This window comes from Lissotriton vulgaris, chromosome 3_1 (genome assembly GCF_964263255.1).
Source record: "Lissotriton vulgaris chromosome 3_1, aLisVul1.2, whole genome shotgun sequence".
NCBI lineage: Eukaryota > Metazoa > Chordata > Amphibia > Caudata > Salamandridae > Lissotriton > Lissotriton vulgaris.
The window spans coordinates 1,784,023,496-1,785,176,928 of NC_141689.1; the positions used below are offsets into that span (position 1 = coordinate 1,784,023,496).

The 1,153,433-nt window shown below is 44.2% G+C and overlaps 1 protein-coding gene and 1 pseudogene across 1 annotated transcript; one reads left to right on the top strand and one right to left on the bottom strand.

Annotated features, from left to right (window-relative positions):
* Positions 1-274,201: 274,201 nt before the first annotated feature.
* On the bottom strand, positions 274,202-837,405 carry QRFPR (pyroglutamylated RFamide peptide receptor). The gene is made up of 6 exons (XM_086963288.1): positions 836,660-837,405; positions 626,344-626,502; positions 561,280-561,341; positions 501,262-501,497; positions 331,579-331,676; positions 274,202-276,027 (listed from the first exon to the last, which is right to left on the bottom strand). The coding sequence occupies exons 1-6, from the start codon at positions 836,997-836,999 to the stop codon at positions 275,624-275,626; spliced, it is 1,299 nt and encodes a 432-aa protein (XP_086819414.1). The 5' UTR covers positions 837,000-837,405; the 3' UTR covers positions 274,202-275,623.
* Positions 326,714-326,882, top strand: LOC147728446 (cytochrome b-c1 complex subunit 10 pseudogene; annotated as a pseudogene).
* Positions 837,406-1,153,433: the final 316,028 nt, after the last annotated feature.

Consider the following 1,153,433-nt stretch of genomic DNA (forward strand, 5'->3'; position numbering starts at 1 on the left):
ACTATTTCAACACTTGGCCCTGTTCATAGTTCACTGGCAAAATCCATTTCAATTCCGACATTAGGCCATACAAAGACCCATGCACAACTCTACACATGTTCCTCAATCCCAAAGCGCAGAGGACCCCGGAGTCCTAGCACTGAGGAAACACAGCTCTATCAATGCATCTTTATCTAACCCGCAATGCTCCATGCTGTTTCACGGCTGACCCCATGCACAGTTATACTAATGGTCTGCTGCTCCAGTCCCACAGATGGGCACCTGCAATGTGATTTGTAAAACCTCTGCCAATCCATCTTTCTCACATGTTCCGCCTTTCTGTCTCTCTTTACCTCTGGTACAAATTCTGAGGGAGAAAAGTACGTCCCTGCATAAAAAATGACTGACTCACTCTCTCTCTTTCTATCTCACTAACTCACTTTCACTACCTCACTCTCTCTCTATCTCACTATATCACAACCTCACTCTCTGTTTCTATCTCACTACCTCAGAACATCCCTCTCCCTCACTACCTCACTCTTTCACTACCTCACTCTCTCGGTCTCTCACTACCTCACTCTATCTACCTCACTCTCTCTCTCACTACCTCACTCTCTCTCTATTTCACTACCTCACTCTCTCTCTCTATCTCACTACCTCACTATCTCACTACCTCACTCTCTCTCTGCTAATGCAATAGGTCTCGCATATGCAAGCAATTAAGCTATTGCCAATATAAATAACAATGCCATTTATTTAGCGATACAAAAAAAAAGAATGAGCAATGCCAATAGCTCTACTTATAATATTGCCGAGACCATTGCATTGTAAATGCTTGTTCTTGGTTTCCTGCTCCTGTTTGCTGAAGAATCTCTTTTCACTTGCAGAGCATTCTTGTTCTGAGCTTAGCTTTGCTCCAACACTGTTTCTATAAACAGGGCAGTAAATCATGCTGTTATCTCGGTCACATTTGCTAAGCAGTCAAAGACTGAGCTCAAATGCCAGAGGATGACATTCATGCACCAAATACCCTCATATAAGGTTGAATGCTCTACATTTTATGTCCTCAAAGCTTATTATCACCCAGGTAGCGAAGCGGGAAAATAAAATCCTTCCCAGGTCCACGCTCTATTGCTCCTCCTCAGGCAGCGTCTTGTTCGCACAGTAGTCACAGTTGTGCACCACCCTCCGCTCCTCCTTTGTCATATTGTGTCTTCTGTCCAGTGATGATTTTTCTGATATGTATTGTTGTCTGTTTATTCCTGCATCACTGGAATCCCTCATTTTCTTTTAAAAGATTATGCAGCGGGATTGCTCAGCTATTGTGCGACTGGAATTTACTTTTCTTTTTTGTTAGATTTTCGCTTAATTAGGTTTTTTATTTCCTTTACTATGTTAATTGTCTCTGCGGTTCCCTGTTGTTCCCTTACTGTGGTTCACAGCATAAGCATTACTATTTTATTTTGTTCCTGCGTCACAACATGCAACCCCCTCAAGCGGAGATCTGTCAGCCTGCAGAAAAACGGAGCAACTCACGCAGCCTGTCATCTTGTGAATTTTGGCTTCATGGGCTATGAAGCTAGACTAACAGTCCCACTTGAGGAGTTGACTGGGAACATCACAGCCGGCAAGTAACAACTCTTCACCAGTGAACCCTTCACAAACAGGATTTCCTCTAAGGAGTAGGAATATGAGGTTAATTTTTACTTGAATTTATACTCTGTGCATTAAGTTAACTACTGTACAGGGTAAAAACTATTTGTTTCCGTTAAATTGAATAGATTTTGCCTACACTTGGGGTGTATTAAATTCTGCATCACTTATTTTCCAAACTGAATGGTCTCTTGGCTCCAGCTCCAGTGCAAGAATGTCACAGGGAAAAAGTGGATTTTGCAGATTGGGTGCTCCATTTCCTACTTCAACAAAGACATTTTGTGACCATTTGTTGTTATCTGGCACCTTGTGCCCTTTTGTGGTGGTACTATTAAGCAGTTGCCTACCAAACTGTTTAATAACGCCCCAATGCTGCTTATCAATATAAACACTAACCAACAGGGCAAATAGCGTCTGTGGTTGTTGACAGTTTTAGGCAGTTTTATCTTTCTGTAAATTGCTTAGATTTTAAGTTGACCCATGTCTGATGTTGTGATGCTTCTTGAGTGCACATTCTTTGAAGCCCCCTATTGCCTGTTTGACCTTGTCTACATTCTTTATTATTTGTTCTGCTCGACACTCACAAACCGGATCTTTTGTTCCTCACAGAGACCTGGTTTGGCCCGTATTCTCTGCCCACTATTTTAGCGGCCCTTCCCTTGTCCTATTATGCTCTCCGCACTGATTGACCCATGGGGAAATTTGGTGGTGGCGTTGCACTGATTGCTCGATCTGAATTTCATTTCCAGCTGCTGTCGACCCCTCCCATCTCATCGGTCGACTACTTAGTCGTCCACTCTACCTCCTTCCAAACGCCTTTGACCTGTTTGCTCATGTACCGCCCCCCTCACCCAATGCCTCATTTCCTTCCTGCTGTAAAGGATTTACTGGCCACTCTAGCTGTGAACCATTCCTCTGTTCTCCTGCTAGGCGATTTAAACTTTTAGCCTTCAGACCCTGCTGAGGATCACATGTCCAGAGAATTTTCGGAATCTCTCTCCAGTCTTAACTTCTTATCTCATGTCCATACCCCCACCCACATTCACGGCCACACTTTGGATCAGGTTTGGTCGCTAAATTGTCCCGTCTCTCCCCCTTCAGTCACCCCATGTGCCTGGTCTGATCACTTTTCAGTTTCTTTCTTCCTTCACCCCACTTTTGCTAAAAGACCCCCGCTTTTAAGGAACACCTGGGCGCAAAACTGGAACCATGTCGATATGGCTTCCCTTTGCTCCTCCCTCTCGGCCTCATGTCCTCATATTAAAGACCTTTCCTCTTCTGCTCAAGCAGACACTATCAATAAATGGCTTGCCAGTGGGTGCGATCAAGTAGCCCCCCTGAGACGCGTCGCAGCCAGGCGTGCCCATGACGCGAACAGGTGGTTCAATGCCGAACTTAAAGAGAGGAAGCTTGCGGATCGGCAGGCAGAGCATGCCTGGCGATGCGCCTACTGCCCTATACTCAAACCGCAATACACCTCACTCCTCAGTCAATACAAAAAAGCCACCCTCACTGCTAAAACCAACTATTTTTCCTCAAAAATTTTGTCCGCCGAAAATCAATCTAGAGAAATCTTTTCAATTGTTCAGGACCTAGCTTTCTCTGATAGAGCCACCCTCAAACCTTCCCCCTCCCAGGCCCTTTGCGACTCGCTCAATAATCAAGTCTAACATCTCACCCCCCTCCTTACTTTTCCGACCCTCAGCCTCCGCTCAATCAGTCATTTATTGACTGGATCCCTCCTCTGACCAGGGAATTGTTCTTGTCCCTACTCCTGAGGGTCAAGTCCGGATCTCCCTCTGACATTTGCCCTGCACGAATCCTCAGACAAATTTACCTGGCATGTCCTTTGCCCCCTCTTGTCTTTCTTAACGGTTCCCTTGCTTGGGGCATCGTTCCACAAACTCACAAATCTGCCACTATAATTCCCATCCTAAAGAAACCTGGTGCAGATCCTACTTCCATGACCAACCATCGCCCCATCTCTCTCCTTCCCTTTCTAGGCAAAATACTGGAGCGACATGTCACCCAAGTGCTTAGTGCCTTTGTGGAGGAAACTGGCAGGTTAGCCCCGTGCCAGGCAGGCTTTCACCCTAGGCACTCTATAGAGTCGGTAGTCCTTTCTGTCATGGACAACCTCAGAGAGGGAATGGACACCAAGCTACCCCAGGCTCTGGTCCTTCTTGATTTATCCGCCGCCTTTGACACAGTAGACCATTCCATCTTGCTCACCTGTGTCAAGGCGGCTGGCATCAGGGGATCAGCGTTGGTCTGGCTTTCCTCCTTCCTGAGGGACCGTACCCAGGCCGTCCATCTGGCCGACTTTTCTGCACCTTCCCGTAAGGTTCATTGCGGGGTACCGCAAGGCTCCTCCCTGTCCCCCCTGTTGTTTAATTTGTACATCTTCCCTCTTGTTTTTGCACTACAGCAAATGGAGGTCACGGTGTACAACTACGCCGATGACCTCCAGCTTATTTTTAATTTGTCCTCTTCCCCAGACCCCACTCACAATTTCCAATCCATTATGATTTTCATCAGGGACTGGATGAGTCACAACCACCTGAAGTTAAACCCAGATAAAACAGAACTGGTCCTTACAGGTGGTTGATCCAGTCCCTGGAACCCCTCATTCTGGCCTTCTTCCCTGGGTTCTCCTCCTGTCCCCTCCTCCTCAGTAAAGACTTTAGGGATAAAATTGAACAATCATCTCAACTTGTACTCCCAGATTAGTTCTGTTGTTTCCTCCTGCTTTATGACTCTCCACACCATCCAAAAGATTTCTCGCTTTTTCTCCCTTCCTGCCCTCAAAATCATTCTCTTAGCCACGGTCATCTCCAGTATTGACTACGGCAACGCTCTATACTCTGGTATCCCTGCCTGTGAGTTACGGCAACTTCAGTTGGTCCAGACCCAGGCAGCCCGACTTGTATATAACCTTCCTAAGTTCCATCACGTCACCCCGTTACTCAAAGCCTTACATTGGCTTTCCATTCGGGAACGTTCCCTCTTTAAGATGGGCTGTATCACCTTCCAAGCCCGGGCAGGGACGGCCCCTGCATTTATTAATTCTGAACTTAAGGCCTATCTCCCATTTATTTATTTATTTATTTATTTAGTATATTCATAGAGCGCAAACCTGTCACTCAAAGGGCATCCTGGCCCATGTAGAGAGCTGCGTTCTTCCTCCCAATTCCTTCTTTCGGTTCCTCGATTTAGGAGGAAGAAACTGGGAGGCATGAAATTCTCCACCCTTGCCCCTGTATTCTGGAACACTCTTCCTCTTTCCCTTAGGTCTTCCCCTCATTATCTAGAGTTCCGAAAAGCCTTTAAAACCTTCCTCTTCTCTCAAGCCTTCCCCCATTAGCGGCCCACTTCCTGCTCTGGTCACGGGTCTGCATCCCTAGCGCCAAGAAACCGCTTGGTAGTCGTGCGCTTTACAAATATTTTAAAATTCAAAATTCAAATTCTTGACTTCTAAGGATGGATTTAGAGGCCCGGACCAAGCCATGGGATATATGATGTTAGCACGCATACTTTTAGCACGCATACCATTACCACGCATTTTTTACAACGCAGGACCTTTTACAACGAATACCTTTACAACGCATTACACTACAACGCGGATACTATTACAACGCATACCATTACAACGTAAGTATAGGTAAGTATATAATATTAGTATCTAATGTAAATAATAATTAAATATTTCAATTAATTATTAAATATTTTATTATTAAATATTTTAATTAATAATATTAATTTTTATTTTATAATTTGTAAATATATATGTTAAAAATACCCCTGTACCCCAAAACCCAAACCAGGCCCTGAACCCTAAAAATACCCCTGTACCCCAAAACCCAATCCCAACCCTGAAACCTAAAAATACCCCTGTACCCCAAAACCCAAACCCAGCCCTGAACCCTAAAAATACCCCTGTACCCCAAAACCCAAACCCAGCCCTGAAACCTAAAAATATCCCTGTACCCCAAAACCCAAACCCAGCCCTGAAACCTAAAAATACCCCTGTACCCCAAAACCCAAACCCAGCCCTGAAACCTAAAAATACCCCTGTACCCCAAAACCCAAACCGAGCCCTGAAACCTAAAAATACCCCTGTACCCCAAAACTCAAACCCAGCCCTGAAACCTAAAAATACCCCTGTACCCCAAAACCCAATCCCAACCCTGAAACCTAAAAATACCCCTGCACCCCATAACCCAATACCCCTAATAAATGTTTTTAAAAAAGATAAACTTACCTATACTTATACTTACGTTGTAATGGTATGCGTTGTAATAGTATCTGCATTGTAGTGTAATGCGTTGTAAAGATATGCGTGGTAAACGATCCTGCGTTGTAAAAGTATGCGTGGTAATGGTATGCGTGGTAAAAGATGCGTGGTAACAGTTACATACCAAGCCATGTAATCTTTATGGCCATTGCCAAGGGAAATCTAAATAGTGGTGGTTTATGTTTGCTCCTTCTGTGCCTCCCTACTGTTGCATTAAGGAGTCTGTGTGTGTGAAAAAGAATATTCTTGCTTTAAACAGTTTGCATTTCAGGATAAACTTAAACTTCATAAATTTAACAGGGGAGCTAGTTTAATTTATTTTTTACTCCGCTCACCTGGGTACCATATGGCATACTTGGATGTTTGGTTTAAAACGCAATGCCACACAATACAATAGCGCACAATTCACCGACACACAAATCAACATCACCCTGCATATTTACACTACACATCATACGACTTAGCACTAGATAATTCAACTCCACATATCACCAATTAACTCACTACCACATAATTAAACATCACATGAAAGCAAACTATACCTCATAGTAACAACTGGCATAAAAACACCCCTCATCATGCAACATAATTTTAATCAGCATATTTTCACTCCACCCAACACAGTTTGAAGCCGCACAATTGAACTCAACACATTTTTATTCTGCTCCACATAATTCAACAAACCACCTAATTCTAATAAACAACAACACAGTTACACAGCAGACCACATAAATCCAATACACACCACATAATCACATATCATACCACAATTCTACAAAGCACCTCTTATTTAAACTCCCCTACATAATACTCCACAACACAAAATAACATTCCACATAATTACACCCCATGACACACAATCCCACTAAACATACCTGCAACACACTTGAAAACAGCATAATTACTATCCACATAATTCAGCTGCACACCATGTCACTAATACACTACACAAATCCACTGCACCCTACTCAATTCCACGACTAACAATTCCATAAAAAGCAACATAATTCAACTATGCACCACATACATCCACCACACTCAATAACACATAGGTAAAACACATTTGGATTTACAACTCCAATAGCTCTAACACTCATTTCTCTCCTTTTCCTTACTTTAAAACCTACCAGCACACCTCACTCCATAATATAATTCTTGGCAGCAGCTGCTCTTACTTTGATGTCTAACACATATGCTGTCTTAACTATATTTGTGGCAACTACGTGTATGGCATAGTTTCATGACTTTTGCATAAACTGTTGTGGAATGTGAATGTTTTTTACACCATAAGTGTGCCAGATAAATAGACCAATCTATGCTACATGCAATAGTGTTGAGTTATTAAATTTGTATGTTTTCTCTGGTTTTTCACATTAATACCACATAAATCCACCCAACATAAATCCACTTACTGCCACATAACAAAAATGTACATAAATACACTCTTCCCCATGCCACATAATTCCACTCATCACCACACTGTTCCATGCCACACTATTCAACTCCACACAAATCCATTCTATTCCACATATTTCAACACCGAACCACATTATTCCACTGCACAACACAATTCCACTACACACCACATACAGCCATTATACAATATATAATTCAATATCGTTATACCATGAAATTCAGCAGCTCACCTCATAATTAAACTTTACTCCATAACACTCCAGAACACAAATACTATTTCACATAATTACATTCCATTGCACACACTCCATTACACACAGTCTCATTCCAGATAATTAAAATACTCTAAAAAACACCTAGTTACGATCCACATAATACAACTGAACACCATAACACATAATTCCACCTCACAAATCCACTCCACACAGTTTCACACCAGAGAATGCCTCAACGTGCAATTCCAATCCAACTCACAATATTCTACTACACATCCACCCTCTCCAATCCATAACACTTAGGTAAGTTACTTTTACCTTTATAAAAGCAATTGCTCTAAATCTCCTTTTTTCAAACACCTCAACACACAGATCTGGAGCTTAGCTCCTACCTATACGTTCATTTTTGTCACAAAAACACAAAGCTACCCACACAATTCCAAGCCACACCATTCAAAACCACACGTTTTCAATCCACACCACAGAATTTAACACCAAACCGCATAGTATAACTTAACAACACAATTACACAACAGCCCAGATACATCCAATCCACACAACCCAATTCCACATCATGCCACAAAATTCAACAGCACGACACATACTTAAACTCCACAACATACCACTCCACAAGGCAAAATACCATTGCAGATTACTACACTCCATAAACACAATCCCACTCCACATAATTCTACTACACAGAATACCACATCATTACTATCCAAAGCACACCATGGCACCCAATTCCACTACACAAATCAACTCCATGCCACACAATTACATAACTAACTAATCCAATCCAATCCACATAATTCAACTACACGCCGCATTCATACACTTCATAACACATAGGCAAAATACAATACCATTTTCAATGCAAATAGCTCTAACTCAAAACAACGTGAGACTGATTGCATTTCCAATGCTTGCTATGTTTTCGAGGTCTAGATTGAGGCATTTTAGGTGTTTTGCAGGAGCTTACACTAGCAATACAGAGAAAGGGGGATCACCTAGTCTCCCCATCCATTGTTGGTTGCAATTGTCACTCACATACAGATTGCCCAACATTCATCAGCCATTGGTTGCAATTGTCTTTCATATCATGTGACGTTTTTCCTCCTCAGTAGCATACAGCCATTTCAAAGGAACAGCAATGGCATGAGACTATGAGAATCCTCTTTTTTCCCATTAGTGGATGCATGGCAAACCTGGGTACTTCTGCAGAGGCGAGAGCATGGTAAACTGCAACACTGCATATGCAGGTAATTGCTATCACTAGTCATCTCCTGCATGCAACTAGAGCAGAGGCAGTTTCTGACAAACTATGACACCTCTCAACAGTGAGCATAGGTCGGCATCGTTCATTTCCAGAGACAGAGGCATGATATGATTTGCCTAAATCAAAAACTGCAAAACTTAAGATAGATGTAAATGTAGCACTATAGGTACTCAGCTATCAAAGACACAGACGAATTACAATCACGGCACATGCCATCAAGGCACTACAAAGCACAACATAGGCGACAGGCTGGATACAGCAATAGCTATTGTTTGAGTGGTGGTTACTTACATTACTTACTTATAGCATATTTTCACATGATTGGAGGTCATGTTCATGCATTCCTAAATGTAACGTTCCCTTCTAGATCGAATAGTTTTTTATTCATATTATACAGGCAGGGCGAATAAATAGCGATTATTCCAGCCATCTATTTATGCACTTATCAATGTATTCACTTAAATACTCCCTCATCCAGCACCCATCCATGCACTCACTCAGTTGTTCTTCGATTTTTGCACTTGGTTGCACATTAAATCGCCACATCATACATTCACTCATCCCTTCATTCAATAACTTAGTCCCTCACTCATTCATGCCTTCCCTCATCCAACCTTGAGTAAATCTTACATAGTGGGCTCCCTGAATAGCAAAATCACAATATCGATGGAACACAATAACGAGGTCAGAATTTCGAAAATAAAATGTCAACAGGTAAGTAAATCTGGAATTTGTATACCTAACTCCACAAATATGCATTCATGCACTACATATATCTTCAAGGTACTTAGATGTGGACTTAAGAATAGGAACTCTTTAATTCCCTATATCCACTTACGTTATGATATTCTGTCCCACGATATTCGGTCCTCGGTTATTTTCTTGTACCACAATATTGCTGGTGTCCATATTCAATAGTGCAACCGTCTCAATTCACTAACTCACCTAACCCCTTACCATTCACATCAACTCAACAATAAATGAAGAGCCACTTTCATTTATAAAAAAGCACAGACATCTTGACTATCAATGCCTATTTTATGTGCACGGTTGTAAGCAATTTGTACTCCACTCAGAGTACACTATTCCTCTGTAAAGTTAATCAACGAAACTAGGTTAGATAATTAGGGCATCAAGTTTAACATGTGCCTTGTGGAATATTTTGCTTTGCAAGTTTATAGCCCAGTTTAAACCCATGCCACAATCAAGAATTAAGGTACAATTCCATAAAATGTGACTACAGGACTTGTGCTGATCTCAAACAAAATGAATCAATAACCTAGAATCCTCTTAACCCTTTGAAGAGAAGGCCACTTTGAAGTGTGTTTCGATTAGCTTCTGGTGGTACAATTTCAAGAGGACGTGGTCGGCAGATGACTGATGCCTTTGTGAATGTGAGAACACTATCTGATAGGAGCACATTTCAAAAATGCGGATGGAGGTAGCGATGGTTTGTTCTCTTGATGTTGAATAACACATGAAATAAGGTACAGCATTAGAGTGTAGGAAGACAGCAGTGATAACTAAGGCGAGCAAATACAATATGGGGACTCGAGCATCAGTGTCTCCTTGTGAATCAAAGACGCAAATTCAGTCATTTCTGTGATTGCGCAGGTGCACAAGTTAACAATAACAACAGAGATCAATGTCAGATAGCTAGTAAATAGACCTCAATAAGAATAAACTCCTCTGAGCAAAGGAACAACTACACAAAGAGAGCTTGGTAATATGCATGAATATCGCTGAAAAGTCAGCGATATTCATGCATTACTGAGCTAATGCTCTTAGCCATGTTATCCACCTCCCATTGGATAACATGGCTAAGAACTGCTCAGGGCAGGTGTTAGCTTTTGGAGATATTCGTGCTTAGCGCGAATATCTCCAAAAGTTGGTAATAGGAGATAGCGATGTTAGCGACTGTTTTCAGTCACTAACATCTTGGCACGCCCACTTTGCATGTCATTAGTGATAAATATCACTGACATGCAAAGTGGAGCCCAAGATGGTCGCTATCTCCTACTAGCTGTCGCTAACTGGTGTTAGCGACAGCTAGGTAATAGGGAGATAATTTTATCTCCGCTTTCTTGGCTTTTAAAGCCAAAAAAGCGGAGATAAACCCCCTTGATAATATGCCCCTAAGTTCCTAAAGTTATTGTAAGAAGGAATTCATGTTTGTCATGACCCCCTTACTTTTTCCTATCTGGTTTTGCTTGCTTTAGGACTTTGAGCACTATATGCCAATCAATAGTATAGCACCTCTGCTTTCCTCTGAAAACACATAGTGTGCTTTGGATTCACCGAATTAGGGGGCATATTACCAAGCAATAGCGATAATTATCGCTATTGCTTGGTTAGAGACAAAAATTTACCGCTGAGCTGCGGCGATTTTTACCGCAAATAAACCTTGGTATTACCAAGGTTTATCGCAAATGCGATAAAAATCGCCGCAATGCATGAATATCGCTGAAAAGTCCGCGATATTCATGCATTACCGAGCTAATGCTCTTAGCCATGTTATCCACCTGACATTGGATAACATGGCTAAGAACTGCTCAGGGCAGGTGTTAGCTTTTGGAGATATAATATCTCCAAAAGTTGGTAATAGGAGATAGCGATGTTAGCGACTGTTTCCAGTCGCTAACATCTTGGCACGCCCACTTTGCATGTCATTAGTGATAAATATCACTGACATGCAAAGTGGGTCCCAAGATGGTCGCTATCTCCTACTAGCTGTCGCTAACTGGTGTTAGCGACAGCTAGGTAATAGGGAGATAATTTTATCTCCGCTTTCTTGGCTTTTAAAGCCAAAAAAGCGGAGATAAACCCCCTTGATAATATGCCCCATGAATTTTTATAGTAGCATTAATTATTGATGCAACATAGGACTATTGTGCTTGTACTTTGTACTAGGTGAGTGATCAGTCCCTGGTGACATCAGGTGTCGCAACGTCATTGGTATGAACCACTGCAGTGTAAACCTACCATTCAGTGTTCTGAGGCTAATACATTGTGTGACACTGAATTGACGTGCTTTTCCCCACAGAGTTCATATTATGTGGCTACTCAGTGAGCAGTGCCTACTAGCATGTTATGTGAAGAAGGCAAGATGATGCTGTGGAAGTGAAGGCCTAGCTTGTCTTCCTAATAAACTGTGACGCATTATTTGTAGTGACCTCTCCCTGTGAGTTGAGATATTTCTGTACTGCACTGAATTTGCAGGTACAATATGAAGGTGTCTTTTGGTAAATTCATTCACTTTTGAAACAGTTGATTTTACAGACTACAGGACTGTTGTTGCATGTCATTTTAGTGACTTTTTTCTTTGGCACACCGTGGTACTTACTACATGACCTAGAATGCAGCATAACCTTCACTGTGCGATATGTGGCCTTCTATGTGACCTCGCTGTCTGATTATGTGTACTCATGAGTAATGCAGTTTGTTTTACTGTTATTTATGAAAATATACATTTTCATTGGCTGCTGTGTTTATTGCAGCAAAGATTGAAAAGCATAATCCTCGCCTCCGTGTCCTTAATAGAATTGAAAATTCGTGGCGCGAATGCTAGCAAATTTTTGATTATACTTGCACGTATGTATGTTTATGCACATTTGTCATACAGATGATTTTTCATTTAAATGAACCAACTTCAGACATATTCCTGTTTAGCTAGTGTCAATTACCCTGCTTTCGAAACCTAGAATGGCTCCAAATGTGTTACATAAATCTGCTTAAAGTGATATATGCACTAGAAGTTGGCCAAGTGGATATCGCCTAACTAGAAAAACCTACCTCTATAAATGTTTATTTACTAAATACCTCATAACAATTGCCTTTAAAAAAAAGTAGCCTTTGAGTCAGTGTATTTGGTAAATTGTTGCATAAAACACACCAATTTTCATGCCCACCCTCCAACCTCCCCCCAGTTCCGGCCTTTGTGGAGTTGGGCTTTGTTCGGTTTAGTTTCAGGCAATGGTTTATGCCGCTCCACTTTGGCATTTCACCAGCCACCACTGGTCAAGATCCCCCTTTTATTACCTATTTCCAGACACAAATATGATTTAGTGTCTCTGTCTTTAAAGTTCGTGCTCTGAGGATTCCCACTTTTGAAGGGAATCTAACCTGCAACAAGTTATTTGCATCCTGTCCATTACTACAGCTTGGTCCAAAGGAAGAACAGCATCTGGGGTCCCTGCCTGCCCGCCTCCCGCCGCCTAACTCCCTCTGACATCGCGGAGTCGGGCCGCCGAGTGGAGCGTGGGCGGGGCACAAAAACTACAACCCCCAGCAGCCCTAGCGGAACCTAGCGACACCGTTTCGCGCCAGGAGGCGCTTAAATTTAACATCACCCCGGTCGAGTGGGGGAATCTAACCTGCAACAAGTTATTTGCGTCCTGTCCGTTACTACAGATTGGTCCAAAGGAAGAACAGCGTCTGGGGTCCCTGCCTGCCCGCCTCCTGCCGCCTAACTCCTTCTGACATCGCAGAGTCGGGCCGCCGAGTGGAGCGTGGGCGGGGCACAAAAACTACAACCCGCAGCAGCCCTAGCGGCACCTAGTGACAGCGTTTCGCGCTAGGAGGCGCTTAAATTCAACGTCACCCCGGTCGAGTGGGGGAATCTAACCTGCAACAAGTTATTTGCGTCCTGTCCGTTACTACAGCTTGGTCCAACGGAAGAACAGCGTCTGGGGTCCCTGCCTGCCCGCCTCCCGCCGCCTAACTCCTTCTGACATCGTGGAGTCGGGCCGCCGAGTGGAGCGTGGGCAGGGCACAAAAACTACAACCCCCAGCAGCCCTAGCGGCACCTAGTGACAGCGTTTCGCACCAGGAGGCGCTTAAATTCAACGTCACCACGGTCGAGTGGGGGAATCTAACCTGCAACAAGTTATTTGCGTCCTGTCCGTTACTACAGCTTGGTCCAAAGGAAGAACAGCGTCTGGGGTCCCTGCCTGCCCGCCTCCCGCCGCCTAACTCCTTCTGACACTGCGGAGTCGGGCCGCCGAGTGGAGCGTGGGCGGAGCACAAAAACTACAACCCCCAGCAGCCCTAGCGGCACGTAGTGACAGCGTTTCGCGCCAGGAGGTGCTTAAATTCAACGTCACCCCCGTCTCGCGGGACGCCGGGCGAAGCCCGGGCCAAGGGCGGGCCCGTTTAAGCCCATTAAAGACCGGGTAAAACTGGACTGGGCCACCCTATTAACATTTTACCATCGAGACACTGCATTTTTATATATAACTTGCAAACGCTTACTTGTTTAAACGTTTTCCCTACATACTGCTGGTCCGAGGGCTTGTACCAACACTAAGGTATTAGCCATCATTACCTTTTTCACTGTATTATTGTACATACTGATTCTAATCGTTATTTAGCATGTGTACGAGGGGAAGTAGGAGCAAAACGGCTCAGGGTGTAGGTCAGATCACAGGCCCGATCGATCAATTCATCACAAGGGCTAATGAGGCGATAGATCAGGGCATCATTCTGCTCGAAAGAAGGGTATCACAAGACTTACTCATAGCAAGAAGGTCCTCTATGGGCCCCTTGGCGTCTGTTAGAACCCCAACTCAGTCAGGAGTGACTGCCCCACTACTGCTGGAAATATCTGCAGACATCCATAGTATCCCTAATAATGTAAACCTATCCGCATCCCAACTCTCTTTGGACTTAGAGATAAGGGAAGATTTAGAGAAAACCCCAGTCTTGGGTATGAGTCCATCCCAAATAGAACTTCCAACCCAAATAGAACTCCCAATTCAAATAGAATCCCCAAATAAGTTGGAAATAGGGAAGAGGGAGGGAGCCATCCCAAAACAAAGAAATAACAAGAAGAAGAAAGATCCTAAATATTTACCTACTAAAGCCCCTTTAAAGAACCAAAGACACAGTAACTTCCCCCCTAAACAAAATGATCTAAATTCCACAAATACATCTATAGTCAACCTCTCTCCTACGCCGGCTAATGTAGGCGCCATAGGTGGGGGAGGGGGAGCGTGCAATTCTTGTCAACCAAACAAACAGCTACTATCTAGCCTTGGGGAGTTGATTAAGACCCATTTACTACCTATCGAGCGAACCCTAATGAAAATCGAAAAACAACTAGCTAAGCTGACTATTCATCCAAACAACCCGACCAATGTAAAAGCTCAAGGAGTCACTAACGTGGGGGGTACCAAAGGTAATGCTACACAGAAACATTCGGGGCCTTCAACAAAACCAAAAAAACCTGTAGACATTCCCATCGTACAAGAAAAATCAAAAGTAGCACAAGTTAATACACAGGCAGCACCTGATGAACCCAATGCACCCACCCAGGTAGAAAAGCAGAAGCCAACACTACCTAAAACACCAGCACCTCAAACTGAGGGAGATAAAAAAAAGGGAGGGAGGTTTAGACGTCCCATTGACTTACCACCAGAGGCAAGCCCATTTACAGTGGTCCTCACAGGGGCCCCAGAGCTCCCCGAAAACGTGAGAGAATCAACCTGGTCTCTAAAAAATAAAGTACAACAATGGTTGAGCATAAATAGACAGCTTCCCCCCTATCGAAGTAGTAGAATCTCTATGGTGCGTAGGGTCCCCTGGATCGGAGAGACAAAGAAAAGAATCCAGGGGGATTGTATTATTATAAACTTTGACGATCCAGGCACTGTTGAATATATCTGCTCTCGGCCAGCACTGGCAAAAAAAGAGGGAATTGACGCGAATCGTCTATCCTTCTTCTACCCACCAGTTTATGACTATGAACAAGATCCCTTGTATAATTGGAACCAATCCTCTGAATGGAATTGGAGTCAAGTAGATCATCGGAATAGAAGGAGGGACTGGGAGGCTTGGCCTTGGAACCCAAGAAGAGAACAATCCTATCTGGAGGGCTGGAGGGGTTTACAAACTAGCAATCGGTTTACAAACTAGCAATCGGTTTACTTGCTTGGAAATGGTAGACTGACCATTACCATTACCAAGCGCAATAACTATCGAAACTGATGCTATAACCCCAAGGGTATCCACAACCCAAATGGGATTTCATACTCAATCAAATGAGAGGATTTATCACTCATTTACATATAAACAGGGGAAAAATAATATCGATCTGCCCAACAAACAAGTATCCCCTAGTTTGCACCCATTTGTACTAAGCAGCGTACCAGAGGGGACTAACAATCAAACCAAGAACTGGGCCGATGTTCAAGTTCCACAGGATGGAAATAGAAACAATCTCATAACTCAATAAGCTAGCGTAGGAAAAAAGGGAGCTTGTCTGAGTTAAAAGAGGGGTCAAATCAAACAGGGCCAAGTAGTAAAAACACCACGGACAATTTGTCCATTGTTACATGGAATATTGCGGGACTTTCTAAAAAGGCCACAGACCCAACCTTCTTGAACTTTGTCAATAATTTTGACTTGATATGCCTACAATAATGTTGGGATCTGGAGCCCACCGATATAGAAGGTTTTAGTACCAATTTCACCCTGGCCATTCAGACTGGCAAAGGTAGGAGCTCAGGCCGCTTCTGCATGCACGCTTCAAATATGGCTAACATGACAGTAGAAAGCCTGACTTATGAGCGGGACAAGAGTAAGAACAAAAACAAAAAAATCGGACATTCACTCCAGGCTTATATATTGAATGGGAAAGGGGCCCATAGTTTCCTGTTGATTAATCTGTACAACAACATAGCGAGGGATGACCAAGTAGAATTCATGGATGAACTATATAATGCTCTGAACTGGGGAGTGGGAGGGGAAAAAACGGAAAGATGCGCCATAGTGGTGGGCGATTTTAACTGTCATTTATGCCCCCACAGTGGTACGAACGCCTGTGATATAAGGAGTTTAAACGGCGAATTAAGTACCCACTTTGAACATACCCACTTTGGAAATCTAATGAATAAATTAATGCATGACTGGGATTTAGGTTTTGTAAATGAGCTCACCGAGCCAATGGTCAAATTCCAACCCACTTTTTACGGGAGGGGGACATATTCAATAATAGATTTTATGCTGATGTCCAATAGTCACGATCGTAGTGCTATGGCCTTTAAAAATGAGGACATTGCCATGAGTGATCATTATCCGATTAGTGCAACACTAGATGTAGGCCCTAGAACCAGCCAGACATCGGATCTGACGGAAACTCTATACTGTCACTCGATTTCCTTGGCACGCACAAATGGCTACTAAATAAAATGGTCCAAGGTTAACCCAAAAATCTTCTTGGAAGATCTGATCACAGAGGAACTTGATCAATTTATGATCTGCCTCGAAGAATCCTTTAGCCCATGTACCGTGAAAGAGGCTTTTGGAAAAATAGCAGCCACAATTAAAAAAAATCTGACAAGGAAGCAAAGAAAAGTTGACAAGGATAAGCTTGTGGGCTGGTTTAACTCCGAATGCTCTAAAGCACATAAAACACTTAAAGACTCATTAAAAAGAGCACCTTAAGATCTGTTAGAAATTAGAACAGCCCGATTGGCATACAAACAGTCGATAAAGAAGCGAAAAAGGGAACTGAAAGACGCAGCTTGGGAGGTGTTACTAAAAGCTAGCACCCTGAAGGATAGCAAGGCCTTCTGGAGGGAAGTAAATGCACCTTTTTTTCAGGGAGAGGAGGACAGACCTCCTAGAAATTGCAATAACAGAGGACGTCTGGATCAACCACTTTACAGACCTATATAAAATTGATGATCTGGTTGAACCACACAACCCCGATCACTGGTTGACAAATAATAGTGACTCCCAGAGATTCAAAACAGACACATTCCCTCTTCAGATACATTTCTCAATGTCAGAAATAGAACAGGCCATTCAGGAAAGCGCAAATTCTAAAGCCCCCGCACTGGATGGCATCCCAATCGATATATTTAAAGATAACTTGCCTCTTTGGGCCACCCTTGTTACAAACGTTCTCAACTGTTATAGTCAAGAGGGCTTTCCAACAACATGGCAGGAAGCCATAGTAATACCCATTTTCAAAAAAGGAGACAGAATGGATCCAAAATGTTACAGTACAATCTCCTTACTTGACTCTATGATGAAGTTAGCCGGTAGAGTTATTTTAAACAAATTACAAACCTGGGCCACAGAAAACGGAGTCCGCTCGAAATTTCAATATGGATTTGTATCGGGGCTAGGCACCATAGAGCAATGTCTTAACCTGGCCTTGATCACAAATAAATATACGGCAGCAAAAAAGAGCAATCTGTACATGACTTTTCTTGACTTAAGCTCAGCATTTGATTGCTTAAATCATAGCTTACTTTGGAGTACCCTCATAGACCTAGGAATTGATTTGAACATACTAGATTTTATAAAGGAATTATACCGAGGGGCGGGGGCAATGGTCCGATTTGGTAAAAACGGAAAATGCACCAAGAAATTTCTAATAAAAGAAGGTGTTCGATAGGGATGCATCCTTGCCCCCTTTCTCTTCAACCTATATATAAACGGAGTGGCAGATCATTTGACAAAGTTGAAAGTAGATTACCCTAAAATTAATGACATGGCAGTCTCAATATTACTTTATGCAAACGACGCTGTCATAATTTCAAGAACACAACTAGGTCTGCAAAAAGCCCTGACTGGTTTTTCCACATATATGGGCTCTAGAGGTCTTAGGATTAATGTGGGCAAAACTTTTACTATGTGTTGCACGTCAAAAAACAAAGTAAACTGCAACACTTTCTTAAACAATACAAAGATAAGCTTGACAAAAACTTTTACCTATTTGGGTATAGTTTTTAATAATAAGGGATCATGGAATACAGCCATCAACACCCGTAATCTGGCCTTTTGCCAAGAAATAGGCGCCTTGAAGAAATTCGCTAGAAAATTGGGCGGAAAGCCGGTCCAGATCCTGCTCAATATTTACGCAGGGAAATGTGTTTCTACTGCGACTTATGGTGCAGGAATTTGGGGCATGGCAGACTGCCGTGAGATCCAAATTAGCGAAAATATTTTCTTGAGATATTTACTGGCAGTACCTAGATCTATCTCGACTACAATCTGCCACAAAGAACTTGCTCGGGTCCATATCACTGACATAATTAAGATAAGTCCTATAATGCTTTGGCACAAAATATGGACCTCTAGTGAAACAGATTTTAGTAAGGATGTAATCAGAGACTGTATGGATCCAGCTGCCTCAAAAAACATACTGTGGCTTTCCTACGTAAGCAAATTTCTAAATTCAATAGGCCATTCAGAAATGTTTGAGAATCCTACCTCATGTTCTTTAATTACGAAGAAGGCGTTAAAAGAATGTTGTCTTGGTTTACTGGATGATAGGCGCTCCTACACAGAGGGAAATAAGCCAAGTATTTCCCACCATCACCTTCTGTTGTTTGGAGTAGGTTTATAATTATACCTATCAACAGCATATTCCACCTATACAAGAATGCTATTAACAAGGATGAGGACTGAATGTTTCTTTAGGTTGATAACTTTCCCTACTGTAAATGATTGGTCTGCCAAACTGATAAACTGCCCGTGTGACGATGTTTCAAACCAATCAAATATCCATTGTATTCTATTTTGTAAATATTACGAGTGGGGAAGAAAGAGACATCTGGTCCCGCTGTTAAAAGCATGGGGCCTCAGGCAATGCAGACCAGCCTTGATGAAACTATATATGTTACAGGATGAAGTCACTGTGGCAGTAGTAGCCAAGTTTCTGAAGTATGTTGCAAAGTGTAGAGCGTCGATGGACTGAACCCTTTTTATATAAATACATTTTATCTGTATTGCTTTTCTGATAACACCTCTTAGCAGGTTTTTTATCAAATGTATACATTTTTTTTAACTATTTGTATAATGTATTTAATGTGTTGTAATGTCTTTTTAAAATTGCATTTGAATGTGCTTTTATGGTTTTTTTACCCTAAAAATCGAATAAAACTATCTTTGAATTTGAATTTGAAGTGCCCACTCCTCTACTCTGCTCTTCTTCCAGAGACCAGCCTATCACAGCAGGAGATTCTCCATCCTTGATAGCCCCAGACACCAGCCATGCAAGTAACTCACACCTAGAGGTCAGCCTCAATGATATATGTTTCATAAAGGTCGCAGCCTGACTCCTTATGATTCCTTTATCAGCACCCTCTCCCTCCTGAGATGCTTTTAGAATTAAAAAAAGCTCCTTTGATGAGTACTGAATAGCCTGGCTCTTTCTCAGGAATGCACCAGTCCACAATTCTGTTTTGAGGGCTCCTCTACGACCACATGTTCCTCCAGCAGATCCTGGGTTTTCCAATATAGGACCTCCAGGCCCTCATGACCTGTACCACTTAGAGGCATTTATGCACCCATAGAGCTGCATGCAAAGTCATGTGTAGTCCTTCATGTGCTGTACCACTTCGTGGGTACACATACACATCAGTGCAAAGCACTTACATGCATGCACTGCATCCACATACTGTAGCACAGGCAACCTCATTTATATACCATAAAGGAGTGCTCCATCATGTGTGTGCTGTCTCCATGTACTGTAGCACACACTAGCCCATGTACACATCAGATGCAGAACACTCAAACATGCACACACTGTCTCTATGTACTGTAGCACACACTGGCTCATGTACATATCAGGGAGGAGAACTTAAACATCCAAGTGCTGTCTTCCAACATCTATCCTGACGTGGGCCAAGGATGTGGTGAGCACACAGTGGCAGAACTTTTTATGAAAGGGTCAGTAGGCACCACTCCCATGACACAAGTCAGAAGATCTAGCAATATTACTTGATTACTTACTATAACAAGCATTAGCATAGCCAATAGGTCTCGTCTTTGGGACCTTATAAGTGGTTAGTAAAGGATGTTGAGCTGATGCTGGGACTCAAACCCGGTTCCTCAGCTCTAAAGTAGGCAGCTCTGGCTATTATGCTACATCCTCCAACCACTTTCATGGTTAGTAGTTGGATCTGGTTTAAGCACAGCTATCAGGAGAAATGGCCTGATGCAAGCTGCCTCCTGACGAGAGCCCCAGCACTTATTTTTTTTACAAATTAACTCGTGAGCTAGCCAGACCTGTTGGCTTTACCTTTGTCTTTAAGCTATGTTGTAGAGCTGTGTGAATGCTGTGTAGCATGTTGAAAAGTTAGAATAAACAAGACTGGCCACATTATTTTGTAGACATGTGCATGCATCACCACGTGAACTGATGCAGGAATGCAAAAGCTCTTTCATTTGCTTGAGTTAGAGCTATTGGCATTGTAAATGGCAATATCTTTTACCCATGTGTACGTATACGGTGCATAGTGGAATTATATGAGTTGGATTGGAATTGTTAGTTGTGGAATTGTGTGGCGTGAAATTGTGTGGTATGGAGTGGATTTGTGTAGTGGAATTATGTGGCATGGTATGCAGTTGAAATATGCGGATAGTAGTATGTGGTATTGAGCGTATTGGAATTATGTGTAGTGGGGTTGGGTGTTTTGGAGTGTAATTATGTGGAATGGTATTTTGTGTTATGGAGTGGTATGTAGTGAAGTTTAATTATGTGCTGTCCTGCTGAATTTTGTGGCATGATGTGGAATTATGCGGTGTGGATTGGATGTATGTGCTGTTATGTAATTGAGTTTTTGAGTTGAATCATGTGGTTTGTTGGAGAATAATGTAGTGTGGAATGGAAATGTGTTGAGAAGAATTATGTGGCGTTGAGTGAAGGAGCAATGAGATAGAGAGATAAGGAAAAAGGGGGGAAGGAATTATGAGAAGGGAGGGAGGAAAGGTGAGACTATGTGAGAGAGGAAGGAAAGGGGGGAGGAAGGGAGAGAGAGAGGAAAACAGGATAGGAGAGAAAGCAGAGGGGGAGAGAAACGAAGAAGAAAAAAGAAGGACTTAGTGAAAGGCGTAAGGGCAAGATTTGAGTGACTGGAGTGAGTGAAGAAATAAGGAGGTGAGGTAGTGGGAGAATAAATAAGGCTGGGTATAGAATTAAGGAGTGGAGAGAGGCATTAAGAAGGGGAAGAAGGAGAACGGGAGGTAATGAAGAAAGATAATGAGGCAGAGAGGAAATTAGGCAGAAGGGGTAGTGGAAGTAAATAGGAAGGATGGGTTTGAGGGAAGGAGGAATCGAGAAAGGGGGGAAGTGATGGTTGAAGGAAGGTATGAAGGAAAGAAGTAAGAGGGATTAAGGAGGTCAAAAAGGAAGGGAGGAACAAGGGAATGAGGAGAAAGGGAGAAAAAGGAAGGAAGGGTGGGTCTGAAGAAATTATATAGGGAGGGTGGATGGAAGAGATGTTTGAAGAGAGAGTAAATGAAGGTAGGAGATTAGGGTGGGTTTGAGGGAAGGAGGTCAAGAAATGTATGCCAGTCACATGATCGGTACTTAGTTACTCGGGTTAGGCTGCCAACTTTAAAAAGGAGAATGCTACATCATGTGACATAACTCAGTAAATTGTATAGGAGTACTGACCATGCCTACGGTTTACAGATGATGGTCTTTATTTCACTGAAGAAACTTTTTCTTGAAATTCGTGTAGAGAAGAGGATTTTTTTTCTGCTACATGGAAACTGCTTATCAAACTGTAGAAATACCACGCACAGTGAGCTAGGCCCTGCATATACTTTTTCTTCCTGCGAATAAGACACTCATGACCTCTGTTCCCTGAAACAAAGCCTACTCGTATGCTAAAATAATCTGCCACCTCTTCTTTGTGTAACCCTCTCAGGAAACTGCTAATGAATAAAGTCACCCGTGGAACCTCCCAGTGATAGCTTAGTGTCAAATTCATTTTCGCAAATTGTTATCAAATATACGGAGGCACAGATCACATGCACTAATGAGTTTCATGAACACAGTTAAGAAAACATTAACATATTCATTATATGTAAAACTCTCCTTTGCATTAATCTCATTTTTAGATCGCCTTTCTAGCTTTACCTGAAGCAGGTGTGCACCTAGCAACTGAGAAACGTGGCAGGGACCTTTCACTAATAGAAACACCTTCTAGAATACAGACATCGTCTGTTTTTAAACAGTGCTACGTTTGTCTCAACCAACTGCTTGTAGTGTTATGGTTTTCCAGGAAAAAAAGGCAGCCATGATAATAATAGAACAGTTTTTAGTTTCCATTTAAGTTTTTTTTACACAACACCTTTTGCGATCAAGGCACTGGGTTGGAACAGAGCATGCATGACCATTTAATATACACCAGCCACCACAACAGCAAAAAGACACAGAGATATACGCCCGGCGTAAAACAGCAGCCAACTTGCACAAAGTGCTCATTTCATTCAGACTCCTGAAGCATGAAATAAGTTTTCAAAAGAAATCAAAGCTCCATCAACTTCATCACCCTTTCAGACGAAATAGAGGAATTAGGTTGAAGAGAACTGTGCTTTCCCAGAACCCCCTTCGGAAATCAGACATTAATCCCAGCTGCGAGTTCCGACAAAATATGGCAGGCAAAGTTAATAAACCACTGTATTATTCTAGACGAAGCCAGCACTTGGCTAATGAAATTGGATGAAGGTAGGCAGTACACAAAAACCCACTCACTGCAAAGCGGCAGATAGCGAAGAGGGACCCTTACCCTATGCTCAATTAATCTGCTCACTCTTAGTCTCCTAACAAGCACCAATGTGCTTTTTTTTCTCATATTGTGTTGTGTTCATGTAGGTCAATAACCAAATTGATTCTGCAGGAGCTCCAGGCGCTGCAAACAGTTTCTCTTCAGGTTCTCGGGATTTGAGTTTTGTACAACTGTGCCTTTAAGAATTAAAAATAGAACGTAAATACTTGTCATTCAATGTCACTGAAACAACGGCAGGAATGCCGATAAACTAAAAAAAAACAAAAAAACATCCACGTGCTATGGGCTGACTAGGAGGAGCCCTAAACCTGTTAGATGTCCAACCAGAAGGAACAATGAGTGGTGAGCGAGAGAGTGAGGGAGGGATGGAAGGAGGTAGACCAGACTGGAGGATGGCAATTGTGCGCTGTCCCAGGAGGAAGCGTGGCGATGGCCAACCAAATGGATCACTTAACGAAATTGCCTTGGAGGAAACCAAGCCCCATAGGAGGGTCAATGCACCAACAAAAAGGCAGCATTTGCGATTGCCACAACAAAGGACCAATAGCAATCGATGGGCTTGGTTAAAGCCCATATTGTACATGCATCATGGTATGCTGCCACCACCACACTCAGGCTACTTAACTCCTGGTAAGATCGGTAGCCCTCCACCACTATGAGGGCAGACTGTGGTGCACCCCTTCTGGTCTACACAACCCACAATCAATGATTTGGCGATGACCAAAAATTATTTCCCTAGCACCAATGTCACCGCTGATGGGGAACTTAGTACAGGGAATCACATCGCCTATAATGCAAGCGACTTTTCAGTCCGAAGAGTTAGTTTATTAGATTATTTGTATTTATTTCGTATTTAAAATAGATGTACATTTATTTTAGTTGTTTAGTGAGTAAATATGGTTTTTAATATAATTTAGAATAATTTACTTTGTGCAATATTGTAAGTGAAATATTTTAAAATGTTTTGTTTGTGTTTGGATAAATTATGGGGAGTTAACAGTAAATATAAGTTCAAAATTCATCGGATTCCTATTTTTTTTAATTTACTTAAACAATATTTTTGTATTCAATATTTTAGTTTTCTATATGTTTTTTACTTTGTGTATATATAAGGTGTTAATGAGATTTTATTTGACTATATTTTTGTATTCGTTATTATGGAATTTTAACAGTGATATTTTTGTTAGCTATATTTTTGTATTTCTTATTTGTGTTTAGGGTGACGATATTTGGTGAATAATATTTTTTGGGCAAAATTGTTGTAATTCAATATTTCTGTTGTCAATATTATGTCATATAACCAACCCCAGGCAGTGAGTTGCCTCCCCCTCCCTTAGTCCCCTTTGACCTTTAAAGACATCATGGACAACTTGCTTGGTGCCAAAAAAGGTCACAGTTTATTTAACACTTAAACATTTGATACATTTTATAAATTTGTTTCTCATGGTTATACATAACAGTTTATTGCTGGCTTAACGATTTGCCATAGTGGCTCCTTCAGTCCATTTTTGATTGTTCTCTGCTCTCAGACATTGGGGCCAATACCACACCACTGTTGCCAAGTGGTTAGGCTTCAACTTGCTACCGACTTGGGTGTCCTTCCAGACTTGCCTGGGCCGCAAGTGCCGTCGCACTTGCCTTTCAGTGCCATCTTGGCCCCTCCCTGCTCTTTAGGGTCCCTGTCATGTGGCATCCCAAGGACCCCATTAAAGCACCTCATCTATCCAGCCTCCGGCTGAGTTCTACCTTTTGCTCCTTTGGTACACTTGCCGTGAGGCATCCCAAGGGCCCTGCAGGAGCCTTCCATCTACTCTCTTGGTGGCTACTGGTCACTGCGTGCTCCCTCAGTGTCCCTGCAGTGAGGCATCCCAAAGACACTGCATGATTCTTACATCTACTTCTATCAATTTCTCTTCCTTTCCTATCCTTCTAGATTGTTATCCGTCATCCTACCTATGGTCTCTTCAATCTGAGGGAGCTCCCCCCTTGCTGCCCTATGCTCTCCCATCACTTATGAGAAACCCATTTTCTCTAACACCCCCACAATGTTTAGCAGGAACATATCCATCCCCACCCCTGTAATGTGTACACCATCCTCCAGATGGTAGCCTGGCAACCTAACATTTATGAAGACATGCCTTACGAATCCCCAGCCGTTGGCCCTACATATCTTTGTCATAGTAATGTTCAGCTTGCGTCTGGAACTCTCCACCACCCCCAGATCTATCGCCCTCCCTCCAGGACTTCCGCACCATTATGTTGAAGAAGATTATTTTGGCGGGGTGTTCCAGTTTTGCCAAAGCAGCTAAGTCCACCTGCATTGTCATTAGCAGGGCCCTCCTGCCCAGTGAGGCCAGGTTGTTACCTCCCAGGTGGACTATTACCACGTCCAGTTTACCAGCTCTCTCTAGCGCTTCTTGCACTACGGGTAGCATTTGGTCCCATTTCATCCCGGACCAACGCATCCAGGCCACCTCAGTGTCCCACAGCCAGATCCCACCAAATTCACGTCCGGCTGCTGCCCACTGTTGTGTCCGTGTGACATAGGAGTGTCCCACGAACCAAACTGTTCTGCAATGCGTGATCAGACCTATACAGGGGGGGAAACCGGGCTCAGTATGAGGTGGGTCGTATGTGCCATTTAAACGCGCCAGATGCCCAACGCCCAGTCCCCTTGACTTGCTCGCTAGTCGCTACCCATGCCCAGCCCAGCTGCCATGGTTGCGGCCCGATCCTAAATGAATAGGACCTGAATGCCCTGGGTTAGAGCCCTGCCGCTCCAAGGGCTTTCTTCATCACTGCTATAAATTGGAAACAGCTAATGAATGTCCCCTCCTTATGTCTGAATAGCAGCCCTTCCCTGGTTTCTACGGTTGCCATGTATCTACGCACCAGGCATTCCAGGCAGCATGACTTCTCTCTTATGCAGTGTAGTCTGGTCCACCTTCCTTTGGCCACTTGGTCCATCTTCGACCTCTGCAACAGGATGTCCATGTGGCACTCCCCAAACTTAATGTCGGATTGGGATAAGCCAGCTCTACCCATGCCCACACTTCCTCCAACACCGGGGTTATCCCTTGGTCACCATTTGGAGCGAGGTCTTGGAATCTTGCCCACTGAAAACGAGAAATGGCATCCGCAACTGAGTTGTCTATACCTGGAACGTGTTGTGCCCTGAGAGCTATATTAGCCCTCAGTTGGCATTGGACCAACCATCGTAACAGGCCAACCACAGACTCGCATTTCGCCATCCCTGTGTTGATTGATGGCACTTCTACGTGGTTATCAGGCCACAGTGTTATCTGCCTGTTTGCTAGCTGCTCTGCCCAAATGTGAAAAGCCACTACTATGGGTAAAAGCTCCAGCAGTGAAATGTTTGCTGTGGCCCCTGCTGTCCATGCTGTCTCTAGGATGGCCCTGAAACAGAGGCCCCCTACTGCATCGTGTACAGCTCAAGCTGATTCGCTGGTACCCATGGCCCGTGCTACATGAAGGTGCCATTGAAATCAGACAGGAATGATTCCCACTGTTCTATATCTGATTTTACCCCTTGCATTAAGCGGACCATGTGGTGTTTTTTGCATCATGCCCCTGATCAGCCATGCCAGCCTCCTTGCAAATTCCCACCCTGCCGGGATCATCCTTGTTGCGAAGTTCAGTTTCCCCAGGAATTGTTGCACATCGCCTAGTGTGGCCTTCCTTTGTAGCCTCAGCCTACCCCTGATCTCCTTGAGCTCAGCTACCTTGTCCGGTGATATTCTGCATGTCCCTGCAATAGTGTCTAGCTCTATCCCTAAAAGCAAATTTTTGTGGTCGGGCCCTCTGTCTTGTCTTGTGCTTGCGATATTCCTAGTTCCTGTACCAGTGCTCTGAAGCTCTGCAGGAGGAGGGTGAAATCGCCTGTGCTTGCCTTGCCGAAAAAAGGAAATCGTCTAAGTAATGGACCCGACCCCCTTGCAGGGTCCATCCCCCTACTTCCCCCCTCTAGGAAACTGCTGAAAGCCTCGAAATATGCACATGTTATTGAGCATCCCATTGGCAAGCATTTGTTGTAGTCATATTTCCCGTCTGGGTGGAGCCTAGCAAGTGGTAGATGTCTGGGTGGACCGCAGGAGTCGGAAAGCAGACTCAATGTTTGTTTTGGCTAATAGGGCTCCCCTTCCTTCCTGCCATATCAGGTCTACTGCGTTGTCTACTGATGCATAGGCTACTGCACAATCATCCTGCTCCAGCCAGTCATTGATGGACTGCCCTTGCAGGTGGGACAGATGGTGTATCAGTCTGAATTTCCCTTACTCCTTCTTGGGTACCACTCCTAATGGGAAGACCAGCAAGTTCTCCAGTGGGGGGGAATTTAAAGGGCCAGCCACCCGCCCGAGAGGGATTTCCTTGACTACCTTGTCTCTTGCTATGCTTGTGTTTTCCCTTTCCAATTTCAAGTTCTGGCTCTCTTGTGCCCTTTAGGTACCTTTGTATGGTATTATGAAACCTTGTGTAAACCGTCTGCAAACTTATGTCTGTCTGTTGCCTTAGGATACTGGCCTAATAGATAATCCACCCTGCTGTTTTTGATTGGGGTTGGTAGCAGCTGTTCCCTGCCATTGGCCCCTGACCCCCTGACCGTGGGGGCCCGCTAGCTACTTCTTTTTGCTGGTTCTTTCTTTGTCCGCTCCTACCCCTTGGGCTTGCTTGTAGTGGACTGTGGGGCGGTTTCTCCTGCAAGACCCACACACGTGTTTGAACCTGCATCGTGCCCCCCATTTACAGACATCTTTGTTGAATTTCCAGCATGGTTTCCCAGATTTGGTGGTTCCGTGGCTCTTACTCTAGAAACCTTGGTCTTCATATTTGCCCTAACTCCCATAGGGGCGAACATTGCTGTCCCTAGAGCTGACACCTTCCCTGGCAGCCACCATGTGTGTTGAGAAACCCTCCATGTCCTGCCAGTCCCATTTAATCACTGACCATGTTTGCATCTTCTCCTGAAACCCTTGTCGTATTTCAGCCATGCCTCTCCCTAATACTTCAACTGTGCCTCATGCACCTTCTGCTTGTACTAAATGAGTGCTGCCGCGCTCTAGGAAATTTCTCCACAAAAACGCAAGCTAGGGTCCTGAATGCTTTCAGCCAATTCTCAATTGTTTGCGCCTCTCCCTCCTATGATAATTTTCTTGTCCTGTGCTGTCAGGTCTAAACCTGCCTGGCGTATCTCTAGCTGGGAGAAGATGTCTATAAACTCCTTTCACCATATCTTTTTTCATGGCTAGCGGGATGAGATTGGCTAACCCCAAGAGCTTTGTGGCTGTTGGAGGATCGCTCGGGGAAAGGCGCAGTTATGCACTGGCAGGCTTCCCTTTCGGGCTGTGCCCTGGACTGTCTCACCACCTTTACCTGACTTGCTGGCCCCCCTTGTGCGGCCTCCTCTGGTGATCCACCTCGCTCTGTTGTGCCCATTGGGAGTTCTGTTTTCTTTTGCCTGCTGCCCTTTTCGTGCTTCCCCTTATGTCCGGCTCTTGCCCTGGCTCCTTGCTGCCTCCCTGGCTTCCTGAGGGCCATGGTGGACCCACCCCAAAAGAGGATCCTGCCCCGGCCACTGCCACCATGGCATCTAAGCTGGTGGACCCCACGCCTCCCCTTGGAAACCCTGCTGGTCCCTCTCTTGCCCCTGATTGGGCCAGGGCCCTTGCATTTCCAGATTACCCACACCCTGTGCGTTCCCAGGTTTACTATTTGCCTGGGCCCCTTCCTGCTAGGCTATCACTCTGTGCCTGTCCATGCGCCCCCGCTGCTTCTTTTGCGGTGCTTAGCCTTGTCCACGCTCATCCGGCTGCTCCCTCCCTCCCATCGGTCTCCTTCTCAGGCCTCCTGATCTATAGGCCCCCGCTTTCGATACCCTATCTCCCGCCATCTTAACATCGCGTCTTAGGGAGATGGGGGTAGAGGGCGTGGCACTCAGCTTACTGTCTTCTTTCCTTAATCAGAGAGAGCAGAGGGTCAAGCTAGGAGATTTTGTATCCCCTCCCAAACCTGTGCATTGTGAGGTACCGCAGGGGTCGGCTCTAAGCCCCACCCTTTTCAACATATATGTGGCCCCACTCGCCAGGCTGGTAAGATCTTTTGGGATGGAGGTGGTATCATACGCCGATGACACCCAAATCCTGGTCTCCCTCTCCCACTCGGTGAGTACCTCCGTTCTCAGTTTTAGGAACTGCATGGAGGCAGTTTACAAGTGGATGATTTGTAATTCGATAAAACTGAACGGAGAGAAAAACGAAGTCTTGATCTTTGGAGGTGACCAGGATGCCTGGTCAACTGACTGGTGCCCCCCTTCCCTTGGAGAGTGTCCGCGTCCCACTAAATCCGCTCGGAATTTGGGCGTGTTGATCGACACCTCTCTTGCTATGGACCACCAGGTAAATAGAACAGTCTCTACCTGCTGGGGTGTAATCAAGACCCTGAGGAAAATCACTCACTACCTCTCTCTGAAAGCCCGGAAACAGACTGTAGTGGCCCTTGTCACGTCCTGCTTAGATTACTGTAATGCACTCTACTCGGGTATCAACCTAGGCCTCATACAACACCTGCAGACTGTACAGAATGCGGCAGCTAGGTTCGTTCTTGACGTCCCTGGCCACTCATCTGCCACCCTAGCCAGGAAGAGTCTGCATTTGCTCCCAATTCAGGCTAGCATCTCCTTTAAGATCCTATGCTTTGTCTATGGGGCGTTATGTGGTGACGGATCGGAATACATACGGTCTCTCCTAGTCCCCTACACTCCCCGTAGAGACCTACGCTCCTCTAGTAAAAATCTTCTAACTATACCCCGGGTGCGGAAAGTCAGGTGGGGCGGAAGGGCCTTTTCTGTTTTGGCCCCGAGGCTGTGGAACACTCTTCCTCTGGAATTAAAATCACAACCCTCTATCGGTTCTTTCAGGAAGGCATTAAAAACATGGCTTTTCACAGAGGCTTACCTGTAAGTTGGTTTCCGGTACATATGTTTTCTTTATTTCTGTTAGGGGCCTTGATGCCCACGGGCTAAGTTTGCGCAATACAAGATGGCCTTTATTCATTCATTCATTCAATCCCTATTAATGCCCTAATAGCAATCAATAGTTGGACTTAGATCTGACTTAGAACTGAAACCCTCCACCGCCGTCAATAACGTGCTGAGTTAATTCAGTGTCTGGGAATGCACCTTGTATTCAGACAACTTAAACCGCATTCTTGCCCTTCACTTTTACGCCCACCCTGTACTCACAGCGATCACAATGCACTCACAATGATCACCATTCACCCGCCCACCCTGCACTCACAGTGATCACTCTGCACTCACAATGCACTTGCGCTGTTCACCCCATACCTCACCCTACAGACACATGAGCACACTACTCACCCTTCACTCACCTGTCCCCCTCACAGCTCAATCTGCAATCTCACTCAAACAAGCACATCACTGACCATGCATTAGTTTGTCCCACTCTGCACTTACATCCGAACCCAAATTCATATGGTCATCGCAGTCACTCATCTTACCCTACTCTAACACTGTCGTTTCTGCCACTGTGCATTCACATGGGCACTCCTGCCACCCACAAAGTGCAGAGGGTTAATGTGCCTGCTATACAGAACGTGTACCATGCAGATCACAGAACTGAGTGTGAGTAAACTATGAGTAGCGCTATAAAAAAAAAAAAATGTTTGTCAGAAAGGTGCAATAGAGAGATGATGTGCATGGTTGGTGAGTGGTAGAGAGGTGAGCGATAGTGAGGGAATTCATGGAGAAGGAGGAAATGGGGAGGGGGACCAGAAAGACTGTTGCACCGTGTGAGACCAGTGGCAGTGCCAGCCCTGGCTTGGAGTGGTAGCCCTCACCCCCCTGAACTTCAGGCCTTGTTGCGCCCCTGGTTTAAATGCCCCAGTCAACTCGGGACTTTCGTTCTCGCTTCTCTGATTTGTTATCTGAGGCTTAGGTCGGTGATGGCCACTGGGGAAGCAAGGGGCAAAGCCAATCCATGAATGGACACAGGTGTGCCACCCCCAGTGCCACACCCAGTTGATCTCCATAGTATAGATATGTGTCCATATCTGGCCATTACATGGTACTTCTCGCGTTTTGACCCATGAGTAATATAACTCATGGAGTTGAATATGGACTTTGATTTTTTTAAGCATACTGCTATGCTAATACAGCATTGTCAACCATGTTCAAAATAACGAGTTGCTCCAAAATGTATTTTTTTTCTAGACAAGTGTGTATAATGTGAGGGCACATAAGTCTCTTACTCCTCCCAGTATTGCTGTTAATTGTTCACCGAATGTGCAATATTCATCTACATTTTTGAACATCAGGGATTCATCTTCACATTAACCTCTCTGTGGAAAAAAGGATGTGTCCATCACTCTGCATAAGCAACTTCTTAATATAGTGTGCTTTATTCCCTTCTAAAATTCTATTGCATTCATCGGCAAAAGCGAAAGGAAGGTGGTCGGAATCTTACTTTTCCCTTTAACAACTAACCAGGTTATCATCTCCCAACTTTAGTCTGAACATCCTAAAAGACTTCAATATAGACTTGCTCAGACGGAGATCTGTTATATAGGAATGGAGAATATTTGAAAAAATGTGTGCACATATTTTAAAAACAGGCTTACAACTAGCTACTATTTGTTTGAAATCATGTGCTGCTTGAGCAGATTTTGATTCTTCTTACTAAAATGTACATGCCTTGGCTTTCCCAAGTTGCGAACCAACATGAGGGGCTGCAAGACATCTTTTCAAATTAGGTGCGTGGGTTTTGGTGCCCCTTTGCCTGCAGGACTGTCTATGGCCACTCTGTTACTTCCATTTACATTCCCACCATTTTGAGATGGGCTGCTATCTTCCCTCACATGTCGTTTCATGCAGAGTAAATTCTCAGCTCCTGTTCCATGCCAAGGCCCAGGCCTGATTCTAAGTACTCTGCCATGTATCATGTTTATTGAGGCATATCCTTGGGATTGCCTCTTGCCAAGACCTCCTTTACTTTCCCCAGGTCACATTTGCTGCCTCTTAAGCTGCCATTATTGGATGGGAGATTATTGCATCCATTAAAGGCATCCTGAGACTTTTTAAGGCATGGGCAAAGTGGGCTCTGGCACCTTTATGCACAAATAAAAGGGGCAGAGCATTGTTTGACTGGATGTGTTTGATGTCTATGCTGCTAAATTGTTATTGCTTTACCAGGCAATTTGAAATATTTCTGCCTTCATGCACAAACAGAAGGGTAATTAGTTTGACTAAATTGGTTTGATTAATGTATGCTGCTTGCAGATCTTGTTATTGTTTTACCAGACACTTTGAAATATTTGCACCTTCGTGCACAAACCAAAAGGGCATTAGTTGACTAAAGTGGTTTGATTTTTGTATCCTGCTGCCTGCTGTACTTGTTACTGTTTTGCCAGTCACTTAGAAATATTTGATCCTTCAAAAAGGGAATTGGTAGTTGTTATTTTTTACCAGTTGCTTTGAAATATATATGCCTTTATGCACACACCAAACGGGAAATAGTTTGACTAACCTGGCTTCATTTTTGCATACGGCTGGACTAGTTTTCATCATGTATTTTGAAAGTATTTTCACCATGATTTAAGAAACTTGGATTGTTTTACAAAACATGATTGATTTTTGTATATTGCTGGACTGGTGATTGCTTTATTATACACTTAGAAGTATTTGCACATTTGTTTTGCTTTACCAACTACAGTTTGTATATATTCTGTTATTGGGTACTTGCTGATATTTTTTTTAATTCTACATGCGGTGTTATTTATGGTGTTGCTTGCACTTGTCTGTAATATGTGTGTCTTCAATCTTGTATTAAGCATTGTTTACACCACAGAAATGATACATTCAGACAAACATCTGCATCAATGTTCTGAAGCATCCAAACAGTTTTCATCCTTTGCCTTGTTTGCCTGCCTGTTTTGTAATGCTTACTAATAAAGACTTACAGCCCGATTCATCAAGCAAAATTGCGCTCGGAAAGGGCCAGATTCTGAGAATCTGGCCCTTTGCTAGTGCAATTTTTGCATTTGGGATTCATCATCCCAAATGCCAAAATCGCTATTAGCGAAATCGCATATTTGTGAGGAATTGGATTTAAGGAATCTCTAATAGATATTGCTTAAATGCAATTCATCAACCAATTTGAAATTGCGAATTCGCAATATTTGGTCGCAATTTACCACAAAGTCTGACTTCGTGGTAAATGGCGAAAAAAGAGTGAAAAGCACTTTAGTGCACTTTTTTCTTTTGCATGTTACACACACACATGTCCTTTGGACATGTGTGTGCCCAACACCTGTTTAAATTTGCATTTGCATTTAAGGGGTGCTACAGGGTGTCCTTTGGACACCTCTGGCACCCTTTAAATCGCTATCTTATTTGCGATTAGCAAATTGCTAATCGCAAATAAGGAATACTCCCCATTCATTCCTATGGGCCTTTTGGCCCATAGGAATGAATGGGGAGTTATTCCTTATTTGCGATTAGCAATTTGCTAATCGCAAATAAGGAATGTGTAGGAATCGCATTTTATTTTGCGATTCCTACATGAATCCCGTTTTGCGAGTCTGTAATAGCGATTCCTTATGAATCGCTATTAAAGACTCGCAAAACGGGTCTTTGATGTATCTGGCTGTTAATGGTAGAATGTAAAACTGCTTCCTCAGGTCATGTTATCATGCACAACCTTTGACAGTCGCTAGTGTTTTGCCTGCAGATGATTCACCAGTCTATTTCCCTTGAATTTCACAGGATACTGAGTTATATATTGTGTACTTCTCATGTATATAGTCAGTAGAGTTTTTATCAGACTGCAGATTTGGGTTTGTCTTTCATAGTTTCAAGTTATTGTCAATTAATGTAAATTCGAATTCAGACCCTCATATTTGTTCTTCGTTCTTCAGCCATAGGCAGTTCCTGAGACAATAGGATCGCTCCTTGGCATTGTTCTGATTGCTGCCTTAGTTAAATAACTTTGCTTTTGACAGCTTATATGTTGAGTGCTTCCCACTTTCTCATTAGAACTTTGAGCAAGACAATATAGAGGCATTTCATTACATTTTGGAGGTTTTAGATCAAAATATATCAGATTTTTGGGTAGTGGGGCAAAGTGATAGGTGGTGGGCCCGGGCGCAGGGCAGGGGGCCCATCCATGTGCTTTGCAGGGGGGGCCCCTCAAGTTTTGTTACAACACTGATTGCCATAGTGGCTCCTTCAGTCCATTTGTGGTTGTTCTCTGCTCTCAGACAGATTACCTCCCAGTTCCACAATACCACAGATGAGATTGAATGCTCTAGGGTGCTGCTTCCCCCCTTCTTAATCCCCTCTGCAGCTTGCCGGCTGCTCCCCTGTTTGGGGAGGCTGATTTACACTTGAGGCGACCAATCACAGTTGCCCCCTTTTTCTGGGGGTAACCGTGACTGGCCGGGCTCCATGCTGCTGTTAAACAGATTGTTTCTTTCATTTACTTATTTGAAATTTTCAGTGACAGAGGTGGCTTATTTTTACCAGATTGCAAGTAACCTGGCATATCATGGCATGGGATGCTCCTGTTTTTGTTGTATTTGACATATTGCTGCTATGGTGTCATTCAGTTGCCTGTTGGCTTGTTCTTTCGACAGTCTGATTGTGATAACTGCACCTCTGAATTGAAACCGAGGTGTAATCACTCTTGGCTTATTATAGTGTTTAGCGTTCAATCACATTCCCTCCCTTTGTTTGCCATTTGATGTCAGTACTTATCATGTCAGCTAACTGCTAGGATACATTTTTCTCCGTGCTCCATGTGTTCCTAGTCACAGTAAAACCTTCCCTGCATCTTCATGTTCAGTTGATATGACTGATGTCACGTCGATCTTTCTTGCTCACAACAAGCTCCTCAAATGAAAAGAGTACAGCCATCGTATTTCACTGATTGCTTGTCACATATCTTTATTGATTTTAATGTTTATAATGTGGGCCATGTACCGGTACTAATATGAGAACAGATCAACTTAGTGCGTATTAGCAAAATTGTAACATATCGATTTTTTCCATCAGCTGGAACTCACTGATTGCTCTGCATCTGTACTAGTAGTTTTGGATTGTAAAATACATGCACACCCTCAAAAACATAGTGCCCATATATGACAAAATAGCATAATATAGTCGACGAGAGAAAAAAGATTGTCCAGAAAATGACCTGACCGTGGGTTAATACAGTTTCTGGCACATCATCCTTAAATATATTTTCTATGTTATATGTTATTTGTCCTTTACAGAAATTATATTACTACACAATGTAAGGCGCCTGACGAAACTAGTGACAATGTTGAGAGGGAGGGGAACTGGTGTGTGGCTGGAACAAAATCGATGCTCCTTTTGTATGTACATTACGCAATTACACATAATTACATCTTCAATTTCATGCACCCATTGAAAATGACCAGAAGGCCATATTTATTGCCTGGGGGTGCAGGAGCACAGGCGTGCAACTCGGTGCAACACTATGCACTACAGCCAAAACAAAGACAACGAGTTACACCAGCATCCATGGCAGAAAAACAGTAGAAGGACCATTTTCCTGATAATAAACTTGAGTTCCATAAAAAAAAGAGAGGTGGTATTACGACTGCCTCCGTGAGAATCTAGTGGCCACCATAAGTACGTCTGTGTCGCAGAACAAATGATTTACCTGGAGCTCCTAAGGGCGAAATATAAAGGGAGTCAAAAAATGATGACAACCAGAAGTGGAAAGTGAAACTCGCATCAACACACCCCCATGATTCTAGTCCTACCAATCAAAAGGCTGCATCGTTACGTGGAGCATTACATCGCTCTCATTTGTTGTTAGGGTGGAAGGTGTGTAGACAACAAGAGAAGGCGAGAGTGAAGGTTTAGGGGCTCCAGGGCTGGCCTTTGCTCAGATGGCGCCCTGGGCAAAACACAATTTGGCGCCCTGGCCCCTCTCGTCATCTTAAATTGTCAGAAATTGAAGAGGTGCAGGGAAGGTGAAGGGGACAAGAGAAAGGAGAGAAGAAGACTTTAGAACAATGGTTAACATGCTTTTTCTTAGAGCAAGTTTGGTGGGAGACTGCTGCAGGCTGCTCCTGCGCCCCTCCTAAGGACGGTAGGTGCCCTGGGCATGGGTCCAGCTTTCCCACGCTAAGGAGCCATGAGGGGCCCTATATACACAAGCCTGTGAACATTTAACTATTATCTCCAATCAATATTGTTCGCATAATCTTTCAAATAAATCATGTCAAAATTACATCACAATGTAGGCTAAACAATTGAAACATTTAAAAGGTGTTTTACAGCTGCAATTCGTATTTAGCACTGAAAAACTGGCAAGGCACTTTAAAAGCGTAGTACAGGTAACACCATTGGAGAAGACCATTGCCAGCTATATATAAAGCGCAGTAGCAGAACCCTCCCATTCTCCTCAGCTTTGCTCTTTACATCCAAGTTTTACCTAAAACTTCTCTCTTACACTGGTTTGCCGTATTCAGGGTATAGTGCTGTACGATATATCATTTTTAACATATCTAGGTGTCTTGATCTGTGAAGGTAAACACTGACACTTTTTAATAGAAGCTTGATTAGGCAGACACAAAAGTGATCATGTATTGTCTCATAGAGATCCCATATAACCCTATTTTTGGCAAAGCGAAAAGAGCCCAGTATAAGAACAAAAGACAATCTGCCAGATTCATGAAAACTATATTCTGTGAATTCTAAATTGCGATTAATACCAAATCACAATTTAGAATTCGCATAATGGGATTCATGTAAATCTGCGATAAAATTTAGCGATTCGCATTGGGCCGCAAAAGCCGATAGCGATTAATCTGAAATCGAATAAAAATTGCAAAATCGGTCAAATTCCGTGTTGAAATTGCGATCTCGCTAACGGGAAGTCGTATTTCGAGCACTGTGATGACATCACAACCAGAAAGCAGGCAGTTCCCTCCCTCATTCTGAATACTGAGGCAGAATTGGAAGCAGCACTGCTCAGAGCTCCACTCCAACCACCTCCAGATTTTGCATTTGGATACTGCAGACTGCAGCTATGTCACAGGAAGCAGCAGGGCCCAGTGACGCAGGGAGAAAGCGCAAAATTAAATTCTCCAAACAGGAGCTGGAACATCTCATTGATGGAGTCTGTAAAGACCATGATAGACTTTTTGGCAAGGACTCCAGGAGGGTGCCAGAGGCAGAGAAACGGCGACTGTGGTTGCGCATCCGCGCAAAAGTGAACTCTGTTGGAGTCACACAGACATCAATTGACGATCTCAAAAAGAGCTGGTACGACCTTCGAGGTCGTGCCAAGGAGAGGGTGGCTGAGAGGCTGGGTGAGCGCCTTGCAACAGGAGGGGGAGAGCCTACAGTCCCTCCCAACACCCCATTGGAGGATCGTGTTGAGGACACATTTCAACCTGAGGCATGCGTGGGGGTAACCCGGCTGGACTCATCCCGACCCACCCAAGACTGCCAAGGTAAGTGCCATGCGACAGCGACCCTGTCCCATAAAAATGGCCATGACCCTATAGCTTCCTATAATAAACCCCAGTCATGCAGCCCATGCACACCAGAATATCCCTATAGCATTGTGGGACATGTAGTCTGACCACAATGTACAAAAAGTCCCATGCAGCCAGACATGTCCTAATGTAGTCAATGCAACAGCCAGTCAGGGAATGGTAGCCAGCATGCATGTAGCAACCTTACATGTGAAAGATACATGTAATTAATCAACGTTCACTTTCCATCACAGGTGGCGCTGATAACACCAGCAGCGACAGTGAGGGGCTGCAAATTGATGAAACACATGAGGATCCTGAGGGGGAGGAAGATACATCCACACAACCAGCTCCATCTGGTCAAGCACCAGTGCCAGCAGGCGTACCACCACCTGCAATGCCAGCTACAACAGGTGCACCACCATCGTCGCTGTGAGACCCATGCCAGTGGCATCATCAAAACCAGCAGCTGCAATACCAGCGACACAACGCACACCTACTGTGCCCACCCAGCCCAGCAGGCAGGTCAGGGAGCGGCGCCAAAGTACACCACGCACCGGCAGGAGGGGGATGACTGTGCATGTGCCAGGGCTCTCAATAGAGTGCCCCATGCTGCGCGTGCACCAATTACAGGCACGACACCTTACACCTGCAGCTGCACAATACATGCAGGAATGTTGCCCATCTGTCCGACCGGATGGAACAGATGACCACAGCTATGGAGGCAAACACTGCGGCCATGGTTAGCCAGCGAAGCCTCACCCGCCGCCACCACCGCCAGCTCCTCACACGCCTCTCGGCGTACACGCGCTCCAATTATGAAATTGGCAACGCCACTTCCCAGCTGTCCCGTAGGTCTTTGGCCATGCAACTCCAGATGGTCCAATGCTGTCAGGACGTGGCACGGGCACTCGAGCAGGTAACCACTGCTGTTCAGGCTCTGCAGCTAACTGGCCATGGCCATGCAGGAGGGGATGACACAAGTGAGGGGACATCTAGTCACAGCAGCCTGTCTTCGTCACAGGTTAGTGTTCCACGCTGCAGCAGCAGGCCCACTGCGGCATCACGTGCTCAGCCGGAGGAAGAGGTTGAGAGGCGACAGGGAGCTTCGCGCCGGAGGCGCCAATGACATTAATGTTCATAAGGCAGGGACATGCTGCTGACATAAGCATGCCCACTACAAAATCTTGAGTAGTATGACGCAATACTCCTCAAATGTTACTGTTTGAAATAATGCCATATTATTGTGCAACCACCAATAATATTTATTCAATAATAGTACATCAGACTCATGTCATAAGTGTTGGGTGAGGGGAGTGGGTGCACTAGAAACAGTTCATCGTGATTTGGTTGCACCGTCTGTGTCCTTCAGCAGGATTTTCCCCGCGTGCATGACGCGCCTGTGCAGGTGGGCGGTGGTCCCCTTCTGACTCACTGCCAGATATCTCTACAGGTATCCGGCGCTTGGTAGCAATGTTGTGTAGTATTGCACACACGGCCACAATGCGGCAGCAGACCTCAGGCTCGTATTTGATGGCCCCACCAGTCTTGTTAAGTATGCAGAATCTGCTCTTCAGAAGGCCAAATGTCCTCGCAATGCAATTTGTTGTGCGTATGTGTGCTGCATTGTAACGGCGTTGCTGTGGTGTTGCAGGGTTGAGGTATGGGGTGAGGAGGTACTCACGGGGAGCTTAGCCACTGTCACCTGAATGAGAGGAGCAGAGGGTGAGTGCCTGTGCTGCACAGCTACATCATCACAGTGTAACATTGTGGGGCAAGTGTACTTACCGAGTAGGTGTCCTTCACCAAAGTCTCCTCTGGCCAGTCATGTGTGGAGGCCGCTGTGCCGGAATATGAAGGAGTCATGTGTGCTCCCCAGGTACTGTGCCACTATGTCCGTGATGTATGTCTTAGCATTGCACACCATCTGGATGTTGAGGGAGTGGTAGGACTTGCGGTTGCGGTACATGTATTCCATTTGTGGTGGTGGGCATATGTGGATGTGGGTACAGTCAATGCATCCTATTACATGTGGAAATTGTGCAACGTTGTAAAATTGATGCTTCGTCTCATCCAAGTCCTGTTGGCTGGTGGGGAATGAGATGTGGTGGTGTAGCCGGGTCAGCATTGCATCCAGGAAACTCCTTAGGCAGCGGGACATGGTGGGCTGGGATATCCCCCCTGCAACTGCAACTATCCTCTGGAAGCTTCCGGAGGCCAGAAGGTGCAGGCTGCACAATACCTGGACATGTGTGGGCACGGCATTGGTCCTCCTTGTTGGGTGCTGCATCAGGGGGTCTAGGTCCTGGATTAGCTTGATGATCATTGGCCCATTCAGGCAGTACTTAGCGTATATTTGCTCCCTGGTTTGGCCCAGAAGGGTGACCCGCTGGCGGAATATCTGCTCCTGGATCCTACGTCTGTTCCGTGCTGCTCGCTGTAGCCTTCGCTGCCTGATCACCATGTAGAGTCCTGGCATTGTGAGAGTCCTGATGCTGCAGCTGCATCTCCTTAAGTGTGTTTGGTCAGGCCTGCACCTGTTGCTAATTAGGAAACGTTTTTTTCATATAGTTTTTTTTTCCTTACTGGTTACCACCTGGTTTGGGTTCTCCTTAAATTGCGCGTCACAAAATGCGATTTTTGGGTTTTTCGCAATTTGCGATTTTTCATGAATTGCGATTGCGATTTATTTGCAATTTCGCAGTTTTATTCACAGAATCCATGGTTTCTCGCAATTTCAGAATCACTAATGGGCTTCTTCCAGGATCCTGCGAATTTAATTGCGATATCGCAAAAAAAATTTGCGAATTCGCAATTTTTGGATTTCCACTGTCTTGAATTACTTTTCATCAAATTGCGATCCCAATTGCTTTTTCGCAGCTATTGCGATCGCAATTTGGCTTCATGAATCTAGCTAAATGTGTCCCCAATCCCTTCGCCTACAAATGTTAAGTTGTAGATTTCATGCTGCATTTAAATGTGGTCTGAGGCTTCAAAAAAATACATCATTTACAATTCCAAGGCCCCACGAACACAGAATCTCTTTATTTTCCTAGATATAGCTTAGGTCCAAACCTAAAATTCCGAGTTAATGTATGTAATCCACAGCATATCTTGTAAGTCAAAGAACGATCAATTTAGCCCAAGATATACCTGCAAGACTGGGAATTTGGTCCATAATAGTTTCTAGTAGAAAAGGGTTTAAACTGCAGCCTCCTTTACTAGGGCAATAGCTAGCCTGGTTCTCAAAGCATTCATATGCCTATCTGTACCCCAATCTCACAGTCTTCATAGCAAATTATTGTTGGCAACTTGTAGTGCCATACGCTAGGCATGGCCACACAATTCTACCCTATAGGTGACAGTCTACACAGAAATAGTATCAAACAGAATAGATAATCTAGTAATTGGCCCTGTTATTTTTGGCAGTGCCCTGATGCCATAAGCTAACTAGGGGTGGTGAAAACCTTTTAGATGCAGTATGTGGCGTTGTGTGGGTTGCCAGCACCCAGAGCAAGGCAAGTTTGCGCCTCCTAAACCGTGGCCCGCTATCACTTCCTGGCACAAAATTTTAAAAGAAAAATAATTAGTAGTAAAAAAGTAAAAATTGAAAAATGTTGACTCCTAAGAATTTCGCAACCAGGGCAACCACCCCTGTGACCCCCCATGCTACGCCACTGCATGTAGTCTGATACCAAGGTAAACAAAGGTTTATATACTCTAAAGAGGCGGTCTATAAAATGTAAACTTCTTACAAGAATAATTTTGCCTGCCAATGATCAAAATCTTAATCTAGTTTGAAACGATAGCCAACTGTCTCAAGAGGCAATAGTCAAAGAATGCCTTTAGGACGAGATACAGATCATTCTCAGCAAGTGCAAGCACCAGCGGATCATCGGCAAAGAGTAGAATTGGGACTGGTAACTGTTTTAGCAGCTGAGCTCCCCACCTCCCTCCCCCCACTGCTGGCCATGTCTGTAAGCAAGCCATTGGAAATAAATGAAACATTGGCGGTTAAAGCGCATCCCTTTCCATACAGCGGTGGTAACAGGGAAATCCTCAGTTAATTTTCCTTTTGAAGTACAATAAAGACGTACATTCATATAATTGCAATAGAGATGCTGAATCTGCCTAGCAATCATTTATTTACATTTATATCTTTCAGCTCAGACTACAAAAGATTACGGATGGCAGAACTGAAAACCATTTTCAAGTCAATGACCCAGTTGAGGCAGAACATGAAATGAAATGAAATTAAATGAATGAGACTTATATAGCGCACGACTTACCCTGGGGCATCTCAGCGCTTGCTTAGGGAACCCGTCCTGGTATTCCCCTGTGAGATAACCCTGGCAGGGTATCCACAAGGTGAAAGCCAGGCATCCCACCGCGAGGGGCCGTTGTGGAGATTAAGCAAGCTATTGCCCAGAGTCGCAGAGTGTAAACCCGTGAGTTGAGAAGGCACCGGAGCGAGAATTAACAAGTCCGTGGAATTTTGAGCCCAAGACCCGCCGAGGCGGGGAATTGAACCCTGGTCCCGGGCCGAACTCAAGCTCCAGGTCTGCCGCCTCTAACCCCTGAGCCACACTTCTCCACGCCCCCGACCCCCCTCTCTCCTTAAGAAACAAAATGCAGACGTGAAATCCTCAGGCTTTTAAGATTATTGAGAAGATTGTAAATAACCAACTGTCAGTTTACCCGAATCCTTCAATCTCCTCCACCCCTCACAGTTTGGCTTCAGGTCTCTCCACAGCATGGAGACATCACTAATGGAAATAACATACTCCATTAAGTTTGCCCTGGATGCCAGCCAAAACGCAGCCCTAATTGTATTTGTCCTCTCCACAGCGTTTGATATGATCTCCCATGAGATCATGGTGTATCGCCTGGCAGCTATTTGTTGTGGAGGGGTCTGCTCTAGCCTGGTTGAATTCCTATTTGGTGCACAGAGAACAGTCCGAGTGTCTGAAACGTTTCTAGTCTGAGGCAAAGACCCTTAAATGTGGAGTGCCTCAGGGCTCAGCCTTGAGCCCACGTTTTTTTAATATCTACATGACGCCACTGGCATACCTCATTGAATCATTCAGTATCCAAGTGGTTTCACACACAGAAGACACTCAGCTTCTGATAACCTATGATGATAATACGACGGAGTCTAGGTCATAATTTGCCACCTGCATGGTAGCTGCAATGGGATGGCTTAAGTCCAACTTGCTCCAATGCAGCCGGGAGAAAACAGAGGTTCTGTTGTTTGGTGCCATCTCCCTGCCCGGTTGGTTACGGGTTTGGTCAGAGAGTTGCACCTCACCGCCACACCCACGGGGGAAGCCAAGAACCTAGGGGTGCTCATTGACATGCACTTATCCTTCAAATTCCAGATCTCATCAGTGGTTAAAACCTACTGTTGGATACTCAGGATGCTGAGAAAAAACTCCTGCCATGGAAAGCACAGAAAACAGTAGTCCAGGCCTTAAACCTTTCTAGATTGGACTATGTGAACACACTGTACCTAGGTACCCTGGACTGTTTAAATCATAAACTGAAAATGGCGCGGAATAGGGCAATTCACCTATTGTTTAAGCTTCCCATGTGTGCCGTCATCTACCTCTACTGTACCAATTGCACTGGCTACCAACCATCAAGAGGATCACTTTCAAAGCAGTGACATTGGCACATCCCGCCTCTTATAAGATTGGGCCCAAATACCTGTCCAAGAGGATGGTTGAATACTGTCTCAAAAATTTTTTGCTAATTATCCCCCTTCACTAAACGGAAGAAATGGGTTGGTCAGTGTTAGAAATGGTGGTCTATAGTTGGCAGAGGTAGGTATCTTTATCCAAATAGGGACCCTTGCTTCTAGTTAGGGAAAGGAGGATATACACCTTAGATAACCCCTGCTCATTCCCTAGGTAGCTTCCCAAAGTCAATGCGTATAGTATTGGTATTCAAAACACACAGTAATACAGTGATACCACCACAAATGGACACCACACCAGTTTAGGAAAAATAAAGTATCTTTATCAAAACTCAACAAGACCAAAACAACAAATATCCAACATACATGTAATAGGAATATGAATTTAAAAAGGTTTCAAGCAACTGGTTCCATAGAAAACTATGGATGTGTTATTTCTCACAAAGTACCTGTAGATGTATAAAAGTTCTCAGGGCCAAACAGCCGCATAGATGGGATGCGTCTAAAAACAAAGAGATGCATCAGTTCCTGTGACCATGGGGAGGCAATGCAACAGTTCTGCTGCACGCAGGAGAAGTGATGTGTTGAATCCGGGCTATAGGGGGAAGTGATGCGTTGATTGGGAGACGGTTCTGGTCCACGGGTAATGCGTCGGGAAAACTTTCCGCACTGGTGTGATGCGTGGAAATCCGGGATGCGTTGGTGATTGACGCAGCAGCGTTGAGTGGCGCTGCATTGGTTTCTTCAGCCATGATCCCTCGATGCATCAGTTCTAACAGTGGTTTTGGTAGCGGTGCGGGGATGTGTGGAGATTCTTCTCCCACAGCGATGCTGTGTCAGGAAAACAGCCGCAAGAAGAGCGATGTGTAAATTTCTTACTTTTTCAGGTTTCTCCACGCTCCCAGGAGCAAGCACAACCTCCAGAGGCCCAGAACTGGAACAGGCACCTCCTGGCAGATCGGAACTCTCAGCAGCAGAGTTCAAGGGAGCTGAGGGTGAAGTCTATGTCTCTGAGACTGTAGAACAGGAGGCCGGCACATACAGGCCATCAGGATCTTCTTCAAGCAAGTTCAAAGGAAATTTGGAGTCTTTTTCCTTTCCTTGGCAGAAACAGCAACTGCAGGCCAACCCCATACAGCATGCAGCAAAGGGACAGTGCACTTACTCACAGCTCTTCAGCTCTTCTCCTTGGCAAAGGTTTCTCTTGAGTCCAGAAGTTAACTAAACTTCCTGGGTTTTAGGTCTAATATTTATACCCCAAAATGGTTTGTTCTCTTTGTGCAACAGTCTCTGAGCCCAGTCCAAACCAGTTGTTGGACTTTGGCCCTTAGGGCAGGTTCACCCCTAGACTTTTTGCGTGAAATGGTGACCTGGCAATGGTGATTTTAGGGATTCTGCGCACTTTCACTGTGTCCCAGTGGAAAGTGCGTGCGCACTCTGAGTGCATGTGATGAGATAGGCCTGCCCTCCCATAGGAATGCATGGGGAATGTATGTGTCCCTGGTAGTTCCTGATGCGTGGGGTGTACAGGTTCGAATCTGATATGTGCGAACTCGTGGGAGTGAATGCTTCGCAATGGTGTGTGTTGCATGAGTGTGTCATATGTAGAAGTGCCACTTCTAGGAGTTGGCATATTAATATAAAATGTGTCTGGTGTGTGATTGGCTGGAGCAGGCTGGTGAGCCTGGCTCCAGGAAGGCTGGATGGGTCTGCCCGGTGGTGAGTGGGAGATTAGCATGCTGATGGCTGGGGAGGAGTGTACCTGTGGCCTGAATGAGGCTGGGTTTTCCCCAGACAATGCTGGCTCCGCCCCCCTGTGGTGTGACTGATGTCCCTAGCCCTGCCAGTGAAAGAAAGGGGTGGTTGGGCCATCAAGGGTACTCAAGAACCAGCTGCGACTGGTTCCGCCCCCACCCTGCACCTTCAGACAAAGGAATGTACTGTATAAAAATGGGGCTGTGTACCCACAGAGGTTGTTTTTTCCTGATCCTACTTGAGGGGGCTGCTGCTGCTGGGGCCAGGAGGAACCGCCACTTGGACTGCCTCCCTGCCTGGAGGGCCAGTGAGCTGGCCCCTGGCCCAGCCTTGCCCCCCCCTGCCTTCCTGCACTCCTGGAGGACTTTTGCTGTACTTGTGGGCCTCTAAGCGCCTGGAAGCGCTTTATTTGCTCTTGTAGCGCTTGGGAGCGCTGTGCCTTCACCTCAGCGCTGGGAGCGCTTTACTTTTCCTTTTGCGGCTGCCCACGCCGATTTTAACGTCCCCTGGCAGGTGCCCCCCCCGCCAGGGACCTTGCGCTGTTTTTAGCTATTATCGAGTGCCCACCTCGATTTATTGTCACTTTAAAGACGCCGGTGCCAACCCGGCATTGCCCGCTAGATTGTACCCGCTGTTGCCGCCCGGCCGCGACCAGGAAGTCAGGCAGGCCGGGGGCGGGACTGCGGGACATCACGTGATCTTCCCCGGGCCGCGCTCTGATTGGCTGCCGGCCCGGGACAGGAAGGAGGAAGCCGGAAGCTACCGGGAGCCGACCCCGGGATCCGGGGCACTCTGCCAGGAGAAAGAACCCTTCTGTCCAGCAGCGGGCCCCCGTAGCTGCCGAGTGAAAGAAGGAGCCGGGAGACCCTAGGAGCGGCCGCCAGAAACCGGTGAGTGGGGCTCCGGTGCAGCTTGGAGGAGAGGGGGCGTCGGAGCACATTGCCGGTGCTCGCCCCTCCCCTCCAGCGCGAGGATATTGTTTTAGAGCCGCAGAGGCTCTTGTTGGGCATTCTTCTTGAATCTCGAGTCCCCCCAAAGGAAGGGGGGGGACTCCACTGACGGGGGCAGTTGGTCCTTCAGAGTTCCCCGAGCGGGACTCCAACGTCTGCCACATCGACCTAGAGCCTGAGAGGCTCAAGGGGGCAAAGTGCGTGGCAGAGCCCCGAGAGGCTCAAGAGCAGTCTTCTTCCTCCCCCACGCGGCCCCATGCGTTGATAAGCCCCGGGAGGCTCAGGGCATTGTCTATTTTAGAGCCACGGAGGCTCGAGGGGGCATTTGGTTGGCCAGAGCCTGCGAGGCTCCAGCGTGTGGCCCCATCCTTACACAGTTGCCCAGCACTTTGTGGGCAACTGCCACGTTTAGGCCCTGACTTTGGGACACAGGGACTGCCACAGGTGGTGGCTAATGTGGATTTTGAGCTATTGTGGTTGCTGTTCTTGCACCTCTGAATGTGTTGGTAATACGTCATGTGCTTTGCTTTTAACACCTCTGAATGTTTTGTTAGGCATCATGTGTTTCCTCCCTTACACCTCTGAATGTAGGCATTGCATCATGTGTTATGTTCTTACACCCCTACAGGTATAGTGATACTTAGGTGGTTGTTTTCTCCCTAGTACAGGTGGTGCTAGTGAGGTCCTGGTTACCAGTGATTACTGGTTGTATGTTATTTTTGTGCTACAGTGATTTTACATTCTAAAAGTGCTATTTTTAAAAGTGTTACTTCTGAAAGTGCTGATTCCTGACAGTGGTCCAGGTGGCCCTGTCTTGTAAATATCCCCTGTAAATTCTGACCGTGCCCCTGGCACATTGTAAAGTGTGTGTTTTTATCTAATGTGTTTATTGTAATACAAAGGCTATTTTTTATATAACCTTGTGTGGAGTTTCCTTTGTGGTGGGCCTTGGGTGTTGTTGCTGGGGTGCGTGCGCAAATACTTAACTCATATCGCCTCCAAGTTTAGCCTTGACTGCTCGCGCCACGTTACCTAGAGGGCGAGTGAGGGGTTATCTTGGCGTGTAACTCCCTTGCCCTGACACTTAGAAATGGTGATCCCTGACTGACCTCGACGCGAGTCTTGGCCGGCCAGGGTCCCGGTTCCAACATTGGTGGCAGCGGTGGGATAAGAATTTGTGTTTGCGTTGTACCACAGTGGCAACTGGCCACTACAAAGCTCCTCATTTTAGATGACCACATTTTAGGGGATTATTGTTTTTGAAGTTCCATTATTTTCTCCTCCTGAAGGTATCATTGTGCAATTGTGTCCAGTACATTTGTTCCCCTGCCCCGCGCCCAGAGTTTGGTACCTGTGTCACGTGTGGTCAGGTTGAGGAATCAGGGGTGGTAGAAACTGCCTTACCAGTCCGAGGGGGGGGTTGTGTGTGAATGAATGGTGTGTGGCACTAGGCAAGTGAGTGTGAGTTCTCTGGGAGAGAGAGCTTGCTGAACCTTTGTGAATTGTGTACTCCTGTGTTAGCTCAGGCCCCTAGGTTCCCTGTGTAATCTTTTCACCAGAACGTCCGCCAAAATGGAACCAGTTTTTGATTTCTGTGATCTGTTTGGGTACAGTATGTGTGATCTGGTAAGGTTCTGTGGAGAGAGAGGCATAGGAGTGGATGAGTCAGATACTCAGTCTGAACTTAGGAGCAGCCTGATCCTATGGCAAAAGGGTCAGTGGGATCTTGCGCGCAGTGAGGAAAGGGCCCGGGATTCACACCAGGAGGGTGGTGGGTCTGTGGGGAGCCCTGAAGATTCAGAAGAGGAGGAAGAAGAAGACAGCACCTGGACGCCAGTAGAGAGTAGAGACCCCATAGATAGGGAGTCCCTTGCTGGGTCCAGCGTAGGAGGCAGCGCCTCATCCCTTTCCCTGTCCCCAGAGGAGTGGGTGGATAGGAGAGAAGAGAGGGAGCACCAGCTGGCCATGGAGAAGCTCAGGTTAGAGTATGCCAGAGAGATGGCGCAGCTGGGTGTGAATGAGCGGACTGCAGAGGCTGAGAGGGCCTTGACCAGGGAGAAGATAGCCCTAGAGTGTAGGGTAACCCCTGACCGCAGTCATAATTTTCTGGATCCCCCAGGGAGGGTTGAGTCCAGTGGTGGCAGCTATCTAGACTTCAGTGCAGGAAGTCCCAGTCCACGTCCCCAACGTAAGACACCTTGTTCCCAAGAGGAGGAGTATAGGTTGAAATTCAGGGGCAGTAGGAGACTGCCTCACCAGTCTTGGGCAGATTTTTCAGATGTATGTGATGAGGCACTGGCTGAGTGGCTGATGAGTATCAAGGAAGAGGACTATGATGAACTATTCAGGCTGCTTGTCAGAGAGCAGATGCTCAGTAGTTGTTGTCCTGAGTTGCGCCAACACCTGTTGGCGGGTGAATTTTCTGATCTAAGACTATTTATAGAGGAAGCAGACCGCTGGGAGAGGGCCAAAGGTTCTGTAGAGTCATTGGAGAGTGAGTCCAACAGTAGTGGTTCAGGGGTCTTCCAGCCCAGCGTGGTGGAAGAGGCTCAGTGTAGCCCAGCTAGGTCCCAGTATAGGGAGAAGGGTGGAGGGGCTGACTACCTGGCTCAGTGGAGCAGGAGTCAGTGGGTGGCTGAGAGCCCCCAGAGGCCCGAATCCCTGTCTCAGAAACTGGGTGGTTTCTTGAGGGAACACCAGGTTAGGGACCTAAGCTGTCCTGTTAGTACACTTGAGGAGGATCTCCTAGTGGCTAGGGAACCTGGAGCATCTGTAACTAGAGCTCCAGTGGTTCCAGTGTCCGGCAGTGCTACTCCAGGAGGGAGTGCACAGAAGTCCGAAGTGAGGAGTGATTGGGGGATGAGTTTCCCAGTGGATGCACCAGTGGACCAGAGACTAGCCAGTTGGGCTAGATCTTCTTGGGGGGACCCGGGTGGCGCCACTTCTGGTCTGGGGGATCTTTGCGCACTGTCAGGTGGACAGGAGGCGGGAGATCTGCGCCAGACAGACAGTCACACAACAGATGTGTCATTTGTTAGCCTCAGGGGGTTTGTGTGTGCATCCCCAGAAGTCCTGGAGTGCCAGGCAATTGTTCCACCAAAGGTTTTAGACCGGCGGGTGGATGGCCAGGTTCAGGATCAGCCTGACCTGAAGGGTAGGACGACTGTAACCAGTGTCCTGACCGGTTCTTCTTCCAGAGGAACTTCTCCAGTTGGGAGAGGGCAGACCTCTGGAAGGGGGTGCAGAGGGTGGGAAAGCCCACTTCTGACCCCGGTGCAACCTGAGGGGTTAAACCCTGGGTTGGAGTGGCGTTGTAAGGGTACCCCTCGAAGGAGGAGGAGGAACCCTAGAAGAAGAGGTAGGGGGAGGAGAGCCTTCCCTGAGACTCCTGGTCCGCCTGAGGTTGTAGACCAAAGGCTGGTGAACCAGTGGCAGTCTAGTCCTGTCTTGCAGACAGGAAGAGTGGAGAATGGCTACTACGTACCAGGGGTTACTACCCCCCACTCTGTGAATAGGCAAGGACCGGTGGCTCCTGGGTGGCCCAGGGCCTGGTCCTGGCCGCGGACAGCTTGGGAGTACCAGTGGGGTAGCCCAGTTGGTCCAGACAGTGTGTTGAGAAGGAATCCCATGGGTTCACCGTGGCATAGAACAGGAGGGTGTCCCTGCAGTTGCGGGCCCGCGTCCGTGTTCTATCGCCCCAAGCAGGGAAGTCCATCACGGTGGTGATTGTTCTACCCTGCGTTTTGGCTGGAAGGGGGTTGTGTTGGACTTTGGCCCTTAGGGCAGGTTCACCCCTAGACTTTTTGCGTGAAATGGTGACCTGGCAATGATGATTTTAGGGATTCTGCGCACTTTCACTGTGTCCCAGTGGAAAGTGCGTGCGCACTCTGAGTGCATGTGATGAGATAGGCCTGCCCTCCCATAGGAATGCATGGGGAATGTATGTGTCCCTGGTAGTTCCTGATGCGTGGGGTGTACAGGTTCGAATCTGATATGTGCGAACTCGTGGGAGTGAATGCTTCGCAATGGTGTGTGTTGCATGAGTGTGTCATATGTAGAAGTGCCACTTCTAGGAGTTGGCATATTAATATAAAATGTGTCTGATGTGTGATTGGCTGGAGCAGGCTGGTGAGCCTGGCTCCAGGAAGGCTGGATGGGTCTGCCCGGTGGTGAGTGGGAGATTAGCATGCTGATGGCTGGGGAGGAGTGTACCTGTGGCCTGAATGAGGCTGGGTTTTCCCCAGACAATGCTGGCTCCGCCCCCCTGTGGTGTGACTGATGTCCCTAGCCCTGCCAGTGAAAGAAAGGGGTGGTTGGGCCATCAAGGGTACTCAAGAACCAGCTGCGACTGGTTCCGCCCCCACCCTGCACCTTCAGACAAAGGAATGTACTGTATAAAAATGGGGCTGTGTCCCCACAGAGGTTGTTTTTTCCTGATCCTACTTGAGGGGGCTGCTGCTGCTGGGGCCAGGAGGAACCGCCACTTGGACTGCCTCCCTGCCTGGAGGGCCAGTGAGCTGGCCCCTGGCCCAGCCTTGCCCCCCCCTGCCTTCCTGCACTCCTGGAGGACTTTTGCTGTACTTGTGGGCCTCTAAGCGCCTGGAAGCGCTTTATTTGCTCTTGTAGCGCTTGGGAGCGCTGTGCCTTCACCTCAGCGCTGGGAGCGCTTTACTTTTCCTTTTGCGGCTGCCCACGCCGATTTTAACGTCCCCTGGCAGGTGCCCCCCCCGCCAGGGACCTTGCGCTGTTTTTAGCTATTATCGAGTGCCCACCTCGATTTATTGTCACTTTAAAGACGCCGGTGCCCACCCGGCATTGCCCGCTAGATTGTACCCGCTGTTGCCGCCCGGGAAGTCAGGCAGGCCGGGGGCGGGACTGCGGGACATCACGTGATCTTCCCCGGGCCGCGCTCTGATTGGCTGCCGGCCCGGGACAGGAAGGAGGAAGCCGGAAGCTACCGGGAGCCGACCCCGGGATCCGGGGCACTCTGCCAGGAGAAAGAACCCTTCTGTCCAGCAGCGGGCCCCCGTAGCTGCCGAGTGAAAGAAGGAGCCGGGAGACCCGAGGAGCGGCCGCCAGAAACCGGTGAGTGGGGCTCCGGTGCAGCTTGGAGGAGAGGGGGCGTCGGAGCACATTGCCGGTGCTCGCCCCTCCCCTCCAGCGCGAGGATATTGTTTTAGAGCCGCAGAGGCTCTTGTTGGGCATTCTTCTTGAATCTCGAGTCCCCCCAAAGGAAGGGGGGGACTCCACTGACGGGGGCAGTTGGTCCTTCAGAGTTCCCCGAGCGGGACTCCAACGTCTGCCACATCGACCTAGAGCCTGAGAGGCTCAAGGGGGCAAAGTGCGTGGCAGAGCCCCGAGAGGCTCAAGAGCAGTCTTCTTCCTCCCCCACGCGGCCCCATGCGTTGATAAGCCCCGGGAGGCTCAGGGCATTGTCTATTTCAGAGCCACGGAGGCTCGAGGGGGCATTTGGTTGGCCAGAGCCTGCGAGGCTCCAGTGTGTGGCCCCATCCTTACACAGTTGCCCAGCACTTTGTGGGCAACTGCCACGTTTAGGCCCTGACTTTGGGACACAGGGACTGCCACAGGTGGTGGCTAATGTGGATTTTGAGCTATTGTGGTTGCTGTTCTTGCACCTCTGAATGTGTTGGTAATACGTCATGTGCCTTGCTTTTAACACCTCTGAATGTTTTGTTAGGCATCATGTGTTTCCTCCCTTACACCTCTGAATGTAGGCATTGCATCATGTGTTATGTTCTTACACCCCTACAGGTATAGTGATACTTAGGTGGTTGTTATCTCCCTAGTACAGGTGGTGCTAGTGAGGTCCTGGTTACCAGTGATTACTGGTTGTATGTTATTTTTGTGCTACAGTGATTTTACATTCTAAAAGTGCTATTTTTAAAAGTGTTACTTCTGAAAGTGCTGATTCCTGACAGTGGTCCAGGTGGCCCTGTCTTGTAAATATCCCCTGTAAAATCTGCCCGTCCCCCTGGCACATTGTAAAGTGTGTGTTTTTATCTAATGTGTTTATTGTAATACAAAGGCTATTTTTTATATAACCTTGTGTGGAGTTTCCTTTGTGGTGGGCCTTGGGTGTTGTTGCTGGGGTGCGTGCGCAAATACTTAACTCATATCGCCTCCAAGTTTAGCCTTGACTGCTCGCGCCACGTTACCTAGAGGGCGAGTGAGGGGTTATCTTGGCGTGTAACTCCCTTGCCCTGACACTTAGAAATGGTGATCCCTGACTGACCTCGATGCGAGTCTTGGCCGGCCAGGGTCCCGGTTCTAACACCAGTTATGTCCTCACTGGTGTAGTATGACCACAGGGGTTGGAGACAGCATTGTACAAGGAAGACAGGCCCTATTCACATGCAAGGAAATCTCCTCCCACTACTCTAAATTCAGCCAAGGCCAATTCAGCTCAACCCCGAGTCATCCAGGAAGGGCCAGGCAAACCTCAACCCCCCCCCCCCTCGCTAGTGGCTGTCTACAGTGAATGCACATTACCAGCCCCTGTCACTCCAAAACCAGACAATCAATACACAAACAGGCAGAGGCACACAGAATAGTTAAACAAGAAAATGACTACTTAATAAAAGTGGCATTTTCAAACACACAATTTAAAAACCATCTTCACTAAAAAATGTGTCATTAAATTCTGAGTTCAGAGAGCCTAAAAGTTATTTCAGTATCTTTTCCCAATGGGAAGTTATACTTGCAAGAAATTACAAACCATTTCCCATTCTATCCAATAGGGCAAGATAGCCCTTCAAAAGTGAAAAATAAAATTGGCAGTATTTCACTATCAGGACATATTACACACACCAGTATATTTCCTACCTTTCACAGACACTGCACCCTGCCCATGGGGGTACCTATTTATCAACATGTCTTCAAAAACATTAACTAAAGCACAGGAAGCTGTTTTAAACAAAGGGATGTCTTTCATTCCAACTTATCACAGCACCCCTCTGGAAAATGAAGTGGCACTCTTTAAATTCATGAGAATACCAAGACTTGGGAATTTTTTCACTAAAGTTGTGCCTACAACTACAGAATTGGAAACAAAACCATTTAAATCAAAGAGTACATTCATGGCCCCCGAATCTCACAAAACCCTGGATACCTTTGAAATGTTAGTGATAAAGGATTTTGGGAAGTTGGATTATGTGAAAGCAAAAAAGAGACGTGGTAATTTCAGCGGAGCTGTATACAGCATAATACATAATTTATGTTTCAAAAAGCTGATAAAGGAGGTGGACTAGTAATGATGGACAAAATCATGTATGAAAATAAGGTCAATGAACATATTAACAACACAGAGATATATGGAAGGCTGCAGAAGAGTCCAACATTGAAAATATCTAATCATTTGGAGAAAATACTGAAAAAGGCATTGGAATTTAGTTGGATAGATGAAACAACCAAACAATATCTCACTACGCGGTTTCCTAGAAGACCGAAAATATACATGCTACCCAAAATGCACAAAAATGTGTCTGATCCTCCTTGTAGGCCCATAGTATCGGGATGTGGGTCAATCTTTTAAAATCCAGGTCGGTACATAGATGCAGAACTCCAACCAATTGTCAAAAATAGTGATTCTTATATAGAAGACACAACCAACTTTTTAAGGAAAATTTCAATGCTGCCAGAGGCAGGGAGGGAAGAATGGATATTCTGTATAATTGATGTGCTATCATTTTATACTTCGATTCCACATGCGCAAGGCATAGAAGCAGTAGAATGGGCACTATTGTAAGAAACTGAGTCTAACATCCCTAAACTGTTTGTGATTGACCTATTAGAGTTCTGATTACAACACAGTTATTTTGAATGGAACAAAGAATATTTCCCACAGCTCAATGGAACATCCATGGGGTTTCCAGGAGCCCCAGTATATGCCAATACTTTCATTGCAAAATTTGAACACGAGTATATATTAACGAATCCGAAATGGAAAGAGGAATTTATTTTTTCTGTTGTTTCATAGACAACATTTTCTTGATCTGGAAAAATACTGAAGATGCTTTGGCAGAGAATATCAGACTTCTAAATGAACGAGATCCAAGGATCCAGTTTACCCACACATTCAAAAAAAGTGGATTGGCTTTTCTAGATGTCTGGGTTGAAATTATTCAAAACAAGATTAGCACACGATTATATAAAATACCGACTGATCGTAACAATTCATTACTCTTTCAAAGCTTCCATCCACCCACTTTGGCTAAAAATTTACCATACTCGCAAATTCTTCGTACTAAACGCATCACTTCAGAAGTCAACATTTGCAGAGATACGATTCTAATACAAAAAAAAACTACATGGAATGAGGGTACCCTGTACCTTTTCTTAATGAGCATAAGACAAGAGCAATGTCCCAGCAAAGAGAAAATTGTTGGATAAACAAACCAAGAGAGTATCAAAAACAATAGCTTTTGTGTCTAAATATTCGACAATATCAAGCCAAATAAAGAGTATCATCACTAAACAATGGGAATTGCTCGTACAAGAGACTGATTTTCAAGGCCTATTTCAAGACAAACCACTGCTTGCCTTCACACGTGGGAAGAATCTTAAAGAAATTCTATCTAAAGAGAAGTACAGAAGACAAACGAAACAAGGAGGTACAGTGACCTACTATATGTAGGAAAAACAGAAAGGAAAATGAAAATCCGGTTAACAGAGCATCAAAGCACCATCAGGAATAAAAACCAAAATTCCAGCATGGCAACACATTGGGAAACATAATGCCACACCATTGCTCAACTCAAATTTCAAATTATAGAACAGATATCTAAAGAGGAGGGCATTGATAATTCAAAAGAATTCTGCAAAGAGAAGCGAAATTAAATACACTTTTGCCAACAGGTCTGAATGACAAGTTTGAGATGGCATGTTTTTTATAGTGTTCCACACACATACACTTAACTAGTTACTAGTTAAGGGACATGACATAAACATGTAGAACAGAGGTATTTTTAAGCACAGGTATTTTTAACATTAACATGGATGTAATATGCCTTAATCTGTGCAAATTTCAAATTATATACGTTATTTCTAACCTGAAGACGGTACTTGTATTGAAAGATCTAATGTTGTATAGACATAGTACAAAGACATGTTGAACTGACTGACTGACGTGGACAGACCATTAATATAGAGGGGACACTCAGTGCAGACGATCACAAGAATACTTTGCTTATTTGAATAAAATAAAGAGTATGCATTGAGTATTCAGGACGAGGTCCTTTTGGTGAGATTGATTTTATCACATTGCGAAAGTTAGTAGAAAACACACTTTAAGATGGTGCCCGTAGTTGAGATGGGGAGGTAGTCTCGCGGGATTTAATATTCAGACTACATATTGCAAACGTTTGAATTGAGCAACTGAAACTTCCGCAATTTTGAATAGACACTATTGCATCGCGTTACGGTAAGATGAGCGTTTACAAGCCATAGCGCCTCTCAGATAATGTTTGACAAAGCAGAGGACGATGTTAGTAATGGTGATTTACATTACATTATTACAGATCTCATCTTGTGAGACTACACGCTCGAGGTCATTTAAGTCAGGAATACTCAAGAGGCAGGTATGTTCTCGGTTTGGTTGAATCGGTCAGGCAAAATTTTTCACATTATCGAGTGTTAACAAATGTGTATATATTTTATTAATTGCATAGCTAAAGAGGTATTCAGCTGCATCGTCATGATGGAAATATAGCAAAGGCATATTGTGAGTTTGTTCTCTTGTTAAAATTACACACTACACTATGGGTGTGGTGGAGGTTTATTAGAGTAACAGTTTTGGAATTGACACTACTTGATTGACTTGACTGTGATAAAGCGTTTTTTTTTTTAAATGACTATGCTTCTGGTGGAGATTACATCTGGTGTAAAGTGAAAAAGCATATAAAATGGACACGAAAGGCTGGAGTGAGGGGTCTACTCTGAACTAACTTCAATGTAACTAATACATATGGTGGTAGTGAAATTTTTCAAGTTGCTGTACATAATGCCTGATTTGAACACGGAAAGCTTATATTGTGTTTTATCAACAGGTTTTTGCCCCTGACAAAGGGACTGCCCGTCCCAAAATGCATTGGATGAAGGGCAAAGAATTATAAAATTTCATTTAATGAATGTTAAAAACAGTGATTGTTTTGCAACTGTTTTTTTAATGTAATTGTGATATGTAATGATGATGATAAGATTACGATGCACAGAATGCGTATGAAAATAAAAATTGCTGAATTGTAACTGCAAACATATTAAGCTATTTTTCAATGAAGTATATCAAAACAGCAGTGCATGCTTGAGTCCAGGTGATATAAACCTGGCCAAAATAAAACGTATCAGCACATTATAGGCAGGCATATGGCAAGCATAGCACTCAAATAGGATTCATTTTGTCACTCAGTAAAAAGCAAATAGAAAATCAGGTTGCATAATCTCCCCCATTCTACTAAGTACCTTGGGCCTACCAGAGGGGTGCCTTACATGTAGGAAAAGGGAAGGTTAGGACATGGCAAGTAGGTGTATTTGCCAAGTCGACATGGCAGTTAACAAACTGCGCACAGACACTGCAGTGGCAGTTCTGAGAAACCTTTTCATGGCTACTCATGTGGGTGGTACAATCAGTGATGCAGGTATCTGATTTACAGGCCCTGGCACACTTAGTGCACTTTATTAGGGGCTTATCAGTAAAACAAATATGTCAAACATGGAAAAACCAATCCTATAATTTACACAGAGAGCATATGCACTTTAGCACGGATTAGCAGTGGTAAAATGTCCAGAGTTCTAAATCCAACAACACCAGGTCAGGAAAATTGGAGGAAGAAGCAAAATATTTGGGAATAACCTGCAAAAGGGGCCAAGTCCAACAGTCAGCCTGATCGCTTCTTGTGGTCAAGTACTAGAACGAGCTCCCGCTTTCCCTCAGATGCAGAACTGAGAAGAAATCATTCTGCAAGCATATGAAAACTAATCTATTTAGGCTGTAGGGTGTGGAATACCTTCTAGTAGCCATCTACCTTAAGGCCAGGACACTCTTTCTGTAACTGTTGCGCTTTAGAAGTCTCCTCCTTCATTCATTCATTCATTCATTGTGCTACCTTCGTATGCAGATGTGTAACTGAGAGTGAGTGATTAATTTTTTGTGTTCTGTTTTTTGGCTATTTTGAAGCAGAATATTTCCAGTGAATTGGCCTCTTGTTGCTATACTACACAGACACATCATTGGGATGGAAATCTTCTCTGTATGGTAAATAGGCTTGTACACTAGCCCAGAGTGAAAGTTCATTCATGTTGCTCTGTAACTAGTGAAATGGGAAGGATTTTTAAAAATATGTATTTATTTTGGAAAGTTATTTTGCTTACAATATACAAAGATAACAGGGATGGATCTCTCGGTCGTGACGGTCCCCGACTGCTCATCTACACGAAATCTGAGTATCAAGAAGGCTTTCTGTTTCAGATCCAGTACTGAGCACCTTAGTTAGAGGGGAACACCGACCCTCTGAGTTTTTGTAGTTCATGGTTATCCCTGCGATAGCAGAGATCCCCCAAAAACAGTGGCATTCTTATCCACTGAGCAAAACAACTGATTTAAGCTTCTCATCACTGCAAAATAAGGATGCAAGTTGCTGCTAGTTCATGCAAGTGACATAATTAGATTGATCCTCAGGTCTTCATGACTTAAGATAAATGGTTGTGCTTTTCTCTCTTATCCATTAATAGGGGCACTGTTAACGGTTTGGCTATGTTTATCTGGTCAAGTACTTGTACCCCATGTAAATGTAAGTTTTGCCAACCCGATGTTTTGTGAATTTAGCCTGAAATTGTTCAGTTATCTCTTTGCTTCCTTATCTGTGGGTACATTTGGCTGCTCCACTTTTCTTATCTCTTATTTACCTATTGCCAAGTGGGACTTGCCTAGCGAAAGACTGTCAATGCAACCCAAGTTCATAAACAGTGTTTTTCCACTTCCCACCGTACCACACAAGTCTTCTTTCATGTTATTTGCTGACTGTCCATGTCACTTCTCGGCGCAGCTTGATGCCACTATGCAATGTCTCTGTATGTTGTCTCTCTTAAACCTCCTCAAACTGAATATGTCTTTATACTTTCACTTTCACGCCTCTGCTTGACTTAATTGCTGCTTGACAAGGCTTGCACCCTGCTGTTATATTAACTGCACATTTCCCCCCCGAGGCTGTCAGATACTACATATTTTATTTCAACAATTCTTCAAGCATTTTCTGGAGCACTGACAGGCTTCTCTCCTCCTCCAGATGCTGCTTCATGGGAGACTTTGATCTATTACATACGTTTGAATTTAGTAGAACGTTTTACTAGAAAGTAAAGAGAAATCAAAATCTTGAACGCTTATCTCTTTGCCAGAAACTATTGAGAGTTTGACCACTTAACATAATTAACTGCTCTGAAGAGGTACAAAAAATAACCCACCTTGTCACCAAATATTATTGTACCATAAAAAGTATAAAAGACAACTATTACATCACTGATATCGGGCATAAGTTGACTAACAAACAATTGTATTCCATTTCAAATAAAGGGGCTATTTAAATACCTATAATGGGATTTAAATGTATTGCCCTATTACTTAATGGTAATCTTCATTACTATGGGTTCCGTTGTACTCGTCCGATTCCTAACTTATGGAGATAACCATCTCCCAGACAGAAAAAAAACTGTGGAATGCTGGCACCCTAAACCCACTCTCTCCCACTGGGAGAAAATAACCAGTACTCACCCGGCATTCAGCCTGAACTACCAAGCCACCAACAGGAAGACCAGCTATTTGGGAGGGAGGGACATAAAGAGTAGCACGAGGACAACGTGACCTGAACTAATGAAGATTACCAGTACGTAATAGGGCATTACCCCCAGGTCCCTCAAGTCCTCGTCCCATTCCTAACTTATGGAGCATACCAAAGCCAGAATCCCTGGCCTTCTGAACTCACAAAGAGCACCCAGGACACCACACCGAAATGAAGTTTCCCAAGTGAATCAAACTGGAGAACCACAGGATACAAAGGCAGGAGTACACAGCCCGCAACACTCACAACCAAACAACAAGGTGGCAGCCCACCAGAACAAGCAGGAGATGACTGAGACAAATAAAAATGCAATCAACCCATGGCGTTACAATCCAGAAGGCAGCCAACCCATACCGGAAATACTCCTGATCTGCTGCATCGTAGAAGCATGCAGAGGTGTTCTGAAAAAAACAGAAACTGTGAAAAACATAAATAAAGAGAGAAAAAAAGTTATTTGCTTATGTAATGTAAACATGCGTTTATCAAACATGGTTAACTCAGACAATGTGCTGCTAATTACTTAACATGACAAATGAAAAGAATGCTTCCATAATGAGACATTTGAAAACTATTGAAATGTTTAGTTTAAAGATGCTTGACAGTATAAGATTAACTGTTTTATTCTAGTAATATGTGAAAATAAATATGAATAACGCACCGGCCCTACAATTCTGCACCCCATATCTACGCCTTATGCACCCTCCAGAGCCTTGCGCTCTAGTTCCTTACAGCTTGCAACAACTACTAAAATCAACAAAGCTCGCTGGGGCGGTCGCTCCTTTTCCCATACTGCGGCCATGCTTTGGAACTCTCTCCCCCTCTCCCTCCGAGAGAACAATAACCATACGTCCTTCAGAAAGACCTTAAAAACGCACTTGTTTGCAAAAGCGTGTTGATCCACCCGGAGTTTGCCACAAGTAATCAGTCACAAGCGCTGCGAGGCCTCCGGGTAGTTACGCGCTATATAAGTGCAATTTTTCATTTCATTTAATTTCATTTCATTTCATAACAAAAGTGACGCAAAGCAATCTGTCTGAAAAATAAAAATGAGAGAAATGTTCTTTTTAACAGTACCTAATATTGACATGTAACTTCTGGAGGAAAGTATACTCAGTGAATTTACCAAGTACGCCGAATCATTGATATTTATGTGTGATTTATAGTAATCATAACAAGGTAATGATTTTATAAGTTTTCATGTAGGTTTCAAAATGCTTCTTTTTCCTCGTTTAGAAAAGCAGAATCTAGCTGAAGTAGTCATTTCAGACACTATGAGAACTTTTCAGAGAGTTTCTTTTTATGTTTATGAACAATAGATCCTTTTCTGATTCAGCAACACTTTTGACATAAATGCATCAATACAATTGGAAATCCAAAGAGAGCTTCTGGGAATGGACAGACAGTAAACAAATGAATGTTCTTACTTCCGAGGAGGGGATGGAAATTATAAAGTTGTAGAAATTGATAATTTAGAAAAAGGATTACTTAATGCTTCCCGATTTCTTTGTGAGGTATTGATCACACCATGAGCAGACCACTGTGGACAACCAATGGAAACCAAAATGTACGATGGAAAGGAAACTTTGTGGCTGTAAACGGAGAACTTTTGGAAGTATAATTACCCCCTTGGAGGAGGAGTAGGAGCTGGCTATCATTTTCAATTTCCTTGCCTGCATGCTGTCAGACTGAACTTTGATTCTTGTTCCCATGTCAAACCTATTCGAACTGAACTTTCTGAACTGACTCAACCTGTACTTTGCCGGCTCGTAAAGTGAGCAGGTATAGCTCTGGCTGGAGAGTTATGGACTCATTCCTGTGACTCCTTACGCTTCAACTCTGCATATTTAGTTTGTATAAGAAAAATGCTGAACTTGACTTATTCCATTTGTCTCTCTCTTATTCCCTGGTTGATCAGCATATGTCTGTTTTCAGAATCTGTATGACATTGTGTGACTAATTGTACTAAATGATTTTTATAAAGCTTGAATATGATTTTTTTATCTTGACCATTCAAATAGAGGCTTAGATAAACAATTTACATGAGAAGTTCCTATCACATTTGAGTCCTTCTTGGTTTGAACATTTCTTTTTGAAAGTTTTATAGTTTAATGTCTACAGAAAGTTGTTTGTTGTCAGCATGAATTAGGCATCTTCTCTGTATATCCAAGTCCCTGTTACCTCACATAAAAGATCCATTGGAGGATCTATGGTTGTTTAGTGTTTTGATATGGGCTCAGACAAGAAGAAACAGTCAGAAAATCTATGAAATGATGTAAGATATGAAAATATTTTTGGCTAGCTTCCGCTAGATCACCACCAAGCGGAAGGTCGCCAGCCACGAAGGCGACAAAGCAAAGACAAACAAAACCAAAGCCGAAAAGGAGGCAAACGCAGAGACCCAAATCCCAAAGGTTAAGCCCCAGAGGGGCCGGAGCAGGCGCCCCACCAGAAACAACCACCACAAGATGTACCAGAACACCCGCAGCACCCCACAGGGGAGGGCACAAAAAGCCCATAATAGCATCCATCAGCCCAGAAGGCTGCCAAGTCCAGCACCACCAAGCAGCCCCACAGATCTGGCATCAGACCAACAGAGAGCACTCCCAAGCAGAAAATGAAAACAACGCCCCAAAAAGCAGAAAAGGCCCACAACGAACCCCAAAAGAGAGACCAAGGGAAGCTAGGAAAGATAAAAAAAGGCCCACCCCAACCAGGAAACAAACGGAAACCGGGCCAACAACAGGACCAACCCCAATACCACCAGGGAAGCCCACAGCAGACCAGCCTAGAAAAAAGAAGACAGGGCCAGCCAACAGGGCCAAGGCACCAAGAGGACCAACCAAGGGCAGGGCCACACACACCATCCCAAGAAGGGAGCAAGCACTGACCCAGAGCCTGCACCAGCAACCAGACTAACCTGGGCCCCAGAGAGCCCAGAGGACACAGCCAAGGAAAACCTCAGGCGGAGGACCAGGTCCCTGGCAGAAATGTCCAGCACCTACCACCAGAATCGACACCGAACAACCACGAAAGCACCCATTCTGGGAGAAGAAGCCAGGGCACAAGACAGGGTAACTGGCCAAGACCAAACTCAGAACACACCCAACGAAGGCACAGCAGTGCAACCAGAAGGATGCATGTCCAACGAGCCAACCAGAAGGACCAGGTAGCCAAAATGACAGACCTCAACTGGACAGGAAACAGCGGGGGAGATCCAGAGGCCAGAATATTGTGAAGCACAACCCCTCACCAAGAACGAGGCTAACAACAGGACCCTGCCCAAGGAAACCCAAGGGGCAAACACCAGAGGACCCTAAATCAAACAAGGGCACAGCAGCAAAAGTGGGGTGTGGCAAACCCCCAAGGCTCCTGAGACCAGGGGAACCAAAAGGCCAAACAGGGCCAACAGGGAAGACCCTGCCCCAAAGAATGCACACCAACGACAACACCCACAACCACAAACCCAGGGGACAACCGAAGGTGAAAAAGACAGGGCCGGAGAAGACCAAGCCAAGCCAACGGTCACCGAAGAGGAACCCAAGAAGCCAGGATGGAGAAAACCCCCAACCAAACTGTAGTGTAGTTCCTATATCCCTAATAGGCTCTGCTCATTGGAATAATATACACTATAGTCTTGACATAGGACTGAAGTCGCTATGTCTCTATTGAGTGCATTAAACTTAATTACTTGTTTCCCTTAGAGTCAAACAATATCTTCAGAGTCTTGGAAACAATAGATAACCGTTTCACTCAGTCAATCGTGCATGCTTTAATTCTACAGAGTGTTGCACAGAAATAGAGAGACAGGCGTTTCAATAAAAAGGGTTTATTGAACAGTCTTCTTTCTCATGCAAGATATATGAACTGCTACAATCGTAAGACAGAATGCGAAGTATAATGCGTACTGCGTAAACAGTAATATAAAATAATACTGTAATAGCATGGTCTGTAGCTATGACTTATATAAAAATACATGCATAAAGAACACAGGCTAAAATACCCAACTGGTGCTTCTAAAAAACTCCCACCCCAATGTACCTAACCTAAGTCTAGCACGATGGAAGAAGTAGGTGCTGTTTTAGCTATTTTTTTGTTTAGTATAGTTGTGCCAAGAATTGCCAACGGTTTCTCTAGGTTCTAATCAGGTCCATACCTTAGAATGAGAGAGGTTGGTATCTCTTTCCCGGGGCTCAATCCTCTAACACCCTGCAAGGGGAGTCAGAAACACTGGAGCTGGATTCTCGGCAGGGAGGATGAGTGTCTGATCAGTACGTCAGTTGGGGAGATGACTTCCTTCGGGACTTGCTGTGGCGAGCCGCGTAGTGCAAGTAGGTAGCCGAACCGCACAGTGCCTTGCCATAGCAAGTGAAGGTATATTTATACCTTGAAGGTGTTTAGGAATGCCAGTATTGACATAGAAGTCGGGCATATGAACATCATGAATGAACCCCTAAGGAATAGATGTTCATGCATAATAAATTAGTTCTTGGAGAAATCAATATCAAAGCAAGGGGAAGTCCTAAAGGCTTAAGAGTCTGGTTTTCCAGGAACTCGTTGTGACGTATATGAACGGATGTAAGTAAGTTGTATTTGGTTAGCATGGACAATGCCTAAATAAGGACTGGATTTCTAGGCCTATATAAGGGCAATGTGAAATGTACCTATGTAAGGGCATGAATCGGGAAATTCAAACGGTGTGTAAATTGATACACAAAAAAACAACCAGGTGCCAAGTGGACCAGAGGACAAAGGACAACACCAAGGAACCACCCCAAATGAGTCCCAGAACCAGCTGCAGAAGGACCAAGAACCCCCCACCACAGCCCCAGTGCCAACGGAGATGCAGACAGCCACCAGCTCCTGAGAAAAATTGGCAGGAAAAGAGAACCACAGCAGGAGATCCCACAGGGTGTCCCACAGCCCCTTCCCGCAGACGTCCCCCAAGGCATCTGTGTAGCTAGCCGTCTGAACCACAGAGGATCCAGCAAAGACAGGAGGCCACCAACACAGCACCCCCACAGGCCCGGATGGATCAGCACAGGGCCAAACTGCCACAACCCCGAAACCCCCACTGAGGGCTGCGAGAAAGCCGCTGGAACAAGTCACAACCAGGCCACAGAGAGACCAAAAAGCAGAAAGAAGCCTGGGCAGAATCCAAGCAACCCACACTGGCATGTCAACACCACTACCCAGCCACACCTGGGGAAGGCAGGCACATAGGAGAGGCCAAATGAAAGGGCAGGTTGGCCGGCTGGACCCCAGCAATGCCAACCTCACCAGGGGGCCCGAAAGTCCCAAACTCAATCAAGGTGCAAAACAAATGGAGAAAGGGAAGCTAGAAAAGGCCCACAGTCAGACACCATAAGGTGACCCCTAAGGCACCAACAGCACAAGCGGGACACCTCCCGGAGGCAAGCCCCCTCACAACAAGGAAGCCCCCAACCAGGAGACAAGGGCAGATAATGCACTGCCAGCCCAACAGGCACAGCCTAATGAGAGACCACACAAATGCACAGTGTGGCCAGGACAAACTGAGGCAGAGCAAAGGTGCCACAACCAGGCCGGTAGACCTGTGGTGACACCACAATCCAAGGAAGAACTAGCCCATAGGGCCCACAGGCTCACAACCCACAGAGGGAGTAGAGACCGAAAGAGGGAGAGGGTAGAAACCGTACCCATGCAGACACAACAACAGCAGGGAAGTCCAGAAGGAGCACAGACCAGAGACACCCTCAGCCCAAATGGCAAGAATATGCCCCAAGCAGAAACTGCAGAAATCTGCCATCAATGCAGGGACCCAAACCAGCCCACAGAGGCATCAGAGACACAGCAGGCAGAGACCCAGTCACAAAAGGCAACACCACCAGGAAAACAGAGACCGGAGGACACACAGCCATACAACCCCCTTAGGGAGCAAAGACTGAAGGCCAGAAGAATGGACATACACCACCCCTAAGCACCCCCAAGCTTCAACACCAACAACAGACAGGATCACCAGCACCCAACAGGGCAAAACCCTACCCAGCCAGAAGCCTGCAGGGCAGGAAACAGGCTACTAGACAAAACCAGGCATCAAAGAACATGCAGCAGATAACCCCAGTGACCCAAGGCTAGAATGACACAGAGCCACTGGTGTGGAACACAACCACATAATGAGGAGGGACAGGCGACCCCGGAGGCACAACACCCAACCACCATGCCACAACACCAAGCAACCAAGCAGGAGGGTGAAGCTAAAGAGCCCCAAAAGTAGCCACTAACCGTATCCCAGCCAATAAAGGAAATAAAGCAGCGGACCGTCCAAGCAGCAGACTTGAGACCGAACACAAATCAGCCTAAAAAAAAATGGCCAGAGGGAACCAAAAAGAGAGATGAGGCAGTGAACAGAATTATGAAACCAGGACACATGGCAAACCGCACTAAAAGGAAGGCAGAGAGGATAAAAAACAACAACGTGGCACTGACCCCGAGGGCTGGCAAACACCTGCACCCACATCCAGCCCCAACAAAGCCACCATCAGCTAGCCCATATCTGCACCACCAACCCACAGCACCCGGGCAGCAGCCAGACATATAAGAAAAAGGAAAAAAACACTATGTGGTACTCACCATGGGGCATGAGTCTTGAGCCAGAAAAGTAAAAATGCCCCCAGGACCGCACAAGCACACAAAGACCTGTGCACCAGGCCCCAGTTCGGCAGGGCCGCCACAAGACTGGAAGCCAGACACAAGTGGTGCACTCCAAAGTCAACTCTAATGTGCCAAGCAGCCACCTCATTCGACTGCCAACTGGGAAATAGCTGGAACACGGGCACTTGCAGCAGTTTGCAAGGGAGAGGCGGGCCACAGGAGAGGTCCACGAATGTTTACGTTCATGCAGTGCAAAACAAGCCATGGCAATGCGCCTTCCACTCAGCTCAATCCCAGGAAAACACAGCTGGAAAAGGGGACTACTCCACAGGCCAGGCGCACCAGCTGCTAAGAGCCAGCAGCACAACAGACGAGCCCCTCGGAAAACCTGACAGGCCAGATGGCATAACTAAGCACCATAAAGGAAAGTCCAGCAGACCAACTGCATGCCATAGTAGACGTCACTCCGGCACCAACAGGAGCAGCAACCAGCACACCACATCTCATTCTGTCGACAGACAGAAAAAACTACAGGTGTGCTGGGTGAGTACTGGTTATGTACTGCCAGTGGGAGGGGGTGGGGTTAAGGTCCAAGCATTCCACTATTCTTTTTTCTGTCAGGGCTATGATTATCTCCATAAGTTAGGAGGGGGACGAGGACTTGAGGGACGTGAGGGTAATGAAGAGAATACTGAATACACTTAACACAACTTGTATATTGGAGAAAAATTGTCTAGCTCGATTGTCAGGAACTGTTTGTGGCTTTCATGATAAGAATATATCCAAATAAATTGTTAATTTAATATCCCCTAAATATGATGTGTCAAATCGTCTTTAAAAAATTTCACTATATGAACCCTATTGTGCATTTTTTCTGACTCTTGTGCATATGACTTTTGTGACAACATTTTTATTTTTGTAATCTGCTATAAAAAAAACTACAATGCGAGTCTGCTTTGGTGACAACCCTTTTGGACTACGATTACCTCTTGTTGGATCCAATTTAGCAGACAAGGGTGCATAATGTTGTAATGTACCTTTTACTTATTGCTCTCTCCCTACAGAAGTTCTCTGCCTTGCTGCTCAGCTTGTGATGAGGTCATATAGAATGTTGAGTGGGTTTGTATGTGGAGAGAATCAGTTGGTGTGGAAGGGCTGAGCAGCAAGCAGGCTGCTCCTGAGGGGGCACTTTTATGGATCAGAACATCTTCCTGTAACTAAGAGCCTGTGATGTAACTAGAAGAATAAATATACTACCTGTAACTACAAGACATGACTGCACATCATTATTCGTTTTAACACATAACTTATCAATACATTGCGGAAAGACAAAGCTTTATTGCCATCCCACTAGGTGATAAATGGCATTATTCATCCTTCTCAATGGTGCTAACAATGATTTCTCCCTTTTTTCGTTCGGTGAAAATAGTTCGGGCATTGGTCTTTCTCATTCACATGATGCAGCATTTAACAAGTGTCTGATAAACATCCAGGGGTAGATTTACAAGCCCCTTGCGATACTTTTGCTCAGCTGTTGTGTTACATTTGTGACGCAGTGGCAGCGTAAAAAAATGCAGACAATTTACAACGTCTAGGGAGACGCGTCATGTTGTAAAGCCCTGCATCACATTATACCTACATCAGGTATAATTTATGCACGGTGGGCGGGCCCATGCAGGAAAGCCTCGTAAAAGTGATGCAGTGAAATCTACAAGATTTCACTGCGTCACTTCTAGGACACCACTGTGTCTAAACATTACGCCTGCTTGAAGCAGGCATAAGGAGTGATGCAGTGTAGTGGGAATAAGCCTCAAAATGCATTGCTGGAGTTGCATTGTGCTTTTAACAGGACTCCAGCAATGCATGACTTTTGCCCCAACAGATGTGTCAGAATTTCTGACGCATCTGTCAATCCTTGTGCCACAGTCCACATCCATGGTGGTGCAACAGTTTCCCAGGGTAGCGCAGAGAAATTGACGCAGCGCTACTGGTGCATCACTTTCATGTAAATCTGCCCCCCAGAATTTGGTTGTGTGTGAGATTTTGTCACCATAGATACATTTATTATTATCTTGGTTACATCTGTGCACTAATGATCAATTTGATCAACTTCCACACATTTTAACTCCCCATTTCATTGCTCTCTCTGCAGGTGTATGCAGAAATGCTCTATTACTTACCGGTAATCTTCATTACTCCGGGTCCCGTTGTCCTCGTCCCATTCATTAACAATGTGGAGACAATCATCTCCCGACAGAAAAAAAGACAAGAGGAATGCTGGGACCATAATACTGCCCCAACCACCGGGAGTACATAAGCAGTACTTACCCAGCATTCCACCTGTACAACCAAGCCCAAACAGGAAGGCCGGCTGCCCGGGCAGGAGGGAGGGGCGTATGAATGGGACGAGGACAACGGGACCCGGAGTAATGAAGATTACCGGTAAGTAATAGAGCATTTCTGCATACACCTGCAGAGAGAGCAATGAAATGGGGGGTAAGTAATAGAGCATTACCCCCAGGTACCTTATGTCCTTGTCCCATTCATTAACAATGTGGAGCATACCAAAGCAGAAAACCGTGTTTCCGAACCCACAAACGCATTCAGGAAACCACAACAAACGCAGCAACCCAAAGGAGCATGAGAAGGAGGGAAGGGGGGTCCACAGGAAGCAAACAGACTGTAACCCAGAACAGGACAGCAGGGACCAAACATGGACCGGAAACCGAAGGCCAGAGCCATAACAAGGAGGCCCAAAACCAGACAAACCGAAGGCAGGGCTACTAGGGAAAAAGACCCAAAGGACACAGCCAAGGGACCCACCCGAAAAGGCAGCCCAGCCCTGAACCAGCAGGAAGGCACACAGGACCCGGCAGCTGCAGAGACACCGAGCAGACACGACCACCCTGAAGAAGGGCAAAGAAAGAAGCCAAGACTGGTCAACAGGGCGCAGGCACAAACACCCAGACCAACAAGGAAGGAGGGAAGCACAGACCAGAAATGGACCCAACCCACCAAACCAAACGACCCGGCCCCCAGAGATGACAGAGGAGGAAGCCAACCCAACACTGCAGAGGAGGCCCAGGGACCCAGAAAGAAACACCAGCACTACCAGGGCCAGCCAACGACAGCCACCACACACCCAACCCAGAGGGAGGAGCAGCCGCAAAAGGCCATGCCGGAGAGAGAGAGAGAAGAAGGCAGAAACCAGAAAACCCCAGGAGGCCAAAAAACCCCACAGTGAAGGGGGCCGCAAGCCGAACCATGACAGCCCCCAAACCCAGACCAGCAGGGGCAGAGGACGCCAAACCAAAAGACCACAGGCCAGCAGCAACAACAGAGAGGCCAGTAAACACAGGGAAACCAACAAGCTGGAACCGAGTACGCCCAGCAAGGGAGGGGACACGGCCACCGGCCACAACCCCAAGAACCCACAACCCAAGAGGGAGAGAAAACAAGACAGGGCACAAGCCATGGGCAACGGGAACCCCCGGCAGCCCCCAAACCAGAAAACAACCAGGCAAGAAACCAACGAACCAAAGAGGGCCGAAAACAACACGCACTAGCACAGCGGAGGACCGCACAGGCACCAAACACACCGACCAAGCATGCAGCAAGACCAGGAGCAGTGGCAAAGGCCCCAAGGTACACAGCCCACAGGCCAGAAACCCACCAGACCCCACACCAGCCAACTCCTGAGAGGAGCCAAGAAAACATGCCAAGAAACAGCGCAAAGGAACCAGGAAGTCAGGTCCGGAGCCAAGCAACCGGCCCACGCAGGCACCAGCCCTCGAAAGGAGCCCAGGTAGCCCACAGGTCAAAGCCATGACAGGAGGGCAAAAAGAGACCCCCAGCACACCACCGCTGGCCCACCCAGAAGGGCAGAAGTAACAAACAGAGAAAACTGAGGAGCGGAAACGAGAGGAAGCAGAGAAGCCAGAGGCCAACCAGCAGCAGACCCCGACAACCTGCAGCCCCAGGGGAGAATGCCCCAGAGGACACAGACCCGCACCCCAACAAGAGAAGGGGGGGTAAACACCCACACTCTGAGCAGAGTAGGCAGAGGCAAAGGTAGACTGGAGTGAGCCAGGACACTGGCACAAGGAACAACAGGGAACGCCCGGCAAACACACCCCACAGCCGGCAGAGAAGAGACCGCACAGCCAGCAAACCAAAGAGTCATTGCCAGAGCCACGCAAAATCAGCAAGAAAAAAGCAGACCAGGAGCAACAGGAGGCAATCCCGGAAAAGCCAACCCAAAAGCACCGAACATCAGGACCACACACAGGCCAGGACATGGCAACCAGAAAAAAAGGGCCAACGAAGAAGGAGACCCTGGGCAACCCCAACAGCCCAGAACGGAGCACCCGGACCAGGGAGAGAAACGGACACCCATCCACAGGAGAAACAAGCCGGGCAAGAGAACAGACACCAGGAGAAGGCCCAGAAGGACACACCAGGACAGGGCCCGACACCAGCAGAGCGACCCGCCAGGCTGGACAGATAGAGCACAGGCAAGGACGCAGGGCTGAAGAAAGAGGCCAACAGGCTCCAGAAACACACAGGAACCAGAAAGCCAGAGGACCCCAGCAAGGTACCCAGGAAAGGAACCAGAACACAACAGTACCCCCAGTCCCCCAGGGAGCAACTGCCCCGGATCCCGGACGGAACTCCAACCGCAGCACGGACGAGGGGAAAACAGGGGCCAGAGCCCAGGACAGGGTAACAGCGAAAGACTGCCAGCACCAAACAGAAGGGACACAAACCCCCAAGGACCAAACAGGTGAACCACCACAGGGAACACACCCTGAGGAGGGGAGTGCAAAGGAAAGGAAGAGCAGGAGCCCAAACCAGACCGAGCAGCACCAACGGTCGAACCAGGAGGAGCGGCCAGGACCCACCGAAGGAAGTCAAAGACACAGTAAACAGAGCAGGAGTGCACCAAAAACAGGGAAAACAAGGACAAAGCAAAGGAAACCCCAGAAGCCATCAACAGGGCAAAGGGAGCGCCGGAGCCAGGAGCCACCAGGAGAACAGCATCCAGCAAGGAAGAGGCAGGCAGAAGGAGACAACACCAGCCAGCCAGCCCCCACAAATCACACCCCAGCAGAAAGAAGGCCCAGGACAAACCCCGGCCGCCGGAAAAAGATGGCAGCAGTGGACCCAGCACCCCAAGGAGCAGGACCGGGCAGCACATCAGAAAGAGAGGGCAGACCCCAGCAGGACCAACAGCCCAAAAGAGGGCAAGCACCAGCGAGGGGGGACAGCCGAAGAACAACCGCCCATACCCGAACAAGGGCGAGGAGCACAGTGGCCACGCAGGCCCAGGAGGACCAGGGGCCCAACTGTAATACCCAGGGAAGCCAGATACCATCCAGGGCAGGGAACGCCAGGAAGACAACAGAACTGTAGCCACCTCGCCGAAAAGTAAGGCAGAAACGCAGCACCACCCTGGACGACTGCCCAATATCCCAGAACACCAGACAAAACACGAAAGAAATGCCAGACATGCAAGCATGGCAGGGATGACACCAGCGAACACCGCACAGGAAAGGGGAGACACGCAGCCAGGAACAAAGGCCGGACAAAACACCCCACCAGGCCGTGAAACAAGTGAGACGGACCTGGGGACCAAGAGAAAACCAACCGAGGCCCCAATACTGCATCGCCCACACCAGTCCAAAACTAGCAAAGGCAGAACCATGCAGGGACGGAACGCCACCAGGCAGGAAATAGCCAGCGCACAGCAAGCGCAGGGGGGAGGGGTGAGAGCCCGACCCCACGAGCCACAGCAGCAAGGCCCACAACATCCAAAAGGACAGCAGGCAGGCCAGAGACTGCCCAGGCCCAAAAATGAAGAGCCCAGGCCCCTTAAGAGGCAGTCGGCGAAAGGGGAAGAGAAATGCAAGGCAAAGGGCCCAGCACCACCCGCCGGGACCATAACCAGCCCACGCAGACAGCACAGCATAGCAGCAGTGTAGCCAGCAAGACCAGGGACCGAACCCGCAGCTTAAAAACGGTGCAGCACGGCAACAGGGAAGAGACGGCATTCAGCCCAACCACCCAGACCGAAACAAAAGAACGGCAGGCAGAGCAAGAGCCGCGAAGAAATCAGGTGCAGTGAATGACCGCATCATACATAAGACGCACCCAGCGTAAGAGTAACGCACCACGCGTCGAACACGGCCCATTCCAAAGAAAGAAAGCCCACGAACCCCAACAATGAGCCAGCACCCCACCAACACAATGCAGGGACCGAAACCGCCCTACAGCCAAAAAGACACAGGCGGCGGGAGCACACAATAGGGGTGGGCGGAATTTGCGTAATTGCGTTACACAAATCTCAGCGAAACAGTAAAAAATCTCAGCGAACACGCAGAAATTCCGCGAACACGCGGAATTGCTTGTTCGCAATGCTATTTTACTGTCCGCAATCGCTGTTTGCGTGCTCGGGGGAAAATATCTTGCGAACATGCATTTTGAGAACGCAAACAAGCAAAACATTTCGCGGAACGCAGAATTCTGGCCAATTTAGCGTTCTCCGCGGAACGCAAAATTACCCAAATTCCGCAAATTCCACGAGCGGAACGGAATTTACCGCCCAGGCCTAGCACACAACAGGAGAGACAGAGCACCCCGCAATACCAGGTATCTATCGAGCCATCCGTGCAACACGAAGGACACTCCAATCACACGGGGGATCGGAAGCAACATTGCCGCCATGCCTCGCATACATGAAGGAGGCCTGCCCTGCAGAGCAAAGGGCGAGCAAGCGAAATTGTGCAAGCCATCGTCACCTTAACATTGAACTGATACTGACGCCGCCGTGGCACAGTACTCCAGCAACGACCCAGTCCAACCGGAGGGCAACAGCATCCCACTCTCGGCCACAGGATGTCCACTGAGCCACCACAACTGCAAAACAGTGGAAAGTAGAGAACACCCAGGAAACAGTACAAAGCATGTCACGAAGGGTATGAAGAGAGGAAATAAAACCGCCTAGCAGGACTAACCCGGGGCGGGGGCCAACACCTCCGCCAAGGCCCCCCCCCTCAACTGCCATCAGGAATCCTGGAGAAACAGGGAACCTTTGCAAGCGAGGCACGTCCCACCGGGCCAGGTTCAGGAAGACGCACCCGTGAACCGGAAGGCAACAGGAACACATGCCCCAGTCGCAAAGGGCCGGGCGGCCAAGCAGGATTCCGACAGGAACAGAGACTGACTCCCAGCAATCCCCGCAGGCCGAGAGACAGCCCAGGAGACCCCGCGCCCGCACAGCCACGCAGCCGGGCGGGGGGTGAAGAGAAGCACCGCCACTCCAGCCCAGCAGGAGCAGCACCAGCATCAGCACATCTAAAGTCCATTCTGTCGACAGACAGAAAAAAATAAAAGGCGGGATCCTGGGTAAGTACTACTTATGTACTCCTGGTGGGAGGGGCAGTATTAGGGTCCCAGCATTCCTCTTGTCTTGCAAACTAAATTGGCAGCAGATGTTTTTATTTGTTTGCAGCAAAAGGTAAACGTCTTTTTAAAATGTCACTGCAAATATTGCAATCTTTCTTTTAAGGGTAATTGCAAAAACTCTCAGGTTGAATAAACATAATGACACCCTCCTTCCAAAACTGGTTTTAATGGGGAGGAGAGGCATGGCCTGGATGGGGATGGGGATGGAGTAGGACTTATTTTGCCTGCTCTTCTGTTCCCCTCGGCCTAGCGCCATCGACCGCACCAAAGCATCTGAGGGGACAATCTTCAGTGGTGAGATGGTGACTGCTCCTCCATCCACACAGTGAGGGAGCTGCCTCACCCTCCTGCATAGACTCTGGCCATTGTGCAGTGGAAGCCCTCCGCTTAAGCTGGCTGGCTCTGCCGCCATTTTGCCTGACAGCCCTCAGATAGCCCTCCCTGTCACAGATGTGGCAGACGCACTATGCCGTTTGCCCCCAGACTGTGCCTTACGGGGAGGGCGGCCTCTCTGTTGCTGGCGGTGGGGGCCACTTTGCTGCTGCATTGTGGAGTTGGATCATTTCCTTTTGGCCTCAGTGATCCTCAGGGCACTGGATAGACCTTGCCGAAAGCTGCTCCTGCACCCTTGACTAACTGGCAAATATCTGGACCCCACGTTCTGGTACGGCATATAGTATCTGCAGATGGATACCCCAGCTCGGCCGGGTGGAAGGGTGGAGCAGGTGTCTGGCACATAGGCTCCCTCTTGCACAGAGATCACATTATAGCTCCACTCTCCTTCTCAATCATGGGTTTCAATGTCATATGTTGCTACCTCCAGACCTGATAAGAGCCTCCCAGACATTGTGTACACCTATCAGCTTCCACCCGCCCGGTTTATGTTATATGATTTTGCTAGATCTCCCTTCAGCTTGAGTCAGGAGAGTCAGGGTGGACGTCTGAAAACTTGCTTACCTCCTACAGGTCTTGGCACATTCTGTCAGCATGCCATGCCCCAAATCCGTGAAAGTTAACCCAGTGATGTCACTGAGGACTAAACTCTCGCTGATGGTTCTGGATGCACTGCCCCCACCCTCGACCCCGGACCCAGGGACCACGGGGCATATTATCAAGAAAGACGATAAAATTATCACCGTTTTAGTGGCAGAAAAGTGCAGCTAAAACGGTGATAATGGGCTTGATAATATGCTCTATGGAATTCCAACAGAAGCCCATGTTAAATGTGAAGAACATCTAACATGGGCTTCAATTAGAACTCCATAGAGCATGTAGGAGAGTAGGGTCTGCAATCCTATGATCACCCGGACTTTTTGCTTTTGCTTCACTGGTTTACGACTTTCTCGGGCTGTGGGCCTGCCAATCAGACCCACAGCCTAGCTGTTCTCTCGCTAAATTGATATGTGTACCTTAGGTGCATTACCCAATTGGAACAGGGCCACCCTGTCAGACCCTGTAACTCAGGGCATCGGTGTACCCAGGGCCTACCAGGGGCTGAAGCATGTATTATGCCACCCCTGGATGGCCATCTAAATCTAACACAACTGGCTGCACGACAGCTGGGGCCACGTGGCGTACTCGCCCGTTGCTGTAGGTGTAGTATCCCTATACCTAACCTTAAAATGGACACCCGAGTTCCTCTCAGTCACTCCTATGGCAGGCCTTGACAATCCTGAAGGCAGAGTGCATGGAACCGTGTGAATTGGGCTCTGGCACGAGCCGAGCCCGGTTGCAGCTTGCAGAACCAAGACCCAATGGCTGTTCCATGATAACGCGTATCATATCGGTAACTTCGGTATCGCGTTATCAAGACATGTCGAGTAAGGTGTCATATAAGCATGGGCGAATTTTGCGAATCTCGCGTTCGCGAATTTTGCGGATTTGCGAACTCGCAATCCTCAAAATCCGCGAATTCCCGCGAATTTGCGGATTTTTTTTTTTTGTGTTCGCCCGTGTTTCTGCCAGTTCGCGAGGGTTTTTACAATTTCGCAATTTGCGAACTTACCTGTCGGGTCGCAAGTTTTGCGAACTTGTTGTTTCTACGTGTCCAGCCTGTTTGGGACACTCTTCTTCATCACTGCCACTCTCTGTCACCACTGCCACTCTCTGACTACTCATGCCACCCTCTGGCCCACCCATGCCACCCTCTGTTTCATCACCACACCCTCTGGTTGTCCAGTGTACATTATTTTCGGCAAAGCAAAGCACACCTTCCCTGCCTCAAGTGACCTGAATTAATTTGGGGCTGATTAATGTGTCACAGAATATTTTTTTAGCTGGCACCTGCTTCCTTAGTGCGCCCTGATTAGTGATCTTTTGCACTTGCTAAGTGCTTTCATTGTTGCAAAATTAGTTACAACACCTGCCCTGCCCCAACTGACAATAATGAATTAGGGGCTGATTAATGGATTTTAACTTCCAGCCTGGCTCCTGCTTGTCTCCCTTAGCTGTAATTCAGGACCTTTGTGGCATATGTGTAACTATTCTGAGGTTCAGAGCAGGGTCACATAATAGTTGCAACTGGCAACTGAACTCTGGAGGGGCCCCTCAGGAAGCACTACAGGAAATGGCTACTAATGATGAGCCTGAACTTTTGAACCTGGTAAGTAGTTTCAGTTTTGCTAAGATCGTATTTCTGCAATTTAGCACTTATTCGCGGGGCGCGAAGTTGTACTGGGAAGCCGCGAACTCACGCGAACAGTGCGAGCAGTGCGAGCAAAATCCGCTGCTCGCGGATTTGCGGATTTTGCGGGAGATTCACGAATCTCGCGGATTGCGAATTTCCCGAAAATCCGCAAAATCCGCGAGCGAAACGGATTTTCCGCCCATGCTTAGTGTCATACGAATCGGGCTGCTGCCCCCTCACCAATTCTGGCGACGAGGTTAGCATTCCGCCCTTCTAGAGGGACATGACATGTACGTAACTGTGAACCCCGGTTAAAGTTAACTGAAGCCTCAGCTCCACAAAATGGACGCTGCCACCACAGACACAAGTCTGACCTCCTGCTGCTGGGAGTCCTTCCAGCGAGGAGAGCTTGGAAAAAGGGTTTCCTGTCAAGGGCGGTGTTCGCACCGTCCCAGACAGGGTTTGTGTATTCTGGGTAGGTAGGGCTTTGCAAGAAGGTGACTGCGAAGTGGCACCCCGGTGCTCACTACGCATCTGCCTGCTAGAACCAGTTCCAGGGGCGTGCAGCCCCTGACCTGGGGAAAGTCCAGCAGGGGGAGAGGGGTGTAACTACCCCCCTTCCTGGTCCCACCCTTAGAGCAGGACCTAGTCATGCACCCACCCCTTTCTTTAGGATAAAGGCCGGAGCGGGGACCCTTCCAAATCAGATCATCTTTGAATCAAGAATACTTTCTACGAAAGGACTTCGAGACTCTTATCAAGATTTCTCCCTTGTGGCTAAGGAGTAGTCACTCTGCATCCGCAGGCACCATCTAAGATCTCTGCGGTTTGCTGCAAGTCCTTCCTCAAGGATCCGACGGCCCAGCTCGACGAGAACCGGCTTCCCTGGCACCTCTGACCTCTACCCACGTCGTCAGCTCAGCTGAGATCTGTGGGTGCGACGAGACCCCGAGGGACCGGCCATCATCAAAACCTGCACGCTTTCTTAATCAGCAGGACCATCGAAGCAATTCTCTGGTGAGTGCTCTGGGGTCCGAGAAGCCCCGACCCTGAGCAGCTCCAGCACCAAAGTGCAGTCTCCCAGCATCTCCACGATCTGCGTGGGGCCCTTCTGCTCGCTGCTCAGCACGTTGTCTTGTCACTAGCCGCTGGCTTGTGCCCTTCTTTGACGACATCCGACAACCAACGCTGCTGGTCTGGTTGCTCCAGACCGGCCCTTGCTCCCTTTTCCGAGAGGAGCACCCCGGACCCTCCTGGTCCACTCAAGACGCCATTTTAGGCCCACCACGTGGCCCTGAAATCTGCCAAGGCTTGTTGCCCCAATCCTGGGCACAGCGACGCCGACAGCATCAACCTTCGTGGGACAGCTCGCACCTCCATCCTGGTCGCCGACAACGCCTCCTGGTCCGTGAGACTGCAGAGCCTAGCGTCGCCCACTCACCTAGTCGAGGTGACGGCCATCCGGTGCCTTCCTGGTACCCTCTGACTACTGGCTAGTAGTACGAACTTGGTCCCCTCTGCTTTCAGGTATCAACGATCACTGATCCAGGCTTGGATCTCTACGAACTATTCATCACTGGTCGCCGGGGAGCAACTCCTTTTCTTCCGGCTCCTGGCTCATCAGCGAAGACCCCCGACGCCTGTAAGACTTGTGCAGCCGCAGCCCTCGTGGCTAGGTAACTTCGGCATTTCGGTGCCTGCATAGCCTCCTTACTCTAGGGTCCCGAGTCCCTCGCTTCCGACTTGCCTTATCGGGTCCGCCCGAGACCACTAAACTTTCCGTGCCCTCGGGCACTTGTTTTAATTGTGCACTTGAAGTATTTTCTAAGAGCTTTGGTTCTGTGCTTAGTACCCTGTCGTGGGGTGTAGATATAGAACTAAAGAAGAGGCTTAGGCGCACAGCAAATGTAGAATAAGCACAAATTGTAAGGGGCGGTTAATGGGATGAAAAAAGGTAAAGGTGCTCCAACAGGTGACGTAACTAGCCAGAATACGTCCAGTAATTATAGCGAAACAGTGTGTTACGTGGTACGTAAGCACATCCCTGTATGCGGGCACACTTATATAGTTCAGCGTGGCTGATTCAAGAAAAAGTTCAAATACGTAGGTTTTCAAAATTTGTATGTATTTAGTACATGTTCAAAAAGTCCATTATACAGTGGCGTTACATCACGCCATGTGATCGATTGAAAGTAATCCAATAATATGTATTTCAAGGTATGCTCCAATGCATTTCGGACTCTTGTAGTCCTTTGTCAAGGAGCACTGTGGGAAGGATACAACAACAGCATTTTAGATCAACGGAAAACGAACAGTTGTAAAGTTGTGCACATGCGGTGAGGGGAGCGTAAGTGAAATATGACAAAAAAGTGAGTGCATGCGGTTTAAGGGAAAATATGGCATTAAACATGCGGTCGTGGAACGACGGTTTGTGAGCGGTGTGGGTCCGTGTCAGTAAAAACGGGTAATACGGTGAACATGCGTGCATAGTGATAACCAGAGTGCACTTCAATCATGCGGTGCGTTAGATGAATTGCTTAAAGCAGCAATGGTTTGTAATGTGATCGTGAACAGGAATAGAGATAACAGTAAAACGGGACTAATTGTGCAATATGAAAGTGTCTTACGCTTCCACATTGACGTGCGGCTCACATCGGTGCTGCAAGGAACAATAAAATAATTAATAAACGGTTGTCGACAAGCGAAAGCGCTTGTGAAAAAGGTTAAACTAACCGCCATGCGGTCGCGGTAACTTACTGTGAAAGGTTCAAAGGAGTGGACTGCGTGTCTCGAGCTTCGCGAAGGTACTGCGGAGTTCGAGGAGAAGGTGTTGAATGTTAGAAATAGAGGAAAGACACCCAGATAGAGGTGAAATCGGAGCAGCCATCTTGTAGCGGTGAAAGTGAAGGGCAATAAAATGTGTCACAACAGAATTATAACAACTGGTAAAAAGTAACAATGGAAATGCAGAATGATGGTTCAACATATCAAACAACCTGATTACAGGTAACAACTCAATTCAGTCCGATCGTTAAGCCTGATGGTTCGGATGTTTGATTTGTGCTCATTGAGTCTGATTTTTATTTTTCTGCTGGTTTTACCTACGTAGATCTTTTACGTAGGTAAAACCAGCAGAAAAATAAAAATCAGACTCAATGAGCACAAATCAAACATCCGAACCAAGAACACCAAGTCCATTCTGGCAACACATTTTAATGAGGCGCACCACAGTATAGCCCAGTTGAAGTACTTGGTATTGGAAATGGTCACTCACTGCGAGGGCAGAGACAACAACAAAACCCTCTTACAACGTGAGACATCGTGGATTTACAAACTCCAATCTCTGAAGCCCTTCGGGCTTAACGATCGGACTGAATTGAGTTGTTACCTGTAATCAGGTTGTTTGATATGTTGAACCATCATTCTGCATTTCCATTGTTACTTTTTACCAGTTGTTATAATTCTGTTGTGACACATTTTATTGCCCTTCACTTTCACCGCTACAAGATGGCTGCTCCGATTTCACCTCTATCTGGGTGTCTTTCCTCTATTTCTAACATTCAACACCTTCTCCTCGAACTCCGCAGTACCTTCGCGAAGCTCGAGACACGCAGTCCACTCCTTTGAACCTTTCACAGTAAGTTACCGCGACCGCATGGCGGTTAGTTTAACCTTTTTCACAAGCGCTTTCGCTTGTCGACAACCGTTTATTGATTATTTTATTGTTCCTTGCAGCACCGATGTGAGCCGCACGTCAATGTGGAAGCGTAAGACACTTTCATATTGCACAATTAGTCCAGTTTTACTGTTATCTCTATTCCTGTTCACGATCACATTACAAACCATTGCTGCTTTAAGCAATTCATCTAACGCACCGCATGATTGAAGTGCACTCTGGTTATCACTATGCACGCATGTTCACAGTATTACCCGTTTTTACTGACACGGACCCACACCGCTCACAAACCGTCGTTCCACGACCGCATGTTTAATGCCATATTTTCCCTTAAACCGCATGCACTCACTTTTTTGTCATATTTCACTTACGCTCCCCTCACCGCATGTGCACAACTTTACAACTGTTCGTTTTCCGTTGATCTAAAATGCTGTTGTTGTATCCTTCCCACAGTGCTCCTTGACAAAGGACTACACGAGTCCGAAATGCATTGGAGCATACCTTGAAATACATATTATTGGATTACTTTCAATCGATCACATGGCGTGATGTAACGCCACTGTATAATGGACTTTTTGAACATGTACTAAATACATACAAATTTTGAAAACCTACGTATTTGAACTTTTTCTTGAATCAGCCACGCTGAACTATATAAGTGTGCCCGCATACAGGGATGTGCTTACGTACCACGTAACACACTGTTTCGCTTAGTACCCTGTCCCCATAAAGAGTACAGGGCTGTTGTGATTCTAATAAATATACTGTTTATTTTCATAACACTTGTGTGGTGTCCTTTCACTGGGTGTTCAAGGGGTATGTGATGGTATAACAGCTGGCTTAACACGCCCTCTAGAGTTTAGCCCGAAGACTGCTCGTATCCACGCTACTAGGATAGCTGGTCTAAGGTTGACTTACAACCAATCACCATAAGGGTCGTTTGGAACGATACATAGTGGTCGCTAGAATAGCGAACGCTGCATATCGGGCCAACTTCTCACATTGGTGGCAGCGGTGGGATTTGAGCTTGCTGTTGTTTTACCACGCGTATCCTAAGAATATCTTGTGAAAGATCACATAAGTACTCCAGGTACATATAACTTAGCTTAGAATACTCTGAGTTCTACTGAACCAGCTGTTGTAGCTCCTCAAGGCTTAGCAGCACACCTTGGCTACAACTCTTAGCAAGGGATCAGTAGGTAAACCCATAGTGTAGGTAGGTGCATCACTTACACCACACTAGAAGCAGCATGTCGGACAAAGGAGGAAACTCTGAGTCTCCCCTTGTGTCAGTCGACCTTCCACAGGTCACCTCCAGATATGCTGCACTTAGCTTCCACGAGATGCGACAGATCTGTACATCTCGGAAGTTAAAACAGGGTGCAAACCCTACCATTCCGTTTCTGATTGGTCTCTTGGAGACTTATGATGCTAGGAGGGCGGGTAACACCGACCCTTCTCATCCAGAAATGGAGATGCCTCCCCTCGAGGTAACCCGAGGTGACCCTGACCTTATCCATCTCTCCGCCGAGGGCGAAGAGGAGGACGAGGAACCAGAGACATCTGGGGACGAGGCAGACAAAGGTCCAGTCATAGTTAGTCAGCTAACTCAGGACAACTTAAGCCGGCACAAGATTGGTACTAGGGGACCCCTGGGCCCTCTCTCGGGCCAGCTTAACATTGGGAACGGACGAGTTAGGTCTCTGTCGAGAGGCTCTAACAGATCCGCTCGAACCAATGGCTCTCGAGGTTCTGCTCGAAGAGGGATGACATCACCTCAGAGGAGAATGTACGAAGCAAAGGAGAGGGAAGTCAATCTGCGGATCGAGAGGGAAGAACTTGCCCTAGCCAAAGAGAGACTCGCCTTTGCTCGAGAGCAAGAGTTGAGTGGGACAACTCCCACTGGTGGCAGCATTCCCCCACGGGAACCCAGGAGTTTAGACACTAAGCACCTGAATAAGATAGTGCCCCCCTTTAAGCAAGGGGACGACATCCACAAATGGATTACTGCTTTGGAGCGGGCCTGCACTGTACAGTGCATCCCCCAGAGTCAGTGGGCAGCTATCTTGTGGCTCTCCTTTGACGGTAAAGGTAGAGATAAGCTCCTCACTACTAGAGTCGAGGACGCTAACAATTACCAGATCCTGAAGAACACACTGATTGATGGTTTCGGCCTAACCACTGAGCAGTACAGGTTGCTGTTCAGGGATACCCAGAAAACTCAGTCTCAGGACTGGTCTGATTTCGTTGATTGTGCCACTAAGGCTTTGGAGGGCTGGTTGCTGGGCAGTAAGGTTACTGATTACACGGGATTGTATAATTTGATCATGCGAGAACAGATTTTAAACAATTGTCAGAACCAGTTGTTGCATCAGCACCTTGTCGACTCGGATCTGACCTCTCCCCAAGAATTGGGAAAGAAGGCAGACAGATGGGTCAGAACAAGGGTTAAGCAAAACCAGGGCCAGAACCCGGGTGGTCATAAGAAAGCAGACCAGAAGGGTAAAGATTCGAAAGGGGAACAAACTGACCAGAAGTCTTCGACAGGTCCCCAACAACCCAAAGAGGGGGGGGGGTCAGGCTTCCCAGAAAAAGAAGAATCAAGAAGGCCATTTGAAAAGGTGGTGCCAATACTGTAAAAGTAAAACTCACTGGTTTAGTGAGTGCACCAAGAAAGGAGGGCAGACTCCTGCTACTGCAGCCCCTAAGGCACCTGTGCCCCCTAGTACAGCCAGCAGTAGTAGTGCGCCTCCCAAGGGACTAGTTGGGTTAACCTTGGGTTCTGAGGGGTGTGACAGCTTAGCTGGTACGCTCACTCAGGCTGTCCTTGTCTGTACAGGGGATGTGGATATATCCCCTGATGTCAGTCCCAATACTTTGGGCAAATACCGACAGACGCCTTTAATAAATGGAAGAATGGCTCAGGCCTATAGGGACACTTGTGCCAGCGTCACCATGGTGACGCCTAACTTTGTGGACCCTGGACAGATCATGCCAGGTACAGATTTCCTGGTGACCAATGCCAGCAACGTCACTACCAGTCATAGTATGGCGATTGTTGCTTTCTCTTGGGGAGGGGTAAATGGCCAGAAAAAGGTTGTTGTTAGTTCAGACCTCCCAGTGGATTGTTTGTTGGGCAATGATTTGGAGTCATCACAATGGTCAGAAGTGGAGCAACGGACTCACATGGAGATGTTAGGCTTGCCAGCACACGTGTTTGCTGTGACCAGGTCACAGGTCAGACGATGCCCCACTGAACCGGTGCTGGATCCTGGAACAACGGACCAGACACCACCCAAGAAGAAGAGCAGTTGGGTTAAGGCTTCGCCTTCCCCCTTGCCCCAGGTCGAGGATCAGGTCTCAGAGGAGGCTGACCTCCAGGAATTGCGGGAAACTGAACCTAAAGAACTCAAACTTGATCAAGTTGAGTTTCTGGGCTCAGGGGGACCCACACGAGAGGACCTGGGGAAGGACCAGTTAGACTGCCCTTCTCTTGAACCCCTCAGACAGCAGGCTGCTGCTGAGGCTGCTGGGAACGCCACAGGTACCCTCAAGGTATACTGGGAAGATGGACTCCTGTACACTGAGGCAAGAGACCCCAAGCCTGGCATGACCAGGAGGCTGGTCGTCCCCTTGTCTCAGCGTGGTTTCCTCCTTACCTTGGCCCACGAGATTCCCTTAGCAGGACACTTAGGCCAGACGAAGACGTGGGACAGGCTTGTCTCGCACTTTCACTGGCCTCACATGAACGAAGATACCAAGGAGTTTTGCCGCTCCTGTGTCACTTGCCAAGCCAGTGGTAAGTCAGGTGGCACGACAAAGGCCCCCCTTATACCAATGCCTGTGGTGGGGGTGCCCTTTGAACGGGTGGGGATTGACATTGTCGGTCCCATGGAACCACCAACAGCATCAGGGCACAAGTTTATACTGGTGGTAGTGGATCATGCCACCAGGTATCCTGAAGCTATTACACTTAGGACCACTACAGCGCTTGTTGTGGCAAGAGCCCTAGTTGGAGTATTCTCCAGAGTGGGCTTCCCTAAGGATGTCGTCTCCGACAGAGGTGCAAACTTTATGTCGAGCTACTTAACTGCTATGTGGAAGGAATGTGGTGTCAACTACAAGTTCACTACACCCTATCATCCACAATGCAATAGGCTTGTTGAGAGATTCAACAGGACCCTGAAAGGGATGATTCATGGACTACCTGAAAAGCTTCGGCGTAGATGGGACGTCCTGATCCCCTGCCTTTTATTCGCTTACAGAGAAGTCCCACAGAAGGGGGTTGGCTACAGCCCTTTTGAACTTTTGTACGGGCATCCTGTAAGAGGACCCCTGTGTTTGGTGAAGGAAGGATGGGAGAGACCTCTCAAAAAGCCTGCAACCAACATAGTGGACTATGTGCTTGGTCTCCGCTCGCGGATGGCTGAATACATGGAGAAGGCATCCGAAAACCTTAAGGCCAGCCAAGAACTCCAAAAAGCTTGGCATGACCAAAAGGCTGTCTTGACTGTTTATCAGCCCGGACAGAAGGTGTGGGTGTTGGAGCCAGTGGCCCCAGCAGCACTCAAGGACAAATGGCCTGGGCCCTACACCATCCTGGAGAAAAAGGGAGAGGTCACCTACCTGGTAGACCTTGGAACTCCCCGGAGCCCCCACAGGGTGCTCCATGTCAACAGGCTCAAGGCATATGTCGACAGGAAGGACATGAGTTTGCTCATGGCCATAGATGAGGGACAGGAGGAGGAGAGTGACCCTCTCCCCGACCTGCTCACTCAGAATCCTGACAATGGGTCGGTAGATGGTGTTGTCTTTTGTGGCAGCCTCTCCGAACATCAACAGGAGGATTGTAAACAGGTTCTTCAATCCTTCCGGCATATGTTCTCTCTAACACCCAGTCAGACCAATTGGTGCACCCATGAGGTTGACACTGGTGACAGCTTGCCCGTCAAGAGTAAAATCTACCGGCAGCCTGATCACGTTAGAGACTGCATCAAGAGTGAAGTGCAGAAAATGTTGGAGCTGGGAGTCATTGAACCATCGGATAGCCCTTGGGCTAGTCCCGTAGTTCTAGTGCTGAAACCTCACACCCCGGGCGGTAAGAAAGAGATGAGGTTCTGCGTAGACTACAGGTGTCTCAATGCAGTCACTAAGACTGACGCCCACCCAATACCAAGGGCACACGAGCTTATCGATAGATTGGCTTCGGCCAACTACTTAAGTACGTTTGACCTGACAGCTGGGTATTGGTAAATCAGGTTAGCTGAGGACGCCAAGCCTAAGACCCCATTTTCTACCCCTGGTGGGCATTATCAGTTCGTGGTGATGCCCTTTGGTTTGAAAAATGCACCTGCCACCTTCCAACGGTTGGTGAATCACGTTCTCACCGGGCTGGATGACTTCTGTGCGGCGTACCTTGACGATATTGCTGTCTTTAGCTCCACCTGGGAGGATCACCTGGTCCACCTGCGGAAAGTGTTAGAGGCTCTGCAAGCAGCAGGTCTCACTATCAAGGCTACCAAGTGCCAGATAGGGCAGACACAGGTTGTATACTTGGGCCACCTCGTCGGTGGAGGCCAAGTTCAACCACTGGAGAGCAAGATACAGTCAATCAGGGACTGGGCTCCTCCAACCACCCAGACTCAGGTTCGAGCTTTCTTGGGCCTAACTGGTTACTACCGGAAGTTCGTCAGGAATTACGGATCGATTGTGACTCCGCTCAATGAACTGACGAGTAAGAAAATGCCAAAAAAGGTTCAGTGGACAGCGAGCTGTCAAAAAGCATTCGATGACCTAAAACAGGCCATGTGCACGGCACCTATCCTCAAGAGTCCAGACTACTCCAAACCATTCATTGTCCAAACAGATGCTTCTGATTTGGGTGTGGGAGCTGTTCTATCTCAACTGAATTTTGATGGTAATGACCAGCCCATTGCTTTCATAAGCAGACGGCTGACCCCCAGAGAGAAAAATTGGTCAGCTATAGAGAGGGAGGCCTTTGCTGTGGTGTGGGCCCTGAAGAAACTGAGGCCATATTTGTTTGGCACTCATTTCAAGATTCAGACCGACCATAAGCCCCTCCTATGGCTAAATCAGATGAAGGGTGAAAACCCCAAACTGCTTAGGTGGTCCATTTCCCTACAGGGGATGGACTTCACAGTGGAGCATAGACCTGGCACTGATCATGGCAATGCAGATGGGCTCTCCAGGTATTTCCACTTAGAACAAGAAGACTCACCTGGTCAAGGTTAGCTTATTGTCCCAACGTTTGGGGGGGGGGGGTCATGTAGGAGAGTAGGGTCTGCAATCCTATGATCACCCGGACTTTTTGCTTTTGTTTCACTGGTTTACGACTTTTTCGGGCTGTGGGCCTGCCAATCAGACCCACAGCCTAGCTGTTCTCTCGCTAAATTGATATGTGTACCTTAGGTGCATTACCCAATTGGAACTGGGCCACCCTGTCAGACCCTGTAACTCAGGGCATCGGTGTACCCAGGGCCTACCAGGGGCTGAAGCATGTATTATGCCACCCCTGGATGGCCATCTAAATCTGACACAACTGGCTGCACGACAGCTGGGGCCACGTGGCGTACTCGCCCGTTGCTGTAGGTGTAGTATCCCTATACCTAACCTTAAAATGGACACCCGAGTTCCTCTCAGTCACTCCTATGGCAGGCCTTGACAATCCTGAAGGCAGAGTGCATGGAACCGTGTGAATTGGGCTCTGGCACGAGCCGAGCCCGGTTGCAGCTTGCGGAACCAAGACCCAATGGCTGTTCCATGATAACGCGTATCATATCGGTAACTTCGGTATCGCGTTATCAAGACATGTCGAGTAAGGTGTCATACGAATCGGGCTGCTGCCCCCTCACCAATTCTGGCGACGAGGTTAGCATTCCGCCCTTCTAGAGGGACACGACATGTACGTAACTGTGAACCCCGGTTAAAGTTAACTGAAGCCTCAGCTCCACAAAATGGACGCTGCCACCACAGACACAAGTCTGACCTCCTGCTGCTGGGAGTCATTCCAGCGAGGAGAGCTTGGACAAAGGGGTTCCTGTCAAGGGCGGTGTTCGCACCGTCCCAGACAGGGTTTGTGTATTCTGGGTAGGTAGGGCTTTGCAAGAAGGTGACTGCGGAGTGGCACCCCAGTGCTCACTACGCATCTGCCGGCTAGAACCAGTTCCAGGGGCGCGCAGCCCCTGACCTGGGGAAAGTCCAGCAGGGGGAGAGGGGTGTAACTACCCCCGTTCCTGGTCCCACCCTTAGGGCAGGACCTAGTCATGTACCCACCCCTTTCTTTAGGATAAAGGCCGGAGCGGGGACCCTTCCAAAACAGATCATCTTTGAATCAAGAATACTTTCTACGAAAGGACTTCGAGACTCTTCTCAAGATTTCTCCCTTGTGGCTAAGGAGTAGTCACCCTGCATCCGCAGGCACCATCTAAGAACTCTGCGGTTTTCTGCAAGTCCTTCCTCAAGGATCCGACGGCCCAGCTCGACGAGAACCGGCTTCCCTGGCACCTCTGACCTCTACCTACGTTGTCAGCTCAGCTGAGATCTGTGGGTGCGACAAGACCTCGAGGGACCGGCCATCATCAAAACCTGCACGCTTTCTTAATCAGCACGACCATCGAAGCAATTCTCTGGTGAGTGCTCTAGGGTCCGAGAAGCCCCGACCCTGAGCAGCTCCAGCACCGAAGTGTAGTCTCCCAGCATCTCCACGATCTGCGTGGGGCCCTTCTGCTCGCTGCTCAGCACGTTGTCTGGTCACTAGCCGCTGGCTTGTGCCCTTCTTTGACGACATCCGACAACCAACGCTGCTGGTCTGGTTGCTCCAGACCGGCCCTTGCTCCCTTTTCCGAGAGGAGCACCCCGGACCCTCCTGGTCCACTCAAGACGCCATTTTAGGCCCACCACGTGGCCCTGAAATCTGCCAAGGCTTGTTGCCCCAATCCTGGGCCCAGCGACGCCGACAGCATCAACCTTCGTGGGACAGCTCGCACCTCCATCCTGGTCGCCGACAACGCCTCCTGGTCCGTGAGACTGCAGAGCCTAGCGTCGCCCACTCACCTAGTCGAGGTGACGGCCATCCGGTGCCTTCCTGGTACCCTCTGACTACTGGCTAGTAGTACGAACTTGGTCCCCTCTGCTTTCAAGTATCAACGATCACTGATCCAGGCTTGGATCTCTACGAACTATTCATCACTGGTCGCCGGCCAGCAACTCCTTTTCTTCCGGCTCGTCAGCGAAGACCCCCGACGCCTGTAAGACTTGTGCAGCCGCAGCCCTCGTGGCTAGGTAACTTCAGCATTTCGGTGCCTGCATAGCCTCCTTACTCTAGGGTCCCGAGTCCCTCGCTTCCGACTTGCCTTATCGGGTCCGCCCGAGACCACTAAACTTTCCGTGCCCTCGGGCACTTGTTTTAATTGTGCACTTGAAGTATTTTCTAAGAGCTTTGGTTCTGTGCTTAGTACCCTGTCCCCATAAAGAGTACAGGGCTGTTGTGATTCTAATAAATATACTGTTTATTTTCATAACACTTGTGTGGTGTCCTTTCACTGGGTGTTCAAGGGGTATGTGATGGTATAACAGCTGGCTTAACACGCCCTCTAGAGTTTAGCCCGAAGACTGCTCATATCCACGCTACTAGGATAGCTGGTCTAAGGTTGACTTACAACCAATCACCATAAGGGTCGTTTGGAACGATACATAGTGGTCGCTAGAATAGCGAACGCTGCATATCAGGCCAACTTCTCACAGAGCATATTATCAAGCCCATTATCGCCGTAAACTGCCGCTAAAACGGCAATAATTTTATCGCCTGTCTTGATAATATGCCCCCACATCCTCAGCTCCTGTCATACATACAAGGACCTCTTTTTGCAGGAAATTCCATCTGACATTAGCTCCCTCAAAGAAGGCTTTAATTCCTCCGGATGCGACATCTGGAAAGATGTCTCAGAACGCACAGTGGACGCCAGATTGGAGGACCAGGAGATATAACGGCAATGCGTCACTGCTCTGGAAGAACAAAACATCGACTTGCAGACCAAACAGGAAGATTTGGAAAATAGAAGCTGTAGTGATAATATCTGTATTTGGGGTGGTGTCTTGGGGTGGAAGGCAGCGTTACCATGTTCTTTATGGAAAATCTTCTTCAGGCGATCTGAGGAGATGACAATGCTTTACTGCTGACCCTTGACAGGGCCCTCTAAGTGGTCTCAGCCACCGGACGCACTGATGTTGCACCAGACATTTTGAACAGAGTACATTTCTTTAACGAAAAGGAAGCAATTCTTGGAGCAGCTGGGGCAAGACTGAATGAATCTTTCAGGGCCATGCGGTGCAACTCTATCAAGATCTGTCTCTGATCACCGTGTGGCAGCACATCATTTCAAGCATGTTACTGACTAACTCTGTGACATGGGAGTCCGTTAAATATTGGGGCCACCTTTTGCGCTCTTGGGAGGGCAAATGCTGCTCGCTAAGATCGCTCACTGATGCCAAACAATTATTGGGGCTCGCAGATGACTCTCAAAAGGGCAGTGCCGCACCTAAAAGGGGGCCCTTGGAAGGTACTTCCGCTCCAACTGGACCACGGTGAAACCTCAGTGCCCGGGCTGGTGAAAGACTGAAGTGTCATCTAAGGAAACCAAACAGGATATCACTCTCTGCCTCCATAGCCTTGGGGAGGAACCTCCCCTCCTCCCTCTGAGGCGGGCTCCCTCTGAGCTCAGATGCTTCCGCATGCTCAAATGCACTAATATGTGCACAACATCCTGCAGAACATCCTTGACCTGTCCACTTTTTGTCCTACTACTGGCAGTGCTGGGCTGTGGGGCCTAGTAGGGGGCCCTGAATTTTTACTTTGCCACTAACCCTGTTCTCTGTCCAATGGCCATCCCCGGGTGACTCATCCCTCAGGGGTGTGACTCCGCCAGCGGGTCTGGTGCACTTCAGTGTCAGTCTACGCAAGAAGAAGACTTCGCTGCTGGACCCTGTTGGTCTTTTGTACTTGATTGTTGTATTTTGTTTCCTTTTTCAGGTCGTTTTGCACAGCATGAGAGTCCTGTCACATGTATCAATGAATATTTCATACATCAGGGGTGGCGGTGGGGCATCAAATCTTACTAGATATCCTTCTCGCTTGTGACTCATCCTTAGCAGTATGGCCCTGGTTGGAGTCTCCCTCTGGTGACCCCCTTCTGGAGTTAGATTGGCTAATGGAGACTCCCCCCTAACCGCACGCAGCCCCTTCTCAGGCCTTCTTCACCCCATTGGTAGAGCAGCTCCCACATACCACCTTGCGACATGTCTACATTGGGAAGCACTAAATATTGTTGAATGTACGTGGCTTAAACCCCCTGAACAAACGCTGGCAAATTAGGCACTATATACTACAACATGGTCCCAATGTCATCTTCTTACAGGAGAGCTATCTCATGAGGGTCAACTACCACTGCATGGCACACCGGAGGTACCCCAGGTGCCCCTGGGCATACATAAATACTAAAACCCTTGGGGTGGGATTCCTTGTAAAGCAGGTTTCTATACCTCCATTACCAAGGTGGTTCGAGATGGACCGGGTCTGTATCTGACCTTGCATCTCCTGCGAGGGCAACAAATCTTACTCTACTCAACATATATGCATCTAATACCTCACAAGATGCTTAGATGCATTTTATGGGAACAATAAGGTGGGATGGTGGGCAACATCATTGTATGTGGGGATTTCAACTTGCTGTGGGATCCTAAACTAGACCGCAGTGGAGCTCAATCAGTCAGTCAACAGCACTTTATTTGATTACTTAAAATCAGAAAAGACAATATAAACAATTCATAACAAATATATACATTCAATCATAATTACAATTGTCGTACAATATACAAAGTGTAATAAAATTCCATGAAAAACAATTTGTATAAAGTCTTAATAATGAATAAAAGTCAGACAGGGAAATTATGAACAACTGATCTTTTGGCGTTATTCCGTACAGCAGCCACCAAAAAACTAGCAACACCAAAAATGTCACGAGTACTACTTAGCAACTGCAGATAAGTAAGAGCGGGCCTGACTTGTAAAAAACCCGCCTCGCTCAATATCGGAACGAAGAACTTTTTTCTTATATCAGTGTACTACTCACAAAACATAATAAAGTGCATCGTGTCTTGAGTAGAAAAGTTGTCACAACTACAAGGGTTAGAAGTTTCAGGTTTGCCCCAGACTGGAAAAAAACAAGAGACAAATGAATTTTATTGAATCGGAATCTAATTGAAAGGGGACGATGAAAAGGGATTGTAACAATTTTTAGGTACGGCTCGAGTGAGGGTGAAGTTAATAGAACATAATTAGCTCTTACACAAAGTTTCTTCAACTCCCAATTCCTCACGATCCAATGATAGCATACCCAAAAAGTTTTTTCTTTGTCCAACTTAAATCCTCTTTTTTAATAAAATCAGGTGATGTGTAAATCTCAGGGTGCCAGAGTTTTGTAAACATTTCTTTAATATAAGCTAACCAGGGCACCCTATCAGCCTTCTCCATAGAGGTACAATCACTTAAAATAAGATGGTTTAATCTAATTTCTCGGTTCAGCCAGTTCTTCATCCAACAAATCAATGGGGCAACTTTCAATTGATCGGTAACATACCCAGCCCTAATTCTGTGTGCAATGAAAATATGGGGGTAGATTGAGGTACCGCCAAAAGGGATTTTAAAAATGTGTTTTCTGCGACATGTATCATCTCTGGTGGTTTAAAGCCCCATATAGATGCACCATACGTGGCGATGGCCTGGCATTTGGATTTATAAACATTCAGTAGTGCCTCCATGGGCCTTGCCCCCAACCGCTTCGCAAAGCCCAGTAGTGCCGCCTTAGACCTAGCTACAGCGTTACTTTTGATCTTCTGTTGAGGACCCCATATACCTCTTTCATCAAAGAGGACCCCAAAGTATGTGAAGACAGGTACCCTTGTTACCTCCGCACCTTTGCATAAAAAGGGTTTTAGTTTTAGACCCCAGGGGTGTTTACCAACAACCATAACATGTGACTTTTTGTTGTTAATCTGCAGGTACAAAGACCCCATAAAGTCCCCAAAGGAATCCAACAACCTCTGGAGACCAAGGCCAGTACGGGCCAATAATACTGCGTCATCCGCGTACAAGGAGAACAGGAATTAAAGAATCTCCTATACGCGGTACATCCAGAGAGGCCCCCTCTAAAGACTTATCAAGAGCATTAATATATAAAGTAAAAAGAAGGGGCGCCAGGATGCAACCCTGCCTAACACCCCGCTTAGAACTAAAGTGACTGGTGCATCTACCTTCCCTTGTAACCCTGACTGATGCGAAAAATACCCTGATGAAGAGCAGCTAAGAAGTTTACCAAAGATGAGTCAATCCCTATACTCAAGAAAATTGACCAAAGCTTTGCCGAGGAAAGGTTCATAAAGCCCATATAGAGCAACCCTTCCTTGGCCAGAGTGTATTTGCTTATCAAAAGATACAAGTTCAAACATTGGTCTAGGGTTCTTCTCTTCTCCCTAAAGCCATATTGAAGGTTGAAGAGGACCCCTCTATCCTCCAGCCAGTCCCTAAGTTTTTGCAGGATGACTCTGCCTAGGATTTTAACCGCTGAGTCTATCAGAGAGATAGGTCTGTAGCAGGAGGGGTCACCCCTCAGACCCTTTTTAAAAACTGGGATTAATATTGAAGTAGCCCATGATGCAGGGAACCTATTTATACTGGAAGCATTAAAAACATTAGTTAAAATCTTTGCCCAAAATTTGGGTAAAGTACCATATAGGTCAGCTGGGACGCCATCCGGACCTGGGGCTTTTTTTGGACATCTCAAGGATTGCTCTTTGTACCTCATCCTCTTTGAATATTAAAGATAGTAATGACTGTGTGAACACATTATCATTCTCTAGGCAGACAAGGCCCTCACTACCATAGATTTCACTAAAATGTGAGAGCCATTTCTCATCTGGAATGACACAGTCCAGAACTGAGTTCTCTTGCCCTGAAAAAAAAGGATGGTTGATGGTTGCCCAACATTTACTACTGTCCCTTCGAATGTCTGATGACATAAGATTGTTCCATGCCTCTGTTTTAATATCTTGCTTACGGTTAGCACTAGCCAACTTGTATGTCTTCTTTAATCTAGAGACTAACACCCTGTCTCTGGGTTTTTGCTTTAATGCTTGGACAAGAGCACCATGAGCTTTGCCACAACTACCATCAAACCATCTGTGTAGCTGATTTGGTCTTACTTTCTTTTAACCTTCAAGCCCGTTGAGATCTGGGTACAAATGAGACGTAAGCTCCAATGATCTCCCTACTAGGGGCAGAACGAGACATATGGCCAGATTTGCATCAGCCTTATTGAGAAAATCCTCCATAAAGGCTTCAGGGACCAATCTAGCCCAATTGAGCCTCCTACCTTGATCTTTTGGAGTTCATTGGTTAATCTCAGTGGTTACCCTGTTCCTTAGGTCACTAACCTCCGCCAGATCCAACTCCAGAGTTACTGGGTTATGATCACTATAAACAGATGGAACTACTTTATAAAGAATGGCCCTAGCAAACACATCAGAGGATAAGAAAATATAATCAATGACAGTATCAGAATCTTTACCCTTAAATGTGGGAACCCTCTCCTCCCCCAGACCAGAAGCTACCTCAAAAAGGTTCAAATTGGCTACAAGGTCCTCTATGGCCTCTCCCTGCCTGCTATGTTCAAAGTGCGGGACTACTGAGCCTGGATGCCCTTGATGGCTATCTAAAGAACAATCCCAGCTACATGGATGAATATTAAAATCGCCAAAAATAATAATATCGAATAAAGTGTCATGTGCTAATTTATAATCTGACAGAATACCAGCCAGGGAACCTAAATGTTGGTTATTCGAATCCTTCTCACTGGCATTGTAGAAATTAATAAATAAAAAATTAGGGAGATCTGGAACAGCCCACTCGAGAATCAATATGTTATTAAAGCCAGACTCCAGCATTTTCAGCGACCTCTCAGTTTTAACGAAAAGAGGAGGATTAAACCTCCTTTCGGTCTGCCCCCTAACCCGGGGATTGCTGGAACAACAAAGCTTGTATACCCATCCAGGCTAAACGTTTTAGATGTATCCCAAATTTCCTGGAGGGCGATAACATCATATTGCTTTACAAAATCAACCCAGATATCATCATGTCTTTTATGTCTAGTTCCTGCCACATTCCAACTAAGTATTTTACATGTAGGCACGTGGCTTGACACCCTGGGTTGTTCCATTAGATGTTGGGATGGATCATATAGTCATTCATTATCCTCCATATTTGATAATGGGGAAAAATGATTTAAAAGAGCAATATCTGTATCCCATTGGATTATTGGATTACAGGTTGGGGGAGAGAATTGGTTCCAATCTCTCCTCTCTCTGGTGGGACCCTCTTACTGGATTACCTTGGGGTGCATCATAAAGCTGATTCAAGCCGGAAGATATATTCTTCTGGAAAAACAATGAGGGTTGTGTGGCATGCGTCTTTATATGTGCAGCTTCTGGTGGATAAAAATAGCCCAATGGTAGTGGCCTGTTACCAGAATAACCAATGTCTGAGGCATCTCAAAACAATCTGTTTGCCACATTGCACTTGTTAATATTAACCACCACTCAGTCCCCCTTTATATTCTTGATGTGCCTCCCAACCTATCCAACCCGTCTAACCATGATGATGTGTGATGAAATATCTAGACCACCACTACTAAGCTGGGTACACCAGATTTTAGTCTTCCCCAGAAGATCTTGGGTAGAATCTACCATGTCGTTATTTAGGGATGGGACCCCAGTTAGGAAATCCACCAGAGGAGCAGCATCTGGTGGAAGATCTAGGATAAAGCCACTAGGGGTGATAGGCCTGTTACTACTAAGGGGTGTCCTACAAGATTTCACACTACTAACATCAGTAATTCTTGTAAATGTAAATGTAAATGTAAATGTATTGGCATTTATATAGCGCACTACTTACCTGTAGGGTCCCAAGGCGCTTCGACCGCTGCGAAACCCTTCCTGGCTTCCCTGAGAGATGGTCCCTTAATGGGTATCTCCAGGGTGAGACCAGGCATCCCCGGCGGTCTGGTGGGGCCGTTAGTGAAGATGAGGCAAGCTAATGCCCAGAGTTGCCGAGTGTGATCGCTGATCAGAGTGGGCACCGAGGCGAGAGAATTATCGAGTCCGCTGACCCTGGTCCAGAAACCTGCCGCGCCGGGAATCGAACCCTGGTCCCGGGCCGTCCTCTGCTCTCGGGTCTGCCGCCTCTAACCAGTGAGCCACACTACTTCACTTGGTAATTATTTAGGGGCAGGCTTCCCTTTATTTGCTGAGGAGTATTTCTAGTAGCTCCTGATCTCTCCAGGTTAGGTGCACTAATAAGACATACTTGGGGTAAAGTAATGTTAGTGCTGTCCTAATGGCTCTTCTCAGCCCTGGTATGGTTGTGATCTTCCTGTGGTTGTTTGGCCAGACATTGCCGACCTCTATACTCTTTTATAAATTCATCAATATGTTCACATTTCTTTAATAAGCCAGCAACACAAGTGTTAAGAGTGTCCACAATATCCTTGGCTATACCTACGACAACAGGCTCCAGCCGGGAATCAAACAATTCCTCCACTAGTACTGCCAATTGTTCAGAGAGACTTGCGTCCGTACCTTGTTGAACTATTCCTGATTTTGGCCGTTTGATGGATTTCTTTGGCGGCCTTCGTTTTCCCACATTGCAAGGTACAACTTGGGCTGGGGGATTCTCCCCATTGTCAAAGGCCAAACCCTCACTTGCAGCTAAGCTACTTTTGTTCACATGTGCTGACGTGGGGTTCTTAATCCCAACTACTGGGTCCAAGGGAATAATAGACACCGGCACAGGCATACTAGTTGACTCATTACGTACTATGGTGGGGATGTCCAGGCCCAGTTCCTTCTCAGCATTGGCAATTTCAACACTTAAAAACCCCACAGCTGACGTTAGATATGAAATGATCGACTCAGATTTCCTCGGGACCTTTGCTTTTTTGCCCTCCTTTTCCCCATTACTATCCTGCTCTCGCTTACCCATCGGTGGGACCTAGAGAGGTGGCCCGGCCCATCCTCCTTCGGCCTCTGACGGCCACAGACTGCCCGCTCTTTGCCCGGGTTTAGCCCGGCGCTGCCCGCGTGCATCCGTGGGGCGGAAGTGAAGTATTGACTATATCCTCCCCGATATCCTGGGGGTGGGGCTGCCGGTCCGCTACTCGCAGCCTCCTGGAACAGGTAGTCCTGCGGCATCCCCCGCTCTCCCCTTGGAATCGATGCGTGTCCCGCAGTGGAGCAACCTTTTACAACACCGTGGCCATGTCCTCCCAGCTTAAGTGGGACATAGAGAACCTAGGCTTACTAGATGCATAGCGTTATGAGCACCTCAAAACCTGAGATTACGCTTTCTACTCCCACATACACACTTCCTATTCTTGGATAGATTACACACTGGTCATTCACTCTCTCATTCGGCACCTGGAGACAGTAAAGCTTTCAGAAATATCTATCTCAATCATGTGCACCTAAAGCTGTCATGGGAGACTCATGACCTTTCACCTAGGAGCGCTGGCGTTTACCCCCTCATCTACTTCGGGGTCCAGTGGATGTCGCTGAGATTCGCTGCAAAAGTATCACCTATTACTTCGCTTTTAATGCCCTTCCCAAAATACCTCTTCATACTCTCTGGGTGGGTTCAAGTCACCATTTGGGGTATGATTACATCTATTGCCATTGTGCTGAGATGGAGGCCAGACTTGTAGAATCTAATTAGACGGTCAGACTCAAACAGTGGTATCAACTAGTTAAAAACACCCCCTCCCACTAGACTAAACGACATCTTGCTGTGCTGTTAGACCAACTTTGTACTCACAGGATTGGAAAGGCTGAGCGTGCACTTTTGGGGCAATAAGGTGGCCAGGCTTCTGGTCTGCAGATTACGTCAGCCCTGGACCAAGGTACATATTGCAAAGCTGCATCATGATGATGGGGGATGGGTGATTGAAGAACGAGACAAACTCTAGGCCTTTCCCGATTATTATCAAATATTAAACACTCAGGATGACCCGCATCCCTGCACTAATCAAAGCCTACTTAGACGCTTGTGAATTGGAACCTCTACATCCATGGCCTGCAGATCTCCTTGATGAACCGATCACTCTGGAAGAACTGAATTCAGCAATATGGGCTGTAACCCTAAGGAAGATCTTGGGACCTGATGGTCTCCCGGATCACTTTTATCAGCACTTACTGCCCCAATGGCAGGATCACCTATTGTGGCTATTTCATTCTGTCACACATGAAACAGACCTAACACCTATGTCATCTGTCCTTAATTTAAGTATCCCTCCTCACGACTTGCTGTCACTACAATGACTTGTGCCCTTTCAGTGGTCACAGGACAACATTAGATATCTGGGTCTAAACATCCCACTTATGCTTTTCTCCTGGTCCCAAGCTAATTGACTTCATCTTCACCACTCTATTTAAGCCACCTTCCAGAGGTGGAAATCCCAAAACATCTCCTGGATGGGGCACGTAAACGCCATAAAGATGAACGTGCTCTCGCGGGTCCTTTATCTTTTTCAGACCTTGCCCACGCCGATTCTGCAGGATGTTATTCTGCATTTACAACGCAACATCCGAGCCTTCATTTAGAATGGAAAATGGCTCCGGATAGCCAATGCCTTTTTATGCTCCTGTGGGACAGGGGAGGCCAATCTTCTTGAGTATTACTGGGTAGCCCAATGGCATTAAGTTTCCGAGTGGGTGGTCCGAGAAAGTGAGAATCACTGGTTCCACATGGACCGAGCAGTGGTGTGTCAGCCCTTGTGGAATTTGGTCTGGCTCCCCAGGCACACCCTGCCGCGTAGTGCCTACATTGCTACCCCTACCAGGACAGTCCTTGATATTTGGGACAAGGTGGCCCTCAAGAAAGACTTGACTACCTTCCCTTTTCCGAACACACCTATCATGCAAAACCCTGACTTTCTCCAAGCGCTTTCTTTCACCCCCTTTCTTTCAGCACATGGTGCATTCTGGACTGTCAGACGCTCCGTGATCTCTTCACCGGGTGGGCTATGAAGTCTTTTAACTAATGCAAAGCGTCAAACCAACTTACAGACACTTCACAGCTCCAGTATTGCCAGCTACGGCACTGGGTGATAACTCCTAAACAATGGGAGACATTATGGCAGAATATATTCAGAACCTACCGTTGCCCTTCACTCAGAGATACGGCATACAAATTAATGTTCCAATGGTATTATACAATGGCACGTCTCTCCACTATCAATATCAACCCGGGTACCTCCTCCCTCGGTTGGCATTGTCAAGAAGAAACAGGAGACTTCCGACATGTGTCGTGGTCGTGAAAAGTGATCACCACAGTTTGGAAGGAGATTTTGGGTTGCATTAAAGATGTCCTAGGCTACTCACTTCCTTTCTCCTTTCTCTCAGTAATATTGTGAATCCGCCCCCCCCAGCCTTAACTGTAATGACACACATAGGCTGGAGGCTCATTGGTTTCTTGCTTTTAGCAGCACAACAACTTGTATCGCGCATGTGGAAACAGGCGACCCCTCCCTTGATGGTGCAATGGTTCACTCGTGTGTGGCATATTCTAGAAATGGAACAGATATCATACAACTTAGCCTACACAAAGAAGAGATTCCAGCACCTGTGGAAACCCTTAATACAATACCTCATGCGCATAGAATTCCCTTGCTTCTGCCCAGTGAAACTACGAATGCTCCAGCTCCTTGAGTCGAAACCGCCCCTAATGCAGCGTCTTCCTCTAATAGCCCTTATGGCATTAACGGGAGAGCTATACTTCTCTCATATATGCACGTCACTGACCCTGCTGTCGCTGCAGCGTACACTGACCTGCGTTCTCTTCTTTTTCTTCACTGTTCTAATCAGGATCTTAAGACATGAGCTAACGCCTGGCAATGTATTTTGCATGTGCCGAATGCTGCTCGTGTGTTGCTTACTGCATCTCACATGTATCTGATATTGCCTCTATCTATATTGTTATTTCACATGCGTAGCTATGTCCTGTGTTACATTGTCAGCCTGCTAAGGCTGCCTGTTGTTTCTATGCATTATGAATGACCCCGCAAGGTGCATGTATTACTATCTTCTATTCAATAAACAGTACATGAGTGAAAACTGGTTTCAATAAATTCAAACAACTGACAAACCATCTACTATATCTTTCACATGCTCGAACCTTCTGAGAGAGCGCAAACTGAACGAATTGTATCAGTGCATCACACTTACACGTAGTACGCACAATCATGAAGAGAAATGCCATGAGTGCCAAGAATATATTCATCTATATTTAGAAAATGTGTAGTTAATCTAGAGATTTTAAATAGAAGTGGAACTAATGCAGAAATGTGTGAAAATGTATAACCTTATTAGACGTGATTAATCCTGATCCATGTCGTGTAGCTGCTAAAATGTAAGGATGACATGCTGCAAACATAGAATGAAGTAGGCCTCAGGGCCAGAGCTGAAAGGGTTGGGAAAGGTATTCATTTGCACGACGTGGATTGCACTAAATGATATTTAGTAATTCTGTTTTCAATAGGTTTATATTTTATAGATGTGTTTACATAATCCTAAAGTAGAGTATTAACATGATGTATCGATTAATGAAAGGATTTGAAGAATATAATCACTATGAGAAATGTTGTAGGCCTGAAATGTTTAACCATGCTTGATTTACACGTATTAGTATTAGCCAAGTGCGCCGAGACATAATGTTGCAAACTTCTGTTAGAAGTTTATGAGAAATGGGATCCTAGCTGCGGATGTCTGTCTGCGGGTGCGAGGAGGGATCCAATTAAATATTGGATGAATAGGATTCTGTTCAGGGGAATGAAACAGACATGGAGGAGGGTTTAGGAATGTTTGAGGGGTATCGGCGGGCCGGAGAAGAGTCTGAGAAGCAAGGTCAACTCTAACGCACGAGGCCCCAACGAGGATCATCATGGAAAAAGCCAGAAGCAACACCACGTGAGGGGCGTCTCACGAGGGGCGTCTCAAATGAGATTGTGTTTTTGTATTAGGGACAGCACCCCTGGGTGGAGTTAGAACAGATGCCTGAGGACCCTTTAGAGAGCGGATGGGTAGGCAGAGAGGGGTCATGACTGGAGATCATAGGTTTTCACCTAGAGACTAAGAGTGGGTGATCTTCCTTGGAAGTCATTCACAACTGACACCTTTTGTTAGGTTGGGATTTTGTTAAGTAGGGATACCATCCAGAGCAGGGTAGGGTCAGCCTAACCTGCCCCTTTTATTCCGGCTGTAAATGACTGAGAGATCACAATATGTGTCTATGCTGGCAGCTCTTTTAATTTTGGAACTAGTCCTGGTGGTTTTCTTTGCTCGTCTGAGGGCATTCAGAGAGCACATGTATGTAGTTGTACCCGTATATCTTTTGAATCTCATCTTGAGATGCCTGTACTTGCAACTGACTTTAACCTTATAATAAATCTTTAAAAGCTAGAAGTAGTTTGTGGTTCTTCCGAGCGGAGTCCATTATTGATTGAACTAACCTGGTAAGAGATGCACTTTCTTCCCTCAATGACAGGCAATAAAGGTTCAGACGACCAGAACGGGGTTTAGATCAAGGGTGATAAGATAGCGATCAAAATCCTGCCCCCGCAGTTGGTAGCTATAGAGGATGGTTGCCTTCTTGAGGAAGGTGATCTAGGCCAGGTTAGATTACCCCAGGGCCCCTAGAGATCGACGATCGGAAGACCCGCCCGCCGAAGAAGGTCCGGATGACGTGAGACAGAAAAGCAGCAGTATCGGTCGAGAGTGAGTATAAAGGGTCATGCGTGTTAGATTGCGGTGTTTTTGTATTGTATCTATGTTGTAATGTCTGGCGGAGTTGAATGCCTGTAGAGCAGAGGTCTTCAATCTGTGGGGCGCGACCCCCAGGGGGGTCGTGGAGTCCTGGGAAGGGGGTCGCAGATTCTGCCAGAGTGCAGTTCCTGGCGCCGGGCTGATCGAGGGTGCTCAAGGCGGAGGCCGCCTAATTCACACCGAGGTGTGAAAAACATCAAAGCCTCGTTAACAAGTAAAGGTCTTTTAAAGACCTGTGATAGTACTCTGATGTGCCTTTGTGTGTGTCCAAGCTGTTTCAGCCAGGCTGACATACACGAGCTGTGGGGGGGGGAAGGGGGGTAGAGGGTGTAGCCCTTTGAGTTCAAATGGACGTAGCTGTGGGTTTATTTTTACTTTTAACGTTTTATATAGCGCTAGTTTAACCCGTAGGTATCAGAGCGCTTTACAAATACACAGTAAACAGCAGAAGGACAGCAGAAGGACATTACAATCATATCATTGGTTCAAGTCCCACGAGCCCTCATACCTAGCGCCTGCGCAGGAGAAATGTGGCTGAGAGTCTGTTCTTCATGGTGACATGTTTTCACAGCCGGCTGCCCCCCCCCCCCTCAAGCAGGGAGGCACAGAGATGCCCTCCCATGAGAGAGGAAGACGAAGCAGAGAGATACTGACCCCCCCATGAGAGAGGCACAGACAAGGTGGGTGAATGAATGATGGGTGGATGGATGGATGAAAGGGTGGACGGATGAAGGATGTATGGATGGATGGATGAAAGGGTGGATGGCTGTATGGATGGATGGATGGAAGGATGAATGGATGGAAGGATGAAAGGGTGGACGGATGTGTGAAAAGGTGGGTGGATGAATGATGAGTGGATGGATGTAAAGATGAAAGGGTGGATGGAAGGATGAAAGGGTAGATGGAAGGATGAAAGGGTAGATGGATGAGGGATGGATATATGGATTGATAAAAGGTTGCATGGATGAATGATGGATGGATTTGTGAAAATGTGGGTGGATGAGTGATGGGTGAATGGATGGATGTAAGGGTGGATGGATGAAGGATGGATGGAAGGATGGAAGGATGAAAGTGTGGATGGATGGATGAAGGATGGATGTATGGATGGATAAAAGGTTGCATGGATGAATGATGGATGCATGGATGGATGTCCGAAAAGGTGGGGGATGAATGATGGATGGGTGGGTGGATGGATGGATGAAAGGGTGGGTGGATGAAGGATGGATGTATAGATGAAAGGGTGGATGGATATATGGATGGAATAATGAAAGGGTGAATGGATTAATGAAAGGTTGGATGGATGAAGGATGGATGTATGGATGGAAGGATGAAAGGGTGGATGGATGAAGGATGGATGTATGGATGGATGGATAAAAGGTTGCATGGATGAATGATGGATGGATGTGTGAAAAGGTGGGTGGAAGAATGATGGGTGGATGGATGGACGGGTGGATAGGTAAAGGATGGATGTATGGATGGATGGAAGGATGAAAAGGTGGATGGATGATGGATGTATGGATGGATAAAAGGTTGCATGGATGAATTATGGATGGATGTGTGAAAAGGTGGGGGACGAATGATGGATGGGTGGACGGATGGATGAAAGGGTGGGTGGATGAAGGATGGATGTATGGATGAAAGGGTGGATGGATGAAGGATGGATGTTTGGATGAAAGGGTGGATGGATATATGGATGGATGGATGGATGGATAAAAGGTTGCATGGATGAATGATGGATGGATGTGTGAAAAGGTGGGTGGAAGAATGATGGGTGGATGGATGGACGGGTGGATAGGTAAAGGATGGATGTATGGATAGAAGGATGAAAGGGTGGATGGATGATGGATGTATGGATGGATAAAAGGTTGCATGGATAAATGATGGATGGATGGATGTGTGAAAAGGTGGGGGATGAATGATGGATGGGTGGGTGGATGGATGGATGAAAGGGTGGGTGGATGAAGGATGGATGTATGGATGAAAGGGTGGATGGATATATGGATGGAATAATGAAAGGGTGGATGGATGAAGGATGGATGTATGGATGGAAGGATGAAAGGGTGGATGGATGAAGGATGGGTGGATGGATAAAAGGTTGCATGGATGAATGATGGATGGATGTATGAAAAGGTGGGTGGAAGAATGATGGATGGATGGACGGATAGGTAAAGGATGGATGTATGGATGGAAGGATGAAAGGGTGGATGGATGATGGATGTATGGATGGATAAAAGGTTGCATGGATGAATGATGGATGGATGGATGGATGTGTGAAAAGGTGGGTGTGTGGATAGACGGGTGGATAGGTAAAGGATGGATGTATGGATGGAAGGATGAAAGGGTGGATGGATGAAGGATGGATGGATGTGTGGAAGTGTGGGTGGATGAATGATGGATGGATGGATGTGATGAGGTCTAAAATGCGCATTTATGGTTGTCGATAGTTGTTTATGATGAGGAGTACTAGTTTCTAGAATCTTTTGTCGGAAGGGGGTCCTTACGCCTAAAAAGGTTTTACAAGGGGGTCTCGGCATCAAAAAGTTTGAAGACCTCTGCTGTAGAGTGATTGTGGAACAGGTTGTGAGCGCGCGCAACTGGTGGAAATCTTAAGTTCAAGGAGAGCTTAAGTGGTTCGGGTGTATCGGACATCCAGAGTAATTGTCAACCAGTGTGAAGGGGGTCATGAGGTACCTTTGATCGCCCGCAGGACCGAGATAGGGGGAATGTAAGAGTGAGTGTGTGAGTAACGGACGCTGGTCGGAAGTTACTGTGTGCAAGCAACCTATCAGAGAGACGGAGGACGTTTCGTCAATTGTGGTGACAATTACAGATAGACTGTGGACGTACAGTCAAGAGAAGTGACGGCTTGGTCGGAAGTAGTCATTTTTCGGTGTATGAATGGGACGCATGCATGACCGGGAGACGAGCTGAGAAAGGAGGGGTGCTGCTGCAAAGCGGAGACGAGTGACGTCAGAAAGTGCCGCGCTGGGATTGGCCGGCCGGAGCAAGACCGCGCTGTGATTGGCCAGCTAGCAAAGCCGCGCTAGGATTGGTGGATTGTCATCAGGAAGTAAACAGAATAGTGAGGCTGGAAATTGTGCGTATAATCATGAAGTGTTTTAAATGGTTAAGAGCGGCGTTTAAAAGAGAGAGGCGGAGATCTTATGAAGGGGAAGAAGCCCCGCCGGAGGGTACGCCGGCTTATTATATGGCGGCAAATGTTGGGCTCCATACAATAATGTGGATATCAGAGTGGAGTAAGATTACAGAGGGAAATGAGGAACTGACGTTTCCAAAGTATGGGACGTTCAGATTAGAGGTGCTACACAGATTGAAAGCAGTCATGACCTCAATGAGACCTATGCCTAGACCGACCCAATTTGAAGCTCTCAATGCCTGGATTAGGGCAGCGCATGAGAAGAACCTGAATAGACGACAAGAAAGGGTGAAACGATCGGTAAGAGCAGTGCAGGATGCCAAATGGGATGCGGATGCTAAAAGATGGAGAGTGCATAACATTGAAGTAAACAAATTGTACCCAGTATTAGAAGTGCCAGGAAACAAAAGCCCATTAGAATAAGATGATGAGAGTGAGACAGAGGACAGCCTGATAAATAGGTTACTGACAGATAGGCCACCCCCGTATAACAAGGAGACAGGAAATGGTGAGACTAGTGGAGAAGGGGGGCCCAGCATAGGGGAGAAAAGACCGCTTCCCATTACCGATTGGGATCCCACTGCAAAGAAGGAACTGTCCCAACCTAGTCCGGTGCAACAGGTGGTCGGAAGGTTTGTGGTACAACGGGTGCAGGAAACGGAGTGTGCCACATCTTACGCACTACCAGACGCCCTGCAAGTACCTGTTACTATAGGCCCTATAGTATCGATTTATGACCCGGAAAGAGGTAGAGGGGAGGAACAGGTACGGAGGGACAGAGAAAGAGCAGAGATGGCAAGGAGGAATGACATGATCAATTCTCCAAGTCAGCTGCCAAGGCCAAGGGATTGGAGCACCCCGGTACATACAGCAGAAGATCAAACGGGAGGTCCGGGGGGCCCTAGATGGCCGGAGGATATGAGGGGATCAGGACGGAAATCCTTTCAGGAGCTAAGCGAGTACATGAAGAAATGGGACGAGGCAGTAGAGGCTCACAAGAGCATCATAGCAGCAGAAGCTGGAAGGGAAAGCCAAGATAGCAGGACCCGGACTCACTGCGGGGCTGATGAAAGCAGTCCGGAGTGGGACGGGAGGGGTCAGGACGGTAGGGGAGACACCCATCATTCCAGGGGTGGAGGTAGACCAGACCTGGAAAATAGGAGCCCTGAGTGTGGGGGGGTGTCCCGCCCAATACGCAGTGAAGGAGACAGGAGAACTCAAGAGTATAGAAACAGTTTCAAGTGCACCCACTATGTGTCTGGGAATAGTGGACAGAACGGGAGTTGCGAGAGCCCTCGTCATGGCCCCTGCGATTACGGACAAGAACGCAGTCCAGGGGATATGGGGAACCGAGAGGGATCTTACCAAATACTGAGTGACACTAGACAGAGAGAGAATGACGACCGGAGGGAGAATAGCAGGAAAACCGGCTGTGGAGAGAGAGAAGAAAGAGAGAATGGACAAAATGGGATAGGGGGAAACAGGCCCGTGTTTCATCACCTCCCCAGGCAGGATGGCCGAGCATGGGATTTAGAGAGATGGGAGGAAGGGAGGACTCTCCTTAACTCTTCTGAGCCCAAGCGTAGGGCTCGGAGTTGGGATGGTAGAGAGGCCAGTGAACCCCCTTCGAAAGACATACTGCGAGCTGAGATAAAAGCCAAGAGACTTGATGTCGCCAGCTTAAAGTCAGATCTGGATGACATGGTAGATGGTACCTTGCCTCTAGAAAGAATGGAGATGTATGAGCAGGATGAAATACTGTTCATGGCAAAGGACATCACTCGAAAGGCGAGAACAATCCATGAGAAATTAGTTGAACTAGCAGGCAAATATATGGTGGACCTGTCAAGGACCAAAGCATTACAGGGTAACCACAGGCTACATTATTCAGATCGAGACCTAGATGAGAGAAGAACAATAGGATTGAAAACACACATAAGGGAACTGATCACTGGAATAAGGACGTGGAGGGCACTAGATAAATGGGAAGAAAGGTGGTCCAAGAAGGGGACCGTCAGGAGAAGCATGCTTGGTATGACACCAGGAGGATTACAGAGAATAGAGGCATACCCTTTGCGTGAGGTTGCAAATGGGAACTATGTACATGTGCCATGGAGCAGGGGGGACTTGGCAGCTTTTACCAACTCCTTCCCTAAATTGAGGGAGAACCCAGTAGAGTGGTATAAGCAAGTGGAGAGGTTTGTAAAAATCTCAAAAGTCCTATGGATAGATCTGAACACCCTGTTTGACATTGTTGTACCAGGAGACTTGTGGACAGCATGTAAGGTTAGCGCTGAGTGGCCCACAAATGAGGCAGAGAGAGATGCAAGGACTAATGGGCCGTCCGAGACAGTAATGGTAAAATACGAGAGAGTGATGACTTGGCTGAAAGACAAGGTGCCAATGCAGGACATAGATTGGGTCAAAATAGATTGAACTAGACAGGAACCCAAGGAGACTGTTCATGAATATTACGAGAGATTGCTGAAAGCGTTTAAACAATATAGCGGGTTGGATGTAAGGGACCCGAAAGACATAGGGCAATTCGTGTCTAAGTTTGTCTTGGGTTTAAGACCGGATATTAGTTTAATGATTCAGCAACACTTGATTTGTTGGCAAAATAAACCTTTAGATGAAATTCTGAGATATGCCAGGTACTGCTGTTATGAGATAGACTCCAAGGCAAAGAAGCTAAAAGAGAAACTGATGGTGGTGCAGATGCAGTCAGCTGGTAAGGGTGGACAGCAGCAACAGGGAACAGGAACTGGGGGTAAGAAACAGTATAGCCAGAACAAGGGCAATGAGGAGAACTCCACCTTTAGACCAAGGGTGGATATAGCCGCATTGAAGAAAACGACTCGATGCCACCAGTGTAACGAGGTGGGGCATTGGAAACGCGAGTGTCCCTACAACGTTGAAATTGGAGAACAGGAGGTAGAGGAGGAAGAGGTTCAGAGTACTCCGGCGAGAGGGGTAACACCCTACCAAGGAAAGGTGCTCAAAGGGGGGACCCCACCCCCACGAGCCCAGTTCCCCCAGCCACCCCGAGTAGGGACCATGGGTAAGACATATAGACAGATGCCTCTGTTTGTAGGAGGAGAAGAATGCTATTACGTTGATCCATTAACAGGACAGAGAGTGGAAAGAGAAGACTGTACCCTCGGGGCAGCCTTAGATGTGGACCAAAGGGGACCCTACGTTGAGGCCAAAGTGGCAGGGTGCCCCACGACATTCCTAGTGGACACAGGAGCCACTCGATCCACGATAAGATCAGCCGCAGTTCCAGGCCTGCCCATGTCTGGAGAGACCATACAAGTGGTGGGGGTCGCAAACAGGAGAATGACTAGCCCATTGACAGAACCAGTGCAGGTGAAAATAGGGAAATACAGCGATGAGCATCAGTTTGTGGTTTGTGATTCTAGTCCTGTATGTCTGTTAGGAAGAGACCTTTTGTGCAAATTAAATTGTACAATATATTGCACACCACAAGGAGTGGAGGTATTGACCAATGATGACGATGCTGACTTCAAAGTCGCAAATTCAAGAATATGTGTGGAGCTGTATCCCACTTTGACCGTGGATGAGCTCCCATGGGATCTGAGAGAGACTGTGGCACCGGAAGTGTGGGATTTCACTGGGGAAGAAATTGGACTGGTCAAGGGAGTGGACCCAGTGAAAATTGTAGTGAAACCGCATGCCGAGTTTCCAAGAACACCCCAATATAAATTGACTCCAGAAACGATTGCAGGCATAAAGCCCGTGATCGAGTCCATGATTAAGCAGGGAATATTGAAGGAAATCGTGGGTAGTCCGTGCAACTCCCCGATTATGGGTTTGCAGAAACCAAATGGGAAATTCAGGATAGTGCAAGACCTCCGAAAGATTAATAACATAGTTGTCTCATGCTGTCCAGTGGTACCGAATCCATCAGTGATACTGTTTCAGATACCGTTTCAAGCCGAATGGTTCACTGTGATAGATCTTTGCCAGGCTTTCTTTTCGATCCCATTGGACGAGGATAGCCATTTCCTTTTCGCTTTTAAGCTGGAAAATCGCGTATTAACATGGTGTCGTATCCCCCAGGGGTATACAGAGAGCCCATCGATCTTTAACCAGCTATTGAAGAAAAATCTTGAAAGTCTAGTGCTGCCCCAGAAGTCAGTTCTGGTCCAGTACATAGACGACCTACTTGTGACGTCAGAAACTGAAGAAGCTTGCAGGGAGGACTCCATTGCTTTGCTAAATCACCTAGCTGTAAATGGGCACAAGGTGTCCCCGGAAAATTGCAGTACTGCCTGACAGAAGTGCAGTACTTGGGGCACAGAATTGAGAAAGGCAAATGAAAAGTGTCACCAGACAGAATAGAGGCGATCATGAAGATGAATGCGCCTAAGACGCAGAGAGAAGTCAGGATGTTCCTAGGGATGGTGGGGTATTGCCGACAGTGGATAGCCAACTTTTCACTGAAAGCAAAACCCTTGCAAAAACTGACGCACAAGGAGGTGAGTGATCCGGTACCATGGGACAAAGACTGTTTGATGGCGTTCCTGCAGCTGAGAGAGGACCTGTGTCGTGCTCCTGCTCTGGGAATGCCTGATTACGATAAACCATTCTTGCTTTACTGTTGTGAGAGAGAGGGTTGTGCGTTGTCTGTGTTGGTCCAAATTCATGGGAATGCCCGTAGACCAGTTGCCTATTTCTCGGCTACTTTAGATCCAGTAGCCGCAGCGTTGCCCGGATGTCTCAAATCCGGTGCTGCAACAGGTGTCAGTATCGAGCGTTGTGAGAACATTGTGATGGGGCACCCGTTAGAGGTGTACGTGCCCCACTCTGTTGAACTGTTGATGACCAGGACCAAAACACAGCATCTGACCAACAGCAGGCTCACGCGCTATGAGCAAGTCATCCTTGCTGCAGAGAACGTGACCCTCAAGAGATGCTCTGTTTTGAACCCTGCTACTTTGATGCCACTCCCAAGTGATATAGATGATGATGAATGTACAGACCATGATTGCCTCGATGTGACTGAACTATGCACCAAACCGAGACCTGACATCGTGGATGAGCCACTGACTGACCCCGATGAAATTTTCTTTGTCGATGGCTCATGCGTAAGAGACGAAGTTGGGCAGTTGAGAGCAGCTTACGCTGTTTATACAATTTCTGGAGTTGTGGAAGCCGGATGCCTGGAAGGAGTACACTCCGCTCAGGTAGCCGAGATTATTGCATTGACGCGTGCCTGCCTGGCAAGCAACCAAATTCGAGTCACCATATACACCGACAGCCAATACGGTTACGGGGTAGTTCATGATTACGGGCAGTTATGGTCTCAAAGAGGTTACATGACCTCTTCAGGCTCTCCTATTCGCAATGGAGAGTTTGTGCATTTGCTGTTAGAGGCTTTGCAATGTCCAGCAGGTATCGCAGTTGTAAAATGTACCGCACATACTAGGAACATGGACTTCGTGTCACAAGGCAATAGATATGCCGACGAAGTTGCGAGGTACTTTGCGGAACAAGGGTACTCTTTCACAGAGGTGGAAGTGGGCGGAATAAATGTAAGAACTGAATTAGCCATGATATTGGAAACTGTCGACACTTGGGATGAGCTGAAATGCATACAAGAAAATGCACCGGATTTTGAAAAGCAAACATGGGAAAAGGCAGGATGTGTGATGGGTGAGGCTCATTTCTGGGTCTCGGCAGATGGAAGGGCAGTGTTACCCAATGAGCTGGTGAGCCCAATGGCTAGACAAATCCATGGTCCAGTACACCTAGGGAGAGACGCTATGCTGAGGGTATTCAGACAGACCTGGTATAACCCTAAGTTCAGAGTAGCAGCCGAAGCAGTGTGCCAACGTTGTGTGACCTGTCAGCAGCTGAATGTAGGAAAAAGAACACCAGTTGCACTGAGCCACATAGGGAGGTCTGGAGGTCCATTCAATCGGATGCAGTTGGACTTTATTGAAATGCCAAGGTGCAACCGCCTCCGTTATGTTTTGGTGGTTGTTTGCGTATTTTCCAGATGGGTCGAGGCATACCCTACACGCAGGTGTGACACCCTCACAGTAGCCAAGTTACTGCTTAGGGAACTCATCCCTAGATTCGGGGTACCGGCCTCTTTGGAATCAGATAGGGGAACGCATTTCAACAGCGAGCTTATGAAGATGATTTGTGCGGCCCTGAACATAGATCAGAAATTGCATTGTAGTTACAGACCAGAAGCATCAGGAATAGTGGAGCAGATAAATAGCACCATTAAGGCCCGAATCGCAAAGATGTGTTCATCTACGTCCCTGAGTTGGCCTGACGCTCTGCCATTGGTCCTTATGAGCCTCCGTAGTACCCCAGACAGAAGAACGGGACTGTCACCGCACGAGGTGTTAATGGGGAGAGCAATGAGATTGCCGTCTGTACCAACTGCTGCATTGATAAACATCACAGATGATATGATCCTGGACTATTGTAAGGGGCTGTCTGACGCCATTCATTCTGTGTCTCTTCAGGTGCAGGCTGCCGAGGTTCCGTCGTGCCAGGACCCGTGCCATGACCTGTGCCCTGGTGACTGGGTGCTTGTACGAAAGCACGTAAGAAGAAGCTGCCTGGATGTTCGTTGGCGTGGGCCCTACCAGATCATCCTGATCACGAACACTGCAGTGAAGGTGGGAGGCCTGCCCAATTGGATCCACGCGTCACATACGCGGAGGGTTCCAGCACCTTTGGAAGAAACAGCTCCTCTCTCGGATAAGAGTCCAGCTGCGGACCGAGAAGCCATAGAGGGGGCTAGCCAAGCTGTAGAGGTGCCAGAAGAAGCAGGGAACGAGTCTGATCAGCCTGAGGACGGTCAGTACAACAGCGAAACAGACGACGCTACTGAAGGAGAAAGTAGCTGGGAGTACGAATCAGATACTGACCAGGCTGAAAGAGAGCGAGAACAAAGCAGAAGGATGAGGAGCAGGAGGGTAAGACGTGGAGAAGCCAGCTGGCCTCAAAGAAGGAGTTCAAGCCTGAGGTCGACTCCAGAGAGAACCCTCCCTCCAATATCCGAAGATTCAGACCAGGAAGAAGGTGCTCAGGGCGCTGAAGCACCAGACCCAAGAAGATCAAGAAGAGTACGTGTGCCTAGCAGAAGATACGCCACCCCTGAGTGGACATATCTGGCGACAAATGTCTTTGGAGAGGGAGACAGGGAGGATACGAGCGGTGGTGGTGTCCAGCTCTGAGCCCATCATCACAGTGGAAGTACAGCTGTTAGTACCCGGAGTCGAAGCAGAAGGGTCACTAACTTTCACACTCCCCAGCCCTCCCCGCCTAAGCAAGTTAAAGCACATGTTTTTCACCGAATTGCAATTCCCCGACTTTGGGACAAAGATAACCAGCCATGAAGAGCACGTTCTTCGTTTGGAAATATTGAACTATGCTATTCAAGCCGCAGGTCCGAAATTAATTGTAGATGCTTAAAGACTTTTGTAAATAAGCAAGAAGAAGAAGATTACCTAGCGCCTAGGAAGCAGAGAATCTCAGGGACCTTCCTATAAGTTGACGGAGAAGGGCTAGGGTTGTCTGTGTTAAAAGCTTTTAAAAGACTTTTGCAAAGGAGTTGCCAGCTTCCAGTTGTGGGGTTCTAAAAGACTGAAGGAACAAAAAGAGACTGTAAAGGGACGAGAAGAAAAGAACTTTGCGTTGGAATAAGGAAGAGAATCCTACTGTCTGACGAAATGGAAGCCGGCACCCCGAATCGTAGAGCCAAATGTATAATAGGCACACTAATAGTAGGAGTGATAATTCTAATAGCTTTAGTAGTCACAGTTTCATATGTAGTGGGACATGAGAGGGAGGCAAGGGTATCAGACGAGAAGTCTGTAGTGACACCAAAACCCACTGTTGCTGGTGAGAAAGGGGAAAACATACAGGAGAAGGCGTTATTAGCAGCAGAAGCCCGTAGGTTACATATGGATGAGTCCCAAGGCGACTTTAGGTCAAATGCTTATGCTAAACTTTTGTATGAATACGTGGATGCCATGGAGGTTAAGGACTGTTATGTCTGCATGCAGTTGCCGGCGTCTGTAGATGAAGGCATTAGATACCATCACCTCCCGCTGACATATGGCATTACATGTAGCTTATTGCTTAGCATATTTTATGGGAGAGATAGTTTTGAATACTATTTCTCCAATTATGATTCAGTGTTACCAGAAGTCCCAAATTATAAACAGATGAATAAGTGGGACTACTGGAAGAGTGAAGACAGATTGGCCAAGTTCTTCATTCCTTGGATTACCTTGGATACTTCACATGCCCGCAGAAATAACTTGACATGCAAGGTGTCAGAAGTCGAGAAGAAGTTTATAGGGCTGGTGGATGATCGATACAGAAGGCAAAAGATTTTGAAAAAATCAGGACAATGGAAAACAGATTGGACCGAGGAAGAGAAGGCACACAAGAGAAAGGGTAGTAGTGGTCCAATAGCTTTGGATAAAACGCAGAGAGGAAAGTTATGTCTTCACAGAGCCAAAACGTATTATGAAAATGTATACGTAGGAGAAGTCAGTTGTGAACATGCTTTCAATTTAGAATATTATACAAAAGATTTCCTGAAACGAATGCAAGTGATTCCAAATGTATATTTTGTGTGTGGAAGAAATGCCTATGTGAGACTGCCTGACAACTGGTATGGATCATGTTACTTGGCAATTATCTTCCCCAAAATATACCATGCCCAAGACTTAGAGATCATCGAGGGCAAGGCGTCAGCGAGGGGGAGAAGAGACCTAGGAGATGCAGAAATGGTTGGAGATGTATTTGGAGCTGTATTTCCTCTGTTAGGACTGATCCTCAATGATGTCAAAATTAGACGACTGGCAACAGTCGTAGACAGATTGTCTGCCAGCACCGCTAGGTCCTTAATGCTGGTGGAAGGAGAGATGCAATCGATAAGGGCCATGGTGCTTCAGAACCGTCTTGCATTAGACGTCCTGCTAGCAAAAGAGGGCGGAGTCTGTAAGGCTTTGAAGGTCCAGGAGAGTTGCACTTACATTCCAGACAATTCAAAGCCCCTGGAGAAGGTTATCATGAACATTACTAATATTCACAAAGAGATCGAAGACATGAGTAGAGAAAATGTTTGGGAAAAAGTGGGCCATGGAATGGGTGAAGTTGGAGGTTGGTTCGCCAACTTGGGAAAGAGCTTCGTATGGTATGTGCTGAAACCTATCATCATAATATTGATCTGTGTGATCATGTTGTGGGGATTGGTGAGGGCATACAAATGGTATAGATCAAAGAGATTGGAGAGAGCCCGGGGAGAACAGCTACAGAGACTAGCTGCAATACAAGACAATCAGTATAGGAGCCTGAGGGCTCTAGAAACACAGAAGCGAGGAACACTAGCAATTAGTTCAGTTTAAATGTTGGTGATGACCCCTAGAGGTCATCAAAGGGGGGAACTGAGAGAGCGCAAACTGAACGAATTGTATCAGTGCATCACACTTACACGTAGTACGCACAATCATGAAGAGAAATGCCATGAGTGCCAAGAATATATTCATCTATATTTAGAAAATGTGTAGTTAATCTAGAGATTTTAAATAGAAGTGGAACTAATGCAGAAATGTGTGAAAATGTATAACCTTATTAGACGTGATTAATCCTGATCCATGTCGTGTAGCTGCTAAAATGTAAGGATGACATGCTGCAAACATAGAACGAAGTAGGCCTCAGGGCCAGAGCTGAAAGGGTTGGGAAAGGTATTCATTTGTACGACGTGGATTGCACTAAATGATATTTAGTAATTCTGTTTTCAATAGGTTTATATTTTATAGATGTGTTTACATAATCCTAAAGTAGAGTATTAACATGATGTATCGATTAATGAAAGGATTTGAAGAATATAATCACTATGAGAAATGTTGTAGGCCTGAAATGTTTAACCATGCTTGATTTACACGTATTAGTATGAGCCAAGTGCGCCGAGACATAATGTTGCAAACTTCTGTTAGAAGTTTATGAGAAATGGGATCCTAGCTGCGGATGTCTGTCTGCGGGTGCGAGGAGGGATCCAATTAAATATTGGATGAATAGGATTCTGTTCAGGGGAATGAAACAGACATGGAGGAGGGTTTAGGAATGTTTGAGGGGTATCAGCGGGCCGGAGAAGAGTCTGAGAAGCAAGGTCAACTCTAACGCACAAGGCCACAACGAGGATCATCATGGAAAAAGCCAGAAGCAACACCACGTGAGGGGCGTCTCACGAGGGGCGTCTCAAATGAGATTGTGTTTTTGTATTAGGGACAGCACCCCTGGGTGGAGTTAGAACAGATGCCTGAGGACCCTTTAGAGAGCAGATGGGTAGGCAGAGAGGGGTCATGACTGGAGATCATAGGTTTTCACCTAGAGACTAAGAGTGGGTGATCTTCCTTGGAAGTCATTCACAACTGACACCTTTTGTTAGGTTGGGATTTTGTTACGTAAGGATACCATCCAGAGCAGGGTAGGGACAGCCTAACCTGACCCTTTTATTCCGGCTGTAAATGACTGAGAGATCACAATACGTGTCTATGCTGGCAGCTCTTTTAATTTTGGAACTAGTCCAGGTGGTTTTCTTTGCTCGTCTGAGGGCATTCAGAGAGCACATGTATGTAGTTGTACCCGTATATCTTTTGAATCTCATCTTGAGATGCCTGTACTTGCAACTGACTTTAACCTTATAATAAATCTTTAAAAGCTAGAAGTAGTTTGTGGTTCTTCCGAGCGGAGTCCATTATTGATTGAACTAACCTGGTAAGAGATGCACTTTCTTCCCTCAATGACAGGCAATAAAGGTTCAGACGACCAGAACGGGGTTTAGATCAAGGGTGATAAGATAGCGATCAAAATCCCGCCCCCGCACTTCCAATAAAATGAGTCCAGGTGCTTTGTAACATCCACTGATTACTGAAGGAACTGCCATATCGTTGGTAAATGTTCTTGCAGATTCTCTTTCACCATACAATCACCATAGCGCAGGAAACTCCGACAATGGTTGATGATTTGTCTAACTTCCAGTTTACTACCCTATTCTAAGTCACGATTCATGTATGTAAGGCTCGAGTTTCATATTCCTCTTTCACTTCACAGCCACATTTTCCTCTCTTCTCTTTTTACACTCACAGACTTCCGAGAAATTCATCTGCCTGTCCTTATGTATGTAGTAAACGAACTTAGAAGTATAAATATGGAAATGTGGATTAAATCGAAGTAATGAGGTATTAAATGAAGGTAAACCTCCACAAGAGTTCCCTCAAAAAAAGAGGTAAAACATTTCACCCATTTCTAGCTGTGCTAACAAATAAATGGGGTTATCCATTGCTCAAAAGAACTAGGTTTCATGACACTTAACATGGCTCCAATTTAGGGCTGCCTTACAAGTAGGCAGATTAGGACATGCACGCCATGTTCCCCTAGGTGCTCCATATTGGATTCTGTTTGTGGATTGATGCAACAAACTTCATGCAGGGCCTGCTTCACATTGTAATTGCTGAGGATTTATGAATGTTATTGTTCAGGACATGGAGGTCATGTCTACAACACTAGAGAGTTTGTAGCTAAAGTAGCTCTTTGCCTCTTCCTGTTGTAATTATTATTTTACCTTATATAGTGGGGCAGATATTGGATCTGACTCAACTTCAAGTTCAACAGTGTTTTTAAGGGTAGCTTACAGGTGGTCATAACTAGAACATAGAAGTCTTGAAAAGTCCTGTGTACATAGGGTTTGCAGAAATATGTGCAATGCCAGACTTTCAAATTGGTGAGGAGCTTAATTTTTCTGACATGATTCATAATAATGTGGCAAATATATCAAATGCTCTCACTGCTTTTGCTGTAAATTTGGACTGTCGAGGTTCTGCCACTTGAGCTTCCGGTCCTGTTAATGATGAATACTACTTTATACAATTAAGTATTTAAATGACGGGGGGCGTGGCTTGGCGCCCGGCGAGGACGGCAGCGCAGATGTAATCGCTCCCGGTCGATAGGGGTTTTCGCCGCTTCCACCATCAAACCTGCACTTGCAAGGCCGACTTTCCGCGACCGGAGACTGCAGCGGACAAAGGGCCCTTAGCTACGGTCCCTTTCGAGCGACGGAATGGCCGTTTTTGCTGATTTTGCAGCGGACGCGGCTGAGTGAAAGTCGCGCCCGCCATCTTGTGTTCTCTCAGCGCGGACTGCGGCACTCCCGCTCTACAATAATGCGACTTTGCCACGAAGCCCTACGCAACGCCAACTCTTCATGGTGAGGTGTTTTTTACATATATGCTTCACTGCTGCCTGCGTGTGCCATAAGCTGCCTCTCAACGGATTTTGGCAAGTTTAACTCGCGTTTTTTTTCTATCTGGCGGCCATTTTCAGCAAATGGACTTCTATCTCCTCAGGTACCCTGCAGGTGCATTCAGACTGATTTCATTCTATGCCAAATGCGCTGCTTTTTCTCATGTTCACATGTTTAACGCTATTTACAATTTGGGGCACTTTTGAGCACGGTTTTTTATACGTTCTCCTTTACTTGCTCCCCTTGCATTCATGATGTCTTCTTCTTGATGGTCCTCCTTTGCTCCACAAGGTACCATTTCTCTATATTTCATCACCAGGATGGCTCTCTGCTTTCGTCATCAATGTCTTAACTCCTCCAATTAGAGACTTGGTGCTGTTCCACCCATTTCTCCTCACTCCATGGCATACTTGCATCCTACGCAGTTCTTCAGTTAGAAGCTCCAAAGCATACTCTTTACTGCCTCTGGACTAGAAGTGGATAATATTGTTCTTCATCTTTATGGAAAAGAAGGCATTCTCGCGCACCTCCAAACCTCCACGTCGTGTCTTCATTAAAAATTCCAAAGTCTTTTCTGCACTGGCGCACCTCGAGGCCTCTCAAGGACTTATCACTCAAATGTCGCAGTCTAACACGGAGCGGCCCATCCAGCCTCCAGGGAAGGTCACGACGAAACGCCCCAAAAAAGATCCTCCATCGCCAACGGGGTCCACATCGGCTGTTTCCATGGAGCTGTTATTGGAAGAAATACGCGCCCTCAGACCCTTCATGGAAGAAACTAATTCTAAATTGCAGGTTCTTACTGACAACTGGTCTCAGATGGATGCCAGAGTGACTACAGTAGAACATTCCCTAACTGCTCTACAGGAGTCATCCTCCAAAGTAACACAAATGCAGTCTCAAATTTCTTCTCTTCAAAAGCAGGTTGAAGAATTGGAGAACCGTAACAGGCGCAACAATCTCCGTCTCTACGACCTGGCGGAGAATTGAGAGGGGACTGATCCTATTGCCTTCTTCAAATCATTTCTGCCCAAGCTTCTTCATCTACCTGAGGATACTACGCTTAACATCCAGCGTGCACACCGGTTGGGCCGCCTCCCTTCTACTTCATCTCCTTCTTCACGACCAAGAGGTGTCATCATGTACTTCTTAGAATATACTGACCTCCTCAAAGTTATCTCAGCGGCTCGTGCCTCACCTCGTTTGCAATGGTCAGGCTCCAATCTTTTCTTTGCACAGGATTATGCAAGAGCCACAGCTGCTCGCCACAAGGCCTTTTTGGACATGCGACCAGAACTTCGTGCCATTGGAGCCAGATACGGTCTTTTCCACCCTTGTCTATTCAGAGTGACCTACAACAACAAAACTACGACATATGAAGATCCTGTTCGCCTTCGAAGCTTTTTGAATGCAACTCAGGCCTCTGATATGGACTTTTCCAGCTCCTCGTCAGCTTTCCCGCCATGATTTCTGCGGGATAAAGCATTGAAGTTTCAATCAATCTGCATGCTTGTCGTGCATTGTTGAATGTATTTTTGTCTGTTTTTTGCCACGTTTTCCGGCGGCTTCTGTTCTCCTGTTCTCCTGCTCTTCCCCTCCCTCCCCATCGTTTTTCTTCTATCTTTGTTCGTTAATTAGTATTGTTCACTGCCGCCTATTTACATACCCTTTTGCTACTCAATATTGTCTTGTTCTCACCTTCTCTCATTCGTCTCATTCATTACTGTTTTCCCTCCCTTTTCCTTGCAGGTTTTACACTATGTATGGCGTCCTTCCCCCGACCTGTTGGTTCGTTTGCATTGGACGCTTGCTTCCTTTGCCTGGCGCCCCCCCCTCATCCATCTCCTCGCGTATCCTTCCCCTGGTGATCAACCCTCCCCATCTCTACCCTTCGTAAGTATGTTTTCCCTTTCCTCCCGGATGTTCACTTTCCTCCTTGTATCTTTTTCATTTTTAAATCCCCCAATTTTCTCTGTTTCACAGGTGTCTCTCTTTCTTGGTTTTCGAATACTCTTCTATCTCTTTCTTCTACCTATCATTCTGACTACTTCTTGGACTACTTTATCCTCTTCTCTACGCAACTCGCTTCTACTTTCCTTTTCCTCATCCTATTTCTTCTTTACTCATCCTTTTACTCTTTATTATACTACGCTGATTTTCACCGACTCTCTTATTCTTCTTGGCTTTTCAATCTTCTGGGTCTCCTTTGCACCCCCTTTTCTTTCCTCTGTTTTCTTCTTCTTCTTTGATATGATATGTCTCTGGACTACCTTCTCATTTTTGCCGCATCGATTGCTCCTATTCTCCTTTTCCTTCTCCTCTTTTCTCTTTCCTTATTCTTTCATTCATTATTATATTGCTCTGTCTTTCATCGACTTTTTTATTCTCCATGGTTTCTTCATTCTTCTGGGTCTCCTTTGCACCTCTTTCTCTTTCTCTGTTCTCTCCCTCTTCTTTGAGATGATATGTCTCTAAAGGTAATCACATGGAATGTTAAGGGCGTCAACTCCCCTATCAAACGTCAAAGAATCTTATCTCATCTTTCGCGTTTGAATGTGGACATTGTTTATTTACAAGAAACTCATTTATCTGCTGATGAATCTGTTAAACTAAAGAGAAGTTGGGTGGGCAATGTTTATTATTCTCCTGGGGATGGTAAACGTAATGGCGTTGCAATTTTATGTCACAAAACTCTTGCTCACTCCCTCCTTGCCCAGGAATCCGATGCTGAAGGCCGATGGATCTACACCAAACTTGCTATCAAGAATGTTCCAATTTCTCTCCTAAATGTTTATGCCCCTACCACTGGGGATCCCACTTTCTGGCACTCATTCTCCCAACACATCACCAGATTCATTGATGATAATTTTATTCTTGCAGGAGATTGCAATCAGCCACTAGATCCCTTTCTCGATAGGAACTCCAAAGCACACTTCATCCCTAACAAATCTCACAAATCCTTTTCTCAGGCTATTTCCCAACACAAACTCACCGATGCTTGGCGTCTATGCAACCCAGAACTCCAGGAATTTACCTTCTATTCTCCATGTCACCAATCCCAATCTCGGATTGATTACATTTTTGTTACTCATCATATTGCCCAAACTCTCACTCACGCAGAAATTGGTCCGATTTTACTCTCTGACCATGCCCCCACATTAGTTCAATTGGATATCTTACCCAAATCAATAGGCCCTAAACGCTGGCGTTTCAACAATTCTCTCCTCCTAGACCCTAAATTCACTGCCTCCTTCACTTCCTTCTCCCACAAATTTTTCTCCCTGAATGATAACTCCCCTGTCCCCAAACACACCATTTGGGATGCCTTTAAAGCGGCGGCAAGAGATTTTATCATTGGCTTTGTTGCTAAAAAACGCAGAGCTGCTCGCGATTTTACCAAGGCTATCCTTCTGGATATTAAGAAATTGGAGCATTCTTATTTCACTTCTCGCTCACAGCAAACTCTAACTGCCCTGGTTAACGCTAAGATGAAATTTAATAAAAAATCTACAGACCCTGTACTTGTTAAAATCTAGTGCCAAGTTCTACAGAGGCAAAAATAAGGCTGGCAAGATCTTAGCCAATTATCTCAAGGTGAAACACAATAAATTAAACATTGAATCAATCTATGACGCCGATTTAAATCTCAAACACACAGACGCAGACATTCTCACTGAATTCTCTAGCTTTTATAAGACCTTATATTCTTCTGAAACCCAGCCCTCCTCCCACTCTCTAGACACGTTTTTCTCCTCCATTCAAAAACCATCTCACTTTCCACTTGACCTCTCTCAATTAGAACTTGATATATCCCAACAAGAACTATTCAAAGCACTTCAAACCCTTCAAAAAGACAAGGCCCCTGGACCTGACGGCTTCACAGTAGAATTTTTCTGCACTTTTCAAAGCTCCTCCTCCCCCGACTCCATTCCCTTATCGATACCTTCCTTTCCTTGGGTTCCTCCTCAGGTTCTTCTTCAGACGCCCATATCTGCCTCATACCCAAGGAGGGGAAGGATCCTCAACATTGCAAAAACTACAGGCCAATCTCTTTGGTCAATATTGATTATAAAATGTTTGCAAAGTCTCTTGCGGCACGTCTTGACCTTCTTCTCCCAGACCTTTTGGGTGAGGAACAGTCGGGCTTTGTCAAGGGCCGTTTTATAACTTATAACACCAGACTCCTCTTCAACATCCTTTCTAAGTCTCGCCTTTTACCCCATCCCCTTGCGGCCATTGCCTTGGATGCCGAAAAGGCGTTTGATAGGGTCGAATGGACTTATCTATTTCACACCCTCCGTTGGTTTGGTTTCGGTCCTGTTTTTATATCCTTAATTTCACTTCTTTATTCTAACCCACGCGCAGCAGTTTGTGCCAACGGTCAAATATCTTCCTTTTTTGATTTAAAAAGAGGAGTTCGCCAAGGCTGTCCCTTATCTCCCTTTCTCTTTAACCTAGCATTAGAACCCTTCCTATCCAAGCTCCGTCAAAATCCTTCCATCCATGGGTTCCAACTCTTAGACTCCCACATCAAACTAGCCGCCTATGCGGATGACATTCTGCTATTTGTCTCCGACCCCTCCGTTTCCATTCCTGCTTTTCTCACCGAAGTCCATGCTTATTCCCAAATATCTGGCTATAAACTTAATAATGATAAATGTGAGATCCTCCCCTTAACTAAATTTACGTTCAAACCCGATTTTGCCGCCTCTAATTTCACATGGAAACCCTCCAATATCAAGTACCTTGGAATGCATGTCACCCCTACCATCCCAAATACCGTTTCCCTGTGCATGTCCAAATGTATTCAAAAATTAACGGATCTCACATCCAAGTGGCATCTCCTTTACCTATCCTGGTGGGGTCGCCTTGACACTATTAAAATGATGTTATCTCCTATTGTTCTCTACACCCTTTCCAATATTCCGGTCCCTATCCCCTCCAAATTTTTCAAAAAGATCAACTCTATTCTAATGTCCTTTCTTTGGAATAAAAAGAAGTCGCGAATGTCTCTAGAACGTCTGATTCGTCCTAAATCAGAAGGTGGGGCCAACTTTCCTGACTTCCCAGCCTACCACAAGGCGTTTCAGTTGAGACAAGCTTCTTTTTGGCTACAAGATTCTGACACCCCATGTCCTCTATGGACCAAATTTGAACGCCTTCTTCTTTCTCCCTTCTCCTTTGCTGAGTACCTTTCCTTCTCCCGCAAACCCACCTCTATCTCTACTCCGATTCATAAGTTTACCACTAAATTACTCTCTCCTCTACGCACCCTCCTCCCACTACCATTGCTGATTTCCTTTCCTCTCCCATATGGCATAACACTTCCTTACTCATCCGTAACAGACCCTTTTTCTGGAAAACTTGGCATGCTCGAGGCCTACAGTGGATCTCCCAACTTTTTTCTCACTCCTCCTTCTTATCTTTTGACACCCTTCGCTCCTTATATGACTTCCCTACTTCCTTTGCACGCAAATACCAATTGCTTAAAAATATAGTCCTAACGAAACACAACGACCTCTCTCAACCCTGCCCTCCTCCTGCTCCATCCACCACCACTACCGCACTTCATTCCTTCTTACGCACTACACCAAAAGCTACTGCTATTTACAAATACCTTCACGCTGGTGAGACTCCGAGACCCAAATCTAAAGTAGAAGAATCTTGGGAGCATGATTTGTCTGTCTCTTGGTCGGTTTCCTTCTGGGACAAAATCTGGACCAAACTTCGCAAATCTTCCAGAGCAGCAACCCTTACTCAGACTTTGTTCTTTATTTACAATAGACTCCTCTTCACACCCTCTGACCTTCACAAACGCTTTCCTACTACTCCCCACACATGCTGGTCTTGCTCGTCACCACAAGCCAATTTATTTCATATGTTATTTTTATGCACTCATGTTCGTAATTTTTGGATACAGGTTTGGGCTCAAATTAATTTAATTTTTCACACTTCTATCCCTTTTTCTCACTCACATGTTTTTATGGGTAGTCTCTCTCCTTGTTGGGATGGCATTGATCTAAAACCTCAGATTGCTGATCTATTACTTGCCGCTGCCTTCCAACAAATAACAGTCAACTGGAAAGACTTCTCCAAAATTTCCTTCAAAGCATGGTAGTTTAATGTATGCCATAACCATAGACTGGATACTGCCCATGTTTTCCCGGCATGTATGGCTACAAAACGCATGGACTTATGGACTCCCGTCACACTTTATCTGGACTCATGTAGTAAACGCTTGTTTCACCCTCCGCCTCCACAACAGGAAGTTCCTAAACCTCCTTAACTGCCTGATACATTCCACTTATACTTCATTGTACCGACTTTACTTATTACTTTCCAAAATTCTCATGTTTTTCATATTTTATGCTTACCGTATTTTTTCTTTGCCTTTTCCCTTTCTCTCATCTTGTACCCAGATCTATTTTATTATAATGCTTGCATTTGTATGATTGTATTATTCTGCTTAGATTCTTACTTTGATATCATGCTGTACTTTGTTTTGACACCTGGTTTTCTTTTTTATTACTATTAATAAAAAATTTCTTGAACTTAAAGTATTTAAATGACCAGTTTTCCAGGTTAGAAGTGCAAGTCACATTTTGCTGATCCTGGCAAACCACATGACATCTGTAAATTCAAAAACAGTACTTTGGGCAGGGCAGTGTAGCTTTTACAAGACAGCGCTAATTAAATGTATGATACTTTCACTGAGGCTCCAATTTGAGATAAGATATAGACTCAAACATTTTACAAACTATGGTTAATGAGTAAGGAAGAGTTTTCTAAATGGAGGAGGACGTCCAGGGCATGAAGTATAACCAAACTGTGTCTCTGTTTCTCTTGTCTCCCTTGGCTTTAGACTCCAAAATGTTGCCCTTGGATGCCTTATTGGAGTTTTTATGGCTGGTGTGAAGCTGGTTGTATCTGCTGACGGGCTGCCATCAGATACAGATTTTGAATCTGTCATGAACAGGAAAAAATATGAAAAGCTCCATAAAGTGATCAATAAACAGAAATGAACACCAATACTTCATTACAACCAGGAACCCAAGAATACTACATATAATGAAAAGCCTTTACCAATGTTTGTGGTGTTTGAGCCCCCACTATCTTTACTAAAATCTTTAACAGATTTGAATGAGCAAACTAACGCCTAAATATTGGGGTTCAGGAAAGTAATAGCACGGAAGTGCTAAATATGCAAATCATCACTCTATTGCTGCCCGCCCATGAAGATGACAGCAAAACTGTAATGTTTAATATTAGTGAAAGGCCTTCTCGCAAAAGAAGGCTTTTTGTCAAACATCCACTTAGAAAGGTCAGAACACTAACAACAACACACAACTCATGCTAGCGAGTTTGTCGGCTAATTAGGGTAACCATTAGACAAGAACGGGGAAAGGGTATTATTCCTAAATGAACTAAATTGTCTAGGACCTTATTTTGAGTGTTCTGTAGTTTAGGCCTGTGACATGTGTACTAGGGTCTATTTGATCTGTGCTACATGTTATTTAAATTGCGTGGTGATGCTTTGTTATGTTGTGAAAGAGGCAGCCATCTCGTGGCACCTACGTTTTGTAGGATGTTGCAAATCATAAAGATGCTGTAGAAATTGGAACTTGCTTCCAGGATATATCAATATGATGCTTAAATTGTATTTTATGTTTTGTGTTATTTGCTCTTTTTAAAGGTGAAGAAAAACGAAGTTGACTTCCCGAATGATAAAAATATGCATTTGTGATACAACCTCTCCAAAAATGGAAAAACAGGTGTATGGGAACTCTTCAATTTGGACTCGGTGGTTATCAAGCCAGCCGACAAAGGGGTAGAAAAGGTGATCATGCCTATGAAAATGTATATGGGAGAATGCTTACAGCTACTTAATGAGAGTAAGAACTATAAAAGCCTCAAAAAAGACATCACATTAAATAATGTAGAAGATATTGCAGACATGATGGGTCTTGCCAGTAGTGGCTCCTCCGCTATGGCAGAGCCACGCCACCCCCCACAGGGAGCCAACTGAGGGAGATGGGAAACATAAAATAATAATAAAACCATTTTATTATCATTTTATTTTTCTTTCCTCGCTAGAACCAGCTAAGTCTGGGTGGGGTGGGGCCAGGATGACAACAGGGGAGGATTAGTGCAGACTGTAAGAGTGCATGATGGTTTGGCCGGCTGTCTAAGGCCAGCTAAACCATCATATGCACTTAGATCTCTCTCCACCCAAGCTGTCCTGCACAGAGGAGAAGAACAGACTCCTAGGACCTGAGCAAGTGTCAAACCAGCTCATTCAGGCGAATTATGGCTCTGCTCCCATGCTGTATTACCAGTATGAGAGCAGCATCTTGAATGTTCCCTAGGAGCCTATGCAGTGTGCACTAACCCTGGGCAAAGTACTACGATACGATCGTGTAGTTTGCGAAGTTTGTGCTGCTTCACACTATGCAAACTGCACGTAGCACAGTGCAAACATGGTCAGCAGTCATTTTTTGCTTGCTCGCGGTCCTCAACGTCAAGTTGGCGACCGCGAGTGAGCAAAATGACATCCCGGTGAGACTTTTTCCTCGTTTATGATCAGCAACATCAAGTTGCTGATCGCAAACGAGGAAAATAAACCTCCTGGCGAGATTCTCAACGCAGACAGGTCAGGTTTCTGATTGTGAGTAGTCGCGTATCCTCGCGACCGTTTGTGATGAAAAACTACCAGTCTGCGTTGAGAAAGCTGCCTCTCAAGTAGAAATCTACTAGAGCTGCAGAAAACAACCGCTTTCACTGTGCAAGATGTGGTTTGCACTGATTGCACAGAGCGGCAAGCATCCGGCACTGTGCAATCAGTGCGAACAGCATTTTGCACTACGCAGTTTGCGTAGCTCGCGTAGTGCCAAGTGCATTTTGCGTAGCTATGGGTAGCGCTACTACGCAAACTACGCCCAGGGTTAGTTTGCACCAGACTGTGGGGAGTCAAAGTCGGGACAAGAGCAGGAGAGCCCTGAGACGGCGGTCGGCAGTAGCAGGTAAGTTCTCTTGTTTTTTTTTTGTTATTTACCCCCACACCTCCCTACCCTCACCCCACCACGTATTATCCCTACTGGGTCACCACGAATGAAGCAGAATTTTTGACTGAAATGGAACCATGTATAACATACTTCTGTATACTACCCAATTTAATAGAACAACAAGGACAAGACCTCAGGCAGGTACTGGACAAGGTAAATGCCCTGTGGGATAAACAACACGTTCTTGTTGTTTAAAAACCCCACACCCACTCACCTAGTAGGTGGCATGCTTCATCATCGGGGCCCAGCTGGATCACCGAGTGTGAACCAGCTGTGCTACAACGCCTGTCTACAGCGGAGCGGGATTTGGTGTGTACAAGTGAACAGTGCTATGTGAAGTGAGTTATGTGTTAAAAATGCCTAATGGAAATACCCTTTTAAAAGTTTTAATTGAAGTGTCCTATGGCATAGGTAAAAACTAATCGGATATACTTGAGGAGATGATGCCCCTCTATATCCTAGAAAAGGTGTAGGTCAACTAGTTTCAGCCTTCGTCGATAATCGTGAGGCTTTCTTCAGGACCAAAAGTGAGCCTGGCCAAAAAAGGGTAGATTGGCCACGGCGATGTGTCTTATATATCAACGCGCACCCTAAAGCGCATTGTGTATGTAGTGGGTCGGTATACTTACTGATCCCATTTGTAAAGTACCTGAAAAGGAAGCGATGCAAAGCATATCTTACCAACATTGAGAATGTAGACAGTATCGTGCTTATGGTGAGTAACAAATGACCAAGTGGAGGTACTTGCTATATACAAACTGGAACGAGTGCTGCATGCACGGGCACACTAGAAAAGAATGACCTTGCATGGCTACGATGTGCCAACGTGGGCTTCTATCTGTTACTGACGTGAAGTTATTACGGTGCTTAGAGATAATACTATGGCACATCCTGTGACGTTGTATCTCTAAATGATTAAAATGATAAAATAACAAGCGCGTGATATTAGAAGTCTGAGAATCAGTGACACATGTTCAAAGACACTACAAGACAGACCAACAGATAACATAAAATAGAATGCTCACGTTGTCTTTATGTGTGAATAGCTACATGGATCCTGACTCAAGTGTGGAGTTTTGGGGGACCTTGTGAATTAAATTGCAAAGCCTTAAGGAAAAGGACGCCCACATATACTGTGCGGCGATGGCCGATCGGCAGGGGTGCCTTGCAAAAAGCGAACAAAACTGGATGCGATCTTTACTCACGTTTGTCTCCTCAAATAAAGCCACCAAACCTAGTGCGGAGCACAGGACCTGGCAACTCAGCGGTTCCGGGAGCTCGTACTAACAGGAAATGTACGAAGTCATGTGATCGTGGTAGCGGGTCATGTGGTCTGGAAAGGCTAGAGTGCTAACCTTGAACAGCGTGATGGCTGCAGGGGAATGTTGTTGCGCAACGTGAGAAGCGCTGCCAGTTAATGTGAGTTACAGAACTAATAGTGTAACCCCTGGGTGAGATGGACAGCGCCTCGATGCTGGTGCTCAGTATAGCGTTGTAAACTTACTGTAAAGCATTTTAGATATAGCACGTTGATGAAATGTCATCAGCACAGGGAAGGAAAATTGTGCGTGATGAGGCGCTCTATAGGGGTGCTATGGCTTAAAATGGCAGTCTACTCGGTATGAGAGACAAGGTAAACCCAGTGAAGATAGTTGGCAGTCTGCTTGGTATGAGAGGCATGGCAGATGCTGTAAGTGCAATACCGGAGTCCCACAGAATGTAAAGACTGGTGTGATTAAAAACTGGAGTGGTGCATTAGGGACCCCATTATGTCTCTAAGGGACCCCATAAGGATTAACAATTGAGAATACACATTTAAGGATAAGGTAGAGGACTGGACTATGGAAGCAAGGGGATTCCTGGACCTGATAACAGGTCAGTTGGCTGAATTAAGAGGCACAACCAACAAAATGCCATATTTGAGAAAGAACAACATTGGGTTTATAGACTCCGGACCCACGTTTCAGGGCTCAATGATGACGTTCCGTGGAACTCACTACAAAGACACTGAACCTGAACCAGTATCAAGGTGGACTCTGTCCCCTTGACCAAGCAGGCCCTCTTAATTCAGCCTACTGACCTGTTATCAGGTCTTCTACAGAGTGCATCTGGGACCAGAAGGGTCCCACTATACTTTTTTAAAATACACTCCATCTGTCCCCCTGTTAAATAAAAATAAGAATTAAAAAAGTGCAAACATCATAGTTCCCCAATGATTCATTTAGATGCTTTAACCAGTCTTCCAGACCTAGTCATGTGAGGTTGATGGAGTGTAGGAGCAGGGCTTGCCTCAGGCACCAAGGATGCGGAGGTAGGCACAGGAGGTGGGCGCTCCGGACCTTCAGGTGGACAGGTCTCACTTCTGACATCAGGGGCCAATGAACATCGATGTAGGTGCTTGAAGTGTGACAAATCTTGTGTGATGGCCTTTCTGGGACTTCGAGGGGTCACCATATGTCCTTTTACCTGTCACAACCCTCAGGGGTCAGCATCAAATGGAGCATTAAACTTGCATTTCTGTTTTTGCTTGACCACGGACCGGTTTCCCTCCTTAAAAACCATTTCCAGAGCACATCAGCGTTTATCAGCATGTGTCTTCCTACTGGACTTGTGCAAGGAATCTGTCATACAGATCTATTCTGCATTTATCGACCGATGGGGCATGTTTACTAACAAGTGATGGAGTGAGGCGTTAGTCTTCCTGACTTAACGCCACATTCCACCACTTTTGAAATGCAGGGCTGCACCATATTTACAACAATATTGTGTAGCCCTGCATTTCCCCCTGCACTGGTGCTAAATTCAGCAGCCTAGTGCCAACACAGACACCCTTGCACTACAGTGCAAGGGTGTCGGCGTTGAGGGGAAGATTGTTTATGGGCAGGAAGGTATCCTTTCCTGCACATAAACAATCTTTAAATGGCGTTTTGTAACTTCTAATTGCAAAACATCATTCTTTTCAAATGATTATTTATGTGCAGGAAGGGACACCTAACTGCACATAAGCCATTAATGGCGTTTTGCTGTTTCTAACAGTGCTGCACAACATAGCACACAAGGAATCAGCAAAAACTAGGAGAAATTAAACATTTCTCCTCATTTCACCAGGTTAAGACAAGGCTTTCCCTGGTCCTAATTTTGTCTCTGACTCCTATTAAGGACACCCTTGAAAATAGGAGGCAGCATCAAAATCAATGGGTGTTGCAGTGGAAAGCCCACGCAACACTCACTGCCCTCCCCTTTCACGCTAAGTTTAGCATGAAAGTGTACCTTATTTACTAGGCAGCGTAAATCCATGTTAAGCTGCTTAACACACCCTTGTAAATAAGGCAAAGCCTCTATCACCACTACCAAGTCCTGAAAAGTGACGTTGTGGAGGCGATAGGGGCTTGTACATATGCCCCACAGAGTTGTCCATTAAAACAATTTGGTTCCCATGATTCTTCCAAACATCAAAGTGGCAGGGATTTCACCTGTAGTGGAAAAGGGAGTTGATCTAGAGACATGAAGGGCTGAACATGGAGCCAATTTGAGATCACTTCCTTCTAGTGCAGTGCACTGAACTACTCTCTTTAACCACATCGCTGCTAAGGCTTTTCCCCTCCTGTGCTGGGACCTCATCAGGTCCATTGCTCGTCATCAGCACAGCTCAACCGTGCTGCATGACGAGCTGAGCTTGTCATGAGCATGGAAGGGGTTAAGGTTCCCAGGAAGTGTTTGACAAAGTTGTTGGCCTGTGGCCAGAGAGGGGTATTTTTCTGATGTTTGGCATTTATGTCAGGGAGAAACTCTTTACACTGTCTGCTGTTGAACGGTGGGCCATTGTTGAACTCAAAAACAGAGAGGACACCCCATGTTGCAAAAATGTAATTCAGTGCCCCAACTACCATTCAATGATGTCCATTATTAAGGGGTCTAAAGAAATCAATTGCAATCCTCTCCCACACCTGCATCAGGAGATCAGACATAACTAATAGATGTTGCGTTGTTTTGAAAGACAAGGAGTTGCACAAATGACAGACCTTTAATTCTCTTTCAACTCTTTCATCAAGGTGAGAAAACCACACACTGTCTCAAAAGGTCTCTTGATAGCGACAATGACACGATGACCATCAAGGGCTAGTTTAAAGACTTGTTGTCACAGATTCTCTGGAAGGACAATTCTAGAACCTCTTAACATAATGCCTTCCTGCGTGAGTGTTCCTCGCTCCCATCTATGAACTTTTGGTATTCAAAGTCATCAATCAGAAGTCAGATGTGATTTTCCAGGATTACAGGGCAAGAATTCTTTGAAAACACACCCCTCACAATAAGAGGGGGGCATCTTGGCTTTAAGATTCCCAAAAATAGTGAGTAATGTTTGGTGGGCAGTGACAAGGATGAAGGGTTTTCTGTTTAGTAACACATGGAAGTGTTCACAAGCCTACACCACACTAGACTTTCTTTCTCAGGTTGGGAAAAAGCATGTACGGTCTGCGACAGACTCCAGCTTGCATAAACCACAATGTGCCTTTGTGCATTAGAGTGTCTAATATGCGGGGCAAGGATTGCACCCAACTGCATTGGGCTGGTGTGTACTACAACCTCAGTATGAAGTTTTGGATCTAAATAATCCATTTCAGTAGCATTCTCAATTTCATGTTTGATTTTCTTAAAGCTTTGGTTGCATTTAGATGACTACAGGAACACAGCATTCTTGTTGTCAAGTCTGTCAATAGGGCACTAGCTGTGGCAAAATCATGAATATATCTGGAACAGTGACTTGCCATCCCAAAGAAGGATCGCAGCATGGTCACATCTTGTGGAGGAGGAGTGGATGATAACGCTTGTACTTTAGCTGGATCTGGCATCATCCCCTTTTCAAAGAAAATATGCCCAAAAAATGTGTTTTGTGTTGTGAAACTCACACTTTTCTGCATTCACAGTGGTACTGGCATCAGCCAGCAAGCAGTATTCTTGTGAAAGGGCTTTGTCATGTTCTTTTCGAGTGCCCAAAATACCAGTATACCATTGCTATAATTAAATGCATGTGTGACAGGCTGTTATGTGCAGTGAATGACATCCAGAAAATGTTCTGCAACTAACATCACCCCAAATCTCAGGCTTTTATATCTGAACAAACCAATATAGGTAAAAAAGCTGGTTATGTACCTGTAGTTTGCTCTATTTCAAATTGATGATACCCTTTGTTCAGCTCGAGCCGAGAAAATACTTTTCACCATTCAGCTGCGTAATCATATCTACAATGTGCGGACCAGGATTACGTTCTCTCTCAGTTGCCTTGTTAGCTTGGTGCATGTCAACACAGATGTGCAAAGCACCTCCACTACCACTATGGGTGAAACCCATGGCGTCGGACTAACAGAGCGATCAATGGTATCATGTTTAAGTTTAAGCTTAGTCTTGTGGGCATGTCTGGTGGGTTTCTGGAACATTCTGAAGGTTTATTGGCTCTTCTCGATGTGATGTAGTTACTTTCTCTTTCCCTTTACTGTACGAAATGAATTTCTTTCATGCAACTTTTGCATGGTTGTTCAATGGCGGGACATTTACCTTTATGCAGAAAGGAGATTCCACGTCAGAAACAGAACTTCTTTTTTCTTCAGACACATCACTTTATGGCCCTCGACCTTTGTGCTGCTTCTTACTTTTTATGTTCAATACTGATTTGCTCTGGACTACTCCAGCTTACATATCAGCAGCTTGTCAATCCACACAATCTTTATCTCTCGCAGCCATGAGAACTCTCTCCAGACTCAGTGTCTTGCACAGCATACACCATCTGAATAAGTCATAAAGGCAACTATCCATGACTGTGAGATGGATAGCTTCTTTATCATTGAATTCATTGAATTTGCAATGCTTGATGAGGGACCCAAGACGTTCAGCCAACTCATCGATCATTTCTCCAGCTTGCTGTCTGGCTTGGTTGAAGATGTACCTTTCCTAATGCCAGCTTAATTTGATGGTAAGATGTTTCATAAGCTTGAGGTCTTTTGTTTATCACTTTTTCCACACAGTCACCTTCAAGGTTCTTTAAGTATTTAATGATCTTTTTGCAATTCGTTTCTCGTTGCGCGTCTGTGAAATCGTTTAATTTTTTCATAACAGGCAGTCCATTTAGCATCCATATTCTGCTTTTTTGGCGGTATCAAATGGAAGCAGTGGCTTCAAAAACATATAACCATCTGTGAACCACCTGTGGAAATTCCTGCTGTCGTGAGCAGGAATTGCTCTGGCATAGTCGGCTGCCCTCTAGGACCTGTTCCAGTCATGCCATCTCTAAGCCCCGGCTGCAGGCTTGCATCAGAGTAATTGCAGACAATCTGATGTCGTATGGTCTCTTTTCCATCTTTGACGCTGAGTGAAACCACTCTCAACTTTCTCCACCATACCTGGTTTTCACTGTCTTTAGTGGTTCTTGGTGCCTGGATGATTCTGCTTTTGGTGCACTTTGTGGCACCTGACTGTTGCAGCCTTCTGTGCTTATCTGTACCTGTTTGTCACTGCCTTTAGCGCTAACATACTCTATGTATGCTGGCTCTGTTTTATGTTGCAGCATAGTACATCTACTGTTGGCCTTACCAGCAGGTTCCCTGCCAACTGTGACTGAACTTTCTGTACGGCCGTCGCCTTCTTTGCAAGCCGTGTACTGACTGGAGTGGTGACTTGACTCCATAAATGCCAACCGTTGAGTGCTCCACTTTGACTGAACTGCATGTGGCATGCACAAGCAGTTTGCTGGACCTCCCCAAACTATCAAGAAAAGCACTCTCTTTACTTCTGGTTGCAGATCCCCTAACTTGTTGCCAGTTGTAGAGTCCAGCCCAGCCCAGCAGCATGCAAATAACTATGCCACACACAGAGCTCCATAGTGCACATCTTTATTCTTCAGCGTGAAATTATTAACTGACTGTACACCTTGCGTCATGAACTTTATTAATCACACCCAAACAATTACGTCATTCTTCTACGGAGTCCATCATGGACCGGATGGGTTTTGCTATACATATTTACAAGACACTACCCTTGGGTGGTAGCATTTGGGTTTAGTGTGAAAAAGAATCCCAAAATATATTTTACTGTTCTGTAATATTGCCCTAATCGTTGCTAAAAGGAACTCCATTAAACTAAGTTCACTGCTACACAGCCCTCTGTAACGGATTTGTCCCGGAATATGAACTGATGTATGTGTGCTGAAGAAGCAGTCTACAAGGCCCGAGATTTCGTATTAAAGTATGGCAAGGTCTGAGGCCCATGGAAAATGATTTAGGGTGCTACTTACGTTTGGACCAAAGTCAGAAATATGCTTGCCCCCATTACTGGGAGGGTTGGATTGAAGAAGCCGCACCTACTCATCTGTGTAAAGATCTCTTGCCCCATTGTCATTTCTAGATACTGATACTGAATATACTATATTTAAAACTGTGCCCTGTGCTAATGTTATACTATGATGCAATGTCAAGCTTTCTTGTTACTGTTACAGAAAACCTAATTATAACAGTAAAAAAAAAAAAGAAAATGCATGTCGTCTTGCAAGAAAGTATTTACAACAAGGGGTGGTGAAGGACAGAGTCTCTGAATTAAGCAGAAAGCTCTCACCCAGTCAAGAGATCAGGGCTAGATCCAACACCGTTTTTTGGCTCACTGCACCATCCCAGTTTCAGAACCTGGCTGTATGCAAATTAGTCTGTTCCTGTCCCAGTGCATGATGGGAACAGGGCAAACCAAACTACAAAAGCCAATTCTTACACTGGGAAGGAAACAAGCTCCCGGGGACCGGTTTCTGGCATTACAGCCGTCTTCGGCCCGGTTTGCTTGAATCCTGATGGTGCAGTGAGAAAGGGACTCATGTCTGAGTATACCCTGCCACACCTAAAGTGGCCAAAAACGATTCAGAAAAGGGGGTGGTGATGAACAGAGTGTCTGAATTAAGCAGACCACTCTTACCCAGTCCAAAGATCAGGGCAGAAGGAGTTAGGCGGCGGGAGGCGGGCAGGCAGGGACCCCAGACGCTGTTCTTCCTTTGGACCAAGCTGTAGTAACGGACAGGACGCAAATAACTTGTTGCAGGTTAGATTCCCCCACTCAACCGGGGTGACCTTGAATTTAAGCGCCTCCTGGCGCGAAACGCTGTCGCTAGGTTCCGCTAGGGCTGCTGGGGGTTGTAGTTTTTGTGCCCCGCCCACGCTCCACTCGGCGGCCCGACTCCGCGATGTCAGAGGGAGTTAGGCGGCGGGAGGCGGGCAGGCAGGGACCCCAGATGCTGTTCTTCCTTTGGACCAAGCTGTAGTAACGGACAGGATGCAAATAACTTGTTGTCTGAATCGTTTTTGGCCACTTTAGGTGTGGCAGGGTATACTCAGACATGAGTCCCTTTCTCACTGCACCATCAGGATTCAAGCAAGCCGGGCCGAAGACGGCTGAAATGCCAGAAACCGGTCCCCGGTAGCTTCGCTCCTTTCTGGTGAAGAATTGGCTTGGTAGTTTAGTCTGCCCTGTTCCCATGATGCACTGGGCCAGGGACAGACTGATTTGCATATAGCCAGGTTCTGAGCTGGGATGGGGCAGTGAGATAAATAACGGTGATGGATCAAGCCCTGATCTTTGGACTGGGTAAGAGTGGTCTGTTTAACTCAGACACTCTGTTCATCACCACCCCCTTTTCTAAATCGTTTTTGGCCACTATAGGTGTGGCAGGGTATACTCAGACATGAGTCCCTTTCTCACTGCTCCATCAGGATTCAAGCAAGCCGGGCCGAAGAAGGCTGAAATGCCAGAAACCGGTCCCCGGTAGCTTGTCTCCTTTCTGGTGAAGAATTGGCTTGGTAGTTTAGTCTGCCCTGTTCCCATGATGCACTGGGCCAGGGACAGACTGATTTGCATATAGCCAGGTTCTGAGCTGGGATGGGGCAGTGAGATAAATAACGGTGATGGATCAAGCCCTGATCTTTGGACTGGGTAAGAGTGGTCTGTTTAACTCAGACACTCTGTTCATCACCACCCCCTTTTCTAAATCGTTTTTGGCCACTATAGGTGTGGCAGGGTATACTCAGACATGAGTCCCTTTCTCACTGCTCCATCAGGATTCAAGCAAGCCGGGCCGAAGAAGGCTGAAATGCCAGAAACCGGTCCCCGGCAGCTTGTCTCCTTTCTGGTGAAGAATTGGCTTGGTAGTTTAGTCTGCCCTGTTCCCATGATGCACTGGGCCAGGGACAGACTGATTTGCATATAGCCAGGTTCTGAGCTGGGATGGGGCAGTGAGATAAATAACGGTGATGGATCAAGCCCTGATCTTTGGACTGGGTAAGAGTGGTCTGTTTAACTCAGACACTCTGTTCATCACCACCCCCTTTTCTAAATCGTTTTTGGCCACTATAGGTGTGGCAGGGTTTACTCAGACATGAGTCCCTTTCTCACTGCTCCATCAGGATTCAAGCAAGCCGGGCCGAAGAAGGCTGAAATGCCAGAAACCGGTCCCCGGTAGCTTGTCTCCTTTCTGGTGAAGAATTGGCTTGGTAGTTTAGTCTGCCCTGTTCCCATGATGCACTGGGCCAGGGACAGACTGATTTGCATATAGCCAGGTTCTGAGCTGGGATGGGGCAGTGAGATAAATAACGGTGATGGATCAAGCCCTGATCTTTGGACTGGGTAAGAGTGGTCTGTTTAACTCAGACACTCTGTTCATCACCACCCCCTTTTCTAAATCGTTTTTGGCCACTATAGGTGTGGCAGGGTATACTCAGACATGAGTCCCTTTCTCACTGCTCCATCAGGATTCAAGCAAGCCGGGCCGAAGAAGGCTGAAATGCCAGAAACCGGTCCCCGGCAGCTTGTCTCCTTTCTGGTGAAGAATTGGCTTGGTAGTTTAGTCTGCCCTGTTCCCATGATGCACTGGGCCAGGGACAGACTGATTTGCATATAGCCAGGTTCTGAGCTGGGATGGGGCAGTGAGATAAATATCGGTGATGGATCAAGCCCTGATCTTTGGACTGGGTAAGAGTGGTCTGTTTAACTCAGACACTCTGTTCATCACCACCCCCTTTTCTAAATCGTTTTTGGCCACTATAGGTGTGGCAGGGTTTACTCAGACATGAGTCCCTTTCTCACTGCTCCATCAGGATTCAAGCAAGCCGGGCCGAAGAAGGCTGAAATGCCAGAAACCGGTCCCCGGTAGCTTGTCTCCTTTTTGGTGAAGAATTGGCTTGGTAGTTTAGTCTGCCCTGTTCCCATGATGCACTGGGCCAGGGACAGACTGATTTGCATATAGCCAGGTTCTGAGCTGGGATGGGGCAGTGAGATAAATAACGGTGATGGATCAAGCCCTGATCTTTGGACTGGGTAAGAGTGGTCTGTTTAACTCAGACACTCTGTTCATCACCACCCCCTTTTCTAAATCGTTTTTGGCCACTATAGGTGTGGCAGGGTATACTCAGACATGAGTCCCTTTCTCACTGCTCCATCAGGATTCAAGCAAGCCGGGCCGAAGAAGGCTGAAATGCCAGAAACCGGTCCCCGGCAGCTTGTCTCTTTTCTGGTGAAGAATTGGCTTGGTAGTTTAGTCTGCCCTGTTCCCATGATGCACTGGGCCAGGGACAGACTGATTTGCATATAGCCAGGTTCTGAGCTGGGATGGGGCAGTGAGATAAATAACGGTGATGGATCAAGCCCTGATCTTTGGACTGGGTAAGAGTGGTCTGTTTAACTCAGACACTCTGTTCATCACCACCCCCTTTTCTAAATTGTTATAACGATGGTGCTCCCATCGTAGCGGGATGGAGACTGCCAGACATGTTGTTCGTGGCTCCACCTGCCTTATTACGATGTGACAGCCGCGAAGGCGGTTAGAAACCTACAGTTTTCAATTGCAGCTTGTGCTGTGGCTTGGAAAATGGCCGCAGCACAATCCACAGTTGAAAAAGGCATGTTTTTGAACATCCATGCACTGTGTGCCAGGCACCATGTGGGTGCCTGTCACATGGTGCTTGGATGTTTGGGGGGGCACCACATGTGCTCCAATGTCCCATAGAGGAGGCCCATGGAATAAGGCTCCGACCATTTTCCGACGGGCTCCTTGAGCATCTCGGAGGCATCAGAAGGTCCGAAATCAATATGCATTAGTCGGACTGCAGCCTTCACTGTTGGATGATATGCCACTGACAGCATGTTGGTGGTGATCGCCCAACATTATAATCAGGCCCTATGTATTTTTTGACAGCCAACAACACTAACAAAATAATTCATATCATGTAACTGGCCTGGAGTCTAGCCTGTCTGAGATGGACAATTTTCCAGCACATGTGGTTTAACTGTGGTGCTTTGATGGATTTTTTTGAGATTGTGTCCTTTTTCCTGACTGCATTCTGAATCTTGAGATTGGTAACAAATGCAAAACTGCAATGGAAAAAAAGTCTCTGACAGCTCAGATTCCTAGCAGTGGGATTTCTATTTATTCAACATTGCATAGCTATGTGCTTCAAAAAACTCTTGCTAGGGATACCTGAAAATGGGTTACAATTGACAGATTGGAAGTCCCAGATGGACATACACCACAAGATTGGGATTTCGAGATAAAAGTAGAGCCCAGAGAGAAAAAGTCTGAACCGAGACCACACTGAAATGCAAGATTGACTGGTGATTTTCTTACAAGATCACAGGCCCTATTATGCAGTCTTCCCATGCTGCTTTATTTATTAGAAGCCATTGTTTCAAAGCAAAACTGCTTTAACCATACTTACTGACTGAAACAAAAGAAAGACAACCACACAATCCATAAATAGAGGCTCTTTCACGCTTCCTGCCTCTCTGCATGCTACTGTAAAATATGTGCTGAACCCTTGCTGTTGCTTTATCCACCTGGTAATTTGTTTTTGTGAAATTGTTACATTAAACCCCTGTCCTGGTGTTGTACTCGACATCATGCACAAAGAATAATTGATGGATGGAATGCTGAACAATGTAAAATAGTAACTCCCACAACATTGGATTTTACCCAGATTTGTGACTGAGGGTGAATATTTGAGAATGTTCAGCATTCCGTTCATCATCTTTTTGTGATGATGTCCTCGACATTTTGACGCCAGCCTTATAATACAACAACACTGTATCCAGTTAGTCACTCATCTCTATTAGGTTCAAACAAACCATAAAAGTAGAGAAGATAAACATTTTAAAACACAATAAAATACAGATCAAAGTGCAATGTGTATAAGGTAAATTAAGTTCATTTTGATGTGTTTATTAATAATAAAAATCCATATGATTAAGACAAAGCCATTGAAACTAAAAACCTCCAAACAGTCCATAAAAAGGACACATAAAGGGTCTGCCAAGTTATCAAGGATGTCTTGGAGACTTATTATCAAGCAAAATGTTGATCAATTTTATTTAGGTCTGCATGAGTTCATAATGATAAAAACATGTCACCTGAGCGACAGCCTATTAAAAAGAAACGGCAGCAAATAAGAACACTTAAGAAAAAGAATCAAACATAAAACATGCATAATAAAGTAACAAATGGTCAATACTTAAAATGCAAATACCGTATTCATAATATTAAAATTTAACAGTTAATATTAATTTCTTTCTTTCTTTTTATTTATTTTATTATTTCCAAGGTTTTATATAGCGCTACTGGACCCGGGGGTATCAGAGCGCTTTACAAGATAGGTAAACAATTACAATAAAGTAAAGGTGTTTAGGGGCGATGGAGGGGCGATGGAGATCAATAGGGGGTGGGGGTGTTGAAGTTCAGAGGGAGAAGGGAGTGAAGAAAAGGGGACATGCAGAATGAGAGGCAGGGAGTGGGCTTGAGGAGGAGGCGTGAATCAGGGAGCAAGGAGTGTAGAGAGTCAGACATCAGTGAGGTTAGGTTCCCCAATATTTGTTGTGAAGGAGTATTTTCAGTTTTTGTTTGAAGAGAGGGTAGGAGGGGTTGCATCGAAGATCTTTGGGGAGAGAGTTCCAGATAGTGGGGGGTTCCCAGAAAAAGCACAAGATTGGGTTATTTTGTGCTTGAGTCTGGGAGGGATTAGGACAAGGGAGTTGGTGCTCCTCAGGGACCTGGAGCATCCAGCTTTTTGCAGTTTCTCAGCCAGGTAGGAGGGGGTGTTTAGGGGAAGGGCTTTGTGCGTGATACATGCAATTTTGTAGGTGGATCTACCTTCTATTGGGAGCCAATTGAGGTTTTTTAGGACCGGAGAGATGTGGTCGAATTTTTTACAATCGGAGATAAGTCTGGCGGCAAGGTTGAGGACAGATTTGAGCGGTGCTAGGTGGGCTATAGGGGTGCCAGCGAGTGTGGCGTTACCATAGTCAATACGGGAAAGGACAAGCGATTGGACAACGGATTTAAAGTTGTCTGCTGGTATGAAAGGTTTGAGTTTTTTTAGGTGGTGGAGGGTGAAGAGAGCATCCTTGGCACCATTTTTGATGTGGGGGATGAGATTCATGTCATGGTCAATGCTGATGCCTAGGGATTTGACAGTATTCGGAGGGAAAGGGGGCAATTGAGAGCTGTAATATCCTTGATCCAGAGGTGAATGGGGAGGGAGTTGTTTTTAGGAGTGAAAAGGATGATTTCAGTTTTTTTTGGGTTTAGTTTGAGATGATTAAGATGGACCAGGCTTGGATTCTAATCAGGATCTCGTTGAGGTGAAGGATGTCATTGTGAGATTTAATCCTGTAGTATAGCTTGGTGTCATCCGCATAGAGGTGGTAGCATATTATAGCTTGTTTAAGGATGAGGGTGAGAGGTTCCATGAATAGGTTAAATAAGGATAGGGAGAGGATGGAGCTTTGCGGAGCACCAAGTGAGACATGTTGGGGCTTGGAGAGGCAGTGGATGAGCTTAATTTGTTGGGATCTATTTTGAAGGAATGAGGAGAACCATTTGAGCAGGCCTGGGCGAAGCACTACGCTACGCTCGCGGAGTTTGCGTTGCGCGTAGTGCAGCGTAGCTTAGTGCAGAGCTCATTTTTTGCTTGTTCGCGGTCCTGAACATCATGTTCGCGACCGCGAGCAAGCAAAACGACATCCCAGCGAGATTCTCAACGCGGGGAGGTAGGTTTCTCATTGTGAGTGGTTGGGCATGCTCGCGACCGCTCTCAATGAGAAACTACCAGTTCGCGTTGAGAAAGCTGCAGCTCGAGTAATAATCTACTCGAGCAGCAGAAAACTACAGCTCGCACTGTGCAAGATGCCGTTTTCAATGATTGCACAGTGCCGGATGCTTGTCCGCACTGTGCAATCATTGAAAACACTTCTTGCACAGTGCGAACATGCTACTACGCAGCTCGCGTAGTGCTACGTGAAGTTCGCGTAGTGCGAAGTGCACTTCGCGTAGAGCTACTTCGCGAACTACGCCCACCCTTACATTTGAGTACGGTGCCCTTGATACCGAAGCGAACTTCGAGGGTGTTAAGAAGGGTGGGATGATGGACAGTATCAAAGGCAGCAGAGAGGTCAAGGAGGATTAGAAGAGAGGATTCACCTTTGTCTAAGGAGCGATGGATGTCATCTGTAATATTGAGTATGGCAGTTTCAGTACTGCATCCTTTTCTGAAACCAGATTGGAATATGTCTTGGAGATTGAATGAGGTGATATGGTTATCAAGTTGGGTCAGGACACATTTTTCCAGGGCTTTTGAGAGGAAAGGTAGGTTAGAGATGGGGCGTAGGTTGTTAGGGTCGTTAGGGTCAGCGGAGGTGTTTTTAACAATGGGTGAGATTTGGCCTAGCTGAAGGGAAGCGGGAACACAGCCTGTGCAAAGAGAGGAATTGATGATGTTGGTCTAGACTGGAGCAATGACATGTTTAAGTTCTTGGACCAGATGTGCAGGGAGAGGATCTTTAGTGTGAGAGGAGGGTTTGAGCTTAGAGATGATATTGGTGACTGCAGATTCGGAAACAGGGGTGAATTCGCTCCAGGAGGCAAGGTTTTTAGCCTGGTTGTGCGTGATAGTGGAGACAAGGTAGGGGCGACCATTTAGGAAATTAGGGGGGCTTTGTGGCGGGGAGGAAGAGGATGAACTAGTGTAGGTGATGTTGTGGGGGGGAGTTGATTGTGTGGAGATTGAGGAGGAAGTTGGGTGGAGGTGAAGGAGAGTTCAATCGAGTTGACTTTATTCAGGGCCGGACTGGGAACCAAAACCGGCCCTGGCAGAGTGCTCTACCGGCCCCCCCTCCCCACTCGGGGGGGGGGGAGGTGCCGCCTAGCAGTTTGCTAGGGCCGGTTTTCGGACGATTTTGTAGCAGGGCCGATTTTGCAGCTATGCTGCAAAAATGGCCCTCTTACAAAATCGGCCCCCAGGGGCTCAAAACCGGACCCCACCCTTGCGGATTGCCCGGTGCCCGCTATGGCCAGTCCGGGCCTGACTTTATTAGAGAAGAAGCTGGTGATTTCTTCGCATCGTTCAACCGACGCTAGCATTTTGGGGGGGCCAGAGGATGTTTGTTTTTTAACAATGTTAAATACTTCTCTGGGACGGTTCCTGGCCTGGTCCAGTTGGGACCGGAGATAGGAGGCTTTTTCATTGAAGATGTATTTTTTGTATAGGGTTCTGGCCTTTCTGAGGAGGGCCAGATTGTCACAGGAGGGATGGTTCCTCCAGGTCCGTTCAGATTGTCTTAGGGCCCGTCTTTCGTTATTGAGGTCAGAATTGAACCATGATTTGGGTGGAAGGTGTTATCTTTGTTTGATTTTGATTGGGGCAATTTGGTTCAGGGCTTCAGTCATAGAATTATTATAATGGACAGTTAGGTCATTAGTGCTAAGGGAGAGAGGGGTAAGAAGTAAGTGAGTATTAATAGTGGATTCCAATTTGCTCGGCGGAATAAGGTGAAGTTTACGAGTAGGTTTCAGAGGTAGATTGCCGATGGGAGTGGGGCGTGTAATGGAGCAATTCAGGTGGTGGTCGGACCAGTCAACGGGAAGGATGTTTGAGAGGGATGCCAAAGCCCTGCAGGTCAGAATCGCATCAAGGGTGGCACCTTTGGTGTGTGTTGGGGATTTGCAGAGTTGAGTCAGATCAGTGATGTCCATGATGCCGTTGGATAAGGAGACTGCGGGGTCGTCAGTTTTATTCCAGTGGATGTTGTAGTCCCCAAGAAAGAGATTTTTAGAGTGGGAGAGCGATGCTTGGGTAATCAAATCAGACATCTCTTCAGTAAAGGCGATACAATTTCCAGGAGGGTGGTAGATAGTGTGAAACCTAATGACGAGGGGGCCAGGAAAGTTGATCTCAGCGCATAGGTATTCGAATGTGGAAGGGTCTTGACATGGACTGTTGAGAGATTAAGATCTTTTTTAAAGATTAGGGCAAGGCCACCTCCTATTTGTTCGCTTCTATCTTTCTTAATGATGGAATATCCAGGTGGGATCAGCAGGTCAAGGATAGGTGTAGAGTGACGGTTGAGACAGGTTTCGGTAAGGAATGCTATGTCAATGTTATCGTGGAGAATGGTTTCCGGAATCTCAGTCGCTTGGCAGGACGCGGATCGGCAGTTAATCAGCAAGCTCGAGAGGGGGGAGGTGCTGGGCATTTGGGAGGGGGACAGGGGGGGACGGGTCTGAGTAGTCGGGGAGGGTCTAGGAGACGCTGGAAGTAGGGGAAGTCTGCTTGTGCCAACGAGAACTGGGATAGTGGACTGAAGGTTAAGGGGAGTGGAGGGAAAGGATGAAGATGGGCAGATGAGAGAGCTTGTAAGAGAGTTAACTTCTAGGGCTGTCGGTCAGGTGTCAAGTTGTGAAGGTGGGGTCGTGATGGCATAGAAGGGGGGATGATTATGGTAATTTCAGCGGGTTCAGATACGGTAAAGCCGTTCAAGGGGGGGTGGGCAGGGGGGAATGTCGGTATTGGTAACAGTGCCAGGAGGAGTGTTAGTGTTGGCAACAGTGTCGGTGTTGGCAACAATGCCATGTGGGCAATTAATAGGGGGGTTGAGGGGAGGGATGTTGGAGTGTATAGAAGAGTGTATAGAAAAGGCGATGGTGTATTGTGAGGGTATAGATGTGTTGGCATGAACCAAGGAGTGTGCTTTGGTGAGGAGAGAGACATCAGTTCTAAGGGAGGTGAGTTCAATGGCAAGGGATGATAGGAGAAGTTCAACATTAAGGAGTGATTGGGTAAGAAGTGAGGAGTGAAGTGGTTCTATAGGGTTATGTTATGTTACACCATTCTTTTAGAGAGCACGGCTACCCCAAGGGGTGTCCCGGCGCTTTGACAAAGAGGCCTGAAAACCAAAGAAGCACAAGGCAGCAAATCGCTACGATCCCAGAGTTTAAACAGAAAAAAACATAGTCTTTAGCTCCTTCCTAAAGGCTAGGAGACTATAGGCTTTACGGAGGGTGAAAGGGAGCTCATTCCAACGGCATGCCGCCACATATTGGAAGGACCGTCTTCCCATCCGGACACGTCTAATAGACGATACAACCACTTTAGCCAGCTCAGCTGACCGCTACATCCTCCGCGGCGCATAAAAAGCCATGCGCTTCCTAATGTAATTCGGACCCACTGAGTGAAGGGCTTTGAAAGCCAACGTGAGGATTTTAAACAAAATTCTTTTAGAAATAGGTAGCCAATGCAACCTATTTAGCAGCTCCGAGGCTCTTGCTCTCCGTGGCAGGCCAAATATGGCTCTTGCCGCTGAGTTTTGCACTATTTGCAGTCTAGCCAGGAAATATTTGGGCAGTCCTGAATATAACGCATTGGCGTAGTGTAGTCGAGACCCTACTAACGCCTGGACGACAATTTTTCTATATTGCAGGGAGAGCAGTGGGAGAAATTTTCTGAGCATCTTCAGGATGCTGAAACATTTCCCTGATAACCCCATAATATGGGGTCGAAAAGAGAGGTTGTCGTCACACACTACCCCAAGATTCTTGACTTGGGAGGACGCCTTCTCCGGAGGGAACATGTCCTGAGGCTACCACGATTTCCAACCGGGGTCAGGGGCACAACCAAAGAAAAGCAGCTCAGACTTATCCGAGTTGCATTTCAGGCTGTGCCGCTGAAACCACGCAAAGACCGCACTCAGACAGCCTTTGATCCTGTCGCCGTCAAAAACCTCTCCCTTCCTGCAAGTAAACAGGAGCTGGGTGTCATCAGCGTAAGATATGATCTGGGCACCAAAAGCCTCCGCTACCTCCGCCAGAGGGGCCATATAGATATTAAAAAGGGTGGGGCTCAGAATGGACCCTTGAGGAACCCCCACCTCTAGCGGTGGCATTTCGGTGGAGAACGGTGGTGCCCAGATCCCCTGTCGATGGCCCGATAGTAAGGATTGAAACCAATCCAGCACCGTCCCACGCAGCCCGATCTCCCAGAGTCTTAAAAGGAGACCGTCATGTGGGACGGTGTCGAAAGCCGCCGATAGGTCGAGCATGACTAGCATAGCCTTCCCCCCGAGATCGAGAGTCTCTCTGATGGCTTCGGTCACCTCCAAGAGGGCTGTCTCCGTGCTATAGTTTGCACGGAAACCAGATTGAGAATCATGGAGGATGTTGTTACTCTCAATAAAGTTGGTAAGTGTGTGCTGTACATGTTTCTCAACCACCTTAGCCAGAGCAGGAATCAGGGAGATAGGTCTATAGTTAGCCTGCATCAGGGGATCTAATAGAGGTTTTTTGAGCAGCGGCAGAATCAATGCGTGTTTCCATTCCTGTGGCACCACTCCGGAACTCAGGGAGAGATTGAGCAGGGGGTTCAGCAAGATGTTTACTGCCGAAGCCACTCTACCCAAACATTTTGCTGGACATACATCCAGGGGTGAGCCAGATTGAAGCCGGGACATCAACTCGTGAGATGTGGCACAGGACATCAGTGGAAAGACCGATAGTATAGGCCCTGTCTCTGCCCCTGATGATGGTACAGACCTCCGCTTACATGCCAACGCATCAGCATCAGTGGAGGAGAAGGATTCCTGAATAGCTTTAATTGTTGATACAAAAAAGTCAGCAAGCTGCCTAATCCACCCTTCAGTGTGGGAGTGAGAAAGGGCGCATGCGGCAGGATCAGCAAACTCCTTTACTATTCTAAAAAGTTCCCTACTCATATTATCCGCTTGATCTATTCTGCGCTCAATATATTCTTTTTTGCCTTCGGAGATATATTTATGGTACAGTTTTATGGCATCACGATATTTTACTTTCTCCTCTGGGTCGTATTTGCGCCGCCACAGTCTTTCCGCCTTTTTACAATCTTGGCGCATTTTTTGTAATGCAGGAGTAAACCAAGGAGCGGACTCGTGGCTGGGGACTGATCTAGCTGACTTAGCTGGTGCTAGCTCCTCAAATCTTGTTTGCAGCCATTTCTGAACCAAAACCAGGTCAGCGTCTAGATCACCTGTAAGTTTGCAAGGATGCCGACAGAGGGCATCCGACAGCATTTCTGCCGTAACTAGGTGAAAAGATCTTGACTGTCGAGTCACACCCTTCTGTGCTCTCTGGCCGGTCCTCATCTCATATGGGATACCAGAATTTATTAAAAAATGATCCGACCATAGTACAGGAAGCGGCGGGGACACATCAATCTGCGTCGTAAAAAAAATTAGGTCAAGAGTATGGCCTTTAACATGGGTGGGTCTATCAATGAACGGGACAAGCCCGAGCAGTGCAGTAATATCCCGCAACTTAGACGCATCAGAATCCGCTATCATATCCATATGCAGATTCAGATCTCCTAACAGAACACAGTGCGCTGATCACATGCAGGGTATGGAGAGTGCAGCCTGCAGATCATCAAAGAACGAGCCAATAGGCCCGGGTAGTCTGTAAACGAGGATCCCCGTGCATGTCTGAGAAGCTGAAAGGCCAAGTGTAAAGCCTAAGGCTTCACAGCCTGCGATATTCTCCACAGGAAAAGAAGAACACACGAGGGCCTTGTCCACTATAAGGGCCACTCCGCCTCCTCTGCCCCCGACTCTGTCCCTTCTTAAGATAGTAAAGTTCGACGGTAGGGCACAGGCCACATCCGGTTCAGAGCCTTCCCCTAACCAAGTCTCTGTTAAAAACAGACAAGATATGTTGGAATCAGCAAGAAGATTCCTGATGTCCGTGGAGTGACGGACAAGGGACCTGGAGTTCAAAAGAGCACATTGACTGTGCTGAATAGGAGGTGGCAGAACTGGTGTCGGCGATACCACTGGGCGCCAGCCACACGCAGGACAGCCTTTCCTCAGGAGGCGGCCTCCGGGAAAGACACATTAACATCCTGGAGAATGAAAGCGCAGGGCGTGCAACACAGCAGCACTGTGCATAATCATCACAGGGTTAATGAAGTTAGAGGGGTGGGAGTGGTCTAAGGGTTTGATATAGAAGGGAGGATGGGGGGATAGCCTGGGGGAGGGTTGTGATGAGGGTGATGGTCGTCGTTGGGAAGAGCGGGGTCACCAGAGATAGACGGGGATGAGGCGTTCAGGTTGGGTAGAGCGGGGGCACAGGAGATAGACGGGGATGAGGCGTTCAGGTTGGGTGGTGGGTTTGGAGAACAGGACAGGGGGAACGGGGGTGGCGTTTCTGGTGTCTTTTGTGTTGCATGGGAGAACAGGGGAGTGTGGGAGGGAGGAATCGGAGGGGGGACGTGGGAAATAGAAGGGGCTGAGGGGGGATGTTAAGTGGGGAGTGTGAGGGAGAAATGAATCAAAGGGTGGGGTGAGGAGGAATTCAGAGGGAGATGGGGGTGTAGAAGAAACTGCATTATTAGAATGGGGAGGGGAGAGGCGGGTGGTAGGAGAGGAGGTTGGGTTTAAGATTGGGTGGGTTTGTGAGGGGGAAAGTGGGGCTGGGGGGGTTTGGGTGTTAGGGGTAGTGGGGGAGTTAGTGGCACTAGTGGACTGAAGAGGTTGGGAATCAAGAATACAGATGGGGTGCGGACTCTGAGATCGGGGGAAGGGGAGGGGGGGGTGGGAGAGACCATGGATAGAGATGGTCCCCGGGGTTGGGGTGAGTTAGAGAGAGGAGACATGGGGGCAGGGGAAGAGGAGAGAGGTGAAGGGTCGCGGGGTGGATGGGGTAAAAGGAGTTGAGAAAGTGCATGAAAGTGGAGTTCAAAGGTGTATAGGTGGAGATCGGAGGCTTGGATGAGAATGTTTCCAGACTTGAAGATGGAAATGTCTACTTCACCTGTGAAGGCGGCAGATGGGGTGGTGGAGAGTTTCAGACCGTATGGGATCTTGCGGGATGTGGTGATAGGGAGGTGTTGTAGAAATAGGCTTTTCCATTTAGAAGGGCGCTTGGAGAAGAAGATATAGTTGGTGGTGATGGAGGAGTTGAGGCTGTTGTGGTGGTCGGCAAATAGGGTTTGGAGATGCTAAGAGAAGTTTGTGTTTAAAATTTTTCTTCCCGTGTTTGGAGAGGTGGGGAGGGTAGAGGTTGGACCAAGAGTTGGAGCCGAGCTTCAGGATGGGTGGAGATGTGATAGTGGGGGGGTAGGTGAGGGGAGGCATTACTGGGAGAGAATGGAGCGGGGGTGTAAGCCAGGATCAGTTGGTTTATATTAAAGAGAGATTAGGTAAGGAGTAGAGGACTGTAAAGGCAAGTGCGGTTTAGTTGCAGGAGGGCTAAGCAAAGGGAAATGAGATAGGTAGGGGTAGATTGATGCGACCAAGTAAACAGTGTAATGCAGCTTATATGGTGGATATAGGGCACACCTAGTCACATGGAGCAAACTGCACAACACAAGCAATAGACAACGCGATACCTGCAAGGCGAAGGGCACATCGCACTGCATTGTAAAAAGAGACGCCCACTGTAAAAAGAGACGCCCACACTCACTGATTTGCTGTTTGTTATGGCCCCATAAATTAAACTAATAATAGCGCAACAGCAGTTCTATTTCTAGGCGTCAGAGGGGAGACTTACAAGTGCTATGACTTTTGGCCTAAAAGACAACAGGTTAGGTCATAAAAAAGACCTCCTAGTTTGGATATAGAAATCATCAAAAAGGAAAAGTGGGCAAGTATTTGTTTTGTGATACCATCACAGGGGCAAGGGGGTAAACTATGAAACCATGAACCCTGTTCCATGTGTGCTAACAGAAAGTGAACCAAGCCTAGTCTAAAGCAGGTAAGATAGAACCTATGTTCTTTGTTGGTAACCTCGAGAAGATAGCATTGAAACCCCATATCTTGTTTGAGACCTAAGTAACACAATACTGTAACCAAAGAATGTATCAATTTCTTTCAGCTTTTCATGTGTGGCAGAACATTCTGGTAAACTTGCTACATATCCGAGGGCTTGTTGCTCTTGTTTAAACAGCCCAGTACATTGTCCTTTCGTGTTGCTCTTGTTATAATTTGCTGATGGTTAGGTCAATGCAAACTGATTTTTGTTAAATAAATAGTTGTATACAGGTATTTATATGTTGTGTAAACATGTTTCAGTATTGTTCTGATTTGTGAAAATATTTCAAGCTTTAACCCGAATTATCCTGTATGAGAAATGTAATACTTTCATGGGAATATAATCAGATAGTGGCAGAAACTGGGATGCTGAGTTAGATGAAGATAAAATTATTAGGCTAAATCTTCATGATTTCTGAAGGCTGTGTCTTCTTTCAGTGCAGTACATATGTAATTCAGTAGTGCTAGTGGAAGCAGGCTAACTATGCCAGAGTCCACCCCAGTAACTCCTGTGTTGGCACTGTCAAAAGGTTCCCTACAGAGCTTTGGCAGTAAAAAGACAAGTAAGGCAAAATGTTTGCTAGCAGGTGGCGTGATTGTGGCCAATGCTTTGGATGGTTTGATGGGTATTTCCACAACCTCAAATTGATGACCAAAGGTATTTTTGCTCTGAAATGGAATGTAGGGCACTAGCACGTAGGATTCAGCAAACGTTTCATTTTTGTCTGACGATGATGATTTCTTCTTTTATGATGAAACAGACTCTGATACTGATTGCAATGATATTATTTACATTTCTTATATTGCACAAGTAGCAACATTTGAATCTCTCTTCTTAGAGTACAGCTAATACCTAATAAAAAGACCCCATAGGGATTCTGGATGCCCTATATTTGATTCTGGTGTAATTTAGCACCTTAATTTACATATGCGAGAATGTTTAAAGGCTAGACTTAAATCGCCTTTAGATTGTGTGTCAAGGGATAAAGTGAAAACTGCTTGTGTTAGATCAGTGATTACAGATAAAATGCCTGTTAATCCTATATTTGATTCTAAAACTGCTATTGTCCTGGCTGGAGGAGGGTGTGAGTCTAGAAGAAGTGTCAAAATTGTTTTATCCTCCTGCCAGGATGAGATTGTTGTTGCCTTGGGTCCTCCTGCAAAGATCATGTCTATGGCTGAGAATGCAAAGAAATCAGAGGAATCACTAGACCCGGGGCATCTTTCCCACTGTGCATAGAATTCTCCTTGTTTTCTGGATAACACCAATGCTGCTATTTTTCTGGAAAGGAGAAAGGGGCTATTGATTAAAATTGACTTAAAATTGACTATAAACCTGAAGCGTTGGCTGGATCAGAGTTTGGCCCAGAGGTGCAAGGGTTGCTTTTTAGTGAACCATTTCTAAAGGAAATAGGAAAGTAGGTGTGGGCCTTTGTCTTCCTGGATGAGGTTCATCCCTCATTTGCACAATTTTTAGGGCAATTGATTTTTCCAGATCAATCTGCTGGCTCCTTTTCATTCAGTAACACACTGCAGTGCAGGTACACCTTTCATCCCTTCAGGCTGCTGGGCTTTCCTTAACAAAGAAAATAAGGAAATGTGAATTCAATCAGAGGTCAAGGGAGAGGAGGAATGATGAAAGGTAAGTGACGGTATATGGTTTAGTTCCAATAGATGGAGGCAGGTTAGCTCTCCTATGTCAAAATTGGTTAAAAATATCAAGAGACTCCTACATTCTCAATTCTTTCAGGGTTTTCAAACAGACTCCATTGCTCTCCCAGTTAAGACCTGTATTCCAAATTGTATTCAGTTTTGCAGACCAAGGTAGCTCCAGTTTCTACTGAGATAGAGGATTTATTACCAAAATGTGTGATCGCACATATCAGCTGGGTTCTTGGGGTATTATAAGCAAATAGTCTTGGTAAAAAAAAAACAACAACAATTTTCATCCTGTTTTAAACTTGAAAGATCTCACTCAGTTTGTGGTATTCTGTCATTTAAAAATGGAAACTATACTACATCTCAGGGATCTCCTTCTCCAAAGGATTGCATGGTCTGCCTACATTTAAGGGATGCTTATCTAATGGTTGCTATCTTTAGTTCTTACACAAAATCCATACCGTTTATTTGGGGAGATAATTTTTCCAGATTCAATTCACTGCCTTTTGATTTATTGTTTGCTCCAAGGAGCTTCTTCAAGCTTCTACAGCCTCTTGCAGTGACACTAAGAGCTTGAGGTCTGTGGAGAGGAATTCATATGGATGATATCAATTTCGCTCAACAAGACTTAGAAGTTCTAATGATTCAGGTACAGCTAATATATAGAATTAGTCTAGGATCAAAGGTTTATACTAAATCGAGGGACATCAAATTTGGAACCCTCTCAGCAGATTTAATTTCTACGGTATTTAGTGGATTCTAGGAAGGAAGTGCTACAGCTTCCACTGTCAAAGCTTGTCTTGATCAAAAAGGAGCTGAATTGGTTCAGGGTCTTTGAAAGTTCTCTCATCAACAGCTATCAAGGCTAGAGTGCCGGTTATCTGACTCAATTCAAGCAAAATTTCAGGGACCTCTGGATTATTGGGTCATATAGTGAATACAAATAATTTGTTTACAAATGGGATTATCCTATGTAGATCTTATCAGAAACACTCAAGAAGAAATAGGTTGGTGAGTGGGGTACATACAGGTTTGGAACAGGAAAACCACTTTACCTACTTCTACAGATCCAGCATGAGATTCGGATGCAAATTTATGGGGATGGTGTGCTCGATGGGCTTGACGTTCGACCAGCTGAAAATGGTGAGTGTACTATACTTGTAAATAATTGTTCAGAGCTTCTTGCAGGCTCCTTTGCAATCTGAAGCATTGCAAGCAAGATGCACAACCCTCTTTGTATGATCAGTTAGGAGAAAGCAGATCAGACCCTCTAATGGATCTAGCAAAGTTAGTTTGGGATTTTTGTCTAGATAGTGAGATATTGCTGAAGGCAACATCCCATTTTTGGTTAATAGCTAGGAAGCCAAGAGTACAAACTGGCCTAGGAGACCATAATACAGGCACACAAACAGCTAACAAAACCGCCCACACTCACCTGTCAGACCTGCGCATCAGTCCCTGCCTGATTGCCCTATAGGCCAGTCTGATCCTGAAGGAAACACCTGATTTTATTAAAAACACAGAGGCAAATATTATCCCTTCACTCTTTTTTCATGCACCCACATATGGATATCTCATATCATTAATGTAATTTTCTTTCTTAATTTTGGTTTGATGTAGGACAATAACCTCTTAACCGAGCCTTGCAATTCATGCTGATTTCTAGCATCAGGTATTTATCCCACGCTGGAGAATCAATGCGAATGTCAACATGTGCAGTGTAAGAGGGTGCTGCTTCTTTCTGACTCTTGAGTAGATGTTCTATTCGAGCAGCAGCTTCCTCAACACAAGCGTAAGGTTTTCAATGCGAGCTGTAGCGGCCATCCCCAACCGCCCACATTGAGAAATCTTGCCAGAAGATGTTCTGGAGTAAGATTTTTCACACTCGCCAATATGATGTTGGTGAGCGTGAGCGAGGAAAATACTCTGCTCCACAATGGGGAGTAGAGTATTTGTGAACTCTGCGCACTACGTTAGGAGTGGAGTTGTAAACCTTCCACAAACTCCTCAAGCAGAGCGGAATTTCATGCCCAGGCCTAATTTACACATGAATTAACCAGGTGTAAGTGGTGCATACCTGTGGCAAAATACATGTAGTATTTTCTACTGTTTGGGAGTGTAAAACTGAAGGGGAACTCGTCTCCTGAAAATATATTTTGATCTGAAGAAAAAAGGTTAAGTATGGTATGTTGAATTCCATTTTACTTTAAGCCCAATCCTATACCTGCAGGTTTTCCGCAATGAAGATAATTTACAGGTGTATGGTATGTGAAAAGTATCATATACGCTAGGAAACCTTTTGAAAAATATAAATCCCTTTGATATACACCTTGGGCTTTGTGAATTATTTTGAAGTTCAACATCTGTCCAAGACAAAGCTGTACCTCTGTGGGATTTCTAGGCACCTGCTGGGAGTGGTTAGTTTGAAGTTATATATATAGGCATGAATTATTCTTGAGGCAACACAAAAGATGCAGTTGTTCTGCATCTGCTGGGATTTCTCCTGCTGTTCGTATTCTTTCATTTCATTCATAAACTATGTCCTGGGCAGCATAAGATAAGAGGCAGAATGTGTGGAGAAGTCTCTATTTATAAACTTTGTGTTTGGCTTTATTTTGGTTATTTTTCCTGCCCAGACAGACTAGTTGATATTGTTTTGCTTTGAAATTAAATGATCTGCATTGTTAGGTGAATGGGTATACCTTACTGGAATTAGCTGCTATTTTGTCTCTCTGAAAATGATGTGCACATCTCTTTCATGGATGTGTCTAGCACGCAATTGTTTTTGAGTTTCCATGTTGACTAAGTGGGAAACCCTTCAGCCGTCAGTGTTCCTTGCCCTTCATCTGTTTTGTGATCTTGATATTTTCAAAATATGCTTGCAATATTTGTTTATTGTACTTAGCAGAAAATATTAATAAAGCGTTTTGAAAAAGGATAATTTTGTGCATTTGTGTATAGTTTTAAATGTACCACTGGCATAGGTGTTCACAAACATTACTGTGATGCTTTGTGAGTCCTATAAAACTTTTAGGGGCATATTATCAAGAAATGGCGTTACATTATCGCCACTTTTATCGGCAGGAAACTGCCGATAAAGCCGCGATAATGGGCTTGATAATAAGCTCTATGAATTCCAATCAAGCCCATGTTAGCTGTGAAGACATTTAACATGAGCTTCGATTGGAATTCAATAGAGCATATTATCAAGCCCATTATCGCCGCTTTATCGGCAGTTTCCTGTCGATAAAAGCGGCGATAATGTAACGCCCTTTCTTGATAATATGCCCCTAATTCTATCCCAGACCTATGAACACATGCACGGGGTTGTTATTTTCCTTTTCTAAACAATACCCTATCCTCTCATTAGTGTACGTCCGTTCTCAGATTTACATTGACCAGTATCAAGATCCAACAGGAATCATTTGGAATTGTTTTCATAATTTCTCCAATTGGAATATTCACCAGGGTTACCTTGAGCTTTTAACTGTTGTGCTGGTTTTGCTATCCTAACAACAATGCTAATAATCCTCAACATGAAATGTATCTTCTATCTAAGCAAACAAATCAAATAAAAGTGTTCTCCATAATTATTGCTAGCTGGAGACTGCAAAGTTCAGACATCCTAAAATATTTCATATTTCTTCTTTTTCAAGGCATTTTTGTTCTAACTTCTTACAGTGTTGTCTCTCCAGTTTCAAGCAACCAGAAACCCAGGGCTCCTTTATGCTGGAAGGAGGGATCCATCTCTTCAGCAGCTTTATTAATCCACGTATAACAGCTTGATGCGGCATCCTCGATTTCGCCAGAAAGCCTGGGGTGTAAAAGGCCAGATCCTTTTTTAATTCAAGGTTGTCTATCTTAATAAAGGCTTTCCCAATCTGTATCTTTACATTGGTGATCTATTATGGTTTATTCAGCGTCTGCCGGGCAAACTAAATCAGAAAGTGATCCAACCAGATCACGGAAGAGGGTCATTCATAAGTATCTACTCATTGAAGCATACTTGATCTAGGATGTGTCCCCCTCGATGAGTAGGTTTCACCACAAATTGATTGAGATTTAGCTGGTTCATGATTTCAATAAACTTGGACGCTCCTCTTCCTCCGATTTGTCTAAGTGTAGATTAAAATCACCTAGGATCATGAAGTGTGAGTATCTCAATCCCCTTACAGGCAGGCTGGGCCCCGTGGGCTATATATCAGAACTCAAGAAAACTGTTGATGGAGAACCACCAGTATGCCAGGTGCACAGCTGTAAGTACTGTATTGTAAATTGTAACAATATTTCACAACGTTTGTACTATGCTGTATTCAAAAAACTCAATAGCACGTTTGCAATTTGTTCCAACCTTAACTTTTATGTAGGTTGTTCAAACAGAATTAATACATCATGAATTATAATACATTGAAGATCGGTGCAAAAACAAACATAAACTTTCTACACAGTAGTGAAATTACACAATAAAGTTGTTCGAACAAACATCAATACTTGATAATGCCCTCATGCCCAATGCATTTCGGGAAAAGTTCCCTTCTTCGGGGGCGCTGTAGGAAACTACAGAAGAAATATATAATGTAAAAGATACTTGAGTTCCATGAAAACAATGATACACGAACATTCTGTAGTGAAGCATCGCCAAGTGGATCCAAAGGAGAGACAACGATAAAATACATATATGTGTTTTTGCTCTTAGCCAAGTCCGAAAAATAGTATAATAGCGCTTAGATAGTAAAGTAACCAAATGACCCAAATGCTGTCAGCTGTCAAGTTGGTGAGCACATAAAAAAAAAGTTAGATGAGTGATCCTGACATGTAGACACCGATCCCAGAGATAAAGCATGCTGAAAGAAAAAAGATTAAGAAACGATAGAAAAAGCACTTACACGTGATCAGAAATCGAAGAGAGACTGACCTCCTATATGTTTTACGCAGAACTAAAGACTCTGTGAAACAAAGTAGTGAACCACAATTAACTGTGTGATTACGTGCTCCAAAAATATATCGGAAGTGTGTAGCAGACACTAATGCACTTACTGTGGGGAAAATGACAGCAAGGACGTGCGTCTGAAGAATTAGTAGTGTAGATACCAGCTGTCAATGAAAAGAACGAAAGAAAGAGTTCAATTACCAGCGCAAGCAGATAACTGTTCACAAATGCTAATAGTTGAAAAAATTAGTACCTCAGGAATGACGTCGCACTCCTCTGAGTCAGTTCAATGATAAATGACAGCAACCAAATGAAAATATTTCGAAGCACACCATTGTAATAACACCGTGCTTCAGGCAAACTGCAACCATAACCTAAAAAACAAGGAACGGGACAAATGAAATATGTTCTGCTGCCTCAAACAACTATGTAAAGCTACTGACGACCGAGCCATTCAAGCTTACTTGCTGCGTGAACCTCGTGGCATGAGTCAGTGTAGTTAACTCTCTAGGTGGCCATTATCAAGATACCTCTCCTGCTGTCAACACACTACTGTGCGCGCTACACAAATGCTGGGAATGGGGTCCCCAGGGGGAGCAGAGCGATGAGCGTTTCTCGCCCCGGGGATTTTCGCCCGAGTGAGACAGGCCGGGGACACAGATTGGCGGGTTGGGTAGCGGCGCGAGGCGGGTGGTGACGTCATAATAGGAAATGGCAGGAACGCCATTTTACCGTGACGGTGAGGAGAGCTGAGAGGTTTTTGTGAGGTGCCCGTACTCTCTGGGTTTTGACAACTTTGGAGAGCCATGGTTTCTCAAGAAGCACTTAGAGAAGGTCTACGCATAATTGCAGCAGCGGGAAGGAGTGATTTGCTCGCTGACGGTGCGGGTGACACGCTGCTAATTCCTGTCAGGCCGCCCATGAGAAGTGCATCAAGAGGGGTTCGGTGCGCAGTTGAAGCCTGCAGGTCATCGTCCACAATTTATTTATTTATTTATTTATTTATTTAATTTGTATTATTTATTTATTTAATTTGTATGGCGCGTTATAACCACAGGGGTCTCAATGCGGAGGTGTGTTCGGAGCGCGCGCTCAGCTGGAACCCGTCGAGTGTCATCAATGAGAGGCGGTCACTTGTTGCAAAGACAAAAGAAAACACTTTTCCTTTCACCAGCGAGGTTAAGAGGCTCCGGAAGACATGCAGGACAATGGGTGAGTCAGCTGAGCACCTCGATAAGGAGGTGGTCCAAGCAAGGGGTGGAGTCAATAATGACCTGGGAGATGTGAGAGGAAAGGGGGGGCGAGGAGCTGGAGCATTAATTTTGAAGACAACCAGGCCTAAACCAGTTGCTGTATTTAGTGTTCCACGGAAAGTAGTGGGCGTGCAAGAACATGACCAAGACGAACGAGAAGGGGCAGTTCGTTCAGAGGCACTTGATAGTCCGGCCACGGTTCTAGTTAATTACTCAAGTGCCAGCGACGAAGAGACTTTTGAGGGAGAGACACAAACTGAGGTAGTGGAGGGGAGGCAGGGAATTTTACGGTCTATTTTCCATCGAAAAGACCCAAATAACTCAGGGAACATGGCAACAGCTGGCCAATTTGACAATGTACAGAATTTTACATTTTCTTCACAGGACAGACAAGTGCCTGAACAAGGGTCGGCAGGCGGCTGGGAGGTGGACATTAGCCAGCAAGGGGATTCAAATTTGCAGCAGGAAGGAGATCAGGAGGGTTTTTTGAAATGTATGTATGACAATGGTTTAGAAAATACACGTTTCAACAGGGAATATTTATTTCCAGTAGCTCAACAGGCTCCTGTGGGTTTTGGAGTGGAGGAAGAAGAGCTGGGAGAGCTGTTGGCTGGGCAATGGGTTTGGGTGGGACATGGCAGGGCGGCAGACAGCCCCCGAGGCACAGTCACCAAGGCCTACAATAAAGACAGTGCTTTTGTTAAGGGGAGACGGGAAGAAGTCCTTCGGAGTAATGTATCTAGCGTTGGTACGGATAAGAAGAAGACCAGCAGGGAAGGTTCGTCTCATGGAGCAGAGGATTTACGTCTGGCGGCCGCTGATCGTGGTGGTTTTAAGGTTGGATTTTCAGCGGATTTATCGAGGGCGGGCAGGCTTTTAGAGCCACGGTCTGCTTTGGATTGGAATACTTAAGATGGTGGGGTCGGGGATGGGGAACGTCCAGGAGGCAGTCAGCAAGTTTTTTATCACCAGAGGGATCAGAGAAGAGAATTACCAGGGTTAAGGGATCGGGAGAAGAATGGTGGGCAGCATGTTTGTGATGTCAGAGGATTTGTCACACAAAAAATGAAATAAGGGGCGGGGAGTGGGGCAACAACATCTGCTAAATCATTTCAGGTCTCAAGTGAAGATGCTGCACCCTTGCTACAGGAGAATCACGAGCGGATTTCTCAGACTGATTTCCAGAGGAGAGAGGAGCAGTTAACAAGGGGTAGGCAGTTCTGGTGGGGGACATGGGATGTAGTACCACCCAAAGGGACAGACACCTTAACTGGGGACAATGTACAACAGTCGGTGGGGCAACACAAGGTGGTAGGTCCCAAAACAGGTGAGAAGATTCGGGGTGAGGGTCAAAATACACCACAGGCAGTAGGTAAAGAAGTGTTAAGTGTACCAAAGAGACTGCCTTATATGGGGTTGGCTATGCCGTTGGGCTCCCATTTGAGTTTAAACACAAGCAGAAAATCTGGCAGCATGAGTATGTAGATGTTTTTCGATTGTTACACCGTGACCTTCGGGTAAAAGAAGGTACTAAAGAGGAGGAACTGGAACTGGCAAGGCGTCCTAGAGTCCCTCGTAGTATAGATAACTGGACATCGGCCTTTCTGATATTTGCCAGTATATACTGTGAGAAGTACCCTGAAAGAGCGGTATCCATATTTAAATATATGGACGTTGTGAGAAAGGCCCACATGCATTTTGGCGGTTTTTCCTGGTTAAATTATGATGAGGAGTTCAGGGCCAGGATGAGTATTTCTGTAGATAGGCCATGGGGGGACATTGATGCAGAACTAAGGCTTCAGTGGATTTCCTCCTTCCACCCTCCAGCCACTACCCACACAACTAGTGGCCTACCAGCAACCTACCTGCCCTTTCTTGGGCGCGCCGCCCAGGGAGGGGCGGGGACAGTGGCTAGAGGACAGACAAGCGGAACTGGGGCATGTTGGAATTATAAGCGGGGATACTGTAACAGACCAAACTGCCGTTTCAAACACGAATGCTCTCAATGCGGGGGTAGGCATGCGCTCCCCCAATGTTTTACAGCTGCGCCGGGGGGGGTGGGGGTGGTAACACATATTTCCAGAGCAAGGTCAACCAGCGAGGGGAAGAGGGGCTCCACTCCCTCCTTTACCAAAAAGCTTTAAGCCTAATTAAATGGGAATTGTTGGTTCCATTGGTGAATAGCTGTTCAGACAGATCAGTGGCAACAAAATTATATTGGGGGTTTAAAGAAGGCTTTCAAATTAGTTATCAGGGCCCGAGAGTCAAACGTTGGGCAGATAATTTACGGTCTGCGAAAGATTTTCCAGAAGTGGTGCAGCAAAAGTTATGGGAGGAGGTAGGGCTAGGCAGGGTGGCAGGCCCCTTTTGCCAAATTCCTTTTCAAAACTTGATCATTTCACCATTAGGAGTCATTCCCAAGAAAAAACCAGTGGAATATTGAATTATTGAATGATACAACATCTTTCATGGCCAGAGGGCATGTTCATTAATGATTACATTGCTGAAGAGGACACGTCTGTGTCATATACCACAGTAGATGAGGCGTTGAAAATGGTCAAGGGGCTGGGAAACCTAACAGAACTTGTAAAATGCGACATACAATCTGCATTCAGATGGATTCCAATCCACCCGGCATATTTTGAGCTGATGGGGATGCAATTTGATGGTTATTTCTTTTTTGATTAAGTGCTCCAAATGGGCTGTGCAATTTCGTGTGCCCTTTTTGAGTTATTCAGTTAATTTTTGCAATAGGTGTTTCAGCAGGTTCATGCATCAGGACAGGTCTGTCATTAATTGGACGATTTTTTGTTCATGGGCCGGGCACAGTCTGGAGATTGTAAAGCAGCATTGACGTAATTTCAGAATATGGCAGCGGATTTTGGAGTACCTTTAGCGGCAGAAAAAAACGAGGGCCCAGATACTAAGATCACTTTTTTGGGCATAGAAATTGATACGACAGTTATGTTGGCTAGACTTCAACAGGACAAGCTAGAAGAAATTAAGAGGTGTGTACTGGAGGCTCTACAGGTAGACAAATTACAGTTGAGGCAGGTTCAGCGCTTGTTGGGGTATTTAAACTTTGCGTGCAGAGTGGTTAGAGCAGGCAGAACATTCTGTAGACAGCTAGGAATGGCAATGTCAGGAGCTACCATGCCGCATCACAGGATTAGGTTGACAAAGAGCGTCAAGGAAGATTTGAGGATTTGGCTGCTTTTTCTTGAAGATTTTAATAGCGTGTCATTATATTTCATTGAAGAAGGCATGATGTGGCAAGTACAGCTTTACTCAGATGCTTCAGGTGCGCATGGTTTTGGAATATTTTGGGGTGGGCGCTGGTGCGCGGAAGACTGGCTAGAGTCTTGGAAGAAGCAAGGGCGCAGCATTGCGTTCCTCAAATTGTTCCCCTTGTTGGTGGCCTTGATGGAGTGGGGTCCTGAGCTGAGCAATAGAACCATTAACCATTTTGCTTCATGTGCACAATATGGCAGTAGTCAACCTGGTCAATAGACAAAAAGCCAAAGATTTGAGGGTATTGCGCTTATTGAGGGCTTTTATGTTGTTGATTCTCAGATTGAACATTGTTTTCAAGGCAAAGCATATTCTGGGAGTGAATAACATGATTGCTGATGCGCTTTCTCGTTCCCAGTGGGGAAGATTTTGGTCACTGGCCCCCGGAGCGGCAAGCTCGAAAACTCCAATTCCTCACAGCGTCTGGGCTCTAGGGGACTGAGAATTGTGCAGCTTGTGGAACAGTCTATTGCGCCGGCTACTCAACAGACTTACAGGCTGGCGTGGCAAAACATTTCTAAGTTATGGGAAAGATGTTCATAATGTACCGTGTGATGAGGAGTCCGTCCCTTTTGTGCTGGATTTTGTGCCGACGTTAATTTCAAAAGGTCTTTGCCATTCCACGATTGCAGGCAAATTGGCTGGGGTCTCATTTTATGGACAGCTGTACTGGGGTTTTGACCCCATTGACAATATATTGGTCAAGAAAATGTTAAAAGGCTTGCAAAAGGAACAGCTCACGAGACCGAAAGGGAGAGATCCCATTTCATTTGAGTTATTGCAGCGTTTGTTGTTGAAGCTGCCAGAGGCCTGTTACGATGCACATGAAGTTAGAATGTTTTGTTTATGTATGATCTAGATATTTTTCGGGGCATTTCGAGTTTCAGAATTGTTTGGTATAAGGGAAGAAATGGGTCTAGACAGCAGGAGGTCATTTTTAGAAGGGGACAGGTTACGCATTTGGTTAAAAAAGTCTAAAACTGATCAGATGGGGCGTGGAGTGTGGATTCACCTGATTGCCATTACTATACAAGGATCTTGTCCAGTGGGTGAATGGAGGGTTTTCAGGTTTGCAAAAGATTTTTTAGCATGCCCAATTTTTGTTCATAAATCGAAGGTCAAGATAACTAGTCATCAACTTTTGGTGGTAATGAGAAAAGCGTTATTATTGCTGGGAGAGGATCCGTTAAGTTTTGCAACACATTCTTTTAGAATAGGAGCAGCGTCAGAAGCAGCAAGATTAGGTCTAGGTTGGGGGACGATCAGGAGAATAGGTAGATGGCGATCTGCTTGTTGTGAGAGATATGTAAAGAAATAAAAAACATTTTTTTTTACAAAAACATACAATACAAACCTGACAGAAGTCTTTTTCATGTTTTTGCTTTTGTTGTGCTGATATACGTTTTTCTTTTACCTAGGTGATATTCGTGGTTTATGTTTTCACAAAAAGCAAATATGGATCTTAGGCCATTCATTCGTCAAGTGGGCTGCGATCTTTGCAGACAAACAGATTTATGGACGGAACCTGGGCATAACCAACGATCGATACAAACTTAACTGTTGCGGTAAAGGAGGGATGAAATAGGACTATTTGTTTTCATTGCTCACTCGAATTCGTTATGACAGAGGTGGGCCAGAAATGTTGATTCTGCATCTAGGAGAAAACGACTTAGTTTCTTTGTCTGGTTTAAGTTTAATTAAGAAAATGCAATTCGATTTAGCGGTAATTAAAGGTAATTGGCTAGGTACCAGATTGGTATGGACGGAATTTCTTTTCAGGAAACAGTGAGAGAATGCTCGGAACCACAGAGCCATGGAAAAAGCACAGAAAAAACTGAATAGGGCCATGAAATTATTTTGCGTAAGTATGGGAATTTTGACAGTTGCGCATGATAACATCACTGGCAAAGAAGGCCACTTTTTCATAGATGATGGAGTTCACCTAACTCAATTAGGATTGGCTTACTACATACTTGAGATACGTGATATGTTGTCTAATGAATTGAACGTTGATTTGTGGGTTTCCCCGGGAGTTGGTCATGATTAAAAGGTATTTTTGAATAACCATGATGTTGCGGTTGGGTGGGGTCAGGAAAAATCTGGCGTTTTTCCTGAGTGGCGAAAAAGGGGGAGGTCAATGTCTAGAGTGGACATTGATCATCCTTCATGAGAGAGGGTGGGAAAGATCAGAATGGGGGAAAAATAAAACGGAAAAGAAAGAAAGTGAAATGTTTGGAAATTTTGGGTGAATTAGTAAAATGAAATATATGAAAGGTTTTGATATAAACAGTTATAAAGAAATATGTTCAAAATGAAATGTATGGTTTTGGCATAAGTTCAAAATTCTATGGTTTCGGAAATGTATACATGTCTTATGAGTTATGGAAATTGAGATATAATTGCCTGATCTTATATAATAAAGGTGGCCTTTTTTGCTACAGTGGTGTTGTTTCTTTCTCTTGGCCTGGGTTAGTTTGGGCGATGGAGTCCCCGGGGGGAGCAGAGCGATGAGCTTTTCTCCCCCCGGGGATTTTCGCCCGAGTGAGACAGGCCGGGGGCACAGATTGGCCGTGTTGGGTAGCGGTGCGAGGCGGGTGGTGACGTCATAATAGGAAAAGGTAGGAATGCCATATTAGCCTGACGGTGGGGAGAGCTGAGAGGTTTTTGTGAGGCCCACCCACCCACCCTAATAAAAAAAACAGTAATAATGTAAATATATATATATACTACAGATAGAGCAATAGTTTTCAGTTAGATTGCCACTATAAGACAGGCAATTGCGATTACTCCATGACTTTGAGGCGAAAAAGGGGGAGGTCAATGTCTAGAGCGGACATTGATCGTCCTTCATGAGAGAGGGTGGGGAAGATCAGAATGGGGGAAAAAGAAAACGAAAAAGAAAGAAAGCGAAATGTTTGGAAATTTTGGGTGAATTAATAAAATGAAATATATGAAAGGTTTTGATATAAACAGTTATAAATAAATATGTTCAAAATGAAATTCATGGTTTTGGCATAAGTTCAAAATTCTATGGTTTCGGAAATTTATACATGTGATATGAGTTATGGAAATTGAGATATAATTGCCTGATCTTATTTAATAAAGGTGGCCTTTTTTGCTACAGTGGTGTTGTTTCTTTCTCTTGGCCTGGGTTATTTTGGGCGATGTAAAGATAGAAATGGGACTCCAAACCACTTGCTGTCACAGTAAGTGCATTAGTGTCTGCTACACTCTTCCGATATATTTTTGGAGCACGTAATCACACAGTTAATTGTGGTTCACTACTTTGTTTCAGAGTCTTTAGTTCTGCGTAAAACATATAGGAGGTCAGTCTCTCTTCGATTTCTGGTTATGTGTAAGTGCTTTCTATCGTTTCTTAATCTTTTTTCTTTCAGCATGCTTTGTCTCTGGGATCAGTGTCTACATGTCAGGATCACTTATCTAATTTCTTTTTATGTGCTCACCAACTTGACAGCTGACAGCATTGGGTCATTTGGTTACTTTACTATCTGGGCACTATTATACTATTTTTCGGACTTGGCTAAGAGCAAAAACACATATATGTATTTTATCGTTGTCTCTCCTTTGGATCCACTTGGCGATGCTTCACTACAGAATGTTCGTGTATCATTGTTTTCATGGAACTCAAGTATCTTTTACATTATATGTTTTCTTCTGTATTTTCCTACAGCGCCCCCGAAGAAGGGAACTTTTTCCGAAATGCATTGGGCATGAGGGCATGATCAAGTATTGATGTTTGTTTGAACAACCTTATTGTGTAGTTTTACTACTGTGTAGAAAGTTTATGTTTGTTTTTGCACCGATCGTCAACGTATTATAATTCATGATGTATTAATTCTGTTTGAATAACCTACATAAAAGTTAAGGTTGGAACAAATTGCAAACGTGCTTTGAGTTGTTTGGATACAGCATAGTACAAACATTGTTGTGAAATATTGTTACAATTTACAATACAGTACTTACAGCTGTGCACCTGGCATACTGGTGGTTCTCCATCAGCAGTTTTCTTGAGCTTTTGGCTTCCAGCCTTTGTACCAGGGAGCACGCATTCTTTGTTTAGCTTTTTCATAGAGCAGTATCTTTTGAATAAATAGGGAGTGCGCAGACCTTTTACATTCTATATATCAGAACTCCAGCTAGTGCATACTGGGGAGAGAGGTGGATACAGATGCCCAATGCTTCAGCTCCTTTCCACTGGCAGCCCCATTGTTCCCTTAGCACAATAGCTAAACTGCCTCCCCTCCCCATTTTCCGATCCACCCTGATAACCTTGAAACCCTTGGGGATAGCCATCGCAATGACTGAATTGGAGTTTTCAGTCAGTCAAGCTTCAGATGATGACCAGGTCAAGGAGCTCCTTATCTAACAGGTCAAAGATATTATGAGCATGTCTCTGAATAGAGCGAGCTTTAATTAAGGCTGCCTTAACCATGCGCTTGACCTGCTTGGCCTGTGCGCGCACTACTAGTTGCAATTATGACAGTGTGCCTTGAGAAAACCTAAAGTTACATTCCACACAACATGTGACATGTTCCCCAGCCGGATCCCAGCCTTCTTTTACACAGTTACTAGCATGGACAAGGTGCAGTATCTTTGTTCTGCTGTATTTTAACGTGATAGTCTCACCTTTTGTAGCCAAACTGGCAGCATGGCTGGTCGCTTTCAGTATGCTGACAGGCGCAGACGGGCTTGCCTTAGTTGTTCCCGCTGAGAGAGTCGGCACAGCGTGTGTCTTTTTATACATACGACCTTCAACGAATAAAGCACACGCCAGCTAAAAATGGCATCTCTGGTTGTCAATGCAGGAAGCCTTTCACAACCCCATAATGCAGCTACGCCCACTACCCCGAACACGGACCAATTGCAGTTCAAATTCAAGATTACAATTGGAGTCAAGTGAAAGTACAGCAGTGAAACAGGGCACAATGAAAACATTTGAGACTTGCTCATTCAACAGCCTAAAAATGGTATTTAAAATCAGAGACTAAAGTACAGTGTGTCTTAATCGACCTTGGAACATACACTAATGAACTTTTTTTCTTCAGATCGATGTACATATTCAGTTGACGACTTCCCTTCAGTTACACCCTCGCAAACAGTAGAAAATACTTTGTGCACTTTGCCACAGGTATGTACTACTTACACCTGGTCAATATATTTGTAAATTAGGCCTGGGCATGACATTCTGCTCCACTTATAGAGTTTGTGGAGCTTTTCCCACTCCAGGTAGTGCGCGGAGATCAGCAGAATTTTCTTTGCTCACGTTGGCGAGCATAGAAAATTTTACTCCAGACCAACTAAATGTGAGATTTCTCAAAGTGGGCGATCATGGATGGCTGCAAACACACGTTGAGAAACCTTCCGTTTGCATTGAGGAAGCTGCCACTTGAGAGGCAGAAAGAAACAGCGCCATCTTGTGCTTTGCATGGTGCCATTTGAGCTGATTTCCCAACGTGGGACAAACACTTGGCTCCAAAAATTAGCACGAACAGCACTCCACTGGTTGCAGGACTCCATGTGGCGGGTGGAGTTTTTTGGTAACTTCGCAAACTCTGTCTAGGCCTAGTGTAAATTCTGAAGTGTAGTTAATAGCGCGAATGGCATTGGAGATAATTGTGAGCATCCACGATTATGGATTGGTGGGTGATCACACCCTTTGCATTTCCCAATCTGCTTTAATTAATCTCCACTGGAGCTACCAAACCTTCCCCAAAAGCTCTAATTTTGAGTGGCATGGACCAGTATTACAGTATGTGCCTTAGTGATAGCATTGTTACGTTAATTAAGATAAATTATTAATATGATGAAACCATACCGACAGGATGAAGCTGGAATTTCTGAATACTGTAATTTTGCCTGAGAAAATACTGCATAAGGCAAAACTGCAGCTGAGATTTACAAAGGTTTTGCATCATGTTTGCATTAATTTGTTAACGCAAACTCAACGCAAAACCTTTTTGGAGATTTACAAACTAGCGCAAATTGGTATTTTTGTTGGTTTGTAAGGAAAAGTAACAAATGGCTGTGAGAAGCTCTGCTTTGTGCTACTTAGGGGCATATTTACAAAAAGTGGAGAAGTGTTTTTTAAGCCAAGAAGGCTAACAACATGCTTCTTCACTTTAGAAACGCAGGGCTCCATCATATTTACTAGAATATGTTGCTACCCTACGTTTCCCTCTGTGCTGGCACTACCATTAGCTGCCTAACGCCAAAGCAGGCACCCTTGCACCATTGTGCAAAGGTGCCTGTGTTAAGGGAAATATTGTTTATAGGCATCAAAGTCCCCCTTCCTGCACATAAACAACTTTAAATTCCATTTTGTAACTTCTATATTTTTTTTTAAATGATTGTTTATGTGCAGGAAGGGTGACCTTCATGCACATAAACAATCATTGGCAATTTGCTGTTTCTATGTGTGCTGCACAAGGCAATACACATGGAAACAGCAGAAATAAGGAGAAATAAAGCATTTTTCCTTGTTTCACCTGTTTAAGACCATGTTTTCCTTGGTCTTAATTTCGGCGGTGCCTCATATTTACGCTGCCCTTGTAAATAGGGGGCAGCGTCAAAATCAATGGGTGTTGCGGTGGAACGCCCACCGCAACGACCATTGCCCTGTACTTTCATGCTAAACATAGGGTAAAAATGGTGCCTTATTTACATGGCAGCCCAAAGCCATGTTAAGTGGTTTAACGCTGCCTTGTAAATAAGGCGAGGCCTCTATTCCCATCACAAAATCCTTGAAAGTGACGTCGTGGTGGAGATAGGGGCTTGTAAATGTGCCCCTTAGTGTCAAGGGGGCGTTACATGGGTTGTACATGGGTGTTCTCATGCTACCACCCATGATTTTTCACACAAAACCCTATCTACTAACCTTAGTAGACAGGGGTGTGTGCCCCAAAATAATGCAGCTGAAAGCAGGCGGCAAAAGGAGAAATGTTTCTCTCCTGCCTTCTCCCTATCACACAATGCAGCACAGTACCTTTGGGTGCTGCATTGCGTGACACCATTGCAAATCTGGGCCTGCATGAAGAGAAATTGCTTAACAGCTTTTCGATTTATCTGGTAATAGGAAGCACATTGAGAAATATCTACAAAGTCGATCTTACAGCTGCTGATAAGTAGTGGCGCATGTTTAATAAATAAACAGTGGTAATATACCATCATAAACCATAATGCAAATACCAAAGGCAAAATGAATGACTTGTAAGACAAACCTTGAAGTGTTATGAATTAAAGTCATGTTTAAACACACCATAGCCTAATATAGCACAACAGGTAATACCTGAACTCACAGGTGCTTCCAATCACCCTTATGGCCGACTAATACGGTCCACACCTACCATTACCTCCTCACTAGTCATCCTCACCACAGTAGTTACAGGATAAGCCACGGTCCTCCCCCAACATTAGGAAAAAAATTCAGAATGATTGTTCCCATCCCTCTCCCAAGAGGACTGACTTTCTCTTCCCTTCTAGTAATGTACAAAGCAAAGCCCTCCTTCTGTTTTTTTCGCTCTACATTGTGTTAAGGGGGTGAGGTTTTACTCCAGCAAGCCTGACTAACCCTTATTAAAAGCTAATTATAGAGTCATGAATTGAGGTCTTGTTAAAGCAGATTCCTGTGTGCAGACAGTTTTTAGATCCTGCAATAGTGGACTAGCTGTTGTGGGCATATGTTTCAAGGGGGATTACCTAGAGTGGCGAAGGTCCTCTGGTAGATGGCTTCATTCCATGTCACCATGCAGGGAAAAGGAGCCTCAGACTCTTAGGGCAGTTTCTAGGACAGCACATGCACTTGGGTGCTTTTTGTAGTTTCTAGGCAAAGAGGCCTGGTGCAAGCTCTCATCAATCTCATTGCCTGGAAATTACATTGGTGAGCATATGAGCCTTCTCGGGCTTTCCCAGTGAGTATGGAGCCTGGTAAAGCTAGCGAGAAGACTCATAATGGTGAGCCTAGATGCCAGTATTGCAGCAGATGATTCAAGCTAAAGATGTTGCTGTCTTTCAAGAGAGGGAATCACCTTCTTCCCCCAAGAAGTTTCACTTGGATCGATCCCCAAGTGAGGATTTGGAAGGGTAATTGGAAGATGTGAAAGGCAGATTTGTGCATGGACAACATTGGAAAGAAGTCCTTCATCACATCAAAATTAATCTGACATTCACTGATAGCAGCCAAGATGGAAGAACATTAAGATTTTTCCCCACAATATCAGTGTAAGGGGCCTAAGGCCTACTTCCATACAGAAAGTCAAGGATAATGAGTGGAAAGATATTGAAAAAACATCCTTTCCCAGATATCTTGCAAGAAGATACACCATGCATAACGTTGCCACTGACTTTCCCATTTTAGCATAACTGGATTCCTTGGTGTCAATATTAATGTTGCAAGGCACCATTATTTCTGAAGATGGTTCTTCTTCAGACCCGACTGATAGAAGAGAAGACAGGGTGGGGAAGCGCTCGTATGCTACAGCAAATTTGTAAATCAGGACAACTGCCTATTCTTCTTATACTATCAAATCCCTCCTTAAGAATTTTTAAAGTTTGTGGGTAGTTGTTGGAACAAGGGACAGGTATTACTTCCACTCTAGCTATCATGGAACAGCAAACTGGAATGCTGGAAGATATTTGTTACAACACTTTGAATGCTACAGCTTACTCAGCAGGTTCCGGTATCCAGACCAAAAGGCAACTCTGGTTAAGACACTTGCAGGTGGATTCAGCACAAAAAAACTCCTTGAAAGAGGGCAAGATGGCGGCCACTAAGGAGGGCGACAGCAGCACAAGCAAGCCACGGTGGGTCGTCTTCGTGATATGAAACCCTTGTAAGGACATTTGAACCTAAAAGAACCACTCAATCGCTAAGGAAAATACTCCTCCTCCCCCCTATCCTGAAATCACGCACCCCTGCAACAGAATCTGAGTGGCCTGGTAGAAAGTCGGACTTCGGATACTCAGGCGCGCCGTGGATAAATACCTGGACCAGCTGGTGTCTCAGAACCCAGGAAGTGGTGTAAAAATGGACCGAAGACAGCAGCAAACCCCGCCGCCTCAAAATTAGTTGGAAGCCGAAAACTGTGAGGAGAGACTCCAGCGGACCACAATGTGCCGGAGCAGTCATTGGGATGCCTGCAGCAGAATCTCACACCCGACCCGCCGGCAGCCAAGAGAGGAAGAGATTGTGCAGCCTGCCGTCGGTGGCTGAGCTACTGGTGCGGGCGAAGGAGACACAGACTGGAGCAGTAGCAGCAAGCGGTGAGAAGGGCAGCGAGAAGGGCAGACAGAACAAGGAGCTAAGTTGGGTAGAGACTTGGGAAGAGTCTCAGGACAGTCCAGATCCAAGGGACGCAGGGGGCATTCTTCCGAGGAGGAGCCTAGTAATTGTTTTTTTCCGGTCTTAGAGGGGGCAGAGTGGTCAGATGACGGTCTGAGTTCTTCACCGGGGGCCAGTAATTTGAACTCGGATCCCAAGGATAGCGACCCAGACCCTCATACAACAGCTAAAAAATCTAATTTCCGCTCTGCTACTCAAGGTCGGGGGAGAAAGGACTTAAAATGGGACTATTCATCTGCAACCCCGCTATTGAGCCCCCTATTGGGTAAATCCCCTGCGGACACTGGCTTGACTCCCCCCTACTCTGGAGGTAATTCACCAGGCTATCCTTTCTCACAGGGAAGAAACATGCCAAGATAGCCATAAAGCTAAGGCCGCAATGAGGAAAATGCAAAGGGTCATCAGAAAGCTCTCTAAGGCATGCATAAATAAAGGGGAGTGGGTCACAAAACTTGAGGAGAGAATTGTTACAAGTGAAGCAGAAGCAGCAAATGCATCAACCCAGATGGAGGCTCAAGGGTCACAAATCAAAGATATCCAGAGGAAGCTGGAGGAAGTTGAGAACAGACAAAGGAGGAATAACCTCAGGGTGCTGGGGGTTCCTGGGGGGGGTGGAAGGGTCTGACACCAGGGCATATATAATCGATCTCTTTAAGTCTGCATTTCCCAAGCTGTCAGAGTGGAATTGGGCAGCAAAAGTACAAAGAATACATCAAACCCCCTTCAAGCCACAGGTGCAAGCAAGAGAGGGTAATAAACCGCGGGCGAATTTTGTGTTCTTTGGCAACTTCCTCCTGAGAAAGGCAATCTCAGACAAGTCTAGACCAGAAGCAAAGAGATCAAATGGGTCAATATCGTTCTTTGTGCGGCTCAACTTCTGCCACTCAATGTGAGAAAGATGCTGGAGGTTGAGGCCGCTTATAAAACCATGCCAGGAGAGAAATATCCACATATCTCTCATCAGCCCGGCACAACTTAAGGTGATCCATGAGGGGCACACTCTGTATTTCTCATCAGAGATAAAAGAAAGAGAATACCTGGAAGCTTTGGACAAATAAATGTAATCTGTAGTAATTTAGAGAGAAAAGGGAAAGAATGTATTTACTACTGGACACAAAGGGATTAAGGGATGATAGGGGGGATTCCGAGAGAGTGCATTGTTGTATAAAAGAGTGGCCTGAGGTCTATGATTTAATAGGAGTAAGGGGGTAATGTAATATATTTTGGATTTGGATTAGAAGGACCCAGGCCGCTAATGCGGCTTACATCACATGCACAGACCAAGGTCTCAGCGCTTCAATAGAGTGGCGGGAGAGCACGAGGTAGGGGAGGGAGCAGGGGGTAGGGAGGGGATCAGAGGGGGTGGTGGGGGGATGGGTTGGTGGGAGGGTGCACAGTGTATGGAAGAAAATGAATACCTGGTATTATTTCGTATCTAGGCTTCAGGCTCTCTACACAAAACAGCTGAATAGGCTATGTCATAAGGGACGTGGCAATTCTTTAGAGAAAAATGAGGAAGCTTAGGATTTGAACAGTTAATTTTTGGGGTCTAAACGACTGGAGGAAGAGGCAACGGCTGGGGCAATTTGTGAGGTCAAACCGGTTAGATCTGGTATGTTTACAAGAGACCCATTTACAGTGGGCTAAAAAACATTTATTACATATCATAGGATTTGACCTGTTGGCCTGTTCCTCCCAGACATCTACCATCAGAGGGGTTGCAATATTGGCTAAATCTGCCCTGGGAGGGGCAAAATTCCAAATGGCAGATGCCCTTGGGAGGTGGGCGCTGATGGAACTTGGATTAGGATTTACACTTTCACAATCTATGGTTCTAAACAGGATGTTCCTGATTAATTTGACCAGCTGGAAGTAGAGCTGATGAACTGGCCGAGACCTATGATAGTGTGCGGAGATTTTAATATCTCTGCTGACTTTGTTAATAATACCTCTTATGTAGGCCGTAAGCCAAAGGTATATCGAGCATTGAATTCATTAATTAATTTGCATGGGCTGGTAGATGTCTGGGGGAACAAAGAACCTAATAAACCGGGATTTACATATTTTTCTTGCCCCTTTAAGAAGTATACTAAGCTGGATTATTTTAGGATCTCTACGACAGAAATCAAGAAAGTTATAATTGAGAAATTACCAAAAGTAATATCGGACCATAGTCCATTAGTTCTGCAGCTTGATAAAGATGCCCTAAATAGGAGCCACTCAAGATGGAGCTTTGGGATAAAGATATTAGCTAATCCCAAATGTGTAGAATATATAAGGAAGTGGGCTAAATCTACTTCGAAATAAACCGGTATAGTGCAACCCGGAATACTTTCTGGGACACATTCAAAATAGCCCTTAGAGGGGAAATGATTTGCTTCTCCACTAGGTTAAATAAAGAGGCTCGGGAAGAAAATGAGAGTTTACTGGGTCATTTAGTAGCTGCAGAAGAACAACATATGATAGATATTGGTCAGAGGAAAGAGGTCTCCAGGAACCAGCAGAAGATTTTGACCATTAAAGAAGAGATGCATAAATGGATAGCCCAGAAGTCTGCTGATGAATACCAGACACATAGGGGCAAGGTTTATGAGACAGGAAGGCAGGCAAACATTTAGCATTCCGGATCAGGCAGGAAAGCAATAAGAATGCAATAACAAATAGACGAGAGGGGGAGAAGAACTATACTGGGCCGGACGATATACTTAAGGTTTTTAAGAACTTTTATCAAAATGATATAAAGAAGAGATCGGGACAGATGCCGTTAGTTTGGACTTTGATGATACAGGTCCTCAGCTGGGTAGTCAGGACAGAGTAGTACTTGAGAAAGATTTTGTAATGGGGAAGTTGTTGAAGCAATGCAGGATTTATCAGCAGGGAAGTCTGCTGGGCCCAACAGTATCGGGCTCGAAGTGTATAAATGTATTCAGAGTAAAATCGCCCCAATACTGTTGGATTTTTTTAATGGCATAATTTATTTTTATTATGTTTTGGAACTCCGAGGAGATCCACATAAAAGCCATAAAAAATACAGGACCCATTGAAAGCATGAGAGACATCTACAATGTTTACAAAAAATACAGAGTAATCGGATTCACATACTACAAAAAGACATTAATAAATAGCTAAAAAACATTTAAAAAAGTTAAAAATATTAAAACAGAAAATTTCATTTGGGGGATTATACAATGCAAATAAGAAAGAGTTAGCATTTAAAATACCCAATTGCAAACATACATATCTTAACCACTTACGCCTAAATGGGCGCAATAAAGGGCATATGAAGATGACATGCAAGCGATCTTGGGTGGACAAGTTGCAAAAATTACAAATTGCAGGAGCATCATACCATTTTGCCAATAGGTTGTTTAATGGCAGCAAATCCTGTCTTAGAAGAAACCAAAATCGCCGAATGTCATGTGGTAGATTCCAGGCGACATAAGGTTGCATAACTTTCCTAACATATGAGTCAGTAAGAAAGTTATCTCCCTTCTTAGAATGAATAGCCTCCTTGTCCATTTTAAAACTAAGATCCCAAGATGTCTCTTTCAAAAGTAATTTTAACTGTGCAGCTGAAAGAGTAAAACGAGTGCTCTCTTCTAATTGGAGAAGGGCGACCGCCTTTCTGAAATTCTTAACAATTTGGGAGTACTCCTTTAAGCTGCCCAACAGTTCAACCTTCATAAGATTTCTTAATGAGCCCATTTCTCCTCTAGCCAAGCTGGCAACCCACCATACTTTAATGGCATAATGTTCTCTGGTGAAATTCCAGAATCCTGGAAGGAAACCAACATCGTAGTGTTTCAAAAAAAAGGAAAACTTAAAGGGAACCCTGGATCTTATCGTCTAATATCCCTCATCAATACAAACACTAAAATCTATGCGATGGTTCTGTCAAAAAGGTTGGGAAGGATCATAGGCGGTCTGGTTTCCCTGTGGCAGCATGGATTTATCCCAGGCCGAGGGACAACTGACCATATTAGGTGGGCCATCATGCTTTTTGATGTCTAGGTTGCCACGGGGGGCGGATGGCCATGATCCTTCTCGACGCAGAAAAGGCCTTTGATCGTGTTACGTGGAAGTATTTGTGGGGGATACTGGAACGTAGAGGCTTTGGCCTCAAAATAATGAGAGCTATTGGGGTCATGTACTTTGAGCCGAAGGCTAGAATCCAGCTAATGGGAGGCAGATCAGAAAGAATTTTGTCTCTAGGGGGCACAACAGGGTTGTCCTGGTTCACCAATTCTTTTTGCTCTGTACATAGATCCGCTTATCCAGGGAATATTAAGATGTTATGATATTAAGCCAATAGTTAGTAATGGGTTTGAGACCAAGCTTCTGGCCTACGCGGAAGACCTGGCCATAATCACCCCAGAACCAGACAGGGCTATGAGAGCTATTACGGAGATTGCAAGCTAATTTGGACGGTGCTCTGGCTATTTGCTGAACGAAAGCAAGACCCAGATAGTCTGCACCAATAGTATTATAAGGAATGATGTAAGATGTACTGAAGCATCAGTCTATCTAGGGGTCAAGATAAACTCCGTAATGGATACAATTATAAAAGATAATTTTGCCCCATTGATAACATCAATTGCAGTGGATTTAAAAAGAATAGATGCTCTGCATGTGTCTATAATAGGGAGAGCCAATGTACTTAAAATGACTATGCTTCCCAAAATATTGTATCTCCTCTGTTCTATCCCATTCATGATTGATGAAGGTTTAATGAAATCAATAGAGGCTTTATTTATGAATTTTTTGTGGCAGTATGGTAAAATCAGACGTTCCATGAAATATCTGTCCCTACCACAGGAAACTGGAGGGTTGGCAATTCCTAATATCAGATTGTATCAATGGGCGTGTCGGATGAGCCAGATGGCAATATTATTTGATTCTACTAAAAGCCCGACCGTTACTTCACCTGGCAACCAGAATCTTCCATCCATTTTTGAATTGATGTTGGGCAGCGAAGCCTTAGGGCTTTTGCCGCGGAAAACCAATAGGCAGTACTATAAAAAAATGCATTATAAGATAATGGATAGTGTCTGGGAGGTATGGAAGTCGACACAAAGAACACTGGCAGTTCCAAGAATAAACTTAGCTATGATAGGATGGGAGATTGTGGGAGCAGCAGGGAGTTAGAAGAGTAGGGGTATCTTTGAAGGGGACCAATTGATGGACTTCAATACCATCCAGCAGAAATTTGGTATCCAGGCAAACCAAGGCTTCAAATTTTTACAAATATATAATACTCTTATGGGTATTAGACCACAGAGGGGTAGAATTAATATGACCAAGAATTTATTAGGTGGTGGAACTAAAAGTAAAATGGTGTACAGTTCTTTAATATCGAGTGTACAAGACGATCTAGAAAAATTTGAAGCCTCTTGAATGATGAAATTAAGAGACCCGGATGTTGATCTGGATAAAGCGCTACAACTAGCATGGAAACTGTTCGCTCTACAAATTTAAGAGCCCAACACTATAAAACCCTCTTCAACCTTTATTTTATGGTAGCCAAATTATATGATTGGGAGAAGAGGGAGTATGATATATGTCCAAGGTGTTTGGAAGGGCCCGCTAATCTGTTACATATGTTCCATCAGTGCGATAAATTTAGTATAATCCATAGAGAAATCGAGAAGTTCTGGGAGGGGCTGCTAGGTTCCAAGATCAACCTATCCCCTACCCTAATGGTAATAGGAATTGATAGCAATCTGGGCCTCAAAAAGGGTGGCTGTCTTGAGGATATTGTTAGCGGTGGGCTAGAAACACACTGCAGCACCCACCTTTCAGATGTGGCTGGCCAGACTCCTGGGGATCCATAATATCGAATCCTCTTTATATACCTAAAGAGGCCGGAAGATGAGGGCGTTGGGGTTGAACATTTGGGCCCCCATTAAGGGGTGGAGGGATTCCCGTTTATAAACAGGATCTAGTGTTGATTATTATATATGGAAGTGACTGGAGGAAGCCCTCCTTCAGGTAACCAGAGGTCATTATTTTTAATGGCCCTGAAAGTGTACTTGATGTCTTTTTGATGGTCTCTCATCCTGATTTTAATACATATTAATGAATTGCCTTTTAACTAATCTTAGAATGCCACATTGTATTTTGTATTTTGATTGATTTTACATTTTATAAGATCTGTGTATTTTGGGTTTTAACGGATTGAAGTATAAAATGTATTTATTGTTGTTGTACCAGGTATTTAATAACAATGTAAACAAAATAAAAATAAAAAAAAGTCCTTGAAGAATTTTTATTTTTCCGGCCAAAAATAGTTTGGTATACCTTTGGAGGAGTTGGCTAGGAGATGAGGAGGACAGAAAACTCCTAACTCCTGTAAAGCCACAGCGGGAGAGGTCTTTTTGTTTTAAAATGGGTTTTTGTCCAGCTTTTAGGGGCAAGCCAGTTATCTCTTTTAGACATGGGGAGGAGGCCGACGGGGTCCTTTCCTCAGATAAATTCCGGTCCCAGCTTTTTGATGGTGGTTCCCAGTCACAATCTAAGCACTGGCTATCTAATTCCAGTGAAGGAACTTGAAATGGGCGGGTCAAATTTCTTGTTTTCAGGAAGACTGGAAAGCACCAGTATCAGACCAGTCGGTTCTGAATGTGATAGAGATGGGATACAATATTTTGGTTGACTCTCCTCACCTAGAGGATTTTCAATGTACTGCTCTGCCTGAAAATCCAGGACAGAGAAAGGTGCTTCTGCAAGGTAAATAGTATCTCTTGTCAAAGGCAGCCATCATCCCAGTTCCCCAGGTCCAGAGAGGCCAGGAGGTGTGTTTAGTTCTCCTCTGTTTCAAGAATGCTTCAGGGGACTACAGATCTGTACTGGATCTGAAACAAATAAATTCATTCATCCCTCATGTCCATTTCAAGATGGTGTCCGTATAGGAGATCCTACAATGTTTGAACAGGAGGATGTCCTTGCTTCACTACACTTATTCAATTCTTACCTTCATGTGTCTGTCCACCAGCCTTCTCAAAGATTGCTCAGGTTCTGGTACAAGACAAACATTTTCAGTTCCTGGTATTTGCCATTTAACCTTTCTTCACCACCAAGAGTCTTTATGAAGGTGTTAGAACCATTGGTGGGTTTCATTCATAGAAAGGGGATTCAGGTCTTTCCCTACTTAGATAATTGGCTTATTTCTGCTTCTTCTTTTACCAAGGTGTAATACATTGGGTTGCTGGTTTACTGGGGCGTGAGCCATGGTCAAGCAGCAACCTCAATCCTTGTCAGAGTGAGGCACAAGTCAACCCTAAATTAACCTGTGGTCGATCTTCTGGTAGCTAGGCACAGAACAGTCAGGATTATCTTAGAGCAAAAGACAAACAGATGATGGACGGAACGTAGAGCAAATCAAGTATTCACCCCCATTCAATAGAGCTGGGTTAAATCCATTGTTCTTTTGCTCACAATGCCATCCCAATTTAGACCCAGCCATTCGCAAATTAGTCTTGACCCTGTGCCTCATGGGAACAGTCCAGGTCAAGCTGCCATGCCACATCTACCCGGCACACTTACGGTGAGAAAGCAAACGACACACAGATGATGTACGACATGCAGAACAAATCAAACATTCACCCTCAGTCAATAGATCTGGGTTGAATCCATTATTCTTTTGCTCACCATGCCAGCTCAATTTAGAGCGAGCCATATACAAATCAGTCTTGAACCTCTGCCTCATAGGAACAGTCCCACCAGAACTGCCAAGCCATGTTCTCCTTGGACCGGAGACAAGCATTCTGGGACCGGTTTCTGGGCATAACCCCATATCAGCCAGGTGAGCTTGAATCCAGTGACACAGTGAGCCCGTAATCATGTCAGGGCATATCGGGCGCACTTAGGGCGAGAAAGCAAAAGACACAAAAATGATGGACAGAATTCAGAGCAAATCAAACATTCACCCCAGTCAATAGATCTCGGTTAAATACATTGTTCCTTTGCTCACCAAGCCACCCTAGTTTAGACCCAGCCATATGCAAATCAATCTTTACCCTGTGCCTCATGGGAACAGACCAGCCGAACTGCCAAGCCAGAACAGAAACAAACATCCTGGGACCTGTTTCGGGGCATCACCCCTCATTTGCCAGGCTAGCTTGAATCCAGTGACACAGTCAGCCCGAGACCCAGGTCTGGGTATAACCGGTGCACTTAGAGCGAGAAAGCAGAAGACACGTAGATGATGGACAGGATGTAGAGCAAATCAAACATTCACCCCCAGTCAATAGATCTGGGTCATATCGATCATTCATTTGCATCATGCCACCCCAGTTTAGACCCTGCCATGTGCAAATCAGTCTTGACCCTGTGCCTCATGGGAACAGTCCAGCCCGAACTGCCAAGTCAGGTCCTCCCTGGACCAGAAGCAAGCCTCCTGGGACCAGTTTCAGGCATCACCCCTCATATGCTAGGCTAGCTTTACTCCAGTGGCATGGGGAGCACAGGACAACAACTGGGCGTAAAGTTGAATTATTGGACACAATGTTGTTCAATCTCAAACATTCACCGCAGTACAGAGATCTGGACCTAAGTCCATCACTTTTTTGCTCCCTATGCCATTCCAGTTTATACCCAGATATATGCTGGTCAAGACTGATTTGCATATGGCTGGGTCTAAACTTGGGTGGCATAGTGAGCAAAAGAATGATGGATTTAAACCAGATCTATTTATATATATATATATATATATATATATATATATATATATATATATATATATATATATATATATATATATATATATATATATATATATATATATATATATATATATATATATATATATATATATTACATAGGAAGGTTTGGGCCTGGCAAAAGGTTTATTTTGCAAGGTCAAAATGGCAGTTTAAAACTGCACATGCAAAGCCTGCAATGGAAGGCCTGAAGCATGTTTAAAGTGATACTTGGGTGTGTGACACAACCAGTGCTTCAGGCCCACTTGGAGCATTTAATTTGCAGGCCCTAGGTACAGGTAGTCCTACTTTACTAGGGACTTGCAAGTAAATTAATATGCCACTTGTTTAATGAGACAGAACAAGCACTTTAGCACTGGTTAGCAGTGGCACGGAGTGCAGAGTCCTAAAGCAATCAAAAATGAAGTCAGCAAAAAGGCGAGTTGAAGGCAAGAAGTTAGGGGTTAAACTATACCAAGGATGCCATGGCTAACATGTGCCTCCCAGCTAAAAGTGGGGAGAACTACCAAACCCCTAGGAAGTTATTTTCACTAAGGTGGAAAAACCTGGCGAGCCCATCAGCATTGGTGCGGCCTGTTCCAGGGCACTTTTCCACAGTAAAGTCCATTCCCTGTAGAGAGATGGGCCACCTCAACAGTTTGGGATTCTCACCTCTCATCTACATTATTATCCGAAGGGTCTGTGGTCTGTCTCAACTCAGAAGTGAGCACCAACCAGGTGTGGTCTCTGCTTCATCAGTGCCCAGACCACTGCAAAGGCTTCCCTCTCTATTGCAATCTAACCTCTATACCTGGGGAAGTTCTCTCCTATTGATGAAGGCTACAGGTTGAACCAGGCGATCATCATTTAGTGGTGAGATCACAGCCCATATGCCATACCCAGAGGTGTCTCATAATGTTCCCAGTATCAATCAATCAATCAATCAAACATTTGTATAGCGCGCTACTCACCCGAAGGGTCTCAAGGCGCTTGTTGGGAGGGGGGGGGGGGGGGTACTCTACTGTTCGAACAGCCAGGTCAGGCGGAGGTGGATGGGGAGGGTGTTCCATGTCTTGGCAGCCAGGTAGGAGAAGGATCTTCCTCCCGTTTAGGCTCTTCGGATGCAGGGAACGACGGCGAGGGCTTGGCTGGTCGATCGTAGTTGTCGGGTGGGGGTGTAGAAGGTCAGGGGTTCGTTGAGGTATCTGGGTCCTTGGTTGTGGAGAGATTTGTGTGCGTGGGTGAGGAGTCGGAACGTGATTCTCTTGTTGACGGGGAGCCAGTGCTGGTCTCTCAGGTGTCCGGTGATGTGGCTGCGTCGGGGGATGTCCATGATGAGTCGTGCTGAGGCGTTCTGGATGCGCTGGAGCCTGTTCTGGAGTTTGGCTGTGGTTACGGCGTAGAGGGAGTTGCCGTAGTCCAGACGGCTGGTGACGAGGGCCTGGGTGACCGTCTTCCTGGTTTCGGTGGGGATCCACCGGAAGATCTTGCGTAGCAGGTGTAGGGTGTTGAAGCATGACAAGGACACGGCGTTGACTTGTCTGGTCATCGAGAGGGAGGAGTCTAGGATGATGCCAGGCTGCGTACGTGGTCCGTTGGTTTGGGTGCGCTTTCCAGGGCGGTGGGCCACCATGAGTCGCCCCAGAAGGAGGGTGATGATCCCAGGATGAGGACTTCCGTCTTATCTGAGTTCAGTTTCAGGCGGCTGTTCTACATCCACTCGGCTATGTCTTTCATCCCTTCGTGAAGGTTGGTTCTGGCAGTTGCGGGGTCGTTGGTGAGGGAGAGGATCAGCTGGGTGTCGTCGGCGTAGGAGAGGATGTTGAGGTTGTGTTGTCGTGCGATGGCCGCGAGGGGGCTCATGTAGACGTTGAACAGCGTGGGGCTCAGTGATGAGCCTTGCGGTACGCCGCAGATGACTTCGGTGGCCTCGGATCTGAATGGTGGGAGGCGGACTCTCTGTGTTCTTCCGGTGAGGAAGGAGGTGATCCACTCCAGTGCTTTCTCCTGGATTCCGATGTTGTTCAGGCGCTGCACTAGGGAGCGGTGGCAGACGGTGTCGAACGCTGCGGAGAGGTCCAGGAGGATGAGGGCTGCTGTTTCCCCGTTGTCTAGCAGGGCTCGGATGAGGGCGGTCTCGGTCCTGTGGTTGGCCCGGTAGCCGGATTGTGAGTGGTCGAGGGATCCATTCGTCTCGAGGAAGTCGGCCAGCTGTCTGTTGACGGTCTTCTCGATGACTTTGGTGGGAAAAGGAAGGAGCGAGATGGGGCGGTAGTTTTTGAGGTCGGTGGGGTCTGCTGATGGTTTCTTCAGTAGGGCGCTGAGCTCGGCGTGCTTCCAGCTCTCTGGGTAGGTGGCGGTGTCGAAGGAGGCGTTGATGATGTCCCGGAGATGTGGTGCGATGACTGAGTCGGCTTTGTTGAAGACGTGGTGAGGGCAGGGGTCGGTTGGTGATCCGGAGTGGATGGAGTTCATTGTGTGGATGGTGTCTTCCGTGTTGACCGGGGTCCAGGTGCGGAGGGTGCTGGTGGGTGGCGTTGGTGCGGTCGTAGGGTGCGTTGGCTGTGTGCTGAAACTGTTGTGTATGTCTGCGATCTTGCGGTGGAAGAACGAGGCGAGCGAGTTGCAAAGGTCTTGCGAGGGAGTGATATCGTTGTTTCCGGCGCTTGGGTTTGAGAGCTCTTTGACGATGTTGAAGAGTTCCTTGCTGTTGTGTGCGTTGTTGTCCAGTCGTTCCTTGAATGAGGTTTTCTTGGTGGTGCGGATCAGTTGGTGGTGTTTTCGGGTGGCGTGCTTGAGGGTGGTCATGTTGTCTGTAGTCGGGTCCCTGCGCTAGGCTTACTCAAGGGCTCAGCAGTTCTTATTGGAGCTCTTGAGTTCGTCGGTGAACCAGGATGCTTTCTTACAGCCGGGTCTGACGGAGGGGGTTTTCAGTGGGGCGAGGTCGTCTGCTCAGCTGGTGATCCATCTTGTTAAGTTGTCGGCGGCTTGCTTGGGGTTCGTTGAGCTGGCGGGAGGGTTCTGGCTCAGGGATGAGGTGAGTTGGTTGGTGGTGATCTTGTTCCAGCTTCTGCGGGGAACCTGTTGCGGGTGGTGGTGAGTGGTGGTCCTACTGAAGCTGAAGTGGACGCAGCTGTGGTCTGTCCAGTGGAGTCCAGTGGCGTGGCTGAAGGAGATGTCGTTGCTGAGGAGAAAACGGGGTCAAGCGTGTGGCCGGCGTAGTGGGTGGGGTTGGTCACCCGCTGTTTGAGTCCGAGGCTGGCGAGGTTGTCCAGCAGGGTGGTGGTGTTGCGGTCGTTGTTGTTCTCCAGGTGGAAGTTGAGGTCTCCTAGGAGGATGAAGTCAGCGGAGGGGAGGGCGTGCGGGCTGATGAAGTCGGCGATGTCCTCGCTGAATTGTGCGAGGGGTCCTGGAGGTCTGTAGATTAGGGTGCCTTTGAGAGTGGTCTTAGGGTCGGTGTGTATCTGGAAGTGAAGGTGTTCGGCTATAGTGAGGGAGTCGTCGGAGTTGGTTGAGATGCGGATGGTGTTCTTGTGGACGATGGCGATGCCTCCTCCGGTCTGGTTGACGTGGTCCTTCCGGATGATCTTGTATCCGTCCGGGATGGCGATGGCGATGTCGGGCGCTGAGGAGGCGTTCATCCATGTTTCTGTGAGGAAGGCGACGTCTGGAGATGTGGAGTCGAGGAGGTTCCAGAGTTCGACGGTGTGTCTGTGGATGGAGCGGGTGTTGAGCAGGATGCATTTCAGGTGGTTGCTGCTTGTGCTCGGCTTGGCAGGTGCGGTGCTGGTCTGGATGCATGAGAACTTGCAGGAATCGCAGGTGAAGGGTCCGTGGGTGCGTCCTGGGGTGGCTCGGTGGCAGCCGGAGATGCGGCCAATGTTGAGTGCGTTGAGGGTGGTGGTGTCATAGGTCCGGCGGGTAGGATGGCATCTGCGGGGGCCAGGGGGTCTGGTACTGGGCGCGGTCCAGGCACGGACGGGCGCAGACGGGCTTGCCTTTGGCGTGCCTTCGGCGCACCATTGGCGCACCCGCTGCGCGTGGATGCTGCGCGTCCGCATGCACTCTGCCATAAATGGAGAGTGGGAGGGGTGGGGCGAGGGAGGAGCAGCTGGGAGGCGGGAGCGGGGTGACGAGTGGGGGGAGCGGTGTGGTGATGCTGGAGGGAGCATGAGTGGGGCCGCGAGGGAGCAGCGGCAGGGAGCGGGGTGGGTCAGGGAACAAACAGGGACAAATAATCAGTTACAATGTCATGGTTGCACCATGTAGCCATATAATGAGTCCTGGGGTAAGGGAGACGAGGAAGGCAAACTGCCCCAACAACTGGTGGCATTCTCACTGTTGTGCTAGGGTCAGTGTAAGGGACAGGCTGGCACCCTCCATTGGTACATTTTGCTCATTAAAACTGAGGAGGTTGTGGAAAAGTTCACTCTCCTTCCCTACTCCATCCTCCAAGACCAGAAGTATTAAAACTAGGGCCTATCTAAGTGGGGCTGTAGGTGACTGAAAGGATTCCTAAGAGTCTTAGGGGTGGGCAAAAGATTCTGCTCTGCAGGAGGAGTTTGTTGAGTTTTACCTACACCACGTTCTGCTTGGAAAGAGGATTTCGAATAAAAGCCCTCCTACTACTGAAGGTGGATTTCTTCTCACACATGGCTCACCAACATCAAGTTGGTGAGCGCAAGTCAGAATTTGCATTCTACTGTGAATTTTAGGTGCCTCCCCGTGAGATTTTTCAATGCTGGCGGTCACAGAAGGTCTCAGCCGTTCGCAATGAGAAATCTGCCCCTACAGTGTAAAATCTAGAATTGCGGGAGAAAGAAGCAGTTCCTTGTTGCATGCCACATTGTGCCATTTGCGTTTATTTTACAGTGAGGAACAAGCTCCAGGTGCTAACAATCAGCCCAAGCAGGCAACATGCTGAATTGCTCCCACTTATGGAACTCCGCAGAATCTTGCAGAGCTTTTATTGGGCCTGGGCCAAACTTGCAGAGTTTTGCTCTGTAGAATTCCACAGAGTTCCCCCAAAAATTGTGGCAAGATTCTACAGAACTCCACAAATGGGCAGAAGAATGCTTATCTGCATGTTTGCACTTTTTCAGGCCAGTAGCGCGTGCCATTCTGAAAAATCAGCTTGAGCAGCACCACGCAGTCTGCTTCGGCACGGCTATTTTGTTTAACCTTCTTTCTGTTCTCTGCATGGTGCTTGGCCTGATTTTTAAATCTATTTAATATTCATTTAATCCTCCCCCTCCCCCTCGTCCACCCCTCATTTACCTTACTTTTATCAGTGTGTGCCTGTGTGTTTGTGCATTTTATGTTTTTTGTCTTTTGTTTTATTTTTGCACTTTTACTGTTTTCCCTTTCTACTTCCTTAGTTCTTCCTTTCTGCTTCTCTGTTCTCTTCCTTCCTTCCTACTTCATATTCCTACCCAGTTCCGTGTCAAAGGAGCAACGACAGACAGGAAGCGGTGATGCCAGTGTAGCTGCTACAAAGTGGACAATTTGAGGTCTCCGGCGCCACCAAGGGGTGCACCACACCCATTTTTTCCAAGATGGAGGTGGTCACACTTGTTTTTTATGTGCATTGCTACCTCCCCTCCATGCTGGCAGCAGGTGGCAGGCCTGGGAGAGGGTTCACCCTGCATCACATTGGCTGCTCTGGAGGAAAGTGCGCCAGTGCATGGGCTGGAGCACAGGGGTCCAGCGCAACATGCTGCAGCTGACACTGCTGAGATAACATGATTTTTCAAGAAGTCATGCAGATTCCTCTGTCCTGCCAGTAAGATAGTGGAAGTAGTAATATTGTAGTAATATTGTGAATTAGCATTCTTTATGTAGCTCATGCAGTCCCAATCTCCCAGTTATGTGTTGTATGATCTATGCATTGAATTGGTAGACTGAGTTGGCCCATCTAAGGGTGTTGATAAGCAGAGATCATCTGTTGCAATGCATTAGTAGTTCCAAATGTCGTTTTGGTTTAGGTAATTAGGAATAGGGCTTAGGTTTAGGAAATTAGAGATAGGTCAACTAAATACTAGCACTGTAGGCAATCTGACTTAGAAAAGTATAATGCTATTGCGTTTGCCAACATATTTTTGAGGAGACTAGCTGTACCACTAACCTAATGTTTTATCTTCTTCATTTCTTACATCAGCACCCAAGGGCAAGAGAGCATCGTCTAAGGCAGGTCAAGGTGAAGGGGCTGCTACCACCAGTGCCACGGCTATGGTTCTGCTGGCCCCAGTAAATTCTGTTATTATTATCATTTCCCTAAATTTTATCGCTCCCCACTATTAGAACAATGTGCCTTGTTTCTTTTGCTCTGTTAGTGAGCCTTCCCCTCCTAATATTGTGGACTGGTACTGTAAGACTATGAAAAGAGATTTTCGGCGCTCTACGGTGAATACTTTAGGCCCAAGTAAGCAATTATTCACATTGCAGGTTTATTGAGAAGGCTTTCTTTTTCTTGCATATGCTCAATAGTTAAAAACAAGAGAGTAGCCAAGGTCAAGGTGGACCACCCCAATGATGTGTTTTCATTGATTTATATAGTATACCAACAGGTTCCATGACATTGCAGCAAGGCAGGAAAGTGTGAGGTCCCATTGCATTTTCCAACTAAGACCATATGTCCTTCATGGACCAATTTATTAAACCCCTTCATTGCGCTTCAATGTCTCGGAGACATCATAGCTCTGCCCCTCCATTAGTTAAACGTTTTGGTTGGCTTGACTACCTAGTTTTTCTAACATTGCCAACCAACAAAATGTTTTGATAGAAATACTGAGACCCAAACTGTAGTGAGGTTTTGCTGTTGTATATTGTTAAATAAAATAATAAGTGGAGCCATATCTGGCATCTAACATGTGCAGTGTTGTTTCTAGCTGCATAGACCACCAGTGCCTGGGCCAGCAGCAATGCCAGTGCTCCAGATGCGTCAAAGCATGTGGTTGGAGCGGGAGTTCCAGTGGAGTCTGGGGCGGATGGTGGTATGTCACATTATGTATATTCACTGTATTTGTTCAGCAAGGCAAATATTACAGTCATCATCATTCATCACCTCCCTGCCCATGGCATTTCACCACCTGTGACCTAACTAAAGCATGGTTCAATTGAGCACTCTATTGTTGGCTGTGCAATCTGTGTCTGCTTCATTTAATGCAACATTTACAAAGTTTTCAATGCACTGCAAACCAAAAACAAGGTGTGCTTCATAGTGCCTACTCAGTCACCTCAGAGAACTTTACTCCTTTATCCTTTCCTAAGTTCTTTACCAGCATTCCAAAAAGATCGAAAAATACAGTCATTCAGCACATGTCACATTTTTATGTTCATATATTTCATGGCTTCTATAACGGATTTCCACTTGTTCAAATTTTTCCCTATTGACGTTCGTCAACTACAGTGACTGACTAAGCCAAAGCCTAGCACATGATGATCAGTGACACCTACATAATCTTTATTTTTGAACCATCTTTATCACATCTTAACCAAGAATGCTAATTACCCTTCCCCTCCCCATCCAAACAAACTCAACACAAGGAGCATAAAAACCTTTTGCTCACAGTAGGGGGGGGGGTGAGGGGGTGGTTTGGTCACGGTAGGGGGGTAGAGGGGGTGGTTTTGCTCGGGTGGGGTGGGGGATGACAGGGGGTTGGGCAGGGAATATGAGTAAAGGAGGAGGTTGTATTCAGGGTTGCTCTGTCAGGTATTTTTTCAGGTTATTCTATAAAACAATAACTAGCATAAGAATAGCCTCTATTAATATATGTGGCCGTAATATTTTTCAGACGAGACAGAGGGGCAATATTGATCTACAGGATCAATATTGCCCCTGTAGGAAATGTATTTAGAGGGATCCCAGAAACTACTACTGGATTTCACTGGCTACCAAGGTATTTCTAGGACGCTACCAGGTACTCACACTGCTGGGGTGGCAATTTTGACACATAAAGGTAAGATTAGATACACTAGATCCAGGGCGGACAAAATTGGAAGATGGGTCATTGTAGAATGTACTTATTAGGGCGGGGTGTTCACACTTAGTTCTATGTACGGGCCCGTCACTGACGATTCAGCTTTATTAGACTTGATTTCTGCCGAACTAGATCATTGGCCCCTTCCTTTAGTGGTGTGTGGGGATTTTAACATTAATATTAAAGAGGGTGCCCTGATGACAGGTGTAGCATCTTATCAAGGGTGCCAGCCCAAAATCTTCAGATCCTTGGTTCAGTTTGTTGAAACGCATGGTCTCTGGCTATTTATATTTTTCGACCCAGAATAAGGTACATGTCCGTTTGAATTATTTTTTCCGCATCCCATATATTTAAATTTCCGTAAGTGATGGTCCTTGAACTAGATATGCAAAAGGCGTGAGAGAAAGAGAATGGGTTTGAGTTAAGGGACAGGAAGATCTGGCGCTCTAGCGAGTACGATTGTAAATTAGACTTGTAATTCAGAATACACGGTGCTGACAAGTCAGGAGTAATAAACCCAGACAGAAAACATTCCCTGTAAAGGTGATGGACAGATCCCACACCGTACAAATAAGTTCAAGTCATGTGCACACGTATCAAAATGTTAGGTTCTAGTGTCAGAACCCCATGAGTGGGACAAGGTTCATGCAGACAAATGTAATGAAGATCGAGATCCAGAGTTTCGGAAAGACCAGATTTATAATTCAATCTTGATCAGTACATATGAAAATAAACCAGACGACACGTGTTTTGTCACACCGTGTAGAGGATGTGACTCTTCAGGGCTGTTGGTTAAGTACAGTTGAGTGGTAAGACGCAAGACAGGTGATAATTCCAAACCGGCTGCGCCATGTGGTTGCTGCGGACAAAGGTCCGTGGAGTGAAGTGATTCCCCACTGGCCGGTGTGTGCCGGCAACGGGAAGACTAAGGATGGATACATCCGAAATCACGACCAATCTCAAGTGTAAATGAACTGCACGGGTCGGTGCGGTCCTGGTTGCGGCAAATCCAGGTAGTCTGCCCCTTGCCTTGTAAATAAAAAAAAATACTTAGTTTTAATCTGGTGGTATTCTGGCTTAATTCTCTGCAGCTAGTCAGTGCAAATTTTATGTGAGGCAGGTGAGGGTGAAACTTGGCCCTGTGACTAATCACATCAAAAATTGGAGTGGCCCTCGTGGACCAGCAATGTACTGCTCCAGTGCCACTGTATAAACAAGTGTTTGCACAGAGCACAGGTTCCATATTTCTTTTTTTACTTTCTTGATATAGTTACTCCTGCTGGTCCACCGCTGCCACCATCTCAGAAGGAGATAACAGCCCAGCAGCAGTGGCACCGGATGGAAGCCATCCAGATTAAATATCATCGGCTGTTCGCTCTGGAGGAAGAGGAGGCAGAAGCATATGGCAATGCCCCAGACCCCATTTCCTCCATCCAGCTACCAGCTCCTCCATCCTTACCACAACAATGCGAGCATCACCTGCAGTTGGGTTGTGCCCAAACCACCAATTCTGCCACCCCCAGACCGCTTCCAACGCTGCATGCTTCGAGAGCTGGTGCTGCTTCGTCAGGCAGTGGCAGACATTCTCCGGGAGTTGGAACGTCTTCAGACTCGCATAGATGATGCCCTCGGAACCCTTTTTTATTGTTTGCTTTGGTGGGAGGGGCTTTTGTTGTGTTTGGAGAGGGTGGGAATCGGGAAAGGAAAGGGGCGTTGCATTGGACTTTTCTTTGTACATTTTGCACATTTGTGGGGCATGGGGTGATTTGTTTGTGGAGAGGAGTCAGCGTGTTGTGGGTAAAGAAGGTGGGTTGTATTTGTATTGTTAAGAAAGATGAGAGGGAAAATTATTCCATTACTTCATGCCTTTATTGCCTTTTAGCACTGCCTGTTTTTAACCCACTTATCCAAGTGCATACCAGTTAGTTACACACTTGTCCTACTAATCTCTGGAACTATATTGATGACGAGGGTGTATGCTGCCATGGCCTATGCCTATATTACCTACAAAAACCTAGATAAACATCATCTTATTCTTAATCTTCAGTAGAAGTTAGTTACTAACAAAACCTCCATCTCTTCACTCCATAGTTCTCTTACCTGAATAGATGAAGTGATGGCTGCTAGTTCTCTAAATCGCCCCACATCTTACTGCAGGGTTTCCAGAGGTACCTTCTGATTGATGGTGATAGTAGTAGCAGGTTCGCACGCTAACAGGGAAGGCATCACTCCAGTCCCACCTCGGTAAACTCCAACTGTAGAATTTATCAAAAGGATTATCCATCACCGGCATCTTGTAAGAAAGCACAGAGTTAGTGGGTTATACTTATTTCATAACTTTACAAAACTGAGACCAGATTACCGCCAAGAGACAAAGGCCTGATATCATAAAAAAAATTAGCAATAGTAAATCAGAGTTAGGAGTGGACAAGGTTAAGCGTTTCTGCAACACAAGCCTGAATGATGATTTTGATGAAACTTGTGATATATCTAAGGGAAACAACCTTGGCAACGCGGTCATTACATCACATTACCTTTACAACGCGGTCAATTCAACGACCGCGTTGTTGCATCGCAGTACATTACAACGTAAGTCGTTATAACGACTTTCTCTAGATGGCGTTCTAAACTAAGGAATAGTATAATTTACTATTCCAACACCTTCCCTACTGTTGCACACACTGGAGTTGGAATAGTAAATTATACTATTCCTAAGTCCAGCGAGCCATCTAGAGCAAGTCGTTGTAATGACTTGCGTTGTACTGCGATGTAACAACGGGGTCGTTGTAACAACTGTGTTGTAATTGCATGCGTTGTAAATGCATGCGATATAATGGTATATATTCTATATCTAATTTAGGGTACCCATTTATGCATGGGTCGGTAAATGGGACTGGTGTAGGCTATTGCTCAGTTAATAGGAGATTCCACAGTGAGTCGGTATCGCTTTCACAACATATGCCCCATTATATGTGATCCATTTATGATGTAAATCACACACCTCAAAAAATCACACACCCTAATGGAAGAGGGTTAGGGGTTTGATGCGGGGATGGTAATGGAGAGTTGAGGAAAGGTGTGACAAAGACAAACACTACACAACAGCAATATTCATCAGGGCGATGAGCAGCACATCATCATCATCAACTCTGCTGTGGAAGGAAATTGAGGACTGACAGTTCAATTAAATCGATTGCAAACAGTCCGTCAGCCCCTGAGACTCAGGTTATTGCATATCTAAATGTTCTGTCATCTAGGTTGAAAAATACAAGTGTATGAAGGCATGAACCCACACAGTTCTAGAAATGATGATTGTTACAATAAAAATTATACTGTTAATGCCAAACTGAGAGGTGCATCTTCATTCTTCAAGTATTGTTCGTCTTGGGTGCCTGGCTGAGCAGGAGTGTTTTGGAGCTTTCGCCTTTTGTGTGAAAACCAGGGAGCGACACCACTGGCCAAGAGACAGGGTACCTCAAGTAAGTATCAAAAAGAGATTCTCTTGGGTATACATAAAAACTCCCTTACATAAAATATGTACTGTTATATCATACAAACTTCTATCAGCATTTATACTGATCAAATAAAAAGGGCACTGCGCCACCAATCCAAACTCATACTCCAATTCGATCCCCAAAACCAAAATCAACCATATGTAACAAAATGATAAGAAACTTCAATTTATATAATGCATAGAGTTTATTAAAAATATATAATCACATTGAAAATTATTGACAGTCATGCAATCTCAATAATAAAATTCATAAAGGAATGTGTATATTTTATAAAAGGAAAAACCTGAGAGAGAAGACACCACGTGAAATCATTACATTAATTGGAGAGCGGTTATTTCCCATAAGAATCAATTAATACAGAACCATCAGTCTATTGTTTCATCATTAAATTCGACATGAGGTAGTTCCTGGATCAAACCAATTCTGAAAACACAGGCGTCGACGCGTTTCGGTGGTAAATGCTTATTGAGATTCCACCTTCATCAGGGCAAAAACAACAATATATTCTCTCCGTGTTTGACTAAAATTCATAAACCTAATTAAAACAAAATATTCGATTAACCACAAATTCATACACCTCATAATGTTGATACGTATACACATGATATGATTCTTGGCACCCCCCAATTACAATGTCCAGTGAGTAATGTAGCCCCCTTAACTTAGGACCTCCCACGGGAGTAAATCACAACAGGCAATTGAGCAAAAAAGAACTTATCAAGATTTCCATACAGTTGTTTAAGGGGTTCAAGCAAACAATCCATTCATTCATACAGGGCCCTATATAACACTCAAATTATTGACCGCAGTCAATGAATCATATAAATAAAAAGTGTACACAACCCAATCAATCACTCAAATTCCAAAACATGGGTGCTCTACACATGTCCTTCATTTTGAATGCATAAAAAAGCAAGAGCGGTCCTTAGCAAAAAGAAGATACACATTTAAAGAACTATAGGCCACAATCTGTGCTATAATAAACAGGAAGCCAGCCGACAGTTGATGTAGTCTAAACACTAGTTCACTACTATGTGCTAAAATTATGTTTTTTCTACATGAGTAAAGCAAATTGATTTTACCCCAATCTTAGTTGCTTCCTCCAATTTCAATTGCCTGATAAATTCCTTACCTGTATGTATTGTATATTGTTTGTCTAGCCTTGTGGATACAGGACTGTGTCCCACTGTTTATTCGTTGTTCTGTCATTTTTACTTATCAGATTATTGATTAAATTTTGAGGTCCGGCTGGACTTCCTGTTTATTATAGCGCAGATTTTGGCCTATAATTATTTGAATCTGTATCTTCTTTTTGCCAAGGACCGCTGTTGCTTATATATACTAATACCCTTGGTCCTTGCTTACCAAGTGGGTTCCCTTGTTCCTTTAAATACTTCATTTTGAATGTGACATCTCATGGCATTCACTAACATCCTTATATCATTTAGGGAGAAATGCTCTTCAATGACAATACGTACCACTTATATGGTTTTAGTGGAAACGAGGAGGGTGGCCTTATAGCTAACCCTTATCCAAAGTTTTTTACTAGATTAACATGGTCCGTAAGATCCACTCTTAAAGGAGTAAGGTTTGTACGTCAAATCCTAATCGGGGAACACAGACAATTCATCAGTACTGGACCTAGTTCATTGAGTAGTAACAATATAGAAATTAGAACATTAAGAGTTCCCTGCTTACCTTACCCAGTTCATATGTATGTTCTATATTGGTCCATCAGGATATATCAAAGGAGACTCAGGGCGATATTTAATGTATATTGTTATATCGTGGAAGGCACGTGGTAGGATCCGCCTATAATGTCAACAGTTTACATGTATTATTTTCAGTATATGGATGTTAAGGTTGTAAACATATTTCAATTAATTTAGTTGTAGCTACAAGTATTACTGTCCATACTTCATCGGTACTATAATCATACCGGATTAGACAAAAACCTTATTCATGTTTGTTTTCTAAATTTTAATAACTCACTCGCATCTGAGTCTATGTGAATCATAAGTAAGGAGAAGTGGTGCGAGTCACAGAGGTTGAAGCGCACCGTAGATTCACGTTGTTCGTATGATACCTAAAGCGTTATACTACATATCTTTAACAAACCGGGAGTCTCAGATTTAATCTAATGGATCCTTTAACCCCTCCCCTGCTGGTGACGGAACCACTCCGTCATCAGCTGCGGTCGCGCTGTGCTGATGACGGAGCGGTTCCGTCACGGCCCGCTTGGCACGCCTGCGCTGAGCGGTCTATTGAGCGGGCGGGCCGTGACGGAACTGAGCACAGCGCAACCGAGGCTGGTGACGGAGCAGTTCCGTCACCAGCATGGGCGCGCCGCGGGCCCCCTGCCCCCTTAGCACTGTGGCGGAATAGCCGCCGCAGTGAAGGGGTTAAAACAACAAGTCCGTCCTATATTGTCTGGATAGATATGGTTTTAAAAGCATTTCCCGCGCTTTTCTAAAAAGACCAACTGTCTCGAAACACCACTGTTCCTCTATTTAAATAAACATAAACTATTTAGGCATGATATCCCTCTTATATTATATAAATACGGTACACCTCAACCCCGAAAAGCATTTAAATTGTACCTGGCGAGTGCTCACCTTCATATAGGGATAAAGTCAATAACCACGCATTCCACTCAGTATTCCTCGTCTGCCTCGTCTCCGGCTAAAAATCTGATAAACGGTCTGTCATTATATTTCGGATTAATACCTACAGAAAACTACCCAAATCAATCTCACCTGCGGAGGGGCGTCATCATAGTGAGACTCTCTTCCCCCGTCCTGCTTGAAAGCGGCCCTCTTCAATAGAGAACTTTAGTGGGGCCCACCTTAAAATCATAATGATTATATAGGGGGATGGAACGGGCAAATGCCAATGAATAATGATATTCTGTGAATCTCGATTGGCCAAACAATGGCAATACAAATAAGTCTGATTTCATCCGACCTTCTAAAAATGTTAATAAAAGCCCTATATCGCTGTTCCCTAAGTCTTGTACTGTGTACCAAAAGAGATTTGACCTCAATGGAACTTTCCATAAGAAATATATCAACAAACTTCAGAGGATATTCATGCAGTCAAATTGTATATATAATGGTCAAAGGACCTATCATTATTAAGCCTGCTCCATGTCTAATTAAAGAACAAGATGACGATAATGGACATAAGGTGTGGGGGGAACCAGCGTGGTCACCAAAGCAACACGGTTGGCTGCCGGTACACCAACCCTGCTTGCAAAATGGGATCCACACTTTGCCCCAAAGACACCAAATTTAAAATCTGAATTACAGTCCTACAGGCGATTCTAATCTATCAGTCTCATCCAATCCTCCTTAGTATTTGAGCCCGTTCGAATGGTATCAAGAATTGAAATATATCATTGTTCACGGTTCTTGCATTTTAAACATAAATCTACTGATCTTTTATTGCCTTCTATTTATTCAATAATGAACCACCAGAAGTACATGAAGGTATGTCCTTCCTTTATAAAGTGACTAACAAATGGAGCACTTTCCTTCCTATTTTTCATTGCGGACTTATGTTCCCTGAGTCTAATACAGAGTTCTCGGGACGTCTCACCGACATACCCCAGATTGCAGGGACATAAATATACTAAGTTTTTGCTCCTACAGTTATTTAAACTTTTGAAGACTAACATTCGTTTGTTATAGACCACCTCTTTACCCAGTATGCACTGACCACACATATTGCAGTGGCTACATTTATAGTTGCCAATTGCTTGAGTACCCATCAACGTCCTTTGATGTGTAGTGGAAACTTCTCCATATGTGTGAACTAATTCTCTCCTCAGAATGTTATTCTGTTTAAAAGCAAATAGTTTTTTTTTCAGTTTGGTGGATGCAGTATCATTAAAGATACTCCAATTCGAATTAATAATATTCATTATTTTGTTACATAAACAGGAATATTGGCTCACAAATAAAAAAATGTGTGTTCCATCCTACTGTTGTTTCCTCAGCTCTCTATCTTTCAACATACTGTCTCGATTGTAAAATCGGGCCAGTTTGAAAGAGTGTGAAATTAATTTCTGAGGATAACCTCTATTCTTACGTTTTTTTTTAAACCTCAGAATGTTTATAAAAGTCATTTAGGGACGAACAGTTCCTCCGTAAGCAGAGGAATTGTCCAAAGGGGATGTTATCTTTTTGTGCCTTGGGGTGAAAGCTTGAGTAATGCAAGAAAGTATTCTTATCTGTAGGTTTAGAAAATAACAACTTCCAATCTCCCTCTAATATGCTTAATCTTCAGATCCAAAAAGTTCACGCTCTGATTGCTATATTCTGACGTGAACCTAAGGTTAACATCCCCCAGGTTCAACCATGCCAGAAATTCCCCCAACATGTCAACCGTGCCTTCCCACATGAAAAGAATATCATCTATGAATCTGCTCCACTTCACCACACTTTCGTAAAATGGAGCAGACTCATTGAAGATATGAGTCTCCTCAAATTGACCCACGTATAGGCAGGCCATGCTGGGGGCACAGGTGGCCCCCATGCTGGCCCCCTTACGCTGAAGATAGAGATCCTCCTTAAACAAGAATACATTATGTTTCAAAACCAACTCTGTGCAAGCCAGGATAAAATTGGCTTGGGCCCCTCTACACCAGGCATGAGCGAATTTTGCGGATCTCGCGTTCGCGAATTTTGCGGATTTGCGGATTCGCAATCCGCAAAATCCGCGAATTCCCGCGAATTTGCGGATTTTTTTTTTTTGTGTTCGCCCGTGTTTCTGCCAGTTCGCGAGGGTTTTGTACACTTTCGCAAATTGCGAACTTACCTGTCGGGTCGCAAGTTTCGCGAACTTGTTGTTTCTACGTGTCCAGCCTGTTTGGGACACTCTTCTTCATCACTGCCACTCTCTGTCACCACTGCCACTCTCTGACTACTCATGCCACCCTCTGGCCCACCCATGCCACCCTCTGTTTCATCACCACACCCTCTGGTTGTCCAGTGTACATTATTTTCGGCAAAGCAAAGCACACCTTCCCTGCCTCAAGTGACCTGAATTAATTTGGGGCTGATTAATGTGTCACAGAATATTTTTTTAGCTGGCACCTGCTTCCTTAGTGCGCCCTGATTAGTGATCTTTTGCACTTGCTAAGTGCTTTCATTGTTGCAAAATTAGTTACAACACCTGCCCTGCCCCAACTGACAATAATGAATTAGGGGCTGATTAATGGATTTTAACTTCCAGCCTGGCTCCTGCTTGTCTCCCTTAGCTGTAATTCAGGACCTTTGTGGCATATGTGTAACTATTCTGAGGTTCAGAGCAGGGTCACATAATAGTTTCAACTGGCAACTGAACTCTGGAGGGGCCCCTCAGGAAGCACTACAGGAAATGGCTACTAATGATGAGCCTGAACTTTTGAACCTGGTAAGTAGTTACTTTCAGTTTTGCTAAGATCGTATTTCTGCAATTTTGCACTTATTCGCGGGGCGCGAACTCACGCGAACAGTGCGAGCAGTGCGAGCAAAATCCGCTGCTCGTGGATTTGCGGATTTTGCGGGAGATTCGCAAATCTCGCGGATTGCGGATTTCCCGAAAATCCGCAAAATCCGCGAGCGGAACGGATTTTCCGCCCACCCCTACTCTACACTCAACAGGACCAAGGATGCCACTGATGACTCTAAGGGTGGCATCCTGGGGTATGTTCGTGTAGAGGGCCTCTATATTAAGAGAGACCAAAAGTTGATTTTGGTTGTTAAACTCATGTCCTTCAATGGTTGTAATCATGTGAGCAGAGTCCTTGATATAGGATTTTTGTTTTTGAACTAGTTGTTTTAAAAAGCTGTTTATGTACTTGCTTAGTGGTTCCAGCGGGGAGTTAATGCAGCCTACAATTGGTCTGAGTGGTGAGTCTCTAGTGTCCTTATGGATTTTAGGCAGGCCGTATATCGCAGGGATAATGGGTCTGTCAATACATAGAAATCTGTACTCTTTGTCAGAGATCCACTCATTCTCTTTGTCTACTGAACGAAGCATGGCGATCTCCTTATTAAGTTCATACCACTTGTTCATTGATACTTTGGTATAGTGAGCCTGTACATTGTTTGATCAGTATAAATGCTGGTAGAGGTGTGTATGATATAACAGAACATATTGTACATGAGGGTTTTTTTATGTATACCCAAGAGAATCTCTTTTTGATGCTTTCACCTTTTGTGCAGGAGAAGAGACGGCCTGATATTGAAGAGTCTAGGAGAAGAACAGAAGGAAACTTTATGAGGAGTGTACCAAGACTCAGAGGCAGAGCAAGAGCATAGGCTTCTGCAATCATTAATTTTTGACTCATGTGTGATTAACTGAGAAGTGAGATTATGTGAGAGTAATGTACAACCAATCACAGACAAGTAGCTGCATGTACCGGGCTGATCAATCTCACAACTGTCATCATAACATTTAGGCAAGTGTGTGCATCATGTGATAATGTTATGACATCACATGTCTGTCTCCAGTTACAACAGGCTCCCCGACCGCAAACACTTAATAGATGAGTTTTACATTTAAGCCAGCACACACTCATCAGCATTTCCAAAATCAATGCACCTCTCTCCAGTCCACAGAGCTGACTAGGCCTCTTTGAGTCATCATCATAATGTTCTCCCTTTGAAGTTGATAACCTCTTGTTCAGGCTGATGAGGTAGTCCCGCCCTGAGCCCTTCCATCTTCCTGACTCCCAGTAACGAATCAATCCAACTGTCTCCTGATAGACCTGCAGTGCAGTGCTGTTGTTGAACAAGAAGAAAACAGAATTTGAGTATTTTGTGTGGACTAAACTGACTGGTGTACTCTCTAAAGTACCAGAATAAATAAGTGGACCCTGCAAGTAAATCTCACAAACTGTGAAAGGGCCAATCACATTCAGGAAAAATGATCACCCATCAGGCCCTAAATGTTACAAATCATCGAAATCAAGTTTACAAATTAGTTGAACACCCTCCCTCACGGCCTGCCACAACATGAATCATCAATAATCACTCACAATCACTCAATAATTTATCACTGTTGGTGCAATAGTACCTGTTCTAATCAAAGCAAGACATTGACAGTCTTGTAAATCGAATGAGCTTTGCTGGAGCAGCACCGCTGGGGGAATGAACAAAATAAGGATAGGCATGGGATGGAGGTAGGCACTGTTTCCAATGTCTTTTAAGGGAATGGGGAGGCTTCTTCATTGCACACTGATCAAACTCCAATCCGATCATACATGTGCATAAAAATGGTGTGGCTGCATAAGTCAAAAACAGAAAAAATACATAATGTTCCTCCAGATCTATCTATTTTTTGGCAAAGCAGTTTGACGATAAATACTTGAAAGGTTCTATGGTGGAATACTCAGTTGGTTTGCCCAGAATATGGTCAGCTAACACACTTGAGACTGACCAATCACCCTCCTCCTCCTCCTCCTCTGGTATTTCTGGAACTTTAAAAGTGTGGTAATGTTAAATATTTATTTGTATGGTCTTAAGTGTTGCTTAATTTTGATCATGGTTGATCTCTCAAAGTTTTGAGGTGACAGACTGGTCCTTCTCACTGTAACAACTGCACCAGCTTCACTTGCAGAACAGATGCTCAGCAGACACACTGGCTACAGGACAAGCCTGATATTTTATTGCCAGCCTACTGAGCTCATTGGAGCATCTTCGCATACCAATAAACCAATGGGTTTCGATCAATGTAGATCTCTTTATGGTCATCCAAATAGTGCTGGAATATCCTCCTAATGGCCATTGGTGCTGCAATCTGCTCTTTTGCCTTCACCTCTGCACTTGACTTAAGCCCTGCCACTTGAAGCTAAGCCAATGCAGAGGTTGAGTCTGATTCTTCTGTTCCTGTAGTTGTTGTTGCCAGTGTTCTTGTTGTTGGTTTTAGCTCTTCTGAGACATCAGCCCCCTCGATGGAAGATGAAGATTACACCTCAGAACTTCCACTAGCGACTCTAATTTCCAGCGGTTCTTCTTCAATATCTCTTCCTTGATCAACAATCCATATCTTGTATAGTGAAATATCTATTTCAGAAACAGGAATTAAAGTAGCCTGTTTTTTTTTTGTTCCATAGAGCAAGTATTGCGGCACAGATGTACACTTTGGATGACACAATGTCTCTTTGCAGCCTTGTATTAATAAAAAACACAAGAGGCAGTATCCCCAGGACACAGCGTCCTAGTGACTTATAGAGGTGGAGAGAGATATACAGCAAAGAAAGAATTATTTCTTTATTTAAGAAACCCCTGACTCACCAACCTGGTTGGTGACATGCTTCATCATCGGGACACCGTGAGGACTGACCGTAGGTGTTCCAGCGGGCTGCAGTGTTACCGGACAATGCTTCTGTAACCAGTTCCCTCACGGTTTCCATGGGGCGAAACTCCACTTAGTTTCCCAAAATGTTATCCTTACACAAAAGGCTGTGAGTGTTCTGAACTTTAAGTACACTGTCTGGCAATTTTGTTGAATCAGGGTAGTGTGCGCCTTAGCGTGCGTAGACCGCCCGTTTCACGCATTTGGTCCTGACGAAAACCTTACAATGTTATTCTAAGGTTGAAACATGTTGACCACAATTCTTTTCACAAATACACTGATACTTTTTGGCCAGTAAATCCAACATAAGTATCTCACTTGTTTTTTAATCTTTGTCTTGTGACTCCAGAATAAATACTAGGGTTTACTACAAAGACAATTTTTAAACTCATTAATTCACTACACTTTCACACTTTAAAAAAAAAAATGCTCCGCTGTAGTTACAGGCGTTGAAGCACACCTAAGTGGCACTCGGCCACTGTGGTAGACCCCGATGATGATGCATGTCACCAATCAGGTTGGTTAGTGAGGGGTTTCTTAAACAAAGAAAGAATTCTTTGTTTACTATTCATCTCTCTCCACTTCTATAAGTCACTAGGGGACGCTGTGTCCTGGGGATACTCCCTCTTGTGTTTTTGATACATAACCCTAGGGGAATGGGAGTCTGATCCTGACAATCCCGTACTCTCTTCCTGTTTATACGCCTTGTATTAATAGCCAAGTGAAGGATTACACTCTCAACTATGCCATGCGCTTCTCCATTGCCTTTCACACCTATGAACATTTGCAAGAAATCTTTTAACTGGCCCTGCAGCAGATGAAAGAAAGGGAAAGCTTGGCTCATCGCACTGTCGTCATTGCTGACTTCCCAATTGAAAACCTAAAAAGGAAGTATCATCTTTCTCAGCATTTGACTGGGACTCCATTTTTCCATTTCCATGGCCATGCTTTTCCCAGTTGCATCCCTTGCTCTTTGAATGATATAGCTATTGATCGGTTTGTACTGCTTAAATAGACATTGCAACATGTAATAGGTTGAGCTCCAATGTGTTTGGCACCTTCTTTATGAGGGCTTTAACTGGTACTCTATTAGTAAGCTGAATGATCCTCAACTGCTTCCAGGCTTTGAAAGTATGGCTGAAATGAGTGCTGATTCTTTTGCAGTTGGTCAGTATGGTGCTGACTAGGTCTTCTATTTTTAGAAAGTCCTGTACAATCAGGTTGATGTATTGCGCCAAACACAGAACCCTGAAATAGCCACCATCCACAATGGCCTTAACTATATGACTGCCATTGTCTGTAAAAACAAACCCAATTCTGAAACCTCTGGGTCACAGCCATTCAAATACCTTGCTCTTAAAGTCTTGCAAGATGTTTGCAGCTGTATGGGGTTTCTCCATGGAAACCATGGCTACTGTAGCATGCCACTAAATGCCCTTAAATGTTTTTTCAGTGCTAGGACCTGCAGACAGCTGTTGCCTAACCCCCACAAAATAGATCCAGTGTGCAGTGATACACATGCAATCAGTGGCTTGACAACCGGTCCACATGTTTGCTATCAGGTGGATCTTGTGAATAGCACTCTGATTGAGCTCTGGAACAGCAACTTTGGTAAAATAGGCCACCTGGGAACCTTCCATTTTGGGCAGATGTCTGCCTCAAATTCTAAACATCCCACTCATTCCACAAAAGAAAAAGGGAGGAGTTCCAGCTGTAACATTTTGGCCAGCTTCCCATTGTTTTTGGTGGTTGCGTTCCTAGGGCCCCTCCTGCCTAAACATGCCTGTAATAGTAGATTAGATTTTTTATTTTGTGGTGTCACTGACACAGGCAACTTCTAGAGAGAACCAGGAGGTAATACACTCAGGGGTCGATTAGGATCGCGGACGGACTTGAGTCCGTCCGCGACCCCAGAGTATGAGGGAACGTCCGCAGGGGCTGCGGCGTTCCCTCATGTGCGATTAGGATGTGACCGCCACCCTGGCGGTCACATCCTGGATATTTAACATAGCGGCGGGTGCTGCTTCAAGCAGCACCCGCCGCAATGTTAAAAGTGCATGTTTTACATTTACATGCACAAAGCGGCAGGCACCGCGCGGTGCCTGCCGCATTGTGCATGTAAATGCTGGGGGGTACCATAGGTACCCCCCATGTGCACCCCCCCACCCGCCAACACCCTGGGGGCCCGCAACGGGCCCCCAAAATCAAAAGTACACATGCTTTTCCACGGCGGAAAAACCGCCGCGGAAAAGCATGTTTACTAATGCTTCCTAATTTGGCTGGCGGTGTCTGATAGACACTGCCAGCCAAATGAGAGCTTTTCCGCCGCGGTTGTAATCCGACCGCGGCGGAAAAGCAGCGGACAGAAACCAAGACCCACCAGCCATCGTAATGCGGCGGTGGGTCTTTGGTGAGTCCGCAGAGGATTTTCCGCCTCCTCCGGGCCGGAGGTGGCTTCCGCCGGCCCGGAGGAGGCGGAAAATCCTCCATCCTAATCGGCCCCTCATTGTGTATCTTGGGACAGTCACTGTATGTGGTGGGGTTCCATCTGACTCTTGTGCCATTTTAAGGTTGCTAAGGGGCATGATACTTGAGCACTGCTGGGGACAGAACTGGTTTGCGTTAAAGTGTCACCCTCTTCTACCTCCTCATCTTCACCTCCCACTGTGATCAGAGCTTATTCTCTTCTCTCATCACCACCACCACCAGCAATCTTTTAAAGGTGTGCCTCCCACTGGATTGCATGATGATTTTTCATATGGGTCATTTGGCCTCCAGTACCATAGTATGGGCCAGCTTACCTCAACAAACACTCTTCCTGCTTGATAATCATGAAGAAGTCCCAAAATGGGGAGGTGAACTTTTTTAATGGGCCACTGGTGCCACTGTTAATACCCGAAGAACTAGAGGCAGGTGGGTGTGTCGACCATTGCCTCTCTGCAGTGTGTACTTCTACTGAGGTAGTGGTAGATGCAGGTCTCATTGGGGGCCCTACAAATATGGAAGCTGGTGGTGGTGGTGGTGCCAATGCCGCATCCCTCTGAGCAGGTTGAATAGGAAGGACAACTTTGAGTTCCTCTGAGTTAGATTCCATGACAATGACTGACTCATCATTCTCACCCCCTTCCATAATTGTAAGACTTTCACGAACTTTCCTTTTCCCTTGTCTGTCCTTGAGAGTCTCACACTCAGCTCGAGTCCAATTCATGTCCAGATCATCAGAAAGGATGCTTAGAGAAGATGGTGGAGTACTCTTCCTTTATCTCACTGGAGATCTCAAAGTCAATGTTTCAACAACAGGTACATTTTGCTCAGCAGATAGCTTAACCTTCTCTTCTGGTCCAACTTCATGGAGATCTACTATTGCTGGCTGCGGTTCCTGTTGTCCACTTTGCTCAGTTTCCTGCGATGATTGGGTACTAGATTGCCGCTGAGACCAACCCAATTCAGACTCGCTGCTCATCACAATGATTGCAGTGGCTGCCTCACTGAGAAACATGGCCCTGGACTAAGGGTGGAGCGGCGCAGTTAATGCAGGAGTGCTGCTCTCAGCTTGCTGGTTTGGGGTGGAATGCCGATGGTGAAAATTTGTTTCTTTTTCTCCACCTCACTGAGCAATTTCTTGGAAAACAAGCAAAACACAATAAGATGATGGACGTAGTGCCGAAAACATTTCAGACACTCACCCCCAGTTACTTTTAGATCTGAGGTGAATCCATCATCATTCTTTAGCTCACTTCGCCACCCCAGTTCGGCAAGAAAAACATTTAGTGAAATGCACTGGCAGTTTCTCTATGATGATGTTGGGGCACCCCGTTACATTGCTGGATATGCTCAGCTGTCATTTGATTACAAAATGCTTTGCACATGGGCACTGTATGTCCCACACTCACTCACCGATATCACCACTGTTGTGTTAATTCTTAATTGACCTCATGTCACGTGACTCACCCTGCCTGCCCTGTTGTTTGCTCAAGCAGCCTAGCCTAAGGCTACGTGTTTGCCGGCTGAGAACCTCACAGCCCTGAAGGCTGTGATATCATCAGCTTGGCAAAGACCTAGCTGCAAGCAGTAGGGTCCACCCCTGATGGGGTGGAGGTAAAGTTAGCCCCGGGTGTTTTGAATACAAGCCCGGGATCGCTAACCCTCCACGTCAATCAGAGAGAGTGGAACAGTCACCAAACAATTTCCTAACTCATTTCAGGATATGGGTGGGACCCCTCCCTGTGACAAGTTGGGAAAGGGTGTGGCAGGTGGGAAGCAGGAATCGAGTCTGCCCAGACTTGACCACCTCAGGCGTCCCATGCATGAGTCTGCACTCTGCAGTGACTGTGGCAGTTGCCGGTTGGAGTGCATTTTTGGCAGCACCTTCATCATAATTTTTTACTGCAGTGCCAGGCCAGCATTGATTACTACACAGTATTGCTGCCTTGCTTGCCGCTTCAGACAGCACCGTTTTTTTAACTGGTTGGAGCCGCCTGCCAGAGAGTACTAGGCCAAACTGCCTGCTGAATCGGGTCAGTTCACAAGCCCAGGTAAGCCCCAGGCGGGCATTTTTAACTTCCAGTAGGACGCTCATGCTGTCGACACACAGCGCATCGTGATACACAGCGCTATCACTGTCATGTAGGATTCTGGGGGCTGCAAATGTGTCACTGTCTCCTGTGACACATGGTATGGGCCGTTTTCATGTTGGCCAGACTGGAGTGATAGCGGTGTCTGGGTAATTGTGCAGGGGTGCTTCCCCGAACCCTTTGCAGCACTTTTTGCATCCATCACTGCTTCTTAACCAATGTTTTCGAGGGCATGGTGATGCGAATACATTTTGACGACATAGCTTTCTAGCCCTCTAAGGTCTATTCTGTGGACGTCACAGACAAGTTAGCTGAAGCAGCATGCACAGCTTGCTCGTTTGAACTTACTAGATGTATTACAAGGCTGTGTGTGGAATACATGAACGCAGCGCATGGAAAAAGTTGTAATGACAGATCTGACCCTTACTGAAACAAAGAATGTATTGTGAAAAGGAACCTGTGTGATTTATTTTCTAACTAGCTGTATTTCACCTGTTTAGTATGTGTTGGGCAGACAAAAGGTAAAATATTAATACTTTACACCTACGTATTTATATATGGAACTGGAATTCCTCCTTTTTATTTTTTGACAAGGGCTTGCAAATAGCTCATGCAACCAGTTAGTGCTGTGGACGGCCGGTCTCATGTTGAGTCCTTAAGATCTATATTGTATGTTGATAGATAATTCACATCCGCCAATTATTAATCTTTTAATAGCGTACTACGGGGCATATTATCAAGGGCGTTTATCTCCGCTTTTTTGGCTTTAAAAGCCAAGAAAGCGGAGATAAAATTATCTCCCTATTACCTAGCTATCGCTAACACCAGTTAGCGACAGCTAGTAGGAGATAGCGACCATCTTGGGCCCCGCTTTGCATGTCAGTGATATTTATCACTAATGACATGCAAAGTGGGCGTGCCAAGATGTTAGCGACTGGAAACAGTCGCTAACATCGCTATCTCCTATTACCAACTTTTGGAGATATTCGTGCTAAGCGCGAATATCTCCAAAAGCTAACACCTGCCCCTGAGCAGTTCTTAGCCATGTTATCCAATGGTAGGTGGATAACATAGCTAAGAGCATTAGCTTGGAAATGCATGAATATCGCTGACTTTTCAGCGATATTTATGCATTGCGGCTGTTTTTTATCTCATTTGCGATAAACCTTGGTAATGCCAAGGTTTGTTTGCGATAGAAATCGCCGCAGGTCAGCGATAATTTTTTGTCTCTAACCAAGCAATAGCGATAATTATCGCTATTGCTTGGTAATATGCCCCTACATTTTGTAAACTGGGTTACGCTGAAGTGAGAAGAAAAAATTGAAAAGAGCATGTTTCAGTTCTTTGATGTGCTTCACGCTTGAGAAATTCAGGCTTTCTGCTGTGTAATTTAATGTATTTGATCTATTTGATTTATTCTTACAATACAGTATGTATGTATTCTGAATAGGACTTTAGAGTGTACACACCGCACACTACGTTTTATTTGAAATGAATCCCAGTTCTTCAGTTGATGGTCATATTTCATATTTCCACGACTTGTTACACTTTAGGACAGAGTAATTGTGGTTACAGAGAGCAGTGCTTGGGCTGTGATTCAACTCCACAAACTTTCTCCTCCGTGCCTCCTATACAGTAAAGCTGCTCTGTTTCAAAAGCACATATTGTGAGCTACTATGTGATAACATTGCTTGATTGACAACATTCTGTGCTGGAGGAACACCATTGTCCTTAGTATAATTGTATTGTATGCTTTAACACTTGAAAAATACAACTATTGATCTGCTTGCTGGGAATAGAAATCGCTATCTGTGGGTGTCTGGATATTTTAGGGGTGTGAGGGACAGTTTCTCATCTGATTAAACATTGAAACAAACTCAGGGGCATATCATCAAGGCCCCGCAATAAAATTATTGCCGCTTTAGTGTCCGTTTCAGACAAAAAGCGGCGATAATTTTATCGCACTATCAGCAAGGACACGCTAACAAGTGTTTCCATGCCTCAACGCCTTAACTTAACGCCCAGCTTTGCATCTCTAATGAGATGCAAAGTGGGCTTTCCTGACCAAAATAACGTGAGAAATGTCGCTAACCGACATTTCTCCAATAATCAAGCTCCCCACTAACCTGCATAGCGATAAAAAAATAGCGCTAATCGCGCCTATCGCTAATTTCCTTACGCTTCTTTCAATCTGACTTAGCCATTATATTCTATGGAAGGTGAATATTTGGGCTAAGTCTGCCCAGCCCTATCAACAAGCTATCGATTATGTTTATGCGATTATCGCTGGATTTCCAGCGATAATCGCACATTTTGCAGCTAGCGCTTGGATTTTTATTGCATTGGAGATAAGCGTTGCTGATAGCACGCTAGCTCTGCGATAAAATTAAGCAATAGCCGGCGATAATTATCCTCGCGCTAAGCGTGCTTAGCGATAATTATCGCAGGCTGTTGCTGATATGCCCCTTCACGATTTACCATTCCGCTTACTGTTCCCCTTCCAGTAATTGCCTAATTAGTAAATGTGATTGTAAGAATCACGGTGAACCTTCACTTTCTCTTTATTAGAAACAACCGAAATGCGTTTAACCCCTTCGCTGCTAGGCCTTTTCTCCGCCTGTGCTAAGCCTTTTTTTGACTATTTGGGGTAGTTTGTGCTTAGGCCCCTGTAACGTTTTGACCACATCCACACCAAATTTGCGTCATTTTTTTTCAACATCCTGAGGATTCTAAAAGGGGTTTGTGGATTCCCCTGGAGGGGACCCAGAAATTAGCCAAAATACAGCTACATTTTTTTTGGGGGGGGAAAGTGGGAAAAAAGGGCTACAGATGAAAGAATCTGGTTTTTCCCCTGAAAATGGTATCGAAAAAGGGGTTGTGGTGCTCAAATCAACATCTTCCCAGCTTTCAGGAACAAGCAGACTTTTTTTGCTGGGACTTTTTTTGCTGGGACATAGCCTATTTTTGCTATTTTTTGTGCTTTCAACCTACTTCTAGTTAATGGGAGAAATGAGTATGAAATCAATAATGGATCCTGGAAAGCTAAACATTTTAGAAAAGTAGACACAATTCTAAAGCCAGCAAGGGGTCATTGGTGTAGATCCTTTAAGGTTTCTCTATAGAAACTAACAATTAAATAGAGGACAAATTGAAAATTAGTTGGAAAAAAACAGCCATTTGGTGTCAACGTTTTCACCTGTAACTTCTTCTAATTAAGACAGCTGTTTAAAATCAATATACCATTACATTTGCTGGACCTTTCTGGTTGTGGGGATATATAGGATTGCAGGTTCACCAAGAACCCGATGAACCCAGAGGCAATAACTGAGCAGCGTCTTGCAATGGTTTTTATTATGTACTGGGTATATAGCAATCATTTTGAGAAAATGTATACATGGAAAAATGTGTATGAACGATACCTATGTATTTCTGAAATGGGAGCAAAATATAGAGGTTAGAAACAGTAGATATTTGCACATTTCCAAAATTGGGATTTCCCATACTAGCATGAGAATTATAGGTCCTTTTTCAAAATGACTTCTATTTTACACGTCTTTTATTTGGAAGGCAGAAATGCATCGAAAGTCAATAGGTAATAACAGTTGCTCTACAATTCTCTGTTACCCTCAGTGTCCTGATAAAAATAGTACTTCACTTGTGTGGGTAGGCATTGTGCCCACCACAGGAAACGGCTCAAAATCAAGCAAAAATCCATACGATACGGACTCAAAGAGTGAACCGTACAATTCGTAAACATGCTGTACAACCCGACAAGTATGATCCCCACCGGGGACCCAAAACGCGATTCATACGGGAAAACGTCGTCGCGTATGAACTGCGATTTGTACGGAAAACATCGCGTATAAGCGAGCCACACAATCAAATACTAAACAAACCCCCCTGAACGAAGCACACGCGAACCCCTGAAATACGTCGCGTATGACCGAGCCACTAAATCAAATACGAAACAAACCCCACTGAACGGAGCGCACGCAAACCCCGTAAAAACGACACGTATGAGGGAGCTTCTAAATCAAATACGAAATGAACCCCTCCTGAACGAAGCGCACGCGAACCCTGTAAAAACGTCGAGTATGAGCGAGCTAATAAATCAAATATGAAACTACCCCCCCCTGAACGAAGTGCATACAAATCCCTAAAAACAGCACAAGGAGGGTGCAAACGACTCGCACAACACCACAAAACATGTTTCCTGTGTACAAAACATTGGAAATGAATGTCCTGGCCAGATCCAAACAGGCAAACAGAGGGCCTAACTCATACCCACCCCTTATAACACACCCACCAAAAATTCAAACTAAGCCCTACCCACAAATGGACCAATAAAAAGGGCCTACACACACACAAACCATCATCCTTTGCAACATACCCATTTAGCTACAGAGACTGACAACACACCAACAACTGCACACATCCACCTTCACACATCCCCCAATCACATTCAGACCCACACACCCACATCCATACACACCATCACCCCCAATCACATTCACCCCACACCATGTCCGTACAGAAGAATCCAAAGTTCACAAAGGAGGAGATGGAGATCCTTGTAGATCAAGCCATCAGAGTCGAGCGACAGCTGTTTGGCGCATTGGTCAGATGGACCAGCATAGCTGAGAAAACACGCATGTGGGAGAGGATCGTCAATAGGGTCAATACTGTTGCACCCATCAGGTGCACCAGGAGGGATTGCCAGGGCAGGTGGTACGATCTGCAGAGGATGGTGAAGTGGAAGATGGACGAGGACTACGCCCAGAGCCAGCATGCTGGAGGTGGTGGTCCCCGCAGACCAGTACAGTACCATCCCTGGGAGGAGAAGGTCATGGCCCTGCTACACCGGTGGGAGTACATGGAATTGAAGGAGTCGTGGAGCCTGGTGAGTATACAAACAACTCATGTAACAGGGGTGTAATGGCATCCACACCCCAAGTACAAAAAATGGCCACAACAACCCCCAAGCGTCCGTCGCCCACGACGAACAACGCTAATGCCACTAACATGTGTATGCCCCATTGACAAACCAAGACCATGCTATGTCCCATGCTACAGGGAGCACAGACCCAAGAATGGATGTTTGGTATGCTGGGAGGGTGGGTGTCACAAAATGCATTGTGGGACTCCAAATCAGACCCAATTGCATGGGAGTCCACAGGAGGGGGCAAGGGTGGCTCTTGGCCCCCCCTGGATCGCCAGTGTGTCTGATGTGGGCCCAGTCAGGGCTGGCCCTTGTTCATCATGATTTTGAAATGGTGCTATTGTTCCAGGTGGCAGCACCTTCCATTGGTTGGGGAGGGTGCAAGGGCAGAGGGCGAGAAGGGTGCAAGGCGGAGGGTGAGAAGGGTGCAAGGCAGAGGGTGAGAAGGGTGCAAGGCGGAGGGGATGAGGGTGCAAGGGGCGGGCCAGAAGGCTGCAAGGGGGAGGGTGAGAAGGCTGCAAGGGGGAGGGCCAGAAGGGTGCAAGGGGGAGGGCCAGAAGGCTGCAAGGGGGAGGGCGAGAAGGGTGCAAGGCGGAGGGGAGGAGGGTGCAAGGCAGAGGGTGAGAAGGGTGCAAGGCAGAGGGGTAGAAGGGTGCAAGGCAGAGGGTGTGAAGGGTGCAAGGCAGAGGGGATGAGGGTGCAAGGGGGAGGGCCAGAAGGCTGCAAGGGGGAGGGTGAGAAGGTTACAAGGAGGAGGGCCAGAAGGGTGCAAGGAAGAGGGGAGGAGGGTGCAAGGGAGACAGTGAGAAGGGTGCAAAAGGGGGATGGTGATGAAGCTAAAAATGTTTCAACCCCTATCAACATTTCTGTGTACGCCCATGCCAATTGCACTCCTCCCATATGTGCCAGGTACACACCCATGCACCATGCTCAATGCACAGGGAGTGGCAAAGTACTGACAAGATAGCTGACACTGGGCCCTGGTGTAGGCAGCACAAGACCCTCCTGCGACCAGTGCAAACACTAACACCAGGAAAACAAGGTCAGATACCTTGGACAGAAACTCACAACCACTGTCCTGGCAGCAAACTCCATGGGTGGACAGCCACACCACGAGGGACGCCCAGTTCCAAATCAGACTCCAACTACCAGCACGGCCTGTCACACACACCCCTTACATAAATATAGCCTCCTGGGACAAGCAATGGAGTGCCCCACTGTCACAATCGTCATGTAACACAACAAAACAAATACAGATCTGATGAAGCATCCAAGCAAAAAATGCACGGTGCTGAATCACAAGTCCCTTGCGCTTCTTTCACGACACCGTTGCTTCACCTTTGTGACACAGCGGACGCACAAAAGTTGCGCCATGGTGCTGGGTATTTACAAGGTGATGTATCTGGGAGATGTGCTACATTCTAAAGCCCTGTGCCAGAAGTAGGTGTACTGGTCCGGGGAAGGTTGGGTGGCCGTCACGGAGCAGCAACACCCCCCAAAAGTGGCTGAGTGAAATCTTAAAGATTTCACTTAGTCACTTTTATCCACATGCTGCCGCAAAACCCAGTGCATGCTTGAAGCAGACGTAAGGATTGATGCAGCATTGTGCAGATAGGGCCACACAGAGCATTGCTGGATCTGCGTTGCACCGGCGACACAACTCCAGCAATGTGCCACTTCCATGGCACAGATGTGTGACGTAGCTGTGCCATTTTTCCACCATGGTGATCCGCAATGTAAATGTGTTGCATCCATGCTGGCATAGGTGTGTTGCACAATGACTGGCAAATCCCTGCTTTCATGCATGGCTGTGCCAGTCATTGTAAATAGTCACTCACGTCAATGACTCCTGAGCACAGATCAATCTGACCCACAACATACTCATCCACAAGTGAACATTGAGAACAATGCAAAGCATAGATAACTACCAGGTGGCACAGTGCCAACGACAATGTATATGAAAATTGGATGTTGCATTAAATGACATTTACATTGTCTGTCTCTCACACCCACAGGGCAACATGCTGAATCTACCCCTAACTAGGGGGAGATGAATCACAGTCCCAGGCTATGCAGGACCCTGATCCCACCAACAGCGACACCTCTCACCACTCCATGGATGACCCCAATCAACCTGGCACCTCTGGAGCCCAAACCCGTGCAGCAGCTGGATCAGGGACATCTGCACCAACCACCACACCCATTCCTGCCACATCCCAGTAGACATCTCGGAGACCTGCCCACTTTCCACAACAAAGCCAGTCTGACAATGAGGGACAAGGTTCACCGGGCACCCAGGAGGTGGCAGACAACACCACCACTGCCATCCCTCAGGGAACCTGTCGACCTGATGTGCCCACAACCAGAGGCCAGGCTCGTGTGGGCAGGGGTGGTGGGAGTGGCACCAGGCGGAGACGAGAACCTGACCAGCCAGCTGCAGTGCCCGGTATGTCTGAACTACGAACCATCATGGAGGCATACCAAGGGACACCAGGGAGTTCGGCCAGGTAGTGGGGGCCCTCACAGAAATCAACAAAAACCAGCAGGCCGAGCAACACGACAGTCAACGAGAACACCAAGGGCGGATGGAGGCAAGACTGAATGAGCTCTTGGCGATGCACAGGGTCATAAGCCATTCACTCCGTCGGATCGCTGACAACATGCAGCACCCTCCCTGTGTCACCAGGCAAGAAACATCAAGGCGAAGACTGCAAACAGGCACGGGGAGGGAGGAGGAGGAGGAATCATCCGACGGAGCGTGCCATGCATCGTTAAGGCCTGCATGTGAGGGTCCCCCAAGGAAGGTGGGTCGTCCACGGAAAAGACAGTGAGAGGCAGTGGGCCATGTGCATCTCCCAGGTCACCTGGTCTGGCATCTTGCCTTTGTGTGCAACAAAAAACCAAAGGAAATGATGGACGGAGCATTGACAATACAAGCACTCAACCCCAATCAACAGGAAACAAGCTACCGATGACCGGTTTCTGGCATTCCAGCCTTCTTCAGCCCGGCTTGCTTGAAACCAGTGGCAAAGTGAGCAAGGGACTCACGTCTGAGCATACCCTGCCAACTTATGGTGAACAAAGAAAAACCAAAGGAAATGATGGACGGAGCGTTGACAATACAAGCGCTCACCCTCAATCAACTGATCTGGGTTTAATCCATTACCGTTCTTTAGCCCACTCTGCCACCCCAGTTCAGACATGGCCATATGCAAATCAGTCTGACCCTGTGCCTCATGGGAACCGTTCAGCCCGAACTGCCAAGCCATGCCTTCCCTGGACCGGAAACAAGCTACTGAGGACCGGTTTCTGGCATTCCAGTCTTCTTCAGCCCGGCTTGCTTGAATCCAGTGGCAAAGTGAGCAAGGGACTCACGTCTGAGCATACCCTGCCAACTTATGGCAAACAAAGAAAAACCAAAGGAAATGATAGACGGAGTGTTGACAATACAAGCACTCACCCCCAATCAACTCATCTGGGTTTAATCCATCACCGTTCTTTAGCCCACTCTACCACCCCAGTTCAGACATGGCCATATGCAAATCAGTCTGACCCTGTGCCTCATGGGAACAGTCCAGCCGAAGTGCCAAGCCATGCCTTCCCCGGACCGGAAACAAGCTACCGGGGACCGGTTTCAGGCATTCCAGCCTTCCTCAGCCCGGCTTGCTTGAATCCAGTGGCAAAGTGAGCAAGGGACTCACGTCTGAGCATACCCTGCCAACTTATGGCGAACAAAGAAAAACCAAAGGAAATGATGGACGGAGCGTTGACAATACAAGCACTCACCCCCAATCAACTGATCTGGCTTTAAACCATCACCGTTCTTTAGCCCACTCTGCCACCCCAGTTCAGACATGGCCATATGTAAATCAGTCTGACCCTGTGCCTCATGGGAACAGTCCAGCCCGAACTGCCAAGCCATGCCTTCCCTGGACCGGAAACAAGCTACCGAGGACCGGTTTCTGGTATTCCCGCCTTCTTCAGCCCGGCTTGCTTGAATCCAGTGGCAAAGTGAGCAAGGGACTCACGTCTGAGCATACCCTGCCAACTTATGGCGAACATCATCCCCTTTTGTTTCACTTTGTGTGCAACAGCATCACCTTATTAACTGTCCTACTCTCCCACATGGACTTGCTGGTTGCAGTCTGAACAATGATGACAGGCACTGTGGTCTGGACTCTGTTGACTCAAACTGCAAGGCATCACATCTCCCTCTGTGAACTTTGGATTCCCATCATTTTTGTACAGCACCTAGCACTTACTCATGTTTCCCGCACAAGATCGATAAATAAACAAAACAAACACAATAGATTTTGATGTTGCAGTCTTTTTACATGAGTCAACAACAGACGTGTGGGAATATGTCAAAGTATGCCAGAGTGTGGAACAAACTCAAGCCATCAATACACTGGGATCTGAATCCGGTTGAGGACACACATAGGTCACAATGTATCATCAAATACAAACATGGAGCGCAATAGTCACCTCTGATGGTTTCAATCTGCTGAGGGAGGGGGGCTTGCCATACTGCTCTGACATACAGTTTAGGAAGAGTTTCATGAAGGTGTAGAGGCCATGGGTCATGTGGAGGTGCCTAGGGAGGGAGTACCAGGTCTGTTTGGTGATGTGGGAGAACTATCTCCCGCATGCAGTTGTACTGTGGATGTGATGAATGGTGCCCAGGGCAAGGGTGGCTGGACAGAGTTGGGGCAACGGGGTGTTGGATGGGAGACGTCCATGTTCGTCTTTGGGGCTGGGGTTGTGGAGTGCCTACTGAGTTTGGCTGAGGAGTATGAAGGTGATCCTGCAGTTGACAGTGAGACTATTGTAGGTATCTCAGGTGGGTGGTCAGGTGGCTGTGGCAGGGGATGTTGAGGATAAGGTGTGCGCATGCACCCTGGAAGTGCACAAGTCCTACTGGAGTCTGGCTCTTGTTCCTGCGTAGAGGATGTTGCTGTAGTTTAGCCCGCTGGTGTCGTGGACATGGGTCACTGTCTGTCTTGACTAGGAGTGGATCTATCTGAAGATCATTTGCAGCAGGCAGAAGGACTTGCAGCATGAAGTAGTGATGGTGTTGACTTGCATGGTTATTGTGAGCGAGGAGTGTACGATGAGCACCCGCTTGCGTGCGTGGCCACTGTGTGCTTGTGTGCTGCCCAGGCCTGTGTGACACAAGTAGCTGTCCCAGCCGTAAGGTGACATTCCTCAGATGATGAGCTCAGTCTTGTCCAAGTACAGCCTCATGTGGCGGATGTTCATCCATTTGTCAATGCACCTCATGCCTTCTTGAATGTTGGATCTGGGAGTGGCTGGGACTTTGGTGAGGTTGAGGAGCAGTTAAGTGTCAATGGCATAGGACATGATGATGAGGTCGTGTGCGCATGTGATGTTGGAGAGGGGGGTCATGGACACATTGTAGATTGTCACGCTGAGAGATGAGGTCTGGGCCATGGGCCCGATGACCCCAGTGTACTTCCGTGATGAAGGGGGGATCCGGACTCCCTGGGCCTTGCTGGGGAGGTACTTGGCGATTTCATCCTGGGTCTATCAGTGGATCCCAGTGTTGGAGATGTGTGATCTGACAGTGTGATAGCACATGTTGTTGAATGCCATTGAGCAGTCGATGGGGTGAGGGTGGTGGTCCCACCATTGTTGAGCAGGGTCCAAGATGTTGTTGGTGGTGGCAATGAGGGCTGTTGCAGTGGGGTGATTACTGTGAAAGATGGTCTGGGGCGGGTTGCCTGGTGATGTTAGCTTGGAGGGAGATGGTCAGTTGCCCCTTGACTGTCTTCTTGATGACATTTTCCGGGTAGGCAAGCAGGGTGATGTTCCAGGACATCCTGCGGTACTAACACACGTTGTCAAAGAAGGGCCCGGGTTTCTGCATGCCTCCAGCTCCCATAGAAAGTGGCATACTCAAAGGAGACATTCATGGCGTGCCGGATGTGGGCTTCAAGGATGGTGTATGCGTGATTGAGATGTCGTGTGGGAAGGATCCTGATAGAGAGCTGGATTAGATGGTGTACATGAGCCGGGTGGTGTCTTTGGTGCTGACGGGAGTCCAGGACCTGAGGGGGGTATGTCCTATTGAAAATAGCACTGTCTGCCTCTGTGTGGCGAGGCTTCCGTGTACGTCCATGAGCTTGGAGCGGTAGTAAGTTGCAAGTGATCCCCTTCGCCTTGCAATGGTGGGATGTCTTTTGGATAGAGATCTGGGGCTAGATAGTTCACTCACAATGCCAATGAGGTCATTCATATTTTGTGTGTTGTTGCCTAGGCCATACCTGAAGGTTGTCCTCTTGTCCGTGTTGATGATATGGTGATGTTTGTGTGTAGAGGATTTCAGGGCTGAAAGGTAACTGATGTTTTTTTGTTTTACAAGGTTTGCACATGAGTCCGGCTACCCTTGTCCCTGGTTTCAGGCCAGGTCGCTCCCCCACCGCATTAGCAGGCCGTGCTAGTGCTGTGTCTCTGTGCCTCTGTGCCTCGCTGCTGCCGCCGGTTCGATCCCTGGTGGTCCAGTGGGCATAAGCTTTGCTCCGTTTCTGCATCCACTGACGATTGTACTGTTTTTTTTTCCACTGTGCTCCCCTTTTCGCGTTCTGTGCCCTATTTACTGTACTGTGTCGGCTGTGTCTTCTGTACTTCCTTAGCGCCCTGTGACTTGTTGCGTTTTGTTTCATTTTGTTTTCCCTTCCACGTTCTGTGCCACTGTAGCTTCCCCTCGCTTCCGCCGCTGCATCCCCCACAGCCCCGCCCCGACCCCCGATTGGTCCCTACTCCCCCTCCCAGCTGCTCCTCGCTCCCACTTGGCCATTTATGGCGGAGTCCACATGTACGTGCAGCAATCACGCGAAGCGGGCGCGCCGATTGTGCGCCGAAGGCGTGCCAAAGGCAAGCCCGTCTACGCCCGTCCGCGCCTGGACCGTGCCCAGCATCAGGACCCCTTGCCCTCGACGATGCCAGCCCACCTGACTGAACTACGACCCCGCCATCCTCCACACACTCATCACCGGCCAAAACCCCCCCCCTCCCTGCCACCGAGCCACCTCGAAACGCACCCACGGACCCTTCACCTGCCAAGCCTGTAAATTCACCTGCCTCCGAACCTGCACCGCACCGGCCAGGCCAGATACCAGCAACAATCTCCTCAAGTGCATCCTGCTCAACACCCGCTCAGTCCAGAGGCACACCGTCGAACTCTGCAACCTCCTCGACACAACATCACCAGACGTCGCCCTCCTCACAGAAACCTGGATTAACGCCTCCTCAGCCCCCGACATCGCCATAGCCATCCTGGATGGCTACAAGATCTCCCGTAGGGACCGCATCAACCAAACCGGAAGAGGCATCGCCATCGTCCACAGAAACACCATCCGCATCACGACCAACTCCGACGACAAACTCACCGCCGCCGAGCACCTTCACTTCCAGATACACACCGATCCCAAACCACCCTCAGAGGCACCCTCATCTACAGACCCCCGGGACCACGCACACAATTCAGCAAATTCATCGCAGACTTCATCAGCCCGCGCGCCCTCACCTCCTCGGACTACATCCTCCTAGGGGACCTCAACTTCCACCTGGAAAACAACAACAACAACAACACCACCACCCTGCTGGACAACCTCGCAATCCTTGGACTCAAGCAACTGGTGAACACCCCCACCCACTACGCCGGCCACATGCTTGACCCCGTCTTCTCCTCCAGCAACCACATCTCCTTCAGCCACGCCACCAGACTACACTGGACAGATCACAGCTGTGTCCATTTCAACTTCAGGAGAACCACGACCCACCACCACCCGCAACAGGTTCCCTGAAGAAGCTGGAGCAAGATCACCACCGACCAGCTCACCACCTCCCTCAGCCAGAACCCTCCCACCAACACGGCAGACCCCAACGAAGCAGCCCGCAACCTCACACAGTGGCTCACCAACTGCGCCAATGACCTTGCACCACTGAAGAATCCTCCCAGCAGACCCGGTAGCAAGAAAGCCTCATGGTTCACCAACGACCTCAAAAACTCCAAGAAATCCTGCCGTACCCTCGAGAAAACCTGGCGCCGACATACACAACAGTTTCGGTGCACAGACCACGCACCCAACCACCAAACCAGCACCCCCCACCGCCACCCTTTGCACCTGTACCTCGGTCAGCACCGAAGACACCAGCCGCATGATGAACACCATCCACTCCGGCTCCCCAACCGACCCCTGTCCACACCATATCTTTAACAAAGCCGACTCCATCATCGCACCCCAACTCCGGGACATCATTAACAGCTCCTTCGCATCCAGCACCTTCCGGGAGAGCTGGAAACATGCTGAGCTCAGCGCCCTCCTGAAGAAACCCACTGCAGACCCCGCGGGCCTCAAGAACTTCCGCCCCATCTCGCTCCTCCCTTTTCCTGCCAAAGTCATCGAGAAGACCCTCAACAAACAGCTCTCCGCCTTCCTCAAGACAAATGGATCACTCGACCCCTTGCAGTCCGGTTTCCGAGCTAACCACAGCACCGAGACCGCCCTCATCGCAGCTACCCACGACATCAGGTCCCTGCTCGACAACGAGGAAACAGCTGCCCTCATCCTCCTGGACCTCTCGGCTGCCTTCGACACCGTATGCCACCGTACACTAATACAGCGCCTCAGCAACACTGGAATCCAAGGGAAGGCCCTGGAGTGGATCATCTCGTTCCTCTCCGGAAGAACCCAGAGAGTCCGCCTCCCCCCTTCCTATCCGCAGCCACCGAAATCATCTGCGGCGTTCCTCAAGGATCCTCGCTCAGCCCCACCCTTTTCAACGTCTACTTGAGCCCCCTCGCAGCCATCGCATGCCAACACAACCTAAACATCATCTCATACGCTGACAACAACCAGCTGATCCTCACCCTCACCAACCACCCCATCACCGCCAGAGCTAGCCTCCAGGAAAGAAAGAAAGACGTTGCGGAATGTATGAAGCTCAGCCGTCTGAAACTGAACTCAGACAAGACGGAAGTCCTCATCCTGGGAGCATCTTCCTCTGCCTAGGACGACTCCTGGTGCCCCCTGCACTGGGCACCACCACCAAGCCCACGGACCATGCACGCAACCTGGGCTTCACCCTGGACTCCTCTCTCACGATGACCAAACAAGTCAACACCGTCTCGTCATCTTGTTTCAACACCCTACGCATGCTCCGAAAGATCTTCCGGTGGATCCCCATCGAAACCAGGAAGATGGTGACCCAGGCCCTCGTCACCAGCCGACTGGACTACGGGAATACCCTCTACACTGGTAACCACAGCCAAACTACAGAAAAGACTCCAGCGCATACAGAACGCTTCTGCACTACTCATCCTGGACATCCCCCGTCACAGCCACATCTCTGCCCATCTGAGAGGCCTGCACTGGCTCCCAATCAGCAAGAGGATCATGTTCAGACTCCTCACCTATGGACACAAGGCTCTCCACGACATGGGCCCCAAATACCTCAACACCAGCCCCAATCCGCCAGCCTTACCATCGCCACTGTCCAACGCTTTCGCAGAGCCACCGCCGGAGGAAGATCCTTCTCCTACCTGGTGGCCAAGACATGGAACACCCTCCCCACCCACCTACGGCTGACCCAGGACCACCTCTCCTTCAGGAAACAACTCAAGACCTGGCTGTTCGAGCAGTAGCGGCTCCCCCCAGCGCCTTGAGACCCTAGCGGGTGAGTAGTGCGCGCTACAAATGTTGTTGATTGATTGATTGCTAGACCTGTATAAATCCAGTAGGTCTGCCTTCTCCCTGATGGCTTACCTGTTGCTGTGCTTCACAGGAAAGGCTGCCAATGTGGCAAGAGTGTCGGATCAGTCGCTGATCCAGTGTGTGCGTTTGCAGGGTGTGGCGGTGTTGTTGGTTGAAGTGTCCTGTGTGAGGGTACCAAACAGCTTGTTTGTGTTGACTCAGGTGAGGCTTTTTTGGTAGATCTGTAGTGGAGTGTGGTGCAGTGAGTTGTTTTTTGAACAACTAGATGTAAATGTTGATGTACCAATGCAGGATGTTGGTGTGGTTGTCCACCAGCCAGGAGTTGCTATCCCCCTGACCCATGTAGTCTGTGTAGGTGAGGGCCTGCGTGCTGATGTAGTTGTCCAATGTCTGAGGACCAATCAGTGAAGCCGTTTCCCAGCTCTGTGGTCTCAGATTTTGACAACATTTTATAGGAAGCCTCTCTGCTTGAATTGCAGATGTGTAAATCCGGTTACCCTACTGACCCCTGCCGGCCAAGCAATACAATCACCATTTAAACGCCATCTCGAACCTTTCCCTCAGATTGTGCTCTAATCCGGATGCGTGGAAACACACGTTCCTCCTGCACATCTTAAGGAAAGCCAACACAGATCCTGAATCTCCTTGCAATCAAAGACCTAACTCTCTTTCACCAGCTCCGGCCAAGATTTCAGTGAATGTATTCTGGCAGCAACTGATGGCCTTTGTTGAAGATAATAGCCTCCTTCACGACTCACAATCCAGCTTCCATCTCGGCTATAGTACGGAGTTGGCCCTCATTGAAATGGCAGACTCAATACAGGGGGCGGTCGACGGAGGTTCCAAGGCGGTGTTGGTGCTGTTAGACTCGTCTACAGCATTTGACAGCGTCGACCATCCCATTCTTCAGAACTGCCTTAAGACCATAGGCGTGGGGGGCTCAGTGCTGAACTGCACACAGCAGGTCCGGACCTATGCATTCATCTCCCCAGTCAAACCACTGAAGTGGGGCGTGCCGCAGGGCTCTGCTCTGAGCCCTCTGACTTTTAATATTTACTTAACAACGCTGGCTGAATCGATTGCCATGTCTGAAGTCAAAATCCTATTACATGCTGATGATCTAGGCTCATGAAGGCTGATAGCCAGAAACCGGTCCTTGGATGCTTGATTCCGGTCTGGGAAAGACATGGCTTGGTAGTTCGGACTGGACTGTTCCCATGAGGCACAGGGTCAGAGCTGATTTGCATATAGCCAGTGTCTAACCCAGGGTGGTGTGGAGTGCAAAAAAACGATGGATTTAAGCCCAGATCCTTGTACTGGGGTGAATGTATGACATTGTTCTACATTCTGTCCATCAACTGTGTTTTTTGCAAGTTAGACTTGTCTACAGCATTTGACAGCGTCGACCATCCCATTCTTCAGAACTGCCTTAAGACCATAGGTGTTGGGGGGCTCAGTGCTGAACTGGATATCAACCTTACTATCTGACCGCACACAGCAGGTCCGGACCTATCCATTCATCTCCCCAGTCAAACCACTGAAGTGGGGCGTGCCGCAGGGCTCTGCTCTGAGCCCTCTGACTTTTAATATTTACTTAACCACGCTGGCTGAATGGATTGCCATGTCTGAAGTCAAAATCCTATTACATGCTGATGATCTTCTGCTTCTATTCACCGTAAATGCTATGTGTGCGTCAAATTTTGACCTCTCAAAAATTGTCTATACATTTTTGCGGCCTGGATGGACCACAATTTCTTGAAACTTAATCCAGATAACACCAAGGTCCTATTTTATTAACTAGCCTTCTCCCCTCTCTTCCAATCAGTGGTGGCCAGAGCAACTGGCCATTGCTCCGGCACAAAAGGACCCGGTGAGAAATCATGGAGTTAGATGGGACAATCAGCTATCCCTTGCCACACAAGTACAAGACGCGTGTGCCGCTTGTTTTGGCAAGATCTAAACCATCAAGATATTTAATAACTATCTGCACAATGTAACACGGGAAATGGTGGTTCACGCACTGATCATCTCCCATTGAGACTAGGCGAAAGGCTCATATGTGGGCTTGCTCCAAAAACTGCAGACGGTCCAAAACGCTGCTGCTGACCTGGTATGTGGAGTCACACTTTGACAACATATATCCCTGTATCTTAGACTACTCCATTAGCGGCTCATGACTACACAAATAGATTTCAATGCGCTGACACTCGCCTTCAGGGCAGGACAAGGCTGTGGGCCGGTCTACCTTAGGAGGAGCCTCCGTCCCTATTGTCAATCATGATCTCTACGTTCCAATTACAAGCACTTGCTCATCGGTCCTTGGTTTGCAAAACCTAGATCAGGAGGTGAAACCTTTCAGGTAGGAACCACCAAATGTTGGACTACGCTACCTCTTCCGCTGGGTATGATTCTGTCTGAATGTGAGTCTTGCAAAGCCCTTAACACCTGGCTATTTAGCGTGCTAGATTAGTTGCTCCTCCGTATGCTGCCTCATTTTCTGCCCACTACAGCGCTGGGACACCCCGTTGGGTTAGATGTGCGCTCAATAAATGACTATTAATATAATTGTCGATGGTTTAGCAGAATTGTGGGTGTAGGCCTGGAGATCTGTAGATGATAGTTAGACTGAGGGTGGTCAGGGGGTTGGTGTGAAACCTGAAGTGCAGATGTTAGACAATGCTGAGTGTGTCCTTGGTGTTGTATGTGACTCTGAGGGTGTACTTCAGAAAGAATTGCAATTCATCCTCCTGGATTGTTGGTGCGATCACTGTGCGTGATCTCATTTCCGTCTGTGACGGCAATGTTGAAGTAGTGTGCTGAGGATGCGTTCAACCAGGTTACTGTAATGAAGACGATGTGTGGGGCTCTTGTGTTGGGAGTTAGAGGGAAGGCATGAATTAAGGATGAAGTGAGAGAGAGCTTTCATCCTGGGAACACAGCAAGAAAAAAGAACAGCCTTGCATGCGCACGAGGAGAGTAGCAATGAATACATCCGCTACTCCCCCTATTGGTGCAGAATAGACAAACTGACCCCAAGGGAGATAGTTACTAGAGATGAAGAAGAGACATTTACGCAACAATTTTGCCGCTTGCTAGCCCACTGGACTGAAATAGAGGGCGAGTAAAGACCTAGCTGAAGGAGGGGTCCTTCCAACCAGAAGACATGGCTGTTGTGGAAAACTGTATATAGCACGGAGGGAGAGAGCCCAAGTGGAACTTCACCTACATTAAGGATTGCCTGAGAAGATGGGAGAGCTGCATTAGAGAGAAACCAGCGGTGCTACCCCAAGCCAAAATGTGCCTGCTTCTAGAGAAGGACACGTCATGGACCATCTATGTGCAATCGGACCATATGGATAAAAAAGGGCTCAGAACCAAACTGCTACCATTGTTGGATGGGGCAGGGAAATGGATCTTATGTTTTAGGAAGAAAACTGTGGGATTAAAACTTGCTATAGGCAATGTCAAAAGTCTGTTAAGCAGTCTCATGGTAGAGCAGACTAACATGGTGTTCGCCTGAGACTGCATCCCTGCTATCACGCTGACAAACATTGAGCATGATGGGCCACATTCAATTCATAGAGGCACCCAATGTGGCCCTAAGAGAAATGTTTCCTGACTACCCGGATGTAGGATGATGGATGGCAGAAAGTATGAAGCCTGGAGAGACCATAAGTGACTTTCTACACAGAATGAGGGAATGATGGCGACAAGAGACAGAACAGCCATGGACTGATTTATGTCCTTAGGTGTGATTCTCCGATAACATCCGCAAACAAAGGCTGCCCACTGAAATAAAAAGTGGATTGGACAGCGTAGTAAGGTTAGACATCAACTGCCGGCAGAAGATACACTCCATATGTGGAGAAGTGTGGCTCACTGGTTAGAGCGGCAGACTCTGAAGCAGAGATCAGGCCCGGGACCAGGGTTCAAGTCCCGACGCGGCAGGCTCTTGGGCTCAATGTCAGCGGACTCGATAATTCTCGCCTCAGCGCCTACTCTAATTATGGGTCCCACGCTGCAACTCTGAGAAATAGCTTGCTTAATCTCCACAACGGCCCCAACAACACTGGTATGCCTTGCTTCACCTTGGGGGTGCCCAGGAGGGGCATTTCACAGGGTGAGCCAGGAAGGGTTCCACAGTGTTATACAGCGCCGGGACGCCCCGTTGCTGGGGCAGCTGTGCGCTTTACAAGTATACTACATTTACATTTACATATATTATGTATTACAGAAAGAAACAGGAAAAAGACGTGGGAAAAAGGAGCGAGCCAAGAGAGACACCACCAAGCTGGCCCAACATTAATTGAAAAAGACCGCCCTCGAGGGAGCTGTTTTGGCTTCAAATGTACAAATGGCACCAGTCTAGAAGGGGGCTCTACCGAGGGGTTTAATCCAGTTATAACATCAATGATCAGGGAGGTTGGCAGCTGCCGGACCTCAGAGAATGCAATTATTGCCACTGAATGGCTAACCGATGCAGCTTAAAAGTATATCACGATCAGAGATTAATAATTTTGGCCCAGTCCTTGCAAAATCCCCAACCTCAAAACCAAGTCCAAGGCAACCCGAATGTACCTTAAGCTCACCTGCAGGGAGGTAAGACAGCCACTGCAGCAGGAATTAGATATTAACCAGAGTGGAATGATTTTTCTTAAAACCTGCTTGTTCTATTGGGAGGGCCTTCTTCTCTATCACCCATTTCGTGAGGTGATCGAGAATACTAGATGCAAATATTTTTCCTGCTGCATCTAATAAGGCAATTTGCTGGTAGTTACCCGGAAGGTTTCTAGGGCCCTTTGTGCAGAGGGATTACAATGCTTCCGGAACAAGATGGTGGGGTCTTCCCCTGTGAGTAACAAAAATTAAACAATGGAGCTAGGTACATAGCCCACAAAAGGGGCTCCTTTTTAATTACCGTCATGGAAATTTCATCCAGACCCATTGCTCCTGAAGATCTCATTTTAATAAATCCAACCACGTCATTCATTGAATGTGCATTGTTGAATAAAGGAGTTTCAGGGGAGTCAGGTGCAGTAATACAAATATAATTAGATTTAGCAAAGTAGAGATCTACCAGGTGGAGTTTCCATTCCGCTTCTTTAATAGGAATGGGGAGAGATTTCACTCTTTTGCCGCAGCAGTGAGCGATAATTTCCCAAAACATTTTAGAGTTATTTTTTGAGGCCGCCTCTTTTAACTGAATCCATGCGCCGCATTCTTTTATTTTTTTTAAGGAGCGCTTTTTTCCTCTGTCTTTCCTCTTTAATAAATGTATTAGATTACTTCGATCAATAGAATAATTCAGGAACTGGGCCCTCACCAATGTATTTATTTCCCTATTTACAGCAAGCATTGGATTAAAATATGATCTCCGTTTAGTTAGAGCATGCAATGATTTACATAATGTAGCCAAAGAGCCTACATTATGGGAAAAGGCTTCAATTACATCAAATTGAGGAGAGTCACACTTGGCTATTACTAAGTGCTGCTGATCTTTTATCCAAGCTGTCAAGTTCGCTTTTAATTTAGCATTCGCTTGAGTGTTCCAGTGAATTCTACCATTGGTCGCATTGAACCCTACTGAACAGCTTTTAAAATTCCAGGGACCTACCTAATCACCAACAAAATTTAATTTGGAGCAGATCAATGAATGGTCGCTAAAATCAGTTCCCAAAACTTCCATACTTATGAGATTACAAAAGAAATCTGCTGAAACAACTAGATAATATATAATGGATCTCCCAGTTGGGACCTTATGCATATAATTTGCTGGAATATCATTTTCTAAACTCCCATTTGCAATTATAAGGTCTAAGCTTCTCAGACCTTGGAGTAGAGTAGCTCCTCTTTGATCTCTCCTACTTTTGTTCAGAAATTGGGCAGTTGGGAAACTTAAAGTTTCATTTTTTTCATTGTTTGAAAATACCCTTATACTGTGAAAGAGACTTTAGAATTCAAATCTCCAACTAACATTAAAAACCTGCAATCTTCCCTTTCTAAGGTAGAGGATATGAAAATGAATAGGTCTTTTAATGAATGAGAGTATGATGCATAAGGGGAAAAATAAACTTTACGATTAACAGGGAATTTGGATGATCATGGACATCCTTGAGATACAGCTTAATCGCCTGAATTAAGTTGGAGGCATGAGAGATCTCTTTGTATGACCAACTAAGATTTGTACTTAGCATAAGAGCAATACCTCCTTTAGCATGTCCTCTATTCACAGGGAGCGCATGTTGACCCAGCAAGCACTATATAATCTTCAGTGGACCAATCCTTTGTGATCCAAGACTCTTGTAGACAGATTTTATCTGCACTAGGGTCTTTCAAAAATAAGAGTTTATTAGTATTGGTGCTTAGGCCAGCTGCGTTCCAAGATATCACAGTAATATCCTTGCTACGAAGAAATCCTACATTTTAAGCCTAGAGATCTATTTTTATTAATAATGCCTGCTACCCAACTCTATTTCTTATCTTCCTCATCTGTGGCAGATTCATACTGAGACTTTTTCTCTGTGAGCATCGAGACCCTCCTACCTTTTTTTAAAAGGGAGACCTGCAGTAAATTCTCTCTCTCTGAGTGAGTTATGCCTCTTATGGTGAATTCTGAATAAGTGTTAGACTGCTGATTTTGGGCCACTTTTTTTAAGGCTAACTCCTCTGAAGGTATGAAAACGTCGATACCACAACAGCGTAATTTATCACTGTGTAACATTATCAGATGGGAGATAGCTTTTGATGCAAACGTTACCCTTGCTCCCCTAGGAATATTATATTCTTGAACTTGAACCAGAGCAAGGTCATTGCTTCGGACCATTTCAAGGCGAGGGATTTCAGCAAAACAACCTAACAAGAAAGACCTATTCCTGAATGGTTCATGGTAAAAAATAAATGAAAAATCCAAGGTGTAAGGGGAAAAAGGAGGATAATTAATTTGGCAGGTTACCTCAGGAATATTCTCGATAGGATTATAAATAATATTCTTGCCTAGGGAGGAAGCAAATAGTGAGGCATTAGAGATCGCTTTACTCTGAACAGTAGGGGGGACGCTTATACGAAATACAGATGCCTCTTGGAAGGATTGAATTGGAGTGGAGCACTTGTGTTCAACACAGGAAAATAAGGTTCCGATAAATTGGATTCTGCTTGACCATCCTCCTTATTCAGAACATTTAGGTCAGGAACTTATGATAAACTGTGGATTACTTTAGGGTTGAAGCTTAGTCGTTTTGCTATTTTTTAATTTATTCTTCACCTTTTTTCCTTTTTTTCCTTCTTCTTCTTCTTCTTCTTCTTCTTACCAATGCTGTTACTGCTATTCTTGGTATCTTTTTCTTCAGTAGGTGGGCAGCCAGCTTTTAAACCCTCCGCTATAGAATGCTCAAAAGATTTTTCACCTGTTTTTAGAAAAATGGGGAAAACTTTTCAAATTGTACATACATTTTTCTTCTTTGCTTGTGGGCAAGGCGTGGATATCACCCCTGGAGCTAGAGTCACAGGATCGAAAAGCTGTTGAAAAGCGTAAGATTGTAGTTTATCAAACTATCTTCACTGTCTTTCAATTTGAGTTTATTTTTCCAACTAGCAAAAGGCTTGCAAGCCTGAACTCCAAAGTCCCACCCTTTGTCTTGAGGAAAAGAGACTATTTGAGTGGGGTGGGGCTGATTGGTGTTATTCTCCAAGAATGAAGGGGCAGAGGACCCCTTCCCTAGATTAGACCTACGGGGAGGAAGTAGGCTAGCTTTACCAGGCAGTAATCTTTACTCAAAGGCTATAAACTTAGTCAGATCCAAATGAGACTCGAAAATAGAGTTGGAGTTATTTACAGATTTTTCCATTAAGGCTAAATTAGAAGACAGCACTCTTTCCAAGCAGAGTAAAGATTACGACATCAACATTTTTGACTCTGGATTATAATTTGAAGGGTGAAAGTTCGGGGAAAGATCAGGTGGAGTCGAGCCTGTGAATCTTATAAGCTTGTTCCGCTGGGTGTACTACTGAACAGCTGCATTTTAACGGGGCGATCCTGATAATCCTGAGAAGGAACACAAGGATTGAAGGAAAGTGAGGTAGCAGGAATATGGTTCCTGGACGACTCTAGATTTGGTGCGTAGAGCATCTTAGAAGACTGATTTAAGTTAGTATTGAGGGAAGGGAGGTCAGGGAGGTCAGGGAGCGTAAAATCTTCTAATATGGGTTCTCCAATTATTGAAGCTTGATGGGATACCCCTTCAGGTTGGAAAACTCCATTAGCAAGGGAGTGGAAGGTTAGGTTGGCCAACAAAGATTCATCCTCCCCAGATTTCAAGAAATGGGGATCCATGGACCAAGTGCCTCCAGTTTTGGGAGATAATTTAGTAGAAACTACTGGTGAAGATTTTCCAGAGACTACTTTAGCTTCTCCATTGGCTTCGCTAGGAGACTTCAACATCTCTGCTGAATTTAAGCTTATTTCTTTATTTGGAAATAAGGAAGGGGTGGTATTGAAGCTTTTCAAAATGTTTATTTGTAGTGAGTTATTTCTTAAAGGATTAGCTTTCGTTTTCTTACACTCTCTTGTAAACAGCAATCTACCAGAGCTTAATTTCTTTGCGGTCATATCTTTGTCCAAATGCAGAAGAACCCTTTGTGGGAACTTTGCAGAGATTACTGTTAGCATGAGCTGAAGCCATTTTGTTTTTAGCATCCATTTTAGTTAAGCCATGTGTTTGCCATGTGCTTTCCCGTCTTTGCTGTTGCCTGCTTCTCTATTACGCCTGAGTCACCATCTATAGTTAGCTCCTGCGGCACTGAGCCTGAGTGCTGTGCATGCTCAGAGAGGCCTTAGCTGTTAGGATGCACCTGTCATGTATTTAACAGTTAGGCTATTTTAACTGATGTCAGCAACATTGTAACTCCTCCCATTCTGTTGACTAAGCGATTCTCATATATCCTTTTAAGTAAAAGTCTATTTGTGTGTACACTTGTACTGCCTCTTTTTGAAACTCCATGCTTACACTGCACTTATTACAATATATAAGGCCCATGGTTTCTGTACTCCATGTGCTGCCTCATACATTGCCTGAGGGGTCTGTATCGATGTAGTTCCACTTATGAGTCCTAATAAACTACTTTCTTGATATTACAGCTTCCGTGTCAATCTCTACTTTGTCAGTCTAAAGGACCAGTGCACACAAGGGCGAACACCTGCACCAGGTGAGCCCCTGAAAAGGCTCACCCCCACATCTTAGCAGATTGACCAACACAACCAAAAGGTAAAACTCTTATTCGCCAATGCTCGGATGCGCCGCTCATGCAACACAGAACATGGATTCACAGGCTCGGAACGCTAAAGAAAAATTTGGTGATGGTAATCGTGACTGTGGGTTATGCAATAGCAAGTAAAACTACATTAGGTCCATATCATTAACAATATATAAATACCAATGTAGAATAACGATGATGTTTGTTAGAATAGTGAAGTAATGAAGCTGGAACAAGGATTGTCAGCACCCTCTATCTCCAGCCTCTATCTTCCATGAACCTCTGCAGAGCACAGCAGAGCCATGCCAAACCACAGAGAGAGGGGGGGAGAGGAATGGGGAGGCCAAGAGCAGCAAGCTCTGCAGGTCTCCACAGTTCTTCCTCACTTGTCCCCGCCCAGGCACATCAGCCCCCCTCCACCAGTCTCTCCACCTCTCACCTCTCAGCTTTTCTCCTCTGCTCGACACTGCTCTCTTATTCATCTTAATAAAGACCCTCCTCGCTCAACATGTCTCAGCAGATCTCAGCAGGTCTCACAGCTCTGTGGTTGCCATTTGGTTGCTCTGTGGTTGCTATGGTATCTGCTGTTACCACTCGGTCTGTACCCTCATACCCAGAGTGGCCCTGAGTCTTCAAGGCTCTATTGAAGTCTGGTGATGCAGCACCAGTAGCACCAGTAGTGTGGGGGCAGTTCTTGCTCCGTGGGGGGCTTGTGGGAGAGGAGAACAGGGCAGGAGAAAATGCAAAAATAAGCGAGTCCAGGCAGGCGAGTATTGGCTAATCAAGAAATTCGCTAACCAACTAATTAGAGAGTCCGGGCGGGCAGTAGTTAGGCAAGCACCATCTGTACACGAGCTTCACCATCACATCTCACCGCCGCCTCCGCCGCTCCAAATGCTGATGGCAATGCTGAAGCCGACACCGATGCCTTTCTCATGCTAGTCAAGCTGGTCACGGCTCAAACAGGCCCCCCTGGCTCCCACCTTGCAGCTTCTAAAGGGATACACTGCGGGTCTCCCGGCACACACTGCGAGTCTCCCAGCTCCCTGGTCGCAGCCTCCAACAGCGCAGCAAAACGCAGCAGCACACACAGTTCTTCTCTCTGTCTTGATCCAGAACCGGAAGCAGTAATGCGATGTCACACGTGTAGCAGGAAGAAGTCAATGGACATACAACAAATTTATTTTGATCATTTTTGTATATTTCCAAGCAAGAAGATACCAAGGAAAATGTTTATCAATTTCAAAACATATCCACTTAAAGAGAAAATATTGGCTGAAGCCATCAAAGCAGGTAGTTACACAAAGGTAGAGAGGTCTTTCCAAATTAAGTCAGATATCTCGAGAGTCACTATAGACAGGCGGTGGGAGTTGGGTAAATATATTCAAGAATTAAGATCATTAGGGGCAACAGCCCAGATGCACTTTCCTGCTACGTTTAGAATAATGTGCAACAAGAAAATGCAACATTTTAGGGACCCTAAGGAAGCGGGGGTTCTGATTCAGCAAATTAAAGCACACCAGAAATAATTGTTTAAATAATATTGGAGAGAAAGGAGAGCTTAATTGGGTAGTTTCTCAGCAGAACACCCAATGTCATGTGGGAGGTTTTCTGAGGGTGGGAGGGTTCCTGAGGGTGGAGTGGGAGGCTTATGACCGCAAAGGATGTTTTACTTAATTTTTAGCACTGGGCGAGGAAGAATGTGGGAGAAAAATGAAAAAATTAAAGTCCTCATTGATCAAGAGATTATTTTTAAGATTTGTAGGTACGTAGTTAGGGTAATCTTACCCCTCCCTCCATAACCTATTGTAGTGCCAGGAAAGAATCATCTAAACTTAGGCACCTTAGGATTGTAACATGGAATGTCAACTGCCTTAAAGACAATTGTAGAGGAAGGAAAATCTTGGAATATTGGAGACTTTTAAGCACTGAAATTATAATAATACAGGAGATGCATTTGATATCGAGGAACATGGGCGAGCATTTTAAAGAAGCAAAAATAGCCTGAATATTATATATGTACAAATCAGGAGATTTGTGTAAAAGGGGTGGCAATTCTTTTTAAAAAGTCTAATGGAGTTACTTTGGGAGAATGTATTGTACATAAAAAGAAGAGGTGGGTCACAGCCAAAGCTAAGGTTTACGGCGATTGGTATGTTTTGGCCGGGTATTACGTCCTTAATATCGATGATCCGCCCCTCTTCAGGAATTCTTTAATCTCCTCCTGGACGTTACATTCCCCATAGTACTGGCTGGTGACTTTCATGCTTTGATTTAGCCGGTCTTAGAATCTTTGATTATCCTTCCTCTAGAAATACAGTTAGCACTCCCAACATGAGAACTCTATTAAACAAATGATGGAGGATATGGGATTGGTTGATGTCTGGAGGGAAAAAGTAAGTAAGAATAATAGACTTACTTTTCACAATAAACAAATATGGGTACTCCTCCAGAATAGATTTTTTTCTTGTACATTGTAGAATTGGATGAAATGTCCAAAAAGTTGAGGATGTTGCTGAACATTTATCAGATCCCTCGGCTGTGATCTTAGAGATTAGTAGACCCCAAACACCAATACAAAGAAGATGGACTTTAAATTGAGTATTATTATTGGATATGAAAAAACTTGACATATTGAGAAAAGACAAAAATTATTTTTTTCAGATCAATAAGTCCTCTGCTCTGTTACATATTGTTTGGGATACTTATAAAGTGGCTCCATAACTAATCTCACTATTAGACAGAATAGGGAGTTAAAAGACAAGATGGGGGAAATTGAATCTAATATAATGAGGTTTTCAAGAGAATTAGAGAATATCCAAAACTCACAAGATCAAGATTTGATCCACAGAAATTTGCAGAAAGAAAAGTATTAATTTTGCATATTTTCTGGAAGATGGATTAAAAAAAATCGGAGGCCAGTAAGTTATCAATATATGAGTATGGAGAGGCATGCGGCAAATTGTTGGCCGGAAAGACTAAAGCAGAATCCACCAGTCATTATATAGTGGAAATTCAAAACCCAGAAAATGGTTTATTGTGTAAGGAGGATATAGAAATGGAACAGGCCTTTGTGTGTTTCTTTAAAAATCTGTACACTGATGACACTGTAGCGACTGCAGAATAGATTCAAAGTTACTTTGGTGAAATAACTACTCCAAGCATAATACTAGCTTTAAAAAGATGTCTCTGCTCTGAGATTAGTAAAAAAGAAGTGGGAAAGATAATTAGGAATTTGAAGTAGGGAATAGCTGCTAGCCCTGATAAATTCCCAAATGAATTATACAGGGTTTTTAAAGAAGATCTGGGCACATGTTTAAGTGAAGTGATAAATCTGTCCTTTTTAGAAGGCAAAGAACCGCAATCCTGGGAGGAGGCCATGAAGAAACTTAAGTTATGTGAATCACATAGACCGATCTCCCTTTTAAATTGTGATTATAAGATCTATGCGCAGATTTTTGCAAAGCTTTTGGAGGGTGTTTTTGGGCCACTAATACAAAATGATAATAAGGGTTTTATAGACACAGACAACTACATAACCTTACACATAAGTTGATTGGAGCAATAGATATGGCCATTGATGAAACAATTCCCTTGGCGTTTCACACATTTAATGCGTCCAAGGCATTTGAAGGAGTAAGTTGGCCTTTTCTACAATGGCTATAAAGCAACATGATTTTGGGGAGGTATTTTCCTCGAGTAATGACAGCTATCTATAAAAATCCTATTGTAGAGATTCTATAAATGGCAACCTCACAAACCATATAACAATTGGAAGAGGGACGCATCAGGTTTCCCTTTTTCACCTTTGCTTTTTAATATGTATATAGAACCTTTGAGAAACACAATAAGAAAAAACTTCAATATCATCCCATTTGAATGTATGGGTTGGGAGAAAAAAGTGGCCTTCTATGCCGATGATCTAATGATTTATACCAGTGAAATGGAGAGATCCCTTCCAGAAATCTTGAGTACCTTAGAGGACTTTGGGAAGGTCTGAAGGTATTCTGTTAGTCAACAAAAAACTGAAATCATGGAGTGGAACACACAGTGTTTTAGTCCATTAGTGAAAGATGAGATGAGATATTTAGGGATTCAGGTGGTGCAAAACCTTGATAAACTGGTTTAAAAAAATGGCAGTGGTAGAAACTAAGAAGTTACTAAAGGCATGGACCTGTCTCCAGTTTTCTTTTTTAGGAAGAAGGAATTTTCTTAAAATCTCCATACACCCATAATTTAAATTTATTGTCAACACAATACTATTTGGATTTAAACGGGAAGCTTTTTTAAAAACTGCAAGTTGAACTCAGTAGTTTTATTTGGTCTGCTGAAGGGGTCAAAATTGACTGGAGAAGGCTGCGCCAGAGGAAAATACATGAAGTGAGTGCTAGTCCGGATTTTCACCTGTGTTGTCGGGCGTTCCAGTTGTAAGACTTTTAAATCTCTCCTTTTGGATAGCTCTGCTTACACACCACTTTTTAAAGGCATGACAAGGACCTCTCTGCAAAGGCTGATATTTTCGTGTTCAAATTTGGTGACCCCAAATACTTTTAAAAATTCAGGCTAGAGACTCTGGGGTCTACGTGTGAAATATGGTATCAGGTTAGGAAGACCCTTGGAAGAGCATATTATTGTGCTTCCGCTCCAATGTGGAATTCCCAGAAACTCCTGTATGTCTCTTAGATAAGTTGCCAATGTCCCTGGCTGAAACAGGAATACATCAAGGGGAAAAAATTCTGCAGGAAAATTCATTGACTTTGTGAGAAACCTTAGTGAGTACAATGGCGAGGCACCTCTCAAAGTTCTAGTCCTACCAATTACAAGCTGGGCACTAGATCTGGGGAAAGGTGGGGAAGGAAATGTGACTGTGAAGAGAAACTACAAATAGATTGCCCAAGTAGAAGAAAGTAGCCAAGTGGTATTGGATGTTGGTACATGTATGGAGAGAACCTTCTTCCTTGCTGGCGGAGATCTGGAAAAAGGACCTGCCAAACCCGGAGGTGGAAAACATATGGCAAGTATTGATGACTTTTTTTTGGTCAATCATAATATCAGCACCATTCAGGAAGAATCATCTCTTTACAGCACACAGGGTGTATTGGACACAAAAGAAGCTGTCAAAGCTGGGTGCACAGTAGGTGAGAAAGTGCCCTAAATGAGGGGAGGAAAAGGCAGACAACAGCCACATGTTTCGGCAGTGCCCTCTGATAGAGATCTTCTGGCAATATGTGGGTATGGAGTTCACTGAAATATTAGATCAATAAATTAAGGTAAGCTTGGCAATGGTGATATTCAGAGTAGTAAATGGGGACTCTCAACCTGCAAAATTACATAAGAAACACAAGTCTCTATTTTTGGTATTGATATTGTTGGCAAGAAGGGAAACATGCCTAAAATTGATACTTCCCATACCTCCAGTAAGGAGTCAATGGATAATATCTGTTCAGAGGGTTAACCTTTTAGATCTCAGAGGTTTACCAGACAAAAGGGACATTTCAGAGGAGATTTGGGAAAATTGGCAACATTCTTATGATATTAGAGTGAATTAATGTTCAGAAAAAAGAGAAATAGGTCCTATTATTAATACATCAATAGCAAAGAGCCTGTGAAGAGAGTTGGGATACAATGGCCTAAAGAGATGACTCCTAAAACTCACCTCAGATAAATTGCTAAAGAGGTAATAGAGAGGGTTCAGAGGTAAATATGACCTGCCATTCATTTTTCTGATGAGTAGGGAGAGGGTAACTTGGCTGCCGGTTTTGACCTTTTTTCATGGAGCTCCTATATGCCTTCTTGATGGGAGATGAGGACTAAATAAAAAATAAAAATTAAAGGACAAATATAAAATACATTACATTCATTAAAAACGAAAATATATGAGAAGATCACCAAGCAGAAGAATTATGGCCATATATAATCAGAATACATAATCACAAGGGTTTTAAAACAAAAAACACATGATACGATCAATTAGATAAATTTAAAATATTAAACTTGTTCTGAAACCTTAGGATACCTTGCTATTCATAAAGTGACTAAGGGCCCGATGTAGGTAAAAGGGATTTTCCGATTTCAAAATACCGAGGCTAGCCGAATCGGTATTCTGAAATCGGAAAACGAGATGTAGCAAACAAACCGCGAAATAATAGCGAATCGGTCGGCATCGGTAATGTGAATTGCTACGTACCGAATCGGCACGGACCGAATCGGAAAGTACCGAATCGGCTACCACCGAATCGGAAATAGCCGAATCGGCTACCACCGATTCGGAAATAGCCGAGTCGGTAAAATCCGAATCGGCAATTACCGAATCGGAGGTATGAAAACACACCCATGGCCAAAAAGCCCATAGGAATGCATTGAAGAAACCGATTCGGTAAAATCCGAATCGGATTTTACCGAATCGGATTTTACCGAATCGGTATTATCCGATTCGGTAAAAGCCGATTCGGTAAAAGCCGATTCAGCCAATGAGGTGGCTCCCCCTCCCCCACCCAAACAGGGAGTGGCAACCCTGGCAGGTGCAGCTAATTAAGAACTTTCTGGAGAGCCAGCCTGAGCTGAACACTCACAGTTAGCAGCAGTGGGAGTAGGAGGTAGTGAACTGTTCAGATCAAGATGGCAAACCCTAGTGAGAGCCAGAAGTCCAGCCAGAAGAGGAAGCCAAAGTTCAGCAGCATTAAGCTGCAGGTGTTGGTTGAGGAGGTGGTGAGGGTGCACCGGCAGCTATTCGGGAAGCTGTCCCTCAATGTGCCAGACAGCACCAAGAGGAGGCTCTGGGGCGAAATCGCCCAAAAGGTCAATGCTGTGGGTGTCACCCCCAGGTCCCTTGATGAGCTGAAGAAGCGCTTCTATGATATCCGCAGCCTCACCAAACGTAAGATGGCAGAGATCCAGAGTCAAGCTGGAGTCACAGGTGGAGGCAGGAACCCGGCGCCACCCCTCACCGAGCTGGAGGAACTGGTCTCCAGCACCATTGAGAGGGAGAGCGTGACTGGAATTGGGACCCTGGACAGCTCAGCCAGAGCTACAGCTACAGGTAAGAAGCATGCGCATCATGACACACCCTACCAGACACCTCCCCATTAGACACAATGCACAGCCAAACCCCAGCACAGTACTGTAACCTACATACAAGAGACAAGCATCATGGTACATGTAGTCAGCAGAAGTTAGCAAAATATGGCAGTGCAGAATCACAAGACAGGAAACAGTGGAACACATTCTAAGGAGATGCAAGGACATGTGGAATGCTTTAATTGTACTGACTGTAATACATCGGCACTCAATTTACAAATGCTTCTTTGTACCTAGGGGCACCATCAGGCGGAGAACCACTGACAACAGAGGCAGCAGCACCATCTACCACTGCACTCGCAGGGCCGAGCACGAGTCAGGCTGCCGAGGAGGAGGAGGAGGAAAACACCATAGGGCTGGGTATTGAGGGAGACCTGGCAATTGACTTTGATTCACTTCACTCCCCACAAATGCCGAGCACACCCCCCTTGCTGTTCTCCCCAGAGAACTCCCCGACAAGGGACCTCCTTCCACCTACACCAGCTCCTGCCACGATCATGGCTGTGGCTCCAGTACACCCTGTCCTGGGAGCAGGGGCTCAGGTCCCGGCCAGCACCACACCCCCACCAGTGGCACCCCAGCCCACTCAGCAGGCCGGCAGCAGCAGTACCCGGCGCCGTGCCATTCCCACCACTGCAGCGCCAGCACCGGAGGGCAGTGTCTTCCTGGGCCTTGAAGGGAATATGGTGAAGGTCCAAAGGCAGCAGGCGAAGTCAATCATGGCCTGCCAACGCCAGCTCCTGCAGCACAACCTGCAGATGGGGGAAATGGTGAAAGGTTTTCAGGCCTTTGTGGATACCAACAAGGAGGTAGCAGCAAGTTTAGGCAGGCTAACCACTGCCATTACCCAGTCATGTGGCAGACTAGAGGAGCATGAGCTGTCGCGCAGGCGGGATGCCCGGGTGCAGAACCGCTCCATAAGCCGCCTTGCTGCTGCAACGGCACAACTCTGTCAGCGCGGTGCCAACATGGAGTCTAGTCTCACCCAAAATACCGCCGAGATAACAAGGGGAATGGCCCGCATCACGACAGCAATGGAGGCCATGATTATCTCTAACACTGCCGCAAATCCTGCCCTGGACCTGGGGGATGCTGGGGACAGCAGCAGCCGCAGCAGCCCAGCCAGCGCTGCGTCAGAGCCGCGCAGGAGCACCAGGTGCTCCGCAGAAGCCGCTGGTCATTCTGAAGGGGGTGAGGGACACCCCAGTGGGGCTGCCAAGCGCTCAAAGAAATAGCCTTGCAAGGGCGGGTGAGGCAACCTGGACCTTAGACTTTTGTTTTCTTTGCTATTACACCTTTTTTTTGTTGCACATCAGTGCAGTAACTGTGTTGCAACAGTATTAAAAATTGCTTTTTCACCACAACCATTTACCTGTCTGTGCATCTGTACTCACTCAGAAATAGTTTTCTGTAATCTCCTCACGTCTGTATCTGCCATCACTTGGCGTACACACCCCAGCTGGCTGTGTCAGTGGCACAGCTTCGTCGTCGTCATGGTCCTCGTAGTCAGACAACTCCACCTCAGTGCCCTTCTTCACCGCAAGGTTGTGTAACATTGCACATACAGCTATGATCTTGCAGCAGGTGATGGGGGTATACTGCCTTGCACCTCCACTCTTGTGCAGGCATCTGAATCTACTTTTCCAGATGCCAAAGGTCCGTTCGACGACATTCCTTGTGCGTATGTGGGCCCAGTTATACCTCCTTTGGCTGGGTGTGGAGGGGTTGAGGTAGGGGGTGAGTATGAATGAGCGGAGGGCATATGCACTGTCGCCTGGAAGGGAAAGGGGTAACATTACACACATGCATACATGTATTCCACCTAGCTACTTTGTGTTATGGGGGTCTTATGATGTGTCTCACCTAGGAGGTATCCTTCACCAAATTAGCCAGCCATCAGCCGTGCATAGATGCCGCTCTGTTGGAAAATATAGGAGTCGTGGGTACTCCCTGGAAATTTTGCTACCAGGTCTGTGATGGTGCACTTCGCATTGCAGATCACCTGCACGTTGATGGTGTGTGTAGACTTCCGATTGCGGTATATGTATTCTGTGTCCGCTGGTGGGCAAATCGGAATGTGCGTGCCATCTATGCAGCCAATGATTTGGGGAAATTGTGCCATCTGGTAGAAGTCAGCTTTAGTTTGTAGCAGTTCTGCGTGGGTTGCAGGGAAAGAGATGTATTGGTCCATCCTGTATATCATGGCTTAAAGGAATGTGTGGAAGAACCTTGACAGGCTGCTCTGGGTCACCCCTCCTGCCGCTGCAACTCCACTTTGATAGCTGCCAGACGCAAGCAGGTGTAGGCTGCATAGCACCTGGACGTGTGCTGGGATGGCGTGTGCCCTTGGGGTGTGGTGGTCCAACAATGGTTTGAGGTCCCTGATGAGCTCAAGAATGGTGTCAGAGTCCAGCCTGTATCTCTGTAGGATCTCTGCCTCTGTGAGCATGAACAGGGTTATCCTCTGTCTGTAGACCTGTTCATTTCTTTGCCATTCCCTCTGTCCTTCCTGCTGTAGCCGTAGCCGCCTCGCAATGACATAAAAAGCTGCCATCCTGCAAGTTGCAATGCATTTTGGGGCTGTTTTTATGGGTTGGAGTTGGTTACCACCTGATTGTAATCCATGGTAAATACCGAGTGAATTCTACCGATTTTGAGCCGAATTCGGTGTTTCAGTGCCTCCCTACATCTCCCCATCTGTCGGAATCGGGGAATTTCCCGATCGGTGATTCATACGAATCGGTAGGTTCTCCGATTCGGCTCATGTCCGAATCGGTGTATCTACCGATTCCGTACATGGACCGAATCGGCTTTATTCCTATTCGGTGTGTCTACCGATTCGGTACATGGACCGAATCGGATAATTTCCGATTCGGTGTCAGTACCGAATCGGTACATGGACCGATTCGGATAATTTCCGAATCGGTGTCACTACCGATTCGGTACATGGACCGAATCGGTTATTTTCCGATTCGGTGTGTCTACCGATTTGGTACATTGACCGAATCGGTGTTTGCATCCGATTCGGTGTGTTACCGATTCGTTACATATCCGATTTTCGGTATGTACGTATCGGATTCTTTTCCATTCGGTACTCATTCCGAATCGGTTTTCGCTCCGATTTTGACTTTTTTTTGTTCCCTACATCTCGATGGCTGTATACCGATCGGTAAGGGCCCAAAATCGGTATTTTCGGCCGTTACCGATCGGTAACGGCCTACCTACATCTGGCCCAAAGTGCATAAGCTGTTAAAAGCATTTCAGTGCAATAGTTGAACAGGCAGTATATAAAAATGGTCTAGAAAAAATAATAAGGAGTAAGCCACCAGTCAGTTCTCCTTCCAGCAGCCATATATGTGTGGTGCTAGAGACCTGTTCCAATTCTTTCTTTCTTATGGAACTTAGTTCAGTATTCAGAACAATCATAAACATGTACAAACATTTAAAATCAATTACAATATATGTGCCTTTTCTCCCCAAATTAAAAAGATGCCCATAGAGACAGTTTCTATTCTTGCTCACATTATGCAGGTTTTTATCCAGAGCATGGATCCAGGCATTAAGGTCATCTGTTCTCAAGCAATCATATACATGCCTCATGCAGTCTATTCGAGCTACATAATGATACAATAGATTTCTGAAGAATAATTATGAGTAAATGAATCATCGGACATAAGACTTCAGACAGCACACGACTCCTATTTCCCCACAATTCCGCTACATTTGATAGCAGAGGAAATTAATCTGTATATTGTTATACATACTAGGTCCATCTGTAGTAGTTGCAAATGGGCCAAGGCATTTTTACACCTCCTGATGTTCAATATTGCTCTGTAAAAATCATAGAAGAAAAATGTGTAGCTGGGATTGATTGGTGTTTGAGTTACATGGGCAGGGTATCACATTCTTTGCAACAGAAACTTTAAAAGGGTAAGACAGCATAAAATGGGCCAAGCAGAGTCTGAATCTTGTTAAATAGAATCCCTGATGATGTGGAGCCTTTATTAAAAAAGACTCAATTTTTAGGGTTGTGCAAAGGGGAAGGTAGGCCACCACCAGCCCCTTCTTTGAATCGCCCTCGCACCTCATTCAACTCATCCATTGGAGCAATTCTTCCTTTATCTCAGATAGATTCTAAGCTTCCGCAATCTTCCAATTAAGGAACATATCAAATCTACCAATGGCATCCAGCTCTTCTTGAACAAATGTGAGCCATCTGATCTTGTGTCCCTGATAAATTTAGGAAGTGAAAGATGACAGTTTGTATCATTACTGCTTCTGGCCTACACTAGACTGAAAAAACATAAAAGGATCAGTGCCATCCTTACTAAATCCCCTATGAAGTTTAGAACTAACTCCACATTCACTATTGTGGCAGTAGTATTGGAAGGCATTGACATAAGCTTTTGCAGGAACTTATTTTTGCTGAAATGAAGGGGTAATGGTCTGTATATCCCCACACCCTAGCCCCATTGGGTGGCAATTGGCAAAGGTTTAGCTTTAAAAATGGTTAACACTTCTTTTAGGGGCATTGATCCACTCTGAGGCAAATTTACATAGGGATGCAGTTATATGTTTGAATTGTGTGACCCTAACCTCTTTGAGATGCAGCCAACTATTTTTGTTATCAGATGGTACAACTAGGTACAAAAACGTGGAAACACATTTAAGCGCTGTTCTATCAATAAAAATGGGAGTTAACCACAGACCATAGTGTATGATTTGGCTTTATTTGTGGAGAGGCTTAAATCAGACATAAAGGACACAAAACAATTGAGAAGTTTCTGCTGTCACCTCCCTGTTCTTGCCATAAGGACACAATCATCCGCGTACATAGGTACAGGAAGATGTTGTGTCCCCATCGTGGGTGCGTCAGCAAACCAAAAATAAAGGTTCCAGCACACAGGCCTGCCTTACACCCTTCCCGATCTTAATATAAGGGGTACACTCACCGCTTGGTCCATACCTGATCCTGTCTTCTACATCAGTGTGCAATTTTTGGATTGGCGCCCTGTTTTAGCAGCATAGTCCACAGCTTCCCCCTTAAAATATTCCCAAATGCTTCACTTAGGTCCATTAGCGCTGAATATAAACATCCCCCTTTGGTTACCACATACTCACTCATTATTAGATGTAGTATAGGCATTGATCTGCTGTACCTAGACCCTGCTGAAAACCATATTGGACTGCTGATAGAATAGCTTTTTCATTGGCCCACATTTCTAATTTATCAAGTAGAACTCTCCCTAAAATCTTGGTGATGGCATCTATGAAAGAAATTGGCTGATAGCATTGTAAGTCACTTATATCTCCCTTTTTAAAAATTGAGACAATCACTGCCCATGACCACGACTTAGGAATCAATCATTTTTATTAGTGAAAGACAAAGGCATCATACACAGCTTCTCCTTAAAACATTCACCAGGGGGCCTGAAGAGATACGTTTTCTTTAAAAGGTCAGCTGGGACCCCATCCAGTGTAGGAGCATTGTGGCTAGGGCATCTTTTAACAGCTGAGATAAAATCCCAAGTGTTATTGTCAATTCCGTTGCACCTGCTGGGTCACACAGCTCTAATATTGTGCTTGAGTCATTAACTGTATGTTCCTTATGATCATAGAGCTTGATGAAATGGCCGACCTGCTCATGATGTACGCCCTCCTTTCCCTCAAAGTTTGTTATACATCCAAAACCTACTCATCAGGTAATGTACCTCCAAACCAAAAAAAAGTAGCATATCACCAGCTATAAGTTCTTGTCTACAGCCGGGTACAGCAGACCCACATTTCCTGGATAGGATGTAGTTGGAGGGATAGGGGTTTTCAGGAAGGAGAGAGTCTGCAAAATGCCATCACAGCTTTGTGCAAGGTACTCAGAAATATGTTTACCACTGTATCAGGCCTAGTGATCAACTGACACATACAAGGTCTAACACACACAGTTTAGGGGAGTAAATAGCACAATCTCGGACACTGGCACATCAGAAACACATGGGGGCTAGGGGACAGCTCCCTGAACCCCTCTGCTACATAACAATAGAATCCAGCAAATCACACGGAACCTAGGGAAACGCCCAGAAAGCCAGTACAAAGAGGACCAAAAATTGGTGAAAAAGAACTCTCTAGAAAAAGTGTGTACTCAAGACTCCTGGTGTTGTTAGCGAGGACCTCAATCCCCTGTAAACTCACTGTCAGAAGTCCTGAGTTACACTAGGCTGCAATGGGGCCTATTTATTTATAATTCCTACATTCTCGCCAAAACTACTTCGAGGATCACCAGTAGTAACAATATGTAATAATATAACTACCAGATAAGAGATTAAAACCACAATTCCACCAATCGCTAATCGCCACTGCTTCTATATAAAGCGTAATGACTGATAAGAGTGATATTAGGGCATGAAACGGGAACACGTCAGAGACGACAAGCTGGCAATACATCATGCCAGAGTAAGTTGGGGGGGGGTTTCCAGGGGTGGGAAAGGGAAGGCAAAATATAAAAGTCCTCATAAACCGAAGACTATAATCATGAAGAAAATGGATCCAATGCTGTCTCAAAGTTGCTGTTTGGCCAAAATAGAAACAGATATAGCTAACGACTGGCAGTCTTGCAAAAAAAGTATCAGAGCTGAGGGTTGGAAAACTATGTTAAAGAGCCTAAAAACCAATGTCAGATATTAAATTCTTATCCTGGAACGTAAATGGTCTGCGAGTTAGGGCGAGGAGGAATAGAATCTTACAGTATTTACGAGACTCACCCGCGCAGATCATTGCGATTCAGGAAACACATCTAAACAAACAAGAGATCACAGATATATTTAAAAAACTTAAATGGGTTGATAAATTTGTAAGCACGGATCATAACGCCAGTATTCGTGGTACTGCCATCATTTTTAAAAAAGCAGCAAGGGCCCAGATCACGGACTGGAAAACAGATGCGAGCGGCAGATGGCTGATAGTTAATGCCCAATTACACTCGAAGGGTTTTACCATTACTAGCTATTATGGACCTAACCAGGACGATCCTTCTTATCTGAATATTCTGCAGAATCATCTGATTACCCGTCCTGACCCCATAATATGGGTGGGTGATTTTAATCTTGTCCTAGATCCAAAATTAGATAAATCTCCCACTTCTAGGGCCGTAGTGCACAGTAACATGAGGAATACACTTCTGAGATGTATGTCGAATCTTGGCTTAAACGACCTATGGAGACAAAGAGCTGGTAAAGCCATGGGAGTCTCTTTTCACAATTACAAATATAGACATAAATCACGAATCGATTATGCCCTATTCAGCCTCTCTCTCAAAGATCAGGTTAAAAACATAACATATCTGCCACTGCATCTCTCAGATCACTCTGCTATTCTTTTCTCGGTAAAACTAGAGCAGAAATCCACTCATCCATCTTGGTCCTTTGACCGAACAATTTTATTGGAGGAAGAGGAGAAAGATTATCTGATACATGAAACTGTCTCCTTCTTGGAGCAAAATTTAGGCTCTGCCCCTTAGGTTATGGTATGGGAAGCCTGGAAAGCTTTTATAAGGGGCTGCATTACTGGTAGGGCCTCTTACAGGAGAAAGAAATATGGGGAGGCAATTCTACATATAGAGCAAGAACTGACCCGCTTGGAGTCAACAGATCAGGTCCCCTCAGATAATCAAGAGGAGAAAACAGAATTAAAAGCTAAGTTAGATACATTACTGCAAGAGAGGCTAAATAAAAGATGGCAGGCAAGTAAACTTGCGTATTTCGAATATGGCGAATCTGCTGGAAAATTGTTGGCCTGGAAAATAAAAGCTGACCAGTCCAGAAACTTTATTAAAGAAGTGAGGGTCGCTGGGGAAGCCACTAGTAGGTTAACAGATACGGACATCGGGGAAGCCTTTAGTGAGTTCTTCCGGAATATCTATACAGAGGAACTCAATGCTAACTTAGACGAAAGGAACGAATGGCTGGACAATATAACTCTTCCAGAATTGAATAGCTCCCAAATTGAAAATATAGATAAAGAAATAACGGAAATTAGAAGTTGCTAACACTATCAAACAATTAACACAGGGTAAGGCCGCAGGACCGGATGGTCTCCCAGGAGAATTATATAGGGTACTCAATCCCACTCTCATTCCAGTCCTTACAAATCTTTTCAACGACATACTGATTAGAGGGGAGCCACCACCAAGCTCCTGGGGGGAAGCGAATATAGCCTTAATATTAAAAACAGGCAAGGACCCAGCCGAATGTGGATCATATCGTCCAATCTCGCTTCTCAATAACGATTATAAAATTTTCACGTCAATTTTGGCAGCGAGATTGGGAAGCGAGATTGGATCAATTATCCACCCTGACCAAAAGGGGTTTATTAGAGGCCGGCAATTGGCCGACCTAACTTACGATCTGGTGGGAGCCGCGGACATCGCCTCAACTTTCGGCCTACCCCTGGCTATCATGACCCTCGACGCCACAAAAGCGTTCGATAGGGTAAATTGGGCATATTTAAGTATAATAATGAAAAAATTCCATCTTGGTCCCAAATTTTGTAGGGCTATAGGCTTATAATACAACAACCCCAGAGCATCCCTACTAATAAATGGTTTGCGAACAACTCCTTTTAAAATTAGCCGAGGAACAAGGCGTGGGGTGTCCCCTATCCCCCCTCCTTTTTAATTTATATGTAGAACCGTTTGCACAGTCTATCAGGGAGGATACTAATATTCCACACTTCACTTTTTCAGGCTGGGATAAGAAGATCGGACTTTATGCCGATGATATACTCATTTATACAACCGATCCCGCGTTGGCATTCGCTATAATTATAAAGAAAGCGGAGGATTTTGGAAAATTTTCGGGATATGAAATAAATGCAGGAAAAACGGATATTATGGTTTGGAACATTTATAATTTTCAACTCCCGGTAAAATCCTCAATGAGGTACCTGGGAGTTACAATACCTAAAGACTTAGAACATCTGGCTCAAAACAACTTAGCCCGGATCTCCCGAGAATCCCAACTCTTGATGAAAGCTTGGTCCTTTCTCCCGCTTACCATCTACGGGAGAACCAGCCTGATAAAAATGAGTATTCTCCCGAAATTTACATTCATTTTCAACTCCATCAATCAATCAATCAATCAGGCATTTATAGAGCGCGCTACTTACCCAGGGGGTCTCAAGGCGCTTGGGGAGGGGGTGGGGTGCCGCTACTGCTCGAACAGCCAGGTCTTGAGCTTCTTCCTGAAGGAGAGGTGGTCTTGGGTCAGGCAGAGGTCGGTAGGGAGGGTGTTCCAGGTCTTGGCGGCCAGGTAGGAGAAGGACCTTCCTCCTGTTGTCGCTCTTCGGATGCGAGGGACAGCGGCGAGGGCGTGGTTGGTCGATCGGAGGTGGCGTTTGGGAGCGTAGAAGTTGAGGCGGTTGTTGAGGTAGCTCGGGCCTTGGTCGTGTAGGGCTTTGTGTGCGTGGGTGAGGAAACGGAAGGTGATTCTCTTGTTGACGGGGAGCCAGTGCAGGTCTCTCAGGTGTCCGGAGATGTGGCTGCGTCAGGGGATGTCGAGGATGAGTCTGGCTGAGGCGTTCTGGATCCGCTGGAGTCTCTTCTGGAGCTTGGCTGTGGTTCCGGCGTAGAGGGCGTTGCCGTAGTCTAGTCGGCTGGTGACGAGGGCCTGGGTGACCGTCTTCCTGGTCTCGGTGGGGATCCACCGGAAGATCTTCCGTAGCATGCGCAGGATGTTGAAACAGGACGCGGAGATGGCGTTGCCTTGTCTGGTCATGGAGAGGGAGGAGTCCAGGATGAAGCCCAGGTTGCGTGCGTGGTCTGTTGGTTTGGGTGCGGTGCCCAGGGCGGGGGGCCACCAGGAGTCGTCCCAGGCGGAGGGCGAGGAGCCAAGGATGAGGACTTCCGTCTTGTCTGAGTTCAGTTTCAGGCGGCTGGTCGTCATCCACTCTGCTACGTCTTTCATCCCTTCGTGGAGGTTGGTTCTGGCGGCGGCGGGGTCGTTGGTCAGGGAGAGGATCAGCTGGGTGTCGTTGGCATAGGAGATGATGTTGAGGTTGTGCTGGTGTGCGATGGCCGCAAGGGGGCTCATGTAGACGTTGAAGAGGGTGGGGCTGAGCGAGGAGCCCTGAGGAACGCCGCAGATGACTTCCGTGGCTGCAGATCTGAACGGTGGTAGGCGGACTCTCTGTGTCCTTCCAGCGAGTAAGGAGATGATCCACTCCAGTGCCTTCTCCTGGATTCCGATGTTGCTCAGGCGCTGCACTAGGGTGCGGTGGCAGACAGTGTCGAACGCCGCGGAAAGGTCTAGGAGGATGAGGGCCGCTGTTTCACCGTTGTCCAGCAGGGCTCGGATGTCATCGGTGGCAGCGATGAGGGCGGTCTCGGTGCTGTGGTTGGCTCGGAAGCCAGACTGTGAGGGGTCGAGGGATCCATTCGTCTCGAGGAAGGCGGCCAGCTGCTTGTTGACGGTCTTCTCGATGACTTTGGCTGGGAACGGGAGGAGCGAGATGGGGCGGTAATTCTTGAGTTCGGTGGGGTCCGCTGTTGGTTTCTTTAGTAGAGCGCTGAGTTCGGCGTGCTTCCAGCTCTCAGGGAAGGTGGCGGTGTCGAAGGAGGTGTTGATGATGTCCCGCAGGTGGGGTGCGATGACAGCGTCGGCCTTGTTGAAGACGTGGTGGGGGCAGGGGTCGGTCGGAGATCCGGAGTGGATAGAGTTCATCCTGCAGATGGTGTCTTCTGTGTTGATCTGGGTCCAGGCGCTGAGGGTGGTGGTGGGGGGCGTTGGTGCGGTCGTTGGGAGCGTTGTTTGTGGGCTGAAGCTGTTGTGTATGTCAGCGATCTTGTTGTGGAAGTAGGAGGCGAGGGAGTTGCAGAGGTCTTGCGACGGGGTGATGTCGTTGTTTCTGGCGTTGGGGTTGGAGAGCTCTTTCACGATGTTGAAGAGTTCCTTGCAGTTGTGTGCGTTGTTGTCCAGCCGGTCCTTGAATGCTGTTTTCTTGGTGGCGCGGATCAGTTGATGGTGCTTCCGGGTGGCGAGCTTGAGGGTGGTCATGTTGTCCGGTGTTGGCTCCCTTCTCCAGGCTTTCTCGAGGGCTCGGCAGTTCTTCTTGGAGCTCTTGAGTTCGTCGGTGAACCATGGGGCCTTCTTGCTGCCGGGTCTGCTAGGCGGGGTCCTCAGTGGGGCGAGGTCGTCTGCGCAGTTGCTGATCCACTTCGTGAGGTTGTCGGCAGCCTGGCTGGGGTTCGCTGAGCTGGCGGGAGGGTGCTGGCTCAGGGAAGCGGCAAGCTGGTCTGCTGTGATCTTGTTCCAGTTTCTTCGAGCAACCTGTTGCTGGTGGTGGTGGATCGTGGATCTTCTGAAGGTGAAGTGCACGCAGCTGTGGTCCGTCCAGTGGAGTCTGGTGGCGTGGCTGAAGATGATGTCCTTGCTGGATGAGAAGACAGCGTCGAGTGTGTGTCCGGCGAGGTGGGTGGGGGTGGTCACTAGCTGCTTGAGTCCGAGATTGGCGAGGTTGTCAAGCAGGGTGGTGGTGTTGCGGTCGTTGTTGTTCTCCAGGTGGAAGTTGATGTCCCCCAAGAGGATGTAGTCAGCGGAGGGGAGGGCGTGCGGGCAGATGAAGTCGGCGATGTCTACGCTGAATTGTGTGCGTGGTCCCGGGGGCCGCTAACTTATGATACCAAACAGCTTGCAAAATGTCAGCAAAACATTAACTCATTTATTTGGGGATATAAATCCAGCAGACTGGCCTGGAAAACATTGAGAAGGAGAAGAGAAAAAGGGGGCTCGCATTGCCAGACCTGGAATACTACGCCTGGGCATTGCATTTGTCCCATTCCAGGATGCTACTCAAGATCCCCTGGGAAAATGCAAATGTGCTTATGTATAAAGCAATGTTATTGGGTTCGGACCTTCCAGTGAATGGTTTTCTCTTCAAGTTTGGCCACCAGAAGTTCTTTAAAAAAATTAGACTAAAGTCACTACTGGGCACTATAAAAGAATGGTATCAAATTAAATCTAAGGCTGGGATAGGATATCTATCTAAACATGCTCCGATTTGGGACCTACCTGGGTTATCATCACAAGAAGCCAACGCAGTTAAAAGAGTCCGACTAGATGCAGGTATAACGCAGTGGGGGGAACTGCTGGTAGAAGGATCAATTATGGAATGGGATACTTTTAAGCTTAGGGTAACATCATCACTCTCTTGGATAGTATACTTACAATTGGCCAGCTGGCTTCGGACTCAAATAAAGAAGAAAGCAATGATGGGAGAATATAGGGGCATATTACCAACAACTAGCGATAATTTTTGTCTCTAACTTGTTTAGAGACAAAAATTATCGCCGCACATCGGCGATTTTTATCGCAGATAAACCTTGCTATTAACAAGGTTTATCGCAAATGCGATAAAAAACGGCCGAAATGCATGAATATCGCTGAAGAGTCAGCGATATTCATGCATTATCGAGCAAATGCTCTTAGCCATGTTATCCACCTCCCATTGGATAACATGGCTAAGAACTGCTCAGGGCAGGTGTTAGCTTTTGGAGATATTCCCGCTTAGCGCGAATATCTCCAAAAGTTGGTAATAGGAGATAGCGATGTTAGCGACTGTTTTCAGTCTCTAACATCTTGGCACGCCCACTTTGCATCTCATTAGTGATAAATATCACTGACATGCAAAGTGGGGCCCAAGATGGTCGCTATCTCCTACTAGCTGTCGCTAACTGGTGTTAGCGACAGCTTGGTAATAGGGAGATAATTTTATCTCCGCTTTCTTGGCTTTTAAAGCCAAAAAAGCGGAGATAAACCCCCTTGATAATATGCCCCATAGTCCTCTAGAGAACACCCTAGTGGAGAGACCTGCGGGAAGAAAGGAAGTCGCACTCTTCTACTGGCACATCATAGAGGATGGAGAGCGTGGCCTCAACCTCCCGGAAAAACTCTGGGGTGCAGAGGGAGAACTACACATGGAGGACATATGGGAGGAATCTTTTACCCTCCTCTACAAAATCATCAAACCAGCATGGTTGAGGCGTAACCACTTTTTCACGCTCCACCGAGCGTATTACTCTCCCAAACGGCTTTCGAAATTCCAACCCGGGAAGTGTTGTAGCAAATGCTCCTTTCCAGCAGCCTCAGATCTTCATATGTTTTGTGAGTGCCCGAACATCACCACCTTTTGGCAAGAAGTCAGGACAACACTCGAATCTATCCTCAGATCATCTATCACGTGCTCATGGTCTTTAATCATCTTTGGCCTAAATAATACCATCAAGGGAGTAGAGAGAGAGTTCTTATTCTACGCCATCTTACTAGCAAGAAGAGAAATCTGCAAAAACTGGGTTAACACAAATCCTCCAACGCACGTAGAGTGGCTGTCTTCACTATATGCAGCATCGAAGGTCGACCTATCTAGAACATGTAGCCCCCGATCTTTGAGATTTTGGGACCTTTTGATTAATTGGAGAAGAGACAGTTAGTCAACCCGGGGTTTTTTTTTTTTTTCCCCGGGTCCGATGATTAGGCCTAAAATCTCCTTGTCCAAAGGGAGGCACCCCAGGCCGCACAGTCACTGGACAACTGGCCGAACCGGCCTGAAGGGAGAGTGTCCGTCCAAGCTTTGCTGGAGACATAGGGTCTGACTCTCTGGGTACTGGGAGCTTAGTACTAGGCCTCTCGGTGCTACAGGGGGGGTCGGGTCTCGTGTTTTGCGGCTAGGAGCACATTTGGATCGACTATATGGCTAATGAGGACAACAAAAAAAAACAATAGAATCCAGCAAATCACACGGAACCTAGGGAAACGCCCAGAAAGCCATTAAAAAGAGGACCAAAAATTGGTGAAAAAGAACTCTCTAGAAAAAGTGAGTACTCAAGACTCCTGGTGTTGTTAGCGAGGATCCCGTTGTACTCCGTGTTCAAGGACTGGAGGGGTATGCATGTGACCTCAGAGCACATTGCAATCACCAACAACACTTAATTGTGGTACGCCCCTTCTTTACATATTGCTCCACGCATGTGTAAGTCAAAAGGCACCCCGCGCACTCACTAGGGAAGGTAGGATATAAAAAGTCTAACGACACTCATAAATTATTAGTTAACTAGCTGAGATCATCAACACGCTCATAAAGACCACACGCAAACTAGCATCCTTTTCTGCCATTTAGACACAATTGGCTTTGCACTCAACTAAACAGATTAATACTTGTAAATGGATATTAGTGTCCATAGTGCATCACACATAAAGATAAAGTGGAATCTCCCAAATGAAACACTTTGTTAGGGGCCTAATATCCGTTTACTAGTATTAATCTGTTTAGTTGAGTGTGGAGCCAATTGTGTCTAAATTTGTTGTGGGGAAGGTTCTTTCACTGTTATTGGGGGCGTATGATGGTCACATCTCCACCACGCCTGAATTCACCTTCATACCCACCAATTGTTATCGACTAGTGCAGGGATCTGTAGCCCTGACCTCTCTCTGTGCTTGTGTGTCCTTTTCTATCATGGTGAGGGGAAGAACTGATGACCTATAAGAAGGAGTTAAGGCGACCCATGAATAAAAACCCATTTTATTTTAAAGTAGAAAAAGTAAACACCCTGATTGGCACCACTTCCGGTGCCCCATTAAAATAGCACGTATGATTGAAAAAGCTCACTCCAAAAAAGAAAGGCACAGGAATCCCCCAGAGTGATTTATGATGATCTACTTAAGGAGGCCAATGTGTTCCAATCTTAACCAATGAATAACAGATGTTATCCAACAGGTCTGCAATCGAGCCACCAAAGTGCATCACCCTTACAGAGGCCCAGCATCTCTCTGGCGACCAATTCCATATTCCTGACAAGGCCCTTGTGTGCAAGTAAAAGACCACAAACTTCTTTCACAAACTTTCTCGACAAACTTTTTTAACTCTTCTAAAAGTAAAGAAACCCCTGATCACCAGAAGAATACAGACATCTTTCGTGCATCCATCCCCAAGACCTGCAATATTCAATAAGCTATGTAATGTTGCATAATTGTATATCCTCTGTTTACTGTGGGTGTGGCTGCATCCTTATGTTGACAAAAATCTTTCTAGTCAAATGAAGTCCACCCTGACATTTGCACAGCACTTGCGGGGGGACCTCTCCTATGTCACTTATAATTACAGTGAACCAAACACTAGCATCCCAGCGCACTCTTACACAACACATGGTATCACCACATTACCACTGTGGGTGCCCACACATCAGCCAGGTCATGTTACGTCTGCTCACTGATACCACATGCAGTAGGCACAGACAGGCTTTGCATGTCCCAAGAGATAGCCCCCGAAAATGCTAAATACCTTCTCCACCTGTACCTTTGCAGGATTAGGGCCAAGATACAACCCAACCGAGTAGAACCCCATAGAGTTGTCATAAATTTGAACAGTTTAAAGGCCAATCCCACAGCACTATATCCTTTCACAGAGCCTAGTGATATTCAAACAGAGCTAGATTGGAGGCACAGGAAGGGCACCATAGGGGAGGATACTTTTTGGCACCCAGACTTTCCAGAAAATAGCTCAAACATGTTGGCTTCCGCTTCTGTCTGTGGTCTAAGGGTGGCCCTTAGCATGTCTGGGGTAGACTTTTTCAATAACAGATGGACACTAGACATGAAGTTCCAGTGTAGGTCCATTGACCTTGATGATGCAAAGTGAAATGAGTATTGCAGGAGAGGGTTAAAAACCAGCATATATAACTCCTGTCATGAAGTATGGTATACTGAGATAGATCGCTACACATGATTGAGAGTGAAAGGGGAACCTCTAATTGTACGGAAACATACATTTTATTCCTTGTGTTCCAGAGGTAAAGGAATGATTCCACTTGGCACAAATGAGAACTGTGGTATAATACCACACATACCTTACATGCAACGGGGCACCTCCACGCTGATGGATACCTACTGGCAGTACAGTGAATTTGCCTACACCTAGATTGTCCCCAGATGGTAAGGTCTATGCTCGCTCCTCACAATAGGCACCGACCATGGCCACTCCTGGAGTAGATCCGTAAGAGTTGTACTTACATGCACTACAGAAGAAAATAACTCTGTTGCATCAGGCTTGCCATGAACTGCTGATTATTTTGACTGTGCTCAGTACAAGGACATTTCGGAACAATTCAGATAGTTTTCTGACACACAAGTAAATGCGAGATGATCCATACCCTTCTTCACCATGCACGCGAAACCAGAACCAGAACGGCTGCAAATAACCAGATGGGAAACGTTGAAAAGTATGAACAGTACTGAGCTCGACCTTAATACAATCAGGGAAGAACTAAGAGCCATCTGCATCACGGTGATGCAACTCTGATATGTGCTGGACCTAATGATTGCAATGGAGGAAAGGGTGTGTGACAAGATTTGTGCATCCTGTTGCATGTTTATGCCAGGCAATGACATAAACAACAGAACTTTTGACTCTTGCCATCAAGCACTGCACGGTTTACACAGAGATATGCTTGAGGAGGGAGGAGCCCCTGAGCAGGAATGATTTAACAATTGGTTTTCCTGGCTCCCCCGGTGGTTGACTGGGTTGTATTTGTCATTGCTGACTTTTTTCATCTTCATATTGTTTTTGTGTGGTTTTCTAGATGTGGGTGTTTCATGTTGTTAAAACACAGTCCTCAAATTGGGTAGAATGCAAATAACTGGGGAAGTAGTATTAGTTAAAACTGAAGCAGGACTAGCCCCAAATAATGTGACATGAAGCATGGGGTAAATGATGTAGTTGAAAATTCAACTAGAGGGGGAATGCTCATATTGATGCCGATGTACGCAATGTTACAAGTGTGCATGAAAATGAAATTGAGTCACTGTTGTCGACATCACCTAATATGACCTCTACATCAACCTCGAGTCAGATATACTTGGTCAGGCAGGTCCTGCAACCTAGGAATGAGGCAAATTATTGAAAGATCACAGGTGGGGTGACATATAAGCAGCAGAACAAATGCACAAACAAGAAAAAAACTGATTAATCGTACAGATAGGTAGCGCCACCACAATAGTTCGGTGAAATTGACCCCAATAAATCGCATATGGTCGGAGGGGAAATAAAAAACCATAAAGGTAGAAGCCACATAAAGTTAGGAACACTCGGCCACTCAGGACACAGCACACACAGTGATCACACACTCCTCAGGTCGATACCCGCCTCCATTTGCTATCAGGTGGGAGTAATTAATGATTTCATGACTCGGCCAAATTCATCACCATAAAAGGACCTATGAATTGTTTTATGATGCTCAAGAAATGTATATAATGGAGCTATAATTGATTGTACTTTGAAACAGTCCTCAGACCCACTTCTGTAACTGTGCTCCCGGCAGTGGTGTTTAAATAAACCAATCATTCCTGTTTTGCCAAATGCCATTTGTCTTTGTTTTTTCAAGGAAAATTCACATTTGTGCAGAAATAGTGGTTACGGAACCACATCTCTCTGAGAAGGTTCAATCGGAGGTGTCATCTCAGTGTCCTCTGAATCACCCTCTATACTGACAATACTGGCTCATCATCATCATTGTCATTTTCCATAATTCTAACACTTTCTGTAGCTTTTCTTTGGCTCCCGGGGTGGGTCTCGGACTCAGCCAGGTTTCAATCCATGTCCAGATCATCAGAAGGAGGGCTTGGAAAAGATGGTGAAGTACCCTTTCTTTTTCTTGCTGGATAATGTGAAGTCAGTGGTTAAAGAACAAGCCAAGTCAAGTCAAAAGCACTTAATTTTGGTCAAAGACACAATTAATTCAAGTTAAAAATATATATATATATTTATATATACACACACAGACGTCATGGGTAAGTTGAGACAGAGTGATGGTGGATCCCACAAGTATGAACGAACCTCAGACAAACTTTTCCTGATCCGTCATGTCAGTCAGAAACATTATTACCCATTGGTAAACAGAGGCCCAACCCTTTCCCTGACGACATCCAAATATAAAACAAAAACCCAGAGTTTCCCAATTGGGGAGTTCCTGTGCTTGTCTTAGAAAAGTTTAAAAGGCCCGTTGCAATATCCCCTTAAAGAAGTCCCAGGGCAGCAAAGTTGAAACACACTACAATGGGCAATTAAAAACTGTACAGCCATTATACATAAACCAATTTAAAACAAGCAGTGTACTACGCAATGGTTACGGAGCCTAAATCACTCCACCAGCTTTGGAGCATTAGGTGATTAAATAACTAAATGACCTAGGACATGGGATGTAAAGTTAGAGTATAAATTTGAATTTGCAGTCATCTAAACACATATATGGACTTAAAGTGCGAGTGCTTGGTTAAATGCTAGGACCAGAATCCTATTACAGTTCTAGGTTAGGCATACAAGGCTAAAACTTGTGTAGCAGCTCAACTCCAAATGAGTAACTTTGGGTGTCTGTCTCTACACTTAAAATGCATTTTTCAATTTAATTCTGTTAGCCCAGGTACTTACCGAAATTTAGCAACCGAGAAAATAACACGGCGGTTACTGTCCACCATCTAAATTCTCCGTGCCATTCTCTGCTGTCTGACCCCCAGGTGTCTGCAAAGAGGTAGGATCCAGCGCTTCCTTTGTTTGTCTTTTTTTCGTAAATCATGCAGATAAATAGGAAGCAGGCCTTCGTTTCAGAAGCAACAGCACATACGTAGCAAGTGGCTTGGCCAGAGGAGTAGGGTTTCTAATTATCTGTGACGATGGTAAGTGGCCATGCACACAGACTGAACCGGACAAAAAGTGACCTTACAACTGGATGATTATTGTAATAAAAACAACTCCAGTGCTGGGGCTAGTTAAAATTCACCGACATGCAGTTAGTCTCCTTAGATTAGGACAAGGATGCAATTTTCTCTAGCCCCACTCCCAGAAGAATGACTTCACAAGCTTTTTATTGACACTCCCTCATTCTGACCACAGTTCACTCTGCCCCCGGTCTTCAAAAGATATTTTAACAAACCGGAGCTAAGGTAATTTCTACGCTCCTGGTGAGTGCAAGATATGGATCAGAAAGTCCATGTACAGTTTAAGATCTGGGAAAACCCAGATCTAGATCCAAAATAGCAATGGTTCAAGTTTAACAAAAGCTTTTATTAATTTTAAGTTTAGATCTGCTCGCAAACGGATAATAGGGCAGCTTTGGGACATTTTCTAGAAAGACCTCATAAATTTGTTCTCAGGCCACTTCCAGAAGGTCAACAATGCTAAAGCCTCACAATTCTACACCATATGACCAACCAGACACTGCTTGTGCTAGCCATATTTCTAGGGTGGGTGAAAGTTGGCAAAAGTATTGTATATGGGCCAACCTACCAAGTGTTACAGACCTATGATTCAGCAACATGGTGCTCTTTGACATTTGGCTACTCCAGGATGAGGAAGAGGAGAGTCAAGACCCTAGGTAATCAAAATGTACTGTTCATTCAAACGATTTCCCTGAAGAGTTTATGGGGATAATGCTCATGAACTTGGTTTTGGCTGAGGTAACATCTAAGCCATGGGACAAACAAAACCCATTTAATTTTTCCAAAAGGGTCTTCAGCCCCTTGGGTGTCTTAGACACAAATAGCGCATTGTCTGCATACAGACATGGGTTTAGGCTCAGCCTGGAGTTGGGGTTAAGCTTCTGATGGTGCGGGAGTGCCTCTCCCAGCCTTTTGCCGCTCAGAGGAGGGTGCAGCAGGTACACCATGTTTGTTATAATAGGTAGAGGGTGGCACACCAGTGGTGGCAATATTTTTCTTCTTTTCCTCCTCACTGGTCTCTTTTTTTAGCTGGAACATCTTTCTTTGGTGACCTCCTCAAGTTCTTTCTTAGCTCTAGCAGTTGCCACTTAGCTTCACAAGTGGAAACAAAGGAAAACTCAGGTGGTGTCAATCCTGGCCGTCTGTCTGTCAGTGCTGTGGGTGATGTCTCTTCTACAAGCATACGAACAAAAACAGAGTGCAGTGAAATGTCGCATTTGCAGTTGGATCTACAGACAATATAATTCAATTACCAAATGTGGGCAATCCCAGATATAAAATGCCAGTACCAACGGAAGGATAACCAAAGGACAAAAGTGGCCACAAGTTTAAAACAACTAGGGCCCCGTATCCTAAATGGTAGATTGGAGTCAGACTCGCCCGCTGCTTATACCCATGTATCTCCCTTTAGAATGGCTACCTTGGACTATAGATGGATCTCGGTCGCCCACTTCCAGAAATTTGTGGTAACCCCCTGATTGGAAAGTGATCATGCCTACTTAACATGTAAAGTTCTATCAAATCAGAGTTTCCGACCAACAATCTTCCTGATTGGGAAAGATTTAACATTGGAGCCAAGTAGAAAATTACACTGGACCAACAAGAGACAATTGAAGAGAAGGTGGTCAACTTTTTGGGAAACTTCAATCAAGAGCCTAGCAGCCAACTGACGCCACCACTATGAGAACAGGTAGTGGAGGACCTTAAAAAATATATATCTGTAAAGAGTGTTAAGTACTCAAACAATTATCCTTCATCTATACCCCACCTCAGGGACCTCAAGCACACCATGCTGAGTATTAAACATAAATTAAATACCTTATTGCATAAAAGCACACATACCAGCTTTTATTACAAATCCTTATGAAAGAAGATTTTGACCACCCGCAAAGAGTATAGGAAATTAAGGTTCAAAGATAAAAGGATAAAAGAAGAACAGGGTTGGACACTTGCCCATGAAATCAAAAAATCAAAAGATCAAAAGAGATTTTAGAACTGGGTAAACAAGGCTGCTAGACCTGGCCAACCATCCACTGTAATGAATGTCTCCCTCACTGAATGGGATGCCCACGTTGAAACTTTCTACGTTGAACTCGACAAATATAATTGGTGTAACTATCATAACTCCATCCCTCTCAATCTCCTCCCTAGAATGTCACCAATTACTAAGATTACTTCAAGTCAAGTTGCCCTCAATATAAAACGAATGCGTCCAGGAGGGGCCCCCGGCCCAAATGGGTTACCAACAAAGATGTATAAAGCCTCAACTCACAAGTGGGCAGCGCTCTTGGCCACCCTATTCGAGACATGTAGAATGGGTGGTCCCATTCCTGATCCTTGGCGAGGTTCTCTCCTCGTCCCTATCCACAAAAAAGGTCAGCAATCTAATCCTGATAACTACCGGTGATTGAACTCCTCGATGTTGATGGAAATGCCTACGCAAGCTTCTTATTACAAGAACTGACCAGCTGGGTGGAAGACCATATATTAATACCTTTCACGCAAACTGGCTTTCAAAAGGGCTGCCACATTGAGGACAATTTGATTTTCTTAGCCCATATGATCGAGGTTACACTTGCAACAAAAGGAAAATAGCTGTTCCTGGGATTTATCAATTTCCAAAAGGCATCTGACAACCTTGCCCGCCCCAGGCTCTGGGAGGAATTGCCTAAATATGGCATTCCGCCGACTCTATTGAACGCCCTCATCGCCCTGTACTCTGAGACTTGGCTCAAAATAAAAGTCTCTTCTGGTTGGTCTACAACCAACAAAATCATGACTAACAAAGGCCTAAAGCAGGGATGTATTTTGTCCCCTTTACTTTTAAATTTGTAACTCGCAGATTTACAAGAGTGGCTGGCCCGCTCTCATGCTTTCCCACCAAGAATCGCATCTGTTAAAATCCAGTCAATGCAATAAGCAGATGATACGATTCTACTTAAACAAACACAGGTGGGCCTTCAATGACTTTTTGATTCCTTGGCAACATATTGTGAAACCAATGCGCTGAAGATTGATATCTCTAAAACCAAAGTGATGATAGTCTCGAGAAGCCGAGCGAAACAGCGCCCCTGGTACATTGCTGGGAAATCTATTGAGGTAGTCACCACTTACATATCTTGGAGTCCGGATAGACCACAGAGGTAGCTCGGGGTCCACAAATCGTGGCAATGCAAAGTGTGGCCACAGCCTGGAGGGGGCCTTCCTACGAACTAAGAAAGTTCTCCATTCTCCTAACTTCACCCCATTAATTAGAGTGATAGATGCCAAATTACTATCTGCAATAGCCTTTGGCGTCACTACTTTTAAAGATAAAATGTTCACTTGGCTGGACAGAATGCAATCAGCCTGTTTTCGTTTTCATTTCACCTACCCAATTCGACCTCTCATGCCCAAATCCTCTAGGAGTTCTGCTTGTTCTCCCAACATTAGACCATGAAAGCAAGATTCATTGCCTACCGTGCAAAAACAAAAATGGCCCAAGCCTCCACACTAAAGAGTTGCATCTGGTGACTGTTAAATAACCCCAGCACTTCTTGGAATACATTTTAAAAATTCTGCTTGGATGCTTTAGAAGCACACAATCTATGGGTGAGCTTACTACCCATAGGGGTTGCCACCAAAGCCCTGACCAAACAAGCAAAAATACTACCAATGGAAGATGATGCAATATCCATGAAAAAGCTATCACATGGCAGCTGGGCGTCAAAACTCTATGATCTAAAAACCCTACCACACTACCTCTCATCCACCATGAATCCATTAGTGAAACACCAGTTAATGAGACTATGTTTTGGGCTAACCCCCCTGGTGGAGTGCAATTATGGAAGGAGGTACAAAACAGACATGTCCTCCCAGTGCTGCTACTGCAACAATGTGGAAGAACATTTTACACACGTCTTGTGCATCAGCAGCACTTTACTCCCCCTTCGAACTTATTGGTTGTGCCCCATCTGGAGAATTCTTAATGTGCGGACTTGCCATGAAGTCTTAGAGGAGTGTATGAAGGGGGAATCAGCGCAAATGGCCGTCCGTTTTGTAAAATTTATGACCAAGATTAATTTAATTCTACCGGCAGATACCACCCATGAACCTTTGCTGTGCCAGATATGAACTTGCGTTTCTCTTTTTTTTAAAATTGAGAGCTGAAAGTGTTTTTTATCTTTCTTTTTGGATGAATTTCAATGATTTTAATTAATTGTGCAAATAAATATATCTATCTATCAATCTATATAACTTAATGAGGTCACTTCACAAATAATTACCAATAGTGTACCTATTGCAAACCATAACATAATATTTCAATAACATACAGATTTAAAAGTTTACTTTATGTGCTTCTGAAGCCTATGAGATGTTTGTGAAAAGCAGGATGTGCAAGGAAAGATTGAAGAATCCGTACACAAATTATTGCTGGTGTGCGCCTATGAGACACCTATGGCAAGCAGGAGAAGCAGGGGAAAATTGAATAATCCTTAATAAAAAAATATTTTTGATGTGTGCCTTAGAGAATCCCATGGCAGGGAGGGGGTACTGGGGAAAACTGTATAATCATTAAAAAATGGTTGCTGGTGTCCGCCTATGGCAGGCAGGAAGTGCAGGGGGAAGTGGAATATTACCTAAATAAATATTGCTGGTGTTTGCCTGTGGCAGGCAGGGGGTGCAGGGGAAAATCAAATAATTGAAAAAAAATATTTCTGGTGTCCTTGAGACAATGAAAAAACCTATGAAAGACAAGGAAATACAGGGGGAAATGGAAAAATGCATAAAAAAATACTGTACATACACACTACAACCATCCTCGAGCACATTAAACTCATATCAGGGCAAAAAGAAAAACTGAACAAAAAACAAAAATGCATGTGCCTCTTCTATCAACGTCCCTGGAAAATCACTTTGAAAAGTGGAAGAAACGGAACCCACTGGCAACACAAAATGGCCACCCTAGGACATGGCCACCAAGGGTAAAACCATAGACAACAAAGAACATATGCATGCCTATGGCTAAAGCACACTGACTGCAAAATGCCCACCAACCACATGGCCACCAAGGGCAAAGGCATGGACAACAAAGAACACATGCAGGCCACCAACCACAACCTCCCAAAGCATCAAAAATTACCCCACCAAAATAATTTAACTATTTTGAAAAAAATACAAAATACAAAAAAATGTGCTTTCAATCCAAGGCCATCCCTAAATAAATAGCTGTTTTAAAAAGAGATATACCACAGAAACAATTGTTTAAAATATACCCACTGCCAACAAATGGCTGACTAGCTGTGGCCCATGGGCAGACTAGTCCCCACAGTAAAATTAGCAAAATACTGTAATATTCACTAACAACATACACAGAAATGGAATAAAAGTATTTAAACATTTTAAAACCAGGCCCCCAACCCTCCCAAAATTGTGCAAACCTATTCCCTTCGAAAAATCTAAAACGGTTGATGCAAAATCGGCTCCTTACTGCAACTCCAGGCAACCCACAATCACATTTAAAAATTGAAGAAAAAACAAAAAAAATGGTAAAAACATACTAGTGTATTCCTGCAATTAAACAACAAACTTATCCAAAAGTTCTTTAACTTGCTTGATTTCTCACAAATAATCTTTAAAATCCATTGGTATATACAGCAGGGATTGCAGACAAAGAAGAGAGTGCTCATTTCCCCTTAAAATGCAAATGAAAAGTGACCAAAGAATGACAAAGCTCTCGGATGAGCCTTTTTGTCCTGGAAGACGAAGTTCAAGTCGATGTGGCACTGTCTTCCTGCTGGAAAAAAAAGTAAAATAAAAATAATTTTTATTTGGTTAGAATGGTTTAATTTTACTGCTTCTTGCATAGAAAATCTATAAGAGAATCAGTCCTGTGAATGCCACCCATAGCAACCGATGTGTTAGAAAATGAGGAGTGACCAAATTCTGACAGTTCTGTGTGTGGAATTACAGGAAAGCTGTGTCCGTCAAGGTCACAGAAAAACTTTACAAAGCAAAGTGTTGTACTTTTTTGTATTATCATCTGAATAAAGTAATCATTACCAATGTGAATAATGTCACAAATAATTTAAAGATTGTTCACTTTAAGGGAGAAAACCAAATATCTCATACAGCATCGATACTGGCAGACATCTCAAGAATCCACTCTGAGGAAAAATTAATTATTAGGCCAGGCATCACTTTTGGTAACTTGTAATGGCCAAGTAGGTTGAGTGCCAGTAGGAGTAAGCACACACATGCATTGCACATTTCAACATGTCATTGTGGGGGCACAGTATACCATGAAATCATTGAGACTTAGCTTAATGGTAGAAATGGGCAAGATATTGCTACAAATAAGGCATGATCCCCAATGTATGGACAAATATTTTATGGTCTTCATTATGTCAGGCAGAAGCTTAAATTTAGCATGCTTCCTTCCTATGTGCACACATTAGGGTAGTGCTACAAACAACTACAAATGCAGACACTGGATTCACTGTAAATGTCCAGTTATTTATGTAAGAGCCCCAAATAATTGTAGATGCAGGATAGGAAGATCAGGATTGATTGTGAGTTGGCGCATTTGAAATTTAAATTTATGCTGGCACAATTCATGTAATTGCAAGAATTGTGCAATACACTTGTTACCTAAAATCCCTCAAATTATACCATTACACCACATTGTGTAATTTCATTGCTGTTTGTAGCAAAATTACAGCGTAGGAACAACACTAACAACCATAGTACTTGTAGTAAATACTCAGAAACACTCTTGAAGTGAAATAGCTGTTTATTGGTAACCTCTTCCAGCAAACAGGTAAAGCTGTGAACACGTCCTCTGCTGCACCTCATCTGATTCTAACATTCTCTACTTCTAATGAATACAGAATAAAAGAACATTCTACATTCTGCAATCTTCATTTAATGCTATACACAATACTACATTACTACGCTATGCACAATACTACATTACTACACATCCCTTTTCTTCAATAAAACATACCTATATCCCCCTTTAAAAGAAATAAAAAAATATATATAAGTAGATAGAATGAAATTAAGTGAAATAACAAACATAATAAGCAAGTTTCTTAGGTTTGACAATGTTTCTCCCAAAACTACTGATTTTACCTTCACTAGTGTCACATTAAACATCAGGATGATTGATAGTACTGATATTATCAACATTATTATGCTCAAGATCTTGAGTGGAGACACTGGGAAGAGAAACTTGATCACAAGTATTATCGGAAGTGATCCACCAATACCTATGTGAATTGGTTTCAAAATTGTCACCAGATACAGATTCACAACTATCAACATTTTTAGTTAACGCCAGTTTGCTCACATAATAAACAGAACCATCTGCTAACTGCACAGTGTTTTTTATTTACTTTAACAATTTTCTTAGATGAACTAAATCTGTTTCTTCCTTTAGGAATTATTTTACTAGATTTAACTCGTACCGATTGACCTTCATGTATAGTATCACCTTTCACATCATGTTTTTATTATTGTTTTTCCGCGGAGAATCCATAATGCGTTCTTTAATATCATCAGCTTGCCAAATTACATTGATTCCTTTGTTCATCCAACCTGGGTTGACTTTTGAGAGAGGAACCCTGCCTCTCATGATACCAAAAGGACTAAAGCCAGTTGTATCATGGACACTGACTCTGTAACTCCACACCATTTTCAATAATTCAATATCCAAATTCTTTTTATTTTGCAAAGCTTGTTGTAAAGTGCCTTTGATAACTCAATTGACCCTTTCAACAACAGCATTACCCCTGCGATGAGAAAGTGCTGTGAATTTATGTTCAATACTAGCATAGCTTAAACAATGTTTCATTTGTAAGGACTTAAACTGAACACCATTGTCGGTGAGTAAAGATTTTGGTAATTCTTCTCTAATAAAAATGCTTTCATGAAATTTTATTACAGAACGTGTGTCAACTTTTGTCACAACCTTCAATTTCAACCATTTAGAAAACATATCCATTAGGAAAATATGATTTTTTGAGAACCATCACTCCAAGAAACAGGGTCCATAATATCCAAAGCAACATCCTCCCATGGTAGTTTAGAACAAGCAAGAGAACTTAAAGGAGGGTTCAAAGTTTTTTGTGATTTATCTGCTGTTTTACACTCCAAACATGATCTGACAAAACATTCCGTTTCAATATCAATTTTGGTCCACCAATATAAAGATTTAATATTGCGCTTGTTCGGGAAATACCAGGATGTCCTTCATGACATAAAACTATGATTTTATTTCTCAACTTAGAAGGTGGAACAATTTTTTTCTCCTCTAACTACAAATATCCCTTCAATACCCAACTCATTTTTACCTCCCAAAACGCTTCCAACTCACCTAGAAGTTCATTTTTTATACAATCTATCCAACCATTCTCAATTTTATGTTTTTTTTAATGTAAAATTTCATTGTTTGACTGCGCATCTATCCAATCTTTTTCTTGCAACCCATCACAGTTCTCATTGACAAAAACTCTTGCAATACACACATCATTTCAAGGACTTGGGTCAATTTCTGTCAAAGGCAAAGACATTCTGCTCTGAAAATCTGCAGTTGTGTTCATTTTCCCTGGTACATACTGCACTTTATATATGAGATCTTGTAGTCTCATGGATAACCTGGCAATCCTAGCAGATGCCTTTGACAAACCTTCAGTGGTAAGTACCTTCATTAAAGGTTTATGGTCTGTTCTTTCCACAAACTCCCTTCCCCAAACAACCTTTGAAAATGCTCAAGAGCCCCTACACACACAAGTGTTTCCCTTTCTATAACCTAATATTTTTCTTCAGTGGGAGAAAGTGATCTGGAGGCAAAAGCAACAACACTTTCACCACCTCCAACATTAGCTTGGGTAAGGACTGCACCTAACCCTTTTCCACTCGCATCAATGGTGATGTAAGTTTTTGCAGAAAGATTAAACCCTTTTAAGGTAGGTGATTTTGCAATCACAGATTTGATATCAAGAAAAGACTTTTGACATAGGTCAGACCATTCAAACTTGTTCTTTAGCAATAAATGCATTTCATGTGTTTTTTCAGAGAATTTGTCTACAAATTTGGAATAGTACTCTGCAATGGATGGAGCTTTAAGAATAGCTTTAATCAATTTTTTGGGGGGTTGACACCATCGTGACCAATTTCATGTCCTAGATAAGTAACTTTTGATTCAGAAAATTTACACTTGTTGATTTCACCAGTTAAACCCTTCTTCTCAAGTACTTGCAGAACCCTACGTAAGGTGTCATTGTGATGTTTTTCGTTTTTTCCATGATAAGAATATCATCTAGGAAAAATATTACATCACGGATGTCTCCAAACAGCTGTGTCATGAGTCTTTGAAAGACAGCAGCTGCCGATGCTAATCCGAATGGCATACAGCGGAATTGGTAGCATCCGAATGGTGTGCAGAAGGCAGTTTATTCTTTGCACTCAGGGTCAAGCATTATTTGATGATATGCTGCGGATAAATAGAGTGTGGAAAACCACTTAGCATCTCTTGTCAAAGACAGCATGTCATCAATGCGAGGCAATGGAAACTGATCCACTACAATGTTATTGTCCAATCCTCAAATCAACACATAAACGGACCTTGCCGTGGAACATCTAGCGACGACCAACGGAGAGATCCATTCAGAGGATTCAACAGGTTCAATTATGTGAGCTTTATTTAATTTTTCTAATTCAGGCTTAACTTCATCTCTGGAAATTAGTGGAATATTCCTTGCTTTATGAATGTTGGAAACAACATTACTTTTCAATCTGATGGAATGCAAGAAACCTTTAAATTTTCCAATGTTCCCACTGAAAACATTGGGAAATTCATTTAATAGTCATTTCTTGGTGTCTTCTGCGTCACAAGCCATAAAAACTTGTTCCGGACTATTTGGGTCTAAAATTATATTTAATTTACGTAGGTCTTTCCACCCCAGTACAGATGCACTTCCTTTGCAACATATACCTTACATAGAGCATGTCTATTTTTAAACCTGAAAACCAATTCTTTAAATCCAATGATGTCAATCTTTTCATCAGTATAGCTTTCAGGATTGATGTCAGATTCTTCTAAATGATATCCAATGATGGAATTAAAATGTTGCAACAAAACATTTTCTGCAATAATTGTGTAAGGAGAAACTGAGTCTGTAGCGACCTGTAAATTAACGCCGCCAAAGGAAATCCAACATAAAGGTTTGTTTTCTGCCTCACCAAAAATGTTTAAAACAATCTTTTTCTTAGAGTCATACTTACTTTTATCCTCACAATCATAGTCATTAGATGAGTACTCATCGATATCACTTTCTTTCACGCAAGCTACATTACCCTTTTTTTATAATTGTTGGGCCTGCACGCTCGTGGGACATGCCCAATTAACCCGCATTCTAAGCACTTAGCTGATCTAGCAGGGCATTTATCATACCAGGCAGCATGAGAACTACTACCACAGCAATAGCAAATATACATAGGTTGTCTATTTTTTACAAAACAATCACTTTTCTTTACATCTTTCTTTTCATACTTTGAATCCGCATTATGAGAAGTGTTGCTTTTAGGATCTGAAATTTTGTTGACTGACTCACTACCATCTTTCTGTTCAGTAGATATAGTAGCTTTAGCGCAAAGCTCTGTCAACTCTGCTTTTTGTACAATAGCAATAATGTCTTTTAGACTTGACTCTCCTTCCACCCATAATCTATCTTGAATAGCTTTGTTGTTAGCATACAGAACTATTTGGTGGCATATTATCAAGCAGGGCGTTAAAAATTATTGCTGTTTCAGTGGCAGAAAACTGCCGCTAAAGCGGCGATAATGAGCTTGATAATATGGCCTTGTGAATTCCAATAGAAACTCATGTTCTGGTGTGAACATGGGCTTCTTTGGGAATTCTCCAGGGCATATTATCAAGCCCATTATCGCCGCTTTAGTGGCAGTTTTCTGCAGCTAAAATGGCGATAATTTTAGCACCCTGCTTGATAATATGCCCCTGAGTCTCTAATTAGCTCTTCATATAAATTACCAAATTTGCAAGCTATAGATAATTTCCTCAAGGCTGAAACGTAGTCTTCAATGGACTCATGTTTCTCTTGCTTTCGCTGAAAGAAAGCATGACGCATTACACCAACCCAAACTGCAGGAGAAAAATGATCATCTAGGTCTAATAATGTGGCTTTAAATACATCCATATCGCTGGATCTGTCATGTTTTTGTAATTGACAATAATCGGGACCAAGACAATACAACAACATTTTTTTTTCTCAGGAGTGTATAATCCACTGATATCATTTAAAGAAATACTCCTTCCATTCATTCCATTGGATGATTGGCTGTCCAGGACAAGTCAGAAATTCTTTAGGAGTATTAAGATGCAGAACAGAATCACCACATGGGGGTGCTTCGCTTCGAGTATTGGCTTCCGTAGACAGCGTTGCAGCAAATTCAAAAATAAACTGTAGAAAAAGTACTTACTTCCTCTTTTTTCTCGAAAGAATTAATCTGGTAAATTAATTTTGTGAAGATCCAAACAGGAAATTGTGTTTTTGCTCTATCTTTTAGCGTGAAATGAGTCCTTGTGTTGAAAGCTGATATGAAGAAGATTTTGTGACAAAATATAGTGCTAAATGATTAATTTGTATTTGTATGCAAATTTTGCAAAGTTTTCCCAATATTTCGCTAATTTAAGCTTAAGCCAATTACAAGATTTTTACACACGCCTGATCTTGGGCTTGACGGTTCAAGTAGCTCTACAGCTAAAATATGGGCCGGGCTAGTGGGTCATATTTCGGTTTTAAACAGTTTTCTGGTCAGAAATAATCTAGAAACTATGCTTAATTTGAAAGTGAACTGGGGTGAACAGGCAGCTGGATTCTTGCCAAAGCTAAATGGTGGTCCAAATTGGGCACCCCAATGATGACCCTAGCAAAGCAATCAGCAGTGACGGATCTTAAAAGAACAGGGTCCAGACTGGACAGAGCACAGAACAGAAAGATGTTTGAGCATTACAGGGAAATGTTATGCTAAATTATGTTAAATATTTGTGAAGCACTCAAATCACCCTGGGGCATCTCGGTGCTAACTTGGTAAGTGTACTGAGGGTTGATAAACCAGGATAAGTTCAAGTTTTTTTGTTAAAACAGAAAAGCTTTCAGCTGTTTCCTGAAGATGCTGTAGCTTGGGATTTTGCGTAGAGCCCGAGGGAGCTCATTCCAATGTCTTGAAGCAAGATATGAGAACACTCTACCCCCCGTGCGGACAAGGCGAATTCGGGGAACCTGCAGGAGATCCTGAGTACTAGATCTGAGATTCCTGCAAGGAGAATATTTTACTAGTTTTTTCTGCAAGTATAAGGGACCTCTTTCATTCAGTGTATTATATGTCAGGCAGCAAATCTTGAAAAAGGATCTCTTCTTCACTGACGGCCAGTGCAGTTCCCTTAACAAAGGAGAGGAAGATGAACCTGTGGGTCGATTTAAAATCATTCTTGCTGCAGTATTTTGTACTACTTGGAGTTTGGCCAAAAGGGTCTCTCCCACTTCAGCCAACAAATCCTACTCGATGGTCAGCTATTTTTTGTGTTCAACCTGGAGGGGCAAAAGGTTGGAGATATAAATCAATGAGCTGAGTGATTTTTAAATCACTTGTTTCCTTGAACTGATCACTTTTAAATTCCTGTACAATGCTCTATATTGTTAAGGTTTCATTTAATCATACAATAAATGTATTACTACTGTCACTCCCAGGTAATTACCATAATAAAAAGCATTTTGTTGGTGAACTCAGTGCCTGCTAAGAGATATCCCTGTCTTGGCTTGCAGGCACTGGGGTATATTTACAGGGGGATATCTCCACCAGAACCTCACTTTTAGCGACATCCTGGTGGCAATATGTCCTTCATCATATTTACAAAGCAGCATTAAGCCACATATTGTGATTTAACGCTGACTTGTAAATAAGGGTCTTTACACACCTCATTTGGGGGCCTATAAAGGATGGCGGGCGGACCTGAGTCCGCCCGCCATCCTAGTAGGAACAGGACTGCTCGCCTCGCATGCGGCGGTCCCACCCCCCTGCTCGGGATGCGAACACCACCGCAGCAGTCGCATCTGGCATTTTTAATATTTCAGTGGATGCTGCTGGCTGCAGCACCTGCCGCAATGGTAAAATGCCATGTTGAGCATTTCAATGCACAACATGGCAGGCACCGGGCGTTGCCTGCCACCTTGTGCATGGACATGTAGGGGAGTACCATAGGTACGCCCCAAGTGCTCTCCCAACCCCCACCCACCGGGGGTCCGCAACAGGTCCTCAAAAGAGTCCCCGCCTGCATTTCTTTGGCGTCATAGCCCCCATGGAAAGGCCTTAGTTATGATCCAAACATCATAATGTGGATGGCAGTGCCTGCTAGACACCACCACCATATATGAGCCCCAGCTCCAACCGGCCGGCAATCGTAAGATTGCCGGCCGGTGGAAAGCAGCGGACAGACTTTCTGTCGGCCACGATACTCATCGCCATTGTGATATGGCGGTGGGTAATTCACGTTACGATGGCGTGACGGTTGTAGGAAGGTGGATGAATGACTATGGTTACCCCAGATTTTTTGCCTAGTGTTTAGCTGTTTTTTTACTTAGTTGGCCTGGGATCCTGCTAATCAGGGCCCCAGGCTAGCTGCTCTCACTGTAAAATGGACTCCATGTACTTTAGGTACATCTCCAATTGGATATTGGGTCACCTTATGAGCCCCAGTATAGTGTACCTTAGGTACCCAGGGCATAGGTGCATCCAAGGCCTACCAGGGGCTGCAGCATGTATTATGCCACCCCTGGCTGGCCATCCAAATTGACACAACTGGCTGATCATTCAGCTGGGGCAAGGTGGTGTAATCACCCTTTATCTAGATATAGTATACCTATATCTAACCTTATATATAGACACATATACACCTATAAGTCACTCCTATGGCAGGCCTTAACAATCCTGGTGGCAGAGTGTTTGGTTTTATGTGAGATGAGGCTCTACATGAGCTGAGCCTGTCTGCAGCTTTCGGAACCATGTCCTTATAGCTGTTCTATGATATAGCCATACTATATAATCTTAAGTGCATTATCATCCTCGCGGTTGAATGCTAACGTTGGTTTGGCTTTATCAAAACATGTTGTGTAAGGTGTCATACGCTCATACGCTTTGGAATACTAACCCCTCGCCAGTTTTGGCGACGGGGGTAGCATTCCACCCTTCTAGAGGGAGAAGACATGTTGTACCTAGTAAACCCAGTTAAAGTTAACTAGAGCCTCAGTATCACAAAATGGATGCTGCTCCCACAGACACAAGTCTGACCTCCTGCTGCTGGGAGTCCTTCTAGCGAGGGAGGCTTGGACAATAGGTTTCCTGCCTTGGGAGGGGCTAGCACCACCCCAGACAGGCCATAATGTATTGGGGCAGGGAAGGCTGAATGAAATGAGACACTGCCTGGGGCACACAAGGTGTCCCATGCATAGTCTGGTTGAAACCAGTTGCTGGGGCACTCCAGCCCCAGCTCTGGCACGAAACTGGACAAAGGGAAAGGGGTGTAACCAGCCCCTTCCCTGGTCCCACCCATAGGAGGGACCTAGCAGGTAATCCTGCCCCTCAGATTGGTATATAGGTAGGAGCTGAGTCAAGAGACTTTAGATTTATCCTGAACTGAAACTTGAAATGAAACTCTGGACCTTCGACATTCTACTGAACCTAGAAGACTGAAGAATCTCCTGTGCGGTCAAGGAGTGACCACCCTGTGCAAACAGGCACCATCCAGTGATCTGCGGTTTGCTTTATCGACGCTCCCACCAGAGCCCGATCACAGAGCCTGACAAGAATCAGACTTCCAGACTTCCCTGAGCCTGATCCACAGCCACAGCAAAGTGAGACCCATGGAGGCGACGAGAGGCGTGGAACTGGACATCTTAGAAAACCTGCACTTTGCTACCTGTGCAGCTCCCGAGGCACCCTCAAAGCTGTGCATTGGGGATTGAGAAGCCCTAGCCCTGAGCAACTTCTACACTGACGCACAGCCCTCCACACTCCACGAGTGCCCCATGGGGCCTGCTAGTATTTTTGTGCTTGACGCGTCTGTCCGGTCACTTGCTAGTTGGCTACTGGCCTCTGTGCCGACAAATCTACAAATTTACACCACTAGCCTGGTTGCTCCAGGCTGGCCCCTGCTTCCCTGAAAAGGAGAAGCCCTGTAGACCTTGCTGGTCTGCACCAGAAGCCATCTTTGATTCCTGCATGGGTTGCCATTGCCAAGGCTTGTTGACTCCAATCCGGAAGCCGATACCGCCGACAGCGAGATCCTTTATGGGACAGTCTGTGCCCAGCTCCTGGTCACCGTCGATACCTCCTGGTCCACGTGGCTGCAGAGATAAGCTTCATAACATCACCTGATTGCTTCACGACATCGCCTGGTTCCTTCCTGGTTCCTTCCTGGTCACTGGCTAGTGACCCAGACTCTGTCCCCTCTGCTTTCAGGTACTCTTCATCCTCAATCCACCGTTGGATCCAACCGGACACTTCTATCCTGGTTGCCTGCAGCATCTTTCTCCAAGGCTCCATAGGATTCAGCGACGAAACCCGACACAGTTTGACACCGATGCACCCGTTTCCTGTGGGTAAGGTAACGCAAGTACTTCGGTGCTCCTGTGGGTATTGACTATCCTAGTGTCCTAGTTTTCAGTAGCTTTCTCCTAGTCCATCCGGAAGTGTCCTAAAAGAACTAGTTTCCATTTCTTTCGTTCCCATTATAACTCTATGGTAACTCGCATGTGTGTTAAGACACTGCATACGCCTCCCGTGGACCCCCTGCTTCCTATCCTTTGGTAGTACAGCATAGCCCCAGCGATTTCCTAGGCCCTAGGCCTATTCCTTGTTCGTGACGTGGTTCTTATAAAACTATTTTAGTATATGGTTATACGTGCCCCTAGGGCTCTACTGTATATTGTGCAACTTATTGTATGATAATTGAGTATCTTGTTATGTGCTTGTGCCTCTGACCTCATAAAGAGTTCATAGGGGTTGTGTTAGTAATAAATACATATATATTTTATAAATAACCTGTGTGGTGTCCTTTCATTTGGTATTAAAGGGGTTACATATGGTAAAACAGCTGGCTTCACATGCCCTCTTGAGTTTAGCCTTAGACTGCTTTGTCCATGCTACCACTAGGATGGCTGGTCTATAAGGTTGACTTTACAACCATCACCATAAGGGTTGTTTAGACTGATACAGGGTGCCCACTAGAATAGTGGACGTCACATATCAGGCCAACTTCTCACAACGATCGCCACGGCCGGCACATCGGTGGCGATTGTTACGCCATCGTAATTACCCCCTTAGCGTGAAAAAGGCATGTAATGGATGTTGCTGTGGGCGTTCCACCGCAATAGCCACAGTTTTTAACGCTGCCCCAGAATTACAAGCAGGTTTCACGTCTAAGGCACCGACAAAAAACTAATGCCAAGCAAGAACAAGTGTTAAAATGGCAAAACGAGGCAAACTACTCGTTTTTGCTTTTTGTATGTGTGACCCATTCTGCAGCACACATAGAAAGAGAAAAATTACATTAATGCACAAGTTACTACTTGTGTAACGATATATCTGTAAGAGACATTAGTTAGTGATAGATTCCTTAACTTAGTGATAGATTCCTTACCTAAGAATATCCCCAGGCGTCAGACTGGATCCGGAAAGGTTTTGCTTAGCAGTACCTCTGCACATTAGTAGGTGGCGTCCTGCGGCTCCGCGTCCGTGACTAGCATCGCAAGCACCAAGATGACATCACTGAGAGTACTTAGGCGCCACCCTTGTGCGCTAATGTCAGTTCTGTACACGACTTTCCACCCCAGGAAAGCAGAACCATGCAAGATACTGACCATTGGTGCATAAAACTAGGGCCCTAAAAGGGATGACCTTAACCCTAGTAGTCAGTTCACAGAATGGGGGGATGGGTGCGGAGGGTAAGGAATCTATCACTAACTAATGTCTCTTACCGATATATTGCTACACAAGTAATAACTTGTGAATCTGAAAGAGACACATTAATGATAGATTCCTTACCTTAGAATAGATACCCCAGCAATACCAACCCCAGTGGTGGGTCTGCTAACAAGATTACACCAGAAAGTCAAGGAGAAAAGAACGGCCAAAGAAGCTGCCTCTCCGGACCTGACCATCAAGGCAGTAATGCTTGGTAAATGTGTGCAGCGAGGCCCATGTAGCTGCCTGACAAATGTCCTGCAAGGAAACGTCACGACCCAAGGCAGTAGTGGCTGCAGTTGCCCTGGTCGAATGGGCACGCAGCCCCACAGGAGGCTCCTTCTTAGCCAAGGAGTAACATGCTTTGATGCACAGAACAACCCACTGGGAGATGGTCCGCTTGTGCGCGGACCGACCTTTTTTTGGTGACCAAGTATCCAACAAAGAACTGGTCATCCACCCGGAACTGTTGTGTCCGCTGCAGACAGAATCAAGCGCCCATTTTGGGTCCAGACGGTAGAGCCTCTACTCTTCCCTAGAGGGATGTGGAGGCGGAAAGAAGGTGGGCAAAGTGATGGTCTGCCCGATGTGGAAGGGCGTGACTACCTTTGGCAGGGAAGAAGGACAGGTCTTTAAAACCACCTTATCCGGATGAATAGAAAGGAAAGGCAGTTTAGAAGAAAGAGCCTGGAGCTCACTCACTCTTCTGGCAGAGGTAATAGCTACCAGCAAAGCAGTCTTAAGAGTGAGAAGACATAAAGGACAGTTATGAAGGGGCTCAAAGGGAGCGCACATCAGAAACGTCAAGACAAGATTTAAGTCCAACAGGCATTGTGAAAGGCACAGAAGGAAACGTATGCCTAATACCTTTAAGGAAACGGTTGACAAGCAGGGACTTAAAAAGAGAAGGCTGGTCTGGAAACCGTAGAAAGGCGGAAATGGCTGAAAGATAACCTTTGATAGTGCCCAGAGGCGAGCCCTGCTTGGCCAAAGTTAGAAGGAACAGAAGGACCTCAGAAAGAGGGGCAGGAAGGGGATCCACAGCTTTTGCTGTGCACCATGCCACAAACGTGTTCGTCCTGCAGGCAAATACCGTTTTTGTAGAGGGATGCCTGGCTGCCTAAATTACATCACAGACTTCGGGAGGAAGATCAATAGGGTGTCAACTGTCGCCGCTCAATCTCCATACATGGAGGTAGAGGCTGGACAAGTTTGTGTGGAAGTCCGTCCCCTGCTGCTGCGACAGAAGATCCTCCCAAAGAGGCAGTCAGATCGGGGGATCGATCGCCATGCTGAGTAGCTCGGGATACCAGTATCTTCATGCCCAATCCGTAGTCACAAGGATGACTTGGGCCCGGTCGCGCCTGATCTTCTTCTGCACTCTGGGTATAAGTGGTGTAGGCAGAAAGGCCAGACCACAGCTCCACTCGTTTCGAAAAGCGTCACCAAGCGAGTGCCGCCTTGGAAATTCCAACGTGCAGAATTGATGACATTGCACGTTCTCTTCGGTGGAAAATAGATCTAACCAAGGCTCTCCCCACTGCAGAAAGAGACCTTGTGCCACATCCGAGTTCAGATGCCATTCATGATCCATCAAGCACCAGCGGCTGAGTTCGTCCGCCTTGGCATTCAGAGAACCTGCCAGGTGTTGAACCACCAAGGAATTGCCTTGATGTTCCAGCCATGTCCAGAGATGCAGAGCCTCCTGACATAGGGTCCAGGACCCCACCGCGCCCTGTTTGTTACAATACCACATGGCTGCGGTGTTGCCTGTAAACACCTGCACTACATTTCGCCGGACAGAGGGAAGGAATGCCTTGAATGCAAGTCAGATCACCCGCAGCTCCAAAAGGTTGATATGGAGCCGGAACTCCGCCGGAGACCAGAGGCCTCTCCCAAATGGCCACCACATCCCAGGAGGGACGCATCTGTCACTACTGTGTGCTCCGTTTGGGGAAGGGAGAGGGATCTGCCACTGACCCAATCTCGATTCATGAGCAACCACTGCAATTGCAAAAAAATAAGCGTCCTGCAAGTCCAACGCTACCATCCAGTCTCCGGGGTCGAGGGCAGCCAGGACCTGAGCCAGAGTCAGCATTTTGAATTTCTCCTTCCGGAGACAGCGATTGACGTCACGAAGGTCCAAGATGGGGCGCAGGCCCCCTTGTCCTTCTTGGGGACCAGAAAGTAATGGGAATAACAACCACTTCCTGCTTCCTGCCCAGGAACGCACTCGATGGCCCCCTTGGTCAAGAGAGATGTGACTTCCTGTTGGAGAAGAACCAAATGATCTCCCAACATGCAGTGGCACTGAGGCGGCATGGCTGGAGGAGAGGACTGAAAGGGAAGGGAATAACCCTTGTGGATTATTTTCAACACCCACTTGTCCGACGTAATGTCACGCCAGTGGGGGAGGTGGTGGCGGATCCTGCCACCCACTGTTGTGTGGTGCTCCACAAAGCTCAGATTAGGAAGGTTTAGAGGTAGGAGCAGTGGGGTGGAGGTGGAGTGACACGCCCACTAAGTCCCTGACCCGACCTTGCAGAAGCCACGACTACGGCCGCGCTGAGGCTAGGTCTGCACAGGCTTGTTGAAGGAACGTGCCTGGGTGCCTCTGCCCTGGCCTCGAAAGGTACGAAAACCAGGAGTGGACGGGTTCTTTGCAGAAAGACCCAAGGACTTGGTCGTGGCCCCTGAGTCCTTGAAACGCTCCAAAGCACTGTCAGCCTTGTCACCAAACAGGTGGGTGCCAACGAAGGGCATATCCATCAGCGAGCTCTGGACATCGGGCAAGAACCCAGTTGAACGCAACCAGGCTTGACATCGCAACACCACCGTTGTAGAAATCGCCCTGCCCAGCAGATCTGGGGTGTCCAAACCACACTGAATGGTGAACTTAGACGCATCCTTACCTTCAGCAATCGCCTGAGAAAGGACAGCCTGGACCTCCCCAAAACACTGAGGCAACACTTGAGTAACAGTATCCCACACTGTGTGGGAGTAGCGGCCAAACAAGCAAGCAGTGTTCACCAACCGCAGCCCTAGACTGGCCGAAGAGAACAATCACTTGCCAAACTGTTCCAGTTTCTTAGAAGTCCTTGTCCAGCGGAACTGAAGGAAAGGCACTCTGTGATGTCGAGGCCTGGATGACCAGACTCTCAGGCATGGGATGGGTGGTCAAAAAGGCTGTGTCGCCAGGTGCCGGGCGGTGGCGTCTGGCAACGTTTTTATCCACAGGGGCCCTCATGGCTGGCCGCGACCAAGTGCCCAAGAGGACATCGGTAAGGGCGTCATTGAAGGGAAGCAACGGCTCCGACGACGTTGACGCCGTCTGGAGCACCTCAGTAAGGAGGTTGGTTTTGAGGGCCACTGTGGGAAGGTCGAGATTGAGGGCCTCCGCAGCCCGATGGAGCACCATTGTGTAGGAAGCACCCTCCTCCATTGTAGGCAGAGGAGAGGCATACTCCGGATCAGAAGAGACATCGAGCTCACCTGCGACCTCCAGGTCATTCACCCAAACTTGCTCGGAGTCACATTGCTGGGCAATAGGGTCCTCGGCCCTTCCCAGTCACCGTCCACCTCTGGCTTGGAGGGGGCCGGTCACAGCAGCAGAGCAGAGAAGGAACGAACAGCGTCGGGAACGACGCCGAGAACGGCACCAGCCGGGCCGACCGGCGACACCTCCCAATGCGGATCCCAGGCTGAAACAAAAATGTCCTGGGACCGGGGCAGGGGTGGGATAAATGCCACCCAGTGTGGCACCGGGGTGGAGCCGAGGGTGGCACCGAGGCTGGAACCGGCAGCGCCGCACCTCGTGGCGCAGAGGCCGGAGCCAACAGTGCAGGATCCTGTGGCACAGAGCCAGTGACGGAGCCACTGGGTCAACAGGATCTGGACACAGAATCACAGGGCCTGAAGGCATGCCAGCAGGAGCCCGAGGCCTGAAAAGGCAGTCTAATTGAGCAAGAAACTCTTGCACCTGTTCGGGAGTCACCGATGGACCTAGGTATGGCAGGTAGGCCTCTGGACTCCCCGGCTCCAGAGGAGCAGCAGAGGCAGTGCCCCTGCCCCCCTCGTCCGCCTCCTGGGAGCGACGGGGGATCTCAGAGAGCAAACACACTGTTTTGACTTCTTTTTATGGTCGCTTACCGGAATCCGAAGGCAAAGACTTGGAGCCCGAGGTGCGACGGCTCCGGTCCCGCGTGTGGTCTCGGGAACGGCCCCTAGACCCAGAGCGGCGACATGATGAATGCCAAACCTCCAGAAATGTATGGCGCCGCTCCCGCTACGACTTGGGGGCCATGGCTCGACAGTCCCTGGAGTCGTGGTCTGTCACCAGGCAGTAGAGGTACACATCATGGGGGTCCGCCACCGATATATTACGGCAGCATGCCCCACAAGACGGGCATCTCTACATGCACCAAGAGAAAAAAGGGGAGACAAAAAGTCTCAAAAGAGTAGTCAAAAAGTGACTAAGGTAAGTGCTCAATTCGGAGTTTTGTTAGGAACGGGGAGATGAAGTGATTTGCCAAGAATCACAGGATTCTGCGCGTCCTTGCCGAGAATTGAACCCAGTTCCTCTCCCCATATACCCTGCAACGCAAGGTGCAAGGGTGAATGCATTGACGCTGGGCAGCTAAATTTAGCACCAGTGCTAGGAAAAACTCAGGGGTGCGCAGTATTCTTGTGAATGTGGTGCATCCCTATGTTTTGTAACTGTCAGAGTGCAGCACAGCCAAATTTAGCACAGCTCTGCACACCGACATTTTCTCATAAATGCGTGTGTATGCGCCTGAGGTACAGTGGCTTTAACAGACATGGAGTTTGTGAAAGTTTTTAACTTTCCACTCACAAGAGAAAAGTAACCAGGGGCACAGAATTGTCTGTTCTCACATCTAAGTTTTGCAACCCTTGTTAGCACACTGAGAATGATAGGCTCCCTCCACGCCTAGGGGAGGGGGAACTCTTAGTTGCGCCACAGAGGCGAGACTCCTCCAAGGGTGGGATGACAGAAGAGGACGGATCCCTGCTGATGCTATAACACGTAAAGGAAACCGAAACTTATCACATTATTTAAGGCGGTGTCCCAGGGGTCTCATCCTCTTTGTCTTCTTGGAACCTTGGAAAGCCGCAGGAGCGTCACAAACCACCCACCCACCCGGCAGCAAAGTAAGGCGGAGCCCTGACATATAACGGTAAAGCGGCATCCACAGCGATGGAGGTTCAACCACTAGATGGACCCCAGGACGGGTTAGGATGGAAGTGTGCAGAGGTTAGGCATGGAGGGAACTGACCTGCCGGTGGTCCTGGACTCTACTGCCCTAACCCGCAACGTATGGACTGAGTAGAATTTTGGGGAGGCTGCCTGTGTACAGGTACCCTGGTGGACAGGTGCGCTATGCAGTTTCCAGGTTTTCAGGTAATGCAACTGTTTGCTGTAGCGCGTTGGGGCCTGCCGGCACAATGTAGGCAGCACTGAGTGGGACGGCAGAGTTGGACAAATTCAAGTTAAAATGTACTGTACGGACATTGGGGACATTGGGGCCTGCCGGCACAATGTGCACACTGATTAGGATGGCCGAGTTTGCCAAATTCAAGTTAAAAATGTACTGTACTGACAAGCTGAAGTTCAAGTGTAATGTATGGCCTAATTTCCTTACTGCCTTGACATGTCGGCTGAGTGGGCCAAATGCCAGTTAAAGTGAAAGGTCAAGCTGAAGATCAAGTGTAATGTCTAGCCTAATTTTCATTATAGTTTTGACATGTGGATGATGCCAAAGGGTGTTGCTGTGAATAATGTTATATATACAAGTGGAATACTTTTACTCTCGTAATGGTTTGTGGTGATTATATGATTTGACAAGAATTAAAAATCTACGCCTTGGACAAGATATCCGGCTTCTGTGAGTTCTAGGGCCCTCGCAGGGGCCAAAAGGTGTCAGAAGTTGGGGAGGAGTGAGTGATACGTTGTGTGCATACTATGAGACCTTCTCTGAAGAGTCAAACTCTCTCTTGCCCCAGATGCCTCTTTTCATTTCTGATCCAGAGGACCACAGTCTTTAAGATGCACTTACCTGTTTGGATTTCAGCTGAAGTCCAGTCTTTCTTTTGGAAATATTGGTATGCTGTACATTTATTAAACTAACACCTTATGTTGGATTTATTTTGTCACTTGAAATCAAACTTTGAAAAGACGGGTTTTATAGAACACGGCCGATAGTTCCATCCTGATGAGGCATTCAAATATAGATTTTTTTTACTCATTTGTTCTGTTAAACTGAGTCATGAGTTTTTACTAAGAGTATATGGAGTCAAAGTGAACCCTACTTGCTTCAGAACAGTCTGAGTAAATACAGCTAGGGCATTGAGATACGGTAGATTTTAGAACAAAGGTTTTAACCTCTAGTTGGCCATTCAGATACACGATCAGCCATTGCATAAATGCCATGAGAACTATAAACTGTGGATAATTTGAGTCTCACCTCATTTTGAGTGAATATGGTTTTATTATTTTTAAACCATCACAATTTAACGACGAAAACCTTTTAATTCTGTTCTTATAACGAAATATATCAAAATATTTCATGTCATCTTGAAATATTAAGTAGCAGTAGCACACATTATATAAAATCATTCACAAAACAGTGCCTGTCAGAGCAAATGAGTTCTTGCTACTTAGTGTAGCACCATCACAAGTTTTTCTTGTACTGGAAGGTGATGTAAAAAAGTATGAATGAGTATGAACTCTGCCCATACAATCCCACAAAATACGAATGGCATTACTTAGGTATTGTTGTGAAGGAAGGATTTCATATTGTCCTTAAATTTGCTATTGCAGTCTCTTAGGTCATGTAACAATGAATTTTGTTGTGCATTTCTGCGCATCAATTACAATACCTCTCTTAGTGAATCACTGACCCTGACGCCATCTCTCCCCAATACATTCACTGGTGTGTAGATTAATTTCAGTCTGCACTTTTTTTCACATTTTAGAATTAAGGACTCATAAGACGACAAACTGCAAAACGATAAACTGCTCACCCACAACAATTATTCAGCGCGAATATAAACACATGCAACTTGTTACGTTCCACAGAAAGAAAATCCAATCTAAACAAGTGGTAGTTACAGATTTTAACTGGAGCTGCGTGTCCTATCGTTTTAACGTGTTTTAAATTGATCTTTTAGCCTGCATTTAACATAAAATGTAGACTACCTTTTGGCACAAATGACAACACATTGGCGAATAAATGTACTTGTTTTATGCATCAAACAAAACGAAGATTAATTATGTTACGAATTACACTAAATTGGCGAGTAAATGCACTTGTTTTAGCCTGCATTAACCGAAACGTAGATTATTTTTTGGTACTAATGACATCAAATTGGCAAATGGGTGCCATTGTTTTAGCCTGCCTCACACAACTTGTTTAAAAGAGCACATTTAACCCGGCAGTACTTCGGGGTACTAGCTTATAGAATGCAGACATTCAAGAATTGTAGGCCTACGCCGTTAAAAACAGCCCTGAGTTGAAATCTTCCTTTAAATCTGAAGGGAAGTAGGTCCCAGGCGAATTGCGATTATGATGACAATAATTCACTTTATCATTTCTGTGTCACTTTAAACAAACAGCGTCCTTAAAAGAAGACTCTCTCTTTCGAGAGAGGGTTGCTGACAATTTCTCTTTGCCGTGTGAGACTGCAAAGTTAGGGCCCCACAGCAACGCTGACAAACGGCAAGGCGCTTAATGTGTCCGCGTCTGCAGTTTCTAGAACAATTTTTATTAACAATTTGTTGATGAGACACTAAAAGGTTCAGGAGATTGTCACTGGTCACAATACGCAGCTCCCTGTCAAAAATAATAACCATGTCAGACACTGGAACACATTTCAATGCTGTTTTTTGTGATCTCCGCCGGAAAGTCTCAGGCGGGCACACGAGGGCGCTTTGATCTCCTGTAGTCCCCAACACAAAGAGGGACAGCGCTTTTCCCTATAATCACCTTGAATCTCCAGGAGGCGTCTAGCAGCCGTCCGCTTTGTAAGGACAGAAGGAGGCACAATGTCCTAAAACCCATTTAAAGTAGCCTTATCAAAGCCCAGCTTCGATGGTTTCTAATGGCCGCTTCCAAGTGCAGAGTGAACAGTAAGTTCTGAAGAGAAAAGATGAAGGTGTCTTTTTGCGTTCCGCTTGGGCACTGGCTGTTCGCAAAACTTGACTTCGATGTTGCCATCACTGAAAGCCTCTCTCCTCGACTCTTCTGTGGTACTGTGATCTCTGCGGGAGAAACTTGCTTTTTGCTGTATCAGGGTAATGCCCGAGTTCCCAAGTCGCCGTGATGGAGATGGGGTTTCCTTTACTATACAAAAGCATATGGCAGACAGGAAATTCTTCTTGAAGTTTTCATTCATAAAGGCGTATACGATCGGGTTGCAGATAGAATTGAAAAATCCAATGATTTGCACAATGGCGAAAGTCATTTTGATCGTGACATCATCATATTCCTTTTCGAAATTACCTGAAAAAAAAGAAGGCATTTTTTACCAGAAGAAGGCAGGATCCTGAACAACAAAATACTTTAAAGATGTTCTAAAGGGTTATGAGCACTATATTCAAAAGGCGGTTTCCTTAAACCTTGTGCTAATTGATATTCTTTTGTGTTCAAAGGGATATGAATTATCGTGAGCAAACTTTGCAACCTACGAAGAAAAATCAAGGGTGCACGCCGACATCACTACAGGGTTGTGAGCATATAATTAGGAAATTTAAAATACTGGCCTTGAGTTAATACATCTAAAGATAATTTGCCTAGAATAAAAATAGCTTTACAAAAAATAACTGCAATCTCTGATTGCTGCTGCAGTTAGATACTGTATCTATAAATTCAATACAATGAAGAAGAATAAAGAGCAAACATTCAAAAAGAAGCAATTCCTAAAATCATGGAGGCTAGTGCATGAGTGAATAATGAATGTGATAAATGATGTTTAGGATGGATCCTATACTTAACTACTGAACTAAGATGATTGAGGATGAAACAGGTTTAATATGATTTATATGTAAGGCTATTAATATAATTTTGTTGCGCCACATTTTCACAAAAACTCCATATTGGTAAACATGAATGCTGTCTGATGGTTTCACATTCTACTTGACAAACCCACTAGAGCTTTTCATATTGCACTTGGGTACACTTCAAAGAGTCCTGTCACAGGGAAATGTTAGCTGATGCCTTGACCAGGTCCTTCTGTTGTCTTCCGAGCCAGTCAGGCCCCAATACCAGTGTGCCTCTTCTGAACATATAAACAGATGTCATAAGTGATGTCATGAATGAGGTCATTGAACATGCCATGAATTATGTAATATCTGAGGTCATAAGAAGTTCATCGTGGGGGTGCAAGTTATAGTTCACTCAATAAACCATAACTAGTAAATTTCAGTGTTTATTTTGTTTAAAATATTATTTTTAACTGACATTTTGATCTAAATATAACTTCACTATTGCCTTTGATTTTTTTGTGAATTTCTCAGTTTTTTTTAATATAAGCAAAATGCTACTAACATACCTAACTGTATGTAGTAGTCTCTTCGTCATGTAAGGTGGCTTGAGTATGTAGAGGGAGTAGGTCTCCATAAAAAGAAGTGCAGAGAGGGTAGGCTGTGCATAGTAAGGACATACCCACTTAAGGGGTTTAGGTCGCTCAAGGAATTAGGCTCTATGTACAATCTGCGCACTTAGCATAGACTGTGCAAAGTGGGGACTTGCCCCACATAATGAAGCTTCTTGGGGGGGCTTTCCAAGTCCTGCGTCCAGTCCCTGCTTCCAACCGACTGCAGTCGAAAAAGAAGGACAAGGGGACCCTACTCACAACGGAACCAGGGTAATTTGAGTATTTAAGAAAAGACAGTGGTTCCTGTGGAACAATACTTATTATTTACTAATAGTGCAAATAGCAAAAATTGCATATATGCACAGGGAATGAGTGGGATGTCAGGTAGAAAGAGACTCAATTATACTGGGTAGAGTTACTTAATGATTTGTATTGTATCAAACAAAAATAAGAAATAGAAAATAATTTCAGAAAAAGTTCAACAATAATTATTTACAGTCGTGAATTGTGTCCCAAGTGAAATTGTGAACCAAAGCATATGGAAACATTTGTGAAACAGTATGTGCAAGGTTTCAGATAAATTATGTTATATACAGAGAGCGACCAATTCCTCTTTACAAATACATAACATCTATAGAATGACAGAATGCCAGTTCTATTGGTTCGCTTTTCTCAATGTCAACGGCGTTTCAACCCTAACATGGATATCGGGTCTCTTCAGGACTTAGGATGTGCGGGACATCTAGGGAAATAGAATTGTATATTTTTAGATTTTAGGAATCTAAAACCAAACAGTAGTTTAAGACAAAAGTCTTAGAGAATGGTGGGCTGGAATTTACCTCTTGTCAGGGTTGCTCAATATAGGTGGCGTGCGTAAGAGCCATGTGCAGGTGAAGGTAAGAATAAAGGTACTCACTAAGAAACCCAGCCGGGTTCTGTGGAAAAAAGCACATATAAATAGTCCATGTTATAGAGAGGATACATAGAGAAGTATATAGAGAGAGTTCTAGGCTGGTATTCCCATTTAGAGTGCAGATCCAGTCCTGTCTATGTATAGAAAAGGCGGGCGCTCCAAGTGGTCTATTATCTAGAGTCAGTTGTGCCGGAGCTGCTTTGGTATCCAGCCATAAATTGTCAGTTAATGAGATTCAGGGCCTTTCCAATTTATAGTTCAATCAACCATTCTTGTAGACATGACTGTGGCCCATTTAAGAGATTTACATTATGGGCTCGATTGTGTCCTCACTACAAAATATCTTCCTTTTCTTGTGCTGTGTCTATTTGTTGTGAAGAGTAAACTATGCCTTAGTTAATGTCATATACATACTCTATGTCGTGTCCCTTATATCAACCTTAATTAAGGGACATGTGTTGACAGATATATTACATGAATTCTGTCATCCTTACGTGCAGCATGTTAATTTAAAGCAAGAATCCACACTGTCTGGAATCCCCAGGGCTATTACATTAATGGTCTATCTATTCTTGCAAAATGTCGTAGGATATCCTTAACTATTGTCTGCCAGTTTGGCCGGTGTTACTAAGGGGCCCTAGTGTGTACATACCTTGGTATGATATTCAAGGGGCTTCTCGGAGGAGCTGCGTGTGTCTGTCCTCTGTGGTTATGGTAACGCTGACAGAATGATCTCACAAGCTATTTGAGCTTAAGCTTCTGAGCCAGAAAAATCCGCCTTCAGTCACGGCGTGCACGGCAGCCGCCGCGCATCGCCGTTCACAGAGTGGCACGTATGACGTGTTACGTGTTTCAGTCTGTCGCAGGATATGGGGAGGGCGGGGGGCGCCCTCTATCTTTTGTTAATTGCCAATGTGAATGCCAGCCGCGTAGAAAGGGAGTTATGAAGGGAAAAAAATGTGTTTTGGAATTGGAAGTAAAGAGTAAAGATTTAAAAACAGAAGTATACTCAAGTAGTCATTATGTTGATTGTATATGTGTCAGGTAATTCCGCACATGTGTGTTCCTGTGTGTGTCATGTCTTCATTATCATTGCATGCATGGGGGTTCATTGTTACACATGATAATCGTGTAGGAAGGCACCCCCGCACTCCCCATCTCCTGCAACAGACTGAGACACATAACACATCATACGTGCCACTCTGTAAACGTCGATAGCGGCGGCCGACCTGCACGCCGTAACTGAAGGAGGATTTTCCTGTCTCAGAGGCTTAAGCTCAAAAAGCTAGTGAGATCATCCTGTTGGCGTTACCACGACCACAGAGGACGGACACACGCAGCTCCTCCGAGAAGCCCCTTGAATATCATACCAAGGTACGTACACACTACGGCCCCTTAGTAACACCGGCCAAACCGGCAGACAATAGTTAAGGATATCCTACGACCTTTTGGCAAGAATAGATAGACCATTATTGTAATAGCCCTGGGGATTCCAAACAGTGTGGATTCTTGCTTTAAATTAACATGCCACACGTAAGGATGACAGAATTCATGTAATATATCTGTCAACACATGTCCCTTAATTAAGGTTCATATAAGGGACACGACATGGAGTATGTATATGACATTAACTAAGGCATAGTTTACTCTTCACAACAAATAGACACAGCACAAGAAAAGGAAGATATTTTGCAGTGAGGACACAATCGGGCTATACCAGCCCATAATGTAAATCTCTTGAATGGGCCACAGTCATGCCTACAGGAATGGTTGATTGAACTATAAATTGGAAAGGCCCTCAATCTCATTAACTGACAATTTATGGCTGGATACCAAAGCAGCTCCGGCACAACTGACTCTAGATAATAGACCACTTGGAGCGCCCGCCTTTTCTATACATAGACAGGACTGGATCCACACTCTAAATGTAACCTCATTCAATCGGGTAACTTACAACTTGACATTGGGAAGGAGAATACAACTTTTGCCTAAACTATTCAATCCTTACACACAGAACTCTACCCAGACTGCGGTGATTGCTACACAGCGCCCGCAGATACAAGGAAACGACTTCAATGGAAGCAACACCGTGAAGCAAAAAGGACAGCCAATGAGCATCACATTGGACTTGTTCAAGCCACATATTCACTAGGGGTAAGTTAATGCCAACCACCCACCCATAGGGAATACCAGCCTAGAACTCTCTCTATATCCTTCTCTATGCATCCTCTCCATAACATGGACTATTTATATGTGCTTTTTGCCACAGAACCCGGCTGGGTTTCTTAGTGAGTACCTTTATTCCTACCTCCCCTGCACATGGCTCTCACGCACCCCACCCATATTAAGCAACCTTGACAAGAGGTAAATGACAGCCCACCATTCTTTAAGCCTTTTGTCTTAAACTACAGTTTGGTGTTAGATTCCTAAAATCTAAAAATATACAATTCTATTTCCCTAGATGTCCCACACATCCTAAGTCTTGAAGAGACCCGATATCCATGTTAGCGTCGAAACGCCGTTGACATTGAGAAAAGCTAACCAATAGAACTGGCATTCTATCATTCTATAGATGTTATGAATTTGTAAAGAGGAATTGGTCGCTTTCTGTATATAACACAATTTATCTGAAACCTTGCACATATTGTTTCACAAATGTTTCCACATGCTTTGCTTCACAATTTCACTTGGGACACAATTCACGACTGTAAATAATTATTGTTGAACTTTTTTTGAAATTATTTTCTATTTCTTATTTTTGTTTGATACAATACAAATCATTGAATAACTCTACCCAGTGTAATTGAGTCTCTTTCTACCTGACATCCCACTCATTCCCTGTGCATATATGCAATTTTTGCTCTTTGCACTATTAGTAAATAATAAGTATTGTTCCACAGGAACCACTAACTTTTCTTAAATACTCCAACCGACTGCAGGCAGTAAAGCCTATGCTACGCATGGCAGTGAGAGGTTGACTGACCCCCCAGCAGGCAGACAACACTGCTATGTGGACGGCCACGCCACAGGACCTAGCCTCTGGCCAGGCCCTGTGGCCAACAACCCCAAAGGCACCCAACCCCGCAGGCTGCAAACCCTTCACCGCACACAGCCTTTAGGTTGTGTGGAGTAGGTTTGGTTTTCAGGCCCTGGGGACTCCATTTACTGGGGCCAAAATTATATATTAAGGGGAAGGGTTGTACAGCCCCTCTACCCGAGCCTTAACTAGCCCTGGCAAAATGGTCCCACATGGCCTAAGTCCAATAAAAAGAGAAGTGGGTTACATGGTCTAATTTCCCGAGCCTTAATAGGCCCCAGGGACCCCATCCCCGGGGCTGAGTTCCATTAACAAGAGGGAGGCATGGCCCTTTCTAAAGCCTTTTGTGGCCCTGGGGACCGGATCCCCATGACCTCTCTAAATCAAATCTTGGTGCCTCAGTGCCCATCCAGGGCACCCACCAAGCAACACAAATTAAGGGATGGGGCACATGGCATTCCTCCCCACGTCTCAATAAGCCTCATTGCTGGGGCCAAATTCATTTAATAAAATGGGGAGCCCCAATCCCTGAGACTTCTTGGACCCTGGTTCCCATCATCAGCGTCTCAATACCCTCATGGCAGACAAGCAGTGCTCTATAAATCCACATTACATAACATTGCACTGCATCCCCTGGGGCCACAGATGGGTGCCCGGGTGTCCACCTGGGGCATCCACCAACTATTTGTCAGGGGCTGTGGGGGGACCCACAGGGTCACCCCAGTCGACTCACCGCATACTGCGGGAGCCCATACTGTTCCTTCCCAGAGGGAACAGCTGTTTTTTGCATCCTCCCTCCTGGCAGGCAGGGGAATAAAACATAATTCCTGCTACCTTGGAGACTTTTACATTACTTGATTCTCAAAGTTTTGAGCCTCTGATGAACTCAATTAAATCGGGGCCACCTTTCGACCCTGCACCTAGTTGGGTTCTTAAACTCAGTCACAAATTGCTCTCTCCTATTTGGATGGGTCTTCCTAACATGTCCATCTCACAAGCTATGGTTCCTGCCTCTGGGAAACAAAACCTATACTTGACTTCTCCAGTTCAGAAATGTTCATCCCATCTAATTTCTTCTGGCTCTAACAAAACTGCAGGTAAACATATCAATTCTCAGGTTGCGTCTCACCTGGAACTGCACAATTTCCTCCATGGTTCACAATTTGGTTTTAGATGCAGCCACAGCACTGAATCAGCATTGCTGGGTGTCATGGAACATCTTATAGCTACTCTTGATACCTGAGGCACTGTTGAATTGATTCTTTTGGATCTCAGCGAAGCTTTTAACCATGTGTCCCAATCCATTCTCCTCCATCAGTTAGCTGATAGTGGTATTAGAGGTCTTGCCCTAAAATGGTTCTGCTCCTTTTTACAGGATCATACATTTCAGGAATCCTCTAGCTCTTTCTTCTCCTCAATTTGAAATATGCCATTTGGGGTTCCTCAGTGTTATTTTATGAGGCACACAGTTTTTAATGACTAGGCCCGATCTTTAGTTGAAATTGTAGAAGCATTTGACACTACCTTGTTTTCCGATGCTGATGACACCCAAATTATTTTTTCGCTGTCCTCTACTCTACTGCGGCACTGAGTTGAGGCCCTGCCTAAAAGCAGTGGCCCTTCCATGAAAGGAAACTGTTTAAAGATGAACGTCAGTGAAACTGATGTTTTGGTGGTAGGCAACCAACCTCAGCTCGGGGATCTGTTGGTATTGCCTGAAGTATCAGGCCCTCTCCTTATTCCTAAACAGGTGGTAAAAGACCTATGCTTTTTCTTGGGCAGTAAACTCAGGATGGACTCCCATATTAATAAAGTGTAAAGTACTGTGGCTTCTTCCTGTTCCCACTCAAAGAACTGCACGGACTAACAAAATCACAACTGGACTATGGAATGGTTCTATACCTGGAAGCCTCAAAGTCTCTTTTGAGCAGACTGCAGCTTGTGGAAATTATGTTGCCTGGCTTCTATGCCATGTCATTTGGTAAGTTGCAGTTTTAACCTATTGTGTGAGCTTCACTGGCTGCCCATCGAGAAAGAGGTCAAGTTCAAAACTGTGTGCTTTAAGTATAGGGCTATGGCTCAGAAGGCTCCTAATTATATAAACAGCCTGCCCCCATATGTCCCGAACCACTCACTACGTTCATGCAGTCTGGGTCTTATAGTCCCTTCTCAGGTGCATTTACACAAATTATTAGGCCCTAAATTATGGAATGTGCTTCCAGTCAGAGTTAAAACTGCCACCTCTTAGAGCTTTTTGAAAGAAGATGAAGACCTGACTTTAAAATTATCTGATGGTGTTCTTTCTAATTTGTCTCTACTAGCATTTAGGGCAACCATTAGCTTTTATAAACTCAAATAATAATAATCTTTATTACCTATAACTTCTGCCTTAAAGTAACTATAGCTTCTTTGAGATGTCATGAGTGATGTCATCAGTGATGTTACTGACCATGTCATGAGTGATGTGATATGTGAAGCCATAAGCTGTGCATTGTCAGGGCGTTATAGTAAGCTTAGGTAACTATATCTGCCGAATTTCACTAATTTTGTAAGAGTGAAATCTGACCCTAACTATAACGTCCCTATAACCTTTGTTTTTTTCAGTGAATTTCTAAGGATTTATTTATTCCATTTCCTAAATATAACATCACTGTAACCTTTTTTTTTCAGTGAGTTTCTAAGGTTTTTTTGTTTGCAGAGTGGTGGGAAAAGGGGGCCTGGACTTCGACCAGCTCTCAGGAATCCTACTGTGTAGGACTGACAGGAGGTACCAGGAGGGTATCTTGGCCCCTAAGGGCTCTCAGGAATAAAGTGGACTTCATCCCACAACTAGTAGTGCACCATGAGCCGAGTTTGCAGAGTGGTAGAGAAAGGGAGCGGGTCTTTGGAGACATCTTAGCAATCCAGCTGTGTGGGGCTTACTGAAGGTAACAGAAAGGGCAGCTGGCCCCAAAGGACGTATTCGGGGGTCAATTACCCCTCCTTTTACCTCCAATAAGCCCCACACAACAGGATTGCTGTGAGGTTTTTGGAGGCCACGTCCCCTTTCTCCACCACTGTGCAAACATGCCTCCTGGCACACTACTAGTTGGAGGATGAAGTCCCCTTGACTACAGAGGTTTATTGGGGAACAGCTACCCTCCCTGGTAACTCTACTATATCCCACACAGTGGGTTTGCTGAGAGAGGTTCAGTGGCCATTCCCCCTCACTCAATCACTGTGCAAATGCGCCTCCTGACTCACTACTAGTTGGGGTATGAAGTTCCCTTGGCTCTTGAGGGTCCTTGGAGGGCCAACTCCCTTCCTGTCACCTCCAGTTAGACCCACACAGCTGGATTGCAGAGATTTTGTCAGAGGCCTTGCCCCCCATGAACACACGTTTGCAGTGTGGTAGCAAAAAGGGTGTGGCCTCCAGGAACTTGCTGGAAGTTTATAAAAAACATTTAAGAAAGAGGGGCTACCTTGCTCCCTTTCCATGGGACCCGTTCGCCAGGGCCAGTCTTCTAAAAAAATGGGGAGGGGGGCTGCGTGGACTCCCTCCCTGTGCTGATTAAGGCCCTAAGTACCCCATCCTCAGGGGCCCGGCATTTCTTTTTTTTTAAATGTTCTTTTTTTATTAAAGGAAGGGGGCTGCATGCCCCCTATTCCATCTGACAATTTTGGCCCGGGGACCTCATCCCCAAGGGCTTGCCCTTTATTTTATTTGTATTTTTTTTCAATGGGACGGAGGCCACTTGGCCCCCCAATGGTCAATTCTTGCCCCGGGGACCCCATCCTCTGGGGCCAGGCCTTCATAATTTTTTTCAAATTAGGAGGGAGGCCCACGCGGCCGCACTCCCTAGGCCAATATTTACCCGGGGACCCCATCCCCTGGGTCCAGGCATTTTATGTTTTATTCAAAGGTAGGGGGGTAGAGCGGCCCCCTTCTGGACCATATTCTGCCCCGGAGACCCCATCCCTTGGGGCCAAACCTCTCTGTTGGGGACTGGGAAAGCCCGAAGGCCAAACAAGAAAAATTAGAAATTCCACTTTTGGCGGAGTTGTGCACAACTCCGCCAAAAGTGGAATTTCTACTTTTTCTTGTTTGGATTATATACATAGTGTTTTTAGACAAAACACTTAGAGACTGTAGCACAAAAAACTACACAAAGAAAAGGATTACTTGTGAAAATAGAGTGCACCAACGGACATTAATTAAGAAGCCCGCAGGCCTCCACGGACCCAGCCAGCTCCCCGCATTGTAAAAAGCTAAGTGTGCTCCGCTTTGAGCAAGCGAGAGCAAGCGAACACATAGTTTACTATGACATGGCAAGAGCAGTGCTCCTGCCATTTGGTAGCAAACTGCAATGTGCTGGGTAAAGCTGAGCCTGTGGGATGTCATCCCCAGGTCCCCCTCCCATATTCCGTTCTGCCCCGGGGAGGTGGTGGTCCATGGGACCAGGGATCCGCAACGGACCATCTTCATTATAATATTTGTGCCCCAGGGAGGTGGTGGTCCTTGGGGGTGCACAGGGGGCTGGAGCCCCCAACATAGTCATTTATTTTAGCCCCGGGGAGGTGGCAGTCCCCTTGGCTGTTGGGTTGGTGTAGGGCCTCCCCTGCATTTTAAAAAATAATAATAAATGTATGCGCCCCAGGGCAGTGGGTGGCCATGTGAGCCCCCACATTTGTATGGCACAGTGCCTTGGGGAGGTGGCATTCCCCGGGGCAGTGGGGGAGCAGCGAGGCTAGACTGCATATAGGTAAATCACTGACCTGGGGGGTAGCAGTCCCAGGGGCTTTGAGGGAGGCCACAGGGCCTCCCTCACAATATTTTATTACTACATTTGTGCCCTGGGGAGGTGGGGGTCCCTGAGGCTCCCCTGCACATAACAAAATCACTGCCCTGGGGAGGTGGCGATCCCTGAGGCTTTCAAAAGCCCAAGGAGGGGGCCCAGTGTGCCCTCCTCCTTTATATTTATCATATGCCCCAAGATTTTGCCCTCCCGGGGGCTTTAGGAAAAAGATACGTGGGAGCCCATACATCTTTTATAAAATAAATTGCAGTGGATTTGCAGATCTACCCATGAGTCTGTGGCAAAAGGAAAAATGAAATTAACTTTTTTTTAGTCCAAGCGGGGTCACCGTGCGACCCCACCATGATATCTGGGGGGAGGGGGGGGGTTAGGGTATTGCTACCCTGCCCACTTTTCTTTTTTTAAAACTTTTTTTATGGTACTCTGCTTCAAGCAGAGTCCCAAGATGGCTGTCAATACTTTCCAGTTGAAGTGCTGGTAGCCAATCAAATTTTAGTAGGATCCATGAGATACTGCAAGACCTTGTATCCCCAGATATCTATACTTTTTAAAGATAGATATCTCAAAACCTACTGAATGGATTTAAACCTAATTATAAAAAGCACACTTTCAGAACCAACATCTAGCTTTCTGCCAAATTTGGTTTCTTTCCGTTCAGCAGTTCGGGCTGTAGTTGAGTTCAAAAAAGGAAAAATACTTTTGGAACCACCTTGTTTTTTTGGCCTCCGCTTGATGAATCACCCCAAAACTTTCAACACAGCAGCTGATCCAAAAAGGGGAAGTTTTGACACTTTTGTGGAGATTCATTAAGGTGTGCTAACTATAACTACCTACTGGCTATCGCCAGTATATATATATATATATATATATATATATATATATATATATATATATTACCTACTGGCTATCGCCAGTAGGTATATATAGTTAGGATTAATTCCCTATGGGATTTCTGAAAATTCTATGTCTAATAACTTTGGCGTTTGTGGACGGAATCGGCTGAAATTTTCAGGAAAATGGCACATTTTGTTTCTGAGCAGCCCCTGAAAATTTGGTGGGGTTTCGTCAAGGGGGGGTTGAGAAAAAAGGGGGGTCCCAAAACGCGTTTTTTACATTGAGTTTTCCATAGGGCGGTTGGACTCACTTTTAGCTCGAACGGCTGAATGGATTTGCACGAAACTTGGCAAAATTGTAGGGACTGTTAGCCCGATGTGCCTTTGCTAGGTCTCAATATATGTGCTTCAGTGGATTTTGAGAAATTAACGTTTAAATCAAGATATATATCTGTAACAGCGCTCCGGGCAGCGATCCGGTCCGCTTACTTTTCGCGTTTCGGAACTTTGCGCGCAGAAAGCTGATTGGCTCTCCGGTGTCTGTCAACATTCTAAACAGTCCGGAGCGGCCGCCATCTTGTCTCTCGGTAGGATCGAGAGAGAAGAAGAGGTGAAAAACGAAAGGGGAATTTAATGAAAGGGGGCAAGGTATCCCCCTCTTGACCCCCTAGGAATGTTGTTGGGGTTATTAAAGGGTCCCGTGGGGAAAATTAAAAAAAAAAAGATTTTTCACGATAGAAGCGCTTCCCGGGCCGCGAACTGGGCTGCAAACTGGTAGCGAAACGGGAATTCGCCATTTTGTGCTTCGTTAATTAAATTACTAGGTATAAGGGGGTGCGGGAGACGTATCCTAATCCCCTATATTTCCTGAGGGTGGCTGAGGAGGCTCATATATGTTGATACATCTCTTCCAGCGGCTGTGCGTGAGCTTTTTTTTTTTTTGCTGCGTGACAGTCTGGAGCGGCCGCCATCTTATCTCTCGGTAGGATCGAGAGAGAAGAAGAGGTGAAAAACGAAGGGGGAATTTAATGAAAGGGGGCAAGGTATCCCCCTCTTGACCCCCTAGGATTGTTGTTGGGGTTATTAAAGGGTCCCGTGGGGAAAATAAAAAAATATATATTTTTCACGGTAGAAGCGTTTCCCGGGCCGCGAACTGGGCCGCAAACTGGTAGCGAAACGGGAATTCGCCATTTTGTGCTTCGTTTTAATTGTTTAGAGACAAAAATTATCGCCGCACATCGGCCACAATGCATGAATATCGTTGAAAAGTCAGCGATATTCATGCATTATCCAGCAAATGCTCTTAGCCGTGTTATCCACCTTCCATTGGATAACATGGCTAAAAACTGCTCTGTGCGTGTTTTTTTTTTTTTTTTTTTTGCTGCGTGACGTTTGTTAACGTTCGATTCGATGGAAATCAGGAAGTGTTGACCACCATTTTGTCACTGCGAGTAAATATTTTGTTATAAATGAATCCTTATTGATAAACATTGTCTGCGCCATCTTGCGTTTTGTCCAATGCCACAATTTTGTCGTGCACGGCAGCCATTTTAGATGCCTTGACCAGGGCCACTCTCTGCACGCCGCCGATTCTCAGCATGGCTCCCCACCCTCGCACGCATCTCCCCCACGCAATGGTCACCCCCGCTCTCTCTCTCATGCATGGGCCATATACTTCCCCCCATCTGCGCTGCTCTTCTCTGAGAATCACACCCTGTGCCTGCCCGACACCTCCCTTTCACCCTATTCACTACCGCACCCTCTGACACTCCTCTTCCTCTGTGTCCGATTGTCCAGGCCGGACCTAGGCTATCACCTAGCCCTGCGAATGTAGTTTATGACCCCAGCTGTAGAGTATCCAGACATGCCAACCCTCCCGATTCAGGCGTGAGACTACTGATTTCAGTGCTAGTCTTTCGCTTCCCGATTCCTGCAAGGAAAAACCCGGGGGCATATTACCAACAACTAGCGGTAATTTTGTCTCTAACTTGTTTAGAGACAAAAATTATCGCCGCACATCGGCGAATTTTATCGCACATAAACCTTGCTATTAGCAAGGTTTATCGCAAATGCGATAAAAAACGGCCGCAATGCATGAATATCGTTGAAAAGTCAGCGATATTCATGCATTATCCAGCAAATGCTATTAGCCATGTTATCCACTTCACATTGAACAAGCGCATGGTCTTTTAAAGATTTGTGAAGTACTCGGGGCGGCGGTGTGTGTGTGCCCTCTTTCAGGAGCGGGCGGGGGGGCACTGCCAGCAATTTGCAGGCCAGGCAGTGTTCAACACGTGCATCACCCTTTCTCTGCCTGCTATTGCGCTCCATGCTTCGGAAAGGTAAGAAAAAGAACGTGCATTTGAGTTTGAAATGTCCGATCTTGTAGCAGTACACTTGCAAAGCCCACACATGACAATAACCCGATTCAAGGCCCCATTCACCCGATTTTTAAAAAAAATATAGTACTCCAAGACAGTTACATTTTAAAACTTTATTAACATTTAAATATAACGAACGCAACAAAAACTGTAAATATATTTAACCATTTTTTGAAATTAACCAGAACTATAACGATAACAACAACAATAATATAACTTTTATGCCTAAATTACGCAAACATTTAGCTAATCTGCTAAAGGGGGGAGTCGCAATTTCTTTACAATAATCAATAATGAAAAATCCACATCAATAGGGTTGCCCGTTTTCTCGATGCAGCACTATAGTGCAATTTACACAGCACCTGGGGTGTCAAGAGTGAACAGGTCTTTCTTTGTTCCTTAAGATGTTATCTCCGAGAATGCTGATGCATTGGTGTCTGTACACTTCTTTGTCAATTCTGTCAAGATGATAACTGCTTTATAAACAGACGATATCTTTGTTTAGTCATTAGTGTTAAGTGTGTCTGAAACTACAGTGCCCTTCTGTTTTTTTTTCTTCAGGCTCTACAGAGTTTTGTGTGTTGTTCTTTTGAGCGACAATTATTCCAGAGGTTTCAGGTTCACTTGTTTTGTCCTGCAGTGAGTTAACAGCTTTAGAGAGTTCATGTTTATTTGCTATGTCCTGCTGTTCGTCAACTGCTTCAGAGACGTCAGCCTCATTTTTTATGTTTCAGTAGATCCTGGACCTGCCCGGCCGCGCCCAAAATGGCGCCGGTGTAAATGGGACTCGTAACTGCTTGTTCTGTACTGGTTGCCCAACCTTGATATCACGAGATACATATGCAGTTTTGAAGCACATGGCGGAGGCTTGTCTGCTGTAGTGGGGCGCCCCTTTATCGTTTCAGTCGCCATTCCGCCCGCTTTTGCTACACTGTGCCTTTTCCGCCATTCAGCTGTTTAGCGCCCGCTCTTACGGCTACAGCGTCTCGCTCACCATGTAGTTGAGTTGCTCCCACTCTTGCGGTGCAGCGATAGGCGGCTGCCACAGGACTCTTAAAATGGCGGCCGGCTCTTCGGATTTGGGCCTGGTCCAGTAAAATGGCCCTGGGACACCTTGGAACTCGGACGCTTGTCTGCCAGGGCTTGGGTTCCATTCTCGAAAGCGTCCCCTCAGCCTTGAAGATTGTACAAAAGTCTTGGGGGCCCTCGACTCCCGCAGGCTTCCGGTGGGGAGCGGCTGCCATGATTGCTTGCGGAATGGCCACGACGGAGCTACGAGATGGTGGTGCTCTCATGGTGACGGCAGCTTCAGTCTGAAACATCCAGAAACAAGGTGGGGCTTTCATCGTTTGGGGAAAAAAAATGTTTTAATCCAATGAAAAGTGTTATTTTTAGGTCACATGACCTAGTCTTACATAATTAGGAAAAGAAAAGTAAAATGAACCAATGAAAAGTTTTATTAACAAGTCACATGACCTGTTATGCTTACGTTACGCGCTGCGCGGCGCGCTCTGGATCGTTTCCGGGAAGCTGCGCCTTGCGCACCGGAGCACTTCCGGGTGCGCTAACGCGTCGCGTCATATGACGCATTACGCGACAATGCAGGTGCAGAATATAGTCAAAATGTCTCCACCAACCAGTGGTCGGAATACAACCGCTTTCAGCAGTCCAAAAAGTTCGGTCAAATCTTAAGAGCGGGAGCAACTCAACTACATGGTGAGCGAGACGTTGTAGTCGCAAGAGCGAGCGGTAAACAGCTGAATGGCGGAAGAGGCACAGAGTACCAAAAGCGGGCGGAATGGCAACTAAAACGGTAAAGGGGCGCCCTACGACAGCGTGTCTTCAGGTGAAATGGATTGTGGGACAAGGTCCAGAATGAAAGATTCTTCAAAAGGGAAAAAATTCCGCCGGACCCCGGGAGCCGGCCGCCTATGCCGGGGGCGATCTCAGGCCTCACCAGGGCAACACGACTTGGGGAGGGGGCAGGAGCCAAGCGCCCCCTCTCAGTCCGCGCCATCTCACCGCCCCTCGGGGGCCTCCGTCAAGCGGTTTAGGGAGGCACCGTATCACATTGTTTTCCAATGCAGTCAGGTCCACAAATGGACCCCACTTACTTTGAATAGTGAAGCTGCAGCAGGTGCAAATAAGGTTTAAACAGTGTTACAAGAGCTGCTTAGAACTCTGAAGTATGGCACTCTACAACCAGGACTTATGCCATGTATGTAAGGCAGTGACATGGAAGCAAGTCAGGGACAAAAAGCATGAACGAACATTCACGTATGAAAATCTTATTTGGAGAAGGGGTAGAATCCAAACGCCCCCTGCCAGTTCGCGCCAGTACACCATATGTGGAAAATCTGAAGCCATCATTCTACAAACTCTCAACGCTTGTTATCAGTGCATGAGTTTCATGCTCGATCGATTGAGCTAGCCGGATTGGGCAATAAAAAGTATAAAATAGTTATGTAAATAGTTATTTAATAAAATGTTTTACTCTGTTTCTTTGCTGGTGTGTTGTGTATATTTATAATATTTGCATAGGGTTTGCTGTTATTTTGGGCGGTATGGGTGGCGGAGTCGAGCTGTTTTGCAGCCCTCATGGTGTGGAGCTCAGTTCATTTCACTATTTTCGTATTTCTCATGAAGGGTTATTCCTAATGTTTGTATTTTACCGAGGTCAAAAAGAGATCGAATTAGTGGTCTACTGATTTTGCTCGATTACTTTTATTTTTTTACACGATTTTTCACTATCTGCAAAGACTAAACAGAGTATTGCGACTTTGTGCTTGTTTGTAAATAGAGAATGATCCAAAGAGAACCAATTGTAAAACAGTAAATGCTTGGATAATAATCAATCAAATGGAGAGACAAGCAGGTACGACGGATTACAACAGGGGTAAAGGTCTGAGTTAACTACCGTTCACTATCTGCAAAGAGAGAGTACTACTAAGAGAAAAGAGGGGAGTGGGGGGGGGCAGCGTTCAAAGCACATCAGCGTGCTTAAACACGAAAACGTTTTTACCTATCACGTACTTGACATTTGACAGCTTTTGATATTTGCTATTAAAAAACCATTGAAATTCACAGAAAAAACCATAGGTTATACTCCATATATAGTTAGGAATTTGCATTTACAAAACCTTGAAAATTCAATGAAAAAACCATTGGTTGTAGGCCATATATAGTTAGGGATTTGCATTTAGGAAACCTTATTTTACTCGCATAAAACCATTGAAATTCCATATATAGTTATAAGCGCTAACTATATATCGCGCACCCGCAATCCACTGCTGATGATGTCACATATTACATCATTCATGACATGGTTAGTGACATCACTGATGACATCACTGATGACATCTCAAATGACATCACTGATGACATCACTGATAACATCTCATTTGACATGACTGATCACATCACTGATGATATCATTCATGTGATAATACCATGAACCTCTTCAGACTCTAATATAACCTTAGATACAATCAGTGTAAACAGACAGTCACTCATCCATGGAGTTACTCACACACCTAGTCAGTTATGCCAAAAATTAATCACACCTCCATTTTCTCAACTATACAGTTATACACACCTTACTTATTCAAACATATACTAACACATATTTACTTTACTCTCTTATACAATCTCTGATACATGTTCACAATGATCCATACAGCCACTCACACATTCACTAGCTCTTATGCACAGTTATTTATAGATGTCAACTCTCACATGTACTGTGTTTTACATATGTACTTAATTTGACATGTAGCACTGAGATATCCATTCACTCACTAATACACTCATGCACAGTCAACCGCCCATACAGCTGTTTTATACATGCAGTTTTGAATCTATACATATAGTGAATCAACTACTCACACATCTATGTACAGAGTCACACACCTCCCAGCCACCCATACACACACACTCAGTTTCCCATACAAATACTTGGACAACCAATCAATAACCCATACAGTTACTCATATAGCTACTGATCAACATATGCAGCAGTTTGTAGAACAACAGATATAATGATGCACAAATTAAAACAGTTCAGTCAATAACCCATGCACTCAGTGAGACACATTTAATCACTCACTCAATCAGTCAGTCATGCACCTAGTAAATCCTTCATCCAGACACTTATACATGTACTCATTCTTCAATATGTAAAACATGTTTTAACTTTACAGAAACATACAGTCACTGGATGTTGTCATCAGTGATGTCATCAGTGATGTCATTTGTGATGTCATCAGTGATGTCACTAACCATGTCATGAATGATGTAATATGTGACATCATCAGCAGTGGATTGCGGGTGCGCGATATATAGTTAGCGCTTATAACTATATATGGAATTTCAATGGTTTTATGCGAGTAAAATAAGGTTTTCTAAATGCAAATCCCTAACTATATATGGCCTACAACCAATGGTTTTTTCATTGAATTTTCAAGGTTTTGTAAATGCAAATTCCTAACTATATATGGAGTATAACCTATGGTTTTTTCTGTGAATATATATATATATATATATATATATATATATATATATTCATATGATCTGTGAACAAGGGCGGACGCCCGAAACGCGTAAGATCTGGTGGCCTTGAACGCAATAAAATCGTTTTAGCCCACAAACGGACGTTGGAGTGGCGTGGCTTTCTTTCTTGGCTGTTTGGCGGCGGCTGCTGCGAGGCTTTGAGGAGAGAGCTGCATCTACGCATATATATATATATATATATAACCTACTGTCGGTCATCAGTAGGTAGATTATGCATAGGAAATCGGCAACATTCTATTGCCGATAACTTTGGCGATGCTTGATGGATCTTTGCAAAATTTTCCAAACAGCTCCTATCCTGAAAGTTTTGGGGTGATTTGTCAAGGGGGGCAGAGAAAAAAGGGGGGTCCCAAAACGTGTTTTCCCCATGCAATTTCCCATAAGACCTTTAGCCACAGCAACACCCTAAGGGCTGAACGGAATTACACCAAATTTGGCAAAGAGGTAGCCCTCAGTTCAGACTGGTGCTTTTGCTTATATGGTGTCAATCTGTTTAGTAGTTCCTGAGAAAATTACACTTAAAGTAATTTCTATATCTATGGGCACGGTGGATCCGCCGAGTGTGCGAGGATTGTCATCGTACCATAAGCGCACCCTTCCGATCACGCACTAAATGCTAATTGGCAGTCAAGTAGTTGTCAACATTCGAAATCAAGAACTGATGGCAGCCATTTTGTGTCTCAGTAGAAGCGAGGAGGAGGAAGTCAGTGAAATATGTGTGCAAAATGTACAAAGGGGGTAGGGTTGAAATAATATTACCCTCTAGATCTGCTTAGGGGGTCCCAGAAGGACCCCCAGGGCCCACATTTCTTTTTTTTTTTTTAAACCTGGCAGGTGCGTGCAGGATGTGTGGAATCTGCCGTAAAAAAAATCTAAATAAAATGGAGCTTCTTTTATAATTAGCCCCCAGGGGGGCTGAATCCTGGGGGCTACAAAAGAAATTGTTGGGAGGCGGTCAAAATTTACTCCCAGTATAATTTGTTGGGGGAGGCTTTAACGGCCCTTCAAGCCCTGGGGACCACCACCCCCCAGGGCTGTCTGTATTGTGGGAGGGGGGCTGCATGGCCCCCTCCTGGAGTCTTCAGGTGTTGTAGGGACCGCCACCCCCCAGGGCGGCTCCTGCAATGTCCTGTGGTGCCCACCCCCAGGACACTGTTGTTTGCTATGAGAGGGCGGGAGTGTTTGGTGCACAACCTCTACATGTTGAGTGCATGGCTCTAAGCAAAAAAATAATATTTTTTTCAGATATACTTCAAGTTTATGTGTTTAGTTCTTAGATGGCTCTGAAAAGAGCCCTTGTTTATTGAGAGACTTTAGTACCTATAAGTAAGTACCTATGCAGAGTCTAAAGTTCATGAGGAAGCCTCTGTTCCCCTCATCTGTAAAATGTACAATATCTGTCCTATAGATGCCAACAATATTGAAATGGAGATTGTTGTGGTAAATGGACCCCATTCTATAGTCTCGGAGAAAAGCAGAAACAGATTTATTCACATGTTTCCTAGCTTTCTCAATTTGAGGACAAAATTGATTGGACGAGTTCCAATTCTGCCTTTGGCATATGTTAGAATACACAAAGGCAGTTTTGGGGAAAAGTGACATCAATACTCCAAAGGTGTCCTTCACAAACATTTCCAGACCTACTCCAGTCAAAGTGCCTAGGTCATTGCCACCACAGTGCACAATTATGAGGTCAGGGTGTTGGAGATGCAAAAAGGATTTCACCAATGGAATCAATTGGTGCCACTTTAACCCTCTCTGTCCAATCCATTTAATGTCTACATTTGGTAAACCTAGGTCTTTGTGAATTCATTTGTTTTCTGTTTACCTTTGGCTCCAGAAAATATAGCTGTGTCCCACAATCCACGCTCTAAGCATCTTGAAGGGAGGTCTGGATACACTCAGATGGTATCTGTAAATGAAATGTCAGTTTGAAAAGCAACATTTTTCTAAAATGGTGGATAAGATGCACTTTTGAAAAAAGAAAAGAAATCATTGGTTGTTTGACAACTTTCTACACTGAGAAGTAGGGTGCATGTTTCAGTTTTTTAAAAGCATGATTTTTATTGGTTAACAAAATCTGATTGAAAGGATCATTACATAGGATAAGCTGATATGTTGAAAAGTCAAGCACACTTGCTGTTTTGATTAGCTACATTGTGTGATGAACTTTTGACCTGTGTGCTCAGTAAAGTGTTCCATGAACTGTTTCTATGGTAACAGGTAGAAGGCAGATTAGGGGTAGTGTTCAAATTTAGGTCAATTGGAAAGCGCTGAAATGTGTAACCAAAAGCAATGTGTGTTTGCTTTTGAATTAATGTGGGACGCAATATGATTTGATGTTCAGGTGTATATGGGTTCAAAATGAGAGGGAAACTTTGCCATTCTTTGGTTCTGGTGAAAGGTGTACAGAAGAGATATTCTGTATAGGAAAATCTGGTGTGTGACTGACATACTTCTTATTCTACAAAACATTTTGAACTGTGAGTTATTAATTTGTGAGGGGATGTATGTGGTGCATTTTGATTTTAATCAGACTAATGTGTTTCTCCTGCTAAAGTGCAGGAAGTACTTTTTTTCTGTAGAATTTTATTGTGAGTGTGTGTGCATTTAGAAACCATTCTGAGATAAGCATTTGTGTATTTCATGTGTTTTTTAGACAGATAACAATGCTGTTTTCATGTTTTGATAGAATTAGAAGCCAGTATTTTTTTTATGTATTTGCAAAATAGGTAAATTTTCTACACTAAAACGCAGTACTCATTCTAGACTATGACATGTGTTTTAGTAAAATGCAAGGGATAGTGATGTTTGTCTAGAATCACACAGTGAATCTTGTGTGCATTTAGGAATCATTCTGATAGAAGCACTCTATGCTAATGTGTAGTAGAACATTTGGTGTAATGTGTATAATCACCTTAAGTGTTGTAGACTAGTAAATGTGTTTTGGTAAAAATGTAAGGGATAGTGTTGCTTGTCTAGAATCACACAGTGAGTCTGTGTGCATTTAGGAATCACTCTGAGAGAAACATTTTGGTACGTCATGTGTTTCCTGACATGCAATTGATTAAACAGGTATTATGCTCTCACATGTTTGTAGAATTAGAAAATAGTCATTGGGTATGAGTTTCCAAAATGAGTTTAGCTTTAATAGTAAAATGCAGATATGAAATATGTGAAAAGGATGCTTGATGTGTTTACTGTTATTTGTCTAGAATCACATTGTGGGTCAGCGTCCATTTGGGAAAATTGAGAGAGAAATATTTGGCTGGTTGATGTGTTTGCAGACAAATAAGTACATGTACTGTTGCAGTGAGAAAGGCTTTAGGGTACGCAATTTTTGAAACTCCTATGCACTATGCATGTAGTAGTCTAACCAACACCCAGCCAGCTCTCGTCTGCTCCTATCCTGAAAGTTTCACAGTGATTCGTCAAGTGGGGGCCGAGAAAAAAGGGGGGTCCCAAAATGTGTTTTCCCCATGCAATTTCCCATAGGACCTTTAGCTACAGCTACAGCCTGAACTGCTGAACAGAATGACACCAAATTTAGCAAAGAGGTAACCCTTAGTTCAGACTTGTGCCGTTTTCTTAACCGCATTGCTGCGGCTGCTTTTCCCGCTGTGTGCGGCAATTTTTAAAAAGCCGCGTTACATGACGAGCTCAGCTCGTCATGCGCACACGACCACCGTGGCTGATGACGAGCTGAGCTCGTCATCAGCAGCGAAGGGGTTCAATGGTGTCAATCTGTTTCGTAGTTTCTGAGAAAATTACTGTTAAAGTCATTTATATATCTTTGGGTGCGGTGGATCCGCGGAGTGTGCGAGGATCATGATCGTACCATAAGCGCACCCTTCCGATCACGCTCTGAATGCTAATTGGATGCCAAGTGGTTGTCAACATTTGAAATCAGGAACTGTTGGCAGCCATTTTGTGCCTCGGTAAAAGCGAGGCTGAGGAAGTCAGTGGAATATGTGTGCAAAATGTAGAAAGGGGGTAGGGTAGAAATACTTTAACCCTCTAGACCTGCTTAGGGGGTCCCAGAAGGACCCCCAGGGCACACAAATTCTTTTTCTTTCTTTTCAAATACCCGGCAGGTGCGTGTAGGGTGCGCGGACTGAGCCATAAAATAAATAAAATAAAACAGAGTTTTTTTATAATTAGTCCCCGGGGGTTAAATACCGGGGGCAACATTAATACATTTTATGTGGGGCATAGAGGGGCCCCGTAGCCTCGAGGGATCGCCCCCCCTGGGGCTAAAAAGAAAAAAATGTTGGGGGAAAGGGTTGAATGTCCCCAAAGGAGCGGGGACCACCACCCCCGGGGCATTATGTACTGTGGGAGGGGGACTGCGTGGCTCCCCTCCTGGAGTACTTGAGGGCCCGTCATCCCCCGGGGCTATAAAAAAATACCACCCCCTTCACATTTGTGATTCAGGCCTACATTTCCCCAGTCACTATCCATGCACTCTACACTACACAAGTACCACTGCACTACCCTAAACCCTAAAATCTTACCCAACACAACTCCCTACACTACCCAAATACCATTACACTACCCTAAACCTTAAACTTACCCCAGCACGACCCCTTACACTATCCAAACACCACTGTACTACCCTAAAAGAGTACTTCAGCACAATCCCCTACACTACATAAACACCACTGCACCTCTCTAAATTTACCCCCAGCATGACACCCTACACTACCCATTCACCACTGCACTACCTAAACCCTAAAACACTGCCCTAGATCAACCCCTACACTACCCAAACACTATTGCACTACCCTAAACCTTAAAGCTACCCTAGCACGACCCCTTGCAGTACCCAAAAACACCTGTAATACCCTAAAATAGTACCTAATTACGACCCCCTACACTACACAATCACCAGTAGACTACTCTAAATCTACTCCCAGTATGACCCCCTACACTCCATAAACACCACTGCACTACTCTAAACCCTAAGACAGTACCCGAGTACGACCCTCTACACTTTTCAAACACCTTATATCTATCCCATCATGACACCCTACCCTACTCAAACTCTACTGCACTACCCTAAAACACTATAAGAGCATGAACCCCTACAATACACAAACACCACTGCAGTACCCTTAACTGTTAAATACTACCCCAGCACGACCTCCTACACTACCCAAATACCATTGCTTTATCGTAAACCTTAAACGTACCCCAGCATGACCCCTTACACTACCCAAACACCACTGTACTACCCTAAAAGAGTTCTTTAGCATGATTCCCTACACCAACACCACTGCACTACCCTAAACCTTAAATCTACCCCAGCACGACTCCCTACACTACCCATTCATCACTGCACTACCCTAAACCCTAAAACACTACCTCAGCACGACTCCTAACACTACCCAAACACAACTGCACTGCCCTAAACTCTAAATCTACTCCTAGTATGACCCCCTACACTACATAAAGACTACTGTACTCACCTAAACACTAAAACACTAGTATTGTGATCATTCAGTTAATATGCATGCACTCCTACAGTGCTTAAGGTTTTAGTGGTATGAACTGCTTCAAACTGCTATGTACTATTTATGTACTGCTCTTACCACTTTCACAGTTGTGCTTCAGGCCTACAATTTCTTAGTCAGAATTTATATGGAATGTGTTTGTATAGTATTAAAAAAGTATAATTTTAAAGTTATTAATACATATGTATTTATGATTATTTTTTACAGATACTGTTTATCATCATAAAAAAAGTTATCATGCCGGAGAAAGAAAGAAGAAGAAAATGTCAGAAGAAGGATACTTACTTGAAAAAACAAGTATTGGAAGACCAACATAATGTGGCTAAAAAGAGAAACATTTCTGGTAAGACCACAAATGACTTCATAAAAAATATTACTAGATTCAGAAAAAAAATGGAAATGTGCAAAGCAGTGAAAATGTTCCAAGCACAAAAAAAGTGCAAAGAATAGGAAAGGAAAAAAAGGCAATGTACATACAAAGGATACAACTTATAGTAAAAGAAGAGAAAATCAATATAAAGAAATCCGCAAAAAAATATTTTACAACAGAGTAGTCAATAATTTGATGAAACATACAAAGAAATATAGAAAGAGAACAGTATTTTATGAAAAGAAAAAGAATATTGAATCCATTTGTGAAAAGGCTTTTGAAGTAAAGAGGAAACTATTTATTTTAGTATTAAAGAGAAATTGATCACTAGATAAACCAATACATTTAACAAAGGCCAAAAGTAAGAAGAAAAGAGTACTTGACAAAAGTAATTTTTGTGATATTTTCTTAGGGCAATGGGAACACAGTTCAAGTTCTGAGCTTTTTTTTAATGAAGAGAGTTTTTTACAGACCAATGATTTGTTGCATGCAGTTGACACCAGTGGTCCAATTGACAAAGAGCAAATAGTTCCTAGAAATGCAAAAGAAGTGATAGCTGATGAAGTTCTAGGAAGACGTCCTAAAGCCCCAGTGTATACTTGGGATTGTCGTAGTATTTGTAGTGCACAACAAGAATCTATTGACAGGGCCGGACTGACTACCGGGCAGTTTGGAATGCTGCTGAGCTGGGGGCTGCTTTCACTGTGGTGGGGGCTGATTTTGTTCATGGAGACCTGCGTGTGCTTCGAAATAATTAATACAAAACTAATTTTGTTTAGCACACGCAGGTCTCCATGAACAAAGTCACCCCCCAGCTCAGCAGCATTCCAACCATACTAGGTAGCCAGTCCGGCCCTGTCTATTGATAAATGATGTAATTTCTTACAAGCATATTGTAAAAAAAGATGTTAAACAAATGATTAAGGTGTTGCAAGGACTAGACCGGTGCAGAGTGTGAAAACATACTGGTTTGCAAGGTCATTCTCTGGCTTGTCTTTCTAGGAAAGTATGTCAAAGTGTTTTTCACCATTTCAGGATGTTGGCAGTACATGATACTCAAATGCGGAAGTAAGTGAAAAGATTGTATTATGCAAAAAGTCCAGCACTAAAGTTCAATGAGTTGAACAATGCTCTTTTGCGTGGGTCAGTATCAGATGTGAAAAAGGTTTGTGATGATATTGAGTTTTGCTACTTTGGTCCTGAAGAAGAGAGTGAATAAACTCAGACATTATTAGATGAAAATGTTGTAGAGAATGTTGAACATAGTTGTAGAACAAATTTTGAGAATGAAATTACAAAGTTTAAGGTGTTTTAAGGTGAAAGGCCAAATTCATCTAGTATTTGTTGTTGGTGAACTCACTATAAAAATCAGACTAGGAGTGTTGATCTGTATTTAAAAAGTGAAAAAGAAAATAATGATAAGTGGAAGGTATTTGCAACCTATTTGTTGGTAGAGAATTGTTTTGATTTGGGTTCTGATCAGTGTATTTCTAAATATTGTTAAAATAAATTAGATTAGAATAAAATGCCCGCTAGAGCTGTGTATAATAATTTAGAGTTAGTTGCTATTCGTCCAGAATTGATAGATTTAAACACCTATGAGTCTATTCTCATTCAATGTGTGCACCCGTTTCAGGCTATTGTTCATATGGAGCCTAAAACAGGTAAATTGCCTCCTTCAGATTTACAAAGAGGATTAAAAGGAAGATTTGTGTATTTACTGTTAGATTTAAAGAAAAACATTGAAACTATTGGTGTAGAGAGTGTACAAAGTGAACCACTAGTTATTCTTGTTAATGGTGTGCCGACTAAAAATAAGAAAATCTGGCAGGAGTTAGTGGATGTTAGGACGGTGCAAAAGGCAACATTGTATTTGATAAAAACAACACATACTATAAAAATGTTTAAATGGGAGAAGAAGAAATAGTTTTAACTGAAGATACTGAAACGTCAAGCGGACAAATTGAAAAAGTGGACATGTTAAGATGTGAAGAAATTTATAAACATTACAGTGTGTATCCACTTCATTCAAAAGAAGTGATGGGGAACACTATAGAGTTGTTCCAAATGAAAAAAGCAAAGGGAAGTCCCATGAGTGTATGGGAAGAGAGCTTGGAAACTGGTTGTTTTCCGCAGTTGTTTCCAACTGGAAAAGGAGGGCGATATGATGAACGTACTGTGCAGATTCCTGCATCTGAATATCGGACAACAAGATTATATGCAGAAGATCCAAGATGTCGAAAATGTATCCCTTATATATTTCATCTCTTGTTTGAAAGTGACTTGTCTGGACTTTGATATGCAGTCAGTCACATTTAAAAAACTGGAATACATCTGCAAAATGTATCTGCAAAAGATTTTATGGATAAAGTGCACCAGAGAGATGATCATCTAGAATCTCAGCTCATTAATCTGATGGCATGTCAGCATGGGACTAATGAATATTGGTACCGTCGTCATGGAGAACTGAAATGTATGCTGTGGAACTTAGGAGACTTTCAGAGCTATGAAGATTCCTTCAACGCTTGTAAAGATAGCATACAATGTAGTGCTTTTGCAAATTATGTTAAAATGTTGAACGATGAAATTGATCAAGAAGCTACAATTTCAGCTGAAATTGCTAGAGACTGTTCTCAAGACAGTCAAAGTACTGCTGCGCTGCGTCAAGATCCACTAGGACAACCAATTGTTGAAAATGAAGCAGCAATCACCATGAATGAGGTGGAAACAGCAATGCATCAAGCTCAAGAAGATATTATTGTCTTAGGAAACTTGGAAAAACAAGTAAATGTTGAACAGAAACAAATATATGAGCAAGTGAAACAGCAGATTGACCATGGATTACTTCATGAAAAGAAAGAGTGCTCAAGCACGTCATTTAAACCTATCCGTATGTACGTGAGTGGAGAAGCTGGAACAAGAAAACGTTTTTTTAATTGAATTAATTACAAGTTATCTACAGAAAACAACTGAGTCGCATTTGTCTTGTGTTGTCACTGCTCCAACTGGGTTGGCAGCACACAACATCAAAGGAATTACATTACATCGTTTACTAATGCTACCTGTGGAGCATGAAAATAAATTGGAATACCACAAGGTATCTGGTGAAGCTTGTTGTGAAGTTTCAAGAGTCCTGAAGAAAATGAAACTTCTCATTATTGATGGGCTCAAACTTAATGCTTGCCTTTTTTCATTTAAGAATGCAGCAAATTCTTAAAACAGAGTACAACGTGTTATTTGGAGGGAAACATGTCATAGATTTTGGAGATCTACTGCAACTGACTCCTTTAAAAGGACAACCAGCATTTAAAACACTTGCGCATGAAGACACCAAAAAGTCTCTGGGTAGTGTTGGAACATTTGGTCATATTTTGAATACAGAGAACTCATTACAAATATGCGACAGACAAATGATGTTGATTATGGAATTATTCTCCAAGATATAAGAATTGGACAACTGACTGAACATGGCAAACAAGCTTTGCAGAGTCGATTACTTTCCAATTTTTTCCAAATGAAAACGTAGGTCCTGAGAAAATATACATGAAAATTGCAGAAAACAAATCTGTAATCTGCTCAATGCCAACACTGCGTGAGTGTTGTATATTCAACGAAGAACTTTTGAAACTGGAAATTGAAGAAATAAGCCATTGATAAAATCGAGCATGAAAGAATCACTATTATTTTGATAGAAAAATTGAAGACAAAATTGGATTCTTTGAATACATCAATATCTAAAACTGCTGGTTTAGAAAACAATCTATATGCATGTAGAAACTGTCGAGTCATTTTAAGGTGTAATTTGGACGTAGAAAAAGGTTTAGTTAATGGAGCAATGGGTAAAGTTGTGGATTTTGTTAATTATCAGAAAAAAGATGGTATTGAGTTCTGAAAAATTCAATTTGATCAGATTGAAGAAGTTAAACAAATTTGTTGTTGTTCAGTTAATTTTTTGCTTGTTAAAGATTTATAAGTCCGTAGAAAACAGTTTCCACTTTTTTTGGCATATGCAGTGACTATTCATAAATCTCAAGGTTGAAGTGTTGACAGTGCTTTGGTAAACATTGGAAATACTGTGTTTAAAGAGGGTATGGCATATGTTGCTTTTTAAGTGAGTCAGAACATTACCTGGTTTATCTTTGATTGATTTTGATGATACAAAGATTACTGCAGATGCAAACTGTGTCAAAGAGTATAATAGGTTACGAAGAACATATGCTCCCAATTTAGGTCAATATCCTGTATTTGAAAAGCTTGTGATTGGTCAAAAAATAAGATATGAGAATATCTGTACTGAGGGTGTAGAGGAGGGAAAAAACAAGATGATGTAATTGCAAGCAAAAAGAAAAAGGACACTGTAGAAGATAATATTGGTTATCAGTTTGGAAATAGTACTGGTGTCAACTGCTATGCTAATGTAGTGGTTAATGTTGTTTTTTTCTTGAATATTGCAACTCCAAATTATGGAGAATCGGGAAAAGAATTGTTGTTGCTTGTTGCATTCTGTGTATGAAAAATGAAGAACTGATACAAGTAAAATGCAAACCGTTTCTGATGTTCGTAATCTTTTGGATGTATGTTCTGGTTCTACACAATGTACACAAAATATTCAACAAGATGCTCAGGAATTTCTAATGTATATGCTTACTGTATTGGAAAATGAAGGTGTAGACATGGAGAATATTTTTGGCCTTTGTTATAAATGGGTCCATCAATGTGAAAATTGTATGTATACATGTAGCACTAATGTTGATACTGAAAGATTTCTATATTTGACATTACCAGATTGTAAATCAGTGTCTTTCAGTAAATTAGTTAAAGCTGCAAATCAAAACATGGAGTGTAGCCAATGCAAATCAGAAATGTTATCAACATTATTGATAGAGAGATATGGACAATATTTTATTTTAATGATGCAACGTTGTACAGCTGACGGGAGAAAATTGAACACTTTAATAAAACATTTTGTAGCTACTCAACTATCAATATCAGGTAGGACATTTTTTGTAGCAGTAGCAATAATTTTCCACGATGGTCCTTCAACAATGTCTGGACATTACACTGCCTATCTAAAAAGTAACAAAGGCTGGACTCTTTGTAATGATGCTGAGTTGGTTTTTAAATAACGGTTGCCTTTCGAATTACCAAATTCCTATCTAATATTTTTAAAGCCAAAGTTTTAGGAAGATAATTTAGCCTCTGAGGAATTTATTATTATAATTTAATAGGATTACCATTGGACAATTTACATAAAAAAGACTGCAAAAATACAATTTGGCCTCAAGGAAAGGCACTTCCTTGAATTATGGACTTTTTGTTGCACATTGTCTCGGTGTATAATTTTAACCAACAACATTTACATTGTTTATAAATTTAAGATATAACATTTTCTTAGCAGTAACTATTTTTTCTTTTCTTTTACAGATCCTAATTCTAAAATATAGAATTTACTATATTTTACATTATAAAAAAAGAACTGAATAAAATGTGTAGCGTTTTTTAATAGTATTACTGCTGAGGTAAGTTTAGGTAGGTCTTAAAATGCACAATGAAATGTGTTTGCACACAGTTGAAAACATGGGAGATTGATGGACTACATTTGTGCCAGAGAATTCCATTGCAGACAGGTATCAAATAGGAGACAGCTTCAGAACACCTGTCTACAAGATCCATGGTATAGTACACAATAGAGACATATAGTGGTCTTGTAGGTCCTGGTACTTTCAGAATAATAAGAAATAAAACTATTTAACGTAAAGCACATCACTAACTGTTTATTTACATGTAACTGTAAACCCCATCTCTTCTCTTCAGTCATATATAAATATGTGCTATAAGTTTCGTAAAACATAAGTACTTATAAATGTATCTTGTTCTCTGTTAGAAGTACCAAAATGTACTCCTAGAATAAGAATTGACCTAGCTTTTAACTCTCTTCGGTAATTGCAAGGTGAGAAAAAGACATTCTATATACTTTTTGTTTTCCATGTAAAGATAATCTCATCATACACAGCAGTTTCCATTGAAAAGGTGTTCTATAGGTTTTTCTGTGCGTGTTTGCACAGAACAGTCATAGAACAAGGCATATATCCCGTTTTATAAAAGAATTATAAATCTGGCCATATTTGGGAATGCTGCACCATCCTACAATTGGTGTTTGCTGTTTACCCTATGTGGGAAGGGCATGCCCAGACGTGGGTATGCTTGATTCCGGTCCAGGAAAGACATGGCTTGGCAGTGAGGGCTGGACTGTTCCCATGAGGCACAGGGTCAAGATTGATTTGCTTATGGCCATGTCTGAACTGGGGTGGCTTGATGAGCAAAATAACGATGGATTAAACCCAGATCTCTGACTTGGGGTGAATGTTTTGCCATTGTGCAACATTCCGTACATCATCTTGTGTGTTTCGCTGTTCACCCTATGTGGGAAGGGTATGCCCAGACGTGGGTCTCGTGCTCACCACGCCACTGGAGTCAAGCTATCCTGGCTGATGAAGGCTGATAACTAGAAAACGGTCCTAGGATGCTTGATTCCGGTCCAGGGAAGACATGGCTTGGCAGTTCGGGCTGGACTGTTCCCATGAGGCAAAGGGTCAAGGCTGATTTGCATATGGCCTTGTCTGAACTGGGGTGGGTTTGTGAGCAAAATAACGATGGATTAAACCCAGATTTATGATTGGGGGTGAATGCTTTGCCATTGTGCAACATTCCATCCATCATTTTAAGTGTTTTACGATTGGTGTAGCAAAGCACAACAAGAAGAATTGTTTTCACTTCTAATTTTCTCACTTTGAATATATGCTACAATGCACAGCATATATTGAAGGTGAAAATGCCTTTTCTGATTGTTTTTGTGCAGAAAGGTGTCCCTTGCTGCACAAAAACACTCTCTGCAAGACACGGACATCCTTGCACCATGGTGCAAGGGTGCATGTGTTACCACATGGCTGCAGTTTAAGCAGCTGTGCAGAGGGAAGAACAGACTTGCAACATATTTATATACAAATGTTGCATCCCTGTGCTTTGGAAATACAGCAGCATGCTGTAGCTAAATAGTTTACAGTGACATGCTGCAACATTTTCTTATAGTTCTGCACTTATGTATTATCACACATTAAAAATGCAGTCTTTCAGTCAATTATGCACTACACATTAATACATCTTAACTTTTACAAGCCTACAAGTTTAGCTCTTTTTTTTACCAGAGTAGGTAGTTCTGACAATAACGTTTTTGGGGGTTTGTAGTTTTGTATTTTTTTTTCAATTGTTTTTAAACAGGGAAACAGGATGAACAGAACTAAAAAGTATGAGGAGAAAAAAAAACCTAACAATGATGGTTGTCGAAAGCCCGACAAACAAGGTCCACTGATTGCTCACCATAAGCAATAAGACGTCTGCATTTTACACAATTTATACTGACTCATGCAAATTGGGGACGTAGATCTGGTGCTGAACTAGAAGCTGATGGTGCTGTCCCAGATGTGATTGGTACAGCTGGTGGTGCAGGAGCATTTTGATGTAGTCTTCTCATCTCTTCACGTGCTATGTTGACTGGACGGCGTGTCTGCAAATGGTTCTTAATACTCGCAGTCCCACACAAGTATTTTCTGTTTGGATTTAATCTAGAGAGGACCGCTTTGCAGATTTTGCATGTTACTTTGGTCGCATTGACCTTTTTTAGTCCAGTTGGGAATGTGAAAAACTTCCATACAATAGATGAATACCTCTCTGAAGGGAGAGGTTCTGGAACAAATTCCTGAGTGGTGGACTCTTCAGAATCAGATGAAGAAGGTGGATTTGTTGCCATTTTGAAAATTATGAGGTGAATCAGGTCTGTAATGAGCAAAAAAAAGGAGTTCTTCTTAGCAGATCTTTGCCTAAGAAAAGGTCAATACTTTGAATAGGAAGTCTAATGAATGAATGAAATCTCTTTATTAGTGGTCACATGGGGTTTGCGTAGGGTGTGCGCACCCAGCACACACCCAGCTCGCATCCAGCGTGACTTCGCAAAATTACATTTAAAAGTAATGTGCTTTTTTTAAAGTTAAAGAATATTATTGTTATAATTACCTCACACAAAGTCTTGTGTTAATATTTATATTATATATATATATATATATATATATTTTTTAACACTGAAACATTTCCCGGGAGTCGCGCACCCACAGCGTCCGATATGCATACGATGTCATGCGCTACCACGCTTTGGACAGGTCCCGCAATACGTACATGTTACATATGTGCCAGAACTCGCGTACAAGTCGCATATCGATTGCGTTTAAAAAGTTGTACTCGTCCCGTACCCTACACTGTTCCTATATAACAATTTTAAAATGGCGGACACATGACGCGCAGTGAATGAGCAGGGTAAGCTTTGGGTGCGCGACTCCAAAAAAAAAAAGAAAAAAGAAAAATAATAATAATTTAAGTATATTTTAAACAATATAAAATAATTAAAAATATATGTTTTTATTTCAAAAAAACAAAAAAAGTATAATGTATTTTAAACAATAACATACCTAAAAAAAGATTAAAATAATTTAGTTGAAAAATATAACAATAAATATAACATAAATATATTTAAAACTTATCATTTAAAAAACCTTTGAAATTCCTTGAAAAAACTATAGGTTTCAGACGTGTTATAGTTAGGAATTAGCATTTAAAAAAACTTAGGAATTCAGTAAAAAAAACATAGGTTTCAGGGGTGTTATAGTTAGCGGGACATTTAACTTGTACAAAACCATTGAAATTCCTCCGTTATAGTTAGTTGTACTAACTGTAACTCTCACGCCCACAATCCACTGGTGATGATGTCACATATTACATCATTCATGACATGGTCAGTGACATCACAGATGACATCACTGATGACATCTCAAATTACATCACTGATTACATCATCAATGTGAAAATCAGATACACCTCATCATACACTACTATAACCTTTCATCATTCACTGTAAAATACAGAGTACCATATTTGAATCCATTGACACAGCAATACAAGTATCTAAAAACCCACTCAGTGATTCCTAGATCGACACACATATCTAAGCAATTACCTATAGATTCACTCATACATGCTGTAAATGATCAATAGAACACTATCAAATATACTTATACACCTATATCGACATTACACACCAGCACACATCCTATTCAGTTATACAGTCATCCTACTCACTTTTGCAAACAATGTATCATATTTATATTTACTCAGCTACACACTTATACAAATAGCACTTCATGCATTCATATTGATAGTAACTCATACTTAGTATGTAATGAAATTACTATTACAAGTATACAGTTATCTATACAGTCACTCATGCAATTAATGAGACTTATGTATACTTATTTGTATACAACTGTCACATTCACTGCCTTTTATTTTTTCTACTTTGTTGGACATGTACCATTGAGAAATACATTTGCTCATCACCACACCCATAAAGATAGTCACTCACCCAAACAACTATTATAACACGTAGTGTTAACGCCATATACCTACTGAATCAAGTAATCACATATCTTTGGGCAGTCACAGATCCCCCACCGAACCACACACACATTCATTCTCCCATACAAATAATCAGTTAACTAATCAATAACTAATATAGACTTTCACATAGCTAGTAACTAACTGGTGTAGCAGTTTACACAACAACTGACAAAGTAATACAAATATTCACACAGTTTAGTCACTATCCAATATATTTAGCGAGGCACTATAAATTAGTCAAGTAAACAGTTAATAACACTGCTACTATATCCTCCCTCAAGATAGGTATATATCCACTGATTCTTAAATGTAGATTGCTATATATATATAATACATATTTAAATAACAAACCAAACCACATTCACTGGATGATGTCATTGGTGATGTCATCAGTGATGTAATTTGAGATGTCATCAGTGATGTCATCAGTGATGTCACTGACCATGTCATGAATGATGTAATATGTGACATCATCACCAGTGGATTGCGGGTGTGAGAGTTACAGTTAGTACAGCTAATTATAACAGAGGAATTTCAATGGTTTTGTAGGAGTGAAATGTCCAGCTAACTATAACACCCCTAGAACCTATGTTTTTTCAGTGAATTTCTAAGGTTTTTTAAATTCTAATTCCTAACTATAACAAGTCTGAAACCTATGGTTTTTTCAGTGAATTTCTAAGGTTTTTTAAATGCTAATTCCCAACTGTAACAGGCCTCAATCCTATGTTATTTTCAGTGAATTTTAAAGTTTTTTTTTTAATGTTTAAAACCTTTATTTAAACAGTACACACAGCTATTTAGCCTAACATCCCGGAGGCAAGGCAGCACGGTGGATCAGGAGAGCAATAGTGCAGGAACAGTTGTCGCAGTACAATGACGGTTGTTTTTGTAATTTTATGTAATGAAGAAAACATAGAACAAGGAAAAGAGAAGAACGCCAAAAGGCGCTAAGGAGTGGCAATGGAGTAGTTGAAGTCTTCGAGGTGTTGGCAGCGGGGCAGGGGGTACAGCGAGCACAGGAGCACGGATACAGGAGAACAGTTCAGGAGATAAGGGGGGAAGAAGAGGAAACAGGATTCAGCAACACAGCGTATCACAGTTGGTGCAACAGGCTACGGTGACAGATGTTCCTCCAAAGAGACACGTTCTGGGGGCAAGCAAATATCTCCCCTGTAGGCATTCCAGGCCCCCCACACTTTCGTCCACTTTTTAGGCTTACCCCTGGCAACATAGACCGTCTTTTCCCTAAACATGCACCAATCCATGTTGGCCTTCCATTGCACCACCAGGGGAGCCGTCGAAGCCCCCCATTTCTGCGCGATATCTCGTTTGGCCACCATGTTGCCAAGGGTCACCCACTGCGTCTGAGCCACATTGTGATCGGATGGTTCCCAGATGTTGAGGAGACATCGTCTAGCTTCCGCAGTCACCACCACCCCTATCACCTCATCCATAATCCGGTGCACACGTCTCCAGAAGGAGGCTATGACGGGGCATTCCCAAAGAATGTGCATAAAAGTAGCAGAGGCGCCGCAGCCGCGGCGACAAAGCCCATCGGTCGAGTAACCCATATGCACAAGCCGGGGGCCAGCCACGTACACCCTGTGCAGGATTTTGAACTGCACCAGCCGAAGACGAGAGGAGATGGCGACTTCCTTAGGGGAAGACACAGCGCTCTGCCAATCCTCGTCATCAATCTCAAGGCCATCACGCACCCACTGATCCCGCACACCGAGGAGAAGTTTAAAGGTTTTTTAAATGCTAATTCTTAACTATAACATGTCTGAAAACTGTTTTTTCAGTGAATTTCAAAGGTTTTTATATGACCATTTTTAAATGTATTTATTGTTACATTTATTTTTTTAATACTGATTTTCTACATTTTTTTAAACAGTTTATTTTTAGATATTTTATTTTTTAAAATACATTAAAATTACTTTATACATTACATTACAAAATATACTTTCTCAAAATGAATTACTTCAGTTTAAATACTTTGCAAATAGGCAATAGACTTTTAGGTACAGTAGTTACAGTTGTTGCAATGAGAAACTCAATTTCAAACACAATGCAACATTAAGGTTAATGTGAATTTCTAGTTAAATACAATTAATTACTTTTTGGATTACTTTTCTAACCACAGGACTGGATCCTAAATCCAGTCCTGAGACATCACCTGTAAACAGTTGAGTAAAAGCGTTTTGGTTAGAGTAGTGATTTTTAAGGAATTTTTTAAGGAATTTTACCCATCCCACTCGGGTGACAAATGCAAAAATAACAGTTGATGGACAGAATGCAAAACAATGTCATACATTCACCCCAGTACAAAGATCTGGGATGGGATGGGTTTGCTCAGGCGGGAGTCCCATGCTCTCCACACCACTGGAGTCAAGCTATCCTGGCTGAAGATGGCTGATAGCCAGAAACCGGTCCTAGGATGCTTGATTCCGGTCCAGGGAAGACATGGCTTGGCAGTTCGGGCTGGACTGTTCCCATGAGGCCCAGGGTCAGACTCATTTGCATATGGCCATGTCTAAACTGGGGTGGCAGAGTGGGCTCAAGAATGGTGATGGATTAAACCCAGATCAGTTGACTGGGGGTGAGTGTTTGATTTGCTCAAACGCTCCGTCCATCATCCCCTTTTGTATCGCTTTGTTCGCCCTAAGTTGGCAGGGTATGCTCAGACGTGAGTCCCTTGCTCACTTTGCCACTGGATTCAAGATAGTCTGGCTAATGAGGATTATGAATCCGAAACCGGTCCCAGGATGCTTGTTTCCGGTCCAGGGAAGACATGGCTTGGCAGTTCGGGCTGGACTGTTCCCAGGAGGCACAGGGTCAGACTGATTTGCATACGGCCATGTCTGAACTAGGCTGGAAGAGTGGGCTAAAGAATGGTGATGGATTAATCCCAGATCAGTTGACTGGGGGTGAGTGTTTGATTAGCTCAAACGCTCCGTCCATCATCCCCTTTTGTATCGCTTTGTTCTCCCTAAGTTGGCAGGGTATGCTCAGACGTGAGTCCCTTGCTCACTTTGCCACTGGATTCAAGATGGTCTGGCTGATGAGGATTATGAATCCGAAACCGGTCCCAGGATGCTTGTTACCGGTCCAGGGAAGACATGGCTTGGCAGTTCGGGCTGGACTGTTCCCATGAGGCACAGGGTCAGACTGATTTGCATATGGCCATGTCTGAACAGGGGTGGCAGAGTGGGCTAAAGAATGGTGATGGATTAAACCCAGATCAGTTGACTGGGGGTGAGTGTTTGATTTGCTCAAACGCTCCGTCCATCATCTTTTTTGTATCGCTTTGGGCTAAAATATGCAGCACTAAGTTATTTCCTGATAACAGGTGAGTAAATCGAAATTCATAGTTCGGCTGATTTTAGAGGAATATTTTTACGTTTTAAAAATCAACACTTAGACACTTTTCTGCTGAATACCACACAATGGATTCCTGTGGAAGGAAATACAAGTTACTGTAAGTACGCTTATAATTACTTTTCAAGGTCAATGCTGGGCTAAAAGATGTGGCCCTGGGTTCTCTCCTGAAGACAGGTGAGTAAATCGGAATTCGTAGTTAGGCTGATTTTAGAGGAATATTTGTAGAATGGTGAAGGAAGGGGGCGGGACCTGAGGTGATATGTGTGCAAACACGCCCTGTGGCATGTTTTAAGTTGCGTATTAAGTGCCCTTGAATACTAAGGTCCCCTGGTGGCCAACTAGCCCACCAGGTACCCCTGGTATGCGCCAGGGGGCTGCGTTGCAGAGGGGTGTTCAGAGGCCACGCCTCTTTTTACAACACTCTGCAACGCAGCTCTGTGGCGCTTACAAGAGGTACCTGGTGGGCTTGTTGGCCCCCAGGGGACCTAAGGATTTTAATCCTGAGGAAGGTGCTGGCTTTTAATGAAGTTGCCAAAACCGAAACGCGTCAATGCTATTCTAGAATTGTGACACATAAAGTCATTGGACCTAATAACATCTCCATCTAAGATATTTGTACAATTTGGAGTTTGATTTATTTATGTATGATTATTGTGTCCTCTTCTCTTCTAATTAGAATTATTTTCTATGTTTTCATTCCCACTGTGTTAGAATTTTTTATGTAATTATTTTATAGTGTTGGTAGATATACACAATCATTGTACTGTAATTTCTTCTTTTTTATGTATGTTGTAATACATTATACAAGTTTTTAATTTTAACTACCTGCATCACCTTTGCTCTTGCTGGGCTGTATGGATTGAATCAATTATGTATGCAATGTTGAGTTTGTAAATGTAGTATTTGATGTGTATTTTTACCCAAAGGGGACACTTTATTTGACTTACCGTCTTTTGGAACCCTACCCCTTTGGTTGTTGGGGTCCCTCTCTTTTATTAGAGATATGTAAAAGGCAGTACAGGTTAGTGATGGTTACATGAGTGACTGCATGAGTGAGTGAGTGAATGTGAGACTTTCTGTATGTGTGAGTGGGTGTTTGTGTAAGTGACTGCATTGGTGAGTGAGTATGTATTAGTATCTGTGTGAGTAAGTAAGTAGGTGAGCGTTTATATATATGGGTGAGTAAGTGGCTGTGGGATAGGCTGTTTAGGTGGGTGATGAGATGTGTGAATCGTTCTATGGGCGACTGACTCAGTGTGTCAACGTCTCTATGGTTGTGTGAGTGCATATGAGAATGGCTCTATTAGTGACTGTTGATGTATGAGTTACTATATGGGTGAGTGAGTGGATGTGTGCAAATGTATATAAATCAGTGAGTGGTTGTGTAAGTACTGGTAGGGGTCTGTGAATGGGTTGTTAAATGAAGGTGTGGGAGTGGGAGTGGGCGTATGAAAGGTCCGATGGGATGTGAGTGGGTGCATCAGTAATTCTGTAGATAATGTCATTAGTGATGTCATTTGAGATGTCATCAGTGATGTCACTGACCATGTCATAATATGTGAGGTCATAAGCAGCTCTTGTGGGGGATGCGAGTTAAAGTTAGCTAACAATAAATGCTACATTTCACTGGTTTTGCATGAGTGAAAACGGTGCCTAACTATAACATCCCTGTAACCTGTGGTTTTTCAGGGAATTTCTAGATTTTTTAAATGCTAATTCCTAACTATAACATCCCCGTAACCTTGTTTTTTTCAGTGAATTTCAATGGTTTTTTAAGTAGTATAATTTGCCGAGTGGTGGAGAAAGGGGATTGGGCCTCCAACCAGCTCTTAGGAATCCTGTTGCATAGGACTACAGGAGGTACCAGAGACTTCTTGGCTCCCAAAGTCCCTCAGGAGTAAAATGGACTTCATTGCCCAACCAAGCTAGATACTAGTGCTACTCATTATCTGAAGGGAAATACTGCTGCTGGAAGCGCCGACCGGCATTCAATGTTTTTAAAAACGACCCGATTTTAAATCTTTAATTGTCTGGGAATACTGCTCAGCATTTATGTAAATAAATCTTCGCATTGCCTGCACATTAATTGTGATTACACTCACCACTTTGGTGAGCTTCATGCTCTGCTTTTCCCCCAGTCCGCCATCCTAGGTGTGGGACCAGGGCTCGTGATGCTCCCAAGACGCCATCTTGGGGAGCGTGCTAGTGTTTGGGTGGGACATTTAACAAACGCTATTTAATGAGCCCAGAAGCCTTGCGCATCACTTATACTAGCGCTACTCCTTATCTGAAGGGAAATACTGCTGCTGGAAGCGCCGAACGGCATTCAATGTTTTTAAAAACGACACGATTTTAAATCTTTAATTGTTTGGGAATACTGCTCAGCATTTATGTAAATAAATCTTCGCGTTGCCTGCACATTAATTGTGATTACACTCACCACTTTGGTGAGCTTCGTGCTCTGTTTTTCCCCCAGTCCGCCATCCTAGGTGTGGGACAAGACGCCATCTTGGGGAGCGTGCTAGTGTTTGGGTGGGACATTCACCACACACTATTTAAGAGCTGATATGCAGGCGCGCAGCGTCAGCGCACAGTGTGCGCGCCCATGGCGCGCCGGAGTTGCGCCAGAGGTAAGCCCGTCTATGCCCATCCATGCCAGGACGGGCCTAGGGGCTACCTACTCTGCTCCATTTACATCTGCCAGCGCTTCTACCGGCTCTACTATCATCTATACAAGTGAGGAGTTGAAAGCGCTCAGACATACTACACAGAAACGCTGCTCTACATGCATTCTGCCTATGAATAACTTTAGTTGTACATACTGTGGTTTTACTACTGGCAAGATGTTATTATGTAACTCCATGAAACTTTTACATAAACGCGGAAAATCTAGAGTATGATCTGATGTTCTTAAGCCTACCATCTTCTGTCAGAAACTCAATTTTTGGAGTATCAATTGTAGGTCACTCCCTAAACACAAAGCGAATATCTACGATTTTATAGCTGAAGAGAAATCTGACGCCTTGTTTCTTACTGAAACTTGGCTTCATAAAAGCTCCGGCCCGGATATTGCTGTGGCCATTCCTGACGGATATGCTATAGTCAGCAAGGACAGAGATACTGGCAAAGGGGGTGGCATTGCTATAATATTTAAATCCAATTATACATGCAAATTTGAGGCCCTTCTTCTACCAGATTGTGAAGCTGGACTCTTTAAACTAGCTATCAGTCCCCAGTTCACTCTGTCAGGCCTCCTGATATATCGCCCCCCGGGCAATTCCAACACCTGGGCTTCATATTTTGCAGAAACCATCGTTCCTATACTTCTGAAAGCCGCCAATTTTACTATTCTTGGCGACTTAAACCTTCATTTTGAAGATGGTCAATGCAATGTTAGCAAACAGTGCCTGTCGGAGCTGGAAGCTCTCAATATTCACTTGTGTAACACGGGGCCTACTCATGTTGCTGGGCATCTATTAGATCCCGTCCTTTCCAACCTTCCATATGAATGTCCTTCTTCTGCTCGCCCTCTAGAATGGTCAGATCATTTTGCTGTTTATTTTTCCCTTTTTCAGACTAATTTACGGTCCTGTCATAACAGCAATAAGAAGGAGTATATTCGCCGATGGAGTAAGCTTGACATACCTAGTTTTAACCGGCGTCTGATGAGTACCTTCCCCGACATTGAGTTACCTGTATCTGTGTCTAACAACGCAGTCTCCTCCTGGTTAAACTCAGCTATTGAGGAGTCTCTCCCTCTGACCCTTAAGACTTCCTCTTCTCATCGTTCTCCAGCACCCTGGTTCTCTGACGATTTAAAACGTATGAAATCTAGTTGTAAAACTTTTGAAAGGAAGTGGAGACGTTTTTACTCCCCTTCCCGTAAAGTAGCCTATAAGGAAGCTCTTAAAAACTACCATCATCATTGTGAATTGGCTAGAGCCGCACATGTTGTTAATACTGTCACCATTGCCCAGAATTGTCCCCGTACCCTTTTTACGGTGGTGAAAAAACTAACTGGTGCGGATCAGGCGCCTGCTCCTCCTGTTCTAGACAAGGCTCAATGCAATTCTATTGCAGAGTTTTTTATAGAGAAAGTAGAACGCATTTATGAATCACTTAACCGTTTGGATTCTGATGATACATTGTCATCTGGACCCGCATTGACTTCTGTGATTCTGCCTACTTCTTCTTCGATCAAACTCACTAACTGGCTGTTGTTTGATGACATCTCCTTCTCTTCCTGCCTTAATAGCATTAAATCTGGCTCCCCACGTGACCCATTACCGGCTAAACTCCTAAAACAATTGGACCTCGGCCGACGCCTGTAATAATGCAACTTCTTAACCTGTCTTTACTGGAATCCACTGTTCCGCAGTAATGGAAGCATGCCATGATTGTCCCTTTGTTGAAGAAGGCTGGAGCAGATGTAGCCAACTTTTCCAACTTCAGGCCTATCTCATTGCTCCCTATTCTTTCTAAGATTCTGGAGAGGCATATTAACACTCAACTAACCCATTTGTTGGAGAGCTCGGGATTTCTAGATCCATCCCAGTCAGGTTTTAGAGCACATCCTTCTACTGAAACCACTCTACTGGGGGTGACCGAGAGTTTGCGACAAAGTGTCGATCATGGTGAAACATCTGCCCTTATTATACTTGATCTAAGTGCAGCGTTTGACACTGTGTCGCATTCCATCCTCATTGAAACTCTACGGTCCCTGGGAGTGGAGGGTTCTGCTCTTGCCTGGCTAGCCTCCTTCCTAAGTCTCCTTCCTAAGTGGTCGCACTTTCCAGGTCTTTTCTGTCTCTGCCTCCTCTAAAATGTATTCATCGGTGTATGGAGTTCCTCAGGGGTCAATACTCAGTCCCCTATTATTTAATATCTATGTCAGACCTTTAGCAACCATCATTGAAGAAGCTGGTCTCACTTTATATTCCTACGCCGATGATACCCAAATTATTTTCTCCCTTTCCAACAAGGAGGGCAATGACATCTCAGCACTGAAAGTGGGTCCGACTCGAGTCTCTGAATGGATTAAGAGAAATTTTTTGAAGCTTAACGGTGACAAGACCGAGGTTGTGAAATTGGGCAAGGGTAAGGACCTATGGGGCCCCCATCATTGGCCTACTGATATGGGTTCCATCCCTTTGCCCGTGGCTGTAGTACACAACGTCGGGTTTATCATTGATGAGGATCTTACTATGAGACAGTAGGCCGTGAAGGCGGCCTCTATGTGTTTTGTCATCTTGAAATGGCTTCAGAAGATTTTGTGGATGCTACCTTCTTTGACACAGAGAACCGTAGTCCAGGCACTTGTGATCTCACGCCTGGACTACGGTAACGCTCTTTATCTTGGAGCCCACAAGAAAACAACTAAAAAACTCCAAGTTGTTCAGAACGCGGCTGCTCGGCTTCTCCGAAATGTTCCAAGGAGAGTTTCTGCTCTACCAGCACTCCACGACCTTCACTGGCTTAAAATCCCTAGCCGAATTAAATTTAAAGCCCTGTGTCATCTTTTTAAAATTAAACATGGCTTAGCTCCCAAATATCTACAAGGCTTAGTTCAGGCTTATAAGCCTAGCCGAGAATTGCGATCCTCTGGAAATTGAGATTTTGCCATTCCCAGATTCAGGCTGGCTAAAATGGGAGGTTGTTCTTTTTCACATTTGGGTCCTAAGATGTGGAATGCCCTACCCGTGACCCTGAAAACGGAATGTAATCTTCTAAGTTTTCGTAAGGGTCTTAAAACCTGGCTCTTTCAGCAGTAATGTCGGAGGTTCCTCTTATTGAAATGTCACTCTTCTAGTTCTTCTTCAGTCTGTCCCTAGTGCCGGGAAACCCATTGTGGGTAGCTGTGCGCATTATAAGTTTAATAAAATAAAATAAATAATACCAGTAGTATGTCAGGAAGCGCGTTTGCAGAGTGGTGGAGCAGGGGGCGTGGCCTTTGAAGACCTCTTAGTCATCCTCCTGTGAGGGCCTAACTGAAGATAACAGGAGGGGTAGATGACCCTCAAGACCGTCCACTGAAAAAAACAAAGGTTACAGGGAACCTATAGTTAGGAAGAGATTTCACTTGCACAAAACCATGCAAATTCAGCATTATATTTGCCTGAGCTAACTATAACTTATGCCCTGTTATGCACTGCTTATGAATTCACATTTCACATCACTCATGACATGGACAGTGACGTCATTGATGACATCACTGATGACATCTCAAATGACATGTACTGTTCCTTGTAATGACTATTTTAAAGTTTTTTTACAGAACTTTTAATTTACCATGCTTTCTTGTTTCTTGTATGTAAGTAATGGGTATATATTTTCTTATTCAGGCATTTTAATAGCACAACATTATCCTTAAAACCAGGGTAGACTGATCCACGGAAAAATATGAAACAACAAAAAAGAAGTACATTAATGAAACAATGAAAGAGAGTGACTTGGATGTAGGGCGGACTATTGGCAAGGGCAAGCTAAGCCCAGGCCCAGGGTGCTTTCATTTAGAGGGCACACACAAAGCTGACCTTGTAAGTTGCAGTAGTGGTTTCTCTATGGGGTCTTAAAGTGTAGCCCCCATGTATTTGTTTCTCCCTTGGCCTTCATATTTAAAATGTTAAATTATCACATTAAAATTAATGAAAAAGCTATTTTTTCAGCCGTGGTGCTTTGGTTTAAGATTTGGGCTGGCTCAGGTGTACAGTGCACATGTATGTCTTGGAATTCACTCATGAGTGACGTGATGGAGCTTAGTTATAGACAGCAGGCAGAATTGCTAGGTCTGCACTTAAGTGAAGTATTAGTACACATGTTGGGATGGATGGATGGATATTTTTCTATGACCAACCAGACATGTGCACTTGTGGCCTTTCCTCCCTGTGCGACTTTAGTGAGCCGGGATCATAGCCACAGTCTCCCCAGACTGCTATGCAGAACTGGTTTGCTCTGCTTTAGCCAATCCGGGTGCTGATCCTATGCTGTGTGCAGATATAAACAGCAAGGGAGCAGTGTCTTGATTGGCTCAAGAATCACATGTAGGCCTACTCTAGGAGGCAGCGTTGGGCCAGCGTTGGGGTGGGAGGTTTGGGTTTTGCAGAAGAACATATGGCCAATCAATGTATGGCTTTATTATGAAGCCATGCAGTGATTGGACATTTTCTGCCTCTTTCTGCCTTTTTGTCTCTACTATTCTCTCATCATAATACTCAGGGCACAGTGCATGAGCAAAGGGAGTGGAAAAGACGAAGGTAGGACTACCACCTGACAGAGTCATTTATAGTCATATTTCTCCACTTCATGTTGTCTGATCCTGATCCTGGTCCCAAGAAACCAGGACCAACTCTCTAGTTGGTGTACCATGTGCCTCTTTCATGTTAACAAAAATGTATCAATGAGAAACCTGGCTCTGTTGGATCAGAGGGAACTTTAATATAAAGCAGAGAGAGACCCTAGCAAGATATATTTTACTAGTGTAGTGAATTGATCCTATCGACCAAGCTGGTGCCCTTGAGCCGAACCATTGAACTTAAAGGGGTCAGCCATGAAGATGCTGATAGAGGCTAGTCTTCTTCTATGAAACACGTTAGGGCTTGTAGTGAAAGAAAATATAAACCTGCCTTATTTTACCAGTGTGATAACATGCATGTCTATATTTTTCCTATCTATTTACCATGAAGACAAATTATTGGATAAAGAAATCATTGTCAACTGGCTGGACAAGGTGTCTCTTCCTTCGTTATCTGAGGAGCAACAGGCTTCTCTGAACGTCGTCATTACGGAGGGGGAAGTTAGAGCTGCCATTCTTAATAGTGGGAAGGGGAAGGCTGCCGGTCCAGATGGACTACCAGCTGAGATATATAGGGCCCTGGAGCAAGCAGTTGTTTCTTTTCTAACTAGGTTATTTAACCAAATCTTGCAGGATGGAACATCTCCCCCAGTTTACTGGGATAGCGCATCAATAACTTTAATTTTAAAAGCAGGGAAGTCAACGTTGGCCTGTGGGTCATACAGGCCTATATCCATCTTAAACGGGGATTACAAGATTTTTGCCTCGGTTCTTGCGAAGAGGCTAAGTATAGTAGCTCAGGACGTCCTACATCTGGACCAGAAGGGGTTCGTGAAGGGCCGTCAACTGTATGAGCTAACTTACGACTTGATAGGGGTGATAGATATAGCAACAAGGCACGCACTCCCTTTGGCAGTCCTGACTCTTGATGCTACCAAGGCCTTCAACAGGGTGAATTGGGCTTACCTGTCGGGGGTCTTGGATAAATTTAACATTGGAGAGAATTTCAGTCGGGCCGTAAGACTCTTATATTCAAGACCTATGGCCAGTGTGTTGGTGAATGGTGAATTGTCGGATCCCTTTCCTATCACTAGGGGTACCCGTCAGGGTTGCCCTCTCTCCCCGTTATTGTTTGATCTATACATAGAGCCCTTCGCGCAGCTGTTGAGGGATGAGGAGGCTATTAACCCATTCGCTTTTGAAGGGTGGGAAAGGAAAGTGGCATTATATGCTGACGATATTTCGTTATTTTCTTCAGATATAAGCTCAGCCTTTCTAGCAGCTATCAAACTCGCTTAAGAATTTGGCAAAATATCTGCCAACAAGGTTAATGCCTCCAAGACTGAGGTAATGGTGTGGAACGGCATAGATAGTGTTTATGAGGTACATTCTACTTCTAGTCTTCGATACTTGGGTCTGAATATTATTAATGACATTAATAAAATTGCCATAGTTAACTTCACTAACGTGGCAAGGGAATGCCGTAAACTCATGCAAACCTGGTCACATCTCCCTCTAACTTTGTTGGGTCGAGTTAATTTAGTCAAGATGACTTTCTTGTTAAAGGTGTCATTTCTTTTTAATACCATTCCCCTTTTTTTGATTCAACATCTATTTCTAAGTTGCAGGGTGATATAACATCTTTCATTTGGGATAACCATATCCCAAGGATTGCATGGAAGAAGCTCAGGCGGCGCAGTGAAAAGGGAGGCCTGGCAGCTCCGGATTTACAGTTATATGCTTGGGCATTCCAACTTAGCCATGCCCGCATGCTGTTAAAGATGCCTGCAGATCATGGGGTTGGTAGCTTGTTCTCAGCTATGCTTAGGGGTGAAGCGGTTGCACAATCAGGTTTTTTATTTAAATTTGGAGACCCCAAATACTTTAAGAAAATTAAGTTGAAGGTTTTACAGAGGCTGGCGAAAATGTGGTTTAAAGTAAGGTCTACAGTAAAGCTTGGATATTTTTCTAGTAGGGCCCCGCTTTGGGAATCTCCTGGAAGTCCAGTGTGGTTGAAAGATAGTCTGGCTGCTCCTTTGCGTGATGGTGGTCTGGAAGTACAGGGAGACATCTTTGTGGGAGGAACCCTGCTTCCATGGGAAGTTTTGAATGGGAAGGTAGAATCAAACCTGTCTAAATTTAAGTATATACAGATTACCGGCTGGTCGCAGTATTACACTTCACAAATATCAGTTCGAAGTGGAACTCCTGTTGGGGGCGGCAACCAGCTTGAGATTCTTCTTTTGGACAAACCATCAGGCAAAAAAGAGGTATCTGTGTGGTATAACCTGATACTAGAGGAGTCAGACGGGGAATTCCAACTACAAGAACTGCTGTGGGACTCCTCCCTCGCCTGCTCTAACTTAAAGTATCTTTGGTCTGTATCGTTTAAGGTCCTATGGGATATCGTGAAGCCCGCATGGTTGCGTAGGAACCACCTCTACACGCTTCACAGAGCATACTACTCACCACAAAGGCTGTCTAAATTTGCTCAAGGTTCCTCGGTGGCCTGTGCCAGATGTGGCTTGTTGGAGGCCACAGATGTCCACATGTTCTTTGAATGCCCCTTTATTTCAGCCTTCTGGGTCTCCATCAGCAAATTGCTTTCAGAATCTTTGGGTTCACAAATTCTAATCGACTTACCTCTTGTCATTATGGGAGTGAGTGACAGAGCGCGGAGCCCCACGAAAAATCTTCTTTTCTACTCCATTTTGTTGGCAAGAAGGGAGATTTGTAAAAAGTGGACGGACCAGCATCCACCTTCTCTATCCGAGTGGCGAGCCTCGGTTCTTCAAGCATCTAAACTTGAGCTGGCAAGAGCTGGGAAACGCAACAAAAGATCCTTGAAACTAGCTGTCCGGGTTTTTTTTTCTTTTTTTTCCCCCCTGTCCTATGATTGTGCTGCTATGGTTTACCTCCCTTTGTTTGCCTGGGCTATGACGGTATCTCCCTGGCTTGATGGCAGTATCATCCACGAATACATGGTTCCTTAACGCAGGGGCTTTCTTGATTATACCTTGTCTGCTGAAGGGCTACGGAGTAGGAACAGTTTAAAATCCCTTGCCAGTGATGCACTGACACAGCACATGGTACTCGAATAACCTGTAATACACAAATTAAACCTGGTGGAATATGAGGACAAAAAAAACATGCTTCTCTATAAATACTTTCTTATGAATTTAGAAAGTGTGCAGACTTTGTGAAGTTGAGCAACAATATATATTAACATGAAGGAAAGAGGTTGGGAAATGGATGTAGTGTCCCTATCACTCCTCTGGGTCCTAGGCCACTCACATAAAGGAGGAGCCAAGTGCTTCCTCTCTGTAAAGTTGAGGGCATCAGCAGTGCTTAGTTTTGTGGCAGGCAAAGGTGATTGGGTAGGTGACATTCAGCCTACAGTTCACTGATCATGAATCAACAGACAAGAGAAGCACAACAAGACTGTAAAGAATGTGCACAACATTTTGTCTGCATACAGGCAGAAAAGAGTGGATGAGCAGTGAAAATTAAATCTTTATTACACACTACACTTACTGATGACCATATTTAATGCAGTAAGACATGGGCCATTTTTTAATGTGTTTAAATAGTTCAAGACGCATTGCTCACAATTACTTTAGACACATTATTGCTTTCCCAAATTGCCCTTGAAATGCACCATTTGCTTCTCCTTTTTCAATTCTTTCTTGGGGAAGAAACCCCATGGAACCCCCTTTTGTCCAGCGGGCTCGCTCACTTGCGACATAACACTCATGCACAACTTTTATGCTCCACCATTTTCAATTCGCACCACCTTGAATACTGCTTAAATCCCAGGCCACCAGTTCAGCTCATTACCTCCAAACTGCCTAAAAAAATTAGTTTCTCTAACATCCCTTAATCGGACTCTCCTTTCCTTTTACCGTCCACTCTTGACCCCACACATGGACTCTCAAGTCTTGTTAAGCAACTCAAGAGGTAATTCAGATGAGGGGACATGGGGCAAGTGTGCATTCACCAGCCGGTCACTGCTCTTTGATATTTAGCCAAAATGTGACCTGTGAGCACTACAGGCCAGCCATTCGGATCTCCAAAGAGAAAGGGGGTGGGAAAGAGTTGAAGGAGGATGATTGGGGTGCCTGTGGGTGGGGAGTTATCGTTCCAGCGCAAAATTGTCCAGGAAGTATATGGATCATAGAAAAAGTTGCAGGTTAGTGAGCATTCATAAACAATTTTCTGATCTTTTCCACACATAAAATATTAGGCGGTTTACAACTGGGCAGGGCAAAAGGAAATCCATTTTTTCAGATATGTGTTGTAATATTAAAAATATTTTTATTTAATTTCTTTTATTTTTTATTTAGAGAAAGTGCAAACATATATCAAAGTGTTGTATAAACAAACACCATTGCCATTACAAACATAAGGAAAAGTGGAAAATAGCGATATTATTAGAGAACACTGCTAAAATGCAGGACTCTGTGTGTTAAGCATGCTGTTTTCAGGGGGATCCTTACTTTGACTGGGAGCCATTGAATTAAGTTGAGTGAGTGTGTGATGTGGTCAAAACTTATCGATCCAGTTATAAATCTTGCTGAGGTATGGAGAGTTGCCTTTAGTGGTTCAAGTAACGTTTTGTTAACTCGTGTTAGAGTCACATTTCCATAGTCAACCCTGAATATGACTAGGGATTGTGCTGCTGTTTGTGATTGGTATCCTGAATGATTGGTTTAAATTTCCTTAGGAGACTTAGTTGAACTAGTGCACCATGTGTGGCTGCACTAATGCAAGCATGCATGTTCAGATTTCTGTTAAGTGTTATCTGAAGGAAGTTTGTTGATTCAGCAATTGTGGATTTGCAGTTAAGAGAATCTAAGTGAATGAGTCATTTTTGTAGAGGAGGGGAGCTGTGGAGGCAGAGATGAGTAGAAATTCAGTTTTAGAGAATTAAGTTTGAGGTAACTTTGTGCTAGCCAAGTTTGGGTTTGCTGCAGTGCCTCATTAAGAGGGATAATAACTTCTAATGAGGATCATTTTAGATAAATCTAAGTATTGCCTGCATACATGTTGTAGATAAGTTTAGCTTTATTCAGAATCTCTGCCACAATTCCATATAAAGGATTAAACGTGTTGTGGAGATTGAGGACCCTTGGCCCTTGGGGGACTCCCAGTTAGAAGAAAGATGGGTTAGAGAGCAAGCTACCCAAGTTGAAAAGTTGTGATCAGTTTTATGGATAACAGTTAAACCATTTTAGAACATTTCCTCACAGCTCTATTCTTCACAAATCTCAGAAGGAGGGGAGTTGACAGAGTTGAATGCCGAGGAAAGATTAAGGAGGATGAGCAGGATTAAATTTTTTTGATCCAGGATATTGAGTGCATCATCCATGATATGTGTGATCAATGCTGCTATGCTGTGTCCTGGTCTGAAACCCAAATGGAACTTGCCAAGTAAGTCGAAGATTCTTTTTTTTTTTTTTTTTTTAATATCTTTGTTAAATTTTGAAATATTTTCCCCAGGTAGCAGCACAAATACCACAAAAGAAAAACACAATAAGAAAACAGAAATACGAGGTTTTAGGAAGGAGCAAACAAAATATTACATAAACTTTTTACACAGTATCTTAAAGAAATAGGAAAAGCTAATTTGTTTCGCAGAAGGAAACCAATTTTGTAGCACAAAGCATTGATATGGGTTCACAAAAACATACTTAAACTGAGCCAGTGCAGTTAACTACACCATAATACTTACCTTATTTGCCTAATTCATATCCATTTCTAACAATTTCTATGAATCCTTCCATCTAAGGGAGCCCAGACAGATCATCCTAGCAACTTCAATTTCTTCCCCTTCCTTTCAAAGATCGCTCGTTCCAGTGTATATATGGAGAGTAATTGCGCAAGCCATTCATGAAAGGTAGGGGCTGATAGGTCAAGCTAGGCAGAGGCAATATTCATCCGTAGTACGGCCATAGCCACAAAAATAAATTGATAAGCCATCTCGTTTTGTTCTGTCCTGCTAACTCCCAATAAAACTAAATCAAAAGTTAGTGTAATTTTTAGCCCTAACGACCGATCAAAAAATTCCGTGATAGATTCTAGTAAGCCCTGCAGGTGCGGGCAGGGTGTAAACATATGCACGAGGTCTGCTGTCATTGCCCCACACTCTGAGAACAAGTAATCCTTGATAGCCCCCCCATTGTGCAAGTCTCGCCGGAGTATAATATAAAGCAAAAACGGTTTTATAATGTTTGGAGCCCGTCAGAGCACAAAACCGTCCAGGTTAGCTCTAAAGATTCTACAAGCGCCTCTCGTGCGGCCCCCACACGTTCCACCCATTTATTCTTATGGTTAGCTAAATCGTCTTGATTTAAGCCTAACAGTTCTGCGTACAGTTGCCTGATGATACCCTTTGTACTGCCTCTCATGATCTCTATAATTTTGTTGCTTCTTAACCCACTAACCCCCCGATTCTTTTTACCAAAAAGCTGTGCAATTGCAGGTATTTAAAAAAACTACCCCTTGCCAACCCAAACTCAATCTGAATATCCCTGAATTGGCGAAATCCTTCATTCAATTTTAGGTCCCCGGCCACCCAAACTCTCATTATTGCCCATTCAGCCATGACCTCATCTGAAAAGATTTCCGGAAAGGTGGGGTTTCTATAAATCAAAGTATAATGGTTGAGTCTCCCCAAACCAATCTTTTTTTTAAAGACCCACAGACCTTAAAAGCAGTTGAAGATTCTAATGTGCTAGAACTGTTGGTTATCTACACATTTCTCTAGTAGCTTTGCTGGAAACTGGATGTCTGTGATTGGTTGAAAGTTATTCAGATCAGTTTGGTCAGCATCAATTTTTTCCAGCAGGGGTGTAGTTTGATCAAACTTTGTGAATTTTGACTGTATGAAATCACTGAAATAAGGAGCCAGTAGATCGGAGGTCCCCGGCAGCCATCTTTATCCCCTGGTCGGGGCTGATTCACCGTCAATCACTTTGAGCCGCGGGGTCACTGTGTACAGGGACGATGTTCAGCAAACTGCTGGGACCGCTACCTACAGCTGGCCAAGAACTGGGCTCCCATACTAGGAACATGGAGTGCTATTGGTGCAGTGGGTCTTGTGTGGTCCGCAGACTGGAGGCTTATTTTGGATTATGTCCCTTACATCAATGGCAAATTTAAGACAGATGATTAGTACTCACCTATTTTGATGACTCCTTTTGCGCCAACTTTGTCATCAAGGTTCACTGCACAGCAGAAGAGGAAGGGCAAGCTCTATGATGCTAAGACCCGTTTGATTTATTACTGCTTGGCATAAGCCAAATATTTGTTTCCCTGTTAAATAATTTCATGGATACCTGTTTACTAATTTCATTTGTAGCTTTATTTAAATAAATGCTGCTTTATTTTTTTTACATTTTTTTATGAGATTGGTGAAATGTGAAGTCAATTTAATCACAACTATAATCTGTAGATTAATGTAAAAAAATGTTTTATCTTTGCTTTAAATGTAGGCAAAATAGGATAATGCGACAGTACTATTAAATAAAAAAGGTTTTGAATTAAAAATGCAATTAATACATCTATATTAAAATACACTGGATTATGTTTCTGAAGTTTAAATAAAAATTCCCACCTGAAGAAAAAATATGCTTTTATTGAGCATTAATAATTATTAGAAGTAATGTACAGAATTAATTAAAATGTAAGTGCTCATTTATAATTAAAATGTGATGTTACATGATGTTTTACATAAAAACACAGGTTATTTATTAATTTTTACATAAATAATAAATATGTACTCATTTTATATATTTGTACATTAATTATATATTCAACTATTTTAAATAATCTAATTTAATTTAATATTATAGGGTTTTATTGTAATTACCTGTCCCAATTATTTAGAAGGATGTTGCAGCACAGTGGGTGGTCATGTGTAGTGTTGGACTAAAGTTACCATAAAAGTGTATGTTTCTACAAAAGTGTAGTTTGTGACTAGCCCTATGTCACAAGTTTTGTAGTACTACAAAATGTTCTTCAAACTGCAGTTTGTGAATCAGGCCAAAGTGTCTTTATGAAGCTACCATGCTTTTGTTTCAAAGGTTTGCATGCTTTAGGTTGCTCCTGGATTCAGCATTTCATTTGTAGTATTCCTTTCTTTGTTTATTGAAACTTTCCCCTAATTTTCTAATATAGGCTTTTGGTTGGGCAATGCATTATTTGAGTATCTAAAGGTCATCATGACTTAAACTAACACATTTTCCTGCTGGAAACAGGCTGCAAATTTAAGCCACTTCCGGCTTCACAAATTGACAACAAATTTCACCTGGAAAAGGCTAAATTTGACTCAGGAGTTATTCATGTCATTGATTCTTGTGCACCAAATAGAACCAAAGTTGCATTCTTTAGGACATACAGAACATTACAGACTACCGAAAAGAATGTCTCCGTTTACTTGCAGACGAGAGGAACTACATTTGCATTAATGAGGACCCCACGGAACGGTTACGGATTGACATTGCAACTCTCATTGAGAAATCACTGACCAACGACTGACTGAGCAATGGAAGAGGTGTGGCGCCATGGCCAGGGCGACTGACTCCAGAATCTGGGGCTCAAGGTTCGATCCCCGGTGCCAGCAGCAGATTAGCCCAGCACCATGTGACTCTGGGCAATAGCTTGCTTAATATTCCCAACGGCCCCCAGCGCCTAAAGACCCTTAAGGGTGATTGTTCGCGCTTTACAAATGTGAATTATTATTATTAGCAAACAAGAAGCCAATTTTTTGGTGAACACCAACCCCACTACCCCCTATTTGATACTATTTCCAAATCCATAAATGCATGGAGAAACCGCAGGGAAGACCCATAATGTCAGGAATAGGTTCCATCTTAGAAACGCTGTCTAAATTTGCAGACGCATTCTTACGTCCCATAATACAAAAAAGTGACACCTATTTACAGGACACAAAGGCATGACTCTGCCTATTGAAGGATCTCGAATTTGACCCCACATCCAGCATACTCATTGGCTTGGATGTGGAGAGTCTCTATACCTGCCTCCCTCACAAGGAAACATTAGAGATTCTAGAAGAGGTCCTTTTTGAGAATGACTGGACCTATCACAACCCCAGGCATATAGTACTAGAGTGCTGCAGACTAGCACTTAGTGAAAATTTCTTCAGATTTGAAGACAATCTCTACTGCCAGCAACTCGGCACCAGCATAGGGAGCACCTTTGCGCTGAGCGTGGCCGGCCTCTACGTGCACCATCTGGAGCAGCACAAAATTCTAAACAACACCAACCCCACCTACGTCATGTTCAATTGTGGAAAAGGTACATAGACGACGTTCTAATAATTTGGGAGGGCACTGAGACAGAAGCTAATGAATTCCTAAGATGGCTCAACTTACAGGACCCCTATCTAAAATTTACCCGCACCATAAGTAGATCACATATAGTTTTTCTTGATCTAAACATACTGGCACGTCAAAGTATTTGGGCCACCACTACACATTTCAAGCCCACTGCCAGAAACTGCCTTCTGATTTACGATAGTTTCCGTCCCCGACATCTGAAACAAAATCTCCCTTTCGGGCAATTCCTATGCCTGAGAAGGAACTGCACAGACAAACAAGACTACAATTCACAGGAGAATGATCTCAGTGAAAAACTCATGAGGCGCAACTACCCCAAACACCTGGTATCGAAAGCAAGGAAGAGGGCCGCTAACAACAACAGGGAAGCTTGGCTTGAACCCAAAATCAACACTAGCATTGAATCTAAAAGACCCATCTGCATCACCACATTTAACGTGGCTTCTGGCAAAGTCACAAAAATAGTCAAGAAACATTGGCACACACTGAATAGTGGAGGTCTGAACATACCAACACCTATGGGTATGAACATGAAGAACCACTTAGTGCACACATGACCCAAAACGACGACTACAGAAGAAGGCAGTGTCCGGAGGTTACATCCATTACCTACAGGACACTACCCCTGCAGTAACTGTAGTGTCTGTCAACTCACTTCAGCTACCAAAATAGTGACTCTGAACAATAATACCCCATGGGAATTAAGACAATTTTCTAACTGCACAACAGCAGGAGTTGTGTACCTAATCGCGTGTAATCTTCACTATGTGGGCATGACCACTAGGAAAGTCAGCACCCGCATAGTTGAACACAGAAGTAATATACGCTGCAGGCCTACCACTACGAGAAAGACTACCCACTTCATTGAAAAACATCATACACTGAACGACTTGAGCTGGGTAGTACTAGAACACATCAGTAACAAAGAGACTCTAGAAAGGATTCTAAAAATGGATTATTAAAAGAGCCTTGAACTTTTGCAATCACGATTCAGCGTCTTTATAACAGGGCAGTTCAACGACTTATTTATCTCCCATGTTTGGTGGAGATTTATTTCTGAAGCGGTGCTTTTTCAATTTTGACAAAAAAAGACTCTAGAAAGGAAATTACATATGAGAGCAACCACACATCACCTCTTATTTTGTCTCTTTTGTTTGTAGCTACCTTCCATGCCAAGCAGTGCCACTGAAGACTTCCTTAATGCAAAGTTGATGACATTTAAAGGGCCCACAGCGGCACCACCGCATTAGCACTGATTAAGTTGAACCCACTTATTCATTTCCAATCTTTGAATGATCAAAAACTATCTGACATCCAGAACATTGATTACATATCCAGAAAATGGATATTCGGGCTCCCTTACTGATGACCAAGAGCTCAGCATTATGATTATACAAGGTAAATGGGTTTGCTACTATCATAATTGGTGAGTGAAGCGTGTCATCAGTTTGCTTGTGATGGAGAAGAAATACAGTACAGACAGTCTCATTGCCAAACTGTGCCCTTTGTAAATTCTTGGTTTTGGATCTTTAATGTAGTCACATGGTGTTTGCTATTGTCCATTGTCTAAATGGTTAGTGTCAATCAAGTCATACTTTGGTGCAATCCGATCCTTTCCTCCCATAAAACATTTATGGACAAATTTTTGTTTCTCACTACTTATAGTAGATCTATGAAACAAATAAGATCCCGTTGAAGTTTTTAAGTATCCCTAATTGAATGTAAATGACCATACTGGCACAAAGAATGGTACTTTTTTAATTTAATTTTCCACATTTAAAATATTCCCTTAACAACAATGAAGTATTGAATAAGAGTGATTTATTTAGTTCCCATGGTTGTTACTAAAAACCTGCTTGTCTTGTCTTCTTAGTGGTGTCCTATATCCTTAGCCCACCTAAAGGTGGCTTTATTGGAGTTAGTATTGAAAATTTACTTGATGCATTCACAACCTATCCTTCTGGCTTTTTTTTTTACCTCAATCCGATTCTTATCTGTGGAACTCTTGTCGGCATTCAGGATATCCAAATTTAACATTGTTTCAAATGCCCGGGCAGTCTGATATCATGTCTGATTTCAGCAGCTTTATATTGTTTTAATTGAGGGGTTCAAAAAAACAAAAGTTTATTCCAAAGGTTTCCTCTCTTACAAGGTTGAATTTTAACAAATAGGCCAGCCTACAATGAAGTAAATTATGATCTGAAATGATGGGAAAGCAAAGTCCAAAAAACAAATATCCTATATTTAGTCTAAAGCTCCTAGAAAATCAGATTAAAAAGGAAAAGAAAAATGTATCCTCAAAGAAATTAAGACAGATTTAGTATCAAGCAGCATCGTCTTGGCTTGGTGATAATACATTTTACTTGCTAGTAACATTATCAATGTTGATGTGTATATTAGCACAAGATAAATGGCAATATTAGCAAATTATAAATGGCCATATAGTTCTGGCAATTCTGTTTATGCAACAGACATACAGGAAAAAAGACAAAAAGATTGTCAAATACTTACTATATTCATTCATCATATGTACTACATGGAATGGAGCCCAGCATACTGTGAAGAGGACCACCACTGTTACCATCATGATGATTGCTCGCTTCTTTTTCCTAAATTAACAATTATGAAATCAGTATTGACACTGAACACCATACAGTTAAACACAGGAAAGCAGAATTTGGAAACTTAAATGCACTAATTGCTATGCACAAAAATTTTCTGACATGCAAGAGTTGGTCTCTCTAGAAGCCTGATAATGATTCAAAAATGACAAGTTATTTATCCACATTTTTTAAATAAATAAGTCAATTACTAATTGTGCTTACCCTGCTTATTAAACTTTATGACAACTATTCAATTGTATAAAGTGTATATATATTTTGAAAATGTAGGATGATTATTTTCCAATACAGCATTCTTGAGTGCATTAAATGTTCAGATGTGTCACTATAATGTTGCATAAAGTGAGTCTCCGGCTTAAGTTTACAAGGTTGGTTTCCACACTCACACATGAATGAACTTAGTTCAATGCACCAATGCTTGAATGAGAAAGACAGGTTTCTGTAGCCCCGCAGAGGCCCCCCCCCCCCCAATACATAGTTGAAGTGACGTCAATGCTTTTGGGTTACTAACAGTCTCAAAACCGGGATCCATTGGAAAAAAACCTATTTTGTTCTTTTCAATACCACACAAACAAATTGCAGTAAGATAAATACACTTTAATTAAAAAGGGTATTTATTTCCAAAGGTGTACCCTGTTACTAAGCACTTCAAAAATCAACCAAACAGAATATAATAAACACAGCACAAATGCGTGTTGCAAACAACAAAGATAAAATTAACATTTATACCATGGTTAAAATTACATTTAAAAGCTGACCACCCTAAAAACCTAATTTGATGTGCAATGCTAGGATAACATGGAGTAGGTTTTCATGTATCTAGAGTTTCTGTGGGAGAATCAGCACACTGCATACCTGTTTACAGGCAAAATCTGTAATTATCAGTAGTCAGGGAGACTGTGTACCCTGCAAAAGGCAAACACATGTTGAATCAGTATCAACTTCTCCTGAACTCAGGCTTAAATCAGCATTCAGTAGAAAGTGTGACACTGCAAAACCTTGTGCAATAATCTGGCGGGAAGGACCTCTCCTAACGAGTGGCCAAGTTCCATTTTATGCTAAGATGAAATTTCCAGAACCACATTGGGAATGTCTGGTATAACGAATGAGCATCAAGATGCTAGTGCAGGATGAGTTATTTTAAACAATGAGGTAAAAATATGACAAATCAGACTACACTGTATTGGCCATTGTTCTTGTTTGACCTTGAAATTGAGATAACACAGCATTTGTTCCAGGATGATGTTGAATCAAGTGCCATGTTGCTGACTATGTCTGAGGGCCTTGGCACTTTCACAGGTTTTTCAAAAAGATAAGGAAAGGCGACATCTGCATCAAAGGCAGACATGTTGATGATGTGGAAAAAATATAGAAAATAGAGCATAGGAACACTTAAAATGGAGTCTGGTCCTATAGTCTTCACATTATCCCTTGGGAAGTCATATTAGTGCAAAGATACATAGGAATTTGTTTAATTTATTAGGAAATCCATGCTCTGGGAATATTGAGATATAAGACTCTATATTTAAATTAATTGCACATCATATATATCTGAATAAAAATAAATATTCATACATGTAAACCCATTAAAGCATGATAATGTAACATAGCAAGAACAAATGCAATAAGCTGTCCATGAATTAATTTCTTGAATCCTTGCATGTTTCAAGCAATGAAATATTAAACATTACAATATATGAAATGCATTTTAAAAAGATATCATAAAAGCATTATGCCTGTTAAGACGGATACATGTTGGTGATTAAACAGATCAGGCATGATACTGAATATATCAATTTAAATGATGCTGCTTAAAAAAGAAAGAAAAGCAAAAATAAACACAGTCCATTGAAAAATCTTCAGCTTCAAGAATCCTTAGAATTCTGTTTATGTTTCCAATCAAATCATATGTCTCTTAATAATCCTCGTTCGAAGACATGTTGCAGGTTTACATGTAGCATTGGTGTTGTCATGGAGAAAAACAATCAATGCATGCTTCGTCTTGTTAGTTCGCACATTAGATGGAGCAGCAAATGGTTGCAATTCCAATACACTAAACGCCCGATTCATCAATGAAAATAGCGCTCGCAAAGGGCCAGATTCTGAGAATCTGGCCCTTTGCGAGAGCGATTTTTGCATTTGGGATTCAACATCCCAAATGCAAAAATCGCTATTTGCTAATTCGCATATTTGCAAGGATTTACATTTAAGGAATCTCTATTTGAGATTCCTTAAATGTAATTCATCATCCCTTTTACAATTGCGAAATCGCAATTTCGGGCCGCAATTTACCGCGAGGTCAAACCTCGTGGTAAATTGCGAAAACTCAGAAAAATGCATTTAAATGCATTTTTCTGAGTTGCACGTTACACACACACACATGTCCTTTGGACATGTGTGTGTGCAACACCTGTGTTAATTTCCATTGCAGGGGTGCTACAGGGTGTCCTTTGGACACCCATGGCACCCCTGTACTCGCAATCTCATTTGCGATTAGCTAATTGCTAATCGCAAATGAGGAATGACTCCCCATGCATTCCTATGGGCCTTTTGGCCCATAGGAATGCATGGGGAGTTATTCCTTATTTGCGATTAGCAATTAGCTAATCGCAAATAAGGAATCAGTGGGAATCGCAATTAATATTGCGATTCCTACATGAATACCGTTTTGCGAGTCTCAAATAGCGATTCCTTATGATTCGCTATTTGAGCCTCGCAAAACGGCCCGTTCATGAATCAGGCTGTGAGTGATGGTGAGAGTGCTGCATTTGGAGGTTCACACATTAACAGCAAGTCAAGCCAGTCATCGCCCAACTCTTCCAAGAGTGTCACTGATGGAGTTGATCCATCATAGTTAGCTTTTGTACTACGGACAGATGCGTTGCTCTGCATTGATTCTGGTGTGATTGCAATGGTTGCAGCAACAATTTCACATCAAGGAAAGCTACTGACGGTTGTTTTAGATGTAGATACAATTTAATTTCAGCCGGGCAGTTTATGCACCAGAACACAGGTTTTACTTCTGAATTAAAAATTGTATGCACTATATTAGCAAAGTGAGTAGGGTATTATGTCTGTAACAGCCGCTGAGTCACAAAGCAGTTCTAGCTGTCTGCAGTTTGTATGTTTCTGCTGCAGAAGGCAAAGGGATCTCTTTTTGAAGTAGCACAGTGATTAATTTGCTCATTTTGGAGAAAAACATGCTTCTCATATAAAACTAGGCTAAGGGACATTTTGGATTACATTTTGAGGTGGTGGGTACAAGTTCCTCCCACAATACTGTATTGTTTTAGTAACCATAATCAAATATAGTTAGTCTGTTTTCATGCCATAAAAAGTAACATCTGTTAGCATCAAATAGGAACTGGTGCGTGGGGACGGAAGTAGTAGAAGTAAAATGAAATTTACCCTTGGCATCATACCGCTAAACATTCCTTGCAAGGAAATGGTATCACACAGAAGAGTATGACCTAACAGACTTCTAAATCTGGCTGTGCTAAAAAACACATGGTCATCTTCATTGAAGAACTTGTAAGCTATGAGAAACTTCCACAAATGGAACAGATGTGAATTGTATGTTGTTTCATACCTGCCTAATGATTTGTACTTCTGGCAGTAATAAAAGTTAAATGGTGTGATTGTTAGAGAAAGAATACCGTGAGAAAGTTATCCTTTTAGCATTGATTACCCCCATTGTTTGATACTGGTGGCACCCGACTCTGATTGTGCACTTGGGTCTTCTAACCAGACCCGCGGCAGTACTGTGTGTGAAAGGTATATGGTAATTAAGTGTAAATATAATTGGTATGACAACTTACATGTTAGCTCCTAGTATATCATAGGGCATATAGGTTTGGAGGGCCTGCGGATTTAATTCATTTAAGTAAGCACTGCTATGTAGCCTGCTATCATTTTAAAGGCAATCCTGCTTTGCAGGCTGCTTTTAAAAGGAAATGATATGCAATTAAAGGTAGTTCCAAAGTCTTAAACTACCTTATTTTTAGATATATCGTTCCTAAGGTCTCCCCTGGATACCTCAAAGTTAAGGTTCCTTGAAACGATAAACAGGGACATTATAAACTATATTTTATGCGCTCTGCTGAGGGGAAAACTGCCAATTTCATTTTCCCCATTGTAGCACATTGGTTCCATAGGCTAATATAGGAATATTTTTTATAAAGTATAACTATTGATAGGGGTGAGCTGAATATGTACTTCAAAGTATCAAAATGATAGTTAGAATAAATCCAAGAAATTGCCATGGTTAAATTTACTATAACTATTGCAGAAAAGAATTTATAGAACTTGCTTTTCTGATGTACTAAAATCCAGCCTTTCAGCAGCCTCTCCTGGTTGGCCAGCATTTGATAGGCTGAGCCAAACTGCTCTGATGAGGTGTAAGGTGGCCTGCATCGAGACAAAGGACATCTGGTGGGAGGAGATCTGCAGCTTCAGAACAAAATGTAAGATGGGGTGGATTAGCCAAACTCATCTTCAAAGAGAGAATGACAAATAGGAGAGACACAGGCTCAACCGCATATGCTGCCCCCATCCAGACAGGAGCTCCAGTACTTGAATTAGCAGAGGGGCTGGAAGGTGAGTGTTAGGTAAAAGTAGTCAACCTCCAGGAGAGAGTTTCTCCATTTTGGATTTTAAGGGAATGGTGCTTTCTGGGACAAATATATGCCACACTTTGGAGTAAATTACATACATTATGGTGGTACCCTACACCCTATTGGTCAAGGGTGTCCCCCCTGCTTGTCACCCAAGAACACTGGATACATATGGGAGAGCTGCCTGGCAACTCAGATACCTGCCTGCAACTACAAGAAGATGAAGGATTGCCCTGCTGGAACCCTGGCCGGCACCAAAATGATTGTACTCTGAATGATTGCACCTGCTGCATACTTTGGAGCTACAGCCCTAAGGATTACACCTTGCTGCAAAAAGTGAAGGAGTGGACTCCCTGAAAGCAACAGGTTAAAAGAGGTCCACCTGCATCAAGAGCTCCACCTGCTTCATCTCCAGCGAAAAGAAACCAGCAGACCACCTTCAGCTGGACTTTAAGGGATTAGGACAGGTGCATTATGGTAGACATAGTCCCGATATCCCAAGGAGCAACTCAATGCTTATGGAAGCTTGGATTGTTGTTTTGGACACTTTGGCACCACAAAAGGACCTTCTGGAAGAAGATCCAGAAGTATGAGAAGATTTGGAGGAATTTTGTCAAAAAGCGCCATTAGCTGACCAAGCCATCGACGAGAGTCAAACTGGTGATTTTGAACTGCGAACCGGCCTGAGATTTAGATTTGCCCCGCTGAAGCTTCAGAGCTTCTTATCATCAACTTGACTTCCAGGAGTTCACAGGGGCATCCCGCTGACCCAAGCAACCGTTGTCGACCCCAAAGCCGGCTTACAAGGATCCTCACACAGAGTTTAGAGAAAAAGCTCCAAAAAAGTGACTAAGTCAGAAGACAGAAAGTTTACTGGGCCCTACTGCTAAGTGTATCTGACCAGCTCCATCGCTGTCATCCTGAAACTTTGACTTTGTCCTGGTCAAGCATGGCTAGATGTCCCAAAGTGGCAGTTTCTGCTTTTAGGCACTAGAAGGTGTTTATTCTTTCAAAAATATACCTTTGATTGTCAACATTGGATTTTTGTCATTTTTGTGTCATTTAATCATATTTCCTAAGTTTATACATTCGTGTTACATTTTTATTGTGTCTTATGTCTTACTTATTTAATGTATTGGTGTTTTTAAATGGTTCACACACCTGTCTCCTAATTTAAGCTTGCCTGCTTGCAGCCAGCTACCAAGGAAATAATTAATTTGACCTTGACTAGATGGTATATTGTGATTGTGGTCTTATTACTAGTGGTAGGTACCTACCTACTCCTACTAATAAACCACTTTCGAACAAATACCATGTATTAGCCAGGTAGTTGAATGGTTGCTAACTGAAAATAATGCTTTTTCCACTTTTCGATAATCAGCAAAGTATAGGTGGATACATTTTTAGCCATTTTCTTATGTGGCAAGGTCAAATTATAAGGCTCAAAAATAGCAGTTTGAATTAGAAGGGCAAGGTCACAGAATTTGACTAAAGTGTTTATAAAGCCCAATTTAATTGTACAATAGCTCCTTTGTAACTAACTCAAGTCTCCTTTAAGGAGGTCTAAGGCTGAGGACAGGATATGGTTTGATGAGTATACTCCCTTTGAGAGTGTATGTATGCCATTGTCAATAAAAACAGTTTGCAGGATTCCCTGATACATTTGCACAATTCTCTTTGCAGCTTCTTATTGTATTTGTTTAATTAATTATAAATGGCATATATTCCTGTCACTATGAATCATTTATTTCTAGGTAGATCTGGTCCAAGAAGGACTTGAGGGAAATCCATGTTTTCTTTGATTGAGGATAAGTGTCCTTTCACAGCTGAAGTACTTGAATATGCTAACCTGCGTTAGCACAGACTGCCCACACTGGATATGATTATTATTACAGGCGTATGTGTGCTGTATCAAGGATCAGGGCAATTAGCTTTAGGACCAGAGTTGTTGGAAACAAATGGTGCATGTCCACCCGCCACCGTAACGCCAAAATATTCTGCCCGCCGGCGGGCCCGTGATTCAGATTAGGATGCGCCTGCCACCCTGGCAGGCGCATCCCGCATTTTTTACATTGCGTGTGTGGTGCTTTCAGAAGCACCCGCCACAATGTAAAAAAGGCATGTTGTACATGCAAATGCAGAGGGGTATCATAGGTACCCCCATGTGCACCCCCTGACATCCTGGGGGCCCACAAAGGCCCCTGAAGGTGTTCTCTGCCTGGCATTCCATGGCAGTGTCTCTGCCATGGAAAGCCGTGCCCGCCGCACATCATGATATGGATCGCGATGTCTTGCAGACACCGCCATCATATCTGAACCATTTTCCGCCCGGTCACCTGTCTGATGGCGGAAAACCAGCAGACGGTCTTTCCGTCCGCCGGGGTCCCCCCCACCATCTTAATATGGCAGGGGGGAAAATGGTAGGCGGGGGTGGGAATTGATGGGCAGATCACCACAGCCATACAGGTGGTGGTGATGCGCCCGTTATGATAATGACCCCCCCAAGTTGGAAGCTGAGGGGAATTAAATGTTCCATTCTGGAATATTTTTATGCATATCAAACTCAGGAATGTTCATATGTGATTGCCAATTATTAAGCAGAGTAAAGGTACTTTTGCTCTGGACAGATTCAACATCTTTCACTACACCTTGCACTGCTGTGGAGAACTTATATTTTATTCAAGCCACTGGGTGAGCTGAGCCATCTGTGTAGAATATGCTTTGATACATTTCAATGGGCAAGGCTTTTGGAGCTGGAGTGACATTTTATTCCAGATGCAGAAATGCCTGTGCAGGAAGAGTAGGATCATACTGAAATTTCACAGCCAATGCACCTAAAGAAGAGGCTCACTGCACCCACCTTGTATGTAGGAATATAAATGCTTACGTTTGTGGCTGCCTCTAGTGCTGGTACAGAAGAAACCCTAAGCATGGGTATTCTCTGCATCAAAATAGCCATTTGCACAGCTGCAAGAACTTTTCAATTGAAGCATAATGTGCTTCAGCTGGAGAATACAAGTGAGATGTGCTTGTTATTGGAATAATCAGTCCCTCCTTTTAGGTCACCTAGGAATAACTGTAATAGCTAAGAATGCAATGAAGAACTAGGTTGCACTTACTGTCCCTAGTTTGCAAATATTGTATATATGAGTTGTACCCTTTCTGAGCAAGCAAGATATCACTGTGTCTGTTCTTCCACTGTTTTGCTGAAAATGTGTGCGAAGTCAAGTCAAACACGGTCTTCACTCACTAAGTATAGTAAAACTGATCTAATATTGATTTGCTTCTGTTTTTAGAAGGTACTGAGCTTGTGCTTGAGGTTTAATACTTAAGGGAATAACATGTGAAATAGAATATCTATCCCACACTGCTTGGTTTCCGTTTAAGGTTGGAGTCTGTCTCACAGTGTATTCAATGGTGTAAATGTCTCTGATGTCTTCAGGTAGTATGGTACAAAAAGCTAAGCTTATTGATTTCTATCCTGTATGATTCACTAATACAGACTGAAAGCCTGTCTTCCTTAACAAATATGATGTCATAATCTTCAGATAAATTCAACCAGAAGACTGCTTTAATAGTGAGTGATCTATTCACATCAATTTATATTTTTTAATCATAAACCCAGTTGGGAAGATTGAAAGGCTTATCTCGAGCCTCAACTCACATGAACGCATCGTTGGATTTACCAACAGAAACCTTTGAAGTGCCTGCTGCAGTATTTGTGATTTCTACTGCGCTGTCTAGAAGCACTATCCCTCAAATCTCATTTTGTAGCAGGAACCATAGATGTATGAACATGTTTCTTAGAAGGTTGTGCTGCTTCCTTTTTAGGTTGAGCCTAGAGTAAACGCACAAGCGAATCTCTGGTGAAGATCTGCTGTAGTTCAGTACATGAGGGAATCTCTGTCCACTCCCCTGCGCATATTTTTCATTGGCTTGTGTCTTTGTCCTTCGTAAATGCTGCCTTCGTATTCATTTAAAGTCGTGTCAGTCCCTCCATATTACAGCTGTATCATCATTTGTATCCTCCAATGGCTACTGGCCCATTTACTTACACAGTACGTGTTATTTAGACTGTGAGCACCAGTTTCTTTAATGAGGTTCTCCTACTGCCTTCTCTACTCCCCCTCCCTCCTCTTGTACATGCCTTTTAATCCCCACCCACACTCCAGTTGTCTGTGCAGTCTTCTCCCCTCTCCCCACCCTCCCACCCATTGTCCATGTTTTAGGAATGTGGGGCCTCATTTATGAGGATGTGCGTCATTTTTACGCCGCTCGTGCGTCACTATTTGTGACGCACCAGTGGCGTAATAAATGCGCCTTGTTGCGCCATATTTACAAAGTGACGCATCTAGGTAGATGCGTCACTTTGTAAACCCCTGCGCCACATTATACCTGCGCCAAGTATAATGTATGCAAGGGGGCGTATCGACGCAAGGAAGGGTCGTAGAAGTGACGCAGTGAAATCTATGAGATTTCACTGCGTCACTTTTAGGACGCTGTTGCGTCAAAATCTTGTGCCTGCCTCACAGCAGGAGTAAGACTGACGCAGGTCCTTTCACATGGGGCTTGCCCCATGTGAAAGGACACATTGATGGAGTTGCGTCACTTTTGTGACACACTCCAGCAATGCGTCACTTTTGCGCTTACAGATACGTCAGAAATACTGACGTATCTGTAACTCCTTGCGACATAATGCGTCATACATTAAATATTATGCATCAGGAATGTCGCAAGGAGTGCGCACTGAGAAGTGACGCATCGCTGCTTTCACGCAGCGATGCATCATTTCTCATAAATGAGGCCTGTGGTGTTTTGCCAAGCAACACTGGGACTAAGTGAGCTGGGACAAGTTTCAACATTTAAATGCTGTCGTGGCACTCATGGCTTTTCCTGCTTTGGCACGTGCGGTTCAGATTATTTGTTATAATCTGCATTTATTTTTAGAGAAAAGCATACGCCGAGACTGGAACCCGGTTGCCCAGTACCAAAGTCGGTTTCTGCATATTACGCCACATTACTGAAGCTTGTTAATTCTACACCCTCTGTGTCGCAAAATACTAGGCATAATCGTCATCATAATACAAATCGTGAAAATAAATAAATTAAACCAACTCTAATGCAGATGTAAGAAATACAGACATCTATCAAAAATGCCATTAGTCCACGTTTGTTTCTTTTAGGGGATAGACTTCGCTTAGACTTGAACACGGTTCCAGAGCACCAAAGCAGCTCTGTACGCCACATTACTAAAGCTTGTTTGTCTTGTTTTGTCCATTTCTCATTGCCTTTAGTGTCTGAATATGGTTGTTTTGGGGATGAGCTCATTGTAGGCTTGTTTTTACAAGCTCTTGTGCTTGTCCTGCATTTACTGGCATCCCTCTGTTTCGGATCCTCCTGGCAGCCCCTACTGCTAATCCTTGGTTGACTGCTTCTTCTTGCTAGATATACTAGCTGCTCACATGTTTTTTATGAATTGCTTACAATTTACGTTTTGACATTGTTACCAAAAGATTGTGTGTGTGCATTTGAAAACTTCCAGCTGGTGCTATCATGAGGAACTACATTTCCCATCAGCCGGTTATCATGCGTTCCCATGCTTGTCATTCACAGCCACCTTCTTTTCCTGTTTATTTAAAAAAAAATGGGTGTGCCTGCCAAGCATGCCGGTAAGTAGTGATCTCCATCTTATGGGTCTCTTTTACATGCACAACCTGATCAATGGTGAGTAGTACTCAGTACACCGGTCGTCCTGAAAATGAATGAGTGCCTTTTAACCAGATAACTGCATACCTAGAAAAGTGTTCCTTGGGGTGTATGCATTGTTCAATTATGTTCCGTATTCATTTCCATTTTTGGACTACGATCAAGTAGATAACTTGCTTTGGTAGATAACTTGCTTTGGTAAAGTTGTCGTCCACTGCCCACATATCAGAGTATAGCAATAGGACTGTCCTGTGCTGCCTGGCTGTCCTGCACACTTGTGGTGAGGCAACGACACCAACAACACCAACTGCACTCGGTGCATAGCATGCTCGGACACCTTACCATAACTGGTGTTTCCAAGATTGAGTGACAGCTACACCACTCTGTACACACAGAGGAGGGTGCTGCTCTTACCGGTACATTTTTGCAGGCCCAGCTAAGTGCAGGCCCAGCTAAGATTTCATAAATGCATGCACTCCACTCTACACCCTAAAGTAGCATTGGTCTCACCATGAACGTAAACAGTAAGCCCATAATCTTAAATGGAGAAACTCTGACACATATACTTTGGGGCTTGCACTTCTCTCACCAGAACATCTAATTAATGGTCATTGGCTACACCACTGCCATGCAGACTTTGAAGGCACAACTTTTGAACAGAAAACTACCATGAGTTAGGAACCTATGCAACCACTTGTTAAGTGCCTGCCATTAAATGCCTGCCACATCTCAGCACCGTAGCACTGCTCCTCTATGCACAAAGATTTCATGTTAAAGAACAGAAAATGTTGTAGCACCTAGTATAATATGCTGCATCGCTGAATACTTAGAAGGTCCCAAAGGTGAGACCTATTTGCTATGCCAATGCTTGTTCTTAACTGGAGTCCAATCTGGTCTTTCCCTCTTCATGCTGACTTTAATCTCTTGTTGTCCTGTTCACCTTTCCTACTGTTCCCCTCCTTTCTATGGTACTTGGATCAGCTCCCTCTCTCTGTTTGTTTGCCCGTCAGTGTCCTGAAAAGAACCGGGTGAGCAGATATCAGAATACTGATACTGTTCAGGTTTTTTTTAAATATTTTGCAATCTATTATATTATAACCACCCTACCAGATTCCAGAGATCCAGGGGAAATAGTCTGTCTTTGCTGTCTACCCCTCTCTTTCTTCCTGCCTTCTATTGCAGATTTCTCAATGACACTTTTAGGTTTTAAATGTGGCTTAACAGGTCGTGTACCAAAGGTAGCACGGAACAAAGAGGTGTGCATTTTCAAGATTATTTTTGGTAGTTGCCGTTCATGATCTCGAACTGGAACCCAGATACAGTCTCTGGGGGTATGGTCAGAACCAAAGTTTCTTCCTTAATGTTGCTCAGGATGATCGAAGAAACTGTAGTAACATTTCCCACTAGCTTCATTCCTACGTCAGGAGCTGGTTCAGCTCCATGCTCATTCTGTACTTTTTTTCAGTACCTCATGGAGAACTGTGAATGAAGGTGTGCCATGAGTGCTGGTGTAAATGAATGCAAATATGCTTCTTGGTGATACATTCCTCTTTGGGGGATAGCAGCCCAAAAGAAAGACACATAGTCAGTATTCCATATTTGTCTTGATAAGTATGTTCGTCTGGTAGAACTCTTCTAACTGGTTGGTCTTGCAAGCAGCAAAGAAAGGAATCTCTACCAGAGTTGCAGGCACTTTTCCTATAATAGTTTTTATAGTATGTGGATTAATGGATGGCACCTGTCCTTTAACTGCTGGTCCTACCACAAGAAAAGGTCCAAAGTTTATGCTATGTAGAACAAACTGGAGAACTCTCCTATGTAAGGTGACCGTGTAATTCAAGATCCCTACAACATCAGTGAGTGCTAATGTATCAGAACGTGGAACAGCTGTGTAGCCCCTTCATCGCACAGGGGTTCAAAATGGGCATTCCTGTGCATTTGTAGCAACTGACCAGCAAACCAGTGCTGGTGTTCCTGCTAAGGTAAAGGTACTTCCAAATCCTGGCAAGCCATATCATGTACAGCCAGTGATACCGCCTCAAACTACCAGGAGGTTGCTCCTATAGCCAAAAACTCCACCGATGAGTAGTATGTCTCAAAGGCATACACCATGTGGGCAGCTATTATAAAAGTAACTGCCCTCACATTGGGGACACCTTGAAGTTGAGAGATGATGAGTAATTGATTCTCTGCAACTGGCCTCTTTCACAATTGGAACTGCCATGAAGATAAACCGATTCAAGTGTAATGGATTCAAAGAATGAAAAAAAACACAATATAGGGAGTAACCATTTTAAGAGTCAAATTTAAAAATAAAATTGGAATTAGCACCCATCAAAAAATAACATAGCTTTCTTTTTGCATTAGGTGAGTCCAAGAAAGTGATAAAAAAAGCAGGTCCAGGATCCACTGATAGTTGAGATACATTCTTTATTGGTTAATCCAAACAATTAAAATCCAGATAGTACAAAAGCGATTCTCTTTTAGCCAATTTGACAAACCAATGGCAATAGATGTTCCCTTACTTTCTATGAGAAGTAACAATGATTAACATTGATTACTAGAGACGTCTCCGTGAACATGTAATAATGGTTCACGTGTGTGTCAATCAAAAAGAAATTACTCAAGGGTTCCAAAAACATCTAGGTTTCACATTGTGCACCAATGCTGCAGGCATGGCACTAAAAAGTTTCTTTTTATACCATTTGAAAGACTGTTTTTGTAGCCCTGCATACTCTACCACAATGCATAATTTAAGTCAATGCTGTAGGGTTACTAACTGTTCCAAAATAGAGATCCATCCAGAGACTCCGTGGTGATTGAAAACAAACCGATTTCATTCTATGCTGGGAGAGAGCAGAGTAGTGTAACCTGCATCTAGAGTTTATTAGGGAGAATCAGTGCGCTGCATATCTGTTTACAGCTAAGTACAGTAATTAATAGTAGGCATGGGCGGTGAACTTTGCTCCGTTTGTGGAGTTTGCGGAGTTTTCTACACTCCACACTCTGCGGGTCTCGCGGAGTGCAGAGAACTCTGCTTCACGATGTGCAGTGGAGTTTTTTCCCCCCTTGCGATTGTGAACGGTAAGTTCGCGAGCGCGAGCTGCCGCTCGGGTAGAATTTCTACCCAAGCGGAAGGGATTCCAACACAAACTACAGTTCACACTGCACTACGCCACTTGTGGAACTTTGCTGACTTTTTTTGTCACTTATTGGAGTTCCGTGTAGCAAACCTCTGCGAAAAAACACCAAGGCCTGAATAATAGTAGTCAGGGACTCCATGTTCCCTGAGAAAGGAAAGCTACCACCGCACCAGTGTCAAGTTTTCGATTTTTCATGATAGTCTGGGGCTCATTGCCTTTTTTAAAAAGTGGTCAAGTCAGAATCTTTTTATACTATATCTTATCTAAGGTGGAATTTCCAGTATCAGCTTAGAAATGTCTGGTATAACCAATAAGTATGAAGATGCGAGTCTAAGGCACGTACACCATTTTGGCTATTGTTATTGTCTGACTGTGGAATTGAGATAGCAAAGCGCTTGTTCCAGATTGAGTTTAAATCAGACGTCTTGATGTCTATGCCTGAGTGACTTGGCACTTTCACAGGTTCTTGGAAAGATAAGGACAGATGTCATCTGTGTAAAAGGCAGACATGTTGATGATTCTGCAAAAATATAGAAAATAGACCCTCAGCCTACTTAAAATGAGTCAAACATTATCATTGTTATGTCAATATCTTATAGATCAAACATTTATTAATTATCTTTATTTTATTGTTGATAAAGTTTCCTACAGGAAAAGTAGTTTCTAGGGCTGCTTCTGCCGCTACCTCGATCAACACTCTGGAGGGACACTCAGTCCCAGAGTACAAGGAGGCCCGCAAATTCTTCGCAACTGTCAGGGGAGAGGAGTGGACTTCTCTCACTTTTAGCACTGCCTTCTCCCCCGCAGGGCGGGACATGCCAGGGCGCAGGCCAATAGTGGGCCCGTCCCATGCCCGTCAGCAACAGGAAGAGGCAGGGAAAGGCCCACCCCCCTTGGCCCCAACTTTGCAGAACTACTTCGCTGGTAAGCTAGCCTTGCTACCCTCTGGGCGCCACCCTTTGCTGCTTGAGTCTGAACTGGCCACTTGTTAAAGTACTTTGGCAATAGCAAAGGGCCTCCCGCCAAACTCTAGTTGAAAACCCATTTTATGGACTCAAACTGTTAAACAAGGGAGCCCCAGCTATGGGAACAGACAGACCTTACCCGTTATTACATTTATCACTGTTGATGTGCTATCATTTGTAATTTTATTTCCTTGTAATAAGAAGGGTTAAAGGCCACAATGCTATGGTTAGCCAGAAATCAGCTCAAACTAACCACAAAAAAAACAGATTTCCTCCTTATATCCCCCACTAAAAATGTGACTGCAGTAGACCAGCTCTATCACCGCACTTCACTGCACCCCGATTATGGTGGATTCAACCAAATTACTAGGAATTACTATTGATCAGAGCATGAACATGCAAGACCACATTAACTCGTTAGCTAAAAATGCCTATTTTCATTTAAATTACATTAGAAAATTGAGCCCATTCATAGAAACAATAGGCCTCAAAATGGCATCCCAGGCAATAGTAATCTTAAGAATCGAATACGGATGCACTACACTTTCAGGGCTTCCTAAGATTAGAACGGCTCCTCTAAAAGACTGCCTAAACTCAGCAACAAGGCTTATAACAGGATCAAAAACATTTGACCACATACTTACCTGAAAGCCCTGAACTGGCTACCATACGAAGCCAGAATTATTTTCAAAATAGCAAGTATCACACACAAAGCGTTACACCTCTATACACAAAGGTATCTAGCTCAGAAACTGGTGATTTCCGGGGGTAACAGATCCACCAGGAACGCCAGAGATCTACTACTGAAGCCACCGATGTTCCAGAAGAAAAAAACAACACAGAGCATTCTCTGGAGGGGCTCCGAGAATCTGGAACTCGTTACCTCCAAGCATCAGAAGAATAACAAATGCTGCAAGTTTCAAGAAAGAAACCAAGATATTTCTAATGAGAAAATTCCTCCTTTAACCTTTCCGCTCAATCTCGCATCCTCACCTTTAAACTCCTGCTTAATCCACGTAAGTACATCTCGTACCAAGGTCCCATCCCACCTGATATTTTTTGAGGTTTATATTCAATGATGTCAACAAACTAATTGGCATAATTGGGACCAGCCAGACTTACATTCTGAGATTGTGCACAAGTCTTTGATGCTGAATGAAGTCAATGTTACTCTTCGGTATTGGTAAATGCTTTTATGGGAAATGTACATGAGAAATTAAGTATATATGGTTTTAATGTGAAGTGCTCTGATACCCCACGACGTCAACTTCATGCTATATAAAACTAGGCCTAGGCGCAAAATTTCGTTCCTCTCACGGAAGTTGCGAAGTTTGGGCATTTCAGCGTTCCACGGAGTATGCGGAGATGTCAAAACTTCTGTGATCCGCTGCGTAGTAAAAGTTTTTTATTGTTTGCGTTTTGAAAATGCGTTCTCACGTGCAGGGTAGCAACTTACTGGATCCCAGTGTTCGCCAACAAGTTTTCCTATCCGTTCGCGTGCGCCACAATATGTTGGATTGTTGGTAGCCGCTCGCGCTATCCCACGAGAGTTTGCGGTCGCAAACATGTCATTCGACCCGGCACAGGAAATATGCACTGCAAAACTACTCCAAAACCAGGCAAAACACTTGTAACTATTGAGATTCCATCTTACGAAACAGCAACTCTCCCTGATATTAAAAACAGCCCAGTCTGTAAGAGAAATGAATACAGAAAGATCGTATATGGATAACCTTACAGATCCAAAATCCTCAGAAGATCATACTGGTCTTGATGGAGATAGGGAGGTTATACTAACTAGGGGTGGGCGGAATTTGTGAAGTTGCCTTTCGCAAAATTCTGCGAAACGGCAAGAAATCTCTTAAAAAACGCAAAATTTTGCGTGCTCGTGGAGATTTTGCTGCACCTGTCGAAAGTATCACCTATAAGTGCCGCTACTGTGTTTGCGTGAGAATAAAAGAAAACCAACGTGGTCACCGACTGAATTACACCTACGGAGGGTTCCATATTTTGAACATTACTACTTAATGGCCCAGCTATAGTGGCCTGCCGGCTGACTTGCTGGGGATACCCTGAACAACATGTTGGCTACGTTTGAGGTGCACAAAATGAGAGAGCATTATCCGCACAAACCAGTGTCATTGTGTACGTGGGACATTGTATACATCCATAGGTACGTGTAAGTGTGAGAGAGAACTGAGTGCACTGATTACCAAGGGTCATGTATGAGTGGCCATTCTAGCCCAGCTTGTTTCCCTTTTCATTGGGGTACCTGCAGCCATGTTTGTTTAATGGGACTACATTTCCAAAATGCTACATCTGGATTGTAGGAGCATCTCAAGTGCGGACCTGAAGAACTTGGCTGCTCTGCTGCTGTTAGCATAAGTATATCTGCGAAGATACACCCTTGACAAGCCGAACACAAGAGGGACTTTCAGTGCATGCATGTCAATGCGGGTGTGCTGTGAGCGCACCCATGTGGTGTTAGTACTTGGGCGCACCCCTATCAAGGTGAACACGAGAGAGCTAATGACATCACCTTCATCAGTGTGAGTGTGCAGTGAGTGAGCCCAGGTCACAATGAGTGCTAGCGGGCATTCACTGCACTTACATCTGTGTGAGTGGATGTTTGAAAGGACACTCAATGTGGGTGTATGTGGATGGATGGGTGTGGATGGATGTGGATGGGATGGATGTGGATGGCTATGGCTGGATGGAAGTGGATGGCTGTGGCTGGATGGATGGTGTGTCGGATGGATGGATGGCTTTTTTAAGACCTACTTCTCTCCATGTATGGCCTGTCCCGGTTTCTGCTATTCATAACAAGGACGCCTTAGACTGGAGAATAAATATGGTGTAGGGGGATAACGCCATTGCTAGCGGGGTCAGTTTTGATTCTCTGTGCGAAGGTGAGGCTCCGGTGATCCAAAAGCAGAGAAATGAAACAGATATTGGCAGAGTATTAGGGGGTGTGTGGGGGCTGCAGACAGCCCCCAGCCTGCAGTGCCAGGGGCTGGGCTCGGAAGAGAGCCCTGCTGCGGTGAAGGAGCCACCCTCATGCCCCCCGAATTCCATTCCACAATGGATCGCGGAAGTTTCAACATTTTCAAAAATGCTGAAATTTCGCAATTTCCGCGAGAGGAATGGAATTTTACGCCCACCCCTAATACTAATAATTGCATGTACCAACATATATTTAACATCAGCCTCACAACCAACATCAGCTAGCGGGAGTGTACCCTCTCCTACTCACAATCTGACTCTAATAATACCTTAAAATTTCAATAACCTATAGACCAAAATACACCCTTCCCCTCACCCCATGAGGGACCCAAAAACAGTGGCACAACGCGCCCAAATTAATGTCTCTGCTCATATGATAACCAAATTAGTTCAGAAGCTCGGACAGAGGAAGTGGTCTTCCTAAAAATACAAATTTGAAATCTTACTCCTAGCGGTTTGGAGGAGAGTCAGGCTAATTTAGAGGAGGTGTAGGGCCTAAGATTTTACCAGCATGAGAAGCCCAAAGCTGCCAATAAATCCAAACCTTGATGTGACCCTAACGCCATGCAATAAAACCAGCCAGCAGTATGATCATCGGCACTCAAGAACCCACCTATGTTGAGGAGCAAGGCTATGTGGGGAGGTCTTCTGGTTCCATAGTGGCAAGGTTGGAGAGTGGGGATGTATGCATGAACAAGGGTGATGTTGGATGGACAGTACCACTCCTATAACAAAAAACTGCAACACAACCACAACATGGGAGGGCACTTCAACTATCCCATAGGGCCTACAAAAATCAGAAGGGAACATGACCAACAGAGTGAGCAGGCAAGATACAGCCTAGGTAATAGAAACCTAGATCCTAAGAAGAATCGAAAACGTAACGTAGCCAATGATAGAAAAAACCTAGGCAGATCGGATGCTGTTTATGATAAACGTCCCTAAATTGACTCTCTTCTCCTATAGGGAGGTTGAAGAGTCATTAAAAAACAAGGTAATTCATTGGATTAGATCTAAGCACGAGTGCCTATCAGTAATACGTTCTGATATTATAAAAGCGGATCATTTCGTGAATAGGAAGGATCCATATAACACCATACATCTTGTCCTTAAATCCAAAAGCATAGTCGACGGCTTGATAGCATTGTACCTTAGGGCACCTTTAAACACTAACTCTGCAGTGAGGTTCAAGCTGAACAGCCCTGGAATTGAGTCACCACACAAAAAAGTACCTGTAAACATTGGCCAACTATCAAAAACAAACAGCACCCAAAATGATTTAAAGGCAGTTTACTGACTAGGAATTCAGGGAACTGGAATCATGCCTCACATCAGGTCTCCCTGCATGGCCCAGCTGGACCAAAAGAATAGCCCATGGGAATACTTGACCTGACCATAGCCATAAAACACATCAGGGAACTGTCAAAGAGAAGGGAGAGAAAATGGAAGTAGTTGCGGCTCGCTCTTGCACCCATAATGGTAGTTAGTAACCCCACAAAGCTTGAAACACCTGGTATCATGGAACATGAGGAGCAAACTAATAGACCCAGCTTGGCAAGATTATATGAATCAATTTGATCTTTGCCTACTACAGGAAACATGGGCCTTGGCTTCCCTCCACAAGGAGGGCTACAGGACCTATAGTATTATTACTGTTCCCTCCCGATCATCAGATCATCAGATCATCAGGAGGCCAAGCCATATTGGCCAACATTTCCTTAAAGATAGATATTAGCCAACTTGATCTACCATCACCAGATATTCTAATGGTAAATATAAAAACACAAAATAATGGAGAATTCTTCCTAGTAAATGTTTATAGCAGACCAAGAGCAGCTAGTTCTGCATTTGAGATACTGGATAATTTTGGTAATACTATTGATCCTAGGGTACCAATAACTACAGGAGGGGATCTTAATTGTATGTTTGAGCCAGTGGTATGCCTTGAGACTGTCCTAGAACAAGAGAATATGGCAAGAGATATTCCACCTTTGAAAGCCAGACCTGTGTTCCTTGCACTAGGACTGTAATGCAACTGGCTCATTTGGTCTCAGGGCACGGACTTAGAGCCTGCAATGGTAGGCTGCCATCAGAGAGCCCAAGTGCTTATACATTCAAAAGAGGTACCAGTAGGAGTAAAGTTGATTATATACTAGTAGGTACCAGTCTATGGGGTAACGTAGCTGACTTAACTGTAGAACAACGAGATGACAGTGATCATGTTCCCTAATGCTTGTCATTGGAGGGACCACTTTTTAAAACATGGGCCTTGGGAAAACGTTGTACAAAGGAAACCCCCCTTTAATTCCTTTTTATTAGTAATATTCGTAGAGCATTAACATAACCTTTGATTGTTGACAATCACCAATCTTTGGCAAAGATTTATAATGCCTTGCGAGAGGTATTAACTCACTAAATAAACATCTCCCCAAGTGATATCCGGATTATGCAAATACATCACACTCTGGTTGAGAAGTTAAAAACTCTTCTGAGTAAAATCCCTTGCAAACAAAAGTCACTACACACCACCAATTATCCATTCCATAATCCGCGCTTTACCAACAATTGGCATGTGGCGAAACCTCAATTGGCACAGGCAGTTCAGTCTAATAACATAACAAATTTAGCAGTACACAATATAGAAAGTTACTAGTGGAAAAAACACATGGGATTCTGCAAACAGTTAGCCCAGGGTACTATAGTGGGGAATTCTAGTCTTGATATTTTGTTGGATCCAGGCACTTGGTATAATCATTTCTTAACTCTATACTCGGATCCTGTTGACCCGGTAGCAATTGACAATTTCGTTGAGGGAAAAAGCATCGGGGTAGCCGATGCTTATGGATAAAAAAGCATCCCTTACTTTACCTCAAAAGATACAGAGTGAACAATAAAAGTGGTCAAACTAGGGAATATGAAACTGTTATCGGATGGATGCACAGCAGTTTTTAGTGGTTGAATAATCTTTTACTAGAGTTTGTGGGAGTTTAATGGTGCTCAGCAAGGTGGCGTCAAGGGCCCAACAACGTCTGAAATAATGAAAACGTGAGGCTAGAGGGTCTCTAGTCTCATCCCTTCGTTGGCACACATATGGTCGTCATTCGTTAAACCAAACAATGACTTTCATTCAATGTTCTTCATTTGTGTATATTGTTTTATTTCAAGATCAAGTTCATAATTGCGTAATTGTTATATCTTCAGAATCATTGTCAATCATATATAAATCAGGCACTGTATTTCAAACGTGTCCAATGCATTTCGGGCATTAGATGACATGCCCTTCATCAGGGAAATCACACTGTATCGAGGTTGTGGGCGAGTAATAGGCAATGTGGAGACGAGCTGTAGCATCTGCTCCTCTTCTCTCTCTGTCGGGAAACGCCACGAATAATAGAGAAATTTCAGCGCTAAGATTTTACGCATCAGAGGTCCATTCCCGTAACTGAGACCCACAGACTCAATAGGGCTGTGCCTCCGACGGTGAACTGTCAAAGAGAAGGGAGAGAAAATGGAAGTAGTTGCGGCTCGCTCTTGCACCCATAATGGTAGTTAGTAACCCCACAAAGCTTGAAACACCTGGTATCATGGAACATGAGGAGCAAACTAATAGACCCAGCTTGGCAAGATTATATGAATCAATTTGATATTTGCCTACTACAGGAAACATGGGCCTTGGCTTCCCTCCACAAGGAGGGCTACAGGACCTATAGTATTATTACTGTTCCCTCCCGATCATCAGATCATCAGATCATCAGGAGGCCAAGCCATATTGGCCAACATTTCCTTAAAGATAGATATTAGCCAACTTGATCTACCATCACCAGATATTCTAATGGTAAATATAAAAACACAAAATAATGGAGAATTCTTCCTAGTAAATGTTTATAGCAGACCAAGAGCAGCTAGTTCTGCATTTGAGATACTGGATAATTTTGGTAATACTATTGATCCTAGGGTACCAATAACTACAGGAGGGGATCTTAATTGTATGTTTGAGCCAGTGGTATGCCTTGAGACTGTCCTAGAACAAGAGAATATGGCAAGAGATATTCCACCTTTGAAAGCCAGACCTGTGTTCCTTGCACTAGGACTGTAATGCAACTGGCTCATTTGGTCTCAGGGCACGGACTTAGAGCCTGCAATGGTAGGCTGCCATCAGAGAGCCCAAGTGCTTATACATTCAAAAGAGGTACCAGTAGGAGTAAAGTTGATTATATGCTAGTAGGTACCAGTCTATGGGGTAACGTAGCTGACTTAACTGTAGAACAACGAGATGACAGTGATCATGTTCCCCAATGCTTGTCATTGGAGGGACCACTTTTTAAAACATGGGCCTTGGGAAAAAGTTGTACAAAGGAAACCCCCCTTTAATTCCTTTTTATTAGTAATATTCGTAGAGCATTAACATAACCTTTGATTGTTGACAATCACCAATCTTTGGCAAAGATTTATAATGCCTTGCGAGAGGTATTAACTCACTAAATAAACATCTCCCCAAGTGATATCCGGATTATGCAAATACATCACACTCTGGTTGAGAAGTTAAAAACTCTTCTGAGTAAAATCCCTTGCAAACAAAAGTCACTACACACCACCAATTATCCATTCCATAATCCGCGCTTTACCAACAATTGGCATGTGGCGAAACCTCAATTGGCACAGGCAGTTCAGTCTAATAACTTAACAAATTTAGCAGTATACAATACAGAAAGTTACTAGTGGAAAAAACACATGGGATTCTGCAAACAGTTAGCCCAGGGTACTATAGTGGGGAATTCTAGTCTTGATATTTAGTTGGATCCAGGCACTTGGTATAATCATTTCTTAACTCTATACTCGGACCCTGTTGACCCGGTAGCAATTGACAATTTCGTTGAGGGGAAAAAGCATTGGGGTAGCCGATGCTTGTGGATAAAAAAGCATCCCTTACTTTACCTCAAAAGATACAGAGTGAACAATAAAAGTGGTCAAACTAGGGAATATGAAACTGTTATCGGATGGATGCACAGCAGTTTTTAGTGGTTGAATAATCTTTTACTAGAGTTTGTGGGAGTTTAATGGTGCTCAGCAAGGTGGCGTCGAGGGCCCAACGACGTCTGAAATAATGAAAACGTGAGGCTAGAGGGTCTCTAGTCTCATCCCTTCGTTGGCACACATATGGTCGTCATTCGTTAAACCAAACAATGACTTTCATTCAATGTTCTTCATTTGTGTATATTGTTTTATTTCAAGATCAAGTTCATAATTGCGTAATTGTTATATCTTCAGAATCATTGTCAATCATATATAAATCAGGCACTGTATTTCAAACGTGTCCAATGCATTTCGGGCATTAGATGACATGCCCTTCATCAGGGAAATCACACTGTATCGAGGTTGTGGGCGAGTAATAGGCAATGTGGAGACGAGCTGTAGCATCTGCTCCTCTTCTCTCTCTGTCGGGAAACGCCACGAATAATAGAGAAATTTCAGCGCTAAGATTTTACGCATCAGAGGTCCATTCCCGTAACTGAGACCCACAGACTCAATAGGGCTGTGCCTCCGACGGTGGTTAAGAGGAGCAGATGCTACAGCTCGTCTCCACATTGCCTATTACTCGCCCACAACCTCGATACAGTGTGATTTCCCTGATGAAGGGCATGTCATCTAATGCCCGAAATGCATTGGACACGTTTGAAATACAGTGCCTGATTTATATATGATTGACAATGATTCTGAAGATATAACAATTACGCAATTATGAACTTGATCTTGAAATAAAACAATATACACAAATGAAGAACATTTAATGAAAGTCATTGTTTGGTTTAACGAATGACGACCATATGTGTGCCAACGAAGGGATGAGACTAGAGACCCTCTAGCCTCACGTTTTCATCAAACTAGGGAATAAGCATGGGCGGAAAATCCATTCCTCTCGCGGATTTTGCGGATTTTTGGTAAATTCGCAATCCGCGAACGCTCGCGAATTTACTGAAAATCCGCAAATTCGCAAGCAGCAGATTTTTTTTTCTTGGTGATACAATTTTGCGACGTGCGGCGTTCACTTACCGTGATTCAGCGTTTGCCGAGTAGTTTTTCTCGATATTTTGCAAGTGATGCTCCATTTTGGATCTTGCTGCGGGATCCCGCGGGAGTTTGGCGACCGCGATTATGTAATCGCGGCTTGCCACCTTGCACAGCACGCATCGCGAGAGTTCGCAATTGCGAACACGTAGATGCGGCGAGCAGCAACAATCTGGCACTCGCGGAATTACAAAATTTGAAATTCTGCACAAGAAATCCACCAGCAAGCAGAATAAACCTTATGAAAATGATGATTTTTATCAGAATAACTCCTCAGGTTGACATTTGCCTGCACTTTTTTTTGCAAGGAGTCCAGTTTTGGGGGGGGGGGGTTGGGAGGAAGGAAGTGCCCCACAGTCTCCAACTCCCTGTTCCTGTATAGCAGGCTCCTCCCAGTGCTTTCTTCATGTGCTGGTCACTTTCATTCGGATTCTTGACCTGGAAGGATTACTTTTTGTGGATGGTGCTGGATATTTGGATTTGAGGCCTTTTTGACTTTCTTTGGATCACTTTTGAATTAGAAATTTCACAAGTAAGTTTGTTTGGGGCATTACAGTTGCTGCAACTACAATTTTGGAATTTTCGATTTTTGGGCTGTTGTTGGGGCCTTTTGCCCAGGGGTACTCAGTGGTGAATGGACGGAGTCTTTCTGTGGGGTCTCTTTAATAAAAACATCATGGAGGGCCTGGATGGCATGGGATTGTGCTGATTTTTCTGTGTTTTTCGTTTTTTTGGGGTGTTCATGGGGACAGGCCATGTGGGTGGGGGCCATTTTGAGTGCTGGCAGTGTTCTTAGGTCTACAACCATTTTGCCTAGCTTTCAACCATTACGCCCAGGGGTAGTGCGTTGTGGATGGGCCTAGTCTTTCTGTGGGGTGTCTTGAATTTAAACATCATGGAGGGCTTGGGATTGTGCTGATTTTTCTGTGATTTTCGTTTTTTTGGGCTGTTGTTGTGGCCTTTTGACCAGGGGTAGTGAGTGGTGCATGGGCCTAGTCTTTCTGTGGGGTGTCTTGAATTTAAACATCATGGAGGGCCTGGATGGCATGGGATTGTGCTGATTTTTCTGTGTTTTTCGAGTTTTTGGGCTGTTGTTGTGGCTTTTTGACCAGGGGTAGTGAGTGGTGCATGGCCCTAGTCTTTCTGTGGGGTGTCTTGAATTTAAACATCATGGAGGGCATGGATGGCATGGGATTGTGCTGATTTTTCTGTGTTTTTCATTTTTTTGGGCTGTTGTTGTGGCCTTTTGACCAGGGGTAGTGAGTGGTGCATGGGCCTAGTCTTTCTGTGGGGTGTCTTGAATTTAAACATCATGGAGGGCCTGGATGGCATGGGATTGTGCTAATCTTTCTGTGTTTTTCGATTTTTTGGGCTGTTGTTATGGCCTTTTGACCAGGGGTAGTGAGTGGTGCATGGGCCTAGTCTTTCTGTGGGGTGTCTTGAATTTAAACATCATGGAGGGCATGGATGGCATGGGATTGTGATGATTTTTCTGTGTTTTTCGACTTTTTTGGGGTGTTCATGGGGACAGGCCATGTGAGTGGGGGCCATTTTGAGTGCTGGTACAGGCAGGCCCTGGCCATGTGCTGGGAGGCAGGGGGGCCATTTTGAATGCAGGCAGTGTTCTTAGGTCTACAACCATTTTGCCTAGCTTTCAACCATTATGTCCAGGGGTAGTGAGTGGTGCATGGGCCTAGTCTTTCTGTGGGGTGTCTTGAATTTAAACATCATGGAGGGCCTGGATGGCATGGAATTGTGCTGATTTTTCTGTGATTTTCGTTTTTTTGGGCTGTTGTTGTGGCCTTTTGACCAGGGGTAGTGAGTGGTGCATGGGCCTAGTCTTTCTGTTGGGTGTCTTGAATTTAAACATCATGGAGGGCATGGATGGCATGGGATTGTGCTGATTTTTCTGTGTTTTTCGATTTTTTGGGGTGTTCATGGGGACAGGCCATGTGGGTGGGGGCCATTTTGAGTGCTGGCAGTGTTCTTAGGTCTACAACCATTTTGCCTAGCTTTCAACCATTACGCCCAGGGGTAGTGCGTTGTGGATGGGCCTAGTCTTTCTGTGGGGTGTCTTGAATTTAAACATCATGGAGGGCTTGGGATTGTGCTGATTTTTCTGTGATTTTAGTTTTTTTGGGCTGTTGTTGGGGCCTTTTGACCAGGGGTAGTGAGTGGTGCATGGGCCTAGTCTTTCTGTGGGGTGTCTTGAATTTAAACATCATGGAGGGCCTGGATGGCATGGGATTGTGCTGATTCTTCTGTGTTTGTCGAGTTTTTGGGCTGTTGTTGTGGCTTTTTGACCAGGGGTAGTGAGTGGTGCATGGCCCTAGTCTTTCTGTGGGGTGTCTTGAATTTAAACATCATGGAGGGCATGGATGGCATGGGATTGTGCTGATTTTTCTGTGTTTTTCGTTTTTTTGGGCTGTTGTTGTGGCCTTTTGACCAGGGGTAGTGAGTTGTGCATGGGCCTAGTCTTTCTGTGGGGTGTCTTGAATTTAAACATCATGGAGGGCCTGGATGGCATGGGATTGTGCTAATCTTTCTGTGTTTTTCGATTTTTTGGGCTGTTGTTATGGCCTTTTGACCAGGGGTAGTGAGTGGTCTATGGGCCTAGTCTTTCTGTGGGGTGTCTTGAATTTAAACATCATGGAGGGCATGGATGGCATGGGATTGTGATGATTTTTCTGTGTTTTTCGACTTTTTTGGGGTGTTCATGGGGACAGGCCATGTGAGTGGGGGCCATTTTGAGTGCTGGTACAGGCAGGCCCTGGCCATGTGCTGGGAGGCAGGGGGGCCATTTTGAATGCAGGCAGTGTTCTTAGGTCTACAACCGTTTTGCCTAGCTTTCAACCATTATGCCCAGGGGTAGTGAGTGGTGCATGGGCCTAGTCTTTCTGTGGGGTGTCTTGAATTTAAACATCATGGAGGGCCTGGATGGCATGGAATTGTGCTGATTTTTCTGTGATTTTCGTTTTTTTGGGCTGTTGTTGTGGCCTTTTGACCAGGGGTAGTGAGTGGTGCATGGGCCTAGTCTTTCTGTTGGGTGTCTTGAATTTAAACATCATGGAGGGCATGGATGGCATGGGATTGTGCAGATTTTTCTGTGTTTTTCGATTTTTTGGGGTGTTCATGGGGACAGGCCATGTGGGTGGGGGCCATTTTGAGTGCTGGTACAGGCAGGCCCTGGCCATGTGCTCGGAGGCAGGGGGACATTTTGAATGCAGGCAGTGTTCTTAGGTCTGCAACCATTTTACCTAGCTTTCAATCATTATGTCCAGGGGTAGTGAGTGGTGCATGGGCCTAGTCTTTCTGTGGGGTGTCTTGAATTTAAACATCATGGAGGGCTTGGATGGCATGGGATTGTGTTCTCATTTTTATGTGGTTTTCGAGTTTTTGGGGTGTATAACTAAACTGATGTTCCTCTGTCTGCCATTGCTTTTAGGTGCACAAGACTCAAGCGAACCAACAGTGCCTGGAAGAAGTCCTGCAGCGGTGTGTGTGTGCAGCATAACGTCACGCGACGTCACGTCTTGCCACAGACAACCCTGCAACTCGTGCAACTGCGGCCTGCTGTTCTGACCTCTGAAGAAGATGGCCCCAAAAAAAGTTCTCCGAAGCTCCTCTAGCAAGAAAGTTGCCAGTAAGGAGCAGAAGAAGCAAGTTACCAAGGAGACTGGTGTGCCGCCCGCCACATTTTTTGGGAGTAAAAAAAAAAGTACGCCTGCAGCAGCAGCGGGATCTGCTGGGGACCAAGCTGGGAGCAGCACCCCCGCACCATTGGGCTCAGTGCCACCACCACCACGCCAACTTAAGTCCAAGCCCTTGAGTGCTGCAGAGGCACTTAGTCTAGTTGTTCAATCACCATCGACCAGTGATGTTGGCTCATCGCAAGAAAGTAGCAACAATGTCCCTCAATCAACACAGGTTGTTGTAACTCATCTGACGAGTGTTAAACAACCACAGCCTCAACAACAACCACATGTGCAAGTACAAGCCCAAGTACTTGTGGAAGGAGAGGCAGCGCAAGGAGATGCGCAAGCAGAGGTGCATGGAGTGTCACAAGTGCCCACAATTGTTGTTCCTCCAGAAGTAGGGGCACATCAGGAAATCGACAATCAAGCCTAGGTATCATTTGAGGAAGCCACTCCTCCTGATGATCATTCATTGTCTTCCTCATCCCTATCAAGGGTGGTGTCTACATCTTCTTCAAGCCCACCTCCTTCTGATGATATGGATCAAACTTTGGAACCACCACTGCGGTCTGAGAGTGAGGCACACCATGATCTGACAAAGGTAGTTAAGCGTAAAAGGAAGGTCGTCGAAAGTCTCATAGTTATGGAGTGTGATGAGGCTCAACAAGAAGTGGCGGATATTCCTGCTGATGAAGACTCTCAAGGCGACGACCCAGTCATCATAAAGGTCACTGGAGCCCCAGCGGGCATGCAGCAAACAGACATTTTGACCCTAACCCGAGAAGCTGCTGAGCGTGATGATGATGTTGTCGACGAGGAGGCAATGGAAACACCACAATCATTGGAGTTAACTAGTACACCAACACCTACTGCTTCCATATTTCTTCCTCGCCAGAAGGGACCTCCATCCACCTCGACCTCAATTAGTGGTGGTGAAAGTGCACAACGTAGTAAAGTTTGGCAATCCACATCCTCCACTTCATCTAGCATTAGCAGCATGACCACCACCACCAGTATCGCCGCCTCCTCCGGCCCCCACAGACATTTCAAGTCCGCAGTTTGGGACTTCTTTAGTGTTTGCCCAAAAAAGGAAAACTTCGCCATTTGTAGCATTTGTAAGCATGCAGTTATTTGTGGTAAGTTTGGTACCAACTATGGTACCGGAGGCCAGAGAGGTCATCTTAGGAGACCGCACGCTGCCCAATGATTTGCGCACCTAAAGGAGATCAAGGAAGCCAGAATTGTAAGTCAAGAAAACGTTGATGTTTCATCTGATGATGACGAGGAGGAAGAAGTGTCAAACACTTCACTTACACCCAGTACCCCTGTCAGCAGCACACCCCCTGTGAGCCACACTAAGAGTGTGGGAGAGAGTGAGACACCAATGCGAAAAAGTTCATCAGCGAGCGTAGCTGGGTCGAAGAAGTCATCAACATCATCATCATCCCGTAAAAGCATGGTCCAGGGCAACATTAGAACCATGTTGTTTTTAGCAGCGCCATATGATCGCAACCACCCACTGACGCGTCTGTATAACAGTAAGCTGGCTAAAATGCTAGGTCTGGACCTTCTCCCTTTTTCTTTTGTAGAAGGGGTTGGTTTTCTAGAATTAGTGGCAGCGCTCTGCCCAAAAATGGAAGGTTCCTAGCCGGTTCTATTTTGCCAGAGTTGCGGTTCCAGCACTACATGAAGATGTGCTGGAGGTGATTGGGGCAGCTTTGCAGAAGAGTGCTGTTCACACTATACATCTGACAACAGACATGTGGACCAGTGGCGCAGGCGCTGATTACATGTGCATCACTGCACACTGGGTCTCTTTTTCAGGGGTTAAAGCAAAGCTAAATGCAGGTGTTGACCCGGACCAAGTTTTTAAACCTGCTCGGAAACATGCAACACTAGCCATGTTTGGCTTGGAGAAATGTCATACAGCAGAAAACATTTTGAATGAGTTTAACACAAAGGTCTTTCACTGGCTGTCCCCAAAAAAATGCCAGATTGGTTATGTTTCCACGGATAATGGCGCCAATGTAGTTAATATTACAACAATTGGTTCCTTCAGGTGTAACACATTTCTTTTAGTCACTCATAATTATATGTAGTATATAAGGTAAAATCAGAATCCAACACCAATCATGTATTTATGTACTACTTTATGAATTATAGTCATTCATAAATACTCTTTGTAATTATCGAAAAAGCTGTACAATAAGTGAAAAAGTGCAATTTTGTGACAATTAGTGCTCAGTGCTGGCGGCGCAAAAGTGAACAGAAATTATACAATACTTATATACAAGGAAATATACAATAGTTTAACTTAGGTCTGTGCAATTTCACATATACCACTGTATACTACATAAGTCAGTTTTCAGCACAGGGTATTGGAACAACAGATCCAACTATTCGTCGACGTTTCGACCCTTTAAATGCGCACATGTGGTGTCAAACACGGGTCTTCTTCAGGACTGGGCGGGAACGGTACAGCCTTCAGATGAACTGTTTAGGTGGTGTAGCTTGAATAGTTTGAACTGCGTGTGTCTGTCAGTAGTGCGTGGAATGCTCCCACTGTGGTTATTTTTATTTTAGCGTTGTGCCCACTTTATTCCTAACTGGGTATTGGGATTATTCGTGTACATTGAATGCAAGGACGCTGTTGCATTCAATGTTGTTTGGACCACGCTAGGAAGGAAGAAATTCTCCTCCAGCATTGGCAATTGATTAAGAGTGTCAAGCCATATGGTGAAGCACAACTGGGTACACAAATAATCCCAATACCCAGTTAGGAATAAAGTGGGTTTCCTTTATGTCACTTAAAAGATTAATGGTTAGCTTTGTACCCAAAGATTTCTTTATCTTCAGTTATTGTTTGTCCATGCTGTGCTTTTTTTTCTTCTCCCAACAAAACCTACCCAAAAAGAAACCCCCATTCCCATCCATTTTCCAAACCCTAACCCTCTTACCCCGGGCTGTGTGGTTTTGATTGATGTGTGACTAAATGACAGCAATAATTCCACACACTTGCTGGGGAGGATAAGGTCATAACAACAGGCTGGTGAAGGAATCTGAGGATATATTCTAGACTTACTCAGCTTCAGTACTATTTCTTGTAGTAGTAGCCAACGTCAAAGAAATTCAACGCAAGTACTAGTTATACTTTCAATACTTTACCATTTGTTAGGCTACATTGTGGCACTGTTCTAGTGTACTGTCACCTGCTATATTCTCCATCATACCGTTGTAATGCTCCAGTAAGGACAAAGCAGGTTTCATTTTCTTTTTTTCCATAGGCATGCAACTGCCACTGTGTCACACCACTAGTACCACCGCAATGAGGACATTTCATCCGCCCAGGATTGCCAACCTTAATCGCCATTTCCCGTGGAGCCAGCCCTGGGCCTAGCCCTACTTTCAAACACAAATTACAGGTAAAATAAGCGTTTGGTGGGAGGTAGTATAATGGAGTATTAAGAGAGACGAGAGATTGACGGTAGTACTACTAAAGTCCTAGGACTCTTGAATTCACTTACTCTGTGAGAGGCACTTACTGTTGAAAACATTTAGCCATTTACACTTAAAGGAAGAAAATGACACAGACTTAAGTTTCAGGAAAACAAACTTTCTGTTAAACCCCCACCCACCAGACTGAAAAGCAGTAAAAAACAGGTATGCTCAGATAAAGTTTCAAAAAGTATATTTGTGTAGCCCTAACAAAATAATCTCCCACAAGAACCTCCCTAACCTTGTCCTTCAAAAGTCCCAAAAACAACCCAACTCCCAATTCCCACCCCCCAAAAGTCTCTAAAAAAGGGGCAAGGGACACTAGGATGCTGTTCACTTTAGCGGCCAGGGCATCATACTCCTTGCGGAGGGTGGCATGGTCGGAGCGGAGGCGCTCCACCAAGGTCTTATAGGTTAGGACCTCCTGCTCCAGGGAGGACACTCTGAGGCATAAGCGGTGCTGGCGTGCCTTGCAACTCCTGTGGGGGGCAGCTGCTCGGCGATGGCGGTTGGCTTTGGTAGCACGGCTCTGTACCGCTGGAGCACTGCGCTGGCTGGCAGCCCGTGGGGGCACGGAGGAGGATGCAGCTGTCCCAGTGGATGTTGTACCAGTAGACTGTGTGTCCTCCTCCTCCAGGGCCACCAGCCGCCGATATTCAGTGACCGTGGCATCCAGCCTCCGTTGCCGGGCCATTCCAGCCCGCTCCTTCCTTGTTGGTTTTGTTGATTTGGAAGGAGCAACTATATGAAGAAAGAAAGACATAGTCTGTAACCAATGCTACTTAAGATTAACACAAAATGATTGAGCAGAAAGTTGTGTCACAGTACAACTAGCAACTTGAAAGAACAGTACATAACTATTGAGGCCAGTATCTATCTAACCTCCCACTTCTTCATCCTTGCTCTAACATTAGTGGGAGTTTAAGGAACAAATTCTATGAGCACTATGGACTTCCATTACAGTCGACTATGACAGTACACCAGTCTTATTCTTCTTCTTCTCTCTTGTTTAGGAAAATTGGTACGTTATCTTATGCAAGGCGGCATAATGCCAGCGCAGTGAACTTGCACCCGAGAAAAACAGACGCACACCATGATGAGTGAGACAGACTTGCGTTACTGTACCGGTCCAGTACATGCAGGTGGTGAAGCTCTTACTTTTCTATTACGGGTGGCACTGAGAATACTCTGTTAAAAGGGCTACTGCTTAATTAATTTAACTTTCACCCTACAGTGCAAATGAGTACTAGAAAAGGTAAATGAAGAAGCTAAAAAATCTGATTATCTATCACTTCACATGGGATGTATTTGATTACATATGGGATGACTTCAGGTGCTTTGCTTTTTATTGAGTGAACAGTGATACACCCACACATGAATGACGTACTACTACTAAACTAAACGTATTAAAAGAGGTAGGGAGTGTCCACTGTAATAACCGGATATATGCTGCGTTTGCAGTTGCAATACAAACTACTGCTACTATTCATGGTAGTATTTGGACAAAATGACAACTTTTCTTCCTTGCCTTTCCTACACTGGAACGGACGTGCGGGTGCGGTGTTACATGCTCTTCAAAGTAACACTTAGTTCATCCAGTGACCGTCTACTCTCTCTAGATACACATATGCTATCTAAGAGTCAGATAGTACCATGAATGATCCAGGCATCCATCCATTCGAAGTATATGCACACATACAGTTTCTGTTTCACCCACCCAGGCTGTTCTCCTTCCACCCATCCTTGCTTCATCATTCACCCAGCCATGCACCATACCATATTCTTTCCTTCCCAGCCACCTCGGGGACCAAGCAAACACATATCATTCTTCTTTGCCAGTCATCATTACATTTCTCGTCCTTCCACACTTAATTACACCCTTCTTTCACTTTTCGTTCATCCCATCCATCAAGTTCATCTCAGATCTGATTGGGATTCTTCTCGCCAAAAACTTCACAGCGAAGTCGAAGTACATTTAGAGGAGGCTACTACCTGGTTGATTTATAATACACCCATGCAGAAAGCACACTCTGCAGTCTTCAATCTCAATAAGTAAGGAATATATAGCTTACCTCTGCCCGCCACCACCGTGTGAACCCTAACAGGCACATTGGTGTCGTCTGGCACTTGCATCGCTGCCTCCTCCCCAGAAGTGTTCTCCTCATCCAGCACCACCACCTCCGCGCTTGCCCCGCCACACCTCCGCGCTGGCCCCGCCACCAGATGTTCCACCTACAAAATACATTTAAGAACGTTAGAATACACCACTCACCTCTATATAATATTTGGTCTAGGAATAAAGAAATGTGAAAAAAACAGAAAACAATGTAATAATTTGTGACTGTCTACTCTAAAGTAAAAATGTCCCGTTTTCCTGGGAAGGCTGTTGTCTTGCTGCACTTTTTGGCACAACTGATGAATGCTTGCTTTTTATTTTTAACACGCACCACTTTTTCTCCTAACAGACAAAAGCTTGACTTCTAAGAACACGAGCAAGATCAAGTTCAAACCAGGTGAGAGCTCGGCTCAACCACAAGAAATGTGTTCAATTAATCCTTAGCACTAAGCACTTTTCCATTTTCAGTTAAACGTTTAGTTTTATGACAAACTTGATTTTAATAAATGTGTTTACTTTTAATAAAGCTTTTAAACTTAAATAGACTCTGTGGTTTTTTGGTCCTCCAGACTAGAGTGGCTGAGCTAAAGGTTTTGCAATTTTTGTAAGCATGAGTCCGTGCCTCTGACACTTCTTGACTCTGACTCTGTACTCTTGTCCTGCGTTGGATAATCATCATTGGGGATCAGTCATCGGTGACTTTGGGAGCTAAATGACTCTGCCACTCTATCTAGTCAGTAAGGAGATTGGGGGTTCAACTACAAAGTCTGTTATCACTGAGGTATGTGGAAAGTCTAACAGCCCCTATTATAATTGATAAGCTAAGCAATGCATTATTTAGTGTCCATAGTTCTGTTTGTGCAGATTTGTCCCTGCAATAGTAGTAGAATGGATTGTCCTCCTATCCAAACCAAAAGTAAAATAGTATCCTATTCTTTCTTGGTGGTCATGACATTCACCTTTTTATTGTTGGCAATTGTCAAAGCATAAACATTTAGAAGACTTGAAAATACATTATGGACAATCCCAGAGGACTGCACTCAGTGCACAGAGCTATTGCTGACTAGAATGGGAGTCCAATGGAATTGCCAAATGTGCAATCTTAGTTAGCTACACAGACAGACTAATAAGAATAATCTAGTAATACCACAGGGAGTCATAGTCGAGGCAGGATAAGAATTTAAATACAGTCTACAAGAAGATCAAAGACGATTTAGAAAAAATCAAATGAGGAACGCTAGGAAAAAATAAGTACTCGATTAAAACTTACCGGGGCCAGCAAAGGAGCCCTCGCCTGCCCGATCGTGGCCTGCATCCTGTTGAACAGCAGCCTCCTCCTCCTGTGTCCTCTTGCCCCTGGGGGTAGCTGATGTACAACATGAAAGAAAGAAAGACCAGAAAACATGGATGATATTTGTCAACCAAATCAAACATTTCAAAAGAACAATAACAAAATATTTTTGCGAAATAGCAAATAGACAACTATTCCACGGGCTATATTGACCGATCTCATGTGGTCTAGTACGTTATTAGTATTGCTTGATTTGCACGCGAAGTGACAGAAAAAGTCCATCGTGATTGCAGATCAGCGACAACACTAAAAACTTTCCTACTACATTAACCAGTCATTAAAATACTCAAACTATCAATCCATCACCACTATTTCTTCTTATCTCCATGTGTACAAAGGAAGGACTGGACTGGAGTCTGTAGGGGCTGATTTAGAAGCCCCTTGCGGCTCTTTTGCTCCATTGTTGCGTGACTTTTGTAACTCAGCGGCAGAACAAAAGAGACGCCATGGTGCAGCGTATATTAACAACGTGACGCATATGGGAGATGCATCACGTTGTAAAGCCCTGCGCCATCAGGGGGCGTTCCGGCGCAAGGGACGCATCCTAAAAGTGGCTGAGGGTAATCTACACGATTTCAATCAGTCACTTTAAGGACAATGATGCTTGACTCAAACCCTGCGCCTGCTTGAAGCATACGTACGGCTTGGCGCTTGGGAGATAGGGAACCCCAGAGCATTGCTGGAGCTGCGCCATCGTTGCAACGCAACTCCAGCAATGCGCCGCCTTTACGGCACAGATGCGTAACGCTTTGGTGACGTTTTGGGCCCATGGTGCGCCGCATTGTAAATACGGCGCACCATGGGTGGTGGTGGCGTGGCGCACAATTACTGGCGCATCCCTGCTACTTTGCAGGGATGCGCCGGTAATTAAAAATCTGACCCTTGGTGTCTAGCATTAGGCAGTTCTTTAAACTACACTCATGCATAATTTCACAGGCCAATGAAATGAACACAAAATCAAAAACAAATAAGCATAGTAGCAGCGCTACTGAGAAGGAGAGCAGTGCACCTGAAATGCACAGAACATTTTGAAATATAATTTACCTACAATGTAATCAGCAGCATTAATGCTCTTGGTAAAAAACAAAAATGTGCAATATAATAACACACAGAGCAGGAGAAAACAGAGTAGTAAAGAAATAGCTACTACTACTCACCAAGCCTGGGGATCTCAAGGCCGAGCAGGTCGAGCAGATCGCGTTCCCGGTCCAGGAGATCCTTCCAGCGGTGGGTGGCCTGGTTGTAGGTGCGCCGGACCCGAGTGTGTTGGTACATGGCCCGGCACACCTTCTCCCACCGCTTCCGGCGCTCCTGGATTCAATACCCGCAAGCAATCTTGCCGCCTGCCATGATGGTCTTGGGGAGGCGGCGCTGAACATAAAAAATTAGTGCGCCCACCTCCTCCGGGCTGAAGATCTCCTGGGGTGCGGCCTGCTCCCCCCTCAAACGCCCGCACGGGAGCCGGGCACGGGGTGCGGGACCCTTCCCCTTCTCGGGATGCTTCCCGGCTCCCTTTACCATGGTCTTGGCAGAAAGGAAGCTAAATAATAAAGAAAATAGAATAGGGAAGAAGAAAAGAAAAGAGTTAAAAAAAGTAGTTTAAAATTAACCAAAAGTAGCAGAAAACACAAAAATATAGAGCTAGAAAAATAGAGGGATAGATAATAAGTAAAATAGATCAAAAAAAACTTCAAACAAGCAAAGGATGGCAGAGATTCAGAGAGGATAGAAAAAGCATGCCCAGAACCATAGCAATGAATGAGAAACAAGATGGCCGCGCCCGTTCACGACCGCGTGGGTAAGTTAGCACGAGATTTTCCTCGCGAACACACGCGAAATTGTATTAGCGAGCCGCACACTTTGCGAGATTACACATCGCGCCCGGAAACGGAAATGCGTCATGCAAACAAGATGGCCGCGCCCGTGAACGACCGTGAGGGTAACTTCGCGCCGTTGCGCTACAAGCGGCTCGCCAAAACGCACAAAACCTTGCGAACTAACACGCCGCAAAAAAACAAATGGCATATTTGCACGAATTTGCGGCTTCCGAATTCGATCTAGCGCAAGTTCACGCCCCGTGAATCCCGCAAAATTGCAGAAAAACGAGTTTTGCAAAACTGAAAGCACTCAGCAGGTGCAAAAGTTCAAACTCATCATTAGTAACCATTCCCTGTAGTGCTTCCTGACTGGGGCCCCTCCAGAGTTCAGTTGCTAGTTGCAACAATTGTATGACCCTGCTCTGACCCTCACAGCAGGCTCATAGAATAGCTACAAGTAGGCCACAAAGGTCCTGGAAAAAAAATTTGCACTGCAACAGAAAGCAAATTACAGATAAGGAAGCAGTTGCCAGACTGGAATTTTAAAACAGTGACACATTAAGAAATCAACCCCAAATTAATTCATGTCAGTTGAAGCAGGGCAGGTGTGCTTGCTTTTCCCCTCCATAATCTACAGTGATGATGAACCAGAGGGTGGCATTGATGTACCAGAGGGTGGCATTGGTGAAACGGAGGGTGGCAGTGGTGAAACAGAGGGTGCTGGGAACCTGTGATGATGAACCAGACGTAGAAACAACATAGTCGCGACCGTTGCGAGCTGACAAGTAAGTTCGCAATTGCGAACTGGTGCAAAACCCTTGCGAACTGGCAGAAACCCTTGTGAACACAAAAAAAAATCCGCAAATTTGCGAGAATTCGCGGATTTTGCGGATTGCGAGTTCGCAAATACGCAAATTCGGGAACGGCAGAATTGCAAAATTCGCCCATGCTTACTAGGGAAAGCACGAGGCCCGGATAAGATCCCAGGCGATTTGTTGAGGCATGAAAGTAAGGTTTTGGCACCTTATGTAAACCTACTTTGTAACAATGTTGCTGCAGGTGCACCAATACCCGAATCATGGAAGGGGGCTGAAATAATCCCCATTTTTAAAAAGGGAAATCGCCAAGACCCTGCCAAATATAGGCCAATAAGCTTAATAGATACCTTAAGGAGGATCTACGTCAAACAGATAATATTCAAGCTTAACACCTGGTTAGAAGAAAATGATATCATCTCCCAATATCAAGCGGGGTTTAGAACAAGAATAAGCACAATAGACCAGGTCTATAGATTGCTTTGTATAATATTGAAGTATACCAAACTTAAGGGAGGTCACATGTATATAGCCTTCATAGATTTGAAGGGTGCCTTTAATCTTATCCCTAGGGGCTCATTGTGTAAATCATTAAAAATCCAGGGAGTGCCAGACGAGCTTTTAGCCCAGTTAGTATGTCTTCATACACATAATTAAGCAAAATTAAGTTCAGGACTTAAGATTTGTACTGGCACCCTCCCCCTTTTCACTATATGTCAACAATGTTGTGCAATATCGTCAAAGATGTAAGTACAACTCTCTAAAGCTAGGGGAGTACCAGTAACGGCCTTACTCTTTGCAGACGATACAATCTTATTATCTCAAATGTCTTAGGCTATGCAAAACCTTTTAGACTGCTTCAGTGAATTTTGTATGAAAAAAGGGTTAGGCATAAACACAAATTAAACCGAATATATGGAAATAAGTCTGCATAAATATTTCAGGAAAGACATCATTGTTGGAAAGCAAAATTTGGAATATGTGCTGAGTTTCAACTATCTGGGTATCACTCTAGATACTAAACTGACATGGAAGTCACATATACTCAAATGCAAGTCTATTTTGATCCGAAACTCCATGCAATTTCGAAAACACACCAAAAAAGTACATCTAAAGCAGTGTCACCTGCCCTAGAAGTTTATAAGTGTAGGCCGCAAACAGCAACCCTTTATGGCGCAGATCTCTGGGGTGCCAAAAATCACTGTGGAAGAGAATACATTTATAAGGATGTTATTGCAGCTTCCAGTATGTACTCCTATGATCCCCATAATCCAAGACCTAAAACTTAGGCGAAATGGGCATCAAGCTATATTAAGACCTATGTTACTGTGGGTTTGTATGTGGACTATACATGAACCCAAACAATATAAAGATGGGATAAGGGAGATGTTGGGGCTCGATCATAATGTAACGCTTCCATGGCTCCAACATTTGTGCAGCTGCTTTTTATAATTTAGATCTAAGTAGCTTTTGGGACAACCCTCAATCATTAACCACTGTTTGAGGTTTACATGGACAAAGTCCAACCCCAAATAGCAAAGTCCCTATACATGAACATCCGCTTCGATGTCTTACAGACCAAATCTAATACATTAAAGTGGTTGTTTAACAACAGTAATGATAAGGAGGCCATCTGCACTTTAGGCACACTAAACGCTGTAGAAAACGACCCCCACATACTACACATCTTTCCAGCATTCACTATTGCCCGGAAAAAGTGGGTTAACCCTATTTGTATTAATATAGGTCTTAGGTTGCACTAAGGAGTATTACGTATTTTAAAAACAGATAAATCCCAGAAAATGGTTCTTAGCCTTAGCAGATACCTATTTGTTGTTAATTTAATAGGCAAAAGAAATTTTAAAACACTACAATTTTATTACTGTAGATCTTAGCATTGCATACTTAGGAGCTGATAAGGATGGCGGACGGATTGCCTCTGCCAGGCCGGCGGTAGCCTCCGCCGGCCCGGCGGAGGCAATCTATCCGCCATCCTCACAGAAAAGACTCCCCGCCACATTAGGATGGCTGGGGGGTCCGCGGCGGATGGCAAGAGAGTCCGCCGCTTTTCCGCCGGTCGCGAAGGCGACCGGTGGAAAAAGTGCATACATATGGTGGCGCTGTCTGCGAGACACCGCCAGCCATATTATGATGCCAGCGGTCCTATGCCTTTCCACGGCGGCATTGCCGCCATGAAAAGGCATACGGGCTTTGCTTTGGGGGCCAGTTGCGGGCCCCCAGGGTGAAGGGGGGTGGGTGGTACACATGGCGGGTACCTATGGTGCCCCCCTGCATTTACATGCACAAAGAGGCAGGCACCGCGCGGTGCCTGCCGCTTTGTGCATGTAAATGTAAAACATGCTTTTTTAACCTTGCGGCGGGTGCTGCTTCAAGCAGCACCTGTCGCAAGGCTAAAGATCCAGGATGTGACCGTCAGGGTGGCGGTCACATCCTAATTGCACCAGAGGGACGCAGGTCCGTCCGCCATCCTAATGAGGTCCTTAGTTTGTAAACCCTGCATATGTATTCTATGTATTTGAGATCTATGAGCGATCGATGCATTTGCTCTTTATCAATTTGTGAGTGATCCTGCACCTTATTGTTTTCAGACAAAATGGGCGCTTGGTTCATTCTGCCTCGAAGGAATATCTCCCAATTAGTCTGTAATAAACCTACACCAAGTTACTCAAACAAGCATCCTCTAAAGGTAACAAAGAGTCCGTTTTGGATACCCATGTGAATCACACACCTTCCAGGACACCAGTGCAAGACAGCACAGTCGGAACCAACTGAAACCTTTATCTTGCCGCAAACAGCTAACAGAAAACAGATTACATTTATTTTAATTTTACTGATTGTATCTAATGCTTTCATAAAGGTGTCTATTTCTAATAATTAATAACACTTTTGGTCACAGGGGTTTCGTACCATTCATAGATTAAAACAACATATCACAAAAATAGAAAAATAGTCTCACATAAAAAACAAGTACCATTTAAACCAGTCAGGCTATATACCACAAAGTGCCAAAAAGACTGTACACATGTGGTCTTCTTCCCTGTAAATCTTACATATGAAGAAAATGAGGAGATTTCGCTCCTTGTTTTGTATTTTCTACGCCTCAAGAATTTGGAAGTCACCTTTGCAGTTATTACAGGTGTGAAGGCATTTTAATAATAGTGGAAACGTATCACAGTATAATAATGTGCAGAAATGTATCACAGTTTATAATAAAGTGCAGAATTAACGTGTACACTTTAATGCATTTAAAAAATACAAGAAACGTAGGAGGCAACAATTTTTACTTGTATTAGACCTCAAATGACTAAAGTAACATTGCTCAATAGGCTGACTTGACTAGAAAACACTGTGTGCATAAAATGTTTAATTCTTGACCTTTCCATGAACGTTAATCATAAAAGTTGCAAACATGGTTTCATATATTTTCACAGTATGCTTCTACTTACATAAAGATGATTGTGAACAAATGATTAGAAATTAGTCTTTTAGTGTGGTAGTGAGGAGTTCATATATGGAGATGCAGAATACTGAAAGAAATTAAATATTTGTTCTGCTAAATGTTTTTCTTTTTGTTATAGTGATGTTTCAGCTTCTACATGGACCATTGGGATCTTGATATATAGGAAGGTTAAAAATATAGTTAAACATTTGAAAGCAGACCTGAATGGGAGAAATACCAACATGAACATAGACTTGATACTATTTAGGGCCTAATTAACATGTTAGGGGACTTAAGTCCTCCTGACATGTCTCGGTACGGGATGGACAAACCTCCTGTCAGAGGTCTTGACCGACCAATAAAGATGCAACACTGTTCGATCGCACTCCTATTCTGTACAATGGGAGCATGCATTCTGAACTGAATGCATTCTTTGATTGTAAAATGGCGAGGCATAGTTCATCCCTGCACCCTGTGGTGAATTCCACAGGGTGCAGGGATCAACAGTGGGTCCCTTTGGCCTCCATCCAGAGGTCTGCACCCAAGGTGGCCCTGCTGCGGGCCCCCAAAGTCGACAGCCAACCTGTGTCGGGAAGGTCAGCACCGAAAGGCTGTTGGAATCTGACAACCCAATCCCTTGTGCAGAAAGAGACACCCTTGGGATTACTGAACTCGTTACGACTGGCTAAAGTGCTCTTTGAGCCCATCGGAAGCCAGTCAGAATAACCGGTTGGATTCCTTTCCGACCAACACCATTCTAATAGGTTGGTCGGAAAGGAATCCACCCAGTTGATTACGATTCGGTAGGGATGGCTCTGACTGATGGTCGAAGCAGTTTCCTAACGCATCGTAATCTGCTCCTTAGTTGCAAACCGAATATTACTGTCTGTGGACTATTGCATTCCAGTGAGAAGACGAGGAGTGATCCTATTCCTGTGATAGAGTTGAAGATGATTTTTTGGCTGAAGAATGAAAACCGCAGCAATTAATGAAAGGTGTTGTCTATATCACCATGACCTGGAGTAGGCGTCACACACTTTTACCTACTCTTAACCACTTCAAGTTGCTCTGGGACTCTACTGAGTTTCTTGAACATCTCTTTATCACAAGTTCTGCTTTATTGCTATTTTCATTTATATTTCTGACTTCTGATGCTAAAGATTTCTGCTTTTTTCCCACTCTTTCTCAAATTAGAGTCCTTTATGGGTTCTGACTAACATGATTTCTCTCCCCATTTCTAGGATAAGGACTCCTTCCTTTAAGGAATGCGCTTTAATGCATTTTTTATAATTACCGAGATTTATTTAATATATATCTGTCAGAAATTGATGATCTAGATTAATATAAAATAACTTGTGATTTTCAATAAAGATTAACTACTAAAAGATCTGATTAATAATACCATTTAACTCTTGCCAAACTCTCATTATTGACTGAAAATAGATTAAAGATTCTGATTATAATGTATGTGATGCATAGGACCTGGACTTCTCTAAAACAACAGCAAAGATAGATTGGACCAGGAGAGACCCAAATGCGGGGATTCGCCCAGATGATGGTAAAATGAAATACTTTAATTTAAAGCAAACCCTGCTCCTGCACTGGATTCTGGCATCTTGAAAGAAAAAATTATAATGTTGTCAACCATGAGCATGCCAAAATCACTGTGCTCTTTAAGCATTTCCTGCATACCTTGTCCTACTGTTGACAGATTAAGATAGGGTAAGCACCTGTCCGTTATTTACACTGACTGGTTGTGATTTCGGGTGTATCACTAAAAGCAAAACTGCTGAGCTGAGAGGAACTTTTTGGCAGCTAATCGCGTCATGAAATGAACAGATTCTAGTGGACCCCACTGAAGTATGTGGAATAGATTCAGCCATTAAAGCAGCAGCCTGCAGGGGCTGGGGAGGTTCCTATTTGAGCTTCTGCTGTGGCCAACACATGGGTCTTATTTAAAGGGTCATCATCCCTTTGCTAGTTGGAGTCTCAATTTGACTGGGAGCTATGAGGAGCCTAACACAAAGATGACGGTGCGCTTGTTGTATATGTCACAGGTGCTTAACAGACACTGATGTGGAAGCAGGGTTCTGACTTTGGTCAGCCTCTATATGTTAAAGATATCCATGCATAATATTTAAATGTCCCTTACTTTTTTTATTGTCGAAAAGAAAAAGGGGAATATACATACAATTTGAAGAATATGCAAGTGAAAAATTAACTTTCATCAATAATGCAGGTAGAAGAACATAAGCAACACAAATCATAAAGGGCAACTAATACATTCTCTTCTGAGCCTTTTCCGGAGTTATTTATAGGGCCCAGCAGTTATTACAATTAACCAGCAGTAAGAAGTTTCAGGCCACTTCTAGTGCCTCCCATATAGATCTATATTTCTGTATTGCTCTAACCACTCTAACTTAAAAAAAACTAAAGAATTGGGTGTCTAAAGAGATTCGGGCGCTCATGTAAATTTTACACACAATTTATGATGGACTCACAATATCCTAATGTATCCTGCGTTATCGCCGTGCTTTCAGAAATGGAGAGTGTACACCCAATCCCTCCTATTAAATCAATCAAGGATTGAATACAATTTTAACAATTTTCTGAAGCACAGGCCAACAAAGAAACTGATGATAGAAAAAAAATATACAATTTGATCCCAAAAATTATTGTGCTTGTCTTGTGTCTTTATTTCTTTTTGCTTGATCACAATCTTCCACTCCCTTGTGCCAACGCGTTTCGTCGTCTTTGTGTGTGTACCCATGACTTCCTCAGGGCTGGAAGTAACACATAAAATCACTAAATCATATTTGTCTATTATAATGACAACAACTATCAAAAAAACAGACAAAGCACCCTCTGAGTGTGTAAGGGGAGTACTCGAACATGTGCAGCATTATAGAACTACAACAGTTTTATCACAATTTAGTTATGTTGATAGAACTAATGAAACTGATAAAACACCTTGTGAGTGAGTAATTGTGGAAATCAATACGTCTGTGCACAGTTAATAATGATGAACTTCCCGTGAATATGTTCTAAGGGATGAATCATAAAAAGAGACAGCACTGATACCTTATGTATCCTGTAAACACCAGATTACTGTGAAAAGTAAATCAATAACAGTGCTGTTTTAAAACTTGGAACCACGGAGGCATGAGACCACACTTATGACCTTACATCTACATTCTGTAATGACCTAATGCAAGAGACAGTGTCTTACCTGTCCTTGCAGTTGCCAAAAGACGGTTGTTTGTCCCAGGGTAAGTTTCTTATCCTATTTTATATTTAGTTTATTACTCCAATCTTTCAACCTATAAAACAACCTATGCATTAATTGCCTAATAATCCACATCACTTTCAAGTATGGGCACTATGCACCTATACCTACTTACTTGTCAATCCGCCGTTCAAATCAACCACTACGTAAACAAGAAAATCAACTTCTCCAGAATATCTCCCTAAATTCAGTCACTCAGCTCGTGTCTGAAAGAAATATATATATAATGTCGCTAAGCTATATTTGCTTCCACCCGATACAGTCTCCAAAAGTTAACTCTCGGCAATCCAAACTTCGGATCAACTTACATTATCAATGATCCGATTCTATCCGTCTTTTTCAAATTGACGAAAATGTGGAACCAATCCTTCTGCCTCGGTTTGCGGGTCCCTGCAGTAAGGGGAGATCTGCAAACGCGGAACCAATCCTTCCGCCTCGGTTCGTGGGTCCCTACAGTATGGGGAAACCTGCAAAGAGTATGAAAGGATCTTACTCCTTTAGCGAGCATTCACGTTAAATAAAGACCATGCTTAACTCGCAGAGCTACACACGCCCCACATACCTGTAGCTCTCCTCAATCGTAGTTTTCCAATATCCAAAGATGCTGCGTTCTCATGAGTGGGCAAGGATATGGATAATTTCATGGAGATAGAAAGGGTAACTACTCGATCTCCTCGGTCGGCACCATCTTGGAATGACTATCTACTCAATCGGCTGTAACAAACACGATACAACCTATAGAGCGCAACCGCATAGTGCCCTAATGCTCATATAATATATCATTTGTGTAAGAATTGAATTATAATTATCTACAGTATCTCAATCATGATAATTATTGCTGTTTTTCCATGACGAAGTCATCCTGCATATATATCTCAAGGCAGGTTAGTCATATAATGACTTCAATTATTTTACCAAGTATCACTTTTATACTTGAGGATTTAGGATTCCTGTATTATTAGTATTTGTCATAATGACAGTACCATAAAATAAAACTTATTGGAAAATCGACAACCTCCGGTAGGTCTCATGCTCCACACCTCGAACATTCAGGTTTAAATTCAGCATTCATGCGCCTGAGTCTCAATAGCACCACATGCCAAAGCTCCCTCAATCACCTAAAAAATATTGCAATTCCTGATCGAAATTAGGTCCCTCCTCTACTACTTGCAAGCGCATGATCCAACGGGCCTCATGCCTCCGCAATTTCAGCTCCCCGTCACCCCCTCGTGGATCAGGCTTGATGTGTTCTATACCATAAAATGTCAATGTTTTTATTGGTCCTTGATCCTTGCATGTACGTACATGTTCAGCAATAGGGTGTCTACAATCATTATGATTGATTGCACGCATATGTTCTCCTACTCGAACTTTCAATGACCTAATAGTGCTTCCCACATATTTTCTTGAACATTTGCATTCAATAATGTATATCACATATTTAGTTCCACAATTAATATTGGACAAAATAGTGAACACTTTTCCTTTGTTATCATTAAATGTCCTGGTCTTATGTGCTGCAAACCTACACATCCCACAATTACCACATTTAAAAAAACCTTTAGATATATCAGATAACCAGGATGGTGCCATTGGCAATGTAGGATTGTGGAAATTTGAGAAATTGATGTACATAAACAGCGTTCATTATTCCATTTTCCCGCTCCTCTCCCTGTAAGCACCATGAATACCGTAAACTATTGACCGCATCACTCTGCCAGTAAAAGCCCGCACCCATATGTACATGACAGCCATTTTAGGCACCCTGGCCTTTTTCCTGCTCATTAGAATCACCGGCTTCCCTTCTGCGCGTATCTGAACCCCCCTCCCTCTCTCACATGCATAGACTATGAAACCCTCTCCCTCTGCGCGACCCTGCCCTGAAAGGCAACCCTCCTGCTTGACCCACGCAAACCCCCCATTCCCTCTTGGAGAGGCATCCTTTGCCTTAGCTGACATAGCCCTCCCCAGCTGCACCTGACTGTCCCCGCTCTCTCACGCATAAGTCATAAGATCTCTCTCTCTGTGTGCGACTCTGTCCCTGTACACACCCTGGCTCCCCCTCCCTTCTCCCTCACACGGGCAAGTCATAAACCTTCTTCTTCTGCAAGACCCTGTCCTTGGGAGTCACGGCCGCGCCTGACCAGCACCTCCTCTCCTTTCATGAATAACCCCTCTGTTAGTAAACCCTCCCTCCGCGATTGACTGTCCACACATGTCTGAGGTCATCTCCTAAGCCAGGAGATACTGTTTACTGCTTATTGTATGGAATCACTCCTCTTCAAAGGACCCACTATTGATCCTGGGCACCCCACCCCCTGGGCTATGATCAGGCGCACACATCCTAAAAGTTGGCGGAACACTCAGCTGCGTGATTACCCTCCCCTCTTATCAGCAGGTCAAGGGTCCCTATTGTGAACATATGTGGGGTAGGATTGACACGAGGATCATGGGGATGTCCTTTCCGTGTTTCACAACGTCGTGATTGTAATGCTAAGTGTTCTGTAAAGTATAAAAGACGACGTTGCAGCTCACTTGTTAGAGCACCTCGAGACGATACCTTGTTGTCTGATCTGATGTGTTCTGCTCCGTCGGAATAAAACTTCTGTTTCCTGCCTTCTGGTCTCCGGCGCCCGCCTCATTGCTTGGTAATTTGAATGGTACAAAGGCGGTTAGCGCCGGGCAAATCTTGAAAAAGGTCATAGCCCTACCCTTTTTCCACAGGATAACTCGGACTGTGTAAAGTTCCTAAGGTTCTCCCCCTCCTGAACGTAATCTGTGGTTTTTCTGTTAAGAACTCCTTCAGAGTTCTATTAGCCTGCAAGATATGCCAATGCTTAGTAAGGCTTTTACGCTGTGTAGTACTCATTCCTGTATACTCTGTGATCATTCTTATCTGACCAGTTTCTTCTTTATTTCTCTGTTTAGGTTTTAGTGTTGAACTTCTCTTAATTCTCATGGCCAAGCGCCCTGATATTATTAGATCTTTCAGCGGCGTTTGATACTGTCAGCCATGCACTGCTCCTGGACAGACTGGCTAGGTTTGGGATAGGAGAGCAAGCCCTCAAATGGCTAACAGCTTTCTTAACAGGAAGGACGCAGAAGATCCAGTTGGCAGACCAGATCTCAGACGTGGGCATGTTAGCCTGCGGAGTCCCGCAGGGATCAGCGCTCTCTCCGCTTTTATTTAATCTTTACCTACAACCATTGATAGAGTCCCTGGCAAACATGAATTGTAAAGTTTTTAACTATGCCGACGATACTCAGCTGTTGCTGAGTATCGACAATACACCATCGGCTCAGTCCAAGGCCCAAGACATACTACGATTTACAGTGAACTGGATGTCGTCCAATTTGCTGAAAATCAATCCAGATAAAACGGAAGTCCTCGTAGTCTCAACCTCTACTTCCCCCTGGAATGATTTGTTTTGGCCACAAGAACTAGGACCTACTCCAAAACTGTGTCCTAGTGTCAAGAGTCTTGGGATGAAAATCGATCAGGAACTCTCGATGGCCAACCAAGTATCCGCGGTAGTTGGATCCTGCACCAACCTGATCAGGCAACTACGCAAACTCGCCCCCCTGCTCTCTAGGAATATGCTGCGAACCATTGTCTCAGCCACAATAGTGTCTAGAATAGACTATGGCAATGCGTTGTACCTCATCCTTCCAAAAAACTCCATCAACCGTCTTCAGGTTGTCCTGAATGACGCAGCACGTCTGATTTTTGGAATGCCGAGGAGGACTCATGCCTCCCCTCTGCTCTATAGGCTACATTGGCTGCCTATGGTGCAGAGAGTCGAATTCAAGAGTATGTGTATCTGCCACAAAGCAATCCATGGACAGGCGCCAGCCTACATAAAAGAAAGGCTCGAAATATAAGAACCTAAGCGCGCCCTGCGATCGTCCGGATCTTTTCTGCTATCCTGTCCACGTTTCAAGTTAACAACAAAAGGAGGCAGATCTTTTTCAGTTCAGGCTCCTACCATCTGGAACAAGCTACCGGAGGCACTTCGCAGAGAACCCAATCTTCTCCATTTTAGGAAGTCCTTGAAAACCTTACTCTTTAAAGACGCATTCCCATCTCAATAGTCGGCTACTAGATCAGACACCTCTATACTCTTATTTCATCTTTGTTGCTGTACTTGGTCAGTAGCGCTTTGAGACCTGTCGGTGAGTTGGCGCGATACAAAACCCAGTTACAAATTACAAATTACAAATTACTCGATCCGTGGCTGACATAATATCTCTATAGTTATAACCCCTTTGGATAAAACGTTTCTCCATATCGAAAATGCATGTCCGAAAGTGTATTTCATCCCTCCCTACAATTACATCTAGCCCTCAGCATCTCTCCATATGGGATAGCTCCGATTTGATGTTTAAGATGTGCACTTTGTGCATGTAGCAAGGAATTACATGCAGTAGGTTTGCGAAACATGTTACTCAGTATCTGACCCTCTTTAGTATACAATTCTACATCCAAGAATGCTACTTTCTTAGTGCTAGCGTGCATGGTAAACCTTATATTCATATCGTTATGATTTAGGTACTCTATGAACTCATTAAGCAATTGTGTGGGTCCCTTTCATATCATCAGACAATCGTCAATAAAGCGCCCCAATACAGGATATGTTCATTCCATTTCTTTTCTGCAGTTCCCCAAATCATAATTTCTTCTACGCTGCCCATAAAAATATTAGCAAAGGCAGGAGAAAATTTCAAACCCATTGCGACGCCCTCTAACTTTAGCCAGAGCCCTTTCCCTTTTGCCAGTTTCTTTAGGAATTATCCATCATTCTATTGTGGTAGGAGGTTTTGGGTAAATCCAGGCTCTAGCTATTGCTAAGCGAGCAGCAACTAGCATAATTGTCAATATTGGGCCATTCCCATCCCCTTCTTCTTTGTATCCCAGCATCTTTTCAGTCACCGTAGTTGTAATATCCTTATTTAGTCTATTTTGAATTATCCCTTGGACTCCTTCCCAAAATTTCTCGATTTAAGGGCATACATGCCACATATCGCCCGCACTTAGGGCATTTCTGCCGTGTCCCACCCTGAGTCCCTCCACATGTGCCTCTACCATTAGACCACCGAGCAATCCTTTCAGGGGTATAATATAGTAAGCAAAGTGTACAAAATTGTTGCAGCCGTAAACTAACCGAGTGCACTGCTCGAGTAACAGCATCAAAGGATGCTCGCATTTATCAATTGTAATATTTTTGCCCAACGTCTCACTCCTTCTAAGTGCTAATTTATCACACCCTTCTGTTCGTTGTTGACAGAATATTCTATATGCCTTACTGATAGTACCATCTTGTTTTGTAGTATAAATGAAATCCCACATGTCAGAATCAGCTACCTTGCGGAGCTCCAAAGTTCTAAACAAATGATCTTGAATCTGCAAATATTTAAAAAACATGCTGGGGGGAATATCATAAGTTACCCGGAGGTTCTCAAAAGACTTAAAACCATTGCAATCATAAAGTTATCCAATGAATGCATCCCATATCTGACCCATTGCAAAGCAGTACTATCTTGAAAGACTCCAGGGTGAATTGGATTTCCCCAGAGCCGGAATCTTGCATGCAGTGAAGACAGGGAAAGTCTGGTCTCAATGCCTTTCCAAATATATATACAGTCACGAGATGTCTTGAAATGCACCCGTTTAAAATAGTTGAGGTCATTAATTCAATAAAGGAACATCTGGTTATCTGCCCCCAAGGCCAACCACTGCCAAAAGTTAGTTAGCTTTGGTATAAGAAGGCTCCTTAGCCGTCCAACAAAAGTAGACAAAAAGTAAAGTTTAAAATCAGGAAAATCTTGGCCACCTTGATTATATGGGAGTTTAATTGCTGCTATTGCTTGTCTAGCTTTTTTATATACCCATATGAAACTTCTAATGGCTCCATCTAGTTTCATTAAAAAAACATTCGAAATGCGTAGCGGTGTTTACCTAAAAAGGTATAAAAATTTACGAAGTATCTTCATTTTGATGACATTGCATCTTCCTGAAAAACTAAGTGGGAGTTTCTGCCATATTTATAGCTGCTATCAATCAAAAGGGGGGGGGGGGAGAAGGAAATCTTGTGATCCTACCAAGTTCCTTGGCTTCAAGTATTTTCAATCAAAAGGGGGAAGGGAGGATCACTTGTCCTGTATAACCTGGGTACAGTTCTAACTGGGATGTCCCTTGGTAAAAGACCCTCATTTACGTGTAACGATGGTAGTATGGGCGGTATATGTTGATTCTCCGCCTTTGTTTACACGTCTGTGCAAAATCATAGGATCAGTTGGTATGCACCCTCCACCAGGAGGAGAACACCCTAGGTTAAAAACAGTAGTGATTAGTGATAGTGGGTGGTATGCGAGTGATTTGTTAAAAATAATTCAATCGTTCCAGGGAGCTGCACTTTATTTTCCGGGATTGAATTATAGGTTGAGAATATCCAAGAATATGTTGTTGGAATTTATTAGGATTCGTACATATTCAATTCTCTAGTGTATAAAATGGTCGACATGTTTCAGCCACGTTACGCCTCTGTAGGTCGGTTGGGCTTTCTTCAGGACCAGGTGAATGTGGTATATAGAGTGACGATTCGTCTACTCTCTTAGGGAGGTCAATTTTGGCCCAAGAGAAGTAGAGACAGCACAAGCTGCAGCTAGGAGAAGAGAGCGACGAGAAGCGCCCCTTCTAAAAACTCCTTGGAGCCTGTTTGAGGCGTAATCTCAAGACGCGTTAGAGGTTCAAAATTGAGCTTCTCTGAGACAAAATCCTAACTTTTGGTATTCATAAAGGGCATTTAGGAGTAGTAAAGATAGGGCCCTATGTGTCTGGACATTGCAGGTTAGAGTGAGTTAATTCAGTTGAGGGTTAGCTTCAGGAAAGGATGTGTCAGAGAATGTAAAGGCTGTAGAGTGCCACTGAAGACATCTGGGAATCATGTGTGGATTAGAGGTCTGAAATTACAGCACAAGATTGAGTGCAGGGGTCTAAGTGGTTGGAGGGTGGTTGTGTTTAACTTTGCTTCCAATGACTGTCTGGAAAATCCCTGCCAAGCAGGGGACGGTGTCAGTAATGTGGATTTCCTCACCATGTAATTGGTTTTGTTTGCTTGTGAACTTGCAGAATTGGACATAATCAGCAATGGAGTGGGTGAGAACATTCAGTGGGTATAAGAAATTGGGAGGGAGGAGGAAGCCCAATCAGGCAACAACCATATTCTTTGTCAAGGTCAACTACAAAAGTGATTAAAATAACCTGTGCTTAGCCCTCTTGTAGCTTGGCACAGACCAGTGAGGCTTAACTTAAGGGACAATGTGTAAAGTATTTATGTGGCACCCAAAGAGTAATTACAACAAAATAAAATCAAACCATATCAGAAAAATAGAGTACATTTTATTAAATAAAATGATACCAAAACAACAAAAATCCAGTCAGCTGAGCCTGATATATGTAATTCTAGTTCTGAAGTGAAAATAGCACCTAAAAGCACAAAGTGACACTTGTGGGCATTTTATTGTGCTCAACCTAGGGAAAATGTACAAATTCAGGTTGGCTACATTGGAGTGCATACAAGATATAGGTGTATAGGTGCCAAGTTAGTCCTGCTGAAGAGTTAAATTCTGAGTTCACTGAGTAGGAGGCTGTGAGGAGCAGGGAGATCGTCATGGATGATCATTGCTGTAGCACAAAAAGAAGACTGGGCAGGATGTCTTTGGTGCAGCATCAAGAGCAGGTCAGGCATCATGGACAGTCACTGCTCTAGCTTTGCTTTGGCATTCACCACAGGCTGTCATTACTGTAGCATGAAAGTGTGGCTCTTGGGTTGCTGGTCATCACTAGTGGTCACTGCAGCTTGAACAGTGGGTCTCACAGCAGCTATATGTTGGCAGCAGAGTCTTAGCGCAAACTGTCTCATTCTGGGTCACAAAGAGTACAGCCCTTAGGATTTTTACCTATGCTTGAAGAGGAGCAGACTCCGATGCCATCTAGGAGTCCAGGATCTTGAAAGGCACCTCTAGGGGATTAGGGACACATCCAATAGTCTCAAGTAAGGCTCAGACACGTCACAGTTGCAGGTCCAGTGCAGCAGGTCATCTGGGGTAGTTGCAGGGATGCCTATGAAGCCTGTTGTGTTCCAGTGGCTCAGAGAGGAGGTCAGTTGACTGATCCTCTGAGTCACTCTGGGTAGTCAGGAATGGAAGTAGGTAGGTCCAGTCTTCTTTTTCATACAGCAAGGCAGTTCATCAAGTTGCATGCCTATCTCCTTGCAGCAGGGAAGTCCTTCTTCTGTAACATTCATATGCCTAGGAGTGTTCTGAAGAGTGAATTAGAAGCTCAAATATTTATACATGTTACCAGCCTTTGTGTGGAGGGACCTCCCTCTAATACCCCTACATCTGGTTCTGGAAGATTCCTTGCCTTACTCTGTCAAAGCTCTAAACTATCTGGGTGATGACACAAGGCAGATATTCATTTGTCTGTGTGTGGGGCAAAGCCCTTTGAAGTGAAAGTGGAGAGGTGTACAGCTCCTCCTCAATCATTCTGTGAGTATGGCCATTTCTGTCCACGCCTAAGCCTCTTTGTGTCATTGTCTGGAGGGAATACACAAACCCTAACGACAGGGAGATTTACAGTCATGTGACCAAAGACACTTGCAGAAGGAACAATGGTCGGTACAAGAGAATGGCAGGTTTCGAAATGTGGCATTTTCAGAATTATTATTTAAAATCTGACTTTACCAATAGAAATGATTTAAAATTACAATTCAATTTAATATAAACAACATATCTCTATCTGCTCCCAATATAAAGCTGTGCAAAGGAAACAATTTTTGGATGTAATGCTGCACAATGCAAACATTCACCCCCCCAGTCACAAGGATCAGGATTAATCCATCATTCTTTTGCTCACCATACCACCCCAATTTGACCCCAGCCATACTCAAATTAATCTTGATCCTGTTCCTCATGGGATCAGTCCATCTTGAACTGCTTAGCCAGGTCTTCGCTGGATCGGAAGGAAACAAGCATCCTGGGACCTGTTTCAGGGAATCTCCCTGCATCAGCCAGGCTAGCTTGAATCCAGTGGTCTAGTGAGCAAAGGACCCATGCCTGAGCATACCCTTCAAACTTAAGGCAACATATGGGAAATAAACAATTGATGGACGGAATTCTGGACAATGCAAACATTCACCCGTCACAAGGATCTAGGTTTCATCCATCATTCTTTTGCTCACCGCACCACCCCAGTTTGGACCCAGTCATATGTCAATCAGTCTTGATCCTCTTCCTTATGGTAACAGTCCAGTCCGAACTGCCTAGCCAGGTCATCCCTGGACCGGAAATAAGCATCCTGTGACCGTTTTCAGGGAATCACTCTTCATCCGCCAGGCTTGCTTGTATAAGTGGTCTAGTGAGCAATGGACCCTGGGCATACCCTTCCCACTTAGGGCAACATATGCAAAAGAAACAATTGATGGACGGAATGCTGGACAATGCAAACATTCACCCCCAGTCACAAGGGTCTGGGTTTAATCCATCATACGTCTGCTCAGCACACCACCTGAGTTTGGACCCAGCCATATGCATATCCGTCTTGACCCTGTTCCATATGGGAACAGTCCAGCCCAAGATGCCAAGCTAGGTCACCCCTGGACTGGAAAGAAGCATCCTGGGACCAGTTTCAGGGCATCACCCTTCATCAGCCAGGCTAGTTGAATCCAGTGGCCTAGTGAGCAAGTGACCCATGTCTGGGCATTCCCTTCTCACTTAGGGCAACATATTTAAAAGGCACAATTGATGGGCGGAATGCCGGACAATGCAAACATTCACCCCCGGTCACAAGGATCTGGATTTAATCAATCATACTTTTACTCAAAACACCACCCCAGTTTAGACCCAGCCATATGCAAATCAGTCTTGGCCCTGATCCTTATGGGAACAGTCCAGCCTGAACTGCTAAGCCAGGTCCACCCTGGACTGGAAACTAGCATCCTTGGACTGGTTTCAGGGAATCACCCTACATCAGCCAGGCTAGCTTGAATACAGTGGTCTAATGAGCAAGGGACCCACATCTGGGCATACCCTTACGACTTAAGGCAACATTTGCAAAAGAAACAATTGATGGCAGAATGCTGGACAATGCAAACATTAACCCCCAGTCACCTGGATCTGGGATTAATCTATCATTATTTTGTTCACCATATCACCCCAGTTTGGACCCAGCCATTTGCAATCAGTCTTGACCCTGTTCCTTATGGGAACAGTTCAGCCCGAACTGCCGAGCCAGGTCCTCCCTGGACCAGAAACAAGCATCTTGGGACCGGTTTCAGGGAATCACCCTTCATCAGCCAGGCTCCATCAATTGTTGTTTTTGCATTTGTCACCCAGAGTGGGACTGGTATGCCCAGATGAGAGTCCTGTGCTCTCCATGCCAATGGAGTCAACCTATCCTGGCTGATGAGGGGTCAAACCCCGAAACCAGTCCTAGGATGCTTGTTTCCAGTCCAGGGAGGACCTGGCCTGGCAGTTCTCGCTGGACTGTTCCCATTAGGCACAGGGTCAAGGCTGATTTCCATATGGTGGGTTCAAACTAGAATGGCATGGTAAGCAAAAAAATGTATAAATTTAGGCCCAGATCTCTGGACTGCGGTGAATGTATGACATTGTTCTGCCTTCTGTCCAACAATTGCTGTTTTTGCATTTGTCACCCAGAGTGGGACGTGTATGCCCAGACTTGGGTCCTGTGTTCTCCATCCCAATCAAATCAAGCTATCCTTCCTGATGAGGGGTGAAACCCCGAACCCGGTCCTAGAATAAGTTTTTCTGTTTCAGGGAGTACCTGGACTGGCAGTTCGGGCTGGACTGTTACCATACGGCACAGGGTCAAGACTGATTTGCATATGGCTGGGTTCAAACTGGAATGGCATGGTGAGCAAAAAAACAATGGATTTTGGCCCTGATCTCTGTACTGGGTTGAATGTATGACATTGTTCTTCATTCTGTCCATCAATTGTTGTTTTTGTCCGATCTAAAGCTAGCACTTTCTTAAACGTAATAAGGTAACGTAGTGTAATCAATGGGAGAGTTAGGCTTTGCAACATTGAAAACCAACTTTAAGGGTTTTACAATGCTAGTACATCTAAAACGTAAGTACATGTGTCCTTAGGGCCTACCTTAGGGGAGACCTAAAAGTAATAAAAAGGAAGGCTTAAGCCTGGCAAAAGGTTAATTTTATTTGAAATGGCAGTTTACAACTGCATACAGACTACAGTGGTAGTCTAAGACATATTAGAAAGTACTACTACTTCAGTGGTTGAGCAATGATTGCTGCAGGCCCATAGTAATATGTATATATATATATATATATTACCTACTAACGGTCGCCAGTAGGTAGCTATAGTTAGGACCTACTAATCCATAGGAAATCTGCAACATTCTATTTGAAATAACTTTGCCGACGATTAACAAATCTGCGCAACATTTTCCAAACTTTTGGCCAGCTCCGGTCCGTTCCTATACTGAAAGTTTCACGATCATTCATCAAGCAGGGGCCCAGAAAAAAGGGGGGTCCCAAAACGCATTTTCAGCATGCAATTTCACATATGATCTTTAGCCGCAGCTACAGCCCGAACGGCTGAATGGATTAACACCAAATTTGGCAAAGAGGTAGTCCTCGGTTCTGACTCGTGCCTTTTGCTTATTTGGTGTAAATCCATTCAGTAGTTTCTGAGAAAATAACAGTTAAAGTAATTTATATATCTATAGGCGCGGTGGATCCGCGTATCAATCCGTGTAACCTAAGCGCAGCCTACGGGCACCCTGCCATGCACGAGCTGTATTTTAATTCAACACTCCAAATCAGGAAGTGTTGGCAGCCATCTTGTGCCTCAGTAGAACCAAGGCACAAGAAACCCAAAAGAAACGCCGCAAAATGTGAAAAGAGGCAGGGTAGACACACCCTGATCCCCTAGGTCTGCTCAGGGGGTCCCACAAGGACTCCCAGGGCCAAAAGATTATTTACATTTTTTTTTTAATCACAGGATGCGCGTAGGAGCCGCGCACTCTACCGTAAAAAAAATAAATAATGAAACGCGGTCTCCTGCGATAAATATGGCAATTTGCCCTGGGGGCCAAATTCCGGGGGCATTATGAAAAAAATTGTGTGGGGGGTCCCCACACTGCCCTGGGGACCACCACCCCTTGGGGCTCTTACTTAATATATGCGGGGGGCTCATGGGGGCCCCCACAGCCCCAGGGACTGCAACCACCGGGGTTTTAAAGCATTAATTGGTGGGCTCTGAGGGCCCCCCAGCCCCGGGACCACAACCCCCGGGGCTCTAATATAATATATGCAGGAGGGCTCACAGGGCCCACCCGCATCCCCGGGGACCGCCACCCCCAAGGGCTTGTTTCAAATGTGTGGGGGGGCTCTCAGGCCCTCCCAGCCCCAGGGACCGCCACCCCCAGGGCTACTAAATTAGGTGTGGGGGGCTCTGAAGCACCCTCAGCCCCGGGGACCGCCAACCCCGGGAACCCTGCTCTCTCTTCCAAATAGGAAATCGGATTGCTTTTCCTCAGGGGGAGCAACATGTTAGCTGCTCCCCGTGTTGAAAAGCAATTCCGGCTCCCGCAGGATGCGGGGAGCTGGCTGGGACCGTGGGGGCATTGGGGCTCCCCCCACAGTCGCCAACATTTGATATAAGCCCCAGGGGATGGGGTCCCTGGGATAATACAAATTAGTGATAGGGGCTATTTTTTTTGTACGGTAAAATTAGGAGTCACTCACCCAGCACGGTGCTCAGTGCAGCCCCTGGTGTGCAGGGGTTGGATGCACGGCTTCTAATTCATAGGGTGCGCGTCTCCTGTGAGTGTGGTGCACAACTTGTATGTGTTGGCTGCACGACTTTGGCGTGTTATGTGCACACCTCCAAGCCAAAAAACAAATAATATTTTTCAGATATACATCAAGCTTATATGTTTAGTTCTTAGGTGGCTCTAAAAAGAGCCCTTGTGTTTTTTGAGAGATTTTAGTACCTACAGGTAAGTACCGACTCTGTTCCCCTCATCTGTAAAATGTACATCATCTCTCCTATAGATGCCTTGCATATTGAAAAGCAGATTGTTGTGGTACATGGAGGCCATTCTATAGTCTCGGAGAAAAGTAGAAACAGATTTATTTACAAGTTTCGTAGCTTTCACAATCTGTGAACAAAATTGATTGGACCAGTTCCATATGAGAATAGACAAAGGAAGTTTGAGGGAAGTGACATCAATTCTCCAAAGGTGTCCTTCATGAGCATTTTCAGACCTACTCCAGTCAAAGTGCCTAGGTCATTGCCACGTCAGTGCACAATTATGAGGTCAGGGTGTTGGAGATGTAAAAAGGATTTAAGCAATGGCATCAATTGGTGCCACTTTAACCCTCTCTGTCCAATCCATTTAATGTCTACATTTGGTAAACTTAGGTATTTGTGAATTCCTTTGTGTTCTGCATACCTTTGGCTCCCGAAAACATAGCTGTGTCCCACAATCCACACTCTAAGCACCTTGAAGGGAGGTCTGGATGCACTCAGATGATCTCTGTAAATGAAATGGCAGTTTGAAAACTAAGATTTTTCTAAAATGGTGGATAAGATGCAGTTTTGGAAAAAGAAAGGAAATGATTGGTTGTTTGACAACATTCTACACTGAAAACTAGGGTGCAAGTTTCGTTTTTTTAAAAGCCCGATTTATATTGGTTAACAAAAACCGATTGAAAGGAATGTTACATAAGATAAGCTGATATGTTGAAAAGTCAAGCACACTTGCTGTTTTGATTAGTAACATTGTGTGAGGAACGTTTGACCTGTGTGCTCAGTTAAGTGTTCCATGAACTGTTTCTATGGTAACAGGGAGAAGGCAGATTGGAGATAGAGTTGAAATGTATGTCACTTGGAAAGGGTTGAAATGTGTAACCAATAGAACTGTGTGTTTGCTTTTGAATTAATGTGAGAAGCAATGTGATTTCATGTTCAGGTGTATATGTGCTCAAAATGAGAGGGAAACTGTGCCATTCTTTGGTTCTGGTGAGAGGTGTACGAAACACAGATTATGTAGAAGAAAATCTGGTGTGTGACTGACATACTTCTCATTCTACAAAACAATTGGAAAGGTGAGTTATTAATTTGTGAGGGGATGCATGTGGTACATTTTTATTTTAATCAGACTAATGAGTTTCTCTTGCTACAGTGCAGGGAATACTTTTTTTTATAGAGAATTTTATTGTAAGTGTGTGTGCATTTAGAAACCATTCTGAGATAAACATGTGTGTATTTCATGTGTTTGCAGACAGATAAGAGTGCTGTTCTCATGTTTTGGTAGAATTAGAAACCAGTCACTTTTTTATGTATTTGCAAAAAGATTCAAGTTTCTACAATAAAATGCTATACTCTATCTAGACTATGAAATGTGTTTTGGTAACATGCAAGGGATAGTGTGTTTGTCTAAAATGACACAGTGAGTCTTGTGTGCATTTAGGAATCATTCTGATAGAAGCACTCTATACTAATGTGTAATAGAAAATGTTGTGGAATGTGTAGAGTCACCTAAAGTCTTGTAGACTGGTAAATGTGTTTTGGTAAAATGCAAGGGATAGAGTTGCTTGTGTAGAATCACACAGTGAGTCTGTGTACATTTAGGAATCACTGTGAGAGAAGCATTATGGTACTTCATAAAAACATATTGTGTTCTCATATTTTGGTAAAATTAGAAAATAGTCATTGGTTATGTGGTTCAAAAATGAGTTTAGCTTTAATAGAAAAATACAGTTATGAAATACATGGAATGGATGCTTGATGTGTTTGCAGAGAAATAAGTGCATGTACTCTTGCAGTGACACTACCCCCAGCACATTCCCTACACTACACAAACACCACTGCATTACCCTTAACCCTTAATCTACATCCAGCATGACCACCTACACTACCCATTCACTACTGCACTACCCTAAATCCTAAAACACTACCCAAGCATGACCCCCTACACTAACCAAACACCATTGAACTACCTTAAACCTTAAATCTACCCTAGCACAACCTCCTACACTATCCAAGCACCACTGTTTTTTCCTGCACTTCCTTAAACTCTAAAACACTATCCCTAGCGTGACTGCGTATACACATAAACACCAATGCACTATCCTAGAACACTACCCCAGCCCAACCCCGTACACTACCCAAACACCATTGCACTATTCACAACCTTAAATCTACCACAGCATCACCGCTTACACTACCCAAACAGCACTGTAGTACCTTAGAGCACTATCCCAGCACGACCTCCTACACTACCCAAATACTATTGTACTATCCTAAACATTAAATCTACCCTAGTCTGATCTATTACACTACCCAAACACCAATGTACTACCATACTACTCAACTAATAAGAAATATTGTTATTTGTCTAGAATCACGCTGTGAGTGAGTGTCCATTTGGGAATATTGATAGAGAATGTTTTGGTTGGTTGATGTGTTTGCACACATATAAGTAGATGGGATGTATGACGTTAAAACGTATACTTTTACATCGCATACCATTACAACGCGATTTTTACAACGCAGGATCCTTTACAACGAATGCCTTTACAACGCATGTCATTACATAGCAGATGCTATTACAACGCATTCCATTACAACGTAAGTATAGGTAAGTATATCTTTAAAAAAATAAATAAATACATGTATTAATTTATTAATTTTTTTATTAAAAATTGTAAATAATAAATATTTAATTAATTTAATTTATTTAAAGCAGTTTTTAAAAAAACGGAACCCTTAAAATACCCCTGTACCCCTGTACCCAAAACCTATTCCAAATCCCTAAACCTACCCCTGTACCCCAAAACCCAAAAAATAGCCCTGGACCCTAAAAATACCCCTGTATTCGATAACCCAAACCTAGCCCTGAACCCTAAAAATACCCATGTACCCCATAACCCAAACCTAGCCATGAACCCTAAAAATACCCCTGTACCCCATAACCCAAACCTAGCCCTGAACCCTAAAAATACCCCTGTACCCCATAACCCAAACCTAGCCCTGAATCCTAAAAATACCCCTGTACCCCATAACCCAAACCTAGCCCTGAACCCTAAAAATACCCCTGTACCCCAAAACCCAAACCTAGCCCTGAACCCTAAAAATAGCCCTGTACCCCATAACCCAAACCTAGCCCTGAACCCTAAAAATACCCCTCTACCCCATAACCCAAACCTAGCCCTGAACCCTAAAAATACCCCTGTACCCCATAACCCAAACCTAGCCCTGTACCCTAAAAATACCCCTGTACCCCATAACCCAAACCTAGCCCTGAACCCTAAAAATACCCCTGTACCCTTTAACACAAACCTAGCCCTGAACCCTTAAAATACCCCTGTACCCCAAAACCCAAATTAAATAAATGATTTAAAAAAGATAAACTTACCTATACTTACATTGTAATGGCATGCGTTGTAATATCATCTGCTATATAATATCATGCGTTGTAAAGGCATGCGTTGTAAAGGATCCTGCGTTGTAGTAGTTGCGTTGTAAAAGTAGTCCGTTGTAACAGTTGCGTTGTAACTGTTGTTTCCCAAGCAGATGTACTCTTGCAGTGACACTACTCCCAGCATGATTTCCTACACTACACAAACACCACTGCACTATTCTAAACCCTTATTCTACCTCTAGCACGAGCACCTATACTACCCATTCACCACTGCACTACCCTAAACCCTAAAACACTACCCCAGCACAACCACCTACACTACTCAAACACCATTGCACTACTCTAAACCTTAAATGTACCTCAGCACGACCTCTGACACTACACAAACACCACTGAACTCCCCTAAACCCTTACTCTACTTCCAGCACGACACCCACACTACCCACTCACCACTACACTATTGTAAACTCTAAAACACTACCCCAGCACGACCCTCTACACTACTCAAACACCTTTAAACTACCCTAAATCTTAAATCTACCCCAGCACAAACTCCTACACAACCCAAACACCACTGTACTTTCCTAGAACACTACACCAGCACGACCTTCTACATTACATGAACACCTCTGCACTAACCTAAACCCTAAGACAGTATCCCTAGCATGACTAAATACACTGCATCAGGGGTCTCCAACCTTTTCTGTAGTGAGAGCTAATTCTGCTCAAGTAAAGTCCTGCTGAACTACTAGCCTTTTTTATCACTGTAAAATGCTGATGATATGTATTAACATTACTCTATGACCACCCTAAGAACGATTTATCAGTAGTCACCACCCACACATTCCAGATGAAGTTATCAGCATAATGCTAGGAACACTTTTTTCAATATTAAATGCTTGCAATCAAGTAAAATTCAAATCATCACATGCTGTGTGCCACAAAGAGTACTACCACAGCAGTAAGTTTCCCCAATGCAAATTGGCCAAAATAGTCAAGGATGAAAATATTAAGGCAATGGCACAATTATACAATGAACTGGCACAATTGCGTCAGGGATAGTACTTTTATGATGGGGACCAGCATACATATTTGGCAGCCCTTGACACTAGAAGTAGCTTTAAGGAACCAATATTATTTATTAGGGAAGGACTCAATGTCATACACCCACGCAAACATAAATGTGATGCTTCAAATGTTCTCTGCCCTAGATGCGTATTCTCTTCCCTCAGCTCTTTGGTTGATCATGATCTCAACCAACACATTGTCACTCTAGTTCTTGCAGTCACTCACTTTGGTGGGTCAGCCCTGGTTACTGCTGCCACTATTTTTTGATGTCACACACAGTGTGAATGAGAGAACAGGGCATATACCATGGCCAATCTCCTTCTTTGGTAGATTTAAAGTGGATAAAGATGGTTCATGTGACAGACCCATAGGCCAACACCATAGCTTCCACATGCTTCAACACCCTTTGCATACTTCGCAAGACCTTTAAATGGATCCCCCTCAAGTCCATTCACCCACGCACTAACTACCGGAATGCCCTCTATGCTGGAATCAACAAATCTCTGCTCCACAATCTCCAGACCATCCAGAACGCTGCAGCCAGACTCGTCCTCAGCATCCCACGACAAGACCACATCACCCAGAACCAACAAGACCTCCACTGGCTCCCCTTCAAAAAAAGAGTGACCTTCAAGCTGCTCACACACACCTACAAAGCCCTCCACAACATCAAACCCCAATACCTCAATGAAAGAATCTCCTTCTACGCCTCCAAGAGAAACCTCTGCTCTGCTGACCAGGCCTTGGCCGAAATCATCCGCATCCACATAGCCAGAACAGGAGGCAGATCCTTATCCTACATCGCAGCCAAGACCTGGAACAATCTCCCTCTCAGCAACAGACAATGCCCCACACCGAAAGCATTCAGCAAGAGCCTCAAGACCTGGCTTTTCGAATGACCGGAGCTGCCCAAATGCCCCCCCATGCTTTGAGACCCTCATGATGAGTAGTGGTCTCTATAAATCCCTGATTGATTGATTGATAGGCCAACAGAGTGTTATCAAGAGGACCTCCATTGGTTTGGCTGTCTGTAACTCTTACGGGTAATGAAATGAGCAGTGCTGCCTTCTTTAATATACACAGATTCCCTGAGATCAGATTGGTTTGTCTTCACCTCTGAGAGCTACTTTGAGGGTGCTGGTGAGCTACCAGTAGCTCCCGAGCTACTGGTTGGAAACGCCTGCACTACATAAACACCACTGCACCATGCTAGAACACTATCCCAGCACGACCCCCTACAGTACTGAAACACCATTGCACCACCCTAAACCTTAAATCTACCACAGCATGACTCTTACACTACCCAAACAGCACTGTACTATCTTAGAACAGTATCGCAGCATGACCTCCTACAATGCCCAAACACCATTGCACTACTGTAAACCTTAAACCTACCTCAGCAAAACCCCTTACTCTACTTAATCAGCACTGTACTATCCTACTACTCCATTTATAATAAATATTGTTATTTGTCTAGAATCACACAGTGAGTCAGTGTCCATTTGGAAAAATAGATAGATAATGTTTTGTTTAGTTGATGTGTTTGCACACATATAAGTAGATGTAGTCTTGCAGTGACACTACTCCCAGCATGATTCCTTACACTACACAAACACCACTGTACTACCCCAAACCCTTAATCTACCTCCAGCACGACCATCTACACTCCTTAAACACCATTGCACCACCCTAAACCTTAAATCTACCCGAGCATGACCTCCTACACTACCGAAACACCACTGTACTTTCCTAGAACACTACCCCAGCATGACCCCCTACAGTACACAAACACCATCACACTACCTTATATCTTAAAACACTATCCCTACCATGACCCCATACACAACATAAACACCACTGCACTACCCTAGAACACTACCCTAGCATGACTCCCTACACTACGCAAACATCATTGCACTACCGTAAAACTTAAATCTAACACAGCACGACCTCCTAAACTACCCAAACACTACTATACTACCTTAGAACACTATCCCAGCACAACCTCTTACACTACCCAAACACCATTGCACTACCCTAAACCTTAAACCTACCCAGCATGACCCCTTGAACTACCCAAACATCACTGTACTACCCTACTACTACTGTTAAGATGTGAAGAAATCTATGAACATTACAGTGTGCATCCACTTCATTCAAAAGAAGTGATGGGGAACACTACTGATTTGTTCCAAATGAAAAAAGCGAAGGGAAGTCCCATGAGTGTATGGGAAGAGATCTTGGAAGCTCAATGTTTTCTACAGTTGTTCACAACTGGAAAGGAGGACGATATGATGAACGTCCTATGCAGATTCCTGCATCTGAATATTGGACAACAAGATTATATGCAGAAGATCCAAGATTTCGACAATGTATTCCTTGTATATTTCATCTTTTGTTTGAGAGTGACTTGTCTGGACTTTCATATCCAGTCATTCACATTTTAAAAACTGGAATACATCTGCAAAATGTATCTGCAAAAGATTTTATGGATAAAGTGCACCAGAGGGATGATCATCTAGAATCTCAGCTCATTAATTTGATGGCATGTCAGCATGGGACTAATACATATTGGTACCGTCGTCATGGAGAACTGAAATGTATGCCTCAGAACTTAGGAACTCCAACATGGTTCCTTACCCTAAGCCAGAGGTCTTCAAACTTTTGGATGCCGAGACCCCCCTGTCAACATTTTGAGGAATGAAGACCCCCTCCCGACAAAAAAGTTTAAACCTGTAGGCAGGGCTACTAGAATTATGAGGCAAGTGAGGACCAAATTACGTGACAGGTTTGACTAATTTGTGTGGGAAGAAAATGTAAGTGATGTTACGTGATGCTGCGTATTTTGGGATAGCATTGCTTCATTATTTTGACATTTTTTACACACAGTAACACTGAGGAAAGATTTCACCCCCTCAGTACCCGTTTATAACCAAAATACAGCAATTAACATCAGAAAGATTTCTAGTCAACCTTTGAGAAGGGCCTTCCACTCCGCAGGAATACGTGCTGCCACATTAGAAGCTCACCTGGCCATGGCCAGGACAGGCAGGGGTCCCTTAAAAACCTGGCAGTTTTGTACAGAGTTAAGCAATTTACCCATGCAGCTTTCCTCTCACCCCTTCCCTTCCACCCCTCTCTCCTCTCCTAACCCCGGATCCTTCTCTCACTTTGCAGGCCATTTTCTTTCACTCCTTTTTACAACATCTGAGCTCTCCCCATTCAACCTCTCACTTTAACAATGCACGTCATCTCTCTATAGCACCTTTCTGACAAACATTTCATTTTTTTATAGCACTACTCATAGTTTACTCAAACTCAGTTCTGTGATCCACATGGTACACGTTCTTTGTAGCGGGCACATTAACCCTCTGCCCACTGTGTGGGTGACACGAGTGTCCATGTGAGTGCACGGTGAGCGATGCAACAGTGCAAGAGTAGGGTAAGAGAAGTGACTGCAGGGTGAGTGAGGTGGCATATGAATTTGGGTATGGATGCAAGTTCAAAATGGGATGAACTAATGTATGATTACTGATGGGCTTGTTTGAGTGAGGTGCGTATTGAGAAGTTAGGGGGTCGGGTGAGTGAAATGTCACATGAGTGCAGGATGAGTAGTGAACTGGTGTGACTGCAGGGTGAGGAATAGGGTGAACAGCTCAAGTGCATTGTGAGTGCAGAGTGATCACTGTCAGTGCAGGTGAATGGTGTGTGTGCATGGGGATCAGTGTGAGTGCACGGTGAGCTTGAAAGTGAAGGGCGATAATGAGGAGCGAGTTGTCTGAATGCATTTCCATACACTTTAAGTAACTCAGCATGTTCTTGACGGCGGCGTAGGGTTTAGGATCTAAGTTAAACTACTGCAGCATTAATCAGGGATCGAGGGTGGAAGGAATACATAATGTGCTGATCCTTCAACAAACTAAAAGTCCTATGGTTAGGGTTGCCAGCAGAATATTTTGATGGCCCAGTCGGTACAAATATAGGAAGACACCTAAAGCTGTATTTTAAGCACTTTTCTGTGCATACTTCGAACAACAAATATAAATGGAAAGCACAGTCCTATGGTTAGGGTTGCCAGCAGAATATTTTGATGGCCCAGTCGGTACAAAAATAGGAAGACACCTAAAGCTATATTTTAAGCACTTATCTGTGCATACTTCGAACAACAAATATAAATGGAAAGCACTTTTAATTGTGTTCTAGGGCTGCCTCAATGATCCCTGACTGACAAAGAGAAAAAAGACAGAAAAGTCACATAACTAATGCATAGATACTTTTGTATTTAAAAGGAAAAACTAAGCCTCTGTAACCAGTTTACAAAGGCATGTAAATATGCAAATGGTCTTTAAAGACCTGTGAAAAACTTGGGCGGCTGGAGATGACTCCAGACACTGCCCTGCCGAGCCCCCAGCAGCTCGAGTTACACTGCAGCAGCAGCCAGGCTGAGAGACACACGAGGGAGGAGGGGGCTGAAGCCCTTGGGCTTGGGAAGAAGTATGACTGTGAAGGTGTGACCCCCTTTGCATCGCTCCACGGCTCCCCTGGGGGTCACGCCACACAGTTTGAAGACCCCTGCCCTAAGCTGTGCTGAGTACGCTTGGGATGATTTACTAGAACTTCTTTGAGAGGCAAATTCCAATATAAAAAAATTTGAATACAAGACACCTGGAGAATTGTGCTCTTTGGATCCTGTTAATGTATGCAGGTATTTCAATCATAGATTTAAAGCTATGATGTCATTTCTCTGCAACAAAAAAATCCTCCTCTTGGATAAGTTGTGGATTTCTTTTGGAGAAAGGAGTATCAAGCAAGAGGTGCTCCTCATATACATATGCTGTTATGGATTAAGGACACTCCCAAATTTGGAACAGATGCGGATGAGACCTTTTTGAGTTTTATTGAACAATATGCAAAACAACTTAAGAGCACAAGTGTTACGATTCCAAAGCCACCGATGTGGAAAATCCTTTTGAGGAAAGTACAAATATAAGGACAAGTTCTACACCAAATGTCGTTTTGCATTTCCACGTCCTGTAATATCCAAAGGAAGAGTGAATAGTTTTATGTCATATTTAAGACCTACTATTATAAGAAAGTCTCCAAAAAATACGTACAACTTAAGCAGAAATGAAGAGTCAAAATGACTACAACCCAGTTTTTTTGTCCATGTGGAATGCTAACATGGATATTTAACATGTTGCGGACAATTCCATTGCTGTTGCTCGATATGTAACGTCCTATGTTACAAAATCAGAAAAGACAGACTTGAAAGAAATGTGGGAAGAGATTTCTCACGAGAAGACTATAAGTAAGAAATTAAACAGTTTCAGTTTGAAGATGTTATCCCATTGAGAAATTGGAGCATATGAATGTTCAGATCGGTTATCATCTACAAGTCTATACTCCAAATTTAGAAGAATCCTTTATGTGTGTCTAGGTCTTGCAGCAATGCGAAATCGAGTTTTGAAATCTGTACAAGAAATTGAATATTTAGCAGAAAAAAGATCCACAAAGTACTGATATTTTGAAAATGAATATGTTGGACACATATTACCCAAACAGAAGTCATCATCTTGCGAACATGTGTCTCTATGAAGTGCTGCAAAACTACACTTTTAAACAGAATACTACAGAGAACATCAATGATGAAAAATATGGAGTCATTGGTTCCGAAGGATGTTTGGTGAAACAAACGAATGGAAATTTGATTAATCACAAAAAGCTGAGTTGCGACACTGCTGATAAAAAGGAATTTTACTATTTAGCCCTTTTACAACTATTCAAACCATGGCATACAGGACTGGAATTACTTGGAGATTTCCAGAGCTATGAAGATTCCTTTAATGCTTGTAAAGATAACATACAATGCAGTGCTTTTGCAAATTATGTGAAAATGTTGAACAATGAAATTGATCAAGCTACAATGGCAGCTGAAATTGCTAGAGACAGTTCTCAAGACAGTCAAAGTTCTGCTGCGCTGAGGCAAGATCCACTAGGACAACCAATTGTTGACAATGAAGCAGCAATCACCATGAATGAGGTGAAAACAACAATGCATGAAGCTCAAGAAGATGTAACAAACTTAGCAAACTTGGAACACCAACTAAAAGTTGAGAAAAAACGAATGTATGAGCAAGTGAGACAACAGATTGAGCATGGATTACTTAATGGAAACAAAGAGTGCTCATGCACGTCATTTCAACCGATCCGAATTCACCTGAGTCGACAAGTTGGAACAGGAAAAAGTTTTTTTATTAAAGTAATTACAAGTTATCTACAGAAAACAACTGACTCGCATTTGTCTTGTCTTGTCACTGCTCCAACTGGGTTGGCAGCACACAACATCAAAGGAATTTTTTTACATCATTTACTATTGCTTCAGTAGAGCATGAAAACAAATTGGAATACCACACGCTATCTGGAAAAGCTTGTTGTGAAGTTTCAAGAGTCTTGAAACAAATGAAACTTTTTATTATTGATGAGGTAAGAACTGTATCAAATTTAATGCTTGCCTTAGTGCATTTAAGAATGCAGCAAATTCTTAAAACAGAATCTGATGTGTTATTTGGAGGAAAACATGTCATAGTTTTTGGAGATCTACTGCAACTGACTCCTGTAAAAAGACAACCAGTATTTAAAACACTTGCACATGAAGACACCAGAAAGTCTTTGGGTAGTGTTGGAAACGTGAACATATGGTCATATTTTGAATACAAATAACTCATTACAAATATGCGACAAGCCAACGATGTTAATTATGGATCTATTCTCCAAGATATAAGAATTGGACTACTGACTGAACATGGCAAACAAGCTTTGCAGACTCGATTACTTTCCAATTTGTTTCCAAATGAAAACAAACTTTCTGAGAAAATATACATGAAAATTGAAGAAAACAAATCTGTAATCTGCTAAATGCCAACACTGCGTGAATATTCTACATTAAACAAACAACTTTTGAAACTGGAAAATGAAGAAATAATAAAAATGGAAGCCATCGATAAAATATAGCATGAAGGAATCATTATTATTTTGACAGAAAAATTTAAGAAAAAAATGGATTCTTTAGAAAAATCAATATCTAAAACTGCTGGTTTATAAAAGAATCTATATGAATGTAGAAACTGTTGGATCATTTTAAGGTGTAATCTGGACGTAGAAAAAGGTTTAGGTAATGGAGCAATGGGCAAAGTTGTGGATTTTGTTAATTATCAGAATAAGGATGGTATTGAATTCTTAAAAATTATATTTGATCAGATTGAAAAAGTTAAACAAATTGGTCGTTGTTCAGTTCGTTTTTTTATAGTTAAAGATTTATATGTCCTTAGAACACATTTTCGAGTTTCTCTGGCATATGCAGTGACTATTCATAAATGTCAAGATTTAAGTGTTGACAGTGCTTTGGTGAACATTGGAAATACTGTGTTTAAAGAGGGTATGGCATATGTTGCTTTGTTGTGAGTCAGAACATTATCTGGTTTGTTTTTAATTGATTCTAATGATACTAAGATTACTACAGATATCAACTGCGTCAATGAGTACAATAGTTTAAGAAGAACATATGTTCCTGATAAAGGTCAATATCCTGTATTTGAAAAGCGTGTGGTTGGTCAAAAAGGAAGGTATGAGAATATCTGTACTGAAGGTGTAGAAAAGGGAAAAAAACAAGATAATGTTGTGATTGCAAGGAAAAAGAAAAAGGACACTGTTGAAGAGATTGTTGGTTATCAGTTTGAAAATAGTGCTGGTGTCAACTGCTATGCTAATGTAGTGGTCAATGTTGTTTTTTTCTTGAAGGTTTGCAACAGCAAATTATGGAGAATCAGGAAAAAATATATTGTTCCTTGTTGCATTCTGTTTATGAAAAATTAAGAACTGATACAAGTAAAATACAAACTGTTTCTGATGTTCGTAATCTTTTAGAAGTATGTTCTGGTTCTACACAATTTACACAAAATAAACAACAAGATGCTCAGAATTTTCTAATGTATATGCTTACTGTATTGGAAAATGAAGGTGTAGACATAGAGAATATGGGACCTATTACGATTGCAGTTTTTCCGCATCCTCCGGGCCGGCGGAAGCCACCGCCGGCCCGGAGGATGCGGAAAAACCGCAGCGGACCCACCAAAGACCCACCGCCACATTAGGATGGCTGGTGGGTTCTGGTTTCCGTCCGCAGCTTTTCTGCCACGGTTGGCTTACAACCGCGGCGGAAAAGCTCTAATATGGTGACGGTGTCTCTCAGACACCGTCAGCCATATTAGGATGGGCTGTTTAAAATGCTTTTTCACGGTGGGTTTTCCGCCGTGGAAAAGCATGTGTAACTTCACTGCAGGGGCCCGTTGCAGGCACCCTGGGTGAAGGGGGGGTGCACATGGGGGGTACCGCAAGGTGCCTGACGCTTTCTGCATACAAATGCAATGTATGCATTTTTACCATTGCGGCGGATGCAGCTTGAAGCCGTACCCACCGCAATGGTAAAAATAGAGGATGTGACCGCCAGGGTGGTGATCACATCCTAATTGCACAGGAGGGAACTCCGCTGGCCATGCGGAGGTTCCCTCCTACTCTTTGGTGGCGGACGGACTCAGGTCCGTCCGCCATCATAATTGGCCCCTATGTTTGGTCTTTGCTATAAATGGGATCATTATTGTGAAAATAGTGTGCATACAAGTAGTACTAATGTAGACACTGAAAGATTTCTATGATTGACATTACCAGACTGTACATCAGTGTATTTCAATAAATTAATTAAAGGTGCAAATCAAAACATGGATGGTAGCCAATGCAAATCAGAAATTTTATCAACATTATTTATACAAAGATATGGACAAAATATAATTTTAATGATGCAACGTTGTACAGCTGACGGAAGCAAATTGGACACTTTAATAACACATTTTGTAGCTACACAACTATCAATATCGGGAAGGAGTTTTCTAGCAGTAGCAATAGTTTTTTTATGATGGTCCTTCCACAACATCTGGTCATTACACTGCCTATCTAAAAAGTGAGAAAGGCTGGACTCTTTTTAATGATGCTGAGTTGGTTTTCAAACAATGTTTGCCTTTCGAATTACCAAATTCCTACCTAATATTTTTAAAGGCAACATTCTAGCAAGTTAAATCAGCCTCTGAGGAATTTATTATTATGACTTAACAGGATTACCATTGGACAATTTACATAAAAATACCTGCAAAAATTCAATTTGGCCTCAAGGAAAGGTATTTCTTTGCATTATGGACTATTTGTTGCACATTGTCTCGGTGTATAATTTTAACTGACATCATTTACAGTGTTTATAAATTTATGTTATAACATTTTCTTAGCAGTATTCATTTTATATATGTGTGATTTGTATTATCCAGTATTTTACTATAGATTGTTGATTTTTTTAAACAATCTAATTGCCTGCTGTTATGTGATGAGTAAGATTGAAATTACTATTTCTAGTGAAATTCAATATATTCTGAGAACAGCAAAAAAGGTAAAGAAATTACTATGGAAAATGGTAAAATTAGGCTGTGCTGTTAAAAATATATCATTACATGTTATCACTATTTTTTCTTTTCTTTTACAGATCCTAATTTTAAAATATAGAATTTACCACAGTTTGGAATATAAAAAGCAAGTTATTAAATGTGTAGCTTTTTTAGGTGTATTACTGTTGAGGTAAGTTTCAAGTAAGTCTCAAAATGTACAAAGGACTGTGTTTCCCCACAGTTGAAAAAAAGGATGATGGATGGAATAGATTTGTGCCAGAGAAATCGACTGCAGACAGGTATGATATAGGGGACAGCGTCAGAACACCTGTCTGCAAGATACATGGTATAGTACACAATAGACACATATGGTGGTCTTGTAGGTCTTGGTAACTTTAGGATTATATGAAATAAAACTATTTAACTTAAAGCACATTACTAAGTGTTTTTCCACATGTGACAGTAGGCTTCATCCCATCTTTTAAGTCATATATAAATATGTGGTATAAGTTTTCTAAAACATAAATTCTTATGAATGTATCTTGTTTTCTGTAAGCAGTACAGAAATGTACTCCTGTAATAAGAATTGGACCAGCCATTAACTCTCTTTCTAATTTACAAGGTGAGGGAAAGGCATTCTGTATACCTTTTGTTTTCCATGAAAATATAATCTCATTATACAAACCACTTTGCATTGAAAAGGCGTTCTATAGGTTTAGCTGTGCATGTTTGCACAGAACACTCACAGAAGAAGACACATCTCCAGATTTATCAGAAATCATAAATCTGGACATGTTTGTGAATGCTGCACCATTCTGCAATTGGTGCAGTAAAGCACAACAAGGAGAATTGTTTTCACTTCTCATTTTTTCACTTTCAATATATGCTACAATGCATAGCATATATTGAAGGAGGAAAATGTCTTTACTGATTGTTTTTGTGCAGGAAGGTGTCCCTTCCAGCACAAAAACAGTCTCCGCATGACACGGACATCCTTGCACCATGGTGCAAGGGTGCATGTGTCACCACATGGCTGCAGTTCAAGCAGCTGTGCAGAGGGAAGCACAGACCTGCAACATAATTAGATACATATGTTGCATCTCTGTGCTTCGGAAGTACTACAGCATGCTGTAATTAAACCGTTTAAAGTGTCATGCTGCAGCACTTCCTTATAATTCTGCACTTATGCATTCACCACACATCACAAATGAATTGTTTCACTCAATTATGCACTACACATACATTCATCTAAACGTTCACAGAGTAGCATACTAGTTTAGCTCTTTCTTTAACCAGAGTAGTTAATTCTGAAAAAAACATTTTTTTTCTTTTTGTTGTTTTGTATTTTTTTTATGATTTTGTATTTTTTTTTGAAGAGGGAAAAAAATGTGAACTGGAGAAACAGAACTAAAAACTAGGAGCGGAGAAAAAAATAAACTAACAGTGGTGATTGTCAACAGCTCGACATATCAGATCCACTTACTGCTCCCCATATGCAATGAGACGATTGCATTTATTACAAGTCATCCATAGTTTTCCAAATTGGGGACGGGTGTCTGGGGGCAATGATTAGGTTGAAGGGGTTGCTGCACTTGTACCTGGAACAGCCGATGGATCAGGAGAATTCTCCCTCCGTCTTCTTAATTCCTCCCTTGCAAAGTTCACAGGGTGTTTAGTTTGCAAGTGCTGATGCATACTCGCAGTACCACACGAGTATTTCTTCATAAGGTCTCCCCTAGACAGCACTGCCTTACAAATCTGGCAAGTAACTTTTGTGGCATTTACCTTCTTCAGCCCTGGTGGAAAGGTAAAACATTTCCACACTATAGAAGTGTATCTTTCTTTAGGGGGAGGTTCAGCAACAAATTCCTCTGCTGAAGAATGGTCTGATTCAGAGGAAGGTGGTTGGTTTGCAGCCATTGTAGAATGCGCACAATCTGGTCTCCAATCAGGAAGAAAGAGCAGTTCTCCTTAGCAGGTCTTTCCATAAGAAAAGGTCTAAGAAGAGTGATTGAAATGGGTGGGGTCCTTCAATAGTTTCAATAGGAAGTTTAATGAACCAATCAAATCTCTTTTTTTAGGGTCACATGGGGTACACGTAGGGTGTGCACGAACCCTGCTCGCACCCAGCGCGACTTCGCGAAATTGCATTTAAAAGTGATGTACTTTTTAAGAAAGTTAAAGAATATTATTTTTATAATAACCTCCGATAATGTCTTGTCTTAATATTTATATTAAATATATATCTATATATATATAACTTTTTCAACATTAAAAAAATCGTGGGAGTCGTGCACCCACTACGTCCGATATGCATATGTCGTCACGCGCTACCGCTCGCCCGTCATGTTCCGTAATACGTACATCTTCCGTATGCGCCAGAAGTCGCGTACCAGTCACTTAGCGACTGCGTTGGAAAAGTCGTACTCGGTGCACACCCTACAAGGATCCTGTACAGCAATCCTAAAATGGCGGGCACGTCTCACGTAGTGAACGAGCAGGGCACGCTTAGTGTGCGCGACTCCAAACAAAAAGGAAAAAAAATGTATTTAAGTATATTATAAACAATATAAAATATTAACAAACATTTTTTATTTAAATGTTTTTAATAAAAAAAATGTGTAATGTAATTTTAAAAATAACATATCTAAAAATGAAAAGATAAAAAAAATGTAGTTAAAAAATATTTTCAAAAACAACAATAAATATATGTGAAAAATATCATTTAAAAAACCTTGGAAATTCACAAAAAATACATAGGTTTTAGATATGTCATAGTTAGGAATTAGCATTTAAAAAACTTTTGAAATTCACTGAAAAACCAACCATAGGTTTGAGACATGTTATAGTTAGGAATTAGCATTTAAAAAACCTTAGAAATTCAATGAAAAAAACATAGGTTTTAGGGGTGTTATAGTTAGCTAGACATTTCACTTGTACAAAACCATTGAAATTCACCCGTTATAGTTAGTAGTACTAACTATAACTTGCGCGCCCGCAATCCACTGCTGATGATGTCACATATTACATCATTCATGACATGGTCAGTGACATCACTGATGGGATCATTGATGACATCTCAAATGACCACTGATGACATCACTGATGACAACATCCATGTGACAATCTGATACACCTCATCATACGCTAGCATAATCTTTCAACACTCATTATAAAATATGGATTACCATATCTGAATGCATTGACACACCAATACAAGTTTCTAAAAACCCACTCAGTGATTTCTACATCTACACACACATCTAAACACTTACCTATAGATTCACTCATACATGCTAACAAAGATCATTAGAATACTATCAAATATACTTATACATCTACATCAACATTACACACCAGTACACATCTTATTCACTTATGCAGTCATCCTACTCACTTATGTAAACAATTAATCATACTTACATGTACTAAGCTAAACACTTATACAAACATCACTTTATTCATTCATATAGATAGTAACTCATACTTAGTGTGTTATAAAATCACTATTACAACTATACAGTTTTCGATACAGTCACTAATACAATCACTGAGCTTTATGTATACTTATTTATATAAGACAAGTGTCACATACACTGCCTTTTCTATTTCTAGTTTGCTGGACATGTATCATTGAGAAATATATTTACTTATCTCAACACCCATAAAGAGATTCACTCACTCAAACAACTGTTTTCAAATCTAGTCTTAACCTCATATACCTACTTAATAAAGTATTTACACACCTTTGGACAGTTACACACCTCCCACCCAACCACAGGCACATTCACTATCCCACACAAATACTCATTTAACTAATTAATAACTAATATAGACTTTCACATAGCTAGTAACCAACTTATGTACTAGTTTACACACCAAGAGATAAAGTGAAACAGATATTCACACAGTTTAATCACTATCCCATATATTTAGTGAGACACTTTAAAAAAGTCAAGTAGACAGTCAATCGTAGTGCTACTAAATCCTCCATCCAGACACTTATACATACACTCAGTCTTCAAGGCAGATTGCTATATATAATACTTACTTAAATATCGAACCAAACCATATTCACTGGGTGATGTAATCAGTGATGTCATCAGTGATGTCATTTGAGATGTCATCAGTGATGTCATCAGTGATGTCACTGACCATGTCATGAATGATGTAATATGTGACATCATCAGCAGTGGATTGCGGGCGACTAACTGTAAGGGGGGAATTTCAATGGTTTTGTATGAGTGAAATGTCTAGCTAACTATAACACCCCTATAACCTATGTTTTTTTCCAGTGAAAAAAAAAAATATATATATATTAATCTGTTACAAAAAGGAGCTGGAGATAGTTTGAAGGAGCTGGAGATAGTTTGTATAAACCCAAATCAACGTTCCCACCATTAAGGTCTAAGGATGCAGTTGACACTTTTCACAAATGCGTCATAGAGGAAATCAAGAAATTAAAACGTAGAGTAAATTACAAAAAACACAAGCTGGAACATAACCAAGTCCAATTGCAAAATTTGAGGAATAGACTTAGTAAAGATATGGAAGTTGTCATTAAAAAGTCAGATAAAGGTGGGAATGTAGTCCTGTGGCCAAGAAAGGACTATGCACAAGAAGAAATGAGACAGCTTAATAATGAACATTGTTATGTCAGAATAACTATGAAGGAATACAGCAAAGCGACAGACTCTATAAAAAAGGAGCTGCAATATTGGAAACGTGAGGGCTTGTTAACCACTGGTGAATTTGAGTACATGTTAAAGGAACATCCAGTCCATAAAAATGTTACTCCAATTCCAGGTCGCCAGATTATTTCAGCTATGGGGAGTATGTACGAACATGTGGGCATATATGTGGATTATTTTCTACAAGATCTAGTTGAGTCCTTACCCTCCTATGTAAAAGATAAGGGGGAAATTATCAACAAACTTGGGGACATACAATGGACTGACAATCTAATACTAATAACATTAGATATAGAGTTGCTGAATACCAGCATAGAGCATAAGCTGGGTTTAACTGCTGTCAAATATTTACTGGAATCAAGGTCATGTGACTATTATCAACACAACAAAATGTTAGTGGCCTTGATAGAATGGTGTCTCATTAACAATTTCTTTTCATTTGGCAAGAATGTTTAACATCAGATATAGGGTGTGGCCATGGGGGGCCTGCTTATCTCCTAGCTATGCATGTTTACACGTGGGCTATTGGGTGAAGCGGGTCCTCATGGTTCAACACCAGGAAACTTTGTCACAAAAAAATGTACACTGGTTACGCTACATCGATGATGTTTTTATTGTTTGGAATGATGGGATTGAAAGTGCTAAAAAAATTGTGAAAAGCATTAATAACAATTGTATGAACTTGCACTTCACATCTCATTTTAGTCAGACCAGAATAGAGTTCTTATATGTTAGCGTTTTTACACATAATGGTAAACTTGCCACTACAGCCTACAGAAAACCAACAGCAGGTAATGCAACTTTGCATGCTACCAGTTCTCATCCTAAGCATTTAAATGCTAGTATTCCGTTCGGTGAAATTTTAAGGTTGAAACGGATATGTAGCACAGAAGAAGAATTTGAGAAATGCAAATAGGATACTATAAACAGACTTAGGAAGAGGGAGTATACTAACACAATGCTACTTAATGCTGTCAAGAAATCTGATGAGAGATCAAGGGAGTCATTGTTGAAACATTATGAGAACCGTGAAGTCGATACTCACGACTTATCACAACCTATAGTCGACAGGAAAGGAAAATACGGTCTATAATTAATAAAAACTGGCCAATAGTGCTAACAGACAATGTTTTGTGCAATAGACTCCCATCTAAACCTACTCTAACGTTTAGAAAAACACACAGTATGGGGTCAATGTTAACGAAAATTAATCCCGAGACAGCTGTAAAGGAAACTTGGCTCAAACCTAGATAAGGTTTTTTTCAAATGTGCCTCATGTCGTGCTTGTAAATTTGGAGTCAACACATCCCAATATAAGACTTCATTTAGAGAGAATGAGATTAAGATCAAAGGGAACTACAATTGTAGAACTGATCTGGCAGTGTATGTTCTAACATGCAATTGTGGGCTCAGGTACGTGGGTAGCACAAAGCTACAGGTGCATGTGATAATACTACAACATCTTCAGGCTATCGTGAATAGTGATCCATCCTACCCTGTCGCTCGACATTTTAAGGATGCACAAAAAAATGATATCACCTGTCTTACATACTTTGTGATTGACTCTGTACCGGTGCCACAAAGCGGAGGCAATCAGGAAAAATTACTAAGACAGAGAGAGACAAGGTTAATTCTAGAACTTGATAGTAAATTCCCGAATGGTTTAAACAACACAGAGGATGTGCATGCTTTTTTATAACCTTACTGGAACTGTGTCATAGTTGCACATTTCTATGTTTCATCAGTCTGTTTTTTATGCTCCTTATAATGAGTGTTTTTGTATGTGTTATTTTAGGATGTTTTAGCTATTTATAGTTATGATACACAGGATATATTTTAACACATAATACTGTCGAACACACTGTTTTCTGTATACTCTGAGTTCCTCAAATTAGATTCCAATATCTGTAGCTAATATTTCCGGCAGGCTTGCTGGGTGAAAACTGAGATTTCTTCGTGGGGGTATTCAGGCTCATCAGTTGTCCACAAGATGGATATTATGTGTAGACAACATGCTTTTCGTTTTTTAGACACTTTTTAATCACTTTTTTTAAATATCACCATTTGTTTATACATTAATACATACAGAATTTTTACGGTTGTATACATTCATTGCATTATGAACTTTAATTAAAAATAGACATAAAAATGTAGGCACAGTTCACTCAATGAAACACACAGTTACATACAAATGTACATTAAGACACTATGCACTTTACATTTTAAGAGCAAAACTGTATTTTGCAGGTAATACATCCATCAATTCTGATTAAATTAATAAGCATTCATGCTGGAATAAGAGAAATCACAGTATTTTGCACATTGTTTCATGTATTTTCATATTATACATTATTGTGTGGTAATATGTATATTTTATATTATTTATACATATTTATTGTAATTTTAAATATTGAATATTTATATATATATATATATATTATTTATTTAAATCACACAAGTTTGATTGATGCGATCATTACATGTATTCTTGTTATATTATGAAGCATGAATATTGAGGTTGCGTTATTACAATGTGCTCCCCAACACCGTAACATGGTGTAAACAACAAGGGCCAGATGTAGGTAAATCCGATTTACCGACTCTTAAATACCGACTCATACTGATTCGGTATTTAAGAGTCGGTAAATTGGAAGGAGGCAGATGTAGGTAAAAAATTACCGATTCTGTAAGAGTCGGTATTTACCGAATCAGTAAATACCGATTCTGTATTTCCCATTGATTCCTATGGGCCTTGAAGCCCATAGGAATCAATGGGAAATACAGATTCGGTATTTACCGATTCGGTAAACACCGAATTCTGCAAGGGTGCAGGGGGTGTCACTTTGACACCCTCTAGCACCCCAATTCCGGACTTGTGTGCCATGTGGCACACAGATGCCCTAAGGGCATGTCTGTGTGTCACATTGCACAGGTGTGCATGCACAGATGTGCATGCACACCAAAATTCGGTATTTTACCACCCAATAGGATTGGGTGGTAAAATACCGATTCTTAAGGGCCTGTGGCACTCTTAGGAGTGCCAACTACATGTGGATATTCCGAATCGGTAACGGTATTTTACTGATTCTGTAAATTTACAGATTCGGTATATTTACAGAATCTGTAAAATATAGGCCCCCTACATCTGGAAACCCTATTACCGGTCGGTACCGGCCGAATTCGGCTGTTACCTACCGGTATTAGGGCTCCTACATCTGGCCCCAAGTCTTTTGTTTGCATGGTGAACTTCTCATTTGTAATATCGAAGTGTTTCTTCACTGCTCATAGATCACGTGGTGTGAAATTTGAAAAAAGAAAAAATGTAAAAAGGTCATGGCGTACTGTTTAATCTGAATGTGATCAAGGGCACTTGATGCCCGAAATGCGGCATGGAATGAGGAAGTGAATACAATAAAAGAAATCTGCCATCTGCCATCCGAAGGTCCTGGTGGTCCGTTTCTCTTCAGTTTACCGATAGGAAGTGCTGGAGTTTGGGGTGCATATATATATATATATGTATGCATATATGTTACCTACTGGCGGTAGCCAGTAGGTAGTTATAGTTAGGACCTAGTTTCCATAGGAAATCTGCAACATTCTATTGGGAATAACTTTGGCGCCGGTTGATGAATCTCCGGGAATGTCTCAAAGAAGATGGCTCGCTACGCTCCGCTCCTTCCCTGAAAATCTCGGGAAGATTCGTCAAGCGGGGGCCGAGAAAAAAGGGGGGTCCCAAAACGTGTTTTCGCCATGTTAATTTTCATAGGACGTTTAGACACGGCTACAGCCCGAACCGCTGAACGGAATTACACCAAATTTAGGAAAATTGTAGGGTCTGGTACGCAGATCACGCTTTTGTTAAAATGGTGTAAATCCCTCCAGTAGTTGCTGAGAAAATTAAAGTTGAAATCAATTATATATCTATAAGCGCGCACGGGTGCGCGCACCGTGCACGCACCGTGCGCGCACCTTGCCGTGCACGAGCTTCATGCTGATTGGCTGCCACTGTCTGTCAACACTCTAAAACAGAAATTGTTGGCAGCCATCTTGTGCCTCGGTAGACTGAGGCACAGGAAAGCAGAAAAACCAAGGTGTAGAACTCAAAAAGGGGGCAGGGTAGAAGCACCCTGACCCCCTAGGCCTGTTCAGGGGGTCCCACAGGGACCCCCAAGGCAAAAAAAAAATTCTTTTTTTTTTGAAAAATTGCGGGGTGCTCTATGGTTGAGTGTCGGAAGAATGATGTCACTGACCATGTCATGAGTGATGTAATATGTGAAGTCATCAGCAGTGCATTTCGGGCGCGCGAGTTATAGTTAGCTGAAGTAACAGTAACGGGGAAATTTCATTGGTTTTATATGAGTAAAATATCCAGCTAACTATAACATGTGTCAAAACTATGGTTTTTTCAGTGAATTTCATAGGTTTTGTAAATGCTACTTCCTAACTATAACGTGTGTAAAACCTATGGTTTTCTCAGTGAATTTCATAGGTTTTTTAAATGCAACTGCCTAACTATAACGTGTCTAAAACCTATGGTTTTTTCAGTGAATATATATATATATCCATCACACCTCCTTTGTTAAGGAAATTAGTACGCACTCACACAGTCCTTTGTTTCCCAAGATTTTATTCACAGTGATTTCTAGCTTGCATATATGTGTATACATATATTAGACAAATATATGTATGTATGTATATATATGTGTGTGTGTGTATATATATATATAATGGCAAAAGACTTTTCTGTCCTTTTCTATCTCGGCGTGGATGGCACTTTGCTAATCCTATGCTTAAAAACTTTGATAGAAAAACAGACATTTAAGGTGAGCAGATCTAGAGTGTCGCTGGTGTTGAGAGTGCTCTAACAGGAGCTGCTTTCCACCTAAACTGAGAACTACCCAGAGTTGTCTCCTTCTTTTTTGCATAATTTATGTGTCACTCTATGCCTGAAAGGGTTTTGTTTTGACTTATACTGGGTGCTCCCTTGTGTCTGGACAAAGCTATACCTCTCTGAAGAGCTCTAATTAGAGCAAAACACTGTGTCAGGGGTTGCTTTCACTCAGTTCAGGTTGGCTTGAGTTGGTATTTTACCAATTCAGAGCTGTAATACTGTGCCTGGAGTGAAAATGGCTTTTGTCATTTTACAAGGACAACATGGTGCTAGTCCTATGCTTAAAGACTTTGCTGTAGAAATGGCAAAAGACTTTGTCCTTTTCTATCTCGGCGTGGATGGCACTTTGCTAATCCTATGCTTAAAAACTTTATTAGAAATACAGACATTTGAGGTGAGCAGATCTAGAGTGTTGCTGGTGTTGAGAGTGCTCTAACAGGAGCTGCTTTCCACCTAAACTGAGAACTACCCAGAGTTCTCTCCTTCATATATATATATATATATATATATATATATATATATATATATATATATATATATATATATATATATATATATATATAAACAACTCCTCCCAAAGAAAGAGCAGAGGCCTAATCGGGGAACAGAGGAAGCTTCTTTATTGAAATAGTTTGGCGGATGCATTTCAGCCTATGTCCGGCCTTCATCAGCGCCATGATGTGACAGGAGGCTTCTAGTGCTGTGCATTTAAATGTATCTTGCCGCACTGCGATTGGTGCATAGTCCGCTCCACCCCTCTAGTGTTGTGCTCACCTATCGCAGTACCTGAATGGCTTAAGGACTACGATTCCCTGCTTATTAAAACTTAAGATGCTGCCTCGGGTCCCCTTTGACCGATTCAGCCTTCATTTGCAGGTTTCCAATAGGTGCAGGCAGGTCTGACAGTGCATCCCGCCCAGGTCGAGGTTAATAACCTCACTGTACTGCTGCAGTTTCACCCATACTCGATGGCGGGTCTGGATCCTTCAATATCTTGAAGAGAAAAAAGTGCTGAGGCAAAAACCAGTGAGATCCAGGCCTACTTGTGAAGCGGGGGCCTCTGTGTATATATATATATATATATATATATATATATTACCTACTGGCGGTCGCCAGTAGGTAGTTATAGTTAGGATTGGCTACCATAGGAAATTCCGAACATTCTATTGGGAATAACTTTGTCGCCGATTGAGGGATCTACCTGTAATTTTCCTTAAAATGGTCTCGCTGCGCTCCACTCCTTCCCTGCAAGTTTCGGGGGGATTCGAGTAGTGGGGGCTTAGAAAAAAGGGGGGTCCCAAAACGTGTTTTCTCCATGTTAATTTCCATAGGACGGTCTGACAAGTCTACAGCCCGAACCGCTGAATGGAATTACACCAAACTTGGCAAAATTGTAGGGACTGGTACGCAGATGTGCCTTTGCTATGTTTGGTGAAAATTGCCCCAGTGGTTTTTCATGAAAATTAAGTTAAAAAACACATATATATCTATAGGCGCGCTGCTGGTGCTCCCCGGTGCGCGTAACGGGGAGCGCACCCGGCGCGCAACAGGAGTGTGCGAGCGAAAGCTGATTGGCTGTCGGGTGTCTGTCAACATTCTAAACAGTCCGGAGAGTCCGCCATCTTGTGTCTCGGTAGAATCGAGACACAAGAGGTGAAAAAAGAAAGGGGGATATAAATAAAAGGGGGCAGAGTAGACACCCCCTGACCCCCTAGGTTTTCGGAGGGGGGCCTAGAAGGACCATGAAGGGCTAAAAAACTTTTATTTTTTTTTAAATTTCGCGGGGTGAGCGCTGGGGGCGCTCCCCAGTACGCTCTCCGGTACGCGCACCCTGAGTGCACCACGGGGAAAAAGAGTGTAAAAAAAATTGAGAAAAAAAAATGTTGAGTGTTGCATTGCTGGAGTGTGTCAAAAATTATGCAACTCCAGCAATGCATCCTTTCACATGGGGCCAGGTCCATGTGAAAGGGCCTGCATCAGTCTTACGCCTGCTGTGATACAGGTGCAAGATTTGGACGCAACAGTGTCATAAAAGTGACGCAGTGATATCTCTTAGATTTCACTGCGTCACCTCTACGAACCTTTCTTGCGTCAATACACCCCTTTTGTATACAATACACCTGACGTAGGTATAATATGGCGCAGGGGTTTACAAAGCGACGCATCTACCTATAGGTTTCAGGTCATATATAGTTAGGAATTAGCATTTAAAAAACCTTGCAAATTCACTGAAAAAACCATATGTTTCAGGTCATATATAGTTAGGTATTAGCATTTAAAAAAACGTGCAAATTCACTGAAAAAACCATAGGTTTCAGGTCATATATAGTCATGAATTAGCATTTAAAAAACCATTGAAATTGCTCCTATATAGTTAGTTGGACTAACTATATTTCCAGCACCCGCAATCCACTGCTGATGATGTCACATATTACATCATTCATGACATGGTCAGTGACATCACTGATGACATCACTGATGACATCGCAAATGACATCACTGATCAGTGATGTCACTGACCATGTCATGAATGATGTAATATGTGACATCATCAGCAGTGGATTGCGGGTGCGTGAAATATAGTTAGTACAACTAACTATATAGGAGCAATTTCAATGGTTTTTTAAATGCTAATTCATAACTATATATGACCTGAAACCTATGGTTTTTTCAGTGAATATATACCATTCATTGTATGCCCTGACGAAATTCCCAAAGGCACGAAAGGGAATGAAACGCGTTGGCTGTGCCTGTGTATTTTAAGAAAAATAAAGAATACATTAAAGAAAGTACAGAAGACTCATATAATCAATGAACTTTTCGCGTTGCTGACTTTATCGAGTGCACCTCTCTATTCTTTTGTAGTATTGCTCTGACGGACATCCCTGGCAGCGGATGGTGAGAGTGGTTGCACCACTAACCAATTGGAAACAGAAAAAGTTGATGTGCTGAACCTTGGTCTGCTGCTGTGTGCTTTGGTTTATTGTAAAATATATATATATATATATATATACTGTGGTAAATTCAAAACAGCGCCAGCATGGTTGATGACACCGCCCATTGGAGGGTTTTTTCAAAAAGACACGCTATGGAAGCACTACATGCCCCACAATGCAACAGCATATAAAGTCCATCTGGGGACGGAAAAAAGTTGATTGAGGCAGTTTGGCAGTGGTTGCTGGCGGCGTGTCGTGGTGTCGGCTCCTCTGAGGAAGTTCAAGTTAATGAACGAAATGCATTAGGAAAAGGCCACATGCTGACCGTCAATGAAATTAAATTGCAAAAAGAAAAGTCAAGTGTGCGACTCGTGTTTCCCAGGTGTGGGGAAGGTTTGGAGGACATATGACGGCTTGGTTCTGCCGTGGAATCACGCACCACCCAAAGAACACCATAACGCTGCACCAAGGAACCGGCTTTTGCAGACATGGAAACACATAGCAGCGACGGTGTCACCAAGGACTGTCTTTGGTAAAGGCTTTGAATCCGTTCTTGAAAATGGGGCGGAATCAAATTGACTTATTGCGCAAATAACATTTAAGAACTGTGGTAAATTCAAAACAGCGCCAGCATGGTTGATGACACCGCCCATTGGAGGGTTTTTTCAAAAAGACACGCTATGGAAGCACTACATGCCCCACAATGCAACAGCATATAAAGTCCATCTGGGGACGGAAAAAAGTTGATTGAGGCAGTTTGGCAGTGGTTGCTGGCGGCGTGTCGTGGTGTCGGCTCCTCTGAGGAAGTTCAAGTTAATGAACGAAATGCATTAGGAAAAGGCCACATGCTGACCGTCAATGAAATTAAATTGCAAAAAGAAAAGTCAAGTGTGCGACTCGTGTTTCCCAGGTGTGGGGAAGGTTTGGAGGATATATATATATATATATATATATATATATATATATATATATATATATATATATCCGAGCTCCAGTTTGTACCAAAATGACGGGGCACTGGCGGTGGGTGCCGCAAACACGGTTGGTACGCCGTGTAACAATACTACTCCAAGTCTCCTCCCCCAGCCGGGAAAGAAGAAGCAGCACTCGTGGGGTGTTTTATCAGAAATTTCCTTTATTCGCTCCTCACAGACGCGTTTCGGGTCAAGCCCTTTCTCAATGTGTCAACAAAAGTGTTGCACAGAACCATTTTTAAATGCGATGCATGATTTCAAGAGGAAAGTGACATAGGACTACCCGTGCACAATATATGGGCGCCATGTTGGAATGTGCAAAACAAGCAAGATTTCGTACTTGTTCGGCGATCTGGATTACTTACAGTTCATGATTTTAAACGTGTTACAAATTACACATTTTGCTGTGAATCGGCTAGCCAAATACATAACATATTATGATGCCATAAATTGAACCTTCAAAGAGCAATTACATGTGTTAAATAATTGACATTCATTTTAAAAACTTTGCCAATGCCATTTCTCACATTCAAGACACATGTGATTTACTCAGTGCTGTGGCATTCAGAAGTAATGTACAATCGCCTGGTATACAGAACATTCCCTTGGATCTTGCCGTGGATCGGCTCAGGCGGCTCCTATCGCTAGAAACCGCCAAATTACACCTAAGGCACGCCTCAGGGCAATGCAAATTCCTCAAGATTCATTTGGGTGGCCATGGTAAGATTACAGTTAATTTACTTTCCTAGGTGGATAGCCAGTTCTTCCCCACTGTTTAAAACCGTTGGGATTTTGGTTTGCAGGTCAATTATGTAGCGGTATTCCAGGCGTCTTAATTTAAGCAATCGATTTCCACCCCTTTCCTGCTCCGGTACCTGATCCACCCCAAAGTATTGTAAGAGATCCCTGTTGCTGCGGTCTTGGCGTACTATTAGTGTCACGCTCTTATTAATACAAGCCACAGGGACCAGATAAATATATATCCTCTCGGGGTCACCAAACTGGAAAATGAGCAAAGTGAAAACTCAAAGTCTATCGAGCTTGTGCTCCCAACCTCACTTGGGACTCCAACTTCAATAATGCCACTGAATGAGCAGCTGATTAACCGGCAAAAGTCAAAAAATAAAAGTTACTGCAGGGTCAGTATCGAGAATGTCTCTCATCGGCAAACATTCAGAAAATAGTAGCGGACAGCTATATATATATATATATATATATATATATATATATATATATATATATATATATATATATGGCAATAATACCCAGCAGGCAGCACCGAGCATGTGTCGGACCCGTTTTCAAGGAGGAAAAAGGGATTGGAGTGAGTTGCAATTTTGCTTTTGTGCTAAAAGCTAATGTTGCACGATTCTTGCAAGAGTCACGGTTTATTCAGGCAAATGCCAGAATTCCAGGTGGATGGTAGGTGTATGGGGTGGAACTCCCCCCTACTAAATTATAAATAAAAAAATTTGAATTTCTTTAACACCCAGAAGCATTTCAAGTTGGTACTTCAGATTATATCACGTCATTGTGGCATTTAGTACAGTGATAGTTTTAAAACATCAACAATAACAGACATATTCAGGCCTTCCCCTTCTCTATGACAATGCCACTTGTGAAATAAAAGGAAAGTCAGTTATCATGTGTGACCAGTATGTGGCCTAGATTCTTATTATAAATAGAGCAATATTGCAGTTGTTTAATTTAAACAGAAGATTATTGTAAATCACACTTCCACGGATTTTAAAATAATCTTACATGTGATTTTGAAGATAAAGGAGGGTTCCCAGTGGCATATCTCTTTTCCCAACTGTACCACGACTGGCACAGCTTCAGCAACCCCTGTAAGTCCCTAGTAAATGATACCCCTGGTACCTAGGGCACTGGGACTGAATAGGATCCTCTGTGGTTGCAGCACCCATTGAGCCACCCTTGAGACCCATCACCAAGACTATGCAATTTGCCATTGCAGACTGCGTGTCTTGGGGCAAACAAAACTGAAGAGTCAACATAGCACACAGCCCTCTGTGCCATCCCCTCACACACTGCATGAAATGTAGGTAAGTCATCCCTACTGGAGGCCTTACAGCCCAAAAGGAGGGTGCATTAGATCCTATGTGTGGACATATCTGCATCTGCATGAGCATATATGACCCTGCATCCTCGTGCACTATATAAAGAGCATCTTCCTAAACTGGTTAATACTGCCTTTAACCTTTACATGCTGTATCAATGATGGGTCTGTGTTAAGTTGAGTCATTGCTCTTCTTGTCTCTATCGTGTTAGCAATTTTCTGACTGAGATAAAGACATTTTTCTGTGGGGCCTTCACTTCGAAGGTCTCCTAGTGGCTGGTGGGTAGTGGAGTGGTGTTGCTCACTGGTTAGAGGCTGCAGACCCGGAAGCAGAGAATGGCCCGGGACCAGGGTTCAATTCCCAACGCGGCAGGGTCGTGGACCAGGGTCAGCAGACTTGATAATTCTCGCCTCGGTGCCTACTCTAACCAGGGATCACACTCGGTAACTCTGGGCATTAGCTTGCCTCATCTCTACAACAGCCCCCCACATTCGCCGGGGATGCCTGGTTTCACCTTGGAGATATGCAGTAGGGACCATCTCACAGGGATAGCCAGGACGGGTTCCCCAGCGGTCTACAGCACCACGACGCCTCAGGGCAGCAGTGCGCTTTACAAGACTACATCACATTACATTACATTACATTACAGTTGCACTTTGACTCCACATACACCAGCTATCAATTGTTCATTTCGACTGAGTCACGCATTGCCCACACAGGCAGTTTGTTGGACCTCAGCAGACTCTCTGGGAGAGCCCTCTTGACTCTTTGGTTTACAGGGTTTACATATCCCCTATCTCGTCATCTGTTGTAGCGCCCTCCTCAGCACGCTACCTTGTAAATGAACTATGCCGAATATGTAGCTCGATATTACACTGCTTTATTTCTGAGTGTAACTGGTAACTGACACGCACTGCATCATGAATTTTCTTAACCACACCCAATCACTTACGTCACTTCGCTAAGGAGTCTGTTAGGGACCATATGGGTCCTGTGCTCTAGCATAAACAAGACACTGCATTCTCCTACAGTTATTACTTATGGAAATGTAGAGGTCTTGACGACGTTGATAAAGTTGATAAAAAACTGGTGGATATCTAGTTTTGGAATAATTCAACACATCCCATGGCAGGGGTCGGAGCTGTTTGCATCAGTACCAAGTCTTTAGGTGGGCTGGGTTTGGCTGGGTCTCAGGTCCAGTAGTAATTAAAAATGGACATTGAAATTGGTCCTTATCAGACCCTGAATTCGCATCCTGAACTTTACTGGCAAAACATTGAGAACCTGTTTCAATCAATCAAAGCAATCAATCAAAGACATATATGGAGCGCACTACCTACCCGTAGGGTCTCAAGGCGCTGGGGGGAGGGGGGTGCCGTTACTGCTCGAACAGCCAGGTCTTCAGCTTCTTCCTGAAGGAGAGGTGGTCTTGGGTCAGGCGCAGATCGGTCGGGAGGGAGTTCCAGGTCTTGGCGGCCAGGTAGGAGAAGGACCTTCCTCCTGTTGTCGCTCTTCGGATGCGGGGGACGGCGGCGAGGGCGTGGTTGGCTGAGCGGAGGTGGCGTTTGGGAGCGTAGAAGTTGACTCGGTTGTTGAGGTAGCTCGGGCCTTGGTCGTGTAGGGCTTTGTGTGCGTGGGTGAGGAGGCGGAAGGTGATTCTTTTGTTGACGGGGAGCCAATGCAGGTCTCTGAGATGTCCGGAGATGTGGCTGGTTCGTGGGATGTCGAGGATGAGTCTGGCTGAGGCGTTCTGGATCCGCTGGAGTCTTTTCTGGAGCTTGGCGGTGGTGCCGGCGTAGAGGGCGATGCCGTAGTCCAGTCGACTGGTGACGAGGGCCTGGGTGACGGTCTTCCTGGTCTCGGTGGGGATTCACCAGAAGATCTTCCGTAGCATGCGTAGGATGTTGAAGCACGCCGAGGAGACGGTGTTGACTTGCCTGGTCATGGAGAGGGAGGAGTCCAGGATGAAGCCCAGGTTGCGTGCGTGGTCTGTTGGTTTGGGTGCGGTGCCCAGGGTGGGAGGCCACCAGGAGTCGTCCCAGGCGGAGGGCGAAGAGCCTAGGATGAGGACCTCCGTCTTGTCTGAGTTCAGTTTCAGGCGGCTGGTCGTCATCCACTCGGCTACCTCTTTCATCCCTTCGTGCAGGTTGGCTCTGGCGGCGGCGGGGTCATTGGTCAGGGAGAGGATCAGCTGGGTGTCGTCGGCGTAGGAGATTATGTTGATGTTGTGTTGGCGTGCGATGGCCGCGAGGGGGCTCATGTAGACGTTGAAGAGGGTGGGGCTCAGTGAGGATCCTTGAGGGACGCCGCAGATGACTTCGGTGGCCTCTGACATGTACGGTGGAAGGCGGACTCTCTGTGTTCTTCCGTCGAGGAAGGAGATGATCCATTCCAGAGCCTTCTCCTGGATTCCGACGTTGCTGAGGCGCTGTATTATGGTGCGGTGGCAGACAGTGTCGAATGCCGCGGAGAGGTCTAGGAGGATGAGGGCCGCTGTTTCTCCGTTGTCCATCAGGGCTCGGATGTCATCGGTGGCAGCGATGAGGGCGGTCTCGGTGCTGTGGTTGGCTCGGAAGCCAGACTGTGAGGGGTCGAGGGATCCATTCGTCTCAAGGAAGGCGGCCAGCTGTTTGTTGACGGTCTTCTCGATGACTTTGGCTGGAAACGGGAGGAGCGAGATGGGGCGGTAATTCTTGAGTTCGGTGGGATCCGCTGTGGGTTTCTTGAGTAGAGCGCTGAGTTCGGCGTGTTTCCAGCTCTCAGGGAAGATGGCGGTGTCGAAGGATGTGTTGATGATGTCTCGCAGGTGGGGTGCGATGACAGCGTCGGCCTTGTTGAAGACGTGGTGGGGGCAGGGGTCGGTCGGAGATCCTGAGTGGATGGAGTTCATTGTGCGGACGGTGTCTTCGGTGCTGATCGGAGTCCAGGCGCGGAGGGTGGTGGTGGGGGGCGGTGGTTCGGTCTTGGCGTTCGTTGGTTGAGTGCTGAAGCTGTTGTGTATGTCCGCGATCTTGTTGTGGAAGTATGAGGCGAGGGAGTTGCAGAGGTCTTGCGATGGGGTGATGTCGTTGTTTCCTGCGCTGGGGTTGGAGAGCTCTTTCACGATGTTGAAGAGTTCCTTGCAGTTGTGTGCGTTGTTGTCCAGCCGGTCCTTGAATGCAGTTTTCTTGGCGGCGCGGATCAGCTGGTGGTGCTTCCGGGTGGCAAGCTTGAGGGTGGTCCTGTTGTCCGGTGTTGGTTCCCTTCTCCAGACTTTCTCGAGGGCTCGGCAGTTCTTCTTGGAGCTCTTGAGTTCGTCGGAGAACCATGGGGCTTTCTTGCTGCCGGGTCTGCTGGGCGGAGTCCTCAGTGGGGCGAGCTCGTCCGCGCAGTTGCTGATCCACTTCGTGAGGTTGTCTGCGGCCTGGCTGGGGTTCGCTGAGCTGGCAGGAGGGTGCTGGCTCAAGGAGGTGGCGAGTTGGTCGGCTGTGATCTTGTTCCAGCTTCTGCGGGCAGCCTGTTGCTGGTGGTGGTGGGTCGTCGTTCTTTTGGTGGTGAAGTGGACACAGCTGTGGTCCGTCCATTGAAGCTCTGTGGCGTGGCTGAAGGCGATGTCTGTGCTGGATGAGAAGACTGCGTCGAGTGTGTGTCCGGCGAGGTGGGTGGGGGTGGACACCAGCTGCTTGAGTCCAAGATTGGCGAGGTTGTCGAGCAGGGTGCTGGTGTTGCGGTCGTTGTTGTTCTCCAGGTGGAAGTTGAGGTCCCCCAGGAGGATGTAGTCAGCGGAGGGGAGGGCATGTGGGCTGACGAAGTCGGCGATGTCCTCGCTGAATTGGGTGCGTGGTCCCGGAGGTCGGTAGATCAGGGTGCCTCTGAGGGTGGTCTTCGGGTCGGTGTGGATCTGGAAATGCAGGTGTTCGGCGGTGGTAAGGGTGTTGTCGGTGCTGGTCGTGATGCGGATGGTGTTCCTGTGGATGATGGCGATGCCTCCTCCCATCTGGTTGGCGGTGCGGTCCCTCCGGGTGATCTTGTAGCCCTCTGGGATGGCGATGGCGATGTCGGGCGCTGAAGAGGCGTTCATCCAGGTCTCCGTGAGGAAGGCAACGTCAGGGGCAGTGGTGTCGAGGAGGTTCCAGAGTTCGATGGCGTGTCTGTGGACGGAGCGGGTGTTGAGCAGGATGCACTTGAGGTGGGTGCTGCTGGTTCGACTTGGCGGGTGCTGGTGCGAGGCAGGTCCGGATGCAGGTGAACTTGCAGGCGTGGCAGCTGAAGGGTCCGTGGGTGTGCCTCGGGGTGGCTCGGTAACATCCAGGGATGCCGCCGGTGTTGAGTGCGATGAGTTCGGTAGCGTTGTAGGTCAGTCGGGTCGTCTTCAGTCGGTGGGGGCCAGGGGTCCTGGCACTGGGCGCGGTCCAGGCGCGGACGGGCGTAGACGGGCTTACCTTTGGCGCGCCTTCGGCGCACAATCGGCGCGCCCGCTGCGCGTGACCGCTGCGCGTTCGCACGGTCGCCATATATGGCGAAGTGCTCGGGGGGGCGGAGCAGCTGGGAGGCGGGAGCGGGGAGGGTCCAGAAGGCAAAAAGGGGCGGGGCTTAGCGGCGGTGGTGGGAAGCGGGGAGGGAGGACGCAGGGGGCAAAACAGGCAAAAACAACAGGCAATACAGAAGGCAAATACAAGTTACAAAATACAGGGAAACACTAAAAACAGTTGTAAACACCAATGACGACGGGGGCAGGTCACGGACCACGCTGCCAGGAGGCAGGGGGCGTGGCCACGCGTCGGAGCTCGGCTAGCGAGGCAGCAGGCAGGGAACACGCACATAGCAGCTGGTGGCCGTGCGGCGCGGGGGTGTCCTAGAACTAGGTCACACTCACCCGCGCCGCACGGTCGCCATATATGGGCAAGTGCTCGGGGGGGCGGAGCAGCTGGGAGGCGGGAGCGGGGAGGGTCCAGAAGGCAAAAAGGGGCGGGGCTTAGCGGCGGTGGCGGGAAGCTTAGCGGCGGTGGCGGGAAGCTTAGCGGCGGTGGCGGGAAGCGGGGAGCGGGGAGGGAGGACGCAGGGGGCAAAGGTGAAACTCTGCCTTTGTGTATGTCTACCATTGTTTGCTATTTACAAAGGTGTTTTACTTATAGTATCTTAACAAATGTCGAGTTTCTGCAAATAAAAATATAGTACTGTTCTATCTTTTTATGCGCAGTGACTCTGCAGCCATAAAGATAATTCTAGTAAAATACCTTTGTGACCAGCAGGCAATCATAAACGTACACAAATGTGTACTTTTATCTTTGTGAATAAGGCCTTGTTCAGTTTCTGCATAATTATTGTAAACAATGTTAAGGTCATGAGTTTGAGCAATTTAGTTCCTGTTTAGGTTTCACATGTTTCACTTAATCTTGCATTCTCCAAACAATTTAACTATTTCTTGGATGATGTGTTTCTGTATTTTTCCATGTAGTTTATTACTCATGTATCATGCATATATTGCACCACGTTGCCTCAAGTTGTTTACAAAAAGCTACGATTGAGAGCTCTGGCATTGAGAAGAAAGACAGAGCAGGTTTCTTGCTGTGCCTGTCAGTGGGTCTGAAAACTATTCAAAATAGATCAGGGGTCTCCAACCTTTTCTGTAATAAGAGCTACTTATGTTTCATGGAAATCATCCATAGCTACCAATATATTTAGTAGTGTAATAATGACCATATAAGACAACATTATATTAGTATGGGTCCCATATGCAAGATTATGAGCAGTGATCACTTCAGTCTCAACATGGTTGTCAGCAGTAATGAACAAAAGACTTTGGGCCAGATGCATCAAGCGAAATGCGCTCGCAAAAGGGCCAGATTCTCAGAATCTGGCCCTTTGCGAGTGCAATTTTTGCATTTGGGATACATCATCCCAAATGCAAAAATCGCAAATAGAGAATTCGCTAAATTGCGATTGTTTGCATTTAAGGAATCTCAAATTGAAATTCCTTAAATGCAATGCATGGAAGTATCAAAAATAGCGAATTCGCTAATAGGGCACGCAAATTACCACTAAGTACAACTTCATGGTAATTTGCAAAAACTATGAAAAATGCACTTTTGTGCATTTTTCAAAGTTTCATGTTGCGCACACGCATGCCCTAAGGGCATGTGTGTGCGCAACATATGTGCACAGATCACATTCAGGGGTGTAACAGGGTGTCCTTTGGACACCCCTGCACCCTTGAACTCGCAATCTCAATTTGCGAATCGCTAATTGCGACTCGCAAATTGAGATTGTCTTCTCATTCATTCCTATGGGCCTCTAGGCCCATAGGAATGAATGGGGAGGTATTCATTAATTGCGACTCGCAATTTGCGAGTCGCAATTAAGGAATTCTAAGGAATCGCTATTTTTATAGTGATTGCTTGATGCATTCCATTTTGCTATTCCTTATTAGCGATTCCTTATTTTTCGCTAATAAGGAATCGCAAAATGGATGCTTGATGCATCTGGCCCTTTGTCATTGTGGAATGCCTCGTCGTGGATAAAAGATAACAACCAATGCTGCAACGCCACTGAAACCAAGATAGGAGAAATAATTATCCCCAACACAGTATAATTTATTGATCAAATATCAGCTTTAACTATATTTTGTATAGTCAAACTTTTTTCTCTAAACAACAGGATATGATTTCCAAAATACACACATTGCCTTGTCTCAAATACATACGTTTCAATTTTGGCACACATATATTAGTTCAACAAAGCAAAGGCTTCTGATTTAGTTGGATGGGCTACCCATAGGAGAGCCACCTAGAGGTTGCAGCAGAGCTTCCAGTGCTCTCTTTGTAGAGCATGCAGCGCAATGATCACTTATTCTAGCTGCAATTCAGATTCTGTGCAAATGTGTGTAAAGGAAATACACAGTTGAGCAAAAGAAAATGTAGTACTTAGGGGTCGTTGGGTGTGTTGTGTGTTTAGGGGAGGTGAATTGAGGAGATGAGAGGAAGTGCATTCAGGAGGGAGTGAAAAGTGGGTGTCTAGTATTGAGTGAACATAATGGGTGGGAATGAGACCCTTTGAAAACCTCTTCCACATGCCCCAGTACTGTTTAATTTCCAGTCTCATATTTCAAACATTTCCAGTATGAATTGTTTACAACAAAGCCAATAGGTGTGGTTGGTTTCAGATATGCATCAGTTGTGTTACATTTGGATGCCATAACAGAAAGCTCAGAGAGGCACCAAAATGCTGTTGGGTGGTGCACAATGGAATCCACAGTAATGTAATTTGCATGTTTAAGCCATGCCCTTAATTACACAGGCCATGCACTTAATTACACAGGCCATGTCCCATTTAGAGACACCACAAAACACACATTTCGATCCAAATGAATGCCCTAGTCTGTAAAGTGATTATTGAAATTAAAAAGTTTTAAAGTTTAGTGTCATAATTAATAAGTAACTTAAAATACCTAGTCCAATTACTCCTGATGTTACATTATCTAAACGTTATCTTATGTGGAATTTCAAGTATTTTGTGATGATATAATAACTAACCACTTGCCCCAAAGTAAATGTTTTAGGTTCTATAGCTATTCGGTGCCACTGATCTAAGCAGTTGTAAGTACATTCAGCAATATAAGTTACAGAAAATCTGTTAAAGTATTATAATTGACATGTTTACGTACAAAAAGGTAATATATTGTGCTGATACTAGTGGTATAGCGTGGGTAAGTAATAGCAACATTTTCAAACAGGAAATGAAAGAGGGATTTTTATTTTAATATTTTTATTATCATTTACCAACAATGAATGCATAGTACAGAAAAAAGCAAGCAGGATAAAACCACCATTTGTACTCCCAGTAAAACACCTAAGCGCTACACAGTGAGATTCCAGAACATTTGATCACAGCTGCCATACCCTAAATAAAACAGTGCTAAAAGACCCGCAGGAGAAAAGAAAGAGGAAAAGACAAATCAGATATACCCTGCTCTATAAAGCTGTCAGCTGCCAATAAAGTGCCAAACTGCTTGCGTATGCACAAACTTAAAGTGCATCATGGCTACCCTCAGCAACTCCTGAGATCGACCCATTCTAATAACGGACCCCAACTCCTCAGTCCCTTTCTTTTAGGAAAATTGCCTTTTCTAAATTACAAATAGCTAGCACCCTAGCTAGCCAGTGTTGAAACAAAGGTGGGTTGCTATCTAGCCAGGCAGAAGCAATATATAAGCAAAAAACAGTCATAAGACAAAAAAACAGCACTCTGCCTCTTGTTGGTCTCACAATTTCAGACTCTCCTAAAAGGATCACAGCAGGGGATACATTTACCTGAATGTTTAGTTTATTTGACAGGAAATGAGTAATCTGAGATTTGATAGATGATAAGAATGGGCAGGTGGCAAAAATATGCACAATATCAGCACCCCTAAAATGACATCTAGGGCACTGGGTGCCTTTACCATCCCCCGATTCAATAATCCTACTCATAGTCTAATATAGATTGAAACATGTTTTGTAATATTAGCTTAGCTGAGATAAATGATGTCTGAGCAAGAGTCAAGAATTTCTGAAAAAGGAGTTTGGGATGTTCAGTAGTTCTTGCCATCTCTGCAAGTGCTTATCTAAATCCTATTGATGGATTATGCTCAGCTACAAAAGCATCAACCAATTTACACTGTTGAAACCCTATAGCCCCACCAGTTTTACGGAAGAGAAAATCCCTTGTAAAAATGTTTTAATATCCTGGTGTGTAAGCCCACGTTTTTCTGTGATTGCTTGAAATGATTTTAACCCACTATTGGTGAGCATGTGTAAACCCCACCTTACTGTATATGTAACTAAAATATTTCCTGGAAAATTTAGATTATCCTTCAGGGGGGTGTAAAAGTTAAGTCGACCTATACCCAGCAGTTTGTGCGCTGAGGGCCAGATCTCAAATGCATTCGCAAGGTCTTAAAGAAAAAGTGTTTGAAATAGTTCATATTGATTTCCCTCCATAAATTCCCCAACGCCTCTTCACCTATTAGTAACTCAAATATGGAAGGGAAATAAACAGTAACTGCATGTGATGGACTTTTCTCTAGTAATAAAGTGCCAAAATTTTGTAGCACCATGGCCCAGTAATACAGTTTTAGGTTAGAGAGCCCCCACCCTCCCCGTTCCTTAGGGAGCGTCGAGAATTTCATGGTACGCCGGGGTTTAGAATAAGCTCATTAAATCATGAAATGATATCATCATTCAGCTTCTTAAACTGTAAATTACTTATTTCTAATGGGATAGCAAAAAAAAAAAAGAACCTTCTGAAAAAAAAATCATTAGATAAAACCGCCTAGGATATGAAGGCTACTATTTTTTTTGCTTTGCTGACTAAGGGCAAAGTACATAATATGAGATATGCAAGGAGGGCCCTAGGAAACAGGATTAACAAAATAAGTTATGAAACGCTACAATGAACATCTGTGGCCCTAATGATAAAAAAGAAAAGAGCCAGGGTAACCTTAGAATTGCAAGCTTAAAAGGCAGATATACTTTGACTCCAAGAGACCCACATTGAGGGAGCGCAGCTATCTTTATCGGACATGCTAGGTTTTAAACTAATTCCAGGCACACGGCAAAGCACACTAACATGTGGGGTAGCAGTTCTTGCCAAAAGTTAGCCCAGCTTTTCTCACATATTATCACAGATAGAAGGGGGAGATGGGTGATCTTGGAATATCAGTCTAATAGGTGCACCTTTACACTATGCTCTTTATATGGGCCAATTGTTGATGATGCTGGGCTTTATGAAATGGTGTCTTGGTCAGCTCCTATTATTTTATGTGGAAATCTCTACCTCAATCTGGCCAACAACTGGTCATGTGAGGAACTCTAAAAGTAATATGGTAAGATACCTAGGGTATTTCAGGCCCTTAGAAATATGTGTAAAGACTATACCCTGATGGATGTTTGGCAGTGTAGGTAGCAAACTGGACATGGTTTTACCTTTTTTTCTTCGCCCTATCAATCACATACATGTCTTGATTTCTTTTTTGTTTCGCAAGCCATGATTCAGGATTGTGATATAGAATTCTTTCCCCCGGTCATGTGTGACCACAACTCGTTAGTCTTAGTAGTTAGGGAGGAGGTGTCCCACAAAAGTGGTAGTAAATGGAGTTTTTAGCGGGCACTACTGGTTGATGATTAAGATGTGACTCATAAAAAAATTGGATTCCGAGGTTCCTTAGTGAAAATCTGGGTAGCACTTCCCTGGAAATCGCGTGGAATATATTAGTAGAAGTCAATACGTGTCCACACCTCCCTAGCCAAAGTCAGACACAGCCTCACCCAGCCCAAGCAAGACAAAATCTTGATATGTCTTAATATGAGATTCCAATATTCGTCCACTATATATGGTGGCATTACATCAGCATTAGGCAGAACAGTGAGTCGCACCATCGCTAGAATCACTAGACTCTTGCACAATCATTAATGCAGCAGTGCATTGTGCATTGCGCTAGGAAAGGTAGCGTGTACACATTTGCTATCTCCTGCAGGCTCAAAGCCATGCTAATTAGGCATTTATGTTTCAATATGTAAACATATCTCCATGATACTGTGATTTTGACCTTCTGTACTCACATCAGACTTGACTTTCATGACATAAGGGGCTTCACACACCACTGCTGCAGTGCGACAAAATTGACTATGCTGATATTCACCCTCAGTTAACATTCCTCAATACCTACAACGCCATCAGTAATTTCCTACATGATCTATAAGATGATTTGCATCAAAATTTTCTATTAAGGCAAATGTTCAAAAATTGTTATAAAGTTTTAACAGGGAACTTATGAATGTTCCATAACCATTGTGCAACTGCCTAGCTTTGCATATTATGTCATCCCTGAGGCAGCCTACCGGCAATGTTTGGATCTTACGCAAAAACGTCTCATGGCTTAATCAGCTATCCACGGAAACTCCAACCAGCAAATATATTCAAATAGTTGCAAATATATGCCTCAATGTGTATTCCTACAAAGTTAATAATCTTGGTTGATGCGTGTGCAGAGCATACGGGGACATTAACTCATGCCAGTAGCAGGCTTAACATGGTCCTGCAATTTTAAAGGACGACATACTCAAGCCGGTCAGACAATACTTCCTAAACTCAGAGGGATGACTGCCCCCTTGGATACCCACATTAGGCCGATAAAGAACTGGGAGAATATTGGACACCTTAATTGACAAACACAGAGGATAATAAACTTGTTGGAGTCACAACTTTTAGCCTTGAAAAAGTCAGGGTGGATGAAACACCTGTTGGCTTCTTTCTGTTGGAATACAACTTATACGGAAATGAGTCTATGAATTTCACAACCACAGTGGACTATCATATCAGGGATTGGAGTAAAGAAACTGTATAGTGTGTGCTTCGGTGGCATTGCATGCATTTAAGGTTATTCATTTTTGTTTGTACAAACATTTAAAATGTTTCAAATATTTACCTAACCACCAGTTATGTATTGACAGCTGTCCCGGTGACCACTCAAGCCACCTAAATTGCCAAATTCATTGTTAAATAAACAACTGCCGACCCCTAAATCATATTCCTGACCTTGACTCCATCCCCAATAGTGACACCCCCTTTACTCATACCCCTTTTCTGTAGCTCCCACACAGTGGCTCTGTGGCGGATTCCATCTTCCATCTTGGGATGGAATTTGGGCATTTTTATTTATTTAGTTTTCTCTCTCTCCTTTCTCACTTTCCTATGTTTTTTCCTGTCTCTACTCCCCCCCCACACTCCCCTCCTCACCTGGGGATATTCCAAGAAAAAGAGACCAGGCCAATCCATTCTTTATTTTGAAATACATACCTGCGATAAAACACTTTCCCTTTGCTCAATAGACACTCCCAAGCTTGACCAACTTCTACACAACAAACACCATGACCAATAACACTCTTATGATCTTACTGCTTAACATAATGGGGCTCAATCATCCAGCCAGAAAAAGGAAAATGATAGAATACTGTCATAAAATAAGAGGATAAATCCTCTTGCTGCAAGAGACCCAAAAAGATAAGGACATTGCTCAAAATTTCTCAAGCAATTGGTACTCAGAACTGGCTTGCTGCACCGACTCTGGTAAGAAGAAAGGAGTCATCACTGTTGTTGCCAGATCCGCTGGTATTAAAGTAAATAAGAATATGAAGGATAAAGAGGGTTGACGGGTCATCTCATGAATTTCAAACAACAACCAGAAGCCCTTTATCATCATCATATTTGCTCCAACTGCTGACTACCCAACAGATTTGGTTGACCTAAATAAAAGGTTACATGAACTTCCAAAATGGTTCATACATTCTACTGGGTAATGACTTTAACTTTCCAGTGGATCTAGTACTAGTTAAACATATCTCCATGTAAACGTAGGAAAGGGAAATCACACACACAAATGAAAAACGTAAATACTGCATACAAACTAACTGATATATAGAGACTTTTTAATTTAACCAGTAGAAATTTTACTTTGTACTCAAACCCACATAACTCTCACTCAAGGATCGATTATATATTGATCAATCAGAAAGTAACTCCCTCTTCGGATTGAACCCATTATTATCTTCGTCCACACCTGCATTTCAGTAGATATTATGATATCCAACGTTCAAAACCATATGGCTGAGATACCCGCCACCCCCTCTCAACACAATCCCCAAGAATTGGGAAACCGGAAACAGTTCTGAACTTTTGGAAGGCGGGAGGGAGTTACCCTCCCGGCCGTATTTATTAAAATATGAAACCAAATCAAAACATTAAAATAACAGTTTCATATCATGTACAATTTCATATCCACATTACGATGTTTGGCTAACCTTAACACATATCTAATACAAAGGTTCTCCTAGCCGATACTAACATCCTTACAAAATGCATTTCAAATTGAAATTGTACATCCTAACGTTAAGGGCCAACGGCAAGGTCGTAACTGGTGTCAGATCCCTAAACCAGAACTCCCCCCTCACTTGTGAGGGGCGGCCGCACAGAGGACTGCACCTCATGTGCCATACCAATTTCCCTTGTCTTGACGGGGGCCCCTGTTAACTCAACGCCATGTACGTGGTCGTCCGAGGACTCGTGTGAGGTGTCTAGAAGGTAGCGTAGACCCCCCTCCCCACCCCACACAACTTACCACATCTGCCGTCGCAGATGTCCTGGCCCCGGGAAATTCCCAGGAGGGGCCCGTAGCCCCTCCTATCCAGGGAGGGGCCCGTAGCCCCTCCTATCCAGGGAGGGGCCTTGACCGCCTTCCCTTTCCTTTAGGCGTCCCGTCCTTTAGAAGGGACCGCCTCCCCGTTGAGGGGCCAATGGCCACCTCCCCCCGGGCGCTCCCATCCGTAATGGGTGACGCCCCCCCCTAGGTATCTTCCAATGACTGCTCACCGATCATGACCTTACCGCCCGACCAAACAATAAATACGACAAGACTAACTAAAGAGAAAGAGACATTCCTACTTCAAACAGATCAAGTGTCAACCCTCTAAAACATTACTGATCACTCTGATGCAAGTCTTTAATAAAGCATACTGCAAAGAATTATCCACTTTATTGAAACCGAATCACAAACTTTATTCAGAAACAACCTGCAAGAAAAACAACTACTACGTAAAATGACTTTATACCACAACAACTTGCTGTCTTCAGGGGATGGTGGGTGGGTTCAAAATTGGCTCTTCGTTCCGTCTCGAGCTCACGTGCAGCGAGGAGGTGCAGCTTCAGAGCACAGGAACAAGAGGATGCTTCCTTGGATTGTTGCTCCTTTTATTCTTCTCTGGGCGGGCGTAAACCCGCCTCCTCCCGCCTCCAGGGGCGTGGCTGACGGCTTCAGTGTCTAGGACAACCCACTCTTGGGCGGGAAAAAGCGCGCCCCGGCTACGCCGCTTCGGGCATACCAGCCGAGACGCGCCTCCCGCCCAAAATGGCTTCCCGGGGGGATCGGGGTACTCCACCATACGTTCGGGGGGACCGAGTGGTCGCCCCTTTCCATATGGCTGAGATACCCGCCACCCCCTCTCAACGCAATCCCCAAGAATTGGGAAACCGGAAACAGTTCTGAACTTTTGGAAGGCGGGAGGGAGTTACCCTCCCGGCCGTATTTATTAAAATATGAAACAAAATCAAAACATTAAAATAACAGTTTCATATCATGTACAATTTCATATCCACATTACGATGTTTGGCTAACCTTAACACATATCTAATACAAAGGTTCTCCTAGCCGATACTAACATCCTTACAAAATGCATTTCAAATTGAAATTGTACATCCTAACGTTAAGGGCCAACGGCAAGGTCGTAACCGGTGTCAGATCCCTAAACCAGAACTCCCCCCTCACTTGTGAGGGGCGGCCGCACAGAGGACTGCACCTCATGTGCCATACCAATTTCCCTTGTCTTGACGGGGGCCCCTGTTAACTCGACGCCATGTACGTGGTCGTCCGAGGACTCGTGTGAGGTGTCTAGAAGGTAGCGTAGACCCCCCTCCCCACCCCACACAACTTACCACATCTGCCGTCGCAGATGTCCTGGCCCCGGGAAATTCCCAGGAGGGGCCCGTAGCCCCTCCTATCCAGGGAGGGGCCTTGACCGCCTTCCCTTTCCTTTAGGCGTCCCGTCCTTTAGAAGGGACCGCCTCCCCGTTGAGGGGCCAATGGCCACCTCCCCCCGGGCGCTCCCATCCGTAATGGGTGACGCCCCCCCCTAGGGATCTTCCAATGACTGCTCACCGATCATGACCTTACCGCCACAGGCCGGATAGTTGACCGGCTATCCGGACCCCCCACAAAACTCCTACCTAAAGGTCATGCTGTAAACTCCTCAACCAGGCTACGAAGTCTCCTATGAGTAAAGAATTCCCCACCCGGGACAAATGGACCCCATCCTCTAGATACATATTGTCCCCCCTGATACAACCATGAGGAATCGAATGCAATGTACTGGTACGGAACAGTCTACTCAGCTTGTTATTCACCTTATTCACAGAATGATTTATAGCAGACACTGAATTAGCCCCGCGCCATACCTTTCGTGGAATCATATGGGACCATGCAATCGTGCACCCTGGAACTCTTCTCGCCAACCAACTTACTGTGGATAGTATCGCCTCGAGAAGTAGTCGTCTACCAGTGGTCACCAAATCATTGCCCCCAAGATGTACTATGAGTATAGATGGCGGTGACCTTGTCCGCCCTAACAAACCCTCGAGAAAATGTTGAAACTGGTCAATACAGAGCCCGCCCCTTCCGTAGAAGGTCACCCTGTACCCATATTCCCCAGCTGTGTGAATCATGTCACCTGCTTTGAATACGTCCGCGGCACGCCTCACGTATGAGTGGCCCACGACCCACACCACTCTTTCCTCAGCCGGTGATCTCTGCCCGCTGGTTCCCAGGTGTCGGTTCGACTGCACAGTCCGCCCCGCCTCGTAGGTTTGCGAAACTGTAACCAAACAAAGACAAGAAGCGTGAGTACATGATATCAGCTTCACAACATGTGCAACCGCACATACCTTTTGTAACAATTCGAGGACCAACGCCCCAACTGTTTCACTTTTTCCGCACTCAGACCCCTGGCTGTAGCCTCTGTAGCAGCCCCTATCCGGAAGGAATGAGTCCCAAATTCGCCCGGGTTCAAGCCCGCGGCCGAAATTGCCATTGCAAACACCCGCTGGAACTGAAACCTTGTCAGCGGGGTGGCATCTGCGTGCCTCAGCAATGTCCCCACCCCCATGATGCCGCCCTCTGCGCTAAATACTCCTCAACGCATGCCACCGGGCACATGGGAGATCCGGGAATCCGCTGGACTACTACACTGTCCCCGATCGCCCCCTGATCGGTCTTGGACCTGACAAACGAGACAATCATCATCTCCCCTTTTACTTGAATGTGCTCTTGGCACAAACCACCCCCCGTATCCTGCTTGTTTCTTGCCACCAGTTCGCTTACCCGCATAGCCCCATGGAATGCTAATGCAAAAGCGGCCCGGAATGACACTGTTTCCGACTGGGATGAACACGTTGCAGGGAGTACAGACAGTAACAGGGCCAACCTATCCAGACCTATCGGGTGCCTTTCATCTACTCTGCGACCCTCAAGGCGTTGCCACCCACGCAGCGCTTTCTGTACTACGAATGACGCTGTAGGATCCTGGATACCATGGGCCCGCGCCATGAAGGAAATGGCGGCCCGATGCCTCTGGGCCGTAGCCACCGATTTGCCTGCCCTGCGTAATGACAGTAAAAACTCTATGACAAATTCCTCCTGGCCCCAAAGCCCCCTCCTAGCAGAACCCAAAAAGGACCAATAGGTACGGAACGCCCCTTCATATGCCTTCCTTGTCCTGGGTGCTAAACTCTCTCCCACGAGGTTTTGTAGTTCGGGGCACCGAGAGACCAGAGAGCTTCGGGGAATGGTGCCGCCACCGGGTCCGCTGTGGGCAGAAAACCCCAGAAGGCCTGCATACGGAAACGAGAAAGCGCATCAGCAGCCTGATTCAGCACCCCTGGCACATGCCTTGCTCTAAAGAGCACGTTCAATTGCATACATAGTAAAACAATTTCTTTGAGCAACCTCAGAATCCATTTACATCGTGCTGCCTGACTATTGATACACTCAACCACGGTCATGTTATCAGACCAGAACACCACAGAGTTATCCCTAAACCCCTCAGGCCATGTTTTCAAGGCCACCAGAATAGGGAACAGTTCGAGAAAAGCAATGTTACTTGTAAGTCCACACTCGTGCCACCATGACGGCCATGTTTGCGCCGACCAGTGATTGCCAAATATGGCGCCAAAACCTATACTCCCCGCCGAATCTGTCCACAGCCCCAACTCTTCGGAGGACACTGCTGGCTTGGTCCAGACAACCCGACCATTGAAATCCGCCAGGAATGCCAACCAAATGCGCATGTCCTGGCGAATCTCAGCCGAGAGCCTCGTGCAGTGGTGCCCCTCTTTAAGACCGACCATGGCTTGTGCAATCGAGCGGGAAAAGGGGCGGGCCATTGGCATTACCCTAAGGGCAAAATTCAACTGACCCACAGTCTGCTGCAATTGATGCAAGTTCACCTTAGTTTCTCTAATGCATGCCTCAAGCGAAGCCCTGAATTTCCGTACCTTTTCTTCTGGCAACCGGAAACAACCTTCTTCGGAATCGAGTTCTATTCCAAGAAACTCGAGCGAAGTTGATGGCCCCACAGTTTTGCCTGGCGCCAATGGCACACCAAACTGACTCATCAGATCACAAAATTCTTTTAAAGCCTGTGCACATTCTTTGTCCCCGGCAGCCCCCAGAAACAGAAAATCGTCTAGATAATGCATAACATGCTGAAAACCCGTCATTCTTGTGAATGCCCACTGCAGGAAACAACTGAATTTTTCAAAATAAGCACAAGATATGGAACAGCCCATTGGCATACATTTATCCATGTAATAGCGCCCCTGAAACATGAAGCCCAGGAGACGCTGATCGTCCGGGTGTACCGGGAGCAACCGGAACGCGGACTCGATGTCAGATTTGGCCATCAGCGCTCCGGGCCCCAGGCGATTCAACATGGCGACTGCATCGTCGAAGGATGCGTACCGCACCGAACAAAGCTCTGGGTCTATCGCATCATTAACTGACAAATCTCTCGGTGCTGACAAATTATGTATCAATCTAAACTCACCCGGGTCCTTCCTGGGGACCACTCCCAAGGGTGAACAAACAAAATTAGGAACTGGTGGCATGTTGAATGGTCCCGCAACCCGACCCCGGGCCACCTCTTTCCCAATCTTCGCTTGCACCACTGCCGTATTATGTAGGACCGATAGTTGGTTCTTACACTGTGCTTTACCCTGAAAATTCCCTACCGGGATGCGGAAACCATAGGAAAAACCGTCTCGCAACACCCCAGCGGAGACATGATCAGGGTATTCACTGAGCCAAGGAATCATTGCCATGGTATCAACTGGTGTAGGTAAAGCCGCCCCTCGGACTATGTCAGACCTGTTTGGCGCTTCCCCTACTTCCGTTATCACCCGTTTTGGCTCTGCACATGGTCTCGGGGTGCGAGGACTGTCCACACCCCCCACAGTCATGCCTAAACTTACATGACCCCTGGGGCCTCGTACACTTTCCCCTGTTAAAGTTCCAGCATACCCCTTTTTTACCTGTATTGCCGTTCGGCCTTGGGTGATGCTCATTACTCGCCCCTGTCCGAAAGGGCGCCCCGGATGGTTGGCGGGAAAACTCCCCCCCCCCCCCCCCCCCCAACAATGGCGCCTTTAACATGCCTGAATTCTCCATTTTTTGCCAAGAAATGGAGTCGTAACAATCCCACGTCAGGCACGTGTCGAACTCTTTAGTCTTACGAAAAATATTATCATAGCAAAACCACTCATTGCCCGTATATGTCTGAGAAAATTCTATAATACGTGACTGGTACACAGGTAACTCGGTCAACAAGTCAGGTCTCCGTTCCCCCATAATCGAAGTGAATATGCCGAATGCTCTACCCTAATTACCTATCGTCTCATCGACTCTAAAGGCGGCCATTTTTGCGCGCCAAACACTCGGGTGCATAAGTTCTTTCTGGACTTTCACATACTCAATCTCGTAATGATCATTTAGAAAGGAGAACATGTTTACATATTTCTCAGCCCATATCCGCTCTTTGATTTCCATCGGGATATGCTGAGCCAATTTCTCCCTTCTCGAGGGTACTGACCCCTTCCCCGCAATCGGCATTAACTGCTTACCTGAGCTAGAAGCTGTAACCGCCGTTGCTGCCGAACTCGTGCCAGCCTCGGGTTGCTCTACTGGAGCCTGCGGGGAAATAAACGGACAAGATGGTTTCGCGGCCTCCCGTGACTGCAGCAACTGCCTCATTAATTGCTTGGCCTCCTCGGCCGTGTCCCCCGGAGCCACAGGACCCCCGCTGCTCTTACCCAACCATGCCGCCAGTTGGGCAGCCAACTCCGGGGGCATGTCCCCCTCGTTCACTGGGGTAACCACAACGGGGATCCACTGACCCTCGGCAGGAGCCGGCGCGGGAATCTCCGCTGGTCTAGGAGGGCTCGCCGGGGGAGCCTCCGGACTTGGGACTTCGTCCTCATTTGACCCATTCCTGGCCCTCTTCCTTCTTCCGGCCGGGGCCTCCACCGGGTTGGATCTTTTCGGCCTTCCCGCCCCGTCCCTGGCCGCCATTTTTCTCTTCATCTCTGCCATGTCTTTCACCAACATCCGGAGCATCTGGTCGGTGCTGACCTTCTTTGCGACTCTCTTGCCCGGCATTTTCCCCACGTAGGTGAAAGGTCCTGACGCGATTTGTAGTGCTGAAAGAGAAAAGAGAGAAATTACAAATTTCAAAATTGGCTCTTCGTTCCGTCTCGAGCTCACGTGCAGCGAGGAGGTGCAGCTTCAGAGCACAGGAACAAGAGGATGCTTCCTTGGATTGTTGCTCCTTTTATTCTTCTCTGGGCGGGCGTAAACCCGCCTCCTCCCGCCTCCAGGGGCGTGGCTGACGGCTTCAGTGTCTAGGACAACCCACTCTTGGGCGGGAAAAAGCGCGCCCGGCTACGCCGCTTCGGGCATACCAGCTGAGACGCGCCTCCCGCCCAAAATGGCTTCCCGGGGGGATCGGGGTACTCCACCATACGTTCGGGGGGACCGAGTGGTCGCCCCTTTCCATGATAGACTCTGGCACCTCAGTGACACTCTACTTAATGGTCCCAGAGAAGAAATAAGTTCTGCTTACGTTGACCACTTCAAAGAGAATGCCACTCTTGATGTATCTCAAGAAACCATCTGGGAAGCAATACAAGCAACAGTCGGGGCAGAATGATTATTATATGACCAACAGAAATAAAACTACCAGTAAAACTTTGGAGGAACTTAATTCTTAGGTTAAACAGCTATAGCACCCCCTAGTCTAAAAACATTCAATTGAAACAATCATCAAACTGAAATGCCAAAATAATGAACTAATAAGCAAGAGAGCCCACTTATGGCTAAATACAAAGCAAAAAAACTAAACAAATTCAACAAGGCCAGGAAAATCCCTGCCAATAACTGAAAGTGAAAAAAGCCAGTTCGCTTCGAACTTTGCAATGAAAAGCAAATCTGGTCAAACTGAATCTGAAACTAAGAAAAGAGCTGGCTGTTTCACACAAATTTACAATGACCTATACAATCCAGTCTGGCACCCAAACGTCACAGTTAGCGAAAAATTTCTTATAAACAATAATCTACCTTCACTTAAAGAAGTAGACCAATTTGCCCTGAACAAACCGTTCAGAATAGAAGAAATAGATAAGGCGATGAAAACACTTGAACAAAGAAACCTCCTGAGCCAGATGTGTTCATACGCCACTTATACAAAACGTTTCTACCGCTACTCACGCCACACCTAAAATCCCTATTTTACTTTTATGCATTCAATGGCAAAACGGGCCCAAACTTCACAGAGGCAATAATAACAGTCATCCACAAAGACAACAAAGACCCATGAAACACCAAAAACTACAGACCGATATTCCTACTCAAAGTAGTTTGTAAAATTTGTAGCCACTAGATTTGAAAAACTGCTCCCATCAATAATAAGTTCCTCCCAAACGAGCTTCATAAAATAAAGACTGCCCGTGATAACATCAGACTATCTGTCCATGTACTAGAAAAAGCTCATCTTCTCCACTCGCCAACAATAGCCATGGTTCGAGATCCTGAAAAGGCATTGATGAGGTTTGTTGACCTTTACTATGATCCGTAATCTGCAAATTCAACCTTGGCCCCTCCACAGATGGTATTTATATTATATGACAAACCCTCGGCCTGAGTCAAGGTAAATGGTTTCCTCTCTGAAAAATGTAAAATTAACTTAAGGCACGAGGTAAGGCTATCCTCTCTTACCATTACTCTTTCTCCTAGCCATAGAGCCTCTCCTTTCTGAACTACAGCATAACTTCATCATCAAAGGCATCCCTTTTGGCTCTACAACTCATAAGGAAGTGGCATATGCGGACGATGTCCTCTTCTTCTCTGAGAATGCAGAAATAGCCATCCCAGAAATCTTTAACCTGATTAATGACTAGTCTAAAGTCTCCAATTACACACTAAACAAGAACCAAACAGAGGTCTTCCCTCGCAACCCTATAAGTACCCCCATAACCCTTGGCAATAGCAACCTCAAATGGCAAAATCACCATCTTAAATACCAAGGCCTACGCATAGGAAAGTCATTTTCCGATTCTCGCACACAAATTGAAAACATGCTGTTAAATAGAATACAGGACCTCATTGATACATAGTCTCCCAAGCACATGACCTGGTGGGGAAGATTAGAATGCAACAAAATGCTAATACCACCACAGATGAACTTCATAATTGTAATTGTAATTTATATTTATATAGCGCATTATCACCAACGGTCTCTAAGCGCTTGTTTTGGGAACCCGTCCTGGTTTTTCCCTGTGAGATAACCCGTACTGGGCACACCCAAGATGAAAGCCAGGCATCCCGCCGCTGTGGGGGCATAGTGGAGATTAAGCAAGCTATGGCCCAGAGTTGTAGAGTGTGAACCCGTGATTCGAGCAAGCACCAAAGCGAGAATTATTGAGTCCGTGGACATTTTGGGCTCCAGACCCTGCCGTGTCGGGAATTGGACCCTGGTCCCGGGTCTGACCCCTGCTTCATGGTCTGCCTCTTCTAACCATTGAGCCACACTTCTCCACAATCAGTATGTTTACTCTACAACTTTCCAGGTCATTCTTTAAACTCCTCAACTTGGCCATTGCCCAATTTATTTGGTGAAGTAAAAAACACAGAATCACTACTAAGGTCTTAAAATAGATAAAGTGAGGGGCGGAGTAGGCCTTCCCACCCTCAGCAAACGTCCAATGGCATTTATACTCAAACAGTTCATACATTGGTTCCATCTCAACCCCATGCTTCCCCTACCCATGTGGACAGACCTCACCCCCATTGCTGCTATTTTAGTGAATCATTTCAAGCACAGTCACTCAGCAAATATACTCAGGGATATTGTTCTAGCAGAGAAACATCTGGACTGTAAAAGTACTATCAAAGTCAAACACTCATCCTATGCATCACTCTTGCACAATCCATTAATAAAATTGGATGGTAAAACCCTCCCCTCGCTCTCCTGGTAAACTCACAATGTCCTTTACACTAGGAATATATTTGACAGATCTCTTCTACATACTGCCTTTCATATTCCTAACTAGAAATTTTATAACTTCTTCAAACTCAAAGTTGTGATCATTCATAAACAATCCTTCGGGAACCCACAGTACCCAAACCTGCTAAAGAAACTTGCCTTACTTGCATCCTAAAACCACCAAGGCCCTAAAATCTACTAAATTCTCCAGCAATACACACCCAGGACTATACATAAAAACAATAACAGATGGTCTGACTCTTGCCTTTTCGGGAAGGCCACACTCATCTAACCAAAGTAAATTGGTCTTTAGTTTGAAAGCATGCAACCAAGCTCAAGATTTCCCTTGTCACCCTACAATGTAAATACTGGTGCCTACACAGATCTTTCTGGACCCCAGAAAAACTATGCAAATTTGGCCTATTAAACCCAAACAAATGCTGGAACTGCTCTTCGTAGGCTGGTGACATCAAACACATGTTTTTTTCACTGCCCCTTGCTCCGCTCCAACTGGGAGGACATTAACAAAACCATAAACAATATCTTCCACTGTAAAGTGATTCTGGACCCAGTGTTAATCTGCATAGGACCATGGACTCTCTCTAATCCTACACCACTCAACAAAACAGAACTGCTACTATTTGATTTACCCCATACACTGAGTGTCAAAACGATCCTTTACGATTGGAAAGACTTCAAATCTAGTTTTTACCAAACTTGGTGGGCCTGGGTATGCTTCCGCAGAAGCGTGGACAACACTATCCTCAATAAAAAAAATGTAAATAACATATTGCGAATGCTTTGGTTACCACTAGATGCGCACATGCAGACCTTCACTTCCTCCATTAAAGGTATTGAGCTACAAAACCCTGAGGAATTGCTCTCTTCGCTTAACTAAAAACTTGTCATACCCCTTCCCCCTCCTCCCCTTGCCCCTCCTGCATACTATTATCCATCAATCTCTCTTATCTCTTCTTCTCTCTCGTCTCTTGTTTCCATGAAAAGTAAACACTCAGCTGAACACGGAAAATATTCTGGCAGTTGTGGCAACCAATATATTTGACATCTGGTCTCATTCAATAAATGGTACTTTTCTGATGTATGTTGACACCATCCAGAATAAAGTATACAAATGTTTTTTTCTTTGATTGGTCTCGCAGGTGTTATACATAATTACTGTCCTGCCTCAGGAACACTTTCAATAATGGGAAGTTGAGTGTTCCACAAGGTACAGAGGCCAGATGTATATTTAAGAACAGGGTTTTACTGAGCACACCTAAAGCGAGTGAACGGCAGTTTATTTATTTTTTTAAATAGAAATGGTCCTTCCTCTAAATCTGGGGCCTTATTTATGAAGGACTTGCGCCGCCGGTGCGTCACTTTTTCCCATGTTAAAAGTGACGCACCGGCGGCGCAAGTCCTTCATAAATAAGGCCCCTGGTCCTCAAATAATATCTGAGTAATCACTACCGACATTCAAAAGCACCATCATTTTTTTGTATAATGATAAATCTATACGCGATGAACTTTCAAATATAAACTGTACGCTCGCACCACCTTATCATTGTCTTATTTAAAAAAAAACACACAAAATAAAAAGCATTTAAAAAAACAAAAACTTCAGAGTTTCGCAATAATTTGATATCACAGTAGGAGCTTTTAGTCCAATGAACTGTCCCGCACCCATTTCTGACGCATTTGGCATTCCTCTCATTGCCAATTACTAAATTTATATTCGCAATAGTACTGTCGTGTTCTTTAATAAAGTTATTGTGTGCCCATTTAAAAGTCCAATACTTAAGCTCATGATAATATAAGCTCACACATAAAAACATTTGCTTACAGACATCTTGTAGTCCTCTCAGTTCAGTGTCAATTCCCCGTTGGAATCCATATGTGATTGAAAACTGAAGCCTGCATTTCAGATCAACTAAACATTTAATAATAGGGAAGTTTTCTGTTTTGGCACAAGTGAATATTTCAAGTACCCAACCATCTTATGAAAAGATGCAATTACATAAAATATTGCCTTTGTCGCAGCCATTGCTGCGTGCTGTTTCGATTTGATGTACTGCAGCATTTCTTTTATTATGGCATTCGTCATCTGTTGTAAAACATGGCTGATGACCTATTGTGACAAGGCTCCTGTGGCTTACTGTAGCACAATAAAGCAGCACAGACAGACTTTTCACCAGAGGGGGATTATTGTCTTTATATTGCTTCATGGCTCCCATTTTGCCACTGCAAATTTCAGCACACCATGGATGCAGTAATCATCCAAATGAAAGGAAGACACGATTTATTCTAAATTCCTTTCAAATAAGCTAACACAATTTGTGTGGGTGGAGGGGGGGGGAGGGGTTGAGGGTTGGTTGTTACTATGTTGCACATTTTGCAATGTCGATAAGCTCTCATTCGCTTCCGAATCCGGATGGCATGGCACTGGAATGCGGACAGAGCAGTGCGACTGGTGCGGCCGCGCTGGGTGCTGACTTGGAGAGAGTGCACTGACCTCAAGGGGTGCGCAGGGTTTAGTAATAACTTACATTTAAAAGCACCTTCTGCAGAGTTCCTTGCACGCAGCTTTCAGACAGAATTAAAATGTCAAGATAACTCTTCTGATTAATGTTCCTGCTGGAAGGAGAGATAGGCGTTTTGTATAGTGGCAGTTTTGAATCACCACAAAGTAGCGCAGCGGGTTAATGTGCTTGCTGCAAAGAACAGATCTGTATTTTATGTGGCTAGCTGAGTGTAATATTATAGCCAGCCTTTACTAGTGCTTTAAAACAAAGGAAATGCATGTGAGAGAGGAGCTGTGGAAAGGTGAGGGGCACTTTTGCAAGGTGATATAGACGAAATCCAAGGAGAAAATCATGGGGAGGGGGGGTTTGCTGAAAAAAAGTGTTGCACCAGGCACCACCAGCACTAAAGCCAGCCCTGGTGGACTATAATGTTTGTTTCTTGGTTACATGCAAAAAAACATGAAAAGGTCTTAGAACTTCATGGAAATGTAATAAAATGCTGACATATCTTTCTTTATTTACCAAACAGTCTGCACGTGGGAGGCATCTGGAATAAACAACTCACAAAGGAGGGGTAATGAAAAAGGTAAAGCTGATCTCATATGATGAAGATAGTCAGGGTGCGAGCAGAAAAAGCATATGTAGATGACTCTACATACTTATGTTTAGAAAGTCCCATCGAAGTATGTGGGGCACGATTCACAAAGGGAAGCTTACACTTTTGTGTAAGTTTTCTACTGTTCGGTATTCACAAAGTTAAACTCAAACCAAAAGCTTAACATTGTAATTCCATAGTCGCCCTAATCTTTCTATTTTGCCACTAGGTGCGCTGCTAGTGTGCATATGTCAGCACCCAACTTCATTTACAGCTCAAACTGAGCAGCAAGCAACTTCAAAATGCTAAATTTTTATATAGAACGGTGAGGAGGTTAGAAATTAGCATTTTCTCAATGGAAAACCCTTGAGATGTCTAAATGTTGCCAACAACATCTGCCTTTCCTGGAGGCTTTTGAATGAACTGTTTATCAGTACACACATACTGCACTTCAGAAATTATCAGACTACTGAAAATGGAAGTAATTAATTATTTTTCATTAGTAGTTTCAGGTCGTTTGCATATTGGATTTACGTAAATAACACTTGGTTGCGCGAAGCACATTTGCATGATAGCACGTCCTAATTTAATTCTGAAATGCATACATACATATTAAACCTAAGCAGCTCGATACTACATATGGTCTTTTGGAAGTTTCGCACCGCATTAACATACAAAGCAGCAGCCATCAGCACACGAAAACAGGAGAATCCACCAAGATACTAACAGTTTTTAAATTTTAGATGGCCCTCAAACAGACTCATACTATACCATAAAGCGACCAGTTTCCGGTTGTATAAAAGGGCCGAGGAGGCACATGAGCAACTTAGGCATTCATTACGATCACGGTGAATCCGCCACCGGCAGCCTGTTGGTGGTGGATTCACCGCCAAATTGCGGTCATTCTCCACCTGCCAAATTATCATGTCATGCGGTTTTCTGGCTGACGGAATTCCCAATTATTCAGATTGCCTGGCAGGCTCACTAAACATACCTAGAATGGTGGCAGTGTCTAACAGGCACTGTCCACCATATTAGGATGCTTAATCTCCGCAATCCTAGAATGGCAGTTCATTCGCCATTCAAAGGCTGGCGAAGATTGAATTTGGGGCCCGTTGCGGACCCCCCTTCAGCAAGGGCACTTTTCTACTGCACTTGGGGGCACCTATGGTGCCCCCTACATTTGCCTGCACTATGTGGCTGGCACCGCATGGAGCCTGCCACATAGTTCAGGGAAATGAAAATTTGTATTTTTACCATTGCGGCGGGTGCTGCAATGGTAAACATGCCCAATGCCACTGCCACTGTAGTTGTTGCATTGTGATTCCATGGGCGGGACTGCCGTTATATAGGTGGTTAGTCCCAATTGCTGTAACAATGGCAGACATACTCAGGTCTGTCCATCATCGTAATGAGACCCTAAGTTCCCAAATCACTTGCCCCTCCTGAATATGGTGGGCCAACAGAGGTCACCCCTGACCACGATCACCCTGACCAGGAGGCAATGGCGTAGCATGCTCCCTCAGCCCCTGCAGTGCTGCCCCCCCACCCCCAGTGCTGCAGGGGGCCCCCTTAGCACAGTACTCTGGCCTGAGAGCTCCTGGTAAAATCCGAGGTGGGGGCCCCTCCGTGTACCTTGCAGAGGGGCCCCCTCAAGTTTCGGTATGTCATTGCCAGGAGGTGAAAATAAGTTTGAATACATTGTGTGACCTCTGGCACTCAATGCTTATTACTGGATCAACCAAGGAAGCTGAGGATAATATAATGGAACAGTTGTGGTTGGTGACTTTTGAAAATAGTGGGGCATAACATTCGGGAATCAGTGTTTCTTGTGGCAAAGCGAGCGAGCCTGAGAAACATAGGAGGTGTGGGAAACAGGGAATGGGCTTTTTGAAACAGAATGGCAACTGGAGCTTTCTAAAGCAAAAAGCTTGATAAAGAACTGGTGAACATGTAGTCTTGAAATATTTCAACACAGTAAAACCTGTCCCATGGCAGGGGTGGGAGTTGTTTGCATCATTACCAGGGCTTTAGGTGGACTGAGTTTGTCTGGGTCTCAGACCCATTAGTAATTACAAATTGACATTGAAATTAGTCTTATGAGACCCTAAATTCACATCCTGAACTTTACTGGCAAAATCATTTAGAATCTGATTCACAAAGGTAAACTTCTACTTTTGTGTATGTCTAAAATTGTTTACTATTTACAAAGGTGTTTTACTTCTAGTATCTTTACGACTGCGGACTTTCTGCAAATAAAAATATAGTACTGTTCTGTCTTTTTATTCGCAGAGTCTCTGCAGCCGTAAAGATACTTCTAGTAAAATACCTTTGTGACAACCAGACAATCATAAATGTACACAAATGTGTACTTTTACCTTTGTGAATAAGGCCTTGTTTGGTTTCTGCATAATCATTGTAAACAATGTTATGGTCATGAACATCAGCAATTTAATTCCTGTTTAGGTTTCATGTTTTACTTAATCTTAAACTTAATCTTGCATTCTCCAAGAATTGTTGCTATTTCTAGGATGATGTGTTTCTGTACTTTTCGATGTAGCCTATTACTCATGTATCATGCATACATAGAACCATGTTGACTCCAGGTGTTTACAAAAGGCTAATATTTAGAGCTCTGGCATTGAGGAGTAAGACAGTGCAAGTGTATTGCTGTGCCTGTCAGTGGTTCAGAAAACTATTCAAAATAGATCAGGGATCTCCAATCTTTTCTCTAATAAGAGCTACTCACTTTCATGGAAATCATCCATAGCTACTAATACTTTTATTAGTGTAATAATGACCACATAAGACAAGATTATATTAGTGTGGTTGCTATATGCAAGATTATGAGCACTTCAGTCTCAGCATGGTTGTCAGCAGTAATGTACAAAATACTTTTGTAATGTACATGGGACTCCTGGACCCAGAGCCTTGTTTCCCCAGAATGTTAGTAACCGAATTGAGCCTTATTTAGCTCATTCAAAGGTTACATTTTTGGGGGATTTTAACTTTCATTTAGAGAAGATGGTTTACCCTGAAACACAGGCCTTTCTGGAAGTCATGGAATCTTGTGGTTTCCCTCAGTTAGTGAAGAGTGCCACACATACGGCAGGACACATCCTTGATGGGATTTTTTCCAATGACCCCAGGGTCTTGGTTCTGGATCCTTTTCCCCACTCCTGGTCTGACCATTTTGCTATTAATTATACCCTTGTAATGGCAGCACCTGCTCTGAACACCTGTGGCAGGAAAAGGGTCGAATGGAGGAGAAATCTCAGACGGGTTAGTAAAGAGGCTCTTCTTGATAAACTTGGTGAATATTGCCCCTCTTCTTATGTTGATGCTAATGTCTTGTACAATGAGTACAAGACATTAGCCTCTCTTGCCCCCTTTGGACTCTCTTGCCCACTTTAAAAAGCATTATGAGGCAAAAAAATGTCCTTATGCCCCTTGGTTGTTTGAGAGATTGAGGAAACTAAGGCAGGGTTGCCGACAGCAGGAAAGAGAATGGGGACAGGCTTTTCGAGAGTAGAAAGGTAACTCCATAAAAGCCGGCTAAGGGAATATAAGGATGCTATTAGAGACAAAAAGGTTTCTTACTTTTTACCCATGACAGAAGCTACTAGATCCTCTAGGGAACTTTTCTCTAATCTCAACTCCCTCTTAGTCCCTGTGACTAGTGGCAGCACAGAGTCTTCCCAGGACTTCTGCGATAAAATGGCAGACTTTTTTCATACCAAGATTAAGGACATTTATACCTCTCTAGAGAATCCAAATCTGGGGAAGGTTAAAAAAACATCTCTTCTTCTTGATTCAGTGAAAGTTCCTACGGGGAACTGTCACCTACAATCTTTTCCACCTATTCTTCAAGAAGAAACTGAATCGCTGTTAAGAGGGATTAGGTCTGGGTCCCCAATTGAACGGTGTCCTCTTAATATCCGGAAACTGGGAAAAGAGGTAGTTATATCTCCTCTAACAACTATCATCAATCCCGCCATCTCTGTCTGCCAATTTCCCACCGCATGGAAAACTACAGTGGTAAAACCCCTGCTCAAGAAGGCCTCCCTTGATCCAACTGAATCCAAAAACTATAGGCCTATCTCTTTGTTGCCTGTCCCTGCCAAAATCCTGGAAAGACATCTTAACCGCCATCTCAGTTACTACTTGGAGGAATACCAACTGCTCGATGTTTCACAGCATGGGTTCAGGAGGGAGCACAGCACAGACTCTGCACTAACCATTGTCTTTAACAACATTCAGCAACAGGTTGATGCTGGTCACACCGCCTTGCTGATCCTCCCTGACCTGACTGCAGCCGTCGATACGATCTCCCCAAGTAGGCTGGTTGGTAGGCTCCAGGACATTGGGATAGAGGAATCTGCACTTAACTTGTTGTCATCTTTCCCCAAGTAGGCTGGTTGGTAGGCTCCAGGACATTGGGATAGAGGAATCTGCACTTAACTTGTTGTCATCTTTCCTTATGGATCGGTCACAGATAGTTAAGATGGGTCAATTCTTGTCTGCCCCCAAAGAATTGTTTTGTGGAGTACCTCAGGGATCCTCATTGAGTCCTACTCTCTTCAATATCTATGTAGCCCCGCTCGCTGCTGGGGTTAGGTCTTTTGGTTTAGAGGTCCTATCCTAGGCTGATGACACTCAGATTCTGATTTCCATCACAGAGAGTGTCTCAGCCTCAGCAGCAAATTTTAAAAATTGCATGCAATTAGTGGCTGCATGGATGGTGGAGAATTATCTAAGACTCAATGGGGATAACATTGAGGTTATCATTTTTGGAGACAAGCTGGATATTTGGTCCAAGGCCTGGTGGCCTGTTTCTCTAGGAGCCTGCCCTGTCCCCTGTCTAAGTGCCAAGAATCTAGGCATTATTGTAGACTCCTCTTTGTCATTAAAGTCACAAATAAATAAAACCGTTGCAACATGCTTTGGGATGCTAAGGACTCTTTGGAAGATCTTTAGTTTTCTCTCCCTCTCAGCTCGGAAATAGGCAGTGGTTGCCCTTGTGGTATCTAGGTTGGATTATTGCAATGCCATTTATTTAGGAATAAAAAGGGGACTTCTGCATCGACTCCAACTGATGCAGAATGCAGCGGCTAGGCTGGTGATGGGTCTTCCTAAATTTCATGCTATCTCATCCACCATTGGGAGCCTTTACTGGCTCCCACTTGGGAGGAGAATTGTGTTTACAGCACTTTGTATGGTACACAAGGCCTTGCACAACAAGGGTGCTGAAGGCATTAATAAACTGTTTCACAGATATATTCCGAGCAAGAACCTCAGATCTGCTAGTATGAATTGGGTAACAGTTTCTAGGTTTAGGAAAGCCAGATGGGGGGGGGGGGGGTTTCTCGCTGTTGGGAACCAACTTGTGGAATCTGCTTCCTCTCTCAATCTCCAATTTGGAATTCAATTCTGCCTTTAGGAAATCTTTGAAGACCTGGCTTTTACCTTGCTCCAGCCCTCATCTCCCTTAATTCTTGAGTTTTAGTAATCTGTGAACTTTGATATACTGACCCTGTCTGCAGCGCCTTGATGCCTTCGGGCTAAGTTCGCGCTTTAAAAGTTTTATATTCATTCATTCATTCATTTGTCAAAGTGGAATGCCTCTTCGTGGATAATCCATAACAACCAAGGCTGCAACGCCACGGAAACGAAGATAGTTGTAAAAATTCTCCCCAACATTGTCTCATTTATCACTCAATTGTCAGCTTTAACTATATTTTGTATTTTCAAACATTTTTCTCTAAACAACAGGTTAAGATTTCCAAAAAAACACACATTTCTTTGACTCAATTATACATTTCAATTTTGGCACACATATATTTGTTCAACGAACCAAAGGCTTCTGATTTAGTAGGATGGGCTACCCAAAGACCAGCCACCTAGAGGTTGCAGGAGATCTACCAGTGCTCACAAACTACGAGTTGAAAAAACCTGGTATAGATGGCCACTCAATCCTTGGCCTTTCCGCAGAGCACACAGCGCAATGATCACATATTCTAGCTGCAATTCAGATTCTGTGCAAATGTGTGTGAAGGAAATCGACAGTTGTCTAAATATTGACAAAGCGAAAGCAAAAAATAATTTTGTACTTAGGGTTTGGTGGTGTGTTGTATGTTTGGGGGAGCTAAAGTGAGGAGATGAGAGGAAGCACATTCAGGAGGGAGTGAAGAGCGGGGGTCTAGTAGTGAGTGAACATAATGGGTAGGATTGAGACCTTTTGAAAACCTCTTTCAATTGCCTCAGTAATGTTTAATTCACAGTCTCATATTTAAAACCTTTCCAGTCTGAATTGTTTACAAAAAAGCCAATAGGTGTCGCTGGTTTTAGATGTGCATCAGTTGTATTACATCTGGATTCCATACAGAAAGCTCAGAGAGGCACCAAAATCCTGTTTGGGTGGAGCACAGTGGAATTCACAGAAAATAAGTTTGCAGGTTTAAGCCATGCCCTTAATTACACAGGCCACACATTTCACTACACAGGCCGTGTCCCATTTAAAGACACCCCAAAGCACACCTCTCCATCCAAATTGATGCCCTAGTCAGTAAAGTAATTATTTAAATTAAATTGTTTTAAAGTTTATTGTCATAAATAAAATGTAACTTAGCATAACTTGTCCAATTACTCCTGATGCTACATTATCTAAACCTTATCTTATGTGGAATTTCAAGTATTTTGTGATGATATACTAACTACTTGCCCCAAAGTAAATGTGTTAGGTTCTATAGCTATTCAATGCCACTGATCAAAGCAGTTGTAAGTACAGTCAGCAACATAAGTTACAGAAAGTCTGTTAAAGTATTATGACTTATTTACTTACAAAAAGGCAATATATTGGGCTGACACTAGTGGTAAAGCGTGGGTTAGTAACAGCAAAATTTCAAAAAGGACATGAAAGAGGGAATTAATAGAATTCATTGATGTAATACCAATATTTAGGAGCTGATTCCGATGTTGGACGGACCTGGTTCCATCCGACATTGGTCAGGAACCATGAATGACCGACCTGCAAGTACTATGTGACAGCTCGTACGTTTCACAATGGGAGCTTGCATTCTGAGCGGAATGCCTGCCCGCCTTCTGAAATAAAGGGGTGCAGTTCATCCCTGCACCCTGTGGCTGGCACCCAAAGGTGCCTTCCCCTGGGTGCAGGGATCAACAGAGAGGCACCATAGGTGCCCCCAGGCTGCCAGATGGAAGGGCTTCGACATCGGAAGGACCCCTTCCGTCCGCATATGAAGGTATTGTTCAGATTCCTTTCCAACTAAGCCATTCCGATGGGCTCGGTCGGAAAGGAATCTGCCTCAGATTTCCAGACGGCTTCCGACGGGCTCCCAGAGCCCGTCTGCCATCCAGAAATCCTTCAGTACTCCCCCGGCTGCCTCTTTACAACCAAGGAAGTACGATGACAGTTTTCCACTGACTTTTCGTGCTGGTGTTTCCGGAATGAATAAGCAGTCAGAAACTGTCTTTGGGGGGGCTCCCAGTAGGGCCCCCATTGATGTGAGGCCATAAAATGGCAGCCCTTCCCTGCACCCGGTGGGAGGCACCTTGGGTTGCCGGCCATAGGGTGCAGGGATGAACTGCACCCCTCTATTTCACAATGCGGGCATGCATTCCTGTCAGAATGCATGCTCCCATTGTGAAACATACAAGTGTTCAGTCACATTGTACTTGCAGGGCCCTAACCAATGGCAGTAGGTCTGTCGGCCATGGTTGCAGTGTACCTGATGCACTATTCAAATCATGACCATATTGCCTGTAAGGTAACTAACTACACTTGTGACTGTTTATTCAGTATTTAAATATAGCAATATTTGGTGTTGAGAGGAATTCGGACTACTTTTGCACCGGTGCTACTTCAGCTACAGCACATTAAAATCATGGCCTTACTGCATGCTAGATAACTACACTTGTGACTGTCTGTTTAGTAGTAAGGTTTAGCAATATTCTGCGTTTAGTGAGGTCCCTAGAGCTTTTGGCTACTGCACCTGCTACCCCACTCAATTCAAGCTGCTTTTAAGCACAAGATAACTGCAATTGTGTCTGCCTGTTTAGAAGTGAAATATAGCAATCTTCTGTATTTCGAGGCGGTCATGAGAAATTTTGGGCCCGGTGCCACTGGGATCTCTGATACAACATTGAGTCAATATTATCATATACAAAAATATCGACACCCAATACACAAAACTGAAATGACACAAACATCAATAAAAAAAATTGTTAAAAAAAAATTCAATAAAAATATCGACAACAAAAAACCCACAAAAATATAGATAACATTAAAATCACATATAACACAACAAAAACATCAATATAAATAATATTGACAACACAAACATCGAGAAGATGCATATAAACAATACCAAACACTAACATTTAAAAATAAACAATTTTCAATAATATAATAAAAGGACATACACCAAACATTAAAAACAAACACAAAAAAATAAAAAAATCATGAAACTAAAACACAAACAAATACACTGAAAAACCAAAAACAAATAAATAAACCAAAAATACAACATACAAAATATCAAAACTATCAAAATAAAAAAATATATATATATAATATAAAAAAATAACATTTATTTACGCTTACACTTTAATTAGACTAATAAACAAAATAAAAACAAACCTTAAATAAACATAATTAATATTAAACAAATTCAATTATAACTGCTAAAAAATTAATAAAAGCTATCTCGACCAATAAATGTAAACTACACCAACAAAAACCAATAGAAAACTCTAACTAATTAAATAAACACTATAATATCAATCGATTAATTAACACAAAATTTACCATGAAACTTTGCAAGACAGAAAACAGAATGAAAAATAACTAAACAATCAGCTTTACAGAAAAACTCTCATTAAAGGTAAGAACAAAACTTTTTAACTAAATAAATAAAATTAGCTTAAAAAATTATAAACAAATTTACTAAACCTATAACATATTTTCCTTTATATACAGCAAATTGTACTTCACTAAAACTGCACCTAGAAAATTCAAAACAATGATTTACTTCCAAAACAAGTACAAAATCAACATTTACGAAAAATACAAAGTAAGTATATGCCTTAACCAACAAATCGAGTAAACTAATAAAAAAATAATTTTGTGAAAGCAATATATGACTAACAAATACTTTTCTCTTAAAAGCTTCTACAGACTTCCACAGAACAACATCAATAAAATAAACTTCATAAACTAAAAATAGTAAGTATTTATTTTACAACCGAAGGGCGAATTCCAATTTCGTCCGGAAGGGCTCCGTACTTAGGGGTCGATTAGGATGGCGGACGGAAGGACGACCGCCAGCCTGGGGTAGGCGGAAAATGCCTTTTTCCTGTTGGCCAGCCGCGGCCAGTCCGTCCGCCATATTAGGATGGGAAGCACTGTCAAATGTCCGTACACCACGGAAGAACAAGCACCGCCGCGTAAATACATCCGACCTCGCTGCGGACGTAACCAATCCAGAGACACTACCGTACGGAATGACGTCCCCGACCGTCCAAGTAATCACGATGGCGTAAAAGACACAGCAAATCGTAGCGGAAAAACCACCAGCCTGAACACAGCGGATTCACCACAGCGGAGATGCAAAACATTGCAGGGAGATTCCCACAACAGGCAGATCGCCGTCATGGACCCTGCTCTGCACGCATTTCTGCTCCTCTTCGTGCTCCACCACCAGCAAGTCATGGACCGTCGCCGACGACGATGCAGGTACGCAAACACACGGAAGGGGAGTACCTGCCGGGGCTGTGACGTAGGGGAGGGGCATGTTGGGGACACAGCATTTACGATAGCCCCAATATATCAACACTGCAAGGAGAACCCCAGGAATGACCCAGCGAAACCAGTACACAGGAATAACTTGCTTTATTGCACATAATAGGGGTTCACTCCCAGAGTAGCCAGGAGCATGGACACTGGATAGAACAGAACAGGTACATCTGAAGCAGCACATGAGAGGGGAACGAGCATCAACAGGCCATGGTACAGAACAGAGCAGGTATATCTGAGGCAGCACATGAGAGGGGATAAGTGCATCAACAGTCCATGGCAAAGAACAGGTACATCTGAGGCAGCACATGAGAGGGGCACAGAGCATCGACAGTCCATGGCAAAGAACAGGTACATCTGAGGCAGCACATGAGAGGGGCAACAAGCATCAATAGGCCCTGGTAAAGAACAGAGCAGGTCCATCTGAGGCAGCAAATGAGAGTGACAACGAGCATCAACAGGCCAAGGTACAGAACAGAGCAGGTACATCTGAGGCAGCACATGAGAGGGGATAAGTGCATCAACAGTCCATGGCAAAGAACAGTTACATCTGATGCAGCACATGAGAGGGCACAATGCACCATCCTAACAGCAACAGGGCAGTGTTCACAACAGAGCAGGCACATCTGAGGCAGCAAATGAGAGGGGATAAGTGCATCAACAGTCCATGGCAAAGAACAGGTACATCTGAGGCAGCACATGAGAGGGCACAGAGCATCAACAGTCCATGGCAAAGAACAGGTCCATCTGATGCAGCACATGAGAGGGGCACAGAGCATCAACAGTCCATGGCAAGGAACCAGTACATCTGATGCAGTACATGAGAGAGTCACAGAGCATCAACAGTCCATGGCAAAGAACAGGTCCATCTGATGCAGCACATGAGAGGGGCACAGAGCATCAACAGTCCATGGCAAAGAACAGGTACATCTGAGGCAGCACATGAGAGGGGATAAGTGCATCAACAGTCCATGGCAAAGAACAGGTACAACTGATGCAGCACATGAGAGGGGCACAGAGCATCAACAGTCCATGGCAAAGAACAGGTACATCTGAGGCAGCACATGAGAGGGGCACAGAGCATCAACAGTCCATGGCAAAGAACAGGTACATCTAAGGCAGCACATGAGAGGGGATAAGTACATCGACAGTCCATGGCAAAGAACAGGTACATCTGATGCAGCACATGAGAGGGGCACAGAGCATCAACAGTCCATGGCAAAGAACAGGTACATCTGAGGCAGCACATGAGAGGGGCACAGAGCATCAACAGTCCATGGCAAAGAACAGGTACATCTGAGGCAGCACATGAGAGGGGATAAGTGCATCAACAGTCCATGGCAAAGAAAAGGTACATCTGAGGCAGCACATGAGAGGGGATAAGTGCATCAACAGTCCATGGCAAAGAACAGGTACATCTGAGGCAGCACATGAGAGGGCACAACGCACCATCCTAACAGCAACAGGGCAGTGTTCACAACAGAGCAGGTACATCTGAAGCAGCACATGAGAGGGGCTCAGAGCATCAACAGTCCATGGCAAAGAACAGGTACATCTGAGGCAGCACATGAGAGGGGCACAGAGCATCAACAGTCCATGGCAAAGAACAGGTACATCTGAGGCAGAACATGAGAGGGGATAAGTGCATCAACAGTCCATGGCAAATAACAGGTACATCTGAGGCAGCACATGAGAGGGCAAAATGCACCATCCTAACAGCAACAGTGCAGTGTTCACAACAGAGCAGGTACATCTGATGCAGCACATGAGAGGGCACAATGCAGCATCCTAACAGCAACAGGGCAGTGTTCACAACAGAGCAGGTACATCTGAGGCAGCACATGAGAGGGGCACAGAGCATCAACAGTCCATGGCAAAGGACAGGAACATCTGAGGCAGCACAAAGACGTGTGTCATGCGCCCCGTCCCATGGATATTAATAATGCAAGGGTTGTCACAATGGACAATCCAGACACCAAGTACAATGACATGTGAGTGATGGAAACTGGACCTCACAGCACAGAACCAGGTGGACTGATTGACCTAGTAGCTTCGGACACAGTGGCAGGATCTGATACAGGATTGGGAGATACAGCCACAGTATCAGTGACTGACACATGAGCCAGAGACCGAGACAATCTGCCAGCACCAGAAACAGGAGTGTGAGACACAGCCACAGCTCTAGTGACTGACACATGAGCCATAGACCCAGACCCACTGGCAGCACCAGAAACAGGAGTGTGAGACACAGCCACAGCTCTAGTGACTGATGCATGAGCCAGAGACCCAGACCCACTGGCAGCACCAGAAACAGGAGTGTGAGACACAGCCACAGCTCTAGTGACTGACACATGAGCCATAGGCCCAGACCCACTGGCAGCACCAGAACCAGGAGTGTGAGACACAGCCACAGCTCTAGTGACTGACACATGTGCCAGAGACCCAGACCCACTGGCAGCACCAGAAACAGGAATGTGAGACACAGCCACAGATGTAGTGACTGACACATGAGCCATAGACCCAGACACACTGCCAGCACCAGATACAGGACTGTGAGACACAGCCACAGATCTACTGACTGACACATGAGCCATAGACCTAGACACACTGCCAGGACATGTCCCTGTACAGTGACCAACAATTACCATGCCAGCATCTGAGACATGAGAGTGGCAGACACACACAGTAGCAGTACCTGAAACAGGAGAGGGCACAACTGACACAGTGCTACTACATAAGGCATGACAGCGAACAACAGACACAGTGCCTCTATCTGACACATGTGAGTGAACTGCAGCTGACCCACTAGGACCACTGAAATGATGAGCCACAGGGCCTTATGGGCCAGGAGGCAGGGTGGCTCTGGGAGCTGGGGACAGCTGTACTGGAGCGACACTGGGGTGGTCATGTGTCACTGGTGTTTGTCTCTTTTTCTTTGGGATATGTAAGGGCACCCTGGTAAGTGGTGCGGGCTCATCTGAAACATCACCCATTAAAGGTGGTTCATGTGCTGGTGGTGGTCTGCTCTCTGGGGACGTGCTGGACCCTGCTTGACGCTTGCTATGGCCCTGCCTTCTGCCCTCTGTATCATGTGTAATGGGGGATGCAACAACAGTGTACTCCTTCCTCTGCTTCACCCTGGTGTGGATGGGAGTAGAGGTATGGGGGGACTCCACCTCTGACACATGTGGTATACATTTCTTCAACAACACATGCTTCAGGGGACGCAGGGGTAATGGATGCCTGTCCTTGGTGGATTTCCTGTGAATGGGAGAAGCCTTGGCCCTGGGAGGTGTCCTGTCTTTGGAATTTGCCTTATCTGTGGGCGGTGCTCTGGCCCTGGGAGTTGCCCTGTCCTTTGTAGTGTCCTTGTGAGTGTCCCTGGCCTTAGGAGTTGCCCTGTCCTTTGTAGTGTCCTTGTCCTTGGGAGTGTCCCTGGCCTAGGGAGTTGCCCTGTCCTTTGTAGTGTCCTTGTCCTTGGGAGTGTCCCTGGCCTTGGGAGATTCCCTGTCTTTTGTAGTGTCCTTGTCCTTGGGAGTGTCCCTGCCTTGGGAGGTACCCTGTCCTTTGTGGTGTACTTGGGAGTGTCCCTGGCCTTAGGAGTTGCCCTGTCCTTTGTAGTGTCCTTGTCCTTGGGAGCATCCCTGGCCTTGGGAGTTGCCGTGTCCTTTGTAGTGTCCTTGTCCTTGGGAGTGTCCCTGGCCTTAGGAGTTGCCCTGTCTTTTGTAGTGTCCTTGTCCTTGGGAGTGTCCCTGGCCTTGGGAGTTTCCCTGTCTTTTGTAGTGTCCTTGTCCTTGGAAGTGTCCCTGGCCTTGGGAGGTGCCCTGCCCTTTGTAGTGTCCTTGTCCTTGGGAGTGTCCCTGGCCTTGGGAGGTGCCCTGTCCTTTGTAGTGTCCTTGTGAGTGTCTCTGGCCTTGGGAGGTGCCCTGTCCTTTGTAGTGTCCTTGTCCTTGGGAGTGTCCCTGGCCTTGGGAGGTGCCCTTGCCTTGGGAGTACCTTTTGAGGGGGATGCCTGTGTCACATGTGAATCCCTGTCCCCTAACTCCCCATGAGGACCCAGTGTGTCAACTCCAGGGTAGCTGATGTTGTATTCTGTGAAAGATTCCCTGTCCTAGGGGATGGTGTCTGTGGACTCTGTGCCCTGCCTTTCTGCCTGTGGCTGCTTCTAGTGCAATACCCAGAAAATGAGGCCTGGTCTGAAATGTCACTCTCCCCTGAGACCTCAAGTGCTGTGGATGGGGGAACTGAAGTGGAACCTTGTCCATGTGACTGTTGAATGGCTGCAGACACTGTGTTGGATAATGACTGAACTGTTCTGTGGAGACCAGCAGCATCGCCATGCATCCCCTCCATGAATGCTACCACCTGCCCCAACTTCCTATCGTGGTCTTGGAATGCATTGATCATGTTGGTCTGCCCTACACACAGCTGTCGTAGCAGATCAACTGCCTCAGCACAAAGGGCAGTTTGTGTCACAGGGGCAGGGGCAGCGGTGCCTGCACCGAAGGCCACTCTGCTCCCCCTACGCTGGCAAGCACGAGCAGTACTTTTTGCCGTGGGTGGCAGTGTGGGCACAGTGTGCTGTGTACCGACTGAAGCTGAAGATTGCCCACTCCCTGTGTCTACCAACAGTGCTGACTCACCAACACTGTCTGAAGATGAAGACGATGGTGTCTCCACATGTGAGTCCTCAGGGACAGTTCTGTCCCCCTCTCCAGGGCTGCTCTCTTCAGTCTCATTCTGCGTGTGTGTGATCTCTGATCCGGATGCATTTCCACCAGTAAGCGCCGTCGTTCGTGGGTCAGTGCCCTCGGACAACGCTGAAAGAGAGTGAAAAGAGGTACACCTAAGTGCCACACTCACGTACTGCAAATTGCAAAATCAAAACTTCCTTGACTGCTGACCAAAATTTAGCACCCATCCTGCACACGAACCACCCCTACCAGAACATAGAACCGGGGGTGCCTGTGAAACATGTACATCAAACAAACAGGGCAAGTGCATGCTGACCACCACACATGTGATGCCATGGGACCAAAGACCTCAACGGCATGTCCTGGGACCCTGCACTACAATGCAACTGGTATGTCCACCTGGCTGACATGGATGCTAACGCTCACTCCGCTAATGGCACCAACATGCAATTGCAGCACAACATACACACCACGGACGTCTCTACTCTGTCTGAGCAGCAATACATGCATGCACTCACAAGTCACAAACCCATTCAGTCTGCTTACCGCTAGTTTGCTGCTGCTCCCCTCTCAACCGGGCAGACAGGTCAGGATGTGCCACAGCTATGATACGTAGCATTAGAGGGGTGATGGTACATCGTGCAAGCCGGCCTGATCTTGGAATCATCCCCAGTGTCATCTCTGCCACATTCTTGCTGAGCCTGGAGATGTCGTTCCACCGCTTGTGGCAGTGTGTGTGTCGCCTATTGCACACCCCCACTGCCCGTACGTCACGTTCTTTGGTCCTTCACACGGCCTTGCGAAGGTGCAGCTTGATCTACCATGATGAGAGACAAGAGGGGGCAAGTCAGTGGACAGTTGGCCATTCACACAGATAGGAGCAACACGTATCTTTCAGCAGCCATGCACAGTACAACACATGGGAAGGTCACACAGCACACCGCCAAGATTGCAGGAGCCAGGAGTCAGTGACCACCTTATGCACACCAACATGTCCCCCACTGCACTTACCACCTGTCCGGGGGCACCGTAGATCCATTCATAGTGGTGGAGCAAACCGTCCACAAGGACATCCAGCTCCGCTGCGGTGAAGAGACGAGACCGGATCTCTCGAACTCTTGGCATGGCAAGGTCCAGGACTGTGGCACACAAGCAGCAGTTGGTGGATTGCTCAGCAGCAGCAGGTAGAGGTGATGGGCGCAGGCAGCAGTTGGTGGATTTCTAAGCAGCAGCAGGTAGAGGTGATGGGTGCAGGCAGCAGTGGCTGGAAGCAGTGGATGTGTGCTGCTGAAATTCACACATTTATAGGGCCCTGAGCTCATATCAGTGGCACACATGTGCAGCAATTGGTTTTCCCTGGCTGCCTCATTCAAAATGAGCCTATGACTGGCCCTGCTGCGGCGGTGCACGGCTTCCGCTATTTTCAAAATCGCTTACACGTCCCGCGTTACCTGTTTCCATTGGCTACATGTGCAAGGACCATCACGGTCACATTCCGCCAACCGCATGTGCGCGCTACCGCGGTGGTGCATCTCTTGAACATCATCACTCACTGGCATTGCAATGGCGGAGCAAGGCATTCCGCAGCGGCGGGGCAGGCAACACATACACTTGAATGTGTAAGTGGAAATGGCAGTTGGTATCCCCCCTTTCAGTCACATAGCAGTAGGCAACGCAGACCGCCGGGTGCGGGCGGTGGGTGACCGCCATGTGTATTGATGTCACCCTGGCATGGATGGCCGCGGCCGGTCGCCCACCGCCGGGTGCAGGCGGTGGGTGACCGCCCTGTGTATTGATGTCACCCTGGCATGGATGGCCGTGGCCGGTCGCCCACCGCCGGGTGCGGGCGGTGGGTGACCACCCTGTGTATTGATGTCACCCTGGCATGGATGGCCGCGGCCGGTCGCCCACCGCTGGGTGCGGGTGGTGGGTAACCACCCTGTGTATTGATGTCACCCTGGCATGGATGGCCATGGCTGGTCGCCTACCGCCGGGTGCGGGCGGTGGGTGACCGCCCTGTGTATTGCTCTCACCCTGGCATGGATGGCCATGGCCGGTCGCCCACCGCCGAGTGCGGGCGGTGGGTGACCGCCATTTGTTTAATGTCACCCTGGCATGGATGGCCAAGGCCGGTCACCCACCACCAGGTGCCTACTGCACCCGGCGGTAGGCGACCGCCTGCACCCGGTGGTCTGCGGTGGGTGCTGCTATGTGGCTGAAAGGGGGGATACCAACTGCCATTTCCACTTGCACATTCAAGTGTATGTGTTAGCCTGCCCCGCCCCGCAGAATGTGTGCTCCGCCATTGCCAGTGAGTGATGATTTTCAAAAAGATGCACCACCGCGGTAGCACGCACATGCGATTGGCGGGGTGTGACCGTGATGGTCCTTGATCATGGAGCAATTGTTACGCACAATTGCAGTATCAAGGATCATCTTCTGTGTTGGCAGAAGGCGTACCAGGATGCTGTGTGTACACACACTGCATGTGTCCACACACATGTAATGTTTGTAGGTGTACATGTGTGTCAGGCCATGTCTGGAATGCGCCAAGAATCATTATGTCATGGCAATGGCCCGTGTCCAGGTGTCTCATTGATGTACATTAGTTGCATGTGTGGTCATACTATTGACCTTGCCAGTGGTTAACAAAGGCCACTGATGTGAGCCCAAGTTGCGTTATATGTGCATGGTTATGTGGTGACGTCTTGGTTTTGAGGTCACACGTTTCTAATTGTACACATCTACACAGTCCATTAAGGCTGTGTACCCACATTTTGAAGCAGTCGTGAGTGTGTGGTTTGTGTGTGCAAGTAGCAATGACGGGGGTATACATGCATCCCGTGTATGCGTCTGTGTGTCGCCTGTTGTATGTCCATGCCGGTCATGTGAGGATGCACAGCATTGTAGGTAGGGTCATGGGTGCATGAAGACAAGGAGGGTGTGTTCCATGTTCGTGTTGTGTGTGCACATACATGTGTGTCTGTGGGGATGCTTGTTCACACATGGTCCCTCAGTCATGTGATGTTGGCTGTTCTATCAACATGTGTGCACATACCATTGGACATGTTTGCACATAGGATGTTGTTTGTGGGTGAACATTGTGTGTGTAGTTAGCTGTAGTGCCTTATATTTCTGTCACGTCACACATACAATCAGTGTCTGCAACATGTATTATTTGTATTCTGTTGGTCAAGATGTGATAGTGTGTCACAGCTGTGCGGTGTTGGTCTATTGACATCTGCTCCCATCTACTCCCACACAGGAGGGCTTCAAATGTGCATCGACCATACACTGTGCTGGAGGACATGGTTGAAGAGGAGGTCATCCACAAATTCCGGCTTGATCGAACGACATTGCAGGACCTTGCAGCCCAATTGTCACCTCATCTGCAGCCACGCAGGCCATATCCAGGAGCAATTATACCCACAGCAAAGGTGATGGCGGCACTTCATTTCTTCGCGACTGTCACTTTCCAGTACACAATTAGTCATGCCAGGGGGATGTCACAATCCATGTTCAGCATGGTACTGCAGGATGTGCTGCAAGCCATGATGCATTACAAGGATGATTACATCCATTTCCCACGTCTGGCGAAGTTGGCTGCAGTGAAAGGTGACTTCTATGCCCTGGGCAGATTCCACACGTAGTGGGTTCCATTGATGGCACACATATTGGTCTGGTTCCACCCCAAGCACGCAAACCTGTCTATCGCAATCAGAAGCACTACCATTTTATCAATGTGCAAGTGGTGTGCCTGGCTGACAACATCATCTCCCATGTGTGTGCCAGATTTCCCGGGTCCGCACATGACTCCTACATCCTGCGGAGCAGCATTGTCCCCCAACCGATGGCTAATCTGCGCCAAGAACGTGCGTGGCTTGTAGGTGAGTGTGCTGTGATGACTACTGTGTTGTATGTGTGCCATGCTGTTCACACCAATCCTGTCAATGATGTATGTGTCTGTCATCCCCCCACCTAGGCGACTCTGCGTACCCAAACTACCTGTGGCTGCTAAGCTCCCTACGGAATCCAACTACCGCAGGTGAAATGCGCTATAATGAGGCACATGGGAAGACACGTCGGGTGGTGGAACGTACATTTGGACTGCTGAAGTCTAGGTTTCGCTGCTTGGATTAAACTGGAGGGGCCCTACAATACTCACCCGGCAAAGTATGCAAAATAGTGATTGCCTGCTGAATGCTCCACAACCTGGCCTTACGCAAGAACATTGAACTGATCTTGGACCCTGCAGACCAACAGGTTGCTCAGCCTCCCATACCACCCATGTCCAGTGATGAGGATAGTGGGGAGGAAGAAGGTGTGGACCAGAGGCTTCAGCTCATTGATCGCTACTTTCCTTGACTGTGAGTAACTACCTCTTGTGCTGCTGTTTAATGCGTAACGTATGTCTGCTGGTGATGGGTGGATGTGGTGTGTGAATGCTGCCTGTTATGTTCTGTTTGCACATGTGTGTGGGACATGGTGTACGAGCAATGCTCCCTGATGTGTGTCCTGTGATCCGCTTACTTTGAGATGATTGTGAGATGTGGGATGTTGCAGTACGTTGATGTGTGATGGGTGTGATTCAGTTTCATGACCTGTGCTTGTTGTTCTCTGATTGTCCATAGGTCACTCACACAGAGCCATGATTCCAAACAACATTAATCCCTGCACCTGGTGATGACAACAACTGTGACAAACCTGTGTTTCAACATGGAGATCACACAGCCTTCAGTGTTTCCGTGATTTTTATTTACAGGGTGTGAATTACTGTTAGTGCATATTTACAAATAGGTGTTGTGGGGGCAGTGTGAGTTGAAGGTCATGTCAGATGACAACACCGTGGGGACACCACATTGTGTGATGTACACCTAGTCCAACAGACTTAATGACAACATTCCTTGGGGCTCAGTAATGAAACACTGATACCCCTTGATCTCTATTGTGCCTCTCTGAACAGTCAACTCTGGACCCCGTGAGAGTTGGCAAATACACCATTCCGCTTACAAATCCCCCAGTTTCAATTTCATTAGTTGAGAATAACCGCCAACTAGCATTAATTCTGAGCCCCCTAAAAATGATCTCCGCTCAGCTACCCTGTCTACCATCAAATCATGGGGCTATAACCTTCACAAATAGTAATATAACTTGGGTGAGACACGTCTGTGCACATGTTGTGATAGCATAAGGTTTCTTTGGATAATACATTTTTAACACATGACAGCAGCCACACACTGCTATTTAAGTATTAATTACAGTGAGTACACAATATTGCCAGAAGCGGTTATTCTACCTTTTAATTCTTGACCATCAATAGGTTTAACATTGGGGACAGTAGCTAAAAACAGAGACCAATAAAGTGTTCTCCCCAGCATTGACCTCAATGGTCTAGTGTTCCGAGTCACGTGCCCAGAGCGTGCCGTGTCATGCGGTTCTCACCCAAATCACGTGATCGGGAGCTGGCATTTCACTCCCGGGCTGCAAAGTTCAGGTCCACGGACAAATGCAGGCAGGTCTGTAGCAAGAGAGTGCTGCTTTGGAAGTAAGTGGACTGGGAGATTTGCTTGGGCGTTGACCGGCTACTTTTGGGAGGGGGTTTCGCGCTGATCCCACTTATTATTTTCTAGATCCCACCGGCATGGCTAACCCCCCTCCCGTACCCATGACGAGAAGTCAGTCACTATTTCACGTAAGCCCTGAGTTTTCCATGCTTCGACATTTAAAAAAAGAATTGCTTACCTCAAATTGCATTCACCAACTAATCGCGCTTTGGATCGGGTCCGTCATTGAGCACCTTTAACTCCGATGCATAACTGGCAATGCATGAATCACGCAAAAATTTCTATTGAAAGTGCCAAATGTTACTCTTAGTTACCCGTACCAATTACCCCGATGATAGAAAATAAATACGGAGTGGCAGTATGTTTGACATGAGTGCCTGAGTCAGGGGTATGCATGGTTTTACCTGCATAAGAATCTCGGTAATTCATAGCAAAAGGTCGCCAAGCACATTAGAACTCTTGGATGTCTGACAAAAGATAACACTGAATTCACTTAAAGGTCATAGTATGTTTTTATGTGTGTTTTTTTTCTTACAGAGTCCTTTGGCTTTTTGAAATTCCAGAAGGCCGCCACCATTTTACAGATGCTGACCGCTCCGCCAGGCAATCAGAACGATTGACTGTGGAGGATCCGAGGGAGGCGGTCTTTGCGCCCGCCTCAGTCGTGGTCTGATTCCCCCATCCTAATTTGGCAGAGGGAAAATTGCCATCCAAAGGCAAAGGGACTGCCACTGCATGGCTGGCGGTGGCAGACCTTCCGCTATCATAATTGATTTTTTTTGTGCTGTGATTCAGGGTAATTAAAAAAAATCTATCCATCATTTACACTTTCATGCTACACGTTTGGGTGCTTTTAACTTCGGTCCTTATGGTTTATTTGTTCCTGTCTTAATTTGTTTTGGAATTCAGAGCTACCTCTCACAGTACCAAACAAATGGCATGGATTATTAAAGCAGTTTGTGACTTTGTTTAACAGTTTGGTGCTTCCTTTTATAGCACCAAACAAATTACATTGAATAGGTGCTTTTTAAAGTGCCTCAATTATCAGCAGTGTTGCAGTTAATCCATTTTTCCTTAAAACCTGTGCCCTCAGTCATATTCCACCTCTTCTCTGTGCATAAAAATGATGTGCTTCTTTAAGGTGCTTCAGCGTTGTGCAGCACAGCAACTTATCTATTTCTCCTTAAAACCTGTGCCTTGGGGGTGAATAGGAGTGCGTAGGGACTGCCACCGCTGGCCCGACGGTGGCGGTCCCACCACCATCTTCATGCCCATTTCTCCCACCAGATCAGGATGGAGGGGGAATCGTTCCGCAAGTGTGGCGGGTGTAAATCCTGCCTGCCACTCTTCCGCCAGAGGCAATTGTAACGATTGCCTGGCGGAGCAGAAAAAACTGTGGATATGGTGGCAGTGCCTCAAAGGCACCGTCCTCTCGATTACGATGCTGGCGACAGCAAGCCTTTCCATGGCAGGGGAACCGCCATGGAAAGGCTGGTGGAGGCGGCTTCAGTGGCCCGTCACTGCCCCCCTCTGGGATGGGGGAGGGCAATGGTGCACATGGGGAGTACCCATGGTACCCCCTACATTTCCATGCACAAGGTGGCAGGTACTGCGCAGTGCCTGCCATGTTGTGCAGGGACATGCACAACATGTCAATTCAACAGTCTGCCCACCACCCTAATGGCCCCCTTAGTCATCAATCTCATATGTATACCAATGAAAGGGTTTTCAGGTGTCCTATATTCATGTGCACTTAGATGCATAAGATGTAGTCTAATGGCCCCAACTCCACTCCACTCCACTCCACTCCACTCCAATCCAATATAACCCACTCCACTCCAATTTACCCTCCTCACTCTAATCTTCCCCAATCTAATTCACTCAACTCTAATCTACCCCAATCGTTCCTGCCCCACTCCAGTCTACCACACCCCACCCCAATATACCCCACTCCAATCAACTCCACTCTACTCTGTTCCCATCTATTCCAATCTACCTCACTACACTCCAATCTTGTCCACTCCAATCTAGTCAATCTACCCCAATTTACTCTAATCTACCGCAATACCCCAATACCCCAATCCACTCCAGTCTACCCCACTGCAATCTACTCTGCCCCACTGCAATCTAGCTGTATCTACCACATTCCACTCCATCCTACGCCACCCCACTCCAATGTAACATATTCTACTATCCTTCAAGACAATTTACCCCACTCCACTCCAATCTAGCCCACTCCAATCTACCCCAATCCATTCCATTCCACTCTACCACAATCCAATCTACCCCATGCTAAGCAAGTCTACCACACACCACTATAATCTACCCCACTCCACACCAATCTATCCCACTCCACTCCAATCTAACTCAATTCACCCCACTCAGCTCTACCCCACTCCACTGCGACATACCCCCACTTTGCTCCAATCTACCCCAATCCAACCTGCTCTACCCCACACCACTCCAATCTAATCTATTCCACTTCAAACTACCTCACACTACCCCACTTCATTCCAATATACCCCACTCCTACCCATCACTTACCTACTCCATTCAACCCCCACTCTACTCCAATCTACCCAATCTACCCTACTCTTCTCCAATCTACCCGACTCCACCCCAATCTCCATTCCACTCCACCCTACTCTACCACATTCCAATCCACACCTCCCCACTCTGCTAGAATCTACCCCAATCTATCACACCCTAATCCATCATAATCTATCCAACTCCACTCCATTCCAATCTACCCCACTCCACCCCAATCTAGCCAGTCAAATGTACCTCACTCCACTCCAATCTACCTCAATCTACCCTACTCTTCTCTAATCTAGTCCATGACATTTCAATCTAGTCCATGACATTTTAATCTACTCCACTCCACCCCAATCTAACATAGTCCACCCAAATGCACCCCACTCTACTCTGCCGCACCAAACTCCAACGTAGCTACCCCACTCTAACTCACTACAATCTAACCATTTCCAAACTGCCCATCCACCCTACCGCACTCCAGTCTTTCCCACTCCATCCCAATCTACCCGAACCTAACCTACCCCACTCCACTCCAGTCTACCTCACACCACACTACCCCAATCTACCCAACCCCACTCAAATCTTCCCCCACTCCTGCCTATCTACCCCACTCCACCACAATATACCCCAATCCACCACAATAAATCCCAATCCACAGCTCTCCAATGTACCCCATCCACTCTTCCCAATCTGCCCTACTCCTTTCTACCCCAATCCATTCTACCCACACCAATCTATCCCACTCCAATCTACCCTAATCTAGTCCAGTCCAGTCTACCCCCTTCACTCCAATATACCCCTCTCCACTGCAATCTACCCTCCCCACTTACAGTTTAGAAAAAATTTGAAGACGTGGTTATTCAACCAATAATATAGTACACCCACCGGATCCTCACCTCTAAGGAATGACATTACTGCAGTCTAGTGCCGAGACACCCAAGGGTAATTGTTTGCGCTCTATAAGTGTCAGAAAATAAATAAATAAATCAATCAATCAATCCCAATCTACCCTACTCCACTGCAACCTACCCCACTCCCATATATTCTACCTCACTGCACTACAATCTACTCCACTCCAATCTACCCCGCTCTAATCTACCCAACTCCACTCCTCCCCAATCTACCTCACTATAACCAATCTACCCTCATCTACCCCACTCTAGACCCTATCTACCCTAATCTACCCCAACCTACTCCAATCTACCGCACTCCACTCCAATATACCCTAATGTACCCCATTCCAATCTACCCCACTATACCCTACTCCACATCAATCTACCACAATCTACCCCTCTCCATTCACATCAATACAATCTACCCCACTCCATTCCAATGTATCCTACTGCACCGCAAATTACCCCAGTCTACCTCACTTCAATCTACCCCATCCCACTCCAATCTACCCCACCCCATTCCACCCCACCCCACTAACATTTAACCTTGCTGAACAGCAGCCATCCTGGTGTACAACATGGCTTAACCCCCCCGCCCAAACCAATAGCTTTTACATTGGTGAGACCTATTGGTTTTGCCAATGCTTGCTGGCAATTCTGCATTGTTGCAAACGGTTTGGTTTCTTAGGATATATTGTTTTAAAAAAAACCTCTGTGCAGCTCTTTCTAATGTTTTTAAGGCAAGAAATATTAATTTTATAAAGCAAACTACCACTAGTGGTGAATTTGTACAGGAACATGTCAATTACTGGCTTCTTCTCCAACAGGAGAGAAGTTGAAAAAACTCTACTCAGCCGGACAGACAGCTTGATCTTGTAAAGAATACTGTACCGGGACCAATCATGGTGGTTTTGTTTCCTGCATGAGCATGATCTTTCTTTAGAGCGTTCTTTTCTTAAATGAGTTGTTACGGATCTAGTGACCCAATGGCATTGTTAGATACATTTCAAATTTAATGTGAAAATACACAAATTAGTGTTTTCTATTAAAGTGATTCATTATGTGATATATTCAACAATGAAAGTATTTTGAAAAGACAAATAGCCTCATTTGGAGATTTTGTGGATGCCGGGCATCCGCCAAAAAGCAGTGAATGCCCCATTTGTCAAAATTGTAATTTCCCTGCTCTATGCAAAGTCAGGAAAGCACCAGGTTTCTCATGGCAGAGCATCAATTATTTCTGCAGGCGGTAACCTCTGCTTGATGTCCCATCCATTGAGGAGCAGTCAGTCAATGTTTATCAGAAAGTCGGTCCAAATAAGTGTAGTTCTTCCTGACATACATTCCACCTGTCCAGGACCACAGGAAAAAGAAAATGCGGCCGTACAGAAGAGGAAACACGAGAAATTAGCCCTACCCCCTCATGCTAGGAGACAACTCCCATTGTGTGAGAGCAATTTTATTTTGTGTTTCACTGGCAAACTCTAGGGGCCTCATTTATGAGAAATGACGCATCGCTGCGTGAAAGCAGCGATGCTTCACTTCTCAGTGCACTCCTTGCCTCATGATTGATGCGTCATATTTATAATATGATGCATCATGTCGCAAGGAGTTACAGATACTTCAGTATTTGACGTATCTGTAGGCGCTAAAGTGACGCATTGCTGGAGTGTGTCACAAAAGTGACGCAACTCCAGCAATGTGTACTTTCAAATGGGCAAGTCCCATGTTGTTAGTGCCTGCAGGCGTAAGATTTTGACGAATTAGCAGTCAAGAAATGGCGCAGTGAAATCTTATAGATTTCACAGCGTCACTTACATGACCCTTTCTTGCGTCGAACCCCCCCCCTTGCATACATTATACCTGGCGCAGGTATAATGTGGCACAGGGGTTTATAAAGTGACGCATCTAGGTAGATGCGTCACTTTGTAAATATGGCGCAACAAGGCGCATTTCTTACGCCACTGGTGCGTCACAAAAAGTGATGCACAGCCTCATAAATTAGGCCCCTAGGTTTGGAAGTTAGCTTTTGAAAAGCAGTGAACGTTTGCCAAGCGGGTTCATCAACACGAAGACCTCTTGACAAAGCTTTAATGTCAAACTGCTATGACTGCTGAAGACACAGAGATTCCCCTGCCCACTTTCTTGCAGGGTTGTATAGGTATCTGATCATAAGCCATGGAAGAGGAGGACATCCTTCTGATTACCGGAGAATTTACCAGAGAACTTTACGTGAAGACCAAAAGTGTGCAGCTTTAAGCTGTAAACTACTACAATCCATGAGATTCTTATTAACATTCCTTGCAACCCCCCTTCTTCACTATACACTGTCATGCCCGTCTGTTCCCTACACTATATAGTCTGGCTTAGCTCCCTCGCTCACCCATGTGCATCTTTGTTGGAAATACCCACAGTTCGATCTCCCCTCTTCCAGTTAAAGTTCTTACTCTCTGATTGCTCGCAGCCTCGCATGGTCCTCTATAAGTTTGCTGAATGCCACTTTCTCCTTTCTTCATTCAGAACTATCTGCTGACATAAATTTCATGTGCTCAAGTTCGAAATGTTAAAAATTATCCACGTCTTTGGTTTCTTATTTTGGAACAAAATGTAATGTTGAATTTGAAGTAATAAAGAAAGGCAACAGAAGCCGAAAACTATTTGAGATGCACACTGTGAAATGGTAGAGGATTTAAAGAACAATATTCTGATTTGCCACTCAAGCATTATGATTTAATTCAGCATTAAACCATGCAACTTCTCTCCCCTTTCCCCTTGCATTTCTTTCAAATGCATGCTTCCTTTTACCCTTTTCCCCCACCTTCATTTCCCACATCCACACATCAAGTGCTTTGGCACCTCAGTAGATCACCAGTCTATAATATTCACTAGTAAATACACCATTGTTTCTGTTTCGGCAAAAAGTTTAATCTAAATGGCACAGCCTACAGCAACTTAGCTGTCTGTGCTCTACCAAGCTCCCTAATAAACTATCCTTATAGTTAACAACATTTACCCATTTAACCGCATCGCTGCGGCGGTTATTTTCGCGCTACGCTGCTTTTTTCTAAAAGCCGCGTTAGATGACGAGCTCAGCTCGTCATCTGCACACGCCCCCCGTGGCTGATGACGAGCTGAGCTCGTCATCAGCATCGAAGGGGTTAATAAATAAGTTCTGGTAGAAAATGTCCTCCGTTTTTCCTGGACCCTTACAACACATACGCTAACACCTTTGTAGACCTTCTCTTTTTAATAACCCACACACAATGCAAGCAATTTCGATTTTATAAAACAAGCTGCCACTGATTTTCATTTTGTGCATTAACATGTCAGTTACTGACTTTTGCACCATTAGGAGTAAGGCTGTAAACTACTAAAGGCCTGTCTGGATCTTGGCAGATGGCTACTCCATCACAAACAAGACGGATATTCCGTCCGCTGTATTGCAAGTTCCATATGAGATCATGAAATTGTCATTAGGCAGACAGTATATCTGTCAAGTTTGTGATAGAGTAACCATGTACGCCAAACTTGTACGCAGGCCATAAGTGACATAGACAGTGTGGCCGTTTTAGACCTGGAATCTTTTGATGTAGTGCACCTTGACTTTTTTGTCTTCCTACTTCAGGTTTGGACCTTTTTCTTGGCATAGGTCTTTGAGCGCTTTGACTCTGCTAAGCAGTGGCAAAGTGCTGTGCTTGTCATATACATACTGACGATTGATGTATACATGATTGGCTGATTTGAGTTAGTTGTAAGTCTCTTGCCTAGGGCTAAGACCTATACCTAGGGCATGTAAATCAAACATGGACCTGCAGCACTGGTTGTGCCACCCAGGGAGGCAGCTATTCAAATGTGCCACAGGTTTGCCCGTGTTAGGCCTATGTGTGCTGGTTACTGGGTTTGGCATTCAAAAAAGCTACATGCCAAAGTTCTGCATGTCTCTTGCTACATTGGAGTACTCCCTGGGGGTGGTGTCGGGAAGAGGCATGGCATGTGCGCTAGTATGCTACGTGCACTAGTAGTGAATGGCTCCAGATGGTGTATTCGGTACTGGGGACTTGCTTCTTGCATTGATTAAAATTGGGCATTGGGCTATTGAGACAGGTTTCCTACTTGCAGAAGATGAGCTGTATAATGCTTGATATCACTGTGGCATATATAATTAAAATTCAAACTACATACAAGAGGTAACATTTCTCCCTTTTTATCATAGCAGGCTAAAGGTACTTTTAACAAACAGTGGTCAGATGCAACTAGAGGGTTGGGGATTCATTCATGTGGAGCGGCAGATCAAGATATTTTTTATAAAAAAGCTACGCACATTTTCGGAGTACTTTTATGTATCACCTTCATAAAAGTACTCCGAAAATGTGCATAGCTTTTGAAAAAAAAATAAAAAAATGTCACAGTGTTGAGAACAATATGCTAGTTGTATGTTTTTTCTATTGAATAGAAAACTGTCCTGATGAAGGTGTAAAATATTCACCGAAACGCTGCATCGACAACTTGTGTTTTCTGTTTTAATCTTTTCATGAATTGACACTGTTTTAATCTTGCTTTATGGTACTTCTGTACAGAATTTGTATTGTTATGGAATAAATCATGTATTTGTAATATTTCCATTTTTTGATCACTTTATTGTTTTAATTAGTCACTACGAATATGTAAAGTTGCACTTTTGGGTTGTGTGAGGTCAGTGGATGCTATATATACATACGAAAAAGGAATATATTTCTTTCTCGTGCTAAAGAGCCGTATCTAATTGATAAGACTGCAGGGACTGCTCCTGTTTTACTTATCTTTTTCTCCTTGTCCCCTACCGGATTTTTTAGGAGACCTCCCTTCTTTTTATTTCTACCCATAGGTATTGTCATGCCTAAAAAGATAGGGAGGGTTCCCCAGGGTAGGTGGGTGGGGGGGGGGAGCACAGGTGGGGAGCAGAGGGAAAAAACAAAAAAAAGTCCTCAGAACCTTTTATGCAGAAGCATTCTAATAATGTAGTAAAGAAGCAAGGAACAGAATATCTTGGGAAGCAGTATGGTTATGGTTAACATTCCGAGTATTGATATTCTTACATGGAATGTGAATAGTCTTAGGTCCAAACCCAGACAGAGGAAAGTGATGGAATATTTAAAAAATAGACAAGCACAAATTGTGATTCTACAGGAAACATACCTAGTACCAAATGAAAGTAAGGAGCTTTTTGCAAGGTGTGGATGGGTCCAAAATTGTATTGTCTCAGATCAACCATAATGCTGTAAGGGAGTTGCAATTTTAGTTAGGAGTGGATGTGGGATAGAACTTAAGGAGTCGAGTTTGGACAGCTCAGGCAGATGGGCTTTAGCTCGCTTAAAGTGGGTAGACACGGATTTCTTATGTGTAGGGTGCTACAGGCCTAATGAGCATAATCTACAACACATTGTAGATTTAGAACTGAGCCTGGTGGGAATTTCAGCTCCTGTAATTGTGGGTGGGGATTTTAATGTGCTGATGGATCCTGTGTTTGACCGTTCAACAAGAAGGGAGAGTGTATATGTTTCTAGAATGAGGAATGCCCTGAAAAGTATGATACAGGATCTTGATTTAGTGGATGGCTGGAGACATTTGAAAGGAGAGACAAGGGGGTAAACGTATCACAGTAAAAAACACCATTACTTTTCTAGATTAGATTATTTTTTAGCTGATAGATCTTTTGCAATGAATATTAAAAAGAACAAACATTTCCCAGCTCACATCTCAGACCACTCACCCTTAATGGTAACCTTACAAGCATCAGGACCACAACCACCTAAGAGATGGACGCTAAAGCTTGCCTTGCTTTTGGAAGAGGGGGTGGAGCTATCTCTGAAGGAAGCAGCAACCGAGTATTATGTCAACAACAAAGATACTGCCTCCCCTGGAGTTGCATGGGACGACTTGAAGGCATATTTGTGGGGATCCTAAAAAGTCTCACTTATGCAAAAAATCAAGAAGAACGGGTAAAACTAGAGAATTTGGAAAAGTGGTCAGGATTTTAGAGGAGGTTTTGCACACTATCAGTGAGGGGGAGGAAAAGGAAAAGACCGAAAGGAGGTTAGAAGAGGTCCAATTAGAATTAAAACCAGGATAGAACAAAAGTGTAAGGCAAGATTTCAAGCAGAAAACATGAAGCAATATGAATATGGTGAGAAAGCAGGAGCCTCGCTAGCTTTGAAAGCCAGGGTTGAGAGATCAAGAAACGATACAAGGAGCTAAGAAGTGATTCAGGGGAGAAGCTGGATAGCTGGGAAACTGCAGGAACATATAGTAGCTAAGCATGGGCGAATTTTGCGAATCTGGCGTTCGCGAATTTTGCGAATTTGCGAACTCGCAATCCGCAAAATCCGCGAATTCTCGCAAATTTGCGAATTTTTTTTTTGTGTTCACAAGGATTTCTGCCAGTTCGCAAGGATTTCTGACAGTTCGCGAGGGTTTTGTAACAGTTCGCAATTGCGAACTTACATGTCGGCTCGCAACGGTCACGATTATGTTGTTTCTACGTCTGGTTCATCATCATAGGTTCCCAAGCACCCTCTGTTTCACCCCTGCCACCCTCTGTTTTACCCATGCCACCCTCTGGTACATCAATGCCTTATGCTACCCTCTGGTTCATCATCACTGTAGATTATGGGGGGAAAAAGCAAGCACACCTGCCTGCTTCAACTGACATGAATTAATTTGGGGTTGATTTATTAGTGTGTCACTGTTTTAAAATTCCAGTCTGGCACCTGCTTCCTTATCTGTAATTTGCTTTCTGTTGCAGTGCAATTTTTTAATCCAGGACCTTTGTGGCCTACTTGTAGCTATTCTATGAGCCTGCTGTGAGGGTCAGAGCAGGGTCATACAATTGTTGCAACTAGCAACTGAACTGGGAATTTGCGGATTTTTTTTTTTGGGGTGTTTGCAAGGATTTCTGCCAGTTCGCAAGGATTTCTGACAGTTCGCGAGGGTTTTGTAACAGTTCGCAATTGCGAACTTACATGTCGGCTCGAAACGGTCACGATTATGTTGTTTCTACGTCTGGTTCATCATCACAGGTTCCCAGCACCCTCTGTTTCACCCTGCCTCCTCTGTTTCACCCATGCCACCCTCTGGTACATCAATGCCTGATGCCACCCTCTGGTTCATCATCACTGTAGATTATGGGGGGAAAAAGCAAGCACACCTGCCTGCTTCAACTGACATGAATTAATTTGGGGTTGATTTATTAATGTGTCACTGTTTTAAAATTCCAGTCTGGCACCTGCTTCCTTATCTGTAATTTGCTTTCTGTTGCAGTGCAATTTTTTTTCCAGGACCTTTGTGGCCTACTTGTAGCTATTCTATGAGCCTGCTGTGAGGGTCAGAGCAGGGTCATACAATTGTTGCAACTAGCAACTGAATTCTTGAGGGGCCCCAGTCAGGAAGCACTACAGGGAATTGTTACTAATGATGAGTTTGAACTTTTGAACCTGCTTTCACTTTTGCAAAACTCGTTTTTCTGCAGAGCAGCATTACAGCAACTTTAATGCCCCACCAAGCTTATATGAGAAAGTTGATTTCTAATCCAAAAGTTATCCAAAGACAATCAAAAGGCCTCAAATCTAAAAAAGTGCAGGCAAATGTCAACCTGAGGAGTTATTCTGATAAAAATAATCATTTTCAGAAGGTCTATGCTGCTTGCTAGTAGATTTCTTGTGCAGAATTGCAATTTTTGTAATTTCGCGAGTGCGAGATTGTTGCTGCCCGCCGCACCTACATGCTCGCATTTTGCGAACTTACACCGCAAAGCAAAAAAATCCACTGCGTGCGAATTTGCGGATTTTGCGGGAAATTCGCGAATCTCGCGGATTGCGAATTTACCGAAAATCCGCAAAATCCGCGAGCGTAACGGATTCTCCGCCCATGCTTAATAGTAGCACTGTTTTCCCAGTTTTATATGGAGAATATCATTCCCGATTCCCCAAAGTTAAGAAGCTGGCTTAGCTCGCTTGATCTTCCGGTAATGAATGAGGAAGGAAAAGAAATGATGGAAGCCACAATTACAAAGGATGAGATCAGGGGAGCAAATAAAAGATCTAAAAATGGGAAGGCAGCAGGGCTCAATGCTGTTCCATCAGAAGTATACAAAATGGTAATAGAAGAAATATTACCTGTCTGGGTAAGTCGGTTTAACATGATTTATAGAGGGGACGCACAGGTCCGAGAATCATGGAGGGAGGCCTCTATAGTCCTGATATTAAAACCCACTATGGACCCGGCTAAGGCAGAATCGTATCGGCTGATATGCCTGCTAAATGCAGTTTACAAGATCTTTGTCAGTATTTTAGCAGGGAGGCTATCTAGAGTTGCATCCCAGCTGATACATGAAGATCAAAAGGGGTTTATCTCTGGGAATTAAATGCATGAACTGACCCAGCAATTAATAGGGTGTATTAATATAGCTACATAGAGGTCTGCCCCTATGGCAGTGGCCATATTGGACCGAGTTCGACCAAGTTTGCTGGGAGAATTTATGGGTAGTTTTGGAGATTATGAGGTTTGGGCCCTTTTTTAACTACACTAAAAGCCCTATATTATCGTTCCACTGCAAGAATTTTCCTAAATGGAGTTCTTACCAATAGTTTTATGATTGCTAGAGGGATGAGACCGTGCTGCCCCAACTCTCCCCTGCTGTTCAATATATATATTGAGCCATTTGCTAAGGCGCTTCGCCAAGATGACCAGGTTAAGCCTTTCCGTGTGGGAGCATTCGACAAAAAAAAACACTTTGAATGCGGACAACTTAATTGTTTATACAGCACACCCTGCTATCACCATCATTAGAGTAGAAAGACTTGCAGAAGATTATGGGGCCTAATCAGGATACCTAGTAATTAAGGAAAACATGGGATTATGTGCTGGAATAGCCCCGATTGGCGTGGAGTGTTCAGTGTTCTCAATACATTGGAGGATATACCACAACATAATCTAGACAGAATTGCTAAGGAAATTGAGAAAGTAAGAACTAGGTGGAAAAATCTCCCTATAACGGTATATGGAAGAGTTGATTTGGTAAAAATTGTGTTATTGCCTAAGCTTACATTTCTTAATAAGTGTATACCTCTTACCTTCCTGAGCAGCTTAATAAATAAAATACGGGGGCAAATTGGGCAGTTTTGTCTGGGCAAATACAGGAGCACATATGTCCTGGAAAAGACTGCAGTGCAAATGCAAATGGAGGGCAAACATTACCAGATATAAAGCTATATTGCATGGCATTTCAGTTTAAGAACTGTAGAGTTCTATTATGTACACCGGGGAACAGGGTGTGGAGTGGGTTGCTTGAGGAGATGGTTAAAGAGTGGGGCGCAAAAGGGTTTTTGTTTAAATTCGGGACAAAGACATTTTAAAAAAAGAAAAATTAAAGACTTTGAAGGCAGCACAAATTTTGTGGGTCAGAATTAGGAACACACTAGGAATTGGATACTACTCAAGATGGGCACCAATATGGGATTCACTAGGCACGCCGGAATGTTTGCAAGATCAATTAATTATTCCACTTAGGAGGGCAGGACTAGAGCTTTGTGGAATCTTATGATGATGAAAGAGGTAGTGTCATGGGGAATACCCCCTTTCAAGGTTTGAGTACCTACCGTTGCTGTCCTGGGGGGAGGTGAACAAGAACAAGACTGAAGGGTTTTGGGAGCTCGATAAAAATCTATAGAACGAAAATACAATGAAGAAGGAAGTAAGTGGATGGTATCAAACATTGTTGGCTTTCGAGAAAAAAAGAAATTAAAGCACCTTATGAGATTTGGGATGCAGCGATGCAGATGTCTGGGCCACAGAAATTGTGGCATCTTTCCTTTAAGCTGCTTAATCAAAACCAACCAATCCATTGTAATAAAAACGGCGGACAAGGGGGGAGCAGTAGTGATACAAAACAGAGAGAATTACATAACAGAAATCCTAAGACAACTGAACTGTGAAGACAGCTACACCAAAATACGAGGTGATCCCACAAAAGAGATCGGCAAACTCATAAAGAACCTAACCACACAAGGCCTGGAAGATGGCTTTCTCTCTGAACCAGAATCACGTTTTCTGAACAAACCACACCCGAGGATTCCGACAATCTACACAATTCCAAAAATTCATAAAGACTTGTCCAACCCACCAGGAAGACCCATCGTATCTGGATGTGGCTCAGTACTTGAACCTATAAATCAATACCTAGACAATTTTCTCCAACCGTTTGTTCTGAAAACCAAGTCATACCTCAGAGACACTATGCACACAATCCAAATATTCGAAAATCATCCTTTCAACAAACAGGAACAACTATTTGTCACACTAGACGTTTGTTCACTATATACAAGCATTCCACAAAATGAAGCAATTGAAATAGTGAATAAAATACTGAACACAAGAGAAGCTCCACATTGGATACCTACAGAATTTCTGATACAGCTATTACAAATAGCCATGACCAAGAACTACTTTATGTTCCAAAATCAATTTTATATCCAATGCAAGGGGGTAGCTATGAGCGCAGGCTTTGCCCCTAGCCTAGCGAACCTTTACATGGACGACTTCGAATGGAAACATATCTATACTGAGGACAATCCATACTCGAATTGTATCACTAAATGGAACAGATACATAGATGACATCATCATGATCTGGAACGGCTCTGAAGAACATCTAAACACCTTTCTGGTTTGGCTTAATAACCGATCCACAGACATCAAATTCACAATGGCATATAACAGAGACGCGCTACCTTTCTTGGATCTTACATTTGAGGTGGAAGATGACAAAATTGTGATGAATCTCTATAAAAAACCAACGGATCGCAACACTCTGCTACAATACAATTCCCACCACCCAAGAAACCTTCGGGACAACCTACCATACGGACAATTTTTACGTATACGTAGAAACTGCACCAAAAGATCCGATTATTTCAAAGAAACAGACATTTTGCTCATGAAACTAAGAGACAGAGGATATCCCAAAGGCCTCCTTAACAGAGCACGCAAGAGGGCTTGGTATCGACCCAGAGAAACCCTATTAGAAGTGGTAGAAAAACCAGACACGACTGAAAGATTGATCTGTGTAACAACTTTCAATACCAGAAGCCACGAGATCAACAAAATCATCAAGAAATACTGGAATCTAGTAGGGCCAGAAATTGGAATAGAGGAAACTCCTATGTGCACTTTCAAAAGGGCCAAAAACATTAAGGACCATGTAGTTTCCTCTTTCTTGGATACGCCTAGCGACACAAACATCAGAAGCCAATTAGGAATGCCACCAATAACAGGACACCGTAGATGTGGAGCATGCAAAGCTTGCAAATACACCAAGACAGTTAACTCCTTCACCAACAGTAACAAGACATATACAATGTCCACCTTCACAAACTGCAATAGCCAAAACCTTATCTATGTCATCAAATGCCCCTGCAAACTGTTATACGTGGGCCAAACCACTCAACGAGTAAAAAACAGGATCCTCCAACACCAAAGCAGAATTTGGTGCAAAGTCCAAGGTGCCCCACTGGTGGAACATTACAACATGTCCAATCACTCACATGAACAACTGGAATGGTGGGTGCTGGAAAAAATTGAACTACATCAGAGAGGAGGAGACATGTCCTCCATCTTGAACTACAAAGAGTGTCTTTGGATTCATAACCTGGACTCTGTAACACAGGGGTTAAATAGCCAAGAAGAAACTTGTTTACAAATGAGCAGACTCTAAAATAACAATCGCTTTACAGTTTTGCTTGATAATTTAACAAATGTGTGAACAGTATACTTTGTGAATTTTTGTTGACAATGCCGCGATTAGTTATTATGTACATGGTTATCGCTACAATCTTGTTCCCTAATGACTGTATCCCAGTAGAAATCCTTAAAAATGAGCAACATCACCCGTACGATTGTTTTTCTACCTCGGCAATGCAGGCTTTCCAAAATAGCCCTGGCGTATGAACATGCTCTCCGGGCTCTGTATAAACCCCTACACGTCACATTTGACGTGTTCCACACACGTAAACGCCACGTTGACGTTTATTGTTCCAACAAGCAACACGTCACAATTTGCACTTACGTAATTATCATGTTGACGCAAATCGTCCCAACAGGTAAACAACTCCCTACACGTCACGAATGACGTGCTTCCGAAGCGTGCACGCCACGCTTGCGTAAGCAGCTTTTAACAGGCAACCAGACGCGACCTCAATCCACTGACTGGAGAGCAGGAGAGAGATACAGACGCTTGCTGTCATACTCTTCAAGTAAGTCCCACGTTAAAACAACCTAAATGGTTGGAACAGTGCGGTCACCATAAGTGACATGGCTACCAGTAGGGTACCTAGCGCACTCTGCCCTTTTTTAAACTGTTCATTCCTACAGAATCTGTTAGGAAGTTGACTAATTAAGGCATGTCCACTGTTTAGGTGATCGCGGCTGCGGCACTTCAAACCCGAATTCGTCACCGGACGGTGATAAATTCATTTCCAGAGGTATGTGATCTGACAACCTTAATGTCAACCCTTCCCGGGTTTTTTTCTTTTTAAAAAATATATGTGTAGAGTTTGGTATTGATTGATAATAATAATCTACAGATACCAAGATCCAATAGAAGAATAATCATCGTATAAGAGGTTAAGAATAAGACACCTTCTTCCTACAGGTGAGCGAGCTCCACCGGGCTTCTCCAATTTTTGGATTAGTCATGCACACACCCACCACTAAAACAGGCACCTTTTATCTAATTTTAGGTTGTCCCCCTCCCTGTCCTGATGAAGACCCGATACGGTTGCAAATAAACTGGCACCATACCGCTGGGTCGAAACGTCGACGCTAATCCACCAATTGGTCCTCACTACGTCTCAACAGAAAAAATATGATTTGCAATACTGTTTGAGTGAATTAAAGTTATTTTTGGACCAGTGTATCTAAATTCCATCTGTCACGAAACTGTATCACCATAATAGTCACCACAAGTCACAGATCACAATTATTCACTGCTGCACTTATTTATTTCAAGCTCTCATTGTATATGGACAACCGTCTTTTTACTAAAAGAAAACAAGTGTTTTACAAAGTGATTGAATAATTACAACTTTGTGAACCAGAAAATTATCGTTTGGTGTGTGCTTTTTACGTTTTTCTTTCAATGATTTTTCATGAAAACATGCATATGAGTAAACCTATGCCATAAGTAATTGTTGAATCATAAGAAATTGTATATAATCCGACAGAACCACTTTTTGCATATTGCTTAATAAAGTAGTCAAACCATCTAACTTAAAACAAAACTGCTGCCATTGCGCATGCTTCGCAGAGGTAACCAGATCTAACCAAGGCTTTCCCCACTGCTGAAAGAGAGCTTGCACCCCCGCCATTCATGAACTGCTAGGCATCGATAGCTGAGCTTGTCCACCCAAGCGTTCAGGGAACCTGCCACGTGGTGAACCACCTGGGATATGCCATGCTGTTCCAGCCATGTCCATAGCACATGCCTCTTGACACAGGGTCAATGACCCCACACTGCCCTGATTTTGGAAGTACTAAATGGCGATGGTGTTGTACGCGAACACCTGCACTTGTGTGTCGACTTAGATACCGTACATAGAGTTCCTGATTCATGCCCTATATCGATATAATTCACATTGCCCTTATTTAGGCATAGAAACCCAGCCCTTATTTAGGCATTTCACATGCTAACCAAATACAGGCATGGTCAACTACATTCGATCCTCTTCATCACAACGAGTTCTTGGAAAACCAGACTCTTAAGCCTTTAGGACTTCCCCTTGCCTGGATATTGATTTCTCCAAGAACTCATTTAATATGCATGAACATCTATTCCTTAGCGGTTCATTCATGACGTTCTTATGCCCGACTTGTACATCAATACTGGCATTCCTAAACACCTTCAAGGTATAAATATGCTTCACTTGCTATGGCAAGGCACGGGGCATTTCAGCTACCTACTTGCATGATGCTGCTCGCCACAGCAAGTCCCGAAGGAAGTCAAGTCCCCAACTGATGCACTGCCCAGACAATGCCATCCTCCTCGCAGAGAATCCTGCTCCAGTGTTTCTGACTTCCCTTGCAGGGTGTTAGAGATCGAGTCCCGGGAACGAGATACCAACTTATCTCATTCTAAGGTATTGCTGATTAGAATCTAGAGAATTCTTGGCACAACTAAACTATAGCTAAAACAGTACCTATGTCTTCCCTCGTAGTACTACACTTAGGTGAGGTACATTGGGGTAGGATTATTTTAGAAGCACCAGTTGAGTATTTTAGCCAGTGTTATTTATGTATATGTTTTTATATATGCCATAGCTACAGACCATGCTTTTGCAGTATTATTTTATCTTTCTGCTCACGCTGTACGTAGTATACTTTGCATTCTGTCTCACGGTTGTAGCAGTTCATATCTCTTGCATGAGAAAGAAGACTGCTCAATAAACCCTTTTTATTGAAACGCCCGTCTCTCCATTTCTGTGCAACTTTGTAAAAACAAAGCATGTATGATTGACTGAGTGAAACTCTAATCTATTGCTTTCACGACTCTGAAGATATTGTTCCGACTCTAAGGGGAACTAAGTTGTCATGTTTATGCGGTTGTCAGAAACAAATCCCTTCTTGTTCATTCGAGAAGTTTCTAGTGACCTCTGAGTTAGCTGGCACACACAAGTTATTATGTTTAATGTACTTGATAGAGACATACTGACCTCAGTCTTATGTCAAAACTATAATGCGCAGAGCCTATCAGGGATATAGGAACTACACTACATGGCGCCCAACGGTTTGGTAAGGAACTCACTTTATGCTAGATACTGAAGTAACTCAGTCATGCTTTTTTCAGAGTCCCTCTACTCATAATACTCATAAGACGTCTGAGTGGGTAGGGATAATGTCCGCCATAGCTGAGCAGAAAAAAAATCCTATGTATTAGCTTTTTTGGTTTGTTCAACGTTGAAGGATACAGTGTTCCAAAATATTGTGCACCTTATCTTTGTTCCCTTGAAACTTGCTCTGCAATTTTCATTTCACAATGACCAAAAACGGCAACAACACCGAAACCGGTGGAGCTGAAGGCGGCAACGCCTTACCAGCTTTTAATTTAACAGGTTGTACTTAAACCAATGAGAATACTATAATCATTCCTCCAAATTTATTGAGAGCCATCACTCTAAAACTTATAAAACATGGACTAACATTGAGAGGTGGTAGAGCAATTTCTGTTATAGAGGCACTCGAATATCACCAGACAGAGGTATTCTATTCATGGATAGTATTCCCAGAATCAAATCCAGTAACACATTTGTTTCACTTCTACAAAGATGATGATCCACCAGACGAATGTATTCGTTTCGAGGATATTAAAATTCCACTCACATACCAGGAGCATGAGCTCTGGTTTAAAGGTGCCCTAAAACATTTAAATCATATTACCAGGCTCGGTCAACTAGGTAGACCAAGAGCAACAAAGCCATTTTTAGCCGGCTATACACCTAACCTCAATGTCGGATGATGAATTACTTAGTAATATATGAATATTAATAGAATTATAGAGTCAAACCACAACGGTCTGAAAGTCCTGAAAATGTCTTTACTAAACACAATCCTACCTCTTCTAAAAAGAAATGGGAAAATAATAAACAACATTCAAAAGAAAAAAGATTCTCAAACCTGAGGTAAGTCTCCTCAAAAGGAGCCCTCTGAAAGGAGGTATAACCTCAGGATAGGGATCATTTGAGAAAACCTGACAGGTATCAAGATACTAATACACGTTCCTCTCATACCTTTCAGATATCGTCACAAACATCCGGAAGAAGAGGACGGTCAGAGAACAAGGATGAACGCCTGTCCAAAGACAATCAACATGTTCAGAAACGCAAACCAAAACCTCAATATACCAAAAAGAAGGTAGCAGGTCTAAAAATCAGACATGCCGATAATCTTGAGGACACAACTCAAGAACGGAGAATGGGCTCAGACAATTTTGGCCAGTGCAGCAGAAGTATCAGTAGTTTACCAGAACCTGAAGGGACTCTGGAGACAGTGGACTTGAATGAAGACATTGAAGTTGAAACTGCAGACACCAGGGTTAGTTCTCCACTTAGGTTATAAGAAATAACACTCCGGATAAAGGGAGACATACCTGGAAAAGTTAAAGCAATATTTTGGGAGCAACTTTCTAAGGGTTATGATATACTTCTAGCAGAACAAGACTGGCCACCAGAATTTGTCAGAGAGTGCCCACATGGTGAAGACATCATTATGCCAGCCTTCTCTAACCATATTCCAGTACATTTAAAATATACTTATGCCAGTAAATGGGCACTTGCCCAAGCCCCAGCATTATAAACAAATCATCGAGGATGGGATGAGGACTCACCTCACCACAAAATCCAGTTAAAAAATCAACCAACTGCACAAAGGCAGTATCCAATTAAGCAAGAAGCTAAAAAACAGGTCAGGGAGATTTTAGACCAACTTGAATACCAAGGGGTGATTGAAACATGCACCTCATCCATGAACAATCCTTTGTTTCCTGTTTCCAAAACAAATAATACATATTGTCTAGTTTTGGATTACAGACACTTATACTCTTGTTGCAACACATTTGCAGTGCAAACTGCACACAGTACAGCATTAATGAATAAAATTGTGCATAAAAAATATAAAACCACATTAGACATATCGAATGGTTTCTTTGGTCAAAACATTGCACCTGAAAGTAGGTATTTGACCGCTTTCTCAATAATGGGGAAACAGCATCAATTCTATCATCTCCCTCAGGATTCAAGACTATTCCGGGGTTATTCTCAGCAAGGCTAACAGAGTTACCACAAACTTATGATGATGTGGCATTGTCATATGTTGATGATATCTATCTGACAGACGATGATCTTAATAGGCACTTGTACAGGGTGAACACCATTATACTGTGCTTTGCCTCTGAGGGTTATGAATTCAATTTAAAAAAATCAAGAATTACCCATCTCAACGTCCTTTTTCCAGGATATGAACTATCAAGTGAAGGCAAAAGCCTGGCAGCCAACTTTTTAGAAAATTGTGCGCTGCTCCAACCTCCAAAATCGCTGAGAAACTTACGAGTCTAGGTTTCCTGAATTTTGGAAGAACTTAAATTCTAAACTACGCAGAAAGGGTTAAACCTCTCTACGAATTAATCAAACCTGATTTTAAAACAATAAATTCAACTAAAGAACACACAGAAATTGTGCGTTCACTTCAAACAGACATGTTAGCAACAAAACATTTAAAAACATGCATAAACATACGCAACTTAGTGATCCGAATAATTCTGGGTCAATACAGATTCACCTACTTAACTTTTAACGGAGGTGAGAAGGTACCAATTGCATACAAATCACATTTGTACACACAAGCAGAAATGAAATTCACTTCTACAGAAAAAATTCTGACAGCTGTTCAAACTGCTGTAGCAAAAGAAAGAGCCGTAGCACAGGGGAAATGTGTAATGGTGGTAACTCCTGTATCAGCCTTAGAAGCAGTGAGTAAAGTGAGCATTCCGAATGCTAAAGCTTTACATCCAAGATGGATACAATGGGTTAATTCTCTTGCTGCAACTGATGTTGAAAACGTTTTTGATCTTTACTTCAAAAACACAAGCAATATGAACAAGAATGTCCTCTGCCTACTGAAATTCTACCTTTAGAAGAGTATGAATGTATGTATAATGTATAATTTATACTGATGGATATGCACAACCCACTACTGGGGGTAAGCAAGCTTATAATGCATCATGCGCGATCATTAAAGGTTGTATGTGTGATGGAAAACTCAGACCTATGGTCACAAAAGTGCAATCTCTAAGGAGATTGTACAGCTAAGCGAGCTGAACTACAAGCATTCATCATGGCACTTGAAAATACGGATCGCAAAGTCCCCACACTTAATAGTGTGTGATTCCTTTTACTGTGTTCAATCTTGCAATGAATATTTACTGGATTGGCTTCAAAATGGTTTCAAAGATGCAAAAGGAGGCACAATCAAGCATAAAACACTTTGGGAACAAGTAGTTCAGTTGTGAAACGGACTACAAAACACTCACGTGATACATACGCTGAGTCATCAACGTGATGGCGTTCACGTTGAAGGGAATTCACTGGCTGATGATTCAAAAACTAAAATAGACAGTGAAATAATACTGGCTGTTAATACTACAAGCAAAGGCAGTGGTGCAGCGTTACCTAAAAAGTTTCCACTCAAATACTCGTATATAATTGCTGCGAATAGCATTCCTTTTGCTCGAATTCCTGGAGTGGGGGATAGAGTAATTCCAAACATGGAACGAAGAGCAGCTTTGATTTATGAAGCACCTCTGGGAGAGGGTCTGATACATCAGGGGATCTCTAAAACAATATTAACTTTAAAAGAGATGTACTGGTGGCCAGGGATGAATGTAAATATTCATATCTTCGTCATTAACTGCATAGACTGCAATAGAGATCGCAGCACAGAATGCCACCAGATACCTGACAATGGTATAGCCAGCTCAGTGCAGACACCATTGTTAGACAGCATTACACTATCTACATATAGGCATCCTTATGGATGACTGCAGTCCCACAAACACTAAATCAAGGTTCCTTTGGATGTGACCTTAGCACTCGGCTGATGCTGTAACTGTTATAAAAGATTTGCGAGTCTTTATCGGCACATACGCAATAGGCACGCTACACTCTGACCAGGGCCCTGCATTTACCTCTCGAGATTACAAAGAAGCCATTGCCAGTTTGGGGGTTGAATTGTGGTATTCTTCTCCATTCCATCCTGAGGGAAATTCTGTTGTGGAAAGAAAAGACTGGCACATAAAGCAGTCTATAACAGCTAGGGTATTAGGTTCGGGTGATGGGCGGGTCAAACATCTTTATGGGGTCCAAAGTAGTCTAAACAATTTGCCAAGAAGTTCTTTAGGGGGTGTCAGTCCATATGAGGTCCTATTTGGGACAAGAATGTTGGTTCCGGACCTTGATTGTCATGGAATAGTAGTGGAAAATACGAAATTTGATATAAAAGACCGTTTGGCTGTTTTACAGGACTTAAATGAACTAAGATCGAAACAAAGCAACGTGTTCCTGAAGCCAACCACCACTGGGGAAAAACCCACCATCCAAGGAAGGCCTGTCTGGATCTCAAAGTATGGTGATCTAGTCAGAGAAAAGATAGCGGACAAGAAGGAATTTGGGCCATCTTACGAACAACCAGTACCTGTCCCAGCAAATGACGGAACAAGAACAGTGATACTGCCGCCCCTTGCAGGTAAAAGGGGGGAATAGATTTGTGTCCATCGACCTGATCCGACCACACTATGTGGTCGATACTAAGCAGTAGGCCAAGTGGACTCCGTCAATGTAGCAGACGCACTCCTCTAGCTACAATCCAAGTTCAAACTGAGAGACTCGTCACAAGATTCTACAGTGAGAAAAGAAGGACTAAGCAACAAAGCTATGGATTTTGTTCCTCTTGAGACCCAAATAACAGTTTGTCCTGATGCACCTGTCTACAATCAAGTAACAAGTGAGCAAGTGGTTCCAGCGATTTCAACAAAATCGTGATGCAATTCCAACCATAGACAGAACTGCCTCTGGCTATTTCATTTACTTTGATACATTTTCTGAGGATCCCAGTGAACCTGAAACAAAACGCCAGCAAAAAGAACATTCAAAGAACAAGCAACAGACCTTTTTCATCACCTGGAAAAGGCTTTTCTGGTTACACCATGGATTGAACTTTGGATTGTGTTGGGAAAATGTTTCTTTCTACTATGGTTAACACTGGTAATAACTCTGGGTATGCTGATAAATGGAAGATATATTCAAATGGACACAGCAAGTAAAAGAGTGAACTTACTTCTCCAACTACACAAATCATCCCATCGTGAACAAAGAGACTTGTCAGCAGTGAACATCACAGCCGTTCCTATACTGGATGGTATAGTTTAGGACAGAACTGAATATGACATTTTTGGCCCGTTGGAGCTTTTGAAGATTCCACACTTATTCAAGATTTCATTAAGTGACTTTATTACCTCTAGTACCTTTTCTGATGATTGGGACTTCGAGACGTTTAATAACATGATGTCGGATCTAGAAATGTCTGCAATATTCACAAATCATTAATATTTAGAGGGTTCATCGGACTATGAACAAATGTATTGTTATAACCATTATGGTCATCATTTCTTGCACAAATCTGCAATGCCTAGAGATGTATATATGTATAACCAATGGGAACACTGTCCTACACCTCCAAAGAGTAGCTCAAAAACCTTTACAATGAAGTTTCCATATTTTTCAGGGTTCAATTTATCAAATGGGGAATCATTTTACTTTAAAAATAAGAACAAAACAGGATAAAAAAATATGTTAACAAATACGAAACAGGTTTATTCTGCAGCCTTTATTGCCCAACTGTCTAGACAGGGTTTCAACTCTTGGAAAGACAACATTGAGACAAAAACTGTCTTGGGTACAAAAGATTGGCAAGTGCAGGGGGTGGAAGCTATGTTTAGAGCCTGCATCATCCCTGAGCAAATTATGCTTTCAAATGACACTGTCCAACAAACGTCTTGCCTTGAGTTAGCCAAGATCAAAGACATGAACACACCGACCATACCTGTACCTACAAGTAATAGCACTACACCGGGGGAGGTCGGCCTATATAATATTTTGCATCACAACAGATCAGATCCAGATTGGAACAAATTGTTGCTCTGGCCAACAGACACAAACAACTGTCAAGATCGATTCCTGAACAAAACACATGGTTTCACTATGAATAGGCCAGACCCAAGATATGTTCAACGACAGCATTCTGGGGTAGTAACAACATACAGTGTAGGAAAACCATGCCTTGATTGGCTACAGACATCTATACTTGAGCATGTAAAACAACATTTATCTTTACTTAAAGATTGGTGCAGATCTTAGAAAATTCTTGCTAGGACCAAGAAAACCGTATCAAAAACGTTTAATATATGCCGATATATATATATATATGCTGCATATAACGAATTATTGAAGATTACCCAAGCAAAGACTGCAGAACGAATATGAGAAATTGATCGTATTCATTTAGAGGAATCTCTCTCTGTAGTAGATAATGGGTTGACGACTCTGTCGTCCAGGATATATTCTTTGGACAGCATTGTGTCTTCTGCCATAGACATTATGGAACAAGACTTGGTCATGTTGCAACATGGTCAGGCTCAACTACGTTCTATCATGCTATTAGGCTGGATGCTGTAAAACTTGCATGCAGGCTATGTGCCTTGGCCTTTAATCAAAACTACGTCACTGTTTTCAGAATTCAATCTCACTGATAAACAGACAGACTGGCACAAAGGGGAGCAGACTATACAGTGTTTAGCATTGAAAAACTGGAGAGATTACCATTCACAGTGGCAGAAAAAAACAGCTACTGAGTGGATCATACATGGTAAAATCACTCTGCCATTTTCAGTATTGCCTAAAACACATACCAGCAGGCAAATATGAAAGGTTGGGTAAAGAATACATCAAGACATCCTGGAACTAACAATACACACAGATGTTGGAGTGGAGGACATAAAGTGTTTCTTAGTGGTTCTAACTGTGAAAACGTACTAAGCGGGTCTCCCCTTTGTCAGGGTATTAATTTACACAGGTCCTGTGATGGTTCCACTACGAGCCTATCCTGTCACCTGCACGTATGCAAGTATTGTTTCCACAAACCAAGACAGCTAGGGAATCGCTTTTATGGCCTTTACTGAACATCTCTTCTATACGAATTGATACACTAAGCAAAATGAAAGCCATTCTTTTGACCGTGGCAAAAGAAACCTATGGTCTACAAGTCGCAAGGACTTCTGCCGGGATACATGCCCTTTTGAATACAAACTGCCCTATACATTTCTCAGAAATGCTGGGAAGTATCTGAAATATGTCCGATTGTCCGATACGAACTGTATTGCAGATGTATTTAAGAACGTGTGTGCAGGACTGTTAGCACCTTTTCAAGCAGTCCTCAGAATAATTCCCAAAACTTGTGCACTCTGTGTTTGGCGTCCTGCCACTACTTTTTGGATTTGTTGCAGGGATCCTATTTTTGCTCCTAGTGCTTCGATATGGCAAACCAAATCACCAGCGACATCCAATTCACCGTGGAGAGAGCTCTGCTGGAGATTAAGTGTTCTTGAGCGCATTGTCCAAATTTTGGGTTTACCTCATCTACGAGAATTAACTACCACATTGTTTCTGTCATTCAGACCAATCTGGCAAGATTGCATCTTACTTGTTCTACGCTGCCTGCTATGCAGTGAAGAATGCGTGCTAGACATCTGTCTAACACTCCCATCAGTCATGCCTACAGATTTCGATACTCTGCTGGACCCTGTAACGGCCCATGCTCTGTGTTTTCCCCAGCGGCGACCAATTGTGATGACGGCATTCATTGATATCTCACAGACGCGAATTGCAACAACTGAGGTACGAGAGGAAACCACAGGCACGCAGGTAACATCCGATATGAACATTGCTGATACGACCAATGCTAAAGGTGATGTTTCTCATCTATATGCGATTAGTCTTCTAAACGAGGTAATTCAGCTTTCACCTACAACAGCAGTCAACCTTTTGTCTTCAGGGTTAGAAGATTTCATGTTTTCTCCAAGCCCTAACACTGACTTTTGATTTTGGCACACAGTGTACTGAGAGACTATGAATTTGATCTTCATTTTGCAAAACAAGGTACTAACTTTGGAACTTTTTTCCTATGATTTTTTTTTCTAAATTTGTATTGTTCATTTTTGCACAATTAATCTGCTTATAGAAGAACTATTCATAGAGAACAGAATTCTTTGAATACTTTCAGAGACAATAAATGACCTTGTCCACAAACAAACAGTTTTATATCCGTTGGCCATCCCGAGGTCAACTTCTAGTACCATTTGTCATAGGGAGCTTCATAGGGTCCATAAATCTGATCTAATCAAAATTAGCCCAATTATGTTGTGGCATAAGATATGGACCTCAGAAGACACAGTTTTAACAGACTTTTTATTGATGATTGCATGAAATTAGAGGGGGTCAATAATATTACATGGTTGTCCTATGTCAGAAATTTTTTTACCATTTTAGGTCATCCAGAACTATTTGATTCCCCTACCGCATGTGATTCAATCTCTAAGAAGTCTCTTAAGAGAAGCTGCTTGGCCCTACTGGAAGACAGACGTGATCTGTCCGAGAGAGGTAAACCTAGTATTACACAACATCATCTGGTATTACATGGACAGGGCCTACACTAATATTTATCCCCAGATCACTCAAGCTATACTAGATCGCTGTTATCTAGGATGAGAACAGACAGCTTTTTCAGATTGATAACTTTTCCAAACACAAATGAATGGACTCGCAATTTAATTAATTGCCCCAGTGATGATGTTTCAGTACAGTCCAATATACATTTTATCCTTTTTTGTAAATAGTTTCCTGGGGAAGGAAAAGATATCTATTACTCCTTTTAAAATCATGGGGCTTGAGGCAGTGTAGACCTGCTCTGATTAAGTTGTATATGCTACAAGATGACTATTTTAGTAGCGGCAACGTTTTTAAAATATTTAATTAGATGCAGGCTGTCGATGCAATAGGGGGTGGCAGCTGTATACCGTATTTAACTGTACATGATGTATTTTTAACTTACCGATCGAATTGTTTTGCAATTTAGGCCTGTGTTGGCTTTTTTACATTTGCTTATCTTGTACAGTTTTTATCCTTTAGTATATATTACAGTGCGGTTTCCTATGCTAATACATTCTGTTTTTATTGTCCTTTATGAAATGAATTGATTTTATATTTGTTTGTAAATGAAATGTTTAATATGCTTCTATGACTTGCCTTGTAAAGTCGAATAAAGCTACCTTTGACTTTGACTTTGACTTGACTTTTGATTTTGGCACACAGTGTACTGAGAGACTATGAATTTGATCTTCATTTTGCAAAACAAGGTACTAACTTTGGAACTTTTTTCCTATGATTTTTTTTTCTAAATTTGTATGTTTCATTTTTGGCACAATTAATCTGCTTATAGAAGATCTATTCATAGAGAAGAGAATTATTTGAATACTTTCAGAGACAATATATGACCTTGTCCACAAACGAACAGTTTTATGTAATCCGACATGAAATGGTTTTAGCCCTTTTTTTTCTGTATTTACGAGCTATTTCTAAATGTACATTTTAATTATTCATTCAGTTCGCATTTAAATGTCTTCATATGCTTAGAATGAGACATTTCTTTAATATGTACAGCACCAATGCATCCTTTAGGCTTACAACCAGCACAAATGCATTTCACAATGTATTTTGGACATGTTTTTAGCAATTTGTGTGTATATATATTTAAGATATGTTTAACATGTTTAGGATTTAGTAATATTGTTCATACGAAAGTGGATTGGGTGTTGTGTGTCGATTTAGATACCGTATATAGATTTCCAGATTCATGCCCTTATATAGGTATAATTCACATATATTGACCAAGAGAGCCCTGACTTCTCCCAGGAAGCAGGGACAAGGGACCCTTCATCATCAGGTCCTAAGATAGTGGCATGGAGGGAGGGTTAGTCTTAAAGGGGAGGGATTAGCCCCTTCCAACAATGTCCAAAGCCCACCTGCCCAATGTAATGGACTGCAGGGGATGTAGGTAATGGTGGATCCTGCCACCAACTGGTCACCATGATCTTGAAAGGCAAGATTAGAAGGTTATGAGGCTCTAGCTGCTAGGAGGGCAATGTATGGACCAGACCTCTGGATACCTGACCCATGGGGCCTGTGGGTACCACACCTTTGTCCACCCAGAAGCTGGGAGGCATGCATGGCTCGGTGGCAGGGAGGGTATTGATGCAGTTGGAAGCCTGTTCTGCAGCTAGGAAAAGATCAAAAAGCAGACTGAGGGTTATGAGGGGCAGCTATAAGGCCCAAGGACTTGGCCATAGCCTGTGAGTCCTTAAAGCGCTCCTTTACAGAGTTTGTCTTGTGTCAGAAGAGATGGGTGCCATTGATAGGGCATGTCCATGAGGGAAACTCAGACATCCCCTGAAAAGTCAGACATTCTTAGCCAGGTGTGGCATCGGAGGACCACTGTCTATGAAACCAATCTGCCCAGCGAGTGGGTTGTGTCTGATCCACAGCGTATAGTGAACATGGCTGTGTCTCTCCCATCTGTCGCCGCTTGGAAGAGAGTGGCCTGGGCCACTTACAGGCCCTGTGGCACGACTTGAGCAACTGTGTCCAAGAGCTTGAGGAAGTAGCATAGCAATAAGGATTCAGTGTTCAGTGGCCACAATGCAAGGATGGAAGGAGGAAAACATTTTCTTTCCCAAGCTGTCTAGCCTCCTGGATTTCCTATATGGGGGAGCAGGAGGGAACGTGTCGTGTGAAGTGAATGCTTGAACCACCAATCTTTCTGGGGTAGGGTTATGGATGAGGACATTTGGGTACCCTGGAGTAGAGTGGAGGCTGCGGGCAATCGTCCTAGTCATCAGAGCCCCAGTGCGGGGTTTGGACCAGGTCCCCAGAAGGACGAGAGTGAGGGCTTCATTAAACAGGATTAGGGGTTCTGAGTAGGAGACTGCTGTATGCCCAACTCTTTCAAAATGTTGGTCTTAACTGCCACTAAAGGCAACTGAAGGTTGAGGACCTCAACCACCCTCTGCTCCACCATTGCATATGTAGCTTCCTCCTCTTTAGCCAGTGGAGGGGGATGAAGCATGCCGGTATCTGGAGATTTATTCAGTCCACTGATATCACCCAGTGCCTCACACCAGTCTATAGCCTGATCATAAGACTGCCATTCTAAAGGGTCTACTGACCTATCCCATTCCTCCCAAAGGGCTAGCCCTTCGGAATAGGGCTCAGGCTCCAACCTGAGACACAGGGGTCCTGTTTGGGCCAGAATCAGAGTCAGTTGACCCTGCTCCAGGTCAGTGCCAGATTTGGGATTACAATGGGGATGGCACAGCAGATGGGCATCAGTGGCACCAGGAGCATCGGCATCGGGACCTGAGGAACCAGGGAAGGTTGGCATTGCATGACTGGTGTTGGTCAGGACCCAAGACCCGGGGCCAAAGCCTCCGGCACAGAACCAGACCCTATGGGTCCTGAAGGCACGCCTGAGGAGGCAGGCTGCTCAAATATGAGACTCATGGCCTCATAAAACTCTTTCATTTCTGTGGGGATCACTCCGGCTCGCAGGAAACTGGGGAGGCACAGAGTTGGCCCAGGTGCAGGTTCCAGGGAATCAGGCCTCGAAAGCTGATGCTCCTTTGTTTTATGGACCGACGAGCAAGGAGAAGTCGAAGTGCTCCTAGAATTGTTTTGTATTTGTGCCTCTTACTTGAATAGCCCAATGAATTCCAATTAGACGAAGTAGAATTCGAACTCCTGGAACAGTCCCAGGACTTCCTCTTGACTGGGACCATGACTTCAGCAGAGTTGCATGCCAGGCCACTAGCAGCTTTAGGTACTGCTCCCTCACAGCATTCGGCGCCGTGGCCCGGCAAACGGACTACTGCTTGGAGTCATTGTTGTGCCTCACACATCACAAACAAATGGGGTGCAGGTCCTTCACAGACATGGTGCAGTAAGAGGCGCCACATGGTTACAAACCTGTTTTCCTCAATGACATCCCCGACACGAGGAAAAAAACTCAAAAAGGTAGACAAAATATCCCAAAATTTCAGTATAAAAACTGAAATGGGGGTAGCTCTTTTTGATGTCAGCGTGCCAAGGTGGCACCTATATAAGTGATGTGGACGTCACTTCAAACTTGGACAATGCCATGTGGAGCTGACTGATGTCATCTACTGGCATGCAGGGGTACTGTTCATGAAAAATCTTCTGGATCCAGCCTGACACTTTTACTACAATTTATAGGTAAGGAATCTGCAGCTAGAAGCCTCTATCAGATAGGCTGCCCACATTAAGCAAAATGATAAGTAAATATAAAGTGGATTTGGGTAGTAAAAAGAATATACATTCTCCATACACTTTTATCAATGTTTTAACCTCAAAATTTAGAACACTAGATCAAAGGTAGCACTTGAAATATTTCAAGAAATCAGATTAAAATGTAATATAGTTTATTTTAAACTATTTATAAGGTAGGGTTTGGAAATATTTAGTTCAGTCAATGAACATTGAAAGGATGGAGATGCTTACACCGCTTGAAGAGGTTTGGGGCATCACTTGAGACTAGTGTTTACTACGTGTCTCAATTTGTATAGTTGCATTGTTAGCAGAGATTTTAACTTCAAAGTAGCTATCTAACTTGAGGAAATAAACAATCGGGAGAGGAAATAGCTGCTGGAAATGTTCCTAAAAATAGGATGGTGGAATTCTCATCCTCTGATGTGCACATTGGAAATGCATCTCCCAAGTTTTAGTCGATTATCAATGTCCACCAAACTTGCTCCCCTTATTTTCTAGTGATGTTTTCCTTCCATGTTAGGGCTATACCTCATACCTGTTAACTGTTTGTGAAACTTTGTCATTTTTATGGTGGCTTGTATGGTGCTATCTCCATAAAATATTATGATAGAGCTGCTAGGTAAAATGTCTGCCACTTACAGAGCTCTAAATGAAGAGATTAAGGAGCTAGAGGCTTGAGTGGAGGGTGTTGTTTTTGGCAGCTTCTCCATTACAGCACTTCTTTAATTCAGGTACTTTGTATGTCCTAGTTACAAAATATTTTATGGAAGGAAAGTATGTGTCAGAAGAAACACCACTGCACTAGTGGGCCAATGGAGTAGTCCTAAATGTAAAATACAAAGGATTGGCTATAGGAAGTAAATGTTTATATTATATATAGGAAACTGTATTGGACACTCATTGTTATATTAAGAACAACCTATATTCTATTAACATCTTAGTATTGTCCAAAGTTAATTTAAATACATTTTAAAACCAGAAGTGGGAACATTGATTCATATATTTGTAGAATATAAAAAAGTAATCATGCAATGATTTACCAATATATTTAAGGAATTCTTACTAACTGAAAATACGGTTGTTGTATGGAATGAAGTAAACCACAAGATGCCGGTAAGTTTCCAAGTACTTTATTGTAGAATTACAAATCCGATAGGAGGGACCTCTATCTCCGTGATTCCATTACTGAATGGAGTTAGGAGTGGCCAGGTCAATAACAAGAATGACAGAACATGAAATGCCATTTGAAAGATGTACTGAACATTCAACGGATGCAATAAGAAACCAAGCACCCGTTAGGCATGCATCTAACAGAGCATGTGTCTAGTGCAGCAAGAGCATGCTCTTTAACAATGCAGAATGCAACACATCTCCTATTTAAAATAATAAAAGGAATATGAACAGTCAATTATTGCAAAGAGAAAGGTTTTTATTTTTTAATTCTACCACATTTAGTTATGGCATTTTTATTGAAAATCAATGACCTCTCATCACCATTAGTATCATTGACAATCCCCTAATTTCCTTGAATGTTGATGGAGTCCTCTGCTCTGGTTTGCTGATTACTCAATTTATCAGGTTGGAAGTACTGGAAGTCTGAGTAATTACCATTGTTAATAATCATAATAGGATCTAAAGATGGCAAAAATAAATCACATTTTGTGATGTTGTAAATTATTTCTTACAACGTATTTGAAACTGGCTGAACAAAACTAGATTCTTAATAGCCCACTATCGCCCATCTTCCAGAAAAACTGAGCAAAAATCAACTTTTGGTAACTTTGACAGGTCTATGAAAGTTAAACTCCACTTTGGATTTCCTAGGTCTCATATTCTTCAACATACACCATGACCCGATCTTAACAGCATCAGTATCAATGTTTTTTTTGTTATCATGATATGCCTTTGTTTTCATTTGTGATTTTTGGACTTTAGCTTTAATACCTCTAAGATCCACAACCTCCCCAAAAATACTTGGTGATCTATCTTTCAACCACGCATGGCACAAACTGGTATGAGCTTGTCTACTGTGCAATAAGTAAAATGGCGAGACACCAGTAATGCTATGAGGAGTATTATGGTAAGCCCAAACTTTGTCTTGGACAAACTAAGCAACATCCTTGCTGCATGTGAGAGCAGTTTGAATGCCCTCCTTGATGAGTCTATTATCTTTTATGTCTATTATGAATACAGTGGGACATTGTGGTGCTTAAAACCTTTATCTTTAAAAAAAACAACTCCATAGTTTCTGACACAAGTTAAAAAATTATAATATACCCACTACAAAAACAAACCAATTATGGCAACTACCTACGTGCTATTAAAAGGTAGTGTCATGATGGGGTCAGCTAAGTCAAGAGCAACTTTAGGACAGGGGCCTTGAGGTAACGGCATTGTAACTAAAGGGGTATCTTGTGTCTTCCAATGTTTGTTATATAAGATACATTCATGAAAATTATTTATAAATGTATCTACATCAGAATCCATTTAAGGCCACCAACTATAGCATCTTATGGTTTTCTAGTTGGAGTTAGCTCCTAAATTACCATTATGGGCTTACTCTAAAATCTTAGGTCTTAAATAAGTGGGTAACAATATTTTTCCAGCTCTCATGAGAATAGTATTTTCCACAATAAGCTGATCAGCTAACTGACAGAATGCAAATAAGTCCCCATTTGATTTTTTTTAATGGGAGGTCAACCCTGTTGAACAAGGCTTTTGACCACCTTTAAAATTGAATCAGTCTTACAAGTTGTGTCCCATTCTGTTTCAGTGATAGTACCCTCACACAGCTGTACAATGTCCATGCTCGCCACAAAACATTCAGCTTCAAACATGTCAACTTTCAAGTTTCCTTCCTGTGGAACAGGTAACCTGGATAGACAATCAGCCCTGCAGTTGGCGTTTCCTGGTATATACATGACATCAAAGGTATACTCTTGTAATTTAAAACAGATTCTGATGAGTCTTGAAGAAGCACATGAAGATCCTTTATTACCAAAGAAATACATAAGAGGTTTATGGTCTGTGCAAAATGTGAAAGATGTGCCACAAGTATAAATTTTAAATTTAGTTATATTACATGCACAGGCAAGTGATGTCCTCTCTATGGTGCTGTATTTTCTTTCAGTTGAAGATAAGACTCTGGAAGCGAAAGCAACAGTAGCTTCAGAAGAACCTATTTTCTGACATATGAGAGCGACCAAACCTACAGCACCGGCATTCACTGTCATAATACACTTGTGACCACTCACATATGATTTCAATGGAGGCACCTTAGATACAATGTCTTTCATCTCCCGAAAAACATTCTGTTCAACAGTACCCCAACAAAATATTTCTTTTTTCCTCAATATTTTTTTAAGTGGTTCCATGAGAGTAGCATAACCACAAACAAATCTGGCATAATAGTCACCCCAAAAAGGATAGCAGTTCATCCTTATTACAAGGTACAGGTGGTTCTTCTAAAGCTCTGACAAGATCTTCATTTGTTTTGATGCCTTGAGCAGTAATGCGGTGACCTACATAATCTACATTATCTGTCAAAAATTGTACTTGTCTTTTTGTAACGGCCATACCATTCTTAGATAGAATACTCAAAACTTGGTCCAGAATGCGGTTGTGTTAAAAAATATCTTTAGCAAAAATAATTATGTCATCCAGAAAATCTATAATGCCATGTACATTCTTGAATAGCATAAACATTATTTTTTAAACACACTTGCCGCTGATGCAAGACCAAACGACAAGCATAACTTTTTTTAGCTCGTCCAAAGGGGAAATTAATGAATTTATCTTTGGAAGTGGATTGCAATCCACTAAAATGTTCTTGTTTAAGGAGCATAAATCTGCACACCAACAGGTTTTACCATTTTTTTTTACGGTTCACCACAGTACTGTCCCACTCTGCAGCATTTATTTATTATTTATTTATTTATTAATAAAAATTTTAGAGCGCGAACAATGGCCCATGGGCGTCTCAGCATTGACAGGTTTAAATATTTTTTCTACACCTAACTGATCTAAATTCATTTCTAATAGATAGGGGAACATCTCTGACTTTATGTTTGACGACCAAGGCACCAGGTTTCAAAATTATTTCATGCTCAAAATCTTTAAGAGTACCAATAGAGTCAAAGAATACGGTAAGATATTTCAGCAAGATGTTATCTATTTCACTTGTATGATTTTGTACAAGCATGACCAGAATGGTAGTGCCTGGTCTCAAAACTATACCTAGTCTCCCTTGATCTATGCAACCCACAATGTCACAACTGTTAACTGCTACATATATGTTGGTAGAGATACACCTCCCAGAGACCTCTAAAACATCAACAAAATAGGCCCTGGTTAAAATTTCAGACTCCCCATATGCTATGGCCTTGATGTCAGGAGTTTCAAGTAATTTATTACTCCAGTATGTGTCAAATGTTTCTTCAGATAACATGGTTGTGGGTGAACACGAGTCCACCATGTTCTGTAAGCTTACTTTGCAAAAAGTAAAATTTTCCTTTGCAATACTACAAGTATCACAATCAACCAAGGGAGATGTAAGAACATGAGAAGATTTTGCCTTCAACGTCAAAATAGTAACTGTATTGACACACTCCTCATCATCAGGTGTATAGTGTTGAGTGACTTCAGGTACACAATTTACTCAGCACTAGGACTTTAACTTTTACAAGCTTTCATGAAATTGCTTATTTTCCGTCATTTGTTGCATCTTTTACCCATGGCAAGATGTTTTGAATGCGCCTGTCAGATAATAATCTTCCACACAGTAGCGCAACAACCGATGCAGTCAAAACACTTTAACACATCACCTTTAGAAAAAAGTTTTATTTTACAAAATGAAAGGACTCTCTCTCTTTTGAATAAGGCTTTGGGTTTATTTTAACAGAGGCTTTCCCAGATGTCAAATGCAAAAGATTCAAATAAACAAAAAGATATATATGTTGATATGCAAGCAATAATAACCTAAATGCATGAGTAATACTGATTAATAAACAAGCAGAAAATAATGTGATAAGTCTCAAGCAAATATACTGGACATCCTGCAAAAAATCAGAAAGATATATACACTGAATGGATCAAATGAGATCTTTAAAGGTGCACCATGATTCACTCCCACATCACAAAATAAAGCACACTCACACATCACAAAGACAACACATTAAATGATCACAGCTACTGGCTCAAACCACAATGGAAATAATCAAAACTCAATACATCACCCGGTGCAAACCCCACATCTCACCAACTCCTGACTGGGGAAGTAAACAGCTGGGGTTGAGAGCTTTAGAAAAAAGGGTCCAAGCTCCGAGATAGACGCGTCCGTCCTCGCTTGGATTCCAAACTCCCGGTGTCCAAGTCCACAACCCTCAGCTTTAAACACACTAGAAGATTCGAGAAAGATCTCCCCCTGGGCCAGAGGAATCTTACCAGAACTGGCCAAGTTCCAAGCCAGCATTCCCACAGCAGGAAGGAGCTCTCATGTCCTCTTCTTCAAATCTCACATGTTCCAGCCTCTATCTTGACGAAGCTCACAGCTCACAAAGACTTTCAGAATACATCAACAATCCCTCACGAACACAGAAAGACATTGAACGTGAATAACCCAAACAATTTGCAAGTGCTGATATGCACGCAGAAAAGCTAAAGCAAGGCAAAGCCAGGAAAAAAGGATGACATGGGGCCATGTCAAAGCAAATAGTAAGCACTTCATAGGTCTCATAACCCAAACAACTTGCAAGCGCTGCTGTGTATGCAGAAAAGCTGAAGCAAGGGAAAAAGGATGACATGAGGCTATGTCAAAGCCAATAGTAAGCACTTCATAATTCATAAAAATATACAACTCCGAGCACATGTATGCATCACTGCCCACAACACTGCTCTTCGAAACCAAAGAGTACATTCCACACCTCTCTCTCCTTTTCATGCTTTCAAATGCATATACCACATGCTCTGCTTTTGGCAGGCTGTCTTGCTCCGAGACAACTTCCACTGAAAGACAGCAAGATTAAAAGTAAGAAGAGAAGCAAGGCATATGCAGGACAATCGTACATCCAGACTAGGATGAAATATCACACTAAAGTCAGTTAAATAATGGTAGTCAAAGATCATCACAGGGTCTCAAAACACAAGAGTACCTCTAGCACTACACAGGGCAATGTGGATTATTATCTAAATGATTGAATGAGCCTCATCTGTAATAAACCTTAGATTTACTGAAATTAATATTCGAAACATTCCTTACTGCATTCACACTGGTACTATTGAGAATATTAGGCACGATGGATGCATTGGCTAGTGCTTTGACAGAAAGAACAGAACGTTCTACGCCTTGAGCTATTTTGACAGATTGCTCTGGAGTAGGATTAGTACAATACAGTAAATATTCCTGTACTTTATTTAGAATGGCAAATAAGCACAATTGGATTTCTTAGGCATTGATCAGCAGCATTCTCAAAACAACAGTAACTAGCCAAAATGTGAAGACTATTTTCATCACAACTTTGATTCCAGAAATAAAACAATATTCAACTCAGGAGTAAATTGTTTCTTTAGTCTTTTCTCAGCCTCAATAAATACATTTCATGCATCCCCAGCTTCTCCTCCAGGAACATGAATTTCAGGTAAGTTGTCAAAAACCTTTTCCCATTCAGTACCCAAACAACAATATAAAATAGCTTGTTCCCTGGCAGAACTGTACTCAACTCCATCTATTGCCACTGAATAGTTTTTGAATATGTTAAACCAGTGCTTCCATTTTAAATTGGGTTTACCATGACCATCTAAAAATCGTGGAGGTTGTTGGTATGAATTACCTCCTCCAGACATATTGTAAAATTAAAGGACCAATGAAGTAGTCAATTAGAGAAATTAAAACAAAAAAAACAATAATAAAGTTTTAGTGAGGCAACACATACAAACTGTACCAGAACATAGTATGTGGCGTTGTGAGAGAAATATCCAAGTAGGTTGTGAACACAGTTGTTACAGATGCTCTCTTGAAATGAATAAGTAACATCACTTACAACTCACATCGGTGAATTGATGCTGGTGGAATTGCAAATAGCAAAATTCTCAAAAAATTGAATAATTCTGCAAACCATTGCAGTAATGACATCTACAAATTTTCTCCAAGTTAAGGCTTAAATTATGCACTACTCACTCACTGGGAAATCAGTAAACTATACCTATGGTATGAGGGATAATGCTTGGAAAGAATTATTCAATATAAGTAGAGCTAAAGAGAAGATGTGCAAAACCAGATTTGAAATACTGTTTTACTTTTCAGTGGTCACCTATCTAGCTTACCATGATGTACTTGTCTTGTTTCACCCTCGGTGTTGCTGCTGTTACCAAGCAAATTTACCTTTATATTCTATTTGTGAATATGCATTATTGCATGAAACTACCACATGAATAGTGTATTATAGGAATACGAATTTGACACTAAATATAGTAAAGAGAACCAACACATAAATATTCTCACATCAATACAAAATATTTTCTCCAGTCATGGCAAAACAGGGTTAAGTAGATCGCATGATTATCTGAAGGTAAGTTACAGATAAAGAACATCTTAAGAAGTACTTAGCAACAGGTCAAACATACACCGACGTTTGCGAAAAATTTACTAACCTTGATATTTTTGACATTTCCTTCCCATGAATTGTCTGAAGCACAGAAGCATCGCCTACTCGTTTTTTAATCCAAAGTTCAAAACCAATTTTACTGTAGAGCAGAAGCATCAGAGTGAGAGGAAGGAGGAACAGTATAACGAGAATGAAGGTAGAATATATTCGTTGATGAACAGGACTGGTCCATTCTTCTAAACAGCACACATAATGCGTTTCATACAAAAAGTCATATTTAACCTAGAAAAACAAGCAGTAATAATGTTGTTAGTACGTTTAACTTAACGGAAGGGAATCACAATATTAATCAAACATTTCATATAAAATGGATCAGACATCAAGTTTTGTAACTAAGCCTGCTGCAGGACTGTGACTAAAAAGAATAAGTGTCAATCCAGTGTGTGTGTACATCCATTAATGTTATATTTGGTTCAAAGCTACAGCTAATAATTTCACACAAAAAAAATATGTATGTGGGGGATAGTTGCATGATCAAATGCAACTTCTCAGTCAGGACTAGAGGGGGTTTAGAACCCTTAATAAGACACTAATATCTTTAACAGTTTCAAATTCTGAACCAAGTTCAGAATGTACTCCACAGTGAATGTATAACTTAGGCTAGAAATAGAATGTGGAAAAAACAATGAAAAATGTAGACCGTAAAAAAAGGCTAAAGAATAACCAGTACCAAAATGTATACCATACATAACTTTCTCATTATTACAATTCAGCACCAAAAGTAATATCATTCACTTATATGCTATGTCTGAATTTGAAGCAATTGTTTAGAGTTTGAGCTGTTGCACTCCTTCCCTTGGTAATTTACATTTTTGTGCCAGCTTAGACGGTAAAGTGCGTGCGAACAGAAACCGTGTCAAGCCTCTTCACGGTTAAGTTGCAAAACAAGTCTGGTGGGGCACTTTACTCATGTGCCCGTCTGTCGCACTGCCAGTGAGGAAATTATTCCTGTGAGTAACTTTGCTCAAATAATCAATTTCTTCTGGTTATCTTATTTGATCCAAAACATTTTTTTCTCCTTACTTAATCACATCACAGCGGAGACATGATGTTGTAGCATTGAATTGTTTATTTATCATTTTCAAATACCGGACGTTGCCATAAGCCTCTACGAGGGTATGTGTAGACAAACATATTTCAACACTGCTTAAATGACGTCAACATTCTCCCAATGCATTTCGAATTTAACAATTCTTCGTCAGGGGTTTTGACTGAAAATAAAATGAAAGAAACAGATAAGCTGGCTGCTCGAAATTCTAAGTAATTCAAACCAATACCTTTAAATCAACCCTTGCCCTGCTCAAATCAACCCTTCAAATAATTAACATCCCATTTCCTCTCCCTCCGTGCTCAAAGCCCTTCTCTCTCCCGAGTTATCAATCGGTGTTTAGCTCAATGCGTGCATTGTGGCATAGCTCACTCCCTGCTGTGCAATTCCCACTAGACTCTAATCCACCCTTCTCCCATTTACCTTTTTAGCGCCGCGCCCGGCGGCATAACCTCATTTCACTCCCTCCGTGACAGGCTTTCTAGAAGTGTTACCCTTCTACTCGCTCCGTTTTAAACAAGAAAAGACACACACCTGTGAGCAATGTGACTACAAGTCTCCACCCCTACTTGCAGTTATTGCGTGCCGTGTAGAGATAAACTCAATCTCCCATAGTGCCCTGCATCGTTCTAAGAAGGTAAACTCACAGCAAATAAATAAAACAATGCCTTCGCATGAAATCATCCTAAACAATAAAAACATATGAAAAATGTATTAACATAAACATCACTTGCGAGCATAAGAAACATTTCAAAGGAAAACAAACTATACGAGTAGCAAAGTTCAACTGTCCTCGCATTCATGTGTCAGTATTATTCATGATCGTATTTATGTCATTTTTCAGTCTCCGCGATGACGTCTCCTTTTGAGAGTTTTGAATTTAAGTCTTTGGGGTGCAGGCTCATTGAGGCGATAATGTTGCGAAGCAATTGTTTAGAGTTTGAGCTGTTGCACTCCTTCCCTTGGTAATTTACATTTTTGTGCCAGCTTAGACGGTAAAGTGCGTGCGAACAGAAACCGTGTCAAGCCTCTTCACGGTTAAGTTGCAAAACAAGTCTGGTGGGGCACTTTACTCATGTGCCCGTCTGTCGCACTGCCAGTGAGGAAATTATTCCTGTGAGTAACTTTGCTCAAATAATCAATTTCTTCTGGTTATCTTATTTGATCCAAAACATTTTTTTCTCCTTACTTAATCACATCACAGCGGAGACATGATGTTGTAGCATTGAATTGTTTATTTATCATTTTCAAATACCGGACGTTGCCATAAGCTTCTACGAGGGTATGTGTAGACAAACATATTTCAACACTGCTTAAATGACGTCAACATTCTCCCAATGCATTTCGAATTTAACAATTCTTCGTCAGGGGTTTTGACTGAAAATAAAATGAAAGAAACAGATAAGCTGGCTGCTCGAAATTCTAAGTAATTCAAACCAATACCTTTAAATCAACCCTTGCCCTGCTCAAATCAACCCTTCAAATAATTAACATCCCATTTCCTCTCCCTCCGTGCTCAAAGCCCTTCTCTCTCCCGAGTTATCAATCGGTGTTTAGCTCAATGCGTGCATTGTGGCATAGCTCACTCCCTGCTGTGCAATTCCCACTAGACTCTAATCCACCCTTCTCCCATTTACCTTTTTAGCGCCGCGCCCGGCGGCATAACCTCATTTCACTCCCTCCGTGACAGGCTTTCTAGAAGTGTTACCCTTCTACTCGCTCCGTTTTAAACAAGAAAAGACACACACCTGTGAGCAATGTGACTACAAGTCTCCACCCCTACTTGCAGTTATTGCGTGCCGTGTAGAGATAAACTCAATCTCCCATAGTGCCCTGCATCGTTCTAAGAAGGTAAACTCACAGCAAATAAATAAAACAATGCCTTCGCATGATATCATCCTAAACAATAAAAACATATGAAAACTGTATTAACATAAACATCACTTGCGAGCATAAGAAACATTTCAAAGGAAAACAAACTATACGAGTAGCAAAGTTCAACTGTCCTCGCATTCATGTGTCAGTATTATTCATGATCGTATTTATGTCATTTTTCAGTCTCCGCGATGACGTCTCCTTTTGAGAGTTTTGAATTTAAGTCTTTGGGGTGCAGGCTCATTGAGGCGATAATGTTGCGAAGCAATTGTTTAGAGTTTGAGCTGTTGCACTCCTTACCTTGGTAATTTACATTTTTGTGCCAGCTTAGACGGTAAAGTGCGTGCGAACAGAAACCGTGTCAAGCCTCTTCACGGTTAAGTTGCAAAACAAGTCTGGTGGGGCTACAACATCATGTCTCCGCTGTGATGTGATTAAGTAAGGAGAAAAAAATGTTTTGGATCAAATAAGATAACCAGAAGAAATTGATTATTTGAGCAAAGTTACTCACAGGAATAATTTCCTCACTGGCAGTGCGACAGACGGGCACATGAGTAAAGTGCCCCACCAGACATGTCTGAATTTGAAACAGGACTCAAATCCAGGCCTACAGGAGGTCGAACTGGGTATGGCTTAATTTAGTAACCAGTCTGTTATTGTTAAGGAAATAATTATGGATTGTAGATATTTTAGTAGTCGAAGCCACCAATGAGTATTTTTTCCATTTATATTTCCACATGAAATTACTCGACGGTAATTAATTATTATTTTACTGGTTTGAAAACTCATATTTCAGTTTTCCCCTTAACTCAACATTTCAACTGCATTATTTCCAAAGACCCTACAGTGGAAATAATTAACCAAATTACTTTATGCTTCTCGTTATGTCACATACTTGTCCACTGAGGGGAAAAGGCATGACCGGACACTCAATTTGGAGAGGTTCAATAGAGGATGAGTTCAGATGAGTTGAAGGGGAAAATAAGTATATTATACAACAAAGATATAATATTAGCTCTGTTTTAGTACTACAAACGTACGTGGATTTCAGGCATCATGATCCTGTGGATCACTAACATCAGCCTCTCCTCTGATGCATGGTAAGCCACTATAACTACTAGTTTAATTTTATTGACCGGTGGAATTTCTCGTTAGTAAATCATTGCTGGCTGATGTGCATGAGACTTGGGCTAGTCTAAAAATAACAGACCCAAAAAAGGTTTTAGGTGTGTGTTTCGAAAATTATTTTCCCAACTGGTCAGAACTCAATAGTGTTTCAGAGATTCTTCTCTGGAATGGAACCATGCTTGGAACCACAGAACATCAGTGTGTAGGGGACTGAGTCACCATACTGTCTCAGTATTGATGACCCAGAGCTCGACTAGCTATAGGGCCTCATTAGCCCTCCTAAGCTTCCTGAGGTACACATGAATTGTCACCCCCAGAACATAACACTGCTGGTCCTCTCAGGGATTGTGGTAACAGGACACACCTTTTCGCTCTCTCATTAGTACTTGTCCCCAATGAGATGACCAAGAGACATAACAGAGTTTTAGAATATTTATTTAAACTATTGTGCTCTGAAATACAGTATATGCGCATCAATAAGAAAACAAATGCATAATAAAAATTCCGTCAGCATGATTAATAATCCACATACCATGAAAAGTGCTATCATTTAATAGGACAGAGTGACTTATCCCCCTCCTGGGCTACTAAAGCTAAATCATTATATGAAAAGTTATCTGGGATTACTAGCAGACCCCTTACCTCAACATACACAGATGGATGATATACATCTCAGCGAAACAGTGCTTTTGTCTCAGAATTCTTGTTCCATGTGTGTCTTTGTGGTAATGTACTCATCTATATAATTGGACATATGTGTGCACAAACAACAGCTGCCTTCTTGTGTTAAGTCTAGGTGCTAGAGCCTGGCCAGAGAGAATAACTAGGAAAATGTTTGTTTGACCTTGTCAATGGTGTCCAGACTAAATCCCTGGAAAAGAACAACACAAAACATATTCAGGTTCCCTGTGAAAGTACTATGTGGCACAAAAGCAAAACAAATTTATAGTAACATGGGCAAAGGAAAATGAGGCCTACAATGAGAGTCTGACTACCCCTGTGTCAGTAGTACGCTGGCGGATCTGGAAGCCTATCAATTGTTCCAACAAATCACCTACCCCACCCACGTGGGAGGGCATACTTTGGACCCTTTTTTCACCAACCTCACGGAGGCTAGAGTTCTATCTGCTACCCCCCTCGCCTGGACTGACCATTTTTTGGTTAGGATCCAGTGCCCACTGTATGAGCTCCCCCCTAAACCCATGGCCAGAGTGGTCCCTAGACGACACTGGAACAAACTTAGATTAGAGGACCTGTACCGCACTCTGTCTGAGGATCCACTTGGCCCGTTTGATAACGTGGATATGGGCTATAACATTTTTTGCGAGTGGATCACCCGGGCCTTGGATTCCATCATCCCGGTTACCCTGAGCAAATGTATCGTAAGGGACCCTAGCCCCTGGTACGATGACTCTTTACGTACATTGAAGAGTGCGTGCAGACGCGCTGAAAGAGAGTGGTAGAAAGCTTATGACACTAGTAAAAAAGTGTCATATCTCGCCTCTATTAAAGCCTATCATCGCGCGGTCTGCAGAGCGCGTGCGGCTTTTTATTCTTTGGAGTTCCGCAATAGCTCTAACCCCTCCAAAGCTATTTTTAAGGCCCTCAAAGATCTAATGGCAAAAAAGGCCCCCACCAATGACACGGCCTCTATTTCACATTGTGAGGCATTGGCGAACTTCTTTTTGGAGAAGGTCCAAGCCATTCGTCGTTCATTTTCTACGCCCATTCAGGACGCCGGACCGTCCCTTAGGCCCAAGGAACACACGGTCCTGCACACCTTTCCCTGCCTATTGTCTGAGGGTTTTAATCAACTGGCCCAAAATACTAAGTCCGGTTCTCCGGCAGATCCACTGAGACCGGCTCTTTTCAGGGACCCGTTGTCTCTGGACATTTTACCGGTCTGCTCTTTGATCAACCTTTCGCTTTCCACTGGTACGGTTCCTGCTAGCTGGAAGCATGCGGTGGTTACGCCGATCTTGAAGAAGCCGGGTTTAGATTCTCTTAAACCAAAGAACCACCGGCCGATATCACTTCTCCCGTGGCCAACGAAAGTAGCGGAGGCACACGTGAATAGAGTCCTCTCGGACCACCTTTTGCGGGCAAATATCCTAGATCCTACGCAGAGCGGTTTCCGCGCTGACCACAGCACGGAGACAGCCCTTCTTTACATGGTGGAACATCTGCGCATGGGGTTAGATTCGGGTCAAATAGCGGCGCTTGTTTTATTAGATCTTAGCGCCACCTTTGACACCGTCCCCCATACTATCCTTCTCCAGCGCCTGGAAGAAGCTGGTATTTCTGGGACTGCCCTCCAGTGGTTCCGTTCTTTTCTTGCTGATTGATCTTTTTACGTAGCCATTCCTCCCCATCAGTCCAAATTCCATCCGCTGGACCAGGGGGTCCCCCAGGGATCCTCGCTGAGTCCCACGTTATTTAATCTGTATGTGAGGCCGCTGGCTGATGTCGTCAAGAAATGGGGCCTGACTATGGTCTCATACGCTGACGACACTCAGCTGGCGGTCACGCTCAGCGGGGACTCTGATTTGGATGCCCCTAGGTTCCAGAATGGGCTGAGGGCGCTTGCCAGCTGGATGAATTCCAACTATCTCCAGCTGAACGCAAAAAAGACCAAGATAATGATCATCGGCAAGAAACCAGAACTTTGGGGCGACAAATGGTGGCCTCCGGAACTGGGGCCTACCCCGACTCCGGTAACGGAGACTAAAAATCTTGGAGTTTGGTTAGACCCCGCCCTTAGTTTTGTCTCCCATACCAAGAGAACTGCCGCCAGTTGTTTTGGCATTTTGCGAGGACTAAGACCAGCACTGACATTTTTTGACGCCGCTACCAGGCAGCTGGTGCTGCAGGCGACGGTGATCTCTCGGCTTGACTACGCCAGCTCTCTTTTGGTAGGGGTGAACCAAGCGGAAATTACACATCTGCAACGTGTCCAGAACGCGGCAGCCAGAGCTGTGGTGGGCTTGCCCAGGTTCTGCCCCGTTGCCAACACCCTACGTTCCCTCCACTGGCTTCCAGTCAAGCAGAGGATCCAATTTAAAGTGCTTTGCCTGTCCTACAAAATTCTCAAGGGCCTCTCTGCCCCGATTCTTATGAATCTCTGGATGCCCTATGTCCCTGCCCGCTCCCTGAGATCTCCGGGTCAGGATTTGGCTGTGGTCCCTCGGTTCAAACTTAGCCGAGCTGGAGGCCGCTCTTTTCGAGTTCGGGCTGCTGTCCTGTGGAACTGTCTTCCCTTAGAGATTCGTGCATCTGATAATCTCGTTTTATTTCGCAGGGCTATCAAGACTTTGTTATTTCTCAGAGCCTGCCCTCTCTTAGTCTATGGTCTCTTGGTTGTGTTGTGTTGGATACCTTGTCAAGCGCCAGGACGCTCCTTCGCTGGAGCAGCTGTGCGCTGAATAAATACTCCTAACAGAACATAACATAACATGGGTACAGTTAGGCTAACATAGGGAAAACTACAAAGGGTCATGCAAGAAACACATGATGATATTAGACTTTTCTTGGCTATTTGGAGAGTTTTCTGTAGATATATCACGTTAGAGTAAGGGACTGCTATCCAGAGGGTTTGCATTCGAACAAAGGCCAATAAACCTTGGTGAATGGTTTCTGACTTAATCATTATCTTTTACATATTACCTCTCTCCCCTAAATTCTGTGCTGCTTCTCTCACAAATTATTAGCGTAGAACTCAGAATAGTACTCTCCCCAGAAGAGATTCAATAGGTACAATAGTGTCTGGTCAACAGATATTTTTTATGTATTATTGTGTGGTGTTTAAGTGTTGTGGACCTAGTAGTACGGCAGTGGAGCACTTTATATTTTTGCTTCTAATATGAACATATCAGTGGTTTACATAAACATAATAAAAGATAACATAGTAGAGGAAGAAAAACTTAAGTAGTATTGAAGGGATGTGTGTAGTCCTTAGACTGTGAAGTACAGTTTGAAAGGTTGTTTTTAAGTCTGAAGTGGTCCGTGATGGTGTTCTAGAGTCTTGCGGCAAACATGAAAAGGCTTGTTTTGAAGTTTTGCTTTTTTTATTTTTGGTATTTCTGGGATCAGTCTGTCCGTGTATCCTGTTTTCCACCTGTGAGCTGCAGCTCTTCTACCACGTAGGAGGGAGAACCTTTAATGATGGATTTGTGAGTTTTACATGTGATTTTGAACTTGAGGTGAAGCCAATGGAACGTTTTAACAATCTGAGTGAAATTGTGTCATTTTTGGTGCTTATGACAATTCGGGATGTGGCATGGAGTATGGCTCTTAGAGAAGCAGTAGAGGATCTGGATAAGCTGAAGAGGATTTTAATTCCTCCATCTAAAATGTCTATAATTGTAGAAAGCATGTGCTTAATTCACCTCAAACTGTTTAAGTATGATGGCAAAGTGTCCAAAGAGGATGGTGACAAATATTGTGCACAAATTGAGAGTAATCCCTATTGAACTAGCCTTCTACCTTCCAAGAAATTTGCCCAGCTATATTGGAGCTATCTAGTTGCAAGGTAACCTAGTTGAATTTTGTAAAGCTGTGGGCATTTCCTTTATCTTTGGCCTTATTTGAATAACTGATTCAGTATTTGGTAGCGGTTGCCAGTCGCTGATACCTAGGACTAAAAAATTGTGATTTTTCATTAAAAAAAATAAACCAAAGGAGGAATGTGGATCTTATTGACCTATTTCTTTAAACAGGATGCCACCATTTATTCAGAAACGATGGACATATTTGTGACTAGGAGAAGAACATATAAGTATGTGAGGGGCAACAGGGTCTCATACCTGGAAAAGATTTGTTACTATAAAGGTGATTATGATAGCGGTCAGTCGGACTGAAGAAACGCTATTGCAGGGGTCAGGAGACACCTGAAAAGCAGTCAGTGGTCCAACTGCTGCATGAGGGTGTAACCGCCAGACTGGTGGTCACAAAGTGCTCCATTTCACAGTGGCTTGGGCTGCAGCACAAGCCACTGTGAAAAGGAGTACTTCCCACACGTTCATGGACCATGTACCATGCACCTTGTTCTGCATGGCACACAGTGCATGGAAGTGAGTGAGAGCACTACATGTGCCCCTAGGAGGCCCTGTTTGGGTCCCTTTACCTCAACTTGTACATGGCAGTGTTTCCGTCATGAGTAGGCTGTCGGAAAGGGATATCAAAATATTGGCGGCGATGCCTCGCTCTGCACCGCTACCATTCTGGGCACTCTCCAACCGCCGCCCCATCAGGATCTGAGTCTTTGCCCAATGTGGGCCAGATCGCCAGCATTAAAATGCAGCAGTCAGACCAAAGGGATGTATGACCACCACCAACGGTCTGTCAGTGTGCATTCTGACAGTCATTATAATTAGCCCCTATTTTGCCTATTTTAAGAGTCTATCGATGGGGGTGACCTTACTCAATGCTGGAAAACCATGTAACAGGATCCAAAGGCAGTTTATTTGTTCTATTTTTGTTTGGCATGCTGTTTATATAATGTCTTCAAGCTATTTAAAAAGTAATTGGATAGTGTGGGTGTTATCTCAGGGATCGTTTCCATCACTAGAGGCAACTGACAGGGATTGTGGGGGGTGCCGGTCTCAAGATTACTTTCTACTTTTCACTTAGAGCCCTTTCTCAGAATAACTCAGATTTGTTGAGCCCATTGGTTAAAAGTGCTTTTAACGTACAAACCTCCTCCTATGTGGATGAAGGGGCCATACATACTGAGGATGCTACCTCTGCTGTTTAGTATATTCAGGGGGGAAAAAAGGGTTTGCGAATGTTTAGGATATCATCTTAACTCCAAATAAAACACAAAATATAATGAGTAATCAAAATAAAATGAAAGGCATGAAAGGCAAGGATTAACTAATAGTGTCTATTGCTGCATACTTGGGAATCAACCATACTGCTGATGTTGGGAATCAAATAGTCCAAAGGAATTATCATTATAACTTGAAAAATTGTACTCAGTTGGTGAAAAATTTGCCTTTGCTACAATAAGGTTCCTAAGAATTTATATCATGATGAAAACGATAATCCTTTCAAAGTTTTGGTATCTGTTCTTTCAATTCATATTAGATTTTAGCTAGAATGAGTTATCAATTGTTTTATTTGTATAAAAATAACACACTTTGACTACCCAATCTACTTCTGGATAGAGGTGACAGGACCCCGCCCAGATTTATTCTATATATTTGGGCAGCAATGAAAAGCAGCATACTTAGTGTATTGGTGCCCACTTCCATATTCGCAGAGCTAAAGACAATATTTGTGTGGAGGAAAGCTATCAAAAACTGGGTCAGCAACTTATTATATGCTATCTGTAAAGGTTAAAAAACTATTCTGCTCAACCACTTGTAGGTATAGAACAAGCAGCAGGAAATTCCCCAGAAACGTGTGTTAAATCCAAGTAGGACCAATCATTTTAAAGTAAAGAAAGCAACAATTTAACATTCCTAAATCAATTTAAAACAGTAAAGATCATTTTTATGAGCAAAATATGCAAAAATGATGAAACACAGATAAGGAAATCCAAATTATTAAAACATAAAGTGCCAGGAAAAAGTAAAGTGATGGTGTAAAGCTTTGTTGTTGACTTGGATCTAGGCATGGTTTCAAGTCAACCACAATTAAGTGGAGGCATGCTGCTCAAAGTGGATCAATTTGTTCAAAACGTTTCCTTTTTGACATTTTGCAGGTCAAAGCCGTCCAATGGAACATGGTTCAAGGCCAAATCAGGTGACTGCCCCTCAAATTCAGTGCCATGATTGATAAGCTCCCATTCATGGTGTTGGTTTGTCCCCCAACAGCTCTGAACATACATGGATTTTGCAGTTCCAAAGTCACTTTACTGCTGAGATTGGCTGCTGAGATTGGCTTGCAGCTCACCACTGGTGCAAGATTTCTCCTTCATACTTAAGTCACTTTTTTCATTCACAAAATATAACAGTTGGACAAGACTTGAAGACGCAGCTGGATGGGTCCAGGGCGTTCCTTATATTTACTGTGAAATCCCACTGCACCAATATTAAGCATGGCATAAAGCTCTGAGTGGGACAAACCTGATTTTCTCGCTCGCCCTGGGTACATACTAACTGTGCAAGCCTCAACACCCTGTCCTGGTCCACTGGTTGTCTCTCTTGCAAGTCCCAGGTCCTCAAGGTAGGATTTTCTCTAGCCAGGGCTTCTTCAGGGTCTAGGCACCTGTGGTCGGAAGGACCCTCTAAGAGTAAAGAGCCATTTTGCTTTTATGTCTATGGAACAGGCAAAAAAGTGGCCAGTCACCTAATCCTTAGATAGCAGTTTCAGCCTCTGGGGCTGCCCGCCCTTTTTATCCAGATGTGTCTACTTTCTTCAGGTGTTGGTTGCAGATTGTTCTGAGGAAGGGGTTGCAAAGTGCCATATTATCCTCTACATTAACCAGGGATCACAGAATTTTCTACATCTTTTCCAGCCTACTCTTTCACCTTAAACCCTCCTCCTTTCAGCAAAATGTCCTCTTTGTTTTACTGAAAAATGTTCAGAGACCCTAAATACAAGATGAATTTTCCCTTTTACTGATAGAAGAGGCTCTCGCTTTACTTTAGCCACTGCCATATTAAGATAAGTTACTCTCCCCTCCATTTATCAAAGACAGGAACTGTTTTCTCTAAAATTTGGGGTAGAGCTAGAAAGTGAAGAAAAGCCCTGGGAATAAAAGAGACTGGATCCAGGGAAACCTATTTAGAATGCCCAAGTCAAAAGGAGTGCGAATGGTTCTGACAACTACTCATGTCAAAACGGCCAACTGTTGACAACATCCCTACCTTCCTAAGCCCAGAGGCAAAGCCATTGTCTCCTGTGGCAGTGGGGTTGTTAACTGCCAGCCACAAATGTGTCTTGAGTCTTTGGGGTGGGACTACATGATAAACTGCTCCTAACCCAGTTTTGGCACAGGCAACACAGAGTATAATTTTATAAAATTGCTTTTCCACTAAAATTATCAAGAATTTACTTTCACAGCTTAAACAGATTATTTTTTTAAATTAGGGAGACTATTCCGTTGCAAAAAATTTGCCATTTTCCAGCAAAGATAAAATGATGATTTGAATTACATCTAGGCCTGTTGGGACAGCTAGATTTAGCTACACAATGAAAAAATATTTTAGATATGTATTCACTTTGAAAGTGCAATATTAGTAGTATCTAGTGTGCCACATTTGTATATATGAAGACCCAACCCTTTAGATTTACGATGTATATTTTAGGGGAGATTTAGTATTAAATAAATATTGTTTTCATATCTATCAGTGGTGTGGCGCAGCTGCCAGAGCAGCAGGCTCTGGAGTGCAGGGCTCACGGTTCGATCACCGGCGGCAGCTCAGCTCAGCACCATGTGACTCTGGGTAATACCTCACTTAATTTATTTTAGGATACACAGCTTTTCTGCATGGTCACCAAATATTTTCACCATTTGCCAAAATCTATTTTATTACTGGCTTTTAAGTACTTCACACTTGGTTCACTGCTATCCAGTGCCCAGTGTATGTGCTATGAAGCCTATAACATGTTTTTATTAAAATATACTTGTATCAGAGAAGCTTCATTATTCAGTTTGTTTACCACAGCAGGTTACTCTGACATCCCTTCTCGTGCGGGAAAGCGCACATACTGCCCCCGAGGGCCTTCCAGCACATAGCTGACAATACATTACAAGCATTTGCAATGCAATAGAACTCGCATTTACGCGAGACCTATTGCATTGAAAACCCTAGTCATCACGGACAACGGGAAGGAGTGGGGGAGAAGGCACGGACTACGGGAGTGCAGGCGAGGGGAGTGGGGCGAGAAGGCACGGACAACTAGTGCTGGTGGGTGGAGAAGAGAAGTAGTAGGAGAACCTCATTAAAGTTAATAGTGCTCACAGTCTAAATAACACAAGCTGTGTAACAATTGGGGTAAAGGGGCCAGTAGCCATGGGAGGATACAAATGACTAAGGGTGGGCGGCAAATTCCATTCCGCTTGCAAAAATTGCACAATGGTGGCATGTTCGCATTCCGAACGAAATTCGAGGGGCATAAGAGTGACTCCCTCAACGCAGCAGGGCTCTCTTCTGAGCCCAGCCCCAGGTGTGCAGGCTGGGGGCTGTCTGCAGCCCCCGCACACCCCTTCCACTCTGCCAAGCTCTGTTTCGTTTCTCTGCTTTTGGATCACCGGAGCTGCACCTTCTCTCAGAGAATCAAAATCGACCCCGCTAGCAATGGCGTTATCCCCCTGCACCCAATTTATTCTCCAGTCTAGGGCATCCGTGTTATTAATAGCAGAAACCTGGACAGGCCAAACATGGAGAGAAGTAGGACTTAAAAAAATCCATCCATCCATCTGACCCATCCATCCATCCAGCCACATCCATCCATCCAATCCACATCGATCCACATCCATCCATCCACATACACCCACATTGGGTGCACTCAGTTTCCTTTCACATGTACACTCGCACAGATGTAAGTGCAGTGAGTGCCCACTAGCACTCATTGTGACCTGGGCTCACTCACTGCACACTCACACTGATGAAGGTGAAATCATTAGCTCTCTCGTGTTCACCTTCATAGGTGTGTGCCCTAGTACTAACACCACATGGGTGCACTCACTGCACACCCGCATTGACATGTGTGCAAGGAAAGTCCCTCTCGTGTTTGGCTTGTCAAGGGCGTACCTTCGCAGATATACTTACGGTAACAGAAGCTGAGCAGTCAAGTTCCCCAAGTCCGCACTTGAGATGTTCTTACAATCCAGATGTAACATTATGGGAAATGTAGTCCCATTAAACAAACAGGGCTGCAGGTACCCCAATGAAAGGGAAACAAACTGGGCTGAAATAGCCACTCACACATGATCCTGGGTAATCAGTGCACTCAGTTCTCTCTTTCACTTACACTTACTTATGGATGTATACAATGTCCCACGTACACACTGACACTGGTTTGTGTGCATGATGCTCTCTCATTTTGTGCACCTTAAACGCAGCCTGCATCTCGTTCAGGGTATGCCCAGCAAGTCAGCGGGCAGGCCACTATAGCTGGGCCATTAGGTAGTAATGTGTTGTAATCTTCCTCCTGTTTTCCCTGTGTGGTAATCTTCCTCCTTTCCCCTTTACCTTCCCTCTGCTGTTTCTCCTTTCTTCCCCATTGGTACATTCCTCTCTCCCCTGCCCCCTGTTCTCTGTTGGAACGTTCCTCTTGAGAGTCCACAGTGGAATGTTTGACAGCCCTTGAAGTACGGAGAGTGGATGACAGAATAAAGACGTTCTTACTTACCTGCATGAGGTTCTCTCCTTATTACAACACTGGTGACAAATTGGCATGGCGGGTCATCTCTGTCATCTCCCCTTTTCTTTGTGCTCTCCTTCCTGCTTGCCTGCATAGTTGGTGATTTGTTCTAATAGAAGTGTTCTATTCCTGAGAAGTGCCTCATTTGAAGAAGACGTGCTCCGCTGGTTACCTCGGGAGCGGTCCTCACATCCTGGTTTGGTGGAAATCTCATTTTTGCACTTTCTCAGTTGAAGGTGTGCCTGGACTCCACTCTACCTCTGACTGCTCCAATTGCAACCGTCGCTGCCTCTGGTTCGCTGTGCGGCGTTCCGTTTAGGGCCCAGCATAGCCTCAATTCATGACTGTGGTGCATTTCTCCTGAGGGTGAGCCCCTGCTCTGGACCAGTTGCGCTCTGTGGTATATGGTTGTGGCGTCCTCGGAGCCCGCGCTGCATGCCTGCTGCCTCGTAGCATCTCAGAAGTGCCTCCAGTGTCTGCCCAGTGTCTCCTTAACCGGCACACAGTCAAGCACAAGACTGGAAGTTTGCTGCGTTCGGTTCCAGAGCGAGTTTCCCTCAGCTGCCTTCTCATTGAGGTCCGTGCAGTCTATGGGAAGTGCATCGGAGCAGGGCAGAATCCACGTGCTGCTGCTTCGTGCTGCCTCAAAAGTTTGCTTCAGCTACAGCGCTACCTCTTCCAGGAATTCTAAGTTATTCTCATCGTGTGAGGTCCGCGCTGCCTAGTCTGAGTGTATGAGGCCTCTTGGAGCCTCGAAGAATCTCTTCAGCTGCAACGTTCTGCGACCTCAGCTGATTCCTGTTAGCTCCTCAGCGGTCTCCGTGCCTACCAGCTGTTCGCTGGCCCTGCTCACATCGCCGCTCTTCATTTGTTAAATTGTAGGGTGTGGTGTCTGACGATGGTTTCCTTCCACCACTGGGTTCCTGTCAGGAAACTTGCTGCTGGCGCACAAGCTACACGGCAGCCGGTTCTCAGCCCTTGTCAGTTTCGTTCCGGCGCTATCTATTCAGAGCCGGGTTGTCAAGCTTTCTGCCGGCGCACCAGTCTCCCCACAACCGGCTCCCGAGCATTTCGTCAAGTTCATCTGTGCTACAGCCATCTCACAGCTGATCCTCAATGTTTGTGCCTTTCTCCACAAGTCTTGTGTGCGCCATCTTAAGCCGGAGGTGTCCAGGTGTTTCTGCCATTGTTAAGCTTACAAACAAAACAAATCGTTAGGGAAGGTTCCTAGGGAATATTTTGAGACCTTGCATGGACACAGACACAATTCTTAACTGTACTACATATGAAATGTCCACGGGTCTAGAGACCAAAAGACTACCTCAACAAGAAAACAATCCTAAAAAACAGAAACAATAAAGAATCTGAGTGTATGTGAGCAAATATTTCTCCTTCAGAGTAAGGATACCCATCAGCCAACACTCGGTACCGCCCTAGTCATCATCTGGGACTCCTTTTGGCATTACCATCGCGAAACATAAATGATCAAATCATAGGACCTGATGACAATGTCCTACATCAAATTGTGGATCACTGGATGGTCCTCTAGATGTTGGCTGGTATCGAAGTGTAATGGGTAGGAAAAATTGCAGTGCATGAAAAAACGTGTAGAGAAAAGTGATTTAAAATAGGATAAGTGAGAGAGACATTATATTTTATTCTTTTCACTCAAATGCCAAGGTTAAAAACAGAACAAAATAAGGCAGTTTTAACAAATACCTGCCACGGTTATTATTATTAGGTCGACATGTTTCAGCAATTTAAACGGACACCCTCGTCCTTGCCTTCCTCAGGACCTTCAAATATAAATTGCTACTGCAATGTGCAACAAAAACACAAACGTGTGATCAAAATTTAATAAAACTGTTTCACCTGAAATCCTAGGTGTCTACCAATATCCTTCTGAGTGTGGGCTGATTGGCCACTGAAATAAATACATAGAATGTTGTTACAGATTTATTGGTTACATGTCAAAGAGGTAGAAACAATACATAGGTGTCTCTAGGTCAACATCCCAGTACGGCTAATATGCCATGCATACACGTGTTTTCATAAATATTTTCATCAACTACATCAAGTAGTGTTCTATTCATTGATGTATTCCCTCTCCCGCTTACCTATTTTGTAGGAAGATAATGCCTCACCTCACCTGGCTGTGGCTCAGGGAGAGGAAGCACTGCTCTAAATAAATCAGAGAAAACAAACATAGAACAGAGTTGAATGCCCTGTTGTCTCTGATGTGCCTGTGCAGATCAAAATATACAGTTCTCATGATTCCTTGTCATGTCCTGTTAGTTGTTTAATAATGGTCAGACCTTTATAATAGACCATCTCCAATACTATTATACAATAAGGACGAGGAAGAGGTGGTAATCAACAAAGATGGAAAGGAGGTAATCAGAATCAATTCCAGCAACGGTGGCCATCCAATCCATGGAACTTCGGTGGCCCAAATTTTCCACAGCAGATGAAACCATTCCCTCCGCCACAGTTTCCGGGAAATGTCAACAACCAGCCTTTTTCAGGCTTTGGCCGGGGACGCTGCAGAGGCAGGAGACGAAACCAACAGCCCGAAGTGCAATGGAGCCCTCTTCCACCACCCAGGAGTATGAGGAGCAACAAAAAGAAGGCCTAAGATCAACCAGCAACCTGTGCAGAGACAGGCTTGTAATGAACCTGAGCTCAAAATTCCTAACAGCTACAGAAGAAGCAGTTTTGAATAGAGGCATTGGTTTTGTACCGACCTTCAGAGGTGACCCTTTCCAGACTAATATGGAAATAGCAAAACATTTCTGCAAAATAAGACTGCACTTCTTCTTTTGCGAAACACACAAGAGATGAGGATGATCCGATAGATACAAACACATGATTAAAAAATTAATCCACTTTTAATCCACCTACACATGAAATGCCGGCTAAAGTCCTGACATTCGAACAGGCGGTGGAGAAAGATATTATCACACTGTGTCAGAAAAAGAATAATGCTTTTTGTAATCTACCCAAAGTTGAACAAATGGCTCTTCAGAAACTCACATTGGATAAAGATCTCACAATCAAATCAGCCAATAAAGGCAGGCGATTGTCCTGTTAGACACTAGCATGTATCGTGCAGAATGTCTCAGACAAGTGAATGATAAAAAAGCATACTGTCCATTGCAAGCGGGCCCGACAGCCAGGCTCAAAAAAACTATTGTTAATATGGTGGAAGAAGCTTTGGCAGAAGGATGGATTACCACACATGAGGCTGGATTTCTATGCACTGAACATCCCATAATGCCTTATTTTTACATTCTACTGAAGGTGCACAAGACACAGAGACAACCTCCAGGGCGCCCAATCATCTCAGGAATGAGGTCTATTTTAGAACCCTTGTCCACATTTGTGGACCATTTCTTGCCCCCTATGGTTAACGAGATGCCTACTTTTTTGCAAGACACAAGTGACGTCCTGCGTCTTTTACCGGAGTTTGAATTTGATACAACAGATTATTTAGTATCGTTTGATGTAGAATCATTATATGCATCCTTCCCTCAGGATGAAACTCTAGAGGCCATCACCACTCTATTGATGGAGAGGGATTTAGATTCTATTACTCCGGTTCAATTTATCATGGCATGTGCTACTCTTGCCATGAAGGAGAATTTCTTCAGATTCGAAGACACAGTATATCTACAAACCTCCGGAACTAGTATGGGGAGCGTTTTTTCTCCAATTCTAGCAAACTTGTGTGTGCATGGCTTTGAGCAGGAGCATGTATTAACAACAACAAATCCCTTCTATGACTTAGTGCGGCTGGGTAAACACTATATAGATGACATTTTTGTCATATGGCGCGGTAATACAGATGATTTACATCTTTTTCTTACCTGGCTCAACGACAGGAATGAGTTTTTACATTTCACAGTGGAGTTTGACAAAAAACAGCTGGCATTTCTGGATCTACTGATCCTAGCAACACCTTCTGGTCTCCAGCCTGAACTATACAAGAAACCCATGTCACGCAACTCACTGTTATGCTATGACAGCTACCACCCTAAGTCCCTGAGGGATAATCTCCCCTATGGGCAGTTCTTAAGGGTACAAAGGAATTGCTCCACCAAAGATGTATTCAAAGAACATTCCTCCTTACTCTCCAATCAATTGAGTGTGAGGAAGTTTCCGAAGAAGCTAGTGCGCCGCTCCCTCAAACGTGCAATTCACAATAATCGGGAAGCTATTTTGGAACCACCTATATCGAAACAGAGTCTACAAAGATTGACTTTCATCAACACATACAGCAGTATGTCAAACACTATACAGAAGATTATAAAAAACATTGGTCGATACTGAATATGGCTCAAGAATCTATACAGCCCCTGGTATTTGCATTCAATCGAGGACCTAACCTACGGGATCAATTGGCCCACACGAGACCAAAAAGCAAAATACAACATCCGGTTGGCACGATGTGGGATTTACATGCCGTACAAGGCCATCATCCTTGTGGCACATGTGCAGCTTGTCCGCAAACAAAGAAATCTCACGATTGACATTGGAACAAACCGGCCATGGCAACAAAAGAGATTCACGAACTGCAATAGTGACAGATTGATATACATGATTACCTGTCCTTGCCAGTTAATATATGTCGGTATGATGAACTGCAAAGTCAAGCTGAGAATCTCAGAGCATAAAAGATCCGTGCAATGCAAAAAACAAGCGACCAGACTAACTAGCCACTTTTTAGAGGCCAAACATAGTCCGACCGACTTCCAATGGACAGTCTTAGAGCAGCCATTCATCCCAGATCATGTGACAGATATTTCAAAATATCTACTGATAAAAGAGCAAAAGTGGGTGTTTAGACTAGGCTGCAACAAGACTGGGTTGAATGATGAAATCTCGTGGACAATACTTTGACGTGATTGCACAGGAGACCCGCCCAGGACACATATCTATTATCAGTGCTAAAAAACATACTGACACTAAAAACAATATTTAGAGGGTCATGAGCACTGAGCCTTTTCATCACATTCAAATCCACTCCAATCAACAAAATGTTGGTTTCCGTGGAGACAGTATTTTATACTGTAGTCATTCCTTAATAACGTTTCCATCAACATAGTTTATAGCATAAAGTTTTGTTGAGGATATATCCCTGCTATCATTTTTAGATAGCACACTGCCATTAAAAGAACATTTAGAAGGTCTCAAGCATTGAGCCCTTTCATAACATTTTAATCCACTTCTGTCACTATCTACGAAATGCTGTTTCCCATGGAGGTGGTACCCGACTCTGTAGTCATTTCCTTAATAAAGGTTTTGTCAACACAGTTTATATTAATAACATTTTGTTGAGAAACTTTCAGGCTAAGGAGATGTGACTTCTCCTGTCCGAATCCTTGTGTATATAACAACACATAAGATTCATGTATACTCGCAGGATGCCGGCGATTCCTATTTAGGAATAATAGTTGATATATTCATTGGCACAAATATTTGATTTTACAGTGATAGTAAATAACAGCAGCCTCGTCATTAGAGCTATTGGACAGTCAATAAAAATTCAAATACAGTTTACTATGACCATTACGATATGCTGTCATTGTTTTGGTTGCCTGAAACGCAATTTATAAGCATCCGATAATAAAGAACTACAACTCCCTGTTTCGATTTGGATGGGATGAGATCACATGACTAAATCATGTGACGTGGAACTGAGCACCTGGGAATGCGGAGATAAAGAGGGCAATACAATGCCGCCCGTTAGCTCCCAGAGATGGCTTGGAAGTCGGCAAGGAGTACCTATGGTCAGGTGAGGGGCACAACAGCGGGGTACTTCTAAGGGCTTGGCAAGAACATATTTGAGGGAAACAGTATGATGGCACAATAGGGGCTTTCGTGTTAACAGGAACAATCGATGAACAATTTGTTCAGGCAAGCAAGTCTGTTCTAAATTGCATGACTGTGCCGCATTTGATAAACTGATAGTGCGGAACAGTGTCTGAGACGAATGATCTGTCACCCCTTAAGACTAGGGAGGCAATATTCTTTCGGTGATCGACAGTTGTTATACATTTTAACATAAAGATACACTGTTATGACAGGCTCAGTATTCGGCTATTTTCAAAAGAAGAAAAACAACTGGTCAATATGGCACTTCAGGCAATCCAGATTGGAGAGATCTAAAGATATAAGTGCATTGACTGTTTATAATGTTACAATGGCTTCTAAAACAAACACTTCTGACCCTCGGTCTCAGCGCATAAATAAAGAAATAAAGAAATATGGTATAATAGTATTGGAGATGGTCTGACCATTATTAAACAAATAACATGACATGACAAGGAATCATGAGGACTGTATATTTGGATCTGCACAGGCACATCAGAGATAACAGGGCATTCAATTCTGTTCTATATTTTATTTCTCAGATTTTTTTAGAGCAGTGCTTCCTCTCCCTGAGCCGCAGCCAGGTGAGGTGAGGCCTTATCCTCCTGCAAAATAGTTAAGCGGGAGTTGGAATACATCAATGAATAGAACACTACTTGATGTATTTGATGAAAATATTTACGAAAAAACATGTACGCATGGCCTATTAGCCGTACTGGGATGTCGACCTGGAGAGACACCTAATGTATTGTTTCTACCTCTTTGACATGTAACCTTTAATCCATAACAACATACTATGTATTTATTTCAGTGGCCAATCAGCCCACACGCAGAAGGATATTGGTAGACACCTAGGATTTCAGGTGAAACAGTTTTATTTATTTTGATCACACTTTTGTGTTTTTGTTGCACATTGCAGTAGCAATTATATTCGAAGGTCCTGAGGAAGGGAAAGATTAGGGTGTCTGTTTAAATTGTTGAAACTTGTCGACCTAATAATAATAACCGTGGCAGGTATTTGTTAAAACTGCCTTAGTTTGCTCTGTTTTTTACCTTGGGCATTTGAGTGCAAAGAATAAAATATAATGTCTCTCTCACTTACCCAGTTTTAAGTCACTTTTAGCTTCACAATTTTTCATGCACTGCAATTTTTCCTACCCATCACACTTCACTACCAGCCAACATCTAGAGGACCGTCCAGTGATCCATAAATTGATGTAGGACATTGTCATCAGGTCCTAGTATTCATCATTTATGTTTCGCGATGGTAATGCCAAAAGCAGTCCCAGATGATGACTAGGGCGGTACAGAGTGGTGGCTGATGGGTATCCTTACTCTGAAGGAGAATTCTTTGCTCGCATACACTCAGATTCTTTATTGTTCATTATTTTTATGGTTTTTAGGATTGCTTTCCTATTGAGGTAGTCTTTTGGTCTCTAGACCCGTGGACATTTCATATGAAGTACATTGTTAAGCTTACTCCTTCAAATATACAAGTAAGACTTTCCCCTTTTTGTTGCTGGGATAGGTTGTTCATCAAGATACTCTCATACGCACCTTTGTGTGTCTCTGCGATCCACTGTGATACACACACCTTTCCATACCATTATATTGGTGTTTCTATAGTCGTTGAACTATTGTACCCGGTTTTGTTGGGCTTAACCTCCCTTTCCCTGTTTCCCTGCATTCCCCTTTTACTTAATCTGTACTATTTCGCCTACCCCATTGCTATCATTATACACATCGGAGGTTGTATTTGTGTGTCTCTGCAATCCACTGTGATACACACACCTTTCCATACCATTATATTGGTGTTTCTATAGTCGTTGAACTATTGGACCCGGTTTTGTTGGGCTTAACCTCCCTTTTCCCTGTTTCCCTGCATTCCCCTTTTACTTAATCTGTACTATTTCGCCTACCCCATTGCTATCAATATACACATCGGAGGTTGTATTACGCTCTCGGCGTACTGTTTTATAAGATTCTGCCTGCATACTTCATTATTTTGAATGCATTTAGAGTATTATACTTACTGTATACCATTTTAATGGTGTGTTTTCCTGCATGCTTCAATTATTTAAGGTATTTAAAGTATATAAGTGACCGCTCCTGTGCATATTTGAGTTTCTGTGTAAGTCTAACTTACTCGTTGTGGTTACTTGTTGAATTAAACATTTCAGAAATCCTTCTCTGGTCTGTCTCCTAGGACCCCCTCTCCCCTGCTAACGTTGATCCCCTTTCCTTACAGCCGTTGCAATATTCTATTTTGCTGCATCTAGCATAACCTTACCCCACCACTATGGCTGGACAAGCTATGAATCAACCTCCTCCATTCCTAAATGAGATCGGAGAACCAGAAATTCACTGGAAGGAATGGATAAATATATTCGCCTCCTACTTCTTTGCCATAGGAGGCGAAAGTTATTCGGCGGTTCGCAAACAACATATATTGTTGCATAACCTAGGTATACAAGGTAGGAAGATTTATGACACCTTACCTGAACCTGAGTTGGAAGAGGAGGAGGATGATACAGATGAATTTAAAATTACCCTTTTAAAATTAGAGGCACATTTTGGTGACAGGGTGAATGTTGTTTTTGAGCCACATAAGTTCTTTACCCGCATCCAAGGCAAACAGGAACCTGTAATCAATTACATAGTGGCACTTAGAGGCCTGACATAACTATGCGATTTTGGTGAACTTACCAATTCACTTATCAGGGACCAACTTGTCAGGTGTACAAACAATAGTCATATTCAAGAAAAGCTCCTGGCAAAAAACCCCACCCTAAAAGAAGCAGTCAATATAGCAGTTTCTGTAGAACACACTGCTAAGTGTATCAAAGAGATGAAGACTCCCAATAAACTCATTGCCAATGTTCGCAATGGTAGTGATGCACAGATCAATTCCATTGATAATGACGTATTCAAGGTTAAACCCAGAAAAGGCAAATATAATCAGTCTACCAGTGAAAAGGTAAGGTTGAAATGCTATAGATGTGGCAGCACCAATCACCTTGCTAATGATGTATGTTGTACTGCCTGCAATGTCACGTGTGTGAAATGTAACAAGAAGGGGCACCTGGGTAGAGTGAATGAATGAATGAATGAATGAATACAGAATTGGTGAGCGCTGGCTACCCGGAGGCATCCCAGTGCTTTTAGACCCAGGGCAAAGCATCACAACTTAGCAGAACAGGAGAGTCTTCAACCATCTTCTGAACGCCATATGAGTGGGTTCAAGCCGAATGTTTCGGGGAGTTGATTCCAACATTTGGCCGTGTGAACTGTGAACCGTCGGCCACCTATCCGTGAGCGCTTTGCCCTAGGAACTGTCAATAGATTCAGATGGTTAGATCTTAAGACTCTAGAGGATTGATAATGAGAGAACAAAGGGCGCAAGATAGCTGGGCCATTGTTGGTTATTGACTTATGGGCCAAACACATGGCTTTAAACCGGACCCTTTCCTGCACCGGCAGCCAATGAAGAGATCGCACAACGGCCTTCCCCGAGCAGTGCCTTGGCACTTCCCGTAGCAGATGGGATTCGCAGTTCTGGACCGATTGAAGAATCTTAATAGTGCCCAAAGGGGCACCCAGATAGATCGCATTTGCGTAATCCAGTCGAGAAAGAATCAAGGACTGGACAAGGACCCGTCTAGCCTCGAACGGCAACAGGGACAGAACCTTCCTTAAGAGCCTAAGAAGGCCATAGCATGTCGAGGCCACCTTATGGACCTGAACTTGAAAACCCAAAGAGGGATCAAGCCAAACCCCCAGACTCTTAATTTGGCTCCTTGGAACAGGGGAGGGGCCCAGACAACTCGGTACCATGGATCAAGATTAATGGGGGCCTTATATCCCAAAAGCATAATCTCGGTTTTTAAGCCGTTAAGCTTTAGAAAGGAGGCATCCATCCATTCGGGAACCTTGGTGAGACAAGGGGACAGATAACTAGTCCCGGAATCCACAGCATCCGCCCTAGCAAAGGATACAACCAACTGTGTATCATCGGCGTAGGTGACAAGCTGAATTCCCCAGGGGAGAACCACATCAGCCAAAGGCCTCATGTAGATATTAAACATGGTCGGGCTCAATGAAGATCCCTGGGGAATGCCGTAATGCAGTGGAAGTTGTTTGGATGCTGCTTCATCCTCAAAGATTGAAAAGGTTCTCTCAGAAAGAAAGGACTGGAGCCATTTAAGAGCCACCCCTGTAATGCCAACCTCCCGCAGCCGATGGGTCAGAAGTAGATGGTTTACCGTGTCGAAGGCTGCGCTGAGGTCCAACAAGACAACCGCAGCGCAGCCTCCTGCATCCACAATTTTCCTAGTCTCGTCCACCACTGCTACCAGGGCGGTCTCTGTTCCCTGCTCAGTTCTAAAACCCATTTGGGTAGGGTGGAGGGCTCCCTCACTCTCAATGAACAATGATAGTACCAAGTTGGAATGTTTCTCAGCAATTTTACTGATTCCCGGCAACAGGGAGATGGGGCGATAATTGGACCACTCTTCCGGGTCAAGGCTAGGTTTATTTAATAAGGCCTTGACTCTAGCCTGCTCCCATAGAGGTGGAACCACACCTGCCCTAATAATTTGGGCAACGGTCATCACAACCTGTTGAAGTACAGAGGGAGGAACAATGTCTGAGGGGGAGCCGGATTTAAGATTCGCCAGGAGTCTTTCCACCGAGGGCACATCAAGTGGAGGGAAAGACTCAAGTGCTGTGGGAGGTACAGGCACCCCAAAGAGGAGGTGGTCTCGATGGGAACCACAGGATAAAAGGCAGAATAGATATTAGCAACCTTCATGGCAAAGAAATTAGCCAAATCTTCGCAGCGTTTCTGAGGATCAGATGCTTCCTTAGGGGGAACAGGGGGGTAACCAGGGACTTAAATATTTTAAAAATGTCCCTAGGGGAATTGGCGGCCGCAGAGATTTTCCCTTGATAGTAGGCTGATGGTGCTATTTTTAGTTGGTTCTTATATTCCCTAAGTGCTCGTCTATATTCATTCTCACGATACAGAAAAGGTGGTGGTGATGAACAGAGTGTCTGAATTAAGCAGACCACTCTTACCCAGTCAAGAGATCAGGGCTTAATCCATCACCGTTTTTTAGCTCACTGCATCACCCCAGTTCAGAACCTGGCTATATGCAAATTAGCCTGACCCCGTGCCTCATGGGAACAGGGCAGACCAAACTACCAAGCCAATTCTTCACTGGTAAGGAGACAAGCTTCCGGGGACCGGTTTCTGGCATTTCAGCCTTCATCGGCCTGGCTTGCTTGAATCCTGGTGGTGCAGTGAGCAAGGGACTCATGTCTGAGTATACCCTGCCCCACCTGTAGTGGCCAAAAACCATACAGAAAAGGGGTGGTGATGAACAGAGTGTCTGAATTAAGCAGACCACTCTTAACCAATCAAGAGATCAGGGCTTAATCCATCACCGTTTTTTAGCTCACTGCATCACCCCAGTTCAGAACCTGGCTATATGCAAATTAGCCTGACCCCGTGCCTCATGGGAACAGGGCAGACCAAACTACCAAGCCAATTCTTCACTGGTAAGGAGACAAGCTTCCGGGGACCGGTTTCTGGCATTTCAGCCTTCGTCGGCCCGGCTTGCTTGAATCCTGGTGGTGCAGTGAGCAAGGGACTCATGTCTGAGTATACCCTGCCACACCTGTAGTGGCCAAAAACGATACAGAAAAGGGGGTGGTGATGAACAGAGTGTCTGAATTAAGAAGACCACTCTTACCCAGTCAAGAGATCAGGGCTTAATCCATCACCGTTTTTTAGCTCACTGCATCACCCCAGTTCAGAGCCTGGCTATATGCAAATTAGCCTGACCCCGTGCCTCATGGGAACAGGGCAGACCAAACTACCAAGCCAATTCTTCACTGGTAAGGAGACAAGCTTCCGGGGACCGGTTTCTGGCATTTCAGCCTTCGTCGGCCCGGCTTGCTTGAATCCTGGTGGTGCAGTGAGCAAGGGACTCATGTCTGAGTATACCCTGCCACACCTGTAGTGGCCAAAAACGATACAGAAAAGGGGGTGGTGATGAACAGCTTGTCTGAATTAAGCAGACCACTCTTACCCAGTCAAGAAATCAGGGCTTAATCCATCACCGTTTTTTAGCTCACTGCATCACCCCAGTTCAGAACCTGGCTATATGCAAATTAGCCTGACCCCATGCCTCATGGGAACAGGGCAGACCAAACTACCAAACCAATTCTTCACTGGTAAGGAGACAAGCTTCCGGGGACCGGTTTCTGGCATTTCAGCCTTCGTCGGCCCGGCTTGCTTGAATCCTTGTGGTGCAGTAAGCAAGGGACTCATGTCTGAGTATACCCTGCCACACCTTTAGTGGCCAAAAACGATACAGAAAAGGGGGTGGTGATGAACAGAGTGTCTGAATTAAGCAGACCACTCTTACCCAGTCAAGAGATCAGGGCTTAATCCATCACCGTTTTTTAGCTCACTGCATCACCCCAGTTCAGAACCTGGCTATATGCAAATTAGCCTGACCCCGTGCCTCATGGGAACAGGGCAGACCAAACTACCAAGCCAATTCTTCACTGGTAAGGAGACAAGCTTCCGGGGACCGGTTTCTGGCATTTCAGCCTTCGTCGGCCCGGCTTGCTTGAATCCTGGTGGTGCAGTGAGCAAGGGACTCATGTCTGAGTATACCCTGCCACACCAGTAGTGGCCAAAAATGATACAGAAAAGGGGGTGGTGATGAACAGAGTGTCTGAATTAAGCAGACCACTCTTACCCAGTCAAGAGATCAGGGCTTATTCCATCACCGTTTTTTAGCTCACTGCATCACCCCAGTTCAGAACCTGGCTATATGCAAATTAGCCTGACCCCGTGCCTCATGGGAACAGGGCAGACCAAACTACCAAGCCAATTCTTCACTGGTAAGGAGACAAGCTTCCGGGGACCGGTTTCTGGCATTTCAGCCTTCGTCGGCCCAGCTTGCTTGAATCCTGGTGGTGCCGTGAGCAAGGGACTCATGTCTGAGTATACCCTGCCACACCTGTAGTGGCCAAAAACGATACAGAAAAGGGGGTGGTGATGAACAGAGTGTCTGAATTAAGCAGACCACTCTTACCCAGTCAAGAGATCAGGGCTTAATCCATCACCGTTTTTTAGCTCACTGCATCACCCCAGTTCAGAACCTGGCTATATGCAAATTAGCCTGACCCCGTGCCTCATGGGAACAGGGCAGACCAAACTACCAAGCCAATTCTTCACTTTTAAGGAGACAAGCTTCGGGGGACCGGTTTCTGGCAGTTCAGCCTTCCTCGGCCCGGCTTGCTTGAATCCTGGTGGTGCAGTGAGCAAGGGACTCATGTCTGAGTATACCTTGCCACACCTGTAATGGCCAAAAACGATACAGAAAAGGGGGTGGTGATGAACAGAGTGTCTGAATTAAGCAGACCACTCTTACCCAGTCAAGAGATCAGGGCTTAATCCATCACCTTTTTTTAGCTCACTGCATCACCCCAGTTCAGAACCTGGCTATATGCAAATTAGCCTGACCCCGTGCCTCATGGGAACAGGGCAGACCAAACTACCAAGCCAATTCTTCACTGGTAAGGAGACAAGCTTCCGGGGACCGGTTTCTGGCATTTCAGCCTTCGTTGGCCACCCCCTTTTCTGAATCGTTTTGTCCACCATAAGCGTGAAAGGGTATACTCAGATGTGAGTCCCTTGCTCATTGCACCATCAGGATTCAAGCAAGCCGGGCCGAAGACGGCTGTAATGCCAGAAACCGGTCCCCGGAAGCTTGTTTTCTTCCCAGTAAAAGAATTGGCTTGGTAGTTTGGTCTGCCCTGTTCCCATGATGCACTGGGTCAGGGACAGACTAATTTGCATGTAGCCAGGTTCTGAGCTGGGATGGTGCAGTGAGCTAAAAAACGGTGATGGATCAAGCCCTGATCTATTGACTGGGTATGAGTGTTCTGTTTAATTCAGATACTCTGTCCATCACCACCCCCTTTTCTGAATCATTATATTCATTCTTAGTCTCAGCTGAGAAATTCTTTCTCCATTTCCTTTCGGCCCTCTTACAACCACTCTTGAGATTCTTCAAGTCCGTGGAATACCAGGGCATTTTATTTGGACCGGTATGATGCTGTACTTCTGTCATAGAGAGGATCAGATCCAAATAGGTCTCTAGCCATTCATTAAAAGCTGCATTAGCTCTAACAGGATCCTCACAGAAAGGGGGTGGGGACTTTTTTAGGATAGCTATCCAGTCATCCAAGGGAAGTCTCGACCAGATCCGGTTCATCTTCTTGGAAATTTTTACCGGATGATTAGGATCGGCCGGAGTCCATGTGAATGAGAGCAACGCATGATCGGACCAGGGAATAAAAAGGGACTCAACCCAACTGATGTCCTCCAGATTAGTAAAGAAATGATAAATCAGGTGACCTGCTGTATGGGTGGGTCCAGCCACAATTTGTTTAAGTTGAAGCAACCCCTATCCTTCCACAAGATCTTGCGAAGAGGAAACCTCAGGTTTATCCAGGTGAATTTTAAAATTGCCCAGAATGGATAAATTGGAGGAGCTACTGATAGTATGGGTAATTTTGTCATGAAGATCATTGCAAAAACTATTATGTGCTCCAGGCGGCCTATACAGCAAGATCCCTGAAAGGGTGCAAGTAGGAGAAAAAGAGATGGAATACGCCAAGCTCTCACACTCAGAGAGTGGGCTCTCAACAGTAGGACACCCAAAAGAGTTTCTATTGATAATAGCAAACCCTCCTCCCCGACCAGATTGCCGGTCAGTTCTGCTAATCGCATAGCAAGGGGGGATGGCACAAACTAAATCAGGGTCTAAGGCTTCAGTTAGCCAAGTTTCTGTGAGAAACAGGACCTCGGGGTCTCGCTCCTCCAGTAACATGCAGATTTCGTGAGCATGTTTTGGGAGAGACAGACAATTAAGAAGCATTAATAAATAAGTTGTGGATTTTGAGATTATCAAAGAACCAGCTTCTTGGGGATCCAACGGGGATTTACAATAGGGACAGGGTGCCATTACCTCCTCAGAGAGCGTTATGAGAGGGAAAAATAGAGGACCATCACCCCTCAGTCTCCGAAGCTGTTCCCCGTTATATTGTAGATTACCGGCCTCACTGGTTACAATGGTTTCCATCATTCCCAGCCCCTGGTCCTGTCCTGTCATGGAGTGAAAATTACCAAGTTAATGTAGTGCACAGTGAATAGGACTTGGCCCCTAAGTATGTTTTCCAAGTAAAAGCTAGGGATTGTCAAGCTTCCCCAAGATCTCAAGTGCAATTCAGTGGCCACAGGCCTATTGAATATCCTAAATGCACCATCTTGATTAATTTATAAGCCCATAGATTTGTTTGCCGATTTGTGTGGTCTGATTACCTTACTCAATACTGATGTCATAAATGACATTTTTGATGCCCCCAGTTTCGAACTGTTGTAACCTGACATATCAGCTATAGGGTATGCCGATGAGAACATTCCTTTAGTAGGAATGATGAGTGTGTGTATTAAATTCAGAGGACGATCTACATGGTGCAAAGTGTACATGGTAAGCAGAGGGTCAAATCTGATTGGTTGGCATCATCAAAAAGAGCTGGGGATTGTGCTCGAACCCAGCAATAAAGATCAAGTTCTCGTAGCTGAAGGGGTCGGGGAAACTAGCAAGGATGTAAACAATTGTTCTGTGTTGTGCACTGGAAAAGGTCAAAGTGTAAATAGCATTGCCTGCGACGTACCTTCCATAGGAGTCAACATCATTTCAAAACAAAATGTCAAAACCCCTGTAGAAAAGGGGGTGCCTGCCCATGCAATCTAAGGTATGTGGGCATGACGAGCTGCAAAGTCAAGAGGAGAATTGTAGAACACAGAAGTAATATCCAATGTAAACGCAACATTTCTAGCATGACAAATCACTACCTGGAATTGAATCATACCTCTAATGACATGCAGTGGGTTGTCATTGAACAGTTACCTCACAGTACCAACAATATCCAACAAGCCTTGCTGGACAAAGACCAAAGGTGGATATATCGTTTGTCAACGCATATCACCGGTCTAAATGATAATATTCCTTGGAATTCCCTTAATCGTACATAAGACTTAACACCATTCCAAGAATTTGACTCATTACAGTGTCTGAAATATGTAATTCCCCTGTCTCCCATATACTATACTATTATGATGCTTCCCTGTCACTGTCAGGCAGCTACATCATAGCTCAGTGTACATTTAACTGAACACCCCAGTCTACCCTTTCTGTACTTTATGATGAACTTCTGAGTAGCAGGGCCACGTTTCCACCCCTTCTGTACCTAATCCTCATACTTCTGCCTAATAGGGCCACTTTCCCCACTAAGATTTAACATTTGACCTAGCAACAAGTGCCTTTTTACGAAATCTAAATGCACTTTTATATGGTAAACACCTTTATTTCTTTACTGCCATCCTTCGCTAATAATAATTTATCTTAGTTTTTAACACGGCCGAAATGCTTCATATAAGCAATCTTTAGTGGTTTGGGTTCCCTATACATCTAAAGAAACCCACTTCAATATGGCCACCAAAACCCATCTGTCAGGTCATTCATGCCGAGTTAGCCCTCATGCAGATCCCGGCATGCCCCCACGTGACTGTGGAAACGCCCAAACGTGATGACGCGCCTGTGAGACCCGGAAATGCTGGTGGCTTCAGGCTCCCGTATATACAGCCTCAAAACGGTAATCCGCCGCCAGCCTTCGTCCCGGGGACACGCATATCAGGTGTAACGACAGAATACTCGGATTTACCAAGTAAGAACAAACCAAGACTGCGGTGGTCTTTTACCACCATGCTCTTTTCATTCAGAATGCCACCACATTTCTCTTCGTGAATCGTTCAGACCGACTTCCCATTTTCTGTAATTCTATATACTTTCAGATCCTAATCTGAGAGAGACAATACAAAATACCCCCGCAACCTGGGACCAAGATTAGAAATTCTAATTCTAGATAAAAGTAAATATCCTGGTTGTTGAAAGTAATGCATGCTTTATGAATGTCTGTATGCTAATTAAAGTAAACACGTGCATGACCAGTTTGCACAAAATCAACTGGGTTTCAGTTGATTTATTATTCTTGATCTATCACATGTGTTGTCTTTTACAACAATATGCACACATTGTTACCCACGCCACAAGGTATTCATCTATAACACATGCACCAATCCTATGTTGTGATTTGAATGTATTGGTAGTGTGTTTTTTGTGCATGGTAAAAGCATACTTCATGCGTCCATCTGACCACCCGACAAGTACTTAGCACCATGTAGCATTCACCAGTACTGTCGATATCCACTGCATGACTGATATTGCACAATGGGTATCACCAGCCAGCACTGGGGAATATAGGCATAAGTGTAGCCTACACTGGAAACATATATCTAATACCAGTATTCCACACTGTATTTTCCTTTACAGGTATTTTTTGAGACAACAACAAAACGGGCGGTCCTCTCGGCATGACACACATTCCTTAGCGTGAACGTAAATATGCAATACATGTGATAATGTTTTATCACTCACTTTATTTTCACTTATTCACACTGTTTTTGAGAGGTCCTGAAGAAAGCCCAAAATTTTTCCCAGGGGCTGAAACATGTCGACCATCTGATGATACATACAGCTACACATAGTGACTGTAAGAAATCATCCACTCTCTATTAATTTTAATTATACCCCAGAACTCCAAGAATAAATCATATGGCAGTATTCTGGAGGTATTTTTAATGATAAATACACACTTAGTCACTCATCACATCACCTCAAAAAAACCTGCTCCACTGTAATTCAGGAGTTTAAGCACAGCCAGGTGGCATTCGGCCGCCTGGCTGGAACCCGATGATGAAGCATGACACCAACCAGGTTGGTGTGTGAGGGTTTTATTAACAAACCTTAGAGGTGCTATTTTATACTTTGTCAGACAATATTTTTGTTCCTGGCTGTCTTCTTTTGTTTCACAATACATTAACTGGGACACAGATGGCTGTCTTGTAGTCCTACCTCTCCAAGTTGTTTTCCAAAATCCTTTGCAGCGCACAGCTGCGAGAGTTTCATTTGATTGCCTCAGAACTTTCTACAGTATAAACACAATGGCAGAAAACTTGGGTCTAACTTTTCCGGAGGAAATGATCAGTGACAGGGGGCCCGATTCACAGAATGAACTTAAGACTAAATCCTAAACTTACTACTATTTGGTATTCACAGAATGCACTTACTACTTTCGGGATTCACAGAGTGAACTTACTACTTTCAGGATTCACAGAATGAACTTACTACTTTCGGTATTCACAGAATAGATTTAAGACTACTAACTTTATGTCCGCACTCGGGCCGGAAATTCCGGCCTGGAGGCGGGGTTTCCGACTTGGGGGCGGAGCTTACGGCCCGGAGGCGGAGCTTTTGGGCCATAGGCGGAGCTTGCGGTTTGGAGGCGGAGCTTCCTGCTCTGAAGTGGGTATTAAGCCATGGCTGAAATCTCCATCTCTGAGCCGCAAGCTCCGCCTCCGGCCCGGAAGCTCTGCCTCCGGGCCGTAATTTACGGCCCGAGTGCGGACGTAAAGTTAGTAGTCTTAAATCTATTCTGTGAATACCGAAAGTAGTAAGTTAATTCTGTGAATCCCGAAAGTAGTAAGTTCACTCTGTGAATCCCGAAAGTAGTAAGTGCATTCTGTGAATACCAAATAGTAGTAAGTTTAGGATTTAGTCTTAAGTTCATTCTGTGAATCGGGCCCATTCTCTCTGCGCCACCATTGTTGACTGATCTGAACATAGGAAACAAAACCATATCAGAACGATCTTGCATGGGGAACAATCCGTGTTGAGCAAAACGGAGAACCTGGCGAGCGCCACCAGTGTCGGCTAGTATTGAACTACTAACCCAGCATGGGATGGCCACATAGGAACCAATAAGTTTGTACCGACGTCCTGGTGTGGGTAGTCCAGCCCCTATATATTTCTGCAAGCGACGGCGACATTGAGAAAATTCGAGTGATAGACGGTTACCTGTTGTGAGCTGTGTCTGCTGCCCCCAATTTGTCAACTCTTTAACCCTTCTGGTTATATATACGACCACCAATTTGGTTGGTGTGATACAACGGTCAAACAACTAGACCATCCAGGTGCAGGAGGACTGCGATCATCCTATATAAAGTAAAAAGAAACGCCTGGGTTTATATTGAATATCGACGGTAAAAGGGCCTGTGTCACAAACGTCCTGAGGAAGACCCGCAGGTCGAGGCTCCTAGTCACCCATGTACCACAAGACGGGTCGAAACGTCAACGCATTTTTAATAAGCAAATAGGACCACTATTTATCCAAGCTTCATTATACATGCCAGTCCAGACTGTATAACTGTGAAAAATTTGAAAAAACATCAGTGGCCTAATTGCACCATTAGCTTGATTTTTTATAGCTTTGTTTTTCTATTTAACTTAAACTCTATGTCACTTTTCCATTGAGGCTGACACCCCTTTATCTCCAAATCACTCTCTCTTTTCCTTTCCGGCACCCCCTTGTTAGAAGCAGATTGCTCCCCCTTTCTTTACCGTTCGTTTTTTGAAGATGTACAAATGTATATATTAATTGCATTGCGATGGAGTAATTTTGAAAACTCCCCTCTTTTGGAATAAATTCATTTCTTTTCAGGTTGTTGCTTTTCTTTTTAAACAATCCTTATTGCTTGACTCTTTTGAGTAGATTAATTCAGACACTCATTTAAATAGGAACAAAGAATAACTGTGAGTGTATTATTCATTGAACATATGATAAATTTTGGTGTGGACCATTGTTTTCCTTGACAGTATCGATTACCCAGGTCCATAAAACCGTATTGGGTTACCCCATTATTATAATGGGCGCCGGAATTGCAGCAATCTACAGGACAACAGAAACCAAGCACAAGCACTTTCCACTAAACTCAGCCATCGAGGTTATCCGGAGAAAATCACCAGAAAACCGGAAAAAAGAGCAAGGAATCAAAACCGTGAAGGTATCTTGGAACCCAAAACACCTGGAACTGAAATAGTTCCACTAACTTGGTAACAACTTTCAGCATGGCTCACCTCTCTCAATGGGTTGATGCCCCCACGCATGTGGGAGGTCATGTTCTTGACTTGATCTGTACTAATTTTGACATCAGTCTGTCCACCCCGATGCCTATGGTGTGGTCCGACCGCTACATGATTAAGTTTGCCTGGCAGTTAGATGAGGATTTGAGGAAAATCCCTTCTTTGGTACATCGTCCACGGATTAATTTGATGTCCTTATCTGAGTCCCTTTCCGACACCCGTCCGGCTCCAATGATGGAGCTGGAAGCGACTGTTGACGCATTCAATCTTTGGATAGCGAATGGTGTCGCTACCTCCACTAATGTGGGGGGTGTCCGTCGGATGCGGTCAAGACCCTCCCAACCATGGTTCACGCATGCCCTGCGCGAACAGAAGCTGGTCTGTAAGAAATTAGAGCGAGCATGGAGACAAGCTTACCTGCCAGCCACAAAGAAGTCCTTACGTGCAGCCCAAAAGGACTATTACGCTGCGATCAAGACAGCTAAAAGCAGGTACTATTCGGACAGAATTGAGAAGGCGGAAAACAACAGTAAAGAGATCTTCTCAATCGTCCAAAATTTCCTATCTCCTTGTGCTGCCCAACCCCAACTCCCTTCTTCCGCTCAATGGTGTGAAGAACTGTCCTGTTATTTTACGGACAAAATTGCAAAAATTCAATTGGACTTAGAAGTGGCTCAAAAGTCCTCTACGACTCCACCTGTCCTTTTAGGATCGGATAGACAATGTCTAAAGGATCAGTTTGTTGCCTTCCTCCCGGCCTCGGAATCAGACATACGGCAAATCCTGGCTGCTTTAAAGTCTGGTTCTCCTTCAGACCCCTGCCCAGCCAGGGTTTTGGGTGGGATAGCGGACATTATTAATCAAGAGGTGACGTATATCATTAACCTCTCCCTTTCCATGGCCTCGATTCCGAGAAGTTGGAAGGAGGCAAAGTTGCTCCCTCTGTTAAAAAATGCCGGTTCAGATCCAGCAATACCACCGAGCTATCGGCCCATTTCACTGTTGCCAGCTCTGGCGAAGGTGTGCGAAAAGGTGGCCTTCAAGCAACTGGACAACTACATTGAGTCCTCCCATGCCCTACACCCTGCTCAGTCAGGATTCAGAGCGGCCTACAGCACCGAGACAGCTCTAGTTGAGGTCTCGGAGGCAGTTCGTGAGTGCCTGGACGGAGGTGGCAGAGCGGTCCTGATTTTATTGGACCTCTCTGCCGCCTTCGATACGGTCCCCCATGCCTTGCTGATTGCCAGACTGCGCGCCGTCGGCATCTCAGGGTTGGCCCTTGACTGGCTGTCATCATTCCTGAGCGATAGAACTCAACAGGTCTGGATGCCCCCCTACTCTTCGGCCCCGAAGAGACTGTCAACTGGAGTCCCGCAGGGTTCTACGTTAAGCCCTTTATTGTTTAACGTTTATATGACCCCTTTACTATATCTGGCGGAACATCTGGGAGCCAAGATAATAGCTTACGCAGACGACACACAGCTGTTATTCACCTGGCCTAAGGGTGTGTCCGATCCATCAGCAGTCCAGCATTGTTTGTCGGAAGTATTCAGGTGGCTTGCACAAGTCCAACTTAAGTGCAACGAAGACAAGTCTGAGGTCTTATTCTTCGGCTCTTTTCCTGACAATTTTAAGGATCAGATTTGGCCCCCGGACCTGCCCTGTCCCAGTGCGACGGGAGGCCCAGCTAAGAACTTGGGGGTCTGGTTCGGTCAGGATCTGAAGTTCGCGGATCACATAAAAAAATTGACCGGCATCTGCTTTGGTACCTTGCGAGCCCTGAGGAAATTTTTTCCTCTTCTGCCCAAGGCAGCCAAGGAGTCTGTTCTTCGAGCTCTGATTTTATCTCGGCTCGACTACGCCAATGCCTTATTTAGTGGCCTACCTGCGTACATGGTTCATCGCCTACAGGTGATACAAAACGCTGCAGTACGTCTGCTTTTTTCTCTCCCTAGGAGGTCGAGTGTGCGTAGCCACCTACGTAGCTTGCACTGGTTACCAGTACCACATCGAATTCTGTTTAAAATTCTTGTGTTGGCATTCAGAGCAGTTCATGGCCAGGGACCAACGTATTTGCAGAAACGGTTTTCATTCTACACTCCTAACCGTACCCTACAATCGGCCAATCAATGCCTACTGGCCACCCCTAAATTCAAATACGCCCGTCTGGGAGGCCAATCTATTTCAGTTAAAGCAGCTTCTGCCTGGAATGCTCTCCCCCTGTTCCTTAGAGCCTCGCCAACCATTACTGTGTTTAAGAAGGAACTCAAGACTCATCTGTTCAATGCCCCCCTCTAACAGCTCGTTTGGTTTTGATCCAGCACTTCTGTTGTCAATTTACTCACCGCGCCAGGATACCCCGTGGTAATAGAGCGCACTATAAAAGTTTTAATAAACATAAACATAAACATAAACAACATACAACCCTGTGTCAAACCAGATAGCCAACATAATCCAAAAACGCTGGTCAATACTCAATTCTGGAAAACTTAATTGGGAGAAACCCCTGTTCTCATATCGGAAAGGTAGAAGTCTGAAGGACACTTTGGTCCATACTAGACCGCCACAACCCCAGCATGAAGCCAACACAATAACCAGCGCATGGGGACTACCAAAGATTACAGGACATCATCACTGTGGAGACTGCAGTGTGTGCCACTTGACCACGACCACTAAAACACTCAACTTGGAGATAGGCAAAGTATGGGAGATACAAAATCACACTAATTGCAGTTTGCAGAATGTGGTTTACCTAATCACCTGCCCATGCAATCTAAGGTATGTGGGCATGACGAGCCGCAAAGTCAAGACGAGAATTGTAGAACACAGAAGTAATATCCAATGTAAACGCAACATTTCTCGCATGACAAATCACTACCTGGAATTGAATCATACCCCTAATGACATGCAGTGGGATGTCATTGAACAGTTACCTTGCAGTACCAACAATATCCAACAAGCCTTGCTGGACAAAGAACAAAGGTGGATATATCGTTTGTCAACGCATATCACCGGTCTAAATGATAATATTCCTTGGAATTCCCTTAATCGTACATAAGACTTAACACCATTCCAAGAATTTGACTCATTACAGTGTCTGAAATATGTAATTCCCCTGTCTCCCATATACTATACTATTATGATGCGTCCCTGTCACTGTAAGGCAGCTACATCATAGCTCAGTGTACATTTAACTGAACACCCCAGTCTACCCTTTCTGTACTTTATGATGAACTTCTGAGTAGCAGGGCCACGTTTCCACCCCTTCATTACCTAATCCTCATACTTCTGCCTAATAGGGCCACTTTCGCCACTAAGATTTAACATTTGACCTAGAAACAAGTGCTTTTTTACGAAATCTAAATGCACTTTTATATGGTAAACACCTTTATTTCTTTACTGCCATCCTTTGCTAATAATAATTTATCTTAGTTTTTAACACGGCCGAAGTGCTTCATATAAGCAATCTTTAGTGGTTTGGGTTCCTTATACATCTAAAGAAACCCACTTTAATATGACCATCAAAACCCATCTGTCAGGTCATTCATGCCGAGTTAGCCCTCATGCAGATCCGGGCACGACCCCACGTGACTGCGGAAATGCCCGAACGTGATGACGCGCCTGTGAGACCCGGAAATATTGGTGGCTTCAGGCTCCCGTATATACAGCCTCAAAACGGTAATCCACCACCAGCCTTCGTCCCGGGGAGACGCATATAAGGTGTAACGGCGGAATACTCGGATATACCAAGTAAGAACAAACCAAGAGCGCAGTGGTCTTTTACCACCACGCTCTTTTCATTCCGAATGCCACCACATTTCTCTTCGTGAATCGTTCAGACCGACTTCCCATTTTCTGTAATTCTATATACTTTCAGGTCCTAATCTGAGAGAGGCAATACAAAATACCCCCGCAACCTGGGACCAAGATGAGAAATTCTAATTCTGGATAAAAGTAAATATCCTGGTTGTTGAAAATAATGCATGCTTTATGAATGTCTGTATGCTAACTAAAATAAACACATGCATGACCAGTTTGCACAAAATCAACTGGGTTGCAGTTGATTTATTATTCTTAATCTATCACATGTGCTGTCTTTTACCACAATAGGCACACATTGTTACCCACGCCACAAGGTATTCATCAATAACACAGGCACCAATCCTATGTTGAGATTTGAATGTATTGGTAGTGTGTTTTTTGTGCATGGTAAAAGCATACTTCATGGGTCCAACTGACCACCCGACAAGTACTTAGCACCACGTAGCATTCACCAGTACTGTTGATATCCACAGCATGACTGATATTGCACAATGGGTATCACCAGCCAGCACTGGGGAATATAGGCATAAGTATAGCCTACACTGGAAACATATATCTAATACCAGTATTCCACACTGTATTTTCCTTTACAGGTATTTTTTGAGAGGACAACAAAACGGGCGGTCCTCTCGGCATGACACACATTCCTTAGCGTGAGTGTAAATAAGCAATACATGTGATAATTTGTTATCACTCACTTTATTTTCACTTATTCACACTATTTTTGAGAGGTCCTGAAGAAAGCCTGAAATCTTTCCCAGGGGCTGAAACATGTCGACCATCTGATGATACATACAGCTACACATAGTGACTGTAAGAAATCATCTCTATTAATTTTAACTATACCCCAGAACTCTGAGAATAAATCATATGGCAGTATTCAGGAGGTATTTTTAATGATAAATACACACACTTAGTCACTCATCACATCACCTCAAAAAAACCTGCTCCACTGTAATTCAGGTGTTGAAGCACAGCCAGGTGGCATTCGGCCGCCTAGCTGGAACCCGATGATGAAGCATGACACCAACCAGGTTGGTGTGTGAGGGTTTTATTAACAAACCTTAGAGGTGCTATTTTATACTTTGTCAGACAATATTTTTGTTCCTGTCCGTCTCCTTTTGTTTTTCAATACATTAACAGGGACACAGACGGCTGTCTTGTAGTCCTACCTCTCCAAGTTGTTTTCCAATATCAACAATAGCCCTCATCGACTTCTTGAGAGACTCATTTGCATGTGAAGGAGTACCAGCTTGCATAGTCACTAACAAGGATATCAAATTCTCATCTAGGGAAATCAAGTCATTCCTTGATGAGCAGGGCATCACTCATAAGGAATTTGCTGTATTTTGTCAACGAGACAATGACTCAATTCTAATGTCAATGCTCTGGATCAAAAATCTCACTCATCTAGCTTGTACCAACAACATGGATGTAGATAAAATGTTAAGAGAAAACATTTAGGCATATCACACCTCTTCCGACTTGAGGAGTTGCCTCTTTTGCTTCCATCAGGGGAAGAGATCCGATTGCCAATTCTATACCCCCTGATTTGCCATGCATACAGCCTTCACACTAAATGTCCATCATAATGATACCATGTCGTCAATTTCCTGCCTTTATAGCTGGGTGCCCTCTGCCTTCCGGCCAGGGGATTTCCCTGTTACTGACATGTTTATGCTATTTCTCCTTATAGTAACCTTTTGCCCTCTCACTCCTTCCTTTTCTTCAGCCTGCTTCCAGTGCCTTCATTTACCCCTCCGCAGGGAGATGTGTTGTAATCTTCCTCCTGTTTTCCCTGTGTTGTAATCTTCCTCCTTTCCCCCTTTACCTTCCCTCCGCTATTTCTCCTTTCTTCCCTGTTGGTACGTAACTCTCTCCCCCGCCCCCTGTTCCCTGTTGGAACGTTCCTCTGAGAGTCCACAGTGGAATGTTGGACAGCCTGTGAAGTACGAAGAGTGGATGACAGAATAAGGACGTTCTTACTTACCTGCCTGAGGTTCTCTCCCATTTTGAACATTACTACTCATTAAGTAGTAATGTTCAAAGTTTGGAATCCCCAGTAGGTGTAACTCAGTCAGTGACCATGTTGGTTTTCTTTTATTCTCACGCAAACACAGTAGCGCCACTTACAGGCGATACTTTCGATGGGCGCAGCAAAATCTCTGCGAGCATGCCAATTTTCGCGTTTTTACTGAGATTTCTTGCCGTTTCGCAGAATTTTATGAAAGGCAACTTTGCAAATTTCACCCACCCCTACAAATGACGGCATGGCTGTAATAAGGAGGGACTAACAAGCCTATAAATGAATCTGAAGGCAGTATTTTGAAGGACAAAGACACAAGCCAATGAAAAATATGGGCGGGGGAAAGGGTGTGGCTTTCCTCATGTACTGAACTGTCATAGGTGTTCACCAGAGCAGCGCTTGCCCGCTGACTCTAGGCTTGACCTAAAATTCATAGTGGTACTCCAAAGCACCAATGGTGTGATGTACTGCTGAAGAAGGTAGATTTCTTGCTACACTTCATAGAGTTCATTATAACTAGCTGTTTGACGTGGGATTAGAAACATTTATGTTTTAGTTTACTTGGCTAGACAGGTGACTTTTAGCAAGGGTTTCCTCTCAAGTAGCCTTTCTTATGCCTTGACAGCAAATGATAAGGAACCTGAGAAGATAAAGATACTTGTGAGAGGAAGTGTGGTTATGCTCAAATAAGTCAGCTTCAAAATTCGTAAAATTCATGTGTTGCCCCTAGACAGGTTCAAGTTTGTATTTCTTTCAGTATTTGAGATTGCATCAATTTTAATATTTATTTGTTGGTCTCCAGTTAGAACCCAGTGCTTTCAGGTGCACGCAATTTTCAAATAATAATCTCATATTTTTTATTTATTTTAAAGACACATTGATTACATGAAAGTAATCTCCTTATGTAATTTTCACGGTTTTTACCAATCTCCAGAGGAGCTCAACTTTTAAGCTATATCCCCAAACAAATAAAACTTGATTAACACATCACCAGCCAATATGATATGTTGTTTGCTTTTTGCTCACTTGTCTTTAGTTCAGTAGTGATGCAGCAGAACCAACTTGCTGATGTACACTGATGTGAAAAATAAATTGTATTCAGAAACATAATGTTTGGTTTGCAGAAATTCATTGAAAATCAGCTGCAGCCTTGGTCTGTCTGCCTTCCTCGAGACCAACGAATCCCTCGACCCCTCACAGTCTGGCTTCCGAGCAAACCACAGCACCGAAACCGCCCTCATCGCAGCCACCGACGACATCAGGTCCCAGCTCGACAACGGGGAAACAGCCGCCCTCATCCTCCTGGACCTCTCTGCAGCTTTCGACACTATCTGCCACCGCACCCTGATACAGCGCCTCAGCAACACCGGAATCCAAGGAGCGGCACTGGAGTGGATCATCTCATTCCTCACCGGAAGAACCCAGAGAGTCCGCTTCCCCCCGTTCCGATCCTCGGCCAGCGAAGTCATCTGCGGCGTCCCACAAGGATCCTCACTCAGCCCCACCCTCTTCAACGTCTACATGAGCCCTCTCGCTGCCATCGCACTCCAACACAACCTCAACATCATCTCCTACGCTGACGATACCCAGCTGATCCTCTCCCTGACCAACGACCCTGCCACCGCCGGAGCCAACCTCCACGAAGGAATGAAAGACGTCGCGGAATGGATGAAGATCAGCTGTCTGAAACTGAACTCAGACAAGACGGAAGTTCTCATCCTCGGACCATCCCCCCGGGACGACTCCTGGTGGCCCCCTGCCCTGGGCAATGCACCCAAACCAACGGACCACGCACGCAACCTGGGCTTCATCCTGGACTCCTCCCTCACGATGACCAAGCAGGTGAACGCCGTCTCATCTTCCTGCTTCAACACCCTGCGCATGCTCCGAAAGATCTTCCGATGGATTCCCACCAAATCCAGGAAGACAGTCACCCAGGCCCTGGTCACCAGCCAACTGGACTACGGGAACACCCTCTACGCTGGAACTACAGCCAAACTCCAGAAAAGACTCCAGCGCATTCAGAACGCCTCAGCACGACTCATCCTAGACATACCCCGCCGCAGCCACATCTCCGCCCACCTGAAAGACCTGCACTGGCTCCCCGTCAACAAGAGGATCACTTTCAGGCTCCTCACCCATGCACACAAAGCTCTCCACGACATGGGCCCGAAGTACCTCAACAGCCGCCTCACCTTCTACACACCCACCCGCCAGCTCCGTTCCGCCAGCCTCGCCCTCGCCTCCGTCCCGCGATTCCGGAAAGCCACCATCGGTGGAAGATCCTTCTCCTACCTGGCAGCCAAGACTTGGAACTCCCTCCCCACTCACCTCCGGCTGACCCTGGACCACCTTTCCTTCAGGAAACAACTCAAGTCCTGGCTGTTCACGCAGTAGCGACACCACCCCTCCTCCCACCACCCAGCGCCTTGAGACCCTATGGGTGAGTAGCGCGCTTTACAAATTTTCGTGATTGATTGATTGATTGTCCCTGTGCATGTAAAGCAGGCATCTCCAACCTTTTCTGTAATAGGAATTACTGATGTTCAATTGAATTGATTGAGAGCTTCTTATATTATTAGTGTTGAAATAGTGGCCATGAGACAAGATTGCATGCCTCTGTCTTGGTAATACATACATACCAGCCATACATGCAATGCTTCTGGTACCGCTGTAATGGCATTTATAGAAGTTCTTCCCGTGCCACATGATTTATCCATCAAGTTTTGAATTTAAATATACTTTTCTAATTCATCAATTAGTCTCCAAATATCAGCATAAGAGTTCCGAAAAAAGCGAATTTTGTCTGAAATATACACTCTCAATTGTGTTATACATAAATAATTCAACCAAGCAAAAGCTTCTAAATTATTAGGCTTGGCTACAGACAGAAGAGCTACTTATAGCTAGCCCGAGAGCTACAATTAGCTCATGAGCTACTTGTTACAGAAGCCTGGTGTAAAGCAACGTTTTTCTCTAGCTTCCTTAGCTAAAGAGATGTATTTTTAAACATTACAACGCTGTGTGCTGAAATTGCATTGATATGTTATCCGTTATGGTTGTGCAGAACAGTTCATTGTAAGAAGTTGAATTTCTTGTTTTCTTCTCTGTTTAACCAAATCGTGCAAGTTTACAGTCCAAGAAAAGTATGTGCAAGTAGGTGCTTTGTCACTGAATAATCTGATTTTTATGCAAGCAACATTTTAGTTCTGCTGTTTACATAATTACATCGTGCTATGAAATTGGGTGCTTTATGTGTACGAACTATTATAAAAGATTTGCTATTTGATTGGGAGGTGGGTCATTCTGCTTTTGTATTAGAGAGGGTTAGATGTTGTGTGGTGCATTCGCATTAGGATTTGTTATTAATTTGATTATTTGATAATATGCTGTGTCAACTTAATTTCCTAAATGCACGTTACATCATTGTATTTATTAATGAATTAGCTCTGATTCTAGTTTTTTACTTTCGGTAATGATTAGTTTGACATTTGAATAAAATGTAAACCGGGAAATGGAAGAAGCCAAAATGCACATACTATTTGTTAATGGTCTTGGCTGTTTATGTGAGCCCAGACTTTCCACTTTCCTGCAACTTGACCCTCCTTAAAGTTAATTGAGTTGGAGCATTAACAGCTTAGGTTTAGTGAATAAATGCATAAGGCACAGGTGAATCAGAGTCTATTCAATAGATAATTAGCCCCTGAAAGAATCATGAGGATTGGCAATCCATGGACGGGTGGACTGTCCTCTGTTGAAGTGGGCCTGTTTTGGAGTCTGGCAGAGAGGTGATCTGGAAGTACAGTTTAAACGGTGGATGGGTAGGTATGATGTCGTGGTGATGTGGTTGAGTATAGTGCGTTGTGTTTTGCGACGAGTTTGTTGTTGTCATTGTGTCCGTGTAGTGTTATGGTATTGTGTTTGTGTAATTATGTTTTGTGCATGTAATTATATTGGTCATTAGTGATGGTGCGTGTTTTAGTAATGTGCTTTTTGGAAAACCGACAAGTTAGGTCGTGCGTGTGGAAGTTAAAAGGTGCGGCGCCAGGTTTAATTTTTTTCGTTTATGAATTTATGATTTCTCTGAGAAAGTGCATTACTAATTGAGGTGGATGTTAATCTTGTGATGTCCAGCTAAAGGTTTCAGTAATTTAGACCTGAGCACATCACCTGGCAGTTTTGGTGCAGAGCAGACCGTCTTATCTTATGGTAATACTAAAATATTGATGCAGTTCCACAACAGCAATAATGTCAAATGCCAAACAATAACAAAACTGAATTATAAAAAGAGTATCATTTAATAAACAAAATGAAATCAAAAGTGACTCAAGCCCTTGTCACCAGCCCAATGGACTACTGAAATGCACTCTGTACTGGAACCACCACCCACCTCCTCAAACGACTGCCAAACATACAGAACACCTCAGCCAGACTCGTCCTCAAACTCCCTAAGCAGACCAGTATCATTCCCCACATGAGAAGCTTCCAAACGCGCCCGACCTGCACAAAGCTGGACTCTCCTACATCAAGCAACAGACAACTCTGATCCACATCTTTTGCCCTCGCATCCAGCAGAGTCGCAGCAGAGGTCTTTCTTTCTCCTACCTCACCGCGATATCCTGGAATGGTCACTCACTCCACCTCCTAACTTCCCCTTCATTCCCCAACTTCAGGAAGGGACTCAAGACCTGGCTCTTCGATGGCAGAGGTGTGGTGCAGTGGCCAGAGCGGCTGACTCTGGAACATGGGGCTCATGGTTTGATCGCCAGCGTCAGCTCAGCTCAGCACCATGTACTTCTGGGCAATAGCTCACTTAATCTCCCTGACCGCCCCCAGCGACTTGAAACCTTAAGGGGTGATATGTTCATGAGGCCTCATTTATGACTTTTTGCCGCAGGGAAGCGCAGCAGGCCTTCCTGCTGCGTTTCCCTACGGCAAAAGAAAAGGGCAGAAATGCGCCGTATCTATAAGATACAGCGCATTCCTGTCCTTTTCCCCTCTGCCGGCGCACAATGGGCTGCCTGCGCCAGCGCAGGCACCCTTGCACAATGGTGCAGGGGTGCCTGCATTGCGGAGAAGATTATTTTTGTACAGGAAGGGAAACCTTTCTGTGCAAAAATATTCACAAGAGGCTTTTCCTCTTTCTATGTGTGCTGTAGAATGCAGCACACATAGAAAAAGGAAATACGAGGAGAAATAAAGACATTTCTCGCTGTTGCGCCTCCCTTACGCCTCCCCTGGGGAGGCGTAAGCTTTTGGCACTGCTTCAGAGTTACGATTTCTCGTAAATCTGGGGCAGTGTCAAAAGGCCATGGATGTTGCTGGGAACGCCCCCAGCAACACCCATTGCACGCCCCTTTAACGCAGTACACTGCGTTAAAGGGACTGATATTTATCAGGCAGCAGTACGCCCCAAAAACTGGCGTACTGCTGCCTGATAAATACCACGCTGGTTTCTGCGCCACGGAACTTCATGAAAAGTGAAGTTCCGATGGCGCAAGGGGCCTCATAAATGAGGCCCCTGCTTTACAAATATATGGACAAAATGGACAAGGATCACAATTCCTTAGCACCTGCATACCCTCCGGGGTAATAAGCCACGCTTTATAGATACTGATTGATTGATTCAAAAATGACAAAAATCCAATAAGGAAAACAGATATGAATCTTTAGAATTTTAAGTAGAAATAGTGCCAAAAAGGACTAATGGCCAATGGTAGTAAATGGTCATGGTAGATGTGGACCTAGGAGCAATTTCAGGCCAACTGCGATAGAGTATGGAACAGATACACTACCCAGGTTTGACCCAGTCAAGGGTTTTACTTTGGGACTTAGTCTTTTTTCTGGAAGTAAAAATCCTTCAGTTGAGCAAGTCAGCAGGTTGTATCCAAGGAGGGCTCCATGACATCAGATAGGCATTGGACGAGGTCCTGGTGAAATTATTCGTATTACCTCAAAAAGCTTAGAGCAGGAGAAATTAAAATAACACACATAGGGAAGTCCTCTCGCTACCTGGATACATTTGGGGTCTTCACCTGGTCAAGAATTTTACGTGCAGACTTAGTCTCTTTTTCAGAGCTCAAAATCCTCCAGTGTGGCAAGGCTGTGGGCTGTATCCCTAGAGGCTGCATTAGGCGAGATCACTTCTTGGCCAAGTCCCTCTAAAATGGATTTGCAGATTCAGATAAGCTCAGAGAAGGGGAAAAAACAGTTTTTTCAGCCCATAGGCAACACACCTGGGGTGGATCAGCTTGGTAGGTTCGTCACACATTCTCTGGAAGTCTTCAAGGGCAAAATGTTTCTAAGTTGCAGGTTTTCAGGGATGTTAGAAAAAATCCATTTAGATACAGAGAAGGTTCACAAGACCTCAGGATTAGCACTTGTGGGCCAAGGCTCTCTCCAGCAGATGCCACCAGCAGGGTCAAGCTCCGGTCCAGTTGGGACTGGTCAGCTAGGCTCTTCATGAAAAGGCCTCTTTTAAGCATGTTGTGGCTCTGTAGCTTACACAGGAGTTCAGCCAATTGACGCTGGGAGCCCACTTCTTTGTCTTGGTACAAATGTAAGCAGGTCTAGTCCTTCAGGTTTCCTCACAGGTCTCAAGGAGCAGGTGCAGTCTTTCTTCTATACTTTCATCCAGTAGTGTTCTGAGGAGGGTATAACGGGAATCCACATTTGTCCCTGACACCAGTTTGAGGATGAGGCTGATATTAAGGTTGCAGGGATAACTCTAACCAACTTTTTAGATGTTTCTGTGTACCCTATTGCAAACAATCCAACAGTGCTCCCCATTCACTAAATTCAAGATGAAGAAGTCCTTCTCCCCTTAGTCAGAGCTTGTGTGCCCACTCAGAGTTGTAGCCAGATTAACGAGCAGTATTCTCCTCCTGGGTCAATTCTAAGCAGTTCTGAAGTCAGCTTTACCACCACTGAGCTTAATGCCTAGGTAACACAACAGAAAGTGCCTGGGCAGGTGTCATCTGACCTCTGATGGTCTTCCTGCCAGTGGAACAAAACACCTCACCAAACCGAGGCCTTTTTCTTGCTCTAGTTGAAGGTTAACCAGGGCTGTTTGCCAGCTGGGTGCCTATCGGAGGGAAATTCAAATTGGCCTCCAAAATATTAATGCAGGGAAAAGGTAAATTTCCAAAGGTCCCTGCTCCTTATTCTTTAATGAAAAGCCAACTTCACCAATGAGTTTGGTCTTTTAATAAATTCAATAAATAGTTCTTGAATTATGTTTCTAGCTGAGATAGCACAATAATTATTTAATATTGCTTATCATCGTTTCTCTATGGGCCTGCCAGTCATTCTACAGTGAAAATAGCTGTTGGGTGCTAGCCACTGTAAGAACATTTTACCTTTAACCCCTTCAGTGCTACGGACGGCCTTTGGCTGTCCCACATGGCGGTGGGCATGTGCGGAGGACACCTGGGGGCTGCACAAATCCCTCCCACTCACTAATTCACCCGTGCGGAGGGAGAATTAGCACAGCGTGCAAGGGGTTATTTGTCTACATGTCCTAGTTTTTATACATCCTGCACCCCACCCTGTGGGGTACAAAGCCTCCTTCGGGATAACTTATAAATATTGAAAAGGAAGGTGTTCGATTGTCAAAAAGGGTATATTTTGATAGATCAAGCTGAATGGTTAAGATGCAGCTGACAAATAACAGTGGTAGGCCTGAAGTCATATTTGCCTGATCATGCTAACGGATGACACAGTAATGTTGTGCTCCATAGGTGACATTTAACTTTCCATATTACAAGTGCATTTTGGGCATCGTAAATTATAGATACATTGGAAAGTTGAATATGCCAATTAGGTTTTAGCCAATTCAATATGTTTTAGGGGTCAAGGCACATGCACTGCGCGCTGGTTACCAGTGATCCAGTGCCCAGAGTAAAAAAACACTACAACAATAGTTCACAAAACACAAAGCATGACCACTCAAAAAGAGTCACTTTATCATAATTTTCTTAATAGTCTTAGTTGTGAGTGTAAGGATTTTGGAGTGGACTATGAGCAGTTTATTTTGCATAAAGAAATGTTAAAGATAAACTATTCTAGGTCCAATTGTAGGTCATTGTTGCAGGAAAGTAGGTTCTGCTTCCTATGGTTACCCTCACTTTTTACTTGATGTTACACTGTTTTGAATAGTCTGACTGGGATCCTGCTCTATCTGCTTCTCCCTAAAATGTTATGTCATGTACTTAGGTACAATCCAGATTGGATACTGGGGTACCCTTGTCAGCCCCTAGTATATGGTACACATGTGTCCAGGGCATGGGTACCCCAGAGGCCTCCCATGGGCTGAAGCATGTATTCTGTCACTCATGAGAGGCCCTGCAAAATGGAACTACAGACCTGCCATTGCAGCCTGTGTAAGATGGTGTCCCTGTGCATAGTACAGTTCAAACCAGTCCTGGGAGCCATTGGCTCCTGCTCTGGCACAACACTGGACAAAGGATATGGGAGTAACCTCCCCCTGTCCTGACCCTCCCCTGGGAGGGTCCCCTGAATCTGTCCAAACCTCTCCCATGGGTACAAAAGGGCTTACATGGCTGTAGGACCCTAGATTCAAGGTGGACAAGATTTTGATCGAGAAACCACTAAAGTTCGACAGTCTGGACACTCTGGACTTGGCTGGACTTTGACTGGGCCCGGCTTCGTCTCCCTCTCCGTCCAAAGCATAGTCTGTGCCCATGCTCCAAACAGGCTCCATGCAGGACCTGTGGAGCATCAAAGACATCTGAAGTATCTCCCTTGGAGTGAAGGAGTCACTCCCCTGCATTCACAGACACCATAATGCAACTGACTGGTCTGCTGATCCTGAGCTCCTGTGGACTCTGAAGGCTCCGGCAGCACAGGAGGTAGATTCCTGTGTTCCATGAGGTTAAGCTGCGCTCTCACTACGTTTGAGGCCAGTATCTCTCATAGGGACTGCATAACTCGAACCCCTGCGCACGGCGTACATTTGCAAGTGCATATGCTTGTTGGTGTTCCCCAACTAAGTGCATCGGAATGTCGATAGCCCCAACCTCTGTGCACATTTCATACAAAGGTATTTGGTCTCTTTGTACTCTTTGCCTGGCAAGCTGTTACTTTGTGAAACTGCTAGAGGTCCCCTTGTGACTCTGGTGCCTTTGGCCTTTGGGTCTATTTGAGGGACAACACTACTTTTATTGGGCTCCCCTGGTTGCTCCTGGCCTGCTCTGACTCCCCTTGCTGTGGTGCATCCCCTGGTCCTGGCTGGGCTAGACCGTAACCTTCTTTGACCTTCTTCATGGGTTGCCGTCGCCAAGGCTTGTGTGCCTCTAGAAAGCTGAAGACATGGAAAACTGCAAACACGCACCGCCTCATAGAGGCCTTACTGCTTGATGACCTTAGGAAGACCCCTGGGTCAGATAACAGGAGAAAGTGGGTGGGGCACGGAATGAGGACGGGTCAAGAGGTGACACCTTTTATGACCTAGACTCAAACCCTGGCCAGGAGGAACAAGATGGTTCCCACCTGTACACCTCAGATCTTCATGGAGATGAAGAAGAAGGCTTAGATGGCTCCCTCTTCACCCCTCCAGGAAGAGTACAGAGTTTACCAAGGATATCTAGAGCTCCCTCTGCAGAGTCACAGCCCTCAGGACAGTCTGTAAGGACCTCTGTATCTAGCAAGAGGGACTACTCTTATGACAGAGAGTACCAATTTCTGGAACTTTAGAAAGCTAAGCTTAGACTCAGGCAACAGCAATTGGCCCTGGATAAAGAATCCCTAGAAGTCCGAGGAGCTAGAAAAATATTGGGCGTAGAGTCCCATGGTGGCAGCAAAAGTGTCCTCAGAGTTAAAGAACATTCTTTTGCAAATAAGAACCTGGAAAGATTGTCCTTCCCTACCATGTTGGGGATGACATCCATAAATGGGCCTGTAAGGTTCAGAGGGTCCCTCAAGAGCAGTGGGCAGATATCTTGTGGCTCTCCTTTGCTGACAAAGGTAGAGATAAGCTGCTCACTGTTAGAGAAGAGGATGCCGACAATTACTTAGTTCTAAATAGTGCTCTCTTTGATGGGTTTGGCTTAACCACTGAACGGTATAGGATTAAGTTCAGAGACACCTAGAGGGCACAGAATCAGGACTGCGTAGACTTTGTGGATAGTGCCTGTTGGACTGGGCCATTTTGGCAGGTTCACACCAAAACCTTTTGCATTCTGCAAGCCTTTGTCTGTAACCTGGTGTTGGTGATTTTAGGCTCTGATCACTTTAGCAATGTGGTCCAGTGTAAGGTGTGTGCGCTCTCCCTGTATATGTGGTGAGATTGGCCTGCCCTCCCATAGGAATGCATTTGGGATGAGTGTGTCTGGGGTAATTCCTGATATGAGAGGAGCTGCAGGGTCGAGTTTAGTAAGTATGAACTCATGAGAATAAATGCTAAGCAATGGTTTGCCCAGATTTATGATGACTGGAGGAGAAGTGCCACTTTTAGAAGTTGGCATCTCTATGCGTGCTATGCGTCTGCCTACCTGATGTGATCGCACGTCTGGCTGTGAGTGACAGGGGCTGAGAGGTGTGGTGGCTCCAGGAGGGGCAGGGTGAATCAGCGCTAGGCTGAATGAGGCACCTGGACTAAGAGTAGGAGGAGGGGTAATCCCCTGACTCTGAATAGAAGGGTGCCTTCCCTGGTGAATTCTGGCTCCGCCCCCATGTGGTGTTTCTGATGACAAGCCCCCACCTGACGAAGGGGAAGAGGAGCTTCCAAAACAAATTGCTCCAAAATCCCCCTAAACCAGTTGCAGCTGGTGTGTCCAAACCCTGCACTCAGACAAAGGAATCTGTGGTAGAAGTAAAGGGGCTGTGACCCCATGAAATGTTCAGTTCTTGTGTGCTGATCCTGCTGGGGTGTGCTGCTGATGGGGCACAGGGGGGGGCTGCCATGAGGGCTTGCCTCCCTGTGCCCTGCATTGCCCGTTGATCCCTAGAGGAACTTTTGCTGGCCTTATTTTTTTTACTGCAGGACTGTTTGTGAACCTAGCGCTTCATGAGCACTTTATTTTGATTTTGCCAAGTGGAGGAAAGGAACTGGTGTCTGCAGCACTGGGCTGCCTGATGACCTAGAGGGAATCCCGGTGTAGGCATTCCCCCAAGCTGCTGGGATATGGCGGGAGCCCACCCCGCATTTTGTGATTGCTGGTGGGTGCCGACCCCACTTATGCGCTTGTTTTTGGCAGCAGGTGCCCACCCCGTATTTTGCCGATTGAGGCGGGAGACCACCCCGCACCTATACCTTTGAAAAACCGAAGCGGGAGCCCACCCCGCCGGTTCATGCCTCCTGCATGAGGCAGCCACAGAGAACACAGAGGGTCCACAAAGGGGCCGCTACTCTGCCGGCGGCGACCCGGAAGCCAGGCAGAGCTGCCTGTTTGAGGGCGGGGTGATGCACAAGTGGCAGGAAGCAGACGGGAGCCTACTCCATGCCCCTGTGCCCCCGAGAAGAGGGAGGAAGAGCTGTGCCAGAGAGCAGAACACACCAGGAAGAGAGGCCACCGGAAAGAAGGAGGCGGATGGCAGCCCGAGCTGGTCTCCTAGGTTGTGGGGAGGAACCCCCGCGGGCCGCCCAGGACATCCAGAACCTCCAACGTGAGGTACAGTTGTTTCAGGGCCCTGTGGGGTTCCTGGGCCAGTGGTGCCTGTGTATAATTTCCCCGAGTCCCTGAGTGGGACAGGAGGGCACAGTAAGTGTCAGTGAGTTCTACAGCTGCCCACGGCTTGTCACCCACTATTATTGGCCCCAGATGAGAGCAGCCTCAGGTGCTTCTTTAGGATTCGTCTCACCTCTCCGGCCAGTGGGAAGACAGGGAAGAAACGCAAGGGTCCCTTGACTCCCATGCTTGTGGTTGGCACCCCCTTTGAGAGGGTGAACATCAACATTGTTGGGCCCCTGGATCCAAAAGCTGTCCCTGGCAACAGGTTTATACTGGCTTTGGAGGACCATGCCACACAGTACCAAGTGCCTATCCCTCTGAGAATCATAACTGCACCTGAAGTTGCTGGGGCCTTGATAGGGATTTTTACTCGAGTGATTTGCCCAAGGGGGTGGTGTCAGACAGGGGCGCACACGTCAGATCCACATACATGAAATCTATGCAGAAGGAATTTGGGACAGTCTATAAGTTCTCCATACCTTACCATCCCCAGACTAATAAACATATTCATATGTTCTCTCAATTTAGTGAAGGAGGGGTGGGAGCAAACTCATTAGAAGGCTCCTTGGGATGCAGTTAGCTGCAGGCAAGCCCTCAAAAAATCAAATACATATGTCCTGGAAGAAGGCTTCTGCGAACTTAGAAACTTGCTATGAAGCGATGAAGGAATGGTATGATCAGAAGTACTGCTCTGGTTGAGTTTCAGCCTGGCCAGAAGGTGTGGGAGATTGATCCTGTTTATGTTTTGTGGAAGAACTTGTGTTAGGGGTTTTAGGTGTAATCGCAGAAACAAGAAGAATAAGATAATGAGACAATTCACTAATGAAAAAGTTGTTCTTGACAACAGAAAGGCAGAGATCTATGAAAATCTGAGATGGTTGCACAGGAAAAATATTTTCAAGATCAAGAATGAGGACTGAGTTGCAATAGTTTGATCGCTTGATCATTTTCAATTATCAGAGGGAGGAATGTGAAAAATTTCTTTATTTTAAAAAAAATAATGCTTAGCCAAGGTTTGGCTTGCTTGACAAAACTAGGCCGCACTAGGCCACATTATTGCAAGTGCATGTTTAAATGCTGTGTACGAGCATTGCTTTTCAGAATACAATCGAAATCCACATTCAAACACAGTTTGTTTCTGTGCATGTAAAGTTAATTTTTGTCTCTGGCTTTGTCTGCTGAAAAAATGTGATTTGAAAAATTTCAAGGTTATGTGCTGAATCTTCATTGTTATGTTTCTCATTATGGTCAATGCGGAACAGTTTATTGTCTAATGTTTCATTTCTTCTTTGCGTTCTCTGTGCAACTAAGTAGTGGAAGTTGCTAGCCAAAGACAATAATGCACAAGTTGGTGTTTTGGAAGTTATCAATCTGATTGCTTTGCTTTACATAATATCATGCAGTCAAACTGAGTGCGGTCTTTATTTAAAACATTATGAACAGGGGGCTATTTCGGAAAGAGTTATGCCATTCTACTTTTATAGCAGAGAGGGCAAGACACAGTGTGGTCAGTTTGCATTAGGGCTTGTTATTATTAATGTTATTATATTTGCAAATGTTCTGTGGCTACTTGATTTCTTAAATGCATATTGCATAATGGAATGGATTTTGACTTTAACTAACTTTTTACTGTAGTAACTAATTTTACATTTAAATAAAATATAAACTGAGACCTTGCGAAGCCTGATGGTGAATTTTTATCCTTAATGGTCTTGGCAGCCTATTTGAGCCCAGGATTCCCCCTTTTAACGTCAACACTGACAACATCCAAGTCAGGTTCCAACTAGAAAACAACACAGGGATCCAGGCCTGCACCATCTTCGTTAATGAAACCAAGTGTTCCAATAAATGAAAGAAAACTTTCTTTTCATAACCCTTGCCATTATCTAGGTTCTAATGTGGAGTGGGACAAAGCCTGTTTCAATGCCGTTGGGAATGGTTGACAAACATGGGAATCCAATCTTAGCTCTCTTTCACCACAATGTTAATGCTGTGGTCATTAGCATTAACTAGCATCACTCCTTGCTTTGTACATTTCTCCCACTTCTCCATACAGACTATCTTGTGGAAGCAACATGAGCACCTGAAGATGGAATGTCTATATTATTTTAATACAGGCTGAGAAGACTAAACAACCAGGTTGCCATTATGTGCTTGAACCTACTTACTCCATATGGATGTAAATTTCAAGTTTATAAGGACCTCTTCACCAAGCATTAATGTTATCAAGGCATAAAACCAGGATACCGCGAGAAATTGTCATCTCCCTAAGCACCTTCAAGGAACCTGCATTTAACTACTACACAACCAGCAAGCCTTCTACCAACTAAACTATGGCTGGAGAGCTGTGGGAGTTCAGTGACCCAAGCTGGTATAAGCCATAAAACCAGAACTAAGGATAAACAAGAGCCACTTGGAAAATCAAGAGGCATCTGAATAATGAACTGACTAAACTTGTGAATTCCACACAAATCCTAGGTCATGAGTAAAGACCGTGTGGCGGTTCTTTATGTGCCTGTTGTTTCTTTTCCTATGCCACTTAGTAGTTACACAAACTCTCTAAAGTTACCATTAAACTCTGAAGTAACCGAAAGGCAATGAGCACTTGTTGGCAATCACATCAAAAATAAATCTGTGTTCTAGATGAATGGCATCTAGATTGCGTTTAGCGACTCTGCACTGCATTGATGTAGCACTCTTTGGCCTACTTACTGCAACTTGATGGAATGCAAATAGAGACAAGTTAAGATACCTTGAAATCTGCTCTAAGACATTGGTAACAGCAGATACAGAACACTAAAAGCACAGCTCTTGCAGACCACCAAAATGCTGGCACAAACAGCGGAAAGTAAATCTTCACCATCTATCCAAGATTTCATCGCACCTCTAGGCTCCGCCAGCAACAGCACTCCCTTGCAAGACCTTTGCATCAAGTTCTTAGAATTTGTCTGTAACAAAATCACGCCCATATATGGCAACTCCGACCCTCAACCAGATCCCATCACTGTCACAACTCAAATTCCCATCACAGCCAAAGGACAAATCCTGACCTCATGGTTTACCATCACTACCATCGAAACTACTGCTACCATGAAGACCTTCCACGCAGGGGCCTCATCTGGTCAATACCCCCATCATGCCTTCACTAAAGGACTCCTACTAGTCAGAGAAGCACTAACACTCATCCTCAATGCCTCCATCAACTCACCCACAGGACACCAGGAAACACACCTCTGTTATGCCCCTGATCAAATACCCATCTGCTGACCCAGCCATGTTTTCCAACTGCAAACCTATCCCCCTCTATTGCTGGCCAAAGTCTTAGAGATACTAATCAACTGATGCCTCACCAACTACTACAGCAAACACCAGCTCCTCAACATCAAGCAGTCCTGATTCAGGCCAAACCACCACACAGAAACAGCACTCATTGGTGTCACAGAAAACATCTGCATGTCCCTTGACAGAGGTGATGCAGAAACCCTCAATCTCCCAGGATCCCTCCATGGCATTTGACACGGTCTGACACCCCATCCTCATCAGAAGCCCATATGAGAATGATGCTGTATATGTTCCTTTTTTTAATAGACAGAATGCAAGCAGTCAGCCTTGAACCTTACTACTCGGAAGCCAGCAAACTCATCTGCAGAGTGCCTCAAGGTTTATCACTCAGCCTTACCCTCTTCAACACATACATGATCCCTCTCGCCAACGTCTTCCTCACAAACAACATCAACATTGTCAGCAATGCCAACAACACAAAACTCCTACTCTACCGGGCGGACAAGACTCCCAATACGCAACACAAGTTAATTGCCTGCAGGAACGAAGTAACTAACTGGGTTAAAGGCAACTACCAACAGGACAGAAGTAGTGATCTTGGGTAAGAACGTAAGACAATAATACTCACAAAAAAGAGTAATAAATTTGCAGACAAATGAATTTTGTCCAATGGCCAAAGATTGTAGGACATACCACAACATTATATATGACTTGCAAATTACAAGATATGCTTTAAAAATGCCGGTGCAATCCTGGATGAAATAGCACAGCAAGGATTCACCTTGAAATAAAAGAACCACTTTTATGAATGTGATACATCTCCGTAACCCTTTAACAAAAGAATGTTAGTTTCGCTCTTCTGTCAGTGGATTGAGGTTGGGTGAGTTTTGGAATGTCTTCTCAGTGCTTTGTTGGCTGCTCTTCCAAAAAGTAACATAGGTCATTAAAAATAGAGTTGGAATTTTCAATGGAGCCACCATTAGCAGGCATGTACTGCTGTGCTCCAAAGGGGGAGCTAAAGAAGTGCAGAATCTAATGGTAGAAGCTGCACACAATGTGACAGACAGGCGTACATTTTCGGCTGGATGTCACTTCAGCGAGTTGAATAACATTTAAAAAGTGAGGTTTATATTAGAACTTGTTTTGGTACAGTATGGAGGTACATTCAATGCAGAAAGCAGGGAAGATGGAATGTTACATGACAATACACTATTTCTCTGAGATTGTTATGGTTAGATTCTATTAAACTGCAGACATGTAAAATAGATAGGAACCATCCTCACCGAACAGTCCCGGAAAATGGATACAGCAATAGACTTGAAATTGATGGCCATCTTCCATTCTGTACAAAGAACAACTTGAACCTTTAATGTAACTTATTTAACTACAGCTTTCTCAGTTTTCTTCCACATTTCATATATAATGTTTTAAGCCAGAGTGAAAGAACTTCCTGTAAGTAATTATATATGATACCCAAGCACTCTGAGGAAAAAGCCTCCAGAAAAGGCTTTTTTTTTAACAAACACTTAGAAGAGCCCCTACTCTTTCTCTGTCAGGTGTGTGTGTGTGTGTGTGTGTGTGTGTGTGTGTGTGCACACGCTTAAAGTCAAGTTACATCCGGGCAAATCTCGAATGGCAAGCACAAAACTAAATCACTTGTTTAATTTGTGAATACTTATGTGCTGTCTGATCATCATCACAGACTAATGACAACATACAAATTAACTTGTCAAAATGATGTGGAACGGAATAGTATTTGTAAAGTGCACGGAATAGTATTTGTAAAGGGCACTAAACCCGAAGGCATCAAACAGCTAGTATTGGTAAGGAAAAGACCAAGGAGCTGCAGTCAAGGAAGGGACACAAGCCAGGTTTTAAGTTGTTTACAGAATATCAAGGAGTCCAGACTCACAATGGCAGAGTGTTCCATAATTTAGCTGCCGCTACAGAATAGGAGTAACCACCCCGCCTGGCTTTCCTTTATCTTGGGGATGGTCACTTTCCTGAGAGATGATGATCTGAGAAGTCTTCTAGGGATTTACCAGTGGAACTTTGTTCTGAAAGTACAAGTCCTTGATGATAAAGAGACAAGTAGACCATGCAAAGAGATTTATGTATCACCCGCTTTCTGGCAGTCAGTGAAGGGAGCAAATGCCTTACCTCAATGAAAAATGTTTAGCCACATTCAAGACCAGATGGGCTACCACATTCGGAATGACCTGTAGTCAATTTAGTGAGGACTTGTTGATGTTTAAGTATTAACTGTTACAATTGTCTAAAAAATTTAATTAAAGTGCTAACCACAGCCAACCTGAGTTCAGTTGGAAAAGAGCAAATATCTTTTTCAAGATCTGATAATGAAGAAGCAGGAGCTGACAGTCCAGCTGACTGGGACATCAAAAGTAAGAGTGTTATCAAAAATAATCCCCAAGATTTTAAGAGATTCAACTGGCGATGGTAAAGTACCACACATTTCTGGCCACTAAAGTTTAGACCACACCAAAAGCTGTGCCCCAAAAACCAAGATCTCTATCTTTTCAACATTCCATTTTGAGCAATTGTTCTTCATCATGGTAATAATGCTATTCATTAGTTTGTCCATTATTTGAACTTGTCTGCTACCGGCGGCAGATCCTCTGATTTGGAGACAATATTTGAGTACTGTCCATATAGCATAACACCTGAAAGTCGAACGAGCGCACCAGTCCCGCAAGAGGGCAAACATACAGATTGAATAGGATGGGGTAAGGAAGGATCCCTGTGGAACCCCACAAGGGAGGTTGAAAGCCTCAACTCTAAAACTATCACAGCTGACAGGACCCTATCCATCATAAAGCAGCAAAGAAGGGCCAGAGCAGTGAGCCTCACACCTGCCTGATGTAATCTTTGAACTAGGTGGAATGGTGATATTGTATCAAATGCAGCTGACAGATCCAACATTACCAGAGAAGTGGTGCCCCCTTGGTCTACTTGGCAATTAATGAAATCCGGGGAAATAATATAGTCAGCCACTTCACAATTATATTTTTAAGCTTTTTTGCCTGCATGGGCAGTAAAGAGATAGATCAAAGGTTTTTGAGGCCCTCTGGGTCCCCATTTGGTTTAATTTGAATAGAAACAACTACTGCTTCCTTCCAAACGATACACTGCCTTTATTAATTTTCGATTGAAGACTTTGACCAAAAAAGTCTCAATCTGATCCGGAGTGAGTTGTAAAACCCTTTGGCGGCAAGGATCATCAGATGAGCTTCATTTCTTATTCATCATGAGATTTTTTATTTGCAAGGAGAAAATAGGTGGCGGGAATGCAGACAAAACTGCAGGGGACGGCAGGTCAGCAGGGTCAGCTGTGTCAAATGAGGGGAGAGGACTATCCTCATTGACGTTGATGTCCGAGTAATTCTTCAGGATCTTTTTCTGACGGAAACAGCAGCATTTTCACAGAGACTTTGTGAGCTCTCCATGGACCAGTGGCGGCTCCTCCACTGTGGTGGAGGAGTGTCGCCCCACTGCTATCTCGCAGTGTGAGAAGCAAAAGCATAAAATGGTAATAACATTTAGTTATTACCATTTTATGTTTGCTTTGCCGGGGCTGCTCTGCTTAGGGAGCAGGGAAGGGGAGGAGTGGCTTGCCCACCCCTTAGAGAGCAATGACAGCCATACACACTTTCCCCTTCTCTATGCAGGCTGCATTGTAGCCTGCATGGGGAATATGCCCACCGCTCCAGCCCCTGGCTGAGCGTCGTTTCAAAGTGCTCAGACCAATCACAACACTGTATTGTAGCATTGTGATTGGCTTAGGGAAGGGAGCCTGGCTGCCTGCTTCCTGTTCATGTCCTAGTCAGAGACAGGAGAGCAGGAGAAGAGGAGACGAGGGACCCGGCCTCAAGGTAAGTTTTTATTTTTCCTCTTGCTTTTCCTTTTATATTTCGCCCCCACGCAACACCACCCGTGACCCCCCCTTGCAGCCACCCCTGCGACCCTACGTCCGCTCCCCCACCCATTAGTCATCTAGGTCACCGCTGCCATGGACTTGGTATAAGGTTAAAGGGCACTAGGTTTGTATTCAACATCCTCATTTGTTTTGCTGCACGGCAAACGTGAAAAACCTGAAACATTGTTGGAATAAAATAGTGATATTTTTCAATCAGTGCCTGACAACAAAACACATTCAAACACATTTTCCATTTTTCTCTGCCAGCCTTGCGGAGGCAGGCGCTGTATTACTCTCCCAGTTTCCAACTTAAAAAGGGAAGTACAATGGCATGAAGAGACCACCAGCTGGGTGGCTCAGGTTGCATTCATCTTATAAATGCACCCTACTGAGTGATGGATGTAATAGATCATATAATATTAACATTAGGTTGTAATATCAACAGAACTCCATTCACGACGCACCAATCTTGGCCAATAAGGCCCGTGTTGCTAAGGGTTCCTGTGCCATTACTGTTGTATCTGTTATTTGAAAGCCTTTGCTCAGCATGCAGGAGATATGTACGTATAATTTGATGCATCATGTCCTGGATGGTTTCCACTCTATGCATCATTATAGGAAAAAAATACCCTTAAAGATAACAGTATCCTTTTCCACATTGATTTCTTTTCAGATACAATCTTAATTTTGTCGTAAAGGGTATTACTTAATGGTCCAGCAATTGTGTGTCTGTCACAGTGTAATTTGTTTTGGCTGACGATAAAATTGTACTTGGAAATTGTAAAGTATTTTGAATAATGCAAGCAGTACAGTAGTCCTTTGATATATAGGCAAAGCATTTACTTATACACTATCTTTCACGAATTTAAAATAAAAGTATGCACATACCTCTAATCGCTGTACATGCCACATTGGCGCACCGACTATAGTGGCTGTCAGCCAGACAATACCTGCAGACAATAAACAAAAAGGCATATTGTTTATGTACGATATAATATGGAGTGATAACAAATAAATGTAAACTTCCGAAGAAGATATTGTTTATGACTTGTTATCCACGTGTCTATGTATAACAGAGAAAGGCTCCTATCACTTAGAGGAAGGGAGGAATTCGTCAATCGATAAAGTGTTTGCAAGATAAAAATGGCGAATTGAGAAGCTAGTTCTCTTGTTTGCTGCTTAATTTTTCTATATTTGTTTCGATTTTTGAACTTTAATTTTCTTTCAGTCATTTGTGTTTTTTTATGGAAAGCAAATTGTATATTATTACATTTCGCTATCTCGTTCTCGAATGGTCTAGTGTTTTGAAGCCCTTTACAAAGACTAAAAGTTTCTTCTGAAGATGATCCTGGTCGGTCTGGTTGTCTTATTGAATCCTGGCACAGTCTCTGTGCCTTTTTTATTTATTTTATTGTATTTAATGCGATTTTATATAGCGCAAACTTTACCCGAAGGTGTCAGAGAGCTTTACATAAGAACCAGTTGCAAAACATAAGGACTAAGGATTACATGCGTTACATAAAAGATACAAACAGAAAAAAAATTGCAAATGTACAAGATGTAAAGTCACACAAGAAAGAGATACACACAGAAAGAAAAATTGCAAATGTACAAATAGTAAAGTCACGCAAGGAAGAGATACGAATGGATATACTCTAAGAGTCACATATGAATGTTAGAGAGTACAAAGTTCTACAGCATATACTAGTGATTAGAGTTATCTCTATATACATAAGGAAGGGATACAAATGGATATACTCTAAGAGTCACATAGGAATGGTAGAGAGTACAAAGGTCTACTGCATATACTAGTGATTAGAGTTATCACAGTCAGATTAGAGGCTGTAGTCTCCCCTTGCAAAAGCAATAAAACAAGTGCAAAAAAGATAACATATTTAAAAAAAATCTGAGAAAGTAAAATTATTTACACAATCATTTGGAGATAGCACCAAACACATCTTTAAAGAATACAGATTGAACACGTTCTTTTTCGTATGAAATAGTCCAGATTTAAAAAGATTATCATCACATTCCTAATCAAGATTAAATACCAACACTAACATGACAGCGACCAATGCAACATTTAAAGAGAAGAAACTGTGGCCCACATGCATCAAGCATTTTTGGAGTCGCAAACGGTGCGATTCCTTAAAATCGGCCGTTTGCGATTCCAAAAATGCTTTTTGGAATGCATCAAGCATTTTTAGAAATTGCAACATTTTTGCGATTTCTAAAAATGCGATTGCTTTTAAGAAATCGCAAATTTGCGATTTCTTAAAAGCAATGCATGAATACTTTTTAAATTGCGAATTCGCAATTAGAGGGATAAATTTACAGAGTAGTTGAACTACTCGGTAAATTTGCAAAAAATGAAAATAACGCTGAAAATGCTTTTTTTTAACATTCATGTTATGGACACACATGTCCTTAGGACATGTGGGTGTGCAACATGATGCGAAAACAGCATTTCATGGGTGCATGGGGGGTTCATTTGAACCCCCCTCACCACCCTTGATATGCAATCAGGATTTGCGATTTTCAAATTGCGAATTCGCAATTCCCATTCATTCCTATGGGCCTTTTGGCCTATAGGAATGAATGGGAATTGCGAATTCGCAATTTGAAAATCGCATTTTGTATGCGATTCGGTAAAAATAGCGATTTCTACCGAATTGCATGAAAATTAAAAAAATAATCATGCATAGCCTTTTGCGATTTCTAAATTGCGAATCGCTATTTATCGCAATTTAGAAATCGCAAAAGACGACATTGATGCATGTGGGCCATTGTGACTTACTGTAAGATAAATCAACACTTACATTAACCATTATATTCTGGCTGAAGACCAAAACTGCAAAGGTACTTACTTCATTTGCAAACATATACCATTTAATTCATCATGCGGGTCAAGAATCTTGGAATTCGGACTGAATTACAGAGTGAGGAGAACTGTGTTTGATTTAATTGATTTTAATATTTCACATTACATCATCCTAGTTAATGTATGAATAAAGGTATTTATTTGATAGAATATGCAACAAATTACAAAGTGCCTACCAAACGATCAGTTTAGGCAGAAATGACCAGTACGAAAAGTGATTATTGTTAGGAATGGCTGTGTTAGGTATGCTTTCTCTAATTGGATCACCTTTGAAAAAAAAGTGTCCTTTGGAAAGTTAGAAAGAATTGCATTTAGGATTTGTTAAAAATTCTCTAAGAATTGCAGGAGGGCTCAAGAAAAACTGTGACTTTTGAAGATCCCATTAGTGCTCATATTAGCATCCTTCTAAGCATAATTACTGTACACGTACACATTTCTGCATGTGTAAGTGTAAGCTGCAGTCCATTCTCTATAGGGAACACTTTTCCTGTAGAGAAATAACAACCTGATTCATGAAGCTAAATTGAGCTCGCAATAGCTGCGAAAATGCTATTGCGGGCGCAATTCCCATAATCGGAATTCACCATGAAAAAAGTGAATTCGCAAACACAGAATTGCGAAATCGCTAAAATATTCGCAGAATCCCGGAAGTAGACCATTTGCGAATCGGAAATAGCGAGAAATCACGGATTCTGTGAAAATAATAGCAAATTCGCAAATTCCTCGCAATCGGGATTCATGAAAAATCGCAATTAGCGAAAAACCCCAAAATCGCATTTTGCGAGGCGCAATTTAAGGACAACCCAAAGCAGGTGGTAACCATCAAACCCATAGTAAAAAAAAAATTGAAAAACTGTTGGCCTATCAGCAACTGGTGCTGGCCTGACCAAACACACTTAAGGAGAAGCAGCATCAGCATAAGGAGTGTCACAATGCCAGGAAAGTACATGGTGGTCAGGCGGCGAAGGCTACAGCGAGCAGCACGGAGGAGACGCAGAGTCCAGGCCAGGATCTCCCACCAGCGGGTCACCCTGCTGGGCCAAACCAGAGAGCAAATTTACGCAAAGTACCGCCTGAATGGGGCAATGATCATCAAGCTAATACAGGACCTTGACCCCCTGATGCAGCACCCAACAAGGTGGACCAATGCCGTGCCAACACATGTCCAGGTATTGTGTAGCCTGCACCTTCTGGCCTCCGGGAGCTTCCAGGGGATAGTTGCGGCTGCTGGGGGATATCCCAGCCCACCATGTCCCGCTGCCTAGGGAGTTTCCTTGACGCAATGCTGACCCAGCTACACCACCACATCAAATTTCCGACAAGCCAACAGGAATTGGATGAGACCAAGCTTCAATTCTACATCGTTGCGCATTTCCCACACGTGATAGGATGCATTGACTGTACCCACATCCACATCTGCCCACCAGCTGCAACGGAGTACATGAACCGCAATCGCAAGTCCTACCACTCCCTCAACATCCAGATGGTCTGCAATGCAAAGACATACATCACGGACATAGTGGCACAGTACCCGGGGAGTACACATGACTCATTCATATTCCGGCACAGCGGCCTCCACACACGACTGGCCAGGGGAGACTTCAGGGAAGGACACCTACTTGGTAAGTACACTTTGCCCACAATGTCACACTGCGATGAAGTAGCTGCGCTGCACAGGCACTCACCCTCTGCTTCTCTCATTCAGGTGACAGTGGCTACGCCCTGCGTGAATACCTCCTCACCCCATACCTCAACCCTGCTACACCACAGCAACAGGGTTACAACGTAGCACACATACGCACAAGGAATTGCATTGAGAGAACTTTTGGGCTACTGAAGAGCAGATTCTGCATACTTCACAAGACAGATGGGGCCATGTACTACAGTCCTGAAGTTTGCTGCTGCATTGTGGCTGTGTGTGCTATACTACACAACATTGCTACCAAGCGTCGGATACCTGTCGACATCTCTGGCAGTGAATCGGAAGGGGATGACCGGCCACCTGCACATGCGCGCCATGCACGCGGGGAGCACCCAGCTGAAGGCCACAGACGTCGCAACCACATCACAATGAACAGTTTCTATTGCACCCTCTCCCCTCACCCAACAAATCACAATTGCATGCAAAATTTAATAATGACACAACGCCAATGTGGGATGCTAAATTAAATATTATTGTTTGAATCACAAAAAATGTTCCAGTTGCCATCCTTCAAATGCAAACAGTATTTCAGCATACTGCTGCGTCCAATACACAGGGCAGGCTTATGTTCAGCCTGTGCTTGTACAAGTACTATTCAGTCAGGTGCGCCTCCGGCGCGAAGCACCCGCGCGCCTCTATGGCTCCACCTCAGCCTCCGCATGTGTCCCTGCAGTGGGCCTGGTGCTGCGTCTCAGCGCCCCTACGTGTGAGGCAGAGTGGCTGCTCACACTTGATGTCCCCTCACTGGCATCATCACCCCCGACAGTGGCAGGTAGAGCAGGGTGAAGTGCGGTCACGGCAGTGGTCAGGTGCTCAAGTACCCTGGCCACATCCTCGCAGCACTGTATGAGCTGCTGCTGCTGCACCAGGGACCGGCGCGATAGCTGTGAGGTGGCATTGCCAACAACATAGTTTGACCGGGTGTAAGCCGTCAGCCGGGTCAGTAGCTGGCGGTGGCGGCGGCGGGCTGTGTTGTGCTGTGAAATCATTGCAGCTGTGTTGGCCTCCATGGCTGCAGTCATGCGGGCAATCCCCCCCCCCCACACCTGCCATGGCTGCCGTCATGCAGTCCATCCGGCACCCCACACCTGCCACATTGCGGCCAATGTTGTAAAGCTGAAGCTGTATGGCCCCTTGCCGGCGTGCCTGCAGCTGGTGAATCCTGAGCATGCGACGTTCAACACTCATGTTTGGCAGCCGCTGTCCATTCCCCCTCCTGGTGCTGGGAGCATTGGTCTGCAGGCGAGACCTGCCACGCCTGCTCTACTGGCCTGAAACAGTGGGTGGCCGTTGTGTCGCCGCTGTCGCGGGACCTGATGTTGATGCTCCAGCTGATGGTGGAGTCAAGCTACGCATTGCTGTTGTGGCAGGGGCTGGAGGCACACTGGTGGTGGACCTGGCTGCAGGGGTTGTTGCTGCGGCAGGGGCTAGCGGCACACTGGTGGTGGACCTGGCTGCAGGGGTTGTTGCTGTGGCAGGGGCTGGAGGCACACTGGTGGTGGACCTGGCTGCAGGGGTTGTTGCTGTGGCAGACGCAGGAGGCTGTGTATGTAACGGCACCTCCTAGTCATCCTGTGCTTCCTAATCTATTTGCAGCCTCTCGCTGTCGCTGCTGTCTGCGCCACCTGTGAGGGGAAGTGGACGTTCATTAGTTGCATGTATCTGTCACACGTGCAGTTGCTACATGCATGCTGGGTGACATTCCCTGACTGCCTATGGCTTTGTGTACTTTTGAACCTGTCTGGCTGCATTGGGGTACTTCTACATTGTGGCCACACTACATGTCCCACAATGCTTTAGGGCATTACCTGATGTGCACCGATGGCAGGACTATGGAACATTATGGGAGGCTATATGGTCTTGGCCATTCATAGGGGACAGGGTTGCAGTCGCATGCCACTTACCTTGGATGTCTTGGGTGGGGTGGGATGAATCCAAACGGGTGACTCCGATGCACGCCTCAGCCTCCAGCGTGTCTTCTACTCTATCCTCCATGGGGGTGTTTGGAGGGACTGTAGGCCCTCCCCCTCCAGTGCCCAGGGACTCTCCAAGCCTCTCAGCTACCTTCTCTTTGGCACGACCTCGGAGGTTGTACCAACGTTTCTTAAGTTCATCGAGGTACCTGTCGGCCACACCCACAGAGTTCACAGCGGCCGCTATGCCCACCCAGATCCTGCGCTTCTCCTGCTCGGGCATCCTCCTTGAGTCCTTCCCGAACAGTTTGGAGTGGTGCTCCACCACCCCTTCAATTAAGTGCTCCAACTCCTGCTCGGAGAACTTTAGCTTTCTCTTGCGCCCTGTGGTGTTGCTGGGCCCAGGTACTGCCTCCTCTGATATAGCTGCAGTGTAGTTGGAAAGTGGTAATCCAAGGTGAATTGCAGGAGCTGTCTCTGTGGCTGCCTCGAGGTCTGCCTCACTGTGGTGAATGGGGGTGGGAACTGGTTGCTTCCTGGTTGTGATGTCATCACTGTGCTCGAAATGCGACTTCCCGTTTTCCCGATCTTGCGATTTTGCGATCTCGCTTTTTGCGATCTCGCAATTAGCGATATCGCAATTAGCAATATCGCTATTTGCGATATCGCAAATCCGACACGGATGTAGCCGGAAATAGCGATTTTTCTGCGATTTTCGATAATCGCAAACGGTTTTTGCGGCCGCGTGCGAATCGCTTTTTTTTATTGCAAAACATCATGAATACCGTTCTGCGATTTCTCAATTGTGATTCGCAGTTAATCGCTAATTGAGAATCGCAGAATCCGGTTTTCATGAATCAGGCTGTATGTTCCTCTACATACATTTTGAGGTGTACTATTACCAAAGCATAAGCACTTACATCTGACATGAGAAAATCTGTATATGTTTTAGGATGGATCACTGCCTGTAAAAATGTATCAATAGCAATAAATGTGTGATTTGAGGTGAATTCACTAAATTTCACAGATAGTCTTACCCTAGAATGGCCAGATCATTGTCCAACATAATTCTTGCACCAAAAGAATGTTATCCTCACTGTTGGTATTCTCAAGAGTACAAAATCTCACACACAAGGAATTTTGTCCACGTAAATGGCTGTTTTTGTAAACTTAGGTTATTTGGTATATGGTGTGTGAAAACAGTTGAGAGGCTCGACCAGAAAAATACATTGTAGCTACTGGACTTTATTAGCTAGTTTTTAAAGTTTAAACTATTGAGGTGTCCAGTCTCACACTTCCACTGCTGAAATTTGTACATCTCCTTTTTAAACTTATCAGTTTTCACATTTTTTGTTAAGTCATGAAAACAATGCCGTTATTACACAACCAAATCCTAATTACAAAAAAAATGGTTCTTAAAGACAAATTATCTCAAGTATTTGTGGATAACTATACTTCAGAGAGAAAAAATATCACGTTAAGTGGCACACAGCAGCAGGTTAGTTGGCTTAACTACAAGAGAGAAGAAACATACCACTTCCTTTTTACAGTTCCCCGCAACATGCATCATGCAATGATTTCTTGCCCCGGAAGTTAAAAGTGTTTATTCTTCTATACAGACATTTTCTACCGAGCCTCCCATACAGATACAAATCTGCAATTTTCTGAGTCCTGGAGCCTTTTGATGATTATATAATCCCGCAATGGACAAAATGTGGTTCTTCTTTCTTTCCCACTCATGAATGCCAAGAGACTGAGCATCCTTCCATCACTATACTACTATAAATGAGGGACCACCAGAAAATCATCCATAGCTTATCTGCAGAGTCACAGCTAGATCCAACCTGAACAACGCAAAGGCAAAGAAAATATACTTTTAATTTCGGTTACTTTTAATAAACAAAATCAGACGCTAAAATTTAAACCAAAACCCATCAATTCTCATGCTTTGATCATTACATTTTCAATACTAATTAATTAAAGCAGTTATTACAGAAGTTGCAATAAGCCTCGACACGGATGTATGACATTACAACGCATGCTTTTACCACGCATGCCTTTACAACGCGGTTTTTACAACGAAAACCTTTACAACGCAGAGCGCTTTGGGGTGCTGGATAGTGAATAGTTTAATTTACTATTCCAACTCCAGTCCCCGTGGACACTAGGGAATGTGTTGGATAGTAAATTAAACATATTCGCTATCCTAGAGCGCCCCCCAGCGCAATGCGTTGTAATGGTTTGTGTTGTAAAAGTTGTGTGGTAAAGGCACTGCGTGGTAAAAGTTGCGTTGTAAAGGATGTTTCCCCTCAACACTTATGAGGCGGCAGCTGCAAACCAGTATCCTTCAAGAGTTTGAAGACTCCATCCCCCTCCCTCAGGGTTACAATTAGCTTATTTCTCCTGATTATTGGGGATATCTATGCTCAAATAAACATAATAATGAAAGAATAAAGAAATGTAAAATAAATTGTTTCTTCAAGTACTAAAGAGTGACTTGAAATATTATCTTCTTGAGTAAATGAATAATCCCAAAACCGAATATTAGTATCTCCCCAATGAATGTATTGAATTTATCTTTGTCAGCAAATATTTATTCTTCAGTAAGGAAAGCAACAAGAGGTCTGTAGATACCAAGTTTTTTAAATATCTGATAGAAGTCCCCTCAATTCTCCTAAATTCCTGTGATATTGAATTTGTATTTGCATTAATTGAAAGAACATTATTTTTAATAGTGCTTTCAAGTTATAAAGGAATGGACACAGAAATAATGCAATAACTGCTACATAAACCTTATCCAGATCAGAGACAGCAAACCAATTGGTCAGGTATGTCAGTAAGCTCCATATTCAAGATGACCAATGGCATTAATAAAACAAATAAGAGAGGAGACACTGTGCACTCCTGCCTGGTCCTTTTGAAAATTTGAGTTACTCAACCAGGCCCCATTTTCCATCAGCTGGCCATTTGAGCGTGACGGAACCCATTAAATGGATCTAACTAGGAGTCCCAAGTATACTTTTCCAAGGTCACCTTTAAAAACTCCCAGTTCACCAAACTGAATGATTTTTCTGCAAAGGAAAACAAAGCTACCAAGGGGAACTACTGTAATAGTTTCGTATTCTAAGGATATAATTTATCAATGTTGCCAACGAGTACTTTTCCATGAATAAAATATTCTCTATCAAGGATTTGACTTTGGGTACATCATGAATAACATTTACTACCTCCTGCTCCTGAATGTCAGCCATTAATGTAGTCTGATTTTGTCTATACATTGTAATCAAATAATGCAGTTCTGTTTCTAAATTATATAGTCTTCATGTTTTCTTATTTAGCTCTTGGTAGAGATTTTTAAAACACTTTTCAATGGCTTTCCCTTATTCTATAACTTATTGAATCTCTGGTTTTCAAATGTTGGTGATGCCACTGGTGTAGCAATGATCCTATTCTCCTATGGAAGACATTTTCCAATTGTTGTCTTTTCTTCAAACATTTTCTTCTGATACATTGGACTGTTGACTTTTTTTTACTCAATTTAAAAATAGCTTCCAACTCATTTCTTATCGTATCTAGACAGGCTTTATCCTCTATAAAAAATGAACTTAAAGGAGTGTACTCCATGCTAATGCATAACATTGTTATCTGGCTCTCTTTTTGCCTCTTGACCAGGAGTAATTAATGGTATGGATACTCCTCATAGATACATTTAAATGAATGTGTCCTTACGTAATGAAACTGGTGCTCCTGTAAAGCGCTCTGATACCTGACACCGTCGGGTCAGGTTCGCATGATATATAATTCCCCCCCAAAAAGTGCTTTATCTTGTATATGAATCAAACCTGGTGTCTCATTTACACAAATAGACCACTGCATCTCAGCTTTTATATGGGTCTTACCAGCTGAATGTGAGAGTATTGTGAGGTCTAACCAATATCATATGCATCCACTTGATAATTTTGTGATTGCCTCTTGGAATTGAATTACAATCGCAATATGATTTTAGAAATATTGTGATTGTATTTCAGACTAAGATAGTGACTGGGACCACCCAAGAACTGCTTTTTCTTCTATAGAAACATTTTATTGCAAGGTTACATCTTACAGTCACAACATTTGCTCTGTTCAACTGCATTTCACTTCCAGTCCGCCGCACTATCCCCCCCAACAATACCAATTACCAATCAGGCCCCGTTCTAACCCTCAAGTCCATGATGTTCCCACTATTTCGTCCAGACGTTTTTGTATTTGCGTGGGGAAGTCCATTCCTGTGCTATGTCCCTCTCAGCTATTATTATTACCAGGCCCACCAGTGTTTTGCCCCCTCTGAGTCCAACCAAATCAACCCGGATACCTAGAGATGTAATTCACGATGGGACTCAATAGAAATCCCTACTATAGCAGAGAAAACAGCTAAATTAGCAGTCCAATAGGCATTTATCACCAGACATTTCCATATCATATGAAGTCCCCCATGGAATCTTGTCACCTGTAACTAGATGGGGAATCCTTATGATGTTCCAAGGCTACTATACATTTTACAGAACTACCCCTTGCACATTCCCTGGGGATGGTTTGACACAATGTTGGCCATGGGACACAGATTTATGTGCGCCTGTGGAACTCCTATGTTGGCCTTAGGGAAATGTACCAGAGCGGTATATGATGACAGACTTGCAATGACATATGTACGCTTATACTACAAGGTGACTCAACTGCTCCCCATTAATGACAGGCTGCCTAGAGGGTGTGACTATCCCATGTATAGGGGAGACCTAGCCCTGCTTAGCCTGGACAAGGCAATGAGCATTCCCCAGCCTTGTTCCAGAAGTGATCCAAGTGGTGTTAAGAGCATGGAGAACTGCACTGCGCTGGATGGGATGGAACTGTAAACCTATGGTGAAGAAACCACAACGGGAAGGCAGATGGTTGGCCCAGGTATTAGCCCTTGAGGAGTTCAAGAGTTGGCACACTATATAGAATGAGATTTCAAAAATAGGCAACATTTAGGAAAGGGGAGGGGTACCAGATAGGGGTGTCCTTTCTCCCCATTTTTATTTGCACTGGCTATGTAGCCCTTGGCAGTATGGATAGGATGTGATGCTCAGATCTGTAAAGTTGATTGGGGTCTGGCAATAGAGCATCACATAGCACTATATGCAGATGATGTCCTACTGTTTGTGTCCTGAGTTTTAGATCAATAAGAGTTAAAAAGTTTTTAGAATGGGCATCACAGAATAATGCATTACATGTCATAAAGGCTCAGATACAGTACAGAGTCAGAAATCAGAAATCATTTAAAAGGTATATAAATGTCAGGTTACAAAAAACAACATCTGCATTTCTAATAGGAAAATAAATCTCTCAATATTTGGCAGAGTTTTGTGAGGAAAATGAAAAGTCTATGGGCCCGATGTAGGTAATTCCAATTTACCTACTCTTAAATACTGAATCATACCAATTCGGTATTTAAGAGTAGGTAAATAGGAAGGGGGCATATGTAGGCAATTCTTATTTTAGAATTACCAAATCTGTAAGATTCGGTATTTACTGATTCGGTAAATACCGAATCGGTATTTCCCATTGATTCCTATGGGCCTTGAAGCCCATAGGAATCAATGGGAAATACCGATTCGTTATTTACCGAATCGGTAAATACCGAATCCTGCAAGGGTGAACGGGGTCTCACTTTGACACCCTGTAGCACCCCAATTCCAGGCTTGTGTGCCATGTGGCACACATACAGGCCCTAAGGGCATGTCTGTGTGTCACAATGCACAGATGTGCATGTACACCTGAATTAGGTATTTTACCACCCAATTGTATTGGGTGATAAAATACCGAATTCTGAAGGCCTGTAGCACTGTAAACAGTGCTACCTACATCTGGGATCCGTAAAATTACCAATTTGGTATTTTACAGAATCGGTAAATTTACCGATTCAGTAAATTTACCGATTCTGTAAAATAATGGCCCCTACATCTCAATCACCAAATACCGGTCGGTAACGGCCGAATTCGGCCGTTACCGACTGGTATTTGGTGACCTACATCGGGCCCTAAATCTCTACGGACAGTGTTCTGTGATGAAAAAATAAGTCTATCCCTTAAACTGAAAACTAGGGGTTTTTATATACATTCTACACATAAACAATGAGCAGAGCTACAGATTCAGCATAGCATGATTGCCATCACTATAGAGATTCAGCAAAGTGACTGGACAACAAATATCGAGCTAATCATAAACCAGATTGCCATTATAAAGGTGTTTAACACAAACCTATTTCTAAGAATAATCAAGAATCTTCCATTACCTTCCACAGCACCAGCAATCCAGAGATGCATAACACAATACGAAAAATTTTCAGCAAAACATTAATACACTAATGTGCTATCAAGCATACATCAGAGAGTCCAGCTCTATGAAGGAAATAATCAGTTGCATCACATTATGCCATGCTCTGTGGAAACTGTAGCGAGAGAAGACTCACAGGGGAACATGGATTGGCAGGGAGAATGAGCAGGAGAGGATTGAACAAAACACTAGAAACTGAATCAATTTTTTCAATAAAAACTATGTATTCGCGAAAATGTGTCATAACTAAACCACATTATCAATCACAGTTCAAAACATAACTAATAATTTGTTTTATGTGAAAGGTCATTAATTAATCAGTTACAATACATTCATCTCGAAAATCATGAGTACACACAAAGTATTTATTTTTCAAAATGTCACATGTGAAAAACGTCCCCTCCCCCTCTGATAATGATCACTTATAACGCTTTAATAAACGTTATTAGTCAACCATCAATTAGTAGATGTCTCCATCTCTTTTGTTTTTTTAACATTCTCCTCCACCATCTTTAACTGGTTGTAAACACGATTCCTAAAATCCTCCATTTCGATTTTGACTGACCTGTTCCTTTTCTTCCGTTTACTGTCACCTCTTCTGTCTTTCTTGTTGCTACTAATAATGCATTCTAACAATTTTATACAAAAGGAAAAGAACAATTGTACAAATCATTATGATTATCATAGGAGATAGTTTTGCCTGGTAAGACCACCACCTAATTTTACCCAACCATTCACTAACATTGTGAAAACTCCTCCCTAATTTTCTAAATCAATTTCCCATCAACCTAGTTCCTCCAGAGACATAATCTGATTACTCAAAGTAGTCCTTTTAGTAATAAAAGAAACAGTAGGCTTTCTTTTATCTGGCATACATGTCCAACACTTCTTGACTATCGAAAGCAAGGCAATTTTGCATTACGATAACTCTGATTGCTACCATTTCTACATTTACTTGCTATACTTTAATGCTTTACAGATCATCTGCGGTCTCAACAGAAGTTGAAGACCGATTCCCAATATCAATTCCCTCAACAACTATTTGGCAACCGTAAGGCTATCTGCTCTCCTTGTGGGAAATGCCTCCTCCCATTTATTTAGAAAACAAACAGATACTTCAAACATTATAGTTTGGCATCTCAATAAATTCTGTTTGGAGTCTTTTAAATGCACCCTCTGGTTTGCCGATTTGATAATTGATTGTTGCTGTCCTTTTACCCTGGTTGTTCAAATGACATGTCAAACATCAGCTTTAAAAACAAACTCACCAACATTTTGAAATTCTGTATTTTCCCTACACTTTTTGAAACTCCTCACAAAACTACTTCTACCTGCATGCCATTGACTGTGCTGACTTGAACATCCTGATCATTATTTTTGTAGCCTAGTCTGTCCCGTTTTCTCTTTTTGTTTTCTGGAGCATCTTCTTTGACTCACTCAAAAACATTTGCATTGAAACCATCAAGAACCAATTTACATTGTTTACACTTTGTACTGAATCAATTTCCAGGAGCTAACATCTATTCTGGAAATTCTCCAGTTTTGCTTGCAACATAGTTACTTTCAGTGGAATAATGAGTTTTACTTACAAATCAGGTGCACATCAACAGGATTTGCGAGGCACTGGCTTATGCTAATATCTTCATGTCTAAGTTTGAGCAGGACTACATTTTAACAGACCCAGAATGGGATTCTAACCTGATTTGATGTAGTTGTTTCATTGATGACATCTTTTTGATTTGGAACAATACTCAATTGAAACTGGACCTTAAAATTAAGGAACTCAACCAGAGAAACACCTGAGTACAATATGTGTATTTATCGATTGTTTTTATCCAGAAATAATTGGGCTGACACATATAATTGCTTTTGAGAGAAGATGGTTTTTGTTACACAAGAAATATTGGAAATATTATTTGTAAATATTGCATATGCAGTCACTGACACAAACATATGAACTATTCAATATGGTTTCTGTATAATATGATTTGTAAGAGTGGAAAGTAATCCACAGGAAATAAACACTACAATGTACTTGATGTTAACAGTTTTCTATAGAATTTATGTTGAAGTATAAATCGACAGATTTTGTTAAATTCATTACATAGCGCTGCAGCCAGGCGTCAAGTGATTATGTGCACTTGCCAGAATGACAATATGTGTATAGATTGCCACATTTTTGGACTGGGAGCAAGTAGTCCTTAAAGCAACCAATTCTGCCACATATGCTGAAGTTATATTTTGTAAAGTGAATGATTCTAATATTTCAGAAATAGTGCACACTGAATAGGCAACTCTCAGCACTCCATGTTGGTCTCTTAAACAGGAGCCATTAACAAACAATTTCAGATCAGCTATCTCCATAGGTGTTTTTTTAATATAAGGTCTTGGCTGTGAGCTTAATTCGGTCACAGGAATACAATCATGGTGTATTTTATTATCAATTTCATCATCATTTTTCCTGTCTTCACAACATTTGTCTGAAATAGGGACTGTGTTTCTGAGTTCAAAATATTACATCTCCAAATTGAAATGTTTGCTAACGAGCCAGCCTGCTATTTGTCATATATTCAGTTCCTGTCCTTGTCAAAGGGATCCCAACTGAATGTGGGATATAAACAATTGAAGTATGACCCATCACAATTTCGTAACTCTGTTTAATTGCTAAGCAGACAGCCGCAACCAATTTCAAACAACCTGGAACGTTTACAGCTACTGGATGCAAAACAGCAGAATGGTATGCCACTTGATGCATTTATCCTCAGTGCTGTTGGGTGAGAATCAAAAGTGCACGTACAAGAAAAACATGAAGCTGTAATTAGGCATCCTGATTCCGGGTATGACCAGAACTCTCTTTTAGTTTTATGAATGCATCAATGCATTCATCATCGAATGGTACCAGATCTTGGACATCATTGCAAGTCAACCTCCCAAAGGTCTTTGCAAACAAGCAAAAGTTTAGAATCCTATGATGACAGTATCTAACAATTTCAAGAAACATCTCGGATTCTCCACAGGATCCCTGCCCCCAGCCCAACCAGCAATCCCAACTCTGTCCGACAGGCGGGCAAGAGTCACCTGCTGTCTGTCCCCTCCTCTCCTATCCTACACATAGCCCCAAGCACACAGCTCCTTTCCCCAGAATCCCCTGCCCCTGGGCCCACTCACTCGCCACCTGCCCCATGTTTTCCTTCCCCCACTAGCTATCCTCTGCTGCAGGGTTCCCGGGACCTAGCCTCACATCCCCTTTCACACACTAAATTGGAAGCCCATCCTAACGAGATTTCACTCTGCCTACAACAACTTAAGGCAGATGTTCGTATCCTATCACGCATCACTGTCAGTTAACTCCAGACTAAGCCGTTCCATTTTGACCAATCTCCATCTCCGCTCGCTCCCAGACTGTGGTTGTACCTGGCTCCCTTTCCCCGCTATCCTAGGCGAACCACATGCCATTCCACCCGCGCACCCCAAAGTTAGCCCTCCGCTCCGCACCCTAAGGACCCCTCTCAACTCTCCAGATGTGGAGCCTCCCAGTTGGACAGTGATATTCACTCTCTCTATGATCTGACACTTCCCTTCACCCCATCAAACTTGCATATAATTGAATCAATCCCTACTGATCTCTTCAGGGAACCTAGGCCACACTCAAGAAGTTTAAATGTGAACAACCTCACAATAGTCTCCCCCACTCTACCTCCACCAATGGACACCCCTGTTAGTCTCAAATGCGCGCTCCTAAACTGCAGATCGGTTGTTAAACATGCTGCTGATATTGTCAAGCTCATCCTTGTCTAGGATCTTGACCTTGTAATGTTGACCCAAACCTGGTTAAATGACTCGGCTGCTCCCATCCTGGACTTTCTAATGCCTCCCAACATTGATATCATTAGGTTGGACAGTCCTAGTGGTCACAGGGGAGGCATTGCTTGGTTATATCATACTAATCTAATAGTGAAATTCATTCATGCCAACCTCCTGCCCTCTTGTGAATACCTTTGCATTGAAGTGACGGGGCGCAACAATCACTTATGCAAACTGCACACTCTCTACCACCCCCCTCGCAACAACGTTCCCTTCACAGAACAGATTGTGGACATTATTTCGGCCAATGGGGATTTCCAGGGCACTCAGATCTTCCTGGGTGATTTAAACTTTCACTGGAATGATGTAAATGTTGTGCTGGTCAATAGACTTAAATCCTTCCTACTTGACCATAACCTTATCCAAATATGTGACAGCCCAATGCATATCAAAGGAGCCATGTTAGATCTTGTAATTTGGAAGCCCAACTCTTTCTGCCTGGAGTCGATCCTCCCATGTGACTGGACAGACCACTATTGCATCACCTTCCTCGTCCTTGAATGGGTAAGAGCAAGCAGATACCAACCTAACAATCCAAAACAGTTGAAAATATGTTAAGGAACATTAACTTGCAAGATCTGGTGGAGCTCTGTGATAGCATCTTGCCCCCCTATAACCACGTCTGTTGTCCATGACCTGATTGCCTACTATAGCCATGCAATGCTTAATATACTTGACTCAGTGGCACCACTTCAGCTTAAAAGAGTGTCTGCTAAACTCTCCAAACCATGGTTCAATGATAGTCTTAATGGCTTTAAAGAAATTTAAGACCTGTAGAAAGGAAGAAGCAATCTTATCCCTCCTTTGAACATCTTTGTCACCTGAGATTCTTGCAAAGCATATACAAAAAATGCATCAGATGCTCGAAAGCCACTTTCTTTAGAACTTAACTAGATCAAGCAAAAACTGTCCAAAAAAGCTGTTCAAACTTATAAAGTCCCAATCCAATAATCATCCTAACCTCTCGGCTCCAGGTCAAGGAACACTGCTGAACTGTGAAGAATTTGCTGTTTTCTTCAGAGATAAGACTACCTTAGATCAAGTCTCATCTACGCTCGGCCCATGATCACCTCTCGAGTGGTCTGCTGAACACCCTATGGCCCTAAGAGTCGAATATCACTGAACCTATACAGCCCTTCTGCCCCAAAAACAATACATCTTGGAGTCTGTTCCAAACCATGGATGAACCCACTTTTGGAAAAATGTTGGTGACCTTAAAACCTTCCAATCACTACAACGACCCTCCGTCATTGAACCAGTTCCCTGAAGTGAGATCCGCCTAACACTCCGGCGTCGATTGTCAATGCTTCTCTTATGCAAGGTGCTATTCCGGATTGCCTTAAATCACGTCAGGTTACCCCGATCCTAAAGAAACCAAATACGGATCCCACGGATCTTCTTAACTTTCACCAAATCACTAACATCCCCACCTTGGAAAAACGCTTGGAAAATGTGGGCTCGAGTCGTGCATAGTGATCCTTCTGGACCTTTCGCCAGCATTTGACACTGTCAAACATGATCACCTTACTGACCTCCTGGAACACAGGATGGGGCTGTCTGGGCCGGTATTAAGCTGGTCCTTTTAGTTCCTTCAGAACAGATCCCAAAGTTTCAAGGTGGACCAATACCTTTTCCTCCCTGCACCAGTCACCTTGGGGGTTCCACAAGAGTCAGCATTGTCCCCCATGCTCTTTAACCTGTTCATAGAGCCTCTGACAGAAATTCTAAAATCATCCAACATTCACTATCACATGTAGGTGGACGATACCCAGCTATACCTGAAGATCACCTCCCCCGAAGACATCAGTCCCTCAACTCAGTCCTGCTGGAAACACAAAGCTGGCTCACATGCACTCACGTGAAGCTTGAATGCTCTTAAAACAGTGAACTGAATTGGCTTCCATATGAAGCTAGGATACAGTTAAAAATTAAATGCATGGCTCAAAAAGCTATCCACTTCAAGACCCCGCTGTACCTAGCACAGAAACTGGAACCCTCTTTTCATTCTAGGGCCTCCAGAAGCGCCAGCACCCTTTTGCTTAAACCTCAAAAATTCAAGAAAAAAAAGAGCATTCTAAGGGATAGCTTCGAGGATCTGGAACTCCCTTATTTTAATTGGTGGTTCTCTTTTAATCAATTCAATTTCCTTACCAGAAAAATCTAATTCCTCTTCTTTGACATTATGGGCCATATGTATCATACTTCCGTTTTGCGAATTTTAAATAGCGAATCTTTAGGAATCGCTATTTAGAATTCGCAAAACGGTATGTATGTAGGTAATCTAGGAATTTTAGCGATTCCTTACTATTCCTTGTTTGCGAATTCGCAAATTGCGAATTCGCAAATAAGGAATACTTCCCATTCATTTCTATGGGCCAGGAGGCCCATAGGAATGAAGGGGAAATTTGCTAATCGCTATTTGCTAATCGTAAATTGTGCGAATTTTCAAGGGTGCAGGGGGTGTCTCAAGAACACCCTGCTGCACCCCTGAAAATGACATGTGGGCGCATATGGCGCACATACATGCCCTAAGGGCATGAATGTACGTCACATGCCACAATGAAAAATGCCAATTTGTGCTTATTGAAAAGGAATCGCAATTTACCACTAACTCTCAGTTGGTGGTAAATTGCGATTCCTTAAACCAAATTCGCAAGAGAAAAAAAGCTTCTTACATAGCAATTAAGGAATCGCAAAATTGCGATTCCTTAAATGCTATGGCAAAATAAGGAATCGCAAATTTTTGCAATTCCTTATTTTGCTACTTTTTCATACATTGCAAATGTGCAAAAATGGCCGTTTCCGATTCGCAAAGGCCGAAATTCAGCGAATTTTGGCCTTTGCGAATCGAAAATAGCTTCATACATATGGCCCTATGTCTTAAACCAGAGGTAGGTCTTTGCTTAAAACTGAAAATAATTCAACTCTCAACTCCGAGGAGCTCATTTTAAACATAGACCTTCATCTTGGGTCTCTATTACAACACTTTTCGGTGTACAATATATCACAAAATTAATCTTACAGAATAAATCCTTTCCTAGTAAGTTCACAGGACTTCAGTCACTCAAAATGAACCAGTGCTTATTTTCTATCTGGCCAATTTTAACTGGAACATCTGTTGTAACACGATTGACAATTTGCTTTTAGCTAATCCCTACAACTTGCATTTCCCTTCCCAAGAACGGTAGTTTGGGACTTCCACAGAATAAACAGTAGAATGGGTAAGCAGTATCAATAAAAAATGAGACGGGAAGGCAATTGGCTTCTATGCCAATTTATGGGCCATTTTTTTGCCTACATCTAGGACTAATCATGCTATTTTCCTCCCTTCTAAAATACCGTAATTGTGATCTACTCCATGCCAATTCTTCATTCAGAATCAATGGATTCTGATGGTACCATTTACTTTTGGGCATTCTGGGCCAGATGTAGGTGGGAGATTTTGGCCATTTACCAGCCGGTAACGCCCGAATTCGGCCGTTACTGACCGGTAAATGGCCATGGAGATGTAGTGGGATAAAAAACATGCATTTTCGGCAATTTTACCGAATCGGTAATTTTACCGATTCGGTAAAATTACAGAATCTGTAAAATTACCGATTCTGTATATTTTACCGAATCGGTAAATATACCGGTCGGTAAAATTTCCGAAAATGCATGTTTGGTATGTAGGTGCCAATTTTAACATTGACACAGGGCTTTGAAAATCGGTATTTTACCATGCAATACAATTGCATGGTAAAATACCGATTCAGGTGTACATGCACATCTGTGCATGTACACCTGTGCCATGTGGCACACATACATGCCCTAAGGGCATGTATGTGTGCCACATGGCACACAAGCCTAAAACAGGGGTGCCAGAGGGTGTCAAAGTGACACCCCCTGCACCCTTGCTAAATTCGGTATTTACCGATTCGGTAAATACCGAATCAGTATTTGATATTGAATCCTATGGGCTTAAAGGCCCATAGGATTCAATAGCAAATACCGATTTGGTATTTACCGAATCAGTAAATACCGATTTTTACCGATTTGGTAAAATTTACCGAATTGGTACCTACATTAGAAATACCTACTCTTAATTACTGAATCGGTAAAATTCGGTAATTAAGAGTCGGTATTTCTGATTTTGCTACATCTGGCCCCTTGTTCCTAATGTTCTGCTGTGTTATAGTAGTTGTTGGCATTGGCGTCCAAAATGATTTCGGACTCTGCATATTGTGCTTTGTATTCTGCATGTTTGAAACCATCATATTACTTCTCTGTATCTGCGAAACATGTTCCACGTTACACAGAATCCTATTGTGATTCTGATGATAAGGCCCCTTACAGTGCCTGAACTTCCCACAGAAGGGAAAAGCTATCTTGTTTTCCGTCATTTTAACATTCATGTTCAGTCCATCACTTTTACCATTATTTTGCATCTGTACTTGATTCATTCCATTTATTCCAGTTTGATGCACAAAATTCATTTTTGAACCCAGTTGATTCTGGGACTATTTCTCAAACTGCTTTGTCTGAGCAATCATCAGCTTCTCTTTGAGTTTCCTCATTTTTTCCCCCTCCAAATTATCACTACAATTCTTTGCAAGCATCAAGATCACACTCTGTTGAATGCGGTTACTAATTTCTGCCCTTAATCTATTCACAAACGCAGATACAAAAACACGAACCCTATTGTTTTCAGGATTTTCTAATCCACTGTGTTTCTTACAGTTATGCATTGGCTTCTCATAAAAGGAATGGAATTCACTGACTCTGTTGGCTCCTGTGCGGTTCTCAAACTCTTATGTCAATTTATATCTTTTTGGGTAATTAGATTTTTTTCAAATACTCAATCAGTCTTATATTTGTCTGCTATCGCTGCATGCAGTGAGTTATCAGGGCCAATTCTAGCTGGTTTTGTGTCGGACATCCAAATACAACCTTACATTCTAACTACAAATCTCCAGGAACCACAATCGCAAATAATTAGTTGAAATTTGTCCACATCTGAGAAATATGTGTCAAATTATTGTACATCATCGTTCCACTCACAACTTTGGAAAGTTAGGCAAAAATGTATACAAATCCGCTTAAGTTCATGGAACATGTATAATATACCCTCCCAGAACCTCTCCGAAAGGAAATTTCAAAATTGTCCCTGCTGCAACCTCTGTAACACTTGCAACAGTTCTCACCCTACCTTCGGCCCCTTTCATCCTCTTTATTTGCAGCCCACTTTTTCCATCTTTCTCAATATTTTTTCAAATAACTCTAATCTAAGGTTTTCACAAATAAATCTTTAATATGATCTCCAAAAGCAAATAAGTGAATTTCCCCAATTTCATCATGTGTTAAATCCATTTCATAATTTTGCTTTACATTTTTCATTTTGCTGACGTCAACCTCTAATATATCAGCTAGCTCCCTTGATTGATCATGTGCCTCTTTTGCACATCTGGCTGCTTCTTTAGTCAAATATCTCCTTTCATCAGCATTGTAATACAACAGACTATTCAAATTTCTATTGCCCTGAAGCATCTCACCAAATAAAAAATGTAAAGAGTCCATGTAATTTTTATAGGAGGAGCCTCAATTATCACTGTTCCCGTAGGTGTAACTACCTGTGTCTTAGTTTCAGATACTATATCTCTATCTGCACACATACTAGGCACTGCTGTCATCACCAACTCTGTTGGTACATTTACCAAGTCCGTTGGAGTATATCAGTAGGAATATGTACCCCCACACTATCTCCCCATCACCTGTATCTACTGCTGCAGGAGTAGCTTTTGTCATTCCTTCAATATGTGCTGGAATTCTGGAACTCAAAAGCTCACTTATGAATTTATCATCATCAGATTCATCTGCCTGCTTAATTTTCTTTTCTCCAACTTTTCTCCTTCTGATCCATTTTACTCTCAAGCCAATGCCAAAATAAGCTCTTCGCTTGCTTAGCTGCTTTCTTTCTCTCTTTTTCTGTGGCCATATGATCTCATTTAATAGGCACCTAAAACTGTGTAGGCCAAGGCATCTGCTTCATGTCATCATGTTTTGTTAAAGTTACCTTGTAATAGAAATTGCAAAACTTCATAATGTGCAGTATATTTATTCCAATCTAAAATCCAGGTACACATGTAGTACCCAATCTCTTTCACCATTTCATAATCTGGCGATCCTTCCACAGGTAATTTCTGACCTTCCCTAGGAACAACAGTAACCTTAGACTTTTCTAACAAACTTTCCATTACATCTACTTAAAACAAACAAAAATAAAATCAAAATCACAAGAAAAAAACCTAGTTAACACCAACCAATTGCAGCCTGGCTCTGTGAAAGGTCAACTTACCAATGCGCATCATCGTCAGCAACCAATTACAAGACTGCTTTATTGTGATGGCTCACCTTTCCCCATGTGGCTCCCTGTCTGAGCAACCAATTACAGCCCGACTTATCCATGAACAGGAAAATAACTAAAAAGCCTCTTTCAAACTGAGGGGCATATTATCAAGGGGGTTTATCTCCGCTTTTTTGGCTTTAAAATCCAAGAAAGCGGAGATAAAATTATCTCCCTATTTCCTAGCTGTCGCTAACACCAGTTAGCGACAGCTAGTAGGAGATAGCGACCGTCTTGGGCCCCGCTTTGCATGTCAGTGATATTTATCACTAATGGCATGCAAAGTGGGCGTGCCAAGATGTTAACGACTGGAAACAGTCGCTAACATCGCTATCTCCTAACACCAACTTTTGGAGATATTTGCGCTAAGCGCGAATTTCTCCAAAAGCTAACACCTGCCCCTGAGCAGTTCTTAGCCATGTTATCCAATCGTAGGTGGATAACATGGCTAAGAACATTAGCTCGGTAATGCATGAATATCACTGACTTTTCAGCGATATTCATGCATTTCGGCCGATTTTTATCGCTTAGGAGATATACCTTGATAATTGCAAGGTTCCTAAGCGATAAAAATCGCCGCAGCTCGGCGATAAAAATATCGCCGCTAAAGCAACATAGCGATAATTATCGCTAGCTGTTGGTAATATGCCCCTAAATTACTAAACACATTCTTGTCTGTTTACCCTAAAAAGGAAGAAAAAGTCAGTAAGTCAACTGTCTAATTCAATTACTATCCATCAACTTCAAGAATAAGAACAAATTCAAAATCGAATATGAGAAATCAACTCAAGTATAGGTCTAGAGAATACTCTAATCCACACCAAGCAGACTCCCGTCAAGAAGTAGTCTACCCTATCCAGTGTACCTACTCTTCAAAAGAGCAAGATACTCCAACCAAAATTAGACATACAACCCAGAAAATAAAATATGTAACTGTAGAATCCATCAATGTGCAGGCAGAACCGCGCTCTACACACACTTACAGTCAAATACTATCAAAGTATCTCAACATCTTCTTTTTTTTGACAAATCCGATAAGCAAGCCAAATCAGCCTATGAATCAATAGAAACTCAGATGAATTTACAAATATGAATAATGCATTATTATAACAGTGATCAATTTGCCAATTAAAGCCACACTTATCATCACATATCCAAACAACTCAGCAGAAACAGAAATCCATCTCTCAAACTCATACTTCAATGTGCACTCACAAAATACATTCTCCCTATTCATACATGCACTCCGGATCATTCAGGAAAGCACAGTCAGTCACTTCTCGGGAAGATACAGTGCCAGATTTGTTTGTCAACAACTCCTATCTTTCTGGGACTAGGCATTAAATACTCAAAAACCAAGAGAAATGTTTTGGGTTATTATAGGGACCCCAAAATATGGAGGGGTTCTTATGCAGCCATGTTTGCTCACCATATTGGTGGGAGCCCGAGCCCCAATAATTTACTGAACCCTAACACTTCTATCACCCCAAGATTTACCTCTGGTGATTCTGCTCCAGCACCCTTGATCTATAAATAGGAGATACCAGAATGGGCAATAAAGAATTATGCATTACATGCAATGAAGGCTCCGGTGCAGAAAAAATATACATATCAGAAATCATTTAAAAGGTCTCTAAATGTCAGGTTCATAAAAAACACCAAAAAATCAAGAAAGACTAGCTAGGTTTATGCAGGTTAGACTCAGTGGGTCTGAGTCTAACCTGCATAAACCTAGCTAGTCTTTCTTGATTTTTTGACATATAAAAGCGGGGATTCAGACTAGCTTACCTAGTCCTCCCTCTCTCCTTTGATTTAGTGGTGTCATAAAAAACACCAACAGCATTTTTAATAAAAAATGGAATGTCCCAATAATCGCAGAGAGTTTTGAGAGGAAAATGAAACGTTTCTACCAAAACAGAAAACCAGCAGTTTTTATAGACAGACATTTTGTGAAAAAAAACAAAAATCCAGCACTTCCAACATGTACCTTTCTGATGGCCGAAGTAATTGCTGTTATTAAAAAAAGAGGAGTTCTGTAAAGAGCGCTAAATAATAGAGATGTGTGAATAATTTAAAAGTGAATCATTGTTTCATAACAATATTAGTTGCGTGTTAATGACATTCGACTGTCATATCATGCTTTCTTGAGGAGCAGAGTTCATTATTGCTTAACAAACATACAAACTCTCCTTCAAAGTTACTTTTTTTACTCTTGCATTTTCAGTGTTTAAGGTAGGTCAGAGCAGGATTAACAAAAGGACAGGGCTCTTATAATTCCAGCCTGTCATCATAGCCCCAAATCATGAAACATCATTTGCCCTCTGGTTCCAAGGCACTTGAGCTCCAACTGTTTAGCAAGTAATGATGTTTCCCATAATCAACAGCTGCTTCACTTTGTGCCTTTTCATTTCTTAAATTGTATCTAGTTCATCAAACGTTGCTTTGAGGTATTCTTTAGTATTGCTATTGTTCAGGGGCTCTTTTTAACAGGAGCAATAATGTGAAATTCATAGTGTTATTTTCAAAAATGCTTTATGCACTATGAAACATAAAATACATTTAATAAACAAAAAGGTTCTTATTCACCGCTGAGTCACCACAGCATCTCTCCCTGACACTGGCTAGACAGTTTAAACTAAAGTGTGTATTGTCCATGTGGTTGGAAAATGGAAGAAGTGGACAAAACATTTCAGATGTAGCAGAGGAGTAATGTTTTCAAAGTTTTCCGGTAGGCAAGAAAGCAGGTTTGAGGAAAACTGACTTAAGGAATGTTTGAATACTTGACGCAGGAAATGGAAATTTCTACACCCACACTAGAGGATGTATGATGGTACAACGCGTACCGTCACAACGCATACCTTTACCACACGGCCGTGACAACGCAAGTCGTTACCACGACTTGCGTTGGGGGCGCGGATTTCGAATAGTATAATTTACTATTCTAACACCAGTCCCCGTGGACCCTAGGGAAGGTGTTGGGATAGTAAATTAACTATTTTTAATACTTTAGCGCCCTCCAGCGCAAGTCGTGGTAACGACTTGCGTTGTATCGGCCGCGTGGTAAAGGTACCGCGTTGTAAAAACATCGTTGTAAACGATGTTTACCACCACTAGAAACACATTAAAGAATGATTTTCAGTAATTATTGTGTTCATTGTCTTAAATATGACAATGCCAGAACAAGAACTGTTTTGAGCATACTTTGTATATATTGCACCTATGTTGACTTGGCATGGGCTCTGTCAGCAACACTGTAACACTGTTCCATGAACCAGCGCAACTTCTCTACGCTTCATTTCAATCACACTCAGGTAGACATTTCAGGGACACATTTTGAATGTGGCCCTTAACATTCTGGTACTGTAGTAGCTTACTGTTGCACCGCGGACTGTGATCCGGCCCGCGGTGCTGCCCGTATCTTCCTCGTGGGCCACGACACAGCTTGCAGCGGCTTCCTCTTTTCTTTGGGTGCGTTGCGGTGCTGGGTGGTCGGCCAGCTGTTGCCACTTTGGGGTTTCGGGTGCGTTCCGCGGCCCCTGTTCTCTCTTTCTGTGTCGGGCACGCCACATACCTGCACAGCAGCCCGTTATCTGATCATTTGCATGACAGGAATGCCGCAGCTCGGTTTTGGAACTGCGGTTTCTTATTTTCACATGTTGGGGCACTATTTTCATACTTTCCTTTCACTAGTGATATATTTCTTTCTTCATTTCTTCTTGGGAGCCATCTTGTTGCCTTCCCATGATTCCATAGTCTTCTTCCCAGAATGCCTTGGGAAGTATCTGCTCTACCAATTCAAGATGGCAACCTTCCTATTCCATCAACCATCCTTTTCCTTATTCTAGATGGTGGTTACTTATTTATTGTTTGGTCATTGTTTCCCATTCCTGTTTGGTCACTTCCTGTTCATGGGTAATTAAAGGGCTGAATCCTTTATTTCCTTGCATTGCAACACTCTTTGCTCCTGCTGGTGTGTCCTCGCTCCTGTTTGTATCCTGTGCTCCTGACTGGTGTACCTGTGATTCCTGCTGGTGTACCTTGTTCCTGATCATAGCCCTTACTCTGATTTGGATTCCTTGCCTTCCTTTTCTTCCTCACTGGTGGCTTCTTTCCTTCATTCTCTTTCCTGGAGTGCTCACTTCCATCAGAGGTTTTTTCCCTATTAGGATTTTCCTCTTGGAAGCCACTGTCTGCTTAGCCTTTTTTCATTGCCTGCAGCACCGTGGCTACAAGGATGTGTCGCCCTTACCTGGGAAAGACCAGAACCCTCAAGAAGCTAAGTCAGGAATCACTCCAACATGCCAGACCGGTAAGAACATTATAAGTTGTGACAGTTTTCTGGCTTCTTGCATATCATTTTTGGATTGACTTTAGCAAAATATAGGCCCATTATAAAAAAAAATGTGGAAGTGCTTTCAGGAATATCCTCTCCTGCTTGAATATATGGGTCAACTCTTCAAAGATTCACAAAAAGTTCCTAGGGTTAGCCTGGAATGGTGAGCTAATTGAAGATTTCCAAGCATACAGCTAGGAAAACTTTTTTTTAATGAAACACATATTTGTGTGTTTTAAACAACATAAGCTCTATACTCTGAAGAGGTATACAAAGGTGTAAAATGCATACATGCATAACCATGCCCCTCCATTATTATCAACTTGAGGCTACAGCATAAAACTGACAATTTTCACAAATGGCTTTACCACCCATGTGAGCCTCATCATAGAGGACCATCACCTCCCCCTGATTGTTACCATCTTCGCCATATTTTTGAATGTTTGTTTGGGAAAACTCCTGCCCTGTGGATGTGCTACTCTGCCAGAGCACATTGGTCCATTTCCTCTATCACTCATTAACAGTAGGGTGGTGTGCACTCTTCCATTTCTTTGCAATGCTCTGTTTGGCCAGTAGCAAGCCAAGCCCTCGAAGGATCTCAGAACTTTGACCACCATCTTACCTTTGCATTATCCCCAGCAACACAAGTTTAAGATCCAGGTGAAGGGTGTGGCCTACCAATCCCATCAACTCACTGTAAACTGTGGCCCGGTAGTGGGAGATAATTAGTCAGTCCCAGAAATGTTGTAGTATTGGGCATTGTGGGTTCCCACATCTCAGACAGCTTGGGAAGGGTACTCCATCTATATTCCACAACCTGGTCAGGTGGAAATAGACCTGCTGCAGGAATTGTATTAAAAGGACCACTGCAAATATTTCCAGAAAGTGGAGCTTCATCCTCGCCTCTACCCAATCCGCTTTGCTGAGGTCTTCCAAGTCCTTCTACACCTCCCTCGCAGGCTCTGAGTTGGGTCTGGGGAACATCTATAAAAGATTCATATACCTTTATTGTCAATTTATGCCCTCATTACTTGTGCTTCTAGTGAGTGGATCTCAGGCTTATCCACCATGGCATCTATATGACTGTCCAAAGTGTGTCTAAGTCATAAATACTTCTAAAATTGGCTCTTGTGGAAGTCATACGTGCCAGTCAATTATTCACAGGACTTGGTGTAGCTCTGGTTCCATACTTCTCCATACTGGGAAATACCAATCAGATCCCATGAGCAGGAACACGTCAAACCCAATGACCTGTTGTAAGTGTCCCATGCATCATCCTTCCCTGCAACCCAATATAATTTATTGCAGCTTCCCAACAAATGGGATGAATCCTGGTGGCTGTTGACAATGCCCACAGCACTGGAACTTAATAAACAATAGAATATAACAAGAAGAGTCAAGTGTATCCAACTCCAAACCTGCAGAATCTCCTGTGTCACCGAAGAGCCAGTCATTTACTGGTATCAGTTGGGAGGTCTAGTAATAAAAATGATCGTCTGGTATCCCCCTAGGACCCCCATAAGGTGAATGCACACACTTAGCAATGGAAACCTTTGGGATTCCTCCCACCCATACAAACCAAGTGAGCATTAAATGTAAGGATCGAAAGATGCCCTGGAGAAGGGAATATGGACAGCTGTGAATAATACGCAGAATCTTTTGAATAGGCATCCTTTAAAATAAGGGGCCGTGTCCTATAGTAAGCAGCAATTTGGCTCAACCCTAAATATCCCTTTGGGTTCTGTCCACCCAGGGAGCCACATTGAATTTCCCACGAGATTACTAACTATCGTAACCATTAAAACTAAGAGGTCGATTTCAATGCTGTATGAAACGGCTCTGACCCTAGGTAGGAGCCATTACTATGGCATTGTAATCTCCTGTTTGGATTAATTTCCAACTGACCCATTTTGATGGAGAAGGTCAGAAAATAATCCAAACAGTATTTCCGAATGGCTTACGACAGGCTTGGAGAGACCATCTGCCTTTCGGCAGGGGGCCTGTAATCCCAAGGGCCGTTCTTTCCGCCGAGGGATTACGATGGCAGATTCATACAGCCTTTCTATGCCCGCCTTTAAGTCAAAGAAAGGCTGTAGGAACCTGACTTTGGGGGTCCCCTTAGGGCCCCCAAGGGTGCAACGCCTCTGGATGGCGGCCTAGGGGCACCTATGGTGGCCCCCTGTTGATACCTGCACCGGGCGGCTGGCACCTTGGGGTGCAGGGATGAACTGCACCTCAGCTCTTTACAATGAGAGCATGCATTCCTGTCAGAATGCATGCTCCCATTGTAAAGAATAGGATTACGACTTACCAGTGTTAGGTCGCATCCAAATTACTGGTTTGGGATTGCCGACAGGAGGTCAGTCAATTTCAGTTCCAGATCTATATCGGATGGACTCTAGTCAGTCAGACATCGAAATTGGACCCCAAGTAGTTGAAATGTGCCCTGGCTACACTCATCTGTGGAATGGTTGATGCAGCAGATGCACCTCCCACCAGTGGCATCAACACTGATTTATCGAAGTTGAACATGAGACCTGAAGATTCAACAGATACCTGCAGAATCTTGCATTCTCTGGGGGTTGGGCACTTGGGTTGCTGAACAAAAATGAACAAATTATCAGCTTAAAGGGAGACTAGGTCTTCAGAGTCACTATGCTATTTGAGCCTGCATCATGATAAATCCATTCTGTCGAAGGTTCTACCACAAGTGGAAACAGCTGGGGTGACTACGGGCACCCCTGATGAATCCCATGGCCAACAGGGAATGGTGCTGATTAGGTTCTGTTGATCAGAAATTTAGGAATAGAGCATCTTCACATAGCCCCAGAAACGTCTGCTAGTACACAGTACTCCATGCATAAAGAGCCAGTGAACAGGGATCACTGACATAATATCGACAGTCAAAATATCGACTTGCAAAAATATTGAGGTAAAAATATAGAATGCCAGAATATCGACTTCCTATCTACAAACAGGTAAGTACAAAAATATCGACTCCAAAATATCGATAGGAAAAAATATAGACAGTCAAAATATCGAATTTTTTAAATATCTTAAAAGTAATTTAAAAGTAATATAATAATAAATATAATTAATTTAAACATACTTAAAATACTTAAATAAACTTAAAATTAATAAATAATTAATGTAACCTAAATAAATAAAAACATTTTAAAATATATATATATATATATATATATATATATATATTATTAACAAAACATATACAATATTTTTTCTGTAGGATAGCGAGAGGGTTAAATTTACTATTCACACTCCAGAGAGTGCAACAGTAGGAAAAGCATTGGATAGCGTAGGGGTAAAAATTTCTATTCCCACTCCAGGGAGCGCAACAATAGGGAAAGCGCTGGATAGCGTAGAGGTAAAAATTACTATTCCCACTCCAGTGAGTGCAACAGTAGGGGAAAGTGTTGGATAGCGTAGGGGTAAAAATTACTATTCCAAATCAAAAGAGTGCAACAGTAGGGCAAGCATTGGATAGTGAGAGGGTAAAAATTACTACTACCACTCCAGAGAGAGCAACAGTAGGGAAAGAGCTGGATAGGGTAGGGGTAAAAATTACAATTCCCACTCCAGAGAGCGCAACAGTAGGGAAAGCATTGGATAGCGTAGGGGTAAAATTAACTATTCCCACTCCAGAGAGTGCAACAGTAGGGAAAGCGTTGGATAGCGTAGGAGTAAAAATTACTATTCCCACTCCAGTTAGTGCAACAGTAGGGAAAGCGTTGGATAGCGTAGGAGTAAAAATTACTATTCCCACTCCAGTGAGTGCAACAGTAGGGAAAGGGTTGGATAGCGTAGGGGTAAAAATTACTATTACAATAAATTACCAATTATATTTTCATTAATTACCAATTAATAATTAATTAACAATTAATTTTAAATAGATACCAATAAATAAATTAACATATTTAATTAATTATAATTAAATTACTTCCCACCCTATTCCCATATAAACCCACAACCCGCTACAGAAATTAATCACTAAAATTAACATATTTATCAATTAATCAATTAAAATTAATTTCCAATTATATTTTAATTAATTACCAATAATAACAATTAATTCTAAATAAATACCAATAAATAAAATAACATATTTAATTAATTATAATTACATTACTTCCCACCCTATTCCCCTATAAACCCACAACCCGCTACAGAATTATATTACACAAAAATTAAAAATGTATATTAACTTACCTTAAATTCAATATTTTTGTTGTCTATATTATGTCTAGTCGATATTATGTCCATTCTATATTTTTGATTCAATATTATGTCCATTCTATTCGATATTAAAATTTTCTAGTCGATATTTTGGTAGTCTATATTATGTCTAGTCGATATTTTGTCTATTCTATATTTTTTACTCAATATTATGTCTAGTTGATAATTAAAACTCAATATTATGTCTCTATACCAGTGAACAGTGTTGAAACCCTTGTGGAAGTCTAGTGACATCAATGCAGCCTCCTCCAGGAACTCATCTAGATGTGCCAATCCCATATGCAGACACCTGAGTCAATAGCAGGTCCCCCCACCCTGCACAAAACTGTTTTGGTCATAGTGGACAACCGTACAGATTTCCCCCCTCAGCCTAGTGGCCAGGGCCTTATCAACTATGTTCACCTCTACATTACTAAAGTGAATGGGACTGTATGATGCACTGGTATCAGCCGGATCGCCCTAGTCATAGCACCCCATATGGGATGCAGTCATGTGGATCATAAATGTAGTATCTATAATGAGGTGTATTTTTTTTGTATCTCTAGGAGAAAGAGGTAGGCTCAAATCTGCACTGCTGCTGATAAAGATTAGATCGGAAGATCATCCATGATTGGACACTCTTTTCATTGAGACTGTGGTGGGAGCATATAGTGCCATGTAATACTTTGCCTTGTGTCAGATATATATCATACAGTATCTGTCAGAACCTCTTATCATTGGACCAATATATGATTCTTCCTCCCTGTGGGCCACACACACAGACGTTTACCTGCCTTATAATCCCATTCATATATTCTGTGCTGCAACACTTGCCACACATATCCAGCAGTTGTCAGGAGCTACCCATGTAAGTTTTCCCTGACCTTCTCAAGTTGTTCCCTGACCTTGATTTAGTTGCTAACGCTGCTCTAGCGCTGCGCGCATAACGCTCCTCATTGCCTGTAAAATTTTAAATACTACTTGCTTCGTTTTTATGTAATTTGCGCCGAGCGCTTCGCGCTTTTAACCATCATTTGTACCGCTTAGGGGGAAATAAGGGAGTTCATACCTGCACTATAAACGCCACATACCCACATTTGTGGGACAGAAGGGACTCGGGGGCATTGCAGCATCATCGCGCCGGTTTCGAGCGCCATTTTGGAGTGGGGAGAAGTCCTTCCACTCTGAGCGCCATCTTGGGTGCCAGGACCCACGCGACACCCTGCCGGCCATTTAAGATGGCCGCTAGACAAGTGCGCAGCGACGGTGCGCAGCGGGGACGCCGTAGGGGCGCCGGAGGTAAGCCCGTTTGCGCCCGTTCGCGCAACGGACGCGCTTAGGGCCGCTACCTCTGGTCCCTCCGGTCCAAATCGTATAGCTTATACTCGGGCTGAGCTATTCAGACTCAGACCTGGTCAGGACCTGGTTAGGCCTCCAACCTCTAGGCCAATTTCCTGTGGTTTGCTTGATGTCAGATCCCTCTGCAAGCACCACACGGAAATAGCCTTCCTCATTGATTCTGAACAGCTCGATGTCCTCTTTCTTACAGAAACGTGGACTCGGGAGGATTGTGAGGTCGAGCTGGGCCTAGCCTGCCCCTCAGGATACAAAATCAGCCACTCACCGCGCCCACTTAATCGAGGAGGGGGAATTGGATACATTTATAGAGAGTCGCTTACCCTCTCCCAGTTAAAGATTCGAGAGGTACCGAGATTTGAACTGATGGGTTTTACAGTCAAACAGCAGGAGTCGATCTGCTGTTCGGGTGTCCTCTGCTACCGTCCCCCGGGACCGGCACCATCCATACCTTTTCTCATTGACCTGATTTATGAACTTGCTAGTTCCCACTCCAAGCTATTGGTTCTTGGAGATTTTAATCTGTGGGCAGGCAGCTCGCTGGACAATGCATTTTTCTCTCTCAGCCAAGCTTGTATAGATATCAACTTAGTACAGCTGGTGAACGCTTCCACGCATCGGAAAGGCCATACTCTGGACCTGGTGTTTGCGGACCCTCAATGGGTATCATTAGTTGACATCAAGTGCCAATACTGGACGGACCACTCCCTGATTAGGTTTTTCCTTTGTTCAGAGGATCCTACTTCGCGAAAGGCTGGACTACCTCTAGCTAAGCTAGAGAGACCTTGGTCCCGAATCCTTAAAATCGCTCCATTGCCGAACATTTTAGGTGAGGACTTTAAGCTTGGCAACACAGTCGAAGAAAGTTATACTCTCTTCTGCCAGTCCATATCGCGCTCGTTGGATAAGTTGGCGCCCCTTCGGAAGTCACGAGGGAGGGTGAACCGAGCCAGTCCTTGGTACACGAGCGAACTACGCCAGCTTAAACTTGACTGTAAACGCGCAGAAAGGGTCTGGAGGAAACAGTACCTAGACTCTGAGAAAATTGCATTTAGGTCTGCTATGCATAAATACAAAGCTCAAATTAAGATAGCGAAAGCGACCTTTCTTGAACTCACTTTGAATCAGACCCCAAACAAGGCACAGGCCCTCTTTAAAATTGTTAAGGACCTAGCTCACCCCACGTGTGTGGCTAGTGCAGTCCCCTCATCGCAAGCTCTTTGTGATTCTCTTGCGGACGCCTTTGAGGAAAAAATCCGTAAAATCTTAACAGGTCTGCAGGACCCACGGAATTCCACCACTGAGGAGGGAGCTCCGGAGGAGGCGGCCAGTCGACCCCTGCAGAGGGTCACTCACCTCTGTCAGGAAGCTCCGGCCACGCCCTCTAGTCGACCCCGACCAGATGAGCAGCCCCCCAGCTTGGGAGCTCCGGCGGCGGAAGCCAGTCGACCCCAGCTGAGTAGCTCTCCTTCCCTTCTTTTAGATCAGGCCCTCAGCTTGGGAGCTCCGGCGACTGTGGCCAGTCGACCCCAGCTGAGTAGCTCTTCTCTTTCAGCCCTGGATTCAGCTCTCTGCTTGGGAGCTCCGGCGATTGTAGCCAGTCGACCCCAGCTGAGTAGCTCTTCTTCTCCCTCTGTGGATCCGGCTTTTTGCCTGGGAGCTCCGGCGATTGTGGCCAGTCGACCCCAGCAGAGTAGTCCTCTTCCTTCTTCTGTGGAGCCAGCTCTCAGCTTGGGAGCTCCGGCGAGTGAGGCCAGTCGACCCCAGCTGAGTAGCTCCCCCTCTCCCATTCTGGATCAGGCACTCTGCTTGGGAGCTCCGGCGATTGCAGCCAGTCGACCCCAGCAGAGTAGTCCTTTTCTTTCTTCTCTGGAGCCGGCTCTCAGCTTGGGAGCTCCGGCGAGTGAGGCCAGTCGACCCCAGCTGAGTAGTTTTCCCCTTCCCTCTCTGAAGGAGTTCGGCGTTTTAGCCCTTATGATTTCATCTGGTTCGCCTCTGGATCCTCTTCCTCCAAAACTATGGAAGGTGTTTCAAGAGGATCTCTTCCAGCCTCTGCATGCCATCTGCTGCCAGTCATTTGAGACAGCTATTGTACCAAGTTGCTGGAAGAAGGCAGTGGTATCTCTGCTTTTAAAAAAACCTACGCTCGACCCTGCATGTCTTTCTAATTACCGGCCAATCTCCCTGCTTCCTTTTCCGGTTAAAATCATGGAAAAATTGGTCACCCGCGCTCTGTCCGGCTTCTTAGAAGGGAACACCTGGTTGGATGAGACGCAATTCGGCTTTCGCCCAGCGCATGGGACGGAATCCGCGCTGGTGACCGCGCTAGACAATCTGCGGGCGCGAGTCGACAGTGGTCGGGCAGCATTCTTGGTGCTGCTCGACATGTCGGCCGAGTTCGACACGGTCAGCCATCCCACCTTGATCTCTAGGCTGGAAGAATGCGGGGTCAAAGACAAGGCCAGGGATTGGTTAATCTCCTATTTGGACTGCCGTCAACAACGGGTTTCGTTACCCCCCTTCAGTTCAGAGGAGCGGAGAGTGGGACAAGGAGTACCTCAGGGCTCAGCCATCAGCCCTATACTCTTTAATATCTACCTCCGCCCTCTAGTCCAGCTCATTAAATCCTTTGGTATCTCCGCATTTAATTATGCAGATGATACCCAGCTGGTCTTCTCCCTGGAGGGACAGGATGCAGTCACATTGGAGACTTTTCACCGGTGCATGCAGGCGACAGCGGAATGGCTCCGTTTGAACTCGTTACAGTTCAACGGAACAAAGACAGAGGTCTTGCACTGCTCTACCGATCGAGTTCCTCGAGATCTCCCAGCTGATTTCTGGCCTCCGTCCTTCTCAGAGACGGTGTCAGCTGCACAATCAGCGCGCAATCTAGGCATTACTTTTGGGCCCAACTTGCAGCTGGATCTACATGTAAACAAGACCACCTCCACATGTATGATGCTGATTCGTATGCTGCGTAAGGTTCTACCTCTCCTCCCTGAGCAAGCCAGACCAGAAGTAGTGCGTTGTACCATCCTAAGTCGACTTGACTATTGTAACGCACTACTTCTGGAGGCCCCGGTAACACTTCTGGGCAAGTTGCAAAGGGTGCAAAATATTGCTGCCAAACTCGCCCTCTCTCGCCCCTACCATAGCTCTTCTACGGCAGCGCTGCGAGAACTTCATTGGCTGCCGGTCCATCTGCGGGTGCGCTACAAAGCAGCGTGTATTGTGTTCAGGGCTATTCATGGCCTGGGCCCCATCCCTTTGCGGTGAATTTTTGCCTGGTATCGTCCATCTCGAGCTCTACGCTCCTCGTCGTCCAGGCTACTGGTAGTCCCGCGATTCCAGAGAGTGAGGATGGGTGGCCGCTCGTTCAGAGTAGCGGCAGCCAAACTCTGGAACTCTCTGCCAATATCCTTGAGAAGCCTTGAAGATCTCCTAGCTTTTAGAAAGGCTCTGAAAACTCACCTTTTTCCCAGGATAGGCTGAGCTACTGTTTTCGCTGGATTATGGGTCAAAGCGCCAGGATGCCCTTGGTGGTGACAGGTCGCGCTATACAAGTATGCCACAATACAATACAATACAAACATTGTTAGAAGCATTCCACTGCAGGGCCTTTAAAAACTGTACCTGGTTCTCCAGGGATAATATGTCCCTGTCCCTTTTCCTTTCTTTACTTTTGCTGTAGGTTAATGCTTGCTCTTTGACTATGACCATAAAGGACTCCCAGAGAACCGCCTGGTAAGAGACAGAGCCTTCAATAAGCCAAGAACACTCCTCCAGCTTCTCCTGCAGGAGATCCACTAATTTGGAATTCTGCCAACCACCAGACATCAAGTCTCCAAATCCCTCTCTGCTGTTCAACATGTTTGGTGAGCCGAATCTCCAGTGAGGTGTGGTCAGAAGGTCTCCTGTGTAAAATCTACACCTGTGAGACTAGCAATGTTGCTGGTTGACGCAATCAATTTGAGAAGTACGTGGTGCGCGGCTAAACAGTGGGTTTATTGTTTAGGTATTGTATGCCACATCCGCCGTATATCTATAAAACCCAGTGATGATGACCAGCCAGACAAATGGAATATCCTACCTGGGCATGTGTCACAAAGCATATCAAGGGTCAGATCCATTACTAATTTGAAGTCCATGCAAATGACAACCATCCCCAGGGGCTAGTCAAGGACCAAATTCAAGATATGCACAACTGTATGCCCCAGTAGCCGAGGCAGGACGTAAAGGCTTATAAGCTTGCTATAGGAACCCTGTAAGACACCACGTATTACCACATATAGGGCCAGATGTAGGAGCCGAAATACCGTTCGGTAACGGCCGATTTCGGCCGTTACCGACCGGTATTTAGTATTTGGCACGTAGGGGCCATATTTTACCGATTCGGTAAATTTACCTAATTGGTAAATTTACCGAATCAGTAAAATACTGAATTGGTATTTTTACCGATTCGGTAATTTTGAGATGTAGGTGGGACTCTTCTGAGTCCCACAGGCCTTACCGAATCGGTATTTTACCACCCAATCCAATTTTAAGTGGAAAGCTCGTTTTTATCTCAAATCTAATGGTACCTCCATGGGTTTTTTGGGAGCCTCAGCTACACAAACATCTTTATGTTTAAATTCGAAACAGAGAATATACTGTCCAACACCAATTGGCCAAGCAACCTGAACTTATATCGTCGTTATATAGACAATATTCTCATTATATGATATGGCAGACGTCTAGATTTGGAAGCCATGATTAAAGATTTGAATAATGAAAATCCTAGAATCCAATTCACCTCCATTATAGACTGTCAGAAAATACCTTAACTAGATGTTCTCATAGAATTGAGTGGATCCCAAATTATTACTACTGTATTTAAAAAAGGTACAGACAGGAATAATGCATTATTATATCAGAGCTTCCATCCCTGATCCCTTAAATGTCACCTCCCATACTCGCAATTCACTAGAATTAGACGAATTACCTCCAATCCTCATTCAAGCCTCCAAACTCTACAGGAATATAAAAAACATTTCATGGCCAGGGGATACCCTGTTATTATTGATAAAGTTGAGACTAAGGCCCTACAAAAGACCAGGAGTGATTTACTCAAGAAGATGATCAACCAACATGCAGAGCCTAGAGAGGTGTTTGTCTCTACTTTTTCATCACAATCACACCAGATTAAAAATATTTTCAGGGGTTATTCAAGAATCCTCTACTATTTGCATACACACAGTCGCACAATCTAAAATACATATTGACATCTTCATTATCCTCCCCAGCAGGTTCACACTTAGGCATGATGAAATGTCAAAATTGTTCAAAACTGTAATAATGTGCTTACTGGCCAATCGATTACCCATCCTAGATCGGATAAAACTATCAAACTGCATTTTACAGCCAATTGTAACAGCACTCAAGCGATATATATGTGATTAAATGCCCATGTGGCTTATACTTTGTGGGCAAAACAGAGAGAGCATTAAGAACCCACATAACTGAACATAAAAGTAGGATACCTACTAAGACTTTGAGCTCCTCATTGGCCAAACATTGGGTTGATAATCGTCACACCATAGCACAACTAAAATTCAGTGTTATAGAAGTGTTATACAAGTTATTAACACACAACAAGGTAGAGACCTTGCTAAATTGCTCTTGCAGCGCAAGACACACTTGATTTGGTTTCTTGAAACCCTCCACCCAAAACGTTTAAATGACAAATAGGAATTGTCTTGTTTCTTGTGAATCCCATCATTGATATCTAGGTTCTTAGATTTTCATTTTGATTATTGCTGTTGTAGATTCCCCTGAAGAAGGGTAGATTTATGCCCGAAATGCATTGGGAAATGGAGATACTACTGTCATCTTTTCTACTATGTTGAGAAAAGCATCATTACTTCTCGTTGAAGAAATTCTGCTACAGATGGAATAAAAACGGATAGTGAGCATTTTCCTTAGTTGCAATGTTTCAATGATGGATTGAAGATTATTGTTTACGGAATTGTTTCTTGGATTACTTGTTTTCTAAAATAGGCATGAATCTCTGAAGAAATTTTAATTAATTGTCAGTACACTTTGAATAAAGTGACACCCCAGTAGTGCACCCTGAGCTCCCAGACACGACTCCGGGCTGACTGCACTTACTTTAGTATTCAGGAGGAAGACAGAGCCCCCTACAGACTGCACACTTAAATTTTAAAGTTTTTTTAAAAGATTACAATGTTTAAACTAGAGTACTATTGAGTGCACCAGTGCTGTTGTCTAATTGTTGTGTCCTTCTTTTACTGTGGCATTCTGGTTACGAGAGGAAACCATCTTAAATAAACTAATTCTAAAGGATTGGTTCAATTTAGACTATGCACAAGAGATTCCTTGGTTGGACTATATAAAATATTGCTCCTGGACCTTCTGAAGGTGCCAGAAACCTGCTGTAAGAGTAACAAGAGCAAGCTTAAACATATTTGTCTAACTGAGGCTCAGAGAACCAGATGAGAGCAGGAGATAGTTAAACCATCTGTTGCGTTCTATAAGTTGGATTCTAATCATGAGGGTCCACAATTCTATTTGTACATAGTTCAGAATTTACAGCATAGATTTGTGTTAACTAGATTTCATCTTAACATGTTACAGCTAACGGTGGCCTTCTCTGATAACTGCTATTCACTGGCAAGCCTTTCCCTTTGTCCTGTGATGGTATCTCCCCTCAATCAAATTTATACATTGTTATCTATTGTTCTTTTTATGACTTACCAAAAAGAAATTTTAACTTTAGACAGTGTAGACCAGATTTACTGTTTCAGCAACATCTGAAAAAAACCTGGTTTACTGTGCAATGGTCTCTTTTATCTGGCGGAATTTATAAATGCAGAAATGTAATAGATTATGTTAACACTGATTGTCCAATAGATTTTCGATTACAATGTTTACTGATTAGTGATTTTTAATTCTGTAAGAGTATTGATATTCTATAATGTTTTTATGACATGTTTTTACATCCATACATGTTTGTTTTATTATGTGCTTTTATGTTACTGAAGAATAACAAATAAAGCTTTAGTGATTGATTAATTGACTTTTAGGTTTGGGGCAGTGCCATACCCCAGCAAGTTTGTGGGGCAGTGCCATCCCACAGAATCATAGGCCAATTAAGAGCTCTGCAGCCTGGCAAAGCGAGGTATCTCTTCCATTCATGCCCAAGCCCCTTCTGCGCAGTCATAAGAACATGTTTTGCCTTGGTGGATGCCCTTCAACAGAGTTGAGTAGAATTGCACATATGTGATCTGCATTGCATGCAACTTTGACTTGACCTTTCAAAATGTCTTACAGTACTGTTTCACTTTGATATATGGTTAGGAAAGATCATAATCTTGGCAGGCCTACAGATGGACCATATGCTGAACATGTGCCACACTGAGGATGTCATCCCTGCTGTGTAATTTCAGGATAACAGGGCATGGAGGGCTTGGCCAGAACCCTAGGAGCAGGGTAAAAAATCCTGCTCTGGCATCCTGTATTTATCGATTCAGAGAAAAAGGATTTAGGGTTGGGTCCCTCTGCATCTACAGAAATCCACATCAGGTACAAATTGTTGTACGTGCATTTCTCTTTCACATCTTCAGCCTTTCTTTCCAGCTGTAGGTTCACATTTTGGAGTTTGGAGAAGTCCCGCCTGAAAGAGTGTAGCTCTACCTCCACTGCTGACACCCAACTCTACATAGCTGTATTTCGTAGGCTACTTTGCATACGTCCTGTTGAATAAGGGACCCCTTGATAACACCCCATCTATCCTACCCTTTAGGGCGAGTTGGCATTCTATAACGGCTTGCAGGATAATTTCAGATGTAACAGTAAGTCATTCCTCTGCGCCACCAGGCTTTGGGCCAGATCCACAGGCCTAAACTGCAGACTTCCCTTCATTGGGTTTCGTAAAATGATTAATGTTACCCTGAGAGGGGGCAAACACCACCCCCCCGCCCCCATTATGTCATAACAGGTGATTAGAAGCCCATCAACTCACACAGCGGGTGTTATGCACACAATGCCCCACCCCCTTGATGATCTGGCAGCCCAAAACCAAGCACTCCTTTTGTCCGATGCCAGCTCTGGCTGGTCTGTACACCCTGTGGAGCTATCCACTGAGCTCCCTCCATTCAGGGCACTGCCACAAGTGGTGCACCACCCAATGACAGCAGGTCAGGGCAACACCACCCTCCTAAAGAGAGAAAAACAGGGGTACAGTGCTGAAAGCAACATGATGGCCACATTCAGGCCCAATGGAGAGCACATCAAGTGGGAGGCTGGTGCTTATACCTCTGAACCCCAGGGTCACGGGCAAGTAACTGGGCTTTTGAAGTGACCTGCAGGTTAACCCCAACACCATCTACTCCGCAGAGACAACAGGCACACCCCACAATAGTAGATGATGCGCCGCAGACGTTCCTGACACTCATCTAGTGGTGGTTGGGATCTGCCTTGCAGATCCCTGGTTAAGAAGGAAGCAAAGTGTGACACAGTCCTTTCAGCCAGAGGGTGTTTGAGCAGCATTCAGGAAAGAACAGTTGGCTGCCAGTTATAATGAGGAATAAGGGCAAGCAGCCTCACCACATTGCTAAAGCAGCAGAAAAAGGAGGGGGGCATCGGCAAAGGTGATGCCTTGAGAGACACACCATGCACCTGAAGGTCTGTTTACCTTCACGCATCAGAGGCCTTGATCACTCACTAATCGGACACTCTGGGCAGGCCAAGCACCAAGCTTGGCTGTTGGCCCATTTTAAATCTTGGCTATAAACTTCAAATAAGATGACAAAGGTCTCTCTGAACTCACCCAAATCCCCGGATGGCACAAACAATTCAGGTCTCCCTGAACTCCCAAGAGTCTCTCCAATTGTCAAATTCAGCCCAGGTCTCCTAAATTTGCTCATGCATAACACAACAGTGCACCAGAATGGAATAAAATGTCAATAGTATTCATCAATAACTCTTAAGATTGTAAAGATGGTTTCAGCATACCATCTAGCAAGTGGCAAGTATCTCTTACAGGGAAGCACTAGAGGTCAGGTATCGATTTTAACAGGTCATCACACAACTTCTTCACATACCTAGCTGAATCACTGCAAATACAAACAATATCACTTAAATCTTTGTTGAACGTGGTAAGAACTTTTTGCAGCAGCATTCTAAGTGCCACTGCATTCCCAGTATTCCAAAAGTCTTGTATCATGTGTTCACCACTATCCTAGATGCTTGGTGACAACACTGTTTTCTCATATACCTGTCACTACACCTTGCATTGAATGTTTAAAGTCTGGGGTGCTATTATTATTATTATTATTAATCGGGTTTTATAGAGCGCAAACAACCCGGAGGCCTCGTAGCGCTAAGTACCGTCATACTAAAAAGGGAAACAAGTTAAATGAACAGGCAGGTTTTCAGATCCTTCCGAAATTTTAAAAGGCTAGGTTCACTGCGAAGAGAGGTGAGCAGAGAGTTCCATTCCTTTGCGGCATTCCAGGAGAAGGAACGTCCGCCCCATCTGGTACGTCTGATTTTGTTGACAGTAGCCAGGAAGGCAGTGCTGGATCTTAGGGGTCTGTGGGGAAGATAGGGTTTTGCCAGGGAGCAGATCATAGTGGGGGCATTCTTCCACATGGCTTTGTGCATAAAACAAAGAGATTTAAACAACACTCTGGACTTAACAGGAAGCCAGTGCAGTTTCCTCAGGGCCATGGTAGCTGATTCTCGTTTGTTGAGGCCTAACAGGAGGCGAGCTGCGGCGTTTTGAGTCACCTGTAGTTTTTTGATTGTAAATGCGGGGGCGCCTAAGTATAAAGAGTTCCCATAATCCAGGCGGGACAAAATAATGGCTTGAACCATTATTCTGCGAGCTTCAAAAGGGAGAAGAGGCAGCACCTTTCTCAGCATACGCATTAGCCCAAAGCATATGGCAGAGAGAGTAGTAGCTTGCTGCATGAAGCTGAGGTTGGAGTCCAACCAAATGCCTAAACTCTTTATATGGGACTTTGGTTGGGGCGTGGGGCCCATGCACGGTGGCCAGTCTGACAGAGGACTGGGAATGGTTGAATTACCTAACACCATGAGCTCAGTTTTCTCGCCATTTAATTTTAAGTGCGAGGTAGCCATCCACTGAGCCACCGCTACCAGACAGTTACTTAGATTAGAAGGGGGAGAATCTGCCTGATTCATAGATACGACTAATTGCGTATCATCGGCGTAGGTTATTATATCAAGGCCGAAGGAGTGCACTATATCAGCTAAAGGCTGCATATAAATATTAAAAAGAGTAGGGCTCAATGAAGAGCCCTGGGGTACACCTTGATCCAAGGGCCACACTTTTGAGTAGGTAGTTCCCTCAACAACCCTAAAGGAGCGATTCTCCAGGAATGACTGGAGCCAGTGCATGGCCTTCCCAGAGATTCCCATCTGGTGGAGGCGGTGAAGGAGAATGCTGGTGTTAACGGTATCGAAGGCGGCACTAAGGTCGAGCAACATAATTGCTGTAGTGCCGCCTTGATCCATTTGCTTCCTGGCCAGCTCAGTTACCGCCAGGAGGGCCGCCTCAGTCCCCAATTTGGGACGAAAACCAGCTTGGGAATCGTGGAGGAGATGATGATTCTCTAAAAACTGAGTGATAGACGAGTTGACGTGTTTTTCTAGGAGTTTGCTGATCCACGGAAGGAGGGAAATAGGCCGATAATTGGCCATATTTTCCGGGTCCAGAGTGGGTTTCTTCAGCAAGGCCTTAACCTGTGCACATTTCCACGCGGTGGGTACTGAGCCTGTGGTAATAGAAGTATTCAATATGTTGAGAATGACAGGTTTGACAGTGTTCTCAATTTTTACTATCTGGCAGGGAGGAACAGGGTCAGTAGGAGATCCTGATTTTATTTATGCTAGGCAACTCACATACTATTGTTATTGTTATTGACTCACTAGGAAAGCGGCTGATGCATCAAGGAGTTTTACCCATTCCTATAATTGAAAAGATCAAATGCAGCCAAAATATCAAAAATGTGATTTTGATATTTCCTGATTCTCTACAGTTTGTAAAATATTTAAACACCACCTAAAACATGTATTTAAACCAAGAGTCTTTAGACCTAACACCACAAAACTGAAAAAGGCAAAAGGAAGATGAAACAATATTTTAGTGATATCTCTAAACAAAAAAAAACTCAAGCAGAATAAGGATAGCCCAGTCTTTCTGGCTGCTACCTTGTATAACAAAGTTACATTTTATCGGGACCCATCAGGAAAACATAAAACTAGTGACTCTTTCACTCTCCTTTTGCTTACTTTGAATGGCATTTAGTTTGTGGTTCTACATGTGTTTTGTCAGTGTTTATATGTTACACTGGTGATGGCTATTTCACTTTTAGTGAGGTTTTATAAGTTATATTAGGTTTAAACCTAAAACAGGATAACCTAGATATATTATTTAAAGAACCATTAATAGTGGAATGCTGAATCGATCCCCTCAAGCAAAATGACTACCCATTCTTACACCACTGAACCTTTTCTAGTGTATTTGTCATGCAGTAATCCCGGACACATTAAAAGAATAACTACAAGCCCATGCTGCCAATCACACTTGAAAACTCAGTCACTGTAGAACATTCATCACTAAAAAAAAGTAGCGCACTTCTCCCACAGTAGCCAAAAATGTAGCCAGGGCATGATAATAAAGACACCCCAATCTCAAACAGCTCTCCTGCCCCTGGAAAGTCATCTAACTATCCTGCTGTGCTAGCAATGACACAAACATCTTCAATGATTAAATAACCTCTTCATGAATGGCTTCCATCTAAAACAACATTCCTTTAGATTTCCCTCTCTGTTGTTTCATTTCTCGCTGAAACGCTCACTTTTTGAAAAGTAGTGTCTGGTTGTTTTCAACAATTTAAACTTGGCTGCTAAGACAAAACATACAGCTTCGTTTTTGTTTGCAGAGGAAAGAACATGAGTGACTCTGGACAGATAGATCCCTTTCAGAGAGCTCGAGAAAAGCAACCAGAAATAATTTTAAGAAAACCATGTACATTGGTGTGAATACCAAATATTCTCAAGTTGTTAGATCTTGGTTTCCTTATTTTTTCTTAATTGTATTTTTTTCTGAGTTTTATATAGCGTGAACTTGCCCGAAGGTATCAGAGCGCTTTATATGAGCACCAGTTGCGTTACAGATGGACACATTCATTTTTGTTGGGCACTGGTAGATTGTGATTTGCCCAGAATCACAGGATGTTTAGCTTCCCTGCCGAGACTTGTACCCAGCCACATCCTCTCCCCTAATCTTCTGCCACCATGTGCAATGAATGAATTTTAGCAGTGTTGTTCAAATTATTGCATTGTGGGTGTTGCACACTGCTGAAAGACTTTAATAACAAGTATTCAGTCAAGAGTGCATCTCCCGCGCATTTTGGGATATCGTCTGAAAATAATTCTGAGTGAGGGCGCAAGTCTTTACTGCTGCATTAAAAGTACCACATATCTTCTGAATACTAAAATTTCCATACTTTGCAGTTATTGATTCTTCAACATTTTCAAAGTCATTAATCAGGCTTCGAAGCCGTCACGGTAATGGGACTTTTATCAAACAAATTGTGACAGGTTGATATTAAACCTCGATGATCTAGTAAAAGTTGCATCCTTATTACAAGATTGCCTTGCTTCTTTCTCTGGTTACAGTTTGTTTTTTAATTTAAGGCACCTGCCCATTTCCTCACGTAAAACATGTGGAAACCATTACAGGAAATATCACCAATACTTTCTTAATTTTACATGACTGCAAGATATATATATTTTGCTGTTCAGTTGAGTGTTACTGGCAACACATGATCTAACTGATTTGCTTAAGACAGGTGGTTCTTTCTTATTCCTTTGTGGTGTCAGTGAGGATAATGCGTCTGCTGAATAAATATTTTTGCATCTTATGCTTGACTCCACAAAATGGAAACCGCATCTGGGGCTGTATTATGAATATGGTGCACTTTCCGTGTTTGCTCCATGGTGCACCTCTCAATAGGTGCACCTGGTGCAAACAAGAGGAGTGCGCCATATTAGAAAGAATGTGCTGCCACTGGGGCAGTGCATTCAACTGAAATACGAAGCAGCTGTTTAAAATCTGCTTCATGTTTCACAGTTCAGGAAGCAATCTACTTGCTTTTTTAAGAGTGGAAAGAGATCCCCTAGCCGGCGAGTGCATGAGTGACTGCACACACCTGCAGGGGGTGTCTGGGGCGTCCATGGGACCCCCTTCTTCCCTTCAGAGGGCTGTCTTTAGGAGGTGTACTGAAAGTGCACCATCTTTCAGTGCGCCTCCTAAAAGGCATGTTTGCCTCAGCACCAGTGTCTATAGTATGGCATGGCACACATGAAAACTGATTCCCTTATTTGCATGCGGCCACACCCCGTGTGAATGAGGGAATGCCCTCTTTTTGTGAGCACTGGTGCAGCATGTGCGCCAGCGCTATCAGTGTAACAGAAGGTGACGCACAAGCATCTGTGCTCCCCTTTGCATTATGATTGTGCACACACGCCTGTTGCACCCGAGGGCACAGGGGCGTAACGCAGGCCCCCGCATCCCCCGCAGTGCAGGGGGGCCCAGGGGCTGCAGGGGGCCCCCTCAGCACTGTACTCACACCAGAGAGCTCCAGATTAAATCTGGAGCGGGCCCCTCTGTGCACCTTGCAGGGGGGGCCCTACAACTTTCATTACGCCACTGCGAGGGCACAATGTCAAATAGAGTCCCTGGATTTCTCTCTGTATTGAGAAGAATTTAATTGGCATCACATGGTCCCCACTAGTATTGACATCCTACCAGCAGCACCTCTTGACCTCCCAAGTATCCTCACATTTGCCCAAATAAATATGTGGAGTTTACCTAATAGAAGCGACAGCTTCATCCACAAATGGTTTAAGAGTATTAACTACATTTTCCACAGTAGCCAATTAAAACCAGGAATGTTCTTTTCAGTGGGTTTTTCCTTTGTACCAGAAATCAAGCTAGATAATGGCTATCACTCATGCTGAAATCGTTCTCCCTCTACATTAGTGTCCCAATTGACAGACACGTCCACAACCCCTCCTGCACATACCAGCGGGATTGAGAACCTGTCCGGGCTGGCCCATTTGCTACACCATACCCAAGACCTGCTTCAGCAATGCAGTGAGTACTAGGCCCAGCTCAGCACTGTCTGCCATTCCTGCCTCTTCAGACCCACCATACCCTGCTGCTACCGGCTGCTGCCTCACCCTCCTTCATCGCATCAGCTTCTACCCCTCTGCACGTGAGCTGCCTCCAGCTGCCTCAACAGGGACTAATGAGTCACACCCCTTAGAGCAACAGAACCTCGTCCACGAAGAAAGAGGCACCTCAGTATTGTACAGGGCCAAAAGGAGTACTGACAAAACAAACATTGTTCTTTTCCATAAAAGATAAGCATAGGCTAATGAACAAACATTGGCACCTGAGGCTCCATGCAGCACAAGAGAACTCTTTGAAACAAATATTTCACTGCCCATACCATCCCAGCAGCCCACACAATGGCTGATGATGCAAATGCAGATATGCCTCAACAGCAACCCCCTCATCAACATTCTCTCACAGGGGACTGCCACAATTTAGTGAACTTGCAGATCCAACAACAGCATCTCCCTGCTGGAAGACTTGGATAGGGCAATTGGATAACTAATTCATTGCCACATGAGAGACGGACGGCGCAAACAACAGATCTCTGCTACTCCTTAATGCCCGGGCATCGGCAAAGGTGATGCTTTGGGAGACACACCATGTACCTGAAGGTCGGTTTACCTTCACGCATCAGAAGCATTGATCACTCACTAATCGGACACTCCGGGCAGGCCAAGCACCAAGCTTGGCTGTCGGCCCATTTTAAATCTTGGGTATAGCCTTCAAATCTTCTGCCTGCCTCACCTCTCATGCTGGCCCCTGCCTCTCTCATGGTCGTCAGGAACTGACGAATTGGCAGGAGTGGCTGCATCCAGCAGGGGCCCGTTGATGCTGTGGTATATTGCAGCCCCTTTCCTTCTCCGGTTAAGACAGGTAATACAAGCGGGTCACCCAGCTTACTCAACAGCCTCCCTTATGCTGTAGTCACCCATGGCTCTATCTCCTCATCTCTCAGACAAGCCAGTACCAAGACACATTTCCAAGGCCACTGCTGTATGGGAGCCTGGGCACTCAATTCACTGCTCCCCATCTGCAATAGGCTTCACAGACATGGCGGGAAAAAATTGTCCCCGGTGGATCAGTAGTCAAGATGATTAAGAAATGCGCTGGGCCGAAGAAGAGTCTAACAAAGAGACAACTACCATCTTATCTGACTTGGCCACGCCCTCTAGGAAAGCTTTAATTCCACTGCAAACAAACAAGATCTAGTCATTATATCTTTTATAGTACATACAATGCTACAAGTAACCAAAGCAAAATAATCATTACCAGGGACTGGCACCTCTTATCCTTCTTCTAATGAGACTTCAGTGCCCTGAGAAAGCCTGGATACACTGTGTGATCTTGCTTCCTGTTCTCACTGCCCTTTCACTTCATTGCCTCTTCCCCTGCTCTATGTTATTTCTACTGAACAATGACAAGGCGTATACAACACCAGAGGGACAGAAGTGCTCGCTTCCGGCATCAGGGTTGTGAGTTGCATTTGAGGTGGTCTCTCACTAAATTATGGGAGGAACACGCTTCAGAAATCAAATCAGGACTGAATGAAGGACTCTACTGAGGTAGGTGAGCAGTTATGTTGCGCCTTTGCATAGTGAATGGTCAGTCCAATGGTAATGTTTCAGGGAAGGACACATGGGAAGGTGGTGGTCCGAGCAAGGGCCAGAGTTGATATAGGATGATTGGGTGGATTTGAATGGTGCCACAGTGCAGCTTCTTTTCAGTGGGCAGACTGGCTGCCAGGTCTCCTGGGATATTGAAGGAGCTGTAAGAGCACCTGTATCAGGATTGTCACCTGGTGAGAATATGAGAAAAGCACAAACAGGAAGGGACACATGTCTCTGTAGGAGATGGGGTGCAAGTGAGGACAATCATCCTAAAGGTGACACTAACAATCGCTCAAAACTCCAACATAATGGCTGTGGAAGGAGGGCTACCAGGGACATATGAGGATTAGGAGGCATGGTCACTGGAATACAGGTATAGAGATTTCTGCTGAAACTGGGCAGAGGTTGGGGAACAGAATGTAGAAGTAGAATGTGAGTTTTCCATTATTGAATGACAACAAATGTCGTTTTCTCACCTTCAGATGAGGTGAGAACACAGAAAATCAAGGGATGCCCCAAACAACAAAAGTCTCCCCAAGTGGAACTCAAAGCTCGGGTCCTATAGCTTACCTGAGTGAATTGCACTGATTCCTGAGGTCTGTCTGAACATACCAAATTCTCCCATTTTGCACAGCTTAGTTTTACCTGAACTCACATAAGTCTTCTGACTCCTAAATTGGACAAACAAAAAATCAATAGGGGGAGTGAAGAGGTAGTGCTAGAAAGCACTCAGGTGGATACACCCTCCTCCAGTCAATGGTAGATAAACAACAAGATCCACCTCTAAGAGGTTTCCTGTGAGCCAAGGTATTGAAGGCATACACAGTATTTGTTAAAATACCCCTCACACACCAAAAGGTCTAACTCCGTCCTGATGAAGAGGCAGGCAAGGCCTCGAAACATGTTGACATCCCCTGGAGAACTAGCTCATTGACAGCTTTGGTCTCTCCGCCGCACATATTTTTACTAATACCAGCCTATGACTAATAAAATAATTTTTGTTCCCATTAGGCCAGGTATTTTTTAATTTCACTTTTTTAATTCACCCCTGACCCTACTTGCACTCACTCATTATACACTTCACATAGCACTTACATTATCTAAGTGCTCTAGCGTAGTCGCTAGTCGTAGCACGCCCGTCCCGCAGCGGGCGGGAAGACCCTGATGATGAAGCATGACACCAAGGGCCCTTTTGGTATGTGAGGGGTCTCCTAAATTGGACAGCCAGCCGAGGAGGTACTGAACTCAACAAGTCTTCCTAAATAATTCAAATAGATCCTTCTGAACTCACATTTCACCCTGTTTGAGACAGACAGTGGTTATCTCCTAGTCCTCAGATGTGTCTACCCAATTGCTACAGCTTAGGTCTCAGTCTGATCTTTCAAGAGTGTCCCCTATTAAAGCAGACGGTCCAGCTCTCCCTGCATTCGTAACCATCTTCCTGATTAGATCAAACAGCTTAGGTATCCTTGACCACGCACAAATCTGCCCAGTTGGTACAAGTAACTCACATCTCCCTGAATTCAGACACACTTCCCAGGTAATCAGATGACACAGGTCTCTCAGAACTCACCCAAATCCCCGGATGGCACATACAATTCAGGTCTCCCTGAACTCCCAAGAGTCTCTCCAATTGTCAAATTCAGCCCAGGTCTCCTGCTTTTGCTCATGCATAACACAACAGTGCACCAGAATGGAATAAAACGTCAATAGTATTCATCAATAACTCTTAAGATTGTAAAGATGTTTTCAGCATACCATCTAGCAAGTGGCAAGGATCTCTTACAGGGAAGCACTAGAGGTCAGGTATCGATTTTAACAGGTAACCACACAACTTCTTCCCATACGTAGCTGAATCACTGCAAATACAAACAATATCACTCAAATTTTTGATGAACTTGGTAAGAACTTTTTGCAGCAGCATTCTAAGTGCCACTGCATTCCAAGTATTCCAAAAGTCTGGTTTCATGTGTTCACCACTATCCCAGATGCTTGGTGACAACACTGTTTTCACATATACCTGTCACTTCACCTTGCATTGAATGTTTAAAGTCTGGGGTGCTAGGCAACTCACATACTATTGTTATTGACTCACTAGGAAAGCGGCTGATGCATCAAGGAGTTTTACCCATTCCTATAAGTGAAAAGATCAAATACAGCCAAAATATCAAAAATGTGATTTTGATATTTCCTGATTCTCTACAGTTTGTAAAATATTTAAACACCACCTAAAATATGCGTCTAAACCCAGCATCTTTAGACCAAACACCACAAAACTGAAAAAGGCAAAAGGAAGATGAAACAATATTTTAGTGATATCTCTAAGCAAAAAAAAATCAAGCAGAATAAGGATAGCCCAGTCTTTCTTGCTGTTACCTTGTATAACAAAGTTACATTGTATCGGGCCCATCAGGCAAAAATAAAACTAGTGACTCTTTCACTCTCCTTTTCCTTACTTTGAATGGCATTTAGTTTGTGGTTCTACATGTGTTTTGACAGTGTTTATATGTTACACTGGTGATGGCTATTTCACTTTTAGTGGGGTTTTATCAGCTATATTAGGTTTAAACCTAAAACAGGATAACCTAGATATATTATTTAAAGAACCATTAATAGTAGTATGCTGAATCGGTCCCCTCAAGCAAAATGACTACCAATTCTTACACCACTGAACCTTTTCTAGTGTATTTGTCATGCAGTAATCACTGACACGTTAAAAGAATAACTGCACGCCCATGCTGCCAATCATACCTGAAAACTCAGTCACTGTAGAGCATTTATCACTAAAAAAAAGTAGCGCACTTCTCCAACAGTAGCCAAAAATGTATCCATGGCATGATAATAAAGACACCCCAATCTCAAACTGCTCCTCCTGCCCCTGGAAAGTCATCTAACTATTCTGTTGTGCTAGCAATTACACAAACATCTTCAATGATTAAATATTCTCGAGTTGTGAGATCTTGGTTTCCTTATTTTTTCCAAATTTTTTTTTTTCGGATTTTTATATAGCGCGAACTTGGCCCGAAGGTATCAGCGCGCTTTATATGAGCACCAGTTGCGTTACAGATGGACACATTCATTTTTGTTGGGCACTGGGAGATTATGATTTGCCGAGAATCACAGGATGTTCAGCGTCCCTGCTGAGACTTGAACACGGTTCCCTACCTGTGGTCGACCGCTCTAGCAGTAAGGCCACATCCTCTCCCCTAATCTTCTGCTACCATGTGCAATGAATGAATTGCAGCGGTGTTGTTCAAATTATTGCATTGTGGGCGTTGCACACTGCTGAAAGACTTTAGTAACAAGTATTCAGTCAAGAGTGCATCTCCCGCGCATTTTGGGATATCGTCTGAAAATAATTCTGAGTGAGGGCGCAAGCTTTTACTGCTGCATTAAAAGTACCACATATCTTCTGAATACTAAAATTTCCATACTTTGCAGTTATTGATTCTTCAACAGTTTCAAAGCAATTAATCAGGCTTCGAAGCCGTCACGGTAATGGGACTTTTATCAAACAAATTGTGACAGGTTGATATTAAACCTCGATGATCTAGTAAAAGTTGCATCCTTATTACAAGATTGCCTTGCTTCTTTCTCTGGTTACAGCTTGTTTTTTAATTTAAGGCACCTGCCTATTTCCTCACGTAAAACATGTGGAAACCATTACAGGAAATATCACCAATACTTTCTTAATTTTACATGACTGCAAGATATATATATTTTGCTGTTCAGTTGAGTGTTAGTGGCAACACATGGTCTAACTGGTTTGCTTGAGACAGGTGGTTCTTTCTTATTCCTTTGTGGTGTCAGTGAGGATAATGCGTCTGCTGAATAAATATTTTTGCATCTTATGCTTGACTCCACAAAATGGAAACCGCATCTGGGGCTGTATTATGAATATGGTGCACTTTCCCTGTTTGCTCCATGGGGCACCTCTCAAAAGTTGCACCTGGTGCAAACAAGAGGAGTGCGCCATATTAGAAAGAATGTGCTGCCACTGGGGCAGTGCATTCAACTGAAATACGAAGCAGCTGCTCCATGTTTCACAGTTCAGGAAGCAATCTACTTGCATTTTCAAGTGCGGAAAGAGATCCCCTAGCAGGCGAGTGCAGTGAGTGACTGCACACACCTGCAGGGGGTGTCTGGGGCGTCCATGGGACCCCTTTCTTCCCTTCAGAGGGCTGTCTTTAGGAGGTGTACTGAAAGTGCACCATCTTTCAGTGCGCTTCCTAAAAGGCATGTTTGCCTCAGCACTAGTGTCTATAATATGGCATGGGCACACATGAAAACTGATTCCCTTATTTGCATGCGGCCACACCCCGTGTGAATGAGGGAATGCCCTCTTTTTGATAGCACTGGTGCAGCATGTGCGCCAGCGCTATCAGTGTAACAGAAGGGGACGCACAAGCATCTGCGCTCCCCTCTGTATTATGATTGTGCACACACACCTGCTGCACCCTAGGGCACAATGTAAAATAGAGTCCCTGGATTTCTCTCTGTATTGAGAAGAATTTAATTGGCATCCCAGGGTCCCCACTAGTATTGACATCCTACCAGCAGCACATCTTGACCTCCCAAGTATACTCACATTTGCCCAATTAAATATGTGGAGTTTACCCAATAGAAGCAACAGCTTCATCCACAAATGGTTTAAGAGTATTAACTACATTTTCCACAGTAGCCAATTAGGACCAGGAATGTTCTTTTCAGTGGGTTTTTCCTTTGTACTAGAAATCAAGCTAGATAACGGCTATCACTCATGCTGAAATCGTTCTCCCTCTACATTAGTGTCCCAATTGACAGACACGTCCACAACGCCTGCTGCACATCCCAGCGGGATTGTGAACCTGTCCGGGCTGGCCCTTTGCTACACCATACCCAAGACCTGGTTCAGCAATGCAGTGAGTACTAGGCTCAGCTCAGCACTGTCTGCCATTCCTGCCTCTGCAGACCTACCATACCCTGCCGCTACCGGCTGCTGCCTCACCCTCATTCATCGAATCAGCTTCTACCCATCTGCACGTGAGCTGCCTCCAACTGCCTCAACAGGGACTAATGAGCCACACCCCTTAGAGCAACAGAAACGCGTCCACGAAGAAAGGGGCACCTCAGTATTGTACAGGGCCAAAAGGAGTACTGAAAAAACAAACATTGTTCTTTTCCATAAAGGATAAGCATAGGCTAATGAACAAACATTGGCACCTGAGGCACCATGCAGCACAAGAGAACTCTTTGAAACAAATATTTCACTGCGCATACCACCCCAGCAGGCCACACAATGGCTGATGATGCAAATGCAGATATGACTCAACAGCAACCCCCTCATCAACATTCGCTCACAGGGGACTGCCACACTTTAGTGAACTTGCAGATCCAACAACAGCATCTCCCTGCTGGAAGACTTGGATAGGGCAATTGGATAACAACTTCATTGCCACACGAGAGACGGACGGCGCAAACAACAGATCTCTGCTACTCCTTAATGCCGGGGAAGAGATATACAAATCGAACATTTGCCCAACACTGGCCCTACCACTGACTATGACGCAACCGTTAGATCGCTCAGCGCTAATTTTGATCCGCTGTTAAACCATGACTTTGAGCAATTCAAACTCTGCAAAGCCTGACAATGCGAAGGGGAGGCAATCAATGGATTTTTGTACAAGACCGTGTGAGCTGCCAAGCACCTGTACAGTAGATGACTAATTAAAGGAAATCAGGGCTCCAATAATCCACGGGTCTCACAACATGACTTTTCAAAACCTAATCCTGATACAGCTCAACATTAGTTCAGAGGATATCTTGATCCTAGCAAAGTCTCATGATCTCTCAGCAGCAGGGGCGTATGAGGGCACCAGAGAAGAGGCCCACCATCAAAATTGAATGAGCCAATACCATCCACATGAAAAGCAAAAACAATACCGTCAAGACACGGGATCCTCGCCCATGAGACTTCAATGCGGATCCTCCACCGTGAAGAACACCAAATCGACGATCGCTCTGCATGCGGCTAGACATGCTGTAATTGCAGAATCAGTAACCTCTTTGCATCTGTCTTCCAGAAAAGAATGAAGAACAGAAGCTCCTGTTGTGGTGGACGAGGGTAATGGGTCAACTATCCCCGACTAATTTGACGCTGCCAGATGCAATTAAACCCTCACAATGACAAAATCATCAAAGCCCCACTGATTAAGCTGCACATTGATCCCTCTGTCACACCAGTGGCACTATGTCACCGCCGCATCCCCTTCCACCTCCAGCCGCTAGCGGAACAGGACCTCGAGAGGCTAAAGAAGCAAGGGGTTATTGAGAAGGTTACCCGGCCAATGCCTTGGGTATCCCCGATGGTGATTGCTGAAAAATCAAGGCAAACTGGAAAATATGTCTGTGTTTAGACACACGCCTTCCGAACCATGCCATCAAATTAGAACACCATATAACACCGACTATGGATTATATCGCAGCTGGTGTCCCTGGTTCGCAGTGGTTCTTAAAATTGGACTTGAATACAGGATACCACTAGTTTCTACTGGCGGAAGAGAGCAGTTATATCATGACATTCAAGACTCACCTGGGGCTGCATCAGTATAATTGGTTAAACTTTGGCGTATCATCAGCAGCCAAATTTATTCAGAATCCAATATGAGAGACACTATCCGGACTACAGGGAGACATGAATGTCAGTGATGACATTCTCATCTATTCGGCAACAGCTGCTGAAAACCACAAGCACCTACGAGCCGCCATGAAGCACCTCTGGGAGCATGGATTACATTGCATAAAGAGAAGTGCTTGTTCTTTCAGACATCTATTGAGTTCTTTGACTATGTGTTTACCCAAATCGACCCAGGAAAGTCCCAAGCTATCAAACGAGCCCTAGCATCCACCACAGTTTCAGAAGTATGAAGCTTCCTAAGCAAGACCACATACCGTGGTCGGTTTATTCCAGGCCTAGCAGGCTTAGTGGAACCACTGAGAGCCCAGACAAAAGTGGATGTAGAATGGACGTGGAGCCAAATGGAAAAAGATGCATGCCAGAAGATAAAGACACACTTCTCAACAACACCACCATGGTGTATTTTGACCTGGAGAGGCTTACGGAATTACTAGTCCAGTGGGGCTTTAAGCAGTCCTCACTTAAGAACTTGAACCTGGCAGATGGCTGCTGCTGGAGTTCGCTAGCAAAGTACTGTCACCGACCGAAACGCGCTACGCCCAGATCAAGAGGGAGGCCTTAGCAATAAAGTGGGTGTTCGGGCATTTTCAATTGTACCTGAGTGGCTTACCTTTAAAGTTATCACAGACCACCAACCCCTCATCTCACTGTTTCTAGGATCCACCCCACATCCACCACCATGTATTGAGAGGTGGGCTATCCAACCACAACACTACAGACTGAATGTGGTATATCAACCTAATGTCAAGAACCCTGCCAACTTCCTCTCCTGCCACCCTATATCAACAGATGACCCTGCTTCCAACATTATTGGGACAATACAAAATTATGTCAATGTGGTCTCACAAACCACATGCCCCAAAGCACTGAGCCTGGTTTATATAGAAGAAGCTGTAAAGGCCAATGTGGTGATGGTAACAGTGAAGGCTGGCATCCAAAAGGGTGCATGGAGAAATTTCCTGCAAGACACTAATGACTAGGCTGGCCAAGACAAGGAGAGATTGGTGAAAATGTGGAGGGTACACAATGACCTTAGCACCACACAGAATGGCATCCTGCTATGAGGACACCACAATAACAACCAGCTGCATTACAACGTCAAGTGACGCTACTGGCGCACAGTGGGAATCAAGGCACCATGAAGATGAAGTCCTGCATGCGAGAAAAAGTATGCTTTCCTGGACTGAAAGCCTTGGTTGAGGAAGTTGTTTGACAATGCCCTGTGTGCCAACTTATGAGCCTTCCTGAAAATCTGAGGCGTATAAACACTGACGATTCATGCACCATCCTGTGGTCCAAACTGAGACTTTGGGAGTTTTCCAGATCGGAGAGCCACAGTGGTAATAATAGACAGCTACTCCAAGTATCCCATCATCAAGGTTGCAGAGTCAACTGCATCTAAGCACCTTGTCCTCGTCTTGGAGAAAACATTACCCACGTTCAGCCTACCATCCGAGATCAAGATTGACAATGGGCTACCTTTTCAATGGGCAGAATTCAGAGGTTTTCTAAACCAACAAGAAATGCATAATCGTTGTATCACCCTGCAGTGGCCGGAGGCTAAACGTGAGGTTGAAATGTTGATGTGCACTTTGAACAACACTCTCCAGATTGCGGTAGCTGAACAAACTAACCCTGAACAGTGCCTCCAGCTGTTCCTCTGCGAATACCGCAGAACACCTCATTGTACCACTCAACAGGCCCATGGACTCTGGTGTTGAAAGATCCCTGCCAAGACACCATTCTAACAGATACATGATGGGTGCCACCACCATATAACCGACAGGAAACTCACGCTTGGAGCACATAGTGCAATAGGCGCACAAGACAAAAGGCAAAGAGCGAGAGCATGAACAATTTCACCAGGGGCATGCTAGTCATTAGACACCATTGACCAGGGTGGAAGTTCAGAACACCTTACGAATCAAGGATTTGGACAGTGCTAAATGTCGATGAAACCATGGTTAACACAAACAAAGGAAGACAAACAGTCGCCAGGAGCATCTTGTGGTTGAACAGATGGATGCTGGAACCCAACATGGTCTCAAATGGGAAACACAAAAGAAACCGGCTGGCCCAAAACTGATGAGTATGATGAGACCTCGCTCACTGGTGGAGAGTGTGGCCATGTGACTGAAGACAGTAGGCTGGATAAAGACACGCAAGCCACTCCAGTTGCCAAGGGATTACAGAGCCCCTCACAACATCAGCAATGGAATTTCCAGCCAAATCCACAACCAAGTCATCAGTTCGGAAACTCTGTGCACACTTAAACAAACAGTTATTTTCAGGACTAAGTTGGGAAGGGATGTAGTGAGCCACCCAGACTCACTCGGCACTACCTCACCTAGAAATGCATGAAATATGTCTTCTGGCCAGACATGGTTAGAAGCTATAAAATAAATGGGCGTAGACCACACTGACTCTGGCTGCCGCACTGTGTGCCCTGTGTACTTGGTGTTTTGTTGGCTGGGGAACAAGGGAAGTACTAATCAGCGGGCCCTCTACCACTATCAGGGAGCGCCGCAACAGGGACATGCGCATCTCAAAATAAAACTGTAAAGTTACTACGGCACCTTTGAAGGTGTATTTTAGTTGTAAATCCATACATCTTTGCCAACAATGTTTTGAGCTACGAATTGGAAGAAAGCAAAAGAAATAACACAAATGTGAAATTCACATAGGGTGGATACCGGAGAGCAATTACAATTATTAGCTTTATCCTATCTCCTTTTACTTGTATTTCAAGTTTGTCTATCCACAAGGATTTCTTTCAAATTGCAGTCTTCACTGGCAAAGCATCATTCCTTTTCTCATCTGAAAGAAACATGTACCAGACCTTAAAAGAGTCTTTGGAAACATGATGTCGGTTTTTATTCCATCCCACCCTGAACATAAACATCCAAGTTTCAGTAATAACGGAGCCTCTACATTGTAAAGATGGTGCAGCATTATCGAAGCAACCATACTCACCTCATCCTGTAGTGGAAATCTGACAGCAGTTATACATATACACGTGTTTTTTCAAAACATTCTTTTGGTTATAGTTTCAAATTCAGTTGAAGTATTTAATGTCTAGCTATTTCTTTCTCCTATCAAACAGGGTATATCATAATGCCTCAGATAGTAACCGCTTTGCTTTCCCTTGGATGGCACGGATGCACATCGAATCAATTAGAGCAATTCAAAACTTTCATGATAACAAGAATTTATCATGCTTTAATAAATGTATTGTAATTTCTATGCAGCCAATGAAGTGTGTTTAGAGCCGCTGATGCAAATGACTTCCTTGGCCACCTCAGTTCTAATCATTCTGCAGCATGTTGGACCATTTGTAGCCGGTGCAAGACTGACTTAGTGGTCCCTGCATAGAGGCTATTACAGTGGTCTAGCCTCAATGTAATAAGGGCTACAGCTACGGTTTGCCTTGCTGAAAAGGGTATCAGGTCAAAGAATCTCTTTAAAGTTTTTATAATGTGGAAACATGTTCCAGCAAGAGCCAGCGATTGCTGTTTAAATGACAGAGTGGTATCAAATTTAATTCCCAAATTTCTAACCACGTTTTTTGTGTTTGGAGGAGGGGTGGTATTGGTTGGCCATCAACATTTGGATGAATAAAAGTGTTCTTGGCCTAGGGGTAGAATTTTTGTTTTTTCAGAATTACACTTAAGTTGGTTTGCATTCATCCAACTGAAAGTTGCAGTAAGGCATTTGCAGAGATTTTCTTCTGCCTGTGTTGTGTTATTCTCCAGTACCAGGATAAGCTTTGTATCATCCGCATATGAGATGGTATCAATATTGAAGGACGATATCAGCCTAATCAATGGAGCCATGTAGGCATTAAAGAGTCAGGCTACAACTCGATCCCTGCGGTACCCCTGAGAGGAGGGCCTACTCTTGTGACTTACATTGACCAAGTGTAATCACTTGCTTTCGATCCTGCAGGAAATTTTGTATTCATGCCAGGACGATGTCCGTGAGGTCAAAGGAAGCAAGGCGGTCTGAAAGGATGGCATGTGAGACCGTGTTGAAGGCCGCCGACAGGTCTAATATTACCGATACAGCTCTTTTGCCCTGGTCCATAGCGGCTTTGATGGTTTCAGCAGTTTGCAGTAGCACAGATTCTGTAGAGTGCTGGGTTCTAAAACTAGATTTATTGGAGGGAAGCAAATTTGATTGCTCCAAATATGTTGTGACTTGCTTATTTACAAACTTTTCTTTCAGCTTACACAGACTTAGACAGGGTAGTAGGGTCCGGAATTTGTTTCTTTTGAAGAGGATTAACAGCTGCAAGTTTCCAATCTGCTGGAATCTTAGCAGTGGAAAGAGAGGAATTTATTATGTTGTTTATATTAGGGTTCCCAATATCAATAAGAATGTTTAATAATAATGGGGGGCCAGGATCAAAATGGGAACCCGATTTCATAGACAGAATTGCCTGGCGTGATTCTTCAAGGGAAATTGGTTTCAAAATATGCATACCAGTTTTGTCAAGATCTGCAGACAAATCATTATTGGAGGAAAGTATAGGCGGGGGGGAAGTCTTTTTGTAGTATGCAAACTTTCTCTTCAAAGAAATCTGCAATATCATTACAGGGACTCTCAGTCTATATGCCAAGGGGTGGGGCTGTTTGAGGGCGGGCGACTTCCTGTAGTGTTCTGCATACTGTCCATGTATCTGGTTATCTCTTTTCAATATTCTGCAATTTTAGGAGCCTTCCAAATAACACAGTAAAATGTATCTGGTTGTCAACAGTTCCACACTCATTTTGCATCACTTGCACTACCAACAGTGCTTAATTTGTGCCAGTGCTTTCCGGTGCTTAGCACCGGCACTTAATAGACAGGGCCGGGTCTACGCATCTCGCACATGCGTCACAAACACATTGATGGTTTTTTAAATTTACCGTAACTAAGTACTCTGTACTCTGTGAGTGCAGCCTCAGCGTGTTCAATGAAGGTCACAGTGACTGGTTGCGGCTGTCTGTGAGATGACTAACACTTCTCTTAATTAGCTGACCTGACCTGAGGCTGCCTGCAGTGCCATCTAAGATAATAAATGATGTTGTGACCATGGTGGCCCCAGCCCTTATTTTACTTCACAGTTTACACAGTGAGTAGGGCTGTGTGTGCAGTTGACTGTGCGTGCACGTTGCAGTGTTGCCACTTACCGATGGGCGGCACACACAGGCGGCAGTACTGCATACTGACAGATACACACACACTGATTTATTGGGGTGCCAGGGGCGGGGGTACTGGGGTAGGGACTGTACGCGCAGCGCTCACAGATTTTTTTTCACATGATCATGCCACGCCCCAGCATAACCACTGCAGGTCTGCTCACTGCTCACTGCTAACTAGGACATCATCCGTTGTTCAAGTTATCTGCGGGCCTGTGCTGTCCGACCCCCGACACACGACGACGTTGAGCCTGAGGACAGGGCAGCCCTTTGCGCAGGCAGGCATCGATGTGTAGTACTGTCTGGTTCTGGTAGCAAACAGCAGCAGCAGAGCGCCAGGCTGCCTATTCGTAAAAAATCAGTTCTTCACAGAACCCACCACGAGTAACGGTAAGAAGTTAAATAAACAGTGAGTTAGTAAACTACTGAGCTAAGCTAAGCCAACTAACTAGCCATTCCAATACAGTGCAAAACATACGCTGTATTTTGTTTGGGGTAGCGTGAGGGTCTGGTTACCGGTGTGGTGGCAGGCAGCTCCATACGATACGATACTGATTATTAATAGGATGCAAATGCAATGCATGCATTGCAATGCATCCATGTTTCATTCAGATTCGCGGAAGGCCCACCGGCCATAGCGGTATAGTCGTGCCGGTGCCGCAGTACTGTACTGGCCTGCGCAAGCTGCAACTTTAAGTACAACTAGGCCCTGTCACTCTAGCCTACCCGCCCAGCCACTCGCTGACTTGTCCAAACATGGCGCGCAGACATGCACGCATTAGGTTCCCGCAGCCGTGGGCTGATCCCGATGGTTTCACTTTCTCGGGTGTGGTGGCGTTGTCGCAAGTTAACAAACGGCCCTGCTCTCTGAGTAACCCCAGCCCAGGCAACACTCCTAGAGGGCAGGGATACATCAATGCTGACTGAGGCCGCAGAGTGTGCACTGTAGTAGGCGATACCAGGGTAGGGGGCAAACTAAAGGCATCACTGAGGCCGCAGTGTGTGCAACACTTGTTGGGGTGGAGAGGAGAGCGGGGCAGAGGGAGGGACACAATGTAGAGAAACAATTGCTGCTTCATCAGGCAATCAACTTCATGTTGCATTTGAGTCAGGTGCTGTGTACTGATACAGGTGGGGGCAGTGATGACCACTGCTCTACGCATTGTTTTGCTGTAATGCTGTTGGAATGTTGATAAAAGCTTTGTTGTTCAAAGGAGTAGAGGTATGGGGTATTGGGCATGCAGAAAGGAGTGTTACCTTATGAGCGTGTTGTGCTTTTTATGTCTTGAACTTTGACAGTTAATGTTGATGGAGCGAGTTTCAGAATTAATTTTATTCTGGCTCGCAAAGTTAATCCCTTGTAACATGAACTAACTTATTAATGTGTTATTACATGTTTGTTGTACTAAAATAATCTAGATTAAAAGTTCATCATTGCATTACACGTGGGTTTATTGATAAATGTGCTCTTGTTGCATTTGCAAGTATGTTTTATAATTTTTTATAATTCACAACTAATATTGTTTTGTTCGTTCTATTGTCTTTGTCTTTGTCAACACTAATGCGACTGATTTATTGATGGCATGTGCTTGATTTATATGTGCTATTGTCTATGTTACGTTGTTGTCCATGTTGTGTTTGTATTTCTTTTTATCGTTTCAGATTTATAAAGAAACCTGCTGCTCATTATGAAGAATGGTAAAGTATAAATGTGCTGCTTTTTGTGTGCTTCTGCTAGGTGATTTTACTAATGGGATAATGTTAGAAATATAAGTTAGGTAAAAGAATGACTTTCTTTTCTTGTATTAATTATTCTTTTGTGTTTGTTTAAATACTAGTCCGAGAGAAAGGCTTGAGGCCTAGTTTTGAAAAATGATGGTTAGCCTGACTGAAAGCAGAGCCAAGCACAGCCATGATGAAGTTTTTCCACGAAAACTATTCTCTGAAATAAACTGAAGTCTAAACAAAGGCAATTCTGTGCGAACTGTGCTCTGAATGACTTTAATCAAGGCCAAGGAAGTGACAAGGGATGGTTTGGCCGAGCTATGGAGGAAGCAGTGAAAGAATTTTGGATACTGTAACAAACCTTCGGAAGCCGGTGTCGCTTCATGTCAATGGACAATGACGTGGGTCGTTTTCAATATTTGGAAGCGGTGGCCTCATGGTGGTCTGACAGACAACAACCAATCAGGGTGCTAGAAATTATTAAAATATATCATTTAGCTAGATTAGTGAGTTAAAAAGTGTATAAAAACTTAGCCCATTGAGGGGAGCGGGGCTGACTGTTCCTGAGGGCGAAGTGCTGTCCGATTTCCTTTTGACACGTAAGAACTTTAAATGCATTATTAAATGTCTTTTCTTTTTCAGGTCAATTCACCTACTTTAAGGATTTCAGATCATTTGTAAATGTGGCATTGTAGAGAAAACAGCCTTGCTTTACCTTGGTCAAGCACAAGAAGTTAGGATGATTTGTTCTTTACAGAAAAGGAGCTTAAACTATTGCACCTAATATGTTTATTTTTGTAAGTACTTCCCTTTGAGGTTTAATCTTTCTGAAATGAGCATCAGGACTTGTGTATTTATCCAAGAAGAGTCCAAAATTCTCCACAAAATGTCTACCCAACTGGCACACTTTTTACTGGATAATCAGTAAGCACTACCTCACTGGGTGAATGTCTTGTACAGCTTTTACATTACACCTTCATAAAGGACTATGCAGTAATGTCTCTAGTGACCTTGTGCATGTGTACTTTGTCAATGTAATTTCTCTTTGAGCGTCGATAAAACTACCAACAAAGAGTTTAATCTCCGCCGAACAAGAGTAGTCCCTCTTAATTATATGAAATAAGAGCTTCTTCGTTTTGTGGAAATGTCCTCATATTCCTCTGCACCATAAATGTGTCTTCAAAATCAGTGGAGTCTCTTTGGGGCAGCTGAGTGGTCCATCAGCATGAAAAATGTTGGGAACACTTTTATTTTCAAAGGGATATGGGGCTGTACTCCCCCCTCTCTGAGCATATTATTGCCCCAGGGACTCCAGGGCCTACCTTTAAAATACATGGGTCCACTGGTGCCCAATCGGGGCACCTGCAAACAATATGTTGGGTGCCATAGGTGATCAGGCTTTGCTCCAGGCCAGTAGGAGCAGCTATTTATGCTTCTCCATCTGGGCTGGAGCAATATCTTGTTCTGTTTCCCTACCCACATTAGTGCAGGCATGGAAACAGAATACAAGTTGGCTCCCAGCTGGGGATAGTATTTTTAAAGCTCCTGTCCACAGGGAGCAGACTTTGTGTTTGCTCCCGTTTGGTTGGAGATTTGAAAGCACTCTGACCAGATAGGAGCAAACACAAGTTTCCCTGCCCACGCCATTGAAGGCTGGGAAACCACTGTGGCTTGGAGGTGTGCTCCCCAGGACGCAGCTTGTGAGCAGGCCCCCAGGGATTCGTCCCTGGGGCAGTTAAATGCTCAGGGAAGGGGGCCACATGGCCTCTCCTGGGGGATTTAAAGGCTCAGGTGGGGGGTTGCTTGACCCTTCGCCTTAATAAAGATGTTGAGCCTAGAGGGATGGGATCCCAAAGGGCACTGTTCACACCTTATCTGCACCTTCTTGCACCTGTTTCTTCTGAACTTGTCTTAATTACGCATTTTCAAAGTCAATAGGTGTAGCCTACAACTAAAAAATACTAATTGGACCTATCAGCTTAGCCAATGTATTTTAAATTAGAAAGTCCTACGCTTTTTTTTACCTGAATCAATTTGAAATTTCACTGCATCTGTCTTTTAAACCATATAAATGAAGCAACTATAATGTTTGCCTTGTAATTTACTTTGTGCTCATGTCTCCCCTTTTCGCTACTTTTTCAATTTATTGAAGGAGATCTAATTTGCGAGTTTTAGTTTCCTCAACTCAAGGCTAATTGTAATGTACCGTTGTAAATATTACGTTTTTATTGATATGCAACTTGTGATTCATATGTACTTTATTTAAATTTAAAATAATATCGGTAATTGTCTGACTCATAAAAGGTCTAATTGAAAGAAAAAGTTAAGCTCCTGTCTTCAATTCGATGCTTCATTACCATTATGAAACATTCAATTTCATTGGCAGCCTTTTCTGCAATTTCCCAAAACTTGGCCCCACCTTATGTATTGTAGATATAGTCAATTGATTGTAAGGGGTACATATAGTTTGAGTATTATATGGTAACACCCTGCCTTGTTTTATTTCGACAAGGTTTGAAATGTATGATATGTGTAACTAGCCCCTTCTCCTCCCACATCACTTTACAAGAGAAGTTCTGTCAGTCATTAGTCATTGTTTTTTATGAATATATAAGCTTCATTGCCCAGCAGTTGCAGGGCCCTTTTACGACCACACTCCACTTCAAGTACTCAAGACTGAGGAAGTTCTCAACATGCTGTACACTGAATAGCATTGTACTGTAGAATTAAAATAGGGCTCTTGTCAAGGTCCCAAAGTGCTCTTTGGAAGGATGATTAGGTAGACCCAATCTTGGTCTCTGTTGGTGCTCTGAGTACTGGTGGCTTTAACAATCATTGTTTACTGGAAGGGTTCCACGGTTACATAGTTGGACATGGCACGGTCCCTCCATGGGGCTATTGTTGCCAGTCCACCCGGGTGCAGTAGGAGCCTGTCTCCGGTGGAACAATTAAACCACCAGCAATGTATAAAGTCAACCACTTTGAAGGCACTATGAAAATAGGAGGAAATCTTTTAATGGAGTCCAGCGAGGAGCTAAAGAATGTAAAGCTTTGTAGGCACTATTAAAACAGCAGGGAACCTCTTTATAATTTATTTGCGGTAGATTTGAATATGGCTATCACCATCATATTGGGATTGCCTGAGCAACTGATCCAAGTGTGGTTGGGTTCACCAAGCTATAATTTCTTATGAAATAGTCCTTAGAAGAAATAACCGCACACAAATGAAATTGTCTATGTAAGAAGCACAGCAGTGGCTAACCTCACCCAACGGATTGTGAGACAGGCCCAGGGCGGCATTTGACAAACTTACCTGTGAGGCTGAACAGCAAGAGTACTTGGCCACTTCCATGCACTCACAGGCCCAAACAGGTGAAATGTAATTGAAATATATACTGACCTTGTAACGGTTCAATAGTTGGAACCATAAATGATGGATGTTGCTAAGCAACATGAAAATGCAAGTCACAGAATTTGATCACAAAATAAGGTAGACTGAGATTCGCTGTAAACACTCTGAAAGGATTATCTCACCCAGCATTGTGAAAGCTCTCCTGTTAGTGTACTGCCATTTCATTTTCAGTGGATGCATGATTCCCTGGTGCCTTTCCACTGCAATGCAGGTCATAGTCAGGATTTCGGTGACGATCGCTGTTGACTGCACGAATGGAACCATTTTACAAGCAAAGGCACCTGCAGAGAGAAAATATATATTACACCAAGAATACACATGCAACAGGATGTTCCCAACTTTTAGATACTGGCCATGACATTTCTGCAAAAGGTAGTACTTTTTATGACTTCAAGGATAGTGGGCTACAGGCAAGGTAATTTGATAATAATTAAAAAAATTATACAGCACTTTTCAAATGCAAAATGTTCTCTTAGCCGTCCAAAAATTGGCGCTAATTTAACCATGTCAATGGCACTTATCATGTCGCTATTGAGAAGAATACATGCTACATGAGCCTCAACGTGATTGAAATCTTTTAGTTACAGGTTAACACGTTTGGTCAGGAATTCAACCGCTTTTTATTCCTTGATCAGCCAACACCATGCTGATCATAAATAAAGCATGTTTTTATCACGTTAAACTAAACTTATCTCATGATTATGATGGTTTATGTTTCAATAAAATACAAAAAACAAAGGGAGTGAGATATTTTTAAATTTTTGTACCAGTTGCTTAAATAGGTTTGTCTGTACACATTTAGAGTTTCATTAATTCTAATAAATAGTCTTCCTGTATGTAAAACTAGCAGCCCGTCCCGACGTTGTCCGGGTATGAATTGCTGCCGGCCAGTAGTATATTGTTTTGTAGGATTTCGTTTTGATAGCATTTCTTATCTGTCACAGGCCTGTGAAACGCTCCGATTCACAGAGCACTGCTGATGCACTTATGAGTGCACGTTCAGTAGTGTGTGAACTCGAGTTTTCCTACTTTATTTTTCCTTGCAATATTATACAGCGCGAACTCAACAACATGGCATGAGCACAATTTACATTACAGAAGAACGCATTTATTTGTGGTAGGCACGGGGAGACAAGGCGAATTGCCTGGAATCACAGGATGTTGAGCTGATGTCGAGATTCGAACGTAGCTCCCCAGCTCTAAAGTTCGCAGTTCTAGAACTTTTGGCGGGAAATTCGTTGTAAATGCATGAATGGCAAAACCATGTTTTTTTAATGTTTGGATAAGGTAAGTATGGGTATAGGGGTATATGTTTTGGGGTACTGAGGTCTATGTTTTGGGGTGTTTGGGTATTTTAAGGGTTCAGATATAGTTATGGGTTATGGGGTACAGGGGTAGTTTTAGGGTTCAGGGCTAGGTTTGGGTTTGGGGTATAGGGGTATTTTTAGGGTTCAGAGTTAGTTGGGGTTTTGGGGTACAGGGGTATTTTAAGGGTTCAGGGCTAGGTTTGGGTTTTGGAGTACAGGGGTATTTTTAGGGTTCAGGGCTAGGTTTGGGTTTTGGGGTACAGGGGTATTTTAGGGTTCAGGGGTAGGTTTGGGTTTTGGGGTAAACGGTTATTTTTAGGGTTTAGGGCTATGTTTGGGTTTTGGGGTACAGGGGTATTTTTAGGATTCAGGGGTAGGTTTGAGTTTTGGGGTACAGGGGTATTTTTAGGGTTCAGGGCTAGGTTTGGGTTTTGGGGTATACGGGTATTCTTAGGGTTCAGGTGTAGGTTTGGATTTTGGGGTATAAGGGTATTTTAAGGGTTCAGGGCTATGTTTGGGTTTTGGGGTACAGGGGTATTTTAGGGTTCAGGGCTAGGTTTGGGTTTTGGGGTACAGGGGTATTTTAGGGTTCAGGGGTAGATTTGGGTTTTGGGGTACAGGGTTATTTGTAGGGTTCAGGGCTATGTTTGGGTTTTGGGGTACAGGGGTATTTTTAGCGTTAAGGGGTAGGTTTAGGTTTTGGGGTACAGTGGTATTTTAAGGGTTCAGGGCTAGGTTTGGGTTTTGGGGGCACATGGGTATTTTTAGGGTTCAGGGCTAGGTTGGGGTTTTGGGGTACAGGGGTATTTTAAGGGTTCAGGGCTAGGTTTGGGTTTTGGAGTACAGGGGTATTTTTAGGGTTCAGGGCTAGGTTTGGGTTTTGGGGTACAGGGGTATTTTAGGGTTCAGGGGTAGGTTTGGGTTTTGGGGTAAAGGGTTATTTTTAGGGTTTAGGGCTATGTTTGGGTTTTGGGGTACAGGGGTATTTTTAGGGTTCAGGGGTAGGTTTGGGTTTTGGGGTACAGGGGTATTTTTAGGGTTCAGGGCTAGGTTTGGGTTTTGGGGTATACGGGTATTCTTAGGGTTCAGGTGTAGGTTTGGGTTTTGGGGTTTAAGGGTATTTTAAGGGTTCAGGGCTATGTTTGGGTTTTGGGGTAAAGGGGTATTTTAGGGTTCAGGGCTAGGTTTGGGTTTTGGGGTACAGGGGTATTTTAGCATTCAGGGGTAGGTTTGGGTTTTGGGGTACAGGGTTATTTTTAGGGTTCAGGGCTATGTTTGGATTTTGGGGTACAGGGGTATTTTTAGGGTTCAGGGGTAGGTTTAGGTTTTGGGGTACAGGGGTATTTTAAGGGTTCAGGGCTAGGTTTGGGTTTTGGGGGTACATGGGTATTTTTAGAGTTCAGGGCTAGGTTTGGGTTTTGGGGTACAGGGGTATTTTAGCATTCAGGGGTAGGTTTGGGTTTTGGGGTACAGGGTTATTTTTAGACTTGTGTTAGTGTTTAAGGGTGTTGGGGTATTTTAAGGAGTAAGGTTGGGTTATGATTATGGAGTGCAGGGGTATTTAAAGGGAGCAGAGTGGGATTAGCACACAATATGAGACATGGCATGAAGGGCGGAATGTACCACACGCCCCAGTGTTTGTCATGCCCCCAGCACACGTCCACAGCACAACGCAGACACGCCCAAAAGGGACTACTTTGCTGGCACGGTTCTTTTACCTTTTAAATGTATATGGTGGGCGTCTGCGTAGCCTATGTCCTTCTGCTGCAACTGCCCTTTCCAACGCTGTATTGGGTGTTTTGATTGGTGCTGTGGTTCCTGAGATTACCCGCCTCAAAGGTTTGGGCTCTCTCTTTATTATATTAGTATGGGTAACATTCGGAAAGAATATAAAAGAAAAAATAGAAGTACAATCAAGGAAAGCTTTAATATGGAAAAATTTATATTGTGTGAATTTTCCAAGTAGGACTTCGAGCCAAGCAGCAGGAAATTACTGTTTGTTTGTTTGAGACCAGGTTAATCAAACATAGCAACAAACCATGGACAGAAGGCGGGATGGTCAACCTGGGAAAAGTGTCCTTGCATAATACACTGCTTACATTTTAAGAGGTTGGAGAGAAATATGGGATTGCCTCTTGACACTTTCTAACATACAACCACTGACATGCACTGAAACACACATGGGAAAAGGACCTGACTGAAACACAATACTCGAAGACGCTGAGGTTGGTTCTGACTCACGGGTACCCCAGAAAGGTGGTTGCCCTGCTATATGGTGCATTCTTAACACAATACATGTTTAAATACTTAGCTTTTATGGGCAAAAAGCATTGGCAAAAAGCTGACAGACAGTGGATGTCCTCCATGGAGCATGTCAAAAAGGGATTGAGAAACCCTCAACTCAGGTAAACTCAATTCAATTACCTGCACCAGACATACCTCACTCCCAAGTGAAGTAGCTACATGTTCCTAAGTATACCAGAAACTTGGCCTAGATGTAGACACAGAAAAGCTGATTTCTATCACAAGGTAGAGTTATGCCGGGGATAAAACTATTCTAGGTTTGGGCGGTGGAGGAGACGAGTGAGATGACCAGTATGACTGAACTCATTTCTTGCTTACTGGGGCAATACACTGAACAAAAAAGAATAAATACTGTATTAAGTTCATAGACCTAGCATGCATCCTGATTGAAAGGGCCAACACAGGTATGTCATAATTATGTAAAAAAGAAAATAAAGAAAGGCTTGAAAAAAAATCTGGTTAATTAAACATGCCAGGAGGAAGACATCATGATTTCAGCACCAGCACAAATTGGAGAAGTCGGACATTCACCACCACATTTGCATGGCCATTCCCATCCTTGTAGAACTGTACTGCTTTCAATACAAAAAACATATTATCCTTTGGCATAAAAATCTAAATGGAGGGAAAACACTTAGATGGAATGAATGGGCAGGCCAAAGCTGTGCCCAGGGCATATCAGCAGTCCCAAAGACAAAACCCCAGCATATGAAAAAAAATATATATATGATACTTGCTTGGCTTGTGACAAGCAAAATGATCCATCATTGTAAAATAAACAAGTAAACAAGAAAGTGACGGAGTGGAGATAAGTCTAACTATGAATGGGAGAGGATGTGGTGTAATAGCCAGAGCTGCCGACTTAGAAGCTGGGGAACCAGGTTTGAGTCTCGGTGTCAGCTCAACATGTGACTCTGGGAAAATAAATAATCTCCCCATGCCTGCCAGAATTGAATGGGTCCTTTTGTAATGTAACTGGTGCCATGTAAAGTGCTCCAACACCTTTGGGTCTAGTTCACACTATATAAAACTGAAAATAAATAAATAACTGCTGAATTTCTATGGTTCTGAGTGTATTCAATCTGAACCTAACTATAACATACTAGCTTACCTGTCGTGCACTGCTGCGATCTCAGAAGAAAGGAAATTTAAGGAAACTTGTTATGATAACATTCAATTTACATTGTGTCATTTTTATTGAAACTTATCCATTTTAATATGGAAAACATTTTAAAGTGTTGTTTTAATTCTGTTTATTTATTCGAGTGCTTGTGGATACACGGTATTTTTTGTTTTTCCATCTGGTGTGTACACAAATAAATCAGAAGCTTTTCCGACGCGTGAGCCGGCCACATACAGTTGTCAATGTGAGAAGCACGGATTCTCCAAATCTAGTCCACACATTTGCAGTGATTGACCTTGTGCTTGTTGATGGGTATTATAACACTCCTAATGCAGCGAGACATGATAGTAATTATAGTTATGGTGATGTTGGATAATCTTGAAAAGGAAGGGGAGGTCACTTATATTTCCTCAATAAACATTCTATCTGCACTTATAGCAATCCATTTCTGGGGGCACCCACGAGCAACATAGACAGTTTTCTCCCTGACCATACACCAGTCCATGTCCGCCTTCCAAACTGCAAGCATAGGCGGTGCTGCTGCCCTCCACAGTCGTGCAATGTTTCTTTTGGCTACCATTTGACCCAAAGGTGCCCATAATTTGCCCTTGCTGTTAAGGTGTGTGGGTTCCCACACGTTCAAGCGACACCTCTTGGCTTCAGGCCTAATCACAATTGCCAAAAGGCACACATTACTCAGAATTATGCAATCATTTGCAAACATATACATTACAGTAGGTGGAAATACCTATGGTGCTACGCTCCGAACAGTTCACACCCATAAAACCACACTATTCCCCATATATATCAAACACAATATAATAGGGTGTAGTTATAAAAATGCATGCCTACTGACTTTGGCAAGTGGTCATTTGCTTTTTTTAAAACATAAAAATGATATAACAATAATAAAGTAATTCAGCACCATTATAAACCCTAAGACTACTACCAGGTTACCTTTTTGATTATTGGACCAAGTTCCCTCTGGTTTTCAGGTGGGCAACCGCTGTGTCAAGGCAGCCACCCTACAATTCAACTGGGTGGTACAGTTCTCATACCCTACTGGGTACTGTAGGGTCAGGTTTTAAACAAGATGTCCCCAGAGCCTTGTCTTGCACCTTACCCTTCAGGGAACATTAGGCAGGAATTCACCCTTGCTCTGCAACTGCAATGCTTTTCCTTTCCTTATTTCGTTTTTGTACCAGTTTCCTGACCCTACTTTGGCCCTCTGAATCTAGGTGTTGTGCGAGAAGCCGGCAGAGTACCCACTGCTCCCCCCCTCAAGAGGCCGGCTAGGGAGCTACCATCTCCCTTTGTTCTTGCTCGTATGTACTGAAGACTGGACCAACTGATCAGATGAACCTGCCCTCTCCAACAAAGGGCACTGAGGGACTGGGAAATCATTCCTCCCTGCTACTGGGCCTCTGATCTACCCTGGGAGCCTCCAAGTTTTCCTCCTTGGTCCCCAGGGAGATCGGGGACCACGGACATACTGTAAATTGCCATGCGTAGCGGCGGGCCCACAAATGCGCGACTGGCAAAATAATCTTGTGCTTACCTTGGGGAGCTTGTCTCAGTCTGGGAGATCATTAGCAATTCAAAGGGTGATGCTACTTGCAACCCAGATGAACTCGCCCACTTGGGGAAGTACTGTATTTAATTTTTTGTTTTTTCAGGCTTCGGGGGCCAATTTTGACAAGTGAAGTTGAGTTTTTTTATCATGGTAGCATGCTTTAGCCACAACTAGGGGATCTTTTCAGGCTACTCAACTTCTAAAAATTACAAATCTACCAGGAGCTTGCATTTCTACACTTTACCTGCATACTCAGGTCCTGTAATCTGTCTGGCACCTGGTACTCCTCCCAGTCTGTGGTAACTTCCGGTAGCCTCCAACAAGTCTCAAGCAGTAATACATTTCCTGCCTGAATTCTTCGGGTCCCAGATCCTCCACTGATTGGTCAACGATTTACGGGGCACCTGTGTAGTAACAGAACTCAAAGGTTGTCCTCCAAGGAAGTTACCCTTCTACAGGCCCATTCCACAGAAGTTCTAGGGGAAAACTTCTCCTCTGACCAGAAGGTCCATCCCTCAGAGTCCCTTCCAGTCAAGGTCTATAGTGCTGCAGCACACAAAATAGGGATCCAGTCTTCCTCTGGATCCTGCTAAATCTGTAATCTCTTTTTCTCTCAACTGATACAGAGGTTTTAAGATGGGGTAGAAGGTTCCACAAGATAGTCACCTCTGTCCTGTCCTAGGATGCTAAAACATCATCACTCCATCATTCCACCCTCCCTCCCAACCCTCCTGCACAGTATTTTGGGGCAATCCAAAATGGCAACATGAAGTGGTCTGTTTCAAGATCTCGCTAAGATACTGAAGCCATGCCCCTTACTGCCAGTGTTGCCTACTCCATTCCAAACTTCAAAGTGGAGCGTATCCTGATATTATCTCTAAAGGTCTGCCATTTTCCCTTTGTCCTTTTTTGAATGAGCCTTTCAGGCATGTTGCAGGGTAAAAAGTAATTAGAACATAATTATTTCATCCTCACTCTTTCCTCAGCCAGGAATATGCCAAATTACCGGCAAATTGTGTGCGGAAGCATTTGACCATATGTCAGACCAGCAGATTAGTTACCTTTCACCAGCAAGGGAAACACAAGTTAGGAATCTAAATGGGAGCCAAGCCATAATAATACATTTTCATGTGCCAGACGGAGTGAGTAATGACAAAAGGGGCATTAAATCCACACACAGTATTTTTATGTTTATGATAGGATTGAAGCATAATGTCAGTCTGTTGGTCTAACTATAGAGGACTTTTACTATAGTGCAAATTTAACCCATAAGGTACAATAAAGTAAAGCACCAACCTATTCAACATTATACATCCCACACCAGGTCAGCATCAATCTCCGAAGGGTCCCTTCTACAACAGGCTACCCGTGTGCAAATACCAGTCTTAAGTGGGCGGTATTCCCACTCATGCAGCTCCTACATATGTGTACATACTTGTGCACATGTTTACACATGCAGACAAACAGAGCCTTCTACTTCAGGTGTGCAGCAGAGGGCCTTGTCTTAAAGGGTGTACTCTGGTGGATACTGGTGGCTAGCACTCCCTATCAATTTGTCCATTTGACACAATACATAGTGAGTCTCAGTTAGTCGCAAGAGTCCAACAAACTGGGTAGCGAAACTTTAAAAAATCCAGAGAGTAAATGAGTCAGAACTCATTTTGCTAAATGAAGGAAGAAGAAACTATTGGTGTTATTACTAATATCATCAGTTATAATTGGATATATTCTTCATAGAAATTGGAATGTGTTGATTATGGATCAGCAATTGAAATACAATGAAACAATTCACAGGCTGTATATAAGAAAGATACATTTCTTTGTGATAACGTTATGTAAAGTCATCTTGAATAAAAAATAAATAGCTGTATGATATTAAGCAATAAAGAGTACTAGAACGAACACACTATCACTTACCCTCACATTCCTACACCCTTGTACATCTATACAATCCACTACTATGTACTATAACACATCCACATGCATTTTAACATACTTATCAATTCAACACAAACCTCACATATATAATCTCACAAATGTCCACACGTACCTCTCATTACTCTCTAACTTGTCCTAACATTGCACTTGCCACCACACTGAATACTCACTTCAACCATTGCTGGACACACATTGCTGGCTATACATTGGATAAGATTTTGGCCAGCCCATACCTAATCACACTCTATAGAATTACTGCTGTCACAAGGCCATACCACTGCTTCATTGCCTCCCAGCACAAGGCACCACATCCTACCACAACTAAATCCTTCCCACCCTCAACCACATACTGAGCATGGAACAAACTGAATTGGGAGAAACTAGAACATCTACCTGCCTCCAACAAAGACCTGGTCACAATAAATTCTGTACAAACACTCTATAGATAGCTACATAGACCTTTTTGTCTCCTAATTCCAATGAGGACATTTTAGCATAACAAAAAGAAACAGGCCCCTTGGATTAATACAGAGTTAAAAAAGATCAAACAACAAAATGCCCAGCTTCAACCCAAGTTGCTCAAAAGATACTACCTTTAAGGTAAAATATGTCTACACAGATACAACAGAATACATAAGTAAACAAACAAAAAGCAAAACATCTATACTATTCTAACAAAATACACAATTTAAAGTATTCCCAAAAATTTTTTTATTACATTTTCACTGAATTCTGTAAGCCAAAATGCACAGACACGACCAAATCCCATTACTGAAGTATTTTATGATAAGCTGGTTAACCATTAAAAATCTAAAGCAAATATGTTGGATACCTACCTAAACAACATAAACTCCCCCAAACCCAACTAATTTCCAGCAATACCCGACAGAGAAAAGTAAACATAGCAACTTCCCTGCTTTAAAGAAGTATCATCAACTGAATGGCTGGATCTTGGCAAAGCATGTAAACCAGCCAGCTGCCATCTGACCCTTGTCCACCTCAAATCTTCAAAAACATCCTACTATCAACTTCAGCGGCTACCCCAAGAAGAACACTTGTCAACAACTCCTTAATCAAAGGAGGTTTCCTAGATGGCCTACAGAAGGCATACGTATGCCCTTATTAGAAAAAAAAAACTAACCTTGACAATCTAGACCCCGAAATTTACAGACCTTTCGCAAACATACCATTCCTTGGTAAACCTATAGAAAGAACAGCTTTCACCCATAAATCTCAATTTATTGAAGAGACTTCAATACTTTTCATATTTCAAATGACCTTTCATCCAGGAAGTTATATTGAATCGGCTCTAATTTCTATATGAGAGTTAAAAATCAATGGGGTAACCCGTAATGCTAAATAAACACTGGTAATTACAACAGTACAATAGAGAAATGGTCACAATAGAATTCAAAACTTCAAGGTACACATAAAAAAAGAGGAAAGCATTCACAAAGACCTAGTCATAGATATGCAGTAAATGCCTTTTTATTCTCAAAAACGTCAAAATCAATTATTGAAGACATCACAATTGTCTATTCTCTTATGAGAATGGTGCTCAGTGTGAAAAAAAGAGAAGTAAAGTGCTCACGGTAAAGGTGCGTTGGTGCGCCAACTGAACCAACTAGATGACATGGAGCCACCTCAAATGTCTCCAAAAGTGAGATACTCCCCGGCAGCGACTGGAAAACCAATAACCTTCTCTGGCCTGACAATCTAGGCCCACCTCCAAAAATATCTAAGGAGGTCAAAAACCTTGAACTTTCCATGGACACCAAGCTGTCAATGATTCCAAAACTGGATAAGTTAGCCACATCAAACTTTCTTACAATGAAAACACTGATGCAGCTCCCAGCAGCTAGAATTTCCACACAAGGTGCAAGCTACCCTCTCTCCTGGACTATCAAAATTGGGACAAGCTAATGGTCTATACCACAGCTCAACTATCATCGACTATGAGAAGACTACAAAGAATTCAGAACTCTTCCACTAGACTCTTCCTACATCTAAAGCCAAAAGCATACATCTCTCCTGCCTTGAGGGCACTGCACTGGTTACCAGTAGCCAGAAGATCATCATTCAAGCTACTTTGAATCACACACAAAGCAATACATGGCAAAGGACCACTCTTTATCAGGAAGAAAATCAACAGATACATACATCAAAGAAACCCATGGTCAAGAACGGCTCCCCACCTCATAAATCCTACGTTAAAAAAAACATGGCTGGGACCCTTTTCTCTGTTCAAGTAGCCAAACTATGGAATTTCCCACCCTCAAACATAAGATCCCCATACAAACATCTCCACTTCAGAAGATTGGTCAAAAGGTGGCTCTATCCTACACAATGACCATACTCACAACTGAAAAATGTACCTCAATAGAATACTCAGACATGTCAAACTATACATATCGCAATATTTGTAAAGGGATGTCGCCATACAAATGAAAATCATTGTAATCTGAACGATGCCTCCTGTTATAAGCAGATACATCTATATTAGCGAAAAATATATATTGCCCCACAGGATACATGTATATATCTGACAGTGTCAAAATTGCTGCTTTTAGGTATATACTAACGCATGTAGAGAGGGTTTCACCTCTTACTAACAACAAAAGTAAGTGCCATGTGTATATTTATTCATACATAAGTTAATTATTTTTAACCTGAAACCATAAAAATGTACCACATGGCAGATGTGGACATAAGACCATGTAAATATTGCCGCTTCTATGTGCTTAAGGGTATTTATATAGAGAGGTTTACTGAAGCAAACAAAATGTAATAAGCATCATGTCTATAAATGTGTGTGTGTATGTGTGCGCGTGAGTGTGTGTGTATACATTATTTAATTTGATATTATTAAAAAAAACTGTAATTCCTTTTCATTCGTTCTCCCTGTGACCCATCCCAGTCCTTGTCTACCTTTTTGAACTTCCAAACATCCTTTTCCATTTTCCAGCCCTCCTCTTAAACCATGCCACACATCTAACAAGCACACACAACCATTACTTACAAAACAACTCACACACACTATTTATGTGCTTGAATGTTCTCATAAAATGAAGTTTTCACGCAGGAAAATAAATACATTGAAGTATCCTCAGGTTAGAAGGCACAACATTAATAATAATGAAAAAGAACCTGAACAGTGTACAATGAACAGCCACGAGAAATCTGTTTACTTAAATACATTGGGGAGCATATACAAAATAAGAAAGAAACAAAGGTTTTTATTATTTCATTGGAGAATAGAAAATGAATGAGCAGATGTCTGTTCAGTCCTAACTTCACAGCCGAACCACAAGCAGAAATAAACAATTATTGTTAACATCTGGATTAAAATATACCACCATTGTGATCAAGAATAAAGACTTTTCACTGACTAGAGCAAATATGGTGAACACTCCAATTCCTAGAAGACATAGGAGTATCATTTATTGTTTTACATGGCCAATCTGTGTGGTCTCGCCAAACAGTTCCTGTTGAGGATACCCTCTTGGGTGAGTTGTATGCTATTCAAATACACACAACCAAACAGGCTTGTATTAATTCAGGACATCTCCTATGATGGCAAAATATGAGATACCATTTGAAAGAATACAGAACCAACAACATATTATGTATATAAACAAGGGGATGAAGATGATCAAGAAGTAGGGAAACAGAACATTCCTTCTTAATGAGCAAAAGTAACAGAATGATTCTTGTATGTAGTGTGTTGTTTTAAATGCAAGAAGACTCAATAGTACTAAACATTACTGTACCATGGCGTGGCACGGGATAGACAGGAATATTGAAAAGTGCCCCCACCATTTTGATTGAGGGCACAAGCATCATATTTTTTGCGAATTGTTTTACAAAATTAATAATTAATGGGTTGCTTGAAAGTGTGTAGACAAAAATAGACAAATTAAAAACACCAAATAAAAAGCAAGAATCAGATTGAAGCTGAAAATAGGTTATTTTAAAAACGGCCTACCCTGGTCAAAAACATTATACTTTGTTTGCTTCTTTCTTCCTCTTTCTATACTTTTTATAAACATTATTGTATCTACTGTCTAAGGGCCCGATTCACAGAACTAACTTAAGACAAAATCCTAAACTTACAGCCATTTATTCATGTTGGTATTCACAGAAGGCACTTACTCATTTTGGTATTCACAGAAGGCACTTACTCATTAATGAGTAAGTGCCTTCTGTGAATACCAAAATGAGTAAGTGCACTTACTCATTTTGGTATTCATAGAAGGCACCTACTCATCAATGAGTAAGTGCCTTCTGTGAATACCATGAATACCAAAATGGTAGTATGTTTGGGATTTTATCTTAAGTTAGTTCTGTGAATCGGACCCTAAAACATTATTTTTTGTGAAACTCTCCTGATGGTGGCAGTAGACCCTCAGCCACAGGACTGTTCTCAAACTAGCAGTCAAAAAATACAGTTCGTTTTACCTTTGAAAGTCCAATTGACACCTTTTTGTTAAGGAAATACCTGAAAAACAACTGTAATTATCTGAAAAATTATGTAAACAATTGTTAAACACCAACCATGTAACCTCTGGATAGGTAAATATACTTGTTCTACCTCTGTTGCTCGATATGTCACACCATGGCAGTCTTGAGCAGACAAGTATACCAAACTAAAACACTAGCAAAGGGCTGCCATACTTGAGATGACATACAACAAACTATGTGCTTTATTATTATTTTGGAATGACAAAAACGATTTAAAATAGAAAATATATATTGAAATATGGCAACTCTTTGCTGGTTGGAATAAGGGAAGACCTATTATCAAAATGGCAGGTGGTTCAAAACACAGCAGCCCGCCTTGCCCTTAACAAACTGGCTCACACCCCATCTCTTTCTCTCCTTCATCAACAACACTGGCTTCCTATAAGGAAACGAGCTATCTTTAAACTTTTAAGTTCTGTATTTAAGTCTCTCCAGGGGACTGGCCCTGCCTATCTTAAGAGGAAACTTAAACTGTATCTACCTGTGCGTCAGCTCAAATGTAGAAATCACAATCTGCTCTGCACGAGGAGAATCAGGAAGGCCAAAATGGGCGGTCGGGCCTTTTCTCATTTACCTCCCAGCACTGGAGTAGTCTCCCTGAGGAGACTGGTGCCTGCTCCAACCTGTCTTGATTCAAGAAAATGCTTAAGATCTGGCTGTTCTAAGATTACACTGCTCATTGTGTGTCCTCTCCTAAGGCACAGGACGATTTGTTGCAACTTACAAATGAGTATAATATTAAATAATAATATTGATTACCATGCCTTTATTAGGCCTCAACTACAAACTAAAAAAATGAATGAACAACATTTACACTGGTCTTGTACATTTACCTCTGGGTCCTTTAAAGCATTGTCATCTTAGTGGAGTGTGGAAGAGTAGCCTGCAAACCCTATACACCTATCACACATTTTACAAAGCAATATCCCTTAAGGGATGCTAATCTGAGCAACTGTGAGTGTTCTGGAATTTTCAGACCTGAAATTACTGGGTTCATAAATACCGGCTAATAGGTGCAGATCTCCACCAAGTACAACAATGGGTGGGTAGAGGTAGCGGCTGCAGGGAAGAGGCACAGTCTAGCCTTCAACCTCCCCCTCCAGTACCACAGAGGGAGAAGAGAATGTTCCATCAGAAAGCCCACTACCCTCTCACCCCTCAGAGGCCCTCTCTGCCCAGTACTTCCTGACTCCCACTGTTGAATGGCGTTTTAGATTCCGAATTATTTTCCCGATTCATGCCCTTATATAGGTACATTTCAGGTTGCCCATAAATAGGCATAAAAATGAAGACCTAATTTAGGCATAGCCCATGTTGCCCAAATACAGGCATGGCTACTTACATCCGTTCATCAAACGTCACAAATATTTCTTGGAAAACCAGACTCTTAAGCAGAAAGGACTTCCCCTAGCCTGGATATTGATTTCTCCAAGAAACTCATTACTATGCATGAACAACTATTCCTTAAGGGTTCACCCATGACGTTCATATGCCCAACTTTACGTTAATGCTGGCATTCCTAAACACCTTCAAGGTATAAATATACCTTCACTTGCTGTAGCAAAGCACGGTGTGGTTTGGTGCAGTTAGACTACCTACTTGCCCGACGCAGCTCGCTACAGAAAGTGCCGAAGGAAGCAGACTCTCCAGCTGACACACTGAAAAGAAGCTTCTCCTCCTCTGCCGAGAATCCAGCTCCAGTGTTTCTGACTCCCCTTGTGGGGTGTTGGGAAATCGATTCCGAGACAGAGATGCCAACCTAGATCATTCTAATACAGGAGCTGATTAGGACCTAGAGTAACCTTTTGCAATTCTTGGCAGAACTAAAACCTATGCTAAACAGCACTTACTTCTTCCCTCATACTAAACTTTGGTTAGGTACATCGGGGTAGGTGTATTTTAGAAGCACCAGTGAGAATTTTACCCTGTGTTATTTATGTATGTATTTTTTTTATGTCCTAACACTAGACAATGCTATTACAGTATTATTTTATAATACAATTCTCGCTGTACGCATTATACTTTGCATTCTGCCTAACAATTGTAGCAGTTCACCTCTCTTGCATGAGAAAGAAGACTGCTCAATAAACCTTTCATTGAAAACGCCTGTCTCACTATTTCTCTGCAACTCTGTAGAAACTAAGCATGCACGATTGACTGAGTAACATAGTTATCGATTGTTCCCACAACTCTGAAGGTATTTGTTTCAGTCCTAGGGAAACAAAGTTGTCATGTTTATGTGGTTGTCAGAAACGAATCCCTTCTTGTGTGAGTAGCTGGCACTCACAATTAAGTTGAGTATATTCGATAGAGGCATACTGACCTCAGTCCTATGTCATAACTATAGGATATATTATTCCAATGCGCAATATAGGAACTGTACTACACCACCTGACATTCAGAGAAATTACTCAGTATCAGGCCTGAACTCCTTGGAATCTTATAAACCTCAATCTTGTCTTCTTGACATCACCTGCCATTTATTGCAAACCACCCATACCTTGGACTGGATCAATCACTTTGCCATTCCTATTTTCTGCTTGGTGCCCTACCAACAAATGAAGGTCATCCCAAAAGAGAAAATTAAATATTCAGAATCTTCAAAGACTTGTCCATAGGCATCTTAAATGCTTGAACTCCACATCTAACACCTGCACCCTTTTAAACAACTTACATCTACTCTTGAGTCTTGAATGGGATTCATTGGCAATGTCCTTCTCTGGTTCTCCTCCTTCCTTTACAACTGACACTAGTTTCCCCACATGGGCACCAACAGGTTCCAAAAATTCCCTGTGGAGTCACATAGTGTTCCATACCCAGAGTTCCATGCCTCTTGCCTGCGTGGATACATTGAGGGTTTCGTTTCTCATAGCAACATTGTTGACTATCACAAGTGCCCTTTTAGGACTGCGCTTTCCTCCTTTATGGCACCCTCACTAGAACGCGCTAGCCCAGGCACCCATGTGATTGAGACATGGTCTGTCCAGCCCTTCTCAGTGGTCCCTTCTGTGGGAGGTCCTTGACATGGAGGATAAAGACTAGTGACACTCTCTGACAATTTCCAGTGGTTCCTGGACACTGCTTCTAGGTACTTTGTGGAGCATGGCTGGTGATCTAGATGCCTGTTTAGGTTTGGAAACCTGACAGGGGAGTGCCCCTCTTTGAACTGCATATGATTTGCTTGGTTTTAGGGATATTGGGGCCCAATAGGGGTCAAGTGGGGCTGTAGCCATTCCCATATGTAGGAGGTCCTGTCCCCCCCTCCCCACTGTCAACGCCCTTCCCCACATGATGGCTTTATCCTAAGATGGTGGTCCTTTCTCCTGAAGTGAAATGGTCGTAGTACTTTCCTCACGTCATTAAACTGAAAGTAAAGAATGACTCTAGGCTCACCACCAGTAAAGTACTGAAAGTAAAGAAGGACTCTAGGATCACTACAATATAGGAACTACTGAGTTTCTATTGAGCTGCCATTTTTTAACAGTACTGGGCTAATCCACACACTAAATTGAAAATCTCTGGTTGTCCTAGAGAAGCATCCTTTTTCACTGTCATTCATGGTCCTGCCCTACTAGAAGAGTTTCAGGGTTTTTAGTACCTTTTTCTCCCCCGAATTAAGCAGTCTTTCTCCCTGCCTATCATTAGAAGAGTTTGCGTTTTGCGTTCCACTGTTTCTCTCCCACCACTATACCTCCTCTGACCGGACTCTCTATTATGAGGATTCCTGTTTGTAGCCTGGTGTGCTTCACAGTATACATTATAAACCCTCAAATTGGTTTACTAGTCGTCACTATGAAGCCAAACAATGTACGTTCTAGTGACTGTCACAGGTAGGCCGCAATGCGTTCAAGATAAAATACCCCTTAACCTATCAAAAAAAGCAGCCAAGATCTTCAAACATAAACTACTCAAACAGAACCTTGAAAGACTTATATCTGATGTCTACTTTTGTGCTAACAAAGGAATAATGGCTAATCATTTCATTTCTTCACCAACAAAAGTGCACAATGGAGGAGAGCTTTAGCATCAATGCTTCAGATTAATACATCTTGGAAAACACTTGTTGGCTTACGAATCTCCATAACTCCCTCACCGATCTTCATGGCCGAAGCAACCATCTCCCTTTACAACAATGAGAACGATCTTATCCAATATTCTCACCATAACATAGTGCGATTTGATGACATATTCATGAGGATAAAAAACATGGTGTCAAACCTCGTCCCCATCTCTTACAAAAGCCAACGTCTCCCCTCCTGCTCAGCGATGGAAACACTCTTCATAAATGCATTCCTTTTTGTATCATTTGTTGATATACATTGTGTGAATAATACAAACATATGTGTGTAATGAAACTTCTAGTGTGTCTGGTCACTCTTTCAATGACATCTCCATAACCCTTTCATCGCGAATGTGCACTAGTATTTCTATACATAGATATATACTATTCCACAGGAACCATTGTTTTCTTGTTATAATTAGCTACCCTGGTTCTGCTGTGAGTAGGATTCCCTTGTTCTCCCTTTTCGACAGAACCCGTGCAGGGTCCACCGAGAAAGTACTTTGTATGAAGCAAGGGTCTGTGGCATACACTTGATACGTTAGTTCCAATTCAAGCCTCTCAGTTCGGTCCCACGTTGTCGTCAAACCCCTTACGATGCAGGTGCCACTTTGTCATTGAGCCTCATAGCACGGTCTTTGGATTGGCGGCGAATCGCACTATGTCAGATCCCATGGTGCAAAGTCATCACTGCATCACTTTTGTCAAGAAAACTGCTGCAGACCCCACTTACAAGGCCAAGGACTGGATTGGCACCTCTTGGCAGGGCAGGACTCACAGTTAAACCAAAGGGAATGATGGACGGAGTGTTGAACAATGCAAGTACTCACCCCCAGTCAACTGATCTGGGTTTAATCCATCATCATTCTTTAGCTCACTCCGCCACCCCAGTTCAGACATGGCCATATGCAAATCAGTCTGACCCTGTGCCTCATGTGAACAGTCCAGCCGAACTACCAAGCCATGTCTTTCTTAGACCAGAAACAAGCATCCTGGGACCGGTTTCTGGCTTATCAGCCGTCATCAGCCAGGCTAGCTTGAATCCAGTGGCAAAGTGACCAAGGGACCCACGTCTGTAGATACCCTGCCAACTTAGCAAAACCAAAGGGGATGATTGACGGAGTATTAAACAATGCAAGCACTCACCCCCAGTCAACTGATCTCACTCTTTCCCCAGATGTTCCCAATATCATAGGTCCTAATGAGAAACCTCATCTTAGAGAGGGTCGAAACGCCGTTGTCACTTTTGCTGCATAATTTGAGGAAATATCAATTATGGTCATTTTCGGTAGACAAAATACATGAAACCTTGTAAATATTGTCACATTGTGTCACTTAACTCTTAGGTTCATGCTACACTTGAAACACCTCTTCACAAATGCTTTCTTTTTGTATAATTTGTTGATATATATTGTGTGAATAATACAAACATATGTATATAATGAAACCCCTAGTGTGTCTGGTCCCTCTTTCTATGACATCTACATTGCCCTTTTATCGCGATTCCGCACTTGTATATTTATATATAGATATATACTATTCCACAGGATCCATTGTTTTTGTGTTATAATTAGCTACCCTGGTTCCACTATGAGTAGGGTTCCCTTGTTCTCCCTTCTCGACAGGACCCGTGCAGGGCCCACTGAGAAAGCACTTTGTATGGAGCAAGGGTCAGTGGCATACACTTGATGCATTGGTTCCAATTAAAGCCTCTCAGTCGGGTCCCACGTTGTCGTCAAACCCCTTATGATGCAGGTGCCACGTTGTCATTGAGCCTCATAGCACTGTCTTTGGATTGGTGGCGTATCGCACTGTGTCAGATCCCATGGTGCAAAGTCATCAGTGCATTACTTTAGTCAAGAAAACTGCCGCAGACCCCACTTACAAGGCCGAGGACTGGATTGGCACCACTTGGCAGGGCAGGACTCACAGTTGGCAGAGTCCAGCAGCTGAAGCAAAGTTGAAGGAAGTCTTTGATGGCCCTGAGACTTCAAGAACTGGGGACAGGCCAGCAAGCCCTTGGAGAAACTTGGGTTCAAGAATGGTATGAGCAGGTCCAGTCCTTCTCACTCCTAGGCGAGAAGCTGACAACAGCAGGCCAAAACAGTTTGGCAGATAGTAAAGTGGCAGTCCCTTCTACAGCACAGCAATCAGCAGGCAGCAAGCCAACACAGTAAAGCAGTTATCAGAGTGGCAGTCCCTCCTACAGCACAGCTGCTCTTCATCCTGGAAAAATGTCCTTAGTTTAAGCAAAGGTCTCCTTCGGTGGTATCAGGGGTCCAGTACTTATACCCAGTAGTCCTTTTGAAGTGAGGGGGGTTTCAAAGAGGCCTTTGAAGATCACAAGGACACTTCCTTTCCTGCCCTAGCTCCAGACTCCTTATAGGTTGGGTATGCAGCTCTTTGTGTGTGGAAAGGCACAGCCCTATTCAGTTGCAAGTGTCAACTCCTCCCTCCCAATCTACCTCAGGAAGGCCCATTAGCGTGGTGATGGGCCATAAGGATGCCAATGTCAAAACTCAGCTCCCTTTGTGTGACTGTCTAGAGGGAATGCACAAATCCCAGTTGTCACCCAACCTAGACGTGTATCCAGAGACAGGCAGAAGCACAGAATTGATAAAGTAAGAAAATGACAATTTTCTAAAATTGGCATTTTCAGACTTACAATTTAAAATCTGACTTCACCATCAATTGTTATTTTAAATTGTGTGTCCAGAGACACCAAACTCCAAACCACTATATGTTCCCAATTGTAAATTACACTTAAACAAATGTTAACCTATGGGGGTGATAGACCTAGTAGTAGTAAATAGCAAATTTAGAAGTTGTTCACTACCAGGACATATAAAACTCAAAAGTACTACTTTTTAAATACACTGCACCTAGCCCATTAGGCTGCCTAGGGCATACCTTATGGGTGACATATATGTAATAAAAGGTCAGGTTTGGGCCTCACAAGTACAACTTGCCAGAAAGAAAGGGCAATTTAAACTGCACACACAGGCTCTACAGTGGCAGGCATGAGTCAGGTTTAAAGGGCTACTGAATAGGGTGGCACAATCAGTGCTCCAGGCTCAATATTATCACTTATAATGGATTTTCTGGGAATTTATAATCCAATTAAATATGCCAATTGCCGCTAAGTCAATGTTACCATGTTTTGAGTATAGAGCATATTAACTTTAGCATTGGTCAGCAGTAGTAAAGTGCCCAGAAGCCTAAAGACAGCAAAAATGAAGTCAGCAAAAAGGGAGGTAAGAAGGCAAACAGTCAGAGGAAACTATTCCAAGGATGCCAGGTCTAACATGCCTAGCCCTCATCTTCCAATCATTCACCCTATTACGCCCCTCACGCCCCTTTGATCCACCAGGTCTACAGACCACTCCCTCTGCCATGTATGGAACACACACATCTTTTGACCCTAGGACACACCACACTTCCATTGGTACTGATTCCTCTCCATTCCTGGAATACAAACTTGCTGATCTTAGTCAAGACCTTCAGGTAGTAAAAGAGGATCTTCAGAACCTTATTTATACCACCTCAAAGCATGAGATGCTCTGGAATAGCTACCTGACCTATTGGCAGACCCCCCAGGATATTGCAACATGGAATAGGAAATTTAGCGGCACAAATATGGAAACTTTGCAGCATTTTTGCTGCACTTTATTTCACTTATAATCATTCATTTTCAGCCTGAAATCAATGGGAACCGTTTTAGCAGAGTATTCCACTTTGAAATAGGCATGTTTAAAGTGTCTGCAGCTCTACGGAAGCACAGCTCTAGTCCTAACTTCGTAGGAGGGAGCTGTATTTCTAAAAGTAATTTTTTAAATAGACCTCTCTTATTGGGGTCTATTTCCATGAGTTCATCCAAACAAATTTAGGACCCTCGTCTAGCCTCAGAGGATTCTCCAAACCCAAACAGGAATCTTCTGATCCATGGCTCAAATTCCTTCCTATTACTCCGTCCCAGTGTTCACCTGATTGTATTTCTTGCTTCTATGTAAAGCGCCCTAAAGCTACATAGTTAACAAGCCCTATATATAAAACTAAACAATAAACAGAAGAAACATTCCCATGTGTAAATACAAGCATGAACCACAATGCAGTCTTGTCATATGGTGGTGTGCATGTTTGAGTTACAAAGTATTGTTTTATGTCGGTGTGGATGTTTGAGTTATGCAGTATTGTCATATGATGGTGTGAATGGCTGAGCTAATCAATATTGTTATATGATGGTGTGCGTGGTTGAGTTACGCAATATTGACATTTGATGGTGTGTGTGTTTGTGCAAAACCTCAAATCTGAGCATGCATAGCACTGTTTGAACCTGAGCTGCAGTTTCTTTAATGTGGGCAGTCAAACATTTCTTAAAGATTTTTTACCAGTGAGGATCATTTGGTAACTAATTGAGTGCCAAACTGCAAATCCATATGCAATTTTCTATTTTATTTGTAAGTTTGTAACATGGTTGAATCGACTCCCGGAGGAGTATCTCTGCGCCTGTGACCTAAAGAACGCTGTCAGCAAGTCCAAGGGGAAATGATTTATGACTGAAACAAAAAAATCTTAAGTTGTTTCCTGAAGCTCAGGTGTTCTGTGCATTTTCTAAGTGGCAGGGGTAATCCATTCCACAGGGTGGGACCGGCTATGGACAAAGCCCTACCACCCTGCCTTACTTTCTTGGGGGCTGGCACTGTTAGGAGCAGCTGGTTACTGGACCTGAGAGATCGCAACGGAATATAAGGTACAAATTTGTCTATCCAATATGTTGGCCCTAATCCATTTAGGCTCTTATGGATAAGGCAACAGGTCTTGAATATCACCCTTTTCCGAACAGGGAGCCAGTGTAACTTATCCAAGAGTGGTTTGGATGGCGTTCTTGGGGGAAGGGGGGGGGCGTTTAATACCAGCCTTGCTACTGTATTCTGCACAACTTGGAGTTTGGCTTTAACTCCCTCATTGGCTGACAGCAGGAGCCCATTGCAATAGTCTAATCGACTGAGAACCAGAGCCTGCACCAAGGTTTTTCTGGTGGCATCTGGTAGAAAGGGGAAAACTTTTCGAAGGAGGCCGATCACATGAAAGCAAGTGCCCACCACTGAGTTGCCATGCTGCTTCAGAGAAAGATCTCGATCCATGCGTACCCCCAGGTTTTCCACGACCAGTTTGGGTTCAGGCACTGGCCCAAGATCTTGCGGCCAACAGTCCAGGGTCCACAGGATCTTAGCTTCTCCAAGGAGCAGGACCTCTGTCTTCCCTACGTTGCATTGAAGGCAGTTGGATGACATCCATTTGGCTACTGCCTTCATGCCATTGGAAAAGGAGACCTTCAGTTCATCCGTAAGATGTCTAAAAGGATACAGTAGCTGGGTATCATCCGCGTAAGATACGGGGATGAAACCAAACTCTCTCAGGATATTTGCCAGGGGGCCCCACCACATAGATGTTGAAAAGAGTCGGGCTCAAGCAAGAGCCCTGTGGCACCCCCTTGGCAATCTCCATTTCAGCGGAATGAAATGTACCCATGCTAACCTTTGGGTCCGGTTAGATAGAAAGCTTTTTAGCCAAGCTAGAGCTGTGTTCTTTAGCCCAATGTCAGCAGATCGTTCGAGTAGGATACTGTGAGAAACAGTATTGAACGCTGCTGACAGATCTAACAGCACCAGAACAACGGAAAAGCCTCTATCTTGGTAACTATGAAGTTCATCTGTTACTGATAGTAACGCGGTCTCCGTACCATGTTTTGGCCTAAAGCCAAACTGAGAATGATCCAAGCAATTGGTCTGCTCAAGAAAGTTAGATAGGTGCCTATTCACGTACTTTTCTGCTAATTTTCCCATAAAAGGGAGTAGAGATATTGGTCGTAGATTAGACAGATCTGCCCATGGGATAGTAGGGTTTTTCCTGATCGGTCTTACCGACGCTCTTTTCCATTCTCTAGGCACCTGACCATTTGCCAATGAGAGGTTCACTATTCTCTGAATCCCTGGGCTCAATATGTTTCCAACAATTGTCATTATTCTTGCTGGAATGATGTCCAGTGGGCTTCCACTCTTAATTTGGTTAATATAGCAGTCTACCTCGTCTAAAGAGATAGGAGGGAATGTGCTAAGGGAACATGAGCGGGGATTAGTTGGAACCTGTGGCATAACCACACCTCCTGTGTCGGATAAATTAGCATTAGTAATGTTATCATAGATCCTGTCGATTTTACTGGTGAAGAACTGTGATACTACGTCACATAATTGCTGTGACGTCAGCTCTGGACTTTCACAAGCTGCTGGCTTGACAAAGGACTGCAGAATTTGGTACAGCACCCTAGGGGCATTTCCTGCGGCTGACAGGAGGGACGCAATGTGAGTCTTGCGTGCCAATCGAATGGCTTTATGGTTAATGGAGAAGGCCGAACAATAAAGATTCCTGTCATCCTCTCTATGGGATGTTCTCCATACTTTATCCAATTTCCTGGCTGCCTGTTTTAAGGAGCGTAAATGCTCCGAAAACCACACTTCCTGCTTCTGAGCAGGGCGTGATTTGAACATTTTCATGGGGGCAATAGTATCCACTACTATCTGCATAGCTTGGTCAAATTTGGCTAGAGCACTGTCCACTCCGTCCGTATAGCAGATAAAGGGCTCAATAAACCCTTCCTGGAAGACATCCGGAGTGACCTTATGCCATTGTCTTCGTCTGCTGGGTAGTGTCATTATTTGTTTTGGGAGTTTCTCAGGCCTGGATGTATGGAATTCCAAAATGTAGTGATCTGTCCAGCTCAGTTGTATGGGAGGAGAGCAATTAATGTTGTTTGGTGTGGTCGAAAAGATAAGGTCCAGGGTATGCCCTGCCTGATGCGTTGGTCCCCTGTTGATCTGTGTGAGACCCAGCAGTGCCAGGTCAGTCAACAGGGATTGCGCCTCACCACATTCTTTTATTTCGCTGTGGACATTAAAATCTCCAAGGAGTAAAAAATCACTTTCCAGATTAACATGTCTGGCCAGTGCTTCCAACAATGTGATGGAGAGGTTGGCGCATGAGCCAGGGGGGCGATAATTGTAATTGGCAATTGACAGTGTTTTGAACTAGTTCAACTTAACATTAAATTTTCAGTTGAATTTTTTGTGTGTGTGATGCAGTTAGAAAATTTCAGCCATTTTACAAGATTAATGCGCGAGTTACCCCACCCCTAAGGTGCCTGCACATAGTACAGGAAACAGAAGCGCTATCTTTACTTCATTATGTTATATGTCCCTGAGTCCTCCTGCTCCGTCACTCTGTTGATAGGCACAGTCAAGGTGTCCTACTGAGAGCTCAGAAGGGTTCATCTCGGCCTGAAAGCTATGTAAGGTAGTTTCACGTGGAACCACAAACTGAATAGACTGACCTGCAAAACAGAGCCTTAAAAACATCTCCTGTTAAAATATCAATAAAGTATAAACTGACTTGCAAAAATATCAATCTACTTCAATAGTTCTGAATCCAGACAAATTCACATCCTACCTATATTAGGACTTTTCAAACCACGGGCCCAGCTGGTGCTTGATAGTGGGTTTAGCTGCTTAATGGACACTTTGCATGCAGACATTAATTTATGGCAGATACTTTCAACAGTGATGTTCTAAGTTTATGTTTTACAGTATACACTATGCAGTTTCTGGGCCACGTCAAAGAAATTAGCATTCTGAAGATCGTACGGGTGTAAATTTACTCATCTCCGGACCTACAGTGGGACACCTGACTTAGCTTTGCAAGCATTACCCCGGAAAACATTTGTCGATTCCATTTTCTTGTGCAAAAATGTACACACTATTTCTAATGAGAGTACCTGCAGAAGCAGTGAAAATGCACTTGCTAACTTGATTTTTTCACATGGAAAATATTATTTTATCATGGAAAACTGCTCTTCCTCCAATGCACTTAACTAATTCTCTTCCCTATTCCATATTTTTTTTTTACAATTTTATATAGTGTGAGCGCGACCCGAAGGCTTTTGAGTGCTCTACATGGGCGTCAGTTACATTACGGAAGGTGATATATATAAATAATTTGCCCAGAATCACATGACGCTGTGCCAACGACGGGACTTGAACTTGGTTCCCATTTCCAAAAATGGCAGCTTTCGCCCTAATGCCAAGTCCTCTCCCCCACTATGAAAGGCAACACATTTCCCATTGACGTAGGCAAATCACCCACGAGTAGTGGGTTCACCGAAATGGAAATTTCAGGGACAGTATATACATTTATAAGAGGAAAAACAGCCTTCTTTCAAAATACATATGAGCATTTGCATGTGTAAGTATGTCCTTCACGCACATGTGGTTCTAAGATAAATGACCTATCTTTTGACGTGCTACGTTAGTCTGCCCACAACATCTTCTAGGGGTAAGTAAAATGTATACTGCTAAGTAATCGCCCATTATAGTCCAAGTGGAACAATTCTCTCTTCAAGGCGCTAGAATTGTTGGATTTTCAGTGATCATGCCACCGCGCCACTAGTCTGTTCACTGAATTTGTCTTGTCAGGATGTTATTCTGGTTGATGCAGGTACAATTATTCACTGAAGGCTGTTCTTAATCAGTGTTGTGTATTGCTGGTGTGTCATTGTGTTCTAACGCTGCGTCCAGATTGAGGTCACCCAGAAGAGTTGCTCTCCGTTTACATAAGCTCACAGGCAATTTGTGACCCGCACAACTCAGGGTAGGAGCTTTCATTACAGAACATTCTGTGCACCCTCCTCCTCCTCCAGATACTTTCTTTAACCTACATATCTACTATTGGAAACGTACTGAAAATGTAACAAACCAGTTGTGTCTTTTCTATTAAAAAACAACATTTTAGAAACCTGGGTACTGAGCCGAAGTGCGCTGAGCACCTACCGGGCAGGAAGTTCAATTCACTTATTCAAGGTTTTAGGCTCAACAGAATCCAAATATTGGGCCTGTACTAAGCATTATACGTACTAAGCACACCTCACAGGATCGCATTCTCGAAATTTTGCGGGCAGTTTTGTAAAAATCGCTGCATTTTTACAAAACTGCCGATTTCGCGATTTTTGGCAAATCGCAAAATCCTGGAGGGTCTGTCTTGGGCTAAATGATCGAGAGCGACCAGAGGGAAGACACATCGTTCCTGTGATATACATCTTTTTACAAGAATTACCAATTTCCTGATGGTGACCCATAACCATGGCAAATTGAACCAATATATACATCATATAGATTTGTGACAAGGTTTACGTTAAGTGATTTTTGGCTTTCTTGCACATAGAATATCTGCGGCAAGGGTCCATCAGCTTCCTTATTTCTCAAATGGATTATCAACAGTAGAAACCTATCTGGAAGGAAATGAACTTATCCAGTAGTCCCTAGAGTGGAGACATATTCATGAGTGAACGGGTTTGTTTCTTATTCCTCCATTTTCCATCGCCAGAGGCACCTTCATCGGTCATCTACAGTAACAACTTATGTGACAAAAATACAGAATTCCTGAGGAAGGCACATGCCGAAACGCGTTGAATGAATGGAATTTTGGTTCTGTATATGAATAGTGATTTATGAATTGTATCATACACTTTTTGGTTTCTGTATACACTGAGGATTTATTTATGTATAGAATAATGATTGTATGAACTATTTATTGTGAATGTGTTACTGGGAAAAAAATGGAAAAAAAGTCTGAGAAAAAAGTATTTCAACAATATGAGTACAATAATAATAAAATAAAAATATATATCATGATAACTTATAGTAGTATTTAGTCAGTTTGTACAACGTCTTATATGATGCTTATAAATATGCAGAGAACCTGGTGCTAAATCTCCTTCTTCCTAAAACGTTGGGCTAAATGAGCCCCACACACAAAACAATATAACTCATCTTCAAGATGACGGCTGAACTACTCCTGGCATGATATATAATTCATAGAGAATTCCCCAAACTCAATCTGGAATGCTCAACCACATCTCAATCTCATCTCCAGACTCCAGAGGGTTACAGACAACCTATCTGATGCTGACACTCCCTCCCTTCTTACACCACCACTAATAAGAAATCATTACCTACCCCGGTCATTACCTAGACTATTCCCTTCAACCCGCTCAGAGAACCTAGTATCACCCATAGAGCCATGAACTAGGAGAACCTTCTACAAGTTCCCATATCACACCAAGAAGCATTACTAACCAAATCTCATCTCAGGTCTACGCTTCTTAATAGCAGGTTGGCGGAAAGACATGCAGCTGATTTGTTGATCTCTTTCTTGAACAAACCCTTGATCTCCTAATATTAACTATAACAAGGCTCAATGATAACTCCTGGCCAATTCTGGACATCAGAGTTCCACCCAACTATGACATCATCAGACTGGACAGAACTAAAAGACCAGAGGGTGACATAACATGCGTTTACCACTCCATGCTCACCTTAAAGCAGTCACAAATTGCCCTCCTCTGAATACCCTGGCATCAAAATATGAGGTAATTGCAAGATTGTATGCAAACTCCACATGATTTACCATCCCCCAGGAAACAGCCTACCTTTCATCAAATAAATAATGCAGACTATTGATGGAGCAGATTTCATCTGGAGTCAGGCATTGTTTACTTTTGTGCTTCAGAGAGACTGCATTTAAATTGACATGCACATTTTGGTGCAAGTTAAAAACATGGCACATGAAAAATATGAAAGTGAGGCCTAGTCAGTCTGAAATGCTTGTGCTGAATTAACATGTGTTTTTGCAGTGTAGAGCAAAGTGGCCTTTTTAGCTTTGAAGATTAATATAATGTGTTCTCTCTTCTCAGTTTATCCCTTGCAATCTAGGTTCACTATTCCTGTCTTAAGAGACTTTGGCTTGTTGCATATTTAAATAAACATGTTTAGTTTAAAACACCTCTTTTTATAATGTGTGTTATTTAACAATGCACCAAACACTACACATGGGGCTAAACGCTGTTTTGCATGAAAAGCTATCTAAAACATTAAAGCATGTTGCTGTGTGCGCTGTATTAACTGTGTGTGCTTTTAAGATTTACACTAAAGCATAATAATGCAATGTTGTACATTGCACATTTTTCTTGCATGTTGTACATAACCAATAATAAAAGCTGATTTAAACTAATAGCTTGGCTAGGTAGAATTAATACAAGGGTATTAGAGTTGGGAAACATAATGGCTGATTTACATGAAAGTAATACTGTCTTTTGTTTGTTTTATTTTTTGGGCCTACAATTAAATGGCTGCCTGTGAATCCATCAAGGCTGGGACTTGCATTAAAAGAAGAGAGCATGCACAGACTGTCAGCTTTCCTCAAGACATGAAGGAGTCAAGGCCACTGTGAACTGTACATTCTAGTGATTGTGCCAATGTACCAGTTAGCTAAAGTATCCTTCCAGCCTGGACTGTGACAGGAAGGAAGGAAAAGATAGAAACATTTTTCCTAGTAAATGTTGCTAAAAATATTAAATGTATTCATCATTTGCGCTTCTTTTGTTAAAACTGGTATGCTCTAGAATTTTCAATGAGTCAGGATAGTGAGAGATCCCCAATCCGGTACAAGCTTTTCTTGTAATGCAACATTTTTGTGAGGTCTGCAAAAATTAGAGTATAAATAATGACCTCTTTGGAGGCATGGTTGGCTTTTAGCTCACTTTTGGCTTTCAGGATCATTTGGCTTTGGGGCTCTATTGGCTTAGACTCTGCTTCATTCATATGGGTTAGGTACAGGAAACGTCGCGGGAGATAGCTGAGGGTAGAGATTGCGTCCGAGGGGAGGGTTTCCCTTGCTCATGTTTTTTTTTTTAGAAAGTCCTGGCATGTCATATTTGGCACGGCAGGCCACATTCCTTTAAGGTTTGGTGAAGGAGGGGGTGCTTTCAAGGAGCAGCTGCCACTAGAGTGGCAGAGATGCAGAGAGCAGCAACAGATAGAAAGGCTTTTTAGATTTAGATGCTAAAATTCTAAGTTTATGCTTTGACTATTTAACTAGGTTGGAAAATATTTATATGTCCTATGCATTTATTTCTCTCAATGGGAGATTTTTGCAAACTATTTAATTATTGATTAGCCTTGCAAGACAATTTTTCTTAAAAATCTCTTTAAGAGTTTTGACTGATATTTTGCGCCACATTTTCTTTTCTACATGTGATGCTTATATGCAGACTGTAATATGTTCTGTATTAATACTATTTTTTCTGTTTTCCAAATTCTGTAACCTGATTGATATTTTACTAATGAAAAAAGGGTCGGAGATTTTTTTTTACTTTTGACTAGAAAATAAAACTCTTTAAAATACTCAACAACTCTCTTTATTGGCTTAAATAATAATTGCGTTTTTGACTGTTCATGATAATTTAAAGTCTCCTCAAGGTAATACATGGTTTCAAGGGCCCAACACCTTTTCATCGGTAAATTAGGGGTAACATGAGGTTTTGCATTGAGAAATTACCAGAAGAAATTACCGCTGCATCACTATCTCCTCTAACTCAGACCAGCACACCAGCCATATCTTCCTTGGGGATTTCAACATAAACTGCAATTACTCCAATCACCCCATACTGAACAACTTCAAGTCCATCCTCAACCTTACCCAGTCATGCAATGGCCCAACACGCAATGGAGGCTTCACCCTCAATATAATCACTGCTAAGGATAATGCCAATCAACTTGAATCCATAACTCCAGAGATTGGTCTGACCACAACCTAATCTCTTTCCTTATCCTGGATAAGGCATTGACTAGACAGGGCCAACCTCCTAAACCCAGACAATGGTCCAGGCACTTGAGGAATAGTAATCTAACTGATCTAACTTCTATTAGCAATAACATCCTTCTACCTACCACAAATATGATGAATGTTAAAGCTCTTACGGAACATAACATTCAATCAATGTCAGACATACTTGATATGATTGCTCCAAAGTGGCTAAAAAGAATACTGAGTAGACACTCCAAACCCTGGTTAAAAGGCGGCCTAAAAGAGGAAAGGCACAACTTAAGGCTTGTAGAATGATCCTAGAGAATCTCTACCTCCATCTCAAACCTCAAACACCTGAGGTCGACAAGAAGCTTCTGCAAAAAACACATCTGAAGTTCCAAAGAAGTATATTTTAGGGTGCCACTAGACAATGCCAAAAACAGACGTAAAAAAGCTATTCAAAATTGTCAAACCACAACCAGTATGCAAATCTAACAACTACTCGGTAGACACTGGGCCCTTGCCAAGAGGTGATGAGTTTCCGCCTATTTCACTGAAAAGACAAGGTGGATTGAACCAAATCTGCAACTAGCCTCACAACTTCTGTAAACCAAGGTCCAGGTTAGTACCCCACTAGCACAGCACCAGGTTAGACATCCCTTCTATTGGCTATACTACTAAAACAATGCTATTTGTTATGCCTTCAAAATCCCTTATGAAGCTGATTTACTTTCAACATTAACATCAATAAAACCCTCCAACCACTTCATTGATCCTCTGCCAGCCAAGCTCATCAAACAGCTTAGTCCTTCCATAGGCCATTTTAGGACTAAGAGTGCCAATGCATCTCTTTCTCAGGGCTTGTTTCTGGACTGCTTAAAGTTAGGACAGGTCACCACAATTCTAAAATAGCCAAATGTGGACCTGTCTGACCTCAACAATTAACTTCCATTCACCAACATCCGAACACTAGAAAAATTATTAAGGAAACGCAAACGCCTGCAACACAGCAACCACATTGAGCAGTTTCAACTTTTAGATCAGTATCAGTCTTGCTTCAGTACGGGTCATAGCACTGAAACTGCTCTAACACACATTGTTGATGATGCCCTGAGAATGCTGGACCAGAACGAACCCTGCCTGCTTATACTTCTTGATCTCTCCTCTGATTTTGATACGGTCAAACATGACAGTATGATTGACTTGAGAAGAGGATGGGGATATCAGTTCCATTTGAAACTGGTTTGCTTACTTTTTACATGATAGAGCACAAAGAATCAAAGTCAATCAAAACCTATCTGACACCACACTGGTCATGATTGGAGATCCTCAAGGAACCATGGACTCACCCACGTTATTCAACTGGTTCATGGATCCTGTTACCACACTTCTGAAGATCTCAAACATTCATTACCACATTTTCGCTGAGTATACACAATTATATTTGAAAATGTCCTCACCCGAACATATCAAACTGCTCAACTGCATCCTATGAAAACCCAACATTAGCTGACCCACAATTAGCTTATGGTTAACACTCATTACCAAATTCCTCCTGGTCGCCCCTCACAATCACACTGTCCCCATTGAAGAATGGTTGAAACAACTCACTGCTCTCAACTGCGCCCAACACGTTATCAACTCCACTAGATCATTAGGTATAACTTTGGACAAGACCTGAATATGCAAGATCAGATCAGGGCAACAACCAGAGGAGACAACTACCAACTGAATACATTAAGGAATCAACCCCTTTTTGTTACCGGAAGACTTTCAGTTAGCTGTTCGATCTCCAGTCATCTCCAGATTAAATTATGGGAGCTTTACTCTTGCAGGCTTACTCATAGTACACCGGGCTCCTTTTAAGAATACTTTGAACTCAGCTGCTAGGCTCATCACAGGATCCAGAAGATTAAACCACATTACAACAGATCTACACCATATAGAGTGGCTCCTGCTGGAAGCAAGAACCCAGTGGAAGATAGCTGGCATTAAACATAAAGCACTTCACCACAACATTCCTGTCTACCTGCCCAAAAAATACTAACTATCAATCAATCAATCACGGTTTTATACAGCGTGCTACTCTCCCCTGAGGGTCTCAAGGTGCTGGGGGAATGCAGCTCCAGTTCAGTCAAAGAGCCAGGTATTGGGGTTCTTCCTGAAGGTGTGCAGAGTAAGAGAGAATCTGATGTTGACTGGCAGCTCGTTCCAGGCCTTGGCTGGGGTGTAGGAGAAAGCTCTTCTACCTGCCCTGGTTCTGCGAATGCGTGGGGTCTCTGCCAGGGGGAGGTGGAGCGAAAGTTCCTTTTGGGTACTTGGAAGGAAACTCTCTCGTTGAGGTATTTGGGTCCGATGTTGTGTAGGGATGGGTGGGTGAGTAGCTTGAAGGTCACTCTCTTCTCAACGCAGAGCCAGTGGAGGTCTTGTAGGTGTTGGGTCATGTGTTTGTGTCATCGGGTTCCAAGAACGAGTCTGGCTGCGCTGTTCTGGATGGGTTGGATCTTGTGTGGCAGAGTTCTGTTGATTCCGGCATAGAGGGAGTTGCCATAGTCCAGTCGGCTGGTTATGAGTGCTTGAGTGACAGTCTTTCTGCATTCCGGGGGAATCCATTTGAAGGTCTTGCAAGGGATGAGGAGGGAGTTGAAGCAGGTGAAGGCAATGGAGATGATCTAGCGGGTCATGGTGAGGACGGAGTTTAGGATGATGCAGAGGTTTCAGGCATGGTCTGATGGAGTGGGTGGGTTCCCAAGGGCGGAAGGCCACCAGGTGTTGTCCCAAGCTGTGGTGGAGGGTCCAAAGACAAGGACCTCTGTCTTCTCGGAGTTGAGCTTCAGGCAGCTGTTGTTCATCCAGGCTGTGACGTCCTTTATTCCTTCTTGGAAGCAGAGTCTGGTGTCTTCGGGGTTCTTCGTGAGGGAGAGGATGAACTAGGTATTGTTGGTATAGGATACTATACTGAGCCCATGCTGTCTGACGATGGTGGCGAGGGGGGTCATGTAGATGTTGAAGAGTGTGGGGCTGAGCGAGGATTCTTGGGGTACTCCTCAGTTGATCTTTGTGGATTTGGAGAGGAAGGGTGGGAGTCTGATCCTTTGAGTTCTACCTGAGAGAAAGGATCAGATCCAGTCGAGGGTTTTTCCTCGTATCCCGGCATCGTGGAGTCTGGCTGCTGGAGTGCGGTGACTATTGGGTGCTAGTTGTTCCTTAAGTAGGGCTAACTCCCTGTTTCTGCAACCACAGAAGTTCAACAAAAGCAAAACTTACAACAGCTACTTCTCCAGTCTAGCCCCCAAAAAATGGAACACACTGCTGCCTGAAACTAGAACAAACCCCTCTAATACCTCATTAAAAAAAATGTAAAACTGTTTCTGATAAACAGACTTTGCAAGTAGTCCTAAAGTCCCTCAGCATGACTATTTTCATGTGAACACCTCTGAGCATGCATCTACCATGCTAATAAATGTATTGTATTTGTATGTGTACCTGTTTTGCTCCCAGCATATTCTGTCCTGCAATTTCTCTTGTATGTACGACCTGACGTTTACATTTACAGCACTTTGATGTCCTGGCAGGTCATTTTCCCCCTATAGATAGAAATCTGAAAATAAATACTATCAATGTCATTTTCAACCTTTGCATGCCACTGACTGGTGCTCAACTTACTAATCACAGCATCAGTATTCACCAATATGCAAAGCTGCACATCTCTATTTAAAAAGCTCCTTTGCTTCAGACATCCAATGCCACTAACATGGTCTGTATGTGATGCACACCTGAATGCCCACTACCTACCTCAAGTTTCACCTAAGACAGATTTCCTGTAATTTGCAGAGAAAAAAAAACAAGAAACAGTACAAACCTAGATCAATGATATAATTATATTGACTGGTTCAAACCCAAAATTACACTGAATGTCAAGTCATAATGGGGCAGATGTATCAAGATTCCATTTTGCGATTTCTAAATAGCGATTTTTAAGGAATCGCTATTTAGAAATCGTTAAATGGAATGTATGTAGAAAATCGCTATTTTTTAGCAATTTCTTAGTCTTCCTTATTAGCGAATTTGCATTTTGTGAATTCGCAATTAAGGAATAATTTCCCATGCATTCCTATGGGCCAGGAGGCCCATAGGAATGATTGTGAAAATATTCTCAATTTGCGATTCGCAATTTGCTAATTGCAAATTGAGAATAATTTCAAGGGTGCAGGGGTGTCTCAAAGACACCCTGCTGCACCCCTGAAATCTACATGTGTGTGCATATGGCGCACATACATGCCCTATGGACATGTATGTGCGTCACATGCCACCTTCACAAATGCCAAATAGGGCATTTTTTAAAGAATTCGCAAATTACCACCAACTACAAGTTGGTGGTAATTTGCGATTTCTTAACCCAAATTCGCAATTTCGAAAACCTACATACATCTCATTTAAGGAATCGCAAAATTTGCGATTCCTTAAATGCTTAAGCAAAATAAGGAATCGCAAAATTTTGCGATTCCTTACTTTGCGATTTTTTGATACATGTCAAAAAATGCTAATAAGCCTTTTGCGATTCGCTAAGGCCAGAACTCGCAGAATTCCGGCCTTTGCGATTCGCAAAAGGCTTGATACATCTGCCCCTTAAATTCAACCTGGACTCTAACCTCACTTTCATGGAACACATTGCCACACAAGATGAGAGATGACCTGGTACCAGCTTTCTCTTCCAAAGAAGTGAAATTGTTTCTCCAGAATGTGCCTTGTGAACTGATGTGCAAGCTCTCGTACTCTTCCTTCTATATGGTAGTAATGTCCTGCTCCTTGGCCTCATAGAGTTCACAGTAGCACCTCCTTAAGGGCACGCTACTTGACAAAGCACATTTCATCAAGAGCCTAAAGAAATATGATTGCATCACCCTCTATCCATATAGACTCCATTGGTTCCCCTCACCAGCTAAATCATCTGCAAAATGAGCTTCATCATTTACCAAGCCATCGCAACTAGCATCACCACTCTTCTTGCTGACAAGTTCAGCATCTCTGTTGGCTCATGGTACACTCTCAGCCAGGACATCTCCAGACTGAAAACTAAGAGGGGTAAAAAATAAGGCAGAAGACCTTTTCCATCTATGCACCCAGAACCCGGAACAACAACCCTGAATCTATCAGTACCCACTCCCACCCAATGCTGCTCCAATTTAGGAAAGAGTTGAAGTTAAAACTATCTAATATACACAAAATCACAATGCCTTAGCAGCCCTCCAACATGCCACCTTACCTATCCCTTGTTGACATTAAGCTCATCTTTGACCCTCTACAGTGCTTCTCTGCATTTTGGCTATGTTTGAGCCATAGATATATCACATACAGCCAAACTAACAGAGAGATACCACCGGCCAGAATTGGTATTGCACCGGTTTCTTCCTTCTGAGTTAACACACAACTCTTCTTAATGAAGGCCTTAATGATGTTCATCACAATCACAAAATTATTCATTATCCAAATAAAATTAATGAAATGAAAAACAAATATTAACTCAATAATGAAAAGTAAATGAAATACAATAACACCTTTGTGTAATATTATGAATCGATCACTGCCAAAAACACAACATAACCTTCTGCTAATGGTTGTCACCAGTTCTTTATAACATGTACAAACAATCTCTGGGTGCACTTCAGTGGTCGTTTTAATTCCATTTAACTACCATAAGAATCTTAAAATAGTACTAAATATACAGTGGTGATGGTGGTGGCGCAATATGGACCTCTAGCCTTCGGATGTTTGTCTAGACTGGTCACATTTCAGATCGGAGTCTGTTCAATCGGAAATTGAGGTTTCAAACAAACACCATCTTATAATCCCTTCAAAAAGTATGGAAGATCCTCATTTTCCAATAACACGTTCACAAATAAGTGTCTCCTCCACCCACCTGTGGCTTATCTTAATATCCTGGACTTCCAGCTCCTTACCACTATAGTACAGTGTCGTACTAGCCTGTAGGGCAATCAGGCAGTGCCCGATAGGCTGATCGGACTGATTAGTTTGTGGGCCTGTTTTGTTGATAGATGGGCTGTTCTTATACTGTTTAATTTCCCTTATATTACAGCGTTGCCTGCAGCAAACACAAATGCAGGTAATCTCCCATATCTTGCAAAATACCCAAACCGCGTGTCTTAACAAGTTCAAAACTGGATTGATCTGCAAATGTGGGCCCCTTTTTTAGCCATCTTCTTCGCTAATGGGGCCACTTTTATTTTGGTGCCTGGGTCTATTTTTTGTTCCAGTCCAACCATGAATGTAGAGCGTCAAAAATAACTTGGTACTGAGACAGCAATTATCTCCAATATAGCATATATTTGTAGAATGTGCATACCATAATTAATACTTCAGCTTTTTTCCTGAAATAAAATGCTAAAACATATATCCCCCGTCTCTAATTGGGTCTTCTTCGTGCCACCTCAAAAGAAAGATTCATAAATAAATACAAATGTAGCTAAATTCGCACTTCAGGGGCAGCAACATTCAGTATCGAGTTCATGGTTACAAGAGCCACGTGTACGAGGTAAAAGCTAAACATTTGTCACCAAAGAAGTGACAGATTCTGCAGTTAAAGCCATAAGGTGATAATATATTTTATAGGTGCATGTCTTGTACCGTCAAACAAATACCTTTATAACAAACAGTAGTGACAGCAAAGCACTGCAGACCCTCTGATATTGATTTTTGGGAATGTTGAGCCAGATTTCCATTAACCGAGAGCGTAGAGAGCAAGCAGGGTATAAAGAAATAAAAGGCAAAGAAGAGGTCTTACTCTCCTCATGCAGGAAGCTTTCCCCGATGAACCCACGGCTGGAGCAGTCTTTGCTAATGTTGAGCAAAAAAATAACTTTCTTTCTAGCTAAGACATCCCTGCCTCTGTGCAGCAGGCAGGGAGCCGTGAAACCTGATGCCAGATGCACCGACCAATCATGCACTACGACTCCGTTGTGCGTCAAAGCAAGACATCAAGGCAGCATCTTGTCTTCTAATATATGGCGCTTTTAGTGTGCTATGCCGGTGCACTTTAGACTGCCTCAAGCCTGTGTCTAGAAATTAGGTTTTGTACGGGTAGGGTAACGTTTCAGTCCCAAATAAAATCCTTCAAAATAATTTAAAACTTGTCTGAGTGCAAACTAAATAAATATATGTAATGTATGTTCTTCACATAACCAGTAACCGCTAATCTTTTAATAGGGCTATTAGTTATAAAAGGTAGTCTTACTGCCTTGAGCTATTTAATCATATGTTATCTTCTAAATGCGGTTGACATTGTCTGTCATTTCAAATGCGCTAATGATCCAATTATGTGAATGATCTATCAACCTCCACCATAGAGATAATTATGGCTGCTCAGATTAAATTCGTTGTGTAACAAACATAATTAGGTACGGTTTTATAATACCTGGTAGCTACCTGTGTCAAAACATGTGCTCGGCAATACCGTGAAACCGATGTGACCTTATTCATTAATATAACAGTTACAGTTTCAGATCTTCACTTAACATTTGTGCTATGATTTTTAAAATGTGACATGCATGTTCCACTCTCCTGTGCCACTCATCTCTGTGTACAACAGGCCTAATAGCCCAAAACAAAGCATGCAGCTATTGTATGTCTTGACAGAGAACATAGGTGCACCATGGGCCAGATTTACTAAGATTTTGCGGGACTCGAAATTCACCAAAAGTGACATAAACTGGTACAAAGTGTCGAATTGGGATTTATTTTCCAGCACATGACTAGTTTTTCATTGTGTTGTTTTCTAAAAGTGAGGCAGGTATGCACTCCTTTGCATTAATGGTGCATAATATCATGTGCATTTGTAAAGCGCTCATTCAACCAAAGGTATTGTGGCACTGAATTAGAGATGTTTATTGTTACCCAACGGTACTCATTTTATCAACCTGAGAAGGATGAAAGACTGAGTGGGCCTGCGGGGATTTGAATCTATTACTATGAGGTGGAACACAGGCACCTATAGTAGAGGCATTAGTCCACCAAGCCACCAGAACCAGCGTTCCAAGGGTGGTGCAGGGGTGTTCCCGTGCAACCACTCAGGGTTTTTGATGAAAAACCCTACCAACTAATATTTGTAGTCAGGGCTTTGTGTGGAAAGATATGCCTCCTCAAGGCAGCACTAACGCAGAGATGTTTCTTTTCTCCACACTTTAACTGTCTGTGTGGTTTACTGTCCATTACATGACTACAGTAGGAAAAGCATTAAAGTAAATATAAGCATAGTATTTTGTAGCAGGAGGGTACCTTTTCAGTACAAAATCCATGACAGTCTCGCACACTTTTACACCATGGTGAAAAGGTGTGTGCATGTCACAAGGCTGATAAATTGTGTGGCCGTGCATGGGAAGAGAGCAGCAGCACAGCACCATATATTAATAGACATGGCACTGTCCTACTGTCTCCTCTTTGGCAACGCAGCACAGCTTAGGTTGCTGTGCAGCGGTATACAACGGTTACCACGCATTTTTTACAACGCGGTACCGTTACCACGCTACTTTTACCACGCAGGTCGTTACAACGAAATGCGCTGGGGGGCGCTCCAGGATAGTAAATACTTTAATTTACTATCCAACTCCTTTCCCTAGAGTCCACGGGGACTGGAGTTGGAATAGTAAATTAAATAATTTACTATCCAGCGCCCCTCCACGCAAGTCGTTGTAACGACTTGCGTGGTAAAAGTAGCGTGGTAACGGTACCCGTTGCAAAAGTACGCGTGGTACCGTCATACATCCCTGTGCAGCATTGCATGAGACATTATTAAACTGCCCTCATGTTCCATTATAGATTGGACCTGCTTGTAGCCCATATTACAGCTGGGATGCCATTTTGGGGAGTGCTGTGATAGGCCGCCCATGGCCCTTTTTTTATTACACTTCACTGCAGGAGGGTTTAACGCCCTCCCCCGCTCATCTTCAGCCATCTTGCAGCTGCATGCATTGGTAAGGAAGGTGTTATTCACACTCCCCTCAAATTCCAGACACCAGACCTGAAACCCTGCATAGTGACACCCAGCCCGTTAAAAGCAAACCAATTTTACTTCAGTGACTACCTTTGCATATTGGGTTTGTCCTTTCCCATAGGTTCTGTCCTTATCAGTGTTACATTACTCACTTTTTTATTGACCATATAAGGAGAAATTCTCTTACCTTAAGTGAAAGCAACTATTGAGCTTCTAGAATCCTGGATGTTGGTGAAGCGAGCGACTTCGATATCTGTATCTGCTGTCAATGTCTAATACTGCAGATGAGGGCAGCTATCATCCATCACCACTCCTGTTTGCTGATCATCAAATCTCCAGAAAAAATCAACTGGAAGTAAATTACCCATCTTGTCTTCACTGCAACTGCTGTCCCACTACACTAATGGGTATTAATATTTGACTGTGGGCCATGCAGAGCCACTTACTGCCTGACCAGTACTCCAGACTCTCAGTTTCATCACCAGTGCTGCCCTTAAGGGAAGGCTGTTTGTAAGAAATTGGATTATTTGGGTTAGGAGAATCCTCACCTTAAAAAACATTCATAATATATATCAGAGGGAACTCTCAAACTCACTGAATTAACCTGAGCTTAAGTTCCTGGTTGCTATGACACAGACAGGGAGGCTTAACTTAAGGCAATGTGCAAAGTATGCATGCCGTACTAAAACATTAATAAGTCAAAATATGAAAAAATACAAACCTCAAACCTAATTTGAAAAATAGAGTGATATTTATTCAATAAAATGGCATAAAAATAGCAAAAAACAACAAGGGGAACCGGAGTTATGAATTGCTAAATACAAATAAAGTAAAAAGTGCAAAGAACCATTGGTCAATAGTTGTGGTGTGCCGGGACCTTGGGAGCAGCCGCGGCCAGTAGTGTGAGTACCGGCCGGGCGGTGACGTGTGGAGGGGGAGGGGCAGGGGGGGTAGTAATGTATGGATTATGGAATTTAACAAGTAAGTAAACATAAAAATAAATAAAACAAATTTCGTTGCGCGCACAGCATCACCAAATGCAATGCAGTGCGTGCAACAAAATTTGTGTTATTTATTTTTATGTATACTTACCTGTTAAAATCGGTAATCCATACATTACTACCCCCACCCTTCCCCTCCTTCTTCCCACGTCACTTCCCGGCCGGTACTCACACTACCGGCTGCAACTGCTTGGGAGTGATTTGAGACTGACCGCAATGGACCCAGGGTAAGGCACAGCAGACAGATTTGGCCCACTTTGAGGTTATACTTTGGGACTTGGACTTCAGGCCAGAAGGCAGCAGGCTGTATCTAGGGACATTTTCATGAAGTAGGATAGGCTTTGGGCAAGGGACCATTTAAGTCATTGTTTTTTAGGGAAAAGATTGGGGTGGAAGAATTTCAAATGTTGTGCCCGGGGAACTCAACTTGCCATTGGGGTAGCTGTTGTGCCTTTGCCTGGTCAAGATTTTTACCTTCAGACTCAGTTTCTATTTTGAAGTTCCGAATCCTTCAGTTGGGCAAGGCTGCACTGTATCCGAAGTTGAGTCAAATAAGTATACCTTCTCACCAAGAGTCTGCTGAATGTGTTTTTTTGCTGACGAAGGTAAGAGTGGAAGAAATCTGATTTCTTAGCCCAGCAAGATCCCTCCCTGATTGGATGGGCTATGGTAGTTTGCCCTGTTCTTCCCAAGGTCTGAAAGTCTAAAATCTCAGGTTTGTAGTGGTAATAGAAGACTTCCAGTTAGACACAGTCGTGGGTCCCAGGACCTCAGTAACAGCACTTGAGTGTCAATACTGCTACAGATGAGGACACCGGCAGGGTCCAGGTCTGGCACAGGTAGTGCTAGTTTGATTGAACATCAGGAAAAGTTATCTTGCAGCTTTTTGCAGCCCTGTAGCCACATTGGAGGTCAACCCACTGACATTGGAGTCCACTTCATCCTCTTCGAGGTAACAGGTCCAGTCTTTCAGTACTCCTCCCAGGTCACAGACAGAAGGCCCATCTACTGTTCTTCAGCAGGTCCAGAAGAGTTCTGAGAAGGATGCCTGGGAATGCAAAATGTATGCCTAGCAGTAGCCAGTGATATGGGATGGCTCCTGGACCCTCTGTGACAAATAGGGTAAAAAGTCCTAGGAGCGACCTTATCCACTTTATCAGCAGTACTTGTTTGTCCTACTTTAAACAATCTCTTTGTCCGCCTCACTCTCCAAATTCAAGGGGCCTGATTCACCACAGTAAACTTAGACCAAAGGTCTAAGTTTAGACCTGAAGTCTAAGGCCTGATTCACAATGGTAAACTTAGACCAAAAGTTTAAGTTTAGACCAAAAGTCTAACTTGAAGCAAAAGTCTAACTTTACTACTACTAAAGTTAGACTTTTGGTCTAAATTAGACTTTTGGTCCAAACTTAGATCAAAAGTTTAACTTTACTAGTAGTACAGCTAGACTTCAGGTCTAAACTTAGACTTTTGGTCTAAGTTTACATTTGTGACTCAGGCCCTGTGTTTAGACCTAAAGCCTAATGTCACTACTACTGAAGTTGGACTTTTGGTCTAAGTTTAGACCAAAAGTCTAACTTGGACCAAAAGTCTAACTTTGGTAGTAATAAAGTTAAACTTTTGGTCTAAGTTTAGACCAAAAGCCCAATTTAGACCAAAAGTCTAATTTAGACCAAAAGTCTAATTTTAGTAGTAGTAATGTTAGATGATTGGTCTAAGTTAGACTTTTGGTCTAAACTTAGAACACAAGTCTAATTTTAGTAGTAGTAAAGTTACACGTTTGGTCTAATTTAGACTTTTGATCTACACTTAGACCAACAGTCTAACCTTGCTTGTAGTAAAGTTAGACTTTAGGTCTAAAATTAAACTTCAGGTCTAAACTTAGACTTTTGGTCTAAGTTTGCCATTGTGAATCAGGCCCAAGGTGAGGAAACCCTTCTCCCCTTGTGAAAAGTCTGTGTGCCCACCCAGTGATGCAGTCTGGGTGAAGAGTAGTTCCCTCCTCTGTGGTCACTTCAAAACAGATCTGGGGGCATCTTTCCACCCAATGAGTTTGATGTGATGCAATCTTGACTGGGAGGACAAATGCTGGTGCCTTTTCAGGTGTCACTTAAATTTGCTTGTGACAAAGGAGATCCCTTTGAAGTAAATTAAGTCCCAGGGCAGGCTCAAAGTAATCCTCCTGACTTTGGACGAAAAACAACACCCCACACCCAAGCTTCTGTCTCTGCTATGGAAGAAGTTTTCATACTTCACCAGGGCTATATCATCCACTGCAGAGACTTCTAGAGAGATAATGCACATTAGCCTCAAGGAGATTTAGGTAGAAAAAAAGTATTTCTCTAAAGGTTCCTTAATATTTCTAGCTGGTCCCAATTCAATAATTAATCCTGATATCCCACATGCTAGATAGAGCCTTCCTATAGTCCAAATAGCATTGGGATGCTAGTCACAGTAAGGACGGATTAACTTTAAATTTCTACATGCCCTACTTATAATAATTGTGCTCCCCCACCTTGTGGGCTACACGACCTATACATGGGTGCCTCGTTAATATTTAAAAGTAAGGTTTTTACACATTAAAAAGAGTTATTTTGACAATGCAGGTTTTGTAGCCAGGCTACACAGGGTAGACCTAATGCCATACTTGCTGTGCTACTTTAGTAGATGGCACAATAGGTCCTCCAGTCCACAAGAGGCATTTCACTTCAAGGCCCGAGGTGTAGTTTCTGCACCACTTACTAGGTACTTCTAGGCAAATTAGAAATGACAATTAAGAAGTAAGCCAATTCAATACTTGTCCATCACTTTGCTCTGCTTTTTTCACACCAGTAGTGCATTTCACACTAAAAATCAGCACAAATGGCAACACGGGTGCACATGGGTATAGCCAATTTGTTTTACCTGCTTTCTCTGCTGTTTTGTGCCTGGAGCTTGGCCTTTTTCAATCTACTTTAATCATCTCCCATCCCACTCATACACCCCTCATTTACTTATTTTTTTTATCAGTGTGTCTTTCCTTGTGTGTATTTAAAATTTTTATCTTTTTATCTTCTTTTTGTGTTTTTGTTGTTGTTTACCATTTCTTCCTTGTGTTCCACATCCTTCAGTTCAGCCCTTCCGATTTGCTTTGTCCTACTTTTTTTTTTACCTGACCCAAAGGCAGAACAGACAGCAAGCAATGGCACCAGTGCAACAAGTCGCACACCCTGTAAGATCCAGTGCCACTCAGGGATGCAGCCCTACCACATTTTTGTAGAGGTGACCATGCTGGCTTTTTGGGTACAGAGCAACCTCCCCTCCATGCTGGCAGAAGGCAGCAGGCCTGGGAGTGGGTTCGCCCTGCAGGGGTATCGGCTGCTATAGGGGATACCACACCAGTGCATGCGCCGTAGCATTGGGGTACAGCGCACCACACAGTAACTTACATACCGGTGGATGGACCTAATATATTGGGAACAGGACCTACTCAACCTTCTGGGTGTTGAGATTGTATGGCCCAAATAGTAATTCTTGTTTGCTTTCTAAAAATCATTTTCTTTTTCACATGGCATTTTGCTCACACACAAAAGTAAGTTATGTTATGAATAATATTAAGTCCAGCTTGAGCTAGCCAGGTGCTCGGAGAGAACGACTCATACTCATTGTCACTCGCTTTAGCTGATTATTAAAGTAGAGATGCAGACTCCTCTGTCCTGTCACTAAGATAGTAGTATATAACTCCTACAGTCCCAATCCCCCAGTGATATGTAGTATCCATTGAAAAAGGATTCTGAGTAGGTCCATCAAAAGGGGTGGAGAAGCAAAGATAATTTCTCGCAATGCCTTTGTAGTTCAAAATGAAGGTTAGGTTTAGGAAATTAGGAATAGGACATCAGAAAATAGGAATAAGGCAATAGGCCAATTTGCTGTAGAAAAGTACAATGCTGCTGTATATGCCAGTCAAATATTGTTTTAAATTAACTGTATGACTGATCTATTTCTTTAAATATTCTTTATTTCTTAAATGGGCACTCATGGGCAAGAGGGCATCACAGCAGAGTGAAGGAGCTGCCGCCACCAGTGCTGCGGCGGGTGTAATCACCACCACTAGAGCCACTGCAACATCAGATGGTTCTGCTGGCCCCTGAAAGTCCTGCCATTTTTATTACTGTAACGTTAACCTTTCCTCACTAGTAGAAAAGTTTTGCCTTTAATACAGTCTCTATTTTCTCAACTTCTCTATCTAATGTTAGTTACATTCTTTTTATCCCTGCATTATTTTCTTTTAGATATTTCATTTTTCTGTAGCGGACTTCCTCCTGTCTAAAGCTTTCTTTTGGTTTTTTGGTATGTTTTCCCCTCTCTCCTTATATGCCTTGTGGTACTGTAAGCCTAGGAGAAGAGATGTTTGGTACTGTGAAGATAGCAGGCGCAACTAAGCTGTTATTCATATTCACCACAGATGTTTGTTGAGAAGGATTTCTTGCTTATTCTCAAACAGTCAAAATGAGAAAGTGACCATTGTCATGGACTCCCCCACTTCCCAATGTTGTGTGATCATTCAGTTTTTACACTATACCAGCAGTTTCCATGACAGTGTAGCATGGCAGGAAACTATGAGGTCCCATTGGATTTGCCAAACCTGATCATTAGTCCTTGATTGACCATTCCATCCCTTCATTTTGCTTTGATGACTCAGAGTCATCATTGCTCTGCCCCTCCATTGGAAAAGTTTTTAGTTGGCTTGACTATTGGGCTTTTCTAACAAGTCAAGCAACATACCTCCCAAAGTGATAGTTCTAATAGAATATATTACAACCAAACTGTAGTTATGTATAGTTGTTGTACTTTGGTAAAAATAATAATAATTACTTAGGAGGTGAATCTGATATCTAAAATGTGTAATTCTTTTCTAATCACACAGACCACTAGTGCAGGGGTTGGCAGCATCAGTGCGATGGAAGAGGCCAAGGAGCAGGTTGGAGGAGGAGGAGTCCTAGCAGTTATAGGGGTGGGTGGTGGTAAATCACATTGCTTGCTTATTGACAAATTATGTAGACTGTATTTGTTAACCCTACCCATGAGCAGGATTGCTGAGAGCCGTCCTCAGCCACAGTGCTCATGCGAGGGCACCAGAGGGATTTCCTTTACGCCCTCCCCCAACAGCCTTGGAAGCTGGGGAAGACCTTCTCCAGCTCCTGAGGCTGTATGTGTGGTTTCCCTGTCATTTGATGCCATTTCAGTGAAACCGAAACTGAAATGAGCCAAGAGGCTGATTTCAGTTTCACTTCTACGTGCTCAGGGGGCTAGCTCAGCCCCATGAGCACCTAAAAATTCAGAAGAGTTATTGTTAGAAATGGGAGAATCTCCCCTTTCCAATGGTACCCCTCCTTTTTGATCCCTCCTTGGGGATCACCCCATGTGGGCGATTGCCAAGCAGGGATCACCCTCTAGCCACCATGGAGATGGGAGCAGTCCCTTGGGCAAGGACCTTTGCTCCACCATAATTAATTAACTAAAATCAGTCTTTCGGCCCTCCCTGGGGGGCAAAAAGCCCACTAGATGCCTGGGATTTTTTTCAAGGAATTTAGGTGTGGGGGCTACCCAAGATGGGCATGCCAAACCCCCATCCCCTACAAAATTACAGTCTTTCTGCACCCCTGGGAAGCAGATGGGGCAGTAGCCCCCGATCTGCTCCCCTGAGGGGTAAGAAACCCAATAGATGCCAGGGATTTAAAACAAATTGTTTTAGTGGTGGGGATTGCCCAAAATGAGCATGCCAATGCCCCTACCCCCAAAACAAATTCCGCCGTCTCTCTGCCCCCTGGAGGCAGATGGGGACAATAGGTCCTGATCTAGCTCGGGGGGAGGAAAGCCCACTAGGCGCCAGGGAATGGGTTTTTTATACATAGGGGCTGCCCAAAATGGATATGCAAATGACCCCACCCCCCAAAAAAATATCTACAGACTTTCTGCCTCCTCTGTGAGGCAGACGGGGACAATAGCCCTCGATCTGCCCCCCCCCCCATGTGGCAAAAAACACACCTGTGCTTTTTTTTATATGTAGGGGTGGGGGCTGTCAAAAATGGGTATGCCAATGCACCCACCCCCCTAAAAAAATTCCAGTCTTTCTGCCCCCAAGGAGGTAGATGGGGCAATAGTCCCTCATCTGCCCCCGGGGGGGGGGGCAGAAAGCCCACTAAGCACCAGGGATTTTGTTTTTATACATAGGGGTGGGGCTGAGGAGAATGGGAATGCTAATGCTCCACAGCTAAAAAAAGGCTTTCTTTCCCCCAGAAGGCAGATCGGAGCAATAGCCCCTTATTTGCCCTGACAGGGGGGCAGAAAGCCCACTAGGAACCTTTTGGCTGTTTCAGTCCCATTTTTATTCTCATCTGAACCCAAGCGGGGGCAGAAAACCTCTAGAAACCAGGGAGAGTTTGTGTGTGTGTAAACTGGAGGTTGGAATACGGTCTTTCCAGGGTGTCTAGGTTTCAGAAATGTGTGGGCTTGGGGTTCCCTAGATGGCTGCCGAGCCATAGGCCATAAACCCAGGTGACAACCCTTGCAATAAAAGGTTGTTTTGTGATAGGTAACTTTGATGTCTCCTCAATAAGTTTTGGGCCCTTGTCTGTCGTTGGCACTTGGGCCACCCACACGAGTGAGGTACCCATTTTTATTGGGAGACCTGGGAGAACATAGGGTGGTAGGAAAGTTGTGTCAGCTCGGTGACCCCACATCTTTCCCACACAGAAATGTGAGAAAAATTAGATATTTTTTAGCTAAATTTGAGGTTTGCAGGGTATTCTGTGTAGGGAAACTTTAGGGCCTCCATGCAAACCATACCACGCTGGACTCCTCCGTGTGTCTAGTTTTCAGAAATGTGTGGGTTTTGGTAGGTTTCCCTAAATGCCCGCTGAGCATGGGGCAAAAATCCCTGGTGAACCCCTTTGCACAACCAGGTCGTTTTGTGATATGTAATTTTGATGTCTCCTCAATAGGTTTTAGGCCCTTGCCTGTTGCGGGTACTTCGACCCACACAAATAAGGTACCATTTTTATCAAGAGGCCTGGAGGAAGGTTGGTTGGTAGGAAATTTGTGTCAGCCCAGTGATCACACAACTTTCCCACACAGACATTTAAGAAATAAGTGATTTTTTTCAGCTAAATTTGAGGTTTGCAGGGGATTCTGGGTAGAAAATCTTTATTGGGTCCACGCATGCCATACCTCCCCGAACACCCCTGGGTGTCTAGTTTTCAGAAATGTGTCGGTTTGGTAGGTTTCCCTAGATAGCCACCGAACCTGGGACCAAAAACCCAGCTGGTCCCCCTTGCAAACTAGGTCATTTTGTGAATGGTAATTGTGATGTCTTTTCAATCTGTTTTGGGCTCTTCCCTACCTAGGGCAATTGGCCTACCCACATGAGTAAGGTACCATTTTTCATCAGGAAACTTTGGAGAATGTTGGGTGGGTGGAATTCTGTGGATCCACACAGATTCCTGAACTTTACAGAAATATGAGGAAAATGGTTTTTTTACAAACTTTGAGATTTGCAAGGGATTCTGTGCAACAGAATGTAGTGAGAGTTAGACAAATCACCCCATCCTGCATTCCCCTGGGTGTCTTTTTTTCAATAATGTATAGGTTTGCTAGGTTTCCCTTGGTGTCGGCAGAGCTAAGGTTCAAAATCCACAGCTAGCAAAAAAAGGGCCAGTTTTCACTGTACAAATGTGGTGTGTCCATGTTGCGTTTTGGGCCGTTTCCTGTCACAGGCACTAGGTCTACCGTCACAAGTGAGGTACAGATTTTCTCTCTAGACTTTTGGGAATGCAGGGTGGGAGCAATTTTGTGGATCCATGCAGATTCTAGAACTTTCCATCACAGGAATGTGAGGAAAATTTGTTTTTTCTTACAAAAGTTTTCAAGGGATTCTGGGTAACAGAACCTGATGAGAATCACTTAAGTCACCCCATCCTAGATTCCTCCTAGAGTGTCTAGTGTAAAAAAAATATAGAGGTGTGCTAGGTTTCCCTAGGTGCCGGCTGAGCTAGGGTTCAAAACCACAGATAGGCACTTTGCAAAAAAAACAGTCTATTTTCACTGTCAAAATGTGGAGTGTCCACGTTTCGTTGTGGGTGGTTTCCTGTTGCGGGAACTAGGCCTACCCACACAAGTGAGGTACCATTTTTATCGGAAGTCTTCTGGTAACACAGAATTGTGGAGCAACTGTTATTACCTATAGATTTTTGATGCATTTCTTCCTTCCAAATGTAAGACAATGTGTAAAAAAAAGAAGTCACTTTGAAAAATGTCCTATAATTTGCAAGCTAGTATGGGTACCCACAATTTCGGAGATGTGCAAATAGCTACTGTCTATAAACTCTATATTTTGTTCCCATTTCATAAATACATAGGTGTCCTTTATTCCGATTTTTCACTGTTTATATTCTCCCAAATGAACTGCTATATACCTGGAGCACAATAAAAACCATTGCAAGAAGCTGCTCAGTTATTGCCTCTAGGATCCTCAGGTTCTTGGTGAACCTACAAGTTCTATATATCCCCATAACCAGAAGAGTCCAGTGGATGTAACAGTATATTGCTTTAAAGAATCATCTGTCATACTTAGAGGTTGCAGTTGAAAACGTTGGCACAAATCACAAATGGCTTTTTTAAAATTTTTGCTATTTTCAACTGTTAATTTCTATGGAAAAAACCTTGAAGGATCTACACAAATGACCACTTGCTGGACTCAGAAGTTTGTCTACTTTTCTGAAATGTATAGCTTTCCAGGATCCATAATTGCTTTCATACCCATTTCTACCATTACTGGAAGGAGGTTGAAAGCACAAAAAATCGCAAAAATAGGCTATGTCTCAGTCAAATGCCAAAGCTGTGTACAAAATGTTGGTTTTCTGACAAATGTTTGTTGGTCCCTGAAAGATGTGAAGAAGGTGATTTCAGCACCACAAACCCGTTGTTGATACCATTTTCAGGGGAAAGAACAGATGTTTTCATCTGCAGCACTTTATTTCCAATTTTTCCCCAAAAACAAAATGTTGCTGTATTTTGGCTAATTTCTGGGTCCACACCAGACAAATCAACAAACCCTGGGTACCTTAAAAATCCCCATGATGTTGAAAGAAAAGGACGCAAACTTGGCATGGATGCCTTATGTGGTCAAAATGTTACAGGAGCCTAAGGGCAAACTACCCCAAATAGCCAAAAAAAAGCTTAGCACAGGGGTAAAAGGCCTAGCAGCGAACAGGTTCAGCGATGCAAATATCCTACCCATCATCATTGATCCCCTTGGTGCCCATGGCATTTTAGCACCTGTGACCTAACTGCAACATGGTTCAAATTAGCACTGCAGTGTTGGCTATACAGTGTGTGTCGCCTTTAGCTAATGCAGCTTTATGTAGCTTTCAATGCATTACAAACTGAAAGCAAGGTGTGTTTCCTAGTGCCTACTGAGTCACCTCATTCACCTCTACTAGTACTTCACTCCATTATTCTTTCCTAAGTTCTGTTCCAGCCTACCAAAAATGTAAAAAAACGATTCTTGGCATGTGTCACATTTTTTGGTGAAGTGATTTATGTATGTATATTTCATGGCTTCCTTGACAGATTACAGCCTGTTCTGAAGTTTCCCTTCCATCATTGACAATTACAGTGATTGACTAAGCAAAAGCTTAGCACATGATGATCAGTGATAACCCTCTATTATATAGCAACATTGCTACCTACCTTAATCCCTCTAACTTACCTAGCAGTAGACTAATTTTCCTTACTGCTAAGTAAAGGTATTTTCTGAAAATAATTTGTGCTGGAGTGCAAGGCTAGGGATCAAAGTGGAACTAAGTGACTGATTTAAAGTTTTGTAGATAGGATACTCTGTGACGAATGTGCAAAATAAAATAAATATTCCATTCCCTTCCCTGTACTGCAGTGCATAATTTTATCGACTGTCTACTTATGGCAGGCAGGATATCAGCGTTTATACGAGACATAGCATTATTATTCATGCGTCTCTTTGGAGTCAGGGTAGAATTGAAAGGCAGTCAGGGTAGAGTATGGCCATTGGAAATAAAGTAAGATAATAAATTGGTCATTACAGCTGCCCCAGCTGCAGACTGCAGAAAGTACCAGGCCCAACGCTAGAATGCCTCCATTAATGCTGCACAACCAGAACACTATTAATTGTGGTGCATATACGCCTGACTCATTAATAAGAGTAAAGTTTACACACACCGTGTCAGTCTAGATTTTACGATGAAATCTTTTAAATGAAAATAATCACTTTTACTCTGGTGGTATTCAGGCTTAATTCCTTGCAGTCAGTGCTTTGTGTGATGCATATATAGGTAAACTTGGCCCTGTGACTTATCACAGTCAAATTTCCAAAGGCCGTATGGAACTAACAATGTGCTGCTACTGTGCCACTATTTAAACAAGTATTTGAACTGAGCATTATTTACAGTTTGACTTTGTTTCCCCTTTGTTGATACAGCTACTCCTATTTGTCACCATCACAGCAGGAGATAGCTGTCCCGCCACTAGATAGAGGCCATCCAAGCCAAATATTGCTGACTGGTGACTTTAAAGGAGAAGGAGGCAAAGGTGTGTTTACTGCCCCTGGTACATCCAACCCGCCACCAGTGCCTCCTTTCTGGACACATCATTGCCAGCACCGGCAGCAGTGGGGATCCATCACTGTTGCCCGCCTCATCATCACACGGTGACCACCTTCTCCACCCTCTCCTATGGGAGCTGATGCTGCTTCATCGTGAAGTGGTATGCATCCATACCCACAAAGATGTCCTTTGGGCCCTTTTTTAAATATATTTTCCTTGGTGTGAGGGACTTTGTTGTGAGTGGAGAGGATGGGAATTGGGAAGGGAAGTTCGAGAAATGTTGGACTTTCGGAATGTTTGGATAATGATTGGGGCAATATATTTATTTGTTTTGGGAGAGGGCTGGGCCGGTTGCGAATGGAGAGGGTGGTCTTAATTTGTCAACAAAATAAATGGAAATTATTTATTGATATGTCTTTTGTCTTTGCACTGCTTTTAGCGCAGCCTGTTTTTGTTTAATTTACATAAAGTTGCCCTCTGAACAGTTACACAACTGTACATCGACTTTTCCCCCTAGACTTTTCCTAACTGATTTTGAAATCCCTTGTCATATAATTATTTATTTGTTAGGTTACTTACTTTACTTATACCCAAACAAAATCCTGCTAACAGACTAGGAACAACACAAACTAGGTTTGTCTTATTGCTTGAGGATGTTACGTAACGTTTGCCACTTTTACAGCACCAATTCACTTATCAAAGTCTATAAACCAGATAGTTATACCCTTGCCTTACTACCCTTTGCAACTATATTGACCACTAAGGGTGTATGTCTATGCCTCTATTGCCTTGTGACAAGGTATATATATAGTGGTTGATGGCAACCAATGGCTTTACAAAATGCAGGAACTGCAAAGCCTGTCAATACGGTATTAACACCACGACGTATTGTACAGCTTTTTGCAACAGGGAGATACAAATTTCTAAACCTCTCCACTGCAAAACAGAATTTGCTGCTTACATCTTGCAGTGTACTTGCCCTCTTAAATATGTGAGCAGTACAAAGTTACCAGCGAGTAAACAAATTCTACAGTATATAAGGGCAATTACCAACAATGACCCAACATATCCAGTGGCACTACACTTTAGGGAGGTGCATGACAATAACTTACGAGCCCTTTCCTATTTTGTCATTGATACTGTTCCCAAAACAAAGAAGGGAGGAAATAGGGAGCACATGTTACGTAAGCTGGAAACACGTTACATTTTGAATCTTACCAGTAAATTTCCGGGAGGTTTGAACACTACGGAGGACTTACACACATGTTTATGAAATCATTCTGCTCCTCCCTGTTCTGTCCCCCACTAGTCCTTTCCACATGTCCTTTTCCTGTTAAGTTCCACATATTTTTCTGCCTTTCAATTATAGTTCAAGTTCAAGTTCCAAAATTTATATAGCGCACTACTCACCCAGAGGGTCTCAAGGCTCTTGGGGGAGGGAGGTGTTTTCACTTATCGAATATCCAAGGTTTTAGTTGCTTTCTGAAGGAGAGGTGGTTCTGTGTAAGGCGGAGGTGGGTGGGGAGGGAATTCCAGGTTTTGGCCGCAAAATAGGAAAAGGATCTTCCCCCCATGGTGGATCTGGGGATGCGCGGAATTGCGGCGAGGGCTTGATTGGAGGATCGTAGTTGACGGGAAGGGGTGTCGAAGGATAGACGCGTGTGGAGGAATTTGGGTCCAAGGTCGTAGAGGGCTTTGTGTGCGTGGGTGAGGAGGCAGAACGTTATTCTCTTGTTGACAGGGAGCAAATGGAGGTCTTTCAAGTGGCTGGAAATCTGAGCTTGCCGAGGGATGTCCAAAATGAGTCTGGCTGAGGCGTTTTGGATGCGTTGGAGTTTTTTCTGTAGTTTAGCTGTGGTTCCGGCTTAGAGGGTGTTTCCGTAATCCAGTCGGCTTGTGACTAGTGCGTTGGTGACCGTCTTTCTTGTTTCGGTGGGGATCCAACAGGAGATTTTTTTGAGTATTCGTAGGATGTTGAAGGAAGATGATGAGACGGCGTTGACTTGTCTGGTCATCGAGAGGGAGGAATCTAGGATGAAGCCCAGGTTACGTGCATGGTCCATAGGTATGAGTGCGGTTCCGAGGGCCGGAGGCCACCATGAGTCGTCCCAAGCAGAGGGGGATGGACCTAGGATGAGGACTTCTGTTTTGTCTGAGTTAAGTTTTAAACGGCTGTTCTTCATCCACTCGGCTACTTCTTTCATTCTTTCGTGTAAGTTGGTTTTGGCGGTGTTTGGGTCTTTGGTGAGGGAGAGGATCAGCTGGGTGTCGTCTGCGTAGGAGATGATGTTGAGGTTGTGTTGGCGTGCGATGGATGCGAGGGGACTCATGTATACGTTGAAGAGGGTGGGACTGAGTGATGATCCTTGTGGTACGCCGCAGATGACTTCGGTGGCCTTTGATTAGAAAGGGGGTGGCGGACTCTCTGTGTTCTTCCGGTGAGGAATGAGATGATCCAGTCCAATGCGTTTTTCTTGTATTCCGACGTTGCTGAGACGTTGTATAAGGGTGCTATGACAGACTGTGTCGAAGGCTGCGGAGAGGTCAAGTAAGATGAGAGCGACTGTTTCTCCGTTGTCCAGTAGTGTTTGGATGTTGTCTGTTGCAGCGATGAGGGCGGTTTCGGTGCTGTGTTTGGCTCGGAAGCCGGATTGTGAAGGGTCGAAGGATTTGTTGGATTCGAGGAAGGCGGCGATAGATGTGTCACTGTCATTATGTGATATATAGACTTAAGCCAACTTTTCAAAACGCTGCCGCCACTCTCTAACCAGGTCATCATTTCTGTTTTATAATGTAGCACCTGATTCACTTTAGGCTACATTTGCACATTATACAGTTTTTTGCACTTATTACCCACATGTTTTTTTAACAGAAAATCAAATAAACAATGGTGGTAATCAATACTTGCACTTTAGTTACTTTCCAGAAAGACCGCCAGGTATTTAACTTCATTTACGGATCTTAACGGCAATGCATTTAAGCCTGTATAATTGTTTATAGTATTGACATTGTAAAAACATCTGTACAGTCTTACATTTATTATACCTGTCTTTTTGTAAATACATGAATTATTTTTTATGTGTTTTAATTTGTAGGTAAAATATATATTTTTTGACAATGATTGCATTTTACAAATTTAAAATGTATATTTTTGTAGTGTGTAAATTATAGTTTTAGCATTAAATAAATTTTAAATGTACAGATGTCATTCTGCTCAAACAACAAGTCTATAATACGAATGCGGATGCTTTGAACCGATGGAAAGAGTGTTTCTTCTATTTTTACTTTAATCACTTAATCACGTGTAACTGTGCAGCCTCTTTAACTGGTCTCCTACCAGTTTAGCGTTGTCATGTAATCAAGCCACTACGGGTAGCGAAACGCGTTATGGCGACTAATAAACAGCTGAAATTTTCTACACCGAATCTTGGGTTTGTGTCTGCTTTGCTTTGGATATCTGCGGCTTGGAAGCAGTACTTTGGATATGTATATATATATTACCTACTGGCTATCGCCAGTAGGTATATATAGTTAGGATTTATTCCCTATGGGATTTTTGAAAATTCTATGTCTAATAACTTTGGCGTTTGTGGACAGAATCGGCTGAAATTTTCAGGAAAATGGCACATTTTGTTTCTGAGCAGCCCATGAAAATTTGGGGGGGTTTCATCAAGGGGGGGCCGAGAAAAAAGGGGGGTCCCAAAACGCGTTTTTCCGATGTTAATTTCCATAGGGCGGTTGGACTCACTTTTTTTTTTTTTTGTTCAAATCTGTTTTTATTGTGAACACAGCGATAAGCCTACAACCCCTTTCCGGAGCCGGCCGCGCATAGAAGAGCCAGTAGGTAGAACTTGACAGGGGAGATGGAGTCATTAACACAGCGCCCTGCCTACAACCCCCGGGGGGGGGGGGGCGGCCGCGTGGCTTAGGGGGAAGCATAGCAAGAGGCGGACATAAGCTGGCAATGCGTCGTTGCGTGGGGTAGGCATGCATGTGAGGAACAGCAATGGTGTCACATTTTCAACAGGCCCAACAGGGACCTAACTGCCCCAAAGAGGGGTGGAAGCCAGAGTGGCAAGTAGGAAGGAAGTAAAGTCAGGAAAGGAGCTAGCAGTGACAAGATGAAGAGGAGGTAAAGGGGGCGCACCCGTGGTCACAAACAAGGAGTGCAAAGCACAAAGCGGCGCTGGGACTAGCGGTCAAAAGTCTAGTCTGCTGGGGTCGGCAGGGATGAGGGCGTCCTCGAACAATTGCAGAGCGCGGAGTCTGGGAGGCATGTGGCGGGCATAGCTAACCGAGCACAAGAGGCGCACCAGGGGTTCCCACACTGCCTTGAAGCGCACCCCCCTGAATTGTATCCGCGCTGTGAGTAGTTCCATAGTCAGGACCTGCCAGAGGCGCACAAACCAGGATGCTATCGGCGGCGCCTCTGCTCGCTTCCAGTATAGGGCAATGAGCTGTTTGGCAGCACCTAACATGTGAAGGGTGAGGATCCAGTCGCTGCGCGTGAGGGCCCTAAGTGTGGGGGGTCGGATGCCCAGTAGGAGTGTGCAAATCTCTTCAGGGAGGGGGAAACCCAAGACCTTCTTGATGTGACTGAGGACTTCCTTCCAAAAGACAGCGAGGGCAGGGCAGGACCACCAGATGTGTATGAAGTCGCCAGTCGCAGTGCCACACCTCCAGCACAACGGCGAGGAAGCGGGGAACATTTTGCTGAGTCGCAGGGGGGTGTAGTACCATTGTGTCAGCATTTTGTAAGCGTTTTCCCTTTGCGGGATGCTGGGGTAGGTTTTGGGGATGTCGTTCCAAAGCCGAGTCCATTGAGAGGGCGTGATGTCAGCGCCCGTCGCCGATTGCCACTGTTTCTGATAGGGGTGTGCAGGTGGGGCGTTGCAAGATGTTGTATATCTGGGAGATGAGCCGTTTCAGCCCCCCGAGGGATCGTGCCAGGTTCTCAAAGGGGGTGTATGGCCTAGTAGCAGCTTGGTACATGTCCTCCCCCGAGGTCCAGTGGCGCAGCTGTGTGTATTGTAAGTGGGCGGTGGGGGGGAGCCTAAATTCCTCCCTGCAGTCTAGCCATGTTTTAGGCGATCCGCAAAGAAAGAGGTCTCCCGCAACTCTGCAGTCGCCTTGCGTCCAGCTCTCAAAAGCTCGGGTCCGGGCGGCTGGGGGGAAGTGTGGGTTACCCGCAATGGGAGTATGCAGAGAGGGAAACGTAGTGAGACCCTTGGCTACTGCCACCCTGTCCCATACCTCAAGAACCGTCCTCGTGGGGACCGCAAGATATGCACTTCTAGAGCGCGCCACTCGCGGGAGCCAAGGCAGGTCCCATATGGTGCGCCCCGTGACCGATCGGTCCATGTGGAACCAGTGCTTGTCGCTTTCGCGTGCACCCCATTCGATCACGTACCGGAGGTGTGACGCCCAATAGTAGTGGAGGAGATTCGGGCAGGCAAGACCGCCCCTGTCTCTCGGTTCCATCAGGACTTTCTGCGAGAACCGGGGTTTTTTGCCCCCCCATATGAAGGACGTGAGGTCGCGTTGAAGGTTTCTGATGCAGTGGATCGGGATCGGGGTGGGAAGGCACTGGAAGACATACAGAATGCGGGGAAGGACGGACATCTTGACAGCGTTGAGCCGCCCCAGCCAGGAGACCATCAAGGGTTTCCATTTCCGCAGGTCAGCCAGGACTTCCTTGCGGCAAGAGGCCCAATTCCTCGAGGACCACGAGTCAAGATGGGGCGCGAGATCCAGGCCCAGGTATTGAATGTGGCTGTCTGCCCAGCGATAGGGCGTGACCCCCTGCAGGAAATAGATCTCCTCGCCGGGGATGGTAAGGTTAAGTGCCCAAGACTTAGCATGATTGATTTTAAGGCCGGACGCTTGTTCGAACAGGGAGAGGGCTTCGTGCACCGCTGGGAAGGAGACCCGAGGGTTCGTAAGAGTAAGAATCAGGTCGTCGGCGAAGAGCGCTACCTTATTCATGCGCCCTCCATGGGGGACACCATGAATATCGGGGGTACGCCTAATCAGCTCCGCCAGTGGCTCCACCGCAAGGGCGAACAAGAGCGGCGACAGTGGGCACCCCTGTCTCGTACCCCTGTGGACCGAAAGTGGCGATGTCAATTGGCCATTGACCCGAATCCGGGCATGCGGTCCCAGGTAGGGGGCCATGCACCTGGAGATCATAATAGGGCCAAGACCTAGTCTCTTGAGGACCGCCCGGAGGAAGGTCCAATCGATCCGGTCGAAGGCTTTTTCTGCGTCCAGCGAGAGGAGACAGGCCGGTATCTTCCAATGGTGCACCTTTCCCACCAAGTGCGCCAGCCTGCGGACATTGTCAGCTCCCTGGCGGTCTCGGATAAATCCCACCTGGTCCGGGTTCACCAGGCCCGGCATGTGTGGGTCAAGACGTTTGGCCAAAACCTTGGTATAAATCTTTAGATCAGTGTTAAGGAGGGCGATGGGGCGGTAGGAGGCGCACAGGTCCGGGTCTTTCCCAGGTTTGGGGATCAGGGCTATTTCCGCCAGACCCATGTCAGGGGAGGGGCCGACGGCGTCAGAAAAGGAGCTGTATAGTCGCAGCAGATGCGGGCGGAGTTGGGTCAAGAACAGACGATAGAAGGCCAACGGTAGGCCGTCTGGCCCCGGGGTTTTCCCCACGGGGAGATCCTTAACAGCCTCCGTTATTTCCTCCTCCTGTAAGGGGCTCTCCAGCGAGGCCGCACACGCCGGGGACAGGGTAGACCCCCCGTAGTCTGCGAGGACGGCCTCACGGGCCTCCGGGGAGGTGGGTTCCTCGGCATATAGGGAGGAGTAGTAAGCAACGAAGGCGGCCTGCTTGGCCTTCTCAGAGGTGGCGCAAGTGCCGTCCTGCTGCTTGACGTTGGCGATGTGGGCTCTAGCGGTGCGTGCCCGCAGCCTGCCGGCCAGTAGGCGGCCAACCTTGTCCCCACCCTCGTAGTACCGTTGCTTGAGTGCTAGCAGGGAGTGCTCCGCCTTGTTGGTGCGCAGGGTGCGGAGTTGCCCCCGTAGGTTAGCTAGAGCTCTCTTCGACGCCCGCGAGGGGGAAGTCCGGTCCCGGGCCTCCGCAAGCTTGATTTCGCTAGCCAGGTCGGTTTCCATCTTGGACTCCGCCCTCCTCCGCGCCGCCGCCAGGGAGGTGATGTGACCCCGAATGGTGGCCTTGAAGGCGTCCCAGACCGTCTGAAACGGCAGTTCGGGGGTGTCGTTAACGGCGAAATACGAGTCTATGGCGTCACGGATGCTGGCGACGTCGTCCGGGTCCCGAAGGATCCTCGGGGGGAGCGTCCAACGGCGTTCACGAACGGCTTGGGACAAGGGGTCCTGCAGTAGGAGCTCCACGTGAGCGTGGTCTGACAGGGAGATGTCGGAGATAGTAGAAGCCAAGGAGTCTCGGGCCACCTCAAGGGAGGCGAAGAGATAGTCGATTCGGGAGTATGTCCTATGTGAGTGCGAGTAGAAGGAGTAGTCCCGGGTCCCCGGATTGTGGTAGCGCCACACATCCACAAGTCCCAGGTCCTTTAGCTGTGATTTAAGAGTGGAAGACATTGCACCCGCTCCATTAAAGGGGGCTCCCGCCCGATCTAGCTCGGGGTCCCAAACAAGATTGAAGTCGCCGCCCAGGATCACATTACTATCGCCCGACAGAAACTGCTCCCGCAGGAGTGTCTGGAGGTATTTGTCCTGCGACTGGTTGGGAGCATAGACACACCCAAGCGTGAACTGCGCACGGCCCAGCTGCACCGTGGCTCGGAGGAAGCGCCCGTCAGCACTTTTGAAAGGTTTCACGGATCCCCGCCTAATGCCAGCCCTGCATAGGATTGCCACCCCCGCTGTCTTGGTGTCAGAGGATGCCCAGAATTGTGTAGGGTATCTAGGGTGGGCCATGCGTTTGGTGTCTCCCCTGAGAAGATGCGTCTCCTGAAGGAGGATAACGTCAGGGGCGTGATGTAGGAGGTAGCGCCATACCTGCTGCCGCTTGTTGGGGGAGTTGAGCCCTTTGACGTTAAGAGATAGGACTTTCAAGGGTGAAGGGATGTTCGCTGTCATAGCATTAAGGGGGAGTGAAGTCGCGCATAACCCAGTGTAGCAGACCCTCCCGTCGACAATACCGCGGCAGCCGCTTCTCGCCCCCAGCGCAGTAGCCCCCGCAGAACCCACCCCTCCACCCCACCGCAGGCGCGAAAGGGGTAGTATAAAAGTGAAGTAGGAAGAGAAAGGCGAGAAAAGAGAAGAAAGGCACAAAAAAGAGGTCGAACCAAAACAGGCCAACAGGGCCAGCATACAATGTCCCAGGTACCGAACATCCTCTACCCGAGGGTTTGGATGAATCCAGGATGTCACTTCCTACAGGACAAGGGGAGGAAGTGGAGATCTGGGCAAGTAGAGTGGAATTAAATCGTCTCAGAGCCCGTCCACCCCGCTGCTCAGAGGTAGTCCGGGGGTGTGTCAGGCTGCAGGGCCACTCGGTCCGTTTAGGCGCCAGTGGGGCGCAGGGGCTCTGCGGTGAAGTCCATGACCTGAGGGAGGCAAAGGGCGTCGCCTTCACCACGAACATTGGGGACAGGCCTTCATGGAGCAGGGAGACACGCTGAAGTGTCTAGAAGGTGAGTGTGTGTACGGGGCAGCTGGAGTCACAGTGGCAACGCTCAGTGGGCATCCGGAGTCGAGGGGCGATCCCCACCCTCAGATCCTGAAGCAGGGGGCTGGGAGGCTCGCTCCTCGCGGTCGCCCTCGAGGGAGCGGATGTGGGCAATGATGTCCTGCTTAGTTTGCGAGGTAGAGAGTGCGTCCACCGGGGGGGAACGCCGTCGTCTGCGCACAGTGGACCATTCAGAGCGTGGAGGAGCCTTCTCCGAGGGGGGAGGACGCGTCGGGCTATGATCTGGTGACTCCGGCATGTCCAGCAGTTGTGCCGCCTCTCGGTAGGATCTAAGTGATCTGCGCTTGCCTTCCCACCTGAAGATGAGTGCAAAGGGATGCCCCCACTGGTAAGAGATGTTGAGGGTCCGGAGCTTCTCTGTGATCGGGCGGAAGACTCGCCGTCTGTGGAGTGTGGTGGGGGCCAGGTCCTGGAAGATCTGAATCTTGTGGCTCTCGTAGCGCAGGTCCGGGTTATCCCTAGCCGCCTTCAAGATGGCCTCCTTCTCGGTGAAGTAGTGGAGCCTGGTGACGATGTCGGGCAGGAGACCCGCTTTTCCCCCCGCTCCGAAGACACGGTGTGCGCGGTCCAGGCGCGGTGGGGGGGCATCCTCTTCGCCCCACACCGCTTGCAAGAGTAGAGCCACATAGGCCATGGTATTAGTCCCCTCTTCTCCGAGTGGCACACCCCGTATGCGGAGGTTGTTGCGGCATCCCCTGTTTTCCAAATCTTCCTGCTTGATCTGGAGCTGGATATGTTGTTCCTCGAGGGTCGCCACTCTCCGCCAAATCTGTTCTAGGTCCTCCGTGCGGGAGTCGACCGTTCTTTCCAGACCGTCGACGCGTTTGCCAAGGTCGGTGACTTCCTTGCGCATTTCTTTGACGCAGGTGTGGACCTCCGTCCTGAGGGACCCAATTTCAGTCTTCAGATCGGCCATAAAGGAGGTCATGAAGGCCTGTGTCACCGGTGGGGAGTCGGGTGGCGGTGGGGGCTTCCCCCCTGACGATGTCGATGATCCACCGGAGGGTGATGGCGAGCCCGCCTTACCCCACATAGAGGCTACCGACGCCCCTCTGGTCGTCGTGGGTGTGGGGTCTGGTTTATTCCCTTTGCCGCGGGTCATGGTCCACGTGGGCCGCACTCAAGTAGGGGAGGGCCAGGCCTTGGAGGGGCCGCCGGAGCTAGGGCGGGCAGCGCACCCGAGAAGGTGGGGCAGCGCGGAGGCAGGAGAAGTAGCAGAGAGGTGAGGACTGTAGAAGGGCCACAGCAGTCCGGTCCGGCGTCCGCAGGCGGGCGGCCTCTCGCAGTCTCGTGGTGTGGCTCAGTACCCCGGCGCCGCCCTGGTCAGGGCCTCCTCTCAGCGTCGTGCCCAGCCGGTCCCACCACAGCCGGCAGCAGGGTCGCCCAGTCCGGGGTCCGCCAGGCGCGGTAGGGTCGGGTCTTGGCGGCAAGGTGGCCAGGGGTCGGTTGCTGCAAGGCCGGGGCCCACCAGGGCTCAAGGGTCGTTAATGCACCGTGGTCAGCAGCGCGCCAGTCGCAGTCCACGTGTCCAGGGCGGCTGGGGGTGCTCAGGCTGGGTTCGTCGGCGCGTGGGGGTCAACCCACCGTCAGAGGTGGGGAGTGGCGGGGAGAGTAAGCGTCGGGCCCCCTCGGGGGATGGCAGGCGGGGGGGGCAGCGCGTGCAGCTCACCGTCTGGGCCCAGGACGGGCGATGGAGTCCCGACCAGGACTCGGGGGCCGCCGGCAGTTCCACAGGCCTGGGCCAGGCTGGGTCCGTCGGTGTGCGGAGGTCAACCCACCGTCAGAGGTGGGGAGTGGCGGGGAGAGCAAGCGTCAGGCCCCCTCGGGAGATGGCAGGTAGGGGGGGCAGCGCGTTCAGCTCACCGTCTGGGCCCAGGACGGGCGATGGAGTCCCGACCAAGACTCGGGGGCCGCCGGCAGTTCTACTGGTCCGGGCCTAGTTTTCCCGCCGAGACCGGGGGCTCAGGTAGGAGCGGCGTCCGGGCCGCCGCTGCGCCTCTCGCTGGTGGCAGCCCGGCAGTCCGGCTCAAGCAGCTCCGGCGCGGCTCCGCCGGCGGTAGGCTGGGTCCGCTGCTCCCGCACGGCCACAGGTGAGGCCAGGAGTGCTCCGGTGTCCCCTCCGGGTCGCAGTGTCGGTCCCCTCCCCAGGGGCTCGTCCCGGCACCACAGCAGCAGCCCCAGGGCAAGATGGCGGTCAGCGACCGTTGGTGCAAGTCCCGCCGGCTGGCGGTGTGGCTGCGGGGGCTTCCGCGGCCGCGTCTCTCCGTCCACGAGGGGCACCAGCAGGGACCTTGATGAGTGGGGGTCCCCCGGAGTGATCACCCCCCTGAGGACTATGCTGAAGCAGGCGAATTAAGCAGCGGGGCGGCGGAGCTCAAGTGAGACACGTCTGCTCACATCGCCGCCGTAGCCACGCCCCCCTGGACTCACTTTTAGCTCGAACGGCTGAATGGATTTGCACGAAACTTGGCAAAATTGTAGGGACTGTTAGCCCGATGTGCCTTTGCTAGGTCTCAATATATGTGCTCCAGTAGTTTTTGAGAAATTAACGTTTAAAACAAGATATATATCTGTAACAGCGCTCCAGGCTGCGCACCGGTTCGCTTACTTTTCGCGAAACGGAACTTTGCGTGCAGAAAGCTGATTGGCTCTCCGGTGTCTGTCAACATTCTAAACAGTCCGGAGCGGCCGCCATCTTATCTCTCGGTAGGATCGAGAGAGAAGAAGAGGTGAAAAACGAAGGGGGAATTTAATGAAAGGGGGCAAGGTATACCCCTCTTGACCCCCTAGGAATGTTGTTGGGGTTATTAAAGGGTCCCGTGGGGAAAATAAAAAAAAAAGATTTTTCACGGTAGAAGCGCTTCACGGGCCGCGAACTGGGCCGCAAACTGGTAGCGAAACGGGAATTCGCCATTTTGTGCTTCGTTAATTAAATTACTAGGTATAAGGGGGTGCGGGAGACGTATCCTAATCCCCTATGTTTCCTGAGGGTGGCTGAGGAGGCTCATATATGTTGATACATCTCTTCCAGCGGCTGTGCGTGAGCTTTTTTTTTTTTTGCTGCGTGACAGTCTGGAGCGGCCGCCATCTTATCTTTCGGTAGGATCGAGAGAGAAGAAGAGGTGAAAAACGAAGGGAGAATTTAATGAAAGGGGGCAAGGTATACCCCTCTTGACCCCCTAGGAATGTTGTTGGGGTTATTAAAGGGTCCCGTGGGGAAAATAAAAAAAAAAAAGATTTTTCACGGTAGAAGCGCTTCACGGGCCGCGAACTGGGCCGCAAACTGGTAGCGAAACGGGAATTCGCCATTTTGTGCTTCGTTAATTAAATTACTAGGTATAAGGGGGTGCGGGAGACGAATCCTAATCCCCTATGTTTCCTGAGGGTGGCTGAGGAGGCTCATATATGTTGATACATCTCTTCCAGCGGCTGCGCCATCTTGCCTTTTTTCCAATGCCACAATTTTGTCGTGCACGGCAGCCATTTTAGATGCCAGGCTGGTCCCAGGCTATCACCTACCCCTGCGGATGTAGTTCATGGCCCCAGCTGTAGAGAATCCAGACATGCCAACCCTCCCGATTCAGGCGTGAGACTACTGATTTTAGTGCTAGTCTCCCGCCTCCCGATTTCTGCAAGCAAAAACCCGGGGGCATATTACGAACAACTAGCGATAATTTTTGTCTCTAACTTGTTTAGAGACAAAAATTATCGCCGCACATCGGCGATTTTTATCGCAGATAAACCTTGCTATTATCGCAGAAAAGTCAGCGATATTCATGTATTATCGAGCAAATGCTCTTAGCCATGTTATCCACCTCCCATTGGATAACATGGCTAAGAACTGCTCAGGGCAGGTGTTAGCTTTTGGAGATATTCGCGCTTAGCGCGAATATCTCCAAAAGTTGGTAATAGGAGATAGCGATGTTAGGGACTGTTTCCAGTCGCTAACATCTTGGCACGCCCACTTTGCATGTCATTAGTGATAAGTATCACTGACATGCAAAGCGGGGCCCAAGATGGTCGCTATCTCCTTTTAGCTGTCACTAACTGGTGTTAGCGACAACTTGGTAATAGGGAGATAATTTTATCTCCGCTTTCATGGCTTTTAAAACCAAAAAAGCGGCGATAAACCCCCTTGATAATATGCCCCACGATTCCTCGGGGGTTTCAGCTGACAGGGCTTGGTATTGTGTTACGTGGTAATTTTTCCAGGAAACGTCAGAGGTTCGATGCAGGGGTTCTAGAAGAGGTGATAAACCATTTAAGCCTCATGAACAAGCGCATGGTCTTTTAAAGATTTGTGAAGTACTCGGGGCGGCTGTGTGTGTGTGCTCTGCCAGCGGGGGGGCACTGCCAGCAACTTGCCAGGTCAGGTAGTGTTCAACACGTGCATCACCCTTTCTCTGCCTGCTATTGCGCTCCATGCTTCGGAAAGGTAAGAAAAAGAACGTGCATTTGAGTTTGAAATGTCCGATCCTGCAGCAGCACACTTCCAAAGCCCACACATGACAATAACCCGATTCAAGGCCCCATTCACCCGTTTAAAAAAAAATATATAACACTCCAACAAAGTAAGATTATAAAACTTTATTAACTTTTAAATATAATGAACGGAACAAAAACTGTAAAAACATTTAAACATTTTTCACCCAAAAAAGCAACAATGGTCAGAAGCTGTTTTTTGTGCGAATAGTCCCAAGGCAGCACAACGTGCTGAGTTCTGCACGGCACCCAGGTGATGTCGCCTGGGTGCCGCACTGGTTTTGGGATCCTACAATGCTGCTCCGAAAATTGGCGTGGGGCGTCCCGGGTGGTGCGGGGGGAGGCTTTGTCAGTAGCGGTCTGTTGTGCGAATAGTCCCAAGGCAGCAGAACGCGCTGAGATGTTGATGGCACCCAGGTGATGTCCAGTAAACTGCCGCACTGGTTTTGGTATCCTACAATGCTGCTCCGAAAATTAGCGTGGGGCGGCCCGGGGGGGGGGGAGGGCGTGGGGGAGGCGGCGTGAACGGGCCTCCCCAGGTGGCGGCCATCCAGCTGAGTTGCGCCCGCTCTTGCGGCTACAGCGTCTCGCTCACCATGTTGTTGAGTTGCTCCCACTCTTGCAGTGCAGCGATAGGCGGCTGCCACATGACTCTTAAAATGGCGGACGGCTCTTCGGTTTTGGGCCTGGTCCACTGAAATGGCCCTGGGACACCTTGGAACTCGGACGCTTGCCTGCTAGGGCTCGGGCTCCATTCTCGAAAAGCGTCCCCTCAGCCGTGAAGATTCTACAAAAGTCTTGGGGGCCCCCGACTCCCGCAGGATTCCGGTGGGGAGCGGCTGCCATGATTGCTCGCGGAATGACCACGACGGAGCCACGAGATGGTGGTGCTCTCATGCTGACGCCAGCTTCAGTCTGAATGATCCAGAAACAAGGTGGGGCTTTCATCGTTTGGGAAAAAAAAATGTTCTAAACCAATGAAAAGTGTTATTTTTAGGTCATATGACCAAGCCTTCCATCTTTAGGAAACCAAAAGTAAAATAAACCAATGAAAAGTTTTATAAACAAGTCACATGACCTGTTATGCGGCATAGGGCTACAAAAAGCGTAGAAAATCCGTTGGCACGTGAGGCGGCGTCAGTAGCGGACCGATGTGCGAATAGGCCGAAGGCAGCACAACGCGTCGAGATCCGGATGGCACCGAGGTGGTGTCCAGCAAATTGCCGCACTGGTGTGGCCATCCTACAATGCTGCGCCGAAAGACGGCGTGTCCAGCTGAGTTGCGGTCACTCTTGCGGTACAGTGACTCGAACGCGCCGAGATCCGGATGGCACCGAGGTGGTGTCCAGCAAGTTGCCGCACTGGTGTGGCCATCCTACAATGCTGCGCCGAAAGACGGCGTGTCCAGCTGAGTTGCGGTCACTCTTGCGGTACAGTGACTCGAACGCGCCGAGATCCGGATGGCACCGAGGTGGTGTCCAGCAAGTTGCCTTACTGGTGTGGCCATCCTACAATGCTGCGCCGAAAGACGGCGTGTCCAGCTGAGTTCCGGTCACTCTTGCGGTACAGTGAGTCGAACGCGCCGAGATCCGGATGGCACCGAGGTTGTGTCCAGCAAGTTGCCGCACTGGTGTGGCCATCCTACAATGCTGCGCCGAAAGTCGGCGTGGGGTGCCCCGTTGGCTTATGAGGTGATGTCAGTAGTGGACCGATGTGTGAATAGGTCGGAACCAGCACAAGGTGCCAAGATCCGAATGGCAAGTCCTGGATGTTGAGTGCCATAGTTGAGAGTTCTGAGCAGTGCTTGTAAGACTGTCTGAAGCTTATTTGCACCTGCTGCAGCTTCACTATTGCCCTGGTGTGGCCAAAGGTCGCACATAACATAGGCGGCCGGCTCCCGAGGTCCGGCGGAACTTTTTTCCTTTTCCTTTCTGCTTCTTTTCCTACAATCCGTTTCATCTGAAGACACGAACAGGTCCCCGAATGTGTGCAGGGGGACGCTATTGATTGAATGAAAATGGCGGCTTGACACAAAGCTGACTCAAGCGTTGCTGTTGATGCTATACAGACAAAAATTGGTTTTCAGTTTGTACATTCTTCAGGATTTTTTTTCCATCCAAGTCTGATTGAGAGTTTGTAGAAAAATGGCTTCAGATTTTCCACATACTACTCTTCAACATTCTTCCTAAATGTAACAATGTGAAACTCACTAGGAGAACGGCTGTTTCTGTTTCCTTTCAAAATGCTGCCAACAATATTTTCTGAATGGAAGACACCATCTTGTAGCATAAAGGGCCGAAAGGGGTTCTGGTCTGGCCGATGGTTGGTGAAGACATTTTGACTATATCTTGGACCTGCCCGGACTCGCCCAAAATGGCGCCGGTATAAATGGGACTCGTAACTCATTGTTGTGTACTAGTTGAACAACCTTGATATCATGAGATATGAATGCAGTTTTGATGCTCATGGCGGGCGGGGACGAGAATTGATTGAATATTTCGACATCCCTATTGATATTAAGTTCTGATGTGTTATTGATTACTGTACTATTGAAAGTTCGAATTAACGTCCCCCATGGTACTTGCACGCAAATGTATATCTAGATGACTTTTTTGTAAGTGGCCCTGTCGTATTTTAATTACAAAATGTACGTCCACCGATTCCGCAACTGTTAGACACCTTAGTTCTTGCAACCTAATGGCCCGCTCGTTACGTTCCTCTACAATGTAAATGTCTCCTCATCATATACGATTCCAGTTTGCTCCGTGGCCGGCCCACGTGGTTATAGGCCCGTATTTGTATACTGACATTTTCACAATAAAGGTTTTTAAAACAAAACATGGTAGTAGTATTTACATTGGTAAAGTTTTTACTTTTAGTCACTGTTTTCGAATCAGTAAAAGGCAAGTGAAATAAAGTAGTCCAATTACATGACGGATAAAAGGTATAATATGTAGGAACGCAGTAAAGATAAATGGTCAAGGGCAGTTGTGTTTTTCACTCCTGCAACATAAAGTGATCGATAAGAATCTGATATTCAGGCGTTTCAGCGACTGAGACAGCAGGCCGAGCCTCTTTTGCTCAGCGGCTCCGTCATGGGACGAAGAAACGCCCTTTTTCTCGAAAAAGGAATATATTTTACTTGCAGGACAGTTGTAAATTTTCCGGGAAAGTACATTAGCCTGGAATATTATAACCTATATGTTTAAAAAAAATAATGTTCGAAAACAATAAAAAGCGTAATTTTTAGGTCATATGACCAAGCTTTTCATCATTAAAATAACAAAAGTAAAATGAACCAATGAAAAGTTTTATTAACAAGTCACATGACCTGTTATGCTTACGTTGCGCGCTGCGCGCCGCGCCCCGGATCACTTCCGGGTGCGCTAACGCGGCGTGTCATATAACGCATTACGCGACAACGTACGTCAAGAATATAGTCAAAATGTCTCCACCAACCAGCGTTCGGAACACAACCCCTTTCAGCAGTCCAAAAAGTTCTGTTAAATGACAACAGAGGGGACAGGCAACAAGAACCATCAGTCAAAGAGGGGAGGGCAAGTTCTTCTCTTCCGGGTCATGTTGGGGCGCTACCGGAACTGATCGAATTGGTAGTCTACAGTGTTTCTGGATGTTTCAGACTAAAGCTGGCGTCAGCATGAGAGCACTACCATCTCGTAGCTCCGTCGTGGCCATTCCACGAGCAGACATGGCAGCCGCTCCCCACCAGAAGCCTGCGGGAGTCGGGGGCCCCCAAGACTTTTGTAGAATCTTCACGGCTGAGGGGACGCTTTCGAGAATGGACCCAAGCCCTATCAGGGAAGCTTCCGAGTTCCAAGGTGTCCCAGGGCCATTTTAGTGGTCCAGGCCCAAAACCGAAGAGCCAGCCGCCATTTTGAGAGTACTGTGGCAGCCGCCTATCGCTGCACCGCAAGAGCGGGAGCAACTTAACTACATGGTGAGCGAGACGCTGTAGTAGCAAGAGCGGGCGGTAAACAGCTGAATGGCGGAAGATGCACAGTGTAGCAAAAGCGGGCGGAATGGCAACTAAAACGGTAAAGGGGCGCCCCACTACAGCGTGTCTTCAGGTGAAACGGATTGTGGGACAAAGTCCAGAATAGAAGAGTCATCAAAAGGCAAAAAGTTCCGCCGGACCCCGGGAGCCGGCCGCCTATGTCGGGGGCGATCTCAGGCTACACCAGTGCTATAAGACTTGGGGAGGGGGTCGGAGCCAAGCGTCTTCTCCGAGTCCATGCCATCACACCGTCCCTCGGGGGCCTCCGTCAAGCGGTTTAGGGAGGTACCATATAACATTGTTTTCAAATGCAGTCAGGTCCACAAACGACCCTCACTTACTTTGAGAATAGTGAAGCTGCAGTAGGTGGAAATAAGCTTCAGACAGTCTTACAAGCACTGCTTTTGTAACCATTTTTTGTTTTTTTGGTATTTTTGCACAGTTTTATATATTTTTTTTGTTTTTGATGGAGGGGAAACAACAAAGCACAGGCATTGAAAAAGGCTCAAACTCAGAACTCTGAACTATGGCACCCAACATCCAGGACTTGCCATCCGGATCTTGGCGCCTTGTGCTGCTTTCGACCTATTCACACATCGGTCCACTACTGACATCATCTTATAAACCAATGTTATGTAAATAGTTATTTAATAAAATGTTTTACCCTGTTTCTTTGCTGGTGTGTTGTCTATATTTTTAATATTTGCATAGGGTTTGTCGTTATTTTGGGCGGGATGGGTGATGGAGCCGAGCTGTCTTGCAGCCCTCATGGTGTGGAGCTCAGTTCATCTCACTATTTTCGTATTTCTCATGAAGGGTTGTTTATAATATTTCTATTTTAGCGAGGTCAAAAAAAGATCCAATTAGTGGCGTACTGATTTTGCTCAATTACTTTTATTTTTTTACACGATTTTTCCCGATCTGCAAAGACTAAACAGAGTATTGCGACTTTGTGCTTGTTTGTAAATAGAGAATGAACCAAAGAGAATCAATTGTAAAACAGTAAATGCTTGGATAATAATCAATCAAATGGAGAGACAAGCAGGCAGGATGGATTACAACGGGGGTAAAGGCCTGCGTTAACTACTCTTCAGTATCTGCAAAGAGAGAGTACTACTAAGAGAAAAGAGGGGAGGGGGGCAGCGTTCAAAGCACATCAGTGTGCATAAACACGAAAAAGTTCTTATCTATCACGTACTTGACATTTTAAAGCTTTTCATATTTGCTATTAAAAAACCATTGAAATTCACTGAAAAAACCATAGGTTATAGTCGATATATAGTTAGGAATTTGCATTTACAAAACCTTGAAAATTCAATGAAAAAACCATTGGTTTTAGGCCATATATAGTTAGGGATTTGCATTTACAAAACCTTATTTTACTCGCATAAAACCATTGAAATTCCATATATAGTTAGATGCGCTAACTATATATCGCGCACCCGCAATCCACTGCTGATGATGTCACATATTACATCATTCATGACATGGTCAGTGACATCACTGATGACATCACTGATGACAACATCCAGTGACTATGTTTCTGTAAAGTTTAAATATGTTTTACATATTGAAGAATGAGTGGAGGTATAAGTGTCTGGATGAAGAATTTAGTAGGTGCATGACTGACTGTATGAAAGAGTGATTAAATGTGTCTCACTGACACTGTCTTCACCAGTGTGTGATCCATTTATGGTGTAATTTATAATTCACACCTCAATATATTATATAGCCTAGGGATAGAGGGTTAGCGGTTTAGTGAATGGATGGGAACAGGGAGTTGGGGAAAAGTGTGAGAAAGATAAACACTTTAAAAACAACAATATTCATAACAGTGATGAGCAGCATCATCAAATTTGTCATGGAAGGAAATGAAGGAAAGACACGGTTCAGTTAAATGCTTTGCAAACCCCCTTCCACCAAAGAGAACTAAGTTATATCTAAATGTTCTGCTGTCTAGGTTTGAAAAATACAAATTCTAGAGGTGTGAACCAATGCAGTTCTAAAAATTATGATTGCTAAAAGAAAAATGATACTATATAAATAAATGCCATATTGGGACAGTGCATCTGCATTCTTCTGAGAACGTCCATCTTGGGTGCCTAGCTGAACCTGTCCGGCAAAGGTAAGCAGGACTGTTATTGAGGTTTTTGCTTTCGTGCAGGAGAAGAGAAGGGCTGAGGCTCGTAAAACAGAAACCATATTGGAGATTCAAGGAGGACAGAAGATAAGCTTCATGAGGAGGGGCAAGAGTATAGGCTGATGCAATCATTCATTATGACTCCAGTGTAAAGCAATTTTACAACCAATTCCAGACAAGTAGCTGCATCTACCTGGCTGATTAATCTCACAACTGACATAACATTTAGCTGATTGCGTCCATCATGTGATGATATGACATTCCATGTCTGTCCCCAGTTACAGGTTATATCTCAACCATAATCAAATAATAAAGGAGCTTGACATTTCAGCAAGCATACATACTCAGAAGCATTTCCAAAGTCAATGCACATCTCTCCAGTCCACACAGCTGAGTATAACTTTTAGTCATCATCCTGCTGGTTTCCATTTGGAGTCAATAACTTCCTTCTGCTAGCTTACTCCCGACTCCCAGTAATGAATCAGCTCAACTCTATCCTGACCCTAATGAGAAGTACAGACCTGTAGTGCACTGCTGTTGATGAACAAGAAGAGAAAATGAATTGGAGCATGTTGTGCAGATTTGTATTTGTTACCTAAGCTGACTGGTAGGGTCTATAAAGAACAAGAAAAAAAAGTACAGCCAGGAGTAAATCTAGCTGATGATCAAGTTACCAAATTAGGTGGACACCCAACCTGGCTGCCACCCCATGAATCATCAATCATGACTCACACTCACTGAAAATTATATCACTCATTGGTGCAGTAGTTACCTGTTCCAATCCCAGCCTGGTCTTACACAATTGTCAAATTGCATCTCCCCTTTTCCCATGGAATCGACACATTTGCAGTCTTGTAAATTAAATGATCTTTACTGGGGCAGCCTGCTAGAGAATGACAAGATGAGTGGATAGGCAGGGATGAAGGCATACTTTGTCTCTAATTTCCTTGAAGGGAATTTCAATCCGGCCATGGATGTGCCTAAATGTTGGGGCTGATAAGTCAGACACAAACAAAATATATAATGTTCCTCTAGCCATATTCATTTTTTGCGGGACAAAATAGTTTGACAATAATTTAAATGTTCTATGGTAACCTACTAAGTCAGAGAAGTAGAGTTTGCCCTCAAACACAGGGGGTACTCCCAGAAGTTGTTTAGTTTACACACATGAGTCTTTTCAATTGCCCTCATACTCCTCCTGTGGCGTTTCAGGAACAGTGTAATGGTGTGGTATGAAGTTTTGGTTCATTTTAATCATGGTTGATCTCTCCACGTTTTGAGGCGAGAGACTGGTCCTTCTAACTGTCACATCAGCTCCAGCTGCATTGAACAAACGCCCAAGCAGACACACTGGTTGTGAGAAAGTCACTATTTTTGCCCTGATCACCCCATTGTTTGGCTGTCGCTATTGGTTACTGACTCAGACAAAAACAGGGTGAAGTCAGTGGATTCCACAAGGTCTACTGGAAGGAGGGAATCCTTTATACTGAGGCCATGGACCTCTAAGGAGAGGCAACTAGGAGAGTGTTGGTCCCGCAGTTGTAAAGAGTTTCTCCTCACCTTAAGCTATGGCATTCCATAGGCAGGACATTTGGGACAGACCAACACATGGAATAGGTTGGTTAACCCTTTTTATTGTCCCAACATGTATGCCAAAGTCAAGGAATTATGTAGCTCCTGTGCAACCTGTCAAGCCAGTGGCAAGATGAGGGCAAGCAAAATGCCCCCTTGATACCACTGCCAGTGGCTGGGACTCCCCTTGACATGGTGGGGATTGACACTGTTGGTCCCATAGTCCCACCGACTGCCTCAGGTAATAGGTATATCTTGGTGGGAATGGACCATGCCACCATTTATCAATAGGCAATACCTCTCAGGAGAGACACTGCACCCACAGTGGCTAGGGCCATACTTTATGTGTCAATCAGAGTGGGTTTCCCTCGGAAGATGGTTTCAGATAGGAGAACAGACTTTATTTATGCCAATCTGAAGGTGATGTGGGATGAATGTGGTGTTACCTACAAGTGAAGGACTGGGTTCTTTTGGACCCAGCGGTGCCAGGGCACAACACCTGAAACCTTCGTGGGTAACCTGCTCCGGCGTACAAGTCACAGAGACACGGGACACTTCCTTCGGCGTCAAAGAGTCAAGGTTTATTTACTGCAGGGAACACAGAAGTCACGACAAGTACAACACGTGCAACTTGGGGAGACTGCTTCAAATTGGTTTTGTGGATCGCTCCTTTTATACAGTTTTTACCCATAGGCTAACATTGAACACAAAGGTTTACAACTCAGTTCCCACATCTAGCTCCCAGAGGGGTCGCTTTGGTCGCTTTGAAACATACAAGGTCCGGAACATAAGTGCGGAAACATTTGGCGGTTCCCAACTGTAAAAACCCATCTTCCCACCATTAGCAAATTCCAATCAGCAGTAAAGTGGATCGAAACAGGAACGAAGACAGGTGCAGAGGAAGACGGAGACAGTGGGGAGATCGGAAAGGGTGTAAAAGGGGAGGTGTCGGGAGGCACGAGATACAGGCATCAAAGGGACGTGCCTAATGAGATGCACGGCTGAGACAATAAGTCCGTGCGGCAAGATGAGCCTCGAGCGGCGCCACCTGCCTTACAGTAGCAACCCCCTTGTCATAAAGACACTTTCAAAGGACATGTGTCTTCCGCAAATATCTTGGGAGTCCCAGGGTCGCGAAGCGGACAGCGTCCGTTCGCTGACTACTTGAGGGCAAGAGACAAAATGGATGCCGTATCTAAGATGGAACCCGTGGGTACAGATGAGAAGCCCACGTAACAAACGAACGGTTTAAGTTAGCACAGCGAAACTGCGCACACTTACTAAACTCGTCATTTGCGGTTCATAGATACTAGACTCGACCATATTCGTGCGAGTCAAAAACACCACTTACAATTGTCACGGAACCTCAGACGCTCCTTTTGCCCTCATGTAGGCAAGCACTAATCGGAATCATATTCGATATTCATCAGACCATCAAGATGTCGTTGTAGCATAGCTCTGTCCGACCGAGTCCCCTTGGTAACAGGTGGTTGTCTCATACACGTTGTAGCCCAGAGGCCACATAAGGCAGGACCACACTGCACACAAAGGCAACACGTGAACAGGAACACTACCACAACCCCGATGATCATCAGAATCTTCCAACCCCAAGTCGATACCAGGCCCCAAAACCAACCGAGTAACGTCCAATCCCCTACATCCACGTGTATGGATTCGGAGATCTTATGCAACTTCGAGATGGCTTGATAGACAGTAGGAGCATTATCAGGTATGAAAATGCAACAGCTCGAATGGATCACTTTACATACCCCACCGCGATCTGCCAAGACGACATCTAAAACCATACGGTTTTGCAACGTCATAAGTCTCTCCGCCTGAAGTTCTGTGGTGATATTACCAAGGGCACTGGCAGTAATGTTAGCTGTCGATTCTACCACTCGAGTCAAATGTCTCAGGTTCCTACTATTAACCATAGGTCCCCAAAACGGGAGGAAACCCTTGAAAAAGTCTCCTGCCTCTTGACCGGCAGTATCCTCTTCGCTAATTACGCCTCGTACAACTCTAGTCTTGTGGTAATCGGCATCTACAGTGAACGTCGGAGGCAACAGATTTGCAACAAAACATGAGCCCATGAAGTCTGAGGGCAACCATGTATATGCACGATCATGACAGATGAAGTACGTACCCTTGGCAGCCAGAAACACAGGGGTCGGGGACATTGGCAGAAGGTAACTTTCAGTGCAAGCACTTACTCCAAGTGAGGCTTGCGAACCACGACCCACAAGACAAAAATTACCAGTGTGGGGTACGACCCATATTGGAGACGAGCTTTTAAGCTGCTTTTCATTAGTGAACATACTATATTCCCCTCTACTCAGGACCCTATAGGCTTGTACCTCTTCTTTAGGGATGAGAAAAGCATCATGGATCTCATCTTCCAAATCCTGTATTGCCATCGATAGCACCCACTGATACGAGGTAGGACCAGGTTTGGGGGAACGTTCTGAAGAGGGGTGGAAACCTAGTGCGCTTCGAAGCATTGTTTGGTATGCTCGAGCTGACCCTTGGGAACTATACGGCAGTACCAGATATGGGATTCCCTTACCCGTAGTATGTGGCATCAACCCACACACCCAACAATTAGTAGTGTTAACCACTAACTGATGCTGATGGAGGAGCTGGATAAAGGAATTGTTGCGGAATTCCACACGTCTAGCCTGTTCGTGTTCCGGTAAAATATGAAAGGAATGAGGAGAAACAGTAGAAGTAATAGAAGTAAGGTTAGGGTAAGGAGTAGAAGTAGGGGTAGGAAGTAAAAAGTAAGACATAGCATAATACACCCCACCCGCCAAGAATGCAGAAGTAGTTAAAAACAGTACAAACAATTGGAATACAACACATTTAGTACGACTGAGTTTCTGCAGTTTGACTCTGTACGCCTGAGCTCCTTCCAAATCGTTCAGCTTCGAAAATGCCATTTCCCTACGACCGTCCGCAACGTTTCTTGACGCACTTCGTTCTGTGCAGCAATAGTCAATTCCCAGGAGTTCCTAGGAACCGACGGCCTTTAACCTAGCGTCAAGACCTACTGTCCAGAAGGAAGTACGCGCGCGGCCCTACGGCCCTCAATACACAATATGTATTTTATTTAGCACAAAATTTCAGCTGAGGAAGGAAAAAGATACAAGGGAGAAGCTTAATATATGTACAAAACAATTTTCAATGATACGAATTGTTCAAAGTTGATCAGGGGAAACGAGGATATTGCAGTTATCAGTTTCAGCAAAGCAAGAAAAAATTTATTTGTCCTTAGTATGAGAACGCAAAGAATATCGATGTTTCCCGGGACGTGTCTGCTCGTCGAACAAAGGATCCGTTGAAGAGACAGCGTCCTGTTGATCAATTGGTTGATTTGATCTTGAGTCTTTTGCTGACAATGTTCCAACAGTGGCTTTCTGCTGCGCTGAGTGTTCACCAACAAGCTGTGCGTCGCTAAAAGGTACAAACGCCGGCAATGTCTCTGCTTCTATTGACGCAATGCCTTTCCTCACCCACGGGTCTGCCGGCAAAGGAATAGGGACTCGTTTACAATGGGTAGCATGTACCCAATTCTTTCGCCCCTCAAGACGAACGGCAGTCCTCGTGGCCAGGAGCACCTGGTAAGGTCCAACAAAACGGGGGTCCAGATTCTTCTTGCGTGAGAAGTTACGGGTGACTACCCAATCACCCGGCTGGAGCTGGTGGCCTGGACCCTCCGTCTGCGTCGGCAAGGCGTCGTAAACCTGTTGATGAATTAATCTCAGTTTAGCAGTCAAGTCATGTAAGTAGTCAATCAACATCGGATACTCAAGATCAACGAATATTCCTGGCCTAGGAACCCCCCACACATTCGCAGGACGGCCGAACACTATTTCATAGGGACTAAGCCCTAGTCGGGAGTGTACAGTCGCCCTAGTTGACAGTAATGCTAGAGGCAAAGCGTCAGGCCACGAAAGTCTAGTCGTAGCCTGAATCTTCGCTAGTTTTAGTTTAAGGGTACCATTGTAACCTTCAACCAATCCAGCTGACTGGGGATGATTGGCGCTGTGGAATTTTTGATTAATTCCAAGGCCCTTACACACACTCTTCATCACACTTCCAACAAACTCACTTCCGTTATCTGACCACACGACTCTAGGCATTCCATACCGAGGAAAGTATTCCTTCAGTAGGATTTTCGCAGTAGACAAAGCAGTATTATCTTTGAGGGGATAGGCCTCGATCCATCGGGAGAATGCGCAAACCACAACCAAAACGTATTTCAGGTTATTGCATCGCTCCATATGGATGAAGTCCAATTGGATCACCTCAAAGGGATACGAAGGAGGAGCAAAACTGCCAGGGGGAGTTGGGGTTCCTTTGCCAGGATTGTACATTATACACACCATACAATTCTTCACCAAGCGTTCAGCACACTTCGTAATGCCATCATTCTTCCACACATCAGCCAACAGCTTGCAAATACCTTTCGCGCTAATATGTGCTAACCCATGTGCCATTGTCACAACGGCCAGTACATACGCATCAGGCAACATCCATCTTTTCTGATCTGACAAATCGATCCAGCAACCATTCGCATCCAACCTTCCCGTACTTTCTTTCCATTTCATCTTTTCAGTGTCGGTGGCCTCATTCTGAATTGCTTTCACACTCTCTATGGTATCCTCACACATACTCGACTCTGTAGGCCACCTAACCGAACTCGTCACATACATTCGAGTGCTAAGGTTCCGGGCAGTCTCCTTAGCAATCTCATCTGCAAACGCATTACCACGACCAACATCATCCGTCACTTTACGATGCGCACTACACTTAACAATTGCAACTTGAGCAGGCAAAATCAATGCATCCAAAAGATCGTTCACGAGCTGGCCATGCTGTATTTTCGTGCCATGCGACGTGAAGAAACCACGCTCTCGCCACAACCGTCCAAAGCTATGTGCTACACCGAAAGCGTACTGACTATCGGTGTACACATTCACACGTCTCCCTTTGGCTAATACACACGCTCTAGTAAGAGCAATCAGCTCTGCAGCTTGGGCAGAATTCTGATTCAATCTCGCAGTCTCAACAACCGTAGTCAACGTCACAACAGCATAAGCAGTAGTCACATCACCATTCGGCAATTTAAAACATGACCCATCCACATACAGGGTGCCGTCAGGGTCTTCCAATGGGGTGTTTTTAAGGTCCACTCGACCTTTTGTTTCCTCCTCTGTACGCAAGTAGCAGTCATGTTCTGCTACTTCATCTGACTCTGCACTAATCGGTAACAAAGTTGCCGGATTTAGGACATTACAACGTTTTATCTGAATGTGGCTTGCCAAGAGCGTCAATTCGTACCCAGATAACCTCGCACTCGTCAAGTGCTGAGTTTTCGTTCGATTCAAAAGAGTATCGACTGCATGCGGAACCATCACCGTAAGCATATTATCCATGACCAATCCTGCTGATTGTCGGATGGAGACCGCAGCTGCCGCAGTTGCTCTCAAACAACTCGGCAATGCTCTAGCTACTGGGTCTAAGGTCGAGGAAAAATATGCACATGGACGTTGCTTACCACCAAAAGGTTGCGTTAAGACACTCAACGCACAACCTTCCCTCTCGTGAACATATAACGTGAACGGCTTGCTGTAATCAGGGGTACCTAACACAGGAGCCGAACACAATGAATCACGTAATTCAGAAAAACTTTTCTGACATGCTTCCGTCCATGGTAAAGGAGTTGAAACATCCTTGCACGTAAGAGCCACCAATGGTTTCGCTAGCAATGAAAAATTTGGAATCCACTGCCTGCAGTACGACGTGATACCTAGAAAGGCACGCACATCTCTCTGGGTTTGCGGCACAGCCATTCGCGCAATCGCTGCAATTCTCTCTGGGGTCAATCTCCTTCCCTCCTTTGACAATAAGTGACCTAGGTAGGTTACTTCTTGACAACAATATTGGAGTTTAGAAGGTGACACCTTGTGATTTAACTCACAGAGATGTTGCAGCAACGATACCGTAGCAATTTTGCAAATGTCCTGAGTATCAGCAGCCACCAATAAGTCGTCGACGTATTGGATTAAAGCCGCACCAACTGGCAACCTAAACGCATCTAGTTGACCCTTCAAAGCTTGACTGTAAATCGATGGACTTTCACAGTAGCCTTGAGGAGCGCGTTTGAACCGGAAGCTACGTCCACCAAGAGAGAAACCGAAAAGGTCCCTGCTCTCTTCGGCAATCGGGATGCTGAAAAACGCATTTTTCAAATCAATCACCGAAAACCACGAAGCAGTAGCTGGAATCAGAGTCAGTAGCGCCGTGATATCAGGCACAACAGGGAATTGAGGAACCACAATTTTATTTACCTCCCGTAAATCGATAACAAAACGATAAACAGGCGGTTTGGTAGGATCAGTGCGTTTAAGAATGGGCAGTACAGGGCTGTTGCACACGTTTCCCCGTGTCTCCTCAATAACATCTTTCTCGATCAAATCATAGATGATCGCTAACAAAGCTCGTTCACCATCCAGGGAGATACGATATTGGGGAATACGTGGCAATCGCACATTAGATTTCAACTGAACAACATAAGGGGAGATATCAAGTAGGCCCACATCATTTGGACCCGTCGCCCACAAAGACGCAGGAAGAGAATCCAATTCCGGTGGAAGCTTATCGAGGGACAAATACATAGGAGAGACTACCTTCTCTCCGAACGTAAGCTTTACACCCGCAGGAGAACAATACAAAGTTGCATACAAACGTTTAAGCAAATCCAGACCCAAAAGATTTTCACCACAACCAGTGGTTAGAATCAACGGAGCTTCGAGCTCACGAGGCCCAATTTTAAGGGGCAAAGGGCATGAAACAGGATTGCTAACGGGGGCGCCAGAGAATCCAACGGAAACATTTGTTAAGCCAGACAAAGGTGCGCCAGGGAGTTTCGAATGCATGATAGAACTTTTCGCTGCACCAGTGTCCAACAGAAAAGGCTCAACGACGCCCGATGTAGCAACTGCGACGTAAGGCCCTCTCTGATCAACCGGAACTGATACCACTCCCTCTCCTTGTCTATGGCTGTCCTAGTAATTACGATCGTCAGTTCCCTGATCGACGTAATAATCGTCTACATTGTACTGCGCCGATCGTCCTTGTGATGATCCGCGTTGATCGAAACAGTTATTAGAATTTGATGAATTGTCAGAACGGTCGTTCTGAGCACCACGACCTCTACCACGTGATGCGTTCTGTGAACCACCACGGCCTCCTCTAGACGAATTACCACTATTACGATCATTCAAGGCAGGACAATCAAATTTAATGTGTCCCTCCTGTCTACAATAAGCACATTGATTGTACCCTAACGAAGATCTTTGGAAAGAGGAATCATTACGCGACTGCGATCGATTCGATTGCGACTGTGATCTATTCTGCTGAGACGCATTCTGATTAGAACGCGGCGGATATGCTTGTTGCAACAACACTTTAGTTTTCAGCTCTTTTGTCTTTTTATCAGCGCGGTCAGTTTCCTCTTTTTCTCTATTTTCGTAATATTGTGCCGTAGCCAGAATCTGAGCTGAGGTAGAAACGGCCCACGCACTTTCTGAATTCTTCAATTTATTGCACAAGTCGGGCAATAAGTTCGATACAAATTTATCCACAAACAGCCGTTGTCCACCCTCAGTACCCATATCCTGTCCACTATGATCAACGAATGTTTCCTCAAACCTCGTAAAGAAGTCTGAAACACTCTCATCTTTCTTCTGCTTACAGGCTGACAACTTGTCCCAATTCACCCTCATAGCTGGCATAAGCGTTTTCATTAATGTAATGATTCGCTGGGGAAGAAGTTCAATCAACTGATCGGGTTTAGTAGCAGCCGCTTGTCCAGCGTCTGCCGCTGTAATAGCAGCCCAATCACCACCTAATTCATTTGTGTGATCTTGGTGACGAATCTTGGCCCATACCGGTTGCGGTACGACATTGCCAAACAACATGTCGATATCGGCAAGATTCATTACCGTAGCATCTACGAGCTGCGATAATTCCTTATAATACCCAGCAGGATTTTTGCGAGGATCGGGCAAAGTTTGTTTCACCTGAAGCACTTCCGATCGTTTCCATGGGAGATGTATCCATATTCTCTGGAAATGTGCCGGAACTGGAGCATTAACATTAGTATTATCAGCAGGTACCCAAACCGGCGGAACTTCACGCATAGGATATTGGCCAGACTCATCTCCTTTCTCAATGTCCTCAACGAACAATGCATGAGGAATAGGAGCGGGACGAAAAGATAGTAACCGCTCAACAGCGCGTCGAACATTAGTGTCGACTATCAGTCCAGTTGCGAACTGAAGCCGAAGTTCAGACAGGGCGTACAGCACCTCGTCAGGCGCAAAGGCCGCTATCTGATCATATAAGAACTTGCACATTTCATCAAACACATATCTCTGAGTAGGTATGTTGAATTGATCAAACGTTTCGAGGACAACACGAGGTGGATTTCTAACAGGGTTTAGTATCCAACCCATCGCCATATTGCATAGCGTAACACGTTCTCTATTAGCAGGAAGCTGGCTACGTCTCTGAGGACCATCAGAACCAGCAGACCCAAAAACAGGTCCGAGCGACTGAAAGAAGTTGGTCGCAATGGGAGAATTACGATTACGGGTAGAGGGACAAGAATAAGACACAGGACTAACAAGAGAAGGAGTAGAAACAGTAGCAACAACAGGGGTTAACAACACAGGAGCAGTAGTGTGAGCAGGAGTATGTGGAAGCGGAGGAGCAGTAGGAATAGAAACAGGCACAGGAGCAGGAACAGTCGGAAGAGCGGGTGCAGGTTGAGGAACTGGTGGAGGAATAACAGGTGGAAGAACAGGTACGGCAGGGACCACAGGAGCTGCGGTACCCTGTACGTACGGAGGTGGCGACTTCATAAGATAGGACATTAAAGGATCCTCAACTGCCTCTTCCTTCTTATCCGACTCCGTAGGCAAAGCAGGATAGCATTTATCTATGGTCATACGTTGCAGCCTCTCAAACACTTCCTTATCCTTATCCTCCTTATCACGCTGAAACTGCTCAGCTTTCTTCACAATAGTAGCAACATTATCTCGCTCACTACGTTTATTCTGTCTGATCTCTTTCTGTCGGGCTTCTTTGCGCCACAACCGAAAGGCATCAAACATGGCCGGCCTAGATTTGCGTTCGAACAACTTTATTTCCAAATTATCTAAGATCGACGCTTCGAAGCTACCGTGAGGTGGCCAACGAAGATCGCCGTCTTTCTTTGTATATTTTATCCAGTAATCGTTAAAAGCAATCGGGCCTAGCCCATGTTTGCTATATAGGTCATAAGTAGGAGTTCCTACCGGAGGTATCGGACACGAGTCCTCCAGCAGGGAATCCGCACCACAAGGTCTAAAGCAACTGAACAAAGTACTGCGACCAGGCATCTTGCACGCTAGCCGAGTTTCACAAACTTCAAGGGTTACGGGATTTACCAAGTCCCAGCAAGAACAAAACCCTCGGTCTTTGGCGGCTGCAGTCGTCAAACAAATACAACAACAAAGTACGCTTAGCAAAGTGTCACCGACAAAAACACTCACACAGCGTGTACAACAAAAACAAACACTAGTGTTTACAACAAAGACACTCGCTAAAGTGTCTACAACAAAAACACTCGCTAAAGTGTTTACAACCAAGGATTCTGGGAGCGACCCACAAATACTTAACTCAAAGATCAATGGCGTCCTCAGGAAGGCCCGTCAATCGTCTCGCTATACCAAGGTCTACGCCAGGCGCCAAAACAGGTCTACAGTCAGGGCAGCAGTCCGTCGCAGCCGTTAGGAGGCGGGAATCTTCGCGGGAAAAGTCTTCGGGCCACTTATTTCGACAACAGGATCGATGAAGCGGGGTGCACCTTCCCTCGGAGATTTCACACGAAGTTCCTCACGATCGTCGGGCTTGGACCGGTACCACTGATGCAGCCCCACGTTGGGCGCCAACTGAAGGACTGGGTTCTTTTGGACCCAGCGGTGCCAGGGCACAACACCTGAAACCTTCGTGGGTAACCTGCTCCGGCGTACAAGTCACAGAGACACGGGACACTTCCTTCGGCGTCAAAGAGTCAAGGTTTATTTACTGCAGGGAACACAGAAGTCACGACAAGTACAACACGTGCAACTTGGGGAGACTGCTTCAAATTGGTTTTGTGGATCGCTCCTTTTATACAGTTTTTACCCATAGGCTAACATTGAACACAAAGGTTTACAACTCAGTTCCCACATCTAGCTCCCAGAGGGGTCGCTTTGGTCGCTTTGAAACATACAAGGTCCGGAACATAAGTGCGGAAACATTTGGCGGTTCCCAACTGTAAAAACCCATCTTCTCACCATTAGCAAATTCCAATCAGCAGTAAAGTGGATCGAAACAGGAACGAAGACAGGTGCAGAGGAAGACGGAGACAGTGGGGAGATCGGAAAGGGTGTAAAAGGGGAGGTGTCGGGAGGCACGAGATACAGGCATCAAAGGGACGTGCCTAATGAGATGCACGGCTGAGACAATAAGTCCGTGCGGCAAGATGAGCCTCGAGCGGCGCCACCTGCCTTACAGTAGCAACCCCCTTGTCATAAAGACACTTTCAAAGGACATGTGTCTTCCGCAAATATCTTGGGAGTCCCAGGGTCGCGAAGCGGACAGCGTCCGTTCGCTGACTACTTGAGGGCAAGAGACAAAATGGATGCCGTATCTAAGATGGAACCCGTGGGTACAGATGAGAAGCCCACGTAACAAACGAACGGTTTAAGTTAGCACAGCGAAACTGCGCACACTTACTAAACTCGTCATTTGCGGTTCATAGATACTAGACTCGACCATATTCGTGCGAGTCAAAAACACCACTTACAATTGTCACGGAACCTCACAAGTTCACCACTTTATATAATCCCCAGGCCAATGGTCTAGTGGAAAGATTCAATAAGACCCTGACCAGCATGATCATGGGTTTGTCTGACAAACTCAGTTGGAGATGGAATCTTCTGCTCTCATGCTTGCTGTTTTCTTACAGAGAGGTGCCACAGAAAGTAATTGTTTTAGCACATTTGAGTTACTTTTTACTACCATGGAAGAGGGCCATTGTGTTTGGTGGGAGAAACGTGGGAGAAGTATCTCAAGGAAGCCAAGCAAAATGTACTGGACTATGTTCTAGGCCTGAGATTTTGCATGGTGGAGTACATAGGCAGAGCAAGCAACAACTTGGAGGGCAGCCAAGATCTCATGAAGTTTTGTTTTGACCATTTCTACTCAGTTGGCATGGGTCTTAGAGCCTGTTGCTCCCAGAGCCTTCTAGGACAAATACACTGGGCCCAATCCAATCCTAGAAAAGGAGGGTGAGGTAACCTACTTGGTGGAATTTGGCACCCCCATCAATCCCCACCGGGTCCTGCATATCAACAGATCGAAACCCCGCCAATACAGGGTAGTTATTACCATGCTGATGGTCACAGTTGAAAGAGGAGAGGAGGAGAGTGAGCCATTGCAAGACCTCCTATCCAGCAATATGCAAGATGGGTCAGTGCAGGGATTTGCACTTTAACCCAAGTTGACAGTGCAGTAGCACAGAGGCTGCAAACAAGTGTTTGCTGCACTATTCTCCTTGACAACAAATATCACCACTTGGTGTGTACATGATGTGGACACTGGTGATGGCCTACCTGTGAAAAACAAGTTGTACAGGTTGTCTGACCAGGACAGAGCTAAGATGTTGAAGTTGGGTGTAAGTGAGCCCTCTGACACTTCAAGGGCCAGTCCAGTAGTACTGGGTTCCTAAACCTAATCTCCAATGGAAAAAAACAAAAAAGGTTTATGTAGACTACATAGGTTTGAATGCAGTCACTAAGACTGATGCTCACCCTATACCTAGAGTTGATGAACTTATTGATAGGTTGAGGGCTGCAAAGTACCTGAGTACTCTTGTTTACTGACAGGTTGCCTTAAGTTCAGGAGCAAAGGAGAGGTCAGCATTCCTCACCCCAGACGGACACTTTTAATTCAAGGCGATACCCTTTGGTTTAAGGAATGACCCTGACACCCTCCAAATGTTGGTGAACAGAGTCCTTAATGGACTGGAAACAATCAGTACAGCTTATCTTGATGATATAGCTGTATTCAGTTTCATCTGAGAAGACACCTGCTCCACCTAAAGGAAGTGTTTCAGGCCCTACAACAGACAGGCGTGACAATCAAGGCCAGCAAGTACCAGATAGGTCAGAGCTCAGAAGTGTAATTGGGCTACTTTGTAGGCCGAGGCCATATGCAACCTCTTCTTCTCAAAATCCAGATCATCATGGATTGGGAGGCTCCAAAGGCCAAATAAAGGTCAGGGCCTTTCTTGGCCGGATTGGGTTCTACAGAAGGTTTGTAAAGAGCTATGGGACCATTTTGGCTTCCCTGACAGAACTCAACTCAACAAAACAGTTCAAACAGATTATTTGGACTCCCGAGTATCACAGGCTATGTATTCAGCACCAGTGTTACTGGTCCCCAACTATAGAAATACATTTGTGGTACAGACAAATGCTTCAGAACAAAAGTTTGGGGCGGTGTTAGTACAAGTAAATGAAGGGAGCCTAGATCAGCCAGTTGCCTTCATTAGCAGGTGACTACTCTCTAGAAAACAAGGATGGAGTGCCACTGAGAGGGAAGCCTTTTCTGTGGTCTAGACCATACCTATTTGGTACTTACTTCCGTGTTCAAATTGACCACAGACCTCTCACATTGCTCATGCAGATGAGGGAGGATAATGCTAAACTGTTGAGGTGGTCCATGTCCTACAGGGGATGGACTCTATAGTGGAATACAGACATGGGAATGCCCATGCCAATGCAGATGTACTTTCCAGGTTTTTCCACTGAGCATATGATGACTACCAAGGTGTAGGTTAGTCACCTTTCACCTGGGGGAGCTGCATGATTAGGTTGTCTTGGTTCCCCTGATCACCCCTATTTTCGACTGATACTGGTGGTTGTTGATTCTGAATATACTCTGGCCTTGGCTAACCTGGACCTGTGCCATTGCTCATGCAAAAGGTATATAGTAATTAGGCGAAATTACAAATTGTGCTGACAACCCACCCTAGTATATGGTGAAGCATGTAGGTTTAGAAACCCCAGTGGATTTAATGCACTTAAGTGTGCACCGCTGTGGTGTCTTCTATCATTTTAAAGACAGCTCTGCTTTGAAGGCTCCTTTTAAACTAAAGCTATGTCCAAATTCAACTTTGGAATTAAAAATACTTCTAAAGTCTGAAACTACCCTATTTTGACATATAAGTCACTCCTAAGGTCTGTTGTAGGTGCCCCAAGGGTGGGTTGCATTGATACCATAAGCCGGGACATTATGAAATATGTTTTCTTTTCCCTTGTTAAGAAAATACTGCAACATTCGTTTTTCCTCATTGTAGTATGCTACCTCTGAAGGCTAACATGAAAAGTGTGTATTACATTGTAATAAAGGCTTTCTTTAGACTGAAGTGAGCTCTAAAAATAATTCAAAGTATTAAAACATTAGTAACAATATATCCAACAACTTGCCATAGTTAGATTTGTTATAATTATTGCAGGAGAGTAGTTTTAGAACCTCTTTCCTAAAGTTACCTAAAATCAGCGCTATAGCAGCCTCTTCTGATGGCTAGCTTATGGAAGGCTAAGAGAAGCTCCCTTGATTAGGTGTGAAGTGGCCTGGGCTGAGACCATCTGGTGGGAGGAGATCCACTTTAGCAGATGCCAGGACAGGAAGGGGCCTGCGTAACCAACCTGGTCTTCAAAAGGAGAAAGAAAGTTAGGACAGGAACCAATCCCACTCTCGCATCCAGCAACCCCAGCCAGATGGGAGTAGTGTAATTGAATCAGGAGAAGGGCTAGAAGTGGAGTGTAGGGAAAGGTTAGCCACATTTGTGGGTTAGGTTACTAAGACCTGAACCTCCAGGACATTTCTTTCTAAGGAAGTTGTAAACACAGAGGGTGGCACCCTGTACCACAGTGGCCAGGGGATCCCATCTTGCCAGCACAGATTCTGTAATAAACATGGGAAAGATGCCCAGCAACTCAGATCCCTTTCTAGAAACCTCAAGAAAAGAAGGATTGATCTGCTGAACCATTGGTCTGCACCAAGAGAGGTCTGCCCTTTGAAGAAGGGCACCTGCTGCACACTCTGGGCTTCAGAAAAGATTACTTTGCCTTGCTTCAAAGGTTTAAGTATTGGAGACCAAGAAAGCAACAGGTGGAAAAGAGCTTCAAGAAATCACCGGCATCAACTCCACAAATACAAGTCTAGCGTCACTTGGACTTTAACCCCTTCCATGCCCATGACGAGCTCAGCTCATCATGAGCCGCGGTGCTCCGGTGCTCATGACGAGCTGAGCTCGTCATGGCCCGTGGAACGCTCGCACGCTAGGCTAATTCCCCTGCTGTGCTGAGCGCTCCATTAAACGGGTGTTGTCGTGACAAGCTCAGCTCGTCATGAGCACCGGAGCACCAGGGCTCATGACGAGCTGAGCTCTGCGTGCCCTCCACTCCCCATCACAGCAAGGGAATAGCCCCAGCAGCCAAGCGGTTAAAGATTCGACGAAGTGTGTTTTGAGAATTGTAGTACCAAACCTCTAATAGGTTACTCAGGGTTTCAGGACACTTGGCTGGTGTTATGGAACCTCATAGACCCAAAGACAAAAATCCAGAAGTTTGGAAACATTTGGACAATTTTAGTAAAAATGCTCCATAAGTTGGCTGAACCCGATGATGAGAATCAAGCCGGAGATGTTGCACCCCACCTAAGCCTGAATATCAGGTTTGCCCAGCTCAAAGCTCTGGAGCTCTTCACCACTTTTGACGAGAACCAAGGCCTCTTTTAGACACAGAGGCTTCGCACTGAAGCAAGCCATATGCACTTGAACTGCAACTCTGTTTGCTACGGAGGCCCACTCAACGTCAAAGGTAACATTTTGACTGGCGCGGACTCCCCAATTTGCCTGACCCACATTCCATCGATGTCAGCCTAAGACCTGGTCCTCGTCAAGCACAACCAGATAGCACCGATTGGTGTTTTTCACTTTTTAGCACATCTTTACATTTAATCTTAAAAACCGCACATCTCTTGTTCCATGCATTATATTTTTGCCATTTTGGTGTTATTTAATTATCATAAAAATATTTCCAATTTTTATAAATTTGCAGCTCCATTCCAAACATCACTATTTATGCATGCCGCTGAACGCCCTTAAAAGTTTCTTCAGTGCTGAGACCTGTAAATAGCTGTTACCTAACCCTCACAAAAGAGATAAAAAGTAAAGTTATACACATGTAATCAGTTGCTGGCCCACATCTCTGTCGTCAGGTGGATACCATGAAAAGAACTCTGCTGACAAGCTTGTCCAACCAATTTCAGCACATCCTGATGTTATGTTATGTTATCCAGAGTTTTATAGAGCGCTCAGCTACTCAGACAGAGTGTCCCGGCGCTATCGGACACGACAGGCACAGAGCGAGGAAGAAGGTGGAATTATTGGCGAAACAGCCAAGTTTTAAGATCCTTTCTAAAAGACAGCAAGGTGTCAGCCAGCCTTATTGACATCGGTAGTGCATTCCAAGCCCGTGGCGCAAAGTACTTAAAAGAGTGACCCCCGCAGCGAGCACGCCTAATTGCAGGGACCGCGGCCATTAACAGAGATGCAGAGCGTAAAGCTCTGGATGGGTGATGAAAACTAATCCTATTCCTGAGGTAGAAGGCGCCAGTGCCATGCAGGGCTTTGAAAGTTATTGTGAGAGCCTTGAAGGCAATGCGTTTCCGTATGGGCAACCAATGAAGGGATTTCAGAAGTCCAGCAGCACCAGATCTCCGGCTCAAGCCAAAAATTGCTCGTGCCGCAGAGTTCTGCACCACCTGTAAACGCGACAGGAGGTATTCAGGAAGGCCAAGATATGAAACATTTGCATAGTCCAGCCTTGAGCCTATCAAGGCTTGAACCATAGTCCTCCTATGGGCAATGGATAGGAGTGGAAGGAATTTTTTCAACATTTTTAAAAGATCGAAACACTGTCCAACCAGGCCCAGAATCTGGGGTTTAAAAGTGAGACAAGTGTCCATTTTCACTCCAAGATTCTTGTCCACCACGGTGTCAGCGGAAGGTGGAAACATGGTGCGGGCCACCAGGACTTCCAGCAGGGGACTGGAGGGCATCCAAAGAAGAGAACATCCGATTTATCAGAGTTGCACTTCAACTGGTTCTGTTGGAACCATGCAAAGATAGCCTCCAGGCAGCTCTTAATACGCTCTCCATTGAAGTCCATATTCCCTTTGCACATGAAAAGAAGCTGGGTGTCATCGGCGTATGAGACAATCCGAGCACCATAAGATTCAGCCAGCGCCGCCAGAGGGGACATATAGATGTTGAAAAGAGTGGGGCTTAAAATAGACCCCTGGGGAACTCCCACCTCCAGAGGCAGCACTACAGCTGAATTCAGAGGGGCCCAGACTCTCTGTTGGCGGTCAGAAAGAAAAGACTCTAACCATTTGAACACCCTCCCTTCTACTCCGATCTCCAAGAGTCTTGCAAAGAGGCGGTTGTGAGGGACGATGTCAAACGCCGCCGAAAGATCTAATAACACCAGCAAAGCTTTTCCTCACCCATCCTGGACCTCTTTGATGGCCTCCGACATTTCTAGCAGTGCCGTTTCGGTACTCATGTTTGCCCGACAACCGGACTGGGTGTGATGGAGGACACCATGCGTCTCCACAAAGTCAGAGAGAACAGATTGTACAGGCTTTTCCACGACCTTCGCCAGGGCCGGGAGCAGGGAGATAGGCCTATAGTTCGCATGGCTGCTAGAGTCGAGGGTTGGCTTTTTCAAGAGGGGCAGAACCAGCGCTGGTTTCCAAGCCTGCGCCACCATACCCATCTCAAAAGAGTGATTTAAAATCGGGTTGATGATGGGGTTAATAACATGTGCAATTTTGGCTAAAAACTTCGCGGGACAGGTGTCCAGCGGAGAGCCGGATTTCATTTTAGATCAAAAATCTAACGAAGCTTTAGGCCTGAGAGGAGGGAAGTTAGACAGAAATGGCTGCCCTGAGGCCGGCAAAGACACCAAGGGCACGAGGTTGGCAACTTCCACCGGTGCAGCCGGCACAAAGGAAGCCTGAATGCTCTGAATTTTATGGGCAAAGAAACCTGCCAATTGGGTGACCCAGGGTTCAGAGAAAGAGCACTTGTATGTAATGGAAACGGGCGATGTAAATTCTTTCTTGGAACACCTTAACAGCAACTCTGGCCAAACAAATCCGGCTTGGAACCTTCCATTTTGGGCAGATTACCACACAACTTCTAAAACTCTTTCTCCTTCCACAAAAGATAAAGGAAGGAGGTCCAGCTCTAAATTTTAGACAGCTTCTAGTTGTATAAACATGCTATTGGGTAGTTGCATTCGGAGGGCCCCTCCAGCCTAAAATGCCAGGAATAGTAACTTGGATTTTTTTCTTTTCTGGTGCAACTAACACAGGCGACTTCCAAGCAGAATTAGGAGGTGGTAGATTGAATGTGCATCTTGGGGCAGTCACTGTATGAGATGGAGTCTCCATCTGGATCTTGTACCATTTTGAGGTTGCGAATGTGGGTGATGCTGGTGCACTGCTGGGGACAGGGCTGCTTTGCGAAAACCTCTTCTTCCTTATCACCTCCCACCATGATCAGAGCTGATTCCCCGCTCTCATCATCACCACTGCTTGCTGTGACTTTTAAGATCCTCATCCCACCCGATTGTGAGATGTTTTTTCATATGGGGCGTTTGGCCTCAAGTACATAGTGTGAATCAGGCTTACAGTGACAAACACTTGTGTGACAAATGGAGCATATTGCAATGTTATCCTTTTGCTTGCTAATCGTAAAGGAGTCCCAAACTGGGAAGGATAGCTTTCTTAGTGTGCCACTGGTGCCACACACCCTGACAATACCCAAAGAACTGGAGGAAGGTGGGTGTGTCAAGTATTGCCTCTCTGCAGTGAATACTTTAAGTGTGGTAGTTGTAGAATCAAGTCTCAGCGGGGGCCTTACAAATATGGAAGATGGTGGTGGTGGTGGAAACAGTGCCACATTCTTTGCAGCAGGTCGAATAGGGGGGTAATGCTGGTGTCCTCTAAGGCAGTTTCCATGACAAAGACTGGCTCATCCTCTTCATCCCCTTCCATAATTCTAAAGCTTTCAGGAACTTTCCTTTTCACTTGTCTCCTGTGGTGGGTCTCAGACTCAGCCAGGGTCCAATCCATGTCCAGATCATCAGAAGGGGACTTCGAGAAGATGGTGGAGTACCCTTTCTTTTTCTTGCTGGAGATTGAGGAGTCAATCGTTCAAGAAGAGGTACATCTTACTCAGCAGGAGCTCAACCTCCTGTTCTGGTTCTACGCTAGGAAGATATATTGATGGCTGCGCTCCTTTTGTCCACTGTGCTGTTTACTGTGATGATTGGTTACTAGTTTGTGGCTGAGACAAATCCAATTCAGACTCACTGCTCTTCGCCATGATTGCAGTGGCTGCCTCACTGAGAGACAAGGGCTTGGCCTCAGGTTGGGGTGATGCCATCATTCATGCAGGAGTGATGCTTCCAGATTGCTGCCCAGAAGATGGTGTGGCAGGCACAAAAACTGTCTTGAAAAAGAAGGAGTGCACCCCAGTGGAGGCAATCTGCTTCTTTTGATCCTCACTGGCCACTTTCTTGGCAGCACCTTTCTTTGGTATCATCTTCAAGCTCTGTCAGTTGGCCTTAGCTGCACAAGAGGTAGAGAGCAGGACCCAAGAGTTGTTGTCACATCACTTTGAGCCCGCCTTCTGTCTGGCAGTCCTGTGGGTGATGTCTCTTGTTCAGCTAAAAGCAAACAAGTAAGGAAAACATTTAGTGAAACATGCCATTTTTGCAGTTTAAATTATTCATAGTACAGACAATATAATTTAATGTGGTTTCCTAAATAATTAACAACTATAGAGTATCCATTCCAAAGTCAAATCACAATTGCATTACATAATATCAGATAACAACCTGCAGTGAATGTCTGCTTTATGTGTATCTAAAGGGAGACACCTGGGACAGGCAGACAGGTCCTGGGAAAACAAGGGTTAATCTTTTAAAAGTATTGCTGGTGTGCACCTATGGCAGGCAGGGGGCCCAGGAAAAAATGGAAAAGTCTTTAAAAAAATGAATGTTTGAGTGCACCTATGGCAGGTAATGGATCCAGGGAAAAATTGAATAATCCTTAAAAAATGAATGCTGGTGTAGGCCGATGGAAGGCAGGGGATCCAAGGGAACATGAGTATTGACAATCCTTAAAAAATGAATGCTGGTGCACAGCAGGTGCCTATTGCAGGCAATGGGTGGGGGTATAATCAAATATTTTTTCATTAACATACATTTTTTAAAATGTAAAAAGGAAAATAAATGAATGAATTATTAAAAATATAAAAATGCATTAAAAATAATATGAATTGCTGGTGTACTAGGGGACTTTGTGAAACGTATTGGGAGGCAAAGAGGTGCAAGGGGAAATGGAAAAAATGCATATAATATTAAACACTGTTCATATACACATATACTACAATGATACTCAAGCATATTAAATTAGTATCAGGCAAAAGCAGAAAAAAGAACAAAAAGGCATTCCCATCTCCTATTAATCTCCCTAAAAATTGCTATGAAAACTGTAAAAAAGTATTTAACATACTAGCTGGCTGCACAAAATGGCTACCGGCCACAAGGTCAAACAACAACAACAAGCAAGGAGGCATGGACACAGGAAAGAACTCATGCAGGCCTATGGCAAAAGTGCACTGGCTATCTATGCAAAATAGCTACAGGCCACATGTCCAAACAACAACAAACAAGGAGGAAAGGACAGCAAAGAACACATGCAAGCTTATGGCAAACCACACACTGATTAGCTACACAAAATGGCCACCGATCATGTGGTCAAACAACAACAAGAAGCAAGGAGGCATGAACACAACAAACAAATGCAGGCCTATTGCAAAAGCACACTGGCTGGCTACACAAAATGGCCACTGGACACATTGTCAAATAACAAGTAAGGAGGCATGGGCAATAAAGAACACATGCAGGTCTATGGAAACTGTCTACACAAATTGACCCTGGTCACAAGGCATGGAGAACAAAGACAAATGATGGCCCATGGCAAACACACACACACTGACCAGACTTAGGAGGCATGGTAAACAATGGAGAAAGCACAACCTATAATTCAGCAGTGCCCCAAAAAATAATTAAGTGAGCTATACATTTTTTTACAATACCACATCTCCTCCCAAGTCATCAAATATCATCTCACCAAAATACATTTTCTGTAGAAAAAATGTGAAATACAAAAAAAACAAAGAAAACCAGAAATTTTAACTCAGTCCAATACCAACACTGACCTAAATAATGTTTTAAAACAACATATACCACAGAAAAATTTGTTTCATGTACCCAATGACTAGTACTGGCTGAAAGGTTCATGGACAGACAAGGCATCATAGTAAAATAAATAAATAGTTCAACTTTAAAAAGCATGGAGTAAATGCACTGAATTGTGCAAGATTTTTCACTCACAAAAGATAAAAAGTTAAATGCAAAAAAATAAGTAAGCCCTTCTGCAACTCCAGGAATCCAGACCACCCACCAGAAACACAATACAATCTAAAAATTGAATAAAAGTACACATAGATGCTGGTTCATGCCCTATTTCAAACAAGCAACACTCTAATACAAATGTATTTTAACTTACTTGTGATGTCACAAAAATAAAGTCCTTGAAATCCAATGGTATATATGCTGCAGGAATTGCAGACAATGAGAGCGATCCTTCCAAATCCAAATCAAAAGTGACGAGGAGATAAATAAAAGCAATAAGAAAAGCCTGCTGGGTAGGAAGATGAAGTTGAAGTCTCTGGTGCACTTCCTTATTGGTGAAATAAAAAAGTTAATTAAAATGCTTTTTGCACTAAAAAACAACATGAACAGTCTGTTAGAAACAATATTCTCTCTAAAACATCTTTTGAGTTGATTTAGCACCTTGTTGGGTAGAGTATCCTTTCGAGAAGCAGCCGCTGCCCCTTGCGCTAGCCAGTATCTTGAAAATGGTGCTAGTAGCCTCTGTGGTAATCCGAAGCCATTCTAGGCACCGGCAAATCTCAAGCAGGCACTCGCCGGCAGCCAGCAAATTTAATTATGCTTCAAAGCCCACGCTAAGACAAGTCTTGCACGCGCCAGCAGGAATATATTTCTACCATACGCCGGTTGGCGGAATTAAGCAGGAGCTCTGCGTTATTACAATTATGCCCAGGCCTAATGTTAAGTACTCTCTTTGGAGCATTACACTCCTGCAAAGGTCATGCTTATGTCATGTAATGTGTCAGCCCTTAGCAGTGAGACATTTGTTCAACATGATGCAGCCAGCAGGAGATTTCATGCCTCAGAGCATTCCTTTGGAGATTGTGCTGCAGCCTGTGCCAGCAAATCAGCAGTGGTACTGCAGTCAGTCTGATGGAAATTTCTCATTGCAGCACACCTCATTGGCGTGTCAACAACATACTTGTTCTGCTCTACATAGCAATTTTTGTCAGCATGTGGGGCCACACACCCCTGGCACATACAGATGACATTTTGGGGTATGAGTGATAAAAAACAGACTGAAGTTTCAATAATATATTAAGGGAACTTTAACAATTGCTACTGACATCGGCATTTATTTAGGATTTTGTACAAAACAGTGGTATCTTTGAAACACAGCAACTTTATTGAAATATGTAATCAATTTGATATTGCAATAGTAATTATTACTGTTTTTCTTTTATTTTCTTACTTTAATCGATCCAACATGCATATATTTCCAGTGTGACAGCAGAAAGTCATGTCCCAACCTCAACTTTTCCTAAACGACTCAGGGGAATTAAATTTACCATGGATAGAATGGGTCAATTTGTTGTATTTCTACCTGGAAATCATATGGGGAGGGTGAAGAAGTTCTTACTGCTAAGGAAACAACTCATTCTCTACCACAATCTCAGCAGCAATCAATGGAAGAAAGGTGTAGAAGTGCCTTCATGATCCTGGGCATGAAGAAGGTGGGAAAGAACAATGGGACATTTAACAAACTGCTTTTAAGAAACAGGGGGATTGTTTGGAGGAAAGATCAATAAAAATTTGGAAAGGAACAAATTCTTCAAATTTACTCAATGTAACATTAAAAGGTTATCACCCAAATTACCTTATTAAGAGGATTAGCATAAACATGTGAGTTTTGTGAGTTTTGAGATCTAAATGCCAAAAATTGTAGAACCCAAGAAGATCTATTTACTCATAATCATGATTTGGTCAAAGCCACAGACATTGCTAAAAATGTTGAGAACGCCACCATTATTATTAAAGAAATTAAGTGTGTTGACATGCAAGACATGAAATTGTGAAAGACACAAACATCTTGATGATAGTAAGTCCAAGAAATGTAACAAGATGAGACCCAATACAGATATGGAATGGCCTTAATGAATATGATGTGGTAACATAGATCATTTAGACCAGTAGCTCTTCACCTATTGACTCTTAAGGACCACCAATAAATCATTACTGGAACCCAGGGACCCCACTGCATAATTATTTGGATCAAAGGACCACCACTGAGTCATTACTGGAAGCAAGGGACCCCAGCCTAGGCATTTTTAATGATTTGAACCAAAAATCAATACACAAAAAATGCAGATAAAAAAAATCATCAAAGAAAAAAACAAAGGATGAAATATTTGATCTAATCCACAAAACAATATAAAAAACTAAACAATATTTTGATTCCAATATGAAAAGTTGAAGCATTTCTAAATTCAATTGAGGCTAATCATCCTCCGCACTATCAGCCAGATTCATCAAGCCAAAAACGGCTCGCAAAGGGCCAGATTCTGAGAATCTGGCCCTTTGCGAGCGCTATTTTTGCATTTAGGATTCATCATCCCAAGTGCAAAAATTGCATTTTTAGAAATCGCATCTTTGCGAATAATTGCTTTTAAGGAATCTCAATTAGAGATTCCTTAAATGCAATTCAAGAAGCATTTGAAAATTGCGAAAACGCTATTTTGGGCCGCTATTTACCGCGAGGTCAAACCTCGTGGTAAATAGCGAAAACTTAGGAAAATGCATTTAAATGCATTTTTCTAAGTTGCATGTTACACACACACATGTCCTTTGGACATGTGTGTGCGCAACACCAATGTAGTTTACATTTCAAGGGTGCTACAGGGTGTCCTTTAGACACCCCTGGCACCCTTGAAATCGCATCCTTATTTGCGATTAGCAATTTGCTAATCGCAAATAAGGAATGTGTAGGAATCGCAATTTATTTAGTGATTCCTACATGAATCCCGTTTTGCAAGTCCTTAATAGCGATTCCGTAATAATCGCTATTAAGGACTCGAAAACGGCACTATGATGAATCTAGCTGTATATTCTGTTTAATGCACTTGCATTGCTCCCACAAATAAATCTGATTGTAGCCTCCAATTTCAAACTCCTTCACATTTACAGAACAGTTTATAACTTTCAATTGTACATGTTGCTTCATTATTTATTTATTTACACTTTGTTAATCTGTTAATATTGTCTACATTTCTAGGGAGTGACATATCCCCTTAGTAGGCTTTATCAACCCCCAAGGGTCCCCAGACCACAGGTTAAAAACCACTGATTAGATAATAGCACAACATGTATGTAAAAAAACTCTATTTGTCATAATTGTAGCAAGAGGAGACATTATGCCAGCACATGTAGAAAAACAAGTTCTACCCCTTCGGACAATGCAGTTTCAAAACTCTATTTTTTTGTACTAAGTTAAATTTGAATACTATTGTCGACCTATCATGTTGCAACATCAGATTAGATGGTCACATGTCACATTAATGGCTGGCTCATGATTTCCATATTTTTGGATAAACAGTGCACTTTTGCTTGCGACATATGGGCTCAACACTTATACTCCGGTACAACTAGACATTACACCCTGTGTACATAACAAAAAAAACATTTCTCTTGAGGACAAGGTAAAAGTGTTAATTGCATTTAAAAGAGGGTCTACAGTAGGAAACATTTACACAGTGACAATGAGTTCTAAATTTCTAGGTTGAAGGTACAAGAAGGAGTTTGGGATAAAACTTGACCCTAATGAGAAAGATCTTTTTCTCTTAGTGGAAGCCCCTTGAGTCACATAGATATTTGCTCTGAGTTTCCAGAATTGTTAGCAGATAAATCAGGTGTATTCCATAAGCTAAAACTAAAGAATAGAGCCAAACTGTTGGCATTCAAAGAACGTCCTGTACCTCATTTGAACAGACAATCGCCTTTAAATGAAAAATAAAAGGCTGACTTACAACAAAGTAATCTCTGTATGACTTTCCTGTTTTGTTAGCCACAAACGTGAATAATGAAGGTTTTAACATGTGCGATGATCATACAAATTTTTATTTCAATTATGAGAAAATGTCCCTTTTTGTTTGGTCACCCCCATTTTTTCTGGATGTTATTGTTTGATTTTAGGGTCTGCACACTGGGGCACTGCTGTCCAGTACCCAGTGCATGTGCTCTGACCCATGAAACAAATGCACATTGGCTATCCCTAACTTGTATATTTAACCCCTTCCATGCTTATGACGAGCTCAGCTCGTCATGAGGCACAGTGGACCTGTGCTTATGACGAGCTGAGCTCGTCATGAACAATGGCTTTCAAAGCCTCTCAGTACAGGAGGGGAAAACCATTAGCAGCCAAGGTGTTAATTCTCTTACAGGCACAGCAAAGCACTCAATGACAGCATCACCCAGAAACTCCTTAAGAAACCGCTGAACATTCAAAACGCATCCGCCAGACTCATCCGCAATATCCCCCACTGCAGCCCTTTCACTGGTCACCTGAAAGTCCTCCACTGGCTCCTAGTCAACAAAAAAATCACCTTCAAGCTCCTCACACATGCCTACAAATCACTACACAACTTGGGGCATGTGCACCTCCACACATTCCGTTCACCTACCAGAAACCTCGCTCAATCCAACAGGCCCTGGCCACGGTCCCATGTATCCGCAAGACCACTGCTGGAGGAAGATCCTTCTCCTTCCTCGCAGCAAAGACCTGGAACACCCTGCCTCTACATCAATAATCAAACAGCCAAACCCACTGCCTGCATCCTATTTATTAAATAACACACCCGCGTCTTGATATGCAAAAAGGGGAACAAAATAAACCTCCTCAAGCACAGTGTTTGGACAAAAGGGCAGAAATAACCACCTAAAAAATAAATGATGTTTCATTTTATTGCAGATATACAGTCTTAATTTATTTTGCAAATAAATAATACAACAATCTTAGCAACATTCATATATAGATAATAATTAGTCCATTAAATAGATATACAAAACAGTAATTAATGTACAATATTGCCACAAGAACAGCTCACAGACCAAAGCATGAATCGAAATATTGTTCATGAAACCCCACAAAATCATAAATTCAAATGATAACCACACTCATGCCCCGTTCATTCAAACACATGGAAAATACACGTAACAAGACTGCTCAACTCCATGTACACCTACAACAGACACATAAATCATCAAGCAGAATTGTTTTATACACATTTTTTTGAGAACGTTATTTTCCAGAGAATATCCAGACTTCCTAAAGGAGTAGCACCAGTCGTGTGGAGAAAATACGCTGACACCTGTGTCAGTGCAGGCACCCTGATACATGGATTACACCTTCTGCAGGGTGCTATACAGATAGTGGGAGGGGCATTGCATGTCTAGAGAGTCTAGCAAATGATACAGACAGATCCTGAGTACAATAGCTTAACCCCTTTGGTGCTCATGACGGGACGGTTCCGTCATGAGCATCGGTCGCGCTGTGCTCATGACGGTACCGTTCCGTCATGACCACAACCGCGATTGGAATGTTCAGCACCAGGGGAGAATCAGCGCCGCAGGCAAGGTGTTAAATACCATGCCGATAATAAAAACCATGCACACTGGAACGCGACGAGTGGGGGAAAAAATCCTCACCAAACTACGTAAAGAAGACCGAGTCATGCCATTTACCCTAATGATGGAACCTTATAACCCGCTACCAACAATCGCATACCGCGTGGTAGTTGACAACATGAAGTGAAGTGCCCACACCAGCTAACAACAGGGTATCCAAGCCACCACCCTAGAGTCATAAGGTGGAAAAGGGTGAAGGTAAGAAAAGCCTGTGAATCAGTTGCGTGATCAGAGATTGTTGTTACGACTTGCGGGATAATGATATAACCTGGTCGTTGTAACAACTGCGTTGTAATTCCCTGCGGGGAAAAATAATGCGTGAAAAATAGGTATATTCGCTGTCCAGTTATGTGCAGCCAGTGCTCAGACTTGAATGAGGTGCAACATTTTTCCCAGAAACACACAATAGCCTGACTTAAATGGGCAGAAGTGACTCCTCTAAACTCAATAGAATTGCAGATTTGGGGGTCTGTCCCTCCTTTTGAGATCCCCAGTGTCAAAAAATGCATGACCGGTTTGTCTGTAGCACGTCAAAGGTTTGCTCCCTTTAGAGGGAGCAAACAGGATGCTAGAACAATTCTTGTATATTGCTTGTTTGGTTGATGGAGGGCCCTGCTTTTGTCCTACCAGGCTTCTGTCTGTGGGTTTCTTGTGGGTATAGCTGCCTGTTTCAGACTGGGCTTTAGAGCTAGATCTGGGAGAAACCTAAGATCACCTTAGTGCATTCCCCACTTACATCCTTAGCCAGTGCTCAGAGCCCAAGTTTAGTATGGGTGAAGACTTTTGCCATCTTGAAAAAAAACCTAATAAATAGCATTTTGGGCCGGTGTGCAGTGTAGGAAAGAGGAACCACTGCAAAGGTAAGGTGGCCAGGGCCTGGAAACTGTTACTCTATTAGTCAGGAGGAACTGGGGAGTGTCTTAGGAAATTCTCCACCCACACGCTGATGAACCCTATAAAGCTGGACCCTTCATCAAAGCACTGCTGGACTTGTGAAAGAGTACTAAGCAGACTAACCCCGCTGCACTTGGAATCTGTGACCTATGAGAAGGACTGGAGGAGGTTGGGCCTACTTTCATTTGAAATCCAAGAACAGAAAGACCTCCAAGGAGAATAGGTCTGATTTCTTGGGTGGCCCCAGAAACATCTCAGTTTCATATCCGACTCGGTTAAGGTCCCTAACTCAGATTTGAGGATTGTTTTAAACCGGACACATGAACTGAAGCTTACTATGCTACCACCTCAGTGAGTATTCCAATCGAATATGAAACAGATATTTTGAGAGCAAGGCTTGTTATTCCTTGGAGACTATGAGGGGTATTTATTCCCTTGACAGTGTTATTAATCAATCATGAGTCTCTGGAAATGTAAAGGCGGCATTCCAGATATCAGACAGCCCTTTTTTGAACGCTCATTTAACAGAAAGCAGCACTGGACAAAAGTTACATTCCAGGTCAGGGTTTTGAGTATGCTAATGCGGTGCATTATGGAACACTGCCATAGAAAACTTTTTCATTGATAACTGAAACAGCACAAAGTGGTATTTACCTGCTATTCTTTTAAGCAACTCATTTAGGAGCTTTATGTGAACATTTATTCAGTTAAAGTAATGTGTTGTAATCATATTTAAATGCTTTATGATGTCCCATATGTCATTTTTTGAAACAGAAGTTTCTGCTACAAAATATAGAATATTGTTTATGTTTATTGTAGTTTAAGTTTAAAAGGAGTTTCAATATGGGAAATTTTAGATTGAAACAGGCAGTTGTAATGCTGAAATGATTCTTTCCTGGCATTTCTTATGGAGAGTGTTTAAGGGCTACATATGCAAAATAAACAATTGATGGATGGAATGCTGGACAATGCAAACATTCACCCCCAGCCACAAGGATCTGGGTTAAATTCATCATTCTTTTGCTCACCACACCACCCCAGTTTGGACCCAGCCATATGCAAATCAGTCTTGACCCTGTTCCTTCTAGGACTTAATGCAGAATAATGCCATACATTCGGCCCAGTACAGAGATCTAGGCCTAAATCCATTGTTTTTTTGCTCACCATGCCATTCCAGTTAGGACCCAGCAATATGCAAATCAGTCTTGACCCTGCGCCCTATGGGAACAGCCCAGCCCGAACTGCCAAGACAGGTCCTCTCTGGACCGGAAACAAGCATCCTGGGACCAGTTTCAGGGCATCACCCTCTCTCCATGCCACTGGAGTCAAGCTATCCTAACTGATGAGGGCTGAAAGCCTGAAACCGGTCCGGGGATGCTTGTTTCCAGTCCACGGAGGACCCAAAGTATGGCACCACCTCCTTCTTTAAACCACCACCCTCCTTCAATACCGCCCAGAAACTAAATATTGGTGCCTGTGTCGAAACCTTCGATAATTTGATTGAAGCACTAGAAGCAGCAAATGGCAAAAAGATCACTAAATATCTAAATAAATTTGCAGATGACGGTATAAAAGAAGTGATAAAGAAAATACCCCAAGTGATGTACCATCAAATCAAAGGGGCACTAAACAACAAGTTCAATCCAATGGTAAATATCAACTATGGAAGGTGCATCTTCAAACAGGAAAGGCAGAGAGCTGGTGGAAGGATAGATGAGTTTGTAGAAAGACTTGAGTTGCTCATAAAGCATTGCAAGTCCAATGAGTTCAACAATGAAGAGGCCATTTATCTCAGGTTGACAAATAGATGCATCTCCTATTCCTTCAGATGTTGAATGCTGAAAGAGACAGTCTGGAATGAGGACTCATGACTGCCAAAGTGGAGGAGAGAACTGATAGACAGGCGGCTAACATGGAGGCCAGAATGGCTCAAAATGAATCAGCACTGAGCATGAAAAGAAAGTTAAAACAGAAGGCAGAAGAACTTAAATTAATGTTTCCAAAGAAAAGGAAATTTTGTTTTTGATGGGGATTTTCCTTTCCACATGAGGTAGATGTCCCATTGGTGGACAGGTATACAAAGGCTGCAGGAAAGAGAACTGTTTTGTAACAGACTGCAAAATGAAGCAAAAATCAACTATGACATGTCAGAAAAAACAAAATGGAGGCAAGATCAAGTGTGTCATTGTGAGAAAACAAAAAGAATAACAGAAAGTTCAAAAAGCAACATTCTACACGTTGCCTGTAGGCCAAGCAGCAACATCAGCTGCTGCAAGTAGAAACTGAATGATGTCACTTGTCATCAAATACTTTGCCTAAAAGGTTGCCATCATTGTTGAGAAACAGTGAGGAAGAAAGTTGGCAATGCCAAAGGTGACTGCCAGACAAGGTGCACAAGTAGGATTAGCACGGAAGAATGCCTTTCAAAGCTAGGCCGACAAGTAAAATTACAAAATTCATTTGAGCACAGTCCCAAGATCACAAGTGAATGTTTGCTTCATAACTTTTATCATTGACAGTGGCCGGTGGAGAAGTACAGTGAACTGTCTCTAGTGACCCCGTTAACTCTGTCAAAAACCAAAGTAAAAAAATGGGCTCCTTCAATGCCACTGCAAAGTCAAGGTTCATTCATAGCAACTGAGAATCATAAAAATATTAACGTAAAAGTGCCAATTCATGTCTTGCCAGGCACTTCATTGCGCACATGTTTAATCAGTTTCAGTACTGCTGTTGGAATGGAGCAGATTTCTGAAAACTACAATGTCAATGCATATCATGAGATAGTGAATTAGTTTCCATCTTTGTTTCATGCAATAGGAAAATTATGACCATGAGTGTGCAATTTCACATAAATTAGGACATCTGGACTGTAGCTCAATGCCCTCGTCCAATTGTATTCCATTTACAAGTGTAGTGATGTAATTTGTGACGTCATCTATAGTACGTTGCAGGCACGCATGTTTTAGTTAGCTGAACTAACTATAATGGGGGAATTTCTATGGTTTTGTACAAGTAAAATGTCCAACTAACTATAACACCCCTGAAACCTATGGTTCTTTCCAGTGAATATATATCTGGTATCCCTGTCGATACCATGCACTTTAACTTTAGAATACAGTATTCTCATGACTGAATGCCGCCTTGCTGGCAAACTCTGATGATTTTCACTTATACTTATCACTTATATGTTTGGAGCACTATTTCATTTGATTAAGACACTTGATAAGTTTAATGGGAATAATATGAAGACTTGGTTAAGGTACTAATGGCATTCATGCTGGAATAACTCAGCTAGAAGATGAGGAGCTCGCGGAGCATATTCCATATATGGAATAATTGAATCAATTTGAAAATGTAATTTTTTTAATTTCCATATTGTACAATTTTACTTGACTGTATTTTACAGCCAATATGTTTTCTCACATGCATTATGTACCAAACAAAAGTATGTCTTCTACGTCCATTAAGGGGCTGCTATTGCACATGCACTTCAAAAAGCGATGGGTGAAGCCTTTAGTCTGTCATGTGATCAAGGGAGGGATCTCCCGAAACGCGTAATGGCAGCAATGGCTAATTAAAGAGTTTGCACGAATTTTGGGTCCACGCTCGTTCTTTCTGTGTTTGGAGTCGAGTGAAGGCGAGATAAACTGGAATATATATATTTTCAAAATGTTTATTAAGGGTCATGAGACTTAGTCTTTGAAGAGATGAAATTAACACCATGTTTTTATGACTTATATATTTATATGTATATATTCATGAATTTATATGTATATATTTATTTATTTGCTTGATATTGCACAAATGTATATACTTCATTTATTCACCCACTTGGGTTGTATTCAAGACCAGGAAGGACTATATATTATTTGTATAGTCCCCTGTTTGTTTCTTTGAACCCTTGAAAACATTATGTGTTTGAGTTGGTGGTTAACTTTAGTCCACCTTTTGTGTCACTGATGCTGTAAATAAATTCCCTTGTGGCTTTGCGATCACATCATGTGATCAAGACAGTGGATACTGCCGAAACGCATAACGGGCATGCTGAGCAAAATTGAGCTTAAATAAATACGCACTTTGTTTGGCACCATCCTTGGGTTCCTCTCTTTGTCTTTTCGAGACTGCGTGCTATCTGGCAGTGTTGGAGTTCTTGGGACGAGTTTTTACTTCTATGTGTTGCACCTGGAGGCTTCCGTTGGTGCGAGAGGAACCCCTCCCCCTCGGTTGTGGTTTGGCGGCAGGAAGCGGAGAGTTTCGTTTTTCGGAGCTGCCATTGCAAAACTTCGGCAGGAAGTTAGCCGCCTAGAACCCCCGGACACTGAAGAATCTTGCCTCGGCTTTTGGAATCGCAGCCTTCGGTTTCGAGAGAGCTGACTGCACAGCGGTAATCCTACGAGGTAGGCGTAACAAGACTGTCCGGTGGGGATCGTGCCGGGGACTGTGTTCACAATCCAGCAAGAACGTAATTTGCCTTTTGTGACCGCGGTTTCCAATTAGACAAAGTGCAGCTCTAATCTGATAAATTACAGCATAAGCATGTCCGCGGATGTATTGCGGAGCAGAGAGGAGGCTGCTGGCCTCGTATTTGTACAACCCCCGGCTGGGGGATCTGACTCAACACGGCCAACAACCACTGGAAATGCAAACTCAACAATCAGGGATTTGTATAGAAAATTGGAGAAACTAAAAATCAAGGAACAATCCAAATGGTGGGAAAATAAATCGCTGACTATGTATCTACAGGAGGGACGGGTGCCCAGAGGGTTACGAATTAGCCTCGCCCCTAGTTATGAAACACCCGATCCAGACATGCTCACCGAGTGGGCGGGAGCTAATTTGGAGTCATCAGCCAAACTGATGAAAATATTGGTGAAAAATGCGGAATCTGATCGCTGCAAATTACAAACACAGATTGAAGAACTGGAAGAGGAAATAGGAGGTATGGGCACAAGTGAGGCAACGGACAAAATGCGAGAAGAAATTAATACTAGGCTAAATAAGGAGGAAGAGATAATAAACAAAACGAAAGGCCTTCAAATTCGAGCGGGATCGCTTGGACTATTTACATGGCCAAATCTTCACTTATGCAAAGCGCTATGAAAACATAAAAGCGAGAGCCAGGAAGACTCGTGTTATTGCATCTAACAGTGTTCCTAATATCCCTTCCTCTTCAGATGCAAGTTCAATAGGCAGTGAATCAGAGAATGAGGGGGCGAGAAGCATGCCGTTGGGGTTTACCGCACTCTCCAAGGCCCAGGAAATGAGCTGTATGTGTCGGGACCGTCGAGACACATTGAGATCCAGAGGACAGACTGGCGGTCAAAACACCAAAGGGCCAACAGGAAACGAGGCGAAAGGAGAAAGTGCAACAAAAACAAAACCAAACAACAGCCAAAAGAAAAACCGTTGGAACAAAAAAGCAACAAAAACACAGGCGGCAGCGCCGGCTCAATAATGAATTCTGACTTCAACAATATTAACTGAGAAAGAATCCAATATTCTAAGTTTGGGCCTTTCCTACTGCCCTCCATGTAACTTCAACTACGCGGACACAAGAATGGATGCTTTCCGCTTTGTGAGGAAACTCAAGCTCAAAAAATATTTCAAAATGCAACCCATGAGGAAGAAAAAACTGGGAGCAATTGAAACTGATTCGCTCTCCTTGGAAGCTGGAGACCGAGCTGATTTTGACGAGATATGGGGATTGCATGAGGAAACAAACCCTTCTACAATGGTACCTTTGATGAAGTCAAGAGTTGATCAGGTATCTGGTGTCACTCCTTTTAAGCCAAAATCTGTGTTTCTCCCTATAATGCCTCACGATAACATTGACGTTTACTAAGATCTGATTACCAAGGATTTAAAGCAGCTCTATATCACCACTAACAAAAAACATAGAGTGATTAATAATCTAAATCAGAGTTACAACACCCTTATAAAAAACTTGAATCTGACAACAACATTTTGATCCGCCAAGCAGATAAGGGTGGAAATATAGTACTTTGGCTTCGTCAAATGTATATACAAGAAGCGGAAAAACAACTACAAGACCATTCTTGTTATAGAAAGAGCAATTTGGGAGCAGTAAGGTTGGCATGGGAAGATCAAAATGCCAAGCTGGTTGCATGGAAGAGCGGAAATTTAATCACAAAGGAGGAATTGGGATTTTTGAAAAAAGAATTCCCGGTTATACCTTCATTTTATTTGCTTCCGAAGGTCCAAAAGAACACACAAATCCCTCCCGGGAGACCCATAATTTCAGCGATTAACAGTTCCACTGAAAATATGTCAACATACATTGACTATTTTTTGCAGGACAGTGTAAAAAACTTGGATTCCTATGTGCAGGACTCATCAGACTTTGTTAGAAAGTTGGGTGACTTTAATTGGAATGCGGACTGTATACTTATGAGTTTGGATGTTACGTCTTTATACACGTCTGTACGACATATGGACGGTATTAGAGCAGTTAACTATTTTTTGAATAGGAGGGCAATTAATTTTTCTGCTCATAACTCCATGCTTACTGCCATGATTAAGATCTGTTTAGAACAAAACTATTTTCTGTTCAACAACCAAGTTTATCAACAGATCAGAGGGGTAGCAATGGGGGCCTGCTTTTCTCCCAGCCTAGCGTGCTTGCACATGGGCTGGTGGGAGGAGCAGGTCCTTATGGTGCAGCATCAGGCCATCATGAGGAGTCACATCCCTGTCTATTTTAGATATATAGACAACCTCTTTCTTATTTGGCAGGGTACTATGCATGAGGCTCAAGAATTTGTAGAGAAACTTAATTGTAATGACCTTAACCTGGAATTTACATCCACCATAAGTAAATCACAGCTATGCTTCCTAGACATAGAGGTATACATTGAAGCAGGAAATCTGGCCACGAGGTTATATAGAAAGCCGACTGCAGGCAACACTATCCTGCACGCGGCTAGCCAACATCCCCATCACTTGATACAGAGCATCCCCTTTGGGGAGATACTTCGTATCAAAAGAATCTGTAGTGATGAAAGAGAGTGTGCTAAAGCCATGGAAGAAAGTAAATTGCGCTTCCTGGCACGCGGATATTCTGCGAAAACAATCTCCAGAGCCATTGAGCGCATGAATGACATGTCAAGAGCACAGATTTTGGCACCTAAGCCAAAGTCTGAAGCCACTTATCTGAAACTTCCACAGAATGCTCTAGGGTAGTGGTGACATATAACCAACAGCACAAGGAGATCCGGCGGATCTTCAGCCGTAATTGGAACCTGGTGACAGGGGACCCTGTCATCGGCGGTTCAGTGAGCAAAAGGCCAGAATTTTCCTTTAGAAATTCCACCTCCATGTCAGACAGGCTGGTTAAAAACCATTTGGAACCTCCTATATCTAAAACTTTTATGAATTTGAGAAAAGGTTTTTAAAAGTGTTCCATTTGTAAGGCCTGCAAGAATGGGTGTAACAAAACACGGTACAATACGCCATTCAAGGATGATCCTGTACTTATAACAAAACAGCTGTCCTGCAAGACAGAATTTGCTGTTTATGTGCTGTAGTGCCCCTGTGACCTCCGGTATGTAGGGAACACTCGGCTTCCGGTTCACAGGAGAATACTGCAGCACATAAGAGCAATCTCCAACAATGAACAATCCTACCCGGTGGCACGCCACTTCCAGGCTGTTCATGAGAGTGATCCTAAACATCTCACTTATTATGTCATTGATTGCGTTCTACCCCTCAAAAGAGGGGGGAATAGGGATGGATTATTGAGGGTCCTTGAGACTCGATATATTTTGGAACTAAACAGCCGTACTCCTGGAGGTCTTAATGCCAACAAGGATTTGTACACCTGTTTATGATTCTTGATTCCTTATCTCTTTTCTTTTGATTCGCCCTATTATAAATTCATGACACATTCCATAGCAGATGTGAGCCACTGTATGTTAAACAAAGGGATTCTCATGATATATATTTTTTTTTGCATTACAGGTTAGAGCTGTGTATTAACATCAGTCAGTAAATTGAATTTCAAGGGGAGGGGCCCCTCCCTTTTCAAAACTTTTGTTATAATTTACTTACACTTAGCACTTTTATTATTCATATTTGCACTTTGCGAAGATGGCTGCTCTTTGCCGCACAAAGGGAATTAACAGCTAAAATTGTGTATGTTTACAATAGATCTTGTTTACATTAAGCACTTGACACTTTAGTGAAAATTCCCACTTGGGATACATTTTCAAAATGTTTATTAAGGGTCATGAGACTTAGTCTTTGAAGAGATGAAATTAACACCATGTTTTTATGACTTATATATTTATATGTATATATTCATGAATTTATATGTATATATTTATTTATTTGCTTGATATTGCACAAATGTATATACTTCATTTATTCACCCACTTGGGTTGTATTCAAGACCAGGAAGGACTATGTATTATTTGTATAGTCCCCTGATTGTTTCTTTGAACCCTTGAAAACATTATGTGTTTGAGTTGGTGGTTACCTTTAGTCCACCTTTTGTGTCACTGATGCTGTAAATAAATTCCCTTGTGGCTTTGCGATCACATCATGTGATCAAGACAGTGGATACTGTCAAAACGCGTAATGGTGGGCATGCTGAGCAAAATTGAGCTTAAATAAATGCGCACTTTGTTTGGCACCATCCTTGGGTTCCTCTCTTCGTCTTTTCGAGACTGCGTGCTATCTGGCAGTGTTGGAGTTCTTGGGACGAGTTTTTACTTCTATATATATATATATATATTACTGCTGCAGGACACCAAAAGCAAGTCACTCTTTAAGGTGGGTGCTACAACACGGTGGTGTAAAGCGATACTTTTAAATGCTCCACAATCTTTTCAAATCCTCCGAAAAGAAAAAGCAGCATCGTCTAGTTGTGCATATGTTTGACTGCAGATAGCTAATGAACTGCGCTGTTGTTTACAAATGCTCATTTTGATGTAAATATCCTATTTACAAATGGCGCTCACCATTGTGTGACTTGCGCAAGTATCCCTCGTTTGTGTTGACTACCTGTGCTTGGTCTTTTAAAAATGGCGCCACGTAGCGCGTTAATGTTTGACACCGAGGAAGGGAGCTTTCCCGAAACGCGTCTGTTTGGAAATAAAAACTCGCTCTTGCTGATATCCCGGGAGTGCTGCTTTTTCGTTTTTTTCTTTTCTTTTCGGAGGATTTGAAAAGATTGTGGAGCATTTATACTTATAGTTAGGACCTAGTTACCTAATTGGCGCGTGTGGAAGGGATTCGAAATGGATGACATCCTTCTTCGATCGTGCTGGCAAATGGGGATTTTTTTCAAGCCATGTGTAGATTAACCAACTCACCTGACTGCTTGCTACTTTAAAACCCCACTTCAAAATCAGTGCCATTACCAAGTAAGAACATTTTTGTGAATTTTCGTGAATAAATAATGAGGACTTCCAGACCTACCACTTGAATGGATTTGAAATGCACTGTGAGACTTGTATTTTTTAAACTCAGTCATGTGACCAAGTACTTTTTAAGCACGCACTAATGCACTTTGCATGACTCATTTCCACATGTGATTGTAATGTTCTCGTTCACCCCAGCAATGATGACGCTGCAATACGGTAGTGTTTAACTCTCTTTATTCAAACACGTCTACCTCTGAAGAGCGCCGCGCCTCTACTGCCGCTTAACGGCCTTACGCGCCAAACCACTACGCAGCCGCGTAACTCTGCGCGGGCGCGGCACGTCACGTGACCTACGTGACGTGCAAACACTAGTGCGCGCTACTACATATCTCCCCCTTTTTCCCAACATGGAGACAGTTCCTCATTGTCCACAGTTCAGTTCATAGTCTTTGTACTTTGCTGGTTTAACCTCCACCCTGCCACTTCGAGTCAGTCTTACCGGGGTGCTGGTGTTCTCACATTCGTTACTTCCTTCTGACTCCTGCGCGGCCCCGCCTGCTTCTCCTTCTCTCCGACTTCCTTGGGCCATCCACTCCAGTTCGTGCTCCCTTGTCTCTAGTTCTTGTGCGTCTTCTCCGTCCTCCTCGAGCGTTCCTTCCGGAGCCTCCTGCTCTCCCGACTCTGTTCCTTCTTCCTCCCAGTCCGCGGTCCTCTGATTCCAGTTCAACACTTTGTTGCATCTTGCCATGCTGTCTTGCGACCAGACGTTGGCATCACTCAGTAGAGCCGCCCTGCCCCTTATTTCTTTCACTTGCATGGGCTTGCTGTACTTGCTCTCTCCTTTCCTCTGTGCATTAGCCAACCTCACGCGCACCCACTCTCCTTCCTCTAATCCAGTGTCCCGTACATTCCGTCTGCGATCATAATGTTTAGTGTGGGTTGCTTGGGCTTTCTCCAGGTTGGCTCGCACCACCGCTGGCGACCATTCGCTGGTGATTGTTTTCTCTTTCCACACTCTATTGTCCTGTGTGAAAGGTTCTCTGCCTCTGAGTATTTGGAAAGGGCTGTATCCTGTACTGGTAGGCGTTATCCTGTACGCCCAGATCATGTGCCAAATCTCTGCCTCCCAGTCCTTGTCATCGGCTATGGCAGCTTGGATTGACCCCATCACCACCCTGTTGAAACGTTCCACTAAGCCGTTGCCAGCTGGGTGGTAAATCGCTGTGTGCTTGGCCCCTATGCCATTCCTTTTCATGAATCTGTTCCATTTTTTCTGATTTGAACTGGGGCCCATTGTCGCTAAGCACCACCTTGGGAATGCCTTCCCTCACGAACGTGTCTGCTAGGAACTTGATAATTGCATCTGTGTCCATGGTCTCTCGTATCATTATCTCTGGCCATTTCGAGTACCTGTCCACCATGACACACACGTACTTTTGCACTCCTTGTATGTCCAGAACCGGGCCCAGTATATCCACGCTCAGTTCTTCCCAAGGGTTCTTTGGTATCTCAAACTTACCCATCTCAGGTCGGAGGAGTTTTAAGGTCTTATCCGCTCCTTGACACCTGGTGCAGTTCCTGACATGTCTTTCTGCTTTCAAGTCCATTCCCGGCCACCAGTAATTTTGCCTGGTTCTTAGCCTCAATTTGCAGATCCCAAGGTGTCCCTCGTGGAGTGTGTCCAGCAACCGGTCTACGAGGTCGGCGGGTGGTATCACTCTCTCGCCCCTGTGTACAAACACTCCCTTGTCTCCTATCGATAATTCCTCTCTAACTTCAAAGTAGGGTCTGAGTTCCCTTACCAGCGCTTTCTTCTCGGGCCATCCTTGCATCACAAACTTCTTTACTTCCTTCAACGCTGCGTCCTCGTCATATGCCTTTTCCCATTCTGTGAGGCTGATAGAAACCTCCTGGTCCTCTGTGAGTGCCACCCATTCCTCTGTTCCTGCCGTGTTCTCACCACTCGATTCCATCGCAGCAGCCCTGCTTAGGTAGTCCGCCACCCGATTCCTGTTCCCTGGCACATGCTCCACGTCGTACCGGAACTCCAGTAGCTTCAACGACATTTTTGATATTCTGGGTGTGGCTTCGGCATGCCCAATTGACGTCAGCACCTTGAGCAGGGGTTTGTGGTCTGTTCTCAATAGGAACCGTGTGCCCCACAGAAATTGTCTGAACTTCGCAGGGCCCACACCACTGCTAGCATCTCCTTTTCTATTACGCTGTATCTTTTCTCAGTGTCTGACAGCGTGCGTGAGGCAAAGCTTATGGTTTCCATCTGTCCTTGCCCTTTGTCCTGCATCAGGACTGCTCCCAAGCCTTTGTCGCTGGCATCTGTGGTTAGGACCGTTCTTCCTTGGGGGTCATACCCCTGAAGGGGAATGACCTCTGTGATCGCTTTCTTGACATCATTGAACTCACTTTGTGTCTCTGCTGACCATCGGAACTCAGTATTTTCCTTCGTAAGTTGCCTCATGTGATGGGTCCTGGAGGCGAAATGTTGCACAAATTTTCCATAGTATTCGGCCATGCCGAGAAATGATCTTACTTCCTCCTTGCTGATTGGAGGAGGTGCTTCACGGATCGCCTTGACGTTTTCCGTCTTGGGGGTCACTCCTTCCACGCCTATTTCATGTCCCAGATATGTCACTGACGACATTTCAATGCGGCATTTTGACCATTCCGCGGTGAGCCCCTTTCCCTCCAAAATCCGCAGCACCTTTCCCAGTTTTGCGTCATGATCCAGTTTGTCTCGGCCCATTATCAAGATGTCGTCTTGAAAGTACTGGACGCCGGTGCTATTATGGAACAGCTGGTGCATCAATTTTTGGAACACTGCTGCTGCAGACGCCAGTCCGAATGGCATGCGGAGAAACTGGTAACACCCGAAACGACGTGAGATGGCGTCTCTCCGGATGCAGGGCAATTTGGTGGTAGGCGGAGGTCAGGTCGATGGTGGAATACCATTTGATGCCTCGGGTTCTGGCCAGCATCTCTTCTATTCTTGGCAGGGGAAATCTTTCTACGACGATATTCTTGTTCAATTCCCTGAGGTCCACGCACAGCCGGACCTTCCCGTTGGGCTTCTTGACCACTATCAGTGGCGATAGCCATTCCGCACATGTGATGGGTTGAATGATCCCTTTCTTCTCCAGCTCTTGGAGCTCCTCTCGCACGGCCTCACGTACTGTGATGGGGATATTTCTGACTCGGTGGGCCACGGGTACTGCCTTGTCCTTCAGGATGATCTTGTGTGCAAACTTCTCAAGCTTCCCCACCGTGCCTCCGAACACCTTGGGGAATGTCTTCCTCCATCTGTCTTGGTCAGGCCACTCTCCATGTTCAGTTAACAAGATCTGCTCCACACCCCCGGGATCCAACTTGATGCCCAGGTCACCCTGGTCCAGCCACCCTAACACGGATGGTCCCTTTTCCGCTATGTAGAGCTTGCAGCAGGCCGATCGGCCTCGGAATTCGAATTTCAGTGGCCGGAATCCCGCCATTGGTATGCGGTCCCCGTTGTATGTGACTGGGCGGATGTCTAGCCTCTCCAGTTCCGGGCCTAGTTGTGGTGCAAACTTCTCCTCCCACATAGCCCTCTGGATGATGGTATATGGCGAACCGGTGTCCGCTATTACACTATTCGTGACTCCTCCTATAGACATTTCCAACACCGGCTTCATAGATCTTTTTCCATCCACACTCATGACTTGTACATCCGCTCCCAGTACCTGATCGTATATGCCCAGCACCGTGGTTACATCCTCCTCCGGTGTATCATCTTGCGTGTCGCTATCCTGGCTGATGAGTCTCACCGTGTTCTTGGAGGCTTTCTTTCTGCACACCTTCTCAAAGTGTCCGATAATTCCACAGTACATGCATTTGGCCCGGAACGCCGGACATTTCCTATTATGTGCCTCGTGCGTCGCGTTTCCGCACCTGTAGCATGGTTTCCGGTTGGTGCCCGCATGCCTTCCTGGGGGCCCGCCATTACTGCTCCACTTGGCGCCATTTTTTTCCATTGACTTTTTTGTCGACTGGTCCTTACGGGTCACGTCTTCGTCAATCTTGTTCACCATAGTGCTGGTCGCCGTTTCCTTCTTAGTTGCATCCGCACATCTCCTCGCCAGCTCCGCTCTTTTGACAATGACCATTACATCCTTCAGGGTGGTTTCTCCACTGGCCCACAACTTGTCTTGCACGGAAGTGCACGTAGTGTGCATTATCACTTGGTCCTTTATGAACTCCTCCTCCCAGTTGTCGTACTTGCATGCGGCCGCCAGCCGTTTTAGCGCCGCCACGTACTCCTCTATCGTCTCTCCTGGCCGCTGTTTCCTTTGTTGAAAATTGAACCTGTCCACGGACACACACAACGCCGGTCTAAAGTGTTCATTCAGGTCCTCGATTGCGTGGGCGTAGACATCATTGTCCGTGCTGTTCCTTTGCTTCGGCACCAGGCTTTTGTACACTCTCAAACCTTCCGGGCCTAGGTTCAACAGCAGGATGCGTTTTTTCCTTGATGGTTTGAACGTCTCTTCACTCTCGTCCTCTAGCACGCCGATGAAGTTGTCGATGTACTCTCTCCAATCGTCCCACTTCATTAATGGCTCTCCTGGCCTGGGCAGGAATTGCACCGGCGCTGTCGCATATCCATTTTGGACGCTCATCCTTTCACTCTTGATCGCGGGCTGATGGCTTGTTTGGCCCTTGGGGCTTCCTGGGGCACTATCTCGTTCTGCTTTGTACGCGTGGTTCTGGGGACCACTTGTATCCGGCCCCTCGCTCTTTACCAAGGTATCCAGCTCGTTCCTTGGCTGGTGGACGATACCACGTGGCTCGCTACTCCACGTGTCTTCCTCGCTCCCCGCTGTTCTGGACTCTGGAGGAGCTAAAGTTGTTCGGCCCTGCCGCGCTCTTCAGGGTGGTTGCTTGTTTGTCGTCGGTTCACTGCGGGGTAGGGATTGCAGATCCCACCCTCGTCACCATTGTAATGTTCTCGTTCACCCCAGCAATGATGACGCTGCAATACGGTAGTGTTTAACTCTTTATTCAAACATGTCTACCTCTGAAGAGCGCCGCGCCTCTACTGCTGCTTAACGGCCTTACGCGCGAAACCACTACGCAGCCGCGTAACTCTGCGCGGGCGCGGCACGTCACGTGACCTACGTGACGTGCAAACACTAGTGCGCGCTACTACAGTGATCAAGGCCGTCAGTGCCGAAACGTTAGGGAAATGGAAGTATGCTGTGCGGCTGGACTCTGAAATAAAGCCTCATCTCCAGTATTGGGCCTTGATTTCTTTTGTGCATTTGGTGATGCTTTGATGGGCTGCTCTGTGCCCATTGCCTCGAGGCCGCCCTGAAGGGTTGGGGGCTCCAGATCCAGAGAATGCTGTGTGTGTATTCAACGAGGAGCATGACCCACTCACGCGCCCAGCCTACAACAGGAATGCCACTGGTGTGAAAATATGAGCGCGTGTGGAAGGGATTTGAAATGGATGACATCCTTCTTCGATCGTGCTAGCAAATGGTTTTTTTTTCAGGCCATGTGTAGATTAAAAGCACTACGCAAAAGAAACCAACTCACCTGACTGCTTGCTACTTTAAAGCCCCACTTCAAAATCAGTGCCATTACCAAGTTGGAACATTTTTGTGAATTTTCGTGAATGAATAATAAGGACTTCCAGACCTACCACTTGAATGGATTTGAAATGCACTGTGGAACTTGTATTTCATGTGACCAAGTAATTTTTAAGCACGCAATAATGCACTTTGTATGACTTACTTCCACCTGTGATCAAGGCCGTCAGTGCCGAAACGTTAGAGAAATGGAAGTATGCTGTGCGGCTGGACTCTGAAATAAAGCCTCATCTCCAGTATTGGGCCTCAATTTCTTTTGTGCATTTGGTGATGCTTTGATGGGCTGCTCTGTGCCCATTGCCTCGAGGCCGCCCTGAAGGGTTGGGGGCTCCAGAATCGGAGAATGCTGTGTGTGTATTCAATGAGGAGCATGACCCACTCACGCGCCGAGCCTACAACAGGAATGCCACTAGTGCAAAAGTATGAGCGCGTGTGGAAGGGATTCGAAATGGATGACATCCTTCTTCGATCGTGCTAGCAAACTGGGTTTTTTTCAGGCCATGTGTAGATTAACAGCACTACGCAAAAGAAACCAACTCACCTGACTGCTTGCTACTTTACAACCCCACTTCAAAATCAGTGCCATTACCAAGTAAGAACATTGTTGTGAATTTTCGTGAATAAATAATGAGGACTTCCAGACCTACCACTTGAATGGATTTGAAATGCACTGTGGGACTTGTATTTTTTAAACTCAGTCATGTGACCAAGTACTTTTTAAGCACGCACTAATGCACTTTGTATGACTCACTTCTCCGTGCCCATTGCCTTGAGGCCGCCGTGAAGGGCTCCAGAACCAGAGAATGCTGTGTGTATGTATATAAAAATACATATATACATATATATATATATATATATAGGACCTAGTTACCTAATTTCCATAGGAAAAGCATTTATCTTGGTTCTGTTTGACAAATCTTCATGCAATTTCCAAAACTAAAACTAGAGTGGCAGTCACTTCAGCAGGTGTCTGGAAAGTTTTTGGGTGATTTTTCAGTTGGCAGTCAATGGGGGTCCCAAAATATGTTTTCCTATTACAGTTTCCCTTAAGGATGTAAGACACAACCACAGCCCAAACCGCTGAATGGACCTATATAAAATTTTGCAGAAATCTAGATCTTGGTCTAGAAAGATCTATTTTTGGAATTGGGTGTAATTCCTTTCAGTAGGTTTTAAGTAATGTTTTAAAATATATATATTTATGTATATCTAGTGACACGGAGGGTCCATTTCTTTAACAGATCTCATGCTGAGATTTGAATATCTGTCACCACTTCAAACAGGAAGTGTTGGCAGCCATATTGTGACTCTGGACTCAGTCTAAGTCCCAAAAACACACAAAAATAAACACAAGTGGGCAGGGTAGGAATACCCTGATTCCAAAGGTCTGGTAGTGGGGTCCCACAGCTACCCTGCCTGGGGCCAAAACATTTTTTGTTAGTTTATACAAAATCATAGTATCCATGGCAAAGTTTTTAAAAAACAATTGAATCTCCTGCACCTGTTGTTTTAACCCCTTGGGGGGTAATGTCCCAGTGGGGAATGTTTACCTTATTATAGGAAACATGGGTGCATATGGCGCCTCTCCCAAGGCTGATTTTGGCCTAAAGGACTCAATCCCCCTGGGCCTGGGCCTGGCCCTATAAAAATAGAGGGAGGGGCATGCAGGCCCCTCACAGGCTACTTTCCGCACTGGGGCTTTCATCGCCCATGGACCAGACACTGACAAAAAGAGGGAAAGGGAATGCAGACCCCTGTTCCAGACCAATTTTGACCCCGGTGTCCCATCCTCCAGGGCTCAGCCGCAATAACAAAGGGGGGAGAGGCCACCCTCCTGGACACATTCATGGACCTGGGGATGCCATCTCCAGGACTAGTTTCTGCTATGTTCCAGATGCCTACTGTGAGACATAGTGGTTTCCCTGCCCGCAATGGTGTAGCAGGGAAACCTGTGCTTGCTCTTGTTTAGCGGTAGCAATTTAAAAACTTCTGCCAAGTGAGAGCAAACATAAAGTCCACTCCCAGCTGGCGGGAAATTTAAAAATGGTCTTGTCTGCTGGAAGCGGACCTCAGATTCAGTTACCTGCCTGCAGTCATGCAGGGAAAGAGATCTGAAAATTGATCCTGCCAACAAAGAGCAGCATTTTTATCTGCTGCCTGTGGGCAGGAGCAATGCTGTCTCCTGCTTGATGCAGGGAGCTGGCTGGGATTGCGGGAGCCTTGCATCTCCCCCCCTGTCCCCAACCAAGATATGGTGGGCACACTGGTTGGGCACCAGGGTACCGGCCCCTATTGGCTGGTCCCCAGGGGACGGGGTCCTCAGAGTCAATATTAGCCTGGGGAAGGGGGCTGTGTGCCCCCTTTTTAAAAGAGTGCTGGCTCTCGGAGGATGGGTTCCCATGGCAAAAACATTGGCCCAGGGATGGAGCGGCATGGGGTTGGCTGCATGTGGTGGGTTGGCCACAGGGCTTGTGGGTAGATTGATTAATGTATGATACTTTACAATAAAAAGAATCTAGAAATTTACTGCGAGAAAAAACAAAGTTGCAGGGACATCAGCATTAGGAAATAGCATTAAGACTCATAGAAATACCTTGAAAAAAATAAAACTTCTAGGCATGTTATAGGTAGGAAGTAGAATTAAAAAACCTTAGATATTCACTACCAAAAAAGATTACAGGGACCTTATAGTTAGGTTCAGATTTTATACACACAAAACTATAGCACTTTTACTTCAAGTTATCCCAAGTAACTATAACTCGTGTTCTAAGGTAACTATAACTTGCACTCTCTCCATGCACTGCTAATTATCCCTGGGTGGCTCCAGAAGCATAAAAAGCTGAAGAAGACATTCCTGTTTAGCATCCCAGCTGACTTGAGGCAAATGGACTGCGTTATTGTCCTTTGCCGGACACTGTGTGAGTCTCTAAGTGCTGGCCCAGAGGTCAAGGGGGCATTGGAAGTGTAGAAAAAGCACTCACCTCCGGACTCTGCGAGTCAATGGGGTGCAACAGTCTAGATGACGCTGCAATACGGTAGTGTATTGAGAACTCACTGCTATGCAGTGGGAGTGCATGGGATATACTACTTAAGAAGAAAAACAGTGCACAGACACCACCTTACAGTGGAAGTTGATACAGTACATTATCCTGAATGTACAAAGAAATAAACCAAAAATATACTTGTGCAGGTATGTACTACGCTATTACTAACTCTACATACTATCTTTCAGATCACTAAACTGGAGGGTGCACTATGAACCACCACGTGCTTGTATGGTCAGGGATGCCCGCCACCCCTTCCACCACCAATCCCAATGGTAGGAGACAGACACCGTTTGAACTTTTGGAAGGCAGGGGGGCGTCACGACCCCCCTGGCCGTATTTATTAAAATATGAAACAAAATTTTAAAACTTTAAATTAAAAACGTTTCTTGTATCATGTACAAAAATTCAACTTCCATTACACTTGATGAAGACAGGTATCCAGGCTAACCTTAACAAATCTCTAATACAAAGATTTTCCTAACCGAGTCTAACATCATGACATAATGCATTGCATACGAATTTTGTACATCCTATCATTAGGGGCCAACGGCAAGGTCTTAACCGGTGTCAGATCCCTATGACCAAATTCCTGCCCTCACGTGTGAGTGGCGCATGCGCAGAGGGCTTTACCCTCATAGCCAACTGTAACTTCCCTTGTCATGGGGGCCCCCTTTCACTCGGCGCCATCTTAAGGTCGTCCAAGTTCCCGTGCAGGGTATCTGTAAGAAGGACAGCGTGGACTCCCCCCCTTTCCCCGCACTCTCTTCCGCCAGAGCGGATATCCGGCCCCCGGGAAATTCGTGGGAGGGGCATATAGCCGTCTCCCCCTGGGAGGGGCCTATGGCCGTCTGCCCCTGGGCGACCCATCCGTAATGGGTGCTGCCCCCGCGTGGGAGGGGCCAATGGCCGCCTCCCCCGGGCGCTCCCATCCATAATGGGTGGCGCCCCCACTAGGGACCTTGAAATCACTGCTCACCAATCATGACCTTAACGCCCGACCGAAGACTAAATAAATATGACAGTTAGTTACCTACTAGGGAGAAAAAACCTATGCTTAATCTCAAATTACAGCTAGATATATCCAATGAACTATAACATTGCTACAAAGGAAAAAAGGTTCTATAACAGAGAACGCTTTTATTGCATACAGTTCATTACATTTCTACAAAGGAAAAAAGGCCTATAGGCAAGTATTCAGTTGCATGCACGTTCTTGGCATCAATTGAAGATGAGAGAAACGTTTCCAACAAGACGCTTATTCATTACAATCACATTGCAAATTTGAACTTTGATTACTTCCAAACTTCTGCAACAGGGGCTAGTGGGTGGGTCAAAAACTGCAGCTTGTTCCCTTGAGGGCTCACAAGATACGAGTGGTGCAGCCTTCAGAACGCAGGAACAAGAGTACGCTTGCCTGGATTCCCATGCCTTTTATCTTGCAGCGGGAAGGCGGGGCAGCATCCCCATCCCGCCCAGAAGTGCACGGACTTCCGGGCGAGTGTTAGGACAACCCTTTTAGGCGGCAGGGGCGTGCTCCAACCACGCCACTATGGGTATATCGGCCATGACACGCCCCCGCCCGCAAAGGTGTGCCGGGAGTACTGAATAATGCCGCGGATGCGCTTTCTTGTTTCAAAATGCAGGCTTTCACGGATTGTTTACCCTCAGCGGAGCTAGTGGCAGTGCCGTTTCCCGAAGCACTATGGCGAATCGGCACCCCGGACTACAAAAACTCGTGGCAGCCAGTTTAGTGCCCAGGACAAGAAAAGCTTATGAAGGGGCGTTCCACTCGTAATGCGCCTTTTTGGGCCCTGCATGGGAGCATAGATGGGGTCAGGAGGGGTCCTTTACCCGATTTTTAGTGGCACTTCATGAGGAGGGCCAGTCGGTGGCAACCGCCAGTCGGTATAAGGCCGCCATATCGTTTATGGCTCAGCTCCAGGGGATTAGGGACCCAACGGATTCCTTTATAGTCAGAAAGGCGCTGCGCGGCTGGCGGCACCTAGAGGGTCACAAAAAGGATACCAGGCACAGATTGACCTCCTTGTTGGCTAAACTAGAGGAGACATGCTCCTCACCTAGTGAGGTCGTCCTATTCAGGGCAGCATTTGTGTTGGTGTTCTATGGGGCCCTGCGGGTAAGCGAACTAGTGGCTGCCAACAAAAGGGATACCGATGGGGGTCTGCGCAGGGACCACACGCAAGTGAGGGGGGATTCCCTTCTGATCACGTTAGCCAGGTCAAAGACAGACCAGGAGGCCCAGGGGAATAGCATTGTGTTGCAGCGCACTCTGGGTAGTCCCTGTTGTCCAGTAAGGCATGTTGAGGCCTACCTAAAACAAAGGTTGACAATACATATATATATATATATATATATATGTCCAACAAGAGTTCCTTTGCTTTGGGGACGCAACTCAAATGAACAAGCAGGACCCCCTCGATGGCAAACAGAGTCCTTTATTTTGAGCAAAACCGGCATTTCGTTCTCAGTTCATTTTTAAAGAAAGCCCTACGCGTTTCGGTGCTCCTGCACCTTGGTCACGGGCTGGCACTTTATTATCCGGCAGATGTTACGAGGGCATCAAGTCACCTGATGTTAATACGCCATCTCCTGCCTCCTGATAGGCTGGCTCCGGTGCTGTCAATCCAACTGTATGCTGGGACTTGAAGTGTTCCCCCGTACGTTGATTACCTTCCGTGGGTTTTATGCCGGTAATAAACCTTTTGTGCACCTTGTACTACCCTCCAGTGGGTCTTTGAGAAGGATTCCAGTTGGGTTTAGCGCTGACACTTGTTATTCCGCTATGCTGAGATTCCAGTATCTCGCAGCGGCCCATCATACATTTCGATGGCGGTGCATCTCCCCGGCCTAGGAAAGGCCGTATTTATGTCCAACAAGAGTTCCTTTGCTTTGGGGACGCAACTCAAATGAACAAGCAGGACCCCCTCGATGGCAAACAGAGTCCTTTATTTTGAGCAAAACCGGCATTTCGTTCTCAGTTCATTTTTAAAGAAAGCCCTACGCGTTTCGGTGCTCCTGCACCTTGGTCACGGGCTGGCACTTTATTATCCGGCAGTTGTTACGAGGGCATCAAGTCACCTGATGTTAATACGCCATCTCCTGCCTCCTGATAGGCTGGCTCCGGTGCTGTCAATCCAACTGTATGCTGGGACTTGAAGTGTTCCCCCGTACGTTGATTACCTTCCGTGGGTTTTATGCCGGTAATAAACCTTTTATGCACCTTGTACTACCCTCCAGTGGGTCTTTGAGAAGGATTCCAGTTGAGTTTAGCGCTGACACTTGTTATTCCGCTATGCTGAGATTCCAGTATCTCGCAGCGGCCCATCATACATTTCGATGGCGGTGCATCTCCCCGGCCTAGGAAAGGCCGTATTTATGTCCAACAAGAGTTCCTTTGCTTTGGGGACGCAACTCAAATGAACAAGCAGGACCCCCTCGATGGCAAACAGAGTCCTTTATTTTGAGCAAAACCGGCATTTCGTTCTCAGTTCATTTTTAAAGAAAGCCCTACGCGTTTCGGTGCTCCTGCACCTTGGTCACGGGCTGGCACTTTATTATCCGGCAGTTGTTACGAGGGCATCAAGTCACCTGATGTTAATACGCCATCTCCTGCCTCCTGATAGGCTGGCTCCGGTGCTGTCAATCCAACTGTATGCTGGGACTTGAAGTGTTCCCCCGTACGTTGATTACCTTCCGTGGGTTTTATGCCGGTAATAAACCTTTTGTGCACCTTGTACTACCCTCCAGTGGGTCTTTGAGAAGGATTCCAGTTGAGTTTAGCGCTGACACTTGTTATTCCGCTATGCTGAGATTCCAGTATCTCGCAGCGGCCCATCATACATTTCGATGGCGGTGCATCTCCCCGGCCTAGGAAAGGCCGTATTTATGTCCAACAAGAGTTCCTTTGCTTTGGGGACGCAACTCAAATGAACAAGCAGGACCCCCTCGATGGCAAACAGAGTCCTTTATTTTGAGCAAAACCGGCATTTCGTTCTCAGTTCATTTTTAAAGAAAGCCCTACGCGTTTCGGTGCTCCTGCACCTTGGTCACGGGCTGGCACTTTATTATCCGGCAATTGTTACGAGGGCATCAAGTCACCTGATGTTAATACGCCATCTCCTGCCTCCTGATAGGCTGGCTCCGGTGCTGTCAATCCAACTGTATGCTGGGACTTGAAGTGTTCCCCCGTACGTTGATTACCTTCCGTGGGTTTTATGCCGGTAATAAACCTTTTGTGCACCTTGTACTACCCTCCAGTGGGTCTTTGAGAAGGATTCCAGTTGAGTTTAGCGCTGACACTTGTTATTCCGCTATGCTGAGATTCCAGTATCTCGCAGCGGCCCATCATACATTTCGATGGCGGTGCATCTCCCCGGCCTAGGAAAGGCCGTATTTATGTCCAACAAGAGTTCCTTGGCTTTGGGGACGCAACTCTAATGAACAAGCAGGACCCCCTCGATGGCAAACAGAGTCCTTTATTTTGAGCAAAACCGGCATTTCGTTCTCAGTTCATTTTTAAAGAAAGCCCTACGCGTTTTGGTGCTCCTGCACCTTGGTCACGGGCTGGCACTTTATTATCCGGCAGTTGTTACGAGGGCATCAAGTCACCTGATGTTAATACGCCATCTCCTGCCTCCTGATAGGCTGGCTCCGGTGCTGTCAATCCAACTGTATGCTGGGACTTGAAGTGTTCCCCCGTACGTTGATTACCTTCTGTGGGTTTTATGCCGGTAATAAACCTTTTATGCACCTTGTACTACCCTCCAGTGGGTCTTTGAGAAGGATTCCAGTTGAGTTTAGCGCTGACACTTGGTATTCCGCTATGCTGAGATTCCAGTATCTCGCAGCGGCCCATCATACATTTCGATGGCGGTGCATCTCCCCGGCATAGGAAAGGCCGTATTTATGTCCAACAAGAGTTCCTTTGCTTTGGGGACGCAACTCAAATGAACAAGCAGGACCCCCTCGATGGCAAACAGAGTCCTTTATTTTGAGCAAAACCGGCATTTCGTTCTCAGTTCATTTTTAAAGAAAGCCCTACGCGTTTCGGTGCTCCTGCACCTTGGTCACGGGCTGGCACTTTATTATCCGGCAGTTGTTACGAGGGCATCAAGTCACCTGATGTTAATACGCCATCTCCTGCCTCCTGATAGGCTGGCTCCGGTGCTGTCAATCCAACTGTATGCTGGGACTTGAAGTGTTCCCCCGTACGTTGATTACCTTCCGTGGGTTTTATGCCGGTAATAAACCTTTTGTGCACCTTGTACTACCCTCCAGTGGGTCTTTGAGAAGGATTCCAGTTGAGTTTAGCGCTGACACTTGTTATTCCGCTATGCTGAGATTCCAGTATCTCGCAGCGGCCCATCATACATTTCGATGGCGGTGCATCTCCCCGGCCTAGGAAAGGCCGTATTTATGTCCAACAAGAGTTCCTTTGCTTTGGGGACGCAACTCAAATGAACAAGCAGGACCCCCTCGATGGCAAACAGAGTCCTTTATTTTGAGCAAAACCGGCATTTCGTTCTCAGTTCATTTTTAAAGAAAGCCCTACGCGTTTCGGTGCTCCTGCACCTTGGTCACGGGCTGGCACTTTATTATCCGGCAGTTGTTACGAGGGCATCAAGTCACCTGATGTTAATACGCCATCTCCTGCCTCCTGATAGGCTGGCTCCGGTGCTGTCAATCCAACTGTATGCTGGGACTTGAAGTGTTCCCCCGTACGTTGATTACCTTCCGTGGGTTTTATGCCGGTAATAAACCTTTTGTGCACCTTGTACTACCCTCCAGTGGGTCTTTGAGAAGGATTCCAGTTGAGTTTAGCGCTGACACTTGTTATTCCGCTATGCTGAGATTCCAGTATCTCGCAGCGGCCCATCATACATTTCGATGGCGGTGCATCTCCCCGGCCTAGGAAAGGCCGTATTTATGTCCAACAAGAGTTCCTTTGCTTTGGGGACGCAACTCAAATGAACAAGTAGGACCCCCTCGATGGCAAACAGAGTCCTTTATTTTGAGCAAAACCGGCATTTCGTTCTCAGTTCATTTTTAAAGAAAGCCCTACGCGTTTCGGTGCTCCTGCACCTTGGTCACGGGCTGGCACTTTATTATCCGGCAGTTGTTACGAGGGCATCAAGTCACCTGATGTTAATACGCCATCTCCTGCCTCCTGATAGGCTGGCTCCGGTGCTGTCAATCCAACTGTATGCTGGGACTTGAAGTGTTCCCCCGTACGTTGATTACCTTCCGTGGGTTTTATGCCGGTAATAAACCTTTTGTGCACCTTGTACTACCCTCCAGTGGGTCTTTGAGAAGGATTCCAGTTGAGTTTAGCGCTGACACTTGTTATTCCGCTATGCTGAGATTCCAGTATCTCGCAGCGGCCCATCATACATTTCGATGGCGGTGCATCTCCCCGGCCTAGGAAAGGCCGTATTTATGTCCAACAAGAGTTCCTTTGCTTTGGGGACGCAACTCAAATGAACAAGCAGGACCCCCTCGATGGCAAACAGAGTCCTTTATTTTGAGCAAAACCGGCATTTCGTTCTCAGTTCATTTTTAAAGAAAGCCCTACGCGTTTCGGTGCTCCTGCACCTTGGTCACGGGCTGGCACTTTATTATCCGGCAGTTGTTACGAGGGCATCAAGTCACCTGATGTTAATACGCCATCTCCTGCCTCCTGATAGGCTGGCTCCGGTGCTGTCAATCCAACTGTATGCTGGGACTTGAAGTGTTCCCCCGTACGTTGATTACCTTCCGTGGGTTTTATGCCGGTAATAAACCTTTTGTGCACCTTGTACTACCCTCCAGTGGGTCTTTGAGAAGGATTCCAGTTGAGTTTAGCGCTGACACTTGTTATTCCGCTATGCTGAGATTCCAGTATCTCGCAGCGGCCCATCATACATTTCGATGGCGGTGCATCTCCCCGGCCTAGGAAAGGCCGTATTTATGTCCAACAAGAGTTCCTTTGCTTTGGGGACGCAACTCAAATGAACAAGCAGGACCCCCTCGATGGCAAACAGAGTCCTTTATTTTGAGCAAAACCGGCATTTCGTTCTCAGTTCATTTGAGTTGCGTCCCCAAAGCAAAGGAACTCTTGTTGGACATAAATACGGCCTTTCCTAGGCCGGGGAGATGCACCGCCATCGAAATGTATGATGGGCCGCTGCGAGATACTGGAATCTCAGCATAGCGGAATAACAAGTGTCAGCGCTAAACTCAACTGGAATCCTTCTCAAAGACCCACTGGAGGGTAGTACAAGGTGCACAAAAGGTTTATTACCGGCATAAAACCCACGGAAGGTAATCAACGTACGGGGGAACACTTCAAGTCCCAGCATACAGTTGGATTGACAGCACCGGAGCCAGCCTATCAGGAGGCAGGAGATGGCGTATTAACATCAGGTGACTTGATGCCCTCGTAACAACTGCCGGATAATAAAGTGCCAGCCCGTGACCAAGGTGCAGGAGCACCGAAACGTGTAGGGCTTTCTTTAAAAATGAACTGAGAACGAAATGCCGGTTTTGCTCAAAATAAAGGACTCTGTTTGCCATCGAGGGGGTCCTGCTTGTTCATTTGAGTTGCGTCCCCAAAGCAAAGGAACTCTTGTTGGATATATATATATATATATATATATATATATATATATATATATATATATATATCCATCCAAATCCATCTCCAGTAACAAAGAAGGCATGTACTCAAGGCGGCTAGGATTCAGCAATTTTTTTATCACAGGTCTCCCTTGACCATGAGACGCATTTTGACTTCATAGAAGCCTTTCTCAATCTGACTGGCGCCAAAAATTGTAAGTATATATAGCCCCTTCTACTGCAGCATAAATAAACATAGAAGACATACTGTGATACAATATGTTGGTATAAAGCCCGTGCGATGTAACAATGCTCATTATAAAAGTTGATAAGACGTGAGACTGATAACATGAAAAAGGTAAAAGATTACATAAAGTAATGTGATTTACACAGTTTGTCACATTAATAAATAATTGAAACCCGACTAAATACATAGCCTACCAACCTCAAACGTCACTTTTACAGTGTGGATATGTGAGCAAAACAGGCGATGGATAAATATATAAATACGTAAATGTATGCAGTTATTATAGGATAATGCTATGCATATAAACTGTGCCGCCAATCTCTTAACTCTGTAGCCATCATGCATGTAACAAAAATAAACACCCATTAAAATCAAGCTACCTATAATCGTGAAACTCATTCAGTCGAGAATTATTTCCATCGAAGATGTTAAGATCTTGTGCATTCTGGCCCACCAGCAATTAACCTTTCACCTCCTCGACAGGGACCAACTCGATATGTGCCCACTGCGCTCACATCAAGAATGCATTTGCTAGCACAAGCAACAGTAAAACATGGTGATACTCTGGGAACACCTGGGTCCTGTAAACACATAGTGCGTGATTGTCAGACATACATGCCGGCTCCTCAGTGCATATTCCTGTCCTGAAGGGGACTACCGATCCCATCATGCACCTTGATTGTCCTTGAGGAAATGGTTGCAGGCATATGTCTCATGTGAGAGTCTGGAGCGTGGGTTTAATTAAGCAGGAGAACAAATTAAAACATCAGTGGCAGGGACCTAACAATAAAGTCTCCTCATTTCAACAGCCTCGATATTTTTCGGCAGACGGCGGCCCCTGAATGTAGGTGCTGGGCGGGGAGTCGCAGGCGTTGAAAGGACGCGGCGTGAATATTGCCCAAAGCCATCCTGACCCAGGAAGTCTACGAGTTTCTAACGATTCGTACCTTTAGGCTACTGTACTCTACAGTGTGCCGGCACGGTTAATAACCGTAAGTAATTTCTCTTTTACTATTTAATTTTTTGTATTTTTCACATAAAGTGCCTCACGGGAGGGTGTACCTTAGCGCGTGCATACCCCCGGAGTGCCATTTAGGTGTGGTCCTGACGAATGCTGCGCGATCCCGCTTTTTTGACAGCAGAAACATGTTGACCAGTTATTGTAATTAAGGACACAGGTCTCCTAACATAGTACCATTGGTTGTCTGACCTTCACGTTTTTAACCTTAATACGGGTTGGCCAGCATTAAATATTTTGTTTGGGTTCTAACCCTGTATTTTTTAACTTTGCACTCACTTATTTTGCACACACATTTGAGTTTAATCACTAGTACACTCACCACCAAACCCGCTCTGCTGTAACTCAGGCGTTGTAGCACGCTGGGGCGGCATTCGGTCACCCCAGCGGGGACCCAATGATGAAGCATGTCACCAACTAGTGGTGAGTGAGGGTCCTTCTAAACAAAAGGCTGCTTGCCTTGCCTTGTTGGATATAGTCCTCCCTGTCCACAGGGTGGTCGCCTCCTGACTATTAGGAGCAGACATGCTAAAACACAGTACTACCTGACCAAGGTAGGGGTCCGGGAAGAAACTGTCACTTTATTTTTCTTTGGTATCTGGGTTTTTAGTTACACATAAGCACTCCTTTGTTGTTTTCAATAAACCTTATGGGGCACAGGAGTGTTGCCTCGAGCCCTACCTCTCTCGTTGATATAAAAAAAATCGATATTAATAGTGACAGGCAGCAACATTTTCAAATCAAACCAGGCATAGTCCGAAGGTCGAGAGAGGCCATCGAACAATCGTTGAATATGCTGAGCAGTCCTCACCGTTTTCACATCAGCGCCTGTGGTGCACAGTCACCAGGAGGCACCAGTATCCTAGGCAGGGCATTTTTAGAGCATGGAATTCCGAACCCTGTGCTGGCAGTCAACAAAACCACCTCGCTACGAGATCCTATATTCACTGCTGCTGTCATCCCTGTTCCAATTCCTGGCCCACTCACTGTGGGCTCCACCTCTAGGACTCGTGTACTCCTCCAACACACTGCGGTCCCAGGGAAGAGCCACAGACATCTGGTGTTACGTGGACAGCGTTTAGACTGAAAGTAAATGAAAACCAAATCCATCTCCAGTAACAAAGAAGGCACGTACTCAAGGCTGCTTGGATACAGCAATTTTATTATCGCGGGTCACCCTTGAACATGAAACACAAGAGATGCGTTTCGGATCCACAGAAGCCTTTCTCAATCTGACTGGCTCCAAAAAATTTTAAGTATATATAGCCCCTCCTACTGCAGCATAAACAAACATAGAAGACATATATATATATATATATATATCAAAGTTCCATTTTGCTTCTTCGCCCTTCCCACGCCAGTGGCAGCTTGAGCGCAATGCCGGCAAAAGCCAACCGGACGCAATAGTAATGCAGCGATGAAGTAAGCGCTCACTCAGGGGATAGTTTGTCCAGTTTTGATTTAATTACCAGATATATATATAAAGCTTTCAAAGTCACGGACATCTAATTTGGGCAATACGGACATGAGGCGTGGCAGCAAGAGGTGTCTGAAGAAGGAGTAAATCCGAAATGCATCATACCTATGCTGTCCAGTTGCCATTAAACAGCCTCACCTGAAATTCCCTGTTTGCAACTCCTTCCTTTCACATCGCTGGAGGGCGGATGCTGATATTTCGTGTCAGCTAGAAGACACGTCAAGGAGCCCCGTTCTGTCAAGTGGCTGCCTGCTTTTCTGGTTTCTGCGCAAGCAGAGCAATGGAGCGTGCTCAGGTATGGGCTATCATGTGACCCACCAACTGAGCGCCGGCATGCGAAGGACACTTCTTAAGCGAAGACCGTGACTTCACGGGAGTGTTGGTGCAATCTCACCGACCTATGACCCAGCTACACGGCGCCCTGCGGGTTGGAACAGTATGCAGGAACTCGAGGGGCCAGGACATTCAAAAAGCGACCTCATCAAGTCTGCCCAGCTCCATAACGCCAACAAACTATAAGAAATAACTTTGGTTTCCCACATCACTCCATTCCTGACATACAGCATTCTGGGTGTTGGGGTTCTACACTTTCTGCAACATGGCGGATGATCACATGGTTGGGGTGGCGTTTGGCAGCGTACCGCTTTAAAAGTCACGGATATCTAATTTGGGCAATACGGACATGAGGCGCGGCAGCAAGAGGTGTCTGAAGGAGTAAATCCGAAATGCATCATACCTATGCTTTTCAGTTGCCATTAAACAGCCCCACTTGAAATTCCCTGTTTGTAGCTCCTTCCTTTCACGTCGCTGGAGGGCGGACGCTGATATATATATATATATATATATATATATATATATATATATATATATCCACGAAATCCACGTTCGAGTTTCCACACAGGTGCAGCGTTCTCCCACACCTTAGAGAGACGCAGACACGGTCCAATTTTGTGCAATCTATTTATTTTGAGCAGGCACAACGCATGACGTTTCGGCTCCGAGGAGCCTTGTTCACATATATATATATTCCCAACACGTTATTCACCAGCCGTTGCTCCTCTGCCTTACGGATGCTTATTCGGCGAGAGGTGAGACGAGCAATTTTATTCCAAAACTCAGGTCCTCTATTAGCCGAACCACTTCCAAACGAGTGCACACAAGAGCCATCCAAGGGGGTTAAGGCAATTTCAAAGTTTATTTCACGCTTCTGCAGCAAATTGACGAACGCGTTTTAGCATTTCCGCCTTCATCAGTGTCAACAACAACTTTACTCATGTGCATTTAAATAAAAAGTGCATTGAATTTCATAAACATAGAAAGTGTCATGTGCAATAAAATAAAATAAACAATGGACTAGACTATGGCGGCCATCTTGTAGTGGATCTTTTTACATCAGAACCAGTTATGTACATTATGCCATACATCCTTATTTCAATTTATATTTCAATTCAAAATATAAATTGAAATAAGGATGTATGGCATAATGTACTTAACTGGTTCTGATGTAAATAAATCCACTACAAGATGGCCGCCATATTCTAGTCCATCATTGGGGACATAGACAATTTATTGGCCTTGGATGAAGTGAATGAGGAGATGGATGATCATGATATAAGTCTGGAAGCTAAACGTATCTTAGAAGCCCTTGAGATACAACATGACAACAGTACTAGGAGCAATTTCAAACCCAAATCCACTTTTTCCCCGAAGTTGTATCATGATAACATAGACACCTTTCAGGAAATGGTAGGGAAGGAACTCCTTCACTACAGGAGCCATAATTGGCAGAAAAAAATGAAAACTTTTAAACATAACCTCACATCGGCAGAAAAATCAGCCATGGTTGAGTTATCGGAAGATGACAGTATTATCATCCGTCCTGCAGACAAGGGAGGTAATATTGTAATTCTACCCAAAGAGATGTATATAGGGGAAGCGATGAGACAACTGACGGATGGAAAAACATACAGAAAAAGTAACAAAGTGTAATACAATCTGAGCATTACCAGTATTTGGGACAAGCTGTCAGACTGGAAAGATAAGGGATGGATTGAGTGGGAGGAATACTGTTATTTAAAACGAGACTTTCCTATTCTTCCAATTCTATATCTACTCCCAAAAGTCCATAAATGTAAACACAATCCACCAGGCAGACCCATCATTTCGTCTAGAGGGAGTGTACTGGAAAACATCTCCAGATACGTGGACTACTTTTTGCAGGAATATGTAAAAAATCTACCCACATATGTACGTGACACTAAGGATTTTCTTGATAAGATCAAGGACATCAAGTGGGATAAAGATCTACTGCTTATAACACTTGATGTTAGTTCACTGTACACCTCTATAGAACACAATCAGGGCATAGAGGCTTGTGCGAGATTCCTGAAAACCCGTAACATCAAATACTTGGGGCATACCACCATGATTTTAGACATGATAAGATACTGTCTAGTCAACAATTTCTTCTTGTTTAATGATGACATCTATGTCCAACTGCATGGCACCGCGATGGGCACATTTTTTGCCCCGAGCTTTGCCAACTTGTTCATGGGCGCATGGGAGGCGGACATGAGAATTAGACCAGATGTACAAGAAGGATTCCAGAATGTCACTATGTGGCTAAGATACATAGATGACATTTTTGTGATTTGGAAAGGCAGTAAAACCATGGCCATTGATTTCATCTCCAAGCTGAATAATAACAACAACAATATCACACTAACAAGTAACATCAGTGACAGGGAGATTGAATATTTGGACATCAAAGTGCAAGTACGGAATAATAAACTTAAAACTATATTATTCCGGAAAGAAACAGCAGGCAACACCTTACTGCATGCCCTAAGCAGTCACCCAGAGCCCCTCAAGTGGAGCATCCCGTACGGGGAGCTTCTAAGGGCAAAACGGAACTGTAGCACCATGGAGGACTACATTAAAGAGGAGGCTTCTATGGTACAAAGGTTCACCGACAGGGGCTACCCTAAATGGGTGATAAAAAGGGCTACGGAGAAAGTAAAATCAGTGGAACGCAAGAACTTGCTAACCAACCAAAGGAATGATGATGTAACAAATGAGAATAATGAAGTCACCCGTATCATCCTTGACTATAATGGTAACTACAAGGTAATAAAGAAAAGTATCATGAAGAACTGGGATATTCTCAAAAATGATCCCATTATAGGTAGTACCATACCAGCAAGACCTAGCATTACCTACCGCAGGGGACACAATCTAAGTGACTTATTGGTACACAATATGATCAGCGAAACAGTACCACGGGGGGTGGATCTCCCCGGATTCTTTCCTTGCGGGCACTGTAAAGCCTGTTCGAACAGTCATATGGTCAAGGAATATTGGAATCCTAGTACCAATAAAATGTAAACCATAAAACAATTTCTGACATGCACGACCATATTTGTGGTGTACGTACTCATTTGTCCTTGCGAATTGAGGTACGTAGGGAGTACCACCAAAATGGCCAAACAACGCATATTGGAACATACTAGAGCCATTACGAACAGAGACAAACAGTACCCTATAGCTAGGCATTTTGAAAGTCACCATTTCTCCAACGCCAAACTGCTAAGATACTATATTATTGAACAGGTATCCATATCCGGAAGAGGTGGCAATCGTGCTTTAAGACTCAGGCAACGTGAATCGAAACATATTATTGGTCTCTGCACACGTTTTCCAAACGGACACAATATTGATGAGGAATATAATGTACATTTACATTAGGAATGAAAATATATATATTTTTTGTAAGGTACTGTATTATTGAACATTTTCCTCATTCTGATACAGGTGCTTATGTACTTTTCCCTACAGGTTGAAAGGTCAGGACTTATTCGCAGGCTTGTGATGCAAGTACCCGAGTCCTTTCAACTTGGCCTTCTCCACTCTCCGCTTCAAGTATGTTATATATTTGTTTGTATCACTGTACACTGCAACACTGATGGGTTTCTGGAACAGGGGTTTTTTTCAAAGCTGATCCTTTGTAGGATGCTTTTTGCTGTACCGTGTTTGGTTTCATGACTGTGTTAGACCTTTGAACTGTAAACCACCCATGCCACACGTGAACTCCCCCACTAGCCAGGGAATACCATTCACTCGACTTGCCAATGTATCACGTTGTTTTTACCCACTAACCAGGGGATAGTAACGAACATCACAATGTTGATGTTTTATAATGGGACCTTGTTTACCTAGGTCACCAAGGAAACCGCCTGTGTTTCCAGTGCCGATCACGTGTTAACAACACTGGCATTCATTGGGATGCTCGAGCGTGTTTTTTGCTAACAGACTACACTCTGCTCATTTATATAGAGTCCCCGTTTATATATTTGTATTAACTTATACAAGAACACTCACGCACAGTGCCATTGTAACGAGAGTGGGACTCCGGCACATTGTTGACGTATTGTCACCATGGTTACAGATGTATGCCGATCACGTGTCAACATTCCGACAGTTGATTGGCTGGACGTGTTTGGCGCTTAAATACACGTACGAGTGGGTGCCTGACTACTTATAAAGTTATTTTCTTTACTTTGTGTGCAAATTTTGACATATAAAGTCCACCTGTTCAATGAGGAACACAATTATAATTTTTTTGGGTTCACGTGGTTCAGACTCAAGAAACATGAATTGATTGCACTATTATTAATTATTTATGTTTACAAAGCCAGTTATTTGTATTGCGATTTATTACTACTGTGCACTAGGACTGACGACCATCAATGTAAGACTAATATTGCTATTACAAGATGGCGCTCTCATAATGCTGTATACACAGATAGTCCTATGTTTATGTTCATGTAAGCACACGGTAAATACAGCAAACTTTTCTAGCATCATTGTGTGAACAAGCACTCACGGAGTGCGAAACGCGTCACGTAGGGCTTATGGCGTGAATAAACCCTACCTACTTGACAGACCTGCTGTGTGGATTCTTTTGGGACCTGAGTAGCGCGCTTGGAACGCCGTTTTGCTTGAATATATATATATATATATATATATATATATATATATATATATATATATATATATATATATATATATATATATATATATATATATATATATATATATATATATATATATATATATATATATATATCCTACTGGCGGTCGCCAGTAGGTATATATAGTTAGGATTTTTTTGAATAGGGATTTCTGAAAATTCTATGTTGAATAACTTTGGCGTTGATGGACGGAATTGGTTGAAATTTTCAGGAAAATAGCACATTTTGTTTCTGAGCGTCCCCTGAAAGTTTGGGGGGTTTCTTGAAGTGGGGGCTGAGAAAAAAGGGAGGTCCCAAAAAACGTGTTTTTAACATTGAGTTTTCCGTAGGGCGGTTGGACTCACTTTCAGCTCGAACGGCAGAATGGATTTCTATGAAACTTGGCAAAATTGTAGGGACTGGTAGTCCGATGTGCCTTTGCTAGGTCTCAAGATATGTGCTCGAGTGGATTTTGAGTAATTTAAGTTAAAAAAATATATATATCTGTAAGCGCGCACCGGGCGTGCCACGCGACTTGCGCACGGAAAGCTGATTGGCTCTCGGGTGTCTGTAAACATTCGAAACAGTCCGGAGCAGCCGCCATCTTGTGTCTTGGTAGGATCGAGACACAAGAGGTGGCCAAAACAAAGGGGGAAATGACCATAAGGGGGCAAGGTAGATCCTCCCTGACCCCGTAGTTTGATGTGGGGGCTTTAAAAGGGCCCGCGGGGCCAAAAATAAAATAAAAAATGTTCGGTTTTTTTCGGGGGGAGAGCCCAGTACGCGCACCGGGAAGCGGACCGGGGAGCGTACTATGGGAAAAAAGAAAGATATTTTTTACAAATATTGTATGTTTATTGATTGTTCTTTTTGTTGTTTTTTTTTTTTTTTATTTAAGTAGCAACATGTAGGTACCAATGCAGAGTCTAAAAATTAATATACACCGTCTCCTTTGTAGATATCTTGCACGTTGTTTCAGAAGTTATTGTGGTATATGGAATTCATACCATAGTCTGTCAGGAAAGCAGAAACAATATGGAGGCAGGAGATGATAAAGAGATGTTAAATACACATCGGAGATAATATAGTTGGAGAAAAGAAGTAACTATGAGCAAACTTTCTATGTAACACAGAAAAGTTGCACAGTATATTTTAAGTCTCACTTTATATTATATCTTTTTGGGTACTATTTCATAATTTTCATATAAAAAAGAATAATGTCTCAAACAATTTTAACTTTTAAAATTTAAATGTATTGTTCTGATTTTTCAAAATCTAAAAGAATTTGTAACATTAATTCATCTAGTATGTCCTCCTTTTCATTCCATGATTCACATTCTTCAACATATTTAATTAATTCTTGGTCTACAGAGTCATCCAAAAAGTCTATTTCTTCATTTTCTTCCTTAGGAATGTTTTCAATCTTAATTTCAAATGAATATTATTTTCTTTTTGTTGAGCTTCCATTTTCTTGCTGTAAATTTCATTAAAAAAAAAGATATCAGTAGAGATAGTGCACTATTGGGTTTAAGTTCAGACAGGTACATGTGAGTTTTTAACAGTGAAGTTATCTTTGGGCACTGTATGGTTTCAGGCAGGAAGTAGAACTATTAAAAAGTGCCTGTGATGAAGGCGAAGTAAATTCATAATTATACCACAGAAGCCTAACTCAATCAATAATTTAAATAATTAATACTTTCTCAATGACTAACTCTTATAGAGGGACAGTATATAACTATCTCAAAACGTTTTCCTAAATTAATTTAAAGTGCATAACATAGTTCTCCTTTCAAATTTTTAAAATAACATCTTACCTTTCAAAAAGAAGTTTAAGTTGTCAGTGAAAATGCTCTTGAAATGTACTTCAGGAAGTAGTAGTCAAAATGGCTGTGTTTCTCTCTCTTTCTTTATATATATTCAGGTACATAACCAATCAAATGTTATGAAATAATAGTAGAAAATGAAAGTAACATTTTAATTGGTTGTCAATTCTAACACTTCATATGTGTTTTTGTCATGTAATTTACCTCAGGATATTTAGTCAGGCATACAGCATAAATGTCTCAATGGAATTCTATCAAATTTGGGTAAATGGTAGGGACTGCTATGTAGTCCTGCAGTGAGGGATCATTGTTTACTGGTGAACTCGTCATTACTTGCACCCTATCTTGGTTTTGTCACAATCCCCTTCCATAGGTTCCTTTTAACCAAATTCAGATTTAATTTGTTACATTTTTATTTAGGCTCTTTTAATAATTGGCAGAAGCCAGAATTAGCCCCGCCCTGTAGCTGCGACCAGTTTTCAGTGCAAGATACTATGCATTTTGTCATGTTTTTTGGGTTGTACTTAGAGCCAAGGAAAAAATATCTGTTGCCTATTCTTAAAGAGGCCGGCTTCACTCGAATGAGACCGGCTCTGCTCTTTTTACAATTACTGCCCAATCCCCACATTACTTTTTGCATTGCTAATTTTCTGGTAGCCGCTTCACGGGTGAAAGCTGTCTGTCAAGATTAGTCATCTATGTCTATGTTCAAACGCAATATTTTTTAATTGTTTGTCACATTTTTAAAACTTGTTATTTACATTTAATGTTTTCTGTGTAGATAGGAAACATTTTGTATGAAATGTATTTTATCTTTTTTCTCTCTTTGTATGGCTTTTAAATAAGCCAAATAAAGATATTCTGACTGACTGACTGCTATGTTGTAGGGCTTATTCTATATTTGATGAAAGTGTCTGCAGTGGTTTTTCTGTAAATTACTTTCCCACCTGTTTTTTAGCGAGCGCTTACCGGTGCGCGCCCCGGTACGCGTACCGGCAGCGTTACGGGAGTCCTCCATTTTGAGTTACGGTAGAATTGAGGCACAAGATGGAGGCCAAACGATGTTCCGAATGGGTAGAAGGGGGCACGGTAGACACTTCCTGACCCTCTAGGTTTTCTGAGGGGGGCTTAGGACGCTCATATAGGCAAAAAATAAATAAATAAATAAATAAAAAATTGCAGGAGGAGCGCCCGGTACGCGCACCGGTAAGCGTACCGGGGAGCGTACTTTGGTGAAAAATAGTGAAAAAAGTTAGAAAAAGATAAACGTTTTGAATGATCAGAGGTAGGGTAGCTCTGAAAAGAGCTATTGGGTTATGTGGCTCATTTAGGTACCTACAAGTAGGTTCAAATGCACAGTCTTAAATTCAGGAGGAATATTCTATTCCCCTCATCTGAGAAGTGCACACCTTCTCCTCTGTAGATGTCTTGCATGTTGTAACGTAAGTTATTGTTGTAGATTGAACCCATTCTAAAGTCTCTCATGTAAGCAGAAAAAAGATTTATTCACATGTTTCTGTGCTTTCTCAAATTGTGGCCAAATTGGTTGGACCAGTTCCATTTCTGTCTTTGATATATATTGGAATATACCAAGGCAGTTTTGGGAAAAAGTGTCAACAAAAGATGAAAGGTGTCCTTTAAAAGCATTTCCAGACCAACCCCAGTCATAGTGCCCAAATCATTTCCACCACAGTGCACTATTAAGAGGTCAGGGTTTGGCAGATGCATGAAAAAAAATTATATTAAAAACATATAAAATATATTTTAGAATACATTTTACAGCTTTTGATATTTGCAATGAAAAAACCATTGAAATTCACTAAAAAAAACCATAGGTTATAGACCATATATAGTTAGGAATTAGCATTTACAAAACCTTGAAAATTCACTGAAAAAACCATAGGTTATAGACCATATATAGTTAGGGATTAGCATTTACAAAACCTTATTTTACTCACACAAAACCATTGAAATTCGCATATATAGTTAGTTGCATTAACTTTATATCGCGCACCCGCAATCCACTGCTGATGATGTCACATATTAAAACATTCATGACATGGTCAGTGACATCACTGATGACATCACTGTTGACAACTCAAATGACATCACTGACAACATCACTGATGACAACATTCATGTGATAATATGATGAACCTCTTCATACTCTAATATAACCTTAGATACACTCAGTGTAAACAGACACTCACAGATTGTCACTTATCCATGGAGTTACTCATACACCTAGTCAGTCATGCAAAGAATCAATCACACCTCCATTTCCTCAACTATACAGTTATACACACCTTACTTATTCAAACATATTCGAAAACGTATTTACCCTCTTATACAATCACGGATACAAGCTTTCAATGATCCATGCAGCCACTCAAACATTCACTGGCTCTTATACACAGTAATTTATATATGTCAACTCTCACATGTACTGTGTTTTACAAATATACTTACTTTGACATGTAGCACTGAGATATCCATTCACTCACCAATACACTCATGCACACAGTCAACCACCCATACAGCTGTTTCCACATGCAGTTTTGAACCCATACATCAAGTGAATCAACTGTTCACACATCTATGCACAGAGTCACACCCCTCCCACCCACCCCCAAACACACACTCACTCTCCCATACAAATACTTGGGCAACCAATCAATAACCCATATAGTTACCCATATAGCTACTGATCAACACATGCAGCAGTTTACAGAACAACAGATATAATGATGCACAAATTAAAACAGTTTAGTCACTAACCCATGCACTCAGTGAGATACATTTAATCACTCTCTCATACAGTCAGTCATGCACCTACTAAATCCTTCATCCACACGCTTATACATCCACTCATTATTCAATATGTAAAACATATTTTAACTTTACAGAAACATACAGTCACTGGATGATGTCATCAGTGATGTCACTGACCATGTAATGAATGATGTAATATGTGACATCATCAGCAGTGAATTGTGGGTGCGCGCTATATAGTTAGTGCAACTAACTATATATGCGAATTTCAATGGTTTTGTGTGAGTAAAATAAGGTTTTGTAAATGCTAATCCCTAACTATATATGGTCTATAACCTATGGTTTTTTTCAGTGAATATATATATATAACTGTTTTCCCCAAAAGGAAATTCCTCTCACACTCACGAGTAAGGAGGCTTCAAATTAAAATGAATACAGTTCCAATTTATTTCAGCATGCCAGAAACATGCATTTCGGTCTCTTCAGAGACCTTGCTCACGAGAATACAACAGGCACTGCATTTTTTTCTCTTTTTTAAACATACAAAACCAGTGATTTCATCACTTCCTGTAGCCAACAGCTGAACATTCTGGATCATGTACTTAAACCCTACACCCCAATACATAACCAATATTTAGTGATAAAACAATATGTATGGTTGCGTTACTACTTTGGGTTACTGAACATGGAATAAGTCTGTACATATTGCGGAGTTTGATTTACTTACAATTAAAAGAAGTAAGTTCTTAAATACATTCTACAATCTTTACGGGTAGGCAAAAGTTGAATACACATTTTTCTTCTTTCTTAAGCTTGCAGATGCATCTCCAATGACAATGTACAATCGCTATGGATTGAGTTGCAATAAATTATGTCACTGCTAACTCCAATCTGGTTCCGCCCTATATGTATATATCTAATCTCGCCCTCCAGTGGGCCAATTTTCTCCTTCAAACTCTGGCCCTCTAGTGGGCACTTAGTTTGTATACAGTAAGGCAACTCCTCATTTCAATTTGAGTTATTGGTGACTTGTTCGAAACCACTTGCCTCCTAAAACTTGGGGCTGGCATATTGAAGGTGAATCTCAGTTTCCTTTCACTTGCCATGATGCATGCCTGGACAATTCAAGCTGTGGGCGAATTTGTCAATAAGACTTTCACATTGTCCCTTATTGTTTGTTTCTATCAGGGGGACTAATCCCAACCACACATGATGGTTACTATATTTAATACAAGTGTGTGTGGAAATGTTACATGGTTGGAATTTTGTGGATCCATGTCGATTTCCGAAATTTTACTAATAGGCATTGGAGTAAAATGAGTGACTTCAGCCAAAGTTTGAGCTGCACAAGTTACATTACAGTGGACTCCTCCAAGTGTGTTGTTCTCAGAAATGTTTGGGTTTAGTAGGTTTCACTTGTTGGCAGCTGAGCCCACACCCAAATTCTGCTGCTACCTACACCACCAAAACGGATACATTTTCATCACAAGAATATGATGTTTCCATTTCATATTTTGGGGCCTATACGTTTGCAGCTGTTAGGCACTGCCACTCAAGGGAGGTACCCTTTTTTGTATGGAGAAGTGTGAAAATAAAGGGATCACGGACAGAATATTAGAACCAAAAATGTTGTGTGGACAGAATATTTTGTCAAAAATATCGATGACTAAAATATCGAGATGGTAGGTGCAACTAGGTGTATAGACCTAATATTCTTAACTCTATGTGTATGTATATATATATATATATATATATATATATATATATATATATATATATATATATATATATATATATATATATATAAAAATAGTCACAGTACATATGTGTGGAGTTATATGCAATAAAATTTTACTTAGCTATAGAAACTTACCTTCACATTATTTGTGTCAATATGCTTGACACAATATTTTGCCAATGATATTATTGGTTCCGATATTCTGCCTTAATACCAAAAAACAGACTAGCACACCATTTATTATTGTCAATTGGATATTCCAACATTTTTGGGTTCCAAATGTGAGCCATTGTGCAAGAAACAATATATTTAACAAATCATATAGGTATGTTTAACCCCAGTTCCAGAGCTGTACAAATAACTATTATTCCTAAACTCAACATGCTGTGCAAATTTCAACAATACCTAGTTTGTTCATTATGTTTCACCATATGAACTGCTGCATTTGTCAGTACCCATTAAAATATTATTATAAACTGCAGCTCAGTTTTTTCCTGTTGGTATTGTGCATTTTTAGACAGTCAACACAATATGTTTATATATATATATATATATATATATATATATATATATATGCTACGATTATCCAAGCATTCACTGCTTCCACCATACCAAGAGTTGCGTCATCACCAAGAGACTCCTTGAACTGAGTCTCGCTTACACCTCCATTGAACGACCACGCCGTGTGAGATTTTCAAAAGATTTCTTTATTTAGCCGCTGCCATGCGCGTTTCGACTACACAGTAGCCTTGATCACTGGTTACGGTTTTGAAAAGCGCGCGGCCATTATTTAAAGAAAAAAACATTCATACAACGTCATTGGAACTACCTGTCAATCAACAGGAAAGACAGACTTTCAATTTGCTTTGTTCGTAAATGTCGTCTTACACATTTGCCTCAACTTAAATAAATACATTTTAAAAAAATGCATCGTGTGTGTCAGTTCATTATTTTAAGCATAGCTATATGTTTGTTAAATCATTGGTGCAAGTGATACTAAGGTCCAACTCAAATGTCAACAAAACTTTATCGGCATTGACAAGCAACTCTGAAGCTGCACTTTAAGCATAGACATGCTGCGCTCGTTTCCTGCACATGTCGCATACCAAACAATTCTGCCCAAGTGGGCCTGCCGAATCATGCTGAGGTGGTTGCCTCATCATAGTATAGACCATAATGTTCCCAACAGTTGGGGTTTTGTATTCCCCATTAACAATCAACTACATCGGCATAAAAAAGGAAGCTTTTTCTAAATATTGCAAAGTGAGTTGATATGCACACATGCAACAATTACACTATATTGGTGGCTCTAATAAAGCTCCAGTGAGCAAACACATAGATTATAACTTTATAAACAAGCTGGCATTATGATCATTTTCAAACAATTGTTGACTGCCAAGTGTAATTCACATTATAAGAAGTACTGTCCACAAAATTGTACCTGATCAAAATAAATATCAACAGTATTTACAGCAGATGCTACTTGTCGTTATATATATATATATATATATATATATATATATATATATATATATATATATATATATATATATATATATATATATATATATCTGTGAACAGAAAAATATGATGGACATCATGGTATATTACATTTATAAATTGGTCGCTGGAGAAAAATATTGCAGCTGAAAATTTCATCTTTTTCTATTTTTTCCTATTTTACATCAATATTTGTAATTTCGGTGGTTGATGTTTTTGGGAAAACCTTCAGCGATCTACACAAATATTCTGCTGCTGAATTGGAAACGTATCCAATGTTTAGAAATATATAGCTTTATGGGTTCACCCTTGGGGTTCTCACCTGTTTCTACCACAAATTGCAGGTAGGTTGACATTACAAAAAATAGGAAAAATGTGCTAACACATAGAAAAATGCAAGAATTGTGGTTAAGAATTAGCTTTTTTGCAACTGTGGTTGTTGCTGAAAGCTTGAAAGATTGTGAGCTTAATGCAGCAGACTTTCACTTGATGCTACTTGTTTAAAAAGTTTTCTACCACCATATTCTATAAATCTTTTATATCTTGTCAATTTTCCTGGGTTCTTCCAGGAAAATGTACACATATTGGTAATATTAAAATCCCCAACATGTGAGGATTATTACACTGTTTTTTACACAACTTAGATATAGTTTCTTAACTCGGCATGGTGCTACAGACAGATTTTCATTCGTCTGTTCATAATTTTTTATCCAACATGTGCCCAGTTAATGTAATTTATTACTTATAATTAATATGAAATAAACAGTGGGATCCACAGTTCTAATGGAGCCTTTTTTCATAAAATATGTATTACTGTATTCTGCTATTTCAAGTAAATTAGATCTAGCTCCAATATACACAGTTAACTCTTTGTTTAAAGAAATGAAACAATTAGACACAAAACAACTTATTATGCAAGTTTTATATTCTGTCATGCTTAATTGGCAGAATATGCTTTTTAAGCTTTCCTAACCCGCATGGATAGACCATTATATACTTAATTATTGATGATAATTGGAAACCCTGGGATACCAGAGGAGTGCAGTTCTGATTGGTTGCCATTGCAACTCTGCTAATGTTCCAGGTAATTGAAAGATCTATCATCTACTCCCACAGAGACAGTTAGGACTTTTAAGATTAAATACTTTGCATGAGAAACAACTACTAACACTTAGGAACTGTATTCTAAGACCTGGAGGCTTAAGTTTTTTTCAGTAAATCAAACGTGTTCTTAATAAAAAAAATGTAAAAAAACCATTATAACTCTTACAGTTATCATCATTGATAAATAGTTAACATGTGTGACATCTTTTGAACAATGCAATATGTTTTCTTTACTAGTCCCTTGTCACTTAGCTATGGGTAGGCAATATCTATAAATGGGGTTTGAACTGCAAAGACAAGACACATTATTATATACAACCAAATAGGGTTGCTGCAAGTCTTAAGTAAAATATTTTATATCATGTGCTATAATTATGCAATTGCACATTGTCCGTTATGTAGGCTTAATCTGGCATATAACCAACTATGGTGCTGGACGTGACCTATGTTGTAAGAAATTGGATTACTGGTTGAGGGGGGTGAAACCCTACGCAATTTTAAAGTTTTAAGTAAAACTACAGCCTAAAAGCACAAAGTGCCAATTATGGATATCTGGTCATGCCGGAGTAGGTCAAAGTCATAAGTTCATCCCGACCGTGATAGAGTGCCTATCAGCTACATGGACCCAGTTAGGCCCGCTAAACAAACTACTTTAAATCCTGGGGGATGGTGTTCATGGTGCTGCTTTGCAAAGGTTCACATTGTCTGGTATTGGTTCCAATGAAGCTGTGTGGGGAGGTTTTGTATGGCTTTGCGTGGCTTTGTGTCAGTTCTGGTGAGCTGCGGGGATTAACTTTGTGGGGCTGAGTGTCTCTTGCTTCAGTTCCAAGAGAGCTGGCAGCCATTCGGCAAGGTTTTGCAGGGCTTTGCATCGCTCTGCATTTATCCTGATGGGGCTTGCAGTTGTATGTTAAGGGTTTGCAGGGCTTCAGGTTGTTTCACCTCTGTTCCAAAGGGAATGACAGTTGGCCTGGTAGGGCACCTTCAGGCCCACTTCCAAGGGTCCAAGACTGCAGCAGCACCACTTGGAAAGGAAGCACTTAACTTCTGGTAGAGTTCAGGTGCTAGGTTCAAGGATCTGGAGCTTGTTCTGTTCTTGAGGCTCTGATCAGGCCAAGGAACTAGCCCTTGGAGTCACTCTGGTGGTCCTGAGTTCAAGATGCCGGTCAAGTCATTCTCACTCTGGTACTAAAGAAGCAGGGAAACACAGCAGGGGATCAGAGTGGCAGTCCTTTTTGCAGCAAAGCAGCACAGCAGTCCTTCTGAGTCTTCCACAAGTCCGGATGTGTAATAAAGATTTGGGTTTGAGGGTGTAATATTTATACCTGGTGCCTAATTTGCTGTAGGAGAAGGTTCTGATATTTTCCACCCCATTGAGGTGTCAATCATCCCCTTCCTCCCTGCCCTAGCCTCATATTGTCTGGGAACACAAAAGACTAGTGAAAAGCCCTTTGAAGTGTTGAGGCAGGGCCTTTTTGATGTGCAAGCATGGTAGGTAGCAGCTCTGCCCCCTTGTTAAGTCAGAGGGACTCATGCTGCCAACATCAATCTTTCCTTTATCTCATTGTCTGGGAGCATTACACAAAGACCAAATGCCTGCCACACCTAGTCATGTGACCCTGGATACAGGCAAAAACACCAAATCTTGGGACAAGAAATGCCAACTTTCTAATAGTTGGAAATCGGGTAAAGGTGCCCTTCAAGGGAATCTTTTTAGTATCAGAGTCTTCAATAATTTCAAAACGTAAATTATTTTAAGCACTAAATAGTGGATTGTTACAATCAATTGTCAAAATGAATTATTTAGTTATACAACAAATCAAACACAAAACTGGACAAAGCTCAACCAAAATAAGCAATTCTACACAGGTGTATACTTAATAAAGTCCAAATATATGTAAAGTACTGTGTTAAAAAAAAGTAAAGATTACAATTCACATCAATGCAAAAGCGAGTGAGATGAATATTCTTTCCTACAGATCTTTTATCGTGAACATTTTTGCCATAGCCCATTCCACATATTAATCGACAAGAAAAACATCAGAGGCTATACAATGAGCAATTCCTGAAAGGATGGTACCAAAGACAATGGGTCAGATTGTTGATTTTTTGGTCTTTACTATGAAGGCTTCTAAAATACCATCTTCAGGATGTAAGTTCTTGTGTGTACTGATGACCTTGAATATTTAGGAACCTAAGCATGTGTTCCAGGACCGTGCAAAACAGAAACTAAAATTAATAGTGCTCCAAAAATCAAGATTCAAATGGTGGTCACCATATTTGGGCAAGCGCTCACCACGAAAATCTGTTTGACTCTAGTTGTGGTGTTTAATATTCCATTTTGGTTGAGACAAAGGTTGCTGCAGAATTAGCTACTCTCTCATTAGTCGTGAGTTACCAGAGTTCTCTTAACCGTCCTGAATTATCGGATCGAAATGAAAAGTTGCATTTTCAGAATTGGGACTTAAGAAATAGCGCTTTAAATTGCAATGCATTAGACCAGAACTTCGACCTCTTTACTTGCTCCCAATTGACAGATGTCACTTATTAAATGTAATAAGGAAACTCAATGCTGCCCTATGGGAGAGGTAGGCCTTTCAGTAGTGAAAATGAATTTAAGAGTTTTTAACTACCACAACATGTAAAACATAAAAGTACATGTTCAAATGTTTAAATATATTGCACGCTGCCCTCTGGTCTTTTCAGAGCCTACCCTAACAATTACTTATATGTATTAAAAAAGAAGGTTTGGGTCTGGCAAAAGGTTTATTTTGCCAGATCGAAGTGCCAGATTAAACTGCACACCCAGACTGCAATGCCAGGCTTTAGATAGGTTTGAAGGCTATTTAGGCAGGTGCCACAAGTAGTGCTGCAAGCCCAAGAGTAAAATTTAATTTACAGGCCCTGGGTAAATGTAGTACCACTTTGCTTGGGACTTAAAAGTAAATGAAGCATGCCAGTTGGATGTAAGCTAATGTCACCATGTTTAAAGGAGAATATAAGCACTTTAACAGTGTAGTAGAGGTAAAGTGAGCAGAGTCCTAAAAGGCAACTAAAATGGTTTCACAAAACAGGAGGGCGAAGGCAAGTTATTTATGGATAACCCTCCAGAAAGGGCCAAGCCGTCCAACATAACTGCCCCCCAGCCAAAAGCCAAGGAAGACTAACCAATACCTTGCCGCTTCCCTACTTAGACGATTGGACATGAAAGAAGGCATTGTTCAGCAGGGGCACGTGTTGTTCTGTGGCTCTACGAACTCAGAAGGATCCCTGTATCAACACTTTCCTGAGCCACTGAACTCACCCATGGATAAACTTTCTTGTCACTTAAGGACCCCATCTGTATAGCATCTAGCCTTAACTTGCTATCAGATGCACCCCCGTTGGCAGACAGTACCACAATGGAAAACAAAGTGATATGGCCCATTCTGCCCTTGGATCAGACTTTGGTCCCCAACCCAAGGAAAATTCTGTCCATAAGGACAGCAACCAACAGAGGCTCTTAACAGCTGTCAGTTTCAAGAGCTAGTCTCCAGGTGTAAGAGGGTGTCTCTGTATATACTATACCAAAGTAAGGTATAGTGTGCACAGAATCCAGTGGATTCCCAAAGGTAGGCAGAGGAAAAAGTAAATAATACCTTACTCTCTATTTGTGGTTAATGGACAAGCAGTAAGGCTTTATCAGAGAGTAGTGCTAAGCATTTATTGTGCACATTCAAGCTAGCAATTATGTCACAAACACAACGACTGAACTCAGAACAATTTGTGTGTAAAACAATATTATTTAATGTTATATTATTACTAGAACCAAATGAAAGGCAGAATCCTAATCTCAAAGGCAAGATATCATAAATATGCATTTGACATTTTGTCAAAGGTTTGTAAACTTTGGCAATAAACAGTCAATATTACTTTATAGTTACTTTTTTACTCAGCGAGGTATACTTAGACACAACATTTATGAGCCCCAATGTACCACAATATAGGCCTAGGTACTTGCACTTTTACCTACATTTGTCCTACTTTGCTCTACATAACTGCTCAGATTCTGACCTTTTACCTAGTTAGGTCCCGAATAAATGTTGTGAGGTTTTCTTTGCAAACTAGCTTAATTTATTATGCTTGAGGATTTTTAGTATCACAGCAGTATTGTTATGTTATGCATAATACCTCTGTATAAGAGTCACTGCTATCGTCATCCTTAGCCGACAGGCTCACAGTACCATGACACATCTATGTGGCACTCCAAAGGTATCTTTTGCATATATTACTACCACATCTTCACTGGGCAAACTAGAGAAGAAGCTTCCATGGTCCCTGGTCCCAGACACTCCAGCACGCAGTGGTCTGCCATCCCTCGCGGGGTGTCCAATTCAAGAACAAGAATGGGTCCATTGTTCTCTCCGATCCGGTAATTGGTTTGGCTCTTTTCTAGGGTGATTCTTGACTATAGACTTACATATAAATGAGGCGCACTTCGGTACATCTAGTAAGGGTTTGCATCTTAGGAGTACTCATGATTACTGCCCTGTATCTATATGCCTGCATATATTCATTGTTTTAGCAACATGTTAGAGTTCTACCTTTCTGTGACCGGGTAGACACGCCGGCCTCACAACATAAACATAGCATGAACTGGTGGTCAGCTCCACCCCCATCACGCCCTCTTTTTCCTTCCCAGCAGGACAATTCGAACTGGGAACCTACTCGTTATTGCACTTACAGGACAAAGAAAGTGGAGTCGGTAACTTTACCTGGGTCTTTCAGTATGATGAGGCCCCGCCCCGTGCAGAAGTCAGTGCATTCCCATTGGTAAAAGGAGAGTAAATCCAGTGAGACGTGTGCATCCTCACCGGAGGGAAGACAGAGGAAGGAGGAGCGGTTGCGGTTGCGGTTGCTGTTGCGGTGAATGAAAGTCCATTAGAAGACGAAGTGTGCGGGAGAGACAGCGGGTCGAATCCAACGGGATCCCGAGCTGAACCAGGAGGCCAACGATCATACTCATCGCCGAGCCACGTTCCAGAAGGAGGGTGGCTTCTACAGGTACGAGAGAAGCTCTTGGGCTTGGTTGGGAGGTGGGGAAATCCGTCTGTGTAAAACCGGGCCACCTTAAGCCCCACGTACCGATTTAAGTACCGCCTTTTCATCCCTTGTGCCCTAATCACTCACTCACCCTTCCCCTCCCTTGTTCTTTCGACTACCTCATTATTTTTGCATTTAATTTAAACCCGTGCACAAGTGAGAGTGGTGCTCCCTTCACTCCTCGGTCCTTGGGCTGTATCCGTCCCTGTGGACGCCGTCCTGACAGTCTGTTTCTTTACTCCTACATGCTCTTCCAACGGCGACACGGCTGACACTTCTGCAAAGCCTAGAAAGGTGAAGACCAGACACAAGTACCGAGCCAAAAACCTGACGACATCACGGATCCTGCCAAGTTTGCTGTGGAAAGACTGACTAGTCGCTATAAGCAAGTGTTTGGTAAAGTAAAGCCCTACCTAACCCAACCTGGTCTCCGTCCAGTCACTTCTACCCCGCCACACTTTAATTTTCTCTGTTGGTGCTTGTAACCATATACATCTTTTTCTGCCTAATGGTTGTTACAGCACATGTATTTTATACTGAAAGGACGCTGGTTCAATAAATGCTTTTTGAAAATGTCCCCAAAGGTTATTCTGTATATCTCTCTGAGACCGAGTGAGCATGAGAAACTGTGGGAAATGTACTATACTGTTTCCATGATCCCTGAGGGGTCAGGGTTGTCATCTTTGATAGTTGCCAGAAACTATCCGCTCTTTGGTAAGGTTGTGGGTATATGGTGGCACTGTGAATTGGCTGGTCTACACACTAGCATATCCTTTTGCGGTGCCTGGAATCAGTATGGAAACCAATCCCTTAATTTATGTTGTCTGAAAGCGCAGATCCTATAAATATTTGTAGGAACTACACTACAAGACACCACAAACGTTGGTTTGGTTCTTATTTAACAGCCAAATCTGAGTAGCTCAGTCGTGCTTTCTCAGAGACCCGTACTCACATTAACCAAGAGACACCTGGAGTGCCGAGGGAAAATCCACTGCAGCTGAATAGGTATACCCTTTGTATTAGCTGTAGGTTTATTCAAGCTTGAAGGATTATAGTTCCCTACATTGTGCATAAACCTTATCTGTATTTCCTTGAAATTGATTTTGCAATGTCTGTCCAAGATGACGCTGTGGCTGCATTAAATGAAAAGGCAGCAGAATAAGGAGAGCAGGAAGGTGCTACAAAAATCTCAGAAAATTTCAGAAATGCATTTACTTTGGAATTAGCAGAATTTGGGTTCACAGCATTAGGTGGAACTGTTACCTTTGTGATTAAGGCACATGAGGCATAAAGAACAGAGGTGTTCCATTCTTGTGTCAAATTCCCACCTGCAGATGCAGACACACATACATTTCATTCTTACCACTCCGGATGAAATACAGGATGAATACTCTCCATACGAGGACATAGAAGTCCCATTAATTTACCAAGAGTATATAAAGTAGTTTAATTGTGCCCTCCTCCATACCACAGATAAAGTGAGACTCGGTCCGCTCGGCAGAGATTAAGCGACTTGGCCGATTCTAGCTGCTTACACACATATGCTTCGCTGGAAAGAGATAATTTGGGAGCTAGACCAGTGAAACCACAATTAATGGGAAATCCTGAAAAAGATAACTCCAAGTAAACACCCCATTCTTCTAAATAGAAATGGGATGATAAACAATCAAGAACAAGCTGAATATATCATATTCACAGGGTGGGTTTTCTCATGACGAATCATCTGACAGGAAATATAACCTTAGAATCTGTGACACTATTGAAACACCTGACAGGTATCAGGACACTGATACACTTTCCTCTCTTTCCTTTCAAGGTTCATCAAAAATGTCAGAGAGGGAAGGACGATCAGAACGTAGATCAGAAGCGCAAGTCAAGTCAAACGATACACATTGCACTTCAGAATACATGATCAACCAACAAGATAAATACAAATCGAAACCACAATTTAAAAAGAAGATAGCTGGCCTTGAAATAAGAAATGCCCAGACTACTGAGAACTCAACTACTGAACAGGGAATGGACACTGATGATGCTAGACAGCGCAGCAGAAGTAACAATAGCTCGCCGGAACCTGATGCAATATCTGGTTATAGCAGCGTTGAATGAACAGATCACGGTGGAAACACCTGGTACAAATGTAAGAGTCCCACAATAGTTACATGAAATAACACTGCAAATGGAGGGGGACAGACCAAGGAAAGTGAAAGGCCTCTTTTGGGAGAACCTGACATATGGTTATGATGTCCTTTTGGCTGAAAAGCATTGGCCCCCTTAGTTCTTTATAGAATTCCCAAAAGGAGAAACTGTAATTTTACTGAATTTCTCTGACCTCGTTCCAGAATCACCAATACATTCATACGCTCACAAGTGGGCAGTAGCACTAGCCCCTGCATTATACAGAAATCATGTAGGCTGGGATGCTGAGTCACCTCACCATGCAATCACAGTAAACTATTCCTACACCACAGAGGCAGTACCTCATAAAACATGACAGGAAAAAAAAGTCAGGGAGATCTAAGATCAACTTGAATATCAAGGTGTTATTGAGAATTACACCTCTTCCATGAATAATCCTTTGTTTCCCATAATGAACCCCGACAACTCATACTACCTAGTTTTAGACTATAGGCATTTGAAAACATGCACAAAAACATTTGCAGTACAAAATACACGCAGTGCCGCATTAATGAATAACATTATGCGGAAGAAATACAAAACAACACTAGATATTTCAAATGGATGATTTTGCCAAAATATAGCGCCTAAAAGCAGATATTTAACAGCATTTTCGGCCCTAGGCTCTCAATGCCAATTTTGTAGACAGCCTTGGAGGTACAAGAATATTGCCAGATTGTTCTCAGCAGGAGTATTAGAGTTACTTCAAAATGTAGGTGAGGAGGCATTATCCTATGTAGACGATATTTATCTGACAGACAATGAATTATTGGATCATTTGAACAGGGTGAACAACATTATTCTGGGGTTTGCCTCTGAGGGCTACAAACGTAACTTTAAGAAATCTAAAATTGCCCACCTCAATGTGCTATTTTTGAGATACAAACTCTCAAATGAATGGAAAAGCCTAGCTGAATTTATAGAACAATGCATGCAGCACCAACCTCCAAAGACTCTGAAGAATTTACAATCCATTTTAGGATTCCTAAATTTTGGCAGAGCATACATTTTGGATTAAGCAGAAAAGGTGAAACCTTTCTACGACTTAATTAGAACTGATTTTTAAGTTCTACATTGGAGACAGGAACACAAAGAAATACTACGTTCCTTACAAGCTGACATGATAGCTTCCAAACACGTGTTGTATTGTATGGTATTGCACACACATGTGTATACACCACGAACTTGGATATCTGTGTAATCGCGGGTCAATCTAGATACACCTACCTTACCTTTAATGATGGCAAAACTGTACCCATTACATACAAATCCCATTTGTATGCAAATGCTGAAATGTGTTTTGCATCAACAGAAAAAATACTGACAGCAGTACAGACTGCTGAAGTGAGAGAAATAGCATTAGCTCAGGAGAAACGCATAATTGCCATGACATCAGTACCAACTTTAGAGGCTGTAACAAAAGCAAGTGTTGCAAATGGTAAAGCACTGAATCCACGATGCATACAATGGACTAACTCTTTCACAGCAACAGATGTAGACTACACATTTTACTCTAAATTAAAAACACAAGCATTCTTGCAGTATGAATAAGAATATCCTCCCCTGAATTAAATAATGCCTCTAGATCAGTATTAATACATAGTTTACACTGACGGATCTGCTCAGTCTGCCGTAGGAAGTGAACATCAATACAGTGCCTAATATGCAATTGTAAAGGAACGTAGAAATACGCAGACGCAGTCCCTAGGAGAATGCATGGCACAGCTGGCAGGACTAAAATCCCTGCTACTGGCACTAAAAAATAAGGATCAGGACTTCCCCACACTGATTGTGTGTTACTAATTTTACTGTGTCCTGTCAATAAATGAGTATCCCAACTATTAGGGTCAGAATGGGTTTAGAGATTCAAAAGGTTGCACAATAAATGCAAGTTGCTTTGGGAACAAGTATCAGAGCTGTATCATACCGATGCAAATTTGATTGTGGAAAGAAAACAATTGGGACTTAAAGCAATAACAGCGAGGGCATTAGGTTGGAGTAGCAGTTGGGTCAATCACCTTTATAGGATACAGAGGGCACTCAGTAACATGCCAAAATGTTCCCTAGGAAGCTGTACTCCATACAAAGTCCTGTTTGGGACTAGAATGTGGGTACCCAACCTTGATTTTGACAGCACAGTGGTAGATGAAAAAGCAATTGACATCAATGATCATTTGGCTGTTTTACAGGAACTCAATGCGTTCCGGGTATTACAAAGCAATGTCCAAGTAAAATGCACCATCACTGGGGAAGTGAAAGCTGTTCCGGCAAGACCTGCCTGGGTCCCAAAGATCGTGGACCTGGCCAGAAGAAAGGATTGCGGTCAATAAAGAATTTGGGCCATCTGTACCTGTCCAGGCTGTTGAAGGAACAAGAACAGTACTTCTACCACCCCTTGCACGCAACAAAGAAAAGAGATTTGCCTTTATTGGTTTGATCAAGCCATACTATGTGGCCGATACTGAATAGCAGGCCGTATGGGCTCCTGGGTAGTCGCTGATCTCCTCTCGCTACCATACAGGAAGTACAGTTAGAAAGACTAATGTTTGAAGATACTCTATGCAATAAAGGAGTTACCAACAATGGAATGGAACTCACACCAGTTGAAATTGAACGGCAACACAATACAAATGAAACACATATCTCAATTTGGCCTAACACTGGCAATTATGTGAATATGTCTCAACATGAGCTATCTGCCAGTTCCACACAACCTGCTGAACTACTAAAGATAGATCGAACTGCGTCTGGCTACTTCCTCGATTTTGACACCTTTTCTCTGTATCCAAGTGAATTCGAGTACCAGCCAGCTCCTGTTTCTCACAAACAAAAGATACACCTTCTCTACCTTTTACTGAAAACACTTCTTTTGTTTCTCCCAGGCTAAAGCTCTGAATTGCAATTGGTCTACTTTTCCTAGTCCTATGGATAGGTGTAGTGACTAAATTGACACTATCTCCCAGAATGCTCCACATTACCACATGTGAACCTGGTCTTGAAACCACATACAGTGGCTCATCATGAACAAAGGACCTGTTGTTTGTGAACAATACAGAAGTCCTGTTCCTGAAGGAATAGTTTGGGATAGAGTATCATATGATGTATTTGGTCCCACTGAAATTTTAAAAATACCACATTTGTATAAATTTGCTTTGAATGATAGAGTCACCTCCAGTACTTTCTCTGATGATTGGAATTTTGAAACTGTAAATTCTATGCTGTCTGATTTGGAAGAAACTGCTGTATTCTCTAGTAATGAATTGCATGATGATACATCTGATTTTGACACCATGTATTGTTACCAACACTATGGATACAATTTCTACCACAAAGCAAGTATCCCACGTAATGTTTCACTTACCATCAATGAGAATATTGCCCGAAACCACCCAAAGGTAGTTCACAAACGTTTGCACAGACGTTTGCATTTTTTTCTAGGTTTAACACTTCAGACCCGACATCTTATTAATATAAGATTGCGCCTACACCTGCAGAGAAACATATGCTCACCAACATGAAACAGATATACACTGCTTCCTTTATTTACCAGCTGTATTTACGAGTGTTTGACTTCTGGAAGGACACCATAGACACAAAATCGGTCTGTAGGACTAAAGATTGGCAAGTTCAGGGAACTGAGGCATTATTTGAGCATTCTCATTCCACAGCAGATTATGTTTCTGAACAACACAGTGGAGCAGATTTCTTATCTTGGACAAGCCAAGATTAAGGACTTGAACATACCTCAAATCCTCTCACTTACACACTTTGAGGGGTGGCATAACTATACACAACATAGTGAGGATACGCTAGATGACATTATACATGATGGTTCATACAATTATTAAGACCCCAATTGGAAGGGATGTTGGTTTGGCCTATCGACACAAATGGGTGTCAGGCAGAATTCAGGGGTACCACCAAAGCGTTTAGTATTCATAATCCTGACCAGCACTATGTACAACGAGAACACTCGGGTGGTGACATCTTACAGTGTTGAGAAGTTATGCCAAGAGTAGATAAAACCTCAACACTGTTCCAAGTGAAACAACACTTGTCCTTATCATCAAATGCCATGGATCTTTGGGATTTTTTGCTAGGTCCCCAGAAACCACGTCAGACATGCTTTTTATACACTAAAATGAAGTATGGAAATTCTTGCAACAGGAGGCTGCTGAGAGATTGCATGAGGTTGACAGGATTAATCTAGAAAAGGCTTTGGCAGTGGTCGACAAAGGTATGACCAGACTTATATACTGGGCAACATTGTGTCTTCTGAAATCAATATAGTGGAACAGGATTTGTCTATTCTTCAGCATGGACAATCGCAATTGCGGTCTATTCTATTATTAATCTGGACGCTACACTCACTGTGCTCTGGTCATGTGCCCTGGCGTTATATCAACTGTACGTCTCTGTTTTCTGCATACAATCTAACACAAAGACAGACAACAATGCACATTGAAAAATTTGACCAATTACCTTTCAGCGTGGCTGAGTCACCCTCCACAGAATAGTTAGTCCATGACCATATAACACCGCCAGTCACAACATTCCGATTTCAATATCGTCTACGGTATCACCAAGTAGGCAGGTATGAAGCATTGGGTAAATAATATATTCATGAATCTTGGGAATTATCGTACAGATTTAGGTGCAGGCATGGGGACACTGATGTCTTTCTCAGTGGTTTAGACTGTGAGAGTTCATTAAGTGAGTCTCTAATTTGTCAGGATAATATGCTTCAATGAGCTTGTAATGCTTAGTTGCAAACCTATCATGTCACTGGAAATGATCCCCAGCTCTTGTGATCAATCCAGTGTTCAAACTGGAGTTATGTGATATTGAATGATCACAGCTGTTGTGGGATGCTGCCTGGCATTGCATATCTTATCACAGTAAGTTCAAGGGGTACTTGTTGTATGTAAGTATTGTTTTCACCGACCCACCCAGTCAGGGAGGCATGGCTATGGCCTTCATTGAATGTTTCCCTTATACAGTTTGATTCTCTGAGCAGATTGAAAGCTATACTCCAACAGTAGGATGTGGCCTTAACCTCAGCCTGAGAGGCTTTTAATCTCCAGGTTGCAAAATCTTGGGCTGAGATATATTCATTAGTATGAATTAACATCCTGCTACATTTGGGGGAAATGGTACATTGTATCTTTAACATGTCTGATACAAGTGGGATAGTGCACCTAAGAGCATAGGTTCTGGACTGTTGAGCAACTTTCAGACAATTTTCTGGGTTATTCCTTCATTTATACACTCCGCATTGGGAAGCGTTTTGGGAGGGCTTCCACTGTACCTACCACTTATAGTGGGTATCCTGGTTTAGATTTTCCTGCTACATAATGGACGTCCCAGTTTCCAAAAAGATCAAAAAGCACTCCTTGTATGACGTTGCTGTGAACGCATGGCACTCCATTTGGACACACCTCGACTTCGGGAGCTAAGCGAGCATTCATTCCTATCATTCAGATCAGTCTGGGTTGATTCCGTCTTGCTTGTGCTTCGCTGCCTATTCTGCAGATACAAATGTTTGTTGGATATATATCTAACACTTCCATCGGTTGCCCCTCGGGATGTGGACGTACTGCTGGGCCCATTAAAGGGCCACTTAGTGCAGTGTCCTCAGCGTATTCCAATGTTGATATCAACATTCTTAAAGCCACCACAGGATGCTTCAGCTCCTGTTGGAATAGACACTGGCTATGCAACAGGCTTACAGGGGTCAAGTTCTTCCTCAGTGGCTGTTGTGGGAACAGGAGAAGATCACCTTTGCTCCATTGACCTGATCCAATAGGTGGTATAGGGACCGTCATATGTGAAGGCAAGCTGCAGTAATCCTGTGTCTCCCACATAAGACACAAAAATGTGGCTCTCTGTGTGATGTGAACAATTCAGCCTCTTTTCAAAACAACCCAAATTGGAATTCGACAGAATAATTTTTGTTTCATTTTTCTCTCTTGCTCTTACTGAACACTATGGCTTTTGGCGTGCTCAGTTTGTCTAACAGTATATTAACTATTTAGAAGACTTTTAGAGCTTTTTTACTTTTGCATTGTTTTTACCACATACCATGTTTTTAGATGCTTTTATACTCATATTTTAATAATGTATTTTATGTTTTTAGACAGGCATTTATTAGCATTTGTTAATTTTGTCATCCAGTCAGATGATGAGTTGGTGTTATGAGCCTGAATGTACCCCAATATAGGCTATACAAAGTTGGTGGTGGGAAATAGGAAATTGGTGCTTTAAGGTCTTGTCACATAAGAGTTGCATGACGCATGAAATCAGGTACGGTGGACTAAGGTAGGGAAAACCACCAGATCCCCCCCAATGTGTGGTCAAAATGACAACTAAACAGTAAATGCAAATCCTCTGCACACATATGATAGTTGCAACCATAAATGGTAAATTTATAGATCACAATTAATTTGTCTTGTGCTTTTCAAGGTTATTTATTCAAGTTTCATCTGTACGCGAAGTCCAATCTGCACTTTACTTTTGCTGATTCTTAGCCAACACGTGTTTCGGAGCTGTTACATGGAATTACCCTGTGACTTCTTCAGGGCTAAGGAAATATACAAGAACACTTGTATGTATGTACAAGGGTCGTTTGTTCAATTTAATTTGATTACTGTCATAGTGACTCAAGTGATATACACAGGCCTTTGATCACTGCAGTGTTTGTTGGTGGAGACCCATGCGGAGAATAGCATAGAAACAGGGAGTTGCACATTATGGGGAAGTCCCCCATTTACTCGTAATCCTAGTCATCAAACAGGTTTTAAATCACAATTGTTTATCCTGATATCCCCACTGGGACTCTAGTAAAGTGGACAAGGTGAAGTTGTGAGCATGTATGCATCAGGATTGTCTTCATAAAAATGATTCCTGTAGTGCTTCTGCATGTTGTCAAGGCCAATTGCTGGCATGCTGAATATGATATGTACATTTCCTAAGAGAAAGGAAAGAAGTTAATGCGTGTTGTAATACAATTACAGTTTTGCAGGGTTACTCACAAAACACTCTATGTCCTGTAAGAACAAACATTAGGTGTTCTCATACTCGAGCTACATGGAGAGTGGCGTTTGGGACGAGACCGTCAGACTCATGAGCTCAAGATTTGGGGACAAAATAGGATCCCTCAGATGCATGAACTGCCTTATTGACGTCTCACAAGATACTGAATCCCTTTGTGGGTTGGAAATATCACCACAAAAGAAAGGCCTTTATCAAAAAGGACATAGCCTTGAGAAAGTCGAGGGACGATTTCCCATTGTAAGTGACGAAACACATGTTGGCTGTCTGAAGCAAGACCAAAAGGATAGAGAAGGAAAATAACAATTGAAATAACTTGTGTATAATTTTTGCTTACATCGTGCACTTAACAAATTGTTGATACACCTGTGATGTGTGCTGACGATTTCTAAGAACAAAAATTAAGTTACGGAGCGTGAGCTGGACTTGGTCAGATGGACACTCAGTTCGCACCACCAGCGGCACAGAGGCAGTAGGTGCAGAGTGCAGGGACCACATGTTAGCCAACGGGCTAAGTAAGGTTGTTGGTTTGGGGACTGGGGAGGAGGAACACAAAAACCTCCTTGTGTCGAGGTTGGCACTGAAGTGCCCAATAACCAGCACAAGAACAACACCGCCAGCGGCACAGAGAAGCCCAGGTATAGGATGTGGTTGTTGGAGATCCCCGGGTTTGTCAGTGGAGACCTTCGTTTTTGGTCCAAGGTACAGATTTGGTGGGGGAATCCTGAAAGGCAGTCAACAATAGGGTAAGCGAATGGGATTTTTGGGAGTTGTAGTCTTGTGACCACAAGTGCTCACAGATGGAGTTGGTTGGGCGGTCTCAGTTGGGCTTCTTGGTCCACCCAGGTCAGAGAGACGGTCCTGGTGTCTCCTTTGGTTGCAGTTGGAGGGGAACTATCAGATCATGGCTGCAGACTCGGGCTAGAAGCTTGAGGGGGTTCAAGGGTCACCATAATACAGCCTAGGATCATAAGGAGGACCTCCTTAGGGTGTTGGGCCACTTGGTTTGAGCTCAATGGGCCGGGTGCTGAGTGGTGGGGGACTCACGAAGTCGGCTAGAGTCAGAGTCAGTTGATCTTGAGCAAGTCAGGTGCTCACGGGAGACAAAGTCTTTTTTTTAATCGCAAAGGCAGGGCAGGTCTCCCAGGTTCTTGAGGGCTGTTCACTGTTGGCTGCAGGGCACAACTAGGATTTGCTAGAGGATTCCGAGGTCAGGACAGGCTGGTAGGGCTGGGGCCAAGTCATTGGTATCATCCTCTTTGTCTCTCAGCTGTTCGATCCTACTTCTTCTTGTTTCTTCTTGTTGGATCTGGTCTACAGAGGCCAGGTTCGGGGTTGCCCCTAAATACTAAATTTAGGGGCGTTACACGTAGGTACAGGTCGGGACCAATGGGTCCTTTCCTTGGAATGGGTACACCCCTTATTATGCTACCCTCCAGTGAGAGATCTGCAAGATGGCAGGGACTCAGAGTTGTGCCTCACCTCGCCTGCCTCACCTGAGGGGTGGGGTTGGCAAAGATGGGCACACCTCTCCTCTGGTTTTCCAGCTGATTCTCCTATCAAAAGTGGGGTTCAGAACTGGTGGGGCCCAATTGCTGGGAGCAGCAAATTGCTGGGGTAGCTCAAAAAGGCAGCATGCCTTCGAAGGTACCCCTTCGTGGACCCACACCCATCCTTGGGAGGTGGCTTGGCACATCGGCCCATGATCTGCTTTGTTTCAGGACCCCAAGATCGGAATGGTCTCGACCCAGGGGTCCAGAAACTGTATGGTGGTGGAACCTGGTGAGCAGCCACCCAGCCAGGGCACCAGTGTTAGGTCGTTTTTTCAGGGGGCATATCTGAGATGCCCTCTGAGTGCATTTTTCATTAAATTCCACACTGGTATAAGTGTGGGTTTAATATGATGAGAACTTTGATACAAATTTCCATATCATATGCTCTTTATTGCACTACTGCACTTACAATGTCTAGAATTGATGTAGACACTGTAGGGGTACAGGGATCATGCACTTGTACCTTCACCACCGGTATTGTGCACTCAGTTAGAGAGGTGGTTTACCTATGCCAGGACAATGGATTGAAAGCCTGGCACACTGGGATGTGTGTCATGTTGACTGTTCACTTTGTTCCGCACCAAAATACGCAGCCTGCAATGGCAGTGTGTGTTTGTGTAAAGGTACAGGGCACCTAAGGGTGGCACAAAAGTGTTCAGCCCTTAGAGGCCATCCCTTGTCTCAGTGCACTTGGTACCTATGGTATAATTTACAAGGGGCTTACATGTATCCAGATAGTTGCCAATTGAGTTTTGCAACAGTACAGTTTAGGGAGAATACATAGGCCCTTGGGTACCTGGTTGGCAGGACCCCAAGTCACACTAAGTCAAAGTGCATCAACATTAGGAAAAATTGGGGGGCACCCATGCAAAAAACACTTTCCTATACTACCCCTCCCCAAACGAAAGAGGATGAGACTAACCTTTCCCTAGAGAGTCTTCAATGTCTAAGTGGAAGAACCTGAAAAGTCCATCTGCATTGACATGGGCAGTCCCAGGACCATGTTCCACTGTAAAGTCCATTCCCTGTAGGGAGATGAACCACCTCAAAAGTTTAGGATTTTCACCTTTCATTTGTATTATGATATGTTCGGAATATGCGTAGATACGCGCGTCTACCTCGTTCTAGAAGGCGCGTCTACCTCGTTCTACGCGTGTATCTATGCATATTCCGAACATATCTGGTTCGCTGCACGGTAGAAAGAAAACGCCATACCTCGATGTGATGATTTTAATTTAAAATAAGAAATACATCTACTAGAACAAAGACCAGGAGAGTGCATCAAAAACATCTATGGAAGAATAGAGAGTGATATTTCACCTGGGCAAACTGCATGAAGAAACCGTATAGGTGAAGTACAAATACATGACATCAGAGAGAGGAGCGCAATAGGACTTATAACAATGGTCCACTATTGAGTAAACGCTGCCCTGAATCAAAAAGGGTGATCTATTTGTACCAGAAATCATCAGTCCCAGATAGGGCGATTAAGAAAAAGAATAAGGAAGGAATTAAAACATTGCCATCCTTCCCTTTGATAAAGGATATGTATTAATGATGAACCCCATGAATTTCGCTGTCCTGAAGAAAGTGATAATTTATCAGTGAGACAACACCGAAACGCGTCGACGCACAGATAAATAGAACCCAACAGAAACCCAACCAGATAGCAGATATACCTTGATTTTGGATACTGTGATCTTTATCTCTTTGTTTCAAAATCGTATGAGGATATTGGGTCAGGATAAAACAGTAGTAGGGAACACATTTTACCTACAGGTTGTAGGGGTTGTTTTTGTGATTTATTATGCACTTTAAAACTGTGGTAACTGAATTATTATATTTTTATACATTTTTTTTTTTTACTATTATGCACCTGTAAGTAACACTAATTAATTTGTTGAAATTTGACAACACTGTATAAGTTTTTAATAAAATACGAAGATTGTAAATGTCATATTTCTGTGTTGGCATGATATATAATAACATTTGTGTTGCTCTAGTGACCGATGCGTATGTGAGATAGAGTGTGGAGATAAATGATGTAGTCCAGGGATTTCCCTTTTGACTTAAGTTGTTGATAGTACCCTGTTCCCTGGAACTAAGTGGGGTCTTCTCTTTTGTGAATTCACTTGGCCTCCATCAAGAAGGTGGCAACAGTATACAACTTTTGTCTTCCCTATCTACCTTTTGGATGCCTTGATAGTTAGGTCTGCAATTTTCAGGGCTTTTAAAACCTTCCCCCAGGTGGATCAGGTGAATCTGCCAGGTGGAGCTAAAGACAGCAATATCATTAAGATATGCTGCAGTAAACCCTCCAATCCTGCAAGGTGTGGTTCACCAACCATTTGAAGGTAGCAGGGGCATTCTTTAAACAAAAGGACATAACAGTAAAATGATAATGTCCATCATGTGTGGAGAATGCTGTTTTTTCTTTGGCTCCTGGGGCCATTCCAATCTGCCAGTACCCTGCAGTTCAGTCAAAGGTACTGAGAAATGGGCTGCACCCAATTTGTCTGTCAACTCATCAGCTCTTGGTATGGGGTGAGTATCTTACTTGGTGACAGAATTTAGTCTTGTTTTAGTCCACACAGAACCTAATTTCTCTCTTTCCACCCTATGGATGAGGTTTGGGGACTAAAACCACTGGATAGCCCAGGGGCTCTCAATAACCCCTATCTCCAGCATTTTGCTGACCCTAGATTTGATGCCCTCCTTAACATGTTCAGAAAGTCGATAAAGTTTGCTTTTGACAGGTACAATGTGCCCAGTGTCCACATCATGGGTAGGTCTGGCCGTAGATTGCAGAGTTTTGCTAGGGGGAACTCCGCAAAGTTATAAAAAAACTTTGCGAAGTTCCGCGAGTAGCAAAGTGCAATGGGAACTGCAGTTTGTGCTGCTTTTTCTGCCGCTTGGGTAGAAATTCTACCCGAACTGCAGCTCGTGCTCGCAAACTTACCACTTGCGAACTTACCGCTCATGATTGCGAACTTACCACAGGGAAAAAACTCTGCTGCATATCGTAAAGCTGAGTTTTCTGCACTCCGTGAGGTCTGCGGAATGCTGAAAACTCTGCAACCTCCGCAAACGGAGCAAAGTTCACTGCCCAGGCCTAATCATGGCACTCCAGTTTGTTTGACTAAGGGTCGAGGAGAAGAGCTTATTCTACTACTGTAAGACTTGCTTACAGTCAGCTTGCTGTTGGGCAGTGAGGATGTCTGAATAGACCACTCCATCCACTAACCCATCTTTGGGGCAGTAAGAGAGAAGGTCAGGGAGAAGTTTACTCGCAGTCTCCTGATCCTCATCAATAACACTCAGCATGGTCATGTTTACTATATCATGGAAAAGCTTTAGGTGGTTCACATTGATCACCCTTTTGGGGGACCTGCTTACGCCCAAGTCTACCAAGTAGGTGACCTTACTTTACTTTTCTAAGGTGGTGTTAGAGCCACTCCATTTGCCCTGGATGGCCCTTGGTGCCACAGGCTCCAAAACCCATACCTTTAGCCCTGGTTGGAATTTCACCAGTGCAGCTTTTTGGTCATACCAGTGCTTCTGAAGCTGATGGCTGGCCTCAAGATTTTTGAAAGCTTCTGCCATGTACCCTGCCATGCTGGACCTTAGACCTCGTACATAGTCCACAATATCCTGTTTGGTTTCCTGGATAGGCTTCTCCCAACCCTCTTTCACAAGACAGAATGGTCCCCTAACAGGATGGCCAAACAGAAGTTCATAGGGGGAAAACCCTATTCCCTTCTTAGGCACCTCCCTCTAGGCAAAAAGCAAGCATGACAAGAGAAAAACCAATTCCAAAAATTCTTTATTTCGGCCACATAGGCCATAAAAGATGCAATAAAATACAATACATATATTTAAAACACAATATTTACATGTAACAATTCTACTGGACCCACATGGGGTAGGGAATGCAAGGTAGTACCAGTTCAGGGGGACATTTTCTTCCTTATTATCCATGCTGCCATTAAGAATTTTGAAACAGCAAAGACAATATGGCCCAGAGTGTTAGTTTTCATGACCCTGTAGGCCTGCAAGTATTTCCTGAAGCCCAGGTTCCGACACAACGGTGCTATCCAACGCTTCCTGGGACACTGATAAGCGTGGCAAACAAACATTATGTGTAGGTCATCTTCATCCTGGGCTTTACAGCATGGGCAAAGTTTGTCACCCCCTGAGGACCATTTGAAGGTAAATACTTTGGTGGGGAGTGTACCAAACCTCCATTGGAGGAACAATTTCCTTGCCAAGAGGGGAAAAATAAAATCCATAAAGGGTTCAAAAGCATAAGAATTTTTGGATTCCATAAAACTTCCCGTCAAGGTGCCGCTATTATGAGCATTGTCCATGTCAGCGAGGTTTTTGTTTTTATACAGCTGTGCAAGAGTTTTACGCGTGATCCTTTGACAACCCTGGGCTGGATCATCCCATAAGTCTGGCAAGTTCAAGCTAAACAGTTCCGCCTTGATAAAAGCCAGCCAAGGAATTTTGCTGTTCGCATTCAGCCTCATTACATGAATAAGGTCTTGTCTGTAGTGATGCAGTTCCTCGGTGGTCCATATCCGATGCCAAAACTTCACGGGTTTCAACAGGAGATCTTCAGCAATAGAGGGAAGGCCCAAGTCGAGTCTTAAGGGGAGGAGTGGCGTACCTTGCGGGAGAGCAAGTAAGCGTCTCAGAAAACTATTTTCCACACCTCCCAGAACCTTCCCTGCTTTGTGTCCCCACAACTCACTACCATACATGGCTGCTGCCTTCGCTTGGGACCTGTATGTTTCCAGGGCCGGGCTTACAGGCTTAAAGGTGGACTTGTTAGCCACCTTCAGGAGTGCGCCCGATAGCTGGGAAAGTTTCAGCCTGGATCTCGCTATCTGGCAGTCCCATGATAAGTTTTCTTGGAGTGTTACCCCCAAATATATAAAGGTTGAGACCCTCTCAAGACTAACATCCCCCAGTTTAGGATTGGGTCTAGCTTTGGCGGGTGGGTTGAAGATCATGAACTTAGTTTTTTCCGTGTTCACCTCCAGCCCATGTTGGCGACAGAAAAGGACGAAACCATCCACAATCCTCTGGATCCCCATGGGGGATTTGGAAAGCAGGAGGGTATCGTCAGCAAACATTATTGCCGGGACCCTCCTGCCTGCCAAAAGCGGAGCATCATTGTCCTTAACAGTGTCAAGATGTTGAATGACACTGTTAATGAAAAGACAGAACAGGGTCGGCGCCAAGACACAGCCCTGTCTGACTCCTCGACGGACCAGGAATTTGCCCGAGAGCTTGCCATCCCTCCCACACCTCACTTGTGCATAGTTGTTCTCATGCAACCTGATGATAATGCTAAGGAGGTGGGGGGGGGGGTACTCCTAGCTTTTGCAAAACCTCCCATAGTTTTCCTCTTGGGACTAGGTCAAAGGCTGACCTCAGATCCACGAAGACCATGTACAGCCTTCCTCCCTCCAACGTGACCGTCTTCCAATATAGGAGGAGGAGGCGGAAGATCTGGTCCATGGTCGACGTGTTCTTTCTGAAGCCAGCCTGGAGGGGGCTCATGATGTCATTGTCCTCCACCCAGTCCAGGAGATGGTTAAGGATGAGGCGCGCAAAAAGCTTTTGGGGTACATCTATTAGGCTAATAGGCCTGTAGTTGGCGGGGAGCAGAGTGGATCCTTTCTTGTGGATCGGAACAATCTCTGCCCCCAGCCAGGACCCGGGGATTGCCATACCTCCTAGAATGGCATTAAAAAGGATGAGAAGGTATGGGCCCCAGATGTCCGGCTGGTGCCTAAAAAGATCCCCGGGTAACCTGTCCAGACCTGGCGCCTTCCCCAGCGATAAGTGCTCTAGGGCCACCTCCACTTCCCCCAGGGATAGTTCCATATGAGAGTCATGGGAGCCTAAGGGCGCTAACAGGGCTGTATCAGGGCAGGAGTTAGTGTCTTGGTAAAGTACCCCAAAGTGGGCCTCCCAAACCACGGGGGCGATGTTAGGTTCGATTGCTTTTTTAAGTTCCCCTATCCCGTTGTTTACAAGGGCCCAGAATTTCCGGGAGTCCCTGACTTTTAGGGCATCATGAAGGTCCTGCCAATGGTTCCAGTCCCACTCGGTCCTAGCAGTCGCCATCACTGATTTGTAATGCTTCCTTAGGTCACGTACCTTGGCCTTATTTGACCCCTCTTTTATTGCAGCAATAAGTTCAGATTTTGCTGCCCTACAGGAGGAGGTATACCAGGTGGGAACGTGGGTCTTTTTCTTTCGGGTTGGCACCGCCGGGTGAAATACCTCGGCCAAGTCCCTCACTAGGTCCTGATGTATGTTGCCCAATTTCTCATTATATTCTGGGGTACTTGGTTCATTTAGAAGTACGTCCACCTCCATGAACCTAGAGAGTGCCAACTCATATAGCTTGCTGATGGCCTCTTCTGAGCTCGCAAGCTTTCCCCACTTAACCCGGCGCCTGTTTGTTGTAAGGAGCAATTCCCCCGTGTCTTCTCCTCCACTTTCTACGGATATGCCCACTGGGGGCAGAGGCCAATGGATGTTTAAGCAAAGGGCATTGTGGTCACTATCAGACCTATTTATTACCCTAAAGTTGAGGACTTTTGGCCAGAGCGTAATATCTAGCATGATATAGTCTAGCCTCGACTCATGGCCCCTTCTATTAAAAGTACACACTGAGGGGGTATCGGAAGGGGTGCGACCATTGCAAGCCCTCAGTGCGTAGTTCAGGGTAAGGGACATGAGTTGTATTGCTAGGGGGGACCAGGCTTTGGGGTGGGGGGAGGACGAGGGTGGAACCCCCCAGTAGTCATCCTTGGCCGTAAGGGCACCCTCCAGTAGGCCTTCCAGGGGTTCAAAGTGGCAATTGAAGTCTCCTCCAAGCACCACCTTGAAGTCTCCCGGAAGTTGACCCAAGAAGGAGGATAGATCGTTTAGGGTCGGTGATTCATTTGGCGCGGCAACTGGTCGCGAGTAGACGTTAACAATAGCCCACTGTGGTTTGCCAGGCCATGTGAGCCGAACACACTGAATGTCCTGCGAGAACGTATGCACCTGTTCTGCCTGGCACCCAGTGTGACTCGCAATCCAGATTGCTAAGCCACCTGACGGCCTCCCCTTCCCACTCCATTTGGCAGGGATTTCAAATATTTCAAACCCTCTCCTAGTTTGGGTGTCCCTCGCCCATGTTTCCTGGAAAAGGAGGATGTCATTGCTACCTACTAGCTGATCCCACTCCGGTGAGCCTTCCTTATTTGCAATTCCTGCCACATTCCAGGAGAGAATTCTCAGCCCCGGATCTGATGGTAGGGTACCTTGACCTCCAGTAGGAGGTTGCACAACGGCTATGGATGGGTAAGTGTCTGGCGAAGCAATGTTGCAAACCGCGATGGCGGATGGCCCAACCAATTCCGCCACCCCAGTTTGCAAGATATGGTCAGACCCGGTGTTTGGTGGGGGCCCCTGTTGACCCAGACTATCATCCATGATAACCGTTCGATCTTTAGCGGTATCCTGCGGGCCATGTTCAGTTACAGGGGCTATACTCAATCCCACCCAACTTTGCACCTCATCCACCATCTTCCCAGGGCTAGAAGAAGTCTCCCCGGTTTGTGGTCAGTCGACCTGATCTAAGCAGGAAAATCAATTGTGATGTATAAAGTTGGCCTGGCCAGGTGGTAAGTAATGCCTTGGTCTGTAACGTGAGCCATCTACAGCAAAGCCTACTCTAGTCCACCCCTTCTCCCTCCCTACCTCCGTGTTACTAACATTAGGGTAGAAGTGTGATAGGGGTACTAATTCAATGTTGGACTTGTCAGGCCTTACGAGCCAGTTGCAAATGTAGTTGGCGACATGTGGGCTTTTGAAACTTACGATGATACAATCCCCTGCCCTATTCTTTGGGGTAAGGCCAATCCATGGGATCCTCCTTACCATCAAAACCTCACCTTTCAGATTTGGTGGCAGCGGCCTATTAATACTAAGCCAACTTATAACCTTATTTCGTAAGGAGTCTTGAGGCTCCCTTGTATCGCCAGTTAACTCAGGTACTCCCACCATGATTGCCGTGTATGGGACTGCTTCTGGGGGCAGATTGACCACCCTGCGCCTATCAAGGGGGGGAGTGATACCACCAGTGGGGCCATTGGTAGAGTTCACTGCCACCCCTGGTTGTGGCGCAGGAGGTTGCTTAGATCTCCTAGGGGCCGGGACAGGGGGCCTAGGCGCTGAAGGTGGCAAAGGGTGCGTCTGAGGAGCAGACGCACCATTTGTGCTCTGCAGTACCGTATGAGGGACCTGGGACAGTGCAGAGGACAGCGGTCTATTCCCAGAACAAACCTGGGGAGCTACAGGAGCATTTGTAGCTGACCAATGGGCTCTTCCTTATATGCAGGTTTTCCAAGGCCTTAAGTCTACTCTCTATGGCGTCCAATTTGGCTGAGATGGGGGTTAACAAATTCTTAATGGTTACTGTGAGTGAATTAATTATTGTATCAGTGCTGTTAGAAGTTGCCCCGCCAAAGATAAATGGGCCCGAGGTCGATGGTAGGGCCGCAGGTGCTGGAGAGCCCGAGTGATCTGACCTAGACCCTAATAGGATAAGCTCAGGGGAGGCCGAAATGTCTGTACTGACATCCTGGTTTGGCTCAATTATATCAACTTTGGCCCTTTTTGCCTTCTTTGGTTTCCTGGACCTTTTCCTTTTTGGGGGTTGTTCCATTCCGCTGCCTGCAGGCTCTGCGAGCAGGGCAGCCTGTCCCGCTTCCTGCGAGTTTGTTCCCATATTGTCCGGAATGGCAGAGTGGTCAGAAGCCCCAGATGGCCGGGAGGAGTTCCTATCCCTCTGCGTCAAAGGAGTTCTTAACTGCTGAAGGACCGACTCTATGGTCTGATCATTACTGTCCATTAGTGACATATGAGTGACGTCCAGTGGAATGGGTGTGCTAACATCTGTTGGAAAGGTATCCCCTTGATCCAGAAACACGCTTTCGGGACCCATCTCGAGGTGCGTTTCTGTGACTGATTGACATTTACTAGCTTGGATACTCGCCTTTGGGAAAAAAAATTCCGAAGTACTTAAACCTTGTTGGGCAGACTTACTCCGTGAGGTTCTGGTCGCCATTATGGAGTAAGTGGAGAGGGGCTGTGGGGCAGAGAGCGTCAGAGGGGTGGCCCAGTCCGGTCTCTGCCGGCCTCTAACGGCCTAAAACGGCCCGCTCTTTGCCCGGTCTTCGCCCCGGGGATCGCACCGCGCGCGTCCCGCGATGCGCGTACCCAGGTGCACCTAAGTATATCAGGGGGGTGTGGCACTGGGAGGGGGCGCGGCGGGAAGAGGAACCAGCTGACGATGTTGCAAGGGATGCTGGACCTCGCAGTCCCGCTCGCTGCGCCTCTCACCTCCTCTGCGGCCGGATCACCAGGAAGAATGCCCCCAAACAGCGCATTGGCTCCCAGCTACTCCAGTAGCGAGCTTAACTCCACAGGGACACTGACAGTCTCGAGCGGCACCCGCGAAGCGGGGGCCGCGAGAGGTAAAGAGCTTTCCAGGCGGGCGGGCGTGGCACTGGGAGGGGGCGCGGCGCGGCGGGAAGAGGAACCAGCTGACGATGTTGCAAGGGATGCTGGACCTCGCAGTCCCGCTCGCCGCGCCTCTCACCTCCTCTGCGGCCGGATCACCAGGAAGAATGCCCCCAAACAGCGCGTTGGCTCCCAGCTACTCCAGTAGTGAGCTTAACTCCACAGGGACACTGACAGTCTCGAGCGCCACCCGCGAAGCGGGGGCCGCGAGAGGTAAAGAGCTTTCCAGGCGGGGGAGCGTGGCACTGGGAGGGGGCGCGGCGCGGCGGGAAGAGGAACCAGCTGACGATGTTGCAAGGGATGCTGGACCTCGCAGTCCCGCTCGCCGCGCCTCTCACCTCCTCTGCGGCCGGATCACCAGGAAGAATGCCCCCAAACAGCGCGTTGGCTCCCAGCTACTCCAGTAGCGAGCTTAACTCCACAGGGACACTGACAGTCTCGAGCGGACATCGTATGAGGACATTGGGTCAGGATAAAACAGTAGTAGGGAACACATTTCACCTACAGGTTGTAGGGGTTGTTTTTGTGATTTATTATGCACTTTAAAACTGTGGTAACTGAATGATTATATTTTTATACATTTTTTTTTTTACTATTATGCACCTGTAAGTAACACTAATTAATTTGTTGAAATTTGACAACACTGTATAAGTTTTTAATAAAATACGAAGATTGTAAATGTCATATTTCTGTGTTGGCATGATATATAATAACATTTGTGTTGCTCTAGTGACCGATGCGTATGTGAGATAGAGTGTGGAGATAAATGATGTAGTCCAGGGATTTCCCTTTTGACTTAAGTTGTTGATAGTACCCTGTTCCCTGGAACTAAGTGGGGTCTTCACTTTTGTGAATTCACTTGGCCTCCATCAAGAAGGTGGCAACAGTATACAACTTTTGTCTTCCCTATCTACCTTTTGGATGCCTTGATAGTTAGGTCTGCAATTTTCAGGGCTTTTAAAACCTTCCCCCAGGTGGATCAGGTGAATCTGCCAGGTGGAGCTAAAGACAGCAATATCATTAAGATATGCTGCAGTAAACCCTCCAATCCTGCAAGGTGTGGTTCACCAACCATTTGAAGGTAGCAGGGGCATTCTTTAAACAAAAGGACATAACAGTAAAATGATAATGTCCATCATGTGCGGAGAATGCTGTTTTTTCTTTGGCTCCTGGGGCCATTCCAATCTGCCAGTACCCTGCAGTTCAGTCAAAGGTACTGAGAAATGGGCTGCACCCAATTTGTCTGTCAACTCATCAGCTCTTGGTATGGGGTGAGTATCTTACTTGGTGACAGAATTTAGTCTTGTTTTAGTCCACACAGAACCTAATTTCTCTCTTTCCACCCTATGGATGAGGTTAGGGGACTAAAACCACTGGATAGCCCAGGGGCTCTCAATAACCCCTATCTCCAGCATCTTGCTGACCCTAGATTTGATGCCCTCCTTAACATGTTCAGAAAGTCGATAAAGTTTGTTTTTGACAGGTACACTGTGCCCAGTGTCCACATCATGGGTAGGTCTGGCCGTAGATTGCAGAGTTTTGCTACGGGGAACTCCGCAAAGTTATAAAAAAACTTTGCGAAGTTCCGCGAGTAGCAAAGTGCAATGGGAACTGCAGTTTGTGCTGCTTTTTCTGCCGCTTGGGTAGAAATTCTACCCGAACTGCAGCTCGTGCTCGCAAACTTACCACTTGCGAACTTACTGCTCATGATTGCGAACTTACCACAGGGAAAAAACTCTGCTGCATATCGTAAAGCTGAGTTTTCTGCACTCCGTGAGGTCTGCGGAATGCTGAAAACTCTGCAACCTCCGCAAACGGAGCAAAGTTCACTGCCCAGGCCTAATCATGGCACTCCAGTTTGTTTGACTAAGGGTCGAGGAGAAGAGCTTATTCTACTACTGTAAGACTTGCTTACAGTCAGCCTGCTGTTGGGCAGTGAGGATGTCTGAATAGACCACTCCATCCACTAACCCATCTTTGGGGCAGTAAGAGAGAAGGTCAGGGAGAAGTTTACTCGCAGTCTCCTGATCCTCATCAATAACACTCAGAATGGTCATGTTTACTATATCATGGAAAAGCTTTAGGTGGTTCACATTGATCACCCTTTTGGGGGACCTGCTTACGCCCAAGTCTACCAAGTAGGTGACCTTAATTTACTTTTCTAAGGTGGTGTTAGAGCCACTCCATTTGCCCTGGATGGCCCTTGGTGCCACAGGCTCCAAAACCCATACCTTTAGCCCTGGTTGGAATTTCACCAGTGCAGCTTTTTGGTCATACCAGTGCTTCTGAAGCTGATGGCTGGCCTCAAGATTTTTGAAAGCTTCTGCCATGTACCCTGCCATGCTGGACCTTAGACCTCGTACATAGTCCACAATATCCTGTTTGGTTTCCTGGATAGGCTTCTCCCAACCCTCTTTCACAAGACAGAATGGTCCCCTAACAGGATGGCCAAACAGAAGTTCATATGGGGAAAACCCTATTCCCTTCTTAGGCACCTCCCTCTAGGCAAAAAGCAAGCATGACAAGAGAAAAACTCAAAAATCTATTTTTGAGTTTTTGAGGAAGCTCCATGATCATGCCCTTCAATGTCTTCGTAAAACTTTCAAAAAGATCAATGATTTGCAGATGATAGGGTGTAGTAAACTTGTGCTGCACTCAGCACTCTTTCTACATGTGTTTGAGGTATGCATACTTGAAGTTTGAAACTCTGTCTGACACCACCTTCTTATGAAACCCTACTATGGTGAAGACACCAACAAGGACCTTGGCTACAGCAGAAGCTGTAGTAGTCCTAAGGGGAATTGCTTCAGGATACCTGGTGGCATGATCTAAAACCACCAGTAGTAATGTGTTTCCTGAGGCTGTGAAAGGTTCAAGTGGACCCTCTATGTCCAAACCTACCCTCTGAAAGGGAACCCCACCCATTGGTAGTGGCATTAAGGGGGCCTTTGGGTGAACAAATCAAACACAAGGAGATGATGGACGGACCGCAGAAACTTTTCAGACACTCACTCCCAGTCACAGATTTGGGTTGAATACATTATTGTTATTTAGCTCACTACGCCACCTCAGTTCAGACACAGCTATATGTAAATCAGTCTAGACCCTGTGCCTCATGGGAACAGTACCTAGGATGCCCTCTTAGTGCATTTTTCATTAAATCCCACACTGGCATCAGAGTGGGTTTAATGTGCTGAGAAGTTTGATATCAACCTTCCGAGTTTTCAGAAAATATGTTATGGTGCTGTGGAGTTCGTAATAACAAACTCCAAAACCATATACTCTTTATGGCATTATTGCACTTACAATGTCCAAGAACTGACTTGGATATTGTAGGGGTACAGAGCTCATGCACCTGTACCCACACCACTGGTATACTGCACCCAGCTAGAGGGGTGGCTTACCTATGTAAGGGTAGTGGATTGTAGGCATGGTATACCGAGATGTGTGTCATGTAAACACTTCACTTTGTTCTGCACCAAAACGTGTAGCCTGCAATGGCAGTGTGTGCGTGTAAAGGTGCAGGGACTCTAAGGGTGGCACAATAAGTGCTGCAGCCCTTAAAGGCCTTCCCTGGTCACAGTGCCCTTGGTAATTATGGTATCTTTTACAAGGGTTTTACATGTGGCCAGAGAGTTGCCAATTGGGTTTTCCAACAGTACATTTTAGAAAAAGAACATAGGCCCTGGGTACCTCCCCTATAGGGTTCTGTGTTTTGGCAGTACCCTATGTTCCCACAGGGACCTCAACAGTTCTTCCCTTACTCTTCAACACCTCCTTTTTAGACAGAGGCTGGGTCAGAAGAAGAGGGCAGAGAAGAGAAAACAAACAAGTACAGTGGCAAGATCGATCACAACAATCGGAACAGACGCACAGCCAGGCAGTGAAGAGAAACTAATTGTTAACCTGTCAAACAGGGCCTTGACCGAAAAGGAGACACAGATCCTTAAGAAAAGTCTCAGGTTTGTCCCCATTCCAAAACAGGACTAGTGCCAGGAAACCTGTGAATTACATACCTTTTTCAGAAAGTTACGCCTCAAATCTTTCATCCAGGATAAACCCCAACCAACACAAGGGGACACCGGATTACACAACCCATCCAAGTTCACACCCCATGCTGGTCAAGTCCTGAATAAAATATTGACGTTCAAATGGGCAGTTCTTAATGAGGTGGACAGGGGTAACAGTAACTCCACCTTTTACAACCTTTCTGCTGCAGAAGCAGTAGCAATCAATGCTTTAGCTAATGAATCCTCAATCACCAACCAGCAAGCAGATAAGGGTGGTGCCACTGTGATCGTGTCAGCAACAGACTATGACAATAAATGCTACCAACAGTTGGCTAACCTTCACTACTACACCACTATCAATCTATGGTTTTGACAGCAGAGACAGAGGGGTGGATTAGTAAAAAGGAGGCAGAATTCTTGATTAAGAAGGAACCTAAAACAACCTACTTCTATGTCCTCCCGAAAACTCATAAAGGACTAATTCCACCACCGGGACGTCCAATTGTCTCCGGGATCGACTCACTTCTTGAACCCCTCTCCCACTTCTGTGAGCACTTCCTGCAACCTGTTGTCCAGAAAACACCTTCTTTTTTAAAAAACACTAAGGATATGTTGCGCCTGATCGCAAATGTTGATGCAGTCCCGGAATTAGATTTACTACAAACACCATATCCAAAACTTGCATTACCTTTCTTTATCTAATGATCACACTTAAGGAGGGGCAGCTAAGCATCACTGTCTAGAAAAATCCAAGGGACTGCAGTAGTCTCGTGTTGTACAGTAGTCACTACCCAAGAGCATTGTGAGACAACATACCATCCAGGCAGTTTGTAAGGCTACGAGGCAACTGTAGTACTGTCCAAGCTGACCAACTGGCAAACAATCTGAGGCTACGTGATTACCCCACACATAACATCAAAATAGCCAACAGCGGGCTCATAATAACAAAGGGAGGCACTAATTGAACAGAACATAAATGACAGTAAAGATACCGTAACATGTGTTACCACCTTCACCTTCACCCCCAACTCCAACAAAATCAAAATAAATGATCATTAAGAAGCATTGGGGCATCCAAAAAATATGCAAACTCACATTACCACCACTGAGGTTCACACCAGGAACCTCAAAGACATCCTTGTACATACCAGACCACCACTTACCACCCAGGTAGACCATCCTCCACTATGGGGTCTCTTCCCAGTGGTGGCCCATTTTCCTTGTGAGTAATGCATGGTATCTACCCTAATGGGACCTATAAAGGAGGTCCAGCTATCTCCCATGGTTAGATGGGTACACAAGAGGCACACAAACTACAATACGAGAATATGTTTTTACACCCTGAAATACCCCTGCAATTTACACTACATAGGCATAACTACTAGAATGGCAAAAAACAAGATTCATGGAACACCATGGCAATATCTGCTGCCATAAGCTCCTCACCAAACTCTACTTACATTTCGAAGAAAAGGCTACACTCCAAATAGCTTCAGATGGACATTAATAGAGGCACACCAACATCTGAGCAAGCCAGGCATTTTTTAAAAAAGAACATCTTTAAATCTTCCGCCTGTTCTGTGACAACAATGGGCTGAACAAAGCTATCCCATGGATTGAAGTGAATAGATAGCACATTTTCAATATTTTTTTTTTTTTTTTTTTTTGGTGCAAGACGTTTATTTAGTACCGTTAAGTATACACAGCATACTGCCACAACCCGGAGGCCGGCTGCTATAGCACATTTCAGTAATCACAAATAAGCATCAGCAAAAAGTCATTATTGTGTTGCGGAGCTGTATACATAAAAATTGGCATCAGTAACAGCACAGGTACAGGAAGCATATAAATGCGTCTTACTTTTGTCGTTTTTTGGTTAAAAAAAGGGAACAATGAAAACAAACAAAACAACATCGTCATAAGCGTGCGCACCACAAACAAGCAGATTTCGGAGGGGGGGGGGGGAACAGCATCCCGCAGCAACCAGGTGGACCATGGGTGGGCAAGGCATACAGGTGAGTGAAGCAACAAGGACAGTTCAGAGACATGGCAAGGGGGGTAAAGTGCATAGTGCAGTCACAAGGCATATAAAGTTGCAGGTAGGGCCAAAGCGGTTCAGCACCCCTTCTTCATTACACCTAGAACAACGTTACAGATCACAATTCATCGTCACTCGGTGCTTCCGTTATCAGGTAGCATTGCAGCGGGGCCCAGATATCAGTCGGCCTGGATGAGTGTGGCAGTAACTCCGCATACGTGTGCAGTTGTTCCTGACAATACACCAGGTCCCGTATCCATTCCTTAAATTTGGGCGCTCTGCCTCTGCCCCATCTACAGGCCACCCTCCGCTTGGCTAGCAACAAGGCTAACGCGACATACTTGCGGTGAGCCGCCTGCAGGGGTACGACCCAACCCAATAGTGCCATCTCAGGAGTTGGCGGTACCGTAGCATTGATCATTGTAGAGAGGGCTTGAAATACTAGATCCCAATACTGACGTACAGTGGCACATTCCCAGGCAAGATGTAGAAAGTCAGCTCCAGGGGCTCCACACCGATCGCAATCATCAGTGTCTCGCAGCCCAAATCTGTGTAATCGAGCCGGGGTATAATACAATCGGTGCACAAATTTGTAGTGAATAATTCTATACCTGCTGCTGGATGAGATACGTTCTGTCTGTAGTAAGCTAAATTCCCATTGTTGATCGGTGAGTGGGGCAGGCAGCTCTTGATCCCACTTCGCTTTGGCAGGAAGTGTGGTGAAGTCAGTGTGTGTTCTAACTGATCTGTACAACGTGGACACAAGCTTATATGGATTCGCAAGTTGCATTATGTGTTGCAGGGGTATGAGGGTCGGTGGCTCGCGCGGAAATTCAGGTGTAAGGGCTTGCAGCCCATGTCGCAGACGCATGTAGTAAAACACCTCTAGTGAGGTAGGGTGTATGGTACCAAACAAATGATCCCTCGTGCGGAACTCGCCATCATGATATAGATCCCCCCACGTTCGGACATGGATTTTAGACAGTAAACGCTTGAAGCCAGTTTCCTGCAGCAGCTGCAATTGTGGGTGATAAGCCAGGGGCATACATGGAGCGTAGAGGAACTGCAGCCCCAGGGAGGCACAAATGTGTAACCAGGCCGTGATAGTGCTAGATAAGGTGTTCGGGGTCTTATCCCTCCCCTCAACAACGGCATACAGAGCTCCCTCGATAGGCGTGGGGTGCGCCAGCCAGTGTTCCGCAGCCAGTTGTGGCATGTATCTCGGCTGTCTCACCCAGAAGTAAGCATAGTGCGCCTGGGCTGCCCTGAAGTAAAGCTCAAAATCAGGTACACCGAACCCTCCCCGCACATAGGGCCGTGTCAGAATCTCCCATTGGAGCCTAGCCTGCTTTCCACCCCACACCAATTTGAGCATTTCAGACCTCAGTCTCTTAAAGAAGTATGTACCAGGATGGAAGGGTATGTTGAGAAACAGGTAAAGCAGCTGCGGAAGTACAACCATTTTAATCAAAGAAGCCCTGCCCGCCATCGACAGGGGAAGTGACACCCACCTCGTGACCTGGTCTTCAATCCTACTAACGGCAGTGCCATAGTTCGCTCTCATAAGCGCTTCCCGGTCCCTCTCAATATGAACCCCAAGGTACTTAAAATCACCTTCAGTCCAAGTGAGCGGATATTCCAATGGGAAGGCCTGTGTGGCCGCCGTGAGGGGGAATATGCACGATTTGGTCCAATTTATCTGCACTCCCGAGAGAGTCCCGAATCTAATGAATTCCCTAAGTATGGGGTGTAGGTTGTCCCGAGGGTGCCGGACATACAGCGTGATATCGTCCGCGTACATGGATATGAGTATTTGTCGCTGGAAGCAACGCAGCGCGCTATCCTTATAATGTTGCCGCAGTTTGGCAGCAAGGGGTTCCGTGGCGATTGCAAAGAGCAGGGGGGATAGGGGGCACCCCTGTCTCGTACCCCTAGAGATCTCAAAGTCAGGGGAAAGTTGCCCATTAATAAGGACTTTGGCCGTGGGCCGCGTGTAGAGCAGTTTTATCCAGGAAACGAAGATGGCCGGGAATCCCATGCGGTTTAGTACCCCAAAGACGTAATCCCACTCCAGGGAATCAAATGCCTTGGTGGCATCCAAAAAGATGGCCGCCATGGGCAGGTCCTCATGCACAGCGTCGTACACAGAAAAAAAGGTGCGTAGATTGTGGGATGTAGCCCTCCCTGGAACAAAGCCCGCCTGATCCGGGAGGATCAGGTTAGGCAGCAGTAAGCTAATTCGGGTGGCAATGAGCTTTGCGAGAATTTTCACATCACACGTCAATAAAGAGAGGGGTCTATATGAGTCGCAGTGCGATGCAGATTTCCCGGGCTTGAGTAAAGAGATGATAAGCGCAGTTCTCATTGATGCGGGGAGATGCCCCACCTCCAGAGCGTCCTCATAGACCTCCCGCAGTACCGGGGCCATGAATTCAATGTATGTTTTGTAGAATTCAATGGGGATGCCATCTAGGCCTGTGGCCTTGCCTGATTGCATACTCATAATCGCCTCTTTCACCTCGTCCAGCTCAAACGGGGCACTCAAAAACGCCCGTTGAGCGTCACTCAGCCAACCAAGCGCGACATCCGCGAGGTAGTCGTCCAAAGGTGGGCCCCCCAGTCCCTTAGAGGTGTACAGCTTATTGTAATGGCCCACGAACTCGTTAAGGATTTGCGTGTAGTCGCGGAGCAGCAGCCCCTCGGCCGTTTCTAGCTCTAGTATAGTAGTAGGCGCCCTCGCAAGCCGGACCGTAGCCGCCAACACCTTCCCAGGCCTATCTCCTTCTCCATATTTCCGCGCCACCCAGTATTTATGTCTAAATTTCGCCTCACGCGCAGCTTCCTCGGAATATTCAGTAACCAAATCTCGAATCTCTGCCAGAGTGTCGCTAGTGGGGCGCGCTCGGAGGGTCTCTTCCGCCCGGCTCAGTTTCACTTCTAGCGCCTTTAAACGGTTCAGGATAGCTTTAAGCACCCCCGAGCCCTTCGCAATGCAGAAACCCCTTAGTGTGACTTTGAAGGCATCCCAGACTGTCTCCACTGCATCCACAGACCCCTTATTTCTCGCAAAAAAATCTAAGCATTCCTCGCGCAGCGTCTCCCTAAATTCCTCATCTAACAGCATTGCGGCCTGCATGCGCCACGCGGTAACAGGAGGGCCTAGCTCAGCTCCGCGCATGGCGACCAGAACCGGGGCATGGTCCGAATAAGTCCGAGGGAGGTGTCGTGCAGATGTGACAGTGGCATACATGTGTGTGGTCAGAAAAAAATAATCAAGCCTGGCCCAGGACCTAGCCTGCGCCGTGAAATGCGTTCCCTCCCCCCTCGGCCCGCAGTGTGCTCGCCAAGCATCCACTAGGTGATTCTCCTCCAAGATGGCGCGCAGCACCTCCCGCCCTTTTGTGTAGTGGTGTGGGGCCGGGTGTGAGCGATCCAGGGTCGGGTTCACAGTGACATTGAAGTCCCCCCCCCCATATTATGTGTTGAGACCCCGCTTCCAGTATAGCAGCCCAGAGTGTTTCAAAGTACTGCGGGTCGTCCACATTGGGGCCATAACAACACGCAAGGGTGACCGTCACCCGGCCCAATCTGCCCCATAGCAAGCAATATCTCCCTTGTACATCTGATTTCGTGCCAGCCATGTGGAAGGGCGTTGACTTTTTAACCAGGATTGCAGTACCACGGGCATAGGAGGAATACGAGGAGAACACAGTACTCGAGGCCCATCGACTACCAAAGGCTGGCAACTTGTGGGGTGCAAAGTGTGTCTCCTGCAGAAACGCTATGTGAACATTATGTCTGTCTAAATATCCCAGAACGTGGCGTCTCTTCCGATGATCCCCCAAGCCCCGCACATTCCAAGTAAGAACATTCAAACAAGTGTCCCCATCCCAACATCTTTTCATATAACAGAACAATCCAACTGCACCAACAGTCCTTACAGTTAGAATCACCAGCGGCCCACAGTAACCCCGGCCACCACAAATAGCAGTCCCTGAACCCCCCCCCCATAGCAAAGACAGTAGACCAGCCCACCCCAGGACGGGTGGAAGGTCGACGAGGTAAAGGTGCACACGCTCGACTACAAAACGAAAACTTAAACCCAGTGCAAACCCAGGCATCCAACACTAGAAATCGTAACCGTTGCCATTCAGCAGACAGGCCTCCGTACATTGCCAACCATGAGGCATCCCAGTTGTCCCCTCTCGAGCAGCGACACATAGAGAGAGGAGCCGGCAACCACAGAGTTATTACTCGGGGCCACAGGCCCAATTCGAGGACAGTGAAAAACATGGACCAGATCAGCACGAACTGACCCCTTAAAGAACTTCCCCCCTCCCCCACCCACTGAAGCGCCCCCAACTCGCCAGTACCCTGTGCCCACCCCCCTCCCCAATCAAACCCGCAACAACCCAACAGTAAAAGTGCATTGAGCAAGTCCAGTGGGGTACACCCATTCGGGGTTCTAGAGGTGCACCGTCGTCCACCCCCGCCTCTCCTCACCGCAGTTGCTGCCATTCTTACCGTCCTAGTCCGGGCGAGTGAGTCAGCATGGGGGGGTGGGGGCCTGGCATGCTACAGGGCCTGCAGCACCACCCAGCCCTACACTCCTGGGGGCCATATCAGGAGCAGTAATCCAAAGAAAAAAACATATATCAACGAGTCATCAGGAACGAAAGCGACGAACCCAGTTCATTCCGCACCAGAATCGTGTCCGCCATCCGCCTGTGCAGCTCTTTTGTCCCTTTTCGGTAGGGTCTTGATGTACTCCTCGACCTGTTACGGGTTCAAGAAAAAGTGTTGCGTGCCCTGGTGGGTCACGCGGAGCTTGGCAGGATAAAGCAAAGCATAGTCAATGTTCAGTCCTCTCAGTTTTCGTTTCACGGCTAGAAACTTCCTTCGCTGTTCCTGAACAAGCGGAGTAAAGTCCGGATAAATGGAGAAGGACACCCCCTCATAATTTAGGTTTTGATTCGCCCTCGCTGCTTTCAATGCCGCATCCCGATCACGGTAGTTCAGCAGGCGTGCTATGATGGGCCTCGGTGGAGTGCCTGGTTGAGGTTGAGGTCCAAGGGAACGATGGGCCCGCTCTACTATAAACTGTTTGGAGAGAGCCTCCTCTCCCACCGTGGCCATGAGCAAACGTTCTACATACAACTCCATACGTCCCGTGTTTGTGGATTCCGGAATTCCCGTAATCCGGACGTTGTTCCGCCTGCCCCTCGCTTCCAATTCTTCGTTCTTGGCGGCGATCACCCGCAAAATGTTGTCCATGCGGGATAGTCGCGTGGCTTGCGATGTTGTGGCATCCTCCGTTTCGGATATGCGGCGTTCGGCCTCCGTTAGCCGTTCGTCGTGCACATCTATTCGTTGGACGATGCCGTCCATCCGGGCGGAGAGCCGGTCCACCTTGTCCACCACCGTGGCAAAACCTTGCCGCATCTCCTGAAGCATTGTTGCTATCTCCGGGACCAGGGGGGTCACCTCTGCCGCCGGGCTCCTCGGCGGCGCACTGTCCCCCGTCTGCTTCGTCCCCTTTTTTTGCGTCGCTGGTTCAAATTGCAGCTTGGGCTGCCGGGTATCTGGTTTCCCCATGCCAGGCAAGCAACAAGCGCACCTCTGTGTCAAGCCGCTCTATGAGGAAGGGCACGCGTGGGCAACCACGGCGGTGGATCGGTTCCGACGTCTAGTGTCCAATATAGGCCGGTTCCATGCAGTTGTACAACAGAATGTCTTCGGTGCAGAAAGCAAGCTGCCGAGGCAGGGTCCCACTGCTAGTTTGATGGGCCAGGCCCGCTAGGCGGAGGTGCGCGAGGCGTAGTGCGGCCTACACGCCACGTGTCAGTCCTGGGCGTTGCGTGCGGCACCACGCCGCCTACAGCGAGGTCGTAGCTCTCGGTCTCTCCCGCTCCAGACTGATCTCGATCTAGCTCCGTCCCGGAAGGTCGTAGGATCTCCAAACTCAGACAGAGTGTGCAGTAGATATATCTCAATCCCCCAGACTGTTTTCGGACAGGTGGGCGCAGTTTTAAAGGATAAAAGGAAGGATAAGAATGCCAGGCAGCCGGAGCCACACTAGAGTGCGGCCATTCAGCTCGTGCGCCCTCTAGCGCCCCCCACATTTTCAATATTTACCTTGGGAGTGCAGACAAGGCTAACAATACATCTAGGGGGTCGGTGTGTAGACTACTAATCTTTCATAGCTGTGCCCTTTGATTCACTCTGATATGACATTAGACATTAGAACTCTTAACTTTCATAATCCAACCTGTGAGTTATTTTCATATGCATGGCCCCTGTTGAGTACCACTCAGCAGACCTACTTCATTAATTGCCACTACCAGCGGTTCTCCCTGATCTTTCCAAATGGGTCCCCATTTGGAGTTGCCCATTTGCGTACCACCTACACCATTTCTGAATCACACTGTTGTAGTGTAGTTCCTATATTCTGAATAGGCTCTGCACATTGGAATAATATATCCTATAGATTTAGCGTAGGACGTCTGTCTACTAGGTCTCTATTGAATATATTAGACTTAATTATGAGTGCTAGCTAGCTCTGAGGTCACAAGAAACTTTCTCGAATAAACAAGAAGGGATTCATTTCTGACAACCGCATAAACATGACAACTTTGTTTCCCAAGATAAAACGTATCTGTAGAGTAGTGGAAACAATAGATAGGTATTTCACTCAATCATTCGTGCATGCTTCGTTTCATCAGAGGTGCTGAGAAATAGAGAGACGGGCGTTTTCAATAAAAGTATTTATTGAACAGTCTTCTTACTCATGCAGAAGAAATGAACTGCTACAATCGTAATACTGAGAGAGTATCAAAGAAAAGGGTTGACCCAATAAAGTCGCTGGGACCTGGGTATCTAGCGTTAAGAGTAAAGGGGTCCCAGTGAGGGAGAGGAACGTATTATTTGGAAACAATTTAAATAAATCAAGTAAACAAAGAATACATCTGTAATGTTTAATTCACATTATAGGAAAAAGGCAATGATAAGCAATTACACAAATTGTAGTTGTATTAGTGCCCCTGGGGGTAAGAGGGACGTGAAGTTGTGAGGGTAGTGTGGGAGGGAATTTGTGACAATAAAAACACGTATCTATCAAACATTAGTATAAATTCAATGTCAGATATACAGTGAGGCGATCATAAATCAACACAATAGTTCAAAATACACATGCCCCAATGTCCATACTATACAAGCATTGTGGGTAGGAGGAGGCTGTGTTTGAAGACAAGAAAGCGTGTCGACGTTTCAACCCTATTGGAGCAGGAATAATTGGAATCCTTGCACGTGGGTCTTCATCAGGACGGGAGAGGGGTAGTGGGGCAGACAACCTAATATTAGAAAGATAATTAAATATCATTCTTAGCACTGATCGAATCTCTAGTATATTGTGGGTAGACACATTATATTAAAAGCATACCTGAATAAATCAGTGTTGGTGACTAGTAATCAGGAGAAAGAGTCGATGACGGATATTCAATCCTGAGAAAAATCATTAATGTACCCATTAGAAATAAAGTAGACCGAATTGCATCCTATTAACTAAAGCTAGGAAAGGAAAATTGTAGTCAGACTTACTTGATGAGTAAAGTCCGGTATCCCTGGGGGATGGGGCAGAAGATCCGAGCACTGGACGGGGAAGAACCACTCTACGTATCTGTATAAAGGGAACAACATTCAGAATGGGCCAACCAGAACAGAATAACTCGTAAAGAGAATTCAGTGGTCGGCGGGGCTTACCGAATTGCGTGGAGGTTCTTGCTATCCCCGATGTTAGAAGGATTACATCCGAATAAATCTGGATACGTATCCTGAAGTGGGGAGAGAATAGAGGGGCGCCATTAGTATTTGGTTGGCGTGGTGGAAGAGCCATCGTGGTGATTTCTGTCGGGAGCCGAATGTGGAGAGGGCTTACAGGTCAATGAAGATTCGGCGTCTCTCTACGGAAACCTCGAGAAGAATGCCGAACTTCCTGATGCCGTCGTTGACATACCAACAGGAGGTCACATGGGCAAAGGTAATGGAAAAAAGACTCAAAAAGTCGTCCATTACCAGGGAGACCAGACTAATTACTAAGGTCAGAGTTGGAGAAAAGCATATCAAACCAAAGGACTCATGGAATAAGTAACTTCATTGGTGGACAGTAACAATTAGACATAGTGTCATGATAAATGGAGATTAAGTTTGTAACGGATTACATTGTCCACACTCGATGATAAAAACGAACATGCGTGAATATACTGCATACCTATCCCAGGATGGTAAAGGCAGTTATCATGGGCATGAATTACCCATTTGTGAAGCAATTACAATAAAATTGAGCAGTTATACTGCGTACCTATCACAAGATGGTAAAGGCAGTATTAATTACTACAGGACAAGGATTTTTGTATAGAGGTAGCTGTCAGCCAAGTATATCACAAAACAATCAGGTAGTACTTAATCAAGAAATGCACTGCGTACCTGTCACATGATGGTAAAGGCAGTATCAGTCTATCCAGAACTTATATAACTACCAAGGATAAAGAGAGACAAGTCATATGTTGTTAACATCATTATGGTAGAGTGGCAAGCTCTGAGAAAGAGCTGTCCTGTTCATTTAGACCTGATTGGATGGAGTCGAAAAAGAACATCCATTTAAGTTCCCTGATGTTCAGTATATTCGAGATATTACCTCCCCTTGGGCCTAAGGTAGCTTTCTCAATTACAACCCATTTCAGGCTCTCAGGTGGGTGTGCCGCTGATCTAAAGTGGTCTACAAGCGGGGCACCTGCCACTTCACACCTGATTCTGCTCATATGTTGTAGGATACGTTGTTTGATCTTTTGTTGGGTTTGGCCAATATAAATGAAGTTGCATGGGCAGACGATGGCATATATCACGACTGAAGTGTTGCAGTTAGTTAGTGATTTCAGTTGGATTTTATTCTGGTTGTGTTGGAATTCTTTGGTCTGTATAGAGCTGTTACAGGCTTTGCATTGGCCACATTTAAAGTGGCCGGTAACCGGCTGGAGATTCCAAAGTGACCTGATGGTTGGGTCCTCCTTGGTGGGAAGGAGAGAGCGCACTACATAATCCTTAACACTTTTGGATTTTCTGAAGGCATGGAGAGGATTGCCAGGGTGTTCGATATCGTCGGCAATCAATTGCCAGTGGTGGTTTACAATTTTCTTGATTTGGTTACTCTTGGTAGAGAAAGTGGTAACGCATACAATGCGATCCACTTGGGTGGTGGTGGAGTCCTTAGTTTTCAGAAGTTCCTCCCGGGGATAAAACCAGGCTCTTTTGCGGGCTTTAGTGACCAGTCTTTTAGGATAACCACGTGCTTTCGAAACGTCGACACGCTTTCTTGTCTTCAAACACAGCCTCCTCCTACCCACAATGCTTGTATAGTATGGACATTGGGGCATGTGTATTTTGAACTATTGTGTTGATTTATTATCGCCTCACTGTATATCTGACATTGAATTTATACTAATGTTTGATAGATACGTGTTTTTATTGTCACAAATTCCCTCCCACACTACCCTCACAACTTCACGTCCCTCTTACCCCCAGGGGCACTAATACAACTACAATTTGTGTAATTGCTTATCATTGCCTTTTTCCTATAATGTGAATTAAACATTATAGATGTATTCTTTGTTTACTTGATTTATTTAAATTGTTTCCAAATAATACGTTCCTCTCCCTCACTGGGACCCCTTTACTCTTAACGCTAGATACCCAGGACCCAGCGACTTTATTGGGTCAACCCTTTTCTTTGATACTCTACTTCGTGCAGACGCTGTCTGCGAGGTTTTCATTTAGAATTCAATTCAACACCCTAGGGTATTCACACAATTATGGTCGAACGTGAACTATTGTCCTATTCTGAAGATTATATTGATAAACTTCTCGAGAATCCTGATCATAACTTCTTAACCACTGACCTACCCACCATAGACTTTAGTCTCAAAGATAAAATTCAACGTCTAGAACGACTGGAAAAGAAATTGATCCGTACCCGCTGGCACGGACATCTACTCACGAAATATCTGAAAGAGAACATTATTCCTATTGGCCTACAGATAAAGATTGAACCAGCTATCTTTGTCGAGGTTCCTAAATTCAGGGAAGGGTTCAGCCATATATCGAACAACTGCTCTCGCCATTGGAAGGTGCTTGGGATAGAAACAGCTGCCCAACAGATCCAAGTACTGACTAGCGAAATCAAGTCTCTTAGAGCAGAGATTGCTGCGGATGCCAACCTAGCAGGTGCTAAAGAAACCCTTAACAACTTGGAAGCCACCTTAAAAGATTTTGATCTTACCACCCAAAATCGGAAACTAGAGAAACTTGCCAGAGATATTAGACTATATGACAAAAAGAAAACTTACCCCTACCTCCAAGACGACTATTATAAACAAGACCAACAGGGAAGATTCACCAACAGAGGCCGAGGAAGCTTCCGTGGTAGAAGGAATTACACCACCTTCTCCGACTCTTCCTATAGTTCTGAAGGCGAACAGGAATTTGCGGGCCCCAGTCGCCAGTATAACTACCCAGACTACGGATATCAGTCACCACAATACGTACCTTTTTTAGGACAACGACCCGCACCATGGCGTCCTCCGAGAGGAAGAGGGAACTACTCCAACAGAGGCCAAACACGTGGACAGAACCAGACCAACACCAACTGGGATACCGGACGAGGCCAAGCTCCGAAACAGGTCCATTTTCAACAAGAACAGCACGGAGAGAGAACCACACGGAACAAAACCTATCGTTGGTAAGGGATACATCCACCACAAATCCCGTGGTGAACATCTCGAACTATACCCTGAACGAACATGAACTACGTGCACTAAGTAAAGGACTATCTTATGTCCCCACCAATAGACCGGACCCTTTTACAGTCCGCACGGAACAGTTCAAATTTTTCAGGAAAGTCAGGCTCAAATATTTTTTCAGAAATGCTGGACCATATAGAAATCCTTCCCATACGGGCCTGAGGATTCCATCCACGTTCGTCCCACCCTCCTGTACCATGACTAACAAAATCTTGGCGTATGAGGCAGTTGTTTGGAGAGATGTAAACTCAACACTACTTAATCATACCTATACTAGGTACAATAGCAGTAAAATTGAAAAAGATGTCCTCCAATCGCTGGCCAAGAACACAAAGGTTGTGATTAAACCTGCTGACAAGGGCGGTGCAATTGTTATCCAGGACGTCAAGAAGTATGAATCTGAAATCCAACGACAACTAACAGATGGAATCAGCTATCAGAAACTACGTTCTGATCCCTCACAGGCAATAGCACGCGAGATTTTGGAAATAACTCAACTCGGATTGGATCATGGTTTTCTCTCCAAAAACGAATTTGAATACCTCAACCAACAACATCCACGTTTGGCCACGATATATACGCTGCCTAAAATTCATAAAGACATGACCAACCCACCTGGACGCCCGATTATTTCGGGTTGTGGCTCCATATTAGAACCACTCGGAAGATATATTGATTTTTTCTTAAAGCCTCTGGCAGAGGCCACTCAAACTTATTTGAGAGACACTCTACAAACCATCAATCTAGTTGAAAACTTACCATTTGACCCATTGACAAAATTGATGGCTACTTGTGATGTGGCATGTCTCTATACTTGCATCCCGCAAGAGGAAGCATTAGCAGTCATCACAAGGTATTTGGACTCTAGACCAGCACCCATGCAAGTACCAACCGAATTCATCACAGCTTTACTTCGGACTGCAATGACCAAAAACTTTTTCACGTTTAAAAATGAATTCTTTCTACAGACCCAAGGGGTGGCAATGGGGGCTCCTTTTGCCCCAGATGTAGCCATTTTATATATTGGCGTAAATAACAAGGACCCCCTGTTAGAGCAACAGAATATGTTTGACAGGGAAAAAGGACAATGTGAAAAAAACATCAAATATAATATCACCAGGGAGAAAACGATAAGTATGAAGCAAACAATAAATTAAAAAGTACAAAATATTTTGTTTATTAGGTATATATACTCAAGATAAAAACATTAAAATTCTAACACATAATAAAATGGGACACATAACCTATTCTAAACAATCAATATAATACAAAAAATGACACCATTAATTCATAAAACAGTGGCGGACAATGTTAGTCCTCTTCGACGCGCGTTACTGTCCTCAATGGGAGTAGATGAGGGCTCGGATTCTTATACTTGTGATTAAAAGGGAGTTTGCGTTAACAAGCTACGGTGGAGTCAATAATGTTCAGGCGGCAAAGGGGTCACAGTCGGTGTGTTTGCTCCCTTCGCTCTGTCTCTATTACGGTAATTAAAAAGACATCTGCATGAACATCAACCTGCGGGCGTCACGACCGATGAGTCTGAAAGGCGTCCCGCAGCCGTTGGAAAGGATAATCACCGAGACACGCGAAGTGAAATAGATATATCGACTTGAACATTAATGTTTCTACAGAACGCTATTCATTGCGAAATTAATTATCAGCAGTAACGGGCACTAGACTTTAAAACAGCCATCCCGGTTTGGTATCAACAACTGCCTCGCTAACCATACTAGTAACTGGAAATCACTGACGGTTCCCACAAATACTACACCGGATATATCACCAAATACAACATTAGTATTTCGAATTGACGGTTGAGCACAAGTATAAGAATCCGAGCCCTCATCTACTCCCATTGAGGACAGATCTCCCTTATATGTTCCATTTATCGGTTGGAACTATACAGATTATCCAGATACTTGATTGTATGTGTGGCTCCTGAAGAAGGCGTTCTTGTGAAAACGCCGAAACGCGCGTCGAAGAGGACTAACATTGTCCGCCACTGTTTTATGAATTAATGGTGTCATTTTTTGTATTATATTGATTGTTTAGAATAGGTTATGTGTCCCATTTTATTATGTGTTAGAATTTTAATGTTTTTATCTTGAGTATATATACCTAATAAACAAAATATTTTGTACTTTTTAATTTATTGTTTGCTTCATACTTATCGTTTTCTCCCTGGTGATATTATATTTGATGTTTTTTTTCACATTGGCCATTTTATATATGGCAGCCTTTGAAGATAACAATATACTTAATACTCAAAATCCCTTCCAAGACCATCTAAACCTTTGGGTTCGTTACATAGATGACATTTTAATAATCTGGAATAGTGACTCAACCACGCTCACTGAGTTTCACATCTGGCTGAACCAACAATCCCCTCATTTACAATTTACCATCAAATCCGACAACCAAAGAATAGATTTCCTGGATATCACCATCTACCACCAGCAAGGTCAACTTCTAAGTACACTCTATAGAAAAGCATCCGAGAGGAATTCCTTACTTCAATATAACAGTCACCACCCTCGTGCCCTAAGGGATAATCTTCCATTTGGTCAGTTCTTACGTGTTCGTAGAAATTGCTCCACGAAGGAACATTACTTCCAACAATCGGAAGACCTATCGGACCGTCTGAAAGCATGTGGTTATCCTAAAAGACTGGTCACTAAAGCCCGCAAAAGAGCCTGGTTTTATCCCCGGGAGGAACTTCTGAAAACTAAGGACTCCACCACCACCCAAGTGGATCGCATTGTATGCGTTACCACTTTCTCTACCAAGAGTAACCAAATCAAGAAAATTGTAAACCACCACTGGCAATTGATTGCCGACGATATCGAACACCCTGGCAATCCTCTCCATGCCTTCAGAAAATCCAAAAGTGTTAAGGATTATGTAGTGCGCTCTCTCCTTCCCACCAAGGAGGACCCAACCATCAGGTCACTTTGGAATCTCCAGCCGGTTACCGGCCACTTTAAATGTGGCCAATGCAAAGCCTGTAACAGCTCTATACAGACCAAAGAATTCCAAAACAACCAGAATAAAATCCAACTGAAATCACTAACTAACTGCAACACTTCAGTCGTGATATATGCCATCGTCTGCCCATGCAAGTTCATTTATATTGGCCAAACCCAACAAAAGATCAAACAACGTATCCTACAACATATGAGCAGAATCAGGTGTGAAGTGGCAGGTGCCCCGCTTGTAGACCACTTTAGATCAGCGGCACACCCACCTGAGAGCCTGAAATGGGTTGTAATTGAGAAAGCTACCTTAGGCCCAAGGGGGGGTAATATCTCGAATATACTGAACATCAGGGAACTTAAATGGATGTTCTTTTTCGACTCCATCCAATCAGGTCTAAATGAACAGGACAGCTCTTTCTCACAGCTTGCCACTCTACCATAATGATGTTAACAACATATGACTTGTCTCTCTTTATCCTTGGTAGTTATATAAGTTCTGGATAGACTGATACTGCCTTTACCATCATGTGACAGGTACGCAGTACATTTCTTCATTAAGTACTACCTGATTGTTTTGTGATATACTTGGCTGACAGCTACCTCTATACAAAAATCCTTGTCCTGTAGTAATTAATACTGCCTTTACCATCTTGTGATAGGTACGCAGTATAACTGCTCAATTTTATTGTAATTGCTTCACAAATGGGTAATTCATGCCCATGATAACTGCCTTTACCATCCTGGGATAGGTACGCAGTATATTCACGCATGTTCGTTTTTATCATCGAGTGTGGACAATGTAATCCGTTACAAACTTAATCTCCATTTATCATGACACTATGTCTAATTGTTACTGTCCACCTATGAAGTTACTTATTCCATGAGTCCTTTGGTTTGATATGCTTTTCTCCAACTCTGACCTTAGTAATTAGTCTGGTCTCCCTGGTAACGGACGACTTTTTGAGTCTTTCTTCCATTACCTTTGCCCATGTGACCTCCTGTTGCTATGTCAACGACGGCATCAGGAAGTTCGGCATTCTCCTCGAGGTATCCGTAGAGAGACGCTGAATCTTCATTTACCGGTAAGCCCTCTCCACATTCGGCTCCCAACAGAAATCACCACGATGGCTCTTCCACCACGCCAACCAAATACTAATGGCACCCCTCTATTCTCTCCCAACTTCAGGATACGTATCCAGATTTATTCGGACGTAATCCTTCTAACATCGGGGATAGCAAGAACCTCCACGCAATTCGGTAAGCCCCGCCGACCACTGAATTCTCTTTACGAGTTATTCTGTTCTGGTTGGCCCATTCTGAATGTTGTTCCCTTTATACAGATACGTAGAGTGGTTCTTCCCCGTCCAGTGCTCGGATCTTCTGCCCCATCCCCCAGGGATACCGGACTTTACTTATCAAGTAAGTCTGACTACAATTTTCCTTTCCTAGCTTTAGTTAATAGAATGCAATTCGTTCTACTTTATTTCTAATGGGTACATTAATGATTTTTCTCAGGATTGAATATCCGTCATCGACTCTTTCTTCTGATTACTAGTCACCAACACTGATTTATTCAGGTATGCTTTTAATATAATGTGTCTACCCACAATATACTAGAGATTCGATCAGTGCTAAGAATGATATTTAATTATCTTTCTAATATTAGGTTGTCTGCCCCACTACCCCTCTCCCGTCCTGATAAAGACCCACGTGCAAGGATTCCAATTATTCCTGCTCCAATAGGGTCGAAACATCGACACGCTTTCTTGTCTTCAAACACAGCCTCCTCCTACCCACAATGCTTGTATAGTATGGACATTGGGGCATGTGTATTTTGAACTATTGTGTTGATTTATGATCGCCTCACTGTATATCTGACATTGAATTTATACTAATGTTTGATAGATACGTGTTTTTATTGTCACGAATTCCCTCCCACACTACTCTCACAACTTCACGTGCCTCTTACCCCCAGGGGCACTAATACAACTACAATTTGTGTAATTGCTTATCATTGCCTTTTTCCTATAATGTGAATTAAACATTATAGATGTATTCTTTGTTTACTTGATTTATTTAAATTATTTCCAAATAATACGTTCCTCTCCCTCACTGGGACCCCTTTACTCTTAACAATCGTAATACTGGCTGTAAAGTATAATGCTTACAGCAAGAAGAGTATTATAAAAAATACTGTAAAAGCACGGTATTGTTTCTAAGCCATAAAATCCATACATAAATAAATAAAAACTAAAAGTACTCAACTGGTGCTTCTGAAATACGCCTACCCCGATGTACCTAACCTAATCTAGTACGAGGGAAGGAGTAAGTGCAGTGTTGCATAAGTTCAGTATTCTTTTGCCAAGAATCTATCCTAGATTGCTCTTAGGGTCTAATCAGCTCCATACCTTGGTTTATAATGAAGGAGGTCTGGTATCTCTTGGTCTCAGGACTCGATTTCCCAACACCCCTCAAGGGGAGCTTGGAAACACTGGAGCTGGATTTCTTGGCAGGAGAAAAGACAGCGTCTCTCTCAGTGCGTCTGCTGGAGGGTCGGCTTCCTTTGGCACTTGCTGTAGCGAGCTGCGTCGGGCAAGTAGATAGTCTAACTGCTCCAAACCACTGTGTGTTTGCTGGGGCAAGTGTGAGCATATTTATACCTTGAAGGTGCCAAGTTTGACATAAAGTTGGACATCATAACGCCATCAAAGAGTCTCAGTTCTTTGAATACCCCATGAGTTCTTGGACAAATCAATATTCAAGCAAGGGGAAGTCCCTGACTGCTGAAGCCGAGTTTTCCAAGAAATTGTTGTGGATTTTCGAAACTAGTGGAAGTATACATGCCTGTATTTGGACAGCATGGCCTATGTCTAAATATGGTTATGATTTCTATGCCTATATAAGGACAAGGTGATTTATACCTATAAAAGGGCATGAATCGGGAAAATTACACTAGGGTCCTAAAATGCTATACAACACCCACTCCACTTTAGAATGTTCGATATTACTAAATGTAAGCACTAAAACATATCTAAAGCATGTGTTTACAATCTCACCCAAAAATACATAAAAATGCATTTGAAAGGGTTGCACACGAAAATGAGCATTTGTGCTGTACACATTTGAAAGCAATGATTTCAGTTTAAGCATATAGTATGATATTGGTAATGCTAACTGAATGAATCATGGAAATTTACATTTATGAAATGGCTCTTAAATACAGAAGAAAAGGGGCGAGACCATTCCATAGCAGAATATATAACTGGTTTTGTTTGTCGATAAGGTCAATATTGTTTCTAGGAAGTATTCAAAGAATTCTTCTTCTCTAAGAATAGTTCTACTTTAAGCAGATTACTTTGTGCCAAAAAGAAAAAAACTTCAATTTTAGAAAAAGTCAAATCAAATCGTAGAAAAATAGAGTTGCAAAAGTTAGAAGTTTTGTTTTGAAAAAGCGAAGGTCGAATTTAGAGTTCATAGAACGCTGTGTGCTAATTTCAAAAGTTATTCTCGGTGTCAGGAGAAAACATTAAATCTTCTAAGCTGGCAAAGAAATCGTCTACCACAGTAGGTGAAAGTTGAACCACTTTATTGAGTAGATCAATTGTACACAGATGAGAAGCATCGCCGTCAGCGTCAGTCGCATTAGCAATGTTCACAGTAGATGGTACCTGTGTGCTTGTTGGTACACGTATCTCACCCTCAGCTGGAATTTCTGGTGAGACCTCAATGAATGCTGTCATCAGGATTGGAAGCCGCTGGGGACAACACAGTGCATGAGCCATTACCGAACTAAGCAAAGCGACAACATCTGTTGGCAGTGCTGATGAAAGTGTTAGAGAAATATCCAACACGCATTCCTCTCCGGAAAGCAGGCATCGTAGAACAGGTAAGATGCAATCTTGCCAGATTGGTCTGAATGACAGGAACCACGTGGTATTCAGATTTCTCAAACAAGGCAAGCCAACAATCTCTGTTATGCGCTCACGATACTGCATTGCCAGAAGAGTGTTCTCCATGGTAATCTGGGTATCGCTGGTGACTGGACTTGCCATATCGGAGCAGAATGAACAAAAATAGTATCCCTGCTACAAGTCCCAAAATGAGAGGCAGGCCGCCGAACACAGAGTGCACAAAGTTTGGAAAAATGCCTAGGAGTGCTTCAAACGGTGCTAACAGTCCCGAAAAAATCGTCTTAAATACATGTACAATACCACTGGTATCAGATATGTTTAAGATATGGCCTAACGTTTCTGCGAAATGTGTGGGGCAGTTTGTTGATAATAGGGCATGTATCTCCGCAGAGGACCTTGCAACTTGCAGATCATACGTCTCTCTGGACGAGGTCAGAGGCACAGTTTTTTGTAAAAGAATGGCTTTCATTCTGCTTAACATATCAATTCGTATAGAAGAGATATTCAGTGAAGGCCATAGCAGCAACTCCCCGTCTGTCTTAGTTTTAGGAAACAATACTTGCATACAACAAATGACCCTGGCTGACACACTAACGAGATAGGCTATTTTTCATTTAAGTTCTGGGTGCTCCAACAAGTGACGTAACCGTCCATGTACGTCGCGGTTAATTACTGGTTGAGTGCGTTACAAGGGGAGTAAACGCATCCTTGAAATTGGGCACACGTATCAGGTTCGCCATGTTAAACACAGACTCCATTGTTGGTTATGACAATCGATTATTTATTCAAAGATTTATCATATTCATTGGTTGCAAAAAGTTCCAGAATTCATGTATCCCAATGTTATTAGTTTGACCACAAGGAAATCATTGCTGACATTTTCAAAAAAATGTTCCGATGCATTTCGGGCAGGGAATGCCCTTTGTCAAGGAGCTCTGTGAACATAATAAAGACGCTTTTACCATTCAAAGCATAACACAGATGAACTTGCATTCAAATTGATTACATTTTACTTGGGTGAAGGAAACATACTGTTCTGTTCATATTGTTCTTAAATGAAACTGTTCAACAGACATCTTGTTTTGGCCTGGCTAAAATAAAAGACTTAAACAAACCATCTATACCTAAGCCCACACCTGATAGTAATGGCACTACAGATGAGAAGGTAGACGTGAATTTTTTTTTACAACAAAACAGAACTAATCCTGATTGGAAAAAAATGTTAATCTGGCCCACAGACACAAATAACTGTCAAGATAGATTCTTGAACAAGACACAAGAGTTTACAGGATCTAGGCCAGATCCAACATATGTCCAGAGACAACATCCAGGGATAATAACAACATACAGTGTAGGAAAACTGTGCCTTGAGTGGCTACAAAGATCTGCACTCTCAGATATAAAGCAACACTTAACTTTACTTACAGATGGGGTTGATTTGAGAGATTTATTACTAGGATCTCGTAAACCACGCCATAAACGTTTCATATACGCCGCTATATATGCTGCTTATAATGAATCATGGAAAGTTACGCAAATGGAAACTGCTGAATGAATACGAGAAATTGATCGTATTTATTTAGAGAAAGCCCTCTTTGTAGTTGACAATGGGTTCAATGTCATCCAGAATTTATTCTTTGGACATCATTGTATCCTCTGCCATAGACATAATGGAACAGGACTTGCTCATGTTACAACATGGACAGTCTCAATTGCGTTCTATAATGCTGCTCGGCTGGACGTTACAAAATCTTCGTTCAGGCTATGTGCCTTGGCGTCTAATCAACATACTGTTTCCGTCACCCCAGTAAATGTAACCAATGTGAATGCAAGTTCATCTGTGTTATGCTTTGAATGGTAAAAGCGTCTTTATTGTGTTCACAGAGCTCCTTGACAAAGGGCATTCCCTGCCCAAAATGCATCGGAACATTTTTTTGAAAATGTCAGCAATGATTTCCTTGTGGTCAAACTAATAACATTGGGATACATGAATTCTGGAACTTTTTGCAACCAATGAATATGATAAATCTTTGAATAAATAATCGATTGTCATAACCAACAATGGAGTCTGTCTTTCACATGACGAACCTGATGCGTGTGCCCAATTTCAAGGATGCGTTTACTCCCCTTGTAACGCACTCAACCATCATATGTAGCTCCTATTGGAAAGCTGTCTAAAAATTGGATCTATCACTGCTGCCGGAGAACCTTGCAGGTGGCTGGATAAGTTGGTCGAAGAACCATCACAGGCTCCATGTAAATTATTACCCTGACATAAAAGTGTACCGCTTAGTGCGCTTTTGCAATTTTTACCACTAAGAAATACCTCATTTCCCCCACTCCAACATTTGTGTGTTTATGGTAAATCCCAGGTCGACTTTATGTATTCTTTACCCAACCTTTCATAGAGGCCTGCTGGTATGTGTTTCAAGCAATACTGAAAATGGAAAATCGTCACTGGTATCGTGACTGTGCCATGTCTTATCCATTCTATTGCTGGTTTCTCAGAAACAGTCAATGGTAATCTTTCCAGTTGTTCTATGCTCAGCACCGTATAGTCTGCTCCCCTCTGTGCCAAAGAGATTTGGTTAGCTGTAAGGTTAAATCCAGTAAAACATTACGTGGTGTTGATTAGACGCCAAGGCACATAGCCTGAACAAAGATTTTGCAACGTCCAGCCGAGCAGCATTATAGAACGCAATTGAGACTGTCCATGTTGTAACATGAGCAAGTCCTGTTCCATTATGTCTATGGCAGAGAATACAATGATGTCCAAAGAATAAATTCTGGATGACATTGAACCCATTGTCAACTACAAAGAGGGCTTTCTCTAAATGAATACGATCAATTTCTCGTATTCATTCAGCAGTTTCCATTTGCGTGACTTTCCATGCATCATTATAAGCAGCATATATGCAGGCGTATATGAAACGTTTATGACGTGGTTTACGAGATCCTAGTAAGAAATCTCTCAAATCAACCCCATCTTTAAGTAAAGTTAAGTGTTGCTTTATATCTGGGAGTGCAGATCTTTGTAGCCACTCAAGGCACAGTTTTCCTACACTGTATGTTGTTATTATCCCTGGATGTTGTCTCTGGACATATGTTGGATCTGGCCTAGTTACTGTAAACTCTTGTGTCTTGTTCAGGAATCTATCTTGACAGTTATTTGTGTCTGTGGGACAGATTAACCATTTTTTCCAATCAGGATTAGTTCTGTTTTGTTGTAAAATGTATTTCACGTCTACCTTCTCATCTGCAGTGCCATTACTATCAGGTGTGGGCTTAGGCATAGATGGTTTGTTTAAGTCTTTTATTTTAGCCAGGCCAAGACAAGATGTCTGTTGAACAGTTTCATTTAAGAACAATATTTGCTCTGGGAGGATGCATGCTCTGAATAAAGCTTCTAAAACTTGCACCTGCTAGTCTTTTGAGCCCCAGACATTTTTTTGTCTCAAGATTGTCTTTCCAAAAGTCAAACCCTAATGTGGACAATTGAGCATAAAAGGCCGCAGAATAAATTTGCTTAGTATTAGTCAACATACTTTTTATTCCTGTTTTATTAACATTTTTAAAGTAAAATGTTTCTGGATTTGTGACATTAAAACCTGAGAAGTATGGAAATTTTTCATAAAATGTTTTTGAGTTATCCTTTGGCGCTGTTGGACAATGTTCCCATTGGTTATAAGCAAAAACATTTCTAGGGTTTGCACATTTGTGCAAATAATGATGACCATAATGATTAAAACAATACATTTGTTCATAATCTGATGAACCTTCTAAGTATTCATGTTTTGTAAATTTCGCCTCTCATTTCTAAGTCTGCCATCATGTTATTAACAGTCTCAAAGTCCCAATCATCAGAAAAAGTGCTTGGTGAAACAAAGTCACTCAAGGAAACCTTAAATTGGTGTAGAATCTTCAACAGCTCTACCGGACCATAAATGTCATAATCAGTTTTGTCCCATGCTATACCACCAGGTATAGGAATGGCTGTGATGTTCACTGTTGACAGGTCTCTTTGTTCACGATGAGATGATTTGTGTGGCTTCAGGAGCAAGTTGATGTTCTTACTTGCTGTGTCCATTTTACTATATTTTCCATCTATCACCTTTCCCAAACTTAAAACGAGAATGAGCCATATCAGAGAAAAAGTACACCTAACACAATCCAAAATTCCACCCAGAGTGAAACCAGATATGTATTTGCAAGCTGGTGAAGCAGTTCTGTTACTTGTTCCTTGAAATTCTTATTTGCTGGCTTTGTTTCGTGCTCACTGGGATTCTCAGAAAATTTATCAAAATTGATGAAATAGCCAGAGGCAGTTCTGTCAATTGTTAGTATTGTATCCGGATTATTTGAGATCGCTGGAGCTGCTTGGTCCCTTGACATATTAGTATAGTCAGATGCTACATCATTGTAGACTGGAGTTTCTTGGCGAACTGTTATTTGGGTTTCAAGAGGCACAAGTTCCATGGAGTTGTTACATAGTCCTTCTTTTCTTACTGCAGATTCTTCAAAGGGGATGAGTCTCTCAGTTTTAACCTCTTGGATAGTAGCAAGATTTGATCATCTGCTACATCTTTGGAGTCCACTGGGCCTACTACTTATTATCGGCCACATGATGTGGTTTCATCAGATCGATGAAGAGAAACCTTGCAGGTGCACTCACTATTTTATAATGTATATATGTACTGTTTATGTAGTGTATATCACTTAATGTGTGCTGCAGTACTGTATCCGCTGTCAAACCATATAACAGAGAAGTAGATAAAAGTAATAGCAGGAAAACCTACTAAGTACTGTGCACTGTTCACAGTTTGCATGTCCAGCAAACCGTAAGAATTAATAAATCATCACAAATCAACATAACTAATGTGGTTTTATATTTTTTGCGCACAATGTTATTGATCAGTGCTGCACTGTGTGCATTTTGTACTGCAAGGGTTTTGAAACAAGAATTTAAATGTCTGTAGTCCAAAACTAGACGATAAGTATTGTCCGGTTTGGAAACAGGAAACAAAGGGTTGTTCATGGACGAGGTGCCTGTTTCAATCACCCCTTGGTATTCAAGTTGATCTAAGATCTCCCTGACCTATTTTTTAGCTTCTTGCTTAACTGGATACTGCCTCTGAGCAGTAGGTAGATTTTTTAACTGGATCTCATGGTGAGGAGAGTCCTCATCCCATCCCACATGATTTTTATATAATGCTGGAGCCCATTTTCTGGCATAGGTGTCTTTTTTATGGATAGGAATATGATTTGAGAAGGCTGGCATAATGATCTCTTTGCCATGTGGGCACTCCTTGACAAATTAAGGTGGCCAGTCTTTTTCAGCCAGAAGAAATTCATAACTCTTAGAGAGTTTCTCCCAAAAGAGTGCTCTTATTTTTCTAGTTATGTCCCCATCTATCCTGATCGCTATTTCATATAACTTATGGGGTTCACTAACCCTGGTGTTGGCAGTTTTAACTTGAATGTATTTATTCAAGTCACTGTCTCCAGATGATCCTTCAGGATCTTGCGAGCTATGATAACTTCTGCTGGGTTGTCCAGCATTGTCTGGGCCCACTTCCCGTTCTTGAGTTGTGGCTGTTAAGATCCTCGGCATGTCTGATTTTTAGACCTGCTCCCTTCATTTTGGTGAATTGCGTTTTCTTATGTTTTGCAACGTGTTGATCGTCTTTGGACTTCACACGTTCTTCCTTGTGTTCTGATCGTCCTCTTCTTTCCAATTTCTGTGAGGAAGTCTGAAAGGTACGAGAGGAACTTGTATCAGTAGCTTGATATCTATCAGGTTTTCTCAGATTATCCCTGTTTCTGAGGTTATACCTCTTTTCAGAGGGCTCCTTTTGAGGAGACCTACCTCTGGATTGAGAACGCTTCTCTTAAGGAAATGTCTGTAAGCATGGGCGAATTTTGCGAATCTCGCTTTCGCGAATTTTGCGGATTTGCGAACTCGCAATTCGCAAAATCCGCGAATTCTCGCGAATTTGCGGATTTTTTTTTGTGTGTTCGCGTGGGTTTCTGCCAGTTCGCGAGGGTTTTGTACAATTTCGCAAACCCGAACTTACCTGTCGGGTCGCAAGTTTCGCGAACTTGTTGTTTCTACGTGTCCAGCCTGTTTGGGACACTCTTCTTCATCACTGCCACTCTCTGTCACCACTGCCACTCTCTGACTACTCATGCCACCCTCTGGCCCACCCATGCCACCCTCTGTTTCATCACAGCACCCTCTGGTTGTCCAGTCAGTGTACATTATTGTGGCAAAGCAAGCACACCTTCCCTGCCTCAAGTGACCTGAATTAATTTGGGGCTGATTAATGTGTCACAGAATATTTTTTTAGCTGGCACCTGCTTCCTTAGTGCTTCCTGATTAGTGATCTTTTGCACTTGCTAAGTGCTTTCATTGTTGCAAAATTAGTTACAACACCTGCCCTGCCCCAACTGACAATAATGAATTAGGGGCTGATTAATGGATTTTAACTTCCAGCCTGGCTCCTGCTTGTCTCCCTTAGCTGTAATTCAGGACCTTTGTGGCATATGTGTAACTATTCTGAGGTTCAAAGCAGGGTCACATAATAGTTGCAACTGGCAACTGAACTCTGGAGGGGCCCCTCAGGAAGCACTACAGGAAATGGCTACTAATGATGAGCCTGAACTTTTGAACCTGGTAAGTAGTTTCAGTTTTGCTAAGATCGTATTTCTGCAATTTTGCGCTTATTTGCGGGGCGCGAGGTTGAACTGGGAAGCCGCGAACTCACGCGAACAGTGCGAGCAAATCCGCTGCTCGCGGATTTGCAGATTTTGCGGGAAATTCGCAAATCTCGGGGATTGCGAATTTACCGAAAATCCGCAAAATCCGCGAGCGAAACGGATTTTCCGCCCATGCTTAAATGTCTGTCTAATATTTTCCCACTTCTTTTTAGGAGGGGTGAGTGTGTTTTTAAGAAAAACTTTTTCAGGATTTTCTGTTAGTTCGGGCTTTACTGGTTTCCCACCCAAACTATCTCTACCTAGTTCTTTATAGGATTTTTCTATTATTCTGGCCAGTTCATACGGTTGCTCAGTTACATCACGTTCTTTCAGTTTTCGGCGGATTGCCACGGATGCTGCTTCTCCTTTAATATTAGCTAATATTATAGCTGAGACCTGTTTGAAATCCTTCAGTAACTTCATACTGAGATTTAAAGCAGGCTCTGCCCCGTATTCATTTTGAATCTGTTTCAGGACGTCTGATACTACCGCCATTGACCGAACACCATGTGTTTTTGTGTAGATTGCAGCAAAGACTGTACCCCAAGTGTCACAGTCCTCCAGGTGTGGTGCGATCCCCATTGGTAAACAGATTGTTAGAATCCTGTGTTTCTCTTGAGGTGTACTATCGGAATAAACTACGTTGATTTGAGTAATTTTTTGAGCTAACCAGAATGGAATTTGTTCCCTTTTTGTGGGTAATTTACCAATGACCGATTGTATAGTCTGTGTTGTCATTTTGTTTGTGTTCCCCTGATGAGGGGTGTGCTGTGGAATCCTTATAGCAGGTTAAACTGTTAGAGTCAGCATGACATATTGAACCAATTGTCTATGTATTTTAATTTGTTGTTTTAGCTGAGCTAATAGTTCTTCACTTGACATTCTTTCAATGTCAGGATGTGGTGTATAGCTGGCTAATACCGGCCATGTTGCTCCTGGTCTACCTAGTGGACCAAGCCTGGTAATGTGATTTTGATGTTGTAGGGCGCCTTTAAACCAGAGCTGATGCTCTTGGTAAGTTAATGGAAATTCAATCTCCTCGAAAGGAGTGTATTCCGCTGGAGGTTCCTCTATCTTATAGAAGTGGAGCACATGTGTTCTTGTAATTTGCTTCAGGGTAGATAATCCATAAATAGAATACCTCTGTCTGCCGATATTAATGTGCCTCTATGACAAAAATTACCCTACCACCTCTTGATGATAGGCGATTTTGTATAAGCTTTATAGCGATGGTTTTCCGTACGTTTTCTGGAATGATTATAGGATCTGCATCAGTTTCTTGGAAACCTGTAAGGTTTGCATTTACTGCATCTCCACCATTTTTTTCGTCACTAGTTGACATTTTGTTGACTGAAACTTTGCAGAGCAAGTTTCAAGGAAACAAAGATAAGCTGCACAATATTTTGGAACACTGTACCCTTCAATGTTGAACAAACCAAAAAATAATAAATAGGATTTTAGTCCTACTCAGTAATGGCGGATATTTTATCCTTTAACCTACTCCAGAAGTCTATTGGAGTATTTTATGGGGAAAAATGGGGGCCTCTGTGAAAAGCATGACTGAGTTACTCTAGTATCTAGCGTTAAATTAGTGCCTTACCAAACGTTGGGCACCATGTAGTGTAGTTCCTATATTCCTAATAGGCTCTGCGCATTGGAATAATATATCGTATAGATTTGATGTAGGACTTATGTCTACTAGGTCTCTATCGAATATATTAGACTTAATTGTGAGTGCCAGCTAGCTCAGAGGTCACTAGAAACTTTCTCGAATAAACAAGAAGGGATTAGTTTCTGACAACCGCATAAACATGACAACTTTGTTTGCCAAGATAAAACTTATCTTCAGAGTCGTGGAAACAATAGATAGGTATTTCACTCAGCCATTCATGCATGCTTCGTTTCCTCAGAGGTGCAGAGAAATAGAGAGACAGGTGTTTTCAATAAAAGTATTTATTGAACAGTCTTCTTTCTCATGCAGAAGAATTGAACTGCTACAATCGTAATACTGGCTGTAAATTATAATGCATATAGCAAGAAGATATTATAAAATAATACTGTAAAAGCAGGGTATGGTTTCTAAGCCATAAAATACATACATAAATAAAAAAAGACTAAAAGTACTCAACTGGTGCTTCTAAAATATGCCTCCCCCGATATACCTAACCTAAGTCTAGTACGAGGGAAGGAGTAAGTGCAGTGTAGCTTAAGTTTAGTATTCTTTTGCCAAGAATCTATCCAAGATTTTTCTTAGGGTCTAATCAGCTCCGTACCTTGGTCTAGAAGGAAGGAGGTCTGGTATCTCTCGGTCTCAGGACTTGATTTCCCAACACCCCGCAAGGGGAGCTTGGAAACACTGGAGCTGGATTTCTCGGCAGGAGAAAAGACAGCATCTCTCTCAGTGCGGCTGCTGGAGGGTTGGCTTCCTTCGGCACTTGCTGTAGCGAGCTGCGTCGGGCAAGTAAATAGTGGAACTGCTCCAAACCACTGTGTGTGGGCATATTTATACCTTGAAGGTGCCAAGTTTAACGTAAAGTTGGACATAATAACGTCATCAAAGCGTCTCAGCTCTTTGAAAACTCCATGAGTTCTCGGACAAATCAATATTCAAGCAAGGGGAAGTCCCTGACTGCTGAAGCCGAGTTTTCCAAGAAATCGTTGTGGATTTTAGGAACTAGTGAATGTATCCATGCCTTTATTTGGACTGCATGGGCTATGTCTAAATATGGTTATGATTTCTATGCCTATATAAGGACAAGGTGAGTTATACCTATATAAGGGCATGAATCGGGAAAATTATACTGTGTTACTAGCGACCCATCCTCATGTTCCCCAAGGGTGCATAGTGGGGTTTTGTCAACTGGGCAACATTTAGTAGCCTTTTTTTATGTATCTTGGGCAATCTCACCATAATTGTGCCCTTATCTCCCTTTTTAATTTCCTTTAATATGAGGTACTCTGGACATATATTGCACTATATTAATTAGTAAATAGTGATCCGGCACTCCACTCAATGATACATATGTTTGTAAAAAACACATTTTCAGAAACAAATCATCAGGTCGTTGTATAACTTATTTATTCAAGGTTCTTCTTTTTTTAAGAATTGTCACGAAGTAACCAACACGTTTCGTCCTTATGGACTTCTTCAGGACCAAATTATTCTTGTAACGTACTTCTCTGATCTCTAAGTGGAATTTTTTTTCTCTCAAACGATAAAAGGCGTGGAAAGTACAAAGTGACAATCGCTTTCAATAGCTCCCTCGGTAGAAAGGATGTAATGACAAATGCTGTGCACTATGGTGGTAAACTCAAAAGTATCGTCCATCAATGTTACAGGTATGGTATTTATACCTATCACAACCTGTAAAACAACACCATTACAGTACTAGGCTGTGCAAGTTTAGCCCATATTTCGTGTACAAGAATAATTTGGCCCTGAAAACGTCCGTAAGGACGAAACACGTTGGCTACTTCGTGTCAGTTCTTAAAAAAAGAACCTTTAATAAAGAAGGTATACAACGACCTGCTGATTTGTTTCTGAAAATTGTTTTTTTACAAACATATGTATCATTGAGTGGAGTGCCAGATCACTGTTGCTAATTATTGTTTTTGTGGAGTGTTCCATAGTGTAGGAGACTAGGGTCTGCTTCCTATGGTCACCCCCACTTTTTTCTTTTGCTTTACTGTTTTTCGACTTAGATGTGGCTGTGGGCCTGCTAATCAGAACCACAGCCCAGATGCACTCTCTCTAAATTCACCATGTACTCTATATACATCCACAATTTGGTAATTGGTTCACCTTGTCAGCCCCTGTAGAAGTGTACCATAGGTACTCAGGGCATAGGTGTAACAAAGGCCTACATGGGGCTGCAGCATGTATTATGCCACCCCGTGGCTGGCCACTCAAACAGACACAACTGGCTGATCACTCAGCTGGGGCAAGGTCGTGTAACCACCCCTTGCTTAGGTGTAGTATTCCTATACCTACTTACATATAGACACATAGTAACCTATAAATCACTCCTATGGCAGGCCTTAACAATCCTAAAGGCAGAGTGCTTGGTTATGTGTGAGATGGTGCTCTAGCATGAACTGAGCCTGTCTGCAGCTTTCGTAACCATGTCCTTATAGCTGTTCTATGATGTTGCCATACCATATACTCCTAAGTGCATTATAATCCTCGCTGTTAATGCTAACTTTGGTTTGGCTTTATCAAAACATGTCGTGTAAGGTGTCATACACTTTGGAATACTACCCCCTCGCCAATTCTGGTGATGGGGGTAGCAGTCCACCCTTATAGAGGGAGAAGACATGTTAGTTCTGACTATCCAGGTTAAAGTTAACCAGAGCCCCAACATCACAAAATGGATGCTGCTGCCACAGACACAAGTCCGAGTTCCTGCTGCTGGGAGTCCTTCCAGTCACGGAGGTTTGGACAATAGGTTTCCTGCTTGGGGACGTGTGAGCACCACCCCAGACAGGAGGATGTGCATTGGGACAGGGAGGGCTGAATAGATTGAGACACTGCCTGAGGCACACTAGGTGCTTCATGCATACCCCAGTTCAAACTGGTTGCTGGGGCACTCCAGCCCCGGCTCTGGCGCGAACTGGACAAAGGAAAGGGGGTGTAACCACCCCCCTTCCTGGTCCCACCCATAGGAGGGACATAGTGAGCAAACCAGCCCCCTTTAGTTGTATAAAGGTAGGAGCTGACCCAGGAGAGATTAGATTAACCCTGGAATCGACTGAAGACGAAACTCTGGACCCTTCGAGATTCATCCAAGCTGACGACTGAAGAATCTCCCTTGTGGCCATGGAGTGACTACCCTGGGAAACCAGGCACCATCCAGCAACTCGACGTCTTGCTTTGTCCCTGTTCCCGCCGGAAACGGAGCACAGAGCCTGACAAGACCTCAACTCCCGGATCCCTCTAACCCCAGTGCACGACTCCAGCACAGCTGAGCACGGTGGAAGGCGTCGGGACCCTTGGAAGCAGGTAACTTGAAAAGTCGACAACTTGCTAACAGCGCAGCTCCTGAGGCTTCCTTGAAGCTGTGCCCTGGGGACTAAGATACCCAGACACTGAGCTCTACCTGCACCGAAGACCAGCCCTCCACACTTCACGAGATCTGCATGGGGCCCTTCTGCCTGTGTTCTCATCGGCGCGTTGTCCGGTTGCTGGCCCGTTGGCTAGTAGCCGCTGGTGATGATCCTTTTTAAAACTCCACCACTGGTCTGGTTGCCCCAGACTGGCACTTGCTTCCCTGAAAAGGTGAAGTGCCTCAGAGTCTCCTGGTCTGCACCAGAAGCTCCTTGTGTATCCTGTGTGGGTTGCCTTTGCTTAGGCTTGTTGGCTCTGATCTTGAAGCCGACCCCTCCATCTGCGAGATCCTTTGTGGGACAGCTCCTCTCCAGCACCTGGTCATCCTCGACGCCTCCTGGTCTGTATAGCTGCAACGACAAGCTTCACCCCAGCACCTGATTGCTCCTCGATGACGTCTAGTTCCTTCCCTGGTTCTACCCGGTCACTGGCTAGTGACCTGAACTCTTTCCCCTCTGCTTTCAGGTCCTCTTCATCCTCGATCCACCTGCAGCATCTTTCTTCATAGGCTCCATAGACTTCAACGGGGAAACCCGACACATCTTCACACCTATGCACCCGCTTCCTGTGGGTGAGGTAACGCGAGTACTTCAGTGCTCTCAAGGGTATTGACTATCCAAGTGTCTAGTTTTTTAGTTGTATCCTTCTAACTAGACCGGAAGTGTCCTAAATCTTCATTTACTTACCTTTTACGTTCCTATTGTCTTTCTTTTGACTCTCGCGTGAGAGTACTGACTTTGCACGCACCACCTGTGGGCCTCCCACTCCTAATCTATGGGTCAGATAGTGTAGCCCCAGCAATTCCCTGGGCCCTAGGCCTTCTCCTTTCCCAAGTTGTGGTTCTTATACCACTTACTTAGTATATGGTTTGACGCGCCCCTAGGGCCTAACTGTAAATTGTGCTATTTAAAGTATTTCTAAGTGTAACTGGTTATGTGTTTATGCCTCTGATCTCCATAAAGAGTTCAGAGGAGTGTGTTAGTGAATAAATACATATATATTTTATATATATCCTGTGTGGTGTCCTTTCATTTGATATTCAAGGAGTTACATATGATAAAACAGCTGGCTTTACACACCCTCAAGAGTCTTTTAGCCTAAGACTGTCTGTCCACACTACCTCTAGGATAGCTGGTCTATAAGGTTGACTTCACAACCATCACCATAAGGGTTGTTTGGACTGGTGCAAGATGTTCACTAGAACCAGGCCAACGTCTCACACATAGGAGACGTAGGAGTATTGCGTCTCAGGTCTTGGCACCTAAACAAATTACTGTAACCCATTTAGGGGATAGGTGCAGTCGCATTTGCCCCATACCCTGTGAGCTTTGCCATTATCATTTATTGCACCATATTAAACTGGGTCTCCTTTAATATTTCCCACTTCAGGTGACATGCTTAAATCTACTCTATACTGTAGATTTCCGTGCATTCATCAATGCACTTTCTATTTGCCTCAAAACTGACTGCAACCCCTTTTTTTCTGATGGCCCTCTGGCCACGTTCCCCTCACTCAGCATGGCGCCTGCCGACAATGAGCATAGCTGTGGCGCTCTGATGCTCGTAGTGCCCCGCCCCTTGTGACCAGGCGTCTTCCGGTCACCCCTGGGACCCGCACATATCTCGTGCCTATTGAATGTATTTATTGCGGTCTAGCAACCCCATCTCCACTCTTCCGATCTGGCGGAGTGCGGGTAGGTTCCAGGTGAGACAGCCACTGCTGAACAGTGGGTACTTTCTTACCATTATTCAATCCAGATGCCGCTAAGTGCCTTCGTGGCCTACATCCATTCTGGGCATTCCCTACTTACATGGACTGGCTGCCGATAACCTCTACCTTCCTTTTAATTGACTTTTCCCCGTCTTTTCTCTTACTGTACTACTGCAACCAGGATGTGAATAGAATTAATGTACCCTGCGCCTGTGCTTTAATGGAGCCAGGTTATCGCTCTAATGGGGTGAGTGTTTTTACTATATACATATCACGATGGTTGTTTTACCACCACTCTCAGTTATGTCTTTGAATGTACCTCATGTGTGCCACCATGCCTCCTTTCTTTCTTCACTAAGTACCACTTACAAGTTCCACTAACCTATCTGAGCATGAAGTTATGAAGACGCTATTTTTAATTTAAGAGCTGACAACAGTGGAGGTTTTCACGTTACGATGCACTAAAGGAGTGACTTATCATGGTCCTCCTACGAACTTAAGAATAACTAATCCACCTCCACGCAGCAAGACCTTTGAATTAATTAAGTCTACTATCTTAAACATTGAACAATTACTTTGGACATCGTTTCATGCTCTACACCAATAGGATCAAGTGACAAAGATTATAAGGATTGCGTCCCTTTGAAAACCTTTTTTTGGATTCATATTGCCTGTGTGACTTTAGAACTCGATTTCATCTACATTGGGAAACAAGATTCGTGTTTTTCAACATCAATGCGCAATTTCCTTTTTGCCTTGAAAAAGTCTCCATGAGACGAAACACGTGTCGGCAGGACAAGCTGGAAATACCTTTAATGTATATGAACTAAAGATTTGAAGTCTAACATCTGGTCTGGATCCGTATTTTGGAAGTCCATTTCCTGTCAATGAACTCTAACCTTAAAACTTGTGAATGACAATAATAATCATTTGGAATACTACATCATTTTGAGAGTGCTTGATAGACCTGTTTTTCTCTTTGGTTCTTAATATTAGCAATTTTTGCTAGTTCGACACCCCTGGTGGTGGGTGTATAACAGGACAATAGTGCACCTCATACAAATAATTGTATATAATTTATATTACACGTATACGTGCTTTGAGAACTGTATTACTTGTATGTGCGGACGTTTTCTCTGCTAGAGAAACACTACCACCACATATCCGTATTGCTATCTGAGCATGAATTTATGAAGACGCTATTTTTTATTGCAAATTTGACGATTACCATTTATTCTGTTGTAAATCATGTGTTTTAACATTTTCTTTAGGTTGACCTACTAATAATGTACCCCATGGCTAAGTTGATTGAAGTGCTTCATTCACAGGTGATAGATACTAAGATTGAACCAACCATTGTGTAGATAGTATACATATATTGGTCCTGAAGAATTGCCATGTGATCTCAAGACACACTAGGCAGGAAACATGTTGACCTCCACTTCATAGCCACTACTGGATATTACCTCAGCAGTGGCTCATCTTTGTTGTTTTAATTTGGGACCAGTGGGCTCGCTGATTAAATTGGATTTGGTGCACCACTGAACCCCATTTTAGCCTTCCCCACATCATTCCTTCACACTTGTCACTCACATCTACACCACAAGGCCCCATACCCACACTGCACACAACGGCCTGGGATGAAAAGATATCCCGTCAGGCATTGCAGCGCTGGCCTGGTGAGGAGCATGCCCTATGATGAAGCATGACACCAAGCTGGGTGTGTGAGGGCCCCATTTCCCAAATTGGGAGACATCTTGTCTCTATTCTTTCAACCAGGAGCTAAAGTGGGAAAATATGTGACAGATCACCATCCAATCATCATATATTCAAACACAAAAGACCTGACAATGTTAGTCACCCTCGTATATTTTTTGCATAGGATTGGTATAGGGGGATACTCTTATCTCCACCCAAACTCAGCTGCTCAATTATACAATCTAACCTAATACTCTGTGCCCATCTATCTAATATTTTTTTAACGGAAGAAAAAGATAGTCAGTCAGCATGAGGGTGCCTGAGATTGCCAGATCTTTTGTGTTTGAAGACACCCTGTCTCTACCATAAGGTCAGGGTAATGGACCAACCCAGCCTCTTCCTCTCTTTTCTTTTCTCTTCCAGGAACAGCATACCATTTCAGCGTGTGTGATCCCCTGGGGGCTTGTATGCTGGACCTTTAGGAGCCCCTTGTCCCTCCCTTTTTTGATACACAAACAGCCATGACCATGCATACCAGGGACAACTAGTGGCAAAGAATGAGACAGATGGTAGAACAAGCAAATGGGAAGCCTGTGGGTGGGCTAAAGCCCACATATTAAACACAACATGTCTCTTTGGGACATCACACGAGCTGTTTGACTGAGAGCTAAAAAGGAACAAAAAGTGCTGTCTCAACCGGGAAAGAAAATTCTGATTGGCTGCGGAGAGATCAGTTGCTAATGTCCATGAGCTGGGTAAACAATTGGATACTGGATCATACAGTCCTATTGAGTGTTAAATTAGGAACTATAAAATAAAGAAAAAAACGTTCCCTGATGTCACCAGTACAAGGAAGTCAATCAAAAGGAAATGTAAAACAGAAATGCCGCAGAAGTGGGACAAACACCAGAAAAGGGAGGGAAACTATTGAATTAGGAGCAGTGAATGTGAATAGATATCAATCAATCAATTAATCAATCCAATCATGAACAAAGAGCAGACCTAAATCACACAATATGTAGTACAGTAGGCAAAGCATCAGTGAAAGCTAAATGAACATGAAGTAAAATCACAAAAACTGTATTCCTGCTAAGTATTACTGGTCATCTCCAGTTGCAGATCCTGCTGCTAAGTGTAGGTACTCTCCCACGGGCAGTATTAAAAATGTTTTAGTACTCACATATTAAAATGATTACACTCTAGTCAAGAAGTGCTAAAACTCTCCCTTAAAAATATTACGTCTTGCAAGAATTGCTGGTAATCCCCCAATAACAGTTTCACTTCCCTGACAAGGCGATAGTACTCTTGCATTAACAGTTTTGCTTCCTGCAATTAGTGCTAGTACTCTCCCATTAAAAGTATTAGATCCATGCCAAGAAGCGCTAGTGCTCTCACATTAAAATTAATATATCTATACCAAGAAGCACTAGTTCTTTCCCTTTAGAAATATTGCAACCTTACCAGGAATCTACAATAAATATTCAACAAAGCATAAAAAATCTTTAAAAGAAAAGAATTGCCCTGCATGTCTTATGAGAATACTAATGGTCACAGGTCTAGCTATTAAACCTGTTCGAGTTCCACTTATATCAGTGCCTAATTTGAGCTGCTGGTTTTTGGTGCTTGACAACAGCACTTAATTGTCAACATCTATCCCTTATGACAGTTTGTCAAATGGTGGCACTGTTTATCTAATTTAGAGATGAGCACATCAGCAGTTATTTATTAGTAGGGTGACCAGACGTCCCGGTTTTCCGCGGACGGTCCCGTTTTTCGGAGCAGTTTCCCGGTGTCCCGACACTTTGTTCCAAATTACTGAAATGTCCCGGTTTTTGTGCAGTGCCCGGGTTAAACTGAGAAATGTCCTGGTTTTTAAACAGTGTCTCGCACATAGACACTAATTTAAAAAGCGGGACATTTCTCTGCTTACTTTGCACAGGTGCTAAGACGGGTCTCTATCGAGCTCTTCATTATTGGCTCAGGATGAAAAAAAAAATCTTACCGCTGCAGTAATACCACCCTTCACTGCCTGCAAAGAGACCCGTTATAGTTCTTTCACATTCTCTACATTCCAGAACGGAAGCATTTTCAATGTTATATACCAAGAAGCCAAAGTTGATGCTTATTTATCTTATGCAGCTAACAACAACTGACAAAGCTAATAGTCCTGGCTTGTAGTAGGTGTAATGATACATGTTGTATTATTATCTGAATACAATGACAGAAGCAGCAAATGTTTTGGGCTGGACACTATGCTAAGCATAGATTATTTAGCTTATGTGTTTTAAGCCATGCCCTTATTACTTCGGCCACACCCCTCCACTTAAACCCTGGATACTTCTGTCATGTCACCTGGTCTTTGTAGAGTGCTGTGTGGGACTTCAGTGCGCTTCCCTGTTTGGGAGCACTGGAAAGGCACAAGGCGCATGAGTGGTTGAAGAGAGTCTAGGGGGTAATTGTCGGGTGATGTGCGCAAGTGGTGATGAGGTCAAGTTATTTTACTACATCTGAAGGCCCTATGTGACGTAGAAGAGGTGAGACGTCTGCGGGTGCAGTTGTCTCATGGGACATGGTTGGGTGAAATACAAAGGGTCAGAGGCAACCTCTGCTTACTGTGACCTACAACACTTCAGTGCTCTAGTACCCTTCTCTGCACGACTCGGACCACCTACCTAGAAGGAAGCTAGGCACTGGACTGTTCTACCAGACGACCAGAAATGCTGGCTTTTAATTGAACAGTAACTGCTCCCTGAAGAAAGGCACTCCTCAAAATGCACTTAGGGAAATATTTTTAAGCACAATGATGTCATGGGTTTTATCAAAGCAGAGAATGGATGCATACACAGTGTCTAGAGGTATTTTTAAAGCTGCTCAACCGGAGACACTTATGTTTGACAGAAGCCTGAACAGAGTGGATATCACCAGTAACATACGCATCTATTTTAGAGTTAGCCCTGTACCTGAGAAAGGTCACAGTCCCCGTCCCCCGCCCTCATCTGAGAGGCAGAGAAAGGCCTCTAGTCACAGCCCATCCCACACCTCAGAGGCACAGAGAGGCCTTCACCTCAGCCCTTACCTCATCTCTGAGGCAAAGACAGGCCCTTCCTTCCAAAGCCCTTCCTGCATAGTAGTGCATTTTGTATCCCTTTCTCGTCCTTCTTCCCTGCTGAACTTCTGGCATGGGGCAAGCTTCTTTGCCATTTTTGCAAGTTACTTGTTTGGAGGCCATTCTTGGCATTGCTCGAGCAAAAACCCAACATCCTGTAAAGCACACGCTGTTAGCTTAAAAATCCATTGCTGTCTGTGTAATACATCTGATTTTTTGTCTGTAATTCTTCATCTGTGTCTGTAGAGGCAGCTCTCATTGTAGTCCTTTTTTATGTCTATGACAGCTAACACACTACTTTTATGTAATGTAACTGTAATGTAACTAGGTACTTATAAAGCAAACAGCAACTCCACAGAGTGTCCCGGCGCTGAAAAGACCACGAGACAGACAGAAAGCACACCAAGCAGGTAGGCCCAGATCTAATGTTGGAATAGCCAGGTTTTTAATTTCCTCCTAAAGGCGAGGAGATCCTGCACCTGTCCAGGAGAGAGTGGCAAGCTATTCCATAGTCGAGATGCCACCACTTGAAAGGATCAGCCACCCATAGGGGAGCGGGAAAACTTTGAGATGGTCGTCAGGAGCTGTACTGAGGACCTCAGAGTCTGTTGTGGACATTGTGCTGAATCCTTTTCCTGATGTAAGGGGCCCCTGTATTATGAAGGGCCTTAAAGACCAGGACTAGAGCTTTGAAAAGGATCCATTGCCGGACCGGTAGCCAGTGCAAGGATATCAAGTGGGGAGTCATTTGCACCCTGGGGCCAACCATGAGAATAGCTCTGGCTGCCGCATTCTGGACCATCTGCAGGCGACCTAGCAGATAGTCAGGGAGGCCCAGGTACAGGGCATTGATGTAGTCCAGCCTTGATACGATCAAGGCCTGGACTACAGTCTTTCTGTGTGAGACCAGGAGCAGGGGAAGGAAATTCTTCAAGACTTTCAATAGCCCAAAGCAGGCAACAGCCACAGTTTGAATCTGAACATTCATGGACAGGCCAGCGTCCAGCTAGACCCCAAGATTATTCACAGTGCTTAATGATGTTACAGGGGGGGGGCATATCTTGTGGCCACCATTGGTGCCATGCTTTGCAAGGATTAGAGCCGAAGAAAATAATCTCTGACTTTTCCAGATTACACTTGAATTGGTTTAGTCTAAGCAGGAAAACTCCCCAGTCAGGCACATATTTATCTCACTGTCTCCAAAGTCGGCACCCTTATCACAGGAGAAAAACAATTGTGTGTCATCGGGGTATAATACTATTTTTGCGCCGTATTCTCAGCTAGGAGTGCAAGGGGGCCATGTACAAGTTAAAAAGTGTTGGGCTCAGAATCGAGCACTGTGGAACCCATAGGGGGTTGGAGCCGAAAATTGTTTGCTGTCAGCCACTTAAAAAGGAGCGAAACCACCTGAATATCATGCCACCAATGCCACACTCCTGGAGTCTTCGCAGGAGTCGGTCGTGGGGCATTGTATCGAAGGCCGCTGAAAGATCTAGCAATACCAGTCACCGCATTACCACCTTTGTCTAGTGTTGCTTTAATAGTTTTGGTACTGAAGTTTGCTCTGAAACCCGACTGACTCAGGTGAAGTAGATGGTTATCCTCCACATATTCCGTGGTGACTGTATTCACATATTTCACCAAAACCTTGGAGAAGAAAGGCAGCAATGATATTGGCCTGTAATTACCGGCTACCAATGGATCTGCGGACGGTTACTGCAAACTGTAGTCCTACATATATGTCTATGAACTGTCCCAGTTTTTTGTTTTGAGAATCTGGTCACCCTATTATTGATTCAATATACATTTAAATGACTGCTGCCCATGACATCCTTATATTGATGGGGACATGGAACAGTCTGAATTGTCAAACATGTAGGAGTGTGGTGGTCAGTAGTAGTTGTGTTGATAGTGTCATTGGCAGTAGTGGCAGGGGCAATGGGTGGTGCAAGCTGCAGCGGTCTACTTACAATTAATAATTTTTACAATTACGCACTGATAATAGGCTACAAAAAAAGCTTCGTCACTGACCCCAGTACTTTGAAATTACTTGGAGTGTTTTTATAAACATTGACCCTGTTCAAAGAATTATCGTGCTGCATATACCTTAACTGCTGTAGCAAAATGAAGCAAACGTAATAAAAATACGGGTGCGCCATTGAATCTGAGCAGGGGTCCATGTTGCAACATCAGTCGTGTGGTGGGAACAAGTTGCAAATTGATAACTCTAATATTGAACTGCTCTTGGAAACGTGTCCCATTACATATGGGAATAAGGGAGTGGCAGGTTCGATGAACTGCTGAGTTTCCTTTGTGTTTGGATTTTCAAAAAGGGGCCCTTCATTGGTTTGGAGAACTCGTTGTTCTGGCACAGGACAAATCAAAAGGGAGAACCGCCGGACAAGCAGCCCGCTACTTACCCCCCAGCCAATTGGATGAGATGTTCTGCAGCAGGGTCACGGGCACGCAGAAGAAGGCGATGAGTAGGTCGCTGAGCGCCAGCGAGCAGATGAAGATGTTGGTGACGGTACGCATGGCCTTGCTGCGGGTCACCACGTACAGCACCAAGGTGTTGCCAAAGAGCGCGAGCGCGAAGATGAGCGCGCAGAGCAGCACGAAGGCGAGCTTGGTGCGCGGAGGCAGCTCCGGGATGTAGACCAGCGGCTCCAGCTGGAAGCGCTCGATGAACTCCCTCCGCGTCACGTTGTTGTCCCGCAGAAGGCGGGCGAACTGTTCCGGCGTAATGTTCAGAGACTGCATCAGGGACCGAGTGTAGAGAGCGACGTTTGCTCAGCGTTGATCTTCAGCGCCCTGAAGGCAGAGAAGCGTGTCCAGGGAGTTTGGCGTGCAGCATCCCCGCACAAGATGCAAACCAGTACGTTAAAACCCACGCTGATTCTCCTGGTCCTGTAGTGGTGTAGAAATCGCCAAAGAAACGTTACTCGGACAAGAGACCGTGCCACTCACTGCACTGGTGTCCTCTCGCCCCTGATCCTCCGCACTTGTAAAATTGCACTTTGATCTGAAATTAGCAATAGTTTCTTCACTGCGCTTTGAGTTAAGACAGAGTTTCTTTGCAACTACCCAAAGAAGTTAGCCATGCAGTTTAGTTTGTTTTTCATCATGTCCGCTTCACGTGCACCGGATTCACTGTGGTTAATAAAGAATAAAAGAGAAGATAAACGATCCCAAACAGAAGGAACTGGTGAAGGACGCGAGCGCGAAGTGACGTTAGTGTTCAGAGGAGCCCACTGCAAGCCTGGGCTCGATGCAGCGTGGGTTTAAAATGCAGATCCAGAGGCGTCGAGGCGCTGCCAGCCAGTCTGTGCTCGCTGCTCCCTGGCTCTCTCCGCCCATCTCAAGGAGAGGGGAGGTTGTACAGGTGCTCAAGACCGTTAAGGGACAGCCGCTCGGATGCACGTGTGAAGTGCAGCCTGAGTGAGGGCGGAGGCGCGCGCATCCGCTTGAAGCACAGGAGTGACACATCATATGTGCTATTCGAGGCACTTTTTTCACAGTTGCTGAGGTCTTACACACTGACTGGCACGCGCCCATCATCTTCTCCTGCTGAGGTCTGACACATTGGCAGGCACTCGCCCATCATCTTCTCCTGCTGAGGTGTGACACTCGGGCTGACAATCGCCTCTCATTTTCTTCTACTGAGGTCTGACTCACTTGCCAAAGGAGAAACACAAACGCCGGCAACCCCTGGGCGCAGGAGGGCGGGCACTTATTCTTGGACCCCTTCAACTCCACAGGGGTCCCCATTTATGCCAGGTGCCACGCTTTACATCCTGAGGGGGGTCCCCATCATTTTGTGTTACGCCACTATCCCGGACAGGCACATGCCCTCAGCTTCTTCTGCAGAGGTCTGACGCACTAGCAGGAACGCGCCCCTCATATTTTCCTGCTGAGGTCTGACACTCTGGGCGGCACGCGCTTCTCAACTTCTCCTGCGGGAGATTTACATACAGGCATGCACGCGCCCCTCATCTTCTCCTGCTGAGGACTTACTCACTGGCAGGCACTTGCCTCTCATCTTCTCCTGCAGAGGTTTGACACAGTGACGAGTACGCGCTCCTCATTTTCTCCTGAATGAGTCTGACACATTGGCAGGCACGCGCCAATCATCTTCTCTAAACACGGGACTATCACACTTGTTTGGCATGAATTACTTTATTGTCTTGCCGGCTACCCATAACCGGAGGAGCAGACGCTGGAACTGTGGCAACTATTTTGAGATAATGGAATACTGCTGTTTTTAACCTGCACTGCCATGAGGGCACATTTCCACTTTCAATTTGCTATCAATTAAAGACTTGAAAGCTTCCCTAAGGCTGTGCATGTGCTATTTAGCATCGTGTGGCGAGAGGACCTAACCTGGCAGTAAACCAGGCTGTGAAAGCTATGTTTGATATTTGTGTGATTGGTTCAGAACAGTGCTATTTAAATGACATCCGTGGTCTTATCCGGAAAAATGGCTCTAAAGTTGCTTCTCTTTGTGTCCAGCACTGAAGTGTTTTTGTAAGGGGACAGCGTCGCCTTTGGTTAGCAATGTAGAAAAGTTCACCATGTATCCATGGATGATACTTCTCCAAAATTCCAGGGGCTGCAGAAGTGACATCACGCCCTTTTTGACACCAGTACTACCACAGGAAGTGCAATCAATCACATCACCAAATTGTCTTCCCAGGAAGTGATGGAGTGTGGCCAGTGCCCTTGATGACATCACAGGAAGTACATTACAACATGTTAAGAATCCTACAATTAGTTCAAAAGTAACAAAATACCACAATGGTTACGGAAGCGGATACATATAGATTTCAGATAATACAAATAGTTAAACTAGGGTGATGGCTGGCATTATAAGCCAATATAGCACTTATACATGTACAGTCTCACTAATTCATTCTCTCTCTCTATCCTTGTTAGCCTCGTATTACCCTAACTCTCGCTCAACTTGCCTACATTTCTCCCAGTTTACCTCTCACCTCTTATTTTCACCTGTATTCCATTTCCTTTCCACTGGCAGATTTGGAATTACTTCACCCTAGGTCCATTCACTCACCATTTCATGATAATAACTATTGTTGATGACTAATCATCGCTATCTCGACCTTTTTAGCATCCTTGGCTTAACGACATGGTCCGCCACTTCTGACACGCAAGGCTGCACCATATTTACAAGAATGTGGTGCAGCCTTGTGTTTCCCTCCTGTGATGGCGCTAAGTTTAGCAACTCAGCGCCAACGCAGGCACCCTTGACCCAGAGTGCAAGGGTGTCTTCTTGCAGGGGAGGATTGGTTATATGTAGGAAGGTGTCCCTACCTGCACGTAAACAATCCTAAAATGTCATTCTGTCACTTTCATGTGTGCGGCTTCATGCAGCGCACATGAAAGTGACAAGATGGCATTTTATTGAAAGGTTTGTTTATGTACAGGAAGGGACACCTTCCTGTACATAAACAAACCATGGCATTTTGCTTTTTCAGCACACATGAAAAAAGCAAAAACTGGGAGAAATAATGCATTCCTCCTCGTTTCGCCAACTTAAGACCAGGGTTTTCTGGTCTTAATTTTGGTGCTGCCTCCTATGTGCGGCACACTTGTACATAGGGGGCAGTGTAAAATCCAATGGGTGTTGCAGTGGAACGCTCACCACAACACCGACTGCACGCCCCTTTTCTTGCTAACTATAGCCTGAAAGGGTGCCTTGTGTACAAGGCAGCGTTAAGCCATGTTAAGTGGCCTAACACTACCTTGCACATAAGGCGCAGCCCCTATCGCCACCACAATGTCCGTAAAAGTGACGTTGTGGTGGCGACAGGGTCTTTTTCATATGCCCCTTAGTTCCTTATTTAAAACCCTAGTTTTCTAACAATCATCGCTGAGCTAATTTCTCCTTGATTTCTACCGCTCTAATATTGCCACCCCAGGAGCTGACACCTATTTTGTCTCTATCTCACATATTCTCTCAAATCAACTTCCAAATTTTACCTTCTTCTATCACAAAGCTCATTTATTATCTCTCAGCTTACCTTCACTTTTCCCAGTTTTGATCTCAGGCCACTGACGTCCTGCTTCTTACCTTTCTACTCTCCCTTTTTATTTGCATACTTTGCACCTGTTCTGTACCCATCATTCTCATGAGTGTGCAATTGCATGCCGGGATTACATGCTAGGAACCCTCAAACCCATACTATTGTGAGTTTAGGGCTGAAGAAAAGACATTGGACGTTAATATAGGATAATATACTTGTGATGTGTTTGGAACCTATTTGGAATTTAACTGAGAGGGTGACTAGGTGGCCCTCCCTCCTCCTGAAGCACCATATTCAAATGTTTATACTTTCTACGGACAACTGTTTACCAGGTGGGAGTGTGCGCCATTTACCAAGCCACCAGGTTCAAAGTATTGTAATATTGTGAGTAGTAGTCATGCACGCCTCACTTGTGCAATAGGTGCAGCAGCATGGACTGCAGCTTTGCCATCTTACTCCCACATAACACATGTCAAATGCAACAGCTCAGGGGTTGGAGTGCACTTTTTTTTACAGAGTTTTATATAGCGCAAACTTGACCTGAATCGAGTATCAGAGCGCTTTACATAGCACCAGTTACATTTCTGGCTGTAATTTTTATTAACTGTATGCTTGTATTGGTAAAAAGAAAATTACAAGTTCAACAATGATGCCAATTCATGCTAGATTAAAATCGTGAACTAATCGAACCTGTAACATAGAACTTGGGGCCACGAGTCAGCTTCCTGTGGCTATTCAACAGCTCCATGAACAATGGCTGCCCCCAGTTTTTAAGTAAAATAAGAAAAAAGGAGCCTATGTAGTTACATTGAGAGTGATATCAAACATTTATGATTACAAATGCATTTTTGGTGCTAGCAAACAGCGCCCTGAGAGCTTCATCAGAGCTGAAATAGTGCATTTCAAATATCATTTTTCGTACTTCATTCATCTTTGCAGTTGGGCATTAATGGGAACGAGGGCTACAGAAGGAATATTATTCAGCCCAGTAGGGGTTATTTAAATCTCAGAAATTTAAAAACTTACAATTAGCTGGAAGCCTGTCGTCTTGAGACAGTAGCAAGCAGAGGGCCTTAACTCGCCAGAGACAATGGACAGTATACAAGAACCTGAGTTCAAAATCAGCACACGCTTGCGCCACCCCAAGCTCCCGTCAAGCCATGTACTCTATGGCGGATTTGCTTTAAATACATGTTAAATTAGATAAAACGTCTACAGCATCCAAAGATTACTAAAGAAATACATTGCTTTTGTTCTTCCACTATCACTTCTAGAAACACACAATCTTGGTGGTTTGATAAAAAAAACGATATAAACAATTAACGATACATTTTTCAATATTCTAATATTGTATGGCATTGCTCCCATTTCTGAAACACAACTATGCAGATGATAGTCTTTTCTATTGAAACTAAGGGTATAAGGAGATCCTGCCTGTGACAGAAATGTAGACAATGAAAAAGGTAAACCTGGGGACCAATAGCATTTTCTCACAGGCGAGGGACCGGCATGAGACCTGTCGGCTCGGAAAGACACTCGACGATTTCCCTCCCTATAACCAAATGAAGCAGAACCCTACCAAATGATGCAATAACAGCCACCATCTTGTGTTAAGCAATGTCCACATTTGCTGGCAGTATTTATTGTACAAAGCAAACACTAGGAGATGATGGACGGAGTGCTGAAACATAACGTTTCAGATACTCACAGCTAAGCCACAGATCTGGGCTGAATCCATCATCGTTCTTTATTTCCCTTCGCCACACCAGTTCAGACCCAGCTATATGCAAATCAGTCTTGACCCTGTTCCTCATGGGAACAGTCCAGCCCGAACTGCCAAGCCAGGTCTTTCCTGGTCCAGAAAGAAGCATCTTGGGACCTGTTTAAGGGTAACACCCATCAGTAGCCTTGTTAGCTTGAATCCAATGGCAAAGTGAGAAAGGAACTGTGGTTCTGAAAATTCTGGACCCTGCTATAATATGGTACCGAGGGCCAACACTCGTGTCACAAAATATCATCATACCATGACGAATTTCGTATCGGCAGACCGGTAATGATTAGGACATTACACCTGTGCATTTGCGTCGTGATCGAGGAATGCAATCACCTAAAAACAGTGGTCTCTGTTTCGAACCCTCGGGTTCCATTTTGTGAACGGCATCCATCTTGTGGTTTGCCCTTACATAGTCAATTGATTAAGGCCGAATTCAATCTGAAAGGACATGTCCACCTTAGCTGACTTCCCCATGACCTGGCCGAACTGACTCCACTGCCTCCAGCCAAACCTGTTCGGGCGGTTCCTCGCCCAGTGGCCGAGTGAGATAGCATCAAGGCACAACATGTCATAAACCATTCACTACATACAAACCATGTTATTCACACACATACACCTGTCCCTGTTTCTTGTTTATGACTAGTTTTACGATGAGGAGGTGCCCGATTTTATTGGGGTTTCATCGATATCTGATGGAAGTTCTGGGCCGGGCTGGGTCATCTATAACAAACTGGACATCGAAAATGTGGGTTTGCCATCATGACTTTGCTTTTTGTTTTGTTGTGGAAATATGTATATGACCGTACTGTAAACTGAAGAATTCTTGTCTAAAGCCAATATTTTTGTATAAAAGGAGAAGGCCGGTTCTGTAAAAACGAACAGTCTCCTGAGAATATACACACGTGCTGTTATACTTCTAGGACGCTTGTTACTTGGTTGCAGCCAATAGAACTCGATCTTTGACTTCACCTAGAAGACTCTGTGTTCTGTGGTCCAGAACAGGAAGAACTCAAAGAGGTCTCTGGGTGTTCGCCCTGGCACCACCGGGTTCCTAAAAACCCGGTACCTCAGAACACACGTCTGGGCATACCCTGCCAACTTAGGGTGAACAAAGCAAACACACGGATATAATGGACAGAGCGCTGAAACCTTTCCGACACTCATACCCAGTGTTGTGTTTGCTGCATAATTATTTAACTTCATAAACACAACATTAAAATTCAGCTGCTATCTTCATGTTGAAAATCATCTTTCATTATCAACAAAATGTATACAGTCTTTTGACTAATGCAAACAATCTCTTCCCAACATATGCTCACATTCAACAAAGGGGTTTATTAGAAGTTTGACAGTTCCTAAACCCGCGTGAGAACCGCCTGCCAAATAATTACTTTTTGTCACTGGTGGGCATAATATGCTTTGCAGGACAACAGCGGTCCCACCAAGCATATGGATGGTCATGAAACATCACGTCACCTCCAGGGAATGTCAGTTCCCTGGTAGAGTTAATGGTCCCAGAGCAACACGACCACAAGGAGTAAGACTGTCACCATCGCCCCACCACAAGTCTGGTGGTCCAAGGACCGCCAGACTCATAATTAGGCCTTAAGAATCATGATTGACCACACCTCAGTTTCTAATGGCATCGCATAATTGAATTGACTTAGGCCCAAGTAATTTGTTTGGGTCCCTCAACAGATTGTTGCTTATAAGGGAAACTCTCCACTCAATAAAGATAGAGGGAGCTGGGGCCAGCAAAGTAGCTGGCCCCCATAAAAACCATGCCAGAGCAACTCAATAACTGGAACACTCTTGGCATCCAAATTAACAAATCTCCCTGAGCACTCAAAAGTATATTGAAAACCATGTAGTCAGAGTAGAACGCCGACTACGGAGCGGTTACTGTGGATAGACGGACCCGCGATAATAGATTGATCGTAATTTGTGGAGACTTTGTTACTTGACTACAATTGAAGAAGACTTCCACTCTGAATTAATTTTGGAAGTGTGGGGGTCCTTATGTGATATTGAATCAATATTTTGTATCTGATGGAAAGTGAATTCGGCGATGGACATTGAGATTACGCCCTGATGAAGTCAATGTGTGCTACCTGACACAACGATACACGTGTTGGCTGCTTTATTTTGATGGCTGCTGTTTTTGGACTACTATGAATTTTGAAGACAAGAACTACTGAGAATTAAATTAACCTTGATTGAAAGAATCTGAGTTATTGATCATTATATGGACTACGGATCTGTAACTGTGCCGATCTACAATTTATACTTTGGACTCTGAATACATGGTTTTGAATATACTTTTGAGTGCTCGGGGAGATTTGTTAATTTCAATTGACCTACTTTGTGGGTTGTGGTGGGTGTTTTGGTAACCACACCTCTCCTTCTTGCAGCACCAGGAACAGACTGGGGTATTGTAACTATCCCTTTACTTTGCAGAGCGCCCTACTACCTGTGTTACCGATAATTGGATTACTGCTGGCATCCAATTGGTGGATGAGCCTCGGTGACCGTGCCATTATGGTGATTGCATTACTGGAGGACTGATGAAGGTTTATTTTTCATACAGGAATTATTCACCCCGTACAGGACAGTGGATTAAAGTGTTTAAAAATAGTAAGTGTTTTGTGGAGCTGACAATTAATCTCACTTGGCCGCATGATTTGAGATATTTCACTGAATACAGACCAATAACTTTCGCACATGTTGGAATCAATTTGCATGACAGCATGAGCACTTCACAGAATGCTTTTCAATACAGGGCTCTTGGCATGTGAAGAATTGTGTGATACTTTATTAAGTTCATGTAAATAGAATTCACATTGGTGTACATGTATATAAGCAGAACAGGTTCTTGACTAATTAAGGTGGTCCACAGAGTGCTTCAAACAAGTTACATCTTATTGTGTATTTTCTTTCAGATTGTTGCTCCTAACGAAGGGACAAGAAAGTCCCGAAATGCATTGGGCTTAATTTTCTTTGGATTTGTTTCTTCGCTTTATTTTTTTATATATTTATTTATTTATTTTTTGAACCTTTATTAGTAGTACAAGCATTTACAAGTATGGGCCTACAACCATCCTGGCCGGCCGCTAAGCAGAGCAAAAGTACAGCAAACAATATGAAAAGTTATAGCAGTTCGAAATCCGGGGTCATAAAAATACCAGGACAGATCTTGTAATCAGATGCACAAACTTGAAATCAGGATCTGAGAGGTTCATTTTCAAATAAGGAACTAAAAAAGGGTTGTCGCACAGTCGTACACAGTCCTACAATACTGCGCACGAATCAGGATATCTACAAACAGTGCAATATGAAGGAAATATCGGGGGTAAGATACACAAAGCAGGAGAAATGCTGGCACAACCCCGGCGCGTAGCGAGTCTAAACCCCACCCCTCAAAACTAAACATATTGCAGAGACCATGAACGACGACGACACTAAAAAGAGAAGAAAGACTAAAGGGCCATAGAAACAAATACCGAACGAACGCCCATCCCCCAACCCCCCACCCTGCACACCCGTAGAAGGCCATGGCCTACCCTCCAGCAGCGTGCCTGTCGCCCTAATAGAGACCCAAAATATAGGAAGAGAGAGAAAAGAGAGAAAAAAGATATAAGCGGAGGAGGGCCCTCGATCTTGCCGCCCGACCCCGCCCTTTACCCCTACACCCAGGAAAATCCCAGAAACGAAGTAGTACAGTAATGAAGAACATCAAGTCCCGGCCACAACAGCGATGAAACCCCAGTCTAACATACCCACTGCACCGTCTGTCAACAATAAAGCCAATAGACTATGAACCACATCATCCCTGACCCTGTCTGGCAATGGTACCGCCAGAAGTCCACTCGTCAATCGGTGTACAGAACAGCCCGGAAGGTCCAAACGATATGGACGGGTCAGGTCGGGGCTTAGCCTTAGGAAAGTACAACAATCCAAACCCATCCAAGTATTGACAGCGGAGATCCGGTAATATCGACGTTGACCCCGGGAACTTCCCAGAGTTCACACACAGTAGTACCATCCAGGAAAGAAGAGTCACACAGTCCGGCAAGCGCCACAATATAGCTGGGACAGTCCAATAAGGAAAATTGCGTTTTATCCCCAGCCGCCAGTTGAGCATGTGTCCCGAAGAGACACCCACATGCAGAGCCATGTCGGCCCGAGCGGTCACGGGAACCGGGTCTTTCAGGGGCTCCCGGTACCTAGGCGGAGCTGGGACTCCCTCCGTGGACATAGCTACGGGTTCGTCGGCAGTTCCTTGGGATCGGACCGTGGCCGCTAGAGACGGCGAGACAGCAATGGCGGCCATTCTTCTACCCAGGTCCCGAGCATGACAAATCAGGGTCTCGTGCAAAACCATTAGGGCAGCCAATACGTCCTTGGATGTGGGCTCCTGCGTACGTTGCAAGCATCCCGGCCCCATCCGTGTGACAGCCGTCCGAGATGGACCTGGACCGTAGAGGAGAGCACCAGCTGCCATCTTAGTCAATTTGGCCCCGTCCCTCTTCATCTCACTCAGGGACCAGGCCCCAATGCGGGGTGCCACGGGAGGCATCACCGGGGCTCAAAACTGTGAGGCGGGCTCCCCGGGGGAGAGTCACCAAAAGGCTAAAATCCCTGCCGCACCCCAGGAGTCGCCCACCTATGTCGTGGGCAATCCTTGGTTATGCCCGGGCAAAGAGTTTGGGGAGGGGGCAGGAGTCATGCGCCCCCTCTGATCCTGTTTCGCCAAACTGCCCCTCAAGGGTCACCGCCAAGTGGACTGGGCCTTCACCGCTATCAGCGGCCCTTCAAGTCAACGGCACCCTCCGGCCGGCTCCTCACCGCCACCAACGGCCGTTGTTGTTGCAGTCGCGGCCGGATGCACGTCCAGGTCAACGCCCCGGTCTCATCACCACGGGCCCGCAGAGCAGCCAGGGACAGTTCTCAGGGCCTGCCGTACGCAGGAGTCTCGGGAGCAGACGGTAAGTGCTCGTTCTCCTTCTCCCAGTAAAGTACGCCTCCGTAGCTCAGGATAAACGCCAGGATATACGTGTGAGGCGAAAGGGCTCACGGAGCCGAGCGACTATGCGGCCATTTCGAATGCCTGCTTGGCTCCTCCCCTTCGCTTTATTTTTATTGTAATATCACAATGAGCAATTCATGATGATATTGGAAATTTGATTTCATGAGCATTTGTAAAGCATAAATCAGCATGAGTGTTTAATGAAAATTAAAATGCTAAATATAAGTTAACATAATTATTGATAAATTGCTATAATTTTAGTACCATCCAGGAAAGGAGAGTCACACAGTCCGGCAAGCGCCACGATATAGCTGGGACAGTCCAATAAGGAAAATAGCGTTTTATCCCCAGCCGCCAGTTGAGCATGTGTCCCGAAGAGACACCCACATGCAGAGCCATGTCGGCCCAAGCGGTCACGGGAACCGGGTCTTTCAGGGGCTCCCGGTACCTAGGCGGAGCTGGAACTCCCTCTGTGGACATAGCTACGGGGTCGTCGGCAGTTCCTTGGGATCGGACCGTGGCCGCTAGAGACGGCGAGACAGCAATGGCGGCCATTCTTCTACCCAGGTCCCGAGCATGACAAATCAGGGTCTCGTGCAAAACCGTTAGGGCAGCCAATACGTCCTTGGATGTGGGCTCCTGCGTACGTTGCAAGCATCCCGGCCCCATCCGTGTGACAGCCGTCCGAGATGGACCTGGACCGTAGAGGAGGGCACCAGCCGCCATCTTAGTCAATTTGGCCCCGTCCCTCTTCATCTCACTCAGGGACCAGGCCCCAATGCGGGGTGCCACGGGAAACATCACCGGGGCTCAAAACTGTGAGTCGGGCTCCCCGGGGGAGAGTCACCAAAAGGCTAAAATCCCTGCCGCACCCCAGGAGTCGCCCGCCTATGTCGGGGGCAATCCTTGGTTATGCCCGGGCAAAGAGTTTGGGGAGGGGGCAGGAGTCATGCGCCCCCTCTGATCCTGTTTTGCCACACTGCCCCTCAAGGGTGACCGCCAAGTGGACCGGGCCTTCACCGCTATCAGCGGCCCTTCAAGTCAACGGCACCCTCCGGCCGGCTCCTCACCGCCACCAACGGCCGTTGTTGTTGCAGTCGCGGCCGGATGCACGTCCAGGTCAACGCCCCGGTCTCATGACCACGGGGCCGCAGAGCAGCCAGGGACTGTTCTCAGGGCCTGCCGCACGCAGGAGTCTCGGGAGCAGACGGTAAGTGCTCGTTCCCTTCTCCCAGTAAAGTACGCCTCCGTAGCTCAGGATAAACGCCAGGATATACGTGTGGGGCGAAAGGGCTCACAGAGCCGAGCGACTATGCGGCCATTTCGAATGCCTGCTTGGCTCCTCCCCTTCGCTTTATTTTTATTGTAATATCACAATGAGCAATTCATGATGATATTGGAAATTTGATTTCATGAGCATTTGTAAAGCATAAATCAGCATGAGTGTGTAATGAAAATTAAAATGCTAAATATAAGTTAACATAATTGTTGATAAATTGCTATAATTTTATGAAAAAAGGATTGAATGAGTATTTACCCCCTCAGCTGTGCACGTTTGAGTCCAGGTTGCCTATCAGGGACCAGGCCCCTTGCAATTGAATATTGCATGTTGGGCAGACATAGGTCGGACATATCACGCAATATAGATTCTAACAAGTAAATTTGACAATTTGAGAATTGAAGACAGGTGTGCATAACCTACACTTTCATTCATTTAGCAGATCCCTGCCCATCATTAGATTGTGCACCCAGGGACAAAATGTCTTTTGATGCAATTACCAACAGTACAGATAACAGAGCTAATACAAAAGCTTACACTTCAGAAAAAGCCAATGAAATATATAATCTCATTCAAGAAACAATAGATTTTGATGCACAAAGTGGTACCATTTCTCAACAACTGAAACAGTTGGAATTGTTAAACTGCAGAGAACTCAATCTGCGCCTTCATGCGGCGACTTTGAGTCAATATCACAAAGTCAAAGTATACCTCGTGGACTCAGACTAGCCATCAAACAAATGCTATTTAGACTCCAACACAACCTCGTCTTTATGGAAAAGTGCTACCCGATTCTTAATAAATGTTCGCTAGATCTGACTTTTCTATTGATTGAAGAGTTATCGAAAACCATTAAGGACTTGCAGGAAGAAATTTGTAACATCAAGAGTGACGTCCTCAAGAATGGAAGACGCAGCTTAGAAGCAATTCTTGGATGATTTAAACATTAAATTAGATAAATATGGCAAAGAGTTGCAAGAAACGAAGTTGAGAAAGTTCAAGCATGATACAATTGACTACAAGTTAAATGAAGCATACACATGGGCGGAAGTATATGCTTGAAAACGATTTAGTAGGAGAACCCATACAGGATCCTCTGAAGAAAGCGTGGCGTCAGATAAAGATATAGATACCCGAAGAGCTCCCTTAAGCTCAGGAGGCATACATGGTTAGTCTACTAGCATTGAATAGAGTGAAGCAGCTCAAGGAAGCTCATTGTCAGTTTCTTTTTTAGATCAGGTAGGGCAAGTAGGGCAGCCACCGGATACCACAGACAAACAAAGAAAACCCGGCGAGGAAAAAGAAAGAGAAAAATTGAAGACAGCACTGAGGAGTCAAAACAAAGTCTCTTAATAAACATCTAGACAGTCAGACTCACTAAATCACAAGAAAGGGTTCTGAAAAAAGGGATATTGTTTATTCCTACATACACCAGCTCTAAATTGGAAAATGAGGTAGCTTCCTTTAAATTCATGCGAGTATTGAGACTGAACAACTTTTTCTCTAACATAGTACCATCAACTGTAGACCCGTAGAGCCGAAATTCAAACCCAAAAGTACATTTGTGGCGCCGGTGTCCCACGAAACACTGGATACATTTGAGATATTAATGAAGAAGGATTTTGATAGAATTAACTATTCTAAAGTGATGAAAACTAATAAGAATCTTAGTCGAGCTGAACAAAGCGCATAACGTTGCTTGGCAAATAACAATTTGGTCACATTTCAGAAGGCAGACAAAGGCGGTGGTCTAGTCATGATGGACCGTGAATTTTATTAAACCAAAGTTAATACTCATGTGAACAACACTAACATATATATGAAATTGGAGGCTGATCCAACCACAGAAACAAGTGAGCTGCTAGAGACTATTTTAAAGAGAGCGGTAGAATTGCCCAGAATTGATGAAAGCTCTAAGCAATTCTTGACTACTCGTTTTCCAAGGCGACCAAAACTTTACATGCTTCCCAAGATACACAAGAGCATAACAGATCCACCTTGTATGCCCATTGTTTCTGGATGGGGGTCTATTTTTGAAACACCGAGAAGGTATACATATACTCATCTCCAATTATTTGTGAAGAGCTGGGAGACATACATAGAGGACCCAGATGATTTTCTACGAAGCATTAAATCATTAGTGGAGGAGGTATGTGAAGATTGGTTTTTGTGTACCATTTACATGGTGTCTCTGTACACCTCTATACCGCATGCACTTGGTATTGAGGCTGCAGAGTGGGCATTACTGAGACAATTGGATTTGGAACATCAGAACTGTTTCATGATTGAGCTGTTGGAATTTTGTTTACACATCAGGTATTTCGTATGGAATAGGGAATTCTTCCTGCAGTTGAATGGAACATCAATGGGCTTTCCTGGAGCCCCAGTTTATGCCAACACATTCATGGCAAAATTTGAACATGATCACATCCTAAATAACATGGCTTGGGAGGAAGGTCTAATTTTTTTCAGACGCTTCTTTGATGACATTTTGTCTAATTTGGAAGGACCCTGAAGAAAGGCTAACAGAGAACATCAGGATACTAAACACCAGGGATCCTCGGATTCAATTTACTCACATGATCAAGGAAAGTGGAATTGCTTTCCTTGACATATGGATTGAAATAGATGCTAATAAATTCTCGACACGATTGTACAAAAAAGAATCTGATCGCAATAATGCACTTCAATTATCGAATTTTCATCCACCATCTCTTTTCAGAAACCTTCCATATTCACAATTTTTGAGGATTCATCGGATCACAACTAATAGAAGTATTTGCTTAGAAACCATAGCTACTCAAAAACAAAATTGTATGGATAGAGGATACCCAGAAACATTATTGGAAACGCATCAGAAACGAGCTATGTCTCAAATAAGGTACACACAACAGGAGTAAACCCTTCAACCGCATTGGGATTGGTTTAGGAAGTATATAAGAAACAAATTATATCCCAACTGGTATAATTTGGAGACAGTTAGTTCAGATATGTATAAAACATTATCACAAGGAGATAAGGAGACTCTCTTTTGGTTTTTCACATATGTGCCGGTAACTTCATATTTATTCATTGGGTACAAGGAGAGGAAAAAGGGGCAAATCAAAGTAATCATGCAGTTATATCAGCACTGCAAGGAGCAAAGTAAAACACTTTTAGGTAACCCAAATTGTACTTGGTGCTTAGTGCGAGTGAGTGAAGGCACGGTAGCAGAACAAGTGACAATAAACAGCGACGGCGGCGCGAGGTGACTAGTGATCAATATATACAGTGAATACAAACAATATGGTTCCACGTTTATTTGAGATTGACTTGAATGAGATTATGTAGGTATTTATGCTGGAACCATTTGGTCTGGAGCGCCTATGTTCGCGCTTGACGGTCGACGGTGTTTCCATCCCATTTAAATCGGGATCATCATCAGGACGTGGGTTAGAAGCAGTGCTGTAGGGGGAGGTAAGGAACGGGAATTAATCAGGGGCTGAGAGAGAGAGAGAAAAGGGGCAGGACACGGAGGTTTAGGATATGGAGGAAATATTGCCTCCATATCCTAAACCTTGGCGGTTCACCCACCCCACCCCACCTTATATTCGATACTTGGCCTCTCAGATCACACTCCGTGACTCCTGCCACTCGGCCACGCACTCCCAGTGTCCTATCCTTTTTCTCTCTCTCTTTCGGCCCCTGATTAATTATGTTAGGTACGTTGTTACACCCTAGAACTAGAGAACACATCAAAATTAAACAAGCATTTGATTGCAATTCCACTCGCATAGTCTATTCTATCAAATGTCCTTGCGGTCAAATATATGTCGGGAAAACCAACTGAAAATTGAAAACTCGTCTGAGAGAACAAAAGAGCCGAATCAGGAACAAAAACACAACGTCGAGTCTGGCGATTCATTGGGAGGAAGCCCGACACACCATTGCGCAGATTACATTTCAAATAATTAAACATATACCCCCTTGTGAAGGGGTTGATAATTCAAAACGACTGTTGCAAAGGGAAATCCATTGGATCAAAAGACTTAACACGATGATACCACTAGGGTTGAATGACAAATTGGACATGACATGCGTCCTGTGAAACATCCACAACGTATTCATTACTGTAATATCATGCAATGAATACATACACAAATTGTCTTAGTCAAGTATGATCATTCATTAGCCTTTATCTATTTGAATAATGGTTTGTACTTCCATGATGATATGGTCATGACAAATGTTGAACCAACATGGCAATTAATCAGTAGCAAGAGGTTACAAACATTGGTCATTACATAATAGAAATGGCACATCATGTTAAATTAGATTGTATGAGACTGTTTGTTTATTCATAGGCTGATTGCCAGATAAGATGGTTTAGGTCAATATTTGAAAAAGATGTTCATCAACTTGTCCAACATATGTGATTTTATTAGTTGTAATAATTGCTTTCCTTCGTAAGGAGCTGTTTAGATATGAATTCGCCTAACATCTGTGATTTTCTCATTGTTAACAACGATTTCCTTTGTAAGAAGATGTCCAGATTTTGGTCATTTACTTGTTTTCCTCTATTAAAATTCATTAGGACACTTCTCTGTAGTTTATAAGTGTGCCATGAGCCTTGGGTTGAGGAGAACTTGGATACACTATAGTGTGGGGTTAAAGTTTGCATATTTAAATATAGGGACTATAATGAGTCAGATGTTTTAACAGTTAATATCACGAGTTGAGGCCGTTCCAAGATGGCTCCCATTTTTGTTGTTAACAGTCCGTAAACTCACAAGAGCAGTAATCACGTGTTTGCAAGAGCAAGATCTTTTAAATCACTGCATGAACTAAACAATGTTCACCTATTGGCACGGCATTAATGTAGACGCCGGTTATGACCTTGCATAGATTGGATGGATTGAATTCATGAAGTTTTCAGCGACCGGGTAAGGTTCAATGTGATGAACGAGCGTGGCAGAGACTCGGGGTAAAGTAGGAAGGAGGGCTTGGGGGGGCAGCCGACAACAGGGAGGTCCCCCCCGGGCGGTTTGGGAGGGGCGGGGGGGGGAGGGACTAGCAGGCTACGGGCCGGACATTTTGTTTTGGGCTTGTTATAGCCCAAAGGGAGCCCAAGCTTAAATGCTTTGGGCTCTCGCTCCCAGCCACCATTTTGTCTCTGGTGACCTGGTGGTCGGGAGCCCTTGTTAGTTAGGATTTTTTGGTGAGGATTTTTTTGTGGCTCTAGGTTTTTTGGTAGGGGGGTGTTAAATGGGGGCTGAGAAGCCAAAGGGCTTTTCACTGAGGCTCTGCGTCTCGTGCGGCAAGCCTCGGCTGTGAGACTGTTTCTGGCATGGGGGAGGGCTGGGTGATGTTGGGCACTCTTGTAACACTCTGCTACCTCTCACATTCACGTTTTGTTGGCTTTTGACACTTGCACAGGTGCCACCATTGCCTACGTAACGTTCGCTCTTGTGCATGAGTGTCTAGCATATATTGCAGTATTATACACAATTGTCACTTTTACCTCATGTAACTTAATGCTGCTTTTGTAATTTGTTCACTAGTAATTTTCTTCTCATGTATCATTACTGTTTCTATTGGGAAGGGCTCTGACACCTTCGGGTAAAGCCACGCTCTATAAAAACGCATAAGTAAAATGAATAAATAAATACCCGCTCCGGGGGCGCTTTACTCAGCTTCTTCAGCCCCTGCGCTCAGGGGTATGCGCGGGGGGCACGGCGCAGCATAAGGCACTCTGGCACAGTGTCCGTGGCTTCGGAGGAACGGCTACTCGGGAGAGCGGGGAGGAGGGGGAGCTGGGAGGGGTGTGGGTCTTCAAGCGATGAGAATATTGCCGAGAGCAGCGGGGGGAAGTGCCAGGTTCTCTGCGTTTCCCTTTCATGTGTGAGAACAGAGCATGGTGTCTGGAGCTGGGGTGGGGGGGTGGGGCACAGCACTCCGGTGTGGGCTACATTCTTTAGCTATAGGAGCCCCTGCTGGTCGGCTGAACAGTTAAGGGGGCCCATTTTTATGGGGCATGTGTCTGTGGCGGGCAGGGATTCTTTTTAGCCCCCTCCTTTTTCTTCCTTTTTTCTCACTCATATTTTCCTAGGGGCGAAGTGGCCTCTGTGGGGGGGTAGCTCGGTGGGGAGGGGAAAGGGGCACAGTTGGGGGGCTGGTGAGCTAGCCGCAGATTGGAAGTTACTCAGGATGAAGACGGGGGAATCTTACTCCCTGGTGATTCTCTTGGGGGTAGGGGCAGTTCGGGTCACTTAGGGTGGTAGGGGTCAGATGTTTGGGTATAGAGCTTGGGACAGGCAAGAGAGCATGGGAGTTAGCAAGTTTTAGGCTCCTGGCACATCGGTCCAGATTTTTTCTTCCCAGGGCAGGGAGCCTTTCAGGATGGCAGACTCGGTATGGCGAAGTGCGGCCCAACATCGCAGAGGAGAAGGGAGGGTGGAGCCTGGCACAGCACATTCCGTACCGGCGGGGGATCCCGGCGCGGCCAGCACCTGAAGGTCCGGCGCGACCTCGTTGGCCTCAACGTCAAGCAGGATATCTTTGGTCAGATAAGCCAGCAATGGACTTTTTCATGGTGATCAACACTTGGGGAGTATCGGCGTGTACAGTCACCCCCCCCTCAGGAAGACATTCAGGGGCCAGTAAAGCCGATGTGGTCAATGTAGGGTCTGTTAAGGCCCGTGAGGTTGAAGAGGTTTCAGATAAATGGCAAATGGAGGAGCCAGTGATGCTTGAATATGTTGACGATAACCCAGAGGAAGGGGATCTGAGGGATGATGTGGATAGGGGGGCCTTCTTACGTGTCTCATAGTCTTTTACAGGCACCGTTGGTGGTTCAGCCCAGGAGGGCAGTGGCGGCTGGACCCAGAAGAGAGTGCAGCCCCTCGGTGAGGGTTCCTCAGAAGGTTGACAGCACGGAGCAAGTGGCATGGAGGTCGGCGCCCAGCGAGCAGTTTTGTTAGACCCAGGTGAGATTGGTGAACCACAGGCCAAACCAAATATGGTGTCTGTGGGGATGGTGGGGAAGGAGATTGGAAGGGAAGCTTTAAAAAAAAGGTAAATACGTTACGTATCAAGGGGTGGAAACAATGGAGGTGGGGAGGCCGCAGTGTGATAACATGGAGAGCAGGACCAATACTGGGGCAGTTGACGAAGGTAAAGAACCTGGACGGAGTAAAGAGTCCGGGAGAGTTCAACCCTGCCTTATATGGGCTTGACAAAGCTCCTGGGTGCGCATTTAATGTTAGCCACCAGGGATGGCATATGGAAGGGGGTATAGGTTAACATTCTCAAACTTTTTCGCAAGAAGGGGAAGTCAAAGGAAGGTTTGAAAGAGGAGGAGTATGAGTTGGCTAACCAGCAAAAAGTGCCCTTGACAATTTGGAAATTGAACGGCTGCATTTCTAATTTATGCCAGCGAGTATTGGTAAAGGTTTCCAGCACGCTGCGGTGCCATTTTCTAATATAAGGATGGTTTTAAGAAAGCCCAGATCATGGGTAGTGGCTACGTGTGGGCGCACTATGAGGAGGAACTTCGGGCCCGTATGGGCTTGGGACCCGGAGGCACAGTGGGGGTAGTTCGACACGGACTGGTGGCACCACACGATGCACCACTGGGGGCAAGACCATATTTACGGCTAGTGGCTTTCCATTAGTATACCGGCCCTGTCAGGGGAAGTCCACCTGGGGTGTGGTGGGGAGCACAACAGCTACACAATCTGGGACCGGGCATGCTGGGAGTTTAACAAGGGCCTGGGCACAAGGGAATACTGTAAGTCTGTCCTAAGCGCTCTTAGTGTGGGAAGAAACTGAGGTTCCGTGACAATTGTAAGTGATGTTTTCGACTCGCACGAATATGGTCGAGTCTGGTATCTATGAACCGCAAATAACGAGTTTAGTAAGTGTGCGCAGTTTCGCTGTGCTAACTTAAACCGTTCGTTTGTTATGTGGGTTTTTCATCTGTACCCACGGGTTCCATCTTAGATACGGCATCCATTTTGTCTCTTGCCCTCAAGTAGCCAGCGAACGGACGCTGTCCGCTTCGCGACCCTGGGACTCCCAAGATATTTGCGGAAGACACATGTTCTTTGTAGGTGTCTTTATGACGAGGGGGATGATACTGTAAGGCAGATGGCCCCGCTCGAGGCTCATCTTGCCGTGCCGGTTTATTGTCTCAGCCGTGCATCTCATTAGGCACGTCCCTTTTGATGCCTGTATCTCGTGTTTCCCGATACCTCCCCTTTTACACCCTTTCCGATTTCCCCACTGTCTCCGTCTTCCTCTGCACCTGTCTTTGTTCCTATTTCGATCTGTTTTACTGCCGATTGGAATGCACTAATGTTGGGAAGATGGGTTTTTACAGTTGGGAACCGCCAAATGTTTCCGCACTTATGTTCCGGACCTTATGTGTATCAAAATGACCAAAGCGACCCCTCTGGGGGATAATTATGGGAACCGGGTTGTAAACCTTTGTGTATCATGTCCTATGGGTAAAATCTGTATAAAAGGAGCGATCCACAGAACCAATTTGAAGCAGTCTCCCCAAGTTGCACGTGTTGTACTTGTCGTGACTTCTGTGTTCCCTGCAGTAAATAAACCTTGAATCTTTGACGCCGAAGGAAGTGTCCCGTGTCTCTGTCATTCGTACGCCGGAGCAGGTTACCCACGAAGGTTTCAGGTGTTGTGCCCTGGCACCGCTGGGTCTTAAAGAACCCAGTCCTTCAGTTGGCGCCCAACGTGGGGCTGCATCAGTGGTACCGGTCCAAGCCCGACGATCGTGAGGAACTTCGTGTGAAATCTCCGAGGGAAGGTGCACTCCGCTTCATCGATCCTGTTGTCGAAACAAGTGGCCCGAAGACTTTTCCCGCGAAGATTCCCGCCTCCTGACGGCTGCGACGGACTGCTGCCCTGACTGTAGACCTGTTTTGGCGCCTGGCGTAGACCTTGGTATAGCGAGACGATTGACAGGCCTTCCTGGAGACGCCATCGATCTTTGAGTTAAGTATTTGTGGGTCGCTCCCAGAGTTCTTGGTTGTTGACACTTTAGCGAGTGTTTTTGTTGTTGACGCTGTGTGAGTGTTTTTGTCGGTGACACTTTGCTAGCGTACTTTGTTGTGTTATTTGACGACTGCAGCCGCCAAAAACCGAGGGTATTAGCTCTTTGCTGGGACTTGGTAAAATCCCGTAACCCTTGAAGTTTGTGAAACTCGGCTAGTGTGCAAGATGCCTGGTCGTAGTACTTTGTTCAGTTGTTTCAGACCTTGTGGTGTGGATTCCCGACTGGAGGACTCGTGTCCGATACCTCCGGTTGGAACTCCGACTTATGAACTGTACAGTAAACATGGGCTAGGCCCGATTACTTTTAATGAATACTGGATCAAATACACGAAGAAGGATGGCGACCTTCGCTGGCCACCACATGGTAGCTTCGAGGCCCCGATCTTAGATAACCTAGAGGCTAAATTGTTCGAGAAAAAGTCAAGGCCGGCCATGTTTGATGCCTTTCGGTTGTGGCGTAAAGAAGCCCGACAGAAAGAAATCAGACAGACTAAACGAAATCAGAGAGATAATGTTGCTACCATTGTAACGAAAGCAGAGCAGTTTCAGCATGATAAGGAGGTTAAGGAAAAGGAAGTGTTTGACAGATTACAGCGTATGACTATAGATAAGTGCTATCCTGCTTTGCCTACGGAGTCGGACAAGAAGGATGAGTCAGTTGAGGATCCTCTAATGTCCTATCTAATGAAATCGCCACCTCCGTACGTACAGGGTACCACAGCCCCTGTGATTCCCCCTGTACCTGTTCCTGCACCTATTCTTCCTTTGCCTGTTCCTCAACCTGCACCCGTTCTTCCGACTGTTCCTGCTCCTTTGGCTGTTGCTATTCCTACTGCTCCTCCGCTTCCACATACTCCTGCTCACGCTACTGCTTCTTTGTTAACCCCTGCTGTTGTTTCTGTCTCTACTCCTTCACTTGTTAGTCCTGTGTCCTATACTTCTCCCTCTACTCGTAGTCGTAATTCTCCTCTTGCGGCTAGCTTCTTTCATTCGCTCGGACCTGTTCTTGGGTCCGCTGGTTCCGATGGTCCTCAGAGACGTAGTCAGCTTCCTGGTAATAGGGAACGTGCTTCGCTATATAATATGGCGATGGGTTGGATGACGCACCCCCTTAGAAATCCACCACGTATTGTACTCGACACATTTTGTCAGTTCAATATACCAACCCAGAGATTTGTGTTCGAGGAAATGTGTAAGGTCCTTCGCGATCAGATATCGGCCGACGCACCTGACGAGGTGCTGACCGCTTTGTCTGATCTACAGCTTCAGTTCTCGGCTGGACTGATAGTGGATACCAATGTTCGACGTGCTGTTGAACGGTTGCTATCTTTTCGTCCCACTCCTATACCTCAAGCCTTGTTTGTTGAGGATGTCGAAAGACAGCCGGATGAGTCTGGTCAGTTTCCTATGCGTGAAGTTCCACCCGTGTGGATGCCAGGTGATGCTGCTCACGTTCCACCTATCCTGCCGTATTTTCAGAGAGTATGGATACATCTTCCGTGGAAACGATCAGAAGTGTTACAGGTAAAGCAATCTTTGCCTGACCCTCGCAAAAATCCTGCAGGGTATTACAAAGAATTATCGCAGCTCGTAGACGCTACGATAATGAATCTTGCCGATATTGACATGCTGTTTGGCAATGTTGTACCGCAACCGGTATGGGCTAAGATTCGTCAGGAAAATCACGAAAACGAATTAGGTGGTGATTGGGCGGCCATTATAGCGGCGGATGGGTTGCAAGTTGGTGGTGCTAAGCCTGAACAGCTGATTACTGCTCTCCCTCAAAGAATAATAACGTTAATGAAAACTCTTATGCCAGCTATGAGGGTAAATTGGGACAAATTGTCAGCTTGTAAGCAGAAGAAGGACGAGAGTGTCTCCGACTTCTTTACGAGGTTCGAGGAGGCATTCATTGATCATAGTGGTCAGGATATGAGCACTGAGGGTGGTCAAAGGTTGTTCGTGGATAAATTTGTTTCGAACTTATTGCCCGATTTGAGCAATAAATTGAAAAATTCAGAAAGTGCATGGGCCGTTTCTACTTCAGCCCAAATATTGGCTACGGCACAATATTACGAGAACAGAGAGAAAGAAGAAAACGACCGCGCTGATAAAAAGACGAAAGAGCTTAAAACTAAAGTGTTGCTTCAGCAAGCGTATCCTCCACGTTCGAATCAGAATACTTCGCAACAAAATAGATCGCAGCCGCAATTGAATAGATCACAACCCCGTAATGACTCCTCTTCCCAAAGATCCTCGTTAGGGTACAATCAATGTGCTTATTGTCGACAAGAGGGACACATTAAATTCAATTGTCCTGTTCTACACGAACGTAATAGTGGTAACTCATCTAGAGGAGGTCGTGGTGGTTCACAGCAGGCACCACGTGGTAGAGGTCGTGGTGCTCAGAACGATCGTTCAGATAACTCATCAAATTCCGATAATTGTTTTGATCAACGTGGATCGTCGCAAGGACGATCTGCGCAGTACAATGTAGACGATTATTACGTCGATCAGGGAACTGACGACAGTAATTACTAGGACAGCCATAGACAAGGAAAGGGAGTGGTATCAGTTCCGGTTGATCAGAGAGGGCCTTACGTCGCAGTTGCTACATCGGGCATCGTTGAGCCTTTTCTGTTGGACACTGGTGAAGCGAAAAGTTCCATTAAGCATTCGAAACTCCCTGGCGCACCTTTGTCTGGCTTAACAAATGTTTCCGTTGGATTCTCTGGCGCCCCCGTTAGCAATCCAGTTTCGCGCCCTTTGCCCCTTACAATTGGGCCTCGTGAGCTAGAAGCTCCGTTGATTTTAACCACGGGTTGTGGTGAAAATCTTTTGGGCCTGGATTTGCTTAAACGTTTGTATGCAACTTTGTATTGTTCTCCTGCGGGTGTAAAGCTTACGTTGGGAGAGAGGGTTGTCTCTCCCATGTACTTGTCTCTCGATAAGCTTCCACCGGAATTGAGTTCTCTACCTGCGTCTTTGTGGGCAGCAGGTCCCAATGATGTGGGCCTGCTTGACATCTCACCTTATGTTGTTCAGTTGAAATCCAATGTGCGATTGCCACGTATTCCCCAATATCGTATCTCTCTTGATGGTGAACGAGCATTGTTAGCGATCATCTATGATTTGATCGAGAAAGACGTTATTGAGGAAACACGGGGAAACGTGTGCAACAGTCCTGTACTGCCCATTCTAAAACGTACTGATCCTTCGAAACCACCTGTTTATCGTTTTGTTATCGATTTACGGGAGGTGAATAAAATTGTGATTCCTCAGTTCCCCGTTGTGCCTGACATCACGGCGCTACTGACTCTGATTCCAGCTTCTGCATCGTGGTTTTCGGTGATTGATTTGAAGAATGCGTTCTTCAGCATCCCGATTGCAGAAGAGAGCAGAGACCTTTTCGGTTTCTCTCTTGGTGGACGCAGCTTCCGGTTTAAACGCGCTCCTCAGGGCTACTGTGAAAGTCCATCGATTTACAGTCAAGCCTTGAAGGGTCAACTGGATGCGTTTAGGTTGCCGGCTGGTGCGGCTTTAATCCAATACGTCGATGACCTATTGGTAGCTGCAGATACTCAGGACATTTGCAAAATTGCTACGGTGTCGTTGCTGCAACATCTCTGCGAGCTAAATCACAAGGTGTCACCCTCTAAACTCCAATATTGTTGTCAAGAAGTAACCTATCTAGGTCACTTATTGTCAAAGGAGGGAAGGCGGTTGACCCCAGAGAGAATTGCAGCGATTGCGCGAATGGCTGTGCCAACAACCCAAAGAGATGTGCGCGCCTTTTTAGGTATCACGTCGTACTGCAGGCAATGGATTCCAAATTTTTCATTGCTAGCGAAACCATTAGTGGCTCTTACGTGCAAGGATGTTTCGACTCCTTTACCATGGACGGAAGAATGTCAGAAAAGTTTTTCTGAATTGCGTGATTCATTGTGTTCGGCTCCTGTGTTAGGTACTCCTGACTATAGTAAGCCGTTTACATTATATGTTCACGAGAGGGAAGGTTGTGCTTTGAGTGTTCTAACGCAACCTTTTGGCGGTAAGCAACGTCCATGTGCATATTTTTCCTCGACCTTGGACCCGGTAGCTAGAGCATTGCCGAGTTGTTTGAGAGCAACAGCGGCAGCCACGGTCTCCATCCGACAATCAGCAGGATTGGTCATGGATAATATGCTTACGGTGATGGTTCCGCATGCAGTCGATACCCTTTTGAATCGTACGAAAACTCAGCACTTGACGAGTGCGAGGTTGTCTGGTTACGAGTTGACGCTGTTGGCAAGCCACATTCAAATAAAACGTTGTAATGTTCTGAACCCGGCAACTTTGTTACCAATTAGCTCTGAGTCAGATGAAATAACAGAACACGACTGTTATTTGAGGACAGAGGAGGAAACAAAAGGTCGAGTGGACCTTAAAAACACCCCATTGGAAGACCCAGATGGTACACTGTATGTGGATGGTTCATGTTTTAAGTTGCCGAATGGTGATGTGACTACTGCTTATGCTGTTGTAACATTGAATACTGTTGTTGAGACTGCGAGATTAAATTAGAATTCTGCCCAAGCTGCAGAGCTGATCGCTCTCACTAGAGCGTGTGTGTTAGCGAAAGGGAAACGTGTGAATGTGTTTACCGACAGCCAATATGCATTTGGCGTCGCCCATAGTTTTGGACGTTTGTGGAGAGAGAGAGGTTTTCTAACGTCGCATGGTACGAAGATTCAGCATGGTCAGCTTGTGAATGATCTTTTGGATGCACTTACGTTGCCTAAGCAAGTTGCGATTGTCAAATGTAGTGCGCATCGTAAGGTGACGGATGATGTTGGCCGAGGTAATGCGTTTGCGGATGAGACTGCTAAGGAGACTGCCCGGAACCTTAGCACTCGAATGTATGTGACGAGTTCGGTTAGGTGGCCTACAGAATCGAGTATGTGTGAGGACACTATCGAGAGTGTAAAGGCAATTCAGAATGAGGCCACCGAGACTGAAAAGACGAAGTGGAAAGAGAGTACGGGAAAGTTGGATGCGAATGGTTGTTGGATTGATTTATCGGATCAGAAAAGATGGATGTTACCGGATGCGTATGTGCTGGCCGTTGTGACAATGGCGCATGGTTTAGCACATATTAGCGCGAAAGGTATTTGTAAGTTGTTGTCCCCTGTGTGGAAGAATGATGGTATTATGAAATGTGCTGAACGCTTGGTTAAGAACTGTATGGTGTGTATGATGTACAATCCTGGCAAGGGAACCCCAACTCCTCCTGGCAGTTTTGCTCCCCCTTCATGTCCCTTTGAGGTGATTCAATTGGACTTCATCCATATGGAGCGATGCAATAACCTGAAATACGTTTTAGTTGTGGTTTGCGCATTCTCCCGATGGATCGAGGCCTATCCTCTCAAAGATAATACTGCTTTGTCTACTGCGAAAATCCTACTGAAGGAATACTTTCCTCGGTACGGAATGCCTAGAATCGTGTGGTCAGATAATGGAAGTGAGTTCGTGGGGAGTGTGATGAAGAGTGTGTGTAAGGGCCTTGGAATTAATCAGAAATTCCACAGCGCCAATCATCCCCAGTCAGCTGGTTTGGTTGAAGGGTATAACGGCACCCTTAAACTAAAGCTAGCGAAGATTCAGGCTACGACTGGTCTCTCGTGGCCTGACGCTTTACCCTTAGCATTACTGTCAACTAGGGCGACTGTACACTCCCGAGTAGGGCTTAGTCCCTACGAAATAGTGTTCGGTCGTCCTGCGAATGTTTGGGGGGTTCCTAGGCCGGGTATTTTTTGTGATCTTGAGTATCCAATGTTGATCGATTATCTTCATGACTTGACTGCTAAACTGAGGTTAATTCACCAACAGGTTCACGAAGCATTGCCGACGCAGACGGAGGGTCCAGGCCACCAGCTCCAGCCCGGAGATTGGGTGGTGACGCGCAACTTCTCGCGCAAGAACAACTTGGATCCGAGGTTTACTGGACCCTACCAGGTCCTCCTTGCCACGAGAACTGCAGTTCGTCTTGAGGGGCGGAAGAATTGGGTGCATGCCACCCATACGAAAAAAGTCCCTATCCCGTTGCCAGCAGACTCGTGGGTGAGGAAAGGCATTGCATCAACTGAAACCGAAGGATTGCCGGCGTTTGTACCTTTCAGCGACGCACAACCTGTCGGAGAATCCTCAGTGCAGCAGAAAGACATTGTTGAACATTTGTCAGCAAAAGACTCAAGACCAAAACATTCAGCTGATCAACAGGACGTTGTCCCTTCAACGGATCCTTTGTTTGACGAACAGACACGTCCTGGGAAAACCCGATACTTTTTGCGATCTAGCACCAAAGACTAATAAAAGATCCTGTTCTGTCCTTTGACAATTGCATTATCCCGTTTTCCACGATCAGTTTGAACACTTGTACCATCGTAATTATTTTGTACATATTCATTGAGCTTCGTTCCTTACACTTTTTGCTTCCACAGCTGAGAGACATTGTTTTTGCATATACACTTGTAAAAAAAGGCCGTAGGGCCGCGCGCGTACTTCCTTCTGGTTAGTAGGTCTTGACGCTAAGTTAAAGACCTTTGGTTCCTGGTAACTCCTAGGGATTGACTGCTGCTACATTGAACGAAGTGCGTCAAGAAACGTTGCGGACGGTCATAGGGAATGGCATTCTCGAAGCTGATGAATTTGGAAGAAGTTCAGGCTCATAGATTCAAGCTGCAGCAACTCAGTCGTACCAAATGTTTCATATTCCAAATATTCGTATTGTTTTTGACTGTTTCTGCATTATTGGCGGGTGGGGTGTATTACACGATGTTTTACTTCTTACCTACTGTTACACCTACTCCTACCCCTGACCCTAAATTTACCTCTACTGCTTCTCCTCATTCTTTCCATATCTTACCTGAACACGAGCAGGCTAGACGTGCAGAATTCCGCAATAATTCCTTTATTCAGCTCCTCCATCAGCATCAGTTAGTGGTTAACACTACTAATTGTTGGGTGTGTGGGTTGATGCCACATACTACGGATAAGGGAATTCCATATCTGGTGTTACCGTATAGTTCCCAAGGGTCTGCTCGAGCATTCCAGACGATGTTTCGAAGCGCACTGGGTTTCCACCCCATTCGAGAACCACGTTCCCCCTACTCTGGTCCTACCTCGTATCAAAAACCTTTGTCTATAGCAATAGAGGATTTAGATAGCGATATCTATGATCCCTCGCTTATTCCCGAAGAAGAGGTACAAGCCTATAGGGTCCTAAGTAGAGGCGAATATAGTGTGTTCACCAGTGAAAAGCAGCTTAAAAGCTCGCCTCCGATATGGGTCGTACCCCACATTGGTAATTTTTGCCTCATAGGTCGTGGCCGAAGATCGAAAGCCCGACTTGGAGAGAGTGCTTGCACTGAAAATTACATTCTGCCGATGGTCTCGTCCCCTGTGTTCCTGGCCGCCGAGGGTACATACTTTATCTGTCATGATCGTGCATATGCATGGTTGCCCTCTGACTTCATGGGCTCATGCTTCATCGCAAACTTGTTGCCTCCGACGTTCACTGTAGATGCAGATTATCACAAGACTAGAGTTGTGAGAGGCGTAATTAGCGAAGAGGATACTGCCGGTCAAGAGGCAGGAGACTTTTTCAAGGGTTTCCTCCCGTTTTGGGGACCTATGGTTAATAGTAGGAACCTGAGACAGTTGACTCGAGTGGTAGAAACGACAGCTAATATTACTGCCAGTGCCCTTGGTAATATCACCACTGAACTTCAGGCGGATAGACTTATGACGTTACAAAACCGAATGGTTTTAGACGTGATTTTAGCAGATCGTGGTGGGGTATGTAAGGTGATCCATTCGAGCTGCTGTATTTTCATTCCTGATAACGCTCCGACTGTCTATCAAGCCATCTCGAAGTTGCATAAGATCTCCGAATCCATACACGTGGATGTAGGGGATTGGACGCTACTTGGATGGTTTTGGGGCCTAATGTCGACTTGGGGTTGGAAGATTCTGATGATCATCGGAGTCGTTGTGGCGTTCCTGTTCACGTGTTGCCTTTGTGTGCAGTGCGGTCCTGCCTTATGTGGCCTCTGTGCTACAACGTGTATGAGACAGCCACCTGTTACCAAGGGGACTCGGTTGGACAGAGCTATGCTACAGCAACATCTCGATGGTCTGATGAATATCGAATATGATTCTGACTAGTGCTTGCCTACATGAGGGCAAAAGGAGCGTCTGAGGTTCCGTGACAATTGTAAGTGATGTTTTCGACTCGCACGAATATGGTCGAGTCTGGTATCTATGAACCGCAAATAACGAGTTTAGTAAGTGTGCGCAGTTTCGCTGTGCTAACTTAAACCGTTCGTTTGTTATGTGGGTTTTTCATCTGTACCCACGGGTTCCATCTTAGATACGACATCCATTTTGTCTCTTGCCCTCAAGTAGCCAGCGAACGGACGCTGTCCGCTTTGCGACCCTGGGACTCCCAAGATATTTGCGGAAGAAACATGTTCTTTGTAGGTGTCTTTATGACGAGGGGGATGATACTGTAAGGCAGATGGCCCCGCTCGAGGCTCATCTTGCCGTGCCGGTTTATTGTCTCAGCCGTGCATCTCATTAGGCACGTCCCTTTTGATGCCTGTATCTCGTGTTTCCCGATACCTCCCCTTTTACACCCTTTCCGATTTCCCCACTGTCTCCGTCTTCCTCTGCACCTGTCTTTGTTCCTATTTCGATCTGTTTTACTGCCGATTGGAATGCACTAATGTTGGGAAGATGGGTTTTTACAGTTGGGAACCGCCAAATGTTTCCGCACTTATGTTCCGGACCTTATGTGTATCAAAATTACCAAAGCGACCCCTCTGGGGGATAATTATGGGAACCGGGTTGTAAACCTTTGTGTATCATGTTGTCCTATGGGTAAAATCTGTATAAAAGGAGCGATCCACAGAACCAATTTGAAGCAGTCTCCCCAAGTTGCACGTGTTGTACTTGTCGTGACTTCTGTGTTCCCTGCAGTAAATAAACCTTGAATCTTTGACGCCGAAGGAAGTGTCCCGTGTCTCTGTCATTCGTACGCCGGAGCAGGTTACCCACGAAGGTTTCAGGTGTTGTGCCCTGGCACCGCTGGGTCTTAAAGAACCCAGTCCTTCAAAACACTCCTTGTTTCAAGGTTGGGGAGGCACGCAACAAGGAAGCAAGTAGTGGCAACAGACAGGTGCTACTGGTCAGGGGCCCTTTTCACAGTTCCAGAGTAGTAGGGGAGGTTAGGGATCTCAAGGATCTGGGCCTATAGGCTCCAGCGCCAGTTAAGCTGAGGGCGCTGGATGAGGGTTTGAGAGAGTATGGAGATTGTAGGGGCAAGACAGGTGGTTCGGATGGGAGCAACCAACAGGGGCTCTCAATACATTTTAAAGGGTGCGCAATTTAAAATAAGCGGCGGCGGAAGTTAAGGCAGTTGTGCGAGACAAACTGGTCGAGGAGTTGGGAGAAGGGAGAATGGCAGGTCCTTTGATGCCTGGCCACTGGAGGATTTGATTATTTCTCCGACCGGAGTGGTGCCCGAAACAGTGGTGGGCCAGTACCGTATGATACAGGACTTGTCATGGCCAAAGGGGTCTTCAGTTCATGAATTTATGGTTGAGGAGGCGGCTGCTTTTCATATTCATCAGTTGAGGTTGCAATGTCACTAGTTGTGACCAAGGGCGCAACTGCAGAGATGGTAAAATGTGATATAAATCCGCACTTTGGTTGCTTTCAGTCCATCCAGATGATGGGAATTTTCTGAGGATCCATTTTGAAGGAGAATGGTATGTAGACAAAGTATTTCCAATGGGTGGCTCAAGGTATTGTGCCCTGTTTTTGGGTGTTTTTGCACCTTTTAGTTGACATTGCAGTGTCACTAGTTGTGACTGCGGGCGCAACTGCAGCGATGGTAAACGTGATATAAATTCGGCAATTCCGTGGCTTCCAGTCAATCCACATGATGGGAATCTTCTGAGGATCCATTTTCATGGAGAATGATACGTGGTCAAAGCATTGCAGAGGGGTTGCTCAATGTATTGGGCCCTGTTTGAGTTTTTAGCACTTTGTTTTTGCAGCAGTACTTCACGTAGCACATGGGTCATGAGGTGGTGTTGCAATCTTTGGATGATTTCTTTTCGTTGATTCCCCGGGCTCTACGGAGGGCCAGGTAGCCCTGGTCACGTTTCATGAGCGCTTGGAGGATTTGGGGGTGCCACAACTACGTCTTTTTTGTGAATGGAACTGGGCTCTGTGGCAATGCAGGTTCACCTGCCTGAGTATAACAAAAGTGCAATGTTACAATTACTGGAGGAAAGGCTCTCAAAACAGAGAGTGATGGTGAAAGATATACAGGTCTTGCTTGACTGCCTTAATTTTGTCTTATTTGGCGGGTTATCACCTGCTTCGCTGCCGAGTCCGCCTGTCATCTGGGGGTAGAATAGGCGGTCCAGTGGTAACCAACAGGGGCTCTCAGAGTTTTTTTGATAGAGGACTGGCGCATGTGGGCAGTTTTTCTCAATTTTTTTAAGGGAGTTCCGTTGAATAGGGAGTTGGGATTCCAAGGGGAGGTCAAAACTGTTTTCAGAGGCGGCAGGCAGTTTTTAGTTTTGGCATATATTGGTAGATTAAGGCAGAGCAGAGGGCCCAGTCAGAAGAGATGGTTCAGTGGTAACACGCAGGGGCTCTAAGCACTCTTAGGATTTCTTAGCATCACAGGCCTGTAGGAGGGTGGAGGAATAGGGGCAGTCAGAAGGTGCGATCCTGTTCTTTGGGACCTCATTGAGAGGGGTCTTTTCAAGGTCATCATTGCAAGGAAATTGGCGGTCATTTCGTTAATGGGGAAACTTCTGTGGGTTATTATCCTTCTGCGGGTGAAGTAGGGAGGAGAAGGCTGGACGGTTGGGATAGGCGTTGTTACGCAGCTCTTTGTCATGGCAGAGGTTGGCATGCTTGGGGATGTGTTACCGAGTTTTTATGAAGATAGATTTGAGTCCTGTCTGTTTTTAATCTTATGGCATGGCTGTTTTTTGGCGCTATTAGAGCCTCCGAGCTGTTAAGCACTAAGATTAAATGGGACATTTTTGAAAGGAAGTATTTTTCTCAGAGGGGGGTGCATTTATGGCAGGCCAGCTTAAAATCAGACCAGACAGGCTGAGAGATAGGTGTTTGGCTGGTGTTAGCTTTGCCCATGTTGACATCCCCTTGCGTAGGTGCAACGTCGGAAGGCGTTGTGTGGTGGGGAAGAGGGTAGATAGGTGTTTTGCAGGCCGGCGGGAGCCAGATATTAGGCTATCAGTTTCGAATGGTGTGGCGCAGGGCCTTTCGGAGTATTGGGTGGGATGGGGCGTAATAGGAGGCACGCTTTTAGGAACAGTGCAGCAACAGAAGCTTCTAATGGAGCAGGGTTAAGGGGGATGTTATGTGGCTGGGGTTCTGGTCTTCTAATTGTACCCAGCGCTATGTGAGAAGTAATGCGGAAATGGCGCATGCTTTATTCTCCTTGCCATGAGTCTCATTATGTTTTTTGTTTCAGGTTTAGTAGCCGGTCCTCGCCCGACGTAACTGAACATCTGGATAGTTGGGGCACTTGTTCATCATAAGGGCACTGATAAAAGCGTGCTTTTTGTTATCTTGGGCAATGTTGGGTCTCTATGAACTTTGTGTATAATCAAGTGGAAGGGCAAACTGGGAATGTGTTGGAGGGACCTTGTACCTGCTCTGAATAAATGGATCACTGGGGGTCAGTGGCCATTTGGTTGTTAATTCATTTGGAGAGAACGACCTTTGTGGATTTTAAGGGGCATGTTTGTTGCAGGCAATGAGGAGGGACTTGGCATTTTTTGCAGGAGCAGTGCGCTGGTGCCACGTTTTTTGGGACAGAAGGGTGTCGCTCAGAATATGGTGAGGAGCTTTGAATCATAGGGCAATTTACAGGGCGCATAAGAAAGTGAGCTTAGTGATCGCCAGTTTCTGAGGAGTTTAGGTTTTTGGGACAGTGACGCATAGGGACATTCGTTTTGAGGCTGTAGAGTTTATCAGGGGCGATGGGGTTTCACTTATCCAGGATGGGTATGGACCTTTATTTGTTACCGGATGGAGAAGTCTTTTTGAGGTTGGTATGTTCGGGGGTTTGCCTTATAGGCCTAATATTTGCTATCAGTTTGGGGGGCAGAAAGGGGGGGGCGGGACTTTTTTCTACCCCCCCTCCGGCTTTCTGGGTGGCGGGGGTTATTAGAAGTTTGCCAGGGTTGGCTGATTTTTGTTGTTAATTTTTAGAAGTTTGGTCATCGACAGGGATGGTTTAGCCAGGTTTATGGTTGGGGTGTGTACATAGGTTGGTTGATCGGAAGTTCTACAAGGGCAGGCAGGGGAGGTTGTGTAACAGATCGTTTGTATTTATAGGTTTATACGCTGATGCATTGATTTGTACTGTTTGTAATTTTGTAATGTGGTATTGTGCGGGTGGAGGCAGGTCTGAGAGAAATTTTAGGGGAGGGGAGAGGGGGTTAAGTAAGTGTTTATTAGTGAGGTTACGTTTTGTAAGGCATTTGGCCGAGGTTTTATAATTGTTATGTGCACCTGTTTCAATAAAGTGGCCTTTTACACACAAAATCTGGTTTGTGGTCTGCTCCCTCCCCCACCCCTTCCTCCCAACGTAGTTTGATCGGTTGCTCGCTTTTTTATGTTACAGCGCTTATAGTGCACATAGAAGGTGATTGACTTATCTGGAAGGATAGCAGCATTTACGTAGGTAAGGCAGTCATTAAATCAGGCGAAAATCTTGTTTGCGATAAGTGATGAAGTTTCATTAATATGCCCGTTTTTGAAACAAAAAATGTTTGTAATCAGAGTCTCCTACTCATGACGTGTCATTTCCACCTAGAGGTATTTAAATACTGCACCACGGTCCTGTGGCACAGGACGCGCCCAGTCAAAGCCTGGGCCAAGGGCAGGCCTGTCTACGCCGGTCATCACCCATAGGAGGCTGGGCCGGGCCACCTCCCTAACTTTGGTCTAAACGGGGATCACTTCTTATAAGGACCAACCTAACCAATATTAAGGAACATACTGGGACAGGGTATGACCAGAAGGAAGACTAAATCTACAGAGCCGGGAGGTAGGGGTGGGAAGCAAATTCCGTTCTGCTCGCGGAATTTGCCAAATTTCTGCAATTTTGCATTCTGCGTGGAACACGGAATTACTGAAAATTCGGCGATCCACGGCTGGACAGAATGAGTAGTAGAGGTATTGCACAAAACGGTGGCATCTTCTTAGATAAATGGCAATGCTGGGCAGGATTTATTCTGGCATGATGCTTCTGTCACAAAAATTAAACTTCAGCAGGAAGCACTTACAACAGGTGCCCAAGTTAAAGCTCAAATTCAGTAACACATTAATTAGCTCCAAAAAATCGTGAGCTTGATCGAGGCTGGGCAGGTGTGCTTTCTTCCCATATCTACCATCATAAATTAGCTGTGATGCTTGATGGAGGTCTTTGCATCCATGACTTTCTCAAGCGCAATCCCCGTGTAGTACCTGTGACCAGGAGGTTCTTTCTCCTCATCTGCTGCTCTGCTCGGTCTCTGACCTTAAACAAGAGGCATGCAAATGAGCATAGAAGCCCCGCCGCACACAGACTAGTGCTATGCAACGTCTTCCCACCCTTTTTTACACACTATGATGGACAGCTCACTTAAGGGACCCCGGCACCTTTCAGCGCGATGACAAAGTTACAGACACGCATGGTCACTGGAGACAACTCTTCTCTTCTGGCCCTTTACTTAGCTATAGTGTAGGAAAGGCGCTATACATTTACCCAACAAGGTAGCACTTACTGACAGTGATTAGCCAGTAGTACTCCAGTTGAGTAGAGGTATTGCACAAAATGGTGGCATCTTCATGGCTAAATATGCTGGGTAGGATTCATTCTGGCACAATGCTCCTGTCACAAAAATTAAACCTCAACAGGAAGCACTTACAGCAGGTGCCCGAGTTCAAGCAAAAATTCGGTAACGCCTTAATCAGCCCCAAAAAAATCGTGTGCTCGGTCGAGGCTGGGCAGGTGTGCTTTTCCCCCATATCTTCTGTCATACATTAGCTGTGATGCTTGATGGAGGTCTTTGCATCCATGACTTTCTGGAGCACAATCCATGTGTAGTTCCTGTGACCAGGAAATACTTTATCCTCATCTGCTGCTCTGATTGGTCTCTGACCTTAAACAAGAGGCATGTAAACTCGCATAAAAGCCCCTCCCCACACACACTAGCGCTATGCAATGTCTTCCCACCCTTCATACACTTTGATGGACAGCTCACTCAAGGGACCCTGGCGCCTTTTGGCGCGGTGGCAAAGTTACAGACACACATGGCCACTGGAGACAACTCTTGTCTTCTGGCCCTTTACGCAGTGTAGTGTAGGAAAGACGCTATACATTAATTTTGGCACAATGCTCTGAGTCCTGTCACAAAAATAAAACCGCATTCCGCGAGCTCGCAGAATTCTCCGTGCTCGCAGAGATTTTCTGCAGTTTCGTGCAACTTTACGTAGTGCGACTACGCAAATTACGGCCACCCCTATCGGGAGAAGGGATAACTAATACCATGGACTCCTTCCTGACAAGAGCAGCGGATGTCCTCTCAAAAGAGATAGAGCTTATGGAGCAGAGCCTCTCTTTAGAAGAGGTAAGAACCACCATGTACATAATGAACTAGCCACTTTATCGCCTTTGTCAAATGCTAATACAATTATTGCCTTCCATACCCTGACCTCACCAATCCCTGTTAGAACCTACGTCAACGACTCATCCCTAGAGTTAGAACCTTAGAACCACAAAATAAAAAAGTTAGGGAAGGGGTTAAAAATGGGTCCACACTAAAATTGCTAAAATTTCCAATTCTGGGAACCTCAATGGCAACAATATTCATGCCCCAAATTCTACCCAATATTTCGGGCCTTTGCTAACTTCTCCGAATGACGACCTGTTTAAAAAATGTAAATTAATCGTTTCAACCCATCTTCATCCAATTACAAATAGACTAACCAAAATAAAAGAGATCCTAATGCAGTTCGTTAAAAGGGTCACTAATACTGGACATGGGGAAGGGAACCAGAAGCACACTTATGCAACCTCGAGCTCTTGCTCCCCGCATGCCACCCTCTGTGGCCCACGTTTCATCAACTCATGCACCTCAACTACCAAGTGGGCTATACCTCGATTTGAACAGTGGAATCTTTAACCAGCAGACTTTCCAACAGTAGGAAGAGACACTATTACCTCCCACCCCTCCTTACCCGCTAACTTACTAACATCTAAGCATACATCCATAAGGAAAGAAGGATATCGAGTGAGCAGAAAGGGTTGGGTGGATATAGATGTTGCCCTTACAGGAGAAAGTGAATTAGGACATGAAGGCATCAATACAGAATATGGGCGCATGCTCTCCCAGCGAATTTCTCCACCCAAAACCCGATAGACGTTGGATATCACCACCCTTGGCTGCATGCCCCTTTGTAACTATTTAAGCAAGTATCCCGACTCTAATTCAACAGGAAACAACACAGCAATTAATGCATAAAGTCCTACTTTGGATCTCTAGATTCTATACTGGTGGGACGAATATTTACCAACACTTAATAAGAGTAAAGTGGGTGGGGCTCTCAAAGAAGATAATAGGAGTGGATAATATTGTTATACATTTCAACAACAAGTATTTGGTGGGTGAACTATTGTGGACACTGCCTAACATTCCATAGTTTGATACCGAAATCTTCGCATTGACATTAGGCTTTTTTTATAAACGTCGTAGCATTATTACACCTGCACACACTATAGCGATTGTTTTAACCTTCCTTTTAATCCCACCCATTTGGCTCCGAACATCAGCGCCATTCCAAATCATTCTCTTGCCTAAATGAACTCAGTGCAACCACTCAATAATAGAATATTAGCACCATTACAAGATCTGGAAACATGTGATTGACTGAACAATGTTTCAAAAAGCCTGCTTTGCTTGATGTAGAGACTACCATAATCGAGGCAAACGTAGAGGACGATCTAAACTTTTTCAAAATTATGTCCTGGAATATAGCGGGCTACAACCAGAAAAGAGTCAACCCTGATTGGCGAGCACTGGTAATACAGCATGATATCATATGCTTTCAAGAAACATGGGAAACTGTTGCCAACCACATAGATGGCTACTCTTCTTACCAGACTCACATATTGCCCTCCCCTGCTGGTCGACATAGTGGGGGATTATTAATCCTTGTATCTAATGTAGTGGGGCTTAAGTTAAAGAAGTGTGTAGCCACTCCGGATGTATGACATTACTATGCCAGGTCTATAAAGAGAATAAAGGGCGGGACTGGATTATCATTAAATTATATAATAACTTTGGTATTAATATGCTGACGGTATTAGCCCCACACAGGAAAAGAAAATTAGATTGCTCACTAATTCACATCTGAGAAACTTTGATATGGTCTGGATGGGTGACTTTAACTCCCATAACTGCAGGTGGATTGTCATCTCAGTCTGTGATATGATAGATAATAGTGGGGAGGGCCTCTTCATAAACATAATGACTATGAAGATTGCCTGAATAGACTTCTAACTACCCTTAATCTTGAAATCATTAATCCCCATAATGATATCTCATGTCAATTAGATTCTACGTTTTCCTCTGGGTCTTATTACTTGGTCTTAGATTATATATGATCTCTGAAAATATCAGAGCATATTTTTGCATACAAAAACAACCTTCAACTCCTTTAAAGACCACACGGCGATCACTACACATATGCAATGCACCCACAGATCAAAACCTAGACAGAATCCTTTACTCAGACCTCTCATTGGGAAGAAATACAGAGTCACTTTAAAATGGGTAAAAGTTAATACCAAAAATTTAATTGGAGGTGTGTTTAAAATCGGTCTGGAAATTGATGAGTGTCTAGACTTAAATCCAACTGATACAGCGATACCTTTACCTTTTAACCGCATTTAAGCAGAAATTAACTAGAACTTACTTTGCCTAAAAATACACAATACACAAAGGCAAGCACAGTCGCTTGATGGCACTTGTTCCAAAGCCCTAAGATGACTCCACGCGGCTTTGCATTCAAACCCACGAGACACCATTCCGTTGAGGTTTATCTGTCGTACTTATAAATCGGCAAAAGTATATGATTGCGGACACTGAAAGAGGAGGTATGGGAGAAAGAATTACAAAGCACAGCAATAATGCACAATAGTAAAGGGTTCTGAAGCATAATAAATGACCCCTTTCTAAAAGAAGACACAATATATCACCTTAGATATGCATGTCAATGAAGATGCCTGGGTGGCCCACTTAGAAACAGTATTTGGGAATTCTGGAGAGGCATCAACTTTGTCTATAGATTTACCGTCCTCCCTAAAAGGTCTTTCACCATTTAGCCTTGAAGAAGTGAACCATGCTTTAAAACAGTGCACTAGGTTAAAAGCACTGGGATCCACTGGTGTCCCGATAGAGTCCTTCCTAAATAATCAGGAACTCTGGACCCCACTCCTTGCAAATGTTTTTAACGTCATAGCAAAGACGGGTGAATTACCCTCTTGGAAAAATACAGTTATAATACCTATTTTAGGGGATAGGGCTAACCCGAAAAACTACAGATCAATCTCTTTATTGATTTCAATGGCCAAATTAATGGGCTGACTTTTCCTAAACAGATTGAAGGAATGAGCCACTAAAAGGAAAATTATAATCCCCTCGCAATGCGGGTTCAGACAAGGAAAGGAGACAATTGATCAATGCCTAAATATAAATTTGATTATACCTAAAATATCACAGCCAAGACCGGCCACCTGTATATTGCTTTTATGGACCTGTCTTCCACGTTCGATTGTGTAGTCCATTCTAAGCTGTGGAGCAGCTTCTAAGCTGTGTGCTTGTCAGCAGCTCCCCTTGTCCAGAGCAATGCCATCTCCCGCAGGAGGCGGGGAGCCGGCAGGGACCGCGGGGCCTTGGGTTTCCCCTGCGGTTCACAACGTGAGGGCCGGCCCGAGGGATAGGGTCCCTGGGGCAAGAAATGGCCCGGGATGGTAGGTCATTTGGCCCCCTCCCTGTTTCAATCATTTATTTAAAATATATATATATATGACTGGGGGATGGGGTCCCCAGGGCAAAAAATTGGCCACAGGAGGGGGCTACGTGCCCCCCCTCAAAAACGAATTTTAAAAACATAGGGCAGGACTCACGGGAAGGGGTCCCTGAGGCCAAAATAGGCCCATGGAAGGGAGGCCAAGCGGTCCCTCTCTCGTCAACAAATATATAAAAAAATAAACAAGGCCAGGCCCCGAGGGATGGGATTCCTGGGTGCAAAAGTGACCCAGTAAGCCCCACTCAGTGGGATTGCTGAGAGGTGGTCTAAGGCAATGCCCCTTTTTACACCACTCTGCAAACGCACCTCTTGGCGCACTGCTGGTGGGGCGATGAGGTCCTATTGTGTCCATAGGACCTCTGGACTGAAGAGAACTTTTTGTCCCAAGCAGCAATGCACCAGGTGGTGCGTTTGCAGAGTGGTGTAAAAAGGAGTCATGGTCTCGGACCTCTCTCAGCAATCCAGCTGTGTGGGGCTTACTGGAGGTAACAGGAGAGCTAGTTGGCTCCCAGGGCCACTCAAGAGGCAAGGGGACTTCATACCCCAACCAAGAAGGCACCAGGAGGTACGTTTGCAGAGTGGTGGACAAAGGGGGCATTGTCCCTGTCCACCTCTCAGCAATCCCACTGGGTAGGGCTTACTGGAGGAACAGGCATACTAGTTGGCCCCTAACCACCCCCAGCGGTGAAGGGGACTTTAATCCCCATTGAATAGCGCACCTGGGTGTGCGTTTGCCCACTGGTGATCAAAGGGGGCGTGGCCCGCTAGGAGAACTTACCAATGCTGCTCTGTGGGACTTACTGGAGGTAATAGGAGGGGTAGTTGGCCCCCAAAGTTGTCCTTGATGGTCAACTATCCCTCCTGTTACCTCCAGTAAGTCCCACACAGTGGGATTGCTAAGAGGTCTTCGGAGGCCATGCCCCCCTTTCTCCACCACTCTGAAAACACACTTCCTGGCACACTACATGTTGGGGGATGAAGTCCACTTTTCTCCTGAGGGACTTTGGAGGCCAAGAGAGCAGCGGAATTCCTGAGCGATGATCGGAGGCTCAGCCCCCTTTCTCCACCTCTCTGCAAACGGGACTACTTGTTAAAGTAGCATTTGCAATTTACTAGGTTTTGCATTAACGAGAGTTAGAGCTATTGGTGTTGTAAATGTAAAAGTGTTTTATTACTGTTTCTTAGAATGGAGTGGATGTAGGTTGTGTGTAGTGGAATTATGTGGTATGTTGTACAGTGAAATTATGTGGATAGAAAGTATGTAGTAGGAATTATGTAGAGTTGGATTATCTGCCATGGAGAGTAATTGTGTGGTATGATAGTCTGTGTTGTGAAGTGGTAACTTTAGTTTTAGTCTTCCTCGTTTCCATAGAAGCTAAACTATAAACTCAATGAGACAAAAAAAAGAAGGAACCACTGAGGAGCACTTTTGGACCTAGTCAGAGGTATGAGCAGGGCTACTGGACTTCTGTGAATGTTTGGCTGCACCAACTTTTACACAATTATAAAGTTTCCGCATTTGCCACATAATCCATCATCGGCTGCATAATCTGCAACTTTAAACAAAAAAAGTGTTTCTAGCTAAAACGATTCAAACGGTACCAAAAATGCAGCAACAAGTGTTACAGTGTGGTGGAAGGCCCTTTGCAAACCTAGAATGATCATTTGTTACATATTGCTAAATGTTGTAAATACATTTGTACTAATGGTGTGCAAACCACTCTTGCTTCTTTCTGCACCTTTCTTGCCTCGTTCTGCATTTTTGTTTCTTCTTTCTGCACCTTTCTTTCTTTTTCTGCCCTTCTTTTGCCTCTTTCTACTCATCTCTTCTACTTTCTGCACCTCTCTTGCCTCTTTCTGCACCTCTCTTGCCTCTTTCTGAACCTCACTTGCTTCTTTCCGTACCCCTCTTGCCTCTTTCTGCACCTTTCTTGCCTCTTTCTGTACCTTCTGTACCTCTTTCTGTAATTCTATTGCCTCTTTCTGTACTTCTGTTGCCTCTTTCTGTACCCCTCTTGCCTCTTTCTGCACCTCTGTTGCTTTATTCTGCACTTCTCTTGCTTCTTTCTGCACCTCTGTTGCTTCTTTCTGCATCCTTCCTCCCTCTTTCTGCACCCCTCTTGCTTCTTTCTGCATCCCTGTTCCTTCTTTCTGAGCTTCTCTTGCCTATTCCTGCACCCCTCTTGCCTCTTTCTGCACTTCTGTTGGTTCTTTTGCACTATTCTTGTTTCTTTTAGCACCTCTCCTATAAATTTCTCCACCCCTCTTGCCTCTTCCATCACCCCTCTTTCCACTTTCCGCACCTCTCTTGTCACTGTCTGTACCCTGTTCCTTCTTTTTGCACCTCTTTTGCCTCTTTCTGCACCTCACTTGCCTCTTTCTGTACCTCATTTGCCTCTTTCTGTACTTCTCTTGCTTTTTTCGACACCTCTGTTGCTTCTTTCAGCAATTCTCTTGCCTCTTTCTGCACTTCTCTTGCGTGTTTCTGCACCCCTCTTGCATCTTTCTATACCTCTGTTGCTTCTTTCTGCACCTCACTTGCTTCTTTCTACACCCCTCTTGCCTCTTTCTACACACCTCTTTCCTTTTTCTGCACCCCTCTTGCCTCTTTCTACACCCCTGTTTCCTCATTCTGCACCTTTCATGCCTGTTTCTGCACATCTTTTGCCTCGTTCTGTACCTCTGTTTCTTTTTTCTGCACTACTCATGCCTCTTTCTGCATCCCTCCTGCCTCATTCTGTACCTCCTTTGCCTCTTTGTACAGCTCTCCTGCTTCTTTCTGCACCTATCTTGCCTCTTTTTGCACCTTTGTTGGTTCTTTCTGCCCCTTCTTGCCTCTTTCTGCACCTCTCTTGCAAATGTATGTATCCCTCTTACCTCTTACAGCATCCCTGTTCCCTTTTCCTGCACCTTTCATGCCTGTTTCTGCACCCCTCTTGCTTCTTTCTACACACCTCTTGTCTCTTTTTGCACTTCTGTTGTTTTTTCCTGTACTTCTCTTGCTTCTTTCAACACCCCTCTTGCCTCTTTCTGTATCCATTTTGCCTCTTTCAGCACCACTTTTGCCTTTTTCTGCACCCCACTTGCCTCTTACTGCACTTCTCTTGCTTCTCTCTGTACCCTTCTTCCCTTTTTCTGAACGTCTCTTGCCTCTTTCTTTACTTCTCTTGCCTCTTTCTCCATATCTCTTGGCTCTTTCTGCACTGCTTTTGCCTCTTTATGCACCTCTCTTGTCTCTTTCTTCATCTCTTTTGCTTTTTTGCACTTCTCTCTCCTCTTTCTGCACATCTCTTACCTCTTTCTGCACCTCAGTTGCTTCTTTTCACACTTCTTTTGCCTCTTTCTGCACCTCTCTTGTTTCTTTCTGCACCCCTGTTATCTCTGTCTGCAGTCGTCTTCCCTCTTTATGTACCTCTCTTGCTTATTTCTGCAGTTCTCTTGCATCGTTCTGCAGTTCTCTTACGTTATAGTTAGAGATTAGCAATTAAAAAACCTTTGAAATTCACTGAAAAAAACATAGGTTTCTGGGAAGTTATAGTTAGAAATTAGCATTTAAATTTGAAATTCACTGAAAAAAACAGAGGTTTTAGGGATGTTATAGTTAGAAATTAGCATTTAAAAAACCTTCAAAATTCACTGAAAAAGTCTCAGGTTTCAGGGACGTTATAGTTAGTTGGACACTTCACTCGTATAAAACCAGAGAAATGTGTCCGTTATAGTTAGTTGAGTTAGCTATAGCTCCCCCCACAATGCACTGCTGATGATGTCACATATTACATCACTCATGACATGGTCAGTGACATCACTGATGAAATCTCAAATTACATCACTGATGACAACATCCACGTGATCATCTGATGTACCTCCTCGCACCCTAATATAACCTTTGATTCACCTACTCTAAAATACCGGCTGCCATTCTCGAAACCATAGACACACCAATACCAGTTAGTACATACCCACTCACTGATTCCTAGGTCTACATCCTCGTCCACTCATTCATACATGCAGACACTCATCAATTCAGCCACTATAATATGCACTCATACACCTATACAGACACTCACACACCGCCACTCACCCATTGAGTTACTCACACACCTAGTCAGTCATGCAAAGAACCCCCATTTATTCACCTACGCAGTTATACACACGCCACCTCACTTATTCATACAGATACTAACACATGATTACTCCTATACAATCACTGACACAAGCACACGCTCAACACCCGCTCCGTCCACAGGCACGCCATCGAGATCTGGAACCTGCTCGACACCACAGCCCCAGACGTCGCCTTCTTCACGGAAACCTGGATGAACGCCTCCTCCGCGCCTGACATCGCCATCGCCATCCCAGACGGCTACAAGATCATCCGTAGGGACCGCATCAACCACACCGGAGGAGGCATCGCCATCGTCCACAGGAACACCATCCGCATCACGACCAACACCGATGACACTCTCGCTACCGCCGAGCACCTGCACTTCCAAGTCCACATCAACCCCAAGACCACCCTCAGAGGCACCCTCATCTACAGACCCCCTGGACAACGCACACAATTCAGCGAAGACATCGCCGACTTCATCAGCCCTCACGCCCTCTGCTCCGCTGACTACATCCTCCTATGGGACCTCAACTTCCACTGGAGAACCACAACGACCGCAACACCACCACCCTGCTGGACAACCTCGCCAACCTGGGACTCAAGCAACTGGTGACCACCTCCACCCACTACGCCGGACACACACTCGACCCCGTCTTCTCATCCAGCAAGGACATCGCCTTCAGCCACGCCACCGGACTCCACTGGACGGACCACAGCTGCGTCCACTTCAGCTTCGCAAGGACCACGATCCACCACCACCAGCAACAGGCTGCACGCAGGAACTGGAACAAGATCACAGCCGACCAGCTTGCATCCTCCCTGAGCACGAACCCTCCCACCAGCACAACGAACCCTAGCCAGGCGGCCACCAACCTCACGAAGTGGATCAGCGACTGCGCAGACGAGCTCGCCCCCCTGAGGACCCCGCCCAGCAGACCCGGCAGCAAGAAAGCCCCATGGTTCACCGACGAAATCAAGAGCTCCAAGAAGAACTGCCGAGCCCTCGAGAGAATCTGGCGCAGAGACCCAACACCGGACAACATGACTGCCCTCAAGCTCGCCACCCGGAAACACCACCAACTCATCCGCGCCACCAAGAAAACTGCATTCAAGGAACGACTGGACAACAACGCACACAACAGCAAAGAATTCTTCAACATCGTCAAAGAGCTCTCCAACCCCAACGCCGGAAATAACGACATCACCCCTTCGCAAGACCTCTGCAACTCCCTCGCCTCCTACTTCCACAACAAGATCGCGGACATACACAACAGCTTCAGCACTCAACCGACGAGCACCACGACCGAACCATCGCCCCCCACCACCACCCTCCGCGCCTGGACTCCGATCAGCACCGAAGACACCGTCCGCACAATGAACTCCATCCACTCCGGATCTCCGACCGACCCCTGCCCTCACCACGTCCTCAACAAGGCCGACGCTATCATCGCACCCCACCTGCGGGACATCATCAACACCTCCTTTGACACCGCTACCTTCCCGGAGAGCTGGAAGCACGCCGAACTCAGCGCTCTACTCAAGAAGCCATCGGCTGACCCCACCGACCTCAAGAACTACCTCCCCATCTCGCTGCTCCCGTTTCCTGCAAAAGTCATCGAGAAGACCGTCAACAAGCAGCTGGCCGCCTTCCTCGAGACGAACGGATCCCTCGACCCCTCGCAGTCTGGCTTCCGGGCCAACCACAGCACTGAGACCGCCCTGATCTCAGTCACCGATGACATCCGAGCGCTGCTCGACAACGGAGAAACAGTGGCCCTCATCCTCCTCGACCTCTCCGCGGCCTTCGACACTGTCTGCCATCGTACCCTAGTACAACGCCTCAGCAACGTCGGAGTCCAGGAGAAGGCACTGGAGTGGATCATCTCCTTCCTCGCTGGAAGAACACAGAGAGTCCGCCTCCCCCCGTTCAGATCTGAAGCCACCGAAGTCATCTGCGGTGTCCCTCAAGGCTCCTCACTCAGTCCAACCCTCTTCAACATCTACATGAGCCCCCTCGCAGACATTGCACGCCAGCACAACCTCAACATCATCTCCTACGCCGACGACACCCAGCTGATCCTCTCCCTTACCAACGACCCCGCCACCGCCAGAGCCAACCTTCACAAAGGGATGAAAGAGGTAGCCGAATGGATGAAGAACAGCCGCCTGAAACTGAACTCGGACAAGACGGAAGTCCTCATCCTGGGATCCTCACCCTCCACCTGGGATGACTCCTGGTGGCCCCCCGCCCTAGGCAGCGCACCCAAACCAACAGACCACGCACGCAACCTAGGCTTCATCCTGGACTCCTCCCTCTCCATGACCAGACAAGTCAACGCCGCCTCCTCGTCGTGCTTCAATATCCTGTGCATGCTACGCAAGATCTTCCGGTGGATCCCCACCGAGACCAGGAAGACGGTCACCCAGGCCCTCGTCACCAGCCGTCTGGACTACGGCAACACCCTCTACGCCGGAACCACCGCCAAACTCCAGAAGAGACTCCAGCGGATCCAGAACGCCTCAGCACGACTCATCCTGGACATCCCCCGTCGCAGCCACATCTCCAGACACCTGAGAGATCTGCATTGGCTCCCGGTCAACAAGAGAATCACCTTCCGTCTCCTCACCCACGCACACAAAGCCCTACACAGCCAAGGCCCAGGATACCTCAACAGCCGCCTGTTTTGACGGGTTTTTTGGCTCTATTTCGGAGTGATGAAGACTTTAAGCTTGCTCACACCTAGGATCTGTATTCTTACCTTGTTATGTCCCTTTTAAGCCCTTTTTCCAGACCTAGAAGAGGCTAGCTGCTTTATATGATGATAGATCCCTTATTCTTGACTCTAATCCATCTATTGGCTTTGACATAATTATGAGTCCTTTCATTATCCTGCCTATAGTAGAGGGTGGATCCTGTGGTCCTGACTATATATTACACATTGGTATGGTTTGTGTAGGTACTCTGACAGAGCTAAGGGTTATTTCATCCTTCTCAGGCCTACAAGGCCCAGAACTAGAGAGACTCCATTTTGCTTTCTGTCCCTGCAGAGCTGAGATGCTTGAAGGGGAAAGGTAATATTTTGGTTTTGAGTTGTTGTTCGTCCTAAGCGAACCGGAGAGAACCGGCCAGAGCTGAATCTAATCAAGAAGTGTCCCTGGGCTCAGGTCTCTAGACGAAACAAGCAGCTGATCACTGTGGGAGCGTCTAGAGCAAGGAGCCCGGCGCATGGACCTGGTGGGAGGAGGCTACTGGCTGGAGCTTTCCACTAGAGGAGAGGATTCCATATTAGCGAAGTGCAGGAGAGGAGGAGTGGTCAGTTTGGTTCTTGAAGAGTGGAGAGTAGGATGTTTGCTGGAGCTGCAGAGTACAGTTCAGTTCTATTGGTTTTCTGGAATGGAGAAAGAAGGCAGATGATTGCTGAAGCTGGAGAGAGCAGTCATATAAACAAAGCTGGAACTATCAGCTGGGGCTGCCAGTTTATCAGAATGCATTAAAGCAGATGGAGGAGTTGAGGCTGTCAGCTGAAGCAGTTGAGCCAGAGGCGTGAAGCTGTGGTGGCGGAGGTAGAGACAGAGAGTCCTGATCCTACCAGAGAGAGAGATAAACCTTCCTTCTAATAGGTGAGGTAGTCTAAACTAGTCCGCTTTACACTTACACCATAATCTTGTCTTTATTCCCTAGGCTATTGTATGTCTAATCCTTTTCTTTCAGCGGTGTGTTACAGTTCCTGTTAGTTACAGAGACCCCGCAGATAACATTGTCCCTGTTATATGTCTAATCCCTTTTCTTTCAGCGGTGTGTTACAGTTCCTGTTAGTTACAGAGACCCCGCAGATCTGTGTATATGTTTATTTCCATTTTATTGTTATTGTAATAAAGATACCCCAGTTCTTAGTGAACCGACATGTGCCTTGTATTCTTGTTCAATCAGGGTAACCTGGTCTTCTAGTCAGGCATCGTTTTCATGAACGGATGTAAATCCCAGTCAGGTAAGAGGTGACTGAATAATGAGGGAGAGAGGGACCATTTGATGCTGAGAGCAGAAGGTACATGATTCAATTTGGAAAGCTGTGCTAATTCATGTTATTGTAGTATGTTATGTTATGTTAAATTAATTTATTGAGCGCGCTAACACCATTAGGTTCCTTGGCGCTATACAGAGGGAGCAGGGAGGAGAGACAGAGAATAACATAACAGAGGATAACAACTAATTATACGCTTCAGTGAAAAGGTGCGTTTTAAGGGAAGATCTGAATCTGGAGTAGGGGGAGGATAACCTAAGAGAAAGGGGTAAGGAGTTCCAAAAAGACGGGGCTAAGAATGAAAACCTAAGGCCGCCGTGTTTCTTCCGCTTGAATCTAGGGACAGAAAGTAGAGCCATTTGAGATGACCGAAGGGTGCGGGAGGGAACATACTGATGAAGCAAGGAAGAGATGAAGGAGGGGCTGTGGCCAGTGAGGGATTTGGAAATGATGCAACCAAGCTTAAATTTACAGCGGGCAGAAACCGGAAGCCAGTGGAGACTTTTTAGAAGAGGTTGAACATGTTGATCTCTGGGCTGATGGTATATCAGGCGGGCAGCCTGATTTTGGATCAACTGGAGTCTCCTGAGTTGGTATGCAGGAATGCCTACGTATAATGCATTTGCGTAGTCAAGCCTGGACATGACTAACGCAAGCAGGGCCAAAATAAGGGCATCGGTGGTAAGTAGGCGAGAGATTTTGCGTATTTTCCTGAGCTGGAAATGGCTGGAGGAAACTACCGCGCTGATCTGGGGTGTCATGGATAGATCGTTACTTATGACAACTCCCAGACTTTTTGCTGAGTTGACGGGACAGGGGGGGCTGCCAAGACTGGCAGGCCAAAAGGAGTGCCAGGGATTGGAGGGTCCCCCGACAAGCACCAGCTCGGTCTTGTCGGGGTTAAGTTTCAGATGGTTTATGCCCATCCAATCACTGATGAAACAAAGGGTGTTTTGGAAAGTGGAGATGGATTCATCCCCGGAGTCAATGGTGAAGACCAGTTGAATGTCGTCCGCGTAGTTGAACGCGGAGACATTGAATCGACGGTGGGAGCGGATTAACGGGACCAGGTATAAATTAAAAAGGAGAGGGGATAAGGAAGAGCCTTGTGGGACACCACAGGTCAACTCGACTTGAGAAGCAGAAAACTGGGACAGCCTGACAGCTTTATGGCGATGGGTCAGGAAAGAGCGCACCCAGTCCAGGGCAGTACCCTGGATGCCAGCCTCTCTGACACGGTCGACCAAGATATCATGGTCGACCGTGTCAAAGGCGGCCGACAGGTCTAGAAGGACCAGGGCCTGACAGGTGTTAGAGTCGGTGCCCCTGCGTAGTTCGTCCATCACAGAGAGGATGACTGCTTCTGTGGAATGCGCAGGTCTAAACCCAGCCTGCTGGGGGTCCAAAACACAAGAGTCTTCTACAAAAGAGGTAAGGGTTTGAGTAACATGGGACTCCAGGACTTTGCTAAGGAAGGGAAGGAGGGAGATAGGGCGATAGTTGCTCATGATGGACGGATCAGCCGTAGGTTTTTTCAGAATGGCGACCACCTCTGCCCGTTTGAAGGATCCCGGGATCACCCCCGTGGTCAAAGAGTTGTTTAAAAGGGCTAGAGGGGGATCCGGGCAGGAAGTGAAAGCTTCTCGCAGGGCTGAGGGGGGGCAACAGTTGCTGGGAGAGCCAGAGGAGACTTTGAGCAAGAGGGGGAGAAAATTATCTTTAGAAATGAGGGGGAACTGGGTTAGGGTATGGGTGTTGTGGTGATAGGGGGTACGGGGGGGGGAAGGGGCAGATGAGGCGTGAGCAGAGATGCTGGTTTTGATTTTAACAATTTTGTCCACAAAGAATTGATTCAAGGAATCACACAGAGGCTGGGAGGGGAGGGGAGCAATGGTGACTCTCGCCGGGTTAGATAATTCCTCAACAATAGAGAAAATATCTTTGGACTTATTAGTCCCGATTAGTCAATGAGAGATTCCTTCCAAAGGTATTCATAGGAGAGTGATCGTCGTTGGTAAGCGGCGTTAATGAGAACACCAGGTGGGAGACTGGTGTGTAGATCCGCCGGATTGCGGATTGGGTTGTAAGTAAGTGAGCACTGGGAGGAAAACCAGTGTTTAGGGCCGCCGGATTGTGGACCGGATGAAAAGAGAGCACTGGGGCTGCAGCTCAGTGTGTATGGCACGGCGGATTGCGTGTCGAGTGAGCACTGAGGGTGATCAGTGTGTAATGGTAAATAATCAGAACTGCCCCAGGGTAGATTAGTCTGGACCCATGTGGTCGCGAGACTATGAGGTATGAGTGTGGTGTAGGGCATGGACGTCCATAGTAATCAGTGAGTATTCCTAGTAATCCCTATAGATTTAGTGGTGTTTCTGATGATATGAGCTTGTATATTGCGAGTTCCCCATCCTCAGGTAGGTACCCAGGTGCCTGGCTAGATGGGTCCTGAGGAGGGAGGTGGTTACGTTTTGGCCAGGTTGGTGTTGCTCAGTGAGCTGGTTCTATCTGGTCTGAGAATCTGGTCATAACACCGCCTCAACTTCTATGCCCCCAAACGCCAGCTTCGTTCGACCAGCCACGCGCTCGCCGCCGTCCCCCGCATCCGCAGAGCCACCACAGGGGGACGGTCCTTCTGCTACCTTGCCGCCAAGACATGGAACTCCCTCCCCACCCACCTCCGCCTGACCCAGGACCACCTCGCCTTCAGGAAGCAACTCAAGACCTGGTTGTTCGAGCAGTAGCAGATCCCCCCCCCCCAGCGCCTTGAGACCCTCTGGGTAAGTAGTGCGCTATATAAATACGATGATTGATTGATTGATTGATTCGTTCAGCCACTCTCACAATCACTCACTCTTACAGATAGTCATTTATATACTGCAACACTCACTTATACTGTCTTTCATATATGTAGTTGCTCACACAGGTACTGCTGAGACATCCATTCACTCACCAACACACCCATACACACATGCACCCCCCATACAGCCCTACACAGATGTACTCTTGAACCCATACACCCAGTGAATCACCCACTCGCACATCAATGCACTAAGTCACACCCCCCACCTACCCACACAAACACTCAGGCACCCATACACATACTCAGAAAACCAATTAATTACCCATATATACACTCATGTAGCTACTCACCAACCCATGCAGCCGCTTACACCAACTAACAGACTGAAAACAGACATTCACATAGATGAGTCACTAATCCATGCATTCAGTAAGACACGTTTAATCACTCACTTATACAGTCAGTCATGCACTTACTAAATCAGCCATTCAAACACTCATACACCCACTCAATCTCCAATACACCTCGGTGTATAGATATAAAACATATTTAAACTTTAGGAAACACACAGTCACTCAATAATGTCATCAATGATGTCATTTGAGATGTCATCAGTGATGCCATCAGTGATGTGATGTCATGAGTGATGTAATATGTGACCTCATCAACAGTGCATTGTGGGTGTGTGAGTTAAAGTTAGTTCAGCTAACTATGACAGCCGAGTTTCCCTGGTTTCATACAAGTGACATGTCCAACTAACTATAAAATCCTAAAACCTGAGGTATTTTCAGTGAATTTATGAGTTTTTTATGCAAATTTTTAACTAAAAATTCCCTGAAACCTATGGTTTTTTCAGTGATTTCAAAGGTTTTTTAAATGCTAATTTCTAACTATAACATCCCTGAAACCTATTTTTTTTAGTACTTATAGTTAGGACCTAGTTACCATAGGAAAAGCATTTTTTGATTTGCTAATATCTTTAGTGCCGTTTGACGAATCTTCGGTAAATTTTCCACTAAGGTTGTGTTTTGAAAATTTCGGGGTGATTTGTCAAGCGGGGGCTGAGAAAAAAGGGGGGTACCAAAGCGCATTTTCTCCATGTTAATTTCCATAGGAAATTTATTACAGACTACAGCCCGAATTGCTGAACGGAATAACACCAAATTTGGCCAAAAGGTAGGTCTTGGTTTAGACTGCACCCTTTTTGTTAAATGGTATAAATCCATTTAGTAGTTCCTGATTTTTTTAAAAAATAACGATATCTGAGCACCGAGAGCGGTTTGCGAATCCTCCCAGGCATGAGCTTCACTCTGATTGGCTGCCAACACTCTAATTCAGGAAGTGTTGCCACCCATCTTGTGACTCAGTAGAACCGAGTCACAAGAAAACAGTGAAAAAGAGGTTAAAAACAAGAAAAGGGGGCAGGGTACAAACACCCTGACCCCCTAGGCCTGCTCAGGGGGGTCCCACAAGGACCCTCAGGGCCAAGAAATGCATTTTATTTTAAATCAGCCAAACTTTGGCTGGGGTCGTGAATCCGGCTGAGAAAATAAAAAAAAGAAGCTTGGACTCCCCTGCTTCATTTAATGTTATGTTATGTTATGTTAAATGAACTTATTGAGCGCAACTAACACCATTAGGTTCCTTGGCGCTATAATGGAGAGAGCAGATGAGGAAACAAGAAATAACAGCTATTTATAGGATTCAGTGAAAAGAAAAGTTTTGAGGGAGGATCTGAACTTGGAATAAGGAGAGGACAACCTAAGAGGGAGGGGGAGGGAGTTCCAGAAGGTTGGGGCCAAAAAAGAAAACTTGAGGCCACCGTGTTTCTTCCTCTTGTATCTAGGGACTGATAACAAGGCTAACTGGGATGACCGGAGAGTAGGGGGAGGAACATACGGGTGGAGGAGGGAGGAAATGAAGAGGGGACCATGACCTGTGAGGGATTTGGAGATGATGCAGCCAAGCTTAAATTTGCAGCGGGCAGCTACCGGAAGCCAATGGAGACTTTTTAAGAGAGGGCGGACATGTTGATCTCTAGGTTGAAAATGGATCAGGCGGGCTGCCTGATTTTGGATCAACTGAAGCCTCCTGAGTTGGTAAGCAGGAATGCCTACATATAGTGCATTGGCATAGTCAAGCCTAGACATGACTAGCGCAAGCAGGGCCAAGGTTAGGGCCTCAGATGTAAGTAGGCGGTAGATTTTGCGTATTTTACTGAGTTGGAAATGGCTTGAGGAAACTACCGCGCTTATCTGGGGCGTCATGGAAAGGTCACTACTGATGACGACTCCCAGGCTTTTAGCACAGTTGACAGGGCAAGGAGGGTTGCCAAGGCTAGCAGGCCAAAAGGAAGAATCCCAAGGATTGGAAGGTCCCCCGACAAGAACCAGCTCGGTCTTGTCGGGGTTGAGCTTCAGGTGATTTGAGCTCATCCAATTGCTGATAGAACAGAGGGTGTTTTGAAAAGTGGAAATTTAAATGAGCCCCTTGGTGGGCCAGGTCTCGGGGGAATGCCAAAATGATATTGCTAGGGCTCCTGCAGCACCGGGGACCACCACCTCCCCGGGGCTATGTAAATTATATGCAGGAGGGCATGCAGGAGGCATGCAGCCCTCCCGCAGCCTGGGGACCGCCACCTCCCCGGGGCTTGCTTTTTATTCTGTGGGGGCCTCCCATGCCCCCCAAGCCCAGGGGACTGCCACCCTCAGGGCCTCCCATGCCCCCCAAGCCCAGGGGACTGCCACCCCCAGGGACAACTTGGAATACTACTGAGGCGGAAGCCGGTAGTCGCTCGTTTTTAAAAATGGAATCTGTTGTAATATTGTGTGCTTTTAAAATTTGTTGCACTGTGCAAACACCTTTGGCCCTACCTGTGCTACAGCTCAGCGGCAGACAGCTTGTCGCTTCGCTCGTAGAGCACATCGCGTCCTGCCGTCATTCCAGGTCGCCGCCAGACACGCCCACCGCGCCTGGCCACGCCCCCCCGCCCAATTGATATAAATTACGCGCCAAAGCGCCAGCGCCCATTGACAACTTGGAATACAACTGAGGCGGAAGCCGGTAGTCGCTCGTTTTTAAAAATTGAATCTGTTGTAATATTGTGTGCTTTTAAAATTTGTTGCACTGTGCAAACACCTTTGGCCCTACCTGTGCTACAGCTCAGCGGCAGACAGCTTGTCGCTTCGCTCGTAGAGCACATCGCGTCCTGCCGTCATTCCAGGTCGCCGCCAGACACGCCCACCGCGCCTGGCCACGCCCCCCCGCCCAATTGATATAAATTACGCGCCAAAGCGCCAGCGCCCATTGACAACTTGGAATACTACTGAGGCGGAAGCCGGTAGTCGCTCGTTTTTAAAAATTTAATCTGTTGTAATATTGTGTGCTTTTAAAATTTGTTGCACTGTGCAAACACCTTTGGCCCTACCTGTGCTACAGCTCAGCGGCAGACAGCTTGTCGCTTCGCTCGTAGAGCACATCGCGTCCTGCCGTCATTCCAGGTCGCCGCCAGACACGCCCACCGCGCCTGGCCACACCCCCCTCCTACGCAACGACGCCGCCCATAAATTATGAGCCTCTGTCGGAAGCGCAGCGGACGAGCGCAGCGGGCGCGACGAATGCGCGCCGAAGGCGCGCATAAGGCAAGCTCGTCTGCGCTTGTCCGCGCCTCGGCAGCGACCGCAGCGCTCTCCGATGCTCCTGCCCTTTCACCTACCACCAGCATTCCGTATCTGACACGTGAGTCTCTACTCTCCCTTAGAGACTGTGCTCATGAAGGCCAACTCTCCTTCGCGGACACCGCCTACCCCCTACATGACTTCGCCTGTAAAGGTCTACTGATGGCCGGCCTGCTGAATGTCAGGTCATTGCCTAAACACGCAAATGAAATTTCCCAGCTTATTGAGAATCATCACCTCGACGTATTGTTCATGACCGAGACCTGGACCCACTCCGACTGTAATATAGATCTGGACTGGGCATGCCCACAAGACTTTAAAATCTTGCATCTCCCCAGACCTAAGGGTCGGGGTGGTGGAGTTGGCATAATTTACAGAGCCTCCTGGTCCATAAAAACACTCGACATGGACCCAGTGGCTGGTACGGAAATACTTGGTCTTTCAATCAACTGTCTCTCCGGAATAACCTTCACGGCTGTAATATGTTACCGCCTGCCGGGAGCTTTTAATTCTACACAGCAGCAGTCGCTCCTTACGACTATCACTAATATGGCCACTTCCCACAACAAGTTGATTGTTCTGGGTGATTTTAATCTTTGGCCAAATGGCAGTCTGGACTCTGCTCTAAACAATCTCTTACTTTCCTGCGAAGGCATGGGACTTTCTCAAATAGTCAGTAAACCCACACACTCGGCTGGAAATCAGCTCGATTTAATTTTTTCCTCCACCCAGTTAGTTTTCCTGAGCGACATCCTGCCTATGTGCTGGACTGATCATGCGCTTATCAAATTTCACATAGCCAGCGGCAGAGCCAACAAACCGCCACTCAGCTGGCCGGCCCCGTTTTTGAGGTGGAAGATAGCTTCTCCACCGCCCGGTCGGTGGAGGACAACTACTTGTCCCTCTGCACCAAGATCACCAATACCTCAGAGCGTCTCGTCCCTCTGAAAAAATGCAAACCAAGGAGTAGAGCAGCCGCCCCCTGGTTTAACGACTCATTGAGAGCCCTGAAGCTGGCCTGTAGACAATCTGAGAGAAAGTGGAGACAAGGCTATCTTGACTCCAACAAAATTCTCTGGAAAAATAACCTTCGGGCGTATAAAACTGCCATTGTCCAAGAAAAGGCTAACTACTACTGTTCTACTATTTCCAACGCCACCAACAGTTCAAAAAGTATTTTCCAGATACTTAGAAATCTAACTCACCCAGAATGCGCCACGTCGACGCAGCCTCCCACCCAAGCCCTCTGCGATAATCTGGCAACTTTTTTCATTAATAAAATCAATATCATTATTCAAAACTTGAAGACCCCCCCCTTACTGGGAGATGCCAACACCCAGGGACCCAGTACCTGCCCTCATGATTTGCCGCCTCGATCCTCCAGCTTACCGGCTAGACTGCGAGAATTTCCTAAGATCTCTGAACCCGAGTTTGAACACCTGGCGCTCGGAATCACCTCGGGTTCCCCGCTCGACCCTCTGCCTCCAAAAATTTGGAAAAGCTCTGGAACAGAACTTTTTGGCATCCTGCGCCAAATATGCAACCAGTCTCTGCAATGTGGCTACGTCCCAACCCCGTGGAAACAGGCACTTGTAACTCCGCTCTTGAAGAAACCCTCCCTGAGCCCAGATTGTCTTTCTAACTATCGACCCATCTCCCTACTGCCTTTCCCTGTGAAGGTAGTGGAACGATGGGTCAGTTCTTGCCTTTCCATTCATCTTGAGCAGAACAACCTTTTAGACGATCTCCAGTTTGGTTTCCGCCCTGCCCACGGCACCGAAACTGCGGTTTTAACAGCCATGGAGGATCTTCGCATGCGTGCAGACAGGGGCCAGCCAGTAGCATTAATACTGCTGGACCTGTCTGCCGCATTCGATACGGTCAACCATAGGACGTTGCTGCTGAGACTCAGGGAAGCTGGTGTGGAAGGCACAGCTTTGCTTTGGTTTCACTCTTACCTGCAGGACAGGAGACAGGCTGTCTCCCTCCCCCCATTCCAATCCGCCTTCTCACCTGTGCCACAGGGAGTCCCCCAGGGATCTTCCATTAGTCCCATCCTTTTTAATGTGTACCTTACACCACTGATCACATTAATTAAGTCATTCGGGTTAAAAACAATCAATTACGCAGACGACACCCAGCTCATTCTCTCCTGGGAAGGAGAAGACTCCATCTCTCTGACCTCCTTCCATGAGTGTCTTAGAGAAACGGCTGGATGGCTCCATAGGAACTCTCTTCAATTTAACGCCTCCAAAACAGAGGTTCTGTTCTGTGCTGGCACCACTCCATCTTGCCAGTTCCCGATTGACTTCTGGCCGCCTGAGACAAGAGAGAAACCTAAACCTGTCTCCTCGGTCCGCAACCTGGGGGTCATGCTCAATAACAAGCTGAGTATGGAAACCCAGGTTGCAAAAACAGTGGGGATATGCACGGCTTTGCTACGCTCCCTGCGACGAAAAATTATGCCACTTCTCCCTGCACAAGCCCGGGCGCTGGTAGTCAGGTGTACGATTCTGAGTCGCCTTGACTACTGCAACGCCCTGCTCCTTGAGTCCCCTGTCACGTTACTGGACCGGTTGCAGCGAATTCAATCAGCCGCGGCCAAGTTGGCTCTTGGCTGGTCGAGAAGGTCTTCGGCCACAGCGGCATTGGCCGAACGGCATTGGCTACCCCTAAAGCAGCGGGTGGCTTTCAAGTCCCTTTGCATTGTATTCAGGGCTCTGCATGGACTCGGGCCCAGGCCCTTGCAAGCCCTGTTTCAGTGGTATACTCCCGCCAGAGACCTGCGATCATCCTCGGCGTATCTGGTAAGGGTGCCCAGATACAATAAAGCCAGAACTGGGGGTAGATCCTTTAGGGTCGCAGCCGCCAAATTATGGAACAGCTTGCCCATTGACATACGCCAGACCCCCCAACTTCTTCCATTTAGGAAGCGCATCAAGACCTGGCTTTTCCCTTAGACCTCCCCGCCTCTACATACCTCGGTCTCTTTCTCAGTAAAGTATTCTCCAGCGCCAGGAAGCCTGCAAGGTATCAGCTGCGCTATATAAATAATTAAAATAAATAAATAAATAAATATTTTCTTAAATAAGCGGGGGTCACATGGCCCCCGCTGCCCCAGGGACCACCACCTTCCTTGGGCTAATATCTAAAACAAATTAGTGTGGGGGCCTTCACGGGACCCCAAGTCCCGGGGACCGCCACCTCCAGGGGGCGCGTATGCACAGTGGTGCAGGGAGGGGGTGGGGCCTGATATAACAAGTGTCCAACAGGCCCTCTGGCACGTTGTAAATTGGGAGATTAAGTCCACTTCAATCCTGAGGGTCTCAGGGGGCCAACCATCCCACCAGGTACCTCCAGTGAATGCCACAGGGCTGCGTTACAAAGAGGTGGTCTGAGGCCATGCCCCTTTTTACACCACTGTGCAAACGCAGCTTCTGGCGCACGGTTGGTGTGGTGATGAGGTCATCTTGCGTCCTGAGGACCTCTGAGCAGCAGTGTGAAAGCGTCTTTTGTATTTAAATGAGTCCTGAAGAAGTCTCAGTGGGAGATGAAACGCTTTGGCTGTGATTTTTGAGATTTAAATGAAAATTCAAAAAAGAACGCTCTTTGTACAAACAAGGACAATTGGACTCTGGATCTCTCTTTGTGTGCTCAGTGTTTGGAACTTCGCTGTATGACTTTATTGTAAAAGTGCTGAACCTCTATGATTTTTATTTTTTATTTTTTTTAATTTGTTTTTATTGGCATTTACAAAACCAAAAAGACATGTACAATCATACATTTCGAAGCAATACTTGCATTGTGGATAAAGCAGGTACAGATGTCAAGAACAAAACCTAACAACAAACAACTAGTCAGGTCGGCAGATTATAATAGTGACAGAGTTCACCGCCACAAGTGTCTGGCAAGACTACGTCCACATATCCCAAAGTCAATAATAACTGCGGGTGAAGCGAAACATAGGTAAATGAGCATATCACAGTGTCTCGAGACATTCATCCAGATAGATATCCAGGAACACTGGAGCATTTGTTATGTACAGTACACAAAATACAGGTAGCAGCAGCACAGCATAAGAATTTAAATATAAGAAACAAAGAATGACTCCAGTTGTGTGCGCAGTGTCCACATCTGCACCAGGGTGTGGTGTTTTTTTATAGAGCGCGACCACCAAAGGTGTCGGCTCCACCACGTCCATCCCAACTGCAACGTGTGGTTGATATGGTGTCTGATACATCCAGAAATGTAGGAATTGAGCTTGTGCACATACTGCATATAGTGGCATATCCGGAACTCCCAGCCCACCCTGTCGCATTGGCAAGGTTAGAAGTTCCCAGGAGACTCTCGACTGGCCCCCTGCCCATACGAGGGAGAGTAGGTGAGATCTAACACATTTAAAAAAATTCTGGCAGACCGGAATCGGTACGTTTGCAAGCTTTGGGAGTACCACCATTTTCGATAGTGCCACCTTTCCGGCGATCGATAGAGGCAGCCTAGCCCATATCACCACTTAGCCTTCAAGCCAGTCAATGGCCCTACCAAAGTTCATGGTCCAGATGTCTTGTAAGTTTCCACACACCCAGATGCCCAAATATTTGACCTCCTCCGCTTCCCATTGCAATGGTTACTCAGATAAGACTACAGGGGTTCCATCTGTGAGTGAAAATATGACTGACTTTTTCCAGTTAATTGATATCCCCGACAGTCCACCAAATTTTATAAATTCGCACAGCACTGGTTCTAGATTTACCGAAGGGCTTAGAATATATAGGGTGACGTCGTCCGCATACATGGAAATCAGCAAATTGCGGGAGCTGAACCCTATCCCCCTGGCCATGTGTGTGCTGGCGAATTCGAGCCGCCAGGGGCTCCATGGCGATGACGAACAGTAGCGGTGATAATGGACACCCCTGTCTGGTGCCTCGAGTGATCGGAAATGAGTCTGATATCAAGCCATTAACCCTAATCCTGGTCAGCGGTTCTGTATATAGCAGCCTGATTCGCCTTATGAAAAGTGGGCTGAATCCCATACGTACCAGAATGCGAAAAAGATATGGTCATTCGAGTGAGTCGAACTCCTTTGTGGCATCCAAAGATATGGTGGCAGCTTGGACTTTGGGATGTGAATAATGCAGGACTGAAAAAATCGTCCTGAGATTGTGTGCCGTGGATCGCCCAGGTATAAACCCTGACTGGTCCGGCAGGGCCACTATCGGGAGGCGAGGCTGGAGTCGGTCTGCCAGTAGTTTTGTGTAAATGTTTACGTCTACATTTATGAGGGATAACGCTTGATAAGAATCTAACTCTGCTTCATCCTTGTCCGGTTTTAACAGTGTCATAATGAGGGCCTCACGCAGAGAAGCCGGAAGGATCCCTGTCTCCAATGCTTCTTCATAGACAGTGTGCAGTCACGGGGCAGGTTCTTCGCCGTAGGCCTTATAGAAAGCAGTGGTAAGACCATCAGGTCCCAGGGCTTTGTTCAACGGTAGGCTTTTTATTACCAACCTGATATCTTCCGTTGTCATGGACTGGTTCATGTACTTCTGGTGTGTGTCATTGAACCACACCAGTACAATTGAGTCAAGGAACTCTTGCAGATTATCGGAACAGTCTGACTGTGTGGCAGTGTATAGATCAGAATAGTAGTTGCGGAATTCACCCAGCACTTCCGCTTGCCACCGTCACTGTGTTCCCAGTGGGTGCCTGAATCGTGTGAATGTAGGGCTTGGACGTAGTCTTACGAATCATGTTGGCCAACGTTCGGCCCTGTCTATCTCCCTCGCCATACCGTCGGGCCTCTGCATATTTCCCTAAGAAATTAAGTTCCCTTTGGGCCTCTTCCTCGTAGTCTAACAGCTTCGCTTTCAGTTCCTTCTCCATTTGCGGGCTCGCCTCAACACAGAAACGCTGTTCAAGCTCTCTGAATTGCGCTTCTATTCCCGCTATGGTACCCCTAATGGCCTTCAGGACCCAAGCCTGCCTTGCTATGCAATTCCCCCGCATTACCACCTTGAAGGCATCCCATAGAGTTGCAACCGTGAACACCGAGCCAGCATTTAAGTCAAAGTAGTCCGTTATGTCAGCTCTGATTTCCTCTCTAAATGCATCGTCTAGCAAGGCTTGTTGCGGAAGTCGCCAGATAAATGCTCTGGTCGGCAAGTCAGGGAGGGACAGTGGCAGCAGGCAGAGAGCATGGTCTGATAAGGAGCGGGCAAGATGGCGTGTCTCCTCCGTCCAGGAGGCTACATCCGAAGACACAAGCCAGAAATACATGTCCCTTCCTGTAAGTCGAAATGTCTGAGCCTCCAGATATCAATCAGATTTCCCTCGTCCAGGAGGTCATGAAGGGCCTGACTGGCACCGTGGTGCAGCGACCTAGACGCTCCTCTTCTATCCAGCATATCATTAAGCACTGCATTAAAGTCACCACCCCAGACGATGGTGTTGCAATTTGTAGAAGCTATTTTTGCCCAGACCTCCCTGAAGAAGTCCGGGGAGTCCACTTTTGGTTCATATATGGCCGCCAAGACAATTGATTTGCCACCTAGATGTCCCTGGAGTATTATGTATCGTCCTTCTGTATCTATCATAACCTCACCTTCTCTCCAGTCCAACCCCTTGCGGATAAGTATAGCCACCCCTCGCGCCTAATTAGAATAAATCTCAGAGTGTATATCTGCCCATCTACTGTGTTTCAAGCGTGGCGATGGTTTGGAGTTTAGGTGGGTTTCTTGTAAAAAGCATATATTTATGTGGTGCCGCGCCAAGTATGTGCGCACTAGCCGTGCTTTTCTTCCCTCATTTAGTCCCTGTACATTCCAGGTGAGGATTTTAAACTGATTAGTATTTGTCCCTATGTGAGTGCTCGAGGAATGGGGATCGTGCCCAACACCCTAGTACATGTAGTTTGCCCGTGTGAGTTTGGGAAATGCAGGAGACCTGACAACCAATAACCTATATTCAACTTAACCAACCCCATACCCCCACCCGCTCCAACCCCCCATTCAGGTTGTGACGAATCCCCCCCAAATCCACTGCAAGAGTGGATGAATCGTAACATTGGGAATCTCCCCTCGAAGGCGCGGCAGCACACACATACACCCCCGTTCACACAGGGTGGCTGAGGAAATAATAAAACGCTTCAGCAGGGCCTTAGCAATAACCACATATGCATTAAGACATTGTATCGTAACAAAAATGACAGAAAGGAAGGCACATCAGCACAGGAGCATGGGAAATAATTAATCCTATAGGATATACAAAAACTAACATTGAGGCCTCAATTAGCGCCCACATGGGACGCAGTTACGATTCCCTGAATGACCTAGACATTACAAATCCTATTTTCAATCATTATCACTCAAATGGTCATTGCCTCTATCTTTGTCATTGCCTGCCGCTTTCGCTTTTGGGCCGCAAACATGCTTGGCAAACTTGAGAGCAGACTTAGCGTCAATAAAAAAATGTGTTGTGCCATCGCGAGAGACCTTGAGTTTAGCAGGATATAAAAGCGAGTAGGGTATCTCGGCCTGCAACAGGAGACGCTTGGCCGGGAGAAATTATCGCCTCACTGCCTGCACCATCGGTGTAAAGTCAGGATAGAAGGAGATGGTATTACCTTTATGCGCAATTCATCCTTTTTCCCTTGCCAGTCGCAGCACCAGGTCTCTGACTTGATAATTCAGAAGTTTGGCGAGTATTGGTCTAGGCGTGCCGCCCACCGGCGGTTTCGGGCCTAGTGCCCTGTGCGCACATTCTACCACAAACACGGGGATAGGTGAGGGTCAAAGAGTTCATGGAGGAGGTCTGATATATACTCTTCCATCTTTGAAATGGCCGTCGTCTCCGGAATCCCCGTGATTCGGACATTGTTCCGTCTGGAGCGCGCTTCCAAATCGTCATTTTTCGCCCGTATGACTGCAAGCAGCTTGTCTATGTTTGCAATTTGCTCCTTTTTTTCTTGTTGGAACTCGTGTTGTTCAGTGTGACGATTTTCCAAGCAATCCCGTCGTGGTTCATGAGTGGAGACTTGGGATTTCACTGACTCTAGTTGGGCTGTTAGGGTGTCTAGTTTGGCATCGATGTTCCGGAGACTGGTGCGCATCTCCAGCATCAGCGATCGAATGTCCTCCCCTTGGCTTTCACCGGATGTTCCATCGCCTGCAGCTCCTGGGGCCTCTCGGTCTGGGCCTGTCTGCTTTGCAGTTCGCTTGTTTTCAAAGGTTATTTTAGGTTGTCGGTTATCATTTTTGCCCATGGTGGTCTAGTTCTAGAGACTTACAAGCCCAGTGCAAATCGGGCTTTCACCAAAGTTCCACACCTCACCTTCCGGCCAGGGCCAGGGCCTCAGATTTTACGGCAGCACAAGATCACCTAGGCTAGAACCTGCGCGCCCAGCCAGTCTCACAGTCACCAATGATCTACGACCCATGAGGTGGTACCAAGAGCAATATGTCGCCTCACTTATTTTAACGGTCGCGCCACTTTCACCCAGATGTCCATAGGGCCCCACTAACCATTCACAACCTCCATTCAGGCCTCGAAGGCTCGCAGTGGGCTCCCAAATCATCCCCGATGTGTCACCCAACAGCCAGCAGCAGCAATGGCAAGGCCCGCCCAGGGTGCGGCCGCGTAGAGTGGCGCCGGTGCAGCAGGTGAAGTTGGGCCCCCTGCACAATATTTCTCCCAGTAAAATGGTGGCACTTCATTTTGCTAATGTACCTTTGTGCCGCGCGCCTACTCCACACCATCCGTGGCTGCTCCTTCTCAGAGTCGCTCCGTATCAGCTGCAGCGCGGGGAAGGTATGGCACAACTCTTTCAAAGGCCTCACATCGTTCCATCTATGCTGCACAGGCGAACACATACTCACACTTTTTGCCAGGCTCCCACAGCCGCTGTTCAGGTCGCGGCAGGCTCAGGGCCCACATGAAGTCTCTTTCGGCGTCCGAAGCGCACCGCGTCTTAGCTTGCAAAATGGCGCCGTTCAAGTCCAAGGTAGGGTCTCTCTATGGCGGATCTGCGGCAGCACGGCTGTTGTCTCTGCAGGTGGCACAACTCCGGAGTGTAGGGCTGTAACGGTCTGGCCATGCATCCGCTCCTCAGCCTTTATAGCGTCCGTCACAGGAGTCCCATTTTGTCCGCGAGAGGCCCACACGACCCCGGTCTCAGGTGAGAGACGCGGCCGGGGAGGTCCGGCCAACACTCTCCTCACTGGCCTCATCCGGTCTTCACTATTATCGGCTCCAAGATCTTGCAGGATGCTCACCGGCCCCTGAAACTTGGATACCGGGTTCCCCAGGGTGTCCGCACTGTAATTACAGTAGGTTGCGCCTTCACTATCGCGCTTTAGATAGGATAAATGCAGGATATATTTAACAACAAGGGGTGGTGATGGACAGAGTTTCTGAATTAAGCAGAATACTCTCACCCAGTCAAGAGATCAGGGTTAGATCCAACACCGTTTTTTAGCTCACTGCACCATCCCAGCTCAGAACCTGGCTATATGCAAATTAGTCTGTTCCTGTCCCAGTGCATGATGGGAACAGGGCAAACCAAACTACCAAGCCAATTCTTAAACTGGGAAGGAAACAAGCTTCCGGGGACCGGTTTCTGGCATTACAGCCGTCGTCGGCCCGGCTTGCTTGAATCCTGATGGTGCAATGAGCAAGGGACTCACATCTGAGTATACCCTTCCACGCTTAGGGTGGACAAAATATTTAACAACAAGGGATGGTGATGGACAGAGTTTCTGAATTAAGCAGAATACTCTCACCAGGTCAAGAGATAAGGGCTAGATCCAACACCGTGTTTTAGCTCACTGCACCATCCCAGCTCAGAACCTGGCTATAAGCAAATTAGTCTGTTCCTGTCCCAGTGCATGATGGGAACAGGGCAAACCAAACTACCAAGCCAATTCTTACACTGGGAAGGAAACAAGCTTCCGGGGCACTGGGCCAGGGACAGACTGATTTATATAGCCAGGTTCTGAGCTGGGATGGTGCAGTAAGCTAAATAACGGTGATGGATCAAGCCCTGATCTTTGGACTGGGTAAGAGTGGTCTGCTTAATTCAGACACTCTGCTCATCACCACCCCCTTTTCTGAAATGCAGGATATATGCCTCAGCCGGCGGAGTTCGCTCAGGAAGCGGCCATTTCGCTGCCTGGCTAGCCACGCCCCCGCTGAACCTCTATGATTTAATGTGTTTATAGGAATTTATCTCTTGGTTCTTTGCACTGACATGTCTCATTTATAATACTATATTTGTCGGGTACGGATTTTTACAGCCCCTACCATCAGCCTATGTAAATAAACATCTGCTATCACGCGTGACAGGCTCTGAAAGGGGCTGTTGTTTCCACACACCAGCTGGAGCTGGAGGAGGATGCCTGCACCATCAGGGTGTAGGGTGTTGCTGAGTTTACAGGAGATAAGTGTACAAATGCGTTCCCACTGTCCCCTGAGCACTCTGCTCCAATTACCACTAGTGCAAACTTCCAGGGACACGTGCGAAGATGTCCTCATGGGAACCAGTTGCACACCAGGATACACCCTTCCCTTGTGGACATATCCAGAGTGAAGTTACTCTGTTTTAACCCCTTTAAACTCCCAGTGTTCTCTTACAAGTTAGTGAAATACTTATGTGCATGACTTATTAATGGTTAACCCATGCTTGGCAGCTCATCACAGCGCCAAGGGAGAGGTGGCATGCATGGACTCTTCAGGTTTGACACAACGGTGAACCGTGCACGTGAGAGACTTTGTGGTACTTAAAGAACGTTTAAAATCTATACAAACTAAAACACACTCAATTTCAAAACACTGGAAGCTTGTTTTTTTGTATGTTATTATTGGGGTGGCAAAGAACATTGGATCTTAAACTAGGTCCATATACTATACAATAATATTCTCTGGTCGGGCGAATTATTGACACTACCTGAAGCAGCCACCCATTGGGTGTATTTATTTTAAGACATGTCAGCTGCAGATCAACGTATTTGTGATATCTTGGACAGCAGTGAGAGTGGTAGTGGATAAAGGACCCACGCTTAAAACGGCACTGATTTTATACAGAAGGTGTATTGGATCTGGATTTTTACCTTCACGTTGACACAAATATTATTCTGGCCATAAAATGCCTAATGGAGCCACTTCTATGTTTAGTATAGCACTCCTGCCCTGCTTAGGGTATGGGGTAGCAGCCTTTCATAGACATGGGGGGTGGCGTATTATGGAGGCATCTGCACCATGAAGTAGCTTAGGAGCATGTGATGCTATACTAAATATAGAAGTAGCTCCCTGCGGCAGTATACACCCACAGGGCCATGTCTGAGGCACAGCTATAGCAGTATTCCGTGTGCATGTCAGAGAGGCAGACCCTGAGCAGTGCTCAATGCGCATGTCATGTGCACAAAGCATCCTGCAGTGTAAATCGTGTGCCCCTTAGCTACGGTCTTTACCTGTGCCCCGTATACACATTAAGGTATTTGATGTGCTGTGATCGGCCACTGACACCCTTAGTGTGCAATGTGTATATCTGTTGTACAAAGTCTACAGAGGTGACTAGTGTGCATATCATACTTAAAGGACAACTAACAGTGCATAATGTCCTTTCGAGAGGGGCATTGTCTATAGTAGTAGTTAATGTGCATTTTGAAAGCACTGAGCCAACAGTAGTGTCCGCTCCACATAGCGTGCGTACAGAGGGGCATATTTACGTGTTCTGGCACATCTCTGCATATCAACAGAGATACACCAGAACAAATGCATCACGCAAAACTACCCTTGCGTCATGGCAGAAGCGCCGCATTTACAATGCGGTACGCCGTGGCGCAAGGGTAGGCAGATGCGTGACGCATCTCGTGATGTAAGGGCGGCGCATTGCTGGAGTTGCGTCTCAAGCGCGACGCAACTCCAGCAATGCTCAGGGCCGCCCAATACTTAACATGCTGCGTCAGTCCTTACTTCAAGCAGGCGTAAGGAATTGACGTTGCAGCGTCGCGGAAGTGCCTGCGTGAAATCTTGTAGATCTCACGCATGCACTTTTGAGAGGCGCAGAGGCGCCGGAACGCCCACCCTGCGTGGGAACGCCCCCATTGTGGCGCTGTGCTTTATAACGTGCCGCATCTCCCTAGATGCGTCACGTTGTAAATGCCTCGCAGGGATGCACCACGTTTACGCCGCTGTTGCGTCACGCAAGGCGGCGTAAACGTGGCGCAAGGGGCTTGTAAATCTGCCCTAGAATATTTAGAAAAACCCACCATGCAGTTCAGGTGCATTGAGCCCTCATCAGTTTCCATTGCGCCTATCATGTGTTCAGTTTATTGTAGGTTCTATCGCACATCCATCGCAATGTCCCACCTGCATTTCATACACTCTGACCATTATCATCCTCCAATGTGCACCTCCTCGTTAGAGACTGTAATGGACTCTTTCATGGGACAGGTTGTAGGTAAACAGGTGACAATATATATGCATGCTACCTCCCTCCTGGTGAATATCCTGCCACCATCGTCTCATGCTGCGCTTTTTCCCACTGCCTGTCATAAGTCAGCAGTGTCATGTTGTGACACATGGCAGCCCTAGAAGTCCATGCGGGCCTGCTGCAGGTGAACGAGTCACAGTGGACACCCTCTTCGCATGCAGAGTCAGGGGGCCAGAGTGCACTTTGTGAGGAGGGCAGATGACCCCGGTCTGCTGGGGATGAGCTGCCAAGGGAGGCGCCCACAGAACAGACATGAGCAGACGAAGATGGAGGAGGTGGGGAGGCTGGGACACCCAGCAGACAGGAGACGTTCATATTCAGCCATCAGAGTCTATTTTGTTAGGAATGTGGATGACCCAACCCATGTGAAGCCTTAAGGTGTGAGTCGCCATGGCTGAGGCACCATTTACCTCAGCCCACCAGGCGGCAGACTTTCATATGCAGCTGCCAGGAGATGAAGAGTCACTTTCTCAGCTAAAGAGGCCTGCGGAGAAATGAGTCGCAGCAACAAGGGTTCGATGGGCTCCAATGCACACCATGAAACAAGGTCTTCTGCCCTAGTTTGGTCGTAAAAAGTATACCCATTGGGGTGCAGTGGCCCCTTCACAACCCTGAACTCCGGTGCAGGGCCGGTCCTAGGATTTGTGGGGCCCCGGGCAGAATAGGAACATGCAAGGCCCCTATAATTTGCATAAGATTTAACCTGACAAGAAGTGACCTCATAGGAGGTAATATCAATTGGACATTAATTATATGGCATTGTTTGCAGCCGCTTTGCAAGAAGCAACTTACCTAGTTTTGATATATAAGTAAAATGGTTAGAAATAGCTTTAAAAATCCTAATAAAATACGTACATAAGTGGAAATACATGAAATGAATTTAACCTAGTTATTGTTCTATTGAATGGGATTAATGAATATGATATGCAAATCGGGGATTCTGGCACTAAGAGAGCTCCAAAGGAGAGGAGAAAAATAAAAGTGGCCCCCATTAGTGAATTAGTTAGCTAGAAAAGTGTCAAAATTAGGGCAGTTTTTAACTTGTAAAGACATGCTGTTTACGTTGGTATGGGAGATTGCATAGATTTGATTTTGCTGCAGGCAATGTTTGTTTTAATATCATGAAAATCAACATTAAAAATATGTTTATCTGACCATAAAGCAGGCAAACAAACAGCCCAAAAAACAGGTCAAATACTAACCTGGCAGATTAGACCATTACACACTGCCTGATTGCCCTAATGTCCAACCCGGCCACTATGTTATACAATTATTGTGCTGATACAGGATCATTGTTTTTGTAAGTAAAGTAAAGGACATGAATATAGGGTCCGATAGGGGCCTGTTTCAATGTCGATTTTAATTTACCACCAGGTAAAGATTAGACTCGAGGGACCTAACACACTGAAAGCCCTAGTTAAGCCAATTTTACATTCTGATTGGGCTCCTCTTCCTGCACCTCTTGTCTGGCTGCTATCTCACACCTATCTGCTCCCCCTGCCCCCCTCTCACTTGATTCCGTATTTCGTACCCCTTTCATTCACTCTGTGCTCCCTTTCCCTCGTCCTGGATGAGCTGAGCGGTTTTCAGTGTGAGGCGCCGTCATTCTATCTTTTCTTTTGCGCCCTGCAGGTGATCCTGCTTCTTATTCAACCAGGGGCAGGGCGCACTTCACAGGTGAGGGCTCTTGAATGACCTGTCTAATCGCTGCTATCCTCATGCAGATGCAGCGATTAGGCCATGAGAGACGGACCGGCAGGCAGTTATTGATTAAATCCCTTGGGCCTCCTGGGCCCCCTGGGCCTCCAAACTCTGAAGTATTTGAAAGCGCGAGGCCCCCTGGCTGCGAGGCCCTGGGCGACTGCCCACGCTGCCCATGCCTAGCGCCGGCCCTGCTCCGGTGTGACTGCACATGCTGTACTCCGGCTAGCTACAGTCCTGGAAGAATTTCAGCGAATTGACTGACTCTTCCTTGCACCAGTATCCTGTTAAAGAAATCTCTTAATTTTGAGCTTAGTACAATCCACTTCTACCGTGGACTTCAAAGAGTGCAGGGAGTTTTCTAAAAGTTATTATACACCAAATGTACATGATTTAACCCTTTTCTAGTGTGACAGTAAATGAATATCAGTCACCAACAAAGAACAAGATGAAAACAGTTTGGGGGTTGGGAGAACATGGCGGCAGTCGGCTGACTCGCCGCAGTACTCCGTGACCTGCGCTCTTGTAATTAAGCCTTCCCTTCTCGGATGATGACACTACTCACCGAAAGTGCCGATTTTGCTGTTCTACTGTGGTAGGAGTGTTTTCTGCCCCCCTCCCCCGCGGAGTCTTTGTCGGAAAGGTGTCGGTGAGGAGACGGTGGATTGAGGGTCCCGAGTGCGGGCTGGGTCCCGCAGCGTCTCGAGCTTCCCATGTGTTTTCCAACTCGGCTTCGCTTCGCTCGAGGAGGCGGGGTGGAGCCTACCTTCCATGCCGGATTCAACGCAGGGAAACGTAGGAGGCTACATTGACCATCCAGAGCCCCAAGGGAGGTTTGATTTTTGTTTTGCCTACCTGAGCCAGCGCGCCCCCGGGTTTCTCCGGGGCTGCAGAAGTGGGTGGTGGCCGCCCTGGAGTTGTGGAGGGGAAGGAGAGTGCAAAGTTTGATCCCAGCTGTTGGGGATAAGACCGGTGTGGCGCAGGGGCGAGAAATCAGCTTTGAAGAACCTGTGCCTGAGGCTGTACCTGTCTTTTTGCCTGGAATCACGGCGGAAGGTGGTACTGAGGTGTCTCCCAGGAGAGATTGCGATGAAGGGGTTAAAAAATGTAGTGCTCCTTTGTCTAGTTCTCTTAGAGGCGTGCAACATTTGGCTTTATCCCTCTCCTCCCCTAAGCCTCATAAAGCAAAAGGTAGATGAGGGCGAAAGAAGAAAGAGGTGCTTAAGGAAGCAATTGTGGAAGTGGAGGCGGATGATCCTCCTACTCCCCATGGCAGGTCTGAGTTTGCGAAAAAGAAGGCTTCATCTTATTTGGTTACAGAGGTTAAAGCAAAGAGTCTAAGATCTGCCAAATCCTCTAGAATTCTTGGGGGTAACCTGGGCGCGGGCTCAAAAATTACGCCTTTGCTCCGCTCCTATTTTAAGGTTATCCCACAGGTGCTTGACTTAGGGGAGGATACTCTTAAGATTGCTACATTACCTGCTACATTCCCTGCATTACCTGCATTGCCTGCATCGCCTGGAAGTGAGACCGTGACCCCTCCATCTGATGTTGCCCCCTCTCCTAACCAAAATTGTCTGTCCTCCCCCGAGGGATCTTTGGGCCCAGTGTCAACACTCATGGCGTTAGCTCATGGCTCATCTGCCTCAGTCCTCAATCCTATTAGCCCTGTTTCTCAGGCGGGTCTGCAGGGGGATTTCCTGATCAGCAAACACTTGTTATACCTGAAAATGTACATCCAGGACCCTCAGTGCAGATATCTACCTCTGCAACAGACGGGCAGGCTGCTATTTTAGACCCCTGGCAGTAATGTTTTCTTCTTTGTCTCATGACATAAAATAGGGGTTTGAGGAGTCTTCGGCTAACCAGCTGGAGATTAGGAACTATTGTGAGTTGCTGGACAATAAGATAGATGGTCTTACTGCCAGAACAGGAGCCTTGGAAGAGACAGTAGCAGTTTTATCGGTTCACTTGGACCAGGTTAAGGATGACATCGCTAAACTTAAAAAAATGGATATGGATTTAGCTGATAGAATGGAATCGTTGGAAAACAACTCAAGGCTAAGTACTATCCGCATTCTTAATGTCCTGGAGGGCTCTGAGGGGTCTGAAATCAAGCAATTAATTGTGCTTTTGTTAAAGGAGTCTTTGTCCCTAATCCACTCAGTGGAGGATCTTGCCCTTGATATTCAACAAGTATATAGAGACCCCTTTCGACGTAACCCCCAAAGGACTAAGCCACGCAAAATTCTAGTGAATTTCCATACGTACGCTTTGAAGGAGCATATTCTAAATCTAGCCCTGAAACAGCGTTCACTGGAAGGTAAAGGATTTGCCTTCCAAATAAGATCTGATCTATCACGCACCACACTTGAAAAACAATGGGAATTCGGGAGGCGTTTGGATGCATTCAGGGGGCTGGGAGCAAAAGCGCACTTGATGTTCCCTGCAGCTTTGAAAGTTATGCACAATAATAAAATGTTTAATTTAAGATCTGTGCAGGCGGCCGACGAGCTCTTACTATCATTGGGTAGCAAATCCTAGGAGATATTGAGTAAGTACTTTTTTCAGGAGTAGGGTATGAGAAAGCATCAATACACAGAATAGGGTCAGTAGTGAAATAAATTTAAAACAAAAAAAATTAATTTGTGTAAAATGTATAAAAAATTTAAAGGAAAACAAAAGAAAAAATGGATTTAGGAAAACATAAATTAGAGTGTGTATTTCACTATTCTTATATGGTGTTGGCATCTCTAGATCCTGGTTTCCGTTTTGTTTCTAGGCACATATAGAGGGGTAGGAGGGGCTCTTGCAGGAGCGCAGGGAGGGGTGCTATTTTACTGGAATTTTCCGGTTAGATATAGCAAGGGTTCTCCATGGGGTGGGGGGAGGTGAGGGAAGAGGGCAGAGGGGTTTGTGGGTGGGGGGGTGGTAGGGAAAAAACAAAAAATCCTAATTTTTCAAGTCTTAGTTTATTTGTATTTATGGTGGTCTGTTTTGGCATTTTCATTGTGTTAGTCCAAATACAGAATGGTCAGAGGGGCAAGGCGGATGGCTTTTCTTCATGGGAGATAATAAAATCATTTCCTGGAACGTTAATGGTTTCCGTTCTAAACCAAGAGCTAACAAAATCTGGCAATATCTGCGTGACTCCGAGGCTCAGATAATAATGCTCCAGGAAACCCACTTGACCCTTGCTGAATCTACGGCGGAGTTTAATAAAAAGAGGTGGATTGACTTTGCAGTCTCCACTTCGCAAAATCTTATTATCAGAGGGGTATCGATTATTTTTAAAAAGCAGCTTAAATCGAGGATGGTAAAGCAGATCGTTGACCCAGGTGGCAGATGGGTAATTGTGGAAAGATGTTACACCTCCTGCATTTTTAGATTGGCAGATCTCGGTTCTACATGTTTCAAGAATATATCTAGAAAGATCTGTTAATCAGGCCAAGAGAGCCTTTTGGCATTGTTTGGTATGGGTAAATTGAAGTCCGGGTTTTTTTTTTTCCCCCCCGGTTAATGATTATTCACTGTTGGGGTCCTCGAACCTGAATACCTGGACTCTTTTGTTCGGTGTCTTTGGTTTATATCAGTCCCATCAGCCGGGCATGGTGGTGGTGGCACTTACCCCTTCTTATCTTGATTCCACATTAGATGGTCCCTGAAGGCATAACTTTTCTGAGGGTAGTGTTCAACCTTGTGTTGTCACAAACTATACCCTGCCTGGTTTTTAACCTGAGACAGACTATTGTGTTCTTGTAGGTGGCCACATCTGGAATCAATAGTGATTAATGAGGACAAAAAAAAAATGATGAAAACAGTTTAGTTTTCAGCCCTTTCTCGTAGGATTAGCAAACGAAAAAGGGCGATACAGATTCATAAATATGTATATAAATGCATGCTGTGCGGGTCTAAGAAATGTGTTTACTTGACCTTATAAACATTGGCAGAAACTGCTGGCACTAAACCTGGGCAGAGCCTATTCCATGACATGACTATTCGCACAGGCAACATTCTTTCCACTGACTATAATTGGCCCTTTTTCTTTTCGGCCCGATCATATGTCCCATGTATTCTGCTTTTCTCTAACCCCAAAAACCATGAAGGATGAGTCAAAGATTTAGGCGCTCGCCGCTGACGTGTGCTATTTGTGACTCACAACATTGAATCGGACAAGGCCAAATCAGCCTTCCATCCTTCAGGGGTTGGCAAATTGAGTGCTGTTAAAAAGGACAATGCTAACTCCGCTTGGAATATGGATTTCAGCAAAAATCTCCAATCTGCCACGTAGCAGAGTTTACAGGCGCCTACGAAAAGCAGCAAAACGTGGCACAGCATTTTGTCTAGTTTTAAGATGACTATTGTGACTTAAAGGGACAGTGGGTGCACATAATTTCTGGTCCTGTTCCGAATCCTGACAGACCTACAGCACCCTCCCTAGGGAAGGCCCTGTCTCTGCCTATGGGAGTCACGTGCCATGAGCAATGGAGAGGGGCTTCTAGGACTCGGAGTTAAGAGCAGCAGGTCCTTCTTGCCATTTTTCTACAGTACCATTGTTGCAGGTGCATCACAGAGTGCCCAGGAACAGCACTGGCATGGAGCCACTAGGCTGAACTCCCTTACCATTACCAGCAGCTTCCCAAGGTGGAGAAGTGTGGCTCAATGATTAGAGCGGCAGACCCTGATGCCGAGGTCTAGCCCGGGACCAGGGTTCAATTCCCCGCCTCGGCGGGTCTTGGGCTCAAAATTCCACAGACCTGATAATCCTCGCCTCAGTGCCTATTCCAATCATGGAGTCCCACTCTGCAACTCTGGGCAATAGCTTGCTTAATCTCCACAACGGCCCCCACAACGCTAAGGATGCCTGGCCTCCACCTTGGGGTTGCCCAGGAGTGGATGCATCACAGGGAAAGCCAGGATGGGTTCCACAGCGGTATTCGTACAAGCGCCTTGAGACCCTTGCGGGTGAGTAATGCGCTATACAAGTATCAATTTACATTTACATAAGGTATCCCCTGCTGCGGTTGTGGGAGGATGAGGCTCTGTCCTCCTCTGCACCCCTTCTGGGAACCAGGAAGAACACCATATTATTAACCTTGCCATTATTACCATTCATTATTTTAGGGATCTCATTCTGCCTGAATTGGTATGCTTGCTCCTGGCAATGGAGACAGACAAGGATAGAAACCTTTAAGGGAAGCGCCTCGTGCAGCACTAGACAAGCCTATTCTGGGCATGGCCAGTCATGGTCAGGCCTCACAGAAAAGTCCGGCCTTTCTCAATCTACCCTCACAGGCCCTGGCAGGCCTTTGTTAAGGCTTATACTGATAGTCTCAGTGACTCAACTAGCTCATGGGATTAGTGGAATCTCACAAAGTTTTTTGCTAACACAGCAGAATTCCACAGAGTGAAACTCCGCGAGCTCCACCCAAGCCTAATTATAATTGTGCATTCCAAAGGAGTGTCAGCCATCTTGCATGGTGTTGTTGAGGGAAGAGGAGATGGCAAAAGTGCTAGAACTGCCAAAATTGAGGCCAGTGAACAGGGTTCAAGTCTCGGAGGCTCAACATCCTATGTTTCTATGTAAATAACATTTCAAATTGCAAATCCTGTCAAATTGCAAAATAAAAAAAAAGTAGGAAAGGGGGTAATAAATGTAAAAATAAATCCTCTAACTTTAAAGTGATTAAAAGTCTAGTAAACATGGGCCCTCCTGGCCGCAAGGAAAATTGCACAGATGAAGCGAAACAAAATAAGCAGTGACGGGGCATAGGGAATGGTACGGGGTAGAAGAAATAGTACCAGCACTAAAGCGGACGAGCACTAATTAGGGAGAATTAATGTGTAGTTGAGCAGTGCTCCTGAGCTCCAAACGGAAGTCATTTACAGGGCCCAGAAATCAAGGAGGCGCCACCAAAGATTGGTGTAGTCAGCAGGCAGGGTTGCACTCTATTTAGTGAATACAGCAGCTTTTGCAGACAGCACGTGCACACTGCCTAGGTTTGACCTAAAAACCATAAAAATTCACTGAAAAAAACAAAGGTTACAGCGACATTATAGTTATGCCCAGGTTTCACTCATACAAAACCGGTGAAATCAGCTGTTATAGTTAGTGAGCCAACTATAACTCAAGCCCCCGCAATGCACTATTTATGTCTTCACATATTATGTCACATGTGACATGGTCAGTGACATCACTGATGACATTATCCACAGAATCTGATGCACCCACTCACACCCCATATAACCTTTCATACACCCACTCCAACTTTCACACTACCATTTTCAATCCCATTTACACACCCATTACAGTACTTCCACAGCCACTCACTGATTCATAGATCAACACACACATCTATTAACTCACCCATACAGCCACTCATACCTACACTCACTCATTTATACAGCCACTGACATATCTACTCATACCCCCATACAGCTACTCACATACTGAGTCAGTCACCCATAGAGCTACTCACACCTACTCACTCATCCACACAGTCAATCACATAGCCATTTACTCACCCATACAGTTACACGAACACTCACTCACTTCCTTATACAGACACTAATACATACTCATTCACCTATACTGTCTCGGATACACGCACACACTCACCCATACAGTCACTCTCACATTCACTTACTCACCCATACAGTCACTCACATACCCTATCACTTAACTGTGCTACCTTTCACCTGCCCTGTTGCTCAACCATTGACACATGCACTCACTCACTGACACAGCCACACACATACTCCCTCACCCATGCAGCCTCACACACACACACTCGCTAACCCATACAGCCACTGACTCACTTACTCACTAAACCAAACAGGCACTCACACACCCCCCTCATCCACCTACATAGATACTCAGACACCAATAGAGATATCCAGACAACTAACCATACAGAAACACAGGTACCCACTCACACACCCATATAGCCACTTAGAAACCAACTGACAGACAGGTACAGACATTCACACAACCAGTTAGTCACCCATACATTCACTGAGGCACCCAATCATTCACTTATACAGTCAGTCACACACCCGCTGAATTATCCAAACAGGCACTCATACACCCACGGATTCATCAATACACCTTGGTACATATATTTAACAATGTTTTATTCTAAGAAATAAGGATGCCCATCAGTCACCACTTGGTACCGCCCTTCATCATTTGGGATACCTTATGGACCTTCCCATTTTATGAGACATAAAAGAAGAGAAAGGACTAGATACATTGTCCTGCATCAAGTTATGACTCACCGTGCGGTCCTTCTGATGTTGACTAGTAGTCTAATGTGATGGATAAGTGAATTGCAGTGCATGTGAGTGTAAAAAAGAGTGAATTAAGATTGGGTAAATGAGTAACATTGCATTTTATTATTTTACTCAATTCCCCAATGTTAAAGGTTCATAAGGTATCCAAATGATGACGGGCGGTACAGTGTGGGTGACTGATGGCATCCTTATTTCTTAGGATAAAATTTATTCTTAGGATATTTCCAGGACTAGTTACACATCTTTCTTTATCTTGGATTGTTTTTCATGTTGCATCTTGTAAGGCAGTAGGTCCATTGTATTTAGACCCATGGGCATTCTTTTTGTGATACAGTTATAATAGGGACTGTGTCCATGCTTGGTCTTAAAATATACCCTAGGGCCCTTCCCTAACATATTGTTTTTCTTTGTTTACATATATTTAACACTCATAACCTTTTTTTTAACCATATTTTATTGGCATTTAATCCTTATTATCACAGACATTACTTCATGATAAATAAGTCCTTGACATATATGACAAAGAGTCTGTTAACTCATAACCTTTTTAAAAACATTCACAGACACTGGATGATGTTATCAGTGATGTAATTTGAGATGTCCTCAGTGATGTCATCAGTGATGTCACTGGTCATGTCATGAGTGTTGTAATATGTGAGGTCATAAGCAGTGTATTGTGGAGTCGCAAGTTATAGTTAGCTTATTAACTATAACAGTTGAATTTCAATGGTTTTGTATGAGTGAAACCTGAGCCTAACTATAATGTCCCTATAACGTTTGTTTTCTTCTGTGAATATATATCTATACTCATACAAAACCAGTGAAACTCAGCCATTATAACTACCTGAGCTAACTATAACTTAGGTCGCACAATGCACTGCTTATGACCTCACATATTATATCACTCACGACATGGGAAGTGACATCACTGATGACATCTCAAATGACATCACTGAAAACATCACTATTTATATCATCCAGTGAGCGTGAGTGTTTTCTAAAAGCTTATGAGTGTGAAACATATATACCATGGTACTAGAAAAGTTACATTAGTATACTTTCTGTACTACTAATTATTGATAGTATTAGAAACATATATTATGTGAGTGGCTGTGTGACTATGTATATCTGTCCGTGGTTGTCCGAGTGTCTATATGGGTGTGTGGGTGGTAGATGGGTCTATGAGTAGTTGTGTGGGTGAGTAAATGGCTGTGTGAGTGACTGTCTTGGTGAGTTAGAGGTTGTGCTAGTGGCTGTATGGTTAAGTGAGTGGCTGTGTGAGTGGTTGTGTTGGTAGGTTAGTGGGTGTATAGGTAACTGTATGGGTGGGTGAGTGGGTGTCTGAATAGTTGGATGAGTGAGTGACTGCCTGTGTGGATGAGTGGGAGTCTGTTTGAGTGGATGTTTCATTAAGTGAGTTGGTGTGCGAGGGGCTGTATTGTAGAATAAATGTCTGTCTGAATGGATGTATGCATGTGTGAGTGCTTATCTGGATGTATGAATGGGTATGTATGTGGTTGTGTTGGTATATGAGTGCTTGTATGGGTGTGTGAGTCTCTGTGTTGAGAGGCTGAATGGGTGTGTGAGTGATTGTGTGATTGGCTATATAGGTGAATAAGTATGTAAGTAGCTATATGGGTAAGTGTGTGGCTGTGTGAGTGGCTGTATGGGTAAGTGACTGGTTATATGAGTAGCTTTAGGGGTGAGTGAGGTGTTGTGTGAGTGCCCATATGAGTGAGTGAGTGGGGGTCTGAGTGGCTCTACAGATGAGTGAGTGATTGTGTGAGTACTTGCATGGGTCTGTGAATGGGTATATGAGTGGTTGTGTGGGAGCATGAGTGGGTGTAATAGAAGTTGTATGGGATGTGAGTGGGTGTGTCAGTACTCCTCTGGATGATATCATCAGAGATGTCATTTGAGATGTCATGAGTGATGTCACTGACCATGCCATGAGTGATGTAATATGTGAGGTCATAAGCAATACTTTGCAGGGACGTAAGCTATAGTTAGCTCAGGTAACTGTAATTGCTGAATTTGACTGGTTTTGTACAAGTGAAATGTCAGCCTAACTTTAATGTCTCTGCAGCCTTTGTTTTGTCAGTGAATTTGTAGGTTTTATTAAACTTCATTTTCCTAGCTATAATGTCCCTGTGACCTTTGGTTTTTTTCCAGACGTAGACATAAAATTCCTCTCCACTCTCAGAGTTTGCAGAATTTGGCAAGTCTGCATTCTGCAGAGAAAGCTGGGTTACCAATTAACTTAGCACTCCACAGGGGAGTGTATTTTTGTTCCGTTGAAGAGCTCATCATGACATTTTGCTCCCATGCAGAGTGCAACACAACTTGACGGGTGCTTGCGAGGAATCAAACCACCCTCAGCAGCCAAAGGAAGTTCATGCTCCAACCAGTATGGTGCTAGGAGCCCCCTTTACAGAGTAGATGAGAAAGGAGGCAGGGCCTCCAACTACGTCTTAGCAATACCACTGTGAGGAACTTAATTTTCACAACAATAGGGGTTCTTGGTCCCCAACGGCCCTCAACAGCCAAGGGGAGTTCATCCCCCAAACAATAGTGTACTTGGAGGCCCCTTTGCAGAGTGACTGAGAAAGTGAGCGGGCCTCCAACAACATTTCAGCAATCTGGCTGCAGGGGACTTACTTGTTGCAGCAATAGGAGTTCTTGGCCTCCAACAACTCTCAGCAGCCATGGGGAGTTTGCCCTCCAACCAGTAGTATGCCAGGAGGCCCCATTGCAGAGTGGTTGAGAAAGGGGGTGGGGAACCCGCCAATGTCTCAGCAATCTGGCCGTTTAGACTTACTTGTCACAAAAAAGGGTTCTTGGCCCTCAACGACCCTTAGCAGCTAGGAGACTTTGTTCCCCAACCTGTAGTATTCCAGGATGCCCCTTTGCAAAGTGGTTTAGAAAGGGGGTCCGACCATTACCAAATGGAGGTTGGCCACCCAGACTCCCTCCTAAGGCTGATTTCAGCTCCTGGAACCCTATCACCTGGGAACTGGGAATTTGTCCTGGGCATGTGCTATGGGACTGTGAGGGGAGCCTCAAGGTCTTCACAGTCCCAGCTGGCTTCCCACCTCCTGCAGGAGCCGATAGTGCGCTGACAGCCAGGGGGCTGCTGAAAGGCATTTTCCTGTCTGTCAAAGCAATGTCTTCATCTGTTTTCCTGCACACATATTTTAGAGTGCCCTGGGGAGGTGGCGGTCCCCAGGGCTGTGGGGGAGGGCAACCCCCCCCCACATTATTTTACTGTGATTTGCCCTAGTGAAGTGGCAGTACCCGTAGTGCAGACAGGTCCAGCGGGCCTGCCCGCATACATATTTTCAAGTTCCTCAGGATGTGGCAGTCCTGGAGCTGTGGGGGGGCCACATTAACTCCACATTATTTTACTGTGATTTTACCCATAAAGATAGTGGTCCCTGTGGTGCAGGCAGGCCCAATCGGCCTGACCACATACATATTTTAGAGTGTGCTGGGGAGGTGGCAGATCCAGGGGCTTCTGGGGGGCTGCACAAGCCCCACCGCATTCTTTTATGCACATTTGCCACAGTGAGGTACTGATCCCCAAGGCTTTCATAAGCCTTAGGGGTGGGGGGCATCCTCCACTCATATTTTGTTTTGTCTGCTCCTGTGACCTAGCCAACTTGGGGGTTATGATAAAAACAAGCACAGGAGACCAAGCTTCTTTTGTTTATTTTACACTAGATTGGTGACCCTGTCACCTATTCGTGGCAAAATTATCTAAAAGAATTGTTATTTGCACTAGTGGGGTCTTTCCGGGATGCCCCAAGAGACCTATGGGGTCAGGGTATTTATACCCCCCCCCCCCCCATCTATTTAAAAAAATAATTGTGTGACTCTGCAGGAAGAAATACCCTGAACCCTTAGCACTGGCCATAGGGCCCCATGAGGGTATCTGCAGGAAAAACATGAATGAAAAAATAAGGGCAAGCTCCTGCAATTTTTTGAATTAGGCCTGGTCCTGGGAGCATTTTTTAACAAAAGATGCGGATGCACGGGCCCCCCTCATGTGGCTCATTGAGTCCTAGGGACCCTTACCTCCCCATTATTGCTTAAAAAGGAGGAGTAGCATGTGATCCCCCCTCCATGGGCTCTCTAATCCCTGGGGACTACCGCCTCACAGGGGGCTAATTAAATATTGATGGGGGCCACATAGACACCCCAAGCACTGTGGACGACAACCGCCCTGGGGCTAAAATAAAACAACCTTATGGGAGGAGGTCCATGCAGACCCTCCTGGCCCCGGGGACCACCATCTCTCTGGGGACAAATATGTATCCAAAAATGGAAGAGGGGCAGAGCGGCCCTCCAAGTAGCCCACAAAGGGCTTCTGGGACTGCCATCTCCCTCAGGCTGACCATGAAAAGTAATGGAGGGGCGCCTCAAAGCCCTCCTCCTGGAGCCATATATGGGCCTGGGGATAGCCACCACCCAGGACCAGCCACTCCTATATCCCGGGGTGCCCACCCCTAGGGCACAGCTGTTTGCTTTAGCTTCTTGATAGCTTTGAAAGCTCCCACCAAACTAAAGCAAACACTCTGCTTCCAGCGGTCAGGCACTGTCAAAATGCTCCCCCTCGTTGGAAGTTTCATCTCTTTCCCTGCCTGCAGACATGCTGGCAATGAAATAGATGGCGCAAACAATGTTATGTAATGAGCACTCCTTACTTTATCTCATTAATCTAAATGTTGTCAAATAATATATGGTGCTACCCCATATCTTGACTAGCCCCTAGTCAAGTCGTTACAAATTACAAAAGGATCACAGAAACCTGTGGTATGGGGAGCACTATTCACTCGTACACGATTACGTGTTGGTTTTTTTTCATTTCTTTTATCTACATACCTTACATCAATTCAAAACAATGTAATCCAAAGAAATTAATCACAAACTATGTCAACAATCATACAGATAGGACTGAGAACATAAAGAAACACCAAAATAAATTCTTCAAATAGTGTTTTGTATTTCCTTTCTTCAAGATATTTTTATTCTTATTCTTCTTTTTCATCAAGTGAAAGTTAACGTTCCATCAAACATCTTATGAAGCCATGTCCCAATGCATTTCGGTATGCACCTTCTTCAGGGGAATGTGCTACAAATAACATAAAAGTCCATCACATGTGTGTCAAAATAAATATTTACAGTTTTATACAACATCTTGTTCTCATGCATAGAAACCAGAAAATCTCATAAGTGTAACTGCTTATCATATACGCTAAAAAACATGCTCAACAAAGTTCACCTGCCACCAGTCAAACATGGTGTGCAACCAATAATACCATCCCTTGCTTCTTGCTCATGCAAGTGTGAACACCAAATAAACACCAAATAAACAAAACAGTGTGTACCACCTACTAATCCGAACTAAAAAAAAATCCAAAGTCAAGAAGTGTCACAACCGTGCACTCTTACCTTCACTTACTGCTTTCAAAAATGAAATTCCGAACTATCTTTACTCTAAAAGATAATAACAACATCACAAACCTTGTTGTACTGTCCCCAATCGTGAATATGTAATCAGACTGTCGAAAATCAACCAGTACTCACTCAATCTTGTGGAACCCACGTCTTAGTCCTTATGGTTACGTTCTAAACACTCTTGTCCTTGCTCTAAAATATAGAAACAGGAGGACTCCTAAATACTTGGGGACCTCTATGGGTTTTACGGGGGCACCCACCTTTGCTAATATGTTCATGTCTAAGTTCGAAGATGAACATATATTAAAACAAGAGAAATGGAAGGACCATCTGGCATTATACCTGAGGTATATCGATGATATACTGATAGTGTGGAAAGGTTCAGAAGATAACTTAAGGATACAACTCCAAGAACTAAACAATTGTCATGCCTGTATCAAGTTTACATACACCATTAGCAAAGAACAGATCAATTATCTTGACATCATGATCACAAAAAGAGGGAACATACTTGAAACAAGCGTATTTAAGAAGGCAACCGATAGAAACAATGCTTTACACTTTGAGAGTTTTCATTCACAATCGCTAAAGAGACATCTTCCATTGTCGCAATTCATCAGGGCAAGAAGGATCTGTTCAGATGAGGATCAAGGGTTAGAAACAATCAAGAGAATGCGCACAGAATACACAGCAAGGGGGTACCCGGACATAGTTCTTGATCAAGCTGAAAACAAAGTTAGAACAATGTCTAGATCCACTATGTTGGAAAGGAAAGAAAGAAGCAAAAACAGGAGAGAAGTTTTTGTATTAAAATTTTCCACAGCCTCACAGGCGATAAAGAAGTCTATCATGAAGAGATGGGAAATAATTGAGCAGGAACCTGATTTCAGACAGATATTTCCAGACAAACCTCTGTTTGCACATTCAAGATCTAGGAACATAAAAGAAATCCTGAAAGGTGGCAAGTTGGAAAAAGTGGATTTAGGACAGAAAGGCATGATGAAATGCCACAATTGTGGCCATTGTGGTAATGTGTTGTTAGGTAACACCTTTGCACACCCACACACAGGTAGAAAGATAACCCTGAAACATACATCAGATTGTAACTCAAGTGGTCTAATATATGCGATTAAGTGTCCATGTGGACTTGTTTATGTTGGACGCACTGCAAGGAAGGTGAAGGTTCGGATGACCGAACATAAGAGCATGATACGCACAAAAAACATGAAATCATGTTTGGCTGTACATTGGCATGAGAGGGGACATACAATACCTCAACTAAAATATACTGTGCTAGAGAGAGTGGTGGATAAACCACATGTTGATACCATGAAATTGTTGGCGCAAAGAGAGACATACTGGATCAAGTTCCTTAGGACGCTGACCCCCTATGGGCTAAATGATAAGATTGAAATGATTTATTTCTTGTGAACTAGTACTGCAATTTGATTACTGATACGTGTATTTTTGCAAATGTAATAATTTTTTATGTAACTGTTTTTAATATGCGTCATCCATGCTCAATAAATCTCACACATAATATCAGACCACTCATGCAACAGGCACTGTTCACGTTTTTGAGGCTGGGAGCATTTCATTTTTATTTTTTATTTTTTATTTCTTATTTCATTCAGGAAGAGAGTCCCTCGTTTATTTTTGTAGAGCTAAGAAACAGAATCACCATTTTAGTTGAGGATGTAATAGCGCGTAGTCCGTTTTCCATGTTCAGTATGGTATGATGTCACACGCCGGGCACCGGCGTTCTCAAGGCGGCTTTGGTTGAATGGAGAACCACACACGAAGGAGTCTTAGCGTTACGCAGCACACTTGCAGCGAGAGGTGAGGCAGCAACCATGTTTTTTTAGAATAATCCCGTCGAAATACTGACTTCAAGTATTTAGGAGTCCTCCTGTTTCTATATTTTAGAGCAAGGACAAGAGTGTTTAGAACGTAACCATAAGGACTAAGACGTGGGTTCCACAAGATTGAGTGAGTACTGGTTGATTTTCGACAGTCTGATTACATATTCACGATTGGGGACAGTACAACAAGGTTTGTGATGTTGTTATTATCTTTTAGAGTAAAGATAGTTCGGAATTTCATTTTTGAAAGTAGTAAGTGAAGGTAAGAGTGCACGGTTGTGACACTTCTTGACTTCGGATTTTTTTTGAGTTCGGATTAGTAGGTGGTACACACTGTTTTGTTTATTTGGTGTTTATTTGGTGTTCACACTTGCATGAGCAAGAAGCAAGGGATGGTATTATTGGTTGCACACCATGTTTGACTGGTGGCAGGTGAACTTTGTTGAGCATGTTTTTTAGCGTATATGATAAGCAGTTACACTTATGAGATTTTCTGGTTTCTATGCATGAGAACAAGATGTTGTATAAAACAGTAAATATTTATTTTGACACACATGTGATGGACTTTTATGTTATTTGTAGCACATTCCCCTGAAGAAGGTGCATACCGGAATGCATTGGGACATGGCTTCATAAGATGTTTGATGGAACGTTAACTTTCACTTGATGAAAAAGAAGAATAAGAATAAAAATATCTTGAAGAAAGGAAATACAAAACACTATTTGAAGAATTTATTTTGGTGTTTCTTTATGTTCTCAGTCCTATCTGTATGATTGTTGACATAGTTTGTGATTAATTTCTTTGGATTACATTGTTTTGAATTGATGTAAGGTATGTAGATAAAAGAAATGAAAAAAACCCAACACGTAATCGTGTACAATGAAATAGATGGACCAGATTGCTCCTGTATGGAGGGAGCTGCCTTTCTTGCAGCTCCCTCCACACAGCAGCAATGTCAGAACCCATCTTGAGGCTCCTACCGCGGTCCTGAGAAACAGCAGAAAAAGGCAAAATAAAGGTCCAAATAAGCAGAAAGAGGCAGAATAAATGGAAGAAATGATCAGAAAGTGGCAAAATAAAGGCCACAAATGAGCAAAAAGTGGCACAATAAAGTTTAGCAACAAGAAGAAGCAGTAAAGGTTAACAACGAGCAGAAAGAGGCAAAATAAAGGTGAGAAAGGAGCAGAAAGAGACAGCATAAAGGTGAAAAAATTAACAGAAAGAGGCAGAACGCAGGTCAGAGATAAGCAGCAAGAGACAAAATAAAGGTCAGTAACGAAAATAAGGGGGCGAAAATATGGTTGAGAAATGAGCATACAGAGGCAGAATAAAGGTCAGACATAAGCAGCAAGAGGCAAAACAAAGGTGAGAAACAAGCAGAAAGAGGCAAAATAAAGGTAGGAAATAAGAAGTAAGAGGCAAAATAGACTTCAGAAACTGCAGCAAGAGGCAAAATAATGGTGAGAAACAAGCAGAAAGAGTCAAAAAAGAGGTCAGCAAGAGGCAAAATATTGGTGAGAAATGAGCAAAAAGAGGCAAACTAAAGGTGAAAGAGGTAGAATAAAGGTCTGCTACAAGCTGAAAGAGTCAAAATAGAGATCAGAAACTAGCAGAAAGAGGCAAAATCAAGGTAAAAAACAAGCTGAAAGATGCAGAATAGAGGTGAGAACAGGGAGAATAAAGGTAAAAAAGGAGCACAAACAATCAATATAAAGGTCAGAAATGAGCAGAAAGAAGCATAATAAAAGTCAGCCACGAGCAGAAAGATGCAAAACAAAGGTGCTAAATGAGCAGAGAGAGGCAAAATATAGGTCAGCAACAAGCAGAAAGGGGCAGAATACAGGTCAGAAACAAGCAGCAAGAGTCAAAATAAAGTGCGAAATAAGTGGGAAGAGGCAGATTAAAGGTGAGAAACCAGCAGAAAGAGGCAGAATAATGGTCTGAAGAGCAGAAAGAGGCAAGATAAAGGTGAGAAACAAGCAAAAAAAGGCAGAATAGAGTTCAGAAGCGAGCAAAAAGAGGCAGAATATAGGTCAGCAATCAGAAGAGAGGCTAAATAGAGATCATAAACTAGCAGGAAGAGGCATCATAAAGGTCAGAAACAATCAGAAAGAGGTAGAATAAGGTCAGAAACAAGCAGAAACTGGGAGACTGAAGGTAAAAAAGCAGCAGAAAGAGGCAGAATAAAGGTCTGTACTGCGCAGAAAAAGGCAAGATAAAGGTGAGAAATGAGCAGGAAGAGGGAGACTAAAGGTCTGAAACGAGCAGAAAGAGGCAAAATAATTATCAGAAACTAGCAGAAACATGCCAAATAAAGATAAGAAACACGCAGAAAGAGGCAGAATACAGTTCAGAAACAAGCAGAAAGAAGCACAATAAATGTAAGAAATGAGCAGAAAGAGGTAGAGTAAAGGTGGGAGATGAGTAGATGGAGGTGAAATAGAGGTCAGCAAAAACCGGAAAAGCGACAAAATAAAGGTGATAAACGAGCAGAGAAAGGCAAAATGAAGGTCAGCAATGAGCAGAAGGAGGGAAAATAAAGGTGAGAAACTAGCAGAAAAGACAAAATAAGGGTCAGTAACGCACAGAAAGAAGCAAAATACAGGGGAGAAATGAGCAGAAAGAGATAAAATAAAAGCAATGAACAGAAAGAGGTACAATAAAAGTCAGCAATGAGCAGAAAGAAGCAAAATAGAGGTGAGAAATGATCAGAAAAAGACAAAATAAAGGTCAAAAGTGAGAAGAAAGAGGCAAAACAAAGGTCAGGAACAAGCAGAGAGAGGCAAAAAGAAAGGTCAGAAGTGAGCAGAAAGAGGCAGACTTAAGGTCAGAAATTAGTGGAAAGAGGTCAAATAGAGGTCAGACACCAGCAGCAAAAGGCAAAATAAAGGTGAAAAATTAGCACAAACATGCAAAATAAAGGCCAGCAATGAGCAGAAATAAGAAAAGAAATGTGAAAAACCTGCAGAAAGAGCAAAAAAGAGATCCGAAAGAGGCAAAATAAAGTTCAGAAAGAGGACAAATAGAGGTCAGAAACAAGCAGAAAGAGGCAAATAAAGGTCACAAACGTGTGGAAAGAGGCAATATAAGGGTCTGAAAGGAGCAGAAAGAGGCAAAACAGAGGGCAGAAACAGGAAGACATAGCCCCCCACCAACCATCAGCAGCAAAGGAGGTGCATTTGCAGAGTAGTTGCGAAAGGGGATGGGGCCTTTGAGATCTCAGCAATCCTTCTGTGTGGGCTTCCTGGTGGCAACAATTGAGGTTCTTGGCCAAGGACCCTCAGCAGCAAAGGGGACTTCATCCCTCAACCTGTAGTGCACTAGTAGGCACATTTGCAGAGTGGTTGCGAAAGGGGGCCGGGACTCTGACAAGGTCTCAGCAATCCCCCTGTGGGGAACTTACTGGTGGCAACAATAGGGGTTCTTGGCCCTGAAGGACCCTCAGCAGCCAGGGAGACTTCATCCCCCAACTGGCAGTATGCCAGGAGGTGTGTTTGCAAAGTGATTGAGAAAGGGTCAGGGGCCGCTGACAAGGTATCAGCAATCCCGCTATGGGGGATTTACTGGTGGCAATAATAGAGGTTCTCTGCCTCCAAGGACCCTCAGCAGCCAAGGGAAGGGGACTTCATCTCCCAACCAGTAGTGTACCAGGAAGAGCATTTGCAGAGTGGCAGAGAAAGGGGCAGGGCCCTCGATGAGGTCTCAGTAAGTCCCGCTGTGGGGTACTTACTGGTGGCAACAATAGGGGTTCTCTGCCTCCAAGGACCCTTAGCACCCAAGGGGATTTCAACCCCCATCCATTAGTGCACTAGGAGGCATGTTTGCAGAGTGGTTGGGAAAGGGGCGAGGCCTCCGACAAGGTCACAGCAATCACAGCAATCCGACTGTTTGGGACCTGCTGGCGGCAACAATGGAGGTTCTTGACCCCCAAGAATCCTCAGCAGCAGAGTGGATTTCATCCCCCAACCAGTAGTGCGCCAGGAGGTGCATTTACAGAGTGGATGAGAAAGGAGGTGGGGCCTCCAACAAGGACTCAGAAATCCCTCTGTGAAGGATTTACTGGTGACAGCAATAGGGTTTTTGGCCTCCAACTACACTCAGCAGCCAAGGAGACTTCATCCCCCAACTAGTAGTGCACGAGGAGGCATGCTTGTCGAGTAGTTGGAAAAGGGGGCGGGCCTTTGATGAGGTATCAGCACTCCTGCTATGGGGGACCTACTAATGGCAACAGTAAGGGTACTTGCCCCCCAAGGAAGCAATACTCTGCCCACTCACAGAATTCCATGTCATTTGGTGCAATTGTTTGGTAACTGAGTTGAATTCCACGGAGTGAAACTCCACAAGTGCTGCCCAGGCGAAGTAGAAAGAAGAAAAATAAATGTCAGGAACAAGCCTAAAGAGGTTAAATAAAAGTAATAATTGAGTGGGAAAAAAGGCAGAAAATAAGCAGGAACCAACCAGCTCCCACTCACATATAACTCATGCACCCACTCAGAAACTTAATCAGACAATCAGGTACCCACTCACATACCCACTGAGACACTCATGCACTCACTCACTCCCTCACTCCCAAAGGTTAGAGGTTACAGTTAGGAAATAACATTTTAAAAAAAGTAGAAATCCACAGAAAAAACCAAAGGTTACAGGGACGTTATAGTTAGGAAAGAGAATGAAAAAAACTTTAGAAGGGGGTGTGGTTTTTGCACTGTGCAAGATGACGAAGGACCCTTGAGCTCGGTCATGACACAAAAACATAAGTTTATTTTTTTCCTTCTTTCGTCTGTGCCAACCTGGGTCCAACTTGCCTTTTGGCTCCTTGATGCCATCTTAACACTCTGTGTCGGCGTGACACTACTGAGGAGTTTTCTGTGCAGCCAGGAGCCATGGTGGTAAGTTCCTGTCAAACATTAACGGCTGCCATTTCATGACCTCCCCGCTCAAATTATATGCTGTCTACTGCCTTTCATCTGCTACACTGGATTCTCATTACCATGAAGGCCTCTATAATTGTTGGAATGCATTTTTAATGACTGTGAACTTGCTTATTCTTCTTTTTCCTGACACTCCAGCTGCACTAATTTGCATGTCTCTCCAGCAGATGAAATTCTCTTATGTTAAAATCCTCTTTAATTTATAAAAATCGAATTTAAGTCACAGTTCTGAAAATGCACCTATTGGAAAGTTTTCATTTTTCTGTTGTAACTATTTGGTACCTGCAGCTTGTTCCAGGGTCACTTGACTAGGTGTAGTTGGCCTTTGTGTATTCGTTCCAGACAGCATCATAAAGCAGGGACTTGGTGTTTGCAGCATGGGAGGGGCAGATGTGTCACCTATCACAATGGCATTTTCAAAGGAGCTGCCTCAGCACACTCACAAAGGACTTCATACTAGCCTTTTGCCACTTGAGACATCATGGGTGGGACCAGGGCAGGGAGGAAGGAAATTCCAAAACCATTTGTGGGGGGGGAAATCCAAAAGTTTCTCCGACGTCAAAGCTGGCACCATATATAAATATCTAACCCTGATACTCACTCTTCTGCACATTGCTGGTACTGTGGATATTATAGAAGGACTACCCTGCTGTCAGATGATTTTCCTACTGCTCATACCAGACTGAGTGATGCCAAAGGTCAGGTGGCAGACCTCCTCTTCTGAGCTACAGGGAAACAGGAAGCTCCTGAGGCCTCACTGCAGGTGATCAGTTGACCTACTGCATTGGACCTGCCTATAATTGCCACAGGATCTGCCTGAGCCGTGCTGGTCTCAGCTAGAATGAGTTGTTGATCCCAAATAGGTACCTCCCTTAGCCCTGGAGTGTCAGGATTCAAACATATTAGCGCTTTCAAACATTACCAATAAAAACTACTTCCATGTGAAGGTTAACATGAAGGTAACTGGGTGTTCTTGCCTGTACAAACTAAGTTTGCATGGACAACAAGTTCCATGATGCATAGGGAGGACAAGAGGAGCCTGCACGCCATTTGACGTGCCTAATTCATTTGGGATGTGATTGCAGAGATTGCTACTTTGGGAGAGACTATTTGTCTCTCATTAAGATTTCGTAGCTATTATTTTGAAAAGCTGTCTTTTGGAAAGATATAGAGGGTATGCCCTGACAAATCAAAGTGAACCTGGGTATATAAATGAAGACAGCAGCTGTGGTCTTATTTCCCACCCTTTCTTCAAAGGTAATCCTTTTAACCAACTGGAAAAAGTTGTATTCTTTGGTGCTGCAGAATTGAACTAAAGGTAAGTGAGTTCAAAAATAGACATGCATTCTTCCTTTCTGAAAGTTGTATTCTTTGGAGTTGCAGAGTAGAACTAAGGGTCACATCAGTTCAATACAGACATAAATATTTCCTTTCAGTTGGAGTCTACTTGCTATTCTGGGGAAAATGAGCAAAATAAAAAAGGCAAAACAGAAATCTGTTCTTTTATGAAAGCTGTTAATGGTGAAAAAGACGTGGGTATCGACAGACTCCTACATTCAGTGCAAGACGGACCTCAGTGGTTCCCAAACTTTTTTGACCCACGGCTCCCTTGACCCATTGGCAATTGTCCGTGGCTCCCCACTGTTACTATTTTTGGACGGCGGTGGGATGTAAGCCCGGCCTCGGGAGTACTTTCATATTTCTACCTGAAAATAATTGGGAAGAAGCAGTTATAATCATATACGCCGGGTGTTTCGTATTACTAAATTGGTGCCTCTAATAAAATATTCCTAGTTACACTTCTTTGCCCATGCCCATTTTGAAGTACACTCTCAAACGTTTTTTTATCCCACTTACAGTGCTAGATAGCAGCCTGTGCATGTAGGCCCTATTACCATAGTATTTTGGCACGTAAAAAATATTTACATGCACTTCTATTTCTACCCATGTCATACGTGCCAACACACCTATCTCAGCAAGGTGACTCAAGATTTTTTTAACCACATACAGCTTTATTTTTGCTGTCTCCTCCCTAAAATTTCCTCCAAATCAATGCAAGTAAAATAAATTCCTCCGATTTTTTTTAAACGTCCCTCTTTCTTGCTTCCAAATGTTGGCATTATGCCGGATATGGTGGTTTACTTCTCTGTGCTCAAGGAAGGAGCAGGCCTGTCTGGAAGTATGTGTACTGAAAGAACTGTGCACTCGAAGTAGCTATGATTCAAGTACAAATGTCAATTCTTAATAATACTTAGTGTGTTTAATAGACAGGGCAACTGTACCTTCCTGATAACTTGCATTGATGTAAAATCATTTAAAAAAAAACAAAACTATTAAGCTTACTTTGGGAGTGTTGCAATGAGGGAATCCAGTGAAATATGGAGGTCACCTCCCTCGACTTGCCATCAATTAAGCACTACGTTTGTAGCTTGAGGCATATCACTTACAATCATCAACATCATACGTTTAAGTGTAATTAGTTTAACTGAAGCCAACAACCCCTTCAACATTAAATGCATTAAAGTGCTTGGTGCACGGCTCACCTGGCTAGGTTTGACGGCTCCCCAGGGAGCCATGGCGCACAGTTTTGGAACTACTGAAGTACAGCAACTAGGTTCTATTTATTTTTCTGTCCTTATGAACATTTTTGCTTCTGGAACAAATGCAATGAGAATTAATTGCTTAACAAAGTCAAGTAAAAGACTGAACTAGTTTTGATGATGAACCAATTAATATTATATCAATGGTGGCAGCATTGACCGTGAAATACTTTTCTTTTGCAATCTGATGAGGAAACTGTTCCAAAATATTTGGACAGTTATCACTAATTCACCTTTACATTCTCTCATCACATCATGGATTATATTGGTTTATATATTATTGGTGATACATGACATGAAAGAATATTTTGACCCGCCACAGGATTGGTGATCACTCACAACATTAGCAATTTATTGTGCATAGTCAGTATTTGTACTGTTTATCCTGAATCGTGGTTTTTATTATTTACAGATTTCCCCTGAGGAAGGGACACCATTGTCCCGAAACGCATCGGGTACAACATAATATGTTTCAAAATGCTCGTCTAGCAATCATTTTGAAGAAAGATTGAACTTTAAAGCTTAATAGAATGTATTGGTATTCATGATTATAACGAACCAGTGATACATTTATTGTTGTTGTATTTATTCTATGAAACTATATCATACATTGAGTACATGTATTAAATAATAGTATGAATTGTTGAACAACAAAGTGTTTGAAAAAATTGTTTTTGAATTTATAATGTTGATTGGATTACTTTTGATGATATACATTGAGAGTCCTTTTGGACTATATTTGCACAGTGCGCAGCGTGTTCTGCCACTCGTGGGGGTTTTTGCATTTCCAAAATATTTGCGGCACTTGTTTGCGTATGTATGAGAAAATATTGCAATTATCTTGATGAGTTGTTGTGGACCATGTAGCTTGGGCATGCAGGCTTATTTATTTTTGTACAAAAAGGTTATGAGTAGGGAGCTGCCCTTTCTGTCAGGAAAAGGACTGGGTCAACAATTACACAAAAACAGGGAGCCTTTTCCTGATTGTAATGCCTTGTGCGGTGTGCCTCTCCCCCTGGGGGTGGCCACCTCTGTGTGTACACGATTGTGCAGTGTTATCTAGGTTACCAAATTTACAACATGAACTAACAACCCTTCAATGTCATGGGGGACCACATATGAAGCAAAGACTTGTTTAAAAGTTGTCATACATTTATTCAAAAAAATTTCCTTTAAAAAGTCATAGTACTACAAGCTTGTTACTTTTAAAAAAACGTTACACAATATATATTCAATTTATACAAACAATATTAATAACACATTTCTTAAAACAATCTTAGATTTTAAAAAATTTTTGCTTGTGAAGCATTATTTGCCAAAAAACATATTTGTACAAAGATAATAGAACACAAATTATAGGAACAAACTGTTGACGCGGCGTTTCGGTGCCTCTTAAAATCTTGCACCTTCTTCAGGACTCGTTCCCTGATTGGTCACATCTATAAAGACATATATCATAATACATTACATTAGGTCCCATCTACTAGCATCAATTACATTTGCTTGGTACATCATTAGTTAAATCTAATATTTGGTAACCTATATATTCTCCTCTGCACACCACAACTCGAGATTTACTGTAGCTCTGTTGCTATCTTTCTTCATTTTCTATAGGTTGGTTGCCTCCTGGGCTAAACGGTAGTGTGGAAGTGTTTCCTTTCAACAATATTAGATGACTGACTCAGTTCTTATTTGCTACACTTAACAGTCCTGTTCCATACTCCTATCACAGATCTTTTAATTGTATCTGCATGGTTCTTACTACCGGGTCCCTTTGTTACGACCCTAGGGCCTGGGTTAAGATTCTTTTCCCTTAACTGTATGGGTCCCACCATATCTGTTACTCAACTTACCCAGGTAGTATTCCCTGGATCTTTTATCATATGAGTCCGTTTAACATCTGCCCATATTTTTCGTTCCCTTCATTTATATGGGATTTCTTCACAATTGGTATTCTTGATCTTTCCTCAGGGTCTATGGAATTTAACCACTTCAGTACTACAATGTAAAAGGAAAAGCATGTATATATATTTACTTTTTACTTTTATAAGCAATCTGTTTTTTGACTGACCCCTCTTTGGTCCATTAATTAAAAAGTAGGTCTGTCTAATCCTCACCGGTTTTGTTTCCACTTATATTTTGGTTTTAAGGAGGACGCCTCTGGGAGCTCCCTTTTTTTGTTGGATACTTCTCACTCCTGCTCCGTCTAGGGATGGGATAATCTTTGTTAGTGTTTCTCTACTTATACTACACTTTAATCAAAAATGTCCCATTCCTTTTATAGTTCTTACCTCACTGGGTCTTTAGAGTTACTTTTAATTTACTTCACTCTTGGGGATGGTCTTTAAGTTGAAGCCTTTTGACTTGGCTTATACTTCTGAGAAGGAACAAATATTAAGGCTGTATTAGAATAGTCTGTTTTTTTAAAAAAAAGACATTCTTCTCCTAGCAGCGCGATCATCACCCTGTCTCTACTTACTTGGTAATGGGAGCTGAACTGCGTGGCGTCCTCCTTGCCTCTTGAGTCTTCTCGATCTAATGAGGCTTACTTCTGTCTGGTATTTATACCGTCAGAGGTTGGCTCATTATTTGTCTCATTAGTTACACCTGGTTGCTATTTGCAGGTGCAGTTGTTTGGTGACCCGAATGCGGCCGCCATCTTATAGTGGGTTAAAACCTTATTCCTTATTAGCGTTTTGTGCTTAATTTATTTGTGTTTGGTCTCCCTATGCTTATTTTCTCAATTTAATAAATGTGCACCTTTTTTATCGTATTTGCGGGGCTCTCCTGGCTTATTTGGCCGTGATCATTGTAAAATGTGTATATTATTTTTATTTTTATTTTTATTCGTGCCGTATTTTCTCTACACTTTGACCTCACTTGTTCTTATTTTTGATTTAGCGATTACACCTATTTCATGTGTTATATCTTAATGGGTTTAAGACCCGATTAGATTTTCCGCGCTTGTTTCGCGGTCGCCATCTTGGATCGGGGGACCTTTTGTTGTTTTCACCCCGTTTTGTAATTGTGTATCTGGGTCCCTGGCTGTCCCTAAATTGTTATAAATGCTATTATTTGTGTTATCCGTTACTACTGTTTATTCAATTGCCTATTACTGGCCCAAATTTGCCTGCTTTGCGTTTCCTTGCCCCTGATGGTCCGCGCCATCTTGGATTGGGGAGGCAAAGCCCCTCTCAGTTAGTTCTGTTTACATATAAATTACTTATTTCCATACGTCGTTGTTATGAATATAAATTTATATCTCCTACTTATTGTTGTGCCTGTGATTGTAGCCTCGCGCATTTATTGTGTGACCTTACATAGAAATGGTCCTCCTTAGTTTCAGTATCATTTTTTAACGTTAGACATTGTATATATTTAAGAACCCTATTATCTGGTTGTTACAACAGGGGATCGTTAATCCCTTACCTCAGTGGCTATTAGTACTGGTGTTTATACTGCTCCCTGAGATTTAACCATTTACCTGATCCTTTCATATTGCGCAATTCTCATGTTAACTACTATAGTTATTTATGTTTTGTCTGGACCTTAGTATGAATCCCTAGTTATACTACAGTATTCTTTCCCATTCCTCTTTGTTATTAAGACCTATTTTGTGGGAGTTGAATTTAGACATGTAATATTGTTCCCTTTGTCTGCGTTTTCTGGTTAAGTCTCCTCCTCTCTTATTAATACTGACTTGTTCTATAACACACCACCATACATCCTCCACTGTGTGACCCATTTCTGTCCAGTGGGCCACCAGGGGTGCTGCCAACTTTTTGGTACGGATGGCTGACTTGTGTTCCGTTATTCTTGTCCTAATCTCTCGTTGGGTCTCTCCTATGTAAACTTTGCCACAAGGGCAATTGATCAAATATATGACATTGTTAGTCCTACAGTTAAATAGTTCTTTGTATGTGTGTGTTATTTTACCCAAGGTTATATTTGGACCTGGTATTATTGAAGGGCAATTCTTACAGTTACCACAGGCATAATTGCCTGTTGGTGATGACCCATCTAGGGTTCTGATGGAATTCCTTTTCATTTTATTGGGATACGTTTTAACTAGACAATTTCTAATTGTGCGGTTTCTCCTAAAGGCAAAAATTGGTTTGGGGATTGGCATTTCGCCTGGGTCATTTAACAACTTCCAATTGCTATTAATGCAGTTCTTTAACTTATTCGATACACATGAGAAGTTTGTCACAAATAGAATGGATTTTGTTTCATTACTTGGCCTATTTTTTGGTTCAAATAGACTTTCTCTATTATAATATTTTGCCCGTTTGTAGGCTTGTTTTATCATTTTCTTTGGGTAACCTCTGACGGCAAACTTTTTCATTAGGGCATTCGCATGTGTATCATACTCTTTCATGGTGGTACAGTTTCGCCGGATCCTTAAAAATTGACCGAACGGTATGTTATTTTTTTGGGTAGCCGGGTGGTGACTGTTAAAGTGGAGCATTGTGTTGCGGTCCGTCGGTTTTGTGAAGAGTTCCACTCCTAAGACCCCCTCCATGTTTTTTATTGTTATATCTAGGAAGTCACACTCCTCGTTACTGTACATGGAGGTGAAATTTAGATTTTCATCACCCAAGTTTAGCCACGTGATGAATTCTGTTAATTCCTCCCTGTCTCCTTGCCAGATGAAAAAAATATCATCTATAAATCTTGACCATTTCTGGATGTTTTCAAAGAATGGCGCCATGGGGTTAAAAATATGTTTTGTCTCAAAGTCCGCTACGTATAGACACGCCAGACTGGGAGCACAGGTGGCTCCCATGCTGGTCCCTTTCGTTTGTTTGTACATATTTTCTTTAAATAGAAAGATGTTATTTTTAAGGATAAGTTCTAAACAATCTATTATGAATATAGAGTGCTCTGACAGGTCTTCCTCCCCATTTAGCAGTAACTTTTTGATTACTTTGATGGTGTCATTTTGGGGGATATTTGTATAGAGCGCTTCTATATCAAGCGTCACCATCCATTGGGTATTGGGGTTGAATGTTGTTCCTTCTACTTTTTTAATCATTTCTGTCGTATCCTTTATGTATGCTGGTTGCATTGTGACCAACGGTTGAATACATTTATCTACATATTTACTTAGTGGTTCTGTGAGGGAATTAAGACTGGAGACAATTGGTCTCATGGGTGGGTTATTGATGTCCTTGTGTACTTTCGGTAACCCGTAAATCGCTGGGATTGTTGGGCTTTCATTGTTGAGGAAATTAAATTCCTCCTGATTGATTACGCCATCTTCTCTGGCTAATAAGAGTAGACTTTTTATCCGTTTCCCTAGGTTCTGCCATTCTGTCATATTAGATTTTGTGTAGTGGTTTGGATTATCTAAGAGGTAGTGCATCCTCTTATCATAGTCTGTTGTCTCTAATACCACTATACTGCCCCCCTTGTCTCCGGGTTTAATGGTGATATTATCATCTTTTTCTAGACTATTTAATGCCTTTTTCTCTTCCAGGCTTAGATTGTTTTTTACCCACAACCTCTGGTCCAGTATTTCTTCAAGTCCTCTTGTTATAACCCTTTCAAAAGTGTCTACATTTTTGTTAACCATGGAACTCAGTGGGGTCCATAGCGACTTAGGGCGTAGGCCAGATTTATTATCTGTAGGCATTCTTTCTTTGCCTTCAAAATATTTTTGTAATCTGATTTTCCTTATCAACTGTTGTAAGTCCCTTTCTAAGGTAAATCTGTCTGGTGGTCCTGCTATGGCATAGCCTAGTCCTTTTTCTAATAGACTGATTTCCTCCTTGGTCATGTCCCTATTTGCTAAATTTATTATTGGGGCTTTTGTATCATGTTCTAGTCCCATGTCTTTTGACTTCTCGTTTTCATGTAGGGACGTTGTTGGCCCTGGTTGGTCTGATAGTTGCCTCTCCCTCTCCCCCGTCCTCTCGGGGTTGGGTTTTGGTTTTGATTTCCCTTGCGCCTGTCTAAAAAAACTAGACTGTCTTTTGTTTGTTTATTAGGTCTGTCTCCTTCTGTGTCAGTCTGGTTCCCTGTTGTTGTCTCATTCTCCGAGTCACTGCTCGTGTATGATGTGTCAGAGAATGTTACTCCCCGTCTGGGGCCCTGGCGTTTGTTGGTTTGCCAGTTGCCTTTATTAGACCGATTCCCTGGGCCTGTCAAAATATTCTTTTTGTATATATGGATATACTAGCTCCTGTTTTTATTGATTTAAATCTTTCTTAAATTTATTACTTTTCTTGTTGATCAGGTAATCCTTATATCCGTCAAGATCCCGTTGGATCTCTTCCAGTTTTTGTTTTGCATCCTCTACTGAGGTGTTATCTTTTAATTTTTTTTTCCATCTCATCTAATTCTATTTTTTCTATGATCAGGGTGGCTTGTGCAGTTTCTATAATTAGCAGGAGCCAACCCTGCTGCATCTATTAGCTATGAAAGTCCAAGTTTCTAAAATTTTTTCGTTTTTTATAAAAAGGCTTGGTTCATTCTTAACCTGCAACCCCTTGGGTATCATCCCCTTCTTACAATATTGTATTAGAAAATCTGAATGTAATTCAGTTCTAATTATTTTTTTCTTGTGGTTCCAGAGTTAAACGGACTCATATGATAAAAGATCCAGGGAATACTACCTGGGTAAGTTGAGTAACAGATATGGTGGGACCCATACAGTTAAGGGAAAAGAATCTTAACCCAGGCCCTAGGGTCGTAACAAAGGGACCCGGTAGTAAGAACCATGCAGATACAATTAAAAGATCTGTGATAGGAGTATGGAACAGGACTGTTAAGTGTAGCAAATAAGAACTGAGTCAGTCATCTAATATTGTTGAAAGGAAACACTTCCACACTACCGTTTAGCCCAGGAGGCAACCAACCTATAGAAAATGAAGAAAGATAGCAACAGAGCTACAGTAAATCTCGAGTTGTGGTGTGCAGAGGAGAATATATAGGTTACCAAATATTAGATTTAACTAATGATGTACCAAGCAAATGTAATTGATGCTAGTAGATGGGACCTAATGTAATGTATTATGATATATGTCTTTATAGATGTGACCAATCAGGGAACGAGTCCTGAAGAAGGTGCAAGATTTTAAGAGGCACCGAAACGCCGCGTCGACAGTTTGTTCCTATAATTTGTGTTCTATTATCTTTGTACAAATATGTTTTTTGGCAAATAATGCTTCATAAGCAAAACATTTTTAAAATCTAAGATTGTTTTAAGAAATGTGTTATTAATATTGTTTGTATAAATTGAATATATATCGTGTAACGGTTTTTTAAAAGTAACAAGCTTGTAGTACTATGACTTTTTAAAGGAAATTTTTTTGAATAAATGTATGACAACTTTTAAACAAGTCTTTGCTTCATATGTGGTCCCCCATGACATTGAAGGGTTGTTAGTTCATGTTGTAAATTTGGTAACCTAGATAACACTGCACAATCTTGTACACACAGAGGTGGCCACCCCCAGGGGGAGAGGCACACCGCACAAGGCATTATAATCAGGAAAAGGCTCCCTGTTTTTGTATAATTGTTGACCCAGTCCTTTTCCTGACAGAAAGGGCAGCTCCCTACTCATAACCTTTTTGACAACATAGTACAGTTTTTTAACTGGGGAGTTGTGTTCTCTCTTTTCCTCACACAGTAGTGAGGTGTGAATAATCACACGGTGGTTCAAAATTGATTAAATGGACACCTTCAAAGTATTCAGTTTCTCAGACGATCAATTTAACAAATTAGTTAACTGCCCAGACAAAAGTGTAAACACAATAACAGCAACAAATACTGATGTAGAACAATGGAAAGAACTCTGGAACCACAAGAAAAAAATAATTAGAACTGAATTACATTCAGATTTTCTAATACAATATTGTAAGAAGGGGATGATACCCAAGGGGTTGCAGGTTAAGAATGAACCAAGCCTTTTTATAAAAAACGAAAATTTTTTAGAAACTTGGACTTTCATAGCTAATAGATGCAGCAGGGACTGGCTCCTGCTAATTATAGAAACTGCACAAGCCACCCTGATCATAGAAAAAATAGAATTAGATGAGATGGAAAAGAAATTAAAAGATAACACCTCAGTAGAGGATGCAAAACAAAAACTGGAAGAGATCCAACGGGATCTTGACGGATATAAGGATTACCTGATCAACAAGAAAAGTAATAAATTTAAGAAAGATTTAAATCAATATAAACAGGAGCTAGTATATCCATATATACAAAAAGATTATTTTGACAGGCCCAGGGAAGATCGGTCTAATAAAGGCAACTGGCAAACCAACAAACGCCAGGGCCCCAGACGGGGAGTAACATTCTCTGACACATCATACACGAGCAGTGACTCGGAGAATGAGACAACAACAGGGAACCAGACTGACACAGAAGGAGACAGACCTAATAAACAAACAAAAGACAGTCTAGTTTTTTTAGACAGGCGCAAGGGAAATCAAAACCAAAACCCAACCCCGAGAGGACGGGGGAGAGGGAGAGGCAACTATCAGACCAACCAGGGCCAACAACGTCCCTACATGAAAACGAGAAGTCAAAAGACATGGGACTAGAACATGATACAAAAGCCCCAATAATAAATTTAGCAAATAGGGACATGACCAAGGAGGAAATCAGTCTATTAGAAAAAGGACTAGGCTATGCCATAGCAGGACCACCAGACAGATTTACCTTAGAAAGGGACTTACAACAGTTGATAAGGAAAATCAGATTACAAAAATATTTTGAAGGCAAAGAAAGAACGCCTACAGATAATAAATCTGGCCTACGCCCTAAGTCGCTATGGACCCCACTGAGTTCCATGGTTAACAAAAATGTAGACACTTTTGAAAGGGTTATAACAAGAGGACTTGAAGAAATACTGGACCAGAGGTTGTGGGTAAAAAACAATCTAAGCCTGGAAGAGAAAAAGGCATTAAATAGTCTAGAAAAAGATGATAATATCACTATTAAACCCGGAGACAAGGGGGGCAGTATAGTGGTATTAGAGACAACAGACTATGATAAGAGGATGCACTACCTCTTAGATAATCCAAACCACTACACAAAATCTAATATGACAGAATGGCAGAACCTAGGGAAACGGATAAAAAGTCTACTCTTATTAGCCAGAGAAGATGGCGTAATAAATCAGGAGGAATTTAATTTCCTCAACAATGAAAGCCCAACAATCCCAGCGATTTACGGGTTACCGAAAGTACACAAGGACATCAATAACCCACCCATGAGACCAATTGTCTCCAGTCTTAATTCCCTCACAGAACCACTAAGTAAATATGTGGATAAATGTATTCAACCGTTGGTCACAATGCAACCAGCATACATAAAGGATACGACAGAAATGATTAAAAAAGTAGAAGGAACAACATTCAACCCCAATACCCAATGGATGGTGACGCTTGATATAGATGCGCTCTATACAAATATCCCCCAAAATGACACCATCAAAGTAATCAAAAAGTTACTGCTAAATGGGGAGGAAGACCTGTCAGAGCACTCTATATTCATAATAGATTGTTTAGAACTTATCCTTAAAAATAACATCTTTCTATTTAAAGAAAATATGTACAAACAAACGAAAGGGACCAGCATGGGAGCCACCTGTGCTCCCAGTCTGGCGTGTCTATACGTAGCGGACTTTGAGACAAAACATATTTTTAACCCCATGGCGCCATTCTTTGAAAACATCCAGAAATGGTCAAGATTTATAGATGATATTTTTTTCATCTGGCAAGGAGACAGGGAGGAATTAACAGAATTCATCACGTGGCTAAACTTGGGTGATGAAAATCTAAATTTCACCTCCACGTACAGTAACGAGGAGTGTGACTTCCTAGATATAACAATAAAAAACGTGGAGGGGGTCTTAGGAGTGGAACTCTTCACAAAACCGACGGACCGCAACACAATGCTCCACTTTAACAGTCACCACCCGGCTACCCAAAAAAATAACATACCGTTCGGTCAATTTTTAAGGATCCGGCGAAACTGTACCACCATGAAAGAGTATGATACACATGCGAATGCCCTAATGAAAAAGTTTGCCGACAGAGGTTACCCAAAGAAAATGATAAAACAAGCCTACAAACGGGCAAAATATTATAATAGAGAAAGTCTATTTGAACCAAAAAATAGACCAAGTAATGAAACAAAATCCATTGTATTTGTGACAAACTTCTCATGTGTATCGAATAAGTTAAAGAACTGCATTAATAGCAATTGGAAGTTGTTAAATGACCCAGGCGAAACGCCAATCCCCAAACCAATTTTTGCCTTTAGGAGAAACCGCACAATTAGAAATTGTCTAGTTAAAACGTATCCCAATAAAATGAAAAGGAATTCCATCAGAACCCTAGATGGGTCATCACCAACAGGCAATTATGCCTGTGGTAACTGTAAGAATTGCCCTTCAATAATACCAGGTCCAAATATAACCTTGGGTAAAATAACACACACATACAAAGAACTATTTAACTGTAGGACTAACAATGTCATATATTTGATCAATTGCCCTTGTGGCAAAGTTTACATAGGAGAGACCCAACGAGAGATTAGGACAAGAATAACGGAACACAAGTCAGCCATCCGTACCAAAAAGTTGGCAGCACCCCTGGTGGCCCACTGGACAGAAATGGGTCACACAGTGGAGGATGTATGGTGGTGTGTTATAGAACGAGTCAGTATTAATAAGAGAGGAGGAGACTTAACCAGAAAACGCAGACAAAGGGAACAATATTACATGTCTAAATTCAACTCCCACAAAATAGGTCTTAATAACAAAGAGGAATGGGAAAGAATACTGTAGTATAACTAGGGATTCATACTAAGGTCCAGACAAAACATAAATAACTATAGTAGTTAACATGAGAATTGCGCAATATGAAAGGATCAGGTAAATGGTTAAATCTCAGGGAGCAGTATAAACACCAGTACTAATAGCCACTGAGGTAAGGGATTAACGATCCCCTGTTGTAACAACCAGATAATAGGGTTCTTAAATATATACAATGTCTAACGTTAAAAAATGATACTGAAACTAAGGAGGACCATTTCTATGTAAGGTCACACAATAAATGCGCGAGGCTACAATCACAGGCACAACAATAAGTAGGAGATATAAATTTATATTCATAACAACGACGTATGGAAATAAGTAATTTATATGTAAACAGAACTAACTGAGAGGGGCTTTGCCTCCCCAATCCAAGATGGCGCGGACCATCAGGGGCAAGGAAACGCAAAGCAGGCAAATTCGGGCCAGTAATAGGCAATTGAATAAACAGTAGTAACGGATAACACAAATATTAGCATTTATAACAATTTAGGGACAGCCAGGGACCCAGATACACAATTACAAAACGGGGTGAAAACAACAAAAGGTCCCCCGATCCAAGATGGCGACCGCGAAACAAGCGCGGAAAATCTAATCGGGTCTTAAACCCATTAAGATATAACACATGAAATAGGTGTAATCGCTAAATCAAAAATAAGAACAAGTGAGGTCAAAGTGTAGAGAAAATACGGCACGAATAAAAATAAAAATAAAAATAATATACACATTTTACAATGATCACGGCCAAATAAGCCAGGAGAGCCCCGCAAATACGATAAAAAAGGTGCACATTTATTAAATTGAGAAAATAAGCATAGGGAGACCAAACACAAATAAATTAAGCACAAAACGCTAATAAGGAATAAGGTTTTAACCCACTATAAGATGGCGGCCGCATTCGGGTCACCAAACAACTGCACCTGCAAATAGCAACCAGGTGTAACTAATGAGACAAATAATTAGCCAACCTCTGACGGTATAAATACCAGACAGAAGTAAGCCTCATTAGATCGAGAAGACTCAAGAGGCAAGGAGGACGCCACGTAGTTCAGCTCCCATTACCAAGTAAGTAGAGACAGGGTGATGATCGCGCTGCTAGGAGAAGAATGTCTTTTTTTTAAAAAAACAGACTATTCTAATACAGCCTTAATATTTGTTCCTTCTCAGAAGTATAAGCCAAGTCAAAAGGCTTCAACTTAAAGACCATCCCCAAGAGTGAAGTAAATTAAAAGTAACTCTAAAGACCCAGTGAGGTAAGAACTATAAAAGGAATGGGACATTTTTGATTAAAGTGTAGTATAAGTAGAGAAACACTAACAAAGATTATCCCATCCCTAGACGGAGCAGGAGTGAGAAGTATCCAACAAAAAAAGGGAGCTCCCAGAGGCGTCCTCCTGAAAACCAAAATATAAGTATAAACAAAACCGGTGAGGATTAGACAGACCTACTTTTTAATTAATGGACCAAAGAGGGGTCAGTCAAAAAACAGATTGCTTATAAAAGTAAAAAGTAAATATATATACATGCTTTTCCTTTTACATTGTAGTACTGAAGTGGTTAAATTCCATAGACCCTGAGGAAAGATCAAGAATACCAATTGTGAAGAAATCCCATATAAATGAAGGGAACGAAAAATATGGGCAGATGTTAAACGGACTCATATGATAAAAGATCCAGGGAATACTACCTGGGTAAGTTGAGTAACAGATATGGTGGGACCCATACAGTTAAGGGAAAAGAATCTTAACCCAGGCCCTAGGGTCGTAACAAAGGGACCCGGTAGTAAGAACCATGCAGATACAATTAAAAGATCTGTGATAGGAGTATGGAACAGGACTTTTAAGTGTAGCAAATAAGAACTGAGTCAGTCATCTAATATTGTTGAAAGGAAACACTTCCACACTACCGTTTAGCCCAGGAGGCAACCAACCTATAGAAAATGAAGAAAGATAGCAACAGAGCTACAGTAAATCTCGAGTTGTGGTGTGCAGAGGAGAATATATAGGTTACCAAATATTAGATTTAACTAATGATGTACCAAGCAAATGTAATTGATGCTAGTAGATGGGACCTAATGTAATGTATTATGATATATGTCTTTATAGATGTGACCAATCAGGGAACGAGTCCTGAAGAAGGTGCAAGATTTTAAGAGGCACCGAAACGCCGCGTCGACAGTTTGTTCCTATAATTTGTGTTCTATTATCTTTGTACAAATATGTTTTTTGGCAAATAATGCTTCATAAGCAAAAAATTTTTGAAATCTAAGATTGTTTTAAGAAATGTGTTATTAATATTGTTTGTATAAATTGAATATATATCGTGTAACGGTTTTTTAAAAGTAACAAGCTTGTAGTACTATGACTTTTTAAAGGAAATTTTTTTGAATAAATGTATGACAACTTTTAAACAAGTCTTTGCTTCATATGTGGTCCCCCATGACATTGAAGGGTTGTTAGTTCATGTTGTAAATTTGGTAACCTAGATAACACTGCACAATCTTGTACACACAGAGGTGGCCACCCCCAGGGGGAGAGGCACACCGCACAAGGCATTACAATCAGGAAAAGGCTCCCTGTTTTTGTATAATTGTTGACCCAGTCCTTTTCCTGACAGAAAGGGCAGCTCCCTACTCATAACCTTTTTGACAACATAGTACAGTTTTTTAACTGGGGAGTTGTGTTCTCTCTTTTCCTCACACAGTAGTGAGGTGTGAATAATCACACGGTGGTTCAAAATTGATTAAATGGACACCTTCAAAGTATTCAGTTTCTCAGACGATCAATTTAACAAATTAGTTAACTGCCCAGACAAAAGTGTAAACACAATAACAGCAACAAATACTGATGTAGAACAATGGAAAGAACTCTGGAACCACAAGAAAAAAATAATTAGAACTGAATTACATTCAGATTTTCTAATACAATATTGTAAGAAGGGGATGATACCCAAGGGGTTGCAGGTTAAGAATGAACCAAGCCTTTTTATAAAAAACGAAAAAATTTTAGAAACTTGGACTTTCATAGCTAATAGATGCAGCAGGGACTGGCTCCTGCTAATTATAGAAACTGCACAAGCCACCCTGATCATAGAAAAAATAGAATTAGATGAGATGGAAAAGAAATTAAAAGATAACACCTCAGTAGAGGATGCAAAACAAAAACTGGAAGAGATCCAACGGGATCTTGACGGATATAAGGATTACCTGATCAACAAGAAAAGTAATAAATGTAAGAAAGATTTAAATCAATATAAACAGGAGCTAGTATATCCATATATACAAAAAGATTATTTTGACAGGCCCAGGGAAGATCGGTCTAATAAAGGCAACTGGCAAACCAACAAACGCCAGGGCCCCAGACGGGGAGTAACATTCTTTGACACATCATACACGAGCAGTGACTCGGAGAATGAGACAACAACAGGGAACCAGACTGACACAGAAGGAGACAGACCTAATAAACAAACAAAAGACAGTCTAGTTTTTTTAGACAGGCGCAAGGGAAATCAAAACCAAAACCCAACCCCGAGAGGACGGGGGAGAGGGAGAGGCAACTATCAGACCAACCAGGGCCAACAACGTCCCTACATGAAAACGAGAAGTCAAAAGACATGGGACTAGAACATGATACAAAAGCCCCAATAATAAATTTAGCAAATAGGGACATGACCAAGGAGGAAATCAGTCTATTAGAAAAAGGACTAGGCTATGCCATAGCAGGACCACCAGACAGATTTACCTTAGAAAGGGACTTACAACAGTTGATAAGGAAAATCAGATTACAAAAATATTTTGAAGGCAAAGAAAGAATGCCTACAGATAATAAATCTGGCCTACGCCCTAAGTCGCTATGGACCCCACTGAGTTCCATGGTTAACAAAAATGTAGACACTTTTGAAAGGGTTATAACAAGAGGACTTGAAGAAATACTGGACCAGAGGTTGTGGGTAAAAAACAATCTAAGCCTGGAAGAGAAAAAGGCATTAAATAGTCTAGAAAAAGATGATAATATCACTATTAAACCCGGAGACAAGGGGGGCAGTATAGTGGTATTAGAGACAACAGACTATGATAAGAGGATGCACTACCTCTTAGATAATCCAAACCACTACACAAAATCTAATATGACAGAATGGCAGAACCTAGGGAAACGGATAAAAAGTCTACTCTTATTAGCCAGAGAAGATGGCGTAATCAATCAGGTGAAGGACTGGGCTCTTTTGGACCCAGCGGTGCCAGGGCACAACACCTGAAACCTTCGTGGGTAACCTGCTCCGGCGTACAAGTCACAGAGACACGGGACACTTCCTTCGGCGTCAAAGAGTCAAGGTTTATTTACTGCAGGGAACACAGAAGTCACAGGAAGTACATCGAGTGTAGTTCGGGGAGACTGCTTCAAATTGGTTTTGTGGATCGCTCCTTTTATACAGTTTTTACCCATAAGATAACATGAGACACAATAGTTTACAACCCGGTTCCCACATTTAGCTCTCAGAGGGGTCGCTTTGGTCACTTTGAAACACATAAGGTCCGGAACATAAGTACGGAAACATTTGGCGGTTCCCAACTGTAAAAACCCATCTTCCCATCATTAGCAAATTCCAATCAGCAGTAAAGTAGATCGAAATAGGAACGAAGACAGGTGCAGAGGAAGACGGAGACAGTGGGGAGATCGGAAAGGGTGTAAAAGGGGAGGTAACGAGAAGCACGAGATACAGGCATCAAAGGGACGTGCCTAATGAGATGCACGGCTGAGACAATAAGTCCGTGCGGCAAGATGAGCCTCGAGCGGCGCCATCTGCCTTACAGCAGCAACCCCCTCGTCATAAAGACACTTTCAAAGGACATGTGTCTTCCGCAAATATCTTGGGAGTCCCAGGGTCGCGAAGCGGACAGCGTCCGTTCGCTGACTACTTGAGGGCAAGAGACAAAATGGATGCCGTATCTAAAATGGAACCCGTGGGTACAGATGAAAAGCCCACCTAACAAACGAACGGTTTAAGTTAGCACAGCGAAACTGCGCACACTTACTAAACTCGTCATTTGCGGTTCATAGATACTAGACTCGACCATATTCGTGCGAGTCGGAAACACCACTTACAATTGTCACGGAACCTCAGACGCTCCTTTTGCCCTCATGTAGGCAAGCACTAGTCGGAATCATATTCGATATTCATCAGACCATCAAGATGTCGTTGTAGCATAGCTCTGTCCAACCGAGTCCCCTTGGTAACAGATGGTTGTCTCATACACGTTGTAGCACAGAGGCCACATAAGGCAGGACCACACTGCACACAAAGGCAACACGTGAACAGGAACGCTACCACAACCCCGATGATCATCAGAATCTTCCAACCCCAAGTCGATACCAGGCCCCAAAACCATCCAAGTAACGTCCAATCCCCTACATCCACGTGTATGGATTCGGAGATCTTATGCAACTTCGAGATGGCTTGATAGACAGTAGGAGCATTATCAGGTATGAAAATGCAACAGCTCGAATGGATCACTTTACATACCCCACCGCGATCTGCCAAGACGACATCTAAAACCATACGGTTTTGCAACGTCATAAGTCTCTCCGCCTGAAGTTCTGAGGTGATATTACCAAGGGCACTGGCAGTAATATTAGCTGTCGATTCTACCACTCGAGTCAAATGTCTCAGGTTCCTACTATTAACCATAGGTCCCCAAAACGGGAGGAAACCCTTGAAAAAGTCTCCTGCCTCTTGACCGGCAGTATCCTCTTCGCTAATTACGCCTCGTACAACTCTAGTCTTATGATAATCGGCATCTACAGTGAACGTCGGAGGCAACAGATTTGCAACGAAACATGAGCCCATGAAGTCTGTGGGCAACCATGTGTATGCACGATCATGACAGATAAAGTATGTACCCTTGGCAGCCAGAAACACAGGGGTCGGGGACATTGGCAGAACGTAACTTTCAGTGCAAGCACTTGCTCCAAGTGAGGCTTGCGAACCACGACCCACAAGACAAAGATTACCAGTGTGGGGTACGACCCATATTGGAGGCGAGCTTTTAAGCTGCTTTTCATTAGTGAACGTACTATATTCCCCTCTACTTAGGACCCTATAGGCTTGTACCTCTTCTTTAGGGATGAGAAAAGCATCATGGATCTCATCTTCCATATCCGCTATTGCCATCGATAGCACCCACTGATACGAGGTAGGACCAGGGTTGGGGGAACGTTGTTCTGGAGTGGGGTGGAAACCCAGTGCGCTTCGAAGCATTGTTTGAAATGCTCGAGCTGACCCTTGGGAACTATACGGTAACACCAGATATGGAATTCCCTTACCCGTAGTATGTGGCATCAACCCACACACCCAACAATTAGTAGTGTTAACCACTAACTGATGCTGATGGAGGAGCTGAATAAAGGAATTGTTGCGGAATTCTACACGTCTAGCCTGTTCGTGTTCCGGTAACATGTGAAAGGAATGAGGAGAAGCAGTAGAAATAATAGAAGTAAGATTAGGGTAAGGAGTAGGAGTAGGGGTAGGAAGTAGAAAGTAAGACATAGTGTAATACACCCCACCCGCCAAAAATGCAGAAGCAGTCAGAAACAATACAAACAACTGGAATACAAAACATTTAGTACGACTAAGTTTCTGCAGCTGGACTCTATACGCCTGAGCTCCTTCCAAATCATTCAGCTTCGAAAATGCCATTTCCCTACGACCGTCCGCAACGTTTCTTGACGCACTTCGTTCTGTGCAGCAATAGTCAATCCCCAGGAGTTCCTAGGAACCGACGGCCTTTAACCTAGCGTCAAGACCTACTGTCCAGAAGGAAGTACGCGCGCGGCCCTACGGCCCTCAATACACAATATGTATATATGTAGCACAATATTTCTCAGCTGTGGAAGGAAAAAGATACAAGAAAGAAGCTTATTATATGTACAAAACAATTTTCAATGATACGAATTGTTCAAAGTTGATCAGGGGAAACGAGGATATTGCAGTTATCAATTCAGCAAAGCAAGAAAATTTTATTTGTCCTTAGTATGAGAACGCAGAGAATATCGATGTTTCCCGAGACGTGTCTGCTCGTCGAACAAAGGATCCGTTGAAGAGACAGCGTCCTGTTGATCAATTGGTTGATTTGATCTTGAGTCTTTTGCTGACAAATGTTCAACAGTGGCTTTCTGCTGCGCTGAGGGTTCTCCAACAAGCTGTGCGTCGCTAAAAGGTACAAACGCCGGCAATGTCTCTGCTTCTGTTGACGCAATGCCTTTCCTCACCCACGGGTCTGCCGGCAAAGGAAGAGGGACTCGCTTACAATGGGTAGCATGTACCCAATTCTTCCGCCCCTCAAGACGAACGGCAGTCCTCGTGGCCAGGAGCACCTGGTAAGGTCCGGTGAAACGGGGGTCCAGATTCTTCTTGCGTGAAAAATTACGGGTAACCACCCAATCCCCGGGCTGGAGCTGGTGGCCTGGACCCTCCGTCTGCGTCGGCAAGGCGTCGTAAACCTGTTGATGAATTAACCTCAGTTTAGCAGTCAAGTCATGTAAGTAATCAATCAACATCGGATACTCAAGATCAACGAATATACCTGGCCTAGGAACCCCCCACACATTCGCAGGACGGCCGAACACTATTTCATAGGGACTAAGCCCTATTCGGGAGTGTACAGTCGCCCTAGTTGACAGTAATGCTAGAGGCAAAGCGTCAGGCCACGAAAGTCCAGTCGTAGCCTGAATCTTCGCTAGCTTTAGTTTAAGGGTGCCATTGTACCCTTCAACCAATCCAGCTGACTGGGGATGATTGGCGCTATGGAATTTCTGATTAATTCCAAGGCCCTTACACACACTCTTCATCACACTTCCAACAAACTCACTTCCGTTATCAGACCACACGACTCTAGGCATTCCATACCGAGGAAAGTATTCCTTCAGTAGGATTTTCGCAGTAGACAAAGCAGTATTATCTTTGAGGGGATAGGCCTCGATCCATCGGGAGAATGTGCAAACCACAACCAAAACATATTTCAGGTTATTGCATCGCTCCATATGGATGAAGTCCAATTGGATCACCTCAAAGGGATACGAAGGAGGAGCAAAACTGCCAGGGGGAGTTGGAGTTCCTTTGCCAGGATTGTACATTATACACACCATACAATTCTTCACCAAACGTTCAGCACATTTCGTAATTCCATCATTCTTCCACACATCAGCCAACAACTTACAAATACCTTTCGCGCTAATATGTGCTAACCCGTGTGCCATTGTCACAACGGCCAGTACATACGCATCAGGCAACATCCATCTTTTCTGATCCGACAAATCAATCCAGCAACCATTCACATCCAACCTTCCCGTACTTTCTTTCCACTTCATCTTTTCAGTATCGGTGGCCTCATTCTGAATCGCTTTCACACTCTCTATAGTATCCTCACACATACTCGATTCTGTAGGCCACCTAACCGAACTCGTCACATACATTCGAGTGCTAAGGTTCCGGGCAGTCTCCTTAGCAATCTCATCTGCAAACGCATTACCACAACCAACATCATCCGTCACTTTACGATGCGCACTACACTTAACAATTGCAACTTGAGCAGGCAAAGTCAATGCATCCAAAAGATCGTTCACGAGCTGGCCATGCTGTATTTTCGTGCCATGTGACGTGAAGAAACCACGCTCTCGCCACAACCGTCCAAAGCTATGCGCTACACCGAAAGCGTACTGGCTATCGGTGTACACATTCACACGTTTCCCTTTTGCTAATACACATGCTCTAGTAAGAGCAATCAGCTCTGCAGCTTGGGCAGAATTCTGATTCAATCTCGCAGTCTCAACAACAGTATTCAACGTCACAACAGCATAAGCAGTAGTCACATCACCATTCGGCAATTTAAAACATGACCCATCCACATACAGAGTGCCCTCCGGGTCTTCCAATGGGGCGTAGCATCCACGAGCTGCGATAATTCTTTGTAATACCCCGCAGGATTTTTGCGAGGATCGGGCAAAGTTTGTTTCACCTGAAGCACTTCCGATCGTTTCCATGGGAGGTGTATCCACACTCTCTGGAAGAATGGCGGAACCGGGGGATTCGCCCCAGGATTACCTGGCATCCAAACTGGCGGAACTTCACGCATAGGGTATTGGCCAGACCCATCCTGTGTCTCAATGTCCTCAACGAACAATGCATGAGGAATAGGAGCGGGACGAAGAGATAGCAACCGCTCAATAGCGCGTCGGACATTAGTGTCGACTATCAGTCCAGTTGCGAACTGAAGCCGAAGTTCAGACAGGGCGGACAGCACCTCGTCAGGCGCAAAGGCCACTATCTGATCATGTAAGAACTTGCACATTTCATCAAACACATATCTCTGAGTTGGTATGTTGAATTGATCAAACGTTTCGAGGACAACACGAGGTGGATTTCTAACAGGGTTTACTATCCAACCCATCGCCATATTGCATAGCGCAACACGTTCTCTATTAGCAGGAAGCTGGCTACGTCTCTGAGGACCATCAGAACCAGCAGACCCAAAAACAGGTCCGAGCGACTGAAAGAAGTTAGTCACACTGGGAGAATTACGATTACGAGTAGAGGGACAAGAGTAAGATACAGGACTAACAAGAGAAGGAGTAGAAACATTAGCAACAACGGGGGTTAACAACACAGGAGCAGTAGCGTGAGCAGGAGTATGTGGAAGCGGAGGAGCAGTAGGAATAGAAACAGGCAAAGGAGCAGGAACAGTCGGAAGAGCGGGTGCAGGTTGAGGAACTGGTGGAGGAATAACAGGTGGAAGAACAGGTACGGCAGGGACCACAGGAGCTGCGATACCCTGTACGTACGGAAGTGGCGACTTCATAAGATAGGACATTAAAGAATCCTCAACGGCCTCTTCCTTCTTATCCGACTCCGTAGGCAAAGCAGGATAGCATTTATCTATAGACATACGCTGTAGCCTCTCAAACACTTCCTTATCCTTATCCTCCTTATCACGCTGAAACTGCTCAGCTTTCTTCACTATGGTAGCAACATTATCTCGCTCACTACGTTTATTCTGTCTGATCTCTTTCTGTCGGGCTTCTTTGCGCCAGAACCGAAAGGCATCAAACATGGCCGGCCTAGATTTGCGTTCGAACAACTTTATTTCCAAATTATCTAAGATCGACGCTTCGAAGCTACCGTGAGGTGGCCAACGAAGATCGCCGTCTTTCTTTGTATATTTTATCCAATAATCGTTAAAAGCAATCGGGCCTAGCCCATGTTTGCTATATAAGTCATAAGTAGGAGTTCCAACCGGAGGTATCGGACACGAGTCCTCCAGCAGGGAATCCGCACCACAAGGTCTACAACAACTGAACAAAGTACTGCGACCAGGCATCTCGCACACTAGCCGAGTTTCACAAACTTCAAGGGTTACGGGATTTACCAAGTCCCAGCAAAGAACAAAACCCTCGGTCTTTGGCGGCTGCAGTCGTCAAACAAATACAACAACAAAGTACGCTAGCAAAGTGTCACCGACAAAAACACTCACACAGCGTGTACAACAAAAACACTCGCTAAAGTGTTTACAACAAAGACACCCGCTAAAGTGTCTACAACAAAGGACTCTGGGAGCGACCCACAAATACTTAACTCAAAGATCAATGGCGTCCTCAGGAAGGCCCGTCAATCGTCTCGCTATACCAAGGTCTACGCCAGGCGCCAAAACAGGTCTACAGTCAGGGCAGCAGTCCGTCGCAGCCGTTAGGAGGCGGGAATCTTCGCGGGAAAAGTCTTCGGGCCACTTATTTCGACAACAGGATCGATGAAGCGGGGTGCACCTTCCCTCGGAGATTTCACACGAAGTTCCTCACGATCGTCGGGCTTGGACCGGTACCACTGATGCAGCCCCACGAGTTGGGCGCCAACTGAAGGACTGGGCTCTTTTGGACCCAGCGGTGCCAGGGCACAACACCTGAAACCTTCGTGGGTAACCTGCTCCGGCGTACAAGTCACAGAGACACGGGACACTTCCTTCGGCGTCAAAGAGTCAAGGTTTATTTACTGCAGGGAACACAGAAGTCACAGGAAGTACATCGAGTGTAGTTCGGGGAGACTGCTTCAAATTGGTTTTGTGGATCGCTCCTTTTATACAGTTTTTACCCATAAGATAACATGAGACACAATAGTTTACAACCCGGTTCCCACATTTAGCTCTCAGAGGGGTCGCTTTGGTCACTTTGAAACACATAAGGTCCGGAACATAAGTACGGAAACATTTGGCGGTTCCCAACTGTAAAAACCCATCTTCCCATCATTAGCAAATTCCAATCAGCAGTAAAGTAGATCGAAATAGGAACGAAGACAGGTGCAGAGGAAGACGGAGACAGTGGGGAGATCGGAAAGGGTGTAAAAGGGGAGGTAACGAGAAGCACGAGATACAGGCATCAAAGGGACGTGCCTAATGAGATGCACGGCTGAGACAATAAGTCCGTGCGGCAAGATGAGCCTCGAGCGGCGCCATCTGCCTTACAGCAGCAACCCCCTCGTCATAAAGACACTTTCAAAGGACATGTGTCTTCCGCAAATATCTTGGGAGTCCCAGGGTCGCGAAGCGGACAGCGTCCGTTCGCTGACTACTTGAGGGCAAGAGACAAAATGGATGCCGTATCTAAAATGGAACCCGTGGGTACAGATGAAAAGCCCACCTAACAAACGAACGGTTTAAGTTAGCACAGCGAAACTGCGCACACTTACTAAACTCGTCATTTGCGGTTCATAGATACTAGACTCGACCATATTCGTGCGAGTCGGAAACACCACTTACAATTCTCACGGAACCTCACAGGAGGAATTTAATTTCCTCAACAATGAAAGCCCAACAATCCCAGCGATTTACGGGTTACCGAAAGTACACAAGGACATCAATAACCCACCCATGAGACCAATTGTCTCCAGTCTTAATTCCCTCACAGAACCACTAAGTAAATATGTGGATAAATTTATTCAACCGTTGGTCACAATGCAACCAGCATACATAAAGGATACGACAGAAATGATTAAAAAAGTAGAAGGAACAACATTCAACCCCAATACCCAATGGATGGTGACGCTTGATATAGAAGCGCTCTATACAAATATCCCCCAAAATGACACCATCAAAGTAATCAAAAAGTTACTGCTAAATGGGGAGGAAGACCTGTCAGAGCACTCTATATTCATAATAGATTGTTTAGAACTTATCCTTAAAAATAACATCTTTCTATTTAAAGAAAATATGTACAAACAAACGAAAGGGACCAGCATGGGAGCCACCTGTGCTCCCAGTCTGGCGTGTCTATACGTAGCGGACTTTGAGACAAAACATATTTTTAACCCCATGGCGCCATTCTTTGAAAACATCCAGAAATGGTCAAGATTTATAGATGATATTTTTTTCATCTGGCAAGGAGACAGGGAGGAATTAACAGAATTCATCACGTGGCTAAACTTGGGTGATGAAAATCTAAATTTCACCTCCACGTACAGTAACGAGGAGTGTGACTTCCTAGATATAACAATAAAAAACGTGGAGGGGGTCTTAGGAGTGGAACTCTTCACAAAACCGACGGACCGCAACACAATGCTCCACTTTAATAGTCACCACCCGGCTACCCAAAAAAATAACATACCGTTCGGTCAATTTTTAAGGATCCGGCGAAACTGTACCACCATGAAAGAGTATGATACACATGCGAATGCCCTAATGAAAAAGTTTGCCGACAGAGGTTACCCAAAGAAAATGATAAAACAAGCCTACAAACGGGCAAAATATTATAATAGAGAAAGTCTATTTGAACCAAAAAATAGACCAAGTAATGAAACAAAATCCATTGTATTTGTGACAAACTTCTCATGTGTATCGAATAAGTTAAAGAACTGCATTAATAGCAATTGGAAGTTGTTAAATGACCCAGGCGAAACGCCAATCCCCAAACCAATTTTTGCCTTTAGGAGAAACCGCACAATTAGAAATTGTCTAGTTAAAACGTATCCCAATAAAATGAAAAGGAATTCCATCAGAACCCTAGATGGGTCATCACCAACAGGCAATTATGCCTGTGGTAACTGTAAGAATTGCCCTTCAATAATACCAGGTCCAAATATAACCTTGGGTAAAATAACACACACATACAAAGAACTATTTAACTGTAGGACTAACAATGTCATATATTTGATCAATTGCCCTTGTGGCAAAGTTTACATAGGAGAGACCCAACGAGAGATTAGGACAAGAATAACGGAACACAAGTCAGCCATCCGTACCAAAAAGTTGGCAGCACCCCTGGTGGCCCACTGGACAGAAATGGGTCACACAGTGGAGGATGTATGGTGGTGTGTTATAGAACAAGTCAGTATTAATAAGAGAGGAGGAGACTTAACCAGAAAACGCAGACAAAGGGAACAATATTACATGTCTAAATTCAACTCCCACAAAATAGGTCTTAATAACAAAGAGGAATGGGAAAGAATACTGTAGTATAACTAGGGATTCATACTAAGGTCCAGACAAAACATAAATAACTATAGTAGTTAACATGAGAATTGCGCAATATGAAAGGATCAGGTAAATGGTTAAATCTCAAGGAGCAGTATAAACACCAGTACTAATAGCCACTGAGGTAAGGGATTAACGATCCCCTGTTGTAACAACCAGATAATAGGGTTCTTAAATATATACAATGTCTAACGTTAAAAAATGATACTGAAACTAAGGAGGACCATTTCTATGTAAGGTCACACAATAAATGCGCGAGGCTACAATCACAGGCACAACAATAAGTAGGAGATATAAATTTATATTCATAACAACGACGTATGGAAATAAGTAATTTATATGTAAACAGAACTAACTGAGAGGGGCTTTGCCTCCCCAATCCAAGATGGCGCGGACCATCAGGGGCAAGGAAACGCAAAGCAGGCAAATTCGGGCCAGTAATAGGCAATTGAATAAACAGTAGTAACGGATAACACAAATAATAGCATTTATAACAATTTAGGGACAGCCAGGGACCCAGATACACAATTACAAAACGGGGTGAAAACAACAAAAGGTCCCCCGATCCAAGATGGCGACCGCGAAACAAGCGCGGAAAATCTAATCGGGTCTTAAACCCATTAAGATATAACACATGAAATAGGTGTAATCGCTAAATCAAAAATAAGAACAAGTGAGGTCAAAGTGTAGAGAAAATACGGCACGAATAAAAATAAAAATAAAAATAATATACACATTTTACAATGATCACGGCCAAATAAGCCAGGAGAGCCCCGCAAATACGATAAAAAAGGTGCACATTTATTAAATTGAGAAAATAAGCATAGGGAGACCAAACACAAATAAATTAAGCACAAAACGCTAATAAGGAATAAGGTTTTAACCCACTATAAGATGGCGGCCGCATTCGGGTCACCAAACAACTGCACCTGCAAATAGCAACCAGGTGTAACTAATGAGACAAATAATGAGCCAACCTCTGACGGTATAAATACCAGACAGAAGTAAGCCTCATTAGATCGAGAAGACTCAAGAGGCAAGGAGGACGCCACGCAGTTCAGCTCCCATTACCAAGTAAGTAGAGACAGGGTGATGATCGCGCTGCTAGGAGAAGAATGTCTTTTTTTTAAAAAAAACAGACTATTCTAATACAGCCTTAATATTTGTTCCTTCTCAGAAGTATAAGCCAAGTCAAAAGGCTTCAACTTAAAGACCATCCCCAAGAGTGAAGTAAATTAAAAGTAACTCTAAAGACCCAGTGAGGTAAGAACTATAAAAGGAATGGGACATTTTTGATTAAAGTGTAGTATAAGTAGAGAAACACTAACAAAGATTATCCCATCCCTAGACGGAGCAGGAGTGAGAAGTATCCAACAAAAAAAGGGAGCTCCCAGAGGCGTCCTCCTTAAAACCAAAATATAAGTGGAAACAAAACCGGTGAGGATTAGACAGACCTACTTTTTAATTAATGGACCAAAGAGGGGTCAGTCAAAAAACAGATTGCTTATAAAAGTAAAAAGTAAATATATATACATGCTTTTCCTTTTACATTGTAGTACTGAAGTGGTTAAATTCCATAGACCCTGAGGAAAGATCAAGAATACCAATTGTGAAGAAATCCCATATAAATGAAGGGAACGAAAAATATGGGCAGATGTTAAACGGACTCATATGATAAAAGATCCAGGGAATACTACCTGGGTAAGTTGAGTAACAGATATGGTGGGACCCATACAGTTAAGGGAAAAGAATCTTAACCCAGGCCCTAGGGTCGTAACAAAGGGACCCGGTAGTAAGAACCATGCAGATACAATTAAAAGATCTGTGATAGGAGTATGGAACAGGACTGTTAAGTGTAGCAAATAAGAACTGAGTCAGTCATCTAATATTGTTGAAAGGAAACACTTCCACACTACCGTTTAGCCCAGGAGGCAACCAACCTATAGAAAATGAAGAAAGATAGCAACAGAGCTACAGTAAATCTCGAGTTGTGGTGTGCAGAGGAGAATATATAGGTTACCAAATATTAGATTTAACTAATGATGTACCAAGCAAATGTAATTGATGCTAGTAGATGGGACCTAATGTAATGTATTATGATATATGTCTTTATAGATGTGACCAATCAGGGAACGAGTCCTGAAGAAGGTGCAAGATTTTAAGAGGCACCGAAACGCCGCGTCGACAGTTTGTTCCTATAATTTGTGTTCTATTATCTTTGTACAAATATGTTTTTTGGCAAATAATGCTTCATAAGCAAACTTTTTTTAAAATCTAAGATTGTTTTAAGAAATGTGTTATTAATATTGTTTGTATAAATTGAATATATATCGTGTAACGGTTTTTTAAAAGTAACAAGCTTGTAGTACTATGACTTTTTAAAGGAAATTTTTTTGAATAAATGTATGACAACTTTTAAACAAGTCTTTGCTTCATATGTGGTCCCCCATGACATTGAAGGGTTGTTAGTTCATGTTGTAAATTTGGTAACCTAGATAACACTGCACAATCTTGTACACACAGAGGTGGCCACCCCCAGGGGGAGAGGCACACCGCACAAGGCATTACAATCAGGAAAAGGCTCCCTGTTTTTGTATTATTTATTTTTGTATCCACAGGTCCAGAAAGGGAATCTAAAGCTTGGTAATCACAAGAGTGTAGATTATGTGGATGTTGCAAAGGTGATTCCTCTATTAAGTCTCAGGGAAATCTGATACGCTTTAGTGCGAATTTAGGATAATAGATGTTTTTTCATTTACTAATCTGGTTTCATTTCCTTTTCAGGTTTGTTTTTTCTTTTCCCTGCTTTTCCCTTTCTCATACCCTTTACCTCACATGATTACTCTAAAACTCTGTTTCTTTCCTGGCATTCAGAATTGGAGCTATTAAGAGGTGAACCACATTGTTTGTCGCTCTGATCCTGAGGAGTTTTCTCACGCCAATTTGCAAGTCCTTGATATGGAGTCTCGGCTGTCATCAAAATACACTCCTCTGGAGACAAAGGAGAAACCCTAAAGTTTTGGGCACTGTGCAACCATGAACAGGCTTATTCGTGCCAAGATTTTGCTGCCCACAATTACCACCAACATGATGCTCTGGTGGACCTGACTCTTCGGGCAACAGCAACCTCCAGCGGCGACTGGCCACACAAGATCTGCACTTTATGCAAGAGCATCAGCAGCCCATGATGACCGTAAATGCAAAGCTCCAGCAAAGATGATCCGCGACGCCTGATAGGATCTTTGGCTACAGAAACAACAATCCACAATGCATGGCTTGCTCTTCACACTACACTGATGACCAACTGAAAGCCTCTCCTTGTTTCTTGTGGCTTCCTCCACCACAACACTCCACCCAGACTTTGAGAAGGTAACTTTTTCAGCAGCACAAACCAGGGCCCTGTATCTGCCTGATGATTCATCATGGTCAGTTTGAACTTGTGACTTTCCCCCAGTCTAGTACGACCAGAGAGCTGTGAATAGCACTTTGTGATTTTGGGTGCTATTCTTTCAAAACCTTTGGAAATTCATTACCCCATTCCACTGGTTTGAATTATGTGATTTTTGTGCTAAATAATTTATTACATCTTAGCCTATTTTTCTAAATTAGGATGAGATTTTTATTGGGGTATGTTACACTTTGTTACTTTTTAAGTACTGCATAAATATTTTACACTATGCCTCAAAGTTAAGCCTGACAGTTTTTTTGCCTAGCAACCAGAGGGTTACCCAGAAGTTAATTTTATGACTGTTTTGGGTCACCTTGACAAAGACTGTGGCTGTTGCCTGAAGAAAGCCCCTCAACCAACATCCCCTCAACCAACAACCCAATTTCTCACAAAAACCCATTCTACCAAGGGGATTATATACAAAGCCTTCATTTTGAAGGGTAGGTTGAAATGTATTTTAAAGACAATGGAAATGTCATCAGATTCCACTTTGAAGAGATTCTATTTCAAACTAATGAATCAGTTGGACTCTTTAGAATTGAGTAGGCATTATAAGAACATAATCAGAGACTCTGGTCTTGAAATAAAATGATAAATGTCCTTCCAGACGTAAGTGAAAGTTTCATATTTATTATGGACACAGAAGTGAGGATTATCCTACCCTCTTTGTATCCTACGGAATACCCACCTTGAATTGATAATAAGATAAAGGACTATGTTGAGTATAAGTATTTTAAATACAGTATTTTTATTGATAGTGCATATCTGCATTCTGTATTGCTTGATATCGTCAATGTATAGGTACATGCTTGATTATGATTAGGGCTCCTGGTTTTCTGTTTTTATGGATTTTTACATATAAATACAGACGGAAAACAAGTTTTCCTTTATCTGTATTTACGTATTTATATATAAAAACGGGAAAATACTAGAACATTTTGCTGTGCTGCTGTGCTCCAGCAGATCTGACTACAGTAACACAAAATGCTTTTATTGATGCCCCAGCCATTTCCCGGGGCTCCACTCCGCCCCTCGAGTGAGGTCTTCATTGACATTAATAGAATCACACCCTCGACCATCTGGTGTTTCCCCCTCCTTAGAGGGTTAAGATGTGTCATCCCAGGCTGAGACAGCTTCTCGTGCACACACAGAGCTGCCAGCAGCACCCGAGTACTTCACAGGTCTTTAAAAGACCATTTACTTGTTGATGAGGCCTTGTTGTTCTTTCACCCCTTCTTTGAGACCCTGCCAGAGTCATATAGGAGCCTCTATTCACACCATTGTTGCGCACCTGCTTTCCCAAATGGGAGAGTTGTTTCTCTGTTCCCTTCAGGTACTCTGGAATGGGAGTATCTGTACTTTTTTATTTCCAGTTCAAGCACTTTCTGTAGTCGAGAGGCCTGCTCCTGTGACAGCGAGTCCTGTTTCCAAGCTAGGCACCGTGGACACTTCTTATAGGTAAACGTTAGGCATTCATTTATACCCGTGGTTTGCACGGTCACCCAGCTAAAGAGCCATTAAAATGGTTATGGTGGAACAGTCACTCCGAGTTCGATGTACAGTCGCTCTGTCCCAGTTTCCCAGGGATTGGCCCCTCCCTATCCCCTTGGGCTAGCTGTCCTCCTCTACCCCCCTTCTTAATCTGGTGCCACTCAGAGGCCACAGGCGGACCTGATGCACAATGACGCAACACCCAGTTCTGGGGCGTTGGACTGTGCAGCATGTGCCCTTCAGGGATATTTTGCTCGCCTTGCTTGTTTTGGCGTACTCGTCCTCTAACTTCAACAAGGTTGTGGTAATATTTTTGTTTTGTAGTTATTCGAAGTTGCTTTTGTTGGTGCAATCAAAAACTGTTTTGAAAAAGACTAAACACTCCTGGTAACAGAGTAACTGGCTTCACCGATCATTATGCCTTTCCATCGTTGACACTTAGTACAGTTTTATTTTATTCAATTTGCGGCTCAGTAAAACTATACAAGGTAAACCACATTAAAATGAGCACGCTCTCCAGTTTGAGTGGCAATGCTGTTTTGATACAGTAGGATGATTGGTTTGAGTGTATAGTTGTTTACGATCTACTTTTTGGATATTGTTTAGAAATTGAAAACATTTAAATATTATTATACGTTCCTTAGAATTCTGTAAATAAGTGTAAAGTGGTTAGGCACAGCCCCGTTTGCAAACGTGCTCACTGCAAACATTTACAGCATTTGATTTGCCCCGTTTACAGTGTGAGTGAGTGTGCCCTTGGTTTTCGACAGATTAGCTTCTGCTACCCTTTTTCACAGTTTTCTCTTTTTTGCATCTGTTTTTCTGTCCTCCTACTTTAAGCACTCACTTAAAAAACAAGCATTTGCAATGCAATAGGTCTTGCATTTACTTGATTTGAGCTGTTAACATTGTAAATGACAATGCCTTTTATCTATGTTTTGGTTTTTAAAACAGATAAATAAAAGGCATTGTCATTTACAATGGCAATAGCTTAAACTAGCGTAAATTGGAGACCTATTGCATTGCAAATGCTTGCTCTCTTCTGCACACACAAAACATCAATCCTCATGGTGATGGTCAGGGACAGCTTTAGCGCTGGTGGGCACAATTGGGTTGTGGCTGAAGGCATTGTGAGTTTCTCTCAGTGGGGTAGTATGGTGTTCAGTGGGAGAGAGGATGTGGCGCTCTGCCGATGGCAGAAACTGCAAGGCTTGTGATAGCACTTTTAAGCATATGTGGGACATTCTGCAAATGGCAAAGTTTTCAGATGAATGCATAGTGTTGGCCAATAACAACCAAGTGCATGTGTGCATTGTCAATTTAAATAAATGTGGAAAAATACTAGCTGTAGTGTCGTCTTTTGCTTGTGGCAAAAATAAATGTGGATAAATACAGAAAAAATGCCCAAAAAATAAACATGGATAAATACAGACGGAAATGGCAAAAAACATAAATACCATAACACCGGGAGCCCTAATTATGATAATGGCGCAGTACATCCAGGAACGCAATTACTATTCTTATACTTTATAGTTACTGAGGAGAAAAAATAAAATTCAACAGTAGTCAAAAGAGAAGTACAGAAAGCCATCTTCCTTGATAAGAAAGAACACAAAAATAGGACAACATACCCTATAATATTGGTGATTATATAACTATTGGTTGGGTGGTATTTAACAACATATTATTCTAATTCATGAGATTTGTAATCTTTATTTTCTGCTGTGAGTTGTCAGTAAAAGAAAATGAGCATAATCTCTGCCTTCCTGTCCTTAATGGAATTGAAATATTCCATTGTGTCTAATAGGAAATGTGTCATTACAACTCGCAGTCTGCATGCCAGAATGTTCTACCAAAATGGATGAAGAAACTATTTGAGAACTCACATAAAATCTTTCCTAATTTTTGCTTTCTAGATTTCTAACCATAATTTGTATGACAAGAGCACTGTCATTTTGTTCATTTCTAAAGGCAATGCATTTAAGTTTTATATCTTTGATTCTGTTAATTTGACTTCTGATGTGCCACAGTTTTGTCATAAATACAGAATGTTAGCACTGTATGTGTTCATTAGACCAATGTGCCAGAAACTGCAGTTAATTACTAGAAAGTTAACTGACAATCTGCTACTGGTGTTGTGAGTTCATGTTTCACACTGCTTGTCAGAATGGTTTACTGATTTAAATTAGGAAGACATTCAAGAAATCACAGATATATGTCCTCATTTTGGCTTGATAAGACACCTACGATAATTTATATTGCAAAATTAATCTCTTCATTTTGTTCATTTCTAAAGGAAATACTGTAAGTTTTACAGCTTTGAATCCATCAAGATACCTTCAGTGGGGCACAGTTTTTTCAATAATGTTGAATGTCAGCCCTCTTGTTGTTAATTAGACCAGTGTTGGAAGCTGCAGTAAACCACCGGAGAATCAAGTAAAGGACTGCTGCTTCTTTTGAAAGTGCTTGTTTTATACATATTAGCAGACTTTATTTTCACATAGCTGCAGAACATAGTCTGAACTGATCAAAATTTGCTCTTACTTTGGCTTCTGGATCACCTTTCATACCTTCAATGAGAAAATCATGAGAGAATTGGCTTCTGATGTGATCTGATTTTCATGAGAGAAAGCAATTTTCTCTCCAAAATGTTTAATCAAATTCCAGCAGAGGATCAGTTTTTTTTTCACGAAGCCAAATCACCTTAGAACAGACTACACTTACTAAAACTAGTATTATATTACTAGTAAATAACTTATATAATTTATATTGTGACTAACTAATGTTTTCACTCTTTATAGGTGCTTTTTGTTATCACCCTTGTAAACAGACTGTCACTACATGGGGACCAAGTCTCTGAGTCCTGTAGTGGCTGCCACAGCATGTTGTCCATGTTGTGGCCAACAATCAAGAAAGTCCCTTTGGGACCTTACCGCAAAATACCCTTTTGCGTCAGTGTGCTCACCCTGCCCCTTTCTTTGATTCATTTTCAGCAGGCATGGACCAAGTGCCTGAGTACTGCAATGGCTGCAAAAACATATTAATAAGGTTGTGGCTAGCCAATCAGGATTGACTAGTCCCCTTTAAAGTGATCAATCATATTGTTTTAAGTATTTATAAAGTGCAACCATCATCCCAGGGAGACATCCCAGTGCTGGACCAAAAACCAACACTGCAGCTTCAGTGCCACCAAAGGGGGAAAAGCCCGGTCTTCAAGTGTTTATGAATGGCAAGTTAATACTCCGTAAGGAGAATTTCCAGAGGTAGGGAATTCCAGTGGAGTGCCACAAATGAACTAAAAGAGGTGCTGCTAATTCTGGCTTTCTGTGACTCAAGGCTTGAAAGAAGGAATGCAATGCTCTTGTGGGTTTGTAGAATAAAACTTTACCCTGCAATATTGCTGGCCCGACTCATAGAGTGACATATGGACATTGCAGAAAAACTTGAACTTGGCTCTTTTTTTATACTGGGAGACAGTGCAGAAAATAGAGACAAGCTGAGGCTGAGCTTTTTTTAGGGCTGTTCCAGATCATTCTGGTTGCTTTGTTCTTTATGAGTTACAGATGATTGAACAAGTAATCAGCCGTTCCTAAGTAGAGGGCTTTACCGTAATCTAGTTTGCTTACAGTCAGTGCCTGCATGATCGTCGTACCCCAGGCTGCTGGGATCCATTGAAATACATTTTTAAGTATAAGTAGGATAGCAAAACATATCCCTCACACGAGATTCACCTGATTTTGCATTGCAAGAGAGTCATCTCACATGAATCCTATATTCTTGGCCACTCTTTTAGGTATTGTAGGAACACCAAGGGAGGTAGGCAACCATGTGTCATTTCACATGTTCTCTGCCCCTCCAAACAGGGCTTTAGTTTTTTCTACGTTCAACTTCAGACAATGTGACACCATCCAGCTGGCCACATCAGAAAGACAACCCAGTAGATTCTCCAGGGTTTCTGACTGATTCTCATCAACAGAAATAATAAACTGGGTGTCATCAGCACATGAAAGCATCTTGAAGCCTTGGAACATTACAATGCTTTCTAAGGGGCAAAAAATAAATATTAAACAGTGATGGGCTAAGAGAGGACATTGTGGGACCCTGCAGTTAGACAGGTGGGGAATAGATTTGAATGTCCAATTGAACAGAGTGTGATCTCTTAGACAAAAAAGATCCAAACCACTGCAGAGTGGTTGAGTGCAGTCCTACTTCCTACAGCCTATGAGTTAGCTGAGAGTGCAAAACTGTATTGAAGGCAATGGACAGATCTAATAAAATCAAGATAACCACCTTGTCCTGGTCTGCCTCTTATCTGATCCTGTCCACTACCACCAACAGAGTAGATTACGCGCTATTATTAGCTCTGAATCCTGTTTGAGACACATCAAGTAGGTTATTGGTTTCCAAAAACTGAGAGAGCTGAGAGGTGAGCATGAACAAACCTTTCCAGCAATTTAGCCATGTATGAGTGAAATGGTGCAATAGTTGGAAAGGACTTCTGCTTCCACTCCTACTATCTTTAGTAGTGGCAGCACTATGGCATATTTCCAACTGAATGAGTAATTAATGTTATTCAATGAAGACTTAGGATTAAGGCCAGCCTTGAAAAGAAACAAAAAGGGGCAAGGATACAGTACACTGAGCGCCATGAAACCGCTCGGTGTACGCGAGCTCTAGAAATACTTTCAAACTCAAACAGTAATGAGCTCAATTTGACCAATGCCTCGGTTCTTTACACCATTTCCGTTGGGATTAACTGGAAGTCACCTCAATGAATAGGCATCCTGGGGTGCGAGTTAGCCCTTTTGTAAAATGACTCCTCCATGGGGGACTGGGTCACAATAAAGAATAGAGCTTATCAATCTTTTCATTAAACAATTCCACCAACTGATGACAATGCTGTGATGAAGCTGGAATATTCTGACTTAAGGTACGCATTAGGATAGTTATGACCATCTTAAATAATTATTTTTGTGATCAGCTATTTTCCTTTAGTATCCTTACAAAATGTAACTTTTTTGACTTTTACTAGCTTTTAATGGTAAAGTTTAATGCAGCTTTAGAAGCCTTATGATCAGTCAGGGATTTGGAGAGCGACCAACAATGCTCCAAGGCTTTGTACTCCCTCTTCGTACTTCTAAGCTCATTAGCGTACCACTTCTTAGATGTGGAAGATTTCAACGCCCCTCTCAATTTATGTGGAGCGCATCTGTCTAGTGCCTCAACTATTGACTATTTTAAAGCCTAAACTTTCAATTCCACAGGCAGGTCCTCTGTTAATGAAGGTGGAAAGACATTGTTGGAGAAAGACCCAAGGTCAACTCTCCTTCATGGCGTCAACATGACCAGGGAGGAATTTCAATTGACAAAATACTTATTTTGAGCCAAGAATCTAAATGTATAAAAAAAATGATCAGACCTAGATATAAGGTCAATGGATTGAATTGAGAGGGAACAAAGGCTGCAAAACAACAGATCCAGTTTATGACCTGCTCTGTAATATGCACTCGTTATCCATTGAGTCAGTTGTAACATTTGCATTTAATTCTCTAGATTCCTACCAAACAATTTTCCCACTTTCTCAAAATGAAGATTAAAATCTCCTATTAATAAAACATGCCCATACTTTAAGATCATGGCGGACAGCAATGCAAACAGATAGGTGGCCATCTGAGAATTATAGCCCATAGATCTATAAAGAATTGCTTCCCCTAGAATAATCAAAGGCTTAATAGAGAGCTGAAATGGCAAAACCTCACTATCTCCTACTGGGGATATCTGTTTTTCTATACACTCATAGATGTCTCTTAAGCTGATTGCAACTCCACCCCCTTGCCTACCTTCCCAATTACTTATCAGAATCTTATAGCCCGGCGGAACGCTCAGGGCCAGCTCAAACATTGAGGGATTATTAAGCCAAGTTTCTGTAGTAAAGTGTTGGAGCTACGGATGGTGTCCCAAATTTCCATGCAGTGTTTAAGCACAGTCCTAGTATCATTTTGTATCATAGCATATTTAAACACAAACATTCCAGATGCACTCAACTTTTAAAACCCCTTCTTGACAGCCTGACCAAGTCTTTAACCATGTATTTTTCAAAAACTGATTTGCAACAATTAATGAGAAGCATGCTTTCTGATTAAAGTTTTTGCAAAATTTGGTGTCATTCCTTACAGCCATTTTTTCTGTATAGCTCCCTAAAATTGCAATCAAAGTTTTCGGAGGATCCCCTATTTTCTGTCCCCAGCTTGACAGATCACTCCAAAACTTTCCAGAAAGTGGCCGAGATTGATGAACATTTATTTTGAAAGTTTCCTTGAAGATTCCTTACATAGAGCCAAGATTAATAGTGAAACATAAAACGCCCTAGCCACACTACATTAACTATAATTTGCTCATTTCTCTAAACTGGGATGTATGACGGTACCACGCGTACTTTTACAACGCGTACCGTTACCACGCTACTTTTACCACGCAAGTCGTTACAACGACTTACGTGGAGGGGCGCTGGATAGTAAATTATTTAATGTACTATTCCAACTCCAGTCCCCGTGGACTCTAGGGAAAGGAGTTGGATAGTAAATTAAAGTATTTACTATCCTGGAGCGCTCCCCAGCGCATTTCGTTGTAGTGACCTGCGTGGTAAAAGTAGCGTGCTAACGGTACCGCGTTGTAAAAAATGCGTGGTAACCGTTGCATACCTCTAAGCTGTTTATACAATTTTATATTATCTCACTCATTAAATCTAAAATAATAGTACTAGAACAGTTATAACATTACAAATCAAATCTTTTATGAGAACACAGTGCATGGCAGAGTGTAGAGCTATTGTTAATATAGTGCTGCTACCGAGTTGAATACACTGTGTATGGAGGTGTGTGAGTTAATAAGTTAAAGCTGGTATGTAAAGTATAAATTAAAGGTGTAAGTATCAGAGAAAAAAGTGAAATTTATATGTAGCTTAATATTGGTTTGTAGAAAAAGAATCAATACATTTGTATTAATGTAAAGTTGGTGTGTAAATTATATATTTAAGGTAGAACTATGGCTTTAGAATTTATAATGGTTTCATATTTTACATTTGGGTTGTATAGAAATAGTATATAAAGGTTTCCTAACTAAACCCAATGTTTAACCTTTGGCTTTTTCATTAAAGTTCAATGTTTTTTCATGTTAAATAAATATTTGTTTCATATGGTAGAGTTTACGGTCATCGAGTGGAGTGTCATTAAATGGAATGTGGTACAGTAGAGGGGAGAAGAGTGATGTACAGTGTACGGTCATAGAGCATTGTGTCATAGCCTGGAGTAGAGTAGCATGTGGTACAGTGGAGAGGCATACATTAGACCAGTGTACAGTGGAGCACTACAGTGAAAATGCAAATTGTTATAAATTGGAGTACAGTGGGGTAGTATGTCATAGAGTGTTGGAAAGTGTTGAGGAGTGAAGTAGAGTGCCATCACTGGGGTGAAGGGGCATAACGTGGAGTCGAGGGTTGTACATTGCAGTGTAGGGGCAAAGAGTGGAGTAGAGTGTTTTATAGTGGTACAGAATGTAGTAGAGGCTTATAGTTTGCAGTTGTGCAGAGTGGTATAGAGTGGAGTGTTGTACAGTGCCATAAAGTGGGGAAAAGTGTTGTGCAGTGGATTAGAGTATAGTGTAGTCTAGGGAGGGGTGTAGTATATAGTGGAGTTGCAGGCTCTCGTGTACAATGGTGTGGAGTCCAGCAGCTTTGAATGGCGTAGTACACAGTGGAGTAAAGTGTTGTAGAGTATAGTGGTGTGTAGTACCTTGGAGTGGACTGGTATATTGTAGTATATTGAAAGTGTAGTATAGTAGCATGTTACAGAGTGGATTAAAGTGTTATACAGTGGAGTAGCATGGAGTATGGAGTGTTGTAGAGTGGTGTTGAGTGTTGTATACTGCTCTAGAGTAAAGAGGAGTGCTATACGGTGGCATTTAAAGGAACATATTGTTGTACAGAGGAGTATTGTGTGGTACAGTGGAGGGGCTTAGACTATTGTTGAACGGAGTATAGTGTTGCTGAGTGGAGCTTGGTGGAGAGGCATGGAGTGGAGTTGGGTACAGTGGCATAGAATGGAGTAGAGTACATTGAAGAGGCTTAGAGTAGAGTGGTATACAGTGCAATAGCGTACAGTGAGTTATGCACAGTTGAGTGGCATACAGTGGAACATCATAGAGTGGAGTGAGGTAAGAGTGGAGTTATGAACAGTGGAATAGCGTAAAGTGTCATAGAGTGGAGTAGCGTACAGTGGCGTGATTTTGAGTGCAGTGATATAGAGTGGAGTGGTGTTCAGTGGAGTAGCTTACAGTGGAGTGGCATCCAGTGGAATGGCGTACAGTCGAATATCATACAGTAGAGCATTATAGTGTGGAGGGGAGTACAGTAGGATAGCTTACAGTGGGGTGGCAAAGAGTGGAGTGACATGGAATGTAGTGTGGTAAAGTGCAATAGAGCAGTAGAGTGGCTTAGAGAGCAGTGGTTTAGGATGCATACACTGGAGTGAGATACAGTGTAGTGGCAAACAGTACAACACCATAGAGTCCAATGACATACAGTGGAGTGAAGTAGAGTGGAATAGACTACAGTCGAGTGGCATATAGGGCATGACATAGAGCAGAATACCATATAGTGGATTGGCACAAAGTGGAGCGACATAGGGTGGAGTGGTGTAGAGTGGAATAATGAAGAGAGTAGCAGCGAGAGTGGATTTACGAACTGTGGAACAGTGTATGGAGGAGTAGCATAGAGTGGAGTAGCATAGAGGGCAGCGGCGTAGAGTATAGTGGCGTACAGTGCAATGGTGTACAGTGGAGTGGCCTATAATGGAAAAGCACATATTAGAGTTGCGTACAGTGAAATGGCTTTGAGTGGAATAGCATAGAGTAGTGTTGAACAGTGGAGTTGTGTACAGTGGAACAGTGTAGAATGGATTGGCTTACAGTGTTGTGGCATACAGTGGAGGGGCATAGACTGGAGTGTCACACAGTTTAGCAGCATAATAATATAATAATAATCCAAATTTGTAAAGCGCAAACAATCACCCGTCAGGGTCTTTAGGTGCTGGGGGCCGTCCGGCAGATTAAGCATGGTATTGCCCAGAGTCTCATGGTGCTGGCCTACCTGCCGCCGGCGCCTGGGATCGAACCGTGATCCTCAGATTCCAACGTCAGTCACCCTGGCCGCTGAGCCACACCTCTCCCTCATACAGTAAAACAGTGTACAGTGGAGTGGTATACTGTACAGCGGTGTACAGTGGAGTGTGTTAGAGAGAAGTGGTATGCAGTGGAATAGCTTAGCATGGACTGGTGTGTTTAGAGTAGAGTGGTGTACCGTGGAGTAGTGTGCAGTAGTGCAGGATAGAGTGCAGTGAGGTACAGTGCAGTGGTGTCCTACATGATTGAATAGCCTGGAGTGGTGGATAGTGACATGGCATACAATATAGTGGCATAGAGTAAAGAGTTGTACAGTTGTCTATACCCTAGAGTGGAGAGACATAGAGTGGAGAAGCATACAGTTGAGCAGTGTAGAGTGGAATAGCATTGAATGTTACTGGAACACCATGTAGTGACAGAGTGGAGTGACATATAGTGGAGTAGAATGGAGTAGAGTGTAGTGCCATACATTGGAATAGCATAGAGTTTAGTAAGGCAGAATGGATTTGCAGAGAGTGGAATGGCATAGAGTGGAGTGCCATAGATTGGAGGGATGTAAAATGTAATAGCGTACAGTGTATTGTCATGGAGTGGGTGGTGTTTGGTGGAGTGGCTTAGAGCGAAGGGGAAAACAATGGACTTACATACAATGGAATATCGTACATTGGAGCAGCATAGAGTAGAGGGATGTAGACTTGAATGGCATACACTGGAGTGTAATAAAAAGCAGTAGCATCGAATGGAAGGGTTTCAAGACCTGGCTCTTCGACTGCACCTCAGCATCCAGATGGATCAGCAGCCCCCCTCGGCACCTTGAGACCCTCACGGGTGAGGAATTGAGCTTTAGAAATTCTGTCAGATTGATTGTTTGATGGGATAGAGTGGAATGGCATACAGTGAAGTGGGGGAGAGTGGAGTGGCACACAGTGGATTAATGCAGTTTGTAATGGCATGTAGTGGAGTGACATAGACCGTAATAGAGTAAAGTGGAATGATGCAGAGTGAATGGCATCGAGTAGAATGCCATAAAGGGAAGTATAGTAATTGAAACAGACGTTGCGTGAAAGTGTGTGAACAAATGTAGATGTAAAGTGGCTGGAAAATATATTATGAGGTGTTAATAGTAATTATTAGTAGTATGTATGAATAGTGTAAGTAGTGTTAAAGTCATACGTTTTAAAATACTTGGGGCCTGATTATAAGTTTGCTGGACATAAATGTGGTGGATATTCCATCCACGGTATTACAAGTTCCATGGGATATGATGGAATTGTAATGTGGGTGACAACATATCCATCATGTTTGTGACGGAGTATCACATCTGCTAAATTGATAATTTTAGTTATATATTGTGCCACATGATTGACTAATGACTGTGTTTACCAAACATAAAAGGCAGCCATATTGTTTTCAGCACAGTTTACCTACATTCTGTATTTTTTATTTTGCTGCGCTCTGGGTTAGGGTTTTAACTATATGTAAGTGGTAGTCTTATTGTTAACCCCTACATATTACGACTTTATTAAAGAGATATTAGTTTCAAAAAATGTATCTATACATTTCTAAACATATACAGTTTAGGGAGAAGTGCAATTTCTTTTAAACATTATTTTTAAGTAGGGCAGTATTATGTAGGTATTAATGCAGTACTCCATGGACTTGTTATGAAGATGTAAATATGTTAAAAATTGAAAAAACACTGTAGTACACTATATTTGCAAAATATAGGGTAGTAGAATTAATTGTAAATGTTTTCACATTTTGTTTTTGTTTAATTTGTGCAGTACTCCCAAGGCACTGTTGAGATGCTCGGTACATTTCTTTACATATATAGAAACTTATAAATATTATACAACTATAAATAAATGTTATATTTTAAAAAGTGGTAATGGGTAGGGGAAAATATCAAGCCTAATACTTACCTTTATCTAAGGGCAAAACTCAGAACACACCCAAAGTGTACCTAAAAACAACAGGTTTGCCTTTATCTTTTGTAAAGACAGTCATTAGTCAATCATGTAATTTCGTGTCATCGCTGGGTAAATTGGTACCTCCACAAAATATGGCAAACATTTACCAACATATCACTATAGCAGATGTCCCTAAGTTAAAATGCCTTATAACTCAATATATATTTACCTTGATATTTACCATGTACCACTTAAATGGATCGTCTGCGCACCATAATGTGTAATGTTGCCAATTTTCATGTAAATCTGTTCAGCCATTTTTATGATACATGGGATACAAAAGTCCATGGCATTGGTGGAAAAATGTGTTTTGAGAGACCTTTTATCTGTGTACCCCCTTAAACAATTATTGTGAATCTCTCCTGCCGCTAAAGTAGAAAAAGCTATAGGTCCGGAAAGTTTCATGTATATTCTTCAAACAAAGACAAAGTTATTAGCGACAGAAATTCCAAGGACTCACCGTATCTGGGAATCCAACTTTACTACAGCGCTACCACCAATATGTAAAATATATATACTGAAAAATACAGTCAAGAAGCTCAAAATCATTTTACATGTAGAAAATATCTGAGGAAAATAGTCATTGATTAGAAAAAGAAGAGCAGATAATCCGAAGGATATTCTGAGATTAATAAAAACATATTCAGTAGAGATAAACAGACTAACATAAATTCTTAGGAAACACTGAGGAATTTTAGAACTTGATCTCACGGTGGCCAAGATAGTTGGGGACCAACCAAATACCACCTATAGAAGAGCATGGAATTTGAGAGACAAACTTGCACATAGTCATTTAAAAATGAGTCCAAAAAGAACATGGTTCCAATCGGAAGTCTTTTGGTTCTGTAACAAGTATAAAGCATGTCAAATTGGGGAAAAATAAGGAAATTGAAATGCAAATGGTACCATGTGGAAAATAAAATAATACATTACACCTAAGAGTAATTTTGTAGTGTATGTAATTGACTGCACCTGTTTGTTGAAATATGTGGGAAGTACACCCTGTGAACTGAAACAAAGAATAGTAGAACATCTCAGAGGTACAGTAAACAGAGATTGGATTGCTAAACACATGGAAGAAAAGCATAATAGCAACTGGGAGATCTGAAATCTAATGCAACCAAACAATTCAGTTTCAGACAGAGGGGTTGATCGACAAAAGGTGTTAAGACAAAGGGACTCAAGATATATTTTTTCAATGAGAACATTAAATCCAAAAGGACTTTATATTCATTTATAGAATTGAAAAGAACAAAGTAAAATCCTAAGAACAAAAAATAAAGGTGTGCAGATTAAAAAACATTTAAAATAAAAAAAGTTTTATCTCTAAAATATCATGCCAAAATGAAAAAAAGGAAGGAATAATTAAATACACTGGAGCATATTAATTGGATAACAGAAACAAAAAAAGAAATAGCAAAAGAAAGGGAATAATCAAATTGAAAGAAGAAAGAACAATTGGCAAGGATCAAAATTAGAGACTTTCACATAGAAATTGACATTACCCACCATTGGGTGTGAATACAAATAATTAAATAAATAAAATAATGAACATAAACTCAGTAATAGACAAATATTTAAAAACATTAGTGGGCACAGGACATCAAAACATATCTACAGAAAGACTAATATTTTGAGAGAAAAAAAGTCTCAATTCAAAATGTTGAAGATTTTAAAAATTTCAGTTGTGTATATTTGTTGTATGATAAGTATATTTGCCCTTGTGCACTTTTGTCACTTAAGGCACTTTTAAATTAAGAATTGCAGAAGTTGCACTTAGTTTCTTTAAACAATGAAAATCTATGCAACTGTTGCATACTCCAACTACCATCATGCAGTGCAGATGAGGAAATGACGACATTTGTAATAGAAATAAATGTTACACAGGATGATGTTGAGTATAACCTGTGATCAAGATCTGAGAAGAGACCGAAATGTGCTGTGATTTGCCAATTGTGGTAAATAAATAAATCAGCAAGAAAACTTCCCTGGAGAGTGTGCTCCTTTTTCTGGTGCTGCTGCACCAGGCTTTGTCAATATTTACCAGTGTGGTTCTGCCAGAGGAAAAAATGCAACACCAACATTGCAAGCGCCATTCACCCAACTGGAACCAGAACGATGAGGCTATATATATATATGCATGTGTGTGTGTGTGTGTGTGTGTATACATTCACTGAAAAAAACATAGGTTTGACACACGTTAGATTTAGGAATTAGCATTTAGAAAACCTTGGGAATTCACTGAAAAAACCATAGGTTTCATACATGTTATAGGTAGCTGGACATTTCACTCATACAAAACCTTTGAGATTCTCCCATTATAGTTAGTTCAGCTAACTATAACTCGCGTGCCCACAATGCACTGCTGATGACGTCACATATAACATCACTCATGACATGGTCAGGGACATCACTCATGACATCTCAAATGACTTGTTTTACTGTTTTCTTGTGACTCGGTTCTACCGAGGCACAAGATGGCCACCAACACTTCCTGGTTTCGAGTGTTGACAGACAGTTGTGTTGAACTCTGTCTCTAGATATCCCCATGATTTTACTTGTAATTTTCTCAGAAACTACTAAATGGATATACACCATTAAACAAAAAGCACAATCTGCGAACCGAACTCTACCTCTCTGCAAATTTGGTGTAATTCAGTTCAGCCGTTCGGGCTGTAGCCCTGGCTAAAGGTCCCTATGGAAAATTGCATGGGAAAAACACATTTTGGGACCCCCTTTTTTTCTTGGCCCCTACTTGACAAATCACCCCCAAACTTTCAGGGAAGGAGCGGAACTGAGCAGGCCATTTTCTTGGAGAAATTCGCAAAGATTCGTCCACCGGCGCCAAAGTTATTCCAAATAAAATGTTTCGGATGTCTTATGGAAAGTAGGCCCTAACTATAACTACCTACTGGCGACCGCCAGTACGTAATATATATATATATACAGGCGAAACGCGTCATGGCGGCAGCGCTGGCAATCATGAAATAAAAAACAATTGTTTGCACCAGCAACTATTAGGTTCGCTCCTCGTCATTTTGGAAGTTTGCAGTGGCAGTCTGCAGTGTGACGATTTTTCAAAATATATATATATATATATATGCTCTTTTTATGTTCTTCTGAACAGCATTGCTTCAGGTGGTATATGTCGGGCACTTTGCCATCACTATGTTTGTAAATAATCTTTTTTCAAACGTCCACTTGTTTTCCTTATGGTAGCTAGACCCTGTGTACATACTATTTAATTTGGAGTCCATGTGCATACCTATTTAAAACAATTTCTCACGAATAATATGTTCATTTTGTTGTGACTTTGATACCTCAGCATTCGTTTTTCATGATTCATGTTATGTTTTTATCACTTGGTTACTTTGTAGTCTTTCTATTATGTTTACTTTTCAGAGAAGGCGTGTGTCATTGGTTGTTATCATTTGCCCTTTGTTTATGTTTACTATATATGCACTTTCTTGTTTCTGGCGCGTTGTGTGAACAAGCTCTCTCGCAGAGTGAAACGCGTCATCCTTTTTCAGTAAAAACGTCTTCCCTGTTTTCCATTGTTGGATCTGTTATTGCTTTGAGGCTGCGGTGGTTTGCTGGGCGTAAGGCTTCTGAGGTCCCGACCTCTGGCTCCGTTCTACTTGTACGGAACCTGGACTGCTTCTTTCATGTATATATATATATATACTCTCTCACCGATCTCCGGTACCGTCGGGTATGCTGTCAGCGGGCGGTCCGAGCAGGGACACCGGAAGTCCCAACAATGCTTTCCCGGTCACCTTTGTTCCCAGATAGACTACTCGGACACCTTCCTTGTGCAAGTAAAAATGTTGATTTATTGGCAAAAACAACGCGTTTCGGCGATTAAGCCTTGATCACGCTTGAAGATCTCAACAAACCAATGTCATTTAAATCCACACATAAGGACATAAACATAGACATAGGACTACTATGAAGGTGACACATGATTAACAGTGATCATGTCGCCCATGTTCAGATGTCAAAAAAGTTCATTATGTCGACCAAGTAGTCAATTCATAAGGTTATTTGCACAGTGCAAAATGAAGTATCATACTCAATATCGTTGTTATTAACAAAATAGACACGTATATTAGTATTGATCAAAAATGCCCATAAATCAGCGTTATGAAACGGTTAATAAACAATATATATATATATGGATACCAGCGGCGCAGAAGAAGAGAGGAAGACTCAAAGTGCAGGTGAGCAGTGATTTTATTTATTGGTGTGGAAGGCCCACCTCAGCATAACATTTCGGCCTACACAGAGGCCTTGGTCACATGACGCATGGGGGAGGGAAGGCAGAATTTAAAGTGCAAGTGCAGGGTGATTAGAACCGTGATTGGTTGCATTGGTCAGATGCTACTCTAGAAAATTAATAGACATAAATGACATACAATGCGGCTGCTCAAAAAATTGCGGGGTAATCCCTGTTTAAATAGCTGTACATGTGCAACATTAGGGTATGGACAGTTATATCCAGAATTGAGTTTTTTTGTACAACCAACAGTAGTATATATTAACATGAAGAAAATAAATGCATAGATTTCATTCGGAAATATACACCATCAAATGTTAATAATAGATATATATTAAATTAGGGATTGTGAATATATAAAACCCGGATAAAACCCATACAAAAGTTAAAATGTCACTAAATTAGTGATAGAAAAACCCCCTAATATACATATTTACATATTGCACATTGGTGATGTTCAGTTAATGCTATTATGTCTACACCATGGAGGAGATATTATCTGTTTAAATACGTTATCGCAGCCTCCGATGTTAACAATACGATGGTGATATCATCACTTGACCAGCCTTCACATAGAGCATATGATATTACAACCAAGGTGACAGTGCATAGTGATAAGTGTCACACAATTATGTTTTCTTACTATATCCTTTCACTTTTCAAACATAGCCTAATCCTAGGCTATGATGTTCGACTGTGCTATCCACATTGCTCATCAGATTTAGGGCCTATGATGTTGTAACAGTATGCTGCCCCTATGTACACTTTTCTTGAATATATCATGTAATGAACCCCTGGATTCTAGTATATCTATACATATTGACCTAATAGCAGGAGAGAGAGGTTCAGAGGCAGGTGTACAAATCCTCTGTGGAATTGAGACCTCCTGGGGCTTTGCTGTCCATCTCCAAGATGTATCTGGTCTCTAACTTTCTCAAGGTACCCTCTCTATCTCCTCCTCTTCTAAGGGGGTCCACAGAATCAATAGCATAGTATTTCAATACTGCACTGTTGTTATTATGGCACTCTTTGAAGTGTCGTGCTACCGGGTACGCGGAGTCATTGGTGTTAATGGCACGTATGTGCTGGAGTATCCTTTTGTGAACCTGCAGCTTGGTACTACCAATATACCGCAGGCTACAAGGACACTCCAGCACATATACCACGTATTCACTTTTGCAAGTAAGTTGTTTATTAATCTTGCATGGGGTAGCAGAAAAGGGAACAGTGTATTCTGATTTATTGACCCCATGGAGGCAGGCCTTGCAGCTGGAGCATTTCCTAAAGCCCTTGCTTTTGTCCAGCCAGTTTTTATGTGCAACCACCTCAGGACTGGACTTAACCAGAGCGTCCTTCATGGAATATGCTTTCCTAAAGGTGATTGAGGGCTTGGCCGGCATTTTACCTCCTATAACGGGGTCACACCTGATTAAATCCCAATGTTTCATTACAGTTTTTCTGAGTGCGCCATGTTGCCTATTGTAAGCCCAAATCAGTCCCACTGATTGTTCTTGGATTACTGCAGGTTTGGGTCTTTGCTTGCGTTCCAGGGTCAGATTGCGAGGTAAAGCATTTGCCTTGGGCATGGCATTTTTAATTTCGCCCATCTTGTAGCCCCTGGCCAAGAATCTAATCTTGCTGGCCTCCTGAGCTAGGCTGCATTGTGCATCAGTACTGCATAAGCGCCTAATTCGGAGAATCTCCCCATAGGGGATGCTTCTAATAAGATGGGCGGGATGATGGCTGCTGGCATGGAGCACAGTGTTCCCTGCCGTAGGCTTCCTGTATAGTTTGGTCTGTAGTTTCCCCTGGCTAATCTCAATCGTGATATCAAGAAAGTGTACCTGCGATTGGCTAATGTCTGATGTAAACGCCAGATTGAAATTGTTACAATTGAGAGTATCAATAAATTGCTCAGCTTGGGTTTGTGTACCACACCAGATTAAAAACACATTGTCGATATAGCGATACCATCGAACAATAGAACTTACAGCAATGTCTGAGTGCTCACCATAGAGGACCTGTCTCTCCCAATAGCCCATATGCAGACAGGTATAACTGGGAGAGAAACAGGCCCCCATGGCTACCCCCCTAACTTGCTGGTAATAACGGTTGTTAAACATGAAGAAATTATGATTCAAACAAAAAGTAATCATGGATAAAACCATTCGATTGTGTTCTGCCATGATTAAAGGTCTCTGTCCCAGGTAAAATTCAATAGCTCTGATGCCATCCTGGTGGACAATGCTGGTGTACAATGATGTTACATCTAACGTTATCAGCCACCAGTTTGGATCCCAATCGATGTCCTTAATTTTGCGGAGGAAGTCATTGAAATCTTGAACAAAGGATGGTAGGTTTTGCACATGTTCTTGTAGGAATGAGTCTACATAGATGGTTACATTTTCCAATAATCCCCAGCAGGCTGCAATAATAGGTCTACCAGGAGGTTTAGCTGGATTCTTATGAATTTTTGGGATCAGGTATAGAACAGGCATGATGGGGTTGTCATTTTTCAGAAATTTCAGTTCATCCATACTGATGAGCCCAAATGACCGCCATCCCATCAGCAAAGAGTAGAAGTCTGTCTGGGCTTTTCTCACCGCCCCCACATCACAGTGTCTATAGCAGTCTGGATTGTTCAGTTGAGAGAGGGCTTCTTCCAGATACAGTTGTCTGGCCCACAGTACTATATTTCCCCCTTTATCTGACTGCCTGACAATGATGTTGTCATTTTGCTGAATCTTTCTGACCAGTTTTAAATATTGATCATTCTGTTGGTATTTGTGTTGCTTGGTTCTGAGCATTTTGGTATATAGCATCTTGATATCTTTGATAGCCGCCTCATGGAAAATGTCTATATTGTCATATAGCATAACAGGGGTATATGTGGAATGTGGTTTAAAATTGGTTAAGCCCCCTAAGTTGGTGTTCGGCTGTGCAGGTCTGCTCTGTGATACTGATTGTTCAGATCTGAGGGACTCCATGTCGTGTAACAACGGGGCATCCCGCGCCAAGAGCCCTTGGGTATCTATTTCTGCTCGTGCCCCTGTTGTCCGTGTTTTACTCCCAGCAAAAAAAAATTGTAGCTTCAATTTACGGACAAATTTGAACAAATCTATCCTAGTATTAGCATAATTGAAGTCACTATGAGGACAGTAGGTTAGTCCCATCGATAGAATACGTAGTTCAGATGCAGAGAATGCAATATTGGTAAGATTTAACACAGAGAGGGCAGTACCTGCTATTGCCGATGAATCACTCACTTCTTGTTCCACCGCCTGTTGTATTTCTTCTTTTTTGGTAAATTGGCTCCTTGAGTTGGCTTTTCGGTGTTGGTATCACTTGGCGTTCCGGATTTTGCTTTTTGAAGCGCTGGAACCCTGGGGCGAAGAGTCTCGCGCCTGTCCTTCCGTAGACACTCCAACTCCTGGGCCAGCGAAAGCTTGGTAAACCCCAACTGGGGTTCAACCTGTGAAGTGTTGGAATCCGTGTCACTATTTATGCTGGAACTGAGATTGGATTCAGAGGTGTTGTCTTCTTGTGCCGAGCCCGGCATGGATTTAGAAGTAGATGGTTGAGGAAGGAGGACAGGCTTGAACGTTTTGCTGGCTTTTATAGCGTCGTATTTTTTCGCAAATGTAAAAATTTGCCCCTCAGCACAGTCAGCCTTATCGCGTTGAAACTTGAAGGTTTTCCTTATTCTGATTGTCTCTTCCTCTTTCTGTAATCTTGCCATCATTTTGCTTCTTAGCTTAGTACATTCAGCTGTGTCTTCAGTGCACATAGCTTCAATCTCTGCATTTAATTCCTCGATTTTAACTTGAGTTTTCACACGGTCACTATCCGCATAGCGCACCAATATTTGCACCAATCGACGTGACGAGTCAAGGTTGCACTCTGCCCACTCCCTGAGCATATCTGGGTCCGGATCTTCATAGCTGGGGGCTAGCATCACTCACAGCCCCCTTGGTATTCTGTTAACCTCCAGATAGCGGCTCAGGGAGCGGTGCTCCCACCACTTCGATTGTTCTCGCCTCATTCATTTTTCAAGTTTCTTACATTTCTCACGGGTTCTGGCGTTTTCGTTTTCCGGCGTTTTCTGCAGTGTGAATGCAGTCACATCCCCGGCCGGGGAATCGTCAAATGCGTTGAGGGCTGCCAATTCCCTCCCACGTATCGCGTCTGCTGACATGGCGCTTCCCAGGTGTTTGACACACACAATGCGTACTCACAGTCACGATAGCGGTTTGATGAAGTACTTTCCACTTTCCGACTTGGCACAAACTTCCTCACCGGTTCTATCTTTGAGCATGAAGGCTTCTCGGAACCAGGCTTCCGGTGCAGCTAGAGGCAGCCGTCACCGTAAACAGCGTCCGGGTGCTGGAGCAGTTTCTCCCCAACGGGAGGCACTAATCGACTTCCGGGTCACCAGAGGTCTTGGCTTCCTGCTGCTCCGCCGCTTGAGAAGGAAGGGGTCATCCAGAACCGGAGAAGCACGTAACCGGTTGTAGAGATAAGCACAATCTCAGCATTCTCTCACCAGGAGCCCAATTTCTGGATACCAGCGGCGCAGAAGAAGAGAGGAAGACCCAAAGTGCAGGTGACCAGTGATTTTATTTAATGGCGTGGAAGGCCCACCTCAGCATAACGTTTCGGCCTACACAGAGGCCTTGGTCACATGACGCATGTGCGAGGAAAGGCAGATTTTAAAGTGCATTGGTTGCATTGGTCAGATACTACTCTAGAAAATTAATAGACATAAATGCTCAAAAAATTGCGGGGTAATATATATATATACATATATATATATATACATATACATATATTTACCTACTGGCGGTCGCCAGTAGGTATATATAGTTAGGATTTTTTCTCTATGGGATTTTTGAAAATTCTATGTCTAATAACTTTGGCGTTTGTGGACGGAATTGGCTGAAATTTTCAGGAAAATGGCACATTTTGTTTCTGAGCAGCCCCCGAAAATTTGGGGGGTGTTTGTCAAGGGGGGGCCGAGAAAAAAGGGGGGGGCCCAAAACACATTGTTCCCGTGTTAATTTCCATAGGGCGGTTGGCCTCACTTTTAGCTCGAACGGCTGAATGGATTTGCATGAAACTTGGCAAAATTGTAGGGACTGTTAGCCCGATGTGCCTATGCTAGGTCTCAATATATGTGCTCCAGTGGATTTTGATAAATTAACGTTCAAAAAAATATATATATCTGTGACAGCGCTCCGGGTAGCGCCCTGGTTCGCGTACTTTTCGCGTAACGGAACTTTGCGAAGCGAAGCTGATTGGCTCTCCGGTGTCTGTCAACATTCTAAACAGTCCGGAGCGGCCGCCATCTTGTCTCTCGGTAGGATCGAGAGACAAGAGGAGGCCAAAACGAAGGGGGAAATGACTATAAGGGGGCATAGTAGATCCTCCCTGACCCCCTAGGTTTGATGTGGAGGCTTTAAAAGGGCCCCGCGGGGAAAAAAAAAAATGATTTTTTTGCGTGGGGAGCGCCCGGTACGCTTTTGTGCAATGGGCGGTGGTAATCTAAATGATGAGGAGGGGGGGCAGCGTTCAAAGCACATCAGCGTGCATAAACACGAAAATGTTTTTACGCCGTGGGGTGCACTGGAAGGGAGAGGCGGCGCGAACGAGCCTTCCCCACCTCCCCAGGTGGAGGTTTCTCAGCACTTCACTCGGCCACCTGAGTTGCGCCCGCTCCTGCGGCACAGGGCCTTGCTCGGCCAGCTGAATTGCGCCTGCTCTTGCTATTACAGCGTCTCACCCGCCATCCGGATGAATTGCACCCACTCATGCAAACAGGATCAGTTACAATAAAATCGAACATACGCACACCATGGGCGAGTATCATGGGTAACATTACTTCGAAGCTTTATTAATACAATAATCAATAATGAAAAATCGACATCAATAGGGTTGTCTGTATTACCAGTCAGTACCCTTCCCCGCTCGCCATGTGCACAAAGACCGCATACATCCCCCATAACGTCAAGGCTAAGTAACTAGAACGTCATAAGGAGTTGCAAGTCGCTCCCATACTGGCGCCATTTTGGTCGAGGCCAGGCAGATTCAGAGTATAGTTCAATGTCTCCAATAAGTAGCGGCAGGACCAGAATCCCTTTCGGCAGCTCTGGCTTCATATGACAGAAGGGATAGGCAACAAGAACCATCAGTCAAAGAGGGGAGGGCAAGTTCTTCTCTACCGGGTCACGTTGGGGCTCCACCGGAACTGATCGAATTGGTAGTCTACAGTGTTTCTGGATGTTTCTGGATGTTTCAGACTGAAGCTGGCGTCAGCATGAGAGCACCTTGTGGCTACGTCGTGGCCATTCCGCGAGCAGTCATGGCAGTCGCTCCCCACCGGAAGTCTGCGGGAGTCGGGGGCCCCGGTGACTCTTGTAGAATCTTCAAGGCTGAGGGGACGCTTTTGGGAATGGGGCCCATGCCCTAGCAGTCAAGCGTCCGAGTTCCAGGGTTGCCCAGAGCCATCCTTGCAGGCCAGGCCCAAGTCTGTGGAGCCGACCGCCATTTCCTGAGCTCCGTGGTAGCCGCCTCTCGCTGTATTGCAAGAGTGGGTGCAATTCATCCGGATGGCGGGTGAGATGCTGTAATAACAAGAGCAGGCGCAATTCAGCTGGCTGAGCGAGGCCCTGTGCCGCAGGAGCGGGCGCAACTCAGGTGGCCGAGTAAAGCGCTGGGGTGTAGCTGAGAAACCTCCACCTGGGGAGGTGGGGGAGGCTCGTTAGCGCCGTCTCTCCCTTCCAGTGCACCCCACGCCGTCAAGCGTCCGAGTTCCAGGGTTGCCCAGAGCCATCCTTGCAGGCCAGGCCCAAGTCTGTGGAGCCGACCGCCATTTCCTGAGCTCCATGGCAGCCGCCTGTCGCTGTACTGCATGAGTGGGTGCAATTCAGCTGGATGGCGGGTGAGATGCTGTAATAACAAGAGCAGGCGCAATTCAGCTGACCGAGCGAGGCCCTTTGCCGCAGGAGCGGCTGCAACTCAGGTGGCCGAGTGAAGCGCTGCGGTGTAGCTGGGAAAACCTCCACCTGGGGAGATGGGGGAGGCTCGTTCGCGCCGCCTCTCCCTTCCAGTGCACCCCACGCCGTCTCCTGGCGCAGGTATATGTGATGGTTGGAACAGGGCACCGCAGGACGTGTCTTCAGGTCAAACGGATTGTGGAACAAGGTCCAGAATGGAAGAGTCACCAAAAGGCAATAAGTGCCGCCTGACCCCGGGAGCCGACCGCCAATGTCGGGGGTGATCTCAGGCCACACCAGGGCAACAAGACTTGGGGAGGGGGCAGGAGTCAAGCGCCCCCTCTTAGTCCGCGCCACCACACCGCCCCTCGGGGGCCTCCGTCAAGCGGCTCAGGGAGGCACCGCAGGCAGCGGTTTTTCAGATCAGTGGCTGTCAGCAACGATCGTTGGCGCTGTGGTTGCGGCCGGAGGCCCCGCCTAGTCAACGCCCCGGCCTCTCCATCTCGTAGGCCGCAGAGTAGTCGGGGAGAAATCCCGGGAACGGCGGCATGCATTTAGATCGATGTTGCAGCAGGCTGCCATGTAAATAGTTATTTAATAAAACGTTTTACCCTGTTACTTTGCTGGTGTGTTGTATATATTTATAATATTTGCATAGGGTTTGTCGTTGTTTTGGGCGGGGTGGGCGGCGGAGCTGAGCTGTCTTGCAGCCATCATGGCGTCGAGCTCAGTTCATCTCACTAGTTTCATATTTCTCCTGAGGGGTTGTTCCTAATGTTTCTATTTTAGAGAGGTCAAAAAGAGATCCCATTAGTGGCCTACTGATTTTGCTTGATTCCTTTTGTTGTTTCTAACGATTTTTCACTATCTGCAAAGACTAAACAGAGTATTGCGACTCTGTGCTTGTTTGTAAATAGAGAATGAACCAAAGAGAACCATTTCTAAAACAGTAAATGCTTGGATAACAATCAATCAAATGGAGAGGGAAGCAGGCACGACGGATTACAACGGGGACAAAGGCCTGCGTTACCTACCCTTCACTATCTGCAAAGAGAAAATACTCCTAAAAGAAAAGAGGGGGGGAGGGGGGGCAGCGTTCAAAGCACATCAGCGTGCATAGACACGAAAATGTTTTTACCTACCACGTACTTGACATTTTAAAGCTTTTGATATTTGCTATTAAAAAACCATTGAAATTCACTAAAAAAACCATAGGTTATAGACCATATATAGTTAGGAATTAGCATTTACAAAACCTTGAAAATTCACTGAAAAAACCATGGGTTATAGACCATATATAGTTAGGAATTAGCATTTACAAAACCTTATTTTACTCACACAAAACCATTAAAATTTGCATATATAGTTAGTTGCACTAACTATATATCGCGCACCCGCAATCCACTGCTGATGATGTCACATATTACATCATTCATGACATGGTCAGTGACATCACTGATGACATCACTGATGACATCTCAAATGACATCACTGATGACCTCACGTATTACATTACTCAAGACATGGTCAGTGACATCACTCATGACATCACTCATGACATCTCAAATGATGGTGACTTTAGAACAGTAAACCTTTTATTCATGCCATTTTGAGGAAAAGAACTAAACTATTTTTTGTGGAGCACTATTTTCCTACTTTTTTTTAACAATAAACTCAAAATGTAGCTTTATGTTGTCTATATGCCAAGTCCCCTCCAGATCATTCAGCAAATCGTGGGTATCTTTAGAATTAGCGGGATGTTGGAAAAAAAGGATGCAAATGTTGCGTGCATGTACTATGGGGAAAATAAAATTATTGAGGCCTCAGTGCAAAGTACCCCAAATAGCTAAAAAAAAAGGGCTTAGCACTGTTAAAGGGTTGAGGTGGAAAACTAGTAATCTTACTATAGTTGTGAATTCCACTTTCTATTGAAACTAAGATCAAATATTTGTCATGAAGCTCCAAAAAACAAAATTACTAAATTTGTCTTTAAAACAATAATAGGTTTTTCTTATTTTAAACAATAATCAAACTAATACTGAACACTACATGACTCTTCAATTCTTTTCAACAGTTCATTTCAGTTTAGAATCTCAAAGATAATTTTTCTTTAGTTTTCATTAAGAACTGTCAGTTTAAGTCAGTCTTTACAGACTTTCAAATTTTCAAGGTGATTCTTCTCCACTTCTGATTCAATTTCAGGTTCACTTTCCAATGATTTATTTGACTGTTCCTCTTCAAATACTGTTACTAACTATACCCGTTCAGGTGACAAATGCTCTCTCTTTGGAGTTCTCATTCTTGCTGGTCTTTTAGCAACTGGCAGCTCACTTTCACTATTTTGTGCAACTATTTCAACTACTTCTCAATCTTCATTGTTTGACTTTAAGCGTTCTTATTGAGATTGCTTTCTTTTGCATTTTCTTTTCTTTTTTTCTTAAAGTATTTTTATTTTAATTTTTGTCAACACAAAAATGTAGTTTGAAGCAAATTTATACAAGTTAAATCATAATCCCAAACATAATCATAATAATCAAATATTTTACGTTAAATTAATGAAAGACAAGAAGAGAAGGCCTAAAGTAGTCAATTAAATAACTACATTCATTTCCATTTATACCAAGTGGCAGTATAAATAAGCAACTTGTATATACACATTTTAGAACAATGATCCCCAAATCAACTTAAATGTTTGCATGGATTGAACACCCCTTGCTCTAGATAGTGCTTCCTCCATGGTATGTAGTTGCCTGACCAATACCCACTAATCCATTACTATGGGAGCTTTTCATGATATCCAAACCTGTGCAGTTGTAAGTCTTGCGCAGACAAGCAAAATTGTTAAAAGGTCTTCTTTATCAGATCTCATCTCCCTTCACCCCCTCAGTATCTCCATGACCGTTAGTGGTGTAGTGATCCCAAATATATGTGACAAAATATGTCGTACATTTTGCTAAAATGTTGAAAGTTCAGGGGGAAGCATGTGACGAACATATGCTGTATATCTGCGGCAAATAATTCACACCTGGGGCATTTTGCTCTATTGTTTGCCTGGGTATTAAGTGACCATTTTACTATTTGGTCCGGGGTCTAATATAGTAAGCAGATTGTGCGAAACTGTTGCATTCGCAGATTGGAGGAGTGAACTACCCCAGAGATTTTACTAAGTGCATACGATATATTCTTAGCCGAAACCGGTATACCCATAATTCTAGTCCAACGAGCAGCTATTCTGGGGCTAACCTCTAATCTGGGGTCACAATAGCTTTCATATGCTCTACTTATCAGGGCTTTATAACTAGAGTCATATAAACATTCCATTATATCTGAATGAGACAAATCATCAGTTTAAGATAATTAACAAAATAATCGCGTATCTGTACATATTTAAACTGCATGTTGTCTGTCAATTTATACACAATCTGCATTTTCCCGACCTCCATAAAGTCACCATGATCGTATAGGTCCCCTTTACACGTTATCCCATAGTTAGCCCAGCGTTTCCCAGTCAAATCGTGAAAAATACTAGTCAGCCCTGGATTGCCCCAAAGAGGAAATTTGTCATTCGTTAATGTCAGGCCATACTTGAGAGAGATAGCACGCCAATAATTATACAATCACAAACCGTCTTAAATTTGACCCTTTTGTAATAATTCAGGTCATTAGTTCTAAACAAAAACAGATTGCTATCTGCTGCCAACAAAAATTTATGACAATCGGTGCTCTTTTCACTGTGAATAAAGCTATGAAGACAACCAAGAAAAGCAGACCAAAAATACCTTTTAACCCCTTCCCTGCTCATGACGAGCTCAGCTCGTCATGCAGTACACTGGTCGTGTGCTTATTATGAGCTGAGTCATGAACAATGGAAATCTGAAGACTTCAGCACCGAGCGGGAATTGCTGTAGCATTCAAGGTGTTAAAATCCGGGAAATCTAAGCCTCCATGATTAAAGCGGAGTTTTAGCATTTCCAGGACTTTTCTCACTTTTTTATAGCCCCAAGAGAAACTGCCAAGAATCCCATCCAATCGTTTAAAAAAAGACATAGTCAATCGCAGTGGGATTGATCTAAACAAATACAAGAATTTTGTCAATATCTTCATTTTTATGATGTTTGTATGCCCTATAATACCAATGGGTAGCCTATGCCAGCTCTTAAGTAGTTTAGCCGTCTCTTTTAATAGGGTCTCATAATTTAAAGGAATTATTCTTTCAATCTGTGCTGCCATCTTGATTCCCAAATAAGTAGCAGTCAAGCATACCCCCTGTAAAGGAGATGCAGGTTTGTAAATCAATAAAATCTGAGTTTTATTAATATTCAGTTTGTACCCAGATATCAAGCCAAACTCTTGCGCTTCATCTGTAATCCCCTGCATGGCCCGTTGAGAACACTGCTATGTTGTCAGCTGATGCTATAACTTTAAGGAAGGTGTCCCCAAGCATATAGGGACTAATTAGCTGCTGATTTTGAAGAGCTGAAACAAAAGATTCTATGTAAAGGGCAAATAAAAGTGGTCATAAGGGGCACCCTTGCCGGGTTCCCTGAAGAATCGGGAAAGCAATTGATTGTAACCCCACATACACTATCTTGGCACTAGGATTATCGTATAGAGCTTTTATCCACAACAGATATTGCCCTTTGATGCCAGAGGCAACAAGTGTGGCCTATAAAAAGTCCCAATCGACTCGGTCGACTGCTTTTTCAGCATTTAACAATATCATATAGAGTGGGGTCGACTGTGTTTTTGCTGCATCAAACGCATAGACAGCCATGTTCACGTGGGCAGTCTCTCCCCTGAATTTAGCCATGTTGGTAAGGCGACACCAAACTGGATAGCACAGGAGATAGTCGATTCGGAAGAATCTTTGCAACTATTTTTGCATCGGATTTGATGAGCGAAATTGGCCGATATGACCCACACTCCTCTGCCGGTGTACCTTTTTTAAAAAGAATATGATTTGCATTGTTTTCCATGAGTCAGGAGCCTTACCCTCTTCACCAATAAACCTTATAACCTGAATAAATGTTATCACTAGCTCCTCCATAAACCGCTTATAAAATTTCAAAGGAATGGTATTGTCTCCTGCTGCTTTACCTGATGGTAAAGAGGCAATTGCTGATTTAATTTCTTCTATTGCTATATCCCTGGCTAAATAATTAGATGTTTCATTTACCACACATAAGGGGGAATTATTTTGTATGTAGTTAGATATTTCATCTTGCTTAGGCTGATGTTCTGGTGCATATAGCACTTGATTTTAAGCCACAAAATTGTTCCAATATCTGTTTTGGATGTTCATATAATTTGTTATCAGTCCCCTTAACCTTCCATATAATTGTCTTGGCCCCATCATCTGCTACACTAAATGCTAAGATCTTACCTATCTTCTCCCCTGACTCGTATTGCGCCAAACAATACTTATTTAATTTAACTATACTCCTCTCCCTGACTGTTTTTTTCAGCGCTGATCTACAATCCACTAGGCTGTACCCCAACTCATTTGTATTTTGAAGACCTCTAGTAACTGCATCAATGTGCTTGTCTACTATCTTCCGTATTGCCAATATTGTGGCATCCATTTTCATCTTCTGCTCTTTATTCTGTCTCAAAATAAATTGCTGGGTAAAACCTCTAGTTGTTGCCTTAAATGTGTCCCACACTACTATGGGAGAGGCTGTCCCTATGATTATTTTAAAAAAACTCCTTAAGATGTACCCTAGCCTGAGTTACAAATTCTTCATCTGTAAGTAGATATATGAGAAAGGAGAAAGCTCAGGAGTTTTTGTGTTCTGGGGAAATCCCAAATGTAAGAAGAACGGGATTATAGTCTGACCTGATCCTCGGGCATATTTCCATACTACTTGACCATAAAATGTTATCTGATGCCCAGGCCATGCCAATTCTTGAATATAGGTTATGAGGGGCAGAATAATACGTGTAACCTGCTATATTGGGATGAAGAGTCCTCCAAACATCTTTAATCACCTGCAAATGCCCCAACTCCCATATGGCTGTGTCTTTTGCATCATTTAAAAAGCCCTCCTTGCTCTTTCTTTTCAATGACTTGTTTTCTTCAGCTCTTTTTTTTGCACCTAAAATTACTGTTGATTCTTCTCCATTCACTGATTGACTGAAACTGTGATCAATTACAACTGCACGATTGACTGTGAACTGTTTCTTCCTCTGGGGTGCTTATGACTTGGATTTTCAACTGGAGTCTTTTGTTGGTTGGATCAAGGACTAATTCTTCTTGTTGCCACTAATGCCTTTGACTTTGACATTGTAATAGCTCTTCACTCTGATCTTCAATTTGACAGTGCTACTTGTACACTCGGATTCTCATGTTCATCATCCTGGACTTCTATGGACTCGTTATTTTCTCCACCACTTTCGTCAGATTCAGTTTCAACATTTTCACCAAGCCCCTCCGGATCAACGCTGTGAACTTGAGTTTGAGTTGTTTACACCACTTGTTTATCCACTGCCTTCACTTTCTTTGTGTTAGTGGAATGGATACACTGCGGCATTTCACCGCACTATGCAACAATATTCATTGGCAAGATCTCTTGATATGCCCCCTTCCACTGCGCTTCCAGACAACGTTTTCCACACATGTCTTCTGACAACTGTGCAGTCAACAAGGCTTAGCTCATGCCACATTTATTTGTTGTATTGCTTCTGTTCCTGCACTGTTTTTATTTATCAGCCTTTGTCTCCCAGAGGTAAGGGCGACCCCCCCCACCAGTAGCCACAATTACGCTGACACTTGAAAAGTGCTTAAGCAAATTGGGCTTCCCACTGGCAAATAAAACCTCCTAACCGCAGATGGACGTCATCTGCAGATGGTACCCAAAGATGGTCCCCAAGGCAGAAGAAACACAGAGGATTCGGTACAAAGAACTGCAGGAGCACAGAACAGGATTCGCAGGAGTAAGAAACACTACAAGAATGCAGAAGTGATGCAAAACAAGGAGGAAAAATTGCCTTTTAAATTGGTAAAATAGGATTTGCATTACAGGATGGATAGGGCAGGAACACTAAAGGAATGAGGAGCTGCCATCTTGGATTGGGTCATGTAAATCCTCAGTAGGCTTCTGGGAAGAAGAAGAACTTGGAGCAATACGGAGATGTTTTCACAACCAGCTTACCAAAGGAGAGGAGTAGACTTGTGGGAGATGTCACTGGTGAGCCTGTCACTGTGAGGTGAGTGTGCAGGATGTGGTGGACTGCTATTATATCCTCTGATGCTCAGGAGCCATGTCGCCCACCCGCTTATCATGTAATCAGAGATACCTGCCAGGAGGGATTCTGGCAGAACTGCATGCCCTCTTTGTAAGGTACCCTGCAAACTGGGACAGGGGCATACAAGGAAGGCACATCTTCCCTTGAAAGTTCATTGGGTGGATAGCTTTTCCACTGGATTAAAAACTGAAGTTTGCTCCTTAAAAGGAGGGAGTCACATTATTCCTAAACCTTAATCTCAGGAGCACAATCCATCAGAAGTATTGGGGGTCGAGTAAAGAGGCGATAAAAGTGATTCGTTTTTTAAGGTTTTGATTGTGAGGAATGCAATACTGGATTGACCTTCCAGGACAGAGGCAGCTGAACTTTAAAAGCAACATGAATGGCATCTTCACTATTTTGAAAGGGCCTCAAAAGCATGATTTAAACGTATTCTGAGAAAGATGACCAAGTAGAAATTTTGAAGAGAGCCTCACCTTGTCCCCATGGTAGTAAGTAGGAAATGGATACCAATGGGTATCACCAACAGACTTTGTCTACTGTTTAGCCTCATGTAAATTACAGAGGATCTGCCTCCGAACCATCTGAGAGAGGCACTGTGAATAGAAAGAAGGGATCTAAGATGCAGACATACAGACAAAAGAAAGGTGTGGACATAGTGGATTGAGAGGGTTATTAATTCAAGGAACACTCAGCCAAATGCAAAATGTGGGCAAATCACTTAGGGTGGAATTACAAATGCAATAGAGATATTTTTCAAGACTTGTTTCAGATGTTCCATCTGTCTATTAGTTTGAGTGATGAAAGGGCTACAGCAATCTGTAAGGATTTTCAAAAGGTGTTCCAGAAACAGGAAATGTATCGATGACCTCCGTCTGAGATGCTAACGAGAGGCAGCCCATGAAGATGAAAAATCTACAGAAAAAGTACATGTGTCTTAGTGAAAGGTGAATATTTAAAAGCTGTGAAATGGGCCATCTTCAACAAGGAATATATTGTTACCAGTATGGCTCAAGTACCAGATATTGGAGGTAGTGCAGTGATAAAATCAGTAGATATAGTATTCCAAGATTCAGGAGGGATTCGCAAAGGTTGAAGTAATACAAAACACAGGGTGAGTTGAGGGTCTCAGGGAATTATTTTTTTAAGACCTGCGTGGACAAAATCCCCAATACAATACGCAAAAATCAACAACATTTGCGGGTCTAACACTTTCTCCAAAGGGGAAATCACAAGCGCAGTCACTGTAAGGTGGCATGCTTCATCATCTGGGTTCTCCTCTTGGTTGCAAAACCTAGTGCAACAAAGGGCTGCAACTCCCTTACTAAGAGGAGATCCCCCGATGATGAAGCATGCCACCTTGGTGGGTGATGGGATTCCGTCCTATTAAATAGGACTCCTTACATGTTAATATTGGATTGCTTGCTTACAGTGACTGTGCTTGTGATTTCTCCTTTGGAGAATGTGTTAAATCTGAGGATTTTGTTGTTTTTTGGTTAAAGTTTGAAGTAGACCAGAAGGTTGAGCATGGAAAGGCTTATTTTGAGTATAGACTTAAGAGGAATGAACATAGAGCTCTGTATCGTATTTGACTGAAGGCCACTAAAATGAGTGGGACAGTAGTTTGATGGTATATTGAATGCCTCTGTAACCAGTTACAGGAGAATCATGACACATTTTAAGTATTTCAAGTCTAAGTGGCTTGCTGGGTGTAAAAAGAGCCTTCTTCTTAATCTGTAAGTGTTCTTATTTCTGGAGTTGACCTAGCACAGACTCTTTGACTGTCTTGGCAATCTTGGAATAATTGGCTTGCACTTTATCCAAGATTGTTTGTGCTACTTCAATAATTAGTTGTGGTGAGAGGACATTCTGTCTGTAAGTAAATTGTGACTCAGGATGTCCGCAGGAGAGAGTGTCTGATAATATGTTCTTAGAGCCAGCAAAGTAGGTGATACGGAAGTCATATTGATAGAAAAAATAAGCCCAACAGGCTTGATGACTATTCATGAACTGCATGTTCTCAGGATATTTGAGATAATGGGCAAAGGTCTGTATTTAAAAGGGTTTCCTGGCTCCTATCAGAAAATGTCTACATTTTGTGCAGGCCATATTGTTACAGAACAGATTAGTAAGTTCATTTCTGTTTCAGATAAAATATGTGAGAGATAGAAGATGGGATGTTCTAGGCCATCATCATCCTATTGTTAAAGAAGGACAGCCTCAAGGGATGACCAGATTCATCAGTTTCTACGATGAACTTTTTGTAGTATCCGGGTGATGAGCCAATGGGGCTCGAGTAAAGGATAACTTCCTGCACATAAACAATAATTTCCCTTTGTTAGCGCAAGGCAGCTGAATTTAGCATCATCACTAGGTAAAAGGCAGAGGTGCGCCATATTATTGTAAATACGATGCATTACTGCGTTTTCAGAATGGCACAGCCCGGCGCAAGCAGTTTTGACTTAACAGCGACTCCACCATTCTCTTGTAAATATGCACCACTGTGTTTCTTTGACACTCGAAGAGGTCCGCAAGTCTGGTTTCGCAGATACTTTCAAATAATCAATGGCTATTTCTTTGCCATTTATTCAAAAGCCTTGATAATCTATTTCAGACAGATTTCATTCCCAATTCCTTTCAACAGAGCCTTTGAATCACCTGACAAACATAATGATGATGATGTATAGGACCTTTTGAGTACAACAAAATGTCATCCAAACAGATGACTGTAAAGTGGATTAACATGTGGGCAAAGATATGGTCCATGAAATGTTGAAAAATAGCTGGGGCATTACACAATCCAAAAGGCATTACCCAGTATTCAAAGTGTCCAAGAAGGAGCCTGAAGACTGTCTTCCCTTGTCTCATTCCTTAATTTACAGTAGATGATATGCCCAGCGAAGGTCTATTCTGGTGAAAACTTTGGTTCCCTAAGCAGACTCTAAAATGTCCATAACAAGGGACAATGGACATTGATATTTGATGGTAATATTATTCAGTCTCCTAAAGTTGATAAAATGTCTTGGATCTTTCATCTTCTTATTAACAAAAAGCCCCAATGGGTGAGGAGGATTGAGTTGTTATCTTCAAAGTATTGTCTCAGTGCCTTTTTTCTGATTCAGGAAGAGAATACATCTGAGCAAAGTGAAATACCCCTCCAAAGTCTAAAGCAATGGCACTATTGAATTCTTGGTGTGGTGGTAAAGTCACCTCTTTAGATTTTTGAAAAAGAGAAGTGTACACCAGTTATTGAAAGGATTATGATGGACCACCAATGGAATTCCTAGAAATAATATATGTTTAGGAGAGGTGATCGGGTCAAAAGACACAATCTCACAATGTTTTTCAAAGGTCAATTTCATGGGTGCTGCCATTTCCTCAACTGGGCCAAATATCAGGGAGTCTCATCCACAGTTTGTACCTGTTCTGAAGTAACCTTCAGAAATCTTCCTTACCTCTCCTCGGCCCAGTTGGAACCCAGATTTATTCCACTGGCTCTGTTATCAAGAAGAGCCAAGCTGTGTTCAACTCACCCTGCGGCATGTTCTGACTGCATTAGCAAAGGGAATAAGGAGGCTTTCATATCTCCTGAAAAAACAATGAAATGACTTGTAGAGGCTCCAATCCTTTCACCTTTTAAAGAGGATGGGATCTGGTTTTTCCAAAAAGAAGCATTTTTAGGTAAAATTGGGCAGCATATATTAAATGCTGAGGTGAGCCAAAGTACAGAGACACTCCACCTCTTCGGTGATGTTCTATTTTTGACTCTGAGCGGGCTACACGTGTAAGACGTATTTGCATGGGTTCTTCACTGGAAGAGGCAGATGTTTCTTCCAGAATGGTCCCTGGTTTCTGGTTCGGGATTCAAACTCTCCCGGAATGAGAAGATAGTTTGGAAATACGTTTCACAAATTGACGTTCTCCCGGAATGAGAAGATAGTTAGGAAATACGTTTGACAAATTGACATTCTTGTAGCCAGTGTTCAATAGTTAACCCCTTAAGTGCTGCCTCGGTGCATTGGCCGACGGCAGCACTACCTCCCCAGTGCTGCGCACGACCATTGAACGTCCATTCAGCACTAGTTCTAATGGACAGCGCAGCACTGGGGAGGAATGTTTAATAGCAGCTATGAGGTTAATGCTTGGTCCATCATTTCAGTTTATTGACGTTTTGGAACTCCAATGAGGTCCACTTAAAAGAATACATACCAATTAATAAATAAAATACAATAAAACCATGTGAAAATACAGAATGACAAGGCAGTCGGAATCATTTTCTTTTTCCAACATGTAGGAGTTTCAAGGGATACAGTTAAAAATTTAGCAGCCAACAATGAGGAAACAGGGCATATCCTGAGTTGTGCAAGTAACAATTAGAAAGCAGCCGGGACAACATAGAACACCTTCCTTGATCAAAGTTTGGAATTAGCAACCAGCAATGAGAGAACAGGGCATATCCTGAATTGTGCAAATAGCAAGTAGAGAGCAACCGGGTCTTGTGCAAATTTACAATTTAAGGTTAAAAATTAGAGAAGCAAAAAACCTTGATAATGGAAGACAAAACAATGTGAAATACATTTGAAATTAAGAAGGGTCAACGATTCAGAAATTATATCCCACTTGGAAAATATACAGTTAAAATATGTACATAAATTCCTTAAAAAAGTTGAACAATTCTACACAAACTGCTTCATTTTGGGGATTAAAAAGAAAGTTGTGAGCTGAAGCTACATCCTTAACACCATATTGTAAAAACATCGGCCTAAACCAGCGACGACGATGATAGGCCAGTGCCGGACAAATTAGCAAAACATGATCCAAGTCCTGGATGCTCAGTTCACAAAAATTTTAAAAAAAATGTTTTTTCGAATTCTGCCGTTAAATCATTTAGAGGTAGGAGATTTATTCTAAATAAGGAGAACCAGCATCTTGTTCCATGATCTAAGTTCCAAGTTAAATATTTCTCTGGAAGTTTCGGGGAAGAGGTCCTTGCTATTATCTTTAGTATCTTGTTAGTATTACAGAACTCAATATCTCTATTAAAGCTGATCTTACCGCTTACGTTTTTTCAATGGATTTAAATTCAATAGCGGGAGAGAAATCACAGATTCTTTCTGAATGCAAAAAAATGTTAAAGCCAGAGAGAAATCTCAATATAAAGAGTATTACTCCCCCATACCACTCAAAATTTCCTAACACATGAGACCTCTTAGTGAATGAAATTCACTATTTTTTAACTGGTATTCCCAACATAAAACTCTCGAAAGGCCTTGAATATAAGTGCTTAACAGTTCGATTTAATAGCAGCTGAAGAAATTAGCATATCAAAATTACACAATTTTCGTAAAATCTGGCCTTCTATCTTCTCTAAAAAACTCCATTCCTTTACCGGGAGTAAGGTTGATTAAATTGTTGGTTTCAACACCGTCAGTAGATGTGAAAAATACCTTCTACCAATTGTATTATAAAAAATGCGCAGACCAGTAACGTGGGACATAGCTTTACTGGAGCTGTGTTCAATGTGAAGTTTATTCTTCGTATTGCTCGTAATTAATTTCCCTAGATATAAATATGAATCAACCTTTTCACGACCAATATGCCCATTAAATGTGCTTAATTTTCTACTTCTGTCACTTTTCATGATAAAAATGTTACTTTTGGGAACATTGATCTTCAAAAAATGAGCCTCCGTATAATTCTGTAATTATGACTTTTTGTTCAGCCCTATAGAAGTAAGATCCATCACTACTATATCGTCTGCATAAAGGAGACATGCGAAAGGACGGCTTCCTATCTTTGGAGCATCGCCGTCTCGCTGAGAAAGACAGTCGGGTAAATCTGCCAAATATAATGAAAATAAGCAGGGCTAATAAACAGCCTTTTTTCAGACCCTTTTCTATTGGTATTTCAGATGTTAATCCTTGATTTCCTCCCAATAATACCTGACACCAGGTTTGAGAATGTAATGCGATGATTAAGGACAACAGGGGAGCAGGCAATCCCATATTTTGTAGTTTCCTCTAAGCGGCCGATCTACCTTATCAAAGACCGTAGAAAAATCTATGAAGGCCATGTAAACATTTGATCTGCGTGATAGCGTATATTTCTCCTCTATTAATTTTAACATGGTAATATTATCCAGGGTGGAATGATTTTTTTTCTAAAACCTGCTTGTTCTATAGGGAGGACCTTATTCTCCACGACCCATTCCGGGAGATGATCAAGAATACTGTGTGCAAATATTTTCCCCACTGCATCTAATAAAGCAATTTGCCTGTAATTACCCGGGTAAGTTCTAGGGCCCTTTTTGTGTAGGGGGATTAAAATACTTCCGTATCACAACAGTAGTGTCTTCCTGTGAGAATAACAGAAGTTAAACAGAGGGACTAAAAACGTAGCCCACAAAAGTGGTTCCTTTTTAATTACCGTCATCTGTATTTCATCTGGACCCATTGCTCCTGAGGATCTCATTTGTTTTATAAAACCAACAATGTCACTCACTGAGTGTACACAGTTGGATCTATGAGTTTCCAAAGGGTCAAGGGCAGGGAGGATACTAGGAGAGTTAGTGTTTGCTGCATAGAGTTCTACCAAGTGGGTTTTCCAATCCTCTCCTTTAACCGGAATGGGGAAAGATTTTACTCTGGTACCGCAGCAGTCAGCAATTACTTCCCAAAATGTTTTGGAGTTGTTTTTGAAGGCTGCCTCTTTTTACTGCACCCATGCACCATCTTCCTTTAATTGCTCCAGAGAGCGTTTTTCCATCTGCCATTTCCTCTTCAATAAGTTGATTAAATTTCTACGTTCATTAGAAAAAATCAGGAACTGTGTCCTCACCAATTTTTTAATTTCCCTATTTAAAATAAGCAATAGATTAAAATAACATTCCTGTTTAGTGGTAACATGCGATGATTTACTGAATGCAGCCAAAGAACCAATATTACGGGAAAAACTTCCAAATGTTCAATTTGAGACAAATCATATTCGGGCATACCTAGGTGGTGCTGATCTATTATCATTGCTTTTACCTTGAATATTGCTTGAGTGTACCAGTGAATTCTACCATTATTTACATTAAAAACAACATTACTATCTCTAAAGTTTAACAGGCCTACTTTAGCACAAGTATAGTTAAATTTAAAACAGATCAGCATATGATCACTAAAATCAGATCCCAAAACTTCCATACTTATGAGATCACCAAAAAGTCAAAGGAAACAATTAGATAATCTATAATAGAATTCCCTGTTGGGGCCTTATGAGTATTATTTGCAGGAATATCGTTTTCTAACCTCCCATTGGCAATTATAAGATCTAAGCTTCTCAGACCTTTAAGTAATAAGGCACCCCTTTTATCTGCCCTACCTTTATTCGGAAATTGTGCGGTGGGGATTTTTAGGGCTTCATTTTTTTCAGTGTTGGCAAATGCCCTGATACTATGTGAGGAGATGTTAGCATTCATATTACCTACTAGCATTAAAGACTTACAATATTCCTTTTCCAGAATAGATGAAAAAAAACAAATAGATCCTTTATTAGGTGAGCACGTAATGCATCTGGAGGAAGATATACGTTTACAATTAACAGAGTATTTAAATTATCTAGGGAGTCCTTGAGCTGTAACTTAATTGCCTGAATCAAGTTAGAATCATGGAAAATTATTTATAAGACCAGCTTAAATGTGCACTATGCATATTGGCGATTCCTCCTTTAGCATGTCCTCTATTCACTTGGAGCGCAGGCCTGCTCAGCACTATATAATCTTCCATGGACCAATCCATTGTGATCCAGGTCTCTCGTAGACAAATTATATCTGTGCTCTGATCCTTTAATAATAAGAATTTATTTTTATTAAAGTTGAGGCCGGCTGCGTTCCAAGATATTATGGAGATATTCCTGCTAGGAGGAATTCCCACAATTTAAAGCTAGGGATTTGTTTTTATTCAGGGCGTCTGCCACCCAACTCCATTTCTTATCTTCCTCATTTATAGAGGGGTCATACTGAGTCTTTTCCTCTGCAAGAAGCGAGACCCTCCTGCCTTCTTTACCTAGGGTAACCTGCAAAATGTTCTCTCTCTTTGTATGGGAAAGGCCCCTATTTGCGTCTTCAGAGTATGAATTAGACTGCAGATTTTTAACTACTTTTTTTAAAGCTTACTCTACTTCAGGAATAAGAACATCAATGCCACAACATAATTTCTCACTATGCAACATTATCAAATAGGTGGTAGCTGTAGATGTAAATGTTACTCTAGCTCCCCTAAGATTATTATACTTTTGAACTTGAACCAGAGCAAGTTCATTGCTTCGGATCATTTGAAGGACAGGGATTTCGGCAAAACATCCTAACAAAAAAGATCTATTCATAAATGGTTCATGACCAAAAATACATGAAAAATCCAGGGAGTAAGGTGCAGAAGGTGGATGGTGGATCTGAGAAGATACCTCAGAGTTATTCTCAGTAGCATTGTAAATGACATTGGGAACTACGGAGGAAGCAAACAAAGAGGCATTAGGGTTCAGAATACTCTGAGCAATAGGAACCACACTTGTAGCAGAGATCTAAGGCTCTTGAGAGAGATGAGTTGGGGTACTTAGATTAAAAAGAGGTGTACAAGGTCCCAATACTTTGGATTCAACTAGTCCATTTTCATTCTTCAATACATTTAGGTCCTGGACTATTGGTAGATTGTAAATTACGTTAGGGTCGAAGCCAATTTATTTGGCCCTTTTTTTATGAATCCTTCGTCTTTTTGCCCTTTTTCCTTCTTCTTGTTAGTGATGATATTAGATTTGTTCTTAGTATCGTTTTCTTTGAGAGAGGGACCACCAACATTTAGACCCTCCACTGATGTACACGTAGGTAGATTTACTCCTGTTTTTAGAAAAATTGGAAAACCTTTATGGGATGGGCATAGAATACCCTTTTTTCCTTGTGCGACTGATGTAGATACTCCCTCTGAAACCAAACTCTCAGGATCAAAAAGTTCTTGGAGAATGAAGGAGTGTAGATCATCAAATATATCTTTGCTTTCATTCAATTTCATTTTTTTTTCCTCCGAAATTAAGACTTACCAGCCTGTGCACCAAAATCCCGCCCTTTAACAAGATGAGGGGAGGATATATGAAAAGGATGTAGCTGATTAAGATTCTCCTCTATAATTGAAGGTGGAGAAGTCCTCTTCATAATATTAGGGATATAAGGGGTAAGAAGATCAGTTTTACCCAGTGACCGTCTTTGCTCAGACACTAATGACTTGGTCAGGGCCAACAGAGAATCTATAATGGAGTCTGAATTATTTACTGATTTTCCATTAGTGCTAATATAGAAAACAGATCTCTTTCCAAACAGAGTAATGAGCCCGACATCAACATTTTTGACTCTGGATTATGAATTAAGGGATGGAAATGCAGGGATAAATCAGGTGTAATCAAGCCCCGTATATCTAAAATGCTTGTTCAACTAGGCGTATTGCTGAACAATTGCATTTGTACCGGATGACCCTGAAAACGAAGGGAGGTATTGAAGGGCAAGTACCTAACTGGGTTGGGGTGTCTGGACGACTCTAAGTTAAGTGCACAAAGCAACTTTGAGGGGCTGATTTAAACTAGTATCGAAATCAGGGAGATCAGGAAGGGTAAAGTCTTTCACTATAGGAACTCTAACTTTTGGGGCTAATGTAGATACTACACACAGTTCCTCAAGAGAACAAGGGTCCAAGGGAAATGTTTACAGACCAACTACAGATTCGATCCCCAATTCCATAACAGTATATACACAACAGAAATCTGGTGGTCACAAAGCTACAATGGGAAATGCAATTACTGATTATATAGCCCCCAAACAGTGTGTAACACCATCTAACCTCTCATTAGTGTGATCTTCCTACAACATAGGAAAGTGGCTATAGCATTTCCATCAACTGCCCTTCGTGGCCATTGTCATCATCTTGACCTCCTGCTTTCCTACCACAACACCTCATAGTTAAAGAAGGTGCCTATGTGGATTGGATGACATACTAGTCATTGGCAATTCCTCAAGAAAGGAAAGCCCTTGAAAAGACAGTAACCAACTTGGTCGACAGTGTAGACAGTATAAACCTACGATCCTATGTAAGAGCAGTCAATGAAAAGTGTTGGTGCAGTGCAACTTAGTGTGAAAACTTTAAAAAGGATATGGAAGCAAACAAACACTTTTATTCTAGTATTGCTTTCAAACCTATTAAAAATAGTGCAGAAGCGGCTTGTACCAAATGCGCCGCTGATCTGATTGGTTTACTAGTTTCAGCCAAAAAAGGGGCCTATTGCCCTGGCTTTCTTCAGGACCCTATCTTTATTGAGCTGCTGCATTAGCGAATAAACATATTTATGCAAAATGTGTTTTTTCTAATTAATACCTCAATACAGGCAGGGTGATCTTTACTCCTGTAAGAAATGGTGACACAAAAAATAGTAAACAATACAACCCGTAATTTACATCTCTCTTACTTCATATCATTAGAATGCTGGGACAGATACACTCACCTGGCTTGTGCGATGTATTGGCCTCTCATCACCAGGTAACCACTCAGGTTTCAGAGACCCCGCCCTGTAGGAAAATCAATTTACTTCAGTCGGAGTGCCTCCAATCGTATAACTGGGATAGTTTTATTCATATTCCCAGTCCCTTCAGTTCATCTTAAAAACTGTTCTCTTGAATAAAGCACCTCTAAACCTATATTCCCTGGCCAGACGGACACACTGACATAGCTCAGATGTGCACATTCTGCTGTTTATGTGCCTTGGATGATAATTCGCAATACTCTCAAGGTCAAATGACCATATTATTTCCAACTAATGAATGATTTAAGACATATTGAACCAATATGCAGTCCATAATAGTCATCTGAACACTGCATAACCTACTTCATAAGTCATACAAACATCGTCAAGCTGCTTTATCAAGGATATCACATTGGTTTTTAGGCTTGTCAGCTAAAAACGAATCTACTGAGACCTTAACTCATTATCATGGCAAACTCAATGTAAGAATCCCAGCCCAAAAAGAACTTACTGGAGAAAGCATGTCACTTCGAGAGCAGTGCCTTGTGCGCTATACAACCTATTTTCTCGCCAAATGTCAAATATACCGGAAAGTCCGATCTTGACAAAAAGTAAGCTATTAAGCGCGTATGACACCGAGTGTCCCGAAAGTTAAGGCAATTTTACAAGCAAGGGATAACACCGCAAGCATCAACATAACCACTGTAGCAGCGATACAAAAACACCAAAGTTCGTGGGAGGTACCGAGGCGCTGGAGAGTCTGCATTTTCAAACCGGGCACTCGATGCACGTTGCGTCACGTTATTGACGTTGCATCATGTGCTTAGAATACATGATGATGTTGTGTCATGTGTATGGACTACAGGATGACATCACCTGAAGGAGGCCAGTAGTCCCTCTACTAGTCATGGCGAGATATTCAAAACTTTATCGCTTACAACCAAAGTACAAAATACTAGTAGTGACTCGCCCGAATGCACCTGGAAGCGAGTAGGTTATTAAACGCAAAATTCCCCAGATATGTTGTCAATCCCTGTTTCTATATACCAACTGATGAAATGTTCGTCAGTGAACAAGATCGGACTTTCCGGTATATCTGACATTTGGCGAGCAAATAGGTTGTATAGCGCACACAGCACTGCTCGCGAAGTGACATACTTTCTCCAGTAAGTTCTTTTTGGGCTGGGATTCTTACATTGAGTTTGCCATAATAATGACTTAAGGATTCAGTAGAGCCGTTTTTAGCTGACAAGCCTAGAAGCCAATGTGATATCCTTGATGAAGCAGCTTGACGATGTTTGCATGACTTATGAAGTAGGTTATGCAGTGTTCAGATGACTATTATGGACTGCATATTGGTTTAGTATGTCTTAAATCATTCATTAGTCGGAAATAATATGGTAATTTGACCTTGAGAGTATTGCGAATTATCATCCAAGGCACATAAACAGCTGAATGTGCACACCTGAGCTATGTCATTGTGTCCATCTGGCCAGGTAATAGAGGTTCAGAGGTGCTTTATTCAAGAGGGCAGTTTTTAAGATGAACTGCAGGGACTCGGAATATGAATAAAACTATCCCAGTTATACGATTGGAGGCACTCCGACTGAAGTAAACTGATTTTCTTACAGGGCGGGGTCTCTGAAACCTGAGTGGTTACCCGGTGAGGTGAGGCCAATACTTCGCACAGGACAGGTGAGTGTATCTGTCCCAGCATTCTAATCATTTGAAGTAAGAGAGATGTAAATTACGGGTTTTATTTTTTGTGTCACCGTTTCTTACAGGAGGGAAGATCACCCTGCCTGTATGGAGGTAATAATTAGATAAACCACATTTTGCATAAATATGTTTATTCGCTAATGCAGTAGCTCAATATAGATAGGGTCCTGAAGAAAGCCAGGGCAATAGGCCCCTTTTTTGTCTGAAACTAGTAGACCAATCAGCTCAGCTGCGTATTTGGTACAAGCCGCTTTTGCACTATTTGTTATAGGTTTGAAAGCAATACAAGAATAAAAGTGTTTGTGTTCTTCCATATCCTTTTTAAAATATTCACACTAAATTGCACTGCACCAACACTTTTCATTGACTGCTCTTACATAGGATCGTAGGTTTATACTGTCAACACTGTTGACCAAGTTGGTTACTATCTTTTCAAGGGTCTTCCTTTCTTGAGGAATTGCCAATGACTAGTATGTCATCCAATCCACATAGGCACCTTCTTTAACTATTAGTTCCAGATGATGACACTGGCCACGAAGGGCAGTCGATGGAAATCCTATAGCTACTTTCCTATGTTGTAGGAAGATCACACTAATGAGAGGTTAGATGGTGTGACACACTGTTTGGTGGCTATATAATCAGCAATTGCCTTTCTCGTTGTAGCTTTGTGACCACCATATTTCTGTTGTGTATGTACTGCTAATTGAGATACCCCTTCAGAATGAGTGACTTCATTTGCTAGAGAATGGGTAGTTAAATTTGCCAGAAAATAGTCGGTTTCCCAATAGACCGAGATCCACCAATTTTGAGTAAAGAATTGATGGATACTTCTGGAGTTGGGTTTCCGGGAACCGCTTTAGCCTCACCAAGTGCTTCTGGAGTAGACTCCCCCTTCCCTGAAAAATGTAAACTTATATCCTTTTTAGGGAAAAAGGAAGTAATAGAATTAAAACTTAAAAAAATATTTATTTCTGAAATAAATTATTTCTTAAAGGGTTAGCTTTAGTTTTTTTTACATACTCTTGTATACAGCACTCTACCAGAGCACAGTTTTTTTGCAGACATTACTTGAACCTCACAGCCACGGACCCTTGGCCAGGATACTGGTACAACCAGAAAAATGTAGCTCCTTTTTGCAAATGGACCAATGAGCCGCTCATGCAACACCTGGCACCAACTAAGGACACTACTAAGGTAATAAACCTGGCAACCCATATAAACCTGGGAGTCGTGGGAGTCCTGAACAGACACAAGCTGGCCAAACGAGGCACCCAGGGATCCCCAAGTCTCAATTTCTAGGCGTCTCCAAGTGACCCCAGAGGCTCACAAGCAGCTCCCTACCAGCACCCTCCAATCCTCCGACACCTCCTAGGCTCCAGGGGATCCAACCAGTCTTTCTTAACCACAGTCGTCAATCAGGAAAACAACTCCTGTGGACCACAGGTCACAAGGTGGCACAGGATGGCACAGGGAGGCACAGGGAGACATAGGTAGGCTACTCGCGGCTCCTGCCACACAAAAGAGCCACTCACCGCTCCCACCGCATAGGAGAACGACTCATGGCTCTCTGCTGCGCTTAATGGTGCTCCTGCCGTGATGAAAGGCACTTTGCAGTCGCACAGGAAATACTTGGGGCTCCTGCAAGGGACCACAGCTTGGGGGAGAGATCAGGAAGACAGCCAACAGTTTTTCTTTCACCCACTATAGCAGATTGCATTAGGCAATGGGTCAGCTCACTATAGCTTGGCAATTAAAAGGTAAATACCATCAACAGGACCAAACTGCAGCAACAAAGGACTCAGTGAAAAAGTTCGGCTTTGCAACAACGTGTGTTCTTCACAGAAATTTAGGTCTCAGCAATCCATATTCTCATATAGCGATGAGGGGCACACGTGGCTCGCAACAGGACCAGAATGCAGCAACAAGGGACTCTGTGAAAAAGTTCAGCTTTACAACAACATGCCTTTTTCACAGAAATCTAGATTTCAGCTGTCCATATTCTCATGCAGCGATGAGGGGCGCACGCGGCTTGCGGGATAGAATCACCCGGTCACCAGTCCCGCCGCTGGATGATAGCCCGCCACTCCCGCCGATGGAGCACAGCCTGGGGCTCACCGCTACACCCGGCCGCCACTCGCGGCTAACGGCCGCACCCGGCCGCCATTCGCGGTACCTGCAATAAGGGGCACACGCGGCTTCTACAGTTTCAGTACCGCTTGCGTCGTGACTCAACTCCAGTAGGTGGCGCCGCTCACTCAGCTGCACACCAGGGCCTCTACTCTCAGTCCATCAGTACAGACATGGTCTCAGACCAGGCTGCATGAACTAATCCATCTTTGATTTTCTCCTTATGACTTCTGCAAACCAGGGTGACCAATGTCTGCTCAACTCAGGTAGTTTCTGCTGCTATTTGACGGAAATGGGTGATGTTGCCTTATACATCTTCATCACCTTTCTAGATGTCACACAGATTTTCTTCTGCCGGGGACTCAAGGTTGGGCATTTCAAACATGTGATCAAGAATGTCAAATAATTAGACAGAAATTGATCTTCTGTAGCTACGAGAGGAGTCACCTACACTAATGCTGGGCCAGGTATTGTACTGATCAAATATCTGAATTTTGCCTTGTCTTGTGAAATTTGAGCTGGGCGGAAGACAAAATAAACTGTAAAAGAGTCCAGATATCCTTTCAGCTTACTTGGATCCCCTGAAAAGTGAGGTGTAGCAGAGGATTCTAAGGTAACATTGAACACTCTGGCAACAAGGGCTTGATGTAGGGCTAAGTACTCTACATGAAGTTGCTTAACCGTCTGGACTAATCGGTAAGCCTGAGTGGTATCCATGGCATCTTACTCAGGACCAGTATTTGGGCATTGCAATCTGTTGGACCTTTCTCTAGGTAAATGCTCAGAGAACACCCTTTGACTTCGACCTGCCCTAGATGGCCAATCTTTCTCTGCAAAAAGCATGACCCCTTCCAGTATCTAAGAAGCGGTCAACACTAGAAAAGTGCTAAAGCAGATGGTGCCTCCCTGAAGGTGTTTGTGGAGGAAACCCCGAAGGCAAAAACCCTCCTAATGGCAAACATCACTAGCAAATGGTACCAGAAGATGGAACACAAGTCAGAATGAACACAGGAGATTCCATACGGAGAACGGCAGGAGCACTGAACAGGATTCACAGGAGGTGTGTGGAAGGCAACCACAGAAATGAAGAAGTGATGCAATGCAAAGATGCTCAGGTGCTGTGTATCCCACCCGCTCAGAATGAAAGCAGAGATGGCTGCCAGATGGGACACAGCACAACACACAGTTGTGATTAAGTAACCTGTCTGCTGAACTCTAAATCAGGTCCTGAGTCTGCATCTAGGGTTTTATTCACAACACCATCCGGTGTGTAATAAAGCACGCAGGTCAACGTAAACAACACTTTCCTGCCCCATAAATCCATAGGGCTTTGATCACCCAAAGCGAAGTCATGCTTATTTTCCATTGGACTTATTTTAGCTGGAGCATCATCTGTGACCTGGTTAGCAATATGTTTATTAATAATCCTTACAACATGGATTTTTTTTCCGAATAAGAGTAGATTTGGGGCTTCCACAGAACAGCTGTAAAACTAAGGGCTCCCTTATCCATCAGAAAAGAAACATGGTGGCCATTGATTTCATAACCAATGGGCCACTTTGGTCTATCTTCAGGACTGCTCTAAGCAGGCAATCCTCCTTCCCTCTCAGGCACCATCGTTGTGAATTGTTTCCTGAAGACAACAGAGGAAAATTATTACTCAGAGTGAAGGGATTCTGTTTGTACCCTGGACTATAAGGCATTTTGTTCCTAATATTGTGATGCAACTTACGGGCTGCAGGCATTGTCATGCACAACTTTCTGATCATTCACATTCTGCACAGACGTCAGTTGGGGTGGCACCATTGACAATGTGTCTTTCTGCATCTGGTGAACAAATTCATTCTGGGTTCTATCTGAATTCTGCCAACATTTCCGCTTCCAGTGCCCAATTCTACCACCAAAATGACAAACAGTTTTCTTTCAACACATCAATATTCACATTAATTTCAAAATTATTCACATCACTCTTCTACAGCCCTGTCTTTGTAGCACTCCATTTCCCATTTGTACACCTTGAGTGAAGGCATCCCATTCCAGCATTTCCTGAAAGATTATAACCCAAGTCTGAAACCATCAACTAAATCCAGGCATTCCGCTCACATTGCTTCATCTGGGCATCCATCAGCTTCTCTTTGATTTTCTTTTGCTTTGCATCACACCATCACTACTGTATTTTGTTAGCTTCAAAATCCCAGCTACTCTCCTTGTTTGCCAACACATTATACTTTGCCGTATGTGATTTCTAAGCTTCAGATGCCCACCCGTAACAAAAGCAGAGATGAAACCTCTAGCACCCTCATTCTCAGCATCGTGAACTCTGCTTCTTAAAAATCTTCATGAGCCTCTCAAAATAATCATGCACTGAGTATTTCGGCCCCTGTGAAGTTCTCAAATTTTTTGCTCAATTATTATACTTTTCAGGCACCTTCTTCTTCTAATGTTTAATTACCTGTTTATATTTATTAGCTACTTTATGGAAAGGAACATTATTATGTGCAAGCTTAGCTGGTTCTTCACTTGGCCAAGCAACACCATTTTTGCATTTAGAAAAGAAATCACCAGGAATCAAAATTTCAAACAATGAATTAAAATCGGTTCACAGCATTTGAGGCTCTCCTCTCTATTTTGGAAAGTTTGCAGTAAAAAGCATAACGTTCAGCCCTTACCCCAGGCATATGCAGTATATTTCTTCCATGTACTTCCCTCAATGGAAATTGTAAAATTAACTCTGCTTCTGAGTCACTTACTGACCCCTTCACATGTCTTCCTGCATCTGTTGTTTTCTTTTTACTATTAAAAAAAAATCCCACCTAAAGTTGAATGTTTATATCTATTTATTATGCACTAAAACATTTTAAACGCTATGCGTGGGGATGTTTTTAAATATTGTCATAACAAATAAAATAAAACTTTTAATTCTAAATTTAAAAACGTTACACATATTTAAAATAAAGAAAATACATACTTTTTATTTTATATCTTTTTCTATCTCAGAAATAATGTATATATATATTTTTAGCAGTTGAAATAAATTGATTAAGGGTGGTATTTAAAGTACCTGACTTTATTGTTTACTAGGGTAGTGTGTTGCAGTAGACCACATGTGCTACTGAATTTACTCCAGGTCTGTCATGGACTACTATTATGGGTTCTTTTGGATATAGTAACTTTAGGAGTGCAGTTCGTAAATAGGATTGGCTTATTCTTTTACAGTTAAGTGCATGACCGTGCCTAAATGCCTTCCAATACCCTGCCTTAACCGCTCTTTACTCATCCAAAGAAATCTCTCCCACTTAGCAGTAAGTAGTACCCATTTCCAACCTCTTTCCCCTGTCCTTCACACCTTTACTACTAAAATGTGCATGTAAATGTAGATGTACATGTGCTCCACAGTCGAGGTGGGGATCTCTACAGAGAAAAAATAGGAAATGCAAAAGTGGATTCATGCACATGGGTTTGTGAATAGCAGTTTGCAGCATGCAAGTGGTAATTTGCAGAACTAATACTCACATGCCACAAAATGCAGTTGGTGAATAGGCCTCATTGTTTACAAATATGCACTATGACATATAGAAATGACTGTCATACACTGCATTTAGGCAATGGAAATAATACATATGATACTATAATTTTCCTAGCAACTACTTTGTATCTGTCTCTTAAAAGTTGAACTGTGTTTTTTGCCAATAGCCCACTTCTGCAGACAGCTCTCTATCCCAATGATGACATTTTATCAGTGGCGCCACTAGGGGGGTGTGGGGAGTGCGGATCGCACCGGAGGACATCATCACATGGGGTGACACCATGGTCCGTGTCTATAATAATCTAGGCCGGCGGCAGAGTAAGGTTCGATAGACAGTAATATTATTTTGTATTTTGGTGTCACGGACTCCGTGACAACAAAAAGCAAAATAATATTACTGTCTGTCGAACCTTACCCGGCCGCCGGCCAAGATTATTGTCTAATTAGGCTACGACGTCAGGGACGTTAAGACGTTCGAAACGTCACTCACGTGACGTTGTTCCCGGACCCGCCGTTTTTAATCACTGCCCATGCCTGTCTCCTCAGTGATGGATGGCTTTCTCCTGCCTCTCCTAACCCTCCTGCGGGACACATTCAGAGGGCCCCTCCCCCAGCCCTCCTGCAGTAGCCTCGCTGCGAGCCCCAATAGCTACTTTTAATTAGAAGCCATTTGATTGCCGGGGAGCGCCTGACTCGCCTCAGCCTCTGAAACCCTATCTGCTCCCCCCAAAGCTCAGCTCCTGTCCCCGGGACCCAAGCTCCTGGCCAGCAGACCCCGCGTGGAACTTAAGGAAGAGGAAACCTCCTCTGGCACGACAAGCCCCCTGCGTAATGGTGCCCTGCCAGCCACGCGCGCTTTACATCCGATGAGGCTGATGCCGTGATTGTTCACGGAAACACGGACTTATTTGAGCCGGTGATCCGCTATAGCCTGAGGCATATGGTGGCCTTCTGAACTAACGACCTGTTTGGCGTGTCAGTTCCATCCTTCTGTGCAACTTTTCTGTCCTGAAGATGGTCCTACGGATCGTTATGACCAACGAGCACCGAAACGTCGACGCTTAACGCCTTTTATGCAACACACTGTATAATTCACTTAATATAACTTGTGAATTTTACTATGTATAATCTGTTTATATGTGGTCCTTTGATTGTATCCACATTATTTGCTTAAGGTGTTTATGTACTACCCTATGATTTACTATATTTACTGTGGTAGTATTTTTGTTGCCAGACCTTTACTGTCTAAAAACAAGCTAATTTATGCACTGGAAAATAAAAAAATTATCTATTTTTGATATAACTTCGAGTGTTGCTTGTGAAGCCCCTCGGTCACTATAACTAATTAAGTGTTCACCGATGTGACACAGAAAATTGCAAAAGGATATTGTGAATAATTCCTTCCGGGACATTTAGCTTATATTGTTAATACAACCCAGTCCCGGGGGGATTATTGGGTGGCTCTGTTCTAATACTACTGCCAGCCACAAAGCACCCAGGGGAGAGGGTGACCAGGTCAGCGGGAGGGGGGGCAGTCAGGATGGCGACCAGGCCCGGGAATGTTTCCCCTCACTCCATGCCATCTGAACAGGGGTTCACAATGTATGTGCACGTTCAGCAGGAGCATGAGTCCGATTGATCTCATGAGTGAAAAAAAAAGAATACATTTCCCAGAATGCTTTGTGTTATGAACATTCACAGTTGGTGGCGTTTTGTCCTGGTAACATGGAGTCAAGTTGGAATACTAGCTTGGTGCAGGTCAGGCTGTGACCTCCCAAGAGGCTGACCAGCTTGGGGCGTATGCTTGGTCTAGAGGGCTCTGGAGGATTGTTCGGGTCAGGCAGAGCCTGCCGATGGCCGCCCGGGCCACCAGGCTGGGTGACCGGGTCCGAGGGACTTTGGCCATGCCCTGCCCAGAGATGAGTCAGCTGGGCAGAGGGTCCCTTGCCACAGGGTGCCCAGGTGCTGAGTAGTCAGGACAGAAGGTCGTTTGACCAGGCCGACTGACCAGGACAGAGGGTCCCCTGGCCATGGCATGCTCAGAGGGCTGAGGAGGTGATGACAAGAAGACTAAAGAGCACACATGACCAGGTGCAATGGGGCGACGTATCAGCGGCCAGGAGGTTCTGTGACCAGCGTTGAGGTACACTGCCCGTGAGTCGTGACCTGAGGCCAGGTTTGACAGGGTTTGATGGGCCCTGGAAGTTTAGGAGATGAGGCAATGTTTAATTTTTACAGGTGGTTACAGATTGTAGAACTCGCTATTTGGGGTGCGGACTTATTTTGATCATAAGTTATACATCCATTCTAAAGATCACTGAGGCCGAGGGCCTCCAACTGCTAAACACTCCACGGCCTCAGAAATCTTACCCGACCCGACACCAAGAAAGGGGAGGATAGATTCTGCCCCAGAGATCCATGCGAAGCGGGCATGAGCAATCATTTCAGGAAAACCAAAGGAAAAAGAAGTCACTGCAAGCTGAACTCTGGTTAACTGAGCAGGGGAAGTGAACCAGGGTTTTGCAGTGCCAGGTGCACTCTTGTCTTCCTCTGCAGCCTGCAGCTGGTAAGTGGCACCCCCATTCTTCCATTCGCTGTGTTTCAAAGTATGCACTTTGGGGATTAAAACCTGTGCTCCTTCTGTCTATGTGTGCTATACACCCAGTAAACTGCTTTGGTCTGTAGTTGCGCTATTGTGTGCAAGTGTAACGTACTGCCCACTGACTATGTGTTGCACGTGGGTGTCATGTTTCCATAAGTTACTGTGCGCATCTTTTCGAGTCCGTGCAGACTTATCATGCTATGCCTGGAAACAGTGTATCCCTGAAATGGGCATGTACGTTTCTTGTGCTGCCAGTAAACCTGTCTCTAACTGGGCAAGGGTAGACTGGTGCCATGCAACGTGTGTGTGTCATGTACTTTCCAGGACCTGTGTGTAGCTGCATATGACACGTGGGTGCCATATGCATTTTAGTCCCTGTGTAAAAACGTGTAAGGGTATCTGGGGGGCATCATGGATTCATGGGGTAAGTCGTGCGGGGGTGACACTAAGCATGGGCGAATTTTGCGAATCTCGCATTCGCGAATTTTGCGGATTTGCGAACTCGCAATCCGCAAAATCCGCGAATTCTCGCGAATTTGCGGATTTTTTTTTTTGTGTTTGCGCGGGTTTCTGCCAGTTCGCGAGGGTTTTGTACACTTTCGCAAATTGCGAACTTACCTGTCGGGTCGCAAGTTTCGCGAACTTGTTATTTCTACGTGTCCAGACTGTTTGGGACACTCTTCTTCATCACTGCCACTCTCTGTCACCACTGCCACTCTCTGACTACTCATGCCACCCTCTGGCCCACCCATGCCACCCTCTGTTTCATCACAGCACCCTCTGGTTGTCCAGTCAGTGTACATTATTGTGGCAACGCAAGCACACCTTCCCTGCCTCAAGTGACCTGAATTAATTTGGGGCTGATTAATGTGTCACAGAATATTTTTTTAGCTGGCACCTGCTTCCTTAGTGCTTCCTGATTAGTGATCTTTTGTACTTGCTAAGTGCTTTCATTGTTGCAAAATTAGTTACAACACCTGCCCTGCCCCAACTGACAATAATGAATTAGGGGCTGATTAATGGATTTGAACTTCCAGCCTGGCTCCTGCTTGTCTCCCTTAGCTGTAATTCAGGACCTTTGTGGCATATGTGTAACTATTCTGAGGTTCAGAGCAGGGTCACATAATAGTTGCAACTGGCAACTGAACTCTGGAGGGGCCCCTCAGGAAGCACTACAGGAAATGGCTACTAATGATGAGCCTGAACTTTTGAACCTGGTAAGTAGTTTCAGTTTTGCTAAAATCGTATTTCTGCAATTTTGCACTTATTCGCGGGGCGCGAAGTTGTACTGGGAAGCCGCGAACTCACGCGAACAGTGCGAGCAGTGCAAGCAAAATCCGCTGCTCGCGGATTTGCGGATTTTGCGGGAGATTCGCGAATCTCGCAGATTGCGAATTTACCGAAAATCCGCAAAATCCGCGAGCGAAACGGATTTTCCGCCCATGCTTAGGTGACACCATGATTTACCCGCACTGGGTGACACCAACCCTAGTGACGCGTAAAGAGTGTACTGTGCACACAAATTCTCAACTAGTTCTCAGGTGATAACCAAAATATAGTAAGCCTTCAAGGAATGATTTCACAATCCATCCGAGTGGAGTGAAAATTGTTTAATAGTTCAGAATGGATCAATACATACAAGAGCAAGTAGCCGAAACGTGTTTCGTCACACAGTGTGCGGGTAATGACTCATCAGGGCTGTACATGAAAAGCAGCCTTGAGTCAAAAGGAAAGGCGCGTCTAGCGAGGTTGGTAAACGGGGTGAGATAGTAGCGGAGGGAAAGTGACTCCCTCGGCGAGGAAAATAAATATCACAGGCACTTTTCAGGATGGGTCTGTCCTATTCAGCGTGCTAAAGTGGAGAGCATAGCACGGATATGTGCTAACAGCAAAACTCTTCATCAGGGTAGTGGATAGTGACGCCACTGCATGTTATAACCCTTGTGCCTAATGTTATTTCTCATTGCTGCCTTTCTCAAAGGAACCAATTATTTGCTCTTATTTCTCCTCATTTTGTCTATTGGCCTCTCTCTCTTTCTTCCTCTGCATGACTGCATTTCCTGTTCTCTACTTTCTGATCCTGGTTTCAAGGGAATATATTGTGCCTGATTCAGGAGAGCTGGTACCCCGATGCAGGGCTTTTGGGCTGCTGGGAGTAGGAGTGGGATGCAGTCCAGGTGGGCCATAGCACAGCCAGAAAGCAGGCACTTAGGGCTATGGAGGGCATGAAACGGCAGAAAGCTGCAGGGTTGGAGAGAATGGAATTATGTGAAGGAAGGTGTGGAAATTCCAGCCATTTGCAATTGACCCCCCTGCCTTTCATCTTGACAGTTCCAGACTTTGAGGAACGGAGTTTTCGGTGAAGCTCGCTTAGGGGCGTGGGTAGGTTTTCTGCACCCATCTCTTCAGCAGTGGGCCTTCGAGGTGTATGGGGAGAGGTGGCTAGGCAATGCTGTGTGTGTGCAGGTGTGATGAGTAGATAAATTACCCTTTCCCGTGGGGAAGGACTGTGGGGGGAAATCTCCGAAGATGGGGGCTGGTGGGCGAAGATGTGAAACAGCCTTGGGTAGTATTCAGGAACACTGAAGTATTCTCAAGGTATGATGGAGAAATGACCACCACAATGGGGAATGACTGGAGGGTATTATGGACGATGCTGGGGAGGAACAGTGGTGGACTCCTGCCTCCTGATGTGGAGAGTGTGGCTATTGTGCCATTGACACAACGATGCTGCTGGAAGGATTGGATGTAGTGGGATGTCTGCATGTACATGTGCCTATGAAGAGCTACTCACTATGAACACAGACCAGCGACCCGAGGCGCGCCTCAGGGCTGCGGTGTACAGGAAAAGACAACGGGAAACCTGAAAACATTCCTCAGTGCATTCCCCCAGCCACGACCAGCCACGCCCTCGCCACCGTACCTCGCATTCGCAAAGCCACCGCCGGGGGAAGATCCTTCTCCTACCTAGCAGCCAAGACATGGAACGCCCTCCCCATCCACCTTTGGCTGATCCAGGATCACCTTTCCTTCAGGAAGCTCCTCAAGACCTGGCTCTTCGAGCAGTAGCGGACCCCTCCCCCCCAGCGCCTTGAGACTCTACCGGGTGAGTAGCGCGCTATAAAAATGCCCATGATTGATTGATTGATTGATCTGTGAACTGTTCATCACTGGACTAAGGAATCATGGCTAAAAGTATGTTGTTTAATTTATCTCCAGAGCTACTTACTCTACAATGTACAAGCCCCCATTGCCACCACAACGTCACTTTTACGGACGTTGTAGTGGTGATAGGGGCTGTGTCTTTTGTACCAGGGTGTCGTACATAGGAGGCAGCACCAAAATTAAGACCAGGAAAATACCAGTCTTAAGTTGACAAAACGTTAAGAAATGCATTATTTCTCCTCGTTTTTGCTTTTTAGACAATGCTGTGTGTGTGCAGGTGTGATGAGTAGATAAATGACCCTTTCCCGTGGGGAAGGACTGTGGGGGAAATCTCGGAAGATGGGGGCTGGTGGGCGAAGATGTGAAACAGCCTTGGGTAGTATTCAGGAACACTGAAGTATTCTCAAGGTATGATTGTGGAGAAATGACCACCACGATGGTGAATGGCTGGAGAGTATTATGGACGATGCTGGGGAGGAACAGTGGTGGACTCCCGCCTCCTGACGTGGAGAGTGTGGCTATTGTGCCATTGACACGACGATGCTGCTGGAAGGATTGGATGTAGTGAGATGTCTGCAGGCTCCCGAGTACATGTGCCTATGAAGAGCTGCTCACTATGAACACAGACCAGCAACCTGAGGCGCGCCTCAGGGCTGCGGTGTACAGGAAAAGACAACGGAAACCTGAAAACATTCCTCAGTGCATTCCCCAAAATTGTGCTACTGAAGAGATATATTGTATGACCCAGATTGTGCTCAGGATTATTTGGAATAACAACCCACCCTCCTTTATGTTCTCTCAAATTGCGGACTACCAGAATGAAAAACACATTTTTATTTGTGTCATGAAGCGCCCAGGCCAGAAATGTGTTTTTTATCTGGTACTAGCAACCACAAATTCGCAAATTTTTGTGTATAAATTCAGACATTGGTACTTCCCAGTATCCTGGCACACTATGTATACATCTTCAAATGACAACTCAGCCCTGCAGAAATTGAAACTCTAAACCTGCAGGATACTAACTGATCTCAGCTTTGTGTTAACCCTGTCGGCTATGTCACCACTGTTTCATTATGCGCTGCCAAATGATGTCAATACTAGAATTTCTACTATTCACTTGTCTTAGGGCCATATGTAGGTGGCCAAATACTGGTCGGTAACACCGAAAAAGGGCTTTTTTCGGTGTTACCGACATTTATTTAGCCATGTGAGATGTACTTAATACCGAATCGAATCGATAATAACGAATCGGTAAAAAACTTACCGATTCATTATTTACCGATTTGTAATTACCGAAACAATGAACACCAAATCGGAATAAAAGATTCGGTAAAACCCCCAAAAATGCTATGTATCAAACCTCGTTATTACCGAATATGACCATAATCGGCAATAACGAATTGGTATTTACCACTTTTCAAGAGCATGTGGTAATCAGGTGCAGTGCATAAAAACAGGCCCAAAATGCATCTGTGTGAACACAATGGCAGGCCTCTACCTCATAGCAAGGCGGCTATGCTTGAAAGCAGCAGGAATGAGGATCTGGAGACGTGAAGAGTGGGTGTACAGATTACGCATCACATTGTTCCAATTGACAGAACCTGAAATACATGAAAGATACAGATTGCACCCAGACACCATCCTGGACCTAATACGGGACCTAAGACCCTATCTGGAGCATCAGACACCAAGGGCCCACACAATCCCCACCCATGTCCAGGTACTCTGCTGCCTGCACCTCCTTGCATCAGGAAGTTTCCAGGGTGTGATAGCTGCAGTGGGTGGAGTGACACAGAGCTGTCTATCCCGTTTCTTCCACACCTTCCTGGACGCCATGATGGGCAGAATGGAACATTACATTTCCTTCCCCAGTACACAGGCGGAGCTGCAGAGAACCAAGCTGGAGTTCTACCAACTTGCCCATTTCCCCCACGCAATTGGCTGCATCATGGGAAAATTTTGCGAATTTGCGATCCGCGAATTAGCGGATTTGCGAATTAGCGATCCGCAAAATTCGCGAATTTGTGCGAATTTGCATATTTTTGATTTTTTTCCGTGTTCGCGGGGTTTTTTGCGTGTTCTCGGGGCTTTTTGCATCTTCGCAAGCCGCTTGCATAGCGAAGTTACCCATGAAGTCGTTTATGGAAGAGGGAGAGAGAGATAGATAGATAGATAGATAGATAGATAGATAGATAGATAGATAGATAGATAGATAGAAAGAGAGGGAAAGAGAGAGGGAGAGAGAGAACGAGAGAAAGAAAGAGAGGCTGGATCTCTGAAGGGCCAGATTCCTGAGTTGCCCCCACAGAACATACAGCTTTTTATATTTAGCAAAATGCATATGAAAATTGTGCTGTAAAGGTCTCTTTTAGTTTAACCCCTCCTGACAACTCAAAATGGGTGTATTTGCCATCCTCTCCCTTTTCCTGTTTTTTTATATCTTTAAGTGCTTCCTGATGAGGTTTAATTCCTTGGACAGGTGCCTCGTTGCCTACTTGTAACTATTCTCTGACCCTGCTTCAAGGGTCAGAGCAGGGTCAGAGAATAGTTGCAAGTAGGCAACGAGGCGCCAGGAAGCAATTAGCAGCAGGTGTCCAAGTTGAAGTTAATTTGTTTGTAACCCTTTTGTAAAAGGTTACAAAGAAATTAGGTTCAACTTTTGCACCTGCTGCTGTAACCCTTGCTTGGCTGAAAATGTGTTCCCGCTGATTCGCGGATTTTACCGCGATTTAGCAAAATTCGCGGATCGCGAAATCGCGGAAATTCCGCAAATTCGCCTGCGAAACGGATTTTACGCCCACCCTTAGATGGGACCCATATTCCCATCTGCCCACCTGCAGCAAGTGAATACAGAAACCACAAATCCACCCACTCAATCAATGTGCAGGTGATCTGCAATGCCAAATACATTATAACTGACATCGTGGCCAAATTGCCCGGGAGTAGCCACGACGCGTACATCTTCAGGAACAGTGGCATACATACACGTCTGCTTGCTGGTGAATTTGGTGACGGATTCATACTAGGTAAGTAAATGTGACACACCCTGATGTACACCTTGATTCAAGCTGTTGGTCACACAAATCAATGCCACTTACTTCTGTTCATAGGTAACAGCGCATATGCCCTCTGGCCGTATCTACTCACACCATATCTCAACCCAACCACCCGAAGGGAGAGGAGATATAATGTGGCACGTAGGAGCACACGCAACGTGATGGAGCGCACATTTGGATTGCTCAAAAGCAGATTCCGTTGCCTCCACAAAACAGGAGGTGCACGTCTGTACAGCCCCATCAAATGTTGCAAGATAATTGCTACTTGTGCAATGCTACACAATTTGGCCACTAAAAAAGGAACAGCAGTGGAACTAACTGAGTCAGAGGACGAGGATGAGGACAACCCTCAGCCAGAGCCCTGCGCAGCTGGTGTTGCAATTGAACATGATGGGAGACAGAGACGGGCAGAAATTATATCAAACTATTTCTGAGTGAGTAACGACACTGAGCCATTAACAGTTACATGTAGAGGTTTTATTGGGCACACCTCCAGTATTGCGAGCATTGTCCAATTGGACATGGGTTACATCACCCATCACATGCATGCACACAGCCATAGTCCTTTACTTCCTGCGTCCACGTGCTGCACGTGCACGTTCCCCATCGACACTGTCTGGTGTGTTGGACTGTTCCTGTGCTGGCACGTTTCGTCCACTACGCCTCCTGCACTCGGTGGGTGAGGGTGTAATGCTACCACGGCTGGCAGCCTCCTCACTGTCCCCCCCTTCCATATTGGACGCCTTGGCATTCTGCATGAGCTCTAGCACTGAGGTCATGGACACCATCCCCCTGGCCACATCCCTGCTGCAATGCGCCATCTCCTCCTGCATGGCGATGGACCTGCGACACATCAGTGATGTTGTAGTGGCCAGCCAGTTCACCGACTTGGTATAGGCCTGGAGTCTCTGTCTCTCCCGGCGCCTGCCAACACGCTCCTGCTCAAGCTGGCTGCAGAGGTTGTCCACCGAGGTAGCTACTCTCTCCATCCCCGCACACAAGTTCTCCCCCATGGCACTGATGCCCTTCTCCATCTTGTGCATATGCCTGTTTATGTTTGCCACCTCCCTGTGCATTGACTTCATCTCCCTCCATTGCAGGCGCTGGACCTTCAGCATGTTGCCTTCCAGTCCAGCAAACACACTGTCACCCTGCTCGGATGCTTCTGGACTGTCCTGCCTTGCCCTGCGGCGTCTTGATGAGATGTGGGCGCCCTGGGATGCAGAACCAGCCCTCTCCCTGTTGGATCTATCTCCTATGGGACTTTGTTCGCCCAATCTGCCCTCCTCCTCCGACTCCTCCATCTGCTGGAGGGTGACCACGGCATGCCTCCTGCCTGACTGTGGTGGTGGTGGTGGTGGTGTTGGTGAACGTCGCAGTGGTGACTGAGTGAGAGGGGATTGCGACCCTCCCTGGCGCTGTGGTGATGGCTGTGGTGGAGGATTGGCTGGCTGTGATGGCGCAGAGCTGGTGTTCCTTGCAGGCATGCTGTCATCATCATGTTGCCTCCCCTCTGGCCTGGCTGACCTGCCTCTGCTGCCCTCTGCTGCACTGCGAGATGACTCGCCTGTAATGACACAAATGTAAATATACTCAATGCTCTGTCTCCAACGGCATTACATTAAACTACATGCCTACCGTGCACAGTGGTTGTCCTGACCTATCCAATTAATTTACCATGCTATTGTGTATGCTGGCCTGACTGTCCTGGTCATGAGTTCACACTGACTACATCACCCATAATGCATTGCAGGTAACCAGTAAGACATAGTGTGGAGTGGGAGCCCTTTTACCACTATGGGGATTGGGGTTGGGGAGAGGGTAGCGCAGCATGCAGGGCATGCTTCTTACCTTGTTTGCTTGCTGCTCTGGTGGAGCTACCTGCGTCTCCCACGCCACTCACACTCTCCGGCTGGATGGTGGATTCCACCATCAGTTCCAGTGGTGTCGGTGCTGGGGCTCGGTTTTTACCTCCACCTGTTTTGCCAGCCTGCCTCTGTCTCTCTGCCATCCTCATTTTTGCTGTCTTCCTGAGGTCGTACCACCTCTTTCTGATGTCCTCTATGGTGTGCAGGGTCACACCTATGGCATTGATCTTGTCCCGAATGCCACTCCAGATTTGCCTCTTTTGTGACTCTGGCACTTGGTGGGACTGGGCTCCAAAAAGCTTGTGGTGCTCTTGGCTGACATCCTGGATCAGGACCTCAAGCTCCTTGTCACTGAACTTGAGTTTTCGTTTTCTGTCACCTCCCTCCTTCTCCCTGTCCTGGCTTGCCATTTCAATGCTTGTTATGTTGTTTTTCTGTCTTGCTTGTGGCTGTGTGGCTGTGTTGCTGCTGGCTCCTCAGCTCTCCTGCCTGCCTGCCTGCCTCACAGTGAGCTCCTGGTCCTGTGCACCTGGCTGGGTGTGGCCACTTCTTGTTTGGGAGGTCATTGGGTGTATCAGGATTGGCTGATTCACCAAATTACGATTTTTTGAATTACCAATTCGGTATTTACGAATTCGGTAATGGATTCTGTAACACCGAATCGGTATTAGGCTTTCGGTATTTTTGATTTTTTACCGATTAGTTCAGATTCTATATTTAATACCGAATTGTAACGAATCGGTAAAGTTTAACGATTTTTTATCTACATCACGTTTACCGAATTCTTAATACCGATTCGGTAAAATTCGGTATTAAGGATTCGGTATTCGCATTTTACCTACATATGGCCCTTAGTGGTTCTCAGTGTATCTAGAAGCAAAGGTTGAAAATGTGAGGTGGACTTGCTGAGATTCAAACCAGGGAGGTGCAGTTTGCAAACAGATCTTAGCAGGCACTAAATAGCCTACTCAGGAGTTACATTATAGGCTGCTTCATTCTCTTCTTCCATGCTCAGTTTCAGAGAGATGTAGGACTCACGAGGACAGTATGCCATGATTTCATCTCCCTCGCTGGTGTTGTACCACAATTTTGCAGTCAGAACATCGATTCACAAAAACATTGTGTCCTAAATATTATTTACAAAAATATTGTCACGCTAGATTTAGAAATAGAAAATAAACACCCAACCGGACAATATTATGGTAAACAATATTTAGGACACGATCTGGCACATGCATCAACAATGTCATTTGCGGTTCCTTATTAGCAAAAAATAAGGATTCGCTAAAAAAGTAGCGAATCCTAGAAATTCCTTAATTGCGACTCGCAACTTGCGAACCACAATTAAGGAATGGCTTCCCATTCATTCCTATGGGCATATAGGTCCATTGGAATGAAAGGGAATTACTTGCACAGTTTGCGAGTACCTATTAGGTTCTCGCAAATTGTGCATGCAATTTCAAGGGTGCAAGGGTGTCAAAAGGACACTCTGTTGCACCCCTGAAATTGATATGTTCACCCATGTTGCGCACACACATGCCCCAAGGGCATGTGCAACCTGGTGCTTTGAAAAATGCACTTTAGTGCATTTTTCAAAGTTTTCGCTAAAAACACCATCAGGTTGATTTTTTTTGTATTTAGCGGACCGTAATAGCAAAATCGCTATTTTAAATGCCATCTTGCATTGCATTCATGGCATCACAATTTGCGATTCCTTAAATGCAATTGCAATTTGCGATTTTTGCATTTGGGATTATGCATCCCAAATGCAAACATATCGGTCGCAAAGGGGCAGATTCTGAGAATCTGCCCGTTTGTGATCGTTTTTTCCTTTGATGCATGTACCCCTTAGTTTATGTACAATGAGGTTTAGTTCCAGAAATTACGCCCTTTATTTCCGATCACTATCAACAAAGCTTTACATGATGTACAATAAAAAATGTATCCCAAACTCTGAAGGAAATTACGTGATTTTTATTGCTAATGTTTGGAGAAGTTGTGAGTAATTGTGACTTAAATTAAATATTTATGATTAATATCAGGATCAGATTTGTAAACTGACAAGTTCTTATGTTACTTGAGTGTCATCTTCAATCACATGTTCAAACCACACTTCCTTATTGACTATATATTCGAAAGACTTAAAATTGTTATTAGTGGCCCATAACAACTAAATAGATAGGGGCAGGTTTACAAGCTCCTTGTGCCGACTTTACGCCGCAGTTGCGTCACTTTTGTGATGCAGCGGCAACATAAACAATGCAACATATTTTCAATGTGATGCATCTAGGCAGATGCATCACGTTGTAAAGCCCTGTGCTACATTATACCTGCGTCAGGCATAGTGTATGCAGGGTGGGCGTTCCATCACAAGGAAGCCTCGTAAAAGTGATGCAGTGAAATCTCCAAGATTTCACTGAGTCACTTTTACGACGCCACTGTGTCAAAACGTTGCGCCTGCTTGAAGCAAGTGTAAGGAGTGAAGCAGCATGTTAGGATTAGGCATTCCTAACCATTGCTGGAGTTGCGTTGTGCTTGGGACACAACTCCAGCAATGCGCTGCCCTTATGCCGACAAGATGCGTCACACATCTGTCTATCCTTGCGCCACGGTGCGCCCCATTGTAAATATGGCGCATCCAGGGTAGCGCAAGGCTATTATCAGGTCATGACAATTAACTGGTGCATCCCTGCTAATATGCAGGGATGCACCAGTTCTTGTAATTCTGCCCCTTAGTGCGGAGTAAGTCCTTTAGGGCTCTTATTCGCTCTCATCGGCATACTGGGGAACCAAGAGCAGCCCTGGCAATAATACTCAAAGCTATCCAACTCCCTACCCCTATTCGGTTTATCGCTCTTTTTCCCTCTATCAATTCTCTCTCCTGCACTCCTCTGTTTTTTTTCTTTTGAAGCTCAAGTGACTGCTGTATTTATCCTCAGGGAGTCGGGGAAAAAGTCAGAGGCACCAACAGAGGCGCTGGGCTTTCAGAACCGGTCTCTAATGGATCCAGCGTACTGGGAAAATTCCCCAAGCCCTGTCTGGCCCTGCTCTTCTTTAGAAGATTGTCTAAATTCTGTTTTCCTTAGTTCTAGCGTACGACCATGAGTGTAATAAACATTTGGGCACCATAGATTTCAACAGTTTACATGCTTTAATTCGCATCAGGAAGTCTATCCCTCATTGTCTGCTTTAGGCGGATTTGGGTCCAGTCTCCCTGAGCAAACTGATAGTTTAACCTGCCCTATTTAATGTTATGAGGGGTGGTGGAATACCTGCTGGGACTCCTGCTTCTCTTGTACGGAAATCGATGAGCCAATGAGCTTCAGATTCAGAATATGTAGGTGGAGCCCAATGTACTGTTAGGTGGTGCAAATCAATGCCTTTGGTCTTTTCCATCTTGTGGGTAATGCGTGAAGATGTAGTGATGCTATTTTTGTATTGTGGTTCATTGTCTCAATATCAAAGGCTCTTAATCCGGGGTTTATCAATTCAACATTAAACCAATAGGATACCTCACGGTTTTATTTATGTGGATATAATGACCAGCCAAGTGGACCATAGTGTTGCCTTTGAGTATACTTCCTCGGTTTTGCCATATTTTCTTTCCGGTTGTTTTCAGACATTAATCCTATATCATGCCTTAAAGGGCAACAAATCATGCACTGTAAAATGTTTACATTCAAATGTGTATTTCCAAGTTCATGCTCAATCAGGTTCTGAGACACAGGATCAGGCATGCTGTGCGCAGTGTCCACAGTAATAATAGCCGCTGAGTTGTGGCACTACTTTGTTTTAAAACTCCTTACCCTGGGTACTTGGTTGCTTAGCTATCAAAATCCATCGAAAAATGAACATAAAAAATACAATGCGGTTCCAGCCTATCAGTTCCTAATGCTCCGGTTAGTCTAGGATATCCAGGGTAGAGAATCATCTTATCGTGCATAGATATATCTCAGTGCCTCATGTATAGATAAGTCACATTAGATCATGTATAAATGCGTCACAATGAAGGGGTTATTTCGATTTCTAGTAGCCATGTCAGAAAAAGAAATAAGAAGCATTATGCAGTATGAACAACAATCAAAGTGTAAGTTAGGTTAGACTGACGTGGGTAACAATAAAAATGTGTTATCTGTCACTATAGCCGAGCAACTTCCTTCAGTGTATACGTTCTACGAATACAAATGCTACGAATGGTATGAAGGTGGTCATGGCTGGTGAAAACACGGCCGGGTCACCACTGGAACCGTGGAAGTACCTCATATGATATTTCTGCTAGCATTTCAACACTCATGAATTGATTGTAATGTTGCGGTTGTGCAAATACATCAAGCAGGCATGACTGAGTGGGGCCTACTTTCCTGAAGCATATCACAATAAAGTATTGATCTCATACTTAGTAAAGCTTCGGTTCTGCAATGACTGTTACAATGATTTACTGTTCAGGAAATGCAGTTGGCGTGACAGATGCATCGCCTGAAGGCCCGCTTTGATGCCCTTTCTGTGGAGGTGTCCAGCGCGTTAATCCTATAGTGATCAGATGTTGGTTACAGCTCTCGAGGGCACTCCAGGATCTCATGCACTGGGACTCTGGTAAAAGACAATTTGACAGACAGCAGCTTTTCCATCAACTCGCTGGAAAGCCGAAAATCAAATCATCATTCAGTAATGAGTGTTTTTCCATCTATAAACCAATCATGTATGGAAAATAAATAATTCATGTCTCCGCTCTGGGATTTAAATACAGAGACAATTGCATAGCTAGCAGAAATACATATATGTATATTTGATCCAAGGCTTCTTAGCAGGCCTTTTGCTGTGAAATTATATGAAAATCACCAACTGTGTTTTACCATTACGCCAATTTTATGTACAGAAGATATTCAATCCGACTGTATAAATAAACGTAAAGCTTTCAGATTAGTTCAACGTCATGGCTTTGTTTTCAGAAGCATCATGCATAGGAACGCATAACACTGCCAATCTTCCACATGTGTCCACTCCGACAAACAACTCCTCATATTTGGGGAGATTTTACCTTTTCAGTAGGCAGGAAGAAGGACAATAAGGACAAGACAGTGAGGACAAATGAAAGTTGGTTTGAGTCTTCTGTTAGTCTGGGAGAGAAGATATCAGGGGCCGTATTACATAAAGTGCCCCGGATCGCAACTGGCATTTGTGCCCACATTACTCACCCCCGGGATCCTTTGGTATTACAGAAGGTGCCGCAGACACCTGTGCAGCTCCCTCTATAATACCCATAGCGCTGGCCCACATAAAGCACCAGCACTATCTTCAAGGGGGACTCACTTTGCTTCTGCACCAGTGCCGTATTGCTGATGCGGGTTCAGAGACAAAAAAGCCCTTTGAAGGCGCACAGACAGTGCACCATTTAAAAGGTAGTGTTCCTCCTGAGAGCATCCCTCTGCAGGGGGTACATAGGATCCTATAGACCCACCAGACATCCCCTTGCAGGGGGGTTGCCACCTGCATTGTGACACACGGATCAACTTTACAGCAGCTGCTCCATCTTTCAAGTGAATGCTCTGCCCACAGGGTACAGCGTGTTTGCGGCTGCCCTAGGGGCAGCGCATTCGTGGTAATAGGGTGCATTTTCATTGTTTGCGCTGGGGGCACCATTTTATGGAATCAATCTTTTTTATTGATTTCCACAACCTTACAATAACGAATATGACCGTAGACACTGGATGATTATAATGATATCCATATAATAGAAGGACACAGCTTTGCGCCAACAACCCTACGTGCCAGCAGCAATTTCAAAGAAAGCAGTAACTTGTGTCCGGAGCTAAAAGTCAATGGAAGTCAATCTGCTCGATTCATGATAAGGCCTATGGAATTTGAGGAGAAAACAAAAGGAGAAAAAGTAAAAAAACAACGTAAAGAGAAAAGGCCATAGTTTACCATAAGAAATTAACTTCACCAACTACAGGAAAGAAATGACTCCCTTCCCCGACTCCTCCCCCCAACCCCTATTTCCGCTGCACCTTGCATCCGTCCTATGTTGAGGCAATGTTGATTCTTGCCACTTAAGGCGCTTGTGCATCTCTATTTTGTGTATCCTCTCCCTGGGTAGTGCAAGTGAGACGTGAGATTCTTAGGAACATGGGACATGTAACTTCCCTAAATTCTTTGCCTAATATTAAAATGAATGGGTCCCAGAGATCCATGTATGTCTCGGCTTTGCCTGCTATTAAATAAGTGTTTCATCGCAAGCACTGTCCACATCCGCCTCAGCCATGCTGTATGATTAGGCAGTGCCCCAATGGGCAAGTAGCTCTAACTTTGCAACATTAAGGGCCAGAGCTATCTGCCTCCCTCTAAGCGACGCAATGAAAAGGTTAGTGGATTGAGTGGACCCAACAGTATGTACCCTGGGAAGTGCAGTATGTGATGGTGTTGAAGCCTTCATTTGCATCCTGGAGTATCAAATTCCAATATCTAACTAATTTTGGGCAGTGCCGGAGTAAGTTCACTAGTGAGCCTGTCTGTCCATATCCGCACCAGCAGAGGGCTGAGCGATCTCTGTTCCAGGTTTGTATTTGGGCCGGTATTAATTACCAGTAGGATGCGACTTTGTAAGCTGTCTCTGTGCCTGGGATGTTGTGTGCTGTCTTATGGGTACTGTAATCGATGTCCTGCCACTCCTTATCTGTGAGTCTCCTTCCTAATTCTTCCTCCCATCTCAGCTGCTCCTTGGACTTTGTGTAGACCTGCACCCCGTGAGAAAGATATGATACATATATCGTCCTTTTTTGTGACTAGCCATTTTTCAAATTTCAACAAGTGGCGGGAGGCTCCCTCTCCTCTGGGGAGGTCATCCAGTGACGAGCCTGATTGTACGTGATGAGGTCAGATGCCGGAAGTGAATAGTACTCCCTCAACCGATCAAATAGGATAATACAATCCTGATCATATAGCAAAAATGTAAATCCAGTATGTAAATCCAGTATTTGTAAAGCGCACAGCTACCCAGAGGCATCCCGGCGCTGGGGGCCATTGGGTAGATTAAGTGAGCTATTGCCCAGAGTCACATGGTGCTGGACAGACCCCTGCCGCCGGAACCGGGGATCGAACCGTGAGCCCCAGCGTCCGTTGTCAGTCGCCCTGGCCGTGGCCCCACCATAGCCTACCGTCTTACATCCATTCTTACCACTGGAAGAGTTCTGACTTGCATCCCGGAGGGAAGTCAGGGTTGTCTACCCATGGAGCCATCGGGAAGGGGAATGTGGTTAGCCCGTGCTGGATTGCTGTGTCATCCAAGATTTTTTTAGGGTACTCGTTGTTATTGGGGAAGAGTAGAGGCCCCAAGCCCTATGCCTACTTGGGAGCCAGATCTCCTCCATATATTCACCCCTGCAATGATTTGGTCCATAAATGACCAGTGTTTCTCAGAGAGGGGGCGATTTCATTCTAGAACAAAGCGTAGTTGGGATGCCTGAAAATATCTTGATACCAGCGGGACCCCCATACCCTCTCCCTTTTTATATTATGCATTCTGGTGATGACTAAGTAGTGGATGTTTCCCGGCACATATAAGGCGATTAATGGCTCTTTGTAAATTACGTAAGGTGGTCGAGGGTGGGGTGAGAGGAATAGTCTGAAAGCTATTTAATATACGTGGCAAAATCATCATCTTAACTGCGGCAAAGCGTCCTGCCCATGAAAGGCCAGCTCTGCCCCAGGTAGATAAAGTTTTATTGGTTTGCTCTAGAAGTGGGCCATAATTGGCTGTTAGTGTTCTTTCGGGGGTGCACGCCAGAGAGATACCTAGATATGTGATATGTTCAGTAGCCCAGTCAAATGGAAATTATTTTCTCAGGGCCTCTACCATTTCAGGGGAGACTGAAAGTTTCAATATTTGTGATTTGGAGAAATTTACTTTAAACCCAGACACCTCGCTGAAGCCACTGACCTCCTCTACCAAAGCTGTAAGTGAACTCACAAGTTTCGTCAAGGAGAGGACAATCTCGTCAGCGTATAGACCTATGGTATTTATGTCTGCTCCCAGACGAATCCCCGATATCTGAGGATTCTCTGATTCGTTGCCTGTTTTGTGCCTCTATATGTAGGGAAGGATCCGGAGGAGAATCCATTCACTCTGATGGAGGCTCTGGGCTTGTTATAGATGCATCCTATCCAGTGAAGGAAGTGTTCCCTGAAACCCACTGGCCCAGTGTTTTGATTGGGAAAGGCCACTGATCCTTTTGAAGGCCTTTTCTGCATCAACAGAGAGAAAGAGGGCCTCATTACGGGAGCAGCGGATAAGGTCTTTAAGGCATATGAGTCATTTGGTATTGTCCCCATTGTCTCCAAGGGATAAACCCAGCCTGGTCTGGATCTATCAGACCTGCCATATGTGAGTTGATGCGAGCAGCCAGTATGCTTGTGAAAATCTTTGCATCAACATTGAGCAATGACATGGGGTGATAAGAGGCACAATCACGGGGTCTTTGGCTGGTTTATTATAACCGAAATAGAGGCTTCTGAGGGGAATTTAGGCAGACACCCAGATTCTATAAAGGAATTAAAAAGCTGTGTCATCAAGGGGTCGAGAGATTGGGAACATTTCTTATAGAATAGAGGAGTAAATCCGTCTGGTCCCGGGGATTTGGCAGTTTTGAGGTGGGCAATTGCTGCTACTACCTCGTCGATTTGAATGGGGCAGTCAATATGTGTTGCAATTTCAGGGGGAGCTTGGTCAAGTGTGCGTCATGGAGGTATCCATGAATATCCCCTATAGGATCGTCTTCTCCTGCATACAGCCTGGTGTAGAAAGCTGGGAAGGCATCGGCTATTTCTGCGTCCGAGTATACAATTACCTCGGAGGGATGTTTGATTACCAGTACTGTTCCTGAGACTTCCCTCTGATACAGCCTGTGAGCTAACATTCAGCCTGACACATGAGTGTGACAGGGATGCTAACACATATGTCCAAAAAATGCAAGTAACATACAACAGCTCACAGCTTCAAATGCTAATATATTTGTGCAAGACATACCACACAAAACATGGTAGCACAATGAAGTGGCATCACCTCCCTCTGGAATACCACTATGACTTTAAAATGCAGATGGTATAGTGCTTGTAATGTTGGTATTAGTATCTCTGCACTTGCAAAGCAAGGTTGAACAAAAGTACAACCATATCTCAAAGATGAAATGGTCATGTCAGACATGGTTGTATGTCTCCAGGAATGAACACAATCCTCAGGGACACCCACAAAAATTTCATGTGTGTCACATTATCCTAGCTAGGGGTGGACGTAGAGTTCTGCTCCATCAGAGCCTGTGTGCCTGTGTTGAAGCAAATAATTGTTCATGTGCAAGAATGTGTTCCTTCCTCCACATAAACAATCATGATTGTCATGGAAACACTTCTATGTGTGCTGCTTAATTTAGCATACCCATAACTAGCACAACACGATCCTTTTATGATGTTTGTTTATGTGGAGGAAGGGAAACATTACTGCACATAAGCAATCAATGGTGTTTTGCTGTTTCTATGTGTGCTGCACAATGCAGCAGACATGGAAAGAGCCAAACTGGAATGGAATTAATTGTCTATCCTCGTTGCACAAGTGTAAAACCAAATGTTTACTGTTCTTAATCTAGGTGCAGCACATTTTTACACCACCCTTGTAAATATGGGCCAGTGTAAAAGACAATGGGCATTGTGGTGGAACACCCACCACAACAGCCATTGACCACACCCTTCATGCTATGTATGGCATGAAAGGGTGCCTTTTTCACATGGCTGGGTTTAGTCTTGTCAAGTAACTAATGCAGCCTTTTGAATAAGGTGAAGCCCCTGTTGCCACCACAACGTCAAGAAAAGTGAAGTTGTAGAAGCAATAGGCCCTTCTACATATGTCCCTCAATTTGTAGTCACAATACATTCATGTATTGTTGCAAGATCTTCTTATAGTCCACAAGCCGGCTTTGGTCATGTGTTCTATGTCAGACAGTCAATTCATATCCCTTCATATGTTCAACATGAACAAAGACATGCCTGTAATAGTTTGAAATGTGTATGCAGATGTCTTCAGTGTTAAACATGTCACATATCACACCCCATCACTGATAAATACTATTTTTTGTGCCACAGCTGGATGAACATTATCCCCTCAGAGTGATTTGATGCCTAATGAGACCCACATGCCACTTGTGTGTGCCTTAGTCCATTTATATTGCTTTCCAAATAAAGATTGATGGTGAAGAATTCTCTGGTATGTTGTTGAACACAGTCTGGGTATGTAGGACATGGATATCAAGTCTGCCATGATGAGGCAACATCATGAGAAGATTTTAGACAATAAGTATTGTGAAGTGATGGAGCGCAGCATTAGACTTCTTGGCTTTACCTAGCACATCCTCAGTTTTGAAATGCACCTCTGCAACGTACTCACAACTATACTGCTAATTCAGTGTTTTGCCCGTGCTGGCGCAAATTTTGCTGCCTCCTGATATGTAGTTACTCTTGCACAATTAGGAACTAGTTTTTTTTAAATAAAGTTTTAGTGTTTATTGATTTGTGTTTTCAATAATGTTTAATATTAATCTAAGAACTTTTCAGCTAGAATTTCGAGATATAAGAATCAATACCCAAAAGATTTATTTTAATTTAAAAATGTATTTATGTCATCTTCTAAGGACAGGCTACTGTCATGCAACTGTTTGATTGGGATTAGCAGACATGCGTTATATGTAGGCTAGCAAAGGTAAGATCGGCCAGTGCACAGGGATAGTGTGCTGAATAAATTGCCATCTTCAAAAGTTCTCTGAGTAGGAAACCACTGTAGGTAACGGAAACATTGAGCTCCCACAGCATTTGTTACCTGATGCAGGGATAATGGGTGGTACTTAGTTGCCTGCGTCTTAAACTATGTGAATCACTGCATTTGCCTCTCCCAGTAAAGTTAGGTAGATCAATGTTTGACATTTTCAAACATTATACTTTGTGTTGGACTGGTTTGTGTATATGCTTTGATGAGAATTTGGTATTTCATCAATGTTGTGTACCAGTATTTCTTTAAGTCAATGTATGTGAGCCTTGTGTGCATATTTGAAAATAAGAGTGGTCTAAGAAGACCAGGATCATGCTGGCCTCGGGGTGGCCAATAGGAACATAGTTAGAATGTGGGGAAAGCGGACCCTCCCAAAACTAGGGACTAGGAAAATGATCTTGACAGGGGGTCTAGCAAATGAGAGGCTGACTGAAGTGGGAAAAGATTTGGTCCCTGTGGGAGAAATACAAAAGCTAAAATAAAATAGAACAAGGAGGGAGGTTTGGGAATATACATGATAATAGGAATGTCATTATATGGTTGTGTATGATATGTGCTTTATGACCTTCTCCTGCTTTCTGCAGCCGGGAATCAATCTGTCAATCTGTCTCTGTACTATCATAAAGATGTATTTACAATGTTTAATAAAAAATAATTTTATAAAATAACAGTGGTGTAGGACAGCGTTAGGGCAAAAAGGATCATGCTGGGTTCCCCTCATTATGGAAGTACAGGGCTGTGTAGTTAAGACATTACAGAGACCACACTGTTTTTCTCCCTGGACGTGTGTAATATATTGATGCAAACCGCAAATAAAGGCACTCTTGCAGCATACTGCAAGAATGGCTGAATGAGGCAAAATGTAGGATTAGGTGCTATAAGGTGCCCTTTCCTGTAGATACACTGCCACTCACAATGTTTTGCTGTTTATATGTGTCCACCAAATTGCTGCACAGCTATGTATACAAACAATACCTTTATTCGCACAGCATTTCTCTTCGTTCTGGGACATTTGTAAATCATCCTTGGGCATTTGTGGAAGGATGCATCTTATAATGTGTTTTGGCCAAACACCCATCACAACACCCATTGTAAACCACATTGACACTAAGTTGAGGGTCAAATTGAGCCTCCTTAGCAAGACATGGTTAAGCCATTTGAAGTGGCTTCACGGTGACTTGATTATTGATCCAAGACCCTATAAAACCATGAACATTAGGAAAAAATGGGTTCCAGATTCGACACATTGTGTCATACACACATGTTCTGTCATCTCACTGCCTATCAGCAACACAGACTCAACAGACTGCAATTTTTTTAATGTCCGCTGTATTTTATGAAATGGCTATGCTGCTTAGGCATTGTTGATATCTCTCCAGTCACAGACAACAACCATCAGGCCAATTTGGGTGCATTTATTTACATGTGCGATTTATAAATAGTCAGACTGGGCCAGTTATCTTGCTAACAGCCCCCAAATTGTGTACATAACTTGGGGTTGGACAGACAAAGTCCTTTAGGGGTGACATATCAGGAGACATTTTGAGATATCAGGAATCTTCAATCAGGAGGATGATTGCAGTGTCATTGAGGATCAATGGCCACATTGACAGGCCATAAAAATGTCCAAGGTGGACACAGCATGGTCAGTGTGAGGACAGTGACTGGTGATGTTCCGAGGTATGATGATAAGCACCGGGCTACACAGAAACTGCCCATTTGACACAGATGAAAGCAACCGCTAGCTTCTTATGAGAGATGCTTCATCCACATCTTCCTCCTCTTTTGTGTGTACTGTCTCCCATGAGGGTGATGTTGGATCAGCAGCAGGTCAGGAAGACACAGACAGATCAGGGGCAGAAGATATGGATGCTGTAGGTGCAGTAGCCTTCATCTGTGCCAACAGATGAGGCATCACTACAGCATGGATGATCTGCAGGGATTGCAGTACTCCAGAAACATCCTGGTGGTAGGCAGCCATGGCAGCCAAGTGGGAATCCTGCTTCCACTCCATGTTTTCCAAGATCTTCCTCATTGTCCCCAACTCTTTTGCCACATTGTTGGTGCCACTTTGGCAGGACAATTGTGTTGCCTCTGCATCATTACACCAGCGATGTCAGCCAGGGACTGTTGGAGGCCTCTAAGTAGATTGTAGGTGCCTCTGATGACAGTTGAGTGGTCTCTATTGGTAATGAGGTACCCACGGATCCCCTCGAGTTTGGCTGCCAGGCTCTCCAACCCCACCCACACCTGGTCTGCCATCTCACGCTGGACTGCTGCCGCATTGTGCTGACAATGTATCAGTGGGTCCTCAGAGTCCAGGTTGGTGGCTGTGGTGGTAGGTGGTGCCTGCTGTATGTTTGGGGGGCATGTGGAGATGCAACATTGCTGCTGGATCTCAGGGGGTCCAGAGATGGGCTGCCTATGGATTCTAGCAGTTCAATGAGGGTGTCCTGGTTGATGTTTGTGAGTACTTTCTCCACATCATCATCATCGATGATAAGTAGGACAGGCTACTGATCAGGAGGAGAGGTTTCATCTTCTGCAATGTAAAAGGCAAATACTGTTGTATGTGTCTGTTACATGTTACCAGGTATTTTTGCATTTGACACTCAGAGGAGTGAATGACATGTTCCATTCTCCTGTGTCACATTGTACACCTGTGATATGCAGCCTTCTGTTTCAATTTACAGACTACATGATTGTTACGTTTTGGTTGCTTGTTTATTTGAACAGTTTCCCTGTATGTCAACAGTGAGTGCCATATTTATAAGCTCCTACTGTCAATGTTACATCATCTATTCAAAGCTTCCTGTGATGCTTGTTGCTTCACCCTATTTACTATGCAGCATTAAGCTGCTTCATGTGGATTAACATCTCATTGAGGATAAAGCACCCTTCCATACTCCATTTTGTGTATAAGTGTTGCTCACAAAGTTTTGAGGTGGACGTTCCACTGAACACCCCATTGATGTTGCCACTGCCCCCTATTTACTAGAATGGCACAAGGATGAGGCCACTCATGCACTTGAGACCAGGAATACAGAAATTTCACGTTTTCAAAGACAAGGAGATTTGTTTTGATTATCCTAATCCATGGTGTGTCTATGTGTTTAATTTATGCAGTACCCATTTAAACAGGGCAATACCATGAATGGATACTTGTGTGCAGGAAGGAACACCTTCCTGTGCATTAAAAATGTTTTGGTGCAGGGAGTCTTTGTTGATGCAAGGAAGCTTGATACCCACAGGTATAATTACAAGTCACTGGTGTGCAGCTAAAAGTGGGAAATCCACACAACTCCAAATTTTCATTATGGTGAAGTATGTTGTTAGTAATTTATACTTAAATCCTCACTTTGCATTTCTGTGCTTAAGCTAATTCAAAGTGGCTACATCCTAACCTATGTTTCAAGTGGTAAGCACTGACATCCTTTGTACTGTATTTTTTTAGTGAACAGAGCTTGTGGGTGTATGGGGTTAGTTGGCGCTCATATAGTAGTGTACACTATTATCTCTTTCAAGCTAAGTCAGCTGGTGCATCCAAACTTTGGGAAGGGAACACCCTACTCCCCTAAACTCAATAAAGATTGAGAGTCTAGAACGCTAATTTTTTGGAGCACACAGGTACACATAACGTCTAAGTACATGTAAGTCACAAAAAACACAAAGCGAATTCTTCATGAGAATAAATGGTAGGGCTTTCTCAGTTACTTTTCTTAAGCTCGCATTCTGTCTACCTAATCGCTCCTGAGGCGGAAGCCGTGAGGATCGCTTAGCGTGTTTTTTAAAAAGAAACAGTAAAATTGTGTTACAATTGTTTTTACCTGTTTGCTGCACTTCGCTCTGGGCACTCCTCCCTCCTTGAAGCGCCAGTAACCACCCCGCGCAGCCGACGTTAACGCTACCGCAGCACTTCCTCATTCCTGCCGCCATTAGCCTGCTAACGAGGCCACGCACAGTAACCTGAGGCCACGCCCTCCCTCTCCGCCACTTAAAGATGTGCCTCAGTCGGACGTGCAGCAGATGCGCGCTTCGCCGCGCCAAAAGTAAGCCAGTCTGCGCCCGCCCGCACCTGACCGAGCCCTGAGCCCAGGACCCCTGCATCTCTGACACCTTCTCCACTGAGGTACACCCTGGAAACCCTCCTCAAACTCAGGGACTCTTCTTCCATTCCCTGCTGCAGCATCATATCCTTAGAGGAAGGAAAATCCTGCTGCCCAAACTGTCCATACAGGCTTACACCACGACTCCCTCTGAAACCTCGCTGGATCAAGATGGCTCTACTCAATTGCCGATCCCTCCTGAAACACCAAGCAGAAATCAATATGCTTCTGCAAGAATCCGAGATTGAGATCCTCTTTCTCATCGAAACATGGATCAACTCCAACTCAGACCCTGACATAGTCCAATCACTCCCCCCTGGTTACCTAATCAAGCACCAGGACAGACCCTCTGGGACAGGGGGCGGAATCGCGATCATCTACCGAAATAACCTGTCCTGCCCCTTCAAGGACAGCCCAATTCAGGACTGTGAAAATGTCCAGTTCTCTATCCACTTATCCCCATCTACAACCCACTCGGGGATCCTTGTCTATCGCCCCCCAGGACAGCAAGGTCTTTTCTGCAAATCCCTAGTGAAAACCATCTCCTCTCTTGCTTGTCTGTCTCCCAACTTTACGGTCCTAGGAGATTTAAATCTCCACTTCGACCAACAAACAAAACAGCCGATGACCTCAAGGAAGACCTAGCCTCCCTTAACATTCATTTGAAATGCAATCAGCCCACCCATTCTAAGGGCCACTTGTTGGACCCCATATTCACTAACCTCCCGAGCCTAGTAGTGAATAACCCCCTCCCTATCCCTTGGTCAGACCACTACTTAATCCCCTTTAAGCTTCAACTCTCCTACAAAGCGCCGGAGAGACCTCCTCCCTAAGAACCATCTCGCCCGTGGCAAAAATTGGACACGGCTTCATGGACCCAAGCACTAACCTCCACTACACCTGTGCTTGACCCAGACCCCTCCAGAGCAGATGTCCAACTCCGCTCCTGCATCGAACAATCCCTCGACGCCATCCTTCCCGTCAAACCCCTCCCCAGTAAAAAGGGAACGTTTAAATCTCCATGGTTCACCCAGGAACTACGCGAACTCAGGAAAAGGTATAAAAAGCTTGAGCGCCTCTGAAGAAAGGACTTGGCTAACGAAAGCAAAAATGAATATAGGTCTGCCTTGAAGCACTACAAATCTTGTATAAAAACACCCAGGCAACCTTCTTCGAGGGAAAAATACTAGCTGCTGCTAACTCTGCCAAAGAAACCTATCGTATCGTTCGTCTCCTTACAAAAACCCCAGAACCACTGCCCATACCAGATCCATCGGGCACGAGATGCAACCAGCTAGCTGAGTTCTTCTCAACAAAAATCAACAACATCCTTAAAACCCTCCCCACCCCCAACACCTCCCAACTCCCCTCGACCCCTCCCTCTGGTCCGGAGGCCCCATGCCTCGAAGCATTCTCCCAGGTGACCACAGAACTGTTTCTGACTACCCTACAGTCTGTGAAGAGTGGGGCCCCCTCTAATCCAGCTCCTATGAGCAAACTAAAATTGGTCTCCTCCACTGTTGCACCCCCCCCTTCACCTACCTCATTAATGCATCTTTTGCCCTTGGCACCGTCCCAACCAACTGGAAAAAAGCCACAGTCTGGGCACTTCTCAAAAAAACCCACCTCAACCCCACTGACCTGTCTAACTTTAGACCCATCTCTCTCCTCCCGGCCATTAGCAAAGTGGCCAAGAAAATCATCAACCACCAACTATCCCTCTTCTTGGAATCCAACAACCTCCTGCGCCAATCCCAGACAGAGTTTATACCGGGACAGGGAACGGACACCGCACTTCTAGCCGTGGTCGAAGAGGCAAGAACCATCATAGAGGCGGGAGGATCAGTGGCAGTGATCCTCCTTGATCTGAGTGCCGCCTTTGACACGGTGGACCATGCCATCCTTATCCTCTGTCTCAGCATGGCAGGAATCTCCGGCACCGCCCTGTCCTGGATCAAATCCTTCCTAGAAGGCAAAACCTTCCAGGTGTCCGACGGCACAGCAAACTAGAGTGCTCTTCCTCTCCAGTGTGGGGTCTCCTAGTGATCCTCCCTGAGCCCCACACTTTTTAACGTATACATGTCTCCCTTCGAAGACATCGTAACCCCATTCGGCATAAAAACAGTTAAGTACGCCGACGATACCCAGCTGGTAGTCTCCATAAACCAGTTGACTAAAAGTCTGTACAACTTGTCATCATGCCTCCAGAACATCTTTCAATGGATGTGCGAATCGCGCTGGAAACTAAATGGAGAGAAATCCGAGATCCTTCTTCTGGGAAACCCACGCAGTCTCCCCATCCCTCTCCTGGCCACCCTGTATGGGATCACCCCCAAGTCCGAAGTCAAAAGCCTAGGTATCTGGTTGGACCAAGACCTCAATTTTAAAGTCCAGGCCAGAAAAACCGCCGGCACATCCTTCGGCCTTATTCAGACAGCGCGAAAAATCCTTCACTTAATCCCCTTTCAATCCAGGAAATTGCTCATTCAGGGGCTAGTCAATTCCAGACTGGACTACCGAAATGCCCTTTATTTAGGGGCTCCCGCATCGGTCATCAACAGACTGCAATGCGCCCAGAACGCCGCCGCCAGACTCCTGACCGAGAACAAATCTAGATGCTCTGCCAAACCAGCCCTCAGATCCCTACACTGGCTCCCGATTAAGGAAAGGATCACCTTTAAGACCCTCTGCATTTCACACAAAATACTACAAGGCAGAGGCCCGCCTATTCTGAGATCTCTCGTCAAACCTCATCATTCGAACAGACAACTCAGATCAGACTCCCTTTCCCTGGCCAGCGTCCATAGAATAAGAAAGGCCCGCTCTGGGGGGCGACTGCTTTCATACAATGCTCCTAAGCTGTGGATCTCCCGCCCACTCTCCATCCAAAGAGAACACAACCTACTAGCCTTTTGCAGGCAACTAAAAACGTGGCTCTTCCCATAACCCATCTCTATTACTTCCCCCTTCTGAAAGCTACAGGTTGATTGTCAGCTCTGGGACGCCCCAGGGTAGCTACGCGCTTTACAAATCTGCATTCAAATTCAAATTCAAATTCAAACTATTCAAGAATGTGCATAGCAGAATCATCTCTCATTATCAAATCCATGGTCATTTAACCTATATATACATAAGCACGAGGCTAAAAACACAAATAACATAAATAAAACCAAGTAATCTTTTTATCAGCTTGTTATTGATTGGCCTTGTGAATTTCAAAACAACCTCATTGACCATAGTGTATTTAAGTTTATAAAACCCCTGAGTGAAAGTACGTAAATTGCGCATCACTCTGGATGCCATTACCTTAGAGTTTTCAGCGGTGTTCGATACCTAATGAAATGAAGGATACAGTCCTGTCATTTATATAGAGTATGCGAGGCATGGTATCAGGCGATATATCTATGTGAAGCCCAAAGAAGTATGGCCTACCTCGCAGGAGTCCTTGTCTCCAGTCAATATTTTTCGCAAAGTCTATTTCCAGTCAGTCACTGCTTCACAATATATTAAAAAGTTCCCATTTGGCAGTCAGATTATGTATCCAAAAAATCTAGAACAGTATTAGGTAGACAGTGTCCTGATTAGTGTTTGTCCTCCGCACATAAATATCAAGTAAGAAGTATCAATATTGTCACCCCATATAAGAGGTTCCTTAGACAAAGCAGCCACTAGGTATCTATCGAAAAAGAAAAGGTTTTGGTATTCTCAGTGACCCTTACCTTGATTCAAATTTATATACACTTTGCCATTCCCAACGCTATTTCCAGGCCATATAATATTGACATTAGACAGTAATATATCCAGAGCTATCTCCTTTTATGTAGATCTGCCGCGATGCAGTGTTCTTTGTTGACCTGCAAAAATTAGTGAAGGAGCTGGGATTTTAATGATGTCCCTCTAGCCTCGATACCGGATAGATAAAACAACATCGTCACGCGTAGCAGTCTCTTACCTCGTATCGGGCAAAGCAGTCCTTAGGTTGCGTTCTGCCCATGTGCAGGCGAACAAGTCCATCTTCCGGGTCTGCGCTGATTAGGTATTGCGCACATACCTAGAAGGGACTACCAAACTCTAGCAATAATGAGCGCCATCTTGAAATGGTGTCCATGGAGTAATATGAACAGTTTGGTCTATGGAAATAAAACATAGTCTGAAAGCAAATCTAAAGATTATAACAACTAGCCTCACAGCCAAATCAACAGGAGAAGTTCCCAATGTACGTTATCGATCAAGTCCTTTTTCGGGATCGGTGCTGTTAAGATATCATGCAGACACCGAGAAGGGACTTCCAAATCAGAATGTACTGGCCACCATCTTGAAATGGTGTCCATGGAATAATATAAGAAATATTTAAGGTCTAGAGAATTAATAGATATGCTGATAACAAAACTGGAAGTTCGTAGCAATATATCACACGGCCATATTAAAAAGAGAAATACCTAATACAATATTTTCGGAAATTCATGCAGAACCGGTAGCTCCCAAGACAGATCTCTCAATATAATCATAAAATCAGAACTGTATCAAGTCCCGCGGACTCCATTAGTCCCACCGCTCAAACTATTTGTGACACAAATAAAATCTTAAACCTCTATTCAGCTCATTAACGTCCTAAGAAATAGGTCATGAGGGAATAAGTAACTTCTTATTTCATCTTTTCGAGTGTTCTCACATATCAATGCATGTTATAATTCATCATGGGTCAAGGTTGAGACATTTTATGGATGAAATTATCAAGAATTATTAATTATTATTATGGTTTGAGGTCATTTATTCTAATTTGGTGCTCCAAAGGTAAGCAAAAAATCTGAACGGTATATAGTATATACCAATAGGAATCAGGAAAGCCTGGAAATGTTATCAAATGAAAAATAAAAAATGAAAAAGAGGGGTGATCATAACACCAATACCACCGATTTGGTTCTGGTGCATTTACAGCGTACCTGCACCTATTTCAAGCAAAATTATTTCGAATTCAATTCTGGTCATACGTCTTTCAAACCTACTTCAGTCACCTAAGAAATATTGAAGCTCCTGGTCGAAGATTATGCTGTTCTCTACAGCTTTTAAGCGCATGATCCACCTTGCCTCGCATCTCTGTAGCATAAGTTCCCTGTTACCTGCCAGAGGATCAATTTTCACTTGGTCAATTCCCAAAAACTTGAAGTTCTTATTTTCATTTTGAGCTGGGAAACTGTGTACATGTTCAGCTATTGGGTACCTGATGTCATTCTGTTTTAGTGCTCTCAGATGTTCTCATATTTGTTCCCTAAGCATCCTTATCGTGCTTCCCACGTATATTTTGCAACATTTACATTCAATGATATATACAACATATTTGCTGCTGCATGTAATATTCGTTATGCTAGTGTACTTTCTGCCATTCCCTATCTGGAAATCTCTTGATTTGTCTTTAGCATTTTTGCAAACACCACAGTGCCCACATTTGTAGAACCCTTTGGAATGTTCATCTAGCCATGTTACTGATTTCTTAACAGGGTAACTGGGACTTAGTAGTGCGCCTAGTGTTCTCCCTCTGCGATATGTGATTTGAGGATGCACTCCAATGTGGCTTGCCAATGTCTTATCCAGTTTCAAAATGTGCCAGTATTTGCTCATGTTGTCTCATAGGGTAACGCTAGTTGGAGTATAGTTAGCAATAACCCTTATTGACTCAGATTTTGTGACGTATCTTTTTGTTGGTTTCAAGGTGGACAAGCGATTTGTGTCAATCACTCTTTGTTTTGCTGTTTGAATATCTAGTCTACAATAACCTCTGCGGAGGAATCTTGCATCCATGTCTTCAAGACAGTCTATAAAGTGTTGGTTCTCACTGCAGTTTCTTCTTGCCCTAATCATCTCCCACGAATGGGATGGCGTTTATTTGGTGCTTGGGGTGCGCACTCTTAGCATGCAAAACTGCATTACACGCAGTTGGTCTTCGGTACATCTTGCTCAAAATTCTGCCTCCCTTTGTGTACAATTCAACGTGCAGGAAGACTATTTTAGTCGAGCTATGATTGGTGGTGAATCCTATATTCATATCACTTCCATTAAGATAGTTAAAGAATTCATTCAATAGCTGTTCTGCACCTGTCCAGATCAATAAGCAGTCGTCAATGAACCTTCCCCAGTAGAGGATATGACATCAGGTACCCAATAGCTGAACATGTACACAATTGCCCAGCTCAAAATGAAAATAAGAACTTCAAGTTTCTTGGAATTGACCAAGTGAAAATTGATCTTCCGGTGGGTAACAGGGCAGTAATGCTACGGAGATGTTAGGCAAGGTGGATCATGCGCTTAAAAGCTGTAGAGAACGGCATAAACTTCGAATAGGAGCTTCAACATTTCTTAGGTGACTGAAGTAGGTTTGAAAGACGAATGACCAGAATTGGATTCGAAATAATTTTGCGTGAAATAGGTGCAGGCACACTGTAAATGCACCAGAGCCAATGGGTGGTATTGGTGTTATGATCACCCCTCTTTTTCATTTTTCATTTTTCATTTGAGAACATATCCAGGCTTTCCTGATTCCTATTGGTATTTACTGTAGACCGTTCAAATTTTTTGCTTACCTTTGGAGCACAGATTAGAATAACTGACCTCAAACCATAATAATAATAAATAATTCTTAATAATTTCATCCATAAAATGTCTTAATCTTGACCATGATGAATTATAACATGCACTGATATGTGAGAACGCTCGAAAGGATGTAATAAGAAGTTACTTATTCCATCATCACCTATTTCTTAGGACGTCAATCAGCTGAATAGAGGTTTAAGATTTCATTTGTGTCACAAATAGTTTGAGCGGGGGGAATAATAGAGTCCGCGGGGCTTGATACAGTTCTGATTTTATGATTATATTGAGATATCTGTCTTGGGAGCTACCGGTTCTGCACAAATTTCCTAAACTATTGTATTAGTTATTTCTCTTTTTAATATGGCTGTGTGATATATTGTTACGAACTTCCAGTTTTGTTATCAGCATATCTATTAATTCTCTAGACCTTAAATATTTCTTATACTATTCCATGGACACCATTTCAAGATGGTGGTCAGTACATTCCGATTTGGAAGTCCCTTCTCGTGTCTGCATGATACCTTAACAGCACCGATCCTGAAAACGGGCTTTCTCGATAACGTACATTTCCTAAATTATTAGATTGGGAACTTCTCCTGTTGATTTGGCGGTGTGGCTAATTGTTATAATCTTTAGATTTGCTTTCAGAGGTAACTAGTCAAAATATCGAGTTTTTAATTTCGACTTGACATAATATCGAGTAGAAAATATAGTATAGACATAATATCGACTAGACATAATATAGACTACAAAAATATCGACTAGAAAAAACTTAATATTGACTAGAATAGCAAAAATATTGAATCAAAAATATAGAATGGACATAATATCGACTAGACAGAATATAGACAACAAAAATATCGAATTTAAGGTAAGTTAATATTAATACTTAATTTTTGTGTAATATAATTTTGTAGGGGTTGTGGGTTTATAGGGGAATAGTGTGGGAAGTAATTTAATTATAATTAAATAAATATGTTATTTTATTTATTGGTATTTATTTAGAATTCATTGTTAAATTATTATTCATTGGTAATTAATTAAAATATAATTGCTAATTAATTTTAATTGATTAATTGATAAATATTATATTTTTAGTAATTTATTTTCTGTAGCAGGTTGTGGGTTTATAGGGGAATAGATTGGGAAGTAATTTTATTACAATGAATTAAATATGGTATTCAATTTTTGGGTATTTATTTAGAATTAATTGTCAATTAATTATTAATTGGCAATTAAATGTAATTGATTAATTGATAAATATGTTAGTTTTAGTAATGTATTTTCTGTAGTGGGTTGTGGGTTTATAGGGGAATAGGGTGGGAAGTAATTTTATTATAATTATTAAATATGTTATTTTAATTATTGGTATTTATTTAGAATTAATTGTAAATTAATTATTAACTTGCAATTAAATAAAATATAATTTGTAATTTATTGTAATTGAATAATTGATAATTATGTTACTTTTAACAAATTAATTTCTGTAGTGGGTTGTGTGTTTTTAGGGTAATAGCTTGTGAAGTAATTTAATTGTAAGTAATTACATTTTTGAATAAAAAATGTATTGAGTTAATTTTTCAAAATATGTTAAAATTGTTAATTATTTTATTATTAATAGGTAAATAATTAGTATTAGTATGTAATTGTTATTATTAAATAATTTTTATTTGTATTTTAAATTTATTATTTAATATATTTTACACAATTGTAAAATATTGTAATTAATTTGTAATTGGTGTTACTATTTATATTATTTATATTTAAATAAGAAGTATTTACTTGCCCTACTATTGCACTCACTGTAGTTTGAATATTAATTTTACCCCTATGCTATCCAACGCTTTCCCTACTGTTGCACTCTCTGGAGTAGGAACAGTAATTTTTATCCCTACGCTATGCAACGCTTTCCCTACTGTTGCACTCACTGGAGTGGGAATAGTTATTTTTACCCCTACGCTATCCAATGCTTTCCCCACTGATGCGCTCTCTGGAGTGGGAATAGAAAATTTTACCCCTACGCTATCCAATGCTTTCCCTACTGTTGCTCTCTTTGGAGTGGTAATAGTAATTTTTACTCTCTCACTATCCAACGCTTGCCCTACTGTTGCACTCTATGAAGTTGGAATAGTAATTTTTACCACTACGCTATCCAACGCTTTCCCTACTGTTGCACTCACTGGAGTGGGAATAATAATTTTTACCCCTACGCTATCCAACGCTTTCTCTACTGTTGCGCTCACTGGAGTGGGAATAGAAATTTTAACCCTCTCGCTATCCTACGGAGAAAATATTGTATATGTTTTGTTAATAATATGTATATATATATTCACTGAAAAAACCATAGGTTATAGACCATATATAGTTAGGAATTAGCATTTACAAAACCTTAAAAATTCACTGAAAAAAACATAGGTTATAGACCATATATAGTTAGGAATTAGCATTTACAAAACCTTATTTTACTCACACAAAACCATTGAAATTCGCATATATAGTTAGTTGCACTAACTATATATCGCGCACCCGCAATCCACTGCTGATGATGTCACATATTACATCATTCATGACATGGTCAGTGACATCACTGATGACATCACTGATGACATCTCAAATGACATCACTGATGACATCACTGATGACAACATCCAGTGACTGTATGTTTCTGTAAAGTTAAAATATGTCTTACATATTGAAGAATGAGTGGATGTATAAGTGTCTAGATGAAGGATTTAGTAGGTGCATGACTGACTGTATGAGTGAGTGATTAAATGTGTCTCACTGAGTGCATGGGTTAGTGACTAAACTGTCTTAATTTGTGCATCATTATGTCTGTTGTTCTGTAAACTGCTGCATGTGTTGATCAGTAGCTATATGAGTAACTATATGGGTTATTTATTGGTTGCCCAAGTATTTGTATGGGAGACTGAGTGTGTGTGTGGGTGGCTGGGAGGTGTATGACTCTGTGCATAGATGTGTGAGCAGTTGATTCACTAGATGTATGGGTTCAAAAGTGCATGTGGAAACAGCTGTATGGGCGGTTCACTGTGTGCATCAGTGTATTGGTGAGTGAATGGATATCTCAGTGCTACATGTCAAAGTAAGTACATATGTAAAACTCAGTACATGTGAGAGTTGACATATATAAATAACTGTGCATAAGAGCCAGTGAATGAGTGAGTGGCTGTATGGATCATTGTGAACTTGTATCAGGGATTGTATAAGAGAGTAAATATGTGTTATTATATATTTGAATAAGTAAGGTGTGTATAACTGTATAGTTGAGGAAATGGAGGTGTGATTGATTCTTTGCATGACTGACTAGGTGTGCGAGTAACTCCATGGATGAGTGACAGTCTGTGAGTGTCTGTTTACAATGATTGTATCTAAGGTTATATTGGAGTCTGAAGAGGTTCATCGTATTATCACATGAATGATATCAGTGATGTGATCAGTAATGTCAAATGAGATGTCATCAGTGATGTCATCAGTGATGTCAATTGAGATGTCATCAGTGATGTCATCAGTGATGTCATCAGTGATGTCACTGACCATGTCATGAATGATGTAATATGTGACATCATCAGCAGTGGATTGCGGGCGCGCGATATATAGTTAGTGCAACTAACTATATATGCGAATTTCAATGGTTTTGTGTGAGTAAAATAAGGTTTTGTAAATGCTAATTCCTAACTATATATGGTCTATAACCTATGTTTTTTTCAGTGAATTTTTAAGGTTTTGTAAATGCTAATTCCTAACTATATATGGTCTATAACCTATGGTTTTTTCAGTGAATTTCAATGGTTTTTTAATAGTAAATATTATTGTGTTACAACATTCAAGACATCTACAGAAGAGATGGTGTGCACTTCCCTGATGAAGGGAATAGAATATTCGCCCTTTATTTAAAAGTGTGCATTGGAAAATACTTGTAGGTACCTAAATTAGAGACAGAACCCAATAGCTCTTTTCAGAGCTACCCTACCTCTGATTATTCAAAACGTTTATCTTTTTCTTACTTTTTTTTGTCACCAAAGTACGCTCCCCAGTTCGCTTACCGGTGCGCGTACCGGGCGCTCCCCCGCGAAATTTTTAATTTTTTTATTTTTATTTTTGCATGTATCAGCATCCTAATCCCCCCTCCGAAAACCTAGAGGGTCACAAAGTGTCTACCGTGCCCCCTTCTACCCATTCCGAACATTGTTTGTCCTCCATCTTGTGTCTCGAATCTACCGATACTCAAAATGGAGGACTCCCGTAACGCTGCCGGTTCGCGTACCGGGGAGCGCACCGGTAAGCGCTCGATAAAAAAAGGTGGGAAAGTAATTTACAGAAAAACCACTACAGACACTTTCATCAAATATAGAATAGCCCCTACTACATAGCAGTCCCTACCATTTCCCCAAATTTGATGGAATTTCATTGAGAAAATTATGCTGTAAGCCTCACTAAATATCCTGAGGTAAATTACCTAACAAAAACACTTATGAAGTGTTAGAATTGACAACTAATCAAAATGCTACTTTCAATATCTTCTAATATTTCATGACATTTGATTGGTTATGTACCTGAATATATATAAAGAAAGAGAGAGAAACACAGCCATTTTTACTACTACTTCCTGAAGTACATATCAAGTGCATTTCAACTGAGAACTTAAACTTCTATTTGAAAGGTAAGATGTTATTTTAAAAACTGAAGTATGTTCTGTAGTTAATTAGGAAAACATTTTCTGATAGTTATATACTATCCCTCTATAATACTTATCGAATAAGATAGACTTCCCTGTTTTAGTTATGGATGGAGTTAGGCTTGTCTTGTATAATTAAGAATTGACTTAGACTTTATCACATACATTTTTTATTATTTCTACTTCCAGTCTGATACCATACACTGCCCAAAGAAAAAATCACTGTTTAAAAAACCAAACTACCTGTCTGTACTTAAACCCAACAGTGCCCTATCTGTACTGATATATTTTTTTAAAATTCATTTTACAGCACAAAAATGGAAGGAGAGAAAAAAAATAACGTGGAAATTGTTGCAAAATGCAACAAAGATACAGAAAATGAATCAGAATTCTTTGATGAATCACTGGACATAGAACTTCTGCAAAGTGTTGAATCTGTGGATTTCCTAATTGAAAATGAGACAAATTCTGACAAAGAATTATTAGAAGTTCTTTTTAATTTTGAAAACAAATCAGAAAAATAAATTTATATATAATAATTCAAAAATTGTTTGAGACATTATTCATTTTTATATGTATTAGCAAATTGATTATAATGTAAAATTAGACTTTAAATATACTGTGCAACTTTAAGTTTGCTCATAGTTACTTCCTTTCTTCCACTATATCACCTCCAATGTGTATTTAACATCTCTTTATGATCTCCTGCCTCCATGGTGTTTCTGCTTTCCTGACCGACTACGCCATGAATTCCATATACCACAATACCTTCTGAAACAACATTAAAAACAAAATGTAAGACTGTGTATTGGTACCTACTTATAAGTACCTAGATCTTACACAGAACACAAAAGCTCTTTTCAGAGCTACCTTAACTATAATTACTCTTTTAAAATTTCGAATGTACCTTTTTTCACTAATTTTCACTTATGTTCGCTTCCCGGTTCGCTACCCGGTTCGCGTACCGGCAGCTAACCGCGCGAAAAATTCAAAAAATGTTTTTTTTTTCGACATATATGAGCCTCCTCAGCCACCCTCAGAAAACCTAGGGGGTCAGGATACATCTCCCGTGCCCCTTATACTCATTTCCCCACATTGTTTTTCCGCCATCTTGTGATTAAATTTGACTGAAACACAAAATAGCGAACTCCCGTTATGCTACCGATAAGCTACCCGGTTCGCGTACCGGGACGCGACTCTACGGCGAAAAATCGCAATTTTTTTAAATTTTTTATTTTTTGCCCCGCGGGGCACTTTAACATCCCCCTCATCAATCCTAGGGGTTCAGGAGGGGTCTACCTTGACCCCTTTCATTAAATTCCCCCTTCGTTTTTCTCCACCTCTTGTCTCTCGATCCTACCGAGAGACAAGATGGCGGCCGTTCCGGACTGTTTAGAATGTTGACAGACACCGGAGAGCCAATCAGCTTCGCTTCGCGAAGTTCCGTTATGCGTCAGGTACGCGAACTGGAGCGCGAACCGGAGCGCTGTCACAGATATATCTGTTTTTAAAAACGTTAATTTCTCAAAATCCACTGGAGCACATATATTGAGACATAGCAAAGGCACGTCGGGCAAACCATATCTACAATTTTGCCAAGTTTCGTGTAAATCCATTCAGCCGTTCGAGCTAAAAGTGATTCCAACCGCCCTATGGAAAAATGAATGGGAAAAACGCGTTTTGGGACCCCCCTTTTTTCTCGGCCCCCCTTGACGGAACCCCCCCAAATTTTCTGGGACTGCTCAGAAACAAAATGTGCCATTGTCCTGAAAATTTCAGCCAATTCCGTCCACAAACGCCAAAGTTATTCGACATAGAATTTTCAGAAATCCCATAGGAAAAAAATCCTAACTATATATACCTACTGGCGACCGCCAGTAGGTAATATATATATATATATATATATATATATATATGTTTTAATTATTTTTTTTTTTTAGGTTACAATAATTATTTATTAATTTTAAGTTTATTTAAGTATTTTAAGTATGTTTAAATTAATTATGTTTATTATTATATTACTTTAAAATTACTTTTAAGATGTTTCTATTTTTTCCTATCAATATTTTGGAGTCGATATTTTTGTACTTACCTGTTTGTATATAGGAAGTCGATATTCTGGCATTCTATATTTTTACCTCGATATTTTTGCAAGTCGATATTATGACTGTCGATATTCTGTCAGTGATCCGCTTTCAGACTATGTATTATTTCCATAGACCAAACTGCTCATATTACTCCGTGGACACCATTTCAAGATTGCGCCCATTATAGCTAGAGTTTGGCAGTCCCTTCTTAGTGTCTGCGCAATACATTATCAGCGCAGACCCGGAAGATGGACTTGTTTGCCTGCACACGGGTGGGGCGCAACCTAAAAATGTAAAAATGTAAATTGATACTTGTATAGCACACTACTCACCCGCAAGGGTCTCAAGGCGCTTGTACGAATACCGCTGTGGAACCCATCCTGGCTTTCCCTGTGAGGCGTCCACTCCTGGGCACCCCCAAGGTGGAGGCCAGTCATCTTTAGCGTTGTGGGGGCCATTGTGGAGATTAAGCAAGCTATTGCCCAGAGTTGCAGAGTGGCAGTCCATGATTGGAATACGCACTGAGGCAAAAATTATCAGGTCCATGGAATTTTTTGAGCCCAAGAACCGCCGAGGCGGGGAAATGAACCCTGGTCCCAGGCTAGACCTCTGCATCAGGGTCTGCCGCTCTAATCATTGAGCCACACTTCTCCACATCTAAGGACTGCTTTGCCCGATACGAGGTAAGAGACTGCTATGCGTGAGATGTTGTTTTATCCACCCGGTATCAAGGCTAGAGGGACATCATTAACACCCCGCTCCTTCACTAATTTTTGCAGGCCACAGCATTGCGGCAGATCAACATAAAAGGAGATAGCTCTGGATACAGTACTGTCTAACTTCGATATTATATGGCTTGGAAATAGCGTAGGGAATAGCGAAGTGTATATAAATTTGAATCAAGGTAAGGGTCACTGAGAATACCAAAACCTTTTCTTTTTCGATAGATACCTAGTGGCTGCTTTGTCTAAGTAACCTCTTACATGGGGTGACAATGTTGAAACTTCTTACTTGATATTTATGTGCGGAGGACAAATACTAGTCAGGACGGTGTCTACCTAATACTGTTCTAGATTTTTTGGATACATAATTTGACTGCCAAATGAGAACTTTTGAATATATTGTGAAGCAGTGACTGACTGGAAATAGACTTTGAGAAAAATATTGACTGGAGACAAGGACTCCTGCAAGGTCGACCATTCTTCTTTGGGCTTTACATAGTTATATCACCAGTTACCATGCCTCGCATACTCTATATAAATAACAGGACTGTATCCTTCATTTCATTAGGTATCGAACACCGCTGATAACTCTAAGGTAATGGCATCAAGAGTGATGCCCAATTTACATACCTTCACACAGGGGTTTTATAAACTTAAATACACTATGGTCAATGAGGTTGTTTTGAAATTCACAATGTCACTCAATAACAAGCTGATAAAAAAATAATTGGTTTTATTTATGTTATTTGTGTTTTTAGCCTTGTGCTTATGTATATATAGGTTAAATGACCAGAGATTTGATAATAAGAGATGATTCTGCTATGCACATTCTTGAATAGTTCATTTGCGCCTGGTTGCAATGTTGTGGGCTTTAACAACATGAATTGAGGGAATGATATGTATATTACAAATGCAATATTCTGTATTGTTTCCAGCCCTGATGAAGCCGCAGGTTAACCCAACCACAGCGAAACGTTTTGGCAAAGGGAGTGGAATTTGATGAAAATAAAGACAAGAACTGAGAAAGCCCTACCATTTATTCTCAAGAAGAATTTGCTTTGTGTTTTTTGTGACTTATATGTACTTAGACTTTATGTGTACCTGTGTGCTCCCAAAAAATTGTGTTTTTTTTAGTGCAGGTGATAAGCAGGATGTGAATCACCTTAGGTGTGTCTTCTGAACAATTGTATGTGTCCATTGATCCCTTTGAGTGTTTAAGACTATGATCAGGACAAACAACTGACTACCACAAAGTTATGTGACCATGTTGAAGAGAGCTTCATAATGTGGCTACTACTCTTGCATATTTTTTATTTGGCACAACAGGTAGATGTTGCCATCTCTTAGAAGCTGACATGTATCATGCAGCATACCGTGAGTTGCCTTTGTTTTGTTGATGGTGTGATTTTGCAACATATACACATTCGACAAGATTTTAGATAGATATGGTGTTGCACCAACTTCAAATTTTAAAGCCAGCATCTGTCTACAGACACTGGACTGGGTCAGAGTTAAGATGTGTGTGCAATCTACTTGTGTTTTCTACGGCAGTGACAATGATAGCTTAATGCAAGCAGAAGGACATAGAAATTTGAGGCAGGATTCAATGATTGATGCATTGTTGCACAGCAGACCTTTGTTGAACAGCACAGGGGTGAGCAAATGGATGATACATACTGTAGTGTACCTGAGCCTTGGATGCCAATGTTACAGGAAGAAAGTTTACAGACATCCGTAGCTATACATTTTATACTGGCCACTTTTGACTTTACCTAATACCCATGTTTCGCACGTCTCTATGTGTAATTGACCACCGAACACTGGACCATGAATACAATGACATACTGCCAACGGAATATCACATTAAGCAACTTTCATCTGGATACATGATTTTTGAGGTATAATAGCAAGGCTGCGTGTAGCCGAATAGTTTGCTTTATTGTTACATTGTGAATGAGGCCCCTTCTCACCCTTCACATACCATTATAGGAACAGGTACTGTGTGGTTCAGTGAACATTGCATACACATAGAGCATGTTGATATTTAAAGGAACTTATTCCTAAAATGCTGGTTCAGTAAACAATACTTACATATGCAGAACACTTGTGCAAACATTGTAAACACCTTGCACCTCCAGTATGTAATTTATGACCATTATGGAATGTGCCCATCAGCAACGCAAAGTGCTTGCACAATATGTATGGCTTTTCATGTGAACAACAAGGGTGAGTCAACTTCAATAAGTTCTATCAGACATTTTTGGCTGTGCTTATGTGTGCTGTATTCAGCTGCAAAAAGTAAACAAAACAATTCCAATACTGAACATCACTTCATCTTTTCTAATATGACCTAAATGAACAAAAACATCCCGGTCCATTTTATGAATTACGTCTCTAGTTTATTTATTCGTTTATTTCACTAGTCAGACTTTTTTGTTTTTCCATTGACTTGAAGATTTTTTATGCATAAACAGAAATTACCAAAACATACAAAATGTGACAAATAAATACAATATCAGTACAAATTTACAACACATTCACTCCAGACTTTTGGCCAAGACATCCATAACACATTCAATTCAAAAACACACATACCACATAAACAAGCAAAGCCTTTTGTCAACGCTGTTTTGTGATGCTAATCAATACATCAAAACTGCTTATTTATGAAGATTGTTTAACAAGGAATGTAGATTAGACCCCAATCTTTAATTCCTAACACAGTCCTCCTAATTATTTCCATTGACAATAGGCCAGGTCAGGTCGATGCATTTCGAACCCCCAATTGCGGGGTTCTCATCAGGACAAAAGATTTCTAAAAGACAAAACACAAAAAACGTACCAATTTAGGACCACTCAAAAATCAAAAGAAGTATTCTATCAGTACCACCGTCTCCCAACTTCCAGCTACGTACTTTCTCAGATGCAGAAATGAAGTCCCTTAGTGTAGATTAGACATTGTAGACACAACTCAGTAAACGAAAAGACACCCAGACATAGTGTTATTACAACCTGGCTTTGCCTGTCTCACTACATAAACCTATTCATTAAAACCTAGCACTCACCTCTCGGGTCATGTAAAGGAGTGTGGGCACCTAGAAAATGGGAAGTAAGGTAATTTTACTATTGTGATGGAATGACATGGACATTACTTCAGAGTGTGGCAGTCAGAGTAATCCACTTACCCTGATTCTGTGCAGCCCGGTTCGAAAAACAAGTGGATTACTTGAGCAGGTGTGGACCTTATCCTTGATTCCTACGTGGACCCAACGGGGGCAAAAGTTAGCTTATATGTGCAAACTTAAGGTTTCGTGTAAACGAACCCGAGGGGCGTCCTGCTCACCTTAGTCTTAGTCGGAGCGTTACTGTCTATCGTGAACCGGAGATCGAATGCAGTCCTACCTCTATTTTGGCACTTCATATGTTCAGGAGGTGTCACGTGATCGTGACTTTTTGGGGCAATAAAAATATACGAATTAGGAATAAAGGGCAACTCATCGCCACTACTTATGTTTTAGATGGCAGTTTTCCATGCCGTTCGAATAGATCAACCGTGTGGAAAAACTTTGATCACTAGATGTCTTTAGGGCGCATTCTGGTTAGTGTCGTTCTGTCAAAACCATAAAAACTTTATAAATTGGTCTGGGCAATCCAAATATTCCTCAAGAGGCACACACCGATTTATGCTCCGACTTATTAAATCAGTGTAGGTGCTGCGAGCTTATATTCCCTGGTCGATCATAATCCAGCTCTTTTAAGTTTAGGTGAATTTGCTGCTGTTACTTAAATGCCCAATACTGGAAAATGAAGTTCCAAAGATGAAAAATGAACAAATTGAAAATAAAGGGACTATTTAAATATACCTTCCTCAGTGCTATAAAGGGGCCATTACTTACTTATACAGCCTTTAATTCAGGGATTGCCTTTAAAAATTTCAGAGATTTCATTTAGTCCAGTAGCAGCAGTATTATATTTCATTATTAGCAATGCCTCTCGTTGACCAAGTTTGGCCTCTGTGTCACCTCCCTGTGGATCTTTTTCGATTTTGGAGATGATAGTCCAGCGCAGGTCCTCTTCTTTATGTTTATTTGATATCCAATGTTCTACCAGTGGTGCATTTAGTACTTCTCAGAGAAGTACTAAATGCACCACTGGTACAACATTGGATATATAGATATCCTCCCTTTCAATATCCATGGGCAGTCCCTTTATTTTCAATTTGTTCATTTTTCATCTTGGGAACTTCCTTTTCCAGTGTTGGGCATTTAAGTAACAGCAGCAAATTCACCTAAACTTAAAGGAGCTGGATTATGATCGACCAGGGAATATATTTATAAAGTTTTTATGGTTTTGACAGAACGACACTAACAAGAATGAACCCTGACGACATCTAGTGATCAAAGTTTTTCCACACGGTTGATCTTTTCGAACTGCATGGAAAACTGCCATCTAAACCATAAGTAGTGGCGATGAGTTGCCCTTTATTCCTAATTCATATATTTTTATTGCCCCAAAAAGTCGCGATCACGTGACACCTCCAGAACATAAGAAGTGCCAAAATAGAGGTAGGACTGCATTCGATCTCCGGTTCACGATAGACGGTAACGCTCCGACTAAGACTAAGGTGAGCAGGACAGCCCTCGGGTTCGTTTACAGGAAACCTTAAGTTTGCACATATAAGCTAACTTTTGCCCCCTTTGTGTCCACGTAGGACTCAAGGATAAGGTCCACACCGGCTCAAGTAATCCACTTGTTTTTTGAACCGCGCTGCACAGAATCAGGGTAAGTGGATTACTCTGACTGCCACACTCTGAAGTAATGTCCATGTCATTCCATCACAATAGTAAAATTACCTTAATTCCCATTTTCTAGGTGCCCACGCTCCTTTACATGACCAGAGAGGTGAGTGCTCGGTTTTAAAGAATAGGTTTATGTAGTGAGACAGGCAAAGCCAGGTTGTAATAACACTATGTCTGGGTGTCTTTTCGTTTAGTGAGTTGTGTCTACAATGTCTAATCTACACTAAGGGACTTCATTTCTGCATCTGAGAAGGTACGTAGCTGGAAGTTGGGAGACGGTGGTACTGACAGAATACTTCTTTTGATTTTTGAGTGGTCCTAAATTCGTACGTTTGTTGTGTTTTGTCTTTTGGAAATTTTTTGTCCTGATGAGAACCCCGCATTTGGGGGTTCGAAACGCGTCGACCTGACCTGGCCTATTGTATTTTATTTTTATGGATTTCTAAAGCGTGTAGCTACCCTAGGGCGTCCCAGCGCTGACATAAACCTATTATTCCAGAGGGGGGGAGGGAAATGAGGAAATATGGGAAAAGCCATGTTTTTAGTTGCCTGCGGAAAGCGAGCAAATTGTGTTCTCTTCGAATGGACAGTGTAAGAGAGTTTCACAATTTTGAGGCATTGTCGGAGAATAATCTCCCCCCAGATCGGGCCTTTTTTATTCTGGGGATACTGGCCAGAGAGAGAGAGTCCGACCTCAGTTGTCTGTTCGAGTGGTGGGGTTTGATGAAGGATCTCAGGATTGGGGGGCCTCCACCTTGCATTATCTTGTGAGAAATGCACAGGTTCTTAAAGGTAACCCTTTCCTTGATCAGGAGCCAGTGGAGGCTTTTGAGGGCAGGTTTGGCCGAGCATCTGGATGTGGTCCCTGTTAGGAGTCTGGCGGCCGCGTTTTGGGCGTATTGCAGTGTTTTTATGACTGATGCAGGGGCTCCTAGATAAAGGGCGTTTCCATATTCTAGTCTGGAGTTCACCAGGCCCTGCATAAGCAGTTTCCTGGACTGGAAAGGGAGCAGATGGAGGATCTTCCGCGCTTTTTGGATGAGCCCGAAGCAGATGCCAGAGGTTTTCCTGGCCTGGGCTTTGAAGTTGAGCTCTTGGTCCAGCCAGGTACCGAGGCTCTTGACTTCTGCTTTGGGGGTGGGGGGTGAACCCATGCAGGGTGGCCAAGAGAGGGACGGCGGGAGTTTACGTGGGTTGCCTAGGAAGAGGATCTCTGATTTCTCTCCGTTTAACTTTAGGCGTGATTCACACATCCAATGAAAGTTGTTTTCAAGGCAGTCTGCCAGATTGTCCAGGCTTTTGCTTGACTAGTTTAAGGACACCACCAGTTGGCGTACATGACTGTTTTTATGCTGAATGGGGCTATGATGTCATCTAAGGGGGACATGTAGACATTAAAAAGCGTGGGGCTCAGGGAGGAGCCCTGGGGGACCCCACACTGTAGGGGGAGAGCCCTGGACAGAATTGGGCCTTCTGACACCTGAAAGATTCTACCTTCAAGGAAGGATTTGATCCAGGACAGGGCGGTGCCAGATACTCCTACCAAGCTGAGCCGGTGGATAAGGATGGTGTGGTCCACCGTGTCGAAGGCGGCACTCAAGTCGAGGAGGATCACTGCCACTGATCCTCCTGCGTCTATGATGGTTCTTGCCTCTTCGACCACGGCTAATAGTGCTGTGTCTGTTCCCTGTCCTGGTCTAAACCCTGTCTGGGATTGGCGCAGGAGGTTGTTAGTTTCTAGAAAGTGGGACAGTTGGTGGTTTACAATTCGCTCAACGATCTTGCCAATAGCCGGGAGGAGGGAGATGAGTCTGAAGTTGGATAAGTCAGTTGGATCCAGGTGGGGTTTTTTAAGAAGTGTCCTGATTGTAGCCTTTTCCAATTGTCTGGAACCGTACCTGATGCCACGGAGGCGTTAATCAGTTGGGTGAGTGGGGGGGCGATAGTGTCAGCAACTAGTTTTAATTTGCTCATGGGAGCTGGATCTGATGGGGCCCCGCTTTTCACGGAAATTAAGGTCTTCAGAAAGAGTTCGGTAGTGACCAGGGGGAATGCTTGAAGAACAGGAGCCTCAGCACAGGGGGGAGTGGCGGGGATCTGGGGGAGGATGAGGGGTGGGAGAGATTTCAGGATGTTGCTAATTTTTGTAGCAAAGAATTCAGCTAGTTGGTTACATCTAGTACCCGACTGGTCTGGTACGGGCACAGGGTCTAGGGTTTTTGTGAGGAGGCGCACGGTGCGATAGGTTTCTTTGGAGGAGTTTGAGGCTGCCAGAATTTTTTTCTCGAAGAAGGTTGCCTGGGCGTTTTTTATCCCGGTTTTATAGAGTCTTATGGCGGATCTGTATTCGTTTTTGCTTTTCATCGCCCAGTCCTTTCTCCAGAGGCGCTCAAGCTTTTTGCACTGTTTCCTGAGCAGGTGTAGTTCTTGGGTGAACCATGGGGATTTGGGAGTTCTTTTCTTACTGGGGAGGGGTTTGACGAGAAGGATAGCGTCCAAGGATTGATCGATCCATCCACTTAATTGGGCGTCTGCGCTGGATGGGTCAGGGTCCAGCGCTGGCAAGGTAGCGGCAAGTGTTTGGGCCCATGAAGCCGTGTCCAGTTTCTGCCACGGACGGGATGGTGCTTGGGCCGGAGGTCTCTCAGGTGCTTCGACCGACAGCTTGAGCTTAAAGGGAATTAAGAAGTGGTCTGACCAGGGGACAGGGAGCGGGGTATTCACAGCTAATCTCGGGAGGTTTGTGAATATAGGATCTAACAAATGGCCCTTGGCATTTGTTGGCTGGCTACTTTGTAAGTGAAGATTGAGGGAGGCTAGGTCGTTCTTGAGATCGGCGGCTGTTTTGTTGCTTGGATCGTCGAAATGGAGATTTAAGTCTCCTAAGACCATGAAGTTAGGGGTTAGGCAGGCCAGAGAGGTGGTGGTTTCCACAAGGGAATCACAGAAAAGTTGTTGCTGTCCTGGGGGGCGATAGACTAATATCCCCGAGAGGGTTGTGTCTGGGGGCAGGTGGATCGAAAAGTGGACGTTTTCACAGTCCTGGATTGGGCTGTCCTTAAGAAGGCAAGACAGGTACTCACGGTAGATGATTGCTATCCCACCACCAATCCCCGAGGGCCTATCCTGGTGTTTGATAAGATAGCCTTGGGGGAGTGTTTGGATGATGTCTGGATCAGAGCTGGTATTGATCCAGGTTTCGGTGAGAAAAAGGATCTCAAACTCTGAGGCCTGTAAGAATATGTTAATTTCTGCTTGGTGTTTCGGAAGAGATCGGCAGTTCAGAAGAGCCATATTAAGCCAGCGTGATTTCAGGGGGAGGTGTGGTGTGAGCCTGAAAGGACAGTTTGCACAGCAGGACTGTCCCTCCTTTACTGTGATAGTGCTGTGACAGGGGGCACTCAAGCCCCTTAGATTGAGGAGTGTTTCCCGGGTATATCTCCAAGTTGTTGTAGCACATGCAGGGGTCTTGGGCTCTGGGCTCAGTCTGGCGCGGACGGGCGCAGACAGGCTTGCCTTAGGCGCTCCCGCTGCGCTTCCGACAGATGCACATGTTTTATAGTAGGAGGGAGGGCGCTAGGGGGGGCGTGGCCTCAAGGGGCGTGGCCTGGGTGCACGCCGGAGATGGCGGCCGCAAAGGTTTGTTTACCCCAAAGACCGCGACAGCGTTCAAATCGGCTGTGCGGGATGACAGAGTGTGGGCTTCTGCCCAAAGAGTGAGCTGCGAGTAAGGTGAGAATAAAAGTACAATTTTTAACAAAGTGACTCTCAAATTTTAAAAAAACACACCTAGAGCTCCCAGCTTCCGCCTCAGGAGTAAGGTTCAAGGTAGACGCTAGTTTTCAGTGCCTTTTAAGCTGGGCGGGGGGGCGTGGCCTCGAAGGGGCGTGGCCTGGGTGCACGCCGGAGATGGCGGCCGCAAATGTTTGTCAATGGAAATAATTAGAAGGACTGTGTTAGGAATTAAAGATTGGGGTCTAATCTACATTCCTTATTAAACAATCTTAAAAAATAAGACATTTTGATGTATTGATTAGAATAACAAAACAGCGTTGACAAAAGGCTTTGCTTGTTTATGTGGTATGTGTGTTTTTGGATTGAATGTGTTATTGATGTCTTGACCAAAATTCTGGAGTGAATGTGTTGTAAATTTGTACAGATATTGTATTTAATTGTCACATTTTGTATGTTTTGGTAATTTCTGTTTATGCATAAAAAACATCAAGTCAATGAAAAAAGGAAAAAGTCTGACTAGTGAAATAATTGAATAAATAAACTAGAGACGTAATTCATAAAACGGATCGGGATGTTTTTGTTCATTTAGGTCATATTAGAAAAGATGAAGTGATGTTCAGTATTGGCAATTGTTTTGTTTACTTCATACATTTGGCTTAGCCTGCTGGTTAGAAGTCTGGGCCCTGTGTCGTTCTCTTTGTATTCAGCTGCACACATCAACACAGTAGGTCATCAATTACTATTGCTTGTAGCATATTTCAAAGCCATTATTGCCACAGGACCATCACTCATTTAAACTCTACTGGGTGAAACCATGCTTTCCAATATTTACAATGCATGTGGCTTGGCAACACTTTGTAAATGAGGTGAATGTTCCCTTTGTACTTGGGGGCATTTGTACAAGGCGTGATAAAGTGCAGCTTTGGTCTTTTTTGGCTCAGCAACTTCAGAAACACAGAACTGGACCATATTTTCTAGAATATGGTGCAGCAATGCATTTCATTGCATTTCACCCTGTGCTGGCGCAAAATGTAGCTGCCTAGCACAAACGCAGACACTTTTGTACCATTGTGCAAGGAGTGCCTACGTTGGCGCTAGGTAGCTACATTTATCGCCAGTGTAGGCGGAAACACAGGATTGAGCTGCACTGTTGTACATACAGCACAGCCCTGCATTTCAAAGTTGGTGGAGCGCTATGTTATGCCAAGGAAACTGACGCTGCACTCCATCTCTTATTGTAAAGATGGTTCAGAGTGAGAAGACACATGACTGGTCAGTTGTTATTGTATGTATGCATGTGTACTTGATTACAAGTCCCTTAAACCACCATTTTATGACTTACAATATATTTGTTAATGATACCAGCAGCCCCAGTGACACATGAATGCACCCCCAAGTACATGTGCAGCTAACATTTGATCTGCACACAGTGTGGGCGAACACTGAGACATAGGTAGATGGACAGAAACAACATTACTCCCCACCATGTCCCTGGTTTTTACTTATCCTGTTGTTGATATAGCTGGTCATAGTCAGGACTATCATGTTCCTCTACTCCAACCACTGATAACTGTGGATACCTGTTCCTCCTAGGTTTCAAGCTCTTCCTGTGGTGCTGGACTCCCACCTCCGGTCTGAAGGGCTGCCTGTCGATTGCTGGCCGGTTTCTGTTTAGTCTTGCGCTTGGCATCATGCCAGTGCTTTTTACAATCAGGTTCTCAAGCAAAAAGAAGGGTCAAGGCACACAAGTCCTGCACTTGTCAGCACGGAGTAGTAAAAGTGAAGAAGGATTTTATACCTGTATAACGAACCAAAGATGTGACCCTTCTACACCTATGTAAAGAACTCAATTCCCAAAACAAACATCCACAAAGGTGGTTCGGCACTCAGCTTGTAAATCAATTATATATGTAGCGGAATTTTTTAGTCCATAGTATACATGGAGAAATAATTAGACAATGTCATCCCACTGAACAAATGTAGGAAACTTTTCTTCTTCTTAGCATTCTTTATTCGTCAGTTTTTCTTAACATTACAGCATGCGAATAGTAGCCACACCTTTTGTCCACCTGGGACTTCTTCAGAGCCACACAATATATACAAAACACACACTTATTTACAATATATACAGACATTAAAAACTGGATCTATTTTCACTATACATTCATCTAGATGTTACAAAGTATTTCAGTTAGATATCCTAACTTCATTTATTCCCTTGATTACACATTTGCCCTTTTGACATTCTATATAGAAGTGTCTAACAGTAACTTACGTAGGCTATACACATATTTACGCAGGGAGAGAGACAATCAGGCACTGTCCTCTTGACTTTGGGTACAGATTTACCTTGCTGACAATAGACTACCAAATGAAATTTTTGGTCCCCAATGACACCTTGGAGCTGATGAAGAGCTGGTGTTGATTCTCTCTCCCCTCCACAATCAGAATCTCATTTTCATCCTCACTGAATCTGGTTTTACTTTTCCCCTACCCCATGGACTCTATCTGGTCACCCGGGCTGCGGGGTTAAAGGGGTTGTTGCCTGCTGCTGAACTGGGTCCAGGGTACTCCATTTTGCATTGAGCATTTTTTTGTGTTTTACGAACTTTTAATTTAAGGTATTGCTGTGCCAACTCTTTCTGATATAATAAAGGCAATCGACCTGTGCAAAAAACTAACATATGCAAAGCAGAGGGACCTGTGAAGAAAACAGGTATATCAACATTTTAAGAACAGCTATCGAGGTTACCTAGACTTTTTGGGGAAATTGTGATTAGTCTTGCAGTCCACATTCAGAGAGGAATTAGTGTTAATTTTCATTCTTTCTTGCAGGTTCATACACAAGTTCAATGGATCCCTCCTTGGAGAAAATATAGTCTCAGCCTAGGGGATACAACTGTTAGGTTCTAGCAGATGCAACAGTCATTACTTAGTATCCCTTGAGGGGCTTAGCTAAAAATGACTAGATAACCGTGGTAATGAAAAGAACAATAATTTTTTAATTAAGTAATCTTGTACGTATACCAGCTACAAGTCCATCTGCGTTGCTGATGAGGGAAGATTACCTTAAGACACTAAACACATTAGGATAGTTGTAGGGGTCATAGACTTCATAGGCTTAATCTACCTGTCTGAGAGACATAGATAATTTGAATGTGGAACAAATTAACTGGTCCAGGCAGCTGGGAACTCCGAGAACTCCTAATATTTTACCATTAAAATACATTTTAAATTGCATATTTTTTTTGTGCAAATGTGACATCTAGATATGCTCCGTATCAAAAGTTAGCATTTATTTAAATGTTTCATTAATTTAAGGTCCGACACACTCAAGACCCATCAGTTAATGCCCTTTTCATGCACCCCCACCTTTTGGTAAGGAGGATCTAAAGTCACTTATGTGAGGGTAGGCCAACAACATCTCTTGTTTGAATTCAAGTGTGAAGCAACAATGAGTGTATCCTCAAAGGAGTTTCATTCGGTTTCTTCAAAAAATATTAGCAAGTGCTAATATGAAGTATTTCAATAAAAGACAAATTCATTCCAAATGGTATATATTCCTGATTCCGTACTTTTATTGTTCTTTCAAAATAACACAGTTTTTATCCAATTTAACACCTGTTTCACCGAATCAAGGCATGCAAGCCATGGGCTTTTTCAAGGCTAAAGAAAAAGAATATGAATCTTTTTGTAACACATAATCAGGATTTTTACAACATATTTTAATGATAGCTGAGAATCGTATGCAGATAAAATCACCACACATGAATTTGTGGTTAAATGTCTTCTCCAACTAAATCGTTGTGAAAAACTGAGGGCCTTATTTATGAAGCTCCTTGTGCCGCCAGAGTTCCACGTTTTCTGACGTTCTGTGGTGCTGGAGCCTGCTCCATATTTACGTGACAGCACAAAGTCACTTTTTTTTGCCTAATGCTGCCTCATAAATATGGCTCCCTTTAATGAAGTTTTCTGCATTAAATGGGAGTGCAATGGGTGTTGCTGGAGGCATTCTTAACAACTTCCATGCTTTTTGACACTGCTCCAGATGTACAAGGGGAAGCGTAAAGGAGGCACAACGATGAGAAATATTTTTATTTCTCCTTGTTTTTCCTTTTTCTATGTGTGCTGCATCATGCAGCACACATAGAAAGAGAAAAGAGCCTCTTCTAATTGTTTCTGTGCAGGTAGGTTTCCCTTCCTGCACAAAAATATTCATCCCTGCAAAGCACTCACCCTTGCACCAAGGTGCAAAGGTACCTGCATTGCCGCACAGCAGCCTATTGTGCTCAGGCACAGGGGAAAACACAGGAATAAACCAAATCTGATAGATATGGTGCATTCCTGTCCTTTTCTTTTAACTTATATCAGGGCAGCAGGAAGGTCTGCGGTGCTGCCCTACGGTAAAACCTAATAGATGAGGCCCTGTGTCTTTATACAAAATTATGAAGGAAAGGAAGAAAAGGAAAGAACACCGATGCTCAAAGTCGATATTTAGTAAAAGTAATGAAATGATCAATACATTACTACTGAACTGGGAAACTCATGATTAAACAAGCACTAGCAGTGGTAATAATTGTCAATTAGGTATGTCAATTAGGTATTTACCTGTGCATTTTACAATTTTAATCATTAGTATAGATTTAAAACATCTGCAGTCATAAAGCAGGACATATTCTGGGATAAAAGTCCTGAGGAAGAAAAAAGGTGGATCAGGGGTAAGGGTAGAGTAAACTGACTTTCTATGGAGGGTTTTACAAAGTCGAATTCAATTAGAATGCTTCACATCCTGCCCTTTGTTAAAAAAATACTACTTAACCTCAATGTAAGGTACAAAAAAGACAGAGTCCATCCAACCATTTTGAGCATTTAAGGAATAATGAGAACATGTTGACAATCCTAAAAATAACAGGTAGCATCCCTGATTCGACCTGGTTGCTAGTGGCAATTTTGTCAGTAAGTGGGTTACCAACTGGTAAATAATGTCAGTAGAAGTTAAGGCAAGTGCAATGTAAAAGTGTGCAAACCAGTCCATTTACGAGGGATGATCGGAGACTGAGTTTTCATAAAACTTGGGAGGTCTCCACAGGGGCTGAATATCAATAATATTTAAAAAAAAGCGCTCAGTCAAAGTGTTATTACAAGGTAATCCCCGTGCTCAAATGTGCCTCTGCCCATACAAAAGTGCACAGCTTGGTCAGAGTCTTTATACAATGATCCTCATGCTCAATGTTAGCATAATGAAACTGGTAAATGATTGCAGGTAAAGTTGAGGCAAGTGCAATGGAAAAGTGCATGAACAGGTCTATTCATGAGGGACAGATCGTAGACTGAGTACTCAAAAAACGTATTCAGTCTGCACAGGGTTTAAGTATCAACAATATTAAGAATGTGCACAACTTAGAGTCTGCTTATAAGGTACTCCATGTGCTTAAATGTGGATATCTCGATAAAAAAGCGCATAGCTTAATCAAACTCTTAATACAATGCGTTTTCCGTGCCCAATGTGAGAATACCATTAGAAATGGGGTATTACAACAGATGTTGGATTCCCACAGTCAGTCACCACATGCAGGATGCGTGATCACTGGCCAAGCAACTGATGGGATGGCCAAAGGTTAGAAATATGTTATTTTGAGAAACAATTAAACTACAGCTACAGGAATATATAACGTTTGGAATTATTTTATTAATATACTTCACATTAGCACTTGCTAATATTTTTGGAAGGAACCAAATAAAACTCATTTGAGGATACACTCAGTGGCTGCTCGCATTGGGCGTGCTGAGGGGTGGTAAGGCGGGGCATGGGAAGGGCAGGGTGGGTGGTAGCAAACTCGGACATACGACAGGACTGAGGAAGGTACTTAAATAACTAAATAAAACTATTTACCTTGCACACGCTGCATTGACGAGTTTAAATACAGTTCACCCTGCCCTATATGACTTTAGAATCTACCTTAGGGTTCACTCATATGCATCACAAAGGAAGATTTAGGCTTGGCAAAAGGTTCATTATGTCTGACACGCTTCTTGAAAAATTGGGAGAAGGTGCAGGCAATTTTGTCCGATAACATTTGAATAGTTCTGGCAGGAGACCGTTTGGTTCACCGCCTTCTCAGACTATCGCCGGGGCTGCTGTGCCAATCTCCTCTACTGTCAAGTCGCTCTCTATCCCATCCCTTTCCTCAGTTGTCAATCCTGGTAGGATGATACCTTTGAGAAATTCCATGCAGTCTAGTTCCTTATACCCAGATGTAGATGTATCGAGTTTTTCGTAATGAGAGGTGAATGCCTCCACAATCTCCTGTCCCATCACATGTCCCATCTCCTGAAGGTCTCCTGTTCATCGAGCCATGCCAAGAGTCTGCCAAGAGTCTGCCGTCTTTGTCCCTAATTTCATATATTTAGTGTCTATTGGTCCTTTCTGCAGCTTTGGCCCAGTCCCCAAAAAGCTCTTTGAGCTCCCTTTGTCATATTCAAAGTCAATTATGTGCCTCTCTTGATGTCACTCTACCTGGGTTTCTAGTCATAGAATCTCTTTTTCCAAAGATGTGCATTGCAATACTTTATCTTTTTTGAAGGCGCCTACCAAGGCATGGGCCCTGAGTCCGTTCTTGTAAGCTTACCAGAGTATCAACCCTGAGTCCACTGTTCCTATATTTTCTGTGAAGAAGTGATCCATACAATCTCGGCTGCTGGAACTATATTGCCGGTCTTTAATGTACCATGGATCCACCCTTGAGAGCAAAACATGTTCTAGTGGGAGCCCCTCCAAACTGGCCTCAACTGGTGAGTGATCAGACACCCCCTGGCCATGTGTCTGACCTCCCTAAACTGTCCAACAAACTGAGCTTGCATTATTAAGTATTATAATTCCACAAAGCTTCCATGTGCCACGGACAAGTGAGTATATTGCCTGACACTGGGGTTGTGGCTCTGCCAAATATCACCTAGGTCCATGGAAGAGAGAAAATCACCTAGGTCTCCTCTTTTCCTCTCCGATGTCCCTCCCCCAGGATATCCCACTCCAACGAGAGTACATTGCTGTTGTCCCCCCAAAATCAGCCATCCTTGTGGCAGCTCCAGTAACAGTGGGCCCATTTTGTCCATTGTAGGTGTCTGGAGTCTGGGTGGGGCAAATATCGAACAGAGGTTAAAGGTCATTCCCTACCACTGCCCACTAAGGGCTGCATAACTTCCCAATGGGTCTCACCCAATTTCCCAGGGATTAAGGAAAATGCCTTTCTGCCCGCTAACACACCTATTTTTCTAGAGCCTGTGGTATACCATACGTGCACCAGCAGGATACAACCATGCCTATCTAAGGCCTTACAGTTGTGTTCCATGAGGTGGGTTTCTTGTAATAGGACAATGCCTTGTGTATGCTTTGTAATGAATTGCAGGGCTATTGCCCATTTCACCTTTTGGTTAAGGCCATTTACATTCCATGACGACACATTTATGGATTGAGTTTGGTGACTAAACTTTGGTGCTCAGTAGGTGTGTCTCCCTTGTGCGAATCCTTGGGCCTGTGTCGAAATATTCCCTCTGTCCCTCACTCCTTCCTAGTATTCTGATGAGCCTCCACCACTCACTATGGGATTATCCTGTTGTCTGCATCTAATTAATAACAAACTTCCCCCATATTCACAACTTTTCCCCAACTCCTGCCTCACTGCTACCCAGCTATTCTTGTTGTGTAATCCCAAACTGCCCAACCTGCAAAGCGCCTGTCGTTTCTGATATACCATGGTAACCTTTAACTAGGGTGAGCTTGACCCAATAGGACCAAAACCTGAGTTCTTTTGTAATGTGTTATCTCCCTGATGAGCTCATCTTCAGATTGTCATCGCCTTCAGTCATTCAGTCATTTCCAGTCCAGCAGCAATATTTAATGTGCAGGGGTGTGTTATTAAGTGTCACATACCCAGGGCAGCAGAGTAATGCCCCTATTGGGCATTCCTTAAGTTTTGCAGTCTTACCTCCTAGCTGGCCCAGGTCATTCATGTGCCATCAGCCCCATCATCTATCTGTGTATTAATTGCCGGCGTCTCCACTGTCTGCCAGCCTGGTACACCTTCACCCTCAGATTCGACTCTGGCCGTACCTTTGTTGGGTTGGAGCCCCTGTCTTTATTTTGGCTGACTCAACACCAATTCCAATGATCACTAACATCCTGTACATTCGTCCAACCACAAAGGATTTAAAAGTGAACCTGCGTTCCTGTCTCTCAAAAGTACAAAAGGTACATCACATGTGGGACTATGTGGCATAACAATGTAATTCCAAACTTTGACTTTTTAATACTCTATTACATTGAAGTTGCATAAAATAGCAGTTTTTATTCCTTTCTTAAGAAAGCGATTAACCCTCTCCAGTAGACCATTGGAAGCAGGACTATATAATGGAACCTTCATGTGTTGTATATCATATTTGTTGCAAAACTTCTGCATTTAAGTACATATACCATTTGATCCATTATCATTCACAGAAGATTTGAGTGCACCTTCAATGCACAATATTTTCTCAAATTTTGTTTTCACATTTTCTGTATCAGCTGACTTCACAAACGCATCATACATCCACTTTGAATAGTACTCCACTACCACAATCAAACACTTAGAGTCAGTTTTCAATAAATTGAATGGACCAGCATAATTCAAGCCAATTCTTAGTCAGAGACCATCATGCAAAGGAATGGAAGGAACTTTCCAATGTTTGTCAAAACATAAGCTCTTTTTACATCTTTCCACAGATATTCTAAGTTGTGAATTAATTCTTGGCCACCAGTAAGGTTCTTTTATCTTGTGAACAGTAGCTGAAATGCATAAATGCCCTCTGTGTGCAATCACAATGATTTTGTGGTGCAGACCATAAGGTGGAACATAACAATTGTGTCTCAACAAAATGCCATTCACTGCAGAAAGTTCAGAAGCAAGCGAAGAAAACACTCAATTCTGAAACCAATATCTTGTCTCTTGGCCATTCTTTCACAATAAACTTGTTAACTCTGTTAAAGGTTTGATCATTCTCACAACTTTCATTCCAATCTTTCTCATCAATCTGACATTTTTCTATGGCGTCATCGACAGTCATGACACAATCATCTTCATCTTATTGACACAACTTTTACTTCCTGACCATCTCTAACTGTTAACATAGAAAGGAAGTCAGCCCTCATGTTCTTTCCTCCATATATATACTTAACATCAAAATAGAAACCTTACAATCATGATAATAGTCTTATCAACCTGTTTAAGCTTTATTAGAAGAGCTATTACATGTATAATAATGGTTCATGGTCTGTAAAAAGATCAAAACGTGTGCCCCATCTGTACATTTTAAACTTCTCTACAGCCCACAAACAGGCTAGTGCCTCCTGCCCAATAGTAAGATATTTACATTTAGCTTCTGTCAGCACTCTAGATGCAAATGCCACACTGTTTTCTTTGCAATCAATAATTTAGCTGAGAAGAGCGTCAAGCCCATGCTATCTTGCATCAACTGGGATTAGTGCTTTTAGAACCATGCATGAATTTATGTTTCCAGTTGCATTTACAGTATCATCTTTTATTTTTTTCAGAGGCGTCCTCAGCTTGTTTATTCCAAACAAATGCTGTTCTCTTTTTTTAGTAAGTCTCTCAAAGGTTGAACCACAAACAAATACCCATGGATAAACCTTGAGTAGTACTCGCTAAGTTCGAGTGATGCTCTTAAACTGTCATTATCCTTTGGAATAGGTGCTTCCGTGATGTCTTTCACAAAAGATATTTTTAGATTTAAATCACTCCCCTGAAATGTTATGACCAAGATAATCAACATGGTGTGTGAGAAAACTGCATTTCTGTTTATTGATATTCATACCACACCTCATGAGTATACCTAGAACTTCTAGTCTTTTGTTGTGAGATTCAACACTATCAGCATAGATCAGGATGTCATCTTGAAAAGCTTGAATTCCTATTTTTTTGCCAAAAAGTGCCCCCATGAGATGCTGAAAAACAGTGGCTGCAGATACCAAAATACATCCGTAAATGCTTGTAAGCTCCAAACGGATATACTCAAGTATTCAAACTTTGTGATTCTTCAGCCAATAGAACCTGTTGATATGCCGATTGCAGAACTATTGTTAAAAGATATTTACAATTGCCAGCATTTGCTACCTTTTTTAATGCATTTGAGAGGATGACAATCCACAACTATATTTTCATTGAGAACGCTGAGATGAGCACATAACCTTATCTCACAAGTTTTATCTCGTGATCACAGTTGCAGCATCCCATTCTAAAAACTCTATGCGTGAAATAATTTTTTGTACTCACGTTATTCAACAATGATTTCTACTCCGGTCTATCAGAAATCAGGACTGGTCTAAACTTCTGCTCCACAGGTCTCGCACCCTTCTGTAAGACAACTCTGTGCTTAAAATTCGCGACCAAACCATCTCTTCACTAAAGACTTGTAAATATTTATCTAATAACTTTACAATGTTTCAATTGATCATGCACATGTTAAACCCTAAAGTAGGCATCTCATCTAAGACAACTGGTTCATCAGAGCCAGGTTTAAGCAAAATACCTAATTTACCATAAGCATCCCATCCCTTGATGTTCCTAAATTTTTCTGCTACATAAACGTTTGTGTAAATTGTTCTACCTTTAAAGATTAGAATTTCTTGAAAGTATCCTTTTACAATAATGTCATATTCTCCAACTGCTTTTGGATTGATGTCAGTTGACTGTAGTATCCTTTGTAACTAACATTTCTCAAATGTGACATCTGAAAGTATTGTGACCAGCGAACCCTGAAACAGCCATGCCATTCAACAGCACATTACCTATGTCTAATTTACAAATAGGCCCTTGAACATTTTTGTATATGTATGAACCATTCAGATATCAATAGTTAACACATTACTCACACTCTTGCACAAATACTTTTTGTGGCATGTCATTTTAATCACTTTAGTGTTCACTCTACGACAAACACGTTGAAAATTCCTTATTTTCGGATAATAAATTCTACCTTTTTCTCAGGTTAGGGCATGCAAGAATATACGCGTAATGATTTCCCAGTTGTAGCGGGCGGAGATCATCTGTGCACCCTTTCTCACTCCTTTGAAGGTTGCGACCTGTTCCATTATTTTGAAATAGGAATTTAGGGAAAGCGTTGTTTTTACCAATGTACGTGTGGCCTTAACTCCACCCCGCTTTTTATTCACTCAAGATTTTATCACTTTTTTCTTTGGGGAGACTGGGACGACTTCTCCGACTGTCTTTTCACCTGTGCCAGTTTTGCCCCTGTTTTTAGCCTCACGGTAGGAGCGCAGCTAGTATCTGTTTCTAAGCTGGAGAACAGGGGTCCCTTTATTAGGCATACATATCTTATCCTTGTCTGGCCCCACTAGTACCTCCGACCCAGTCTGAGCACCTCCCCTTTCTATATCTGCGGCATCTTCCCTCTCCCCCTTCTTCTTATATGTACCAGACACCAAGATCATACAAAGGAAATCTCTTTCCATCAGCAAGGCCTCTACTTGCACTTCTCCCCCGCTTCTTCGCCTTACCCCTTCTGTCCAGAAGTCCAAAGTAAGTCCCAGAGGACAAAGCTCTCCTTGGCTCTTCACATCCTTCTCTCCCTGCCTCCTTGGCCAGTATACTGTTCTGTCTCTGCCGCCTCCAACCCGGAAGCCGATCCATGCTGCCGAGAACCTCGTTTTCCTCCAAAGGGTTGCCCGGTGTCTCCAGGTCCCGAGGTAATCAACCACTTCTTGACCCATATAACCGAGGAGAGAGTTTCTCAGCTTTAAGCAAAAAGAAAAGGTTTTTTACTTAAACTAATCCTCTAAAATTTGTTTGCGCATTGTGTATCTTACACCGCTCTATCTGTCACTTCTTTTTGCAGGTAATTTCTTCCTATATTCCACCCATGCTTTGCGCTGGGCCTGCTGCCATGTTTTCCCTGTAGCAGGTAATAGCGCCCGCAAGGGATTTTATTTACAAGACAATATTCTAAAGTTATTTATCAAGGAATTTCTCTGCAGGTAAATCTGATTGGATCCCAAACCCAAATTTTCAATTGAAACAGTCGATAAATGAGTAGGAAAAGCACAAACACAGGAGCATCTTTTGTCAAAAGTACAAAAATGTGTATATGTATAAATCAAGTTAAAAAGGAAATTCAAATGAACAATAAATTCAACAATAGATCATGAAAGAGGTAAAGTACAGTTAATCCTATAATTCATGAATAAAACATCTATTCCAATGGAATCACAAATGACATATCACCTAGTGAAAATAATGGTCAATTGAACAAATTGAGTGTTATCGGAGGTAATTGGTAGCGTCGACGTTTCAGTCTTAGGTGGCAGCAGTCCGTCAGGCCATCATCAGGACAGTAGATATTGCATTTATAAAAGTTCTTTCCTTGGTAAATGGACTCAGCACAGTTTATTCCTTTTCATAGGTGTCACCTTCACACAGCTTATATCAAGCTCTCACTGATCTTACAAATCAAGGTCAGTGCAGTGCAGTGGTAGTAATTTCACAGGGAAGTCAAACAACCTCAGTTACAGTGCCTTGACAGTAGTTATTCGTCAGTGCGTGGTCCGAGTACTGGCTTCCTTGTAAATAATATAAAAAATGCTTCAGTTGTGAAATGATAAGACAGTGAAAGAACTATAACGAGTCTCTTTGGGGCATATTAGCAAGAACCTTGTTAGAATTATCGCTGTTTTAGCGGCAGGAAACTGCTGCTAAAATGGCGATAATGGGCTTTCTAATATGCGTTATAGAATTCCAATAGAAACCCAGGTTAGATGTGCAGGACATCAAACGTGGGCTTCTATTGGAATTCTATAATGCATATTAGCAAGCCCATTATCGCCGTTTTAGTGGCAGTTTCCTGCCACTAAAACCGATAATTTTAACAAGGTTCTTGCTAATATGCCCCTTTGACTTTACATGAGAGGCAGTGAATAGAATTACTGCTGCAAAGATTATCCACCCTAAGGATACAGCTTTTTTGAACTGCCTGTGCTGGACGCGCCCCGTTAAAGCCCTGGAAGTGTCCTACCTGCGTCAGGAGGAAGTACGGGAGCCATGTTATTTGCTTGCCCATACTGGTGCTGGGGGCAGATTCCCTGCTGTGGCGGGCAGGGTAGTGGGCAGCAGCACCAAGGAGATCTGAATTTAGAGCTCACAGGATGCAATGCTTATCTCCTTGTAGAGGCAGGAAAAAGGTAGGAGAGAGGCAGATGTGTCTGAGGGAGGGTAGAGAGTGTGGTGAAGCGAAGTGTTAAGGGCTAGAGGAGAAAGCCGAGAATGGCAGCAAAAAAGTAGCACAAAGGAAAGAAGATTGTATTGTTACGTATATTTTACCCGGATGGCCGGTATTTTAGTGTGCTAGCAGGTAAGAAATTTAGGAAAATTACATAAACCTGTTTTCCCCTGCTCAATACATCGTTTAAACAGTAAATATAAGGAGCACTTTAAAATGTGTTTTAAAACTGTCTTAATGTTTCATGACTGACAATTATAGTAAACTTAAACAGAAAAGCCGTGTTAAAAATGATTGCAGATCTTTTTTGATAATGCTATATTCAAGTATCATGTCTGTATTTTATCAGGATCTTAAACTGAAAAAAAAGAAACAGCATTTTTTTTTCGGTGAAAGTGGCCAACCTTACTGCAGACCACTTAAAAATAAACAGAGCCACAAGGATATTGGAATAGCATAAAATGCTAGAATTTAACCATGTCCTGCCAGAATACCGTATTCGGAGAAAAGGACCTCCTCAGATTGCCATGGGGCTGGAGAAGGGACATCACGCATCTTTGTATTAAGGTTGCCAGTAAAGTTATTGTGTCAAAGCAGGTTGTATTCAAGCTTTACGTTTTATTTTCGTGGCAAATGGATTATAAGAGTTGGAGTCCTTTTTTATTGGCTGAAACAACAAACCTGAAAACAAAAGTTTGTTAAACTAAAGCTAGGATTGTAGCAGAGTCCGTAGGCGATTGGTTTGTGTAGCCCAGCAGGCGCGTTCATGACTTTTTAGAGCATGTCAAAACTCAATGGTAATGGTGATTTAAATTGAAGTTACTGCCACTGGGGTGAACAGAAGTGTGAGAAACGCAGTTCAGATTTGAGGTTAGGCCCCCATGTCCCATTACTTGCTGTGCTGTACACTATTTCTTTATTTCTGCGGGCTAAGTGCTGTGAAGGGTTCCTGGATTAGCACTGCATGCTCAGGGCTGCCTGCGAGTGATAAAAGCATTGCAACCCACAGATCATTACGGCTGTATTTTGCATGTGCTTTAGAGGTTTGTTTTGCTGAATGGTACATGATTTTGTTTTGAGTCTGACAGGACAGTGCAGGACACAGTTCAGCTGTGGTGTAAATAAATGCTTTTTTAATTAAACAAGGGGTCAAAGAGGTATACCTAGGATGTGTGTGAGGGGTGAAAATGTTAGGGCAAGGTTAGGAAAGTATGAAATGAAGTATTTGTGCAAACAGGGCTAAGCATTATGTCTGATAATCAGATTAGGGCTAATAACAGCAGCGGGCGAGGCAGGAATGCCTGTCTCTGCCACCAGCTCTTCAGCCTTATGGCATGCAAGGGCATCATAAACTACCAGCACAGCCCTTCATCTCCACCCACCTGACTCGGCTGTGAGGTGGTCCTGAACAGGCGCCCCCCGCGCCTAGGGGAGGGGCGCCCTTAGTTGCGCCACGTGACTGAGCCCCCTATGCGTTTGCTAAGAAGGGGGTGTATTGAGTAAGGAGAGACCATGACGTCAGCAGGGCGTGCAGGTTTGTTGGGGAGGTTATTTAAGGCTGCGCCTGGGAGAAGTCTGCCTCTTTGTCCCCTTAGACCTGCAGCAAGCATTAGAGGCACTTCGTTGATGGGGACTTCTTTGACCGGTCGGCGGTGTGCAGCGTGGCACAGGAGGTTTGAGGGGGCCTAGGCGTAGCCTTCGATAAGTTATGTTCAGACTCCTGGCGTTAAAAGCGCCTTCATGCCGCAAAGATGATTAAGTTATAATCCTAGCCGTGGTAAGCACCATTGTCCCCGTGGTAGACGCGGCCCGGTTCTCATTGCCGGATTTGTGCGAGAGAGCGCCGTACTGGCGGCTCGCGGCCACGGCCACTGAAGTGGCCCACCCATAGCAAGCTCGGATACAGGAGACTCCTGACCGTGTTTTATCTGTATTTTAATAATAGATGGGGACCGCACGGAGTTCACTGTGCAGGGATTACAGGTATGCCTTTAAGGTACAAATGATACTTGTTAAGGGACCGCTTGGGTTAGCGGGGAGTGATAAGTGTGGCATGGGACAGCGACGTCCTTCTACCGAGACTGTTGCATCAAGGGAGGTACACAAGGCTGTTATCTGTGCCTTTGTTGCTGTGCCGATGGGTGGAAAGCGTGCACGGGTTTAGGGGGCATGGCTTCACGGTATGGGTTTCGATTCCAACAACTGTAATGTCGTTGTGGTATTCCCAATGGATGGAGAGCTCGCCCAGGTGTAGGGGGTGTGACTTCGCGGTATGGGTTTCGATTCCGGATCCGATAGCTGCAATGTCTTTTTATTTATTTATTTAATTTTTTATTTATGCAATTTTATATAGCGCGGACTTTACCCGAAGGTGTCAGAGCGCTTCACATAAGGACCAATAATGATATACAGGAACAAAATACAAATGAAAACAATAAGTTACATGGATCAAAAGTGACACTAGTGAGCAACCAAAATACATGAGGTAGCAATCGGTGCATTAAAGGAGAAAAAAGTGAAATGGGTGCAGGTTACAAAAATGTACAAAATACAAGTCGAAGAATAATACTGCAATAAAAGGCAGACACTCCATCACAAGAACAAACGTTACGTAGGCAATGGAGGCACTTGTGCAAGTATCTAAAACAAACAAAATGTGTGAGGTAGCAAACAGTGTGTTATAAAACAAAAGTGACGTGTGCAAGTTCCAAAAGGGTACCATACACAGGTATTGGGATATTACTAAACATTTAAACTACCAGAACACACTGGGGAGGAAGACCATAATCCTGGCCAAAAGACTTTCCAGTAATGGGAGGTCTTCCTTCAAACAAAGGCAAGGGTGTGAGTTAGACTTGGATGTGTCTATGGAGGAGGAGAACTTTAAGGTCCCGTTTGAAGGCCTGAGAGGAGGAGGTAGTCTGGAGCTGAGGCGGGAGAGAGTTCCAGATTCTCACTGCGTTGCCTGAAAAGGATTGGGCCATCGATCTTTCCTTCTTGAAAGTGGGGGGTTCAACAGAAGATTTTCCGCATTCCGAGATGGTCTAGAGCCTCCAGAGAGTTTCAGTTTATTCGACAGGTAGCGAGGAGAGGAGGAGTGCAAGGCTTTGTGGGTGATACAGGCAGTCTTGTAGATAGCTCTAGCCTCGATGGGAAGCCAACGCAGGGAGGATAGCAGCGGTGTGATGTGGTCGCTTCTTTTAGCCCCATAGATGAAACGGGCTGCTGAGTGTAGGACCGATTTCAGGGGGGATAGGTGGGATTTGGGGAGGCCAGTAAGAAGAGAATTGCAGTAGTCCAGTCTGGAGAGGACCAGCGATTGCACCAGTGTTTTAAGGTCATGCTCAGGAAAAAAGCGACAAATTCCCCAAAGAAGTCACAGTTGGTATCGTGCAGACTTTGCAATGGAATTGATGTGAGGGATTAGATTGAGATTCTTGTCGAGTAAGACACTAAGGGATTTTGCGCTTTCAACAATGATATGCTTATTGTTGAGTAGATTTGTCTGATCCATCCAAGATTGAACCGGGGGAGGGGCAAGTGAGGAGGAGATGAGGAGGAATTCAGTTTTGGAGGGATTCAGAATCAGTTGGTGCTTGACATCCAGTTTTGAATGGAGTCGAGAGTTGATCTAAGGAAAGTGAGATCGTGGGTGGAGGCAACTTTGAGGTAGATTTGAGTGTCATCTGCATAGAGGTGATAGTTGATCCCAGATTTACTTAGGAGATTTCCCAGGGGTTCTAGGTAGAGGTTGAACAAAGTAGGTGCAAGTATAGAGCCTTGAGGAACCCCTTGACCTACCACCAGAGGAGATGAAGGGCTGTTCGCTATTTTGATCATTGGGATCTATCTGAGAGGAAGGAAGCAAACCATTTAAGCACATTACCCTCCATGCCCATTCTCTGTTGCAGAATGTTAAGGAGAGTGTCGTGGTTGACAGTGTCAAAGGCCGCAGAGAGGTCAAGGAGAATAAGGAGACAGGACCCCCCCCGAGTCGAGTATCCTCAGCGCGTCATCAATCACTTGCAATAGGGCTGTTTCAGTGCTGCAGTTTTGGATGAAGCCGGACTGACATTTGTCAAGAAGATCATTGTCCCTGATATAACGAGAGAGTTGTTTCGCTACACATCTTTCTGTGATCTTCGCAAGAAAGGGAAGGTTAGTGATGGGGCGGTAGTTATTGAGGTCATTCGCATCAGCAGACGGTTTTTTAAGCAGAGGGGTGACCTGCCCTGTTTTGAAGGAGACAGGAAGGGAGCCTTGGCAGAGGGAGAGGTTGACCAGAGTGGTCCAATAGGACAGTCAATGGGAATAGAAGTTGATAGCAATGGCACTAGGGATGTGGTCAAGAGAGTGGTTGGAGGGCTTTGTTTCGAGGATGCATTTGAGAAGGGCATCTTCAGAGATGAGGTCAAAGTTCTGCCAAACGGCTAAGGATTTGCGCTCCTCAGGAGGGGTAGGGTGAGCTACCTGAGCGACGAGGGATTTCACTTTTTCGTCAAAGAATAGAGCAAATTCCGTTGCTTTCTTGCAGCTTGGAGGTTGGGGGAGAGTGGTTGGGAATCTTGATGAGATCGAATAGTTTTTTGGGTCTATTTTTGGCAGAGTCAAGGAGGGTTCTGAAGTGCGACGCTTTCCCAAGGAAGATGTTCTTATGGTATTTGGATCTTGCAGAGCGAAGTGTGGCTAAGTTATCGGTGGAGGGCGCTTGCCTCCATTGTTTCTCCAGGTATCTTAGCTGCTTCCTTTCTTCATAGAGGGATTTGTTGTACCATGGTGCTGAAGGAGTGGGCCTAACCTTTTTGCTTTGGAGAGGAGCGACCTTATTGATTTCGACTGCAAGGACTGTGAGGCATTGGGAGGTGAGTACGTCAACATCAAGGTTCGGGTCTAGCTTTGGAAGTGATAACAAGGATGATTCACAGAAGGAGCCAATGTCAATACTTTTAACATCACAGAACCAAGAGGTAGCCCTCTTAGGTTGGCCAAGAGTTATAGAGTGTGAAAGGTGAAGAGAGAATGGGATGAGGAGGTGGTCAGACCAGTCAACATGAATAGGGGTAGTGATAGAAAGCCGGTCTGCTTTGGAGATAACAAGGTCCAGGATTGAGCCCTTAGAGTGTGTTGACTGTGTGCAATGTTGTATAAGATCGTTTGCAGAGAGGAAGGTGGCAAGTGAGCTCGCAGAGGAGTCTTGCGGTGAGCCCCAATGGAGATTGAAGTCCCCCACAAAGGTCTGATTGTCACTTTCCGAGCATTAGTCGCTGATGAAGTCAGTGAGTTCTTCCAAAAACGAAGGGTCGCTACCCGGTGGACGGTAAATGACATGGAATCTGATGGGTGCGCGATGGTGCAAGAGAAAGGCTTTTGAAAGTGCAGAAAGAGCTGAAAGGAAGAGCCTTCAGTTGAAGGGAGTTTCTAAAGATGACTGCAACACCACTCCCAACGCCGTCGGTTCTGTCTTTCTTGAGTATAGAATAGCCTGTGGGTAGTAGGAGATCAAAGATAGAGTGTGAGGTGTCGTTGAAGCAGGTTTCAGTGAGGAAGAGCATGTCAACCTTGTGAAGTGTGATGGTATCGGAGATTTGAAGTTTATGTCTTACTGCTGATCTGCAATTGTGGAGCATACAGCGCAGCTCTGTCAAGACTGTTTTGGTGATAGGGGTACTTGGGCTCTGCAGGGTGATTGGGATGTTGTGCTTATACAGGGGTGCTCGGTAGGGTTTAGGTGGAAACTTTGTTCTGACAGAGGAGATGGTCAGGATAGAGTAGACAATAGGGTAATTGGGAGGTGCAGGTTGCATAAGGGTGGCATTCGAAGGCTTGTGTGAGATAACCAAGTTTGCCGATGAGGGGTTGGGCTTAGTTACAGTGGGGTGAGGGGGCGAGGTGCAACTCGTGGGATGGTGCGGGTTATCCACAGGAATGGGGGTGAATGGAAAGGAGGTAAACTTGGAGCTTAAAAGTGAGATGGCACTTACAAGCTGGGAAATCAAGGTGATCAGGGAGTCTAGCTTATTTCCCAGGGAGAATAGGGTAAAACACGGGTTGTTGGGTGGTTGTAGGGAGACAGGAGGGGGTGGAATTGGAGGGGGGGGCAGGGAGGGGTTGCGATGGAGGAGGGAAGTAGGGGTGTAGGGTTCAAAAGTGGGGAAAGGTGGCGGTTGAGAGTTGGAGTAGGGTTCAAAAGAGGGGAAAGGTGGAGGTTGAGAGTAGGAGTAGGTGCGTCGGAGGCGGAGGGAGAGTTATCTATGTTGGAGTTGCAGGAAGGAAAGGAATTAAGGACAGATTTAGGAGAAGATCGGTACGGATCCGGGCTGTATGGTAGAAGGAGAGGGGAGGATTGAGTGGAGTTATGGGAATGTGGGAGGTTAGGGAGGAAAAGAGGGGAGGTGGTCAAAGACGTCCTGTCATCGAAAGGAGGTGGCTGTGGGGGAACAGGCATCTAGCCTAGAGAGGGGGGTTGGGAGAAAGGGAAATTGAGGAAGGGGAGTGGTTCTGCTGTGCCAGAGGGAGGGAAGTGGAGAGGAATACCAAGGGGGGAAAGGGGGTAGCACAGCATAGCTGGAGGAGAGGGTGGGAGGAGAGAGATGCAATGGGTAAGAGGGGAAATCGGGGCGAAAACCGTGGGGAGAAGGAGGAAGAGGAGAGGGGGGGATGAAGGAATAAGCTGAGCGTAGGGAGGGTTAGCCTGGGGAGAGGGTTGGAGAAGACGTGAACTCACAAGGGGGGTGACGGGTAGGAATATGGGTGTGGTGAGGAGATTGGGGAATCGTGAAGGTGTAGCTTGGGCAAGGAGCGTATTAGTTAAAGGTAAGGCTGAAGTGAAGACTGAGGGGGCAAACTGTGAAGGGGGAGGAATAGGAGGGGGTGGAGGGAAGGGGGCATACCTGTGATTCCCGAGGGTGCATCCTAATGGTGTGTAGGGGAGTCAGGGGAGGAGAGAGTGAGTAGTGGGTGTAGCTAGGTGAGGAGTTAGGAGAAAACCCAGTCACAGAGGAGGGGAGTAGGGAGGGGAAGAGGTGGTCAAAGAGCGAGAGACAGGAGTCTTTGCCTTGTATCATGATAGTACCGTTGTTATAGAGTGAGATAGTGAGGTGGCCATCGAAACGCGCAGAGGGGGACATTTTTAGTTCTTTGCCATGAGGGATGGAGGAGGAGGAGGTGACGTTAAGGGAATGATAAAAGCTTGTGGACCAAGAGTGGGTGTCGCGAGTGAAGAAGATGAAGTCGTTATTGAGCCTCCCAAGATGACCATTGTAAAATTGATCAACAAAAAGGGAATCAGGGAAACATTCAATAGTGTTATGTTTCAGTCGTTTTGCTGAGGCTTTAGTCAGGCCGGGAGGATAAATGATTTTATAGCAGTTAATTCCGGCCTTAACTCGAGTGGTGGCCATGTTGGGAAAATGGGCTGGAGGAGGGTGGGGGGGAAATGAGACAGGTATTACTAGGAAGGCTGAGGAGATGATAGGTAAGAGGGCAAGAAGGAGGCACATAATACAGATGTTGGGTGAAGAATCAGAAGAAGAAGTCCGAACTAATGTGTCGTCCAGGAAGTGGGGTGGGTAATTGTTGGGCCCTGCATCCAAGTATGGCCTAGCATCCTAAATGCCTCGGAGACTCCCAGGCCACCTCAGCAGGGGGGCACAGATGACCTGAATGCATAGTCCATAATGTCCAGGCTGCTGGCAACGTAGCGTGAGTCATAATGTAATCAAACAAAACTGTCTACACTGATAAAATTGTCCTAAAAGAAGCAGCTGGCACTACTTGCTGTACAGCAGTTAAGGCCTAAACGGTGCAACTGGCACTAATTGCTGGGCAGTTGTAAAAGGCCTAAGCGGTGCAGCTGGCACTACTTGCTGCACAGCTGAAGGAGAGGCACCAGCATCCTCCTGATGGTCATGCGGCTTCCTTCACGGCCATCCTGACTGTTCGCGCAGTGCGTCAAGGTAGGATAGATGAACCCAGTTATACAGGGTTGCTTGAGCCAGGGACTACGCAAAGCAGCCACACGCTTTACTCTGCCACTAGCCCAATGGATTGCAGCTATTTGATACAGCGCTCAGGCCCCGGTCGTAGCCACCACTCACCACTCACAGGCTATTCGCTTAAATCAGTGCCCAGGATCATTGAGCAATGCTGGAACTGGGCGTTGGCGCTGATTTGCATTGGCACAGAGCCTCATTGGCATAGGTCTCCAATGTTGATCACTGTGGGGCCTGGGTTACAGTCCCAAGCATGACCGAGCATGATGGTTTGTATTACAGTGTCCCAAATTACGCCATCTTGAGGTCAGGTGGTATGGGCTGGTTGTTTTAGTTCAGGCAGGCTGCAGGCAACATTTTATCAGGCCGCATAAAAGAGTCTAAATGAGGATGGGCATAGAGAGTGGAAAGATTGCTGCACTGGAGCGCAGAGGGCAGGATCGGAACAAATGGGGCTGTGCTTTTTCGCCGCAACGCCATTTTGGGGTCAGGCGCCATGAGATCAGGACATCCCTCTCAACACATAAAAGGTCAGGGACTCAAAGGTAGGCGCCGCTTGTCCATGTGATGCTATGGGCTCTGTGGGAGCTCAGTGGGAGCTCAGTGGGAGCCAACGGGCCTCACAGGCATCGCGCTCTGCACATGATTGGGGACTCTGGACATGGTTGGGGTAACCACTGACCCCGATGTTGATGGGCGCCGCTATCTCAGGGTACTACTCGCGGGCAGAGGGGCACCTCACCTCTTGTGCACTCGTCTCGCCTCTCGCGGCAGCTTCGGCGGGGTCCGAAGGGTCTCCCAGGCACCAGCGCCGTACGGGGCAGATCGTTCCGACAGCCGTCGCTTTAGTTGCAGGCATCGGCACTGGGCGCCGCATCTTGTGTAAGGCAAGGGGTGCCGGTCCAGGAATTTTCAGGCAATGCGGGCTCAGACGTGGATGTAGGGAAGTTTACTCCGAGTATCCGCCCGAAATCATCGGTGTTTTCTCGCCGGCAGGGTCCCGCCTCCTGTGTAGGGGGTCATAGAGGCAGGATCGGAGATTGGCACGGGACATCGCCATCTTGTCTGCGGGTAGAGGCTCCCGGTCCGGATCCGTCTCGTGGCGATTCCCCACCGATTTACTTCAATCGAGGGTCCGCTTTTTGCTGTCCCGATGGGGGGGGGGAGAGCACACCCATATGTAGGGGGCGTGGCGTCGTGGTATAGGTTTCGAATTCCTCTGTGGGTCACGCAGAAATAAAGAAGCGCTGTTTGATGCCTGCTTCCAAGTTGTGCCTAACCTCAAGGCGGGCCCGCCCTGCAGCCAGCTCCCGCATGGCCCCGCAGCAGTAGTGGAACGTGCCCTCGGTTTCCAAGGAGAAGAGATAGTCCGCAGTGCAAACCTTGATCTAAGTTAGGCGGGCTTTCAAATTGTTAGCTAAAGCTGGGACGGCACGGAGGTAGGATTGGTCCCATTCACAGACCCATAAACGCGAGTCCCGCCAATGCGATACTGTCCAGAGAACGCTTTCAATGCACCATTACTCCTTTACTTGGTGTTTCAATTTCCGTATGATCCGTTTTTAATGTACTAGTGGTTAGATTACAAATGATTTCCGTGTTTTGAATATGTTGACTTCCGTGGATTGGAATACAATGACATCCCTATGTCAGAATCATTAGCGCAATCAGTATAACAGACGCAGTTCTATCCATGTCTCAAAGTTTTGATGCCCATTATGCCGTCTGCGTCAGTGAAGTGTGTTAACTTGCGGGCTGGCCTCAGCTAAGTTAACCCTAATGCCAGTCATAGTCTAAGCAGTCATGTTATGCTGTCGGTTTAAGGGAAAGCTCAGCGTCTAAAATAGTAGAGGTATTAAAGGTTTACTTTCAGGTTAAGCTGTTATGTTATTGGGAAGTTACTAATGATACTGCATATAAACGCGGTCCGAGCAGTGCATTATGGTAACATGCGGGCTGGGCTCAGCTCAGCTAACTATCGTCAATCATCAGGAGAGCATTGTAATTACATGGTGCTGTTATTCTCGGTCCGCTTAACCCCTTGTTGCTGACTGGGTAATTAATTTGTGTCCGTGGTAATAACAATGGTCATTCACACATGCTCAGTCGGCATGTTCTGCACTCTGGTCCATCTGATTTCAGCAGCATGCGTCTAAGAGACACTTGGTCTGCGTCGTCACTCGGTTTACGCAGTTCATGAGTCATGCTTTTCCCTTTGGCTTTTAAGTACGACATGGAGTCATTTATTTCAATTAAGCTGCCACAAATGTTCCGAAGTCAGTATTTTAGACAGTAAATAAGGACAACATTTGTTATGACCTTTACCCTGCTGCCCGGTGTAATGCCACTAGACAGTAATTACAGTGCAACAGGCATACATTCCACATGGCTTAGGTTTTCCTTATTGAGAAAGCAGTATCTCATTTTTATGTATATATTAATATATGTAGCTATACGCATGCCCAGTAGATGTGATTAAGGTACTTCTGTGCTTCACGTCATGCACAATAAATGTCCTTGAAAATGAAAGCTGTATCACACTGAACCTGGGACCATTTGAAAGGATTGAGGATTTAAACTACCTGGATATTAACATTTATTCACTTTTAATGTTGCCTCGACAAACATCTAAATTGAGGCGTTCTAAATGGGTACGTGGTCATCTCATACTAGAATGAGAAGGTGACTTGTAGCACTGCTTTCAAAGTTTGAAATGTTGACGCTTGGAACTCGAAGCCCCCAGTCTGGCGTGATACCATCAGTAGGAAAATCCATCTTTTGTGGGGTACCAGTGGTCATATTTAGCTTTTGGGTAAGTCCATGTTAAAACAAACAAACATCGTTCACGTTGCATGAAAGTGAAGTATTCCATGTGGGATGCGGTGTGACTCTGTCACTTACATGCGAGAAAAAAATAAATAAATGAATAAATAAATAAGATGACAACAGGACTGATAAAGAGCTGTGTGGCAGATACGACCTTCCTGTTAGCATGTCAGACTAAACCATTTTAGCATGTTAAGACCAGCATGTGTAATTAATAGGTCAACTTTATAGTGCAACTTGGAGCTCAAAAGGCTAAATTGCATAATCATCAGAAAAGATGCATGTAATTTATGCCAAGGCCATATTTCAGTAGTAATCTAAATTTCCAGTCTCAGTAATACCAAGGGGCACAAAAAATGCTGTTATTATGTAGGCCATAGGAGCATTTTGCTGGCAGCGATGATCTGTCTTTAAGCATCTTGCTCAAAGCTATAAAGCAAGGACCATAATAGAATTTTTATTCATGTAACATTTTACAAATTAGGGGGAATCTAAGCCCAGAGCCCTATGAAAAGGATTAGAATACTTGCATAGTTATTAATTTGCCTGGGGACAGAGGCGGTTTGCTTAAAGGTCCCGGTTATGGGCACCAAGGAATTTCAAGACCACTATTCCATACAAACATTGGCACCTCACTCTAAGGGTTACCAGTTTGAGGGAGTTTCGCTTTGGTGGGACAATGATGTGTCTGATTAGAATTGGCAAACACATACGCAGACCTAGGGAGCTGACACACATCTTACCTGAGCTGCTTTTCCATCATTTGGGAAAGGCTAGGAATGATGACTCCGGGGATAGCGGACTCTAAGAACTATTATTATATATTTTTTTCGATAGGCTGGAAAATAGAGGAGGGTCAGTTTGTAAATACAGCAGTTATTCAGTGATTAGCCTAATAAATCAGGGCTCCCACAATTGGGTAATTAGAATTATGCTGGAACCCAACAATAACCAGAAGAGTCTGCAGAAGACTTAATCTTGAATGACTTGAGGGACTGAGGGACACCTGCTTCCACTTGAACTACCAGAGCTTGATGAAATCTTTTAAGAGTATTGGAAACTGACATGCAGAAGTCCGCAAGGAGAATAGGACTCGAGGCTTGCAAGGACAACCATCAGTGCCAGGTGGGACTTGGCAGTGGCCGGTGCCCGTGCTGTACGAAATGGTTGAAAAGGCAGATGGTCAAAAAGGCAGTCTCGCTTTCTGCCATCTATGAATCTGTACTGAAAGGTTGGGAACTGTGGGTTTTTCGGGGGCCATAAGCCACAGGTCATATAGGGAATTGTCAGCAATCCTTGGAAGGGACACATAGGATGACTCTTTCAATACATGTACAAATTAATTAGGCTTTGTATAATTGGGAATCTGCTTAATTGCCAAACAATTACGGGCTGATTTTCCTTTTATTTAAAGGTGGGTATTTCTAACAGGGGACTCTTCGGTGCAACTCTCATGCAGTGGCCTTCAGGAAGGACACACATTAGAACAGCGTGGACGTGTGGTGTGCAACACCATTCATGGTACAAGCTCATTTCATTAGCAGGTACAATTTTATGGGACTAAACACAATTGCCTAATATTTACCGGCAAAGTTTCTACACACGATTTGCTGTTGTTGCATCCATATGCTCTATCTGAACCAGCAGTTCTGGGCAGAAAACAATTGACTGTCATCACACTGAATGTGTGAGGATGCCCTGGAATGTTAATAATTTAATTGCCTCGACGTGGTCCTGGCAATCTCATTCCAAGTTTGATTTCATTGGTGTCTGTTCTCTTCCTGCCATACATTTGATTAGCAAAAACACAGGCTGTGGGCTTTCTGCTAAATATTAAATAACCTCTCTCTGGGTGCCACACATTGGTTTGGTGACTGGATGTACCCGAAGAGGGGGTAGGATTCAACCGTGCAGTGGGTTGGCGGGAAGGGGGACCAGCCCGCCTGTGGTCCTCCACTCTACTGCCCTAACCCTCCACTTGTGGACGGAGATGAATCTTGGGGAGGCTTCCTGTGCGCAGGTACCTCGGAGGGCTGGTGCGCTAGGCGGTGCCCTAGATTTCAAGTAGGGCAACTGTTTGCTGTAGAGCGGTGTGGCCTGCCGGCACAAGGGGCGCAGCAGAGGGTTCAAGACTATGGACAACTTACTGCTATGCTCAGCTCTAATGACAATTTTAATTTTGTTGTCCTTTGATAAGCAAATGTTGTTAGAGGGTTTTGCCATGGTTTGGGTACCTCCGAGGGCTGGTGCGCTATGCGGTGCCCTGGACTTCAAGCAAGGCAACTGTTTGCTGCAGCGCGTTGTGGCCTGCCGGCACAATGAGCGCAACAGAGGGTTCAAGACTATGAACAAGTTAATGCTATGCTCAACAGAAATGAGAATTTTTATTTTATAGTGCCTTTGACATGTGAATGTTGCTAGATTGTTATGCCATTGTTCAAGTACCCCAGAGGGCCGGTGCGTTATGCGGTGCCCTGAGTTTCAGGTAATGCAACTGTTTGGAGCAGCGCATTGTGGCCTGCCGGCACAAAGTGCGCAGCAGGGTTTAAGAGTATAGTCAACATAATGCTATGCGTAAATGTAATAGCGATTTAATTATTTAGTGCCTTTAAATGTGAATGGTTTATAGTGAATTATCCGTTTTGAGGTGAATAAATTCTACGCCATGGACAGACAGCACGCAAGACGGGCGGGGTGCTATATTATCAGCATACGGCAGGCCCTAGGCAACAAATGCGTTAGAAAACAGCATCCCAGTAACAGGTGGTGGGCTATTTCAGGCATACTCCACAGGCAATAGGGATTGATAGTTAATATTTCGACAATCGGGTGGCGTTACTAAATGGCCAAGCTTTAATGTGCAATCTTCGGTAGTTTGGCTGCAGTTCTGCAAATTTAAAGGGCCGTATCTTGGCAAACAATTTTCAGCAACGGTCTCTTTCCTTTTTCAATTCAAATACTTAGTAAGGGTTATGATTTATTGGTGACAAAACTCACAGGAGAGTGGGATTGCGAGAAATCCATTTACACTATAACCACTTTATTCTAGGGCCAAGCTGGGCGTAAAGGGAGGATTGACCAGCTGGTGGTCCCGGACTCTACGGTCGAAATGCGCAACGTATGTACTGAATAGAACTTGGGGAGGCTGCCTGGGTTCAGGCACTCCGGTGGGCGATGCGGTATGCGGAGCCCTGGATTTCAGTAATGCAACAGTTTGCTGTAGCCTGTTGGGGCCTGCCGGAACAATGTGTACAGCAGATTGAAAAGCATGGTAGTATGACTTGGTCAGGGTCAATTGTAAGGCCAAGCTCAAGTGCAGGGTAATGTTGTGCCTAATTTTCTTATTGCCTTTACCATGCTGTTGCCGCTAACGTCTACGACCAGAACCGAAATTCTAGGGTAATGTCATGCTTAATTTACTTAATGCCTTTAAAAGGTTGATGCAGCTAAGCATGATGCTACAAAGAATTGTTGATATCTAAATAGTATAATTTTCTCCTTTGTAGGCATTAGAGCCTGGACAGTCCCCCTAGGTTAAAGTAGGCATTCTTTTGGGTTAGAGCAAAGTAACGAGTCCATTCATTTGGGCGGAGTACAAATGTCGGGATTTGGTCTATTCCCTTTAGTCAGTAACGCTGGTGGGAAGGATCTACAGTAAGCATGGGCGAATTTTGCGAATTCGCGATCCGCGAATTTGCGGAGTCGCGATCCGCAAAATTCGCTAATTTGTGCGAATTTGCGGATTTTTGGGTTTTTGCGTGTTCGCAGGGTTTTTTGCGTGTTCGCAGGGATTTTTGAGTCTTCGCGAGCCGCTTGCATAGCGAAGTTACCTATGCAGTCGTTTATGGGAGAGGGAGAGAGAGATAGATAGATAGATAGATAGATAGATAGATAGATAGATAGATAGATAGAGAAAGAGAGGGAAAGAGAGAGGGAGAGAGAGAACGAGAGAAAGAAAGAGAGGCCGCATCTCTGAAGGGCCAGATTCCTAAGTTGCCCCTACAGAACATACAGCTTTTTATTTTTAGCAAAATGCATATGAAAATTGTGCTGTAAAGGTCTCTTTTAGTTTAACCCCTCCTGACAACTCAAAATGGGTGTATTTGCCATCCTCTCCCTTCTTCCTGTTTTTTATATCTGTAAGTGCTTCCTGATGAGGTTTAATTCCTTGGACAGGTGCCTCGTTGCCTACTTGTAACTATTCTCTGACCCTGCTTCAAGGGTCAGAGCAGGGTCAGAGAATAGTTGCAAGTAGGCAACGAGGCGCCAGGAAGCAATTAGCAGCAGGTGTCCAAGTTGAATTTAATTTGTTTGTAACCCTTTTGTAAAAGGTTACAAAAAAATTAGGTTCAACTTTTGCACCTGCTGCTGTAACCCTTGCTAGGCTGATAATTCGTCCCCGCTGATTCGCTGATTTTACAGCGATTTCGCGAGATTCGCGGATCGCGAAATCGCGGAAAATCCGCAAATTCGCCCACGAAACGGATTTTACGCCCACCCTTAATCTACAGTCTTTACGAAGGCTTATGTGGTGGGAGGCGGGGGGCACCCCTGTGGTCAGAAGTAATGCGGCAAGTTGCCACAACAGGTACAAATTGGCACAACTAGTGCTAGTAGGTAATATTCCAGTTCCGCAGGGCTGGGGTGCTTCTCTCAGGAAATGCACATGAGCTCGTTAACCCCATTATATTGCTGGCTATTGGGGAACACTGTCAGTGTCAGGGGGGGGAGGGCGAGTGCGCCGGGTAGCTTCTCACCCTGTGGCGTAGCACTGACAGTAAACAACAAAGGGGGATGCACAACAAAGGAAGTTCAGTGTCTGGAGGGACCCCAGGAGGGGTAGGATCCACATCTGCTGAGGGTAGGCGGAAAGGAGGACCGTCCTGCCGGTGGTCCTAGACTCTATTGCCCTAACCTGCAACGTATGGACTGAGTAGAACCTTTAAGAGGCGGCCTGTGTTCAGGCACCCCGGTGGGCCGGTGCTTTATGCGGTGCCCTGGATTTCAAGTAATGTGCGCAGCTGAGTGGAGAGCTTGGCGGGATGAGACGGACAAGTTCCATTGTAAGGCCAAGCTCAAGTGCAGGTGTAATGTTGTGCCTAATTATCTTACTGCCTTTGACATGTTGTTGCCGCTAAAGCATGATGCTATGAATAATTGTATATATCCAAAAAGATGGTTTCTCCTATTTGTCTGTGAAGAATTACCTGGTTTAATGTGAAATAAAAGGCTACGCCCTAGACAACATGTTCTGACTCTGAGAGTTATTGGGCATAGCTGGGAGAAAAATGTTGGAAATTGGGATGGGTGAATGTCACGTTGTGGGCATACTATGAACAGGCGCCCCCCGCGCCTAGGGGAGTGGCGCCCTTAGTTGCGCCACGTGACTGAGCCCCCTATGCGTTAGCTAAGAAGGGGGTGTATTGAGTAAGGAGAGACCATGACGTCAGCAGGGCATGCAGGTTTGTTGGGGAGGTTATTTAAGGCTGTGCCCGGGAGAAGTCTGCCTCTTTGTCCCCTCAGACCTCCAGCAAGCATTAGAGGCACTTCTTTGACCACCCACCCACCCGGCAGAAGAACGAGGCTTCGCGGCGGAGCACTGACAGTTAACAACAAAGGGGGATGCACAACAAAGGAAGTTCAGTGTCTGGAGGGACCCCAGGAGGGGTAGGATCCACATCTGCTGAGGGTAGGCGGAAAGGAGGACCGTCCTGCCGGTGGTCCTAGACTCTATTGCCCTAACCTGCAACGTATGGACTGAGTAGAACCTTGAAGAGGCGGCCTGTGTTCAGGCACCCCGGTGGGCCGGTGCGTTATGCGGTGCCCTGGATTTCAAGTAATGCAATTGTTTGCTGTGCGCGTTGGGGCCTGTCGGCGCAATGTGCGCAGCTGAGTGGAGAGCTTGGCGGGATGAGACGGACAAGTTCCATTGTAAGGCCAAGCTCAAGTGCAGGTGTAATGTTGTGCCTAATTAACTTACTGCCTTTGACATGTTGTTGCCGCTAAAGCATGATGCTATGAATAATTGTATATATCCAAAAAGAGGGTTTCTCCTATTTGTCTGTGAAGAATTACCTGGATTAATGTGAAATAAAGGCTACGCCCTAGACAACATGTTCTGACTCTGAGAGTTATTGGGCATAGCTGGGAGAAAAATGTTGGAAATTGGGATGGGTGAATGTCACGTTGTGTGCATACTATAAACTGGACCTCCGTGACTGACTGGAAAGGAGGAGGGAGGGAGAGCTGAGAGAGTGGGGAGGAGGAGACAGGAGAATGAAAGCAAAACCAGAGTGGCGCTTCCGAAAGGGGCACCGCGCTGATAGAAATTAAGAGCTCAAAAAAAGAACTCAGACCTGCAGTTTTCCCCGGAGTGAGTCATAGTAAAATGAAACAGTAATAAGCCCCTGTTCCGTGGGAGGAACAGAAGAAAGAAAGGAGGGACAAAGTGGCAGCACTGACCACTAGCAAGCAAGGATTTTTAAAGGACACTGACATAGACAAATGAAAAGTAGTGTCAACAAAGGGGATGGACTTGTTGCACACAGACTGATTACAGCATGTCTCAAGGAGACAGCTGTGCTGTCTAGCTTGACCTAATGATACTGAAATGTTTGACTTTTGTTTTTGAAATGCATCCTGCTTTCCTTTAAGGTGCATTTGGACAAAAACGTTTCTCTATTTAAAAAGCAAGCACAGACATGGGGGTGTGCTGTTCCCAGCAGGCTCTATCCCTGTGTTATTGCCCATTCCCAATGGGTCACATATTGTTCCCCACTTCATGAATAATAATGCTGCAGGTCATTTGTGATCCCATTGGGAATTGCAAAATGTGTCTGACACACATTAGTGCATTTTCTTTTGCGATTTGCAAATCACAAGTTCCTATAATCCATAAATTGGGAGCCACAAAAGTTAATGGTCGTACATGTGACCCATAGTGAGGTCCTGGCCGAAACATCCTAGGTTAATTTCCAACCAAAGATATGATATATTCCTATGAGGAAAATCATACCCATTTATTCAAGGTGGGTGCTTTCTTCTCTCTGAAGCACTTGAGAGTTTGAGGCCAGCTGGGAATCATTTTTTACTTCCAGCACCTTGCAACACAATCTCTCCTCCATGTGTCCTCAGTCCAATTAGTGCCAACAGTCTTTGATGTGCACCAGCCTTTTCTTCTCTGAAAGTTAAAAATCCTGAGGGGATTTAGAGTCCTGGCTCAACACACATGTACCATACAAAGCACTAAGGGCCTAACACGAGTCTCGCGGTCCTCGGACCACCAGACTCATGGTGGGGCCTGGGCCACCACATTATGACCCTAGTAGTCGTGCCACCCTGTGACCATCAACACCCCCAGGTTAATGCTGTTCCCTGGCAGTGGCATGGCGGTACAGCGGCATCCATATGTTTGGCGGGATCGCCGCGGTCCTGCCAAGCTTATTAGGAGTTTTCTTCTCAGCCAATTTTCTTGGCAGTTCCTCCTCCATGACAATCGTGGTGGAAAGGAAATAACGGCCCGTTTGTGCCTCACGCTGTGTGAATGCACACAGGAGGGGACCAACATGTGCCCCCCCTGTGTCCATGCACAAAAGTTCCAGTATGGCATGGACTTTCAGTCCATGCTATGCTGCAACTGTGTTTTACATTCTCATTGCAGTGCCTATTTAATACACACTGCTGTGGGAACGCCAAAGGATTCACCCATCAATGACTAAAAAAGTAATTATACGGTGGGCGGTTTTCATGTGAGTTTGGAAGCGCGGCCTGCTTCCTGAAAATGTTTTAAATGTTCATGCCAATCGTCATAATAAAATGCTAGACGGTGTACTAATTTTCTTTTAGTAATTTTCCTCTGACATTCTTTACTAGACTGATTTAACAATACTGAGCTGCCAGGGTATATATTATCATGAGTTGGGAGGTGCTGAAGGCATCAGAAATGGAAATTGGTCCAGTCAATCTTGTAAATAAAAAAATGAAACATAGGTGAGTCTATCAGGAATTTGAACAACACTTGCCAGTGCAATTGACTGTAACCTCTTATGCATGGGTCCGAATAGCTCATATAGTAATCCAGGTCTCCTCTGTTTCACAAAACAATTATTAGTTGTTAATAACTGTAGGAAAAGCCCAAGGCACCTGGCTGTTTTCAATGTGATGGGGAACCATGGGCATTCATTATTCTGACTTGATCAACTTTGATTTTTGTATATTACAACACTATATTCTCGTAAAAATAAAATGAAACATATTTGTGCATTGGCAACAAGTGTTATGTGCCCGGGTTAGGCCTATGTAGTGAAGTAGCTAATTTCTTACATTGTTCTATTTTTTACAAATATTATTTCTGCTGTTTCCTCTTGCACATATTTTCCGTGCACGACAATATTGGATTTGTTTCTCTGAAACTACTTTGTTTATACATATAGCTTCGCACAACATGAACATGATGCCTCGAACATCATATTAAGATGTTGTTCTGTCTTCATTCATGGGCTGACAGACCTATCTACATATCCATAACATTGCTATTACATATACACATTGCAAGGCTGCTTTCTATTATACAAATAAAGAGCATCCCAAAAGATTGGTAGAGGTGACACTTCAGCTGACACCGAATGCATATAGAGACTTTAATTTTTTTATTTTAAATAAAAAATTGTGGGCTGATGCCTAATCTTGTTAATACCGCAAATAGGAATGGCCACTCTAGTGAGACAAAGGCCTTAATGGCGTCAAGGAGTGAAGCCTCTGCGGGTTTTCGGGGGTCAAGATAGTGGAGTATTGAAAAAATGTACGTAGATTGTGGTGAGTCGATCTCCCGGGTATGAACCCTGATTAATCAGGTTTGGCAATAAGCGGCAAGAGCGACTGAAGTCTGTTGGCTAATAACTTGACGTATATTTCGTTGTCATGTTTATGAGGGACAGCGGGCGGTGAGAGTCACATAGATTAGGGGCTTTATCAGGTTTAAGTAGCAGAGGTATGCTTGCTTCCCTTAGCGTGGGGGTTGTTTGCCCTTTCCGATTGAGTCCTGCTAAACCTCCACTAGGTGAGGAGCTAAGATCGATGCACAGCATTTATAGAATGAGGCTGGAGGGCCATCCAGTCCAGGGGCCTTGTCCTATGGTAGGCTATTGATATATTGTGTTACGTCATCCGTAGTGAATGGTTCATCCAGATATGCTCTGTGGGCCCTGTCCAGCCATAACAGTTCAATCGAGTCAAAAAAAGTATGATTGGATGTCTTCTTGTGGCCTGTGTGTTGGGAGGTGTACAGGCCAGAGTAGAAATGCGTGCAATGTTCCACTATTTCCTAGAGACCCCTTATGAGTGTTGGGTGTCATCTGTTAGTTCAGTGATATAATCTGTAGTGCGCCGGGGTTTAAGCTTGGAGGCTAGTATTTTGCCTGGTCGGTCTCCCTCCACATACCTTCTAGCCGTTGTGTGTTTTCCTAGGTATTTGACTTCTCTCTGACCTTTTTCCTCAAACTCAGTTAGCTTACTTCTGGTGAGAGGAAGGAGCATAGGATCATTGGAACTGTAGTAGTCGAGTTCTAATGTTCGGATCTGGGTTTCAAGCTGTTTGTATTTGTCTGGTGGCTCAGTGGACTAAAGCAGCTACTGCAGGGACCTGTGTTTCACCTCATGGTCACAGGTTCAAATCCCGGCAGGTCCACTCAGCCTTTCATCCATTTGAGGTCAATAAAATGAGTACCATTGAGTTGGGTAACAATAAACATCTGTTATTCAGCGCCAGGACACCTTTGGGTAATTGTGCGCTTTACAAATGCACCTGTTATGTTATGTTATTTGTCTGAGGGCCTTAAGACCAGCCTATCTGGCTATGTACCGTCCTCGGATGACCACTTTGAAAGCCTCCCATAGAGAGGATGGAGACGACACCGATCCCTCATTAAGCGAAAAATATTCAAGGATGCAGCGTCTAGCAGAGCCCTGGGCGGGAGTCTCCATTAAAAAGGCCAGCTGGGCGCTAATGGTATCAAGAGGCAGAGCAGGTATGGGGCGTGATAGAATAGGGTTCTAGGGAGGTGTTTTACCGTGTGGCCATATCTTTGGATAATAGCCAAAAATCGATACGGGACCAGGCAGATTGTTGTGTTATGATTCAAGTACCCTCTGTTACATATAGGTGCCACTGCCTCCAAATATCTACTAGTCTATTGCCCCTTATTAATGTGTTTAATGCAGCGCTGGGGTGCAGCTTACGTGCTTTGTCCTTGCGGACTAGGGAATCATCAAGGATAGCGTTGAAGTCACCCCCCTGTATTATAGTGTCCCATCTGGTTTGCACTATTTTGCTCCAGAGCTCACTGAAAAATTCAGGTGTGTCTGTGTTGGGGCCATACAATGCTATCAGTACCATCCTTGTTTTACCTAAGGTACCGTCCGACAGGATAAATCTCCCTCCAGGGTCAGGCTGAGATTTGATCAGGTTCCAGTCCAATCCTCTCCATATTAGGATTGCGGTCCCACTGGCATAGTTTGAATAAGTTGCAGATTAAACATTCCCCCAGTGTCTATGTTGAAGTTTGAGAGGCAAGATGGCGTCCGTGCTGGGCGTATGAGCAAACTGATCCTGCTGGACCTCGCGGGTTGTCAGGCTGCTCGAGTTTGGAGCGGGGCTGAGGGAGCCATCTGAACGCTGCTACCGTTTTTCGGTACCCGGTTCCTCGATCAGTTGTGAACAGGGTTGATAAAAATTATTTCTTACCGGAGTAAATGTGGTGGCTGTTACGTGAAGCAGCAGCAAGCGGAGTCGGACTGCGGACCCTGCGGCACTATCGGTGGGCGGCACTTTGGGGCAGCTAACGCGGGTCACCTGGACAGGAGCTCACGGCGCGGTCTCTGGGAGCCGTGAGGAGACCGGTGGGGTCGCGAGTGCTGTGGAGGGAGGGCAGGAAGGAGCAATGGCTCCTAAAGGTCGAAAAGGTCGTGGACAGGGGAGTGCTCTCCTCGAAGCTCAGTCTGGACAAGAGGTTTCAAGCGTGGCGAAGGCTGCTGCCGCTGGACAAATCGATACACGCAGCAAAGATGTAGAAAAGACTGCTAGAGGGGCGATACGAGGTACAGAATCTGAGGAAGTAAATGCCGGTAAGCAATTAAAAGGGATACCAGAGTTATTTTCGACTATGAAGCAGAAGGAGAAACAGGGTGTATTAAGTTTTGATAAGTCCGGTGAGACTGTAGCTGAAACGACTGTGGATATGATTTCAACATTGCACGGGGGGACCTATGCTGGTCAGTTAAGTGACATTGGAGTGCTGGTAGTAGACGGAGCACAGGCAATTGAGACAGTGATTGAATTGGAGAGTGGCTTGGGGAATGTTAACGATTTAGTTACTGTTCAGAGTAATGTTGAACCAATAAATGCCACAATCTTACATGAGAGCAGACTGGAGATGCTCCTAGATTCTGAATTTAATATTGATCTGTCTATCCAGACTGCTCAGACTCTGCCTAATACGGAGGGCTCTTTGACAGAGGGGGGCTCACAAGGAGGGGTCTCACATGCTTTACTGATCCCCAATGCTACAGAAACTGACTCTGCTGACCTTTTTTCTTTTTCGGAGCAATCTATGTCTTCTACTGAAGACCTGGCACAACAATATGCCACGTCTATGAGCATGGAGAATGGCAGCATTCATTGCAGTTTTAAATTGGAAGGTTCTGACCCACCTACTGTCCGGAGACTTGAATTAAATCAGAGTGGAGTAACAAAACCCGGAGACATAGAAAAGGACGCAGATACTTTAGGAGCTATATCTGGGTTGGAGGAGGTGCCAGAAGTGATATCATTAGAATTGATTTATAAGACCATGATGCAGCATAGGTATGAATCTCGAGAAGACAGTTTGAGAGTGCAAAATTTGTGCAAAAAACTCCAGAACTCAGTCAGGCGTCTTACTAAATCACACTCAGAGTTTGTTGAGAGAGCTAATGAAGCCGAGGCACGTATATCCACGCTTGAGGATGAACTGGCCCAACAGAAGAAAGTTATTGAATTACAAATTGCTCATAAGGAAGACATCAACTGGACACTGATTGACCTAGAAAATCGGTCACGCAGAAATAATTTAAGATTTTTGCAGATTCCGGAGGGCAAGGAGGGGTCTGATCCTAGAGGGTTCATAATTGAACTGTTAAAAAAAGCATTTTCAGAATCTACCAGGTGGGACTGGGACAGGGAGGTGGAGCGGGCCCATCGGTTTCCTTTTAATATCAGAGCTAATTAACGGGACCAGAAACCTAGAGCTATATTGGTAGCATTTAATAGCTTTTTGGCCCGTGAGGAGATATTTGCGAAAGCACGGCCGGATAAGAAGAGAAGTGGGCTTGGCTGTGACTTTTTTGTCCAAGGGTGCACAGGCGTTTTTGCTGTTTCCAGATAAAATGAAAGTTATATTTAAGGACCGCACCCATTTTTTCATGACTGCCTTAGCTGCTAAGGAATTTCTGGCTAAAATGTAATTAGTATAGATCCTTAAATCTGTTGGTTATTTGTTATTTGTTTATTTTCGGGTGCTCTCTTGTTTATTCTCTGCTTCTCCTTGAGTGGCAATGGAATTGTTTTTGGGTTTCTTAAATATATTGCCCGTGGGGGAAAGCAGGAGGCTGGGGGTAGGCTTGCATCTAAAGGACCATAAGTCCTAAAGCCTCGATTCAGGGTTGGGGGGGTAGTATTGGGGCAGGGGGGGTGCGCGGGGGTAGGTATAGGAATGGTAGGGGGTGGGGGGAAGCACGAGGGGGTGTCGAAAAAAGGGGGGAAAATGTTCACAGCAAATTGCGCAAAAAATGTTTCTTAATTACTATTTTCAGTTTGAACTGGGACTCATCTGATCTATTTTCTGAATTTAGTAAAAAAGAATATTTCAGAAGAAGTTCCTCCATATCTATGTCTGCCTTTTCATTTTTTGATTATAAGTAAAAAATGGCAACAAAAGGGTTACGGATTTGTTCCTTAAATGTTTCTGGATTGAACAATGTACTAGAGCGACAGAAGGTAGCTGCGGAGCTTAGGTATATATCACCACATATACTCTGTGTACAGGAAACTCACATTCCATGGTCGAGACGAGAGGTGCTAAAAGAACTTGGATTGTCCTTAGTGGTCGCCTCTGGGCAATCTAGTATGATAAGGGGCACTGCCATTCTTTGTAAAGGAAATTATGTCAAAACTGGGTGGAAATTAATGGACAAGAAAGGACAATGGGAAATAGCAGAATGTAGCTTTGAGGGAAAAGCGCTGACGTTATGCACGATCTATGGAGCTAATTTAGATGATCCTGAACCTATAATTGAGGTAAATCTGGAGCTGGCAACTTGGCCTCAGCCGGTGGTGGTCTGTGGAGATATGAATATAAATCTGACTAACAGGGTATTACAGGAGGGTGTGGCCTCATATAGTGGACGCAAGCCAAAAGTATATAAAGCATTGTATAATTTGGTCCAGGATCATGGGCTGTTTGATGTGTGGGGTAATTTGAGGCCAGAAGATAGTGGGTTTACATTCTACTCTTACCCTCACAAGAGACTAGTTAGATTGGATTATTTTTTTACCCCAGTTTCATTACTGGCTGGTACTCTGGGTGGTCTGACATTGCGCCTCCACAGAAGGTTAACATTATGTATATCTTGACCTGAATTTACCTATGTGCATTTAAAATGCTAAGCAGAATCTGACTAATGAATAAATGAAATATATCTGTGAGAAATGTAAAACTTTTTTATTACTGTAAATTAGATATGTGTAAATTAGAATACTGAGACTTGTTTGCATTCTATTTTTCAGATTTTATACTTGTGTTTCGCCCAGTGTACCGCCTCTAGCCCTGACGAAGGTGTGGCCTCATTGGCCTGTCACCGAAACGCGCGTCGGCTTGTATTTCCAGGAATACGTTTTTTTGTCCTAATCACATCAGGACCCGTATTAAAAGTCACCTACCTGGAAGAACACCCCGATTTTTGCAATATATTGGTCATCTTTGTGTTGCATACGCCAGGACTGAAGAATGAATGAAAGAATGAAAGTGGTATGAAGGAATATAAGGTAGAGTGAGAGAATGTATATAAGATAGTGTGTCTGTAGTAAGGCTGGTACTGGGCAGGTTTGAATGTGGCATAACCCCCCTTTTTTCCTTATTGTTTATTTATCAGTTTCTGTTCGTATTATGTTTCCATTGCATCATGTAGATTGAAAGTACTGCTCTATTTTTATATGCTTTTGATATCTTTATTCTAAAAAAGAAAAAAAATTAATTTAATGAAAATAAAAAATATATTTTGAATATGCTCTGTTGAGTCTTTCTGGTTTGACCTTGTGTGTGTAGTGCGTAGTGCCAACTCCCAGGCTAATCACCCCTTCGTATATCAATTCGGGACCCTCTAGTTAGGGCCCTTATATCAAAAGGCAGGGTGCACTCTCTTGTTCTATTGATAGTTGTCTTTCCCCCCCTTGGCCTGCCTATATCAGTTAGTAACCCACGGGGAACCCCCTTCTTTTTTTCATGGTGCAACAGTAAGTGTCCATCCCAGAATTGCATCAGATCACGCACCCATTGTATTGGAGATACAGTTGGGTCTTAGTAAATCAAAATGCGCACATTTTACATTTGATAGGAAGTTGGGATTAATTAATGATTTTGAAGCGCATATGGGAAAGTGGATCCAGCTCTTTTTTCAGGAAAATAAGGGGACCGCTAGTCCAGGTATTGTCTGGGATACTTTTAAAGCTTGTTTTCGCGGCGAATGTATGAGTTTCTCGTACAGGCAGCAGAAGAAAGCTAAACAAGAGTTAGGTATCTTATACCAGCGCCTAGTACAGGCTGAAATTGCATTAATGAATGGTGTAGTTACTGAATTGAATGATTTAGGCAATCTTGAGGATCAAGTAGCTAAATGTCGAGCTAAAGTGGTGGGCTATTGGAGTACAGAAAATGCAAGGAAGTACTTGACTTCAAAGATGGAAAAACATGAGTATTCTGAAACTATCGGTAAAAGGTTGGCAGTCCAGCTTCGGATGAAGGAGTCGGCCAGAAACATCGCTGCAATGAAGGATGATATGGGTGTATCCCACTCTGACCCTTATGAAATCCTTTGGATCTTTCAGCAGTTTTATACTGAATTGTATACAGGGACTGACTGTGACGGGCTGGACTGGCTGGAGATGTTTGAAGGGGGCTTAAAAAAGCTGGACTTTATGGTGGCTCAATGCTTGGAGGTTTCGATTACTGAGGTGGAATTGGAAAGGGCTGTAAAAAGTTTACATGTTGGCAAAGCTGCTGGCCCTGATAGAATACCCAGTGAGGTTTATAGACAATTTTACAAAATTGTTAAAGATGAGTTATTACTGGTTATTCAGAAGGCCCAGCAGGGAGCGCCTCCCAGATCTTGGTCAGAAGCTACTATAGCGTTTTTTTGTAAGAAGGGGAAACAGCCAGATTTAGTAGGATCCTACAGACCAATATCATTATTAAATGCAGACAACAAAATTTACTCGAAAATATTAGCAAATCGACTTTCTGACTGTATTGCCACTTTAGTTTCACAACAACAGCATGGTTTTATTCCTAAAAGAGGGACAACAGAACATGTTAACAAGGTTATTACACTATTTGACAATGCTGCGGTGAAAAAAAATGATCTAGCGCTTATTTTACTAGACGCAGAAAAAGCGTTCGACCGGGTGCAATGGGGTTATATGTGGAAGCTAATGCAGAAAATGGGGTTTGGGTCAAAATACATTGTTGCCATTCAGTCTTTATATCAAACACCTACGGCTAAGATTTCTGCTATGGGCTTACTTTCTGACTCTGTGAATATTACGGAAGGCAAAACACCATATTTCTATATCCTACCCAAGACACACAAAAATAGGGTCCCTCCTCCTGGAAGACCCATTGTGTCAGGGATTGGGTCACTGCTAGAGCCCTTATCCCAATATTGTGACTTTTTTCTAAAGCCAATAATACAACAAACGGCTACTTATTTAAAAGATACGAAAAGTCTCTTAGCGATACTCAATGAAATCATCCTACCAGAAGGTCCTATTTTTCTAGTCTCTTTTGACATAGAGAGTCTTTATACCTGCATCCCTCAGGATGACACATTGACGGTTCTTACAGATGCCCTGAATGACTCAGAATGGAGTTACAAAACCCCACCCTCTTTTGTGGTGGATTGTGCAGTCCTCGTTCTGAAAAGAAATTTCTTCCAATATCAAAATGACCTGTTCCTTCAAGTAACGGGGACCTCGATGGGCAGTACCTGTGCCCCGAGTGTGGCCGGGCTGTATGTTCATAATTTTGAGAACAGACATATCCTCCATGCTTCTAATCCATTTCTAAGTTACATCACCTTCTGGCGTCGTTACATCGACGACGTGTTGGTCATTTGGAATGGCACTGAAACTACTCTTTTGGAGTTCCTTGGTTGGATCAACACTTGCAATACCCACCTCAAATTCACAAATAATTACAATCCCAATACCATGATTTTCTTAGATGTGACTATAACCAAAGTAGGTAATCATCTCAAAACCGAAAATTATCAAAAACCCACATCCAAAAATAATCTTTTACATTTCAACAGTTTTCACCCCCGATCCCTCAGGGAAAATCTCGCATATGGGCAATTTTTACGCCTAAGGCGTAATTGTAGTGAAGCTGAAAATTTCAGAAACCAGGCGGGTCAACTATCAGAGAAACTCCAGGCACGGGGTTACCCTCAAAGAATCCTGACGAAAAGCTGTAAAAGCTCAGCAACGTGAGGCCCTACTTGAGGACTATCCGAAGCCTGAAAACAAGGAAATCCCTCTGACATGCGTCACTACTTATAACTGTCTTTCCAACACTGTTAGTGGATGCATAAACAAACATTGGTCGATCCTTACGAGCAACAACCACAAGTGGGAAAAACCCCTCTTCTCCTATCGGAGAGCAAGAAGTCTGAGGGACTCTTTAGTCCACACACGGCCGACAAAACAAATGTTGCAACCTGCTAATACAGTACTCAATGCGTGGGGGCTCCCACCAGTTCTAGGCCACTATCCCTGTGGCGGGTGCAGTGTATGCCACCTGACATCTGCCACAAAAACTTTGGCTTTAGAACCAAATAAAACATGGCATTTAAGACAACACACTAATTGTAATTCCGCAAACGTAGTCTACCTCATAACTTGCCCCTGTGGACTGCGTTATGTAGGAATGACTACAAGACGTGTAAAACTCAGGATCACTGAACATCGCAGCAATGTCAGGTGTCTTAAAGATATGACAAAACTCACAACACACTACAAAGAAAAGAATCACAGCCCTGATGACATCAGATGGACAATAGTGGAACAGATAATGACTGCCACGATGACACAGGCATCCCTGTTTGAGAAGGAGCAACGATGGGTGTATCGCCTTTCGACACACCTACAGGGTCTTAATGATAATATCCCTTGGGGTAGTGTAAGGCATCGCTAATCCCATTCGAGATTGCCAGAGATAATTAAGTTATCACAGACATTAAGCAGCATGCCCTTTTCTTGACATTGAATGGGCATCAAAAAATAACCGATGCCCCGTTTTTTAGTACAATTGAGATGGCTGTGTTACATACTGTTCTGATATTACAAACCATTTAGTCCAGTATAGTAACCAACTATCATAGTAACCAATTGTTTATATGTAAGTCCGTTCAGTCAAAAATGACAGTAAAATAACTCTTTCATGATCGTGAATATTTGACTACTTCCCCTTTAATTCTCTTTCAAAACAAATCAGTACGCTTGACGTCATCTAAGACGCAGTTGCTGATTCGGTGGAATTATCACGTGCGCCAGGTACCGCGATATCCTCCGGTCAGCACTTCGCTTTCTCTATTATTCAGGCGGTGGTAGTGCTTTACGAAGGTGGAAATACGGGGAGTCTCCGGAAAGCAGGTGAGTGACAAACGGATACGGCCGTATTTAACTCTCACCCACTCTGTAAACCGAGACGGCTTGTGACACCGCCATCCCTTTCTCTTCACCAGATTTTTCCGGTGTGAAGAAAACCCGCCCCACCGACCTATGAAGTGAAGACAATTGTGCTTTCACATAATTACAAACAGTTTCTTTTTTCTTTCCTCCTCGAAATTTCCCCAGGTCCTTTGTGCGAGTATTGTGGTTTTTAATTTGCTGACAGTTTTTAGATTTGCACAAATTCCTTGAATACCGAATGTGGTAATCGTGATACTTTATTGAATTACACTGTGTTGAACTAATTATATAAACACAGTTGTAGGCGCATCTTTTGACGCCCTTCAAAGTGGTTTGTTTGTGAGAGTGAAGAGGGAACTCCCTTCTGTAACCCGACCAAAGTATACAAACTAACCCCGTTCGATAGAATTGATAAAAAAAGAGAAATAAACTCTTGAAGAGCACATAAATTGGTGGTGTGTTACAAAATAACTTGTGGTGGATAAAGGAACCCATGCATTTTTTCATGTCTATGATCATATGTTTGGTTCTGTTTCTCTGTCTTTATTCCACAGATTACAACATCCTGGAAATACCAGGGTAATCCGGTAAACAACCGTGAGTCCTTTCTTTTTCTAATACACTGAGGTTAGGGTACGCCTTAGCGTGTGTATACCGCCCAGTGTCATAGTTTGGTCCTGAAGAAAGCTCGGCTAAAGAGGCCGTTATGAGCAGAAACATGTCGACCATATGAACCAAAAAACAGGACTGTTTGACTCAAATTTAATGTCAAGCCTGTCCGTCAATCCTTTTTAATATCGTGCATGCTTCAACCTTTATTAAAATTGAGTTTAGGTTAGAACGCGCACTTTTTTATTCTGACACTTCAAATTCACTATCACTTTTTTGCACTGCTTTTATTCTAGTAACCAGCTCCACTGCAGTTGCAGGTGTAGTAGCACACCAGGCATGCACTTGGCATACTTGGTGAACAACCCGATGATGAAGCATGTCACCCAATAGTTGGGTGAGTGAGGGTTTTATATAAAAATCACTATGATTCTTTTTCTTTTACACACCCACGTGCTTTTTCTATGTCTCATCCTGTCATGTCTGACTGTTTGAGTCACTCCTTTGTTGTTTAAATAATATTACAGGTGGCACACGCCAGGGATGCCCATGCTCCCCCCTTTTGTTTGCTTTATACATTAACCCTTTTTTAGAACAATTGATTGGCAATATTCTTATTCCACCTTATCTAGTGTCTGAGTATTATTTTTCTTTGTTCGCTTACGCTGACGACATTGCGGTGACAACTACAAACCCAGGCACCGCTATCAAAGAAATTGAGAGGTTGGCGAAGGAGTTTAGGCGCGTAGCAGGATATAAATTAAACGTGCTAAAAACACAGATCTTGTGTTCGGAGTCAGTAGTACTGCAAGATAGCAGAGTAGTGAAGGAGGCCACATATTTAGGCATTCAATTGCGGCTTAATATGATAGAATTAGTCTAGGCTAATTGGATGATATTGATGACCAAAATCAGGAATTCCTTGGATAGGTGGGAACGACTATACTTAACCATTATCGGATGGTCGAATGTTATAAAAATGAATGTGCTACCAAAGGTCTTGTATTTATTTAGGTCTATACCCCTAGAGATTGCAAAACATAAGATACAGGCTCTGCAGTCAAGATGTGTCAAATTTATTTGGAGTCCAGGGAAACCTAGACGGGCAATGAAGTGTATGACTCTACCAATTGTTAGGGGAGGGATGGGGTGCCAGACTTCTTTTTGTATTATGTCACTTGTTTTTTATTGAAGATGCAGTTTTTGATAACTGGGGAGACAGAGCAGGATAATGCTCTTGCCCCTTCTATTTTTGAAATACAGTTAGGGTCTGTAGCAAAACAATTACTATTTAAAGAGATTGATGGGAGTTATTACAAGCGGACTCGCTTCAAGGTAGTGATGGGCGCGTTTAAGGTATGGAAGTGGGCAGTCAAGACTACAGCGAATGGAAAATATCTTATTATACACCTTTGAACACTCACAGACTACTACCTGGTATATTTTCTGACAATATGGCCTTAAGATGGCAGCGGAAAGGGGTCAGATGGCTAGGAGATATGTACAAGGTGGAAGGGATTTGTAAATCTTTTGATGAGTTAAAAGGTCAGTTTCTGTTTCCTAGTAGTTATATTTTTTAATTTCTGCAAATACGAGATTATTTATTGCATCAAAAAGTTGTGTTTCAGTCAAATCAAGTTGTGGAAGCAATTAGGAGGCTAGTAAAAATTGGAACACTTTACCAACTCTTACTTAGTGATCGGAGTGACGATTTAGAAAAAGTAAGGACAAAGTGGGTGGGTACATTAGAAGATCAAGAATTAGATATAAATGACTTATTACTACTATCCAAGGAGGCACTAATGTCGGCAAATGTAAAAGCACAATTTTTTAAGACTTTGTTTGATTTATATTACACACGATCCGAATGGCGAAATGGGGTGGAGGGAACGACGGCAAGTGCTTTAGATGTAGTGCTGACGACGCTGAAAGTGTTCATATCTTCTATAGTTGTCCCAAACTTCAATGTTTTATTACTGATTTAGAGAAGTTCTTATCCTTTGTAATTGGAAGGCCTTTAGTGATCACTCCGGCTATGATGCTGTTGGGGAAAATACCAAAGGACAGAGAAGTTGATCCTCTATATCAACATCGGTATTTTATTTTCTTTGCAATGACTGTAGCACGTTTATGCATAGCCACAGAGTCGCTTCAGGAACACCCACCTGTGTTTCACCAATGGCGTGCTAAAATGCTTAGTTTGTACAACTTGGAGTAGGGACTTTTTTTCCATTAAGGGCGTTAGGAAGAAAAGATTGGGCTTAAAAATATGGGGAGCGTTTCGAGAGTATTATGAGGACTAAGAATGTAAGATAAGACAAGACAAGATGAGATGCTCATGAATTTTGGTGGAAACTCGTTGTAATAATAGAAACTGACTCGTTTATGTTTTTCTTTTCTCTTTGTATATGAAACTGCTGCAATGTATTGGTAATTTATTATATCTGAATTTGTCAATTTTTAATTGCAATTTTGCTGTGAACACCTAAATAAAAAAAATATATATATATATATATATATCTACTAGTCTATTGCCCCTTATTAAGGTGTTTAATGCAGCGCTGGGGTGCAGCTTACTTGCTTTGTCCTTGCGGACTAGGGAATCATCAAGGATAGCTTTGAAGTCACCCCCCTATATTATAGTGTCACATCTGGTTTGCACTATTTTGCTCCAGAGCTCACTGAAAAATTCAGGTGTGTCTGTGTTGGGGCCATACAATGCTATCAGTACCATCCTTGTTGTACCTAAGGTACCGTCCGGCAGGATAAATCTCCCTCCGGGGTCGGGCTGAGATTTGATCAGGTTCCATTCCAATCCTCTCCATATTAGGATTGCGGTCCCACTGGCATAGTTTGAATAAGTTGCAGAGTAAACATCCCCCAGTGTCTATGTTGAAGTTTGGCACGTGCTGTGCTTTGTAGGTGCATTTCAGGAAGAAAGCATACATCTATTTAGTGCGGAATCAGGTAAGATTGTGCAAGTCTGGATTTCCTATTATCGTTAAACCCACGTATGTTCCATGTAAGACAGTTATATGTTGTCATGTCTTAGTGGTATAGAGCTTGGGTGTGCCCGCTGTTCTTTGAATTTTCTGCCTCACATTAAAGTCCGCTGAGTACCTGGTAATAATAGCAGTGTCATGTGCGATAGCACTGTGTGTCTCGCTGCTGGTGTACCATGACGTGTGTACCATATGTTGCTGCAGCTCTATCCCTTTCCAACTTGTAACTCGCTCACCTGAAACCACACCCCCACCGGCACCAATCCCCAAATCAGGTTATATCTGTGGATCCCCTCCTACAATTAAATCAACATAACGAACAAAAGCAAAAGAGAACATTAAATGAAGAACAGGTGAAATTTGGGAGCTCTCCCTGGGGGCGTTGAGGCGCCAGCATACAGCTCGACTGGGAGGCCTGGTGATTGACGTACATATTAACAGTTATAGGACATGATCAACAACTGCATGAGTGTTAAATCGCATCCCGTACGCAGGAGCAGACAGGGATTTATTGTGTCCAAAACAGGAACATTTAAAGCAGACCAAAGGTCGGAGAGGTGTATATTGCTATCGTCAATCGTTATCAATCAAGCCACTGTCCACAGTTTGTGCTCTGCTGCTCCTGGCTGCTTGTTTCTCGGACCCTCCTCTGTGTTTGGCAATTTTGAGAGCCGATTTTGCGTCCGTGAAGAAGAACGTGTTATTGTCATGTGTGACTTTCAGTTTAGAGGGGTATAGTAGGGCATAGGGTATGATAGGCTGGTGCAGTATTTGTTTGGTTTGAATAAACTCATGGCACACCGCCTGACTGCCAGGAATGAAGTCGGGGTATAAGGAGACATTGTTACCCTTATAAGAGATTTGGCGTTCTTCCCTGGCTCCTCTAATTATAGTATCTCTATCGAGGTAGTTCAAAATTTTGCCCAGAATTCGTCTAGGGGTGGCACACTCAGAGGGTCTAGGACCCAGGGAGCGATGTACATGCTCCTCTATAAACTTAGTGGATAATTATGTGCCAAGAATGTCTAATATCAGTTCTTCCACAAATAGTTCCATCTCTTCTGTGGCTGTTTTCCCGGGAATACATGTTATACATAGGTCATTCCCATTGGAACGAGCCTCCAAATCATCAATTTTTTACTCTGATAACGCTTAGTACTTTCCCCACGTTTGGCATTTGGTCCTTAGTCTCTATTTGCGCCTTTGTATGTCAGATTTTGAGCTGATCAATGCACAATTCATGCGTATCCACCCCCTTTTGTACCGCTTTTGGCCGCCATAAGTGTGGCAGGGTATGCTCAGACGTGAGTCCCTTGCTCACTTTGCCACTGGATTCAAGCAAGCCGGGCTGAAGACGGCTGGAATGCCGGAATCCAGTCCTCGGAAGCTTGTTTCCGGTCCAGGGAAGACATGGCTTGGCAGTTCGGGCTGGACTGTTCCCATGAGGCACCGGGTCAGACTGATTTGCATATAGCCATGTCTGAACTGGGGTGGCAGAGTGGGCTAAAGAACGGTGATGGATTAAACCCAGATCTTTTGACTGGGTGTGAGTGTTTTATTGATTCAGATGCTCCGTCCATCACCACCCCCTTTTGTACCGCTTTTGGCCGCCATAAGTGTGGCAGGGTATGCTCAGACGTGAGTCCCTTGCTCACTTTGCCACTGGATTCAAGCAAGCCGGGCTGAAGACGGCTGGAATGCCGGAAACCAGTCTTCGGAAGTTTGTTTCCGGTCCAGGGAAGACATGGCTTGGCAGTTTGGGCTTTACTGTTCCCATGAGGCACAGGGTCAGACTGATTTGCATATAGCCATGTCTGAACTGGGGTGGCAGAGTGGGCTAAAGAACGGTGATGGATTAAACCCAGATCTTTTGACTGGGTGTGAGTGTTTGATTGATTCAGATGCTCCGTCCATCACCACCCCCTTTTTGTACCGCTTTTGGCACCATAAGTGTGGCAGGGTATGCTCAGACGTGAATCCCTTGCTCACTTTGCCACTGGATTCAAGCAAGCCGGGCTGAAGACGGCTGGAATGCCGGAAACCGGTCCTCGGAAGCTTGTTTCCGGTCCAGGGAAGACGTTGAAGAGGGTTGGGCTCAGCGAGGATCCTTGGGGTACGCCGCAGATGACTTCGGTGGCCTCTGACTTGTACGGTGGTAGGCGGACTCTCTGTGTCCTTCCGTCGAGGAAGGAGATGATCCATTCCAGTGCCTTCTCCTGGATTCCGACGTTGTTGAGGCGCTGCGCTAGGGTGGGTGGCAGACGGTGTCAAAGGCCGCGGAGAGGTCTAGGAGGATGAGGGCTGGACTGTTCCCATGAAGCACAGGGTCAGACTGATTTGTGTGGTAAATATTTGATTTACCGTCTTAATTTCTATGCAGGTAAGTACTTAAACAGAAAATAACTCAATCGGAAAGAAAGAGGCAGAGTCCGTGGTGTTAGAGTTCTTAGGGGTTTTATTCCTTAAAAAGGAATGGTCATGGTACCAGATCGGATATCGGGTTCCTGCCACCACTGGGGTGCAGGAAGGGATAGAGCATACTTTATTGACAAGACATAACTTGTATACTTAAACCATAGAATGAATACCAATACAGTAGGCGTAACAGCTGAGAGAAACAAGATAACAGCATACACGTGTTAGCAATACGTAATCAAAAGGCGTGAACTAGGCGTGGACATAGAGGTGTGTGCTAGAAACGTCACATGTAAGTGTCACGAGTAGGTGGGTACATAGCAGAATTTGGCAATGTCAGCAGAAATCTGAGGCCTGGATGCGCGCGCAGCTGCATGACGCGTGAATGACGTGGAACTGGAGGGAGCAGGGGACTTGACATTTACACTAGCGGAAAGAGACAGAAGTCTGTCATGTCAGATCAACTCGTACCTATATCATATCTGATATCTAATGTTTGGGAACCATATTATCTAGAGGAAAAGGTCTCTTGGGCAGAGGCTATTCTATACTGACTGTGAGTGCGTGTATAAGCCTCTAAGTGTCTGCATGAGATGCGAGGGGGCATGGGCCTACCATGGTAACAGAGGCTATGAATTACTTGCACGGAGACAGTGAGGCCGGGCCCTTTGCTCTGCAGCTGGAAAATGTTTACTTGAACTAGTAGGCTGGAATGTATGTTTGAGGAGTGGAACAGATAATTCGAAGGTTGAATTCAGTCTTGGCAGGCAGCAGGCTGAGCTAAGCGCCGTTAGCCGCACAGGGAGTAAGGCAGAGGTCACGGGTACAGAGACAGCCCAGGCTGAGGCGTTCAGAATCAGAAGGCAGAAAAAGTCTCGATGGCAGAATTCAGGGCCTACTTCGCCAGAGCTGAAAAACGTGTAAAGTACACCACAAAAAGACGTTGGCATGGCATACTTAGGAACGGAATATTCAACCCATTCAGGGTGGATCTGAAAGAGGACATGTTAACGTTGGACGCAAATGTATTTGCGTCTTCATAGCTGGCACAGGAGGGAAGTTACATGCACTTTAAGCTGGTACATGGAGACGGTGGGGTACACGTTAGGGAACATTTCTTGACCATAAAATGTATATTTCCTCATTCCCTCCTTGTTCCCTACGGACCCTTCATGATATATCGATTCTCATAAACCGATCAGTCTGTTCTTGTAACATTATTTGCTCTTCTTTCTTCTTTTCGCGTTTTAAGTGAAAACTGGAATGTGTAATACATGAAGTGGCGCACAGACCACAAATCGCTGGCCCACACTGTAGGCACAGACAGCAACTGAATACTATGACAAGGGCAATGCCTAGGAAGGATAGGATCTTCCATCCCCAAGCGGTCAACGTTGTCCAGAACCAACCGGACCAAGTCCAGGTGCCTGGATTCTGATGTATCAAACTTGCAATCTTATGAAGACGTGTAATAGCTTTATATACTGTAGGCGCGTTTTCTGGAATGAAAACACAGCAACTTGACCCGATGACCTTACAAGCTCCGCCCCTATCTGCTAGGATGACGTCAATAACAAGACGATTCTGGAGAACAACAACCCGCATGGCAGATTGCTCCTCTGTTAAGTTGCCTAGAGCGGAGGTAGTTTCATTCACTACTGCTTCGAGTGTTCTAGTTAATCTTCGTATCAGTTTACTATTTTGGACGGGACCTGTGAAGAAAAAGAATCCTTTATTGAAATCTGTGTATTGCTCCCATGCCGTTTCAGTATAATCGACAATCGGGAGATCTCTTCGGAGTCTATTCTTTACTAGATTTGTATTTCTGTGATAATCAGGAGGGGCTAGAAAAACAGGTGGCAGAAGGAATGCAATGTAACAGGTACCATCCCAATCTAGAGGTAAGCGTATGTATGCGGTATGGCCACAAACAAAGTAGGAATGACGAGTAGCTCTAAAGGAAGATTTGCCTTGATCACTGAATTCGACCACGGTAGTACATTTGCTATGACCTAAGTGTACTGAACCCTTCTTTCTGACACATAAATCACCTTTGACTGGTAATACTGACATAGCAGGGAGAACTGGTGCAGCTTCGGATTCGACAGTAAGAATCATAAGGTTAATTGTATAATTACCTAATCCATATACTTCATTTTCTAGATCAGTTCCTATTCTAGTGGGAAGTCCCTTTTTGTCAGGATAACAGGCGTTAAGCAGAACTAAGTTCAAGTTTCCCCAAACCCAGTTTCCCTCGAAAACAGCAATATCAGGATCTAAGGAATTAATTATTCTAAACCATGCTCCACAAGAGCCATTGTGTGTGAACGGGTACGGAAAGAGGGGCAGAACTCCCTTGTATTTCTGATAGGGAGGGAGTCGGCCACATATCCAACAATTTGTAGCATTATTAGTCTGATGGGAGTGATGTAACATACTAATGAAGGTGTTGTTGCGCAGCGCAAGTCTGTAAGATAATTCATGGGGGGGTAACTCGCTAAAAGAATGTTCGGCAGTGACGTTGTAAGCAGATTGTTCACGCTTGAAGATAGGGTAGTATATGGGAAGCAATATACTGGCAACAATAATCAGAATACTTAGAAAAAACATAATCAATAATGTCACTATACAGTGACTGCGGAGTGATTTACAATATGTACGTTTCTTGAGTTGTCTCTCTCTCTCTCTATCTCGATCTAGGGGATACATGTCAGAAACTATTTAACCGATTCACCTAGGGGAGGACTTAAACAATTAAACTGTCTGACTTGCTAGATCGAAGTTTTGTTCGATACTCCTCTTGGGGAGTTTTCTCTCTTTTTGGAACTTTGAAGTCTTTAGTATCGAGGCAGTCCTTGGAGGGGGTGGACGAGTCAGTTTCTGGCAACAGTTCATTACATTTTTTAATATGACTCGTGAGGATCCACCCCTTTCGGCCTTCCACTTTGATTGCGGTCCTCGTGGTAAGAAGGACGATCTTCGGCTCCTTCCAGCGGGGCTCCAGCGGGCTTTTCCTGTCGAAGTTACGAATTAAGACTGTATCCCGGGACGGACATCGTGTGGCTTTACATCAGTGTTGTCGGGAAAGGCTGCAGCAACCTGTGAACGACATGATTGGAGTGCAGACATCAAGGAGGCAAAGTAATCTGTCAGCATGTTACAATCAACATCGGTTATTTTCTTAGGCATGGGCGTCCCCCACATATTCAGTGGTCTGCCAAAGACCACCTCATACGGTGATAGTCCTGATCTCGAATGGGGGACCATTCTCATATAGAACAGTGCAACTGGCAGGGCGACTATCCAGTCGACCCCTTTCTCTTTACAGATTTTAGCAAGGCGTGTTTTCAGTGTCTGGTTATGCCTCTCTACAAGGCCAGCGGCCTCGGGATGTCGGACGCAGTGGAATTTCCACTGATATCCTAGCAGAAGGGAAACCTGTTTCATGAGCTCGGATGAGAATGGCTGTCCGTTATCTGAGTACACGACACGAGGCAAGCCGTACCGTGGGAAGAATTCTCGAACCAGCTGCCTGGCAGTGGTCGGGGCAGTGTAATCTGGGACTGGATATGCTTCGGTCCAACGGGAAAGTGCACAAACAACTACGAGGACATACTTGAATCCTCGACAACGGTCCATCTGGATATAATCCATCTGGAGGACTTCAAAAGGGTGATCAGGAGGATGGAATCCACCTTGTTCTACAGGAACGCTTTTACCTGGATTGAACTGACAACAGATCATGCAAGTACGCACTTTCTGTTTTGCTGCTGCTCGTAAGTGTTTGTTGTACCAGAGATTCTGTAAACTGTCTAACATAGCTTTTTCTCCTAGATGTGCTGGACTATGTGCTGTATTTATTATGACTTGAACCATAGAGTCGGGGAGAAACCATGTAGATTTTCCCTTCGTCATCCAACCTTGATCTGTCTGAATCCCTCCTAGTTCAGTCCATTTCTTTATTTCATCTGGAGTAGCATGCGTCTGAATATCGATTACATCTAGTGTGGGATCCCTAACTGTCATACAATGTGTCGGTACTATTGTCTTTGTCATATCAGTTGTCTGGGTGTGAGTCAATGCTGTATGTTTTGCTGTTTGGTCTGCCAAGTCGTTACCCTGGGAAATGGAATCTGTAACTTTAGTATGTGCTTTGCACTTCATGATGGATATGCCTGAAGGCAGATGTATTGCCTCTAATAGTGCTTGAATGAGGGGACCGTGTTGGATCTTGGCACCGTGAGAGGTCAGGAAACCTCGTTCTTGCCATAACACTCCGAAGTCGTGTACAACTCCGAAAGCATAACGTGAATCTGTGTATATGTTAACATTTCTGTTCTTGGCTAGTATACAGGCTCGGTCAGAGCGATGAGCTCTGCTGCTTGAGCGGACAGTGTATCAATACGATATGTTTCTTTAACTTCAGTTTCAGTGGTCACTGCATAGGCGGCCACTAATTCTCCTGTGTTTGTTCTCATACATGAACCATCCACATAAAGTGTCAGGTCTGGATTTGTCAGTGGAACATCTGTTAAGTCTCGTCGGGGCTTTGTTACTGCATTAATGATCTCTATACAATCATGCGGGGCTGAATTAGTCATAATCGAAGGTAACAATGTTGCGGGATTCAGGATGTTACAGCGTCTGATTTCTATGTGTGGCTGGAATAGTGTCAGTTCATAACCTGTCAGTCGTGCTATAGTCAAGTGTTGAGTCTGAGTTCGGTTTAGAAGAACCTCTACAGAATGTGGAACTTGTACTGTTAATTGATGTCCTAAGACAATTGAATCGCTCTGTCTGATTGCTAAGGCTGTCGCTGCAACTGACTTTAAGCACGCAGGGAGCGCCTGGGCTACTGAGTCCAATGTACTTGAAAAATAAGCGCAAGGCTTATGTGAACCTGCTTGATCTTGAGTGAGGACAGACAACGCTGTACCATCACATTCTGTAACAAAAAGTGTAAAAGGTTTGCTGTAACATGGTGTTGCTAAAACCGGTGCTTGACATAAAGCTTTCTTTAATTCCTCAAAGGCCTGTGTATGTTCCTGAGTCCAAGGAAGGGCAGTCGAAGTCGCTGCCTCCTGTGTTGTCAACTGAATGAGTGGTTTAGCTAGAAATGCATATTGAGGAATCCATTGTCTGCAGTACGAGGTGAGGCCTATAAAGGCCCGCACTTCCTTTTGTGTCTGGGGTTGTGGCATGTTTACAATTAACTGGATGAGGTCGGGAGTGAGCTGTCTCCCCACTTTGGACAGCAAGTGACCCAAGTACACAACTTGCTGAACACAGAATTGTAGCTTCGAAGGAGACACCTTGTGTCCCTTGTCGGCCAGAAAATGTAGAACTGTCAGTGATGCTTGTTCACATTCTGGTTCACTTCGTGCGGTGATCAGCAGATCATCGACGTATTGTAGTAAGGCGGTGTTAACTGGCATTTGGATCAAGTTGTCTTTTCAGTGCTTGACTATAGATGCTGGGGCTTTCTGTGAATCCTTGAGGTGCGCGTGAAAATTTGAAACTTCGTCCATTTAAACTGAATCCGAAGAGGTATTGGCTCTCTGGATCAATGGGCACACTGAAGAAGGCGTTCTTGAGGTCAATTACAGTAAAGAATGTTGCTTCTGAATCAATAGCAGTCAATAGGGAAGAGATGTCGGGAACCACAGGGTACTGTGGAACAATGCATTTATTCAGTTCTCGTAAATCAATCACCAACCGATATACTGGCGGTGCATTGGGATCAGTACGTTTAAGAATCGGAATGATAGGGGAATTACAGATATTGGAGTCGGTCTCTACGACCACTCCTTGGGCAATGAGCTCTTCAATGATTTCCAGTAAAGCCACTACAGCATCGGGTGGTAACTTGTATTGTCTGATTCTTGGTAAAACAACTCCTTGTTTGAGTGTAACACGGTATGGTGTGATGTGCATGCAACCTTAATCGGTCGGGCCTTGTGCCCACAGGTGCTTCGGTACATTTTTCAATCTGACATCAAACTCTCGTAATACATAGTGACCCTTAAAGTCACGCAAAAAGAGTCTAACTCCTTCCGGAGAACAACATATCACAGCTCCTAGAGCCTTCAATGTTTTGATACCTAACAGATTTTCTGGACATGATTTCGTAAGTAACAAGTCTGTAACACGTGATAATGGACCCACAGCCAGGGGGACTGGTTTCGATACCTCATTTACAATAGGCTGTCCTGAAAAACCAAGGGAAACATTCTGTGAGCCTGAGAGGGGTGCCCCTGGGACTTCATTATGGCTGATTGTTGTGCGGCTTGCCCCTGTGTCAATTAAAAACTTTCTGTCTTTTCCCAGTACTTGACTGTGTACGTAAGGACCCTCTTGATCTACAGGAATCTCAATAACAGGCAAGCCAACCTCCCTCTCTAGGCTGTTTCATGTGTAACGCTGATAATCGGGATAATCAGATTGGGCATACTGGTTCATCGGTCGTGAAACTTGCTGTGTCGCGGCAATGGGCTGTGGCTGTGGCTGCGATACCGCTGCTGTCTGTGCTGTATGTGGTGGAGCATGCATAGGTTGTGAATTCTGTGAAGTCTGTTGCTGGGCCTGGTCTTGTCTAGACGGATGCGGTCTTTCTTTAGTTTTACCTGTTGCTATATTGTGTTTCAGGACTGGACATTCATGTACGTAGTGACCTGGCTGCTTACAATAGTTGCATGTCCCTTTAACGGGAGCTGCTGCATTTCCTGTCTGGGTCGTACCCTTTCTCTGGCCGTCGGCTGGAACCGACTGGGCCACTAACATTTTCATTTTCGTGTCTTTCATGCGTCTCTGTTCATGATCCTGTTCTTCTCTGATTCTGTTCTGATGGTACTGTAACATCTGTAACATCTGGGATGGCGTATTTGCTTGCCATGTACTCTCAACCTTATATACACGGTTCTTAACTGATGTCAAGGAATTCTCGACTAACTTTGATACAAAAAGATGCGGGTACGACTCGCTACCTGGTTTTAGGCCACTATTAATAATGAAACATTTCTCGAATCTTGAATAGAAGTCACTGGTATCTTCATCGTATTTCTGTTTACAGGCTGAGATTGCGTCCCAGTCTTCCTTTTTAGTGGTCAGTAATCTTGGCAGAACCTGTACTATCAAACCTGGTAATGCTTTAGCTTTCTCCCCAAGGCCTAGCCCTGGAGTACGAAGTTTCTCCTCGTCTTCTATTTCTGTCCATATAATCTTTTTGTCTCCCACCTCCCATTCTCTTTCCTTGAGTTTCTCGTAAATGCCGGTGGGCAGTAGTACCTTTAACATTTTCATGATATCTGTATATGTGTAATCTCCCATGAGTAACATGTCTTTAAGTTCTCTGTGAAAACCTGCAGGGTCTTTATCGTGACAGGGTACTAGTTTCTTCATCTCCAATAGTTCTAACTTGGTCAGAGGTGTGTGTACATACACATGTTTCAAGGTATTATCGGTACCCATAACTGGATGTACTTCTCGTAAAGGGTTCTGCCTTTCAAAACGCTCCATATGAAACATTTTTCTTTCTGGGGGCGGAGCGGAAACATATTGTGGGCCTAAGAAAGTGTTGTATCTGTGCCGTTGTTCTAGAATTATTTGGATTAACTTGGTACTCAGGCCTCTCCATCTATCCATGAGTAGTGCTTCTAATGTATCGTGTAAGGGACCTGGATCAGAATGTTTATTTCTGTATAACGTGAGGAGGTGCTGAATCATATATACACCTGCTAATTTCTGCTCGTCTGGGGATAGGTTCAGAAATGTCTGCGCTACTGTGTCATCATTGTATATATTAGGATTGTCAGCCCATAGTACTGCTGACCGGGCTAGTTCTTGTTCATCCATAGAATTGAGTACATGGTACCCCATTCGTTCTCGAAGCATTTTATCAGTGTCTTGAAACAGATATTCAGGAGAATTCGGTTTTGATATGCCAGAGAGAAAAACTCTCTTGCTTTCTGGACGAATGCCTTTCCTAAGGTAAGTTCCCTTACCTACATACGCTATCGTATCGGTAGTTGTTTCCGGTTCTTCAGGTCCTTCCTCCTCCTCGGAGGAGGCATTCTTGTCACTTTCTTTTTCTTTTTCATGTATTTCTATTACTGCCTTTCTGATTTTCTTGTACATACTAGCTATACAATTCACTTTATCATGTTTTCCCTCGGCTATATTTTGACCCCACCTGTTTAGTGCTTCCATTTCATCCTGGTCTGTCTCAGGCCTGTCTCGATCTCTTATTAAGCAATTTATGAAAAAACGTAATATATATGCTTGAGTGTCAACTTTCTGGTGTGCCAGGGCCTCCTTAATACTATCCGGATTTTCTCCAGTCTGGACAAAATGGTATATTCTATCTAGATGATCAGTCATCCCTGGGAATAACATTAGGTAATCTGTAGCTTGTCGCAAGCGTAGTGACGCTATCAACATTCTATCGTCTTTGCCGGGTACTGGATCGTATCTGCAAACTGGAAGTTGTTCTTTGAGTATGTCGAGACGGGGTGATTGGAGTGTAGGGTGCTTCTGCATGTCCCTAAGGTGTAATCTGTGTGTTGCTGGCGGGGTCTGGAAACCCCCGGTCGCACCTCCTGAGGCGGATGCTTGGGCATTATCCCTCTGTGGAGTCTGTATGTGTACTTGAACTTGTCTCTTAATAGGATCAGGCAAAAACGGATTTGGTATCTTAACCTTAGGTGTGGGAAGTGGTGGAGGTGGAGGAACAAGTGGAGCAGGCTGTCGGATGGGGGAACCTTGTTGCGGTAATGGCGGGGTATGGTCTGTAGGCGGGTTGCCACCTCCGTCCCCGTCACCGTCAGTAGGCGGGGCGCGTGAATTGGTGTAAGCGGGTGCTACATCATCTAGATAGGAATTCAGAAATATGTCTTTAGTAGTCCTGTGATTTACTTTAGTTGTAACCAATGGTGACGGCAGATCTTTCGGTATTTCTGAAGTGGCTTCAGGCGAACCCTCGGCCACTAAGTACATGCCATTTACAATATTGTTTCGTGCGCGGTCTACTTGTTCTGCTTTTACTCGGATTCCTTCATTAACTAATTCGTTCTCTCGGGCTCTATCTGACTCTTCTCTATGTCTGTCTTCTCTACGGAGCGCTCTTTCAGCACGTTTATGTGATTCTTTACGCCAAAATTCTATGGCGTCTTTCTGAGATTGTCTGGCTTTCTTTTTCCATAGCGCTTCTTCTACCTTCACGATGCACTCGGCATCCCATGTTCCTGTAACGGGCCATCTGTGTCTCTCGTCTAGATGCTTAGTATAATCAGCCCATAAATCTAGATACAATATGGCATCTAAGCCATGCTTATGGTACATGAAATTTCCAGGCGTGTCCCTAGGGGGGATAGGAATTTCTTCCTCTAGTATCCCTTTCCTAGTTCCTATCTGTCTTAGTTTATTGAAGAACGGCATCTTGTTACTTAGTACTGGATACTTGGTACTGGTTACTTATTCTGAACACAGCTAGTTACACAAAAACACAATAATGCACATTAAACAATCACTCATACCACAACATTAATCACATGAAAAACATTTTGAACATATATCTCTACCCTAGATACTGGATGTACTGCTAAACAGCACAGATACACTGTCGAAGACAGTGCAAGAACTTGAATAACTGATATACTGCTAAACAGTACAGATACACTGTCTAAAACAGTGCAGACCGCGTTTGTGTACCCAAACACGTCTTTACCGGATACATAACAATGCACCCGTCTAGATACGTCCCAGCAATGGTACTCACCGGGAAGCACGGAACAGAAGGCCTCGGAAAACTCGACTGGACTGGACCGGACTGGACTGGACTCGACTCGACACGTGGATACTTCGGAAACTGGTGGGCCTCTTGACACCTCGGACCTTGCTTCTTTCGGCTAGGCTCTGGTCGGGATCCTCCGCACTCCTCACCGCCTCGTCTGGGTGCTGATCGCAGTCTCCGTCACCTCCGTGGGCCAGAGGGAGATACAGGAAATCCTGCGGGTACGCGTAGTTCCGTCTTGACTGATGGCAGGGGGCAAAGCTTGCAACGCACCAACCGGCGCGTGGGGTGGGGGAGGGGTCCCTATTCGGGCGCCAAAATAATGTGGTAAATATTTGATTTACCGTCTTAATTTCTATGCAGGTAAGTACTTAAACAGAAAATAACTCAATCGGAAAGAAAGAGGCAGAGTCCGTGGTGTTAGAGTTCTTAGGGGTTTTATTCCTTAAAAAGGAATGGTCATGGTACCAGATCGGATATCGGGTTCCTGCCACCACTGGGGTGCAGGAAGGGATAGAGCATACTTTATTGACAAGTCATAACTTTTATACTTAAACCATAGAATGAATACCAATACAGTAGGCGTAACAGCTGAGAGAAACAAGATAACAGCATACACGTGTTAGCAATACGTAATCAAAAGGCGTGAACTAGGCGTGGACATAGAGGTGTGTGCTAGAAACGTCACATGTAAGTGTCACGAGTAGGTGGGTACATAGCAGAATTTGGCAATGTCAGCAGAAATCTGAGGCCTGGATGCGCGCGCAGCTGCATGACGCGTGAATGACGTGGAACTGGAGGGAGCAGGGGACTTGACATTTACACTAGCGGAAAGAGACAGAAGTCTGGCATGTCAGATCAACTCGTACCTATATCATATCTCATATCTAATGTTTGGGAACCATATTATCTAGAGGAAAAGGTCTCTTGGGCAGAGGCTATTCTATACTGACTGTGAGTGCGTGTATAAGCCTCTAAGTGTCTGCATGAGATGCGAGGGGGCATGGGCCTACCATGGTAACAGAGGCTATGAATTACTTGCACGGAGACAGTGAGGCCGGGCCCTTTGCTCTGCAGCTGGAAAATGTTTACTTGAACTAGTAGGCAGGAATGTATGTTTGAGGAGCGGAACAGATAATTCGAAGGTTGAATTCAGTCTTGGCAGGCAGCAGGCTGAGCTAAGCGCCGTTAGCCGCACAGGGAGTAAGGCAGAGGTCACGGGTACAGAGACAGCCCAGGCTGAGGCGTTCAGAATCAGAAGGCAGAAAAAGGCTTGATGGCAGAATTCAGGGCCTACTTCGCCAGAGCTGAAAAACGTGTAAAGTACACCACAAAAAGACGTTGGCATGGCATACTTAGGAACGGAATATTCAACCCATTCAGGGTGGATCTGAAAGAGGACATGTTAACGTTGGACGCAAATGTATTTGCGTCTTCATAGCTGGCACAGGAGGGAAGTTACATGCACTTTAAGCTGGTACATGGAGACGGTGGGGTACACGTTAGGGAACATTTCTTGACCATAAAATTTATATTTCCTCATTTGCATATAGCCATGTCTGAACTGGGGTGGCAGAGTGGGTTAAAGAACGGTGATGGATTAAACCCAGATCTTTTGACTGGGTGTGAGTGTTTGATTGATTCAGATGCTCCGTCCATCACTACCCCCTTTTGTACCACTTTTGGCCCCCATAAGTGTGGCATGGTATGCTCAGACGTGAGTCCCTTGCTCACTTTGCCACTGGATTCAAGCAAGCCGGGCTGAAGACGGCTGGAATGCCGGAAACCGGTCCTCGGAAGCTTGTTTCCGGTCCAGGGAAGACATGGCTTGGCAGTTCGGGCTGGACTGTTCCCATGAGGCACAGGGTCAGACTGATTTGCATATAGCCATGTCTGAACTGGGGTGGCAGAGTGGGCTAAAGAACGGTGATGGATTAAACCCAGATCTTTTGACTGGGTGTGAGTGTTTGATTGATTCAGATGCTCCGTCCATCACCACCCCCTTTTGTACCGCTTTTGGCCGCCATAAGTGTGGCAGGGTATGCTCAGACGTGAGTCCCTTGCTCACTTTGCCACTGGATTCAAGCAAGCCGGGCTGAAGACGGCTGGAATCCCGGAGATCGGTCCTCGGAAGCTTGTTTCCGGTCCAGGGAAGACATGGCTTGGCAGTTCGGGCTGGACTGTTCCCATGAGGCACAGGGTCAGACTGATTTGCATATAGCCATGTCTGAACTGGGGTGGCAGAGTGGGCTAAAGAACGGTAATGGATTAAACCCAGATCTTTTGACTGGGTGTGAGTGTTTGATTGATTCAGATGCTCCGTCCATCACCACCCCCTTTTGTAAGGCTTAACTTTGAGGCAATGTGTAAAATATGTATGCAGCACTCAATCAGTAATATAGTGAACAAAACCAAGTTAAAAAAATAGAGAAAAAATTATTTAATAAATAATTTAACATCAGCATGACACAATCTAATCATTAGAAACAGAGATTTTTATTTTTAAAGTTTGAAGTGACAAATAGCACCTAAAAGACCAAAGTACCCCCAGGTATCTGGTCTACTTCAACACCATTTCCAAGGGTCCGGGTCTGGAGGGGAACCACTTGGAGGGTAATGACTCATTCAGGCTCGGTCGGGTGTGAGTAGATGATTGGAACCTTTTCTGTCCTAGGGGCTTGGCTCTAACCTCTGGGAACCACTCCTGAACTCCTGGGTTCAAGCAGTAGTTTAGGTCTCAAACAGGAGGGAAGTCCCCTGAGGGCACATGTTAGGCTTCTGGCATCAAAGCAGTCCTCTTGGAGCAGCAGGGCTGTATTCTAAAGTACACAGCAGGCCACAGGCTGCAAGGCAGTCCTTTGAAAGCACTTTCCCAGGGCCAGAAGTAAACTAACTAATGAGTCTGGGAGTCCTAGTTTTATACATAGGACACATTTTGAAGTGCATGAAACATCTGGAGTCTTTTCCCCACAGAAGAGTCTGGAACTTCCTGCCTCCCTGTAGTGGTCCCAGAATGTCTGGAGTCACAATAGCCTAGTGTGAAATTCTTTATTTGTGTGCTAAGGCAGTGACTTTGAACCACAAGTATGGCTGTTCACAGCTCACTTCCATCCTGCCTGGTTATCCAATCCTGCCACTACTCAGTGTCTGTATTATGTGGCTGCCTGGGTGGAACACACAAAGGCCAGCTGCCACTCACATCTAGTCACGCAATCCAGGAACAGGCTGAAGGTACTAAATGGTTAGGAGAAGAAAATGTCAAATTTCTAAAAGTGGCCTTTTTAAAATCTGACTTTACTATAAACATTTTATTTTAAAAGTACAATTCCTTAGACAATAACATGATTAATAAATGCAATAAGGTAACCCAGTGTTATCCTATGGAAGAGGTAAGACTCATAATAGTGAAACTAATTTGTGAGTTTAATCAATCTGGACATGTAAAACAGAGAAGTGCATATCCAACTTTTTAAATAGAATGCACCCTGCCATACAGGCTTATTGGGCCCAACCTAGGGTTGACTTACATGTATTAAAGAGAAAGGTATTTTGCCAAGTCAGATTGGGCAGTTTAGTACTGCATGCAGTCTGCAATGGCAGGCTTGATCCATGTTTTAAATATAGGTGGGAAGAGTCCTACTGTCTGGAATTCCATGGAGTTAAAAACAAGATGCCATCTAAGTGGAGTTCCACTTACGGGCTGAGTTTGATGGTGCGCCTGTTCATGCTGCATTTGTAATGCAGAGTGCGTCCGTGTGCTCCTAAATCACACGCGAACAGCACTGCATGGTCTGCATGAGTTCAGCCATCTTCTTTTTTTGCTCTCTGTTTTGGTGCTGGACCTAAACTTTAATCTGTCCGTAATCTTTGGAATCCTCCTCCTTTAGAACTTTTCTACCCCTTATTCTTATTTTTTTATAATAGTGTGTGTCTTTGTGTATTTTAGGTTATTCTGTATATTTTTTCATGCTTTTGTGATGTTTTGACTTTATTTCCCCTTCTTTTCTTCTATACTTTCCCTTCCTTTTCCTTCTTATTATTTCCCCACCCAGCGCCGTGGCAGAGGGGTGACTTCCTTATGAGTTTCGTCACCGCGCAGTGTGCAGTCCCGGGCAATCCTTGGAGAGAAGGAGGTGGCAGCACTAGTGTGTTTTTTGCATGCAGCGCCACCTCCCCTCTATGCTGGCAGATGGCAGCATACCCGTAGTGGCTACCCACTGTTGGAACGATGGGGGTACTGGGGGGTGGTGAACTGGTGCGTGAGGCGCACCAGCCATGCTTAGCGCACTGCACAGCAGCTGATGCACCATTGCGTGGACATTCTGGACCATGAACAGGACCTGCTCGACCTGCTAGGCTTCGAGATTCCGGGGCTCTGTGAGTATTATTTATTTGTTGTGTTTGTGTTCTCCAATTCTAAAAGAAATTCTGAATAGCATGCTGCTCACACTCAGAGTTAAGTTATGTTTAGTTTATGCTGATATATTATTGTGTGATCCAGTTTCTAGTTTCTACTTGGCAGATGCTGTTACCTAATCACACTCATCAGGAGCTCGCTGTGGCTAATTATTAAGAAGCCATTGCAGACTGTTCTCCTGTCACTATAGTGAATCAATTAGTACCGTGTTCTCTCTGTGACTTTGTTTATGTAGCTCATACACTAGTTCCAGGTTATTTAATTGAATTAACAGTGAAAATGTGAAGTGTGCATCAATGCATTGCAAAAAAGGGAGACTGAGTTGGCTCGTCAAAGGTTTTAAGAATTGGGAATAAATAGAATGAAAGATTACTTACTGCAATACATTAGTTTCAAATGTAGTTTTTGTTAGGAGCTTTTGAATATGGATTTAAGTACAGCAGATAGACTCGAGTAAAAACTAGTAGTACTGTAGGTGATCTGTTTGAGCGACTTTGTTTGCTTTTCAATAAACATTTTGTGGAGACTATTAACAGAATCACTAATCTAGTTTTATTTATCTTCTTAATTTCTTTCATCAGCACCCAAGGTCAAGAAGAGGAGGAACCTGGTCAGCCGGAACCAACCACCAGAACCTCTGCCGAGGTCTTTGCTGATCCCAGTAAATCCTTTTATGCTTGTTGTGCACTTCTTAGGATAGAATTGTGGGTATTGGAATGTTGGTGCTGTCTATCATGAAGATTCAGATAGGAAGCCCAAGTAAGCTAGTATGTTCGATAAATATCACCATGTATGCTGTTGAGAAGGCTTTCCTTTTCCTCCTTATACATAGCTCGAACACAGTTCAGTTCACAAGAGAGTGGCCCTGGTCTTTATGGACAACCCCCCCTCCACCCCACCCACCCCCAAAGCAGTGTGCTGCATAATATTTCATTTAGGGTTACAGTATACCAGCAGTTCCAATGACAGTGCAGCAAGACTGGAAAAAAGTATGATGTCCCACTCCCATTGCATTTGCCAATCAACACCATATGTCTTTCATTGACCATTATTCCACACATGGCTTGTCTAACTTTGTGAATCAACCAATTAAATGCACAGAGTGATATTTGGAAGATACTGACGTGCTAATCTGTAGTTTTTAAGGCAAATCCTCACCTGAGTAGGCAAACTCTAAAGACGGGCTGCTAGGGACCGCTATATTATCTGTTCCCTATCCTGCTATGTTTAGGTAACAATATGTTTAACTTGGCACTTTAATGATGTGTAGTTTTTACACACCTGCACTTTCACAGGGGGACAAACCACGGTCAATCTAGTACTGTGCATATACCGATTTTAGTTCCGCATACAAGCAACTTTTATCACTCACAGTGATTTACTTATGCGAACTTCAGCCGCCCATATGGCAATTTTGCACTTTACGCATTAGGGAAAAGATCAGCCCCTGATCAGCTATTTGTGAGCCATTTATTATCTGCAATTAGCTTCTTTACTTATATATTTAGGAAGGAAAGTTAAAAAAAGTGAAGGACAAGTGATTAGATGTTCAATGGCTGAAGTAGATGTATGACAAATCTTTTTGTCTTTTCTTGTATGAACTTTAAAAGTGTCTGAATTGAATGTTTGCTCATGTTTATGGTTTTAGTTGACTAAGAAATGGTTATTATTATTATTACTACCCCACCCCTCCCAATGCTGTGTTCTGCGTACTCTTTCATTTATAGTTACAGTATACCGACTGTTCCCATGACAGTGCAAAAGGACTGGGAAAAAAGTATGATGTCCCACTCCCATTGCATTTGCCAACCAACACCATATGTTTTTCATCGACCATTATTCCATGCCTGGGTTGTCTAACCTTGCGAGCCAACCAATTAAATGCCTAGAGTGATATGTGGAAGATACTGACATGCTAACTGAGCTGTAGAGGTGCATTGCAGTTGCATTTGGGGATGTGTGTCTGGGATCTACCTCATGTGTAATGCTTTATTCTAGACACACAGAACATCAGTGATACCGGCTTCAGTGCCTTTGCAGGAGGAGATGGGTCAGTAGGAGGGGAAGAAGTGGCAGCAGGTACGGGCACTGGTATGTCACACAATTTCCTGCAATTACTATACGTACTAACTATTTCCATGGTGTTATGTGTCGTCATCAAAAATGCCTGGGCAGACCCCCTACACCCCCCCCCGCTTTACCAACCATTGTGGTGGTTGAGTTATTATGGCCTATGGCAGTGGATGGGCGAAAGGATGGTTTTCAGAAAGGGTTGCTATCGAATGGGTAGATAATGTATTGGAAATTTGGGTGAAAGACTGGATGGGAGAAAGTAAAGCTTAATCATGGTGACTATCTGTAAAATAGAATGAAAGGATGAATGAATCTTTGGATTGTTTGGATGAATAAGCAAGGCAGCTCTTCTTCTCATGAGGAGCTTGCTGCTGCTCACCTATCCTGCCTACTTGGTTTATGTAGGGTTATCACTATCATTCAAAGCTATGATTCTAAGTGGGGTTCATTTATTTATTTTTTATCTTTGTCCTACCCTTGTGACTCGCTGTATTTGTTAAGTGAACAAGATCTATATTACCTTAAATACCGCCCATGGCATTTTTGCCAACTATGACAAAAGTACAGTATGGGTCAATCAATTTGTGGCTACAGTGTTGGCTGTGTAATGTGCATCGGCTTCAGCTATTGTAGCATTTGCAACGTTCTCAATGCACTGCGAACCAAACACACAAGGTGTGCTGTCCCTTTGCACACTCAGTCACCTATTAGTACTTGACTTCTTTATTTTCTCCTAAGTTATTCCATCCCAGCCCTCTTCCATCCCAGCCTACCACATTGGAAAACCAATTCTTGGCCTGTGCCACGTTTAATGCGATACCCATGTGAAATGATTTCAGAACATATGTCATGGTTTTCCATAACAGATTTAATTTACATATGTTCCTATTTTTCCTTTCGAAACGTACAGCGACTAAATAAGGCAGAGAGGATAAATTGATGGTCAGTGTAGTGGCCCCTCTATTATATATATAAAAAATAACTCTATCCTACCTGTCTAATCCCGCTACCCCAGCCCCTACAGTAGAGAAAATCAAGTTTTCTTTCCTTGGTAACTACCCAACAAATTAATTTGTTAGAAATACGTGGTGGCGGGTGAAGTCACAGAGTAAAGTGTGAGTAAGTGCATCATTTGATGGCAGGTTTGGCATTTGGGATACACATTGACGAATGTGCCAGATAAAATATACATAGTCCGTTCCTTTACCTGTAGTGTAGTCCAATAGATTATTTTCATCATCTACTTATGGCAGACAGGATAATATAGTAATATCTGCATTTCATGCACGAGGTATGTGACTGACATAGTCTCTTATTTATTGTTTATCTGCCTCTTTGGAGAAAGGGTCGAAAGAGAAATGCATTTGTGCAACAGCAGGGGCATTGTAGTTACAACTAAAGAATTGTCGACCACAGCTGCACACAGTAGCAAACTAGAAGAGGCACTGGCTAGCAATGAACATGGCTTCATACTTGTACACTATAAAGTGCATAATGCCGTACTCCTCAATAAGAAGTCAATGATTTTTCAATTCAAAGTTTCTGACTCACTTTCACTTTTAAAGTCTTTATTTCAATTATAAAAAATCATAAAAGACTCAGTTTATAGTTACTTGAAAAGCCTTTAAAAGAAAAAAATGATCAAAGCACTGTTTTTAGGTTTTGCCTGCAAGTGCGCACGTAGTGCGCATGCGCTAAAAAACCTCTTGAGTTCTATGTCGGCTTGATGACCCGCCTCTGTCTCTCATTGGCTAGCTCCATAAATGGAGGCTAGCCATTGGGAGACAGAGGCTGTCAATCACGGTTTCTTGGGGAAAACGCGATTCGGGGGCATGAGCTGGACCACGGAGCAGGAGCCACCCCTCCCTTCTCCGGTCCACTTTTCATCAGTTTCTGCATCGTGCATTGTGGTGTCCGGGAGGGGGCTGTTTCATTAACTTCCGCCCCCCTCCCCCCTCCTTTAATTAATCAGCGGGCGGCACCGCTTCGCACGGGGTGTGGTTGCTTTTGGGGTTGGGGGCTGTGCCGAAGTCTCTGGCCCCCGCCCCTCCTGTGCACCTTGGTGGTGTGGATGCGGCAGGGCCAGCCCGGACTCGTCTCTTAGGAGACTGCGACCTTCATGGTTGCTAAGAGGCGGCCCAGGAAGAGTTTGCTGCTCCCTCAGCCCAGCAGCAGTTTTCTCTTTCCTCTGCGCGGTGCTCCAGGGAGGGGAGGGCTCGGCTGCTGCTGCAACTTTTCTCGCTCTTGGAGTTTGCTCTCAGCGGTGGTGTCGCTGCCGCCGAGGGCCCGGTTTTGCGGCGCTTCCGGTGGCATCCAGTGAATAACGAGAAGCAACAGGTGAGGAGGGGGAGGAGGAGTCGGCCGCGGGCAGCCAAGTGCTGGAGCAGGGGGAGGGGGCGCGGGCAGTGTGATGGGGAGCCGCCGGGCCTCTGCGTACTTCCCTGTAATGGATGAAGTTTCGAGGGGAAGAGGCGCTTTGGGGAGCGGTTTGGGGGGTGTAGGGCCCTGCTGAGGTGAAGGTTGTTTCCTGCAAAGGTGGGGATGCGAGTCTGCTGCCCTATCAACTTTTTTTTTTCTTCCTATCCTCAAGCCTTCACATTTTGACTCTAAAAACATAGATTAATTGTAATACCATTGTGCATCAGCTTCCAGGAAACTTTTTAATTTCCCAGACCCGTTTTCTCACCACTCGCGGTGGGCAGGAAGGATGCAGGTGGCGATTGCCCCAGACAAGGCTTTATACTCTTTCATCATATACAATTGCCATCTTTTACCTCCCCGTATCTCATCATCCTTGATTGGCTGCAAAAGAGGAGGAGAGAAGTTTTTTTCCTCCTTGCTCAGCAGACCAGGCCTCCCTCCTCCTCCTGGCGGCTCCTTCCTCACTGTGGACGATAGAGATAGGCGAGCACAGATCCGGATGAGCAGTTCACATTCCACTGCGAAACCATACACGGCCTCTGAAGGCCAACACCAGCAAAACACAGCACTGCAAACACCGCTCATAACCATCATCTACTTATAGGCACAGAGGGCAGGCCAAAGTAGGCCTCAAACATTGCACAGGATGGAGTTAGAACAATACAGACTTGTGTGTATCCTCATGTGGTCCAACACTGTACAGTTGTTTCATATGTGTGTGGTTGTTAACTTGTGTTTGGCAATAAATTGTCATCTTAAATCACAATGAAGCTGATTCAGGACAGTGTGCGCAAATATACGAAAAAAAACATACATGGTTGGGGCAAATGTATTATTTATTTATGAGTTTTGTATGCACCTCATTGCACCGTACTCAAAGCAAAAACATGTTATAAATGGGGGGGAGGCAGAATGCATGAGTAAGAGTTCCGCCGGTTGTTGGAAGCAGTGTAATTACCTGGGTCTGTTTTTTGAAGGAATCATTTGCTATTTATTGTATATTAATAAAGTCCAAAAATTGGGGTTGGTACCTATGTGTATAGAGCTGTGTTGCAAACCAGTCTTAAGAATTTTTTTTTCTAAAGTAAATTTGCATTCCCCGGGTCTCTAACAAGGTTGTGTTAATTAAGTTAGGCTTAAGTGTTTGTTGTGTGGCTAGAATGTGTTTTACCTTCAATCTGGATTATGTGAACTGTTGTGCGCAGACAAATAGTTTTATCTGTTGTGATTTCGTTTGTAGTCATGTTGATGTAGGCAGTTGTTTCCTTCACTTTCCCCAAAATATGCCTAGCTGTGTTAGGGTCACCTGTATCACCAAGGTCGACATAGCCTTATTTAAGGACTTCACCTTCCCCAAGTCTCTGCTTGGCAGTATTGTACATTCCCCCCCCCACCTTGCAGTCAGTGATACTAGTGATGATTAAGTGTGTGCAAAGATGCTTGGTTGCTGCAGTTGGTAGGGGGAAGTCTGGGTAGCACGAGGCTTACACAGGCCTGGTTTGTAACCGAGCAACTTCCTCATTTCCTAGAGACTCTGCCATGCGTGGGACCTGGTACCAAATGCCTCAGTGAGGCTACTTTGCCGACGTTAACCTTTGTGTATTCTACTGCACTTACCCTGTGTCTTCTGCTGCCTTCGCCCTTTGTGCCTTCTGCTGCCCATACCCTGTTTGTCTTTGATGCCCTTAACCTGTTTGTCTTTGCTGTCCTTACCGTGTGTGTCTTTGCTGTCCTTACCGTGTGTGTCTTCTGCTGCCCTTACCGTGTATGTCTTCTGCTGCCCTTACCATGTGTGTCTTCTGCTGCCCTTACCGTGTGTGTCTTCTGTTGCCCTTACCATGTGTGCCTTCTGCTGCCCTTGGTGTCTTCTAGTGCAATTAACCTATGTGTCTTCTGCTTCCTTCGCCCTATGTGTCTTCTGCTTCCCTTGCCCTATGTGTCTTCTGCTTCTCTTGCCCTATGTGTCTTCTGCTGTCCTTGCCCTATGTGCCTTCTGCTGTTCTTACCCCATGTCTTCTGCTGCTCTCACCCTCTGTGTGTGTCTTCTGCTGCTCTCACCCTGTGTCTTCTGCTGCTCTCACCCGTGTCTTCTGCTGCTCTCACTATCTGTGGGTGTCTTCTGCTGCTCTCACCCCGTTTCTTCTGCTGCTCTCACCCCGTGTCTTCTGCTGCTCTCACCCTGTGTGTGTGCGTGTGTCTTCTGCTGCTCTCACACTGTATGTGTGTGTCTTTTGCTGCTCTCACCCTGTATGTGTGTGTCTTCTGCTGCTCTCACCCTGCGTGTGTGCCTTCTGTTGTTCTCACCCTGCGTGTGTGCGCCTTCTGTTGCTCTCACCCTGAGTGTGTGCCTTCTGTTGCTCTCACCCTGTGTTATTTAATTGTACCTATTGTAGGTATTTGCTATCCTTGAATGTTTTAGGTCTTATAAATTAGATAGGAGTAATTTATTACTGTGCTGATTTTTGGAAAATGGCTGATTTTGGAAAACATGACGATTCGTGTTACACTTTGGATTTCCTCATTTGACTTGCTTTCATTTGTTTAACATTCTGCAAGAAGTCTTTCACCCACTCAAATACAAAATCCTGCTGTGATCATTCAAACCCTGCCAAAATAGTCTAATAAAAAAAGTAGAATTGGATAAATACAGTAGCATACGATTAAAAAATATGCACTTGTTTTGATCTGCATATATATACGAATTTAGAGTAGATAAAACGGTGCGGTAGATCAACCATTTGGCCTCCTGAGATAGATATGTAGACAAAATATTTATCTGATGGGAATATGTATAACACCCACCTGTTCATCATAGTAACTTGTGCCAGGAATGAAAAAGCCAGCGTATGGAACATCTCTTCGTGTTCGGCTTGGGTGCAGTTATCTCATAAATGAGATGCAGGAAGAAGGGTATTTTTCATCTGGAAACATATTTTTGAAATAGTGATGTACCGTTTGTCTACTAAACTTACTGAGTGTACCTGGGGTGTAAAGTAAACCCTCACGTCAAGAGTATTGCCCTCTCCAGTCCACGTGTTTTTTCCCTTGAATTCTGGGACGTGTACTCCTGGTTTTGTAATGGTATGAACAAGACAAGAAGTCCCAGATTCAAAGAAAAAACTGGAATGCGCATTGTCCTGGGGTAACTTGGCTGGGCTGTAAAACGTGCCAGGCAGAAAAGTATGAATGCATATTTATTAGTAAACTAAATGTAAAAATATACAATTTTACGGCTCAATTTATTCTCAAAATACAAAATAAATATGGGTAAATACCAAAAAGGTGTTTAAAAAATAAATACACCAGTTTTGTGTGTGCCTCTGTTGCCTGCTTGCGACCCGTTTTTGTGTGTGTCTCTGTTGCCTGCTTGTGACCTGGTTTTGTGTGTGTGTGTGTGTGGGTGCAAATGCAATAGGTGTCGCATTTGCAAGAGCTTAGGCTATTGGCTTTGTAAATGACTGCCATTTATTTATGTTTTCAAAGCCAACACATAAATAAAAATGTTGTCATTTACAATGCCAATAGCTCTAACTTTTCCAAAGGCGAAACCGTTGCATTGTAAATGCTTGTTTAATCCTGTGATGTTATTCTCTTCCTGTTGATATTTTCTTAATGTTTGCCAGCATTTGTGGGTAAAACATACAATTGGCCTTGTCACTCTCCTAATCATAGTTGCATCAAAGAAATTCCAATGGGCCTAGGGGACCAGCAATGTACTGCTCTGTCCCACCCAGTAATTTAAAGCATTTGTTTGCATAGAACATTATTTAAAATTTGACTTTTGTGTTTTTCTCAAAATAGCTGCTCCTGCTGGTCCAGTCGGACAACCCGACAGGGAGGAGAGAGCCGCCAGTTTGTGGCAGCAAAGGCTGGAGCGTATGCAGCAGCAAACCAAGTGGCTGGTGGTCCTGGAAGATGAGGAGAAGTAATTTTATTCACAACAGCCAAGCCGCAAGATAGTCAGCCCCCCTTAGACTCCAACCTCCTGGCTACCCCAATCTTGGCACCGCCGCCAGTCAACTTCTTCCACCCCACACCACAATGGCAACAGGCCATTCCTGCACCACATTCAGCAGTGGCTAAACAGCATCGAGGGCCAGTTCACCATGATGGAACAGAGCCTGGACCAGTTCCGAACCGACATCCATAATGCCCTCTTCTAGCCCATTTAAATAAAAAAAATGATTTTGTGGGAGGGGTTTGTTGTTTATTGAGGCTGGGTCCAGAGGGTAGAAAGGGAGCTGGGACTGGAGAGACTTTTTCTTGGACATATTGAGTTTTGCTGCTTGCGTCAGTTTGTTTGGAAAAGGGGTGGGGATTTTGTTTGGGTGGAGAGGGAGAGTTTCTTTTTAAATAAATAAAGGGGAAAGCTATTATTTGAAACATAAATTTATGCCTGAAGTAGTTTCTTTTACTTTGCACTGCTACCTTCAGGTAGATCTGCACAGCTTGCTTATGTGCTTGTAACTTAAGAGAGAGCGTAGCACTTAGTTATGGAGTGTAGGCTTACACTTCTCTAATTATCTAGACCATTTTGGGGAATGCTGCCATGATCGCTTATATTGTGCAGAACTACCACGATAAAAAAACAGAAGAAGTTATAATTTATTTCAGACTAAGTTAAATTACATCCAAACTAGTTGTCTTACCTGAATATACATGCAGTAACAGAGGAGGAATCACAACTTCACAAGCGAAGTCCCACTTCCAGTTCCACCCAGGTGAGCTCCAACTGGAGGATTGATCTGAATGATTTATTATTTATCATAGGCAACTAAATGAAAGCAGAAAGACTGAGTAAGTGGATTATATATTTATCGAAGATTTACAAAGAATTGGCACCGCCTGAATACTACATCATGAGACAATGAGAATGGCTAACGTAGAGCTAGCAGTATTATTTGTGAAATACTAAAGTTAAAAAAATTGACTCAAAGTCTGGAGTGGACAATGCTTAGTTAAGACGTTTACAGTGAGGCAACACAAGGCCTGAATGATGATGCTGACAACTGATGTTCTTCATTCTATATCTAAAATAAACATGGATCATTTTTAATGTGTGGGTTGGTAATAGGCTGATGTTTGACTACTGCTTAGAAGATTCTACACTAAATTGGTGTTGCTTTCACCACATCCGCCCCACCAAGTGTGTGGTCCATTGATGATGTAATTTAAGCCACATCTCAATAAATCACACAGATCAGGTAAAAAGGGTTAGGGGCTTGATGAAAGGATGGGAAATGGGGTTTGGGGAAAGGTTTGACAAAGACAAACACTACAACACAATGCCAACATTCATCTGGGAAAGAAGCAGTAGCGCATCATTTGCCATCAATCTATTGTTAGACGGAACAAAGGAATGATTATGACAGAGTACAGATATATGCATTGCAAACGGCCCTACTGCCCCTGAGACCCAATTTATCATATATCTAAACTTTATGTCTCCTAGGTTGGGGAGTAAACCCAGCCACCCATGTCTCTCAGTTCATATGACTGTTCAAACAAAAATGATACTGTATTGCAAAATTAGGTGGTGCGTCTGCATTCTCCTCGGGAATGTCCACTCTTTGGGGCCAACCTGCACTGGTCCATAGCTAAGCAGGAGTGTTGTTGAGCTCAGCTAGCTATTTCCTTTCGTACATGAAGGAGACTAGAAGAATTCCTGTGCATTGTAAGGACAGAAAGAAGGTAAGCTTCAAGTGGAGTGCACCAAGAAGACTCAAGACAGAGCAAAAAAACAAAAGTGGGACTTATAGTATCACTTTTGCCACAAGTCCAACAAACACACACAAAGCAGCATTTCACAAATGCACTTCTCTCAATTCCACAAAGCTGAGTACTAGGCCTGAGTCTCTTAGTTTATCTTTGAACTGAAGTCGATACTCGATAACTTCTTGCTTCCTACTGTGGATGAGGTAGTCCTGCAGCTCCCTCCCTGAGATCTTCCATGATACTCCTCCAGTCCTCACTCGCCGAAACGCCGTCCCAAGCCAGTCCTCATCATCATGAATCACGATGACCCGAGCAAGATAGAAGTGGATTGCACTTCTGTTGAAGAACAAGTAGAGAAATAGAATTGCAGTATTTTGCATAGGTTTTTGCTTGTTAACTAAAGTAACTGTTCTATTCTCTGAATAACTAGAAAAAGTAGAACACCCTGCAATTAAACCTGGCTTTGTGTGAAAGGTCTAATCACCTACATTGGAAAAAATGAGTGTCCATCACTCAAGCCCCAAAAGAATGCAAATCAACAATCATCTCAAGAAACTTATGTTAAGTTCCAAATGAAGTAAACACAAGGAGATGATGGACATGCGTTGAAACTTTTCAGACACTCACCCTTAGTCACAGATCTGGGTTAAATACATCCTTGTTCTTTTGCTCACTTTGCCACCCCAGTTCAGCCACAGCTATATGCAAATCAGTCTAGACCCTGTGTCTCATGGGGACAGTCCAGCCCAAGCTGCCAAGCTACGTCTTCCCTGGACTGGAAACAAGCATCCTGGGACCGGTTTCGGGCTAACAGCCCTCATCAGCCAGGCTAGCTTGAAATTGAGCAAGGGACCCATGTCTGGGCATACCCTGACAACTTTTCAGACACTCACCCCCAGTCAAAGACCTGGGGTGAAACCATCATTGTTCTTTAGTTTTAGTGCTCATGTAGTGTAGTTCCTATTTTCCCAATAGACTCTGCGCATTGGTTTTCCCGGGTTAGTTGACCCTAATTCCCCCTCCTTTTGAGTCTTAAATTCCAGCATCTTTATGAGGTCGTCTTCCTCTGTTATTGAAAAAGATCTTGACCAGTTTGTCTTTTGCATATTTCCTTGTTGTATAACTTGATTTCCGCCTTCACTTTGTTCCCTTAACATATACCTTTGTGCGGTTATTTCTTCCTTGCTTCTTTCATGAATGGCTGTATGTTGGGATGTTGGTGGAGATGTATGTTTGGGTGCCGGGACATGTATTTGTGCTGTCGTCTTTAGAAGCCATTTTTTTAAAGCAGATTTCTCTCGAACCGGTCTTTCATCCTTTTCTTCTGGTGCAATCCCTTCTTTTTGTTGACGCTCTTCTTATTGTCTCAACGTTGCTTCTAGGCATTTGTCTCCGGTTGTTTTTGGTGTTGTCGCGTGTATCGGTTTTATGGGAGTTTGTAGGCTTTGAGCCTCTTCTGTGTTTGCATATATTGCCGCCATCGGGTCTTTTAAAAATTGGAATTTGTGCTTTAGGTTTTCCCCACCGAACCTAAATGGCTCTGTAGCTATAGTATGGATCACACTCTTATCTTGTGGGTTGGAATCCTCTTTTAGCTTGCTCTTGTTTCCAAATTCATTAGCCGCTTTTGTTTGATCCCGTTTTACTGCTCTTTTCTTGTTTTTATAAATGGGGGCTTGGCGAATATTTTCTGACCGCATATCCCCAATTCTGTACTCCGATTGGTGATAAGGCTTATCCCGGTGACTTATTCTGATTCCGGTGCTGTTCTTTGTGGCTTCCACTATTACGGCTGTCTCCCTACTACCAGGGTGTTCTTATCTCTCCAGTCAGGGATGCTGGGGGCACTGCTTCGCTTCACCACGCCTCTCCTACGGACTCTCGCCTCACTCACAACTTCCGGCGCCTCCTCCCGAGCCTGTCTGCTCCTTCTGCGTCCTGCTACGTGACAACTCCCTCACCGTGTTACCTTCTCGGCTGCCGACCCTTCCGATAGGTGTGGCGTAAGGTACTGAGGGGTGGCTTGGGGCACGACACACGACACAGGATTGGGGCAGCTGCCATCAGGGAGGAACTGCGTTGGAGTGTTGCAGTGTCTGGTAATGTCTGGCAATGTGGTGGCTTTCTCTGACGTGTCTTAGTCACTTATAATCAGTCCCGTCAAAATATAAGGTGCCTACTTGGATCCCTCTGTTGGGGCCTCAGGACACAAGTTCTCAGCTATATTATTGTAGCTGTTTAACAGTTTTTATCAGGCAGTCCACCGTGGTTTTGCTGTTGCCTGCTAAGTGCTGGTGCTTGTATAGTCGCTTGTATATTAAATTGCTTAGTTTGGAGCTTAGAATTGAAGTAGTGCATCTAGTCCCCCAGTAACTCTGCCGTGTTTGGTTTCCTGCAGGGGTGCTGCTCGCTGCTACTTCTGCTGCTGCGTTTGACTCACCCTTTTGGCCAAGGACCCTCGAGTCTAAAGTGCTGGCGGGGTATGGCTTCAGGGCCTCAGGGGCTCGGGCTAGAGCTGGCAGCCCGGCCCCCCCGGCCGACCCGCACCCGCTCCCGCTCACCACACCCAGCACCCGTCACCTGACTCACCGCTTCTTGATGCCTCTCCCTCACTCCTTGTTGTGTGATGCTGTATGTTGCGGAACGGGGCTGAGTTGCGGTGTGGTCTGCCTCGGGATGCCAGGAGCCTTGAAAGCACGGGCTGCTCAGGCTGCCTCGAACCGTCCCTGGGACAGTATTTCCTGTGTCCTGCACAGGAGTTCACTCCCCTCCAGCGCAGCACAGCGCGCCTCAAATGCAGTCTGTCCTGTTCGGTGTACTGCCCGGCAATTGCAGCGGGGGTCCACGCAGGGGCCCAAGCAGGTCAGACATGGGTTTACGGCAGTCAGTGGCAGGCCGTCTATGCAGCTCCTTGCTCCTTGCTCCCTGTTCGGCGTTCTGGCATTCTGGCGACCAACGGCTTTCTGGCTCCCTCTAGCGGCAGATTACACAGTGAGCAAACAAATTCCCCCCGACGTGATTCGAACACTGCAGGTACTGCATCTCGGTTTCTCTGGTTTTTTTTCTGCCCACTGCCCACTGTCTCTGCTCCCTGCAGTGGGTTTGTCATGGGGCTACCTCCCACCACAGTAGAGGCAGCAGGGCAGGTCAACAGCAACTGGTAGTCGGGCGGCACTGCCACTGTGTGCGGTAGGTGACCGTAGATGGCTGTGAAGAGGCTGTATGAGGCTGGGGGGGGGGCCCAAGGGACGTAAATTTGCTGAATTATCCCAGGCCCCTAGACCCCACTGGTCCCACCTGCTCCGCCGGCCTCGCCTCGGTTTTTCTGCCGATTTTCGCGGCTCCGATTTTTGCTCCCGTTTTCGCTGCTCCTGCTGCTTCCCGCGCCTCTGCCAATTTTCCCATGTGGAGAGGGGGGGGGAGAGGGGGCAGGAGTGAGGCTGCAGGATCACGGGCTGACCGTTATGCCTTTCGCTGCTTTCACGGCGTCTCTTGGTGCAGTAGCTGGCTAGCTGGCTCCGCAGGCAGGCTACGCTCCGCACCACTCCGCTCTGCTGTCTGGCTCTGCTCTGATCTGCGGCAAGATTGCAAACCCGGACAGGATTCTAGGCACGCGGATACAAGTGTAAGCCACAGACACGTTCTGATTTGTTTATCAGTAAGGTTAAAAATACCGAATAATGACGTTGTGTTGATTAAAAGCCATGGTATGTAGCCTGAACGCAGATTTTGCAACGTCCAACCAAGCTGTACAATAGAACATAAATGAGACTGACCATGTTGTAACATTAGTAAGTCCTGCTCTAATATATCAAATAAGTAATGGGTAAGAAGTGCCTCCAAGGGAGTTTGTTTCACAAAAGTTTCAATGTTTTTCAGAGTGTTACTATGAAGGGCAATTTAATGGTCCTACTAGAGTTTAGTTTGATCAAACATATGTATTGAATTCACAAATGTCTGTTTATACAAAAATACATTCAACATAAAAAAATTAACAAAACAATAACAAAAACAAATACAAGAAGGTGTATATGCAAAATATTGAATTTTATCAAAAGAATTTTGTCACAAGGGATTTAAAATACAAATATATATACACACAGGAATCCAGGAAGACGTAACAAATATCTCAATTAACTCCCCTGTAGAACCTGAGCACACCTATCCAATGTGAAAATGTTATTAAATTGTCCTTCATAGTAACACTCTGAAAAACATTGAAACTTTTGTGAAACAAACTCCCTTGGAGGCACTTCTTACCCATTACTTATTCTCACCCAAGCCCCCAAGGGTATATTGGGTTGCTCACTGTATTTACCCTTTTAGAAAGTTGGCATTTTCCTGTCGTATTTAATGCAAGAAGCCTGACCTAGGTCATAGGACTGGGTGTAGTTGACAGTTGGACTTTTGTCTTTCCCAGGCAGCCACACAATAGAGGGATTAGGTGTTCCTGGACTGGGCAACAACTGGCGGGATGGGGAGAAGCTGGGTAAAACCACACTTGCAACTGAAGAGGATGTGCTCTGCTTTCACACAAACGACTTTTCCCAGTGCATGGTGCATGCAGCCAACTTGGAATCAGGGCGGAGGAGACAGGAAACTTCAAAAGGAAATATTTAGAAACTTCTCCTACTCCAAAAGTGGCACAAGGTATAAAAATAGAACCCTCAGACCCTCTCATTAGTTCACTTTCTGGACTTGGGAAAGGACTCTTAGAGGACTGCCTGCTGCTGTAGCCTGCTCTCTACTCCAAGCGACCACTTTGCTGCACCTGGAAGGACTGCTTTGGTCAGGTGCCTGGAGCCTGTCTTGAATCTTCAGAAGCCAGCCCTATCTCATCATCTGAATCCAGGACTACCAGATTGACTCCAGGGACTAATTTGCTGACCTTCTTATCAGCACCTCAGGGGCATAAATAGCTCCCCTCATCTTGATCCCACACCTGGACCTAAGTGAGTCCTAACATCCCAAGTGTTGCCACTTTTGCCCTGTCCCCTTGGTTGTGGTGTTAAAGGTGCAGAGATAACCAGAATCCCAATTTTGATAGGCAAGAGAAGACGGGGACCAAAGTGCTCATCTTTCCAGCCAGGGTGCATCTCCAGTCGGCCTGACTTTGCAGCAGCAAATCATGTTCAGCGGATCCTCGGCCAAGGGATATTTGGCCTTCTGGAATTTTCATTGGCTACAGCCTCCAGCTTCATCCCACCAGAGATTTTGACTTTAAAAAAAGAGACTTATTTTGAACTTATAAACTTCACTGCAACTTCATACATTGGCTCCCCCCACAACAGCACTCCATCCTCAGCCACTGAACTTGACTTGCTCAGAACATTTTTCTTGGAAATTTCTTCTAAGTTTGAAGGTAAGGGGTGAGTGGGCCCAATCCACTACATGTATACGACTTGTACTCCATTGTGGTAGAGCATACTATTTTGACTTTGACCAGGTCTTGCACAACTTGATGTCTGCAGATGGCACTTGGAAATTATAGGCGAGATATTTCACTTTACACTTTGAAAACTCATACCTCCAGTTCTACTGTTTGGATTTTTGTCATTTTGGTGTCAAATAATTAATTAAACATTATTCTATTTGATCTAACTTTGTGTGAGATGTTTCTTTTGCTGTGTTCAGTTTTGTTGCTGTTTGCGTGCTACATAAATGCTTTACACAGTGTCTCTAGATTGTAGGAAAGACTTAAAAAAATTAAATTTTGACTTCCAAAATGAATTAGAATGACAATCTGCCTTGGACATTTCCAAAAATGACATGCAGACATTTGGTGCACAAAATGAAAACATGAAGCTTCAAAGACCTTTAACCAGACACTTAGGGCCAGATGTAGGTGGCCCAATACCGATCAGTAACGGCCGAAATTACCGAATTTCAGCCGTTAGTGACCGGTATTGGGCATTTGGGATTCAGTAATTTCGGGGTTCCGTCCCCAGCATAAAACTGAAACTGCTCTTTTAGCAGTGACTGATGAAGCCAGAGCTGTGCTGGACAGGGGAGGAAAGGCGGCCATTATATTACTCGATCTCAGTGCCGCGTGCGACACGGTCAACCATGCCACACTTTTACATCGACTGTATGGTTTGGGCGTGTCGGGCGCGGCCCTGGAATGGCTGACCTCCTTCCTGGATGAACGATTCTTCCAGGTGTTTGAGGGCGAGACAGTCTCCCCCAAACATCCACTTAGCTGTGGGGTGCCCCAGGGCTCCTCCCTAAGCCCCACTCTTTTTAATGCCTATATGGAACCTCTAGACAAGATAGTCCATCCCTTTGGTGTGCGTATTGTCACCTACGCTGATGATACCCAATTGGTGGTCTCTTTGGACCACTCTGAGGGATCGTCAAACACCTTAGGCCCCTGTCTAGAGGCTTTCGCTAAGTGGATGCAATCTTCCTGTCTTAAATTAAACGGGGAGAAGACAGAGATTATGCTGCTGGGCAATCCTTCTCCGTCCGCCCTAGCATCCATCTGGCCCATATGTCTCAGCCCTCCCCCCCCTCCCAAACCTCAGATAAAGAGCCTGGGCATCTGGCTTGACAAAGCACTCGACTTTTTGGTCCAAGCCACTAAAACTGCCTCTACATGTTTTGGGCTAATGAAAATACTGCGCAAAGTGCTCCCTTTGCTCCCATTCCAGGCGAGGAGGATCATGGTCCAGGCCCTGATACTCTCCCACCTGGATTATGGAAATGCCCTATACATAGGAGTTCCGGCAGCAGTGACCCACAGGCTGCAAGTCACGCAAAACTGTGCCGCCCGACTACTGTATAATATCCCTCGCTGGCAGTCAGCCAAGAGAGCTCTAAAAGAACTTCACTGGCTCCCAGTAGCGGCCAGAGTGCAGTTTAAGCCATGTGCATCTTGCACAAATCCTTCCACTGCACTGGCCCCACAATCCTGCATTCTATAGTTGTGCCTTACGACCCGTCTAGAGCCCTGCGCTCCAGCTCATTACATCTAGCAACAACAACTAAAATCAACAAATCCCGTTGGGGCGGTTGCTCCTTTTCCCACACCGCGGCCAAGCTTTGGAACTCTCTTCCGCCACCTCTTCGAGAGAATAGCAACCGGATATCCTTCAGAAAGTCCCTGAAAACTCATTTGTTCGCAAAAGCGTGTTGATTCACCCTGAGCTCGCCACAAGTAATCAGTCAAAAGCACTGCGAGGCCTCCGGGTAGTTATGCGCTATATAAGTGCAATTTTTCATTTAATTTCATTTAATTTCAGGAATCATTAATTTATTGAATCCTTAAAATAACTAATCGGTAAATTACCGAATCTGAAATGTAGGGAGCACTCAAATGAGTGCATTGCACAGTTAAGCATTCAGTATTTACCACCAAATAAAGGTTGGTGGTAAATATTGAAAACCTTAATAAAAAGCAATTTTGTGCTTTTTTTACTCTGCCATGTGGCAGACATACATGCCCTTAGGGCATGTATGTGTGCCACATGTGCACCCATGCACTATTCAGGGGTGCAACAGGGTGTCAATGTGACACCCTGCCACCCTTGAACATGGTCCCCCTATTACCGATTCGGTATGTACGGAATCGGTATTTACCGATTTGGTAAATACCGAATTAGTAATTCCCAATCATTCCTATGGGCCTCCAGGCCCATAGGAATGAATGGGAATTACTGATTCAGTAAATACAGAATCGGTATTTACTGATTCGGTAATTTCTGAATTGGTAATACCAAATCCTACCGATTCGGTAAAATTTACAGAATAATTAGCTGCATCCCATTTACCGATTCTGGAATACTGAATCAGTAAAATTCGGTATTTTAGAATCGGTAAAATAGGATTACCTACATCTGGCCCTTACTCCTGTGATAAATCATGCTCTTTAATATGTTAAAACATGTGCAAGGAAAATGCATAGTTAATATAACTAGTTTAAATTTTGTTTTAATCATAGAATGTGTTTTTCTACGTAGAATAATTGTTAAACATGAGTGCAACGGTAGTATATAGTTTGTATTAACTTAACTCCACATTTAAAAAAAAAAATTGTAGTGGCAACTAAATGGAATTAATGACTTTCAGCTCCCTTGGAAGAAGATTCATTTGACCATGCGGATAACAATTGAAATGTGCTGTGATATTGTGTTAGTTGCTAGTAAAATGTTATTTTAAACAAGAGCCCTATTCATGCACTGAATTACAGGTTCATTTATTTACTATAGAAATATAATGCACACACAAAATTGCATTACCACAATATTTTCTAATATTTCCTGTTTAAATAATAATTTTCTCTTGCAGGTAATGTAATGTGTTTAGGCAGAATATTATCATTAGGAAATTAAGTAATTCAAAGTAATTTCCAAATGCGCTGTGAGGACAAAGCAATAGCCAGCAGCTGATGAATTCGGTGTGGACAGGAATTCGGGGGAAGATGTGCTTTCAGGAGAATGCTGGATTACAATTGAAGCAGATAAGGACAGACCACACGTTTTGTAACATTTTACCGTTTCGCAGTCCTAGTTGAGAAGAACCACAACTAGAGGGGAGAAGGCTGCCTTAAATGACAACAGAGCAGAACAGATCTAGTCGGAGGGGAGCAGAGAGGGGTGAGCAAAGAACAGATGAAAAGGAGTAGAGGGCAGACTTTGAGAGCAGACAGAATAGAAGGAGTTGGAGAGATGTGTGTGCAGGAGAGCAGATGACAGGAAGGAATTACTATGTAGGAGAGGGGGAGGCAGTTCAGCTGAGAGACAAGCTATGTTCCTTTGGACATTTATTAAAATCTGAAGCTTTATGCTTTGACTAATTGGCTTTACCAGGGCCTATTTGAGCTATGCTTTATCTTCACTTTATGGGAAACTCTGGAAATATTAATTATTGATTTGTTAGCATTAATTGTGTTTGCAGTAATTTTGTTGGTTTGGATTGCAATAATATGAGTATGAATGCATGCGTGACTGGTGAAAAGATCGATAAATAGTTGATTAAGTTGATTTCAGGCTTCCAGAAGCCTAAAGATCCTGGGATATTAATGTTGTTTTGCAAGGAGGTCAGTTGATGAGGAGTGTGCACCTCTATCAGTAACTATAGTGACAACTTATTGTGCTTGACTAATATCGATTGGTATTTAGGTGAACCTGATTGTATAAATGGTGAAGCTGCATTGATTGAGGTGATGTCACGCTGTTTGAGTTTCACTTGCTGTTTTCTAAAATACTCAAGTGATTGTTATACCTAATTTTCCTTAGAAAAGAAGAATTAATGCAAACAAGATTGGCCAGAAAAGTTGTTTTGAAAATAACGAAGGAATTGTAAAGGAGAGTGACTGCTGTGAGGAGTGAGTTTATACCTCATATTGTTTCATGCTGAGATTGGGTGGTTGGTGTATTGTCAAGGTGTGATTGATTGATGGTGTTGTAATAAGATAGGTCAGTTGTGTGATTACCTCCCTGAGATTGAATGAAAAACTTCAAGAATTTAAACTGTAACTGAATTAGACAAAAGAAATCTGATGTTTACGGATTTGAATCGAAACATTTGGTTAATTATTGCCAAAATAAAATGGTTTAAAGGCTTGAATATTTTTTGAGGTGATATAACACATTTTAACTTGATGAGTCACCACATGAGGGAATGCCTGCACATTTTATGTTGAGAAATCTGGGATCAAATTCATGTTTGTGGATACACCAGTGGTGCAAGATTCCTGAAAAAGAGGGTTCTTTGAGTTTTCCAACACATGGTACTTTTGAATTGCAATTTATTGACAGATTAAGGGAAATTTTACGGGAAATAAAGTCACCATTTGAATTTCAAGCTGTTAAAGCATGTGGGAAAAGACAACAGGAGAAAAGGAAAGAGAGAAATGTCAGAAGAAGACTAGTGGAGCAAGTAAGCTGCTGGTAGAATGCTATTTTAAACAAGAGCTCTATTCATAAACTAACTTAAAGCTTCATTTATTTACTAGAGAAATATAATGAACATGCATTTATAAATGCATTGCACAATATTTTCTAATGTTTCCTGTTTAAATAAGAATTTTCTCTTTCAGCTAATGTAATGTATTTAGCCAGAATAACATGTTTAGGAAATTAAGTCATTCTAAATAAGTTTAAAATGTGCTGTGAGGGCAAAGCGATAGCCAGCACCGGATGAATTACGTGTGGACAGGAAGAAGGGGGCTATGTGCCTTCTGGAGAACGCTAGATTTCAATTGGAAAAGACAAGAACAGACCAAATGTTTTGTAACATTTTACCATTTAGAAACACATTCTTAGTTTAGGAGAACCAGAATGGGGGGGGGGAGAAGACTGTCTTGGATGGAAACAGAACAGATCTAGACGGCAGAGAGTAGAGAGGCAAGAGCAAAGCACAGATGCAGAAGGGAAGAGGGCAGACTTTGTGTGCAGGAGAGCAGGTGACAGGAAGGATTTAGGATATAGGAAAGGGATAGGCAGTTCAGCTGTGAGACCGGCACCCAAGCTTTATGCTTTGACTAATTAGTTTTTCCAAGGCTTAATTGCTCTATGCTTTTTTCTCTCTTTATGGGAAAGTCTGCAATTATTAATGATTGATTTATTAGCTTTATGCTAATATCACTCCTGCCTTTATTTCGAAACTCTTTGTGGGTTCTAAATGACAATATTTGTGCCCAAAGACTTAGAATAGAAATTCTTTCCTTAATGGAAAGCCCTGTATGTTTATTATATCATGATCTGCACAATATATATTTTTCTATTATCAATTTTGTAACCTGATTGATATTTGACTAATCAATAAAGAATCAGAGAAACCTATTTTTAATTATAAATAATGCTCCCTGTTGTCCACTTTTACAGATTTTTACAAATAAATACAGACAGAAAACAATGTGTTTTCTGTCTGCATTTATTTTTGAAAGTAGATATATACAGAAAATGTGCTTCTTTTAAGTGACTCTTGGTACTGCCTTTCATTAATTATAGCCCAACAGCTGAGCAGATGGACAGCATGGGAAATTAAAAAACAGGATGAAATTTCTTTAAAGAACTGCATGTGTCAACATAAACTTGTGCTATAATGCTAATATTTACCAATTGATGTACTTTTATGTAATATTTGACAACTCAAATAGCTAAAATGCAACAGACGTCAAAGTATGAGTGTGCGTTCATACGCAAAACACTAAATAAATATTGATAAATACAGATAAAAATGGCAAAAAAAAATATGGATAAATACAGATGGAAATGTTAAAATAAAATACCATAAAACTAGTAGCCCTAATTATAAAATAAAGGGCCAGATGTACAACCCTATTTTGCATGTGCAAACTGGTTTGCAACCCATTTGAACATGCAAAATACAAAAGGGCCATGTACTAACCCTATTTGTTGAATCGTAATTTACTTCCGACTCACTAAATATAATTAGCAACTCGCCATTAGGATGGGGTGTTCCAAGGGCGTCCCTTCCTAATAGCCAGTCTGAACCCTATGTATGACTGTTTTGCGACCACAATTGCGGTTGCAAAAGAGTTGCAGTTTACCACCCTTCTCAGAAGGGTGGAAAGCATTCGCAAAAGGGGGGGTCCTGTGAATGCAGGGAAAACTACCTGCCCTTAATAAATTGAATGAAAAAGAGTCATTAGATTTTTTTTTAAATACATCCCGTTTTCCTTTAAGGAAAACAGGCTGCATTTTTTTTAACTGTTTTATTTAAAAGCAGTCCCAGACATAGACGTCTGCTAAGCTCAGCATACATGGGGTGGTGTTTGTGTCTACAGACAAACATCATTTAAGATTAAACTTTGTGATTTATGTGTATATTGAATAAGCACTGAAAGAGATCGAGCACTGGAGGATATCAAGAAATTATCAGATCTTCTCTAGATGTATTTTCTCATTGTCACCACTTGGTGTCTGTTGGTAAGAAAAGAGGAAAATCAACCCTGAACCTGACCAATAAAGTTCATGTGGTGTGTTAGAGTTCATATAAACATGCATTATCAACTGTATAGAAAGTCACTGATTATGCTAAAGAATGATTAGACATCGTCTCATTTGTTCAATATGTAGTGCACATAATCCATAATTTTCATTATGGCTGTTTCTATGCTTAAACCAGATAAAATTCAAATTTGTAGTCTGCAAGTCGATGTTGATTGGTAGTGATAGTTTGTAGTTAATTTGGGGTACACTTCTCCATGTTTTTCCCCAGCCAAGGTTGGGTGGATACCGGTTAAAAGTTATTGAAAAGTGGGCTAGAGAATGAGTTAATGTATTCTTTAAAGAATCATTATTAATTCTTTGGGAGCGTTTGTCCATGCCAGGTGGAACCAGTGGTTCTGAAGATGCAGATAAACGTTAAATGCAAATGGTGAGTTAAACATGTTTAGATTGAGTGCCACCATAATGTAAAATACATACTAATTGTTGCTCACAAGGAAAGAGTTCCAGGTGTTTGTAGCTTTAGTGGGAGAATGTCTGTCATTGAGGAGCCTAATGTGAGTTAGTTTCTGACAATGAATGTAACTTCTGGGCAAAGAAGTAGAGGGATTCCTCACATTTAGTAAGTAAGGATGAGGATATGATGGTATCTTTGTAATTTGTTTAAATCATTTTTTGTTTAGGAGGGAGTATAGGGATTTCATATTTGTCACTCATTTCTCCTTTTTCTTTTATTGCTGAGGGATTTAGAAATCTAGAGTTGACTTCATATTTTTCTTAAGTTTTGGTTGGAGACGGCCCATTGAGTTGCCTACCATATGAATGCTAATATTATAGTTGTTGACAGTGCTATTATTGATAAAAGACAGGAACAATGAGGTCTTGGAGTACAGTAGATGGTAGTTAGGTGAATCCCACTTTTAACAAAGCGGTTGTTGGTTACAGTTAATGTGGAGGCAATAATGTGGGAGCAGAAGTGTTTGATGTCAGGATCAGCAAAGGAAATATCTATATTTTAAGATCGTATATGATCTGCATTTGCTGCAGTTAACATTAAAGATCCTAGAAAGATAATATAATCAAACATCGTATGGGCTGAGGTAACATCATTTTGAGAATGTGTCAGTGAATTCCTTTTGAAGTTTATTATGCATAGTTAATTAAAACCTTTGCAGTGCATGTTAGAAAAATTCTTAAAACATCATTGTTGGGGCGTGGCCAAGATGGCGGCGTGATCGGTCACAGGTCCCGGAGGCTCCCTGCCCGATCCCGCCTGATAACACCCCATTGCGTAGCCAGATCTCCCTGCGGCTTCAATTACCGCGGACTTCATTGCCAGCAGTCCACCGAGACCTCCAGATCCCCGATTGCCAACATCGGGGCCAAGCGCGAGACCAGGGGCGCTGAGGACTGCGGACTGCAGCCGCGTAATGGCGGCCGCCACCGGCCCGGTGAGAGTCGGCGCGCTCACTATCCCCGGCCCTAGGGGGATCCTGCAGCAATTCGGAGCGCCCACCTGAGAAGCCCCGACACGACCGCAGGCTCGGCGATCCAGGTTGGTGTGCGCCTCCGATTCTGCTGCCTTGCCGGCGGTGTGGTATGTGCCGGCCGGGTACTGCAGAAATCGACCCCCCGGCTTTGGGCCTTCCGGCGCTGCCTAACGGACAGACCCTGCAGAGCCGGGCCGGGCCCGGGCAGAGTCCGTCAGAGTGACAGCTTCACCGGCATCGCCGGAGCGGACGCGGGGGGCCCCACCAGCTAAGCAGCGTCACCTGGGTCAATGGAACACACTCCACTGGTCTGGGCGATGCTGGAGACCCGGGCTTGCCTGGGGGACTGATCGGACACAGCCCAGCGGATCCGTGGGGGCGCCACAGGACTACGGCTGTGAAGAGAGCCCACCCCTGAGCCATTACACGGAGCGGTCACACCCAGGTGAGAAGGGCTGAGGTGGGCTGCGCCACGAGGCTCGGGGGGCAACATCGAGCCTCCGGTGTTGGGGACCCCTGGGGCCTACAGACTGCACTTTAATTACGGCGGAAGGGGTGCACCTGCATCTAAACTAGACTCTTGCCGCCCAGCACTGCCACGAGACCCGGCGACCATACCCGCTAGTGCACGCCGCCACTGCCCGCTTTCCATATTGGTCCACTGCTGGGCTGCTCCCTGAAGCGGACCTCTGAGCACCCACCCCACCGATCATTACAGGGGGGATACTGCCAAGCCATTTGCGAGCCGGGTTCCTGGGGACAGGGAAGTGACGGCCCCCCGGAATTGCCATTCTCACCATTGCTCTCAAGAAGCCGCGCCCGACACCCCAACTGACGAGCTCACAAGCCGCTGGGGCCTCGGATACAACATGGCGGGACAGCGATCGAAGAAGGGGTCTCCGACGCTTCCAGAACTCTTGGCCAAAACCCAGCCAAAACCTAGCAAGGGCCCACCCTCCCTGTCAACCGCGAAATTAACGCCAGCACCGGCAGATGACCAGTCGCCCATCACTAGAACTTTCTTGGAGACACTATTTAATTCCCTTAGGGACGACTTCAGGTCCTTAAAGCAGGAGGTGGCGGGCGAGGTCTGGGAGCTCCGACGAGACGTGGAGGGCCTTGGGGAACGAGTGGTATCAGTGGAGGAAGCGGATCAGACCAGGAGCATGGAAATAACACACCTCCAGCAGGAAATAGTGCGACTCACTGACCAGCAGATGGACCTCCAAGCCCATGCAGAAGATCTTGAGAACCGCTTCCATCGGAACAACATACGGGTCCGGGGAGTTCCTCAGAAAACGGAGGGGTCTGATGTCACCAGCTACCTCCAAACCTTATTCAGGTCCATTTTGGGAGAACCAGCAGTCTTTGAGATACGCATCGACAGGGCGCATAGGGTTGGGTTGCCTAGACGGTCCTCCGCTCCGCCACCAGACATATTGGCCTTTATACCCGACTTTCCGCTGAAGGAGCGAATCCTCCGAGAAGCACGGCGGGCTCAACCTCTTCAATTCCAAGGCAACTCTATAGCCTTGTATCAGGACCTATCGGCCATTACCCTGCAAAAACGCAAAGAATTCCGGAAGGCAACGGACTTCCTAAGGCAACATGAAACTCCGTACTCCTGGGGCCACCCGTTTAGACTAATATTCAAATGGAACGGGAAGCTACACCAGCTGCGCTCGCTCAAAGACACCTGCACCCTCCTAGGCCTTGAGCATGACGTTGACGAACCCACTCCTAGCTCGTCTCAGAGGCCTTCTGAAGGTGACTGGCAGACCGTGAACCGCAGGCGGTCACCCTCGCACCACCTGAAGCCGAATGCCTCCATCATCACGCAGGAGCGGGCGACAGCGGAGGCTGAGGTGGCCAAGGAGACCTCTTCCTCTGGGTGATGGCTGCACTCTCAGGGAGATCAATCACTGCTTGCCTCATCCCCATGAGGGGGGTGGGAATAGGGCGGGGGGCCGATGTGACTGCCACGGGACATGACCCGGACGAAGACCTTTACCACAGCCCTGTGCGGACTAACAGGACTGGGACTATACCTATTCACATTTGGGTGTTGGGGCCTGGGGAGTGGGAGGGGGTGGGGGGATTGTTGAAAATTTTTTGACTTCATGGAGTTTGACCGTGAGTACATGGGGTGTTTTGGGGGAACAGTTGGGGTGGGAAGTAGGGTGGGAACCAGTGTGCCGGGGGGGAATTGATACTAATAGAACAGCCGCGTCGTATAACCGTACCTCAGTGCTACACCTCACCCTACGGGTGTTTCTACAGTTGTGCACAGTCATGCCGAGAATACACACACACTCTCTATGTGACACGCAGTGGTCGGAGCTCCTCTCGCTCTGTCCAACCTACTCCCCAACTGCTGAGTTGAGTGACACTGCTATACTGGACGCTGTTCGACCCCTATTTTATAACAATGGCTAGCCCTAAACTGAAGTTATTAACACTAAACGTCAAAGGCCTGAACAATCCCATTAAAAGAAGGGTGATAATCTCTTATTTGGAAAACTCCTGGGCCGACCTCTGTTTGCTTCAGGAGACCCACCTTTTGCCAAGGACTGGCACAGGATGCGCTCACGCGCCTTTCCCCAAAAATTCTTTTTTTCCCTTCCTACAAAGAAAGCCGGGGTGGCCATTTTAGTATCTAGACACTTTAGCGGGAAGATAGGGGTCAAGGCGGGTGAGGTTCGGGGCCGTCTTCTCGCGCACACCTTCCAGCTTGGAAGCATGAGCTTTATAATAGGGTCAGTTTACGCTCCCAACACAGGACAGGAAGCCTTTCTGAAAGGTGCACTCTCTGAATCTCTTCAATCATCCAACACACTTTTACTCATCGGGGGGGACCTTAATTTAGTCATGGACACCAGCAAAGACAGGTCAGGACACCGCTATGGGGACACCGGCGCTATCACTGAGGCAGGGGCGGAGAGGCTGCGAGATAGAGGCCTGATAGACCTATGGCGCACCGCGCACCCGAACGCAACGCAATTCACCTTCTACTCCCATGTCCATCATACCTACGCCAGGCTGGACCACTTCATAGGATCGTCCGAGTTGGTCTCTAACTTAGCTGAGATTGACATTGTGCCCGCAGCGCTTTCAGACCACGACGCAATAGAACTAACTATCACTGCCCCCACACCCTCCCGCCCCGAGGTGCATGGCGTCTCCGCGAAACCATGTTACAGCAACCAGAAGTCCACAAACGCCTACATAAATGCATTGTCGACTACCTGACTATTAATGATACACCGGAGGTGTCGTTGTCGGCCTTATGGGGAGCCTTAAAATCAGTGGTCTGTGGGGAATTGATTGCAATTGCTGCCAAAGAGGCTAAGGACCGGAAAGAGAAGAGGTCCGAGCTCACGACCCAAGTTGCCGAATTAGAGAGAGTGCACAGCCGCACAGGCGCCCCACGGATATGGCGACAATTGAAAGCTGCTAGGGCCCAACTGGCTTCCCTTGACACGGATAGGGCGGAATTCGCTGCGCTCCGCCTTCGACACACATATTATGTTGGAGGCAACAGAACAGGACGCTTGTTAGCCAGCGCCCTCAAAGCTAAATCCCAACGCACGAAAATCACTGACCTCACGGATGGCTCTGGGAACACCCTCACCGAGGAATCCCAGATCGCAAATGCGTTCCGAACCTACTACGCCTCACCATACGGCGCGGACGCGCCATCTCTCAGGGGTGTTGAAACATACCTGTCCTCGGCGGCAGTTACAGAGTTGTCCCAGACCAGTGGGAATGCGCTAGGCACTCCCATCCACCTAGAGGAGGTCACGGCGGCTATATCCAGACTTCGCCCACTAAAGTCCCCCAGACCGGATGGCTTTTCGGCGGGGTTTTACAAATCATTTTGCCAACTAGTGGCTCCCATCCTTACCCGGCTTTTTAACTCTTTTGAGGGACCTGGCTCCATTCCCCCCGATATGCTGGCAGCTGAAGTGATCGTCCTGCCCAAACTGGGCAAGAAACCGACACATTGCTCAGCATTCCGACCGATCTCCTTGCTGAATTTAGATCTAAAGCTCTTCACCGGAGTTCTAGCAGCCCGCCTGGGCCCGCTCCTACCCGGAATCCTGGAACCTGACCAATCGGGCTTCGTGCCCAATCGCCAATGCAGCGATAACACCAAAAGAATGCTGCACCTAATAGATAAGGCACACTTCCAGGAATCCGATGCTGTGCTTGTGGCCATAGACGCGGAGAAAGCATTTGACCGCGTTGACTGGACATACTTACAGCAGGTGTTGCTACGCTTCGGACTTGGCGACCGCTTTCGTTCCTGGATCGCCAGCTGTTACCACCATCCCCAAGCTCGGGTCTGGCTGGGCGGTGTGCGCTCTGACCCCTTTGATATTCAACGTGGGACGAGACAGGGGTGCCCCCTGTCTCCCCATCTGTTTGCCCTCTACATTGAACCCTTGGCGCAGAAAATCCGAGACAATCCCGACATTAATGGTGTCACCTTCGGCGGAGAACCACATACAATCAGCCTCTATGCCGACGACATCATAGTCGCTCTTGACCGACCTACCCACTCGGTGCCCGCCTTCCTGGAGGAGTTGGACGCGTTTGGCACGGTTGCAGGCTTCAAGATCAACAGGGGGAAATCCCTAATACTACCGCTAGGGGGAAACGCTCGCCCTCACGCACCAGCCTCCACCTATGGCTGTGACCTTCAAATAACCACAGAACTCCCATACTTGGGGAACACCCTTACCTCTTCGACAGAATCGACAGTTGCTCTCAACTATAAGTCCCTCACCACTCAAATCCGAGCGGACCTAGCGCGCTGGTCCAAACAACCTCTGTCCCTCCTGGGTAGAGTCGCAGCTGTGAAAATGTCGACCCTGCCTAAAATCCTGTATATCTTCCAGACCCTCCCAGTGGCTCCCCCGAGAGGCACCATTTCAGATCTCCAGGCAGCGCTACATCACTTTATCTGGGAGAGCAAGCGGGCGCGTCTACATAAACAATTGGTACACAGGGGTATGGACGACGGGGGCTTGGGGATCCCCAACCTACTACAATGCTTCCAAGCCACACAACTCAGATACCTGGTGGAATGGTATGGACCCGAGTCAGAGAAAAGGTGGCTCTTTCAGGACAGAGCCATGGCTCAAAGATCCCTCTGGGAAATTACCTTTTTACCCAGAAGACACTGTCCGACTTACCTCTCCAACTCACCTATAACACGCACTGTCACTAAAGTCTGGGACACGGTAGCAGTCAAAAGAGGTCTGACCACATTTCCCTCTCCATTCACCCCACTTTTAGACAACCCAGAATTTCCACCGGGCAACGACCCTCGTGCCTTCACACAATGGCGGGGCACCACATGCAAGTGCGCTGGGGACCTCTTTGACACGCAAGGCTTTCTCAACCTTTCAGACATCAAGCAAGGCTATGATATCACAGACCCTCACCTTTTTCAGTATTTTCAATTACGTCATTGGCTGACGGACCCTGCGATTGTCACCCTGGTGGGACGCCCACTGACCTCCTTTGAGAAGTGGCTCCTGACCAAAGACACTGATCGACATCTAATATCGGACTTATATAAAATGCTTACACCCCCCTTAGCGCTAAGCAAAACAGCGGGTCAGAAAAGGTGGGAAGCTGAACTGGGCAGGACACTAATACCTAAGGAATGGAGCCAGGTATACTACAGGGCATCACATACCACACGTAACACTGCGGGCAGGGAAACTGCCGTATAATTGGCGACATATTGTCACCTTACACCAATCCGGCTTCACAGGGGCAATCCATCCCGGAGCGACTTATGCTGGAGAATATGCGGGGAACAGGGCACTTTGACACACATCCTCTGGGACTGTAGAGAGGTCCGCAGTTGCTGGGACACTGTTTTGAATGATATAGATGCAACCTTTGACACCGAAATTCCAAGATTTCTCGCGTATGCAATCCTGGGACTCCCAAATGCACTTACTTTTCCCTTGAAATCTACCCGGGGTCGCCAGATGGGCATTGACATGCAGGCAGCTACACAACATATTTTATCACTTTGGGGATGGCCAACCAAACCCACGCATACAGGATGGCTACACAAACTCTGGTTCACTCTGGGCATGGAACGCATCCAAGCTACCCTCACACAAACTACGGATACATTTCAAAAGATCTGGCAGCCGTTTATATCTCTCCTATCAAAGTGGTTCAATGAAATAAGCTGCCTGAGAAATCTCCGATTGCTGCGCCTTATGGACACAACTACTGGAACTCAGGAACCTCAGGGGTAATCATGAAAGCTCTTTTCTGACCGGAGAACAATGGATCTCCCACATACGGCACACTGGTGAGGGAGAGGGGCGGGGGTAGGCTGGGGGGAGGAGGGGTTTCGTGGGCATTGTTTGTTCAAACTTGTTTGCTAATACTGCCTACCATTTGCCTTCTGAGCATCAACACGCTCTCATCGGGGAGCCATCTTCTTTGCCATATCGCACAGCGTGCTGAACACACGCTTGCCTGTCATTTTCGATTGGTTTACCTGTTACAAGTACTTTGTAATGTGATGCTTTCCTATGCTTCTTGGCTCAATAAAATACATTTAAAACTAAAACATCATTGTTTAAAACCATTAAAATAGATCATCAAATTTAGGAGATTTACACAGAAGTAATTCAATGAGACTATTCAGCACTCTTTTACACTGAGTGGAAAACAGTGCAGGTGCTCATATTTTGAATTGTTCCATCTTGTTCGCCCATGTGCTGTTTTTGTCCCTAGCATTTTTGCGCTTCTCAAGAATTGCTCTCTGGTGCTGGAAGGACATGTCAGTATTGGGGCCCTTTGGGTGCTGGTGGCCAGCTGCTTATCGACATAAGTCTGTGGCGTTGTCCCCCAGTTTCGGTTGACTTAGCGCTCTTCGCTCGGCCGTTCCGAGAAATTTCACCAGTCTTCAGTTTAATTTGATGGTTGACGGATTAAGGCAGGCAAGCACAGCTTGCCTTCTAGTACTAATCCCTTTTTGCTTGAATTGGTCTTTAAGGAGCAGTTGGCGTGCCTGTTGCAGTTCTGTGCATGATAAGATGACATGAAGAATGTCACCATTCTTTAAGTTGCATAGTGTGCAGGTTTCTTTCCCATATTTCCTAGGCCATGGCGGTTGCTGCTCTGTACTTGGCAAGATCCCTAGTTTGTATTTTAAATTGTTCATTTTTGTGGCTTTTGGATAACCCTATTGAAGTATGTTTGTGGTGTTGGTGATTTGTAAGAGTTTAGGGTCATCCATGCGTGTGATCTTTTTGAAAATAGTGCCTTATCCTCCAGTAAAGAGGGTGATTTGACATTTTCCAGACTAGTTTTTTGAAAGTGCTATGGCCAAGTTGTGTGGCCCAGAGCTCTGAGATTTTGGTGGCTTCCAATGCTGCTTGTAGATAAATTCTCCCCTCAGAAGCATCCCTGCTCTGTATATCCTGCCATAGCAGAGAGTTTAGTGTATTTGAGGAGGCGCTTCTGAGTTTATGCAAGCAAATGATGTATGCCTGGCTAGATCTTGCTTTTGCAGGCCAAATTCCAGTCCTATTTGAGCCGGAGATGTACAGGCGGGAGCGAGAACATTGTTCTGTAAGCTTTAACCTGTATGCTGTCCAGGTCTTTGGAGTCTCTTCCCCGCATAGCCTCGCTGCTGTAGGTAATCGAGGGAAGCAGCTTTGCCTTGATTACTTTCAGGAACTGAGTCAGAGTTGGACCCATCAATTGATTTGCCAGATTTTTCATCGTCAGAGCAATCGATGAACCTCTCCTTCTTATTTCCTGTTTGTTGGGCATGAAAGCACCTTCTTTATCGAAGATGACTTCCAGATATTAGTACACGCCGGCTGGCTCAATTTTTAGACCACCAAGAGACCAGCTCTTCTGTTGTTTTTTATTGCTGTTAATTGACATTGTGCATGTTTTACTGAGGTTTATTTTTCGTTTTTTTTCCATGGCGTGTTTTTCCATTACGGTCAGAAAGCATTGAAGACCAATGTAGGTGTGGCTAAGTAGCACTATGTCGTCTGCATACAGGAGATTGCTCAGAGTTTTCCCTCCTATCCTCGGTGAGTGGGAGTTACAAGGATCGAACATGCTCGGCAGATCCGCCATAAAGAGGTTAAACAGATTTGGCGCAAGCACACACCCTTGTTTGAGTCCTTTAGTAGTTCGTACTTTCGAGGACAGGTGTGTGCCACTGCCTAGTTTCACCTGCACCCAGGTGTCTGTATGGAGGAGCATCAGCATGTTTAGGGTCGGCTGCGGTAGACCCCATTGCGCCAGTTTCCCCCATGGTCTACCTCTCTCGAAGATAGCAAATGCTGCACTGAAGTCGATATAGCATAAGTGAAGCGGGAGCTTGGAAGATTTTGCAGTGTCGATGATTAGTGAAATAGCAAGGATGTTTGATGCTGTTCCAGTTTTTTTTCGAAAGCCAGTCTGATTCAGTGGTATAATTAGATGAGACGCATCCCAGAGTACGATCTCCTCAAATATGGTACCGGCAAAGTATTTTGCCTCATTGTCGAGAAGGGCTACTAAGCGGTAATTGTTTGGGTCAGTCTTATCTTGTTTTTTACATATAGGAACAATCGTCAACCCCCTCCAGGATTCTGGGATTCTGTTTAGTAGCTTGACTTCCACAAATAAAGGTTGCATGATGTCTTCCCACTCTTTGTTCTTTGCTTTATAGAGGGCGGTGGGATGCCGCTTGGTCCTGGGGCACCTTCTTATCTGTTTTTTGATTAAAGCTATTTGCTTGATTCTCAAATTCTCTGGGAGGATGATGTTTGTGCCTAAAGAGGCTTGCCCCTGTAATTCTAGTATGTACTTTTCACAGTTAATCTCTATGAGCTTATCAATCCTCATGTGAGCTCCTGGCTGCTCTGTGTGCTCGTTGAAGTGGCTTGAGAGGTATTTGACCCAGGTCTCTTCAGTGATGTGAGATCCTATTTCTTTGTGCAGCGGGCGCATGATCCCATTCACTGTTTGCCACAAGTGGGCACTATTTTTGGTATTTATATCATAAAGAGGATTAGTCCAGAGCTCATTCTATTGTGTTTTTATCTAGGAACCTAAATCGATATTCCTATTTTATGCCTTTGTACGGTTATAAGCAATAATGTCCCTATAATGGCATAAGAATTATATCCATATCTAGCTGTAGCCCATGCAGTCACATTAAGCAAGGCTACTTCCCCGGACTCCTAGAAAGCACAACGAGTTCTCTAAACACACCAAACCTCCAGCAACCTGGGAAATCCCCATTTGCTTTTGTTTTGATTTGTCATAGAACTCCTGTGAGCACTGTAAGAACGGCCAGTTCTTAGTGACATCTTTATTGACGTCTTATGTCCAACCTTACGTCAAACCCAGCACCTTTCAGGTATAAATATACCAACGTTGCCTTAAGCAAACACACAGGGGTGGTTTTGGAGCAGAGCAGCTATCTACTTGCCCGAGAGCCCAGCTGATGCGAGAGCCCACGGACGCTGCCCCTCCTCTTTGGCGCGCTGAGAAAGACTTTTTCTCCAGCCGAGAAAATCCAGCTCCGGCGTTTCCAGCCTACCCTTGCGGGTTGCTGGAATATCGAGTTCTGAGGAAAGAGATACCAGACCTCCCACATTCTATTACCAAGGTAAGGAGCTGACTAAACCCTTAAAGAGAATTATTGAGTCAGATTCATGGCAAAACCAACTTAACTTAAACTGCTACTTACCTACTCCTTCCCACGTATTAGGCTTAGGTCAGGTACACCGGGATAGGCGTATTTAGAAACACCAGTTGAGTACGTTAGTCAATGTATATATGTATGTATAGATTTTATCCATTTTAAGTATTTTATGGCTAAGAAACCATATCAATGCTTTTACAGTATTATTTCATAATACTCCTTTTACTGTACGCACTTTACTTTACATTAAGTATTGCAATTGTGGCAATTCATTTCTCTTGCATGAGAAGGAAGACTGCTCAATAAATTATACTTTTTATTGAAAACGCCCGTCTCTCTCTTCTCTGCACTCTGGTGAAACTAAGTACACACAATTGACTGAGTGAAATAGCTGTCTATTGTTTTCACACGACTCTAGAGATATACTCTTATTCTGAGGGAGCGAAGTTGTCATGTTATATGGTTGTCTGAAGCTAATCCCTTCTTGTCTATCCAGGGAGGTTAAACTCCTCCTTGTTTATTCGAGAAAGTTTCTAGTGATCTCTGAGCTAGCTGGCAAACCTTAAGTCTAATATAGTCAGTAGAGACCTAGTCGACCTCAGTAGAGACCTAGTCGACGTCTACAGTGCTGAATATATTATTCCAATGCGCAGAGCCTATTGGGAATATAGGAACTACACTACAATTCTCCCCATCTCTCTTAAAGCTCCATTTCCTTTCTTTTAGCACGGCCCTATGGTGTTTCAACTTTACTCGTAGGCTAATGTTGTTAGGGGCTGTTCTCAGCTTCCGTAGCGTTAAGTTTACTGATCTTTTTAGTTTCTTTAATTTTACTCTCTGTTCCTTCTTTAAATTGTTCTTGCTGTTCTTTTGCGGCGATTGTCTTTTGGATAGACAGTGACTGCAATTTCTTTAGCAGTGTAACCCTGAAGTGATTCCAGTAGGCGATTTGCCCGGCTGCAGTTGATAATTGAGTGTCGAACAGTTGGAGTGCCTCTTCTGTATTGGCGATTGAGTTTGCTGGCATGCATTTGATTTTTTCTTGATTCAGTAAATGGATCAGCCCCATTGTTATATCTGGCCTGATTAGGTTTGGCATGTTTGATGTTATGTGGCATTCCTGAGGGTGGTGGTCGCTGTTGCCCTTGTCACCCATTCTGAACCCCAAGATGTGTGGAAATAGCGCAAGGCTTGCAAAAGTATAGTCGAGAATGGAACTTGTTGTAGTTGAATAGAAGGATTTTACTGGTGGAGAGTCTGTCGAAATCTTCCATTCAGTGCCTGAAGATTTAGGTGTTTTAGGTTGTGAAGAAATCGGCTATCGCAATGTTTTTTCCTGTCTGGTGGGTTGCTTTGCAGTGGAATATTATGAATTCTATTCAAGGCCAGTACTTCCTCTCCTTCAGGTGAGCCAAATAGATCTTCATTTAAGTCCCCTGTCAGGTGGAAGAGTGGGTTTTCCATCTGGGTAGCGTACTCAGCCAGTTGTTTAGAAATTTTGGATGAGTCTTTTGCTTTGTTTTTTGGATGGACGTATGAGTTTATTATGCATACCTCCTCTTCTTTGTTCTCAAGGACAAGTCTTATTTTAACTGTTAGTGTTTTGTGTCAAAGTGAATCCATAAGAGTTGCTGAAGCTATTGTTGTAGTGGAAACATAGGTGGCCAATCCTCCTGAGTGATGGCCGAATCTGCTGGTCCTTGCAGCTGGGTTGGAAAAGCATGTATAGCCCTTGAAATGCTGTGTGGCATTTAGCCAAGTTTCTTGAAGCATTATTATGTCATGGAGGGAGATGTAGTGCTGAAAATCTGGGTCATCTATTTTAGTGGTTAGACCGTTGATGTTCCAAGAGCAGATGCCTAGGGTTGTCGGCCTTGCCCCGCTGCCAGCTCTGTCTTTTGAGGAGCATCAATCCTCCTCCACCGGGCGTATTATGATAGTGCGGGACAATGTTTCCCTTGTTGGAGCTTGGTATGATTCTGCTGCTGGAGTTGGACGTAATTCCGCTCGGTCCCAAGGGGTGCTTATACTTTTTTGGTGAGCTTCCCCGTCCGTCTCTGAGTATACTGAAAGTGTGAACCTGTTTTGTCTTTGGCGCTGGGCTCATCCTGCTCAGGAATAATTGTGGATAAGCTGGTTTTTGAAAGGGAACCAACCTAATTCCCCAGTTTTTGAGCAGATCCTGTTCAGCTAAGATCGAGTCTGCAATGTTACTTGTGGTCCAAGTTGTCTCAGTGGCTTCCGCGCTGTGTCGGTTAGCCGCCGGTAAGAATTCTACAGAGACTAAGTCCTTTGAGCCTATTCATCCCAGTTTTGGAATTGATTGCTTTAGTCTGAGAATATTGCCACGGTTGAGCAGGTCCTGTTGTCCTTTTGCAGTGTATTCGGGATAGAAGACCAGGATCTCCGTTGGCTGTCGGCTGTTACCTTGTCTTTGTTGTTTCTCTGGTGATCAGTGTGTTATTGCCGTTGGTCCATTGTGTAGTTTTACTTCCTGGTTACCCAGGTGTTTGCTTGCTCAAGCGGCTGAGGGAGTCTTTATGTTTGGACTGATTGTTATGTGTTTAGAGGGAGTTTGTGATGGTTCTGCCTGCTTGTCATGTAGCCACTTTACCAGTGGGTTCCCTGTTGGTTTGATCGTGGGGTGAGCACTCTTAGATCCTAAGTTCCATGTTGTTGCTTCATGATTTGGGCTTGTAGTTTGGCCATTGGATCTTTTTTTATTTTCTGAGTCTGGATTTGAGGTAGTTGTTGGCTTGGGTTCAAGCTGTCTTAAGGCCTCTGGGTTACGCGTCTGTCTGCGTGTTTGCCCTGAGGGCTCATTGGTTGTGGGTCTTAGTGCACTCATTTGTTCTTGGATGGCTTGCTCATGGCTGATCTTTCCGCTGACGTTTTTTAGAGACGGTTTCATCTTCCGCGTTTCTATATTTTGTTCTTTGTTTTGTTTGCCTTTATCTCTTATTGGTGAATCATGGAGCTGTATTTCATCATGATCTGTTGTTCTTCTGTTTGATGTTTGCTGTTGAATGGAAGTATTTAATGCCCTGTTTGGGCAATTTGTTGCCCCTGTGTTACTTGAATTAGTTGTGTGTTTCTCCTGAATGCCTGCAAAGATGGGAAAGTATTTTGTTGCGTTTGTCTGTAGTTTTTGATTCCGACCTTTACTTTTTTGCGTGCAATGTTGTTTAGCATTTAGTTTTTGTATATTCCCTTTCCCAATCAGTGCTATCTCCTCATTGTGGTCATCAGGGTTGTCCTTTGACCTTTTGTCGTATTTTTCCCTGCTAAGTGATCCCTTTTCGATTTTGGTAGTGCCCAGATCTTTTGTTGCGTTTCCTGTGTTTGAGTTGTTTATATCACTGATGAGCCCAGTTAGCATTGAAGGGAGAGTAGCTAGTTTGTTGACTACCTAGTTGCAGTTGCAACTGCGGTAGGTGTTTGTTTGTGCTCTCATTATCAGACTGTTCAAATTGCCCAACTTGTCATTAATGCCCGCTGTAAAAACTGCCAATGTGTTCAGAAGTGTTAATTGTAGCTTCATCTTTTCTGACTGATATTGCAAGGCTTCAATAGCTAGTTGGATTGTGTTTAGGAGAGAATTCCAGGTCCCAGAGTTTTGCTCTTTCCTGCGATCATTCTCATTTTTGCTATTGTTGGTGTTGTGAGCCGCCGGGTTTGTGGCTCTGAGCAACTCCTCTTGAAGGTTTTGCTGGGGGGGGGGGGGGGGCGCCTTCTGTTCTGGGTTGTAGGTGGCCAGCATGTCTTCCCATTCGAATGTGTTAAGCTAGGACACCAATGCCCTGCCGTCTTGTTTCTGGCTTCGGTCCTGAAGGCCTGCCCCCAGACCTCCCAGGTTAGTGAGTCACTGCCTTGAGCGTAGCCGTAGAGATCTGCGACCGGTGGAGGACCATTCGTTATTGAATCTGTTGTCTTGATCAGCATGCTGTGGCTCCTAGAATGCGTGCTCGTCGTAAGACTGAAGTTTGTTTCCCTGGTTTGTTCCTCTGCTTTTGTCCTTGATTCAATCCCAGGCTCCTGTACCTGCTCAAATTTAGCCCTTACTATGGGCCCGTTACCTGGTTTACCATCTGGTTGGGATGGTGTGGTAATTGTTTTGTTCACTTTGTAGTTGTGTTGTGCCAGTGGAGTCCTCTGGCTGCTACTTGGACTGCCTACGAATTGTTGAGGAGGTGATGGTGGGTCATCATCCGATTCGTGGGAGTTTTCTCTATTGGACAGGGTCCTACGGGAAGTAGCGTTGTTGCTGTGATTCAAAGTCTCGCCTTGGTGCTGTTGTTCCGTAGGTTTATCTTGAAGTAACAGGCTTGTAAAAATGATTAGTGTTGGTGATGTCGGTGCTGATGGCAATGGTGACGATGGTAGCAGTGGGTTTTGTAAGCCTTGCAAAGATTTATTGCTTGAAAAGATATCTGAGCCCGCATCCTTTAAGAAATTGAATTTTGTATATATTTTTGGTTGGTTGCCATTTTTTGAGCTTATGCTTGAAGTTGTTGCTTGCAGTTTGTAGCCTACCCCTGAGCCTCGACCAAGACTTGCTCCGTAGTAATGAGGTTTGGCTCTAAGATATTATTTGCGCTGGGGTTAGATTTCTTCCCCTTTGTTGCCTTTGGTTTTCAAGCCAGTGTCTCTCTAGATCTGCCTGACCTCATGACCTCACCCTGAGTGTCCTGGAGACCGCCTAATGGCTAAGGCTAATGGCTGAATGGCTGAAGGCGTAATTCAGTTGTCCGGTCCGTTGTCCGGTCTTCAGCTCTTACAAACGTTTGGGATAACCTGTTGTTCTCCAGATATTCTAGTTCCTGGAGAGGCTTGTGTGAAATAGATTTGCTATCTGGTCTGTTTTGATCTGCTTATGACAGGTAAGGACTACAGTTCATTGTACTTTACTCTTCTTGTGGTGTTTGAAGTGCGATACACAGTGTGCAGTGAGGATAAGTTGGATACAAACTTGGATACAGTTTGTGCAAAGAGTATAGAGGGCACCAAGAGCTTCAATGATCAATAATCAGTCTGCAGTCTGCAGTTTGCTGTCAGTCTGCAGTATTCAGTATTGAATGATTAAATGATTGGCCACTGGGGGCCCTGCTCCCTGATCCCTGATCCCTAGTTGCCCTGGTCGCCTCTGTGTCCTCTCCTTTCCGGCCGCTAAGTTGAGCTAAGCGTCTGAATAGACTGGAATAAAGGGTAGGGTGAATCAACCCTGGAGAGACCTAGGAGTGGCGGGTACTCACAAAGATTACTGAGGTCTGGTCCAGTCCGCTGTGATCTCGCAGCTCCGGTCCCCCACAGCACTTGTCCTTGCTGTGGCAGGCTGTGGCTCCCCTGCCCCTATGCTGAACTCCTGCAGCTGTGGCGATTCCCGCAGCCGCAGTCCCTAGTCAATCCTAGTTGGTCCGTTGGAAATCCGGCCACTTCGACAACTTTCAAGCCCCCCGAACCCGCTTGCTACTGCTCCTTCTGCTCTTCCTCTCTCCTCCTAGTTTGCCTGCTCATCCTGCTTTTGCCTCTGCAGCACACTGAGACACAAAGCAGTCCGGCAATCCAACAGCCCTGCCTCGGGTAAGTAGAGCAAGCACGGAGCTCAGAGCAGCCAGCCACAGCCAGCAACAGCCAGCGAGGCTGCGGGCCCAGGCGGCGAGGAGCACTCCGGGCTGATAGGCAGTCCAGCCACGGTGCGGCGGAGCAACTCAGCAGCAGCCCGAAGGCAGCCAAGCCGCAGACCATGAATGGTGGTGAGGGGAATTCCGGCACTTCAGGCGGCAGAGGCTGAGCAAGCAGCCTAGGACAACGAGCAGCCCCGACCACGGGGAACAGCCGATAGAAGGCAGTCAAGGCGCGAACCGCAGGCCGCAGCGGTAACAGCGGCAGCGGCGGCGATGGCGGGAGTGGAAGCAACAGCGGAAGCAACAGCGGTCCACTCGCACTCCGGTCAGCTCACTGAATCACTCTCAAGCAGTCATGAGTAGTTGCACGGAAAAGGCTGCCAGGCAGTGAGGCAAGAGTACACGTGAAAGTAAGCTAGAAATGCCCCAGATGAGGACAACCTCTACACTACGTTAGGTGGTTTCCCTTCCCTAGTAGTCAAGTCCCTAGGGTAATACCAGTAGTAGGTAGCATTGCACCTTTTTCACACTTCTTTGTAGATAGATTTCATTATAATTTTGTGTGTCTCA

Excerpts from the sequence above, each read along its gene's own strand:
- QRFPR (XM_086963288.1), bottom strand. The coding sequence starts at position 836,999 with ATGCAGTCTCTGAACATTACGCCGGAACAGTTCGCCCGCCTTCTGCGG. Across the intron at positions 626,503-836,659 it reads CTCATCCAATTGGCTGGGGG|GTGCCTTTGCTTGTAAAATG; the intron begins GTAAGTAGCGGG and ends TTCTCTCTGCAG. Across the intron at positions 331,677-501,261 it reads GAAATGTCAAAAATATCAAG|GAAAAAGAAGCGAGCAATCA; the intron begins GTTAGTAAATTT and ends TTGTTAATTTAG.